General features: G+C 41.2%; 1 protein-coding gene across 2 annotated transcripts; it reads left to right on the forward strand.

The window, feature by feature from the left end:
* The first annotated feature begins 117,202 nt into the window (after positions 1–117,202).
* CALN1 (calneuron 1) lies at positions 117,203–753,257 on the forward strand. Of its 2 annotated transcripts, XM_036907892.2 has the most exons (7): positions 117,203–117,349; positions 161,024–161,215; positions 310,179–310,303; positions 451,748–451,891; positions 512,019–512,131; positions 737,385–737,541; positions 749,566–753,257. In XM_036907892.2, exons 2-7 carry the CDS (start codon positions 161,097–161,099, stop codon positions 749,691–749,693), a joined length of 786 nt encoding a protein of 261 aa, XP_036763787.2. In that variant the 5' UTR covers positions 117,203–117,349; positions 161,024–161,096; the 3' UTR covers positions 749,694–753,257. The 2 variants fall into 2 exon arrangements, with proteins under 2 accessions (XP_036763787.2, XP_036763789.1); XM_036907894.2 differs by lacking the exons at positions 117,203–117,349; positions 161,024–161,215 and adding an exon at positions 274,253–274,926.
* Positions 753,258–813,342: the final 60,085 nt, after the last annotated feature.

The following is an 813,342-nucleotide window of genomic DNA, read 5'->3' on the forward strand; positions in this document are numbered from 1 at the left end:
GGTAACAAATACCACAGAAGTCATATGTTCTTTTTTGAACCCACCACATCTTCAAGCTCAAGTTCTGTCTCCTGTTCTGCTGGCTTATGAGACAGAGATGGGAGTGGTCCACGTCAGCTAGGCAGGATCTCACTGAAACTCAGATGCATTAGTGCTCATTGAACAGAGATGGAAAAATACCTTAAAGTGCAATGAAGTGTTAAAAAGCCAGAGCTCATGCCAAGGAGCTCCTGTTTGTGGCAGTTAACTGAGTGCCGGTTGTTGGGAAGTGCCTTAGAGGCTGCCAGGAGGAGTAAGGTAGGAGACAGAGCAATAAGGCTTTGACCATCTCTCACCTCTTTTTCCACCAGGTGGCTCTGCTTTTGTTTTTTAGGTTCTTCTTAAGATGTAACTTGGACAAAGATACTCTTGCTTCAAAGAAAAAAGATAGCAAACCCTTCCGCTCCAGAGTGAGCCCTCTTGATTCTATTAACTTTAGGTACATTAATGATTAGTTTCTCTCCCCACTATGCCCATAAAATGTTTGCTTTATATATATATATATTATTAATTCCAGTTCACAGTTACATCAAAAAATTTTAAATGCCTAGGAAAATAAAATGGAATCTCCATGGAAAAGAATTCATTAAGTGTGCTGAGCAGCATATTAAATTAGAAAAAAATGGATAGTGTGAATGTTTTAAGGTGAGCTGTTTTAAAAATCACGTTCTAAATGTCCAGTGGAAGTTCTTTGGGAGGTTCAGCAAATGATTCTAACATTCAGCTGAAAAATAAGCCAAACTGGTAAGAATAGTTACTAAATTCTAGAAAAATAATTATTAAATGAAAATTGCTTTACAAGATATTAAAACATGCTATCTAAAATAATTAAAACAATATGAGTCAAAAGGACAACTTCCAAATTGTGAAGGGTGTTAGTGAACTCATTGTCTCTCTAAAACAATGAAAATACAAGCAAAACAACTAAAATCAACAACTAAGAATTCTGACATTTAACCAAAGCTTCAAAACAAACTGAAAGTCATCTATTAAGAGAAACTACTGAATCTCAATGAAATTGGCTGTTGACTTCTCATCAGAGACATGAAAGTCAAAAACAGTGGAATGATGTCTTCAAAGTACTAAAAGAAAAGAATTTCAACCACAAATTCTATATCCAGGTAATCCTCCTTCAAGAAAAGGAGAAATTAAGACATTTTGAGATGAACAAAAAATAAGAGAAGTCATCATGTGCAGACCTGACCTACAAGGAGTACTAAGGGGAGTCCTTAAGGCTTTAATGAAAGTACACTGTACACTTAATCAAAACCACATGAAGAAAGAGTTCTGGTAAAAGTATATAAGTTCTATGATAGTCTAAATTTATTTTTGTTTGTAATCCCCTGTTTCAAAAGACAACTGCCTAAAGCAGGAATTATAAAACTGTGTTGATGGACTTATAATGTATAAAGATGTAATTTGTATGACAATAATAGCACAAAACACAGAGAGGCGGAAGATGGCGGCGTGAGTAGAGCAGCGGAAATCTCCTCCCAAAACCACATATATCTATGAAAATATAACAAAGACAACCCTTCCTAGAATAAAGACCAGAGGACACAGGACAATATCCAGACCACATCCGCACCTGAGAGAACCCAGCGCCACGCGAAGGGGGTAAGATACAAGCCCCGGCCCCGCGGGAGCCGAGCGCCCATCCCCCCAACTCCCGGCGGGAGAAGAGCAGGCAGAGCGGGAGGGAGACGGAGCCCAGGACTGCTGAACACCCAGCCCCCGCCATCCAGGCCAGAGTGCAGGGCGTTCGATACTAGGAAAACAGGGAAGCAAGAACAGTGAGCGGGCACTGGAGGCTGGGCGCCAGAGGACATAAGAAAAGCGCGCGACCATATTTTTTTTGCTTTTTTGCTGTTTTGTTTTGGCGAGCGCTTTTTGGAAGTCTTAAAGGGATAGGGACCCCAATACTAGGAAAACAGGGCAGAAAGACCGGTGAGCAGAGGCCTGAGGCTGGCACCGGAGAATAAAGAAAAACGAACAACCACCTTTTTTTTTTTAATTAAAAACTTTTTTTTTTTTTTTTAATTAAAAACTTTTTTTTCTTTTTTTTTTTGGTGGTCGTTGTTTTGTTTTGGCGGGTGCGGGATTTTTGGAAGTCTTAAAGGGGCAGGGCGGGTCACTTAATCCAGAGGTAGAGAATCCGGGATCTCTGGGCACCCTAACCCTGGGCTGCAGGGAGCAGGGAGGCCCCTTACGGAGATAAATAGCCTCCCAGCAGCTTCTGCTCCAACGCGACTCCACCACTTTGGAGCAGCTGCCCGAGCCAGGCCACGCCCACAGCAACAGCGGGGATTAACTCCATAGCAGTCGGGCAGGAAGCAGAAACCCTGTCTGCGCGCAGCTGCGCAGCACAAGCCACTAGAGGCCGCTGTTCTCCCAGGAGAGGAGGGCCACAAACCAACAAGAAAGGAAGTCCTTCCAGCCGTCACTCGTCCCAGTTCTGCAGACTATTCCTATCACCATGAAAAGGCAAAGCTACAGGCAGACAAAGATCACAGAGACAACACCAGAGAAGGAGACAGACCTAACCAGTCTTCCTGAAAAAGAATTCAAAATAAGAATCATAAACATGCTGACAGAGATGCAGAGAAATACGCAAGAGAGATGGGATGAAGTCCGGAAGGAGATCACAGATGCCAGAAAGGAGATCGCAGAAATGAAACAAACTCTGGAAGGGTTTATAAGCAGAATGGATAGAATGCAAGAGGCCATTGATGGAATTGAAATCAGAGAACAGGAACGCATAGAAGCTGACAGAGAGAGAGAAAAAAGGATCTCCAGGAATGAAACAATATTAAGAGAACTATGTGACCAATCCAAAAGGAACAATATTCGTATTATAGGGGTCCCAGAAGAAGAAGAGAGAGGAAAAGAGATGGAAAGTATCTTAGAAGAAATAATTGCTGAAAATTTCCCCACACTAGTGGAGGAAGTAATCGAACAGACCACGGAAATACACAGAACCCCCAACAGAAAGGATCCAAGAAGGGCAACACCAAGACACATAATAATTAAAATGGCAAAGATCAAGGACAAGGAAAGAGTGTTAAAGGCAGCTAGAGAGAAAAAGGTCACCTATAAAGGGAAACCCATCAGGCTAACATCAGATTTCTCAACAGAAACCCTACAGGCCAGAAGAGAATGGCATGATATATTTAATACAATGAAACAGAAGGGCCTTGAACCAAGGATACTGTATCCAGCACGACTATCATTCAAATATGACGGTGGGATTAAACAATTCCCAGACAAACAAAAGCTGAGGGAATTTGCTTTCCACAAACCACCTCTACAGAACATCTTACAGGGACTGCTCTAGATGGGAGCACTCCTAGAAAGAGCACAGCACAAAACACCCAACATATGAAGAATCGAGGAGGAGGAACAAGAAGGGAGAGAAGAAAAGAATCTCCAGACAGTGTATATAACAGCTCAATAAGCGAGCTAAGTTAGGCAGTAAGATACTAAAGAGGCTAACCTTGAACCTTTGGTAACCACGAATTTAAAGCCTGCAATGGCAATAAGTACATATCTTTCAATAGTCACCCTAAATGTTAATGGGTTGAATGCACCAATCAAAAGACACAGAGTAACAGAATGGATAAAAAAGCAAGACCCATCTATATGCTGCTTACAAGAAACTCACCTCAAACCCAAAGACATGTACAGACTAAAAGTCAAGGGATGGAAAAACATATTTCAAGCAAACAACAGTGAGAAGAAAGCAGGGGTTGCAGTACTAATATCAGACAAAATAGACTTCAAAACAAAGAAAGTAACAAGAGATAAAGAAGGACACTACATAATGATAAAGGGCTCAGTCAAACAAGAGGATATAACCATTCTAAATATATATGCACCCAACACAGGAGCACCAGCATATGTGAAACAAATACTAACAGAACTAAAGTGGGATATAGACTGCAATGCATTCATTCTAGGAGACTTCAACACACCAGTCACCGCAAAGGATAGATCCACTGGGCAGAGAATAAGTAAGGACACGGAAGCACTGAACAACACAGTAGAGCAGATGGACCTAATAGACATCTATAGAACTCTACATCCAAAAGCAGCGGGATATAAATTCTTCTCAAGTGCACATGGAACATTCTCCAGAATAGACCACATACTAGGTCACAAAAAGAGCCTCAGAAAATTCCAAAAGATTGAAATCCTACCAACCAACTTTTCAGTCCACAAAGGCATAAAACTAGAAATAAACTGTACAAAGAAAGCAAAGAGGCTCACAAACACATGGAGGCTTAACAACACGCTCCTAAATAATCAATGGATCAATGACCAAATCAAAATGGAGATCCAGCAATATATGGAAACAAATGACAACAACAACACTAAACCCCAACTTCTGTGGGACACAGCAAAAGCAGTGTTAAGAGGAAAGTATATAGCAATCCAAGCATATTTTAAAAAGGAAGAGCAATCCCAAATGAATGGTCTAATGTCACAATTATCGAAATTGGAAAAAGAAGAACAAATGAGGCCTAAGGTCAGCAGAAGGAGGGACATAATAAAGATCAGAGAAGAAATAAATAAAATTGAGAAGAATAAAACAATAGCAAAAATCAATGAAACCAAGAGCTGGTTCTTCGAGAAAATAAACAAAATAGATAAGCCTCTAACCAGACTTATTAAGAAGAAAAGAGAGTCAACACAAATCAACAGTATCAGAAACGAGAAAGGAAAAATCACGACGTACCCCACGGAAATGCAAATAATTATTGGAGAATACTATGAAAACCTATATGCTAACAAGCTGGGAAACCTAGGAGAAATGGACAACTTCCTAGAAAAATATAACCTTCCAAGATTGACCCAGGAAGAAACAGAAAATCTAAACAGACCAATTACCAGCAACGAAATTGAAGCGGTAATCAAAAAACTACCAAAGAACAAAACCCCCGGGCCAGATGGATTTACCTCGGAATTTTATTAGACATACAGGGAAGACATAATACCCATTCTCCTTAAAGTTTTCCAAAAAATAGAGGAGGAGGGGATACTCCCAAACTCATTCTATGAAGCTAACATCACCCTAATACCAAAACCAGGCAAAGACCCCACCAAAAAAGAAAACTACAGACCAATATATCCCTGATGAACGTAGATGCAAAAATACTCAACAAAATATTAGCAAACCGAATTCAAAAATACATCAAAAGGATCATACACCATGACCAAGTGGGATTCATCCCAGGGATGCAAGGATGGTACAACATTCGAAAGTCCATCAACATCATCCACCACATCAACAAAAAGAAAGACAAAAACCACATGATCATCTCCATAGATGCTGAAAAAGCATTTGACAAAGTTCAACATCCATTCATGATAAAAACTCTCAGCAAAATGGGAATAGAGGGCAAGTACCTCAACATAATAAAGGCCATCTATGATAAACCCACAGCCAACATTATATTGAACAGCGAGAAGCTGAAAGCATTTCCTCTGAGATCGGGAACTAGACAGGGATGCCCACTCTCTCCACTGTTATTTAACATAGTACTGGAGGTCCTAGCCACGGCAATCAGACCAAATAAAGAAATACAAGGAATCCAGATTGGTAAAGAAGAAGTTAAACTGTCACTATTTGCAGATGACATGATACTGTACATAAAAAACCCTAAAGACTCCACCCCAAAACTACTAGAACTGATATCGGAATACAGCAAAGTTGCAGGATACAAAATCAACACACAGAAATCTGTGGCTTTCCTATATACTAACAATGAACCAACAGAAAGAGAAATCAGGAAAACAACTCCATTCACAATTGCATCAAAAAAATAAAATACCTAGGAATAAACCTAACCAAAGAAGTGAAAGACTTATACTCTGAAAACTACAAGTCACTCTTAAGAGAAATTAAAGGGGACACTAACAGATGGAAACTCATCCCATGCTCGTGCCTAGGAAGAATTAATATCGTCAAAATGGCCATCCTGCCCTAAGCAATATACAGATTTGATGCAATCCCTATGAAACTACCAGCAACATTCTTCAATGAACTGGAACAAATAATTCAAAAATTCATATGGAAACACCAAAGACCCTGAATAGCCAAAGCAATCCTGAGAAAGAAGAATAAAGTAGGGGGGATCTCACTCCCCAACTTCAAGCTCTACTATAAAGCCATAGTAATCAAGACAATTTGGTACTGGCACAAGAGCAGAGCCACAGACCAATGGAACAGACTAGAGAATCCAGACATTAACCCAGACATATATGGTCAATTAATATTTGATAAAGGAGCCATGGACATACAATGGCGAAATGACAGTCTCTTCAACAGGTGGTGCTGGCAAAACTGGACAGCTACATGTAGGAGAATGAAACTGGACCATTGTCTAACCCCATATACAAAAGTAAACTCAAAATGGATCAAAGACCTGAATGTAAGCCATGAAACCATTAAACTCTTGGAAGAAAACATAGGCAAAAACCTCTTAGACATAAACATGAGTGACCTCTTCTAGAACGTATCTCCCCGGGCAAGGAAAACAACAGCAAAAATGAGTAAGTGGGACTATATTAAGCTGAAAAGCTTCTGTACAACAAAAGACACCATCAATAGAACAAGAAGGATCCCTACAGTATGGGAGAATATATTTGAAAATGACACATCCGATAAAGGCTTGACGTCCAGAATATTTAAAGAGCTCACACGCCTCAACAAACAAAAAACAAATAACCCAATTAAAAAATGGGCAGAGGAACTGAACAGACAGTTCTCCAAAAAAGAAATACAGATGGCCAACAGACACATGAAAAGATGCTCCACATCGCTAATTATCAGAGAAATGCAAATTAAAACTGCAATGAGGTATCACCTCACACCAGTAAGGATGGCTGCCATCCAAAAGACAAACAGCAACAAATGTTGGCGAGGCTGTGGAGGAAGGGGAACCCTCCTACACTGCTTGTGGGAATGTAAGTTAGTTCAACCATTGTGGAAAGCAGTATGGAAGTACATCAAAATGCTCAAAACAGACTTACCATTTGACCCAGGAATTCCACTCCTAGGAATTTACCCTAAGAACGCAGCAATCAAGTTTGATAAAGACAGATGCACCTCTATGTTTATTGCAGCACTATTTACAATAGTCAAGAATTGGAAGCAACCTAAATGTCCATCAATAGATGAATGGATAAAGAAGATGTGGTACATATACACAATGGAATACTACTCAGCCATAAGAAAAGGGCAAATCCAACCATTTGCAGCAACATGGATGGAGCTGGAGGGTATTATGCTCAGTGAAACAAGCCAAGCGGAGAAAGAGAAATACCAAATGATTTCACTTATCTGTGGAATATAAGAACAAAGGAAAAACTGAAGGAACAAAACAGCAGCAGAATCACAGAACTCAAGAATGGACTAACAGGTACCAAAGGGAAAGGGACTGGGGAGGATGGGTGGGTAGGGAGGGATAAGGGGGGGAGAAGTTGGGGGGTATTAAGATTAACATGCATGGGGGGTAGGAGAAAAGGGAGGGCTATACAACACAGAGAAGGCAAGTAGTGATTCTACAACATTTTGCTATGCTGATGGACAGTGACTGTAAAGGGATTTATAGGGGAGACCTGGTATAGGGGAGAGCCTAGTAAACATAATATTCATCATGTAAGTGTAGATTAGTGATACCAAAAACAAAGCAAAAAAAAAAAAAGGGCAGTTCCTGTGTGGTAACCTCCAACGAGTTCTACACAAGGGTATAAAGGACATATAAAAGTGTAGGCAAAGGGTCTGTTTGTGTTTGTACAGAGGATCAAAGCCTAATTGGGCTACCCCGAAAATGAACTAAGATACGATATGAAAAAGAACTTCCAACATCTGCACTCTCTGGAAGACTCATGCCAAAAGATGATCATCAAAAAACCCCAACAAAGATCCACGCACTGCTAAAGCTGTAGATGCACTCATCCCACCAGTTCCTGGACTTGCCATGGGAATGAGGAAGGAGATATCTAAGCTGACCTGTGCATACAGTAAAACAACAAATTTGACTGGATCTATACTGTTGGAACTCAACCAAGAATTTGGAAAAGTGCAAATTGTAGCGCTCCAAAGTCTTACAACTACAGACTATTTACTGTTAAAAGAACATATGGCATGTGAACAGTCCCCAGGAATGGGTTGTTTTAATTTGTCTGATTTCTCTCAGACTGTTCAAGTTCAGTTGGACAGTATCCACCATATCATAGATAAGTTTTCACAAATGCCTAAGGTGCCTAACTGGTTTTCTTCGTTTCACTGGAGATGGCTGCTAATTACAGATATGCTTTGGTTATGTAACTATACTCCTATTATGTTAATGTGTGTGCGCAATTTAAGTAGTAGCTTAAAACCTATACATGCTGAAGTACTCTACAAGAAGATATGTCAAAGAAATAATCAATCTTCCCATGTTTTCTTCCGCCTGCTACTTCTATAGCTTTTCTTCTTCCTTCCTAATTACAACCCTTAAATAGAATTCGTGCCTCATATCAAATTTACCGAGTATCATAATTCTTCCAAGTGGTAAAGATACCTCAAGACAAATGCTGGGCATAGAAGCCACAGGGCATAAATATGCAAAGAAGTAAAAAGCTAACCTTTTCAAACAATAAGGCTTCCCTCTCACTTACCAACTTCACATTTCCCTGTATGGCCCCGGAAGATGACTGGTTAGCCAGAGACGGGTAAGATTCCTCAAGGGAGGAACTACCTAAAATAGGCACAGTCGCGGGGGGGCCATCAGGTGAGAAATTGGGGATCAACAGAGGTGAGGCTTAGAACCTCACCCCCCCTGTTCTGAGAGAAATCTTCTGCATACGTGGATGTTTTATTTCCCTGGTCTAGCTTGGATTAACACATAGTCTACAGGCACACACCTGATCATCTACATTTGCTCTCTTACAACACTAAACTATGTTTTCTACCTTTATCTTGTATCTACCTACCACTTCAGCATTTTATTAAAAATAATAATAATAAAGAGAGAAATGTGGTATCCACATATAAATCAAGTATAAAAACCAAATGAGTATTCATATTTGAACTGACTGTTTAGAGTTCATAATGCATGAGCAAAACCAAAAGTTTCTGTGATGACTGCCCTTGTACTGTTCACTACGTAACTTATTCATTATGTAAGAATTTGTTCTCCATGTAAGAACTTGTTTGTTATGCCTCAGAAGATTGGAGACTGACGAAAATTAGGCTTGGGGTGGATTAATGATTGTGCATTGAGCATTGACTCCCCTATACAGAATTTTATTGTCGTTAACAACCATTGGATCAATAAATATGAGAGATGCCCTCACAAAAAAAAAAAAAAAAAAAAGGACAGACTTCCAATGGTAAAATAAATAAGTAACCGGGATGTAATGTATAGCATAAGGAATATAGTCAAGATATTGTAACAGCTTGGTAGGGTGATAGCTGGAACCTAGAATTATGTATATAAATGCTTTACCACTGTGTTGTACACTTGAAAGTAATGTAATGTAATACTGTGCGTCAACTACCCTTCAATAAAAAATAATTATTAAAAAAATAATAATAATAATAGCACAAAAGAGTGTGGAAGGAACAAAGGAATATTGGAGCAACTATTGTCTACCCCCTATTGAAATTAAGTTAGTATGAAGCCAAAGTAAATTGTCTCGAGATGCTAATTGTAATCCCAAGAGCAGCCACTAAGAGAATAAATCCAAATATGTAGTTTTAAGAAAATTCTACTCCCAATTGCTATTTGTGGGTTTTTTACCCCCTCAGTAAACAAGATCTCCAACATCAGTTGGGTTGTCAATTAAATTCTAACACTACCTACAGATAGCATCAGATTCCACAGGTCTAGGGTTGAGTTCCTCAAGGCTGCCCCTTACCCCAGACACCACTGCAAGTTCAGGTTGTCACTTGTACTCTTGACTGACCAGCTATAGATAGGGGATTCCAATGATTTCCCTCCTCGGGTTTGTTTAACTTGCTAGACCATCTCAGAGAACTCAGGGAAACATTTTACTTACTAGAATACTGATTTATTCTAAAAGGATGTAACTCAGGAACATCCAGGTGGAAAACATGCATAGGTCAAGGCATGGGGAAAGGGCTTGAAGCTGACATGCCCTTTCCAAGATTGCCACTCTCCCAGCACCTCCGTGTGTTCACCAACCCAGAAGCTCTCTGAACCCCATCCATTTGAGTTTTCACGGAGGCTGCATTATATAGGCATGATTGACTTAAATCATTGCCCACTGGTGATAGAACTCAATCTCCAGCTGCTCTTCTCTCCCTTGAGGTCCAGGGGTGGCACTGAAAGTTCCAACCCTCTAATCCTATGGGTGGCTGGCAGCCAGCCCTCATTCTTAGGTTACCTACTGAGATCCAAATGTCACCTCATCAATGTAACAAAAGACACTCCCCCACCCCCACTCTCATTACTTAGGAAATGGCAAGGGTTTAGGAGCTCTGTGCCAGGAATAGGGACAAAGATCAAATATACATTTCTTTTTATAAATCACAACATAACAAAGAAACACAAAAGAATTAAAAAGGTACATGGAAAACATCTGTTCAACAAATGAAGGTTTTTCTAACAGGTTCCTGGATTATACAGATTCTTCTAAGAAACCACTTGCAGATTAAAAAAAAAAATGTAAGAACTCATAAAGGTCAGGAAGTCTGCAGAATATGCTTAAGTATCTAATAATATCTAGCCACATAAAAAAGGCAAAAATAATTTGCATGAAATATGATTGATATCCTTTCTCTAAAAGCTCATATAATTTAGTTTAAAAAATTTTTAAGACATGACTGGTTACATAAACAAAGAACCTAGTACTTAAAGTTTTATCAATGCTACAAAATATGAAGGACTTCACTTTTGGCAAAAAAAAAAATGCAAATTAAAGGGTTTTTAAAAACAAATTAGCAAAGTTTCTGTTATAGTAAAGTAGAATATGGGTGCTTCAAAAGCAGTCTTGGAATGTATACGAAGAGCTTTTACTTTTAAAAGACTGACTTTAAAAAGTTTTATGTTTAAAGATATTTATTACAGCATTCTACAACAGCAAAACCAGGAAACTGAAATATAAAATGTATTAGGCATTTAATATTTCTTGAAAGAATGACAACATTATCTTACACCATAATTGTCCAGGTAATTCATTCCTTCAACTAATGCTTATTGAGCACTGACTGTGTTCTGGTTGCTGAGGATTCATTGGTAAGTAGAGGAAAAAGAGAGTATAATCTTTATCATTATGATGCTGACAGACAGGCCCCAAGACAGAGAGAGGTTCACATAAGTAAATGTTAACATCAGACACACTGATGATAAGAGAGAGAGTAATGAGATATTTCCTGGTCAGAGGAGGTGTGTACATGACTGCTGAGTCCTAAGCTTAGAATCCTGATGTCCAGAAAGAACATGCAGTAGAGGACCAAGCATATCCAAATGCCATGTGGGACAGGTCACAACACCTTCAGTAGCTGAAGGAAGAGCACAGTGGCTGGAGGATGCTGCAGGAGATGTAGAAAAGGGCCAGGCCATGTAGGGAAGCCAGGGAAACACAATGGGTGATGATGCAGGGAAATGTAGGCCAGGCTAGGCCCTAAGAGCAATTGTGCAAAATACGTATGATCGTATTTCCATTTTAATAAGATTATTGCAGCTGGGGTTGGACAATGGTTTGGAGAGACCTAAAGGGAAGGAGGTGGTCGGGATGGAGAGCAGTGAATAGATTTTAAAAAGCCCTTAGAAAAAAAGATGGTGGCATGAGAGGACAGAGGCTTCCTCCTAAAACTGAATACAATTAGAAAATTTAATCGGCACAACTAATCCTGAGAGAGCAACAGGAAAGAAGACGGCATCAGACTGCACACACCTGGAGAAAAGAGCAGACATCACCGAATGGGGTAACATACCAGAGCTGTGTCTCTGTGGGACCCAAGCCCCTCCCCAACCCTAGCTCACTGGCAGGAGGAAGAGAAATGGAGCAGGGAGGGAGTGGAAGGCTTGGGACTGCTGAATATCTAGCTCCGCAGATCTGCTCTGGGAGCACAAACCTGCATTTCATGGTGCTTTCATGAGACTCGCATGACTTCCGGGTTGGAAAGTTAATACAGGCAGAGTTCCTGGGGAGACTGGGATTCCGGCTGCCTATGGAAAGCAGGGATTCATATATGGCTGCTCTGGAACAAAAACCTGTGTGACCAGTCCACTGGCTCAGGCAGTGGAGACAGGCACAGCACCTGGGAGGCAGGGAACAGCTCTTCCTCCCCTGAGGCACCAGTACCACTCCCCTGCGACCACCAACATTGCTTCAGGGGCTGAGAAGTTCCACAGACTACAGCTTCAGGACACTAGAGGGCGCCATATACAAACATGAAACGCCAAAGGAACCTTGTCCAGAGTAAAATTATTAATACAACTCCTGATAAAGATTTAAATGATATGGACCTCATGATTCTTCCTAAAAGGGAGTTCAAAATAAAAATCATCAACATTCTAATGGAGGTATGGAAAGACATCCAAGAACTCAGGAATGAATTCAGGTCGGTGATCCAATCATTGAAGAGCACGATGGAGGGTATTAAAAGCAGGTGGGATACAGTGGAGGAAAAAATTAATGAAATAGAAACTAGAGAAAAGGAATACAAAGAAGCTGAGGCACAGAGAGAAAAAAGGATCTCTAAAAATGAAAGAATATTGAGAGAAGTGTGTGACCAATCCAAGCGGAACAATGTTCGCATTACAGGGATACCAGAAGAAGAAGAGAGAGAGAAAGGGATAGAAAGTGTCTTTGAGTAGGTAGTTGCTGAAAACTTCCCCAATCTGTGAAAGGAGATAGTCTCTCAGGTGATGGAGATCCACAGATCCCCCTACACAAGGGACCCAAGGAAGACAACACCAAGACACATAGTAATTAAAATGGGAAAGATCAAGGATAAGGACAGACTGTTAAAAGCAGCCAGAGGCAGAAATAAGATCACACACAAAGGAAAGCCCATCAGGCTAACATCAGACTTCTCAGCAGAAACCTTACAGGCCAGAAGGGAGTGGCATGAAGTATTTAATGCCATGAAGCAGAAGGGCCTGGAACCAAGATTATTTTATCCGGCAAGATTATCATTTAAATCTCAAGGAGGGATTAAACAATTTCCAGATAAGCAAAAGCTGAGAGAGTTTACCTCCCACAAACAGTCTCTGCAGTCCATTTTGGAGGGACTGCTATAGATGGAAGTGTTCCTGCGGTTGGATAGCTGTCACCAGAGGTAGTAAAACCATGGTAGGGAGGGTGGAGTGGCTGATTGCGAGGCAAATGCAAAATTAAATTGACTATCCCCAAAGTCTATCAAGGGATAGACAAAAAGTACAGAATTTGATACCTAATATACAAAGAATGAAGGAGGAAGAAAAAGGAGGAGAAATAGAAAAGAACCTTTAGATTGTGTTCGCAACAGCATACTAAGTGAGTGAAGTTAGATTCTTATATAGTAAGGAAAGTGACCTGGAACCTTTGGTAACCACGAATCTAAAGCCTGAAATGGCAATAAGTACATACTTATCGATAATCACCCTAAATGTAAATGGACTGAATGCACCAATCAAAAGACACAGAGTCACTGAATGGATAAAAAAGCAAGACCCATCTATATGCTGCTTACAAGATACTTACCTCAAACCCAAAGACATGCACAGACTAAAAGTCAAGGGATGGAAAAGATATTTCATGCAAACAATAGGGAGAAGAAAGCAGGTGTTGCAGTACTAGTATCAGACAAAATAGACTTCAAAACAAAGAAAGTAACAAGAGATAAAGAAGGACATTACATAATGATAAAGGGCTCAGTCCAACGAGAGGATATAACCATTATAAATATATATGCACCCAACACAGGAGCACCAGCATATGTGAAACAAATACTAACAGAAGTAAAGGAGGAAATAGAATGCAATGCATTCATTTTAGGAGACTTCAACACACCATTCACACCAAAGGTCAGATCCACCAGACAGAAAATATTAAGGACACAGAGGCACTGAACAACACACTAGAACAGATGGACCTAATAGATATCTATAGAACTCTACACCCAAAAGCAACAGGATACACATTCTTCTCAAGTGCACATGGAAAATTCTCCAGAATAGACCACATACTAGGCCACAAAAAGAACCTCAGTAAATTCCAAAAGATTGAAATCCTACTAACCAACTTTTCAGACCACAAAGGTATAAAACTAGAAATAAATTGTACAAAGAAAGCAAAAAGGCTCACAAACCCATGGAGGCTTAACAACATGCTCCTAAATAATCAATAGATCTATGACCAAATTAAAATGGAGATCCAGCAATATATGGAAACAAATAACAACAACAACATAAAGCCCCAACTTCTGTGGGATGCAGCAAAAGCGGTCTTAAAAGGAAAGTATATAGCAATCCAGGCATATTTAAAGAAGGAAGAACAATCCCAAACAAATAGTCTAATGTCACAATTGTCGAAATTGGAAAAAGAAGAACAAATGAGGCCTAAGGTCAGCAGACGGAGGGACATAATAAAGATCAGAGAAGAAACAAAATTGAGAAGAATAAAAGAGTAGAAAAAATCAATGAAACCAAGAACTGGTACTTCAAGAAAATAAACAAAATAGATAAGCCCCTCGCCAGACTTATTAAGAGAAAAAGAGAATCAACACACATCAACAGAATCAGAAATGAGAAAGGAAACATCACGGAGGACCCAACAAAAATACAAAGAATTATTAGAGACTACTATGAAAACCTATATGCTAAGAAGCTGGAAAACTAGAAGAAATGGACAACTTCCTGGAAAAATACAACCTTCCAAAACTGACCAATGAAGAAACACAAAATCTAAACAAACCAATTACCAGCAAAGAAATTAAAGTGGTAATCAAAAAACTACCCAAGAAAAAACCCCGGGCCAGATGGATTTACCTTGGAATTTTATCAGACATACAGAGAAGATATAGTACCCATTCTCCTTAAAGTTTTCCAAAAAATAGTAGAGGAGGGAATACTCCCAAACTCATTCTATGAAGCCAACATCACCCTAATACCAAAACAAGGCAAAGACCCCACCAAAAAAGAAAATTACAGCCAAATATCCCAGATGAACGTAGATGCAAAAATACTCAATAAAATTTTAGCAAACCGAATTCAAAAATATATCAAAAGGATCATACACCACGACCAAGTGGGATTCATCCCAGGGATGCAAGGATGGTACAACATTCGAAAATCCATCAACATCATCCACCACATAAACAAAAAGAAAGACAAAAACCACATAATCATCTACATAGATGCTGAAAAAGCATTCGACAAAATTCAACATCAATTCATGATAAAAACTCTCAGCAAAACGGGAATAGAGGGCAAGTACCTCAACATAATAAAGGCCATATACGATAAACCCACAGCCAGCATCATACTGAACAGCGGGAAGCTGAAAGCTTTTCCTCTGAGATCGGGAACAAGACAGGGATGCCCACTCTCCCCACTGTTATTTAACATAGTACTGGAGGTCCTAGCCACAGCAATCAGACAAAACAAAGAAATACAAGAAATCCAGATTGGGAAGGAAGAAGTCAAACTGTCACTATTTGAAGATGACATGATATTGTACATAAAAAACTCTAAAGACTCCATTACAAAACTACTATAACTGATATCGGAATACAGCAAAGTTGCAGGATACAAAATTAACACACAGAAATCTGTGACTTTCCTATACACTAACAATGAGCAAATAGAAAGAGAAATCAGGAAAACAATTCCATTCACAATTGCATCAAAAAGAATAAAATACCAAGGAATAAACCTAACCAAGGAAGTGAAAGACCTATACCCTGAAAAATATAAGACACTCTAAAGAGAAATTAAAGAGGTCATTAACAAATGGAAACTCATCCCATGCTCTTGGCTAGGAAGAATTAATATCATCAAAATGGCCATTCTGCCCAAAGCAATATACAGATTTGATGCAATCCCTATCAAATTACCAACAACATTCTTCAACAAACTGGAACAAATAATTCAAAAATTCATATGGAAACACCAAAGACCCCAAAGAGCCAAAGCAATCCTGAGAAAGAAGAATAAAGTGGGGTGATCTCACTCCCCAACCTCAAGCTCTACTACAAAGCCATAGTAATCAACAATTTGGTACTGGCACAAGAACACAGCCACAGACCAGTGGAACATATTAGAGACTCCAGACATTAACCCAAACATATATGGTCAATTAATATTCGATAAAGGAGCCATGGGCATACAATGGGGAAATGACAGTCTCTTCAACGCATGGTGCTGGCAAAACTGGACACCTACATGTAAGAGAATGAAACTTGATCACTGTCTAAGCCCATACACAAAAGTAAATTCAAAATGGATCAAAGACCTGAATGTAAGTCATGACACCATAAAACTCTTAGAAAAAAACATGGGCAAAAATCTCTTGGACATAAACATTAGCGACTTCTTCATGAACATATCTCCCTGGGCAAGGAAAAGAAAAGCAAAAATGAACAAGTGGGACTATATCAAGCTGTAAAGCTTCTGTACAGCAAAGGACACCATCAATAGAACAAAAAGGTACCCTACAGTATGGGAGAATATATTCGTAAATGACAGATCTGATAAAGGCTTGACATCCAAAATACATAAAGAGCTCATGCACCTCAGCAAACAAAAGGCAAATAATCCAATTAAAAAATGGGCAGAAGAGCTGAATAGACAGTTCTCTAATGAAGAATTTCAGATGGCCAACAGACACATGAAAAGATGCTCCACATCACTTGTTATCAGAGAAATGCAAATTAAAACCACAATGAGATATCACCTCACATCAGTAAGGATGGCTACCATCCAAAAGACAAACAACAACAAATGTTGGCGAGGTTCTAGAGAAAGGGGAACCCTCCTACACTGCTGGTGGGAATGTAAATCAGTTCAACCTTTGTGGAAAGCAGTATGGAGTTTCCTCAAAATGCTCAAAATACACTTACAATTTGACCCAGGATTTCCACTTCTAGGAATTTACCCTAAGGATGCAGCACTCCAGTTTGACAAAGACAGATGCACCCCTATGTTTATCACAGCACTATTTACAATAGCCAAGAAATGGAAGCAACCTAAGTGTCCATCAGTAGATGAATGTATAAAGAAGATGTAGTACATATACTGAATGGAATATTATTCAGCCATAAGAAGAAAACAAATCCTACAATTTGCAACAACATGGATGGAGCTAGAGGGTATTATGCTCCATGAAATAAGCCAAGTGGAGAAAGACAAGTACCAAATGATTTCACTCATCTGTGGAGTATAAGAACAAAGGAAAAAATGAAGGAACAAAACAGCAGCAGAATCACAGAACCCAAGAATGGACTAACAGTTACCAAAGGGAAAGGGACTTAGGAGAATGTGAGGGTTGGGAGGGATAAGGGCGGGGAAGAAGAAAGCGGGTATTATGATTAGCATGTATAATGTGGGGGATGGGGAAAAAGGGAGAGCTGTGCAACACAGAGAAGACAAGTAGTGATTCTACAACATCTTACTATGCTGATGGACAGTGACTGTAATGGGGTTTGTGGTGTGGGACTTGGTGTAGGGGAGAGCCTAGTAAACATAATATTCTTCATGTAGTTGTAGATTAATGATAGAAAATTTAAAAAATGAAAAATAAGTCCTTAGAAGGTAGCACTACTGATTTGGCCACTGATTGGCTAGATTGGGGTAGGGGAAAGTGAGGAGGAAGAATGAAAGTCCAGAGTGATTGCTGGGTTCCTAGCTTTAGAACAGTAAGAATGGTAGTACCATTCTCCAGGCTGGCTAATCCAGGAGGGCTGGGCTTGCAGGAGAACCTGCGTCCACTGGTGGACATGTGGACTTTGACTTCCAAGTGGAAGGTGGAAACAACAAGCAGGCATACAGCTCTGAGGTGGAAGGTGAAATGTGTTAAACATTGTAGGTTATAATTGAAGCCTCAAGGAGGCCTGACATTACCTAAGAAGACAGATTAAAATGACGAGAGGCCATGCCTTAGAAGCTCCAGCAGGTAGTGGCAGGTAGAGAAAGGAGGGTAAATCGATTGGGGAGACATTGAGCTGGTGGGGTTACAGTACCTCAGGGAGGAGGGCCCACCAGGGTAAGAATGGTGGACAGTGCCAGAGGCCAGTGAAGCTGAGCTACAGAGGCTGACAGAAAAATGTCCTTTGGATGGTGTCATTGTCAAGCTGATCAACACTTTTAGTGGTATGCTGGCACCATGTGAAAGATTTTGAAGAATTTTTAATGACATGATATTTATGATAAAATGCTAAGTTTGAAGCATAGAATACAAAATCATGGATTCATCTTACCATCTTAATTAGGTAAAAATCCTATGTATAAAGCAATATATGGCTGAATATATATTATTTTAATGAAAATAACATCAAGTATGAAGAAATTTCATACTTCTTGATTGTCTACTTTGTGGAATAAGCCCCTAAGCTTTTTCCTTAAGATCCTGAAATTGGAATTCATTCTATAGGTAAAGTTAAATATATTCAAATCAACATGTTTTGTCCCAGAAAGATTATTTAATCTTTGTTCTTTCAGTATGCTTCGTTAATTTTCTCACTTTTTACTTAAATACAAATTGATGAACTCACAGGGCACTATTGATTTAATGCAAGCTGGCAGTGACTAATCTTGTTGGCTATTAGCCTGCCTAGTGCTTTTGTTGTATACCGATTTCTTTTTTTTTAATATAATAAAGCATGTTCTTTTCATCATGAGGTTTTGAAGATGTTTGGTGCAGTGTTGTAAATTCATTGCGATTTTCTGGAGAAAAAAGACCCTCATTTGGAAGGAACCCTAGTGCATTTAGACTTTCACTCATTGGTTTCGGGAATCCTAGCAAGTGTAGAGGAAGAGAAACACTGACAGTGGCTGCAGAACTCAATGTGAGGCACATATGTGTGCAGATGACTTCTGGGTGGGAAAAGGCAGCCCATAGTTGTAGAAAATCTAAACAAACATTCTGCACATCCTCGAGTTTACCCAAATTCTTTCCAAGACTTCATGAAGCCCCAGATAATGCCTTCACCTTCCTGCATATTGAGGAAGATAATTAATTGTGCAATTAACAGACTCCCCTTTGAAGACTACTAAAATTTATACTCTGATTATTAGCTAAGGGGAACTGGATAAAATGACTTGGATTGTTGAAAAATTTATTATTTTCAACTGATCCCTCTGCTACTAGGAGCAGCCTGCAGTTCCCTGATCTGCCTGTTAGTCAGTGAGAGGGCCTGGGTTGTCCCCCAATGCAGGAAGGCCTGCTCAGGAAGGGATTAGGAAATGCCAGTCTCACTTCAGCATTAACTGTCCCCCGACCCTGGTCTTTGAGTGAGGGCTAGAAAGGTGCCCTGGGGCATCACCACAGGCCAGCTCACTCCAGAGGATGGGGACAGAAACAGTTTCATGAAAACATGACAACAGGAAGCTTGGACCATTAAAATGGTCATTGCCCAAGCATTGTGTTGAGGGTGATCTGGGCTCAGCAGAAGAGTCCTGAGGTCAGGTGTGAGTCTGAGGGGCCCCTGTCTGTCTTACAAGTCTTCTGTGCTGCACACAGAATAGGGATTCCTGATGACAGGCCCCAAGGCCCTGAGACATTTTGGGACTTGGGTTCCTCTGACTTGTCTCTGACCTGGGCCCTTTCCAGGTGAACACAAACTTGCTCTTGCTCTGAGACTGTTGGCTTCTCATCCCCAGTGTCAGGCCAGGAGCTGGGCCTTGTGTGAAAAGGCCCAGGTGAGTCAGGTGGAGCCTGTTGTTGGGAGATGGGGAGGTGGACCTGCAGGGGCAGGTGCAGCTGAAAGGCCAGATAGCAGGCTGTGTCCTGTGTCCTGTGCGCTGTGGTCGGGCTAGTGCTGGGCATGGCGAATGATCTCCCTGCCTTGCAGCATTCCCCTGGGTGATGTGCTCTTTCTCACCTGAGGGGGACTGCCCCAGGTCAAGTTCACTCTGGATTCAGTGAGACCAAATAACAATAAGAGAATGTTAGGTGTAAAAGAGTTTTATGCCAAGCTTTATTCTAAGAATGGCAGGTTGAGTGCTGGAATCATGTCTGCCTCTGGGTCATTCACAGTCTGTCTCCATCTCCACCTCTGGGTGGAGCACTAGGTGGAGCTCTTTAAATAGTCACGTCAGACAATAATGGCTCATTGCCAATAGGTGTATAAGCATTAGCCTAGCAGTAGGTCGAGTACATCATCAAGTATATTAGGAACAGGTGAGGATCCTGGCTGTAAAATTTTCATTTTCCCTACATGCCAACCTCTCCATAATTTTCGCCTCACAGTCTTCCTATGCTCAGTCTTCTGCAATGGTCCCTGTGTGAGAAACCTGGAACATTGTAACAACAAAAATTATAACAATAATTATTATTCTGAAGCCTGAGATCAGTTGTCACCAAGCGGTCATTTCAGCTATATTTTAACCAGTCCCAGTTCATGATTTGCACTTTTCCATGGCAGGCCAGTAGTGGTATTGATAGGGTGCTTTGTGCTCACCCAGTGAATAGCAGTTTTTTCTGGGCTGTGTGTTCAATCCATGACTGTTTAGAGGAGATTAACCTTAGGGGCAATAAGAAACATGCTTTAATGACACTGACATAGGCAAATCTTCTCTATCAGGTAGGGTGCATGCAAGAGAGTGGTCCTATGATAGGACCATGGCCTGAAGGTGGTCCTGTCCAGATCAAGTATACCATACCTTTACCTCTCTCTGTGTGAGGGTTACTGAGGACTCTATGTATAGTGCAATAGGAGGTGCATATACCAGCTATAAAGATAAAATACCTGGTAAGACACTCTTACCTTCTGGCTGCTTAGGGTACACTATGATCTTTGGAGGCCACTCTGACATTACTCCAGAAATACATAGGATGCCAGCTTCCAGGCCTTGTCCTCAAGATGCCAGGAGGGCCATCGCTGGTCCATGTGTTGAAATGTCCAAGGCCACATCCACTAAATGGAGTTTCTGGGGTTTATTGCAGTTGGTGCTGGCAGAAAGATCTTACTGTGGTGGCCAAACCCTGGCTTCAATGATTCCTCCTTGGTTTGTACTTGAAGTTGTTTAGAGGAGGCATCAATGTATCTTAGCATGTCTATGGCACTCAATGCCCCTTACTGGGGCTTCTCATTCAAATTCTGTATCACTGTCCATAAATGGACTGACCTTCCATGTAGACTATTGGTGTCTGACTTCAGGCAAGATTTTAACAAACCATTGTACCTCTCTATCATGCCTGTCCCAGTAGTACTATATGGTACATAAAACTTCCACTTTATTCCTAACTGTTGCACCCATTCTTGTAGTGCAAGTCCGGTAAATGGGTGCCTTGATCACTCTCAATTACCTGCGGCCAGCCATAGGCTGCAAAGAGACCCTCTAGACCTCTTTTGGTCATTCTCTGGTCTGCACAATGTGCAGGAAAAGCAACCAGAAGTCCAGTAGCTGTGTCCACACAAGTCACGGCATACTGATATCCTTCTGACAAGGGCAGAGGCCCAATATAATCTGTCACCTGATGAGGGGTATTATCCCCTTAGCTATTGTTCCATGTAGCTGTAGGGCTTAGTGTAAGCCCCTTTTAGAACATAAAGTGTACTCCTGCCAGGCTTTGCTGACTTATCCTAAGGTTAAAAGCAGGTCCCACCAATGGGCTACAGCCAACATTATCTTCTGCTCCACATGGAAAGAAAAAAAAATGTAACCATTGGGCCACATCAGGGCAGGCCTTCCCTCTAGCCAATATACCTGGCTGGTTCATCTGCTTCATCATTTCCTGGGGATTCCAGTGGCAAAAGACCTGTCACATGATCCCCTGTAATTGTTTTAGTCTGACCAGAGGCCCATAAGTCTTGCCACAACTCTTGCCCCTAAAGGGGTCAGTGACCAACCAACCAGATGGCATGGTACCATGTCAGCAGCCACAGAGTCAAGCCTCAATAGCCCAGCTGTCAGTCAGTGCAGACAAATAATGGGGAGGCCTCCTGGGTGATCACAAGCCATACTGCTGACAACTTTGCCCATTGACTGCTCTTCCTTTCCCCATGTTCCATCCATATTATCTCAGTCTTAGGATGGAAAGCTATAGCCTTCTGTTTCAGAGGCTGCCCATGGCTGGAGCCATCTGTATATCATGCATCTTACGGTATAGGGGCTCTTCGCTCCTGATAAGGGCTCTGCTACTAATAGCTCTAAAGCAAATTATTCCTGCCTTTCACAGGTATATGTCACTGGCCCCAATAAGCATTGGGGTTTTTCACTCAAGGGGCCAGTAGAGAGGGTGTTATGCTGCTCTAGGTATGTGCCACACTTGGCCAGTATAGGCATCTGTGCCACACAACTCTGCAGCTTTTGGGTCCAGTCTTGTACCCTGTGATGGGATAGGTGGTTATGACCTTTATCAGGGCTGTTCCAATGATGGACTCCATAGCCAGCAAGATGTGGTACACGGCAGCCACATTGTTTTTCTATTAATGTGTACCGTACCTGTGCTTCTTTTGAGAGTTGCAACCAGAATCCAATAGGTTGCTGAGTTTGTTCAAGCTGCTGCTGCCAGAAACCCCAGCCATAACCTTCAGTCACATGAACATCCAGCTCACAGGGCCTTGATGGGTCTATCACACTCATGGCCTGCATGGCCTTGACTGCCCAATTTGTTGTAGTAAAAGCAGATGTGCATGTCTCCTTCCAGTCCCACCTGACACCCTTTCATACCAAACGGTATAAGGGCTTCAGAATTTATGCCAAGTGTAGGATAAACACTCTACAGTAGCCTAGAAGACCCCAAAACTCATGTAACAGTGCCACAGGTGTAGGGGTAGGGAAGGCCTGGACTTTATCTATTACTGTTTCTGGGATAACTTTAATCTTACCCAATCAGACAACCCCCAAGAATTTGACTGACAAACCAGGTCCCTGAACCTTGGTGCTGTTCACAGCCCAACCTTTCTCCTGTAGATGTTGCAGCAATCTAGGTGCTGCACCTTCTATATCTGAAAGACAATCACATGTGAGCATAATATCATCAATATAATGGTACAGCTGCACTGATGGTGGTTTCTCCCATGCTTCCAAGTCTTGGGCTACAAATCCATGACAGATGGTGGGGGCTGTGGAGGTACCCCTGTGGAGGGACAGTGAAAGTTCACTGCTGTCCTTCCCACATGAAGGCAAACTGTTCCTGACTTCTCTGCTCTATGTCAATGGAAAAGAAAGATTAGCAAGACCCACAACATAATGATATGTTCCTTGTTCATGACTGAGGGTGTCCATTATGTTCGCAATAGAGGGGACAGCAGCATGCAGAAGGGGTGTGACTTTATTCAGTTTTCTGTAATCCATAGTCATACACCAGAAAACATCTAGTATTTTTCCTGGCCACACCAGATAATTAAAAGGACACAGTGGGCTTTATAATTCCCACCTTTTCCAGTCCCTAGAAAGTTTCTCTAATTTCTTTATGCCCTCCCTGAAATTTTTATTGCTGGGTATTACTCACCCACCAAGACTCAGGCAAACCTCAGGTGGGTGCTTAGCATATCCCCTCAGAACTGCCTTTACCACATGTATCCTCAGTCTGAACTCACCTGCAGTGGTCTGCAGCCATAGGCCCTTCAGGATTCTATTCCCAAAACATATCTGGGGATGGAAAAGATATACACAGTATACTCCTTTGGTGGGACACATTCTATTCCCAGTGGGATTCCTGCTTGTTTCACTCTGATAGCCTTACCCTCATATCCATCTATAATAGTCAGTGTCCTGGGAAATTGTTCAGGGTTGCCAGAAATCAGTGAGCATTCAGTTCCTTTGTCTACCAGAACCAGGGCACATTGTACATTCACTGGGAACCACTGAATTGATATTTTAGCATGTGGCCTCTGGTCCCCACCTGATCCCCCAAGGGGATGCCTCGACCCTCCCCTCAGTCAGATCGTATTTCCCAATTGTCTTCCTGTGCAGGTTCAAGTGGGGTCAGCTCACTCTCTAGCAGGAAGTCTTGCAGACACACAGGCCAGGCTTGTGGCTCTGTCTCTGGCCTCTGCTTCTTGGTCCTCAGTGGCCAAAACCACTGCTCTGGCTTCAGTTGTTGCCACAGCTCCAGTAAGATTCTATGTGACTTCCTATCCAATTTCTCTCTGTCTGCTCCTGCCCCTGTTAAATCAACCCACATCTGGGTCCTTGTGACCTTTATGGGACCTTTTAGACCCTTCCTTTCAGTAGTAGAAATAGAGTAGTATTTCTCTTCTGTGCCTGTATCGCTTCTACCTCCCACAACTCTGCCACAGTACAGGTAACCGCATTTATGGGCTGCCCAAAGTTAGGGGCGAGAATGGCTACAAAGGGCCCAAAGAGGGACAAGGAAGCCATTTGAGGCACCATATTCCTCATCCCTGCTGTAAACAGCTCCTCATATGGGCCATAATTTAGTGGGTTATAAATGGCATTTTCACGCCAAACTCCTGTAACACCTGTCAGAGCTAAATATACATCTGCCAGCTAGTTGGGGAAGATTGTAAGTCACCTTGATTGGGCTTTACAGTGCAAAGAACAGTGCAAAGCCATCCAAGAAGTGAATGTTTCCCTGGGGCCTGGTGTGTATTCTGCAGTCACTGCCACAAAGCAGGATGAATTGTCAGGGAAGTCAGCTTTCCCATCTCTGATCCAGACAGAATAATCCCATTCACTCGTACATTCCAAAAATGCAGGAGCCAGGCTGATATGGATGCTGAGGGTTTCTGCCAAAACTGGGAGCCCAAATCCACCAGCTCCACCTGAGTATAAGGGTGAAGCATAGAGTGCCCCACATCCTGGGGAGGGGGCTGCACCTCTCCCAGAGGAACCTATGGTTAATGCATCTATTTTCTTGACTCCAGCCAAGCAGGATTTCAGTAAAGGAGGGGCTGGGGCCTCCGGCACCAACTCTACCTCCTTGGTCTTCCCCAGCTCCTCCACCATTTCCAGGGTTGACAACAGCTCTCATTCTGCAGAGTGCTTCCGCTGCTACATCCTTTACCTTTTCCACAATGCCTTGCAGCAACATTATCTGAGACTTCAACAGCTCTCTTACCTTCTCCTCAATACCTCACAGCTGGCATTCTCATGCTACCTCTTCTTGTGCTTCTTGCAGGATTATGTCCTTCTCTTTCATGGCCTTTGTGTCTTCCACAGTGCCTTGCAGTGCTACTGTCTCATTCTGCCAAGAATCTTTTACCTCTTCCACACCACCTCCTGCTGCCTCTTGTGCTTTTCACAGGGGTACATCCTTCTTCATGGCCTTTACCTCTTCCACAGTGCCTCACAGCAATGCCATCTCATTCTTCAACAAATTTTTTACTTCCTCCACAGCACCTCCTAGCCTGAATTCTTGTGCTGTCTCTTCTTGTGTTACCATTACATCCTTTACTGTCTTCATAGCACCTCACAGTGACATCATCTCGATCATCAATTAATTCTTTTCTTCCTCCATGAACTTTATCTCTTCTTGTGCTTCTTGTAGGAGCACATCTCCTTTATGGCCCTTCTTAAAACTGTGACGAATAGCTAACCCATGGTTCCCTTAAAGGCTACTCTGTTTCTTTAAGGAATTCCCTATTTTGTAGAGGGCCTCCTCTTCTGCCTCAGGCATCATCTCCACCTCTCCCTAGTCCTGGAGAGGGGCCCAATCCTCTAGGAGACAAGCCACCTTGGACCACATGCCCACTGTGGGATACCTGAGGGTGTCTCCCCATCCATAGGGGCAGCCTGATGAAGTATCCCTCCCATAAGGGCACCTTATTCCATTTTTTTTTGATCTGCAGTGAATCATGCCAACTATGCCAATTGTCTCACCTGAGGGGGATTGCCCCCAGGCAAGTTCACTCTGGATTCAGTGAGACTGAATAACAACAACAGAATATTAGGGGTAAAAGGGTTTATAGCCAGGTTGATTTTCACAGTGGCAGGTTGAGTGCTGGAATCACATCTACTGCTGGGGCATTTACAATCCATCTCCATCTGTCTCTGGGCAGAGCACTGGGTGGAACTCTTTAGTAACACCAACAATGGTGGCTTATTGCCAACGGGTATGTAAGCATTAGCCTAGCAGTAGGCTAATTACATCATCAAGTAGTTTAGGGTCAGGTGAGGATTCTGGCCATAGGAACCTACATTTCCCTACAGCTCTCTTTAGCCATCAGTCTGCAGATGATGCTGGTGGACACTGATTCACAGAAATGCTCACAACAGCCACTGATTGAGCCCTGCCTATATACCAGGTGCTAGGCATGACCTTCACCTTCCGATTGAGCCCTGCCTATATATCAGGTGCTAGGCATGACCTTCACCTTCCATACTCAAGATTTAAAAGGCATGCTCTGGTTAGAACCATAATTCTGTGCTTGTCCCAAATTCTTCCTCCCTCCTGTCCAGCAACTGGACAGGTGGCCAGGGTGTGCATATTCTAGAATGCACATTTGTCCATGTCCCTTCACCTAAATCCTCCCCTGTCTTCTTCAAGTCCCTGGGCAAGCCCAAACTCCTCAGCTGACACAAGAGACTACTCACTTGTGACCTCTGCCCTGGGTCACACCCTACTCCTTAGTCCAGTGGAATGGTCATGGGCTGTTCCCCTTCACTGTGGTTGCTGCTTCCTACTGTAATTCCCACCCTTATCTCCACCCCCACAGCCAGCTCCTACTCAGTTTCTAAACTCTAATTTTTTATTTATGATATGTAATTAACCTTATTCCGATTATTTCGTAGGCTTGCTGTCTAAAGAACACATTTGCCTTGGTTTTTTTCACCTCAAGCAATTTAGCACAGAACTTTTCAAGACATTTGCATAATTCACAGCATTGGAGTGTGTGATTGACTGAGATATTACCCTGGAGGCAGCACATCCATATTCATGGAGCCCTGGCTTCAGGGCTGATATTTGGGGAGGGTTGTGATGCTCCCCAGACAGAGGAATAAGACTGCACATGCTCAGATGGCCAACCCAGGAGTTCTGACCTCTAGCTTTATGCTCCAGCCACAGAGCATTATTTTTCACTTTATAGTTGAAATGATTGGTAATTGGAAACATAATATAGACAATGTTTTAATAATTTTCAGTTTTGAGGTGGTTTTGTCCTCTCATTTTTCTAGGTGGTGCTAGATGGGAAAATCTGCTTATACTGTAGAGTACCTAACCGCTGTGATGGTCATGGTAACATGTAGGAGTATGCTCTCTGCTGCCAGTTATAGAATTACCCCTAAAAGGGTTTTAAACATTAGACATTTTTATTGTCTCATATGAGCAACTTGGAAGTGGGTGGCTCCCAGGTTGGATGTAAGGATAAATAATCAAAGACCCAGGCACTTTCCAGTCTTTCCACTGCATCATTTTGAACATGCTGGCTTTTGTCTTCAGACTATTTGTTCCATGGGCTCAAGATGGCTGCCACAGCTATACAAGGCACCACATTCCTCAGTTGTGTTCAGACTCAGCAAGGAAAAGAACAAGGACAAGAAAGAGAGCTTTCCTCTCTCAAGTTGCTCTATTTATCAAGGGGGAAAAGCCCCTTGGAAACTTCTCTTTAAGTCTTCCTAATCTCAGATGGGGCACTTGGCAACCCCAATTGCAAGGGAGGATAAAAGCATAAGTATCTGGCATTTTCAGCCTCTAGCATGGGAACTAGCCTCTATTCGGAGATAATAAGATGGACAACAATTCCATCTGCCACAGAAAATGCATTCTTGTCTGCGTAGTTCATCCACCAAACAGGAAGGGAGCACCTGGTGAGCACCAGGTTCTTTCTGTGGGTGCTCGAAGAGTAAGGTTTGGACCCTTCCCAGGAGAGAAGCTGTGCCCAAAAGCCAAGGTTAACCTTAAAGGAGGGAAATGCAAAATACTCTCGGAACCTGGGAGCAAGACTTAGAAACCAGCTTGATCTTAGAGAACTGAGAGCTTCACAGAGGAGGCAACATTTGAGCTGTGTCTTGTAGGATGGATAGCAGTTTGCCAGATGAAGAAAGCAGGGAATGTAATTTCTGGCCAATGGGCAACCAGAGCAGGTCCAGAGCTCTGGAAAAGTCTGCTTTTGTTTTACCAACCACCACACCCTCTGAGTTTTCTACTCCTCCATCACCACCTGGCTGTGAAGGAGCTCCACCCTTTTTCAGAGCTGAGCTTCACATCCATTTGGCTGTTCTTAAGCTATAGAAATGTGTGCTCATTCCACTCAGGGATTCTTCAGAAGGTTGGAAAGTCCTTCAAAGCTGCAGTGGGTGGTATGAGCTGCTGTGGGGGGTATATTTATTCTTTGTTCAGCCATGATGATACCCCACTTTTGGGGGATGCACTGGCCCTCACCCACCCACTGTAGCTGGGGGAGAATGTGTCCCCTAAAGCTGCACTTGGTCCCCTCCCCTATCCTGGCCCTGAGATTGGCCATATGACACTGAGCCAGTCATTTGCTAACCCTCCACACCTACCCTGAGGTATGGTGATGGCTCCAGACATGAGCAGAGCTCTGGATGTCAGTTGAAGGGCTTCCCTGGATTCCTTCCAACTGAGCTGCAAGGAAGGGCCACTTTTCCTCTTCAGGCACCCACCTTCACCCCCACCCCCCCACACACCCCTGTGAGGATGAAAGGTCAGAGCTGCCCATGCCCTGGTGCCTGGAAGCTTGCAGAGGCTGATATGAGAGCTGGCGTGTCCTGTCAGGGCTTATCCCTGTATCCAGGCACCCCTGGGCACAGCATCCCCACTGCACCCCATCACGGGAGCCACAGGACTCCTTGTTTTAGTGGGGTCCATTGAGTCTGTTTTTATCACCGGCACTTAAGTCATGACACAACATAATAACACAGCAGCATAAGCCCACTGCCTGCTTCCTGGCTGCCTCCTGTCCTGGGACTCTCCCTGTCCCCAGTGACGCCTACTCTTCTGTCCTGCTGAGGCTGGTTAGGGGAAGAATTCCTTTGGGGCCTGCCTGAGTGTCTCTCCTCCCATTTCTCCAGGACCTTTCTCCTGTGGCTCCTTTCACTTCAGACCACCAAATGGCTCCTGGGAGCTGAGCAGCCAGGACTGCCTTGCTGCGGGCCACTTTCATGCCTACAGCTGTGTGAGGAGGCTGGTGCAGGTGGTGGAATGCCCTCCACCTTTTCATTCCCTTGGGAGGGCATGCTCACACCTTCCCAGAGCTCAGATTGCTGCCATGTGGCCAGGGCAGAGTGCAAGCAGAGAGCAGCGTGCGACCCCCAGAGCTCCTTTCCCCAGGTGGCTCACCCAGTGGGGGGTTCTCCAAACCTTCCTCATCCTATAATCTTCCTCACCTCAAGACCCCCTCTGCTCCACATGCCCTCCTGAACAAAATGCCCCCCCATGTGCTTCTTTCCCAGGCTGGGCACACCAGAGCCAATGAGCCAAATCCAGCCTGTGGCCTACTTTCGCACAGCTGTGAGCTAAGAATCGTTTTTACATTTTTAAATGGTCCAAAAAAATCAGAAGAATACTTCATATGTGAAAACTATATGAAGTTCAAATGTCTATGTCCAGGAGTAAACATTTATTGGAACACAGCCAAACCCAGCCATTTGCCTATCGTCTGTGGCTGCGTTCACAGTGGCAAAGGATGAACAGTTGAGACCACATGGCCCTTCAGTGCCTAATTTAGTTGTTATTTACAATAAAAGCTTGCAGATCCTGCTGTCATTTCCCTTCAACTTTCTACTGACGTCTCACACATGGTAACTTTGAGTTTACATGGAATGGTAAACAGGATGCTGCTTAATACTGAAGAAATAACTCTTAGTGCTGACATTTCAGATGTCCAAAGGGACTTCTTAGAGGTGAGCTGGGCTTCTGATACACTTCAAATGTCAACATATGTCAGTGTCTGCTCCAGATGTAGAGGCTGACTCCAGGCCAGCCACGAGGCTGCTTTAACTTCTATAACATTCCTTCCTCTGAGCACAAGACTACCTGGCTGGCTCCATAAAGGCCCCCTTTTGTGCCAGCCATTCTTTCTACCTTATGTGAAGATTCAGGCTGGAGCCGTGGGCCAGGATGACCTTGGAGCCATGGTAGCAACCTCCCACTAATCTGTTTGGAACCCCAAGTCTCCAGGCTGCTGCCATTGCCCACACTCTCAACTGTCCCAACCAGGAGGTGGGGCTACCCAAGACACTGAGACCTGCCTCCACCTGCTCCTAAGAGTGGCTGATCCAAGTAGCGCAGTTAGAACTGGCAGGCTGGCTGCCTGGGGAGCATCTGAACGGGAGGGGGGCAGGGTAAGCATCACTAATAGTCAGCGGGGGTGGAGGAGACCACACCGTTGTGTGCATCCGGCTGCAAATAATTCCATTTCAGTAGTGCCTGAAGCACAAAACGCATTTATTCGCATATGGAAAGACGGCTAGAGGTGGGTGTTCTGCATCTGCTTCAGGGGCTCAACAATGTCAAGAAGACAAAGACTCTATTCTCTCACTTTACTGTTCTCATACATGGTCATCATATATATATATCCAGGCATGACAACCACATTCAGAAGCAGGAAAACCAGGGTAACAAAAGACTTTATGCTTGCTTGACTCTTTTTTTTTTTTTTACTTTGACACATGCTGAAGAAGTTAAAATCATCTCCACTATAAAAAAAATTTGGTATCCTTAATATAAAATAACATTAGCAACATTGTGGTTACTAGATTCCCCCCATTATCAAGTCCCCACCACATACCCCATTACAGTCACTATCCATCACTGTAGTAAAATGCCACAGTGTCATTAATTCTCTTCTCTGTACTATACTGCCTTCCCCATGCCCCCAACTACGTTATGTGTGCTAACTGTAATGCCCCTTATTCTCCTTGTCCCTCCCTTCGCACCCACCCTCCTAAGTCCCTTTCCTTTTGGTAACTGTTAGTCCATTCTTAGGTTGTGAGTCTGCTGCTGTTTTGTTCCTTCATTTTTTTCTTTGTTCTTATGCTCCACAGATGAATGAAATCATTTGGTACTTGTCTTTCTCCACGTGGCTTATTTCACTAAGCATAATACCCTCTAGCTCCATCCATGATGCAAATGGTAGGATTGTTTTCTTCTTATGGCTGAATAATATTCTATAGTGTATGTGTACCACATCTTCTTTATCCATTCATATACTGATGGACACTTAGGTTGCTTCCATTTCTTGGCTATTGTAAATAGCACTGCGACAAACATAGGGGTGCATATGTCTTTTTCAAACTGGGCTCCTGCATTCTTAGGGTAAACTCATAGGAGTGGAATTCCTGGGACAAATGGTATTTCTATTTTTAGTTTTGTTTTTGGTATCATTAATCTATAGTAACATGAGCAACATTATGTTTACTAGACTACCCCCATCATTAAGTCCTCCCACATACCCCATTACAGTCACTGTCCATCAGTATAGTAAGATGCAATAGAATCACTACTTCTCTTCTCTGTGTTGTATGCTTGCTTGGCTCTTGCAAGTTTTTTTTGTTTGTTTTTTGTTTTTTTGCCTTTTTTTTTTTTGTAGATAATTATTTTTTATTGAAGGGTAGTTGACACACAGTATTACATTACACTAGTTTCAGGTGTACAACAGAGTGATTCAACATTTATATACATGATAATTCTAGGTACCAGCTATCACCATACCAAGTTGTTACCATATTTTGACTATATTCCTTATGCTATACATTACATCCCGGTTACTTATTTATTTTACAATTGGAAGTGTGTATATATATATATTTTTGTGTGTGTGTGTGAGGGCATCTCTCATATTTATTGATAAAATGGTTGTTAACAACAATAAATTTCTGTACAGGGGAGTCAATGCTCAATGCACAATCATTAATCCACCCCAAGCCTAATTTTCATCAGTCTCCAATCTTCTGAAGCATAACGGCCAAGTTCTTACATGGAGAACAAATTCTTACATAGTGAATAAGTTACATGATGAGCAGTACAAGGGCTATCATCACAGAAACTTTTGGTTTTGCTCATGCATTATGAACTATAAACAGTCAGTTCAAATATGAATACTCATTTGATTTTAATACTTGATTTATATGTGGATACCACATTTCTCTCTTTATTATTATTTTTAATAAAATGCTGAAGTGGTAGGTAGATACAAGATAAAGGTAGAAAACATAGTTTAGTGTTGTAAGAGAGCAAATGTAGATGATCAGGTGTGTGCCTGTAGACTATGTGTTAATCCAAGCTAGACAAGGGCAATAAAACATCCACGTATGCAGAAGATTTCTCTCAGAACAGGGGGGGTGAGGTTCTAAGCCTCACCTCTGTTGATCCCCAATTTCTCACCTGATGGCCCCCCCGCGACTGTGCCTGTCTTAGGTTGTTCCTCCCTTGAGGAATCTTACCCGTCTCTGGCTAACCAGTCATCTTCCGGGGCCATACAGGGAAATGTGAAGTTGGTAAGTGAGAGGGAAGCCTTATTGTTTGAAAAGGTTAGCTTTTTACTTCTTTGCATATTTATGCCCTGTGGCTTCTATGCCCAGCATTTGTCTTGAGGTATCTTTACCACTTGGAAGAATTATGATACTCGGTAAATTTGATATGAGGCACGAATTCTATTTAAGGGTTGTATTTAGGAAGGAAGAAAAAAAGCTATAGAAGTAGCAGGCGGAAGAAAACATGGGAAGATTGATTAATTCTTTGACATATCTTCTTGTAGAGTAACTTCAACATGTATAGGTTTTAAACTACTAATTAAATTGTGCACACACATTAACATAATAAGAGTATAGTTACATAACCAAAGCATACCTGTAATTACCAGCCATCTCCAGTGAAACCAAGAAAACCAGTTAGGCACCTTAGGTATTTGTGAAAACTTATCTATAATATGGTGGATATTGTCCAACTGAACTTGAACAGTCTGAGAGAAATCAGACAAATTAAAACAACCTATTCCTGGGGACTGTTCACATGCCATATGTTCTTTTAACAGTAAATAGTCTGTAGTTGTAAGATTTTGGAGTGCTACAATTTGCACTTCTCCTAATTCTTGGTTGAGTTCCAACAGTATAGATCCAGTCAAATTTGTTGTTTTACTGTATGCACAGGCCAGCTTAGATATCTCCTTCTTCACTCCCATGGCAAGTCCAGGAACTGGTGGGATGAGTGCATCTACAGCTTTAGCAGTGCGTGGATCTTTGTTGGGGTTTTTTGATGATCATCTTCTGGCATGAGTCTTCCAGAGAGTGCTGATGTTGGAAGTTCTTTTTCATATCGTATCTTAGTTCATTTTTGGGGTAGCCCAATTAGGCTTTGAACCTCGGTATAAACACAAACAGACTCTTTTTTTTGGTGTCATTAATCTACAGTTACATGACAAATATTATGTTTACTAGGCTCTCCCCTATACCAGGTCCCCCCTCTAAACCCCTTTTCAGTCACTGTCCATTAGCATAGCAAATGTTGTAGAATCACTACTTGCCTTCTCTGTGTTGTACAGCCTTCCCTTTTCTCCCACCCCCCATGCATGCTAATCTTAATAACCCCCTTCTTCTCCCCCCCCTTATCCCTCCCTACCAACCCATCCTCCCCAGTCCCTTTCCCTTTGGTACCTGTTAGTCCATTCTTGAGTTCTGTGATTCTGCTGCTGTTTTGTTCCTTCAGTTTTTCTTTTCTTCTTATATTCCACAGATGAGTGAAATCATTTGGTATTTCTCTTTCTCTGCTTGGCTTGTTTCACTGAGCATAATACCCTTCAGCTCCATCCATGTTGCTGCAAATGGTTGGATTTGCCCTTTTCTTATGGCTGAGTAGTATTCCATTGTGTGTATGTACCACATCTTCTTTATCCATTAATCTATTGATGGACATTTAGGTTGCTTCCAATTCTTGGCTGTTGTAAATAGTGCTGCGATAAACATAGGGGTGCACTGGTCTTTCTCATACTTGATTGCTGCATTCTTAGGGTAAATTCCTAGGAGTGCAATTCCTGGGTCAAATGGTAAGTCTGTTTTGAGCATTTTGATGTACCTCCATACTGCTTTCCACATTGGTTGAACTAATTTACATTCCCATCAGCAGTGTAGGAAGGTTACCAACATTTGTTGTTGTTTGTCTTTTGGATGGCAGCCATCCTTACTGGTGTGAGGTGATACCTCATTGTAGTTTTAATTTGCATTTCTCTGATAATTAGCGATGGGGAGCATCTTTTCATGTGTCTGTTGGCCATCTGTATTTCTGTTTTGGAGAACTGTCTGTTCAGTTCCTCTGCCCATTTTTTAATTGGGTTATTTGTTTTTTGTTTGTTGAGGCATGTGAGCTCTTTATATATTCTGGATGTCAAGCCTTTATCGGATTTGTCATTTTCAAATATATTCTCCTATACTGTAGGGTTCCTTTTTGTTCTATTGATGGTATCTTTTGCTGTACAGAAGCTTTTCAGCTTAATATAGTCCCACTTGTTCATTTTTGGTGTTTTCCTTGCCCGGGGAGATATGTTCAAGAAGAGGTCACTCATGTTTATATCTAAGAGGTTTTTACCTATGTTTTCTTCCAAGAGTTTAATGGTTTCATGACTTACATTCAGGTCTTTGATCAATTTTGAGTTTACTTTTGTATACAGGGTTAGACAATGGTCCAGTTTCATTCTCCTACATGTAGCTGTCCAGTTTTGCCAGCACCATCTGTTGAAGAGACTCTCATTTCGCCATTGTATGTCCATGGCTCCTTTATCAAATATCAATTGACCATATATGTCTGGGTTAATGTCTGGATTCTCTAGTCTGTTCCATTGGTCTGTGGCTCTGTTCTTGTGCCAGTACCAAATTGTCTTGATTACTATGGCTTTATAGTAGAGCTTGAAGTTGGGGAGTGAGATCCCCCCTACTTTATTCTTCTTTCTCAGGATTGCTTTGGCTTTTCGGGGTTTTTGGTGTTTCCATATGAATTTTTGAATTATTTGTTCCAGTTCATTGAAGAATGTTGCTGGTAGTTTCATAGGGATTGCATCAAATCTGTATATTGCTTTGGGCAGGATGGCCATTTTGACGATATTAATTCTTCCTAGGCACGAGCATGGGATGAGTTTCCATCTGTTAGTGTCCCCTTTAATTTCTCTTAAGAGTGACTTGTAGTTTTCAGAGTATAAGTCTTTCACTTCTTTGGATAGGTTTATTCCTAGGTATTTTTTTTTATGCAATTGGGAATAGAGTTGTTTTCCTGATTTCTCTTTCTGTTGGTTCATTGCTAGTGTATGGGAAAGCCACAGATTTCTGTGTGTTGATTTTGTATCCTGCAACTTTGCTGTATTCCGATATCAGTTCTAGTAGTTTTGGGGTGGAGTCTTTAGGGTTTTTTATGTACAGTATCATGTCATCTGCAAATAGTGACATTTAACTTCTTCTTTACCAATCTGGATTCCTTGTAATTTTTTGTTTTGTCTGATTGCCTTGGCTAGGACCTCCAGTACTCTTTTAAATAACAGTGGGGAGAATGGGCATCCCTGTCTAGTTCCCAATCTCAGAGGAAAAGCTTTCAGCTTCTCACTGTTCAATATAATGTTGGCTGTGGGTTTATCATAGATGGTCTTTATTATGTTGAGGTACTTGCCCTCTATTCCCATTTTTCTGAGAGTTTTTATCATGAATGGATGTTGAACTTTGTCAAATGCTTTTTCAGCATCTATGGAGATTATCATGTAGTTTTTGTCTTTATTTTTGTTTATGTGGTGGATGATGTTGATGGACTTTTGAATGTTGTACCATCCTTGCATCCCTGGGATGAATCCCACTTGGTCATGGTGTATGATCCTTTTGATGTATTTTTGAATTCGGTTTGCTAATATTTTGTTGAGTATTTTTGCATCTATGTTCATCAGGGATATTGGTCTGTAGTTTTCTTTTTTGGTGGGATCTTTGCCTGGTTTTGGTATTAGGGTGATGTTAGCTTCATAGAATGAGTTTGGGAGTATACCCTCCTCCTCTATTTTTTGGAAAACTTTAAGGAGAATGGGTATTATGTCTTCCCTGTATGTCTGATAAAATTCCGAGGTAAATCCATCTGGTCCGGGAGTTTTGTTCTTTGGTAGTTTTTTGATTACCGCTTCAATTCCGTTGCTGGTAATTAGTCTGTTTAGATTTTCTGTTTCTTTCTGGGTCAGTCTTGAAAGGTTACATTTTTCTAGGAAGTTGTCCATTTCTCCTAGGTTTCCCAGCTTGTTAGCATATAAGTTTTCATAGTATTCTCTAATAATTCTTTGTACTTCTGTGGGGTCCGTCGTGATTTTTCCTTTCTTGTTTCGGATACTGTTGATTTGTGTTGACTCTCTTTTCTTCTTAATAAGTCTGGCTAGAGGCTTATCTATTTTGTTTATTTTCTCGAAGAACCAGCTCTTGGTTTCATTGATTTTTGCTATTGTTTTATTCTTCTCAATTTTATTTATTTCTTCTCTGAACTTTATTATGTCCCTCCTTCTGCTGACCTTAGGCCTCATTTGTTCTTCTTTTTCCAATTTTGATAATTGTGGCATGAGACCATTCATTTGGGATTGTTCTTCCTGTTTTAAATATGCTTGGATTCCTATATACTTTCCTCTTAAGACTGCTTTTGCTGTGTCCCACAGAAGTTGGGGCTTAGTGTTGTTGTTGTCATTTGTTTCCATATATTGCTGGATCTCCATTTTGATTTGGTCATTGATACATTGATTATTTAGGAGAGTGTTGTTTAGCCTCCATGTGTTTGTGAGCCTTTTTGCTTTCTTTGTACAGTTTATTTCTAGTTTTATGCCTTTGTGGTCTGAAAAATTGGTTGGTAGGATTTCAATCTTTTGGAATTTACTGAGGTTCTTTTTGTGGCCTAGTATATGGTCTATTCTGTTGAATGATCCATTTGCACTTGAGAAGAATGTATATCCTGTTGCTTTTGGATGTAGAGTTCTATAGATGTCTATTAGGTCCATCTGCTCTACTGTGTTGTTCAGTGCTTCCGTGTCCTTACTTATTTTCTGCCCGGTGGATCTATCCTTTGGGGTGAGTGGTGTGTTGAAGTCTCCTAGAATGAATGCATTGCAGTCTATTTCCTCCTTTAGTTCTGTTAGTATTTGTTTCACATATGCTGGGGCTCCTGTGTTGGTTGCATATATATTTAGAATGGTTATATCCTCTTATTGTACTGAGCCCTTTATCATTATGTAGTGTCCTTCTTTATCTCTTGTTACTTTCTTTGTTTTGAAGTCTATTTTGTCTGATATTAGTACTGCAACCCCTACTTTCTTCTCGCTGTTGTTTGCCTGAAATATGTTTTTCCATCCCTTGGCTTTTAGTCTGTACATGTCTTTGGGTTTGAGGTGAGTTTCTTGTAAGCAGCATATAGATGGGTCTTGCTTTTTTATCCATTCTATTACTCTGTGTCTTTTGATTGGTGCATTCAGTCCATTTACATTTAGGGTGACTATTGAAAGATATGTACTTATTGCCATTGCAGGCTTTAAATTCATGGTTATCAAAGGTTCAAGGTTAGCCTCTTTATTATCTCACTGCCTAACTTAGCTCGCTTATTGAGCTCTTATATACACTGTCTGGAGATTCTTTTCTTCTCTCCCTTCTTATTCCTCCTCCTCGGTTCTTCATATGTTGGGTGTTTTGTTCTGTGCTCTTTCTAGGAGTGCTCCCATCTAGAGCAGTCCCTGTAAGATGTCCTGTAGAGGTGGTTTGTGGGAAGCAAATTCCCTCATCTTTTGTTTGTCTGGGAATTGTTTAATCCCACCATCATATTTGAATGGTAGTCGTGCTGGATACAGTATCCTTGGTTCAAGGCCCTTCTCTTTCATTGTATTAAATATATCATGCCATTCTTTTCTGGCCTGTAAGGTTTCTGTTGAGAAGTCTGATGTTAGCCTGATGGGTTTTCCTTTATAGGTGACCTTTTTCTCTCTAGCTGCCTTTAAAACTCTTTCCTTGTCCCTGATCTTTGCCATTTTAATTATTATGTGTCTTGGTGTTGTCCTCCTTGGATCCTTTCTGTTGGGGGTTCTGTGTGTTTCCATGGTCTGTTCGATTATTTCCTCCCCAAGTTTAGGGAAGTTTTCACCAATTATTTCTTCTAAGATACTTTCCATCTCTTTTCCTCTCTCTTCTTCTTCTGGAACCCCTGTAATATGGATATTGTTCCTTTTGGTTTGGTCACACAGGTTTCTTAACATTGTTTCATTCCTGTAGATCCTTTTATCTCTCTCTATATCAGCTTCTATGCGTTCCTGTTCTCTGGTTTCAATTCCATCAATGGCCTCTTGCATCCTATCCATTCTGCTTATAAACTCTTCCAGAGTTTGTTTCATTTCTGTAATCTCCTTTCTGGCATCTGTGATCTCCCTCCGGACTTCATCCCATTTCTCTTGCGTATTTCTCTGCATCTCTGTCAGCATGTTTATGATTCTTATTTTGAATTCTTTGTCAGGAAGACTGGTTAGGTCTGTCTCCTTCTCTGGTGTTGTCTCTGTGATCTTTGTCTACGTGTAGTTTTGCCTTTTCATAGTATTAGGAATAGTTTGCAGAGCTGGGACGAGTGACGGCTGGAAGAACTTCCCTTCTTGTTGTTTGGTGGCCGTCCTCTCCTGGGAGAACAGCGTCCTCTAGTGGCTTGTGCTGGGTAGCTGTGCACAGACAGGGCTTCTGCTTCCTGCCCGGCTACTATGGAGTTTATCTCTGCTGTTGCTGTGGGCGTGGCCTGGCTCGGGCAGCTGCTCCAAAATGGTGGAGTAGCATTGGAGGGGGAGCGCCCGGGAGCCTATTTATCTCCATAAGGGACCTCCCTGCTCCCTGCAGCCCAGGAGTTAGGGTGCGCAGAGATCCCCGGATTCCCTACCTCTGGGTTAAGTGTCCCACCCTGCCCCTGTAAGACTTCCAAAAAGCACCCGCCAAAACAAAACGACCACAAAAAAATTTTTTTTAATTAAAAAAATAAAAAAATTAAAAGTTCCACTCGTTTTTCTTTTTTCTCTGGCGCCAGCCTCAGGCATCTGCTCACTGGTCTTACTGCCCTGTTTCCCTAGTATTGGGGTCCCTATCCCTTTAAGACTTCCTAAAAGCGCTCGCCAAAACAAAACAGAAAATAAAATGGCCCCTCGCTTTTCTTATGTCCTCCGGCGCCAGGCCTCCGGTACCCTCTCACCGTTCTTGCTGCCCTGTGTCCCTAGTATCTAGGGCCCCACACACGCACTGCATCTGAGCTCTGGTCTGGATGGCTGGGGCTGGGTGTTCAGCAGTCCTGGGCTCCGTCTCCCTCCAGCTGTGCCTACTCTTCTCCCGCCGGGAGCTGGGGGGATGGGCACTCGGGTCCCACGTGGCCGGGGCTTGTATCTTACCCCCTTTAAGAGGCACTGGGTTCTTGCACATGTGGATGTGGTCTGGATGGTGTCCTGTGTCTTCTTGTCTTTATTCTAGGAAGAGTTGTCTTTGTTATATTTTCATAGATATATGTGGTTTGGGGAGGAAATTTCCGCTGCTCTACTCATGCCTCCATCTTGGCTCCAGCCCCTCTTGCAAGTTTTTAAATTAATGTATCGATATACAGTCTTATCCTCAGGTTTCACATGAGCAACATTGTGGTTAGTACAGTACCCCCTATTATCAAGTCCCCACCACATACCCATTACAGTCACTATCCGTCAGTATAGTAAGATGCTATAGAGTCACTACTTGTCTTCTCTGTGCTATACTTCCTTCCCCGTGCCCCCCATATAATGTATGATAATCATAATGCCCGTTAATCCCCTTATCCCTCCCTTTCAACCTGACCTCTCCAGTCTCTTTCCCTTTGGTAACCGTTAGTCTATTCTGGCATTCTGTGAGCCTGCTGCTGATTTGTTCCTTCAGTTTTAGCATTGTTGTTACACTCCACAAATGAGTGAAATAATTTGGTACTTGTCTTTCTATGCCTGGCTTATTTCACTGAGCATAATACCCTCTAGCTCCATCCATGTTGTTGCAAATGATAGGACTTGTTTTCTTCTTATGGCTGAATTATATTCTATTGTGTATATGTACCATACGTTCTTTATCCATTCATCTACTGATGGACACTTAGGTTGCTTCCATGTCTTGGCTATTGTAAATAGTGCTGTGGTAAACATAGGGTGCATATGTTTTTTGAACCTGAGAAGTTATATTCTTCAGGTAAATTCCTAGGAGTGGAATTCCTGGGTCAAATGGTATTGCTATTTTGAGTTTTATGAGGAACCTCCATACTGCTTTCCACAATGGTTGAGTTAATTTACATTCCCACCAACAGTGTAGGAGGGTTCCTCTTTCTCTGTATCCTTGCCAGCATTTGTTGTTGCTTGTATTTTGTATGTTGGCCATCCTAACTGGTATGAGGTGATATCTCATTGTGGTTTTAATTTGTGTTTCTCTGAGAATTAGCTATGTGAAGCATCTTTTCACATACCTGTTGGCCATCTGAATTTGTTATTTGGAGAATTGTCTGTTCAGACCCTCTGCCCATTTCTTAATCAGATTATTTGCTTTTTGATTGTTGAGATGTGTGAGCTCTTTATATATTTTGGATGTAAACCCCTTATCAGATATGTCATTTATGAATATGTACTATCATACTGTAGGATGCCTTTTTTTTCTACTGATGGTGTCCTTTGCTGTACAGAAGCTTTTTAGTTTGATAAAGTCCCATTTATTCATTTTTGCTTTTGTTTCCCTTGCCTGATGAGATGCATTCAGGAAAGAGTTGCTCATGTTTATATTCAAGAGAGTTTTGCCTATGTTGTTTTCTAAGAGTTTTATGGTTTCATGACTTACATTCAGGTCTTTGATCCATTATGAATTTACTTTTGTGTATGAAGTTAGACAGTAATCCAGCTTCATTGTTTTATGTGTAACTGTCCAGTTTTGCCAGCACCAGCTGTTGAAGAGGCTGTCATTTCCCCATTGTATGTCCATGGCTCCTTTATCATATATTAAGTGGCCATATATGTATGGGTTTATATCTGGGCTCTCTAGTCTGTTTCATTGATCTATAGATCTGTTCTTGTGCCAGTACCAAATTGTCTTGATTACTGTGGCTTTATAGTAGATCTTGAAGCTGGGGAGCATAATCCCCCAGCTTTATTCTTCCTTCTGAGGATTGGTTTGGCTATTCGGGTCTTTTGTGGTTCCATATGGATTTTAGAACAATTTTCTCTATTTTGTTGAAGAAAGCTGTTGATATTTTGGTAGGGATTGCATTGAATCTGTAGATTGCTTTAGGCAGGATGGCCATTTTAACAATATTATTTCTTCCTACCCAAGAGCATGGGATGTATTTCCATTTATTAATGCCCTGTTTAATTTCTCTCAAGAGTGTCTTGTAGTTTTCAGGATATAGCTATTTCACTTCCTTGGTAAGTTTGTTCCTAGGTATTTTATTCTATTTGATGCAATTGTGAATGGAATTGTTTTCCTGAATTCTCTTTCTGCTACTTCATCTTTAGTGTATAAGAAAGCAACAGATTTCTGTGTATTAATTTTGTATCCTGAAACTTTGTTGAATTCAGATATTAGTTCTAGTAGTTTTGGGGTGAATTTTTCGGGTTTTTTATGTACAATATCATGTCATCTGCAAACAGTGACAGTTTAACTTCTTCCTTCCCAATATGGATGCCTATTATTTCTTTATTTTGTCTGATTTCTATGGCTAGGATCTCCAGAATTATATTGAATAAAAGTAGGAAGAGTGGGCATCCTTGTCTTCTTTCTGATCTTAGAGAAAAAGCTTTCAGCTTCTCACTGTTAAGTATGATGTTGGCTGTGGGTTTGTTACATATGGCCTTTATGATGTTGTGGTACTTGCCCTCTCTACCCATTTTGTTGAAAGTTTTTATCATGAATGGGTGTTGAATTATGTCGAATGCTTTTTCAGCATCTATGGAGATGATCATGTGACTTTTGTCCTTCTTTTTATTGATGTAGTGGATGATGTTAATGGATTTTTTAATATTGTACCATACTTGCATCCCTGAGATGAATCCCACTTGATTATGGTGTATGATCCTCTTGATGTATTTTTGATTTCCGTTTGCTAATATTTTGTTGAGTATTTTTGCGTCTATGTTCGTCAGGGATATTGGTCTGTAGTTTTCTTTCTTTTTGTGTGGTGTCTTTGTCTGGTTTTGATATTAGAATGATGCTGTCCTCATAAATGAGTTTGGAAGTATTCCCACCTCTTCTGTTTTTTGGAAAAGTCTAAAAAGAATGGGTATTATGTCTTCTCTAAATGTCTGATAAAATTCAGCAGTGAAGCCTTCTGGTCCAGGGGTTTTGTTCTTGGGTAGTTTTTTAATTATCAGTTCAATTTCCTTGCAACTGGTCTATTCAGATTTTCTGTTTCTTACTAGGTCAGTATTGGAAGGTTGTATTTTTCTAGAAAGTTTTCCATTTCTTCTAGGTTATCCAATTTGTTAGCATATACTTTTTCATAGTATCCTGTAATAATTCTTTTTATTTCACTGGTGTCTGTAGTGATTTTTCCTGTCTCATTTCTGATTCTGTTTATGTGTGTAGATTCTCTCTTTTTTCTTGATAAGTCTGGCTAGGGGATTATCTATTTTCTTTATTTTCTTAAAGAAACAGCCCTTAGTTTCATTAATTCTTTCTATTTTTTATTTTTCTCAATTTTATATATTTCTTCTGTAATCTTTATTATTTCCCTCCTTCTACTGACTTTGGGCCTCATTTCTTGTTCTTTTTCTATTTCCATTAGTTGTCAATTTAGACTGTTCATTTGGGATTGTTTTTCTTTCTTGAGATAGGCCTGAAATGTTCTATACTTTCCTCTTAGAATCATCTTCACTGCATCCCACAGAAGTTGGGGCATTGAGCTGTTGTTTTCATTTGTCTCCATATATTGCTTGATCTCTGTTTTAATTTGGTCATTGATCCATTGATTATTTAGGAGCATGTTGTCAAGCCTCAATGTGTTTTTGATCCTTTTTGCTTTCCTTGTACAATTTATTTCTAGTTTCATACCTTTGTGACCTGAGAAGTTTGTTGGTACAATTTCAATGTTTTTGAACTTGTTGAGGCTCTTTTTGTGGTGTAGTATGTAGTCTATTCTGGAAAATGTTCCATGTATACTTGAGAAGAATGTGTATACTATTGCTTTTGGGTGGAAAGTTCTGTAGATGTCTGTTAGGTCCATCTTTCCTAATGTGTTCTTCAGTGCCTCTGTGTCCTTACTCATTTTCTGTCTGGTTGATGTGTCCTTCAGATTGAGTGGAGTGTTGCAGTCTTCTATAATGAATGCTTTGCTTTCTATTTCCCTCTTTAATTCTGTTAGTATTTGTTGTACATATATGGGTGCCCATATGTTGGGAGCATAGATATTTATAATGGTTATATCCTCTTGTTTAACTGCCCCCTTTATCATTATATAATGTCTCTCCTTTTCTCTTGTTATTTTCTTTGTTTTGTAGTCTATTTCACCTGATACAAGTATTGCAACTCCTGCTTTTTTCTCTCTATTGTTTGCATGAAATATCTTTTCCATCCCTTCACTTTTAGTCTGCATATGTCTTTGGGTTTGAAGTGAGTCTCTTGTAAGCAGCATATAGATGGGCCTTGCTTTTTTATCTATTCTATTACTTTGTGTCTTTTGATTGGTGCACTCAGTCCACTTACATTTAGGGTGATTATTGATAGATATGTACTTATTGCTATTGTAGGCTTTGGATTCTTGGTTACCATAGGTTCAAGCACAGTTTCTTTACTATCTAACAGTCTAAGTTAACTCACTTATTATGCTATTATAAACACAGTCTGAAGATTTTTTTTCTTCCTTGTTTTTCTCCCTCCTCCACTCTTTATATGTTAGGTGTTATAGTCTGTACTCTTTCTGTGTCCCTTGGCTGACTTTGTGGGTAGCTGATTTAATTTTCCATTTGCTTAGTATTTAAGTGGTCTACTTCCTTTACTGTGGTTGTATTTTCTCTGGTGGCAGCTATTTAGCCTTAGGTGCACTTCCATCTATAGAAGTCCCTTTAAATACACTGTAGATGTGGTTTGTGGGAGGTAAATTCCCTCAAATTTTGCTTATCTGGAAATTGTTTAATCCCTCCTTCAAATTTAAATGATAATCTTGCTGGTAGAGTATTCTTGGTTTGAGATCCTTCTGTTTCATTACATCGAATATAACATGCCACTCCTTTCTGGCCTGTAGGTTTCTGCTGAGAGGTCTGATAATAGCCTGATGGATTTTCCTTTGTAGGTGATTTTTTTTTTCTCTCTCTGACCGCTTTTAATACGCTGCACTTTTCCTTAATCTTTTCCATTTTAATTATTATATATCTTGGTTTGGTCTTTCTTGGGTCCCTTGTGTTAGGGACATTTTCAGCAATTATTTCTTCAAAGACACTTTCTATCCCTTTTTCTCTCTTCTTCTTCTGGTACACATACAATGGATATTTTGTTCCATTTGGATTTGTCACACAGTTCTCTTAATATTCATTACTAGATATCCTGTTTCTTTCTCTGTCTCAGCTTCTTTGTATTCCTGTTCTCTAATTTCTATTCCATTTACCATTTCATCTACCTCATCAAAACTGCATTTAAATCACTCCCTTGTATGTTTCATTTCAGCTACTGTATTTTTTTATTTTGTTATCATTAATCTATAATTACATGAGGAACATTATGTTTACTAGGCTCTCCCTTACCCCAAGTCCCCCCCACAAACCCCATTATAGTCACTGTGCATCAGCATAAGAAGATGTTCTAGAATCACTACTTGTCTTCTCTGTGTTGCACAACCCTCCCCTTTCACCCACTGCCCACATTATACATGCTAATAATAATACCCCCTTTCTTCTTCCCCACCCTTATCCCTTCTTACCCTCCCATTCTCCCCAGTCTCTTTCCCTTTGTTAACTGTTAGTCCATTCTTGGGTTCTGTGATTCTGCTGCTGTTTTGTTCCTTCAGTTTTTCCTTTGTTCTTATACTCCACAGATGAGTGAAATCATTTGGTACTTGTCTGTCTCCACTTGGCTTATTTCACTGAGCATAATACCCTCTAGCTCCATCCATGTTGTTGCAAATTGTAGGATTTGTTTTCTTCTTATGGCTGAATAATATTCCATCGTGTATATGTACCACATCTTCTTTATCCATTCATCTACTGATGGATACTTAGGTTGCTTCCATTTCTTGGCTGTTGTAAATAGTGCTGCCATAAACATAGGGGTGTGTATATATTTTTCAAACTGGACTGCTGCATTCTTAGGGTAAATTCCAAGAAGTAGAATTCCTGGGTCAAATGGTGAGTCTATTTTCAGCTTTTTGAGGAACCTCCGTACTTCTTTCCACAATGGTTGAACTAATTTACATTCCCACCAGCAGTGTAGGAGGGTTCCCCTTTCTCGGCAACCTCACCAACATTTGTTGTTGTTTGTCTTTTGGATGGTAGCCATCCTTACTGGTGTGAGGTGATATCTCATTGTGGTTTTAATTTGCATTTCTCTGATAACTAGCAATGTGAAGCATCTTTTCATGTATCTGTTGGCCATCTGAATTTCTTCTCTGAAGAACTGTGTGTTCAGCTCTTGTGCCCATTTTTTAATTGGATTACTTGCTTTTTGTTTGTTGAGGTGCATTAGCTCTTTATATATTTTGGATGTCAAGCCTTTATTGGATCTGTCATTTATGAATATATTCTCCCATACTGTAAGATACCTTTTTGTTCTATTGATGGTGTCCTTTGCTGTACAGAAGCCTTTTAGCTTGATATAGCCCCACTTGTTCATTTTTGCTTTTGTTTTCCTTGCCCAGGGAGATATGTTCATGAAGAAGTTGCTAATGTTTATGTCCAAGAGATTTTTGCCTATGTTTTTTTCAAAGAGTTTTATGGTATCATGACTTACACTCAGGTCTTTGATCCATTTTGAATTTACTTTTGTGTAAGGGGTGAGACAGTGATCCAGTTTCATTCTCTTACATGTAACTGTCCAGTTTTGCCAGCACCATCTGTTGCAGAGACTGTCATTTCCCCATTGTATGTCCATGTCTACTTTATCGAATATTAATTGACCATATATGTTTGGGTTAATGTCTGGAGTCTCTAATTTGTTCCACTGGTCTGTGGCTCTGTTCTTGTGCCATTACCAAATTGTCTTGATTACTATGGCTTTGTAGCAGAACTTGAAGTTGGGGAGTGAGATCCCCCCCTCACTTTATTCTTCATTCTCAGGATTGCTTTGGCTATTCGGGGTCTTTGGTGTTTCCATATGAATTTTTGAACTATTTGTTCTAGTTCGTTGAAGAATATTGTTGGTAATTTGATAGGGATTGCATCAAATCTGTATATTGCTTTGGGCAGGATGGCTATTTTGATGATATTAATTCTTCCTAGCCAAGAGCATGGGATGAGTTTCCATGTGTTAGTGTCCTCTTTAATTTCTCTTAAGAGTGTCTTATAGTTTTCAGGGTATAGGTCCTTCACTTCTTTGGTTAGGTTTATTCCTAGGTATTTTATTCTTTTTGATGCAATTGTGAATGGAATTGTTTTCCTGATTTCTCTTTCTTTTGGTTCATTGTTAGTGTATAGGAAAGCCACAGATTTCTGTGTGTTAATTTTGTATCCTGCAACTTTGCTGTATTCCGATATCAGTTATAGTAGTTTTGTAATGGAGTCTTTTGGGTTTTTTATGTACAATATCATGTCATCTGCACATAGTAACAGTTTAACTTCTTCTTTACCACTCGACTCCTTGTATTTCTTTGTTTTGTCTAATTGCCATGGCTAGGTCCTCCAGTACTGTGTTAAATAACAGTGGGGAAAGTGGGTATCCCTGTCTTGTTCTCGATGTCAGAGGAAAAGTTTTCAGCTTCCCACTGTTCAGTATGATGTTGGCTGTGGGTTTATCGTATATGGCCTTTACTATGTTGAGGTACTTGCCCTCTATGCCCATTTTGCTGAGAGTTTTTATCATGAATGGATGTTGAATTTTGTCGAATGCTTTTTCAGCATCTATGGAGATGATCATATGGTTTTTGTCTTTCTTTTTGTTTATGTGGTGGATGATGTTGATGGATTTTTTAATGTTGTACCATCCTTGCATCGCTGGGATGAATCCCACTTGGTCTTGCTGTATGACCCTTTTGATATACTTTTGAATTCAGTTTGATAACATTTTATTGAGTGTTTTTACATCTACATTCATCAGGGATATTGGTCTGTAATTTTCTTTTTTTGGTGGGGTCTTTGCCTGGTTTGGTATTAGGGTGATGTTGGCTTCATAGAATGCGTTTGGGAGTATTCCTTCCTTTTCTATTTTTGGAAAACATTAAGGAGAATGGGTATAATGTCTTCTCTGTATGTCTGATAAAATTCCGAGGTAAATCCATCTGGCCCTGAGGTTTTTTTCTTGGGTAGTTTTTTGATTACCACTTCAATTTCTTTGCTGGTAATTGGTTTGTTTAGATGTTGTGTCTCTTCCTTGATCAGTCTTGGAACATTGTATTTTTCTAGGAATTTGTCCATTTCTTCTACGTTTTCCAGCTTCTTAGCATATAGGTTTTCATAGTAGTCTCTTTGTATTTCTGTGGGGTCCGTCGTGTTGTTTACTTTCTCATTTCTGATTCTGTTGATGTGTGTTGATTCTCTTTTTCTCTTAATAAGTCTGGCTAGAGGCTTATCTATTTTGTTTATTTTCTCAAAGAACCAGCTCTTGGTTTCATTGATTTTTTTCTATTGTTTTATTCTTCTCAATTTTGTTTATTTCTTCTCTAATCTTTATTATGTCCCTCCTTCTGCTGACTTTAGGCCTCATTTGTTCTTTTTCCAATTTTGATAATTGTGACGTTAGACTATTCATTTGGGTTTGTTCTTCCTTCTTTAAATATGCCTGGATTGCTATATACTTTCCTCTAAAGACTGCTTTCACTGCGTCCCACAGAAGTTGGGGCTTTGTGTTGCTGTTGTCATTTATTTCCATATATTGCTGGATCTCCATTTTAATTTGGTCGTTGATCTCTTGACTATTTAGAAGCGTGTTGTTAAGCCTCCATGTGTTTGTGAGCCTTTTTGCTTTCTTTATACAATTTATTTCTAGTTTTATACCTTTGTGGTCTAAAAAGTTGGCTGGTAGAATTTCAATGTTTTTGAATTTACTGAGGCTGTTTTTGTGACCTAGTATGTGGTCTATTCTAGAGAATGTTCCATGTGCACTTGAGAAGAATGTCTATCCTGTTGCTTTTGGGTGTAGAGTTCTATAGATGTCTAGTAGGTCCATCTGTTCTAGTGTGTTGTTCAGTGCCTCTGTGTCCTTACTTCTTTTCTGTCTGGTGGATCTGTTCTTTGGAGTGAATGGTGTGTTGAAGTCTCCTAAAATGAATGCATTGCATTCTATTTCCTCCTTTACTTCTGTTAGTATTTGTCTCACATATGCTGGTGCTCCTGTGTTGGGTGCATATATATATTTATAATGGTTATATCCTCTCGTTGGACTGACTGAGCCCTTTATCATTATGTAATGTCCTTCTTTATCTCTTGTTACTTTCTTTGTTTTGAAGTCTATTTTCTATGATACTAGTACTGCAACACCTGCTTTCTTCTCCCTATTGTTTGCATGAAATATCTTTTTCCATCCCTTGACTTTTAGTCTGTGCATGTCTTTGGGTTTGAGGTGAGTATCTTGTAAGCAGCATATAGATGGGTCTTGCTTTTTTATCCATTCAGTGACTCTGTGTCTTTTGATTGGTGCATTCAGTCCATTTACATTTAGGGTGATTATCGATAAGTATGTACTTATTGCCATTTCAGGCTTTAGATTCGTGGTTACCAAAGGTTCCAGGTCACTTTCCTTACTATATAAGAATCTAACTTCACTCACTTAGTATGCTGTTGCGAACACAATCTAAAGGTTCTTTTCTATTTCTCCTCCTTTTTCTTCCTCCTTCATTCTTTGTATATTAGGTATCAAATTCTGTACTTTTTGTCTATCCCTTGATAGACTTTGGGGATAGTCAATTTAATTTTGCATTTGCCTCGCAATCAGCCACTCCACCCTCCCTACCATGGTTTTACTACCTCTGGTGACAGCTATCCAACCGTAGGAACACTTCCATCTATAGCAGTCCCTCCAAAATGGACTGCAGAGACTGTTTGTGGGAGGTAAACTCTCTCAGCTTTTGCTTATCTGGAAATTGTTTAATCCCTCCTTGAGATTTAAATGATAATCTTGCCGGATAAAATAATCTTGGTTCCAGGCCCTTCTGCTTCATGGCATTAAATACTTCATGCCACTCCCTTCTGGCCTGTAAGGTTTCTGCTGAGAAGTCTGATGTTAGCCTGATGGGCTTTCCTTTGTATGTCTCCGGAGCTAGGTATTCAGCAGTCCCAGTCCTTCCAGTCCCTCCCTGCTACGTTTCTCTTCCTCCCACTGGTGAGCTGGGGTGGAGCAGGGGCTCAGGTCCTGTGGAGCCACAGCTCTGGTACGTTACCGCGTTCGGTGATGTTTGCTCTTTTCTCCATGTGTATGCAGTCTGATGCTGCCCTCTTTCTGGTTGCTCTCTCAGGATTATTTGTACCAATTAAATTTTCTTATTGTATCCAGTTTTAGGAGGAAGCCTCTGTCTCTCCTCTCATGCTGCCATCTTTAATCCCAGCTACTGTATTTTTAAGATGTCTATCTCCCTCCTGAATTTGACTCTTAGTTCTTGAATATTTCTCTGTAGCTCCATTAATTAGCGTGCTTATGACTTTTATTTTGAGTTCTTTTTCAGGAAGATTGGTGATTTCAGTCTCACAGAGCCGTCTTTGTGGTGTTTGAGGTACTTTTGATTGAACAAGGTTTTCTGCCTTTTCATAGTCCTGGAGCAATGAGTCAGGCGAGTAGTGCTGGTGCCTGCTGGGAGGACAAAGCCCTTTCCTGCTTTCCAGTCCAGTGCCTGTTTCCACTGTCAAGGCCAGTGAGCCACATGCAGGGAGCAGTGTCTGGGTTGATCCTCTAAGCTGCCATGGGTGGAGCTGTCCTCCCACTTCCTTGGAGTGATGTCAGGGGTCACAGGTGAGTGGCCCATGTGTCTGCTGGAAGGCAAAGCCCTTTTATATTTCCTGACCACAGTGCCTATCTCTGCTGTCTGGGCTGGTCAACCACACACAGGGAGCTGCCTCTGGGTCGGGGCTGGTTAGCCTGTGTGTGCAGGAAGAAGCCTCTGTGTTAAGCTGTGTAGTTGCTGTAGGTGGGGCTGCCCTCTGGTTGGTCTTAAGCAATGGCGGGGATAATGGGCTTATAATCAGGTGCCAGTGTGTCGGAAGAAATGGCAGGCTGCTTATTGTGGTGAGGGACCTCGGGGCTCTGCTGCTTGGCTCTTGCACTTTTTAAGGGCATAAATACCCCTCCCAGAAGCCTCCAAGCAGATGTCGCCATACATCTCCTTGGGCCAGATCCATATTTCATATGCGCACCATTCTGCCAGGAGCCAGGGCTGCCTTCCCAGCAAACAAAGGAACTCCAGCTGGTACCTGAGCCAAATCCAGGCTGTGTCAGCAGGAAGAGGGAGATACAGCCTTGTGGCTACCTGCCAAGGGAGCCCCTGAAGGAGGGATACCCAAGGAGTATTTGGGCTCCTGAGAAGCTAGCACCTTCTGCGATTTGCCTATGGAGTCATATCTTACTTAGAGGAGTGAGATGCACAGAGTGGGGACAGAGAGGGGTGCAGCTCAATGTTGGGCTCAAGGTGCTTCTCCATTCTCTACACCAGCCAGAATGGCAGGGTTGTCCACCAGCCTGCCTGTTGGGCGGAGACTGCACACAGTCCCCAAGAGACAGGAAGGTTTGGCATTCCACACCCATCCTTCCCTTCCATTTCCTTCTCAGGTTACCTGAGTAGACATGTTGAACTTGGGATGAGCTGGGCCAGGCCAGGTCTTCCTGATGGAGAATGCTTCGAGTCTGTGCCATGTCATTGCAGGCTGCTTTCCAAAGCCAGCAATTCCCTTTGCCTGGACAGTCTCCCCTTTCCCACACAAAACCTCTCTCAGCAAGGTCCTCCTCTCATAGGAGAGTGGGCAAGAGTGTACTGTTTGTCTTTGAGTGATTCACTTAACAATCGCAAAGCTATACTTCCCAGCAAGAGTGTCTGAGTCACTAACCATTGGTGGCAGAGTTCCTGCTCCAGTAGTAATGAGTGTCCCCTCTTCGGGGTTTCCTCTGCCCCAGGGAGGCATCTGCTGGAGGTGACATTCCATCTGGCTTCTCCAGAACCATCAGCCACAGGTCTGCCCAGGATGTCTGCAGCTAATGCTCTGTGGCAAGCCATTAGGCAGAGCCCTACCCACTCATGTTTAAAAGCCTATTCTTTTAATTCCCAAAGCTTTTACAGGGAATGGGCTGCAGATATAGCAAGAGCAACGTACTCTGCCTTCTAATTATGACAATTCATGACTCAGAACCTCAAACTGGTCATATCTTTGGCCACTGCATCCTGTCTTATACTTCCTAGCATCCTCTCCAAAGGAGTTGGCCGGAGGAGGGGATGCTGATGTGATTCCTCACATCACAACTATTACTTCACAGGTGTGGGTGTGAGCATGTGGGGGTGATGTCAGTGCTGTTTGTGCAGGACGGGTACAGGTGTCAGGGAGTGGCTGACAATTAAAAACCAAGAGAAATCACATCAACCCCAACCCTGAACACTCATTACCCTGTGTTCTGTTTACTAAAACTAATGTGTGTTTACTTAATTTTACTGGAAAATAAGAAAGTGCCAAAAAGTACTGCTTCACATAACACACCTAAAAGAACAATGAAGGGTATGTATATATTGCTGTGGACTGTATCTCATTCACAGGCCACTTCCCTGGCCTGATGGGGTCTCTATGCAGTTCTCCGAGTGCCCATGGGGGCAGAGAGGCAAACCCCTGTTCCCGGGTTGCCGAGGCCCCCGCCACCTTCCCTCTAATGAGAAAAAGTTTTCAAACAAAGTCTCCATTTCATGAGCCCAGCCCTTATGTTCTGGTTTCCCACAAATAACAACTGGATTTTTTCTCTAAAAGTGAGTTTTTCCCCCCATACTAATGAACAAAAAGTCAACCAAGGTGCAGACCTCCAGTGAGTGCCCTGCTGAGTCCATCCACCTGGTCTCACTGGCAACCACACCACAGATCTGCCCCAGTCAAGTCCTGGGAGACACATCCAAGGCCCTCCCCATGCCTGAGGCCATGGCCACATGGCTACTACCTGCCCCTGCCTAGTGCCCTGGCCCGTTGGCCTGCTCCTCCATCTGCTGAAGGGGTCCTCTGCCTTCTCTTTCCTTCTCTCCCTTGCTCCCATACCCACCATGCTCAGCTTCCCCACCTGGCTCTTTCAGGTCTTGATCTCTTCAGATGGATGGCCCCAAACCCCACTTTCTCCTTGCAACCACAGCCTTTTATCCAACCACCTTTGATGCCCCCAGTGGCTCACGCTCAGCTTTGGAAGCCTTCCTGAGCCATGCCCTATCTGGTCTACAAGCCAGAGCCCTGCAGGCTGTCACTCACACAGTCCCAGGCCCTTTCATCCAGGTCCACACACCACGATTGCTGCCCCACTTCAGTTCAGGCCTGCCTCCCTTCCTGCTGGGCCTTTGCAAGTCTACCCACTGCCCTCACTGCCTCTGAGCCAGTGGTTTTCACATTTTTATTGATCACGCATCCCATCAGTGAAAGCATTCTAGCAGGCATTCCCAGGGCATGCACAACTTTATATGTTGTATTCACAGACCTTTTACTGGTAGACTATGAAACAGATACTTAAAAGGAGGCAGTAGAAAGTAGATGAAAATACAAGTTCCAGTATTTTCTCTGGCTGCAGTGGGATTCTGTCCCTACCTGGAGTCTTCTCGTCCAAGCTCTGGAGCTCCAGGGCCAGCCCTCTGTGTTCATCCCATTTGGCTGCCTCAACTAGTTACCACAAACTCAGTGGTATAAAACAGCACAAATTTATTCTCCTGCAGTTCTTCAGATCAGAGTCAGAAATGGGTTCATGGAGCCAAAACCAAGGTGGCCACAGGGCCTGCTCCTCTGGAGCCTCTGAGGGTCATCCATTTCTTTGCCTTTTCTGGTCTCAGGAGCTTCACTCCTTGGCTTGTGGCCCCTTCCTGCATCTTCAAAGCCACAGAGCAGCAGCTTCACACCTCTATGCTGATCACCTTCTTCCTTTCCTGCAGCCACTGTGGTTACTCTGGGACACCATGTGGCCCAGGACAATCCTCCCATCTCAAGACCTTTAGCTTAATCTCATCAGCAAAGTCCCTTTGCCATGTAAGATAACATCCACAGGTTCCAAGGATTAGGACCTGGATATTCTGGGGTGCACAGTCTGCCTCCCGCAGCCTCCCTGCAGCCAGGGTGAGCTTCTGAATGTGCTGCCCTGACACACTTCCTTTGGCTCCCTGTCACTGATGGTCAGCAGGCATGCAAGGCTCCATCCAGTTTGGTGCTGCCCACCTTTCTAACCACATCTGCAGCTCTTCTCCCTCCCCTTCCCCACCACCTCCTAACACACAGGGTCCCAGCCACCCACGATTATACTATTATGTTCTAACAATACAAAATGGTTGGGGTCCTGCCAGCAAGGCCTTACATGTATAGGTGTTCAGGTTATAAAATGAGTAAGGGAGCTGCATGTAAGGAGGTTCACATCCTGAGCATGTACTAATTTATGACCTTCATATGAACACTTGCCCTCCTCCCATATAAACCTTCACAGGTGCACACTTAGGAGAGCTCACAACAATATTCTTAACCAATTTTCAAGCTGTATAAAGGTGGTGTGTTTTCTAATCCATATATGTGAGCTGCTCAGCTACTGGTTGCCTGTTCTCAAACGCACTGAGCGGTTCATGCCTCTGGGCCTTTTCACTTGCTACTTGCTGACCCCTTCACCTTGAGCATTTCCCAGCTTTTGCCTTGTCCTCCTTGCCCATTCACTCACCAAGGTGTTGTGGCCCCTCAGAGGCCTCCATGCCCCCAGCTGAGGGAACTGCCTGCTTCTTTGGCACTGTGGTCACACACCAGGGTTGCAGTTACTGATATGAGCATTTGCCTCCCCGCCTCACCCAGAGATGAGCACCCCCAGTTGGGGATTGTACCCTCATCACTTTCCTCTGTTCAGTACCCAGCTCCAGGCAGGCCCTTTGCAAAGTTATTATAATTATCTGTCGAAGAATAAATGTAGGAATTATTTCCTTTGGCAAGTTCACAAAACAACAGATTTCAAACTGCCCTAATGATCTTCCCTTCCCTCCTATTCAACCAGGTCTCAGAGCTCTAATATCTCATGAACACTATCTAATGGACTCATTTATAAAATTATTCTCTGTTTTAATAAGTCAGGGGTAACTTGCCACATCCATTACTAATGGCCTCTTTCAAAATTCCTTGGCATCTTTTTTGGTTTTGAAGGGCCCTAAATGGTTTTCTGAGTCTGAAGAGGAACAATTTACCCTTTTAAAGTATACCAATCTGCAATAAGAACATTTCTGAATGAGTCATAATATCTATATTGCAGTTTTCTTCCAGTGGATTCAAAATATTTCAGTATCTTTGATATTTTGTCCAGATATGTGGTATCAGCAGATTAGGGCCCCCTTTCAAGTGATCATGGCTCCCTGGGGTCAACAGTAGTTTATATTATTTGTCCCATGTATTCCCTACCCCTCTCTGGCTCCATACCTTAGCAACCTTTCAGGTGCCCTACACTCCTGTCTGCTGGCTTCAGGCCTGGCTTTTAAACTTACATTCAGCAGTGATGTGTGAGCAGATATGACATAGATCAGATCTCAGCAGAAGTTTTAACAATTAAGAGTGTTTCTTGCAGATCTCTCCCTTCTTCACCTTTGCCAAGAAAATGGCCGGTCCCAGATTAGGGCTGTCCTTTAGCTTTTCTCCCTAGAATGATGAAGATACTTGGACTAGGGCCACAGCCAAGTCAATGTGCAATATAAGCAGAAAATAGAAGTTTGTGGTGATAAAGCTCCTGCAGTCTTGGAGCTGGTCATTGTTGCAGTGTAACATGGCAAAGGCTGACTGGTGCAGATGCTTACTTAGGGCTGCACAGGGTAGACAGATGTGTATGTTTGAAACCTTTAAGGGGTTTTCTTAAAAGCCCATTAGGTGATGGGATGCCTGCTAGCTTGCTAAAAGGGGTATATTCTGAAGAAGACTCATGAAACCTCCAAAACCTCCTTTCCCATTGCGAAATGTCACCATTTCCCAGTTTTTGTGTCCTTTCCTCCCATCAACATAGCAACACACCTTCTGGGACAGGAGCTAGAATGTCCTCAAAAGGGATGGAAGAAGCAATTTTCATTTATTCCTCTAACCTCAGAAATCTCATCCTCTGTAGTTTGGTAAAGATGAAGGTAAAATGTCCTAAGACTAAAGAGAGTGTGGACCAGGGGTCGGCTTGCGTGTGTGGAAGTGTTACCATGCTTGCTGCTGGAGGAGGGAGGAAAGGCCACTCAGAGCAGGTTGGGCTACAAGGTGTCACATATATGTGGGGCCCAGAAGAGCTCTCCCAAACCCACACAGAGCACAGCTTCTAGGTGGTGCTTTGTTGGGCATGTGACCTGGTAGGGGGTCTTCATGGCACTGGGATCACCCACATCTTGGAATGTGAGGTTGTTGCATCTAAACCAGGGCAAACAGCTGATATCTCTGTCAGGATCTGGCAAGTACATCCTTTCCTTCTTGCACAGAAGTCTGGGTTTTGGTTGTCAATTGGTTTCACCAAAGAGATACACCTGGATTTCTTAGAAGATTCAACACTGGGCCTTGGAAATATTGGAAATAAATGTCCCAATAACTTTCCACAATCACACCTGACTTAGAACTACACAAGGCCAGATGGGAGCAATGGCTTGTGTCTGTACTGTGCGTGTGCATCCTATTCTGGAGAGCTTGGCTTTGAGGCCAACAGGAGGACTCAGCAACATGGGCCTGCAGGGTAGGGTGATACAGTAGTCAGGGTTCTCGGGAGAAAGAGAAGCAACAGGAGATTATATAGATACTGAATGAGAGGAGTTGGCTCATGCAATTATGGGGGTGGAGAAGTCCCACGATATGCTGTCAGCAAGTGGAGGCCCAAGAAATCCAGAGATGCAATTCAGCCTGAGCCTAAAGGCTTGAGAACCAGGGGAGAGGATGATGTGAGGCCCAGTCCAAGGGCAGGAGGAGGATGAGATGAGATGTCCAAAATCAATCAGTGAGGCAGAAGGAAAGGGGTGAATTCCTCCTTCCTCTGTCTTTTGTTCTGTTCAGGCCCTCAGTGGATTGGAGGATGCCCACCCACACTGCAGAGGGCCATCTGCTTTACTGAGTCCACTGATTCAAATTCTCATCTCATTCAGAACTGCTCACAGACATGCCTAGAAACAATATTTAATCTGTGCAACCCATGGCCAGTCAAGTTGATACATAAAAGCACAGGAAGGAAGCCAGAGCAGACCCAGGGCTTAACCCCAAAGAGTGGACAGTGGGGTAATGCCAAGAGACTGGAAGGACATGCAGAAGCCATAATCCTATCCAGGGAGGCCTATGAAGATGGGGGGGCACAGCCCAAGACAGGGGTGTAGTATGTTCTCAGTCATCCATGCTCAGCCAAACTCTTATCAACACCTGGAGCAAGAAAGGAAGGTAGGGATAGATGCTGGGTGAAGGTGGGTGGCAGGAGGTGGTGGCTACTGGGGCAGGTAGGGCTGTCCTTCCAGCAGGACCTGCCTGGAGTGCTGTGAGAGAAACCAGGGCAGACTCTCTGGGGCCTTTGCACTGGGGTCGGCTGGGGGAGGGTGCTGTAACCTGTGAGCTCTGTGGCCCCCAAAGCTGCCTCCAGAAAGTTGGGACTCAAGAAGTTCCTATGCAACAATCCATCCCTCAACTCCCCACCCTCCTGGCAGTCAGGGCAGCACAGGGCCTTTCCACGGGCCACAGCCCCATCCGCTTAGAGGACCCACCTGTTTCTTTCTCCATTCTGGCAACTGTATCTGACAGGTTCACTCTTCTGGGTTGTTAGCAAGTTCATTTCCTTTGAGGTACAAATGGAAATAAGGTGGAATAAAATGCCCTGGAATTATCTGATGCTTTTCTAATTTGATTCCCTGTGAATGTGATCACCTCATTGTTACCATAAAACAAAATGTGAGGACACTGATGGGGGATTTGGTCTCTGCCTTCTCCTTATACCACAAAAATCAGAGTGCCCCTTGAGAGAGAGCCTTTCCTATCTTGTCACAAATAGATGGATTCCATAACTTAACTGCAAGGCATTGAGTTATTTCTGAAGAAATGCTAAGAGACTTGTGTTCCTGTTTATGATCAACTTCTATCAGTTTCCTCTTGGGAAGAAGTTAGTGAAGGTATCATTCTAGGGTCATGGCAGTCGTGGAGATTTGACCATCCTGAGATGGGCAGTGTTATTCTGTTTTATGAGTCTGATGGCCTGTTGCTGTCCCCATTCCCCATGGAACAGGGGGCAGGGCTGGGCATCAGAATGAATGCTTCTTTGGCTCTGTTACAGCTTTGGAAAGATGCCCTGCTTAATTCTGCTTGGTGTAGAAGTAGCGAATCCCAGCACCAACTCCTTGGGCTCCTGGGTCTGGCTGAGTGGCAAGTACTGCCAGACTAGCTTTCCAGGCTTCTTGAGGAAGGTGGCATCATGAGTGTTAATAATGTCCCAATTTTCTGAAATGGTTTGGAAATGAGGTATTCAGCAAATTGAATATTTGAAGTTGAGTCTTTTTAATGTGTGTATATGTTTCTTTCAAATATTTCCTATGGAATCTTCCTAATGCAAATGTAATATTAACCTGTCTAGTAACCACAGCATACAAAACACATGGGGATTTTAAATGGAAAATAGAAGATTTCAGGGGCTGGAAAAGACCCTCCAAGTCCTGGAACCCAACTCCCAGCAAGTGTTTCAGTTATTTCTACAGAATCTTTAAAAAAATTTTTTTATTAAGGTGCAATTGGTATACAATCTTATGAAGGTTTCACATGAGCAACATTGTGGTTCCTAGATTCCCCCCTATTATCAAGTCCCCACCACATATCCCATTACAGTCACTGTCCATCAGCACAGTAAGATGCTATAGAGTCACTACTTGTCTTCTCTGTGCTGTACTGCCTTCCCCATAACCCCCCTACGTTATGTGTGCTAATCATAATGCCCTTTAATCCCCTTTTCCTTCATTTCCCGCCTGCCCTCCCCACCCCCTTTCCCTTTGGTAACCACTGGTCCATTCTTGGGTTCTGTGAGTCTGTTGCTGTTTTGTTCCTTCAGCTTTTCTTTGTTCTTATGCTCCACAGATGAGTGAAATCATTTGGTACTTGTCTTTCTCTGCCTGGTTTATTTCACTTAGCATAATATCCTCCAGCTTCATCCATGTTGTTGCAAATGGTAGGATTTGTTTTCTTCTTATGACTGAATAATATTCCATCATGTATGTGTACTACATCTTCTTTATCTATTCATCTACTGATGGACATTTAGGTTGTTTCCATTTCTTGGCTATATGTCTTTTTGAATCTGAGATCTTGTTTTCTTTGTGTAAATTCCTAGGAGTGGAATTCCTGGGTCAAATGGTTTTTCTATTTTTAGTTTTTTGAGGAATCTCCATATTGCTTTCCACAGTTGTTGAACAAATTTGCATTCCCACCAACAGTGTAGGAGGGTTCCCTTTTCTCTGCATCCTTGCCAGTATTTGTTATTTCTTGTCTTTTGGATGTTGGCCATCCTAACTGGTGTGAGGTGATACATCATTGTGGTTTTAATTTGCATTTCTCTGATGATTGGTGGTGTGGAGCATCTTTTCATGTGCCTGTTGGCCATCTGAATTTCTTGTTTGGAGAAGTGTCTATTCAGATCCTCTGCCCATTTTTTAATCAGATAATTTGCTTTTTGGGTGTTAAGGCGTGTGAGCTCTTTATATATTTTGAATGTTAACCCCTTATGGGATACTGTAACATGTGTTTTTGTTCTGCTGATGGTATCTTTTGCTGTGCAGAAGATTTTTAGTTTGATAAAGTCCCATTTATTCATTTTTGATTTTCTTTCTCTTGCCCAAGGAGATGTGTTCAGGAAAAAGTTGCTCATGTTCATATTCAAGAGATTTTTGCCTATGATTTCTTCTAAGAGTTTTATGTTTTCATGACTTACATTCAGGTCTTTGATGCATTTCGAGTTTACTTCCATGTATGGAGTTAGACAGTAATCCATTTTCATTCTTTCACATCTAGTGGTCCAGCTTTGCCAATGCCAGTTGTTGAGGCTGTCATTTCTCCACTGTATATCCATGGCTCCTTTATCATATATTAATTGGCCATATATGTGTGCATTTATATCTGAGCTCTCTATTCTATTCCATTGATCTATGGGTCTGTTCTTGTGCCAGTACAAAATTGTCTTGATTACTGTGACTTTGTAATAGAGCTTGAAATTCCATATGGATTTTAGAACTATTTGTTCTAGTTTGTTGAAGAATGCTGTGGGAATTTTGGTAGGGATTGCATTGAATCTGTAGATTGCTTTAGGCAGGATGGCCATTTTGACAATATTAATTCTTCCTAGCCATGAGCATGGGATGTATTGCCATTTATTGGTGTCTTCTTTAATTTCTCTCGTGTGTCTTGTAGTTTTCAGCGTATAGGTCTTCCACCTCCTTGGATAGGTTTATTCCTGGGTATTTTATTCTTTTTGATGCAATTATAAAAGGAATTGTTTTCCTGATATCCCCTTCCTCTAGTTCATTGCTCGTATATAGGAATGCAACAGATATCCTTGTATTAATTTTGTATCCTTCAACTTTGCTGAATTCAGTTATTAGTTCTCATAGTTTGGGAGTGAATTCTTTAGGGTTTTTTTTATGTACATTATCATGTCATATGCAAACAGTGACAGTTTACCTTTTTCCTTGCCAATCTGGATGACTTTTATTTCTTTGTGTTGACTGATTGCCATGGCTAGGACCTTCAATGCTATGTAGAATAAAAGTGGGGAGAGTGGGCCTTCTTGTCTTGTTCCCGATCTTAGAGGAAAAGCTTTCAGCTTTTCACTGTTAAGTATGATGTTGGCTGTGGGTTTGTCATATGTGGCCTTTATTATCTTGAGGTACTTGCCCTCTATACCCATTTTGTTGAGAGTTTTTTTTCATGAATGGATGTTATGGATGTTGAATTTTGCCAAATACCTTTTCAGCATCTACGGAGATGATCATATTATTTTGTCCTTGTTTTTGTTGATGTGGTGGGTGATGTTGATGGATTCTTGAATATTGTACCATCCTTGCATCCCTGGGAGAAATCCCACTTAATCATGATGTATAATCTTCTTGATGTATTTTTGAATTCAAAATTATTTTCTTTTTGATAAATCTGGCTGCAGTTTTATCTATTTTGTTTGCATCTATGTTCATCAGGGATATTGGTCTGTAATTTTCTTTTTTTTGTGGTTTCTTTGCCTGGTTTTGGTATTAGAGTGATGTTGGCTTCATAGAATGAGTTTGAAAGTATTCCTTCCTCTTCTACCTTTTGGAAAACGTTAAGGTTGATTGATATTAGGTCTTCTCTCAATGTCTGATAAAATTCAGTGGTGAAGCCATCTGGTACAGGGGTTTTGTTCTTGGGTAGTTTTTAAATTATCAATTCAATTTATTGCTGGTAATTGGTCTGTTCAGATTTTCTGTTTCTTCCTGGGTCAGCCTTGGAAGGTTGTATTTTTCTAGAAAACTTTCCATTCCTTCTAGATTATCCAACTTGTTAGCATATACTTTTTTATAGTATTCTCTAATAATTCTTAGTATTTCTGTGGTGTCCATGGTGATTTTTCCTTTCTCACTTCTGATTCTATTTATATGTATAAACTTTTTTTTTCTTGATAAGTCTGGCTAGAGGTTTGTCTATTTTCTTTATTTTCTCAAAGAACCATCTCTGGTTTCATTAATTCTTTCTATTTTTTTATTCTTCTCAATTTTATTTATTTCTTCCCTGATCTTTATTATGTCCCTCCTTCTACTGACTTTGGGCCTCATTTGTTCTTTCTCTAGTTTTATTAGTTGTGAATTTAGACTGTTCATTTGGGATTGTTTTTCTTTCTTGAGATAGGCCTGAATTGCTATATACTTTTCCCTTAGAACTATCTTCACTGCATCCCACAGAAGTTGGGGCATTGAGCTGTTGTTTTCATTTGCTCCATATATTGCTTGACCTCTGGTTTTATTTGGTCATTGATGCATTGATTATTTAGAAGCATGTTATTAAGCCTCTATGTGTTTGTGAGCCTTTTTGTTTTCTTTGTACAATTTATTTCTAGTTTCATACCTTTGTTATCTGAGAAGTTGTTGGTACATTTTCAATCTTTTTAAATTTACTGATGATCTTTTTGTGGCCTACTATGTGTTCTATTCTTGAAAATGTTCCAGTGCACTTGAGAAGAATGTGTATCCTGTTGCTTTTGGGTGGAGTGTTCTGTAGATGTCTAGTAGGTCCATCTGTTCTAATGTGTTGTTCAGTGCCTCTGTCTCCTTACTTATTTTGTGTATGGTAGATCTGTGTTTTGGAGTGAATGGTGTGTTGAAGTCTCCTAAAATGAATGCATTGCATTCTATTTCCTCGTTTAATTCTGTTTGTATTTGTTTCACATATTTAGGTGCTCCTATGTTGGGTGCATAGAATATTTCTACAGAATCTTAACCTGCTCTTGTTCAGTTCAGAAGGGAAAGCCTGTAGTGATGCAGACCTTACCACCACATGGAGATGCACAGCTTCACAGGGATGGATTTACTAAAGAGATTCTTTGGGTTGAGTTGAAATAAATCTTTCCCAGTAGTTCTAATGCCCTGGTCTTGGTTCTCACCTGGAGAAGTATACAGTCAATTAAAATTGCTCACCAAGGTTCCCTTCCCTTCTCTTCTCCAGACAAACACACCAGCCTTTCTCGCCATTGCCCATATGACAAGGGCTCGTATCCCCTTGGATATCTGGCACATTAATTAGTATCTATTTAAGGAAAACCGGGATCCCAGTTTTCCTGAGCAAGGCAGCTCCTCCCTCCCCTTTGAGAACTGAGAACTCTCAGCACCCTGCACTCTGCCACTCATTCTCCTAACATACAGACATGTGCAATAATGTCTGAGGACTTTAGATTCCAGGATTCAGATCCTGGTCCCTGCACTGAGGGTCTTTAAAAAATGTTGTTGATGAATTTATTGGGTATAACTGAGCTATAATAAATTGTACATATTTAAAGTGTTTGATTTGATAAATATGACACTGTATACATTTTTGAAACTATCACCTCAAACAAGATAGTTAATATGTCCATCATCCCCCACCCCAACATACACATACATTTCCTTGCATCCTTTTATAGACTCTCCTTCTTTTCCCTCTCAAGCAATTGCTGTTCTGCAGTTTGGACCAGTCTTTCTGCTTTCTGTCACTAAAGACTAACTTGCATTTTATAGAGTTTTATATCAATGGAATCATATGGTATGTACTCTTTTTTTATATGGCTTCTTTTACTCAGAAGATCCATCCACATTGTTGTATGCATCAACAGTCTATTCCTTTTGGTTGCCGAGTAATATTCCCTTGTATGGATATACAATATGTTTTCCTTTAACCTATTAATGGATATTTGGGTTCTTTCCAGTTTTGGGCTATTACAAAGATGCTATGAACATTCATGTACAGATCTTTATATGGATGTATGCTATATTTTCCTCTTGGGAAAATATTAGAAATGGTACAGCTATCTTGTAGGTCAGGCAGATGCAAACTTTCAAGGAAAATGCCAGACTCCTTTATAAAGTGTTTTTACCATTTTACATTTCTACAACTGGCATATGTGAGTTCCAGTTCCTCCATATCCATATTAATATGTGGTATGTTTTAGCCACAAGTATGTAGTAGTATCTCACTGTTCTTTTTAATCTGCTTTTCCATAATGACTTACAATGTTGAGCATATTTTCGTCTGCTTATTTGCCATCCATATATCTTCTTTCATAACCCCTTTATAAAAATTGGGTTGTTTATTTGCTTATTGTTGAGTTTTGAGAGCTCTGTATATTCTGAATATATGTCTTTTATAAATATATGCTCTGTGAATATTTTTGTTCTAGTCTTCTGATTTTTTCTTTTTCTCTTCTTCATAATGTCTTTTGAAGAGAAATTTTAATTGTGATGCTGTAATTTATTTGATAGTGTAATTTTATGGCTCATGCTTTGGTATTAGATTTAAGAAGTGTTTGCCTAATGCAAGCTCATGAGATTTTTCTTTAAGCATTTTACAACTTTAGGCTTTATGTTTAGTTCTCTGATCCATTTTGAATTAATTTTTGCATATGCGGCAAGGTGTGCATCAAAGTGCTCACTTTTTCTCTCCCTCTCTCTTTCTCTCTTTTCATATACCCAATTTTTCCAGCATCATTTGCTGCAAAGACTATTTTTAGTTCCCTGAATTGCCTTTTGCATCTTTATTAAAAATCAACTGTCAATTCACATGTGGGTCTATTTCTGGACACTCTTCAGTTCCATTGATCTATTTGTTTATCTTTACTCCAATATCACAATGTTCTGATTACTGCATCTTTATAATAAGTTTTGACGTTGAGATGTGTTAACCTTCTAACTTTGTTCTTCATTTTCCATTTTGTTTTGGCTCCTCTGGCCGCTTACAATTCCATATTTCAGAATCAACTTTTCCATTTTTGGAAAAAATGCTGTTGTAATTTTGATAGGGATTGCATTGGGTCTACGATCGATTTGGGGAGAATTAACATATTCATAGCATTGTGTCTTTTGATCCATAAACAAAATATGTCTCCCCATTTGTTATGTGTTTTTAATTTCTTTCAACAATATTCTGTTAATTTTCAGTGGACCAGTCTTTCATATATTTTTTTCAGATTTTTCCTTTAGTTCATATTTTATTTATTCATTTTTAAATTGAGTTATTATAATTGACATAACAAAACTGCTAGAGGTATAAGTAAATTTAGCAAGGTCACAGAATACAAGGTAAACACAATAAAAAATAATTGTATGTCTATATATTAGCAATGAACAATTAAAAACCAAAATTAAAAACAATACCATACACAATAACTCCCCAAATGAAACCAATACAACATGAACAGGGTTTGTATGCTAAAAGTGCAAAACAGTGATGAAAGAAATCATATATTTATAAATGGAACAACATACCATGTTCATGGATTGGAAGAGTCAACATAATCAGATGTTAATTTCTCCAAATTGATACAGTATGTGTAATAAGGTAGCTGGCCTCACCCAAAGAGAGGTCTGGCTATACTTCCTGACTCACTTCTATCCTTTGGCACTTACCAGGTGTCTTTGTTATTTCTGGTGGACTCCTTAGAGAATTTGCCTGATAGTTTATGCTAATGAAATTATGGAAGGCTCCTTGGAACATGTGATATCAGCCCAATATCCCAAGAATGATGGTGGAGTGGGGATCTGGGGATCCAGAGATTGAATTCAATCACAAAAGCAATTACCATTCAGTCATGCTTATATAAGGAAACCTTAATAAAACTCTGGACACCAAAGCTTGGGTGGACTTCCCTGTTTGGCAGTTGTTTGTTTGTTTGTTTGTGTGTGTGTGTGTGTGTGTGTGTGTGTGTGTGTGTGTGTGTGTGTGTGTATGTGTATTGTTATACATTGTGGCTCAGAAGACATAACATCATCCATAGCTCTCTGAGGAGAGGATATTATCCCAGACTCTACCCCATGTGTCTCTTCCTTTGGCTGGTTCTAATTTGTGTGCTTTTCAGTAATAAATGTGACCATAAGTATAATAGCTTTAGGCAAGTTCTGGGAGTATTCCTAGCTAATTATTCAACCTGAAAGTGGCTTTGGGAAACCCTCAAAATTGCAGTTGGTTTCAGAGATCTTGGGCAGACTTGGCAGTCTGAAGGACTGTGCTCTCAAACCTTGCTATTTGGTTAACTCCAGATAAGTATTAAGACAGTTCCTATCAAAATTTCAGGAGGAATTTTTTTGTAGATATATATAAGTTGATTCTAAAACCTGTATGGAAATCCAAAAGCCAAAAGAAACTAGAATAACTAAAACATTTGGAAAAAGAAGAAAATTGGAGGACTCACACTATCCATTTGTAAGAAATACTTGATAGCTACAATAATCAGAACAATATGGCAGTCTTGAAAAAGAACAAAGCTGGAGGTGTCATGCTTCCTGATTTCAAACTATATTACAAAGCTACAGTAATCAAAATAGTATGACATTGTCATAAAAACAGACACATAGATCAATGGAACAGAATATAGAGTCCAGAAATAAACCTGTGCATATATGGTCAATTAATTTACAACAGATGAGCCAAGAATTACAATGAGAACAGGACAGTTTCTTCAATAAATTCCTATTGAGAAAACTGGACAGCCACATGCAAAATAATGAAATTGGATCACTTTCTTATGCCATACACAAAAATTAACTCAAAATAGATTGAAGAGTTGAATGTAAGACCTGAAACCATAAAACTCCTAGAAGAAAACATAGGTGGTACGCTCCCTAACATTGGTCTAGACAATGATTTTTTGGATTTGGCACCAAAAGCAAAGGCAAAAAAAAAGCAAAAACCAGCAAGTGGACTGTATCAAATTAAAAAGCTTCTGCACAGCAAAGGAAAACATTAACAAAATGAAAAGGCAATCCACTGAATGGCAGAAAAGTTATGCAAATCATAAAACAACACAACTCAATAACAAAAACCAAACTACCCAATGAAACAATGTACAGATGATCTAAATAGATATTTTTCTAAAGAAGACATACAAATGACCAACAAGTACATGAAAAGGTGCTCAACATCACACTGATTAGGGGACTGCAAATTGAAACAACAAACCTCAGATGTGTTAGAATGGCTATTATAGAAAATACAAGAAATGACAAGTGTTCTTGAGGATGTGGAAAAAAAGGAACTCACATATATTGGTGGGAATAAAATTGGTGCAACCACTTATGGAAAACAGTATGGAGGTTCCTCAATAAATAAAAAATAAGCTACCATATGATCTAGCAATTCTATACCTGGGTATTTGTCCAAAGAAAACAAAAATACTGACTCAAAAAGATATATTTGCTCCCATGTTCATTGCAGCCTTATTTACAATAATGCCAAGATATGCTTATGGAGCTACAGAAAAATATTCAAGGCCTCAGGGAGGAAGTCAAGAAAGAGACAGCAACTTTGCAAAATGCAGTATCCAAAATGAAACATACAATGGAGGGATTTAAAAGTAGATTAGATGAAATAGAGGAGATGTTAGATGGAATAGAAATTAGAGAACAGGAATACAAAGAAACTGAAGCAGAGAGAAAAAAGGATCTCTAGGAATGAAATAATATTAAGAGAATTGTGGGACTAATCCAAATGGAACAATATTCACATAATAAGGGTAGAAGAAGAAGAAGAAGAGAGAAAAAGGGATAAAAACTGTCTTTGAGGAGGTAATTGATGAAACTTCCCCAGTCTGTGGAAAGAGACAATCTCTCAGGTTGTGGAGGTGCACAGATCTCCCAACACAAGGGACTGAATGAGGACAACACCAAGACATATAATAATCAAAATGGCAAAGATCAAGGATAAGGACAGACTATTAAAAGCAGCCAGAGAGAGAAAAAAGATCACCTACAAAGGAAAACCCATCAGGCTATCATTAAACTTCTCAGCAGAAACCTTACAGGCCAAGAAGGAGTGGCATGATATATTTAGTGCAATGAAACAGATGGGCCTAGAACCATGAATACTCTACCTGGCAAGATTATCATTTAAATTTAAAGGAGGGATTTAACAATTTCCAGATAAGCAAAAGTTGAGGGAATCTACCTCTACAAACGATCTCTTCTGTGTATTTTTGAGGGACTGCTCTAGATGGAAGTGTTCCTAAGGCTAAATAGCTGTCCTCAGAGGAAATAAAACCACAGTAAAGAAAGTAGACCAGAATATGATACCTAATATATAAAGAATGGAGGAGGAAGAAAAATGCGGAAAAAAAGAACTTTCAGATTATGTTTGTAATAGTGTACTAAGTGGGTTAAGTTAGACTGTTAGAAAGTAAAGAAGCTACCCTTGAATATTTGGTAACCATGAATCAAAAGCCTACAATGGCAATGAGTACATATCTATCAATGATCACCCTAAATGTAAATGGTCTGAATGCACCAATCAAAAGACATAGAGTAATAGAACGGATTAAAAAACAAGACCCATCTATTTGCTGTCTAGAAAAGACTCACTTCAAACCCAAAGACATATACAGACTAAAAGTGAGGGATGGAAAAACATATTTCATGCAACTAATAGGGAGAAAAAATCAGGAGTTGCAGTACTTGTATCAGACAAAATAGACTTCAAAACAAAGAAAGTCACAAGAGACAAAGAAGGACATTACATAATGATAAATGGGTCAGTCCAACAAGGTTATAACCATTATAAATATCTAGGAACCCAATATAGGGGCATCTACATATGTGAAATAAAATACTAACAGGATTAATGGGAGAAATAGAATGCAATGCATTCATTTTAGGAGACTTCAACACAACACTCACTGAAAAGGACAGATGAACCATACACAAAATAAGTAAGGAGACAGAGGCACTGAACAACACATTAGAACAGATGCACCTAACAGACATCTGCAGAACACTCCATCCAGAAGCAGCAGGATACACATTCTTCTCAAGTGCACATGGAACATTTTCCAGAATAGGTCACAAACTAGGCCACAAAAGGAGCCTCACCAAATTAAAAAAGATTGAAATTATACCAATAAACTTCTCAGATTACAAAGGTATGAAACTAGAAATAAATTGTACAAAGAAAAAAAAAGGCTCACAAACACATGGAGGCTAAACAACATGGTCCTAAATAATCAATGGATTAATGACCAAATTAAAACAGAGATCAAGCAATATATGGAGACAAATGAAGACAACAACTCAAAACCCCATCTTCTGTGGGACACAGTGAAGGTAGTTCTGAGAGGAAAGTATATAGCAATTCAGGCCAATTTAAAGAAGGAAGAACAATCCCAAGTGAATAGTCTAAATTCACAATTACTGAAACTGGAAAAAGAACAACAAATGAGGCCCAAAATCAGTAGAAGGAGTGACATAATAAAGATTAGAGAAGAAGTAAATAAAATTGAAGAGAATGAAACAATAGAAAGAATCAATGAAAGTAGGAGCAGGTTCTTCAAGAAAATTAATATTTTGGTAAGTCATGAAACTTCTGCCCAGACTTATCAAGAAAAAAAGAGTCTATACACATGAACAGAATCAGAAATGAGAAAGGAAAAATAATTATGGATATCACTGAAATACAAAAAATTATTAGAGAATACTATGAAAAAGTATATGCTAACAAATTGGGTAACCAAGAAGAAATGGACAACTTTCTAGAAAAATACAACTTTCCAAGACTGACACAGGAAGAAACAGAAAATCTTAACAGACCAATTATCAGCAATGAAATTGAATTAATAATCAAAAAACTACTCAAGAACAAAACTCCCATACCAGATGGCTTCACTGCTGAATTTTATCAGACATCTAGAGAAGACATATTACCCATTCTCCATAAATTTTTTCAAAAAATAAAAGAGGAGGAAGTTCTTCCAAAATCATTTATGAGGCCAGCATCACTTGAATACCAAAATCAGGCAAAGACACCACAAAAAAAGAAAACTATAGACCAATATCCCTGATGAACATAGCCGCAAAAATACTCAACAAAATATTAGCAAACTGAATTCAAAAGTACATCAAAAAGATCATCCATCATGACCAAGTAGTATTTATTCCAGGGGTGCAAGGATGGTACAACATTCAAAAATCCATCAACATCATCCACTACATCAGTAAAAAAGACAAAAATCAGATGATCATCTCCAGAGAAGCTGAAAAAGCATTTGACAAAATTCAACATCCATTCATGATAAAAACTCTCAACAAAGTGGGTATAGAGGTCAAGTACCTCAACATAATAAAGGCAATATGTGACAAACCCACAGCCAACATCATACTTAACAGAGAAAAGCTGAAAGCTTTTCTTCTAAGATTGGGAACAGGACTAGGAGGCCCACTCTCACCACTTTTATTCAACTTACTGGAGGTCCTAGTCATGGCAATAAGACAACACAAAGAAATAAAAGGCATCCAGACTGGCAAGGAACAAGGTAAACTGTCACTGTTTGCAGATGATCTGATACTGTACATAGAAAACCCTAAAGGATCCACTCCAAAACTACCAGAACTAATATCTGAATTCAGCAAAGTTGCAGGATACAAAATTAACAAACAGAAAACTGTGACATTCCTATACTAATGATAAACGAGCAGAAAGAGAAATCAGGAAAACAATTCCATTAAAAATTTCATCAAAAACAATAAAATACCTAGGTAAACCTAGCCAAGGAGGTGAACAACCTATACCTTGAAAACTAAAGACACTCTTGAGAGACATTAAAGAGGACACTAATAAATCGAAATACATCCCATGCTCTTGGGTAGGAAGAATTAGTATTGTCAAAATGTCCATCCTGCCTAAAGCAACCTACAGATTCAATGCAATCCCCATCAAAATATCAATGGCATTCTTCAATGAACTTTAACAAATAGTTCTAAAATTCATATGGAATGACACAGACCCCAAATAGCCAAAGCAACCCTTAGATGGAAGAATAAAGCAAGGGAGATTACGCTCCCCAACTTCAAGCCACAGTAATGAAGACAATTTTTTACTGGCATAAGAAGAGACCCATAGATCAATGTAACAGAATAGAGAGCCCATATATAAGTCAACACATATATTGCCAATTAATATGTGATAAAGGAGCCATGGACATACAATGGGGAAATGACAGCCTCTTCAACAACTGGTGTTGACAAAACTGGACAGCTACATGTAAGAGAATGAAAATTGATTACTGTCTCACCCCATACACAAAAGTAAACTTGAAATTGATCAAAGATATGAATGTAAGTCATGAAACCATAGAACTCTTATAAGAAAACTTAGGCAAGAATCTCTTGAACATAATAAACATGAGTAACTGCTTTCTGAACACATCTCCTTGGGCAAGGGAAACAAAAGAAGAAATGAACAAATGGGACTACATCATGCTAAAAAGCTTCTGTACAGCAAAAGATACCATCAGCAGAACAAAAAGGCATCCTACATTGTGGGAGAATATATTCATAAATGACATATCCGATATAGGATTGACATCCAAAATATGTAAAGAGCTCATACACCTCAACAAACAAAAAGCAAATAAGCCAATTAAAAAATGGGCCTAGGATCTGAACAGACACTTCTCCAAAGAAGAAATTCAGATGGCCAACAGACACATATAAAGATGCTCTACATCACAAATTATCAGGGAAATGCAAAATGAAACTTCACTGAGTTATCACCTCACACCAGTTAGAATGGCTAACATCCAAAAGACAACCAACAACAAATGCTGGTGAGGATGCGGAGAAAGGGGAACCCTCCTACACTGCTGGTGGGAATGTAAATTAGTTCAACCATTGTAGAAAGCAATATGGACGTTCCTCAAAATCTAAAAATAGAAATGCCAGTTGACACAGGAATTCCACTCCTTGGAATTTACCCAAAGAAAACAAGTTCTCAGGTTCAAAAAGACATATGCACCCCTATGTTTATTTCAGCACCATTTACAGTAGCCAAGATATGGAAGCAACTTAAGTGTCCATCAGTAGATAAATGGATAAAGATGTGGTACATATACACAAAAGAATATTGTTCAGCCATAAGAAAAAAACAAATCCTACCATTTGCAACAACATGGATGGTGCTACAGGGTATTATGCTCAGTGAAATAAACCAGTTGTAAAAACAGTACTAAATGATTTCCCTCATTTGTGCAGTGTAACAACAAAGCAAATCTGAATGAACAAAACAGCAGCAGACTCATAGACTCCAAGAAGGGACAAGCAGTTATGAAAGAGGTGGGGTGGGGGACGGCTGGTGTGGAGGGAGAGAGAAGGGGATTGAGAGGTATTATGATTGGGACACGTGTTGTGTGTGTGTAGGGGGTGTTCATAGGGAAAAAAGTGTAACACAGAGAAGACAATTAGTGACTCTGTGGCATCTTGCTACACTGGTGGACAGTGACTGCAATGGGCTGGGCGGGGGGGACTTGATAATATGGGTGAATGTAGTAACCACAATGTTTTTCATGTGAAACCTTCATAAGAGTGTGTACCAGTGATACCTTAATGAAAAAAAGAACTATTTCAACAACCAAAAAAAATTAGGCCTCTTATGTCAAACAGTTAGCCAAGTTGTGAATGCCAAGGAAAAGTTCTTGGTGGAAATTACCCCTACTGCAGTGAGCACACAAATGATAAGAAAGCGAAGTAGTGTTATTGCTGAATACAGAGGAAATTTTAGTGATCTGGATAGAAGATCAAATGAGCCACAACATTCCCTTAAGCTAAAGTCTAATACAGAGAAAGGCCCTAACTCTCTTCAATTGTATGAAGGCTGAGAAAAGTGAGGAGGCTTCAGAAGAAAAGTTTTAACCTACCAGAAGTTTGTTCATGAGCTTTAAGGAAAGAAGCCAAATCCATAACAGAAAAGTGCAGGTGAAGCAGCAAGTGCTAATGTAGGAGCAAGGTATCCAGAACTAGCAAAGGTAATTAAGGAAGGCAGTTGCAGTAAACAACAGATTTTCAGTGTAGACAAAACAGCCTTCTATTGGAAGACAATGCCGTCTAGGACTTTCACAGCTAGAGAAGATAAGTCAATGCCTGGTTTCACAGCTTCAAAGGACAGACTGACTCTTGTTAGAGGCTAATGCATCTGGTGACTTTAAGATGAAGCCAATGCTCATTGACTGTTCTGAAAATCTTAGGGTCCTTAAAGATTATGTGAAATCTACTCTGCTTGTGCTCTGTAAGTGGAACAACAAAAACTAGATAACAGCACATCTGCTTACAACATGATTTACTCAATAATTTAAGTACACTGTTGAGGATTCTTTTCTCAGAAAGGAATTCTCTCAGAAAAAAGATTCCTTTCAAAATATTACTGCTCTTTGGCTATGCACCTGGTCATCCAAGAGCTCTGATGGAGATGTATGATGAGATTAACATTATTTTCATGCCTGCTAACACAGCATCCATTCTGCAGCCAATGGATCAAGGAGTAATTTTGACTTGCAAGTCTTATTATTTAAGAAACATATTTTGTGCATCTATAGTTGCCATTGATAGCAATTCCTCTAATGGATCTGGGAAAAGGACATTGAAAACCTTCTGGAAAGGATTCACTATTTTAGAAGTCATTAAGAACGTTCAAGATTCATGGAAAGAGGTCAAAATGTCAACATTAACAGGAATTTGGAAGAAGTTGATTTTAACCCTCATGGAACTTTGAGGGGTTCAAGACTTCAGTGGAGGAAGTAACTGTAGATATGATGGAAGTAACAAAAGAACTATGGAAGTGGAACACGACTAAATTGCTATGATCACATGATAAAATTTAAATGGATGCAGAGTTGCTTTTTAAGGATGAGTAAGCTGCTTTTTAAGTAAGAGGTTTCTTGAGATAGAATCTACTCCTGGTGATGATGCTATGAAAATTGTTAGAATGACAACAAAGTGTTTGGAATATTATAGGAAAATAGTTGATAAAGCAGCAGCAAGGTTTGAGATTGACTCCAATTTTGAAAGAAGTTCTGCTGTGGGTAAAATGCTATCAAACAGCGTCACATGCTATAGAGAAATCATTTGTGGAAGGAAGAGTCAATCAATGTGGCAAACTTCCTTGTCTTATTTTAAGAAATTGCCACAACCTCCCAACTTTCAGCAACCACCACCCTGATTGGTTAGCAGCCATCATCATTGAGGCAAGACCTTGCACCAGAAAAAAGATTATAACTCACTGAAAGTTCAGCTAATGGTTAACATTTTTAGCAATAAAGTTAATAATGCTATTGCACATATAATAGACCACACTAAAATATAACATAAATTTTATATGCACTGGGAAACCAACAATTTATTTGGCTCTCTTAATTGTGATGTTCTTTTTATGACAGTGTTCTGAAACCAAACCTGCAATACCTCTGAGGTATACACATACATAATGAACTAGTACCATTGTACATGTAATTTACAGTTGAATCGATACACATATGTTGAGGTTATGTGAAAATATTAAAGTTTTAGTTATAAGGCTGTGTATTCAAACTAGCTTCCTGTCACAATCCTCGTGTGAAACCTTCCTTATGTTGGCCTCCAGGAGGGCCCAGCAAGTCTATCCAAGCCACATTCAAGGTAGTTAAAGTGAAGTATGTGGGTTATTCTGTTGTGCACATTTCCAGAGTCATAGGGAAAAGGTTGGCCTGAGATAAAACTGACCAATAGCAGAAGAAATAAGATCAGCTTTCCTTATCAAGCAACTTAGTCCTTTCTTCATAAATGTGAATGAAAAATAAGGATCTCTAAGTATAAGACAAGGGCCGAGGTGAATAAACAGAACAACAAAAATACCATAAGAAATAGATAACTTGGTGAAAAGAGAAATCTTCAGAGAGACTAGAGGAGATATAAGAACCTAAAACTAGAATAATCTGAAAAGAAAAGTGAGGAATGAGAGAATAAACAGTATAAGATACATTTCAGATATAAAGTGGAATTTGGAAAGTCCACTATCACTCTATTAGGCATTCTAGAAACAGAAAAGAGACATCTAGGGAGTATATTAATTTTTAAAATTTTTTTCTAATTATTTGTAGGCACATATAACAGTGATAACAAAACTTGATAAGACAGTACAAATAAGAAAATTATAGACCTCAATCTCTTATATTTATTTGAATGTTCCCTATAACATATTATCAAAAAGAAAATGATATACCCTGACCAAATGGGATTTGTTTCAGGAATGCAAGGTTGGTTCAATATTTGAAAATCCATACTATGAGATGCCATAGTAAGAAGTGTAAATGAAAAGTATCATATAATTATCCCCACATGCACTGAAAAAGCTTCAACAGCATTCAATAGCCCTCATGATAAAAACACTTAAGAAAAAGTCTATTTTTGCCCCAGCGATTTGAGATGTCACTTTTATCATACACTAAAATCCTACATGTACTTGCATGTATTTCTGGATATTCTATTATAGTTCATGGGTATGTTTTTCTATTCATGTTCCAAGACTTTACTATTTTAATTATCAACAATTTCCAATATATTTTGTTATCTGATAGGACTAGTTGCCGCTCATAGTTTTTGTTTTGTAGTTGCTTCCTAGCTATTATTGAATGCTTATTTTTGCACATGAAAGTCATTATTACTTAGTGATATTTTCTTTGTGACCTAACATGTGATCAGTTCTTATGAATTTTCCATGTGTGCTTGAGAAAATGGATTTCTTATTATCGAGGGAAAGTTTAATACATAGCCATAAAATCTATTTTTTATTATGATGTTAATTTCTTTTGTGTCTTCACTTATGTTTTGTCTATGATCCAATGACACTGAGCAGATGAGACTTATTCAAGGGGTGTTTCAACTGTGATGACTGGGGTTTTGTTTTTTGTTCCCTCAGTGAGAGATTTTCATGGGTTCATGCTGTGTTTTTTAGAACCTCAGCTTGATACACTGTTCTTGTGACTACCTGCTGCCCTTGCAGTTTTTCTTAGATTAACAGTATGATGCTTGGCTTCTCTTCCCTTCCACACTTCCATCAACTACTTTTAAGCTTTTTTTTCTGGCAGAAAATGCATGGTGATCCTGAGTAATGATCTAGGACTATTTTAATCGTTTCCTGGTGTGTACATAGATCTGAGGAAAATGAGAAATTTTGGGATATGGTACTGAGGCACCTTCTGGGACCATGCTGTGCTGAGAAATCTGGGGATGGTCATGGGGAGAGAGTAGGGGAGTATCTAAATGGATCTGAGTATAATGGTAGGCTGTAAAATCTTGGGTGAATTCTGGAGGAGCTTGACAGAGGTGAGGTTAACTTCATGCCAGTTCCTTTCTGGTTCTTCAGTTTTACCTTCAGCACATCTGGCTCCCAGGGGACCTTTAGAAAGCATGCTGGGAAGGGAGTGAGCCTCAGTACAGCTATTTGAGTGGAATTTCTCACCCCTCCCCAGGCTTGCTAGGATACCTCCCTCAGCAGTCAGCAGAGACTGGCAGCTGGTGATAGAGAGGACTGACTGTCTTAATGCCCACAAGACCGAACATCTGGGGCACTGGCCTGCTCTCTATTCTGAGTCCAAAGTGCTACCACTTTATAGCCCATTTTCTTCTCCAAGTGTCCTTTTGTGCACTTTTTAGTTTAATTTCCTTACTGGGTGGTGTACAGTGACTGGTCTCACCCCTGGCTTCTCTTCCGTGACCTCAGAACTAAGGGGGCAGCCCTACACACCCCACATGTGTATGTGGAAAGAGGCAGAGAGAAAGGGGAGCAGTGTGAGCTGTTTTGGAAGGGAGCAAAAAATTTACTTGCAGACAGAGGCAAAGTAATCTTTTCTTTTATGTGGAGGGTGAAAGGGTCTTTTTTGGGTATCATTAATCTACAATTACATGAGCAACATTGTGGTTACTAGACTCCCTCCATCATCAAGTCCCCACCATATACCCCATTACAGTCACTGTCCATCAATGTAGCAAGATGCTATAGAATCATTACTTCTCTTCTCTGCATTGTACAGCCCTCCCCGTGCACCAACCCTACATTATATCCACTAATCGTAATGCCCCTTTCCCCCATTTGTCCCTCCCTTCCCACCCATCCTCACCAGTCCCCTTCTCTTTGGTAACTGTTAGTCCATTCTTAGGTTCTATGAGTCTGCTGCTGTTTTGTTCCTTCAGTTTTTTCTTTGTTCTTATACTCCACATATGAGTGAAATCATTTGGTACTTGTCTTTCTCCACCTGGCTTACTTCACTGAGTATAATACCCTCTAGCTCCATCCATGTTGTTGCAAATGGTAAGATTTGTTTCCTTTTTATGGCTAAATAATATTCCACTGTGTATATGTACCACATCTTCTATATCCATTCATCTACTGATGGACACTTAGGTTGCTTCTGTTTCCTGGCTATTGTAAATAGTGCTGCAATAAATATAGAGGTGCATATGTCTTTTTCAAACTGGGCTCCTGCATTACTAGGGTAAACTCCGAGGAGTGGAATTCCTGGGTCAAATAGTAATTCTATTTAGAGTTTTTTGAGGAACCTCCATACTGCTTTCCACAATGGTTGAACTATTTTACATTTCCCACCAGTAGTGCAGGAGGGTTCCCCTTTCTCCACAACCTCGTCAACATTTGTTGTTGTTTGTCTTTTGGATGGTGGCAATCCTTACTGGTGTGAGGTGATATCTCATTGTGGTTTTAATTTGCATTTCTTTGATGACTAGCGATGTGGATCATCTTTTCATGTGTCTGTTGGCCATCTGAATTTCTTCTTTGGAGAAGTGTCTGTTCAGATCCTCTGCTCATTTCTTAATTGGATTATTTGCTTTTTATTTGTGGAGGTGCATGAGCTCTTTATATATTTTGGATGTCAATCCTTTATCGGATATGTCTTTTATGAATATATTTTCCCATACTGTAGGATGTCTTTTTGTTCTTTTGATGATGTCCTTTGCTGTACAGAAGCTTTTCAGCTTGATATAGTCCCACTTGTTCCTTTTTGCTTCTGTTTCCCTTGCCCGGGGAGATATGTTCATGAAGAAGTTGCTCATGTTTATGCCCAAGCGATTTTTGTCTATTTTTTTTCTAAGAGTTTTATGTTGGCAGCCGCGCCTGCCGCACCCTGAAAATGGCGCCCTCTTTAAGAGGAAGCCCCTGCATAAGGGAGAAAACAACTTGTGCAACAAAAACCCATGCAAATTGAGTCTGAGCATATGAACCAATCAGGCCAAAGTGTCATGCTAATTAAGGCTTATGCGACAGCACCAATCAGCACAGAGCATGAGAGCTATATAAGCTGGCCCCTTCGTTCAGTCTGGGTCCTGCCCGACACATTTGTTTCACAAAGAGTTGAAGAGTAAAGCTTTCTGCAGAAGAATCCTGCTGTTGTTGCGTGCTGTTCTTGCCGGCGAGGACGGGGCGCGCGACAGTTTTATGGTTTCATGATTTACATTCAGGTCTTTGATCCACTTTGAATTCACTTTTGTGTATGCGGTTAGACAATGATCCAGTTTCATTATCTTACATGTAGCTGTCCAGGCCAACACCAGCTGTTGAAGAGGCTTTCATTTCCGCATTGTATATATATGGCTCCTTTATCATACATTAGTTGACCATATATGTTTGAGTCAACATCTGAACTCTCTATTCTGTTCCATTGGTTTGTGGGTCTGTTCTTGTGCCAGTAACAAATTGTCTTGATCACTGTGGCTTTGTAGTAGAGCTTGAAGTTGGGTAGTGAGATCCCCCCTGCTTTATTCTTCCTTCTCAGGATTGCTTTGGCTATTCAGGTTTTTGGTGGTTCCATATGAATTTTAGAACTATTTGTTCTAGTTTGTTGAAGAATGCTGTTCGTATTTTGATAGAGATTGCATTAAATCTGTAGATTGCTTTGGGCAGGATGGCCATTTTGACAATATTAATTCTTCCTAGCCAAGAGCATGGGATGAATTTCCATTTGTTAGTGTCCTCTTTAATTTCCCTAAGGAGTGTCTTGTAGTTTCCAGAGTATAGGTCTTTCACTTTCTTGGTTAGGTTTATTCCTAGGTATTTTATTCTTTTTGATGAAATTGTGAATGGAATTGTTTTTCTGATTTCTCTTTGTCTTAGCTCATCGTTAGTATATAGGAAAGCAACAGATTTCTGTTATTAATTTTGTATCCTGCAACTTTGCTGAATTCAGATATTAATTCTGGTAGTTTTGGAGTGGAATCTTTAGGGTTGTTTATGTACAATATCATGTCATATGCAAATAGTGACAGTTTGACTTCTTCTTTACCAATCTGGATGCCTTGTATTTCTTTGTTTTGTCTGATTGCCATGGCTAGGACCCCCAGTACTATGTTGAATAACAGTGGGGAGAGTGGGCATCCCTGTCTTGTTCCTGATCTTAGGTGAAAAGCTTTCAGCTTCTCACTGTTAAGTATGATGTTGGCTCTGGGTTTTTCATATATGGCCTTTATTATGTTGAGGTACTTGCCCTCTATACCCATTTTGTTAAGAGTTTTTTTTATCATGAGAGGATGTTGAATTTTGTCGAATGCTTTTTCAACATGTATGGAGCTGATCATATCGTTTTTGTCCTTCTTTTTGTTGATGTGGTGGGTAATGTTGATGAATTTTTAAATATTGTACCATCCTTGCATCCCTGAGATGAATCCCACTTTTTCATGGTGTATGATCCTCTTGACGTATTTTTGAATTCATTTTACTAATATTTTGTTGAGTATTTTTGCATGTATGTTCATCAGGGATATTATTCTGTAATTTTCTTTTTTTGGTGGGGTCTTTGCCAGGTTTTGGTATTAGAGTGATGCTGGCTTCATAGAATGAGTTTGGAAGTATTCCCTCCTCTTCTATTCTTTGGAAAACTTTAAGGAGAATGGGTATTATGTCTTCTCTATATGACTGATAAAATTCAGTGCAAAGAAATCTTAAGTACCAAGTGAAGGCCTATATGATGAAAGACAATTATGCTGCCAGGTGATATCCATTTTTACAGAGCCTGTGCTTTGATCCACTTTAAAGGACTCACTGGAATTAGTCTTTTAAGCTGCATAATCTATCAGCCAGCTGGGTTTGTGGGATGATATTTCATCATGAAAATAGATTCATCAGGGAAAGAGAAGGAAGAATCAAAAGGCACACAAGACTTAAGAGCCACCCAGTGTTGGAGAGTAATCGGTGTGCATCCTTCTCTGGCCAGTGGGTGTCAGCACTGGGCAAGTTCACTATGGATTCAATGCAACCAAAGAAATGACAGTAGAACGTTTTTGGGGTGAAAGGGTTTATACCCAACTTTATTTCCATGGTGGCAGGTCAATCATTAGAATTCCATCCACTCAGAGTGGGTCAGCATGCAGCAAGCTGGTCTCTGCCTCTGGGCCTCTCTGCCCCCGTAGCTGTCTCAGTCTCTGTCCTCAGTGTTGCTACCACTCCAGCCTCTGCTCTGTTCTCCTGCAGCCTTGCAGCCCTGCCACCATGTCACCCAGAGCACTGGGTGGAGCTCTTTATATAGAGTCAATAGCAACGTATTACCCACACGTGTGTAGTGAGCTAGCCAACCAGCCAGGTTAGAATCCTGGCCACTGGAACTTTCAATTTATCCACAATCATCATATTAGCCTTTAGGTTGCAGGAGCCTGAGCCTGGACCTCAACTGTGCCCACCCAAGTAGCTTGACTCATGCAGGTGCGCTCACTCAGGACATGAACACGTGGATGAAGGATGGACACATAATGGAGAATCAGGATGAAGCAGGATGATGGGCATTTTGCTCTGTTCCCCCATTTCCCTTCTTCTCCCCTTTGCTTCCCTCTCTCCTCATCTCCCTCCTTCACCCCTTCTATAGGTGACTGGCTTTGTTTCTAAAACTCTTGGAAATAGGAGTAGTAATAAAATTGTTTTCTCATACTTATGAATTTCTTTTTGTGAAATTCTCCATGGCCATTTATAAACCAAGGCATTTCTACTTTGACTGACAGCCCAGATCCAGTGCTAGCATTTCCAGCACATCCTTGCTCTGGCCATAAGCCCTCAGAGATCATCACAGCAGATGGCAGCTGGGATGATGTGTGTGACCCAAGGATGCCACAGTATTTGTGTCCAGGTGCTATGGTAAAGAGGAGCAGGGCTGTTTAATTTCACAGATTGGGAAATGGACTCAGAGAAAATTACTGGTATTAGATTAATTGGTTTTCAGCCAAAGTCATGATAGAAAAAATTTGGGAAGCTGGAAATAAGAAGAGTGAATGGAAAGGAAATTTAATTGGAGAAAGCAGAAACATCCTTGCAGGGGGGAAAGTTTAAATGCAACATGGAGTTGCATGTCTCAACCCAGAAGGCCTCAGGTATCTCTGAAGGTGGGGATACAGTCTGGGTTCAAAAGCAGCGGATTGGTGGAAAGTTTTTAAGAAGCGGTTGGATCTCCATGTCCCCACACACACACTACAAATTGGGCTACTCTGCCTGCCCAGCAGAGCACTGTACTGTTCCTGCTTGGACAACTTGATACATAATCTGGGCTCAGGGAGACTGGGCCAGGGTACTGTAAGAAAAATAGGGAATTAGGTACAATGAACACTGAATGGGTCTAGCATCCCAGTTCTCACCCACCACCTGCCACCCAGAATAATTCATAGCCAGGGTTATATAATTATGCAATTATTGTCAGTGAGAAAACAGGCAAATGAAATGAGATGATTTTTATTAATTTTCATGTTTTCTTTAGGCATTTTAAATTTTAAGGCTTTTTTAACTTTAAGAAACAAGATGTTACATATTAAATTAAATTAATAAGGACCTGTGGTGGCAGGAGTTGGAGAGGTTATGTAAGCAGAAGAAGAGGGATTGGTAGGAAGAGAAGGCAGGGTATAGTGCAAGTGTTCTATGGATGTTAAGGCATGGATTTACTTAATAAAAGTAAATCCATGAGCCCACAGAAGAAAGGTACAGGAAGTTACAGCAGGAAGCTTATAGCAAAAATCATAATTAGTGGTGGGCTGATAAAAAAATCCTTCCTTATAGAAACAATCATTCTTGTATATTTGCCCACATACTACCCATTTCCAGTATCCTCATTCCTTTTTGTAGATTCAAAATTACAAAAATATTTCCCTTCAGCCTAAAGAACTTTTTTCTAGCACATTTTCTAATGCAGTTCTACTGGTAATAAAATTTGGAAATACCATTTTCTTATGTTCTCTCAAAATTTATTGAGATAGTGTTATACATTTGTTTCTGAGAGCCATGTATGTTGAAATACATAATCTAGCTCTTTCTTCTTCATGGCTGCATAGTTTTCTGCCAAGGAAACAATGCTTCACTAGTATAGATAATACTAAAGAGAACATCTTTGTGCATCTTTTTGTGAGCGTCTCATCGCAAAAGTATACAAGAGTTTCTCAAGGGAGTATCTAAAGAGTGGAATTGCTGGGTGTGCTGGTTACTCTCTTTGCTCTCTGTAGTCCATTCTCCATTCTTGTTTGACTCTCTTGTCTTGGGATGCTGATCCCTGTGGTCTGCTCTACCCACTGCCTTCCCCTCAGGTTTGGCCAGTGGAGGCCCTGGCAGAGGGGAGGGGTCTGGGTAATTTTCCTCACTTCATCTTTGCTTCACTTTCCTAGGTCTGGCTGTAGTCATCCCTCCCTGGCTGCAGTTCTGTCTGGGAAACTCCCCCTCTCCTGTTCCAGCTCTGACTAGTCCAGCACCTCTATTTCTTCTCCTCATCAGTCAGCTCTAAGCAAGGTAACAGGCACCCACTATTGCTAATTGCTGGGTGTCTCACCGTCCATTGTTACCTTCACCCTGCCCATTTTTCTCTAAGTATTTGCTAGATACAGTGCTCTCCATTTGACCATTTGGGATCAATTCTGTTTCCTAAAAGGGCTAGACTGACACATTGGCTTCATAGAACATGCTTATTTTTTTTTGTATCATTAATATAAAATCACATGGGCAATATTGTGGTTACTACATTTCCCCCATTATCAAGTCCCTACCACATACCCCATTATAGTCACTGTCCATCAGTGTAGTAGGATGCTGTAGAGTCACTACTTGTCTTCTCTGTGCTATCTTGCCTTCCCCGTTCCCTGCCCCTGTTATGTGTGCTAATCATAATGCCCCTTAATCCCCTCATCCCTCTCTTCCCACCCACTCTCCCAAGTCCCTTTCCCTCTGGTAACTGTTAGTCCATTTTGGGTTCTGTGACTCTGCTGCTGTTTTATTCCTTCAGTTTTTGCTTTGTTCTTAGGCTCCACAGATGAGTGAAATCATTTGGTACTTGTCTTTCTCCACCTGGCTTATTTCACTGAGCATAATACCCTCTAGCTCCATCCATGCTGTTGCAAATGGTAGCATTTGTTTTCTTCTTATGGCTGAGTAATATTCCATTGTGTATATGTACCACTTGTTCTTTATCCATTCATCTACTGATGGACACTTAGGTTGCTTCCATTTCTTGGCATTGTAAATAGTGCCGCAATAAACGTAGAGGTGCGTATGTCTTTCTGAAACTGGGATCCTGAATTCTTAAGGTAAATTCCCAGGAGTGGAATTCCTTGGTCAAATGGTATTTCTATTGGAAATACCTTTTTTTTTTTGGTCTCATTTTGAAGAATAGTTTTACAGCTATATACTTCTAAGTTGACAGTTTTTTCTTCCCTCACAAAAAATACATTATTTCATTGTCTTCTGGAATCCATTTATTGGGTAAGAAGTCAGTTGTTATTCACATTACTCTTCCCTTGCATGTGATCTATCCTTTCTGCCTGGCTGCATTTAGGACCTTCTACTTAACTTCGATTTATATCTGTGATGTGGCTAGGTGTAGGTTTTTTATGTTTTGTTTTGTTTTGCTTTTGGTATTGATCTTTTTAGCGAAAATGGATAGTATTGTTAAGCTTCTTATATATGATGTTTACAATTAAATTTGGAAAAATTTTGGCCAATATTTTTTCAAATTTTTTAATTTTCTATTTTCTCTCCTTTTTGGATTCCAGTTGTACACATATTAGGATGTTTGATATTGTGGCTCTATTTGGTAGTATTTGATATGGAGTTTCTGTTCATTTTTTAAAAATATTTTACTCTCTCTGGTTCATTTTGAATAATTTCTATTTATTTGCTTTTAAATCAATAATCTTTCCTCTTTTTTCTTCCATCCAATTGTCAGTTAATCTCAATTATGAACTTTTAAAAAAATTTGCATATGCTATATCTTTCAGTTCTAGGGCTCTATTTGGTACATTTTTAGAGTTTCCATATCTTTTCTGAGACTATCTCTTTATCCACTATATCCATTTTTTCTTGTAAAATCCTTTAATATATTTATCACTTATTTAAAAGTCCTTTCCTTCTAAATCCTAAATGTGTATCTTCTTTATTGACTATCTGTTTTCTTCTTGTCATCACAGTTTCCTATTTCTTCACATGTATAGCAATTTTTTTATAGTAGTTTGTTTTATTGTGTAGTGACACATTGTAGAGAATCTGGATTCTGTTATCTTTCTTTGAAGGGTGCTGAGCTTTGTTCTAGCAGATCGAGCAGACCTGTAGGTAGGTTTCTGGATCTTATGGAGGCTTGGCTCAGGTTTTGTTAGGGTGAGTCTATTCTATTTCTCTCTTCGGCCCTGGGATGTGCTTCCTAATCCTAGGGCATGACCTTTTTAGAGTTTTGTTGAAAAGCCTGAGTTGCCAAACTCTTTTAATTTAAAGACACTTGAACTCTAAAGTGTATCTTTCTACTGAAATTTCTGCTCATTATCTTCTACCTTTCAACTATTCTTTCCTCTGGGTTCAGTGGAGTCTTTCCCTCGACATATACATTTTCAAAGTCAGCAAGGACTTGAGGACTTGACGGGGTATTTATTGTGGCTCCTTCCTATCCCACATTTCCCCCACCTATCAATGAAAACTGGCAGCTCTCAAGTTTCATCTCTGACTCTTCAGCCTTAAAAGACTGCTGCTTTTTGCTTGAATTCCCATCTCCATGCTCTAGGAAAACTGGGGAGTGCCTTCAAAGAAGTTGGTTAAAAGTGAATTTCATAGAGCTTACTACCATTCTTCCAAAGCCTGAATCCTCTTAACTTCTGCATGCCTTTGGTTACTCTCTAAGGACATTATACAGTTATTTTAATATTTTGTCCATAATTTATAATTGTTATAGGTAGGTGGGTTTTGTTTGAAACAAGCTACCTTGTTTTAATGAGAGCTGGAAGAAAAAATAATTGATAAAGTAGTGATGTCTACTATCATTACTTCTATTCCACATTATACTGGAGGTTCCAATAAGGGTAACAAAACAAGAAAAAATAAAAGATATGTAAATTGAAAAGGAAGAAACATAACTTGAATTATTTGCAGATGACATGAAATTCCAAAATGATTTATAGAAGAAACTTCAATTATAAAGGTTAAGGAAGGATTCTAGGTATTCAGAAATATTTAAAAACTGTTGCTTTCTATACGTCAGCTTCAGTTTTCTTTGATTATAATTTAAGAATAATAAAGAGTCTCAGATTAGGAGCAACTTTGCCATCCTAATTCTTGTTCACATTTATCTGGCTTCTTGGAGCAATTTGAATTTTGTTCTCTGTTTGCTACCAGAGGAGCTTTCGCTAAAAGAGGAGGTTTCTCTGAGTTCAGGCATAGGATAGATGGAACAGGGGCCTCTTGCTCTTGGGATGTGGCATGTGCCTGCTGGAATAGTGAGGGAGCTAAATCAAAATGAGCCCTTTGAGGGAAAGGACTATATCTTGACTGCTGTATCCCCAGCAGCTAGCACACTAGGTCTTGTACAGTGTAGCTCTCAATCAGTGTTTATTGGAGGAACCTGTTTGATGTTTTTAAGTACTTGAAGGTCAGCCATGGGGCAGGAACTGACTCAACCTGCAAAGGAGCTCTTGAAGGGTTGGTGGCATCTGAGGACAGAGCAGCCAAGATTGGAGGATCTTGAACTCCTGCCCATCCAAGCAGAGATTGGATGAAACCTGACAGAGGCTAAAGAGAGGATTCAAAAAACAGCTAGGAGTTTGGATTTTGACCATCATGGTGGAAAAATGGAAGAAAAACTGAATAGTAATGTGGTAGCCAGTCTTCAAGACAGCCCTCCTTAGGGTTAGGGATTCTTGCCTCCTGTTATTTATGTCCTGTGTGGGCCCCTCCACATTGAGTTGGGATAGGTGAGTGATGGATGGAATATGGTGGTAGTCATGGTAGGTGATGGCTAAGACCAGGTCACAGAAGGCATTGCTACTTACACCTGGTATTATTCACTCTGGGGGAAACCAGCCCTTGCGGGGTAAGGACACTCAAACTGTCCTGTGGGAGACCCATGTGGGGAGGAACAATCTTGTCAGCATCACCTTGCTAACCACATGAATGGGCCACCCAGGAAACATTGTACAGGCCCAGTCAAACTTCCAGGTGATTCCAACCAACATCTGACTATAATCCCACAAGATACCCTGAGCAAGAACCATTCAACTGAGCTACTTCCGAATACCTGACCCATGGAGACCATGAGTGAGAATAAACTGCTATTGCTCCAAACCACTTGGTTTTGGGTGATTTGCTGCACATGGCTTTTGAGATTTAGGACTGTGGAACCTCACTTTAGTTCTAAATATCTGTGCTACTTTAACATTTTATCACCTCCCTTTGGGTTGCCTTGTCATGGCACGAGAGACAAGTGTTCTGGGTGGCGTCTACATCTAGCAGTTTCCTGAAGTTGAGAGGTTGTGTTGAGCTGGGTTCCCAGCATATGACAAAGAACTTCTTCTCTAATCAAGGAGTTTCTGGAGGACAAAAATCACTGCCCCGTGTTTGCATGTTGACCAGCACAGTACCTGACAGTGTAGGTGCCCTTACAATGTTCTCTGAATAATGAATGAATAAAGGTGATCTTGTTATAAATGAGTCCTCTGGTCCTCTGTGTCTCTTCATTTTCTTCTGACTTTGAGTCTTCTTGGCATACTGCTCAGCAGAGGGCAGTGTAGTGCATTCCTGAGATGAATGATAATTCATCCGTTGAAATAGGGAGTTTTCTCAAGTTTCATAGTGCTGATATTTTGGGAATAATTGCTTTTTTGCAATAAACTGTAGATTTATATATGACCAAAAATCTATAACCACAAAACGCGGCTAAATATTTCTGAAGGCAAGGTACCAGGGGCTGTTAATACAAATAAACAAATTGATTTACTTCATCTTGATAATAATACAATGCCACCTACATTAGTTCACTAACAGCTTGGATAAATAGAATATATTTTCATTCTGATTTCCAACAGCAACCAAAATGTTTGAGGATTAGAAGGCATTGCAAGGTCTAGAAAAGATGCAAGAATTGTGGAAAGAACTAGTCTGCAGCATGGATGCAAGTGAAAGAGGGTGATCACAAAGGTACACATATCATATGATTCCATCTCTATGAAATGTCCAAAGCAGGCAAATCTACAGAGGTAGAAAGCAGACTAGTGGTTGCCTGGAGGTGGGAGAGATGAGGGGAGGGAATGGGGGATGGCAGCTAAGGGATGAGGGTTTTCTTTTTTGGGTTGATAAAAATGCCCTAAAATTAGGTTGAGGTGATGTTGCAAAGTTTTGTGAATAAATTAAAAACCATTGAATAATTTAAATGAGTGAATTGTATGGTATATGAATTATATCTCAAAGCTGTAAGAAATAGTGAATAATATTCAACTATGTTTCTACACTCATCTTGTTCTCCTCCTGGTTGAGTTTCTAAAAATGTGGTATTCACTTGTGAGGGAGGTGAAAACCTCCCAAGGATGGAACACACCATTGCCTGTATGCCTTGGATAGACATACCAGCAGGGATCTGTGTGGAAACAGTCATGACCTGATGCTTGGCATCCAGTCTATGTTCTGATCATTGCCCTGGTGTTGTGAGGGGCTCATCTGTTCACAGAAAATTACCAGCTGAGATGAGAGTCATTGTTCTCATTCTAATCACCAGTCCCTCTACTGGAGCCATGGGGCTGGCCTACAAGTTGGCAAGGTGCCCTTCAAACCCGCTGGCATTAACTGAGATCTGAGAGAGCCTGTGGCCATGAGGGAGAACAGCCACAGCACAATGCAGGTGGTAAAGCTTTGCTTACAGTTCTCACTCAGTTGCATCCAATACATGCTTTTCTTCCAATTTGCATGGCAGCTCCTAGAAGGTGGCACTCTCTGGAGCCAGTAGTCTCAGCAATTTGGAGCAAGGCAAAATCCATTTTTAGAGGAAGCATCTCTGGCTGGGCATTAGGAATCTTGGCTTCTAGTCCAGGGTTCTGCTAGTTGAATTGACCAAGATCACTCCCTGAGTTCTCTCTGACCTTGGGTATGTTGGTAAATAGAACTTCATATGGGAATCAAGGCTTAAAACTGTGAGGTAATCCACATTTCTTAATCCCATGAGCTCCTGGTTTACACTGTTGGGAACAAAGGTAGTTCAACTGTTGAAGGCCAAGAGAAAAGGTCTTTCATCCCTTTCCTGCCTGCTATGTCTGCTGCTTGCAACCGTCACAATTTGAGAAGCCATGGTCATTTTGCTTACTGCCCAGCCTTGGTGGCTGACTTCTGTGCCTGCCAGAAGGGGTCAGGCTGGGAGTGTGACAGGGGCTGGGGAAGCTGCCTTTCACAGCTTGATCCTTTTGTTTGGCCTCCAGGGTTTGCCTGATATCTTAGTTTAGGGAAAAATGCTGCCCATTATGTGACATTTGCAGGAAGACATTGTAATTTACAGCATCTTGGATAGCTTACTGTCTGAAAGCTCCTCCTTGTTTTTTGCCTGCACAGAAACGATGCTTGGTGTTCTTTCAGAATCTTTGGTTACTTAGTGAGAGGGAAACAATACAGCTATTTGCAGTGGCCTCTGGTTTCCATTACCCCACTTCCTCCCCATTGTAGTCAACTCTGTACAGGGCAAGGGCTCCTGTAGCAGAAGCAGGCATTGTTTGCACTCAACAGGCCTGAAGACCCTTGTGAGAAGCCTCATTGAATGAACCCTAGATGGAAAGAACTCTTGCCAGGCTGCCAAGCTGTGATTCAGCATATGTAATATATATTCATTGTTTAAAATGTGGATGATACAAAAAAAAAAGAAGGAGAAAGTTACCCATACTCCTAGCACTTAGAAGCCATACTAGTCAGGAGTTTTCAATTTTTGAGCATTGTTTTAAGTACTAGGAAATCTTCTGTAGAACTGTGTGCATTATGTAATGGATTTTCCACACAGGTCTCTGAATATGTGCTGTTATTTCTTAGTGTAGAGAAGGAGACTGAGGTTCAGAGAAGTTAGGCAACATGGCCAAGAAAGCACAGCTGCTAAGTGGCAGAACAGAGATTAGAATCCAATTCCAACAGACTCCAGAGTGGTCGAACTATATAACCTTCTCTCTTAAGAGTTTTTGTTTTATCCTGGCATAATTGTGTTCCACAGTGTTTTCTAGAGGTCTTCTACCTGCCAGACTCCCAAGTACTTAGGGGCTCTTAGGTGTTAGAAATTCACTCTTTAGATATCATTTCTGGAGGACTCTAGTGCATTCTACCCCATGCAGGGCCCTATCTATGTGGTAGGGAGAAGTCATGATTTCTTTTTCAATCTTTCTTCAGTCTCTAATCTCTTGAATCTTTGTTTGCAATTCCTTTGCCTAAAAAAGCAAAGGCCCAAAAGAGAGTTATCTGTATCTGGGTTGATCTCCTGTGAGCTGTTCAGAGAGCCCTGGCTAGGAACCAGGAGGCCTGGCTGCATGAGGTCCCAGGCGTGTGTGGGCTTCTTGCTACAGGTACAACAAGGACATTGGGGTACAGATCCCTGAAGCTCAGGAATGAGGGAGTGCTAGGAAGAGTCTGTGTGGGACCCCTGCAGGAAATGCATCCAGACTACTATGAGGGAGTCAGCACATACAGCTGCCCCCTGCCTAGTTAGGGGACTGCTGGTTGGGGCTGTAGCACAGACTCATCCCTGGACAGGGCACCTCCCCATCGGGCCTTTCCACCCAACATTGTTGACTCCTGAAGGCACTCTATTGCTCTCCCCAAGACCCCCCATATTTTGTTCCCTCCAGTTTTAAGGAACACGAAATGAAGGCTCTTTCAAGAGGATCCCTTGAGGCAAACAGTCAAGAAGCAATATTTAGTTCTGCAGTTCCAGTGGGTGAGCCAGCTTGATGGGATTTAGCCACTTTAATAGAGAGGGACTCTTCCTTAAGATTACTGTCCTGGGTCTGATTCCTCATACCTCACAGGATGTCAGGCTTAATCTTTGAGAAAAATCTTATAAAGAAAAGGTGAGTAAAAATTAAAAGGTCTAAATTCTGCTTCCTTCTGCGAAGAATATTTACAGATAAGAATGTGTCAGAAATTGCAGCCCCAGGAGGTCTGAGGCCACAGGTACTCAGCAAGTGTGTCTTGAATTTGTTAGAGAAGCTATAATGACTCCTTTCAGAAGGGGGGAATGATTTTTCCTTTTTTTCTGCATGTTTCCAAAGTGGAGACCCGGGTCTGTGTCCTGAAGGAGTTTAGGGGTGAAAACCTCCATATCTGCTCCCACCACTCAACGTGGTTCTTCTCACAGGCAGGGATGGCTGATGTGCTCACAGAACCCAGTGGTCTTTGACCTTCTTCACCAGGGGTTGAATCAGTATGCTTCAGAAGCAAAAAATATCCCATCACATCCATCTGGACTGTCTGCCTCATGGGTGGGTAAAGGAATTCATAGGCTCTTCTCAGCTTCCAGCCCCCATGAGTGAGCATAGCAGGGTCTGACCAGGGGCCAGTTCAAGAAGTAACCGGGTATGTGAGGCAGGCCTGTGGTCCTCCATGAAGTTGGCCAGGTAAGAGGAGACCCCCTGGGAATCTGGTCCAAGGCACATCACCAGTTAGCAGAAAGCCCTGTTCTTTGGCGTCACGAGGTATTATCTGGCCCATTAATAAGGGTGATTCTCTGGTATCCATTTGGCCACCCATTGTGTATGTTGTGCTATCAGCTGGAATCCTGGACAAAAGGGGTATAAACTTTAGAACCTTTAACAACCAGCAACTTCCAAGGTACTCCTCCTTGAGTTCAGGCTCCAATATCCTCCACACTGATCTCTACTTTCTTATCCCACATCCTGGAGTTTTTATTCCTAGTCTCAAAGCCCAGAAGAAGTTTCTCCTTAATCTTTGTAATATGTATCAAACCTTTATAACCTCCTATTTTGGTCTTCTGCCAGTGCCAACTCATCTTTTCTTTTTTCATATATTGTCCCTAAATTGTCTATCCCTGCAGATCTTTGTCCATCCCTAACCCACATCAAAAAGCAAATAGAGACACATTCACATCTATGATGATTTTACTTAGGTGTGATACATGTGTAGTGTACAGTGTACACCTGTGCACCATCCTACCCTGAATGTCCCTGGATTCTGAGCCCTTTAACTTTTTTTATAGAAGCAAACTAAATTTTGCCCCAAATTCAGTTCACAACTTTGTAATTAAAGCAGCCATTAAAATAATTAGATTCGGTGTTTTATAAAGAAATATACCAGCATAGTATGTAGTGGGCAACCAATGAATATTTGTTGAATGCATAGGTGAATGAAAGGAAATGAAGGAAAAATAAATGATGGTAATAAAAATTTTAAAACGTTAAATTTTATTTTTTAATAATTTTTAAAGATCTATATACAATGAAAATACAAAATCTTATAAATAAATCTTATATACATAAGTAACCTTATTTATTTATAATCTATTATATTGCATTAAATGAATCATTATATTGTAAAAAGGGTGTAATACAGATGATTTCTAGATTTACACATACTATTACTATAGCACCTTTGTTGAATTTCATTTGCATTGTTATTATATCTACATTTGGTCCAATAACACATAACTTTCAAATTAAGCAAATGACCGTGGGTCAATCTAGCTTATGCACAATGTGTATGTAGACAGCAGCACTTAAACTTTCTTTAGTTTCTTGTTTTTAAATGAGGTGTATACATAGACTTAAAACATTTTAAATTAAAACAGTGAAAATTTTCAAAATACATTCTAAAATAATTCATGATCACTACTGTAAATGATACATCACAAATGGTGACATCAAGACGAGAGGCTGTGGGTTATTTCTTATCTTACAGAAAAAGGTATAAGATTACCTTTCTCTCTCTCAAGAAAGTATAAGACTTTGAGAGGATTCTGGGAAGATAGCAGAGTAGAAAGAGCCTGAATCCACCTTCTCCCACCTAAGCACCAAATCTACACCTATACACAAAGCAGGATCTGGGGGGCACACACCAATCTCTGAAGAATGGAGACCAAAGTGACCACCTTCTACACAATGGGGGGTGGAAAGATCACATAAAAAAATGGCAGGACAGAGACATGGCAACTGCAGGAACCCCACCATCAGCACAAGGACCAGCAGAGGTGGGGTTGGGATATTACTGAAAGCCAGGTGCAGACTCCCTGCCCTGAGGTGTAGTAAAAAGTCTTGTGGCTTAAAATGCAATTATACCATAATGAAAGAACTTAAGGTTCAGTACCCAACATCCACAACTTGGTAAGGAAACTGCTGAAGACAATCTGGAATCAGAGGAGACAGCCAGCACTCCTTCTGCACATTTTAGTGTGGCCCAGAGCAGGATCTGGGGGCACACACCAATCTCAGACTTGGCAGACCTCTGATCCCCACCATACCCATGTGTGCCTGCAGGAGATCCAGTAGTCCTGCCTTGCTGCTCACTGTTATCCACCAGTTGAGCTCCCAGCAGAAGGACTGGAAAGCTCCCAGGCCCTCAGGGAGGGTGCACTAATCTGCAGTTTGGTGCTGCCAGAGCAGCTCCCCAGAACACTGGTGGAATATGTGTGCAGGGCTGATGCCTGGCCACCAGCATCACCTGGTGGGAATTGACACAGGGATTCTTGGGAGCAGCCCAGAGCACACAGAAGCTGTGGGGAAATGTGCACCCATAGTCTCTGATCCCAGCCACCAGCAGGATTGTTGGGTTCTAAAGTAGGAATCCTCAGGGCTGCCCAGAGTGTGCAGAGTGTGCAGGGGCAGAAGAGGAACACACACAAGCATGACGCTTGATTCTGGCCACCAAAGGGACCATAAGCACCAACATGGGAATTCCCAGAAGCAGCCCAGAGTGCACAGTGGCTGAGGGAGAATGAACATGGAGCCTGACTGCATGCTGCCACTGGGACCTCACAGGTGCCTGAAGAGGAAATTCCTGATTGGTCCCAGGTGGCCTAGAGAGCACTTGAGCATACCCAGTGAAGAGGCACAGAAAACTCAGCTGTGCTAATCTAGGAGTTACCTGAAGTGCACCCCTGATCTGCTGTTGGGTCACTACCTTCATCTAGCCAGTGAAGAACCCACAGATGTCCACCCAAGGCCACCTGAGACCATGCCCTGGGAACCCTGACACCAGGAACAGCCCATCTCACACTTATTGGCCTCCAGCTTGCCAAAATCATGAGGCACATGCAATCTACACAGGGGACTCTCTTGCACAAATCCAATCCTTCAAGACTGGGAAAGTGAGCCCTTTCTACTAATTCATACAACCAAGCACAGTGAGTCATACAAAATGAGGAGACAGAGGAATGTGCTCCAAATTACAGAACAAGAAAAAAAAAACAGAAAAAACTCAATGAAAAACAGTTAACCAATCTATCTGATAAGCTTAAAGCAATGGTTATAAAGATATTCACTGGACTTGAGAAAACAATAGCAGAACTCAAGGCTATCAGAGAAAACAATAGCAGAACTCTACAAAGAGATAGAAAGTCTAAAAAAGAACCAATCAGAGATGAAGAATTGAATAGATTAAATTAAAAAAAACACTGGATGAATGAACAGCAGACTAGAGGATACAGAAGAATGGATTAGTGACTTGGAAGATAGAGTAATGGAAAGCACTTAAGCTGAACAGTAGAAAGAATAAAGAATTACAAGAAATAATGATAGGAAAAGAGAGCTCTGGGACAACATCAAGCATCTTAACATTCACATTATAGGAGTCCCAGAAAGAGAAGAGAGAGAGAAAGGAGTAGAAGTTTTATTTGAAAAGATAATAGCTGAAAACTTCTCTAATCTGGGGAAGGAAACAGTCTACCAGGTCCAGGAAGCATAAAGAACTCCAAAGGAGATGAACCCAAGGAGGTAAATTTTGACATATCAGAATTAACATGTCAAAGATAAAAGACAGAGAATCTTAAAAGCATCAAGAGAAAAACCCCAGAAGGTTACCAGCTGATTTTTCTGCAGAAACTCTACAGGCAAAAGGGAATGGCATGATATATTCAAAGTACTGCATGGAAAAAGAAATTTCCAACCAAGAATACTCTGCCCAGCAAAGTAATCATTCAGAATCAAAGGAGACATAAAGAGCTTCACAGGTAAACATAATTTTTAAAAGTTCACCATTCCTAAACGAGTCTCACAAGAAATGTTAAAGGTACTTTTATAATATGAAAAGTTGGTAAATAGAAGGATGAAATTTAAGAAAAGGAAAAAATTCCACTGGTAAAGCAACATGTAACAGAAGTAGTAGATCAATTACTTAAAAGCTAGTGTGAAGGTAAAAAAGACAAAAGTAGCAAAAGCAGTTGCATCCAAAAATTAGTTAAGGGAATCACTTAATAAAAAGGTGTAAAAGGAGATATTATATACATAAAATGTGGAGAAGGGGAAGTAAGAAGTGTAGTGATGTTAGAATGTGTTCAAACTTAAGTGACCATAAATTTATTATAGACTGTGATATTCATAGGATGTCACATAAGTACCCCATGGTAACCACAAACCAAAACTTTTAACAGATACACACAAAAAAGAGAAGGTAACTCAACCATAACATGAAAGAAAGTCATAAAACACAAGAGAAGAGAACAAGAGAGAAAGAGAATATCAGAAGAACAACAAAAACAACCAGGAAACATTTAGCAAAACAGCAATAATACATACCTATAGATGTAAATGACTTAAATGCTCCAATCAAAACACACAGGGTGACTGAATGGATAAAACAAAAAGAGACCCATCTATTTCAGACCTAAAGACATACACAGACTGAAACTGAAGGGATGGAAAAATTATACTATGCATACAGGGATGAAAAAAAGCTGGAGTTGCAATAATTATATCAGACAAAATAGACTTCAAAACAAAGAAAGTAGAGACACAGAAAGATATTACTTAATGATAAAGAGATCAGCCCAACAAGAGGACATAACAATCATAAACATCTATGCACACAACACAGGAGAACCTGAATATAAAAACGAAATACTAACAGACATAAAGGGAGAAATTGAGAGCAACACAATAGTAAGGGACTTTAACACCCCAGTTATGTCAATGGATAGTAACACCCCACTTAAAACAATGGATGGATCACCCAGAAAGAAAAAAAGAAACAGTCATTGAATGACACATTAGACCATCTGGACTTAACAGACACATACAGAACATTCTATCCAAAAACAACAGAATACAAATTTTTTTTCAAGTGCACATGGAATGCGTCCTCCAAAGTAGATCACATATTGGGACACAAAACTAGTCTCAAAAAGTTTAAGATTGAAATTGTTATCAAGCATCTTAGACCAAAATGATATGAAGCTAGAAATCAATTACAAAAAGAAAAGACTAGAAAAAACACAAATATGTGGAGGTTAATCAACATGCTTTTAAATAATCAACAGATCAAGGAACAGGTTAAAGAGGAAGTCAAGCAATAGATGGAGACCAAAGAAAACAGAAATGCAATAGTTCAGAGTATGTGGGATGCTTCAAAAGCAGTTCTAAGTGGGAAATACACAACAATTCAGGCCTTCCTTAAGAAAAAAATCTGAAATAAACAATCTAACCCTACAACCAGAGGAAGGAGAGAAAAAAACAAACAAAGCCCAAAATCAGTAGACGGAGACTAAAAGGAGACTAAGAAAACAATAAAATAGTCAATGAAACCAAGAACTAGTTCTTCAGGAAGATAAAGAAGATAGACAAAAACCGTAAACAAACTTATCAAGAAAAAAAAGAAAGGACACAAATAAACAAAATCAGAAATGAAAAACAACTTACAATTGACAAAGCAGAAATTCAGAGTATTATAATATAATTCTATGATCAATTATATGCTTCAAAATTGGACAACCTAGAAGAACGGATTAAGTCCTAAAAACAAACTCTCTTCCAGGACTGACACAAGAAGAAAAAGAAAACCCCAACACGCCAATTAATAGCAACGAAATTGAACTGGTAATCAAAAAAGTCCCAACAAACAAAAATCCAAGACTAGATGGCTTCATGAGTGATTTCTACAAAACATTCAAAGACAAGTTAATACCTATCCTTCCTAAAGTATTAGAAAAAAACAGAAGAGGAGGGAATACTTCCAAACTCATTCTATGGGGTCAGCATTACTCTAATACCCAAACCAGACAATGCAACAAACAAAACAAAGCAAACTAAAACTAAAGATGAATATCCCTGATGAACACAGATGGAAAAATCCTCAACTAAATATTAGCAAAATGAATTAAAAAATAAATCAAAGGATCATTCATCATGACCAAGAGGAATTTATTCAAGGAATGCAAGGATGGTAATATCCAGAAATCAATCAACAAGATACACCCATTAACAAAGGGAAGGATAAAAACCAGATGATCATCTCAGTAGATGCTGAAAAACATTTGATAAAATTCAACATCCATTCATGATAAAAACTCAACAAAGTGAAAGGAACATACCTTGACATAATAAAAGCCATATAGGACAATCCCATAACTAACATCATGCTTAATGGCAAAAAGCTGAAAGCTGTTCCTCTAAGACCAGAAACAAGACAAGGATGCCCATTCTCACCAGGTTTATTCAACTTAGTATTGGAAGTCCAAGACACAACAATCAGACAAGAAACATGAATAAAAGGCATCCAGATTGGTAAGGAAGAAGTAAAATTGTCACCATTTGTACATGACATACTATATATAGAAAACCCTAAAGACTCCATCAAAAAAACAACTGCTAGAACTAATGAATGGATTCAGCAAAGTCACAGGATATAGAATCAATACACAGAAATCCGTTGCATTCCTAATTACTAATAATGAACTAACAGAAGGAGAAATCAATAAAATAGTTCCATTTACAATTGCATCAGAAAGAATAAAATACCAAGGAATAAACCTAACCAAGGAGGTGAAATACATGTACTCTGGAACCTATAAGACACTGAAGAAAGAAATGAAGAAGACACAAATAAATGTAAATCTATTCCTCCCATGTTCATGATTAGGAAGAATTAATATTGTCAAAATGGCCCTCCTGCCCAAAGAAATTCACAGATTCAATGCAATCCCTATAAAATTGCCAACAACATTTTTCAATGAACTAGAGCAAATAATTCTAAAATTTATATGGAACCACAAAAGATCCCAAATAGCTAAAGCAATCTTGAGAAAGAAGAACAAACCTGGGGGGTATAATGATCCATGATTTCAAGCTATACTACAAAGCTACAGTGATTAAAACAGTATGGTACTGGCACAAGAACAGACCGATAGATAAATGTAACAGAATAGAGAGCCTAGAAATAAACCCACACATATATGATCAATTAATATATGTAAGGGAGCCATGAATATACAAATGCAGAAAGGATAGTCTCTTCAATAAATGGTGTTGGGGAAAACTGGACAGCTCCATGCAAGAGAATGAAACTGGATTACTGTCTAACTCCATACACAAAAGTAAACTCTAAATGGATTAAAGACCTAAGTGTGAGACATGAAACCATAATATTCTTAGAAGAAAACATAGATAAGAATCTCACAAGCATCAACATGAGATATTTCTTTCTGGATATGTCTTCACAGGCAAGGGAAACAAAAGCAAAAATAAACAAGTGGGACAACCTCAAGTTAAAAAGGTTTTGTACAGCAAAGGAAACCATCAGCAAAAAGAAAGGCAACCTACAGTATGGGAAAATGTATTTGCCAATGATATACCCAACAAGGGGCTAATATCCAAAATATATATAAAGAACTCATACAATTCAACACCAAAAAATAATCTCATTAAAAAATGATCATCCAAAAAAAATGATCAGAGGAGTTGAATAGAAATTTTTCCAAAGAAGATACACAGATAGTCAAAAACACATGAAATATGCTCAACACTACTAAACATCAGGAAAATGCATATCAGAACCACAACGAGTTATCACTTCATGCTAATCAGAATGGCTACTTTCCAAAAGACAGGAAATAACAAGTGTTGGCACGGTTGTGGAGAAAAGGGAACTCTCCTACAGTGTTGGTGGGAATGCAAATTGGTCCACCTATCATTGCAAAAATATGGAGGTTCCTCAAAAAACTAAAAATAGTAATTCCATACAACCCAGTAATTCCATTTCTGGAAATTTACCCGAAGGAAACAAAATCACTAATTTGAAAAGATAAATGCACACTTATGTTCACTGCAACATTATTTACAATAGCAGCAATATGGAAGTAACACAGATGCCCATCAATAGAAGAATAGATAAAGAAGATGTGGTACATACACACAATGGAATATTACTCATATATAAAAAAGAAGGAAACTTGCTATTTGCAACAAATGGACAGACCTAGAGGGTATCATGCAAAGTGAAACAAGTCAGGCTGAGAAAGGCAAATACCATATGATTTCACTTATATGTGGAATCTGTAAAACAAAATAAACAAACAAAAAATAAATAAATCCATAAATATGGACAACAGACTTTGGTTACCATACAGAGGGGGGTGAGGGGGTGAGTGAAATAGATGAAGGGCATAAAGATGTACAAACTGCAAACTGTAAAATAAGTTTAAGTTAGTCAAGGGAATGGAAGTACAACATAAAGAATACAACCAGTAATACTGTAATATCTTGGTATGGTAACAGAGGGACTACACTTACCAAGGCAAGCATCTATTATGTATATAATTATTGAGTCACTATGTTGTACATGTGAAACCAATATAATATTGTATATCAACTTAATTTCAACAAAAGTTATAGGACTTTCACTCTGGTCAAGGTGGAGTAACAGGGGCCATATTTACTATCTAGCCTTAAATAATAAAAAACAACCAGTTATATAAAAAACAGTTTAAAAACACTGGACATCAGCCAAAAAGTGACAGTTATCACTAAGAGATTAAATAAAATGAGGTGAGCCCTACGATTGCCCATCTTACTTCTTTGAGAGAGTATCTAGACAATGCTGTAGGGAGGGGAAATCCAGGCAGAACCTGGCAGACTCCCTGAGTTGAGAAGAGACAGCTGACAGTCTGGGAGATGAAGGTGACTAGAATTCAAAGCAATGAGCACTAGGGAGGATAAAGCCACAGAGAAGAGTTAGTGCATGGGTGTGAGAAACCTACTCATGGTGGGTGAAAGAACTGTCTGAAAGGATTAGAGTTAACAATGCTTGACACTCAAAAAAGCTTAGAATAGAGCTTACTCCCACTAGCCAGAAAAGAAAGCAAGATTCATGGGACATTGGGTAAAAACACAAAGGGTATTTCCTCAATAGAATAATTAACTCTAATTACTGCTCTCATCTCACCTTACAAATCTCAAAATCAGTATCCAAATGGATAAAACTGTTGCCAAATATCTATGTCTCAGAAAAAACTTAAGGATATAATTAAAAAATAGTCATCACAGTAATCATTTTACAGTAATGTAATGTAATGTAAATTCACAATGTCTAGCATCCAATAAAAAACTACCAGGCATGGAAAGAAGCAGGAAAAAATATGACCTCAATTAGAAGAAAAGTCAATAATCAAAACCAATGCAGAACTGACAAAGATATTAGAATTAGTAGATAGAGCACTGAAGAAATTATTGTGATGGTATTCCAGATGTTCAAAAAGTTAAGTAGAAACATGGGAGATATAATATAGAAAACCAAATCAAACTTCTAGAATTAAAACCGTTCTAAGATGAAGAATACCCTGGATAAGATTAGTGGCAAATATGACATTTCAGAATAAAAGTGACTTTTTAGTGACTTACTTGAAGACATAGTAATAGAAATTGTCAGAAATGAACCACAGAGATTAAAGAGAAAAAAGAAAACAGAGCATCAATAAACTGTTGGGATAACTTGCAGCAACCTAATAAATGCATAACTGGAATCTCTGAAGGAGAGATTCCTTCACATTGCAGAAGAATATTTGAAGAAATGATGACTGAAAATGTCTAAATTTGATGAAAACTATAAACTCACAGATGCAAGAAGCTCAATAAACCCAAAACAAAATAGAAAAAATCCAACAAAGCATATCATAATCAAACTATTCAAAATCAGTGATAAAGAGAAAGTCTTAAAAGCAACAAGAGTAGAAAGACATGTTATATATAAAAGATTGAGAAAAGGATGACAGTGGATTTTTGTTAGGAACAAAGGTGAGAGAACAGTGGAAGTCTCTGAACTAATATAAAAGAGTAAAAACCAACCAAACAAAAAATACTATTCATACTAAAAGCAAAATACTTTTCAAAACTGAAAGTAAGAATTCTTTGGATATAGAAAATTGAAAGAATTAATCATCAGCAGACTCCCAATACATGATATGTTTAAGGAATTCTTAAAGGCAGAAGGAAAATTGTACTGGATATGGATCTATACAAAGGAATACTGAGCATCAGAAATGGTAACTACTCAGTACATGTGTAATATTTTTTATTATTTAAATTTATTTAAAATATATTGACTAAACAAAAATATTAGTAATGGAGCATTTGGTTTATAATATATGGAAAAGTAAAGGGTATGGCAATGTTACAAAGACTTGGAGTGGAGAAAAGAAAGAATATTACCATAATATTCTTATATTTTAAGTGAAGTGATATAGTATCATTTGAAGGTAGATTGTTGTTAAGTTAAAGATCTATTCTATAAACCCCAAAGCAACTACCAAAATATCAAAACAAAGCCAATAAAGCAGACAATAGATTATTTAAAAATTCACTTAATTCATAAGTTGGAAAAACAGGAAAAAGTGACTTAAGAAAAAACAGAATAGAAAGCAAATACCTAGAAGATAGACTTAAACCTGACCATATTAGTAATCACAATAAACGTAAATGGTCTAAACATCCCAATAAAAGAGCAGAGACTTTCAGTTTGGATAAAAATGTAAGACCTAAAGTATATGCTACCAAAAGAAACATACTTTAAATATAAAAATCAAACTAGGTTAAAAGTAAGTGATGCTAACACTAGTCAAAATAAAGCTGGAGTGGCTACAGTAATATCAAAGTCAACTTCAGAGCAATTAGTATTTCTAGTTATTAAAAATGTTGATTTCATAATAATAAAGACATTAGTTAATCAAGAGGACATAATTCTAAATGTTTATTCTTCTTATAACAAAGCTTAAAAATATCCAAAGCAAAAAACTAATAGAAGTTTAAGGAAAAATAGATAAATCCACTATTATATTGGAAGGTTTCTATATCCCAACATGTGTACTTGAGAAAACAAGTAGACAGAAAATCAGTAAAGATATAGAAAATTTGAGCAACACTGTCAACTAAGTTGACCTATATGACATTTACAGAGCATCTAAGTCTCAGTAAGTTTCAAAAGATTTAAATAATATAAATATATGACTTAAATGGAATTAAATTAGAAATCAAATTCTAAATAACAGAAAGAACTCTTTAAAATCTCCAAATAATTGAAAACCAAATAACACACTTTTAAATAAATCAAAGAAATAATAAAAAATGTAATTAGAAAGAATTTTGAGTTGAAGGAAAATCAAAATTAAACATACCAAAATGTGTGGGATGCTTCCCAAGCAGTTCTTAGAGGGACATATGTAACACTGATATTAGAGGGGAAAAAAGGCCTTAAATCAATAACTCCAGCTTCCACCTTAAGACTTTAGAACATGAAGAGCAAAATAAACCAAAGGCAAGTTAAAAGAAAGGAAATAACAGAATGAAAATCAGTAAAATGGAAAAAAGAAAGCAACAGAGAGTATCAATGAAATCAAAAGTTAGATCTTTAATAAAATTGACAAAATTGATAGACATCTAGCCAGGCTGATCAGGAGAAAAAGACACAAGACATACACTGCTAACATTGGGAATGAGAGAGGTCATTAGAAATTCTATAGACAGTACATGGATTATAGAAGATACTATGAATGATGTTTTTGCCAACAAATTTGACAATATAAATGGAACAGAGAAATTCCTTAAAAGAAACAAATTTTCAAAACTCAATTAAGGAGAAATAGATAACATGAAAAATCCTATGTCTAGTAAAGAAATTGAATTTTTAGGTTAAAACATTCACATAAAGGAATTTCCAGTCTTATATAACTTCACTGGTGAAATCTACTAAACATTTAATGAAGAAAAAATACCAATCCCATGCAAATTCTTCTGGATAACTGAAAGAGAAGAAGTATGTCCCAGCTCCATTATCCTGATACCAAAGCAAGACAGTCATTATAAAACAAACCCCAATATGCCTCATGAATATAGATGCAAAAATCATAAACAAATTTTTAGCAAATCAAATCTAACAGTATATAAAGAGAATAAATAAATGGAATTTATCCTAAGAATGAGGGTTTGATTTAACATTTGAAAAATCAACCAATACAATTTGATCTTAATAGACACAATAAAACATTTCACAAAAATCCAACATCCATTCCTGAAAAATAATTTCAGAAAATTAGGATTAGAAGGTAACAGCTTAAAACCTGACAAAGGGCATCTCTGTTTTCCCTTAAGATTAGGAACAAGATTAGAATGTCCCTTCTCACCACTCTCAACATTGTGCTGGAGGTTCTGGTTTCAATAAGGTAATAAAATGAAATAAAAATCATCCATGTTTTAAAGAAAAAATATAAATTTGTAAAAATAACACTATCTGACTTCAAGAGTTATTATAAAGCTAATTAGTTAGAAATTAATTGAGACAATGTGTTATTGGAAGAAATGTAGATAGAAGCTCAAATGGAATGGATAGAAAGTCCAGAAATATACCTGCACTTATATGGACAATGAATTTTCAACAAAAGTGCAAAGTTAATTCAGTGGAGAAAGGCTAGTCTTATCTATTCAATAAATAGTGTGTAACAACTGAGTATCCATATGCATAAAAGGAACTTAAATCCATAGCTCATATCATATGCAAAATAATTTAAAGTGAATCAAAATTAGACAAATGTAAAACTTAAAATTATAACATTTCTAGGAGAAAACTTTTGTGATCTGTGTTAAGCAAAAATTTCTTTTTTTCACAGCTTGAGGTATAATTTATATATAAAAACTACAAATATTTAATGTATTAAATATATATATTTTTGTAGTATATAAAAATATATTATCTATATGTAATTATATATAAAATAAATATATAATATATATTTATATGTTTAATATATATAATTTGATGAGTTTGGACATATGTATACACCCATAATACAATCATTAAAATTAAGATAATAAACATATCCATCACCTCCAAAAATTTGTGTCCCTTTCCTTTTTTGTGGTGCTTGTGATTTCAGAATAATTAACATGAGATCTACATTCTTAAAAAAAATTTGAGTCACAACACTGTCTTAACTATATTGTACAGCTGATCTCTAGAACTTACACATTTTATATAACTGTAACTTTGTACCTATTGAACAACAGGTCCCCATTTTCTCCTTCATATTCCCTGGCAACCATCAACTTATTTTCTGCTTCTGTAAGTTTGACTATTTTAGATACTTCATATAAATGGAATCAAATATCCAGTGACAATAAATGGATAAAGAAAATGTGATATTCGACCTTAAAATAAGGAGATCCTGCCATTTGCAGCAACACAGATGGACCTAGAAGGCATATTAAATGAAATAAGCCAGTCAGAGGCAAAAATGTATTAAATATCAAAAGCATAATACATACAAGTACAAACTGATAAATGAGAACTTATCAAAATTTAAAAAATCATTTGTTTATAAAATACTGTTAAGAAAATGAAAAGACAAGGCACAGAAACCTATTCTGGGGAGAAAACATTTGCAAAGCATAAATGTTATAAAGTCTCATATACAGAATAATAAAGACTTCCAAATTCAATAGGAAGGAGACAACCCATGAAGATGGGTAAAATATATGAACACACACTTCACCAAGAACTCATATGCATAGCAAATAAGCTTGTGAATAAAATATCTATCAATTAGTTTTCAGGGACATGCAAATTAAACCTAAAATATACCCCCTTTAATTTATTATTTAAGTTAGATTATTTGCAAAAGTTGATTTTATTTTTGATACCCAATCATTTATGATACACTCATAATGTAACCCTCCACACCAGGGAGTCAGGACACCAGACCGAGTGGGGGGAGTCCGTGGTGGGGCAGTATTTAAAGAGGCAGACAGGCAACGTCATGAGGCTCTGAGAGGTCAGGGGCACCCTCTGAGCTAAATACCCTCCTTGAAATAAATCTTCCCAGAATGGCTGAGCTGCCCAATCATGTCCTAGTTACAGATGTCCAGAGTTTTAAACTTATCATTTAGACATTTATTCCTTGCCCATTCTGCTTCAGGCAATATGCTAAGGCCTGAGGATATAAAGATATCATGTGATTACGCGTCTTAATGGAGCTTAGAAATTAATGGGTTAGGTTATGATGTAAGAAAAGTGTGGTAAAGAGAGGAGAAGGTGGTAGCCTCCAGCAACATCAGTAAAGCCTCCTCTAACTCTCCAGTGAACTGGTTGCTTCATATCTGCCCCTGGTCCCCATCCTAAACTCGTTCCTTGCTTCTCTTTTTTTAAAATTTTTATTAAGATATTATGGATATACACTTTTATGAAGGTTTCACATGAAAAAACAATGTGATCGCTACATTTACCCATATTATCAAGTGACCACCCATACCCCATTTCAGTCACTGTCCATCAGTGTAGTAAGATGCCACAGATTCACTATTTACCTTCTCTGTGGTACACTGTTACCCTGTGATCCCCCAAACCATGTGAACTAAACATAATACCCCTCAATCCCTTTCTTCCTCCCTCCCCGCCCACCATCCCACACCCCTCCCCTTTGGAAACCTCTAGTCCATTATTGGAGTATCATAGTCCGCTGCTATTTTGTTCCTTCAGTTTTGCTTCATTGCTATACTCCACAAATGATGGAAATCACTTGGAACTTGTCTTTCTCCACCTGGCTTATTTCACTGAGCATAACATTCTCCAGCTCCATCCATGTTACAAATGGTAGGGTTTGTTTCTTTCTTGTGGCTGAATAGTATTCCATTGTGTATATGTACCACATCTTCTTTATCCATTCATCTACTGATAGGCACTTAGGTTGCATCCATACCATGGCTATTGTAAATAGTGCTGCAATAAACATAGGGGTACATGTGTCTTTTTGAATCTGAGAAGTTATATTTTTTGGGTAAATTCCAAGGAGTGGGATTCCAGGGTAAAATGGTATTTCTATTTTTAGTTTTTTTGAGGAACCTCCATATTGCTTTCCACAGTGGTTGCACTAGGTTATATTCTCACCAGGAGTATAGGATAGTTCCCCTTTCTCCACATACTCACCAGCATTTGTTGTTCTTAGTCTTTTTGATGCCAGCCATCCTTACTGGTGTGATGTGACATCTCATTGTGTTTTTAATTTGCATTTCCCTGACAATTAGTGATGTTGAGCATCTTTTCATGTGTCTGTTGGCCATCTGAATTTCTTCTTTGGAGAACTGTCTCTTCATGTCCTCTGCCCATTTTTTAATCGGGTTATTAGCTTTTTGGGTGTTGAGGTGTGTGACTTCTTTATATATTTTGGATGTTACCCCCTTGTCAGATAGGTCATTTACAAATATATTCTCCCATACTGTAAGATGCCTTTTTGTTCTGTTATGGTGTCCTTTGCCATACAGAAACTTTTTAGTTTGATGTAGTCCCATGAGTTCATTCCTGCTTTTGTTTCCCTTGCTTGAGGAGAGGAGTTCAGGAAGAAGTTGCTCATGCTTATATTCAGGAGATTTTTGCCTATGTTGTCTTCTAAGAGTTTCATGGTTTCATGAATGAGATTCAGGTCTTTGATCCATTTCAAGTTTACTTTTGTGTATGGGGTTAAACAATAATCCAGTTTCATGCTCTTGCATGTAGCTGCCCAGTTTTTCCAACACCAGCTGTTGAAGAGGCTGTCATTTCCCCATTGTATGTCCATGACTCCTTTATCATATATTAATTGACCATATATGGTTGGGTTTATATCAGAGCTCTCTAGTCTGTTCCATTGGTCTATGGGTCTTTTCTTGTTGTCAGTACCAAATTGTCTTGATTACTGTACAGGGCATTGTAGTAGAGCTTGAAGTTGTGGAGCATAATCCCCCCAAATTTATTCTTCTTTTCAGCATTGCTTTGGCTATTCGGGGTATTTTGTGGTACCATATGAATTTTGGAATGATTTTTCTCTAGTTGGTTGAAGAATGCTATTTGTGTTTTTGATAGGAATTGCATTGAATCTGTAGATTGCTTTAGGCAAGATGGTCATTTTGATAATATTAATTCTTCCTATCCATGAGCACAAGATGTTTTTCCTTTTATTGGTATCGTCTTAAATTTCTTTCATGAGTGTCTTGTAGTTTTCAGAGTATAGGTCCTTCACTTCCTTGGTTAGGTTTATTCCTAGGTATTTTATTCTTTTTGATGCAATTGTGAATGTAGTTGTTTTCCTGATTTCTCTTTCTATTGGTTCATTGTTAGTGTATAGGAATGCCACAGATTTCTGTGTGTTAATTTTGTATCCTGCAACTTTGCTGAATTCAGATATTAGATCTAGGAGTTTTGGTGTGGATTCTTTTGTTTTTTATGTACAATATCATGTCATCTGCAAACAGGGACAGTTTAACTTCTTCCTTGCCAATATGGATGCCTTTTATTTCTTTGTGTTGTCTGATTGCCATGGCTAGGACCTCCAGAACTATGTTGAATAAAAGTGGGGAGAGGAGACATCCTTGTCTTGTTCTAAATCTTAAAGGAAAAGCTTTCAGCTTCTCGCTGTTAAGTATAATTTCGGCTGTGAGTTTGTCATATATGGCCTTTATTATGTTGAGGTACCTGCCCTCCATACCCATTTTGTTGAGAGTTTTTATCATCAATGGACGTTGAGCTTTGTCAAATGCTTTTTCAGCATCTGTGGAGATGATCATGTGGTTTTTGTCCTCTTTGTTGCTGTGGTGGATGATGTTGATGTATTTTCTAATGTTGTACCATCCTTACATCCCTAGAATAAATCCTACTTGATCATGATGGATGACATTTTTTATGTGTTTTTGAATTCAGTTTGCTAATATTTTGTTGAGTATTTTTGCATCTATGTTCATCAGGGATATTTGTCTCTTATTTTCTTTTTTTGTGGTGTCTTTGCCTGGTTTTGGTGTTACTGTGATGCTGGCCTCATAGAATGAGTTTGGAAGTATTCCTTCTTCTTCTACTCTTTGGAAAACTTTAAGGAGGATGGGTATTAGGTCTTCACTAAATGTTTGATAAAATTCAGTAGTGAAGCCATCTTGTCCAGGGGTTTTGTTCTTAGGTAGTTTTTTGATTACCAGTTCAGTTTTGTTGCTGGTAATTGGTCTGTTCAGATTTTCTGTTTCTTTCTGGATCAGTCCTGGAAGGGTGTATTTTTTAGAAAGTTGTCCATTTCTTCTAAGTTATCCAATTTGTTAGCATATAATTTTTCATAGTATTCTTTAATAATTCTTTGTATTTCTGTGGTGTCCTTAGTGATTTTTTCTTTCTCATTTCTCATTCTGTTTATGCCAATATACTCTCTTTTTTTCTTGATAAGTCTGGCTAGGGGTTTATCTATTTTGTTTATTTTCTCAAGAACCAGCTCTTGCTTTCATTGATTCTTTGTATTGTTTTATTCTTCTCGATTTTATTTATTCCTGCTCTAATCTTTATTATGTCCCTCCTTCTACTGACTTTGGGCATCATTTGTTGTTCTTTTTCCAGTTCCGTTAATTGTGAGTTTAGACTGCTTATATGAGATTGTTCTTCTTTTCTGAGGTAGGCCTGTATTGCAATATACTTTCCTATTAGCACAGCCTTCACTGAGCCCCACAGATTTTGCAGTGTTAAATTATTTTTGTCATTTGTCTCCATATATTACTTGATCTCTGTTTTTATTTGGTCATTGATCCATTGATTATTTAGGAGCATGTTATTAAGCCTCCATATGTTTGTGGGCTCTTTCATTTTCTTTGTGTAATTTATTTCTTGTTTTGTACCTTTGTTGTCTGAGAAACTGGTTGGTACAATTTCCATCTTTTTAAAATTTACTGCGGCTCTTTTTGTGGCCTAGTATATGATCTATTCTTGAAAATGGTCTATGTGCACTTGAGAAGCATGTGTATTCTGCTGCTTTTGTATGTAGAGTTCTGTAGATATCTCTTAGTTCCATCTGCTGTAATGTGTTGTTCAGTGCCTCCTTCACCTTACTTATTTTCTGTCTGATTGATCTGTCCTTCAGAATGAGTGGAGTCTTGAAGTCTCCTAGAATGAATGCATTGCATTCTATTTCTCCTTTTAATTCAGTTAGTATTTGCTTCACATATGTAGGTGCTTCTGTGTTGGGCACACAGATATTTATAATGGCTATATCTTCTTGTTGGGTTGACCCCTTTATCATTATGTAATGTCCTTTTTTGTCTCTTGTGACTTTCTTTGTTTTGAAGTCTATTTTGTCTGATACACATACTGTAACTCCTGCTTTTATCTCCCTATTATTTGCATGAAATATCTTTTACCATCCCTTCACTTTTAGTCTGTGTATGTCTTAGGGTTTAAAGTGAGTCTCTTGTAGGCAGCATATAGATGGGTATTGCTTTTTTTTTTTGTAGATAATTATTTTTTTATTGAAGGGTAGTTGACACACGGTATTACATTGCATTAGTTTCAGGTGTACAACATAGTGATTCAACATTTATATACATGACAATTCTAGGTACCAGCTATCACCATACCAAGCTGTTACAATATCTTGACTATATTTATTACATCCCAGTTACTTATTATTCTACCATTGTAAGTGTATACTTTTTTTTTTGTGAGGTCACCTCTCATATTTATTGATCAAATGGTTGTTAACAACAATAAAATTCTGTATAGGGGAGTCAATGCTCAATGCACAATCATTAATCCACCCCAAGCCTAATTTTCGTCAGTCTCCAATCTTCTGAGGCATAACAAACAAGTTCTTACATGGAGAACAAATTCTTACATAGTGAATAAGTTCTTACATGGTGAACAGTACAAGGGCAGTCATCACAGAAACCTTCGGTTTTGCTCATGCATTATGAACTATAAACAGTCAGTTCAAATATGAATACTCATTTGATTTTTATACTTGATTTATATGTGGATACCACATTTCTCTCTTTATTATTATTATTATTATTTTTAATAAAATGCTGAAGTGGTAGGTAGATACAAGATAAAGGTAGAAAACATAGTTTAGTGTTGTAAGAGAGCAAATGTAGATGATCAGGTGTGTGCCTGTAGACTATGTGTTAATCCAAGCTAGACAAGGGCAATAAAACATCCATGTATGCAGAAGATTTCTCTCAGAACGGAGGGGGTGAGGTTCTAAGCCTCACCTCTGTTGATCCCCAATTTCTCACCTGATGACCCCCATGCGACTGTGCCTGTCTTAGGTTGTTCCTCCCTTGAGGAATCTTAGATGGGTATTGTTTTTTTATCCATTTAGTGACTCTATGTCTTTTGATTGGTGCATTCAGTCAATTTACATTGAGGGTGATTATCGATAGATATGTACTTATTGCCATTGCAGGCTTTAGATTCGTGGTTACAAAAGGTTCAAGGTTAACTTACTTACTATTTAAGAGTCTAACTTAACTCACTTAATATGCTATTACAAACACAATCTAAAGGTTCTTTTTTTATCCTTTTTCTTCCTTCTCCATTCTTTATATATTAGGTATCATATTCTGAACTCTTTTTCTGACTTTGGGGATAGCTAATTTAATTTTGCATTTGCTTAGTAATTAGCTGTTCTACTTTATTTACTGTTGTTTTATTACCTCTGGGGACTGCTATTAAACCTTAGGAACACTTCCATCTATATCAGTCCCTCCAAAATACACTGTAAAGATGGTTTGTGGGAGGTAAATTCTCTCAGCTTTTGCTTATCTGGAAATTGTTTAATCCCTCCTTTAAATTTAAATGATAATGTTGCTGGGCAAAGTAATCTTGTTTCTAGGCCCTACTGCTTCATTGCATTAAACACATCATGCCACTACTTCTGGCTTGTAAGGTTTCTGCTGAGAAGTCTGATGTTAGCCTGATGGGCTTTCCTTTGTATGTGATCTTATTTCTCTCTCTGGCTGCTTTTATTAGTCTGCCCTTGTCCTTGATATTTGCCATTTTAATTACTGTATGTCTTGGTGTTGTCTTCCTTGGGTCCCTTGTGTTGGGGATTCTGTGGATCTCCATGTACTTAGAGACTATCTCCTTCCCCAGATTAGGGAAGTTTTCATCAATTACCTCCTCAAAGACATTTTCTGTGCCCCTTTCTCTCTCTTCTTCTCCTGGTATTCCTATAATGTGAATATTGTTCCTTTTGTATTGGTCACACAGTTCTCTCAATATTCTTTCATTCTTAGAGGTCCTTTTTTCTTTCTGTGCCTTAGCTTCTTCGTATTCCCCCTCTAATGTGCTTTTAATACCCTCCATTGTGCTCTTCAATGATTGAATCTCTGACTGGAATTCATTTCTGAATTCTTGAATATTTTTCTGTACCTCCATGAGCATGTTAATGACTTTTATTTTGAAATCACTTTAATGAAGATTCATGAAGTCAATGTCATTTAAATTTTTCTCAGGAGTTGTATTCATAATTTTATTTTGAACCAGGTTTCTTTGGCATTTCATATTTGTATATGGCACCCTCTAGTGTCCAGAAGCTCTACTCTCTGGTGCTGCTCAGCCCCTGAAGCTGAAGCAATGTTGGGGGTCTCAGGGGAGTGGTATTGCTGCCTGTGGGGAGGAAATAGCTCTTTCTTGCTTCCCTGCTGCTATGCCTGTCTCCAATGCCTGAACCAGTGGGCCAAGCACACAGGTATAAGCCTCTATGCTTTGCATTGTATTTGTTGTAGACAGGTCTTCCCTCTGGCTGGTCTAAAGCCAGGGTAGGGTTTGCCAATTTTTGAGCCAGGTGGGCCACAAAATTGTGGCTGGGAGAAAGGCACAGTAAGCTGCGTATCATGCAGGGAGTCCTTGGAGCTGTGTAGCCAGCCAGGGAACTGGAGCGCCTGAAGATCGTGAAAGCTCCCAACCTGCTGAGCAGAGTGCACCTGGACATTTTTGTCTACCTGTCCTTTCTCCTGAGCGTAAGCTCTGTGCTGTCCTTGCCCCTTTAGCAGCCCTCTTGCTGTTAAGAAGTCTCTCAGCCTGCCTGCCTTTCTTTTGTCCCAGAGCAGCCAGATATGGATCCCTGCTTTCCACAAGTGGCTGGAATCTCCGTCTCTCCAGGAATTCTGCCTGTATTAGCTTTCCAACCAGGTAATCATGCGAATATCATGAAAGCACCATGAAATGTAGGTTTGTGCTCCCAGAGCAGATCTCCAGAGTTAGGTATTCAGAGGTCCCAGGCCTCCACTCCCTCCCGGCTCCATTTCTCTTCCTCCCGCTGGTGAGCTGGGGTGGGGGAAGTGCTTGGGTCCCACCGGGACATGGCTTTGGTACGTTATCCTGTTGCATGAGGTTTGTTCTTTTCTCCAGGTTTATGCAGTCTGGAGCAGTTCTCTTTCCTGTTGCTCTTTCAGGATTAGTTGTATTAATTATATTTTCATATTATATGTGGTTTTAGGAGGAAGCCTCTGTCTCACCTCTCACACCACCATCTTTAATCCTCTGCCCTTCTTTGCTTCTTTTATTACAATTCTACCCTTCACATCTCAGCTCAATGGATCATTTTTCTTCCATGTTCTCAGGACATGCACCTTTTCTTTACAGCACTTATTTCAACTGTAATGTCACACATATCCATACACATGTTTGGTTAGTTTCTCCCTAGAGCATAATCTCCATCAGGGACTGCCTCTGTCTGATTTTCTAACTATCTTCACTTTGAGCACCCAGTACCATATCTAGCACATGGTAAATGCTTAGCATCTTTGTGTAGAATAAATGAATGCACAGTTTGAAGAGAATCTGGAAAAGCAGCCCTGAATGATACAGGCTGATAGTGTGCAGGCTGATGGGGTTGGTTGTGCAAGCCCTTAGGATGCTGGCAGGCTCAGTCTGAGATGTGATGTGGGCATGTCCAGGAGAATTTCATACCTTGGAATACCTGAGGAATCTCTGTCAGGAAGTGACTTTCACTATTATGCTAGGCTTTGCCAGCCAGGGTACCTTCACAATTCCCAGGGGGCTTTCAGCAGATGCTCTTCTTCCCACATCTGGCATATCTCCAAACTTATCCAACTTTCAGATAGTCTTGGGCATTCTGTGCAGGGAACATGTGCCATGAAACTCATTCCCTTAGGGAATTCATGAGAATCTGCATGAGCAGTGTGAAAAGTGAAGCATTCTAGAGTAGAGGATAGATAAAGTTATGCGTGTGAAAGATCTGTGTTTGAGTCTTGCCTCAACTACTTTCCAGCAGTGTGATCTTTATATAGAAAATGGGATAAAATTATCTTTGTTCAATCTTTTATTGAAAGGTTTAAATGGAATAAGATCCATAAATGATTTAGGACAAGGACTGGCATATGTTAAGAACTGGTAATTCGTAGTGTTGCCAGAATTACCACTATAAATACTGTATTGGGAGTTTTTGATTCCCCAGGTTTGGGAGTGTCAAGGAAGGATTTCTGGAGTAAGTACCTCTTGGCCATGTCACACAGGAAGCACAGGAGTATTTCAGATGAACACGTGGTGTTTAAGGTTTTTGGAATAATGAAAGGCGAAGTCAAGGATGGATGAGGCCAGTGTGTTCAAGGATCTGCATGGGTCAGAGTGCTGGGCACATGGGCAGAAGTGGCAAGAGGGAGGCTGGTGAAGGGAGTGGTGCATGCAGAGCTGTTGAGTCCTGCCCAAGAGACAGGCTTTATCCTTGTAGGGAGCAATGAGGTGTTGCTGTGGGATTTTAACATTGCAGGTCTGTGTTTGAAGACATGTCCCTGAGAGTCTAGCTTCCCTGTTTCTTAGGGAGACCTTCACAACCCATCCACAGAGTCAAGAAAAACATATAAATCTTGGAAATGAAGCAAAGGAAGGACAACATTTTCTTTCAATGTTACACAGGGGCATTGTTGAACAAATACCTAAGTATCATTTAATTATAGGGTAATGTACTTTTGTTTGACTCACTATTCATCTTGGGTTAATATCCCAGACATTGTGCAGTTACATGTTAACTTGATGTTATTTTTCTGGTGAGGATACAATTGATTTCTGTCTGGTAGAGAAGATAACTCCAACTTTTAAGGTCTTACTGTACTATCAGGACATTAGCCAGTTTTGTACCTAACCTAACAACTTTATTCTCATTACAATAATTATTTCTTTAAAATATTATTTTTTCAAAAACCTGTAAATACGCAGTTTCTCAAATGCTTTTTGAATCAGCTTTACCCAGCTTTCTGATTCTGTCAGTAACAAGTTGAATAAATCTTTGATATGTGTTCATTTTATATGTGCATGTGAACCATGTTATTAACTTTTTGAAACTCATACTTTAACCCTGATGTTTCAGCCAAAAATCCCTGTGTGATAGAATGAGACATGGAACTGCAAAGTCTGGGGCTATTTTTTTTTCAGTCTTAGCCTCAGAGTGCCCAACTGAGAGGGAACTAGCAGGTATCTGAGAAAGTTTCAAAGGTTAGGTTACTTTAAGGATTAACAAGGAGTATCAGGCCTCAGGAAGGCAGCCTGGGGACCTCAGCAGCTTTGGGTGACAGGTAGGGGAAACTGACTCACCTAAGCATGGATGCGTGGGGGTGGGGCCAGCATAGACTTTAGATTAGCAACTGGAACAGGTAGGTGGGTTCCCTGCAGCAGGTCATATCACAGTCAGACCAGTAGCACCACTCTCCCCATATGTTGCTTGATATAAATCTATTGAAGGCAGCACTTGAGCCAGTAGCTGGCCAACATCTGGAGGGATACAGGTAGCAGGCCCACTCCCTGTATGGGGATCAGCCATGGTGTTCAGGATGCAGTAACCCACATTCCAATGGGGAACTGGAAACAAAGCAAAAGCTCCACCTTTCAGATCTGGCCAATGGGTTGGGGGCAGATGAAAGTAGGAAGATTATAGATCGATTCCAAATATGCCAGATATTGTGCCTGAGGTGAATAAGATCTACTTATGTTGTCTTATTTGTCTATTCATTCATTCAGCAAGGATGTATTGGCTAACACATGCCTCACAGTCTCAGATGGCAGGTGGGATGGTTTCTGTGACCATGGCTGACAGGGCTAAGGTAGGTGGCACTGGCACTGTCATGTCCTGTCTATCAGTCCATTTCCCTCACCTCCACTGTGGTGGGTTTTGGAAGAGAAGAGCAGTATTCTTTTTACCAAGACTAAATAAGACCTCACTGTGATACCCTGAAGAGGTGGTGTATTGCCAGTGGGTTTCAGCCCCATACAAATTCATGTGGATTCAGTGAGACCAAAAAAAATGACACTGGAACAGTCTTGACAGTCTTGGGTGAAAGGGTTTATACCCAACTTTATTCCCATGCTGGGAGGTTTATACCCAACTTTATTCCCATGGCATATCCTGACTACTCCAAGTAGTCAATCCAACTTTACTCCCATCCACTCAGAGCGAGTCTGCATGCAGCAAGCCAGTCTCTGCCTCTGGGCCCCTCCACCCACGCAGCTGTTTCAGTCTCTGTCCTGGGCACTGTCACCACTTCAGCCTCTGTTCTCCTCTAGCAGCAGCCCAGAGCACTGAGTGGAGCTCTTTAAATTGAGTCAATAACAATGTATTGCCCACACGTGTGTAGTGAGCCAGCCGACCAGCGTCAGGTGGGAATCCTGGCCACAGGAACTTTCACTTTCTCCACATGTGGACAACTGTCATTCTTGTTAACAGTTAGCTCCTTTGACCACCCAACCTGCTTTGGGAGGATTCCCCATGTGATATGTCAGTGCCTCCCAAACATAAAGCTCAGAAATAAGTTCCCCAAACAGCTGAAGGGAGGCATGTGACTGAAGCTCTGCCAGTCACATGCTCCCTGGACAAACTTCAGCTTGGAAGCAAGTGACCCACAGAGGCAGCAACTACACAGGTTCCACTTTGGCAAACGTGATGCAGAGACACCCAGCCTCCAGAAGCAATGCAGGTCCAGCCTGTGCCCAGTGATGGGGTGGGAGTGTTTCCTCAGGGAGGCTCAGGGATGAACACACGCTGATTGTTCACAGTCCCTAGGAAGCACTTGGCTTAGTTCAGTCACCTGCAGCCCTGAAGTTTTCTAGCCCTTAATAGGCTCCCTCTCCAAAGGAGATTCCAATTAAATACATCACCTCCATGTGGAGATTAACCTCAATATCTAGAGATATTTCACACAAAAGTAATTCTGGGGAGCAATTAGAAACACCTAGAAACTCTTTAGTAGGTGTGTCTGTAATCGAAGTATAGGATGATTAATGATTTTGAATCCCTTTCATCGGGAGGGAATAGTGATTGGTTATCACTGAAATTGACCCTCAATCTGGATATGAATTTGCTTTCCCTCCTCACCAAGTTTCTGACAACATTATTTGTGGAACTACAGAAAGTCTTACTCACCATTCTGGTAGCCCACAGGACACTTAAAAAAACCAATTAATTAAGCAAGGAGCTCATTTTGCACAGAGGAAGTAGGCCCATGTAAAACACTAATGTTGCCTGTTCTACCGGTTGGCCTGGCTCAGGACATGTCTGTGACTGATTAAAAGCAGTCAAGAGACCTCTCAGTGCACAGCCTTCCAGAGTAGTTATATCAGATCTTGGAGTAGTCAGGATATGCCATGGGCATTTTTTCCATGGTCATTTTTCAATTCCATTTTGTGCTACTTATTGAGCAGATACTCTAGGCCAGATGCTTTATGTATATTATTGCCCCTATGCAATTCTCACAACAGCCCATTTTACACATGAAAAACTCAGGGCCAGGGAGGATAAGTTACCCAAAGCTACATAGCTAGTAAGCTTAAGAGTGGGGCAGGAACCCACCCATGCCCATATTCTTTTCACTACATTATGCTTCCTCCTTTTTCAGGAGAACTGAAAAGGGAAATTGCTTCTCATGGCTCTCCCTCTTCCCCATCCCTACTCCTGCCCTCACCTGAGAATTAGAGCCATAACCCACAGTATCAAAGGGCATTTGAGAGTAATGGTTATTTATGAGATATCCAGTTAGGAAAAGAGCAGTGATTCAGGTCACTTCCACTTGATGGGGTTTAGACAGGATTAAGGATGGTGATTTCAGAACTTATTATAAAGCTACTGCAATCAAAATAGTGTGGCACTGGTACAGGATAGACAGCTCTATCAATGGAATAGAACTGAGAGTCCAGAAATTAACCCATACATCTATGGCCAATGGATTTTTGATAAGGGTGTCAAAACTATTCAATGGGGAAAGAATCATCTGTTTAACAAATCAAACTGGGACAACTGAGGATTCACATGAGACAGAATGCAGTTGGACCCCTACTTCACATCATATACAAAAATTAACTCAAAGTGGGCCAAAGACCTAAGTACAAGAGCTAACTCATGAGACACTTAGAAGAAAATGTAGGGGTAAATATTCATGACCTCAAATTTGGCAATGGATTCTTAGACATGACATGGAAAGTACAAGCAATAGAAGAAAAAATAGGTAAATTGGACTTCATCAAAATTTAAAACTTTTGTGCATCAAAGAACTTTATCAGGTAAATGAAAAGACAGCCTACAGAATAGGAGAAAATATTTGTAAATTGTATGTCTGATAATGGTCTAGTATCCAGATATATAAAGATCTTACAACTCAACGACGAAAAGACAGCCCAATTTAAAAATGGTCAGAGGAGCTGAATGTACTCCCAAAAAGGTATAAAATGGCCAACAAGCACACAAAAAGATACTCAACATCATTAGTCATTAAAGAAATGCAAATCAAAACCCCAATGAAATAGGACTTCACAGCTGTAATGATGTATTTTCTCTATTAAGAAAGAAAAAAAGGTAAGTGTCGGTGAGACTGAGGAGAAACTGGAACTCCTATGCATTACTGGTGTAAATTTAAAGTGGCTCAGACACTGTGGAAAACACTTTTGCAATTCCTCAAAAATTAAACACAGAATTACCAATGACTGAGCGATGCTACTCCTAGGATTGAAAACAAGTACTCAAAACAACTACTTGTACTTGAATGTTTATAGCAGCACTATTCACAGTAGCCAAAAAGTAGAAACAACCCAAATGCCATCAGCAGACTAATGTATAAAAAATTGTGGCATATACACAGGATGGAATAGTATTTGGATATAAAAAGGAATAAAGCCATGATACATGCAACAATGTGAATGAACCTTAAACACATTAGGCTCAGTGAAAGAGACGAGACACAAAAGGTCACAGATTGTATGATGGCTTTTGTAAGAAATAACTGCAATAGGCAAATCCACAAATACAGAACACAAATTATAGCTGTCAGGGGCTGGGGTTCGGGAGGAATGGGAAGTAACTGCCTAAAATGTATGGGGTTTCCTTTTGTGGCAATGAGAATATTTTGCAGCTAGATACAGGTGGTGATTGCCCAACATTGTGGTTGTATTAAATGCCTCTGTTATTCACTTTAAAATGGTTAATGTTAGGTTATGTGAATTTTACCTGAAAAAATTATACTAAAAAAGACTAAAGAGAGACAGTCCCACAGCAGAGGGCTGCACCCAGGGTGTGTTGCTGAATGTGGGTCCAGCTCAGATTTCAGCAGCAAGTTGAAGTTAACCAGGAGCACATCAAGAGGACTGGGATGAGGGAGCTGTACCCCCACCAGCCTGGGTGGGGTCTGCAGTGGGCCTGTAGTTGGTGGTCAGCCTGCTGCCTCCTTGGCTCCTTGGGAGTTAATCTGATCCTCTGGAGGTTTTACACAGCTCTCTCCAGCTCCTCCTCCACCTGCCTGCCTCACCAGAGAGGCCTGGCCGGGCTCCAGAATGCTCGCAGCACACGGCTCCCTCTTGCAGTCTGAGCAGGCGGCCTAGCCAGAGTCTGGCACGACTTCTGTGGGCTCTAAGGGGCCTGGCCAGGGCCAGCTCCGGAATAGGGTTCTGCGGCTGTGTGGACACAGCAAATCCATCTTCTCAACCCAGTTAGCAGGATTGGGACCATTTTGGCAGTTCCAGGGAAAGGATCTGGGACCACCCTTAGGAACTCAGGTAAGTGAGAGGGTCTGTGAGCACTGGGGCATCACAAGGGGAATAGAAAAGCTGTGATGTGTCTGAGGTACGTGCAGCCCCACACTAGTCTCCTCATCTTAGACCCACAGGAGGATTTATAGTGTTTTCCGGGGGTGGGGGTGGGGATATTTCAGGGACATGCTTCTGGTTAACTTCCACTTGATCTTCAGAGTTCAATACAGATAACACCTTTTCCAGGAAAGTCCCTAAGGTTCCCTTCTCTGTGTTCTCAAAGCATCCTGTACTTCTACATAGCATTTTCTACACTCTATTGTAAATGTCTAGTGACCTCTTGGTCACCTCATGTTAGACTGTGGGCTGCCTTGGGCTGGGTGCCCTCTTCCAAACACCCCCTTACCTCCATGTCAGTGACCCTACAGGTGTCTTGGGTGCCTGCTATTGACCTAGGGAAGGAAGGCTGATCCTTTCTCTCACTTGGCCAGTCAAGTACCTGTTCACACATGGGTTCATAACTAAATACACACCCAAACACACACATTACCTCAAAGAAAGTTCTATCTGTTCTTCAATCCAGACCTTTGTTATAGAATTGAAATTATACATAACTGGGGTGGCACTGGGCCAAGGGGTAGGCACTCTGGCCTGAAACTAATTAGCTCAAACATTTTTATCAGGCCTCCCGCCCAAACCTTTAAGGTGTTCACCACCATGTGAATGTTCTCTTGGTTGACTAGAGCTTTCATGTGGACCTGTTTTTCATTCTCATTCTGCTTTGCTACTTTCCCGGGCTGGGACTATATTCCTTTGGGTGGGGTGTCCCAGCTCCTCTTGGGTATTAGAGTCCCCCCACCCCACATTCATTTTCCTGCTGCTCAGAGTGAGGGGGAGACTTGGAGTCTAGAAGTCAGAGAAGAGAAGGGAGGGGAGCCTGGTCTCTGGGTGGAAGCTTGCTTTTTTCTTTCTGTTCCTCTATGTTCATCCCAAACTACTTTAAACAGCAAATCACTTATACTTCAAGTGTTAATGTCCTGCCCACAGACTTCAATGATCTACATACAAGATTCATGTCTTCCTGCTAGCATAATTTTTGGACTTTATTATGCTGAAAGAGTGTCTGTCTCTTTCCCGACCTTCACTGTGACATTACAAAAACCTCTTCTATTTGTTTGGCCTTGCAGAACACTGTTTTCCACCCCCACTTCTCATTTCCCCTGCCTGTTGCAATTAGAGGTAGGGAAGGGTGGAAAGGTGTTACTCTTGGTGCAAATAGACAGAGGTGGCCGATGCAAGAGGTCACTGCTATAGCCTTTCATAGGGGCCAGTAATAAACAAACCTTAGACTCAAAAGTGCACAGTCCAGTGTGTGCTGGGGAGCAGAGCAATCATTGGGAATTTGCAACATGGTGTGATAAGTCTAGATAGAAAGTATATGGTGCTTTGAGAGCACAGAGAATAGGAGCCTAACCTTGTGCATGATGGAAGGCTTCCTGAATGAGGTGATGTCTGAGTCGTGAAGAACAAATAAAAGTTATCCAGGAGCATGTTCATCTGCACCTGATCCCAGAATTTTTTCCTCTTTCTCCAGCTATGGAGACCAGAGAGAGGCATCTAAGATGCCCTCTTGGGCTTTGTCCAGGGTTAGACTGTGAAGCATGGCCTGGACTGAGAGTGACTGTGGCTATTTCTCTGGGACGCTGGGCAGATGGAGACATCAAGAGGGACTGGGGGGTCCCCAGAAAGCCTCAGGGATTGACATATGTGGTTCCACTCTTGAGTTATGTCCAAAAGATTCTCAGATATGGGTTGGCTCCCCATTTGGGACATTGGACATTGATGGTTTCTGCTATCAGTTCCTTTGCAATGTGATGACATTTATCCCAAGGACTAAAATTTAGGACTCCAAGAGAGACCCATAGGCATCCTAGAAGTGCCTGTTCCTCTTGTGGCTGAGGAAGTGAACGGGAGTTGTTACTCTAACTTTACTTGAGTGGTGAGCTTCCCAGAGCTATAGCTGTTCAGGCTGTACTATTGCCTGGGGCAGCTACAACTGGAAAGTCTAGAGGGGGCTTAGGTTTTCCACATTCAGTGAACAATCTTGGAGAGGCTTATGAATGCTAAAAAATGTTTAGCTGCTGGGTGTGGTAAGACCTTGGCTATGCAACAGAGGGCAAGAGGAACAAGCCAGGATATGCAGGATTAGCAGGAAGGGATGGGCTAGCAGGGGACGCCTTTGGAGAGGATGTGCCAATATTGCTATTTGAATACCATTGTAATATGAATTCAAGGAAGGGATTCTCTCCTTCTCCTTCTCTTATTATTTTTACTGTTGATGGGGCTATGATCCAGGTGGGTTGGGGGTGATAACATATGAAATAAGAATGATATTTTTATTGCTTTGCAAAGTTATATTAGTACTACTTTGGCCTGGACTTACAGCTATGTGCCTGAGTCCAACTGCATACATGATCCAATAAAGAGGCACCTATCTATTCATGGCTAGACAAAGACCCAACAGAGCCTTACATTACTGGTTTTCTGTACTTAGGGTCAATTCCACTTTCAGTGTCCCACTCTCTCAGCATAGAGGGGGACCATATGAGCATTTGTCCCTTCTGTGCAAGCTACTTTGGAAGGATTGAGGCTCAGGGTCAGTTTGGTACAACTGATAGCTAGGTAGAGACTCCAAGAGATGAGTTCTGTCCTCTTCCCAACCAGTTCAGATTCAGCAATCTCAGATCTCTCCATGTTTTTCCCTTTAGGCATGCAGTGATCTTCCTCTCTAAACTTACAGTGATCTTCCTCACTCCCTTTTGAACTGTCCCTGGATTCTTGGAGTTCTTCAAGTCCCTGGAAGAAATTGTAGTTGGCTACAGGTTAGCTTTTACCTCTTAGTTTGTTCTAGTTCTCAAACCTGAGAAGATGGTGAGGGGTTCCAGTCTTGGCATCCAAGGACAGCCTGCCCAAGTAGGTATTGAGCCCCAGTGGCCCAGCCTGTGACATAACTCCCTCTGCAGGTGGGGCACAAGCCAGCTGGGTCCTCCAGTAGAGGCTCAGAGTCCAGTCACCTTAGTGGTTGTATAAAGACATGAGCAGAGGGGAGGGAAGATTTGCCAGGCTCTTGTTGGCAATGAATGCAAATAAACTTTACTGCACATACAGACCCCTGTATGGTGCAGCATTTGAGGGAGACAACCTCTCTGTGCTTCCTAACTTTCAATGATGAGAGTGAATTAGTTGTGCAGAAGCTGCATGGAAATTAACAAGGACTGAGATCAGGGAGAACAGAAATTGAGTCTAACCTCAGAGTGGACTATGACAAGTGGCTGAGATGGAGTGAAGTACATGGGGGTCTTTTTTTCAATGAGGGGAGTGGGTGCTTTGGACATCCTGACAGCTGGCATCCCATTCCTCACTCAAGCCTCCTTGCATAACTCCCACCTCTTGCCTGGAAAGGACCTGGGTGCATGTCTGGCTGGTGGCCATTCACACCCCTGACAGGGCTGTCCTTTGCACAGAACTGCATGACCTGACCATAGCCCTCTCAACAGTGGGTTTTCTGTTTGAAGAAGGAATCCTGGGGCTGCTGGCATCCTTCTGCTTTGTTTCTTCAGGCCTCAGCTTGGGTCTGTGCACACGGGCTTGACCAACTGATTTGTTTTCTTAGAAGCCAATGGTTTTATTGTTGAGTTTGGCGTCTCCTCTGGCTGTGAGATAAGGAGAGGAAGTTGAGCCCTTGAGCATAGGTAGATGGCCTTGCCAAGTGACAACTGTGTGATTTAAGGAAATGACACTGCAGCTCCAAATATGCATTATCCCAAGCTCCCTGCTTACTCCAAAAGACTTGGATGGCATGGCCAGCTGTGCTGGTGCCCAAGGTCAGGTGGATGGAGCAAGGCTATCCATCAAGCTGTTTGCGAGCTGCTCCTCACCTCCAGGAAATTCACCTGGGAATGCCCCCCAGCCTAGCCAGCCTGTGTAGCCAACAGCACCTTGGGGACCAATGTCTGCCCAGGCTATACCTCTGTGTCTGGATTTGGAGGGGGCTCCCGAGGGAGCTCCCAAAGCTCCCCAACTCTGGGATAAGACTTCACTAAGGACACTTTTGTCCTTCAAGTGTCCAGTTCATGCCCTCTCATAAGGGATTCCATGGCACTGGGCTCTCTCAGCCCAGGAGTGGGCAGAGAGAAGGAAGGAGGAAGGCAAGGACTGGAGAGAGAGGACTCTGAGTTGGTTGGAGGGGACGACACAGGATTCTGTTTCTGCTGTTGACAAGTTCTCTGAACCCTTGAACTTCAGGGCCATGGAGTAGAACCCAGATTCATAGGTGATTCAGGAAGGCAAAGCTCTGTGCCCAGCTGAGGGGGATGGTGGGGCAGAGCAACACTTGTAACCAAGACCACATCCGTCAGGTAAATGTGACTGTGGAGGCTGACATGACAGAGAACAGGGCATACGAGCTGACCAAGAAGTTAGATCTGGGGAGACTTCCACCCAGACCTTGCTGATTTATCTGATTGATCCCGTGTGTTCACAAAAATTTCATGGGACAGTAAGCATAGGGATATTCACCTATACTGTCATCACCAGCAGAATAAGGCGGACATCTTCTTACCTGTCTGGGAGAAGACTGTAAGTTGGTGCTTTGACCTTGAAACTTTTGTAAGCTGATGGCTCTGAATCTTGCAGCCTGTGTTCCATACACATGGAACCATGCCAGGTTGGAACACTTGTTCCTTAAACTGGGACCCTATACACTGCCTTTGACTTAGCAGCATGTGGACTAGAGGAGCAGCTGCCTCCAGAAGGCCTTTTGCTTTTGCCCTTGGTTGGTCTAGTCTACTTCTGCGAGCAGGAACACAGTGAAGCCACTCTAGAAAACTTGACTAATGTGAGTAAAATGAGAGAAGTAACAAATCATTATGTGTATTAGTTTAACAAGACAAACTGTTTACTTATTGAGCAGACTGTCTCTTGATTGTAGGCCATTAGTGGCTACAGATTGTTGACATTTTGCTAGAACTTCACTGGTGTTTTACAAATTTTGCATTTTACACCAGGGAGCTAAGCTCAGATTGTTAATATGGAAATATATTCCTCCAGTTATTTTTAACCAGTATTTGGTGTGGGACCACCTTGTACTAGCCACTAAGAATAGGATGCGAACCACACCTATAGCTCTGTTTATAGAATGGGAGACAGTCCTGTGAGGAAAAATGGCTGTACAGTGCGGTGATTGCTACACGGGAGGGAGGCACCCCTCTCTGCCTGGGCGGAGGAAGGAGAAGGGGGAAAGGTAGAAGGTTTCCCAGAGAATGTGACATCTGGATAGGGCCTTGATGGATAACGAGTTTAGTAGGGCAGCCAGGAAGGACATTCCAGGCTGGAGGAAGAGCAAGTGCTAACGCCCAGAGATGTGGAAAGGACGGCGGCCTCTTATGGGCGTTGCAAGTGGTTTCATGCGGCTGTAAGTGAGGTGGGTGAGGAGGGGACCAGGAAGGAGATAAGAGGGGATTAAAGGTAGATTGGTGACCGCAGCTTACAAAGGACCTTTTAGGTAGATTGAAGAGTTTGATTTTATCCCAAATATGGTGTTTATCCCAAATGAAATGTTTTGTATTTTAGAAAAATTGATCCAATTGTGATCCAATTGTAAAGCCTTGTTTGTTTCTGCCAGGTAAAACAGATTGTACAACAGATTCCTTAGATACCCCATATGGATGAAGGATTTTTCATAAAGCTGCCTCCCTCATCATATCCAGCTCAGCGGCAGCTTCCTTCCTCCCTTACTGTGAAATCTGCATGTCTCCCGAGCACCCCTGCACCTCCCTCTGTCTGACCCTGAACCTGTCTGCTCCTGATCCACACTGGCTCTCTTCCCTTCTCTGACCTTGCCTGGTGCCTGCCACCGGAGAGCTCATTCTGTGTGTCAGGAGCAATTTCTCCTCCATCCCATCATCAACACCTGCTTTTCTTCCAAGTCCCAGCTTTACCGCCCACTGCAGGAACCTGCCCTGATTCCCCAGGAGAAAGCCATCCCGCGAGGAGGTCTGGCAGTAGTGCTGTGAGTTTCTTGCTGATCACCCTGGTTCTCCTTTGCGATTGTTTGTTATTCATATTTCTGCAAGCTAAGCTCCCTGAAGGCTGAGCTGCATCCCCTCTGTCTGTCACCATGTCACTGGGCACTATTTGTGAATGGGTGGAGGTGAGGGACTCATTTAGAAATTTCTTGCAGGAGACCATGTGGGAGTAATGGGGCTTGAGTAAAGCCAGCAGCAGTGGGATCAGAGAGGAGGGGATAGTAGAGAGCCATATCTCTAGGGTGGCAACATTGTATTGTACTCATGTGGTGTCCTGGAATGGTGGAAAGAGGTAAAGATGTGTTGTGAGGGGCCACAAAAACATTTTTCTCCTGCTCGGGGCATTCTCACCTGCCCATAGAAGAGGGAACAATTTTGCTGTCTGTGATTTTGCTTTTCTGTCATCCCTTCTCTACAACAGTTTCCCCAAAGGAAGCAGACTTGCTAACCACCAGTCTGAGCCTGGGGCCTGGATTAGCAGGCAGGGTCTGGTCCCCGGGCTCAGGAAGTTCATTGCCATGCGTAGTCACTTTGTTGCTCTTCCTGTCTTTTTACAGACAGCCCACCTGGATGGCGGTTGCTAGGAGCTGGTCTTGCCAGCCCCTCAGGGTGTGGTTCTTTCTGCTTCCCCCTCCCATCTGCATTTGGGTAGATGTTAGACCAAGGCTTGCTCTTGGGGCTCATTAAGCATGTTCCATGTGGAGAAGACACCAGGGGCCTCCCTTGGATCTACTGACTTAGTGCACCTTATCCAGCCTCTGCCCAGGGGTCCCTGGCTCTCAGTGGGTTGTTCTCAGAAAATAGACCCCTGAGGGGATGAAATGAGAGCTGAATTAGGGCCCTCCTATTCCCTAATAGCTTATACCGCCCAAGTTCTAAAATGCTAGTGAAACATACTAATATTTACCTACTGCACCTAATAAAGCTATGCAATAAGCAATGTGTAAGTTACCTGGAGTTCTTCCCTGTTGGGCTGGTGTTCAGTTCAGTTCTCAAGGTTGGCCACTTAAGTTGTGCCTCAGGATTCTTTGGTTTTGAATTCAGTAGATTTAAATTTAGACCAGGAGTGTTTTTTCCCTTTAGGGAAATATTTGGTGTAATAAATAACAAATACGCAATATAAGGATGTGCCAATGAGCTCCAACCTACAGGATGATCTTAACACTTCCCCTTGTAATTCCTTTTAATCTGCAAATGTGAATATTTCTATCCTAAAATGCATAATATGTGCCAGAATGTTCAGATTATGACTTGATCATGACTACCATAACACTCTGATTGGGGATCTCCAAGAAAAATTCTTGTCCAGCCAGAAAAACAAAACCACCCTAGATGTTTCAAACAGATGGCATCCAATACACAGGACTTGTTACACAGGAATTAGAAAGCTGAAATATCCCAAAAATTAATAATTGCAAGAACAGCTACTGGAACAAAAGAAAAGAGGTTGTCTCACCTTGCCCAGGGAGGGCCCTGTAGGGCTGGTACACAGACCCCTGAGGGAGGCATCCACCCAGCAGGGCTAGTGGCTGAGGGGACATGGGGGTGGGGTTGGAGTGTGGCATGGCTGGTGGTTTGAGCACAGAGGGTCATGGCCAGCTGTTGCTGGCACCTCTATGAGGTTGACAAAGCCAGATGGACATTCAAGGGGGTGCGATGAGCTGGTCTTAGCAGCACCAAAGGAAGCTGGGTGCAGGAGTCACCCTCCTGCAGCTTTCTCCCTCCTGACCTTCCCATCTCTCTTGAGTCTTCCTTTGGGTTGAACCAACAGGAAGCCCTCAGGCAGGGGTGCCTGGGAAAGGCAGTCTGCAGAACTCAGCCACAGCACCACAGAGTGTCTGTGGGTGGCTTCAGCCAAGGGGCCGTAGTGAATAACCAGATTCCTAAAAGTGAATCTGTGAACAGGCCAGTTTTGAGCCTCCTCAAAATCCCTCCCACCTTATACAAAGCTGAGGCCTCCTGGATTTATTCAGGTAAGTTCATCGTGTAGACGTTCGATAAAGTTAAGCTCCTGCAGATGGGAATGCAAAAGGTGAACATGCCCATTTATTAATCCCCAGAGGCAGGTCAGCATTTGGGCCAAAGGGGTACAGAAGGATGCTTGCTTCTCTGTGGGCCACAGTCTCTTCAGTTTGGACTTTGAGAGGTCAGGATCATCATTAGGGCACTGCCTGCAGGTAGATGCTGCAGACGACCTGCCCTCCCCTATGCAGCGGGGGCTGTGGCACAACCGGGTAAGCCACTATCTCTGCCCCAGGGACCTGGCTCCCTGGTAGCCTCTGGGTTCAGAGCTCTTGTTCTGAGTTATTGAGGAAAGACTTGAACTATGGCATATGGGGCATGGAACCCCATGAGGCCATCCTAGAGCTATGGCAGCATGGGGGGAGGGCTCCAAGAGTACCCCAAGCAAAGAGGTGTCAAGGCATCTGTTCCTTATCCATGTGAGTGTTCTCTGCTGTTAGTCTCAAAAATGTGGGGCTTGATTTTATTACTGAAAACTGGGCAAGAGACCCCAAAGATTTTGAGGGTCAGTGGTAGGAATAGAACTTGAATCCCCTCTTCTTCCCCCAGACATTTCCTTGCCAAGTGCTTCTTGGGTAGCTCTCTGGGGACCAGTCCCCTCTCTGGGGACCCGAGCCCTTCTTTGGGGATGCCCACGAGGTGCTGAGGCTCTGGGGTAGTGAGTTTGTGGGAACATTCCTTGTGCCAAGCTCACATCTCCCACTGCCACCTCCAGCCCTAATCTCCCCACTCCCCTTGCTCACTTTCTTTGAAGGTGAGAGAAAATGCCATATGCAAGCTTCCCTGGAAGACAGAGGACAACAAACTGCACTGAACTGATGTCTAAGTGGGTGATAGCAGATTCTTTGCTGACAAGGTTTTTGTTCCCAGTGGGCATGGGGGCTCTGGACATCTGAGGGTGTGAGGAGGATGCCTGGCAGGGGTAAAGTGGGCATAGAGATTGCTGGGAAAGTGGGAAGAGACTGTATTGCTCAGTGATTTAGTCTAAGGCTCAGTTGAATAGAAAGTACCATTTCTTTCTGACCTCTGCCAGCTTGGCATGCAGCCAGCTCCATCCTTCCGAACAGAGGCTGCAGTGGGAGAGACTATGGCCACCCCGCTCCATACCTCATTGACTCTGAGGCCCTTGGAGATGATCCTGCGAGTGCTCCTCAAGATTTTGTAGCACATGCCCTGTCCCCACCTGTCAAGAAAATTTGGTCAAGTTCAGTGTTTGGACAATGGAACGTGCTTTCTAAAAGTTGCTATGTCTCCCTCCTTACTTCCCCTCTTTGTTAAAAGCATTGCTGATTTAGTTCAACACAGTCACTTTTACAAATGAGAAAATCGAGGCTCAGGAGGAGAAGGGGTCACACATGTGCTTATAGCAGAGCTGGGGTGGGGGGACTGAGGTTCATTCCCATCTCACAGCCAGCTTCCTCCAGGACACCCTTTGGCACTTGCTCTGAGGTGGGATCCTGAGTCTGGTGAGCCCCAGTTGGCTGGATTTATTTTGTGTACTACTAGGGGAAAATATTAAAAATATCGTGTAAGGTGCTACTGTATTAGCTGAAGAAACATCACAGGAAAACCAGCTCCATTGTATGAATGCCAAGCACATGATAGGTTAGTATGAGAATAAAACACGGAGGCTTCACAAACAGACCAGCAGCCACAAGGGAAAGAGGCTGTGTGGCCAGGGTGTCTCTGGGGGTGACTGTCTTGAGCTGAAACTATCCCTGACACAGAGTCCTGTTCTCAGAAAGGCAGGGAACTAAACTCCCCATACAGATTTGCTCTTCCCCTCATACTTCCACCACCTTACCCCAGACTCCCCTCCTGGCCACGTGTTATGTCACAACTATTTCTCTTGGTGATCTATAGGTGTATGGGCAGGGCATTGGCTGGCTGCAGGCCCTGTGCCCTTGCACCTGGGGTTCTGGAAGGGGGCATCGCATGTGTGTACATGGCAAGGTATGTGTGTACATGAGCGAGTATGTGAGTACATGGATAGGCATGTGTGTACATGGGCATGTGCATATATGTCAATGGGGAGACTGTATGTAGTAGCAGGCGTGTATGTATGCATGGGCAGATGTTTGTGTGCATGGGCAGGCGTGTGTGTGTGTGTGTGTGTGTGTCTATGGGTGTGCATGTGCAACTTATGTGGTGGCTGTCACTCGGCACAGCTCTCAACAGAGAAGCACACAGCAGAGACCACGCTTCCCACTTTCCCAGGGCACTGTCCGCACAGTTCCATATTGGGAATGGGTGCCCCAGTGCTCCGTGTGCCCAAGAGCCCCACCTTTCTCCCAGGTCTGAAGACCAGCATTAAGAAACTGGCATTCACTGGGGTGGACAGTGCCTGGCTCCATGGCCTTGAGGTTCTTATTTAAGCTGTGCAACCAGAGACCCCCAGATCTAACTAGCCCCACTTTTCCACCTAATAACTCTGTTTCCTTGCTAAAATGAGAGGGATGCAGGAAGCTGTTCCCACAGCTGGGAGCAGCTGCTCTGGCACCTTCCAATTTGGGACTCTAGCCCTTTAAGTCTGCTCAGTTTTCAAAAGAGAAGAGGTATCAGACCCCATTAATTAAAGCTTGCCCTGGTCCATCATTCTGAGGAGCTGCAGTGCTCCGCTCCTTCCCAATGGCTTAGAGATTCTCCTTACTCCCAGCCATGGATCTTGGAGAATTTCCTCCGAGATCAGCAGAAGGTATGATCCTTGTCGATGACAGTCTGGGACTTGTGTGGCTCTGAATCAGTAATTCAACTGACTGCATGGATGCTGCCTGGCCCCCTTTCTTTGCCTCTTTCCCTGTGCCTCTCTCCAATTTCTCAGCTTATGTTTAGTTGAGACACATCAAGTTTCCCAGGGTTTTGGAGGAAGGGGAGGGGTTGGGGTCTGGGGCTAGCTCCCAATGTGTTTGTTTTGGTCTCGGCTTGCCCTGGCTTCCAAAGTAGCTTAGAGTTCCTGGGAAACATGCTTCTTCAAGCTTGGGCTCCTGTGAAACCATCTCCTCCTTGCTGGCTTCCTCAGGTTATAATTAAAAGGGCATAACCCTGACTTGATTTGCTTCTTTCAACGACCTGCCACTTGGTCAGCCTGAAGATGGCTGTGTGGCTTTTCCCCTATGTTATTGGAAAACTCACTCCATGCAACTTTCTGTCTGTAAATGGTCCTGGCAGGAACATCGTGCTGGCACCTGCCCACTGGTCCCCCCTCCCCTGTTTTAATGCTGCTAGATTAAAGTTCTTGCTGTAGGATTTCAGGAATTTGTAATCCTTTCCCTGTGCCTTTTGAGGAAACACTTCTAGCTGAGTCTAAGGTTCTGCTGCAAAGAGTGGTTTTTATTCAGAACTCTGCTCTAGCCTTGCAGAGAGAGGGAGGACATTTATTTTCTTTTCCATTGCATTTTGTAAATTGTACTCGAGCCCGGAGAAGATTTACCTGCAAATCCTTCATTGATTTGTTTTCACCCCCACAGCTTCCTTCTGGGTGAAATGCTCTTCTTGAGTCATAACCGAAGGAAAGGTTTCCTTTCAGTCAGCTTGACATGATTTCACAGATGTCCCTGAAAGCCAGGTCTTGTCAGAGGGGCCATTTTCATCATCCTGAGTAACAGTCCCTGGAGCCTGGAGCCCATGAGCACTGAGGGGGTTTACACATGCTTACACCCCCTGGGAAAGTAGCTTAGGACAGAAAGCACTTCTGCTGATTTTTCCACGGGCATAAGCCACTCTGGATGATTAACATCATTTCTCAAGTCTTGAGGGGGATATGAGCCAAAACACAGCTCACAGGAGTAGGGATTCCCCCAAAGTTATTGTCTGCAGAGTCCTAAACTATTTACAACAGTAGTTATGGGGTGTGAAACTAAATCCTTTCCAATCTCCTAGCAAAGGATGGGAACTTTCTCAGGGTGAACTCTGTGGAAGTTGGCATATCTGCCTCCCAGACACTGTGGGTGCAATGTGATTCATATTCTCAGAATAATAAAATTCTCAGCCATGGCAGAAATACTCTGGTTGGGAGAGACTATTCAAAGACTACAAATGACGCCCTTATGGAATTTCTAATCATGCGCCTGTCAGTGGATTCGTGTAATATTCTGAAGATTCCAGGAAGGCACCCAGGGAGAGATGTTTCCTGCAAATAAAAAGCCCCCATGGGAGCAGGATGTTGGAAGCACAGTGCCATCACACAGCCATAGGTGCCTCTTCCTGCTCTTCTCCTCTACCCCTTGACCTTGATGTTATAGGTTCTCTGCCCCAAGTGTCAAAACCTTTTCTTCTGTTACTTTCAAGGAGGAGCCAGAAGAAACTGGGCTTCACAAAATCCCTACCAGGGCAGGGAGAGGCCTGGGATAGTTATCACTAAACATGTGCTTGCACTGGCTGGGCCCTATTCACAATAAGTAAATAAGCTGACTGTTCCTTTGTGTTAAATTTTCTTTCCAACCTAATGATGTGTGCATGTTTTGTTTTTAATTTACTGGATGGCTCCTGGCTTTCAAGGAGCTGTAAATAGATTCCAGTGGAGTTTGTTAGACCTGATAACTTTGTACAGTTTTGTGGTCCATGAGTATTCTTTGAATGGCCTTAGTGGGCATTCACATTAGTAGGGTGGTGAGTGGAAAGAGCATGGCCCTTGGGGAATGATTGACTTTCACTGGAATCCCAGCTCTACCACTTACTAGTATGTAGCCCGGACAGCTTATCTAATCTTACTGAGCCTCAGTTTCTTCAACTATAATATGGTAGAATTGTCAGAATTAAATGGACTCAGGTACAAAATAAATTTTTCCTCTTTTTGCCTCAATTAAGTAAACCTTAATTCTGCCTCAATTAAGTAAACCTTGAAATGAAGGATGGAACCACCTTTACTGGCCGTGCCTTCTCTGAGGGCAGGGATGACCTCTTCTGTGTCATTACACCCCTCCCAGTGGCCAGCACAGGACCTGGAATGGCACTGAAACTACAAAAAGTTTCACTGAATGAATACATAATGGTTTGTGAACATTTAACCTTCAACATAGGTGATTTTTAATGACTAAGCAAAATCACTTTTCACCCACCCTACTTAAGAAATGCTGCTAAGCAAGACAGATCAAAGAGCTCCATGACTGTAATAAATTTGGACTAAAATATATCCTTATATGGGGAAATTTGAATTGTAATAAAAAATATCTCCTGCACTAGGTCAGGTGCCTGTGGAGTCCAGGAGCGCCCTTGAAGCCATTCGAATTGCTGTGGGGTGTCAAGGTGGCTTCTGCCTCCCTCATCAAGCACTACTCCCTCTTTCCCATGCTTTGTAGAAGACAAGAGGCTCTGAAAAGGGAAAACCCCTCTAGGTAGAAAGAGGCACTTATCCCGTCACTCTGATGTGTAGAACAAGTCAATCAATCAGTCAATATGTTGGTCTGCTTGTAAACACTTTGTACCTATTGAGGAGAGTCATTGATTTAATAAATATTTATCAAAGATAATAGTAATAATAACTACCACTGTCACTACCATCTGCTATCACTGAGGGTCTCTGGCTTGGGGTGGAGGTGTCAACTTGAGAGTGATAGGCTGGTTACTGCCGGCTTTCAACTAGGGGGCCAGATGAGTCAGTGAAATGTGCCATCGTGGACTGGTACAGACAATGGGAGGCAAGAGTCAGTGGCCATGAGGACATGGTGGTGGGGCCTGCCCTAACTTGGGCTCAACTCATCCATTTGATTGACCCCAAAATAAGTTTCAGAAGAGGTGACTTTGGAAGAGCATTCTTGGAAGAGGAAGTAGCACACACAAAAGTCAGAAATGGGAGAGCCACTTTAGGGGGTGGTGGGTTATTCCACCCGGCTGTGTTCTGGAGGGCAAAGTGGTGAGAGAAAAGGCTGGAGAGGTGGGCAGGGGCCAGATCCCAGAGGGCCTTGGGTACCTGCAAAGGAGGAGACTTTATTTTGAGGGATATAGTCATTGAGGAATTTTAAACATGACAATCACTTGGGAAAATTGAATTCAACGAATATTTATTGAGCATCAATCAGATGCCAAGCTGTGTTCTCAACTCTGAGGATGCAGCAGGGAACAAAGCAGACAGAAGCTCCTGCTCCCGTGGAACCGTCATCCAGCAGGAAGACAAAAAACAAAGGACAGAAAGGTAAACTATAGGTTGTAAGTAGCATGTTAGGGAGAGAAATTAAGCAGAGAAGGAGCATAGGATGTAAGGACAGTGGTGGGGTCTGGCCATGAAACCCTAAACAGGATGGAGGGAGAAGGCAGCACTGGGACAATGACTCTTGGAGGTGCTGTAGGGACTTTGGCTTTTGAATGAAATGGAAGTTAGCTCTGGGTTCTGAGCAGAGAAGAGGCACTTGAAAATGATCCTTCTACCTATTGCACTGAGCAGAGATGATAGGTGGACAAGGATGGAAGCAGGAAGATGAGCTAGGAAGAGAATACAAAATCCTGGTGAGATGGTTGGTGGCTGAACAGGGCTAAGAGCAGAGGTGTGAAACATGCTAGGATTCTGGACTTTTGTTTTTCTCTTTTATTGTTGAAGATGGAGGCAACAGGATGTGCTGCTGGATTGGATAGTTGCGTGAGCAAAAGAGATGAGTCAAGGATGACTCAAGCTTATTTGGCCTCAGATGGGGATGACTGTGGGTGGAGCAGGTTTGGGAGAAGATCAGGAGTTGGGTGTTCCTCCTGTTAAGTTTTAGACGTCTGTTGAGCATCCCAGCAGAGATGTTGAGTAGGCAGTCCTGAGTGTGCAGCAGATATCTAGGCTGGAGTCAGCCTTGGGAGCCATCAGAGTACAGATTGTATTTAAAGCTATATCAGATGAGATCATCAGGAGATGGATTATGGATAGAGAAGATTGAGGACTGAATTTTGAGGCATTACCATGATTTATAGGTTAAAAAGAGGAGTAAGACCCAGCCAAGGAGACAGAAGAGGTGTCTCTTCTATTGAAGACAACTCACTCCTTTCCTGTATTCTATCTCATTTCTCCTCATGGGAGGAGGATTCATAGGTCACCCTCCCCATGTTCAAGTTTTCCTTTTCTCCTGGTTTCTTCTCACCTCCTTAGCACCTGCTCATATCTCTCTCATCTCAAAAGAACCTGTCCTTGACTAAGTCCTCTATCTGTTTTTACCCTATTTTCTTCTTATCCTTTACAGATAAACTTTTCTTTCTTTCAACAGTAATTGAAACTACTATATATCAGGCATGAAGAATACAGAGACAAAAACTAGGCTTTATCCTATTGAAAGAGTATTTATTTCTACCTTGTCTACTTCGATAAAGCATTTTGGATAGCATTTTGGATGTGTATGTATAATGAATGTGAAATATATAATCATAAACTAAGGATAAAAATTTTGTGCCAAGGAATATACAATTTAGAAGAGCAAGATCAGAGAAAAAAGAGAAGACACAAATAAAAGTTGAAAGGTTATATAAAAACATAATAGAGCCATCAGTCTGATCAGAACTTCCTGGTCAAGGAAAGGAAAATAGAAATTCCTTAAAAAGTTTACTAAAGTATAATCTACAACCCAAAATTTCTCATGTTATAATTATGTGGCTCTATACATTTTTTGGTATCATCAATCTACAATTACATGAGGAACATTATGTTTACTAGACTACCCCCTTCACCAAGTGCCCCTGACATACCCCATTAGTCACTGTCCATCAGAGTAGTAAGATGCTGTAAAATCACTACTTGTCTTCACTGCGTTGCACATCCCTCCCTGTGCCCCCCCACATTATACACACTAATCATAAGGCCCCCTTTTTTTCTTCCCCCCACTTCTCTCTCCCTTCCCACCCATCCTACCCAGTCCCTTTCCCTTTGGTAACTGTTAGTCCATTCTTGGGTTCTGTGAATCTGCTGCTGTTTTATTCCTTCAGTTTTTCCTTTGTTCTTATATTCCACATATGAGTGAAATCATTTGGTACTTGTCTGTCTCCACCTTCCTTATTTCACTGAGCATAATACCTTCTAGCTCCATTCATGTTGTTACAAATGGTAGGATTTGTTTTCTTCTTATGGCTGAATAATATTCCACTGTGTATATGTACCACATCTTCTTTATCCATTCATCTACTGATGGACACTTAGGTTGCTTCCATTTCTTGGCTATTGTAAATAGTACTGTGATAAACATAGGGGTGCATATGTCTTTTTCAAACTGGGCTGCTGCATTCTTAGGGTAAATTCCTAGGAGTGGAATTCCTGGGTCAAATGGTATTTCTATTTTGAGCTTTTTGAGGAACCTCCATACTGCTTTCCACAATAGTTGAACTAATTTACATTCCCACCAGCAGTGTAGGAGGGTTCCCCTTTCTCCACAACCTCACCAACATTTGTTGTTGTTTGTCTTTTGGATAGTGGTGATCCTTACTGATGTGAGGTGATATCTCATTGTGGTTTTAATTTGCATTTCTCTGATGATTAGCGATGTGGAGCATCTTTTCATGTGTCTGTTGGCCATCTGAATTTCTTCTTTGGAGAACTGTCTGTTCAGCTCCTCTGCCCATTTCTTAATTGGATTGTTCGCTTTTTGTTTGTTGAGGTGCGTGAGCTCTTTATATATTTTGGATGTCAACCGTTTATCGGATCTGTCATTTATGAATATATTCTCCCATACTGTAGGATGCCTTTTTGTTCTATTGATGGTATACTTTGCTGTACAGAAGCTTTTCAGCTTGATATAGTTCCACTTGTTCATTTTTGCCTTTGTTTCCCTTGCCCAGGGAGATATGTTCATGAAGAAGTCGCTCATGTTTATGTCCAAGAGATTTTTGCCTATGTTTTTTACTAAGAGTTTTATGTTTTCATGACTTACATTCAGGTCTTTGATACATTTCAAATTTACTTTTGTGTATGGGATTAGCAATGGTTCAGTTTCATTCTCTTACATGTAGCTGTCCAGTTTTGCCAACAACAGCTGTTGAAGAGGCTGTCATTTTCCCATTGTATGTCCATGGCTCCTTTATCATATATTAATTGACCATACATGTTTGGGTTAATGTCTGGAGTCTCTAATCTGTTCCACTGGTCTGTGGGTCTGTTCTTGTGCCAGTACCAAATTGTCTTGATTACTGTGGCTTTGTAGTAGAGCTTGAAGTTGGGGAGCGAGATCCCCCCCACTTTATTCATCCTTCTCAGGATTGCTTTGGCTATTCAGGGTCTTTGGTGATTCCATATGAATTTTAGAACTATTTGTTCCAGTTCGTTGAAGAATGCTGTTCATAATTTGATAGGGATTGCATTGAATCTGTAGTTTGCTTTGGGCAGGATGGCCATTTTGACAATATTAATTCTTCCTAGCCAAGAGGATAGGATGAGTTTCCATTTGTTAGTGTCCTCTTTAATTTTTCTTAAGAGTGTCTTGTAGTTTTTGTGGTATAGGTCTTTCACTTCCTTGGTTAGGTTTATTCCTAGGTATTTTATTCTTTTTGATGCAATTGTGAATGTAGTTGTTTTCCTGATTTCTCTTTCTATTGGTTCATTGTTAGTGTATAGGAAAGCCACAGATTTCTGTGTGTTAATTTTGTATCCTGCAACTTTGCTGAATTCTGATGTTAGTTCTAGTAGTTTTGGAGTGGGGTATTTAGGGTTTTTTATGTACAATATCATGTCATCTGCAAATAGTGACAGTTTGACATCTTCTTTACCGATCTGGATGCCTTGTATTTCTTTGTTTTGTCTAATTGCCGTGGCTAGGACCTCCGGTACTATGTTGAATAACAGTGGGGAGAGTGGGCATGCCTGTCTTGTTCCCAATCTTAAAGGAAAAGCTTTCAGCTTCTCGCTGTTCAGTGTGATGTTGGCTGTGGCTTTTCATATATGTCCTATATTATGTTGAGCTACTTGTGGCTCCATACATTTTTACTTATTGAGCTAACCAGCCCCCAGATCAAGAAATAGAACATTATTCACACCCAAGACCCCACTTTGTGGACATTTCCAGCCAATGCTCTCCACAGGGACTGATGTCATCTATTTCTGTTTCAAACTTTTTAGGAATTGTTTTTTGAGTCTCATTGTCCATGAGATGTCCAGGATGTCCAGGAAATGATATGCTAGCTCCTCAAGGAAAATGAAAGTTTTCCTGGCATTTAATTCTAAGATAATATTTTCTTCTGGAGCTTCATTTAAAGGACTCTGAAAACATTAGGTAGACTATGCCTTGTCTATTTTCATAACATATTTTGGATAGCGTGTACATACATCTGTGCATATAATGAAACAAAATATAAAATTACAAACTAAGGACAAAAAGGGCAAAGAATGGCAGTTATTTAGCATCATTTGAAACCTGAAAAGGGACACTCAGAAGGTAGAATCTGGAGAGGATGTGGTATTAAATGCCAGAGAGATCAGGCAACATGTGGCCTGGGGAGTGACCCTTGGATTTGGAAATAGGAAGTGGCCCACACAGTTTCCTGGACTGACAGAGGCAGAAGCCAGATTGAGGGAGGTCTCAGAAGGAATTGGAGAGTGAAGTGAAGGCTTTGAGTGTAGACAGTTATTTCAAGAGGATCCATTCCATGGGAAGGAGAGAGAGGGAGGCTGAAGAGGAAGTCATAGAACCCAAGGAAGAGTCTTGTTTATTTCCCAGCTGAATGGGAGAGACTTAATCATGGTCTTGGAGAAATAAGAAGTCAAGAGATAGAGGTAAAGGAGAAAAAAAAGAAAATTAAATGAAGCAAGGACCTAGATAAATTCTCAAACTGTGTGTACACACACATATCCACATATGTGCGCACTCAGCCTGACATAGTGTCTGCATCTTTTTAACCTTCCTTGGTCATGAACTCCTCTCCTTGCCATTGTTCTCCTTTGTTTTGAAGCTAAGACAGCCCTTTGCAAGCACACATCCCTTTGGGGGCCTCTCCCCAAAGGTAGACACGGTGGGCTGCAGGACGCTGTTTCAACCACCTGCTCCAGAATGTCAGGGCCACTGGGGACCTGAGCGAGTGTCCAGCCTGGGTCCTGGTTTTTCAACTGAAGACAGAGACAGCAAGACAGAGACAGCAGGAGCACAGTGAAGCCCCCAATCTCTGGATGGCACTTCCAGAACTCTGCCTCTTGAGATCTCTCAAACTCGAGTGTTTCTCAAACGTCAGCATGCATGCAAATCACCTGGAGGGTTTGTGAAGACCCAGATTCCTTGGGTCCCACCCCCAGAATTTCTGAGTCAGTAGGCTGAGGTGGGGCCAAGAATTTGAATCTCAGCTTCCCAGGGGATGCAGAGGCTGCTGGCCTGGGGGCCACACTGTGGGAGGTGGGGAGGAGCCAGAGCAGGGGAGGCAGGGGTTGGAGGAGGAAGGGTGGACGGAAGGAAGAAGGCTGGACTGGGCTCCTAGGAGCTTTTCCTTAGGACAGGCCTGAATGACGTGCGGGTGGCCAGCTGCTAGCCTTGAGAAGATGAGCCATTCCTCCTTCTAGCCTAAAAGATCCAAGGAATGCAGTAGGGCAGGCTGCGCCCGCGAGGCTGATCCCAGCAGAAGCTGTTTTCAGCCACAGCAGTCTCTGGGCTATTACATCCCTCCCACCCTCCCCTCCGGTGGAGGAGAGAATCTCAGGGAAAACCTCTGACCCAGGCTAGGATTCACAGATGACATTCCACTTGAGCAGTTCCCAAACTGCTCACCTCGCCCATCCTCAAGGAAAGGAGGAGAACCTGGCTGGGTGCGACCCAAGGTTTTTCCCCAGCACGTTCCGTTACCTTGGCGCTCAGAGCATATGTCAAGTGAATTCTGTGTCTCTGGCAGGTTATTACATGCTGAATTAGTGTGGAGAAATAAAAACTATAATAAAGCTGTACCAGACTCTTAAATTGTTAAAATTTATTATGAAATGTGCATACTTAATAACTGATTTTTGCCTGCGTGTGCCCAAAGCCAAAGAAAATGAAAAGCGGCTCTGTCAAAGGGAGGCTGAGCGTTGGCTCCTGGGATTCTTCAGAGTCCCAACAGGGCAGCAAATTCACACATTCATGGCAAGCACAGCGGGCTGCTCCCCAGCACTGCCCTCAGCTTCCAGGGCTGCCTGTGCCTGCTTCAGAGAGTTCCTCACATTTCGCCTGAGCATTGACACTCCAGAGGCTCTGTTACTCACCATCTCCCGTTCTGGGATGGAATGTTCAAGTGTGGGTAAGTTCCTGCCCTGTGCTTCCACCACATTCCCTTCTCCATTGCAGCCCTGTTTGCTACTTTGCCTTTTGAGGATCACAGGAAGGTGCCAAGTTTTCCTCAGCTCTGCTAAGGCTGGTTCCTGACTGGTCCCTCACCAAGGAACTTGGAAATGAGGTTGCATGTTTTCTCTGCTGCTGCTCAGCTCTTGGGCAGTGGGACAATGATGTTTCCTCTGTTGCAGAGAGAGGCTCGTTCATACCTCAGGATGGACAGGGGCCCCTGACTTGGAAGGTGCATTCTGAATCAAGTCCCAGGTTGCTATCTCAATCCTGGCTCCAAATGCCTAATGCCATACCAAGATCCTTATTGGTTTTCTAGCCCCAGCCCTGATTGCCACCCTGAGACCAGCTAGATTGTAAATTCACAGGTAACTGGAGGAGACAACTCTGCCTGAGAAAAAGGGAGAACAGAAACCTCAGAATGCTTCCCAAATGCCAAGGCAGAGAATTTTCTTGCATCTCTGCCACTGAACCCTGGAGTTGCTCTTGGGGTCTCATCCATCTCCTGGTGCCCTGTGGATTTCCTCCCAGAATGTTCCAGGAACCACAGGCACCATCACAAGTACTGGGGAGATTGGGCCTGATCTTAGGGGGCTCCCATCCTTGCCATGATTTGCATGGTCTGTGGCAAACTGGAAAACCCAGGGCCAGTGGAAGAGATGTCTTTGGTTTCCCAGTCCCTCCGGGAGAGGTTTTCATCCAGGCTGTGTCTCTTTCATCCCTGTGTTTATAGCATAGCTGATGCCTAAGCCTCAGTGTTCACCATCATGCTAAGGGCTGGGGAGTTCACTTAGGGGTGAGCTCTGCTTTCTTGTGGATGTGTTGCTCCTGTTGGGACACCAGCTAATCCATTTTTCTGACTCTGGGACACTCAGGCTCCCACCTGGTTGGGCAACTTTGGGGAGGGTGACCCTTATCCTAGAGACGACTGGATGATACAGATTGTTTGCTCCCTCTAGTCACTGATTTGGGGGAAAATGAAATCATACTAGCAGAAACTGAAGACAGTGAAGCTCCAGTGAGTCTCTCCAACATCCCAAATCCTCCCTTTTTTTCCCTCTGCCCCATCAAAGCTTAAGGATGGTCCATGGGGGGCATAGGGAGAGTAACAAATATTTGGATTCAGACACAGTGATGGGTTTATTGCTTTCCCACCTCCCCTTGGCGTGGTTTTGCCATGCACACAGAAGATAGCAAGATTACATGAATATGTAATAAAGTGAAATCTAGTTAGTTCATCAGCATCGCTTCTCTGGCCAGGCAGTGATTTCCCAGTTTTAAAAGTGAAACTGCCAATGTGAGAGCTATTGCCTGCTGAAGTAGATCATAAAGTGGCCAATTTAAGAGAGCCATGGTGCACTGCAGAAACATGGTGCACATTCAGGATCTGTTTATGTATTCTCCACCTTGTTCCAGAAAGGATGCAAGGCAGTTTACAAAGATGCATGTCCAATTTCAGGACATAATTAAAGAAAAATAAATGAACAAAGAAAAGAAGACAAAGGAAAAACAAGATTGGGAAAGCAAGGATGGAGCCAGTAATGAGATTAGGATGTAAAATTCATATGAGACCTTATGCATTTGTTCAAGGTGGAACTCTGGGGCAGCCTGAGCTTTCTCTCAGTCAACAGAGAGGGAAACATTCTCTTATTGAAAACTCAGCATCCTTTCAATGAAAGCAAATGAACAGCTCAGGAGAGGCACAGGCATTCCTGCTACTGGATGCAGAGAGGAACATTCCCCATGGGTCCTCAAAAAGAGGACATGGTTTAATTCAATAAGCCCTGTCTCAAATGGCCTCACAGTCCATTTGACAAGGAATTTAATAGGGCTGCCTCTTGTAGCATTCCTCAAGGTGGGTGGGTGGGGGATAATTAGGGAGACAGAACCCCAAAACACTCTCTGGTGGTCTGACTCAAGTTTAATCAGCATGTAGATTATCGATGACAGGCTGCCTTTCCTTCAAGCTATTCTCCATGGTGAGTGATTCCATGGTGCGGTGCCAGAGGCTGCTGCAGTGTTTAAGGTGTGTGTGTGTGTTGGGGGAATGGTAAAGGATGGAGGCACACTGGAAGTTTGTATACCCCAAGCCTTCAGCTTTGTTCCTGTCATTTTTCATATTGGGGTTCCTTATAAGATTTATCTGAAGAAAGGCCCCTTCCCACTACTAATAATAAATTAAAAATAAGAGTTTAGGAAAATGGATTGACTTAACTCAATGGGTGGTTGTTCTCCCAATGGTGTGAGCATTGGGCAATGAATTTTGAGGTAATTCTCCTTGACAAGTACTTGGAGGGCAGCTGCCCTGGGCTTCTGGTTGGGTACAACCCCATATGCTTTAACAGTTGGTAGAGCTGGAGGTGGCACTGAAATCCTCTTATGATGACTGAAGAGGTGACCAGGACACCATCCTGAACAGAATGCTATTCAGGATATAGCTACTGTGTGACCAGTTCATAGAGCTGGCATCTCTTCTCATTGGCTGGTGTTTGACTAGCATCCATTTTGATTGGTTAGTGCCTGTACTCTACAGGTTGTTACACTTTTTGAATATCACCCTGCCATGGTGAGCAGAGCTGATAAACTCCTTCAAGGGAGTCTGGGGTCCCATGTAGAGTCTAGATCAAGGATCTAACAAATCCTCAAACTCTGACCATGGCCAAAAACTTAAATCCAGAAAAAAAATTTAAATATTTACCTGAGTGATTAACCTCCTCATAAACACACATTATGGTTAACCTTAGACATCATAATTTCTCCCACTGTAAACTGGCCACAAATTAAATACCTAGGTTCTGGAATGAGCTAACTCTATATACATAGTTTTGATTCTATGGCAGTTAAGTGATGAAGAAAGTTTTCTGAAAAATGGTGGCATTACACTTCAGAATAGGTGATATGCATGTGTTCTTTTTGGCAATAATTAGAGATCAAAGCCACTTGTATATAACAGCCACTACTAATTCATGACCATAAAACCATGCCCTCTCTTGAAAAGAGAATAATGATCATTCTGTTCTCTGTCAGCGTTCAGGAGGAGCCTCAAATTATAAAGATAAAAAATAAGAAGGAAAAAATGCAATCCTGCTTTACACCATGTTCATATTTTGGGGGTGCTTTCCATGCATCACTTGTTATTCCAGGTTCTGGGGGGTAGAGCAAGGAATAGAACTGATTAGGTTCCTGTTCCCACAGTGCTCACATTTTCTTGGTGAAAGCCATAAAAAATTAGCAAATAATTTCTTTTATGATTAAGCTAATTCCAAAATCCAAATCTGTTGCCTTTTCTCCTGAATACAGATCACATTTTGTGTTTGTATGTCTAGTAATTTTGAACTTTGCCCTGCACTTTGTAAACAATCCGAGGTATAGAGTCTGGGTTCTGTTATGTTCATCTGAAGAGTGTTGATTTGTTGCTTGTTGGTTTGTTTTAACAGGAAGTTAACTTGGCTGGGCAAGCAGCTGAAAGTGTCCGTTCAGTTCTCTGAGGCCTAGTTGGGCTGCTTAGTTTGCCCTGGGTGTGTACGGTTTGGAAGTTGACCAGAGGTTTGGCATAGTTCCTAACAAAATTTGGTTCTCCCCCTCTGTGATTCTTTTCTGGAGTGTTCCTCTTATTTTCTAGCTGCTGGTAATACCCTGAACTCTGTCTTCTGGTTCCTCAACAATAAGACTACAGTTTCTAGTGCCCCAGGCTTTGAAGAGGGGCTTCTCCCAGTTGCCCCCAGTACCTCAGGTGCCCAAGGCTTAGGCTCAGGTTTAGTGAGCAGTGAGCAGTAGTGAATAGTGTGCACCTGATCTACATGCCCACCCTGGGATTGCTCAGAAATAGAGCAGATGCCTGGGATGAGTCCAAGTTCAGCTGGAAAAGACTGATATCTGAGACACCAGGATTCCAGCACTAATGACAAGGAGAAGCTTCCTGCACTACCCAAATCCAGCCTCCCAAGATTACCCAGGAAGACTACACATGAGCCCTTTTTATAAATGGCCAGCAAATGCCCTGCCCAGAGACACCACAAGGTACCAGTGGAGGAAGGAAAGTGTTTCTGGAGATCTTTCGGCCAGGGTCCTCAGTAATCAGGGTCTGCTAAACCAGGAAGCAAAGTTACTGTTTTCTTCCCTTTGTAAAGAGCTTAGACCATGGAAGCCCATCCAGATTGGGTTGACCAGAAGGTTGTAATTCCCGTAGAAAATTCACTTAAGCTTGAGGAGCCCTAGGTGAGCTGGAAGAGAGGCTGCAGACAATTGCCCAGAAGTGCCAGAAGTGGTAACTGTGTGGCTGCAGGGAGGCCCTGTGCCTGGTGCAAGGGCCACCGTGATGGGGTGACTGTGGGGACTGCCATCCTCCTGAGCCCTGGGAAGGGGTGGGGCAGAACCCCCTATCAACGCTGAGGAATGGGGAAGAGCAGGCAGGCAGAGGGGGAGCTCCAGGTGGAACTTGGATACACAGGGATCCCTGGATGGGGCTCCGAGCTCGAGATCACTGTGATGGAGGCTGGCCTGTGTGTCCCAGGCCAGCCAGCATTGCTCGAGACTCACTGATGAGGGCTCCACAACCATGGCTAATGAACAGGAAATGCTAATGGACTCCTGCCCATTCTCAGTGCCTCTTCCAACACTGCCACCAAGAGTAAAGAAGCATTTAGAAACTAATTATACATCTGGACAAATCCATTTCAGTCTACTGGATTGAACATAATCATATTAAAATATAATGAATACATTCAAACACACAATGCCTGATGGAACAGTCATTTGGGCAGCTTGCGCAGACGGTGCAGACGGTGCTGGCGGCTTACCCAGAGAAGGGCTGCAAGAGCCCCAGCCTGTGTCGTTGATTTCCTTATCTCTCTTGATTTAGGTACTGATCCACTGCCTTGCACCCAGTGCAGGCTTGGCCACACAAGCCAGTGGTGGTTCTTCACTCTGATTTTGTCCTCTGATGTTTAATCTTCATCCCATTGGGGTTGGAGGGGTGAAGTAGGGGTTACATTTTTGACATACTGATGACCACAGCCCTCAACCCCCTGGGCAGCCAAAATCCAAGAGGGGGACTTTCCCAAATCCTCCCCAAGAAGGGGATGAGTACCTGGGCTTCCAAAACCCAGGCCTCCCAAGCCCAGCCTGGACCTTCTTCAACTGTCCTTACCAAGTTCATCTCCTGGTCTCCAGCTTACTTGAAGACTCAGGCCTCTAAGGGGAATCCCAAGAAGTGGAGCCTCCTCTGGCAGCTATCTGGCACCTGGAGCAGTTTGTCAAAGCTCATGCCCAGGACCAAGACACTGGCCTCAGCTCCCTGTGGCGTCCTGCAGCTGCCTTGCAACTCTCTGCCTCCTGTACCAGCCCCGAGCCTTATTCAGATGGGGGTGAGGTCCCAGGTGGAGACTGGATGGAGTCAAGGTGAAGGGTCCCCACCAGTAAGATGGCAAACTTCCAGCTTCTCTTCCGGGTCCTCAGTTCCCGACGGCGCCACCTGAAGCCCAATCAGCTCTCTCCCCACTCCCACTCCCAGCACCTAGCCAATAGCCACCAGCCCCGTAGAAGTAACACCACAATCACTCCATGCCCCTTCCTATATAACCCAGCACCTTTCCCCAATAAAGCGGAATTCTCCGGTGAATTGCTGCTGTGTGTCGCTCCCTTCCTTTCACAAGGGCGGAATGAAGGGCCCACGTATGCATCAGCAGCAGCTCCCAGGAGAGCAGCACTACAGCACGAAAGCAAACTGAGACTGGGCGGGGACTGTTCATCTGTTTTTGTGCTGCCTCTAGATAGGGGGTCCTGGGTCCTAGGGAATACATCAGACACAGACACCTATGGTTGGTGATCACCTCCTGACAGGGTCCCCATGGGGAGGTCAGTGGACCCCATCTTTGCCCCCAGCCACACATATTCTCACAGGTTTCTCCCCACTACCAGGAGTCCTACTGTCCTAGTCACTGCTCTGGCTTCAAGAATTGTCCCAGAAGGTTCTTCCAAAATGAGACTGTGAACTGGTGGCTCACAGGCCAGAGCCAGCCTAGAGTGGTTGCCATTACCTTTTGGTCTTGTATTATTGTTTTTTTTTTAACTGCGGTGTTGTTTTCTCACAAAGTGCTTTAAAATTGTGAAGTAGTTGCCAGTATTTAAAAGGTAGCTGGTTTATCATTTTAACAGTCTGGATTTCCAACTTCTCCTTAAACATTACCTCTGGCCATGTGGGGGCATATTCTCTGATAGCAATGGTCAGTTGGTGACAACCTGTGGACACTCCTGGGGACAAGATAAGCCATTCTTCCATGGTCTCCCACCTGCCCCTTGCTTGACATTTGGCTGCTTTGCCTCGGCATTCCTGTTTAGTCCCTGTTGGCATCAGAGCCATCACACCCTGCTTTATAGTAAGGAGACAATCCTGATGCACCAGTGATGGGTCCCACACTAGCTTGAATTAGACTCTAGTGCCCTAGCTGAGAGGGATGCTAACCTTGTAGTAGTCAGCTTGTGCTGCATAACAAAATACCTTTGACTGGGCTGCTTTAGAAACAGGCAGTTACATTCTCAGTTCTGGAGTCTGTAAGCCCAAGATTCGGGTGCCAGTCTGGTCAGATTCTGGTGAGAGCTCTTTCTGACAAGCAGATATCCACCTTCTCCCTGAATTCCCACATGGCAGAAAGAGAAAGAAAGAACTAGAGAGATCACTTTCTCTTCCTATGAGGCCTCAGCCCTATCAGATCAGGGCCTCATTCTTATTACCTCACTTAACCTTACTTACTTTTGTAAAGGTCCTGTCTCCAAATTCAGTCACTTGGAAGTTAGGTCTGCAGTATGTGGTGGGGAGGACACAGACACAGTTCAGTCCATAACATACCTGGAATTCAGGATGTACAGTTGGAGACAGGAGGGGCATCTGTGGGAAGGGAACTGAAACAACCAGTGGGATCTCAGGCCATCCAGGCATGTCATGAAAATGGAAAGAAACACTGTCAAAGGGATGGACTCAGCAACCGTGAGGGCTGGGTGTCTGGAGCACACGTTCTCTGGCCCACAGCTCCTGCCTCTTAGTAGCCCTGGGAGACATACTTTTTGGAAAATTCAGGACATCTTCCCTCAAACATCTTCTTGTCTTATCCGCATTGTCCATTCACACTGGACATTTCAAACTCTGCCACTCTGTCCTCTTTCTGGAAAGCTCTGTGCCCCCAACTGGAGTGAAGGTGAGAGCAATGGGAGCAGGGAGTTATGTAAGGATCCTTCCACCATCCACCACTAGAGCTCCTGGTCCTGTAACATGAAGGTCTCTGGCTGTGTGACTTTTGGAAGTTATTCAGCCTCTCTGAGTTTCAGTCTCCTCATTTGTGACCTGAGGAGTGAGTGGGTTAGCCTCTTTCACAGGTTGCTCTTTTGATTTTAGTACATAATTTTAAGTTCTGGTTAAGGACCCAGTCCTATGTGGGCACACAGAATGAATGATCTGGTTCCAGACCCACCATGGGCTGTGCAGGCCTTCTGATGAAACTCGCTGATCTCATTCCCCAGTCTGACTCCTGCATGTGAATCAGCCTCCTCTTCCACTGCTTCCTGCCTGGTGAGGGTGGTGAGGAGACATGGTATTAGAAGATAATTAAGTTATTAGCTGCCAAAGCTTAATTGCTCTCAGGAGTATTTTAATTTTAATAGGAGACTCTTAAAAACAGAAAGCCTTGGAGACAACAGAGATGTCATGGAAGCAGAAGGAAGGGCAACATGTGAGTGCACACGCACACATGTGTGCACGTGTAGCAGAACTGCCTCAGCAACCTCTGCCAGGGTGCTTAGCAGTGAAAAAGCAGATATTAACATATAGCCATGCATGAGGTGGCCCCTGGGTCTAGTGGGACCGATCTGCTCCAGGTGGTTCTGGGAGCCTGCCTGCACACCCTCAGGGGGCATGCTCAGGGAGCTGGCAGAAGCAAGAGGAGCTGCAGCCAGGAGGCACATGGGAGAATATTTTCCCACCGAGAAATCCAGGTTTAGGCTGTGGCCTCCATAATCTAAGAGCTGTTTTTTGGGGGTGAGAAGAAGGATCCTGTTGTACAATTGAGTGGTTCTGGAAACTTTTCCTGAGACTGAGCACAAAGACATGGGGCTTAATTTGGAATGTGGGGTATTCTTGATGTTCCAGTTAGTTTTTCCCAAAGTGGGTTCAGTGGGGCGGGGTCAGGGGATAAGGGCTGGGGGTCAGGTCATTCAGTGACTGGCTCTGCATAGACACAGACACCAAAAGGCATGTGAACTCTGGGCTGTGGATGACAGCTGGGGCTGGGCTGGGCCAGGATGGGGTGCGATGGCAGTCAGCATTCTGAGTCCATATTTGGGAGCATCTGGTTACCTTTCATTGTCCGGTCAGATTTTGGTGAATCTGGTCCACCTGGAGAGATCCGGCCAGGAGACTGGGAGCCCTGGGGGCAGTGCTTCACCCTAGTGAGGTGAACATGGTGGAGGAGGCAGCCCACCAGGGCCCACACTGCGGTCATGACAACTCCGTGTCCTGCCCCCAAGGGTCCTGGCGAGCTTGTGAGAGATAGCAGAGTTTGCTGGCCACATTGGGGCCATGGCACATATGAGAAGTGACATTTGTGTGGCATGCAAGGTAAAGAGAATCTGCCAGAGGGACTGTCCAGGATGCTTTGGTGCCCTCATCCCAGGGCTGCAGGCAGGGGCTAGCCCAGCACAGCAGTAGCCCGTTTGCAGAAACTTCATGGGGCCTAGAGGGGAGCTCAGGAGAGAAGCATAGCTTGCAAGTTCTGCCACTCACCCACTCTGTGCCTTGTGCTCCAGGCTCTCCATCTGTAGAATGGGGATGATTAGTCTGTGCTTCAGAGTTATTCTGAGGATTAAATGAGTAAATTTATGTTAAGTACCTACAAGTATGCCTGGCATGGAGTAATTTATTTGTATGAACTATTACTGGATACTTCATCCAGTTTAAGATGTCAGTGATTGTAAAAGGCACTCGGATTTCAGAGATGTTAAAACATGAAAATAATTAGAGTCTTGGAACTGATCAAATATGATATTATTTGGTTTGATTATGAGTGGATCAGCACAAAGGGGTTTTGCTTAAAGGGAACCTGTGGCCTGTGCCCATGCAGCAGGTAGGACATGATCTGACTTCAGGTCCCATGTCCTCAGATCAGAGGCTGGATATGGGGCCAAGATGGCAGGGACCTGGAGAGATTAAGCTGGGGGCAGTATGGGGTCCCAGTGGAGGAAACAGGGCCCTGGAGGCTGGGCTGGGCTAAACCTACAGGGGTTGAAGACCAAAGTGGGGCAGCAGTTCTCTGCTCATTTCTTGCTATACTCCATGCAGGAGTCCCTGGTTCTGTTAATGCCCTTGTACTATGAAGTAATGCTAATAATACACTTCTCTTAAATTTGTTTACTATTATTAGTAACAACTTATTTGCCACTAACCTTACAACCATTTATAGCACACCACTGCACAGAGATTGCATTTAAGAACAATTGCCATAACAATGCAATGGTTCAAAAGAGCACCTGTAACTGGAAATTCTAGCCATTGTGATAACCTTGTATGAGAGGGATAATTCTGAGTTGGGGTGGATTGTGTGGAATACATCACAACAGATCCTGTAGACAGTTGACTGAATTACATCTGACATTCACTCAACAAACCTTTACTGAATATCTGCTAATGCCAAACCCTGAGCATATTTGTAGGGATAGGACTAACCACCACGTCAGGGGTCATAGCAAGGGTGGCAGAAACTCTTATGCCATGTTCCTCAGCCCAGAAAAGCTTAGAAAAGACCCTTGTCTTGTGCTCTAGTTTCTAACCTGACTTCCCCACCTCCATAGCTGCTCATTTTAGCCAAAGCCATTGAATGTCAGCCCCACTTAAATGCAAAACTGACATGTGTCCACCGCATATTTCTTTTCCCTTAATTTACACACAAGATAATGTATCTAGATCTAGACTTACCAAATCCTGTTTACAACCATTTAAAAACTTCTTATTGTGGAAATTTTCAAATATATACAAAAGCACAGAGACTAATATAGTGGAACTAGATGTATCCAAACACTAACTTCATTAATTATTAATATTCTTCCAACCTTGTTTTATTTTTCCTTTTATAATGTATACTTTTATATGTAAATACTTATTTATGTATCTCTAATAGATAAAGATGCTTCTTCTTTAATGTAACTAAAATGCTATTATCACTCCTAATAGAATTAACGATAATTCTTCAACATCATCTCCATGCTCTATTTTCACTGTTGCCTCAATTACATAGTTTATTCAAATCAGGATCCAAATAAGGTCCACACATCAAAATTGGTTGGTTGTTTTTTAAAGAATCTTTTAATCCATAATAGTTGCCCTCTTTTTCTCTCCATGCCATTTATCTGTTACAGAAATGACATAATTTATCCTGTAGGATGTCCACATTCTGGTTTTAGCTTATTCTATTCTCATGTGTTAACATATTTCTTTATGGTATTATGATCCTACATTTATATCTGAGTATTTGATTAGATTCAGGTTCTATTCTTTATATAAAGAATTTTATTGATTGTGTGTTTCCTCTTGCTTCACATCAGAAGGCACCTAATATCTGGCTGTCCCACTTCGTTGATGTCAAGGTTGAGGTTCTGTCAGCCTGATTCATCCAGGATTAAGTACCTTATCAATCATATATCTAGTGATTTTAGTAGCCACTTATGATCATTACCTAGATATATTATTTCATTGGGGATGGCAAAAAGGTGATGTTCTAATTCTATCATTCTTTCTTAATTTATTGTCATTCCTCTCTAAAAGAACTATTTCATCGATTATAATACAGTCTGTATAGAAAAGGTAGGATAATTGCTTCTTTCTTGTTTTATCATTAAAAATAATAATAATATTTGGTGCCTTAGCAGTTACATTCATATTAATTTTCAGAATAACAAATTGTCCCATATCTGACCACTGGATATGTCTCCAAGTTGGTTGCTCTATCACTTGACTGGAGCTCTCCTGCATTTCTAGGGTGACTTTCACATTTCCTCCCCTGGAGTTGACGACTTAGAGCTGGAAACAGTATTTAGAGACCACAGTTTGAGTGCAAGGGTGCTCACTGTTACTGAGTTTTATTACTTTGAAGCCTTTTCAGTGACAGAACTGGGACACACATATTCTTTTTTTTTTGGTATCATTAATCTACAATTACATGAAGAACATTATGTTTACTAGGCTCCCCTCTTCACCAAGTCCCCCCCACATACCCCTTCACAGTCACTGTCCATCTGCGTAGTAAGATGCTGTAAAATCACTACTTGTCTTCTCTGTGTTGCACAGCCCTCCCGGTACCCCCCAGGCACTATACATGCTAATCATAATGCCCTCTTTCTTTTTCCCCACCCTTATCCCTCCCTTCCCTCCCATCCTTCCCAGTCCCTTTCCCTTTGGTAACTATTAGTCTGTTCTTGAGTTCTGTGATTCTGCTGCTGTTTTGTTCCTTCAGTTTTTCCTTTGTTCTTATACTCCACATATGAGTGAAATCATTTGGTACTTGTCTTTCTCTGCCTGGCTTATTTCACTGAGCATAATACCCTCTAGCTCCATCCATGTTGTTGTGAATGGTAGGATCTGTTTTTTTCTTATGGCTGAGTAATATTCCATTGTGTATATGTACCACATCTTCTTTATCCATTCATTTACTGATGGACATTTAGGGTGCTTCCATTTCTTGGCTATTGTAAATAGGGCGGTGATAAACATAGGGGTGCATCTGTCTTTTTCAAACTGGAGTGCTGCATTCTTAGGATAAATTCCTAGAAGTGGAATTCCTGGGTGAAATGGTATTTCTATTTTGAGCATTCTGAAGAACCTCCATGCTGCTTTCCACAATGGTTGAACTAATTTATATTCCCACCAGCAGTATAGAAGGGTTTCCCTTACTCCACAACCTCGCCAACATTTGTTGTTGTTTGTCTTTTCGATGATGGCGATCCTTACTGGTGTGAGGTGATATCTCATTGTGGTTTTAATTTGCATTTCTCTGATGATTAGCGATGTCGAGCATCTTTACATGTGCCTGTTGGCCATCTGGATTTCTTCTTTAGAGAACTGTCTATTCAGCTCCTCTGCCCATTTTTTAATTGGATTATTTGCTTTTTGTTTGTTGAGGCATGTGAGCTCTTTATATATTTTGGATGTCAATCCTTTATTGGATCTGTCATTTATGAATATGTTCTCCCATACTGTAGGAAACCTTTTTGTTCTATTGATGGTGTCCTTTGCTGTACAGAAGCCTTTTAGCTTGATATAGTCCCACTTGTTCATTTTTGCCTTTGTTTCCCTTGCCCAGGGAGATATGTTTATGAAGAAGTCACTCATGTTTATGTCCATGAGATTTTCGCCTATGTTTTTTTCTAAGAGTTTTATGGTTTCATGACTTACATTCAGGTCTTTGATACATTTGGAGTTTACTTTTGTGTATGGGGTTAGACAGTGATCCAGTTTCATTCTCTTACATGTAGCTGTCCAGTTTTGCCAGCACCATCTGCTGAAGAGACTGTCATTTCGCCATTGTATGTCCATAGCTACTTTATCATATATTAATTGACCATATATGTTTGGGTTAATGTCTGGAGTCTCTAATCTGTTCCACTGGTCTGTGGGTCTGTTCTTGTGCCAGTACCAAATTGTCTTGATTACTGTGGCTTTGTAGTAGAGCTTGAAGTTGGGGAGCGAGATCCCCCCCACTTTATTCATCCTTCTCAGGATTGCTTTGGCTATTCAGGGTCTTTGGTGATCCATATGAATTTTAGAACTATTTGTTCCAGTTCGTTGAAGAATGCTGTTCATAATTTGATAGGGATTGCATTGAATCTGTAGTTTGCTTTGGGCAGGATGGCCATTTTGACAATATTAATTCTTCCTAGCCAAGAGGATAGGATGAGTTTCCATTTGTTAGTGTCCTCTTTAATTTTTCTTAAGAGTATCTTGTAGTTTTTGTGGTATAGGTCTTTCACTTCCTTGGTTAGGTTTATTCCTAGGTATTTTATTCTTTTTGATGCAATTGTGAATGTAGTTGTTTTCCTGATTTCTCTTTCTGTTGGTTCATTGTTAGTTTATAGGAAAGCTACAGATTTCTGTGTGTTAATTTTGTATCCTGCAACTTTGCTGAATACCGATATTAGTTCTAGTAGTTTTGCAGTGGAGTCTTCAGGGTTGTTCATGTACAATATCATGTCATCTGCAAATAGTGACAGTGTGACTACTTCTTTACCAATCTGGATGCCTTGTATTTCATTGTTTTGTCTGATTGCCATGGCTAGGACCTCCAGTACCACATTGAATAACAGTGGGGAGAGTGGGCATCCCTGTCTTGTTCCCGATCTCCGAGGAAAAGGTTTCTGCCTCTCGCTGTTCAGTATAATGTTAGCTGTGGGTTTATCATATATGGCCTTTATTATGTTGAGGAACTTGCCCTCTATGCCCATTTTGTTGACGGTTTTTATCATGAATGGATGTTGAATTTTGTCGAATGCTTTTTAAGCATCTATGGAGATGATCATGTGGTTTTTGTCCTTTTTATTTATGTGGTGGATGATGTTGATGAATTTTCGAATGTTGTACCATCCTTGCATCCCTGGGATGAATCTCACTTGGTCATGGTATATGATCCTCTTGATATATTTTTGAATTTGGTTTGCTATTATTTTGTTGAGTATTTTTGCATCTATGTTCGTCAGGGATATTGGTCTGTAGTTTTCTTTTTTGGTGGGGTCTTTGCCTGGCTTTGGTATTAGGGTGATGTTGGCTTCATAGAATGAGTTTGGGAGTATTCCCTCCTCTTCTATTTTTTGGAAAACTTTAAGGAGAATGGATGTTATGTCTTCTCTGTATGTCTGATAAAATTCCGAGGTAAATCCATCTGGCCCGGGGGTTTTGTTCTTGGGTAGTTTTTTGATTACCGCTTCAATTTCCTTGCTGGTAATTGATCTGTTTAGATTTTCTATTTCTTTCTGGGTCAGTCTTGGAAGGTTGTATTTTTCTAGGAAGTTGTCCATTTCTGCTAGGTTTTACAGCTTGTTAGCATATAAGTTTTGATAGAATTCTCTAATAATTCTTTGGTATTTCTGTAGGGTCTGTCGTGATTTTTCCTTTCTTGTTTCTGATTCTGTAGATGTGTGTTGACTCTCTTTTTCTCTTAATAAGTCTGGCTAGAGGCTTATCTGTTTTGTTAATTTTCTTGAAGAACCAGCTGTTGGTTTCATTGATTTTTGCTATTGTTTTATTCTTCTCAATTTTATTTATTTCTTCTCTGATCTTTATTATGTCCCTCCTTCTGCTGACCTTAGGCCTCATTTTCCAATTTGGCAATTGTGACATTACACTATTCATTTGGGATTGTTCTTCCTTCTTTAAATATGCGTGGATTGTTATATACTTTCCTCTTAAGACCGCTTTTGCTGTGTCCCACAGAAGTTGGGGCTTTGTGTTGTTGTTGTCATTTGTTTCCATATATTGCTGCATCTCAATTTTAATTTGGCCATAGATCTATTGATTATTTAGGAGCATGTTGTTAAGCCTCCATGGGTTTGTGGGCCTTTTTGCTTTCTTTGTACAATTTATTTCTAGTTTTATACCTTTGTGGCCTGAAAAGTTGGTTAGTAGGATTTCAATCTTTTGGAATTTACTGAGGTTCTTTTTGTGGCCTAGTATGTGGTCTATTCTGGAGAATTTTCCATGTGCACTTGAGAAGAATGTATATCCTGTTGCTTTTGGGTGTAGAGTTCTATAGATGTCTATTAGGTCCATCTGTTCTAGTGTGTTGTTCAGTGCCTCTGTGTCCTTACTTATTTTCTGTCTGGTGGATCTGTTGTTTGGAGTGAGTGGTGTGTTGAAGTCTCTCAAAATGAATGCACTGCATTCTATTTCCTCCTTTAATTCTGTTAGTATTTGTTTCACATATATTGGTGCTCCTGTATTGTGTGCATATATGTTTATAAAGCTTATATCCTCTTGTTGGACTGAGCCCTTTATCATTATGTAATGTCCTTCTTTATCTCTTGTTACTTTATTTTGAAGTCTATTTTTTCTGATACTAGTATTGCAACACCTGCTTTTTTCTCTCTGTTGTTTGCATGAAATATCTTTCTCCATCCCTTGACTTTAAGTCTGTGCATGTCTTTGGGTTTCAGGTGAGTCTCTTGTAAGCAGCATATAGATGGGTCTTGCTTTTTTATCCATTCTATTACTCTGTGTCTTTTGAATGGTGCATTCAGTCCATTTACATTTAGGGTGACTATTGAAAGATATGTACTTATTGCCGTTGCAGGCTTTAGATTTGTGGTTACCAAAGGTTCAAGGTTAGCTTGTTTACTACCTTACTGTCTAACTTAACTCATTTATTGAGCTATTATAAACCCAGTCTGATGATTATTTCTTTCCCTTCTTTTTCCTCCTCCTCCATTCTTCATATGTTGGGTCTTTTGTTCTGTGCTCTTTTTAGGAGTGCTCCCATTTAGAGCAGTCCCACTAAGATACCCTGTAGAGGTGGTTTGTGGTAGGCAAATTCCCTCAACTTTTGCTTGTCTTGGAATTGTTTAATCCCTCCTTCATATTTCAATGATAATCGTGCTGGATACTGTATCCTTGGTTCAAGGCCTTTCTGTTTCATTGCATTAAATATATCATGCCATTCTCTTCTGGCCTGTAAGCTTTCTGTTGAGAAGTCTGATGATAGCCTTATGGGTTTTCTTTTGTAGGTGACCTTTTTTCTCTCTCTGGCTGTCTTTAATACTCTGTCCTTGTCCTTGGTCTTTGCCATTTTAATTATTATGTGTCTTGGTGTTGTCCTCTTTGGATCCCGTGTCTCAGGAGTTCTGTGTGCCTCTGTAGTCTGAGCAACTATTTACTCCCCCAGTTTGGGGAAGTTCTCAGCAATTATTTCTTCAAAGACACTTTCTATCCCTTTTTCTCCCTCTTCCTCCTCTGGTACCCCTATAATGCGGATATTGTTCCTTTTGTATTGGTCACACAATTCTCTTAATATTGTTTCATTCCTAGAGATCCTTTTATCTCTCTCTGCATCAGCTGCTATGCTTTTCTGTTCTTTTTCATCAATGTCCTCTTTCATCTTATCAATTCTGCTTATAAATCCTTCCAGAGTTTGTTTCACTTCTGTAATCTCCTTCTGAACGTCTGTAATCTCCCTCCAGACTTCATCCCTTAGCTCTTGCATATGTCTCTGCAGCTCTGTCAGCATGTTTATGATTTTGATTTTGAGTTCTTTTTCAGGGAGACTGGTTAGGTCTGCCTCTGCAGATCTTTTCTCAGGTGTTTTTTGAAGTACCTTGGACTGGACCAAATTTTTCTGCCTTTTCATTTTGATAGCAGTGGCTGTATGCAAGTTGCAGGTGGGTCAGCTGGGAGAAGAAAGCCCTTTCCTGCTTGCTGGATGCCTTGCCCTTCTCTGCTGCCTGTGACAGTTACCTGCACTCCTGGAGCAGCCACCAGGTTAGTCCCCTAAGCTGCTGTGGGTGGGGTGTCTGTCAGTGCAGCACGGAGCCCTGCGGGAAGTGGCAGGCATGCCAGGTGCACTCCTCTGTGCTAGCGGCGACCCTGCTGGGCAGCTCTGTACCAGCAGTGGCTTTTGGGTCTGGCCCAGGTGGCTGTGCATGGGGCTGGGATTCCGGTCAGCTGCTGGGAGCATGCCTGCTCCCTCTGGCTCTGCTGCAGGTTCACACGGGCCTCTACCGGGCTCCTTTGGCTCCCCTGCCACCGGTGCACGCGAGTCATGCCCGGGCTGTTCAGTCGTGCCGCTGCGAACTCGCACAAGCCTCTCCTGGCCTTCTTGCACTGCTAGCACAAGGATCTGCTCTCGGTCCCTTCCGGTGCCGCCGTCCCCGGCACTGCCTGCCACTCTCCTGCTACTGGGCCAGTGTGTCGGGGTCCGCACAAGTTGGAGGAATGACTGGCAGGATGCTTAGTGCCATGAGGTGCTTCAGAGCTGCACTGCCTCCCCAGTGTTTAGGGCACCTACATTTCCCCCAGATTCCCAGGTGCTGGCTATGTGTGCTGCGACAACTTCATCTAGCTATGGGGCCCCTGTCTCTTTAAGACTTCCAGAAAGCACTCGCTTTTCTTTTGTCTCAGGGGTGCCAGTTGTGGGGACCTGCCCACAGTTTTTGCTTTTCCGTTTCTCTAATATCCAGCACCTGTGCACCTTGTTTCTGCGTTCCAGGTGTGGATTTATAGAGCTGGTTGTTTAGCAGTCCTGGGCTTTCACTCCGTCCCCGTTCTGACTCCTTTCTTCCTGCTGGGTTTTGGGGTGGGGGCGTGTTTGGGTCCCACCTGGCTGTGGCTTGTATCTTACCCCCTTTGTGTGATGCTGAGTTCTCGCAGATGTAGATGTATCCTGGCTGTTGTACTGCATCCACTGGTGTCTCTTTTAGGAATAGTTGTATTTATTGTATTTTCATAAATATATATGTTTTGGGGCGGAGATTTCCTCTGAACTACTCACGCCACCATCTTCCCGTGGGACACACATATTCTTGAAAGAGAAAAACATCCTGGATTCATACCAATATTCTTTTTTTAAAAAAATTTGTTATTATGGTATGATTAATATACACTCTTACAAAGGTTTCACATGAAAAAACAATGTGCTTCTTACATTTACCCATATTATCAAGTCCCCACCCATACCCCAATGCAGTCACTGTCCATTAGTTGTAGTAAGATGCCACAGATCCACTATGTGCCTTCTCTGTGCTACACTGTTCTCCCCGTGATCCCCCACACCATGTGTACTAAACATAATACCCCTCAGTCCCCTTCTCCCTCCCTCCCCACCCGCCCTCCCACACCCCTCCCCTTTGGTAACCACTAGTTCATCCGTGGAGTCTGTGAGTCTGCTGCCATTTTGTTCCTTCAGTTTGCTTCATTGTTATACTCCACAAATGAGGGAAATCATTTGGTACTTTTCCTTCTCCACCTGGCTTATTTCACTGAGCATAATATCCTCCAGCTCCATCCATGCTGTTACAAATGGTAGGATTTCTTTCTTTCTTATGGTTGAATAATATTCCATTGTGTATATGTACCACATCTTCTTTATACATTCATCTACTGATGGACACTTAAGTCGCTTCCATATCTTGGCTATTATAAATAGTGCTGCAATAAACACAGGAGTGCATCTGTCTTTTTGAATCTGAGAACTTGTATTCTTTGGGTAAATTCCTAGGAATGGAATTCCCAGATCAAACGGTATTTCTATTTTGAGTTTTTTGAGGAACCTCCATACTGCTTTCCACAATGGTTGAACTAGCTTACATTTCCACCAGCAGTGTAGGAGGGTTTCCCTTTCTCCACATCCTCACCAGCACTTGCTGTTTTTAGTCTTTTCAATGCTAGCCATCCTAACTGGTGTGATGTGATATCTTATTGTGGTTTTTATTTGCATTTCCCTGATAATTAGTGATGTGCAGCAGTTTGTTTTTTATTTGTGCTTTTGGATACTCCTCAGTATTAAAATATTTTAAGTGATGGTGAACAATCATTTCTGCAGGATGACAGTATCTCAGAGTCAGTAAACACAAGCACAATGGTCAGTCTTTGCTGCTCATCAGCAATTTGAACAGAGCGTTTCTTCTTTCCTTGACAACCTCTCTAGAAGGAGCTCCAGGGCTCACATGTTCCAGTAAATGCAGGACTTAGCCTTGGGGCTGGCTGGATATCACACTATATCTTTGGCTTCTTGCTTTCAGCTAGTTCTGCCCCATTAAGTACCACATGGCATGACCCACTCCACTCAATTTTTTGTCCAAAAGATACCCTCAAAACAGAATTACATTCAAGGAAATGCTGTGCACTGTTAGAAGAGTGTAAATTGGTACAACCACTATAGAAAACAGTATGGAGTTTCCACAAAAAGTTAAAAATAGATCTACCTTAAGAAGCAGCAATCTCATTTCTGGATATATATCCAAAGGAAATGAAATCACTATCTCAAAGAGATATCTGCTCTCTCATGTTCAATGTAGCATTATTCACAGTAGCCAAGAGAGTTCTGTGTGTCCACCAAGAGATTAGTGGATAAAGAAAATATAGTGTATACACACTATATATATATACATATATACATACACATAATGGACTATTAATCAGTCAAAAAAAAAGAGAAGAAAACCCTGCCATTTGCTGCAACATAAATTAACCTGGAGGATAGTGTGCTAAAGGAAATAATCCAGACACAGAGTGAATAATACAACATGACCTCGCATACATGTGGGATCTAAAAAGAAGGTTGAACTCATAGTAACAGAGAACAGAACGTGGTCACCAGGGCCCCGGGGGTGGAGGTAAAGGGTACAAAATTTAAGTTATAAGATGAATAAATTCTGGTGACCTAATGTACAGCAAGATGACTATAGTTAATACTAATGTGTTATACACTTGAAATATGCTTAAAGAAACAATAATAAGTAAAAGCAAAGATGAACAAAGAGCCAGAATCATATTCAGTTGTAAATTTTATTTTAGATCAACTTTGATGACACACGTGCAGAGGGTCTTGAGAGAAAAGACCCATGTATGAAACCCTTGTCAAGCATTATAGAGGATACAATTATGCTTATAATGTGTAGTTGTCAATTACTGTAAAATGTGTCAGGGGCCACAAGACGCAAAAGACTTACCTGATGCCCAGTGTGGTCATAATGGTGAGCATTTCCTGGTGAACATTTGAACTGGGTCTTAGTCTAAATAATCAGTCTGGGAGGCATTGTTCCTTGGGGTTCCCAGAAACTAAATAGAATCATCTACCCCATATTCATGAATTATTTATAACAATAAACAATGCAGGCTCACACACTCTATCCATATCCTGCTCCCACAGTGGCTGTAATTTTAGATACTCCAGAAGGAACCAAATCCGTGAAGAGCTGAGTTTGCCTGTGACCTGTGTACCCAAGTGGATGCTCAGAGCCACAGATGCTGGAATGATGAGATTGACCAGTTCACCCGGACTGTATCCATATGTCTCCCTTCCTCAGAGGCAGGCAGAGGGCTTCATTTAAGAGCATATTTGGTAGGACTGAAAGAGAGAATCAAAACCTCCCCTCTTAGGTATTCTCAGGGACAAACTGAAGAAGCAAGAGCAGCTCCGTTCTCTGGTCTATGTGTTTGTGTCTGTGTCTTCTGCTTGATTCTGAGCTCAGTGGGAGTCTGTGATAGACTGACTTGTGCCACTCCCACCCTCAGTCCCACGATGAGTTCAGCCCAGCAACAATCTGAGCAGAGGGAGTACTCAGACACTGCCTGTTAGGTGCAAAAGGAAGGAACTGATAATGATAGCTAGCACATGTAGTACTTAGTCTGTGCAAGCATTTTATAAGAACTCTAAGGAATAGATGCTGTTATGATCAGGCCCATTTTGCCGATGAATGGACTGAAGCACAGAGAGGTTAAGTAACTGCATGGTTTGATTCAATTAGCCATGTTCTTAACCACATCACTAGCCCAGTTCTGGATACTGTGGGTTGGTAGAACTGGTGGGGCTGACAGAGCACCCTGAGGGCAGATCCAAGGTAGCATCACTTCTGGGTGGCCCAGGGTGCCTCACAATAGGTGGCCAGTACAAGGAACATTTTAGTGTTAAAGGAAGTGAATGGGCCATTTCTTGAAATACAAAGCTGGAAAGGACATGAATATGGATCCAGAAATTAGCCTAAAGCTCAAACTTCAAGATGGGCTCAAAAAAGCTCCTGGCCTACCATTTAATAGATAACAATAAAGATAACCAGGAAATGGACTAAGAAATGCTGGAAATTGATTGCCTTTAAGAATCTTATCAGGAAATGGGGTAACCAGTTAAATTTAGGACAGAGTCATTTTCAGTGGCATTTACTGTGGGTCCCAATGTGCAAAAGGCCACTGGGGACTTGGAGGGTGCAGGTGCCATGGCTCCTGTCCTTGAGAAGTTCCTAGTGAGATGGGGAGATGCCTGTCCCTCCTCTATCCAGATGCCCTCTTAGGGTGCCCCGGTGGCTGACTGTGGGCGGTCAGTCCCAGCCTGCAGAGGACAGCATGGTACTCCCATTTTGTGTCAGGCCAGCCATGACTGGGAGAGGAGCATTGTGGTGAGAGGGGCTTCTGTGTGGAAGAACCACCTCCCTTACTGGTGGAGAGCCCATCCCTGGCTTTGTGGTTCCCCGGCCCCTGGTGAGTGCCATGGTGAAGGGTGCCAGAAGCCAGCTGAGCAGCAAGAGCAGTTGTTCTCCATGGGGAGCTGCCACTGCCAGTGCCATGCTCCTGTTGAGCTGTGAGCAAGTTCCAAGGAATTAAGAGTATTGGGTTCCAAAGCCCTTGTGACCATCTGCTTGGACATTCTTGCCAAGAACCCTTGTCAGCTTTCCTCTACACCACACTGCCCTGGCGTCCCCTCCACCTGGATGGGGCTGACGAGGATGGGGACTCAGCATTTTGGAAGGTCTTGTGTATTGGGAGCTAATTATGCTCTTTTGAAATTTGTGGTTGCCACCAATCACAGCTTTCATGGTGCTGGGACTGTCATGGCAACTAAAAGCATATCTGAAAATAAAATGTCTTCTCTTTTGCATATCTACTGTAACAACACAGGAAACTTGTTTTTTCTTCTTAAAGTGATAACTAGAGATGACTAGAATGTGTGTAAGTGTGTGTGCAGCAGGTGTGAATAAGAGCGGGCTGTAGTGTGTGTGAATATGAGTTGTGTGTGTATGTGAGAGAGCACGTCCCTGTGGCCTCAACCTTAGGGAGGTTCCAGCCCAATCACAGGAGATAGAGCCCCTCTTTTGGGTGAGGGCCCAACTCCATTTCACAAACCTCAGAGAACCAGAGATCTTACAGACCAGAAGCACCCACACACCATCTGGTCTAGATTATGGGGGTTTCTGGTCAAGGTGGAAGTTACAAAGCATGCCATCGACTTGTGTGTCTGTCATTCATTCAGTCCAGTAACTGACATCTGTTATGCACAGGTTATGCTGAGCCTGTCTCATTTAACCTGAGTCTGCGTTATTTTGCCTGGGGTGGGGCCAACAGTCCGTACCTACCATGTGTGCAGATTTAAACCATAATTTACAAAGATGGTGACATTGGCATTACAGTTCTTCAAGTCTTCATGCTTCCTCAAGCCATTTTCTGGGCCTCATCTCCTTTGGGCTGGCTTCTACAGGAGAACACTTCCCAGGCATGTGAATGTACCCTTCATCAGAATCAAGGCTGGAAATAGAGCGGGGAGGTTTTTCCTAGGATGCAATGTACAGGGGCTGAGCAGTGATGAATGGAGACTCATCTGCCCGCTGTGGGGAGAAGCCACTGCCCACTGCAGAAGGCGACACTCCATGGGCTAGCTTTCTCAGGTGAGGACTCGATGCAGGGTGGCCAGGCCTTATTTACTTCATCACCAGGACCCTTCCAGTTAAACTCTGGGTACTTCACATCTCTTGAGGTTCTTTGTTACTGTTTTTTGTTTTTTAACTTTAGTAGAACCAGTAGTGATTACACATTAGTTCAATAAGTTAGTACAACACTTATTTTAAGGTTGTCCCTTGCCTGGGCCCAGGTGACACAATATACATCCATCTGAATCACCCCTGCCTGGAGCTTTTCTTGATGCAGTTTTGTGGGAGAAAGGGACAGAGGGACAGAAACTATGCATGACAGTAGATGTCAGCACAGATGAGGGGTGCCTGAGCCAAGTCATAAAGGACAAGTAGTGGTTAACCAGATGTTGGAGAGAGAGGTGGTGACATTAAGCAAATCCAGGGGCTCAGTACATCAGTACACAGGGGAAGCAAGTCTGGACTGGAGCTGTTAAAGGACATCACTCTTGAATGCTCTTTGCTTTGACTGAGGAAGTTAGGATAACAATGCCCTGGGACCATGAGCAATGTCACAAGCTGGAGAGCTTTGGTAAGAGTCCCCTCCATAAGGTGGCTATTTTTAACTCTCCTCCCCACCCCCCACTTTGTTTCTTGACTCTGTTGATGTCAATGGCAACTAAAATATTCTGGTGGGGTGCTGGGCTTTCTTGCAAGTTGCAATCATGTTGGCTGCTAAAGCGCTCTTCACATAGCTTACACTACAGCAAAGCCCATGGGAGTTTGAATGGAAAAATACCTGTAAATATTAAGGTTGGTTCCAAAGGCACATTTTACTGGTTTGTTGTGTAATACCCTCTGGTGACATTGAGGCCTTATTAATAACTAAACATCTGTCACAACTGTAATTCTATTTCTTGTGCCAAGATTGTGTTTCTACCATTGTCTTGTTTAAACATGGAAGGGAGGGTTTGAATTATTTAGGCAACTGACTTTGAGTAAACAATCAGCCAGCACTGTGCAGGCAGTAAGTGTCTGTCAACTCCTTGAAGAGCCTCAGTGTCTCCGCTGACGTCCCCTTGATGTGCTCGCAAATCTGTGTAAGAACGTCGCCCTGGACATCCGATGCGGCTGCCCGAGCAACCTGGAGAGGGGAAGCCTGAGAATGAGGAAAAGGGGGACAGAGGAGCCCCCGGAGGGGAAGAGGAGCCGCGGAGGAGCCAGGCCTCCGACTTCCCCACTTGGTAAGTCTTCTGCCCCAAACCCCTTCCCGGAGAAACAAGCTTTCTTGAGTGTTTGCTCAGGATTTGACTGTTTTCAGCCCTCAGGTAGGGGTGGTGCCGGGGCTGGGCGCCTTTGCTGCCGAGTGTCCTGGGGGGAGAGGAGACCTTATGGACAGGACACCTGGGAGGATCCTGAGGGGATGTGTCCCAGCTGAGGACAGAGATCTTACTATCTGTCTTGAGCCTGATAGGTTTCCATTGATTATATCTGGGATGTGTGGATGGGATGAGAGGCTGGGTTTGAAAGGGGAATCTCTCAGGAATTTACTATATTGGGGGGTTCTCGTTGTTTGAACAGCAACAGAAATCATTTATGGAGTGCGTGCTCTGTGGGAGCATAGCTGTGGAAACTTTGCATAGATCATTTCAATGCATTCTCACAAGAACCCCATAAGGATGTTAACCCCATTTTTTACAGGAAAAAAGTAAGACAAACATTCGTTGCCTCACTCTAGATTGCAAAGGGTAGGGTAGACCCAGGATTCCTACCCACATCTCTCGGAATCCAAAACCTGGATTGTAGGTTTCGCAGCCAGGGGACGTCCTGCCTCTCCCTCTTGTAGTCAGGGGGTGGGGTGGGGGCGGGGCTTTGGGTGTTCCACGCCTCAGGCTCCCTGGGGGCTGCGCTTAGTGCCTTAAGCTGGAGCCTTTAGAAGAAGGTGGTCCCCGTGAGACCTAGAGGAGTGAGCCGTGATTGGTGGGACAGCAGCAGTGGGGTGGATAGAGCTGGTGGGGGGCGCAGAGTGCGGGGGCCGGGAGTAAGATAGCTTTCCCCATTCGGCCTTCTTCTCAGGTCTCCTCCTGCTGTCAGCCTAAAGATTTGCAGAATTCCTCAGACTGTCCATTCCTGAGTCTTTGAGAAAGGGGTGGCCACGATGTATCTGGAGAAGACATGGAGATGGGGACCCGCTTCACATCTGTTGCTCCCTCATGAGTCTCGCAAGGGCATGCAAGCAGCAGTGAAGACCTGACTTGTCTCTAGCTGCCACGGTGCTGACTCCTCGGCCTCGAGGCCTGAAAGGACCTTCTTGTTCTGACTGTGTGATCTGTAGCTCTTTGGGTCAGGTCTAGAGCTGAGACATGGACAGTCAGTAGGCGACCAGCCAGAGGAGAGTCCTACGACACAGAGAGATGCCCAGGTGGCCAACAAGTTTCAGCTCAGGAAACAACCCTGTTACTCTGGTGCTGCCCCAACCTCAATCCAAAGGGAGCTTTTCTGATATGGGGAGAAATGGATGTGCACTATTGATATATGAGCTAAAAATAGCCCATGTTCCAAAGTGTTTTTTAGTATTTTGAAATGAAAACGTGTAGACAAAGCAAGCATTTAGAATGTGTGACTCATTAAATTGCTGACTCTGAAAGCAATGGAAATTCAAAGGGAATTTTTCTCGTCCTAATTTTCTCTCCCACCCCTGTTCTGAAAAGCTTATAAAAAGAATCTCCACATAAAGAGGACCCATAAACTCCTCCAGGATTTAAGGTCCTGCACAGTGAGAGGCAGAAGGAACTCCACCTTTATTGCCTGGTTACTAAGTAGGCCTCTCTAGCTAGACTGGAGCTGACTGGAGTCCTCCTGGCCTGTCCATCCCACTCCTCCTCAGGCCTCTCGGCCTGTCCTTCACGGGTGTACAGAGAGGCCCACTGTGGCCACTGTTCCTCCCTCCGCCAGTGCTGGGCTCAGCTGGACCTCAGCAGCGGCCAGTTTGGCAGCCCTCACAGGATGTCTCACCACCTAGCACTGGCCCTGGGGGCTGCGTCTTGGGGGCATGTGCACACTGTATGGTAGAGATGGTGCTTTGGCTGGGCAGCAGTGGGCGCCTGCCTCAGCTCACTGGGGGGCGTCTCAGGCTCATGCTTGGGTTGAGTGGAAGGGTTTGGCCATAGTGATGTTTTGTTTTTGTTTTTTTGTTTACAAAAGCCTTTTGAAATATGTCTTTGAGGAATCCCAGTACTTAAAATAGGAAAGAAGACCCATTCTGATTGGAGCAAGGTGTGTGTGCATGCTCATGTGTGGGAGGATGGGGAGGTCCTCCAGGACCCTGGAGAGGAGCAGTGAGATGTTCCACCTGAAGGTGCTGTTGGGAGAGCTTCACGTCATGAGCTGTGTACATCTCACTTCCGATGTTCCCTGGTTGCTATCCCCTGCCTTCCATCTGATCATCCTTGTGCTCCTTGAGTTCCCTCAGCAGCTGGTTCGGTCTCATATCTGCCCTGAGTGCTGGTGTCATATGAGGAAACTAACATGACGTGTGGATAACCAGGCAACAGACTCTCCCCGTGATATCTCAGCTTCGACTCCAGGGACTTTACTTCCCATGGCCTCAGCCCTTTTCTTCCTCTAGAACACCCACCTCCAAGAGCTCACACTGCAATCTCCTTTCTTTGACAGCCTCTTATATAGCTGTGTACCACTGCTCTTCCTATTTTAGGACGTGGAGCATCCCAGGAGAAAGTCCTACACGGATATGGGACATGGATAGGTGGCCCTTCAACCTCAACGGTCCTGTGCGGCTCAGAGGTTCTTCTAGTGGTCCAATCTCCCCGTTCTCCACATGGCTGTTTTCACCTGCACCCACCCCTCTAAAAACGGTGTCACTTCCACACCCACAAATAAAACAAAGGCCCCAGGAAGAAACTTGTTCAACTTGCCTCCTGCCCCTCTGCCACCTTCCTGCATCTATGTTCAATTTTGCTCCTCCCTGACCATCACAGCAAAAGGGGGTCCCTTCACCAGTGCAGAGGACCACCCACATGTGCTCAGACATCTATTCCCTGCCACCCTCTGTTAAGGGGCCTTATTCCATCAATCATACCTCCTCTGTTATTCTTCATTCTCTTTCTCTTTCCCCTAATCATAAACATTTGTTCTGAAGTCATCTTAAGAAAAAAAAGTGTTATTATAATTTTCCCCAAACTTCTTGAAAGAAATTGCCTGCACTTGTTCTATTTCTCCACCTTTCATTTCCTCCATGCTTTACTCACCATGATCAGCCTCTGTCCCCATCTGCCCACTAGCCATATTCTGTTGGAGCATTTGATGAAGCAATGCTGAGCAGTGGGCTAGCTCAAAATGAGTTCATCATTAAAATTCAACTGGTGCATTTACAAAATCTATCTATGTTTATGGGCTCTGCCTCTTTTCCAATAAGACCCAGAAATCTGTTGCCCATAGTTCCTTTCTCCCCAGGACCTTCGCTGACAGCCCGGGCAGGTCCCCAGGATCCCATTGGTATGGTGTCTACGGCTGCTGTGCCACACCCACAAGCATGTGTGACTGACTTTTGTAATGTCAGCTAAATCTTTTCCCTTTCCCTTTCCTTATCAGTTCCAGCCAGCCAATTGGAATTTCAAATGATCATAGCTAAGAAAATGTTTAGTCATTCTTTCCTTCTCCTGGAGATTCTCTGACCCTGTCTCTTGGAAATCCCCCTTTCACCCAGGACCTATATACTTCCTTGGGGGTTCTTCTAATGCAGTATGTTATGAATCGATCCTCTGAACATAGTGTAAATGAATCTCTCTCTAAAAGTGCTCCATAGTCAGTAAAATTCACATGATGCTCTATACCATATCTACCTCTTGGAGAAGATCAATGCACATCAAAATCTCAGAGATGCCCTACAGCAAAGAAAATGGTTTATCTTTGGTTCACTCAGCTTTTCCAAACACAGTTTAAGCCTTGAGCACTGGGTGTGAGGAAATGTGTGTGTGTGTATAAAAGTGCAGAAACTACATACTTGGTGTTTATTTCCTCTCCCTAAGATACACACCTGGTTCTCAGATCAATGCAAATGATAAATAATTGATATACCCTGGGCCCAGTTCATACTTGTATTCATTCAAATGCCATTAATTGGTGTGCCAGACTCTGTGCTGGCGATAAAGAGATGAACAATCCCTTTCTGCATGCAATTTATAGGCTCAAGTGATGAATTAACACTCACCGTAGAGTTTATGGTTTAAGTGTTAGGATAAATTCATGCCCAGGTTTTGTCTAAGAGCATGTCAAGGGACACACACACACACACACACACACACACACACACACACACCCAGAGGCAGCTGTACCGTTCTAGCATACACCATTCACTTACAGAACAAGAATGCAATGTGAATGGCACCCTCTGAGGTTGTGTAATATATGTGGAATAAACATATATCCACTCAACTATGCATACTTTGTTTGTTACTAACTAGGCCACATTGCTCTGCATGTTTTTTTTTTCCACTGAACTTTATACCAGCGTCTTTTTCTAGTATGTGATTTACTTAACCAGTCTCCTACTGATGGCTGCTCAGGTTGCTCTGATTTTGCTCTCACGAGTGGTGCTGCAATGGGCATCTTTGTATGTTTATCCTTACGAATTTGCAAAAGTATATCTAAATATAAATTTTCTAGAAGTGAAATTTCTGGGTCAGAAAGTGTACACACTTTTTCCTTTGCTAAATTTGCCAAATTGTTCTCCAGAATTACTGTGCCAATTCGCCTAGTGGGAGGGCTTCTGAGGACAGGCGACACTGGAGGAAAAGAGCTTGAAGGTGATAATTAATGGAGCAGTGTCCCTTAGGAAGGGAAAGAGAGCATAGCATCAAGAAAACAGTCTTCACAAAGAAAAAAATTCTATATGCAACACAGCCAAAGTGTGAATTCTGGACTGCACAGAAGAAATTACAAATGACCTTAGCTAAGAAATTTTTATCAGTCTTTCAACCTCCTGGAGATTTTCTGACCCAATCTCTTGGAAGTTCTCCCTTTACCCAGGATCCATTACTTCTGGCATGATTATTATGATTCTTCTAATAAAACATGGCACAAATTGATGATTCACACTGATATTAATAAGAATTCCTCTAAAAGCACTCTATGGTCAGTAACCCACCTGCTCCCTAGGAGCCTGATTTCTTGGGGGCTGCTTTGAGCTCAGGGTTCCACATGCCTGTCCTTCTGGCACTTGCCTGGGGGACATGGCAGTGCTTGCTCCACAGGCATATTTGGCATCATTGGATAAAGAGGGTACACCTTATTGCAATGTTCATCTCTACTCATGGTGGGTAATGTAAGACAGTTTTGAGTAAAACAAAACTTGATATGTGATGGGACAGAATGCTGGTTTTTAAGACAAAAATGTTGGACTTTAAAGATGGTTTCTTGCTTTCAAGGTGCTCTTTGGAGCTCAGACCCAGTAATTCTCTATCATCAGAAGCCTTTTTATGGAAAAATTAAGAATCATTGGGACAGATCAAATTAATCTTGCCCACTCCTGGTGTTTGCATCAAATTTTGATTTGAGCATTGTTCCTATTGAGAAAGTGGGAAAGGGGGTGGGAGGCAATGGAGCCCATGCCCTAATGATACCGCTGTTAGTAGAAGACTGTATAAAACAGCACTTTACCTCAAGTCACCCTTGCCAATCACAGAGTCCAGCAGGAACTGAAAGACACGGCAGCCCCTCAGGCCTGTCCTCCCATGTGCTCCTCCTCCAGCCTCTACCGCCAGAGCCAGGTCCAGGTCTCCATGTGGCCATCGCAGGAGTGTCTCCCGCCCGGACCTTGTTCTTTTCCTAGTCTGGCTACTATTGCTTTGTAATAAACCACCCCAAACTCAGTGGCATAAGCCAACAAATATCTTATGTTGTGGATTCTCTGGGTCAGGATTTCAGTTGGGAGGGCTTATCTCTGCTCCATATCTGATGGCTCCATTAGAAGGACTCAGATGTCTGGAGGCTGGGCCATTGGTCCTGCCTCATAAATTTGGTGCCCAGCTGGGACTGAAGGGCCAGCTCAGCTGGAAGCATATGACTTCTCCATGTGGAATGTGCTGCTCGCAGCATGCCATCTGGTATCTATGATGAGCACTAGGGATGAGCCTTCCAAGAGGGCCAGCTGGGACTTGGCTGGCCTTTTATGACTTTGCCTTGTAAGTATCACTTCTGGCATATTTTACTGGTCAAAACAGTCCAAATCCTTCTGGATTCTGAGGGTGGAGACATGGTCAGTACATATCAGTGGGAGGAGGTTTAAAGAATTTGGGGACCATTTTGCAAAGCTACCACATTTTTTCTTCATGAATCCTGGATCTTTCTGCCACCTGCTCCCAGCAGTGCCTCTTTGCTGCTAGGGACCATGGAAGAACGGTATGCTTGGGGGAATGAAGATAACAGTTTTCCCAGTAAGCTGAGAATCCTGGTGATAACTTTGGATATTACTATATCAGAAAGGTGTTTGTTTCTTTAAGTTACCCTAACCCTGTGTGTGCCAGACTCCGGGAAGAGGAAGGACAAGGAGGAAAAACCCACATTGGCATATGTAGAAACTTTCAGGACAGGTTTTGGGAAAAGCAATAGATAACAAGGTGTGTTCCAGGGGCCGGTGTATCATGGAGGCGATTCACTTCCCACCCTAGGGGGCGCTAGTTACACAGCCCTTGCATAGGACTAAGCGAAAGTAGACCTGGTTCCATTGTGCCACTGTTAAGTCAAATGGCTCCCTCATTCCGTTTCCAGGGTTATCTCTTTGTATTGTATTTGGGGGAAAAAGGAGGGCCTCACATCTGTTCCTGAGTCAGCCCACCTTGCTGTCTGCTCCCTTCTAGGGGCTGACCACCACATCAGCCCCACTCAGCTTTGCTCCGTGTTCACACCTGGGACTCTTGGGGCCACTGTCTTCTTTCCCTGGGCAGCAGCTCCCAAGCTGCAGCCTCAGTGGCTCGTGCTACTGCCAGAGTGTGGCTTCCTCTGCCGAATACTCTTTCAATTCCCCACAACCCTCTAACCCCAGCTGATGGATATAAGTCACAGGTTTCACTGAAGGCCTGGGAAAGCCTGGGGAATTTCAGTGTAGAAAAAAAATGACAGTATACAAAGACACCATCTTAAAGCCAGAAATAAATACAAATATTTTTTTTTGAGAGGGCATCTCTCATATTTATTGATCAAATGGTTGTTAACAACAATAGAATTCTGTACAGGGGAGTCAATGCTCAATGCACAATCATTAATCCACCCCAAGCCTAATCCTCGTGAGTCTCCAATCTTCTGAAGCATAACGAACAAGTTCTTACATGGTGAACAAATTCTTACATAGTGAATAAGTTCTTACATGGTGAACAGTACAAGGGCAGCCATCACAGAAACTTTCGGTTTTGATCACGCATTATGAACTATAAACAATCAGGTCAAATATGAATATTCGTTTGATTTTTATACTTGATTTATATGTGGATCCCACAATTCTCCCTTTATTATTATTTTTAATAAAATGCTGAAGTGGTAGGTAGATGTAAGATAAAGGTAGAAAACATAGTTTAGGGTTGTAAGAGAGAAAATGTAGATGATCAGGTGTGTGCCTGTAGACTATGTGTTAATCCAAGCTAGACAAGGGCAATAAAACATCCACGGATGCTGAAGATTTCTCTCAAAACGGGGGGTGAGGTTCTAAGCCTCACCTCCGTTGATCCCAATTTCTCACCTGATGGACCCCCTGCGACTGTGCCTGTCTTAGGTTGTTCCTCCCTTGAGGAATCTTACCCATCTCTGGCTAACCAGTCATCTTCCGGGGCCATACAGGGAAATGTAAAATTGGTAAGTAAGAGAGAAGTCATATTGTTTGAAAAGGTTAGCTTTTTACTTCTTTGCAGATTTATGCCCTGTGGCTTCTATGCCCAGCATTTGTCTTGAGGTATCTTTACCACTTGGAGGAATTATGATACTCGGTAAATTCGATATGAGGCACAAATTCTATTTAAGGGTTGTAATTAGGAAGGAAGAAGAAAAGCTATAGAGGTAGCAGACGGAAGGAAACATGGGAAGATTGATTATTTCTTTGACATATCTTCTTGAAGAGTAACTTAAGCACGTATAGGTTTTAAAATACTAATTAAATTGTGCACACTCATTAACATAATAGGAATACAGTTACATAACTAAAGCAGATCTATAATTACCAGCCATCTCCAGTGAAGCCAAGAAAACCAGTTAGGCACCCTAGGCATTTGTGAAAATTTGTCTATGATATGATGGATATTGTCCAACTGTACATGAACAGTCTGAGAGAAATCAGACAAATTAAAACAGCCCATTCCTGGCAACTGTTCACATCCCATATGTTCTTTTAACAGTAGATAGTCTGTAGTTGTAAGATTTTGGAGTGCTACAACTTGCACTTCTCCTAATTCTTGGTTGAGTTCCAACAGTGTAGATCTAGTCAAATTTGTTGTATGCACAGGCCAGCTTAGACATCTCCTTCTTCATTCCCATGGCAAGTCCAGGAACCGGTGGAATGAATGCAGCTACAACTGCAGCATCGCCTGGATCTTTGTCAAGGTTTTTTGATGATCATCTTCTGGTATGACTCTTCCAGAGAGTGCTGATGTTGGAAGTTCTTCATATCGTATCTTAGTTCGTTTTCTGGGTAGCCAAATTAGGCTTTGATCCTCTGTATAAACACAAACAGACCCTTTGCCCACACTTTGATCTGCCCATTATACCATTGTGTAGAACTCATTGGAGGTCACCACACAGGAACTGTTAGTCCATTCTTGGGTTCTGTGATTCCGCTGCTGTTTTGTTCCTTCAGTTTTTCCTTTGTTCTTATACTCCACAGATGAGTGAAATCATTTGGTATTTCTCTTTCTCCGCTTGGCTTGTTTCACTGAGCATAATACCCTCCAGCTCCATCCATGTTGCTGCAAATGGTAGGATTTGCCCTCTTCTTATGGCTGAGTAGTATTCCATTGTGTATATGTACCACATCTTCTTTATCAATTCATCTACCGATGGACATTTAGGTTGTTTCCAATTCTTGGCTATTGTAAATAGTGCTGCAATAAACATAGGGGTGCATCTGTATTTCTCAAACTTGATTGCTGCATTCTTAGGGTAAATTCCTAGGAGTGGAATTCCTGGGTCAAATAGTAAGTCTGTTTTGAGCATTTTGATGAACCTCCATACTGCTTTCCACAATGGTTGAACTAGTTTACATTCCCACCAGCAGTGTAGGAGGGTTCCCCTTTCTCCACAGCCTCGCCAACATTTGTTGTTGTTTGTCTTTTGAATGGCAGCCATCCTTACTGGTGTGAGGTGATACCTCATTGTGGTTTTAATTTGCATTTCTCTGATAATTAGTGATGTGGAGCATCTTTTCATGTGTCTGTTGGCCATCTGTATTTCTTTTTTGGAGAACTGTCTGTTCAGTTCCTCTGCCCATTTTTTAATTGGATTATTTGATTTTTGTTTGTTGAGGCATGTGAGCTCTTTATATATTTTGGACGTCAATCCTTTATCGGATGTGTCATTTTCAAATATATTCTCCCATACTGTAGGGTACCTTTTTGTTCTATTGATGGTGTCTTTTGCTGTACAGAAGCTTTTCAGCTTAATATAGTCCCACTTGTTCATTTCTGCTGCTGTTTTCCTTGACCGGGGAGATATGTTCAAGAAGAAGTCACTCATGTTTATATCTAAGAGGTTTTTGCCTATGTTTTCTTCCAAGAGTTTAATGGTTTCATGGCTTACATTCAGGTCTTTGATCCATTTTGAATTTACTTTTGTATATGGGGTTAGACAATGGTCCAGTTTCATTCTCCTACATGTAGCTGTCCAGTTTTGCCAGCAACATCTGTTGAAGAGACTGTCATTTCTCCATTGTATGTCCATGGCTCCTTTATCAAATATTAATTGACCACATATGTTTGGGTTAATGTCTGGAGTTTCTAGTCTGTTCCACTGGTCTGTGGCTCTGTTCTTGTGCCAGTACCAAATTGTCTTGATTACTATGGCTTTATAGTAGAGCTTGAAATTGGGGAGTGAGATCCCCCCTACTTTATTCTTCTTTCTCAAGATTGCTTTGGCTATTCGGGGTCTTTGGTGTTTCCATATGCATTTTTGAATTATTTGTTCCAGTTCATTGAAGAATGTTGTTGGTAATTTGATAGGGATTGCATCAAATCTGTATATTGCTTTGGGCAGGATGGTCATTTTGACCATATTAATTCTTCCTAGCCACGAGCATGCGATGAGTCTCCATTTGTTAGTTAGTGTCCCCTTTAATTTCTCTTAAGAGTGAATTGTAGTTTTCATAGTATAGGTCATTCACTTCTTTGGTTAGATTTATTGCTAGGTATTTTATTCTTTTTGATGCAATTGTGAATGGAATTGTTTTTCTGATTTCTCTTTCTGTTGGTTCATTGTTAGTGTATAGGAAAGCTACAGATTTCTGTGTGTTAATTTTGTATCCTGCAACTTTGCTGTATTCCAATATCAGTTCTAGTAGTTTTGGGGTGGAGTCTTTAGGGTTTTTTATGTACAATATCATGTCATCTGCAAATAGTGACAGTTTAACTTCTTCTTTACCAATCTGGATTCCTTGTATTTCTTTGTTTTGTCTGATTGCTGTGGCAAGGACCTCCAGTACTATGTTAAATAGCAGTGGGGAGAGTGGGCATCCCTGTCTAGTTCCTGATCTCAGAGGAAAAGCTTTCAGCTTCTCACTGTTCAGTATAATGTTGGCTGTGGGTTTATGATATATGGCCTTTATTATGTTGAGGTACTTGCCCTCTATTCCCATTTTGCTGAGGGTTTTTATCATGAATGGATGTTGAATTTTGTGAAATTCTTTTTCAGCATCTATGGAGATGATCATGTGGTTTTTGTCTTTCTTTTTGTTGATGTGGTGGATGATGTTGATGGACTTTCGAATGTTGTACCATCCTTGCATCCCTGGGATGAATCCCACTTGGTCATGGTGTATGATCCTTTTGATATACTTTTGAATTCTGTTTGCTAATATTTTATTAAGTATTTTTGCATATACATTCATCAGGGATATTGGTCTGTAATTTTCTCTTTTTGGTGGGGTCTTTGCCTGGTTTTGGTATTAGGGTGATGTTGGCTTCATAGAATGAGTTTGGGAGTGATCCCTCCTCTTTTATTTTTTGGAAAACTTTAAGGAGAATGGGTATTATGTCTTCTCTGTGTGTCTGATAAAATTCTGAGGTAAATCCGTGCAGCCCGGGGGTTTTGTTCTTGGGTTGTTTTTTGATTACCGTTTCAATTTCTTTGCTCGTAATTGGTTTCTTTAACTTTTGTGTTTCTTCCTTGGTCAGTCTTGGAAGGTGGTATTTTTCTAGGAAGTTGTCCATTTCTTCTAGGTTTTCCAGCTTGTTGGCATATAGGTTTTCATAGTAGTCTTTAATAATTCTTTGTATTTCTGTGGAGTCTGTTGTGATTTTTCCATTCTCATTTCTGATTCTGTTGATTTGTGTTGATTCTCTTTTTCTCTTAATAAGTTTTGCTGGAGGCTTATCTATTTTGTTTATTTTCTCAAAGAACCAGCTGTTGGTTTCATTGATTTTTGCTATTGTTTTATTCTTCTCAATTTTGTTTATTTCTTCTCTGATCTTTATTATGACCCTCCTTCTGCTGACTTTAGGCCTCATTTGTTCTTCTTTTTCCAATTTCGATATTTGTGATGTTAGACTATACATTTGGGATTGTTCTTGCTTCTTCAAGTGTGCCTGGATCACTATATACTTTCCTCTTAAGACTGCTTTCGCTGCATCCCACAGAAGTTGGGGCTTTGTGTTATTGTTGTCATTTGTTTCTCTATATTCCTTGACCTCTATTTTAATTTGTTCATTGATCCATTTATTATTTAGGAGCATGTTGTTAAGCCTCCATGTGTTTGTGAGCCTTTTTGTTTTCTTTGTAGAATTTATTTCTAGTTTTATACCTTTGTGGTCTGAAAAGTTGGTTGGTAGAATTTCAATATTTTGGATTTTGCTGAGGCTCTTTTTGTGGCCTAGTATGTGGTCTATTCTGTAGAATGTTCCATAAGCACTTGAGAAGAATGTGTATCCTGTTGCTTTTGGATGTAGAGTTCTATAGATGTCTATTAGGTCCATCTGCTCTACTGTGTTGTTCAGTGCTTCCATGTCCTTACTTATTTTCTGCCCGGTGGATCTATCCTTTGGGGTGAGTGGTGTGTTGAAGTCTCCTAGAATGAATGCATTGCAGTCTATTTCCTCCTTTAGTATTTGTTTCACATATGCTGGGGCTCCTGTGTTGGGTGCATATATATTTAGAATGGTTATATCCTCTTGTTGTACTGAGCCCTTTATCATTATGTAGTGTCCTTCTTTATCTCTTGTTACTTTCTTTGTTTTGAAGTCTATTTTGTCTGATATTAGTACTGCAACCCCTACTTTCTTCTCGCTGTTGTTTGCCTGAAATATGTTTTTCCATCCCTTGACTTTTAGTCTGTACATGTCTTTGGGTTTGAGGTGAGTTTCTTGTAAGCAGCATATAGATGGGTCTTGTTTTTTTATCCATTCTATTACTCTGTCTTTTAATTGGTGCATTCAGTCCATTTACATTTAGGGTGACTATTGAAAGATATATACTTATTGCCATTGCAGTCTTTAAATTCATGGTTATCAAAGGTTCAAGGTTAGCCTCTTTATTATCTCACTGCCTAACTTAGCTCGCTTATTGAGCTGTTATATACACTGTCTGGAGATTCTTTTCTTCTCTCCCTTCTTATTCCTCCTCCTCCATTCTTCATATGTTGGGTGTTTTGTTCTGTGCTCTTTCTAGGAGTGCTCCCATCTAGAGCAGTCCCTGTAAGATGTCCTGTAGAGGTGGTTTGTGGGAAGCAAATTCCCTCAGCTTTTGCTTGTCTGGGAATTGTTTAATCCCGCCATCATATTTAAATGATAGTCGTGCTGGATACAGTATCCTTGGTTCAAGGCCCTTCTGTTTCATTGCATTAAATATGTCATGCCATTCTCTTCTGGCCTGTGGGGTTTCTGTCGAGAAGTCTGATGTTAGCCTGATGGGTTTTCCTTTATAGGTGACCTTTTTCTCTCTAGCTGCCTTTAAAACTCTTTCCTTGTCCTTGATCTTTGCCATTTTAATTATTGTGTGTCTTGGTGTTGTCCTCCTTGGATCCTTTCTGTTGGTGGTTCTGTGTATTTCCGTGGTCTGTTCAATTATTTCCTCCCCCAGTTTGGAGAAGTTTTCAGCAATTATTTCTTCCAAGATACTTTCCATCCCTTTTCCTCTCTCTTCTTCTTCTGGTACCCCTATAATACGGATATTGTTCCTTCTGGATTGGTCACACAGTTCTCTTATTATTGTTTCATTCCTGGACATCCTTTTATCTCTCTCTATGTCAGCTTCTATGCGTTCCTGTTCTCTGGTTTCAATTCCATCAATAGCCTCTTGCATCTTATCCATTCTGCTTATAAATCCTTCCAGAGTTTGTTTCATTTCTGTAATCTCCTTTCTGGCATCTGTGATCTCCCTCCGGACTTCATCCCATTTCTCTTGCATATTTCTCTGCATCTCTGTCAGCATGTTTATGATTTTTATTTTGAATTCTCTTTCAGGAAGCCTGGTTAGGTCTGTCTCCTTCTCTGGTGTCTCTGTGATCTTGGTTTGCCTGTAATTTTGTCTTTTCATGGTGATAGGAATAGTTTGCAGAGCTGGGATGAGTGACGTCTGGAAGTTCTTCCGTTCTTGTTGATTTGTGGCCCTCCTCTCCTGGGAGAACAGCGACTTCTAGTTTCTTGTGCTGGGTAGCTGCACGCAGACAGGGCTTCTGCTTCCTGTCCTGCTGCTATGGAGTTTATCTCCACTGTTGCTGTGGGCGTGGCCTGGCTTGGGCTCCTGCTCCAAAGTGGTGGAGTAGCATCAGAGGGGGAGCGGCCGGGAGGCTATTTATCTCCGTAAGGGGCCTCCGTGCTCCCTGCAGCCCTGGGGATTAGAGTGCCCAGAGATCCCGGATTCTCTACCTCTTGATTAAGTGTCCCGCCCTCCCCCTTTAAGACTTCCAAAAAGCACCCGCCAAAACAAAACAATGACCACAAAAAGAAAAAAAAAAATGGCCTCTCGTTTTTCTTTATTCTCCGGCACCAGGCCTCCGGTACCCGCTCACCGTTCTTGCTGCCCTCTTTCCCTAGTACCCAGGGCCCTGCACACGCACTGTGTCTGCGCTGTGGTCCGGATGGTTGGGGCTGGGTGTTCAGCAGTCCTGGGCTCCCTCTCCCTCCAGCTCTGCCTCCTCTTCTCCCGCCAGGAGCTGGGGGGAGGGGCGCTCGGGTCCTGCGGGGCTGGTGCTTGTATATTACCCTCTTTGCGAGGCACTGGGTTCTCGCAGGTGTGGATGTGGTCTGGATGTTGTCCTGTGTCCTCTGGTCTTTATTCTAGGAAGAGTTGTCTTTGTTATATTTTCATAGATATATGTGGTTTTGGGAGGAGACTTCCGCTGCTCTACTCACGCCGCCATCTTGGCTCTGCCCCCCAATACAAATATTTTTAAGGGGGTTTTTCAGGCATAGATCCTTTTGGCAGTCTGGTGAAGCCTCTGTATTGTGTTTTCAAATGGGTACAATTGAATAATGGAGGTAACAACAAAGGAAATAAATTATATTTCAGTACAGCATCAATATTAAGCAAATGTATGACATAATAATACATGTGCTTCTTGTTGATGCATTAAATAATATCTAGCAGCAGGTGTAACAACTATCTTAATTTTGAAGTACTGTAGCAGTATAAGTGTAAACACATTTAAAATAACTGTGATAACAGTAACCTGATGGAAAAAGGCAAAATTGCAGTACTGCTGTTCCACTGCACACTGTGGCTTGCAGTGTGCTATATTCCGCTTAGAGGTTAGTGAAAATAAAGGCTTATTTTTTCCCATCCAAATTCATGGACTCCTTGAATTCCCTTCTCAGGCCCTCAAGGGTGAATCCCTCAGGACCCTATTTCTTAGTTTTGCTTTCTGCCATGGGGACAGCCCTGTCCTCTTATTTCTCACAGCCAGTGCTTCTTCCTTCAGGCCTTCCCAGGGCAAATGTCCCTCTTTCTTTAGGAAACCCGAACCCCTTCTATAAGACTCATCTCCCTCTGACTTCCTCTCCCACAGAATCCGTAGAACTCAATGCACCCTGGCAGTAGGTAAATATTTTGGTAAATGTTACACTGATGCATGTTAACATTAAGGCTGAGCCCAAGTCAAGAGACTTCTTACCCCAGGGCATATGAGAAGTATTTGACTTTTTAGGGAGATACTAGGCTTTGAATCCAAGCTCCCTGGGCAGAGAAACCTGCAAGATTACAGGCTCACAGGGAAGTCTCAAGCCTTTGGATTCTTCTAGTGTAAGGAAGATAGCTCTGTGCACCTTTCAGGCTTCATGAGGAGGCTAGAGGCCAGAAGGTGGAGAAGGAAAGGAAAATTCTCTATTTTCTGGTCAAAGTTTGGAGGGAGAAGGATAAATTATAAAGAGGCAACTTGGGAGTTTCCACTCCCCTCTCTCTCCGCACCCAGGGGGCTTGCTTTGGGAATTTGGGAGCCCACCAGACAGGGTCCCTTCCCAAAGATGTTGCCTCTGGTCTGTTAAGTGTGTAGAGTGTGGAACAAGGTAGCTCTCCCAAGCCTCACTTAGTCCTTGTGGGACAAACATTGAATGAAGAGTAGGCTGGCCTGCCCTGGGGAAACGCCACAGTGTCCCCAGAACAGAGCATGGGCATGGGCTGCTGGGCTAGACCTGGAGGGAGGATAAAGCAGACACCTAGGGAGTGCAGCTGCATAGAGCTGAGAGGAGGCTGCAGGAAGGGCAGATGCTGGACCCCTAAAATTGTTGCACAAACTAGAAGAAGGAACCCCAATTCAATAGTACTAAACTTCAGGCTTTGAAGCCAGCAGGATGTCTATGATCATGTGACAAGACACATCAGCTGGGGAGACAAATGAGAGACTAAACATTTTTTAAAATAAACTATTTTGGGGAACATTTTTAGATTTACAGAAAAAGTAAGAAGAGAATACAGAGAGTTCTTATATACCCAACAGTGGGTTTCCTTTATTACTATTTCACATGAGTATGTTACAAGTAATGAACCAATATTTATACACTATTATTAACTAAGGTCCATTCTTTGTTCAAATTTCCTTAGGTGTTATCTAACATCCTTTTCTGCTCTGGGATCTCACCCAGGCTATGACATCACACTTAGTTGTCACATCTCCCCAGGCTCCTCTTGGCTTTAACAGTTTTTCAGGCTTTTCTTGTTTTTGGCGACCTTGACGGCTTTGAGGAGTTTTGGCCAGGTATTTTGTAAAATGTCCCTCAACTGGGATTAGTCTAATGTTTTCTCCCATGATTAGACTGGGGCTTGGGGGAGAAAGACAACAGAGGTGAAGTGTAATTTTCATCACATCATTTCAAGGGCACATACTATCAACAGGACTTATCACTGTTGTTGTTGAACTGGATCACCTGGCTGAGGTGTGCTTGCAGGATTTCCCACTGTAGAGTTACTGATTCTCCCCCTTTTTGTACTGCACTCTTTGGAAGGCAGTTGCTATGAACAAGACTACACTTGAGAAATGAGGGGTAATGCTCCTTCTCCATGAGGGCTGATTATCTACATAAATTATTTGGAATTCTGCACAATATATTTTGTCTTTCTTTATTAATTTATTCAATCACATATTTATATGTGTATGGATGCATGGATATTTATTTTATATTTTCAGTAATAATCTAATACAACTTTGTTTTGTTGCTCTATGGTTGCAGCTTTGGCCATTGGGAGCTCTTGGCTCCTGTGATTTGAGCACTTCCTTAGTTTCTAGCACTATGAGATGATAAAAGCTCATTTGGTATTCTTCCTGCCCTGGTGTCCTGGCCTGGTTTCTTTCATTAGAGAAAGGTAATGGAAACCAAGATCTGAGCCATAGGTGTGCTTTTTGCTGCTGAGATATTGTTGCTTCTAGGCCCTCTCAGCTGACAGAGCAAGGAAATATATGTGTGTCTATGGGTGTGTTAACCTATGTATGTGCACGTATCTATACATATTTCTGTATGTAACCATTTGTATCTATATTAAGCTAAAGATGGGTTTATACTGATATCTTGACATCTCATCCATCCTGGTTCATTCTAGCTACCTTCCCAGACTTATCTCCAACAGTGAGAAAGCCAGTGCTTACCACCCACCATCCATTTACTTAACTGTTTAATTGCAGTGCACTACATGTATAGTAGCATCAGAAGTGCTAACACGTACCCTTATGGGAAACAACTTTATCAAACAAAATGCTCTATGTGCAATTGCTTTGCTTTTAGTTTTACAGTCACTCATTTCCAAAGTTACTCATTTCAGCCTTGCCCCTGCCCTCCTCCAGTGAGGTTTTTTCATACATTTGTGATAGAGATTGATGTCCCACATTCTGCATTCCATCCCAAGATTCTCATGACCTTCTTAATGATTTTTAAAATTTTATTATAATTAATCCACAATTACATGCAGAACATTATGTTTACTAGGCTCCCCCCTTCACCAAGTACACCCCACAATCCCCATTACACAGTCCATCCGCATAGTAAGACACTGTAGAATCACTACTTGTCTTCTCTGTGTTGTACAGCCCTCCCCACTCACCCCCCATATTATACATGCTACTCGTAATGCCATCTTTCTTTTTCTCTGCCCTTATCCCTCCCTTCCCACCCATCCTCCCCAGTCCCTTTCCCTGTGGTTACTGTTAGTACATTCTTGGGATCTGTGATTCTGCTGCTGTTTTGTTCCTTCAGTTTTTCTTTGTTCTCATTCTCCACATAAGAGTGAAATCATTGGGTACTTGTCTTACTCTGCCTGGCTATTTCACTGAGCATAATACCCTCTAGCTCCATCCAAGCTGTTGCAAATGGTAGGATTGTCTTCTTCTTATGGCTGAATAATATTCCATTGTGTATATGTACCACATCTTCTTTATCCATTCATCTACTAATGGACATTTAGGTTGCTTCCATTTCTTGGCTATTGTAAATAGTGCTGCGATAAACATAGGGGTGCATCTGTCTTTTTCAAACTGGGCTGCTGCATTCCTAAGGTAAATTCCTAGAACTGGAATTCCTGGGTCAAATGGTTTTTCTGTTTTGAGCATTTTGAGGAATCTCCATACTGCTTTCCACAATGGTTGAACTAATTTACATTCCCACCAGCAGTGTAGGAGGGTTCCCCTTTCTCTGCAACCTCACCAACATTTGTTGTTATTCGTCTTCTGGATGGTGGCGATCCTTACTGGTGTGAGGTGATATCTCATTGTGGTTTTAATTTGCATTTCTCTGATGACTAGCAATGTGGAGCACCTTTTCATGTGTCTGGTGGTCATCTGAATTTCTTCTTTGGAGAACTGTCTATTCAGCTCCTCTGCCCATTTTTTAATTGGATTATTTGCTTCTTGTTTGTTGAGGTGTGTGAGCTCCATATATATTTTGGATGTCAACCCTTTATTGGATCTGTCATTTTTGAATATATTCTCCCATACTGTAGGGTACCTTTTTGTTCTATTGATGGTGTCCTTTGCTATGCAGAAGCTTTTCAGCTGGATATAGTCCCACTTGTTCATTTTTGCTTTTGTTTCCCTTGCCTGGGGAGATATGTTCATGAAGAAATCGCCCATGTTTATGTCCAGGAGATTTTTGCCTATGTATTTTTCTAAGAGTTTTATGGTTTCATGACTTACATTCAGGTCTTTGATCCATTTGGAGTTTACTTTTGTGCATGGGGTTAGACAGTGATCCAGTTTCATTCTCTTACATGCATTTGTCCGGTTTATCCACCACCATCTGTTGAAGAGGCTGTCATTTCCCCATTGTATGTCCATGGCTCCTTTATCATATATTAATTGACCATAGATGCTTGGGTTAATGTTTGGAGTCTCTATTCTGTTTCACTGGTCCGTGGGTCTGTTCTTGTGCCAGTACCAAATTGTCTTGATTACTATGGCTTTGTAGTAGAGCTTGAAGTTGGGGAGCGAGATCTCCCCCGCCACTTTATTCTTCCTTCTCAGGATTGCTCTGGCTATTCAGGGTCTTTGGTGTTTCCATATGAATTTTAGAACTATTTGTTCCAATTCGTTGAAGAATGTTGTTGGTAATTTGATAGGGATTGCATCAAATCTGTATATTGCTTTGGGCAGGATGGCCATTTTTATGATATTAACTCTTCCTAGCCAAGATCATGGGATGAGTTTCCATTTGTTAGTGCCCTCTTTAATTTCTCTTAAGAGGGTCTTATAGTTTTCAGTGTGTAGGTCTTTAACTTCTTGGTTAAGTTTATTCCTAGGTATTTTATTATTTTTGATGCAATTGTGAATGGAATTGTTTTCCTGATTTATCTTTCTATTTGTTCGTTAGTGTATAGGAAAGCCACAGATTTCTGTGTGTTAATTTTGTACCCTGCAACTTTGATGAATTCTGATATTAGCTGTAGTAGTTTTGGAGTGGAGTCTTTAGGGTTTTTTATGTACAATATCATGTCATCTGCAAATAGTGACAGTTTAACTTCTTTTCCAATCTGGATTACTTGTATTTCTTGGTTTTGTCTAATTGCTGTGGCTAGGACCTCCAGTACTATGTTGAATAACAGTGGGGAGAGTGGGCATCCCTGTCTTGTTCCCGATCTCAGAGGAAAAGCTTTCAGCTTCTCGCTGTTCAGTATGATGTTGGCTGTGGGTTTATCATATATGGCCTTTATTATGTTGAGGTACTTGCCCTCTATGCCCATTTTGTTGAGAGTTTTTATCATGAATGGATGTTGAATTTTGTCGAATGCTTTTTCAGCATCTATGGAGATGATCATGTGGTTTTTGTCCTTCTTTTTATTTATGTGGTGGATGATGTTGATGGATTTTCAAATATTGTACCATCCTTGCATCCCTGGGATGAATCCCACTTGGTCATGGTATGTGATCCTTTCGATGTATTTTTGAATTCGGTTTGCTAATATTTTGTTGAGCATTTTTGCATCTACATTCATCAGGGATATTGGTCTGTAATTTTCTTTTTTGGTGGGATCTTTGCCTGGTTTTGGTATTAGGGTGATGTTGGCTTCATAGAATGAGTTTGGGAGTATTCCCTCCTCTTGTTTTTTTTTGGAAAACTTTAAGGACAATGCGTATTTTATCTTCTCTGTATGTCTGATAAAATTCTGAGGTAAATTCATCTGGTCCAGGGGTTTTGTTCTTGGGTAGTCTTTTGATTACTGATTCAATTACTTTGCTGGTAATTGGTTTGTTTAGATTTTCTGTGTCTTTCTGGGTCAGTCTTGGATGGTTGTGTTTTTCTGGGAAGTTGTCCATTTCTTCTAGGTTTTCCAGCTTGTTAGCATATAGATTCTTATAGAATTCACTAATATTTATTTGTATTTCTGTGGGGTCCGTCATGATTTTTCCTTTCTCGTTTCTGATTCTGTTGATGTATGTTGATTCTCTTTTTCTCTTAATAAGTCTGGCTAGAGGCTTATGTATTTTGTTTATTTTCTCAAAGAACCAGGTCTTGGTTTCATTGATTTTTTCTATTGTATTATTCTTCTCAATTTTATTTATTTCTTCTCTGATGTTTTTTATGTCCCTCCTTCTGCTGAGTTTAGGCCTCATTTGTTCTTCTTTTTCCAATTTTGATAATTGTGACGTTAGACTATTCTTTTGGGATTGTTCTTCCTTCTTTAAATATGCCTGAATTGCTATATACTTTCCTCTTAATACTGCTTTCTCTGCATCCCACAGAAGTTGGGGCTTTGTGTTGCTGTTATCATTTATTTCCATATATTGCTTGATCTCTATTCTGATTTGGGCATTGATCAATTAATTGTTTAGGAGCATTTGTTGAGCCTCCATGTTTTTGTGGGTCTTTTTACTTTCTTTGTACAATTTATTTCTAGTTTTATACCTTTGTGGTATGAAAAGTTGGTTGGTAGAATTTCAATCTTTTTGAATTTACTGAGGCTCTTTTTGTGGTCCAGTATGTGGTCTATTCTGGAGAATGTCCCATGTGCACTTGAGAAGAATGTGTATCCTGTTGCTTTTGGATGTATAGTTCTGTATATGTCTATTAGGTCCATCTGTTCTATTGTGTTATTCAGTGCCTCTGTGTCCTTACTTATTTTCTGTCTGGTGGATCTATTCTTTGGAGTGAGTGGTGTGTTGAAGTCTCCTACAATGGGTGCATTGCATTTTATTTCCTCCTTTAATTCTGTTAGTATTTGTTTCACATATGCTGGTGCTCCTGTGTTGGGTGCATATATATTTATAATGGTTATATCCTCTTGTTGGACTGAGCCCTTTATCATTAGGTAATGTCCTTTTTTGTCTCTTTTTACTTTCTTTGTTTTGAAGTCTATTTTGTCTGATACTAGTACTGCAACACCTGCTTTTTTCTCCCTGTTGTTTCCATGAAATATCTTTTTCCATCCCTTGACTTTTAGGCTGTGCATGTCTTTGGGTTTGAGGTGAGTCTCTTGTAAGCAACATACAGATGGATCTTGCTTTTTTATCCACTGTATTACTCTGTGTCTTTTGAATGGTGCATTCAGTCCATTTACATTCAGGGTGATTATTGAAAGATATGTACTTATCACCATTGCAGGATTTAGATTCGTGGTTACCAAAGGTTCAAGGTTAGCTTCTTTACTATCTTTCTGTCTAACTTAACTCGCTTATTGAGCTATTATAAACAGTGTCTGATGATTCTTTATTTTTCTCCATTCTTATTCCTCCTCCTCCATTCTTTATATGTTGGGTGTTTTACTCTGCGCTCTTTTGTGTTTCTTTTTACAACTTTTGTGAGTAATTAATTTTATTTTTTGCCTTTAGTTAGTATTTGGTTGGTCTGCTTTCTTTGCTGTGATTTTATTTTCTCTGGTGACATCTATTTAGCCTTAGGAGTGCTCCCATCTAGAGCAGTCCCTCTAAAATACCCTGTAGAGGTGGTTTGTGGGAGGCAAATTCCCTCAACTTTTGTTTGGGTATTGTTTAATCCCTCTTTCATATTTAAATGATAATCATGCTGGATACAGTATTCTTGGTTCAACGTCCCTCTTTTTCATTGCATTAAATATATCATGCCATTCTCTTCTGGCCTGTAATGTTTATGTTGAGAAGTCTGTTGATAGCCTGATTGGTTTTCCTTTGTAGGTGACCATTTTCCTCTCTCTAGCTGCCTTTAGTACTCTGTCATTGTCCTTGATCTTTGTCATTTTAATTATTATGTGTCTTGGTGTTGTTCTCCTTGGGTCCCTTCTTTTGGGGGTTCTGTTGTCTGATCGATTATTTCTTTCCCCAGTTTGGGGAAGTTTTCAGCAATTATTTCTTCAAAGACACTTTCTATCCCTTTTTCTGTCTCTTCTTCTTCTGGTACCCCTATTATGCGGTTATTGTTCCTTTTGGATTGGTCACACAGTTTTCTTAATATTGTTTCATTCCTGGAGATCCTTTTCTCTCTCTCTGCGTCAGCTTCTATGCATTCCTGTTCTCTGGTTTCTACTCCATCAATGGCCTCTTGCATCTCATCCATTCTGCTTTTAAATCCTTTCAGAGTTTGTTTTATTTCTGTTTTCTCCCTCCTTAGCTCTTGCATATTTCTCTGCAAGTCCATCAGCAATGGTTATGACCTTAATTTTAATTTCTTTTTCAGGAAGATTGGCTAGGTCTATCTCCCCAGGTTTCTTTTCAGGGGAGACTGTCTGGGTTAATCTGGTCTGTATCAAATTCTTCTGCCTTTTCATGTCAATAGAGATAGTCTTGGGTAGTTGGCATGTGTCAGCTGGGAGAACGTCCCTTCTTACTAGGTTGTGGCCTTCCTCTCCTGGGAGAACAGCAACCTGTAGCAGCTTGTGCTGGGCAGTTGCATGCAGATGGATTTGTGGTACTTGCCCAGCCACTGTGAAGGAAGGCCCGCCCGGTTGCTATGGGCATGGCCACTCTCAGGCTGCTACTCTGCTATGGCAGCACTGTGTTGGGGCAGGAATGAGTGGGAGGCTGTTTATCATCACGAGGGGCCTTGGAGCTGTGCTGCCACTCAGGGTTTAGGATGCCCGGTGTTCCTCAGGTTCCCAGCTGCTGAGCTGATTGTGCTGGGACACCACCGTCCATCTGTGGGCTCCCTGTCCCTTTAAGACTTTCAAAAAGCACTCGCTTTTCTTTGTCCCAGGGTTGCTGGCTACAGGGACCTGCTCGCAGATTTTACTGTCCCGTTTCCGTAGTATCCACACCCCACACACTGTGTGTCTGCACTCCAGTGCAGATGGCTAGGGCTGGGTATTTAGCAGTCCTGGGGTCCCTCTCCCTCCCTCCTCTGACTCCTCTCCTCCTGCCAGGGAGCTGGGGTGAGTGGTGCTTGGTTCCCGCCGGGCTGCAGCTTGTATCTTACCCCCTTAGTGAGGCACTGGGTTCTTGCAGGTGTAGATGTAGTCCGGCTATTGTCCTGTATCTTCTGGTCTCTCTTTTCAGAATAGTTGTATTTGTTGTATTTTCAAAAGTATATATGTTTTTGGGAGGAGATTTGCACTGCTCTATTCACGCCGCCATCTTGGCTCCTCCTTCTCCTAAATGAATTTTAAATTCACATACATTAAGGTTCACTCTTTGTGCTGAAGTTCAGTGTATCTTGACAAATGCATATTGTCATGTGTCCACTATTACAGTACCGTGTGGAACAGTTTTGCTGCCTGAAGAGACAACCTGTGCTTCACCTCTTCACCTTCTTCCTATATTCCTGAACTCCTGGTAACTGCTGATCTTTTGATGTCTCTATAGTTTTGCCTTTTCTGTAATGACATATAATTAGAAACTTACAGCGTGTAATCTTTCGAGATTGGCTCCTTTAATTACATACATCCATTTAAGATCTATCTATATCTTTTTGTGGCTTGATACCTCATTTCTTTTTTTAATGAATAATATTTCACTTTATAGATACACCATAATTTGCTTATCTATTCATCTATTGAAGGACATCTTTGTTGCATCCAGTTTCTGGTGATTATGAATAAAGCTGCTCTAAATCTATATATTTGTAAGTGTTTTTTTTTAAATTTGAGAACACAGGAACATTTTCCCTAACCCTTTTTTTTATTTTGGTACCATTAATCTACAATTACTTGAAGAACATTATGTTTACTAGGCTCCCCCCTTCACCAAGCCCCCCCCCACAAACCCTATTACACAAACTACTGTCCAGCAACGTAGTAAGAGGCTGCAGAGTCCCTACTCATCTTCTCTGTGTTGCGCAGCCCTCCCTGTGCCCCACCCCACTACACATGCTAATCGTAATGCCCCCTTTCTTTTTCCCTGCCCTTATCCCTCCCTTTCCACCCATCAACCTCAGTCCCTTTCCCTTTGGTAACTGTTAGTACATTCTTGGGTTCTGTGATTCTGCTGCTGTTTTGTTCCTTCAGTTTTTCTTTGTTCTCATTCTCCACATAAGAGTGAAATCATTGGGTACTTGTCTTACTCTGCCTGGCTTATTTCACTGAGCATAATACCCTCTAGCTCCATCCAAGCTGTTGCAAATGGTAGGATTGTCTTCTTCTTATGGCTGAATAATATTCCATTGTGTATATGTACCACCTCTTCTTTATCCATTCATCTACTGATGGACATTTAGGTTGCTTCCATTTCTTGGCTATTGTAAATAGTGCTGCAATAAACATGGGGGTGCATCTGTCTTTTTCAAACTGGGCTGCTGCATTCCTAGGGTAAATTCCTAGAACTGGAATTCCTGGGTCAAATGGTTTTTCTGTTTTGAGCATTTTGAGGAATCTCCATACTGCTTTCCACAATGGTTGAACTAATTTACATTCCCACCAGCAGTGTAGGAGGGTTCCCCTTTCTCTGCAACCTCACCAACATTTGTTGTTATTCGTCTTCTGGATGGTGGCGATCCTTACTGGTGTGAGGTGATATCTCATTGTGGTTTTACTTTGCATTTCTCTGATGACTAGCAATGTGGAGCACCTTTTCATGTGTCTGGTGGTCACCTGAATTTCTTCTTTGAAGAACTGTCTATTCAGGTCCTCTGCCCATTTTTTAATTGGATTATTTGCTTTTTGTTTGTTGAGGTGTGTGAGCTCTTTATATATTTTGGATGTCAGCCCTTTATCGGATCTGTCATTTTTGAATATATTCTCCCATACTGTAGGGTAACTTTTTGTTCTTTTGATGGTGTTCTTTGCTGTGCAGAAGCTTTTCAGCTTGTTATAGTCCCACTTGTTCATATTTGCTTTTGTTTCCCTTGCCTGGGGCGGTATGTTCATGAAGAAGTTGCTCATGTTTATGTCTAAGATATTTTTGCCTATGTTTTTAAATCTATGTATTTTTACACTTACTTATGTATATATGAAGTATATGTATAATCAAACATAATGCTGTAAATGTGCATTCAAATTTTTGTGTGGTTATAAGGCTTCAAATTATGTGGGTAAATAACTAGGAGCGTGATTCCTGTAAAGTATAATAAGATTATATTAGCTTTGTAAGAAACTTCCAAACTGTCTTCCAAGGTGACTGTACCATTTTTTGCATTCCCACCCACAAGGAAGAAAGTTTCTGTTGCTTCACATTTTCACTGTCAGTTGGTATTATTTGTAATTTTGGATTTTATTCTTTCTAATGGGTGTGTAGTGACATCTTTTTGTTTTAATTTGCAATTCCTGATGACATACTATGTGGATCATTTTTTCACATACTTGTTTGTCATCTATATATTTTCTTTGGTGAGGTGTTTATTCAAATATTTTCCCCATTTTTTTCCCCACTGGGTTCTTAGTTTTCTTAGTGTTGAATTTTAAGATTTCTTTGTATGTCTTAGCAATAAGTGCTTTATTAGGTACGTGTTTTAAAAATATTTTCCCCCATTCTGTGGCTTGTCTTTCAGAAAGCATAAGATTTTAATATAATAAAATCCAACTTATCAATTTTTTCTTTCATGGGTCGTGCTTTTGGTTTTTATCTAAAAGGTCATTACCAAACACAAAGTCACTTAGATCTTCTCCTACATTTTCTTCTAGGAATTTCACAGTTTTTGGGTTTTATATTTAGGTCTATAGTCCATTTTGAATTATATTTTTTATGAAAGGTTTAAGTTTTGTGTGTAGGTTCATTTTTTTACATATGGATGTCCAATTGCTCCAGCACCATTTGTTGAAGTCAACATATGCTTTCATTCTCCCTGTGGTCTTCTGTTCTGCTAGGAGTAGATTTTGGAGAGAATATGCATGCATGTACTTATTTGCAAACACTCAGTCACCTCCCAAGGACAAGCAATAATTTTCAGAGATAGTTCTGTGTAAGTCTGCATAAAAGAAGAAAACTATTTTATTAAAGGCAATATAATCTGCAAAATGGCCCCTGCTCATCATGCAGAAGCCATTAGCCTCCTTCTTTGTATAAGTCAAACGCCAGGATGCAATTATGCACAAGAAATGGGATTTTTATGTAAATGACACTAATGTGACAACAGGGCCATCTGGTCTACGTGCTCAACCTGGGTTTCACTATGGATTAGAAATAACATGTGACATCATGGCTTTTTCTTTTGACTGGGCAGGAACCAATGTTTAGAAAAGGCTTTTATTTAGTATAAAGACTCACCCTCCACCTTCCCAGACCAGCCACTGGGAGATGACAATACAGTTGTGTGCTTGCAGTTAAACAAGGACCTTCTGTGCCAACTGATGGGAACAAAAGTGAAGACATAGATCCTGTTTTCCAGGGCTCGCTCACATTCTAACTTAAAATAGACTTGAGTGAAAAATGCAGTCATAAGAACAGTCACCAAGTAGCATTTTTCTGACTGCTTGTCTTTCCCTCTTTGGGAACTTAAGCTTCCCAAAGTCTACAGAGGTGTTTTTCACATGCCTGTGGACATGAGTTCTCTTCACTTTCCCCTGACAGTTGCCATTTTTCTCCTTTTCATCCAAGGTGATGCCTCCTTTCCGTGAACCTCTGCTGCCTGGCTGGAGAGTTTCTATTACTGATCCTCATGGGTGTGGCCAGTGCTGAGCCACAGCTAGACAATGTCCACATGGACTCTGATCAGCTAAAGGGCTCATCACCAACACTTACAATTTTGATTCATCTTACAGCCCTTCCAAGAGGCTTGGGTGTTGTTTGTTTTGTGTCGTATTTTTCTGCCTGTATATTACAAAAATTTTGTCCCCTTCATCCTTGAGTTTCAAAAATTTTGCCAGCACATATCTATGAGTTTATTCTTATTAATATTTCTCCAGGAAGGTGTGATCCACTTTGATCTCCATACTTATTCTTGAATCAGTTTAGAAAAAATTTTTTCTTATGTTTTTTATTATTGCCTCTTTTCTATAGTTTGGGCTTATTCTTTAGAAACATTTGTAATTCTTAAGTTGCATCTGTCTTTCTTTGCCCTCTTACCTAATACATTTTTTTTCAATATGTTTATCTTTGTCCTTTTCTTCTGCATTCTGGGGGAGCTTTTCTAATTTTTTTCCCATATCAAAGCTTTGACTTATTTTCCAGGGAAATATCCACTCTTTATTGCCTTCCTGGTGTGTATTTTTTTGTTCCGCAGCCAGATGTTTCTTTCCTTTCTTCTCCTTTCCCCATTTGTATCTATGCCTTGTTCTTTCCCTGTTCCAGTCTCACAGTCATTCCTTCATTTTCCATTTTGATGACCCCAAGGACATGGTTTCTAAAATTTACTTCTGTTTCCTAAGATGTCATCTTTGAAAACAGGCTCTTCCCTTGAGCCCTTAGGATGATGTGTTCCTTCCTGCATTTTACAGTGTCATTTGACAGGCTTCACGTTTGGCTTATTCATCTTATTGGGGCTTGGCATTTGCCACTTTGTGGAGTTTATTGATACCCATTTGGCTTGGGGCTGTGGGACCTGTGTGGGATCTTCTATTTTTCTGGTTGTTGAATTTCCTGACTTTTGGAAAATTCATTAAATTAGTAAAAACAACGTGCACTGCTTCCAACACTTTTTTCATCTACATTTTTCAATAAACAAACATCTTGTTTACAATACTTTCAAATGTTGTGATAGACAGAAATATAGTTTATATCTACATATCTCTGTCTATGTGTATCATCATCTATATTTTTCCATCTATCTATCTGTCATTTACCTATGTAAATCCTGCACAGCTGCTCATCTGGTGTTGATGCCAGGGTTCTTGTTTGCGGAGCCGAAGAATGAGCTTCACAAACAGTCAAGGTAGGAGAGCGAGGTACAGGCTTTTATTTAGAGATAAAGTGAAAGGATAGAGTTCCTGGCTCATGCCAGGAGGGGACAAGAGAGTCCATAGTGGTGCATTGTCTAGAGGGTTTTATAAGCAGTTGAGGATTTTTCGAGAACATGAAAAAACTTAGGGGTGGAGACTTGTTAAGTGGTCTCTGAATATTAAAAATTAACTTAACATAAGGAATTTCCTGCCTTGATTTCTCTCTGGGACACCGGCGCCTGGGTCAGGGAGCATATCAAAAGGCTGCTTGCCCAGCTCCCAAGGTGGGCCGAGGTATTGTCTACTTGCTAAAGAATTTTGCCTCTTGAACTTCCTGGGTGTTAAATGCAATCTTATCTTCAAGATGGAATTCTTCCTGCCTTTTACTATGTATGCTGCCTACAGCTGGGTCTCCATGCTAAGTTAGTTGCTCAGTTTGCAAAATCACCTTGTCAGATCTGAAGGAGGAAAGACAGCACATAGGCCTGGGCCTTTTAGCATGCTAAAGTGAATCTTACACATGGCTACAAATGATTAGCATAATAAAACATGTGCTACTCTTCGTTATCTGGGGAACATTAACTGATCTCACTGAAGAATGATTCTAGAGCTTAATGTTTAACATAGAGTTTTAGTAGGGGGGGTTTCCTTGTATGTAGTTACATTGCTCTGACTGCAAATATCCCACCCTGCCTCCTCCGGAGGCTCTCACCCTACTCTGACTACATCCATGGTCCCTGTCTCAGTGTATCCCATAATGTGATTCTGATACTAGAATATGGGACCTGAAAACTAGGTGGCCATCTCCCAGGTACATGAGAATTTTTCTGAGGCTGTCAGTATAGTGTGTTACCCTCTCCCCTATTCATTCAGCTCTTCATTCTACTTCAATTCCTTACAAGTCTTATTATTCAAGAAACCACAGAAACACCTGGCATATGCTATTGTAAATAGTATATTTGTTATTGAAATATAATATATGAAAAGAATTATAGAGAGATTTAATTATAAATATAAAGATATAAAACTACAATTATATCCATCTATCTCCCCATGGAGTGCAAAACATTTCTGAAATAAGTGAGAAATGTGATCACAGTTTAATTTCCACACACAACACTATGTTACTGGTAAAATATCAATTGGTCCTGCTATTGCTGAAATAAGAGTGCCTTCAAGTAGTGTGAACACTCCTTATTGGTAGTGTGCTATTTTTATTGGATATTTTTGTGAATGTGTTTGTGTAAGTTGTAAGGTGAAGCTTGGTTTGTGCCATGAGCTCCATGCGCAGAGAAAACCTTACAGTTACTGAGCTGGCAACCTGAATTCTGAAAGGCCATGATAAATGGAAGAGTGCTGTTTACATGGCTTGAGTAATTTCCCTTGTGTAACTGTTGTGTGAAATGAGCCATTCATATAAAGTATTTAGCTCAGTGTCAGGCACATAGCTTGCACCTCATCACTGTTACCTAGTACCATTGTCATTACTTTATCTAAAGTTAACCCTTTAATACATCCCTCACAAAACTGTCTTGTTATCAGAGAAAGTAAAAATAAACCGAATTTATTAGGGTAGACTTTCTAACACTAACCTAAATTCTTAACGGCTTAATAAATGAAGTGTATGTGTTACTCCCATGAAATCTGATACAGATGGGGACATGGCCCCCATCTGGGAGCTATGCCATGGGGAGCACAGGGCATCCAGGGTCACACAGTAAAGGAGGAAAAAGAGAAGACACCCCAACTTTAAACTACTTCGATCTGATTTCAGCACACATTTCATTGATCATAAGTAGTCATCTGGAACTAATCCAACTGTAAAAGATGATAGGATATAAGAAGGTGCTTATATATCATGAGTCCTGATAGATTCTACCACAGATAAAAAGGAAGGAAATCTTAGTTTTTAAACATATTTTTGTCAAGACTTCAAAATCAATTTCATGTAAATTATTTCTATGTTTTTCAGATAAGTATTAATTCTAGCCAACTCTGTGGGATAGAAAAGCACACATATTAGTAATAAATCAAAAGGAAAATGTTTTAATGTTTTGTTCTGTTCAGTACATGTAACAAATTTCTTATTTTGAAAATACAAAAGTAGTTATAAAACAGAAATGTAATCCCTAAGTCTCCACTAAACATTGACCAATATTGAAAGAAAATCAGTTTGAAGAGAAGCCAAATTATTAGCATTCCTACCTACAATTAAATCTAGAACTGGCTTTCCCTGGAGTCAGAAGAAGAAAATAGGTGTGAATCAAATCCTGTCCAACATTCTCTGGAATTGCTTTTGCTGTTCAAATACAAAAGGTGAGTATATTTAATTTAAAAATGGAGTTTCAAGAGACTTCTGTTTCTGGAAAAGAAGGAATAACATAAGCTGAACCTCCCTCCTGAAACAATAACAATGACAAAAGAAACTGGAAATGTGTAAGAAACAATGGTTTTCAAAATATTACAACAAGATAATGAATAACAGGGAAACGTGAGACACAGGAAACAAAGTGAGGCCAATGATTACCCCAGCTTACTGCCTAAATAGTTTCTACACCTCATCTCAAGGAGGATGAACTCAGACATAGCAGAGCTTCAAAATACATGAAGCAAAAACTGATAGGAACTCAAGGAGAAACTGATGAATCTACAATTATAGTTGGAGATTTTTGACACTATCACAAACTTGAATAGCTATCATTCAATTTGACATAATTCAAATATAGAATAATTGTTCCAATAACAGCAGAATATATATTCTTCTTATGTAAATATGGAGTCTTTGTCAAGATAGTCCTTATCATGAGTTATAAACTAAATAATTCAAGTTATTTAAGGTATGTTCACAAATCACAATGACATTAAATTAGAAATCAGTAGCAGGCATATATTTGGAAAAGCCCCCAAATACTTGGGAAATAATAATGTACTTCTAAATATATAACTTATGATTCAATAAAATAAAAAGATAAATTAGAAAGTATGTTGAACAGAATGAAAATATAAATGCATCATATTAAAATCTGTGGGATTCAGCTAAAGCAGTACTTAAAGGAATATTTATAGCACTAAATACTAAATATCCATTTCATAAAACAAAGAAGGTCTCAAACCAGTAATATAAGCTTCCACTTTAAGAAACTAGAAATAGAATAGTAAGCAAATCTAAGTAAGAAAGGAAACAATAAAGACTTTTAAAAACGAATAAAATAGAGAAACAATGGATGAAATAACAGAAACCAAAAGCTGGTTCTTTGAAAAGATCAATAGAATTGACATACCTCTACCTAAACTGATCAAGAAAAAAAGTGAAGTCATAAATTGTCAATATCAAGAGAGAGAGGTAGCATCACTATAGATTCTACAGATTAAAAGAATAATAGTAGAACATTGTGAATAACATTATGCCAATAAACTTGACAACTTAGATAAAATGGATGAATTCCATAAAAGATTCCATCAGAGCCCCCTCAAAATAAAAACATAACCTGAATAGTCTTACTTTAGTTTAAAAAACTAATTTGTAGTTAAAAATCTTCCCAAAAGGAAATACAAGGTTCAGATGATTTCACTGGTGAATTCTACTAAACAAATGCTACTAAAGAAATAATACCAATTCTACATAAACTCCTATAAAAAATGGAAAAGTAGAGAATACATCTTGTTATCCTGATTTTTTAAATAGCAGACAAAACATTACAAGCAAACTACAAAATAGTATCCTTTATGGACATGGATGCAAAAATCCTTTACAAAGTTTTGACAAATCAAACCCAGCACTGCATAAAAAGGCTAATACACCATGACCAAGTGAAGGTTTATATCAGAAATGCAAAGTTGGTTTAACATTTTAAAATCAAGCAGTGTAATTCCCCATAATAACAGACTAAAAAGGAAAATTATATAATCATTTCAATAGATTCAGAGAAAGTGTTTGATAAAATTCACCATTCATTCTTCCTTTAAACAAGCAAACTAGGAATAGTAAGTAGGGAACATCCTCAACCCAATAAAGAGAATCTGATTCTTTTGCTTAACATACTATGTTCAGATACAGCCATATTGTAGCATGTATCAGTACATTATACCTTTCCTTGGCTAATAATATTCCATTGTATGGCTGTACTATATTTTATTTGTCCATTCATCAGTCAATGGATGTTTGGATTGTTTCCAATTTTTAGCTATGAATAATGATGCTATGAACATTCACATACATGTTTTTGAGTGAACATGTGTTTTCAATTATTTTTATATATTATAGGAGTGGAATTGTTAGGTTGAATGGTGACTTTATGTTTAATTTTTTGAGGAACTGTGAAAATTTTTTAAATAAGGTATGATTTATATACACTCTTTGAAGGTTTCACATGAAAAAACAATGTGGTTACTACATTTACCCATATTATCAAGTCCCTACCCATACCTCAATGCACACACTGTCCATCAGTGGAGCAAGATGCCACAGATCCAATCTGTGGCTTCTCTGTGCTACACTGTTCTCCCGGAGATTCCCCACATCATATGTACTAAGCATAATACCCCTCAATCCCTTTCTCCCTCCCTCCCCACCTACCCTCCCACCCCCATTCCCTTTGGCAACCACTAGTTCATTCTTAGAGTCTATGAGTCTGCTGCTATTTTGTTCCTTCAGTTTTGATTCATTGTTATACTCCACAAATGAGAGAAATCATTTGGCATTTGTCTTTTTCCACCTGGCTTATTTCACTGAGCATAATGTCGTCCAGCTCCATGCATGATGTTGCAAATGGTAGGATTTGTTTCTTTCTTATGGCTGAATAGTATTCCATTGTGTATATGTACCACTTATACCACTTATTCTTTATCCATTCATCTACTGATGGACATGTAGGTTGCTTCCATATCTTGGCTACTGTAAAAAGTCCTATGATATACATAGGGGTGCATATGTCTTTTTGAATCTGAGAAGTTGTATTCTTTGGGTAAATTCCAAGGAGTGGGATTCACAGGTCAAACAGTATTTCTATTTTTACTTTTTTGAGGAGCCTCCATATTGCTTTCCACAATGATTGAACTAGCTTACATTCCCACTAGCAGTGTAGGAGCATTCCCCTTACTCTGCATCCTCAAAAGCATTTGATGGTCTTAGACTTTTTGATGCTGGCCATCCTTACTGGTGTGAGGTGATATCTCATTGTGGTGTTAATTTGCATTTCCCTGATGATTAGTGATGATAAGCATCTTTGCATGTGTCTGTTGGCCATCTGAATTTCTTCTTTGGAGAAATGTCTCTTCATATCCTCTACCTATTTTTTAATAGGATTATTTGCTTTTTGTGTGTTGAGGCATGTAAGTTCTTTATGTATTTTGGATGTTAACCCCTTGTTGGATATGTCGTTTATAAATATATTCTCCCATACTGTAGGATGCCTTTTTGCTCTGTTGATGGTGTCCTTTGCTGTACAGAAGATTTTTAGTTTGATGTAGTCCCATGAGTTCATTTTTGCTTTTGTTTTCCTTGCTCAAGGAGTTGCATTCAGGAAGAAGTTGCTCATGCTTATATTCAGGAGATGCTTGCCTATGTTTTCTTCTAAGAGTTTTATGGTTTCATGACTTACATTCAAGTCTTTGTTCCATTTCGAGTTTACTTCTGTGTATGGGGTTAAAGAATAATCCAGTTTCATTGTCTTGCATGTAACTCCAGTTTTGCCAACAGCAGCTGTTGAAGAGGCTGTCATTTCCCCACTGTATATCCATGGCTCTTTATCGTATATTAATTGACCATATATAGTTGGTTTTACATCAGGGCTCTCTAGTCTGTTCCATTGGTCTATGGGTCTGTTTTTGTGGCAGTACCAAATTGTCTTGATTACTGTGGTTTTGTAGTAGAGCTTGAAGGTGGGGAGCATAATGCCCCAAGCTTTCTTCTTCCTTCTCAGAACTGCTTTCACAATTCGAGGTTTTTTGTGGTTCCATATGAATTTTAGAACGATTTTCTCTAGTTCATTGAAGAATGCTGTTGGTATTTTTATAGGAATTGCATTGAATCTATAGACTGGTTTAGGCAGGATGGCCATTTTGACAATATTAATTCTTCCTATCCAAGAGCATGGGATGTGCTTCCATTTACTGTATCTTCTTTAATTTTTCTTAAGAGTGTCTTGTAGTTTTCAGGGTATACGTCTTTCACTTCCTTGATTAGGTTTATTTCTAGGTATTTTGTTATTTTTGATGCAATTATGAATGGAATTATTTTCTTGATTTCTCTCTCTGCGAGTTCATTGTTAGTATATAGGAATGTGACAGATTTCTGTGTATTAATTTTGTATCCTGAAACTTTGCTGAATTCAGATATAGGATCTAGTAGTTTTGGCTTGGACTCTTTAGGGTTTTTTATGTACAATGTCATATCATCTGCAAACAGGGACAGTTTAACTTCTTCATTGCCAATCTGGATGCTTTTTATCTCTGTGTTGTCTGATTGCCATGGCTAGGACCTCCAGTACTATGTTCAATAGAAGTGGGGAAAGTGGGCATCCTTGTCTTGTTCTGATCTTAAAGGAAAAGCTTTCTTCTTCTCTCTGTTAAGTATGATGTTGACTGTGGGTTTGTCATATATGGACTTTATTATGTTGAAGTACTTGCCCTCTATACCCATTTTGTTGAAAGTTTTTATCATGAATGGATGTTGAATTTTGTGAAATGCTTTTTGAGTATCTGTGGAGGTGATCATGTGGTTTTGTCCTTCTTTTTGTTGATGTGGTAGATGATGATGGATTTTTTAATGTTTTACCATCCTTGCATCCCTGGAATAAATCCTACTTGTTCATGATGGATGATCTTTTTGATATATTTTTGAATTCGGTTTGCTAATATTTTGAGTATTTTTGCTTCTATGTTCATCCAGGGTTATTGGTCTGTAATTTTCTTTTCTTGTGGTGTCTGCCTGGTTTTGGTATTAGAGTGATGCTGGCCTCATAGAACGAGTTTGAAAGTGTTCCCTCTTCTTCTACTCTTAGGAAAACTTTAAGGAAGATGGGTATTAAGTCTTCACTAAATGTTTGATAAAATTCAGTGGTGAAAGGTCCAGGACATTTGTTCTTAGGTATTTTTTTATTACAAGTTCGATTTTGTTGCTGGTAATTTGTCTTCAAATTTTCTGTTTCTTCCTTGGACAGTTTTGGAATGTTGTATTTTTCAAGAAACTTGTCCATTTATTCTAGGTTATCCAGTTTGTTAGCATATAATTTTTCATAGTCTTCTCTAAAAATTCTTTGTATTTCTGTGGTGTCAGTAGTGATTTTTCATTTCTCATTTCTGATTCTGTTTATATGTGTAGACTCTCTTTTTTTCTTGATAAGTCTGGCTAGGGTTTCATCTATTTTGTTTATTTTCTCCAAGAACCAGTTCTTGCTTTCATTGATTCTTTCTATTGTTTTATTCTTCTCAATTTTATTTATTTCTGTTCTAATCTTTATTATGTCCCTCTGTCTACTGACTTTGGGCCTCATTTGTTCTTCTTTTTCTAGTTCCATTAACTGTGAGTTTAGACTGCTTATATGGGATTGTTTTTCTTTTCTGAGGTTTGCCTGTATTGCAATATACTTTCCTCTTGGCACAGCCTTGGCTGCGTCCCACAGATTTTGTAATGTTGAATTATTGTGGTTATTTGTCTCCATATATTGCTTGATCTCTGCTTTCATTTGGTCATTGATCCATTGGTTATTTAGGATGATGTTGTGAAGCCTCCATCTGTTTGTGGGATTTTTCATTTTCTTTGTGTAATTTATTTCTAGTTTCATACCTTTGTGGTCTGAAAAACTGGTTAGTACAATTTCAATCTTTTTGGATTTACTGAGGCTCTTTTTGTGGCCGAGTATGCGATATATTCTTGAAAATCCTCAATGTGTACTTGAGAAGAATGTGTATTCTGCTGAGTTTGGGTGTAGAGTTCTGTAGATATCTGTTAAGTCCATCTGTTTTAATGTGATGTTCAGTGCCTCTGTCTCCTTTCTTATTTTCTGTTTGGTTGATCTGTCCTTCAGAGTGAGTGGAGTGTTAAAGTCTCCTAGAATGAATGCATTGCATTCTATTTCCCCTTTTAATTCAGTTAGTATTTGTTTCACATATGTAAGTGCTCCTGCGTTGGGAGCATATATATTTATAATGGCTATATCTTCTTGTTGGATTGACCCCTTTATCATTATGTAATGTCCTTCATTGTTTCTCATGACTTTCTTTGTTTTGAAGTCTATTTTGTCGGATAGAAGTACTGCAACTCCTGCTTTTTTCTCTCTATTAGTTGCATGAAATATCTTTTTCCATCCCTTCACTTTTACTCTGTGTATGTCTTTCGGTTTAAAGTGAGTCTCTTTTAGGCAGCATATAGATGGGTATTTTTTTGAAATTTTTATTTTGGTATCATTACTGTACATGAGAAACATCATGTTTATTAGACTCCCCCCATCATCAAGTTCCCCCTACATACCCATTGCAGTCATTGTCCATCAGCATAGATGTTGTAGAATCACTATTTGTCTTCTCTGTATTATACGGCCTTCCCTGTGCCCCCCGCAACATTATACATGCTAATTGTAGTGCCCCCTTTCTTCCCCACCCTTATACCTCCCTACCCATCTATCCTCCCCAGTCCCTTTCCCTTTGGTAACTGTTAGTCCATTCTTGAGTTCTGTGAGTCTGCTGCTGTTTTGCTCCTTCAGGTTTTTCTTTGTTCTTACAGTCCACAGATGAGTGAAATCATTTGATACTTGTCTTTCTCTCCCTGGCTTATTTCACTGAGCATAACACCCTATAGCTCCATCCATGTTGTTGCAAATGGTAAGATTTGTTTTCTTCTTGTGGCTGAATAATATTCCATTCTATATATGTACCACATCTTCTTGATCTATTCATCTACAGATGGACATTTAGATTGCTTCAATTTCATGCCTATTGTGAATAGTGCTGCAATAAACATAGGGGTGCATATGTCTTTTTCAAATTTGGCTTCTGCATTCTTAGGGTAAATTTGTAGGAGTGTAATTCCTGGGTCAAATGGTATTTTTATTTTTAGTTTTTTGAGGAACCTCCATACTGCTTTCCACAATGGTTGAACTAGTTTACATTCCCACCAGCAGTATTTAAATGTATTTAAATGATAATCGTGCAGGATACAGTATCCTTGGTCCAAGACCCTTCTGTTTCATTGCATTAAATATATCATGCCATTCTTTTCTGGCCTGTAAGGTTTCTGTTGAGAAGTCTGATGATAGCCTGATGGGTTTTCCTTTGAAGGTGAACTTTTTCTCTCTCTGGCTGCCTTTAATACTCTGTCCTTGTCTTTGATCTTTGCCATTTTATTTATTATATGTCTTGGTGTTGTCCTCCTTGGATCCCTTGTGTTGGGAGATCTGTGGGCTTCCAAGGTCTGAGAGACTATTTCCTCCCCCAGTCTGGGGAAGTTTTCAGCAGTGATTTCTTCAATGACACTTTCTATCCCTTTTTCTCTCTCTTCTTCTTCTGTTACTCCTATATTGAGAAAAATTTTCTGTTTCAATTGGTCACACAGTTCTCTTAATATTCTTTCATTCCTAGAGATCCTTTTATATCTCTCTGCCTCAGCTCCTCTGTATTCATTTTCTCTGATTTGTATTCCATTAACAGTCTCTTGCACCTCATCCAGTCTGTTCTTAAATCCTTCCAGAGATTGTTTGATTTCTGTATTTTCCCTCCTGACTTGATCCCTTAGCTCTTGCATACTTCTCTGCAGGTCCATCAGTATGGTTATGACTTTTATTTTGAACTCTTTTTCAGGAGGATTGGTTAAATCTATCTTGCCAGGCCCTCTCTCAGGGGTTGTCTGGGTAATTCTGGACTGGACCAAATTCTTCTGCCTTTTTATGGCAATTGAGGTACTTGTAGGCAGGTAGCGCATGTGTCAGTTGGGAGAACAAAGTCCTTTCCTGCTTGCTGGTCACCTTGCCCTTCTCCACTGCCTGTGTCAGTTACCCGCACACCTGGAGCAGCCTCCGGATTAATCCCCTTAGCTGCCGTGGACATGGTTGCCATCATGGCATGCCAGAGCCCTGCGGAGAGTGGCCGGCACATAAGGTGTGCTCTCCTGTGAGAATGGTGCCCATTCATGCCTTGCACCAGCTTCTTCTGCCTGCACTGGGAAGCTGCACGCTGGCAGTGGCCTTTGGGTCTGGCCCGGGTGGATGCACGCTGAGGTGAGACTCTGGGCGGTTGCTGTGGGCATGGCCACTCTCCCACTACTTGGCCACTGTGGCGATGCTGCACCGGATGCTTATCTCTGTTAGGGACTTCAGGGCTATGATGCCATCCTGGGGGCTGGGGTGCGTGAAGTTCCTCTGGATTCCCAGCATGGGAGAGTGAGTGTGCCAGGATGCTCCCATCTAGCTGTGAGGCCCATCTCCCTTTAAGACTTTCAAATAACTCATGCTTTTCTTTTGTCCCAGGGAAGCCAGCTGTGGGGACCTGCTCATAGTCTCCGTCTCGGATTTTAGTTTTCATTTCTCTAATGTCCAGTACACCATGCAATGTGTCTGTGCTCCCAGTGCAGATTATTGGGCTGGTTATTTAGCAGTCCTACACTTCCACTCCCTCCCCACTCTGACTCCTTTCCTCCAGCCAGTGATTTGGGATGGTGGGGGCATTCGGGTCCTGCTGGGCCACAGCTTGTATCTTATCCCCTTCGTGAGATGCTGAGTTCTTGCAGATGTAGACATAGCCTGGCTGTTGTACTGTATCCTCTGGTCTCTCTTTTAGGAATAGTTGTATTCATTGTATTTTCAAAATTTTATGTGGTTTTGCTAGGAGATTTCCGCTGCCCTACTCACGTCGCCATCTTGGAATTCAGGTCTTGTTTTCTTATCCTTTCAGTGACTCTATATCTTTTGATTGAGGCATTCAGTCCATTTACATTTAGGGTGATTATCGATAGGTATGTTCTTATTACCATCACAGACTTTAGATTCGTGGTTACCAAAGGTTCAAGGCTAACCCCCTTACTATCTAAGTCTAACTGAACTCACTTAATATGCTGTTACAAACACAATCCTAAGGTTCTTTTCTTTTTCTACTCCTTTTTCTTCCTCCTCCATTATTTACATATTAGGTATCATATTCTGTACTCTTTGTCTATCCCTTGATTGATGTTAGGGATAGTTAATTTTATTTTGCATTTGCTTAGTAATTAGCTGTTCTACTTTTTTATTGTGGTTTTATTTCCTCTCTTGACAGCCATTAAACCTTAGGAACACTTCCATCTATAGCAGTCCCTCCAAAATAGACTGTAGAGATGATTTGTGGGAGGTAAATTCTCTCAGCTTTTGCTTGTCTGGAAATTGTTTAATCCCTCCTTCAAATTTAAATGATAATCTTGCCGCACAAAGTAATCTTGGTTCCAGGCCCTTCTGCTTCATAACATTAAATGCATCATGTCACTCCTTTCTGGCCTGTAAGGTTTCTTCTGAGAAGTCTGATGTTAGCCTGATGGGCTTTTCTTTGTATGTGATCTTATTTCTCTCTCTGGTGGCTTTTAACAGTCTGTCTTTATCCTTGATCTTTTCCATTTTAATTACTATATGTCTTTTTGTTGTCTTCCTTGGGTCCCTTGTGTTAGGAGATCTGTGGAGCTCCATGGCCTGAAATACTATCTCCTTCCTCAGATTGGGGAAGTGTTCAGCAATTACCTCCTCAAAGACACTTTCTATCCCTTTCTCTCTCTCTTCTTCTTCTGGTGTCTGTATAATGCAAATATTGTTCCGTTTGGATTGGTCACACAGTTCTCTCAATATTCTTTCATTCTTAGAGATCCTTTTTTCTCTCTGTGCCTTAGCTTCTTTGTATTCCTATTCTCTGGTTTCTGTTTCATTTATCTTCTCCTCCACCATATCCAACCTTCTTTAATTACCCTCCATTGTGCTCTTCATTGATTGGATCTCTGACAGGAATTCTTTGCTGAGTTCTTTAATATGTTTCTGTACCTCCATGAGCATGTTAATGATTTTTATTTTGAACTCTCTTTCAGGAAGAGTCATGAGGTCCATGTCAATTAAATCTTTCTCTGGAGTTGTATTAATAATTTTACTCTGGACCAAGTTCCTTAGGCATTTCATATTTGTATATGGCACCCTTTAGTGTCCAGAAGCTCTACTCACTGGAGTTGCTCAGCTTCTGAAGCAATGTCGGGGGTCTCAGGGGAGTGGTATGGGTGGGAGGAAAGAACTGTTTCCTGCTTCCTAGCTGCTATGCATGTCTCTGGTTCATGCCTGAACCAGTGGGCTGAGCACACAGGTATAAGCTTTTGTCCCAGATCAGCTGGGTATGGATCCCTGATTTCCACAAGTGGCCAGAATCCCAATCTCCCCATGAACTCCACCTTTCCCAGATTTCCAACCCCATAATCATGAGAGTATGATGAAAGCACCATGAAATGTAGGTTTGTGCTCCCAGAGCAGAACTCCAGAGCTAGGTATTCAGCAGTCCCAGGCTTCCACTCCCTCCCTGCTCCATTTCTCTTCTTCCAGCCTGTGACCTGGGGTGGAGGAATGGCTTGGGTCCTGCTGAGCTACAGTTTTAGCACATTACCCTGTTCCATGAGCTCTGCTCCTTTCTTCAGGTGTGTGCAGTCTGGCGCAGTCCTCTTTCCTGTTGCTCTCTCAGGGTTAGTTGTATTAATGATATTTTCATATTATATGTGGTTTTAGGAGGAAGTCTCTGTCTCTCCTCTCATGCCACCACCTTTATTCCTCTCTATGGTCACACTGTGAAATTTTTAATCAATAATTTAGCATTTCCACCAGCAACACACAAGTGTTACAATATCTCCACATCCTTGCCAACATTTATTAATTTCATTATTATTATCATTATTGTTATTGTTGCCATCCTAGTAGGTTTTTAAAAATTAAGATATCATTGATATACACTCTTATGAAAGTTTCACAAGAAAAACAATGTGGTTAGCACATTCACCCATATTATCAAGTGCTCCCACATACCCCATTGCAGTCACTGTCCATCAGAGTTGTAAGATGCCACAAAGTCACTTTGTGTCTTCTTTGTGAAACACTGTCTTCCCCATGACCCCCCATACCATGTGAACGAATCATAATACTCCTCAATCCCCTTCTCCCTCCCTCCCTCCTCACCAACCCTCCCACTAGTCCACCTCCTTTGGTAACCGCTAGTCCCTTCCTGGAGTCTGTCAGTCTGCTGCTGTTTTGTTCCTTATATTTGCTTCATTGTTATACCCCACAAATGAGGGAAAACACTTGGTATTTGTCTTTCTCTGCGTGACTTATTTCACTGAGCAAAATACCCTCTAGCTCCAACTATGTTGTTGCAAATGGTTGGATTTGTTTCTTATGGCTGAATAGTATACCATTGTGTATATGTACCACACCTTCTTTATCCATTCATCTGCTGATGGACACTTAGGTTGCTTCCATATCTTGACTATTGTAAATAGTGCTGCAATAAATATAGGGGTGCATTTGTCTTTATGAATCTGAGATCTTGCTTTCTTTGGATAAATTCCTAGGAGTGGAATTCCCTGGTCAAATGGTATTTCTATTTTTAGTTTTTGAGGAACATCCATATTGCTTTCCAGAATGGTTGAACTAGTTTACATTCCCAACAAGCAATGTAGGAGGGTTCCCCTGTCTCCACATCCTTGTTAGCATTTGTTGTTCCTAGTCTTTTCAATGTTAGCCATCCTCACTGGTATGAGGTGATATCTCATTGTGGTTTAAATTTGCATTTCCCTTATAATTAACAATGTGGAGCATCTTTTCGTGTGCCTGTTGGTCATATGAATTTCTTCTCTGGAGAAATGTCCGTTCATATCCTCTGCCCATTTTTTAATTGCTTTATTTTCTTTTTGGGTGTTGAAGTGTGTGAGTTCCTTACATATTTTGGATGTCAACCCCTTGTCAGATAAGTCATTTACAAATATATTCTCCCATATTCTAGGATGCCTTTTTGTTCTGCTGAAGGTATCCTCTGCTGTACAGAAACCGTTTGCTTGATGTCATCCCATTTGTTCATTTTTGCTTTTGTTTCCCTTGCCTGAGGAAATGCGTTCATGAAAAAGTTGCCCATGTTTATATTCAAGAGATTTTTGCCTATGTTTTTTTCAAATAGTTTCATGGTTTCATTACTTACATTCAGGTCTTTGATCCATTTCAAGTTTACTTTTCTGTGTGGGGTTAGACAATAATCCACTTTCATTCTCTTGCGTGTAGTCATCCAATTTTGAAGAGGCTGTCATTTCCCTATTGTACACCCTTGGCTCCTGTATCATATACTAATTGGCCGCATGTGTGGGTTTATATCTGGGCTCTCTATTCTGTTCCATTGATTTATGGGGTCTGTTCTTGTGCTAGTACCAAATTATCTTGATTACTGTGGCTTGAAGTTGGGGAGCATAATCCCCCCAGCCTTATTCTTCCTTCTCAGGATTGCTTTGGCTGTTCGTGGTCTTTTGTGGTTGCATATGAATTTTATAACAATTTTTCTAGTTCATTGAAGAATGCTGTTCATATTTTGATAGGGATTGCATTGAATCTGTAGATTGCTTTAGGCAGAATTGCCATTTTGTCAATATTAATTCTTTTATCCGTGAGCATGGGATGTATTTCCACTTACTGGTATCTTCTTTAATTTCTCTCATGAATGTCATGTAATTTTCAGGGTATAGGTCTTTCACTTCCTTGGTTAGGTTTATTCCTAAGTATTTTATTCTTATTGATGCAATTGTGAATGGAATTGTTTTTCTGATTTCTCTCTCAGCTAGTTCATCATTAGTGTATGGAAATGCAACAGATTTCTGTGTATTAATTTTGTTTCCTGCAACTTTCCTGAATTCAGATATTAGTTATAGTAGTTTTGGAGTGGATTATTTAGGATTTTTTATGTACAACATCATGTCATCCGAAACGGTGACAGTTTAACTTCTTCCTTGCCAATCTGGATGCCTTTTATTTCTTTGTGTTGTCTGATTGCCATAGCTGGACCTCCAGTACTATGTTGAATAAAAGTGCAGGGAGTAGGCATCCTTGTCTTATTACCGATCTTAAAGGAAAAGCTTTCAGCGTCTCGCTGTTAAGTATGATGTTGTCTGTGGGTTTGTCATATATGGCCTTTATGGTGTTGAGGTACTTTCCCTCTATACACTTTGTTGTGAGTTTTTATGTTGAATGGATTTTAAATTTTGTCATGTGCTTTTTCAGCATCAGTGGAGATGATCATGTGGTTTTTGTCCCTATTTTTTGTTGATCTGGTGGTTGATGTTGAGGGATTTTTGAGTAATGTACCATCCTTGCACCAATGGAATAAATCCTACTTGATCATGATAGATGATCTTTGTGATGTGTTTTTGAATTTGGTTTGATAATATTTTGTTGAGCATTTTTGCATCTATGTTCATCCAGGGATATTGGTCTGTAATTTTCTTTTTTTGTGTTGTCTTTTGTTTTAGTTTTAGAATGACGCTGCCCTCATAGAACATGTTTGGAAATATTCCCTCATCTTCTATTCTTTGGAAAGCTTTATGGAGGATGGGTATTAGGTCCTCACTAAATGTTTGATAAAATTCAGTGGTGAAGCCATCTGGTCCCAGATTTCATTTTAGGTAGTTTTCATTACCAATTCAATTTCATTGCTGGTAATTGGTCTGTTCAGATTTGCTGTTTTTTTCCTGGATCAGCCTTGGAAGATTGTATTTTTCTAGAAAATTGTCCATCTCTGCCAGGTTAACCAGTTTCTTAGCATATAATTTTTCATTGTGTTCTCTAATAATTCTTTGTATTTCTCTAGTGTCCATAGTGATTTTTCCTTTCTCATTTCTGATTATGTTTATGTGTGTAGACTCCCTTTTTTTCTTGATAAGTCTGGCTAGTGGTTTACCTATGTTGTTTATTTCCTCACAGAACCAGCGCTTGCTTTCATTAATTCTTTCTATTGTTTTATTCTTCTCGATTTTATTTATTTCTTCTCTAATCTTTATCATGTCCCTCTTTTTTCTGACTTTGGGCCTCATTTGTTCTTCTTTTTCTTGTTTTGTTAATTGTGAGTTTAGATTGTTCATATGGGATTGTTCTTCTTTCCTGATGTAGGCCTGTATTGCAATATACTTCTCTCATAGCACAGCCTTTGCTGCATCCCACAGATTTTGTGGTGTTGAATTATTGTTGTCATTTGTCTCCATATATTGCCTGATCTCTGTTTTTATTTGGTCATCAATCCATTATTATTTAGGAGCACGTTGTTAAGCCTCCATCTGTTTGTGGGCTTTTTCATTTTCTTTGGGTAATTTGTTTCTAGTTCCATACCTTTGTGATCTGAGAAGATGGTTGATATAATTTCAATCTTTTTGAATTTACTGAGGCTCTTTCTGTGGTCTAATTTATGATCTCTTCTTGAGAATGTTCCATGTTCACTTGAGAAGAATGTGTATCTTGCTGCTTTTGAATAGAGTGTTCTGTAGATGTCTGTTAGGTCCAACTGTGTGATTTTCAGTGCCTTTGTCTCTTAACTTATATTCTGTTTGGTTCATCTGTCTTTTGATGTAAGTCATGTGTTGAAGTCTCCTAACATGAATGCACTGCATTCTATTTCCTCCTTTAATTCTGTTAGTATTTGTTTCACATATGTAGGTGCTCCTGTGTTAAGTGCATAGATATTTACAATGGTTATATCCTCTTTTTGGACTGACCCCTTTATCATTATGTAATGTCCTTCTTTGTCTCTTGTGACTTTCTTTGTTTTGAAGTCTATTTTTTCTGATACAAGTACTGCCACTCCTGCTTTTTTCTCCCTATTAGTTGCATGAAATATCTTTTTCCATCCCTTGACTCTTAGTCTGTGTATGTCTTTGGGTTTGAAGTGAGTCTCTTGTAGGCAGCATATAGATGGGTCTTGTTTTTTTATCCATTCAGTGACTCTGTGTCTTTTGATTGGTGCATTCAGACTATTTACATTTAGGGTGAATATCCATAGGTATGCACTTCTTGTTATGGCATGCTTTAGATACGTGATTAAAATATGTTCTAAGATAACTTCCTCACTATCTAATAGTCTAATTTAACTTCCTTAGTATGCGATTACAAACACTATCTGAAGGTTCTTTTTTTCCCTCCTTTTCTTCCTTCTCCATTCTTTATATATTAGGTATCATATTCTGTACTCTTTATCTATCTCTTTACTGACTTTGGGTATAGTTGATTTGATTTTGCATCTGTTTAGTAATATTTGGTCTGCTTTATTTTCTGTGGTTTTATTTCCTATGGTGAGAGCTATTTACCCTTAGGAACACTTCCATCCATAGTGGTCCCTCCAAAATACATGGTAGAGACAGTTTGTGGGAGGTAAATTCTCCCAGCTTTTGCTTATCTGAAAATTGTTTAATCCCCCTTCAAATTTAAATGATACTCTTGCTATGTAGAGTATTTTTGGTTCGAAGCCCTTCTGCTTCATTGTATTAAATTTATCATACCATCCTTTCTGACCGCTAATGTTTCTATTGAGAAATCTGATGATAGCCTGATGGGTTTTCCTTTGTATATAAACTTTTTTTCTCTCCCTGGCTGCTTTTAATATTCTGTCATTACACTTGATCTTTCCCATTTTAATTATTCTTTGTCTTTGTATTGTCTTCCTTAGGTCCCTTGTGTTTGGAGTCCTTGTGCACCTCCATGGCCTGATAGACTATCTCTTTCCCAGACTGGGGGCGCTTTCAGCCATTACCTCCTCAAGGACACTTTCTATCCCTTTTCTCTCTTCTTCTTCTTCTGGTACCCCTATAATGCGAATATTGTTCTGTTTGGATTGGTCACATATTTCTCCCAATATTCTTTCATTCCTAGAGATCCTTTTTACTCTCTGTGCCTCAGCTCCTTTGTATTCCTTTTCTCTAATTTTTATTCCACTTACCTTCTCCTCTATTACATCTAATCTGCTTTTATATCCCTCCATTGTATATTTCATTTCAGATATTGTATTCCTTAATGATTGTATCTCAGTCCTGAATTCTACCCTGAGTTCTTCAATATTTTTCTGTACTTCCATGAGCATGTTTATGATTTTTATTTTGAAATCTGTTTCAGAAAGATTGATGAATTCAGTTTCACTTGGCCTTTCTGGTGTTTGTGAGATTTTGGGTTGAACCAGGTTACTTTGATGTTTCATATTTGTATGTGGCACCCTCTAGTGCTTAGAAGCTCTACTTCCCTTAGCTGCTGAGTCCCTAGAGTGATGTCGGGGGTCACAAGACTGTGGTGCTGTTGCCCAGGGGGAGGAAAGAGCTGTTTTCTGATTCCCAGCTGCTGTCTCTGAGTCCACTGCCAGAACCAGTGGGCTGAGCTCACAGGTGTAAGCCTCTGTGCTTTGCATTTGTAGCTTCCATAGGTAGGGCCTCCTTCTGGCTTGCCTGATGACAGGGCAGAAGTTGCTGGTTTGTGACCTGGTGCTGGCAGGCCAGGAGGAAGATGCAGCAGGCTTCATGTCATGGTGGGGAGCCTTGGAGTTGCATAGCCAGCCAGGTGGATGTAGCACCTGAAGCTTCTGAAATTTCCAACCTGCTGGGAAGAGTTCACCCAGACATTTTTGTTCACCTATCCTTTCCCTGAGCAGCAAGCTCTGTGCAGTCCTTGCCCCTTTAGCAGCCGTCTCGCTGTTAGGAAGTTTCTCAGATGTCCCCCTTTCTTTTGTCCCAGAACAGCCAATTGTGGATCCCTGATTTCTACAAGCTGCTGGAGTCAAGTCTCTCTAAGTCTTCCACCTGTCTTAGCTTTCCAACCTCACTAACCTCTAGAGAACCATGTGATGTAGTTTCATGCTCCCAGAGCAGATCTCCAGGGTTGGGTGTTCAGGAGTCCTAGGCTTACCCCCTGCTTCCCACTCCATTTCTCTTCCTCCTGCCTGTAAGCTGGGGTCAGGGAAGGGATAGGGTCCCACCAGATCATGGCTTTGGCATGTTACCCTGTTCCGTGAGGTCTGTTCTTTTCTCCAGGTGTATGCAGTCTGGCACAGCCTTCTTTCCTGCTGCTCTTTTAGGATTAGTTGTGTTAACTATATTTTCATATTATGTGGTTTTGGGAGGATGCCTCTGTTTCACCTCTCATGCTGCCATCTTTAATCTGTCTTCATCCTAGTAGGTTTTTATCTCATTATGGTTTTTTTTTTTTTTTTTTTTTTTTTAGATAATTATTTTTTATTGAAGGGTAGTTGACACACAGTATTACATTACATTAGTTTCAGGTGTACAACACAGTGATTCAACATTTATATACTTGATAATTCTAAGTACCAGCTATCACCATACCAAGTTGTTAGAATATTTTGACTATATTCCTTATGCTATACATTACATCCCGGTTGCTTATTTATTTTACAATTGGAAGTGTGTACTTTTTCTTGGTTGTTGTTGTTAGGGCATCTCTCATTTTTATTGATCAAATGGTTGTTAACAACAATAAAATTCTGTATAGGGGAGTCAATGCTCAATGCACAATCATTAATCCACCCCAAGCCTATTTTTCGTCAGTCTCCAATCTTCTGAAGCATAACGAACAAGTTCTTACATGGAGAACAAATTCTTACATAGTGAATAAGTTACATGGTGAACAGTACAAGGGCAGTCATCACAGAAACTTTTGGTTTTGCTCATGCATTATGAACTATAAACAGTCAGTTCAAATATGAATACACATTTGATTTTTATACTTGATTTATATGTGGATACCACATTTCTCTCTTTATTATTTTTAATAAGATGCTGAAGTGGTAGGTAGATACAACATAAAGGTAGAAAACAGTTTAGTGTTGTAAGAGAGCAAATGTAGATGATCAGGTGTGTGCCTGTAGACTATGTGTTAATCCAAGCTAGACAAGGGCAATAAAACATCCACATATGCAGAAGATTTCTCTCAGTACAGGGGGGGTGAGGTTCTAAGCCTCACCTCTGTTGATCCCCAATTTCTCACCTGATGACCCCCCAGCGACTGTGCCTGTCTTAGGTTGTTCCTCCCTTGAGGAATCTTACCCGTCTCTGGCTAACCAGTCATCTTCCGGGGCCACACAGGGAAATGTTAAGTTGGTAAGTGAGAGAGAAGCCTTATTGTTTGAAATGGTTAGCTTTTTATTTCTTTGCATATTTATGCCCTGTGGCTTCTATGCCCAGCATTTGTCTTGAGGTATCTTTACCACTTGGAGGAGTTATGATACTCGGTAAATTTGATATGAGGCACGAATTCTATTTAAGAATTCGTTGTAGTTAGGAAGGAAGAAGAAAAGCTATAGAAGTAGCAGGCGGGAGAAAACATGGGAAGATTGATTATTTCTTTGACATATCTTCTTGTAGAGTAACTTCAGCATGTATATATTTTAAGCTACTACTTAAATTGCGCACACACATTAACATAATAGGAGTATAGTTACATAACCAAAGCATACCTGTAATTACCAGCCATCTCCAGTGAAACCAAGAAAACCAGTTAGGCACCCTAGGCATTTGTGAAAACTTATCAATGATATGATGGTTATTATCTAACTGAATTTGAATAGTTTGAGAAAAATCAGACAAATTAAAACAACCCATTCCTGGGCACTGTTCACATCCCATATGTTCTTTTAACAGTAAATAGTCTGTAGTTGTAAGATTTTGGAGCGCTACAATTTGCACTTCTCCTAATTCTTGGTTGAGTTCCAACAGTATAGATCCAGTCAAATTTGTTGTTTTACTGTATGCACAGGCCAGCTTAGATATCTCCTTCATTCCCATGGCAAGTCCAGGAGTTGGTGGGATGAGTGCATCTACAGCTGTAGCAGTGCGTGGATCTTTGTTGGGGTTTTTTGATGATCATCTTCTGGCATGAGTCTTCCCGAGAGTGCTGATGTTGGAAGTTCTCTTTCATATCGTTTCTTAGTTCATTTTCGGGGTAGCCAAATTAGGCTTTGATCCTCTGTATAAACACAAACAGACCCTTTGCCTACACTTTTATATGTCCTTTATATCATTGTGTAGAACTCATTAGAGGTCACCACATAGGAACTGCATTTTTTTTTTTTAATCATTAATCTACACTTACATGACGAATACTTACGAATACTTTGTTTACTAGGCTCTCCCCTATACCAGGTCCCCCCTATATACTCCTTTACAGTCACTGTCCATCAGCGTAGCAACCTGTTGTAGAATCACTACTTGTCTTCTCTGTGTTGTACAGCCCTCCCCTTTCTCCCACCCCGCTATGGATGCTAATCTTAATACCCCCCTACTTCTCCCCCCCTTATCCCTCCCTACCCACCCATCCTCCCCAGTCCCTTTCCCTTTGGTACCTGTTAGTCCATTCTTGAGTTCTGTGATTCTGCTGCTGTTTTGTTCCTTCAGTTTTTCCTTTGTTCTTATATTCCACAGATGAGTGAAATCATTTGGTATTTCTCTTTCTCTGCTTGGCTTGTTTCACTGAGCAAAATACCCTCCAGCTCCATCCATGTTGCTGCAAATGGTTGGATTTGCCCTTTTCTTATGGCTGAGTAGTATTCCATTGTGTATATGTACCACATCTTCTTTATCCATTCATCTATCGATGGACATTTAGGTTGCTTCCAATTCTTGGCTATTGTAAATAGTGCTGCGATAAACATAGGGGTGCACTGATCTTTCTCATACTTGATTGCTGCATTCTTAGGGTAAATTCCTAGGAGTGCAATTCCTGGGTCAAATGGTAAGTCTGTTTTGAGCATTTTGATGTACCTCCATACTGCTTTCCACAATGGTTGAACAAGTTTACATTCCCACCAGCAGTGTAGGAGGGTTCCCCTTTCTCCACAGCCTCGCCAACATTTGTTGTTGTTTGTCTTTTGGATGGCAGCCATCCTTACTGGTGTGAGGTGATACCTCATTGTAGTTTTAATTTGCATTTCTCTGATAATTAGCGATGTGGAGCATCTTTTCATGTGTCTGTTGGCCATCTGTATTTCTTTTTTGGAGAACCGTCTGTTCAGTTCCTTTGCCCATTTTTTAATTGGGTTATTTGTTTTTTGTTTGTTGAGGCGTGTGAGCTCTTTATATATTCTGGACGTCAAGCCTTTATCGGATGTGTCATTTTCAAAGATATTCTCCCATACTGTAGGGTTTCTTTTTGTTCTATTGATGGTGTCTTTTGCTGTACAGAAGCTTTTCAGCTTAATATAGTCCCACTTGTTCATTTTTGCTGTTGTTTTCCTTGCCCGGGGAGATATGTTCAAGAAGAGGTCACTCATGTTTATGTCTAAGAGGTTTGTGCCTATGTTTTCTTCCAAGAGTTTAATGGTTTCATGACTTACATTCAGGTCTTTGATCCATTTTGAGTTTACTTTTGTATATGGGGTTAGACGATGGTCCAGTTTCATTCTCCTACATGTAGCTGTCCAGTTTTGCCAGCACCATCTGTTGAAGAGACTGTCATTTCGCCATTGTATGTCCATGGCTCCTTTATCAAATATTAATTGACCATATATGTCTGAGTTAATGTCTGGATTCTCTAGTCTGTTCCATTGGTCTGTGGCTCTGTTCTTGTGCCAGTACCAAATTGTCTTGATTACTATGGCTTTATAATAGAGCTTGAAGTTGGGGAGTGAGATCCCCCCTACTTTATTCTTCTTTCTCAGGATTGCTTTGGCTATTCGGGGTCTTTGGTGGTTCCATATGAATTTTTGAATTATTTGATCCAGTTCATTGAAGAATGTTGCTGGTAGTTTCATAGGGATTGCATCAAATCTGTATATTGCTTTGGGCAGGATGGCCATTTTGACGATATTAATTCTTCCTAGCCATGAGCATGGGATGCGTTTCCATCTGTTAGTGTCCCCTTCAATTTCTTTTAAGAGTGACTTGTAGTTTTCAGAATATAAGTCTTTCACTTCTTTGGTTAGGTTTATTCCTAGGTATTTTATTTTTTTTGATGCAATTGTGAATGGAGTTGTTTTCCTGATTTCTCTTTCTGTTGGTTCATTGTTGGTATATAGGAAAGCCACAGATTTCTGTGTGTTGATTTTGTATCCTGCAACTTTGCTGTATTCCGATATCAGTTCTAGTAGTTCTGGGGTGGAGTCTTTAGGGTTTTTTATGTACAGTATCATGTCATCTGCAAATAGTGACAGTTTGACTTCTTCTTTGCCAATCTGGATTCCTTGTATTTTTTTGTTTTGTCTGATTGCCGTGGCTAGGACCTCTAGTACAATGTTAAATAACAGTGGGGAGAGTGGGCATCCCTGTCTAGTTCCCGATCTCAGCGGAAATGCTTTCAGCTTCTCGCTATTCAATATAATGTTGGCTGTGGGTTTATCATAGATGGCCTTTATTATGTTGAGGTACTTGCCCTCTATTCCCATTTTGCTGAGAGTTTTTATCATGAATGGATGTTGAACTTTGTCAAATGCTTTTTCAGCATCTATGGAGATGATCATGTGGTTTTTGTCTTTCTTTTTGTTGATGTGGTGGATGATATTGATGGACTTTCGAATGTTGTGCCATCCTTGCATCCCTGGGATGAATCCCACTTGGTCATGGTGTACGATGGTTTTGATGTATTTTTGAATTCGGTTTGCTAAAATTTTGTTGAGTATTTTTGCGTCTACGTTCATCAGGGATATTGGTCTATAGTTTTCTTTTTTGGTGGTGTCTTTGCCTGGTTTTGGTATTAGGGTGATGTTAGCTTCATAGAATGAGTTTGGGAGTATCCCCTCCTCTTCTATTTCTTGGAAAACTTTAAGGAGAATGGGTATTATGTCTTCCCTGTATGTCTGATAAAATTCCGAGGTAAATCCATCTGGCCCGGGGGTTTTGTTCTTTGGTAGTTTTTTGATTACCGCTTCAATTTCGTTGCTGGTAATTGGTCTGTTTAGATTTTCTGTTTCTTTTTGGGTCAGTCTTGGAAGGTTGTATTTTTCTAGGAAGTTGTCCATTTCTCCTAGGTTTCCCAGCTTGTTAGCATATAGGTTTTCATAGTAGTCTCTAATAATTCTTTGTATTTCTGCGGGATCTGTTGTGATTTTTCCTTTCTCATTTCTGATACTGTTGATTTGTGTTGACTCTCTTTTCCTCTTAATAAGTCTGGCTAGAGGCTTATCTATTTTGTTTATTTTCTCGAAGAACCAGCTCTTGGTTTCATTGATTTTTGCTATTGTTTTATTCTTCTCAATTTTATTTATTTCTTCTCTGATCTTTATTATGTCCCTCCTTCTGCTGACCTTAGGCCTCATTTGTTCTTCTTTTTCCAATTTTGATAGTTGTGACATTAGACCGTTCATTTGGGATTGCTCTTCCTTTTTTAAATATGCTTGGAGTGCTATATACTTTCCTCTTAAGACTGCTTTTGCTGCGTCCCACAGAAGTTGGGGCTTAGTGTTGTTGTTGTCATTTGTTTCCATATATTGCTGGATCTCCATTTTGATTTGGTCATTGATCCATTGATTATTTAGGAGCGTGTTGTTTAGCCTCCATGTGTTTGTGAGCCTTTTTGCTTTCTTTGAACAGTTTATTTCTAGTTTAATGCCTTTGTGGTCTGAAAAGTTGGTTGGTAGGATTTCAATCTTTTGGAATTTACTGAGGCTCTTTTTGTGTCCTAGTATGTGGTCTATTCTGGAGAATGTTCCATGTGCACTTGAGAAGAACGTGTATCCTGTTGCTTTTGGATGTAGAGTTCTGTAGATGTCTATTAGGTCCATCTGTTCTAGTGTGTTGTTCAGTGCCTCTGTGTCCTTACTTATTTTCTGTCTGGTGGATCTGTCCTTTGGAGTGAGTGGTATGTTGAAGTCTCCTAGAATGAATGCATTGCATTCTATTTCCTCCTTTAGTTCTGTTAATATTTGTTTCAGGTATGTTGGTGCTCCTGTATTGGGTGCATATATATTTATAATGGTTATATCCTCTTGATGGACTGAGCCCTTTATCATTATGTAATGTCCTTCTTTGTCTTTTTTTACTTTCTTTATTTTGAAGTCTGTTTTGTCTGATACCAGAATTGCAACACCTGCTTTCTTCTCTCTGTTGTTTGCTTGAAATATCTTTTTCCATCCCTTGACTTTAAGTCTGTGCGCGTCTTTGGGTTTGAGGTGAGTCTCTTGTAAGCAGCATATGGATGGATCTTGCTTTTTTATCCATTCTATTACTCTGTGTCTTTTGATTGGTGCATTCAGTCCATTTACATTTAGGGTGATTATTGAAAGGTATGAATTTATTGCCATTGCAGGCTTTAAGTTTGTGGTTACCAAAGGTTTAGGGTTAGCTTCTTTACTGTCTTACTGTCTAACTTAACTCGCTTGTTGAGCTATTATAAACACAATCTGATGATTCTTTATTTCTCTCCCTTCTTATTCCTCCTCCTCCCTTCTTCATATGTTGGGTGTTTTGTTGTGTGCTCTTTTTAGGAGTGCTCCCATCTAGAGCAGTCCCTGTAGGATGCCCTGTAGAGGTGGTTTGTGGGAGGCAAATTCCCTCAACTTTTGCTTGTCTGGGAATTGTTTAATCCCTCCTTCATATTTAAATGATATTCGTGCTGGATACAGTAGTCTTGGTTCGAGGCCCTTCTGTTTCATTGCATTAAGTATATCATGCCATTCTCTTCTGGCCTGTAGGGTTTCTGTTGAGAAGTCTGATGATAGCCTGATGGGTTTTCCTTTGTAGGTAACCTTTTTTTTCTCTCTGGCTGCTTGTAATACTTTGTCCTTGTCTTTGATCTTTGCCATTTTAATTATTATGTGTCTTGGTGTTGCCCTCCTTGGATCCCTTGTCATGGGAGTTCTGTGTACCTCTGTGGTCTGAGAGGCCATTTCTTCCCCTAGTTTGGGGAAATTTTCAGCAATTATTTCTTCAAAGACATTTTCTATCCCCTTTTCTCTCTCTACTTCTTCTGGAATGCCTATGATTCTTAAATTATTTCTTTTATATTGATCACTCAGCTCTCTTAAAATTCTTTCATTCCTGGAGATCCTTTTATCTCTCTCTGCATCAGCTTCTCTGCGTTCCTGTTCTCTGTTTTCTAGTCCATTAATGGTCTCTTGCATCTCGTCCATTCTGTTTTGAAGTCCTTCCAGAGCTTGTTTTATTTCTGAATTCTCCTTCCTTAGTTCTTGCATATTTCTCTGCAAGTCCATCAGCATGGTTATGACTTTTGTTTTGAATTCTTTTTCAGGTAGACTGGCTAAATCTATCTCCCCAGATTCCTTCTCAGGGGAAGATGTAGCAGATGCCGAAGCTGTCTGGGTTAGTCTTGTCTGAATCATATTTTTTTGCCTTTTCATGTTGACAGGTGCTATTGACTGTCAGCTGGGAGGGCCAAAATTTTCACTTACTACTGGCCTTTCTTTACTGGGGCAACTGCGACCCCTAGTGGCTTGTGTTGGGTAATTGCGTGTAGAGTGGGTCTTTGTGTCTTGCCTGGCCGGAAGGGAGAAATTTCCCTTTCTGTGGGCGGAATTTGTCTCAGGCTGCTTCTCTGCTTTCGCAGCGCCCGGTGGGGTGATGGATGGGGGGGCTGCTTGACTGTTTGCCTCCGTGAGGGGTCTCAGAGCTGTTGCCCAGGGGGTTAGTGCACCCGGTTTTCCCTGTAATTTCCAGCTGCTGTACTGTGACCTGGGTTGTTTCCGTCAAGCTGTTAAGTCCCTGTCCCTTTAAGACTTTCAAAAAAGCCCCCGCTTTTCTTTGTCACAGGGGCATCAGCTTCAGCACCCGCTCTGAGGTCTACCCCCTGTTCTCCCAGTATCCAGGGCCCCCTGGGCATATACTGTGTCTGCGCTCTGGCCCGGATGGCTGGGGCTGGGTGTTCGGCAGTCCTGGGCTCCGTCTCCCTCCCGCTCTGCCTATTGTTCTCCCGCCGGGAGCTGGGGGGAGGGGCGCTCGGGTCCCGCCGGGCCGGGGCTTGTATCTTACCCCTTTCACCAGTCGCTGGGTTCTCGCTGGTGTAGCTGCAGTCTGGCCACTGTCCTGCGTCTTCTGGTCTCTCTTTTAGGGCTAGTTGTGTTTGTTGTATTTTCAAAAGTATATATGTTTTTGGGAGGAGATTCCCACTGTCCTACTCACGCCGCCATGTTGGCTCCGCCTCCTCTAAGTGTCATTATGGTTTTGATTCACATTTTCCTACTGACTAATGATGTGAGCATCTTCATATATTTATTGACCATTTGTGTATCTTTTTTGGAGAAATAGCTATTTAAAACTTTTACCCATTTTTATCTAATTTATTAACTTTTATTCAAAAATTTTTATTTAAGCATAGTTGATATACAATATATTGGTTCCAAGAGTAAACATACTGATTTGACAGTTATTGCTGTATTATTTATAACAGCCAAGATATAAAAATCCTTTGGCTACTTTTAAATGGGCTATTTGTCTCTTTGTTATTGAGTTAAAAGAGTTCTTCATATCGTAGATACTAGTCTATTGTCAGATATATAATGTGCACATGTTTTCTCCCATTCTGTGGGTTGTCTTTTCATTTTTTTATGGTGTTTTGAATCACAAAAGTCTCTAGTTCTGATGAAGTCTAGTTTATCTCTGTATTGTTTGGTGCTTGTGCTCCCTATGTCATATTTAAGAAGATACTGCCCAGCCCAAGGTCATGAGGATTTGCACCTATGTTTCCTTCTAAGAGTTTTGTAGTTTTAGTGCTTACATTTAGGTCTCTGACACATTTTGAGTTAATTTTTGTGTATGGTGTGAGGTAGGTGTCCAAATTTGTCCTTCTGCATTAACAATATCCAGTTGTGCTAGCACTATTTGTTGAAAAAACAAACAAATGGTCTTGGCACGCTTGTTAAAAATCAATTGACCATAAATGTATAGGACTCTCAATTCTACTCCATTGATATATATTTCTGTCCCAATGCCAGTACCAGACAGTTTTTTTTTTTGAGATTTTTTTAAGGGTAGATGACACTCAGTATTACATTACTGTCAGGTGTACAACACAGTGATTCAACATTTATATACATGATAATTCTAGGTACCAGCTATCACCATACCAAGTTGTTACAATATTTTTACTATATTCCATATGCTATAAATTGCATCCCGGTTATTTATTTTACAATTGGAAGTGTATTGTTGTGAGGGCATCGCTCATATTTATTGATCAAATGGTTGTTAACAACAATAAAATTCTGTATAGGGGGGGTCAATGCTCAATGCACAATCATTAATCCACCCCAAGCCTAATTTTCGTCAGTCTCCAATCTTCTGAAGCATAATGAACAAGTTCTTACATGGAGAACAAATTCTTACTTAGTGAATAAATTACATGGTGAACAGTACAAGAGGAGTCATCACAGAAGCTTTCAGTTTTGCTCGTGCATTATGAAATATGAACAGTCAGTTCAAATATGAATACTCATTTGACTTTTATACTTGATTTATATGTGGATACCACATTTCTCTCTTTATTATTATTATTTTTAATAAAATGCTGAAGTGGTAGGTAGATACAAGATAAAGGTAGAAAACATAGTTTAGTGTTGTAAGAGAGCAAATGTAGATGATCAGGTGTGTGCCTGTAGACTATGTGTTAATCCAAGCTAGACAAGGGCAATAAAACATCCACGTATGCAGAAGATTTCTCTCAGAAAAGGGGGGGTGAGGTTCTAAGCCTCACCTCTGTTGATCCCCAATTTCTCACCTGATGGCCCCCCTGCGACTGTGCCTGTCTTAGGTTGTTCCTCCCTTGAGGAATCTTACCCGTCTCTGGCTAACCGGTCATCTTCCGGGGCCATACAGGGAAATGTAAAGTTGGTAAGTGAGAGAGAAGCCTTATTGTTTGAAAAGGTTAGCTTTTTAATTCTTTGCATATTTATGCCCTGTGGCTTCTATGCCCAGCATTTGTCTTGAGGTGTCTTTACCACTTGGAAGAATTATGATACTCGGTAATTTCGATATGAGGCACGAATTCTATTTAAGGGTTGTAGTAAGGAAGGAAGAAGAAAAGCTATAGAAGTAGCAGGCAGAAGAAAATATGGGAAGATTGATTATTTCTTTGACATATCTTCTTGTAGAGTAACTTCAGCATGTGTAGGTTTTAAACTACTAATTAAATTGCACACACACATTAACATAATAGGAGTACAGTTATGTAACCAAAGCATACCTGTAATTACCATCCATCTCCAGTGAAACCAAGAAAACCAGTTAGGCACCTTAGGCATTTGTGAAAATTTATCTATGATATGGTGGATATTGTCCAACTGAACTTGAACAGTCTGAGAGAAATCAGACAAATTAAAACAGTCCATTCCTGGGGACTGTTCACATCCCATATGTTCTTTTAACAGTAAGTAGTCTGTAGTTGTAAGATTTTGGAGAGCTACAATTTGCAGTTCTCATAATTCTTGGTTGAGTTCCAACAGTATAGATCCAGTCAAATTTGTTGTTTTACTATATGCACAGGCCAGCTTAGATATCTCCTTCTTTCTTCCCATGGCAAGTCCAAGAAATGGTGGGATGAGTGCATTTACACCTGTAGCAGCGTGTGGATCTTTGTTGGGGTTTTTTGTTGATCATCTTCTGGCATGAGTCTTCCCGAGAGTGCTGATGTTGGATGTTCTTTTCCATATCATATCTTAGTTCATTTTTGGGGTAGCCAAATTAGTCTTTGATCCTTTGTATAAACACAAACAGACCCTTTTCCTACACTTTTATATGCCATTTATATCATTGTGTAGAACTCATTGGAGGCCACCACAGAGGAACTGAATTTTTAAATCATTAATCTACACTTACATGATGAATATTTTGTTTACTAGGCTCTCCCCTATACCAGGTCCCCCCTATATAACTCTTTACACTCACTGTCCATCAGTGTAGCAAAATGTTGTAGAATCACTACTTGTCTTCTCTGTGTTATACAGCCCTCCACTTTCTCCCACCGCCCCCATGCATGGTAATATAAATACCCCCCTTTTTCTCCCACCACCTTATCCCTCCCTACCCACCCATCCTCCCCAGTCCCTTTCCCTTTGGTACCTGTTAGTCCATTCTTGAGTTCTGTGATTCTGCTGCTGTTTTGTTCCTTCAGTTTTTCCTTTGTTCTTATATTCCACAGATGAGTGAAATCATCTGGTATTTCTCTTTCTCCGCTTGGCTTGTTTCACTGAGCATAATACCCTCCAGCTCCATCCATGTTGCTGCAAATGGTAGGATTTGCCCTTTTCTTATGGCTGAGTAGTATTCCATTGTGTATATGTACCACATCTTCTTTATCCATTCATCTATCGATGGACATTTAGGTTGCTTCCAATTCTTGGCTATTGTAAGTAGTGCTGCGATAAACATAGGGGTACATTGGTCTTTCTCATACTTGATTGCTGCATTCTTAGGGTAAATTCCTAGGAGTGCAATTCCTGGGTCAAATGGTAAGTCTGTTTTGAGCATTTTGATGTACCTCCATACTGCTTTCCACAATGCTTGAACTAATTTATATTCCCACCAGCAGTGTAGGAGGGTTCCCCTTTCTCCACAGCCTCGCCAACATTTGTTGTTGTTTGTCTTTTGGATGGCAGCCATCCTTACTGGTGTGAGGTGATACCTCATTGTAGTTTTAATTTGCATTTCTCTGATAATTAGCGATGTGGAGCATCTTTTCATGTGTCTGTTGGCCATCTGTATTCCTTTCTTGGAGAACTGTCTGTTCAGTTCCTCTGCCCATTTTTTAATTGGATTATTTGATTTTTGTTTGTTGAGGCGTGTGAGCTCTTTATATATTTTGGACATCAAGCCTTTATTGGATGTGTCATTTTCAAATATATTCTCCAATACTGTAGGGTTCCTTTTTGTTCTATTGATGGTGTCTTTTGCTGTACAGAAGCTTTTCAGCTTAATATAGTCCCACGTGTTCATTTTTGCTGTTGTTTTACTTGCCCGGGGAGATATGTTCAAGAAGAGGTCACTCATGTTTATGTCTAAGAGGTTTTTGCCTATGTTTTTTTCCAAGAGTTTAATGGTTTCATGACTTACATTCAGGTCTTTGATCCATTTTGAGTTTACTTTTGTATGTGGGGTTAGACAATGGACCAGTTTCATTCCCCTACATGTAGCTGTCCAGTTTTGCCAGCACCATCTGTTGAAGAGACTGTCATTTCGCCATTGTATGTCCATGGCTCCTTTATCAAATATTAATTGACCATATATGTCTGGGTTAATGTCTGGATTCTCTAGTCTGTTCCATTGGTCTGTGGCTCTGTTCTTGTGCCAGTACCAAATTGTCTTGATTACTATGGCTTTATAATAGAGCTTGAAGTTGGGGAGTGAGATCCCCCCTACTTTATTCTTCTTTCTCAAAGAAGATGTTGATGGATTTCTTTGGCTATTCGGGGTCTTTGGTGGTTCCATATGAATTTTTGAATTATTTGTTCCAGTTCATTGAAGAATGTTGCTGGTAATTTCATAGGGATTGCATCAAATCTGTATATTGGTTTGGGCAGGATGGCCGTTTTGACGATATTAATTCTTCCTAGCCACGAGCATGGGAAGTGTTTCCGTCTGTTAGTGTCCCCTTTAATTTTTCTTAAGAGTGACTTGTAGTTTTCAGAGTATAAGTCTTTCACTTCTTTGGTTAGGTTTATTCCTAGGTATTTTATTTTTTTGATGCAATTATGAATGGAGTTGTTTTCCTGATTTCTGTTTCTGTTGGTTCATTGTTAGTGTATAGGAAAGCCACAGATTTCTGTGTGTTGATTTTGTATCCTGCAACTTTGCTGTATTCCGATATCAGTTCTAGTATTTCTGGGGTGGAGTCTTTAGGGTTTTTTATGTACAGAATCATGTCATCTGCAAATAGTGACATTTTAACTTCTTCTTTACCAATCTGGATTTCTTGTATTTTTTTGTTTTGTCTGATTGCCATGGCTAGGACCTCCAGTACTATGTTAAATAGCAGTGGGGAGAGTGGGCATCTAGTTCCCGATCTCAGAGGAAAAGCTTTCAACTTCTAGCTGTTCAATATAATGTTGGCTGTGGTTTTTTCATAGATGGCCTTTATTATGTTGACGTACTTGCCCTCTATTCCCATTTTGCTGAGAGTTTTTATCATGAATGGATGTTGAACTTTGTCAAATGATTTTTCAGCATCTATGGAGATGATCATGTGGTTTTTGTCTTTCTTTTTGTTGATGTGGTGGCTGATGTTGATGGACTTTCGAATGTTTTACCATCCTTGCATCCCTGGGATAAATCCCACTTGGTCATGGTGTACGATCCTTTTGATGTATTTTTGAATTCGATTTGGTAATATTTTGTTGAGTACTTTTGCATCTACATTCATCAGGGATATTGGTCTGTAATTTTCTTTTTTGGTGGGGTCTTTGCCTGCTTTTGTATTAGGGTGATGTTAGCTTCATACAATGAGTTTGGGATAATCCCCTCCTCTACTATTTTTTGGAACACTTTAAGGAGAATGGGTATTATGTCTTCCCTGTATGTCTGATAAAATTCCGAGGTAAATCCATCTGGCCCAGGGGTTTTGTTATTTGGTAGTTTTTTTATCACCACTTCAATTTCCTTGCTGGTAATTGGTCTGTTTAGATTTTCTGTTTCTTTCTGGGTCAGTGTTGGAAGGTTGTATTTTTTTAGGAAGTTGTCCATTTCTGCTAGGTTTCCCAGCTTGTTAGCATATAGGTTTTCATAGTATTCTCTAATAATTCTTTGTATTTCTGTGGGGTTCGTCATGATTTTTCCTTTCTCGTTTCTGATACTGTTGATTTGATTTGACTCTCTTTTCCTTATAAGAAGTCTGGCTAGAGGCTTGTCTACTTCGTTTATTTTCTCGAAGAACCAGCTGTTGGTTTCATTGATTTTTGCTATTGTTTTATTCTTCTCAATTTTATTTATTTCTTCTCTGACCTTTATTATGTCCCTCCTTCTGCTGACCTTAGGCCTCATTTGTTCTTCCTTTTCCAATTTCGATAATTGTGACATTAGACCATTCATTTGGTATTGTTCTTCCTTTTTTAAATATGCTTGGATTGCTATATACTTTCCTTTTAAGACTGCTTTTGCTGTGTCTCACAGAAGTTGGGGCTTAGTGTTGTTGTTGTCATTTGTTTCTATATATTGCTGGATCTCCATTTTGATTTGGTCATTGATCCATTGATTATTTAGGAGCGTGTTGTTAAGCCTCCATGTGTTTGTGAGCCTTTTTGCTTTCTTGGTACAGTTTATTTCTAGTTTTATGCCCTTGTGGTCTGAAAAGTTCTTTGGTAGGATTTCAGTGTTTTGGAATTTACTGAGGCTCTTTTTGTGGCCTAGTATGTGGTCTATTCTGGAGAATGTTCCATGTGCACTTGAGAAGAATGTGTATCCTGTTGCTTTTGGATGTAGAGTTGTGTAGATGTCTATTATGTCCATCTGTTCTAGTGTGTTGTTCAGTGCCTCTGTGTCCTTACTTATTTTCTGTCTGGTGGATCTGTCCTTTGGAGTGAGTGTTGTGTTGAAGTTTCCTAGAATGAATGCATTGCATTCTCTTTCCTCCTTTAATTCTTTTAATATTTGTTTCAGGTATGTTGGTGCTCCTGTATTGGGTGCATATATATTTATAATGGTTATATCCTCTTGTTGGACTGAGCCCTTTATGATTATGTAATGTCCTTCTTTGTCTTTTGTTACTTTCTTTATTTTGAAGTCTGTTTTGTCTGATACCAGAATTGCAACACCTGCTTTCTTCTCTTTGTTGTTTGCATGAAATATCTTTTTCCATGCCTTGACTTTAAGTCTGTGCATATCGTTGGGTTTGAGGTGAGTCTCTTGTAAGCAGCATATGGATGAATCTTGTTTTTTTATCCCTTCTATTACTCTGTGTCTTTTGTTTGGTGCATTCAGTCCATTTACATTTAGGGTGATTATTGAAATATATGAACTTATTGCCATTGCAGGCTTTAAGTTGGTGGTTACCAAAGGTTCAGGGTTAGCTTCTTTGCTATCTTACTGTCTAACTTAACTCACTTGTTGAGCTATTATAAACGTGCTCTGATGATTCTTTATTTCTCTCTCTTCTTATTCCTCCTCCTCCCTTTTTCATATGTTGGGTGTTTTGTTCTGTGGTCTTTTTAGGAGTGCTCCCATCTAGAGCAGTCCCTGTAGGATGCCCTAAAGAGGTGGTTTGTGGTAAGCAAATTCCCTCAATTTTTGCTTGTCTGGGAATTGTTTAATACCTCCTTCATATTTAAATGATATTCGTGCTGGATACAGTAGTCTTGGTTCGAGGCCCTTCTGTTTCATTGCGTTAAGTATATCATGCCATTCTCTTCTGTCCTGTAGGGTTTCTGTTGAGAAGTCTGATGATAGCCTGATGGGTTTTCCTTTGTAGGTAACCTTTTATTTCTCTCTGGCTGCCTTTAATCCTTTGTCCTTGTCTTTGATATTTGCCATTTTAATTATTATGTGTCTTGGTGTTGCCCTCCTTGGATCCCTTGTCATGGGAGTTCTGTGTGCCTCTGTGGTCTGAGAGGCCATTTCTTCCCCTAGTTTGGGGAAATTTTTGGCAATTATTTCTTCAAAGACACTCTCTATCCCTTTTTCTCTCTGTACTTCTTCTGGTATCCCTATAATGCATATATTGTTCCTTTTCGATCGGTCACTCAGTTCTCTTAAAATTCTTTCATTCCTGGAGATCCTTTTATCTCTCTCTGCATCAGCTTCTCTGCATTCCTGTTCTCTGTTTTCTAGTCCATTAATGGTCTCTTGCATCTCGTCCATTCTGTTTTGAATTCCTTCCAGAGCTTTTTTTATTTCTGTATTCTCCTTCCTTAGTTCGTGCATATTTCTCTGCAAGTCCATCAGCATGGTTATGACTTTTGTTTTGAATTCTTTTTTAGGAAGGCTGGCTAAATCTATCTCCCCAGGTTCCTTCTTAGGGGAAGATGCAGCAGATGCCGAAGCTGTCTGGGTTAGTCTTGTCTGGATCATATTTTTTTGCCTTTTCATGTTGACAGGTGCTATTGACTATCAGCTGGGAGGGCCAAACTTTTCACTTGCTACTGACCTTTCTTTACTGGGACAACTGCGACCCCTAGTAGCTTGTGTTGGGTAATTGCGTTTAGGCTGGGTCTTTGTGTCTTGCCCGGCCGAAGTGTAGGAATTTTCCTTTCTGTAAGCGTTTTGCCTTAGGATTTTTCTCTGCTTTCGCAGCGCCCGGAGAGGTAATGGACGGGGGGGTGGCTGTTTGGCTGTTTACCTCCGTGAGGGGTCTCAGAGATGTTGCCCAGGGGGTTAGTGTGCCCAGTTTTCCCTGTAATTTCCAGCCACTGGGCTGTGACCTGTGTTGTTTCCATCTAGCTGTTAAATCCCTGTCCCTTTAAGACTTTCAAAAAGCACTTGCTTTGCTTTGTTACAGGGGCATCAGCTTCAGCACCCGCTCAGAGGTCTTGCTGCCCTGTTTCCCTAGTTTCCAGCCCTCCACGCATGCTCTGTGTTTGCGCTCTGGTGCGTGTGGCTGGGGCTGGGTTTTTAGCAGTCCTGGGCTCCCTCTCCCTCCCGCCGGGAGCTTGGGGGAGGTGTGCTTGGGTCCCGCCGGGCCGCGGGTTGTATCTTACCCCTTTCACCAGGCTCTGGGCTCTCACGTGTGTGGATGTAGTCAGTCTGTTGTCCTGTGTCTTCTGGTTTCTCTTTTAGGATTAGTTGTATTTGTTGTATTTTCAAAAATATATATGGTTTTGGGAGGAGATTCCCACTGTCCTACTCATGCCGCCATGTTGGCTCCGCCTCCCCAGACTGTTTTAATGACTGCAGTTTTCTAGTAAGTTTTATAATCAGAAATTGTGAGTCCTTGAACTTCATTGTCTTTTTCCAGATTGTTTGGCTATTCAAGCTCCCTTGAAATTCCCATATGAGTTTTAGGATAAGTGTGCCCATTTTTGCAAAAGGCTCTTGAAATTTTTATATTGATTTCATTGACCCTGTACGTCAATTTGGGGAGTATTGTCCTCTAGCTCTTTAGATTTAGTTTCCTTTAACTCTGAACCTTTTTAAAACAGCTAATTTAAAGTTTTTGTCCTGTAAGTACAACATCTGGGCTCCCTAAAGGATAGTTTATACTGATAATATTTCCCTCTGTGGACCATATGGGCAATATTCTTGTGGTTTCCATGTCTTGAAATTTTTCTTAAACACTGGACATTTTGACAATTATAATGCAATAATTTTGGAAATTAGATCCTCTTGTCTTCCCAGGATTTATTCTTACTGCTTGTTTTAATTGTTTTTTATTTGTTCAGTAACTTCCTGAACTAATTTTGTAAATTCTGTATTCTTTGTCATGTGTGGACACTTTAAGTTTCTGTTAACTTAGTGATCAGATAATGATTAGACAGAGAGTTCCCTAAACTCTTGGAACCACAAAATATTCCAGTCTTTGCAGAGGGGCTCAGTTGGGGTATGTCTTCAACACTCAGTCAGGAAGTTGGTGACTACCTTAGTCTTTACTTTCTGCTTGCATAGAGCCTGAAGGTCAGCCAGAGGTGAGTACTTACAAGTCTTTCCTGAGCCTGCTCACAGACCTGGGAATGCATTTCCTGGTAAATCCACAAGAATATGTTAGAGCTTTTCAAAGCCCTTTTCTCCCAAAACATTAATTTGAAGAAATTCTGTAATTTCCCAGACCTACCTAAACTTTTGGTTGGTCTATTGTTTGCACAAACTGTTATCCACTGGTTCACCAGTAGTGACTAACCTACTTTCCTCTACATGTTTTCAACTGATGACTCCTGGGTAGAAGTTTAGCCCTCAGGAATTTCCAAGTTAGATGAGATGCAGTCAAGACTTTTCAGCCAACAGACAGGTCAAAACAAAATAATTATTTGTGAATGAAGTCCATTCTGATATCTCTGGTACTAGTTCTGGGAATGGGTACTGCCATTTTCAAGGCAACTACTGGTCTGGGCACCAGGGACTAGGAAAAAAGAATATGCCACAAAGCTCATTGTTTTTACCAAGATTCATCCATTTTCCTTGAATAAGTAGTTTCCACATTTCACATTTCTGAAAACTTTTGGCTGGTTACCAGACTTAGAAAAAAGCTAATTCTGACTGGCTTTTGTTTGTTTTGTTTGTCACTTTTTTCATTACTTTACAGAAAGGCAGAATTTTAGAGTTCTCTACTCTGCCCTTTTCACAGATGACACTACCTATTTTTTTTACATTTAAAAAAATTTTGGTACCATTAATCTACAATTACAAGAGTAACATTATGTTACTAGACTCCGTCCATCATCAAGTCCCCACTACATACCCCATTACAGTCACTGCCCATCAGCATAGTAAGATGGTATAGAATTACTACTTGTCTTCTCTGTGTTGTACAGCCCTCCCCATGCCCCCCACTGCACTATGTCTGCTAATTGTAATGCTCCCATCTCCCCCTTGTCCCTCCCTTCCAACCCATCCTCCCCAGTCCCTTTCCCCTTGGTAACTGTTAGTCCATTCTTGGGTTATGTCAGTGTGCTGCTGTTTTGTTCCTTCAGTTTTTTTCTTTGTTCTTACACTCCACATGTGAGTGAAATCACTTGATACTTGTCTTTTTCTGGTTTATTTCACTGAGCAGAATACCCTCTAGCTCCATCCATGTTGTGGCAAATGGTAGGCAATTCTTGTAGCTGAATAATATTCCATTCTATATATGTACCACATCTTCTATATCCATTCATCTACTGATGGACACTTAGGTTGCATTCATTTCTTGGCTATTGTAAATAGTGCTGCGATAAACATACAGGTGCATCTGTCTTTTTCAAACTGGGCTGCTGCATTCTTAGGGTAAATTCCTAGGAGTGGAATTCCTGGGTCAAATGGTATTTCTATTTTTAGTTTTTTGAGGAAAATCCATACTGCTTTCCACAATGCTTGAACTAGATTACATTCCCACCAGCAGTGCAGGAGGGTTCCCCTTTCTCCAGAACCTCGCTAACATTTGTTGTTTGTCTTTTGGATGGTAGCCATTCTTACTGATGTGAGGTGATAGTTCATTGTGTTTTAATTTGCATTTCTCTAATGATTAGCGATGTGGAACATCTTTTTATGTTCTTGTTGGCCATCTGAATTTCATCTTTGGAGAAGTGTCTGTTCAGATCCTCTGCCCATTTTTAATTGTATTATTTGCTTTTTGTTTGTTGAGGTGTGTGAGCTCCTTATATATTTTGGATGTCAGTCCTTTATCAAATAAGTCATTATGAATATATTCTCCCACACTGTAGGAAGACTTTTTGTTCTATTGATGGTGTCCTTTGCTGAACAGAAGCTCTTCAGCTTGATATAGTCCCGCTTGTTCATTTTTGCTTTTGTTTCCCTTGCCAGGGGAGATATGTTCATAAAGAAGTTGCTCATGTTTATGTCTAAGAGATTTTTGCCTATGTTTTTTTCAAAGAGATCTATGGTTTCATGACTTACATTCAGGTTTTTGATCCATTTTGAATTTACTTTTATGTATAGGGTTAGACAATGATACAGTTTCATTCTCTTACATGTAGTTGTCCAGGTTTGCCCACACCAGCTGTTAAAAAGGCTGCCATTTCACCATTGCATATCCAGGCTCCTTTATCATATATTAATTGATGGTATATGTTTGGGTTAATATCTGGAATCTCTGTTCTGTTCCACTGGTCTGTGGGTCTGTTCTTGTGCCAGTACCAAGTTGTCTTGTTTACTGTGGCTTTGCAGTAGAGCTTGAAGTTGGGAAATGAGATCATCCATGCTTTTTTCTTCCTTCTCAGGATTTCTTTGGCTATTTGGGGTCTTTTGTGGTTCCATATGAATTTTAGAACTATTTGTTCTAGTTCATTGAAGAATGCTGCTGGTATTTTGATAGGGATTGCATTGAATCTGTAGATTGCTTTAGGCAGGATGGCCATTTTGACAATATGAATACTTCCTAGCCAAGAGCATGGGATGAGTTTCCGTTTGTTAGTGTCCTCTTTAATTTCTCTTAAGAGTGTCTTGTAGTTTTCACAGTATAGGTCTTTCACTTCCTTGGTTAGGTTTATTCCCAGGTATTTTATTCTTTCTGAAGCAATTGTAAATGGAATTGTTTTCCTGATTTCTATTTCTGCTAGCTCATCATTAGTGTATAGGAATGCAATGAATTTCTGTGTATTAATTTTGTATCCTGCAAATTTGCTGAATTCAGATATTAGTTCTAGTAGTTTTGGAGTGGAGTCTTTAGGGTTTTTCATGTATAATATCATGTCATCTGCAAATAATGACAATTTGACTCCTTCTTTATCAATCTGGATTCCTTGTATTTCTTTGTTTTGTCAGATTGCCATAGATAGGACATCCAGTACTGTGTTGAATAGTATAGTGGGCATCCCTGTCTTGTTCCCAATCATAGGTGAAAAGCTTTCAGGTTCTTGCTGTTAAATATGATGTTGGCTGTGGGTTTGTCATATATAGCCTTTATTATTTTAAGGTAATTGCCTTCTATACACATTTTGTTGAGAGTTTTTATCATGAATGGATGTTGAATTTTGTCAAATGCTTTTTCTGCATCTATGGAGATGATCATGTGGTTCTTGTCCTTTTTGTTAATGTGGTGGATGATGTTGATGAATTTTCGAATGTTGTACCATCCTCGCATCCCTGAGAAGAATCCCACCTGATCATGGTGTATGATCCTCTTGATGCATTTTTGAATTCGGTTTGCTAATATTTTTGTTGTTGTTGTTATTATTAATCTACAATTACATGAAGAACATTATGTTTACTAGGGACCCCCTTCACCAAGTTCTCCCCAGAAACCCCATTACAGTCACTGTACAGCAGCATAGTAAGATATTGTAAAATCACTACTTGTCTTCTCTGTGTTGTACAGCCCTCCCCATGCCCACCCCCATTATACATGCTAATCGTAATACCCCCTTTCTTTTTCCGTGCCCTTATCCCTCCCTTCCCTCCCATTCTCCCCAGTTCCTTTCCCTTTGGAACTGTTAGTACATTCTTGGGTTCTATGATTCTGCTGCTGTTTTGTTTCTACAGGTTTTCTTTGTTCTTATACTCAACATATGAGTGAAATCTTTTGGTATTTGTCTTTCTCTGCCTGGCTTATTTCACTGAGCATAATACCCTCTAGCTCCATCCATGTTGCTGCAAATGGTAGGATTTTTTTCCTTCTTATGGCTGAATAATATTCCATTGTGTATATGTACCACATCTTCTTTATCCATTCATCTACTGATGGACACTTAGGTTGCTTCCATTTCTAGGCTATTGTAAATAGTGCTGTGATAAACATAGGGGTGCATCTGTCTTTTTCAAACTGGGATGCTGCATTCTTAGGGTAAATTCCTAGAAGTGGAATTCCTGAGTTCAAAAATTCATATGGAAACACCAAAGGCCCCGAATAGCTAAAGCAATCCTGAGAAGGAAGAAAAAAGCATGGGTGATCTTGCTCCCCAACTTCAAGCTCTACTACAAAGCCACAGTAATCAAGACAATTTCCTACTGGCACAAGAACAGACCCACAGACCAGTGGAACAGAATAGAGACTCCAGACATTAACCCAAGCATCTATGGTCAATTAATATATGATAAAGGACCCATGGACATACAATGGGGAAATGACAGTCTCCTCAACAGATGGTGTTGGCCAAACTGGACTGCTACATGTGAGAGAATGAAGCTGGATTACTGTATAACCCCATACACAAAAGTAAATTCGAAATGGATCAAAGACCTGAATGTTAGTCATGAAACCATGGAACTCTTAGAAAAAAACATAGGCAAAAATCTCTTGGACATAAATATGAGCGACTTCTTCATGAACATATCTCCCTGAGCAAGGGAAACAAAAGCAAAAGTGAACAAGTGGGACTACATCAAGCTGAAAAGCTTCTGTACAGCAAAGGACACCATCAAAAGGACAAAAAGGTACCCTATGGTATGGGAGAATATATTCATAAATGACAGATATATAAAGGCTTGACATCCAAAATATATAAAGAGCTCACACACCTCAACAAACAAAAAGCAAATAATCCAATTAAAAAATGGGCAGAGGATCTGAACAGACAGTTCTCCAAAGAAGAAATTCAGATGGCCAACAGACACAAGGAAAGATGCCCCACATCGCTAGTCATCAGAGAAATGCAAATTAAATCCACAATGAGATATCACCTCACTCCTGTAAGGATGGCTACCATTCAAAAGACAAACAACAATTGTTGGCAAGGTTGTGGAGAAAGGGGAACCCTCCTACACTGCTTGTGGGAATGTAAATTAGTTCAACCATTGTGGAAAGCAGTATGGAGCTTCCTCAAAATGCTCAAAATAGAAATACTATTTGACCCAGATTTGCTAATATTTTGTTGAGCATTTTTGCATCTATGCTCATCAGGGATATTGGTCTGTAGTTTTCTTTTTTGGTGGGGTGTTTGCCTGGTTTTGGCATTGGAGAGTTGCTGGCTTCATATAATGAGTTTGGAAGTATTCCCTCCTCTTCTATTCTTTGGAAAACTTCAAGGAGAATGGGTATTATGTCTTCTCTATATGTCTGACAAAACTCAGCAGTGAATCCTTCTGGCCTGGAGGTTTTGTTCTTGAGTAGTTTTTTGATCACTGATTCAATTTTGTTATTGGTAGTTGATCTGTTTAGATTTTCTGTTTCTCCCTTAGTCATTTTTGGAAGGTTTCATTTTTCTAGGAAGTTGTCCATTTGTTCTAGGTTTTCCAGTGTTTCAGCATATATATTTTCAGAGTATTCTCTAATAATTCTTTGTTCTTCTGTGGGGTCCGTCATAATTTTTCCCATCTCATTTCTGTTTCGGTTTATGTGTGTAGATTCTGTTTTTCTCTTAATAAGTCTGGCTAGGTGTTTGTCTATCTTGTTTATTTTCTCAAAGGACCAGCTCTTGGTCTCATTGTTTTCTTTCTATTATTTTATTCTTCTCAGTTTTATTTATTTCTTCTCTGATCTTTATTATGTCCCTACTTCTGCTGACTTTGCATCTCATTTGTACTTTATTTCCAGTTTCAATAATTGTGATTTTAGACTATTCATTTGGGATTGTTCTTCCTTCTTTAAATAGGCCTGGTTTGCTATATACTTTCATCTTAGGCATGACTTCACTGCATCCCACAAAAGTTGGGATTTGTGCTGTTGTTGTCATTTGTCTCCACATATTGCTTGATCTCTATTTTAATTTGGGCATTGATCCATTGATTATTTAGGAGCATGTTCTTAAGCCTCCATACGTTTGTGACCCTTTTTGTTTTCTTTGTACAACTTATTTGTAGTTTTATGCCTTTGTGATCTGAGAAGTTGATTGGTAGAATTTCAGTCGTTCTGAATTTATTGAGGTTCTTTTTATGGCCTGGAGAATGTTCCATGTGCACTTGAAAAGAATGTGTATCCTGCTGCTTTTGGGTGTAGAGTACTGTAGATGTCTGTTAGGTCCATCTGTTCTAGTGTGTTGTCGAGTGTCTCTGTGTCCTTACTTATTTTCTGTCTGGTGGATCTGTCCTTTGAAGTGAGTGGTGTGTTGAAGTCTCCTAAAATGAATGCATTGCATTCTATTTCCTCCTTTTATTCTGTTAGTATTTGTTTCACATATGTCAGTGCTCCTGTGTTGGGTGCATATATATTTATAATGGTTGTATCCTCTTGTTAGACTGCCCCCATTATCATTATGTAACGTCCTTCTTTATCTCGTGTTACTTTCTTTGTTTTGAAGTCTGTTTTGTCTGATGCAAATACTGCAACACGTGCTCTTTTCTCCCTATTGTTTTCATGAAATATATTTTTTCATCCCTTCACTTTTAGTCTGTGTATGTTTTTGTGTTTGATGTTTGTCGCTTTTAAGCAGTATATAGATGAGTCTTGCATTTTTATCCATTCTATTATTCTGTGTCTTTTGATTGGTGCATTCAGTCCATTTACATTTAGTATGATTATCAATAGGTACATACTTATTTCCATTGCAGGCTTTGGGTTTGTTGTTACCAAAGGTTCAAGGATAACTTCTTTACTATCTAACTAACTCCTTATTAAGCTATTATAAACACAGTGTGATGATTCTTTATTTCTCTCCCTTCTTATTCTTCCTCCTCCATCCTTTATATGGTAGATGTTTTCTTTTGTACTCTTTTGTGTTTCCTTTGACTGCTTTTATGGATAGTTGAATTTACTTTTTGCCCTTAGGTAGTATTTAGCTTGTCTGCTTTCTTTCCTGTGATTGTATTTTCTCTGGTCACATCTATTCAGCCTTAGGATTGCTTCCATCTAGAGCCATCCCTTTAAAATACCCTGTAGAGATGGTTTGTGGGAGGCAAATTCTCTCAAATTTTGCTTGTCTGGAAATTGTTTAATCCCTCCTTCAAATTTAAATTATAATTGTGCTTGATACAGTATTCTTGGTTCAAGGTCCTTCTGTTTCATTGCATTAAATATATCATGCCGTTCTTTTCTGGCCTGTAAGGTTTCTGTTCAGAAGTCTCATGATACCCTGATGGGCTTTCCTTTGTAGGTGATCTTTTTTCTCTCTCTGACTGCTTCAATACTCTGTTCTTGTCTTTGATCTTTGCCATTTTAATTATTATATGTCTTGGTGTTGTCCTCCTTGGGTCCCTTGTGTTGGGAGATCAGTGGGTTTCCATGGTCTGAGAGACTATTTCTTTCCCAAGTTTGGGGAATTTTTCAGCAATTATTTCTTCAATGACACTTTCTAGTCCTTTTTCTATCTTTTCGTCTTCTGGTACCTATATAATGTTAATATTGTTCCATTTAGATTGGTTACACAGTTCTCTTAATGTTCTTTTATTCCTAGAGATCCTTTTATCTCTCTCTGCCTCAGTTTCTCTGCATTCCTGTTCTCTGATTTCTAAACCATTAACAGTCTCTTGCACCTCATCAAGTCTGCTCTTAAGACCTTCTATCGATTATTTAATTTCTGTTATGTCCCTCTGGACTTTATCCCTTAGCTCTTGCATATTTCTCTGCAGGTCCATCAGCATGGGTATTACTTTCATTTTGAATTCTTTTTCAGGAAGATTGGTTATATCTATCTCACCAGGCCCTCTCTCTGAGGTTGTCTGAGTGATTTTTCGCTGGACCATATTCTTCTGACTTTTCATGGTGATAGAGGTGGTCATAGGCAGGTGGAGCATGTGTGTCAGCTGGGAGAACAAAGTCCCTTCCTGCTTGTTTGGTCACCTTGCCTTTATCTGCTGCCTGTGCCATCTACCCACACACCAGGGGCTGTCCCTGGGATGTTCTTCTGAGCTGCCGTGGATTGGGTGGCACTAGGGATAGCCTAGCACACTATAGGGCATTACAGCCATGCCGGGTGTGTTCTCCTGTGAGAACGGTGCCCCTTCATGCCTTCTGGACTTTGTTCTGGCTTCCACTGCCTGTGCCAGTTAACTGCCTGCTGGGAGGAGACTGTGTGGTTGCTGTGGGTGGGGCTGTTCTCTAGCTGTGGCTGGTCAAACATTTTGGTTGCAGTGCCAACTGGGGGGGTGATGAATGACAGGCTGCTTATCACTGTGAGTGTCTTTGGGGCTGCTTTACCCCCCAAGGGGCTAGGGCTCCTGAAGTTCCTTAAGATTCCCAGCCTGCTAGGCTGAGTGTGCATGGGTGATTTTGTCCAGCTGTTGAGCCCCTGTCCCTTTAAGACTTTTAAAAAGCACCCACTTTTCTTTTGTCCCAAGGGAGCTGGCTGTGGGGACCTGCTTGCAGTCTCCATCTTGGATTTTACTTTTACTTTTCTCTAATATCCAGTACACCATGTGATGTGTGTCTGTGCTCCTGGTGCAGATTACTAGGGCTGGTTATTTAGCAGCCTTGTGCTTCCACTCCCTCCCGGCTCTGATTCTTTTCCTCCCACTGGTGAGCTGGGGTGGGGGTAGTGCTCGGGTCCTGCTGGGTCACGGCTTTGTATCTTAAACCCTTTTCATGAGATGCTGTGTTCTTGCAGATGTAGATGTAGCCTGGCTGTTGTACTGTATCTTCTGGCCTCTCTTTTAGGAATAGTTGTGTTTATTGTATTTTCAAAAATATATATGGTTTTGGGAGGAGATTTCCACCACCCTGTTCATGCTGCCTTCTTGAGCCCGCTCTCTGCCACTCCCTATTTTATCACTTCATGTGGAATATAGAAATCTTACCTCAACATAGGTCCCTTTATTCTCTCCTCTTATGTTGTAGTCTTATATATCTTTACATACATTGGAAACCCCATCAGGTAATCTTATAATTTTTACCTTTATAGCATATTTCAATAGAAGAATAGCATATTAAATTAACCTAAATATCTACCTTTATGTTGCTTTCCTCCATTCCCAATGTTCCAGGTTTCCTTTTTGTATAATTTATCTTCTGCCTAAAGAACTTCTTTTAGCAATTCGTTTAGGGCAGGTCTGCTGGCAAGAAATTCTCTTTGTTTTCCTGCTCCTGAGAATGTCTTGGTGTTTTCTTCCTTGGGTCCCTTGGGTTGGGAGATCTGTGCATTTCAATGGCCTGAAATACTATCTCCTTCCACAGATTGGGGAAATTTTCAGAAACTACCTCCTCAAAGACACTTTCTATCCCTTTCTCTCTCTTCTTCTTCTTCTGGTATCCCTATAATGCAAATATTGTTCCGTTTGCATTGGTCACACAGTTCTCTCAATATTCTTTCATTCTTAGAGACCCTTTTTTCTCTCTGTGCCTCAGCTTCTATATATTCCTCTTCTCTAGTTTCTATTTCATTTATTGTCTCCTCCACTGTATCCAACCTTCTTTTAATACCCTTCATCATGTTCTTCAGCATTGGATCTTTGACCTGAATTCATTCCTGAGTTCTTGGATATCTTCCGGTCATAAGGTCCATATCATTTAAATCTTTCTCTGGAGTTATATTAATTTTACTCTGGACCAGGTTCCTTTGGTGTTTCATATTTGTATATGGCGCCCTCTAGTGTCCAGAAGCTCTACTCTGGAGCTGCTCAGCCCCTGAAGCAATGTCAGGTGTTGCAGGGAAGCTGTACTGGTGCCTGGGGGGAGGAAAGAGCTGTTCCCTGCTTCCCGGCTGCTATGCCTGTCTCCACTGCCTGAACCAGTGGGCTGAGCACACAGGTATAAGCTTTTGTCCCAGAGCAGCCAGATATGGATCCCTGCTTTCCACAATTGGCTGAAATCTCAGTCTCTCCAGGAATTCTGCCTGTATTAGCTTTCCAACCTGGTAATCATGCGAGTACCATGAAAGCACCAGGAAATGTAGGTTTGTGCTCCCAGAGCAGATCTCTGGAGCTAGGTATTCAGCAGTGGGCTGAGCACACAGGTATAAGCTTTTGTCCCAGAGCAGCTGGATACGGATTCCTGCTTTCCACAAGTGGCCAGAATCCCAGTCTCCCCATGAACTCCACCTTTCCCAGCTTTCCAACCCCATAATCATGAGACTATGATGAAAGCACCATGAAATGTAGGTTTGTGCTCCCAGAGCAGATCTACGGAGCTAGGTATTCAGCAGTCCCAAGCCTTCCACTCCCTCCATGCTCCGTTTCTCTTCCTCCCGCCAGTGAGTTGGGATGTGGGAAGGGCTTGGGTCCTGCATGGCCACAGCTTTGGTATGTTACCCTGTTCCGTGAGGTCTGCTCTTTTCTCCAGGTGTATGCAGTCTGGCGCCATCCTCTGTCCTGTTGCTCTCTCAGGATAGTTGAGCCAACTGTATTTTCTAACTGTATACAGTTTCAGGAGGAAGCCTCTGTCTCTCCTCTCATGCCATCATCTTTCTTCATTACTTCTTATAATTTTTCTGGTAATAAACCTATTGATACAGACAAATTTAAAAAAAGGAAGGCAAAGTCATGTTTAGTCCCCTCTGTATATGAGACCACTAGTAACATTTCTGCCAGTGTCCTTCCTGACATCTTTCTGTGTGTGTGTATACCTTATGTTTGTGTGTATGTGTGTGCATAGAAGTACAACAATCATAAGTGTACAGATTACCACGAACTGAACATACTCATGTAACCAACACTTAAGCCATTAATGGAACATTGCCAGCATCCCAGAAGGCACTCCCAGTCACAACCCATTCTCCACCAACCAGGGATAACTATTGTTTTGACTTCTAAGTGAAAGGGTATCTTGCCGTGACCCTCCCTACCCAGAAATAACTAAGGGAGACACGAACCCACACAAGAGATTTTAATGGCTGAAAGAGGAAAGATGGCTGTCTCTAGGCGGGGAGAGCAGTAGCTCGCAGGTGAGGAAGTGCATTTTTGAGGAAGGGGGTTGGGCACGTGATGCTATGGGGACGTTGGCAATTGGCTCTTAAGAAGGTCGTGTAGTCATCTGATTTCAGGGAAATTTGGAGGTGGTGGGAAAACGAAAGTGTAAGTCTTAAACAAAATGGTGGCTCTTGATGTTAGGATGCTGGGCGTCTTAGCGCACCAGAATTTGCCTACATTCCCATCTTTTTCTTTTCTTAATAGGGACCTCTGGGAACTGGGTGTAGAGTCTCATTCTCTGGCTACTTCCTGCTGGAAAGGGGCACCAATTCTGGGGCCAGAGAGGTCGTTGCTGTAGAGTTGGGGAAGGGTGGGTGTCTGAGATGACTTGTGATGTCATCACAGCTGGTTTCCTTATTCTTTGTGAGGAGGTCTTGATAGTCCTGGAGGAGTAACTGGTTGACAGTATGGTTAGAAGTTTTTGAAATTTGATTTTGAATGAATTTTTGGAGTAGGTTAATGAAGCAGGGAAGGAAAAGGAGAACAAGAATAATAAAACTGGTAGGGGCTAGTAGGGACAGGAGCCAATTGAAGGGGTAAGAGAACAGATTGTTAGGGGAGTTTTCTAGAAATTTAGAAGTTCATTTGCAGAGGTGTTTTGCACCATCCCAGACGAGACCAGATTTGTTGGTGTAGAAGCAGCATTATTCTTGGAGTAGGGCACAAATGCCACCTTGCGCAGCTGTAAGGTCTAGACTTTTGTGGTTCTGGAGAACAACTGAGGCTAGTGAGTCTACTTGATCTTGTAGGTGTTCTAATTAGTTAGAGACTTCTTTTAGTCCTTTTGTGAGTTCTCTTGATGGTTTAGTGAATTCTGAATGGAATATTCCTAGAGCTCCAATCCTGTTCTGGTACCCGTGATTACTCCTAGGGTAGCAATTAGGGGAACTAATTGTATGGCATGGCACACTCTCATGTGGGTTATAGGGGAGACAGGAATGGGTAAGTCAGGTGTGGCTAAGGAAAGGGTGGGAGTAAGGAGACTTAAAGTACAAGTCCCAGTCCAGCTGGTCGGCAAGCAGACATATGCTTTATCCCTGCATACCCAAAAGATGCCTGTCTCCAAGGATAGGCATCCTATGAGGTCAAAGGAGGATAAGAGGAGATCTGGGGGTAGCTTGGGAAGTAAATGTTGAACTGCCTCGAATTTGTGCCATATTTGAAAAGAGGAGCTTAATGCTGCAACTGTTAGAGGGGACAGAGGTGTGGCTGGTTGCATCATGGCTGGACTTTCTTGGCTGAGAGCTGCATATTTTTGGTTTAAGAAGATCCTACCTTCCTGTATGTGGAGTTGTTTACACTCTTGGTTTCTCCCATGGGCTAGGGGAATGTCCTTTAGGGGGGTCTTTTCCCCTGTCTTGGCAGTATTGGGATGTAGTGGTGTTTAAACTGCCTTGGAAGGAATGATACCCAGGGATTCTTAAGAGAGCTCCCAGATAGTTAGTACTGTGGTGGTTTGATGGTGGGAGGAGTTGGAGGGTGTGTTTGCAGAGGGAAGGGTTTAAGGAGCCTACTGAGATACAATGGTTTTGTTGTATTCGAGAAATGCACAAGGGGGCAGGATGGGCCATATGAAGTTTAGTTTGGGATGGGCCGATAATGGCTCGTTGGGGAAGTTGGTGGGCATTTAAGGTTTGTCTAAAGCCTTTCAGTGCTCCCGGTAGTCTAATGTCAGATCCCTCAGCTAAGGCTGTGCCTCTGGGGTTAGCTGTCTTGGTGAAGTGAAGTACTCCTGAGGTATTGATGTGATACAAGCTGTTAAGGGAGCAGGGGTTGCTGAGTCTGCTGACCAAGAAAGGTGAAGACAGACCCAGCAGGGAGGTTGGATAGTTCCATTAAAGATTTGGATGATTTGGGCTGTTTGAGAGATTATTTGAGTGAGGTATGTGGGAAGGGTTTAAGCCATAGGGTTAGAGGTTGAGTGAGTAAGTATTACTAAGAGAATAAGGCTTGAAGTAAGAGAATGCATGAGGGAAAGGTAGCAATTTCATTTGGGGAGAAGTCTGAAAGGGTTCCCTGCAGCCATAAATCTTGAATTATTATATGTAAGGGGGTAGAAGGAAAGTATTGGGGAAGTTCTTCTAATAAGGTGGCTAGGAAATGAGCAAAGTTATGCAAGTTTGGGCTCATAGGAAATGAGCAAAATTGTGTAGGTGTTGTACTTATCCTTTTGTATCTTCGGGGGTGTGATGTTCGGGGATGGCCGGAAGAGATGTAGGCCAAGCTGAAAACTGGATTCAGAGAGGTCCTGTTTATGTTGTATAGTAGGTCATTGGAGGATTTGTAGTCTGTGAAGTTGAAGGTGTAAGTGGTCCCACTGGGATGGAGGAGTAGGAATCTGTGGGAGATTAAGAGGAAGGGGGAGAGGATGAGATAAAGGGTTTTATACAGGAGTTGTGGATCCAGTGAGGAAATTTTGTAAATTCGACTGCAGTAGGAGTGGATAGGACCACTTGATAGGGTCCCTGCCATTTGGGAGTTAGGGGTGATGGCACCTGGTTAGGACAAGAGAGGAGGACTGAATCTTTGGGTTGATAAAAAGTAGGAGAGGGAGGGTCATGAGGTCTTAGTGTGTAGAGGTCAACATGTGACCATAGTAGGGAGTGGATGTGTTGGAGTAGTGGAGATATAAGATGAGAAGGAAGAGTGGGGGGTTCAGAGTTAAAACCTGGTGGAAGCATAGGGTGGCCATACATGAGCTCAGAAGAAGAAAGTGTGGTGGGATTTTTGGGTGGAGCCCGGAGTTGGAGCAGAGCTAAAGGGAGAAGCTTTGTCCAGTCGAGATGGAGTTCTATGGATAGTTTGGTAAGGATGGATTTAAGAGTTCAGTTGGTTCTCTCCACCTTACCTGAGGATTGTGGGTGGTATATGGGATATGGAAATGCCAGGGTATATTAAGAGCTTTAGCGGTTGTCTGGGAAACTTGGGAGATAATTCAGGGCTATTGTCTGATTGTAAGGAAGTAGGTACTCCAAAACGGGGGATGATATCTGATAACAAAATGGCGGAGACCGTCTGAGCTCGTTTGTTAGTTGTAGGGAAGGCTTTAACCAAACTTGAAAATGTGTCTACCAGTACTAGAAGGTATTAGTAGCATTTTACTGAGGGCATATGAGTGAAGTCAAGCTGCCAGTCGGTCCCAGGAATGAGTCCCTGTGCTTGATGAGTGGGAAAGGAGGTAGGTCGAGAAGGTGAATTAGGTTGACCTTTTGGCAGATCTCGCATGAGGTGGTAAGCGTTTTCAGAAAGGTAATGTCTGAAGGAGTGAGAAGTAGGTGGGTCTTAAGAAAGTCTTGTAAAGATTAGAGATTAGGATGAAATAGATTATGTAGATAGGAGAGTATGGCCTTAGTAGAATGTGATTTGGAGTCTATGGGAGAAGGGTTATAAGACGTGGAGGTGAGTGTACCCATCATAGAAGTTGTTGCTGGCCATTTGGCTGCTTTGTTTGCTCTGTTATTTCCCTGAGTGATAAAAGATTGATCTGATTGATGAGAGCGGCAGTGTAAGTAAGATATGGAAGGCATACTTGGAATCAGTGTAGATGGTAAGTGAGGATCCCTGTGCTAAGGTGAAAACACAGGTGAGGGCAATTAATTCTGCCTGTTGGTTTGTGGTGTTAGAGGGTGGGGTCTTTGCCTCGATGGTTTGATCAAGGGAGACAATGGCATATCTGGCTCAACGAATGCTCTCATGGATAAAAGAACTGCCGTCAGTGAACCAAGTATGTGTGACTTGAGGGAGAGCCCCCTCTTGGAGATGAGAAGGATGGGGTAGTAACTCACCTAGGATTTGTAGGCAGCTGTGAGAGTTAGAGGGAGATTTTATTTCTTCTTGTGATTTGGTAGGGAATGGGAGTAGGGTAGAAGGATTAAGGGGAGGGCAGACTTCAAATTTGATGAAGGTATCCTCGATTACAGAACCTCAACCCCAGTCACGGCACCTTTGAAAGGGTATCTTGCCACGACCCTCCCTACCCTGAAATAACTCAGGGAGGCACAGACCCACACAAGAGATTTTAATGGCTGACAGAGAAAAGATGGCTGTCTCTAGGCGGGGAGAGCAGCAGCTCGCGGGTGAGGATGTGCGTTTTTGAGGAAGGGGGTTCAGCGCATATTGCTACGGGGATGTTGGCGATTGGGTCTTAAGAGTGTGGTGTAGTCATCTGATTTTGGGGAAATTTGGAGGTGGTGGGAAAACGAAAGTGTAAGTCCTAAACAAAATGGGGGCTCTTGATCTTAAGATGCTGGGTGTCTTAGCATGCCAGAATTTGCCTTCACTAAGGACAAGGATTACTTTTGCCAGATTTTAAATTGTATTTAAATGTAATCATGAAGCATGTATTCTGCTTTATCTGTCTTCTTTCACCCAACATTACATTTGCACGCTTTACCCATATGTTTTAGGGGGTTGTGGTTCAATCACTATCATTGAGGTATATTCTCTTTCCATTGTGTGAATATTTCATAATTTAATCATTTTATTGTTGATGGGCATTCCAGTTTGCACCTGTTATGAGTAGTAATGCTATAAATCTTCTAGTGCATGTCTTTTATTGAGTACATCAATGACTTTTTTAGTTGTTTCTATATTTAAGAGAAATGCTGGGTCATATACATGCAATTTAGATGTATCTAACTTTGAATAAATGGTATCATACTAAATAAACTATTTTGTAGCTTGCTTTATGCACTGAACAATAAGTCATAGGCATCTTTCCATATCAATTAACAGTACTCATTATATGGATGTACCATATTTTGATCATTTAGTTGTTTATTGATGGGCATCTACTTTGCTTCCAATTTTTCACTAGTATGAACAGTACTATATTGCATATCCTTATAAACATACCTTGATTAACTTATCATTTTAGGATAAATGCTTAAAATTGGAATTTCTGTATCCAAGAGTATGCCCATGTGCCTTTAAATTATGATACACATTGTCCAATTTCCTTCTTGAATTGGTGTAAAATTTACAGTCTCACCAACATTGACTAAGAGAGAACATTTTTCTATATCCTCATTCATTTCCCTATATTTTTAACTCTCATCATTCTGAAGGCAGAAGGATAACTTCACATATTTGCATTAAGTTTTATTTATTAGAATTTAAACATCTTTTTATGAATATATTTCTCATTTTATGTATTTTGCTAATTATTCTATTGTTATCTTTTCTCATTGATTTATGGGAATTCTTTATATGTTGAAAAAATAATTATTTGACTTTTATCTATGTTGCAAATAGTTATTCCAAGGTTTTGTTTACCTTTTAATTTAGTTATAGGTGTTACAGTTACTATTGTTTTGGTATACATTTTTGTTTGGTTACTATTTTTTGCTTTTTCTTTAATGAAATCAGCTTTATAAATCTTTGCCTTTATGGTATCTGGCTTTTGTTTCATACTTTAAAAGGTTTCTTTCACTTTAAGATTACAATAGTAATCTCTATGTTTCTTATAGTATACAGTAGTTTTAGTTTTTACATTTGCATCTTTGACCACCTAGAATCTCATTAACTATATGTAGTGAAGAGTTCAGTTTGATTCCTTTCAACTAGCCAGTTGATCCAACACTTCAATTGATAGTTTCCACTGTGATTTGTAATACCATTTTATCAGTATCTGAAATCCCTAAATGTCTGTGTGTGCCTATTTCTACTAAGAATTCAAATCTATTGCTTTGTTCATCCATTCATCCAACAAATACTTAATGTGCCAGACAATTTCTAAGCATTTGAACTACTTTAATAAAAAAGGATGAAACTTCTCTCATGGGGCTTACCTTTCAGAGGGAGATGTAAAGACAGATAATAAACCATAAACATTATTTAATCTCCTGAATTAGAATGATGAGGTTTTAATTACTGTAGATTTATTGTATATTTTAATATCAAGTAGAGGTAGTTCTTCCACATTTATTATTTTCTCTCTTTGTAAATACTGAATCTTACAGATGAATTTTAGAATCATTTGTTCACATTCCAATATAAATCCACTGGGATTTTTATTATGATTGTCTGGAATTTTGAATTTAATTTAGGAAATCTAACATCATTTTAATGTTTTTTTTCCTATCTAATAATAAGTTATGCTTCTCTATTCAAGTTTCCCTTTATTCAAGTATCCTATGTCCCTTAGTAGAATTAAAATTTTTCTTGATATACATTGAGTATTTTTTTTGTTGATGTTGTGAATGGAATTTTATTTTATTCTGTACCTAGTTATTGTTGTATGTAAGAAAGCTACTGATTTCAGTATATATTTTTATAACCTTCCTCTTCAGTGAATTCCCATATTGTTCCTAATCATTTTTCAATCGATTTGTTCTTATTTGTTGCATAACAGCACATTACAAATATTTTCACTATGAAGCGTAATTTATTAATTGGTTCTCTTTGTTCTGTTTAACCATTTTCATCTTGAATTCAGTTTTATCTGATATTTAAATTGTGGGTTTCATTTTATTTTTTTATTGAAGCATAATTGACATATAACATTATATTAGTTTTGTGTGTACACAACATTGATTCAATATTTGTATACATTGTGAAATAATCACCACAATAAGTCTAGTTACTGTCCATCACCAAAGTTACAAAATTTTTTTTCTTGGGATGAGAACTTTTAAGATTTACTGAGTGACTTTCAAATATGCAACACAATATTAACTATAGTCACTGTTGTGTATTGTATATTCATGGGGCTCTATTATATACCCATGAATTGTTTATTTTATAACTCGAAGTTTGTTTTATAACTGGAAGTTTGATCCCTTTCACCCATTTCACCTACCCTAAAATCCTTTCCCCTTTGGCAACCACCAGTCTGTTCTCTGTGTCTGTGAGTTTTGTTTTGTTTTGTTTATTCATTTGTTTTGTTTTTTTGATTCCACATGTAAGTGAAATCATATGGTATTTGTCTTTGCCTGAACAGTTCACTTAACATAATATCCTCAAAGCCCATCCATGTTGTCACAATGGCAAGATTTTAATTCTTTTTTATGTCTGAGTAGTATTCCACTGTGTGTGTGTATTGCATCTTCTTTATCCTTTCATCTTTCAATGAACATTTAGGTTGTTTCCATATCCTGGCTATTGTAAATAATGCTACAGTGAACTCAGGGTGCATATACCTTGAGGGTATTAAGCAAAGTGAAATAAGCTAGGCAGAGAGACAAATAACAGATGATTTCATTTATTTATGGAATCTAAAAACAAAACAAAACAAAATGAACAAAACAGCAGTAGACTCATAAAACACTGAAAAGTGACTGGTGGTTACCATGGGTGTGGGGGAAGTGAAATAGGGAATAAAGGGGCACAAAATCTCAAATCATAATATAAATTAGTGATGGGGATGAAAACACATCATAGAGAATATAGTCAGTAGTTCTGTAACATCTTTCTGTGTAGACTGATAGTAACTACATTAGTTGGTGAGGATTTAGTAATGTATGTAATTGTTGAATCACCATGTTGTATATTTGAAACCAATATAATACTGTTTATCAACTATACTTCATAGAAAAAAATTCGGGATCCAGACATGTGTACAAGTTCCTTTCTCGGAGCTACTGGCAAGTTGTAGTAAGACCAAGGGAGAAAACAAATATGCATTCCCCAGCCTACTTCCTTGAGACCATTTCTGTAGCCTCTGGATGTGTGGTGAGCCTGACACCTGCCTTTTAGGCTGACACTCCAGGATAAGTACAGATCTCCTTTCATAGGAAGAAGAGGGTATGACTGGCCTGCTGCCTCTGCCCTCGGGGGTGCAGTGCCTTGGCATGGTAGCCTCTCAGGAGCTGTCTCTCCCATTGTCTTAGACCAGTGGGACCCTGAAACACAATCCCGCCTGGCTCCTAGGGCCAGGCATTCACGCCAGGCCTTCCCCTGAATGGGCGGGGCTGTGGCAGTCGCAGGGGAAGGGCGCACCCCTGGCATCAGCAGGTGAGAGGGAGAGTGCAAAAATAGCAACAGCCAGGGCCCAGTTCCCCAGAGAGGGTTCTAACAGGCTCCTGACCCTCCCTCTAAGATAGCAAATTAACCTTCTTATACGGTTGGGCCACCTTTCACACTGTGCTTTTGTGTTGCAGTGAGGGCGTCTGCACACACGCCCTTTAAGAGCAGAATTCCCATTCCCCACACCCAGAAACCTCAGTGGGTTTCAAAGCCATATATTCTGAGGACTCATTTCTCTGGTGAAGAACCCAAGGGTTGGGGTGCCTGATGTGGGGCACAAATCCCTCTTTCCTCAGGGAGAAGATCCACATTTGTGAGATCCCTCCCAATTGTGTTGCCCTGCTAGTAGAGTGGGATTTGGGTGAGACCACATCTCAGCCTCTCCTATGCATCTTGATATGGCCCTTTTAACCTTTGTTGTGGAGAAGCTGTTCAGCAAGTTTTCATGTCTTTTGTAGATGCAATTGGTGCATATGTAGCTGTAGTTCTACTAAGTCTGTGGGAAAAAGTGAACTCAGGATCTTCCTGTGCCGCCATCTTGAACGGCCTTCCCTGGGCTTCATTTTCTTGTTTGAACTGATCTATATTATCAACACTGTCACAGCTTTTCTTTTTCTATGACAGAAGAAATATATGCTTGTTATTCAAACACCAACTGTTCTGTTCCTACCCCAACTGGTTACTCGAGTTTGGTTCTGGCACTGACTACGTGGAGTGAGTGCAAACACCATGAGGTAAGAGCTCAGTCCTCTATAGGCTGCCCCCACTGTGGACACCAGCCTCAAGTTCATGGGGTTTCCAGGCCACACACAATTCTGACCAAATGACTACAAATTTGGGGGTTCCCAGGATCCCTTCAGGTTCAATAATTTATTTAGAATGATTCACAGAACTAGGAAAGTGCTATACTTATAAGAAATACATCTCAGGAACAACCAAATGAAGAGACATAAAGGGTGAGATGTGGGAGGTCCTGGACGCAGAGTTTCTGTGCTCCTCTCCCCACAGAATCAGGGAGCATCACCCTCCCAGAGCACATCAATGCATTCACCAACCAAGAGCTCCACCCAGCCTGGGTGCCCAGAGTTTTTATTGGGGTTCTTCATAGGCATGTTTGATTAAATTCAATCTCCAACTTCCTTCCTTCCGCTGGAGGTTAGGTTGGTCAATGTTCTAACCATCTAATCACAAGGTTGTTCTTTCTGGTGACCAGCTTCCATCCTGAAACTATCTCAGGGACTGCCATGAGTTGTCTTATTAGCATAAACACTGATGTGATTCAGGGGCTCATGAATGAATAGCAAAGACACCCTATCACTTAGGAAATTCTGCAAGTTTTAGAAGCTCTGTGCCAGGAATCAGGGACAAAGACCAGAGAAATTCCTCATTATACGACACTTACATAAAAATTTAACAATACAGAAAATGTTCCAATAGAAAAGAAAAGCATTCCATAATTGCCCAATCCAGAGATAGTCATTGCTAAAGTTGAGTGAATGTTCTTCCAGAACTGTTTTCTGTGTACATATTAGCAGGTAAATGGTTAATAATTTATTTTGGTCCTCTCTTTCTATTACTTCATATAAATCAGCCTTGACTTTGATTGTTTTAAACCATTGTAGTAAATGCATCACTGTTTATTTTCTAAAAAAGAAAATAAAAACCTTTAGGGGACGGGGGCGGAAGATGGCGGCGTGAGTAGAGCAGCGGAAATCTCCTCCCAAAACAACATATATCTATGAAAATATAACAAAGACAACCCTTCCTAGAATAAAGACCAGAGGACACAGGACAATATCCAGACCACATCCACACCTGAGAGAACCCAGCGCCTCGCGAAGGGGGTAAGATACAAGCCCCGGCCCCGCGGGAGCCGAGCGCCCCTCCCCCCAGCTCCCGGCGGGAGAAGAGCAGGCAGAGCGGGAGGGAGACGGAGCCCAGGGCTGCCGAACACCCAGCCCCAGCCATCCGGGCCAGAGTGTAGGGCCCTCGATACTGGGAAAACAGGGCAGTAAGAACAGTGAGCAGGCACTGGAGGCTGGGAGACAGAGGACATAAGAAAAGCGCGCGACCAATTTTTTTTTTTTGGCTTTTTTGTTGCTTTGTTTTGGCGAGCGCTGTTTGGAAGCCTTAAAGGGACAGGGACCCCAATATTAGGGAAACAGGGCAGAAAGACCGGTGAGCAGAGGCCTGAGGCTGGCACCGGAGAATAAAGAAAAACGAACGACCACCTTTTTTTTTTTTTAAATAAAAATTTTTTTTTTTTTTTTTAATTAAAAAAAATTTTTTTTTTTCTTGTTTTTTTTTCTGTGGTCGTTGTTTTGTTTTGGCGGGTGCTTTTTGGAAGTCTTAAAGGGGCAGGGCAGGCCACTTAATCCAGAGGTAGGGAATCCGGGACCTCTGGGCACCCTAACCCCTGGGCTGCAGGGAGCAGGGAGGCCCCTTACGGAGATAAATAGCCTCCCAGCAGCTCCTGCTCCAACGCGACTCCACCATTTTGGAGTAGCTGCCCGAGCCAGGCCACGCCCACAGCAACAGCGGAGATTAACTCCATAGCAGCCGGGCAGGAAGCAGAAACCCTGTCTGCGCGCAGCTGCGCAGCACAAGCCACTAGAGGCCGCTGTTCTCCCAGGAGAGGAGGGCTACAAACCAACAAGAAAGGAAGTCCTTCCAGCCGTCACTCGTCCCAGTTCTGCAGACTATTCCTATCACCATGAAAAGGCAAAGCTACAGGCAGACAAAGATCACAGAGACAACACCAGAGAAGGAGACAGACCTAACCAGTCTTCCTGACAAAGAATTCAAAATAAGAATCATAAACATGCTGACAGAGATGCAGAGAAATACGCAAGAAAAATGGGATGAAGTCCGGAAAGAGATCACAGATGCCAGAAAGGAGATCGCAGAAATGAAACAAACTCTGGAAGGGTTTATAAGCAGAATGGATAGAATGCAAGAGGCCATTGATGGAATTGAAATCAGAGAACAGGAACGCATGGAAGCTGACATAGAGAGAGACAAAAGGATCTCCAGGAATGAAACAATATTAAGAGAACTGTGTGACCAATCTAAAAGGAGCAATATCCGTATTATAGGGGTCCCAGAAGAAGAAGAGAGAGGCAAAGAGATGGAAAGTATCTTAGAAGAAATAATTGCTGAAAACTTCCCCACACTGGGGGAGGAAGTAATCAAACAGACCACGGAAATACACAGAACCCCCAACAGAAAGGATCCAAGAAGGGCAACACCAAGACACATAATAATTAAAATGGCAAAGATCAAGGACAAGGAAAGAGTGTTAAAGGCAGCTAGAGAGAAAAAGGTCACCTATAAAGGGAAACCCATCAGGCTAACGTCAGATTTCTCAACAGAAACCCTACAGGCCAGAAGAGAATGGCATGATATATTTAATACAATGAAACAGAAGGGCCTTGAACCAAGGATACTGTATCCAGCACGACTATCATTCAAATATGACGGTGGGATTAAACAATTCCCAGACAAACAAAAGCTGAGGGAATTTGCTTTCCACAAACCACCTCTACAGAACATCTTACAGGGACTGCTCTAGATGGGAGCACTCCTAGAAAGAGCATAGCACAAAACACCCAACATATGAAGAATCGAGGAGGAGGAACAAGAAGGGAGAGAAGAAAAGAATCTCCAGACAGTGTATATAACAGCTCAATAAGCGAGCTAAGTTAGGCAGTAAGATACTAAAGAGGCTAACCTTGAACCTTTGGTAACCACGAATTTAAAGCCTGCAATGGCAATAAGTACATATCTTTCAATAGTCACCCTAAATGTTAATGGGTTGAATGCACCAATCAAAAGACACAGAGTAACAGAATGGATAAAAAAGCAAGACCCATCTATATGCTGCTTACAAGAAACTCACCTCAAACCCAAAGACATGTACAGACTAAAAGTCAAGGGATGGAAAAACATACTTCAAGCAAACAACAGTGAGAAGAAAGCAGGGGTTGCAGTACTAATATCAGACAAAATAGACTTCAAAACAAAGAAAGTAACAAGAGATAAAGAAGGACACTACATAATGATAAAGGGCTCAGTCAAACAAGAGGATATAACCATTCTAAATATATATGCACCCAACACAGGAGCACCAGCATATGTGAAACAAATACTAACAGAACTAAAGGGGGATATAGACTGCAATGCATTCATTCTAGGAGACTTCAACACACCACTCACCCCAAAGGATAGATCCACTGGGCAGAAAATAAGTAAGGACACGGAAGCACTGAACAACACAGTAGAGCAGATGGACCTAATAGACATCTATAGAACTCTACATCCAAAAGCAGCGGGATATACATTCTTCTCAAGTGCACATGGAACATTCTCCAGAATAGACCACATACTAGGCCACAAAAAGAGCCTCAGAAAATTCCAAAAGATTGAAATCCTACCAACCAACTTTTCAGACCACAAAGGCATAAAACTAGAAATAAACTGTACAAAGAAAGCAAAGAGGCTCACGAACACATGGAGGCTTAACAACACGCTCCTAAATAATCAATGGATCAATGACCAAATCAAAATGGAGATCCAGCAATATATGGAAACAAATGACAACAACAACACTAAGCCCCAACTTCTGTGGGACACAGCAAAAGCAGTCTTAAGAGGAAAGTATATAGCAATCCAAGCATATTTAAAAAAGGAAGAGCAATCCCAAATGAATGGTCTAATGTCACAATTATCAAAATTGGAAAAAGAAGAACAGATGAGGCCTAAGGTCAGCAGAAGGAGGGACATAATAAAGATCAGAGAAGAAATAAATAAAATTGAGAAGAATAAAACAATTGCAAAAATCAATGAAACCAAGAGCTGGTTCTTCGAGAAAATAAACAAAATAGATAAGCCTCTAGCCAGACTTATTAAGAAGAAAAGAGAGTCAACACAAATCAACAGTATCAGAAACGAGAAAGGAAAAATCACGACGGACCCCACGGAAATGCAAAGAATTATTGGAGAATACTATGAAAACCTATATGCTAACAAGCTGGGAAACCTAGGAGAAATGGACAACTTCCTAGAAAAATATAACCTTCCAAGATTGACCCAGGAAGAAACAGAAAATCTAAACAGACCAATTACCAGCAACGAAATTGAAGAGGTAATCAAAAAACTACCAAAGAACAAAACCCCCGGGCCAGATGGATTTACCTCGGAATTTTATCAGACATACAGGGAAGACATAATACCCATTCTCCTTAAAGTCTTCCAAAAAATAGAGGAGGAGGGGATACTCCCAAACTCATTCTATGAAGCTAACATCACCCTAATACCAAAACCAGGCAAAGACCCCACCAAAAAAGAAAACTACAGACCAATATCCCTGATGAACGTAGATGCAAAAATACTCAACAAAATATTAGCAAACCGAATTCAAAAATACATCAAAAGGATCATACACCATGACCAAGTGGGATTCATCCCAGGGATGCAAGGATGGTACAACATTCGAAAGTCCATCAACATCATCCACCACATCAACAAAAAGAAAGACAAAAACCACATGATCATCTCAATAGATGCTGAAAAAGCATTTGATAAAGTTCAACATCCATTCATGTTAAAAACTCTCAGCAAAATGGGAATAGAGGGCAAGTACCTCAACATAATAAAGGCCATCTATGATAAACCCACAGCCAACATTATATTGAACAGCGAGAAGCTGAAAGCATTTCCTCTGAGATCGGGAACTAGACAGGGATGCCCACTCTCTCCACTGTTATTTAACATAGTACTGGAGGTCCTAGCCACGGCAATCAGACAAAATAAAGAAATACAAGGAATCCAGATTGGTAAAGAAGAAGTTAAACTGTCACTATTTGCAGATGACATGATACTGTACATAAAAAACCCTAAAGACTCCACCCCAAAACTACTAGAACTGATATCGGAATACAGCAAAGTTGCAGGATACAAAATCAACACACAGAAATCTGTGGCTTTCCTATATACTAACAATGAACCAACAGAGAGAGAAATCAGGAAAACAACTCCATTCACAATTGCATCAAAAAAAATAAAATACCTAGGAATAAACCTAACCAAAGAAGTGAAAGACTTATACTCTGAAAACTACAAGTCACTCTTAAGAGAAATTAAAGGGGACACTAACAGATGGAAACTCATCCCATGCTCGTGGCTAGGAAGAATTAATATCGTTAAAATGGCCATCCTGCCCAAAGCAATATACAGATTTGATGCAATCCCTATGAAACTACCAGCAACATTCTTCAATGAACTGGAACAAATAATTCAAAAATTCATATGGAAACACCAAAGACCCCGAATAGCCAAAGCAATCCTGAGAAAGAAGAATAAAGTAGGGGGGATCTCACTCCCCAACTTCAAGCTCTACTATAAAGCCATAGTAATCAAGACAATTTGGTACTGGCACAAGAGCAGAGCCACAGACCAATGGAACAGACTAGAGAATCCAGACATTAACCCAGACATATATGGTCAATTAATATTTGATAAAGGAGCCATGGACATACAATGGCGAAATGACAGTCTCTTCAACAGGTGGTGCTGGCAAAACTGGACAGCTACATGTAGGAGAATGAAACTGGACCATTGTCTAACCCCATATACAAAAGTAAACTCAAAATGGATCAAAGACCTGAATGTAAGCCATGAAACCATTAAACTCTTGGAAGAAAACATAGGCGAAAACCTCTTAGACATAAACATGAGTGACCTCTTCTTGAACATATCTCCCCGGGCAAGGAAAACAACAGCAAAAATGAGTAAGTGGGACTATATTAAGCTGAAAAGCTTCTGTACAGCAAAAGACACCATCAATAGAACAAGAAGGATCCCTACAGTATGGGAGAATATATTTGAAAATGACACATCCGATAAAGGCTTGACGTCCAGAATATATAAGGAGCTCTCACGCCTCAACAAACAAAAAACAAATAACCCAATTAAAAAATGGGCAGAGGAACTGAACAGACAGTTCTCCAAAAAAGAAATACAGATGGCCAACAGACACATGAAAAGATGCTCCACATCGCTAATTATCAGAGAAATGCAAATTAAAACTACAATGAGGTATCACCTCACACCAGTAAGGATGGCTGCCATCCAAAAGACAAACAACAACAAATGTTGGCGAGGCTGTGGAGAAAGGGGAACCCTCCTACACTGCTGGTGGGAATGTAAGTTAGTTCAACCATTGTGGAAAGCAGTATGGAGGTACATCAAAATGCTCAAAACAGACTTACCATTTGACCCAGGAATTCCACTCCTAGGAATTTACCCTAAGAATGCAGCAATCAAGTTTGAGAAAGACAGATGCACCCCTATGTTTATTGCAGCACTATTTACAATAGCCAAGAATTGGAAGCAACCTAAATGTCCATCAATAGATGAATGGATAAAGAAGATGTGGTACATATACACAATGGAATACTACTCAGCTATAAGAAAAGGGCAAATCCAATCATTTGCAGCAACATGGATGGAGCTGGAGGGTATTATGCTCAGTGAAACAAGCCAAGCGGAGAAAGAGAAATACCAAATGATTTCACTTATCTGTGGAATATAAGAACAAAGGAAAAACTGAAGGAACAAAACAGCAGCAGAATCACAGAACTCAAGAATGGACTAACAGGTACCAAAGGGAAAGGGACTGGGGAGGATGGGTGGGTAGGGAGGGATAAGGGTGGGAGAAGTAGGGGGTTATTAAGATTAACATGCATGGGGGGGTAGGAGAAAAGGGAGGGCTGTACAACACAGAGAAGGCAAGTAGTGATTCTACAACTTTTTGCTATGCTGATGGACAGTGACTGTAAAGGGGTTTATAGGGGAGACCTGGTATAGAGGAGAGCCTAGTAAACATAATATTCGTCATGTAAGTGTAGATTAGTGATAGCAAAAAAAAAAAAAAAAAAAAAAAAAAAAAAAAAAAAGGGCAGTTCCTGTGTGGTAACCTCCAACGAGTTCTACACAAGGGTATAAAGGGCATATAAAAGTGTAGGCAAAGGGTCTGTTTGTGTTTATAAGAGGATCAAAGCCTAATTGGGCTACCCCGAAAATGAACTAAGATACGATATGAAAAAGAACTTCCAACATCTGCACCCTCTGGAAGACTCATGCCAGAAGATGATCATCAAAAAACCCCAACAAAGATCCACGCACTGCTACAGCTGTAGATGCACTCATCCCACCAGTTCCTGGACCTGCCATGGGAATGAGGAAGGAGATATCTAAGCTGGCCTGTGCATACAGTAAAACAACAAAATTGGACTGGATCTATACTGTTGGAACTCAACCAAGAATTTGGAGAAGTGCAAATTGTAGCGCTCCAAAGTCTTACAACTACAAACTATTTATTGTTAAAAGAACATATGGCATGTGAACAGTCCCCAGGAATGGGTTGTTTTAATTTGTCTGATTTCTCTCAGACTGTTCAAGTTCATTTGGACAATATCCACCATATCATAGATAAGTTTTCACAAATGCCTAAGGTGCCTAACTGGTTTTCTTGGTTTCACTGCAGATGGCTGGTAATTACAGATATGCTTTGGTTATGTAACTATACTCCTATTATGTTAATGTGTGTGTGCAATTTAAGTAGTAGCTTAAAACCTATACATGCTGAAGTTACTCTACAAGAAGATATATCAAAGAAATAATCAATCTTCCCATGTTTTCTTCCGCCTGCTACTTCTATAGCTTTTCTTCTTCCTTCCTAATTACAACCCTTAAATAGAATTCGTGCCTCATATCAAATTTACCGAGTATCATAATTCTTCCAAGTGGTAAAGATACCTCAAGACAAATGCTGGGCATAGAAGCCACAGGGCATTAATATGCAAAGAAGTAAAAAGCTAACCTTTTCAAACAATAAGGCTTCTCTCTCACTTACCAACTTCACATTTCCCTGTATGGCCCCGGAAGATGACTGGTTAGCCAGAGACGGGTAAGATTCCTCAAGGGAGGAACAACCTAAGACAGGCACAGTCGCAGGGGGGCCATCAGGTGAGAAATTGGGGATCAACAGAGGTGAGGCTTAGAACCTCACCCCCCCGTTCTGAGAGAAATCTTCTGCATACGTGGATGTTTTATTGCCCTGGTCTAGCTTGGATTAACACATAGTCTACAGGCACACACCTGATCATCTACATGTGCTCTCTTACAACACTAAACTATGTTTTCTACCTTTATCTTGTATCTACCTACCACTTCAGCATTTTATTAAAAATAATAATAATAAAGAGAGAAATGTGGTATCCACATATAAATCAAGTATAAAAACCAAATGAGTATTCATATTTGAACTGACTGTTTATAGTTCATAATGCATGAGCAAAACCGAAAGTTTATGTGATGACTGCCCTTGTACTGTTCACTATGTAACTTATTCATTATGTAAGAATTTGTTCTACATGTAAAAACTTGTTTGTTATGCTTCAGAAGATTGGAGACTGACAAAAATTAGGCTTGGGGTGGAATAATGATTGTGCATTGAGCATTGACTCCCCCATACAGAATTTTATTGTCGTTAACAACCATTTGATCAATAAATATGAGAGATGCCCTCACAAAAAAAAAAAAAAAAAAAAAAAAAAAAAAAAAAAGGACAGACTTCCAATGGTAAAATAAATTAGTAACCGGGATGTAATGTATAGCATAAGGAATATAGTCAAGATATTGTAACAGCCTGGTAGGGTGATAGCTGGAACCTAGAATTATGTATATAAATGTTCTACCACTGTGTTGTACACTTGAAACTCATGTAATGTAATACTGTGTGTCAACTACCCTTCAATAAAAAATAATTATTAAAAAAAAAAAAAAAAAAAAAAAAAAAAAAAAAACCTTTAGGGTTGTTTCTAGGTTTTTTCCTTCTTTTAGAAATTTCCACAATATTTCCATGGACATTTGTGTGCACCTGTTCAAATACACATGTAAGATGAATTCATTTAACAGAAACGTGTGAATGAAAAGATAGAGATGTATTTTAATTTTTACCATATATTGCAAATAACCCTTTAAGAACATTTATCTCATATATATTCCCACTGATGGATGTCTGCTATAACTCTTTTATTTTTAACTTTTTGTTTGTATTACATATAAAACCTAGGTGAGTTTTATGTGCATTTGTCTTTTCAAAAATAAAGTGTCATTTAATTTAAAAATCCTTTTTCTCTTTGATGATTTAGAATGCATATTATGTGGATATTTGCTTCCACTAATTTATAACTTAACTTATGTGCTTAATCAGTTTATTCTCAACTAATTTTCAAATGGTTTAGGAGGTACAGAGATGGACTAAATTGTAGATTTCACAATTGACTCCACCTCCTAATATTTAACACTTATTTCCTAAGAACAATTACATTCTTCTACATGACCACAGATTATCATACCGAGGAGATTTAACAATGATACAGTAAAGTAAAAATAGATCCAAATAAAATTTCTTTGATTATTGCCATACTTTCCATAATGTCCTTTATAGTCATTGTTTTAAATCCAGGATCCAGTCATAATTGCACATTACATTTAGTTATCAGGTCTTTTTAATCCAGAACAGTTTCCTTTTATGTATTTCCTTTTATGTGGAATAGCCTCTTTTATGTATTTTACGACATTGGCATCTTTGCAGTCTCACTTCCGTTGTTTTACAGAAGGTTCCTCAATGAGTTTTGTATGATGTTTCCTTGTGTTTGGAATCGGTTATACAGTTTTGAAGGACCACTACCTATGTGATATTATCTTCTCAGTATATCACATTAGGAGGTAAATGATGCCAGTATGCACCACTATTCACTACGCTAAGTGTAATTATTGCTTGGAGTGATGCCTGCCAGATTTCTCCATATCCTGTTCTCCAACTATCTTCCACCTAGTGCAAAGGTAGGCAAACTTTTCTGTAAAGGGCCAGATGGTACATATTTTAGGTTCTGCAGGCTGCATAATGTCTTTGTCACATGTTCATACTTTCCCCAACTATTTAAAAATGTAAAAACTGCTCTTGGATGTCTACATAAACAGGTGGATTGATAATTCTTGCCTATATCAGTCTTTACTTTAGTGGTTGTAAAATGATGACTTTAAATTTCCATTATCCCTTCTACATTTATTAGTTGGCATTCCTCTACAAAAAAGAACTGTCCATTCCTTCCCTCCTTTAAAAGAATGTTTTTGGTATCAGTGTGGAATTATTGATCTGTTTCCATTTTTTTAATGACTATTTAAAAATGCTGAATGTGTTAATTTATTATTCAAATAGAATTTATAGCATGCCAACTTTGCTAGTGACTGGGGATGCAATGTTGAACATAAATAGATAGAGTCCCTGTCCCCATGGAGCTTACCTTTCAGTGGGAGAAACATGCATTAATCAAATGATGACATAAATGAATGCAAATATTCAGCTGTAATTAGTTCTATAGAAGGGAGCATTTAACTGGGGGATATGAGCTGGTCAGGACAATCAGTAGCAATCAGATACTGCCCTGAGGATGGGATGACTTGATTGAGATCTGGAGGATCGGTGCCATTACTTCCATGAAGATGGAGCTGCAAGAGCAGAGTTCTGAGGACAGAGGAACACCAGGGAACATCCTCGAGATGGGTAGAAGCTGGGCACAGAGTTGGAACTAAATGACAGCCAGTAGTGTGGAAAGGCAGAAAGAATACAAAGTAAAATATAGTGTTGGTGAGCACAGATTGGCCACGGAATCAGGCCATGGAGGGTCATTGTCCTTGGAAGAATCTGCACCTTCATCCGGAGAGAAAAGGGAAATCAAGAAAGTGTGTTTTATAGATGGAGTGACGCCCCGACCTGATGAGCCTTTGAGAAATCATTCTGCCAGAATGAGATGCTGGGAGACTTGTCAGAAGGTCACCAGAGAAGTTGGTAGAGAGAGGATGGCCACTTGAACAGAGTGCTCTATTGACCATGGAGAGAGGTGACCACTGAGAAATGGGTATGATTTGTGGAAATAATGAGACTCTGAGTGGTGGAAATGTTCTATATCTTGATTGGGAGGTGATCACATAAGTATATCATTTTTCAAAACTCATCAAATTGGTATTGATACACATAAGATCCAGACACCCCTGTGTGTAAGTTTCACCTAAAAACAGTGTCCTTTAAAGTGAAAAAGAAGGTACCAAATAACATACACAGTGTCGTACCACTCGTATAAAGAAACAGCATACATCTGTACAATATCTCTGGGATGACACACAGAAAAGTAATAATAGTGCTTGTCAGATGGGAGGAGAGCAGAGTATCTGGAAGACAGAGGCAGGAGATGTTTTACTGAATATTGGCTTTTGCTTTGGAATTTAGAACCTGGGGTGTGGGAGTGGAATTTTGGACTGGGAGTGGGGTCAGGGAAGAGGAAGGTGCCAAGAATGACTCCAAAGTGGTCTGGCTTCCAACATAGAGGGTTATGCCAGTTACTGAATTAAAAGCTACAAATGAAAGGTATCAGATCTAGTGCACAGTTGCTGGGCCATGGGAGTACATGATCCAGAGCACAGCAGAGGGGCTGGTCTGAGACAGGAAGAGACATGAGCTCTTTCAGTGGCGAGGAAAGAAGACAGGATGCAGGGCTCTGCCTGAAGGCACAGGTTTGCATAGTGGGGACAGTAAACATTATGTTTACATGTATCTTTGTCACTGATGACAAATTGAGTGGAATCAATAAATTGTATTTTTTTCTTTCTCTGACCGAAATAAAAAAAATCTGGGGTCAGGCAGATGAGGATCAAAGGTCAGCTTTGTTATACTGCACCCAGAATTAGGTAGCTTACCATCTGGCCAGTCACAGAAGGTCAAGGACAAAGGAAGCTCAATGCCAAATTGCTTTTTGCAGCAGGGATAATTCCTAAGAAAAAAATGAGAGGTTGAGCTATGTGTTCTTTTCCTTCTTTTAAATTTACCAATTAGAGAAGTGAGTGAGGAGGCAGTGTTACACTAATTGATATGGCTCTACATGGAACCATGAAATTCAAGAAAAGATTTCTCACCACTAACTTTTCTTTTGGTATAAACATTTTTACTTCTCTACAGGTCTGCCAATACTGGGTGTTATTAATATTTTTAATTTTTACCTATTCATTGGGCTAAAAATGTTATCTCATTATGGAGATAGTTTTTAACTGCAGTTGCCTGGCCCTCACTTTTGTAGATTCAGATTCAACTGGTTTGGCATGACTCTCATTTGTGCATTTAAAAACATTCAAATATCTCATTCCTGATAATCATATTATAGAGCAAAGATTGAGAAAGCTCTGACATTTTTTGTGGGCTTGGAGGGAGTGATGTCAGCCAATGCTTTTCTCTAGCTTTGATTAGAAACTTGCTTTATTTCTAATCTAATCCCTCCTTTCCCAATCAAACAGCTAGGATACATTAAAACTGGTAGTGTCTAGTCACATGAGTCCCTCTCTTCCTAGCTGCTCTGTTGTAATTGCTCTCAAATGGGGGAGGAAAATTGTTCCTTCTGAGGCCCACTCCTACCTCCAGACCTCTGCTCTAGGTTGGTATAGGGGAGGCTCTTTTGCCTATAGCACTGTGCTAGTTTTCAAGCTCAGGAAATGTGGTCAATCCCCAGCATCCTATTTTATTTTGGCTCGAGTTGTGCTGTGTCTGGCAACTATTCTTCTGTACTTGTAGGAAAAGGTTAAGGTCGTCCTGAAGTTTCAACTTAGTTTTCATTTTAATTGTTAGTTTCTTTGTTGATTGTTGTAGGTTTCAGGGAGGGGGTTTTAAAAATATGTACTTACACTGCCCTCTTTCCTGGAAGTCTCTCCTTCCTTCCCTGAATTAAAGAAAGAAAAGTTCAGAAGTGTTTGTGTTGAAAAACAGTAATTTCTTGCTCCAGGCTTTCTCACCCATCCCAAGGCAGCTATGTTTAAACAGATCTGTTTCTACATACACAGAATAAAATTTGCTCAGACTATTTCCTAATTTATAGATTTTAGATAATATATTTTGATTTTCTTCTCTTATAGTTTGAATTATGTCCTATTTTTAGATCTTTGATTATTTACTGAATTGGTCAGGTTGGGTTAGACTATGTTTCTAATTCTATTAATTTTGCTTTATATATTTTGAGTATATGTTACTAGGTGTATCCATATCTTCCTGCGAGACTGACACTTTTATCATTATAAAATGTCATTTTTTAATCTTTAATAAAACTAAACTTCTTTAACTTAAAGTTTTCTTTGTTTGATATTATTATACCTGTATTAGCTTTCTTTCAGTTAGTATTTGTATGTGCCATCCTTTCATGTTCCAAAAACCTGTGTCCTCATATTTAATGTGTGGCTGTTGTAGGCAAAATCTACTTGGATATTTTAATTTTTATATCTAACAGCCTTTGTCATGAGGTTAGAATATATTTAGTCTGGTATATTGAATGCAATTACTGATTTACTTGGAGTCCAGTCTATAATCTTGTACTTATTTTCTATTCATCTCATATGTTTATATTCCCTTTTATTGCTTTCCTTTTGTGGATGGAATTAATCATGCCTTTATTAGTCCATTTCCCCCTTATTAATTATACATTCTTTTTTTATTCTTTTAGGATTACCCTAGAGATTGCAAAATGGGTGCTTGACCCACTGGTATTTATCCTAAATTAGTGCATATATCCCTTCGATCTGATGCAAAGACCTGAGAAAATTCAAAACTCCATTTACCCTACTCCCACTTTTTATGTAATTGTTCTGAAATATACAGAACAATATTTCTTCAAATATTGAGCAATGTACCAAACGTTATTACTAAGATGTATTATTATTATTATTAGATTAAAAAATAATAATTGTTATTTAGACTTACCACCTATTGATCATTTCCAGTGTTCATTATTCTTTCATCTCCGTTCCTCCATCTGGAATTATATTTCTTCTACCTGAACAACTCACTATAATATTTCTTGTAGGATGGGTGTTGGTGACATTTTCTCTCTGTATTTTAGACATAATTTACATTAATATATTTTCTTCACATTAAATTTTTTCAATCATAGTTTTTTTTAAGACTTCACTTTTTTCTTTTGAAATCAACTTTATTGAGGACAATTTACACTAATAAAATACACTCATTTTAAGTGTACAGTTTGATGAGTTTTGACAAATGTACAAACCTTTGGAACCATCACCATAATCAAGACATAAGTATTTCCATCAATCTAAAAAACTTCTTTGTTCCCCTTTGCAGTCAACCCCCTCCCAGTCTTTACCCCAAGCATCCACTGATTTACTTTTTGTCACTATAGATTTGTTTTGTGTCTTCTAGAACTTACGAATGAAATAATGGAGTACATATTCTTTTATGTCTGGCTTCTTTCATCCAGAATAATGTTTTTGAAATGCAGCCATGCTACTGTGTGTATCTAGTTTGTTCCTTTGATTGCCAAGTAATATTTCATTGTATGGATGTTTCATAATTTGTTTATCCATTCACCTGCTGAACATTCGGATTGCTACTAATTTTGGGGGTGCTGTGAATAAAGGTGCAATGAACATTCACGTAAGGTCATGCTGTGGGCTTTACTTCCCTAAGAAAAACACCTAGGACTGAAACTGCTGAATCATAGGGTGGTTATGTGGGTTAGCTTTATAAGAAACTTCTAGTTTTTTGAAACTAGAAAAAAATTTCAGTTTTTTGAAATTATTGAACTGTTTACATTCCTAGTAAGCAGCATTGTGTGAGAGTTACAGTTACTCCACATTTTTGTCAACACTGGCATTGTCAGGTGTTTTAATTTTATCTGTGTAGTTATATAATATATTCCACTGTGGTTTTAATTAGCATTTCCTGATGACAATGATGTTGAATTGTTTTTCATATGCTATTGGCCATTCATATATCTGGTGAAGTGTTATCTAATCATTTGCTCACTTAAAAAACTGAGTTGTTTCATATTTTTTTGAGTTGCAAGCATTCTTGATATAATCTTGATACAAATTTTTTGCAGATATATGTATATATGACACACACACACATATATATATTTATAATTCTTTTCCTGTCTGTGGCTTGTCTTTTCATTTTTTAAAGGTGTCTTCTGAAGAGCAGAAGATAGTATTGATGAAGTGAAACTATTAGTGTTTCCTTTCATTATTTGTGTTTTTTGTGTCCTAGTTAGAAATATCTGCTTTCTTGAGGTTGCAAAGACTTTCTCTTATGTTTTCTGTGAAAGTTTTGAGGGTTTAGTTTTTAAATTTAGGACAATGATCTATTTTGAGTTAATTTTTATTTATGGGATAAAGTAAGTATCAAAGATCCTTTATTTGAATAACCACATGACTATCCAGTTGTTCAGCACAATCTGATGAAAACACCATCCTTTCCTTCATTGAATTAACTTTTCACTTTTGTCAAAATCAACTGATCACATACATGTAGATCTATTCCTGATCTATTATGTTCCTTGGATCTATATGCCTATTCTTTTACAAGAACCACACTTTCCTGATTAGCTTAATAGTAAGACTTGAAATCAAGTAGTCCTTTCCAACCCTCAACTTTTTAAAAATTGCTTTTTGCATATATATGAATTTTAGAACAAGCTTGTCAAATACCATAGAAAAAAGCTTTCTGGCATTTTGATTTGGATTATGTTGAATTTATAGATCAATTTGAGGAGAATTTTCATCTTAAAAACATCAAAACTCCAATTCATAAACATGCTAATACTTTTTCATTTATTTTAGATCTTTCAATTTTCTCAGCAGTGTTTGTACCTTTTAGGTATGCAGACTGTGCATTTATTTTGTTAAATTTACTCAACATTTCATGTTTTTGATACTATTGTGAATGGTACTGTTTTTTCAAATGTCATTTACCAGTTGCTTGTTGCTTGTTTGTGGTATGGGTCTTGGAGTCTCTGACCTTGCTAAAGTCACTTAATAGTTCCAATAGCTTCTCTTCTGGAGTCCTTAAGATTTTCTAAGTCATGTTGTATTTTAATAAAAAGTTTTGCTTCTTTTCTTACCAATCTGTACACATTTTATTTATTTTAATTAACTTATTTCCCTTGCTGGAGCTTCCAACAAATGTTCAATAGAAGATTCGTGCTTGATTCCAGAGGGACAACATTCAGTCCTTGACCATTTGGTATGATGATAGCTGTACATTTTTTGTAAATATCCTTTATCAAGTTGAGGAATTTCCCTTCTATTCCTACTTTTCTGAGACTTTTTATCTTGAATGGGCATTGAATTTTGTCAGATGCTCTTTAGGCTGGCATTAGGATGAATGCAACATTGATTAATTTTTTAAAATTTAAGCCAACTTTGCATATCTCAGGAAAAATCCACTTTGTTAGGATATATTATCCTTTATACACATTGCTGGGTTCAGTTCGCTAATATAATGTTAAGGCTTTTGCATTTATATTCATTTTATTTTCTTGTAAGCCTTTATCTGATGTTGGTAACAGGATAACACTGTCCTCATAATATGACTTGAGATGTGTCACCCTCTATTTTTTGTAAGATTTTTATAAGATTGGTGTTTGTTCTTCATTAAATGTTTATTAGGATTCACCAGAGAAGTCATTTGTGAATAAAATGATTTATTTTTGTGTTTAGAAGGAGAAGATTATTAATTATGAATTAATTTCTTTAAAAGATACAGGGCTATTCAGATTTTCTAGCTCTTCTTGGATATGTTTTATTAATCTGTGTTTTTAAAGGATTTTTTCTATTTTACCTAAGTTGTCAAAATTTGGGGGGAATAAGTTGTTTATATACTCCTCTGTTATTTTTAATGTCTTTAAGATCTATAAGAAGCCCCTTCCATCATGCCTCATCTTGATAATTCGAATTTTCTCCATATTTTTAAATCAGGTTAGATGGAGATTTGTCAGTTTTATTGACATTTCAATGATTTTTGCCTATTGTTTGTCCATTTTCCATTTCACTGATTTCTGCTGCTGTCTTTATTATTTCATTATTTTTAGATTTTTGCGGGGGTCTTAATTTGCTCTTCTTTTCCTATCTTCTTAAAGTGGAAGCTTAAAGTAGAATGTTAGAATATTGGTTTTAAGCCTTTCATCTTTTCAAAATAAGTATTTAAGCTAAAAGTTTTCTTCTAAGCACTGTTCTAGCTGCATTCCACAAATTTTAACACATTGTGTTTTGGTCCAAAATATTTTTTAACTTTCTTTGTGATTTATTCTCTGAAGCTTTATGTAAAACTGTGTTTTACTTACAAAATATTAGAGAATTTTTCAGATATGCTATGTTATTGATTTCTAATTTATTTCTACTGTGATCAGAGAATGTTTTCTGTATGATCTCAATACTTTAAAATTTTTGAGAATCACTCTGTGGCCCAACCGATGGTTTTTTATGAACATGCCATGTGTACTTGGAAAGACTGTGTTTCTTGCAGTTCCCACTATGTTTGTGGATTGGTTGTTTTCTTCATGTATTGTGTTTTTTGTGTTTTAAAGCTTTGTTATGGGTACATTTGGATTGTATTTTTCCATTCTTGTACTTTTAACCTGTCTGTGCATACACAGTCTATAGTTAGGTCTTATTGTATTTTATCCAGCCTGATAATCTCTGCCTTTTAACTGGAGCATTAAATCTACCATCTTGCTTTTTCTTTTTTATTTGTCCATGTGTTCTTGTTCACTTTCCCTCTTTTAGTATCTTCTATGATGTTATTTATTTTTCAAATATGCCATTTTATCTCCTATATAGATTATTTACTATACTTCTTTGTGTTCTAGGATTTACAATATGTATACTGAACATAAAGTAGTCTAATGTCAAACAATATAGTACTTTGTGGATTATGTAAGTACTTCTAACAGTATACTTCCATTCCTCCCTTCCATCCTTTGTGCTGTTGTTGTTATATGCATTTTACTTATACATCTTTATAAATTCCATAATACATATTATTTTTGCTTTAAGCTGTCAACTACCTTTTAAAGAAACTAAAAATAAGAATCAAAATTATTTATATTTACTCACATATTTATAATTTCCAGCTCTATTCATTCCTCAGTTTCTATCTGTTATCATTTTACTTCAGCCTGATAGCTGTAAATTCTTTTACTTTTTGTTTATCTGTAAAACTTTTTATTTCATCTTCCCATTTGGAGAATATTTTTGCTGGACAGAGAATTCTAGGTATTTTTATTTGTTTTTCTTTTCTTTTACATAGCACACTAAAGATGCTTTTGCATCATCTTCTGGCTTGAATTATTTCTGAAAGAATTTAGTCAGTTATTATGTTTACTCTACTGATAAAATGTGCCCTTTTCCTCTGGATGCTTTAAGATTTTCTTTGTCCTGGTTTGCAGCAGTTTGGTGATGGTGTACCATCATCTGGTTTTCCTTGTTTTTATCTTGCTTGGGGTACATCGAGACACTTGGATATGTGTATTTATAGCTTTTATCAAATTTGGAAAATTTTAGCCATTATTTATGCAAAATTTTTTTTCTGCCTTCCTTGCCATCCACACACACTTTAGGTATTAAAACTGAATATACATTAGATTGCTTGATATTGTCTCACATGTCACTGAGCTCTATTTTTTTCAGCCATTTTTCTTTTTGTGCTTCCATTTCTATTGCTGTGTTTCCAAGTTCACTTTTCTTTTTCCTATAGCATCTAATCTTATGTTAACATGATGAAGCAACTTTTTAGTATTAAATATTATACTTTTCAACTCTAGAATTTAAGTTGCTTTTTAAAATAATTTCCATTCCTTTCCTTATTGTGTTCATATTTTCCTTGAAATTCTTGAGCATATTTATAATGGCTATATGAAGGTCCCTGTCCGCTAATTCCATCACCCCTGTTATTTCTGCTTCTGTTTCTGTGGACACTGTGAATGTTGCATTGTAGAATTTCTGAATTTTGTTGTTGTCCTTTAAGAGTTCTGAAGTTTGTTAGATAAGTTACTTGAGAATTAGCTTGATCCTTTAGAAGATTTTTAAAGCTTTGTTAGGGCAATAGAGTAGCCTCTACTTTAATGCTAATTCAATCTTACTACTAAGGTGCAGTCTATCTGGTGTCTTTACTGTAATCTGAGGCTTTTTCTCCACTCAGCCTCATCAGAACTTGAATACCTTCCAGTTCTTTCTTACCTTTAGGAATTGTTCAGGTTACAACTCTCCCCCAGCTGTTCTTTGCCTGACCACATGGGATTTAATCTTCTGTATGCATATCTTAGTTGCCAACGAGGAACTCAACAGAGTCCCTATAAAGATTTTTCCCAGCTTATTATGTGCATAGTTTTCTCTCTTCAGTTATTTGCCTGACAAATTCTGGCTACCTAAGCATCTCCATGAACTCTGATCTCTGTCTCCTCAGTGACTTCTTTTTCCTTTTACAGTGGTGCAGAAAATATCTCCAGGCACAAAGCTGGGTAACTGTAGGGCTCATATCATTTGTTTCTCCTTTCACAGTCCTGCACTGTTATACAATTATTGAGAACAGTTAATTCATGTATTTTGCCTAGTTTTCTAATTGTTAGCAGTGTGGGGCAAGTCTGGTACTAGCTAGAAGCAAAAATTCCTCACTTTTTTTTTTAATGAGCATTTTCACCACATTCAGAATTTTAGGACAGTTATTTTCTTTTAGCACACCAAAGATGGTATCAATGGTTGTAAGTTATACTAACTTTTTTCCTTTCTGTTGAGAAGTCACCTGTTGTTCCTTTAAAAGTACTGTGTGTGCACACATGTGCACACTCAAAGGAGAGAGGAACTGGCTTCTTTTAGTATTTTTGTCTTTGGTTTTTGGAAATGTAATTATGGTTGTCTATGTGCGGTTTTCTTTGAATTTCCTCAAAGAAAGCATATCCTGCTTGGAGTTTCTAGGACTTCCTGAATCAGTGGCTTAATGCCTTATGAGTTTTGGAAAATTCTCAACCAATATTGCATCCACCTCATTCTTTCTCTCCTTTCCTTTTCAGAATTCAGTTATGTTTGACTGCTCACCTTGTTATATGCATCTCTTTAAGGTCTTTTATCTACTTTCCATTCTTTCTCTGCTTCATACTTCAGTTAGATGTTTTTTACAGACCTAATTAACAGCCCACTGATGACTTTTGCTGTGTTGAATCTGCTTTAAGGACTTCTATTGCATGCATTATATTTTTTCTTTGTTTCCAGAATTACTATTTTATTCTGTTTTAAAAATACATTCTAGTTCTTCCCTGGTGAATTATTTTGGCTATTCATTCATTTTTCTTGCACATTTATTACACTTGTTTTAATGGTTGTTTTATCTAACTCCAATATCTGGATCATCTCTGTTTTTATTGTCTGTTTTCTCTCTTGATTTTTCTTACACTTTGACCTTGTCACTTGGAATGTTTGTTAATTTTTTATTAAATGTCAAATATTATATCTGAAAAAGTTTATTGTATACACATGCTTTTCTCTCCTCTCAAAGAGATTTTAATTTTCATCTGGCAGGCAGGTACTATAGATGTAGATCACTCCTTTTCTGATCATTGAAGTGATCATAATTGAAGTAATTTGAATATGGATTTGATTTTCTGAAAGCTTTTGGTTTTCCATTAGTCTTAATGCAAAAATTTCAACTGAAACCCTGGATGTTTATCAGTGCCATTTTTCTTAAGTACATTCTAAGCTCCAGTATTTGTTCTGCTGGTATTGAGAGTCCTGTGTGTTCTCCTTCACCATGTAGCCACTTAGCTGCTGCATGGTTTCTTTTCTTTGTCTTTAACCCTGTGTAGCTTCAAAGGAGGCAAATGTCTTCAGAGGGAAAATGGAGCCAAAGGATGCTCTCACTTTCCTAAGGTTTCATTTCCCTTAGATTTTAGTCTCTTAGTTCCTAGTAGTCTTGGGAGCCCTGAAATCTGATTATTTTCTCTCTGTACCTATGATACTCTCAAAATCTCTGAGACACTCCTCTTTTTTTAATCCTTTTGTTCCAGTGCTACTTGGAAATCAGCTATTGTTTCAAAAGGAAAGGCAGGATGTTCAAATCAATGCCTTTCCCTGCTCTGAGGCTCGGGGTTCCATTTTTTCAGTTACTCCATTCTCTTCTATTTATTGGTTGATACAAGTCTTCGAGTTTTCTTTTCAAGCATGGTGGCCTCAGGGTAATTGGATTGCTCACCTAGTGACACTGGGCTCCAAGAGAGTAATTTAAGGGACAAGAGATGGAAACTTCCAGTTTCTTCAGTCCTAGGCCTGGAAACCAGCATGGAATAACTTCCTTATTCTATTAAAGAAGTAGCATATCCAGTCCCAGAATCAAGGGTAGGAAGATGTAGATCCCAACTCTTGAAGAGAGGAACAGTGAAGAATTTGTGGCCATATTTAATTCCCCAAAAAATTCCTCAAAAAATTCTTTACATCCTTCCAACATGAAAAACACCCAATATAGGGAGACAAATGAAAACAATGATTCAACAACACAAAATCTGTGGGATGCAGTGAAGGCTGTGCTAAGAGAGAAATATATTGCAATACAGGCCTATCTCAGGAAAGAAGAACAATCCCAAATGAACAGTCTAAATTCACAAATAATGAAACTAGAAAAAGAACAAATGAGGCCCAAAGTCAGTACAAGGAGGGACATAATAAAGATTAAAGCAGAAATAAATAAAATTGAGAAGAATAAAACAATAGAAAGAATTAATGAAAGCAGAAGCTGGTTCTTCAAGAAAATAAACAAAATAGATAAACCCCTAGCCAGACTTATCAAGAAAGATAAGAGTCTACACACATAAGCAGAATCAGAAATGAGAAAGGAAAAATCACTACAGACACCACAGAAATACAAAGAATTATTAGAGAATATTATGAAAAATTATATGGTAACAAACTGGATAACTTAGAAGAAAAGGAAAACTTTCTAGAAAAATACAACCTTCCAAGGCTGACCCAGAAAGAAACACAAAATCTGAATAGAACAATTACCAGCAAATAAATTGATTTGGTAATCAAAAACCTACGTAAGAACAAAACTCCTGGACCAGATATCTGGTTTCACTGCTGAAATTTATTAAACATTTAGTGAAGACCTAATACCCATCCTCCTTAAAGTTTTCCAAAAAGTAGAAGAGGAAGGAATACTCCCAAACTCATTCTACAAGGGCAACATCACTCTAATACCCAAACCAGGCAAAGACACCACAAAAAAAGAAAATTACAGACCAATATCCATGGTGAACATAGATGCAAAAATACTCAACAAAATATTAGCAAATGGAATTCAAAAATACATCAAAAAGATCATCCATCATGATCAAGTGAGGTTCATCCCAGGGATCCAAGGATGGTACAACATTCGAAAATCCATCAACATCTTCCACCACATCAACAAAAAGAGAGACAAAAACCACATGATCATCTCCATAGATGCTGAAAAAGCATTCAACAAAATTCAACATCCATTCATGATAAAAACTCCCCACAGAATGGGTATATAGGGCAAGTACCTCAACATCATAAAGGCCATATATGACAAACCCACAGCCAACATTATATTTAACAGTGAGAAGCTGAAAGCTTTTCCTTTAAGATCAGGAACAAGACAAGGATGCCCAATCTCCCCACTGTTATTCAACATAGTACTAGAGGTCCTGGCCATGGCAATCATACAACACAAAGAAATAAAAGGCATCCAGATAGGCAAGGAAGAAGTCAAACTGTCCCTGTTTACTGATGACATGATATTGTACATAAAAATCCTTAAAGAATCCACTTCAAAACTACTAGATCTAATATCTAAATTCAGCAAAGTAGCAGGATATGAAATTAATACACAGAAATCTGTTCCATTCCTATACACTAATGATGAACTAGCAGAAAGAGAAATAAGGAAAGCAATTCCATTCACAATTGCATCAAAAAGAATAAAATACTTAGGAATAAACCTAACCAAGGAAGTGAAAGACCTATACCCTGAAAACTATAAGACACTCTTAAGAGAAATTAAAAAGGACACTAATAAATGGAAATTCATCCCATGCTCTTGGCTAGGAAGAATTAATATTGTCAAAATGGCCATCCTGCCTAAAGCAATCTACAGATTCAATGCACTCCCTATCAAAACCTACAGCATTCTTCAATGAACTAGAGGAAATAGTTCTAAAATTCATATGGAATGACAAAAGACCCTGAATAACCAAAGCAATCCTGAGAAGGAAGAATAAAGCAGGTGGAATTATGCTCTCTGACTTCAAGCTCTATTACAAAGCCACAATAACCAAGACAATTTGTTACTGGCAGAAGAACAGACCCATAGACCAGTGGAACAGAATAGAGAGCCCAGATATAAGCCCAAGCATATATGGTCAATTAATATATGATAAAGGAGCCATGGATATACAAAGGGGAAAGGACAGTCTCTTCAACAGCTGATGTTGGCAAAACTGGACAGCTACATGTAAGAGAATGAAACTGGATTATTGTCTAACCCCATACACAAAAGTAAACTCAAAATGGATCAAAGACCTGAATGTAAGTAATGAAACCATAAAACTCTTAGAAAAAAATATAGGCAAAAATCTCTTGGACATAAACATGAGCACCTTTTTTATGAACATATCTCCTAGGCAAGGGAAATAAAGCAAAAATGAACAAGTGGGACTATATCAAACTAAAAAGCTCTGTACAGCAAAGAATACCACCAGTAGAACAAAAAGACATCATACAGTATAGGAGAATATATTTGTAAATGACATATCTGATAAGGGGTTGACATCCAAATTATATAAAAAGCTCATGGACCTCAACAAACAAAAAGCAAATAAGCCAATTAAAAAATGGGCAGAGTTGCTGAACAGAAACTTCTCCAAAGAAGAAATTCAGATGGCCAACAGGCACATGAAAAGATGCTCCACATTGCTAATCATCAGGGAAATGCAAATTAAAACCACAATGGGATATCACCTCACACCAGTAAGAATGGCCACTATCCAAAAGACAAACAGCAACACATGTTGGCAAGGATGTGGAGAAAGGGGGATACTCCTACACTGCTGGTGGGAATGTAAATTAGTTCAACAATTGTGGAAAGCAGTATGGAGGTTCCTCAAAAAACTCAAAATAGAAATACCAGTTGACCCAGGAATTCCACTTCTAGGAATTTACCCTAAGCAGCCCAGTTTGAAAAAGACATATGCACCCCTATGTTTATCTCAGGACTATTTACAATAGCCAAGAAATGGAAGCAACCTAAGTGTCCATCAGTAGATGAATGGATAAAGAAGATGTGGTATATATACACAATGGAATATTATTCAGCCATAAGAAGAAAACAAATCTTACCATTTGTAACAACGTGGATGGAGCTAGAGGGTATTATGCTCAGTGAAATAAGCCAGGCAGAGAAAGACAAGTATCAAATGATTTCACTTATCTGTGGAGTATAAGAACAAAGGAAAAACTGAAGGAACAAAACAGCAGCAGACTCACAGCACCCAAGAATGGACTAACAATTACCAAGGGGAAAGGGACACTGGGGAGGGAGGGTGGGAAGGGAAGGATAAAGGGAAAAATGGGGCATTATGATTAGCACACATAATGTAGGGGGAGGACATGGGAAAGGCAGTATATACAGAAAAGACAAGTAATGATTCTATAGCATCTTACTACACTGATGGACAGTGACTGTAATGGGGTATGTGGGGGGGACTTGATAATGGGGGGAGTCTAGTAACCATAATGTTGTTCAAGTAATTGCACATTAAAGATATCAAAGAAAAAAGTACCCAGAAACATCCAAAAGCCTCAAAAAGTCTCATCTCCATGTGGCACCAGGCTCAGGCTTGAGGTCCTGGATCTGTTCATCTACAGATGTAGGTGAGGTTCCCTGAGTGTAGTTCTTCTCAGTCTGAAAATCTGTGAATCCCTTCCTGCTCCCCCTAACACCCAGCATATATCATTGAGTCAGAGGTATAAAAACTACAGGATACCCCATGCAATAAGGGAGGACATGAGAGGTATTTCCTGCAGCAGTCTCTGGTCCATAGTAATTCTGGAATCCAGCGGAATGTCATCAGTTCCCCAGTTAGGGCTTGGTCTTACTTCTTGGGAATGATTCTCTGAGATTCTTGGCTTTACCTCTTGGACTCTTGGTTCCATTATCTGAATCATGCCACCTCTTCCATAGGAAATGGCCTATGTTTGGAGCCTATTTATTGCCCATAAGTGGTTGGGAATCCAAAGGCATCCTTTCTTTTTGTACTATATCTGTCCCATTTTCTCCCAAGCTGGTATACTTTAAAAGCATTGAGGGATTCCTGTGATTCAAATTATGACACATTTATTAGACAAAAGCCTAACTTAACAAATTTCCTTAACGACTGGCCCTTACTCTAGCTTCAGGCTTTGGTGAGACTGCTGAGGGACAAGATCTCTCAGATTTTTGAAGCTCTTTAAGGCATGCTCTTAAATACGTGTGCAGACTTAAAGGATCTTACAGTCCCATCCTTTAATCTTTGTCCAAGACTACATTTTACTGCCCTGAATTTGGAGGGTTTTTTGCCTGGAGTTACCAGAATGAGAAAAACTTTCTAACCTATCTCATCTTGCAAATCCTGTTTTTTTTTCTATTTCCTCTAAATTCCACTAAAAAAAAAAATCCCAAACAAAACCCAAACCAAAACAAAAACCAGAACAGTTTCTGCTTTAACTCATCTCTCCTTGTCTTTTATGATAGGCATCTAGAAAAACTCAAGTTTGCACTTTCTGTGCTCTACTTGAAAATCTCCCTGGTCAGATTCTTAAATTCATTAGGTAGTCTCCCCACATGTCTTATCATTACAGGCAATGGTTTGTTACCTGTCCTACCAGTACCTGCTTCAGGTACTGTCTTCTCCAGCTTCCACTAGCAGTTCTCTCAGTGTTCTTCAAAGTCCTCTCCAGGAATCTTCCTGAGGCCTGTGCATTTTTCACAGGGCACTTCTAGCTTCTTCCAATTGTCCAGTCCCAAAGTCAGTGTTTTAAGTTTTTGCTACAGCAGCACTCTACTTCAGACACTAACACTGGTTCTGGTTATCTGTTGCTTGCCTAACAAACCACTGTAAAACCTCTAGCTGCAGAGTAAGAGTATTTGTTGTAATGAAGCCAATGCATTCTACATTCTGTATTCTGATGGAATGTATGAAAAACTTTACCCTCCAGCATATGCCCACCTAAATGATTCTTCTTTTTTTTTTTTTGTCTATTTCTAATCAGAATGCAACAGACCCCTTCATTACCCTCTGCCCTTGTCTTGTCTATATTAGGTGCTGAAAGTAAATGTGTTTACTGAAGGTAAAACAGAAGAAGGAATAGAGGAAGGGCTGAGGTAGAGACAGAGATAACTTTGGTCATGTTAGAAAATGATTACCGTGTGGTAGGTATTGTCCAGGTGTCTGGTTTGTGTAACTGAATCTGAGAGCTAGGGGCAGGGGGTAGAATGAAGTTAATGCCCACTCCTGGCTTTTTCCTGGAGGGTGGTATGTTCTGGGTTGGAAGGAGTTATTGTGTTCAATCCAGCTACAAATGAATGATAAAGGAAGTCCTTCCCACCCATTTTGTTCTGTGTTGATTTTAGCTTCCATTGTGATAATTGGTGTAAGATTCTCTTCGGATTTTTATAGGGAGGAGCTGACACATTTTGACCCGTAATGATTATATATTTATTTGAACAAAGTTGGAGCAAGGGTATCGGGGCCTGTGAACCAGCAACCCTCTTATCTTGGAAGTCTCAAAATTGTCATCGTTGGTGTGGACCTGGAAACTGCATTTGGCATGCTAGCCCAAGTCTGCCACCTGGCTTCTCTAGTTCTTGAGGCCCACTGAGATTAGTATCTTTGGGCAAATGACCCTTGATTTTTTTCCCCAAGGTAATGCCTTTGGTATGTGTTACCTACTCACTAATAATGACAGTAGCCAACATTTGTTGAAAGCTTACTTTATGCCTGGAACTGATTTGTGTATGTCCTTTAAGAAGGAACTGCTGTTTCACATGATCACATTTGACCTTTACCACAACCTTATAGCGTAGATACTGTAATTATCCCAGTTTTAGAGATCAGGACGTAAGATTTAAAGAGCACAACTTGCCTGAATTCATACAGGCAGTAATGAGGGCATGGAATTTTGCCTGTGTCCCACTCTAGAAGAGTGGTGAGCTCTACATTCTTCCAGGAACTCCATGTATGCACATAGATTTGCCAAGGGGCTTTCATGACCTGGTTGCCATTCAGAAAGTTAAAAAACAATTGCTTATTACAGAAGCAACAGACTGTTAGAAGATGCAGCTTTCAGCCAAACTAAGAGATACAGTCTAAGATCATACTGAGACCCCACCAAACCTATTAATTCATCTGTGACCCTTTATGGAAACCCCATAAATGCCTTCTATGAACATCTCTCAACTAGATAGATAAGACTCAGCCAGTGGCTCAAGAAGTTAATTTAGGAATTAGGGCTTGGACAAGAAAAGGTAGTAATAATACAGTGTAGCAAATGCTAAATGCCAAAGGTATGGTAGCCACAGTGAGTGCTAGGGGGACTCAGAGGAACCATGTCCAGACTACAAGCCAGGAGGTGCAGGCAAGGAGGGGACTCTGATTAACTTGTGCGGCTGGCTGGCAGCACCAGTGCCCACATTCCCTTGACAGCTGCACCTGGCAGCAGGGGTGACTGCTGAGCTGTTTGGATGGGAGGCTATGTCAGTATTGGCTGCTTTGCTCCTGATTGGTATGAGAATTTTTGTATGTATATTTCTGTTTTGATTCTGGTAATTGGAGGCATCTGAGCTGGTGAGCAGTTGTTCTGTCACCTGGGGAAGGAGGGGGAAGAAACTGGGGACCCTGGAAAGAGGGTGCTGTAAGGGAAGACGAGCTTGCTCCACCCAGGTGGGTTGCTGCTTCTCCCTTGGCACACCCTTGGGAGGAACAGAAAAGGACTGGCAGGCATCTGACTATCTGTGGGGACTATCTGGAGACCCATCTTGGTGTTTGATTTTTTTTCTTTACTTGACACCACCAACCTCCGTTGCTCTGTGTATTTGGCCAGCTTCTGGGCGCATGAGAGGTAGACAGGTGGGACCAGGGAAGCTGACCGGAGACTCTAAGCCAGAGTGTTGCCCTTGAGGCATGGGGCAGAAGAGAAAAGGGGGCTCTCTGGGGATGGTCTTGGAAGAGGTTAGCACCAGGCAGGTTGCAAACAGTCGTTGAGATTTCTAGCTCACACCTGTGTCCCGGAGCCCTCTCCCGCTTATCAAATCCATTCTATGACCTTGGACAGAGAAGTGGGGGCCAAACCATACGTGTTCTCAGGCCTTAGTGGCGCGGGATCACAGGTTGGCGGGCCAAGGCCGGAGATGCGCCGCCCTAGACGGTGGTGGGGTGGGCACGCTGAATCCTCCTTCCCCGAGTTCGGCCTCTAGTTCCTTAACTCGGCGCTCCGCCGTCCTCCTGGGGGCAAAGCAGGTGTGATTGTGACCCAAAGGTCTGGGCGTCGGAGAGGAAGTAGTTAAGGTGGGGGGCGCTGGGGTGAATTGTCCAATAGAGAAGAACAGCAGTTTGCTGGAGTTAACGTGGGCAGCTTCTTCGGGGAGGAGAGGAAGGAGGACCGTCTGCCAAGCTCCAGCTCGCCCCGCGCGTGTGTGCCCGTGTGCAGCGCGCGCGTGTGTGTGTGTGTGTGTGTGTGTGCGCGCGCGCGCGCGCGCCGAGGCGTTCCTCAGGTTGCGCTGCCTGGAAACCGAGGGAGCCATTGGCTAGGCGAAGAAGTGGGGGTGGGGGCTCCCCGTCCCTCGGAGAAGCCGGGGCGCGAGCGCCCAAGGCGAGCCCTGAACTCCGCTCCTGACGCGGGCCAGGCAGAGCAGGGCACAGCGCTGCGAGCGGCCTCAAGGCCCTAGGGGCCCCGCTGGGGAAGAGAGGGGGAGGAGGCCGGAGCTGCATGGAGTTTCTAGGGCGCGCAACTCCTGCGGGGCCTCGGCCACTGAGCTCCGGGGCGCAGCGAGGCAGCCGCGCACATGGGCTAAGCCCGCGCGCCAGGGCTCTGCACGGCCAGCGGGAGCGGGAGGGGTAGAGGAGCGCGCCGTGCCGGGGTGCGGGGCACGCGTCCCCAGACGGGAGCAGAGGACAAGGACAGGGAGGAAGGTGCCCGCATCGCGTTCGGAGCCGACGAGGGGCTCGCGCCGGTTCGGCGCGCGCTTGGGGAGCGGCTCCGGGGCGCCGTGGGAGCCGGCGGCAGCGAGAATGCCGGCGCGGGGACGCGGCTGCCGGCTGGGGGTGTGAGCGTAAGGCTCAGCGCTGCCCGCCGGCGCCTCCTTCCGCGCCGCCCCCTCCCCCGCTGCGGGCCTAGGAGGGAGCCCCCCACGCCGCCCTGAGGCGCCTCGGAACCTGGGCTTCGGGACAGCGGGCCCGCGCGGCTGGCCCGGCCCAGCGATAGGTGAGTGCTACCGCCCGCTCGCGCCCTCCGCTCGCCTCCCGCCCTCGCCTCTTCCCCGAGTCCTCACCCTATACGGAGCCCAGACCCCGGGTCCGGGCGGGCGGCCGACACCGCCTCCCATACCTGTTGGCTCTGGCGGAGGGCAGCGGGTAGCTGGGGCCGCCAGAGCCACCTCGCCCTCCATTGGGGTGGCTGCTGCCGACAGCCCGGGGGCGTGGGGCTGGGGACGGGCCGCGGGTGTCCCACTCGGGTGTCCCGGAACTGTGCTGGCTGCAGGCTGGTTGATGCTCCCCTAGTCTCCGGCGCTGCTGGCCGCCAGGGCGGCGGGCAAGGTGCAGAGAAAAGGGGAGGGGAGCCGCACCGCAGCCCAGGTAGAGCAGGGCTACTTCCAGGCTTCGGGAAGCTGGGAGTCATGGCGATCGGAAGAGACCGGAGGCAGGATTTCCTCCGCCTCTAGTCCCCGGCGCGGGCTGCTCACCAGCCTAGGCACACGCCTTCTCGCCGCCACCCGCCGGGGCTCCGCAGGCCCTGGGGAGCACGGGATCCCCGGGGAGGCCTCCAGCGGCTCCCTCGGTCCGACGCCTGGGCAAGGGCGGGCTCCAGCTCCCTCAGGCAGTCTGGGTTTACACGGGTGCCCCAGACTCTCCGGACTGGCGCGACGGGGAGTGAACTTCCTCATACTTGGCCCGAGGGCGCCTCGGCAGCAGCAGGTTGTTCTGGGGGCCGGCCTTGGGGCTAGGGCGATCAGAGGACAGCTCACACTGACAGGAGGGTGGTGCTGAGCCTGGGACCCAGGGCTACGCTTTGCCTCCTGGGCGCCAGCCACGTGCGCCCTCGGTCCCCACCCACAGCCTCAGTTCCCACTGCTCTTTTTGCTTTGAGGAAGAGGTTATAAGGAAGACTCTTCCTTGCCGTGGGTTTGAAGCCCTTAGCCCAGGTGAACCGGTGCCTGCATTTCCTTGGGTGCCAAGCCTGGGGTGCCATCCCTAGGCCCCAAACCCGGTTTTTGCAGAACAGGAGACTTTGAGGGCTCAGAAAACAGCAGCTCAGTGCTGTGTGCGGCTGTGCTGGGCCATGTCCACCGAAGCCTGATTAGTGCTGATAATAACTACACTCTGGAGTGAATAAGAGCAGCTTCCCTGACAGAGCTTCGGTGACCTTCTCTGGGAAGAATGGGTAGATTTCTGCCCTCTGTATATCCACACACACACATTTGTGCACATGTGAAAACTCAGCTGTTAGTGTTTCCATGTTGTGCTTCTTTGCTTACTGGCTTTAGTTCTTTTTCGATTCAGGTACCAGAGCTTGGGAAAGGTTAAAGCCATTTGGTGTGAAATTGTCTTGAGGCTAGAGCAGGACATGTTTTTTAGCAAGGCTGACTCCAGCTCTCCTCCCTGGCTTGTCGGTTGTTTTTATTTCATCTTTGTAGATTGGAGTGAAGTGTTGCGGGAAGGAGAAGGAAGAGTTGGTGGAGTCCCACTTTCGGTAGCTACTTGTTTGAGGCTTTGAAGTCTAGGTGACAACTCAGACTTCCCCTATTCTCACCGCCCTGTTGCTGCACCCCAGTGAGGATGCATTCCTGAGCTCTGGGAACAGCAGAACTTTTCTTGTTCTTTGGGCAGTAGGTGGCAGCCCCCATGAATGGCCCTGGGCTGCATTTTCCAGGCAGCCTGCTCTGGTGGAATCCCAGCTGCATGGCCCCCCTTTCTGGGTTCACAGCAAACGTGGGTTTTTCAGGGCACAAGCTGCTTGAAGAATGGTTGTGTTTACCAAGAAGCTGGTCTACAACACTGAAGTTGGTTACTGTATGTATCCAAGTAGAGTAATGAAAACAAAACTCTCTGGAAACCCACACCCTAGGATATTTTATTGCAGGAGCGCTAAATCCTCTTAGAATTGTTCATCAAGATCACTTTTCTCTGAACTCTCAATGCAACTCTTGCCAGTAATCAAGCTTCAGTGAGGGTGCAGAATAAAGGCTTTTTAGAAAGAAAATAATTTAATTCAGCTGGCTCTGTGGAGAGAATGATGGGCAAGATTTGATGGAGACACAGGACTCCCTTTCCTCTCTAAGGGGTGGTGTGGACTGGGGTGGGCTGAGGGTGTGTGTGACAGCTGCTTGGCTGAGTTGAGTTGAACATTTATCTTCACCACAGGAGGCATCTAATTAGGGCATAAATATTGGACAGGGTTGGGCTTCTATCTAGAAATTTCTTTTCCATAGCGAGTGGCCTTGGGAGGGACAGTGTCCTCCTGGGTCAGCAGGCGGGAGAGGTGTCTGTGCCCTGGTACTTGACCCCAAGGCTGTGTGCTCCGTGGCAGCCCACACAGTGCTTGAGGGTGGCAGAAGGGGGTGCTCGTTCTCATATTGAGAAGAACGCTGGCTCTGATAGAACTTTGGACATTAAGTTCTTTGGAGACCCTCTTTATTCAGATTTCTGAGATCCTGTGTGGTGCTACTTTCACACATTTGAGCTCATTTTTCATATTTTGAAATTGTTATTGAGGGAGGCTAAATACTTTTCCTGAGGCTGTGTAGTTTGTGGGTAAGAGGCAGGTTTACAGTTTGATTCTATGAAGTTGGGGTTCCTGATCCTAAGTCTAGGATTCTTCCCACACTGCCGCTTATGATCTGCTCTCATGATCTCTGACCTTCATGCCTTGTTTGGAGTCAGAGCATAGTGCATGCCCTGCCTGTGTTTGCTGAGTGAATCTAGGTCTGTGTCTCATCCCTCATTCCTGGTGAAGACACTCAAGCACAAGCAGAGCAGCACCTTGTGCAGTGGGCCAGGGGAGGGTGCCATACTGGGGCCATGTGAGGTTTGAGCCCTGCTTGGTTTGATTATAGGCTGCTTCTGTGTTTGCACATTCCCCGTCTGTGCCCACGTGGTATGGGGTGGGTGGAGTCTTTGCCCTTCATGGCGACTTAAACTATTGTAGTCAGAGGGTCTAAAATGTCCTTTCTTGATGGAGAACTACAAGGCAGTGTGACTGGCTGTCACTTCTGATGCTCACTGGACACTGGCTGTCACTTCTGATGCTCACTGGACAGCCTGGGTCCTGAGTCTCAAGCAGTGAGACCTTCCTTCAGGATGGGCAGAGCACTGGCTGATCCCTCGCTTGCTCAATTCGAGGACAATTCTGAATGTGGTGAGAAAGGAAGAAAATGAAAACACATCTGTTGCATCCCACCTGGGGTTTTCAAGCAAATTATGTTTTTAATCATTTAATATCTAACAAAAATGTATTCAGGGCCCATTATATGGTATGGATATAGAGATGAATATGACACGGTGCCTTGCATCAAAAATTGACAGGTTAGTGGTGAAGGCAGACGCTGTGTTTGGGATAAACATTTGTGAAGTGCTGCCTGAGCTGAACTTAAAGGATGATTTTGAAATGGTCAGTCTTAAATGGGTGTTGCAATGCAGAGGACATAGGGTAAGCAGAGTGGTAGAGGTAAGAAAACACAGAAAATATGAGGAAGCAGCTTGGAGTTTAGATTCCTGGAGCTTAAAGGTTAAGAGGCAAGTAGGGACAGGAGAGGAGCCTGGGGTGGTAGATGGGGGCCTTTTGTTAGGACCAGCAGCTCAGTATTTCTGCTTGAAGGTGGGCAGTGTTCTCAGATTTGGGTAGGTCCAGTTGGAGACCTTGTGGAGCATGGATTTGACAGTGAGAAGACCAGAGGTGTGCATGCTGGTGAGGCAGGAGTGCTGAGGCCCTGGTAGGGAGCAGAGAGGAGAGGATTCAGCACAAGTTCAGGTGAATAGTCAGTTAGGGTTCCTGGGTGGCAGGCAGTAGAAACCAACTCTGACTAACAAAGCAAATGGGTTAGTGGTATTGATGGAAGGCATAGGACTGAGGGCACATCTGCAGAGCTGGGCTGGGAGCAGGCAGGAATTAGGCCGCTGAGGAGAGCTTGGGGGCAGGAGTCACCTCATCAGATGATATTTTTTGGAGTAAATAATCTCCAACCTTTTCCTGTCTCATGCTCATCCTCACTGTATTATTCTTCTACATTCAAAATACTCAGAGGAGATGTCCAGTGAGCCTAGCTTTGGCCCTACTTATCTAGAAATAGTGTTCTGGAAAGGTCATCAGAATGGGGAGAGGTCTTTCTTCCTAAAAGGGCACTGAAATTATCCTGCTGAAAGATGGTGACACAGATATTGGATGTCCCCACAGAAGGGAACTTGGCAGAACTTACTGATTAACTGATATAGGAGTGGGCGAAAGGGAAAGGTGTAGTACTAGCACTGGACTTCCAGTTTAGCTGCAGGGTGGATGATCAAAAAGTCTGGCCGAAACACAACCACTCATTCATTTTCCCACTGGCAGGGCTGTGGGCATCTCTCTAGGACCAGGCTGCAGGAGAAGGAAACGACTTATTTAAAGAGTCTCATTAAGGGGCTGTGCCACCGTGAATAGGCCTGATAAAGTAGGTTACTTTATTGCATGCTCCACAAATCTGGAGACTTTGAAAACACTTTCATTCATTCAGCCAATATTTATTGAGGATCTCTAGTACAGGTGCCAGGGAGGATGGTGGATTAGATGGCTAGAGGTGGTACCCTCATACTCTAGAGGTGTTAAGCACAATAAAAAAAATAAAAATAGAAAATAAAATTGTATGCTATAATTGAGACAGATGCAGAGGCTACTTCAGATTGGGTGGTCTAGAAAGTTCTCACTGGGGAGCCATCTTTAAGCTGGGTAAGCTGGGGGAAGACCTGAAGAAGAATTTCCAGGCAGTGCAAAGGTCCTGAGGTAGGAACAAGTGGGTGTGTTAGCGGAGCAGGAAGGAGGCTAGGGTAGCAGGAGCTGAGGTCAGATAATCAGGTTCAAGGGCCACAGAGGTCACCCTGTGGAGTCTGGGTTTAATACTGCATTTGATGGAAGCCACTAGAGGGTTGTAAATGGGAGAGTGACATGATTTAATTTATGTTGTCAAAAGGTCACCTGGGCAGCTGTGCATTCTGTATTCACTACCTTTCTAAAATAAAGTGAGTCTATCCATTAGAGAGTAAATGAAATATAGTGTTTAAGAGTAACAGATGGAGAGAAAATGTGGTGGTGACCTAAATTTAGTGGTTTCTAATGGGCCAATTAAATGTGAGTACAGACAAAATGGTATTTCTAGTGTAATTTCAGTTTTGTTTAAAAACACAACATAGAAGAATAATGGAAAGTAGTGGACTAAAAATGTTAACACTGCTTGTACAAAGCTGTTGCCCCTGTGAAGGATTTTTATTGTTTTGAATATGAGCGCCTATTGTTTTGTAATCAGAAAAAAACTATTTTAAAATGTAGGCACTGGTGACCGCACACGTTTTGAGTGGGGTGTTGTGAGTCTGTATATCTACTAAACACTTTTTCCTACAATTTCATTTCTGGAAATTTTAATGTAAAAAAACTCAAGGTCCTGGTTGGGACAGAAATTAGAATCCTTATTTTGCACCAGCTGTCCAATGGATGGGTCTTTGTTTTATGCTTAAAAGTATTTTTGGTTATGAAAAGGGTCTCTTTTTTTTTAAAGAAATTAAATCAACACAGAAGTGTTACATAAAAAATGAAAGCACCTTTTTGCTATCTCATTCTTCAGACCATTAACATTTCCAACCATATATTGTTAGATTTTTTTCCTGTGCAATTCAAATACCTACATCTTTATTTTGTTCAAGGATTTTGGAATATTGCTGTAACAAGTTACCATATCTCCAAATTAATCTTCAAAATTACTTCCTCTAGAGCTTAAAACCTAAATGACCATTTCGCCCACTGAAACAAAATCATTAGGAAACTTGAACCTTAACTTTGTTAGGAAAAACTGAATCTTGCCTTTTTAATATTCAGAGTGTTTACTGAAAGCATAGTTTATATTTATAAAGAATAGAGCTATTAAATATTCATTAAAAGTTCATCTCTGAGCATTTAAACATTATTGCTCTAGTACTGGAGCCCAAAAGTTGGTGTCATGATTATAAATAAATCACTTGCATTTTTTCATTAACAAAAGTTAGACAATATGAAAACTTAGAAGTGCAATTAGGGAGCTTAGCTAATTATTTGGTGACATATTTATTACAACAGAATATTATCTTTTGAAAACAGGGAAAGAAAAACATTCAATGAAGTGTAGCTTACAGCCATTTATGTGTCTGAGTGCATCTGCATGGCCTCAACGCAAAGACTGCTTGGGGGCTAAAGTGTCAGGAATGAATCGCCACAGACTCACTGTTAATGTGACTGAACAGCATTGGACTGGAGTCTCGTTATGCGATTCAGCAGAATTACTACCCCTTTCCCATCATTACTTTAATTAAGCACATCCTTTCTTGGTGAGAAGAGCGAACATGTGCTTAGAAGAGAATGATTGTAAAGTAACAGAACCATGGGGTTTAAGAGGAAGCAGGGATCTTGGTTATCTCATTTTACAGAAGTGGAAAAGGAAGGAGCAGAGAGAGTAAATGACATGTGCTCCGTCAGAGTCGATTTCCCCACCCCAGAGCCTCTTTGCTACCCGCAGCAGTGGCTCCGTGTTGTTAGGAAATGAATTTATTTTGGCATACCCGAGAATTAGGAAATCACTCTGAACCTGATGAAAAATGGGAGGGTTTTGAGCTGTTCATTCATTCTGTAAAGTGTAATCTGTTTGTGTACTGATAACAGGCCTAATTACTGTGTAAACATTTTTATAGCCTGGTAAGAAAACTTCAAACATCTGTACTGCACATTGATGGAGCATTTCAGCTTTCAGCATTCCTACTGCTTGTTCTTAAAACCAGTTGCTCTGTTTTAATCTGGTCTATGGTTGATGATTCATTTTATACACAGACACATAAATACATATTCCAGATCCAGCAGGAAATGACAAGTAATAATAGCAAACTTGCATAATACTTACTATGTACTATGTGTGTCATCAACTTTATGATTACTAGCATTTCCCCAATTTTACAGATGAACAGACAGAGATGCATCAAGTTTAGTGACTTGTCCAGGGTCTCAGGTTAGTATATGGTGGCTAGGAACTGCCTCCACTGTAGTCTTGCTCCCAAGGCATGTGACTCATTAGCAGAAATCTCCACCTTTCTCTGCCTCTCAAAGACCAGCCAGCTTTCTGCAAGAAAGGTCAGGGTCTGACTTAGTGAAATCACTTCCTGTTTGGGGAAATTCATGGATGTAGTGTTGCAGAGAGTATTCCACCAGGATGGCATTTTCAAGTCTGTTTTCTTGGTTACCCCAAGTCCCATGCCTTCATGAGTCACTTCATGGTAGCAGGTCGATGACAGACCATCTGCCTAAAGCAGTGGCTAATGGTTCTCTTTTCACTCCAAGATCCAACCCTTAAGTTATTTACATGGACACAAGCCCACTTGTGGGTAGATTCAAGTACTGCTGGCTTCTGGCTTGTCTCCTATGTTATCCTAATCAATACCAAATTTCTCTACTTACATCTAATGAGATAAATGCATCTTTCAAAAGCCCAGAAACACAGAATCCATGGAGCCCTCAAAGAGCTGGAGGCAACAAGGAGGAATCACATAATTAAAAGGAAGGAAAAATAAATGCTGATACTGTCAATGGATCCTCACTCAGAGATCTTAGTCCTAAATTGTTAGTTATGATGCAAGCTGACTTAGAACCTCTCACATCAGAAGGGACTGAAGCCAGGGAGCATCGGCCATCTTCTGGCTCCCTCAGTTTTGGCCTCTGGTCCTAGGTGTACTTGACGGACCTCTGCATGAAAGAGGTTGCTGAAGAGGAAAGTTCTGTCCTCTGATTTGGAGGACTACAGTTGTCATGGGAGACAGAGAGAAAGAGAAAATAGACAGACGCGCTGACAGGTGGCTTCCTCTGGCAGTGGCCACATCCTGCAGGAGGTTGGAGGCTATCGGGGTGGGAGGGTAATCTCAGACCCTAAGGTACATGCAAGACGCTGGTACTGAGCTGGAATGGTGATTCATCATCAGAACTCCAGCGGGGCGGGGTGTGTGTGGGGTGACCCTGCTGTGGTCTTGGGGAAGATGATACAGACCTTTCCAGAGAGAGGTTGGCTGGCGCTGGATTGGAGTTTTAGAACCTTCAGTGTTTCTCAAACTTCCCTGCATATTAGAATCCCCTGGGGAGCCTTAAAAAAGTCCCAAGTCCCTGTCACCCTCCACACTGGTGATGTCAGAATCTTGCTGGGGATGCAACATCCCCCTTTCCCCAAATATTCAGCTGTTCAACCAGCTTTGAGAACCAGGACTCCAGGACAGTGATTCTCAAACAAAGGTGCCCTTACATTGCCTGGGGGTCTTGTTCAAGCACTGATGCCTGGGGCTGAAGCAGCCTAGAGTCTGAATTTCTTTCTTTTTAAATCTGATTTATAATTGACACACAATATTATTAGTTTCAGGTGTGCAGCATAATGAGTCACTATTTTTATACATTATGAAATGATTACCTCGATAGGTCTAGTTACCTTCTGTCACCATGCAAAGTTATGACAGTACTATTGACTCTATTCCCTGTGCTGTACTTTGCTTCCCTGTGACTTCTGTATTTTATAACTGGAAGTTTGTATTTCTTAACCCCCTTCCCCTATTTCGCCCATTCCCCCAACTCTTCCTCTCTGGCAACCGCCATCAAGTTCCAGGTGTTGCTCATTTTGCTGGGCTGCTCTGGGAGGCAAGGCCTAGTTAGGAGAATTGCCTTCCTGACTTAGCTGCACATGGAAACTTCTGGAACCATTGCCTTTGTATGAGATTACAGAATCTTTGGTTCATTTAGGTCAGCGTTGGAGAATGGGCCATCCCCTGCCTCCACCCTTTAGCTTCTTATAAAGAAGAGAGAAATTAATATTCATTAAAAGTTCATCTCTGAGCATTTAAACGTTATTGCTCTAGTATTGGAGCCCAAAAGTTGGCATGAGTATGAATCACTGGCCCTTATTTGGCCTTCAGGATCCAGCGCATTTTCCTGTTCCCGGTCAGCATTTATAGAGTCAGAATCAGAGGCTTGGAGACTGGAAGGGACCTTAGGAATTATCTAGCTTAACCCATTCAGTTTTGGAGAGGAGGCAACAAGACCCAGGGATCTGTTGTGAGTCCCAGATCATCAGGCCAGGGCTGCTGTGGACTAGGGTCCAGGAGGAGGGATGTGGCCAGATGAGGCCTGGGGTGAAGGAACCCCATGCTGTCCCCCCAGAGACCTCCAGAGGGACTGCAGCAATAGCCACATTAAAGGCATCTGGGATTTGAGGGATGTCTGCTAATTATACTTGTGGTTTTCCATCCTCTCCTTCCAGCCAACCCACCCACCTTAGTTACCTGCAGAGAGGCTTGACAGAGGTATTTGCTTCTGTGGTTGGACTTGACATCTGTCCAGGAGCTCTTTTCCGGGTGGGCTACTGATGCAGGCTGCCCTACTTCAGGCAGAAGAACCACATTTACATTTGCACCCCAAATATTTTCCTCATGCCATCCAAACAAATAAAGAATGGTCTCAACATAAGTTTCTGGATGTCGTGGTGAATATGTTAAACCTGTTGTAAGAATAGCTCATAATTGATGTTCTTGGCATTTAACACCGGCCGTGACGTGTTCAGCCTGTGATGACTAATTATATTTTGTTGGATCCTTTTTTTCCTGCTTTTTCAACTCAAGGCACCTGTGTGAGCATGTCAGCCTTGACAAGGCGGGTTTCCTGCCTGGCTCTTTATGCTTTGTAAACTGACTTGAGGTGAGGATAGTGGTTGTGAAGCTCAGGGACCGAAACAGATGCTGCTTCCTCAGGGTGAGTGCATTTCACCCTAGAAGTCAAGTCTTTATAGAGAGTACAAGAAGATTTAGGGGCTTGAGGTTAGCATAACAGTTGAGGCAGGATAATTATAGCTAATGGTTATATAAGTATTCTTTTTTCTAAGTACTTCGCATATGTTGACTCATTTAATCCTTCCAACAACCCCCTGAGATAGATACTGTTATCCTCTTCCTCATTTATACAGATGAGGATAACCCCAGACAAGTTAGGTACCTTTCTGAAAGTCACACAGCTAATCTGTATGTGAAGCTTAACTCATGACTCTAGTAGCCATGCTGTCAAACTAGACTGTATTGCCTCTAATTCTGATTGTCTGGGATGTGCCAGGGCTGCAGAGAACTTGCATAGCACATTTCCACACAGCCTCTTACTCTGACAATCCCGTCTTGGAGCACACTTGGACCTTCACTTGGATGCCTGCTCCCTCTTCAGCACTGAAGGTCTGTCCTCCTGGTATTGACCCTGTGCTGTTTCCCCAGTCTTTGGTTTTCCAGCTCTCTGTAGAGGTGTCCATTGATGGGCCCACATGTGGGCAAGCCCTAGTCCATAAATGAAGAAAAGAATCCATGGCCAGCTGGCAGGGTTGGAATGTCAGTTGGGGCAGCCGTTGTAGTGTATTGCACTTGACTTACAGGCCTTCCACCTTCCCATGTGGCCACGCACTGGGCTCTGTTTGGGCCTTCACCTTCTTTGGTGGTGACCTGTTGAGCCTGTGGGTTAGGTCTCTGTCTTGAGTCTCTGCCCCCTTTGTGCTGGATTGTGGATAAAATGAGAGTTCCTGTGGCCACGATTCTCACCCGGCCCTGGTTGACTATATCACTGCACACCTGTGGGCAATACATGGCTATTGACTCTAGAATAGCTCCGCCCAGTGCTCTGGGCACCACACGGTGGCAGGGCTGCAAGGCTGCAGGAGAGCAGAGCAGAGGCTGGAGTGGTGGCAGCACCGAGGACAGAGGCCCAGAGGATGGCTGTGTGGGACGACTGTGCAGGCAGAGAGGCCCAGAGGATGGCTGTGCGGGCAGAGGGGCCTGGAGGCAGAGACCGGCTTGCTGCATGCAGACTCACTCTGAGTGAATGGGATTTTAGTGACTGACCTGCCACCTAGAATAAAGTTGGGTATAACCTTTTCACCCCAAGAACATTTTGCTGTCCATTTCTTTGGTCACATTGAATCTATAGTGAACTTGCCCAGGGTGAAACCCATTGGCAAGACAATTGTTCATAGTGATTGATAGAATCTGGACCTGGATACTGCCGAATAAGCCCACCCACCATCTCAGAGAGACCTAGGTTTCATCTTTCTTAGGCTACAAGAATCCTCCAGGGGACACATCAGCAAGCCACAAGCCCACCTTTCCCTGACCCCTCCCCTCAAAGAGCCCACCAAAGCCCTGGCCATAAAAAGCCTCTTGATCCGTTAGAGACCTTCTTTCCTTAGTTCTGCTGGCCAGGACAGAGGGGGCCCTCTCAGATTCAGCAGTAAACCTGAGAGGACTGTTGAGTTCTCATTCCCTCTCTTCTTTCAGTGATTGATCATATTCCCCCAATATGAGACTCCAGTGGGGGTTCTCCAGCTTCCCTGAGTTCTCTCTCACTTAAGGCCGGCTCTTCAGGCTGGATTTCCTGGGTACAGCTCTTGCCTGAATTCTTCCACAATTGATCTGTCCTTGGTCATGGGCTAAGGCCACCCAATGGCTCATTTTCGCTAGCCCATGCCCACTGCCTTGGTCGGCAGCTTGGCCTGGTCTTGGCTCTCCCTCTTTTCCTGCTCCCCTGTCATTGCTGCCTGATTTTCACACTACAGTCTCTTCCTTTAGGGACTGGCAAACTTTTTCTGTGAAGGGGCAGATAGTAAATATTTTAAGCTTTGCATTCATGTGGTCCCTGTTGCAATCACTCACCTCTAATGTTGTAGCAGGAAAGCAACCATGGGCAAGATGTCAATGAATGAGTGTGGCTGTGTTGCAATAAGGCTTTATTTACAGAAACAAAGGGTGGATGGGATTTTGGCCCACACTTGGAGTTTGCTGACTCCTTCTTTAAGATAACTATTTGCTGTCTCTTTCTAACTTCTAACCTGCAATGCTTGTCTTAGAGATCGTTAGTGTGCCTAGTTGAGAACCCTGGAACATGATTTCTACTCTGAATTCCTAAGAACACTGTACTTATTAAGCTTCCTAACCTATTGCTGTCTTCACTGTGCAACCCTCCACCTTAAATAAAATCAACCACTTTTTCAAGTTCTCAATTAAATTGATCACATTAAAAATTTACATTGTTCAACAACAGCTGGTTTCCTAATCCTTCTATTGAATGCTTGCTGATTTATTGTCCTCTTCAGTACGGCTGTTTTCCTGTTTTTTCTATGTTTCTTTACTTCCTGCTCTCCCTTCTCCATATTCATTCTCAATAGATGACCTTGCCTCCTACTTGGAGAGGTTGAGGACATGAAATCTGTCATCTCTTCCTTCCATCCCAAACCTCTCCATCCCTTGTACTTCAGATTTTCTCCTTTTCTTCCTGTTTCGAAGGAAGACATGTCCTTACTCTTTAATGAGCAACACTTGGCCATGCCATTTAATCTAATCAGCACCCATTTCTTAGCTCAGATTTCAAATTTTTCTGAATCAACTCTCCTGGCTTTATTCTTACCTCTTAGCTTTTTGTATGAGTTTGCTAGAGCTACTGTCACAATGTGCTATAGTCTGAGTAGATTCAACAACAAAAATTAATTTTCTCAGTGTTCTGGAGGCTGGATGCCAAGACCAAGGTGTTGGCAGGGTGGTTCCTTCTGAGGGCTGTGAGGTAGGAATCTGTTTTGGGCCCCTCTCTGGCTTGTAGATGACTCTTTTCTCTGTCTTCACACTGTCTCCCTTTGTATGTGTCTGTGTCCAAATTTCCTGTTCTTATAAGGACACTAGTCACATTCGATTAGGGCAATCTCATTTAACCTGTTTACCTCTTTAAAGCCTATCTCCAAATATCATCACATTCTGAGGACTTCAACATATGAATTTTGGAGAAGACATAGTTCAGACCATGACACTTACCTATCTTCCTGTTTCTTTTTATCCCTCATATGTAGGTGTTCCCAAAGTTCACACATTGGCCTCTTTCTTTTCATGCTGTTTCTGGTTTCTTTGAACAATCTTCCTTCCTCCCATGCTTCAACTACCTCTTGTAACATCAAATCATATCAAGCATTATATGTGAGTTGTCCCAGGCACTGCAAACTTACCATGGCCCACACAGAATGGACCCATGTTCTCCCCCATACATAGTGCATTCTCCTGAAACCCCCCACCCCAGAGACACTCAGAATAAGAAGCTTGTTGTCATCCCTGGCCCCATCCCCACCCACGTGTGATTGACCCATGTCAAATCTGTTGTTTGGCACCAACATTCTGAAACTGTCAGAATTGTCACTGGTGCTGTTCTGGCCTGGACTTGAGCCAGCACCTACAAGTCCACCCCCAAGAAACACAAGGTAAGCAATGCCATTCTGGTCTTCCAGAAGCTTCCAGAACTTACAGATGCATCTCACTGAGATTAACATTTTGACGCCGTAGTGACTTTCATTTGACCTCCTTGGGTATGGAGCACCACCACTTCTGCTGTCCCAAGTCCCACCAGGGACAGATCTTTGTGTCTTTGCTGACTCTGCTTCTGCAACCTTGAAGTCAGTCACAGGCAAAGTGAAGACTGACCCTCTCAAGTAATGTGGTCCCTGATCCCCACCGTTGAATTTAATTTCTCCTTTCTCTGTGTTTGCAGAAAACTTATCTGTACATTTATTCTAATGCCTATTGGCTTGTGCTAGGTATTATATTTGGAATTACAGAGTCTTAGAAAAGTAAAATTAAGGGTATTTTAGAAAGCATCCTTTCCAAGGAGGATATAGACCTTCAATGAGCTAACTTGTAGCTGTTTCTTCATCCTCTTCTAAATCATAAGCTCTTTTAAAGGTCTTGGTGGTGTATGTGCATGTGTGCATGTATGTTTTCTCTATAGTTCTTTCCACAGTGCTTTGCCTGTAAGACACATTCAGAAATGGTTCTCAAGTTTAAATGAAGGATAGTGGTAGGAATCTAGCTGTTTGGCTTTCTGGGATCTTAAGATTTGGACATTGATGTGGGATGAACAAGCCTGTGTTGGTTTGCAAGGTGGTTCTCCCTGCAAGGAATCCTTGTCTCTGACACTTGCTCTGTGATTATTTGCTCTGGTGTAAAATGGAGATGGTAGTTCAGGCATGTTTTCCACTGGGTAGGTGGCTGGTAGGGGAGGAATGGAAGTGAGTCAGATGAACTACTTCTTTCAGTACCTCAGATTCTTCAGAGAAGAAGCAAGAGAGGAGGAAACAAAAGTGTTTCTTGAAATTACATGTTTCTTGAAGAGATCCTTTAAATAAATCTGAACAGATGAATAAGGGAGTAATTATTTGCATTAAAATCACCTAATTCACTATATGGTCTTCTTAAATAGGAACTCCCCTTAGGAACTTGAGAGCAGTTTCCAGATCATTAGGTAACTGACAGAGGGAGGGAAGGGCAGAGAAAATTGTGCAAACAGCAATAGAAGGCATACTCAGGAATAACAGCAAGCAGGTCAGATATTATAGTTCAAATCCCTGGGAAGTAGAGTTTGATTTGTGGCAAAGAGTAACATGATTTTCTGTAATGGTGTGGTGGTTTAACATTCTTTTCTCTGCCTTTCCAATGCATGCACAAATAATCACATTTTCTCTCCTCAAGGAAGCCCTTTGGATCCATGCATGTCCCAGGACTGGTGGGCAACTGGTGCATCTTGGAGGACTCATTAAGCCCTCTACCTGGAGGGGCTGAAAGTAATGCCTCCTCCACAGCCCTCACCCTTTCCTTTCCTTCACACAGAGCCTTTTGTTCTGTCTGTTTAGGGGTCGGAGGCTCCCTAGTCCTGGATGTATGGGTGCCACAAGGACCCATCTTGTGGTCACAGCTCCGACCCCGAGTTTGCTGCCTGGCCATCCCACCCTGCCAGGTGCTGGCTGTCATCAGGCCCCTGGTGGAGCTAACAGAGTTATGGGAACAGTTGTAGCACAACATTGCCCAGGTAGCTCCACTCATCCTCCATTTAGAAATGCCCAAGGATCTGCCCCGTCCAGGATGATGGGAACTTGGACTCACCGACCCCATGGGGCTTTCTGCAGGAGAAGAGGGCTGCTGTCTGGTCACTGCTCTCTTATATGTAAATGTTAAGCACAAAAGTAAAAGATTTGTGGTCAAATTAAAAAAAATAAGCAAATAGAAGAAAATAAAATTTACTCAGTCCCACCAACCCAGAGATAACCATGGATCCCAGTACAGGCATCAAATGTTCTTGAGTTTGTGCTCGTGTGTATGTCCGTGTGGATGTTGTGTGTATTTACAAAGTATTCCTCTATTAACTAGAAGGGGTTGTGATGTGAATACTCTTGTATAAGCTGCCTTTTAACTTAATCTATTGTGGCTGTCTCTCCAGGTCGTTACATATGCTCTTCCCTCACCATTTGTAAGGAATGCATTCTAATCCACAAATGGGTGTGCTATGTGTTATAGTTGACTTTGGCATTATTATTAAAAGAAAGTTGTACATCCATAAATACTTTTCTAAGGATCAGTTCGTTGAAGCGGAATGATCAGTTCCAGGATTTGGGGACCTTCCCTCAACGTTTTGCCCTTCCACTCCCAGCTGTGTTGTATGAAAGGGCTCATTTCCCTGTGTCCTCACCAACATTTGCTATTGGCATTATTTGCTTGTTGAAATTCCACAGCTAAAATGCTTTCACATTATTGTTTTATCCTGGATTTCTGAGGTTATGAACAAGCATACTCATTTTTTCCCCCAGTGTACTTATTGGCCATTTTTTCTTTTGTGAATTGCATATTGATGTTTTGTATCTACTGGTCTTCCTTTCTAAACAATGACTTAGAAGAACTCTAGTACAAAGAATAGTATCTTTTGTTTATTAAATGTTGCAACATTTTCCCAGTTTGCTGTTTATCTCCTTATTTCTTTAATGTTACTTTTAAGCCTACTGTGTTTAATAAATATTTAATCAAATGTGTTTTCTTCCCCTTTTAAATAGTTACATTTTGGATTCATGCTGAGGAAATACTTCCTCATCCCTGAGATTACATAAATATTTACCTCTAAATTTTAAATTTATTTTCAAAATTAAAAAAGCTTTTACATTAATGTAGTCTGTTGCACGTAGCTTAGAAGTTGAGTAGTATTCAACGACTTCTAACATAAAGTAGCAGTCTCTTGCTGTCCTGGGGAGGCACACCATGGAACAGAGGTCCAAGGAGCTTAGGTGCAAGGATTCTGCCACCAAGCTCAGGCCAACCGCTCCTGGTTCCTCATTTTCCTTGTTGCCACTCCTAAAATGTCACACTTCTGCCCTGTGTTTTCATGCTAATGTCATCAGGTGCATCAAAGTGCCCCTGCCATCCCCGTTCATCACTCAGGTCTGGAACTACCCCTCACATTGTCTAAGACAGCATCAGGTTGACATCAACGTTACAGCCTCTGAGGCCATGCTTTTTCCTGTACCCTCCCCTCCTCACCTGGACCTTCTTATCCATTGATGTCGGGAGCACTGCCGTGTTGAGGCCTCAGCAGAATCCTGAGGGCCAGGAGCTGGTGAACTGTTAAATGTGTCAGGCTCTGTGCTAAGTATTTTCTGGATAATCCCAGTTAATGCTGTTGACTGCTCAGGGAGGTAAATACCTTACAACTCTCCTTTTATTGATGGGAAACAGACTTAGAAAGGTTGTGCTGTCTAGGGTTTTAGTGCAAGAATGTGGCAGAGCTGGGACTGGGCCAGGGGTCTGTTTAGCTTGCATGCCTATCTACCGTGCTGCTTCTCTTCGTATGTTTAGAGACCCAAGGATTGGAACTCCTCCCTGAGTGAGTCTTTGAGCTGGACCTTGAAGAAAGGCCACAACTGGCAGTCAGAGAAGGACATTTTTGAAAGGTGGTGTGTGGGGCATGGCTGGGAGATGCTGGCAGCCTGACGAGAGAGGAGCATCACCCCTTGTCTGGCGTCAGCTTCTTTTCTCACATTCTGGTCTAAAACCCCCTGGCCCTGGGCAGCCTCAAGGCAAGAATCCCAGAGAAAGCTCTTCATTCAAAGTTGGTACTTCTCCCTGGACCTGGTGAGAAAGGGCATTTCAGGGGAGAGCGGAGAGAAGATGACTAAATTAGGTTGGCTTTTATACCTCTCTGCTTGGCATGGAGCATGGGAAGTGATCCAGTATTGTTTTTCCTGGCTGGCTGTGGGACAGAAGATGACAGCAGACAGTGGGGGACCTTGCACTGGCGTTTGTTTTGCCTTTTGGTGCCCTTCTTCACCTGCCACTTCTGAGCCATCAGCTTCTCTCTGGCGTCCTCAGCCAAGGGCTCCTGAAGGTATTTACTTTTCTCAGTCATCCTACCAACCCTGCATTCCTTGAGTCCCTATGTGTGAAACTGTGTGAATGCTGCCCTCCCCTTTCTTGTCTGTAGTGCCTTTCACATGCCACATTACCTTGACCTGGACCTTCTGCTTTGTTAGAGGAGAGGGTTCCAGGCCAGAGTTCCTCGGACCCTTGGGAGCCTCATACTGCCTTTATTTGCAGACAGACTAGTGTGTATGTTTTGAAGACTAGAAGCCCTGCCTTATGTTAGGGCTTCAGAAAGATGAGTAGGGCCAGCAGTCAATACATATTTCTAGGATGAATGAATGCCTATGCTTGTTGTTGTCTGTCCACCCCAGGGACAACCTCTGTAGAGGGTATCTTAGGTGTTGTCCCTGGAGCCGAGCCACTTGGGTTTGACTTCCCATTCTACCACTTACTAACTCAGAAGTTTTGGGCCAGCTATTTTATTTGCCTGTGCTTTATCTTCCTCATCTGTAAAATGGAGGAATAGTAATCCTCCCTCACAAGGTATAACTAAGATATAACTTAACTTGCTTAGAATTGCCTACTACATAGTAAGCCCTCCAAAAATGTTCCCTGTTTTCAAGTTTGACCTGTTCTCAGGAGTTTGCCTTTTTCTTTTCATGCCAGATGGGCATGGTCCCCAGAGAAACTTCTAGCATCATTATGACTCCATGACATTCTTCACTCCAACCCCCGGTGGCCTCAGGGATGTGTTTTGCTCCAGGTTCACTGAGGAATGTTAGTAGATCCAGCTCATTTTGTTTCCTCTCTGTTGCGGTGGTTGTCAGGAGGATAGGCTCCTTCAGACCATTCATTTATGCATGCATGTGGTCAGTAATCACTTGGGAGGACTCCATCAATGCCTGGCACTGCACTCAATGCTGGGAGCACATTGCGTCCAAGGAACACAGTCTGCCTGCACTTCTTGGAATTTGGTTGTTACTGTTGTGGATATTTTGATTTTTATGTTGAGCACAGACAAACTTCTCAATCCTTCTCATACATGGATTCTTGTAGAGTCTTCTCCATGTCTTTGTGAAGGTTTAGGTCATGGCGGAGATGTCTCATGGGATGTCCAGCTGGTGAACTCACCATCTTAGCTTGTGTTTATTTCCGGTCCTGTCCTTTTGCTTTTCCCATCAGTTGAGGCCCTCTTCATGCCAGCAGATAACCCTGAGGTGACTTCCATCCTGCATTCATTGTCCTCTGTCTGGCTGTTGGGATGACCTTGTGTCCCTTTTGAGCCATTCCTTATGACAGCCACTGTTGGGTATGACATGCTGCAGGACACCACGCCAAGTGTCAGCCCCCCCATGCCACCTGGACTGGAGGCTCAGCCAGGCTGCTTGCCTCAGGGTATCACTGTTCTCTGCCTGAGTGTACATACTTCTCAGACAGTTGCATGGCTCAGATACTTAATCTCTGGGATACATACCCAGTAATTTGTAACTTTTGAAACCTGGGCTGTGACTTCTGCTGTAATATCGTCCTGGACCACAGCATATGAGATGCTTTAAGTCTGCCTTAAGTCCCTATTACCAGAACAACTGAATGGATGAACTGATTTTCCTATGTCTGGATCAGCTTCAGAATTCTCTGGGCACTCTCAGTTTTATGGCAGAATGAGAAGAAACCTCAGAAAAATGTCCTCATCTGAAGCGCTTTTGTGATATTTCCAAGTAGTCTTATGCTGTGATCTCAAAATAATGGATTAATTTCAAACCTCTTCATCTGAATGATGGATTAAATGAATCTAATTTATATGCTTTTCATTTTATGTAAATAGGCCCAAATGAGGCTAAGTCTCCAGGGTCCTGGACCTTTCTCTGGGAATTTCTTATTGGCTCTTCCAGGTAAGACAGGGCTAATTCAAGTTTAAAAAAAATAATGAAAAGCAACAGACTTTTAGACTCCTGCTTGATTTTGTCCATCTTCAACCATATTTGCTCTAATTTTGACTAGAGACTGAACTGTATCTCTTCCAAAATTTACATGTTGAAGCCCTAACACTCAGTGTAGTGGTATTTGGATGTGGGGCCTTTGGAAGATAATTAGGTTGAGATGAGGTCATGAGGGTGGAACTTCATGGTGGGATTAGTGCCCTTATAAGAAGAGGGACCAGAGGGCTTGCTTGTCATCTCTGTCTTCCCATCAAGTGAGGACACAGTGAAAAGCAGCCATCTGCAAACCAGGAACAGCTCTCTTACCTGAAACCAACCATGTGGGCATTTTGATCTTGGAGTTCTAGCTTCTGTGACTGTAAGAGTATAAATTTCTGTGTTCCAGCCACACAGTCTATGATATTTTGTTATTATAGTCCAAGCATACTAAGATAGTTAGTAAAGAATTGAACTTTCTGGAGAACACTCCACAATCAATGCTGGGTACTGTGTGTGGCTATTTCCCACAGATCCAACAATTTCTTGCTTCCTGCTGTCTTTGGGAGAGGGCTCCCAACCCAGCCAACAGGAACACCCTTGGCAAAAGAACACCTTTACATGAAGGTATCAAGGGCTCTCAGTTTGAAACGGATGCCCAATGCCCAAACAGCCAGAAGTGCCTGGGAGAGTCAGCAGGACAACCGTATTTGAGGATCTCAAAGAAGATACGTACAAATTTATTAAAATTAAATCCTTTCCTATTCAACTGACTAATTAAAAAGATTAAAGTAGCCTGAATGAGGAGCCTTAAAAAGCAGCTGAAGTTTTGTCTAATTCCTTCTAGAAAGAACAACTCAAAATCGTCTGCCAAAGACATCCCTGTTGGCAGGCGAGCTTCAGTCTTCCTAGGACCCCGGTGCAGAATTCCTTCCAGCAGGTGTGTTCATCTGAGTACCTGTGGGGCCTCCTAACCTTGGACATTCTTGGGGAGACACTCACTCAAAATCAAAACTAATGAAGGAGATGCACTTCTTTTCTGGTTCCCACAACTGGTTGTTAAAACCAGCTCTTAACATTCTCTGGCCAAGCTCTTCTTGGAGGGTGGAGCTGCAGTCACAAGGTGTGCTCACACATGACGGCTGGGTCACCTGAGCCCTGGCCTCGGGGCAGCCATCACCCTGCTATCACGCTCCCGGGGTCCTACCCCTACGGAGGAAATCCCAGGCAGGCTCTTTAGTTTGTAAAATCATGTTGGTTTCTTTCTAGCTGTGAAAATGAAATAGACCCATGTTACGGAGTGTGGAAAGTTCAAACAAATGAGTAATTCAGTAAATCCATCACTCAGAAGTAACTAGTATTTACATTTTGGTTAATTTCCTCCTGATAACTTTTACTATGAATATATGTATGGGTATATATATATACATATATATATATATATGTATGTATATATACACACACACACACATATATATGAGTATACATGAATAAGCATATGAATATATGTGTGTGACTAGGTAATTATATTTATATAGTAGTGATTATATTCTCCATATAATTTTATGGGCTGACTTTACAAAAGTATTGCAGAAACAGGGTAATAAAAAACAATGTAAGTGGATGCAAATAAAAAGGAAGTGTCCCCACCAGCCAAACCTTATGTGTCAGAGACAACTACTTTTAACCATTTGCAACTGTTAAAGCCTTTGGTGGATGAAATCACTCAAATAAAATACTCCTGCATTTTAGGCTCTCCACTGTAAATAGAACCTCTCCCTCCTCTCTTATGAAAGACAAGGAGAGCTGTTCCCTTGCAATCCTGCCTTCCTTGACCTTCCAGTCTCTGCCAGTCACATTAAAAAAAAATCTTTGAATTGCATAGCTTTATTGCATTGGCTTATAAACTTAAATCTTTATTACTTTATTAACTTTAAACAGTTGCCTTTGACCTCCCACTGTGAGATGAGGGACTTCACACCCTCCATTCCTTTCTTCTTCTCACCTATTTTATCACTAGACTATCGTGGTGTTCATCACTTACGCTCTGTTCTCTATCTAGAATTGAAATTTCCATGATGTGTCTTTTGATTTCAGATTTGAAAACAAAATAATTAGTGTTTACAATACTATGATTGTGTGAATATTTTTCCATGCAGAAACCGATATTGTATCATGAATCCTGTATCATTTGTTGGAGAACTATCTTTTAAAAAACCTCATAACTTGGAAGGGAGAGTGATGCAGGCAAGGGGAGCTCCCTCCGCTCTATGGATGGTCCATGTCAGTATTTGGCTTCTTCTGGAGAAGACAATCCAGCTTCACCACACTGCTTGCTCTGCAAGCCCGTTTTCTCCCCGCACTCAAAACTTTCTATCTGATTTGTTCTCCGGGTGGTCTTCTGGGAGCACACCTTTTTGTTACATTCCACCCACCAGTTGGATCCCAACTTCTCTAATTTCTTGGGTTCCTTTTGTGTTTTACTGAAACAAATCATTAAGCGATTCTGTTAGGAAGTGCTTATGGATCATAAACTTTCTAAGCCCCTGTCTTGATTGGATTTTGATTGGGTATAAATTAATTTTTCCTGTGAGCCTTAAACAGCTTCTTGCTCCATCATCACCTATTTTCTGATGATGTTGATAATGCCTCTACTTGCCAGTATTCACACTATTCATTAGGAAGTCGACTGCTCTTTCTTCTAGAAGCTGTAGAGTGCTTTCTTTATTCTTGTGTTCTGAAACTTTCAGGAGTTTAGGACTGTTTATAAGGTTTTGTTATTTAACAGTACTTTTCAGTCTGGAGGTTCTTATCATCAGTTCTGGAAATTTTTCTCCCATTTTTTCCTTTCCATGTTTCCTGTTCTCTCGTTCTGAAATGCGATTAGGTGGATGTGTCCCTTCTGCATGAATCTTTATTGTTTATTAATTAAATTTTCCATTTCTATTTGTCTATATTCCATGTGACTTTTCACTCTAGTTCTTCTGTTGTTTTTTTCCAATCAAAATGTTAATTTCCCTGAATTCTTGATCTCAGACTAGTCATTTTTCATAGCAGCCTCTCAGTTCTCCCTGAAGTGTTACATAAACGTCTTCCAAGGTGTCTTATCTTTCCAGAGTCATCCTTATATTCTCTGGGGTCACCTTTTCCTCCCTGCTCTTTGGTGATGCTGGTTTCTTTAAGGGCTTGGCACTCCTTGTTTGAGCATTGGCATTTCTGAGTGCAGTGTGCCGGTTTTGTCTATACATCACCTCGCCTCTCTTGAGGGCGAGGAATGGCGGCAAACCTTTGGAAGAATGGGGTATGTCCTGTGATCCCCAACAAACTTCATCAGCTGATTTATGGATTAAAACACTGACTGACAAGCCCATCTGATTGGACAAAAGTCAACCAAAACAATTTAAAAACTTTAAATGTTCATCTATGATCAGTCTCATGAAAAATGAAGCCTGGCCCAAATCTTTGAAATGAGATGGAAAACAATGGCAGTGGCTTTTGTGCCACAGTGAAGTGTGTGGCTCATTTCAGGACAAAGTTCTGAAAAAACTTGTCAAACACAAAGGAGAGTGGTACACTTTCTGTCATAAATAGGCAAATGATCCATATTTGCTGATCTTGTCAGATATGGCAGGATGTTGTCTGCTATATACACCTAAAGATGACATTTTAACAAAGATTGAGGAACTGTTTTTCAAAGGAAACTCATGCTACTATGGAAAAAGCATTTTTGAAAATAAATGTTTTTGGAAATGTTCCAACCATTATGTGATTTTGTTGCTAAGGAAAATGATATGAGTGTGCTATTGACAAACTCCAATATGTGAAGTGAAAAAATCTGGAAACAGAATTTTGTCAATGCCTTAAGAATCTTCCGAATGAAGAGATCAAGTGTGTTTTAGACCCATTTGTGAACTCTATAAAAATGCAATCACTTTCAATCAGTTTGCCAAAATCATCCCTAGACATTCGGGTAGATGAAACTTTCCCAGCCAGATACCAGCAAAAATCTTGGCATGCTTATGGGAATAGAACTGAAGAATGAATATTGTGATTTAGTAAATACTGCCAATGACATTTCCCTTCCATTTGGATCTGTGTCTCTCTCTGAGGTGTATTTTTGGTTATGGCAGATGTTAAAATCAAGTATGGAAATACATTCAACCTAAAACCAGATCTTCAAATCACTGTATAAGAAAATGTTATGTCAAGATTTTCAATAAGCATCAACAATATTAAGTCACATTGCTTTTAATTTAAAAAATCCAATTTCTGTATTTTGAGAGAAAAATCACTCATTCAAGCAGTGTTTTAAATTTTAGTCGAGAGTTGCACATAGATTCTCATGTTGCAGAATGTTGTCTGTACTTTGTTTTAATAAACTTGTCAGAGATTTGTCTAGTTTATTGCTTTTGTTTCAGAGAACCAACTCATTTATGCTTTCTAATTCATCTTTCACTATTTCTTATTTTTGTTTTCTTAATTTATTTTATTTTTCTAGAAGTGAATGAGCATTGAAGACTCATTTAGTCATTGTTTCTTTCTTTTTAAAATAATGGTATTTAAATACACCACATTTTATTTAAATAATAGTTTGCTAAAACCTCTATGCCTTTTTATAAGAATTATTTCCATTTTTGTTATTTTAAAGATAATCTGTAATTTTAATTTAAACTTTGATCTAGGAAGTATTTAAGAAAGTATAATAAAAATTTCAATTTTAATGAATAAGTTGTGGGGAATCTAATGGACACCATGGTGATTAGAGATAATAATTCTGTATTATTGTCTTGCCAATGGGTTTCAGCCCTGGGCAAGTTTGCTATGGATTCAGTGTGACCAAAGAAATTGACAGCAAAACGTTCTTTGGGGTGAAAGGGTTTATTACCCGGCTTGTTCTCCGGCTGTAGGTCAAGCACTAACTTCTCTGCCTCCACCCAGAGCACTGGGCCGAGCTCTCTATATAGCGCAATAATAGCTTATTGCCTACAGGTGTGGAAGCGGCAGCCCCGCAACAGGCCAGTTACATCATCAGGTGGTTTAAGTTCAGTGAGGATCCTGGCCATAGGAACCCCAACTTCTCCACATATATACTTGAAAGTTGCTGAGTAGGTCTTGAAAGTTCTCACCACGAAAAAAAAGGTAATTATGTGATATGATGGAGGTGTTAGCTGGGCCACTGTGGTAACCATATTGCAACACATAAATGTATCATGTCAAATTAACACCTTAAACTTACACAATGTCATATGTCAAGCCTATTTCCATAAAGCTGCAAAAATCGTCAATTTTAGCTTCTAAAATTTTGACTTTTACTATTGTTTATATTTATACTCAATTGCACCAGGCCTGCTTTTGAATACCTCTACTGAAGTTTGCTTTGTGGTATTATATTTGATAAATTTTTGCAAATGCTCCACATACATTTGTGAAGTGATCTTTGGGGGCTATGGACACACACACACACACACACACACACACACACACAGATACACATTAAACTTCATAGAAACATGTTTACATTATTCATATCCTTTTTGTTTCTATTTTTTTGTCTAGGTAATTTGTCAGAGGCTTTCAGGGTATCTTTAAAAGTCTTCAGCACTTTTTAAAATCAGCTTTTCTTTGTATTTAAATTATTTTGACTGTGGAGGAAATGGAAGTTCCTATGGGCAGGATCCTCACCTGACCCTAAACCACTTGATGGTGTAATTGGCTTACTGCTAGGCTATTGCTTCCACACCCTTGGCAATGAGCTATTATTGACTGAGTTGCTATATAAAGAACTCTGCCCAGTACTCTGGGTGGAGATGGAGGCAGAGATGGAGGTGGATTACTGACCTACAGACTGGTGGATGCAGACATGTTTCTAGTGCTTAACCTACTACTGGGAGAACAAGCTGGGTAATAAACCCCTTTACGCCAAGAATGTTCCATTGTCATTTCTCGGTCTCATTGAATCCATAGTGAACTTGCCTGGGGCTGAAACCCTCAGGCAAGACATGACATTTTAATGATGTGATGATATATAATACAGAGAAATTTGTGACTAATATATTATCATTTTGGATTTTACCTTTTTTAAACATAAGGTGACCTTGATTGTACTTTCAATGCTTTTAATTTTAAATTGTTTTGAGGTTTGAACTTTCTTTCATTTTACACTTGCCTTAAAATTGTTTCCCATGATTTAATTTTTAAATGTCTCTACTAATTTTACTTCAAGTGACCCTTTAAGGGCTGCAGGTGATGGAGATTGGGCCATTACTGTGGCTGCTTGCTGTTCTGAAAGAAGTGGAATCTTACTTTGTTTCTTTGTGAGTGACCTGCCTTTTGTACCTGGATGCTCAGAGGACTTTTCCTAGGATCTTTGCAGTTAAAAAAATATCACTAGGATATCTAGTTATGCCCGTGTGGTCATGAATTGAATATGGATTCTTTTCCTGCTACAAACACAGAGATACTGGATAAAATATATTAAAAAAATTTAAACACGTAGCACAGCTAGTTTGTTCACCTGCTCACAGAATATTCATCCTCCCTGCCCCTGCTCCACTCTGCACTGTAGGGATGATCCCTGCAAATCATATGCACAGATTCCCTGGCCAAAGGGAGATAATGGCAGATAAGAAGGAAGAGAAGCTGGGGATAGAGAGAGAGGCTAGGATATTTCTCCCCACCTCTGTGTGCCTCAGACAAATGTCTCCAGCACATTCTTTCTCTTCAGTGCTTCCTGCCCTGGATCCTGGTGGAGCAGAACCCCTCCTTGCATGATCCCAGCTCTGTTAAGCAGCACCTACCATGTTTCAAGCTCCTTCTGGGCACCCTGGCTTTGAGGTTCTGGTCATTCCATCTTCTCCATATGTCCCTCTGGACTAGAGGGGAGAATGACTTTCTGCTGTAGCCAATCTCTGCTACCCATACCCCATACTCTTCTGGGCTTTTCAGCCTTCGAACCACTTTGTAGATAGCTTACTGTTTTAAATCCTTGTATTGAGCTACCTGACATGGTCTCTGTTTTCCTGACTGCACTCTGATTGGGAAAATAATTCAGTATGTAAGAAAGAAAAAGGAAACTCAGAGTCCAGAGAGGATGGCATAGGAATAGATGCTGCTGGAGAGGGAGAAGACCCAAAAAGGCTTTAGTCGTTGGGAGTTTTAAGGTTCATGCAGGGAAAAAGCGTGTCTACCCACGTGGGACAGGAAGCAGGAACTGAGACCCTGTTGACTGCTACTCCTTATATGTGGGGACTAGACTCTGTCTGCCTTCTGCTCGGCAACGTGGCAGAGATTCTTTTTTCTGCCCAGAACAGTGGCTGCAAGAGAAAAAGGCTCCAGCAATAAATCAGAATTCCAAACCCGTGCCTTAGGGATGTGTAGTTCACATTTCCATTCCCCACAGGGTGCTAGCCTTACAAGCCAAGGATGAATGTCCAAACTGGTCCTCAGCTGATGAGAGGCCTGTGGCTCCTGTGCAGTGGTCATGGATTTCTGAGCACGTGTGGTTTCCAAGGGAAAAGCAACACCTGCTGAAGATTCTGCTGGAGTTCCTGCCATAGAAAGTGACAAAGCACACCAGGGACAGTGTGCCGTTAGGGAAAGTTAAAAAAGTAAAAAAAAAAGAGGACTACTGTTGTAAGAAATAAATAATAGGGTGACATTGTGAAAGAAAATAGGAAAACATAAAAGAAGAAAAGGTAAAAGAAGAAAAATTATAATGAAAGATTCATACTCACTGTAATTAATATGTAATTATAGTGAAAGATTTGAGCTCATGAAAAATGAGAGATGGATGGATTTATAAGAGAACCAAATTAAACTGCTAGAAATGGAAAACTTAGTCATTTAGATGAAAAAGTCAGTGGCTGGATTAAACCAAGAGTTAAGTTACACTGGAAAAAAATTTGTGAATTGAAAATAATTTAGAGGATATTGTGTATAAGATACACGGGGAGACAAAAATATGAAAATTAAAAAAGAAGTTAAAGAAGTTTGGAAGATACTATAAGGCATCAGTTAAGGTTTAATTCAAGGGCCAGTCACTATTCTATGATTTTACGAAGAAAGGGATTTGATACAGGGAATTTAATGCTTATAAAATTGGTGAAGGGCTGAAGGACCAAGTCTCCAGAATTATGCCCAGAATAATTCAGAATCGGCCCTTTAGGAGAGTTACTACTACTGAGACTGGCGGTAGAATATGCTTTCTGTTCCTAAAACAATGGACCCCCCAACAGCTGGAGAGTGGGCCCTTGAAACAATGATCCAAAGATTCAGAAGCCACTGCTCCTCTTCCACTATCTCCATGACTGCTCTTCCCAGCCAGGAAGCTGGAGAGCAGATGATGCAACTTCACTGCAGGAAAATGTCATACTTTCATGACTTTTCTTGCCTGTAGAAACTGCCAGAAGTGGTCAGGAAACAGCCTTCATCCAGTGTCATGCGGGAACCAGCTCCTACCAGCTTGTGAAAGTCAGACTTGTTAAATTTTCCGGAATTTTATGAGTCAGTTATTAAACATAGACATAGTTGAATGATAAATGAAAAAGAAACTTACATTCTAAAATAAAGCATAAACTTAAATTATATTAAAAAGCAAAGGTACTAAACACTAAAATTCATCACTTCCTCATCATTTCACTACACTTTCTTATGATTTTGTGGTTAATTTAGTGTATGGCATCTCTATAGTAGAAATCTTGTACCATGGTGTGCTGGTATACTATGGCCTATCTCTTCCCAATTTCTCATTCAGTGACAGCATGTTGCCAGCTGGGAATTGGAATATCTACACCATAGAAATTAGTAAATGCTGCAAATCAAGACTGTTTTTTTGACACCGAGTTGGTAAACATTCCAAACTTGTGCAAGTGCTTTTGAATATGGGAACTAATTCTTATCCAGAACTCTAGTAGAAATCGAGTCTGGAAAATACAGTTACTAGTTTTTCAACTTCTTCAATCATGTAGAGTATGAGTGGATTTTGGATGAACCAGTCAGGAGTAGCAAGCTCTGACATACACCTAATACAAGTTTACAAAAGAGAGAATATAGAAATTGGGAAAGAGCCTATGTCTGATAATACAGACTCAGAGTTGTCCAGAAGGAGTATTAATTAACATGTGAACAAGTAGATTTCTCATCAGCAGCAAACCATCTTCAGAGTACTCTAAGGAAATAATTTATAATTTTCTACCAAGTTGAACTATAATTCAAATGAGACTGAAATAATTTTTTTAGACAAAGATTTAAAAGCTTTCTGCTTACAGTTCCTCAATGAAGGAATTGCATATTCCCTTTGTTAAGAAGGGAATTTAATCCAGAGGAAAGTACCCTGCAAGAGGCAACAATGGGCAGAGAAACTGGTAAAGTTGTGGAAGAGCCTAGATAAGCATTGGTTGTAAGACACAACAATAACAGCAACAATGACTAAATATTGGGTGTTTTAAAAGTTAGGTTGAAGTGAAACATTGGACAGTAACATGGAAGAACAAGGCAATCCAAAAATGATAAACAACCCAATAGATGAAGGTAAAAAGCAAATTTATAGAAAAGGAAATCAGAATGGCCAGAAACTATACAAAAAGATGCCTAATCTAGCAAGTAAGGAAATCCAGTTAAGAAAAAATGCGTCTGATACTATCAAGTGTTGCCCAGGCTACAGGGGAAAAATAGACATGCTCTTAGATGAATAGATGGTCTCTAAATTGCCATAGCCACAATGATGATGGTTTTAAAATGTGTCCACAAATTCTTTGATACTCTCTTTTTTAAAAGGTGGGTCCTCATTCTCGTCTTCATGAAAGTAGGCTGTACTTAGCGACTTGTTCTAATGATTTGAATGTGGTAAAAGGCAAAAGGGAAGTGTATGATTTCCAAGACCAAGTCATTAAAGCGCCTTCTTCTGTATTTTAGATCACTTGCCTGGGGCAAGCCAGCTGTCATACATGAGAACATGTAATATTTTATCTAGATATGTAGGCTAAAGAAATTCCTACAAATATACACAAAGAGACACATATGAGGATATACATTGCAGTACACTTTTTCATCAATTGAATAATGAATAAATTGCAATACATTTATACAATGGAAAACTATGCAGTAGTTTAAGGTAAATGAATGAACTAAGTGTATGAGTATGGATTTGGACAAATTCATACAATTTAATATAGAGTGAAATATGCAAGTTGCAAAATCCTATGTTTGGCATATTATGTAAATTTAAAGATATATGCAGCAATACTATAATATATTATATATAACTATACCTAATGTAGGAAAATTTTAAAACATGGATGGGAAGGATACATTCCACCTCCAGAATAGAGTTGTCACAGTGGAAAGGAGGAGGTGGAGAAATGGAATAGGTGGGCAGGACTTTAATGTCATGTACTATTTCTTTAAAAAAACTTAAATTAAATAAGGCAAAATATTATCCTGTATTCAATCTGGGTGATGGGCCCATGGGTACATTATATAACTGCTGAACTTTCTATTTGTTTGAAATACACTTGTGGCTATGAATGTAGATTTTCATTTTGCTATTTTTGGAGTTATCCTTTGTTTTGCAAAGGTCTGCACCTTTTCTAAACCAGCTTACCTCTCAGTGTATTTTCTTTTCTTTTGGGTATGATATCTCCTTTCCTTACTCTGATATTGCCATGTGAATTTACGTTCTTATTTCATAGACACCCTGCTTTCTTACTTGTTTGGAATGGCATAACCAGAAACTTAGTAAAATTGTCTTCTTTCATTGATGACAATGTGCTTTTTGCTCTACATCTTGAAAGTGCTTCCTCCTGTAATGACTCCAAACTTTTATACAGACCCCCATGTTGGTGTTTTTGCTTACTCATGCCTGTCTGATTTGAGCTGTATCCAAACTCTGTTTGCCAACTGGCATGCCCTTGCAGGATCTTAACAAGGGAGCACAGTTGTTTTATAAGTGCTTAGTCAAGTGCTCAGAGTCTAGCTGGCATTCCTCTAGTACATCATTGCTGCATTAAGATAGGCTCTCTTGTCCCCATAACTTAACTCTTGGACTATTAGGAGGAGACATATATTTATGGGCTACTTGAGGTCTTTTACAGTTCTTTCTTAGTTGAAAATAATAACTGAAAAAACCATAATCCCCATAGGTCATTGCTTGTAGAGTCCTTCTCACTGACACCCTTGCTCGGCAGTGAATTTCACATCTTCATGTGCACTCAGACCCTTCCGTTCCTAGCCACATTGCATACTGGGAGGTATGGTCCCTGAATAGCTGGAGGAAGGGGGTTGCTGCTTCACAAGGGTGCTCAGGACAGGGCAGTTTGACATTGCTTTTAAAAAGATGCTTTTAAAAAACAATTCCAGCATAGTCTTAACAGTGATTGTCTGCTGTCATGGTTGGTCATCCCTGAATATCTGAAGTGGAGGAGAATTTGAGTAGATAAAGATCTCTTCTTATCCACTTACTATTTGACTCTATTATTTAGTCTCTGAATTCAAAGTGTGGGTATGCCATTGACTATTTGTCATTCTAAATCTAATTGCTGACTTAATAGAAGCTTCTTCCATACCCTGGCATTGTTGCTATGGGGAATATCGTTTTTGTGTTCCTTCACTGGTATTTTGGGGGAATCTGGCAAGGGCCCTAACCGGGTTGGCTGGCTCAATTTTTCCCCTTGTATGTCTGGTGATTAGAAGACAGGAGCCTCTGGGAAGTCTGCAACAGATTCCATGCAGACTGCAGATGCTCCACAGAGAGCCCAAATTTCAACTGAGGTCTTGCTCCTCCTTTCCAAAGTCTGCCTAGGACTTTAAAAAATCTAAGTTCTTTGAAGAAGTTTCAGAGACATGTTGCCATGCAGTCAATCCTCTAGATGTTTTTCTTCCTCTTTCTCAGCGATCCATTACCAGAAACCTATGCAATTTAAATAAAGTATTCATAGCAATATTTCTCAAACTATTTGTGAAGGATTAGTTTTCTTTCTTTTTTAAGGTTCTTGGCAGACTGATACTTTTCTGAAATACAGTAAGAACGAGTTACTGGCAAAATAGAAAAGGAAAGATATAAAAAAAATCAAGTCAATCGTTCACATGCTTAGATGTTGGGACAATACAATAAATTGCTATAAACATGTCAATGCTTTCTTTTAATTCCCATCCATATCTCATTGCAGACCAGCAACAAACTGTTTGGCTGGCAGTGGTCCATAAGCCACACTTTGAGTAGCACTGCTTTGGAAGTCCTGCAGAATTACATTTTGGTACATTTCTTTGTCCAGAATAATAATCAGCCTACAGCGATGTGCCTGGGACTTTGGTACTGAAGAGAAAAAAATGCAAGGTATATTAGTCTGGGTTCTACAAAGAAACATAACCAAGATGATCTATATATAGAAAGAGATTTATTGTAAGGAGTTGGCTCACATGACTATGGAGGCTGAGAAGTCCTACAGTCTGCAGTTGGCAAGCTGGAGACCCAGGAGAGCCAATGGTATAAGCTCCGGGCAGAGTCTGAGTCCAAAGACAAGAGAGAACGAGGTCCCAGCTCGAGCAGTCAGGCAGAGAGAAGGAATTCTCCCTTCCTCTGCTTTTTTGTTTTGTCCAGGCCTCCAACAGATTGGCTGAGGCCCACCCACGTTGGGGCAGACAATCTGCTTTGCTCAGTCTACCGACTCAGTGTTAATCTCATTCTGAAACACCCTCATAGACATGCCCAGAATAATGTTTAACCAAATATCTGGGCACCCTATCAAGTTGATACATAAAATTCACCATCCCAGAAGGGCTTCATCTCAAGTCAGTATGACTGGGGCTCTTCAGTTTATTACTCTGCCAAGAAATGTGCCACTTTCTCGACCCTAAAAGAGATACTATTCAGGATGTATCAAAACCCCAGTTGTACATTGGAGGCAAATGAGGCTTGCAAAGGAGAAGTTGCTTACCTATATGGCTAATAAGGGCAGGAGCTGGGATTTAAATCTAATGCTGTTTTTGACCAGAAAGTCCTGATTCTTAACCATGAAACCATACTGCCTTACAGAAAATACATAAAAACTATTCATGTGATAACCAGTCACTTAAATCATATTTCTCAGCAAGTGGAATTGTTGTTGGTAATATTTATATATACATTTTTTGTTCATTCCCCCCCTTATAAGGGTCTGTCTTTAAGTTAGCTCAGGACCTTGTTTGTCTTTGCTGATATACTTGTGTATTTCCCCCCACCCCAGCCAAAGATGAGTCTTAAAGCTTGGGTTTCCCCAGATGGCTTGGAGTGAAATTTAGTTCTTAATTGCAGCAGCTGTTTTTAGCTTAGTTGGGATAATGTTCTTCCCTTTCTCAAACATGATGTCATTTATCTGTATGGATGGTTCAATTGCTCATGTTTACTTTCCTGCAAGACTTTGAATGTTTTGGGTGCAGAGACTGAATGAACTGAATGTGCACCTAATTTTGTAGGCTGCTTTTTCCAGAAGCAAATTATATTGGTACATCAAGTGGGAACACGTTGTGATCAGTTTTCTCTGCAAAGTACTCAACACTTATCATGAGGCTCATCTGGGGGGTAGTTTGGATGTGTTTCTTTCAGTATAACCTTGTTACTGTGGCTGTAAACATTGGTGTGGCAGATCCAAAGATTTAGACAACCAGGTAAAGGGTGATAATGGGAAGATATTTACAAAATGCCAATAAAACCAGAGTTCTGAGTGGTGCAAAGGAAAGGAGCTAAGCACCTCTTGTATTGACCTGACTGGGCCCTCCCCAGGTGGTGAAGTTAGAAGAGCCCAGTGTCGTGTCTTTCCATGTTTATGGAAGACTAAAATTTTGGTTAAAATGATAGCTGGTGAGGCTGACATGGTCCTCAAACCAGTGCTGGGAGGGCAGCTGAGACCATGCAGGAAGCAGTAACCAGTGTGGACTGCGGGCTTCAGTCCAGGCTGAGATGACCACTGCACATGGCCTCCCGAATCAGAACTGGCCTTTGGAAAAGGGAGGGTGGTTCTAATCCACATATCTGATTCTCATTTTTAAACCTGTGTGTTCTGAAAATTAACTTGGAGCAGAGAGGAGATGGTAACGGAAATGTTCTTCCAGGAAAAGGTTCTTGCATTCTATGTAAGTGTTAGAATAGATTCTACTGGGAGGGGACTCTGACTTAGAATCAGCTGAAATGTACCCCTTAAAATTGGCAAATGCTGGCGTACTTTGTAACTAGCATCCTGCCATTTGTGATTGGCCCTGGGTGTGTTTGTTAGCTGTGGAGAGCTAAGGGTGGTTTGGAGGCCGACGGCTGGCTCTTGACTCAGCCATGTGTCTGTTTTGCTTTTCAGGGCTCAGAACATGTGCGAGAGTTGGCCCAGTTGTTATGATGAGTGAAAAGTACCTTTGATAGAAATAGAGAAATCAGGAAGTGTGGCCTATTTTTTAGGAAGATAATTAATTCGTTTTTAGACATCTTGAGTTGGAAATGAGAGCTTGACATCCAGGTAGAAGTGTCTGCTTAGCTGAGGCTGCTTAGTCGAAAGAACATTAAGGAGGCATGTGTCCTACACCAGCTTTTTTTACTCACCAGCTCTGTGCTCTTGGTCAGGCCCTGTAAGTTTCATGAGTCCTACTGGTGGGCCTCTAGGTGAGCAGCTCTCAGCCCAAACAGGGACGTGCTGGGGTGTGCTCTAGACTGGAAGGAGGGGGGAGGGTGTCCTCCTGGGCCTGTCACTCCATGGTGTCCCAAGGAAAGACAGGAGCCCCGCCCCTGGTCCTGCCAGCTCCAGCATCCCATGGTCAGGGTGTTGGCTGTTGTGGGTGTGGTTTGTGGACAGCAGGGTTTGGGTGTCCACACCGGCCTTCAGCTGGCTGTCTTCCTGTAATTTACACGTGTGCCTGGAGGGTCCCGTCGGCCCACTCCAGCTCATTGTACAGATGCAAACCTTAGTAAGGAAAGGGGCTCTACAAGTGACTTATTTGGAGACTGGTAGATGTATGGGGAGAGAGTCCAGGGGTCATTTCTTTCTCACAGAACTGTGTCAGGGAGGCTCTAGGTTCTGCTTGAATGCCCCCAGTGGTGGGGAGATTCCCCCTTTCTGTGCAGCCCACTTTACCTCCCTGGAATTCTGTAAGGGGTGCTCTTTACCCACATCCTATAATTGATTCCTCATACTACTACCTAGTCCCCAATTCCAGTGAGGGTTATCAGTCCTCTTACCCCCTTCTGGATGGGGTAGCAGAGTGGCTCACTCCCTGTAGGAGAGCCATGCTCTTTCTGCTCTGGAGAGGCCCACCTTTCCAACTGCCTTTCCACTTTCTCTTCTGTGCTTTTTTCATCCTTCTTACTACCTCTTTCCCTCCCTTTCACCTTAGCTTAGAGCCTCTGGCCTGCTTTGCACTTCTGGGAACTTCTAAGCCCCAGGGGTGGCCTTTCTAGCAGAGAAGCTCTGGTCTAAGGGGGTGATTTCATTTCCTGGGGGAATGCTGGAAGCTGCTTTGTTCTGGGACACCTGAGGTGTCCTGAATGGCAGGGCAGGTGTGAGCAGTACCTCAGAGGGGTGAGCTCACAAGCTGCGAGCAGGCATTTGCATCCCGAGCAGGCATGGGGGCTGCTCCTCAGAGGGGCAGACAGTTGTACGTGTTTGCTTAGAGCCTGGCATTTCCTACCTTCTCTGAGTGCTGTTCAATGAAACACCTGCCTTATCTGGGTAGAATGAAACACTCGGATCTCTGCATGGTCACAGCCATGACGTCTAGTTCCTGGGCAGCTCAGCATTTCTGGGATGTGTGGTCTTTTCTTATGAGGACTGAGAAAGAATTTATTCAGGTCAAGGACAGTATTCTTGTTTGCATGGACAGGCAGCTTGATGATGACATGGTGTCCCATAGTCTGCAAGGACAAAAAGGTTCAAATTCATAATTAAATGGGGACAGTGAAGTCAGATGCACTGTGCAGGGAGGGATAGAACTTGAGCTCATTTGGGAACTGTTCAGGCCCGGGGACCTTGGGATCTTCTGACCTTCTCTCTAAGATGTTATTGTTATTTAAAAAATAATACTGGCCATCTGAAAACCAGGGTGGTCCTTTAAGGAAGGAAAGGAGGAATGAATGATGTCTTCTCTCCCTGCCCCCTTTTCTTGTCAATAGGGAAAAGATGCCTTTCCACCATGTGACTGCTGGCCTGTTGTACAAGGGGAATTACCTCAACCGATCTCTCTCTGCTGGCAGCGACAGTGAGCAGCTTGCTAACATCTCTGTGGAGGAGCTGGATGGTAAGGAGCCTGCCCTGTTGGATAGGTTAGCCCCCCAAGGGGGACATCTGAAGTTATTGTGCCTCTAAAGTGAAAGTGCCAGGTTCTGGCTGCCAGCGGGGCCAAGTCTAACCATGTGTGGTGAGTCAGGAAAGAGTTCAGAGATAAATTCTGCGTAAATGACTTCTTTGAGAGGGACAGACCTTGTAACCTGAAAAATCTATGGTGACTATTTTGGTTTCCTTGGATACTGACTGGAGGAATAGTCTTCAACTACCAAAATGTATTTTCCAGTTTATGGGATCTTTATCACCAATGGCATTGCCGTGTTTCCATATTGTCATTTATGATGGGGCCCAGCTGCAGGGGAGGTGTAAGCCCTGCTAATGGCTGTCTCTTGACTTGTGGCCATGGTGCTTTGAATCCTGCCCAGGTAAGAATCATCTGGAAGCTGTGTCTAGGTGGGAATGGACAGCAATTATTTTAATTGCCTCTCTGTTCCTTTGCAATGCAGTACAGTCCTGGGTGTTCAGGGCAGGGCTTGGGATGGTCACAAACATAGGAACATGATGACCATATCTATTGTGGGTCAGGGCTCATATCCCCCTGGGCAAAACAACCCTGGATCAAAAAAAAATTTCAAAGAGGAAGAAGGATTTTTTCTAGAATAGAAAATTAGGTTGAATCAGCCAGATGTTTGCAGAGGTGCTACATCTGCTGAGGCCAAACCAGTTTTCCCTAGTGTGTTGAAATGCTGTGTTCCTTGTAACACCATTTAAAGCATGAAGTTTGAATTTGCTTTCTAAAATAGAGAAGTTGAAATTACCCCAAATGGCCCACATATTTGATTTTAAGTGTCATGGTCTGAACTGGTGTGCTCTCTCTGTGCACAGTTGTAAGCTTAATGTCCTTTTCCCACCATGGGAAGGTAGGGAGATTCAGCTCTGGGCCAGTGACATCAAGCTTGTCGTCATCCAATAGCTTTTCCTGCTCTTGTACATTTTGTTTGCCTGCTGATCGAAAGGCTTGCATGTTTACACAAGTGAGCAGTGAAGTGGCAGATACGAGAGAAGTAGGGGTGATGCATGTAGGCTGGGCTCCTTAGGTGCTCACTGTGGTCTGGACCGAGACCGGAGGCAGGAGAGCAGAGTGGGACCTTCATAGCAGGAGCCAGAGGACATTCAAACACAGGACAAGAAGCTGGCAGTGGAGCCCAGACTGCCTCTGGAGTGGGCCTGTCCTGGTGACCACAGAGAAGGCCAACGCTGGCTGTGTATGGCAGGCGAGGTGAGGCTCAGCCTCTTCCCCACCTGGGGAGTTCACTTCCAAGGAGAGTAGGACAGTGGTACATTGCTCTGGAGTGTGTTTATTTGTTCAGGTCCCCCAGGTTTAGGGCATCAGTTAGCAGGAGGGCATGGAAGCTTCCTGAGCAGAGCCCCACTGAGCTATGAGAACAGGGCAGAGAGTCTGTGCTTTCTGGACAGCTCTTGAAAAGGCTGAGATTACTAACCAAATGAAGTTTGGAAATCATCTGAGGCTTTCATATATCCTGGCTTTCAGTTTTCCTCCCAACATTGCCATGAATAATCGAGATGATTTCTCCAAGACAGTTCAGAGCACTGGCCTTTTCTGTTAAATCTGAGCCACCCTGGACTGCACAGCTTTTCAAGAACACTGCCAGCTGGATTTCTGGCCCTTCTCCCTGTGCAGCACCAGTCAGCAACACCCTCCATGTCCTGGGACCAACGGCCGCATTCAGGAGCTTGCTTTCCCCCGGCCAGGCAGCGGAGCAGGGCAGGTGAGCGAGCCGGAGTGGTGTCTCACAGCCCTGAAAGGCCAGGTGGGCAGGCTGAGCGGTGGGGGCCATGAGGCTTCCTGGGGCAGTGAAGCCAGCCTTTATGGCTGGCTGGTGAAGAGCTTTGGGGTGGTAATTGAGGCTCTCAGCCTGACAAGGGCCATTTATTTTCGGATGGAAGTGTCCTTCTGCTTATTTATTTACTTTTGGCCAAGGTGAACCCTGAGTCCTGGCTGCTCAGGCTTTATTATGGGCATCTTGGGGCCCCTGGGCAGCCTGTGCAATGTGTGCAGAGCTTAGAGCAGGCAGGCGGGGTGTGAAAAGCATGCGGCCCAGATCTGTTCACAGGACTGCAGCTTGATTCTTGGGGAAGCCCAAGGTTCTGAGGCTTTGCCCATGCATGTGGCACAGGGAGTTGGGGTACAGAACAATGATGGACATGTCCCTGCCCTGGCATCCAGTCGCAAGCTGGTTCTCCTGCTTCTTCTCTACCTCTTGGTTGTGCCCAGTCATCGCACGTGGGCCTCACCTTCTGCCTCCTCCTTCTGCACTGTTCTCCTGGGGTTGGAGACCCTCCCCGCAGGGTCTAGGCACCACCACCTTGAGGTGGACACCTTCAATCCTTGCCTCCCTCCTGAATTTTATACCTGCTATCTCCATCCTCTGTAGGCATCCCACGACTTCCTTGAACTCGAAAGCAGAATGGATTTTCGTTTTTCTTCAGAACTTCCCCTACCCTGGAGTTTTTCTCAGGAAATTATATCCCAGCATGCCCAGTCAGCCTCACCTGTAACCTGGCTGTCATCCCCAGTTCCTCCTTACCTCCTATTCCCCACATATGACTGGCTAAGACCTGCAGATCTTGACCTCTCAGCTTATTTTGCTAACTCCTCCTGTCTGACCATGCCGCTGTTGCCTTGGGCCAGGTCGCTGGGACTGACCTCCTTGGGCCTCGTCTAGGAGAGCGCCACAAGCCAGTCCAGTTCATGTCACCATGAGGGAGGAATATTTCTCACATATACACTAATGAGCTTAACCCTCTGCTTACTGCTTTTTTTCTTCTTGTCTTACAAATATAGAAATATATATATATATATTTAATATCCCTTTAATCTTTTAAGAAATATTCACACCGCAGAGGCTTTGGACAGTACAGCAAACACCTGCATGCTCATCTAATTATTAATATTGCCATGTTTGCTTTTTTTCTCTCAGACTTTCTCCCAACACACACACACACACACATGCACACACATGTGCACAAGTTTTCATAGTTTTAGAATTTTAATTTGGTTCTTCTTTTATAATTTCCATTTCTCTGCTGAAATACTCTGAGTTTACTCATTAAAACAAATTTTTCTTTAATTCTCTCAGCATATTTTCTTGTATTCATAATAGTCTTTAAAGTCTTCTGGTACCAAATCCAATGTCTAGGCTTTTGGCCATCTTGGGGTTAGTTTCTATTGTCTTTCTTGCTTTAGATTATGGTTAGATTTTCTTGTTTGTCTGCATGCCTATTAATATTTGACTGAACATTGTGAGTGCTGTGTTATAGAGACTCTGTGTTCTGTTATCTTCCTTTGAAGAGGGCTGATGTGTGCTCTAGTAGGCAGTTGAGTTACTAGCTGACCACCTTAAACTTGTGTAATTTGGGGTGGAGCTGTAGACATCCCAAGGTGTCTCCCAAGTCCCCCTAACTTGGCAGGTACTGAGCCTCCAAACTATCTTCCTTGTGGATCTTGTCAGGGCTTGGTGTTAGGTTTTGGGCAGGTGGGATCTAAAGTTGGCCTCGAGAGTGTGTTTGGTACTTTGAAGAGGTGGTCTTCCAAGGCCTCAGCTGGATGCCTGGGGTTACTAGTGAGGTTTTCAGACAGTTCCTAGTGCTGCCTAAATTCTAGTATGTGTTTTCTGTTCTCAACCTCATGGCAGCTGCTTCCTGGTAAGCCTTGATTTAATCTCAACTTGTACACAGGTAGCCCAGCCTTCAGCCAAATATTTATAGGAAACCCACACACCACAGGCTTCTGGGGCCCACTTTCCACATAGTTTCCTTCTCTCTCCTAGCTAACCCCACAGATTCTAGCCCCTTCAAGCCACCCCAAAGCACAAACTGTGGTTGGGAAATTTCCCCAGGCAGAGCACCACCGTGTGAGTCCCCTTTGTCACTGCAAATGCAATCCTGTGCTTTCTATTGTTTCCTGCCCAAAAACTGTTGCTTTATGTATTTTCTTCAGTTTTATGGTTGTTGTGCACAATGGGAGGGTTATTCTTGTACCATTTACTTTGTCATAGCAGAAGTCTATTATTAATAATTTTATTTTGTTCTTTTACCTGAACCAGTTAAAAGTAATTTTCACCCATCGCAGCACTTTACCCTTTAACACCTCACTTTTGCTTATGATTCTTAAATGGCTCTCCACAGCGTTCAGCTGTGTTAGCTATAGCAAAATGGTAACGACGCATATGGACTCCCATATGGCCTGGACCTTTCTTTTTGTCTGCTTTGACTTCCTGCATGCCTTCCAGATGGTTCTCTGCTGCCTCTCTACCTTTGTTCTCTGCCTCTCTGTCAGTAGTATTCCATCTTCTGGGAAACAGCTATTCACCTGTTGTCACATTATCAGATCATCACAGCAGCAGTTTATTGAGTACTTACTATGTGCTAGGAATTGTTCAAATGTTTTATGTGAATATGTGGTTTAATCCTTTTCAATAATCCTAAGGGGGGTACTGTTATGAACACTCTTTATGCAAATGTGGACAATGGAGATGTTAAATAACCTTGTCCAATTATATGTTATATAATTAGCATGTGTTGAACAGGGTTGCAAACAGCCACCTGGCTTCAGAGCCCATGCTTTTTAACTTTTTGGCTCTGAACCCTGCTAGATAAGACCATTTGTGCCTTCCCTGCACCCTCATGTCACTATCATATATGTCACTGCCACCACTGTGACACATGGGTGAGAACTTGGCTGATTAATCAAACTTTCAGTGGGTGGAGAGATATTTTTAAAGCTCTGTGTGAGCCCAGCATGCTCTCACTGAGAGCAAGGGTGCACTGCAGCCCAGGGAAGGGCTGGATGGAGTTCATGCCAGCAGGGGGCCAGCTTCTGTGTCATGAGCTTAGAAGGTCCCCATCCCACCCAACCCATGTGGCCCCTCATATGTTTCTCGTAAAGAAGACTCCTATCCTTAGATCTCCCTTTTATTTCTCCTCTACTTTTGCTGGTTGATTAAAAAATCCCAGAGACACTCCCCACTTGCCTTTTTTTTGAGGCACTTGCCACTATAGACTTTTCAAGAGGGTTTTTAAGGAGGCAGAGACATTACTGTCACAAGAAGATATGCTCACAGCTCTTACCTGAAAAGGCTGATGGCTTGAAGTTCTTGCCTCCAGAGGAGGTGGTAAAACCTACAAAAAGAAACCACATCAGGCAACCAGAGTGGCAGTGCCAGATATATAGCTCTCCAAGCTGGGAATTAGCCTCACAACCTGGGGCTTTTATCTACCTCGGTATCTTTCTCCTGGAGGCTTGACCTGTCTTTGAGCTTGGAGAGGGAAGTCTTTTGTGGAGAGCTGTGAAGCTTTGTGAGCAGAGTGAAGAAGGGATTTCTCTGATGATAGCTGCTTCCAAGGACCCACTCGCTAAAGGGACATTTGCCTAAGTCTTGTGGTCTCCTGCATCTTGTTCTGAAAGTGCATTTTGATAGCTTTGTCTAAGAAGGAAACTTGAGTGCTGGCCCTGCCACTTTCATCTTATCCATTTGCAATTTGTATGCTGCCTGCTTCCAAATGTGATTGAGACATCATATGATAAAGGAAGAAACACAGACTGCAAAGGCTGTCAGAATAAAAATAGTGAGTAAAAATGCACATACAAAGAGGAAGAAAAATAAATGACAGCCCCTGAAACTAATACAATTACCTTGAATGAGTGTGACAGTTAGCTCCAAGCTTCCCATGATTGGGGTAAAAAGGTAACACAAGTTACCTTATTCCAGTGACATCCTTCAAATGTCCCATTGGAAGAATAGTCTTCTCATCTGTATTTTAAATAGGAGTCCTATGGGTTATAATAAATATACATTATTTTGTATTGTTATTTCAGAGAGGCTGGTGGCTTTTGACTTTTTCCTCACCCTCAAATTTCTGAGGACTTTTTAAAACCTATTTCCACTCGTAATAGTAGCTTATGATGGCAGTGATTCTCAATGAAAGATAAAGTGCTAATCTTAGACTCTTCAGATGCAGCAGATGAGGGCAGGTTATAGTTTAAAAAGCCTTCCCACCAGATGATTCTGAGTACCCCTTGTAGAACATGTTTCTCTGGTTCCTACTCCTAAGAGCCCTGCTTGAGATAGCAGAAGTGATATCCTGGCATGAAAGTTCAAGAACCTATGTCATAAAGCATGAGCTTGACTTGGGATATTTGAGGAACAAGAGTTACTAACCATTCATCTCTCATAGTATGACCTTGATATTGCTGCTGTGGAGTTTTCCACTATGAACAGTGATGCATCCTAATAGATCTACTAGGGTAATTAAGCCCCATAGTGCTTCTGCAGATAAATAGGTTAACCTGTTGAGTAGAATTGTTCAGCATTATCCATCTGGATGCTGAAGAGAGTTTGCCAAAACTCATCATTTTGATGTTAGCTTCATTGATAGGGAATTGGCCAACAGCAGGTTCAGGTGTTTCCTGGGATGACTCAGGGATGTAATATTAGCAGTATGTTCTAGCAGGGATGGCCCACTGGTCTCTCCTCTTCACAGTGGCATTCAGGGCATTTCATTTACATACTGCTCCAAATCATTTAAAAACAGGTGGTGAGCTAGGACACAGCCATTTAGAAAACACATTTTCTCTATTAAGACGGTTATTTCTATTTTCTCTGTTTTTCAAGCTGAAAGAGTGCTGAATTTACATTGACTTGTGTTGCTATATTGCTATGTAACAAATGACTCCAAACTTACTGGTTCAAAACAAAAAACATTTTTATCTCACAGTTTCTACAGATCAGGAACTCAGGAATGCATAAATGGCTAGTCTGGGCCAATGTCAAAAGGTTGCAGTCAGGATATTTGTTGAATCTTGTGGATAAAATGAGAGTTCCTGTGGCCACGATTCTCACCTGGCCCTGGTTGACTAGCTCACTGCACACCTGTGGGCAATACATGGCTGTTGACTCTATATAAAGAGCTCCACCCAGTGCTCTGGCTGCGACACAGTGGCAGGGCTGTAAGGCAGCAGGAAAGCAGAGCAGAGGCTGGAGTGGTGGCAGTGCCGAGGACAGAGGCCCAGAGGATGGCTGTGTGGGACGGCTGTACAGACAGAGGGGCCCAAGGACAGCTTGCTGCATACAGACTCGCTCTGAGTGAATGGGATTCTAGTGACTGACCTGCCACCTGGAAATAAAGTTGGGTATAACCCTTTCACCCCAAGAACATTTTGCTGTCAATTTCTTTGGTCACACTGAATCCATAGCGAACTTGCCTGGGGCTGAAGCCCATTGGCAAGGCAATTGGCAAAAGTCGGCAGGGTTCATTGTTGACCAAGGAAAAGACAGGCTGCCCTTATGGGAGGGGTGCTTCAGTGGGCTGCCCCTGTGAGTGGGGAGACAGTGGATCGTCCCACAATGGGTATGTGGTCCGAGGTGGCTTTCCTCCTAGAGGACTGGGCCCCACCCCAGGACTGGAGGCAAGTGGAGGTGACACCTGAGGCAGTAGGGGTGGCCCTTGGTATAGTAAGTAGGTCTTTTGAGAAACAGAGTGCACGTGAGGCAGCAGAGACTGTGGGTTGGCTGCTTCTCACAGTATTAAAAAGGTCTGCAGAGGAGACCCAAGGAATGGCAGCATGAGAATGTGAGCTGCAGACTTCTGTGGATGCCCTGAGGAGGGAAATGGTATTGATGTGGGAGGAGGTGGCACGAGAGGGCCAGCAGCAAGGTGCCATTGGAGACGAGATGGCAGCACTGCCAGGTGTTCTGAAGGAGGAAGAGGCCATCAAGGAAAAGGATGAACTCCTGAGGGAAGCAGAGGTGGGGGTGGCACGAGAATGCCAGCTGCGAAGCACTGAGGTTAAGGTAAGAGAGTTTCTGAAGACTGAGCTGGCATTACTGCGAGGCACTGTAGCAGAGGAGGCACTTGGAGTGAAGAGAAAGGTGCCATCAGCCCCAGAAATGGAGGAGCTGGGGAAGGATGAAGGGGTGGTGCTGAAGGCACTGGCGCCTCCTGTATTGAAAGCATGCCGAGAGGTTGTAAAGAAAATAAAACCCAGCAGCTGAAAGTTCCCCAAGGAGAGGAGCAGCCCCCTCCCCAGGTCGTGGAGCACTCTATGGTCCGCCCCTATCCTCAGGCTGGGCTGGTGGCTGTGGGACTTAGGGGTGGATGGAATTGTTCTGTCGGGATCAGAGATGGGAAAGCTGTCTTCCCTGACAGTGCAGCCTGCTTTGAGGCAGCCATTACAAAATGCGAGGTGACATGTACAGTAGCAGATGCAACGAGAACCTGGAAAGAAATAAGACCTGTTACAGGAGGAATTTGAGGGGCCTCTTGAGGGTTACCAGGACCCAGATGTGGGTTGATTTGATACAGGCAGGAGTAGATGGAAGGAAATTAGACGGAAAGACAAATAGGCTCTTACTGGAACTATGGCAACAACTGAAACCAGAGCAGCAGTTCCAGCCCTTAAAACCAAAGAGGCAGAGGTCGGAGACAGAGCCACGAGTCCGGCCTGTGTGTCTGTAAGACTTTTTGCTGGAGAAGCTTGAGAACAATGTTCAAGCTTCCTTGCACAGGGACCATTGCAGAAGACTAAGGGCACATAGATTGAGAGGAGAGAATCCTGGAGGGGTAGAGTGTGGATAAAATGAGAGTTCCTGTGGCCACGATTCTCACCTGGCCCTGGTTGACTAGCTCACTGCACACCTGTGGGCACTACATGGCTGTTGACTCTATATAAAGAGCTCCACCCAGTGCTCTGGGCATGACACGGTGGCAGGGCTGCAAGGCTGCAGGAAAGCAGAGCAGAGGCTGGAGCATTGGCAGCACCAAGGACAGAGGCCCGTGGGATGGCTGTACAGACAGAGGGGCCCGAGGACGGCTGTGGGGACAGACGGGCCCAGAGGCAGAGACTGGCTTGCTGCATACAGACTCGCTCTGAGTGAATGGGATTCCAGTGACTGACCTGCCACTGGAAATAAAGTTGGGTATATAACCCTTTCACCCCAAGAACATTTTGCTGTCAATTTCTTTGGTCACACTGAATCCATAGTGAACTTGCCTGGGGCTGAAACCCATTGGCAAGACAGATCTGGAAAGGCTTTAATGGGGCTGGAGCACCCAATTCTAAGCTCAGTCACATGGCTGTTGGCCAGAGGCCTCAGTTGCTTCCATGAGAGCCTCTTTATAAGACTGAGCCATTTCACGATGTGAGATTTGGCTTTTCTTAGAATGAATGATCATTTGATGACCCTGTCTTAGATGTCACATGTTGTCACTTCTGCCACATATAATTGTTAAAAGTCATTAAATATAGCCCACACTTCAGATAAGTGAAATTAGACTCCATATTTTGAAGGGAGAAGTATTAAAAAATTAGTAGGTATATTTTAAAACCACAAAAGACCATACAAATTAGCTTGGAGATGGTTTCTAGCTATTGAATTGAAAGCTAATGAAATGTTATGGAAAGTTCTAAAATCATACTTAACAGTGTCTTAGTGCAGTGAAGAAGAAAGGGCCAAGTGTCATTGCTATAAAAACAGGAATTAAAGCCTACATGATCTTGATGGAGTAGGGACTTTAGAGTCCCTCAGATCTGGGTTCCTATCCCAGTTGTACCATTTAGCAACTGCAGCAAGGATGGTAAGCTCTTCCCCAATATCACTTCTTCCTTAGTAGCAGAAATTTTAGCTGGACAAGTGGATGTTAGAATAAAGACTACATTTCTTAGAAGTCTCCTTAAGAGCTAGGTGTGACCATATCAGTGAATTCTGGCCAGTGAGATATAAAACAGAAGTGAAATTAGGCAACCTTGATGCACTTTGCTTCTTTATTCTTTCTTCCTTCTTATTACTGGAATGGGAATGTCATAATCTGACACCATGCAGACAGAGAGTGTCACCCTTGGATGACAGAGTGGTGGGCTAGAAGGGGCCCAGGTGCCTGAGGATATTGGAACAGAGAGAAACCAACTTCCACAGCTGAAGTAAACCCACGTATCAGCAGCCATGTGACCACAGACAAATAATCTGGCCTCTAAATTTATTTTCTAATTCTTAGATTAGATTAGTGTATTTTAAGAATCTCCTTTTAAAAATCTACAACAATGTAATAGCAACAATTTAGCAACCTACTACTATTATTATTTATTAGGCTTTTACTATATGTCAAATACACAATAGTAACATGCTCTGCATATATTACCTAATATCCCTATAAAATTATATATATTACTCACATTGCACAGGTAAGTAAAACAAAATTCATGGAGCACTGAAGAAGTCATTTGATTCTAAGTGTCATGTATCATCAACCATGCTTCTTTTAAAAATATAGTTTAAAGAATATTACTACTTCTTTTAGATCCTGCTTTTAAGAATCTGATTACTATTTTTGAAAAGGTAGCATTGCTGTAGAAGATTAGGAATGATGGGTCCATCATTTCAAAACATTGGAGGTTTCTCCTTCAAATATATGTATGTGGACTGTATTTCGAATTCATCTGTTGAAATGTGAAAGGAAGAGGTTCAGCAGGGCAAAAGAGGTAGAACTGGCAGGGAAGATTGGATGGCAGAGACCTTAGAGGCCTCTGGGGAGGCATTAGCTTTTGGTGAGTTTTCTCCTCCTTAAGGGCAGGGCCCATGTGCATCTTATTCATCCCTGTGAGCCAAAATATTGAATGTGTAGGCATATAGTGACCAAATGAATGCCAGGTCCTCTGGTAAGAGACGTTTCCCAAAGCAAGCTAATTGTTCCTGATTATTCATCCTATAATCGGAGTAGAATCGGGATGATGTATATGGCAGTGAAGCATGGTTGATGATTGTTGCTCCAGGAGGAGGGGATTCCCTGCTTCAGGCAAATTCACTAAATCAGTGAGACTGAATAATGACCATGGAACATTGCAGGTAAAAAAGGGCTCACACCAACCTTTATTCTCATGGCAGTAGGTCAAGTGCTAGACTCATATCTGGCCCTGGTTCCAGTCTCTGCCCAAGGTGCTGCCTCCACTGGTGTTTCTGTCTCTGCTCCCTCCTGCTTCCCAGCACAGGGCTCCGAGCCTTCCCTCTCTGCTTCCTAGCACTGAGCTCTGCTCTCCCCTCACTCTTGCTTCCCTCTTGGCTTTCTTCTGTCTCCCTAGCACAGGGCTCTGTGGCTTCTCTTATAGCAATATTAGCTGTAAACAGTTTACTTCCAAGGGATGGGCTAGCAGGCTAAGTATTACCTCATCACATGTATACAGTGGGCGATGAGGTGAGAATCCTGGCCATAAAATTTCCATTTTCCCTACAGTGATGCACTACATTTAAATCATATGACTTACTTCAATGCTCCATGAATTTTGGTTTTCTCACCTGTGCAATGTGGATAATAGTATATATTTTATAGGGATAATATAGGGCAATATATGCAGAGTGAGTTACTATGTGTATTTGACATGTAATTAGTGCCTAATAAGTAGTAATAGTAGTAGGAATAGTAACTGTTGCTATTGTTGCATTGTGGTAATGACGATGATGGTGACAAAACACATCCAGACAAAGGATTATCACTCCCACATTGGAGCAAGTTGTCTCTTTAGAGGAAAAAGCAAAACCTTAGCCAGTATTCTGTACAACTGTCCTGTTAGGACAGTCTCACTTCAGGATGTGAATTGCTCCTACTTGGAAAGGCCTGTCAGTGTGGAAGTATTTGGACACCCCATTGTGATTCTCTGTGTCTTAGTTCTGAGCCCTCAGTTCTGGACACGTTTCCTACTCCCCCAGCCCTCAGCCCTTTATCTTTCAAAGCCTCTGTTTCCATTGGCACAGAGGAAGGAATCTAAATTGCCAAACAAAGGAGAGGAAAAGAGACCCAATGATACCAACTTCTAAACGTTGGAAGAGAGAGAGAACCAGGATCTGGAGAGATAGAACCAGGCTCCTATAAGACTTTGAAGTGGGAAATAACTGTGGGTGGCTAATAATTCAGGTCTTCCAAGTTCTCACTGTGATGCTTCCAAGCATCAGGAGTGAACATGGCCATAAATCTCTTTTTAAAATAGGCTGATGATTCCCACAGTGCTTATTCAATGAGTTGGTGTAGGGGTGGTGAAGGAAGATGGGGAGGTTGATATCACAGCTCATTACCAGAACTCACTTTGCTTTGGAAGGAGACATTGTCAGTTCTCTGAGTTCAACACACTGGAAAGATGATTTTCATTCCCTCCTCCAAAGTGGGAAGTTGTGTTGGCTTCATGATGGTTTCCAGAAACAGAAGAGCACGGCCATCAGTTTGGCTGGGTGTAGCTTCTGTGAAATCAGCATCTTTGTTTCCACTGTGTTCCTTTTGCCAGTGACTTCTCACTCCCTTAGGGTTCCCCTAAACCTTATCTGGTTAAAAATTAAAGGTCATTTTTATTTTTATGTTTCTTCCCAACTCTAAACATCACCCTCAATATTAATGGTTTGCTTGTAACACTAAAGTTTAATGGTGATAATGAGAAAAGAGTAGTTTTTTTTTTCTGTAGAGTTGCTAAAATGAATGGCCTCAGGACCTACAGAAATGCTGGTCTATGGGTATGCCACATTTGCCTGCTCAGGTGCAGGAATAGTTCTTAAGCTGGTGCCAGGTGGCTGTGCTTTGCTGGTGATTTCTCCACTGGTATCTGGTAAAATGAGCTGCAGGATATGTAGCTTATATGTATCTGGGTGGTGATTTAGCATCTCTGTCTAAGAGCATTGTAGGGAGGACAGGTCCTTACATTTTTGGTCTAGTGCCCATAAGCAATTTGTAGGAGACTTCAGAGAGCTTAGTCTCTCTGACATTTGGTGCTCAGGTAGGGGGAGGTGGGGAAAGGGGATTGTGGGGACAACCCTTAGAACTATATTTCTTACTTCTCCATGGCGCCTCTCCTCAGACAGCCACTTGCAGTTTCTTAGCCAGCACCTACTGGGGCTGAAAAACCTGAGAGTTTCAAGTGCATGATTGATCATGATTTTATGTTACTCTTTTTAAGAACCCTTCAGAGGTGCCATCTATTTCTGGGGAAAGTGGCTTGAGTTGACTGCTGAATTCTCTTGCCAGATTTTGGAGACCCTGAATATGTAAATTAGAAATGCGTTTCAAATTTTGAGTCCTCAGTGCCTGAAGTTAGTCAGCCTAAAGGACAAGTTTCTGAAGAGCTATGAAGAGCTATGAAGTTCTAAAGGTCAGGCCAAAGAATGTTCTAAGTCAGGAGCTTTGAACCTGGGGTCTGTGTATCTCCTGGTGCTTCTGAACATTTTGTGTGTTTATGAGTACTGCTTTTTCACTAGGGAGAAGATCTACAACTTTTGTCATATTGTTAAAGGGGTTCAACAAAAGGATAATACCAATTGTCGATCTATATGTCGTGAGCTGTATCTCTCTTACAAACATCACTACATAAAGGTTTTTGTTTTGTGTATCATCCATGTTAATAAGGTCCTATATGTCTTTACAAAGATTGCATTGCTTGTGCTGTAGAAAATGGATTGAGGGCAGCAGGTCTAGAGGCTGGGGCACCACCAGGAAACCATTCTTGTAGTGAGGAAGCCACTATTATGACTAGGACTACAACTATTATTACTATTTATTGGGCATTTACTACCAGAGAAATCCTACAGCTCATTTCACCAGATACTAGCAGGGAAATCACCAACAGAGCACAGCCACCTGGCACCAGCCTAAGAACTATTCCTGCACCTGAGCAGGCAAATGTGACATACCCATAGACCAGCATTTCTGTAGGTCCTGAGGCCATTCATTTTAGCAACTCTGCAGAAAAAAAAACCAAACACCTACTTTTTTTTCATTATCACCATAAAACTTAAGTATTGCAAACAAACCATTAATACTGAGGCTGATGTTTAGACACTTAGCAAGTGGCAGTGAGTTGGAGAGAAGTGGGTTTGGGAAGTAAAAAATACAGATGCCTGGCTGTGTTTACATTACCCAGTTTAACATTTACAGTAACTCTGGGCAGCCTTGTCGTTCCTGTGATGCAGGTGAGGGCAAGTGACCCTGTGACTTGTCCAAGGTCATGCAACTCAGGTGGTGTATGAGATCCATACTCAGCTTCCCCAGGGCCTGTGCCCTTCATTAACTACTCTGTCTCCACCACAGCAGGTCCTGATGTGTGAATGCGGGCCGGGGAGGGGGAGGAGGAGTTAGGCGATGGCTGCCTGACTAGGGAACTAGGTGCTGGTGGGGCCAGCCACTGAAACCTGGAACACAGGAGTCTGAATAGGACAGGAAGGTGATGAGAACTAGAGGTCGTCCCACTGGTGGTGGGGAGTGGGCCCCTGAATATTGAGTTCTGGGGCTTAAAATACTTAAGATAGAGATTTTGGGACCTTCCTTATGTTGCAGTGATGGATAAAAGAAAGAGGGCTGGAGACAGAGCGGGACCCAGCAGCCATTCATTCCTCTGATCGCAGGTGGCCACTGGCCCTCCGGGGGCTGGGAGGCACCACTTCCCCACCTGAGCTTCCTCATGTCTCTGGACTGTGCTTTACATGCCAGAGCAGTCCCCTCACTACCCTTCCTACTCTCAAAAGCCAAAATTCTCTCAGAAGGAGGGACTCTGAGGTAAGAAAAGTTACCACGTGCGTGCAGTGGAGGCAGGTTGCTGAGAGTGCTGATTCTGCGCTTGTCCCTGAGCCTTCTCCATAGACCCTCTCTTCAGTTAATCTGCTTTATTGATTGACAGTGCTCCTCTTTTTCAGACTAAGTGAGAAACTTGCCTAAACCTATTAGCTGTCTTAAGTTTTCAAAGAAGTTGACTGTGGCTCTTGGCCAGGCAAATCTCTTTTTCATAGTATCACAGAAATACACTAGTTTTCTCTGCTAAGTAGACCTACAAAGAGATTGTGTTACATCAAAGGTCACTGCCTATAATTGAGACAGTCCCAGGTAACCACCAGGCCAAGGGTACAGAGCCTGACTTCTTGTGTGCAGCGGCAAATCACAGGGATTCTGGAAGTACACTGAAGTTGGTTCAGATCCCATGTCACACATCTGTGTCCTCACCTATAAGATGGGGTAATGTCAGCACCCGCCTCATGGGAAAAGGATGTGGCATGATGCTTGGCACATGGCAAAGTGCTCTGTGGGTCTAAGTGGTAGCACTGCTGCTCAGCGGGCTAGGGGGAAGGAGCCAGGGTAGAGGGAAATACTGGATTTCTTTTTCCTTTTTTCCTGCATGGCTAACTGAAAAAGGAGTTCATAGAACCAAACTAGAAAGTGCAAAAGAAGTTTTAAAGTGAAAGAAAAACCTGGGTCTTACCTATGAGCCTGGAATGTGGTCACCTTTTTATCCGTTTCAGGGTAAGATGTATGTGCATGTCTGTGTACTTGGTGAGTATGTGTGAGTGCATGGTGCCTGTACGTGTGCATTTGTATGTGCATGCATGGGTGTGCCTGTGTGCACGTGTGCCTCTGTGTATGCCTGTGTGTGTGTGTGTGTGCATGTGCATGCGTGGGTGTGCCTGTGTGCACGTGTGCCTGTGTGTGCATGTGTGTGTGTGCATGCATGGGTGTGCCTGTGTGCACGTGTGCCTCTGTGTGCATATGTGGGAAGAATGTTTGGGAAGAATACAAAGAGCATGATTGTGAGAGTGTACATGATCTGTCTCTGCCTGCTAATTTATTAAGGCCAGGAAGGTACAATGTGATGTATGAGCACATACAACGTGTGTGTGCATGGGGGCAGGGTGCTGAGAGTGTGATGCTGCACTTGTCCTGAGCCTTCTGCATAGATCCTCTGGAACTCCTCAGACCGCAGGGGCCCTTCTACCCCTGATGTGTCATCGTGGGTGTATGAACTTGCAATTCAACAATGTTTTGCTGATGTTACTGGGTTCGGCATGCAAGGATGTCAGGGGAGAGGGATGCACATCACTGAATATTTATTTTGTGCCAAGTGCATACAGGAGGCTGATTCCTTGTCACTCTTATGCACCATCATTGGTTATCCACAGAGTCACTGTCCTCTGTATTCCACTCTTGTTCTCTCCTTCCCTTTCTTTGAACCTCAGAAACACGTTGACTTTGCTGCAGAAGAGAGGCTGCACAGTGAGGGGTTCTGGAGATGGAGGTGACATCCAGGGTTAAGCAGCTGTGGGTGTATTTCCTCATCTTCTTGGGGTGACTAGGGCCAGGTTTGCTGATGATTAGGGCAAGAATTCTTCAAGATAGGATGTCTTTCTTGTAGTATGGAGATGCTAAAGGTTACTATCTAAAGTGACACTAATGTCCCCACAAGTTGTTAACTCTTAAAAATTTTTAGTGTATTTCTCTTTAAAGAATATTTATTTAAGTGAGATAAGACTTCAAGGTAGATGCTAATGGCTTCAGGTTGATGTGTGGCACATACCATCACTATGCACTCAAAAACAGACTGTCCTTTCTGCAAAAAAAGCCTGTAGAAGGAAGGTGTTTTCCTCTGAGCTTCTGATAGTTTTTGATTATATGTTCTTTGGTCTAAAGCATTGCTCACTTATAACAAAACACATTTGTCTTCATAGAGTAAGTGACCCAGTGGGTGTGTGCTCGAGATGGCAACTAGTCACTTGGGAGGCTGATGACGGGGGGCTGGCAGACCATAGGTCCAGGGCAGGGAGCTCATACATCACATTGTACCTTCCTGGCCTTAATAAATTAGCAGGCAGAGACAGATCATGTACACTCTCACAATCATGCTCTTTGTATTCTTCCCAAATTTGACCCAGTCCTGAGCAAATTCTAAGGAAAAACAAAAAATCATCAGGGTATTTGTAGAGAAGGCAGCTATAAATTGTCCATGGCCAGGCTGTGGAAACCCAGTAAGAAAAACTTCACAGCAAGATTCTGCAGTGCCCTGGGCAAGAAAGCATGTTGTTGAGTAGGCTGCAGAGCTCCCTGTATCTGCTGGGCATCTGTTGGTCTGGATTGCTGTCAGGCAGTGATGCACAGTGGGCAGAGCTTCCAAGAGCAGCAGGAACTGAGCCTCAGTTTGTCTCCCAGTAAAATGGGGATTATTATCCTAGAGTCACACCATGCCTTATGGAAGAAATTGTGGGAACTAAGGTATTGGTTACACAGAGCTATTACATACATGAGAGGAACCAGCCAAAGTTGTTAATTTAATACATATACAAAAGTTGCTTCATTCTGAAGGTGTTCATTGCATCCCTTTAATATCCAAGCATTATGCCCAGACCGAAAGCCAAAATGATCCACCAGACACGGATCCTGCCCTTAGAGGCCTGCCCCAGAGACTGATTCCAGATAGAGGAGGTGGATGGAACGTGGCTTCAGAATTGTGGACCTTTGGCTCTCCTGCATTCCGGAGCTCACTGGCTTCTGAACTTCACTCTCCCCACTTGTAAAAATCGGACAGTAATATTGACTTCCAAGGTTTTTAAATAATATTAAAGCATAATATCATTCATTCATTTATTTATCTATTCAACAGATATTTACTGAGGGCCTGTGATGTTTTAGCTCTGTCCCAACTGCCAGGATGCAGTAGTGAACAAAGCAGAATTCCCTGCCCTTCTGGAGCTTCTGCTTTCTTGGCAGGACACAGTATATGACATGATAATGAATTGTGGAAAATAAACTAAGCAGCCACATGCCATACGGAATGTCAGAGGCAGGGTGGAGGCTGTTGTATTGATCCAGATGAGAGATGATGGTGACTGGGGATGGAGGTGGTGGCCCTGGAGGTGGGGAGGAGTGGTTGGACTCTGAGTCTATTTTTGAAAATGGATTTAGCAAGGTTAACTGACAGGGTGGATGTGGAATATAAGAGAAAGATAGAAGTCAGGGATGACCTCAATATTTTGGCCTGATCAGCTAGAAGAATGGAGAGGAGATTCACTTAGAGGAGAGGAAAGCCTGGGAGCTCAGTATTGGCTGTGTTACCTCTGAGATGCTTGCTGGAGATCCAGGAGAAGATTCTGAGTAGGCCATTGGATAATCATGTCTGGAGGTCAGGGAAGGATTGGGGCTTCTATAGGCAAAATGTCCTGTGTGGTGTGTGGCAAAGGTAGATGCTGAATAAATTCTTAACACATATTAATTTTTAAAATTAAACTTCTTATCATGAGATATTGTAGATTCATATGCAATTGTAAGAAATACTACAAAAAGCTCCCTAGTGCCGTTTACCCAGTTTCTCCCAATGGTAACATCTTACAAACCTGTAAACAATATCACAATGGGGATGTTGACACCGATGAGCTCAATATACAGAAAATCTCCATTACCATAATTAGTGCACATGAACTTACTCCATTAAATGCCATAAACAAGATATAAAATAAACTATGATGTTCAGAAGAAGGAGTGATAACATCCCAGAGCTGGGGTGGTGTGTTGAGTCAGAGAAGGCTTTCAGGTGAGGGAGGCACTTGTGCTGGGCCTTGAAGGGTGGGAAGGATTAAGATCTATGACCAAAGGACCAGCCTGGAAAAAATCCTGGGGTGTGGAAGTGTGGTATGTGTTGAGCCTTAGAAGCTTGTATGGCTTGACCAGGGTGGAGGATGAGAGGTGGGCACGTCAGAAAGCAGGGTTGAAAGGTTGGTTAGGTCTGGAGGGCCAAGGGGTAGGCTGAGGGGCAGGACTCTTGTGGCAGATCATTGCAGAATCTGAGCTCGTAGTGCTCCAGGAAGGTTGGTATGGTCACTGTGTCTGAGTGCACTGGAGCAGGGGCAGCTTTGTAGGGCCCAGACAGCTGCCTGACAGCCAAGACTAAAGGAAAGTGGGGCCCTTGTTAAAGAGGAAGGAAGGAAGGGGCATCTCATGTTGAGTGGTCAGAGTGCAGCTTAGGAACCCCACTGTGCGCCCTGCATCCCTCTCATTCAGTTCTCATGACTGCTCTGCCAGGCCCTTCCTGTATGACTCTCATTTCCAGATAAGGACACTCAGGCCCAGAGAGGTTAAATCACTCCCTCAAGGTCACACAGCTCATGAGATGTCCGTCTGACTCATGAGCCCCCAGTTTTAACCGTTAATGGTTTAGCCTCTCATAATCATCTTATTCAGTTTGCTTGTTTTTTTTCAGGGGAGGAGCCAGTGGATAGGTAAGAAGAAAACTGGGTACTTTCAGATGGAATTTTTTTTTTTTTGTTTGAGAATTTGTACGTGCTTTATTGAGACAGAGATTCTGCTAAGTCAGCCAAGAATCTAGGACAGTTAACTCTAGGGAACATTAAAAAGTTGTACACAACTTTTTTTTTTTTTTGTAGATAATTATTTTTTATTGAAGGGTAGTTGACACACAGTATTACATTACATTAGTTTCAGGTGTACAACATAGTGATTCAACATTTATATACATGAAAATTCTAGGTACCAGCTATCACCATACCAAGTTGTTACAATATTTTGACTATGTTCCTTATGCTATACATTACATCCCGGTTACTTATTTATTTTACAATTGAAAGTATGTACTTTTTTTTGTTGTTGTTTGTGAGGGCATCTCTCAAATTTATTGATCAAATGGTTGCTAACAACAATAAAATTCTGTAGGGGAGTCAATGCTCAATGCACAATCATTAATCCACCCCAAGCCTAATTTTCGTCAGTCTCTAATCTTCTGAAGCATAACAAACAAGTTCTTACATGGAGAACAAATTCTGACATAGTGAATAAGTTACATGGTGAACAGTACAAGGTCAGTCATCACAGAAGCTTTCGGTTTTGCTCATGCATTATGAACTATAAACAGTCAGTTCAAATATGAATATTCATTTGATTTTTATACTTGATTTATATGTGGATACCACATTTCTCTCTTTATTATTATTTTTTTTAATAAAATGCTGAAGTGGTAGGTAGATACAAGATAAAGGTAGAAAACATAGTTTAGTGTTGTAAGAGAGCAAATGTAGATGATCAGGTGTGTGCCTGTAGACTATGTGTTAATCCAAGCTAGACAAGGGCAATAAAACATCCACGTATGCAGAAGACTTCTCTCAGAACAGGGGGGGTGAGGTTCTAAGCCTCACCTCTGTTGATCCCCAATTTCTCACCTGATGGCCCCCCTGCGACTGTGCCTGTCTTAGGTTGTTCCTCCCTTGAGGAATCTTACCCGTCTCTGGCTAACCAGTCATCTTCCGGGGCCATACAGGGAAATGTAAAGTTAGTAAGTGAGAGAGAAGCCTTATTGTTTGAAATGGTTAGCTTTTTACTTCTTTGCATATTTATGCCCTGTAGCTTCTATGCCCAGCATTTGTCTTGAGATATCTTTACCACTTGGAAGAATTATGATACTCGGTAAATTTGATATGAGGCACGAATTCTATTTAAGGGTTGTAATTAGGAAGGAAGAAGAAAAGCTATAGAAGTAGCAGGCAGAAGAAAACATGGGAAGATTGATTATTTCTTTGACATATCTTCTTGTAGAGTAACTTCAGCATGTATAGGTTTTAAGCTACTACTTAAATTGCGCACACACATTAACATAATAGGAGTATAGTTACATAACCAAAGCATACCTGTAATTACCATCCATCTCCAGTGAAACCAAGAAAACCAGTTAGGCACCTTAGGCATTTGTGAAAACTTATTTATGATATGGTGGATATTGTCCAACTGAACTTGAACAGTCTGAGAGAAATCAGACAAATTAAAACAACCCATTCCTGGGGAATGTTCACATCCCTTATGTTCTTTTAACAGTAAATAGTCTGTAGTTGTAAGATTTTGGAGCGCTACAATTTGCACTTCTCCTAATTCTTGGTTGAGTTCCAACAGTATAGATCCAGTCAAATTTGTTGTTTTACTGTATGCACAGGCCAGCGTAGATATCTCCTTCTTCATTCCCATGGCAAGTCCAGGAACTGGTGGGATGAGTGCATCTACACCTGTAGCAGTGTGTGGATCTTTGTTGGGGTTTTTTGATGATCTTCTTCTGGCATGAGTCTTCCAGAGAGTGCTGATGTTGGAAGTTCTTTTTCATATCGTATCTTAGTTCATTTTTGGGGTAGCCAAATTAGGCTTTGATCCTCTGTATAAACACAAACAGACCCTTTGCCTACACTTTTATATGCCCTTTATACCCTTGTGTAGAACTCATTGGAGGTTACCACACAGGAACTGCCCTTTTTTTTTTCTTCTTTTTGGTATCATTAATCTACACTTACATGACGAATATTATGTTTACTAGGCTCTCCCCTATACCAGGTCCACCCTATAAACCCCTTTACAGTCACTGTCCATCAGCATAGCAAAATGTTGTAGAATCACTACTTGCCTTCTCTGTGTTGTACAGCCCTCCCTTTTCTCCCACACCCCCAATGCGTGCTAATCTTAATACCCCCCTACTTCTCCCCCCCCTTATCCCTCCCTACCCACCCATCCTCCCCAGTCCCTTTCCCTTTGGTACCTGTTAGTCCATTCTTGAGTTCTGTGATTCTGCTGCTGTTTTGTTCCTTCAGTTTTTCCTTTGTTCTTATATTCCACAGATAAGTGAAATCATTTGGTATTTCTCTTTCTCCGCTTGGCTTGTTTCACTGAGCATAATACCCTCCAGCTCCATCCATGTTGCTGCAAATGGTAGGATTTGCCCTTTTCTTATGGCTGAGTAGTATTCCATTGTGTATATGTACCACATCTTCTTTATCCATTCATCTATCGATGGACATTTAGGTTGCTTCCAATTCTTGACTATTGTAAATAGTGCTGCGATAAACATAGGGGTGCACTGATCTTTCTCATACTTGATTGCTGCATTCTTAGGGTAAATTCCTAGGAGTGCAATTCCTGGGTCAAATGGTAAGTCTGTTTTGAGCATTTTGATGTACCTCCATACTGCTTTCCACAATGCTTGAACTAACTTACATTCCCACCAGCAGTGTAGAAGGGTTCCCCTTTCTCCACAGCCTCGCCAACATTTGTTGTTGTTTGTCTTTTGGATGGCAGCCATCCTTACTGGTGTGAGGTGATACCTCATTGTAGTTTTAATTTGCATTTCTCTGATAATTAACGATGTGGAACATCTTTTCATGTGTCTGTTGGCCATCTGTATTTCTTTTTTGGAGAACTGTCTGTTCAGTTCCTCTGCCCATTTTTTAATTGGGTTATTTGTTTTTTGTTTGTTGAGGCGTGTGAGCTCTTTATATATTCTGGACGTCAAGCCTTTATCGTATGTGTCATTTTCAAATATATTCTCCCATACTGTAGGGTTCCTTTTTGTTCTATTGATGGTGTCTTTTGCTGTACAGAAGCTTTTCAGTTTAATATAGTCCCACTTTTTAATTTTTGCTGTTGTTTTCCTTGCCCGGGGAGATATGTTCAAGAAGAGGTCACTCATGTTTATGTCTAAGAGGTTTTTACCTATGTTTTCTTCCAAGAGTTTAATGGTTTCATGACTTACATTCAGGTCTTTGATCTATTTTGAGTTTACTTTTGTATATGGGGTTAGACAATGGTCCAGTTTCATTCTCCTACATGTAGTTGTCCAGTTTTGCCAGCATCATCTGTTGAAGAGACTGTCATTTCGCCTTTGTATGTCATTGGCTCCTTTATCAAATATTAATTGACCATATATGTCTGGGTTAATGTGTGGATTCTCCAGTCTGTTCCATTGGTCTGTGGCTCTGCTCTTGTGCCAGTACCAAATTGTCTTGATTACTATGGCTTTATAGTAGAGCTTGAAGTTGGGGAGTGAGATCCCCCCTACTTTATTCTTCTTTCTCAGGATTGCTTTGGCTATTCGGGGTCTTTGGTGTTTCCATATGAATTTTTGAATTATTTGTTCCAGTTCATTGAAGAATGTTGCTGGTAGTTTCATAGGGATTGCATCAAATCTGTATATTGCTTTGGGCAGGATGGCCATTTTGACGATATTAATTCTTTCTAGCCATGAGCATGGGATGAGTTTCCATCTGTTGGTGTCCCCTTTAATTTCTCTTAAGAGTGACTTGTAGTTTTCAGAGTAAAAGTCTTTCACTTCTTTGGTTAGGTTTATTCCGAGGTATTTTATTTTTTTTGATGCAATTGTGAATGGAGTTGTTTTCCTGATTTCTCTTTCTGTTGGTTCATTGTTAGTGTATAGGAAAGCCACAGATTTCTGTGTGTTGATTTTGTATCCTGCAACTTTGCTGTATTCCTATATCAGTTCTAGTAGCTTTGGGGTGGAGTCTTTAGGGTTTTTTATGTACAGTATCATGTCATCTGCAAATAGTGACAGTTTAACTTCTTCTTTACCAATCTGGATTTCTTGTATTTTTTTGTTTTGTCTGATTGCCGTGGCTAGGACCTCCAGTACTATGTTAAATAACAGTGGAGAGAGTGGGCATCCCTGTCTAGTTCCCGATCTCAGAGGAAAAGCTTTCAGCTTCTCGCTGTTCAATATAATGTTGGCTGTGGATTTTTCATAGATGGCCTTTATTATGTTGACGTACTTGCCCTCTATTCCCATTTTGCTGAGAGTTTTTATCATGAATGGATGTTGAACTTTGTCAAATGATTTTTCAGCATCTATGGAGATTATCATGTGGTTTTTGTCTTTCTTTTTGTTGATGTGGTGGATGATGTTGATGGATTTTCGAATGTTGTAACATCCTTGCATCCCTGAGATGAATCCCACTTGGTCATGGTGTATGGTCCTGTTGATGTATTTTTGAATTCGGTTTGCTAATATTTTGTTGAGTATTTTTGCATCTACCTTCATCAGGGATATTGGTTTGTAGTTTTCTTTTTTGGTGGGGTCTTTGCCTGGTTTTGGTATTAGGGTGATGTTAGAGCTTCATAGAATGAGTTTGGGAGTATCCCCTCCTCCTCTATTTTTTGGAAAACTCTAAGGAGAATGGGTATTATGTCTTCCCTGTATGTCTGATAAAATTCCGAGGTAAATCCATCTGGCCTGGGGGTTTTGTTCTTTGGTAGTTTTTTGATTACTGCTTCAATTTCGTTGCTGCTAATTGGTCTGTTTAGATTTTCTGTTTCTTTCTGGGTCAGTCTTGGAAGGTTGTATTTTTCTAGGAAGTTGTCCATTTCTCCTAGGTTTCCCAGCTTGTTAGCATATAGGTTTTCATAGTATTCTCTAATAATTCTTTGTATTTCTGTGGGGTCCGTTGTGATTTTTCCTTTCTCGTTTCTGATACTGTTGATTTGTGTTGACTCTCTTTTCTTCTTAATAATTCTGGCTAGAGGCTTATCTATTTTGTTTATTTTCTCGAAGAACCAGCTCTTGGTTTCATTGATTTTTGCTATTGTTTTATTCTTCTCAGTTTTATTTATTTCTTCTCTGATCTTTATTATGTCTCTCCTTCTGCTTACCTTAGGCCTCATCTGTTCTTCTTTTTCCAATTTTGATAATTGTGACATTAGACCATTCATTTGGGATTGCTCTTCCTTTTTTAAATATGCTTGGATTGCTATATACTTTCCTCTTTAGACTGCTTTTGCTGTGTCCCACAGAAGTTGGGGCTTAGTGTTGTTGTTGTCATTTGTTTCCATATATTGCTGGATCTCCATTTTGATTTGGTCATTGGTCCATTGATTATTTAGGAGCGTGTTGTTAAGCCTCCATGTATTTGTGAGCCTCTTTGCTTTCTTTGTACAGTTAATTTCTAGTTTTATGCCTTTGTGGTCTGAAAAGTTGGTTGGTAGGATTTCAAATTTTTGGAATTTACTGAGGCTCTTTTTGTGGCCTAGTATGTGGTCTATTCTGGGAAATGTTCCATGTGCACTTGAGAAGAATGTATATCCTGTTGCTTTTGGACGTAGAGTTCTATAGATGTCTATTAGGTCCATCTACTCTACTGTGTTGTTCAGTGCTTCCGTGTCCTTACTTATTTTCTGCCCGGTGGATCTATCCTTTGGGGTGAGTGGTGTGTTGAAGTCTCCTAGAATGAATGCATTGCAATCTATTTCCCCCTTTAGTTCAGTTAGTATTTGTTTCACATATGCTGGTGCTCCTGTGTTGGGTGCATGTATATTTACAATGGTTATATCCTCTTGTGAGACTGAGCTCTTTATCATTATGTAGTGTCCTTCTTTATCTCTTGTTACTTTCTTTGTTTTGAAGTCTATTTTGTCTGATATTAGTACTGCAACCCCTGCTTTCTTCTCGCTGTTGTTTGCTTGAAATATGTTTTTCCATCCCTTGACTTTTAGTCTGTACATGTCTTTGCGTATGAGGTGAGTTTCTTGTAAGCAGCATATAGATGGGTCTTGCTTTTGTAACCATTCTATTACTCTGTGTCTTTTGATTGGTGCATTTAGTCCATTAACATTTAGGGTGACTATTGAAAGATATGTACTTATTACCATTGCAGGCTTTAAATTCGTGGTTACCAAAGGTTCAAGGTTAGCCTCTTTAGTATCTTACTGCCTAACTTAGCTCGCTTATTGAGCTGTTATATACACTGTCTGGAGATTCTTTTCTTCTCTCCCTTCTTATTCCTACTCCTCATTTCTTCATATGTTGGGTGTTTTGTGCTGTGCTCTTTCTAGGAGTGCTCCCATCTAGAGCAGTCCCTTTAAGATGTTCTGTAGAGTTGGTTTGTGGGAAGCAAATTCCCTCATCTTTTGTTTGTCTGGGAATTGTTTAATCCCACCATCATATTTGAATGATAGTCGTGCTGGATACAGTATCCTTGGTTCAAGGCCCTTCTGTTTCATTGCATTTAATATATCATGCCATTCTCTTCTGTCCTGTAGGGTTTCTGTTGAGAAGTCTGATGTTAGCCTGATGGGTTTTCCTTCATAGGTGACCTTTTTCTCTCTAGCTGCCTTTAAACCTCTTTCCTTGTCCTTGATCTTTGCCGTTTTAATTATTATGTGTCTTGGTGTTGTCCTCCTTGGATTCTTTCTGTTGGGGGTTCTGTGTATTTCCGTGGTCTGTTCGATTATTTCCTCCCCCAGTTTGGGGAAGTTTTCAGTAATTATTTCTTCTAAGATACTTTCCATCTCTTTTCCTCTCTCTTCTTCTTCTGGTACCCCTATAATACAGATATTGTTCCTTCTGGATTGGTCACACAGTTCTCTTAATATTGTTTCATTCCTGGAGATCCTTTTATCTCTCTCTATGTCAGCTTCTATGCGTTCCTGTTCTCTGGTTTCAATTCCATCAATAGCCTCTTGCATCCTATCCATTCTGCTTATAAACCCTTCCAGAGTTTGTTTCATTTCTGTAATCTCCTTTCTGGCATCTGTGATCTCCCTCCGGACTTCATCCCATTTCTCTTGCGTATTTCTCTGCATCTCTGTCAGCATGTTTATGATTCTTATTTTGAATTCTTTGTCAGGAAGACTGGTTAGGTCTGTCTCCTTCTCTGGTGTTGTCTCTGTGATCTTTGTCTGCCTGTAGCTTTGCCTTTTCATGGTGATAGGAATAGTCTGCAGAACTGGGACGAGTGACGGCTGGAAGGACTTCCTTTCTTGTTGGTTTGTGGCCCTCCTCTCCTGGGAGAACAACGGCCTCTAGTGGCTTGTGCTGCGCAGCTGCGCGCAGACAGGGTTTCTGCTTCCTGCCCGGCTGCTATGGAGTTAATCTCCGCTGTTGCTGTGGGCGTGGCCTGGCTCGGGCAGCTGCTCCAAAATGGTGGAGTCGCGTTGGAGCAGGAGCTGCTGGGAGGCTGTTTATCTCCGTAAGGGGCCTCCCTGCTCCCTGCAGCCCAGGGGTTAGGGCGCCCAGAGATCCCCCGATTCCCTACCTCTGGATTAAGTGTCCCACCCTGCCCCTTTAAGACTTCCAAAAAGCACCCAACAAAACAAAACAACGACCACAAAAATAGAAAAAAAAAGTCGCCGCTCGTTTTTCTTTATTCTCCGGCACCAGCCTCAGGCATCTGCTCACCTGTCTTGCTGCCCTGTTTCCCTAGTATTGGGGTCCCTATCCCTTTAAGACTTCCAAAAAGCGCTCGCCAAAACAAAACAGCAAAAAAAAAAAAAAAAAAAATGGTCACTCGCTTTTCTGGTGTCCTCTGGCACCAGACCACCGGTGCCCGCTCACTGTTCTTGCTGCCCTGTTTCCCTAGTATTGGGGTCCTGATCTCTTTAAGACTTCCAGAAAGTGCTCGCCAAAACAAAACAGAAAAAAAAAAAAAATTGGTCGCTTGCTTGTCTTGTGTCCTCTGGCACCAGGCCTCTGGTGCCCGCTCACTGTTCTTGCTGCCCTGTTTCCCTAGTGTTGGGGGCCCTATCCCTTTAAGACTTCCATAAAGCGCTCGCCAGAACAAAACAGCAAAAAAAAAAAAAAAAATTGGTCGCTCGCTTTTCTTATGTCCTCCGGCGCCCAGCCTCCGGTGCCCGCTCACTGTTCTTGCTGCCTTTTTTCCCAGTATCCAGGGCCTCCTGCACGCGCACTGTGTCTGCACTCTGGCCCGGATGGCTGGCGCTGGGTGTTCGGCAGTCCTGGGCTCCGTCTCCCTCCCGCTCTGCCTATTCTTCTCCCGCCGGGAGTTGGGGGGATGGGCACTCGGCTCCCGCCGGGCCGGGGCTTGTATCTTACCCACTTCCCGAGGCGCTGGGTTCTCTCAGGTGCGGATGTGGTCTGGATATTGTCCTGTGTCCTCTGGTCTTTACTCTAGGAAGAGTTGTCTTTGTTATATTTTCATAGAGATATGTAGTTTTGGGAGGAGATTTCTGCTGCTCTACTCACGCTGCCATCTTCCGATCTCCTTCCAGATGGAATTTTTAAGTTAAACTTGAGGGAGTATCTGCAAAGATGGAATGGATCTGGGTGGCGATAGGAAAGATTTGGAATGTGGCCTGAAGGGAATTGTGGAGAAGAGTCTATTTGAGTTAAAAGAACTTAATAGGACCAGCAAGACCTCACCCCACTCAATAACCTTCATTGAAGGTTAATTTGTTGCTGACAACCCTGTGGATGGATTTGATGGCTGCTGGGGGTAAAGGGTACACTCTGGGCTGATGCTATCTCTACCAGCAATGAAGTGTGTGACTCTAGGTAAGGCTCTTGGCTTCTTGGCCTGAAGTGCTTGATGACCTCTGCAGTGTCAGGGTGCTGCTCATGGTGTGTGCATGAGCAAGTGTGTGGTGCTTTGCATAGGAAGGTGGCGCCTCTGTGGCTCACAGTTGGCATCAGGGGCTAGTGAGTCCCGTGGATTTTTAGTAGCCGTGAAACTGGCCCAGGCAGTGGTGGCCTGAGCCTGGCCCCCCTCAGGAGGAGGCACAGTCTGAATGATGAATCTGTGTGTCCATGTCTAATCAGGTCAGTTGGAACTATAAGATTTCTGGTTGCTTTTTGTTAGGCTGGAGGAAGGAAAAACAAGGACATGCAAACAGAACAGAGAGATACCATAAAAGGAGAACAGACCAGACCCCAAAGTCCGTGCCTTATATGGAAAGGGACAGCTCTTCCAGAATTCCATCCTTCTGATGTGCCAACTACGACCCAGATGTCAGCCTCCTCCCTCTTGGAAGGAAAAAAGTTTCTAGTTGTCTATTATGTCACCTTTAGCCAATCATACCTCTCCACACCCCCTAGGATAGCTTGCCCACTCCTCCCCCTCCTAACCCATTATAAGCCCCCACCTCCCTGACCAGGTGTGACTTCCCCAGCCTGTAATATCCAGACCAGGGAACATCACCCAGGAATTGTGCTCAAATAAACTGCCTGGCCCTTTGTTGCCTCTTGTCGCCTGCTTATTTCAGCTAGAATTTATCTTACACTTTTGAGCCCCAGCCATGTGGTGTTTCACTATTTCTTTAATGAAGGAATCTGTGGTGTACCACGCTTATGTGAATTTTCATTATTTTGCCCAGATTTCCTTTTATCTTCTTGATTAAAAATTTTATTTTTACCTTTCTCTTATATCTTGGAGCACCCTAAAACTTAGAACATTCTTTTGAAAACGCTTGCCGCAGCAATAAAAATGTAATCTATTATACATGATCCTGATTCTCAAAATGTGACTGAGATCATATTTTTGAAAGAAAAATTCAGGTCAGAATTTTATGGATATGGCAGTAGACTGAATAATGTCCCCTTAAATATGTCCATGTTCTAATTCCTGGAAGCTGTGAATATGTTACTTTGCATGGCAAAAGGTATGCTGCAGATGTAATTACATTAAGGATTTTGAGATGAGGAGAAAGTCCTGAATTATCTGGGTGGGAACAATGTAATCATAAGGGTCTTTATGAGGAGGGATGAGGGAAGGTCAGAGTCAAAAAGCAATGTGAGGATGAGAGTGAGATTGGAAGATGCTAGGAGGCTGGCTTTGAAGGTGGGTGAAGGTGCCATAAACCTAGGAATGCAGAAAAAGCAAATAAATAAATTCTCCCTTGGAGCCTCTGGAAGAAATGCAGCCACACCACACCTTGACTTTAGGATTTCTGACCTCCAGAACTATATGAGAATAAATTTGTGTTTGTGGTGATTTGTTAACAGCAGCAATAGGAAACTAATACAAATGTCTGCTGGAGGTCTAAGTTGCCACATCTGTAAAGGGGGCACAACAATCATAATTCATTTTTCCTAAGAAAGTGTTCCAAGAGTCATGATTCACATTCGTATGTTCATGAAACACCACATGGCCTCAGCCCTGACTGTCTGCCTTGGGGGCATAAAGTGGAGGGAGATGACCCATGGGCATGCCCTAGGCTGTCTATGATTATGTAGAATTTTTTGAGAGGAATGAGGATAGTTGGTCTGCCAGCAGAGAGGTGGAGTCAGATAGTCCTAGATAGAACAGTAAGGTGGCTGAAGGGCCATATCCCTCTTGGTGTGTTAGTTTTCTTCTGGTTGCTGTCAGGCATTTAATGTCCTTGTGTTTCCATTCCTCTCCCTTCCTGTCCGAATGTGTTCTCAGAAGAGAAGCTGGTAATAGTAATGTACACCTTGTATGAATTTGGGAATTCCATGGCCATGGGATTGCCAATTCACTGAATGTGAGCCTGGGAAGGGGCACAGAACATGCCGGAGGCTGGTTCCTTGATGGGCAATGGGCACAGTGCTCGCTGAGGGGCATGGCCATGCCTCATAGTGTAAGTGCCCCCAGAGCCCAAGTCCTCACACTTGGAGGCAGTCCAGGAGGGTTTCCAGGAGACCTCACCCTGCTCAACGGCTTCAGCATCTTCAGGCCATTTCCTGGGTTTGAAATGAGAGATTTTCTGAGTCCTCTGCTGAAGTTAGGAACCACAAGTATATCTGGAGAGAGGGAGGGTGGTGTTTTAGAGGTCCCGTTGCATTAGGACTTGCTCACTTCCTGCCAAGACCCAACAGGAGTGGGTCCAGGAAGACCTCAAAGCTATCTGGAATTACTTTGGTCAGATAACAGGGAACTGTGGAGTGGGGAAGGGAGAGGGGAGCAGTGAGGAAGGAAGACATAAGGAGAGTCTAGGTGCATCTTATGTCTGAGTTGTGTTGTATAGTGACATTTCTTCAATTAAAAAATGTGGAGGTGGCATAATGATGTAAGCATTGCTGCAAGGACCGGGAGACTTTGTGGGCAGTGATATTTATTTGCAGTTTGTTGGTGGTGGAATAGAAAAAAAAATGTAGAGCTAGTAACTAGCAGAGTGCTGGTGCATACTCTCTGTTGAGAGAAGAGTTGTGCTTTTGCGTTCTGTGAGATGCCAGCATAGCAAAGATCTGGGCTCTGGAATCATGTATATACCTACCTGGCTGAGAAGCATAGCTTTGCCCCCAGCTGATTGTGTGAGTCCTGGCAAGCTACTTCAGCTCTCTAATCTTGGCTTACTCCACTTTAAAATGGATCCGACTCAGTACACCACACATGGCTGTGGGTGAAGCCTGCACACATCTGGTGCCTTGTCATCGGTGGCTGTGATGATGACTGCTCCTTCTGTGAGCGGGCTGGGCTGCCTGATGGGGAACAGAGGGGGGAGTGGGGAGAAGCCCCATAGCACCTCTTCTGGGAATCGGTGTGTCTGTTTCACTGCATTTGAGCACTTTCTTCCAAGAGAACTCGTCACAGATGATGTCAGGATGCGAAATCCTGATGACGATGCCATATAAGGCCACGTTTCATTTCCCTTGTATGAGAGGTAGGACACTGGTGAAATGTTATTTCCATTACTGTGTCCATGACCAGGTTGAAGCCACAGGAGTTGGAGTTGGAACAAAAGGCAGAGTCACATGGCTTGGTATCATTTAATTCACTAGAATTTGACTTTCCTCTCTCTTCAAAGTAAGAACAAGGTTATGTAAGTTATTGCTAGATACAGAGTTGAGAAAGACAATGATTGTTCTTTCTGTCAGTTGATAGTACAGAAAACCACATTTTTCTATCTCCATGCTTCTTATAAATATGTTTTCTCTGGGCAGCCCCTTTTGACCATTCTTTAACTGTTGGGATTATACCCAGCCATGCCTCACCTCTCCCATCCAGGCTTTTCAATTGCCACCTATTCTGTGAAACCTCCAAAACCTGCCCCTAGCCAGGCAGAATTCATTCCTATGCCCTGACTTGGCTTACTCCTCATATACATCACGATAACAAATTGTAGAGCTGTTTTTCCTTTTGTATATCTTAGTTCCTCTATTTGATTATATCATGGAGGGCAAAAACACGTTTATTTCTTAATCCCTGATAGTGTTTGCAACAGAGGCTTGCACGTTGTAGGAATTTTATAAAGATTTGTGGACAATTTGTGTTGCTGTGAATTGAAGTAATTGAAACCAGTTCCTCAAATGGTGAGATAATCAACTTTAGAGATCTTTACCCCATCATTCTATTAGAATCTGGAAAAGATTTACTGAGTATCTGTTATGTGCTAGGCACTGGGAATACACTGATGAAAAAGTCAAGGTCTCAGTGACTAAAATCAGGGATTTCTAAAAAAGTAACTTTAGGCTCTCCTCTGGCATTCCATAAGGTTTCAGTGCATCTCTTGCATCTTGTATGTCTGTAGTCCTGGGTAAGGGGGCTTAACTTTCAGAATGGCTTGATTCAATTCAATAAGATGAGGAATTTAAGATACAGACTCTTCAGCCACTCCTGAGATCACTGTACAGAACATGGAGATGGAACAGTGGGCACTCAAAGTGAGCATGGGCCATCAAATAAAGGCTGAGGAAGAGGAATAGAGTAGGTAGTATATTACTATATTCTACAACTATTTCCATTCAAACTTACTAATAGAAATTGTCTCTGGACCTTTGATAGAAAATCCACTTAAGTAGAATTAGTTCTTTTTCCTCTACCAGTCAGGACCCACAGCTCTATGACCTGCTGTGTCCATGAGCTCGGAGGGGCCAGAGACCTTGTCCAGGATCACTCACTGCAGCCAGGAGAACCGCAGAGGCCAGACAGTGAGCTGAGTGCATGTCATGCTCTCTTCCCTTCCTGTGACAGGGACTGCTCCTCTGAGTCTCCTTTGCTGTGTCTTTCCTACACCTTCTGGCTGCACCCTGGGAATAGCTGAGGTCTGGAGGGTCAGTGCCGAGTGTTGATAGAGCAGCAATTTAAAAATCAAATAGACATTAGTTGAGAACAGGAAAAAAAAATCAAGTTTTCTTACCTTTATCTGGTTTACTGGTTAGATCCAGCCAGTAGAGCAAAATTAGGTTTTGGGAATACCTGTGGATTTCTAATCTCTTTCCTAATGTTGGCATTATTTTTCTGGTGATAATGGCAAGACAGTTGGTTTTAAAAATTAAAACATTTTATATAATACTTCTAGAAGTCTCTGAATGTAGGATCATTTAATTTCCTTGAGTTGTTTATAAATAAGTGCAACCACACATTTCCACTAGGCTGGATTTTATTTTGAATTTGCCCCTCTTACTCAAAGGCTAAAAGTATATTTAAGATTTTGAACCAAAACATAGAATTATCATGTGATCCAGCATTCTAATTCTGGGAATGTGCCCAAGAGAACTGAAAGCAGACACTGTACAGATATTTGTACAGCCATCTTCATGGCAGCACTGTTTATAGTAGCCAAAAGGCGGATGCAACCCAAATGTCCATCAGCAGATGAAGGGATAAACAAAAGGTGGTACATCCATATAATGGCATGTTATTTAGCCTCAAAAAGGAAGGAAATTCTGACACGTGTTACAACATGGATAATCATTGCAGACTTCCTGCTAAGTGAATTGAGCTAGTCATAAAAGCAGAAATGCTGGGATTCATTCCACTTGTATTAGTCACCCAGTGTTATCAAATTCATAGAGGCAAAAAAGAGAGTGGTGGGCGCCAGGGGTTGAAGGGAGGGGGAATGGGTGTCATGTTTAATAGGGATGGAGTTTCAGTGTGGGATGATGAAAATGTCCTGGAGATGGATGGTGATGACTGTTGCACAGTGGTGTGGATGTACCCCATACCACTGAACTGTGTGTTTAAAAATGGTTAAAATGGTTAAAAGAGAGAGAACAAAGAAAAAAAATTTAAACTTTCATCTTAGCGGCCTGTGCTTTTCAGAAAGCATGTGCTGCCTTTGTAGAGAGAGGTGTGACTGAGTCAGTCTGTCAGCTGAGACATGGAATGTGTCATGCTGGATGTATTTGAACCGTCCTTATTTTCATGTGCATAGGAAAAACAGAATGTCCTCTTACCCTTCTTGACTTTTCAGAATTATAAAAAACCAAGCCAAAACAAAAACACTAAAAACCTGCTATGGATAAGTCTAAAACATGTTGCTGCCACTTCGTGTAGGCTCATGACTGGCACAAATCTGGTGCCCTGTAAATGCCTGTTGAATGGGTAGGTGCTGTACATTAGGCAAAGCTGGCTGTAAAGTAATGTGAGTGATTCCCAAGCAAACTTACTTATACTAAGTATTTCCATGAGGCAAATATTACCTGAGTATCTACTGGGTGCCAGAGTGTAGTTATTGCTAGGTCTGAGTTGGGGCATAAAAAAAATAATTTAACTCCATTTAAATTCCTAGAGAGAGGCAGCCATAGACACTGATAACAATACATGGTAACAGATTATAAAGCGTGGTCTTGTCTGTTGCATTTACAGGGCCAAAGGAAGAAAATTCTTTCAGAGTAGGCTGCTGGGGGCATGCAGGGAAGGTGTCCTGGAGTATCTGATAACTGAGCTGGGTTTTCAAGGACTTGGTGCTGTCTGGTGTAAACAGGCAAGGGAAAGGGCAACCCAGGCAGAGGAAATAACAGGCACAGAGACTCAGAGGCTTGATGGGCTCCGATGTGCACAGGTCACTCTGAAACATAGTTTAGCCCAGTGGGAGTGAAGAACCCTACGTATTAGTCATTTTTTTCTCCATGAAATCTGCCCTTGCTACATAAACTAGATCTCTTTTTTGGGAGCGGATTGTAGGCCCTTGAGACATCCTCAGGAATATGCTCACTGGTGACAAATCTCTCTTATTTGGAGGGTGAACACAGTTTTAGCACCAGCTGATAGTTGTTTAGTCAGTTGTGTGGACCAGTTGACTGACCAAGCTGGGAATACTGCCGGTGTGATTATGCAGGAACTAGCTGGATGTGTGTTCCTTGGGTGCTGGCTTTGAAGGACATTCAGAGGAAGGTTCCTCCAAGTGCTCTGAGCAGTGATAGCGGTAGGAGATCCTGTGAGGCTTCACTGAGTGACCCCCCCACCCCCAACAATGGTCACAGGATTATCTGTTACTGAAACATCAATCTGATGTCTTTACAGTCAGAGCTGCAGGGGAGGACCTTCTACCATACTGTTTAGCTTTTTTATTTTTTTATTTTTTATTTTGGTATCATTAATCTACAACTACATGAGGAACATTATGTTTACTAGACTCCCCCCTTCACTAGGTCCTCCCCACAAACCCCATTAGTCACTGTCCATCAACATAGTATGATGCTGTAAAATCACTACTTGTCTTCTCCGTGTTGCACAACCCTCCCCGTGCCCCCCCACATTATACGTGCTAATCGTAAGGCCCCCTTTCTTCTTCCACCCACTTCTCCCTCCCTTCCCACCCAACCTCCCCAGTCCCTTTCCCTTTGGTAACTGTTAGTCCATTCTTGGGCTCTGTGATTCTGCTGCTGTTTTGTTCCTTCAGTTTTTCCTTTGTTCTTATATTCCGCATATGAGTGAAATCATTTGGTACTTGTCTTTCTCCCCCTGGCTTATTTCACTGAGCATAATACCCTCTGTCTCCATCCATGTTGTTGCAAATGGTAGAATTTGTTTTCTTCGTATGGCTGAATAATATTCCATTGTGCATATGTACCACTTCTTCTTTATCCATTCATCTACTGATGGACACTTAGGTTACTTCCATTTCTTGGCTATTGTAAATAGTCCTGAGATAAACATAGGGGTGCATCTGTCTTTTTCAAACTGGGCTGCTGCATTCTTAGGGTAAATTCCTAGAAGTGGGATTCCTGGGTCAAATGGTATTTCTATTTTGAGCTTTTTGAGGAACCTCCATACTGCTTTCCACAATGGTTGGACAAATATACATTTCCAGCAGCAGTGTAGGAGGGTTCCCCTTTCTCCACAACCTCGCCAACATTTGTTGTTGTTTGTCTTTTGGATGGAGGCAATCCTTACTGATGTGAGGTGATATCTCATTGTGGTTTTAATTTGCATTTCTCTGATGATTAGCAATGTGGAGTATCTTTTCATGTGTCTGTTGGCCATCTGAATTTCTTCTTTGGAGAACTGTCTGTTCAGCTCCTCTGCCCATTTTTTAATTGGATTGTTCACTTTTTGTTTGTTGAGGTGTGTGAGCTCTTTATGTATTTTGGATGTCAACCCTTTATCAAATCCGTCATTTATGAATATATTCTCCCAAACTGTAGGATGCCATTTTGTTCTTTTGATGGTGTCCTTTGCTGTACAGAAGCTTTTCAGCTTGATATAGTCCCACTTGTTCATTTTTGCTTTTGTTTCCCTTGCCCAGGGAGATATATTCATGAAGAAGTCACTCATGTTTATGTCCAAGAGATTTTTGCCTATGTTTTTTTCTAAGAGTTTTATGGTTTCATGACTTACATTCAAGTCTTTGATCCATTGCGAATTTACTTTTGTGTATGGGGTTAGACAATGATTCAGTTTCATTCTCTTACATGTAGCTCTCCAGTTTTGCCAACACCAGCTGTTGAAGAGTCTGTCATTTCCCCATTGTATGTCCATGGCTTCTTTATCGTATATTAACTGACCATATATGTTTGGGTTAATGTCTGGAGACTCTATCTGTTCCACTGGTCTGTGGCTCTGTTCTTGTGCCAGCACCAGATTGTCTTGATTACTGTGGCTTTGTAAGTAGAGCTTGAAGTTGAGGAGCGAGATCCTCCCCACTTTATTCTTCCTTCTCAGGATTGCTTTGGCTATTTGGGGTCTTTGGTGATTCCATATGATTTTTTAAACTATTTGTTCCAGTTTGTTGAAGAATGATGTTGGTAATTTGATAGGGATTGCATCGAATCTGTAGTTTGCTATGGGCAGGATGGCCATTTTGACAATATTAATTCTTCTAGCCAAGAGCATGGGATGAGTTTCCATTTGTTAGTGTCCTCTTTAATTTCTCTTAAGAACGTCTTGTAGTTTTCAGGGTATAGGTCTTTCACTTCCTTGGTTAGGTTTATTCCTAGGTATTTTATTCTTTTTGATGCAATTGTGAATGGAATTGTTTTTCTGATTTCTCTTTCTATTAGTTCATTGTTAGTGTATAGGAAAGCCTCAGATTTCTGTGTATTAATTTTGTATCCTGCAACTTTGCTGTATTCCGATATCAGTTCTAGTAGTTTTGGAGTGGAGTCTTTAGGGATTTTTATTTACAATGTCATGTCATCTGCAAATAGTGACACTTTGACGTCTTCTTTACTGATCTGGATTCCTTGTATTTCTTTGTTTTGTCTAATTGCTGTGGTTAGGACCTCTAGTACTATGTTGAATAACAGTGGGGAGAGTGGGCATCCCTGTCTTGTTCCCAATCTTAGAGGAAATGCTTACAGCTTCTCACTGTTCAGTGTGATGTTGGCTGTGGGTTTTTCATGTATGGCCTTTATTATGTTGAGGTACTTGCCCTCGATACCCATTTTGATGAGAGTTTTTATCATGAATGGATCTTGAATTTTGTCGAATGCTTTTTCAGCATCTATGGAGATGATCATGTGATTTTGTCCTTCTTTTTGTTGATGTTGTGGACGATGTTGATGGATTTTCGAATGTTGTACCATCCTTGCATCTCTGAGATGAATCCCACTTGGTCATGATGTATGATCCTCTTGATGTATTTTTGAATTCGGTTTGCTAATATTTTGTTGAGTATTTTTGCATCTACGTTCATCAGGGTCTGTAATTTTCTTTTTTGGTGGGGTCTTTGCCTGGTTTTGGTATTAGGGTGATGCTAGCTTCATAGAATGAGTCTGGAAGTATTCCCTCCTCTTCTTTTTCTTAGAAGACTTTAAGGAGAATGGGTATTATGTCTTCTCTGTATGTCTGATAAAACTCCATGGTAAATCCATCTGGCCTGGAAGTTTTGCTCTTGGGTAGTTTTTTATTATCCCTTCAATTTCGTTGCTGGTAATTGGTCTGTTTAGATTTTGTGATTCTTCCTTGGTCAGTCTTTGAAGGTTGTATTTTTCTAGGAATTTGTCCATTTCTTTTATGTTTTCCAGTTTGTTAGCACACAGTTTTTTGTAGTATTCTCTAATAATTCTTTGTATTTCTGTGGGATCCGTTGTGATTTTTCTTTTCTCATTTCTGATTTTGTTGATGTGTAGATTCTTTTTCTTTTTATAAGTTTGGCTAGGGGCTTATCTATTTTGTTTATTTTCTCAAAGAACCAGCTCTTTGTTTCATTGATTTTTTTTCTATTGTTTTATTGTTCTCAATTTTATTTATGTCTTCTCTGATCTTTATTATGTCCCTCCTTCTGCTGACTTTAGGCCTCATTTTTTCTTCTTTTTCTGATTTTGATAATTGTTTCTTTAGACTATTCATTTGGAATTGTTCTTCCTTCTTTAAGTATGCCTGGATTGCTATACCCTTTCCTCTTAGAACTGCTTTCGCTGCGTCTCACCAAAGTTGGGGCTTTGTGTTGTTGTTGTCATTTGTTTCTATATATTGCTTGATCTCTTTTTTTATTTGGGTATTGATCCATTGATTATTTAGGGCCATGTTGTTAAGCTTCCATGTGTTTTGTGAGCCTTTTTGCTTTCTTTGTACGATTTATTTCTAGTTTTTTACCCTTGTGGTCTAAGAAGTTGGTTGGTAGAATTTCAGTCTTTTTGAATTTACTGAGGTTCTTTTCATGGCCTAGTATGTGGTCTATCTTGGAGAATGTTCCATGTGCACTTGAGAAGAATGTGAATCCTGTTGCTTTTGGGTGTAGAGTTCTATAGATGTCTATAGTGTGTTGTTCAGTGCCTCTGTGTCCTTACTTATTTTCTGTTTGGTGGATCTGTTGTTTGGAGTGAGTGGTGTGTTGACATCTCCTAAAATAAATGCATTACATTCTATTTCCTTCTTTAATTCTGTTAGTATTTGTTTCACATATGCTGGTGTTCCTGTGTTTGGTGCATAGATATTTATAATGGTTATATCCTCTTGTTGGACTGACCCCTTTATCATTATATAATGTCCTTCTTTATCTCTTGTCACTTTCTTTGTTTTGAAGTCTGTTTTGTCTGGTACTAGTACTGCAACACCTGCTTTTTTCTCCCTGTTGTTTGCATGAAATATCTTCTTCCATCCCTTGACTTTTACTCTGTGCATGTCTTTGGGATTGAGGTGAGTCTCTTGTAAGCAGCATATAGATGGGTCTTTCTTTTTTATCCATTCTGTTACTCTGTCTTTTGATTGGTGCATTCAGTCCATTTACATTAAGGGTGATTATTGAAAGACATGTACTTATTGCCATTGCAGGCTTTAGGTTCGTGGTTACCAAAGGTTCAAGGTTAGCTTCTATACTATCTTACTGTCGAACTTAACTTGCTTATTGAGCTATTATAAACACAGTCTAATGACTATTTCTCTCTCTTCTTATTCCTCCTCCTCCATTCTTTATATGTTAGGTGTTTTATTTTGTGCTCTTTTGTGTTTCCTTTGACTGCTTTTGTGGGTAGCTGATTTTTTTTTTTGTCTTTAGTTAGTATTTGATTATTCTGCTTTCTTTGCTGTGATTTTATTTTTTCTGGTGACATCTATTTGGCCTTAGGAGTGCTTCCATCTAGAGCAGTCCCTTTCAAAAATCCTGTAGAGGTGGTTTGTGGGAGGCAAATTCCCTCAACTTTTGCTTGTCTGGGAATTGTTTGATCCCTCCTTCATATTTAAATGATAATCATGCTGGATACAGTATTCTTGGTTCAAGGCCCTTCTGTTTCATTGCATTACATATATCATGCCTTTCTTGTCTGGCCTGTAAGGTTTCTGTTGAGAAGTCTGATGATAGCCTGATGGGTTTTCCTTTGTAGGTGATCTTTTTTCTCTCTCTGGTTGCCTTTAATACTCTGCCCTTGTCCGTGATGTTTGCCATTTTAATTATTATGCATCTTGGTGTTGTCCTCCTTGGGTCCCTTTTGTTGGTAGATCTGTGGGCTTCCATAGTCTGAGAGACTATTTCCTCCCCCAGTTTGGGGACGTTTTCAGCAATTATTTCTTCAAAGACACTTTCTATCCACTTTTGTCTCTCTTCTTCTTCTTGTACCCCTATAATGCAGATATTGTTCCTTTTGTATTGGTCACACAGTTCTCTTAATATTCTTTCATTCCTGGAGGTCCTTTTTATCTCTCTCTGCCTCAGCTTCTCTGTATTCCTGTTCTCTGATTTCTCTTCCATTAACAGAGTCTTGACCTTCATGCAGTCTGCTTTTAAGCCTTTCCAGAGATTGTTTCATTTCTGTGATCTCCATCCTGACTTCATCCCTTAGCTCTTGCATAGTTCTCTGCAGCTCCATCAGCATGGTTATGGCCTTTATTTTGAATTATTTTTCAGGAAGATTGATTATATCTATCTCCCCAGGCCCTCTTTCTGGGGTTGTCTGGGTGATTCTTGACTGGACCAGATTCTTCTGTCTTTTCCTGGTGATAGAGGTAGTTGCAGGCAGGTGGCGTGTGTGTCAGCTGGGAGAACAAAGTCCGTTCCTTCTTGCTGGTCACCTTGCCCTTCTCCTCTGCCTGTGTTGGTTACCTTCACACCGGGAACAGTGTCTGGGTTAATCCCCTGAGCTACTGTGGATGGGGCAGCCCTTGGGGTAGCCCAGAGCCTGTGGGGTGTTGCAGGTGTTCCGGGTGTGTTCTCCTGCCAGAACGGCGCCGCTTCACACCTTGCCCTGGCTTCCTCTGTCTGCGCTGGGCAGCTGCCCACTGGCAGCGGCCTCTGGGTCTGTCCCAGGTAGCTGTGCACTGGGAGGAGACTCTGGGCAGGTGCCGTTTGTGGGGCTCCTCTCCGGCTTCTCTGCTGTGGTAGCAGGGCAGCGCTGACAGGGGGTAACAAATGGCATGCTGCTTATCCCCATCAGGGGCTTTGGGGCTGGGTTACCCCCCAGGGGGCTAGGGTGCCTGATGTTCCTTAGCATTCCCAGCCTGCTGGGCTGAGTGTGCCAGGATGATTCCATCCAGCTGTTAAGCCCCTGTCCCTTTAAGACTTTCAAAAAACACTCATTTTTCTTTTGTCCCAGGGGAGCCAGCTGTGGGGATCCGCTTGCAGATTTTACTTTTCCATTTCCCTAATATCCAGTACACCTTGCAATGTGTATCTGTGCTCCCGGTGCAGATTGCTATGGCTGTTTATTTAGCAGCCCTGTGCTTCCACTCCCTCCCCACTGTGACTCCTTTCCTCCCACTGGTGAGCTGGGGTGGGGGGAGCACTCAGGTATCTGTGGGTCATGGTTTTGTATCTTACCCTTTTTGTGAGATGCTGAGTTCTTGCAGATGTAGATATAGCCTGGCTGTTGTACTGTATCTTCTGGTCTCTCTGTTAGGCGTAGTTGTATTTTCAAAAATATATATGAATTTGGGAGGAGATTTCTGCTGCCCTACTCATGCTGCCATCTTGGCTCCTACTAGGAGAGGCATTTTTGAGGACTGTTCTGTTGGTTTTAATAAAGGGAATGTTGTTATTCTAAGCTGGGTATGCTATGTGCTCCAAATCCACTGGTGTTGAGGGCACATTTAGTGGCAGCTGGTAGGGACTGGGTATGCTCAATCATGAGATGAGCCACATTTTTGGCTTTTCAGTAAAACAATGTTGGCCTAATGAGCCAGCTGACCTACAAGCCCACTTGCATTGGGGATTTAGAAAATTACCACCTTAGAAAAGTGATAGAAAGTTTTGAAAGATTTTGGTCTCTTCATATAAAATTTAGTAGTTCACTAAATTTTTATTATATATTGATAATACTATGGTACAGGTATGGTATTACATGGAGGATACAAAAGAAGGAAAAAAATCTTATTCCTGTAGTTGGAGAGGGCTTAGGGCATGGGACAGCAGGGCCCCACAAAATATTTTAATAATAAGCACCAGGAGGCACTTTAGAAATCAGGTGTGCCCTGCCTTTCTAGACAGGAAGGAAGGGAAGCACAGATTGGCAATGACTCGCACATGATTTGTAACTGTCAGTGAGGGGCAGGAGCCTGAGGCCCGTCAGTCTTGCTCCATAGTCTTATCCAGTTTGGAGGAAGGTGTCTGTGGTGGGTTGCTATCGCATTACAATTTGTTTTCTATTCCACCCCTTGTATCATGAATTCTTATGGAATTGGTGCCAGCAGCCCAGGCTTCTTGCTATATGTTCTCATAAAAGTTTGTTTCTCTTAGTGGAGCAGGCTCTAGTTAACATTAAAAAGGCAAAGAAGAAAAGCTGGAGTATTGAAACTCAATTTCAGTGTGCCCTTATGACCAACATAAATTATTCTGCAGTAATGATTTTCATGTTTCCCAAGGCAAACACACAGACCCCAGATAGCCACCCTGAGCTGGGATTTTGGTGAGCCCACCTGCCTTTTATAGGGCTTCCTTCTTTTGCAGGTCATTTCCCTCACAAGCTTCTGGAAGCCACCCCTGCTCTTGAAGTGCTTCACAATGCTAGATTATGCACATGCAGCAGCCTGGCCAAAGCCTTTTCCTTCACACATTTGTTGCCAACAGAGCCAGGCAGAGAGGGTTGTAGCTTTGCAGGCTCCTCTAGTTTTCATGGTGGCATTTCTTGGTCACTCCTTGTTGGATGGCTCCCATCCCCTGTTGTCTGTAATCTCACTTCTCTCGTAGATTTCTATGTAGTGACCAAAGGAGTTTCCAGAGGGTCTAGAGGAGGGCCCCTCTCCTTTTTGCCTTTGTGTTAGGCATTTTGGTGAACTCCTAGGACGTGGAGGTTCCAGCTGAGGGCGTCATACCACTTAGTCAAGTCAAGCCTCCTTGAAACAGCCCCACACACCTGAAAAAGCCTGGCTGCTTCTTGGTGGTTCTTCAGCCCTGCTCCCTGGTGTCTCATCTGCCTGGTCTGTGTGCTGGCCTCCTAGTAACTTCTTGTCTCTGCCCCTCTCTCGAGTCCTCTTCCCAGTGGCAGCTGCAGGCTGCCTCTCTGGCCCTGTGCTCCCCACCCGCATCTCCTTTATCCAGAATAAGGACCCCTGACACAGCTCCTGGCTGGGGGGTGGTATTCAGACCAGCAGATGTTTTTGAGATGTTCGGGAGCCTGCACTTCCTGTTGCCTCAAATCCATTCATTTCCTCTTAGGGCAGTGTAAAAACTCCCCAACTGGCCCAGCTGCATCCCTCTGCATGTCACCTAAATTGGGAAGAACCCTTGGCACTGAGAGGTGTCCTAGGATGGGAATCTGCCCCTTCAATGGAGACCATGAACACTGTATATTAAATAATAGTAGCTGACGTTTATTGAGCCTTTGTCATGTGACAGATACTCACAAGTACCTGCATTATATCATTTAACTTGAAAATCAGTGACACCCATGTACACCCACCCACACTCCATCCCCCAACACAGTTAGTTAGCCCTGGGGCTTTGGTTCAGATAAACTGTTTATAGGGATGATCTGTTTTTGGGAAGGGGCTGGCATTACCCACTGTCATGCAAAAGGTACAGATCTGCTACTCTGAACTTCCAAGGCTTACAAATAGTGGGCTGGGTTTCTCTTTGTACCTTTGCTACTATCTTTAAGGTCAGGTTTTGCTTATTTTTTCCTGGTTTATTGAAAATATTTGAACCTCTGTATAGTGTGTCCTTCATAGAACTTCCCTGGGTAGAAACCATCCCATGCTGGTTCCTTTTGTGTCAATCTGGATGGTGGGTGGTCTAAAGGAGTAAATCTGAACACTGTTTAAGTATTTTGACTTTGGGTATTAGTGTATTCACTTTTGGCCCTACAAGCCAATCAAATATTCATTAATGCTTCATAGTAACACCGAACCTTAATGAGCCCTTACTGTATGTGATAGGCATTGTGAGCATTAAACTCTTCAAGGTTGGTACCACCCCTGTGTCTTTTTAATGACTAGGTGATATTTTTAAGATTTTGCAGCTTGTAAGGGACGAGGCCCAGATGCAAAATCAGGTCTTTTGGACTCAAGGTGTTGGTTGTATTCAGGACATTGTGCTTTCTTGGAGCTTGTTATTCACCCCCCGCAGGTGGAATGAGTTTGGGGCAGGCCATGGGGGGGCAAGGGTCAAAGGGAGAGTTGGTCATAACTTGACCTTCTAGGATTGTATAGCCACCTTGGGGAGATCAGGCCAAAAGCTGATTGGCAGATTTAATAACAAAGTCAGATAAGAGGAGGAGAGATGTGGTGGAGGGTCAGGGGGAACTGGGAGCTTTCCCACACATTTAGAAATGTGCCAGGTTCCCTGAGTGGAGTCTCCTAAACACTTTACAGTCTCGTCCATGAGGGCTGCTTTAGTATCCTTCTCTGCCCCACAACAAAATGTGTGGGACTCTTGCTGATGGGCCTGTGAAGGGTTTCATCCACAAGCCTGTCTGTACTGGTGTTAAATAATTTTTATACCATGGAGACTTTTTAGGGGTTGTCTCCAAAATGGATTTTCTGTAATGCAAGTTCTTTTAAAAAAGGCACTAAGGGAGCTCAGGTAGTTAAAGAAATCTATAAGGCATGGTCACATTCTAGTTTGTCTGTTTTATAAATTTTCATCTATTGTGTGTCTTTAAAGCAATTTTTAACCAACGTGTTGAGAAATTTTGAATTCTTGAAATCTCCTGAAGGATAGCATCTCTTCTGTTCTTCTCCACTATCACTGAGCTCTTATAAGGCAGCTACTAAGATATAGGATCTGGGGTGCTCACGAGCTTAAATTAGAGACAGTTTCTGTTCTCAGGAATTTGGGAAGATTAGACAGGGATACTTTAAATAACAATGGGAACAACAGTTCAGAATTTGTGACAAGGCCACTGGATGGGGGGCCTCAGCTGTGCTGACACCTTGGGGGCACACAGGGATGGCTGGAGGTGCCTAGGGAGGGGCTCATCTTGGTGAGGATCTCAGGGGTGCTTCTCCTGTTTCTCTTGTTGAGTCTTCTTCCCTTAAGCAGACCTCTCAGCTTTCCTCTGCTGTCTGTAAGACTCTGACAGTGTCTCCTATTGGCCATAAAAGGTGGAGGCCATCCAGGTGAGCTTCTCTCGACTTTACCTTTCTCCTGTGAATGTCCCCGTGACCTTTTCCATCATCATTCTGTCTTCACTTCCATCTCTTGAAAGGAAATGTCTTTCCTCTTTGTTGAACCTTGTCCTTCTCTCCCCTCCAACCTTTCATTCTCTGTTCCTCCTGCCTAATCCATCCTTCAGTTCCGCTCTTCCTGGATCATGCAGGTGTGCCCAGGAACCCTTGACTATAAGAACCATTTTCTTCCACTCTGCTCTCTGCCCAGCTGTCATCTAATCCCTACCCTTCCCCTCTCTGCCTCTGTTCTTTCTTCACTCTCCCGCTCAGCCCACCCCTACAGCCTGACTCCTGCCATTACCACCGAGTTGAGTTAACCCCTGGAGGGTCGCAGGACCTCCTCCAAGCCCTCTCCTCCTTTGGCTTGCACTCTGTCTTCTGACTGGCTGCCTCACCTTCTGTTACTCAAGCATTCCCTCCATGCTGGTCCCTGCTGGTCTGGTACTTTGCCTCCCTCAGTCACTATTGGCTTTCTCTTTTGCACTCCAGTGCCCCAATGCCTCCAGTTCCGACCACATGCCTAAGTTTTTGGTCCACTTTTGAACTCCTTGCTTGATGCTCCACTGAGCTTCTTGATGTCCCCACCACCTGTCAGCACTCCATCCCTCCTGCAATTCTGACCCCGTGGGTGGCAACACCATGCCCAGAAGCCAACCATCTTGTCCTCTTTGAGTCTTCTCCTTTGGCCCCAAACTTCAGGTGATGCCAAATCACATATGGTTTCTCCACCTACAGTCCCCACACACAGCAGCTCTGGCACATTCCCTGCCAGCCCAGCTCCTCCCTGGCCACCGCCCTGTTCTACAGGCACCATGTCCTCCCTGTGCCCTCCCACTGCTGCTCCAGGGCATCTCACACACTCCCGAAAAGTTAAGCTCACAAAAATGTAGCTCTAGTTTACCACTCCTTCCCTTAGGCCTACTCCTACTTGGCCATCAAGACTTTCCCCAACATGGTACCTGGTTAGGGTATTGCTGCTAGAACCAATTACCATAAATTTAATGGCTTAAAATAACACATGGTTATTATCTTACAGGTCTGGAGGTCAGAAGTCTGAAATGGGTTTTACTGAGCTAAAATCAAGGAATCGATAGGGCGGTGCTCCTTCAGGAGATGCTAGAAGAGAGTCTGTTGCCATGCCATTCCCAGCTTCCCACGGTCGCCTGCACCCCTTGGCTCATGGCCTGACCCTTCCTCCATCTTCAAAGCCACCAGTGTAGCATTTTCAATCTTTCTCTTTCTCTGACTCTCCTACCTCCTCTTTCCATCTTTTAAGAATGCTTGTGATTACATCGTGCCCACTGGGATAATCCAGGACAATCCCCCACTCAAGCTCCCTAGTTTAATCACATCAGGAAGTCATTTTGCCATGGAAAGCAGCATATTGACAGGTTCTGAGGATGAGAACACAAGCATCCTTAGGGAGACATTTTTCTGCCTATGATAGTACCCAGGCTTTCTTCCACATTATTTCTTCCTTTTCCTCAGTTGTATCTTTTTTGCTGGGCAAATAATAATATAATAATAGTGATAAGCAACAATAAAAATAGCAGCCCACACTTGGGGAGTGCTTATACTATGCTCAGCACCTTCTGTGCATAACCTCATTAAACCATACAGCTATTGTATAACATCTATTATTGTTGTCTCAGTTTACAGATGAGAAAATTGAAGCCCAGAGAGGTGATTTGCCCAAGACTATGCACTGATGGATAATGGAGTTTTAAAAACTAGCTTGATTGAAGTGTAATTTAGGTACTTTAAAACTCACCTGTTTAAGTATACAATTCAATGCTTTTTCATTAATTTATAGAGTTGTGCATACATCACCACAATCCAGTTTTACAACATACCTGTCACCCCAGAACGATCCCTAGTGGAGCTCTTAGTCCAGTGGGAAATTCAGACATTTAATCTACTTATAGAATGCGTTAAGCTCAGGAATAGTTACTTGTGTATATTGGAGGAACACAGAAAGCAGGGATATGAGGGGAAGGAAAGCTTTCTAGTCCCTAGAAACACTACTTTTTCCTGTTCAGCTAATCTAATTAGATGAGAAAAATAGCCATTGGGACCACCGTTATCTCACTGACAGTAGCCCAGGCCTGATTAGGTAGCCGTGTTGACAGAGGTTCCCCGAACAAGAAAAGGCAAAGCTGTGTTATGGGCACTCACTGTAGGGGTTTATTTTTCCAGACTGTTCTGAACTGTTCTGGTTTGCTGTGAACCTGAAATCAGCCATTGGAGGGGCACAGCAGAAATGACATCAGGTCCTGGAGAGCAAAGCCTCTTGAGGGAGGACATGGCTGGGTCCTGGGACAGAGTACTCACCAAGCTGGCAAAGACCTTCAGTCTGACAGGCTGGGTGGAACCTAAGGAAAACCATTCCTGTTGCTGGTGCTTTTGTGTCTCATCATCATAATGACTCAGACACTGCCTGCCCTCTCTCTTTTTTTCTGTGGAATATGCAGTTGGTGGTGATAGCTTTTATCCTGTGCATTTGAGTCTTGCAAACCCTTGGATGGTGGGGTTTGACCTTTGATAACATGTCTGAATCCTGATCATGTAGAGGATTGCCCCTGGGTCACCTCGTGTGGCTCTCTCCATTCTTGATACTTCCTTGCAGTTTTATAGCTGAGGAAACTGAGGCCCAAAAGGGAAAAGGAAAGGGCCTGCTAATGTGTCAGAATCTGTTCTAGGTACTCCTCTGCGTCATGCCAGTATGTCAGTGCTACGAGGTAGGTAGTATCATACTCATTTTGCAGAAGAGGAAACTGTGGCTCGGGGAAGAACCCCGGCTTCATGAACAGTTTTCCACTGCTATTTCTTTTCCTCTACCCTTTTGCCTTGAAGAATGTGCACTGTTTTAAGTCACATGCCTTAGACGTTGTGGGGGCTTGCTGAGAGTTCAGAAGCAGCCGAGTTTGATTTTCTTGAAAAGAGCACATGGATGAGGGGAACATGCAAGATGGTGTGACATTTTATGCCCTTTAAATGTAAATTCTACAAAATCATCAAGGTAGCATGGAGGGCTTGGCTTTAAAATAGAATACGGGCAGAATTCTCTGCCTTCAGAGACTGAGCAGTGAATGATCTTCCTGTTGGGCTGCTGGTCTTTGGCACAGAAAACTGAAAATTTCCCCTTTCACTGTGTGTTTGTTCCTTTTGAAGACTGGTAAACATGGCTAAAATCCCCTGCTCACTTCTTTGTAACGGCCTTTGTGGGGTGTCAGTTCTCACGCCCGTCCGAGTGGTTGGAGATGGGCACTTAGGAGGAAGTCAGTTGGAGGAAGGACAGAAGTGACAGTCGGGGTGTGAGGAGGGCCGTGCTGGAGCATGGCCTTGGCCTGAGGTTTGCCCTGCTGGCCTGGCCAGCAGCCCTCGAACCTTCCTGAGATGAGAGGGAGACATCTTTCAGGGGGGCCTGCGGGGCACCACAGAGGGTCTGTTGGAGGACAAGCTCAGCGAAAGGACTGGGAATACTCTGCTTTTTTTAAGCAGCAGAAGTGAGTCTCCCTTCAGTTTCCTGGGTTTTATTTCTAAGCTTGCTTAACAGCTGTGGGAGAAACTGGTTGGTTCCTTTATTCTACCTATAATGTCTATCAAAAAGCCCATCCCACACTGCACTCCTGAGCTGAGGATTGGTTTCTTTGTGTGGGCTGGTTGCCCATCTTGGTGTACAGGTGCTGTGTCTTTTGTATCTCTCCCCCTCTGGACTTGGGAGTCACCCCTTCAGCTCTTTGTCCTCCTGTGGCTTTCGGCTGTGCCAGCTCCAGCCTTAATTTCAGATCAAGTTCACCTCTGCTCTCCCCCAAGAATGGGGTTGTTTCCTCTCGTCTCTGCCTGCTGACATCCCACCAAAAGCATGGGTGCAAGGAAACTGCCCTTGTCATTCTGTCTGCTGCCTGTGTCCCAGTGCTGACTGCTCTCCTGGGGCTAGTGGCTCAGCCTGGGCAGTGACCGTCTGTTCTCTTCTTCACAACCTGCTACTGTAAAGACAATATTGAGGGCTAGTGAGAAGTCAGTGCTGGCTCTGCCAAGCCAGATACCCATGTGGTAGAGCTGAGGTTCTTATGGGAGGGCACCCCAGAAATATTAGGAACTGGGGAGCAGTGCCTAGTATGTGGGCCTGGCTGCATGCCCCAGATTCTGATGCAGTCTCCAGTGAAGCACAGGCATGGGAAGTGACACAAAGCACATGCATGGACAAACCACTACCCAGACAGAATCTTCCATAAGCGTTCCGTTTTGTGACTTGATGGTGAAGTGCTGTTTTTCAGAAAGGCTTGCTGCCCTTTTGGTGGCTACGCATTTGTGTTTGTGTCCTGGGGCAGGGCTAGGCAGGGCTGGGCAGGGCTGGGGCACTAGTGGGTGTTTGGCAGTCGACAGCCTTAGCTGGGGCTCTGTTTGTTGTGGCCAGCACCAGTGTGTGACCAGCTGTGCTTTCCATCTCTGTCCATCTGACTTGCAGGCCATAGACATGCCTCTTTGTTAGAAGTTTGGGCTTTGTTTCTCCCTTGGTGTCTAGTGGGAAGCAGAGAGACACCTTCTCAGAGATAGCAGCCAGATGTCATCTTCACCTGGCACAAACTTTCGCTGATGGAGTACATCATGCATGCCTGGCACCCCTGCCTGGGTTCTGCTTCTGTGAGAAGGATGTGGTAGGACCCAGTGAACTGAGACCCATGATCCTGCCCTCTGAAGGCTTATTGTCTAGGGGCGGAGGCACAAGACCACCGAGAAGGTGCAGAGGTGTGGACGCTCACGTACAAGGCGGCCCCAGGGAGTTCATCCATCATGGTTCTCAGTCTTGTTTATATAAAACCATATAAGAAGGAAGCATGAAAATCACTATTTTATTTCAGTACTTGATAATAATGAATCTCTCCAGTGGAACTCTTCTTTTTTTTTTTTTAAACAGACAATAAGAACTCTATTACCCAGAGAGTTTCCTGTTCTTCTGAAGCTGTCAGGAATCACAGTGCTAAATTCAGTCCCCAACTATAATAATTAAATCACTCCCTGGTGTCTGGTGGCAACTATTTTCTGCCCTTTTTATCCCATTCCCCCACTTCCATTCTTATTTTTAATTGTTCTCCTTTTTTGTATGTGGGTTTATTTAGTTTTGCAGGGAAATCAAGCCTTTTTAAAAGCCTTTGTGAATAACATGGGGGTAGAAATCCTAAATAGTAAGATTTACTGGCCAGTCCCGTGCTCCACACCCTCACGTTCCTTCCTTGCTTCATTTCTCCCTTGGATATGTTGCTCCAGGTTACATAACTCACCTCACATTTCAGAAAATAAACTCTTCTTGGTTAGACGCACTGCAGCCCTGAGCAGGAGGCTCGAAGCTGATTGGGGTCAGATTCTGCCTGATGGGGCAGGCGCAGGCTAATGGCAGGTCTGAAGGAGGAACATTCCCCCAGGAAACACCAGCTATTGGAGAAGTGCCTTTACCTTCAATTATTTAGTCCTTCCACTGTTGTCAGCCATTTGGCTGTGTTTCTGTTTTTTCCTGATCAGAAGTAATGCTGTGATGAGCTACAGTGGAAGAAATATTTGCCTATCTTTGTGATTGTTTTTTTTGAATCCTGACTTGTAAAAGAGACACACTGGGTTGGCGCACGTCACCATTGTTTAGGGCTCTTCCTATAGATTGCCAAATTGTTTCGCTGAACGTCATCTTAGTTTCCACTTCCACGAACAGTGTGTGCAAACTCCCATTGCAGTACACTCTAACCAACACTATGTTTACAGTTTTAAGAGTTGTTGCAGATTTGGCTGTTTTAAAGAATATTGTATTGTTTTAATTTGTTTGCTAGTGAAGTTGAATTTTTTTTTTCTCTTTTGGATTAGTCAAAGTATTTATCTGCATTCTTTGATCCCTGTACTGTTTTAGTTTAGGAGGTAACTCTTGCCTGTTCAGGATTTTGTTTCTCATACTGACCTCATTGACCATTCAGCCATAGAAATTTCTCCCATTCACATAGCCACTCTCTTACACATTTGGAGTTTCATATTCTATTGCCTGTGTATGTGTGTGTATGTGTATTTGTGTGTGCATGTGTATGTGTGTGTGTGCATGCATGTGTATATATGTATTTTTGTGTGTGTATGTGTCTTCATGAATTTTAATACAAGTTGGGTCGGCGGGTGCACCTGTCCTTTCTGTGTTGACGCAGAAGGTCAGCAGACTCTTCAGTGAAGGGTGTTTGTCTCAATTATGAATGGCTGCGCAGCTGCCACTAGAGAGGAATTTTTCACATTCTGTGCTCATGGTCAGATTTAGAGTGACTAAAATCAATTAAAAAGACAATGGCTGAGAGCTTATTTAATGAGTATGTTTTTGGTTAAAGTGTGTGTGGTGAGGCCTAGAGTGAGGATGGGGTAATGTGGGTGGGGTCATTCTCCTCAGCAGCTGTGTGTTGCTGGGGGTACCTTCAGGTCCCTGTGTTCAGCTGCTCTTGGAACAGCAAAATCTGCACCCCCTGCCCACCCCCTCATAACTTTTCACCTGCGGACTAGAACAGATAATATGAATTTAGCCGAAGTACACTGAATGGATTATGCAGCACCCTACCTCCAGAAGGAAATTGAATGTGGTGGGTAGGGCACCTGTCCCCCCAAAACCATGTGCTGAAGCCCTACCCCAATGCATATTAGGAGGTGGACCTTTGGGAGGTGATTAGGTTTAGATGAGGTCCTGAGGGAGGGGGTCCCCAAGACATGATTAGTGCCCTTAGAAGTCAAAGACGTGACACCAGTGCTTCCTGTCAATGCCATGTGAGGACACAGTGAGAAGGTGGCATCCACCTGTTGGGGAGAGAGCCCTCACAGGAACTGAATCCGCCTCCACTTTGATCTTTGTCTTCCAACCTTCTGAAACAGGTGAAATAAATGTCTGTTTGAGTCACCTAGTCTGTGTTAATTTGTTGTAGCAGTCTGAGCAGACTAAGACAGTTATTGTTCTATAGGGTCACATCCACCAATGTCCCTAAGAGGGATTGTGAGCACCACACTCTCCCTGATGGCCTCCTTCACTTCTTTCAAGGCCACTTCTGCTTATCCAGACTTTGTCTGCTAAAGCAAAGTGATGTTCATTTTTTGGAAACCTCTTCACTGAACATGCTGTTCTCTGGATTGCCAAGGTAGAGATTCCCACCCAGTCCCTCACCCCACAGAACAGAAAACCATCAAACCACAACAGACTGCTGTGTAGACACTTCACTGTTGCTGCAGGACACGCTGGTTTGGACGGAAAGGTACAGGTTACCTCTCCTTCCTCCCTGAGACCTTCCTTGGTAATGACCTCTGAACTTTTATCTGGCCAGTTCACTTGCTTGGCACCATTAGTGCCTTCAGTTTTGATTCTGTTTTTCAGTCCCCCACATTTCACTTTTTGAAGTGCACTGGTTGCCATAGAAGCAGTGATGTCAGGGCCAGGGAGAGAGCTTTATTGGCATGGACAAGTGCTTGATAAGGTTGTTTTTATAATAATGTTTGGGTCTGATGTTAGTCATACTGTAAGTGGCAGGATACCCAGTCCCAGATCTGCAGCGCCCTGAAGATCCTAAGTTCTGTTACTCTCTGGAGTGCTCTGCTGTCCTACCCTTGGAGGCTGGCTAGGACACACTCCTTCTCCTGGAACCCTCTTGTCCATTTCGCTGTGTCCTACAGTGGATGGACACAGCCATAGGGGGTGCCTAGAGGTGGCACAGGCCTGTACTTTTGTCAGCAGAGAAGCAAACACCCCAAAAAGACACTTCTTGCCACCTCTCTGGGTCCTTTCTGGCATTCTCACTATTTCCTCCAATATCTTGTCACATTCACACTTTGCCTTAAAAATGCTGAAAAGATGCCTCTTTTAGGGAAAGGGCTTAAGGGAACAATGGCTTAACTATACTGTCCCCCACTTTATTCTGTAATCAGAGGGGCACCTGGCCTGCCTTTTGTGTCCAATGCCCAATGAAAGAGGTTTTCCCCAGCTCCAGTTTATGTCAGACCTCAGGATCAAGAAGACAGGTGGGAGGAAAGTGAGGCAAAGGTTAGAGCGACTCACCATAGGCTTCCTTTCTTGGGGCCTCCATGCTGATCCTTCTCCACCTCCCAAGGGCCAAGGCACCTTCCACTTGGGATGTGCTCTATGATAGGTAGAAAAATGGCTCCTCCAAAGAGGCCCACATCCTAATGCCCAGAACCTGTGAATATATTACCCATGGTAAGGGGGAATTAAGAGTACAGATGGGAAGAAGTTTGCTAGTTAACTGACTTCAGGGTAAGGAGATCATTATCTGGGAGGGCCCAACATAATCAAAGTCCTTAGAAGTAAGAGAGGGAGGCAGGAGAGTCAGGATCAGTGTGATGCAGAAAGGCTGATGCTGGCTTTGAAGATAGAATGGGGCCTAGAGCCAAGGAACACAGGTAGCCTCTGGTGGCTGGAAAAGTCAAGGAAACAGACGCTCCCCTAGAGTCTCCAGAGAGAAAGCCCTGGAAGTACCCTGAGTTTAGCCCAGTGAGACCATTTCAGATTCATGACCTCCAGAAATATGGCAGTCAATCTTTTCTGTTTTAAGCCACCAAGTTTGTAGCAGTTTGTTAGAGCAGCCATAGGAAACTAACATGTACCCCTAGGCCCTCTCAAAAGATTTGGCCTTCCACTGAAAGACTCCAGCCCTTGCACTGTGTCTTCCGTGGACCGTCTCCCTGGGCTTCATGAGCTCCAGGGGTGAGAGTACAGCCGATGGTACTGGGCTGGGGTGTGCATAGAGGGGGCTTCTGTGGTCACTGAGTGTGTCCGTTGGCTCTTCCTCACAGTGGATACTGAGGTGCAGTGTACAGGGCTTATTTGGGAGGGGGAGGTATTAATGTCTGTGAAAGTAAGGGGCTGGAAACAGGGCTGGCCAGAGGAGCCCCAGACTGCAATGAAGATCGGACAAAGCCTTGGCCAGACCAAGGGGCAGTTAAGGAGGCCCATGTCTGGTAGGGGTGGCTGGGCCCAGCACCACTGGCTGGGGCTGCCCAGGGAGAGTGGCCATGCCAGATCTCAGGCAGATCTTCTGAAGGCACTGCCGCAACAGGGGGTTCTTTCTTGAAGGGAGATCCTGGTAGCTCACCCACATTGCTGCATGCAGGCAGGAACTACTGTTGGAGTGGCCTTCTTGAATTTGGTCTTTCAAAGTATCATGGGACATTCACACTGGGGCGTCCCTGCCTTTTCCCTCCACTGACTTGCATGTCTGAGAGAGGTGCTGAGAAGTTTGCCATTTCTGTTTGGGCCGGTCTTCTGTAAATGGGACACCATCTGGCTGAGGAGGTGTCACATGGTGCACAAGATTTGGCTCCGACGCTCAGGCAGCTCTGGGCACGTGCACCTAGCCTGCCCTGCGAGGCTGAAAACCTAGCAATGCTCCTGCTTCACCTGTGGTTGTAGCAGCTGCCACCCCTACCTCCCCTGCTGTTCCAGACCAAGGGATCCTGGCGGCAGCTGCTCCTAGACTGTCAGCTGGCTGAGTACGTGTCACCTCATCTCTCACCTGTCTATGTTGCCCCTGAGGGTCAAGAAGCTGCTGGCCCCTCTCGGCTTACATGCAGCCCAGCAGTGTGGGGGCTGCAGCTAGTGGGTGCATTCTCCTCCCTCCTTACTGTGACAGAGCACCCTTGTGAAGGTGCCAGGTGGAAGATGTGGCCGTGTGGTTTTTCAGAGTTGCTGTACCCCCTTTCCTGACGCATTCCCCTTTCCCTTCACTCTTGCTTCCCTGGGATTTTCTTCTCTAATGAAGTGTTAGCTCTACGGTTTTTCTTAAAACAGCTTTACTGAAGTACAATTTATATACCATAAAATGTACAGCACTAGGCAGCCATCACCAAAATCCAATTTTAGAATATTTCCATCACCCCCAAAACACGCCTCAGGTCATTTGCAGTCATTCCCTGTTCCACTCCCAGCCCCAGGCAACCACTCATCTGCTTCTGCTTCTCTAGATTTGCCTTTTCTGGCTCTAGTTTTTGCCTCTGGCTTTATTGTTTAGGGAACTCAGGTTAAGAAACACAGCAAATGATCCAGAAAATTCCTTGATCTTGAAGCACTGCCACTCGGCCTCCTCTGACTCCGAAGCTCAGGTGACCATCGTGGACAACTTGCTAGGAATGGAGGACAAGGGCATATTAACAGATTTTGGTTATTTTTAATTAGGACATGCGATGCATTAAGGATTATAATAAAAAGGCATGATGGAGCATGTCTGAGTGTTAGAAAGGTTTCGGCCAAAGCAGCCCCATTTCTGGATAGAGAATTCCATTCTGGTCAGAAATTCACTATTTGATCTCATGCTCTGTGAAATGAGGGTCCAGCAGAAAGGAAGGCCCTGAGGGTGGGCCATTCTGAAAATTTTTGAAATTTCTTGGCCCCCAATCAAAAGTTCCCTTCAGGGATTTCCCTGAGCTGAGGGTGATCCACAATGGTTTTGTATTACGGTGTTTTGCACTGTGACTATTTACAAGTTGACATACTATTCTCTCCAGAAATATGTTTATATTAAGTTAGATCTTCAACATTTTAACCCTCAGTCATGACTGAAGATGAGGATGCTATTTTGGGGGAAGGGGACTGGGCACTGCCCAAGCCCCTCAGGACTTCCCATGTCATTTTCAAATTGGGTTGGCTTAGCCTCTCTATGGCATTTAAGAAAAAACAAATGGTCTGGAGTATAAAACAAGCACATGTCAGGGAACCATAAAAAAGATTATTTGTCAAGTACTATTATGAGTCAAGTTTTAAATGACATATAAAGCAATTTATTGGGCCAGAAAAATGTGCCAAGAACTTGCTATTATTTTCTTCTTTAATCCTCTTAATCACACTATCATATTTCCATTTTAGAGATGTGGAAACTGGCCCAGCTAATGGGTGGCAGAATATTTATTCCAACCCATGCCTGACCCCACTGCAGGCTACTGCTCCTTAGCTGCCATGTAGAGGAACAGGACGGTGCTGAAGGGGCTCATGTTTCAGAAGACTGGGACAGAAGTATTGATGGGCACATCCAGTGAAGGTTTTGCTGGTATTCATGGAACAGTCATGATGTGCTGTTGTTCGTGCTTTAGGTGCTCATTTAATTCTTGAAAGGACCTATTGTGTTGTTTCTGTCATTATCATCATTTTACAACCAGCACGCTGAGGCTCAGGGGATTAAGTCAACTTGCCTGGAGTCAGGAGACAGGACATGCCGTGTTGTATAGGGTCTCTCAGAGGTAGTGAAATAGGAGAAATGGAGCTCAGTAGGGCACAGATGACAAGCTGAGTTGTCACTGAGAGTCAGGAGGAGGTGTTTTAGTGGACCCTGCAAGGATTAATAGGTGCTTGTTTACTAGGCAGACAGAGAAGGGAGCAGCAAGGAAGAGCATTTTAGGCAGAAGGAACAGATTCAGCAAAAGCGAGTGTGTGTGAAACAGTATACTGATTCGGGGACCCGCACAAGGCTCCCCTTGTCTAGAGCATGGATGGAGCAGAAGAGGCACAAATGAGGTCTGCAAAGGTGGGAGAGGGGCAGGTGGGGGGGCAGCCTTGATGACAGGCTGCAGGGAGCCTGAGTGAGTTTTGTGGGCCATGGAGAGAGGCTTTGGAAAGATTTTATTAGAGGTATAACAAATTTTAATTTTAGAACGATAGCCCTTACAGCAGAAAATATCTTACCCAAAATGATTTATTCTTCATGTTCACCAAGACTCCCAGGGGATAGAAAACACACAAGAGAAGTCTTACAGGGCGGGGGAAGGGAGACCAGGAACAGTAGAACTGCCAGGGTACTCTAGGGCCTTTCTGAAAATCTCTCTGCCCCTGTTGTTCTGGTGGAACCTGGGGGACAGTCAGCAAGAGGGAAGAGGGTGAATATGAGCAAACTTTCAGTACCTCTGATTGTCTTTTTAGTAGGACAAAGGGGGATCTGTGGTGAGTGACTGAGAAGGGACCCCCAAGGTGGATAGAGAGGTTGGGGAGGGTAAACATCTCCAGAAATGAGAGCCCCAGATGGACGTTGCTGGGACACCTATGGACTTGGGTTTTCACTTTTTTTGTGTGTGGAATTTGTTGCTTGAAGGATCCTATATGCACAGAGAAGTGCATACAGAATGTACAGCTCAGAGAATTTTCACAAAGTGGGGTGACCAGCATCTAGTTCAATAAAAAGGACTCGAGCCTTGAAAACATTATGCTGCATGAGAGGATCCAGACTTAAATGATTCCATTTATCTGGAATAGATACAAAGCCAGAAGGCAGATTAGTGGTTGTTCAGGGATGGGGGTTGGGGAGTAATGGTTGAAGGGTACTAGGTTTCTTTTTGAGGTGATGGGAATGTTTTGAAGTTGACTGTGATGATGAGTGGATTTGCACACATGTGTGAATGTACTACAAATTACCAACATGTAGAAAAAAGGAAGGAGTGGAGGGAGGGAGGCAAGGAACATGACCAGAATTTTGGAGAGCAGGTGGTGGTGCCTCCCAGCCACTACCCTCACTTCTAACTGGTGTGTTTGTTTTTTCTGTATTTGCATTTTATGTAAAAAGAACCAAATGGTCTATGTGTCTGACCTCTTTAGCTCAATGTTCTGTTTGTGAGATTCTCCATATTGCACATGCCCTTTGGCTTTTTAAAGAATAGTTTTTTTCCCCATTGAAAATTAATACATATATATCAAAATATCCTAGAACAACATATGGAAAAGTGAAAAGAAGGAGTGAAGGCCTCCCAGTACTCCCCCACCTGGACAGAACCACTGTTAGTATATTGGCAAATTTTTTTCAACTCTTTTTACTCTGCATGTTAACTTTTACACAATTGCCAGTAGAAGGTATATCCCCATGATTTTCAAAATATCTTCCATGAAATGTCCATCAGCGATGGATGTGGTTAAGTGGTTTATTCACATTTACTATTTTAGAATACTCCAATCTATTTACAGCCATAACAAAAATAACACACAAATGCATTATCAACCAAATTTACAGCATGAAAATTTGTTATACTTTGGCTGATTTGTGATTGTATAAGCTTAAGAATAGCTTTTCTCCTATAATCCATGTTTAACACGAAACAGCTAAATTAGAATAAGTGAACATCATCTGAGGCTGTCATTAGAAACTTTCATCCATACTCCTCAATTTAAAATGAAAGTGTTTTTGCTAAAAAAGCCTCATTGTTTTATTGGTTGATTTTATAAAAAGCCAAGTGTTGCAATATGAACTTAAAAGAACGTTGATAATAAATATTGCTTTTTATATCTTTTGTATGTTGAAAAACTCCACAAAGATTTTGTAAAAAAGATTTCCTACTAAAAACTTTGAAAACCAATTGTACATATAAAATGCATAGACTTTGTTTTAAAATATGTTTTTAACTATAGAAGTAATATATATTCATTATAAAATATGAAAATAAAGAAAAATAATAAGAGGAAGACAAAAATCACTCAGAGTCCTGCCTGTTACATATAACCATTATTCACTCAACAAACATTTATAGCATCTCTGCTGTTTTACACAGACTGTTCTAGATTCTGGAGTTACAGTGCTGAAAAGACAAAGTCCCTGCTATTATAGGCTTATCTTTTGGACATAGAAGACACATATAAGATTACAAATAAATAAAATGATTTTAGCTACTGGCCAGCGCTATCAAGAAAATAAAACAGGCTGGTGAGATAGGAATGTAAGAGGAGGGTCAATTATGATGGTCATGGGAGGGACATAGACTTCAAAAACAAGAAGTTGTCTGCCATGGAAATCTCTAAGGGCAAAGCATGCCTTCAACTCCAAGTTCAAAGGTGGGAATATGTTTGTGCTTGTTGGAGGCCAGGGCAGCTGGGGCATAGTGAGCTGGGGAGCGAGTGAAGAAGAAACTTGGGCCAACTCATGTTAAGTCCTTGCTAACAGTGGTACAAAGTTCAGGTCTTACCAACATTTTGAGTGGTTCCTTAGAGTCTTTTTCTTTTTTGTCATATTTTAATATTTGATGTTTTTTCATATATGCTGATATTAGATTAAGCTGCTATAAGAACTGTTTCAACAACATTTTAACTGACAATAATATGAAGAGGGGCTTAATGACAGATACTGTCTGCATTTGGGTAGATCGTTCATCTTTATTTCTTATAAAAATATAGGGACCATGGTCATTCAACATGATCCTCACTTCCTGGGCCAGGTGAGAAATATATAACCAAGGGATAAGTCTGTTCTCAGTGAAGTCTGCATAAGCAGGAAAAACAAAGCCTTCAGTATGGGACATAGAAACAAATTTGCAACTTGAACGAGATAAACATTTCCAGCAAGAAGTAAAAAAGGGGCATATTTTAAAAAAGATTTTTCTTCAAAAACAAACTTTTAGTCAGCATCTGTTTTAGTTAGTCATAAGAAACTTAAGAAGTCATAGACTCTACAAAAAGAGACAAAATATAAGAAAGATAAACTTGTATGATAAGGCCACAGACTAAGATAAATGAATTTGGCAAAATTTAGAAGAGAATATAAGGAAGCAAACCATTTGGAGGCCAAGGTATACATAATTTTGGAAGCAGTGAGGAGCAGAATTAATATTACAGTGAATCTATTCAGTGACAAGAAAGATGGGTTTGAGAAAACCCGTGGAATCTAGAGGACGGGGACAAGAGATTAAGGTATTCATGAGGTTGTGAGTACAGAGGGCAGACAGCAAAGATCCAACATATGGATAATTTATATTTTTGAAGAAGAGTTCAAAGCAAGTAGAATAACAGCTGCTGTGTTTCAAAAATAACAACAACAGAATTCCCACTGGGCATTTTTGGGAATGTGACAGAATTATTATTCTAAAGTTCATCTGAAGAATATTGCTGAGAAGAGCCAATTAAGTTATTAAGAAAACAAACACAAAATAAGAGGGTACTTGCTCTTCCAGATATTAAAATTCACTTTAAAACTATAGTAATGAAAAGTGGTGCTAGTGTCAGAATAGTACAAAATGGAATAGAGAAGCTGGTGGTATGTTTAGGTTTATATGATTAGTACGTGGCAAAGTTCCGAAATCAGTGAGAAAAGGATCCAATAAATATGCCTGGGGAAATTTGTTAATATTTAGGAAAAATATTGTTAGTTTCTTTCCTTACACTAAAGCATAAAATGAATTATGCTTGAATTAAAGATTAAATATAAAATATGAAATCACAGAACTGTCAGAGATGGAAATATAGGGAAAGTACAAATGAACTTAGGCTTGGGAATGCTTTTACAACTATAAACCCAGAATCATAAATCATAAAGGAAAAATTTGATAGATTTGATGTTATAAAAATGTAAAGCATTTTTAAACAATCAAAAATTGTAAACATCTGTTTGTAATAACTAATGCTAATGACAAACTGAGGTATAATATTTCCAATATATAATACAAATATCTATCCCTAAAACACAAAGTTTTTTTGGAAATCAGTAGAAAAATATTCCTAACAGAAATTGGACAAAGAACTTGAGCAGGTTTTGCATAAAAGTAAAAAAATGATTAGTAAGCCATCATGAAAAATGGTGAGCTTTATTGATAATAGAAATGCAAAATGAGCATCCACTATCTTAGAGTTGTGGGAGAAAAGGTTGGCAAGGCTATGTGAGAATAGGCCTTTCATATTTTTGTTGATGGGATTATAAAATTGTACAACTTTTTGACGTGAAATTAGACAATATGTACACAGGTTTAAAAAAATGTGAATTACTTCTGGACCCAGCAATTCCATTTCTAAGAATTTTATCTGAAAAATAATTGTGTAAGTTAATAAAAAATACATACAGGAGGATACTCATTCCATACTGGGGCAAAGAACTGGATGATAAACAACCTAAGTGCACACTGTTGACATGTTCAGGGAATACTCAAAAGGCTTTACATGAATTCATTCATTTAATCCCCACAATTCTGAGTTAAATAGTGTTACCCTCCCATTATACTTATGAGGAAACAGGCACAGATTGTTTTAATTAATTTGCCAGAATTGCAAATTAAGTGGTGGAACAGGAATTTCATCTCAGGAAACTTTGTTTGCAAACCTAAACTTTCAGTTACTTCATAGCAGAGTATAATGTATAATGTATTGATAATTTCTATGATGTCCGAAGTAAGTGTCCAATGATCAGGGATTAAGTCAACTATGAGTCAGTTATTCATGGAATGGGATGCTGTATAGTCATTCAAAATATTATTTTTTTGATATGGGAATTAAAAAAATCAGATGATACTTTGTGAACAAGGAAATTATAAACTGTATAGTTAAATAATATTAACAAGAAAAATAGTACTCTTACATGCAGGGTAGGCATAAGAAGTAGCACATGAAAATGTGAAACAGTGCATTTCTCTTTGGGCATTTAGATCATAGGTACTTATTTCCTCATTGGTATTTTTGTATTTTTGGCATTATGTGTGTATTGCTTCTGCATTTAGAAAAAGTGTAATTAACTAATAGACAAAATCAGACCTCAAGTTGCTTGGCAATGGAAACACCTGTTAAATTGTTTATGTTGCCCTGTTTTTGGAAAGGAGAAGTAAAGCTTTTGTATTAATTCATACACAGTGTACAACAGTGTAAATAATTTAGCCTTTGCTGATTAGAATGGAGCAGAGAAGTGCCTGCTATTGTCTGAAGAGATCATAAAACTGGTATGAACTGTAGGGTTTAGGATGTGGTTCTGGTACTGGAAAGTGAGCAGAGAAGGGGAGCCACCCAGGGAAATATATCAAGGGATACTTGGCCCAGTGCCCCCAGAAACATCCTGACAATCCTTAACCCACTGGGTACTGGAGTTTGGGGACTAAATTATTGAAGGGAAAACTCACAATTTCATTACAGCATGACCTACTCAGTTTTTGGCATAAATTTAAAGTGATATTTTTAAAAAAGATGTCAATTGGTGGTTATAGTCTCAAGACAGGAATAGTTAAGGATGTCTTCATAGATGTCAGGCAATCTAAGTGTGTTTCAAAATCCTGGGTCATTCCTTGGGCCTCTAATCCCTTTTCTCAACTGTGTAGATGATGTTTCAGTGTTTTTTTAGAACTTTTTATTGCAGAAAAGCCAGGGCCAGTTTGATTTTTGTTTCTTTCTGAGTACTTTTTTCTCTGATCTTTGAAGGGTTTTAATTTTTCTGTATATTTTAATAAATATTTTGCCAACATATATCCACATGAAGATCTCTTCTCATAGAATGTGATTTTTCTAAAGGTCAAGAAAAAATGTTTTCTATTCTTTTTTAATTAGTGTGTTGTTTTGTTCTTTTATTTCTCTGAAAAATCAATTATCTTTATATTGGAGTTTGAAAATTGGTTTCCCCCTATCTATCATTCTCATTACTTTTCATTTTATTTATTTTTTTCCTCTACATTGTTGGAAAACATCTCAAGTATACACTCAAACCACCGATCCAATTTTTATTCAGTATCCATCTTATCTAACCATCATGTGGATATTTAAATGCATTTTGATGTCTTAAAATTTGTGTGTAAGACATCAAAATCCTATTCATCTCCTGTTTTCTTTTTCACTCAGGCTGTTCTCTTGTTACGACTTTTTGCTCCTGTTTCATTAAGTCCATGCATCCTCGAGTTCTCTTGGGGCATGCTCTTCCTGTGGGACTCCAGGATAAGTTCTGAAATAGTTTTGCAGACCTCCCTGTCAGTTTTTACTCTTTATTTCAAAGTGGCAGACTGGGTTTGTGGATCATTCCAGGTGGCACCTGCTGTCTCCTTGGAGTACAGGCCATCAGCTCTCCCTCTGAGGCTAGAGTTAAGTGTGATGCATGATACTCCAAATTTAGGTCTCAGGTTTTGATCAGCTAATACAAGAACTGCTTTGATGTGGTGACATCATGTCGTTTCCCTGCAGTCTGGTTCTCTCCTATTTTAAACCAACAGAGCACTTGAAAAATAACCATCATCTCCACATGCTCCTACCTGAGTTGGTGTTTTCTTTGTCCCCATGTGTAGTCCATTACCCATGGAGGCACACCTCTCAGAGAAGTATCAAGGTGCTTTGATATCAGACCTCAGTTCAAGGCCCAGCCCTGCCCCTACTAACTCCATTACCTTGGGCTAGTAATATAGCTTCACTTAGTCTCTGCTTGCTCACCTTTACAATGGGACTCAAAGCATTTTTGTGAAGATTATATCATGTGAGATACTATTTGTAAAATGTTTGAAATCTGAGTGCTCACCATGGCCCAGCCCTATTTTGAGCATGTCACATGATTTAAAATATGCAGGAGGCACTGTTAGTGTTTTCAGTTCACAGGTGTGAATGAGGCCCTGAGAGGTCAGGGCATTTGCGGGGGCTGTGCAACTCGTGGGTGGTGATGCCAGGATTCGCCCAGGCAGTAGTCTCCAGACCCTGGGCTCCTCACTGTTATGTCCCTATGTATACTGCCTCAAAAATGTGTCACTGTGTCCCTGCCACTCCCTCCCACTCCTCACATTTCATATTCGTTTGGTTCTTGTTGAGGTGATTTGTTTGGACATCAGAGTGTGGAAAGAAAGAAAATGAGACATGGTGAGAGAGAGGGGAGTTGGGGTGCAGAGTGCATGGGATGCAGCCCAATTTTTCTGAAGACTGGGGTGGTAGTAGAGCTAAAGCATCCTGCCGACCTTCCCAGCTGGTTGTCTTGTGTCATGGCAGAGCCAGGGGCCCCAGGAAGGCAGATCTGGGTAGATTTTGTCAAACCAGCCTGATAGTTCAGGATAGGGTGGAGATTACCTCTGGACATGGGCTTGAGTTTGGCCATTGGCTTATTAGTTTGTGAGGGCGAGCTGAGCTCCCACCTCTTTGGGTTTTGACCTTTCATGGGCAGCTGGTAGAATGGGCATTAGATGCTACTCTTTAAGCCTCTGCTCATTATTCTTCAGATGGTCTGGAAAAGTCCTTTCCTCCACAGAGTGCCTTTGGGAGCACGAAGATCACTGATTAGGGGTTGGTGAGGGCTTGATGACCTGGACACCCTTCTCTGGTCACAGCACTTCCTAGATTATCTCCACTGATAAAGATCTGCCCAGCCAGAGTAAAAACAAGCATGAGGTCACAGGCCATCTATCTGCCTTTCAGTACTGACTGTATGTACTCATGTGTAGAATGACAGATTTGGTGACTGAGGACCCTTCTGCTCTTCTCTGGCACAGTTTTGATGATAAATTTTTTCATACCTCCTTGTTCTTTTTTAGTCTAGTGCCATGCTATAAATGCAGGAATTGGTGGAAGGCAGAATTGGTGGGAATGGCTTATTTTAAGGGGAGGGGTGTGTAGTAGGCAGGGAAGAGAGAGGAGAAAGTAGGATGTGTGGATAGAGAATGGTTTCTATGTATAGTATACTTGGAAATCCTGTTCTGCAGACTTTGATGCCAGGACAAACTGATTCTTGCTTGAAATACTGCACATTATTTTAGGAAAAAGCCTGGTATGGCTTGATAACAGTGATGTTCTTATCTAATCTCAGGTAATAAATAAAGCAAGGTACCTATGATCCTTTGCCAAAATTCAAATGTCAAATTGATTGGGTAAAAGTAGAGGAAGCCAGGCCTTTTCAAGAAGGTCTATATCTGTTTATGGCCATTCATCATCCTAGAGTAAAAGTCCTTGCAAGTATTGAAATATCTGATTACAAATGGCTCCAGTCTTCCTGGGCTTTTGAATTACACAGACATATTCTTCCTCTTTTAACTTCTAAGTGCGTTGCTTGCATTAAGAACATATTATTGAGAAGGCCATTGCTGTTTTTAAAATAATTTAAGAAGAAATAGGAATTTTCTTTTATTGGAGTCTTTAAACAATAATATATATATACTACATCAGGGGAGCATTAGGCATCCCCTCTGTAAAGAGAGCTTGAGCCTCCTTTTGCAAAAGAGTCTCTGGGATTTTTACAAAACTTGATAATACATTACATCACCAAGAAAAGGTATTAAATCCCTCAGTGCAGAAACTGTGCAGGCCATGTCCTCTGGGAATAATGTCCAAAGACATAAACCTACCATTTGATAATGAAAAACCAACAAAAGGAAATCAAATATAGAAATACAAAATGTTTAGATAATAAAAAATGAGGTCAGTACAAATGACACATGGCTAAAGTTCTCTCAAAAATTATGCAGAAATGATTTCATAGATTTAAGTACTTTCATTATTAAAGAGAATAAATAATTCATTGAACTCAAGAATTTTAAAATATTATCCTCCCTTGAAAAGAATAAAAGGAAAAACTCCACATATCCACCAAATCTATAAACAGAGCAAAGTGGTTGAGAGTGTGGGTTTTGAATCTCGCCTGCTTGAGTTCAGATTCTGGCTTTCATCCCCTACCAAGTGTGTGCCATTGGGCAAATGACTGGAGTTGTCTTTGTCCCAATTTATTCATCTCCAAATAGGAATAAAAACATTTAGTTCATGGGAATGAAAGGAGAAAATGCAGGTAAGGTGCTTAGCATAATGAATGGCACGTAGTAAGAGTTTAATATATGTTAATTCTTATTCATTTCCCTATTCCTCACTGCCTGCCTGGATGAATATCCACCACTAGTTGGGTCTTACAGCACCTCTCCAACCCTTTCTTTTTTTTTAATGAAACATATTTGGTTCAAAATATGACATCCTCTTTTGGCAATAGCTTTATTGAGATATAATCACATAACATATTGTTCAAGACTTTTCTTTGGAAGTCTTTAACTTACCCATACAATTATTCACCTATTTGAAGTGTAGCATAGTCACATATTTGTGTGTCCATCAGCATGATCAATTTTAGAACATTTTTATTACCCCATAATGAAACCCTGTACCCCTTAGGCATCACCACCCCCCACTCCTCATGGCTCCACCTCTGACCCTAAGCAATAAATCTACTTTCTGTCTCTATTGATTTGCCTATTATGGACATTTCATATGAATCGACTCATACACCATGTAGTCTTTATGATTGGCATCTTTTACTTGGCCTAATGTTTTCAAGATTCATCCATGGTGAGCACATATTGATATTTCATTCCTTTTTATAGTTGAATAATATTCCATTGCATGGATATACCATATTTGGCTATCTATTCATCGGTTGATGGACTAAATATGACATCTTACAACTTACAATGACTCCATTTTATTGTTCATCTTTTTTCATTGATCAACTTATTCATTGACCAAACACTTATTTAGAGGCTATAGATGTTAGGTACTATGTTAGCCACCAAAAAAGGGTGAAGAGTAAGATGTCGTTCTTGATTCAGAATGCTTGTTTTTTAACAGTGGGAGAATTATGGATCTAAGAGTGTGACTATATAAAAATAATGAAATCCCATATCTAGTTCACTGATAGGGACAGGGCAGTGGTCATTCTATCTGGGAGGTCCATACAGGAATGCATAGCAGAGCAAAGTCTCAAAGGGTGAGTATGTGTGCACAGTCACAGTGGGGACAGATAGTGCAGGCAGTGGGGACAGTATGAACTGATACATGAAGGTCCTGAGCATGTGCCCTTTGGGTAACAGGAACTCTAAAGTGTTCTGACTTGGCTGAGGTTGAGGGTTGGGATGGGGTGAGTGTCAAGAAATAACAGCTGTAGATGTGGGTAGGGGCCAGACCATGAAGTGCACTTAGACTGAGGAGTTGATTTTAACCTAAACCATGTGAGACCAGGGAAGAGTAAGGAAGATTTGTGGGGGACAGAAAAGGGCAGGAATAGAAGGTAAGAGATGTCATGGGAGAATATGTTTGCACAAATCTGTTCCACCTGGTAGGGTTTCGATCTTCATTAATGGCATTGCCCTCCTCCTACAATGCATCATCTAGTTCATCAGCTCTACTTGTTTCTGTAATTAGACTCCACTGTCTATCCCCAGGGTAATTGCTTTGCCTTAGATGTTAAATCTTTGCATCATGCTGGAGGTCTTCATACCTCCATCCTGCACCTGCTCCAGGCTGGCTGCATGTTGCCCCCAGAGTTCTTTCTTATGATCTGATTATGTCACTTGTTTGCTTAAATCTCTCCCATGGCCCCTTATTGCCTGCAGCATAAAACTCAGACTCTAGTCAGGGCATACATGGTCTTGAGGTTGAGAGAATCATGTCCTCTTCCCCCAAAGATCTCCATATCCTAATCCCCAGGACCTGTTAATATGTTATGTTACAGTGTGAGCACCAGATTCCTTATGAGAGAGAGATGGAAGGGTCAGAATGAGAGAAGATGTGATGCTGGAAGCAGAAGGTCAGAGGTCAGATGTGATGTAAGCAGAGGGCCACAGGTCAGAAGGAAAGAGGCTAGGCTGGCTTACAGACAGAGTAAGGGGCCACAAGCCAAGGAATGCAGGTGCACTCTGAAAGCTGGAAAAGGCAGGGAACATACTCCCCTAGACCCTCTGGAGGGAGATAGCCCTGAGGACACCTTGATTTCAACCCAGTGAAACCCATTTTAGACTGCTGACCTCCACAAGTGTAAGACAATGAATTTGTGTTTTTTGTGATAATTTGTTATAGCCGCAGTAGGGAACTAATACAGACTGAAACATGTGCCTGCAACTTTCCCAGCCTCATTGCCTGCTGCCCTCTGTCCCATGTTCTCTAGACTCCATCCTCCCTTTTTTTGTTATTCACGTGTCATTATTTAATGACTCAAAGTGTCCTCCTAACTTGCTCTGTGGTTCTCTATAGGTTTTCAGGATCTGAAGTCTTTGAAAAGGACATCAATTCCTCCAGGCTGTTATTCATGTTATTGTTGTCTTCATGCCCTGTTGGCATGCCTTTCTTATACCCCTCATTATGAGGAATTGTATTTATTTGTTTATGTGTCTGTCTCTCAGAATAGACCATGCGTTTCCCAAAACAATAACTTAGCCATTTTTGGAACATGCCTCATTCCAGCTCTACAGTCAGTCACTTTAAATTCTTTGTTCGAGGAATGAATGCCAAAGTTGGAACAAAATTAGAAATGAGAATGTATATGTGACAATAGTCATGAAGTATATTTAAACACGAGAACATACAACTGAATGCTAATCAGGTTTTAATCTTTAAGTAAAATAATGTATTTTTTAACTGAAAAAAAAGGTACAAAAGTTGTATACTTGACTAGGGGAGGGTAAGGACTGAGTAGAGTTAATAAAATTCATCAAAATGCTGCCTTTGAGATTGGATTAATGATGGCAGCATGAGATGAGAGACAGGCTCCTCCTAAAACTGTATACAATTAGAAAAAATAGTTGGTGCAACTAATCCTGAAAAAGCAACAGAAAAGAGGATGGTGCCAGACTGCATACACCTGGAGAAAAGAGCAGACCTCAGGGAACAGGGTAACGTACCAAAGCTGTGGCCAGGTGGGACCCAAGCCCTTCCCCCAACCCAGCTCACTGGCGGGAGGAAGAGAAACTGAGCAGGGAGGGAGTGGAGGCCTAGGACTGCTGAATACCTTGCTCCAGAGATCTGTGCTGGGAGCACAAACCTACATTTCATAGTGCTTTCATCATACTCTTGTGATTATGGGGTTGGAAAGCTGGGTCCAGTGGAGTTCCTGGGGAGACTGGGATTCTGGCCACTTGTGGAAAGCAGGAATCCGTATCCAGCTGCTCTGGGACAAAAGCTTATACCTGTGTGCTCGGCCCACTGGTTCAGGCAGTGCAGACAGGCATAGCTGCCGGGAAGCAGGAAACAGCTCTTTCCTCCCCCCAGGCACCATACCTTTCCCCTGTGACCCCAAAATTGCTTCAGGGGCTGAGCAGCTCCAGAGTAGAGCTTCTGGACACTAGAGGGCACCATATAGAAATATGAAATGCCAAAGGAACCTGGTCCAGAGTAAAATTAATATAACTCCAGAGAAAAATTTAAATGACATGGACCTTGTGACTCTTCCTGAAAGGGAGTTCAAAATAAAATTCATCAACATGCTAATGGAGGTACGGAAAGATATCCAAGAGCTCAGGAATGAATTCAGGTCAGAGATCCAATCATTGAAGAGCATGATGGAGGGTATTAAAAGCAGGTTGGATATGGTGGAGGAGATGATAAATGAAACAGAAACTAGAGAAGAGGAATACAAAGAAGCTGAGGCACAGAGAGAAAAAAGGATCTCTAAAAATGAAAGAATATTGAGAGAACTGTGTGACCAATCCAAACGGAACAATATTTCCATTATACAGACACCAGAAGAAGAAGAGAGAGAGAAAGGGACAGAAAGTGTCTTTGAGGAGGTAGTTGCTGAAAACTTCCCCAATCTGGGAAGGAAATAGTCTCTCAGGCCATGGAGCTCCACAGATCTCCTAACACAAGGGACCCAATGAAGACAACAAAAAGACATATAGTAATTAAAATGGAAAAGATCAAGGATAAGGACAGACTGTTAAAAGCAGCCAGAGAGAGAAATAAGATCACACACAAAGGAAAGCCCATCAGGCTAACATCAGACTTCTCAGCAGAAACCTTACAGGCCAGAAGGGAGTGGCATGATGTATTTAATGCCATGAAGCAGAAGGGCCGGGAACCAAGGTTACTTTATCCGGCAAAATTATCATTTAAATTTGAAGGAGGGATTAAACAATTTCCAGATAAGCAAAAGCTGAGAGAGTTTACATCCCACAAACCATCTCTGCGTCTATTTTGGAGGGACTGCTATAGAAGGAAGTGTTCCTAGGGGTGGATAGCTGTCACCAGAGGTAATAAAATCACAGTAAAGAAAGTAGAACAGCTAATTACTAAGCAAGTGCAAAATTAAATTAACTATACCCAAAGTCAATCAAGGGATAGACAAAAAATACAGAATATGATGCCTAATATATAAAGAATGGAGGAGGAAGAAAAAGGAAGAGAGAAAGAAAAGAACCTTTAGAGTGTGTTTGTAACAACATATTAAGTGAGTTAACTTAGACTCTCAGATAGTAAGGAAATTAACCTTGAACCTTTGGTAACCACGAATCTAAAGACTGCAATGGCAACAAGTACATACCTATCGATAATCACCCTAAATGTAAATGGACTGAATGCACCAATCAAAAGACATAGAGTCACTGAATGAATAAAAAAACAAGACCCATCTGTATGCTGCCTACAAGAGACTCACTTTAAACCCAAAGACATACATAGACTAAAAGTGAAGGGATGGAAAAAGATATTTCATGCAACTAACAGAGAGAAAAAAGCAGGAATTGCAGTACCTGTATGAGACAAAATAGACTTCAAAACACAGAAAGTAACAGGAGACAAAGGACATTATATAATGATAAAGGGGTCAATCCAACAAGAATATCTAACCACTATAAATATCTATGCTCCCAACACAGGAGCACCCACACATGTGAAACAAATACTAACAGAATTAAAAGAGGAAATAGAATGCAATGCATTCATTCTAGGAGACTTCAATACCCTACTCACTCTGAAGGACAGATCAACCAGACAGAAGATAAGTAAGGAGACAGAGGTACTGAACAACACAATAGAACAGATGGACCTAACAGACATCTATAGAACTCTACACCCAAAAGCAACAGAATACACATTCTTCTCAAGTACACATGGAACATTTTCAAGAATAGATCATATACTAGGCCACAAAAAGAGTCTCAGTAAATTCAAAAAGATTGAAATTGTACCATCCAGTTTCTCAGACCTCAAAGGTATGAAACAAGAAATAAATTACACAAAGAAAATGAAAAATCTCACAAACACATGGAGTCTTCACACATGCTCCTAAATAACCAATGGATCAATGACCAAATAAAAACATAGATCAAGCAATATATGGAGACAAATGACAATAATTCAACACTGCAAGTACTGTGGCACACAGCCAAGGCTGTGCTAAGAGAAAAGGATATTGCATTACAGGCCTACCTCAAGAAAGAAGAACAATCCCATATAAGCAGTCTAAACTCACAATTAATGAAACTAGAAAAAGAACAATATATGAGGCCCAAAGGTAGAAGAAGGAATGACATAATAAAGATTAGAGCAGAAATAAATAAAATTGAGAAGAATAAAACAATAGAAAGAACCAATGAAAGCAAGAGCTGGTTCTTCAAGAAAATAAACAAAATAAATAAACTCCTAGCCAGAGTTATCAAGAAAGATAGTCTACACACCTAAGAAGAATCAGAAATGAGAAAGGAAAAATCACTACAGACACCACATAAATACAAAGAATTATTAGAGAATACTATGAAAAATTATATGCTAACAAACTGGATAACCTAGAAGAAATGAATAACTTTATAGAAAAATACAACCTTCCAAGGCTGACCAAGGAAGAAACAGAATATCTGAACAGACCAATTATCAGCAATGAAATTGAACTGGTAATCAAAAACCTACCTAAAAACAAAACTCCTGGACCAGGTGGCTTCACTGCTGAATTTTATCAAACATTTAGTGAAGACCTAATACCCATTCTCCTTAAAGTTTTCCAAAAAATAGAAGAGGTGGGAATACCTCCAAACTCATTCTATGAGGCTAGCATCACTCTAATACCAAAACCAGGCAAAGACACCACAAAAAAAGAAAATTACAGACCAATATCCCTAATGAACATAGATGCAAAAATACTCAACAAAATATTAGCAAATCGAATTCAAAAAATACATCAAAAAGATCATCCATCATGATCAAGTAGGATTTATTCCAGGGATGCAAGTATGGTACAACATTCGAAAATCCATCAATATCATCCACTGCATCAATAAAAAGAAGGACAAAAACCACATGATCATCTCCATAGATGCTGAAAAAGCATTCAACAAAATTCAACATCCATTCATGATAAAAACTCTCAACAAAATGTGTATAGAGGGCAAGTACCTCAACATCATAAAGGCCATATATGATAAACCCACAGCCAACATTGTACTTAACAATGAGAAGCTGAAAGTTTTTCCTTTAAGATTAGGAACAAGACAAGGATGCCCACTCTCCCCAGTTCTGTTAACATAGTACTGGAGGTCCTAGCCATGGCAATCAGACAACACAAAGATATCCAAAGAAGAAATTCAGATGGCCAATAGACAGATGAAAAGATGCTCCACACCTCTAATCATCAGGGAAATGCAAATTAAAAACCACAATGAGATATCACCTCACACCAGTAAGGATGGCCAGTATTGAAAAGACTAAGAACAACAAATGCTGGCGAGGATGCGGAGAAAGGGGAACCCTCCTACACTGCTGGTGGGAATGTAAGCTAGTTCAACCATTGTGGAAAGCAATATGGAGGTTCCTCAAAAAACTAAAAATGGAAATACCATTTGACCCAGGAATCTCACTCCTTGGAATATACCTAAAGAATACAACTTCTCAGATTCAAAACTACATACGCACCCCTATGTTTATTGCAGCACTTTTTACAATAGCCAAGATATGGAAGCAACCTAAGTGTCCATCAGTAGATGAATGGATAAAGAAGAAGTGGTACGTATATGCAATGGAATACTATTCAGCCATAAGAAAGGAACAAATTTTAACTTTTGTAACATGGATGGAGCTGAAGGACATTATGCTCAGTGAAATAAGCCAGGTGGAGAAAGACAAATGTCAAATGATTTCCCTCATTTGTGGAGTATATCAATGAAGCAAAACTGAAGGAACAAAATGGTAGCAGACTCAAAGACATCAAGAACGAGCTTGGTTACCAAAGGGGAAGGGTGTGGGTGGCTGGGTGGGGAGGGAGGGAGAAGGGGACTGAGGGGTATTATGTTTAGGATACATGGTGTGGGGGATCACGGGGAGAACATTGTATCACAGAGAAGGGACATAGTGGATCTCTGGCAACTTGCTGCACTGATGGACAGTGACTGCACTGGGGCATGGGTGGGGACTTGGACTTGATAATATGGGTAAATGTAGTAACCACATTGTTTTTTCATGTGAAACCTTCATAAGAGTGTATATCAATCATACCTTAATAAAAATTTTTTTAAAAATGCTTCCCTTTTCCGGGAGACATCTAATGGACTGACAGTGCATTTTTTTTTTCAAATTTTCAAGTGTAGGTGACTCCTATATTTAAAAAGCCCTTCTGAAATATGAACAATTTTAGTAAATGTATTCTATTAGTCAAACATGACTCTGAATCCTAAACTCAATAGAATTATTTCAAAAACAATCCAGATAAACAAGTCTTGTTCTTTAATTAACCAGCATTTTGAAATCTGGTGTTCTGCAGAACACTGTTCTAGGAAATGTAAATAGATGTGCTGGAGAAAGTTCCATAGTCCAACCAGTTTGGGAAATGCAGGACACTCTCTTCTTTTCCTTGACATTCATAGTGCTTGCCAGCCTCTCAAAGCCTCTGAGTGTTCATGCAGGAGACACCTGCTAATGTTGGTTTAGCCCACCGTTTACCAAGCTGGAGAATAAACCCTTTTTAAAAATCATTACACATTTAATAATGTCTTTCTGAACAGTTCAGAAAATGCTCATATGGGCACAAGAGTCCAAAAGAATTTTCTAGTGGAGAGAACTTGGCTATCTGCATTCAAAGTATTCCAAATGGGAGGCTTGTTTTAGGAATGCAGGAGTAATTCAGTGTGAGGTAACTCATTAGCATAGTACTTCTTATTAATAGTTTAAGAAAGAGAAGAAAAATAATCTCAATACATAGTGAAATGGTTTACTAAAATCCAATACTTATTGCTATCTAAAGCCAAATATTTAGATAAACACAGAAACATAATCATTTTCTATAAAGCTAGGAGTAAAGCAAAAATATCTATGAGGACCCACTGCTCACCCCTCTGGTTCCCTTATCAAGACATTGGTTGGTTACCAGCTGGGAAGTACAGCCATCTTCCTGGGCAAAGAGCCCTGTCCAGGGAGAGCCCAGTGTCCACTTCATCATTTGGAAAGTACCACAGTTTTGGTCCCTGTAGCGCCTGGTCCTGTGTCTTGGTCACAAAACCAGGCCCTGGGCAGGTGGAATGGAGACAGACACATGCCTTTGGGCTGTATTAGCTACAAGACAGTTCCAGCCTAATAAAATATCACAGGATACATTTTTGACAAAGTGAAGTTATGACTCTCTTACAGATATAATAAAATGAACATGTGTCAAGGATACTATTTAAGTCATCAATTGAGGGAGCCAGTAGGATGATAAAACTTGTTCCAAGGAAAATCTGAGAACTACAACATGACTAGGCACAGAGGGATGCTGAATGGACTTACACTTACAAAATGGCCCTTCCACCAAGTGAGGATCACACCCCATGAGGTGCTACTAAGCTGCATCTCTGTGAAGAAGACTCACTTGCTGTATGATTAGTTTTCTACAATTTATAGAATGTATAATAGTTCAAAGTTGATGAAAGGATGAGAGAACTTGGAAAAGCATGTTAGACAAGACACTCAAGAATGTTTTTCATCCATCTCAAAGTTTCATAATACTCCCCCACAAAATATGTAACAACAACAACAACAACAACAACAATAATAATAATATTAATACTCTCTGGACACTCCTCACTGGCTAAGGCAATCACATTCTTTTGACAAATTCCATCAGACCCAAGTTGGCTCACTTTCATTTTCTTCTGAACGCCCTATGCGCCTCATTACTCTTTAGCCGATGGTACTTGAATCTCTTTGCTTCGCAACTTTGGCTCCTGCTGTCTTCTCCTTGCATATTTAGGGAGTGTATGTGGACTTTGCTCCTAGCGCCTCCCCTTTTCCACAGGTGTATCTGTTTCCTATTGCTGTTGTAACGATGATCACAGACAACACGGATTTATCACCTTCTAGTTCGGAAAGCCAGAAGGCTAAGATGGGACCATGGGGCTGCGCTCCTTCCAGAGGCGCTAGTGGAGAATCCTTTTCCTTGCCTTCTCCAGCTACTCAAGTTGCCCAGATTGTGGCTCTGCATCATTCCAACTCTCCCTGTGTTGTCACATCTCATTTCTCACTCCCCTACCTTCCTCTTAATGACCCATGTGATTACAATGGACTCACCCAGATAATCCAGGAGAAACCCCCATCTCAAGATTCTTAACTACTCTGGCAAAGTCCCCTTTGCCACATAACATGACACACTCATAGGATGGGGACATCTTTGGAGATCCACATTCAGCCTGCTGCAACCTTGAGTGTTCTGTGCCCTTTTCTGCCCATATTGGGGCCCTTCCAAGAAAGTTTCCTGAACAGTCCTGTAAACTATCTGATTTTTCCCCACCTACCCATTTGTCAGAGGTTCATACCATTGCCCCAGGTTGCAAATCCCTCACTCCCATTCAGACATTAGATGGCTCCTCCTGACTGCTTTATCCCTTGAGCACCTTCAGAAATCTTAGACAATTCCTGATGTCCCTTTGGAGCTCTGTAGTGTGTTGGAATAGTTTACTACAAAGTAGAACAGAGAGGAAGCAGTGGGGAAAGAACCAGAAAATCACTCATTATTTGTACAACAAATGCTGTGTGCTTATGTCTCCAGATATGACAGAGGGCACATGCAATATGCATTACTAATCATAACAAAGGATTATTGAGTGCTTACTATGTGCCAGAACTGTGTCAAACCCTTTACATTTATTAACTTTTTAAATGCTCACAATGCTATGAGGGAGGTTCCTTTTATTATCTGTGTTTTACAGATGAGGAAACTGAGGCACAGAGACATTAAGGAATTGCTCAAGGCCATACAGATAATAAGGGCTATAGCCAGGATTCAAAGCCGGTGTCCAGAGCCTGTGTCTCTAGTGTGCACATGGCATGTAAGACTGTAGCCCCGGATGTGTCAGTCTGTTTGGAGAAGACAGTTGAGCTATTAATGTCCATTAGCTGACCATTAATAGTCCAAGGCAGTGCCTCCAGGGTTACAACAGTGAGGAGAAATTATCATGTGCTGGGTTCGTCAATGATGGAAAATGGGCACTAACAAGTACTGAGGATTTTAGAAAGGTTCTTGGAGAAGGTGGGATGCCCCCTGCTGGGTGTGCAAATTCCATTTTCCTTAACTGAACAGAAGTTAAGCCTGCATTTTAATGATCATTTCCTCTGCTCCGTTTTAGATCTGTGAAAGACTTTACTGGGGGAAAAAATGACAGTTTTCTCTGCTCCAGGGAACTCTGGTTGCTAGGCAACCTATACCTCAAATTTGGGAATATTCTTTGACTTTAGAGATGGCATCTGGCAATACTGGACATTCATAATTTACTACGAATAGACCATTAAAATTTAAAAGTGGAGAAGCTATAAATGTTGCCTTGCATGTGTTTTCAAAATAGAATTCCTGATGAGTTTATTTCACTGAGATGTTTTTTATGACTTGCCTATTTGCAAATATCCTCAATATTAATTCTTAATCAATTTGCACTCTGCTTTGGCTACTTTGAAGACGGAATTGCATTTCAACTCCTTCCTGTTTATACTCAGAGACCTTGGAGTCCTAGTCTGTCCTCCTTCTCCTGCGTTCTGACATTTCCTGTCACAAAGTCTTTTTTTTTCTATAACACAAATAGAAATTTTATTTCATTTCATAACTTTCTAGTGATGTTACAATTTTACTCTTTTCTTTGGTATAATTAATCTACAGTTACATGAGGAACATTATGTTTACTAGACTCCCCCATCACCAAGTTACCCCACAAACCATATTAAAGTCACTGTCCACCAGCGTAGTAAGATGCTGTAGAATCACTACTTGTCTTCTCTGTGTTGCACAGCCCTCCCAGTGCCCCTCCACCCCACATTATACATGCTATTCGTAACCCCCTTTCTTCCCCCCACCCCTTAGCTCTCCCTTCCCACCCATCCTCCCCAGTCCCTTTCCCTTTGGTAACTGTTAGTCCATTCTTGGGTTCTGTGTTTCTGCTGTTTTGTTTCTTCAGTTTTTTCTTTGTTCTTATGCTCCACATATGAGTGAAATCATTTGGTATTTGTCTTTATCTGCCTGGCTTATTTCACTGAGCATAATACCCTCTAGCTCCACTCATATTGTTGCAAATGGTAGGATTTGTTTTCTTCTTATGGCTCAATAATGCTCCATTGTGTATATGTGCCACACATTCTTTATCCATTCATCTACTGATGGACACTTAGGTTGCTTCCATTTCTTGGCTATTGTAAAAAATGCTGTGATAAACATAGGGGTGCATCTGTCTTTTTCAAACTGAGCTGCTGCATTCCTAGGGTAAATTCCTAGAAGTGGGATTCCTGGGTCAAATGGTATTTCTTTTTGGAGCTTTTTGAGGAACCTCCATACTGCTTTCCACAGTGGTTGAACTAGTTTACATTCCCACCAGCAGTGTAGGAGAGTTCCTGTTTATCCACAACCTTGCCAGCATTTGTTGTTGTTTGTCTTTTGGATGGTGGCGATCCTTACTGGTGTGAGGTGATATCTCATTGTGGTTTTAATTTGCATTTCTCAGATGATTAGCAATGTGGAGCATCTTTTCATGTGCCTGTTGGCCATCTGAAATTCTTCTTTGGAGAACTGTCTGTTCAGCTCCTCTGCCCATTTTTTAATTGGATTGTTTGCTTTTTGTTTGTTGAGATGCATGAGCTCTTTATATATTTTGGATGTCAACCCTTTATCGGATCAGTTATTTTTTAATATATTCCCCATACTTTAGGATGCCTTTTTGTTCTGTTGATGGTGTCCTTTGCTGTACAGAAGCTTTTCAGCTTGATATAGTCCCACTTGTTCATTTTTGCTTTTGTTTCCCTTGCCCAGGGAGATATGTTCATGAAGAAGTCACTCATGTTTATATCCAAGGGATTTTGCCTATGTTTTCCTCCAAAAGTTTTATGGTTTCATGACTTACATTCAGGTATTTGATCCATTTTGAATTTACTTTTGTGTATGGGGTTAGACAATGATTCAGTTTCATTCTCTTACATGTAGCTGTCCAGTTTTGCCAGCACCAGCTGTTAAAGAGGCTGTCATTTCCCCATTGTATGTCCATGACTCCTTTATCATATATTAATTGACCGTATATGTTTGGGTGAATGTCTGGACTCTCTATTCTTTTCCACTGGTCTGTGGCTCTGTTCTTGTGCCAGTACCAAATTGTCTTGATTACTGTGGCTTTGTAGTACAGCTTGAAGTTGGGAAGCGAGATGCCGCCTGCTTTATTCTTCTTTCTCAGGATTGCTTTGGCTATTCAGGGTCTTTTGTAGTTCCATGTGAATTTTAAAACTATTTTTTCCAGTTCGTTGAAGAATGTTGTTGGTATTTTGATTGATAGGCATTGCATTGAATCTGTAGATTGTTTTAGGTAGGATGGCCATTTTGACAATATTATTTCTTCCTAGCCAAGAGCATGGGATGAATTTCCATTTGTTACTGTCCTCTTTAATTTTTCTAAAGAGTGTCTTGTAGTTTTCAGGGTATAGGTCTTTCACTTCCTTGAAAGATACTGAAATACTAGGTTTATTCCTTGGTATTTTATTCTTTTTGATGCAATTGTGAATGGAATTGTTTTCCTGATTTCTCTTTCTGTTAATTCATCATTAGTGTATAGGAAAGCAACAGATTTCTGTGTATTAATTTTGTATCCTGCAACTTTGCTGTATTCAGATATTAGTTCTAGTAGTTCTGGAATGAAGTTTTTAGGGTTTTTTATGTACAATATCATGTCATCTGCATATAGTGACAGTTTGACTTCCTCCTTACCAATCTGGATGCTTTGTATTTCTTTGTTTTGTCTGATTGCCATGGCTAGGACCTCCAGTACTATATTGAATAACAGTGGGGAGGGTGGGCATCCCTGTCTTGTTACCAATCTTAGAGGAAAAGCTTTCAGCTTCTCTCTGTTAAGTATGATGTTCACTGTGGGTTTGTCGTATATGGCCTTTATTATGTTGAGGTACTTGCCCTCTATACCCATTTTGTTGAGAGTTTTTATCATGAATGGATGTTGAATTTTGTCGAATGCTTTTTCAGCATCTATGGAAATGATCATGTGGTTTCTGTCCTTCTTTTTGTTGATGTGGTGGATGATGTTGATGGATTTTTGAATGTTGTACAATTCTTTCATCCCTGAGATGAATCCCACTTGATCATGGTGTATGATCCTCTTGATGTATTTTTGAGTTCAGTTTGCTAATATTTTGTTGAGTATTTTTGCATGTATGTTCATCAGGGATGTTGGTCTGTAATTTTCTTTTTTCGTGGGGTTTTTGCCTGGTTTTGGTATTAGGGTGATGCTGGCCTCATAGAATGAGTTTGGGAGTATTTCCTCCTCTTCTATTTTTTGGAAAACTTTAAGGAGAATGGGTATTATGTCTTCTCTATATGTGTGGTAAAATTCAGTGGTGAGTCCATCTGACCCAGGGGTTTTGTTCTTGGGTAGTTTTTTGATTACCACCTCAATTTCTTTGCTGGTAATTTGTCTGTTTAGATTTTCTGACTCTTCCTTGGTCAGTCTTAGAAGGTTGTATTTTTCTATAAAGTTGTCCATTTCTTCTAGGTTTTGCAGCTTGTTAGCATGTAGATTTTCATAGTATTCTCTAAAAATTTTTTTGTATTTCTCTGGGATCCGTCATGATTTTTTCTTTCTCATTTCTGGTTCTGTTGATGTGTGTAGATTCTCTTTTATTCTTAATAAGTCTGGCTAGGGTCTTATCTATTTTGTTTATTTTTTCAAAGAACCAGCTCTTGGTTTCATTGATTTTTTCTATTATTTTATTGTTCTCAATTTTATTTATTTCTTGTCTGATCTTTATTATGTCCCTCCTTCTGCTGACTTTGGGCTTCATTTGTTCTTCTTTTTTCAGTTTCTATAATTGTGGCTTTAAACTATTCATTTGAGAATGTTCTTCCTTCTTTATATTGGCCTGGATTCCTTTGTACTTTCCTATTAGAACTGCCTTTACTGTGTCCCACAGAAGTTGGGGCTTTATGCTCTTGGTGTCATTTGTCTCCATGTATTGCTTCATCTCTGTTTTAATTTGGTTATTGATCCATTGGTTATTTAGAAGCATGTTGTTAAGCCTCCATGTGTTTGTGAGCCTTTTTGTTTTCTTTGTACAATTTATTTCTAGTTTTTTACCTTTGTGGTCTGAGAAGTTGGTTGGTAGAATTTCAATCTTTTTTAATTTACTGAGGCTCTTTTTGTAGCCTAGTATGTGATCTATTCTGGAGAATGTTCCATATGCATTTGAGAAGAATGTGTATCCTGCTGATTTTGGGTGTAGTGTTCTGTAGATGTCTGTTAAGTCCTTCTGTTCTAGTGTGTTGTTCAGTGCCTCTGTATCCTTACTTATTTTCTGTCTGGTGTATGTGTCCTTTGGAGTGAGTGGTGTGTTGAAGTCTCCTAGAACAAATGCATGGCATTCTATTTCCTCCCTTAATTCTGTTAGTATTTGTTTCACATATGTTGGTCCTCCTGTATTGGGTTCATATATGTTTATAATGGTTATATCCTCTTGTTGGTCCTTCTTAATCTCTTGTTACTTTCTTTGTTTTGAAGTCTATTTTGTCTGATACCAGTACTGCTACACCCCCTTTTTTCTCCCTATTGTTTGCATGAAATATCTTTTTCCATCCCTTCACCTTTAGTCTATGTATGTCTTTGGGTTTGAGGTGAGTCTCTTGTAAGCAGCATATAGATGGGTCTTGCTTTTTTTATCCATTCTGTTACTCTGTGTCTTTTGATTGGTGCATTCAGTCTGTTTACATTTAGTGTGATTATTGAGAGATATGTACTTATTCTCATTGCAGGCTTTGGATTCATGGGTACCAAAGGTTCAAGGTTAGCTTCTTTACTATCTAACTGTCTAACTTAACTTGCTTATTAAGCTATTATAAGCACAGTCTTATGATCTCTCCCTCCCTTCTTATATCTTCTCGTCCTATCTTTATATGTTAGGTGTTTTATTCTGTGTTCTCTTGTGTTTCCTTTGACTCCTTTTGTGAGTAGTTGATTTTATTGTTTTGTCTTTAATTAGTATTTGGTTGGTCTGCTTTCCTTGCTGTGATTTTGTTTTCTCCGGTGACATCTATTTAGCCTTAGGAGTGCTTCCATCTAGAGCAGTCACTGTAAAATACCCTGTAGAAGTGGTTTGTGCGAGGCAAATTCCCTCAACTTTTGCTTGTATGGGAATTGTTTAATCCCTCCTTCATATTTAAATGATAATTGTGCTGGATACAGTATTCTTGGTTCAAGGCCCTTCTGTTTCATTGCATTAAACATATCATGCCATTCTCTTCTGGCCTGTAAGGTTTCTGTTGAGAAGTCTGATGATAGCCTAATGGGATTTCCTTTGTAGGTGACCTTTTTTCTCTCTCTGGCTGCCTTTCATACGCTGTCCTTGTCTTTGATCTTTGCCATTTTAGTTATTATGTCTTGGTGTTGTCATCCTTGGGTCCCTTGTGCTGGGAGTTCTGTGCACCTCCATGGTCTGAGAGACAATTTCCTCCACGAGTTTGGGAAAGTTTTCATCAATTATTTCTTCAAAGGCACTTTCTATCCCTTTTTCTCTCTCTTCTTCCTCTGATACCCCTATAATGTGAATATTGTTCCATTTGGATTGCTCACACAGTTCTCTTCATATTCTTTCATTCCTAGAGATCCTTTTATTTCTCTCTGTGTCAGCTTCTCTGCATTTCTGTTCTCTGATTTCTATTCCATTAATGGCCTCTTGCACCTCATCCAGTCTGCTCTTAAGTCCTTCCAGAGATTGTTTTATTTCTGTACTTTCCCTCTCTACTTGCTCCTTTAGCTCTTGCATATTTCTCTGCAGATCCATCAGCATGATCTTTATTTTGAATTCTTTTTTGGGGAGATTGGTTAAGTCTGTCTCCTCAGGCGCTCTCTCAGGGGCTGTCTGGGTAATTTTGGACTGGACCAAATTCTTCTGCCTTTTCATGGTGATAGAAGTAGCTGTAGGCAGGTAGTGTATGTGTCAGCTGGGAGAACAAAGTCCTTTCCTGCTTTCTGGTGGCCTTGCCCTTCTCTGCTGCCTGTGCCAGTTACCTGCACTCCTGGAGCAGTCTCTGGGTTAATCCCCTAAGCTGCTATGGGCAGGGTTCCCGTCAGAGTTGTGCAGAGCCCTGTGGGGAGTGGTAGGTGCACTGGTTGTGCTCTCCTGCAAAAGCAGCACCCCCGCCGGGCAGCTGTGCACTGGCAGAGGCCTTTGGTTCTGGTCCGGGCGGTGTGCACTGGGCTGAGATTCTGGGCGGCTGCTGGGGGTGCGGCTGCTCCTGGGCTGCTCCTCCACCACCGCCGCCAGCTCCTGTGGGCTGCTCCTTGGCCCCTCTGTTGCTGCTGCCAGTGCACAAGGGCCACTCCCCGGCTGCTCGGCTGCCACCGCTGTGGGCTCATGTGGACCACTCCCGGGCCTCTCTTGCACCGCCGCCGCCTGCATGCAAGGGCTGCTCCCGGGACACTCTGCCGCTGCTGCCGTGAGCTCATGTGGGCTGCTCCCAGGCCCCTCTCGTGCCACCGCTGCTGGCTCGTGCGGGCCTCTCTTGGGCCCCTTTGGCACTGCCACCGATGACACACGTGGCCACTCTCCCACTACTGGACTGGTGTGTCAGGGCCCATGCCAGTTGGGGGAACAACTGGCAGGCTGCTCATTACCATGAGGGGCTTTAGAGCTGTGCTGCTGCTCAGGGAGTTAGGTCACCTAGAGTTCCCTAGGATTCCCAGGTGCTGGACTGAGTGTGCCGGGGTGACTTCGTTCAGCTGTGAGGTCCCTGTCCCTTCAAGACGTGCAAAAAGCACTCGCTTTTCTTTTGTCCCAGGGTTGCCGGTTGAAGGGACCTGCTTGCCGGTTTTGCTTTTCCGTTTCTCTAGTATCCAGCACACCATACACCATGTGTCTGCACTCCCAGTGTGGATTAATAGAGCTGTTTGTTTAGAAGTCCTGGGCTTTCACTCCCTCCCCACTCCCGACTCCTTTCTTCCCTCCGGGGGTCTGGGGTAGGGGTGCACTTGGGTCCCACTGGGTTGCAGCTTGTATCTTACCCCTTTCGTGTGATGCTGAGTTTTTGCAGATGTAGATGTAGCCTGGCTGTTGTACTGTATCCACTGGTGTCTATTTTATGAATAATTGTATTTGTTGTATTTTCAAAAATATATATGTTTTTGGGAGGAGATTTCCGCTGAACTACTCATGCCACTATCTTGTCTCCTCTCACAAAGTCTTATATGTTTCACCTTTGAAAAGCTTCTTGATTACATTTCTGCCTCCTTTTCTCTGCCGGGCAAGTTCAGGGATATTTGTAGACCTTGTGATTTTTCATCCAAACCACAGTAAGCTTCTAACTCAATTTTTTCTTTACATTTTCTCCCTTTTTGTTCTTCTACCCCCTTCCCCTCACTGCCTCCCTTGAGTTATCCTTTTAAAACATAGACCTGACCATATCACTCTTAACAATCTTGACGGTTTTCTACAGCCAAATGGGAGCTCCAGAGACTCCTTGTTGAGCATTCACCTCCATCACCACCTGGCCCCACCTGACCTTTTCTGCTACTTCACAAACACATTCTGTCTATTGGTCACACAAAACCAAGCGATGCTGTCCACACAGGTGTTCCATTTCTATGCCTTTGCAGAAGTTTGCCTCTCTGCCTCAAACATTCTTCCTTTCTTTTTATCAACACAGATTTTCAGTCATTGTTTAAAGTCCAACCAAAACCCCAGAAAGGTTTCTACTTGCAGGAGCTTCTGTCCCTAGGGTGCCAGGGTGTGCCACCCTCCCGTATTTAGAGGTGTCCACCCACTGGAAGCTTTATAGACCTTGTACTTTTTTAGAGGCTTCATCCATAGGTGTGATCAATTTCCAGCCCCTCTACACTTTCTGGAGCATGAGGGGTGGGGCTGAAAGTTTCAAGTTTCTAATCATGGCTTGGCCTTTCTGGTGACCAGCTCCCACCCAGGAGCCCAACAGGAGCTGCATCAATTATAACAGAAATGCCCCCATCACCTGTGTCAGGAACAGGGTCAAGGACTAAATATTAGCAGTAACTGGGGTCAGAGACCAAGATATATACATTTATAATTTCACAGTGGGACAATCTGCAGGACAGGTGACCTAGTTTCTATACCAAGTTAATGGCTTGAAAAGAGTGGGAGGTAGGGAAGAAGGTGGTCAGTTCTAGATGAAGACAGGGAATACATGAACCTTTTGTCTTGTTTATATGCCTATAGGATCATTTGAAGTGACTAAGTAAGACCATCAGGGAGATGGGATATGGGTGGGTATTAGATGACACTGAGGAATTATTGTCTCTTTTGTTAGAGTGATAACAGTCTATGGTCATGTAAGAAGTTTGTTATTTTTATAGATGTGCACTTAAGTATGTAGGAGTGAAATGACATGATGTCTGAGTTGTGCTTTAAAATATTGTGGCAGTGAAGTGGGGAGAAAAGAACAGATAAAGTACATGTGGCGAAGTCTTGAAAATTGTTGAATCTGGATTATGGTTATGTGGGAATTCACCTTATCTCTAATTTTGAACATGTTTGGAAACTACATATACATGTACAATTATACATGTGCATAGGTACATCCACATATATATATATATATGCACATACATGTATATTTTCCACTTCAATTTTCATTTTCATGCCAGTAAATTAAATAACCCACGTGTGTATAATGAGGTCAGGCAGAGAAAACTTGCCGGTTTCAGTTGATGACAACTAATTGGGTATTTAGTAGTACTTGGTTTCAACTCAACTGTTTGGTTTTCTGGGGCAGATGAGTTCACTGGGGCCAGCTGTTACTCTGAGCCAGAGTAGGGATGTTCATGTAAGTTGTATGTCCTATAAAAAATAACTTTTAATCTCAGGTATATAAATCTTCATGCAAATGATATTAATTACCTGTGAAATTCATTTAGTCTTCAGAGCTGTCCTGGTTAGGTGTATAAATGGAATATTTTTCTTATCTATTCTCTTTTGTTATTGAATGTCCTTGAAAGTCATATTGAGGAATTTATTTTGAAGAATCTCTAACTCATATCAATTACCCTAATGGTCCAACTAAGTCTGAGTCCAACTAAGAACTCACTTGCCCCTGAGAAAATATCTAAATTTTGCTCTTCATTCATTTCAGACTAAAGAAAATCACCAGTTTTCATTTAGCCTCTTGTTTGCTGCAAGGGAAACCATTTATTGTGTAAGTTAGTCTTTTAAATAAGCCATGAAGCCTTTGTGGATAAAATGTGAGTTCCTGTGGCCAGGATTCTCACCTGGCCCTGGTTGACTAGCTCACTGCACACCTGTGGGCAATACATGGCTGTTGACTCTATATAAAGAGCTCTGCCCAGTGCTCTAGGTGAGATGCGGTGGCACAGCTGTAAGGCTGCAGGAAAGCAGAGCAGAGGCTGGAGTGGTGGCAGCACCGAGAACAGAGGCCCAGAGGATGGCTGTGTGGGATGACTGTGCAGAGAGGCCCAGAGGACGACTGTGCAGGAAGACTTTGCAGAGAGGCCTGGAGGATGGCTGTGTGGGCAGAAGGGCCCAGAGGATGGCTGTGTGGGATGGCTGTGCAGGCAGAGAGGCCCAAAGGATGGCTGTGAGGGCAGAGAGGCCTGGAGGATGGCTGTGCAGACAGAGAGGCCCAGAAGCAGAGACTGGCTTGCTGCATACAGACTTGCTCTGAGTGAACGGGATTTTAGTGACTGACCTGCCACTTGGAAATAAAGTTGGGTATAACCCTTTCACCCCAAGAATGTTTTTCTGTCAATTTCTTTGGTCACACTGAGTCCATAGCAAACTTGCCTGGGGCTGAAACCCACTGGCAAGACACTTTAAACAAATAAGTTGAAACATGGAGGAAAAGCTTAGACTTCAGATTTTATCAAACAAATTTGATATAAAATATAAGATAAAAGCATTTCAGAGTTTACTATTTATTTGATAAACTGAGTTTTGCAGTGTCTGACTGAACTGGACATCTATGTTATGCATAAAACATACTAACCATGTGAAAAATAAAATAACATGTCGAAGAATGCATGTTCAGATTAGTAATCAGTGATTATGTGAGGGACTCAGTTCAGTCTCATGCACAAAGATTAAGTGCAGCCTTTTACAGTGTTCACACTTCCCATTGCCTTTTCTTTATCAGAATGTCCCTTTAATATAGGGCTAAAATAATTCTCAATGCTGACCAGGGCCTGATCTGGATTTGCTGGAAAGGGGTCTCTTCCTGAGCCTGACCCTGCCTTTGTTTCTGATCTTTTGCTTAGTCTTCAAGGATTCACAGTCCTTTGCCCAGGACACACTGGACCTTCCTCATTCTCCCTCTGAATAGCTTGTAGGTTTTTCCATTGCACTTTCAGAATGTTATTTGGAAGAGCTAAATGCAACCACACCTCCCTATTATCCTTTCAAATTGGGGCCAGTGAGATCAATGAAATGAAAAAAATCTGCAGATCAACCCACTAACCAAATGAGCTGCTGCCTTCCCTTTCTGAGCCGGAGCGGTTGGCTGGAAAACAGGTGGCTGGATCAGAGAGAATGCCCCTTGTTGCCTAATTGGCACCTGGTGAAGGTGCTAATGAACTCTCATCTGTCCACAAAGAGAATTTGGATGGGACAGAAAGAGAAATCTCTTGTCTGCCTTTGGGGGCTGTAGTCCTGGGGAATGACTCTTTGTCCAAAATAGGGTCAAATCTCCAGAAAATGTTCCATTTTAATCTAGAGTTTTTCTTAGAAGGTATGAACCCCAAACCTTCTGAGCTTAATCAGAAATGAACCATAGAACTCCTCTGCTATATATCTATCAGTCTAACACTGACCGTCTGACCAGGCCTCCATGAGAGTCATGTGGCAGTCTGGGAGGTCTTACATCTGTGTCTTGCCAATGGGTTTCAGCCCAGGACAAGTTCACTATGGATTGAATGAGACCAAAGAAATGACAGTAGAACATTCCTGGGGTGAAAGGATTATACCCAACTTTATTCCCATGGTGGCAGGTCAGTCACTAGAATCCTGTTCACTCAGAGCGAGTCTACATTGCAGCAAGCTGGTCTCTGCCTCTGGGTCCCTCTGCCCCCATAGCCATCTCAGTCTCTGTCCTCAGCGCTGCCACCACTCCAGTCTCATCTCTGCTCTCCTGAAGCCTTTCAGCCATACCACCATGTCACCCAGAGCACTGGGCCAAGTGCTTTATACAGAGTCAATAGCAACGAATTACCCACATGTGTGTAGTGAGCTAGCCAACCAGGGCCAGGTGAGAATCTTGACCACAGGAACCTTCACTTTATCCAGTCTGTTTACCTTCCTTAATTGCATCTCCTTCAGTGAGTATTGTCCGCCCTAAGTCAGGTTAATCACTGGAAATAACACTAAGAAGAGCCCACACCCACTGTCAAAGCAGGCGATGAGCATCCCGGTTTATCAGAAGACTCACATGTTCATTCAATGAGCGAATGAAAGAGTGAATGAGTTCTTGTAGTTTTATCATAATACTTAAGGATTACATCCACACATCCCTCCAACACACTGTTGTAGCAGGAGACAAAGGTATGAGGCAGATGTCACATGAGCGTGACTTTGAGAGTCAGCCACCACAAACTACAAGAGGTGTTTCCACTTGGCCACCAATGTTTGTCCTAATTTCAGGCAAGTCATTCATGACAATTTAAGTTTTTGGGAAGCAAAAGCAAAAATCCTCTGTCTTTGGTGAAACTGTTCCTGAACCAAAAGAAAGAAAGGGGTCTGACACCAAACAGAGAGGGCGGAAAATTCCTCTTCAATTCCATCCTGAAAATTTTAATTTTCCTTGGGAAAATTATCTGGCAAAGCAAGATGACATAACTTTGGGCTTTTCTATGCCAGCAACAAACAATAGAGAACTTCTAGTCTTGCAGAATTCTAGACTCTTCAGGTTTGAAGAGGCCTTAAGTGTTCTCACTACCTTTCCAAAAATGTCCCCACAATGTCTTAGTTTGCCTGCTACTCCATGAATACCTCCAATACAGAGAAACTCCCTCTTCAGCATGATGGCCAGTTTTATCTTTGGATTATTCTTTTTGGTTAGGTAGTTGTTCTTTATTTGCAGATGAAGTTTGCTGTCTTTGGGGACCCACCAATTTATCCTGGTCCTTGCAGTGAGACTGCAGAATCAGACTCTTGACTCAGACACCTAGAGGCAGTGATAATGTTCCCCAATAATCTTCACTTGTTTCTCAGATGGAATGCTTTCTTGCCACTTCATCCTGTTCTGAATTTGCTCTGGATTGTTCTTATTTATTAAAAAAGCATTGAGACATAGTTTATGCATAATAAATTACACATATTGAAAGTGTGCAATTTGATGAGTTTTAACAAAGTATACACCTATGAAAGTACCACCCTAATCAAGACATCAGTACCAAGACTAACTTATACCCTTTGAAATCCATCCCTTCCTCCCTGTCCCCAATTGATTTCTATTCCTTCTCTGCATATTAGTTTTCATTTTCTACAGTTTTATGTAAATGGAATCATAGTATATACTTTTGTGTCTGGCTTCTTTAAAAAAAAATTTTTTTTTTGAGATTCATTTCCATGTTGTTATGTGTCATAGTTCATTTCTTCTTATCATTGAGTAGTACTCTATTTTGTGAATATTCCACAGTTTGTCTATTCACCCATTGATGGGCTTTTTTTTTTTTTCCAGTTTTTGACTTCTTTAAATACAGCATTCTTATACAAGTCTTTCTGTAGGCATATGTTTTCATTTCTCTTGGGTAAACACCTAAAAATGAAATAGGTGGTGTTATAGACTAAGTGTTTTTGTGTCCCCTCAGAATTCTTATGTTGAAACCTAATCCCTAATGTGATGGTATCTGGAGATGGGGCCTTTGGAAGGTGATTGTGTCATGAGGGTGGAGTGTTCAAGTATGGGCTTAGTGGCCTTATAAAGGAGTGCAGAGAGCTCCCTTGCCTCATCTGCTGTGTGAGACCCAAATAATCTTAAATTGTAGATTTAATTTAGAGATCTTGCATATCTTTTGGGTGGAGTTATTCCTATGTATTTTACTTTTTCCTCTTTTTTAGTACTACTGTAAATGAAACTGGTTTTATAATTACATTTTCCATTTTCATGCTCTTAGATAGAAAAACAATTTTTTCTATGAACCTTATATCCTGTGACCTTTTTAAATTCACTTATTAGTTGTGGAAGTTGTTTTGTAGATGCCTTGTCATTTCTATGTAAATAGCTTTATCATCTAAAAAAGGGAGTTCTTCTTTTCAGATCTTTATCTTTTTTCTTTTATATTAGTGTCCTATGATCCAATTCTAATGTGTGTGGGGGGGTTGTTCCTCCCTAACAAAACCAAGCAATTCTTAGACACCAGCAGTGTGTCTGAGATATTAACCCACTTCTAACACTATCTACCCAGAGATGGCATCAGATGCCACAGGTTAAAGGTTCAGCCTTTCAGATTACAGTTACAAGCCCTCCAGCCCCGTGCAGGTACCACTTGTAAGTCCCAGGCTATTACCTGTGCTTCCTGATGGCTACAGGTTGGCAGTTCCAAAGAGCCCTCTTCAGGCCCCATTGGAGTAACTCACAGAACTCAGGGAAACACTTACTGTTGTTTATCAGTTTATTAAAGGATATATGATAAAGGACACAAATCTATAGCTAGATGAAGAGAAATATAGGGTGAGGGCCCAGACAAAGGAGCTTCTGTCCTCCTGGAGGTTGGGGCCAGCTCAGTGGCACTTTGGAGGTGTTCTGGTTCCCCAAGTGTGGAAGCTCTCTGAAAAAAAAAGAACCAAAAAGCCATTCTCTTAGGGTTTTTTTTTTTTTTTTAGAGAAATATTTTTTATTGAAGGGTAGTTGACACACAGCATTACATTAGTTTCAGGTGTACAACACAGTGATTCAACATTTATATACATGATAATTCTAGGTACCAGCTATCACCATACCAAGTTGTTACAATATTTTGACTATGTTCCTTATGCTATACATTACATCCCGGTTACTTATTTATTTTACAATTGGAAGTGTGTATATATAAATATATATATATATTTTTTTGTGAGGGCATCTCTCATATTTATTGATCAAATAGTTGTTAACAACAATAAAATTCTGTATAGGGGAGTCAATGCTCAATGCACAATCATTAATCCACCCCAAGCCTAATTTTCGTCAGTCTCCAATCCTCTGAAGCATAACGAACAAGTTCTTACATGGAGAACAAATTCTTACTTAGTGAATAAGTTACATGATGAACACTACAAGGGCAGTCATCACAGAAGCTTTCGGTTTTGCTTATGCATTATGAACTATAAACAGTCAGTTCAAATATGAATACTCATTTGATTTTTATACTTGATTTATATGTGGATACCACATTTCTCTCTTTATTATTATTATTTTTAATAAAATGCTGAAGTGGTAGGTAGATACAAGATAAAGGTAGAAAACATAGTTTAGTGTTGTAAGAGAGCAAATGTAGATGATCAGGTGTGTGCCTGTAGACTATGTGTTAATCCAAGCTAGACAAGGGCCATAAAACATCCATGTATGCAGAAGATTTCTCTCAGAACAGGGGGGGTGAGGTTCTAAGCCTCACCTCTGTTGATCCCCAATTTCTCACCTGATGGCCCCCCCGCGACTGTGCCTGTCTTAGGTTGTTCCTCCCTTGAGGAATGTTACCCATCTCTGGCTAACCAGTCATCTTCCGGGGCCATACAGGGAAATGTAAAGTTGGTAAGTGAGAGAGAAGCCTTATTGTTTGAAAAGGTTAGCTTTTTACTTCTTTGCATATTTATGCCCTGTGGCTTCTATGCCCAGCATTTGTCTTGAGGTGTCTTTACCACTTGGAAGAATTATGATAGTCGGTAAATTCGATACGAGGCATGAATTCTATTTAAGGGTTGTAGTTAGGAAGGAAGAAGAAAAGCTATAGAAGTAGCAGGCAGAAGAAAACATGGGAAGATTGACTATTTCTTTGACATATCTTCTTGTAGAGTAACTTCAGCATGTATAGGTTTTAAACTACTAATTAAATTGCGCACACACATGAACATAATAGGAGTACAGTTACGTAACCAAAGCATACCTGTAATTACCAGCCATCTCCAGTGAAACCAAGAAAACCAGTTAGGCACCTTAGGCATTTGTGAAAACTTATCTATGATATGGTGGATATTGTCCAACTGATCTTGAACAGTCTGAGAGAAATCAGACAAATTAAAACAGTCCATTCCTGGGGACTGTTCACATCCCATATGTTCTTTTAACAGTAAATAGTCTGTAGTTGTAAGATTTTGGAGAGCTACAGTTTGCAGTTCTCCTAATTCTTGGTTGAGTTCCAACAGTATAGATCCAGTCAAATTTGTTGTTTTACTGTATGCACAGGCCAGCTTAGATATTTCCTTCTTCATTCCCATGGCAAGTCCAGGAACTGGTGGGATGAGTGCATCTACACCTGTAGCAGTGCGTGTATATTTGTTGGGGTTTTTTGATGATCATCTTCTGGCATGAGTCTTCCCGAGTGTGCTGATGTTGGAAGTTCTTTTTCATATCATATCTTAGTTCATTTTCGGGGTAGCCAAATTAGGCTTTGATCCTCTGTATAAACACAAACAGACCCTTTGCCTACACTTTTATATGCCCTTTATATCATTGTGTAGAACTCATTGGAGGTCACCAAACAGGAACTGCTTTTTTTTTTTATCATTAATCTACACTTACATGATGAATATTTTGTTTACTAGGCTCTCCTCTATACCAGGTCCCCCCTATATACCCCTTTACAGTCACTGTAAAATGTTGTAGAATCACTACTTGTCTTCTCTGTGTTGTACAGCCCTCCCCTTTCTCCCACCCCCCATGCATGCTAATCTTAATACCCCCCTTTTTCTCCCACCCCTTATCCCTCCCTACCCACCCATCCTCCCCAGTCCCTTTCCCTTTGGTACCTGTTAGTCCATTCTTGAGTTCTATGATTCTGCTGTTGTTTTGTTCCTTCAGTTTTTCCTTTGTTCTTATACTCCACAGATGAGTGAAATCATTTGGTGTTTCTCTTTCTCCGCTTGGCTTGTTTCACTGAGCATAATACCCTCCAGCTCCATCCATGTTGCTGCAAATGGTAGGATTTGCCCTTTTCTTATGGCTGAGTAGTATTCCATTGTGTATATGTACCACATCTTCTTTATCCATTCGTCTATCGATGAACATTTAGGTTGCTTCCAATTCTTGGCTATTGTAAATAGTGCTGCAATAAACATAGGGGTGCATTGGTCTTTCTCATACTTGATTGCTGCATTCTAAGGGTAAATTCCTAGGAGTGCAATTCCTGGGTCAAATGGTAAGTCTGTTTTGAGCATTTTGATGTACCTCCATACTGCTTTCCACAATGGTTGAACTAGTTTACATTCCCACCAGCAGTGTAGGAGGGTTCCCCTTTCTCCACAGCCTCGCCAACATTTGTTGTTGTTTGTCTTTTGGATAGCAGCCATCCTTACTGGTGTGAGGTGATACCTCATTGTAGTTTTAATTTGCATTTCTCTGATAATTAGCGATGTGGAGCATCTTTTCATGTGTCTGTTGGCCATCTGTATTTCTGTTTGGAAAACCGTCTGTTCAGTTCCTTTGCCCATTTTTTAATTGGGTTATTTGTTTTTTATTTGTTGAGGCGTGTGAGCTCTTTATATATTCTGGACGTCAAGCCTTTATCGGATGTGTCATTTTCAAATATATTCTCCCATACTGTAGGGTTCCTTTTTGTTCTATTGATGGTGTCTTTTGCTGTACAGAAGCTTTTCAGCTTAATATAGTCCCACTTGTTCATTTTTGCTGTTGTTTTCCTTGCCCAGGGAGATATGTTCAAGAAGAGGTCACTCATGTTTATGTCTAAGAGGTTTTTGCCTATGTTTTTTTCCAAGAGTTTAATGGTTTCGTGACTTACATTCAGGTCTTTGATCCATTTTGAGTTTACTTTTGTATATGGGGTTAGACAATAGTCCAGTTTCATTCTCCTACATGTAGCTGTCCAGTTTTGCCAGCACCATCTGTTGAAGAGACTGTCATTTCACCATTGTATGTCCATGGCTCCTTTATCAAATATTAATTGACCATATATGTCCGGGTTAATGTGTGGATTCTCCAGTCTGTTCCATTGGTCTGTGGCTCTGCTCTTGTGCCAGTACCAAATTGTCTTGATTACTATGGCTTTAGAGTAGAGCTTGAAGTTGGGGAGTGAGATCCCCCCTACTTTATTCTTCTTTCTCAGGATTGCTTTGGCTATTCGGGGTCTTTGGTGTTTCCATATGAATTTTTGAATTATTTGTTCCAGTTCATTGAAGAATGTTGCTGGTAGTTTCATAGGGATTGCATCAAATCTGTATATTGCTTTGGGCAGGATGGCCATTTTGACGATATTAATTCTTCCTAGCCACGAGCATGGGATGCGTTTCCATCTGTTAGTGTCCCCTTTAATTTCTCTTAAGAGTGACTTGTAGTTTTCAGAGTATAAGTCTTTCACTTCTTTGGTTAGGTTTATTCCGAGGTATTTTATTTTTTTTGATGCAATTGTGAATGGAGTTGTTTTCCTGATTTCTCTTTCTGTTGGTTCATTGTTAGTGTATAGGAAAGCCACAGATTTCTGTGTGTTGATTTTGTACCCTGCAACTTTGCTGTATTCCGATATCAGTTCTAGTAGTTTTGGGGTGGAGTCTTTAGGGTTTTTTATGTACAGTATCATGTCATCTGCAAATAGTGACAGTTTAACTTCTTTACCAATCTGGATTCCTTGTATTTTTTTGTTTTGTCTGATTGCCGTGGCTAGGACCTCCAGTACTATGTAAAATAACAGTGGGGAGAGTGGGCATCCCTGTCTAGTTCCAGATCTCAGAGGAAAAGCTTTCAGCTTCTCGCTGTTCAATATAATGTTGGCTGTGGGTTTATCATAGATGGCCTTTATTATGTTGAGGTAGATGCCCTCTATTCCCATTTTGCTGAGAGTTTTTATCATGAATAGATGTTGAACTTTGTCAAATGCTTTTTCAGCATCTATGGAGATGATCATGTGGTTTTTGTCTTTCTTTTTGTTGATGTGGTGGATGATGTTGTTGGACTTTCGAATGTTGTGCCTTCCTTGCATCCCTGAGATGAATCCCACTTGGTCATGGTGTATGATCCTTTTGCTGTATTTTTGAATTCAGTTTGCTAATATTTTGTTGAGTATTTTTGCATCTACGTTCATCAGGGATATTGGTCTGTAGTTTTCTTTTTTTGGTGGGGTTTTTGCCTGGTTTTGGTATTAGGGTGATGTTAGCTTCATAGAATGAGTTTGGGAGTATTTGCTCCTCTTCTATTTTTTGGAAAACTTTAAGGAGAATGGGTACTATGTCTTCCCTGTATGTCTGATAAAATTCCAAGGTAAATCCATCTGGCCTGGGGGTTTTGTTCTTTGGTAGTTTTTTGATTACTGCTTCAATTTCGTTGCTGGTAAATCGTCTGTTAAGATTTTCTGTTTCTTTCTGGGTCAGTCTTGGAAGGTTGTATTTTTCTAGGAAGTTGTCCATTTCTCCTAGGTTTCCCAGCTTGTTAGCATATAAGTTTTCATAGTATTCTCTAATAATTCTTTGTATTTCTGTGGGGTCCGTCATGATTTTTCCTTTCTCGTTTCTGGTACTGTTGCTTTGTGTTGACTCTCTTTTCCTCTTAATAAGTCTGGCTAGAGGCTTATCTATTTTGTTTATTTTCTCGAAGAACCAGCTGTTGGTTTCATTGATTTTTGCTATTGTTTTATTCTTCTCAATTTTATTTATTTCTTCTCTGATCTTTATTATGTCCCTCCTTCTGCTGACCTTAGACCTCATTTGTTCTTCTTTTTCCAATTTCGATAATTGTGACATTAGACCATTCATTTGGGATTGTTCTTCCTTTTTTAAATATGCTTGGATTGCTATATACTTTCCTCTTAAGACTGCTTTTGCTGTGTCCCATAGAAGTTGGGGCTTAGTGTTGTTGTTGTCATTTTTTTCCATATATTGCTGGATCTCCATTTTGATTTGGTCATTGATCCATTGATTATTTAGGAGCGTTTTGTTAAGCCTCCATGTGTTTGTGAGCCTGTTTGCTTTCTTTGTACAGTTTATTTCTAGTTTTATGCCTTTGTGGTCTGAAAAGTTGGTTGGTAGGATTTCAATCTTTTGGAATTTTCTGAGGCTCTTTTTGTGGCCTAGTATGTGGTCTATTCTGGAGAATGTTCCATGTGCACTTGAGAAGAATGTGTATCCTGTTTCTTTTGGGTGTAGAGTTCTATAGATGTCTATTAGGTCCATCTGTTCTAGTGTGTTGTTCAGTGCCTCTGTGTCCTTACTTATTTTCTGTCTGGTTGATCTGTCCTTTGGAGTGAGTGGTGTGTTGAAGTCTCCTAGAATGAATGCATTACATTCTATTTCCTCCTTTAGTTCTGTTAATGTTTTTTTCAGGTATGCTGGTGCTCCTGTATTGGGTGCATATATATTTATAATGGTTATATCCTCTTGTTGAACTGAGCCCTTTATCATTATGTAATGTCCTTCTTTGTCTTTTGTTACTTTCTTTATTTTGAAGTCTATTTTGTCCGATACTAGAATTGCAACACCTGCTTTGTTCCCTTTGTTGTTTGCATGAAATATCTTTTTCCATCCCTTGACTTTCAGTCTGTGCATGTCTTTGGGTTTGAGGTGAGTCTCTTGTAAGCAGCATATGGATGGATCTTGCTTTTTTATCCATTCTATTACTCTGTGTCTTTTGATTGGTGCATTCAGTCCATTTACATTTAGGGTGATTATTATAAGGTATGAACTTATTGCTATTGCAGGTTTTAAGTTTGTGGTTACCAAAGGTTCAGGGTTAGCTTTTTTACTATCTTACTGTCTAACTTAACTCGCTGGTTGAGCTATTATAAACGCAGTCTGATGATTCTTTATTTCTCTCCCTTCTTATTCCTCCTCCTCCCTTCTTCATATGTTTGGTGTTTTGTTCTGTGGTCTTTTTAGGAGTGCTCCCATCTAGAACAGTCCCTGTAGTATGCCCTAAAGAGGTGGTTTGTGGGAGGCAAATTCCCTCAACTTTTGCTTGTCTGGGAATTGTTTAATCCCTCCTTCATATTTAAATGATATTCGTGCTGGATACAGTAGTGTTGGTTCGAGGCCCTTCTGTTTCATTGCATTAAGTATATCATGCCATTCTCTTCTGGCCTGTAGGGTTCCTGTTGAGAAGTCTGATGATAGCCTGATGGGTTTTCCTTTGTAGGTAACCTTTTTTATCTCTCTGGCTGCCTTTAATACTTTGTCCTTGTCTTTGATCTTTGCCATTTTAATTATTATCTGTCTTGGTGTTGCCCTCCTTGGATCCCTTGTCATGGGAGTTCTGTGTACCTCTGTGATCTAAGAGGTCATTTCTTCCCCTAGTTTGGGGAAGTTTTCAGCAATTATTTCTTCAAAGACACATTCTATCCCTTTTTCTCTCTCTACTTCTTCTGGTATACCTATAATTTGTATATTGTTCCTTTTCGATTGGTCACTCAGCTCTCTTAAAATTCTTTCATTCCTGGAGATCCTTTTATCTCTCTCTGCATCAGCTTCTCTGCGTTCCTGTTCTCTGTTTTCTAGTCCATTAATGGTCTCTTGCATATCGTCCATTCTGTTTTGAAGTCCTTCCAGAGCTTGTTTTATTTCTGTATTCTCCTTCCTTAGTTCTTGCATATTTCTCTGCAAGTCCATCAGCATGGTTATGACTTTTGTTTTGAATTCTTTTTCAGGAAGACTGGCTAAATCTATCTCCCCAGGTTCCTTCTCAGGGGAAGATGTAGCAGATGCCGAAGCTGTCTGGGTTAGTCTTGTCTGGATCATATTTTTTTGCCTTTTCATGTTGACAGGTGCTATTGACTGTCAGCTGGGAGGGCCAAACTTTCACTTGCTACTGGCCTTTCTTTATTGGGACAACTGCGACCCCTAGTGGCTTGTGTTGGGTAATTGCGTGTAGGCTGGGTCTTTGTGTCTTGTCCGGCGGAGGTGTAGGAATCTTCGTTTCTGTCGGCGTTTTGCCTTAGGCTGTTTCTCTGTTTTCGCAGTACCCGGATGGTTAATGGACGGGGGACGGGGGGGCTGTTTGGCTGTTTACCTCCGTGAGGGGTCTCAGAGCTGTTGCCCAGCGGGTTAGTGTGCCCGGTTTTCCCTGTAATTTCCAGCCACTGGGCTGTGACCTGTGTTGTTTCCGTCTAGCTGTTAAATCCCTGTCCCTTTAAGACTTTCAAAAAGCACTGGCTTTTCTTTGTCACAGGGGCATCAGCTTCGGCACCCACTCAGAGGTCTTGCTGCCCTGTTTCCCTAGTTTCCAGCCCTCCACGCATGCACTGTGTCTGTGCTCTGGTGCGTGTGGCTGGGGCTGGGTGCTTAGCAGTCCTGGGCTCCCTCTCCCTCCCGCCGGGAGCTGGGGGGAGGTGTGCTCAGGTCCCACCAGGCTGGGGGTTGTATCTTACCTCTTTCACCAGGCTCTCGGCTCTCGCACGTGTGGATGTAGTCAGGCTGTTATGCTGTGTCTTCTGGTCTCTCTTTTAGGATTAGTATTATTTGTTGTATTTTCAAAAATATATATGTTTTTTGGGGGAGATTCCCACTGTCCTACTCACGCCGCCATGTTGGCTCCTCCTCCTCTTTTAGGTTTTTATGGAGGCTTTGTTACAAAGTTATGACTGACTATGTCATTGGCCATTGTCTGCTTCAGCTTCTAGCCCCTCTCCCCTCCCAGGAGGTCTGGGGGTGGGACTGAAGGTTCCAACCCACTGATCATATTGTTGATCCTCCCGACAGCCAGCCCCCTCCTTGGGGTGGGGCCCAGAGGTCACCTTCATTAATAACAAGACACTAATTTCCTCTTTACGGCTCTGATGCATTTTTGGGAACTGTGGATGAAGTCCACATATCTAAGAAACATATTTTTGTCATCTGAATGAGGAAATAGATGTTTTTTATAAATCAGTATCTTGCCTCTTGCCTTATTGCAATGGCTAAGACCTAGTCCAATGGTGAATGGAAGTGGTAAGAAGGCACATCTTTTTCTTTGTTTCCAGTTTTAGAAGGGAATACGTTTGGTGTTTATGATACAATCTGTAAGTTTTATCATATTGAGGAAATTATCCACTATTCCTAGTTTGCTCTGAGGTTTTATCATGAATGACTTTTCAAATCTTGTCCAGTGCTTTTCTGCATTGACTGAAATATATGAATTTTCTGCTTTATTCTGTTGCAGTAGTAACTCACCTTTATTTTTGAATGTTAAACCAGCCTTACATTCCTGGGATAAGCCCTACTTTAATTGCGATGTATTATTCTTTTTACATATTTCTGTACATTATTGGTTTAATTTGCTAATGTTGTATTAAAGAATTTTGCATCTTTGTTCATTACAGTAGTAATTCTGCTACTGTAGTTTCCTTTTCCTATAATTGCTTTGTCTCGCTTTTGCTCCAGTCCATGCCATAACACAAGGCACCAGAGCTGCTATGCATGGCTGGCTGGTGGGTACCTTCTGCCTGTGAGTATTCTCCATCGTTGATTACTAGGAAGAAGGGACAAATGACCTGAATATGATTGAAAAGATATCAAAACACCTTCCTGGGAGACATCTCACATGTCTTTACAGTAGCCTTCGTAGGCAAGGATAACTCTATTTTTACTCAGAAAAGTCTTAGAAAGCTGAGAAATAAGCAGCATGTCTTTGAACAGTGGCTCAGACTGTTTGATCTGGCCCTTCCACAGGTTTCCTGCCCCCTGTCACAGTCAGGCCAGGCTCTGTTGGTCAGCTACCCTGTAGATTGCCCTTTCACTGAGTCTGTCTGTGACTATGAGGGGGCGATGTGGTAGTAAATGAAGGCGAGCATCCAGGGACAGTGTTGGGGTTTCTCTGTTCTCACTCTAGTTCTGGCTGTGCCACTGCATAGCTATGTGACCTGCGACAAATTTTTTTATCTTTCTGGACCTCAATTTCTTTGTGTTTCATATAGGATAATGACACATTCCGGTAAGGTTGTAAGAATCAAAGATACTGTATATATGCATCTATATATGTATGTATATATGTGCAGAAATGGTAACCCTTATTGCTGCTTCAGCATTTAAACCCTTTAAACCTTAGTTTACTTGCATATAAAATCAATATAAATATGTGTGACAAAATGATCTAGGTGTAATTTTGAAACTAAAGTGAAGTAACATCAACTAGCACACAGCAGATCCTCAAAAAAATTCTTTCCCTCTCATTTCCTACTTGACTTTTTAGGCCTGGTTGGGGTCTCTTTTTTGCAGGTCAACAAATTTGCACTAAAAACATATTAGGCTAAATAATACAGGTTTTCATATGTTTTCCATTCATTAATGTATCTAGCCATTTATTACAAATCATCTCTGTGTCAGTCACCATGCATTTTAGGGATGTATTTTAAAAGACTTTCAATTATTTGGAAATCTACAGCTCTAGCTGTGGCTGTGAAGTTGAATTTGCTCAGAAGCAGGCTTGTCTTTTGGGGATTGGGGTGAAAAATTAAAACCAGCCAATACCTAACCTTGACTATGTGAAGTCCTATTCAATTCATATCATTCTATCTGAAAGTTCCCACTGGTATAAGTTACCAGTATTTATTCTTAGCTCAATTAGTCAGTTCATACTAAATCGATGGTACAATATAATATATAACTCTTCCCTTTCTGTGAATAGATCAAAGAATCTGGGTATACTGAGATTTCTTAGTCATTTTGAATCCTTGGCAAAGACATGCCAGTGACAGATGACTAAAATTCAGCTGAGAATTACTCAGGGACCCTCTCTTGGAGCTCAGACTCTAGCCTCTTCCTCATGTCTGATGTTTTCTGTTCTCTGGGGGAATGACAGGGATGATTCTACTGGGCCTAATAACATCCAGCCTGACATTCCTGAGATTTTGATGGAGTTACCTAAACATGGCATTGAACTTTTTTATCTCTTTAAAGATTGTTTTGCAAGTGGCTGCAGCTGCTGCTCATTTTTGAGTGGACCTCTTTGTGATAGAAGACTGAGTGATGATTGCTAAAAGAATATGAGATGCCTTCCTAACTAGCTTCAGAGTCATTAAGGCCATAAATGGACAGAAGAGTGGAACTAAAGGGCAGCGAAAGAGTAAGAAAAGGGAGAGTGAGGGGTTAAGCAAGAGGCAAGCAGGGCTGTAGAGAGTGAATGAGACATTTCACTTTTTGGGGACAATTTTTTCCTTCAATTCCTCTTCATAAGGCGATGCAGTGTGATGAGAGCTCTAGTCCGTCCTTCAATAATTATTTATTTCTCCCTGCCACACCAAGTATGCGAAAAGGAAAGGGTGATGAAGAATACGTAGATATCACCATCTGCATCCTTGAAGAATGTATTATGAAAGGGACACAAAACATAGCACTATGAAATTGGCAAGGGAAGGTATGATAGTAAATTGTACTGGCAAGTTTATAACAAAGAAAAATATGATAATAGACTGAATTAGACTGGGAAGGAGTCAGAACACCATCCCTTTTATTTTTCCAGTTATAGTCCATAAATCTTCGTTTTGAAAATATTTCAGAAGAGACAGATGGGCACAAAGTCTAGCTCCATGCAAACATTATAAATAAAACATTTCCTGTAATCCTTGGAATTTTGTTTGGTGCATTTTAAAAGATCTATATTTTAAAGCCCTGAACTACAGATTCACTAGAAAATGTAATTTTACTACTGATGCTAAACATAAATACATATTCATGTAATTTCTTACAGCTTGAAAAACTTATTTTTTTCAACTTATTCATAGTCTATTTCATAAAAAATTAACTTTTGTTTCTCCAGTCTGAAAGATTATCAACTCTGTGAATTGTCTATGTGAATGTTTCATCTCAGGCCCTCATCTTAATTCACGTTCCAAGTTACTCTGTTTTTTTCTTTTCTTCTGCAAAAAAAAAAAAAAAAAGAAAATGTCAATTTAATTTAATGTTAATTACAGGGGAGAAATAATTTTGTTGCCTAAAAAAACCATCACTGTATCCCCAAATCAAATAAAAATGGGTTCTGGCCATTGACATAAATTGTATAGGTGTGACAACAACCTACTACATCTTACCTGGACAAAAATCCCTTTCTTAAGTTCATGGCTAGTGTATTAGACTCTTGAGGATGCTTAGGAAGTGATTATCTTTATTGATCTTTATTGACAGAATCTTATTTGTTTTATCCAGCCCTGACCATTTGTGCCAAGCATTTGGAGCTTAGGGTAATCAATTACTGTAGCTCTCTTGACATGATCATGATGTTTCATAAATATTTCATGAATTCTTACAAATCTAGGCAAATTACTTGGGCCAGCCTAAATAGGTTGAAAATTAGAATGTTAAGTTTCAAGTGGACTCCATGGATAATTTTCTCCAACATTTGCCTTTAAGGGAAGAACTATCCCAGAGATATTAAGTGATTCTCCAAATTCACAGAACACATATAATAGTGTTAAAACTAGCACTCTTTTCTGACAAATTTTGGTAGCATTAGGTGGACCCTAATGCTTACTGGTAGTCTTTCTTGACATCATCATGTATAAAGTTCCTATATAAATTGGTAATGCAATATATATAAATCATTTAGAACCTAGTAAGCCATTGGTAAATGTTAACAATTCTCATATTTCTTTTATTCTTCCCTCTTTTATTATTAACTACTTTTCTCTGATATTTTCATGCTAGCGGTTACCAACAGGGAGGCTTAGATCTACTCATAGGCTTTGAAGGCTACTTGGTCTATTTACAATTCATTTTCCACCTCGTTTTTGCCTATCTTTCTCTCTTGTTCGCTGGGAACTCTTAGGTAAGAGTGGTAAAATTATTAGTCTTACCAGTTAGGAATGTGTTTGGTAGCACATAATAGAAATCTCAATGATCGGCAGCTTAAATCACAAAGATGATTACTGTTTATTTAATAAGAAATCTGAGAGTGAACTGTTATGACACATTGATACCTTACAAAAGTCTTCAGGCTTTTTCCAGCTTTCTGTCCTATCACAAATAGCTGTTGGCTTTTTGCCCACTTCTTTCATTGCTTCATGGCCTCAGGATGGCTGCCTATGTCTAGACATTACAGAAGCATCAAGGAGAAGAGAGGGGCAAAACACCTTCACCTCCTGACATGCTCGTTGTTTGAGAATAGAAGCTTTCTTCTAATGTATTTACTGGCCAGAACCATAAGACATGGCCAGACCTAACTGCATGTGAGGCATGAAAAGTGAATATTTAGCTTTTCAGACTCTGGAGCAAAGGATGGTAAGGGAGGAGGTTAGGAGTGGCTGCTAGGTCAGTCAACTGAAAGGTCTGTCATAGACTACCATGGTGCAATGCCCTTCCTCCCTGCATTTTATCTAGTATGGATTCAACCTGCTATGTGAGACAACCTCATTGCTGGAGTTCCATTTATCTACAGGCAACTTTAAGTGTGAATACTATAGCTAAAGGTCTTATTCTGGTATCATTAAAAGACTGGTGATTCTTATCTGTTCCTATAACTTTCTGGGTTCCTCCATCCTTCTTAGACCTAAATTTATAGGCAGTTACCTTGAAGAAATTTGAGATAACAGATTCTGGTGGGTTGATACCTTGCTGAATCTGTTTTATGGTAGCAGGGTCTCCAATCTCATATATTGGTAGTCTCTGCTTCCTTGCTTATACTTTTTTTTGAAGCTTTTTTCCCCTTTATTACTTCCAATTTAGAAATAGTGAATTACACAGATATTCAATGCATGATTTGAAGAGTTTTGGTAAATGTGTATGCCCATGTAACATTGTAAATACATACACCCATGTAACCACATGTATTAGTTTCCTAAGGCTGCTATAACAAGGTTCTGCAAACTGGGTGGCTTGAGGAAGTATTTATTCTTTCACAGTTCTGGAAGCTGGAAGTCTGAAATCAAGGTGTCAGCAGGGCCACACTGTCTCTGAAACCTGTAAGGGAGAATCCTTCTTTGCCTCTTCCTAGCTTCTAGTGGTTTCCAGCAATCTTTGGAATTCTTTGGCTTGAAGCTGCATAATTCCAATCTTTACATTCCTCATTACTTGGCCTTCTCCCTGCGTGTCTCTGTCATCATATGGCCCTTCTTATATTGACACCAAGCATAGTAGGGGGGCATACTACACCAAATGACCTAAACTTAATTATATCTGTATTGACCCTATTTCCAAATAAGGTACATTCTGAGATACTGGGAGTTAAGACTTAAATATTTCTTTTGGAAGGCACATAATTCAACCCATGACTCCATGTAAATATATACACCCATATAACCATGTTACCCCATGTAATATGTTACATATTGGAATAGAGGTCAAAAATGTTCTTCTTTAAAGGATCAGATAGTAAATATTTTAGAATTTGTGGACCATACTGTATTGCACCTGCTTATCTCTGCCTTCAGAGTGCAAAAGCAGCCATAGGCAATATGTGAACAAGTGAGCATAGTTGTGTTACAACAAAATTTTATTTACAAAAATAGGAGGTAGTCTGGATTTGGCCATTGGGCCATAGTTTGCTGACTCTTATATTAAAACATTTCTATCACTCCAGAAAATTTCATCAGTTCTCCTTCCTGCTCAATCCTCATCTCCCATGGGTAAACACTGTGCAGCTTTCTATTACTGCGGGTAAGTTTTGCCTGTCTTTGGACTTATATAGTATATGCTCTTTTGTGTCTGTCTTCATTCACACAACATAAGGTCTGTGAGATCCAGCCACACTCTTGTGTGAATCAGGATTGTATTCTTTCTTTTCCCAGCTTTATTGAAGTACAATTGACAAATAAAATGGTAATATATTTAAAATGTACAACATGATCATTTGATAAACATAGACACTATGAAATGATTCCAACAATCAGGCTAATTAATATATCTATCTCACATAGTTACCTTTTGTGTGGGTATGTGAATATTCTTAAGATTTTTCAAATTTTAACAAATTTCATATATATAATACAATATTGTTAACTGTGGTCATTGTACTCTACACTGAATCCTCAGAACTTTTTCATCTTACAACTGAAAGTTTGTATCCTTTGAGCAACATTTCTCCCTTTTCCCTACTTCCAGCCCCTGGAAACTACTTTTCTCATCTGTGTCTATGAGTTCAATTTTTTTTAAAGATTCCACATATAAGTGATACCATACAATATTTGTCTTTCTCTTTCTGGTTTATTTTACTTAGCTCAATGTCCCCAAGATCCATCCATGTTGTCGTAAACAGCAGGATTTCCATGTTTTTCATAGCTGAATAATATCCCACTGCATATATATACCATTTGTCTTAATGCTGCAATGAATGTAGGAATGCAAATATCTCTTTGAGACAGTGATTCTATTTCCTTTAAGTATATAACCTGAAGTGGGACTGCTGGATCATATGGTAGATCTATTTTTAATTTTTTTTTTTGAGAAATTTCCACAGTGGCTATATCAATTTACATTTCCACCGACGGTGTACAAGGGTTCTTTTTTCTCTGCATCCTTGTCAACATCCTTGTTATCTCTTGTCTTCTTGATAATAGCCATCCTAACAGGTGTGAGGTGATATTTCATTGTGGTCTTGATTTCATGTCCCTGATAATTAGTGATGTTGAACATCTTTCTTATACCTATTGGTTATTTTATCTTCTTTGGAAAAATGTCTATTCAGTCCTTTGTCTATGATTGGGTTACTTGGTTTTGTTTTGTTTTGTTTTTTGCTATTAAGCTGTAAGAGTTCCTTTTATGATTTTGATATACCTCTTATCAGATACATGGTTTGCAAATATTTTCTCCATTCATTAGGTTACCTTTTCATTTTGCTATTTCCTTTTTTGTGTAGATACTATTTAGTTTGATGTAGTCCCACTTGTTTATTTTTGCTTTTGTTGCCTGCACTTTTAGCACAGATCCAAAAACTTATTGCCAAGATCAATGTCAAAGAACTTTTTGCCTGTGTTCTTCTAAGAGTGTTGTGGTTTTAAGTCTTACATTGAACTTTTTAATCCAATTTGAGTTGGGTTTTTTTTTTTTTGGTGTATGGTATCAGTGTCCAATTTCATTTTTTTGCATCTGGATATCCAGTTTTCCCAACACCATTTATTTCCCACATTGTATGTTCTTGACACTTTTGTTAAAACTTAGCTAACTGTATATACGGGAGTTAGCAATTCTGAGTTCTTTATTCTGTTTCATGGACTTGTGTGTGTTTTTTATGCCAATACCATACTGTTTTGATAACTACAGCTTTGTAATATAGTTCAAAATTAGGAAGTATTATAACACCAGTCTTGCTTTTCTTATTCAAGATTACTTTAGCTATTTGGGGTCTTTTGTGATTCCACATGAGTTTTAGCATATTTTTTATTTCTGTGAAAAATGCCATTGGAATTTTATTATTGAAGTATAATTGACATTCAATATATTAGTTTCAGGTGTACAATGTAATGACTCATTACTTGTATATATTGCAAAATGATCACCACAGTAAGTCTAGCCAATATCTGTGACCATACATAGCTAAATTTTTTTTCTTATGATGAGAACTTTTAAGATCTTCTCCCTTAGGAACTTTCAAATATGCAGGACAGTATTAACTATTGTCACTCTGCTGTAAATTACATCCCCATGACTTACTTATTTTAAAATCTGAAGTTTGTACATTTTGAACACTTTCACCCATTTTACGCACCCCTTACCTTCCCCTTTCCCCTCCTCCACCGATTTGTTCTCTATGTCTATGAGCTTGGTTTTAGATTCCACATATGGGTGAAAGCAAACAGTATTTATCTTTCTCTGACTTATTTCATTTAGCATAATTCCTTCAAGGTCCATCCTTGTTGTCAGAAATGGTAAGATTCCCCTCTTTTTTATGGTTGCATAATATTCCATAATATATATCTATAGATATAAACATATTAATCACATTTTCTTTATCCATTCATCTATCTTGGCTATTGTTAATAATGCTGCAGTAAAGATGGGGGTGCATATTATCTTTTCAAGTTAGCATTTTAATTAAAAAAATATCCAGAGGTGGAATTGCTGGATCATACAGTAGTACTAGTTTTTAAAAATTTTTGAGGAAATCCATACAGTTTTCCATAGTGGCTGCACCAATTTACATTCCCACCAACAGTGCACAGAGTGTCCCTTTTCTCCACATCCTCTCCAACACTTGTTATGTTTTGTCATTTTGGTCATAGTCATTCTAACAGGTGTGTGGTGATATCTCATTGTGGTTTTAGTTTTCATTTCCTTGATGATTAATGAAAGTGAGTACCTTTTAATGTACCAGTTTTCCATCTGTAAATCTTTAGAGAAATGTCTTTCAGATTCTCTGCCCATTTTTAGTTGGATTATTTGTTTGCTATTGAGTTTTATGAATTCTTTATTATTTTGGGTATTAACCCCTTATCATACATATGATTTGCAAATATTTCCTTGCATTCAGTGGGTTGCCTTTACATTTCATTGATGGTTTCCTTTCTTGTGCAGAAGCTTTTTAATTTAATGTAGTTACACTTATTTGTCTTTACTTTTACTTTTGGTTAAAAAAAAATCCCTAAGACAAATGTCTTGGAGCTCACTGTCTATGTTTCTTCTAAGAGTTTCATGGTTTCAGGACTTTCATTCAATTCTTTAATCAATTTTGAGTTGATTTTTGTGTGTGGTGATAGACAATGGTCTGGTTTCATTCTTTTGTGTGTGGCTATACAGTTCTATTGGAATTTTAATAAGCATTGCATTGAATCTTTAGATCACCTTAGGTAGTATGTACATAATAACAATATTAATTCTTCCAATCCATGAACATGGGTATCTTTCTATTTGTCTATGTATTCTTCAATTTTGTTTTATCAGTGTTTTATGGTTTTAAGTGCATAGGTCTTCCAACTCTTTGGTCAAATTTGTTCTTATTTTATTCTTTTTCAAACTACAGTAAATGGGATTGTTTCTTAATTTCTTTTTCAAATATGGTTTGCAAATATTTTCTCCATTCATTAGGTTACCTTTTCATTTTGCTATTTCCTTTTTTGTGTCTTGTTTATGATCTTAAAGAAAAATGGCTTTTCACCTATGAGTATAATGTTAGCTTTGGGCTTGTCATATGTGACCCTTATTATGTTGAGGTAAATTGCTTCTCTATCTGATTTATTGAGATTTTTTTTTCTCATGAAAGGATGTTAAATTTTGTCAAATTCTCTCTTTTTTCTTAATGTAAAGGTTTGTCAATCTTGTTTATCTTTCAAAAAAACCCTTAGTTTCATTGCTCTTTTTCATTATCTTTCTAATTTCTATTTCTACTCTTATCTTTGTTATTTCCCTCCTTGTACTAATTTTGGGATTTGTTTGTTCTTCTTTATATCTTCTTTTATCTTCTTGATGTATAATGGTAGGTTGTCTCTCTTTTTTCTTAATCTAGCTGTTTATCACTATACACTTCCCTTTTAGTACTGCTTTTGCTGCATCCCATAAGTTTTGGTATATTGTGTTTCCATTTTTTATTGTCTCAAGATTTTTTTTTATTTCTGTTTTAATTTCCTCTTTGACCCATTGGTTTGTTCAGGAGTATGTTGTTGATTGATTTCACATGTCTCTGAAATTTCCATTTTTCTTCCCATTACTGATTTCTAGTTTTATATCACTGTCATCAGAAAAGATGGTTAACATTATTTCAATTTCTTAAATACATTAAAATTTGTTTGGTGGTCTAACATATGACCTATTTTGGGGAATGTTCTGCATGTGCTTGAGAAGAATGTGTATTCTGCTACTGTTAAATGGGATGTTCTGTATATATCTCTTAGGTCCATTTGGCCTAACGTGTAGCTCAAGCCCTGTTGCCTTATTGGTTTTCTGTCTGGGCAGTTTATCCATTGTTGAGTATTGAAGTCCTCTACTATTATTGTATTGCTGTCTATTTCTCCCTTTTGATCTGACAATATATATTTTGCTTTTACATATTTAGGTGCTCTGATGTTGGGTGTATCTTTTTTTAAAATCACTGAGTAGTTTTCCATTGCCTGAATATTGCCATTTGTTATTCCACTCTCATGATATTGGGCAGATTGTTTTCAGTTTGGGGCTTTTTAAGAAAACTGCTTTAAATACTTTTGTACAACGTTTCTTTTTTTCTTTGCCCATATGTGTGTGTGTGTGTGTGTGTGTGTGTGTGTGTGTGTGTGTTGCATGTATATATTCTTGTTTCTTTTGGGTACATAGTCTGGGATAGAATTGCTGAGTAGGTTTATTGTTGCTTTTATAGTCAACTGTCAAACATTCTCCAAAGTTGTACTACTTTACACTCTCATCAACTATTATGAGAGATCCAGTTGTTCCATGTCCTTATCAGCTTTTTTTGTTGCCTGTCTTTAATTTTAACCAATCTAGTGGGAGTGTACTGATATCCCATTGTGATTTTAATTTACATTAACATGATGGCTTAGGCTCTTAATTTTCACTCTGTTGCCATTGCACATGCTCTTTTCTTTCTCCTTCTTTCCCTCTCCCTCCCCTGCTGTTTCTTTCTCTTCCCTCTTTCTTTTCTTCCTTTCCTTCCTTCTTACCAATTCCTGAAAAAGGGATGTTAAAATCTCCTATGATGATCGTGGGTTTTTTTATTCCTTCCTTTAATTTTGTTAATTCTTGATTCATGTATTTTGAACCTCAATGTAGAGGCATATGCATTTACCTTGCATTGTTGTGACTTCTTGATGAATTGATTCTTTTAGCCTTATGAAATATCCCTATGTCTGTTACTAGTCCTTGCCTTAAAATCAAAATGTTTTCTGATAATAATATAGTGACACCAGCTTTTTCTTTCTTTACTTTCCTCCTATTAGTATCTTTTATTTAAAATTAATATTTATTTATGATATATAGTTGAGTCTTGACATTTTATCTTGTTAGAAAATCTTTGCCTTTTTATTTGGAATGTTTAGTTCACCTACATAAAATGTTATTATTATATAATTTGTTTTATTTTTATCTTTTGTTATTTGCCTTCTAATTTATCCATTTGTACTTTTTCCTCTATTTCTCCTTTCCTGTCTTCTTTTATGTTAATAGAATGTTTTTGGTATTTAATTTTAACTCATCCATTTTGTGCTTAGTTAAATTGCTTCATTTTTTTGTGTAAAAAAAATCTGTGTGTGTTGTTGCTCTATAGACTGGAGTATACATCCTTTATCAGAGTTTACTTAGGTTTTATTATTCCACTTCATATAAAATATTAGAAATCCACAACATTATAATTATATCTATCTATATACACACATATACATATATACAGCATACTGTGTGTGTATGTATATATATATGATTATATTTTCACTGTCCTGTTTGCTAAATGTCATGTACTTTATGTCTACATATATTACAAATTACTCAATGTTCAACTTTATAAAATTATCATTAAATGGTCAGCAGTTATTTTTAATTGAGGAAAGGAAAAAATAATATTTTTATTTACTCACATATTTACCATTTATCAGTGCTTTTCTTTCCCCTAGATTGAGTTTCCATCTGGTGTCATTTCCCTTGAGGGCTGCAGGCAACAAATTCTTCTAGCTTTATTTTGTCTGAAAATTTCTTCATTTTCCCTTAATGTTTGAAAGATGGCTTCACAGGATATAGAATTCTGGATTGAAAATGCTTTCCTTTTTTCCTCCTATTCTTTTATAATTTCAACAATGTTGTTCCATTTTCTTCTGGCCTCCATTTTTTTTCAAGTATGAAGTTAATGGTAAATATTCCCCATATATACTGATGTAATACGTCTTTTTCTCTGGCTTTGATGAATCTAACTTTTCTTATCTTTTTTTCTTTTCCTTTCTTTTTTCCTCCTTTCTTCCCTCCCTCCCTCCCTCTTTCTTTCATCTTTCTTTTTTCCTCCTTTCTTCCCTCCCTCCCTCCCTCTTTCTTTCATCTTTCTTTCTTTCACCTTTCTTTCTTTCTTTCTCTTTCTTTCTTTCTCTTTCTTTCTCTCTTTCTTTCTTTCTTTCTTTCTTTCTTTCTTTCTTTCTTTCTTTCTTTCTTTCTTTCTTTCTTTCTTTCTTTCTTTCTTTCTTTCTTTCTTTCTTTCTTTCTTTCTTTCTTTCTTTCTTTCTTTCTTTCTTTCCTTTCTCTTTATTTTCTTTCCTTCCTTCCTTACCTCCCTCACTCCCTCTCTCTCTCTCTCTTTCTTCTTTCTTCTCCCTCTCTCTCTCTGTCTCCTTTTGCATTTATCCTGCTTAGTGTATTAGTTATTTTTTCTTGTTCTCCTTTCCCTTTTGGATTTCAATTATATGTATGCTAAAAATTTCCATTTCACATGGATCACTGAGGCTCTCTCAATATTTTTCTATATCTTTTTCTTCTTGTTCTTCTGATTGGATGATTTCTATTAATCTATCTTCAGTTTAATGATTTTTTTTCACCATGTCCACCTTAAGCCCCCAACCAGTGAATTTTTATTACTGATACTGTACTCTAGAATATTTCGTTTATTTTAATAGTTTTCATTTTTTTGCTGAGATTCCCCATCTGTTCATTCATTAGGACATATTTCCCTTTGAGACATTGAATTTATTTATAATTGTTGTTTTAAAGTCTATTTGGGTCATCTTAGCTTGTTTCCATTGACTCCTTTTTCCATTGACTAAGGGATACTTTTTCTGTTTGTTTCTTTGCATCTCTAATAATTTTTTTTGGTATACTGTACATTGTAGATAATGTCTGGTAGAGACTTAATTATTTTCTTTTTCTTAAACGATGTTTTTATTCTGGCAGGCAGTTAAATTATTGGCTAATCACCTTGAGCTTACAGAGATTTGCTTTTATGCTCATTTATGGTGATTCTGATTCAATTTTATTCTTGGTCTCCTAATACTAGCATTTAGTCTTTACTTCAAAGGAATAGCCATTCTGGTTCACTGGAAATTTCAAGAATTTTAGTAACCTTTCCTAGTATGTGGCACTTGAATTCTAAACTTTGTCCCTATCTTGAGAGGGCACAGCTGAAATCTCTGCTCAGCTCTTTTAGCCTTTCAGCAATTGTGTTCTCTTGGAATCCTTTGTCTTGTCCCTATGCCTGACAATTCAGAAGTTAGCCATGGGCTTGAGGGCTTTTCCTTCTGTACTCACCTCCTTTCTTAAAGTTATATCCACTTTAAACAATTCTGGCAGCCTCAAAATTTGTCTCTGATACCTAAAGCCATTAAGACTTTAGATTATCCTTAAGCAATACCTAACTCATCATGTTGCACAGAGACTCGGAGTGCTCTCAGAAAAAAGCCATATAAACATGAATCCCTTCTTATGACTTTTATTTTTTTGAGTCCAATCTCCTTTAGTTCTCTGCTTTGGTTACCAGCCTGCACCTTCAAATATTTATTTTTTATGTTTTGTTTGAATTTATCATTGTTATCTGTGGGAGTGTTAGTCTGATAAAAGCTACTCTGCCATTACTGGAACCAGTACTCCTTGTTACTATTTTTATATATTTAGGTTACAGCACAGAAGTTGGCTTTTAAAATTCAAGACAATGAATTATGTGACTTTCAGTGAATTTTAATTCCAAACTGAAGGTAGAGAAGTCTTTAAGTAGCAAAGTTGTATTTCATTCTTCTTTACTTTAAGATCAGCTGCCTTTAGTGTAAGTCTGTCCCTCCCTAATAAAACTTTGATGTAAACTCCAAGGAGGAACTAACACACACCAACATCCAGAATGTTTTTTGCCATTTCCCCATGTGTATAAAATATACATTCCTCATGTATTACTATATATATATAACAATAACTATTATGCATATATTTATACACACATATACACAATATGCAATTCTTGTAATGTGACAGATACAAATCTAGAAGTTGAACCTGTCTTGACTGTATATATAGTATTTATAGTACTATTATAATATCCAATATATGAAATATACTGTACTACATAATACTATGCAATATTGAATATGCTATATATTATACAATATATATTACATGGCATATATGTAATTAACATATGAGTCTCTGCAACATTACAAAGATCATCAACTTTTTAACCTCCATGTGGTCAGCAGTTGTGTTGGTCCTGTTACTATGTATTCCCAGTGCCCAGCAGAGAGCTTGGCATATCGTTGGCACTCAAGAAATATTTGTTGAATGACTGTCTTATTGGATAATTGAAAATTTAGATACTCCCAAAGCCAATCACTCCCTCTTCTATATAACTACTACATTTTCCCATGTATTTATTGCTGTTTTTATCATCCTGCATTGATGTTTTTTATGTAGTTGTTTATCTTCTTAGATTAGGATTTTCTTGAGGACAAGAACTAGGCAAGATTCATCTTTGTATATGTGTGTTGAGTATAGTACTTGTCATGCAGTGCATTCCACAAATATTTGCTGAATGGGTAAATGAATGAATGAATTAGCTATGACTACTCATTCCCATGTCATCAATCAAGTTCTCCCACTGGGACAGGTGCTCAGTTCATTTGTTCATTCTGCCAGTGTTTACTAACAAATTAGTACACGATTTTTACACTTCCCATCAGCAAGCCATAAATATCTGTCTGATCCATAATAACCAACCCTCTCTGTGGCACAGGTGGTGCCTCTAATGATGGTGTCCTCTCATGGCCCTGCTTGACCCTTTACACAGACTTAGGAGTTCATCAAATGCTTTGTGACTTGAAGAGGTTCTGAGGCCCTCAGTGTCAGGGACCAGGCCAGTATATCAGATGGCGTTGTGATGTTTAGCTCCACCACCCTGAGGTATTTTCATAGGAATTGGTGACTTCTGAGCCTCTGCCATCCAGAGGACTCCCACCAAGGGTGGCCCCTTCCACTGAGTGAGGCAGGCCTGACACAGAGACAACTCTCTGCTCAGGTAGGTATCTGTGTCTGTGTGGTGCTGGGCATGTCCCAGTGGGATACCTGGCTTGAGCTGTACCAAACCCTCTTCCAGAAGGTTGCCACTGCAGTGGAAATGGAACCATCCAGGCCTGTTCCTACAGGTTGCTCTCTGCTGGATTCCAGTGTCTGAGGTGTTCTCCAAGGCATATTTGTGTGGGGTATTAGCTGAACTCTGTGGCCTGGGTCCTGGTGCTGTGAGCCAACTGCCCATGGTGCTCCTGAGGAGTGCCTCCTGCAGTGTGGCCTGAGGTTACACAGGGTCTTTCCAGCATCTCTGCACAGGGTCCTGTCTCTGCAGCTGGTCCTGTCCTGTCCACACTGTTGTGCCCTTGCTCCTGGTTTCCCTGGGAAGTGGTCTACCATTGCAGGGAAACCCACGCCCTGTCCTGTGCATAAACAGAGACCCTTTGAAGATGGCTTCACAGGCTTTGGCCCCTTCTGGAGAATCCTAGAAAGTGGTGTAGACTAACCATTGCCTGTGGTAGGCTAAATAATGGTCCCCCAAATTGCATCCTAACCCTGGAAACTACATAGCTGCAGATGAGAGCAAGAGAGTCTCCTGTACTTCCTGGGTGGGCCCAATGCAAAATCAATCACAGGGCCTCTGGAAGAGGGAGGCATTTGCTCAAAGAGAGGAGCAGATGATTCACAGATGGTTTTGAAGGTGGAGAAGGGGCCAGGAACAGCCTCTAGCAGCTGGAAAAGGTATGGATTCCCCCCTGAAGCCTCCAGAAGGGACCATCCTTGCCAACAGCTCGATTTCAGCCATGTAAGACTCATGTCAAACCTCTGACCTCCAGAACTATAAGAGGATAAATTTGTGTTGCTTTCAGCTATTCCATGTGTGGCGATTCATCCCAGTGTAAGTGGGAAGCTGATAGGTCATCTTACCTGGTGTTGCAGCTGCCCCAGCACAGAGGCTTTGTGCTGGTCAAGTGGGAACATTTGGTTTTTGAACCCAATTAGCTTGAGCTGCCATAGCAAAGCACCACAGACTGGGTGGCTTAAACAACAGAAATTAATTTTCTCAAAGTTCTGGAGGCTGAAAGTCCAAGATCAGGGTGGTGGCAGGGTAGGTTTGTGGTGAGAGCTCTTCCTGGCTTGCAGACAGTTGTCTTGTCACTGTGTCCTCACGTGGTCTTTCCACCGTGAGTGCAGAACGAATACTGGTGGCTCTTCCCCTTCTTACAGAACATCAGTTCTTTCAGATTAAGGCCCCATCTAATAACCTCATTTAACCTTAATTACTCCTCAAAGACCCCATCTCTAAATATAGGTATATGGGGGCTAGGGTTCCAATTTATGAATTTAGGGGAATGTAGTTCAGTTCATAACACAGGCTACCACAGTTACATGTGTGCAGAAGGGGCAAAGGTTCTCCAGGCTGTTTATGTTCCAGGAACTATGTGTTCTTTCCATATAAGAGCAGTGTATAATCTGGGTGCTAGCAGGACAGTGTCTAAAGCCAGTACCCCCTTGAGCTTATCTCCTGCATCTGTTGTCCAGATCATCACAGACTCATTCGGGTATTTGAGGGCCTGTCACCAAGCTTGTCTGGGCAGTCCTTCACTGATGGCAAGAATAGTTCCTCTGCACCAGGCATTAGAACGTACACTGAGAGCATCAGGAGTCAGGGCACAGGGCTCTTGGGTGAAGCTCTATCTGGCTAAGGCATTTCTCATGATGCCGGGTGAGATGACAACACTTTGGTGGCATGCTTCTCTCCCTGTTTTGTCATTGCCATCCTTAGTAAAGGAAGCATATTGTCTGGTCTCTAGCCATGATTTCATCTTTCCAGGAGTTAAAACCATGTTATATCTTCCTAACCCTTGTCTTCTATCCAGCTTGATGTTGTGCTGTTCAAAGGATGCTTCCAATCCCATTGCAGGAGCACCTCCTGGGATCCAGTCCTAGTAATCCCATCCTAGCATCTAACTCATGAAAAAGTTACTTCAGGCCAAAGTTCCTTCCACTGTGCTGGGATGTGATCTCTTAGTGGTTTAGGCCATCTGGAAAACATAAATGCCTCATCTAAAGAGAGCCAGACACCATGAATGTAAATTTTGGACACCAGGCCTGGGTCCGCCAGGACCAGCTCCCAGGCTGACACCAGGCAGGGTATGCTGAAGCAGCTGGTGTCCTGTGTTGGAGTCATAGGTCCAGGGGACCGCAGAGGCCTCCCTACCCTAAGGGAGCTTCTTGTCTGTCAACTTTCTGGAAATTGCAGCAGTGGCAGCAGACAGACAATTCCTGACCAAGATCCAGCTACTGCCACTCCCACCCCAGAGTTCCCAAAGGGCAGAGTTCAGACAGGGCCTCTCCTGTCAGAACACTGGACATATTTCCCAGTGGAGGAGCCCACACTGAGGTGTAGTGGACTTGCAATACTGTCACACCAGCAGGTGTGGCCCAGAGGTGTCAAAGCAGATCCCTAAATACACTTCTTGGAACAGAATTTGGATCTACAAGCAAGAAGTGTCAGTCTTAACATTCACCATTTAAGACTGATTTATAAGGAAAGGGACTCCATCCTGCTAGCCTGCAGAGCCCAATGTAAGCACTGAGTTTTTATCCTACTCTGGTGGGTGTCTTGATTTATACCTAGCCAGGAAGGGATGTAGCTTCAGGCACAGTAAACAGCTGTGGATTTGGGTTTATTTGTTCAAGTGGCCAGGGACAGTTTGGGGATAAACAATGCCATATTTGGAGTTGTTTATTCTTTCTATACCTCTCCCCATAGGGTAACCTCAGATAACCTTCCCCAACTTGGGAACAACTGAGCTGGCTTATGCACAGCCTGAGGGATCTTGTTCATAGCCCAACGAAGTGTCCTTCAACTTCAGAACCCTCAGAAAATCAAGCAGAGACTCCAGTCCTGTCCATGTCCCTCTCCCATGGCTGGGGGTAGGGAGATTAATCTGAAGGACCAGGATTTTCCTGGGCCCTCCTGCTTCCTAGAAAGCAGCTTGTGCTTTGCCTTGGCAGTTCCTCAGGTCTCTGCTTCTGGGGACATAACCATGGATTTCTCAGAGTTGTCCCTATTGTGGGGCTCCTAGATGCTGTGGCCTGTGGTTCCTGAGTTGTATCAAACCCTGTCATTAGCCTCTGGGAGTTGATGGGGCCTTGGATAGACTGAAATGTCCTGGGAAGGTTGTCTTCTACTTGTTGCTCTCTTGGATGGCAGAAGGTCCAGCTTCATGAAGACAGTGGCTCAGTGGGCTCCCGTAGCAAATCAGACATCTACAGAAGTGGGTAGCAAATATGATGGTGAGGCCTTGAAGCCACAGTTGTCTTGGCAGGAGCAGAACATCTGGTTTTTCTTCACAAGGAGTACTGGGCCCCCTAGGGAAGGCAATGAGACTGATGAATTCCCATCACAGCTCTGGGTTTGAAAAAACTATCTGCCGGGCAGGAACACGGGCCCAGACACTCGGTGGTCTTTCAGTCACACTCAGACTATTCTCTGGCCGGCCTGAAACATGCCTGGAAACAGAATGTGGGAGTAGGGGTGGCCCTGGATGGGGGACCAGCAAGTGTGAAGCAGTGCTGGGGGCAGAATCCCAAAGGAGAGGTGGCATCTGTCACAGGTTGAATTGTGTCGCCCCAAAAAAAGATTTGTTGGTATCCTCATCCCTAGTACTACTGAATGTGACCTTATCTTGGGATAGAGTCTTCACAGAGGTTATCAAGTTAAAATGAGGTCAGAAGTGGGGGCCCTGATCCAGTCTGACTGGTGTCCTTGTGAAAAGGGGAAATTTGAACACAGACACACACAGGAAGAATGCCATGTGAAGATGCAGGCAGAGATCTCCAAGCCAAGAAACACCAAAGATTGTCAGCACACCAGGCAGAGGAGAGGTGGGAACTGAGTCCCCCTCACTGCCCTCAGAAGGAAGCAGCCCTGCTCACGCCTTGACCTCAGACTTCCAGCCACTGGAACCATGAGACAATAAATTTCTGGTTAAGTCACCCTGTCTGGCTTGTTACGGCAGCCTTCGCAAAAGGGTACAGGGTCTTACAGGCAGTGCTGCGCTTGAGAGAGTCCAGCCAGGAAGATGCCAAGGACTGGACGGGTCCATCCTGGGAGGTGGGTGACCTCTACCCTGCCTTGTAGGGAGATTCAGAATCATGCTGCCTGCCTCCTCCTGCCTGGAGGCCAGCTGTCACAGGGCTGTAGGGCAAGACCCTGGTGGCCCGGGATGGGCAGCCATGCAAAGCCCTGGTGCACCTTCCTGTTTTCCCCCCACTCCCCAATTGGTGAGGAAGCCAGGACAGTGTTTGGAGAGAGGCAGAGCCACATACTAGCCTGTCCTATATAAAATGACTCCAACATATTGCTACTGGGATACCCCATGCAGTTTCTGGGGCCCTGCCGAGACCACCCCACTATACTTGTGCAGGGCAAGCTCACACCTCTCAAGATCTACCATCCCTACCTTAGTTCACTCATTTGTCCTGCCATGCAACAGACATTTATTGAGCACCACTGTGTGGGGGCAACAGATGGAGGACCCAGAGCTGTAGGAACAATTATTAGACAGAATATTTCATTGACACATGTGTCATGGAGTGAAGTACTCTCTGGAAAGTGGTTGGCATTTGGTGCGCTTAGCTCCTGCCTGCAGGGCTGGGTATAACCCCTGAGGGGGCTTCATCCATTGTCCACTGTCCTTGCACAAATGGGAGGGGAAATGTGCTTGCCAAGACTCCTCTGAGGGGGCCTCCCAGTACTGCTGCATGTGGTGGAAGTGTTGGGGCAGTTCAGGCAGGTGAGGTGGGGCTCTGGCCCCTGCACTCGGAGCACAGTTCCCTCTGGTGAGATATTCTGACAGGATTCCAGAGGAGACGGGGAGCTCTTCTCCTCTTCCTCCCCTCCCAAAGAGCTTATGTGAGAAACTTGACTTTGGCTGTAAATCTTAAAGAGTCAGTAGGCTTTTGTCATTTGCAGAAGACGAAGGAAGAGGGTGTTCTGGGTAGCAAAATAGCCTGTAGTCCTGGAAGAGAAGGTGTGTTCCTAATTCAGTAAAAAGCTGATGTCTGCTGTCTAGCTGGAGTGGGGGTTTCTACAGAGATGGGTGGCTCAGGTTGGGAAGAGCCCAACACACCAGAGAGGGGCTGATCTTGCCCATTGCAGTGGGCCTGGCATTGAACAGCAGCCCCACAATTGCTTGCAGAATTAATGAGTCTGGGGAGCCAGTGAGGAATTCGATGCTGAAGTGAACTGTAGTTAGATGTGCTGTTTTAGGCCCATGGCCTTGGATGGTGGACGTAGAGTCATGAAGAAGCGGAGGGATCAAGGGTGAATTTTTCATAGTGACATTGAAATCTTTGTTATGTGTTCAGGTAGAACGAGCAGAATGACTAACGCTTTGTGTTTTTTTTCTTTTTTTTTCTTCATAGAATTTGTGAACAGTCCTGGTTCACTGCTTCAGAGTTAAAAAAAAAAAAAGAGGTGCCCCAACCTGTTTTTTTCATTGAGAGAACTTCATTTTCCATTCGAGTGGAGTGCCCAAGAGAGAGGGTAATGAGTGAGAGAGGAAGGTGTGGGTGGGAAGATGGGCCTGCCAACAGTTCCTTTACGCACTGGTTTTATCAGGCATATTGTCGTGAACCAATTTTCATGTTGAAATGGCTTTTCTCCCCCCAGAAAAATTGCTTTTTATGTTGTTGAATGGGATGGCAAGCACCCTCTTTGAAGATTAGCTAACTCAGTTCTCAGCCTGTGCTAAAATACATACCTTGTAAACGCATCTAAGGGCAGAGTCTGTGATTGGCTTGCTCCTCACAGCTGGACTGATTAATATGAATTGGGAAAAAAAGAGCTTCCAGAAGAATCGGGCATAAGAACAGGGGCCTTGAGATGGGAGAAAGATTTCCACTCTGAGACTTAAGATGGTCTCAGAAAAATGGACCCCAGATTGAAGGGCGTAGTTGTCAAATCTTCATGCACTGATTTGGTTGTTTTTAAAAATAACATTTGGTTCTTCTTTAAAAGACACATGGACACATTTGTAAATAAAGACAATTATACTGACCACCAACCCCCTGCCTGCAGTCATCTGGAGTATCATCTTTCTGTGATAATTCACCTTTACATTAGGTTGTATTTCCTTTCTCTTTTTTTCCCTAGGCATGTGTTTTTGCAGTTAAAATCATATTGCTAATATAATTTTTTAATCTTATTTTTAAAGAAAATAGATTTCCTCATGTTATTTAGTAAATATGGCTTTTAGCTGTGCATTCTAGTCCACCATATGGATGTTATTAAGTTGATGTCACCTAGTCTTTTTTTGTTTTTACTATTTCATTTTCAATAATTTCAAGTACAAAGGAAAGTTTCAAGAGTAGCACAATGGACTCCTGTTTATTCCTCACACAGATTCGCAGATTGTGGACATTTTGCCACATTTACTTTATCATTCTTTCTCCCTCTCAAATATATAATTTATTTTCTGAGCTTCGTAGAATAAGCAGCAATATAGTATTCTGCTACTCTTTAACACTCTATATGTATTTTCCACAAAGACATTTTCCTGCATCACATATATAATCATCAGAACCAGTAACTAATGTCAAACAAAACCACTGCCTAATCCACAGGCTCCGTTCAAATGTCCCCTGGTGTCCCGGGACTGCTCTTTTTAGCTCCACCATCCAATCCAAGGTCATATTTAGCATCTATCTGTGATATCTCCGGTTTCCTCTAATCTCAAAAGATTCCTTGTTTTTTGTTTGTTAGCTTGTTTTTTGTTTTTTACTTTTGCCACCTGGACATTTTTGAAGTTACAGGACAGTTATTTTGTAACATGCCCTTATTTTGAGTTTGTCTGATATTTTCCTGTGATTAGATTTAAGTTATGCACCTTTCACAGAAGTATTGCAGGTGTGAGGATGAAGTGTCCTCACAGCATCTGATCAGGTGACACATATGATGATTTGTCCCATTACTGGTGGTATTAACTTTGATCACTTAATTTAGATAAAATCTGCCAGCCTTCTCATTGTAAAATGACTCTTTCCGCCTTCATAATTAGTACTCATTTTGTGGGAAAATCCTTTGAAACTATATAAATACGAGATCCTCATCAAACTTTCACCTGCTAATGTAAGCATCCATTAGTGATTCTTACTGAATCAATTATACTATGGTGGTTAGCAAATGATGGTTTTCCTAAGTCCATCTTTCCTTCTACATTTATTATACTGTGGGCAAGAGCTTTTGCTTATCCTCATTCATTCATTCATTCATTCATTTGTATCAGTATTGGCTCATCAGTTCCCATTTTATTCAATAGATCATAATCTCTTCCTGTCATTATTTATTTTGATACTAGTAGTAGCCCCTTCAGGCTGGTTCCTGGCTCTTTTTGGTTTATATAATCTCATCATTCAAAATGATGATCTCACAACACATAATGCTTAGACATTTATTTTTCCACTTGAAAATAATGAACAATTTTTCATGCTATTAAGACTCTACAGCATTATTTTTAGTAATTGTATAATGTCCACCAAATGCCCTTAATGCTTTAGCTTTCCTGGTGGGTGAGATGGCCCGAGAGAGTTCCACTCATGTGCTAAGGCCCTTACTGGCCAGGGACACAGAATGTTATCAAAAACAGAGTTAGCACACAAAGCAGGAGCAAGTCCCGCATATCCTGGTCAGTAGCTTATAACTGACTAATCAGTTATTACAGGGAGACACTGTCTACACAGGATGCAAGAATATTTACTGTGGGAACTTTCATATAAAAAATATTGAGTAAACTATATACCCATCAACTGGAGATGGAATGTTATATAGTAGTTATATGGGTAAACATATATATATGTATACGTGTGCATATGTGCATCATTATATTATATATGCATGCCCACCACACACACACAAATATGTGTATATTCAGAGTAAGGAAAAAAATGTTCAAGGCAACAATCAGTACTGAAATCATGATAGTGGTTACTTTTGCATGGAAGGAGAGGAATAAAATAGGGAAATGATCTATCAGGGACTTCAAACTATTGTATGTAAATTATACTTTCATGAATGTATTTTTAAAAGGATTTAAAGTAAATACAGTGTAATGTGTAGGCCTGGTAAGGGGATGGGTTAGATAAACACATGTTTACTATATTATTCTCTTTTCTGGACTAATATGTTTGAAATATTTTATGATAAGAAATAAGGATTTTTAAAAACAAAAGTGAGAATGATAAATACCAAATTAAAGATAGTGATTGTATGTGGGGAGTGAAAGAAATTGGATAAAGGAGAGAAATAAGGGAGTTAAACTTGCATTTGTGATGCCTAATTTTTTTCTTTTTTCTAAGACAATTAAATCAAAATGGCAAAATGTTAAGATTTGATACAGCTTGGTTGTGGGTTTACAGGGGTTCACTTACAACATTCTTTAGACTTTTCTGTATCTACAATAAAATTATGCTACAGAAGAGAGAAAATAAGGTTCAGAGTCTCCGGATAGGAAGGAAGTAATAAAATTCATAGCATGCATAGCATGTTAGCTTTGGAAAGCAGAACCTGAAGCAAGGATTAAGTGCTAATGCCTTTAGGGAGGTGCGAACTCAGGGCAGCAAAAATGAAGGAAAAGAGAAGCAAGATAGGGAAGGATGGAAAGTAAGCACCAAGTGATGCATTGTTAGGCTGGTCACTGTTCATGAGGTCTAAGTTCAGCAGATGTGTCCAGATAGGCTATATAGAAACACTGTTTTGGGATAGTCCATTGGAGGGAAGAATGGAGAGAGAATTTATTTTCTAGCTATCTCTTTCTTCTTTTTCTTATTGGTCAAAATTGAATTTCCAGGAAGTTAATACTCTTGTGCTTCTGGAGTGTGTCATCTAGCCCATTTGACCACCACCAGGGAGGCCAAACTGCATGTACACTGTGGTGTTTCATCCAAGTTTAGAAGGAGTGAGAGATCCTGGCAATGGCCTGAGGCCTTGCAGTCACCTTACCTTCAAGGAGTCTGATTTGAGTTTCCACAATGGCAACAGCTCCAGCAAAGCAAGTGGCTAAAGTTACAGGAGATGGAAGAGGTCGAGAGAATCTGAGGAATCCCACTGAACGACTCTGATAGAAATGGAATGGGATACCTCTTTTGTCTAAAACAAGAAAGGAAATGAGAATGAATTTCACAGTAAGTACATTTACAGGGGAAAAGGGGTGAAAAATTAAAACCATTTTAGACTGATACCCTTTCTTTTCTGTAGGGCAATTGGAAGACTACATTTTCACTGAGAGTTTGGGGATGGATTTGGAGGTGGGATTGGGAATTTGGAGAAAATCATGAAGATTTTGAATAGGACTACTAGGAAAGCATTGTGTCTGGCAATAGAAGTGGGAAGGATCCCTGGGGTCCAGAGAACAGGCCCAGCAGAAAGCTAGTAAGGGAATTGGAAAGAGAGTGGTTCAATTGAATTGGGCTCCAGGTCACTTGTCTAGTTGAGCTGAATAGGAAAGAAAGACTATGGAGGCTGACAGTCTGGAGAAATGCTGAAGAGTGAAGGTCCTGGAAGCTTGAAAAGCAGCCAGGTGGGGGTGAGAGTTGGAAAAATATGTGGTTGTGGTGTGAGAGTACAAATTCAGAGCTTAAGATTTCAGAGTTGGAGCAATGCTGGGTGAGGACAAGGACCAGAAGGTGGCCATCTGTGGGGTTTCTTGCGGTAGAGCTAATAGCAGTGGTTAAGGATATTGAAGTCCCTTAGAATAATAGCAGGAATCTAGAAATGGAGCAAGATGGTTATTCTTATACATGGCAGCAGTTTAAAGGCATGAAGAGGAACGATAGGTCAGTTTAGCTCAGCTTTGCACTGGAGGACCAATGCAAATGATTACGAACTGTTTTAGCGCTGAGTCACCAAAGAATGCCGGTTAACAAATGGGGTCAGCCATTTTATCATTGACACTAAACTGCATTATCACCATAGAATCTTGAATCCAATTACCATTCACCTTTAAGGCTCTTGCACATTTTCCAACTGAAAAAGAAGATTCCTCTCATGATACCCCTGTCAACCCACACTCAACTTTCTAAAGCTGTGGATATTATAGCCCTTATTCCATGGTGCTGCCATTGCCCGTTCAGGTTTCTGCCACTCTCCCCACCTGCCCCATCACAAGCACTTTAAGGGCAGGGACAGACCTCACCAGCATCAGGTCCTCACCCAGCCCTCATGACCTGTGACTCCTCAGCATACTGTAAGATGTGGCACTGGGGCAGCATCAGGCAACTGGGATTTTGTGGGGCACCTTCTGTTTGATGGTTGAGACAAGCCCTTTGATGAAGTCTTTCCCTGGGTTTTGACTTTTCAAATGCAACCTTCTCTCTTCTCTTTCCAGTTACTTAAGAGATGCATCTTCCTTGTAGAATATTTGGAAAATAACAATAATCACCCCTAACCCTAACCATCAGCAATAACCACTATGAATGATTTAGTGTATATTTTCACAATCTTAAGTTGAGTTTGTTTTATTTGATTAGATAATATGTTAATGGCACACTTTTCAAAGGGTAGAAAATATATATAAAGTATCTTTTTATTCCTGCCCTTCCTCCCCACCTGGTGCCCTTCCCCAGGGAGCCAGGTGTACATTTACAAGCAGGTTTGTGCAACCTTTTTTCCTTCTTTTCACACAAATGGTAGCATTTGATGGACAACTTTCTGCATCTTGTTATTTTCATTTAACAATATGTGTTTCAGATCATTCTTATTCTTTTTACAGCTGCCTACTCTTCCATTGTTTGGGTATCCTATAATTTATTTTTGCCAGTTTTCTGTTAATGAATCCTTAATGATGCAGACCTTTTAGGTTTCTAATTTTTTTTTTTTTTGGTATCATTAATCTACAATTACAGAAAGAACATTATGTTTACTAGGCTCCCCCCTTCACCAAGTCCCCCCCACATACCCCTTCACAGTCACTGTCCATCTGCGTAGTAAGATGCTATAAAATCACTACTTGTCTTCTCTGTGTTGTGCAGCCCTCCCCGTGCCCCCACACACTATAACAGCTAATCTTAATGCCTTCTTTCTTTTTCCCTGCCCTTATCCCTCCCTTCCCACCCATCATCCCCAGTCCCTTTCCCTAGGTTTCTAATTTTTTATTATAGAAAATTCAAGTGTACTGAACACCCATGGGCCCATCACCCAGCTTTAACTTGAGACCAGGCATGTTTTATCTGTACCTCACCTGCCAACCCTCCTCCTCTCTGTATTATTTTAAAGCAAATTCCAGGCATTATATCATTTCATCATTTCACTAATTATTTTAGTACAAATCTCCATAAAAAAGGATGGACTTTAAAAAATATCATTATCATACCTAATAGAACTAATAGTCATTCTTTAATATCATTAAATCTGATCTTTTAAAAATATATATAAACAATGCTACACCAATAGCTTGGTTCAGACTTCATTCCCCATGTGAGTATATCTGTAGGATACATTTCTAGCTGTGGAATTGTTGAGTTAATGTGTACATTTTTAATAGGATAGAGCTTGTCATAGTGCACTTCAGAGATTATCCTCATAGACAGCCCTACCACCAGTGTTTAGAGGGCCTACTTCTTCAGTTTCAAAGTGCAATGTGTTATCAAACTTCTTGAGCTTCACCTGCCTCACAAGGTGAAATATATTAAACAAATGTCATTTTAGTTTGCATTTCTCTTATGAGCTGGGTTGAACGTTGTTTTGAAAGTTTAAGAACCATTTGTAATTCCTTTGCTGGGAACTCTGCTCATATTCTTTGAACTTTTTTATTTCGGTTTATTGGCCTTTTTCTTATTGATAAGTAGGACCTCTTTAAATGTTAGAGAAATCAGCTCCTCATTTGTAATATAAGTTGCAAATGTTTTTATTTTGTTTTTGATTTTTGACTTAACTTACTGTGGTTTATTGGCAAGAAAAGCTTTTAAATTTTTAAAAGCTTTTAAAAATTGTGTAGAATTGTCAACTTTTTATTTTATGACTTTTGGTGTTTGTTCCCTACTTAGTACAGCTATTAATCTACTCTGAGATTATAAAAAAACTTTTCTTAATGATTTTTTCTATTATAATGATGACTGACAGATTTCAAATATTTAATCTTTGATTCTTCTGGAATTTATTTTGGTATAAAGATAGAATATAGTTTCATTCTTAATTTTTTTCAGATATCTACTTAGCTCTCCTAACATCATTTATTGAATCCATCTTTTCCCATTACTTGAAATGTCACTCTGGTCATGTACTAAATTTCTGTGTTAATCCAGCCCAATTTCTGATCTTTCTACTATTTTCAAATGAGTGGCTTGTTGTCATTTCTTTAGCTAATCTCCTATGTTTTTGTGGTTTGTGGTTTCCCACTTTTAAGCTTGTGCTATCTTTGCAAATAAGTATTTGAACATACCTCTTATTTTTAGAATAAATTCCTACAAATAGAATTGCTTGGTCTAAAGGTATGCACACCTTAAAATATTTTTATTAAACATCTTGAAAAGGAGAGAGTATAATCCCCTGAGGAGCCACTACTGAACTTCAATAATTTTCAACAATTATATTGCATCTGTCACTTCTGCTCCCATGAATTTTTCCCTGGAGTATTTTAAAGCAAAGCCCAGACAACGTATCATTTCATCCATGATCACATCAGTATATTTCTTTAACTTAAATCAACATCAACACCTTTCTCTCAAAAACGTCCATTTTAAGATTTCCTCTAATCAGGGCCCAACAAGGTCCATATTTTTAAGATGTTTGGTACAGCTCGATTGCCCTGCAGACCATGTCTGCCAGTTTGCACTCTCACTGCTGGTGCAAGAGGTGCTGTTACTGAATCCTTGACAGTTCTGGGCACATCATAAAACAAGCCCTGTTGATCTTCCACTTGCTGCACCAGAAACTTTGGAACCCTGTTGGGTCCCCCACTTCTTTAACATCTTATACCCTGTCTTTCAGGATATCCCTTGCTGGTTGGACCTTCAAATCCATCCGGAGCCGGGCCATTTCCCCCTCCTCTATTGCTATCATTCTCTCTCCACTGGACCACCCACCAGCCTTTCCTGGCTCCCACATTATCCCTACAGGCTGTTATCAACCCAGCAGCCAGAGGCATCCTTTTTAAAATATTTTAATTAAAGTATGATTGACATATAACATTATTATATTAGAGTCCTGGAGAGCATAATTTGTTATTTGTATATACTGCAGTAAGTCTAGTCAATATCCATCACCATACATAGTCACAAATTTTTTTGTATCATGAGCACTTTCAAGATCTAATCTCCAAGCAACTTTCAGATAAGCAATATAGTATTATTAGCTGTAGTCACCATGCCAGTACATTACATCCTCATGATTTATTTATCTTATAACTGGAGGTTTGTACCTTTTGACCACCTTTACCTATGTTGCCCAACCCCTGTCTCCTGCCTCTGGCAACCACCAGTTTGTCTTCTGTATTGATAAGACTAGGTTTTATTTGCTTTTATGGTTTTAGATTTTGCATATAAGTGAAATTGTAGGGGTATTTATCTTTCTCTGTTTGGCTTATTTCACTTAGCATAAGGCCCTCAAGGTCCACTCAATGTTGTCACAAATGGCAACATGTCCTTTTTTATGGCTGAGTAATATTCCATTGTATATATATACCCACCACATTTTATCCATTAGTCCATTGATGAACACTTGAGTTATTTCCATGTTTTGGCTATTGTAAATAATGCTGCAATGAACATAGGGGTGCAGATATCTTTCTGAGTTAGTGTTTTTGCTTTCTTCAGCTAAATAGCCAGAAGTGGGATTGCTAGATCTTATGGTAGCTTTATTTTTTTTAGTTTTTTAAGGAAGCATCATACTGTTTTCCATAAGGGCTGCACCAAATTTCACTCCAACAGTGCACAGGGTTCCCTTTTCTCCATATCCTCACTGTCACTTGTTAGGTCTTGTCTTGTTGATGATGACCATTCTAACAGGTGTGCAGTGATACCTCACTGTGGTTTTGATTTGCACTTCTCTGCAGATGACTGCTGTTGAGCCTTCTTAATGTACCTGTTGGCCTCTGTATGTCCTCTTTGGACTGAAGCATCCCTTTAACACACAATTGAGAGCATGTCACTCCTTTGCTCAGCAACCTGCTACAACTCCCACCTCCTCAAAGTAAAATCCACAGTGTTGAAGATGGCCTACAAAAGGCCCTATGTGATCTCCTTCCCACCTTTCTTTCTCCGATATTCCCACCTACTTCTCTCCCCTCCTCACTCCACCCCACCCCTGTCACTTGGCCCCCTTGTCATTCCTGCAGCACACCAGGCACATGCCAACCTAGGGATTTAGCATTGGCTGTTCCCTCTGTCTGGAACACTCTTCTCCATATAGGCCCTGGCTACCACCCTTTCCTTCAAAACTTTGCTTGGATGTCTTCTCATTGCAGGTCCACTGTCCTGACATCTGGGTTTACTCTGTGACCTGCCTCAGCCCCACACCTCTGCAGTGTGTCTGCTCTACTCTGTTTTGTCTTTTCCTTTGCACTCGGCCTCTCCTACCTGCCACATTACTTACTTTACAAAGGGCCTACTGTCTACTGTCTGTCTTCCCCTCATGGAATATTCAGAAGCACATAGGGTCAGGGATCTTTATTACCATAGCCTGTATCATATCCTAGTTCTGAGATCAGTGCCTGGCATATAGTAGACACCAGCAAATATTTACTGACTGAATATGAGTCTCACAGGCAAAACATGATATATTAGGGTTCTCTGCAATTGCACTAGAAATTAATAGTAAAAAATACTATGAATGAAAAAATTAATAGTGAGATGGAATTGTATTTTATGTGATTTTTGACTATCTGTATTTTTCCTTGTGGAGAAAGCCTGTGTCTTTCTCCATTGTTCTGTTGGGACATTCTGGCAAAATCTTCTCCATATTAAAGATTATCATTTTGTTAGCCACACATCATCTTTTCTTTTTCCAGGTTGTTGCTTTGTCTTCATGGTTATTTTTTTAATGTATCAATCTGCCTTCAATTCTTTAGAAAGAACTTCTTTTGTCATCTAATTATTATTGTTTCAATTCACTTTGTTTTTAAATTTCTCATAAGCAGATTTGGGTATATGATGTGCGGTGTGTAGTTGTAAGTTAATATTTTCCGAGTTCTCAACTGATGATTGCAGCCTCATAAACTAAGCAAATCTTTTTCTCCATGGATTGAAATATTGCCTTTATCATGCTCTTCACTTCCTTGATCCAAAATCCACATGGACATGCATGACCCCTCAAGTTCCTTTTTGATGCCCAGTCAGGTTGCCTTCTGTTTAAAAGAAATTTGGAATGATTTGTGTGCGTGTGTGCATGTGTGTGCACTTTGAAATAGTTGGCTTGCTCTTTTATGACTCACTTTAGATTGAGATTCTGGAGAATTCCTGAAGCAATTCCCTCCCTTTTCTCAGCTGCCTTTTTAATATTGAAGGGTTGGGATGGGGTCAGTCTGCCTCAGCTGATTTCAGTTTTATTTCTCAAGTTGGAGCCAGTGCGAGGCTTTGAAAATATATAGTCTTTTCAAGGGTGCAGATTTATTTTGATAGAGTACCAACATGTTAAAACAAAATGAGAGTTGGCAATTTTAAGCAAATAAATTGCTTCCTATTGATAACGGGCTACTTATGCAGCCTGTGATGGGAACAATTTCTTTCATACCCAGGCCCGTTATCAATTATCAGGAAGGCAAAATGGAGTAGGAAGTAATGTGGCAGGGAGCAGATGGGAGGTTGGTATGCAGGAATTTGGTGAGCTAAAGGATGGAGTTGCTCCTTGGGCTTCCCCGTGCAGTTGTGAGTCAGTCCAAACCTGTGCATTTCCTTTTGCTCAGTTTACTGGGGGGCCTTGTGCTCATGCTGTCTCAAATTTCATTTGGCTGCCTTTCCGTAGGCAGCAGCTTCTGGGACAATTCTGTTTTCAAGGCCATTAGCAACAAGACCTGGGCCATATTTACGTGCGCCCTTGCATGTGAGAAAAGGAAGGACAGGATTGATTAGATGAAATTGAAAAATTATACAACAGAAGGGGAATGATTGTATAGATTAGAGCCAATTCCTTCAACTTCTACCGTTTGTCATTTTGCCCTGAGTCTCAGTGCCATGAATTATTTGGAACATAACTTTATGAGAATTTTTCTTTCATGGTCTGAGCTACCCAAGCAAAGTTTCCTGCCTGCCAGGGGCAGCTAGAAGTATTTGGAGCCCTATTTTAGGTGCAGGAACTGCCTTGGCGTAAGATGTTGCAAAAGGGATGAATTAGGAGTGGAAAAGTTGAGTTAAACGCGTGAGACCATTGCTATCCTCCTGTTCCTTTGGGGTCTGTAAAACTGGTGAGGAGCTGTGGCTGGCAGACTCTGCCTGCTTTTGCCCCCTCCCTAAGGCAGGCAGGCAGTGGATTAAGGCTAGAGATGCAGCTGGGAGGTTTTTAGACCTGCAAGGACTTAATCTGTCACTCAACAGGTGTCTTAAGATTGCTAGGCCTGTGGGGGTTACAAAAACAAAGACTTCTTTTGTCTTTCCAGAATATAATATCCCTCTGGTTAAGCAGGCAGTGGTCCAGAAGTGGGTAGCATGTGCTGCTCTGATGGCAGTGAATGAGGACTATTGCTCAGTGCAGCATAGGAAATAAGAAGGTCCCACCTCAGGAGCAGTGATGGAGGAGGGCATTGACTGGGGGAGACAGATGCTGGGGCATTCTAGGATAAGCCTGGGAGGCTGCTGGGGGAGTATCCGAAGTGGTTATGAGAAGGGTGTGTGCCAGCGAGTAATAGTGGCATAGATGCCACCCTGGGGAAGCCAAGATATGGGCCAGGCCAGGCAGGGCTTCTCAAAGGGTGGGTCCCAAACTGTTCATGTGTAGTGAGCTCAATTTAGTGAATTGGGGTGTGTATTGAAAAAAAAGAAGAAAGACATAGAAAGAATCAGGATGTGTCACATAGAGAAGGGGTGTGTACTGTTTCAGGAAGTGTGTGGTTGCCGAGGTGAAGCATGGCATTTAGGAGCACAGACCCTGGTGTGGGAATGCCTGGGTTCAGATCACTGCCCTGATGTTTATAAGCACACAGCCTCAGGGGAAGGGGTCGACAGACCCTGCTTCATGGGTTGTGAGGAGTAAATGAGCTAACTCACAAGAGTGCTTCAGTCAGCCTGGTACGAGCTAAGCACACAATAACTGTTAGCTATTACATGGTAGTTGGAACCAGAAGAAATTGCTGGTATTTGACCATTTTTTACTATATGGAAGCAATTTTATATATTCAACCGATTCCACACACACACACGCTATGTATATTATAACTTCATGATGCATCTGTCATGACGTGCAAAGCATTTCTTAACTGTGGTTGGAAGGAAAGGCTGTGTGCTGTCTTGACTCTGCTGGTGAGGGCGTGGATAGTGGCACTGAGTGTGACCTTGTCCTTGGGCTTCTGCTCTTTGGCCAGCTCTCTTCCATTGTCAGTTAAAGATGAACTGAGGTGCTGGGCTTCCTGGGTCCCCCTTACTGAGGGTGGGCTGCACAGTGGGCCCTGAGCCCACCTCACAATTAGCCCAGGCCTCCTTACTAAGCCCTCTGCCAGGACTGCACTGAGTCTCCTGCCTTCACATGGACTGATAGATTCAAAATGAAGCTATTTACCTTTAAAAATATTTTGTTCCTCATTAAAAAACAAAACCAAAAAGAGCCCCTCATGTTTTCTTGGACTTGGTTGTTGGTCTTCTGTTAAAAAGTTATTTTCTGTTTCTAGCCTAAGAGAGGTTATGCAAACAAAAAGGCTTCTAGACAAGTACTCTGCAAGGGTCAGAGAAAGAATCTGCATTCCAGCCATAAAGCTGACCTCCACTGTCCTTTCCTTTTGTGGGCTCAGTGTGGGCTCCCCCTTCCAAACAGGTGTCTTGTTTGCTATTGTACCTTGGGCTTTTGGGACCTTTTCCCCAGCACCTACTATGGTGCCTGGCACACAGTAGGTTCTTAAGAATGTTTGTTGGATTGAACTGAATTGAATAATCCCAGGAGAAATTTAGCTTTTTCAGAGGATTCACAAGACCCTGGGTAGGGGAGGGAGTGGGCTTCTTCTCCTTCTCTCCATTCAGTTTGCCTCTGTTTCTTTTTCTAGAACTTGATCTTGTTCTTCTGGCCTCCATGCTGGTGCTAAATCAACAAAGGGATTTTGTTTTCTCAGTTGTCCATTATTCTCTGATCTCAGGATATAACATTAGCAGGATATTAGGAAAGTGGGACTTAATGAAAAATTAATGGTGTTGATTATTACCATGTTCACAGATAAATTCCACTCAATTTGCTGCTTACAGATACATGCAGTACTGTCTCATGTGCCAAATGATACGATGCCTACTTTCTGTCTTAGGCTGTTTGTCTCCTTTTTCCTGAGAAGGTGCTTGTTGGCTGTGTGAGAATGGCTCCTTTTGCGGAGAAGCACCAGGCTTGTCACCATCCAGGATGCTGTCCAGTTTGCTGGACCCTGGGAGATGGTTCATCTCCCCCTGCACAGATCACCCAGCATCCTGAGCTGGAAGCAGTCCCAGCCTGGGTCAGGAGAGTGGCTCTCTCCCTACTCACTCCTCCTCTTCCCTTAGGGAGCCTTCTTCACCACTCTGAGCCTCAGCTCCTTCCTCTTAGCCCTGGGGGTGGGCATTTCCTGGGCGCCTCCTTTCAGCCAGGCCCTGTGCTGACAGTAAGGTCTAGTCACAGTCCCATGATTACCCTGAAGGTTTTTTTCAGATTATATCTGAATTGTCCACCTTTCCTTGAAGCTTCCCTTTATGGATCTTGAATGTCAGTGATAGCTGGACAAAAGGCATATCTCATAGGAGACTGGTTTTCTGTGAATAAAAAGGCTGTGAAATGGAGGAGGGTGATGACCGATAACTGTCTTTTTGGAGAGTGTGATATTGTGATATCATAGGAAATGTATATTTGGTCTTTCCTGGTGTCTGGCCCAAGCTCCTAAAACCCTTGGAATCTCTGGAATGCCCAGAGAGTGTCTTGTGTATGCTAATGAAATGACTTAGGAAAATAGCTTTAGGATGGGGGCTGGTCACCAGAAAGACTAAGGAGTGTTTAGGTGTTGGAACTCTAAGCCACACTTCCTGATCTCTGGGTGGGGAGATGGGCTGGAGATTGAGTTAATCAACAATGGCCAATGATTTAGTCAGCCATAATGAAACCTCCATAAAAACTCTAAGTTACAGGGCTCACACAGCTTCTGAGTTGGCGAACACATCAAGGTGCCAGAAGGGTGGTGTGCCCAGAAAGGATATGGAAGTGCCATGAACCCCTCCTTCCATACCTTGCCCTATGGATCTCTTCCATTGGCTGTTCCTGACTTATATCCCTTATAATAAACCAGTAAATGTAAGTAAAGAGCATTCCTGAATTCTGTGAGCTGTTCTAGCAAATTATTGAATCTGAGGAGGAGTTGTGGGAACTTCTAACTTTATAGCCAGTTGGTCAGAAGTACAGGTAGCCTAGACTTGTGACTCGTGTCTGAAATGAGGGCCGTTTTGTGGGACTTAACTGTGAGGTCTGTGCTAACTCTGAGTGGTTAGTGTCAGAATTGGATTAAACATTGGATGCTGGATCAGTAGCTAGAAATTTGGAGAATGAATTGGTGTGGGAAAAAACCCACACATTTAGTGTCATAAGTGCAGTGAGTAGAGATAGATCATAGAGGGCAATTTGTCAATATGCATTAAGTGCTTTAAAAATGTTCCTGCTCCTTGGCCCAGTAGGTCCATTCCTAGAATGTCATGTTAAGGAAATAATCATCAAAACGTATGAAGTTTTAAAATATTTCCATTACAGCCTTATTTAAAATTAGAAATGATCTAAATGTCCTTCACTAGGAGTTTGATGAAATCACTTCAGCTATAACATATTATGAAATACTATCTAGCCCTCAAAAAAGATGTTTTAAAAATGAGTAAACAGTATGGAAGATTGAAATGTAGGGTGTTAAATGAAAAATTAAACAATATAAAGCTATAGAGAGTGCATGACCCCAATTTAATGAAGAATATTTGTATGTAAACATGTTTGGAACAAAATGCCCTAATATGCTATCAGTGGTTATGGCTGACAAGTGAAGTACAGATTTTTTCTTTCTTTATACATTTTGGGATCATTTTTCATAAGAAGCTCAAATTAGTGTATAGCCTGAAAAATGTTGCATTCCTGTGAAGGTCTAGCTCTGGTCTTTTGAGGGAGCTGTCTCCATTCCAGAGGTCAGGTCCAGAATCCCTGAAGACAAAGAGAAGTCCTGCCTTGACAGAAGCTCCCCTCTCTCTGCATTCTTTGTATAGAGACCCTGCAGCCAACCTCACTCTCACACATGTTCAAATCTAATTTAATGGTTGTCCTTTCAGCCCTGCCAGGAGCATTCAGTAGACACAGGTGCCTCTGGCTGGGATGGCCTTTCATGGTTAGCTTCTGTTCTCATTTCCTTTGTTCTTTTACTGTTGGGGAATTTCCCATCAGCTTTGACCAAGCTGGCAAGATGAAAGCAATTCAGTTTAATCTGTGGAGGTATAAAATGTGGGGACAGAGACTGTTCTAGCTCCTAAACCCTTAGAAATACTCTTGGCTTTCTGTCTGCCTCATGCCACCCTATTTTAGGAAAGAAAGGATTATTTTTCATGACCTGGGATACTTAATTTTTGTCTGTATAATTTCACCACTCAATAAGTTACTAAAATGCTTTACTTACCAAATGCTAGCTAGAGAAAGAGTTGGCTTTAATTTTTAATTCAAGGGGTCAATTTGGACCATGAGGTAATGAAAAAATCCAGGAGCGTGGGGACTTGAGATGGACAGTATAAGCACCATATCACTAACCCACCAGCCCTGAGCACTGGAGCTTTGAAGTTTTTCAACACTGTGTTTTATCTACTCCCAAGGTTAACAGTGATTTAACAGTGATTCACAGTGAGTCTGGGGCCAGGGAACTAATAGGATGTTAACTTATTAAACCTGCTCAAGCCTGGTTGCTAACCTTAGAGTTAAGGTAAAGGTGTTACAGGGGGCGGGGAGATGGTCACTGCTGTGAGCCATGTGCTTTTACAGGCACCTCCTGACGGGAGCCCTCCCCTCTAGCCAAGGACCTGGGCCCCTTCTTCCCCTGCCCCTGCCCTGCCCCTACTGGAAAACCGTCTGGGTCGTATTGACTCTTAATTCTCAGCCTCCTTCCAGGCTCTCTTAAGTCTCGTGTTTGGGGCAAATCATGCTCTGAGACCAAGATTGTCTTCATAAATAATTAATTTAACACAGGTTCACTGCAGGAATTATACTTTATAGTAATTATATTTCTCAAGCCAATAGCATACAGGATAATGGCTGTTAATAAGCCAATAAAGAAATAAAATTTTCTGAACCGGTGATAGATTAATGACACTATCATTCCAGGCAGAGAGGAGATGAAAGAAATTAAGTCCAAATTTAGCTGAGGTCTACCTTTGTACGAGCTGTTTCTAGGTAGTTGGTCCTTCCAGCTGTAAGCCGGATATTAGGTCCCAGTGTTGGTCCCTTGCTTCTGGGGCACATAGCCAGCAGGTGATGGTGGTAGTGTTGGCAGGCAAGGGGCTGCCCTGCAGGTTATTACTTCAGGGACCGTTACATGGCTCTGCCCCTATCCACAAGGATTTCTTGCCTTCTTCGCCAAGGCAGAAACAGATGTCTCTTCTCTTCACGAGACTGCTGCTCAGTTTAATGCCACTGCCAGTCAAGAGTGGCCTGGGCACAGCAGGAACAAGTGTCTTAAGCTCTCTGGAGAGCTGTTCAGATCAGCAAAGTATAGTCTTGCCCAGACCAAACACTCTCAAATTGCTGGTCAAACCTCTTGGTTTTTACAATTTAAAAGTCCATCACATGAGGGACACCATGCTGGTACCACGGTGTCAGTGACCCTGCGGTCCTCTCCCTCCAAGTTCCAGAGTTGGGTAAGAAAGTACTAATATCCAACTTTGAAAGTTTCATCAAAACAAGTTGGAACCACAGAGAGCTTTGTCTAAACAAGTTTTCAAAACATGAATTTGAAATCACAACAAATCAGTACCCAACATACTTCCTCCCTGTCTATTTCCCAGGTGTTTCCTATTTCATTTTCTCTCCTCTCATCCCTGTGTATTCTCTTTTTTCCTCAGGTGCATTTTAAGTCTGTTAAGCCTCCTAAAATCCCTTGTAAAACAAAACTCCATTTACATGAGCAAATAAAGACAGGAAGTGGCTCCAGAGTTGGTACCCCTCTGTCTTATGTGGCTTGCATTCTACTGTCATTCATCAGCTTGTGGAAGAAATGGGATAAATGGGCGTTTGTTCAAATGAGTGCAGTAGCACCTCAAATAGCCAGTAACCTAGGAGTGAAGGTCCTTTAACCCTTCTTAAACAAATGTTTTAAATTATTTATTTTCTTTGATTTTTTTTTTTTTTTTTTTTTTACTGAAGTACAGTTGATATACAATATACAGTGTACTGGCTTCAGATGTACAACGTCGTGATTCAACAGTTATATATGCTATTAAATCCTCACCCCAACTAGTGTAGTTACTATCTGTCAACATAGGAAAGTGTATTAGAACTATTGACCATGTTCTTCCTTTAACCTTTTTAAAAATGCACCAAGAAAAAAAGGCAGATTAAACAACTGCATTACATGAAGCAGCACTGTCACCCCCCCGCTCCCCCATCTGTGTGTCCTGTGCCCAGTCAGCATTATTAAATTCAGGGACACTTCTGAGTTCTTGTCTGAGCCCACCTCCTCCCAGCACACCTCCCTCCTCCTAGAGGACTCTGTCCCCTTGCTGTGGAAGCTCTCACCTCTGTGTTCCCTAATTACTGAAACCAGTGAGCTGTATTTGTGGGCTGACTGATTAGAATTAAATTGGAACTCATTCACACTAAGTTCCACACTGGGACTGAAACAGAGTTTTATATGCAGTTATGGTCATTCTCTTCCCATTTACCATTCTCATCATTTGCTCAGAATCACCATCTGCAAACGCCGGCTGCAGCTTCCCAAGTACTCACCAGATCTGAGTGTTGGTTGTCTCTCAGGGCCTGGACTCTGTGCTTCCCCTCCCATCACAAGAGACTGTGCTTCCCCCTGAATTCTGTCTTGTTGATGTCATCACTACTCCCTCCGTCAGGCAAACTGGGAACCCCAGCTCAGTCCTCAGATCCTCCTCTCCTACACCCAGGACATGTGAGCCCTCCTTGAACACTGAAAACTCAGAAAGGTCCCTCGGGCCCTCCCAGCAACAGCTGCTTAGCCCTAGGCTCCTTGTCCGCCTTGGAATCCCCGGCAGCCTCCAGGAGAGGCTCTGCTTCCCATCCTTTGGCGCTCTAGTCTTAGCCACCCTGATGCCAGAGCCCTCAGTTTAAAAATCAGTGTGATCCTTTTTTTAAAAAACATTTAAACCACTGAGGCCTCCCCCTGGCCTATAGCAGGGTTCACAAACTGCCACTATAAAAGGCCAAAGTGTAAATATTTCGGGCTTTGTGGGCCAAAGCAACCCCGTGACAATTACTCAATTCTACTTCTGTAGCACAAAAGCAGTAGACAATAGGTGATAAACAGATGATACTGTGTAAACCAGTGAGCATGGATGTGTTCCAATAAAACTTTATGTACATAAAAAGGTGGTGGGCCAGCTTTGGCGCAGGCCTTCATTTGCCAGCCCCTGGACTGCAGAGTGAAGCGCTAAAGGCCCTCTGTAATCTTGCTCTGGTGCATGTCTCATCCCTCATCTCTCAATGGTTCTGCACCCACTGCGCAGCCAGTGTGTTAGACATGCCTGGCTTGGCACATTCTCACCATTCTGCCTCCTTTCCCTTTTCTCCATGGCCTTAAGATTCAAAGATTTCACCCATGTGACCCTTTCACAGAGTTGTCTCTGTCCTGTGGAATGACTTCTTTGGGGTTTTGTGCAGACTTGTATTATTGGGCTTGTAATTCTCTGTCAAGAATATCTGGTCACCTTCCTGTCACTCCAACTAGAATACAAGCTTCTCCCAGCTTGGAAAGTTTCTCTTGCTACTTCTCCATACTAGCCGAGGATCTGACATATCATAAGTAGATAGCAACTCTTCATTGAATGAATGGCTATATTAATCATCTTTTAAATATTCATTTGTTGTCTTTCACAGAGAAGGTGGAAACCCTTCTAAATCCCTTTTGTTATTGGCTTTATACCTGACCTATTATTTCTTCTGATATTTTTCAGCACATTTATCTTGATGTTTAATAATTGCCTTGTCTAGCCTTACTGAACTGCATGTATCTCCAGTTTTGCAATTTCTCAATGATGTGTATCAACAGAATGCATCCTGTTCATTAATAGAGCCATCACTTTTTGTGGTTAAAACTCACATTCTTCCTATATATATATATTTCTGTGGAAAAGAAACAAATTTTGAATCTAACAGGGATTGAAATAGGAAAAATTGTTGTTCTTTGTTTCTAATTTGAGTTTGCAAATGAGCACTGTGAATTTCAGCTGATTCTTCAAAGCTAGAACATTAGGCAGTGAATATTGACTCTGGCTGGTGACTGGATTTCATCTGAGGCACTCTATTTGGGCAGCCTGATTAACGAGTCTGTTATGTATGATAACCATGCTTTTCCCATTTCTCCAGCCCAAATTGGCTGTGGTGCATCACAGCATAGAGCCTGGTTTTCAGAGGGCACTGGGTCAGGATATAGGTGGTATAGGTGGTGGCTGCAGATATTTTTAATAAGGCAGACTTGCTGGCATAATGGGAAATAATTCTCCTGGGCCCTCAAGCAGGGTCATTTCTAGCCCAGTCTTTGCAGGGCTTGAAAACATCGAGTCACTCAAGGGAGGTGAGACATGGATCCCTGTGGGAATGGAGACTCTGGTTCTGGGAGATTCCATATGCAGAGAGCGAATTCCTTTTTTCAGAAGATATGTCTTAACCATGTTTCCTTCCAAACTCCACACAATGAAGTTGGACAGGCTCCTATCACCATCATGGACGGCTCTTCTGGGGCCTGCAAAGGCATCTTAAGAGGGAATAGACTTGCCATGCTGGTACCTGATGTGCATGAGTTGCATGAGAATGAAATTGTATTTAAGACCAAAAGCATAACCTGCTTATGTAACTTCAGAGCACAAGGGACTTTAGCCCAAACAGGGGATGTGTTTCAATGAAAAGCCACCACATTACTGAGCTCCTGAAAACTTGATCTGTGGTCCCCACTTCTCAAGGATGTGGAAAGTGGCCAGGTTCCTTTCTTGCTGTGAGCAGGGTGCCTGTAGCTGCAGGCAGAGGGATCGGCCTGTTCCCAAGTTTCTGCTGGTTTTATGGGCATATTTCTCACACCCTCTTCTGCTATTAAAAATAAAATGAGGCACACATCACATATCTCAGACTACAAGGCCTATTTCCTTCAATAAGCTTCTCATTTTCCTGGGCTTTTCCTGCCCTGGGAAGACTAAGTCTCCAGAGACTTGCTGTATAGATTTCTTGTTTTGTAGTTTTTTTCTCCCCTTCTCTGCTATTTTGGAAGAAAATGAAGTTAGTGAGTTTTGTCTGTCTCTACAGACACATGCACACACAAATTCTCTACCTGGGAGCCAGGAGCAGCTATTCTCTGCAGAGAAGGATGGCTTTGTCCCATTTACCTGGGGGCCACACAAAATAGAACTCTGAGCTGATGTTTACCTGCTCTGTCCTGTTTGGGCTAGAGTTGGGTGGTTCTGGGTACATATTGCAGACAGGGCTAACCGTGGGGGTCCAAAGCCTTGAGGGAACATGTCCCTTCACAGCAGGGCAGTTCAGGGTGACTTACCAAACCAGTAGCCCAAAGGCGAGGCAACTCTGGGAATAGTCCAGACAGTTGGGTGGGGTTCGGGAGTCATGGCCACCCAGGCCTTTATTTCTAGTCCACCTTCTCAATACCCCCAACCAGGCCCCTAGTGGGTATCCAGTGTAAGGATATAGGCTCATTTGTGGTAAGATCTAGGGCATGCAGGGGGACCACAGAAATCAGGCTGGGCCCTGTCACCAGAAAGGGATCAATCACCCTGTCAGAGTGACAGCGACAGCCCAGGGGCTCGGGGGTGAGTCAGAGGGCCAGCAAGTGGAGATGGTACCTCGGGAAAGGAGTGGTTCAGAGAACAGAGGCAGGGTTCAGTCTGCAGCTGGCCTTGCAGCTGGCCTACCTGGGACCCCAGCCTCTTCTGTGACCCCACACGGGGCCCTATTACCATCTGACATTTTCTACTGTTGAATGGTATGTGTGACCTTGATGTAAAACGCTATCAAAGAGGCTGGAAGGCCATCCAAGCCAACCCTTTTTCTAGATGGGGAAATTGAAGGTGAGGGATAAGCCTGCCCCAGTGGCAGGGCTGCTCTGTGGGCTGACTCCCACCTCAGGAGACCCTGCCTCTGCACCTCTGCCCTTGGCATCCGAGTTCAGGTGGTATGAGGCTGTGGGCTCTTCCCCTGTGTCCTTGAGTGCTGTGTGCCATGACCTCAAGCTGAGCAGTGGCTTTAAGCTCTTTTGGGCTGCTTGGAACTTGGTTGGAAAACATATGGCTGCTTTGAGTAATCCTGGGCATGTTTTATTGATGAGAAAAGCTTAAAAGTACAGACAAACCCCTTGATTCAGAATTTGTACTAGACTAAAAGTTTTTCTACATTATCAGTGGTAAAAAGAGGGGTGTTTGAACAGCAGATTAATAGGGTATGAAAGAGAACACAGGCTTCCTGTTCTTCTCTTAAACACTCTAACGATGTCCATGGATCCACAGAAAGGGCTGAAAGTACCTTAGGGACTCTCATGGCCAACCCAGCTCATTTTACAAATGAACAATCTGAGGCCTCAGGGTTTGGCTTCAGACTTAATTAGCTAATATGCCTGGCCGGGAGCCTAGGGTCCTGGCTGGTCTTCTGTCTGCTGGAGCCCACATTTATTCACAAAAAGCATTTAGTGTGCTGAATTAGTGTTGATAATGGATTTGCTAGTAATATAGGATCCTTGTTTATTCAGACCCATCAACTGTTGAACAGCTGTCTGTCTAGCACCCCCTTTGGGAGTGTGGGTGGGAACATACAAAGATGAATGAAATGTATAAGGAACTTGAAGTTTCGGGGGAGAAACCATGATTTTTGTACCAGTCATCATCTTTCTAGATAGATATTACATGAAAGGAATGAATATCTTGCTCAACAGCCAGCAGAAAGGCAGATAACTTCAGTGAGCAAAGGTGTGTTGGTGGAATGCATAGCCCCTGACTAGCTTTGAAGGAGGGATGTGATTTGAGCAGGTAAAGAGGAAGGCAAGGCATTTCAGGTGGAAGTACAGGATTGGACAGTGTAATGGTCTGAAAAGTGGCCCCCAAAGGTATCAGGCCCATATCCCTGGAACCTGTATATGTTACCTTGGAAAAATGGTTTTTGCAGATGTAGTTCAGGATCTTGAGATGGGGAGATTACCCTGTATTCCTGGGGGTCCCTAAATGCAATCACAAGTCTCCTTATCAGAGGGAGGCAGAAGGATCACAGACAGAAGAGGAGAAGGCAGAGTGACCACAGAGGCAAGACTAGAGTGATGCAGCCACAAGTCAGGGAATGCTGGCAGCCACAAGAAGCAGGAAGAGACTGGGAACATATTCTCCCCTAGAACCTCTGGGAACAGCGAGGCCCTGCCCACACCTTGGTTTTGGCCCAGTGATACTGACTTCAGACTTCTGGCCTCCAGACTTTGAGAGAATAAAATCCTGTTGTTTTAAGCCACCAGTTTGTGGTGATTTGTTATAGTTGCCACCAGAAATTACTGCAAATACAAAAGGGCAAAGTCTGTTTGGGTAAGGGTGTGTGTGGTTCAAGGAGTTTGCCAGAAGCACAGTCAGATATTTACAGAGGTAGTTTTAAGAATTGAATTGGGTCAGGGCCAGTGTCTTGTATTAGTTGAAAGAGTTGCTGCAAGTTTTTGTGTGGCCCTAACCCTCCTAACTGAGTGTAGGACTCTTCACGATGCCCAGCGATCAGCGTTATTTCTCTGCAGGACTTGCTCCAGTGTTCCTTGCGTGCAGCGAGTCCAGGCAGTTGCACAGCATGATGCATGTTGGCGGCTGCCACACCTGGGCTTGCACCAGGTTTACTGATGGGGAGGCAGAGCTGGCCAGGCCTCGGGATCAGATACAAATGATAGACCTCTCGTCTTTGGATGTGATCTCGAAATCCCCATGTCATGCCTGGCAGGAGTGTGACATGTCAGGCATGCTCAGCCAGCCCGGGGCAAACAGGCCACAGGGGCCCTGGAAGGAGGGACTCTGGGTGCAACTCAGAGTAATACTGCTGCTGGAGTAAGAGGATGGGAGGTCACCTGCCCAGGGGCATGGTTCTGTCGATGGCAGAAGCAGATCGTCCAGCAGCTCTAGGGAAAGTGATTGAAGATGCCTTTTGGGCTTTTATGGCACTCTTATTGATCTGAAGTTCTTTATAGCCATCAAACAGCTGTAAATTAGAGGAATGAAATAAAAACAGCAGGATACTCAATGCCTAGCCTCCGATGAGTTTGACTGGGCTTTCTCCACAGCTCCTGCAGCAGGGTGCTGAAATGTAAGCCTGCAAAGGGAGGTCTCATTCTCCTTTCCTCCCCACAGACTGAAGTTAAGAGGCAGTTTTCTCCTTGCAGCTGAAACCTAACCAATCCCCCCAACTCAGGAAGTGTCCTTGGTTGATACATTCTCAGCCAGGACTCCGATCTAATTGTGTGCCTACTACAGGGGTTGGGGATGCTCAGAGTCAGTTATCTCCTCCTTCCAGAGCTGTTTTTCTTTTCTTTTCCCTCTCCTCTCATCTTCCCTCCTCTCTTACTCTTTCTTTTCTTTTGGTCCTCATTTGGCCACTCGTTTATCCCATTAAAGGGTTTTGACACATCACTATTTGTAAAGTAGTTTGGAGTTTTCAATAGGCAATCACCAACAATTTCAATGCAGTAGACCAAGCCATATGACCACTGGACCTTCTTTGCTTTTCCCCTTGTAGAAATCCGAGAGGCCTTTCGGGTTCTGGATCGAGATGGGAATGGCTTCATCTCCAAGCAGGAGCTGGGAATGGCCATGCGCTCGTTGGGGTACATGCCGAGTGAGGTGGAGCTGGCCATCATCATGCAGCGCCTGGACATGGACGGTGAGACCCGGCAAGCAGCTCTCCCCTGAGATGAGCCGTGACTCATCAGTGAGACTTGGGCTTCGAAGGGCTTTGCACTTGGAGTCAAAAGACTTGGATTAAAGTCCTGATTTACATTTGGGAGTGCAAACTTGGATTGCATTAGGGTTTTTCAAACAACATACCGTAGAGGCCCAGTGGCCCACAGAGGTGGTTCTGGGGCCCCTGGAGGGACGGTGAAGAAGGAGGCCTGGCTAGGGGAGCAGTAAGAGCTGTTCTTTCCATACACCTCCCTCTACCACCTTTTAAAAACACCTTCATTGAGGTAGAATTCACATACCATAAAATTCACCACTTGACACATGTGATTCATGGCTTTCAGTGTATTTACAGATTTGAGCAACCAATGCCATCATCAGTTTTAGAACATTCTTACCACTCCAGAAAGAAAACCCACATCTTGGAGCCAGCACCTCCCAATCCCTCATTCCCCCAGCAACCCCTGGCAACCACCAAGCTACTTACTTCTCTGGATTTTCCTTTGCCTATTTTGGACATTTTGTATAAATGGAATCACACAGTATGTGGTCCTTTGTGACTGGCTTCTTTCATGGAGCATAATGTGGCCAAGTTTCATCCATATGGTGGCGTGTATTGGTACTTCATTTGTTTTTATGGCCAAATCATGTTCTATTGTATGAATAGAATAGCTTCTTTTCTTTCTCGTTTACATACTGGATTCCAACATACAACCTCATTGGGGAAAATGGGTTTCACTGTATTCAGAAAGTTGTAAAAAATGATACATTAGATCATTGAGGGTTCTTTCCTGCTGTAAAATCCTGGGTCTATGCCAAACCGGTTGTAACCCTCCTGACATTGAGATCCCACCTTGGCTGAAGGTCCTGCAGGTAGCCTTCTCATTTTGATTTTTCAATATGCAGTCTCCCCCTCTGAAAAGCAGCTTAATTCTTGGTATGAGGAGTCCAGAGTGGTGGGCTTTGGGATTCTCAGATAGAGCATGAAATAAACAAATAAAGGGAAACAGAGGGTGGGTCAGGAGGTTTTGGAAGAATAGACTGAGACCATGGTGTGGGAGATGTTTGCTTGGCCGACAGACTCATTGGAAGGACAAGACTCCCCGGTTACTCTGCTGGATTTGTTGGGAGGATGGTAATGATGGTGCACATATGGTGAAGGAACCCAGCACCAATCCCCAAAGGTGGCTGTGAGAATTTATTTTCTGGTTGAGGAAAAGGGTATTTTATCAGGGATGTTTGGTGGTATGAGCAGTCTCAGCCTTGTGCTTATAACTCTGACTATGATTCACCATGTCTTTGCAGGCCTGATTTGACCTTGCTTTGTATTTAGATGGTTTCTGAAAAGCTGGAGCAAAGCACAGTATTGCACAATCTGTCATCCATTGACTCCAATCTCAGTTTAGAGATAATATTTCTAGAAAAGCAAACATTTCCTCCTTAGCATAATAGAAATCTTAACCTGCGCTTCTGTTTATGGGACTAAGAAGGGCTTTGTGCTTTGAGTTCTCCTCCCATTCTCCTCCCACAGCTCCTATAACAAAACCTAGTCAAATGGACTAACAGCAAATTGAATTCACAGCACGTAACAAAAACGAGCCCTGGCTGCTGTGGGTGAGTTCCTCCTATGAGGTTGAGATCTTCACAGAAGTCCATTCTGGCTCTTCTCTGTGTTCACTCACCAGGCTCCAGCATACACGGAATTTTTACATTATTGTAAACAAGGGCTTGGAGTCCCAGGAGACCCTGTGGGATGCTGTTGCTCAAAGGGCTATCAGGACTTGGGAAAAGCTCCACATAAGATGTAGTTTAAAAGACTTTTAGTTTCACCAATTTATTTGCAACTTACATACTCAGGTACTCATGCCCAAGGCAGAACTTGCAAGAACTTAACAATTCTCTTGTATAGAATTTCTGTTAGTTCCCTTAACAAAATCCCAAGTCATCAGCTGTTTCACCATGACCCTCATCAGGTACAAGCACATGTATTTACTTTTTTTTTTACTTTAACAGAGTGTTGTCATTTTTTTGAAAAGTAACACATATTTAAAATTTTTAGTATAAAAATATAGAGTAAAAATTAATCTCTTACCTCAAATGTCATCAAACATTGCACATGTATTTACTTTTGAAGTGCAGCTTCTTCAAAGTTTTGTGCCTACAAAAGATTTAATACAGAACATATGAAAACAGCACTGCAGTTTATGTGAAAGAATTGCCTACCCAGTTTATTAAGTCTAAATGTTAAAAGAGCTAAGTGAAAAATGTCTAGTATGAGGCCAAAATATGTCTTTAGGTATATTTTTGTAAATGATGCTGTGAAGTGAAATATCCAGGGTACCCAGTTCTGGACATGGATGGACTGACCATCTTTTAGTGTCCTTCTCTTAATGGAGACTTTTGAGCTGTTCTGTTCAAAAATAAGTCAGGTTCTAATTATACTTTTCCTTCTGAGCTTCTGTAACTGGGGATTCTCCAGAGATTCAGTCCTACCTAATTAAGTTTCTTGTTGGTGTGAACCTTGTGGAATAGCAGAGGTTTTAATGGGGATAATGCCACAAAATAAACAAATAACCACCACCACTAAAGCTGGACTGTGTGAGCCGGAACTTAGGATTCTTAGCTGTAAGGTGACCGTGTGTTTGGCCCACAGACCCTGGTGTCTGGGGGCAGCAGGAGACATGGCTGTGCTTCCAGCCAGCCCAGCTGGCCGTGATTGGGAGCAGGTCTGTGCTGCATACCATTTTTCTCTGGGGTCCCTGCTGGTTTGCTCACCAGTGAGGTCATACCCCTGGCATGGTATTAGCCTGAATGTGTCTTTGCAACCTGAGTTAACACAGGAGGCTTTCATTAGGTGGTTCCTTGGGAGTGGGGTGCCTTGCTGGCTATGTGTATAACAGTAACCTCCCTCTACTAGGAGCTCAGTGGGATTTCCTGGGCACAGAGCCTGTAGGAGCCAAACAGTTCCAGTCTATGTGTGAACTGGATTTTTAGAGGACTGAATGGAAGATAGGCAGTAGGGGCTTGGATTGCACTCCTGGCCCCTGACCAATTTGCCTTTAGTGCTGGGGCTGACAGTGTGTGTGCATGTGCGTATGTGTGTCTGTGTACATGTGTGCACTGCATGGGCTGAGCTACTCAGACTTTAAATAAACTGAAAACCCAAACTTCTGCTCAATGCCTGGTGCCTCGTCATTGACCTATTGCTGCAAAGGCCCTTTCTTGGAACTTTAGCTCAATTTTGAACTCTTTGATGTTCATTGTCCCTCTCCTCTTGCATTAGGCCCTGCAGCTGAGGTGGCTTTTACCCTAGCACCGGTTGGGAACTAGGATTCAACTTTCCTGGGTGCTGTGTTCCAGGATTTCTCATTCAGCCCAGATTCTGGAAGCCTGAAGCCCCTTCAGTTAAGCCTCGTGCCCTAAGGCATTCCTTGCATGTTGGAAATCAACTTCTCTCCAGTGCATCACTGTGTTAGTTATGTACCATCCTTGCAAGAATTGATAAAACTGTCACCCAAGAGAGTTATCCCCAAAGCTTCAATCTTTTGTAGAAACAGTTGAGAAAGGGTACTTGAACATGACCATGGACTCTGCCATGCCTCAGCCACCCCATGGCTGGCTCTGTGGTTCCCAAAGCAGCTCCCAGGGACCCTCAGAACTACCTATGTTATTCATGGGGAATAAAGGCCTGATATCTTCAAGACCCAAAGGGTAATTTTGACTACTTTCTACGTTTTAATGGTTTCTCCAACCACAGCACTGTGGCCCTCTCTGGAGTGAATCCAGCTAGCTTTGGAAATAGTTTCTGAAACCATCAAACCAGGAGACATTCTCAGAAGCCCATGGCCCATGCATGGGCCCCACTCACATTTCCTAATACAGTCTTCCATCTTTCAAACAAATACAGACCTTGCCCTTGTATTCCTTGATTTTCCTTCTGTTTCTTAGAGATGCAGAAAATCATGAAATTCCAACAAATTTGGGGTTTTGACATAAATTCTTATCTCACAACAGGTTTGTAATTTTCTCAAGCTTCCCCACTATCTGGATGACGAATTTGATACAGATTAGTTCAATTTAAAAAAAGGATTTGTCTGCGTCCATTATGTGTGAACTTGCTGTTTGTATGGTTGGCAAGGTTCACTTTGAGTTTGTTTTGAGACAAACTGCTGAGCTGCGAAGAGCAAAATCACGGGCAGAGTGGCATGAAAGAGCAGCATCCCCAGCGTTAGCTTGTCTACAGCTTCCCTCTCCCACCTGCCCATTCAGTGCAAGCATGACTCCTTTGCTGATTAGTCATACGACTGCAACCTTTCTGTTTTCATTTGTGACCTTTTAGAAGGCATATGCTAAATTATGAGCATGGCTCACTTCCGCTTCATCTTCAAACACATGTCAGTATGCTGATTTGTGTGCTCTGAACCTGGCATTAGGTATGTTTTGGGGGTTAGAAAGCACACACCTTTCCTGCTGGTGGGGAGTGACACTCCCCCCTCATTCAGACTGCATGAAGTGGAAGCAGTTGGGGGTTTTTAGCCTAGCGCAGAGGGTCTCAAACCCAAGTGCACATCAGAAAACACCTGGAGAGTGTCTTAAAAAACAGACCGGTAGAATCAGAATCCCCAGGGTGAGGTCCATGAGCCTGCCTCCTTCAGAAATCTCATCAGGTTATAGACAGCGAGGTGTCCATTGATATAACTGGGAAACCTTTGGTTAAAAGAAAAATTTAAAGCTAAAGAGAAATCATCAAGCCTGTGAATATTTGTGTGAGCAAGAAGGTCTGAGTAGGAGGTAAATGCCTGAAAGGCAGGTAAGGAGGATTTCTTTGGGAGTTTGATGAAGGAAGTGGATGGTCTGTGGCCAGTCAGCTCTGTCAGAAAGCAGGAAGCCCTCCCAGTGTTCACCCTGTTCTAAACACTTTATTTATTAACTTACTTAGTCCTTGATCAGCCATAGGTGCTAACTAGTATGAGTCTCATTTTCTGGATGGAAAAAATGAAGTACAGAAGTTTCAAGTCACTTGCCCAGGTCACTCTACTAGTAAAAGCCATAGAAACCTGAGATCTTAACCACATATCTTGTGGTTATATTTTTCTTTTTGTGATTTTAGTAGATATAGGCCATGTAGGGTGACAACAGGACTTGGAGACATTGACTGATAGAATACACACTCTCTCTCTCTCTCTCTCTCCAGAGTCATGACATCACCTAGGTATTTGAAACCAAATGTGAGTGTTTTGATTACCAGTTACTGTTCCAAATAGTCTCCTGCTATCCCCTTTGGCTGGATGATGAACTCCAGTCCCTGCCAAGATTATCTTTGTGTGAATCAAGCCTGACTGTTGAGCAGAGTTTGTGAATTAAAGATGGTGTCTTTGAGTTTCTCCGTGCTTTGATAAGGAGCATCCTTTAGGCACTCTTGGGGTATGTAATGCTGGTGGATGTTCATGATAAATCCGTTCCAACTTTGCTGTCTCCCTGAGCAATTCCTTCCTCTGTGTTATGCCAGGAAAGGCCTGCCATCTTAATCTTACTGACAGTTGGCTACACTGAATCCAAGTTTCAGCCAGAGACCAAACTGTTCATGCCACTTCCAGCTACTCAAGCCAACATACTTAAAACAGCATTTCTGGTATGTGCACCTATTTCAGTAAGCATCTTTAGCCAATATTATATTCTTTCTCCCTTGTTTTAATATCCTGGGATCCCTGGCTACACCTTTCCTGCAGGTTTACACTAATATAAATTAGCAACATCTTGCAACTCAGTATTCTCCCCTATCAGACCTGGAACTCTGGGATATGCTGATCTGATTATAATCCTGGGTTTAGAGGCAGTGAAACTTGCTGGGTGTAGATCTTACAGACATCCACTTCCAAGGCAGCTGCCTCCAATCTGTTTATTTCAGGTCCTTATGGTCTCCAGGTTCTTTAAACTGAGCTGGTGTGAGAGTTTCAAGGCCTGAGCTTGTTTTTTCCTGTCAAGGGCATTTAGAGGCAGCCACCCCACCACACAAGCTTGTCATCATTATTGCTACTGTGAAGGTCAAACACAGGAGCTACATGGGTCTTCAAAAGCCTTGCTTTTGATAATTATTTTATCCCAAGAAACCATAAGTGACATTGAATTAATTTTGATCCCAGTCATGCTACAGACACCAGTGCCCCATTTTTCATTGGCAGGAAAGTCAGCACTTCATTTAGGATCAGAGATAAGCAAACCAATCTCAGAATCCCACTTAGGAAGTTTGTTTCTTCCTGGTACCACACAATGTATCATTTTGAGAATAGAAACCATCCTCAGTTCCTAGAAGCAAGAGTATTCTGTGAAAGATAAGAACCTGCTAACATTCTTTGTACATAAATAACATTTATCTCAGGCAGGGTTTACCAAAAGGCATATATGAGAATGCCCATCTCAGAACACTCTGAGTACTGAGTATTTAACAAATCATTACTAATATGATTGGTGAAAATTGGGAACTCATTTTGTTTTAACTCACAGTGAGATGATGTGTTGATTGGTTATTTTTTTCCCTTTCATGGATTGTCTATTTTTTTAATCTGTTTCAGTAAGGATAGGCTAAATTATGCTGCAGTAATAAATAATTCCCCACATATCTGTGGCTTACTGTCACAAAATGAAAATTCTCACTCATGCTGTTTGTGGGTGTTTTCTCTTTGTCATCCTATCAGGAGTTCTGGAAGAGGGAGGTGTTTCTGTGATAGTCATGACAAGGGAAAGAGACCAAGTGGATCACACAGTCATTCTTGACTTTTATGTCACTTGTATTCACATCTGATTGGCTAACACAAGTCACATGGCTGTGCCTAATATCAAGGGGTGCTGGCAAGTAGAATCTGACTACATGCCCAGAAAGGAATGAACTGGAAATATTTGATGAGCAATACAAATGATGACTTAACAATTTTAGACTTTCTATTTTTTATTAGAATGTTACATTCATTGTAAAATTTTTATCCCAGGTAAAACTTTTAGATATACTCTGAGTAGGGGCAAAAACAATTTTATGGGAGATTTTCCATATTTTTTTCAGATTGACCAAGAAGATAAAACTACATAGAAGATTTTGAATGACATTGAACTTGTATGTATATGAGTATGTGAGCATGTGTCTATATAACAAATTTTGTACCCTTAGAAAGAGAATACCCTTCTTTTTAAGCAATTCTGAAACATTAACAAAACATGGCTCTGTATTAGGCCACAAGACAACCTAATCAAATTCCAAAGGATAATCATTACAGGCACATTCTTTGACTACAATGCAATAAGTCAGAAATTCCAAACAAAAGTTTGGATAAGAATCTCACCATTTGAAATATAAAAATTAAAAACCAAAAAGCTTTCAGTGTAATGAACAGTTTCCCAGAGTTGATTCTTTGGAAAAAGAAATAATAAATTGACAAATATTACATATTTCATTAAAAATTAAGAGAGTTACCACTAAAACTAGCAATGAAAAAAATATGGGAGACTTTTAAAAAGAATACTTGATACCATTTCATTCAAATACATTTGAACAGCTATATAAAATGGAGATTTTTGGAAAAATATAAATTTTTGAAATTGATCCAAGCTTGGGGAAGTTGTCTAAATCAGAAGTTGCATACTTAAAGCCTGCCAGCCAAATACAGATTACAGCTCTGTTTTATTTGGCTCACATGTCGTTTTATATAACAGAAAATCTCATACTAAAAATCTGTACTTCTCTCTCCTCTTAAAATGTTGGAGAGTTTGGCAAGACTAGACCTGCAATTCTTCATGTAATAATTTGGTGGAGTTGAGCAGCTGTCCCCTCTGGACAGGAAAAATGCCACAGTCTCCACCCTTTCTTATTGTATTACACCGGCCTGCTCCCTTTTAATGGACTAACTTGGTCCCTATGGGCTTTAGAGTTTGTGACTCTGCCTAAATGGACCTGGTGAGTAATGAGGGGATCTTCCACTGCGGTAGCATTTCATTCTGTCTTTCCCTTAGTATTAATTATATGTTTTTGTGTTTGTTTTGTTTTTCTCATTCTGTTTCTGATTTGCTTATTTGTTGTCATTTCTAGCAACTTCAGATTACTTATATTATTTTAGTTCTTCATTATTTAATAATTAAGGCAACTAGAATAAGAAATTTGTCACCAAGAAGAGATTTAGTAAAGTCTCCCAAACTTTGATAGATAGTGTTGTTTCATTGTTTTCTTTATAATATTTTATTGTATTTTAAATGCCCTCTGCTGTGCCAAAATTTTTTAGGGAAGTATTTTATAATTTCCCAAGTTGCTGGGATTTTAAATTTCCAGTTTACCTTTAAATTCTCTATCTTCCTTGCATTATGGAAAATAAATATGAACTGTATTTGGTAAGAGTTTCTTTGTAACCACGAATAAGAACTTTTACAAAGGTACTGCCTGTATAGTATAAGGTTTTTATGTATGCATAGAAGTTATCTTCACATTACCTATATCCCCTCCATCCATATTTTTGTTTGTTTTAGTCAAAATAAATTGCTGTGATGTGTTGAAGTCTCCCACTGCTCTTACATTGCTCCCTTGGTTTACTTATAATGACTTTTATTTTAATTTTCATGCTCTGTCTGCCCTTACAGTGGATTTTACCTTTTTTAATGTAAATGTTCATTAAGTACTTTTGAGTTATGCTTTTGCTTTCTGTTGATTTTTGCCACATAACCTTTTTGCCTGTGTTTGCATAACATTTATTGTTATGTGTGGTCATTGGAGAACACTCACAACTATTCAGCTTCTTCCAAGAGCATGGTGCACTGACCTCTTGCCCTTTCCCTGTGATGTTGTTAGGTGAGAAACTTTCACACTATATGTGCCACTGTGTTTTAATTTTTAATTATTCTGAGAGCCTTCTTATGGGCAAGCTTAACTTATCATCTATTTCAGAACTTTTAGGTTGGTTCTTAGGTTTTATGGTGCTTTCTATGTGTACTTACTATTTAATTTGTCTTCTCTTTTGACTATGGTAGGGTTTGTTTTTTAAGTATAGTTGACATATGACATTGTATTAGTGTCAGATGTACAATGTATATAAAAATATATAGAATTTCATATATACACACACATATACATATATATGTACATATACATATATATGTGTATACATACATGCATATCACAATTTCTTTATCTGTTCATCCATTGATGGGCACTAATGTCTTTTCCCAATCTTGGCTATTGTAAATAATGCTCCAGTGAACATGGGGTACATATATCTTTTTGAGTTAGTGTTTTCATTTCCTATGGATAAATACCCAGAAGTGAAATTGCTAGATCATATGATATTTTTAATATTTTCAATTTATATATGTATATTTTTAGGAACTTCCATACTGTTTTCCATAGTAGCTGAGCCAATTTACATTCCCACCAAGAGTGCATAACAGTTCCCTTTTCTCCAGATCCTTGCCAACACTTGCTATTTCTTGCTTTGTTGATATTAACTATTCTGACTGGTGTGGGGTGGTATCTTATTGTGGTTTTGATTTGTGTTTTCCTGATAATAATAATGTTGAGCAGCTTTTCATGTACCTGTTGACCATCATGTATGTCTTCTTTAGAAAAATGTTTATTAAGATCATCTGCCCATTTTAAAATCATTAACATTTATTTTCTTAATTGCTTGTTTTTTTGGTATTGAGTCATTCCAGTTTTTTATTTTATAGTTTGGATATTAACCTCTTATCAGATGTTTGATTTACAAATATTTTTTCCCATTCAGGTTACCTTTCATTTTGTTGATGATTTCCTTTGCTGTTCAGAATGCGTGTTTTGTTGTTATTTTTAAATGTCTTCTCAGTTGTTTGGAAGTCAAATATCTTGCATTTATTTTTTTAGCTTTTTTGAATTTATCTCTAAATCCTAACATCTTTATGAATTGATAACTTATTTTGTGGAAGATGAGAAATTAAATGTTTCTCCTTTAATCTCTTCTATTTTTTGTTAATTTCTCAATATGGTTGTTATAAATATGGTTCCTCCTCCCTCTTTCCTTTTTACACTTTTTACGATTTTCAATTTTGAAGGATATTATCAGTTTTATAACCATACTTGAGACACTTATTTTGCCTATACATTTAACTGATTTCAGTGCTTACACCCAACCCCATTTAATTCATTTTCTGCTTCTTATTTTGATTCATATCTGTGTGTTCTCACATAAGCTTTCCCCCAATTTTTTTTTTCAAGAAGCTTATCTCAACCCTACATCTTCTCAGTATTTTAAATCTGAGAATGTCTTTCTCTCAGCACACACACAAACAACACTTGGTAGTGTTATAAAATTCTTGGGTTTTAGCCTTTTGCTTTTTATGTTCTGTGATTGCTTGTCTATTACTATTTGATTTTTAATATTGTCAAGAAGCTTGTGACTAACTGACCCTTCATTCCTTGTGAACAAAATCTAATGTTTTTTTTTTGGATGCGGTCATTATCAGTGAAGTGTGAACATCTCACTGTGCTGTTTCCTTCTCTGTGTTTAGTTGTTAACGGTGGTTGTCATTGTTATTGGGTTCCTTGGGATCGGAGTTACACTCTCAAGTTTTAGACTGATGTTTTTTTCCTGGAAAACATTTCTTCTACCCTTTGTGCTTTCCACAGAATTTAGGTTCCCTTTCTAGCCTTATATGCAGGTTAGATCCCAAGCTATTTTTCCCTAACAACTTTCCTTTCCCCATCGTTTTCTTCAGTCTTCAGTGTTTCTCATACAGATGTTTTCTTCACTGTGTTGTGAGGTTTTCCAGTGATGAGGTCTCCTTTCTATCCAGTCAGCCACTCTGTTTTTAAAAAAAATAGTGTCTATTTCCAATATGTAATTATTGATAAGACTAATTCTTTTATTTGCTGTGCCATTTCTGTATTTTATTTTTTATTTCAAGCATTTTCATTTATTTCTTTTTCATAATTCCCATGTCCCATTATTCCCCCATTTGTGCACATATTTTCTGTCTTTACTGCTAGATCCTTTAACATATTTATCATAGTTATTTTAAAGCCTGACTATTAAAACACCTGGGCCATATCTTAGGTCTGCTTCTGTTGAAGTTTCCTTTCTGGACTATCAGTCACACTTTCTTGCTTTTCCTCATAATTTTTAGTGAATGCCAGATATTGTGTGTTAAAAAACCTGTAATTAAAAATAAGCAAAATTTACCCTCAAGAATGGCAGGACGCTCCTTCTGCCAGGCACTAGTGTCAGGGTCTAAGTCAGTCTTACCTGTGGTTGAGGTGTTACAGTTTTAGGTAGATTCAGTTCACAGTGACTTCGAAGATTTCAGGGAGGTGTCAGGACTTCCTATTCACCAGGGCCTATGATCAGAGCCTGCCAAGGCCCTGCAGATGTCTTTATGCTTCACAGCTGAGCCACCAAGCTTTCTGAAGCATGTGGGCTTTTTGGTCATTGGGGAGATGTCTTTGCTTTCCAGTTCCACCCTGGTTTTCTGAGTTTTCAGGCATTTTCCCTCCATTCTGCCACTTGGTCTTGGGCCTTGGAGAGCAGGTACAGACACTCCATGAAGCCGTAGAGGGTTTTCTCCCGGCTCTCCACCCACCACTCCCAGCTTTCACCCTAGGTACTTAGGTCATTCAGTTAAGGTCCATGGGTCAGAGTAGTGGTGGGGATACAATGCCCTGCAGCTGGGCTCCTGGAATCTGTCACAACAGCCCACACATTGCCATTACAAGTTTGTTAAAAGTTAGACTGGTTCATCCCTCATCCCACATCTCCCACGACTGAAAGCAGCATCTTCTCTCCTAAGAAGGGCTCAATGGTTTCTAGAATTTAGGTCATTTAGATTTCCTTGATTCCTCAACTCTCTGATGGACATTTTTTTAAATGAAGGAGTGACACTATGATTTTGTGACTTGTCCCACTGTTCTCATTATTAGGTGAGGAGGGTGGTCTCTTCTGAATTTCTACAGTCCAACCATCATGCAATTCCTCTAGTTTCTCATTAATTAATTAATTAAGTAATTTATTTATTTATTTATTTTTATTTTGTAATCATTGGTCTACAATTACATCAAGAACATTATGTTTACTAGGCTCTCCCCTTCACCAAGTCCCCCCCACAAACCCCATTACAATCACTGTCCATCAGTGTAGTAAGATGTTGTAGAATCACTACCTGTCTTCTCTGTGTTGCACAGCCCTCCCCTTTCCCCCACCCCCCACATTATACATGCTAATCATAATAACCCCTTTCTTCTTCCCCACCCTTATCCCTCCCTACCCTCACACCTCACATTCTCCCCAGTCCCTTTCCCTTTGGTAACTGTTAGTCCATTCTTGGGTTCTGTGATTCTGCTGCTGTTCTGTTCCTTCAGTTTTTCTTTGTTCTTATACTCCACATATGAGTGAAATGATTTGGTATTTGTCTTTCTCCGCTTGGCTTATTTCACTGAGCATAATACCTTCTAGCTCCATCCATGTTGTTGCACATTGTAGGATTTGTTTTCTTCTTATGGCTGAATAATATTCCATTGTGTATACATACCACATCTTCTTTATCCATTCATTTACTGATGGACACATGGGTTGCTTCCATTTCTTAGCTATTGTAAACAGTGCTGCAATAAACATAGGGGTGCATCTGTCTTTTTCAAACTGGGCTGCTGCATTCTTAGGGTTAATTCCTAGAAGTGGAATTTCTGGGTCAAATGGTATGTCTATTTTGAGCAATTTGAGGAATCTCCATACTGTTTTCCACAATGGTTGAACTAATTTACATTCCCACCAGCAGTGTGGGAGGATTCCCCTTTGCCCACAACCTTGCCAACATTTGCTGTTGTTTGTCTTTTGGATGGCAGCCATCCTTACTGGTGTGAGGTGATATCTCTTTGTGGTTTTAATTTGCATTTCCCTGATAACTAGCGATGTGGAGCATCTAATCATGTGTCTGTTGGCCATCTGAATATCTTCTTTGGAGAACTGTCTATTCAGCTCCTCTGCCCATTTTTTAATTGGATTATTTGCTTTTTGTTTGTTGAGGTGTGTGAGCTCCTTATATATTTTGGATGTCAAGCCTTTATCGGATCTGTCATTTACAAATATATTCTCCCATACTGTAGGGTACCGTTTTGTTCTACTGATGGTGTCCTTTGCTGTACAGAAGCTTTTCAGCTTGATGTAGTCCCACTTGTTCATTTTTGCTTTTGTTTTCCTTGCCTGGGGAGATATGTTCATGAAGAAGTCGCTCATGTTTATGTCTAAGAGATTTTTGCCTATGTTTTTCTCTACAAGTTTTATGGTTTCATGACTTACATTCAGGTCTTTGATCCATTTCAAATTTACTTTTGTGTATGGGGTTGGACAGTGATCCAGTTTCATTCTCTTACATGTAGCTGTCCTGTTTTGCCAGCACCATCTGTTGAAGAGACTGTCATTTCCCCATTGTATGTCCATGGCTCTTTTATCATATATTAATTGACCATGTATGTTTGGGTTACTGTCTGCAGTCTCTAATCTGTTCCACTGGTCTGTGGCTCTGTTCTTGTGCCAGTACCAAATTGTCTTGATTACTATGGCTTTGTACTAGAGCTTGGAGTTGGGGAGTGAGATCCCCCCTGCTTTATTCTTCTTTCTCAGGATTGCTTAGGCTCTTCAGGGTCTTTGGTGTTTCCATATGAATTTTAGAACTATTTGTTCCAGTTCGTTGAAGAATGCTGTTGGTAATTTGATAGGGATTGCATCGAACCTGTATATTGCTTCAGGCAGGATGGCCATTTTGAAGATATTAATTCTTCCTAGCCAAGAGCATGGGATGAATTTCCATTTGTTAGTGCCCTCTTTAATTTTCTTAAGAGTATCTTGTAGTTTTCAGGGTATAGGTCTTTCACTTCCTTGGTTAGGTTTATTCTTAGGTATTTTATTCTTTCTGATGCAATTGTGAATGGAATTGTTTTCCTGATTTCTCTTTCTATTGGTTCATTGTTAGTGTATAGGAAAGTCACAGATTTCTGTGTGTTAATTTTGTATCCTGCAACTTTGCTGTATTCCAATATCAGTTCTAGTAGTTTTGGAGTGGAGTCTTTAGGGTTTTTTATGTACAATATCATGTCATCTTCAAATAGTGACAGCTTAACTTCTTCTTTACCAATCTGGATTCCTTGTATTTCTTTGTTTTGTCTAATTGCCATGGCTATGACCTCCAGTACTATGTTAAATAATAGTGGGGAGAGTGGGCATCCCTGTCTTGTTCCTGATCTCAGATGAAAAGCTTTCAGCTTCTCGCTGTTCAGTATGATGTTAGCTGTGGTTTTATCATATATGGCCTTTATTGTGTTGAGGTACTTGCCCTCTATACCCATTTTGCTGAGAGTTTTTATCATAAATGGATGTTGAATTTTGTTGAATACTTTTTCAGCATCTATGGAGATGATCATGTGGTTTTTGTCCTTCTTTTTGATTATGTGGTGGATGATGTTGATGGATTTTTGAATGTTGTACCATCCTTGCATCCCTGGGATGAATCCCACTTGGTCGTGGTGTATGATCCTTTTGATATATTTTTGAATTTGGTTTGCTAATATTTTATCGAGTATTTTTGCATCTACGTTCATCAGGGTATTGGTCTGTAATTTTCTTTTTTGGTGGGGTCTTTGCCTGGTTTTGATATTAGGGTGATGTTGGCTTCATAGAATGAGTTTGGGAGTATTTGCTCCTCTTCTATTTTTTGGAAAACTTTAAGGAGAATGGGTATTATGTCTTCTCTGTATGTCTGATAAAATTCCGAGGTAAATCCATCTGGCCTGGAGGTTTTGTTCTTTGGTAGTTTTTTGATTACCACTTCAATTTCCTTGCTCATAGTTGGTTTGTTTAACTTTTGTGTTTCTTCCTTGGTCATTCTTGGAAGGTTGCATTTTTCTAGGAAGTTGTCCATTTCTTCTAGGTTTTCCAGCTTCTTAGCATATAGGTTTTCGTAGTAGTCTTTAATAATTCTTTGTATTTCTGTGGAGTCTATCATGATTTTTCCATTCTTGTTTCTGATTCTGTTGATGTGTGTTGTTTCCCTTTCTCTCTTAATAAGTTTGGCTGGAGGCTTATCTATTTTGTTTATTTTCTCAAAGAACCACCTCTTGGTTTCACTGATTTTTTCTATTGTTTTATTCTTCTCAATTTTATTTATTTCTTCTCTCATCTTTATTATGTCCCTCCTTCTGCTGACTTTAGGCCTCATTTGTTCTTCTTTTTCCAGTTTCGATAATTGTGATGTTAGACTATTCATTTAGGATTGTTTTTCCTTCTTTAAGTATGCGTGGATTGCTATATACTTTCCTCTTAAGATTGCTTTCGCTGTGTTCCACAGAAGTTGGGGCTTTTGTGTTGTTGTCATTTGTTTGCATATATTCCTTAATCTCTATTTTAATTTGTTCATTGATCCATTGATTATTTAGGAGCATGTTGTTAAGCCTCCATGTGTTTGTAAGCCTTTTTGTTTTCTTTTTACAATTTATTTCTAGTTTTATACCTTTTTGGTCTGAAAAGTTGGTTGGTAGAATTTCAATCTTTTTGAATTTACTGAGGCTCTTTTTGTGGCCTAGTATGTGGTCTATTCTGGAGAATGTTCCATGTGCACTTGAGAAGAATCTGTATCCTGTTGCTTTTGGATGTAGAGTTCTATAGATGTCTATTAGGTCCATCTGTTCTACTGTGTTGTTCAGTGCCTCCGTGTCCTTACTTATTTTCTGTCCGGTTGATCTATCCTTTGGGGTGAGTGGCGAGTTGAAGTCTCCTAAAATGAATGCATAGCTTTCTATTTCCCCCTTAGGTCAGTTAGTATTTGTTTCACATATGCTGGTGATCCTGTGTTGGGTGCATATATATTTATAATGGTTATATCCTCTTGGTGGACTGAGCCATTTATCATTATGTAATGTCCTTCTTTATATCTTGTTACTTTCTTTGTTTTGAAGTCTATTTTGTCTGATACTAGTACTGCAACACCTGCTTTTTTCTCCCTATTGTTTGCATGAAATATCTTTTTCTATCCCTTGACTTTTAGTTGTGCATGTCTTTGGGTTTGAGGTGAGTTTCTTGTAGGCAGCATATAGATGGGTCTTGCTTTTTTATCCATTCTATTACTCTGTGTCTTTTGATTGGTGCATTCAGTCCATTTACATTTAGGGTGACTATTGAAATATATGTACTTATTGTCATTGCAGGCTTTAGATTTGTGGTTACCAAAGGTTCAAGGTTAGCTTCTTTAGTATCTTACTGTGTTACTTCACTAGCTTATTGAGCTGTTATAAACACTGTCTGGTGATTCTTTATTTCTCCCCCTTCTTATTCCTCCTCCTCCATTCTTTATATGTTGTTTGTTTTATTCTGTGCTCTTTTGTGTTTCCTTTAACTGCGTTTGTGGGTAGTTGATTTTATTTTTTGCGTTTAGTTAGTATTTGGTTGGTCTGCTTTCTTTGCTGTGTTTTCTTTTCTCTGGTGGCATCCATTTAGTCTTAGGACTGCTGGACTGTACTACCCTGGGCTCAGGTTTTCTCTTGTCTTCAGGAGCAATTGCTGTTGCCAGTTTTTTTTTTGTCTGTTTATGGGTTTTCAGGGTGTTTTAATTAGGAATCAGGGGAGGGTGAGTCCGGCACTGCTACTCTGCTACTGGGTGAGCTTGAGAGTCTCTTAGGTGTCACTTATGGCACAAGCTACCCACATAGACTGAAATTTAGGCCAAAATTTAGGCTTGCTGCTGGTGATACATGTTATAATTTGCTGCAGGCTTTGTTGAGGGACTCAAAGTACAGATGGCCTATTCCACAAGTTTTTGTTCAATCCCATTTCCCTTCTCCAGGTAGCTGCAGATAAAGTCACTTTATGAGGATACCACCAAAAATAATAATTTCTCCTGGTGAGTTCTGAAAACAAACATTTGACCCAAACTTTACCAAACATAAGCTTCTCCAGTCCCTCACCCCTAGCTCCCCAAGCAGCAGAAAGGGCAAGCACTTAGCACAACTGGCAAATGATGAATAGATTCTTCCCTCATTTGCATACCTATTCATTAGCTAGGATTGCCATGGCAACTGCCTTCCAGACAGACACCTGTGGGCCCTGCACAACTTCATTTTGGAAACTGCCTGGATGCCCTGAACTCCTTTCCTAGCACTTGACAGGCCAGGAGAGTTTTAGGGGCAGGTCCTAGAGGTTTCCAATGGTCTATCAGTGACAATTTTCAGCAGTCTGTAAGTGGACCTAGAAGGACAGCATTTCATGGGTGCAATATAGTCAAATACAAGCACAGTGGGTGTGCTCTGATTTCACCAGGGTCGTTTCCTACCTTGGACACATGGCTATTTGGAGAAAAGATGGTTGGGAGAGAGTGAGAAAGAGAGAGAGCACTGGCGACTCTTGTAAGTGTGCCCTAAATTCTTCCTGTATCTGGCTGGTCCAGGATCCTGGCCCAATCCAGAGGCCTCGAAGCCTCTTCCACCCAATCTGGAAATGAGACATTTTCACAGGATAGCAAACAGAACAGCCTCCAAGGGGAAGCTGCCTGATGCCGCCTTCCTGGTGATGCTGGGGAAGCAAGTGACAGCAAGCAAATGGCTCAGACCCACTGTCTGCTTTAGTCAGACAGCAGTGCTGCTGCGGTGTTGTGCTTTGAAGTGAGGTCGTCCTCTACCTTAAGCTTTCCATCCCTGAAGATTTTTACTGATCTTGATTATATACTAGCCTAGACCAGAGTCTGGCATTTCGTAGGGGCTCAAGAAGTATTTATGGAATGAAAAATTAGCCGTATCCACACCAGACTTTTCTTTCCTCTCCTCCCGACACCCCACCCCTGTGTGCTGACCTCTTTTAGTAATAAGAGCTTATGTGCTGTGCTCCAGCGAGAGCTCTGCCCTCTGACTCTTGAGAATTTCCACCTTCCACCTCCTCACTTTCTATCTTTCCCTGAGCTTAGCTTCCCCTTGCAGGCAGATTTCTCCCCCCATTGAAACCTCACCTGTGAGAGCCTGAGGCATCAGTCTGACTCAGAGGCCCCCAGGGACACAGCAGGGGAGTCAGAGACATAGGGCTGAAAGGCACTGCCCAGCAGATGCCCATGCCTGATGGGAGATTCTGCCAGTGTCTGGGAGTCTGAATGAATTGGTACAGACGGAGTTGGTCAGGAGCTAGGGATGGGCCAGGGCAGGGACACCAGGAAGGGCAGGGGTGTGCTGTTGGGGAGAGGCACCAGTTCCCCACCTTGTATTTACTAAGCACTTTGTCTAAAGCCATTACTCTTCAAGATGGACTGTAGACTGAGAAGGCATGGATTCAACAGGTAGACAGAAAACTCTAATAAAATAGCAGTGTTCCAAAATTTTCTAATGGTGAGGAAGCTTTGCTTCAGCTGAATTAAAGTGTGGGATGTTTTCAGTGTGTGTTTTTAGCTTCCAGCCTGCTTGCCTTTATTCCCACTTTATTGCCTTTACGATGATTAATTTTATGTGTCAACTTGACTGAGCCACAGGGTGACTAGACATTATTTTGGATGTACCTTTAAGGGTGCTTTTGGCTGAGATTAACATCTGAACCAGCAGACTGAGGAAGGCATACTGCTCTCCCTAATGTGGGTGGGCCTTAACCTATTGTAACTGGTGGGGAAAGAATTCAAACTAGAGGCCAGATAGCAAGAAAATGCAGTGAGGAATTTGTTGGGTTAAAGCAAAAAGTACACTCTTGAGACAGGCAAGCATGCTGCCTGGAAACCAGATGCACTATTAGGGATAGGTTGCCTTTTATTATTTCTTAAGATGGCTGTAAGTCCTGCCTTGCATCTTACCGACTTTGATGGACAAGTTGATTGACAGCATATGTGATATAATCTTGTTCTCAGTGTGCAGGCACCTTACCCATAAGTACCTAAGTAAAGCCCACAAGGGGCAAAAAAGATTTAGATGTTGTTTTTAATGAGGTGGAGTTAGTTTCGGACAAGATCTTTGGACCTTACTCATACCCGGTAATCAGGGAAACCCCTGTGATCTTGAACATTTTGACAATCGAGGTGTCCTTGACTGTACAGTCCTCCTGATAAGTTAGGTGTCCTTGACTGTGGAACTGGGAACTAAGGGGGGCTTAGGAGTTGGCCAGGGAAGAGTCTCCCTTGGTGATGGGCTGACCCCTTCCTCCTGCTTATGTCTAACTAACTGCCTGCTCTAACACTGTCAGTTGAAAGTCTGAATAGAACAAAAAGCCTATACCCTCTCACCAGTACGGGGCAGCTCCTCCTACCAGACTGCTAGAGCCAGAAAATCAGTCTGTTCTTACCCTCAGACTCGAAATGAAATATCGGCTCTTCCTGGGTCTTGAACTCGATGGCTCTGGTTAGCAACTCACAGCACTGGTTCCCCTGCTCTCAGGGTATTGGACTTGGACTAGAACTACACCATCAGTTCTCTTGGGTTTCCAGTTGATCAACCACAGATCTTGTTTCTTCTCAGCTTCCATAATTATGAGTCAGTTCTTTTATAATAAATCTTTTTCTATACATATATTTTCTTTATAACATACATTCTATTGTTTCTGGTTCTCTGGAGATCCCTGACTTCATAGAAACAGAGAGTAGTCCTAGAGGAACAGAATTTAAAGGATAAGTTTTCAGAATTGGTTCTGGGGTTTCTGAAATTGGCTCTCTAATCTGATTAGATGTAAAGATGCTAATGACTATTTCCAGTGGTCAAAAGAGCACTGCTAGTCCCTGGTGTGATCTGGTAATAGAGATATGCAAAATATCACCTTTGAATTCTCCTAATCAACTGCTTGTAAGAAGCAAGGATCTGGGTCTGTGTAATTTCAAACATTTTTGGCAAACTAATGAATGTAATGAGATGGGTCGTTACTCCTAATGTTGCTGGAAAAGTAGGGACAGAAAGGGAAGAGCTCAGGGATTCAAATCCTCAGCTGAGGTACCACATAAATGATCTGAAAGCTTCTGTGTGTGCCCTGAAGGAGAACCTCAGCTCTTGTAACTATAGGGTTGAGATTACTGAAAATCAAACCCAGAATCTCATTCTGCAATTGGCTGAATTATGATGCAAGTTGAATTTCTGGCTTCAAAAACTGTCTGCTGTTGAAGTAACAGCATTAATTGGGAAGGAATGGGTTCCTGAGAGTTGGAATGGGGATGTGTGGGAAGCCCCTGATAAAGCTGGGGACATTGAACCCCAAATTTCTGACGAGTCTCCTCTACCAGTGGAAGAACCCCCTCTCTCCATCCCCAGTGGGAAGAGTAGCTCCACCTTTGAGGGGACTAGCATTGCACTATCTGAGGAAGCTGTAATGGCCTCACCTGAGGCAGTTGTCATGCAGGACAGTGCTGAGTCTCCTTAGGAACCACCCCTGCCATCCCTCTCTGCTTCTGGACTTATAACTAGACTTGAGTCCCAACAGACCCCTAAAGGTGAGGTAAAAAGTGTGACCCATGAAGAGGAGTGCTAAACTCCAAAAGAGCTATTTGAGATTTCTAATTTATAGACAAATCTGGGAGCATGTATGGGAATGGAAATTAAGGGTGTGGGACAATAGTAGAAGGGACACAAAGTTGGGTCAGGTTCCCTAATCAGAGGTGTTACCTTTACTCTTGTAGTTCAGGGAGTTAGAAAGGATTCTACTAGTTCGTTTGGCTGTTTGGCTGAGTATGGACCAGCAGGTGGCCCACAGTGAGTGAGTAGAAATGCTGGACCTCCTTTGGTTTAATGTAGAGAAAGGAATTTAAAAGCTTAGGGAGACTGGAATGCTATGGTAGGTTTGTCGTTTAAGACCCACTTCCACTGGGAGGATCTAGAAGATGGCCTTTCATCCATACCATGGGAATCAGTTTATTAGAGGGATCCCTGGTATCCTTAGGTCTCTGTGATCACTCTTCCATGTGGGCCAGACCCGAGTGTGGGAGCTACAGTCGTGGAGTTGGGAGACCTAATGCAATGGGAGTGATCAGGTCCCCGGGCGGCAGCGGCCAAGTGGTGACACTTGACTGTCAAGGGCAAAGTGGACATAGTTGCTGTGATGGACAGCAAGGTCGAAGAAGCAATCAGAATAGTCTGACTCATGCAGTTGATCATGATGCTCCTAAAAGAAAACAGAAAGCCCACTAAATTCTTATTTGATTTGTATAAGCAGTAAAGTTGTAGATCAAGTGAACAAAAGTCCCACCTGAATCATAAAAACAAAGTCATGGCCCCTCAGTCAATTCTCAGATTTGAGCCAATTTACAGACCCAGGTCCCTTTAATGAAGCAAAAGCCAGGTCCCTTTAAGGAAGAACCCCAGGGAACTGTCCAAAATGTACACTGTTAACACTTCTCCCAGCCTCCTCCAAGGAGATGCTAGGCTTTTTACCAGGGGAACTGTAACTGGGGAAAAGCAAATAATCAGACCTTTCAGATACAAGTGGACACTGGCTCTGAACTGACACTGATTCCAGGAGACCCAAAATGTCACTGTGGCCTACCTGTCAGAGCAGAGGCTTATGGAGTTCAGGTAATCCATGGAGTTTTAGGTCAGGTCTGTCACAGTGGCTCAGTAGATCCCTGAACCTATCCTGTGGTTGTTTCCCCAGATCTGGGGTGCATAATTGGAATAAGTATATTTAGCTGATTGCTCTTGGACTTGTGAAATGAGGGCTGTCATGGTGGAAAAGGCCAAGTGGAAACTACTAGAACTGCCTTTACCCAGGAAAATGGTAAACCGAGAGCAACACCAAGTTCCTGGGGATACTGCAGAGATTAGGGCCACTGGTGAGGACCTGAAACATGCAGGGGTGGTGATTCCCACCCACCACAGCCTGAGTAAAAGACAGATGGATCTTGGAGAATGACAGTAGATTGATTCTCATAAGCTTAACCAAGTGCTGACTTCAACAGCAGCTGCTGTGCCAGATGTGGTTTCATTACTTGAGCAAATTAACACATCCCTTGGTACCTGATATGTAGCTGGGAAATGCCTCTTACCCTATCCCTGTCAGCTTACCCCACCAGAAGCTGTTTGCTGTCAGTTGGCAGGGCCATAGGTACCCTGTCACTGTCCCACCTCAGAGGTATATCAACTATTCAGCTGTGTGATAGTTCAGTTTGCAGGGATCTTGATTGCCTTTCCCTTCCACAAGGTATCACATGAGTCCATTATGCTGATAGCATGATTCTGATTGGACCTAGTGAACAAGAAGTAGCAATTACTCTAGACTTATTGGTTATGCATTTGCATGTGAGAGTGTGAGAAATAAATCTGATAAAAGTTCAGTAGCCTTTCACCTCAGTGAAATTTCTAGGGGTTCAGTGGTGTGGGGCGTGTGTGGAGACATCCCTTCTAGGGTGAAGGATGAATCATTGCATCTGGCCTTTCCTACAACCAGAAAAAAGAAGCATTGTGCCTATTGGGCTTCTTTGAAACTTGAGGCAACATACTCCTCATTTGGGCATGTCACTCCAGCCTATTTTGGAATGACCTGAAAAGCTTCTATTTTTGAGTGGGGCTCAGAGCAAGAGAATGCCCTGCAGCGGGTCCAGGCTGCCATGCAAGCTGCTCTGCCACAGGGGCAGATGATGATCAGATCCAGTGGGGCCTGAAGTAGCACTGGCAGAGAGGGATGTTGTTTGGGACCTTTGACGGCCCCGATGGGTGAATCAGAGCCCTAGGGTTTTGGGAGCGAAGCCCTGCCATCCTCTGTAGATAAACACTTTCCTTTCAAGAAACAAGTCTTGGCCTGCTGTTGGGCCTTAGTAGGGACAGAATGTTTAAGTATGGGCCACCATGTTACCATGTGAACTGAGCTGCTGCTCATGAGCTGGGTGTTGTCTGACCCACCAAGGCATTAGAGTTGGGCATGTGCAACCGCAGGCCATCACGAAATGGAAATGCTATGTGTGATTGTGATCAGGGCCTGAACAGGCCCTGAAGACACAAGTAAGTTACATGAGGAAGTTGCCCAAATGCACACGGTCCCCACTTCTGCTACTCTGACTTCTCTTTCCCAGCCTGCACCTATGGCTTCATGAGGAGTTCTTGGTTTAGGGATGGCTCAACACAATATGCAGGCACCTGAAAGTGGACAGCTGTAGCACTGCAGCCCCTCTAAGGGACAGTGGTGGAGGGAATTCCTGCCAGTGGGCAGAACTTTGAGCAGCGTGCCTGGTTTTTCACTTTGCTCAGGAAGAAAAATAACTGGGTGTGATTACGTACCAATTCATGGGCTGTGGCCAATGGTTTGCTAGGTGGTCAGGGACTTGGAAGGAACATGATCAGAAATGTTTGAGGAAGAGGTATATGTATACACCTTTGTGCAAGAGCAAAAACCATGACAACAGTTGTACCTCATCTGAATTCTCAACCAAGAGTGACCTCATCAAAGGAGGATTTTCATAATCAAGTGGAAAAGATAACCAGTTCTGTGCATGCCAGTCAACCTTTTCTCCCAGTCACCTGTGTCGTTGCCCAGTGAGTTCATGAACAAAGTGGCCATGGTGGCAGGGATGGTGGTTATGCACAGGTTCAGCAGCATGGACTTCCACTCACCAAGACTGACCTGGCTATGGCCACAGCTGGGTGCTATGCCTGCAGCAGAGACCAACGTGGAGACCCTGATGGGGCACCATTCCTTGGGGTGATCAGCTAGCTGCCTAGTGGTAGGTTGATTACTTGGACTGTTTCCACTGTAGAAGGGGCAGTGTTCATCCTTCAGCAATAGACACTTACTCTGGATTCAGATCGGCCCTCCCTATGTACAGTGCTGCTGCCAAAACCACTTACAGATGCCTTATCTACTATCACCGTATTCCACACAGCAGTGCTTCTGGGCAAGGAATCCATGTTCTAGCAGCTGAGGTGCAGCAGTTGGCCTGTCCCCTAGGAATTCACTGTTGTTACATGTTCCCACCACCTTGAGGCCACTGGTTTAACAGAACAGTGAATGACCTTTTGAAGACTCAGTTAGATACCAGCTGGGGTGCAGTACCTCTCAGGGCTGGTGCAGGACTGTCTAGAGGCTTCTATGTTTGCCATACTGTACAGTATATGGTTCCATTTCTCCTATAGCCAGGATTCATGGGTGCAGGAATCAAAAGATGGAAACGGGAGTAGTACAACTACTATTACTCTTAGTGACCCACCAGAAAAATTTCTGCTTCCTGTCCCTGTAGTCTTAGGCTGTGCTGGTCCAGAGGTCTTAGTTAGAAAGGAAGGAACACCAGGAAACACAGCAATGGTTCCACTGAACTGGAAGTTAAGATGGCTGCCTGGGCACTCTGGGCTCCTCATGCCTCTTAATCAACAGGCCAAGAAGAGATTTACTGTGCTGACCAGGGTGTTTGATCATGGCTGCCAAGGGGAAATTGGACTACTGCCCCACAGCAGAGGTGAGAAAGACTATGCTGGACACATGAGGACCCTGAAGGCTCTCAGCTTTGCCCCATCCTGTGATCAAGTCAATGAAAAACTATACCAACACAGTCCAGGCAGGACTACTGTTGGGCCAAAACCTTCAGGAATGAAGATCGGGGTCATGCCACCATGTAAAGAACCATGACTAGCTGAGGTGCTTCCTGCAGGCAAAGAGAATGCAGAGTGGGTAGTATGAGAAGGTTACCAGCTATAATCAGTTACAGAAATGAGGACTGGAATTGTTAGGAATATCTCTTCCTTATTTTGTTACAACTATATTGATGTGCATATAAAATATATGGAGATATACGTCTGCAATATATATGTATATACATATATATATATATATATGATATCTTTGTTTTCTTCTCTCTTATTCCCTTATCATGTAGCATAAGATGTATTGATTTTATATCATAGTATTTAAGTATTGTTATTTATCTGTCATAGTATTTAAGTTACTGGTTATCAAGGAGAAAAATAAGATCATTCAAGAACTTGCTTCTCTCTGCATTTTTTGTGCACATCTCTGATTTGCAGATACCTTTTCTCCTCCACAAATCCTCCTGTTACAGTTACCTTCTTGGCTGGAAGTAATGTTTCCTTCCTTCAATTTTCATAGCATTCAATTGATAACTCTTTCACATCTTCTACATTTCTAGATCTTATGTTCTGAGACTATAAACTTTTTCCAGGTGTGATCTACTACAGTTTACACCTGGCTCCCTCTGGCTCCTAGCACAGTGCCCTGCATGGGGTAGATATTCTGTAAATATTTGTTGGTTAATGCAATAAATGAATGTCCATGGACTTGGCAAGCAGGTTTTCAGGGAACTGCATCTGGGCAGTTTTCCATAAAATGGACGGCTGTGCTAATCCATTTTTGGCAGGGAGGGGAACAGTTCACGCAGAGTCATTGTGGTGGGCTCTGCAGGTGGTACTGCCTCACCTCTGAGACCCAGCTTGGACTGTATCTTCTCTCTGGAAGTGTTTCTGGTCATGAGTTCAAATGTGATCTTTTTCTTCTCTGAGCCCATTACATGCAGTGATATCTCTTCTCTAGTTCATCTTCTTAAGCAAAGGCTGGTGTTGACTGTCTTATCCAGAAAGACTGGTGTGGTAGTTGTACTCATGTTTTTTTTTATGCCCCTTGTGGGATGGTTAGCTTCTTTTATTTAACATATTTTTGTTGAGGTATAATTGACATACTACATTGTATCAGTTTTAGATATACAACATAATGTTTGATATATGTGTATATTATGAAATGATTGCTACAGTAAGTTTACTTAATATCCATCACCATGCATAGGTACAAATGTGATAAGAATTTTTTTTGTGATAATAACTCCTTGTGATAAGAACTTGTGAAAGAACTTTTAAGAACTACCCTATACAATACAGTATATTAATTACAGTCACCATGCTATGCTTATTTATCTTATAACTGGAAGTTTGTACCTTTTGATAACTTCACCTGTTTCTCCCACTCATATCACCCACCTCTGGCAAGCACCAATCTGTTCTCTGTATCTATTAGTTTGGGTGTTTTTTGTTTTTATAGAATCCACATAAAATCAGATCATATAGTTTTTGTCTTTCTTTGTGTGTCTTATTTCATAGAGCATAATGTCCTCCATGTTGTTGCAAATGGAAAAAATGTCCTCTTTTATGGCTGAATAATATTCCACTGTGTATATAGATACATTATGTTTTGTTTATTCATTTGAGATGGGTCAGGTTCTTAAGGGCAGGGACTTGGCATGCTGAGATATGATCCTTTGGTTCTTAATTGATCCCTTATACATAGCTGGTACTCAACAAGTATTTATTGAAAGAGGGACTAAATGCAACCCTAATCCCACCTCTTATGTTTCTAGAGAAGCACTTTTAGGATATAACCACTGTGGATAGGATTTAACACCCATGCTTGTAGTCTGGAATTGGCAGTCCTTAAAGCTGCAGGGAACTAGAAATGAAGCAGAATTGATGGGACGCTTTCCATGTAGTTCTGTTTTGACTTTCTAGATGAGCTCAATCAGGCCTTGGGATTGGAAATGCCTCTTTTATTTCACAGCAAAGCTTTATGAACCAAACATCCAACAGGACTTAAAAAACTGAGCCATGGGAGGCGGAGCCAAGATGGCGGCATGAGTAGGACAGTGGGAATCTCCTCCCAAAAACATATATATTTTTGAAAATACAACAAATACAACTATCCCTAAAAGAGAGACAAGAAGATACAGTACAACAGCCAGACTATATCCATACCTGCGAGAACCCAGTGCCTGGTGAAAGGGGTAAGATACAAGCCGCAGCCCGGTGGGACCCGAGGCCCCTCACCCCAGCTCCCGGAGGGAGGAGAGGAGTTGGAGCCAGGAGGGAGAGGGAGCCCAGGACTGCTAAACACCCAGCCCTAGCCATCCGCACCAGAGCGCAGACACACAGTGCATGCGTGGGGTGCTAAAAAATAGGGAAGCAGGACAGTAAGACCTGTGAGCAGGTCCCACAGCCGGCGCCCCTGGGACAAAGAAAAGGGAGTGCTTTTTGAAAGTCTTAAAGGGACAGGGACCCCACAACTGGACACAAGCATCCCGGGTCACAGTCTAGCAGCTGGAAATTCCAGGGAACTCTGGGCACACTAACCCCCTGGGCAACAGCTCTGAGACCCCTCACAGAGGTAAACAGTCAAACAGCCCCCCGTCCATTACCCCTCCGGGGCCCCGCCATAGCAGAGTAGCAGCCTGAGGCTGGCTACACCCACAGCAAGGGAGCATCCTCCATACTGGCCAGGCAAGATACAGAGGCACAGTCTACATGCAATTGCCCAACACAAGCCACTAGGGGCCGCAGTTGTCCCAGTAAAGAAAGGCCAGGAGCAAGTGGAAAGAGTCTTGGCTCTCCCAGCTGACAGACGAGTCAATATCATACAACTGCACCTATCAACATGAAAAGGCAAAAAAAATTTGATCCAGACAAGACTAACCCAGACATCTTCGACATCTTCTACATCTTCCCCTGAGAAGGAACCTGGGGAGATAGATTTAATCAATCTTCCTGAAAAAGAATTCAAAACAAAAGTCATAACCATGCTGATGGACTTGCAGAGAAATATGCAAGAACTAAGGAGGGAGAATACAGAAATAAAACAATCTCTGGAAGGACTTCAAAGCAGAATGGACAAGATGCAAGAGACCATTAATGGACTAGAAAACAGAGAACAGGAACACAGAGAAGCTGATGCAGAGAGAGATAAAAGGATCTCCAGGAATGAAAGAATATTAAGAGAACTGTGTGACCAATCGAAATGGAACAATATCCACATTATAGGGGTACCAGAAGAAGAAGAGAGAGAAAAAGGCATAGAAAGTGTCTTTGAAGAAATAATTGCTGAAAACTTCCCCAAACTAGGGGAGGAAATGGCCTCTCAGATCACAGAGGTACACAGAACTCCCATGACAAGGGATCCAAGGAGGGCAACACCAAGACATATAATAATTTAAATGGCAAAGATCAAAGACAAGGACAGAGTATTAAAGGCAGCCAGAGAGAAAAAAAAGGTCACCTACAAAGGAAAACCCATCAGGCTATCATCAAACTTCTCAACAAAAACCTTACAGGCCAGAAGAGAATGGCATGATATACTTAATGCAATGAAACAGAAGGGCCTCGAACCAAGAATACCGTATCCAGCACGATTATCATTTAAATATGAAGGAGGGATTAAACAATTCCCAGACAAGCAAAAGTTAAGGGAATTTGCCTCCCACAGACCACTTTTACAGGGCATCTTACAGTGACTGCTCTAGATGGGAGCACTCCTAAAAAGAGCACAGAACAAAACACCCAACATATGAAGAATAGAGGAGGAGGAATAAGAAGGGAGAGAAAGAATCATCAGACCGTGTTTATAATAGCTCAATAAGCGAGTTAAGTTACACAGTAAGATAGTAAAGAAGCTAACCTTGAACCTTTGGTAACCACAAACTTAAAGCCTGCAATGGCAATAAGTACATACCTTTCAATAATCACCCTAAATGTAAATGGACCAAATGCACCAATCAAAAGAAACACAGTAATAGAATGGATAAAAAAGCAAGACCCATCCATATGCTGCTTACAAGAGACTCACCTCAAACCCAAAGACGTGCACAGACTTAAAGTCAAGGGATGGAAAAAGATATTTCAATGAAACAACAGAAAGAAAAAAGCAGGTGCTGCAATACTAGTATCAGACTAAACAGACTTCAAAATAAAGAAAGTAAAAAAAAGATACAGAAGGACATTACATAATGATAAAGGGGTCAGTCCAACAAGAGGATACAACCATTATAAATATATATGCATCCCAATACAGGAACACCAACATATGTGAAAAAATACTAACAGAATTAAAGGAGAAAATAGAATGCAATGCATTTGTTCTAGGAGAATTCAACACACCACTCACTCCAAAGGACAGATCAACTACACAGAAAATAAGTAAGGACACAGAGGCACTGGAAAACACACTAGAACAGATGGACTGAATAGACATCTATAGAACTCTACATCCAAAAGCAACAGGATACACATTCTTCTCAAGTGCACATGGAACGTTCTCCAGAATAGACCACATACTAGGCCACAAAAAGAACCTCAGTAAATTCAAAAAGATTGAAATCTTACCAACCAACTTTTCAGACCACAAAGGCATAAAACTAGAAATAAATTGTACAAAGAAAGCAAAAAGGCTCACAAACACATGGAGGCTTAACAACATGCTCCTAAATAATCAATGGATCAATGACCAAATTAAAATGGAGATCCAGCCATATATTATGGAAACAAATGACAACAACAACACAAAGCCCCAACTACTGTGGGATACAGCAAAAGCAGTCTTAAGAGGACAGTATATAGTAATCCAGGCATATTTAAAGACGGAAGAACAATCTCAAATGAAAGGTCTAATGTCACAATTATTGAAATTGGAAAAAGAAGAACAAATGAGGCCTAAGGTCAGCAGAAGGAGGGACATAATAAAGATCAGAGAAGAAATAAATAAAATTGAGAAGAATAAAACAATAGCAAAAATCAATGAAACCAAGAGCTGGTTCTTCGAGAAAATAAATAAAATAGATAAGCCTCTAGCCAGACTTATTAAGAGGAAAAGAGAATCAACACACATCAACAGATTCAGAAATGAGAAAGGAAAAATCACGGTGGACCCCACAGAAATACAAAGAATTATTAGAGAATACTATGAAAACCTATATGCTAACAAGCTGGGAAACCCAGGAGAAATGGACAACTACCTAGAAAAATACAACCTTCCAAGACTGACCCAGAAAGAAACAGGAAATCTAAACAGACCAATTACCAACAACAAAATTGAAGCGGTAATCAAAAAACTACCAAAGAACAAAACCCCCAGGCCAGATGGATTTACCTCGGAATTTTATCAGACATACAGGGAAGACATAGTACCCATTCTCCTTAAAGTTTTCCAAAAAATAGAGGAGGAGGGGATACTCCCAAACTCATTCTATGAAGCTAACATCACCCTAATACCAAAACCAGGCAAAGACCCCAACAAAAAAGAAAATTACAGACCAATATCCCATGAACGTAGATGCAAAAATACTCAACAAAATATTAGCAAACCGAATTCAAAAATACATCAAAAGGATCATACACCATGACCAAGTGGGATTCATCCCAGGGATGCAAGGATGCTACAACATTCGAAAATCCATCAACATCATCCACCACATCAACAATAAGAAAGACAAAAACCACATGATCATCTCCATAGATGCTGAAAAAGCATTCAACAAAATTCAACATCCATTTATGATAAAAACTCTCAACAGAATGGGTATAGAGGGCAAGTACCTCAACATAATAAAGGCCATATATGATAAACCCACAGCCAACATCATACTGAACAGCGAGAAGCTGAAAGCTTTTCTTCTGAGATCGGGAACAAGACAGGAATGCCCACTTTCCCCACTGTTATTCAACATAGTACTGGAGGTCCTAGCCACGGCAATTAGACAAAACAAAGAAATACAAGGAATTCAGATTGGTAAAGAAGAAGTTAAACTGTCACTATTTGAAGATGACATGATATTGTACATAAAAAACCCTAAAGACTCCACTCCGAAACTACTAGAGCTAATTTCGGAATTCAGCAAAGTTGCAGGATACAAAATTAACACACAGAAATCTGTGGCTTTCCTGTACACTAACAATAAACTAATAGGAAGAGAAATCAGGCAGACAATTCCATTCACAATAGCATCGAAAAGAATAAAATACCTAGGAATAAACCTAACCAAGGAAGTGAAAGACCTATACCCTGAAAACTATAAGACACTCTTAAGAGAAATTAAAGAGGTCACTAACAAATGGAAACTAATCCCATGCTCCTGGCTAGGAAGAATTAATATAATCAAAATGGCCATCCTGCCCAAAGCAATATACAGATTCGATGCAATCCCTATCAAATTACCAACAGCATTCTTCAATGAACTGGAACAAATAGTTCAAAAGTTCATATGGAAACACCAAAGATCCCGAATAGCTAAAGCAATCCTGAGAAGGAAGAATAAAGTGGGGGGGGATTCTCACTCACCAACTTCAAGCTCTACTACAAAGCCACAGTAATCAAGACAATTTGGTACTGGCACAAGAACAGAGCCACAGACCAATGGAACAGAATAGAGACTCCAAACATTAACCCAAACATATATGGTCAACTAATATTCGATAAAGGGGCCATGGACATACAATGGGGAAATGACAGTCTCTTCAACAGATGGTGCTGGCAAAACTGGACAGCTACATGTAAGAGAATGAAACTGGATCAGTGTCTAACCCCATACACAAAAGTAAATTTGAAATGGATCAAAGACTTGAATGTAAGTCATGAAACCATAAAACTCTTAGAAAAAAATATAGGCAAAAATCTCTTAGACATAAACATGGGTGACCTCTTCTTGAACATATCTCCCTGGGCAAGGAAAACAAAAGCAAAAATGAACAAATGGGACTACATCAAGCTGAAAAGCTTCTGTACAGCAAAGGACACAATCAATAGAACAAAAAGGTATCCTACAGTATGGGAGAATATATTAATAAATGACAGATCCAATAAAGGGTTGACATCCCAAATATATAAGGAGCTCACACACCTCAACAAACAAAAAGCAAATAATCCAATTAAAAAATGGGCAGAGTAGCTGAATAGACAGTTCTCTAAAGAAGAAATTCAGATGGCCAACAGACACATGATTAGATGCTCCACATCGCTAGTTATCAGGGAAATGCAAATTAAAACCACAAAGAGATATCACCTCACACCAGTAAGGATGGCTACCATCCAAAAGACAAACAACAGCAAATGTTGGCGAGGTTGTGGGCAAAGGGGAACCCTCCTACACTGCTGGTGGGAATGTAAATTAGTTGAACCATTGTGGAAAGCAGTATGGAGGTTCCTCAAAATGCTCAAAATAGAAATACCATTTGACCCAGGAATCCCACTTCCAGGAATTTACCCTAAGAATACAGCCGCCCAGTTTGAGAAAGACAGATGCACCCCTATGTTTATCGCAGCACTATTTACAATAGCCAAGATATGGAAGCAACCTACGTGTCCATCAGTAGATGAATGGATAAAGAAGATGTGGTACATATACACAATGGAATATTACTCAGCTATAAGAAAAAAACAGATCCTATCATTTGCAAGATGGATGGAGCTAGAGGGTATTATGCTCAGTGAAATAAGCCAGGCGGAGAAAGACAAGTACCAGATGATTTCACTCATATGTGGAGTATAAGAACAAAAGAAAATTGAAGGAACAAAACAGCAGCAGAAGCATAGAACCCAAGAATGGACTAATAGTTACCAAAGGGAAAGCGACTGGGGAAGATGGGTGGGAAGGGAGGGATAAGGGTGGGAAAAAAGAAAGGGTGCATTACGATTAACATGTATAGTGTTGGGGGGGTGCACGGGGAGGGCTGTGCAACACAGAGAAGACAAGTAGTGATTTTACAGCATCTTACTATGTTGATGGACAGTGACTGTGAACGGGTATGTTGGGGGGACTTGGTGAAGGGGGGAGCCTAGCAAACATAATGTTCTTCATGTAATTGTAGATTAATGATATCAAAATAAAGTTAAAAAAAAAAACTGAGCCATGGGTGCAGGGGGTGGAGAATAGGCCTTACAAAAACATAGAACAAAGCTTGGTCCCCTCAGAATGAAGTTGCAAAAGCTAAGAGGGGACAAGATTAAAATCTATAATATTGTACTTGTAGACAATTAACCCAGGATTACACATCAGATTTTGAAATCAGTACTTGGAGGTATCTGTGATTTTAAAGAAGAAATTTTGGATACAAAAAGGTAAATCCTACTTCATGGACCCTTAATAAGTTCAGGGAGCTCTTACACCTGGAAGGGGATAGAAGCAGGGGATATAAATGGGTTCCAAAGGGATGCTGGCAGACTCATGTACCACAAACAGCTGTACAGGTGGGACATATTTAATGTTTGAGGCTGGAATATTTGGGACTAGAACCTGGCTGAGTCCCAGAGGCCTCCCTGAACAGCAGAGTGGTTGGCCAGGCAGAGCCATTCAGGCCTGAGGCAGTCAGACTGTCCCAGAATGTACCTCACCTATTCTGGCCTTGAAACAGCAATGCAATAATGGTGACCCAGTGCAGGTTTTCTTCCAGCCTTTTGGAGAGGAGAAGATGGCGGTGTAATAACCGTTCTGCATCCCTGAGAGCACTTCACCTTTATCTGCCTCTCCTTCATATGTGTTGTCATGGCTGACTGACCACACTGGTCTTGACAGGGCGGCTGTTTGCTTTAGAGTGACAAGGGTTTTTCCTAAAGCAATTAGAAAATATCAGGTGGAAGGGAGAAGAGAGTGGGGCAGAGCAAGGCCAGGGAGTGGCCTGGAGTCTGGCAGGCACTGGGACTCTCCTCTGTGCCCCACAGGGTTTGGGGTAGATGCTCTGCATGGGAAGAATGTCTCTGCTTCTCTGGTTGGCTAGCCAAACTGTCCTTGGGGAAGTGATTTTCATTGTACTCAAAAATGGTTCTGAACTGTACTTAACTTAGAATCAGTCTACTTTTGAGTTTTCAGTGTGTCTATACCCTCTAGCTTTCCCATGGTCATCAATGATAATCATGACAGTAAAAATAGCATTGTTCTGCATCGACATTTATGGTTTGACATTTTTGGAGACTCTCCTTACCATCTTGTGTGGGACAGCTAAGTGTGTATTATTAGTCCAATAGGAAAACATGGAAAATGAGGCACAAAGAGGAAGATTGATTCGGCTTAGGTCAGTAATAAATTGATATTAAAGCCATGATCATAATTCAAGATCTCTTCAACTTCATCATGGTTTACACCCCTGATATCCGAAATGATGTGATTTAGGAGGTGTGGGAAAAAACCCGTGGGGGCATGGGAAGGAAATGCAAATGCTTCATCGTATCTATTTAAAGCTGAACTTTGCTAATACTAAAAAAGTAAATAAAATACGGATATAATTTGTGAATAAATGAATGCCATCTATGTTTTAAAAAATCTTTTATTGGTAGGACTACATGCTTTTTAAAAAGTATAGAGATTTCTGTTCTCTCCCAACATTGTCCTCTTTTCGACAAAACTGATGGTTTGGCTAAAATTATTTGAGGATGATTTGAGGTTTGATTCAGATTATATTTGTGTATGAACACGTGGACACAAATTGGTTGGTGATAATGAGATTATGGAATCAGTGTAATTTAACTCATTGTCTAGTAGGGAACAGACTTGTTAAACAATGAGTAATGTACAATGCCCGTAGAAACAGAGAGGTTTGGAGGGATTAACTATTAAAAAATTACGACACTTCACAAAGTTTGTGAGATGCAATAGAATCAGGTGATTTTCTTTGCCCTTGACCTCTGGTTTGTATCTACCACTTTATGCAGAAGAGGGAGGCAGTAGAAGGTGGCCTGAGGTCAGCTTTGCTGGGCCAGGCTCCATATATAAAACATACTGCAATGCACACATCACAATGGCAGGCCATTCAGTGTGTGGGCAGACCATGCTAGCTCTGTGATTTATTGACCACTCCTGTATACTTCTTTTTGGAGAGATATCTGATACAGTTTTTATTTTTTCTCTACAGCATATTGCTCTCCAGAATGCTCTGGAGGCTTAGGGAAGTCATGCAAAAGGTTCAGGGGACCCTTTTTGGCTCTAGATATCAGGTTCAGCTTGAATTGCTGCCTCTTTTTCCGTATCTCCCCATCAATAAGCCAGAACATATACATAGCCTCTCCTCCCGTTTCCAACCAGTCCTCCCTGGGGGAGTAAGCATGGAAGTGGTTCCTTTTGCAGGGGCTCTTACCTCCTTTGTGCCTCATTTTCTTATCCATGAAGGGGAAGATAAAAACAGTACCTGCCTCTGTATCCCCTTCACCTATTTTGCCCATCCCCCACTGCAAACTTCCCATTTTAAAATAAATTAGTCATGAGGGTGAAGGTAAAGTTTAGGGAATATAGTCAACAATATTGTAATATCTTTGTATGTTGATAATGATAACTACACTTACTATGGCAAGCATTTAGTAATGAATATAATTGTTGAATCACTATGTCACATACCTGAAACCAATATAATATTATTTATCAATTATATATTAATAAAAAAATAGTACTCACCTCAAAGGGTTGTGAGGATTAAGTGAATTGAATGTTTACATTTCCTAGATTAGTGTATGCCTAGATAAGTGGTTAAAGGTGTAAGCTAATTTTATCACTGCTGTTGTCAAAGTGACTGATAAAGGTGTGGGTCTAATGCTGACATGCTTTCTAATAACTTTTTCTATCTTATTTTGAAATAGGCACGTGGATTCCCTAACCCTTGAGCTTCTCAGATACTGAAACCTCCAGCCTCTTTCCCCTACTGTGCAATGTCCATAATGACTCTCAGGATTCCTTAAAAAGTTCCTATGTGTCATTAGACCCCCCAGGACAAACCAGTGTCCTAGAAGATGGATTTGTCAAAGGTTAGTCTTTACTGACTTCTGACACTTCCACTGGCTTTTTTACAAATCAGATCACATAGAATTCCATCATAATTTTAGTACTGTTTCTGTCAAAGATTTGAGTTCTTGTTGACAGTCTCAATGTGATCATCACCAGGCAGACCAAGTCATGTACTCTTGTATTTGGTCATATAGCAATAAGTAAAAAAAGACAGTTGGTCTCTGCAAATATTTTGAAAAAAAATATACTGAAAAGTAGGGAAAATAACTGTGTATCTGAGTTTCACCAAGGCATCTGACCATTTTACTTTAGGTATATACAAGTACTAACAGACTAGTTGGAAAATTATTGACTAGATGCTACTACAATTAGGTAGGTTTATAATTGGGTGAACAACTATGCTCCAGGGAAGGCATCCAGTATCATGCCACAGGACTTTGTCCCCAACTTTGTTTGGTTTAAAAATTTTAGCAGTGAATTGCTAAAAAATTTTAGCAGTGAATGTAACATGATGGAATTAGGATCCAAAAAGATCTTGACAGGCTGAAACAGTTAGGATGAACTCAGCAAGCTGAGATTTATCAGAAACAATGGTAAGGTCTGGCACTTGCACCCAAACAAGAACATGAGGCAGAGAGCCTGACAAGAGATGGACGACTTTCAGCACCGTTGCAAATGCCAGGTGTAAGATTTGACATGGATCCACAGGACAATGGGACTGTCAATGGCAGAATCTTACTTCTAGACTATGCTGCTAGACATATTATATCATGACAAGAGAAGTAATTTAACCCCTTCTGTCCTTGCTGTTTTGACACAGATGAAATATGGGGTTCACTTCTGGTATCCTGACCTTCAGATTCCATAGCGCATATGAGGGGGAGAGAACAGGGGGAGAGAACAGGATCCAAACAAGATTCCAAATTGCATTTTCCAGTGAGTCACAGATGGGACTGGGGGTTCTTGCTTTATAGAGAACATTTTATGAAGACATGATGACTGCCTTCAAACATTTTAGGTAGCCACTTGATATTTGAAGGGCTGTCATGCTGAAAAATAATTAAAGTGCTTCTGAGGCGTCCTCAGGACTAGATCAAGGGCCAACATGTGGAAGCCACTGTTGTGGGGATGGAGTTTGATATAAAGTAAGCAGTGCCATTAACTACCAACACTTCCAGCAGTGCACAGATGATTGACCTATAGTGTGAGCATGCCTTAGAACCAGTAGTTAAGAGTTGAGATTACTGGCCAAATTTAAGGATACATTGTGTTGATTTAAAGGTGGCTCATGGTTTTTAAAATTCCATCTGTATATGTAACAAAGATCATTAAAATATAATAGCTTGATATCTGTTTGTGGCCCCAGAACCACATAAAAGCAGAGCCAAGATTTTTTTTTTCAAAGATGAGTTTGGAATCAGCTAAATGCTCAGCAAGTATTTGCTGGACAACTAAGTCAGACATCATGGCATGTGAAAGAGATGACATTGAGTTAGGAGATATGATCCCAGGACTTGCAAACACCACTTTCTACATTAAAATAATGTAGTTATTGTGAAATATACAATTTTCAGTGTGATTACATCATCATAGCTTGTCAGGATGAGCTGGCCACAAAACCCTTCCCACCTAACAGGATAAGTTACCCAGTCTAATAGAGTTTATTAGAATTGTCCATCTGGCAAACCAAAGTACCTGCCAAGAGTGATTACATTTTATATTACCTTAATTGGCTTTGAATAGTTTTCTCAGAAAAAGGTTCAATTGCACCTTGACAGTTCATAGAATCTTCTTAGAAAAAATGTTCCTTTTTCCTTATTTGCCATTAACAAGAAGGCATATATCTAATTCATCTATAAAAGCTATGCAAAGTAGTTCAAATGTACTTTGAGAAATACTCTCCAAGTTAGACTCTTTCAGCTGCCCGTACATGAAATGATAAGGCTTTATTAACTCTCATGATTAATCTGGAGGATAATGAGTTCCTGGCTGGTTAATTCAGCCACACAAATGTCAAATTTTAAGTCAGCGACTGCATTTGTCTTCCCTTCCTCAAGATTGCAAGATGGCTGCCATATACCTTATCTTCACAGGGCAACATTCAAAGCAAGGTATGTCCCCTTTAATGAGAGAACAATTTTCCTGAGAGACCCCCAACTCCTTTCCCTTACATTGTATCACATGTCATACCATTTTGAGCGATTAATATACATTTTTGCAGATGTGGAAGCCTGCTAATTAATTCAGACTGAGAGTTATAACCCTAGAAGACTTTGTTTTTTAATTAACATATAATACAATTAACTTTTTGAGTGTACAGTTCTATGAATTTTAACTCATGTCTACACTCATGTAGCCACTGACACCTTCAATGTACAGAACAGCTTGAAGGTGTGAAAAAAATCTCATGCTTTTCCTTTATGTCTATGTTCATGAGAGATATTGGGTCCTAGTTTTTTTGTTTTTGTTTTTTCTTATCATGTCTTTGACTGGTTTTGGTATTCGAGTAGTGTTAGTCTCATAAAATAAGTGGAGAACTGTTTTTTCCTCTTTTATTTTCTGGAAGAGATTGTATAGAATTGGTATTATTTCTTCTTTAAATGTTTGGTAGAATTTGCCAATGAAACCATCTGGACATCAAGATTTCTTTCTCAGAAAGTTATTTTTTTATGAATGCCATTTCTTCAATAGGACTATTCAGGTTATCATTACATCTCTTGTCTTTGGGGAATATTTTGTTATCTGAGGGATCATTTCATATACTTCATCATTCTTGCTTGGAGTTTGTATATCTACCTACAATGAAAACTCCATCACACATGTTATAATTATTATTTCCAACTATCAAACATTTTTAAAAGAACAAAATTGGATAAGAATAGTCTATTATATACACCCAGATATTTACCATTCTTTTATTCCTGATGTTTCAGGCTCCCTTCTTTCTTTCTGAGGTTGTTAATTTAAGAATTATTTTAGAGCAAGGCAGTATATCTCTATGAGATTCTGTGACAATGAATCTATATGTTTTTCTTCATCTGAAAATTTCTTTACTTCCCATTCTTGAAGGGTGTTTTCAGTGGATATAGAACTGGGTTGATAATTCTTCTCTTTGCACTTTAAATATGTTGTTCCACTTCCATCTGGTCTCCACACTTCATGATGAGAGATCTGTAGTCATTTGAGTAGGTTTTTCTCTATTGACAATGCATCCTTTTTCTCTGGCTGTTCTCTAGATTCTTTTTCTTTCTCATCAGCATTTTGATTATAATGTATCTTGTCATGTATTTTTTTTTTTTTTTAGGTTTATACCTTTTGGGATTCACTGAGTTTTTTGTATCTGGTGGTTTATTTCTATCAACAAATTTGGGGAGTTTTCAGGCATTATTTCCTTAGATATTTTTTATTTTCTATAGTCTTTCTCATATTCCTTAATGAATCTGTTAGAATGCGTGTTAATCATAGAAGGAGAGGAGAAGGAGCCATACTTTTTTATTTATCCATCTTGAAGTTCATTAGCTCTTTCTTCTCTCATTTCCATTTTATAATTGAGCTTATTTGTGGAGGTTTTTGTTGTTGTTATTGGATCTTTTTCAGTTTTAAAACCATCAGGTTTCCATTTATATCATCTATTTGTTTGTTGAAACTTTCTATCTTTCATTCTTCTCAAGAGCAGTTGCCCTCACTTGTTGCAGAAATTCTATAATGGTTTCATGAAACCTTTTTTTTCCAGGTGATTCCAATACTTGTGTCATTGGCATGTGTCAAAACACATTGTGTTTTCCTGTGCAGGTTGAAACTTTCTTGGTTCTTCATCTGCTGCATAATTTTGTATTATACTCTGATCATTTTGAATATTATGTTATGAGACTCTGGGCCTTCTGAGACTCTCTATCCTATGGAGAATATTACTTTTGTTTAAGCAGACAATTGATTTGGTTGGGTTTAAGCCACCAATTCTGACCAGCTTTCTTTGGTTTGTGGTTCCCAATGTCTACTCAGTTTCAAACATTCAGTACATTCAGATCAGTACATTCATACCTGTTCTGCTTGAGCACCACATACTGGACCTGAGAAGTAGTCCATCTTGTTTTCCAATTCACAGTCTATAGGATGCTGTTTAGGGTCATCTGCATGAGCAGCTTCTGGGTGAGCCCAGAATCCCATAACAATATTATGGTTAAGTTTTGTCAAGCTTATCACCCTCCCAGGTCTCCCTGACACTTTCTAGTTCTGTTCTTTTTTATTCCTACAGCATGAAATCTGGGGCCTTATTTGTCCCATTCTGCTGCACACTTTCCATGGCTGGGTCACCTTCTTGGTCTGCATGACAAGAGAACAGAAAGAGAGAAAAAGCATCAAGGGTTTTCCCCTCCTTGAGACAATGGCCCCTCTGATCAGAGGGGGAGGGTCTTCTCCCTTTGAGCTTTTAGGGGCCTACAGATTACCATGGTTGGAACCTGAGAGAAGGGAGAAATGAAGAAGAATTATTTCCCTCACTGTGAGTATTGGCAGATCCCTTTTCCACTGCTGAAGCCAGAACTAGAGGGCTTCCTGAAGCTCTTGCTGTTCATACCAATGCCCTCATCCAGGCTTCACATGGCGTCACATCTCTCCTGGGAACACCAGGGGAGAAGGTATAGTAAACTCTTTGCTGGTTTGGTGATACTTCAAATACCCTGCTACTTACTTCTCACAATCTTCAAATTAGCTACTCCATGCATTCTGTCAAGGTTTCATAGCTGCATTCAGTGAAGAGACAGAGTCAAATGTTGTCCCATCTGCCTATAACCAGAATCCCCTGGACAATTTTCACAAAAGTTTTCTTCAGCCTAAGTGGTTAATTGAATGTTCTATCAAAAATGAAGTCATTATATCTGAGCTGAAATTCCTACTCACCAGAATAGGAATTTCAGCTGCTATGAGTCTTTCACTGATGGCACACTACCAAACATCTAGGTCCATGATTGACAACTATTCTCAGTCTTGATAGCTAAGCTCTGAAATCTATTACAATTCAATTTCTTTTTAAGAATATTGTGCTCATGATAAGATTTCAAAGCAAACTAATTTCCAAATAGTTTCCTTTAAATTCAGCTGTGAGTACTTACTTTACTTGGTTTTCTTTCCTGGAAGTTTCTATCAGTGCAAGAATAATTAGGGAGCTCCTTAAGGACTAGGAATGTCAGTATTTGACTCAATCTGTCCATGTTTCTGCAGCATGTGTTACTAAAGAAACCTTCATCCCTAATATTCTCACTTGAGTATTGCTCCTACATGCCATCCCTGCCAGTAGCATTGCTGAGGAGATAAGTTAGTGTCAGAAGTAAATAATCCCTTCTGACCTTGGATAAGAGGTCTAGCTCTTGGAAAGAAATAAAACAGAGAAAGCCTCTGAAGACCATAGATTGGGTGACATTCCTAAGAGTGATTTGTTCATTTTCCTTGATACAGATTTTTAAAGAGACCATTTAAAAGCAATAAATTATGTGTGTTTCTTGTGTATCCTAGAATTTTTGAACTGTTCCATACACTTCTAAAGTTTCCTTTTAAAAATATAAATAAAATTGGGTGTTCAAATCCAGGAAGCAGAACGTTTAGATTTAAGTCCAAATTTAAAATCTTGAATCTTCAATGAAATGGAACATGTAAACATGATTATGTTTTCTCCTGTTGACAGTTAGGTTTTAAAGCCAGACAGTTCTGGGAGTAGTTTATTTTTGGCTTTTGTTTTTTAATGCAGAATGCCATAGCTTCTTTTGCAAATCATTGTCTCTTTGTACTGTATCGTCTCTCTGTTTGCCCAGTGCATCTACATGGGGCAAAGGCATATTTTTCATAGGTAATTGGTGAAATTATTTTCCTCAGCTATTTCAGTTCAGAAGTCCTGAACCCTTGGCCTTCTGCTCAGTCTGTGGACACAGTGTTACAGAGACACCCACGGGTGTGTTCTAAAGGCCCCAGGTAGTTGAGCCTTCATCAGCCCCAGCAGCCACCACACAATATTTACTCCTGCTCTGTACTCAAGCAAGCTAATAATTTCTGGAGGTAGAATGATTGAGCTTCTTATCACCCAGGGACTCATTGGGATGAGATGTGTAGCATATACAGATATTTAATGGGCTGTGATTTTTTTAAAATATATTGTATAGTGATGGGGCCTCAGAAGGGCAATTGTCTATATAATTCTAATTTTCTGTGAAATGATCTGAGTGGAGGTTATATAACATTCTATATAAGATGGGCTCATACCAAATGACTTCTTCAGTACAACTTGGAAAATGGTGGTACATGTTTCACAAGTAGTCCTCAAGATTCAGCTGTATGCTTGGTCCATAAGAACCATTACATTCTAAGAACTATTTCATATGGACACTTAAGCCATTAAAAAAGAGAAATAATTTACTGTTTTGTTATACCATCTTACATGCTGTTATAGAAACAATCAGACCTTCCAAAAACTGGGGGACTGATTGAGAAACCTGTAACTCTCTGTATGGTGTTATATAGCCAATTATGTTTTGAGGACTTTTAATAAGGGAACTGTTTACAATAGGATGTCAAATACAAAGGACAAGGAAATATTATTTCAGTGACTTTATTTATTTGCTTAGAAGAATACATGCCAATATTATCTCTGAGTGGTGTGCCGATTTTTAATTTTGTATTTATGTTCTTTATTCCTTTCCATTTTTCATGATGACAAATAATGCCCCAATAAACAACATGGTGCAGAGACCTTTCTCCAAATTTCTGATTAATTCCTTAGAACAGATTCCAGAAGGGAGTTACTGAATCAGTGGAAAAGAACATTAAAAGGGAACCTTTTAGCTAACTGGCATTACCAAATGAGTATCCAGAAAGGCTGTGCCCATCAATGTGAATGACAAGTCGCAACAAACTGAACACTTGGTTTTCTCATTTAAAAATAAAATATTTGCATGCTAGTGATGTGGGAAATGCTATCTCATTAGTCTTTAATTTGCATTTATTTTCATGCTATTGAAGTCGAACGTTTTCTGCATGTTTAACATTCCTTTGTGAGTTATCCACTCACATCCTTTAGCATTTGTGTCTTAATGATTCCTTTGTATTTGAAGAGGATTATCCTGTTGCCATATTCAATACATCCAGTTTTCCAAGTTTATTGCTAAATATTTAATTAAGCCTCTGATGATTTTTAACATACAGTGTATGTTATCAAGTCTATGAATCTTTACTTTTGTGCTTTCCTTTTATTGATTTTAAGTTTAGAAAAACTTTCCTTATTTTATTTATATATTCCTCTGATTTATATCAAGTATTTTAGAGTAAAATATGAAGTGAGGAGCAAAATTATTTATTTCCAAATTCTTAACCTGGCTTTCCAGGACCATTTGACCAATGAGCCTTTTTTCTATTCAATTATTTCTTATATATTTTCTATATTTATCAGGACTTATTTCTGAACAGTCCTGTTTTATTTCTCTCCTATCAATTCTTCTATCAGCAGTTTTTCATTACTGTAATTTCATGATACATTTTATTATTAGATGTAACATTATTGTTCTTAGTTATTTTTAAAGCTTTTTTTGCCTGCTCATTCTTCCAAATGACCTCAAGAGTCATTGGTGTAAGGTAAAAATTGAGCCGAAATAACCAGGCAAGGAGGCTACAAAGGAGCCAAAAGTTTAATAGGGCACAATCCTGGGCAATGTTCACCAGTCTGGTTAGTCACAGGCTGGAGAAGTCATGCCCAGCAGGGCAGGCAGCGAGTTTTTAAAGAAGTTAGGGGGAGGGAGAGCATAGGTTTACAGTATCACAAGGATTGGCTAGCCTAAGGCACCTTTTCCAGGTTGGGAGGCGGCAGCAGCCAGGGATTTTGACACATCATCAGGCTGGAATCTGTTGGTCTCTTTAGGGCTGAGGTCGTCCGACGTGCTCACTCCTCCCTCCAGTGCCTCCAGCCTTACATTCCAGCTTTTTGGTTATAATGGGCTCCGACTCAATCTGGCTACTTCTGGCTGAGGAGGGGTGGTGCAGGCAGGGTTAAAGCTGGTGGGAGGCCAGAGGCTTGGAGGGAAGGGGCAAATACTGATGTACCAGCATGGTCTTGTGCACTTCTACTGTCCAACCTCCCTATTGGTGGCCAGAGGTTCCAGCAGATATGTTGTCCTTGTCTCTCAGGACAGATATATCCAGCATGATCACCCAGGCTTTGCCCCATCCAGTAGTGTTGTCTGGATGATGACAGACTTAGGCTTGTTCATAGCAGGCAGCCTATCATGACTGGGCGCTTGTTTGAGCTTGGAGGTGTGGTACCACGGGGGGTGTCCCAATAACTTGGCAGCTGTGGGAGTGGTAAGGATCACAGTGTATGGTCCCATCCACCATGGGTGGAGTGACCAAGGTTGGAGTTCTTTAAGAAGGACTTCGTCTCCCAGCTGTAGAACCTCTGTGATTTCTGGATCCGAGGGGGAGGTGGGTTGAGGCAGGGACTGGTCTGAGTGTTCCCTGAGGAGGTGTCTTAGGAGTGAGAAGTAAGGTAGGTAGGAGAGGTATCTGGGGGAACATGAGATAAGAGAGTGTAAGGGTTAGGAACGACTGGGTGAAGAGAGACCACAGCCTCGCTGATTATCTGCAGGTCCTGAACGAGCCGGTAGGCCCCTGATGGCTTCTTGACTGGAAGGACGGGAGTGTCACAGGGAGAATTAGTCAGTACCAGAAGCCTTTGGGAAAGAAGATGGTTAATGATAGGTTGGATGCCCTTGCGATGGGCTTGGAAAATAGGAAATTAGGGCCTAGAAGGAAAGGAGGATGGGTCCTTGAGGCGGATGAGGACTGGAGCATGATGGCTCACCACTACAGGAGTAGAGGTGTCCCAGACCATCAGGTTAACACTGGTCAATGGTACAGAAGGGTCCGTGGAGGCCTCAGGGCCACAACTTATACTGGCTAAGGCAATGAGTGAGCTCAGTTGGGGATGACTAAGTGGCAGGGAGATAGAGGCACCAAGCTTTGATAGGAGATCCCTCCCTATCAAAGGGATAGGACAGGATTGGACGACTAGAAATGAGTGGGTAAGAGGATGGCTCTCAAACGTGCAGGCTACCAGACTTGTCTCTAGAGGCTTAGAGGGGATTCCCATGACACCCACAACTGAGACCTGGGAAGGATGTAAATGCCCTTGAAAGGAAGGTAAAGCAGAGTAGGTAGCCCCCATGTCCACTAAAAAGGAGATGGACTTACCTGCTACCCACAGTGTGGGCCTGGGCTCAGCAAGGGTGATGGGGTGTTCGAGTCCAGGCATCTTCAGTCTTTGAGTAGGCTCAGCAGGTCTGGAGGGGGGCCCCTCAGGGGGGCCTGCCTCACGTGAGACTCTGTCGTGGGGGGACGACCTCCCGCAACCAGGCACTCTACCTTCCAATGACTTCTCTTACTGCAAACTGGGCAGGGTTTGGTCAGCTTATTGGTTGGGTTGAGGCATTTCTTTGCCCAGTGGCCTTCTTGGCCACACCTGAGGCAAGATCCCAGAGGCTCACGAGCTCCGGACCAGTCTTTGGTGTGATGAAACCCCTGTCCTGCCAGCTGTAGGGCTGCCGTGAAGGCTCGGGTTTGGGATGCTATCCTCCTCTCATGTTCTTTATCACAGGTATTAAAGACTTTAAAGGCCATGGTTACCAGGTCATGGAGTGGAGTCTGGGGCCCCTCTTTTGCCTTTTTTAACTTAGGTCTTATGTAACTAATACCTGTTCTGCTGAAATCTAGTTCTTTACTAGTTTAGGAGTAATAAACAGTGACTATAAATGACGAAAGACTTACAAATGACAATGGTTAAAGATCTGATGAGAGCTTACTGTAATACAGTTGATATAAGGAAATTTGGATATTTCTGTAACACAAAACATTTAGTACCAAAGTTTAGCATCATTCCCTTTGACAGTGCTTTCTAGGTAATTAAGCAGGTAATTATATATCAGATAAATAAGCCAAATTAGCCAAATACTTTCTCCAATGAGAAAAAATTCCTCTGACATGTTCTAGGGGCCCTTTAGAAAATATCAGAGGTAACTAGAGGTAAAAGCACCTTTTTGAATTTGGTGGGTTTTTTTGGCACTTGCTTAAATAGGATTATAGGTTTCCATGAAGCAATACTTATCTGTTTAACCAGAATGACAAAATACCTCGAAAGCAAATAAAGAAAATTTAGCAAAGTTTAAGTTTTAGTCTTTTTAATATTAAGATTTCATTATCTTAAATACTCAGACAACTCATTGAGACTTTAAGCATGAAAAATTGTTTTGAGAAAACAATTAGAAAACTCTTTGGAATCTTTCAACATTAAGAACAGACTAACAGTTAAGAAAACTTTGTCTTTTTAACTGAAAACAAAATTCTAATTTTTCTGTGTACTTGATACTGAGACTCATTTGCTTTAATTTTATATAGCAGGACCATATTAAATTCTTCCACAAGATTTCTACAACTTTCCTTTTATATTCAGTGTTCTCCCTCTTTAAATAAATAGCTGTACTTTAGAACAATTACCTTCTTTTACCCTCACCAAAATGAATTTCCATTCTTTATACTTTCTCTTATTAAAACACACATCTTTTTTAGCAAGTAGAGATGTTTTCTTCTTTAAGTAGCTTTAATTAGACCTTAAAACTATTACGAACTTTAATTTTCAGTGAACACTGAGAAGTGGGCTATTGTAAACCATTGCACTAGCATTCTTTAGATTAACAAATTCATGAACACACTTTATAATTCCTGAAACCATTTGTTTTATAGCATAATCCCTAAGCACAAAATATGTCTACTTAACTTAGCAAAACTTCAAGATTCTAGGTCACTACAAAAATTCCCAGGCTGCAGGCACGTGCACACACTGCAACACACAACCACTAAGATGTTCACTTGCCACACCCAGCCCACTCACTCCCAACAACCACGCCAGACCACCCACAAAATGGTGGGTGTAGGGAGGGGTGTAGGGTCGGGAGAGAAAGGAGACAGGTCTGTGCTGGGAGGAGTCTTGTCCATGGCTTCCAGAACCAGAGGGGTGAGGAGCCTGTTCCAGTAGGGAAAGAGGGCGGTGAAGGTGGAAGGAGAGGGGGAGGGGTTGACACTGACCCCGGAAGAGAAGAGGAGCAGGAAGATGGCATGGCTGAGAATGCAGGACCTAAAGATGGTAGCGACACATGTGAGCACAAAGAACTTAAAGATGGCAGTGACGCAGGTGAAGACAAAGGACTTAAAGATGGCAGCAAAGAGAGTGGGAGGGGATTGCAAGCTGAGGGAGGTAGGCAACCGAGGTTCTCCTGTGGATCTGAAAAGGAGGAAGGACTGGGCAGAGTAAGAGGCTGACAATCTTTAACTGGAGATTGGGCCAGGAGAGCCTGGGTCATTGAACACTTAATGTAAAGGTCTGGGTGGGAGCACCATGTCCAAAAGGCCTGGACATACGGGACTTCAGACTACTTCCCAGTTTGGTGACAGAAATTAGTTAGGTCAGTGAGGAGGCTAAAATCAAAAGTTCCCTCCGAGGGCCAGTGAGATTGATTGTCTAGAGGATACTGGGGCCAAGTCTGAGAACAGAGTCAGACCAGTTTCCATTTACGGATCTCCTCTACTATATCTAGGGTCGCCAGATTGGATATGAGACACTGCAGAGGGGTCTGAGTCTGTTACCCATTTCCTGGAGCCCCTAAACTGGCGAGACCAGTGTCCCAAACTTGCTCAGGTTAGGAGGAGACAGGGAAGTATCGTACTCTTTCCCAGAAATCTGGGAGCCCAGCTGAGGACATCTCCTCTATCTCAGGACCAGGACAAGCTTAATGCCTGGAGAACCTGGACGTAGCTATGATTTTAGATCAGGTGGAGACAGGTCAAACCAGGGGAAAGGAGGGACTCACCAAATCGCCGTCCGAGGTGCTGACAGTAGGCAGAGGTCCCAGATCAGGGAAGGAGGGGTGGGAGCTGCTGGTGGTCAGTTGGAGCTCCGCACCTTGTCTCCTTCCCGGGTTTTGGCACCAGCTGTAAGGTAAAAATCGAGCTGAAATAACCAGGAGAGGAGGCTACAAGGGAGCCAACAGTTTAATAGGTCACAATCCCGGGCGATGTTCGCCGGTCTGGTTAGTCACAGGCCAGAGAAGTCACGCCCAGCAGGGCAGGCAGTGAGTTTTTAAAGAAGTTAGGGGGAGGGAGAGCATAGGTTTACAGTGGCGTGAGGATTGGCTAGTCTAAGGTTGGGAGGGGGCAGCAGCCGGGGATTTTGGCACGTCATCAGGCTGGAATCTGTTGGTCTCTTTAGGGCTGAGGTCATCCGATGTGCTCACTCCCTCTGGTGCCTCCAGCCTTACAATTGGGAAAGCTTCAAAAAATTCCATAGGAATTTTTATTGGAATTGCACTTAACATCTAAATTAATTTGGGAGGAATTAACATTTTTACAATAACTTTCCCATCCAGAAGCATGGTATTATCTGTCATTTTCTTTAAAGGCTTTTTAAAATATCTCTCTTAAGTTGTATAGGTTTCTTCATATGGATCCTAAATATAATTTTCAAGTTTATTCCTGATTATTTTCTCCTTCTTTGTGATAAAAGAGATTTTTCTATTTCAATGGTGGTTATTTTCTCTACTATTTGTGTAATCACTACTCATTAATCATTGCCAGCTTTATGGTCAAAATCCTGGGCCCTGGAGTCCAACTGCCCGCATTCAGACCGACCTGGCCCAGCCTGGCCAGTGCAGATCAGGCCTCCTGGTTTTTGCTTGACGATTTTGGATGTGAAATAATAATAATAAAACCTACCTCACAAGTGTGCTGTGACAGTTAAATGAGGTAATTCATGGGATTCTAAGTCCAGTGTCTGCACCTGGAAATTCCCATGGGTAGCCTTTCTGCCATCTTTCCTATTGTCCTTTGTGGAATCCAGGTCCTTCTCAGATCTCAGGAGTCTAGGCTCCCGGCTACTGCCTCAGCTCATTGCTCACCACTGCTGTCTCAGTGTGTCTATGAATTTGCATCTTTGGAAATGAAGGCTTTTTATTCTTGAGAATCTCTGGTGTCCTCCAGTTCCACTGTCTGACAGCTGTATTCCCTTCCTTCCTGCTTTCTTTCTCCTTTAGTTTCCTGCCAGCTTCTTTGTCCTCCTGAGGCAGTTCAGTGGGATCCAGGTGCCCTAAGGGCTCAGTTGGGCCACCTGCCTCTTGTCACCACGCCCGCCCAAGAGAGCTGCCATTTCTTCGCCTGCCTGTGGTTTTCTATCCTCCTTTTCTGCCAAGTCAGCGCCTCTTGGGCAGTGGCAAACCTGGGGTGGGGGAGCCCCATGGTTTCACCTTGTGGCTGAGCAGGGAACAAGGGCCTATCCTCTGCTGAAGCCTCTAACGAAGCCCCTCAGGAGCTCCCAGGAGCAAGGAGACCCTAATCCACAGAGCAGACATTCCCCAGGCTCTAGAGTCAGTGGGTCAGGAACAGCTCTTACTCATCCTGCTGGTGTGGACAGGTGTGGCCCTTTCCCCAGGGGCCTCACAGATAAGGCAGGCAGATCCTCTCCCCCTTGCCTCCCCTGTGCCTCTCAGGAGCCCCCTGCCCATGCCTTTGCCCATTGTAGGGGGGACTCGCTGGGAAGCTGGGAGGGAGAATGACTTAGGAGGTCGCTGCTGCCTGCTCAGCAGTCCCTTTGCTCTTCTTTTCTGTTACATTTTATAAATGGTTATTGCTGCCACACAAGAAAACTATTGATTTTTTGAAATGTTTGTCTGTACCCAGCCACTGCTACTAAATTCCCCAGAATTACAGTTGTGTCATTTTTTTTCTAGACAAACAATCACACTGTCCTTTGAATAGTGATAATCGTGTCTTCTCCGCTCCTGCAGTCGTATTTCTCCCTTCTATTCCACATTATAATATTGGCCAGCACACTGAGAACAATATTGAATAAAAATGGTAGCAAGCATCCTGGGGTCTTGCTTATCTGAATGGGATTCCTCCTGTGCAGGAGGGTAACTGCCCTTGTCCCAAGACTGATTACTCTTACTTTCTTAAGGAAGTTATTATTCTTTTCCCTGTTTAAAAAAGTCCTAAAAGGATATTACATTTTATAGCTACTTTGCAAAATCCACAGAGATCACCACTTTTTAAAATTGTATCTCTTGATTTGATTTTCCTAGTATTAGACTGTACCCAAGTCCTGGAATAATCAGTACTCAGCTATGGTAGGTAGTGCTTTTAGTAAATTGTAAATTAGATTTTCTAGTTCAGGCTTTAGGATTTTTGCTTGTAACCATAAGTGAGGTTTGCCAGTTGTTTTTCTTTTGTGTATTTTGGTATCAAAGTTATATTGACTTTCCCTTTTTCTTCATCATGGAACAATTCATATAGCAGGAGGAGTATCTGTTTCTTGACAACATGATTCAGTCATTGCAATTGTATTGCTTAAATTATCATTCTGGAAGCCAACGTGGCCTCATGGGAAGAGCACATGTTGTGGAGTCAAGATCAAGCAGGGTTCAAACCTGCTTTTGTCATAATTAATGGCATGATCTTGTACAGGTGACCTATTATCTGGACCTTCTTTATGCCTTAGTAAAAGGGGGACATCAACCTCTACCTTTCAGTATTATGAGAAGTAAATTACTTGAGCCACATGCCTGACCTGTAGTTCATCACAATAAACGGCAACTATTACTAACTTTTGTTTACTTGATCTGCTATTGACTGACTGTACACCAAAGTCTTATCTCCCTCAGCTCAGGAAAATGTTATTATACCTTTGAGTGTTCTCGTGTTTTTCTTCCTTATGAAATTTAAGTCTCCAATTTCTACTTTCACCTCTATCTTCTTTTCTCTCATCACTGTACTTCTTTATTTCCCTCTGTCTTTATTTAGAGTAAGTTAGGGATGTAGGTAATTCATACAATTATTTCTATTGCTGCTGTTATTTATTACTGCTATAGCAGTGCTTTTTCCCTCCACATAATGTGATATTTTCCAAATGGCACTTATGTTTGCCTACGTAAAACTAATACACTAACACACTACTTTTAAGTCACAGAGGTATATACTAAGCAGAAGGTTTACAATGTGCAGATTTTTATAATGTGTGGATTTCAGCTGTTCCAATACACAGTATCCTCTCCTTTCTGGTCTTTCCAGCTTGTGTGCCTGCCCATCCCTGTCTGTTTATCATATTATATGAAGGCACTACTGTGCTAATATATTTTGGAACTTAAGGTCATACCTGAACAATAGAAATTAAAAAAGGATGGCTACAAATAGATATGGATGGAGCTTGTAGTATCTTTTCCAGCACCACAGTGAGTGTTCTGAGCATTCCTTGTCTTGCTCTCACCTTGGAGACTGCTGTCCTAGAGCATCTCAAATCCCTGTGCTTTTTGCTTCTGCAAAAAATGTGTCCAGATGCACATTGTGATTCCTTGATTTTCTCTCTTCCCAGCTGAATTCTAATTTCCAACAGAACAGTGCCAGTGTCCTGTATGCTTTCTACAACTGCCCCAGGCCCAGCACCATGGTGGCCACATAACGAGTTTGGGTTCTGTGTCTATTTCTGTTGGCTTGAGTTAGAAATCGTAGTTCCCTGTCAATCCCAAGCTGACCTTAACTCTGTTAGCACATCATCAGTGCCTAGCATGGTCTCCTCGCTGCAACCACAGCCCTTTTCCTTCCGCTCATGCTCTGCCTCTTGTCTTCTAACCCCATCCTCCTGTGTCTGCACAACTCTTCTTTACAGAGGGCTATTTTCATCTATCATGTTGGGAATACAAAGCAGGTGTTCCTTAAACTTTCTTTTCTTTCTAGTAGTGGATAATTTGGGGAAATCAGTTTTTTCTTGAGTACTGAGGATAATGTTTCTCTTCTCTTTGGGTATGTCCTTTTTTTTTGCTAAGTTTTTAATTCTTAACCTGGAGCCAATGGGTCCCAGTGTTGGCCGACCATCAGCATGTGTGGGTGTCACCAACCACCTTCTCTTCCCACTTGGGTCTCAGGGACTCCACTTGTGAGGGTGACATGTGCAGTACCTAGTAAGTTTCTGGAATCCAGGAAGTATTCAGTAAAATAATGCTGGACAGAGTTTGGTTGTTTTCCTGCTTCCACTCACAGTTCTCTAAATCTGATTAGAAGAATTTATGTTTAAAGAATCATGATCAAGAAGCAGTGGATTAAACGTGTACATGTATCCATTTCTTTTTCCTACTGCCCTTATGGAGTTATGCTCCTGGCTGAAAGCAGTATATATCAGAATGGCAATAACTCCCAGCACATACCCCGCTCTGGGTTCCTACTGCCTCCACCCTGCTTGGGAACTCCGCAGAAGAACACTGGAGCTTGCAGCTCCCACAGACCGTGCAATGCTGCCTGGTGTTGGAATTTCTGCCCATGTTTTATGCTCTGGTTGTGCCAACAGTTTAAGGGGAGGAACCAGGGACGGAGAAAAAGGGGAAGGCCAGAGATAGGACAGGCTGCCAGACTCCCTAGCAACCCAAGAACACACACTTTAGAGCTGGTTGCTGCGTTTCTAGGTTTTGCAGAGTGGAGTCTGTGTCTCTGAGCTCGGGTGGACTGTGTATGATGCTCATGCCTCTCCTACCACTTCCTGGAACGTACTGCAGCCCTCTTTTCAAGGCTGCAAAGACCACTAGTTTGATTTCTCCACCTGCATTGCTGGAGCCGTGGTTAGTAAACATTTCTCCAGAGATTTTGAAGTGGCTGATGGCCATCCTCAGCTTTTCGAACTTCTATGAGTTTTTGCCTTTTTCTAGTTGTGTGGATTCTTTAAAAGGAAGGTGAGCAAAGAAGCATTAGATATTGTTCATTCTTGTTCTTCTTAATCCTGAAGCAAGATAATTCTGTAGTCCTGGCATCCATTTTCTCAAAACTTACTCTCGAACATTTCAGATCACAACTTTTAAGCCAAAGCTATCCTCTGAAGGTTGGACGTGACCTCACAACTGTTGAAGTAGAAGGTGAGTTCGGTGCTGTAAGATCCCTGGATCCATCTTGCCTCACAGTGTCGTTTCCATATGGATCCCTGAGGGAAATGTGTGCACAAGAGCAGTGGCAATGAGAAATAAAGTAGGTCATGCCCCCATGCAGAAAAGAAAGGAGGTAGGATGGCTGGGCTTACTCTGACGAGAGCAGGTCTGGATAAACCCACTGCATAGATGAGAAACACTACCCGGGCATGGGCTCTAGCTGTGCACAGACTTTGATTACATCCTGAGAGCCAACCCATATGACTAGCTTCAACTTTTCTTTGGAGGAGGGAGGTGAGAGAGGGCAGTGGCTGTGCCAGGAGGTGTCATCAGCCCCCACCGATCCCTCCTTCACCCCCACTATCCCTTGACTTTCTTATTCTGCTATGGTCAATTGATATTTCCCATTCTAATGTAAAGTGCAAATCAAAGCACCTCTTCTGTTTTTATTGTTCTAACTTATATAATGTGTGCAAAAACTTTGTGCTCGGTATTCAGCTCCCACAGGAAGCTGACTCCCCAGGACACTGGGTGCTGGAGGTAGATGCAGTGCTCCGGGTTGTCTGCGCCTCAGTTCAGTTTTTACTGATGGGGCTAAGATGGGGCTGGTTCGGGGACTAGGAGATCTCAATGGATGTAAAATGCCATGAACAGAAGTAGAGGATGATGAGATTGTGCTTGTCCTTGCAGAATAATGGCCAAGCCATTGTGTTGCACAAAGTTAAGAGTCTCAGATCCAGGAAGACCCTACCTTGTGTCACCAGCATCTGCATGATCAATATTAGGGACCCTAAACCATGAGAGGCCATGCATTTGTTCTTGCTTTTGGTGGAAATGTTAATTTCAGTTAAGTTTCTGTATCCTTGGCTCAGTGTCTCAGAAACTTGCAGTGAGGGTAGAAATGTGTGCAGAAAGCTAACACAGCAGGCTATCCCAAGAAAGGCCTGCTTGTAAGGTTAGCCCTTGGCTGGCATCTGGGAAATTAGATTTGGGAAGAGTTCCCATCATACCTAGAACTGGTAAGAAAAGCTCTCCATGCCTAAACTGCTTGTGTATACAGTATAGTTTATGCTAAGTACCTGCCTTTCTTCTGGAGTCTTGAATGTTAGTACATACCAGGCACAGAGTACCTACATGACCAGCCCCCAATACCAACCTTGGACACTGGGATTCTAATGAGCTTTCCTGATGGACAGGATTTCACACATTTCACTACTACTCATTGCTAGGGGAATTAAGCATGTCCTGTTGACTCCCTGGGAGAAGATTCTGGAAGCTTGGTCCTGGTTTCCTCCAGACTTTGCCCCATGCGCCTTTGCCCTTTGATGGTATGTTTTATAGTCTTTTGCAGTAATAAATTACACTTTTCAGTGGGATCATATACTGTCTTGGCAGTCCTTTTAATGAACCAGTGAACTTTGGGGTGGGTCTTCAATACCCCACCTGAAAACCTGCAGTCCCCTTCTAACCAAGGTGCTGCTCCTGAGCTCCTTTTGTATAAAATTTCAGATGCTGCTGTTGGGGCAGGTGCATGGTTCTTACCATTCCCCCACTTTCTCAGGTCCAGTGACAAGCCACACAATGTCCCTTTCTCAGCCATCATCCTGCTCAGCCCTCTGTGGCCTTTAATGTTCCTGAAGTTGAAGGAGAGAAGATGTTTTCAACTAAGGGGTGTCTGGAGCTATGTGATCAGTAGCCTGTTTGTACTTTTGATTCCTTGAGTCAATAAAAAATCCATGGGCCAGCCCAGTGCTTTACCCACAGCCAGAAGAGAACTGGGAGACAGGGATCTTGAACAGAGATTTCTGAGAAAGAGTTAAGTTGTTTCTGCTTGCATCCTGTCGAGTCTAGCACATTGGGAAATGGTATGCAGGCACTCCCAACATCCTCCTTGTTCTTTTTTCAGATTTGTTTCAGCTGGTTGGTCTTAATGAATGTTGTTCTGCCTTCTTTCCCCCCTCCTTCCTCCCTCTCCCTCTGATCTTGGTGAGTTCATACAGGTGGATACTAAAGACCAGATTCATTGTTTGTTTTAATTTGGTGACTTACTTTTTGAGCAGGTGATACACAATGCAGTTCAAAAATTAAAAAGTGTAAAAAGACACGTAGTGAGAAGATGCTGACCATTCCTGTGCTCTGCTGGCCCCAACTACACATTAATAAGCCACTCCTATGAGTTGTTTGTGGGTATACTCCCAGATATTTTAATGAAAATATTTATCAAAATAAATAGGAATATATATTCTCTTCGACCCCTTTTTTAAACCAAGTGGTAGCATATAGTTCCACACCTTGCTTGTTTTTTCTTGAGAATTTATCTTGAAGAACTTAGAGATCTTTCTACAACCCTAAAGACTTTTAGATCCTTAGTTTTAGCTGGTAGGTGCTCTCCCCCAATCTGCTAGCACCTCAAAACCAGCATTTCTCAAATAGCTGCTCCTCCTGACGTCTCCATTGTTTCTAGTTAGTTCCACAGTCTGTACAGTATCCCACACTCACTCCTCATAGTTGTTATTGCCTCTTCCCTGCTTCCCGTCCTTCCAGTAAACTGGCAGGTCTTGTCAGTTCTGCTGGAAATGCCCTTCTCCTGGACCCAGGCTCCCCCACTCCCCCTCCTCTACTCCAGCCTTCCTCGCCTGTGTCTTACCAAACACTCCTTCCTGGGCCAGCTCTGCTGCTCCCATCCAGCCCCAGCACTGTTCTGATTTTTGGTAAGCAATCTGTTGGTGCTGTCTCTCCTCAGCTTGGACACTTGCTTGCTTGATCCAGTGTGAAGGGAGGGTGGCTGCTGCTGCCAGCCTTCCTCCATCCTTCCATCCTTCCAGTGCTCAGGCTGCTCACCTCATCTTCCCTCTCAGCCTCTCTGAATCCTTCTCCTTCTTAAAGGCTCACTGCCAAACCACGGGGAATTTCCTAATTGGATCCTTTGTTCCAACTTTTCTTGCCTTGAACAATGCTTTTAGGCCAATCACAGCACCCACTTGATTCTGTCCTGGGTAGCAGACTGCAGGCTGCTAGAGGGTAAGCCTGTGCCATATTCATCCCTCTGTTGCCCCATAATATGCCACTTGTCACCGGGTCCTGTGCACATATGCTTTCAGAATTTATTTGATTGATGAATGGAGTCTCAGACATATTTTCTTCCTCCTAACCTCTTCTTGTTATCCTCCAGAGCCCATCTTTTTTTTTTTTTGTATACCTCTTTCCTTTTATTTTGCAGTGATTTTTGTTATTATTTTACCCCTTTGTGAAAGTTTCAGCTGGTTGGTCTTAATGAATGTTGTACTTCCTGGCCCTCCTGCAGCTTCCTGCCCTAGTTCAAGTTCATTACTTTAACTTGCATAGCAGTGGGAAGCAGCAAGATGCAGTCCTTAGCAGGTTACTTCCTGCACTTCTTGTTAAGTGGATTGTGATATTTGGGAGCTTGAGGAGGGAGAATGAGGCCTGCTAGGAGCAAATTCCATTCCTTCATTCTGCAGTTAACTTGCTTGTTGAAGACTCATAAAGCAATTTAACCAACTGAAGTTTTTGCTTTCAGAGGCTGTCGCATTCTGTGAAAGGTGGAAGGTCTGGGAAGATGCCCTCTTTTGTCTTTGCAGACAAGCGAATCCAGAATGGCAGTGTGATGTCTCCCTGCCAGGCCTGGACAGGCCCATTTATTAGACCAGTTCCTCTTGGTGGAAGAGGCTTCAGATGCCTGGAAGGTTGGCTATACCTGAGAGACTGGGCACTTTGAAAACTGACCATTCACGGAGAATTACTGAGATCCTGACTACAGGCAAAATGGCAATTTGGGGAACAAATGGCTTTTAGGCAAATGTTATTTGCATTAAGGGCCTGAAGGTCATCTCTCCCAATTTCCCACTAAATTCTTTCCTAAATGCCCAAATAGGAAAATATATTTTGTAACTTTAAGAAGATGACCTATGCTGGGACTTACCAGGGTCTCTGATGCCGAGGGGGAGGTGCAATGCAGAGGTTAACATCAGGGGTCCACACCAAGTCCCGACTGGCACATACTGGCTGTGTGGCCTTGATCTAGTCACTTGTAAGCTCTTCTTGCCTAAGTTTTCATGGGTGAAATGTGGAAGGGGAGAACCTATTCATAGTGTCCAGGTCAATTCATAGTGTCCAGAATCAAACCAGGTAACAAACACAAAGCATGAGCCTATGTGTGGCATGTAGCAAGAGTTAAATAAATATTTCGTATTACTTGTTATTACACTTCAGGGGATTAAGAAAGACCTCTAGAGGCTGACCTGAGGCCCAGCAGCTAGACCAGAGGGCAATTTAGATTTGTTTGCCACTAGGTACCAGGCAGCCATAGCACTCACTCCCTTCCAGGGGATGCTGGGAGCTGGGGAAAGACCGTTCCAGGTAGAGCCCATTGGTTTGTGACCCAGCCTCTTGAGAGGCAGAGACAGCACAGGTAGGCTGCTGGGTTTGGGATCCTAGCTCTGCTCCCTGTGTGGGCTGCTGCAAGCTACCGAACTTCTCTGTGCCTCAGTTTTGGCTGCTAGAAGATTTAAATGAACTAGTATGTGGACATTTCTTTGAGTGATGCCTGCCATGCTGCCAGTGCTCCGTGAATGTCTGACGTTTTGATTGTCATCAGGCTTCCCAGACCTGCCTCGGCCTGGGTGTGGCTTCCATATAAGGGACTTGATGAAAAATGTCTTTCTGGGATGCAGTTTGTCTCATGTTTCCTGGGACAGATGGATGTGGGGATGTGGGGCTGTACTTCTGGGGGCAGCACTGATAGCTTGTGGGGTGTTTCCAATTCTGTTTGTCCATTAAACTGTGATCTGCTGAAAAAAACATTTCCTCAGTCTGAATCCAAATAGAACCTTGTATGACTAGCAGGACTGGTCTGAAGTTGCATATTAGGTAGAGGAATCTGCATTTATAGAAGGTCCATAGAAAATGCACTCTGTAAATACATACTTATGAGCCAGAGCTGAGAAAACCCCAAGAGAGATACAGAGAGATGAGAGGACCCCACCCTGATTGTTTATCCAACTCTGGACCTGAAAAAAATCTCCCTTTGCTCAGTGATAGTTTAAAGGGGGTAGGGGGGGGTCATGTTGGGATCATATCTTGATCAATAAAAAGCCTGAGGTACCTTTGCTAACTAGCTAGAAGCAAGTTCTCCTGTGAACTGGCCTCTCCTCCCAGTAGCAGAGTCTCTGCCAGCCCCTGCATGCCTGTGCTGCAGCCAGCACTGCCTGTGGGATCTGAGCACCCCTCCCAGTGCCTTCTCTGTGGCCAATTCCAAAGCGGTATTTTGCTTGTCAGCCTTACAGTTGGTGTTCTCAGCCAAGGGCGCCCTCTGTGAGCACTCCATCATGACTTAAACCAGAGTTCCATTGGACCCTTGACATGCACCAGTTCCACACCCCCACCACCCTGGGGGAGGTTTTGGAAAGGTGGGTGGTCTCTCTCCTTCTACCTGGAAGATGGACTGTTCAAAGGCAGCCCCGTTCTCCTGGCTTTGAGAAGCATCTATTCTGCCCCATCCTGTATTTCCCATGAAATGTTAATAGCATGGATACGCTGGGGGCCACAATCCATTGCAATATCTGAGACATTTTGTCCCGTAAGAATCATTTTTCACTTCATCGAGGGTGATATCATCTGTGTTGAAAATGCACATTCCAGTCTGAGACTTGTTTCCTATACAGCCCCAGCCATGACTAGTGGGGGTGACTTGGGGTGAGCAGAGGGTTAGTGCCTGTACCCAACAAGCATGTCTGTCTGAGACTTGGGGCCACATAGAGTTAGCTCAGTGCAAATGCCAGGAAGACTGGGCCATACTCTTCCTACACCTTCTATTTTTCCACTTTCACAAATATTGGATGACTATCTTTGGGCAGACATCTTGGTCTACATTTAAAGTAATGTCCTTGCTTTGTCTTTTTCTTAAAAAGTGCAATCATCAGGTTACTGAAACCAGCATGTTATAGCATCTTAAATGCTGCTAGTCATCAGGAACGCACAAGAAAGCCCACCTCTTCTCTGTCTGCCACCACCGAGCGGTATTCTTCTTAGAAGTTTTTGCTGATTTGAAAGGCAAGATGGGGACTAGTTGTTTGGATTACCTTTCCTATGGTGACCAGTGAAGGTGAAATTTTAGCTCCTTTGGTCTTGTTGGCTGGTAAAGTACATTGGTTTCCTCTCAGTAGTCCCCCGACAGTCCCACCCCATTTGGTGGCTAACCCTTCCATCTCTCCCTGACTTGTCATGCCTCCAGGATCCTCGAGGAAGTTTTATTTGCACTGTGAATGGTTTTCTGAAATGATGACATCTGTTTGGGTTCTTGAAATAGGTTACGAGTGAGGGCTCTTTGAAAGTGAACCAATGGGTCCTCACTGTGGCACAATTGCATGCAGACACCTGGGCTGTCTTCACGGGCTGGGGCCCAGATGTGGTGAGCTCTTGGTTGGAAACACCCTCTCAAGTAGTTCTAAGCATGCAGAATGCCACACCCTTGGATGGCCAGTCATTGAGGCTTGACAGTACGTGAAGCTGTACTCTGTCCATGTTGGCTTAAGTCCACCTTTTGGTCAGTGTATCTAGCATGAAAGATACAATAGATGCTAACTAAGCAAAGAAAAAATAAGCAGAAAGCATCACTCATTCCTTCTGTAAGTCATGCTGAGTGTCTGCCTGTTGTTGAATATACAAAGGAGTTTCAGACTGGGTTCCTGACCATGCAGAGTTCACAATCCAGGTGGGAGTTAAGCATGCAAGTCTGTGACTGAGACACAGGGTGATAAGTTCTATAATGCACATTGTTGGTAGGAGAGACAGAAGAAAGTGTGACTGTCTAGTGAGATGAGGAAGGATCAGGAAAAAATGAAAAGAGAAATGATATATTAGCTCCATCTCAGAGAAGGAGATGGCATTCACCAGGTAGACAAGTGCAGGGAGACATCCCAGGTGGAGGGGGCTTGAACAGAGACATGGAGCTCTGAAAGAGCAGGACAATTTGTACAGAGGTGGGGAGCAAAGGGTGGCAAAAGGGATAGTGGGACTTGAATGCTATCCTGAAGTGGTTTCCCTGTTTTCTGTCAATGATGCCAGTGAAGTTTATAAAGCATGACCAGACTGATTTTGGGAAAGGAAATTCAGAACTGCACATGAGTGTGTGAGGGCAGAAAGCCATGCTCTGAGTAGCATAATTATAACCAGCAACATTAATTCTTGGGAGTGTTTTTCCACCCCATCTTCGGAAAGGTACTAGAAATTAGATGAACAAGGCAGCAGCCACAGGTATCCAAGAAATCTGTAAGACTTGATGACTGAATTTGTGTGTAGGTAACAAGGATGAAGGAAGACAGAGGGATGAAGCCACCAGTTCCATCATGTATAGCTGAGCAGTTTGAGGTCCAGGAGGTGCACCTGGTGTGAGGTGTGGCCATTTAGGTGGGAGGTGCTGGTTGGGCATTTAGATAGAAATACTGATAAATAAGTAGGAATATGTGAATTGGAAGTATTAATAATTGCCATTTTCTTGTGTTCCTTTTGGTATTTTGAGAATGTTGCACAATTTCCAGTAATGTTACCAATTCTTCATTGATTGAGGTCTGGCCAAGGGGAGAAGCATGGAGATGTTTATTTCACTGGTTGCAGTAGGCCAGCTTCAATTACTTTCCAACTTATATTTGTATCTTCTCCTTCCAGGGGATGGACAGGTGGATTTTGATGAATTCATGACAATTCTTGGCCCAAAACTGGTGTCTTCAGAAGGTCGTGATGGTTTTCTTGGAAACACAATAGATAGCATATTCTGGCAGGTAAGAACTTTTTTAAATATCAAGTTTGACAGTAAACATGCCTTTAGGACTACCTTTTGACTCTTAATTTTTGAGCTTCTGTTCAGCCCATGAAGATTTCTTCTGGGGTGGAGTGACACATACTCCTTGACCTATACATGTAAGCGGACGTCCATCCTAGGTCCTCTGAACAAAGAATCAAAACTATACTCATTTCAGGCATGGAGGACTGAACTATCTCCCTACTTTTTCCTTATATCTGAAATAGTTTTACATTTTGGAGAAATGAGACTTCTCTGCTTCTGATTCACAAGTCTTTTCCCTGGGGACACCTAGGAAGACACATCGGTGTCACCTGAGTCCAGGTCTACCCCTTGTTCCGGGGGTCATTGCTGAGACGAAGGCATTGCTGCCTCGTGTGTTTGGATCCTATCAGTACTCTTGTCCTTAATAGGAGAGAATGGTTTTATGTAAGCATCTGTATTCAGTGATTCTCAATTTGCTCCTATTTCTTTCTTGTAAGATCTCTTAGGGAATTCCAAATGTCTACTTTTGAGTTATTAAAGTGCCATAAATCATTTTTATATTAGCTCTTTAATCTTAAAATGTGACTTTTGTTGTGATTATAGAATTAGGGGAATCTGAATCAAATAATTTGTCAAGTAAAATTGAATTATTGGTTAAACATGGAAAGCACCATTCAGACACACAGTGGTTCCTTTAAATTCTTGATGTGTTTTTTTCCTCAACCAAAGATACTTCTGTAACCTACATAAACATTGCAGTTGACATGTACCTCTAGTCTTATTCTGCCACCCATCTTGCAAATGACCAGCAAATACTTAGCAAGACCATGTTATGTGCCCTGAGGTCTGTCACGGTGAGTTGAGCAACAGATGTTTAATACAAATCCTGGCTATTTAAGAATTTAGCTGGGGAAACACAATTAAGAGACAGAAAAAAAGAAGTGGTGAATTGGTGTGATGGCTAATAGACTGTGATCTCTGAAGTCTGGGACTTGGCTGTTGTGACATTCTCAGCATCTTGCATGCCACTGTGCAGCAGGCCCTCCTAGAAGTTCACGAAAGGAGATAAATGTGGACGTAAGAGGTCAGCGAGGCCTTCTGGAAATGGGGGAACTTACTTCAAACTTTGCAGTATGGAGAGGATTAAGTAAGCAAAGAAAGAAAAGAGCACTCCAGGTCTGTCACAATGAGAGTTTGAGAATTTTGGAAGCAAAGAGCACAAAAGAGTCAGTCAACCGTAAGGAAGATACAGTTTAAAGGGCAAGCGCTGAGGCCCCTCTGCCAGGATGGACTTAGGGCCCGGGAAAGAGAAGAGTTTAGATGATCCCAAGGTTCCCAACTGGCTGTGACTGATGGGAATAAGATCATGAAGAAAACAAGTCTTTGTGGAGTGGAGTTCTGAATTAGACATGTGTGTAAGGTGAGGGTCAGACAGCCAAGGGAGGGGGAAGCACAGCTGAAATCAGGGATGGATCAGGGGCAAGAGGCCAGGGCTGGAAACCCAGATCAGGGTTCCTCAAAACCAGTACATGATGTCATAGGTGAGGATGAGTTCGCCCAGGGAAGTTCCATAAATGAAGATGCACAGAGAGGCATGCCTGGTCCTGGAGGACATCCAGGGGCAGGGGAGGGTGGGACAGGGCCCCGACCTGCACAGTGCTGGTATGCACAGTAATGCTGTCTCCCCAAGGTGTGTCCCAGTCAGCCCTGACCCTCCCTAGAGAGGAATCACCAAGACCTGCTCGCCACAGGAGGAGAATATCTCACTCTCTGTGTGATGCTTTGGGTATGACTTGACACTTGAAAGGTCAGACAGGTAGAGTCCCTTGGCAGAAATAAAAATAAATGACCACATAGTTAAGAACACAGACCGTGGCAAACATCTAAGAATACATATAATTATTGAGTCAATACGTTGTACATCTGAAACCAACATAATATTGTGTATCAACTTTATTCCAATTTAAAAAAAGAGCATGAATAAACATTGTTTCCCACCTGGCCATCTTCCGTCCCAGGGAAGCCACTCCGAATGAGTGTCTGGGAGTCCTTCCCTCCCTGGTTTCTCCTCTTTTCTGCTCTCTGTTTTTCCCCACCCTGAATGTTTTCTACCCTTTTCCTCTGCCTTCAGGGCCCACTCTAGTCTAGAAAAATGCTGCAAGTCCTTTCAGGCTGTGCGCTTCTTCCTGGCCCCATCCTGGAGGGGAAGGAGCTGCAGGTTCTTAATCTACACTTCGGTGGGGACCTCATGTCCTCCGCGTTCCTCCCAGAAGAACATCTTCACAGCAAGGGAATATTTCTCTCACAAAGTACTGGCTGCCTCTGCCATAATTCAGACATGCTATCATGCTCACAAAGCCTCAGTGTTTTCATCTCACCAAAGACCCTCCTCCTCACCCAGGGTGATAACCAGGGCAGGGAAAAGACAGTAAAGTGGAAAATTCCATTCTGAAACTTTGAAATGAATGCAGGAATGCACGGACTTGTGGCTGTGGCTTTCCTCTCCGGCTGGTGCTCACCCAACTCAGAATTTTATGACTAGCCAAGGAGAACAGACATATTTATCAATTCTCAGTAGTCAGCTGTGTCTTCCCCACCCCACCCCCTGCCATCTGTCTATTCAGAGACAGCATGAAAAAATGGCACTAAAACATCCAGAGCATCCGGTTCTTTCTGGAAAAAAGTTCATTTTCCTACTACTTGAGTAATTTTTCAGGTTTAAAAGAAAGCTGTGTGTGAGTGTGTGTGTATGTATGTATGTGTGTGTGTGTATGTTTGTATATGTATTTTATATGTACATATATACATATGTGTATTTACTTCACCACAATGGTTGAAGATGGTATAGAAGAAGAACAGCAGAAAGACAGCCTTTGTCTCTGAATATCCAGCCAGGGAATACTCATATCAGGAGGAACTGTTATTCTACAAAGGAGAAGACCATCTATTTAAGACCCTTTGACAAAAGCTTCCCACCAGAGATAAAGTCAGTTTCCTGTGGAAACAGACATGACAGTATACCTGGAAGGGTGTATTGGTAATCTATTGGCTGCAAAATACATTACACCAAAAGCTAGTGACATAGAACAATAAGTATCTACCATATCATACAGCTTCTGTAGGTCAGTAATTTGAAAGCAGCTTAACTGGGCGGTTCTGGTTCAGGGTCTCTCATGAGGTTGTAATCAAGGTGTTGGCTGGGACTGTGGTCATCTGAAGGCTTGAGTATGGCTGGAGAAGGTGCTTGAAGGTGGCTCAATCACATGGCTGGCACAGTGGTGCTGGCTGTTGACAGGAGGCCTGGAGCCCTTGCACATGGACCTTTCCATAGGGCTGCTGGAGAGTTCTCATCATGTGGCAGCTGGTTTTGCTCAAAACAAATGATCCAGATGAGTATAAGCTGGTAGTACAGACCTAGCACAGAAGGTCGCACTCCATCATTCCTGCAGTACCCTCTGGTTGCACAGGTCATCCTTACTCAGTATGGGAGAGGACTACCTCCTGGTGAATACCCAGAGCCAGGGGTCACTAGGGGCATCTTGGAGGTTGGTTACTACAAAGGGTAAAGATTCTGTAACTGGGCTTCACCTTTTGATCCAACGTTGCTGCCACAGCCTTTAATTTTCTGCAGGCTTTGGTTTCGTCTTATCTTAAAGAAAATGTGGGACCGTAGCTGTTTTCTGTGTTCTGAGAAGTGACCCAACCAGGCACTAGGCTCCACTAGCTATTTAAATCTGTTTTCCAGTGTTCCCACCTTACTGGTGTTTTGGCCTACAGTGCCAAAAGTAAAATCAAATCAAATGGAATTCTGGATTCTGCAAATATAGCTATTTATCAGTTGGGGCTTGTCCCAAAAGTTATAAGCCCCTGGCTCTTTGCAGGAAACTGGTATCAGTGAAGGGGGAATGTAATGGGTTAGTAACCAAGAAGGATGGTCTAAGGGCCATTCCCTAGAGACTCTGTCCTCCCAGGGTACTCAGCCCTCTGGGTGAGAGGTTCATAGATCTCTTGGCAGCTAGTTCAGAAGCTTACCCTCATGTAGAAAATAATAACTTGTGAAATTTATTTCATCTTTCCCATCATTCATCAGGTTTCTGTGCATTTGCTGTTACTGCAGTGATATATTTGGGGAAGAAATGTGAAATTGTGTTTGAAGTCAGCCGTAGGACTTGATGTATATTAATGGTGGAGTAGAAGGAAGGGAAGGGCCGCAAGGTACTGGGACTCAGGACTGGGCGATGGTTCTCATGCTCAGTGCTTCAGGTTGATTGCAACTGTAGAGAAGTGGGGTCCTCAAAGTCACTGTTGTTCCACCTTTCATTCACACCACATGCCATGCACCTACACCCAGGAATGAGAGTCTGTGATATAGTCCATGCCCCCTAGTGGCAGAAGACAGATCCCCAAATACTTCATCTTGAGGCTTACCTGGGTCACCACAGCAGCCCTTTATCTTTTCTCCTCCTTCACTGTGTAAAACTCTTCTGCAGAGGTGTTTGCTGACAGCTCACAAGGATCAGGGGAGATCAAACAGCTTGACCAGTCCCAGGATCTGGCCAACACTTCTGCTCACATTTTCATTGTGTTTACAGTCAAACCTTATTCATCTAGACTTCATTAATTGAGAGTTTCTGTTTTAAGAAGAAAAATGCATTAATATTTAAGCAACAGGACTTGTTCACAGATGTTGCTGGTTGTCTGTGGAACTTGTTCACAGATGCTGCTCTGGGAATGCATCTGAGGCGGAGGTCAGGACAAAACAGACCAGGTCCCTGGTCTATGTGCGTGCTCGGGAATATTGCTCAGATGTCCTGAGGCTTACTTGCCCATATGCGAGCTGATCGTCTTCAGAGCTAGTTTCTCTGAGCTCTGTGAACATCCAAGGTGCTGTAAGTTATCCCAACATAAAAGTGTGTGGGACACCCAGCCCCATGTTTGGACCAAATCAAGGCCTGTTTGTCACACTGACTTCTCCAACCATAGGCCTAGTCACCATCCCTTCCAGCTGTCCACTCCTCCCCGTCTGGTAGGACAATATGCAGCAGGTGTCATGAACTACCTGTAGCTTCTCCCCAGGAATCTGTCCAGGCTTGGCCTCTGTCCTCCACCCCAAATCCTGGTCTGGTCACATGTCATCCCTGGCTTTCCATTTCTGCTATGGTCCTAGATTCTCGATCACTGTCCTAGGCTCTGACCCCATGGCCAGTTCTCCCTAGCCTAGGCTTGTGACATTTATGTGCTGGCCCCAGGGCCATGGCTGAGATGGGCAGGGAGCTGTGCTTAAAATTCTTGACTCATGAGTTGAGAGCACTTAATGTTCCATGTTTATGACTGCAGGAAATACAGAGATACAAGTACAGTATGATCCAAATCTGTTCTGCATAAAAGGACTGGAAAGAAATACATCAAGACATTAACAGTGATTTTTTCATGTGTGGTAGGATGATGAGTGATCATATCTTTTTGCATTTTCCAAAATCTCAGCAGTGGCCATATGTTACTTCTATAATCAGAGAAAGAAAATTACAAGAAAGAAAATGCAGTCCCCAACTAGTCAGGTATCCATTAAATATCTGCCATTTTTTTCATCTGTAAAACTGGAGATTGCCATTTCTGTGAGGTTGACTGTTGATAAACTTGAAGGAAAAGCATGAAAAAAACCAGAAGAAATCATATTCATTCACAGGAGGCATTTATTGCATGGGACCAACATCCAGAAAGCACCATGTCTTTTACTTTTGTACTTTTTCATTTTAAGGATAACTTTCCAGTAGGCAGAGTCTCTCCTCACATCAAATCTGGCATCAACCGGATTGTTCTCCCCCCAGTATTTTGTCAACGTGCCACTCTTTCTGAGTTTGGATTCAAAGCTGCTGCTCCTCAGTTATTAATCATCTAATGGAACCTAAATAGCTTTCAGCAGCAATGCCCATCATGTGGCCCATGAGACTGGCAGTGAATGCTACCATCTCCAAAGTGATTTCACTGCCTGGGAAACACAGAGTATGCAAAACGTGAGTCCCACTGGGTCTTGCCACGTGGCTCAGCATCACCTGGGACTTGACAGAAATGCAGATGCTGCAGATGCCTGGGCCCCACCCCAGAAACTCTGAATCAGACACTCAGGAGTAACCCAGCAGTCTGGGCTTCCGTAAGCCCCAGAAGTGACTCCGAGGCTCCCTCAGGTATGAGAGCCGCAGAGCCATGGAAAGTTCAGCGAGCCAGGCATCCAGGCTCACTGGTCTGACTCAGGCCTTGGTAATTTGGGTTTCTGTTTTATTTCTCCACATTCACAAGTATAATTGGTCTTTTGTCTGTATGTTTTAACTGTTTTTGAAAGGCAGAGAAATTACCTGTGAATATGTAACTGATTTTCTAAGTAGGGAATGCCTTTTGAAGTATTAAAGCGATGGAAGAATCATAAATAAGAACTATTAACAAACTAACAAATTGAAAGACTATTTCAAAAGAGAACAAACAGAAAAAATAAGCAGTTGGTGGAATAAAGCATATGTGAAGAGCATTCCCAAAGCCATCCAAAAACCTCTTAACATGACAATAGAGAAATGGGATAGGGAATGACAAACAATTGATAAATACTTCTAATAAACATATTAAAACAGTTCAATCTCACTACAAGAAATGTAAATGAGAAGGGTAATCAGATAACAGATTTTACCTGTCAGATTGGAAAAGAATAAGACATATGTTTATGATAATACTTAGTTTGTCAGGAGTGTGATAAAACAGGCAAACTCATATATTATTGGTAGGAAGGTAAATCGTCCTTTTCTGAGAATTATTTGGTGATAATTAGCCACAACTTTTCAAATGTTAAACCCTATAGTTAAAAATTATTCATTTATGTCTCTGTCATATGAAATTAATCAGGTTGTAGAAAAATGCACATACAAAGATGGAATATTGTACAATTATTTACAATAATATTTTCACTTTATAGCATATAGAGATTGAATTTACAGTATAATTATATAGCTTTTCTACATCTATTATATACCCACATCTATTCATAGAGACAAATTGCATAAAATATAGCAATTCTGGTGGTACTAATTATTATGGAATGGAATAAAGGTCAATGTAATATTTTTCTTTATCCTTGTTTGTGTTTTCTGAAATTTCTACAGTTAGGTCATATGACTGATCTGTTCTGTTATTATTCAGTAAGGTTAAAATCTCAAGTTAATAAAATCACATTGTAAAGCAACTGTTTTCAGTGGCAAAGAAAGTAACTGGAGTGTCTAACACATATACCCATTGTTGTGGTAAACAAAGCACACAGTTGATGTGAGAGTTTAAAAACATATAGCTAAAATTGAAGCCACCAGCTGCCAGGAGGAAAGGAACTCCTGGGAGGCATCTGAGTGGCAGCCACCCTCCCAGGGCTCAGCTCTTGTGGGGCCCTGTGCTGCCGAAGGCACTGTAGGGGGGAGGGCAATCTCATGCTGGCGGCAGCCCCCTAAGGTGTCAGTCACCTTATATTCAATGAGTGTGCTGAAAACTCACACTTTAGGAGAATGCCTAAATTGATTTTATCATCAGAAAAACAATAAATTGAAAGTAATTTTAAAAATCCCTTATACATAAATTCATGACTGGTTCTTGAGTCTGTGGCTGAGATGGGCTGAGAAGTGATCTCAGCCAGGAAGTGGGCAAAGTCACTGGTCATACTATCAGGAAAGTCCTGGCACTGGTGGCTTAATGCCTATATCCAGTAGAATCTTCTCAAGTTTTATGTGAAATTACTTTCTTTTATTCAATCTAAGTATCCTTAAGGGTCTAACACACAGTGTCTGTATGTACTGCATACACTGTAGACTCTCAGGAAAGCATAGAATTTTCATTTACAGTTATGTAAATGAAGAGGACAGGAGAAAAAGGAAAGATGGTTGGGCTGACTCTATCAAGGGCAGAAGCTTGCCCTCAAGTGCAGAGGGAGGAGAGAGAGAGAAGGCAGGCCTGAAAATAGATGGGGGCCTCCCAGGTCAGACAGACAGATCCTCTGAAATCTACACCAAGCTGCACCTGCAAGGTGGGTCTCCTAACGTTGGGGGTGGCATCCTGGAGACACTTTTTCTTTTTAACCATTTTATTATGATTGACATGTAGAAAGCTGCACATACTTAATGTACACCATCAGGATCTTAAACAGGAGGAGGAGCCAAGATGGCGGCATGAGTAGTTCAGCGGAAATATCCTCCCAAAACCATATATATTATTGAAAATATAACAAATACAACTATTCCTAAAAGAGAGACCAGAGGATACAGGACAACAGCGAGGCTACATCTACATCTGTAAGAACTCAGCATCTCACAAAGGGGGTAAGATACAAGCCACAACCCGGAGGGACCCGAGTGCTCCCCCCACCCCAGCTCTCAGGTGGGAGGAAAGCAGTCAGAGTGGGGAGGGAGTGGAAGCACAGGACTGTTAAATACCCAGCCCTAGTAATCTGCACCAGAAGCACGGACACACACTGCATGGTGTGCTGGATATTAGGGAAATGGAAAAGTAAAATCTGTGAGCAGGTCTCCACAGCCGGCTCCCCTGGGACAAAAGAAAAGTGATGCTTTTTGAAAGTCTTAAAGGGACAGGGGCTTCACAGCTGTATGGAATCATCCCGGCATACTCAGCCCAGCAGGCTGGGAATCCTGAGGAACTTCAGGTGCCCCAGCCCCCTGGGTGGAAACTCAGCTCTGAAGGCCCTCACAGCACACTCTGCCCAGCATGTTGGGAACTTTCAGGAGCTTCAGGCACTCAATCCCACTGCTGGATATGCAGCTATGAGGCCCCCCACTGCGATACGCAGCCTGCTGCACCTTCCTCCTGGCTATCACCAGCTCGCAAACTGCCTACTCCCACCATTGTGCAAGGCCAGCCAGAGGGGAGCCCCACCTATTGCAGCTAAAAAGGCAAAGCATAGAGGCTTCTCCCTGTACACTTGGCCAACTAGCCCTGGCAATGAAGGCAGAAACTGCAGTTGGGAAGCAGGAAAGAGCTCTTTCCTCCCGACAGGCACCAGTGCCGCTTGCCTGAAATCCCCGCTATCGCAGCAGGGGCTGAACAGCTCCAGAGAGTAGAGTGTCTGGATAATAGAGGTCACCACCTACAGATATAAAATGTCAAAGGAATCTGGTTCAAACCAAAATCCCACAAACAAAAGAAAGAGGGCCAAGTGAGACTGAACTCATCAATCTTCCTGAAAGAGATTGCAAAATAAAAATCATAAACATGATCATGGAGCTAACAAAAAATACTCAAAAACTCAGGGAGTAATTCAATAATGATTTACAAGTGTTGAAGAATACAGTATATGAAATGGAACATACAATGGAGGGATTTAAAAGCAGGTTAGATGAATAACATGGCACGGTAAATGGAATAGAAATTAGAGAACAGAAATATAAAGAAGCTGAGGCACTGAGAGAGAAAAGGATCTCTATGAATGAAAGAATATTGAGAGAACGGTGTGACCAAACCAAACAGAACAATATTCTCATTATAGAAGTACCAGAAGAAGAAGAATATATAAAAAGGGATACAAAGTGTCTTTAAAGAAATAATTGCTGAAAACGTCCCCAAATTGGGGGAGGAAGTAGTCTCTCAGACCATTGAAGCCCACAGATCTCCCAACACAAGGGACCCAAGGAAGACAACACCAAGACATATAATTAAAATGACAAAGATCAAACACAAGGACAGAGTATGAAAGGCAGCCAGAGAGAAGAAAGGTCACCTACAAAGGAAAATGCATCAGCCTATCACCAGACTTCTCAAAAGAAACCTTGCAGGACAGAAGAGAATGGCATGATATATTTAATGCAATGAAAGAGAAGGTCCTTGAACCAAGAATGATGTATCCAGCCAATTACCATTTAAATATGAAGGAGGGATTAAACAATTCCCAGACAAGCAAAAGTTGAGGGAATTTGCCTCCCACAAACCACCTCTACAGGATATTTGGAAGGGACTGCTCTAGATGGAAATAATCCTAAGGCTAAATAGATGCCACCAGAGAAAATAAAATCACAACAAAGAAAGCAGACCAACTAAATACTAACTAAAGGCAAAAAATAAAATCAACTACTCCCAAAAGCTGTCAAAGGAAACACAAAAGAGAACAGATTAAAACACCTAACATATAAAGAATGGAGGAGGAGGGATAAGAAGGGAGAGAAATAAAGAATCATCAGACTGTGTTTATAATAGCTTAATAAGAGAGTTAAGTTAGACAGTTAGATAGTAAAGAAGCTACCCTTGAACCTTTGGTAATCATGAATCTAAACCCGTCAATGGCAATAAGTACATATTTTTCAATAATCAACCTAAATGTAAATGGACTGAATGCACCAATCAAAAGACACAGAGTAATAGAATGGATAAAAAAGCAAGACCCATCTATACACTGCTTACAAGAGACTCACCTCTAACCTAAAGACATACACAGACTAAAAGTCAAGGGATGGAAAAAGATATTTCATGCAAACAACAGAAAGAAAAAAGCAGGTGCTGCAATACTAGTATCAAACAAAATAGACTTCAAAACAAAGAAAGTAACAAGAGATAAAGAAGGACATTACATAATGGTAAAGGAGTCAGTCCAACATGAAGATATAACCATTATAAATATATATGCACCCAATACAGGAACACCAACATATGTGAAAAAATACTAACAGAATTAAAGGAGTAAATAGAATGCAATGCATTCATTCTAGGAGCCTTCAACACACCACTCACTCCAAAGGACAGATCAACCAGACAGAAAATAAGTAAGGACACAGAGGCACTGAAAAACACACTAGAACAGATGGACTGAATAGACATCTATAGAACTCTACATCCAAAAGCAACAGGATACACATTCTTTTCAAGTGCACATGGAACGTTCTCCAGAATAGACCACATACTAGGCCACAAAAAGAGCCTCAGTAAAATCAAAAAGATTGAAATCTTACCAACCAACTTTTCAGACCACAAAGGCATAAAACTAGAAATAAATTGTAGAAAGTAAGCAAAAAGGCTCACAAACACATGGAGGCTTAACAACATGCTCCTAAATAATCAATGGATCAATGACCAAATTAAAATGGAGATCCAGCAATATATGTAAACAAATGACAACAACAACACAAAGCCCCAACTACTGTGGGATACAGCAAAAGCAGTCTTAAGAAGAAAGTATATAGCAATCCAGGCATATTTAAAGAAGGAAGAACAATCCCACATGAATAGTCTAAAGTCCAAATTATTGAAAATGGAAAAAGAAGAACAAATGAGGTCCCCAATCAGCAGAAGGAGGGACATAATAAAGATCAGAGAAGAAATAAATAAAATTGAGAAGATTAAAACAATAGAAAAAATCAATGAAACCAAGATCTGGTTCTTTGAGAAAATAAACAAAATAGATAAGCCCCTAGCCAGACTTATTAAGAGAAAAAGAGAATCTACAAACATCAACAGAACCAGAAATGAGAAAGGAAAAATCACGATGAACCCCACAGAAATACAAAGAATTGTTAGAGAATACTATGAGAATCTATATGCTAACAAGCTGGAAAACCTAGAAGAAATGGACAACTTCCTAGAAAAATATAAGCTTCTCAGACCGACCAAGGAAGAAACAGAAAATCTAATCAGACCAATTACCAGCAATGAAATTAAATCGGTAATCAAAAAGCTTCCCTAGAACAAAACTCCTGAGCCAGATGGATTCACCACTGAATTTTATCAGCCATATAGAGAAGATATAATACCCATTGTCCTTAACGTTTTCCAAAAAAATAGAAGAGGAGGGAATACTTCCAAACTCATTCTATGAAGCCAGCATCACTCTAATACCAAAACCAGGTAAAGACACCACAAAAAAAGAAAATTGCAGAACAAAATTCCTGATGAACATAGATGCAAAAACACTCAAGAAAATATTAGCAAACTGAATTAAAAAATACATCAAGAGGATCATACACCAATGTCAAGTGGGATTCATCTCAGGGATGCAAGGATGGTACAACATTTGAAAATCCATCAGCATCATCCACCATATCAACAAAAAGAAGGACAAAAACCACATGATCATCTCCATAGATGCTGAAAAATCATTCAATAAAGTTCAACATCCATTCATGATAAAAACTCTCAACAAAATGGGTATAGAGGATAAGTACCTCAAATAATAAAGGCCATATACGACAAACACACAGCCAACATCATGCTTAACAGCAATAATCTGAAAGCTTTTCCTGTAAGATCAGAATAAGACAGAGATGCTCACTCTTCCCACTGTTTTTCAAAATAGTAATGGAAGTCCTAGCAACGGCAATCAGCCAAAACAAAGAAATAAAAGGCATCCATATTGGTAAAGAAGAAGTCAAACTGTCACTATTTACAGATGACATGATATTATACATAAAAAACCCTAAAGACACCACTCCAAAACTACTGGAACTAATATCTGAATTTAGCAAAGTTGCAGGATACAAAATTAATACACAGAAATCTGTTGCTTTCCTATACACTAACAATGAACTAGCAGAAAGAGAAATCAGCAAATCAATTCCATTCACAATTGCATCAAAAAAGAATAAAATACTAGGAATAAACCTAACCAAGGAAGTGAAAGACCTATACCCTGCAAACTACAGACACTCTTAAGAGAAATTAAAGAGGACACTAACAAATGGAAACTCATCCCATGCTCTTGGCTAGGAAGAATTAATATTGTCAAAATGGCCATCCTGCCTAAAGCAATCTATAGATTCAATGCAATCCCTATCAAAATACCAACAGCATTCTTCAACGAACTGGAACAAATAGTTTTAAAATTCATATGGAACCATAAAAGACCCCGAATAGCCAAAGCAATCCTAAGAAGGAAGAATAAAGCAGGGGGGTTCTCACTTACCAACTTCAAGCTCTACTACAAAGCCACGGTAATTAAGACAATTTTATACTGGCACATGAACAGACCCACAGACCAGTGGAACAGAATAGAGTGTCCAGATATTAACCCAAACATATATGGTCAATTAATGTACCATAAAGGAGCCATGGATATATGATGGGGAATGACAGCCTCTTCAACAGCTGGTGTTGGCAAACTGGACAGCTACATGTAAGAGAATGAAACTGGATCATTGTCTAACCCCATACACAAAAGCAAATTCAAAATGGATCAAAGACCTGAACATAAGTCATGAAACCATAAAACTCTTAGAAAAAAACATAGGCAAAAATCTCTTGGACATAAACATGAGCAACTTCTTCATGAACATATCTCCCTGGGCAAGGGAAACAAAAGCAAAAATGAACAAGTGGGACTATATATCAAGCTGAAAAGCTTCTGTACAGTAAAGGACACCGCCAGTAGAACAAAAAGGCATCGTACAGTATGGGAGAATATATTCATAAATGACAGACCCAATAAAGGCTTGACATCCAAAATATATAAAGAGTTCATGCACCTCAACAAACAAAAAGCAAATAATTCAATAAAAAAATGGTCAGAGGAGCTGAACAGACAGTTCTCCAAAGAAGAAATTCAGATGGCAAACAGCCACATGAAAAGATGTTCCACATCGCTAGTCATCAAAGAAATGCAAACTAAAACCACAATGAGACATCACCTCATACCAGTAAGGATCGCCACCATCCAAAAGACAAACAACAACAAATGTTGGCAAGGTTGTGGAGAAAGGGGCACCCTCCTACACTGCTGGTGGGAATGTAAATTAGTTCAACCATTGTGGAAAGCAGTATGGAGGTTCCTCAAAAATCTCTAAATAGAAGTACCATTTGACCCAGAAATTCCACTTCTAGGAATTTACCCTAAGAATGCAGCACTCCAGTTTGAAAAAGACATATGCACCCCTATGTTTATCACAGCACTATTTACAATAGCCAAGAAATGGAAGCAACCTAATTGTCCATTAGTATATGAATGGATAAAGAAGATGTCATAAATATACACAATGGAATATTATTCAGCCATAAGGAGAAAACAAATCCTACCATTTGCAACAACATGGATGGAGCTAGAGGGTATTATGCTCAGTGAAATAAGCCAGGCAGAGAAAGACAAGTGTCAAATGATTTCACTCATCTGTGGAGTATAAGAACAAAGAGAAAACTGAAGAAGTAAAACAGCAGCAGACTCACAGAACCCAACAGTGGACTAACAGTGGACCAAAGGGAAAGAGACTGGGGAGGATGGGTGGGAAGAGAGGGATAAGTGGGTGGGGGAAAGACAGGGGGCATTATGATTAGCATGTAGAATGTGGGGGGGGGCATGGGGAGGGCCGTACAACACAAAGAAGACAAGTAGTGATTCTACAGCATCTCGCTACGCTGATGGACAGTGACTGTAATGGGTATGTGGGGGAGACTTGGTGATGGGGGGAGTCTAGTTAACATAATGTTCCTCATGTTTTTTTGGATTAATGATACCAAAAAAAAAAAAGATCATAAACATATTCACCTCCTCCCAAAGTTTCCTCCCCACCTTGTGTTATTATTAGTAGTATTACTGTTGTTATTTTTCTGTGTGTGATCAGAACACTGAAAATCTTCCATCCTAGGAAGTTTTCAGTTCACCTTAGTGTTTGCGTGGGCATTATGCTGAATAGGCAATCACCAGAATTAATTGATCTTGCATAGCTGAAACTTTGTATCTTTTGCCCATCACCTAGCCACTTCTCCACTCCCAGTGTGGGGCAACCGCCATTCTACTCTCTGCTCCTATGAGTTTGACTATCTCAGTTTCCCCCCACCTGGTGTGTGGCCCCTTCTCATCAAGCTCCTGGCCTCTCTCTCAGACAGACACTGGGCTGTAGTCCCACACTTGCTTGTTGAGGTGCTATTGTGTATTCTTTTTCTCTTTTATACTATTGTGAATAAGATTTTAATTTTTTACTGCATGTTCCTAACCACTTTCTGCCTGTATAGTGGAAAACAGTTTGGAGTCTTGGTTTCTTGGCTTCCTTACTGAATTAGTGGTCTTGGGTTTTGCAGCTGAATTTCTTCTCTCTGCTGCAACTGTGTCTATAAACTGCCGTATTTTTCTTTGTTCTCTTCTGCAGTATCTTAGTTCCATGTGTATTGACTAAAACTTGCTTATTTGTAATAAGAGAAGAGTGAGATTTGATAGTAGGGAAATAACATCTTACCAATAGTTTTTAAAATCATGAATAGATAGCTCTTACCAAATGTCATGAGACTAATACTTGGATCGCTTGATTATTCTTGTTCTGACTGTTGGATATGATGTAAAGATCAATACATTTCCTAATATTAAATAATTTTACATCCCTAGAATTTCACATTAGTTGTTGAGGTATATAGTTTCCTTAATGTAATCTAAATTGATAACGTCATTTTAAAAGTCAATTTGCCATCAATTTTTATTTTTTTAAGCCAATTCATAAATAAAAGTAGCCTGTTTATACAAACCTAATGTCATTGTTAGTTTTGAAACATAGCTCTCCTACCTTGATAAAATTAATTTGTCAATTTCCTATTTTTTTGTGATCTATAATAACTTCTATACATTGTGGAATTTATTTGTGACATTGAACATAAGCAGGCTAGTTCATAAAACTGCCTTGATGCAGCAGTAGGCATTTTTTTAAAGTAACTCTTTGATAATAATAACTTTTCATTGTTCTTTAATCTATTTTGAAAAGTTCTATTATCTTCAGGAAGTTTCTAGTTCCTCCACATTACTTAATTTATTAGCATTATCTTATACATAGTATTGTTTAAAAATTTCTTTACAAGTACTCTTTTATAACAATTGTTACAGCTTCTCTTAATTGTAATTTTTGTTTTTCTCATTTTTTTGTTAATTTCATATGCCGGAGAGTTGTCTATTTTATTGATTTTTAGAGAAAATACATTCTTTTTTTACTAATAATTTTTTTTCCTCTTTCCTATTCTGGTATTTTCAGCTTTTATCTTCACTTCCTGCTTTCTCTTCTTCTTGTATAAACTTCTGTATTAAATGATTACTTCATTAATTTTGTTTTCTTTTTTTAATGAAAGAATTTATATATGAATTTTCTTCTTAGTTTACTTTTATCACCATCCTGAGATTTTCATATGTAATGTTATATTTACTCTGTGGTCTATAACTTTAGTTAATATCTTTCATCACCCAATAGTTATTTGGGAAAACATTACTTAATACTTTGTTTAAACATTTGTTATTAATTTCTCATTTTATTGCACTGCAGTCATAGAAAATCCTCATGGATTTCTTCTTCCTACTACTTATTGTGTTCATTATTGTGTCTCAGAATATGTTCAGTGATTGAATAGACTGCTTTCACACTTTATAGGAAAGAAAACTATTGATATATGCCCCTTCCCACTAATATTTACATTAAAATCACAAATGTCCTGGTTTATTTTGTATCTACATTATCTGTCTTAGATGAACAGTGTCAAGAAGTCTATCTCAATTCAGTTTCTTTCTTTTTCCCTGTGGTGTATGTGCACACACATGTGTTTGTATTTGTATTTGATATTGTCATTCATTCTTTAATTGATTAATCCATTCAATAAATGTTTACTGAAAGCTGCTTGTTGGGCCAGCATTGATATAAAGGGAGCAATAGACCAGTGCCTTGCTCTCATGAAATTTATATTCTATTGAAAGGAGCAGGGAAGAGATGAACATTAAGAAAGCAGATAATAAATAAAATAATTTGAGATGATTTTCAGTTCTACGAAGTACATAAAACAGAATACTACAATACAGGGCAGCCAGAGTAGGTATTATACAACTTTAAACAGAATGTGAAGAGAAGGCATCTCTCAGAAGGTGACCTTTGAACCTACCCCTAAATCATAAAAAAGTTCTGGTGGAAATGTTCACGGGGGAGAGGCAATAACAAGTTCTAGGGCCCTGAGGTGGAACAAGCTTGACTAGAGCTTGATGGGCAAGGGAAGTGTAGTTGGCGATGAGGCTGGAAATGGTGCGTAGAGACCAGCTTTATAGGACATCATAGGCCCTGAGTTGGTATATAGGTTCAGCAGGATGTGACTGAGACAATCTAGCAGTTGTGCGAACAGAACAGAAGCTAATACCACTTCTGTGTAAGTCTCCTCCTGTAGAACTGTGTAACTCTGTTCTGCTGCTCCTTGAGCTCCATCTGGTTCATTGCTCCGAAGTGCTAGGGTGCTGCCCTATCCATGTGCTTTCATCCACATCGCAGCCCTCAGGAAGGGAGAGAGTGCATGTCTTTGAGAAGTCGCACACATCACTTCTACGTATGTCCCATTGGCCAGAAGTCAGTCACATGGCTGGCCGTTGTGGTATTACCACACCCAGCAGCAAGGCATACTGGGAAATGTAGTCTTTATTCTGGACAGCCATGTTCCCACGTTTTAAAATTGAGGGTCTTGCTTTTAAGCAAAATTAAGAAAGAATGAATTGATACTTAGGGAAGAGCTCTCTGTCTCAGTTCCAATTAAGACATCCTGCTGAACCTATATACCAACTCAGGACCTATGATGTCCTATAAAGCTGGTCTCTACGCACCATTTCCAGCCTCATCGCCAACTACACTTCCCTTGCCCATCAAGCTCTAGTCAAGCTTGTTCCACCTCAGGGCCCTAGAACTTGTTATTGCCTCTCCCCCGTGAACATTTCCACCAGAACTTTTTTATGATTTAGGGGTAGGTTCAAACCCAGGAGTTTGGGTATGATTTTATTTAGAAACAGTACTCATTGGAGTGTTTTAAGCAGTGGAATACACGATCTGATCTATGTGCAAATTACATAATTGTTGCTGTGTGAAAGGAGCATGGGGGCAAGCATGGAACAGGGGGCTCAATTAAGTATTTCAGGAGTCAGACATGCTCATGGCTTGCTCTAGGATGGCACCAGCCAAGGTTATGAGAAGCAGAAAGGTACAGGCTTTATATTGGAGATAGAGCTATTTATTCACTAAATAAAACTGGAATGTTCTTTATGTATCCATTATTACGATTTATACCTACAGATAGCCTTCTTAGCATATCCACTATTTTTGACTTGAATGCTCCTTTTCTGATACTAATGTTAAGCTCATCTCAATTCTTTTTACTGTTTTTACTGGGTATATCCTAATCCATTTCCTTTAAAGAAATTCTAATTTTATAGGTGTCCCTCTTTTTATAAGAATCATAGAGTCAGATTTTCTTTTGTAAGTCACTTTGAGAGAAGTTTTCTTTTGACAGAGTGATGTAGTCCATTGGCAATCCTTTTATAATTGGTGTTCCTTCACAGTTCAATGGTCCTATATTACTCATTTTGGTTTTAAGCTATGTTCTTTGTTTTCTGTGTTTTGCTATACTGATTGTTTTGTATACTTTATCTTCTAAATTAAAGATAGCTCTTGTTATAATCCTTTCACTGATTTCTACCTGTATGAACATATTTGCAAATGGTATTTGTCTGAATATTAAAATGTAAAGGATAAATAACTTCTGACTTTTCCCAAAAGAAAAATTGAATTGAATCTGGCATTATGTATTCTGGTTTTTAATATTTCTTTATTGAAATGGCTATAGATATACATGCAGTTATATGAAATAATTCATAAAAATCCCATATATACCCCACCTAATTTTCCCCAAAGGTAGCCTTTTGCAAAGTCATAATACAGCATCATAAATGGGATTTTGACATTGATAAAATTCACCAATATTCTTCAGGTCTCCCCAGTTTTCCCTGTACTCATGTTTGTATGTGTACATGTTTACTGCCATACATTTTATTTCTGTGTAGGTTTTATGTATCCACCACAACAATCTAGATAAACAGTTCCACATACTGCCCTCCATCTTTGCCTGCTGCCAACCAGCAATCTGTTTTTCAATTCTAAAACTTTGTCATTTGAAAATATTTTTTATAAATGGAGTCATATAGTAGGTAACCTTTTGATTGACTGTTTTTTTTCACTCAGTATAATATCCTTGAGATTCATTCAAGTTGTCAGTATGAATAGTTTGCTCCTTTCTATTGCTGAATAGTATATCATAGTATGCATATACCACAGCTTATTTAACCATTCGCCTATGAAGAATATCTGGAATGTTTTACTATTATGGACTATTATGAAGAAAGCTGTTACTAACATTTGCATGCAGATTTTTGTGTAAACTGTGTTTTCATTTCTCTAGGATAAATGCCCCTGAGTACAATTGCTGAGTCTTAAGGCAATAACATGTTTAGTTTTATTAAAAAACTACCAAATTATTTTCCAGAATGACAGTAATATTTTACATTCTTACCAGCAATGTGTGAGTGATCCAGTTCTCCATATCCTCATTGGCTTTCGTATTCTCATTATTTCCATTTTAGCAACTCTGATGGGTGTGTAGTAATATCTCATTGTTTAATTTGCATTTCCCTGATGGCTAATCCTTTCCAATACTTATTTACCATCTATATATCCTCTTCTGTTCATGTCTCTTGCCCATATTCTAATTGGATACTTGTTTTTGTTTTGTTTTAGTATTGAGATTTGAGAGTTCTTTACATATTCTAGGCATTGCTTCTTTGTTATATATGTTGTTTGCAAATACCTTCTCCCAGGACATAACTCCTTTTCATCCTCTTTACATGGGCTTTGGGAAAGCAAATGTTTTTAATTTTGATAAACATTCATCAAAATGCTTTTGGTGTTAAGTCTCAGAACTCTTTGCCTAGCCCAAATCACAAAGATTTTCTCCTGTTTCTTTTCCTCAAAAGTTTTATAGTTTTACATTTTATATTTAAGTCTGATTCACATTGAGTAAATTTTTATAAGGTATAATGTTTAAGTCACAGTTTATTTATTTTTGCCTATGGATATCCACTTGCTCCAGCATTATTTTTGAAAAGGCTTTCCTTTGCCCTTCGAAAACGCTCTGACAACTTTGTCAAAAATCAGTTGGGCATATTTATGTGGGTCTATTTCTGGGCCCCTAGTCTTTTTCATTGCCATATGTTTCAGATCCTCTGCCAATACCACACTATTTTGAATATTGTAACTATATAGTAAGTCTTAATATCAGGTAAGTGATTCCTCCCACTTTATTCTTTCCTGTCAAGATTGTTTTAGCTATTCTAGGGCCTATGTTTTTCCATATAAGTTCTTGAATAAGATTGTTTATGTCTACTAAAACTTCATGAGAATTTTGATAAGAATTACATTAAACTTATAGATGAATTTGGGGAGAATTACCATCCTTATTATGTTGAGTCTCACACTCCATGAACACAATATGTCTTCCCATTTATTTAGGACACTGATTTCTTTCATCCACAATTTATAATTTTCAACATACAGATCCTATACTTGTCTGAACAAGTGTATGTCTCAGTATTTCATCTTCTTTGGAGCAAATACCCATGTTCATGATTAATAAATAGAAATGTGAACTTGCTGAACTCATTTGTTCTAAGAGGGGTTTATACATAGATTTATTGAGATTATGATGTGATCTGCAAACAGAGACTGTCTTATTTCCCTCCTATCTGTACACTTTTTATTTCCTTTTCTTACCTTATTAAGCTGACTATAGCTTCTGGTATTATGTTGAATAGCAGTGGTGAGAGTAAATATTTTGGGCTTATTTCCAGTCTTATGGGGAAAGCATTCAGTCTTCTCATTCTTTCATGTTATGTTGTTTGGTATAGGATTTTTATAGTTGCTTTTTTCTAAGTTCAGTTAATTCTCCCTATATTCCTAACCAGCTAAAAGATTTTATCATGAATAATCTGTGTCAGTTGATATGATTATAAGATTTTTCTTCTTTAGTTTTTTGATATGGTGATTTTTGACTATTAATCCAGGTTTGCATACCTAAAATAAATCTCACTTGGTTGTGGTGTATAATTATTTTTATACATTTTAGATGCAGTTTGCTAATATCTTATTGGGATTCTTATATCTGAGTTCATGAGGGATATTGGTGGTAGTTTTATCATCTCTCTTGTTTTGGTATCAGGCCTCATCAAATGACATGGCAAGTATTTATCTCTTCTATTTTTTGTAAGAGAGTGTGTAAAATTGTGTTAATTATTATTTAATGTTTGGTAGGATTCTCCAGTGAAACTAACTAGGTTTGGAGATTTCTTTTTTCCGAGAGCTTTTAAATTCAATTTCCTTCATGCTTACAGCACTATTCAGATATCTATTTCATCTGTTTGTGTTTTGGGTAATTCATAACTTTGAGGAATTGGTTCAATTCTTGTAAGTTGTTGCATCTAGGAATGTAAAGTTGTTCACAGTGTTGCCTTATTATCTTTTTAACAGCTGCAGGATTTATAGTGATCTCCCATATTTCATCCCTGATATTGGTGATTTGTGTCATCTCTCTTCTTTTTTGTCAGAGGTTTGCAAATTTTATTCATCTTTTCCAAGAATCTACATTTTTTGTTTCATTGATTTTCCTTGTTTTCCTGTTCCCAATTTCATTGGCTTTTATTATTACCTTTATTATTTTCTTCTTTTTGCTTGCTTTGGGTTTTTTGGTTTGGTTTTTGTATTTCTCTTTTTCTAGTTTCTTACTGTAGAAACTTAGACTAGTGATTGATGTTGTATTTTCAATTTCATCCAATTCTCCATATTTTAATTTGCTTTTAAGTGTCTTTTTTGAGCCATGGATTATTTAGAAGTATGTTGTTAAATTTCCATGTGTTTAGAGATTTTCCTAGCGTCTTTCCGTTACTGGTTTCTGACTGAGTCCATTATGGTCAGAGAACACACTCTGTGTGATTTAAATTATTTAAAGTTTTGAAGTTTGTTTAAAAGCGTCAGATATGGTCTGTCTTGGCAAATTTCCACGAATACTTTTAAAAATGCATTTTCTGCTGTTGTAGTGTGGAGTGTTCTATGTATGTCAATTGGATCCTACTGTTGATTACACTGTTAAGATCCTTTATGTCTTTGCTGATTTTCTCTCTAGCAGGTTTATCATTTGGTAAGGGGAGATGTTGAGGTCTATAGCAATAATCATGACTTTGTCTATTTCTCATTTAAGCTCTACGCATTGTTGCTTTATATATTTTGAGGCTTTATTTATTTATTTTGTTGCCTGCATTTAACATTATATGTCCTCTCTTATTGATCCTTTTGGTGATTGACACTTTTACCATTATATAATGTCCCTCTTTGCCTCTTGTATTTTTCTCTAAGTCTACTTTATTGAATATTTAAATAGCTACTTCTGCTTTTTAAAATTATCATGTACATGGTATGCCTTTTTCCATCCTACCTATGTTGTTGAATTTGAAGTGACTTTCTTGTAAACAGCATAAAATTGGGTTGCGTTTTTTATCCACTCTGTCAGTCTCTGTTTTTTGACTGAGGCTTGTGGACCATTTAAATATAATTATTGAAGTGTGTACGTCTGCCATTTTAATATTTATTTTCTGTTACTTTGCTTCTTGTTCCTCTATTTTTCTTGTCTTGTCTTCCTGAGAAAATATTCTTGTGAACATTTTAAGAATTTAGTCTTGATTATTTACAGTATTTTTCAGTCTATCTCTTTGTACAGTCTTCATAGGGACTGCTCTGGGTATTATGATATACATAGGTGACAGCCAATCCACTGGTATCAACATTTTAGCTCTTTGAGTGGAGTGTGAAAACAGCACTTCCATTTAGATCCTTTTACTTTCTCACTTTTAAATATCACTGCCTTGAGTATCAGATGATGCTATAATTTTTCTCTCAATCTTTAAATATGATTTATAAAACTTATGAGGAAAGGATAGTTTATTGTATGCTTGCATATTTCTGCACTGTTATTCCTTCTTCCTTCTTGATGCTCCAAAATTCTTTATTTTATAATTTCATTTTTGTTTGAAGAACCTCCTTTAGGTAGTCTTTAAGGATAAGTCTGATAATGAGAAATTCTTAGCTTTTCTTCATGTGAGAACATCTTGATTTCTCCTCATTCCTAAAGGATAATGTTGCCTGTTACATATCACAGATGACAGTTCTTTTTTTTCAGAACTGAAAAATGTGCCACTTCCTTCTTGCCTCCATGATTTTGGCTGAGCAATCTGCGTCGTTTGAGTTGTTTTTCCACTATAGGTAATGCATTATTTCTCACTATCTGGTTTCCAGGATTTTCCTGAGTTTTAGATTTTTGTTGAATTATGATATGTCTTGGAATGGATTTACTTGGCTTTATCCAGTTTAAGATATGAACAACATCTTGAATTTGGAGGTTTGTGTTTTTTACCAAATTTGGAACATTTTGACCATTACTTCTTCGAAAAGTTTTTCCTCACCACTTTGTTACATCCTCTCCTGGGACTTTGATGAGTATTGGATCTTTTTTATTGCCTCATAGGCCCCATTACTATTATTTTTTGGTCTGTTTTTGTTTCATTGTTCATATTGCCTAAATTCTATTGATCTATCCTTGAGTTCACTGATTCTAATCTCTGTCATTTCTACTCCACTATACCATCCAACAACTTTTTATTTCTCCAATTGTATTTTTCACTTGTATGATTTCCATTTGGTGTTTTTTGATAACTTCTATTTCCTTGTTGAGATTTTATCATTTTTTCATTTGTTTCAGGAGAACTTGTGATTTATTTTCATGATGCCTACTTTAAACTCCTTGTCAGGTAATTCCAACATCTGATTCACCTTAGTGTCGGTATCCATTAAGTGTCTTTTCTCATTCAAATTGTGATTTTGTTGGTTCCTGATATGATGGGTGATTTTCTGTTATATCCTAGAAATTTTGCCTAACATATTAGTGGGCTCTGTGTTCTATTTAGGTATTTTATTTTTGTAGGCAGCCACCTAGTTTAGGATTAGCATGCAGGTCTGGGCTTACTTTTGTGAGCCGTGGTTATGAGGACAGCTTCATTTCAGAGCCTTTGTGGTGAGATCTTGGTCTGCTCCGTTTACCTGGTGCTGTGGGGCTCCCACATGTTCTTATGCTGCTTGAGGGGTGGAAAGGATTTCCTTAGGCCAGGATGACAGGTGTCTCTCCCTGTGGGGAGTAGACCCTCAGGCAAGAATGGGGAGGCTTCCTGAGCCATGCACATCTTGTGGTTGGATTCTTCTCTGCTTGGGGGAGACAAAAGTACTTCCCAGGCCACATGCTAGTTGAGATCTATTTGATGCAATGGATCCATGAGCTGATCCATTTTGCTGTTGCCTCCGGTCTTTGGGCAGGGCTACAGAGTCTCATGTCCAAGGGGAAAGGGGCTTTGTGGGCTTGGCCATTTGTATGAATGAAGGTTCCTCTTGCTAGGGCCATCGTATTGTATCACTGCATGGGAGGGGAATTCAAGTCTTCCAGAGGGAGAGCACTTCTCTTAGCTGTTTTTTTTCAGTGGAGCCCCTGGTGGATCCCTGAAAGGAAGGGAGTGACACACAGCAGCAATTCACTGGAGAATTCTGCTTTATTGGGGAAAGGTGCTGGGTTATATAGGAAGGGGCATGGGGTGATTGTGGTGTTACTTCTACGGGGCTGGTGGCTATTGGCTAGGTGCTGGGATTGGGAGGGGGGCAAGGGGTGATTGGGCTTCAGGTGGCGCCGGTGGGAACTGAGGACCCGGAAGAGAAGATGGAAGTTCGCCATCTTACTGGTGGGGGCCCTTCATTCCCCCCTTTCTCCTCTATGGGGTTGTGGATGTTGCTTTCTCTCTGACTGCTTCCTGCTGAACAGGGGCGGAGAAGGGAGTGAGGGCTTGAGGATTGGGGGGAAAGGGTTGATAGGTCTCCCCACAGTAAAGACGAGTAGATGTGGAATTCTTCAGGTTGGAAATCAATGAAGGTTCCTTGTAACCATAGGTCGAGGACTTGTTGATTCCAATGGTGCCAGGAGGATACGGGTGCCAGAAGCCAGGCGTCTGTGGCCATTGTTTCCAGGAACAGTTTCCAGGGGAGAGAGGGGTCCATCTCAGCGTGTGGTGAGGAGGTCACGTGAGGGTGAGGGATCTTCTATGGCTAAAAGCTGGTAGTTCCTGAGTAAAAGCTGGTTGAAAGTTTGATTAGAGATTTTTTCCGACTTGGGATTTGATGAATTTTATTATACAGGGTAAGAAGAGACAGGCGAGAAGAATGATTATTATGGGGCCTGAAATGGGCCAGAGCCAGGTAAGGAGGGGGTTTGTTAGTATTGAAGAGAATGGGTTGGAATTGGAAGCAGAGTGGAGGCTGGAGGCAAGGTCGGTGAGTTTGGTAATGTCAGTTTCTACAATGCCGGATTCGTTGATGTAATAGCAGCACTCTTCTCGAAGGAAGATGCAGGTGCTGCCCTCTTCGGCTGTAAGCAGATCTAAGGCCCGCCGGTTTTGAAGGGTGACCTTAGCTAGTGAAGTGACCTGTCTTTGGAGAGAGGCCAGGGAATCGGCAGTGGATGTCAGGGCTCCCTCAAGTTTGTCGTTGAGATTTCTAATTGCCCATAGAGAGTGACCCAAGGCTCCTCCCGAAACCCTGCCCCAATGGCTGAGGTGGTCAAAGAGGTACCGACCATGATGGGAAGGAAAGCAGCCCTTTTTGTGCGCGAGGGCAAGGGAGGTTGGAGCTCAAGAAATTCTGCCATGCTGTAAAGTGTAAGCTGTGGGATTAGGGTGACGAGAATGCAGGGTATATCGGAGTTGGGAGGCAGTGAGTTGAAAAGACTGCCATTACACCAAAAGAATTGTCCCAGTTGAGTGAAAGTCTTAGGGCCCAAGGTAGGGGTGTAGATAGAGAGACAGTGAAGTGCGCTGGAGGGGGGTGGAGCTGGGCCTACACAGTGGTGGATGGTGAGATTATCTGCGTATTCTGGTTCCCATAGGGGTATGTCTGCCAGGGGGCGGAGGGGTTGTCCTTCTGCATGGAAGGAGTAGTTGGAAATATTAAGGGGCACGGCAGCCAGCAATGGGCGCTGTAGTGATGCGCACAAGAAACAATTGGTGGTGTTGAGGGTGTGGTTGAGAAAGATGGTGGTGTCTTGAATAAGCTGTAACCAAGAGTAGGAGGAATAAGAAGATGAAGAAATGCCGTCAAGAGTTTGGATAATGACTTTTTTGGAATGTCCGATATCTGATGCAACTTGAGAGATCTGGGAGTGAGAGGGAACATACTCTCGAGAGATATCAAGGGTACCATGGGGGATCAAGGACCCCCTATAGTAAACTGAGGCTGTGACACCGGTGGCCCATCAAGAGTCCCAGGGATCTGGGATTGATAAGGAGAATGAGCTGTTGGGGTATTTCATGAAACGGTTGGAGGAGTAATACTGTGGGTACTGGGAGTTGCTCATGTAGTGAATGACGCAAGACCAGTAGGGACATCCCCTGTAGGTGTCTTGCCATCACCTGCAATAGGCTTGTCTTTGGTCATAGAGGAAGCAGAGGTAGGGAGAATAAAGGTAGCTGCTAGTGAACACTTCGGTGGAGGGAGGAAAGTGGAGGTATAAAGGCTCAGAGCAGCCTTTCAGAGGGCAGTCTGATGTGGCAATGAAGGCAGTAACTTTTGTTTGATGCTGTGTGTAAGTCTGTCTTACTTTGAATCGCCATACAAAGGAGGCTGGGGTGGCGGGGAAGACAATAGGAATGAGGAGAAAAAGCAAGAGAGCGGTAAAGGAGGAAAAAGTCATGATTCGGGTATGGATGGCAAAGGGGGTGAACGGGATTTTGGAGGAAAGAGGACAGTAAGGTCAGGAGTCTGGAGGGAGGGAGAATCTGTAAACTTTTGTAGGTTAAGAGATCCTTTAGGTGATGTGGGGACAGAATGGTAAGGGGCACCCCGAATGTCAGTTTATGAACTTCCTTCTGCAAGAGCTGTCCAGCGGCTAATGCCCGTAGGCAGGGGGCCCATCCCCGAACTGTGGGGTCTAATTGTTTGGAAAGATAAGCTACTGGGGCAAAGGATGGGCTATAATATTGGCCTAGGACTCCTAGAGCTTGACTGGACCTCTCATGAATGTATAATGAGAAGGGCTTCGACAAATCAGGTAGATGGAGCGCTGGGGCTTCCACAAGGGCTCCACGGAGCTTAATGAAGGAGTGTCGGGGTGAGGAGGATAATGGTTCTTCAGGGGGGCCCTTGCTGAGGTCATATAGGGGTCTTGCCAACAGGGAGAAGTTAGGGATCCATGCTCTAAAATACCCAGCCAGGCCTAGAAAGGAAAGGATTTCTGTCTTGGTTTTGGGAACAAGCAGGTCAGAGAGGAGCCATTTTCTGTCTAAGGTAATGGACTTTCTTTGTTGAGATAGAAGAAATCCGAGGTAAGTGACAGAAGGGGAAGAGATTTGAGCTTTGATGGGGGATACTCAGTAACCTCTGGAAGCTAGAAGGTTAAGTAGGGAGGCAGTGTCAAGTTGAGACTGTTCCCACGAGGGACTGCAGAGTAGAAGATCGTCCACGTATTGTAATAAGGTGGACTCGGAAACTTTGTGGCAAAACTGTCCAAGTGAGTTGTTCAGAATGTCTTGTGTATGGGACCGTCCAGGTGAAGGTGAAAAAATCTTGGGAGGAGGGGTCTCGGGAGGCCAAGGCAGGGCAGCAATGAAAGGGTGTATGGATTTGGGACTAAGGGATGGATAGGGACGATGGCCATGTTGATGAGGCGAAGGTCTTGGACGAGGCAGAAAGATCTGTTGGTTTTTTTAACAGCTAATATGGGGGTATTAAACGGGGAGTGAGTGGGTCTGAGGTAATTTTTGTTTAAAAGATCTTGAATGATGGGTTGGAGGCCTATGAGGGCTGAAGTGGTTAGGGGGTATTGGGCCTGACAGATATACTGAGAGGGGTCACATAATTTGATAGAGGCAGGAGGACATAGAACCACGGAGGGGCTTGTAATGTCCCAAACTCTGGGATTTACAGGGTGTATGAGGGCGGAACTGGAGCTTTCATTGGGTAGAGGGGGGTCGTCGGCTATGAGGGCCATTGGAAAGGGAGTACTGGGGGCTGTGGGAGTGGATATAGTTATGGAAACATGGAGGAGAGAAAGGATGTCCCGTCCTAGTAAGGGGATGGGACACTGGGGCATAACCAGGAAGGAGTGAGAGAAAGGTATGGGATTGTCTTGGATTGTGCATAAAAGGAGGGGGGGGCGTTTAATGGGAAAATCTGTTTACTTCTTACCCCGACTATAGGAGTAATGGCAGGCGTGGTAGGGCCCCGGTATTCCCGCAAGACTGAGAAGGTGGCTCCTGTGTCTAGGAGGAAGGAGATGGGGCAACCGTCTACTATTGAAGTAACCCTGGGCTCCTGTTTGGTGATAGAAATGGTCAGGCGAGAAGCTCCCAGGCCCCGTCAATCTTCTTCTGCCAGCCCCACTACGGCGGGCTTAGGATGGGGGTTGTTCGTCCAGCCTCCCCTTCGGGTGGCTGGGCAATCAGACCTCCAGTGGCCCTTTTTGTGGCATCTGGGGCATGGGGTGGTAGGAGATCTGGGGGAGGGGCACACCCTTGACCAATGCCCTTCTTTTCCGCACTTGAAACAAGCTCCTGCGGGGGGCTTGTTTGTAGAGGGGCGCCCAGGTTGTGGTTTTATCAGCTGGGCCAACATTTGGAAATTGGCCTGATCAGCCTTTTGTTTACGGCGTTCTTTCTCCTCCTCCCGGTTATGGAAGACTTTAAAGGCCACTGTTAGGATCTCAGTCTGTGGGGTAGCGGGGCCCTGTTCTAACTTTTTGAGTTTAGCTTTAATGTCGGGGTAGCTTTGAGCTAGGAAGTATGTCATAAGGACATGTCTCCCGTCAGGCGTTTCTGGGTCCAGGCTGGTATACTGTAATAGGGCTTGAGTGAGTCTGTCTAAGAACTCAGAGGGTGTCTCCTCCCTCCTTTGAATTATGTCTTGGAGCTTTTGAAAATTGACTACTTTACGAGCTGCCTTTTTCAGACCTGCTATTAAGCAGGAGGCAAAAATATCTCGAGAGCGGAGACCCACGGCGGTGTTATAATCCCAGTGTGGGTCTTGTTCGGGGACAGCGGTGGGGCCAGGGGGATAGGTGGGGTCAGTCCTGTGGGTTTCGGTGGCGTGCATTTGGGTGAAGTCCCAAACTCGTCTGCGCTCTTCAGGAGGGAGGGTATTGGCTAGGAGCATGAAAATGTCATGATGTGTGAGGCTGTATGACTGGAGGGTCCATTGAAACTCTCTGATATATGTTGTGGGATCAGTGGAAAAGAAACTTAGGCGTTTCTCAAGTTGGGCTAAATCTCTTAAGGAGAAAGGGACGTGAACGCGCACGATGCCTTCGGATCCTGCTACTTCCCGGAGGGGGGGCGATAATTTTGGGAGGCCCTCGGGACCGAGTCTGAGAAGGACTGAAGGGTTGTGGCTCAGTCTGTGGGGGAGAAACAGGTGATGGGGGCAAAGACAGAGGAGGCTCTTGGAACTTAGTTAGAGGGGGGCTGAAAGGCTCAGGCTTGAACTGCAGGGGGGTGAGGTGGGGGAGGAGATGGTGGTGGGGGAAGGGGGAAGGGCTGTTGTAAGAGAGGAGGGGGAAGGGAGTGAACGGGAGGCTTTTGCGGGGGAGACGGCTTGCAGGCTAGGAGAACTTGGGGGGGGCAGGGGGAGGAGGCAGAAAGCTTCGGTATAGGGAATCTCCTTCCATTTTTTCAGGCGCTGGCAGTAGTTAAAGGATCGCGAGTGATGTTAGGATCAAGAGTTCCCCCTGCGGGCCATTGGTTGTTATTGTCTAGGGGGTATGTCGGCCAATCTTGGGAGCAGTATTTGCGGAGAAGTTTTGGTTTTATATCAGGCGTCAGGGAGAGGGTGGCTAGATGCTTGAGCAGGCATTCAAGAGGTGAACTTTCAGGGAGGGATGAGGAGGCTCCCATGGCTAAAGGACAGAGAAGGAGACAAACAGGGGAAGACGAACGGAGACCCTCGGACTGGGAGCAGAGCGCAAGGAGACAAAGGGTGTCCCCGGTGACCCTTGGGGGTCTGCAGAAACTCGTATACGAGTCGGTTTCTTAGGAAGTGTGGGTCGTCACCCAGACTTCTCTAAGAAGGCAGAGTGCCGGAGTCCGAGGTACCTAGTACTAGGAGTTTTCAGCGGAAGGAATGGAAAGAGGAGGTCGGGAGAAAGGGATCGTTCTCATCCGCAAAGGAGTCACCTCGTGTATGGCTGTTGGAGGAGGGGCCTGAGGGTCCGCCGCAGCCGTGAAGGCCTGAGGCGGGGAGAGCTCCCTCCTCGTCCCCGAGCATCAGGGCCTTGCTGGACGATCATGGTCAATGGCGCTGCGATAGCTCAGGGAAGAGTGGCCCACTCCAGGGGAAAACTTACCTAAAGGCCAAAGAGGAGTGGTGAGTGTGAGGAGCCAGTGCTGGAAAAAGAGGACGAGGGCAAGCTGCTGCTGGTGTCGGGGGGAAGACAGGGCCCAGTTGGGCTGTCCCGTCTCCCAGGTTTCGGCACCAATGAAAGGAAGGGAGCAACACACAGCAGCAATTCACCGGAGAATTCCGCTTTATTGGGGAAAGGTGCTGGGTTATATAGGAAGGGGCATGAGGTGATTGTGGTGTTACTTCTACGGGGCTGGTGGCTATTGGCTGGGTGCTGGTAGTGGGAGTGGGGAGAGAGGTGATTGGGCTTCAGGTGGCGCCGTCGGGAACTGAGGACCCAGAAGAGAAGATGGAAGTTCGCCATCTTACTGGTGGGGGCCCTTCAATCCCCATTGCCCATTGTGAGCTTTCCTGGTGTTGTCTGAGGGACACCTATTCAGTCTGAGAAGAAATGTGCTCACCCAGGCTGTCTTCTGCTGCTAGGTTGAGGGACAGAAAATGAAGGAAGTGGATTGCCCACTTCTGTTGGGTGGGGGGATATGAGATGTCGTGCCTCTGTTATTCCTCCAGTGCTGGGTCTTGAACTGATTCACCATCCTCTTGGCGCCTTAGGGAGTTCTTCTTTGGCTATCCTTTACATTATTCACATGGATACTAGTTACTTAGAAGGGAAGCAGGGAGAAATGGGTCTATACCATGTGGTCGAAGCCCCATTATAATTAATAGCTCTTTTTAATCATTTAATATTCTTCTTTCAGAATATTTTTGGCCTTTGTGTTTAGCTTTGTATTCACATTTAGAACAGTTAATTTTACTTGTTCCTAGAAAATTTTTATTTACACTTGTTATTCCTGTATACACTAAATTTCTTATATTTGAATTGTTAATTATATTTCATCTGTCATTTGGTTGGAAAATTTTTTTTTGTAATTTTTCATAGTGAGGATCAGAGATATATTTTCCAAGCCCTTTACATATTTGAGAATATTCTTCTGTTAACTTTGCTCATGAAACAAAAGTAGGGTTAAATATAGAGTTCTTCAGTCACAAAATGTTAACCCCACTATCTCAGAACCATTTTTCATAGAATCCTACTAAAGAAAACTCAAGTTCCTTGTGAAAATAAATTGTAGAAATCCTTTTTATTTCATGCGGTTCATCTCTTGGAGATCTATAAAGTACATCAGCTTAATAAAAACTTGGATATAACCTTCATTTAACAAACTTGTTTAATTTTTAGCCTACTGTTTCTCAAATGATGCAGTGATGATGGTGGAATCTGTTTTTGTGTTTTCCCTATTAGTATCTATATCCTCAAAGCTGTCAGTTATAAATAAAAGAAAATATAACTATGGATTAAATAGTAAAGGCGTAGATTTACCTTAACAGTAAGTCTGGAGTCAGCTCTCAGGATGAAAGCAGAGGCTGGGTGACAGTGCCCTGCGTCTCTGTCTTCCATCTTCAGCATATTGAAAGCTCATCTTCATCCATGTTGCCTTCTGGCTGTAAGATTGCAGCTCCGACTTTAGTTCAGACACTGGAACCATACTTGAAATGGGGTAGACATGGCAGCAAAAGGCCTTTTTTTGTGATAATGGTTCTCTTTCTTATGAGTAAAAGGAAAACTTTTTCACCAGACTCTTAGCAGGTTTTCCCTTTAATTTCATTGGCCAAAACAGAATCACATGTCTACTCTTAGCTGCAAGGGAGGCTGAGAAGATGGGTACCAGGCAGAGAGGACTGTGATAGCTCATGTTGCCTAGATCTGCTATGATCCACGATAGGTGCTTGACTCACTGTTCCCAAACGAAGTCAGGTTTCTCTAAGAAAGGAAGATAGGAGGCAGGCTTTGCTATAAATGGTGCCCCCACAAACTTCCTGTAGTAAAATGGCAGGCAGAATCCATTATTGGAAATGGATATGAGTGACCCATGACCTTCAGTGTAATTTTAATTTTGCTCTTGGCTTTTGAGTTTCTTTACATTCTCTTTCCTCCTATTCAATTCCTTTTATGTTTCTTACCTTATTTCAGCATTTTTCTCCTTCTGTCACTTCCTATTTCTGTTCTGTTGTAACCAAATCGCCTTGGATGTTTTGAACACTCTAAAACTATTTTAAAGTATCATCATTTTTAGGGAACAGCTATTTTTTTGAGAGAGTGTTTTACCCTCTAATCAGGGTAATGTTTATTTTCCCTTGTTCTTTGTTATCTGTTCAGAAGTACTGTATTAACATCTTCTGTCTAATCCACATTTTCCCAGCATCCTGTGATTTGTCATAGAGCAAGAGGCTATTTAGCCTGCTTCCCCAGCTTCTTTGGGCCTGTGTTTTTCCTCCTGTGGCTCAGAGGGTATTGTTGGCAACTTCACTCTGCCACCATGCCCAGGAACATGGCCAGTAGTGGAAGTTCCTCACAGATTGTGACCTGTGGTCATCTCTCATCCTCATTTCACAGTTGTCACTGACTGTCTTTCCTTTTTATTTATTTCTGTATGTATTCTTTGGGGAAATTAGCAAGGAAATCTAGTTGACTCTGGGCCAGCACTCATATCCAGCTGGTGGATACTTGGGAAATTCCCAGTGAGACATGTGCAGTAATAGGAAAAAGAACAGGGCTTTCAATACAAATAGCTTTACTCCCAGCTCTGCCTCTTGCTTGCTGTGTGATGGTAAGCCCATTACTGTAACCCTTGGAGCCTCGGCTTCCTCAGCTACAATGGGAATATCCATGTGCCAGGGCTGATGTGACGATGAAATGGGACACAGCAGCCAAGGTACACAGCACACTGTCCCTCTCACTGTCTGTTCAGATCCCTCCCTCCTGTTCTCCATGCTCTGCAGAAATGGTAAGCATCAAGTGGAACTTCTTGTCAACCAGCTCTGCTCTCATAACCCAGATCCTGGGCTGGGCTTGGACTGCATTCTCATAGCAGGGTTTGCTTCATATTTAGAGACACATTCCACATGAACTATGGGCCGGGGATGCTGAGTATCCTTCCCAAGACACTCCTCTGCCACCTTTTCTCTGCCTGACAGGACACGTCCATGTGCCTTTGGAGAGGCACTAAGTATGAAGGTTAGGGTCATGGGCTGTAGTGAGTACAGACCTGCCTCTTTTGAGCCATGGGACCAGAGTCTGCCTCCTTCTCCTCCTCTCTGCTTCATTTCCCTCATCTCTAAAGCGGGGACAGTGCTATTCTACCTCATAGGGTTAACTGAGCTGTGTAACACCCTTTGGGCACTTCCTGACACAGAGCACAGTGTCAGTGTTTGCTGGGGGTGGCGGTGACAGTGGTGCAATGAGGGCACAGCCGTCACCCTCACAGCCCTTAGACCCTCCCTCTGCGGGCGCACTAGGCTCAAGCGGCCTGGTGCAGCCTCCACGAGCTGCCTCGAGCCTGCCACCCCTCCTCCCTGTCCCTATGACTGTGGGACCCCGGAGCTGGCGCTGATTCCCTCCACATCTGTCTCGCCCTACAGCAATCACCCTCTCCACTCCCACCTATATTCGCCCAACGCTGGGAGAGATGAAGGATGGAGACTGCAGAGTCTCTGTCCTTGGAGACACTGAGAAAGAGACAAGCCCGCCATCTGGAAAGGTTTAGACGTTTATCTGCCTAAAGGCAAGACAGGGAACAGAATGATCCTTCAAGGTCATGCCTCTGCTTAAAATCTTTCAAAGACTCCACTACTCCCTCAGGACGGAGTCCGAATTCCAAAACCTGTTCCCATCTGCCCTGCTTCCCTCTTCAGCCCACGGTCCCCACAGCATGCTCACAAGCCTGCAGAATGGCCCACTTCTCGCCCCTCCACACCCTCCCACTGGCTCTCACCTTTGCCCAGACAGCCCCTGCCTTCCTGCATCCTCCTAAACCTGGGGAAGCCCTAGTGCCCTCACCCTGATACAGTCTCACTGAGGCAACAGACCCCCTGCCCTGGCCCTGGGGCCCTGTTCCCCTGTCCTTACGCCATCCTGTGTCAGCTTATGTCCCAGCAGCGGGCTGCCGGCCCGAAGCCAGTACTTTCTTGGGGTACCAGGATGCTGAATAAGCACCACTTGTGATACCATCAAAGCACAGCTTTACTGTGTCCTCTGTTGCCCCTTAAAACACATCCGGTCACAGTCATGTCACTCTGCCCCAAGGTAAAATCCCTGGTAGGCCTGTGACTTTTTGTTCACAAGACAATACTTCACTCATGCAGAAAAGTCCATAGCAAATATAACAAACACGGTGTTAAATAACAAAGCAGCCACAGTGACCAAATGGTAATGTGATACATTATTTGCTTTGGAATGTCTTAAGAAATTAAATATTATGGGCCTGCTCTCATATTCCTCCTTTTCTCCTATTACTCTCAAATTGGTGTATAGCTTTTCTAAACATAGTTTTATATTTTCACTCTATATGTTTGTTCTGTGAACAATAATTTGTTTTACACCTTTTCATAAAAATTTTCAAGTGGAGGTGGTGCCTGCAAACCCCAAGAACACAACCTTATGATCAAGACTTTTGTCTCCTCTCAGCCAGATGCCCACATGCTGTGTGTCTACAGCAAGGTCTCATCTTAAAATTTCATCTAAATGGTGTAATTAACTGGGTTTTTATTCTTATTCAAGATACTTTTTAAAAAATATCCATGTTGATGTGTGTGGATCTAGATTATTTTAAATGCTGCAAACTAGTACATGGTACCATCACAGATAGTTCAACTTCATACCACAGGTCATTCAGGTTTTCTCCAAGTTGTTATTACAGGTAGTGCTGCTTTTAAAATCTTAAGTAACTGTGTATACATTTCTCTAGGGTTTATACCTGGAAGTGGAGTTGCTGGCTTATGGGATGCACATCTTTGGCTCCATTCAGGCTTGCCAATTGTTTCCTTTAGGGTTTGTTTCAATTTACAATCCCACTGATATTTTATTCAAGCTCCCACTTACCTGTATCCTTGGTAACTTAATCTCTGCCAAGATGCAGAACGTGAAATGGTCTTTCATAGGTTCTCTAGTTTGTTCTGCCCTTCATACTGGAAAGTGTGACTATTTCCCGCGTGCATTGGCCATTTGGATTTTTTCTCCTGTGATTTGTCTGTTCCTGTGGTTTACCAAGTTTTCAGATGGTGGTACATCTTTTTCTTATCGATTTGTTTGACTCATTGTTCTACTCTGCCTCTGGGTGACTCAGTGTTCGTGAGCAATAGAAAGGGAGAAAGAATAATTTAAGCAAGCCTAGATTGCTACAAACTCAAGCCAAATCACCACATCCACAGAAGGGGGAACTTCTGTCTTTCCCTAGTAGAAGAATCTAGATGAAATGAGTGAAACAGATAGTGTGGTGTGTAACTGGAGCATCTGCAACCCCATGGTTTATTTCTTACATGGGCTTAGCCAGCATCAGTTGGTGCTGGGACCCATCAGCATTACCCAAACACTCTTCTGAGTTCTTGGGGGCAAGTTAACCCTTCTATACGTAACTCAAGTTATTCCCCCTTATAACATCATTCTTGCTACTTTTGTTATTGGGATTCTTAAGAGGGTCTCACTATATCTCTCTTCAAATCACTGTTTTCATGGGGTGCGTGAGTCCCCATGCAAGGGCAACAGAGAGGCTTACATGCCTTGCAGCCTCAACCAGGCAGTTAATTCTACTTGTGGGGTTTCTACTAAGTTTTCAGCTTCTTCATTTATACAGCTACACTTCTGCCTCTTCTCTCTTACTCTGCCCTGCACCCTCCAAAGATCTGGCTCTTTCTACGAGGCCTGTCTGACTTACAGTGTTACAACTGAATCCACTAACTTTGCCGACTAGGTAGCCAGGTCATTTTTCTTGACCTCTTTGCAAGAGATTGTTCCTTTGATTAATTGTTTATAGTTATTAATTTATAGAAAAAAATTGAGGAGATTAGCTAGAGATTTTATTTTCTTTACTTTCTTTATACTTTATTTCCTACTGAATTAATCTTTTCAAACTAATATCTTTTGGTTTGGTTTATTATTACTTCTTAGATTATAATTTATTAATGTCTGCTCTTTAACATGGTTCCGTTCTATTTATTTTTCTGTATTTCTGTATATTCCTTTTCTTGTGTTTGTCTTTGTAAACCGCATAAAGCTGAATTTTTAAAAATACCAGATAGCCTTTGTCTTTAAATAGCTAAATTTAATCTACCTCCTCTCTTCTTCTCTCTCTGTTAGGTGTGAGGTCTGTTTGTTTCTGCAGGCCTCCCTAGGATTTTCTCTGTACCAGCCTCAGGGGCCGTTGGGACCCTGTGGCCTGCCTTCCTGAGGAGGAGAGCCTGCTCTCAGTGCCTGGTCTCCACAGTGAGGCCAGTACAGGTTCCTCATTCCATATGAGGCGATTTTATCCCCTTTTCCCAGCAGGAGAGGAACTCTCACTACCTCTATCTATACCTGAAGCCAGCAAGTCCTCAGGATCTGCACAATTTTTGCCTCACATGTTGGTTCAGTTTGGGGCCCATAGGAATGATTTCTTTGCTTTTTGATGGGACCATGTCTTCCCTTTTCTTTATTTATATTGGAGTGGGCTGGGGAATGGTGCTCAAAGCATGCCTTCTAGTACCAAGTCGACGGGTGCCCTCTTGCTAGGTTTTGATTTTTCTGAGGGTGAGAACCACTTCATTTCTATGTCCCTATCAGGAGCACTGTGCTGGGATATAATGTAGTGTCAAGAGCCATGATGGGTCTGAGAATTTACACTACTCGCAAGGGAGCCTGACGTAGTTTCACAGATGCTGGCAGAACGTCTGAGACTCCTGGTCTGAGACAAGGACTGATGCTGACAGCAACAGCCGCAGCCAGAGCATCATTATTTTTAGCTAGTTCTCTGAGGTGCAGTTCCCACGAGGAGCTGCTAGGAGGGCTCGGTGTCACTTGCATAAGTTATGAGAGAGGACCCATGAGCTTACAGAACCTGAATATTCTATAATAGGCAGTAAGCTTACCTGCCTTTGTCCTAGAGAGGCACACCATCTTCACCATACTGACCATAGTCCAAGTTGCCCTTTGGAGGGAGACATTGCATCTTCAAACGCTGTTCTCTTTAGAAACATCTTTGAGAAGATGACATCCCGAGCAAAGCCATAAAAATACGTGAGAGAATCAGGGAGAATTATGTCAGTGGGTAGTAGGACAATAAAGTCTTCTGTGCAGTTTCATTAGTGCATAACACATTTTAACAATACTGTTATAGCCAAACCAAGATAGTCATATAAATGAGGGTGGGTCTTTAGTGTTGCCTGTGGCTCTTAGCATAAACAACAATAAATGCAGGGAGAATTTAGACTCTTCTTGTGTGCAGGGGGAGGATAAGCAGTGGGATCAGGCAAAGGCTTGTCAAGACCAGGTCCTATAGGACCCCACAACCTCTGCTGCTCAGCCCTCTGCTGCTCCTCTGCCAGCTCCATAAAGAATTATCTAGAGTCCAGAGTCCCTAATTTTTTGCAAGAGTGGCTTAAGATTCAAGATCCTGGATGAATGCATCTGGATGTATGAGCCTTTCTGAAGATTTATTATGAGAAGCAGGATCAGATTCCTGCCAAAACACTTCTGATGGGGAAGTTTCCAGACATAAGGAAGGAATTTAGATCCTGAGCCCATACTTTGCTTAATTTTAGCACATACCTCTGGTAGCAGCTAATATCTGTATTAGTCTGCTTTGCTTTGATTCAGGACTAATAAGACACAAAGACAGATAATTTTGTTTCCTTTGCACTGATGTTTTGTAAACACTGTGGCACATATATGTACCAGATAAACCTCTGTGTCCATCACTCATAAGAAAGGCTTGTCAGGTTTAGTGTCATTTACCAGCCCCTCCAATTGTAAGATCTCGTGGGATGAGGCCATAACCTCTCCCTGGCTGTAAGTCTTCATCAAGTGCTCATGTTTTCAAATAGGATAAATGTCCAAAGCAGAACCTAGTTCACCTCCACCTCTGGGACACCTCAACTCTTGCCCTACCTAGCCCACTTTTCCTGGTTTCCATGCAAGAATCTGTAGAAGCATCTGTTGCTCGAGGACAAAGTCCCCTGATAGTTCTGCATTTGGGGAGGGGTAGCTCTGAGAGAAAGAGCAGAGCTCAACCTGGGCAGCATGTGGCCCCAGCCCATCTCCATCACTCACCTGTCTGAAGGAAGGCCTGCCTAGGATGCCACATTTGCCTTCCCCTCTGGTTCCTTGGTCAGCCCTGCTCAAGGGCACTATGGTGTCCATGACCTTTTCATCATCACCAGGTGATGGCTGGATGGGCAGCCTGGTCTTTATCTCATATGTGTCACATCACTTTATCTTATGGTGCCTTTTTTGGTCTTGACTGAGATCATTGTCCAAATTCAATGGTTAACCCAGGATTCTTGGGAATCCTCTAAAACAGTTGTTCATAATTAGGAATTGCCCCTCATGGGGCCCAACATCTGGCATAGTTAGAGTGTACTTGAGATCTCAGATAGAAACACTTTAATATATTGATAATACTGTGTTTCATACTGGAACTGGTATCATGAAGAGAAGATGAAGGAGCAGGAGGAGCCAAAGTGAGTGCCTACGGGGCCCAGAACCTTCAGGAGCACAGGCGTTTCCCGTGAAACACATGAGAGATGCTGGGGATGCATCATGTCAGGAAGATGAATAGTAGGTGCTGGATAAGAGAGGCAAAACAGATATTCATTCGGACACTGAAATTCGTTCTCTTTGTGTGTGTGTGTGTGTGTGTGTGTATTTTTTTATTGAGGTATAACTGACAGCATTAAATTTGTTTCAGGTGTACAACATAATGATTTGATATTTGTATATATTGTAAAATGATCACCACAGTAAGTCTAGTTAACATCCTTTACCACACAGTTACAAATTTTTTTTCTTGTCATGAGAACTATTTTCTCAGCAACTTTCAAATGTGCAATATAGTATTAACTATAATCACTCTGCTGTAATTTATATCCCCAGGATTTATTTATCTTATGACTTCAACTTTCCACCTTTTGACCACCTTCACCTATTTTGCTCACCCCACACCCACTGCCTCTGGCACCACCAATATATATATTTCGGGGGTTTTATGTTTGCTTTTAGATTCCATATATAAGTGATATCATATGGCTATTTGTCTTTCTTAAACTTACTTCCCTTCAGTTTACTCACATTGTTTCAAATGGCAAATTTCCTTCTTTTTATGACTGAAAAATATTTTCAAAAAAATTATTTCAAAAATTATTTCAATATCACATTTTCTTCATTCATCCATTGACAGACAGAGTGTTTTCAGGTCTTGGCTATTATAAATAGTGCTGCAATGAATGTGGAGATGTAAACATCTTTCTGAGTTAGTGTTTAAATTTCATTCTTTTTAATGATGGAACATAGATGCCACTGATGAGAGGAGCCAGTATCAGTGGCACAGGAGGGAAAGAGACTAGAACATGGCTCAAATTCCCTCCTAGATGGTGTATCTGTGGCAGCATCTCTCTCTAGGTCTGCTCGTTTGGGGTGGGTCTGCCCAAAGACAAACATCTATATGTTTACAAAGAGAGGAAATTGAGCCAGCAACTAATTGGATTTGGTGGAAGGCCCAGCTGATGTGAAGCCCTGCTGTGGGCTCCTAACTGGAGGACAGGAACTTCTCCCCCAGACAGAAGGGTAATGAGAACAGAGGGCACCATAGCTCAGGAGCCTTTGTCCCAACTCCCAGAATTGCTGCTTAGAGCGAGTCTGTGCTGGCTTCCAACCTAACTGCTCATCTGAGCAGAACTGCCCTCAGTCCAGCCAGGAGCCAGAGGCACTAGCAGAGCTGGGACCAGGTTGTGACCTGCTCCTCTTGCCCTGGTCCTGGGAAGGTTCCTTGCACCTGGCAGCTGGGCTGGGGAAAGAGTCCCTGCTCCTAGTTTTCCCAGTCACAGCTGTCTCTGCTGATGGCTTGTGCCCTGCCAGTATCTGCTCATGCATTCTTGCCAATTCATCCAGGTCACAGCATTTCACCGGGGTCAGTGTTCTGTCCACCAAATTTTGTCCTAGAGTCTTTAGGGAGGGAGCAATCCTAGCATAGGAGCAGAAGAAAACATCTCAAGAGATGAGTGGGACAAGTGCCCCGAAGTGGGGGAGAACGGGCCATTTCCTTCCTGGGAGATGGGCGAGCGGCATGGTGGCTCTGCCTTCACTGCAAGGATGTTGCAAATTAATAAAGATGATTATGTTTTTACTGCCTATTCAGCTGAACTGCATCAATTCAAAGTACATAGGGAAGGCCAGCATGAATTAGAGATATCTCATTGCTTAGGCATTTTCAAGAACTGGGGTTTTATCATAGTATTTCCCTACATTTTTGGATAAGTAAGGTAATTGGAAAAAACTGCTACTTTAAAAAAGTGTGTTTAAATGGAAGCTCTAAGACACATTGATAATTAGCATCCTTTTATACCCTTAATTAAACTGCCAAAGTCCCCAGCAGTTTTCTTTTTTCTTAAATTACTTAAATATAACCCTGTAATATTATTTACCCAATTTGTTTTCCCGGGCATCTCTTTTTCAATGATAATGAAGAGGAAGATTTAGGCCCTACACACTTCAAATGATCATAAATTCTAAGTCTGCCAAGTCCAAAATTCTTTAACGAGTGTTTACAGTTTACAAATGCATTTTTTATTATAAAAGCCTCTATCTTGAGTGAAGAGAAGATGCCTGTTGGGGCCCGTAAAACAGTGAGCCTGCTGTATATCATCTCGCAGATCCACATCTACGGCTTGTACATTCCTTCTCTGGTACAAACACTGTGAACAGAGAACACCTGAAGCAGAATTCAGTTTTCAGGAAATCTTGTGTTAAGTAGCATAGGCTTATTTATTAAAAAATGTTTTGAGCACCTCCTTGTTCTCAATACAATGAGGGGTCAATGAGACCAGAACTAGAATGCATACATCATCTTGAGAAGCCAAAGAACCCCTGCCCCGTGGGGATGGTGTGAGAGGTTCAAAGGATAAGCAGGGTCCTGACCTGCTGGGTGTCTCCTGGGGCTCATTGCTGGCAAACATTGCCATCTGTCTTTTCGCAAACTAGCATCAGATGTCTTTTCATGAACTGTTCTGAGGTGCAAAGTCTGGGGAACAAAGAAGAGATCACACTCTGGCCACATGCTTTGTAGATCTCCAAACCAGCCTCTCCTGATGGCAGCTGAGACAGGAGCTCAGTTGCTTCGTAGAAATCAAACCAGGGGAATTAAAACACTTCTTTCATACTGGCAAACACAAGTGCCAATGAAGCTCAAAGCCAGAAGCTGTGCAGTAATCAACAGAAAGCGGCTCATTAAAATCATGAAATTCCCTAAGTTGGAAATCGATTGCTCCCTCCCTGCGCACCTTCTAAGTCTCATCTCACAGTTTTGTCTGACATCATTTATGACTTGTGACAAAATACTAACAGAAGAGTGGACACCACTTTGGCCAAATTATCACACTTTGTCTATTTTTTCTGCGTGTCTGGAGGTGCCTGAACTCTCCTAGCAGACAGAAATAGAAGAGAAGGTAAAAATGTTTTCCTTTCAGATGTAAACTACAACTTTTTAAAAAATGGATCAGACTTCTGTGTAATGATACCCCAGAAAGGCCATGTAACTTGGTGCCTTTTAGACAGGCAACTCTGAAGTCAGACACCCACTAAGTTTCTTTTCCCCAAGCATGAAACTAAATGCCAACACCCGCTGAAACATCCTGTGGAAAGTTCAGGGCTAGCTGAATGCCATTGTTAAGCTTTGGGCCTGTGTACCTCTGCAAGGCTGAATGTTTCAGAGGGATATGAAAATTTCAGTATATCACAGTCCAGGTGTCTGGAGGCCATTATGTGTCCATTTGTTGGATTCATTTATGGGTATTAAATCTATATGCAATTTTTACTTGGATTAATTTGGACAGATGACTTAAACAAGAATCTCTGTCTCTACACCTATAAATGGGGATAATAATATGACACTGCTTCTTATGGTTGTTGTGAGGATCAAAGGCAAAATGTACATAAAATATATAGTTTGGTATAGTTCGCACATAGTAGGTTCTCAATAGATATTGTTTTGAGTTCTCATTTTCCCTCTAAAATACTAATACTGTGATGAAACTTTCTAACTTAAGGTTAAAGAAATTGCTGACATAAAATTTCTTTGCTATGGAGGACTTTCCTTGAAGTTTGGGGAGCATGTTAATAGTTGGTGAGGTGCCTAGGTACTTTCTGACATTATCAGTGGTCTCTCTGTTTTGGCCACTTCTTCCCCACAGCTTTATTGAGTTATAATTGACATATAACGTTGTGTAAGTTTAAGGTGTGCAACCTGGTTATCTGATCTACATATGTGTTGCAAAATGATTGCCACAATAAGATAATATCTCCATCGCATGGTGACTGTTTTTTTATATTGTTGTAATAACATTTAAGATCTACTCTCTTAGTAACTTCCAAGTATATAAACAGTATTATTAAATGTAGTCACCAAACTGTACTTAGAGCCCCAGAACTTACTCATCTTATCACTGGAAGTTTGTACCCTTTGACCAAAATCTCCCCACTTCCACCACCTCCAGCCAATCTACTGTTTCTATGAGTTCAGCTTTTTTAGATTCCACATATAAATGAGATCATACAGTATTTGTCTTTCTCTATCTAACTTATTTCTTTTTGTGTAATGCCATCCAGGTTCATCCATGTAGTCACAAATGGTAGGATTTCCTTCTTTTTATGACTGAAAAAATATTCCAAAATGTATCACAATTTTCTTTAGCCATACATCATTAACAGACACTTGGAGTGTTGCCACTTTTGGTGATCACAAAAAATGCTTCAGTGAACATGGGGGTGCAGATATCTCTTTGAGATAGTGATTTCATTTCCTTCAGAAATGTACTCTGAAGTGGGATTTCCATTTTAGTCAGTATTTCTATTTTTAACGTTTTGAGGAGCTTCTATACTGTTTTCCATAGTGGCTGCACCAATTTACCTTCCCACCAGCAGTGCACAGGGGCTCCCTCTTTGCCACATCCTTGCCAACACTTGCTATCTCTTGTCTTTTTGATAATAACTATCTAACAGGTGTGATGTGGTATCTCAGTGTGGTTTTGATTGCATTACCCTGATAATGAATGATGTTAAGCACCTTTTCATACTTCTGTTGGCCATTTGTATGTTCTCTTGGGAAAATATCTCTTCAGGACCTTAATTTTTTGGCATCTGTTTTTCTGTACCTTCCAGTAAACATGCTCACTGTTACTACATTTACCAGTCTTGTTTTGTAGCTGTGGGCCTGTAATCCCCAGTCATGCTAAAGTGTTGCTTTTCCTTGTTCCTTTGCTCAGTTTCTAGTTTGCTTATTAGGCCTAAAATGCCTCTGGGTGCTTCTCACCAATTACTTGCATCGGTTGGGAATGCTGGGCGAACCCAACACAGCCCTGGGACCTAGGCATTCATGCCAGCCTGAAGTTGACTCTCAGGTTTGCAGAACCAGTCACCTTCAGGTCCCTCATGCTGATGAGAGTGAGTTTTAAATTGTAGGTCTGGCTGCTGGGCAAAGATTGGGCTTTGTCAAACGGGAAAATGCCGGATGAGCCCAACTTGTGCTCTGCTGTGAATAAAGAGCCCTTCTTTTTGCTTTTTATTGAAAATGTCCTGAGCTTTATTGCCTAAGTGTTAAAGCACAAGGAAAAAGTGGGAAATAACTCTTTCATTCATAGTGCTGTATTGCTGCCCATTTCCAGAGGGCCAAAAAGGGCAGCTGGCTGTGCAAGAAAAGGGAGTAGTTTGCAAATAGAGTCCCTAAAACTCTAGCTACAATTTGTGTTTCATTGTTAAGAGCCTGACACTAAAATAGAATAGTTGTAAAAATGTCTGCTTGCTACAACCTTTGCACTTGTTCTACCATTCAGATTATGATACAGCTTAATATAATAAGACCAACTGGTAAGTAAGAAAATAATGGTGTTTGCTTAATCACAGTAAGTTCGTTTCCCATATAAAGGGTACTGTTTTCTCATAGAATTCAGTAACTGTTATATGTCTTGGGATTAGAAGAGAACAATCATTTATGTAAATGAGTATTTTTATGAGACCCCAGCCAAGGTATTATCCACCCTAAGTTTGGTTGTATCCACTGCCAGAGACTCTCTTTCCTCAGACAATACATTGCATCTGTGCTATGCTTTGTTAGGAATATATTCCTTATATTAAGCCCAACCGGTCCTGTTATAGCCTGCACCCACTGAGCGTACTCTCAATGCAGTAGGAAAAGTCAGAATTAATTCACCTCTCTTCCACCTGATGACCTATTCAATATTTGAAGGCATCTTTTATCTTTGCTCTGACTTTTCTCCTAGATAGACATTCCTAGTCCTCTGTTCCTTACATACTATCCTATTTACTTTTTCCCAATAGTGCTATGTTTGATTCTTATTTCTCATGAAGGGAAGCATCCAGAAATGAATAAAACATGTTAGTTATTTCATGGTAGAGTGTTTAATGAATTAGGATTTTATGGCATACACTTTTATTGATGTTGTGTCAGGAGGAGACACTTCTGTAATTCATAAGACATTCCATGATATATGTTTACTTATTTGGTGATAAATGCTCTACCTTATTAAAAAAAAAAGCACCTAGTCTCTGAAAAAGTACATAGACCACACTAAGATAAAACAATTTGTTGGGAAGAAATAGGGCCTAAAGGCCAAATGAACAGGAGAAGTAAGATGATGTCAAGGGTAAAATTAATACCCAAAATACATGTCAGACACCCAGCTTCCAAATTTCACAGCTCAAGCAAAGAGGTAACTATAATCAGTTATATGATTTGCAGTCTCCAAAAGACAGAAACAACCCCAGTACTTAAGAGAAGTGTTATCATTTCTGGTACTGAGACATTTCTTCAGTGGTTCATGTGTCAAGGATGGTTGATGGAGTATTTTGAGATACAAGTTCTAAAATATCTTTTAGATGCACAGTTCTATGAATTTTGATATAAACTTATACACTCACATAACCCCAACCACAATAGAGGTATAACATACTCCCATCACCTCCATAAAGTTCCTCATGCCTCTCTGGAGTCAGTTTCTCCAGCCCAGCCCATAGAAACTACTGATCTGATCTTACTTCCTATGGTTTTGCCTTTTCTATAATGTCATATAAGTAGAATCATGTAGTATGAAACCTTGTTATGTGGCCTCTTTCATTCATTTGTTCTTTGGAGATTCACCTGTGTTGTGTGTGTCAGTGGCCCATTGCTCACACTGTGAATGGTACTTCGTGTCTTACAAGAGCTTAGAACACTTTCTTTATCCCTTCACCAGCTGAAGGGGTGGGCATTTGGGTTGGTTCCAGTTTGGAGTGCATCATATCCATTTGGGCTGCTATAACAAAAATACCGTAGACTTCATGGCTTATAAACAACAAGAATTTAATGCTCACAGTTCTGGAGGCTGGGCAGCCCAAGATCAAGGCACCAGCAGATTTGGTGTCTGGTGAGGCTCTGCTTCCTGGATCATAAAGGACCATTTTTTCTTTTTTTATTTTTAATTAATTAATTAATTAATTAATTTGGTTTCATTAATCTACACTTACATGAGCAATATGGTGGTTACTAGATTTCCCCCTATTATCAAGTCCCCACTACATACGCCATTAGAGTCACTGTCTATCAGCATAGTAAGATGCTATAGAATCACTACTTGTCTGTGCTATACTGCCTTCCCCGTGCCCCCCCCACAAACCCCCTACATTATGTGATGTGTGCTAATCGTAATGCCCCTTTTCCCCCTTATCCCTCCCTTCCTACCCATCCTCCCCAGTCCCTTTCCCTTTGGTAACTGTTAGTCCATTCTTGGGCTCTGTGAGTCTGCTGCTGTTTTGTCCCTCCAGTTTTTCCTTTGTTCTTATACTCCACAGATGAATGAAATCATTTGATACTTGTCTTTCTCTGCCTGGCTTATTTCACTGAGCATAATACCCTCTAGCTCCATCCATGTTGTTGCAAATTGTAGGATATGTTTTCTTCTTATGGCTGACTAATATTCCATTGTATATATGTACCACATCTTCTTTATCCATTCATCTACTGATGGACACTTAGGGTGCTTCCATATCTTGGCTATTGTAAATAGTGCTGCGATAAACATAGGGGTGCATATGTCATTTTGAATCTGTGATCCTGTTTTCCTAGGATAAGTTCCTAAGAGTGGAATTCCTGGGTCAAATGGTATTTCTATTTTTAGATTTTTGATGAACTTCCATACTGCTTTCCACAGTGGTTGAACTAATTTACATTCCCACCAGCAGTGTAGGAGGGTTCCCCTTTCTCTACATCCTCTCCAGCATGTGTTGTTGTTTGTCTTTTGGATGGTGGCCATCCTAACTGGTGTGACATGATATCTCATTGTGGTTTTAATTTGCATTTCTCTGATGATTAGCGATGTGAAGCATTTTTTCATGTGCCTGTTGTCCATCTGAATTTCTTCTTTGGAGAAGTGTCTTTTCTTATTCTCTGCCCATTTTTTTTTTTACTTAGTTTTATTAAGGTATGATTGATATACACTCTTATGAAGGATTCACATGAAAAGCAATGTGGTTACTACATTTACCCATATTATCAAGTCCCCACCCATACCCCAATGCAGTCACTGTCCATCAGGGTAGTAAGATGACATAGATCCACTCTGTGCCTTCTCTGTTTTCCGCGTGATCCCCCACACCATGTACTAAACATAATACCCCTCAATCTGCTTCTCCCTCCTTCCCCACCCGCCCTCCCACACCCTTCCCCTTTGATAACCACTAGCTCATTCTTGGAGTCTCCGAGTCTGCTGCTATCTTGTTCCTTCAGTTTTGCTTCATTGTTATACTCCACAAATGAGGGAAATCATTTGGCATTTGTCTTTCTCCACCTGTCTTATTTCACTGAGCATAATGTCCTCCAGCTCCATCCATGTGGTTGCAAATGGTAGAATCTGTTTCTTTCTTACTGCCGAATAGTATTCCATTGTGTATATGTACCACATCTTCTTTATCCATTCATCTAATGATGGACACATAGGTTGCTTCCATATCTTGGCTGTTGTAAAAAGTGCTGCGATAAACATAGGGGTGCATATGTCTTTTTGAATCTGAGAAGTTGTATTCTTTGGGTAAATTCCAAGGAGTGGAATTCCCAGGTCAAATGGTATTTCTATTTTTAGTTTTCTGAGGAACCTCCATACTCCTTTCCACAATGGTTGAACTAGCTTATATTCCCACCAGCAGTGTAGGAGGGTTCTCCTTTCTCCGCATCATCGCCAGCATGTGTTGTTCTTAGTCTTTTCGATGCTGGCCATCCTTACTGGTGTGAGGTGATATCTCATTGTGGTTTTAATTTGCATTTCCCTGATGATTAGTGATGATGAGCATCTTTTCATGTGTTTGTTGGCCATTTGAATTTCTTTTTTGGAGAACTGTTTTTTCATGTCCTCTGCCCATTTGTTAGTCAGGTCATTTGCTTTTGGGGTGTTGAGGCATGTAAGTTCTTTATATATTTTGGATGTTAACCCCTTGTCAGACATGTCATTTACATATATATTCTCCCATACTGTAGGATGACTTTTTGTTCTGTTGATGGTGTCCTTTGCTGTACAGAAACTTTTCAGTTTGATGTAGTCCCATGAGTTCATTTTTGCTTTTGTTTCCCTTGCTCAAGGAGATGCATTCAGGAAGAAGTTGCTCATGATTATATTCAGGAAATGTTTGCCTATGTTGTCTTCTAAGAGTTTTGTGGTTTCATGACTTACATTCAGGTCTTTGATCCATTTCGAGTTTACTTTTGTTTATGGGGTTAAACAATAATCCAGTTTTATTCTCTTGCATGTAGCTGTCCAGCTTTGCCAACACCAGCTGTTGAAGAGGCTGTCATTTCCCCATTGTATATCCATTGCTCCTCTATTGAATATTAATTGACCATATATGGTTGGGTTTATATCAGGGCTCTCTAGTCTGTTCCATTGGTCTATGGGTCTGTTCTTGTTCCAGTACCAAATTGTCTTGATTACAGTGGGCTTTGTAGTAGAGCTTGAAGTTGGAGAGGATAATGCCCCCAGCTTTATTCTTCCTTCTCAGAATTACTTTGTCTATTTGAGGTCTTTTGTGGTTCCATATGAATTTTAGAATGATTTCCTGTAGTTCATTGAAGAATGCTGTTGGTATTTTGATAGGAATTGTACTGAATCTATAGATTGCTTTAGACAGGATGGCCATTTTGACAATATTAATTCTTCCTATCCAGGAGCATGGGATGTGTTTCCATTTATTGCTATCTTTTTAAATTTCTCTTAAGAGTGTCTTGTAGTTTTCAGGGTATGGGTCTTTCACTCCCTTGATTACATTTTTTCCTAGGTATTTTATTCTTTTTGTTGCAATTGTGAATGGAATTCTTTTCTTGATTTCTCTCTCTGTCAGTTCATTGTTAGTGTATAGGAATGCCACAGATTTCTGTGTATTAACTTTGTATCCTGCAACTTTGCTGAATTCAGATATTAGATCTAATAGTTTAGGATGGATTCTTTAGAGTTTTTTTATGTACAATATCATGTCATCTGCAAACCGGGACAGTTTGACTTCTTCCTTGCCAGTCTGCATGCCTTTTATTTCTTTCTGCTGTCTGATTGCCATGGCTAAGACCTCCAGTACTCTGTTGAACAGAAGTGGGGAAAGTGGGCATCCCTGTCTTGTTCCTGATCTCAGAGGAAAAGCTTTCAGCTTCTCGCTGTTCAGTATGATGTTGGCTGTGGGTTTGTCATATATGGCCTTTATTATGTTGAGGTACTTGCCCTCTATACCCATTCTGTTGAGAGTTTTTATCATGAATGGATGTTGAATTTTGTCAAATGCTTTTTCAACATCTGTGGAGATGATCATGTGGTTTTTGTCCTTCTTTTTGTTTATGTGGTAGATGACATTGATGGATTTTCCAATGTTGTACCATCCCTGCATCCCTGGAATAAATCCTACTTGATCATGGTGGATGATCTTTTTGATGTACTTTTGAATTTGGTTTGCTAATAGTTTGCTAAGTATTTTTGTACCTATGTTCATCAGGGATATTGGTCTGTAATTTTTTTTTTTTGTGGTGTCTTTGCCTGGTTTTGGGATTAGAGTGATGCTGGCCTCATAGAGTGAGTTTGGAAGTATTCCCGCTTCTTCTACTCTTTGGAAAACTTTAAGGAGGATGGGTATTAGGTCTTCACTAAATGTTTGATAAAATTCAGTGGTGAAGCCATCTTGTCCAGGGGTTTTGTTCTTAGGTAGTTTTTTGATTACCAGTTCGATTTCATTGCTGGTCATTGGTCTGTTCAGATTTTCTCTTTCTTCATTGGTCAGCGTTGGAAGGTTGTATTTTTTTAGGAAGTTGTCCATTTCTTCAAGGTTATCCAGTTTGTTAGTATACAATTTTTCATAGTATTCTCTAATAATTCTTTGTATTTCTGTGGTGTCCGTAGTGATTTTTCCTTTCTCATTTCTGATTCTGTTTATGTGCGTAGACTCTTTTTTTCCTGATAAGTCTGGCTAGGGGTTTATCTATTTTGTTTATTTTCTCGAAGAACCAGCTCTTGTTTTCATTGATTCTTTCTATTGTTTTATTCTTCTCAATTTTATTTATTTCTGCTGTAATCTTTATTATGTCCCTCATTCTACTGACTTTGAGCCTCATTTGTTTCTCTTTTTCTAGTTTCATTAATTGTGAGTTTTGACTGCTTATATGGGATTGTTCTTCTTTCCTGAGGTAGGCCTGTATTGCAATATACTTCCCTCTTAGCCTGGCCTTGGCTGCATCCCACGGATTTTGTGGTGTTGAATTGTTGTTTTCATTTGTCTCCATACATTGCTTGATCTCTGTTTTTGTTTGGTTATTGATGCATTGGTTATTTAGGAGCATGTTGTGGAGCCTCCATGTGTTTGTGGGATTTTTCATATTCTTTGCATACTTTATTTCTAGCTTCATACCTTTGTGGTCTGAGAAACTTGTTGGTACCGTTTCAATCTTTTTGAATTTACTGAGGCTCTTTTTGTGGCCTAGTATATGGTCTATTCTGGAAAATGTTCCATGTGCACTTGAGGAGAATCTGTATCCTGCTGCTTTTGGGTGTAGAGTTCTGTAGGTGTCTGTTAGGTCCATCTGTTCTAGTGTGTTTTTCAGTGCCTCTGTGTCCTTACTTATTTTCTGTCTGGTTGATCTGTCCTTCAGATTGAGTGGAGTGTTGACGTCTCCTGGAGTGAATGCATTGTATTCTATTTCCCCTTTTAACTCAGTTAGTATTTGTTTCACATATGTAGGTGCTCCTGTGTTGGGAGCATAGATATTTATAATGGTTATATCTTCTTGTTGGATTGAGCCCTTTATCATTATATAATGTCCTTCTTTGTCTATTGTGACTTTCTTTGTTTTGAAGTCTATTTTGTCTGATAAAAGTACTGCAATTCCTGCTTTTTTCTCTCTATTAGTTGCATGAAATATCTTTTTCCATCCCTTCACTTTTAGTCTGTGTATGTCTTTGGGTTTAAAGTGAGTCTCTTATAGGCAGCATATAGATGGGTCTTGCTTTTTTATCCATTCAGTGACTCCATATCTTTTGATTGGTGCATTCAGTCCATTTACACTTAGGGTGATTATCGATAGGTATGTACTTATTGCCATCGCAGACTTTAGATTCATGGTTACCAAAGGTTCAAGTTCAACTTCCTTATTATCTAAGAGTCTAACTTAACTCACTTAATATGCTATTACAAACACGATCTAAAGGTTCTCTTCCTTTTCTCCTCCTTTTTATTCCTCCTCCATTCTTTATATATTAGGTATCATATTCTGCACTGTTTGTCAATCTCTTGATTGACTCTGGGTATAGTTAATTTAATTTTGCATTTGCTTAGTAATTAGCTATTCTGCTTTCTTTACTATGATTTTATTACCTCTGGTGACAGCTATTAAACCTTAGGAACACTTTCATCTATAGCAGTCCCTCCAAAATAGACTGTAGAGATGGTTTGTGGGAGGTAAATTCTCTCAGCTTTTGCTTATCTGGAAATTGTTTAATCCCTCCTTTAAATTCAAATGATAATCTTGCCGGATAAAGTAATCTTGGTTCCAGGCCCTTCTGCTTCATTGCATTAAATACATCATGCCACTCCCTTCTAGCCTGTAAGGTTTCTGCTGAGAGGTCTGGTATTAGCCTGATGGGCTTTCCTTTTTATGTGATCTTATTTCTCTCTCTGGCTGCTTTAATAGTCTGTCCTTATCCTTGATCTTTGCCTTTTTAATTACTATGTGTCTTGGTGCTGTCCTCCTTGGGTCCCTTGTGTAGGGGGATCTGTGGATCTCCATGGCCTGAGAGGCTATCTCCTTCCCCAGACTGGGGAAGTTTTCAGCAACTACCTCCTTAAAGACACTTTCTATCCCTTTCTCTCTCTCTTCTTCTTCTGGTATCCCTATAATGTGAATATTATTCCATTTGGATTGGTCACACAGTTCTCTCAATATTCTTTCATTCTTAGAGATCCTTTTTTCTCTGTGCCTCAGCTTCTTTGTATTCATCTTCTGTTGTTTCTATTTCATTTATTGTCCCCTCCACCATATCCAACCTGCTTTTAATACCCTCCATTGTGTGCTTCAGTGATTGAATCTCTGACTGGAATTCATTCCTGAGTTCTTGGATATCTTTCCGTACCTCCATTAGCATGTTAATGATTTTTATTTTGAACTCCCTTTCAGGAAGAGTCACAAGGTTGATGTCATTTAAATCTTTCTTGGGAGTTGTACTAATAATTTTACTCTGGACTAGGTTCCTTTGGCATTTCATTTTGTATATGGTGCCCTCTAGTGCCAAGGGGATCTACTCTCTGGAGCTGCTCAGCCCCTGAAGCAATGTTGGGGGTTGCAGGGGAGTGGTATTGGTGCCTGGGGGTAGGAAAGAGTCCTGCTTCCCGGCTGCTATGCCAGTCTTCACTGCCTGAACTAGTGGGCCAAGCACACAGGTATAAGCTTTTGTCCCTGAGCAGCCGGACATGGATCCCTGCTTTCCACAAGCAGATGAAATCCCAGTCTCCCCAGGAACTCCACCTGTCCCAGCTTTCCAACCCCATAATCACAAGAGTATGATGAAAGCACCATGAAATGTAGGTTTGTGCTCCCAGAGCAGATCTACGGAGCTAGGTATTCAGCAGTCCCAGGCTTCCACTCCCTCCCTGCTCAGTTTCTCTTCCTCCCACCCGTGAGCTGGGGTGAGGGAGGGGCTTGGGTCCCACCTGGCCACAGCTTTGGTATGTTACCCTGTTTCATGAGATCTGCTCTTTTCTCCAGGTGTATGCAGTCTGGCGCAGTCCTCTTTCCTGTTGCTCTCTCAGAGTTAGTTGTATTAATTATATTTTCATATTATGTGCAGTTTTAGGAGGAAGCCTCTGTCTCACCTCTCACGCTGCCATCTTTAATCCTTTTTTCAGGACCATGTTTTCAATGTCTCATATGGCAGAAAGAGCTCCCTGGGGTCTCTTTTATAAGGACACTAATCCCATGCAGGAGGGCTCTGCCCTCATGGCTTAATCCCCTCCCAAAGGCCCCACCTCCTAATACCATCACCTTGGGGGTTAGGATTTCCACATGGGGATTTGGTGGGGTGAAGGGGGGAGGCACAAACATAACACCCATTGCAGAGTGATTACAGTTGCAATAAACATTTGTGTACAAATATTCATGTGGATTTGTGTTTTTATTCCTCTTGAGAAAATACCTAGGTGTGGGAATGCTGTATCATATAATAAATGTTTAAAAATACTACCAAAATGTTTTCCAATGTGCTGTACATTTTTAATTCCCACTAGCCATATGTGAGACTTCCAGTCACTTTGCCTCCTTGCCAGCACTTGATATTTTTAGACTTTTTCTCTTTTAAATTTTGGACACTCTAATAGATATATAGTGGTATGTCATTGTTTCATTTGCTTTCTTTTCATTTGTTTAATCTTCTTTAGTGATATGTATTTTCATATCTTTTGCCAATTTTTTACTGTAGCAACTGTGTTTTAGTATTGAGTTTGAGAGTTCTTAATATGTTTTGCATACAAATTTTTTAAACTAGTATTTGCATGTATTTTATGCCAATTATGGCTCATATTTTTATTGTCTTGAAAAAGAAGTCTCCCATTTTTGTGAAGTCCAGTTTGCCATGTTTTTCTTTTATGATTCATATTTTATGTGTCCTAAGAAATCTTTGCCTAACTCAAGACCTCCTGAGTTTTTTTCTATATATTTTAGTGTCTTAGGCTTAATACTTGGGTTATGCAATTTTCAGCAGTTTGTCTGTTGCATTATTGGAATAAACATGTGAATGAGTTTCAAAGATACCTTTCCTAAACAGCTCTTAATTAAGCCAATGAAATTTTGTCAATGAAATTCCAGAAACAGTTTCTACTGGGGATGCTGAACCAAGGACATAGCTCTTTTGATATAGAGATAGCTCTTTTGACATATTAGAGTGATAGATTATAGGGCATCTAGAGAGAAGTTCTTGACTTGGAGGTTTTACAACTCATAAAGTTGCACACAAAATTAATGTAGTTGAACTTTTCTGAAGAGATGAACTGTAATTTTCATCAGACTTTCAAAGAAGACAGTAACTGCCACTTGCCCCCCAAAATGTTAAAGGCCATTGATCTAGAGCAGGAGTCCACAAACTATGGCTTATGAGCCAAGTCCAGCCTTCTACCTGTTTTGTAGTCAACATAGCCAAGCTAATTTGTATCATCTATGACTGATTTCTCATTATATCAAAAGAGTTGAGTACTCAGGACAGACACTATATGGTCTATAAAACCTAAAGTATTTACTATCTGGCCTTTTTCAGGTGAATGGATGGACTGCATATTCTTCAAGCTAACCTGCAAAAACAGAAATTGTGTCAACCAGTTTTCTATTAAGTCTTGTGTATATTGAATTCAAGGTTATACTCCCTGATATAATAAGTGTTTATATATAATAAGTGATATAATAAGTGCAGAGGCATGTTTTTGATGGTTATGTGCAGAATTCCATATTCTAACAGTTGAAAGCTCTAGAAGCATACAATCTTGACTAGAAAACTATCCTCCTTTTCCCCAGAAAAAAGAGCAAGGAAGATCCCCTAGGCTTGTATATGCCCAGTTCTCTTAGCAAACTGATTAAGAGGTCACTCAGGTGAGTGATTCTGGAGGTCTATTCTGTGTCACAGAATGTGGCTGTAATAACTTTAAATTGGGAAAAGTTGTAAGTGGCCATGACCATGTACCCAGCTTTGAGTTGTGAGCAATGTACTTTGGTTGTGGACATAATGGTTGAAAAATGGGCCTTTAGGAAATGAATGAGCTGACTTTCTACACAGAAAGTTAGTTATAAGCCATTTAAATGCACTTAATGTTTGTTTGTTGTTATTGTTTTAAAATACTGACTCTGAAACCCTTCTTTTTGAATGAATTAGATGTCTTTTAAAGCTACTCCTGACTCATGGCAGTAAGATCATATTATGTGCAAAAGGGAGGAAGCTTTTTAGTATTCCTTTATAAAACGTTGGAGGAAAGGGCACACACAAATGATTGAGCTTTTCCAAAAGAAACATCTAAGCAATTAAAGCTCACTTTAAATTATGTGATCCAGAAGACATTTCTATTTTCCCTGCAACCTCAAAAACTATTTCTACCAACTCACATACCAGTGGTATTTTTAAGGTGCTAATTCAGAGTTCAGCCCACGTCAATAAAACCATCCTATTCCTTCCAGATTTCTCTATAGGGTAATAGAATACTGTATCAGTCAATACAGGAAGAACCAAATATAAAGAGCTTCCCATTCAGAGTATTGTCTAAGAAGCCCATACTTGTGATTTATATAGAGGAGTGCACAGCGTACACTTTTAATGAAATGTTCAATAAGTTACATATATCTGTACTTTGGAAGGGTATATAGAATTGACCTTTTGAAAATGATATTAATGGCCGAGTGTAAAGCTAGATAGGGCCATACCCATGGAGTTTTTTTTGTGCCTTTGACCACCGTCACTCATATTGCCTGCCCCCAACCCCTGTCTCGGGCAACCACAAATGGTTCTGGGTATTTAAGAGCTTAGGGTTTTTTTTTGTTTTTTGTTTTTAGATTTCCCATAAAAGTGAGATCAGACAGTATTTACCTTTCTTTGTCTGATGTAAACACTTTTCAGTTGGTAAGGTGGTAGACATCAAGTTCAGGATGATTAGGCTCCACATCCTTGTTCATACTTATCTCCAGCTCAGTGCCTGTCACATAATAAGTGAAGAATAGATGAATGAATTAGTGAATGAATCAGTAGATGGATCATTGAATGAGTATTTCCTGGATGCAGTTAAAAAGTTGCTTGGGCAATCTCTAAGTACTTAATGATATTAAATATGCATGTGCCCAGAGATCCCAGGCTGGGTATTCTGCCTGGGGACATTCCCACATAGGATTGTAGAAAGGCAGATAGGAGGGTGCTAATCACTGTCTGTTTGTGGTAGCCTAGTAATGGGTTAGTGTACATAATATGAAATATTTTGCAATAATCTAGATGTATATTTATAGCAATGTGAATAAATTGTTAAAATAGATTCTTTAGTGAACAAAGAAATACAATAAGATTCATAGCATTTATTTAGTTTTCAAAGCATATGGACATTTAAAACAACACATATTTTGAGGCAGTATATCAGAGGAGATAAGAGCATGGATTCTATAGCCAAACTTCATGAGTTAAAATCCCAGTTCCACACTATGTGCCACTTATCTTAGGTGAATTACTTAATTTCCTTGTGCCTCAGTTTTCTCACTTGCAATATGGTGTTACCTCATTGTGTTGTTAGCCATTAGATGAGTTAATGTATCTGAAGCATTTAGAACATATAGTAAATGCCCCAAATGTGTTATTATTACAAAGGTGTATGTGTAAAGATACATACTGAACACATTAGAGGGGGTGACCAAGGGGGTAAGGAAAGGGGAGTGGGAATTGGAGGGGAAAGAGGAAGAGAAAAAAAGAAAGGGAAAAAGGAAATTACTTAGAGCTTACTGTTTGGGGCAGGAGACCTTAGTTTGTGATATTAGGAAAAGTACATTTTCCCGGGGTCCCCAGTATCTGAGACTCCAAAACTTCAATATCACTTTCAGTCTTAGAAACCTATGTCTAGACCTGGCCTCATTATAGTACTTGGAAGCCAAACTTAGATCCTCAGAGAATTCATTATACCTGAATCTTTCAAGTTCACTAGGAATTTGAGTAAGTGTTGAATTGATGAGCTCTCTGCTGATCTCACCTGATTCCACTTTCCTTGTCACTTTCTTAACCTCATCAGAATTTGTCGTTTGTGGGTTTTTTTTTTTTTGCCTGGCAATCCTGGACAGATCAGACACTAGAAGGGAGAGACCCACATTCACTGTGACATACTATAGATAAAACTGGTTTTCAATTTTCAGCAATTTGTAGATAAGATGTAGAAGACAAGTCTTTTCCTCAAATCACCCAGGATGGAACTTTAAAAGGTCACGGAGTAATGAAAGGTTTCTAGTGAAATTTGAAATCCTCCTAGTCAATCTCACTCTATTGAGCCCCCGATATCATCAGTGTAAAGGGTTAAAATGAGGGGAACTGTTCAGTCTTTGCATAGTCCAGAAGGTCCATCCAGACAGGCGAGCACAGAGGAACTCAGTTTGACTTGGTCTTGGTCTGAAGTTCCCCAGCATGGAGGCAGGATTAGAAGTGAGGTTTGCTACAAATAATTTGCTTCTACTAATGTTAGTTTTTGTGCATAGGTAGGTGGATTCAGGTTATTCCTATAGTAATTTTCCTTTCTATCACTTGGGTTTCCATGAGGAAACAGAAGGCACCCAGATACAAACGAGGAGGCGTTAATGAAGAGACTGTTTACATAGCGTAGGCAGGTTAAAGGAACAAAAGAGATTGTGAGGCTTCCTGAGACTTACATAGCTAGAAGATGTTCCCATCCATGAAAGGCTGAAGAAAAGTGTTACTGGAACCCCATTACAACCAGCAGAGGTGTCACCCAGTGGAAACTCCATTGCCCAAGTAGCAGGGCTGTGTCAGGAATTCTTTAGGGAGAAATACCCTGACCTCTCTCTTCTACTACCCTCAGATTACCTGCCATTGTCTCTCACTGACCGAATCCAACCAGAAGCAAGTAGCGAGGTTGTTGGGGGATCAGTTTACTGGGATCAGCTTCCTGAGGCCCAGGACAGAGAGGTGCAGAGAATGGATTAGGGGGATAGCAGACAGAGAATCATCAGCCTATGTCCCCATATTCCTTTCTTTTCTTTTTTTCTTTTTAACCAAGAGAGAAAGAAGTGTGAGAATTTCATTTAGCAGTACCTATGGGAGGGGTGATTCAAATGTGAACATAATTTACCAAGAGTTTTGTGACAAAAAAGAGACAGGGAATTACTGGTCTATGATAAAGACCAGTAAAGCAGATGGATGTAACTAAGGCACTTTACCTTCAGTTTGCCAAGGAATGAAAGGAATTGGAACTGGGAATAGATTCTGGTCTATGAACCATGGAATGTGGCCACGGTCCACAGCTGTGCTGGTAGAGATGGGGTGGAGGTGGCAGCTGTCTCTTGACTTTGCTGTACTCCCCATAGATAGCACTCCTCCTAAAAAAAGTTGGAAGTGTAAAAAGTCAAAAGCCTGGAATATATAAAGATGTCCTAGAGTCCATATCTCTTCTACATATGTAATGTTAAAACTCATCAGGAAACAAGTATGCCCTTGTTCTCCATATTTTGGGAAAAGATTCTTAGTCATTCTGAAGACAGTACTAAATCTCATTAAAAAGGAAGGTGGGAAAACGTTCGGGTTACTATGTGTCCTAACCTCATAATGCCATGGCTTCCAGTAGAGTGGGTTGCCTTAGATCAAGTACTCTATGGTCATTTGTCATGACGAGCAAGCACCCCAAAATAGAAGCATCTGAGAGCCTCACTCTAGGCCACCCAGCCAAGGGAAAGCCAGTAGGAGAGGTTGGGCCCTGTGTAGAAAAGTGGTGTTAAGGTCTAAGCTCTCAGTCAGGAAAATGCTATAGGCAATGTCTTTTATGAGGGGGGGTGGAAGAGGCAGCCTGCCCAGGTAGGCGATGATGGGCCAGGTCTCATGCTGGGGAAGGAGTTACCCCGTGTCTGGACCCTACAGCCCAGCTACCATGAGCATATGGAAGGAAATGCATAATGTGGTGATAGCCATTGTGAGCAGTTCTAAAGGCTGAGCAGATCATCTTCAAGTGTGTTCTGCCCTTTCTTGGGGACAACAAAGGATTGAAGGGTCAAGACTCTGTTGTTTTCATGTATCTGGAGAACTTTCCTAAGATGGTGGAAGAGTCAAGTCCTCCTGAGAAGTCAGAGAGTCTCCCGTTCTCCCCTAATTGGATGCTCCAGGTGTCTCTGAACAACCAGTAAGGCCCCTGACAAATGGGACTATCCGCAGGGGCCTCAGTGACTTGCTTGTTGTGCCTCTGTGATGAGGAGAGGAAACTGGAGGAAGCCAAGAGCCAAGATCCTTTTGAAAGGCGATTAGATCAAACTAACAATAAGCTTATTTCAGGTAGGCCAGAATGGGAGAAGGGCAAGAACCCCAAATCCCAGCCACTGAAGTCCATCAGGAGGTATAGGACTGCCCTCTAGGAATGACCTCACCTCTACTATCCTTTGCCTGCCAGTGGCCTCTGAGAACAGATTGCCTCCAATCCAATGATGCATGTTTTGGAAACCACACATTATCCATTAAACACCTCTTCATGGGAGGAAGGTCTGATACGAAAAGCTGATACTTAAGTGTCATCTACAAGGGAAGGATGGCTGTTACCCTGCAGAGAATTAACCTGTGTTTCCCAAACCACAAAGACTGTGCATTATTAAATAAGTGTTCATGAAAAGGACAGTGGAGCCACAGAAAGGAGCAAAGTGGGCGGTACACCAGTGGAACTGGGAGTAAGGTGCCTTCAGCATCGCTTGCGTGTGGTTTGGCTTCTCCACCACTCCCACCTCATGTCCAGGCTTGGCTTCCTGGCCGTTATAAAATGAAGCACAAAATGGAAGGTGCAGAAACAGACCCGCGTGAGACATATAATTAGTTCATTTATGACAAAGGAGAAGCTGCAATACAGTGGGGAGAAGATAGGCTTTACAAAGGTGGTCAGCTGGCCATGCTATGGAAAGTGTGAATCCTGACCCCCATCTTACGCTATAAATAAGTATCAGTTCCGGGTCAGTAATAAATCTCAACATGAAAAATAAAAATAATAAGGCTTCTAGAAAAGAATATGGGAGATATCTTTATGACCTCAGGGAGGCAAAGATTTTTAAAGTGGTACAAATAGCACTAACCATGAAGGCAAAGATTGACAATTGGGACTACATTAAAATTTAAAAGTTCACTTCCTGCAAAGACACGAGTAATGCAAGTAAAAAGACAAGTCACTGATTGGGAGAATATAGTTACATACACACAAATACACACACAAAAGGACACATTCAAAATACATAAAGAATACAAAGAAAGCAAGAAGACACACACAGGTATCCAACAGAAAAACAGACCAAGACTTGAATACTCAAGCCCTTCATAAAAGAATAGATTAAGAAAGTCAACACATTACAGAAAGAGTATCAGTCATCAGGTAAATGCAGATTAAATTCATAATGAAAAAGTTTCTTGTTCTGGGTTAGGTGGGGTAAGCACTCATAGAAAGTAACCAAAAATCCTGTATCATATGCATGGGGCAACCATCTGTGGACTCAGAAAAGTGAATATTAGCAGGTGGATTGGGAAACTCAGAGTGCCACTGAGCTGGTGGCGACTTGTCTGTTGTTTTTCTCTGAGGTCCCTCAGGCCTTGGCTTCAAAAAACAGTCCCAAACTCCAAAGTGCACATCCCAAACCCCAAAGGTGCAGAAAGTGAGACTTCTGGAGAACCCCTCTTTTGGTTTTGGTCTGCAGAATTAGAAACTTGGCCTCTACCAGACTGGGGGATGCCCCCTATTTCTTTTTGTATCTTTCATTGTCTTCTGTCCCAACACCCCACCCACTCCCTGCAGCAGAGGAGGCTGTGAGCAGCACCTGCACTGTGGTGCCTTACCCTTTGCACCAGGACCTTGGGAGGAATTCTGGTTATTTTCCTTGTTTGCTCACTCATCCTCCAGCCTGTTTCATGTTTCCCCTCACTGTATCTTCTCTGTCCTTCAGGCAGAACCTATTGTGGAAAGTGTATGGTAGAATGTGGAAGCTAAAGCTTCACTTTCTCTCCAGAAGTCCAGGAAGGGGTGCCCTGCCCTGAGTGTCCACAGAAGAGGGACCTTGGGAAAGCAATTCCATGAAGTTGTCTGAACCTCTGGGCTTACTCCCAAGTTGCATATGCATGGATCTGACCCTGAAAAGCATCTGGAGGCTTTGAGAACTGATTCATAGTGTAGACAATCACCCAGGTTTCAGACCAGCCAAAGGATGGCCCATATGCAGGACAGATCTGAAGAGGAAAGGTTTTGTAAACTGAACTGATAATGAACTACAGAGGGTGAGTCACAATTCGCAGCCTTGGTGTTAGGTAAAGACCTTTATGACCTTGGGTTAGGCAAAAATTTTTGATCTGACACCAAAAGCACAACCCATAAAGGAAAAAAAAGATGAATTGGACTTCATTAAAAATAAAAGCTCTTGCTCTGTTAAAAAAGAAAAGTTAAACAAATGAAAGGACAAACCACAGAGTGGGAGAAAATATCTGTACATCACATTACTGAAAAAGGCTTGTATTCAGAACATACAAAGGATTCTCAAAACTCAACAGTAAGTGAACAAACAACCCAATGTGAAAATGGGCAAGAGATCTAAACAGACACTGCACCAAAGAAGGTGTTTGGATGGTAAATAAGCACATGAAAACATACTCCACAGCATTAGTCAGTAGGAAGGTGCTGTTAAAACCACAGCGAATTATACCTGTCGGATCACCCAAACTGAGAACAAACAAGGTGAAATTCCACAAAACCTGATGCTATTAAACACTGGCGAGGTTACCGAGTTACCTGGAGCTCCTACTCGTTGCTGATGAGGGTGCAGAATGGCATGGCCACTTGAGGAAACTGGCAGTTTCTTACAAAGTTGAACATACAATTCCCATATGACCTAAGAACCCCACTAAGTATTTGCCCTGGTTGAATTAAAAACCTATGGAGATGCATAAAGGTGTGACTTTATGCAAATGTTTATAGCAGCTCTTTTCATAATTAACAAAAACTGGAAATGAACTAAACATGTCCATCAACTGGTAAACAGATAAACTGTGCTACTTCCAGACCACCATGTACCACGCGATATTTAACAAGTGAATAAGTCATTGGCACCTGCAAGATCTCAAAGGCATCATGCTGAGTGAAAGCAACCTGTCTCAAAAAGATCTCTACTGCATGATTCTATGTATGTGATGCTCTGGGAAAGAAAGGCATATGGGGACAGCGGACACAGGAGTGGTTGTCAGGTTTGGGGGTGAGGGAAGGGTTTGATTGCAAAGGGACACACGGAACTATTTTGGAGATGAGGGAACTTCTCTATATCCTGATTGCACAATCGTCTATCAAGTCTTAAAAATAGGTCGTGAGTTTATCAGGTCTATAAAATTGTACACAACATCAAGAAAGAAACGAAACCTAAACCCTTGTGTGTGCATGCATGTGTGTGCTGGTATGGTGGGAGTCACACCATACACATTCATCAAAACTCATTGAAACTTAAAATTGGTGATTTTTGTTGTATGTAAAGTATGCCTCAATAAAGTTGAATAGAAAGAGTAATGAATCAAACATCACTGTCAAATACCACCGTGCGCTTATCTGCATGGTTAACATGGAAAAGGATGGCAATGTCCGATGTTGGCAAGGACCCGAAGCAGCAGCCAGAACTCATTTCCTTCACGCAGGGTACACATCTGTGGGAGCATTCTCTGGCACTGTGTCCTTGTGCTCCGCATAGCTCTGCCTAACCGTGCTCCTTAAGGGGAGAGCACACGGAGCATCGAGAGCCAGGAGCCAGGACCCAGAGCGGTACAGTCCCGCTACCTGGACGTCACCCAGGTTTCCACCCACAAAGTAAAGAAATACATCTATTTCTCGGCATATTCGCAATGAAGGAAGGCAAACTGCTGCAGGCGGTGCCCGGGGTAGTGACACCGAGAACAGTCACTACGGCCTCACCGACCTCCCAGGCAAATGCCAAAATTGGCATAGTAGATTCAAAGAAACATTCCCTTTTGAAACGAAAGCACTTCTGTATTCTCTGCCTTGTTCAAAAAATCAACAGCAGCAGTGAAAAGCCAAACGCCCCGCTAGCTCATTTCTGCCTAACTCAGCTCCTGGAAATGGCGCTCACACTTCTGAGAACTCAGAGGCCTGCGTGCGATTAATAAGCTAGGAAAGTGGCTTGAGGTTGCTGTGATCAGTGCCGGCAGCGAAAGGCTGAGAGCCTTGCTGGGCGGGTGTGGGGGAGGGCATGTTAAGGGACGGGAGCAGAGGCTTCCGGGTTTTGAGTTTTGAAAGGGTGAAATATTTAATTACTGAGTTTCCTACTGCAAATGATTGTCTTTGCTGTATTTTTCAAGCCTTTCTTGTTTAACTTTTATGCTTTTATATCACATTCCTTCATGTTTTCATCCTTCTAGACCCCATGCTAAATTTCTTGCAGTAAAGAAAAATTTTATACTTAGCCATGAATCAGAGTCACGGCCCCACCCACTTGCTATCAACCTTACCAAAAAGAATAGATCGGAGTTCTTTCATGGAAAATGAAAGAGGGATGTCAATCAAAGCTGAGAGGGGCTGCTAGATACTCGAGTGTCCAAATCATGACTTTCACTGAGATAAAAAACAAGATGATTAATTTCAGAGTCTCTCTTGCTGTCTCATGTAGCTTTCCCCACTCCCCACCAGTTCTTAAAAAGCTCCCGTAAAGGGAAATGAAGGAACCAGCTATCAAAAAATAAAATATAAATGCTCCTGCCTCACCATGTCTGCACTGCTAAGTTCAGTCAAGACTTTGAATTGTAATAACACAGAATCATAAAATTTTCAGAAACTCCAACCTGTTGCCCTCGCCTTGCTTGCAGCCCCTCCCCAGCAGCACACAGGTGCTCCAATCACCCATCCATTACAAAAGGAGTTCTTTCCTGCTACTAAAATCCCGGAGATACAGCCTGCTTGTCTACGCTTTCTAGGCTGGGGGCTTTCAGTGAAATACTGCCTCCGTGCCCAAGCGCACAGTTGATTTCAGCCTTGAGCCCCCAGTCTCTCCTGAAATGTTTTATTTCTGACCCTCCTCCCAAGGGCGGTCATCCACCTGCCTGGCATGAAGTACATCGCAGTCAGGTCATGCCAGGTTGGCTCTCTTGAATTCCAGAGCATCTCAGGCCATTGAGCCTGGGCACCCTCAGACCCTTAGGTCCTCCATATACTGCCTGATATGGATTAGTTTTTAATAGAAGGAAACCTATATGGCATGTAAAAACCTATATGGCTTTTCTCACAGAACAGTGGGAAAAGCACTCATGTTGGGGTCCAACAAACCTAGGTTTGAACTCCGGCTGTGCCATTTGCTATGTAATGTCTAAATTCACTAACTTAAGGCCCTAACCATAAAGTAGGAGCTGTGGCTATCTCCTTAAACACTTTGAGGCATAAGGAAAAGAACGTATGTGCAATGTTCACCAGCTTCTCCCTCCCCACTGCACATTCCCTGGGATACAAACATTCTAAGACAACTCTTGTCCTAGAAACCAACAAAGGGCCTCTGGTCACACCCCTGCCCCTCTAGCTTATAACTCATGTCTCCCCTCCACTCATGTCTTACCCTCTGCAGAGTAATCTACACTCACTGCCACCGATTTTCTCCTTGCATGACTCCTGAATCCACTCTGGCCACATTTCCATTCCTGCTGCTCCATAAACAGCTAGGTCACCCATGGCCTGCATGTTGCTAAATCCAACAGGCTCTTCTCAATCCATACCTTTGTGGTCTCTCAGCAGCCCTGGCACGGTTGGTCATGCTCCCCTTCTTCAAATACTCCCTTACTGGGCTGCCAGGATGGCACCTGTTTCTGTTCTTCCAGCTCCTTCTCCATCTCCTTTACCCCTCACCACTAAACCCTGGAGACCCCCGACTCTTCTTGGACGCATTTCATTGTAGACCTCAGCCACACCCATGGGTGTAAATGCCTTTTTGCACTAAGGGCCCCCACATTCATCTCTCCAGACATTTCCCCTCAGCTCCACACTCCTATGACATCCTCACTTGGGTATCACCACTTTGTTTCCCACACAGGATGGCCAATCCATCCACAAGTCTATGGAAAGAAATCCAGAATCTGGCCACTTCTGCCCGTCTTCTCCAGCCCAGGCCACTGTTGTCTCTTGCCTGGATCAGTGCATCTGAGGCTCCTTGCTGCTGCTCTTGTCTGCCCCCCTTATAACAGAGCCAGGCTTAGGTTACACAGTGAGGCTGCACATGTCACCCTTTGCCCCCTTTCATGGTATGACTCTGCTACCTTTCCTTCTGTCCCCACCCCCAATTCTGCTGTGGCCACACAGCTTCCTTGCTGTTCCAAGGAAGCACCAAGCGGGCACCTGCCTCAAGGCCTTTGCACTTGCAGTGCCCTCTCATTGGAAACCCTTCCCTCAGACACCGAAGGGCTCATCCTCTTGTTCTTTCCAGGTCTTTGCCCACGTGTTAGATAGGTCTTAGTTGAACACACTGCATATTTCCCCTTCCCCTCACCTGGCCTTCCTTATGCCCCTTGTCCTGCCTTAATTTTCTCCATAGCACTTCTCACATTCTTCCATAAAATGTAATTGCTTTATATTAGTTTACTGTCTGTCTCCCCTCATTAAAAGGTAAGCTCATTCAGCAAGTTGTGACACCTATGTCCAAGCTTCCTCATCTAACTAAAGGGATTAGAAAGTCCATTTTCTAGCCACTTCCCAAGGACATTGTGAGGAGCAGACATGAAAATATATAAAAATTCATTTAAAATACTTAAAAATGCTACTCACATGTAAGGCATTAATTTATCATCATCATTACAATAAAGAAGATTCCAGGCTGTTCCTGCTTGTACCCTCTTTGGGTACTGGCTTTTGAAAAGACTTTCCTTCTTACAGCTAGAGAAGACAAGTCTCTCCTTAAATACTAATAGGGCAGCTGAGGCTATTAAGGGGCCCATTAGGCCAGGGAATGGGATGAGTGGCTGTGGGCATGCCATGATGTGTTTCAGACCTGTAATTTCAAAAATATGCCAAAATTGAGGTATTCATAATATCTCCTCTGCTTTGACTCTCAGAGTTGGTAAGACTAGAAGAAACAATAGAGGTGGAAGTTCTTGGCCTACACAGAAGATCAAGCAAAGTGATTAGGTGCAGGTTGCTTATGCCAACAGCTGGTTGTGTGGCCTATAACCTTGGGAGGTTATTCATTCCTCCATGCCTGTGTTTGCTCAAGTGTAAAGCAAGGTGATAACAGAACCTGCCTCTTGGGGTTGTAGTGTGGTTAACTGCAAACATTTAGAGTAGCGTACAATAAATGTTACCTATCATTATTATCATATTATTATTGCTGTAAAGTATGAAGCACCATGCAGAAAAGTGATGGTTTTTTGCATTATTGCATATTCTTTTCAGCTGGGGTCAATGAAAAGTGGTAAAAAATGATTAGGGGCACTTCATTTACACACACATTTATTGAACCCTAGCTACCCACAAAAAGCATTTTAAAGAGATATTTAACTAATGACCAAAGTCCAGCTTATGTATAAAAAGACTCCTCTCTCAGTCATTCAGAATTCTTCTGATGCCCTTTGATAGCTCTCTTAGGAAAGAAGTGATAGAAATCAGAAGATTTAAGAACTCTCTGATGTGCCCTGAGAAATAACAGGAAAGTTGTGTCAGCATATGAGCTTGGATGGCACCCAGACGTGATTAGAGTTGTGGATTTCACTGGGCTCTTCCCAGAGGGATTTGGGGTGTGCATTAGATCTTTAAAGTCACTTTTATAAGTTACTTCCTTTCTTTGAGCCTTGTTTCCAGAGAGTAATAACTGTGCTAAAAATAACAGCAGTTATTCTCCATTTCCATCCCATCCTTGATTCTCTGGCAATAATGAATTAATTGCAGTTGTTCCAATAAGCTTGCTTTTCTCTTACCTCTGGGCCTGGTTGTGTCTTTTTTCTCTACTGCCAATCGCAACCCCAATGTGTCTGGTTAGCTCCTTCCTCCTCAAGACTGTCCCTAGCTATCAGTTCCTCTGGGAGAGGGGTCCTTCCTATGTACCCCTATAGAAACACATTCTTACCACTATCAGAGCACTTGCCACATGATATGGAAGTTGTTTCTGTACTTGTCAGCCTCTGTCATAAGCCCACAAGCCCTGCTAACCAATAGACACTCCCTGTCCCCTGCACCCAGCACAATGTTTAGAACATAAATGGCATTCAATATATATTTCTTTGTCAGGAAATTTTACTTACAATTATTCAGAATACCTTTACACACATCTTGGAAGGCTTATTATGCAGATAAAATGCCATAACAGATGTGAAAACACCTTAGAAAGCTAAAAGCACTGTGAAAAGAATATTTATTAAAAGTGAAATGAACCTTTCAGAAAGCCTTAATGAGGTATAAAGGACAAGAAGAGGTAACTCCAGCTTTTCTCTGCCAATGTTACAGGCATTTTATTGACCTAGAGTGATCTTTTAACCTCTTCAAAACAATGAATCTATTTTCTCAACGCAAGTGTCTGTCGATAGCATCTACTTAAACCGTGTGTAGAACACAAAGACTAACAGGGTGGAAAAGATAAGCCACAGGTGCCCACACGTCAAGGTAGCAGGTATAGGGGACTGAGACACAAAATAAGTGTGGAGAGGCATTTATGAAAGTTTAGAGGGGGAAGTACTTCCTACTACCACTGGAGAAGTCACAGAAGACTTTATGGAGATGACTTGGGGGAGAGTAGGAGCTAGACAGGTCCTGATGGACTGAATGTGAAGGTGAGAGGGATGCAGGGCACCCACAGTGCTGAGCTGAGAGCACGGTGGGTGCTTGCTTTCAGAGGGAATGATCTAGCAGGTTGTGCAAAGTGGAGCCGTCTGGCACCTGGCACCTGGAGCATTGGTAAGGATGCTCCTGTAATAGCCCTGATAAGGGCTAGTGTCTTATGCAGATGGCAGGCAGGGCATGAAAAAGCACAGAGTGTTAGAGGAAGAAATTATTGCACTGGGAGGATCCCGAGGCATGGGGCGGAGCCAAGAACGGGAGGGCACTGAGCAGGAGGAACCCATGGTGCGGTAAAGTGCTGCCAAGTTGCTTCTGATTTCTTCAGTTTAGCAGTTGCAGTCATTGTATCCAATTCAACAGATCAGTGACTTGATTGAGACACCAGGAGGAAGCTGTTGGCGAGGCTGTTCATTTTCTATGCTTCAGCAAACAATTGTTTCCCTCTGAGATGCCCCAGAAAGCCGCCTCCATTCCGGGGTGGTCCTGCCCTGGTTCTCACTCTGCAATCCGCAGCTGTGTCTGTTAGTTTGGGCAAGTGATTGATGGCTTGAGTCTGCCTCCCTGGGGGAAGAAGGGGGATGGGGAGGCTGCAGCAGTTTGACAAACTAGAGCAGGGAAAAAAGCTGAAGGAGGAAGAAGAGACACAATTGTTTAGGTTATTTGAATGCATTTCAAAGTCAACTGCTGTGATTTGAAATCCTGGCTCAAGGTGAACCAGTCAGAACAATCCAGTGAGCCAAAGCTGCTGGCTTTTCTGGTTATTATCTCTGTGGTCTTGTATGCAATATGATACCTTCGAGTCCAGAGTGTATTTTGAAACACTTTAATAAAGCAGACTCCCTACTGAGTTCTGGAAGCTGGGAAACTTTGCTATTTAATTCTTTACTGGAAGTGAGTGTTTTCGTGGAAACTACCTGATGTTAGCATTCTTTTATCAGATTCCATCCAGTGCACCATCCAAAAGCAGTGTGCTGTGTCCTAGGGCAGCTGTAGTACTCATCCTGTAACAGACTAAGGAAACCACTTTATTAAGTTATGAAGAGCCTACTACTTACCAGGCAGATTTCAGGCACCGGCAGCAAATGAAACAGAGGGGGGGAGAGCAAGAGAATAAACATACATGAATATTTTAACTACTGATAAGTGCTGTGGTGAAAATAAAATGGGGTGACAGAATAGAGACTGTGGGCTAATTAGGAACGGCTGGTAAGCGTAGGCTTCCTGGATGAAGTGAAATAGCTGGGAAAGTAATGAGAGGGTGGAGCCAGTTTTACAAAGAACTGCAGGAATGGCATCCCATGCAGAAGGAATAGCAAGTACAAAGTCCTAACTTAGCATGTGTCCAGAACACAGTGGTCTGGCTAGAGCACAGCGAGGCAGGCACGTGGGAAGGGAAGCTTGGTGGAGTATACAGAACAGGGCAAGGAATCTAGATTATATTCTTCCTGTCATGGGATGCTGCTGTGAATGAAAACAGGTGTGTCCTGATTGGATTCATGGTTTCAAAAGCTGAATCTGGTGGCTGCATGGATCAGGGGTGTGAGGGATGGAGAAAGCATAGGGAATAGATTTTTTAGCAAGAAATAGTCCAGAATATCAAAAAGTATCATAGTGGGAGTTAGAGACCTAGATCCTTTCCTCAACCCTTCTACCTGTCCATGTGTGACCTTGGAGTAGGCCCTCTGCCTCAGCTTACTCATCTGTAAAATGATGGAATTGGAGCAGGTCACATCCAGGATCCCTTTCCACTTGCTGAGGCCTGAGCTGTGGAATAAAACAGGTGTGAGCAATTATCCATACAGAGCTTCATCTCCAAACAGTCAAGGAACAGTTTCCTTCCTCTGAATGTCCATCATGTTTGTGGCCAGTCCTTCAGTCCAGGCCACACTGTTATAACGACAAACTGGCACAAAGAAAACACATTCTGATGGTGCCCAGAGTAGCATTATGATGCTTTTTGCCCAGAGAGCCACAGCTCCCTTGCATCACAGGAGTGACGTAGAGAGGGAGTATTTTGAAGACCCATCAAGTCAGCCTTCACTTGCCACGTGTCTACCCAGCCAAGGGAGGAGGCTGCCTGGCACCCCTTACCCCCTCTTAGAATGGAGTCCACATAGGAGAACAGCCCCTTCTCGGCAGACACTCACACCTTGCCTAGACCCACTGCTGAGTCCCCATAACACCTACCACCTCCTGCAGGGGCTTACTCGTACCCCTCCCACCATGCTCCATTACCATAACATTTGTGAGTCTGGCAGATATATGATCAACTGAATGAAGTATGGGGTCAGGCCCCCAGTGAATGTACCAGCCCTGGCTGGATCTGCCTCCCTGGAAAGGAGAAAATGAAGGCACGTCCTCAGCCTCTCAGAGTTATCTGTCTTATGAAGCTTCTTCTGTCTCTACTGTTGGTGACCCCTTTAGCCTCTCATCAGTTTAGGTGACTGGCTTTGGGACTTGATATCTCAAACTCATCAACACATCTGCCCTTTTCTGTCCTCCTTCAAAACCAGTCCTAAATTAAAAGGAAGGCAAGAATCCTATTGGTGGCTTGGAAGCTTCCTTGAAAGAGTGTTTACTTGAGCCCAAAACCCAAGGATGGACAGATTCAGAGGTACTGGGGGGATAGAAAGGTCATGTAACTACAAGGAGAGGAAATCCTGGGGCAAAATACCTCTAAAACCGAAATCAGTCAAAGGGAGAAATAAAGTTTAAAACCCGTTTATTGCTTACAAACTGCAGTCTGGGGCTGTGTCTTTCCTGCTCGGGCAGAAGCAAGCAAGAGCTCCCCCTAACCTCTCAGTTTCAGATAAGCCCTCAGTTGCCAAGGTAATTACCCATTGATATGGAGATAAATGACTCTCCACCCCTGAGGAATGCCTGTTGATAGGCAGATGCACTAAAGCCATTTTACCCACAGGCCACCCCTCCAGAAATCTTGCTCGCCTTACAATCAACTCGTTCCCTCTTTTCCACAATGGCCCCCAGGGGAGAAAACTGGAGCATTGTGACCAGACTAATGATATAACAATAGCAACAGCAATAAAATCATTATAATCCTCTAGCCAGAGGATTCAGCTAGGTTCGAAGTCCTATGCAGGTTAAGTCTGTAGCTGGTCCATTCCATAGGCAGGCAGTAGCTGAAGAGCAATCATCATGTGGCAGCTGCAGCCAGGGGGTGCATTCAGGCCACAAGAACTGTAGGAGAAAATAACCTTAAGGGCAATAGGATACATATTTCAATGACACTAGCATAGGCAAATCTTGTCCATCAGGTAGGATGCATGCAAGAGAGTGGTCTTGTAATAAAACAGTGGCAGGAATGGGATCTCATCAGGTGTAGTAAACCAGAATTTCACCCCCTTCCCTGTGGGAGTTACAGATGGGTCAATATATAGGGCTACGGGAGGTACATGCACTGGTCATAAAGATAAAACAAAACTTCCCCATAAGATGCTCTTACCTCTTGGATGTTTTTGGTACACTACCATGATATTTGGGGGCCATTCTGCTGTTACTCTAGGAATACACATGAGGCCAGCTTCCAGGCCTTTCCCCCAAGATGCCAGAAGGGCCAGACATTGCTGGTCCATGTGTCAAAATGTCCAAGGCCACATCCATTCAACAGTGTCTTCAGGGTTTAATTCAGTAGGGGCTGGCAGCAGGATGTTGCTCTGCTGTGCATATCCTGGCTTTAGTAACTCCTCTTTGGCTTCCACATAGAATTGTATAGGAGAGGCAGCAAGGTGTGTTGGCATACCACAGAGCTTAAAGCTCCTTTACATGGCTTCTCATTCAAACCCCATAGCACTGCCCATAACTGAAATGACCAGCTCTGTAGATTATTGCTGTCCAACTTCAGGCCATATTTCAACAAACCTTTGTACCTCTCTATCATGCCTGCCCTGGTAGGATTATATGGTACATGAAATTTCCACTTTATTCCTAATTGCTGCACCCATCCTTGTAACACATGTCCAGTAAAGTGGGTGCCTTGATCACTCTCAATCACCTACGGCCGTCCATAGGCTGCAAAGAGATGCTCCAGGCCCCTCTTGGTGGTTTGCTGATCTGCAGGAAAAGCAACCAATAGTCCAGTAGCCGTGTCCACACATGTCATGGCATACCGATATCCTTCTGATATGGGCAGAGACCCAGTATAGCCTATCTGCCACCTGACAAGGGGTATCGGCCCCCTTACTATTTTCTGGTGATGCTGTGGGACTTGGTATAAGTCTCTCTTGGAGCACACAAAGCACTCCTTCTTGGCTCGGCTGACTTCTATAAAGGTCAGTGGTAAGCCCCACTGATGGGCTACAGCCCATATTGTCTTTTGCCCCGCATGCAACAAATGCTGATGTAGCCATTGGACCACATCACAGGCAGGCTTTCTTTCTAGCCAGTGCACCTGGGCCAGTGTGTCTGCTTCATCATTCCCTGGGAATGCCAAAGACAAATGGCCAGTCACATGATATATAGTAACAATGTTGGTCTGACCAGAGGCCCATAGGTCTTCCCACAATTCTTGCCCCCAAAGGGGCCAGTGACTAACCATCCAGTTGGCATGGTATCATGTCAGTAGCCACAGGGTCAAGCCCCAACAGCTGGCCCAGCTGGCCCAGCTGTCAGTGCAGACAACTATGAGGGAAGGCTCGTAGGTGATCACGAGCCATACTACCCGCAACTCAACCCATTGGCTGTTCTTCCCCTATCCATCCTCCATCCATATTGTCTCAGTCTTAGGATGGAAAGCCATAGCCCTCCACTTCAGGGGCTGTCCACAAATAGAGCTGTCTGTGTACCAAGCATCTTCAGGTATAGGGGCTTTTCCCTCCTGATAAGGAATCTCTACTACCAATGGCTCAAAAGCTAGTTCTTCTGCTTTCCGCTGATATAGGTCACTGGCCCCAATAAGCGTTGGAGTTTTCCACTTAAGGGGCTAGTAGAGAGGGTGCTGCATTGTTGTAAATGTGCACCCCATTTGGCCAGTGTAGGTGTCTGTGCCATGCCACTCCATTGCCTTTGGGTCCAGTCTTGCACCCACCCCACAATGGGATAGGCGGTTATTACTTTGCTCGGGGCTGTTGTGGCAATGGATTCTGTAGCCAGCAAAGCGTGGGTCACTATAGCCAATTGCTTTTCTATCAAGGTGTACTGGACCTCTGCTCCTTTCCATATTGTGACCAGAATCCAATAGGTTGGCATGTCTGTTCAAGCTGCTGCCAAAGACCCCATCCATAACTATCTTCGGTTACATGAACATCTAGTTCACAGGGCCTTGATGAGTTCGTTACATTCAAGGCCTGTACGGCCTTGACTGCCTGCTTGGCAGCAGTAAAAGCAGCTGCACATGTCTCATTCCAGTCCCACTTGATGCCCTTTCATACCAACCAGTATAAGGGCTTCAGAATTTGTGCCAAGTGCAAGATAAACACTCTCCAGTAGCCTAAAGACCCCAAAACTCTTGCAATACTGCCACTGTGGTAGGGGTGGGGAAAGCCTGGACATTGCCTATAACTGCTTCAGAAACAACTTTGGTTTTACCTGACCAGACAACCCTAAAGGATTTTATAGACAAACCGGGTTCCTGAACCTTGATGCTGTTCACAGTCCATCCTTTTTTCTGTAGATGTTGCAACAATCTAGGAACTGCCCCTTCTAAATCTGAAAGAGAATCATATGTGAGCATAATATCATCAATGTAGTGAAACAACCACACTGTTTGCAGTTTCCTCCATGTGGGCAAGTCCTGGGCTACAAGTCCATGACAGATGGTGGGACTGTGGAGATATCCCTGTGGCAGGACAGTAAATGACCACTGTCGGCCTTCCCACATGAAGGCTAGCTGTTCCTGGCTTTCCTGTGCTATGTCAATAGAGAAGAAAGCATTTAGCAAGGTCCCCTAGATAGTGATATGTTTCCAGCTCATGGCTGAGGGTGTCCAGAATGTCTGCTACAGGGGGGACAGCAGCATGCAGAGGGGGTGTGACTTTATTCAATTCCCTGTAGTCTACAGTCATATGCCAGGAGCCGTCTGGCTTTCTCACTGGCCACACTGGGAAATTAAAAGGACTATGAGTAGGCTTTATGATGCCCACCCTCTCCAACTCCTGTAGAGTTTCTCCAGTTTCGTTGTGCCCCCCAGGCTATTTATACTGCTTAATATTTGTCACCCACCAAGGTACAGGCAGAGCTACAGGTGGAGCTTAGTATGTCCTCTCAGAACTGCCTTTACCACATGTACCCTCAGTCTGAACTCACCTGCAGCTGTCTGTAACCACAGGCTGTGCAGGATATCTACCCCCAAAATATACTCAGGGATGGAGAAATATACATGGTATACTCCTTTGGGGGTAAATGTCCTGTCCCCAACAAGATTTAGGCTTTCCTCACTCTAATTGCCTTTCCCCCATAGCCATCTATCACAGCAGGGGTCCCGGGAAAACACTCAGGGTTGCCATGAATCAGAGAACACTCAGCTCCTGTGTCCACCAGCGCCAGCACATGTTGTACCTTCACAGGGGACCAATGAATTGCTAATTCTACATGTGGCCTCTGGTCCCCACCATGTCCCCCAAGGTGAGAACCTTGATCCTCCCCTCAGTTGAACCACGATGTCCAATCATCCTCCTGTGGGGGTAAGGGCTCAGGCAAATCCCGAGTACTGTTGCCCATGAAGTTTTGCAAGGACACAGGCCAGACATGAGGCCTTGACTCTAGCTTCCATGTCCTGGACCTCAGTGGCTAGAACTGCTGCTCTGGCTTTAATTGGTGCCACAGTTCTAACAATACTCTATTGGGCTGCCCATCAAGATTTGCTTTCACTACCCCGGTCTTTATCAAATCAACCCACATCTGGGTCCTTGAGACCTTCAAGGGGATTTTGCACTTCTCCTTTCAGTCGTAGCCCATACTTCCCTCTGTGCCCTTATTGTTTCAACCTCCCCCAGATCTGCTAAAGTACGAGTAGCCTCACTTACGGGTTGCCCTAGGTGGGGGGCAAGAGTATTCACTAGGGACCCAAAGAGAGCTGTGGGAGCTGTATGCAACACCAGATTTCTCATTCCTATAGTAAACACCTCCTCACTGGGGCCCTGGGGGTCCATATTATAGATGATATTTTTCACACCCAATTCCAGCAGTACCTGTTGGAGCTCTGCATACATTTTTCAAGTACTGGGTAAATATGGTAAATCACTCTGATTAATCCAAACTACCCTAATGGCAGCTGTCAGCCGTCCCAGGAGTGTCTGATTCCCTGAGGTGTGATGGGCACTTTGCAACCGCTGCTGGAAGGAAGGGTGAGTCATCAGGAAAGCCATTCTGTTCATCTCAGTACCTGACACAACAATGTTTTCCACCCCCATATCCCAGAGACATAGAGCCATGTAGGCAGAGATTCCAATGGCCTCTGCCTGTACCAGATGCTCATGTCCACCAGCTCATCCTGGGTATAGGGGCGGAGCATAGAGTGCTCCACAACCTGGGGAGGGGGTGGTTCCTCCCCTTGAGGAGCCCACGGTTATTTTGTTTTTATTTTCTTAATTACAGCCAAGCAGGCCTTTAATACAGGAGAGGCTGGTACCTGGGGTGGTGGATCGGCCCAAAGCCCTGCCTCCTCCTCTTCTCCTCTCAGCTCCTCCTCCATCTTTGAGGCTGAAGGCACCACTCTTGCCTCCCCCTACCCCATGGCCTCCTGCAATGCGGCTTTTCCTGCCACCTCCCTACTTGCTACTGTTAAGGAATGACCTGTCTTTTCCAGGAGCATGACCTATCTTTTCAATAACCGTCTTTCTTCTCTAATGGCATCCCATAGGTTATCATCCCTCTCCTCCAAGCAATGCCAAAGTGTGTATCCTTCCCGCCTAAGTCCCTCTCTCTCCTTGCTAACCCTCTCAATAATCCTTTCTCTTCAATAACATTTTCCACTAAAGAGACCCTACAATGCCAGCAACTACACAGACCTCTAGGGTATCTAAGCAGTTTTCCAACTCATGGAGAATTAATTCTGCAGCTCCCAGTGTTGCCACCCTTCCCCAGTTCTGGGGAAGGCCCCACCCCTCTAGAAGATACTTTACCCTAGACCAATTCCCCACTAGGGGCTCCCAAATTGGAAGCCCCACAGCTGGGGGGATAATAACCAGTGAAGCTGCACCCTCTGCCACTGCATCCACTGGGCCTCCCCACCATCCACAGGGAGGTTCCAGGCATCTCCCACCATCTCTAGGGGCAGTCCTGCCAAGGGTTGTACCCATGAAGACAGATTTTGGGTTCAGAGGTCCTGTTGAGTACCACCAGATGTAACTACGGGGAGAGGAAATCCCAGGGCAAAATACCTCTAAAACCAAAATCAGTCAAAGGGAGAAATAAAGTTTAAAGCCCATTTATTGCTTATAAACTATAGTCCAGGGCCATCTCTTTCCTGCTCTGGTAGAAGCAAGCAAGACCTCCCCCTAACCTCTCAGGTTCAGGTAAGCCCTCAGTTGCCCAGGTAATTACTCATTGATATGGAGATGAACTACTCTCCACCCCTGAGGAATGTCTGTCCATATGCAGATGCACTAAAACCAATTGAGGTATTCTGGAAATATTGCAGTTTTACTCACAGGTCACAGACCCATCTGGCTATAGCAGTGGGTTCTAGAAACTGTCAATAATCTTTGGGAAAAATCTAGCTGAGTTTGTCTAAATAGTGGTCCTTAGAACAAGTAACATGTCTATAGCAAGAGGTGGGTAATACCAAAAGTCACCAAAAGAGGTAAATTTGAATAAGTAGGGGCCAGTTATCCTGGCAATTTTTATGATCATAACTGCATTATGGGAACAGTATTATAAAACAGCCCAGTTTATGAGGAGATTTTTAGGGGAGAAAATAAAGCTCCAGTACAATTGTTTTTCATTTTTAAGTACAGTAACATTTTCAGAACTCCAAAACAGACTATGGCCCAGGGAAGTTGTGGTGAGAGAGTTAAGTTTCTGGTTTCATTCTTATTGTGAGTATTGTAACTTAAACAAGTTGCTTAACCTTTCAGATTCTTAGTCTGTAAAATTGCCTTAGTTCCCAGTATTGGTTGCATTAACTGAGATAATAAACATAAAACTCCTAGCAAAGAGCTAGTGTGTAACAGCTACTCAGTAAGTGGCAGTCATGTGTAACTGCAGCCACTCCACTCAGGTTCAGATTATTGCAAACCAGGCACTGCCCTGCCATCATATACTGCACTGTCAAAATCAGAAGGCCTGGTTCTAGTCTGTGTCAGGTATCACTCCTGGGCCTTGAAGCCTATTTTCTGTCTCAGGAAAAATAAATGGCCTTGCAATGCTGGCCTCATAAAGACAGGTGTGGAAAAAATATGTGTTCATATAACAAGTTCTTGAAGCTCTCTGGAGTTAAGATAATATGTAACTGCAGGTTTCCTTTATCATCTCTGCTATTTTTATAAGAATTGGATTTTGTCACTCAACAGCTTTGGAAGCAGACAAAAATAGAAATGTATGAAGATACCCTGATGTCCCTCATTTGGAGGGACTTTCTTCTTGTTACATCATTCATCTAATTAAAAGAAAATGATCCCAGAGTCTACCATTTCCCTAGAGTCTACTATTTCCTGAAATGTGTTTGGAACCCTACTGCCCAAGTGATCTATAAAGCCAGCACCCAGGCTTCTGCCAGAGGCTATCCCCAGAGCAGCCTTTGCCTGTACATCTCCTCAGCAGACCTCCATCTAGTGGATTCATCCTTTAGAAACCACCAGGGCTTTACCCTGTTACCTTGACTGACTTCTTGGAGCCCTCTGGCTTGTACCATTTGTTTTTATACTCAGTGTGTTTGGTCTTGTTTTGGTGTTTAACTGTCATTGTGCATTTTATTTACTTCACTAGATTTCAGCGTGGTCACCCCTAAAAGAAGCCGTTAATGTGTTCTTTCCTCTATCTTTTCCAACGATGCTGGAAGGCAGCTACCAAATTTGTACCCAATTTCTTCATGCACACAGATCAGAGGGAGGGTAGCTTATGTTATGGTATTGTCAACCTAACAGATTCTCAACTTGGGATTTATTAAGTAATTGATTAATTCATAATTAGTGATTAATAATTACAGGAATTCATTTTTTAAAGAATAACTTAATCAGACACAGACAAGTTATTACATGAATTTACTAAGCAGGCTTATTCAACACAGACATGTTGTATGAATGAGTTTTGGTTTAGACTGCAAAGCTCTTCAGAAAAGGTGGATAACAGTTCATTACACATAAATGGCTGAGTCCATGACCCAGAGCTTTGGTCTGTTTATTTTGAGTTTAACTCTTTTATGTTTGGGAGATCTCAGGCTCAGAAAGTTGAGTTAATTATTTTTATCACTTTGGGGTACACCATTACCACTAGTTCTTGAAAGGTCCCTGAAAGCGTCATATTCTAGTGTGTATATGTACTTGGGGGGTGGGTTCCTCCACACCACCATTGATTTGTTTTATTATTTTTTCAACTCTGTCCTCACTCCCCCATTTTTATCATAATTTTATATAACTACTCTAAAATTTTCTTTCAATGTTTTTGAAAATAATAATTATTCCTAACTTTAATTTGTCAAGGTCCTATTCTAAACCACTGAAACACTTTTTACATACTTTATCTTTTTAATCCTCCCAACCACATGGGTTAACTATGAGGTAAGTTCTTTTGTTATTTCCACTTAATAGATGATGCACTGAGGCACAGATATGTTAAGGAACTTTCCCAAAATCACCCATTCAGTACATGGCTGAGTAAAGACTCAACCAGGCAACTTACATAGAGAGCCTGAACTCTACACACTCTGTGGACTGTGTTTACTCGATTTTAAAAATATAGTGTGTTATTTTGTGTATTTATGTTTTTAAAAATGTATTTGAGTATTATGCTGCTATAAAGCTTTTTCTATACCTTACTACTTTTCATTTTACATTCTGTTTTTCAAATATAAGCATTTGCTAAATGTACCTCTAGTTCACTGATTGCCACCTAGCATTCCATTATATACATCCATCCCTGTCTACTTTTTTATTTCCTTAGCATGGCTACTCAGACTGTCTCCCAGCCCTGACCCCCAAACAGCCCCATACATGATCCCTTTACAGACCTGTGTTAATTTTCCTGGAATATATCATTCGGAACAGAATTGTTGGGTTATAAAATTGATTTCTGGAATGGTGAGGCCAACCCTCCCACCAGCATAAAAGGTTCTTTCTGCCCCAAATTCTCATCAACATTTATCTGACTTTGCAATTTTTACCAATGAGATTATTATAAACCGATGTAATATTGTTTTCATTTACATTTATCTAATCACTTATGAAATTGAACACCTCTTCATAAACTTGTGATCTGATTGACCTTTCTGTAAATTGCTTACTCAGAACTTTTGCTTATTTTATGCCAGGTCTTGCATCTTGTTGTGTCCTACTACCAACTGTTTGTCAGTTTTACAGGTTGTAAATATTACCTCTCAATCTTTCACCCGTCAGTTAACTTTGTGGTGTCCTGTTTTGAATAAATTCCCAATATTGATATAACTATATCCAGTAGCCTTTTTGCTTATGTTATCACAACTTGGAATCTTGTTTAAGAAGTAATTCCTCTAGATCTTCTGCTTCTGGATACAATGGAGTAATTTTGTATAAGACTAAACTTCTATCATGAAGAACTATAAAAGCTAGATAAAGAACAAAAAAGAATTATATGTTTGAAGGCATTGGTAAATAACCAAGGTAACCAAGACTTGAGGGTTCAAAAACTTAGAGAGAAGGGTAGTACATTGAAGTAAGGCTGATATTTGCCACAGCATTTTACCTCTAGGGACTTTTCTGTAACAAGTCCTAAAGGTAGAACAGAAAGCAATGGCTTTGAGCTTGTGGCATTCCCATGAGGAGAAGTATATAAAATTGGAGTTGAAGCCTGAACTTGAAGGCCACTATCCTCATAGAAAAGAACTGCATAAAATATTACCTCAAGGTATTTGCCAACTTTTAAGCTATAAATACACAAGTTCAAAGTATCTTTGTTTTTAGGGTGTAAGAGGAGAGAAAGCTAACCAGGTTTTTTGTAGTCTCACAGTGCTGGGGAGACAAAAATGGGAGTTAAGTGCCTACAAAGGAGGAGAAGCCATAGTGAACATCCAAGGCTTCCTGACGAGAACCTTGAAAGGATGTGCCCTACCTAAAACTGGAGATGAGCATGGAACTTATCCTTGACTGGATGAAGACATCGACCCATGCTGTCTTCCTGGCAGAATAAAATTAAATACTTTGTGAATTAAAAGTAGTTAGACATGCCAGGTCATGGTGCTGAATGACCAAAATCAATAGAAAATACAGACCATTGGAAGAGACTCAAAAGTTAACTATGTCTGACTTACGAGACCTGGCTTTAAAATAACTATGATTGATATGTTCAAGGAAATAGAGAAAAGATAGAAAAATTTACCAGTGGCCTGGAATAATTTTTAAAGAAAAGTTCAGATTCTGGAAATGAAAAACAATCAACAAAACTGATAATTCAGCAGGTTTAACAGCAAATCAGACACAGCAAAGAATGGGATAGACTAGAAGACAAGTGAGAGAAAAATATCCAGATTAAAGCAAGAGAAAAATGAAGAAAGATATAATTTATAAATCTATAGCATATGCATAATTAGAGTAACTGGAGAATAGTTGAGAGAGAATTGGGCAGAAGTAATATCTGGAGAGCTACTAACTGAAAAATTTCCAAAACTGCTGAAAAATATCAAGTCACTTGTGTATAGCTTAGGAGTTGGCTAATACCTTTAGGTAAAATTCCATGCAGTTCTTATTATTAGAATCTCTACAAACCTTAAAAAGGATAAAAAAAAATCATACCTAAGTAAAACTGATGAAAACTAAGGACAAAGAAAAAATCTTAAAAGCAGTCAGAGAGAAAACACGTTGTTTTTAAAGAGGTGATAACGACTGGCAGCTGACTTTTCCGTAGAAATGATGGAAGTCAGAAGACAATGAATTGGACCTATAAAGTGATGAAAGGAAAAAAAAACTTGTAAAAATCTATATTCATAAAAAAACCTTCAGAAGAGAAGGTCCACTAAAGACTTGCCCAGACACACAAAAACTGAGAGAATTTGTTGCCAGCAGACCTGAACTAAGGGAAACATGAAAGAGAGTTATTCAGGGAGGAGAAAAGTGATCCCAGATGGAATATAATCATTCAAGTAGGAAAGAAGAGAACTAAAAAAATTAAAATGTGGTTGATATGTGGGTAAAACTAATGACTATTGAATGCTTTTAACAATTGGTATAATAATATATGTAGGGTTTTTAATATGTGCAATTAAAAGCATGATAACAATAGTACAAAAAGAAATTAGATTTGGTTAAAGTGATGTAAAGTCCTCACATTTGCTCAGAAGTGCCAACTGTATAATGTCAAGATCATCTTTTACAACTCAAGGATTCAACTAATAAGGTATACTTAAGCCCAAATTGCACTAGCTTTAAAAGTAAATATTCTAATAAAACAAAGATTTTCAGAATGAAAAATAACCAAAATCCAACAGCATGCAGCTTACAAGACACACACATTAAATATAAAGATACAGAAACATTATAAATATAAAAACAAAAAATGTACCCAGCACCCAGGAGCCAAAAGAAAAGCGGTATAGTGATGTCAATATCAAAATGGACTTTTAACCAGGAAGCATTACTAGGGTCGATTCAACAGGAGTATGTAGCAATCTTAAATTTATGTGCACCTAATAATATAGCTTCATAAAATAAAAACCAACTCAACTAGAAGGAGAAACAGACAAATTTCTACCTTAACAAACACACTTTTCAGTAACTGAAAAAAAGCAGGCAAATTAATCAAAGAGTATAAGAGTTTTGAGCATCATGAATAAAAAGTATGACTTAACTGATATATAAAAAATATTCATCCAACAACTGCAGATTATACAGTATTTTCAAGTGCATGTGGAACATTTACCAATATAGACCATATGGTGGAATTTAAAGCAACTCTCAGCAAATTCCAAAAGTGAAATAATAAAGTATGTTTGCTGATCACAGTGAAATTAAGCTAGAAAACAATAACTAAAAGAGAAAGTAAAAATCTCTAATACACTCCTAAATAAGCCATTGGTCAAAAAGAAATCACAATAGAATTAAAAATACTTGAACTAAATGAAAATTAAAATGTGGCATATTGAAATATGTGGAATCCGTATATTTAAAAGACACTTGTATTTCTTTTTCTGTGAACTGTGAGTTTATATCTTTCCATTGATCATTGGTCTTATGAATTCATAGGAGCTTTTAATAGAATAGTAAATTAGTGTTTTATGTATTTTAAGTTGCAATTATTTTGGTGTGTTATTTTGCTTTTGACTTTTTAAAGACATAGCAAAAGTTTTATACATTTGATTACATAACAATTTTTAATAAGAACTTTTACTGTGTTTTTAAAAAGCCAAAAGCCAACTGATAAATCAAAAAAATTGTAATATAATCAAATTTATAAATCTTTCTTTCATGGCTTCTGGATTTTGTGTCATAGTTAGAAAACTCACCCGCATATCTCATTTTTCTGGTACCATGTGTGTGTGTGTGTACATATATATATATGTATGTATGTATGTATATGTATATTTATCCATTTTGTGTATATATAAGTATGCATCCACTTAGAATTTATGCTGGTTTATGGTATGAGATGAGAATTCAGTATTTTTTCCTTAGGGATAACAACCCATTTCTTTCATGACCATTCCTCTGCTGATGGACATAAAAGTGGTTTCTGGGATTTTGCTATTATAAGCTCTTTGAAACAATTAGCCTTGTACTTTTGCATTTATATATATACATACAGGAATAGCTAGGGGATACACTTGCTGAGGTGGATTTGCTGGGTCAAGGGATGTGTACATTTATAATGTAAATCCATGTTGCGATTAAGAAGTCTGATGCCAATACAGTCCATGTTCCTGGGAAATCTCTAGGATAGGCTCAGGAAGGAAGCCAGCAGCCCTTTTTGGATTTCCACCTCATCAGCAGTCAGAACTGAGTCAGTACCTCAGTGAATTGTTTTCTAGAATTGCATAGCACCCTGTGTGAGATCATTGACTGCGGAGCCAGATGACAGCGTGTGAATCACAATCCCGGCTGCCCCACTGCAGGCAGTGTGACATGGGCAAATTACTCCCTTCTCCTGCCTCATCTATAAAATAGGGAAATCATCCTAAATGCCGTCTATAAACACTAAGTGTATTAATACTGTAGTCCCTGCAGCATCCCTGCCACTAGCACCACGTCTGGGACATGGTAAGCATGGAATCAATAATCTCCAGTATCCCAAAAGGCATCAGCTAATATGATTAATTCCTGATGTGCCTTTGTCTATCATTTGTGTAGCAAGAATCTTAGAATTTAAACCAGTCTTTAACTTTATCCTCTTATTCTTTTTTTAGAACTTTGCTAAAAATCTTTTCCTTTGGTACCATTGTTTCCTTGCGATATTCCACTCTAGATTCATTTGTTCATTCATCCCAAAAGCATTGATCAAGTACAAATATTTGGCTTTTTTTTTTTTTTTTATTGAAGGGTAGTTGACAACAGTATTGCATTACATTAGTTTCAGGTGTACAACACAGTGATTCAACATTTATATACATGATAATTCTAGGTACCAGGTATCACCATACCAAGTTGTTACAATATTTTGACTATATTCCTTATGCTATACATGACATCCCGGTTACTTATTTATTTTACAATTGGAAGTGTGTTTATATATATATATATATATATTTTGTGAGGGCAACTCTCATATTTATTGATCAAATAGTTGTTAACCACAATAAATTTCTGTATAGGGGGGTCAATACTCAATGCACAATCATCAATCCACCCCAAGCCTAATTTTCGTCAGTCTCCAATCTTCTGATGCATAACGAACAAATTCTTACATGGAGTACAAATTCTTACATAGTGAATAAGTTACATGGTGAACAGTGCAAGGGCAGTCATCACAGAAGCTTTCGGTTTTGTTCATGCATTATGAACTATACACAGTCAGTTCAAATATGAATATTCATTTGATTTTTAAACTTGATTTATATGTGGATACCACATTTCTCTATTATTATTATTTTTAATAAAATGCTGAAGTGGTAGGTAGATACGAGATAAAGGTAGAAAACAGAGTTTAGTGTTGTAAGAGAGCAAATGTAGATGATCAGGTGTGTGCCTGTAGACTATGTGTTAATCCGAGCTAGACGAGGGCAATAAACATCCATGTATGCAGAAGATTTCTCTCAGAACATGAGGGGGGAGGTTCTAAGCCTCACCTCTGCTGCTCCCCATTTTCTCACCAGATGGCCCCCTGCGACTGTGCCTGTCTTAGGTTGTTCCTCCCTTGAGGAATCTTACCCGTCTCTGGCTAACCAGTCATCTTCCGGGGCCATACAGGGAAATGTTAAGTTGGTAAGTGAGAGGGAAGCCTTATTGTTTGAAAAGGTTAGCTTTTTACTTCTTTGCATATTTATGCCCTGTGGCTTCTATGCCCAGCATTTGTCTTGAGGTGTCTTTACCACTTGGAAGAATTATGATACTCGGTAAATTCGACATGTGGCACGAGTTCTAATTAAAGGTTGTGATTAGGTAGGAAGAAGAAAAGCTATAGAAGTAGCAGGCAGAAGAAAACCTGGGAAGATTGATTATTTCTTTGACATATCTTCTTGTAGAGTAACTTCAGCATGGATAGGTTTTAAACTACTAATTAAATTGTGCACACACATTAACATAATAGGAATATAGTTACCTAACCAAAGCATACCTATAATTACCAGCCATCTCCAGTGAAACCAAGAAAACCAGTTAGGCACCTTAGGCATTTGTGAAAACTTATCTATGATATGGTGGATATTGTCCGACTGAACTTAAACAGTCTGAGAGAATTCAGATAAACTAGAACAACCCATTCCTGGGGACTGTTCATATCCCATATGTTCTTTTAATGATAAAAAGTCTGTGGTTGTAAGATTTTGGAGTGCTACAATTTGCGCTTCTCCTAATTCTTGGTTGAGTTCCAACAGTATAGATCCAGTCCAATTTTTGTTTTACTGTATGCACAGGCCAGCTTAGATATCTCCTTCCTCATTCCCATGGCAAGTCCAGGAACTGGTGGGATGAGTGCATCTACACCTGTGACAGTGCGTGGATCTTTGTTGGAGTTTTTTTTTTGCTGATCATCTTCTGTCATGAGTCTTCCCGAGAGTGCTGATGTTGGAAGTTCTTTTTCATATCGTATCTTAGTTCATTTTCAGGGTAGCCAAATTAGGCTTTGATCCTCTGTATAAACACAAACAGACCCTTTGCCTACACTTTTATATGCCCTTTATATCATTGTGTAGAACTCATTAGAGGTCACCACATAGGAACTGCTTTTTCTTTTTTTAATCATTAATCTACACTTACATGACGAATACTTTGTTTACTAGGCTCTCCCCTATACCAGGTCCCCCCTATATACTCCTTTACAGTCACTGTCCATCAGCGTAGCAAACTGTTGTAGAATCACTACTTGTCTTCTCTGTGTTGTACAGCCCTCCCCTTTCTCCCACCCCGCTATGGATGCTAATCTTAATAACCCTCTTTTTCTGCCCCCCCTTATCCCTCCCTACCCACCCATCCTCCCCAGTCCCTTTCCCTTTGGTACCTGTTAGTCCATTCTTGAGTTCTGTGATTCTGTTGCTGTTTTGTTCCTTCAGTTTTTCCTTTGTTCTTATATTCCACAGAGGAGTGAAATCATTTGGTATTTCTCTTTCTCTGCTTGGCTTGTTTCACTGAGCATAATACCCTCCAGCTCCATCCAAGTTGCTGCAAATGGTTGGAATTGCCCTTTTCTTATGGCTGAGTAGTATTCCATTGTGTATATGTACCACATCTTCTTTATCCATTCATCTATTGATGGACATTTAGGTTGCTTCCAATTCTTGGCTATTGAAAAGAGTGCTGCAGTAAACATAGGGGTACATTGGTCTTTCTCATACTTGATTGCTGCATTCTTAGGGTAAATTCGTAGGAGTGCAATTCCTGGGTCAAATGGTATGTCTGTTTTGAGCATTTTGATGTACCTCCATACTGCTTTCCACAATGGTTGAACAAGTTTACATTCCCACCAGCAGTGTAGGAGGGTTCCCCTTTCTCCACAGCCTCGCCAACATTTGTTGTTGTTTGTCTTTTGGATAGCAGCCATCCTTACTGGTGTGAGGTGATACCTCATTGTAGTTTTAATTTGCATTTCTCTGATAATTAGCGATGTGGAGCATCTTTTCATGTGTCTGTTGGCCATCTGTATTTCTTTTTTGGAGAACCGTCTGTTCAGTTCCTTTGCCCATTTTTTAATTGGGTTATTTGTTTTTTGTTTGTTGAGGCGTGTGAGCTCTTTATATATTCTGGACGTCAAGCCTTTATCGGATGTGTCATTTTCAAAGATATTCTCCCATACTGTAGGGTTCCTTTTTGTTCTATTGATGGTGTCTTTTGCTGTACAGAAGCTTTTCAGCTTAATATAGTCCCACTTGTTCATTTTTGCTGTTGTTTTCCTTGCCCGGGGAGATATGTTCAAGAAGAGGTCACTCATGTTTATGTCTAAGAGGTTTGTGCCTATGTTTTCTTCCAAGAGTTTAATGGTTTCGTGACTTACATTCAGGTCTTTGATCCATTTTGAGTTTACTTTTGTATATGGGGTTAGACAATGGTCCAGTTTCATTCTCCTACATGTAGTTGTCCAGTTTCGCCAGCACCATCTGTTGAAGAGACTGTCATTTCGCCATTGTATGTCCATGGCTCCTTTCTCAAATATTAATTGACCATATATGTCTGGGTTAATGTCTGGATTGTCTAGTCTGTTCCATTGGTCTGTGGCTCTGTTCTTGTGCCAGTACCAAATTGTCTTGATTACTATGGCTTTATAATAGAGCTTGAAGTTGGGGAGTGAGATTCCCCCTACTTTATTCTTCTTTCTCAGGATTGCTTTGGCTATTCGGGGTCTTTGGTGGTTCCATATGAATTTTTGAATTATTTGTTCCAGTTCACTGAAGAATGTTGCTGGTAGTTTCATAGGGATTGCATCAAATCTGTATATTGCTTTGGGCAGGATGGCCATTTTGATGATATTAATTCTTCCTAGCCATGAGCATGGGATGCGTTTCCATCTGTTAGTGTCCCCTTTAATTTCTTTTAAGAGTGACTTGTAGTTTTCAGAATATAAGTCTTTCACTTCTTTGGTTAGGTTTATTCCTAGGTATTTTATTTTTTTTGATGCAATTGTGAATGGAGTTGTTTTCCTGATTTCTCTTTCTGTTGGTTCATTGTTGGTATATAGGAAAGGCACAGATTTCTGTGTGTTGATTTTGTATCCTGCAACTTTGCTGCATTCCGATATCAGTTCTAGTAGTTCTGGGGTGTAGTCTTTAGGGTTTTTTATGTACAGTATCATGTCATCTGCAAATAGTGACAGTTTGACTTCTTCTTTGCCAATCTGGATTCCTTGTATTTTTTTGTTTTTGTCTGATTGCCGTGGCTAGGACCTCCATTACTATGTTAAATAACAGTGGGGAGAGTGAGCATCCCTGTCTAGTTCCCGATCTCAGCGGAAATGCTTTCAGCTTCTCGATATTCAATATAATGTTGGCTGTGGGTTTTTCATAAATGGCCTTTATTATGTTGAGGTACTTGCCCTCTATTCCCATTTTGCTGAGAGTTTTTATCATGAATGGATGTTGAACTTTGTCAAATGCTTTTTCAGCATCTATGGAGATGATCATGTGGTTTTTGTCTTTCTTTTTGTTGATGTGGTGGATGATATTGATGGACTTTGGAATGTTGTGCCATCCTTGCATCCCTGGGATGAATCCCACTTGGTCATGGTGTACGATGGTTTTGATGTATTTTTGAATTCGGTTTGCTAAAATTTTGTTGAGTATTTTTGCGTCTACGTTCATCAGGGATATTGGTCTGTAGTTTTCTTTTTTGGTGGTGTCTTTGCCTGGTTTTGGTATTAGGGTGATGTTAGCTTCATAGAATGAGTTTGGGAGTATCCCCTCCTCTTCTATTTCTTGGAAAACTTTAAGGAGAATGGGTATTATGTCTTCCCTGTATGTCTGATAAAATTCCGAGGTAAATCCATCTGGCCCGGGGGTTTTGTTCTTTGGTAGTTTTTTGATTACCGCTTCAATTTCATTGCTGGTAATTGGTCTGTTTAGATTTTCTGTTTCTTTTTGGGTCAGTCTTGGAAGGTTGTATTTTTCTAGGAAGTTGTCCATTTCTCCTAGGTTTCCCAGCTTGTTAGGATATAGGTTTTCATAGTAGTCTCTAATAATTCTTTGTATTTCTGCGGGGTCCGTCGTGATTTTTCCTTTCTCATTTCTGATACTGTTGATTTGTGTTGACTCTCTTTTCCTCTTAATAAGTCTGGCTAGAGGCTTATCTATTTTGTTTATTTTCTCAAAGAACCAGCTCTTGGTTTCATTGATTTTTGCTATTGTTTTATTCTTCTCAATTTTATTTATTTCTTCTCTGATCTTTATTATGTCCCTCCTTCTGCTGACCTTAGGCCTCATTTGTCCTTCTTTTTCCAATTTCGATAGTTGTGACATTAGACCGTTCATTTGGGATTGCTCTTCCTTTTTTAAATATGCTTTGATTGCTATATACTTTCCTCTTAAGACTGCTTTTGCTGTGTCCCACAGAAGTTGGGGCTTAGTGTTGTTGTTGTCATTTGTTTCCATATATTGCTGTATCTCCATTTTGATTTGGTCATTAATCCATTGATTATTTAGGAGCGTGTTGTTTAGCCTCCATGTGTTTGTGAGCCTTTTTGCATTCTTTGAACAGTTTATTTCTAGTTTAATGCCTTTGTGGTCTGAAAAGTTGGTTGGTAGGGTTTCAATCTTTTGGAATTTACTGAGGCTCTTTTTGTGTCCTAGTATGTGGTCTATTCTGGAGAATGTTCCATGTGCACTTGAGAAGAATGTGTATCCTGTTGCTTTTGGATGTAAAGTTCTGTAGATGTCTATTAGGTCCATCTGTTCTAATGTGTTGTTCAGTGCCTCTGTGTCCTTACTTATTTTCTGTCTGGTGGATCTGTCCTTTGGAGTGAGTGTTGTGTTGAAGTCTCCTAGAATGAATGCATTGCATTCTATTTCCTCCTTTATTTCTATTAATATTTGTTTCAGGTTTGTTGGTGCTCCTGTATTGGGTGCATACATATTTATAATGGTTATATCCTCTTGATGGACTGAGCCCTTTATCATTATGCAATGTCCTTCTTTGTCTTTTGTTACTTTCTTTATTTTGAAGTCTGTTTTGTCTGATACCAGAATTGCAACACCTGCTTTCTTCTCTCTGTTGTTTGCTTGAAATATCTTTTTCCATCCCTTGACTTTAAGTCTGTGCGCGTCTTTGGGTTTGAGGTGAGTCTCTTGTAAGCAGCATATGGATGGATCTTGCTTTTTTATCCATTCTATTACTCTGTGTCTTTTGATTGGTGCATTCAGTCCATTTACATTTAGGGTGATTATTGAAAGGTATGAATTTATTGCCATTGCAGGCTTTAAGTTTGTGGTTACCAAAGGTTTAGGGTTTGCTTCTTTACTATCTTACTGTCTAACTTAACTCGCTTGTTGAGCTATTATAAACATAGTCTGATGATTCTTTATTTCTCTCCCATCTTATTCCTCCTCCTCCCTTCTTCATATGTTGGGTGTTTTGTTGTGTGCTCTTTTTAGGAGTGCTCCCATCTAGAGCAGTCCCTGTAGGATGCCCTGTAGAGGTGGTTTGTGGGAGGCAAATTCCCTCAACTTTTGCTTGTCTGGGAATTGTTTAATCCCTCTTTCATATTTAAATGATATTCATGTTGGATACAGTAGTCTTGGTTCGAGGCCCTTCTGTTTCATTGCATTAAGTATATCATGCCATTCTCTTCTGGCCTGTAGGGTTTCTGTTGAGAAGTCTGATGATAGCCTGATGGGTTTTCCTTTGTAGGTAACCTTTTTTTTCTCTCTGGCTGCCTTTAATACTTTGTCCTTGTCTTTGATCTTTGCCATTTTAATTATTATGTGTCTTGGTGTTGCCCTCCTTGGATCCCTTGTCATGGGAGTTCTGTGTACCTCTGTGGTCTGAGAGGCCATTTCTTCCCCTAGTTTGGGGACATTTTCAGCAATTATTTCTTCAAAGACATTTTCTATCCCCTTTTCTCTCTCTACTTCTTCTGGAATACCTATGATTCTTATATTGTTCCTTTTCAATTGGTCACTCAGCTCTCTTAAAATTCTTTCATTCCTGGAGATCCTTTTATCTCTCTCTGCATCAGCTTCTCTGCGTTCCTGTTCTCTGTTTTCTAGTCCATTAATGGTCTCTTGCATCTCGTCCATTCTGTTTTGAAGTCCTTCCAGAGCTTGTTTTATTTCTGAATTCTCCTTCCTTAGTTCTTGCATATTTCTCTGCAAGTCCATCAGCATGGTTATGACTTTTGTTTTGAATTCTTTTTCAGGAAGACTGGCTAAATCTATCTCCCCAGATTCCTTCTCAGGGGAAGATGTAGCAGATGCCGAAGCTGTCTGGGTTAGTCTTGTCTGGATCATATTTTTTTGCCTTTTCATGTTGACAGGTGCTATTGACTGTCAGCTGGGAGGGCCAAAATTTTCACTTGCTACTGGCCTTTCTTTACTGGGACAACTGCGACCCCTAGTGGCTTGTGTTGGGTAATTGTGTGTAGAGTGGGTCTTTGTGTCTTGCCTGGCCGGAAGGGAGAAATTTCCCTTTCTGTGGGCGGAATTTGTCTCAGGCTGCTTCTCTGCTTTCGCAGCGCCCGGTGGGGTAATGGATGGGGGGGGGCTGCTTGACTGTTTGCCTCCGTGAGGGGTCTCAGAGCTGTTGCCCAGGGGGTTAGTGCACCCGGTTTTCCCTGTGATTTCCAGCTGCTGTACTGTGACCTGGGTTGTTTCCGTCAAGCTGTTAAGTCCCTGTCCCTTTAAGACTTTCAAAAAGCCCCCGCTTTTCTTTGTCACAGGGGCATCAGCTTCGGCACCCGCTCAGAGGTCTTATTCCCTGTTCCCCCAGTATCCAGGGCCCCCTGGGCACGTACTGTGTCTGCGCTCTGGCCCGGATGGCTGGGGCTGGGTGTTCGGCAGTCCTGGGCTCCGTCTCCCTCCCGCTCTGCCTATTCTTCTCCCGCCGGGAGCTGGGGGGAGGGGCGCTCGGGTCCCGCTGGGCCGGGGCTTGTATCTCACCCCTTTCACCAGTCGCTGGGTTCTCGCTGGTGTAGCTGCAGTCTGGCCACTGTCCTGCGTCTTCTGGTCTCTCTTTTAGGGCTAGTTGTGTTTGTTGTAATTTCAAAAGTATATATGTTTTTGGGAGGAGATTCCCACTGTCCTACTCACGCCGCCATGTTGGCTCCGCCTCTCTATTTGGCTATCTTGCTCCTGCAAGCCTTTTGCCATGCCACCCCACCACGACTCTCACTTCTTGATGGACCTGTGTGCCAACTCAAACCTTAGAGTTCTCCTCCCATCCCCCCACCTCCCCTTCTGACCTTCCCCTGACAAACACACATTAAGGGCTATTGCACCCTCTCATGGGGAGCTCTCAGAAACCCCAGTAGACGATTCTGCCTTGATTCCTGCCCTGTCACTGACCTGCTTCATTCATTTACCAAATATTGATTGTGCACCTTCTGTGTTCCAGGCACCGAGGATATAACACTGAAAAAACCACAAATATCCGGGTCCTTTTTGTGCCACATCTTTCTGGGCAGGGCAGAGACAACTACTTATCTGTCAATATGGAAGGAAGATCCAACAGTCTTGGCGGCAGATAATGAGGAAGCCCACTTGGCCCCATAGCCCCAGGAAAGATTGCAACCCCATCCCTATGATACCTTCTGATTTTACCTCTAGGGAACATTATCCACTCTTGTCTGCTGAACTTGTTTTCATTCTACAGGCCTTGACTCAGATGTTGCCTAAAATGTCAAACCTTCTCTGGCTCCCCCAAGGGATTTCTCTGAGTGCTACATAAATCTATGTAGAATAAATACAAACATGGATAAAATAAGTGTAGTTCTGAAAAAGTGCAAGTAGATGGGTGGAAGCATGGGCCCTGATTCACTTGAGTAGTGGTTGATGGGACTTGAATTATTTTTCCTTGAAGAAGAGCAGGTAAGAAGATACAGATACAGATACAGCTTTAAATATTTAAAGAGCTGCCTGGTGGAGTTTGAGGTTGGGGAACAAAACTGGGGAATACTTTCAGGAAGGTAGATGACGGAGGCAGAATACCTTGGTAACAGCAGACCAGATCCAGACAGCCACTTTGACTTTGGATCTCAGCCCACATCTGACATTGAAAGCCCTGGTGTCCTGAGGCCCAGAACAGGTTAACCTCCCACCAGAACTTCCCAAAGACCCAGAGCGTGGCTCACAAGTAGTGTCAGTGGCCCTTCAGGCTCAGTGTTCAGTGCCAGTAGAGTGAAGCAAAGCTCTGTGCACATCTATTTTTTTAATTAAGTTATCATTGATATAAAATCTTATGAAGGTTTCACATAAGCAACATTGCAGTTACTACATTCACCCATATTATTGAGTCCCCCCCCCACCCCATTGCAGTCACTATTCATCAGCATAGTAAGATGCTGTAGAGTCACTACTTGTCTTCTCCATGCTGCACTGCCTTCCCCGTGAGTCACCTACATTATGTGCATGCACATCTATTTTTAAGCAGTCAGATTTATGCAGCCATGCCAAAGAGGCCCTGGGAAACTGTTTATTGTTAGATCAAACCTGTGGTTTCTGGAAGCCTTTTTCTAACTCAGCAGGCTGTGCCATTAGAGGCCTGACATGGTTTCTAGTCATGCAGAGGACTTCCAGAGCATTATTTTAAGAACATCCCAATCCTCTGCACAACTTCACCAGTACACCCGGGAGTCTCTACTGTGGACAAGGCAGTAGTCCGCAGTTGCCTGCATTGTCAAAATGAGAGTGTGGGAACAGGTTCATGAAGAGCAGAAACTGCACCATGCACACGGAGTATCTTCATCTCCCTCACAGTACAGGAAGCAGAGGGAAAAGTAGTGCCGCTGTGCCACGCCTCGCGGGGTGGCTGTCATTCATTCCTCCAGGATGATGACTCATTCTCCGGACAGCTTTGCTCCTGGCAGATATCCTGGCAGATAGGCCTCTCTTCCCCACGAGGGCCATGACTACCTGGTCATTCTAGTCTGCCTGTAAGTCCTTTCTGCTCTGCTCCCAGCTCTTTTTCTTCATTCCAATCCTTTCTGGTCTAGGAGTAAGTGAAACAACTCCTTTGCCAGATGGTTGCAAATGTAAGCTGCCCTCTGCCTAGTTGTTCCCCAGGAAGCCCTCCCCACCCCCACCTCCCCCTGCATCTTGTCTTGGGCCTCACAAACCTTTGCGTCTAGTCCATACCTGGAGATGACAACATTTACAGTGGTGACCTCAGCTCCACGGATCCCATGAGTACTAACAACCTTCCCCAGAGTGTCCCTGTATTACAGTTAATAGAACATTTTCAGATATTAGATATAAGGAGGAGCAGTTCTCATTGAATTTGACCTTTCTTTGCCAAATCAAGTTATTTTGGGTATCATAAGAATGAAGATAGAGGATGCAACCTGCTGGCCCATGAGCCAAATCCAGTCTGGAGCTCTATTTTGTCTGGCAAATACAAGTTAAAATTTTTTGAATTGGTTGACAATGTTTTTAAAAAGGGTGATTCCATATAAACTCAGATGAGCTGTTCTAAAAAGAACAGGCCTACATTCCTACCCAGCACCTCCTGATGAAGCTGAGCATAACTTCTACGTTTGGACTGGCATGACTTTTTAGTTTCCCATTTCTGCCATCCTTACTCTTCTGTACCCACCTCATTTCACCCACCTTGTTACCTGCCAGGCTCTGGAGTTAACACCTCTCAACTCCTACAAGGCCAATAATTATCAATACCACCAAGACTTAAAATATTTTACTGTAAAAAGTCTCTCAGCATAAAGAGACTTACGTTCTAACTAGGAAATAAATTATTATCTATAGAGAGGAATTAAGTAAAAAAAATAAAACTTAGAACTGCCTAAGCATTAGCACATTTCTTTTCTTTCTAGTTTTATTGAGATATAACTGATATATAGCCCTGTGTAAATTTAAGATCTACAGTATAATGATTTGATCTACTTTATATCGTGAAGTGATTACCACAATAAGATTTTTTATCATCCATCATCTCATATAGATACCAGAAAAGAAAAGTCTTTTTCCTTGTGATAAGAATCCTTAGGACTTATTCTCAACAACTTTCAAATATAATATATAGCATTGTTAACTATATCATCATGTTGTACATCACACCCCCAGTGCATATGTATCTTTTAACTGGGAGTTTGTGTCTTTTGACCATATTCTTCCAGTTCGTCCTCCGACTATGATCTGCCTCTGGTAACCACAAATCTGATCTTTTTTTCTATGAATCTGGCATTTTTTAGATTCCACATGTAAGTGAGATCACACAGTATTTGTCTTTCTCTGTTTCACTCATTTCACTTAGCATGATGCCCTTAGTGTCCATTCCTGTTGCCACAAATAGCAGGATTTCCTTCTTTTCATGGCTGAATAATATTCCCATGCTTACATACATATATGTATAAATATATATAAAAAATATATATATACCACTATTTCTTTACCCATTCATCTGTCAATGGATACTTAGGTTGTTTTAACGCCTTGGCTATTGTAAATAATGCTGCTGTGAACATAGGGGTGCAGATATCTCCTCAACATGGTGTTTTCATTTCCTTGTGATATATTCCTGCAAGTGGAGTTGCTGAATCATATGACAGTTGTATTTTTAATTTTTGGAATAACTCCATACTGTTTTCCATAGTGGCTGTACCAATTTATACTCCCCAATAATGTACAAGGCTCCCTTTTCTCCATATTGTCACTGTAAGATAAATTTTAGCCAAAATAAGCAGGCAAAGAGAGGCAACAAAGGGCCAGGTAATTTGTTTAAATACCCCCGGGTGAGGTTCTGTGGCCTTCTTGTCACAGGCCAGAGAAGTTACACCTGGTTGGGGAGGTGGGGGACTTATAAGGGATTAGGAGGGGGAGGAGTGGGCAAGCTATCTTAGGGGGTGTGGAGAGGTATGATTGGCTAAAGGTGACATAATAGACAACTAAAAACTTTTTTTCCTTCCAAGAGGGAGGAGGCTGACATCCGGGTCTTAGTTGGCACATCAGGATGGAATTCAGGGTGAGCTGTCCCCTTTCCATATATGGCATGGACTTTGGGGTCTGGTCTATTCTATCCCTATGGCATCTCTCTGTTCTGTTTGCATGTCCTTGTTTTTCCTTTCTCCAGCCTAACAGTCACCAGTACTTGTTACCTCCTATATTTTTTTATAATGGCTATTCTAAAAGAGGTGAGGCAATATCTCACTGTGGCTTTGATTTGCATTTTCCTGGTGATTAGGGATGTGGAGCATCTTTTCATGTGCCTGTTGGCCATTTGTATTCCTTCTTTGGGAAATATGTCTATTCAGGCCCTTAATCCATTTTTTAACCAGATTATTGGTTTTACTCCTATTGAGTTGAATGATTTCTTTATATATTTTATACATATTTAATGTATTTTGGGTATATGAAGTATGTATTTTTTATATATAGATAAACCCTTTGCAAAAATTTTTTCTCATTCCATAGGTTCTCTTTTCATTTTGTTGATCATTTCTTGTATTTTACAGAAGATTTTTTAGTTTGATTTAGTCCCCCTTGTTTTTTATTTTGCTACTTGTGCTTTAGGTGTTAACACATTTCATTGAACTTGTACTGACTGCCAGGCACCAATGACTCAGAGCGAAAAAGGACAAAGTACCTGCCCACAAAAGGCTTGCAGTCCAATGGAGAAATACATTAGAAAACCAACCATTTCTTTATAATATGAGATATGCACTGCCTGAAATTATGAAAAGTAGGGACCATGAATGCAGAGGAGCTTATAAGAATGATTTTCCATGCCTCCCTAGATTCTAATCTGTGCCAGTTGTGGTCAGGTTGTAGACAAAAGATTCTACTTTATGTAGTTTTAAAAATTTTATTAGAACATGTATAGGGATCACAGGATTGTTGGAAAGGCTCAGCTTCCAAGAACCATTCTCCATATAACACTACAGACTGGAGCCCGCAAGGAACCTACTGCCTTTAGCATGAAAGGAAGCTACTGATTCAAGAAACTATTTGTGGAGTCTGGAAGCTACCACCACAGCTTTCAGCTCCAAATCATACTACTGCTGTCTTAATCCACATCAGGAGATCGCATGCCTCATGCCCTGCTCCTCTTCTCATGCATGTGTCTCACTTCTAACTCAACGGTTCATGTAACTGCATTAGGTTACTAGAACCCTAGTTGCAAGACAGTCTGAGAAATAAGGTTTTAGCCCTGTGGACTCTGTAATCTGAGAAGGCATCTGAGAAGAGCATTGGAATGACTACTGATCAAGTTCATCTGTAAAACCTGCCATGGTAAACCTCCCCTCCTCACTTTCCACAAAGAGGATCCCTGTCCAGTCATGTTCAATTATGGCTGGGATTACACTCCATCCTTCAGGTGTGCCAGATCTGAAAAGGGGCTGAAACTCCAGATCTACAGTAAAACCAGGAAACTATGCCCCATCTGTCAAATCTAGCCCACCACATTTTTGTGTGGCCCAGAGCTAAAAATGGTTTTCACAGATGAATATGAACCATCAATTGAATGACAGGGAATACTATGTTTAAACTTCAATTAAACAAAATATTACCTCCTCTCAAAATAAAATTTCATTTTTCTCATTCATAGATATATATTACAAAAAAACTCCTGTATTATTATTACAATAATTTCATCATTTCAATTTTTGTCTCTTACTATTTAAGTACTTACATAATTTCCTTGATTTTGCCTCTTAATACACAAAGCCTGAAACATGTACTATCTGGCCCTTTACCAAAATGTTTCAAGGCTTTTGATCTAGAAGAATGCACAGTGTTATAGAAGCACCAAAAAGAGACATCTAAATTAGACCAGGAAGTCAAAGAAGACTTTGACGTAAGTTACAGCTTAATCTGTAATGCAAGTAAGAATTTAAAAAATGAAGAAAAGATGATAGAGGATTAAAGATGGTGGTGTGAGAGGAGAAACAGAGGCTTCCTCCTAAAACTGGATACAATTAGAAATTTTAATTGGCGCAACTAATCCTGAGAGAGCAACAGGAAAGAGGATGCATCAGACTGCACACACCTGGAGAAAACAGCAGACCTCACGAAACAGGGTAATGTACCAGAGCTGTGGCTCCGCAGGACCCGAGACCCTCCCCCACCCCAGCTCATTGGTGGGAGGAAGACGAACAGAGCAGGGAGGGAGTGGAAGGCTTGGGACTGCTAAATACCTAGCTCCGGAGATCTGCACTGGGAGCACAAACCTACATTTCATGGTGCTTTCATGAGACTCGCATGACTACCAGGTTGGAAAGTTAATACAGGCAGAGTTCCTGGGGAGACTGGGATTCCGGCTGCTTGTGGAAAGCAGGGATCCATATCTGGCTGCTCTGGGACAAAAACTTATAACTGTGTACCAGGCCCACTGGATCAGGCAGTGGAGACAGGCACAGGAGCCAGGAGGCAGGGAGCAGCTCTTTCCTACCCCAGTACCGCTCCCCTGCGACCCCTGACATTGCTTCAGGGGCTCAGCAGCTCCAGAATAGAGCTTCTGGACACTAGAGGATGCCATATACAAACATGAAACACCAATGGAACCTTGTTCAGAGTAAAATTGTTAATACAACTCCCAAAAAGGTTTTAAATGATATGGACCTCATGACTCTTCCTGAAAGGGAGTTCAAAATAAAAATCATCAACATCCTAATGGAGGTAAGGAAAGACATCCAAGAACTCAGGAATGAATTCAGGTCAGAGATCCAATCATTAAAGAACACGATGGAGGGTATTAAAAGCAGGTTGGATATGGTGGAGGAGACAATAAATGAAATAGAAACTAGAGAAGAGGAATACAAAGAAGCTGAGGCACAGAGAGAAAAAAGGATCTCTAAAAATGAAAGAATATTGAGAGAACTGTGTGACCAATCCAAGCGGAACAATATTCACATTATAGGGATACAAGAAGAAGAAGAGAGAGAGAAAGGGATAGAAAGTGTCTTTGAGGAGGTAGTTGCTGAAAACTTCCCCAGTCTGGGGAAGGAGATAGCCTCTCAGGCCATGGAGATCCACAGATCCCCCTACACAAGGGACCCAAGGAAGACAACACCAAGACACATAGTAATTAAAATGGGAAAGATCAAGGATAAGGACAGACTGTTAAAAGCAGCCAGAGGCAGAAATAAGATCACATACAAAGGAAAGCCCATCAGGCTAACATCAGACTTCTTAGCAGAAACCTCACAGGCCAGAAGGGAGTGGCATGATGTATTTAATGCCATGAAGCAGAAGGGCCTGGAACCAAGATTACTTTATCTGGCAAGATTATCATTTAAATTTGAAGGAGGGATTAAACAATTTCCAGATAAGCAAAAGCTGAGAGAGTTTACCTCCCACAAACCATCTCTGCAGTCTATTTTGGAGGGACTGCTATAGATGGAAGTGTTCCTAGGGTTGGATAACTGTCACCAGAGGTAGTAAAATCATGGTAGGGAGGGTGGAGTGGCTGATTGCGAGGCAAATGCAAAATTAAATTGACTATTGCCAAAGCCAATCAAAGGATAGAGAAAAAGTATAGAATCTGATACCTAATATATAGAGAATAAAGGAGGAAGAAAAAGGAGTAGAAATAGAAGAGAACCTTTAGATTGTGTTTGTAACAGCATACTAAGTGAGTTAAGTTGACTCTTAGATAGTAAGGAAAGTAACCTGGAACCTTTGGTAACCATGAATCTAAAGTCTGAAATGGCAATAAGTACATACCTATCGATAATCACCCTAAATGTAAATGGACTGAATGAACCAATAAAAAGACGTAGAGTCACTGAATGGATAAAAAAAAACAAGACCCATCTATATGCTGCTTACAAGAGACTCACCTCAAACCCAAAGACATGCACAGACTAAAAGTCAAGGGATGGAAAAAGACATTTCATGCAAACAATAGGGAGAAAAAAGCAGGAGTTGCAGTACTAGTATCAGATAAAATAGACTTCAAAACAAAGAAAGTAACAAGAGATAAAGAAGGACATTACATAATGATAAAGGGGTCAGTCCAACAAGAGGATATAACCATTATAAATATATATGCACCCAACACAGGAGCACCAGCATATGTGAAACAAATACTAACAGAACTAAAGGAGGAAATAGACTGCAATGAATTCATTTTAGGAGACTTCAACACACCATTCACTCCAAAGGACAGATCCACCAGACAGAAAATAAGTAAGGACACAGAGGCACTTAACAACTCACTAGAACAGATGGACCTAATAGACATCTATAGAACTCTACACCCAATAGCAACAGGATACACATTCTTAAGTGCACATGGAACATTCTCCAGAATAGACCACATACTAGGCCACAAAAAGAGCCTCAGTAAAGTAAAAAAGATTGAAATCCTACCAACCAACTTTTCAGACCACAAAGGTATAAAACTAGAAATAAATTGTACAAAGAAAGCAAAAAGGCTCACAAACACATGTAGGCTTAACAACACACTTCTAAATAGTCAATGGATCAATGACCAAATTAAAATGGAGATCCAGCAATACATGGAAACAAATGACAACAACACAAAGCCTCAACTTCTGTGGGATGCAACGAAAGCAGTCTTAAGAGGAAAGTATATAGCCATCCAGGCATATTTAAAGAAGGAAGAACAAACCCAAACGAATAGTCTAATGTCACAATTATCAAAATTGGAAAAAGGAGAACAAATGAAGCCTAAAGTCAGCAGAAGGAGGGACATAATAAAGATCAGAGAAGAAATAAACAAAATTGAGAAGAATTAAACAGTAGAAAAAAATCAATGAAACCAAGAGCTGGTTCTTTGAAAAAATAAACAAAATAAATAAGCCCCTAGCCAGACTTATTAAGAGAAAAACAGAATCAACACACATCAACAGAATCAGAAATGAGAAAGGAAACATAATGACAGACCCCACAGAAATACAAAGAATTATTAGAGAATACTATGAAAACCTATATGTTAACAAGCTGGAAGACCTAGGAGAAATGGACAACTTCCTAGAAAAATAAAACCTTCCAAGACTGACCCAGAAAGGAACAGAAAATCTAAACAGACCAATTACCAGCAACGAAATTGAAGCGGTAATCAAAAAACTACCCAAGAACAAAACCACCGGGCCAGATGGATTTACCTCGGAATTTTATCAGACATACAGAGAAGACATAATACCCATTCTCCTTAAAGTTTTCCAAAAAATAGAAGAGGAGCAAATACTCCCAAACTCATTCTATGAAGCCAACATCACCCTAATACCAAAACCAGGCAAAGACCCCAACAAAAAAGAAAATTACAGACCGACATCCCTGATGAACGTAGATGCAAAAATACTCAATAAAATATTAGCAAACCGAATTCAAAAATATATCAAAAGGATCATACACCATGACAAAGTGGGATTCATCTCAGGGATGCAAGGATAGTACAACATTCGAAAATCCATCAACATCATCCACCACATCAACAAAAAGAAAGACACAAACCACATGATCATCTCCATAGATGCTGAAAAAGCATTTGACAAAATTCAACATCCATTCATGATAAAAACTCTCAGCAAAATGGGTATAGAGGGCAAGTACCTCAACATAATAAAGGCCATATATGATAAACCCACAGCCAACATCATACTGAACAGCAAGAGGCTGAAAGCTTTTCCTCTGAGATCGGGAACTACACAGGGATGCCCACTCTCCCCACTGTTATTTAACATAGTACTGGAGGTCCTAGACATGGCATTTAGACAAAACAAAGAAATACAAGGAATCCAGATTGGTAAAGAAGAAGTTAAACTGTCACTATTTGCAGATGACATGATATTGTACATAAAAAACCCTAAATACTCCACTGCAAAACTACTAGAAGTAATATCGGAATTCAGCAAAGTTGCAGGATACAAAATTAACACACAGAAATCTGTAGCTTTCCTATACACTAACAATGAACTAATAGAAAGAGAAATCAGGAAAACAATTCCATTCACAGTAGCATCAAAAAGAATAAAATACCTAGGAATAAACCTAACCATGGAAGTGAAAGACCTATACCCTGAAAACTATAACTTCTCTCTTAAGAGAAATTAAAGAGGACACTAACAAATGGAAACTCATCCCATGCTCCTGGCTAGGAAGAATTAATATAATCAAAATGGCCATCCTGCACAAAGCAATATACAGATTTGATGCAATCCCTATCAAATTACCAATGACATTCTTCAACGAACTGGAACAAATAGTTCAAAAATTCATATGGAAACACCAAAGACCCCGAATAGTCAAGTCAATCCTGAGAAAGAAGAATAAAGTGGTGGGGATCTCACTCCCCAACTTCAAGCTCTACTACAAAGCCATAGTAATCAAGACAATTTGGTACTGGCACAAGAACAGAGCCACAGACCAGTGGAACAGATTAGAGACACCAGACATTAACCCAAACATATATGGTCAATTAATAGTTGGTCAATTAATAAAGGAGCCATGGACATACAATGGGGAAATGACAGTCTTTTCAACAGATGGTGCAGGCAGAACTGGACAGCTACATGTAGGAGAATGAAACTGGTTCACTGTCTAACCCCATACATAAAAGTAAATTCAAAATGGATCAAAGACCTGAATGTAAGTCATGAAACCATAAAACTCTTAGAAAAAAACATAGGCAAAAATCTCTTAGACATAAACATGGGTGACCTCTTCTTGAACATATCTCCCTGGGCAAGGGAAACACAAGCAAAAATGAACAAATGGGACTATACCAAGCTGAAAAGCTTCTGTACAGCAAAGGACACCATCAATAGAACAAAAAGGTACCCTACAGTATGGGAGAATATATTTGTAAATGACAGAACCTATAAAGGCTTGACATCCAAAATATATAAAGAGCTCACACTCCTCAACAAACACAAAGCAAATAATCCAATTAAAAAATGGGCAGAGGAGCTGAACAGACAGTTCTCCAAAGAAGAAATTCATATGGCCAACAGACACATGTAAAGATGCTCCACATCGCTAGTTATCAGAGAAATGCAAATTAAAACCACAATGAGATATCACCTCACACCAGTAAGGATAGCCACCATCCAAAAGACAAACAACAACAAATGTTGGCGAGGTTTCCGAGAAAGGGGAACCCTCCTACACTGCTGGTGGGAATGTAAATTAGTTCAACCATTGTGGAAAGCAATGTGGAGGTTCCTCAAAATGCTCAAAATAGACATACCATTTGACCCAGGAATTCCACTTCTAGGAATTTACCCTAAGGATGCACTCCAGGTTGAAAAAGACAGATGCACCCCTATGTTTATTGCAGCACTATTTACAATAGCCAAGAAATGGAAGCAACCTAAGTGTCCATCAGTAGATGAATGGATAAAGAAGATGTGGTACATATACACAATGGAATATTATTCAGCCATAAGAAGAAAACAAATCCTACCATTTGCAACAACATGGATGGAGCTAGAGGGTATTATGCTCAGTGTAATAAGCTATGCAGAGAAAAACAAATACCAAATGATTTCACTCATCTGTGGAGTATAAGAACAAAAGAAAAACTGAAGGAACAAAACAGCAGCAAAATCACAGAAGCCAAGAATGGACTAACAGTTACCAAAGGGAAAGAGCCTGGGGAGAATGGGAGGGTTGGGAGGGATAAGGGCAGGGAAGAAGAAAGGGGGTATTATTATTAGAATGTATAATGTGGGGGGTGGGTGAAAGGGGAGAGCTTTGCAACACAAAGAAGACAAGTAGTGATTCTACATCTTACTATGCTGATGGACAGTTACTGTAATGGCGTTTTTGGGGGGGGACTTGGGCTAGGGGAGAGCCTAGTAAACAAAAAAAAAAAAAAAAGAAAGATACACAAATTTTAAAAAGTGGAAGAAAAAAATGAAGAAAGGGAGGAAAGGAGCTTAGGAGTACAGGAAATGTGTGCAAGAAGCACAAAAACGTTTATGGAGCTGGGACAATAAAAAATGACATTTTGGACCTCTTCATTATAACAAATAAAACAAACTCAAGATGGACTATAGACCTAAGAACTGAAACTATGAAACTTTTAAAAAATTAAGGGGTAGTTTTCATAACCATGAGTTAGGTGAATCCTTCTTAAATATGACATCAAAAGCACAAGACACAAAAGATAAAATAGATAAATTTGGACTTCATTAAAATTTAAAACTTCATTTAAAAAATCTTTTAAATGACACTATTAAGAAAGTGGAAAGACAACCCATCCAATGGAATAATATATTCAAAAGTTATATGGCTTATCAAGTCATATAGCTTAATATACTTACAAGTCATATACATTCATGTATAATCCAGCAATTCCACTCCTAGGTAATACCCAAGAGGAACAAAAATGTATGTCCACACAAAATCATGTATAAAGATGTTCATGGCAGCATTATTCATAATAGCCTATAACTGGAAGCAACCCAAATGTCCATCAACTGATGATAAACAAAATGTGGCACATCCATACAATGGAGTATTAATTAGTAATAAAAAGAAATAAAATATTGATATATGCTACAACATTGATGAACCATGAAAACATTATGCTGAAGCGAAAGAAGCCAGACACAAAAGATTATATATTTATGATTCTAGTTATGTGAAATGTTAAGAATAGGCAAATCCATTGAATCAGAAAGCACATTAGTGGCTGCCTAGTGTGGAGAGAGTACTGGTGGGATTGAGAGATGATGGCTAAAAGAAGGAGCATTTTTTTTTTGTGGTGATGGGAACATTCTAAAATTGATTATACAATTGATTGTGATGAGTGCACAATTCTGTGGATATACTAATAAAAGCATTGAATTGTATATTTTAAATGTATGAATTGTATAACATGTGAATTATATCTCAATAAAACTGCTCTAAAAATGAGCTCATGGAACTACAGGAGTTTTCTGATGGGAAGAAAAGATGTGGCAGAGGAGCAGCCAGAATAGAGACACAGGTAGTGTCCAGATAACCCAGAGCACTGCATGCATGTGATCCCAATTTTTTGAAGCATTTAAATCAAGAGAGTGACCTGATTAGATCTGAATCTTAGATCACTCTGGCAACAGTATGCGGGAGGCATTAGAGGAGGAGTGATTGGAGGTAAAGAGAAGAGGGAGCTGATTACTCTATCCTTCTTGCCTGGGAGTTATTAAGCCAGAGGGAAGCCTAACAAATTAGGAAGAAATAACAGAACCAAGAAATGAGTGGTCTTGATGTGAACAAAAGGAAAACATATTGAGAGTAGCACATAAGAGATTTAGAATGTCAAAAGTGAAAACAGAGGTAATGATACAGTTCAGTGTGAGGCTATAGGTCTGAATTTCTGAAGTGCATTCAATGGAAGAAATAGTTAAGGAGAGTACAATAGCCTGTTCTAAAACCTTCAATAATTATTGTGGGAAAAGAGCATATCAGGTTGTTTTTTCTTAAATAGATCTGTAAAATGTTACTTAAATGACACATCTAAAGTATAAGAGCATAGAAAGATTGAAAATAAGAGGATAGAAAAGGATAACATGTAAAATATAACTAAAAAATGGCTGAGGTGACTATATTAATATAGATAAATTAGGCTTTAAGAGAAAAAAGCATTATTAGGATGAATAGAGACATTATTTCATCATAAAATATTCAATTAACCAGCAGGATAGAATTTTTAAAAATTCTATGCACCAATTAACATAGCTTCAAAAAATATAAAACAACATTGATAAAATATAGGCAGAAATTGATAAATTATAGGAGGAAATTTTAACACACATCTCTAAATTGTTAATAATTAAAAAACAAAAATTAGTAAAGATTCAGAGAATTTACCTAAGACCCAGCAGCAGATTAAAGGGAGAGAATCAAACGTTTTACACTATATTTGAACTTCCTCTTCTGCCTAGGATGTGGTAAACAGGAAAGAGCTTTGCTTCCACCCTGATAACCAGAAAAATAACAGTTTTCCTTGAACCCATCACAGAGCGGAAGGCCCAGGGCAACCAAGTAGACCCTAATCTATGGATATACAGCATACTTCCAAGAATAGATGGGGCACAAGCATTGAGTGACCAATGGAAGGCTGTGGGGGAACAGATGCCTGGTGTCACATGAGTGTGAAACAATTCATTAAAAAGTATTAACAAATTTCTAAAGTCTGGATGTGGGGTAGCATGAGAATATAGGTTTGTAGCCACTTGCAGGCCTTTCTGCATGCACCTCCACCACACACTCAAGAAAGACTGAGGATGCTGCAGGAGATGAGAGAAAGCTTCCTCACTGTTTAACTTGGAGGAGAAGAGTGGCCACCTCTGTGGGAAATCATAAATATTCACCAGGATCCTTCTTCCTACAAATCAAAAGCCTTAAGGTGCTGGAGGAAGGGCAGCAGACATTATTACCACCACTGCTGCAAGAAGTTAGGTAAAAGAAAAACCCCTTCTACCTTTGCATGTTGGATCTAGGACATTAAGATATCTGAGCACTGGGGAAGGGCAGCAAACTCTCCCACACATAAGAGCCTCCAAAGATTTAAGGTATAGTCTGGCTGCTACAGGGTAGAGGGTAATAATTATAGGAGAAACCTGATTTCCAAGACACAGAGATACAAGGTCTCCCTAAGACCATGGCTGGACCAGGAATAAAGTGACCTCTCTCCCCTTGTATACACTTCCACTATGCTCACAAGCACCAAATAGCCAGAGCAGTCTACTGCTGTTAGAAGGAAGAACAGCATGGAGCAAGAGCTTCTCTGAAGTGCAGACACACAAGGAAAGACAAAACTACAGGTTTAAGCAGAACTATTAGAAAAATTTTCCAGTAACCCATCCTAGACCCAAAGCACAATATAGCACTAAAAGTATTTTAAACCAGTAGTTCATTGGAGGCACACAGCAGCAACAAAAGCCAAACCCAGCTCAACTCTTGACTAGGTTTTCTCATTATCCCACCTTAAGAGGCCAGCAGCAGAAGAGGCATGTGGACTTCCAAGAATACATATTCACCTCTATTCTCTACTATTGTACATCACAATATCCCCATACAATAAAAAAATTCCTAGACACACAAAAATGCAAGACAAAAACATCCCAGTGCCAAGAGTCACAGTAATTAACAGAACCAGACTCAGAGATGACCATGATGTTGGAACAATCAGACAGGGAATTTAAAGTAACTATGATTAATGTGTTAAAGGCATTAGTGAAAAAGATGGACAACATGCATAAACAGATGGGGAATTTCAGCAGAGAGATGGAAGCTATAATAAAGAGCCTAATGAAAATGCTATAAATAACAGACATGGTAACAGAGTTGAAGAATGCCTTTGATGGGCATATCAGTATATGTCACACAGCCAAGGAAAGAATCTGTGAACATGAAGAAAGAGCAATAGAAATTACCCAAAATGAAATGCAAAAGAAAATAAAGAGCAATAATAATGATGATAATTTTAAAGAGAGCATATAAGTGCAATAGGCCAATATCAAACAGTCTAAAATGCATGCATTCAAGCTAACATTATACTCAGTGGTGAAAAGCTGAAAGCTTTTCCTATAAGATCACAAATAAGATGAGGATGCCCACTCTCACCAACTTTATTCAACATAGTCCTAGAAGTCCTAGCTGCAGCAATAAGACAAGAAAGAGAAATAAAAGGCATCCAAATTGGTAAGGAAGAAGTAAAATTTTCACTATTTGCTAATGATATGATACTATATAAACAAAACTCTAAAGATTCCACCAAAAATTACTAGAATTAATAAATGAATTCAGTAAAGTCACAGGATACAAAATCATTGTGCAGAAATCTCTTGTATTGCTATATACAAATAATGAACTAGCAGAGATATTAAGAAATCAATCCCATTTACAATTGTATCTGAAAGAATAAAATACCAAGGATGAGAAAGACCTGAACTCTAAATACTATGAAACATTGATGAAGGAAATTGAAGACAACACAAATAAACCAAAAGCTATTCCATGCTCATGGATAGAAAGAATTAATATTTTTAAAAAGGCCATACTGTGGGGATGTAAATTAGTTCAACCATTGTGGAAACCCATATGGAGATTCCTCAAAAAGCTCAAAATAGAAATATCATTTGACCCAGGAATTCCACTCCTAGGAATTTACCCTAAGAATGCAGCAGCCCAGTTTGAAAAAGACAGATGTTTATTGCAGCACTATGTTTATTGCAGCACTATTTACAAAGTCAAGAATTGGAAGCAAACTAAGTGTCCATTAGTAGATGAATGAATAAAGAAGGTGTGGTACATATACACAATGGAATATTATTCAGCCATAAGAAGAAAACAAATCCTACCATTTGCAACATCATGGATGGAGCTACAGGGTATTATGCTCAGTGAAATAAGGCAGGCAGAAAAAGACAAGTGTCAAATGATTTCACTCATCTGTGGAGTATAAGAACAAAGAAAAAACTGAAGGACCAAAACAGCAGCAGATACACAGAACCCAAGAATGAATTAACAGTTACCAAAGAGAAAGGGACTGGGGAGGATGGGTGAAAAGGGAGGGATAAGGGGTGGAGGAAAGAAAGGGGGCATTACGATTAGCATGTATAATGAGGGGGCGCACAGGGAGGGCTGTGCAACACAGAGAAGACAAGTAGTGACTCTATAGCATCTTATTATGCTGATGGACAGAGACTGTAATGGGGCATGTGGGGGGGGACTTTGTGATGGAGGGAGTCTAGTAAACATAATGTTCCTCATGTAATTGTAGATTAATGAAACCAAAAAAAATTAAATAAAAATTTTAAAAAGGCCATACTGTCCAAAGGAGTCTAGAGTCAAAAGGCCATACTGTCCAAAGCAGTCTAGAGAGTCAATGCAATCCCTATCTAAATACCAATGGCATTTTTCACTGAACTAGAGCAAATAATCCTAAAATTTGTGTGGAATCACAATAGATGCCAAATGACCAAAGCAATCTTGAGAAAGAAGAACAAAACTGGAGGCATCACATCCCTGATTTCAAACTGTACTACAAAGCTACAGTAATAAAAAAAGTATGGTACTAGCATAAGAAAAGATACATAGGCCAATGGAACACAATATAGAGCACAGAAATAAACTCATGGCCTATGTGTTCAATTAATATATGACAAAGGAAGCAAGATTACCCAGTGGGGAAAAAGTCTCTGCCATAACTGGTATTGGGAAACCTGGACAATTACATGCAAGAGAAAGAAACTGTATTACCTCATAACAATGTACACAAAAGGAAAGTTAAATATAAGACATGAAACCATAAAACTCTCAAAAGAAAACATAAGCAGTAAACTCTTAAACAACAGCATTAGAAATTTTTTTCTGTATGTCTCCCCAGGCAAAGGAAACAAAAGCAAAAACAAGCAAGTAGGACCATATCAAGCTAAAAAGCTTTTACACAGCAAAGGAAACCATTAACAAAATGAAAAGAAAACCTACTGTATGGGAAAATATACTTGTAAATGATATAGCCGATAAGGGGTTAATATCCAAAATATATGCACAACTCATACAACTGAACATAAAAAAAAAACCCAAATAACCCAATTAAAAAATGGGCAGAGGACCTGAACAGACATTTTTCCAGGGAAGACATACAGAAGGCCAAAGGCACATGAAAAGATGTTCAACATCAATAATCATCAGGGAAATGAAAATCAAAACTACAATGAGATATCACCTCACACCACTCAGAATGGCTAGTATTAACAAGGCAAGAAATAACAATGTTGGGAAGGGTGTGGAGAAAAGAGTACTCTTGTACACTGCTGATGGGATTAAAATTGGTGCCGCTACTATGGAGAGCAGTATAGAGATTTCTCAAGAAATAGAAATACCATACAACCCAACAATTCCACTTCTGGGTATCTACCTGAGGAAAACAAATCATTAATTTGCTTATGCACCCCTATGTTTATTGCAGCACTGATAACAATAGCCAAGATACGGATGCAACTAAAGTGTAGATGAGTAGATGAATGGCTAATGATGTGGTACATATATACAATGGATTATTGAGGCACAAAAAAGAAAGACATCTTGCCACTTGTGACAGTGTAGATGGATCTAGAGGGTATTATGCTAAGTGAAATAAGTCAGAGAAAGATGAATACCATATTGTTTCACTTATATTGAATCTGAACAACAAAACAGGAATAGATTCAGAAACACAGAGAATGGATGGTTGGTTACCATGGATTGGAGGGAAATGGATGAAACAGATAAAGTGGTTTAAATCCAAATTATAAAATACTTTGGTCACAGGGATGGAAGCATAGGATAGGGAATATAGCTCATAATATTGTAATAACATCTTTGTATGGTAACAGATGGTAACTGCACTTATGGTGAGCATTTAATAAGGCATATAATCGATGAATCACTAAGTTGTTCATCTGAAACCAATATAATGCTGTATATAAACTATGTTTCAATTAAAATTATTATAAAAAGTAAAACATATGCATTTGGAATGACAGAAGGATTAGAAAGAGAGAAAGGGACAGAAGAAGAACTATTTGAAGAGATAAGAACCAAGCATTATCTATCTAAAACAATGTAAGACAGCAAGCCACATATCCAAGAAACTCAGAGAACTGTAATAGTTCCCATCTCCTCAGGAGAGAGAAACCACACAGTAGGTTAAACAGAGGAAAGTTTAATATAAAAAATGATTAATTATTATAAAAGTAATTATAAGATATAAAGAAACTCTAAATGGTACTGTAGGACAAAGAAAGAATACCTAAAGAAGTACAAATGTGAAGAGGTTTAGATCTCTTTGGGAGAATGTATGGTCTGTCCAGTGGGTAACCAAGAAGGTCATTGGTTTGGTTAGGGCAGAGCTGGTGTGGAGTTACTGGGAAAACAATATGTAACCTTTCAGAGTGCAGGCTGAGGAACAGGCATACAGTGGGACTCTGGGTTCTGGCAGGGGCAAAGGCCTTCAGAGCTCATGGGGCATACTTGGGGGATGGGAAGAGTAGCAGAAGGAATGACTGTCCAGTGTATAACCATCCAAGACATATGCAGCTGTATGCAAACTGTCTGAGGACTCAGTCTGGTCAGACAGCTACATGCAGTTAGTGTGGAGATAATGTCTTCTGAGAGGGTTGCAGGAGGCTTATTGCCAAGCCAGGCTGCAGGGTCACAGAGGGACCTCAATCTGATCTGTCACTACAGCATTTTCCATCAGGTGTCCTCACAGTTACACACTGACACCTCCTGGCCAATACCAGAAATTGCAGGAAGCATCTTCTTCCTTTAGTGTCTCTGCAGCATCCTCTACTGAGAATGCTTAATATTGTGCTCACTTTAAAGGAGAAATGCTCAAAGGAATTCCATTGTTTATCACAATGGAATTGGAAGGTGCATTCAGAGTGGAGAGGCAATAACTGACACAAATCCCAAGCAGGAAAAATACCAAAATACCATGCACACACACACACACCTAGATACATCAATTGAAAGATAAGGATCACAACAGGCTTCTTGTTAGAAACAATGCAGATCAGAAAACAATGACATGACATCTTTAAAATGCTCACAGAAAAATATCTGTGAATCCAGAATTCCATGCCTGTAATTCTTTCAATACTTTTTGAAATTAAAGGCAAAATATTGACTTGAGAATTCATTACCAATAGACCTGTACTATAAGAAATAGCAAAAGACATTCTTCTTTTTTTGGTATCATTAATATAAAATCACATGAGCAACATGGTGATTACTAGATTCCCCCCATTATCAAGTCCCCACCACATACCCCATTACAGTCACTGTCCATCAGTGTAGTAAAATGCTAAACAGTCACTACTTGTCTTCTCTGTGCTATATATACTGCCTTTCCCGTGCTCCCCTCCTATGTTATGTGTGCTAATCATAATCATAATGCCCCTTATTCCCCGTATCGCTCCGTTTCCACCCACCCTCCCCAGTCCCTTTCCCTTGGGTAACTCTTAGTCCATTCTTGGGTTCTGTGAGTCGGCTGTGTTTTGTTCCTTCAGTTTTTGCTTTGTTCTTATGGTCCACAGATGAGTGAAATCATCTGGTACTTGTCTTTCTCCGCCTGGCTTATTTCACTGGGCGTAACACCCTCTAGCTCCATCCATGTTGTTCAGATGGTAGGATTTGTTTTCTTCTTATGGCTGAATAATATTCCATTGTGTGTATGTACCACATCTTCTTTATCCATTCATCTAATGATGGACATTTAGGTTACTTCCATTTCTTGGCTATTATAAATAGTGCTGTGATAAACATAGGGGTGCATATGTCTTTTTGAAACTGGGAAACTGCATTCTTAGGGTAAATTCATAGGAGTGGAATTCCTGGGTCAAATGGTATTTCTATTTTTAGTTTTTTGAGGAACCTCCATATTGCTTTCCACAGTGGTTGAACTAGTTCACATTCCCACCAGCAGTATAGGAGGGTTCCTCTTTCTCCGCATCCTTGCCAGAATTTGTTGTTTTCTAGTCTGTTCTGTGTTGGCCATCCTAACTGGTGTGAGGTAATATCTCATTGTGGTTTCAATTTGCATTTCTCTGATAATTTGCAATGTGGAGTATCTTTTCATGTGCCTGTTGGCCATCTGAAATTCTTCTTTGGAGAAGTGTCTGTTCATATCCTCTGCCCATTTTTTGATAGGATTATTTGCTTTTTGGGTGTTGAGGAGTGTGAGTTCTTTATAAATTTTAGATATTAACCACTTGTCGGATATGTCATTTACAAATATATTCTCCCATACTGTAAGCTTTTTTGTTCTGTTGATGGTGTCCTTTGCTGTACAGAAGATTTTTAGCATGATGTAGTCCCATTCGTTCATTTTTTATTATGTTTCCCTTGCCCAAGGAGATGTGTTCAGGAAAAAGTTTCTCATGTTTATATTCAAGAGATTTTTGCCTATATTTTCTTCAAACAGTTTTATGGTTTCATGACTTACATTCAGGTCTTTGATCCATTTGGGTTTACTTTTGTGTATGGAGTTAGACAATAATCCAGTTTCATTCTCTTGCATGTAACTGTCCAGTTTTGCCAACACCAGCTGTTGAAGGGGCTGTCATTTCCCCACTGTATATCCATGGCTTCTTTATCATATATTAATTGACCATATATGCTTCAGTTTATATCTGGGCTCTCTAGTCTTTTCCATTGATCTATGGGTCTGTTCTTGTGCCAGTACCAAATTGTTCTGATTACTGTGGCTTTGTAGTAGAACTTGAAGTTGCAGAGTGTAATCCCCCCTTGAGCTTTATTCTTCCTTATCAGTATTGCTTTGGCTATTCAGGGTCTTTTGTGGTTCCATATGAATTTTAGAATTATTTGCTCTGGTTTGTTGAAGAATGTTGTTGGTATTTTGATAGGGATTCATTGAATCTGTAGATTACTTTAGGCAGGATGGCCATTTTGACAATATTAATTCTTCCTATCCATGAGCATGAGATGTGTTTCCATTTATTGGTATCTTCTTTAATTTCTCTCATGAGTGTCTTGTAGTTTTCAGAGTATAGGTCTTTCACTTCCTTCCTTAGGTTTATTCCTAGGTATTTTATTGCAAAGGACATTCTTAAGGTAGAACAAATAAGATAAGGAGATAAATTTGGATATCTATAAAGAAATGAAGAGTTCCAGGAACAGTGCAAGCACAGGGCAACATAAATTTAATTTTTAATTGTTAAAAATCCATTGACCTTTTAAAGCAAAAATAGTTGTAAGTTATTGTGTGTTTGTAGCACATGTAAAGTTAAATGTATGACAACAATAGAACAAAATGTTGGAGGGTAGAACTGGGAGAATACTCTTTTCAGGTCATTATATGTAATTGTAGCATTGTGTAATTCAAAACTAAATACATCATCATAGCCCACAGTAAAAAGAAACCATGAAAGCAGACAGAAAAAAAGAAATGTAGAGAAAAACAAAATAAGGTAGAGTTACTTAACAGCAAGGAATTAGAAACATAAACTCCAAATATAGTTTTATCTGAGGTAAAACTTTGCAAGAGAATGGAATGTGAAAGACCTCACATACAGATTCAACAGTATTGGTTGTACTCTGGTTCTTAAAGTGGATAATGACTTCACAGGTGGTAGGTGTTTGGTCTATTAAGGTTCATAGCTTTGCAAGTAATATATAAACACTCTTTGGTATGTGTTAAATATTATATTAAAAGTTTTGCAATCATTTAATTTCACATTTCCCACCAAGAAAATGCAATCTGTAGCTGGAAAAGCAGGTTCTGAGAGATGGGGGTTACATTCTACCAGTGGCAGCAAAAACGCCCTGAAATGCCAGTCTTAGGCTGTGAGCTTCTGCTTACAGACTCATCAGAGGCAGTGCTAACACTGGTGACTTAAAAATCAAGTGGCTTTGGGGGAGGGGGCAATGTTGTCTTTTGTTATGCTCTAAAAAATGTGTGCATTTAGCTCTCTCCAGGAGAGATGTGAAAGTCCTTACGTGCACTTTTTAGTTTTTCATGGAATCTGAAAATTATATGAGACTACTATCCCTGAGCTAGGTCATTGCTCTAAATATTCTTGGAGCATAGAAAAAACAATTTAGCTAGCTCTTGATTTAAATTCGGTAATCACACTGTCTGCCCCTCAGATTCACAAGGAAGTCAGAAAAGTGTGGGCTGCATATGGAATTGGTTTAATGATGGATTTGGAATAATGGAGTGAGTCTTATGTGTGGACCTTGTTTGAATGACACACCACTGAGATTAATTGGATGAATTGCACTTGTTTCTTCCTCCCTTAATCACAAGTGTATGGTGGGGGGGCACCATTTCCCAAAGAAAACGCATTCTTCCTTTGACCTGGCTCTAGTTTGAAACCATTGATTATTTTTGCATTTTAACAGGGCCAGAGAGAACCAAACAGCCAAATCAAACTAAGTACCAGTAGAACACAGGAGTGCTATTCATCTTGTGGTATCCAGTGAGTAACTGTGAGGTTACTCACCCATTTACTGACAGAGAACAGCAGCCAGGGCTGGGGCTGAAAATCAAGAAAGGGCTCCCAGCAATTCCCCATCGCTCAAGCCTGGAAACAAGTAGTGGAAGTGTTTGGTTGTGCTGGCAAATATGTATACATATATGCATATGTATATAAGTTTATACAGATAAATATATATATGTACAATATATTTATATATATGTATAAGTACACACACATTTTACATATACACATATGTATTTACAAGTGTTCTCCCACTTTAAATGGATGCAGTACCTGAAGCTGTTACTAATTAGTTGTCACCTTTGGCAAGTCCTCTGTGTCTCAGTTTTAACTCCTTGAATTCATTCATTCATTCATTCATTCAGAGGGTGAGATAAGCCCAATATGCAGGCCCAGTACCATGCCTCAGCACTATACCAAGTTACAAAACGTGAACAAGATATTCAGCAAGATAAATAGTTAAAACAGAACCTCTTAACTCTCTAACAACATCTCTCTAATTCCCTCCCAGCACATGCCTTCGTAAGACTTTACTCATCTGTTTACTTGTTTGGTGTCGCTGTCCACTGGAATACAAGCTCCATGAGAGTAGGACCACCTTCATTTGGCCACCAGGGTCTCAATCTGTGTCCATAGCAGCCACTCAGTAAGAATGCATTAAATGTGGCTTGATAGAGGTGCTCATGGGATGCAGCAGGGCCAAGGGGTCTTACCTACCTCATCCTGGGGAGTCAAGGGACTTTACAAAGGGAACAATGCTTTTTGGGACCTCAAGGATGTATATGGGACTTTTCTGAGGGGGCAAAGTGAGGAAGCTTTCAAAGCCAAGGATTGGTCAGCACATGTCCCAGGCCGCATGTGGAAAAGAACACGTCCTCACGTGCTTTTCAAAACTTGAAGATTAAGTAAGATTCCTGCTAACTCCAACATGCCGTAATCTTAAACCCTAACATGGTAATATTTCCATTTTGAAGACTGCATTTCATATAGCTTATTTTTGAACCACCACAGGGCCTTGAGTTACTCTAAACATTACAATACCTCACTTAAGGAAATCAGTCCATTGTTGATAACACATAGGGTTGCTTTTTCTTCTTTCTATTGCAATTTTTACAATTGCAGTATTTCAGGACATCCTTTTGTGCTGAGGTTTAAGTATCAGTAAACAAGAATCTTTTGAGGGCCACTGTAAAGAAACTGTGCCAGAACTGAGGGAAGCACAAAGCTATATAACTCATAAGATTCTTACAACTGTTTCAGATTATATATATTCACAATTGCCAGCCAATGGTAATGAAAGGCAATTCTGTAAGTACAAAGGAAACCACCCATTGAAGAAAGTATATTATGTCCATTTTACAGATAAGGAAACTGTCCATTAAAGATGTTTTGTAATTTTTCCAAGGTCATACAGTAAGGAAGTAATGGAGACAAGGTTCAAAACCACATGTGTTTGTCCCTGAAGTCCATGCCTTCATTTTCAAGCCAGTACAGTTCTGCCTGAGGAGTGGGGTAGAGGCATAAGCCAGTGTTCCCAAACTGTTAATCGTCTTTGGTTCCCATTCTGCGGGAAGTACATGGTGGTGTCACTTACTTTGGACACTTTAAACAGTTTGTTTTATTACATTACTTAGCAGAATCTTTAATATGCCTATGAACATTGTAACTTTCCAAGGTAGAAGAGGACATACATTTACTTTGCACTTTTTTTTAGACCACAAAACACTTAAAAATGATTTCATCCTCATGGTGATGCCTCAGAACTGATTCAGGAACACAAGCTGAGAAGTACTGACATAAATACTGAGGATCCCTTTTAGTTTGACTTCGATTCAACTAGGTCCACCTGAACCACACTTGTAAAGTTTATACCATGTTCTCATGATATCTTTGGGATTTTTTTGCATATTCTTTTCTGTCTGTTTCAAATGCCCTAGTCTTTATCCCACTGCACAGGGTCTTCTTGGAAAACTACTCTGCCTTGGCTCCTTTTCTGCTCACGCCTCCCTAACCCCCTCAAGCCAATGGGCACCGGTTCTTCTGCACCCCCAGTACTTCTTATCTCTTAGAATTGTAATAGTCCCTTTACTTCCTGCCAACCCACTGGATGGCAACCGCATTGAGATCAGGGGTGAAGACTTTTTGTATATACATCCCTACCACCTGACACAATGACTGGTACATAGTAGGCACTCAACCCATGCTTGATGAATAAATGAATGAATGAATGAATGAATGAGTCAACCAGCCTTGCTGGTGTGGGAATGCATGGATTCAATGAGTTTAATCACTGGATTGGAGCCAGCTGGTAGAGAGCCTTACTTTCAAGACTTTAAAGTTTTTACCTTATCATGTAGGCAGTTCAAAGCCTTTAAAAGATTTGGAGAGGGAAAATTTGAATAAGGTATTTTAAAATGGCATTTAAAGAGGGTGAATCAGAGAGGCCAGTCTGATGACAAGAGGTCTGTGAAGAAGTGTTGGAGCATCCAAGCACTAGGTGGTGGTGGCAAACACAGCCCTCATTGCTTATTTATAGGATTGGCTATAGATGGATGATGAGGTAAGAGCTGGAAATACATTTCATTCCAAAAGCAGATGTCATTATGGAGCAGCATAAGAGACACAAAGATGAACATACATATTCGTTGTTCTCCAAAGTCTCATAGATCAATCAAGGTCAATTCAAGATGCACACAAAAAATAAACTATAGCAAACTGTGTAAGTTGTTATTTAGTGGGGCCAAACAAAGGTGAGAGGACTAGAGAAACCATGGAAATTCCAAATGAGGCAGTCTGGGAACATCTCACAAAGAAGGGAAGACTTGAGCATGGCCTTAAGAGTTGGATGAAATCCCAAGGGGCTGGAGGCTGGGCTAAGCATCACGTGGACACAGAAGGGCCTCTCCATGGACTCTTAGCCATGTCCTGATCTAAATGTGTCCAAGTTGGCCCTCTTCCATCTGGGGATATACATTTTCTGACTGGAAAGGTGAGGGAGTCTTTGTTGCCCACACCTTCCTTCAGAATTTCAGGCCTAGGATCAACTGTCCTCCAGGCTTTCCCATTCTAGAGTTTATATGCAAAAACAAAGGAGCAAAAATCTGGACATGCCTCAGTCCTTCTGGTAAGAAAGCACTCTATGGATACCACCTCCTTTGATCATCAGAAACCCCGTAAGGGCCAAGTCATTGTTCCCATCTTATAGATGAAGAAACTTGTGACTCAGAGATGTTAACATATTTGCTTGATTTCAGTCCTGGATCATCTCAATATTGGGAGGTCCTTTGATACACCCTTGCAAAGGGAACAGTTCATCACTAACCTCTTTTTAGAGTCTTCAGTCAGAAAAAGATGGCAAGACATACTTTTTTCTTAGGTGCTTATGAAAATAATTCATCCAGGCAGCACACATGGGCCTCACTGGTGTTTTAATATTGGTGAGGATGGTGGTAAGAGCATATATTTGTACTTAACAGAGCACTCATTTATTCATTGTTTAGTTTGATCCTTACTCTATTCCTATCTTCTGGGTAAGTCAGAGATTATATCTACATTGTACAGGTGAGGAATCTGGAGCAAAGTGAGGGATCCAACAGAATCATTTTGCAATGTATGCCATCCACCCTAAAAGTGTTTGCTCTTAAGTCTGGATTTTCAGATCCTTATGCTTCTTAAAGCTCCCCAGCTCTCCATCCTGGCCAGTCCAGCCGTATCATTGGACACAGCCCATTTCCAGTGCTTCTGCTGCTCTGGGCTCCAGGTTTCCAGATGTCTAGGAAACGCCCTCTGCCCGAGCTCCATTCTCTCTGGTAGACTGTGATGCCAATTATCTTTAGAGTGGAAGTGTTGGTTTTTGCTTTCTGTGCTGGGTATAAAGTGTGAAGGGAGACCCTTGTCCCTGACTTCTAGGTGAGGCCCTCACATATGATAAGGAACCCAGCTGTCCTCAGACACAGGGTGACACTACTTCAGGAGGCTGCCGTGGCCCAGGGAAAGGGCCTCAGTGGTTGTTCAGCACTCACACTGCTACCCCGTGACCTTTCTTTCCTTCTCTGACCCCTCTCTTGATGCTTAGAAATCCCCATTAGCTTCAACCCCATCCTCTGCTTGGTTGCAAGTAAGTCACCATTCCCTGTGGGGAAGGAATCCATACTTTACCTCCCAGGCCATCTCTCTCTGCCTGGACTGGAGTCCCTGACTGACTACCAGCTATGTTAATATCTCTAGTATAGACTCAAGATCTTCGTTCTTATACTGCTTTCATAGACAACCTTAATAAGCACAACCCTTTGGGCTCCTGACCCACCTCCAATCCTGCTCCCCGTGTCCTATCCCATGTTAGGAAAATAACCCTTTCTTAGCATTGATTTCCCAGGACCTTCACAATGGAGATGATATTGAGATATGCTGACCTGGGGGTGGGGGTGACAGAACAGGATGAGGAGGAAAAACACTGTTGCATTATTGCTCTAACTCATTCACAGAATCTGTGGAACTTGGGTCATGTCTTCTTAGCTACTGAACGCATGCTGGGCAGATGGGCAGTAATAATGGTGCCCCTATTTCTGGGTGCAGGGAGGACAGGTCTGGAAAGGGCTATGGGCTATGTCCCTGAATCCCAAGCACAGTGTCCTAGAGGTACTCTCTTGGCCTGAGGGCCCTGCTTGGTCATTTTGGGGTCACATTTTTTGTAGCTGCTTGACATCTGCAAGGCTGCATCCCTAGTCCCACACTTTTGGCTTTGGAAGCTTATGTGATTATTTTGAGAGGAAGAAGTGAAGAGGGAGATAGAGCTGTCAAAAACCTAATTGGTTCACTGCTCTTCAAAAGAAGTGCCATTAAGATGGCCTCATTTATATTTTCTCACTTCCAATGAAGGAAGTATCAGGGTTGCTTAGAATCAATCCTTGCTCGGTGTCCTTTTGCACTAAGAAGGCTGAACCTATAAGAGGGTGAGATTTAGGTCTCTAAATAGGGAATTAAAGTTACAAAGAGGAGAAAAATTAGACCTTCCTGAAAGTTGTCCTGCAGAGACCCAGCGCAGTGGCGACTCCAATCCCATTATGCTTTTGCCTTAAACAGCACACAGAAGCTGGGTGTCCTATTGTCACCACACTCTATATGGTGATATATATCTTTCACTAAGCACTGGAGTCATTTTGTAAACTCCATTTTTGGAGAAACAGTGTGGCAAATTAAAGCTCTCCAATGCCACCCCTTACCAGCTTGTTACTGCGGGCCAGACACTTCACGTGGGCAGTTCACTTCCAGCATCTGCAACCAGACGATCCTGATGTGCCCCTCGCAGCCTTGCGATGAGGATCTAATAGGCAGTGTGCATTGAAACCTTTTGTAACTCATGTAGACCTGACAGACAGGAGTGATTCTTTTGAAATTATGTCTCTTTCTCTTAGGAAAGGGAAGCCAGGGCCTGAATTCTGTAACTGGTACCTATGTGATAGACACTGTTTATCTGCTCAGCTGAAACTTTGTCCCCAGGGGTTATAGATCTTCTGACCTTTTGAATAATGTTCCCCTAGAGACTCCAGGGGATTGAAGAATCCTCAGAGTTGCTGCAGGGCTTCACCTGCCAAGGCACCGAGAGCTCCCCTGCCACACAGGCAAGCACTTGCTGCTGGAATTCAGCTCTGATAGACGCCAGCTCCATGCCTGGCCCAGCAAGCCCGCCATTGTTTGTTTCACCTCACCGCTTCACCTCCCCTTTTTCCTGGTGGGAAGCTATCAGCAGCAGCCACCCAGGATGAGGTAGACCTGGGGCACTGTGCACATCTGGGCCCAGCATCAGCTTGTAGCAGAAAATAGTCTTCAGTTCATCATCTGAAAATGTTTGTACTGGATGCTGCTCCCAGCCTCCACTTCTTAGGTGCCGGCTCACCACCAGCTCAGCACCGCAAGCCTGGGCCCCGAGGAATCCTGGCTCAGTCCCAGCATTGGCTCAGCTCATCAAGCCAGTCTGAGCTGAAACTGCTGAGTCTTTGAGAGTCTTGTGCACAGATTGTTTTTACAAGGTGATGTCCTGAAACCCAACGCTGAGAGACACACCTGCAGAGATGCCAGATCCATAGTTAAGGCCACAGGGGAATCGCTGGACACGGGATTCCTGGATCCAAAGGAAAATCCCCACCCCAAAACCTGCTGAGCCCTGAGTGGGAGATGCTGCTTCTCAGGTTGCAGAGACACAGCTTCCATTCTGCCAAATTCTTGGGTTTGCACTCTCCTGCCAAGTCAGCAGGAACTCAATTAATCTGCTGGGTGAGTCCCTTAGCAAAACTAGGGGGAAGTAAATTGTTTTTAAAATTTGCCACCTTGCACTAAAGACAGAAATGTTTTAAGCTACATTTCAAAATGAAACACAAACACGCACCTATCGTGCCTGGGTTGTTTCTCTGCTTTTAAGTTGTGGCAAGCATACCACTTGCAACCGTATAAAAATGGCCAATGGTACTTGAAACCCTTGAGAATCTGGAGTAGAGCAAGCACACCCTCAGATGGCCCAGTGCTTTGACTTGACAGGGTAAGGTGTCTGCTTTCCTCAGCTGAGACCAGCAGTTACCAGGAGCATTTGCTGGGCACACTCCACAAGGACTTTGTGCCCAACAGAAAGCCTCAGATTTCATGAGAGGCCCCTGACCTTCTGGAATCTCTGGGTCACCAATCTCTCTTCTGTGCAGCTACTCAAGTCTTTTTCTTCTCACCTCCTCCAGAAAATTAACATGTACTGAAATCCACTTTAAAATGACTGCTTGTTCATTCTTGGGGTGAAGAGACCACAATCTTAGACTGAGCCCTTTCCACTTGGGTAGAGGTTTGCAAAGATAAAAAACAAACAAACAAAAGCCTACAACCAGAGGTTGCCCTTTTGAACACAACTTGTAGAACCAGTGGCTCCTGAGATTCCCTTGACCACGGCCTCTGTGACTTGGTGAAACCTCTTCACATGTATGAAGAACAAAATGTCACCACATCCTCTGTAAAGCCTGATCTTCACCCTTTCTTCACCAGGGCAGGATAGCCTGAAAAACCCATTTTTTATAAATATAAGAGTACAAGGGAATCTACTTTAGCTAAAGGCAGGAAGAATAATGTGTACAGAGAGGCCCTTGTGATTCAGTGAGTCATTTGTATCCCAGTACATCCCCCCCTTTATTCTAGGCAGAATTTTAATCAGAGGTGAAACTTATTCACAGGGAGTCATCTCATTTTTCATCCATGCACCCACCTGCTGAGAAATACTTAGGATTTTCTCTCTGCCAGCTCTTGGGGTTCTTCTAATCAGACAGAGAGCTGAGGGTCTTATAATCATTGCTTTTATTGATATTACTATATCACAATGTTCTGGAAATGTCAGGTTCTTCTGCCTCTTGGGCACTAAGCTGACATATGATGAAGAACCCCAACTACTCTCAAAAAACTGAAGGACGTAGTACCTGATAAATAGGAATCAGATGAATAACAAGTATTATCACTGGCCTTGAATTTTACCCTTGCTGCAGAGGAGAATTCCCAAGGTGGATGGCACATCCTCAGATAGATGCCAGGATCTCTGTGCATTTGCAATGTAAAATATAAGCAGTCCATGATTTCCTAAGCTAATGTGATTCCAAGCAAATGTGTAGAGTTGACAGCTTCTTTATCAAAGTGTGGGGTCTGGATTTGGTTTTAATCAGGGACCAAAATACAGGGTTTGTGCTTGTTTCAGCAATCCCAAAAGGACACAGTCATGGTCCCCTGGAGCCAGAAGGGACTTTGAAGATAAACTTGTCCCAGACCTTCATTTTACAGATGAGTTTTGGGGTTTGCTCAAGTTCACGCAAGAGGGACAGAGCTGAAATTGGAACATGATGCCTTCTCTGGCTTCAAGCCTGCTGCTCCTCCCATCTGGTATATAACTGCTGGTATACCTGGTGGCAACTGGCACTTCACATCATCTGGGCATTTTGTTTTCAGCTTGGGAAAATGTTGGGTGCAAGTAACAAAAACTGACTCTTTATAAGGCTGTTTAGTTGGGAGAGTGTTGGTTGCCTCAAATTTCTTTGAGGCTAAATTTCTTTTGAAAGCTAAAGAAAGGGGCAGAGAGCAAAGGTAGCTTAAGGGGGACTGGACTGCATAAAGTAATCAGCAGGGGAAGCCTGCTGGAATGAATGAGCCCTTTCTTCTGTCCTTTCATAACATCACTCAGGAGCAAAGCTCCCTAGAGAGACTGATCGCCAGACCCAGCTGGTTCACTGGTATTGCAGGCTAAGTAAACATTGTTTGCAGTTGTCCAGCTCAAGCAATACGTGGATTTGTTACCCTGGAGAAAGGGAAGAGTTGGCCCAGGTTGGATCACCTGCCCAGGTGTGAACATTGGACAGCCAAAACCAACCAATGCCTGTATGTAGACATTCCCAGTGCTCACCAACATTTCCTGATCTCCTTGAATTCCAGAACATAGGAGGAATAACTTTTTTATCCCCTGAAGTTAAATGTAACCATGTGACATGATTTAATTTATAAAATTAGAGCACAAGTGATATGGGTCACTTCTGGGATAGAAACACTTGAGATAGTAAGTGACCGACTATTTTCCTCCCACCATGGCAAACCCTTGGGCCTCGTATCGACATGGCAGTATCATAAGCCAATGGAACCCTTGTCACCCGGGTTTCTGAGGGACAGTCATCAATAGGCTTTGGGGGTGTTTACAACAGCATAACTGGACTCTCCTGACTGACACACCCACTTACAAAATGCCCTGTGGAGTGTTCATATAAAGGGAGCGCAGAGATGTCAAACGGCCACCATGTGACTAGGGGAGAAATCTGGTTTGCAACTTGAAGCACTGTGACTATGACCAAAAGATGGGGTAGCCAGTCATTTTATTCCAGTCCTGCTCAGATGAATGTTGCCTAATTTCATGCCATCAATCTGAGATGCAGTGATATAGGGGATTATTATTGGGAAAACTAATATGCCTAGGATGTCAGGCACCGAATACGTCCATTAGCAACCAGCTGGCTCCTTTTAATAAGTGAGTGTTTGCATAAAGGAGAAATAAATGTTGGGTCTGTGCAAGAAACGTATGTCTATCCCTACATGCATGATTTTATCTCAAAGAAATTATGTCTGACAAGTAAAGCTAGTTTGATGCAATGGGAGACTCAAAATTAAATATCATGTAGAAGTTACAAGATTTTATATGCCAAAAATGAAACATGAAGAAGGATAAAATTACAACACTGGAAATTGCTGAATTCCATGAAGAATATACATATATATGAAGTTTAACTAATGAATAATGAATTATTAGATTAATTAGGGAATTATAGAATCATGAATTAATTGGTAAATCAGGGGGCTTCCCAATTACTATATATATATATGCTCTATATAGTTAGTTAAAACCCTCTGATTTACCTTGAATGAGAAAGTTAATTCACTGGTACAGGCTTGGTGCGGGTGAGAGGTGAAACATATGGCCTCGGCCTCATCAGCTCAAGCAGCCCAGGCTGTAGGAGCCCCTCACTCAGTGTCCTTGTGGTTTGCCCAATGATGAGGACATTTCTGTGCTTGCTTTTCCCCACTTTATGAGGAAATGGTAAAGAAACCAAGTCAGGCATAGAGGAGAGGGGGCTTTTGAATAACAAGCAGCCTAGTTTATGCATCATTATATTTATTTCTCAGTGCATTTCATGGTGTCCTTTTAACATGTCTCCTTTTCTCTTAAATCTGAGGACTTTGAAAATTAAGCAAAGTAATTTCTGTCTTCTTCTTTGTCTTCCAAAATTTCCAGAAGTTTTGTCTTCTGGCCAAATTTTCCAGGTCACCTTTAGGTTTGGTTTTTATCCAGGATCCTCAGAAACCTTTCAGTGTTAACTTTTTGATTTATGTCCTGTCTCCCTTTGGCATTGAAAATAGCTATTCTTGATGAAACTCTATGCTTTGGGATTGGATCTGAATTGGAAGAAAGATAACTCCAAAGTGAAACAATCTGACTTTTAAAAAATCATATGGTGTTAGTATAGGAGACAAGTCCAGGTTTGCAACAGTGGAAGCTCAAATTTGTGGGAGACTGAGGCCCAAATTGGACAACTTATGGTGGAAGTTGGGGACAAAAGGGCTTAATAAGTGAGAGAGAAAACAGGAGTTAACTGCAGATGAGAAATGGAGAGCAAGGAAAGGCATGTGTCTGAAGGGTAACAGAACCAAGTAAAAATGATTAAAACAATAATTCAAAACCTAGACCTAAAACCCACAATAATCTAGTATAGGAAACATTTCTGATTCAAAAGAGCAATTTTGACACTGCATGCAGGCATGTGCCTATGCACACACACTCTTTGTTCATCTTTTATCTCTAGGGCCAGGATATCATCAAATCTAACACTTTTGAATACAAAATACATGACTAGTCATCTTATAGACTGATAGAGGAGCCAGCAATGTAGGCCCTCCACATTACATACACAAGCTCCAATATGGCAATTTAACTGTTCTCACCTCTCAGGGATATTCACGTCCGAGAATTCACAGGTGGAGCACTGAACTGCCTGGCACATAATAAGTGCTTAATATAGGTTAGCTAGTAGTATTACAAAATCACTTAATTCTCAGCAAGACCTGGCAAAGTAGGTATTATCGTTCTTTAACCAAGAGGAAAACCCAGAAGATAAATAATCTACACAGTTCACACAACAGAACTGAAATTGGAGTCTTGGTCTTTTTCTGGCTCCTAATCAGGTTCTTCCCCACCACCTTGTTCTGCCACTGTCAAAGCCCTGCATGCTGTTCTTCACAGTCTACGCTTAGACAGTCACTGACCTTTGCAGATGTGAAGGTTCCTGTGGCCAGAATTCTCACCTGGCCCTGGTTGGCTAGCTCACTACACATGTGTGGGCAATGTGTCATTACTGACTCTATATAAAGAGGCCTGCCCAGTGCTCTGGGCGACACGGTGGCATGGCTGCAAGGCTCCAGGAGAGCAGAGCAGAGGCTGGAGTGGTGGCAGCGCTGAGGACAGAGACTGGGATGGCTGTGCCGGTAGAGAGGCCCAGAGGACAGCTGTGCAGGCAGAGGGGCCCAGAGGCAGAGATCGGGTTGCTACATGCAAACTCGCTCTGAGTGGATGGGATTCTAGCGATTGACCTGCCACCGTGGAAATAAAGTTGGGTATAAGCCTTTCACCCAAGAACCTTCTACTGTCATTTCTATTGTCACATTGAATCCATAGTGAAGTTGCCCAGGGCTGAAACCCAGAGCAATACAACAGGCCAGAAAAAGAAGGCTGCCATTCAGTCCCCCCCAGTGTGTCATCTTGGTGTGCCACGCAAGAATGTGTCACAATGACTTTACAGGAAGAGAAGTGCAGTATTCTGCAGGCCCTTTCAACGAAATACATCAAGACTTCATTAAGTTTTTTTAACCTCAATTCTGTTTAAAAATTAATTGATTTAGCAATTTGCAGTGTCTCCCTGGACCATACTTTATGAAGTGGAACAATCACTTAAATGTTCAATTATCCTAAGCGGAAAAGGCCAGAGGAAGCACACACACAAACCATACCCACAGCGCAGCTCCTCCTGCACAGCTAGGGGCCCCGGCTCAGGGCGCAAGCACACTGCGGAAAGGCGGGCCCTCCACCCCTGTCACCTGAGCAGGCCAGGACCCCTCGCCATCCAGACACCCAAGGGCTGGACTTGGAGCAGAGCTGCCGGCCTCCATACACACGCAGCCAGGTCTTTCTGTAGATGGCGATAGCGTGCCCCTGCACACCACCGGAGCGACCCCACCCTCACCTGGGCTGCTGCCAGCCGCAGCTCCTTGTTCTGTAAATTAGGACTCACACCCTAAGGCCATCTCGATACTGAGCTTATTTCCTTCACTGTGCTCCTGAAAATGTGCATTATTTATCCTGTTCACTCTTTATTTGTGTCTCGTGGCCCACCCTCCCCACGGCACTGGGGGCTCCTGGTGCTGGACTGCATAGGTCTGGCGCCTTCATATTCCCAGCACGACCAGCAGGCTTTGTCTGTAGATCCTGCCCTGGTATTATTTACTGAGTCAATGAATAAGCTCTCAAGTCCAACTTTAACACGGCATTGTGTGCTGTCTCCCTGCCTCCTGACCAAGATTTTTTTAAATTGGAAAGAACACTTAACATGAGATCAGCCCGCTACACAGATTTTGAGTGCACAATAGGATTGGGGACTACAGTTTTTATGTTGTACAGCAGATCTCTAGAGCTTATTCAGCTTGCTTATCTGAAACTTTATGCTCATTCATCTTGATCTGACCTTTGTTTGAGCCTGCTTTCCTGGGTTTTGGAACTCCAGGGTCCTCCTGTATTTATTTCCCCCCTGAGTACTGAATCCCCCTAATCAGCTTCCCACACATCCAAGTCTCTGTATCAATGTCTGAGCTCCCCCTCACTGCCTGCTGGCTCCTGGCCCCGGAAATACATTGTCTACATCTGAACTGCACGTTCCAAAGCCTGGGAGATGGAAAGTTATGCTTAACCACTGCCAGACTCCACAGCAGAAAGTGTTTATGTAATGACTGACAGAATATGCCCGAGGGGTTGTACCAAGTGCACTGCCCCCAGAAGTGATTGAGAGTGTCCACAGCACAGCATTCGATACTAGGATTTTATTTTTTAAGTTTTACCAGTGTGGTAATTTTTTACAATTTCTCATTTAAATTTGCCATGTTTTAGGATAACCATAGCTGTTTGCATTTGCTTTTCTGTAACCTTAACTTTTTACTCATTATCTATAAAAGCAACTGTTTCACATATTATTCTATAAAACCCCAATACTCAGGATGTTCAGTGTTTGTCTGTCACAATCATGGAAGACATTTTGCAAGTTTCCTTTGGTATTTTAGTTTTGTTTCTCTGTTTTTGATATAGTAGGGTTTAAAAATTTTTAAGTTGCCAAGTCGAGAAAATTTTTATTTTGTTATTTACTCCATTGCTTTTATTATTAGTCTTTCTCCCTCTAGTGATTAAATAGTTACCTGGCCTTTTAATTTACTAACATTAAATTAAGTAACATTAACTTCTGATTTGTAAGAAGCAAGCTTGATTTAGTAACATGAAATTCTTCAGTCCTTCTAGAACTTACCTTTATTTACATGATGAGGATTTCACTTGATCTTTCCCCCAAGACAGCCAAATATTGTAATGTTCCTTACATATTTCTAGACATATTCTGTGCCATGGATTCATATGTTGATTATTACACCATTACCATACTGTGTCAATTATTCTGAACTATAGTATAGACTTTAATATCTGGAGATTCAGCCCTTCCACATTATTCTTCCATGTTTATTTTTCATATGAACTTTAGAATGTATTTTCTAATTCCAAAATAAATATCATTGGGATGTTTATTAAATTACTTTAAGGATCGACACCTTTCAGATCTAGGCTCTTGCCATGCAGGAATGTGGAATGGCTCTCTAAATATTTATTTTTCCTTTACAAATTTCAGTAGAGATTTTCACTGTTTCCCATACAAGTTCCATAAGTTTCTTGTTAGCATTATTTCTTAACATTTTATAAAAGGTGTGGGGCGGGGGCCTGGGAAGGGAGAGTGAGAGAGGGAATGTATGTGTGCTGTGAATGGAACTTTTTTCTATTTTAATAATTGGCTATAGAGAAGCCACTGGGTGTTGCTGAATTTTATTAACCCTATTGAATCTGAGTTTATATTTTATAGATACATGATTATATAGAGCTCAGTAATTATCAGTAGTCTTCTACTTTCTGATAGTTATGCCCCTTATTTCTGAAATAAATTCCTAAGCAAATAGGCCCTTCCCCATCCTTAGTGGGACAATATTGTCCCATTGTTTTTTTGCTTCTGTGTTGCTGAGTGGAGTACTCAATATTATTTCTTTGATGGTGATTTATCAGCTGTCAGTCTACTGTTTCTTTGAAGACAGTCTCAGTTTTTCCTCTGGCTGCTTGGGGGGTCTTGATTTGTCTCTGCAGTTTTGCTATGACATGTCTAGTGTATTTCTTTTTATGTATCACCCTTGGACTTTGCTGGACTTCATCAACCATGGACTGTATACCTCAGCCTTTAAATCCTTGCAGACTGCCTCTGCGTCATTCTCTGTCCCTTCTCCTTCTGGAACTCTGGAATTCACCTTATGTCAGATCTTCTCACAGTGTTCTGTATGTATGTCTCTTTTACTCTCTTATCTCTACCTGTTCCATTCTCAAGAATTGCTTCTGACCTATATTTCAGTTCATAAATCCTAGTTGTCTCTAATCTGCTCTTAAACCCATCCACTGAGTTTTCAATTGTGTTATTGTAGTTTTTTGGTTTTATTCTTTCTTTTTTTTTTCAGATTGCAGCATTGTGTTATTTTTTATAGTTTCTAATTCATTGCCAAAATTGTCAAACTTGGTTTGTGTCATCATGAGCATTGGAAAAGCCTCATTGTTTTACAATTGCTTCCCGTAACCTTGATACTGAAGTCCCTGCAGGTCTGTCTCTGTTCTCTGTTGTTCAGCTGATTCTAGCTCAGTGTGCTGTCTCTTTATGTGCCAGATTCTTTTTGATTGTTTCTGAACACTGGATTTGACCACTATGCATAGAAATGCTTTTAGGCTTGGAATGGTATTGTCTTCCTCCAGCCCCTCTCCTTATTTCCCTGAGCAGGGTCTTCCATTCTGCTGATACTGAGTGAATGCTCAATTTTCTTCCCTCTGTTTCCTTTAGGGAATAAATTTCAAAGATACATACTTACTCTGAATACTCATGGTAATGTTCCCTTTACCTTGTGTTAGAGTGATTTTCCATAGGGTCAATGTAGGGTTTTTGTTTTCTATACTTTTGTCCTTGAACAGAAAGAAATATATGCAGAGCTAATGTTACCAACAGACAGTCCATTTGGCAAATCCTGGGCTGCTCAATGGACCTTTGGTTGCTGATAGAATCACCCTAATATATGCATGTTTCGAGAGTGTATTTAGTTCCAGAGTGGCTTGAAAATATACAGAGCTTTGTTTTTGTTTTGTTCTGTTCTATTTTAACAAGTGTTCATCCATCAAGCTTCAGCTGAACTGAGATTGGGTCTTTTCATGGCCTTATTTCCTGAGTCCCTGAATCACAGACAAGGTAGGGCACAGAAAATTGTCTGCCCCAGCACACACTCTTTTCCCCTTTTGAAATACATGCTCTGCAAATGGAGAACCCTCCTACCAGGAAGCAGGCCGGTCCTCTTCTACGTGGGAGCAGAGTGTTATCTGAGAGCTGCAGGCTCTTCATGGACAAAGAAAAAGGCTAAAGTGGGAGGGAAGGGGGAAGGAACTAATAGACCCCACCCCATCCCCACCCCTGTTCCAAACCAAAGCTTTGCTATTGGTTCAATCTGTGGCCCTCAGGGCCTGAGGGACATGCTGAGGGTTTCCAAAGCAAAGCCTTTGCCACCTTTCTTCCTTGCTCCAGAAGAGGTAGCTTAACTGAACTACACAAGGGTCCTATTATGTTGGTTAATCTAGTGCCACTGGCTTTCAGTTATGAATTTCTTCAAGATTCTGGTGCAATTTCAGAATATGCTGTTTTTTGTTCCTTCACGAGTATTTCAGTGAGAATTTGGGAACTGTTGCATCGGGTATTGCAAGTTCATTCCATTTTAACTGGCTCAGCTGTTTTTTTGGAAACACAATGTTTTATTAAACACTAGGAAGTGCTGAGCTGGCAAAAGAGAAACAAATTCTCCAGGGACATGCTGAATCAATAAAGAGAGATGATAGTTTGTGACAATTCAGCCCTCAATTGCCGAGTTTATAGAGCCACAGATTTTCAGGTATTAATATTGCCTGTGGGTCTCGGTGTCCTGCAAAGAAATGGGACATTACCAATCAAGTCACATCCTTTCTTCATCTGGGTGATGACTCCAAATGAACAGACTGTTAAAAAAAATTTTAACATTTGTTACTGAAATTGAAAGACATTGTATGTGTTATTTTCATAGTAATCAGTGCTCTTTATAGAATTCAGTTGCCTTCTGAAACACAGCAGGCACTATCTAGGCATTCTATTCCCATTTTACATCATTTACTGTGATTATTATTTTCAGGAAACACACACATTAAGATAGTTTCATAACCAGTGTGGTTTCAGGCTGATTAATGATTTGAAATTTGTAGCACCCCTCCACCCAGTTTAGAATCTAAGTGAACAGTAGTCACAGGACTACAGAGGCATTGTTTGGCACTGGGCTGGAGCACTTGCCCAATGGTTGTCTGGTTGCAAACCTCCACCTCAGTGGGTGCAGTTCTGGAAGGCTTGATTCTTCTCAGGTCTCTTGTCTTTTTTTGTGTTTTGGTTTTTGGTTTTTTTGATATCATTAATCTACAATTACATGAGGAACATTATATTTACTAGACCGCCCCCATCACCAAGTCCCCCCCACAAAGCCCATTACAGCCACTGGTAATCAGCATAGTAAGATGCTGTAGAATCACTACTTGTCTTCTGAGTGTTGCACAGCCCTCTCTGTGCCCCCACACACATTATACATGCTAATCATAATGCCCCCTTTCTTTTCCCCGCCCTTATCCCTCCCTTCCCACCCATCCTCCCCAGTCCCTTTCCCTTTGGTAACTGTTAGTCCATTCTTGGGTTCTGTGAGTCTGCTGCTGTTTTGTTCCTTCAGTTTTCCTTTGTTCTTACACTCCACATATGAGTGAAATCATTTGGTACTTGTCCTTCTCCGCTTGGCTTGTTTCACTGAGCATAATACCCTCTAGCTCCATCCATGTTGTTGCAAATGGTAGGATTAGTTTTCTCCTTCTGGCTGAATAATATTCCATTGTGTATATGTATTACATCTTCTTTATCCATTCATCTACTGATGAACACTTAGATTGCTTCCATTTCTTGGCTATTGCAAATAATGCTGCAGTAAACATAGGGGTGAATCTGTCTTTTTCAAACTGGGCTGCTGCATTCTTAGGGTAAATTCCTAGAAGAGGAATTCCTGGGTCAAATGGTATGTCTATTTTGAGCTTTTTGAGGAACCTCCATACTGTTTTCCACAATGGTTGAACTAATTTACATTTCCACCAGCAGTGTAGGAGCATTCCCCTTCCTCCACAACCTCGCCAACATTTGTTGTTGCTTGTCTTTTGGATGGTGGTGATCCTTACCGGTGTGAGGTGATATCTCATTGTGGTTTTAATTTGCATTTCTCTGATGACTAGCAATGTGGAGCATCTTTTCAGGTGTCTGTTGGCCATCTTTGGAGGCCTTGTCTGTTCTTGTCTGTTCTTGTCTCTTCTTCTTTGGAGAACTTGTCTGTTCAGCTCCTCTGCTCATTTTTTAATTGGATTATTTGCTTTTTGTTTGTTGAGGTGTGTGAGCTCTTTATATATTTTGGATGTCAACGCTTTATTGGATCTGTCATTTATAAATATATTCTCCCATACTGTAGGATGCCTTTTTGTTCTATTGATGGTGTCCTTTGCTGTACAGAAGCTTCTCAGCTTGATATAGTCCCACTTGTTCATTTTTGCTTTTGTTTCCCTTGCCCGGGGAGATATGTTCATGAAGAAGTCACTCATGTTTATGTCCATGAGATTTTTGCCTATGTTTTTTTCTAAGAGTTTTATGGTTTCATGACTTACATTCAGGTCTTTGATCCATTTCAAATTTACTTTTGTGTATGGGGTTAGACAATGATCCAGTTTCATTCTCTTACATGTAGCTGTCCAGTTTTGCCAACACCAGCTGCTGAAGAACCTATCCTTTCCCATTGTATATCCATGGCTCCTTTATCATATATTAATTGACCATATATGTTTGGGTTAATATCTGAACTCTTATCCTGTTCCACTGGTCTGTGGGTCTGTTATTGTGCCAGTACCAAATTGTCTTAATTACTATGGCTTTGTAGTAGAGCTTGAAGTTGGGAAGTGAGATCCCCGCCACTTTATTCTTCCTTCTCAGGATTGCTTTGGCTATTCGGGGTCTTTTATGGTTCCATAAGAATTTTAGAACTATTTGTTCCAGTTAGTTGAAGAATGCTGTTGGTATTTTGATAGGGATTGCATTGAATCTGTAGATTGCTTTGGGCAGGATGGCCGTAATTCTTCCTACCCAAGAGTATGGGATGAGTTTCCATTTGTTCGTGTCTTCTTTAATTTCTCTTAAGAGTGTCTTGCAGTTTTCAGGGTATAGGTCTTTCACTTCCTTGGTTAGGTTTATTCCTAGGTATTTTATTCTTTTTGATGCAATTGTGAATGGAATTGTTTCCCTGATTTCCCTTTCTGCTAGTTCATTGTTAGTGTATAGAAAAGTGACAGATTTCTGTGTATTAATTTTGTATCCTGCAACTTTGCTGAATTCAGATATTAGTTCTAGTAGCTTTGCAGTGGAGTCTTTAGGGATTTTTATGTACAATATCATGTCATCTGCAAATAGTGACAGTTTGACTTCTTCTTTACCAATATGGATTCCTTGTATTTCTTTGTTTTGTCTAATTGCTGTGGCTAGGACCTCCAGTACTATGTTAAATAACAGTGGGGAGAGTGGGCATCCCTGTCTTGTTCCCGATCTTAAAGGAAAAGCTTTCAGCTTCTTGCTGTTAAGTATGATGTTGGCTGTGGGTTTATCATATATGGCCTTTATTATGTTGAGGTACTTGCCCTCTATACCCATTTTGTTGAGAGTTTTTATCATGAATGGATGTTGAATTTTGTTGAATGCTTTTTCAGCATCTATGGAGATGATCATGTGATTTTTGTCTTTCTTTTTGTTGATGTGGTGGATGATGTAGATGGATTTTCAAATGTTCTACCATCCTTGCATCCCTGAGATGAATCCCACTTGGTCATGGTGTACGATCCTCTTGATGTATTTTTGAATTCAGTTTGCTAATATTTTGTTGAGTATTTTTGCATCTATGTTCATCGGGGATATTGGTCTGTAATTTTCTATTTTGGTGGGGTCTTTGCCTGGTTTTGGTACTAGGGTGATGCTGGTTTCATAGAATGAGTTTGGGAGTATTCCTTCCTCTTCTATTTTTTGGAAAACTTTAAGGAGAATGGGTATTATATCTTCTCTGTATGTCTGATAAAATTCCGTGGTAAATCCACCTGGCCCGGGGGATTTGTTCTTGGGTAGTTTTTTGATTACCACTTCAATTTCGTTGCTGGTAATTGGTCTGTTTAGATTTTCTGTTTCTTCCTTGGTCAGTCTTGGAAGGTTGTATTTTTCTAGGAAGTTGTCCATTTCTTCTAGGCTTTCCAGCTTGTTAGAGTATATATTTTCATAGTATTCTCTAATAATTCTTCATATTTCTGTGGGTCTGTCATGATTTTTCCTTTCTTGTTTCTGATTTTGTTGATGTGTGTTGATTCTCTTTTTCTCTTAATAAGTCTAGCTATGGGCTTATCTACTTTGTTTATTTTCTCAAAGAACCAACTCTTGGTTTCACTGATTTTTTTCTATTGTTTTTTTCTTCTCAAATTTATTTGTTTCTTCTCTGATTTTTATTATGTCCCTCCTTCTGCTGACTTTAGGCCTCATTTCTTCTTCTTTTTCCAATTTCAATAATTGTGACTTTATACTATTCATTTGGGATTATCCTTCCTTCTTTAAATATGCCTGGATTGCTATATACTTTCCTCTTAGAACTACTTTCACTGTTTCCCACAGAAGTTGGGACTTTGTGTTGTTGTTGTCATTTGTTTCCATATATTGCTGGATCTCTATTTTAATTTGGTCATTGATCCATTGATTATTTAGGAGCATGTTGTTAAGCCTCCATGTGTTTGTGATCCTTTTCTGCAATCTTTGTCTAATTCATTTCTAGTTTTATACCTTTGTGGTATGAGAAGTTGGTTGGTAGAATTTCAATCTTTTGGAATTTACTGAGGCTCTTTTTGTTGCCTACTGTGTAGTCTATTCTGGAAAATGTTCCATGTTCACTTGAAAAAAATGCGTATCCTGCTGCTTTGGGGTGTAAATTTCTGTAGATGTCTATTAGATCCATCTGTTCTAGTGTGTTGTTCAGTGCCTCTGTGTCCTTACTTATTTTCTGTCTGGTGGATCTGTCCTTTGGAGTGAGTGGTGTGTTGAAGTCTCCTAAAATGAATGCATTGTATTCTATTTTCTCCTTTAATTCTGTTAGTATTTGTTTCACATATGTTGGTGCTCCTGTATTGGGTGCATATATGTTTATAATGGTTATATCCTCTTGTTGGACTGACCCCTTTATCATTGTGTAATGTCCTTCTTTATCTCTTGTTACTTTCTTTGTTTTGAAATCTATTTTGTCTGATACTAGTACTGCAACCCCAGCTTTTTTCTCCCCATTGTTTGCATGAAATATCTTTTTCCATCCCTTGACTTTTATTCTGTGTATGTCTTTGGGTTTGAGGTGAGTCTCTTGTAAGCAGCATATAGATGGGTCTTGCTTTTTATCCATTCTTTTTACTCCGTGTCTTTTGATTGGTGCATTCAGTCTGTTTACGTTTAGTGTGATTATTGAAAGATATGTACTTATTGCCATTGCAGGCTTTACATTCGTGGTTACCAAAGGTTTAAGGGTAGCTTCTTTACTATCTTACCGTCTCACTTAACTCGCTTATTGAGCTATTATAAACACAGTCTGATGATTCTTTATTTCTCTCCCTTCTTATTCCTCCTCTTCCATTGTTTATATGTTAGGTGGTTTATTCTGTCCTTTTTGTGTTTCCTTTGACAGCTTTTGTGAGTAGTTGATTTTATTTTTTGCCTTTAGTTAGTATTTAGTTGATCTTCTTTCTTTGCTGTGATTTTATTTTCTCTGGTGACATCTATTTAGCCTTAGGAGTGCTTCCATTTGGAGCAGTCCCTCTAAAATACCCTGTAGAGGTGGTTTGTGGGAGGCAAATTTCCTCAACTTTTGCTTGTCTGGGAATTGTTTAATCCCTCCTTCATATTTAAATGATAATTGTGCTGGACACAGTATCCTTGGTCCAAGGCCCTTCTGTTTCATTGTGTTAAAAATATCATGCCATTCTCTTCTGGCCTGTAATGTTTCTGTTGAGAAGTGTGATGATAGCCTGATGTGTTTTCCTTTGTAGGTGACCTTTTTTCTCTCTCTGGCTGCCTTTAATACTCTGTCCTTGTCTTTGATCTTTGCCATTTTAATTATTATGTGTCTTGGTGTTGTCCTCCTTGGGTCCCTTGTGTTGGGAGTTCTGTGGGCTTCCGTGGTCTCAGTGATTATTTCCTCTCCCAGTTTGGGGAAGTTTTCAGCAATTATTTCTTCAAAGACACTTTCTATCTCCTTTTCTCTCTTCTTCTTATTCTGGTACCCCTATAATGTGGATATTGTTTGCTTTGGATTGGTCACACATTTCTCTTAATATTCTTTCAATCCTGGAAATCCTTTCATCTCTCTCTGCCTCAGCTTTTCTGTGTTCCTGTTCTCTGATTTCTGTTCCATTAATGGCCTCTTGGACCTCATCCAGTCTGCTTTTAATTCCTTCCAAAGATTGTTTTATTTCTGTATTCTCCCTCCCAACTTTATCTGTTACGCTCCTGCGTATTTCTCTGCAGCTCCAGCAGCATGGTTATGACCTTTATTTTGAATTCTTTTTCAGGAAGATTGGTTAAATCTATCTCCCCAGGCTCCTCTCAGGGGTTGTCTGGATTATTCTTGACTGGATCAAATTCTTCTGCTTTTTCATGGCAATAGAGGTAGTTGTGGGCAGTTGGAGCATGTGTCAGCTGGGAGAACAAAGTCCCTTCCTGCTTGCTGGTTGCCTTCCTCTCCTGTGAGAACGGCGACCCCTAGTGGCTTGTGCTGGGCAGCTGCACGCCAATGGGTAGCTCTGGGCAGTTGCTGTGGGTGCGGCTGCTCTTGGGCTGCTCCCCTGCTATGGTGGGGCTGCGCCAGAGGGGAATGGATGGGATGCTGTTTGTTGTCATGAGGGGCCTCAGAGCTGTGCTGCCTCCCAGGGGGTTAGGGCACCCAGAGTTCCCCAGGATTTCCAGCTGCTGGACTGAATGTGCCAGGACACTTCCGTCCAGCTGTGAGGCCCCTGATCCTTTAAGACTTCCAAAAAGCACTTGCTTTTCTTTTGTCCCAGGGGTACCAGCTGCGGGGACCCACTCCCAGATTTTACTGTTCCATTTCCCTAATATCCAGCACACCACGCAATGTGTATCTGCGCTCCTGGTACAGATGAGTAGGGCTGGGTATTTAACAGTCCTGGGCTCCCACTCCCTCCCCACTCTGACTTCTCTCCTCCCGCCATGGAGCTGGGGTGGGGAGGTCACTTGGATCCCGCCAGGCTGTGGCTTGTGTCTTACCCCCTTCGTGAGGTGCTGAGTTCTCGCAGATGTAGATGTAGCCTGGCTGTTGTACTGTATCTTCTGGTCTCTCTTTTAAGAATAGTTGTATTTGTTGTATTTTCAAAAATATATATGGTTTTGGGAGGAGATTTCCACTGCCCTCCTCACACATCCATCTTGGCTCCTCCCCCAGGTCTCTTGTTTTTAAAGGTGATTTTGGTCCTCTTCATATTACTCTGTTTATTTGCCACAGCACTTAGACAATTCTGGTGGCCACATGGCACGAGTGTAATATTTATATTCAGTCCCCAAAAGAGAAAATCAGATTTTCACCAGGGAGTTGATAAAATCAACCCAGCCAAACATAGTGTATGGAAGGTGTTCCCTGCAAAACCAGAAACACAAGTCACTAGTCAAATTAATAAAGAATCAGGATCATCATAATTATTTGACACTGTTCTAAAAGTTCCAGGCAATTCAATGAAATAAAAACAAGAGGAAAAATTAAAAGGAGATAAAACCATCAGAAGACACTAGAAGTAACACCGGAATTAAAATTAGAATTCAGCAAGATAGCTGAATACAATATAAATATTACAAAGTCAGTTTTTCTCATATATAGCAAAATTCAGTCAGAAATATGAAAAAAGTTTGATTCCCTAAAACAAAAATATAGAGCACACAAGAATAACCTTAATAAGAACTATATAGAATTAATATAAATTAAACTAAACCACTGAGAACTAAAATAAGAATGGATTAAGTGAAGAAGCTTATCATGTTCTCGGAAAGCAAAATAAATAAAGGTATGGATTTTATTTTTTTCAAGTTAATGCATAGGCTGATGCAATCTGAGTCATCCCACTTTCTCTGGAGGCAGCTTAGCAAAGTGGCTGAGAACAGGGTCTCAAGAGAACCACTGAGACTGGTACATACATCTGCCACAGCTGGGTGACGGGCGTGTTTCTTTGTCTCTCAGTGCCTCAGATTTACCTGCCTCAGTAAAATAAGAGAATAGTAATAGTAGCTATTGCATAAGGTTTTTAGGAGAAATAAATGTGTCAGTATTTCTGAATCCTGGGAGGTTTTATCAATTAGCATGTAATATGTGCTTGTCAAATTAAATTGGCTAACTAGGCTGGAAGCTTGTGGGCAGAGACTATGTCTTTCTTGTCTTGGTTATCCAGAGCTCCTTACTTTGTGCCTGACACATAGATGCCCAATAAATAAATGGTCATTGAAATTCACAGAAACTTGTCCACATTGGGCCCTTTTATTGCTGTTTAATCTTTGGGGATTTGATAGTCAGAGATTGTATCTTGTTGTGAGTTATATTTTGTTATATATTTCTCTGATTACTAGTGAAGTTGATACATTTTTTTTTCAACTGATTGTCACCTATTTTTCTGCTTTCACTCATTCATTTCTGTCCCTGCTTCTTGCTTTTTCCTCATTTAACTATTGAGATCTTAGTATTTTTCTCATAAAATGAAGACCTAAAATTCTCTGTCATAGTGTTACAGATATTTTTCTTGGTTTGTTGTTTGATGTTTAATTTCATTCATGCTGGTCTTAACGACAGAGGGCTGACACAGAGCGGCTTAGAATGCCCTCCTCATGCAGAGGTTTGAAAAACTCTCATTTCTATTTTCTTTTGCTCTTTCTATGATAACAATTTTAAAACTGTTAATTCTCTAATCCATCTGGAACCTCTTTTGGTGTATGGTATAAGATGAATACAACTGTTTTTTGTTTCCAAATACCTAGCTTTTAGGAAGCTTAAAATGATAACCAGGGTGTGTTGCTGGGAGATCTCAACTCAAAGGACTCTGACATTCCCTTGAAAAGCCAATAGGCTTTGTTTAATAGCATTCCTTTTTATGTCATGTTAATTGCTTTAGGATACCACTGCTATAGCCCACATTTTCCCCATAAACAATTTTAACTCTATGGTTCTCAGCTGGGGAGACTTTGAGCGCCTCAAGGACGTTTGGCAATGTCTGGAGACAGTTTTTGATAATCACAACTTGGATGAAGTGGAGGTAATGCTAATGGCAGCTGGAGAGTAAAGGCCAGGGATGCTGCTGTATGTCCTACAATGTCTGGGATGACCCCCCACTACAAAGGATTATCTGGCCCAATATGTCAATAATGTTGAGGACGAGAAACCCTGTTTTGACCTGAAGAGTTCAACTAGTTAAAATAAGATGCTTCTGGGAAGTCTGCAGCTATGGTTGGAATGTCAAAAAGAAAATTACTGTGACACGAGCCCTTAAGGATTCATGACTTATTCTTGAGTCTCTTTCCTTCTTCTCACTCGAGGGTTTGATCCCTTGTGGGAATGGAAGGGCCGACTTGAGGAGAGGCTGGGGAAATAACACTGGGCCAAAGGTCGTCTTTGAGGGATTTGTGAATGTTTCCCCTGCAAGTCAGGCTTTTGCTACCTCCCATGGTGCTGCCCAGCTAGGCTAAGACTTCCCAAGGTTTATCAGTCTCATATTCTGTTATATTCTCCAGGATTCAAAATTCCATAGCTACTAAAAATGGGCCCTGGTACCCAATATCCTAACCAGATTCCCAGTGCTACTTGCCAAGTGCCTTTGCTGACTTGCACATCTCCTTAGTCATATCCTACATTCTTATTTATGCAGGGATTAACTGATTGACTGTTCTGTTCTGCTGAGTTCAGTGATTTAAATACTGTAGCTTTATAACGTGTTTTAATAGCCTTTTGAACAGCTCAATTATTCTTTCCAGCATCACTCAACCAAAATTATTTTCTTCTTCATATTCTCAAAAGGGAGAATTTTCTTCTCCACATTTCAGATGGAATTTGAATACATCTGTCATTTCATTAAAAGTCCCATTGGGATTTTGATTGAGAAAGTGTGATGGAATGGGACAAAGGTCTCCCTCAGACATTAGTGGCAGGCGGTAAATTGGATGAGTCTTCTGGAAGGCAATTAGGCAACAGTATTAAGAGTCTTTAAAATATTCATGGTTACTTGAACCAGTAATCCCACTTCTAGGAAACTATAGTGGCAGGCAAAAATTACAGAGGTGTTTGCTTTAGCCCATTTTTAATAAAAATAAAAATAGAAACAACTTGAGTGGAAGAATTTTCCTCTATTATGTTGTATCCAATCAATGGAATATTATGCAGCCATTAAAATTATGTTTAAAATTAGAGTTTGAAAACAGAGGAAGGCCTTTAGAACATAAATTTAGGTGAAGAGCTGAGAAGCACAGTTGCACATTTGATGCTAACAATATTAAAATGTATAGGTGCATAGGAAGATATTGGGAAAGAAATATACTAAGTGCTATTAGTAGTTATGTCTGGATAAAATATTACGGGTGGTTATTTTTCTTAATAATTTTCTCTATTTTATATAATAAGCATGTGTTGCTAACATAATAAAAGGTTTTTTAACAAAGTTCTGACAGTATAAGAAAGCATGTAGAGGGACAGAGGGTATCAACGGCCTAGGACCTGTGGCAAGGAGGGAAGGGAAGTTGAGTTCTACCCTCTAGTCTGGTTGGGGAGCCAGAGCATGGACTGGAGCCAGGCCTCATTAACTGGAATGGTCACTGTGCACAGTGACCTCCCAGGCACCTGCTGTCACAGCAGATGTGTGCATCTTAGATTCTGCTCCTAAAATGTTTTCATTCTCACCCAAGGAGAAGGGAGGAAGATTCCACTCAGATACCCTCCAAGTCGTGTGCTGTCATATCTTTCCCAGAGTGCAGAGCCTACCATGTCCCAGTTCTTCCAGGGCAATCGGAGATTCCTGGTCTCAGTCTCCCCTGTACACCCTGCTCTGGGGTGCCATTTTTGCCTTTGTCCCCTGCCTGTACCTCGCCTGCCCTGTCCATGGTCACTGGAACTCCAGGCTTCTACTGCTTTTCTCCATCTCCCAGTCATACTGCTGCTTCCTTCCTTCTCAGCCCAGCCTCCCTCCTACTTCAGGAACAAAACAGAGGCATGGGAGGTGAGTTTTCTCAACTACCTTTGACTGTTTTGCCTAACTCAGTGGCATCATTGTGCCCACTCTTGCCCCCAACCCTCCACCTGCAGGGTCCTGGACCCCACCCCCCTCCTCTAGGACTTGCCCCGTTAATTCACCCCTCTCTTTGCCACCTGTACTCAACTTCCTGCCTACAGGCTCCCAGCTATTGGTCTATAAACTTGCTAGTGACTGACCCATCCTAAAAACAAGTAACTCCTTCTGTCACAACATTGCCATGTGCTCCTGTCCCCTCTACTTTATAGGCATCTGGCCATCTCCTTCACTGAGATTGGCACTGTCCTCCTATTTGGCAAAACTCTAAGACTACAATTCAGCCCTTCTCTTTCTTGACCTTTGGCTATACTTGGCACAGCTACTCACTGGCTTCTTTTCAAAACTTCTTCCTCCTTTTCCTTTTTTAAAAAATAACAGTTTTATTTGGATATAATTCACATACCATATAATTCAGCCATTTAGTGTGCAATTCATTGGTTTTTAGGATATTCACAGAGTTGTGCAACCATCACCCACATCATTTTTAGAACATTTCCATCACCCCCAAAATAAACCTGTATCCATCAGCAGTAACTCCTTTGGATTTTAAAATGCTTGTCTCTCCTGGTTATCCTAAATTGTTTGACTGCTCTTTCTCTGTCTCTCTTCTTCCAGCATCTTAAAAATTTCCTTTTCCCAGATGCCACTCTATAGCTCTATTCTCATATTTTATTACTCCCAAACTCCAGGAGGTCTTATTCAAGCCCATGGTTTTAACCTGGCACCTCTGTGACCCTCTGAGCTCTACCTCTGACCCCAGACCTCAGTCCTGTGCTTCAGCTTCCTGGTTGCACCCTGCAAATGCACATATCCACCCAGCTGTCCTACAGACACTTACAGTTTGGTAGGTCATGTATTGATCAGCTCTTGTCCTTCAAACCCTCACTTATTCTGCCATCATGGTGCTCTTCCAATGGCACAACACATTTTGCATACAAGTTATCAGTGACATCATTCACTTTGTCACTCAAGGTAAGCCTTGTCATCCTGTATCCCTCCTCTTCCTTCAGCCTGCGTCTCCAGCCTGTCACCAAGCTCTGATGAGAATTCTAAACTCCCAGGTGCGTCTTCTCTGCATCCCCCTTTCCACCTGCCCTGCTGCTGGCTTGGTTCACACATTACCTCTTGATTTGACTCTTGCAGAGACCTTCTTTTTGGTCTCCTCACCTCCACATTTGCTGCCTGGGCCCTCTTCCTAAACTACCGACATAATCATGGCCTTGCTGTCCAAAGAGCCATTAATGGTGTGTGTCCAGTGCACTTTGCATAACAAATCAAACCTAAACACTTGAGCAGAGTCTTATGATCCTGTTGAACAGAACCTTTCTTTTCTGGCCCAGCCAGCCTCACACAGCTCTCCTCCCTACACACCCTGCCCCCAGACACACAAAATCCCTGATGCTCTCCCTACATGCCGTGCTTTTTATACCTTCACGTATTTGAAACCCTTTGGAATTTCCTCTGTTAAGAATGTCCCCCTCATTCTCTGAGATACATATTGAGGTACGCATTCTCCCCTAAATCCCCACAACACCTTGTACCTAATCCTATTTCAGCATTTCCACATTTTTGTGGTTTTATTCTTGTCCCTGGGCCCCAGAAGAATATGAATTGTTTGAGAACAGGCACCCTTTATCAGTCCTCTTGGCTCTTTGGTACCTAAACTGAACCCAGGAAAAGAAGGCAACTGTCTGTTGATTAATTGCACAAATGAATGAATGAATGAGCAAATGAGCCTTTATCTTGATTCATTTTGCCACAGGGACATGTCTTGCTAAGGGGAAGCAGGAGTGGCTGAGATGTTGAACATTGAAAGGAAAAGCTGGCTCTGCATCCCTTCTGGGGCACTTCAGGCCAGCCTACTCTACTTTGGGTGCCGTGACTTTGAGGTGTCATGTGAACCCAGCTGGATTTAATAATGAAACTTTCAAAGGGGACGTCTGCCTCAGGGGGAAAGGGCTTTGTAGGTCACTGTGAGGTGATAAATCACTCACTTCAAAGCAGAGAAAACTTGCTTTCAGATGTGTGTTAAAATTGTGTTGGGTTGTGTGTTAGGACATGGAATACACCCTGAATTTCTGAGCTAGCTATTTTTTTGGACCCACAGATTGACTTCTTTGTGCCATTCACATTTGTAAATTGTACATATGTTTGCTGGGATGAATCAAATTGGCTCATTCTACTGGCAGCCAGGATAGATCTGAGCCTGTAACTATGGAAATGAATTTGTTACTTCTGCGGTTTCTTCCTGATTTTCAGTTTTTAAGACAACATTTGCAATGCTCCTGTGAATTTCTCCCCAAAGAGGGGAAAGGATGAAAATAGAACCATAGGAACAGAAAGCCAGGGATTTGTCATAGTCAAAAACATTTGGCAAATCTCTTTGTTCCAGGTCAATGTATCTCACTCTTGCCTATTTGTTTTGTTTATAGCTTATGTGCTAAGCTCAGTACTTTGCTTAGCTTGCTCACTCTGCTCTGACATAACTCACTTTCTAAGATAAAGAAAAAAATTGTTTTTTAATGTGACTGTCTCCAGTGTGCACTCTAACCCCTATGGCTCCGGTGGCCCAAGTTTGGAGTATGGTGACTTCATGGCCTGAGTGCCCACCTTCCCCCCACAGGGCCTGTGGCCTTTGTCCAGTTTTCCGTCCTGCTGGTTTTCATGGCATTCTGTGGCACGGTCGGCTAATGCTCCAGCACTGTCCTGTGCTTTGAAGGAGGGAAGGGAAGCAGGGAACGCACCCCTCCAGAGAGGTGGAAGCTGCTGAGGCTGCCTCTTACTCACCGTCTTCCTAAGAAGAAATGGGAGGAAGGGAAAAAGAGAGATTCACAACTTACGGACTGAAAGTGTTCCTGAGTTCTGAAAGCTCTGAAGGTAGTTTCTCATTCCTGTTGCCATTCTACGTTGTTAGATAAACAGAAGTGCATCCATTTATTCATACAGCGTCAAATACTTTTGAATACCTATTTTATGCCATATGCTTTCAGGACATGGGGAATACAACAGTGAACAAATAAATCAAAGTGCGTGTGTGTGTGTGTGTGTGTGTGTGTGTGTGTGTGTGTGTGTGTGTGTGTGTGTGTGTGTGTGTACCTGTTCTACAGAACTTAGTGTGGTGGAAGAAAAAGAAATCAGATAAATATAATAATAGGTCAATGATAAGAGCTATGAAAAAATACAGTGGGATGAGGGAATAAAATATTGAGAGAATGTTATTCCAAATCGGATGGAAAGAGAAGACCTCTCTGAGAGGTTAGCAGCAATCCAGGATCAGCTTAATGCACCCAAGATTGAAAGATGGCCAAAGTGACTGAAGCCACAGTGTTGAGGAGGGAATTAGGGGACCAAGTTGGAGTTAAGCAGGTATGGTAGGATGAGGACTGGCCCCTCAAGATGTCCATTTCCCAAACCCTGGAAGCTGCTGCTACGTTACTATATGGTAAAAGGGGCTCAGCAGATGTCATTAAGACTTTGAGATGAGAGATTATTCTAGGTTGTCTGGGCAGGCCCAGTGTAATTACACAAGTCCTTATAAGCAGGAGGCAGAAGGGTCAGACCGAAGATAGAAGGAAGCAGAGATCAGAGGGGAAAGTAGCTGCTATGCTGCTTACTTTGGCAATGGCGGCAGGGCCACAAGCACGAAGTGCAGGCAGCCTGGAGAAGCTGGGAAAGACAGGGAATAGATTCTTCCCTGAAGCCTCTAGAGGGAACACAGCACTACTGATGCCTTGGTTTAGATGTGTGACGCCCAAGATTGAAAGAGAATAAATTTGTAGTGTTTAAGCCACTGAGTCTGTGGGTAATTTTTTACAACAGCAATAATACAGCCACTGGTTCAAGGTCAAGTTATATAGAGCTTAGTAGAGCCTTGTATGTGTGTAGGTCAGGACACTGAACTTTAATCTGAGTGTGAATCAAAACTATGGGAATGTTCTGAGCAAAAGAGAGCTATGGTCCCAAATTGAGTTAATAATCAATCAAGATCATTGATCAGTTAATGATCCATGAAGCTTCCATAAAAATCCCAAAGTGTGGGGTTTAGAAAGTTTCCAAGTTGGTGAACTCATTCACATGCCAGGAGGGTGACACACCCCAGCACCGGGGGACAGAAGCTCTCTGTGCTCCGACCCTTCCAGACCTTGCCGTAAGTGTCTGATCATCTGTGTCCTTTATCAAAGCCTTTACTATATAATAGCATGGGAAATGTGTTTCCCTAAGTTCTGTGAGCTCTTCTAGCAAATAATTGTACACAAGGAGTGGGCCATGGGAACTTCCAACTTGTAGCGAAGTTCGATGAAAGTTGTGAGTAACCTGGGGACTCAATACTTAGTATCTGAAGTGGGGTCAGTCTTGTGGGGCTGAGCCTTAAGCGGTGGGGGCTCCACTGTCTTCATCAATGTCAGAATTGAATTGAGTTGTAGGACACCCAGCTGGTGTTGCAGAGCATCACTTGGTGTGGGGAAACCCCCACACATCTGATGTCAGAAGTGTTGTGGGTGCACTAGGAATGTGAGAGTGAAGGAAGAACACAGGAGGAGTGTGCTATCCAACCTATCGTGGGAGAGACTGAACCAGAGAAATACATGTAAGAGCCATCCACAAAGACCCAGATGGGAAGGGAAGGAGACAGAAGGGGTGGAAAGGGCAAGCACAGGTGGACTGAGCTTGGGGTGATTCCTGAATTTAGAGGCTAGCCTGGGCCATGCAGGCACAGAAAGACAGAGCAAGTTTGCACTTGACAGTAATGATGAAGTGATTACATTGCTCCTGAGCAGGAATGCAAACTTGTAGAGACAATGGAATTGACTCTAGGGACTGTGATAGAGTGTAGAATTAGCACTCCGTCCAGTTAACGTCTTTCCGAGCCTCACCTTAAGGTGATGAGCTCAATTTAAGGATCAAACTCATCAACCTTGAGCAACTATTGGAAAATGTAAAAATGTCTAACCCCAGCCTTTCGTGGCTCTCATTGACAGTATGTGTTCAGAGCATAGATGGATGTAGCCAAAACATTGTCTTCCTTCGTGGCTATTAATTCACTTCACAGTCAAATTTAATCTGGCTGTAAGCCTCCCTCCCCAGAGTGTTAAGAAACTCCTTATCAGTCATGTTTCAGAAGCACCTCCTCATGCCTTACAGGTATGTGAGGCTCCTGGTAGTACCTGGAGCCCTTCTGTGGAAGTTGCCATACTTATGCTCCTGCCTTGCTGTACGATGGTGCTTGGAAGCTTCCTTTCTGCTGTCTCTTGGGCCTGGATGTTCCTTGGAGTATCCTTTCCGATTGGCTGCCACTCTCTAATTCTGAGCAGAGACTGGCCAACCTGACAGCAGCACTCCCCCCATCTAGTGGAGGGGCCGGGTCTCCACAGCCTTCTGAGCCCCCAAGGGTCCTGCCCTCTCTCAGCCTCTGAAAGAGAAGCCTCTACCCACAGGAGACCATTTCTGCCTTTCTGAACAAGAGTTTCTCCACCTTAAACAAGCTCTCGCCTGTCCCACAACATCTTCAGAGGAGAGCGTAGGCGAAGTTATCTCCTGCAGGCTAGACCATGCCCATTTGGGGTGCTGGAGCTCTGCAGCTCTTCATGGCCCCCACGATACGGTGTCCCCTACTGAGAGTACAGAGACACCATTCTTCTAATGGCAAGAGAAAAACAGATCTCAATTTTTTTTTTATTGCAAGTTACTTAAAAATGTTATGGTTTCATGTAACTCTTAACAACTTGAACAAATGCATTCTTGAAATAAAGCAACACTGTTTTTTCTCCCCACCACCACTCCATCCCCAGTGTCCCTTAACTTTATTTATCCATCTTCAGGGAAAAACATGACCAGATTTTTCTGGCTACTCTTAGACAATAAAAATTCCATGCTAAGGTCACTTTCGGTCACTTTCCATCACATAACACAGCCTTGATTCAGTTGTTTAACCAACTGAATCTAACCAACACATCTAACCAAAACTGTACATTTGACTTACAGTCGCAGATTCTCCCGGAGCTCAGCAGTTAGAGAAGGCACTCAGTGGACATGTTCCCCTTTTCCCACCCGGCCCTCCAGCCGTGGTTTCTGAGCCATCGGGGACTGGGCTGAGGTGCAGGGAAGGAGTGGGGCTTGCTCCTAGCCGCTGGCACTGTTGCCATGTCATGCCTCAGCTCTCCAGACCCAGCAGCTGGTTCGAGCCTCCTCTTTTTCTCTCGTGGGCATATTCACGTTTCTCGGGACACCCCCATCCTCCACTGCTCAGCACCACTTCCCGGCAGGGCCCTTGAATCAAATCCATCTCCTTTCCCACTGGTCACTTCCCTTTCTCAGCCCCAAGGGACTCAGTGGTACTGCAGCTTCTCTGCACTGAGATCCCTTGTCCCCTCTAGCAGCTGACTAGGAAAAATTCCCTGTTTTTCTTTTACTCTCACACAACACTACTGACACTGGATTTGTGGGTTTTCCACACCCAGTAATTCTGACACTAACTGCTGGGGACGGCATCAGATCCTACAGGTTAAGGGCTCAGTGGCACATGACAGCCTCACCCCCACCCCCTGATTTCAGATGCCAGTCTCAGTCTCCTGCTGTCTGTCACCGGTACTTCTCACTGCATGGCTTGAAGTTGGGGTTCCCATGACCCCCCTCCTCAGATCTGATAATCGGTTGCTAGAGCAACTGACAGAACCCAGGAAAACAGTTTACTTACTATTGCCAATTTATTACAAAGGCTACAAATGAAGAGCCAGATGGAGAGGTATATGAGGTGAGGTCTGGGAGGGTCCCGAGTGCAGGAGCATCTGTCCCCATGGAGCTGGGCTGTGCCACCCTCCTGGCACATAGATGTGTCCACAAACCCCATACTTCTGGTGTTCTTGTGGAGGTTTCATTATGTAGGCATGATGGATCATTAATTCAATTTCCAACCCCTCTTGCTTTCCTGGAGGATGGGGTTTGGGGCTGAAAGTTTCAAGTTTCTAATCATGGCTTGTTTTTGGATTTTTGTTTTGGTTTTAATAGTATTTCCTTCATCACTTTCTCTTTTTTCTCAGCTTTATTGGGGTATAGTTGGCAAAGCTGTAATATACTTAAAGTGTACAACATGATTTGATACTCATGTAACATTGTGGAAGGATTCTCACCACATGTTAACACACCCATCACCCTCACTATTTACCTTTGTGTGTGTGAAAGAGAACATCTACTCACTTACAAATTTCAGTTATACAATACAGTATTATCACTACAGTCAGTGTTATACATTAGATCCTTAGACCTGATTTATCTCATAACTGAAATTTTGTACCCTTTTATCAGCCTTTCCCCATTTCCTCCACCCCTCGGTCCCTGACTAGCACCTTCATACTATCTGTGTCTAGGAGTTTGACTTTTTTTTTTTTAAGATTCCACATATAAGTGATACCAAACAGTATCTTCCTCTGTCTAGCTTAATTCATTTAGCATAATGCCCTCCAGATTCATTCTATGTTGTTGCAAATGGCAGAATTTCCTTCTTTGTTGGGCTGAATAATATTCCATTTTAAATGTTATATACCACATTTTCTTTAATCATTCATCTGTTGGTGGACTCTTAAGTTGTTTCCCTGTCTTGGCTACTGAGAATAATGCAGAAATTACCATATGAGCACCTGTATCTCTTCTAGATAATGATTTTGTTTCCTTCAGATATATACCCAGAGGTGGATTGCTGCTGTTAACTTTAAAAATAAAACTGTCAGCTATTTTACCAGTAAAAATGGGTTTATTCAGGAATAGCAGAGAATTGCAATTCAGGACATGCAAGCTACAGCAGAACCGCAGACAAGTCCAGAGAACAAAGGAGAGGGATGCTCTGTTTTAGAGGAAAAGATGGAGTTGGGAGGGGGTTTTATAAACAAAAAGTCCATAGGAGGAAATTGGGAGTTTGAAGTGTCGTGGCTTTTCATTGGCTGAGTTGTGACAATCTCTCATGACTGGGATGTTGCTGGGCAAGAAGAAAACCTTTTTTCCTCCTGCTGGGGTAGTAAAGTAGCATTGACTTGTAAGGTTCGGCTCTTCCTCTCAGTTCTGCAACTGATGAGGAGTGGTAGCGCATAAGAGCTACCCTCCTGACCTCCCGGCTCCATTTAGTGAGAAGTCCTTTAGTTTTCACACAATTCACATTCCCACCAGCAGTGCACGAGCATTCCCTTTTCTCCACATTCTCACCAGCACTTGTTGTCTTTTATCTTTTTGGTAACAGACACTGTAACAGGGGTGAGCTGATATCTTACTGTGCTTTTTGTGGCTTGGTCTTTCTGGAGACCAGCCCCCATTCTGAACCTAGTGAGGAGCCCACCGAGAGTTACTTCATTAGAACAAAAGATGCTCTTATCACCCAGGAAGTTCCAAGGAGCTCTGTATCTGGAAGCAGATTCAAAGATCAAATGTTAGAACAAAAGATGCTCTTACTGCTCTGATCACTGAAGAAATTACAAGGGTTTTAGAAGCCCAGTTCCAGGAACCAAAAGCAGAAACCAATATAAATATTTTCTGTATTTTAACAGTAGCCCCCTGAATAGCCCCACATCAGTTCTGTCTCATATGACCCATGGGTCCAAGAGAAAGTCATCTTGTGCCTACACGGACTGTACATACAGTTTGCCCAGGACCATCCTGTCTGTGCCTATTTTCACAGCATAATACTTTCATGCCCAAATATGTCTTCTTTAGGATGAAAAAGTTATGTGGTCACTCTACCTGTTTCCACAACTTCCAGGAGTGGAGAATGCCCAACACAGCCCCCTTTCCTTCCCTCTACCATCCTCTACCACTTAGCAAACCTTTTAGATTTCCCAGGCAAAAGTCAGAGCACTCTCTATTCTCCACCTGAGCTGCAGGAATCCCACTGGAGACCCTTCCCAAGACTTGATAAGAGGGGCAGGTGCTCCCTGCACCCCCTTACCAGTGGGGAGAACTCGAAGCCTGCTGGTGGCTCTCGGAACAGTCTCTCCCTGGTGGCACCAACCTCTGTAATGTGGGTGAACATAGAGCTCAGTAACAAGTTTCTCTCACATTCTTTTTGATAAATTCTTCATGATGCAGATCCACTAGAACGTGAGCTACATGAGAGAGAAGGCCTTACTGTGGTTGCTATCTAGATGGCAACCTCATACATAGTTGCCATTTAATATTTATTTGTGGAGCCAATGATAAATGGAAGTGTCTGGCCTCTCACTTCGGAATGTAGTTTCTATTGTCTTTGGATCACAGCTCAAACTATTTCAACATATCATTAATCATGGCCCTGTATAATTAATGTAAATACAACCATGTGATAATATCGTGTATATTAGTTGTTTTTCTGCTTTTTTCTTTTCCTTTTGGCTGAACTCCACTCTTCCTCTTCCTGCCTATCTTCATTTCCCTCAATCCATGTTAACTATGTATATACAAAATATATATATTTACACACATGAACATGCAGTATTGTGTTTTCCTTGCAACCATATTATGCAAACTTCCATGCATCATTCTTTCTTAGTCATACCTCATGGATATCCTCTTTAATTCATTATTCATATATATTTGGCTAATTTCTGGCTTCTCTAGTTTATTCCACTGGTTTATTTGTCTGGTTGTTGTTATTGTTTGCCAATATTGTACTGATTTGTTGTAGTAATAGTTCACATAGAATATTCCTTAGCTCAATAGCATGAGTATTACCTAGGAACTTGTTAGAAATACAAAATATTCGGTCCCACCCCAGACTTACTTGATCAGAAACTCGGGGTGGGGCCTGCCATCTGTGTTTTAACAAGCCCTCCAGCAGATTCTGATGCATGCTAATGTTTGAGGATGCATTAAAATGGCTTTCTGTAGATGCTTACAGATTGCACTATCTTATAAACCCAATTCCCCTTCATTAGTCTTTTATCTTAGACTTTCTTGGCTCCTCTTGAACATTTGTTCTTTCAAATGGACATTAAGATAATTTCTTCCAATTAAAAAAGAAAAGCTTGTGGTTCTAATGGAAACTTACTATAAATTATAAGTTGGGATAATTGGTGTTTTGTGACAGAGTGCTTAAATTTGAGAATATAAAATGTCTATTCATTTGCTGTAAATTAGATTCTATTGGCTTATTTTCATAAAGAGCCTCTGACTTTCTTGTCAAATTTGTAAATAATTATGGTTTGAGATCACAAGTATTGGGTTAAATACTTTTCTCCATTTACATTTCTAGAGTCTCATTTCTCCAATAGAAGGAGAACTATTAGTACACATTTCTCTTATATGTCACTTTGTCAAATTCCCTTGTTAAGTTCATGACGTTGTGATTTTCAGCGGTGATATTTTCAACAAAAGATTATTATGTTTCTTTTTTTTCCCTGTGTATGCACGCTTCTTGATTTAGCTGTGTCTCCTTCACTAGAACTTGCAAAGCAATGTTGCAAAGTAATAGCAACAGCGAATGCACTGTCTAGTTCCTGATTAAATCTGAAATGGCTTTACTGCTTCAACATTTACGTTAGTATTTACTGTTGGAGTTTGGCAGCCTTTAATGCACATAGCTGGTTTCCTTCCAGGCCTGTTTTAATCAGGATTTTTATTAGGAATGGCTATTGATTTTTATCAAGTAAATTTGTAGCATCTATTGACCCATTCATATGGTTTCTTTTCCATTTAATGTATTGTTCACATTCTTTTGAGTGTCCTTCTGTAGCAAGAATGAAGCACAAATCAATTTTCCTGTCTCATTAGTTTTAATCAGCAAGGATTCTAATTGTTTTCTTGGGTAAGTGATCTGAAGCCGGGAGGCTTGAGGAAGACAGCATGAATCCGAAAAGCTAAAAGACCTAACTCTTGCAGCTATTATGTCTTTGACCAGCCCAACTAAGTAAAACTAAAATAAAAGATAATAATTGGGTACATGTGATCATGTAAAGAGGGTCACAGCCCAACCTCCTGTTCAGAAAGATCTGGGTCCAGATCTTGGTTCTGCTACTGGCAAAGTGGACAACTTTAGGTATTTATTGAATTTTACCACGTTTTCCAAACATTTTATGTGCATTCATTTTGGTTACTTGCTTCACTTCCTTAAATTACACCCTTCCCCTTTACAAAAGAGAGAACATTGCATCTCCTTCACATGGTTGTTGTAATATGAATTGCAATGAATTCCAAAATGTTAGCTCTATGCTCTCAGTTATGGATTTTCTTTCATAAAAAGACTTTGCTTTTTAATTTTTACTGCCCCAAATCAATGTACCATGAAGCAGAGGGAGCGACTTGTGTGGTTTTTTGGCCAAAAGCCCCAAACCTCCCATCTGATAAACAGCTTCCTGTGGAGGTCAGTGGGAGGGGCCGGGGGGGCTTCCTTTTGGCTGCTGGCCTTGAGCCTGTGCTGATGGTCAGTCACACCTTGCCTTCTGAGTGTGGTCTGTGGGCCCTACCTTGTCCTCCCCTCAATGCACTGAGCAGGTAGTAACAGGAGTGCCGACAGACTGTATTCTCCCTATGGACTCTCCTGGGGACAAGAGACTTCAATGGTTCCTGGAATCTGAGCCTGTCCAGGGTCAGGTAAAAACCTACCTGGGCTCCCTTAGTGACCCCTCCACCCATTTCCCACCTTCAAAGATGAAACGGGAAATGCCTTACTGATCCATTCTCTAGGTTCAATCTCCATGTGCCCCTCATGGCCTCAGTGGCTGAGCAGATGACTGGGGGCATGCTGCGTCACCTCGCACCCTCATATCAGGTTCCCTCTGTCTGGTCTCCTGCCACAATCTCCCACCATTGGCTTGTAATTGAGGACTGTAGACCCTCACTAAAGGGCTTCATTACCCACAGCTCAGCACTCCCTCAGCCAGCTTTCTGCTATTTCCCTGGTCACCAAATGATTTACCACTTTGCACCAAGAGCCTTGGCTGGCTGCCCTTCATGCCTGGACTTCCCTGTAAGCTGATCCCAGACCCAATGGCAGACTTAGACATCGCCCACGCTTCTGGGTGAATCGTCCCAGAGCTGGTGGAAATCCAGACTCCTGCACTCCTCCTTACATTTGCACATCTGTTAACAAAGCTGGTGCTGCCAGCCACTGAGGACCTCATTATTTCCAATCCCCACACTGCACCCCAAATCACACACAGCTCTCCCGACTGCACTCCACCTTGCTTAATTTGGCTCCTTTTTCCCCACTCTGAGCCTTTTACTCCTTGGACATCCCACTGAACCCTCTGCTCCTCTGGGCCTCCCTTTCATGCCCCACAGTCTCAAATATCACAGTGAAAAATGAAAGCTTTGCCGGGATCTCTTCCTGCTAGAAGTGGCCCAGGGAATCATGAGGGAGTCGTTTCCAGACCTGATTGCTAGGATGAATGGCAACTGTATGCAAACAGCACCAAAGCTCAAGGCAGCCCCAGTCTACACATCCTTGCAGGCTTTCCCACACGAAGTCTTGCACACTCTGGATCTCAAGTTGGACAATGGGAGCATGGCAACAGTGCACACACATTAGCTGTTGTTGCATCTAGATGGCCTTGCTTACCTCAAGGAATAATCACCTTCCAGATTCCCGTTATCAGTCTTGATGGCATAATATTTTGTTCAGTCTTCATACTTGACAGATGGATCTCTCTGTTCTCCAGGAGGCAGTGAGAGAATGTAAAAATATTTCTTGACCTGTAATCCCTTTCTAAAACACATTTTTTATTGGCTACATCTCTACTTACAGTACAGTGCAGTCACATCAGTGAAAGTATGTATCGGTGCTTAAAATCATCGTTTGGTTTGCAACAGAGAAGTTACTAGTGTGCCAGTAGGGAACTAATAAGAACAGTATCATTCTTTCCCTGTAGAATAAAAACTCAAGGTAACATTACACTTTTATTCAGAAAGTAAACTTAGCACCATGGGTCTCAAATTATACTATGCATCAAAATGATAGGTTTCTGGGCTCTGACCCTCAAGATTCTGATACCGTAGATTTTCTGGGAAGTCTAACATAAAGGATTTTTAGAAAACGGTTTTGAACCACACTTTTGAGAAGCCCTGGATTAGGTAAGAGGCCTTTGGCTGCAGAGGAAAACACTTGGGTTTTAAGTCCAGTTCAATGGCCTCAGGTTTCAAACTCTGGATTGTTGTTTCCAGTCCATAAAAGGGGGATAGCAATAATTGCCCTCTTTGTTATTACAGGTGTTATTTTCATGAAGTCTGAATTTACAGGCAACCAATCTCTCTGAACACACTGTGAGTGTATCCGTAACAAAGTCATCACAAATCTTATGCATTTAACTCTGTGGGAGAATAGAAGTACCCTCAAGCCTTATCCAGTTATTTCTGTTGAAAAATAAATAAGGCACATACTAGAGACAGCAGCAGGAAAAATCACTGAATGATTGGCAGTCAGTAGACAGCCTGTAGCAACCTAGCAATTTGGCACAGTAAATGAAGAAATGGCATTAATGGTCTCAGAGGACACAATTTATAACAACATAACAATTTATATGCAGAAAAGTGACACTGAAGTTGCAAGGAAACAATATATTCTGGAACTAAATTAAGAAAATGACATATTATATAGAGCTGAGAACAATTTCCAAAACTGTTTAAACTTTGGCACTTAAAATGATAAACTTGAGATAAAGGTTATTCATTGAGCAAATATTTATTGAGCACCCTTTATGTGTCAGGTACAGAAGAAATCTACCCTCATGGAGCTTACATTTTAGTGGAAGAGATACATAAATTATAGATAGTATTGTCATGAAGATCCTATTTATAGCAACCAAACTATGAACAAACGAGCAAGAAGAAACATAAATTATAGTAAAGTAAAAAATCCCCCTTTCAATCGCAGAAAGTTCTATCGGACTGTGATGATCTAGACTATGGTGGAAGATGAAATATGTTATGGTGGAAATCAAAGCAAGATAGGATGACAGACCATGCTGGGAACAGGGGAGGTGTCATTTAAACGGATCCAAGAATGTCTCTAAGAAGGTCACATTTGAAGAAAGATATAAAAGAGAGGAGAGCAAATCATGGGAAACCAGAGGGCAGAGCACCTGGGACAGGGAGCAGAAAGCACAAATGCCTGGGGGAGGAGCTGAATCTGTGGTGGTCCAGGACAACAGGAGTCCCACGTGGAGTGGAGGAAATGGAAGGGAGAGGAAGTCAGAGATACAGGTGGAGATCTGCCATGGTGAGCATGTCCCTTCTTGTTTTGAGGAAGGATAGAGAGCCATCCTGCTTTTGTGTGGCACACAGATGGCAAGGGCTCAAGTACAGACCACTTAGGAGATTTTAACAGTGATCTAAATAAGAGACGATGGTGATGTGGACCAGCAGGGTAGCAATGAGGTGGGAAGAAATGGTCAGATTCTGGATATACTTTGAAAGTGGAAACAAGAGGATTTTCTGAACGTAAAGGTACAAAGGCCAAGCCAACTGGAGTTAAAGATTGGGCCCTGAACAACTGGCAGGATTGATTTGCCATTCGTTGAGATGTACATGATCATGAAGCAAGCAGGTTGGTGAGAACAGTCAGAAGTCCAATATAGGGCATGTTAAGATCAGAATGTCTGTTAGACACCAAAGTGGAGAAGTAGAGGAGACTATTGGATACATGTGTCTGGAGTTGAGAGAAAAGGCTCAGGACAGAAATAGGTCTTTAATAATCACTTCTGTCTGAGCCACGAGAATGAATAAGATCACTCAGTGAGTGACGTAGGTTGAGAAGAGCTCCAGACACCCACCTGGACATTTGAACATGATGAGGTCTGAACAATAAAAAGGAACCAGCAAATGAGACCCCGAAGAAGGGGGTGTAGTGTGGTGTCCTGGAAGAGGAAAGGAGAAAGGATTTCAAGGTTTCAAAAATCTTGACAGGTCAGGTAATTATACTTCCTTCCCGATTTACTGGGCATGGATCTGGGGTCCACATGTTATCCTCTGAAAATTATTAATAGTATCTTTTCATTCTCAACATTCCCACTACAATAAATTGTAATATATTGTCACCCTATGAATAGTCAAGTAGGAAATGAACTACTAGATTCAGCAACATGGAGGTCATTGGTGACCTGGACAAGAGTATTGGGCTGGTGTGGTGGAATGGGCTCGTGAGAGAATGGGGGGAGAAAGCTCTGGAGATGGTCAGCAGCATCAGCTCTGAGAGGAGCTTTGCTGTGACAGGAAGTAGGATGGTAGCTGGAAAGGATACGGGGAAAAAACAGATTTTAGTTTTAGTTTTAGTTTTTGTAATATAAAAAAAGTAGCAGCTCATTTGTATACTGATGGGAAAGATGCAGTAGAAAGGAAAATTGATGATGCAGTACAGAGAGTGACTTCTGGAGAAATGAATAAGGCCTAGCTATGAGACACAAAGAAGGGAGGTGCCTCTCAGTGGCACAGAAAGGAAAGCCAGGTGTACTGGCTCAAGTGCAGGGTAATGGGAGGGGGTGGTGTGATCTTGTGGAAGTTCTTTTCTGCCTGATTTAATGCTTTCAGTAAAGTAGAAGGCTCAAGTCGGCAGTTGAAAGGAAGATGGAGGAGTAGGTGTGGGGTATTGCGGAAGGCAGAGGAGGCGGGATCCATTGTCTAGGGGAACCAGAGAGCCTGGATGGGAAATGTGGTATGGTGGCTGGGCTGCAGAATGGGCCCCCTCAAGGATGAGCTGGTGAATTTCAAGTAAGAACAGACACTTGGAAGGTGTTCTCCAGCCACATTCAGCTGGGTGCAGGCCTGGAGTGGGAGAGCTGGATGTACCCAAATTTTGTTGAGAAAACCATCCAGGCTACGGACACCAGGAAAAGGAGGCTTTATGATAATTCACACTAATTGAAAAAATAGGTCAGTCAGTGTAAGCAAATACATAGATTTTTTTAAAGCTCTTTTCTTCATCAAAAATTTATTCTGTAATTGATGTTTGGCTGGAGTTGCTAAAATGAATAAAGCTGTATTTAATCAGCTAAAATATTTACATTTCAACATTTAATGAGCCAACAGCTATTCAAAGAGTTCTCTAAGTAAATTGAGATTCTCCCTGCAATTTTGCTTACTTTTTTGCTGAGTCATGCCTTCAATAGGGTGGGTTTTTAGCCAGTCAAGGGCCCAGAAAGTCCTCAAATGGAGATTCTGTACAAGGAGAAACCAAACTTATAGGAAATGTGTCCCCTTCCTAGAGGAAATGTGTGGATGGGATACAAAATACAGTAAGAATTACCATATGAATGCTACTTTGTACTAATAAGCAAGTGTCCACTGGTTGTGCAATGTCCGAACGCCATTGTACATTAATTAACTAAAGTAAGTACAAATTAATTAGATTTAACTGCATTTTATGCTTCATCTTTGCCTTCCTCATTTGCCATTTTATCAACATCATCCTTGATCCCTTTTTCTCCTCAGTACATTTATATTTATCTCAGTTGACTAGTTATATGGCTTTGAAATTAGATTGATTTTATCCTCCCTATAAAAGTAACATAGACTTAACATAAAAATGTTGGAAAATATAGAAAACTAGAAAGAGGGGGAAAAAACAATCCTACTAGTCAAAGATAGCTGCTAATATTATTTGTATCTCTTTTTAGCCATTTTTCTTAAAAATTAACCTTTAGTTATGATTCATTTCATACCTACAGGTAAGTCTGAAATAATTAACAACGCAGATTAACAGATGTTAACATTTTGCTATATTTGCTTTAGAGCACTCTCTGCTTTTTAAGAAATGAAATATTGTAGATCCTAGTAAAGCCCATGCCCATTCCCTATCCCTCTTGCTCTTCCCAGAGGTAACTACTGCCTTTGGCTACAGCCTACAGTGCACTAATCTGGGTTTAATATCTTCGTTTTGTCAATGTGAGGAAAACTCAGGGGTCTGGTCAGCAAAGCTGTGGTCTGGCCCATGGAAATGGCCAATCCCACTACATCCCCTCCCCCAAGATATCAGAGTATCCATCAGCCTTACTTGCTTACCTTCCAATGGCATCTTCCCAACTGTTTTACAAGATTACACTTTCTCCTTCAAATAAACTTAAAATACCCTAAAGCATGAGGTACAAAATGCACTGTCTCATATAAATATTCAAATTATGTAATATGTTACAAGAATGAAATTATTCCCAGGATAAAAAGGAGATAAAATAATCCAATTTGCTCTTCTTGACTTCAAATTCACATTAAAAAAATATACTGAGTGCCTGTTATGTTTTGTAAGAAGAAATACCAAAGGAAAATATATGGTATCAGAACCCAAGGCAAGAGCTTGGCCATACACTAATATTTAAGGAGTATTTTTCCTAGGTTTCAAAAATATCTAATGAACTCTGTAATATACAGCTCTCCAGTAGCAGTTGTGTTTAGGTCCTGGGAGAGTTTTGTTTTTCTCACTGTATGGAACAGGGAGAAGCACTCTGACCCTCCCCACCATTGTGGGGCTGACTCTCACTGAGGTTGCTGAAAGTGGAAATAGATACCTTATCCACTTGTCTTTGAAAAGGAAATCATTGAAACTAATAGGAAAGGATTCAGAATGACAGCTTGGTCAGTTCTGCTGGCCTCTCCATGTCTGTCATGTAATTCACTCACCTTGGTAACTCAACCTAATAATGTCAAAGAGGTTCTTTAAGAGGCCTACCAAAGCAGTTCCTGCTGAACTGGAAACAGCCCTCTATGGCAGTTAGTCTTCTGCCTTTGCCAGAGTCATGATGGGAAGAGGTGGTGATACTGTGCCCGACTAGACTGTGGCAAGGTCAAATAGGTTATTTTAACAAAGGTGGAAAGGCAATTCCATGGAGAAAGATTAGTCTTTCCAATAAATAGTACTGGCATAAAAAATACCCTGCACAAAAAGAAATCAATTTACACCTATGCCTTGACCATATAAAAAAACAACTCAAAATGGATCATACTTAAATGTAAAACTTGGAAGTATAAAACTCCTAGAAGAAAATACAGGAGAAAATTGTTGTGATCTTGGGTCAGGCATGACACCAAAAGCATGATCCAAAAGAGAAAAATAAAAACCAGATGAACTGGATTTCATTAAAATTAACAGATTTTATTCAGCCAAGGATACTGTTAAGAGAATGAAAAGATAAAGTACAGACTTGGAGAAAATATTGCATATGATAATATATTCTAGAAAGACTTACAAACTATGTAAAGAACTCACAAAACTCAACAGTAAGAAAACAATTCAATTTTAAAAATGGGCAAAATATTTGAACAAACATTTCACCAAGAGAGAGATATGGATGGTAAAAATGAAAATTAAAACGCAGCAAGATATCATTACACACCTGTTAGAATAGCTACAGTCAAAAAGGTAACTGTGGGTAAGCATGTAGAGGAGCTGCGACTCTCGTACACTGCAAGTGGGGATATAAAATGGTACAACCGCTTTGAAAAAAGTTTGACAATTTCTTAGAATGGGACACATATACTTGTCATATGATACAGCTATTCTGGTCTGAGGCCTTTTCCCAAGAGAAATGATATCATTTGTCTATATGAAGACTTGTGCATGATGGTTCATTGCAACTTTATTTGTAATAGCCAAAAACTGGAATCAAACCAAGTAACCACCAGCAGCTAAAAAGATAAGCAAATTGTGACATGCCCATACAATGGAATGCTACATAGCAATGGAAAGGAGAACCACTGATAATGCAACACATGGACAAAATAAACCATTGTCTGGATGCACAAGACAACTAAGACTGTTGTGCATAACTGGTAGAGGGATTTCTGGGACTACGTGTGGCAGAGAAGGAAGATATTGACATTTAAGACAAAGCAACTATAGAGGTTGGAGAAAAACAGAAGTTAAGGGTAGCACCAGGAACCACCATTCTACCAGTCTCACATGTGACACAGCATGACTGAGACCAAAATGGATAGGATGATGGCGGGACTGGAAGCTGTTTCAGAATTGGTTCCACTCCCCAGTGAGAACCTCTGAGGAGTGAGTTTAGAAAGCCACACCTTCTCCCAATCAACCTCTGACCTGGAATAGTCAAGGCCTCATCCTGCTCCCAGTTAAGCACTTGCTGGCACTATGGGTGGGAATATAATCCCTCCAAAAGAAAAAGAAAATGCACCACCACCACTCTCTCCCCACTGGCAGAACAGGAGGAGGTGGGCTCAGTGAGGAAAACAAGCAAGTGGTGGGGAATCTCCAGGAAAAAAATTCAAGTTTCTCTCAACCAATTAAAAAATTCATTTCTGTGTATATATGTATGTATCCTTTACGTGTTCTCAAAACAGAGGAACTGCTGGTTCTAGTTGCTTGTTTTTTTTAAAAGGTTGTCTCGTTATTTTTATTACTTCATTATTAGCTTGGTTGTTTTTGCTACTGCTTAAGAGCTTTGGGTATGTCTTATTAATTAATTTTCTGCCTGTATTTTTTGGTCATTTGTTTTCATGAGTAACTCATATTTCAATGGTTACATCTATTCTCAGGTCACAAGCACACTGAAATATATCTTCTTTTAATATTAATATGGCAAACCATTCTCTCTCCCTCTTCCCAATTAATCTGATTCAATGATGGGGGTAGACTTTGCCAGGATAAATATTTTTTATCTTTTTTCCCAATTTTTTTATTGTGATAAAATACACATAATATAAAATTGACCATCTTAACCATTTCCAAATGTTAAGTGTCTTTAAATACACTCATAATTTTAAAAAATGTAGTACGACCATCACCACCATCCTTCTCTATAATGCTTTTCATTTTGTAAAATTTAAATCCTATACTCATTAGACAATAACTCCCTATTTTCCACCCCAGCAGCCCCTGGAAACCACTGTTCTATTTTCTCTCCCTGTGATTCTGACTATGCTAAGAAGAATCATCTAGTATTTATCTTTTTGTGACTGGCTTAATTCACTGTTAAAAAAGATAATTACAGAAAAGATGGTAGTGTGAGAGGTGAGACAGAGGCTTCCTGCTAAAACTGCATATAATACAAAAATATAATTAATACAACTAACCCTGAAAGAGCAGCAGGACAGAGGACTGTGCCAAACTGCATACACCTGGAGAAAAGAATAAACTTCATGGAGCAGGGTAATGTACCAAAGCCATGGCCCAGAGGGAACCAAGCCCTTCCCCCACCCCAGCTCACTGGCAGGAGGGAAAGAAACAGAGTGGGGAGGGAGTGAAGGCCTGGAACTGCTGAATACCTAACTCCAGAGATCTGCTCTGGGAGCATAAACCTACATTTCATGGTGCTTGCATGGTACTCTTGTGGTCAGGGGGTTGGAAAGCTAAGACAAGCAGAATTCCTGGAGACACTGAGATTCCAGCTGCTTGTGGGAAGCAGGGATCCAGATCCAGCTGCTCTGGGACAAAAGAAAGGTGGGTGGTCTGAGAGACTTCCTAACAGCAAGAGGGCTACTAAAGAGGCAAGCATTGCACAGAGCTTACTGCTCAGGAGAAAGGACAGGTAGGGAAAATTTTCCAGGTGCACTCTGCCCAGCAGGTTAGGAGCTTTCACGATCTTCAGGTGCTCCAGCTCCCTGGTTGGCTACACAGCTCCAAGCACCCCCTCTGTGATACACAGCCTACTGCACCTTTCTCCCAGCCAGCCCCACCTGGATTGCAAACAGGGAAACCCTACCCTGGCATTACGCCAGAGAGAGGGAAGACCTGTCTAGAGCAACTACAAACACAAAGCATAGAGGCTTATACCTGTGTGCTCGGCCCACTGCATAGCAGCTGGGAAGCAGGAAACAGCTCTTTACTCCCCCCAGGCACCAATACCACTCCCCTGTAATCCCCAACATTGCTTCAGGGGCTGAGCAGCTCCAGAGAGTAGAACTTCTGGGCACTAGAGGGAGCCATATACAAATATGAAATGTCAAAGGAACCTGGTTCAAAGTAAAATTATGAATACAACTCCTGAGAAAGATTTAAAAGAAATGGACCTCATGAATCTTCCTGAAAGGGATTTCAAAATAAAAATCATTAACATGCTCATGGATGTACAGAAGAATATTAAAGAACTCAGGAATGAATTCCGGCCGGAGAGCCAATCATTGAAGAGCACAACAGAGGGTATTAAAAGCAGATTACATAAGGTGGAAGAGATGATAAATGAAATAGAAATCAGAGAAGAGGAATAAAAAGAAGCTGAGTCACAGAGAGAAAAAGGATGTCTTAGAATGAAAGAATATTGAGAGAACTGTGTGACCAATCCAAATGGAACAGTATTTGCATCATATAGGTACCAGAAAAAGAAGAGAGAGAGAAAGGGATAGAAAGTGTCTTTGAGGAGGTAATTGCTGAAAATTTCCCCAATCTGGGGAAGGAGATAGTCTCTCAAGCCATGGAGGTGCACAGATCTCTCAACACAAGGGACCCAAGGAAGACAACACCAAGACATATAGTAAGTAACTAAAATGGCAAAGATCAAGGATAAGGACAGACTATTAAAACAGCCAGAGAGAGAAATAAGATCACATACAAAAGAAAGCCCATCAGGCTAATATCAGAATTCTCAGGAGAAACCTTACAGGCTAGAAGGGAGTGGCATAATGTATTTAATGCAATGAAGCAGAAGGGCCTCAAACTAAGAATACTTCATCTGGCAAGATTATCACTTAAATTTGAAGGAGGGATTAAACAATTTCCAGATAAGCAAAAGCTGAGAGAATTTACCTTCCACAAACCATCTTTATGGTGAATTTTGGAGGGCTGCTATAGATAGAAGTGTCCAGAAAATTTAATAGCTGCCACATGAGGTAATAAAACCACAGTATAGAAAGTAGAACTGTTAATTACTAAGCAAATGCAAAATTAAGTTAACTATCCCCAAAGTCAGTCAAGGGATAGACAAATAGTACAGAATATGATACCTAATATATAAAGAATGGAGGAGAAAGAAAAAGGAGGAGAAAAAAAAGAACCTTTAGATTGTGTTTGTAATAGCATATTGAGTTAAGTTTGACTCTTAGACAGTAAGGAAGTTAACCTTGAATATTTGGTAACCACAAATCTAAAGCCTGCAATGGCAATAAGTACATAACTATTGATAGTCACTCTAAATGTAAATAGACTAAATGCACTAATCAAAAGACATAGAGTCACTGAATGGATAAAAAAACAAGACCCATCTATATGCTGCCTACAAGAGACTCACTTTAAACTCAAAGACATACACAGACTAAAAGTAAAGGGATGGAAAAAGATATTTCATGCAACTAATAGGGAGAAAAAAGCAGGAGTTGCAGTACTTGTATCAGACGAAATAGACTTCAAAACAAAGAAAGTTACAAAAGACAAAGAAATACATTACATAATGATAAAGGGGTCGATCCAACAGAAGATATAACCATTATAAATACCTTTGCACCCAAAACAGGAGCACTTACATATGTGAAACAAATACTAACAGAATTAAAAGGGGAAAAAGAATGCAATGCATTCATCCTATCAGACTTCAACACTCTACTCACTCTGAAGGACAGATCAACCAAACAGGAAATAAGTAGGGAGACAGAGGCACTGAAAAACACATTAGAACATATGGACCTAACAGACATCTACAGAACTCTACACCCAAAAGCAGCAAAATACACATTCTTCTCAAGTGCACATGGACCATTTTTAGGAGTAGATCATATAAGAGGCCACAAAAAGAGCCTCAGTAAATTTGAAAAGATTGGAATTGTACCAACCAGTATCACAGACCACAAAGGTATGAAACTAGAAATAAATTACATAAAGAAAATGAAAAATCCCACAAACACAGTGAGTCTCCACAACATGCTCCTAAATGATCAGTGGATCAATGACCAAATAAAAACATAGATCAAGCAATATATAGAGACAAATGACAACAATAATTCAACACCACAAAAATCTGTGGGACGCAGCCAAGGCCAAGCTAAGAGGAAACTGTATTGCAATACAGGCAAATCTCAGGAAGGAAGAACAATCCTATATAAACAGACTAAATTCACAATTAATGAAACTAGAAAAAGAAGAAAAAATGAGGCCCAAAGTCAGAAGAAGGAGAGACATAATAACATTAGAGCAGAAATAAATAAAATCGAGAAGAGTAAAACAATAGAAAGAATCAATGAAAGCACGAGCTGGTTTTTTGAGAAAATAAACAACATAGATAAACCTTTAGCCAGACTTATCAAGAAAAAAAGAGAACCTACTCACATAAACAGAATCAGAAATGAGAAAGGAAAAATCACTATGGACACCACAGAAATATAAATAATTATTAGAGAACACAAAGAAAAATTATATGCTAACAAACTGGATAACCTAGAAGAAATGGACAACTTTCTAAAAAAAATACAACCTTCTAAGGCTGACCCAGAAAGAAACATAAAATATGAACAGACCAATTACCAGCAATGAAATTGAACTGGTAATCAAAAAACTACCTGAGAACAAAATCCCTGGACAAGATGGCTTCACTGCTGAATTTTATCAAACATTTAGTGAAGACCTAATACCCATCCTCCTTAAAGTTTTCCAAACAGTAGAAGAAGAGGAAATACTTCCAAACTCATTCTATGAGGCCAGCATCACTCTAATACCAAAACCAGGTAAAGACACCACAAAAAAAGAAAATTACAGACCAATATGCCTGATGAACATAGATGTAAAAATACTCAACAAAATATTAGCAAACCGAATTCAAAAATACATCAAAAAGATCATCCATCATGATTAAGTAGGATTTATTCTGGGAATGCAAGGATGGTACAATATTCAAAAATCCATCAACATTATCCACCATATCAACAAAAAGAACAAAAACCACATGATCATCTCCATAGATACTGAAAAAACATTTCACAAAATTCAACATCCATTCATGATAAAAACTCTCAACAAAATGGGTATAGAGGGCAAATACCTCAACATAATAAAGGCCATATATGGCAAACGCACAGCCAACATCATACTTAACAGCGAGAAGCTGAAAGCTTTTCCTTTAAGATCAGGAACAAGACAAGGATGCCCACTCTCCCCACTTTTTTTAAATGGTATCATTAGTATACACATGCTGCCCACTTTTATTCAACATAGTTCTGGAGCTCCTAGCCATGGCAATCAGACAACACAAAGAAGGCATCCATATTGGCAAGGAAGAAGTTAAACTGTCCCTCTTTGCAGATGATATGGTACTGTACATAAAAAAATACCCTAATGAATCCACTCCAAAACTACGAGATCTAATATCTGAAATCAGCAAAGTTGCAGGATACAAAATTAATATGCAGAAATCTGTGGCATTCCTATATGCTAACAAAGAACTAGCAGAAAGAGAAATCAGGAAAACAGTTCCATTCACAGTTGCATCAAAAAGTATAAAATACCTAGGAATAAACCTAACCAATGAAGTGAAAGACCTATACTCTGAAAACTACAAGACACTCATGAGAGAAATTATAGAAGATACCAATAAATGGAAACACATCCCATGCTCATAGATAGGAAGAATTAATATTGTCAAAAGGGCCATCCTGCCTAACGTAATCTACAGATTCAATGCAATTCCTATCAAAATACCAACAGCATTTTTCAATGAACTAAAGAAAATCGTTCTAAAATTCATATGGAACTACAAAAGAGCCTGAATAGCAAAAGCATTCCTGGGGGGTTATGCTCCCCAACTTCAAGCTCTACTACAAAGCCACAGTAATCAAGACAATTTGGTACTGGCAAAAGAATAGACCCATAGACCAATGGAACAGAATAGAGAGCCCTGATATAAACCCAAACACATACAGCCAATTAATATGATAAAAGAGCCATGGATATACAATGGGGAAATGACAGCCTCTTCACCAGCTGGTGTTGGCAAAACTGGACAGCTACATGCAAGAGAATGAAATTTGATTATTGTCTAACCCCATACAGAAAAGTAAATTCAAAATGGATCAAAGATCTGAATGTAAGTCATGAAACCATACAACTCTTAGAAGACAACATAGGCAAAAAATCTCCTGAATATAAGCATCTTCTTCCTGAATGCATCTCTTTGAGCAAGGGAAACAAAAGCAAAAAATGAACTCATGGTACTACATCAAACTCAAAAGCTTCTGTACGGCAAAGGACACCATCAACAGAACAAAAAGGTGTCCTACAGTATGGGAGAATATATTTGTAAATGACATATCCAACAAGGGGCTAACATCCAAAATATATAAAGATTTCACATGCCTCAACAACCAAAAAGCAAATAACCCGATCAAAAAATGGGCAGAGGATGTAAATAGACACTTCTCCAAAGAAGAAATTCAGATGGCCAACCGACACATGAAAAGATGCTCCACATTACTAATCATCAGGGAAATGCAAATTAAAACTACAATGAGATATCACCTCACACCAGTAAGGATGGCCAGCATTGAAAGACTAAGAACAACAAATGCTGGTGAGGATGCGGAGAATGGGAAACCCTCCTACACTGCTGGTGGGAATGTAAGCTAGTTCAACCATTGTGGAAAGCAATATGGAGGTTCCTCAAAAAACTAAAAATAGAAATACCATTTGACCCAGGAATTCCACTCCTAGGAATTTATCCAAAGAATACAACTTCTCAGATTAAAAAAGACATATGCACCCCTATGTTTATCACAGCACTTTTTATAATAGCCAAGATATGGAAGCAACCTAAGTGTCCATCAGTAGATGAATGGATAAAGAAGAAGTGGTACATATACACAATGGAATACTATTCAGCCATAAGAAAGAAACAAATCCTACCATTTGCAATAACATGGATGGAGCTGGAAGATATTATGCTCAGTGAAGTAAGCCTGGCAGAGAAAGACAAGTGCCAAATGATTTCCCTCATTTGCAGAGTATAACAATGAAGCAAAACTAAAGGAACAAAATAGCAGCAGACACAGAGACTCCAAGAAGGGACTAGTGGTTACCAAAGGGGAGGGGTGTGGGAGGATGGGTGAGGAGAGAGAGAAAAGGGGATTGAAGGGGATTGTTTAGTACACATGGTGTGGGGGATCACGGGGAAAACAGTGTAGCACAGAGAAGGCAAACAGTGAATCTGTGCCATCTTACTACACTGATGGACAGTGGCTGCATTGGAGTATGGGTGAGGACTTGATAATAAGGGTAAATGTAGTAACCATATTGTTTTTTCATGTGAAACCTTCATAAGAGTATATATCAATAATACCTTAATAAAAATAAAAAATGAAAAAATAATTACCATGTGGGAAAGGATATAGAGGTGCTGGGACTCTCTAGTATAATGTCCTCAAGGTTCATTCATGTTGTAGCAGGTCTCAGATTTTCCTTCCTTTTTAAGGCTGAATAATATTTCCCTGTATGGATATACCTCATTTTGCTTAATCCATTTTTCAGTGGGCCCATGGGCTGCTTCCACACTTTAGCTATTATTAATGATGCTTCTGTGAACATGGGCATACAAGCAGGACAACCATACTGTTTTCCACTGCAGTTATATCACTTTGCATTCTTGCTGAGGGGTTCCAATATCTCTACATTCTTGTCAACACTTGGTTTCTGGTAGCTTTTGAAAGCAGCCACCCTAGCTGCTGTGATGGGGTATCTCACTGTAGTTTTGATATGCACTGCATAATGATCAGTGGTGTTGAGCATCTTCTTATGTGCTCATTGGCCATTGTGTATCTTCTTTAGAAAAATGTCTACTCAAGTCCTTTGCCCATTTTTGAATCAGGTTGCTTGCTTTTTGTTGATGATGAATTTTAGTTCTCTATGTATTTTGGATATTAATCATTTATCAGACATATGATTTGCAAATAGTTTCTCCCATTCTGTAGGTTGATTTGTTACTCTGCTAATAGTGCCTTTTTATGCACAGAATTTTTATCAAGTCCAGTTTGCAGACTTGTCCATGTGTTACCTGGGCCTTTGGTGTCATATCAAAGAAAAAATTGTCAAATCCAACATTAGGAAGTTTTTTTCCTGATTTCTTCTAAGTGTTTTATTGTTTTAGGCCTTACAGTTATGTGTTTGATCCATTTTGAGTTAATTTAATTTTTGTATATGGCATTTGGCACAGTACAAACTTCATTTTTTCACATGTGGATATCCAATTTTCTCAGCACCATTTGTTGAAAAGACTCTTTTTCCCATTGAATGTCTTGGCACCCTTGCGAAAAATCATTTGACCATACATGTGAGGGTTTATTCCTGGGCTCTCTATTCTGTTGTGTTAGTGTATATATCTGTCTTCTGCCAGTACTACACTGTTTTGATTACTATAGATTTATAGTAAGTTTTGAAATCAGGAAGGATGAGCCCTCCACTTTTATTCTTCCTTTTCAAGTTTATTTTGGTTAGTTGGGGTCATTTTAGATTCCATATGAGTTTTAGGATGGGTTTTTCTATTTCTGCCAAAAAAGTCATTGGAATTTTGATAGGTATTACATTGAATCTGAAGATCACTTTGGGTAATAATGATATTTCAACAACAGTAAGTCTTCCAGTCCATTAAAATGGGATTAGTTTCCATTTATTTATGTCTTCTTTAATTTCTTACAGCAATGTTCTGTAATTTTCATTGTATAAGCCCTTCGCCTCCTCGGTTGTTACTTTCCAAATATTTTGTTCTTTTTGATACTAAGATAAATGGAATTGTTTCCTTTTTGGATTATTGTGTATAGAAATGCAACTGATTTTTGTGTGTTGACTTTGTATCCTTCTACTTTGCTACTTCATTTAGTAGTTATAACAGCTTTTTATGGTGTCTTTAGGATATTCTACATATAAGTCCATACCATCTGCAGAGTTATTTACTGCTTTCCAAATTGGATGCTTTTGAATATTTCTTTTTCTTGTCTAATTGCTTTGATTAGAACTTCCAATACAATGTTGAATAGAAGTGGTGAACACAGACATCCTTGCCTTGTTCCTTATCTTAGAGTAAAAACTTTTAGTCTTTCACCATTGATGTTTGCTGTGGCATTTCAAAATACGGCTTTTAGTATGTTGAGATACTTTCCTTCTATTCCTAATTTTCTTAGTGTTTTTATCATGAAAGTATGCTGAATCTTGTCAAATCATTTTTCTGCATCAATTGATATGATCATGTTCTCTTCCCCTGTCATTTTGTAAATGTGGTGTATTACTTTGATCAATTTTCCTATGTTGAACCATCCTTGCATTCCAGGAATAAATTCCTCTTGATTATGCTATATAACCCTTTTACTACAGCTCAATTCAGTTTCCTAGTATTTTATTGAGGATTTTTGCATCAATGTTCATAAGGGAATTGGTCTGTAGTTAACTGTTTGTGTTTTATTATCCTTGTCTGGCTTTGGTGTCAGGGTAAGGCAAGACCCATAGAATGAGTTAGAAGTGTTCCCTGTTCTTCAGTTTTTTGGAATAGTTTAAAATGGATTAGTATTAGCTCTTCTTCAAAAGTTTGGTAGAATTCTCCAGTGAAGTCATTGGGTCCAGACATTTTCTTTATCAGGATATTTTTTATTACTGATCCAATTTCCTTTCTAGATATAGTTCATTCAGATTTTTTATTTCTTCATGATTTTGCCTTGGTACATTTTGTATTTCCAGGAATTTGTTGATTTCATCTAGGTCATCCAATTTGTTAGCATACAGTTGTTCATTGTATTCTTATCATATTTTTTATTTCTATAGAATTGGTAGTAATGTCCAAGCTTTTGTTCTGATTTCAGTAATTTGAGTGTATGTATTTCACCCATCTAGCTAAAGGTTTGTCAATTTTGCTGATCTTTTCAAAGAACCAAGTTTTGATTTCATTGATTTTCTGTATTGGTTTTCTATTTTTTATTTCATTTATCTAATTTATATTATTTTCTCCCTTCTGCTAGCTTTAAGTTTATCTTGTTTTTTTTTTCAGCCTAAATTGTTAAGTTAGGTTGTTAACTTGAAATCTCTTATTTTTTTCAATATAAGTGCTTATAGCTATAAATATTTCTAAAGCAGTACTTTGTTCTGTCCCATAAGTTTAGGTGTGTTATGTTATTGTTTTCATTCATGTCTAAGCTTTTTCTAATTTCTTCTTTTAAACACTGCTTTTTTAAAAGTGTTGTTTAGTTTCCAAAATTTTGTAAATTTTCCAGTTTTCCTTTTGTTATTGATTTCTACCTTCATTATACTGTGGCCAAAGAAGGTACTTTGCATGATATATATCTTTTCTAATTTATTGAGACTTAATTTGTGTCCTAACATATGGGTTATCCTTGAAAACATCCTATGTGCATTCAACAAGAATGTGTATGCTGTGGTTGTTCTGTACTGTCTGTATATATCTGTGGATTTAATTGGTCCATTGTGTTAAGTCCTCTATCTCCCTACTTATCTTCTGTCTGACTGTTCTCTCCATTATTGTGAATATTGAAGTCTCCAATTCTTAATGTAGAATTATTGATTTCTCCCTTCAATTTTGTCAGTTTTTGCTTCATATATTTTGATGGTCTCTTAGTAAATACAAAAATGTTAGTAATTGTATCTTCTTGTTGTATTGAACCATTTATTAATATATAATATTCTTCTATGTCTCTTGTAATCTTTTTTCTTGTCTCTTGTAATCTTTTTAAAAAGTTTAAAATCTATTTTGTCTAATATTAGTATAGCTACCTCTGCTCTCCTTTGGTTACTATTTCCATGGAATATCTTTTTCCATTCATTCATTTTGATCTATTTGTGTGATTGGATCTAAAATTAGTCTCTTGTAGGCAGCATATAGTTAATCAATGTGTTTTTACTTTTTCTGCCAATATCTGTATTTTGATTGGAGAGTTTAATCCATTTACATTTAAAGTAATTATTGATGTGGGGTACTAACTTCTGTCATTTTGCTATCTGTTTTATATATGCCTTATAGCTTTTTTGTCTCTCATTCCCTGTATTACTGTTTTATCTTGTATTTAATAATTTTTTAATGGAGAAATGTTTAAATTCCTTTCTCATTCTGTGTGTGTGTGTGTATGTGTGTGTGTGTGTGTGTGTGTGTTCTATAGCTACTTTCTTTGTGGTTGCCATGGAGATTACATTTATTGTCCTAAATTTTTAACACTGGAGTTTGAATTTATACCTATACCTGCTTAACTTCAATAACAAGCAAAATCTCTGCACATTTAGAGCTCCATCTCCATCCACTTCAGTTGTTGATGTCACAAAATTACATCTTTATACATCATGTGTCCCAAGTCAAAACCTAACGATTCTTTTCAAATTCATTAGTCTCTTAAATTATGTAGAAAATGAGATTTGGAGTTACACACTAAACTTATACTACTGGCTTTTAGACTAATTTTTTCTTTAATTTTTTCTTATATAATGTAGAAAACAAAAAGTACAGGTGCAAACTAGCGTTAAAATAATTTCAGCTTTTATAATTGCCTGTGTATTTACCTTTATTACACTAGTTAGTTTGCCATACAGCTTTGAGTTAGTGTCTAGTCTCTTTCATTTCACCTTGTAGGACTCCTCTGAGCATTTCTTGCAGAGCAGGTCTATTGGCAACTCTTCTTTATCTGAAAATGTTTTAATTTCTCCCTTGCTTTTGAAGAACAGTTTTGCCAGATATAAGATAATTAGTTCACAGGGTTTTCTATTTCATTTTAGCATTTTGAATATATCAGCCCACTGCCTTCTAACTTCCAAAGTTTCTGATGAAAAACCTGGTAATTTTACGGAGGATTCTCATTTGCGTAATGATTTACTTCTTGCTGCTTTGAAGAGTCTCTCTTTTTCTTTTTCTTTCAAATATTTGATTATAATGTGTCTTGGTGTAGGTCTGTTTGAGCTCATCTTATTGGAGTTTCTTCAGCTTCTTGAAGGTTTACATTCATATCTTTCATCAAATTTGAGAAGTTTTCTAGCCATTATTTCTTCAAATATTCTTTCTGATGCTTTCCCTCTCTTCTTCTGGAACTTTCACAGTGCATATATTAGTCCAGTTGATGATGTCCCATAAGCCCCACAGGCTCTGTTTATTTGTCTCATTCTTACTTCTTTTTTTTTGTAGATAATTATTTTTTTATTGAAGGGTAGTTGACACACAGTATTACATTAGTTTCAGGTGTACAACACAGTGATTCAACATTTATATACATGATAATTCTAGGTACCAGCTATCACCATACCAAGTTGTTACAATACCTTGACTATATTCCTTATGCTATACATTACATCCCGGTTACTTATTTATTTTACAATTGGAAGTGTGTATTTTTTTTGTGTGTGTGAGGGCATCTCTCATATTTAATGAAAAAATGGTTGTTAACAACAATAAAATTCTGTATAGGGGAGTCAATGCTCAATGCACAATCATTAATCCACCCCAAGCCAAATTTTCATCAGTCTCCAATCTTCTGAAGCATAACGAACAAGTTCTTACATGGAGAACAAATTCTTACATAGTGAATAAGTTACATAGTGAACAGTACAAGGGCAGTCATCACAGAAACTTTCGGTTTTGCTCATGCATTATGAACTATAAACAGTCAGTTCAAATATGAATACTCATTTGGTTTTTATACTTGATTTACATGTGGATACCACATTTCTCTCTTTATTATTATGATTTTTAATAAAATGCTGAAGTGGTAGGTAGATACAAGATAAAGGTAGAAAACATAGTTTAGTGTTGTAAGAGAGCAAATGTAGATGATCAGGTGTGTGCCTGTAGACTATGTGTTAATCCAAGCTAGACCAGGGCAATAAAACATCCACGTATGCAGAAGATTTCTCTCAGAACAGGGGGGGTGAGGTTCTAAGCTTCACCTCTGTTGATCCCCAATTTCTCACCTGATGGCCCCCCTGCGACTGTGCCTGTCTTAGGTTGTTCCTCCCTTGAGGAATCTTACCCGTCTCTGGCTAACCAGTCATCTTCCGGGGCCATACACGGAAATGTGAAGTTGGTGAGTGAGAGAGAAGCCTTATTGTTTGAAAAGGTTAGCTTTTTACTTCTTTGCATATTAATGCCCTGTGACTTCTATGCCCAGCATTTGTCTTGAGGTATCTTTACCACTTGGAAGAATTATGCTACTCGGTAAATTTGATATGAGGCACAAATTCTATTTAAGGGTTGTAATTAGGAAGGAAGAAGAAAAGCTATAGAAGTAGCAGGTGGAAGAAAACATGGGAAGATTGATTATTTCTTTGACATATCTTCTTGTAGAGTAACTTCGGCATGTATAGGTTTTAAACTACTAATTAAATTGTGCACACACATTAACAAAATAGGAGTATAGTTACATAACCAAAGCATACCTGTAATTACCATCCATCTCCAGTGAAACCAAGAAAACCAGTTAGGCACCTTAGGCATTTGTGAAAACTTATATATGATATGGTGGATATTGTCCAACTGAACTTGAACAGTCTGAGAGAAATCAGACAAATTAAAACAACCCATTCCTGGGGACTGTTCACATCCCATATGTTCTTTTAACAGTAAATAGTCTGTAGTTGTAAGATTTTGGAGCACTACAATTTGCACTTCTCCTAATTCTTGGTTGAGTTCCAACAGTATAGATCCAGTCAAATTTGTTGTTTTACTGTATGCACAGGCGAGCTTAGATATCTCCTTCATTCCCATGGCAAGTCCAGGAACTGGTGGGATGAGTGCATCTACACCTGTAGCAGTGCATAGCTCTTTGTTGGGGTTTTTTGATGATCATCTTCTGGCATAAGTCTTCCAGAGAGTGCTGATGTTGGAAGCTCTTTTTCATATCGTATCTTAGTTGATTTCTGGGGTAGCCAAATTAGGCTTTGATCCTCTGTATAAACACAAACAGGCCCTTTGCCTACACTTTTATATGCCCATTATACACTTGTGTAGAACTCATTAGAGGTCACCACACAGGAACTGCCTTTTTTTTTTTTGGTATCATTAATCTGCACTTACATGACGAATATTATGTTTACTATGCTCTCCTCTATACAAGTCCCCCCTATAAACCCCTTTACAGTCACTGTCCATCAGCATAGCAAAATGTTGCAGAATCACTACTTACCTTCTCTGTGTTGTACAGCCCTCCCCTTTCTCCCACCCCCCCATGTACACTAAACTTAATATCCCCCTTCTTCTCCCCCACCCCCTTATTCCTCCCTACCCACCCATCCTCCCCAGTCCCTTTCCCTTTGGTACCTGTTAGTCCATTCTTGAGTTCTGTGATTCTGCTGCTGTTTTGTTCCTTCAGTTTTTCCTTTGTACTTATATTTCACAGATGAGTGAAATCATTTGGCATTTCTCTTTCTCCACTTGGCTTGTTTCACTGAGCATAATTCCCTCCAGCTCCATCCATGTTGCTGCAAATGGTAGGATTTGCCCTTTTCTTATGGCTGAGTAGTATTCCATTGTGTATATGTACCACATCTTCTTTATCCATTCATCTATCGATGGACATTTAGGTTGCTTCCAATTCTTGGCTATTGTAAATAGTGCTGCGATAAACATAGGGGTGCATTGGTCTTTCTCAAACTTGATTGCTGCATTATTAGGGTAAATTCCTAGGAGTGCAATTCCTGGGTCAAATGGTAAGTCTGTTTTGAGCATTCTGATGTACCTCCATACTGCTTTCCACAATGGTTGAACTAATTTACATTCCCACCAGCAGTGTAGGAGGGTTCCCCTTTCTCCAAAGCCTCGCCAACATTTGTTGTTCTCTGTCTTTTGGATGGCAGCCATCCTTACTGGTGAGGTGATACCTCATTGTAGTTTTAATTTGCATTTCTCTGATAATTAGCGATGTGGAGCATCTTTTCATGTGTCTGTTGGCCATCTGTATTTCTTTTTTGGAGATCTGTCTGTTCAGTTCCTCTGCCCATTTTTTAACTGGATTATTTGTTTTTTGTTTGTTGAGGCGTGTGAGCTCTTTATATATTCTGGATGTCAAGCCTTTATCAGATCTGTCATTTTTAAATATATTCTCCCATACTGTAGGGTTCCATTTGTTCTATTGATGGTGTCTTTTGCTGTACAGAAGCTTTTCAGCTTAATATTGTCCCACTTGTTGATTTTTGCTGTTGTTTTCCTTGCCCGGGGAGATATGTTCAAGAAGAGGTCACTCATGTTTATGTCTAAGAGGTTTTTGCCTATGTTTTCTTCCAAGAGTTTAATGGTTTCATGACTTTCATTCAGGTCTTTGATCCATTTTGAGTTTACTTTTGTATATTGGGTTAGACAATGGTCCAGTTTCATTCTCCCACATGTAGCTGTCCAGTTTTGCCAGCTCCATCTGTTGAGGAGACTGTCATTTCACCATTGTATGTCCATGGCTCCTTTATCAAATATTAATTGACCATATATGTCTGGGTTAATGTCTGGATTCTCTAGTCTGTTTAATTGGTCTGTGGCTCTGTTCTTGTGCCAGTACCAAATTGTCTTGATTACTATGGCTTTGTAGTAGAGTTTGAAGTTGGGGAGTGAGATCCCCCCTACTTTATTCTTCTTTCTCAGGATTGCTTTGGCTATTTGGGGTCTTTGGTGTTTCCATATGAATTTTTGAACTATTTGTTCCAGTTCATTGAAGAATGTTGCTGGTAGTTTCATAGGGATTGCATCAAATCTGTATATTGCTTTGGGCAGGATGGCCATTTTGACGATATTCATTCTTCCTAGCCACAAGCATAGGATGAGTTTCCATCTGTTAGTGTCCCCTTTAATTTCTCTTAAGAGTGACTTGTAGTTTTCAGAGTGTAAGTCTTTCACTTCTTTGGTTAGGTTTATTCCTAGGTATTTTATTTTTTTGATGCAATTGTGAATGGAGTTGTTTTCCTGATTTCTCTTTCTGTTGGTTCATTGTTAGTATATAGGAAAGCCACAGATTTCTGTGTGTTGATTTTGTATCCTGCAACTTTGCTGTATTCCAATATCAGTTCTAGTAGTTTTGGGGTGGAGTCTTTAGGGTTTTTTATGTACAGTATCATGTCATCTGCAAATAGTGACAGTTTAACTTCTTCTTTACCAATCTGGATTCCTTGTATTTTTTTGTTTTGTCCGATTGCCATGGATAGGACCTCCAGTACTATGTTAAATAACAGTGGGGAGAGTGGGCATCCCTGTGTAGTTCCCGATCTCAGAGGAAAAGCTTTCAGCTTCTCGCTGTTCAATATACTGTTGGCTGTGGGTTTATCATAGATGGCCTTTATTATGTTGAGGTACTTGCCCTCTATTCGCATTTTGCTGAGAGTTTTTATCATGAATGGATGTTGAACTTTGTCAAATGCTTTTTCAGCATCTATGGAGATGATCATGTGGTTTTTGTCTCTCTTTTTGTTGATGTGGTGGATGATGTTGATGGACTTTCGAATGTTGTACCATCCTTGCATCCCTGGGATGAACCCCACTTGGTCATGGTGTACAATCCTTTTGATGTATTTTTGAGTTCAGTTTGCTAATATTTTGTTGAGTATTTTTGCATCTACGTCCATCAGGGATATTGGTCTGTAGTTTTCTTTTTTGGTGGGGTCTTTGCCTGGTTTTGGTATTAGGGTGATGTTAGCTTCATAGAATGAGTTTGGGAGTATCCCCTCCTCCTCTATTTTTTGGAAAACTTTAAGGAGAATGGGTATTATGTCTTCCCTGTAAGTCTGATAAAATTCCGAGGTAAATCCATCTGGCCCGGGGGTTTTGTTCTTTGGTAGTTTTTTTATTACTGCTTCAATTTCGTTGCTGCTAATTGGTCTGTTTAGATTTTCTGTTTCTTTCTGGGTCAGTCTTGGAAGGTTGTATTGTTCTAGGAAGTTGTCCATTTCTCCTAGGTTTCCCAGCTTGTGAGGATATAGGTTTTCATAGTATTCTCTAATAATTCTTTGTATTTCTGTGCGGTCCGTTGTGATTTTTCCTTTCTCGTTTCTGATACTGTTGATTTGTGTTGACTCTCTTTTCCTCTTAACAAGTCTGGCTAGAGGCTTATCTATTTTGTTTATTTTCTTGAAGAACCAGCTCTTGGTTTCATTGATTTTTGCTATTGTTTTATTCTTCTCAATTTTATTTATTTCTTCTCTGATCTTTATTATGTCTCTCCTTCTGCTGACCTTAGGCCTCATCTGTTCTTCTTTTTCCAATTTCGATAATTGTGACATTAGACCATTCATTTGGGATTGTTCTTCCTTTTTTAAATATGCTTGGATTGCTATATACTTTCCTCTTAAGACTGCTTTTGCTGTGTCCCACAGAAGTTGGGGCTTAGTGTTGTTGTTGTCATTTGTTTCCATATATTGCTGGATCTCCATTTTGATTTGATCATTGATCCATTGATTATTTAGGAGCGTGTTGTTAAGCCTCCATGTGTTTGTGAGCCTTTTTGCTTTCTCTGTACGGTTTATTTCTAGTTTTATGCCTTTGTGGTCTGAAAAGTTGGTTGGTAGGATTTCAATCTTTTGAAATTTTCTGAGGCTCTTTTTGTGGCCTAGTATGTGGTCTATTCTGGAGAATGTTCCATGTGCACTTGAGAAGAATGTATATCCTGTTACTTTTGGATGTAGAGTTCTATAGATGTCTATTAGGTCCATCTGTTCTACTGTGTTGTTCAGTGCTTCCGTGTCCTTACTTATTTTCTGCCCGGTGGATCTATCCTTTGGGGTGAGTGGTGTGTTGAAGTCTCCTAGAATGAATGCATTGCAGTCTATTTCCCCCTTTAGTTCTGTTAGTATTTGTTTCCCATATGCTGGGGCTCCTGTGTTGGGTGCATATATATTTAGAATGGTTATATCCTCTTGTTGGACTGAGCCCTTTATCATTATGTAGTGTCCTTCTTTGTCTTTTGTTACTTTCTTTGTTTTGACATCTATTTTGTCTGATATTAGTACTGCAACCCCTGCTTTCTTCTCACTGTTGTTTGCCTGAAATATGTTTTTCCATCCCTTGACTTTTAGTCTGTACATGTCTTTGGTTTTGAGGTGAGTTTGTTGTAAGCAGCATATAGATGGGTCTTGCTTTTTATCCATTCTATTACTGTGTGTCTTTTGATTGGTGCATTCAGTCCATTAACATTTAGGGTGACTATTGAAAGATATGTACTTATTGCCATTGCAGGCTTTAAATTCGTGGTTACCAAAGGTTCAAGGTTAGCCTTTTTAGTATCTTATTGCCTAACTTAGCTCGCTTATTGAGCTGTTATATACACTGTCTGAAGATTCTTTTCTTCTCTCCCTTCTTATTCCTCTTCCTCCATTCTTCATATTTTGGGTGTTTTGTTCTGTGCACTTTCTAGGAGTGCTCCCATCTAGAGCAGTCCCTGTAAGATGTCCTGTAGAGGTGGTTTGTGGGAAGCAAATTCCCTCAGCTTTTGTTTGTCTGGGAATTGTTTAATCCCACCCTCATATTTAAATGATAGTCGTGCTGGATACAGTATCCTTGGTTCAAGGCCCTTCTGTTTCATTGCATTAAATATATCATGCCATTCTCTTCTGGCCTGTAGGGTTTCTGTTGAGAAGTCTGACGTTAGCCTGATGGGTTTTCCTTTATAGGTGACCTTTTTCTCTCTAGCTGCCTTTAAAACTCTTTCCTTGTCCTTGATCTTTGCCATTTTAATTATTATGTGTCTTGGTGTTGTCTTCCTTGGATTCTTTCTGTTGGGGGTTCTGTGTATTTCTGTGGTCTGTTCGATTATTTCCTCCCCCAGTTTGGTGAAGTTTTCAGCAATTATTTCTTCCAAGATACTTTCCATCCCTTTTCCTCTCTCTTCTTCTTCTGGTACCCCTATAATATGGATATTGTTCCTTTTGGATTGGTCACACAGTTCTCTTAATATTGTTTCATTCCTGGAGATCCTTTTATCTCAATGTCAGCTTCAATGCGTTCCTGTTCTCTGGTTTCAATTCCATCAATGGCCTCTTGCATTCTATCCATTCTGCTTATAAACCCTTCCAGAGTTTGTTTCATTTCTTTAATCTCCTTTCTGGCATCTGTGATCTCCCTCCGGACTTCATCCCATATCTCTTGCATATTTCTCTGCATCTCTGTCAGCATGTTTATGATTTTTATTTTGAATTCTTTGTCAGGAAGACTGGTTAGTTCTGTCTCCTTCTCTGGTGTTGTCTCTGTGATCTTTGTCTGCCTGTAGCTTTGCTTTTTCATGGTGATAGGAATAGTTTGCAGAGCTGGGACGAGTGACGGCTGGAAGAACTTCCCTTCTTGTTGGTTTGTGGCCCTCCTCTCCTGGGAGAACAGCGACCTCTAGTGGCTTGTGCTGGGTAGCTGCGCACAGACCAGGCTTCTGCTTCCTGCCCGGCTGCTATGGAGTTTATCTCCGCTGTTGCTGTGGGCGTGGCCTGGCTCGGGCAGCTGCTCCAAAGTTGTGGAGTTGCGTTGGAGGGGGAGCCGCCGGGAGGCTATTTATCTCCATAAGGGGCCTCCGTGCTCCGTGCAGCCCAGGGGTTTAGGGTGCCCTGAGATCCCCGGATTCCCTACCTCTGGTATAAGTGTCCCGCCCTGCCCCTTTAAGACTTCCAAAAAGCACCCGCCAAAACAAAACAACGACCCCCAGAAAAAAAAGAAAGAATTCAAAAATTTAAAAAATAAATATATAAATAAAAAATGGCCGCTCGTTTTTTCTTTATTCTCCGGTGCCAGCCTCAGGCATCTGCTCACCGGTCTTGCTACCCTGTTTCCCTAGTATTGGGGTCCCTACCCCTTTAAGACTTCCAAAAAGCGCTCGCCAAAACAAAAACAAAACAAAACAAAAAAATGGCTGCTCACTTTTCTTATGTCCTCCAGTACCCGCTCACTGGTCTTGCTGCCCTGTTTCCCTAGTATCCAGAGCCCCACGCATGCACTGTGACTGTGCTCTGGTCCGGATGGGTGGGGCTGGGTGTTCAGCAGTCCTGGGCTCCGTCTCCCTCCTGCTCTGCCTATTCTTCTCCCGCTGGGAGCTGGGGCGAGGGGCGCTCGGCTCCCGCGGGGCCGGGGCTTGTATCTTACCCCCTTTACGAGGCCCTGGGTTCTCGCAGGTGCGGATGTGGTCTGGATATTGTCCTGTGTCCTCTGTTCTTTATTCTTGGAAGAGTTGTCTTTGTTATATTTTCATAGATATATGTGGTTTTGGGAGGAGATTTCCGCTGCTCTACTCATGCCGCCATCTTGGCTCCTGTCTCTCATTCTTACTTCTTTGTGTTTCTCAGACCCAGTAATTTTCATTGTCCTTTCTATAAGTTCACCATTCTTTCTTCTGCCTGCTCAAATCTGTTTTTAAATCCCTCTAGTAAATTTTTCATTTTGATTATTATATTTTTCATCTTCAGAATTTTTTTGGTTTTCTATTTACTGATATTTTCATTTTTGTTCATACTTTGTTTTCTTGACTTTCTTTGCATCTCCCTTTAGTTCTTTCAGCATCTTTAAGATGGTTGTTTTAAAGTCTTTGTCTGCTATACCTGCTATCAGGTCTTTTGCAGAGACATTTCTATTGATTTAATTTTTCCCTCTGAATGGCATATAGTTTCCTATTTCTTTGTATGCCTTGTGATTTTTTTGTTGTTGAAAACTGGACATTTGACTCTAATAACTCTGAGGTTACTCTGGAAATCAGTTTTTTATCTTTACTCAGGTTTTGTTGTTTTTTATTATCATTATAAATTTATCTGTTTATTTATTTAGTAAGTACTCTGTGCCATGGGTCAGCCTGTGGTGTAAACTTATTATTTTCTCAGGTCTTTCCTGAGCCTGCACCTTTTCCTGGGCATGTGTGGTCTCTTTTTAATGTTATCTGTATATGCAATTGTTTTTTAATGTCCTGATCTTTAATGTCTGGCTCCCAAAGGAGAAAAAGAGAGAAATGAAGAGGGAAGGGTGGACCACCAGCCTTCTAAATCCTCTGAAAATTACTTTAGCTGGAGGAGGAGGGACTTGTCACAATTGTGAGGAGTGCAGCAGCAGTGACTGCCTGCTTTTTTTTCTGCACTTCTGTGATCAGAATCTGCAAACAGTGATCAGAGCACAGAACACCAATATTTGGAGGACATAGTCCTTTTTGTCTGCCCTGACTCCAGCAAAGTATATGTAAACTTTTCAGGAACACATGCACAGCTGCCTACCATGGGGCTGGGTTGGGGGATAGATAGCTGATACTGTTAAAAGGGGAAATTGATAGAAATTAACCACAACTCACCATCCAAGTCATCTCCTGGAAGTTGATAACCTTCAACAAACTTCAGAGTTCCAATATAGTTATATTAGACAGTTTCTGACAATGCAATTGTTATCCAGGCAAGGAGACAGATTCCTGGTGCTTCCTAATCCACCATCTTACCAGAATCTTCCCAGCATAAATATTTTAGAAGCATAAATGTATCAAAAAATTGGTAATAGATTTGAAAACAAAAAAATTAAGACTTCTTTACATAAAAAGACTACAAATTAAAATAAATGGTGAAAGGGGGAAATATCTATAATATATGTATAAAATCAGGAATTTACCATTTTTAATGTGTAAGTAGTTCTCATAAATCAGTAAGAGCTGAGTCAGAAAAGGGTTTGACTAACCTTTATGTCTGCCTTTGGCATTGCTATGTTTGCTCTAGCAGTCCTGACAGAGCTGTCTGAAAATAGATCTCTGATAGTTAAAAGAACAATAAAAAAACAAAAAAGAAGAAGGAGGAGGAGGAGGAAAAGGAGGGGGAGGCTGAGGAGAAAAAAAGAAAGAAACAGAGGAAGTACTACCCAACGTGGTCCCCATCTTTCCTACAATCCACTATCGGACAGATTCAAATCCACATGTGATCTAATCCTAGTGGGTTAAAGTGCCTTTTATGATTCTAAGGAAATTTTGTTGCATTTTGTAGTTTTTATTATAAATGGGCTTTTCCCTCATATTTTCTGATAAACTTCTTTGATGTGTCAGATAGCTATTGATTTTGTATGTCTTTTTCATTTCAGATCATACTCTAGTAGTTCAAGTAATATTACGTAAGTGTTCTTAGATTTTTTGGTAGACAAATTGCAAATAATGCAGTTATTTTTTTCTTTTCTTCAAATAACAAGTTTTTTATTTTTTGCCAACACTACATTGGTTTGAAATTGCAGAGTAATGTGAAGTGATTTTGAAATGGAAAGGCAACCTACATTGCCCCTGATTTTAACTGGCTCATCTCTAAGCTTCAGCATCCAGGAGGATGTTTACTAGTGGCTTCAGTTAGGTGTTCTCAACCACGTTAAGGATACTGTTCATTCCATTATTGGCTTGACAAAAGGTTTAAAAGTCAGAACTAAATATTACATTTTAGTAAATCTCTTTCCAGTATGTATCAGTTACCCACATTTTTAAGTCAATATCATGTTTATGTTAATAAACGTAAAATAAATAGCAAGGAGAGGGAAATCTCTGTAAAATCTTATTATAATAATATACTATATATAATACATATTAGTATGTGCATTGCATAATACATATATTTTAATGAATAATTAAACATCTGCCTAACAGTAAATAATTTTTGCAATCTTCAGAAAACTATTAATATACTTCTAGGAATTATTTGCTGTTCCTTCTAAAACTGGTCATTTTGATCTGGACTTTTTTCACTTAAATATTCAAAAGGAGTATTTTTGTCACATCATTAAATATCATATGACAAAAGTAATTTTATGTAAACTTATATTGAATCTAACATACATAAGTAAAAGAGTACAAATTCTAATGTATAGCAACATGAATTTTCATAAAATAAGGGTATCTGATCAAACAATGGCCAGATCAAGGGATGGACTATCGCCAACACTCCAGAAGCCCTCTGAGCCCCAGACTGCTGTCCTGTTTATTTACTAGTTGTGGGCCAGTGGCTGCTCTCAGCTCCTAGAAGCTGCTCAATGACTCCTTGCCCCGTGGGCCACATAGTCACCTCACAGCATGCACATTTGCTCTTCCCAAGTCAGCAAGAGCCTGTCTTTACTGACTTCACCTTTTTTAAAAGGATCTCTGATTTGATCAGACCTTCCAAGTGTAATCTCCATTTCAATTAGCTCAGTCAACTGATTTGTAACCTAATCACAGGAGTGATATTCCATATTAAAGGGGTGGGGAATAAAGAAGTGTGTGTCGGTGAAGGTTATCTTAGAATTCTGCTGACCACACATGAAAAGAAAAAATATTTATTTTTCTCTGTTTTCCATTAGAAGCTATTTGAAGGATTATAATCATGGAGTAGGAGATCTGATTTAGATGTTAAATAAAACTAAACATAATAGAGATCTATAATGAACAATGCTACCCGGGTACTATGTAGAGAATGGAATTGGCTTCATTAAGGTTTCAATTTCTGAGATCAGTAAGAGCATGAGGTGGAAATACAGAGCCCAACTTGGGACATGCTAAATTTGGATTCTTGTTCTATTTAGACATCCAACAGAGAGTTCACAGTTAGATAGCCATATGTGGAGCTCAAGGGAGAGATCAGAGATGGAAATATAGATTGAGAAATCAGCAGCTGGGAAGGAATGTAAACTGCAAAGACTTGATGAGGACGCCAGAGGGATGAATTCTTGATAGGCCAGCAGATTGCTGCAGGTGCCATGATTTCTTAAATTACATTTTTTAGTCTTAAAACCAGTCACATTGATGGACTTTTGCCAGGAGTCCTCCCAGAAGTGACCCCTTTGTTGAAGTACATTTCTATGGCATCTAGTTAGTTGTTTTTCTTTTGGAGATCCTCAGTTGAGACGAGTTCTATTCATATTATGCTCTTGTCATTGGATGGGGCTTGTCCTTCTCTGTCCATCTGAGTGAACTGGAAGGTACCCTACCGCCTATGTAAATTTCTGTTTTTTTAGTAGGTTCTTATCTTGGCAGCTCTTATGTGCTCCCTATGGGTAGTTTCTATGATGGACTGAACCAATGGAATCATAAGTAACCACAGTGCCTTACTTAGAAGAAGCACTGCACAAATGCTGAGAATTTGGATCTTGGCCCAGATAATGTATCCACAGTTGTGAGCTTCTCAAGACTGCTTGAATTTTTCTGTGAATCACAGACCTAGAATCTGGATTAGATTTGTCTGTCTATTGTAACTCAAAATGCCCAGGCCTAACAGCATATAATAAAGTCTCTAGAATGTGCTAATCTTATTCTAGCCCCACCCTCAATTATATTCAAAGGGGAGTAAACCTTGTATTCTAAACTGTCCACAGCAAGTACCTTTGCTGATTATGAGAGGCTAGTTGCTCCTAAGAATTAGGCTTAGGATCTCTGTCTAGTGTACAAAGGTCAGGAAAAGATCAGATGACCATGTCTTGGAGAAAGTGTTACCCCTGGAAGAACCAGGCATATCTCACACACTAGCAGCTTCAAAGTGAAACTCCCATATTCCCTGCTTCTGCCTGTTAGGATCTCTTAGATGGTCAAGGATTTCCACTGAGTATCCCAGCAGCCAGCTCTAGAGGGCTCTAAGGAAACGTCCTTGGTGCCTTTGGGAACCTGAAAAGGTCCATATGAGGTTAAAGTGAATTTGCAAGGGAGGAAACCCAATAAACATTTTTGGACATTACTCTTGGACACGGATTTGATATCCTACAGAATCCTTCTGAGAGGAGGGCCCAAATCCTATCTTCAGCTAACACTTAACTAATAGCTGAGGAGATTCAAAAAGATATTTTATAAGGACAAGAAAATTAAGTGAAGAGAGCTGATTCCAAGTCATGTGCAGAGCAATCATGGGCACCTTGAAGTCAGGGAAAGTGTCCCTCTTCTTTGCATACTCACTGCAGGTAAAATCCCGATAGATGTTTATTGACTGACTTGTACTTGCAAAAGCATCACACACACACACACACACACACACACACACCAGTCTGCTTCATACATGCAAAGAGTGTTTGGGTCCAAAATTAACCACACATCTCCATGCATTAGGAATTAGGGAGGCCCTTTTGGAAATATGAGTATGTTGTGTCCATTCTGTCTGACTGTTCTTTCCTTTTTCTATCTCTGTGTATTTGATCCAAAGGGTCCTCTTTGAAGATCCACTTGGGAACCGGTGTTAATTTAATAATGTGGTCTACCTTAAATGAGAAATTTTCCTCTCACTGTTGGCATGCCTACTGCATAGAGTTCTCTGTGGAGACTGCTGCCTATAAACATCCTCTCCACAAATGCTCTCGTAGCTTCAGTGAAAGGAGCATGCAGACAGCTCAGGCATTTAGCCCCCTCGATGGAGGGCTCCCTGGAAGCTTCCTTTTGTCTATGTCCATTGCTTCCTCACTTCTATTTCCTGTCTTTCACTTTTGACCCTCTCTCCTGGCAGGTAAATGGCCTTACAAGCTTGAAGCATAGTGCTGACCTGATGTACCATCACGCCACTTGTGTGTGGTGGGGGGGGGGTATGTCATAACCATGGTCCTGTGCCAGCAGGGGCTCAATTAGGGTGGCTATCAGTGGTGGTCATTCCACCCTAAACTCACTCAAATGCATGGGTGGGGCAGTTCCAGGTGGCCAGAAAGGGCAATATTTGATTTTGTTTTGTGTTTAATATCCTTCACTGATGTGGAAACTTCCAGGTTTGAAATGGGAGGAGGAACCAGATCAGATGAATTTTTGGAGTACACTTGAATATGGGAGTCAACACTTAGTCTTTAGATCAACAAGACAAGGGTCATTATGGAAATAAGGAGTCAGAGGTTGAAGCAGAAATCAAAGTTCAGAAGCTCCTCAGACTGGAACAGCCCACAGTCTTTCAAAGACAGCCTCGAGTGACTGGGACACAGCCACAGAGACAATGGACTGAGGCTGGGGTGGGGGTTCATGACCTAAATGGACAAAGGAAAACGTTCTTCATTTTTAATTTATTTTCTTAAAATTTGTTTATTTATCCCCAAGCAGAAGAACTCTGCTGCTCTGAGCTCAGAGAAGCTTGTTCAGTTTAAATCTTCTGTAACATTTTTATCATTGCCTGATTTCTTATGCACCAGAATCCTGCAAAAATTTGGCATGCTCTCCTGATAATAGAAACACAGAATAAGCAATGTTTTCCTATGAATGCTGTGTGCTCTCTGGAGCCTTCGAACCATGAGAAACTCAGCTATTACTTATTATGCCTTTTCCTTTTCTAATTATTGTTTTATATTTTCATCAAACATTTAACGCTAGTTAAAGATACCTTGCTTCTTGGGCCCTTCTCCAACGGAAGGAGTAAATTAAACAATTTACTTTGCATTAAAATTAATGAAAGCATCCAGGGCCCTTGTCTGGGGTAGTGATCGGCCCTTGGCCTGATTCAGTGAGCAAGGGTAACTCAGCCTGCAAAAGAGCAGGACAGGGGAGGGAAAAGGAGACGGTGAGGCAGCTGTTTGGCTCATCGTCTGGCAAGGAGAATGAAGAAATGGATGGGTGCAGACCACCACTGATGATTTTCAAGGGATCAGTCCTTCAAAATGTCCCAGGCAGCAGGTCTCAACCAGACTGGATGCCCATTTCATAATTTCTTTTGGATTCCTTATATTGAATTCTTAACTCTGAGCAATACAGTATTTGCTTTGATGGTGCTAGAGGCATGAAGACATGTAATGAACATTTCTTCAGAATTCAAATGTTTAGAGCCATATAAGATTCCATAGTTTTGTGAGAATATTGAATTCATTTCTATTATGCTAATTACAAATAACTATTATAAATATCGTTAATATAAATCCTTGAATTTCTGATTTTTTAAAGAAACATCATCCATTTGAATAATAGAATTTCTGCACTTAGGCCTTGGTAAGTTTAAAGTTCACACTGTACACACCCCTCATAATCCTGCCCCAAAGGACAAATATGTTTATTATATTAATAGATTAATGTAATATTTTCATTAATATATCATCGTGGGAAACAAATATAAAAATACAGAAAAGTGGAAAATAAAACAGAGTAAATAGTTTGGTCTATTTTTTCCAGATTTTTTTTACTTCCACATGCAGATATATATATACATTCATATATGTATAACTGTTTTTTTAATAGCAAAATGCCTTTATCTCTAAAATATACCATCAATGTGAAAAGAGCCTTAGGGGGAAATCAATCAATCAATCAATCAATCAATCAATAAGCACTACATTCAATGCACATCTAGTCAGGATGCTTCATGCCAGCCACAGAAATCAAATATGGCCAATTTAAGCTTATTTAAATAAAATTAATTTATTATACAGTTACTGGGTAGCTTATAGAATTGATGGGAAGGGTGGTGAGCCAGGTTTGAGGAAGTTATAGGAAATAAGGGAGGCTCTGTAGCTAACACCAGAGTCTAAATTCCACTGAAGAACTGAACCAGGGAGATCTCTACTGGCATCCTTGGCTGCTTGGTGCCATGATATTGCTGCCCAAGGTCAGATGGAGCCTCCAGAGTGGTTTTGCAGCCCTGGCTCCAGACTGGAAGTCTGGGGTGGTCCATCTGATTGGCCACACCTGGGTCACCTGCCCAAATCCCAGTTTCATGGGAAGCTGGCGAAATTTATGATCTTTGAGGCTTTTCAGGTGAGGTGGGCCATACATCCCAATGCTGATAAGATAGAGGGTTCTCCAAACAATAGAAGGAAGTTTAGGTGCTGTATTAGGGTCTCCAGAGAAACAGAACCAATGGGATCTGCACCTGTATCTATACCTATATTGATATATTCCTATAATACACATTATATATAATAAACAACTTATGTAGAAACAGATATAAGAGGTTTGTTGTGGGAACTGGCTCATGTAGCACAGTCTGGCATCTGCAAGCTGGAGATCCAGGAAAGCCACTCTGTCATTCAGTGTCTAAAGGCCCATGAACCAAGGGCACTGATGTTTGAGGACAGGAGGAGATGGCATCCCAGCTCAAACAGAGAGCAATTTGCCCTTCCTCCACCTTTCTGTTCTATTCTGCCACTCAGTAGACTGAGAGAAGCTTGCTCACTTTGGTAAGGGTAATAATCTTCTTTACTCAGTCCACCAATTCAAATGCTGGTATTTCCACACACACCTCCCAGACTCACCCAGAAATAAAGTTTTCCCAGTTACCCGGGCATTTCTTGGCACAGTCAAGTTAACATATAAAATTAACAATCACAGATGCTGTGCATGTAAAAAGAAATCATCAGATTTCCAGGAGAGCAGTGATTCTCCAACATTATCCAGAAGAATTCCCTGGGGAGCTTCATACAACATGGATTCCTGGGCTGTACCTCTTGAGATTGCATAGGTCTGGTGTGAGACCTGAGAATCTGAATCTGTAATAAGCACTCAGACATTCTCCACAGACCACACTTTCAGCACTACAGTAGAGCACGTGTTTATTTCTAACTGACCATGGCATGCATTGATGCATGCAATTATATACCACTTTCTCCTTTATTAACACAAAGTTTGAGTGTAAACTGTATTCACATTTGGTATGAAGAATGTTCCAAATCACTGTTAGCCATTGGTAGGTAGTTCTTCACACATAACCTCAGAGCAACATACAACTTTTTATGATATATACCATTCATTGTGACAGTTTTAGCATTGTTCTGAATTAGTGTATAATGTTGGAATGTATCAAAGAATTCTGAGGTTTTATGCTACGCATATTTAGGAGAAGGCATCATTACTTCTCTTTGCATAATTTATGTTTGGCTTCACATTAAATAGTTTTGCTTGATATCTTGACAGATACCACTCCCTGAGTGATAGACAACAAATGCATCAGCTTCTCCAAGTTGGAAAATTCCTGTAATCTTTACAGAAAGATTTGGCAATTTCTATTGCATTTAATTGTATTGTCTAGCATGAAACTTCCAGTCTTCATTGTTTAGAGAAATATTTTTATTGCTATATTGTAGTATACTTTTCTTTTCAGTTATGAACAAAATTTTAAATAGTAAAAAAAACAAAGCCTTTCCAATAAACACTAATATAGCCACTACGTAAATCTAACAAACATCACCAGCTTCCTATAATTTCTTCTGACGTTTTCTTTCTTCTTAAAATAAATAACACATTACTGATCTAGTTGATATCCTTTTATATGCTCATTCAATTCCTCTCCACTCCAAGCCTATTCAGAGGAAACCACTGTCATAAGCTTGGGTGGTTTTTTCCTAGCCTATGTTTTGTGGAGATCTTTTTAAAACAAAAATCTAGATTTGAGTTAAATTTCTACCATCTGTTTGGCCCCTACCTTGTACCTACACACACATACAAATCAATTTAAGATGATTCATAGACCCCAAACAGCAGAACTATAAAGATTCCAAAAAAAAATAAGAGAATATCTTTACAACCTGGAGATAGAAAAAGGTTTTCTGGACAAAGCACAAAAATCACTAACAATAAAAACATTGATATATTGAAATTCCCCAAATTTAAAACGTCTGCTCTTTAATAAGAACCACTGAGGATATGAGAAGGCAAGCCATAGATTAGGGGAAATATTATACTTTCATATGTCTGAGAAAAAACTTGTATGCAGAGTATCTTTTCTAAAACTCCTACGACTCAATAATAAAATGACAAACAACCCAAAAAAGAATGTACACAATATTTGGCTACTTCACAAAAGAAAATATACAAATGATCAGTAACCACAATAAAGGTAAAGATATACAACATTGTTTACCTCAGAAAAATCACAATTTAAAATGGCCCCAGGTCCACTTCTTGTCCACAAAAAAAAGGCTGAAGTTTGAAAGACCAACAATACCAAACACTGGCAAGGAAGTGGAGTAAACAGGACTTGTGTAGATTACTGGTAGAAATGTAAAATGGTGCGACCACTTCGGGAAGCTGGCCACTTCTCATGAAGTCAATGTACACTTCCACTACTACCCAAGCCTTCCTCTCCCAAGGATTTTCCCAAGAGAAGGGAAAGAGTAAGCCCATGAAATGACTGTGCAAGATTGTTCACAGCAGCCTTGATCTCCTTAGCCACAAACTAGAAACAACATAATGTCCATCAACAAGAAAATGGATAAACAAAATTGTGGCAAATGTGTACAGTGGAAAACTGGTCAATGATAAAATGAACTATCAACATGGACTATCAGCATTGATGACTCTGCAACCCTTCTCTAGATCCACCCTTCTTCAGAACCTCTTACAGCCCCATCTCGTGTGGTCTACAGGTTTGCTTCTATGGTTGGTTCTCTGCAGGGTCATCAAAGCTGTGGCATATGGTCATGAGGCTTGGGCAGAACCTCTCAGGAAGAAAGCCAACTCAGAGCTCTCCTTAATTCTCTGGATTCTTGCTTGCTTTTAGAGTTCACGCTGAGTTCAGAGATACTTTTGTCATTTTTATGCATGAGGTGTAGAGCTAATTATATTCCTCAGCATATGGCTTAGATCCTCACATAGCCCTTTCTTATTTGACTTATTTTTTCCTTTCCCCACTCCTGGCCCACCTCTCTCCCATTTTATTGTGTACCCGTTAGGGCACAGTTTGTATTTTTGTTTTGAGTGCACATGCTTTTAATGGATGTCAATATTATGTTTTTTCATTCACTTATCAAATATTTATTGAGCACCCACTATATGCCAGGCACAGTTCTAGGCACTGGGATACAACAGTAGAGAAAATTGAAGTACATTTCATTCTATTCCTTTAATCTATGCTTTTAAGAACTAACCGTGTTGTCGTGCATCATCCACCTCCCTCCACTACCTGTCTGCCAAGCCTAGGAGTCTCTGGAGCTAGCTAACCACTATTGCCACTTTAGTATGTATCCTACCAGAATCTTTTCTGTGCATAATCCCAGAAAAAAAATGCTATAAATTGAGGGATTTTTTTTTCTTTTTCCATAAATAAAACAATCCTCATTTAGCATTCTTGCTTTTTATTTCACTCAACAATTTGCCAGTATATTGAGCAAACAGCTCTCTTAAACTATTGCATGGATTCCATGATAAGGATATAATGCATTTTACTGAGTCATTTTCCTGTTGATGTATACTAGTTCCAGTATTTTACAGAAATCCTTCAGGGAACATGCCTGTTCTTGCCTCCATGTGCACATGAGTGAGGGTTTCTCTAGGGGTGATACAGGGAAGTAGAATTGCTAACTTAAGGCCATATGCATTTTCAACTTCAATAGATATTGTCAAATCAACTTTAAAAGGTGCTGTACCAAAATAAAACTGTTTCACCACCTTCTTTCCAACCCTTGATACCATCAAATGTTAATTTTCTTACCAACTTGATAGATTAAAAATATTTTTAACTTCCATTAGTTTGATTACTAATAAGGTTAAACAGTTGTCCATATATCTATTGGTCACTTGTATTCTGTCATCAATCAGTTATTCACTTTACTTTTGGATTATCAATCCTTTTCTTTATTTTTTTATACTCTATATAGCCTGGATGCTAATCCCTTGCTTATAATGAATGCTGCAAACATTTCTTCTCTCACCATGCAGAGTTTAAAATTTTCATTCGCTTAAAGCTCTTTATCTTTTCCTTCTGGCAATTGTTTTTGTCTTGCTTAAGGTGCTTATCTCAATAGTATAAATATATTCTATTATATTTACTTCTGTTTCAGAGTTTTTATGTGTATTTAATCTACCTGGCACTTATTTTTATAAATATTATGAACATACAACATTTTTACATCTCCAAATAGATAGGCAGTTATCCTAACTCTATTGAATCCTTAACCTACATATTTGAAATACCATCTTCATGTTAAATGCCCATATATAGCTGGAGTGTTTCTTTAAGTCTTAGTCCATTCCACTGATCTAGACTATTCCGTTCATGTACAATACCACATAGATTTCGGGTATACCTTGATAGCATGAGTCTCTGCATTAAGTTTAGGATCAATTTAATATTCCCATGACAAATCTTGTTAGGATTGTGGTTGAGATTGACTTGTTCCTTAATTGCATAATTTTATAACTGTTTTAATAGTTTCTTCTTAGATTTATTTCTAGAGACCTTGATGTTTTCCGATTAAATTTACTAATGAGTTATCATTAATGATAGGAAAAGGATTGATTTTGGGTGTTGACACTGTACCTGTCCATCTTGGATTGCCTTGCTAGTCAATAAAATTTCTATCAGTAACAGTACGCTACTTCCAGCTGCTGACAGGCTTTTTGTTGTGCTTCTGATTAAAGCTTCTCTTCTGGTTTCTTCTTCAGTTGTGCTGTTTATTGACAAATAATCCAGGCTTATCTAGCTCATAATTTTCATCTCTGTTCTTTATCTCTGCATTTCTGGTGAGCTTTTCAAATTTGTTTTCTATAACATGAGCTTGAATTTCAGCAGTGTTGGTCCTGCTCTTTGTTGATTAGCATGTATAATGAGGGGGGCCACAGGGAGGGCTGTGCAACACAGAGAAGACAAGTAGTGATTCTATAGCCTCTTACTACACTGATGGACAGAAACTGTAATGGGGTATGTGGGGGTGACTTGGTGATGGGGGGAGTCTAGAGTCTAGTAAACATAATGTTCCTCAAGAAAAAAAAAAGAACACAGAACAAATGTTTTGTGAGCTTTCTTTCTGTAATAGATCTTTTGAGCCTTTACTCTGCTTCTGTGAGTTTCTCTCCTTTTACTATGTAGAAATTTCCTTTGTGGGGTGGCACGGGGAGGGCTGTGCAACACAGAGAAGACAAGTAGTGATTTTACAGCATCTTACTACGCTGATGGACAGTGACTGTGAAGGGGTATGTGGAGGGGACTTGGTGAAGGGGGAAGCCTAGTAAACATAATGTCTTTCATGTAATTGTAGATTAATGATACAAAAAAAAATTTCCTTTGAAATATCCTTTTATTTTTCCTGTTTATCCTTCAAAGAGAAAGATCTAGCCTAGTATAGTGATTCCAGAGCACAGAGTAGATGGAGGCTTCTTCCTCTTCCTCTTCATGATCCTCCTGGGTATCAGTAGGATCCCAAAATTGGTTCTTAAACTGAAGGGGCTATTCAGTTTATATATAGCTACTGGCACCAAATTTATGAGAAAGCATAAATTTTGTGCAAATCCTTCTGACTACAGAAGTATGACTTATTTCAGGTTAATCTCACCCAGTCTGAGATCCTTTCTTAACCAGAAAAATGTGGAGGAAGTGGAATTCTTAAAAAGACCTCTCTCCCAAGGTGGCCTTATCCTGATACTTGAAAACTGACTTCACTTCTGTGATGGTTAATTTTATATGCCATCTTGACTGGACCATAGAGTGCCCAGGTATTCAGTCTAGTACTATTTTGCATGTGTTTATGAAGGTGTTTTCATATGAGATTAAATGTGAATCAGTAGCCTAAGTAAAGCAGATGGCCCTCCCCAGTGTGGATGGACCTCATTTAATCAGTTAAAAGGCTGATGAGAACAAAAGACTGAGTGATAGAGAATTCCTCCTGCCGTCCACTGTCTGGATTATCCCATTCTTTTCTAACTTTGACCATTCCTGGATCTTGAGCTTTTAGATTGGAACGACACCCTCAGTTCTCCCAAATCTTCACCTTGCCAAATCCCCTTGCAGATCCTGGGTCATGTCAGCCAACTTCCATAACTGTGTGACCCACTTCCATATAGTGAATTACAGATGCATGTATTCTGTTTCTCTGGAGCTGCCTCACTAGCACAACCTGCCAAGCAGTCATGCTTGGTGCCTTTGCTACTCAGTGGACGACTTTAGGCCCTCCTTTCCTCATGGGGGATCAGCACTGTGCCTTTCATAGCCATGGACAGGGTCTTGTTCCTGACATAGCCTCAGCCTGGCATTCCCAAGGAGATGCATAATCTCTGCTAAATAAGAAAATCAAAACTGTAAAAAGTACACCATTTGAGGGGGGTTCAACTTCCCTAGCCCTTGACATAAAGAGGTACCAATGAGAAGTGCATCTATCTTCACTGGTTGATTCTTTGCTGGCATACCCTAAATGCCCCAGTCAGTGTCAGAGATCTGGCTCTCTTCGGGTGTGGTGGTGTCACTCACAGCTGTAGATGCGGGTGGGCTCCAGGAGGAGAGTGCTGACCTTAACCCAGCAGGAAAACCCAGGGCAGCACCAGAAGGGCTGCATCAGAATCAACTGGATTCTGGGTCCTGGGTCGCACCCCCACTGGCTCTCCATTTCTAACACCTCCCCCAGTGATGCTGATGAACCTCTGCACTAGGGCTAAGGGCCAGGGAGAGGGCTGGAGCCAGAAGACCACAGAGAGCAAGCCAAAGCCTTGCACGAAGGTCAGCAGCAGAGAACAAGGTCAAAGAAAGGCAAGGACTTGGGTGTGGACAATGCCAAAATGCCAAGAGCTTGTTTCCATAGGATGCCAGCCTCTAAAACTGGAGACGGGGTGGATTGTTTAAACACAGAGCCGGATCACAGCTAAACAAAAGCACAAGTGTGAAAGAAACTGCAGTCAGGCCTCTTCCTCAGTCCCTTCCTTCTGGCAGGTGGAGTGTGTGCCAAACTCATAAGAGCGATGGAGTCTGTCAGTACAGGCGTCCAGTATAAATGCTCAGTTGACACTGATTTGGGGGCTTGCTTGTTTTAGCAAGAGCCAGGATCCATGTAAAGCTAGACGAATAAAACATGCTACAGAATTCAGATGGGGGAGTATGTTGTTTCCTGTCAATAATGTGTAATATTTCCATTAAGTCATGGATCCTCAGGTTGAGGCAGAATTTCCTATGTGAAGCTCTTTCTTCCCTCTAGGTGATATCTGAGTCTGTTGTACAATCATTTCTTTGCTTGGATTTCCTTCCTCTCCTCTCCTTCTGCCTTTCCAATCTAGTGTTGCAGTTCCCTCATAGCTCCAGCCCATTTAATATTAATCCCCTTCCATCATCTTAAAAGCTTTCATTAGCTATTTTCATCTACTCCCTAAGAACTCTGGAGTCTGATTCATCAAAGTGATAACAAGAAGATATTTTGGGAATTTGTTCCAATTTAAATGACTAAATTATTTCCCCATTTGTTATTTATCTGCTTACGGATATTCTAATGCTTGATACCAAATTTACACTTGAGACGCTGCCTATCCATAAGCCAGCTTTGTCCGGGGTAAGTGGAGCAAAACTTATAACCTAAGTTATATCCTGTAGCAACGTATTTTTGAGTCATTATAAAGGAGTCAGGTAAAATTCAATCAGAAGAAATGAGGCCTTGCTTAAAACAATTTCCCTGGAAAAAGCAAATGCCAGTTGTAGTGATGGCAGTGACCTTTGATCGGAGGAAGCAGACCCCAGCATTAAGAGATGCACCCCAAGTGTGAGGCTTCAGAAATACAGATTTTCTGCCCCAGAAAAATCATGCCTCCTCTTGTTGTAGCCCACCTTAGAAAGAAAGAAAAAAGGCATATGATGGGCTCCTTTGTAAAAGTGACATGATGCTCCTACCTTCGGAGTCCATCTCTGTCAAGGTCAGGATGCTCAGGGCATCCCACCAACTATAAGGCTGCTGTGTCAGCTCCTGGGCAGCCTGTCCTTCAGCACCTTGCCTGCTGTCTTTACCCCACTTCCTCTCCCTCAAATGCCGGTCCAGACAAGAAAGTAAGCTGTGCACCCTCGCCTGGGCCATCTCTTACACAGGAATCCATCACTGCACAAGGAAGAGGAGGAGACAGGGAAGAAATGAGCATTTATCAAGGGCCTACTAGTGCAAGGCACGGGGCCAGGTATGCGCATTGAACACACCTGGTGTCAGCAGCCCATGAATGCAATGGGTTAGCTCCATCTTAGCCCCATCTTACCAGTGAGGAAGCTGGGGCTTAGCTTTCCCATGAGGAACTTAGTTTTGTTATAAATAAAATGACACAGTACTTCCAGTACTTAGCACACTGTTGGTGTCAGGCCCTGTGTGCTTGATCCTCACAACACCCTTACAGCACTTTTATTATTATCCTCACTTTCAGCTTAGAATGCTAAGGAAAAGGGAGCTTGAATAACTCACCCTAAATCCCTGGTTTAGTGACAGTAGAGCCGAGGTTTGAATCCAGGAATTCTGGTTCATGAGCCTGTACTCTTAACTGCTGAAAAATACCATGGTGTTTCTAGTTACAAAACTGTGCTGTTAACTGGAACAAATGCTCACAGGATTGTAAGTGATGGAGCTGAAAGTTTATCTCATTTGTTTCTTAATAGTGCATTAAATAATCAAGAGCTGGAAAAAGCAAAAATCCAAGAAGGTGTGGTCACTGGAGAAGGAGGCTTTATATAGATGAGTGACTTGCTTGGAGTCTCCCCATTAACAGACCTGTCATCAGATTTTAGTTAACAGTGACTATCATCCTCCCCAATTCTCTCTGAATCTTCACAGGAGTCAGTTAATAAAGACTTTGGATTTAGAGATGCCAAATTCCCTAGTGATAGCAACAGTGAGAGTTTCTGACCTAGCCAGACCAGCCTTATCAAAATTAGTTTGAGAGTTTCTTTCCTTTCCCACAGGTTTTTCTGGAGTTAGACCTGACATCATCACTCACTGGCAGCAACAATAAAAAGAGAGACAGGGATTGAGAGGGTGATGTTTTGCCCCTAGACCATGGCTGTGATACCAGAAAGCCCACTCTATCTTGCTCAAGTAAATAGCACCTGAAGCTGGGCCCACCCAACCCTATTTTTTGGACTCTATGCAAGAAAGACAGCTTGTGTATGAGATGGAAATTGCACCTGATAGCCTGAAAAGAGGACTAACTGCAGTGACATAAACACATAAGGGTCTCTTTTTCTCACCTAAGGATATGATCTGGGGGAGGCAGTTTTGGCTGTTGGTTCAGCAGTTCAACATTGTCAGTATTGAGGTCTCTGCAATTCATTTGCTCTTTTCTTCATTGTCTCAAAATGGCTGCTGCAGCTCCAGCCATCAGGGCTAGACAGGAAGGAAACAACAAAGTAACTGGCTGTTCAAGAACTTCCACCCAAAATCTACCCACTACTTTTGCATATGTCTGCAAGAAATGCTGGGCACCTAGCCACCCCAACAATATAGGACAAAGTGGAGAGTAGATATTAGTGAGGCAACACGTGATTACTGCTACGAAGTCCGGTTGGCTCAGGACTCAGCTGTCTTCTCCAGCATCTCCATATTCCAAGTCTCTGCAGCCCACTAGAGAAGGCTTTGGAACAACCGGCTGCTTCAACATCCTTGATGGCTTGGACCAACATTTTATGACTCAGAGAGCCCAGTGCAGCTGAAACTGAGAAAGACAAAAATGAAGACAATCTGTATTTCTAAAACATTCAGTTTTAAATGGAGAAAGGACTAATTAAAAATTTTCTTTTACTCTTGCTCATCATTGGTGTGGTGAGTGCCATTTTCTGGATTTGTGAGTCAAGACAATGGTTCATTGACCCAACTTCTAAGAGAGCTACAGGAACCACAGGAAAGAAATATTTGGAGGGGGTAGGTGACTGTTAGTGAAGGGCGCAAGAGAGTAAGAATAAGGTGTGGAAATCATGGAGGATCAGATCACTATAAATTATGTTTTTAGCCACATTTCTTACTTTGAGGATGCCCAGTGCCCATCCTCACACCTCTGTCTTCATTAGTTAATGCTCAACAGAGAACAGATTAAACACCTGCCTCTCACCACCCTAGAATTCTGGATATGCAGGATTTTCCAAGGAACATTGTAAAGCAGATAAAATCTAAATTGACTTCAGTGAGGATAAAATACAATAATATATTCAAGTGTAGTTATGTTACAATCTAAATGTAATTCCAAAGAGGTATAACTCCAAAGTCAGGCAAGGCTGGGGGTGCAGGGAAGGACTTGTAGGCTCTTGGGATAATTACTTACAGAAGTACTCACAATTATGGGGTTTAAAGTCAGGAAAGCTGCAAGAGGTCCTATTATTTATTTTTACCTTGCTAAGTGTATTAGTATGTTATCAAAGCTCTCCATAACAAGCACAGCTTGAAGGCATCCATAACGGCTGCACATGGAGGCAGGGAAACTAATGTACCAGTGAATTTCTCTGGCTGGATTCCAGGCTCCACTGAGGTGTTCTTAATTTAGAATTGACTATAAACTTGGGCATCTTGCTTTTGTGCCACCAACCAGGCTGCTGGCTTCCTGGGAAAACATCAGCTAAGCCACAGGGGACAAACACCAGGAGCTCTGACTCATCCCCAGATCTTCTGAAACAAGTGTTGAATCCCCTGAGGACGGATTCTGAGCTGTTGGGAACCCATACAAAATGGCAGCTGTCAATATCAGAAGAGAAATTCAGAAGCGACACCCAGCAAGTTGGAGTCGCTTGTACGATAGTGCAGAGTCCCTCAGGGGAACCACAAGCAGCCCCCGCGAGGCAGGCCAACATTTCTTTCCCAAATCACTCAAGCTGTGATTCTCCAAATCCTGGTGAATCCTGCCCTTTGGAGGCAGACACACGACTTGGGATACCCAGCCTACTCCCTATCTCTCTGAGTGAGGTAGGAGCCATGCATCTCTCCCTCCTGTACAGCCAGGACCCATGGTGGACCTTGTGGCTGGGATGTGCTGGGAGATACGTTGGTCTAGCTGGACTTCGCTCTCCCTGATTCTGTACTTCTTTGTTTGCCTGAACTGTACAGTCCTGCAGGGTGCCTTTCTGCCACATGCACAGAGAGGCAAAAGGAGTTGAGGGTCTAAGAGTCCCAGAGGGGAGGTGGGGGGGAGCAGCTGCCTCCTCAGGGGGTCCCACGTTACACTTTCAGACCTATGGAGCACAGCTGTCCTGGTCGCCCTTGGGCCCGGAGAATTACGGTCATATTCTTCACTTCCTCTGCTTGGATTCTATGCCCACCTTCCCCCGTAACCTTCCAAGATAGCCTCTGTTTGTTACTTAACTCAGTTTAGATGAATTCTGGTGGGGTTTGTTTTTCAAAATTTCTCCTCTAAGACATTGAGGCTCTCTTGGTATCATTTTGTGAAAGATGCTTCCATGATTTTTTACTTCTAAAAGGACATACTTTCAGAGGAAGATTACTTCAATGAATACCTAAAACACACACACACCCTAGTAAAAAAAAGAAAGGATATCACCCTAAATGTGGTTGTTCCCTAAAATGCTGCCATGCATTTAGTGTTAAAACAGTGTTACTGAAGGCTGTCCATCCAGTGTTTTCTCTGTGCCAGGCCCAGCAATAAACACTTTAAAAATGCTCGTTCCTTATGTTCCAGCCTCACAGTAACCTCCTAGGATCATAATTATTCCCATCTTACAGATAGGACACTGGGCTCTGAGAGGTTCAGTAAAGGCCCAAGAAAACCCAGCGATCAAATCACAGGTCTGTCTTACTTGAATGCCTGCTTCTTTACCAGTACACAATGTCTGGACAATTTTCTCCACTTGACTCTGGGGGATATTAATGTCTGTTTCTGTAAGAATGCTTTCATTGTAAGTAGCAAAACACCCAGTCAAACTGGCTTAAAGGGTAAGGGAAAATAGCTCAGTAAACACAAATCCAGAGACTGGTGAGCTTCAGGGTGGGCTGTGTCAGTAGCTTCGACCCTCTTGCTCCTCCTCCGTAGAGTTGACATCTCTGCAGATTGTATTCTGCAAATACGGCCACAGCACTAGGTGTTCTGCTATGTGACCTTGGCTGACCTCCTGTAGCAGGCGGGTCCGCCTTCCCACCCACTGCATTGGATGGGCTGTGACTTGCTCTACCCAGTAGAATCCAGCGGCAGTGAGGCTGGGTTAGAAAGGCCAGGCAGCTTCCGTGCATTTGCTGTAACGCTGGTCCTTGGCGCCCAGAGTTGCCCTGTGAGAAATCTGACTCCCTGCCACTGCCGAAAGCAGTCTGGGAGTCTGCCCAGCCATGGCGTGGACCTGTGAGTGAAGAAGCCTTCAGGAGCTTCCACCCCAACCACCAAGTCACCTCCAGCTTTCAAGTCTTTGCAAATGAGGCCCCAGACATTGCAGAGCAGATACAAACTGTGATAACTAGAACAATGTCATTTTCGTGCGGGTAACATGATTTTGGCTGTTGCAAATACCACATCCAGATGTGGCAATGCCAGAGCTTAGAGAGGGGCCATTGCTTTCTGTGTGCCTCTTTCTCAAGGTCAGAATGCTTCCCCAGAATACTCAGCAGGCATCATAGGTCTCTCTTCAGTTAAAAGTGAGTCACATGTCCACCTGGGACAGGGTGGATATTTGGGGACAGCCTCAGTATCTATGACAATATTTTCTGAGAAAAGATTTCCCTGTTTAATTATTGGCAAACACTAGGGGGAAAAAAATTAAACTAATCTCTTAAAAAGTTGCTCAGAAACATACTAATTATGTATTTCATTTCTAGTAGGGAAAATCATACACCATATTTCACACTCATATTTACCATAGTTGTGTTTTGTTTTGTTTTTTAAGAGCACTTCACTTCTTGGAACTATCTTCTACAGAACAAAATTTGGAAAAGACAATACAATTATATACAGCCCTAAAGACATTTCCATTAAAATCAGAAATATGATAAGCATGCCTGTTATCACAACTACCACTTAACAACATTAAATAAGAACTCTGCCCCCCCATTTAAAAAAAGAAACTTGTACATTCTCCCACCTTTTTATCCCTCCTGTTCCACTTTTTTATCTTTGTTTACACAATATGGTATTTAGATTTAATATACTATGGTTACACTACTGGTTTTGGATATTATTACTTCTAAGAAGTAGCCACCTTATTTGCATTTTGTTCTATACTCATGTTCACAACATATTTTAATTAAATTTTAGATTCGGATGGCTTCAGTTTTCAGAACCAGTTCCTTGATACCATGCTTTCCCCCTTCTTGAACTCCTTTTTTTAATTCATCTCAGTGGGCTGATGTGCATTTTAAATAATTACCTAAGAAGGGTGGTGGATTCTAGCTTTCTAAGCTCCTGCATAGCTTAATTATGTTCTGTTGCCTTTGTCGATGAATCATAACCCACCAAGTGTCAAATTCTTAAGTAGAAGTACTTTCTCCTTAAGTCGGTGATGTTGCTCCACTGTCTCCTGGAGGTTGGGGTTGCACAGAACATGTCCAAGAAGGTCTGGCTTTCTAACTTGATAACTACTTTTATTTGATCTACTTTTTATGCCAAGATGTTGTCAGAATTTTTTTTATATTCTTGCTTTTTAACATATCGTTAAGATATGTCCAAGTTTTGATATCTTTCAAATTATGTTGCTTGGTTAACAACTAACCCTAACAATACTGTAGAGAACTCAACTTTTACAAAGTGTTTTTTTAATTATTATTATACTTCTTGGTTGTTGCTTTTGCTCTATTTATTTTTGATTCTTCATTTGAAATAATTTTTCTGCCTCTTTGTGTTCTGTCTCCTTCATATGTGTCACCCCTTCCCATTTGATTTTCATCCCTGAGTTCCTTCTTTCTGCATCCCAGAGCTATTTGTTTTGCCACCCAAATCACTGAGTCCATTTTTTCTCTCCTATAAATCTTCCTCTTTACTGCTTCATTGTCATTTCTGCTGTGGCATTATTAAATTTTTAAAACATTACTTCTTATACATTAACTAGTTTTCATCTAATCAACAAATACATGTATATATGAATGCCATGGAGAGGGAGCACAAAACAGTTGTTATGTAAAGCTTACTTTAATTTCCTATATTTTTCAGAAGTATGTTTTTCAGCCCTCAGAGGGCTTAGTTTTCTTGCAATTTTCATATCTTGAATCCCTTTCACAGGTTACAAACTTTGTGTTCCTTTCCCCCAAAACACTTGTCCTTTGCATAAAGTAAGATGAATAATGGAATAGAATCGTAAACTGGTGCAAGTCTCAGTGAGTCAGCAACACTTCTCGAGTGTGGGGAGAGCCAGGAGCCTGAGCAGATCCAGCAGGGGAAGTTCATCTCTGCAGGGCTGCTTCTCCCTGAAGGGTAAAGCCATGAACCTGGGTCAGCTTTTCTTCTCTTGTCTTCTGTTGAACCTGACCTCCCTGCCAGAGCCACATCCATCTGCCTTGGTGCTGCTTCCCGCTGCCATTGTGTGGTTATCTTGCTCTTGGAAATCCCAAATGTTGCACATGACACTGCACAAATCTCTCCAAAATGTAGTGGCATAAAACAAGAAGCATGTAGACTGATGTTCACAGGTCTGCAAATCAGCTGAGGTTCATCCGGGAGGCTGGGCTTCTAGTGCAAGTTGTGTCAGGTCTGCCCTGTATGTGTTCACTCTGGGCCTGGGCAGCAGAAACCCAGGGAAAATTTTTCTCATTGAGATGTCACTGGTAAAAGAGGGCATGCCCAGCTGCCTCTACTCATGCCACTACCACTAACATCTCATTGCCCAAAGTGAGTCTCATGGCCAAGCCCTACACCAGTGGGGGAGGGCCATACGCCAGTCACAGTCAAAGTGTGGGGAGTAAATACCTACTTTTCAATAATTCAAATTATGATACCAGGTTCTTCTCCAAACTGATGGTCCACAGCAGCAAAGAGCTTCTAATGGAATGTCCCTGATCTATCCTATTGCTGTCCTGATGGCCTCATGTCACTAAATCTGGCAGAGTTAGTGTGTTTCTTCCAGAATCCTTCACCTTGATTCCGCATCTCCCTTGACATGATTTTGAATTGCCTTTGTAAGTGTTTACATGGAGCTGCTGACTTTATGGCCTCAGTTATCTTGTTTCTATAAAATGTTTGTTTTTCTTTAGCTGATTAAAGTTTCATAAGCAACAAATAAGATTTAAAAGATGAGGCCAGGGTGTATAATTGAATCCAATGAATGCAGCATTGCACAGCTTAGCCGTGCACTTAATTTGTGATCTGAGAGGCAGTGCCACCTGCCATATGTGTGATCTGCTTATTAAAAGGGAGAGGCTAAGGCTTAATTACAGTCTTGAGTTTGTCATCTGGTTCCCCAATTGGAAAGTTCTACCACTTACCCACATGCCACGTTTGTGATCTGGTTACTGAAACAGACAGTTGTGATTCCTAACCACATGCCTGATTTGTGATTTGTTGGCACAAACAGAAAGAAGCATGACTCATCCTAGTGCCACAGTAGTGATGTGGTTACTAAACAGGGAACCATTCAGCTCAACCACATGTTGTATTTGTGATCTGTTACTAAAACATAAGGCCAGTGGCTTCATCAAGTGCCATTTATGATCTGGTTACTAGAACAGAGCTAAAACAGAGATGCACCACATTCCCACACACCATATTTGGGTTCCAATTACTAAAACAAAGGGCATATGGCTTAATATAGTCTGCATTTGTGATCTGGTTCTTGAGCGGAGAGGCATGGGCTTAACCTTGGACTCCTGGAAGAAGGAGGTCTCTGAACCTCATGGGGTTTCCCCATGGAGTTAAAATTGGGTCAAGGATGTTCTAACTAATTTGGGGTTTAAGGGAAGAAAGCACATTTGTTTCACTTTGCAATCTTAGAACAAAGTATCTTAGTTCTCTTAATTTTTAACAACTGATGCTAATATTTCTATAGCATGGAAGGGACTCACTGCCCTACAATGCCATTCTTTCTCTCATTTCTACACACTCGTTTCTCTTCTACTGACCATTCAGCCTGGAACCATTTGATTTTGTTTGGTCTTCTGATTCCTTATGCTGTATGTGGTCACCTTTTCTTTTCTTCAGCCATTTTACATCCCATATTTTCCGTTCATTAAGTCTCATAATCACCACTAAAGTTTTTCCATTTCCTCTTATTGCTTTAATGTTCATGTAATAATGCCCCATTTTGAGCATTTCCAATGGCCATGCGTTTCTCTTTGTGCATGGAGTTTTCCTTAGTGCAGTGGTTGTTTTACCCATTTCTCAAGACAATATGCACTCATTCTTTAACTGAACAAATACTGATCTAGAGCTAATGTTTGCAGGGTACTATGGAGCTATAACTGACAACAGGACATGTCTCTGTCCTCAAGGATGTTACAGTCCAATGGACAAAACAGCAATATCAACAGGCAATTTCATACACTGCTATAGGTTCAATGGCTAATTTAGGTAGGGAATAACATGGGTCACATGCAAAGGAAAGCCTATCCAACCTCAGGGAACAGAAGAAGGCTTCCCAGGAGAACGTCAGAGGAGTTGAGGCCTGAAGGAGGCATTGGTTTGGAGGAGCACCCAGGTCAGAGAATGGTGTTGCAGAGGGAGGGAACAGGAAAGCCCACGCGTATGGAGCCTCTGAGGAGATCAGGATGGTCGGCACACAGAAGACTTTGAAGTAGGGGGTGGGATGTGGCAGGGCATGATGGCAAGGCATGTGATAGAAACACTGGGAAGCTACACTGAAGAACTTGGACTCTAAGATGAAAGAAATAGGGAGTCATTGAAGGTTTTCAGCTGATCACCTTAGCCTCTGGGACCTTGTTTCAGAACAAGTGCCCAGTTCTAGAAAGTTTGTGGTCTTTTCAGACAGAAACGAGGTAAGTCCAAACCTCATCCATTTGTGCAGCCCAAGCAGACCTACATTTCTTTATCTACATTTACAGTTGCCTGCTGTTGTCTGGCTCTTCTCCCCCAACACCCACCCCCATCAGAGCTGGCTTTCCTCTCTCAGAGTACTTGTCTAGGGTCATGGACTTGGGGAAAGGGACACTCCAGAATGAGACAAGTAATGCGATGACATCTCATCCTACTGCTTTGCTGAATGCCAGATGGAAGCTGTCAAGAGAATCCTAGAATCCTCAGTGACATTCTTCAAATGAGAAAAATAAGAAGCAGATATGCATTAGCCACCAGGAGATCTCTCTGTTTCCAGCCAGAATTAGGTATTGGCCAACCTCAGCTTCCAGCCTGGAGCAGAGAGGAATACCAGGAGTCTAAATACAGAGGTGAAATTTAATATCATGTCATTAATAGGCCTATCAAAATTAGGTCTTCAGTTTGTATTATCTCGTATTTTTCACTAAAAAGATTTAACGTTTCTTATTTTATTTGATACGAAATCCTGATGATATGGATAAAACATTCTTACCATTGTTGTTATCTCATTGTTATCATTGTTATTATTTTTATTATGACTGTTATCTAATACATGGTTGAGGAAATAGATCCCAAGCTATTAAATAACCTGCCTAAGGACACTCAGCTAGGCAGCGGCAGAACCCGCCCTAGCCTGTCAATCAGTTAGTCACTGCACATAACATATTTCCACCAACTGCTCAAATACTCTGAACTCCCTCTGCATTTATTTGCATGAGAATGCAGAGAACTCAGTTGATTAATGTCCATTTCTGGAACTTCCACAGTTGCCAACCAACATGTGGTGGGAAAACACTGGACTTGGAATCAGGGTGTCAGCTGAGTCTTACCTCTGTGATAACTCAGTGACTTGAGTTCCACCTAACTTTTCATGTGTGGGTCACAACAAAGCAAAGCGTCAGGGAAGCAAAATGTATCAAGTACAGTGAACTGCATTTTAGAATAAAACGTTTTATCCACACTACACTGTTATGATATAAGTAACATTATCTCTAGATTTCATAGGGGAAAACTTAGGAACAGAAATGTTTAGAAACCTTGACAGGGTCACACAGCAACTGTATGACAGAGCAAAAACCAAGGTCTCGGGCCCTTTCTCAATGTATTCCTACTAAAAACTTAAGCACAGGAGTGTGCACACACGCACTGGCTTCTTCGTTTTGCCTTCTCCTCAGTCAGCTCTGTCATAAGTGCTTGCCTTAATGCACTGTTTCCCATTAATAAAGCATAAGCCACTTGAGACCATCAGCTTATTTTTTTCATGTGGCAAGGAGAATCTTTATGTTTTTTATTCTCAAGAGTTGCTGTGAGGATGTGAATACTTTTCCTAACACTCACCTGCTTGTTTCCCATTTTCCTATTTATCTCATCCTTCTCAGACACTGTGGACTCAGACATGAATAGAGGAGGTTCCCTGTTGGGACCCTCTGCCAGTGTCTCATGGGAACCAACTCTTTAGGCAACTGGTCACAATTAACCCTCTGTGTCCAAGCTCTCCAAGATAAGATGAGTTTTTCCAGACCTATGTAAGCTCTTGGCAAAAATACCTTTACTTTACAACCCTGTATTTCTTTCATATCGCTGTAACAAATTATCATAAACTTTGTGACTTAAAACAACACAAATTCTCTAGATTTTTGGAGATCAGAGGTCTGAACGTGGTTCCACTGGGCTAAAGCCAGGGTGTTGGCAGAGCTGTGTTCTTTGTAGAGGCTCTAGGGGAGACTGTCTTTTCTAGCTTCTGATGATTTCCTGCATTCCATGGATGAAGGTCTTCCCCCATCATCACGTGCACCACTCCAGTCTCGACTTCCTTCATCAAATCTTCAGGCACATCTGCCCCTGCTTCCCTCTGATAAGGCCCCATGTGAGGGCATTAGGGCCCACCTGGGTAATGCAGGAGAAGCTCCCCATCTCAAAGTCCTTCACTTAGTCACATCTGTGCCTTGTACTGCATGAAGGAACAGATGTGCAAGTTCCTGGGATTAGGATGTGGACCTCTTTGGGGCCAGTAGTCAGCCTACCACAAAACCCACTTCTAGGAGGGCAGACATAACTGCTCTCTTGCGTTCTCACAGGTTCGCACCCCAGTGCGCATTCTTATTTCAGTCCAAGGCAATGAGGGTAATGGCTGTTGCAACCAGGAGTAGCTTTATGGGCCTGTCCTCTGACCCAGACTCAGAAACCCTTAACTTTCCAGTAGGGGGCGGCACTTTGTTGCATCGATTACCTCCACTTGGGAGGAGGAGCACTTTGCTGGATTTTAGAGCAAGACAGACTCCTTGTAGACCGGTGTGCACTCTGGTCCCTCCATCGTGGCCCGCCTCTCTGACCTCCAGCCCCCATGGCCTGAACCCCAAGCGGGTGCCCAAGTCCTGGCCTTGGCGATATTCTCTCCAGGGCCTGGAATTCCCGCCCCCGGGTATCCACACAGTCCGCCCTCATCTCCTTGTATCTCAGCCTAAATGGCACCTCCTCGTGAGAGCCCCCTGCTGTTCGTTTTGAAAAGTGCAGTCCCCTCAAGCACTCCCAGTCTCTTCTGCCCACTGGCCCCACAGACATGTCACCATCTGACCCCTCATTGCACTTTTGTCTTCGCTACGTCCTGTCGTCCCCAACGACACACTGGGCTTCACCAGGGAGGAGGTTTCCTCTGCCCCATTCTCCGATATATCCCCAGTGCTTAGCAGGTTCTTAAAATGAACTTGGTATGAGGAAAAGAAAAGCATATAGAGAAAATGAGCACACCAACCAGCTCCTGGCAGAGTCCGGGGTTGGCCCATGGCTCTCTCCCTGTTGCAGGCGGACATGGCCAGTACAATTCAACAGCAGCAACGGGGAGACAGGTGGGCACACCCCGAATCCGAGTTCAAATTAAAGCAGCAGAGCGTGTGGCCCCTGCAGGAGAAGGAGAGGAACGCATGCGCTAAGTCCGAAATAGTACACCCCACTCCTCGCGCCTTATCTTTGGCTGCATTAGTTAACCTCTCTAAGCTCCAACATCACAGATTGCTGCCTGTGATATGGGTATAAGGTAGCCCGCGCCTCCTCAGTGCAGTGACCTCTGTGAGGCTTCGGTGGCGCCAAGTCTGCAGAGCACAGAGGAAGCCGGCCCTGCCTCCAGCCTCTCCACCCTGCCTCCCAGCAGTCTAACGGGAAACTAAGCACTTGGTGTCTGAACAGCCCAGTCTTGTCGGACAGCCCTTCTTAGATGGGATGTCAGCGGACCTATCCACGGGCCCAGCTCCCAAGAAAGTTGTCTATATCTGCAGATCGTCACCTAGAAAGGCCCTGCCAGGTGAACGCGACCCCTTTGCAGCCACACTGTAGTGAACATGTCTCCCATGGAGCCTGGGCTCTATGATGAGGCCAGACCACAACAAGTCTAAGCAACCCTGGGCTCTGGCCACACCATGTCAGCATGGTGTCTGGTATCTGCAGGGCTTGGAGACCAGTTCTCCATCGGAGCACTCCTGACATGGTTGGCTGGTGTTCAGGGCCACTGCCACAAGAACATGGAGCTGCAGACATGACAGCTGCTGGGGCAGGGTGCGCCGCCGCACATGGAGAAGCCTGTGGCAGGTGTGAGCAGCAGGGAGCAACAGTACACACCTTGCTTCACTGAGTGCCAGGCAGGCCGTGGGGGGTGATGGGCCACCTCAGTGTCCCCTCCAACCTGTCCTGTTGTAGATCGCCTTTGAAGAGTTGCAGAGGGAGAATCACTGGCTGGGAGGGGCTGGGGCCAGGGTCTGAGCTGCTTCAGGAGCACAGCCTAGGGAGGGGCATTCCCCAAAGTGAAGTGCCTCCTTGCTTTCGGTCAGAATGGTGGATCTTTTCCAGAGGGCAAAGCTTTTCAATGTCAGCCACAGATTCCGAGCCACATGTCCGCTCCACAGGTCTGGCAGTTAGTGGAAAATTTCTTCCAGACTGTGTCAGTGAATAGGTGCTTAATCTCAGTGCTGGTATGACTGTGGGTTTTCATCTTTTTCTGAGTCACCACTGCATTCCAGGGGGAGTTTGCAGAGGCTGATCCATGGGGTAGAACCTAGTCCCTGTGCTGACTTGAACGGATTCTTGGCAGGACAGTCTGCTTCTCTCTCTGCCCTCACGTCGCTCACACCAAGTGAGGGGAAACCAGAGGGACCCATCACAGCCTGGGTGTGGGCTTTACCAACACCTTTACCAACCTCCTATTCCTTTGCCCAGCCTGCTCTCTTGTCCAAGGCCCCAGGTGTGTCTGCCCTTTGCTCGTGGTGGGGCAGGTCTCACAATTCCTTGCATTCCAGTCTCACTCTTTAGTGCTTCATGTGGAGAAAATCTTGGAGCCAGGAAGGACTCTGAAGTCTCTGGTTATACTAGTGTCTCCCATGCTGGATACCACTAGCAGCCTGGTGGCAGGACACACTCTGTGTGGTAGGTGTCTGTTTATTAGACAGGGGAAGCCACATCACATGTGTGGGGCCAAGCGAGCCTTAAAGGGAAGGCAGAGGCAGGAAATTCTGTAGCTCTAATGACCTTGCATGGCCTTGCCATGGTGGTGCTCAGGGCACACTTAGAAAATAACTGTGTTCTTATGCCACACCAGGATTGATGGATGAGAGCACTCAACCACGTGGGTGTGACTCTGCCCAGGGGTTGGCACCATCACAAACTGTAACCAGTTCCACCCCCTGGATGGGAAGGTCTGACCCACTGATATTCTGGGCAGTTCTTTTGGCAGGATGATGTTTTTGTACATGGGCAGAGAGAAGAATAGAAGTAAGCAATTGTCCAGAGCTTGTTCAGCCCACCCTTCTCTCCAGAGAACTGTGTCATAACATTAATCTCACACCTTCTGCAAAGGTTGGATTGAGTTTGGATTCACCTAAAATCTGGTTGGGAAGATGCAGCCCCCCACCATACAGGTCTCTGCATGAGGCAGGCATGAAGAATGGTGGCAGAGGCCTTGCTGAGTGAAGTCTGGCAGAGAGCAGAGAGCTCCATCCCTCCAGCAGCTGGCATTTCATCTCATCAGGAATTCAGGAGCTGACTGGAGACTCAGGCACCCCAAGATTCCACTCACAACAGGAAAATGCATTCAGTTATTCTGCTCTTCCACCTTGAAATGGGAAAGAATCTGGAAATGAGTAGTCCCCTGCATACGGGGCTTTGCCTGGCCTTCTTGTGGATTGTAGGGGGGCCATTGAGAGAGGAGGGGAAGTACATAAGAAAGACCGTGCTTTGGAACAAAAGAGGATTCACGTTTATTCATCCAGCAAACGTCCACATCCAGCTGGAGCCAGGCTCTGTGATAGGACTGGCTGTAAACTCGGTGTAAGATGCAGTGCATGCCCTCAGAGAGCCATCACCTGCTGGCAGAGGCCAATAAATGGGCGAAAGTGACTGCTGGGGGAAGAGCAGTGATAAAGAGTTCTGGGAAGCCTGGGGCACCCATCTGCCCCCTGAAGGCCCCCTTAACTGGTGGAGGGCAGTGGACCGAGTGGACCAAGCAGGGCCAGGTTGCAGTCAATACTGCGAGCTCCTCCCTCAGTCATACCAGGACGGAGGACCCCCAGAAGGCAAGGGAATTCTTTTGACTCTCCTTCACGGACAGCCACATGGGGGACAGCCTGCACTGGGAGAAGGGTCTCCTTTCTGTACTAGAACTTCATGTCCCTTTGTAGAAACTTGAGTGAGCATCAGAATCCCTTGGAGGGCTGGTTAGATGCAGCTTGCTAGGATCTCTACCACCCCCAACATCTATGATCAAGTGGGTCTGGGGTGGGGCTGGAGAAGATGCATTTCCAACAGGTTTCCAGGTGATGCTAGTCCAGGAAACACTTTAGAGGCATCATGTAGACAGACTGAGAATGAGCAGCAGCCCTCCCACCTCCAGGGAACCATGCCTCCTGAGCAAGAGAGTCTGTACCCACCAAGCCACACCCGAGGAATGGCTGCAGGGGGATGTGCTTGGCTCCTGATGCTCAACAAAAACCCCACAAGCAACGGGGCAAGGGGGGCCAAGGCTATCCCACCCACCCTCTCTGCTTTGGCAAGTCCTGCATTGGGGTTGCCCATTTCTCATTCATGTACAAGTAAACAGCCACTATAACGTTGATTAGCTCCAACTCAGCCTGCGTAAGGAATGCGGAAGAGGAGCATGCCTCTGAAAAGTGAGGCAGGTGAGAATAGCAGATGTCTGTTTGATTGATGTTCCTTGATATTTTAATCTTTAAAAGCAACACAAGAGAATCTGTATCTATCACACATACATACAAAAGCTGCAGCTATAACGGTGTGAGCAGAAAAGGAATGGACTAAAACACTAAGAGCATGGAAGGATCCAAAATGACACTGTAGAATGACATTAAAAGCTTCCCTGGAGATAGTAGGAGCATAATTAGCAGTGCTAAAAAATAAAATAAAATAAAATAAGTCATGTGAAATACAAAACAAAGATGAAAATTATTAGAGAAAAGTTAAAAAATGTGGAAACAGTGAGTAGAAATCGAAAAATACTTTGTGGTCTAGAGGAAGGGTCCTATTAGAATGAGAGAAAATAAAGCGGTTGCAGGAAGCAGGTGGTGGAAATAACATGGTGTAAAAATTAAAAACCCCCTTACAAAACTCCAGCCAAGATTAATGCAAAAATATAGCTTAGTTTATAGCCTGGAAAATTTTCCAAATTTCATGAGTGATTCTTTGCTCCTCCCCCACATTAAGTGATAGAAGAATCAGGGAAGTTTCAAAGCTTCATGGGGAAATTTGTGCAATTCTAGAATTCCATAACAGACTAAATTGTCTGTCTTGGGTGATAGGGGAAAATATACTATCAGATTATAAGAACTCAGAAAATGTAATGCTCACAAATGCTCCATTATCAAACTACTTTTAAAAGTTCTCTAGAAGATATTTGGATGAGAATCAACTCCTCGGGGTTGAGACAATCATAGAAAAGTAGAAGTGAGCAGTGAAATCAATTAAATTAATATAATGAAGTACCAGTAGCTATTATAAGTTTTGTTATAAAATTAAATGAAGAAGCCAACTATTATTCTAGAAAAAGATGCAAATAGGGGGAAATGTGTCCTAATAAATCTCAAACAAAACTTACAAAGACTGTGAAGTGTTAGGTAAAAGGTAAGAAAATAAAGATACACATTTTCTTATCACATGTAAGGAAAGATGAGAAAATGCAATTTAACTTCTTCAATTGGATAATATATGAAATTATGGCTTAAGTAATGCATTTGATAAATGGAAAGATATCCACCAGTATATCCACCAGCTGTACAGTTGCTTTTCTTTTTTGCAAAAGACAAAAAGGCCAGGAAAATGTAATGAGAGCTCAAGACTTGAAAGCAGGAAATGAAATAACAAATAACAGCCGAACGTGTTTATAACAGTGTATGAAATGTAATTAGACTCCACCATTGGCAAGCAAAGGATCTCAGGTTAGGTTTTTTTAAAAACTCTCTCTATTCTCTTTGTAAGAGACATATGTTTAATATAACACAGAAAGTTTAAAAGCCAAACTGGAGACAAACATGTAGCAGAAAATCCACACAGAAAGACAGCAAGCATAGTTATGCTGATGTAAAAATAGATTTTTTCAAGCAGAAGGCACTTAAATATTTTTAATGACTGTGTATTGATAACAGGCACCCATTTCTAATGTGTGGGCTTTCCCCCCACATCACCAAGTAATTCTCGGACACCAGCTGGGCATCCTACAGTTCAGGTCAATTCTGATCTTATGTACCAGAAACAACATCGGTTTCCGGAAGTTAAAGGCTCAGTCCACAAGACTGCTCTTCAGTTCAGTTGCCTGTCTCAAGGCCACAGTGTTACCTGTGCTTCTGACTGACTGGTTATAAATCAAAACTTTCCATGACATCTCCTTGGATTAGATTACTTTGTTAGATTAAAATATCTGATTGGCTGGGGCTCACAGAAGTCAGGAAAGAAAGTCAGATAACTCATTAGGTTACTAGTTTATTCAAAAGATATTAAAGGATACAGATCGATGGCTAGATAAAAAGATACATAGGGAAGATTCCAAACAAAGGAGCTCCTGTTTTCATGGAGCTTAAGGCCTGAAAAGGCACTCAAAAGCATTCCGCCTCATTAACCCAAAAGCTCTCTGACACCCCCTCCTTTTGGGACTTTATGGAGGTTTCATTACATAGGCATGAATGATTACATCATTGGCCATTGGCGATCAATTTAACCTCCCTGGAAATCAGGGAGTGGGGCTCAAAGTTTCAACCTTGTAGTCACAATTAGTTCCCTGGTAACCAGCTCCCCCACCTTTAGGGGATTTCCATAAGTCATCTTATTAACATAAACTCAGCTGTGATTGAACAGGCTTGTTATGAGTAACACGATTTACATTTATGGGTCTGAATTGATTTCAGGAACTGAGGACAAGGGGACCAAATATGACAAAAGATGCTCCCGATGCTCTTATCACTTAGGAAATTTCAAGCATTGTTAGGAGCTGGGAGCCAGGAACTAGGAATGAACAATGGATAGAAGACCAAAATATGTATTTATTATAAATCACAATATGACATACACCTTGCCCATTCTGTAATGGAGGCTGCTTCCCAATGCCTTTCCTGGGCTTTTTCATACTCAATACACTCTTTTGGGTGCTGTCATCCTTTCTGGTGATTTTTATTATCACCTGTATGCAAATGGCTCCCAAATCTGTATCTATACATCTCATATCTATACATCCGATGGCCTCCCAGGTTATTGTATTGGACTGTCTTTCTGGAACCTCCAGTGTACACATCCCAAATGCAACTTGTCACATTTCTCTTAAGTCTGTTCCTCTGTTCCCATTCAGCTGGACTAATGCCGGTGTCCTGATCGGCTCATTCTCCTTCACACTCCACACACAATGAATCATCAAGTCTTGTCAACCTTTCTTCCTTGGCTCTTGAATCATCTCTGTCACCATAGCCCACTCTTAAAAATGATTAAGGAAGACAACTGAGGTGATACAAACAAACTTAAACACTTCACGAAGTGAACAGCCTCCATTTGGAGAACTGCCAAATGGGGCCAAAGGCAGAAAGCTTTTATAGGATGAAGAATAAAGACCAAGGAAGAGACAAATAGAAAACATCTGATTGACTTGGGCCACATAGTCAACCTTATTGGGCTGAGAAGGCCCAGCATTGGCTCCGTGTCTGGGGATTGGTGACTGGATATACTGCACTTCTGGTCAAAATGAACATTACAGGGACACAAAAATTATCTAAGTTTTGGTTTGCTGGCGTGGGGCCTCAGGGCAGGAGCAGCCCCATTATGGGCCTAGGAAGTCAGTTCAGCATTGCCATGGTTTCCAGACCTGCTACTTCAGTAGCTTCCTATCTGATCATCTTGCCTCTTTTACCAGCAAAGGGTACTTTTTTCTCAAAGCCAAACTTAATGAAGTAATTTCTCTGATGAAAAACCTTTAGTGGTACCCCATTCTACCCAAAAGATAAAACCAAGCTCCATTCCATAAAAACATTAAATACAGAATTATCATATGATTTATTATTTCCATTTTTGGGTGGTATATCCCCCAAAAAACCGAAAGCAGGAACAAGAACAGATATTCATAGCAGCATTATTCCCAATAGCCACAGGTGGAAGCAATACAAGTGCCAAGAATGGATAAATAGATAAACAAAATGTACTATGTTCATACTATGGGATATGGTTCAGCCTCAAAAAGAAATAAACACTATGACATTGATGAACCTTGCCCTTATCTAAGTGAAATGAACCACTCACAGAAGGTCTAATACTACACAATTCCACTTACCTGAGGCACCCAGAGCAGTCCAATTCATGTTTGACTTTCTACAGAAAGCAGAATGTGGCCACCAGGGGTTAGCAGCTGGTGAGGGAGGAATAGGGAGTTAGTGTTTAATGGGTAAGGAGTTCTAGTTTGGGAAGATGAAAAAATTCTGGAGATGGATGGTGGTGATGGTTGTACAATGAGTTGTGCTTCATGCCAGTGAACTGTACACTTAAAATGGATAAAATGGTAAATTTATGTTATGCATATTCTACCACAATAAAAAAAAGAAAAACAAACAAAAACCATCCAAGCCCCTCACTGTGGCTCATAAGGCCTTTACTGATTAGCACCCTACCCACAGCTCTCACCTCATCACCTACCACCTTCTCCTGCTGCTCCAGTCCTCAGAAGAACTCAACGTATGGCCATTCGGTGAGCCTGTGGAGCCTTCTCCCCCTAGGCCTTGGTCCAACCACTCTGGCTGGTCTGCTTCTCTTCCCTCTCTCCCTGCTGCCCTCCTCCCACCCCTCCTGCGCTCACCGGTGAACTCTGTTTACTTTAGGTCTGAGCGCATGCTTCTTTTTGAGGACGTCTTCTAGAGTCCTCCCCAGGTCTCCCCAAGCCATCCTATGCTCTCCTGTCACACCTCATATCACACAAAATGAAAATTTCTCATTTGCTTGTCTTCCGAGAACAGAATCAATGTCTCCCTCACCTTTGTATCTCCATCACTGTGTCCAGAATAGAGTCAGCCTCCATAACTACTTGTTGAATTCAGAAATCAATCTAAAGATTTGCCTTAATCTAAAGATTTACTAAAGAATTGCCTTATTTAAAAAATGTTAGGACTCTAAGAATAATTTTTGGAGATAAAATCGTCTTCACAGACTTTAATATATTACTGAAGCTTTTTGACAAATCAAACAGTTCCCAGAAAATAAAGTTATAGGAGATACAGGTTATAATTAAAGGCTATGTAATATAATCAATATAAAAGTACTTGTGTAATTGACCCTACAGAGATTCCACCATAATGGAAAACTCCTGAGGTTCCTAAAAACAACAAGTGTGCAGTATACCTTCTTTAACTAAGATCCACTAAAAACAGAATAAAACAAAAGTCAAGCTTAGAAAAAAGAAAAATAGGGTTATAAATACAAAATGAGACATAAAGAATACTGAGGGAAATTTTTAATTATGCACAGTTATTCGCAGGTAATGAAAACTTCTGGCTGCTTTTCTGAGAAAATACGTAATTCCAAAATGACTCAAGAAAAAATAAAAAGCCAAATGGACAGATAATCATGAAAGTAATACTTGTTAATATTGTATCCATAACATTTTTTTTTAATTTTGGTATCATTAATCTACAATTACATGAAGAACATTATGTTTACTAGGCTCCCCCCTTCACCAAGTCCCCCCCACATACCACTTCACAGTCACTGTCCATCTGCCTAGTAAGATGCTGTGAAATCACTACTTGTCTTCTCTGTGTTGCAGAGCCCTCCCCGTGCCCCCCCACACTATACATGCTAATTGTAATGCCCTCTTTCTTTTTCCCCACTCTTATCCCTCCCTACCCACCCATCCTCCCCAGTCCCTTTCCCTTTGGTAACTGTTAGTCCATTCTTGCGTTCTGTGATTCTGCTGCTGTTTTGTTCCTTCAGTTTTCCTTTGTTCTTATACTCCACATATGAGTGAAATCATTTGGTACTTGTCTTTCTCCACCTGGCTTATTTCACTGAGCATAATACCCTCTAGCTCCATCCACGTTGTTATGAATGGTAGGATCTGTTTTTTTCTTATGGCTGAGTAATATTCTACTGGTCATATGTACCACATCTTCTTTATCCATTTGTATACTGATGGACATTTAGGTTGCTTCCATATCTTGGCTATTGTAAATAGTGCAGCGATAAACATAGGGGTGCATCTGTCCTTTTCAAACTGAAGTGCTGCATTCTTAGGGTAAATTCCTAGAAGTGGAAATCCTGGGTCAAATGGTATTTCTATTTTGAGCATTCTGAGGAACCTCCATACTGCTTTCCACAATGGTTGAACTAATTTACATTCCCACCAGCAGTGTAGGAGGGTTTCCCTTACTCCACAACCTCGCCAACATTTGTTGTTGTTTGTCTTTTCGATGATGGCAATCCTTACTGGTGTGAGGTGATACTGCATTTTGGTTTTAATTTGCATTTCTCTGATGATTAGCAATGTGGAGCATCTTTTCATGTGCCTGTTGGCCATCTGGATTTCTTCTTTAGAGAACTGTCTATTCAGCTACTCTGCCCATTTTTTAATTGGACTATTTGCTTTTTGTTTGTTGAAGTGTGTGAGCTCTTTATATATTTTGGATGTCAATCCTTTATCGGATTTGTCATTTATGAAAATATTCTCCCATACTCTAGGATACCTTTTTGTTCTATTGATGGTGTCCTTTGCTGTACTGAAGCTTTTTAGCTTGATATAGTCCCACTTGTTCATTTTTGCCTTTGTTTCCCTTGCCTGGGGAGATATGTTCATGAAGAAATCACTCATGTTAATGTCCATGACATTTTTGCCTATGTTTTTTTCTAAGAGTTTTATAGTTTCATGACTTACATTCAGGTCTTTGATCCATTTCTAATTTACTTTTGTGTATGGGGTTAGACAGTGATCCAGATTAATTCTCTTACATGTAGCTGTCCAGTTTTGCCAGCACCATCTTTTGAAGAGACTGTCATTTCCCCATTGTATGTCCATGGCTCCTTTATCATGTATTAATTGCCATATATGTTTGGATTAATGTCTGGAGTCTCTATTCTGTTCCACTGGTCTGTCACTCTGTTCTTGTTCCAGTACCAAATTGTCTTGATTACTGTGGCTTTGTAGTAGAGCTTGAGGTTGGGGAGCGAGATCCCCCCCCACTTTATTCTTCCTTCTCAGGATTGCTTTGGCTATTCGGGGTCTTTGGCGGTTCCATATGAATTTTTTAACTATTTGTTCCAGTTCATTGAAGAATGCTGTTGGTAATTTGATAGGGATTGCATCGAATCTCTATATTGCTTTGGGCAGGATGGCCATTTTGATGATATTAATTTTTCCAAGCCAGGAGCATGGGATGAGTTTCCATTTGTTAGTGACCTCTTTAATTTCTCCTAAGAGTGTCTTATAGTTTTCAGGGTATAGGTCTTTCACTTCCTTGGTTAGGTTTATTCCTAGGTATTTTATTCTTTTTGATGCTACTGTGAATGGAATTGTTTTCCTGATTTCTCTATTAGTTCATTGTTAGTGTATAGGAAAGCTACAGATTTCTGTGTGTTAATTTTGTATCCTGCAACTTTGTTGAATTCCGATATTACTTCTAGTAGTTTTGCAGTGGAGTATTTAGGGTTTTTTATGTACAATATCATGTCATCTGCAAATAGTGACAGTTTGACTTCTTCTTTACCAATCTGGATTCCTTGTATTTCTTTGTTTTGTCTGATTGCCTTGGCTAGGACCTCCAGTACTATGTTGAATAACAGTGGGGAGAGTGGGCATCCCTGTCTTGTTCCCGATCTCAGAGGAAAAGCTTTCAGCCTCTCGCTGTTCAGTATGATGTTAGCTGTGGGTTTATCATATATGGCCTTTATTATGTTGAGGTACTTGCCCTCTATGCCCATTTTGTTGAGAGTTTTTATCATGAATGGATGTTGAATTTTGTCAAATGCTTTTTCAGCATCTATGGAGATGATCATGTGGTTTTTGTCCTTCTTTTGTTGATGTGGTGGATGATGTTGATGGATTTTCGAATGTTGTACCATCCTTGCATCCCTGAGATGAATCCCACTTGGTCATGGTGTATGGTCCTCTTGATGTATTTTTGAATTCAGTTTGCTAATATTTTGTTGAGTATTTTTGCATCTATGTTCGTCAGGGATATTGGTCTGTAGTTTTCTTTTTTGGTGGGGTCTTTGCCTGGTTTTGGTATTAGGGTGATGTTAGCTTCATAGAATGAGTTTGGGAGTATCCCCTCTTCCTCTATTTTTTGGAAAACTCTAAGGAGAATGGGTATTATGTCTTCCCTGTATGTCTGATAAAATTCCAAGGTAAATCCATCTGGCCCGGGGGTTTTGTTCTTTGGTAGTTTTTTGATTACTGCTTCAATTTCGTTGCTGCTAATTGGTCTGTTTAGATTTTCTGTTTCTTTCTGGGTCAGTCTTGGAAGGTTGTATTTTTCTAGGTAGTTGTCCATTTCTCCTAGGTTTCCCAGCTTGTTAGGATATAGGTTTTCATAGTATTCTCTAATAATTCTTTGTATTTCTGTGGGGTCCGTCGTGATTTTTCCTTTCTCGTTTCTGATACTGTTGATTTGTGTTGACTCTCTTTCTCTCTTAATAAGTCTGGCTAGAGGCTTATCTATTTTGTTTATTTTCTTGAAGAACCAGCTCTTGATTTCATTGATTTTTGCTATTGTTTTATTCTTCTCAATTTTATTTATTTCTTCTCTGATCTTTATTATGTCTCTCCTTCTGCTGACCTTAGGCCTCATCTGTTCTTCTTTTTCCAATTTCGATAATTGTGACATTAGACCATTCATTTGGGATTGTTCTTCCTTTTTTAAATATGCTTGGATTGCTATATACTTTCCTCTTAAGACTGCTTTTGCTGTGTCCCACAGAAGTTGGGGCTTAGTGTTGTTGTTGTCATTTGTTTCCATATATTGCTGGATCTCCGTTTTGATTTGGTCATTGATCCATTGATTATTTAGGAGAGTGTTGTTAAGCCTCCATGTGTTTGTGAGCCTTTTTGCTTTCTTTGTACAGTTTATTTCTAGTTTTATGCCTTTGTGGTCTGAAAAGTTGGTTGGTAGGATTTCAATCTTTTGGAATTTACTGAGGCTCTTTTTGTGGCCTAGTATGTGGTCTATTCTGGAAAATGTTCCATGTGCACTTGAGAAGAATGTGTATCCTGTTGCTTTTGGATGTAGAGTTCTATAGATATCTATTAGGTCCATCTGTTCTAGTGTGTTATTCAGTGTCTCTGTGTCCATACTTATTCTCTGTCTGGTGGATTTGTCCTTTGGAGTTAGTGGTGTGTTAAAGTCTCCCAAAATGTATGTATTGCCTTCTTTTTCCTCCTTTAATTCTGTTAGTATTTGTTTCACATATGTTGGTGCTCCTGTATTGGGTGCATATATGTTTATAATGGTTATATCCTCTTGTTGGACTGACCCCTTTATCATTGTGTAACGTCCTTCTTTATCTCTTGTTACTTTCTTTATTTTGAAGTCTATTTTGTCTGATAATAGTATTGCAACACCTGTTTTTTTCTCTCTGTTGTTTACATGAAATATCTTTTTCCATCCCTTGACTTTCAATCTGTGCGTGTCTTTGGGTTTGAGGTGCATCTCTTGTAAGCAGCATATAAATGGGTCTTGCTTTTTTATCCATTCTATTATTCTGTGTCTTTTGATTGATGCATTCAGTCCATTTACATTTAGGGTGATTATTGAAAGATATGTACTTATTGCCATTGCAGGCTTTAGATTCGTGGTTACCAAAGGTTCAAGGTTAGCTTATTTACTACCTTACTGTCTAACTTAACTCGCTTATTGAGCTATTATAAACACAGTCTGATGATTATTTCTCTCCCTTCTTATTCCTCCTCCTCCATTCTTCATATGTTGGTTGTTTTGTTCTGTGCTCTTCTTAGGAGTGCTCCCATCTAGAGCAGTCCCTCTAAGATACCTTGTAGAGGTGGTCTGTGGGAGGCAAATTCCCTCAACTTTTGCTTGTCTGGGAATTGTTTAATCCCTCCTTCATATTTAAATGATAATCGTGCTGGATACAGTATTCTTGGTGCAAGGCCCATCTGTTTTATTGCATTAAATATATCATGCCATTCTCTTCTGGCCTGTAAGGTTTCTGTTGAGAAGTCTGATGATAGCCTGATGGGTTTTCCTTTGTAGGTGACCTTTTTTCTCTCTCTGGCTGCCTTTAATACTCTGTCGTTGTCCTTGATCTTTGCCATTTTAATTATTATGTGTCTTGGTGTTGTCCTCTTTTGGTCCCATCTCTCGGGAGTTCTGTGTGCGTCCGTAGTCTGAGCAACTATTTCCTGCCCCAGTTTGGGCAAGTTCTCAGAAATTATTTCTTCAAAGACAGTTTCTATCCCTTTTTCTCTCTTCTTCTTCTTCTGGTACCCCTATAATGCGGATATTGTTACTTTTGAATTGGTCACACAGTTCTCTTAATATTGTTTCATTCCTAAAGATCCTTTTATCTCTCTCTGCATCAGCTTCTATGCGTTCCTGTTCTCTGGTTTCTATTCCATCAATGGCCTCTTGCATCTTATCCATTCTGCTTATAAATCCTTCCAGAGTTTGTTTTACTTCTGTAATCTCCCTCCGGATATCTGTAATCTCCCTCTGGACTTCATGCCTTAGCTCTTGCATATTTCTCTGCAGCTCTGTCAGCATGTTTATGATTTTTATTTGGAATTCTTTTTCAGGGAGACTGGTTAGGTCTGTCTCTGCAGTTCCTCTCTCAGGTGTTGTCTGAGCTATCTTGGTCTGGACTAAATTATTTTGCCTTTTCATGGTGATAGCAGTGGCTGTAGGCAGGTTGTGGGTGTGTCAGCTGGGAGAAGAAAGTCCTTTCCTGCTTGCTGGATACCTTGCCTTTCATCCCTGACTGTGTCAGTTACCCGCACTCCTGGAGCAGCCACCGGGTTAGTCCCTAAGTTGTTGTGGGTGGGGTCTCCGTCAGAGCAGCACAGAGCCCTGTGGGGAGTGGCAGGCACACCAGGTGCACTCCTCCACGATAGCGGTGCCCCTGCTGGGCAGCTGTGTGCCAGCAGCGGCGTTTGGGTCTGGCCCAGGTGGCTGTGCGTTGGGCTGGGATTCCGGTTGGCTGCTAAGAGAGCACCTGCTCCCTCTGGCTTCACTGCAGGTGCTCATGGGGCTCTCCCGCATGGGCCTCTACCAGGCTCCTCTGGCTCTACTGCCACTGGTGTGCATGAGCCATACCCGGGCTGTTCGGTTGCCGCCACTGTGGGCTCGCACAAGCCTCTCCTGGTCTCCTCTGGCACCATTGGCACATGCTATCTGCTCCCTGTCCCTTCCCACACAGCTGCCCCTGGCATGCTCTGCCACTCTCCCGCTACTGGTCCTGTGTGTCTGGGTCCGTGCCAGTTGGAGGAATGACTGGCAGGCTGCTTAGTGCCATGAGGGGCTTCAGAGCTGCGCTGCCTCCCCGGGGTTTAGGGCGCCTAAGGTTCCCTGGGATTCCCAGCTGCTGTCTAAGTGTGCTGGGAAGACTTCGTCCAGCTATGGGGTCCCTGTCTCTTTAAGACTTACAGAAAGCGCTCGCTTTTTCTTTGTCTCAGGGGCTCTGGTTGCAGGGACCTGCACACAGGTTTTGCTTTTCCGTTTCTCAAATATCCAGCATCCCATGCACCTTGTATCTGCGCTCCAGGTGCGGATTTCTAGAGCTGGTTGTTTAGCAGTCATGGGCTTTCACTCCCTCCCCGTTCTGACTCCTTTCTTCCCACCAGGTTCTAGGGTGGGGAAGCATTTGGGTCCCGCCTGGCTGCGGCTTGTATCTTACCCCCTTCGTGTGATGTTGAGTTCTCACAGATGTAGATGTATACTGGCTGTTGTACTGCATCCACTGGTGTCTCTTTTAGGAATAGTTGTATTTATTGTATTTTCATAAATATATATGTTTTGGGGAGGAGATTTCCTCTGAACTACTCACGCCACCATCTTCCCATGATCATATATGTCCATAACATTTTATGGTGATTTCTTTCAAACTTGTAAAAGATCTTTTCTGACAATATAGAAAACATGGAATTCTACTCAACTAATTTTGTTTAAATATTAGTATCCTAATATTAAAACATGACCCAGTTAGCTGAATAAATTGAAAACTGTAGGTTTCTGGAATCTGTATTTTTCCTTCCCTTCTCTGTCCCTGGCCAATTCTTTTCACCTAATTTTTGCATTTCACCAAATTCTCAGTTTTTTATAGATTTTCTGGATAGTCCTTCAAGTGGGCTTCCAGAAAATGATTATTTATTTAGTCAGTCTTCATCTCTGAGGGTGGAGGGGTCCCAGCTTTTTCACCTCTGAGGCCCAGCACCCTCTCTGTGCCTTCTCCCAGAACTCAAACTAACAACCACATGTTCCCTTATTAAATCTAAAGGGAGATTAGACCATGGGTCAACCCTAAGTGTATCTTAGAATTCACTCTTATGGTCAATAAGCTGTAATGCAGGAAACAAATCCACTTTACACAGCCCCCTTCAGGTGCTCTTACTCTTACAAATGGCTTTGAACTTGAACCATTTAGATTTCCAGAATATTTCAGTAACCTGATTTAATTACTTTAAAGAGTAAATTCTCAAGGTAGAAATTACTTTACAAAGGAAGCAAGGGAATAGCCCAGATATAAACCCAAGCATATACGGTCAATTAATATATAATAAAGGAGCCATGGACATACAATGGGGAAATGACAGCCTCTTCAACAATTGGTGTTGACAAAACTGGACAGCTACATGCAAGAGAATGAAACTGGATTATTGTCTAATCCCATACACAAAAGTAAACTCAAAATGGATCAAAGACATGAATGTAAGTCATGAAACCATAACACTCTTAGAAGAAAACATAGGCAAAAATCTCTTGAATATAAACATGAGCAACTTTTTCCTGAACGCATTTCCTCGGGCAAGGGAAACAAAATCAAAAATGAACAAATGGGACTACGTCATGCTAAAAATCTTCTGTACAGCAAAGGATACCATCAGCAGAACAAAAAGGCATCCTACAGTATGGGAGAATATATTTGTAAATGACATATCTGACAAGGGGTTAACATCCAAAATACATAAAGAATTCACAGGCTTCAACACCCAAAAAGCAAATAACCCTATTAAAAAATGGGCAGAGGATCTGAACAGACACTTCACCAAAGAAGAAATTCAGATGGCCAACAGGCCCATGAAAAGATGCTCCACATCGCTAACTATCAGGGACTCTGTGGCATCTTACTACACTGATGGACAGTGACTGCAATGGGCTATGGCGGGGGGACTTGCTAATAAGGGTGAAGGTAATAACCATTGTCTTTCTTGTGAAACCTTTATAAGAGTGATTATCAATGATACCTTAATAAATAAATATATATATATATATATATATATATATATATATAAATATAAAGGAAGCAAGGGAAGAAAAATGTCTAATGCTTTCTTTCACCATGATCTGGACTATCTTAAAACATTGATCTCTGTATTCATTCTTGGCTAAATTATACTGCAGAAATCCCAGAGTTTTAGTGGCTAACATCAAGGGCTTATTTCTCACTCAGATTTCATGCCCTTCATGGATTAGCTCCCCCTTGTATTCATTCCAGGACTCAGGATGCAGGAGCAGCCCTATTTGGTGGTAAGTGTTTTTGTGGCAAGAAGGAAAAGACAAATGCAGACCAGGGTGTGGCTCTGGGCCTCCTTGGACATTCGTCACTTTCACTCTCCTTTAATTGGCCAAAGTGAGATGTCAGTGCACATGGAGATACAATGCTTTTACAGGGAGGAGAAGGAAGTAACTGGAAATCACATAACCTGTTAGAGTGCACACTCTTGCTCTGAGTATTTATTTCCCTGTCCTCAGCCACAAAACATGCTCATCCCCTCCCCAAGGGAGACACCCAAAGTCCCACCCAATTACAGCATGAGACTCAAGATCAGGAATTTCACGACATACATCCAATCTGGGTGTGGTTCATCTTGATCTGGAAACATGAACTTTTTAAAAAGACAAATTACACCCAACTTAAGCTCACACACACACACACACACACTCACAGATAGTGATGGAACAGGGTCAGGTTAATCACCAAAACCAGAAAGTGAAAAGTGGAAGACACATCGCGGTTAAAGGCTCAGAGCAATTCTGAAATCCCTTTGAACAGACCTTGTGGAGAGGAATCGTCCTTGATCAGACCCTAGTTTCGCTTCCTGCAGATTACTCTTGATTTCAAGCGTGGTTCCCGCCCTCACCAGCAGGCGGAGCCGTCCTCTCCCACCCTTCTCCAGTGCTCACTGATGAGGGTATAGGAAGGTAAGCCTTCTTGGGGCTGCGCAGTTTATCTTCACAACGGCTTCTGCCCGTAGAAGTTTGGAGAGCCCAGAGGTCATTTTCAGTTCTGACCAGTCGTAGAGTGTCTTTTAATCCCAAGCTGTTGGCTCTTGCCTGGGGTAGCTCTCTCAAAAACTTATTTTTTTAAATCTATTTGATTCCAATTGGTTTCTGCTAATAGCACACCCACAATTGTTTTTGAGACATACCTCTCACTAGACTTAATAGTCAGCTTCCTGGGTGAGTCACTTAACATAGTCAAAGGAACACTTTGATTTGTTTTAATAGGCCTGTATTATTATTCACAGCATTTCTCAATTTTATCTCTTCCTAGTCAGAAATGAGAAACAATGGCTTCTTTCAACCCTGCCAAGACCAGGAGTTTCTGGGTTGTCTCTATCCCAGCTTCCTAACCAGCCAATTCTTTCCTGAGTTCATCTCTTTATTTGTTAATTAAGGTATAATTAACATTTAACCTTATATGTGTTTCATGTGTAGAGGATATTGATTCAATATTTGTATATATTCTGAAATGATCACCACAATAAATCTAGTTACCATCCACCATGACAAATAATTACACATTTTTTTCTTGTGATGAGCACGTTTAATATTTACTCTCCTAGCAACTTTCAAATACACAGTACAGTATACAGTATTGCTAACTAGTCACCATACTGTGTGTTATTCTTATGTGTTTTGTATTATTTATTAACTGGATTTATGTATTTATTAACTCGACATTTGTATCTCTTTATCCCTTTCACCCATTTCAACCACTTCCCACTCCCTGCTTCTGGCAACCCCCAGTATGTTCTCTGTATCTACGAGTTTGGGTGTTTTTGTTTTTTCTTTGTTTTCAGATTCCTAATCCACTTGAGCTCATGCATTGTTTGTCTCTCTCCTTCTACTGATTTCACTCTGAGCTCATTTCTTTCTTGTAACATCATGGCCGATGCACAGTTGCAACGAGAACATGCCATTTCCCAAAATTTTACCTAAAGCCACAAACTCATGGAATATGTATCTGTCCTCCAAGTTATCATAGGCAATTATTTCACCAAATGTTTTGCTGTTGCATAACATCCTTCCAACCTCCAGGAACAGTTTTCTCTCGCTTCTCACTGCCTGGCCCTGGAACCCACACATCGTGTTTCAGGATGTTGGTTATGGACGCCTCTCCCATCTGTGTGCTAATTCCTGTATTGTTGACTTAAACCAAATTATGCCATGGTAGAAAACAAGCCCACAATCTTTATGGCTGACAATCAAAGGCATTTCGTACATTATTTTGTCTTTCTTGACTATCTGCAGTTTCCCCACTATATCCGCATGCTGGGACCCAGGCATAAGGAGCAGCCCCTTGGTGGGGGATGCAGGCTAATGGCAGAGGGAAAAGACCAAGTGACAGAGCCACACAATGGCTTGTAAGCTTCAGCGGGGTGAGGCCTAGGTGACTTCCACTCACATTTCATTAGCCAAGAAAGTGATATGAGCAAACCTGATAGAAATGGGGTGGGAAAGTATAATCCTCTCCCTAGGATGGGAAGAATAGCTGGGAATGCTACACCTCCCCTTCAGCTTCTCTTCCTCCTAAACCCGACTTTGACCATATGTTTTATCCTGTTAGAACAATATACATATTGAAAGCAAGATGCGGATTGCTGGCTTCTGAGGAAGTTGTAGAATTTTTAGAGACATACACGTGGTCTGAATTGTGAGACAACTCCAAAGTAGGTGAGGTGTGGAGGGGTGACAGCAGATGGCTGGGCAAGAAGGAAATCCAACTAGCAGGTGGCATTTCTTTTCTCCAAGAGTCTCAATTGAGGGGGTTATGTTGCATTCACTGTATTCCCAATAAGGCTCTGCAAGTTCCAAAGTATGCCTGGAGCTGAACATGACAGAAAACTGCTCATCTGATAACCCGAGAAGCTTGGAGAAGTTTCCACAGAGGAGCTTAGGGCTTAGGGCTTGCTGGTCAGGCCCCAAGTGGAGTTCTCACCCCCATGTGCCTAAATCCTCGCTCCACTTTATCTCCATAGTTTGACATGCAAAGGATAACTCTGGAAGAGCTGAAGCATATCCTCTACCACGCCTTCCGGGACCACTTAACAATGAAGGACATTGAGAACATCATCATCAATGAGGAGGAGAGCCTGCAGGAGACCTCAGAGAATTGCCAAACAGAGTTTGAAGGAGGTAGGCAACCTGCTTGTGCTCTTTTCTTGGGCTGGGCTCACCCTCTGCATGAAAAATGTGTTTGCAGACTCCTGTGCTGAGGTGGCCTTGTACTGATGTCAAGGATCCAGGACTGAGGCTAAAAGATCTTTTGCAAAGATGCAGTAAGTTGAGGGTTTTTTTTCTCAAATTTTGCATTTTTGTAGGACCTCTATGACCCCGTCCTTCCTCCAGTGATTTTTTGACATCTGTGATTAGGTGTGTGGCCCCATGGTGTGTGTCACCAGTGGGGGCTGCAAGGGGTGGTGCAGAAAGCCAGCTTGGGCTGTGGGCAAACTTGGATCAAGTCCAGTGGCTAATTGTACAACCTTGGGCAAAGGATGTGCCTTCTCTGAGTGGGTTTCCTTCTCTATACACACCAGGGTCATTATACCTCCTGCACAGGATCCTCAGGAACAGATTGCCTCTATGCTATGCTCCCTGAGTGCACTGGCCAGAAAGAGCCCTGCTCATTAAAGGACTGCCACGAGCTTAACCAAGTAGTTACAGGAGGAATGAGTGCTTCTGGGGCCCAAAGCACACCCATGGGAAACCATTTTTCTTAGGTTCAAGAAAGAAAAAATAAATCCAACATCCTACCTTAAAATCCTTAGGCAGTGGAGAGTTCCAGGGAAGCTAAATGATTAAATCCCTCTCTCCAACTTTGAAAATCAGAACTGCTTTAACAGCTCTGATGTATAGGAAAAAAATTAATTACATTAAAACAGCAAGCAGGCTACCAGCAATTTTTAATTTGTTCAATACTGAGATTTCTTAAAGAGGTCACACTATTATTTTCTAGAACATTTAAACAAGTCAATAAACATGGTTGGTAGACTATCCCATGGACACCAGGAGGGCATTTGGTCTCCTTGTCTGGGGCTGGCACATTAGAGCTGGCTAAGCCCCATAGCAGGGAGGCTCTGAGGGCTGAGCTAGTGCAGGTGGCCTCGGCAGCTCCCTCAGTCCTGGGCTCCCACTGGCCCTGCCTGGCCTGCATGGCTGCCTCAGTGCACAGGATTGAAGGCCATTGCATTAAACAGGAAGCAGGAGATGGCTTGTACTGCAAGGTAACAGACTAAATTAATTCAAGCCAAGGAAGTGAGCATGGAGTGGTGGGGACTCTGGTAAACTTAAGAGCAATGCCCCCTTCTAAAGATGTTCAAATTTAAAATTTTCAAAAATGCCTTGTACAGCAGGCAAATCCCAGTTGGCGCCCAGAAGCTGTGTTGGTCTTCTTGCCTGGGACACCTGGACTGTAATATCAGTGACTGTGTTTGGAGTTGGAGCCACACAGACCACCCACAAGCAGGATGGCCACAGACAATGCCACTTCCAGCAGGACAAGCAAGGGGGTTGGGAGAGAGAGATCCACTAAAACTTGGGAAAACAGCAGGCCTGGCCTCCCTGGTGCCCCCGTTCCTAGGTGACAGACCATATGCACAAACAGTGCAAGCCCTGGGGCTCTAGCCCCCCACCTTCAGTGAATACTGTGGTAGGAAGAGCATTTCTGGGAATCTCATTTTCCATGAGAGTCTTTGTTCGTGAATCAGTGTTTTATTCAGAGAAATATTACGAGCCGTAGTAATTTTTGGAAAGGTCAGATGGGCTGGGAAGTAATTTGAACTCTAAGGTATGTCTTTTATTGCTCAAAAGCTCATACATTAACAAGATGAATGACTGACAAAGGGATTCCAAGTAGAAATCCTCCTGAATCTGCTTTAATGATTCATACATATAGCATTGCTAACACTACAATTCGAGGGGTCGTGCATAAGTGCCAGTCACTGTATTAAATGTATTAAAATTCATGGTCTTATTTAACAGAAGGAACATTATTTTATATTGAACACATTCACTTTTTTAATGACCTGCACAATATTGGTTATATAATCCCATTTGAATTTTTCCATGTCAGAGGTGGGTTTTTTATTTTTTTAAATATTATGTCAGTGCTGGTTGGCCTCAAACCCAAGCTTATTCATTTGTGTTTAGGTTTAAGTTTTCTAATCTCTGATACAATCAGTCACTGGTGGGTATATTTAATGCCCACAGCCCTGACTGTGTTCAGAAAAGGGCCTCTCTGATTGTATTTTGGGCAAAGGTGTCACCTAGGATGAGATGATACATAGGCACCACGTTCACCCCTGGTGCCCTAGGACTGAGAGAGTCCATTTGAGACTGACCTTGAGTCCATTTAAGACTGACCTTGGCCCCACTCTTCTGTTTGTCTCTCACACCCAATGCCCACAGAGACCTGTTAGCAATTTGAGCCTCTCGCTTTCTCCACTGATGTCAGATTGCACAATTGCATTGCTCACACCTCCTCCATTTCCTCACTCTGCTCTCAGTCCTGAGCCCTTTGAATCCATCCTGTCACCTCAGCTGTCAACTCCTTGCTGTCTGCTCTTGCCCCTGGCCAGGGCTGCATGCCCGTCCAGCCACTTCAGCCATGACCTGCCTGACATCTCGAAATCCCCTCCCTGAACTTCCACCACCCCAAGCAGGACATTTCCCCTAGACCCCCACTCAAGCCGCCTCCTCTCCGGCTGCTCCCACCCAGGAAGTGCTTCCTCTTGCTCTACTTAGAGCTTCGCTGCAACAAGTACGTACCTGTGCTGATTAGCTCACCTATAAATCTGGGTGATCCATGTGGATTGGAAATCCTGCTTTCCTTCATGTCAAAGAAAGGAATCAGTGAGAAATAAAAACCTAAAGGTGCAGAAGATCTTTGCTTTGATAAGGCAAAGGGCACATCTGTCTCTGAGCAAGGAAGGAGGAGATGGTCAATGAAACAGATGTTTTGTGGCAGAGATGGAATTTAAACCAGCCCACATCAGATGGTTTTGTGTTGAGTGAAGTGGAAGTCAAGGTTGAGATTCTGGAGTGTGGAAAAGGTTTGAAAATGCTGCCATGGGCAACCTGTGTGTAAAGAACCAATTAGAAATGGACAGGAGGACTTCCAGATACCAACAGCAACATCTTATGACAGTGACCAGATTTTTCACTTTTATTAATCTTGAGTCTGGTACTTTTACAAAGGTGTTCAGATTCTGTACATTAATTCAGGAAATACAATTATTCCTTCCACGTGAATGGAAGAAGAAGAGAGAAATAAGCCAGGAGCATAAAGTAGAGATTTATGGCTTTTTATGTCGTTTTAGTTTTCATTTTGGCTTGATTTTGTTTTATTTGTTTGATTTCTAGATCCATACAAACAACACACACACAGCCCCTCACACATTCCCATCTGCCTTATCTTTATGGTAGGTAGGTTTCTGTGATCATAAGCAAGTAGCAATATTTCTTCTTCTCCCAAAGAAAGGACAAGGAGAAATAGGATTAAATTCCAAGCTGCACATGAGGAAAGCTTTCCTGACTTCTTCAGGAAACCCTGAATTGGGGGTTCATGTTACATATAGAACCCATTTTCTTAGAGCAACAAAAGAAGTCATCTTAGAGCAACAAGAGAAGGCAGGGAAGAGCCTGGAAGAATCTAGTTCAAGGGTTCTGAAGTGGACCTTTGCTTCACCTCCGCCTGGCTTCCGGATGGGAAAGCATTCAGACTGAGTCAGGCACTTGACCAGGTGCCAGCCACTGTGCCATGTGCTTTGCGCCTGAGGTCAGCTAAGCCCAGTGAATTCAGGGGCTCCCTGATGTCACCCACTAGTTCACAGTCTATCTAGGTTCCCAGTCCCATGAGAATATTTGGTTACAAGTGGGACCTCAGGTGCTTCTGAGCCCTCAGATCTTTTTGAATTCCTTTATTAAGATAAATGATGTTCTGAGACATTAGTTGTCAATATTTGTGTTCTAATTATTTGGAAAAATACGTAGGTCAGCACCCCCAAAAATTGGTTAGGTGTAAAATGATGTGACTACCCACAATGCCCATTTTGCTACGTAACAGAGTTTTAAGATGTTTTGCTTCAGTTTGACCCAATGTAGTCACTATACATTTTATGGAGAACATAAGCTCAGGGACACTGAAGGGCAAGCTTGTATCTTAGTATTTGGTTCTAGTTGCTGACATATATGAACCTGAGTGGTCTTGTGGTTAAACTTGCCATTCACCAGGTCCTTACGATGTGTTCCTGTGACAAATTTTACTATATATTAAGTTCGATTTACTGAGTAACTCATATTGATACAGCCCAGGAGGGAAGAGATAGAGGAAAACTGCCTGGCATGCCTGCCAGATGCTGGTCATTTTTAACACAGTCAACTGACCTGTCAGCATGGCTTGAGAAAGAAGTTCTGCCTCCCCTGTGGTTTAGATAAGGAAACAGAGGCTCAGCAAGGTGGAGTGATTTGTCCAAAGTAAGGATCTGAGTCCAGGTCTACCTGACAAAGCCCCGCCCTGGCCTCTTCATTTGCCACCTGGCTCCTTTACCCAGGTAGAGGTATTTCAGAGGTTCCTTACAGAATGGGGCTTCGTCATCATTACTCCTTTTCCATTTCATGTCCAATGAAATCACACTATATCTGGAAGTTGAACAGAAGTGCAGCAAGATCTGTGTGTGAGCCCTTTCAAGACACATCCCCCAAATGTTGTCCCTAAATGGAATACCAGCTGTCATATTTTTCTAGACATTCTGACAACATGCATGGCAGAGGGAAGTAAAGCAAAATCATCAACTGGGGAATAAATAGTTTCTCTGAAAGTCATGGCAGAGCTGCTCTGCCCATTCAATGCCTCGGTATGATGGACAAGGGAAACAAATGTCAAGGGAGGTGACATGGGCCAGGTAGCCCCAGAAGCATCACTGTGCAGATGTGTGGGTTCTGTCCCCGGCCCTGTGTAGACTAGCTGCACGACCTTGGGAAAGTTATTTTAACTCTCTGAGCCTAATTTTCTTCATCAGTCCCATGCCAGGACAAGACAATGATGGCCACACTCACATTAAAAAGTTTCTAGGCTCAGTGGGAGGTCAGATAAAATTTGCAGCCAAATCCAAGGTCTCCAACTTAACCATCCATGCTGAAATCACAACGGTCCTATTGGAGTGACAGACACATACCTGGATGGGGAGACTTACCCCATCACCTGGCCATTCAGGTTGGGTATTTCAGGACCATCCAAATGAAAATGGCATGCTATGTCATCTACGCCATCTGCTCCTGGCTCTCCTGGTGCTACGGCTTTCCTGAAATAGCACACAGGTGTTACCTGTGTCTCCTTGGGTAGATGTAGGAGGTTAAGGTGTAGCTGAGGTCCACAGCAGGTGATAAGACAGGAGACAGTTTACAAAGAGATTTGGGACATCAGAAGAAAAAGGAATTTTCTATTATTTGGGTACCTTTCATAGCAAACCCATAGGAATGTTTTCTGGAGCCATGAGTGAGGAATTGAGATTCTGAGAAGCAGGATAGAGATCTGGAAAGCTGTTTTTGCTAAATAGATATGCTGTCAAGAACTGGGGCTCTGCACGCTGGGCAGGCCTGGCTTAAAACCCTGCCTCACCACACAGTAGGCCACTTGAGTGAGGCACTTAAATAAATATTGAGAGCTTAATTATCTTCATGTGTGAAATGGGGCTCCTGTAATGCTCTACCTCATACAGTTCTTGGGAGGATTAAATGAGGTAACACATGAGAATATTTCATATACTGTGTAACATGTTGGTAAGTGCTCAAAACACACAGAAAAACCAAAACAGCTATCTTATTGTTTTTGTTTCTGTTTTCCCTGGAGACATTGTGGAATACATACTTCTGGGATTCCACATCATTGAAGGACAGAACCAGGACCACATTTACAGAGTCTGAACCTTCCTTTTGACACATTCGTTCCGTAAGTCAGGTCATTGCCCAGCAATGGAGTTTCCGAGAGTCTTGGTCAAGACTACTTTGGTTTCAAGTTACAGAAACTCAATGGATAACCCCTTCAACTTAAATGCCCTGGCTGAAATTAGAAGGGAAGTCAAAGGGATGAATTTCGGCTGACTGGACTGGAAGAGAATCCCAACATACATATTCCCTCCCTGTCCCATCCCCACTCACTCACTCTCGCTCCCTCTGTCCTCCTTTCTTCTCTGTTGGCTTCCTTCTTAGGCAGGTTGTCTCTCCCTGAGGTGACAGGATTCCCTGTCAAGATTCATGTCCATTCCAAGAAGGAGTTCTGGTAAAACCTGGTTGGCCCATGTGCCTGCCCCTGGACTAAGCCAAGAGCTTGGGGTGCTCTGCCTGGCCAATCTGGTTTGTTACAGTGGGAAAGGAGAAGCCCCAGATTGAGAGTTCCACTAGTTAGAGAGGTGCAGAGCCCCAACCCAAAAGATGAATTTTGTTACAAGAATGGCAAGGACTGGTAGAAAGGCCAGAAAAACACCTGGCCACCATACTAAAGGTCCATAATAGGGCCCTCAAAGCCAGACACAGCTGTCCATCGGAGATAATTTTGTGATGGAGAGGGTATCACCTCCCATCCAACAAGGGGAGTCAGTCCCTCTCCCTCTTCACAAAAACACCATAAAACATACCAGCCTCACTCCTGTTCCTTTAGAGGCTGCATCCTTCATCTCTACCCCCAGCTGTTAATTGGGTGACATTTCTGATATCCCTGATCTTTGGAAAGTTTTCTTTCAAAAGCTCTCAATTAATTCCACTTTAGGCTAGTTTCAGAGACTCATGAAGTGTTAGACCTAGAAGGATCACAGAGCAGTAATAGCTCCCAGATCTGGCAGCTCTGGCTTTCTGTGGGAATCACCTAAGCTGGATTTTGTATAATTTTGTTTTTTAATATTCCTGAACCCCAAACTCCCTGCCAGACATATCCCTTACATAGGTCTGTGTTGGAACAATTAATCAGAATGGTTGTGATTCTGATCTGCTTCATTTGGGACCTAGTGTCTCTGTAGACACGTAGCCCCATTTCCAAGAGACAGAAGCCAGAGGCTTATGAACCCATTATATGCAGGGCCACCCAGCTGGTCAGGGGGAAAATCTGTGCAAACTCATGTTTCCAGGAGAAAATCTGAGAGCTGCTGCTGCCTGTCATTTGCCAAGTGGAGCAGTGTGATCTCTGTTAGAAAGAGAAGCAGACAGCTCTGACTGTCTCTAGAGTGTATGAACCGGGGAGCTGGGAATCTGTCAGTGCTTGGAGCTTGCTAACAAGCTTCCTGTAAAACAGGATACACCACTTGTATGTCCTCTGAGTCAACCTCCTCCAACTCACATGTCATTCCCATGTACTGTCTGGGCTTCCACTTGTCAAATATGACATTAGAAAGAGAGCTTGAGACCTAATGGGAAGAAAGATGTAGGAAAACTTGTTAGCAGCATGACCCATTCCTGCCATTTTCAGTGTTAAGTAGGATCCAGAAAGGAAGTTTCCTTGAAGAGTTACCCTATGACCCAGCAATCTGACTCCAAGATTTGTACCCAAGAGAACTGAGAACATGCCCTCACAAAACCTTGTACAAGAATGTTCATAGCAGCCTTATTCATAATAGCCAAAAAATGGATACAACCCAAGTGTCCATCACCTGGTGAACAGATAAACAAAATGTGGCACAGCCATTCAATGGAATATTATTCAGCTACAAAAAGAAACCAAGTACTGATACGTGCTATAGCGCAAATGAACCTGCACCATATTATGCTGAGTGAAAGACACCAGACACAAAAGGCCCCACAGTATATGATTCCATTTTCACGCAATGCCCCGAATAGGTAAATCCATGGAGAAAGTGAGCAGATTAGTGATTGCCAGGAGCTGCGGGGGTGAAGAGAGGTTGAGGGGAACAAGGAATGACTTCAGTGTGTGGGGCATTCTTTTTAGGATGATGAAAACATTCTGGAATTAGATGGTGGTAATAGTTGCACAACATTGTGAACATACGAAATGCCACTGAATTGTACACTCTAGAAGGGAGCATTTTATGGTATGTGAATTCTATCTCAATTAAAAATAAATATTAAGAGCTAAACCATTTAAAAAATAAAAAGATCAGGCCCTTTGAGAGCAGAATATTCAGGAGAAGCCTTATGAGAAAGTGAACTTGGGTTAGAACCAGAAGACATAAGAGGAAAGGTGAGCAGTCCCCCCTAGCAGAAAGAACAGTGTGAACAGCACTGTGGAGTCTTGTGCAAAGAACAGCAAGAAGACCTGTGTGGCTGAAGGGGAGGGGAGGCGTGGTGGTCTGGGGCAGTGGTGGGAAGGGGAGAAGAGGTTTCCTGTGGTCCTACCTGCTGAGCTTAGGAACTGGATGCAATGTGCTTCTCGCAGCACAAGGGCCTCTGCAGGGAGCTCTTGGTAGTAGTCACAATGTTTTAGGAAGGTAAGCCAGTTGCCATTCTGGATGAATTAGGAAAGAGACTAAAGCAAATGTTTGAGATGTTCAACCCTGTGCTCGAAGGTGCAGGGTACAGAAGAAAAACAAGCAGGACTTTCCTCCAGCCCTCAGGGTATACAAGAAGGAAACTGCATTTCTCTAGCAATTCACAGATGGACATAACTTTCACTTTTTTTTTTAATTAGTTCATTGATCTTTGAAATAACTCTTGAGTTTAACATCAGTTATCATTAGCTCCTTTTACAGGAAGAGAAACTGAGGTGGAAGTTCCATTACTTGCCCAAGGCTGCTCCTAAGTGGCAGTTAGAAGAAGCCATATTTTCTCCTAGTCCAATAGTCCCACTGGGAGCATAGAAGCTGAGAATATATGTACACAAATATAGTACAATCCAAGTATACAATAACCACAGGCAGGCCTTAATTAGCAACAAACACACTGATTAGTGCTAGGTTATATTGTGTCAGCCAGAAGACATGTTCAAAGCACATTGTCTTTGGATCTTTCTATTGTGAAGTGAAAGATCAAGAAGAGAAACTTTGTGCAGAAGTTTTGAACCTGAATATTAGAATCAGGCTCAAACCCCACCTCCATCCACCACTTGGCAAATGACCTTAGTTAGATTCCATTCCTTGGGGCTTTGGGCCCTTCTCCTACCAAATGAGGATCACACAGCCAGCTCACCAAGGACTGCCACTCCTCAATGCTGTCATGACATATATAAAGCCATAACGAACCCAGCCCACTGAGGGGATTACAGGGGAGTTTTTTAAAGTCTTATAAAAGGGAATTAACACTCACTGGGCACAAACAATATTGCAGTACCTTTATATGTCCTTAATCTTCAGAGCAGGGTAAGTCTTATTACCCTCATTTTATAGGAGAGGAAATTGAGGCCCTGGAAATTACCTAGCCCAGGGTCACACAGCTAAGATGTGGGATCATCGTGATTCAGGTTTGGGTCTGGCTTTCAAATCCTTTCTCACTCTGCCACACACATTATGGTGATGTGAGAGCTGGATGTAAAAGGTTCTCATCAAGGCACAAAGCCTAAATTACAGATTCAAAAACTGGTCTGTTTCAGAGTTGCCTGGGAATGTCCTGGAAGCCCCAACGGTTTACAGGACTTGGGTTTGGATTTAGATTTGCATGGCCTCAAGTACAACTGTTCAGTCTCCAGGCCTTTCCTCCTTCCTTATCTTCCTTTTCGTACTGCTCTGAAGGATTTTGAGATCAAAGATTCAGCTTTCCTGGGGGGATAATCCTGTTGCCTCTAACGTTTTCTTCTGAGTGTCCTTCACAAAGAAGGGCTTCAGCAAAAAATTTCTCCCTCGGTTCAGTTACCCAATTTCTCTTTTGCTTAAGCTTTCACCAGCCCTCAGGGTGGAAAGGTAGATGACTGCCTTCAGAAGTATTTTTATGCTGAGGAGCAGCCCAGCATAAATTAGCCAGTCCTCAGTAAGTGTTAGATGCACTACTTCCACATCCGCCTTTTATTTTCTGCTTCCACCCTTTCCTTCTTAAACGCCACCTCCTTTTTCCTTCCTGAGAGCTGGCATCTATTTACATTTGTCCGCTCTCGGGGGAGGCGCATCTCCACACCGTGGAAATTTTCTTCCACCAGGCAAGTGCTTATAAGTTCTTGAAACCAGACACATCAGCAAGTAAAGAACTGAACCAAAAATGCTTTTAATCACCCAGGGGAAGCAAGAGCCCAGTGGATCCAGAAGGACTAAAGGTAGCAAGGAAGACCTATGAAATGGTGGCAGGAATAACCACACAGCATTGGCGAGCCTGCTGAGAGCTAACTGTGCTGGGGGGGACTGGGTCTCTGTAAAGAGTGGCTGGCTTGCTGGACAGACCTTCCTGGTTGATGTAACTTTTAAATGCCCCTTGACAAGCCCCTGAGACTCCTTCTCTCAGGGAATTTTGTTTGCCTCTGGATTTCACCAGCTTCCTACTTCTTCCCTGTTATTTCCTGGGATTTATAGCAGCCACAGAATGTCACAGGTGAGAGGTTCTTGAAAATGAACATTTTTTTTAGGTTCTTTGAGGGCATGTGGACCCTACCTTGACCTTTTTCTTTTGCCTTCTTTCCTGTAGAGAGAGAGTGATTTAAAAGTAAATTGCATTTCTTTTTTTCCCCTCTTAATCTAGTCTGATGGTGGTTTGCAAAGATATAATGTCAGACAGAAGGACCCACTTTTCAGAGTGGACGGTAAGCTGAAAATGTTCTGTCCTGGCATTGGGTTTCATAACATCTGAATCTAAATAGACATCTCCCCCAATACACACCACCCTGATGTCCCTAACACACACACACACACAGACGCCCCTTGTCCCTAGCAACTCAAGGTGCATCAGATTCTTTGCCCCACCCAGGCCTACTGAATCAAAATCTCTGAGGGTGGGGCCCAGCAATTCTCTAATCACCTGGAGATCTTATTAAGACACAAATTCCCGGCCTCTACCCCGAGAGATTTTGATTCAGTAATTCTGCAGTGGGGCTCAAGAATTCACTTTTAGACCAAACTCCCTGCTGATCTGATTCTCACCAGTGAGTAGCTCTGGTGTAGGTAGCTTCCTTCCTGCCTCCAGGGCACAGATTTCTCCCATAAGCTAAGTGGTAAACTGTGGGCAAGATCACTGCCAGGCAGGGGAGGAGGTGTGGACAAAAAGGAAAAGGGAAAGAAACTCTGGCTTGGGAAGTAGTGCCTGGGAAAGAGCTCAGCACCCTTGATCAAAGCTTTTCTTTCTTGTGTCCTTTCCCTGTTTCTGGCCCATGTTAGGAATACTAATTAATGTCTTCTGATGGGTTCTCATAGGCCTTATAAAAGTGGTGGTGTAGGATGTGGCCTAACAAAAGGAATAAGAGAATGCAAGCCCAAGGCCCAAGGTCAGACCCCTGGGGCTGCAGGATCTGGGGCCACAGTTACACCGCCTCCAGGAAGTCTGAGATTTGTGCCTCCCTGCTTCACACTGGTCCTGTCCACAAACAATGTGGCCCCACTTCTCAGACTTCAGCACACTCCAGGATCACCTAGTTAAACACAGATCACTGGCCCCACCCCGAAAGTCTCTGATTCAGTAGATCTGTGGTGGGGCCTGGCCTGAGAATCCGCACTTTTAAGGAGCTCCTGAGCCCCCACTGTAGACCCACTGGTGTTGTGCATATCTGAAATAACACCTAAAGTCACTTAGAGTCATTTCAGCCAGCAGCCACCCAAGAACCTTTATGGAAAAGGTAAGTTGCTTCCAGCCTGGTGAGAAAATATAGGGAAGCATCTGAATATCGCTCTATGAGTAACAGCTGCCTTAGAAAGGAGCCAGGCAGTTCCACAGAAACAGATGCATTAATGCCTCGATGATGCCTTTTGTGAAACTCACTCTGAAATGCTGCCAATTTTCGTGCTCAGAAAGTCACTGTCACTCTGTTGTATCTGGGAGTTTACGCCTTACTCTGAACATCACATGGCCATGGTTCTTGTTACAGAGGTTTCACTGTGTTGTACCATTTGCCAGAGACGTGATGTTCAGTGTCCTTCCAGGGGGGATCTCAGAAATGCTTGTGGGCTTGAGTGGCCAGTCTTCATGCCCTCGACTGGACTCGGGCTTGTTGGGCACGAGGCCAGCCCGTCTCACCATGTCATTTCTCTCTTCTCCCCCTGTACTCCCCCCCACCATGTCTCCTTGCCCTCTGCTCCCCACCCGCAGTGCATTCCCAGAAGCAGAACAGACAGACCTGCGTGCGGAAGAGCCTCATCTGCGCCTTCGCCATGGCCTTCATCATAAGTGTCATGCTGATCGCGGCCAACCAGATCCTTCGGAGCGGCATGGAGTAGCCGCTCCCGCGGCGTCCCAGCTCACGCGCATGTGCATGCTCCGTGGGCAGACTTCCTCCACCGTGCGGACGGTGCAGACTTGGACCGTTCAGCCAAGAACCCAAGATTGTGGTGCAACTAGTATTGCAGACCCACTTCATCTCCTAAGCAGGGACACAAAAGGGCTGTCTTAAATGCTTTAATGGTTTTGTTTCCTAATGCAATAAATAGCCAGGAGTTCCGAATGATTGCTCAACCACCTGTAGGAACTCTGAAGAGAAAACTTCCATTTCGTCTCGGAATTCCAATGGCCATCCAGGTTGGTGGTGTGAGAGAGCAAGAGAGAAGCGTGACCGCACAGTCACCTCCACACCCCATCCTTCAACCCAGGGGTCAACTGGAGACTCCCGCTGAGGGAACCCTCAGTCCCAACAGGCCGACTTCTGGGCTGCTGCAGAGGGGCCTTTCCTTCCCACCCTGGCTTTCTTCCTTCACCAGTGGAGTCCCCTGAGGCGTGAAGGGAAAGCCATCGAATGGGGTCTGTGAGTCGCACCTCCTTCGCTTCCGTTCTTACTGCCTTTTCTACAGGACTCGTGTTGGCAGAGTTGGGGAGCTCTCGGTCTCCACCGGCACTTGGCTTTCTGTTCCTAGGGCCCATTACGCACCAGCATTTTGGAATCTGCAGAGAGCTTTCCTCCCAGCTTTGCCGCCTGTGCTGCCATTAGAGAAAAAAGAAGCATACGGTGGGCATCTCTGTAACACAAACACATAGATGTGTATATTTGGCTTCTTCACGTGTGACATCATTCTGTCCTAATTGCCCTCTGTGGTTATAAGCTTGTCCTCTGACAGGCGTTCCTGCCTCCTCCGGGCGGCAGGTAGTTTGGGAGACAGGGAGGGACCAGTAGTGGGGAGGGGTTGCAGCCTACATCCCAGTTACCTGGCCAGGGCGATGGAACCCAAACACATCTCCGTGCTGGAAGACCTCTGTAAGTTAAGGTCCTTGCTCATCTTACCTTCTTCTCACCTTTAAATTTACTTTGTTAATTAGTCTTCCCCAGATAAAAAGAGGAATACAATCCAACATGGAAAGATGGAAAGATCAAACTACTGTAGTTTGCATAACAACTTACTTCCGGTAGTCAGATTCTGCAACTGACTCATTTTCATGAGAAAAGCATGTTCATAAGCTTGGCCACCAGGACAGGTTACTGACTTCTGCTTGCAGACTTCTCCTGGGGAAGGGAACTGAATCCCATATACTGTTTTCAGCACCGTTTCAAGTCTATTCCCGACTTTTTCCTAGATGCCACATTGGTCACCACTAGTAATTCAAGCTTGCATAGTCTAATTAGCCAATAATCTTTCAGTGTAATATTTCCCTCTGTACTTTTCCAAGCTCAGGTCTTTATTTCTGTAGTGGAATTGTCTTGCTCCTCTTTCTTTCGATTGCTTCTTAAAGCTACATTCTTTTCTTCTCTCCCTTTCCCCCTGTCTTCCAGTATTAAGGAGCCAGAATCTTTCCTTTCTGCCTGCAGCTGGGAAGGCGTGCAGCGTGCAGCATGGTGTGTGTCCCTGAACCCCTCCTCAAGCCTCCCGCCCTCGTGGGCTTTCTCCCTGCTTCCTTCTCGGACTTGGAGCATCCAAGTCTCAGTTAGGGTCTTCTTCCAATTCACTTCTGCAAGCACTTTGGGCAATAGTCTGGGGGCAATTGGAGACACTTCCCCACTGTGGAGGACCACACATATTCCTGATGAGCACAAGTCAAACTAGGGTTTGAGCCATAGTACAGAGGAGGGAGCAGGTATAAGTTCCTGAGAGCCTGGGGTGTGGAGAGCCCCTCTGCCAGGGGTCCCACACATCTAAGCCAAGGAAGGCAGCAGCTTGCCTGTCCCTCTTGTCCACCCACCCTGCCACAGTCCAGACTGCATGTCTGTCTCTCTTCTCTCTTCCCTTGCCTGACTCACCCTGGTCCATCAGGATTGGAACTCTAAATGAGAACAGATTCAAATGCAGAACAGGAACACATAGAGCAAGGTCATCGTTAGTTTCCCCCCAAAGCACTTTGCCCTCCCTCTCTCATCTGCACTTGGGTGGGAGGGACCTCCTGAACTAGTAAGACCATGTCTTCCTGGGGAGAGGTGCAAGACCCTAATACTGAAGAAATCCCCCAGGGATGACTCCTCAAGGACCCTGCCCCATGGAACAGACTGGAGCACTGCAAGTGGGGCAGGGCTGTGGGGCATAAACTGAGTACTTCCTCAGAGGCTACTTTTCTGCAAGTTTTTGGGCTTCCCACTGGAGGATGGGACCTGGAAGTGTATGAGGTCTAGACTTCACTGGGAGAGAAACTCACACTGGGCAGGGGTGGAGATTAAAAGGGGTTCTGGGAATAGCCTGTTCCCCACAAGGCCTCAGCAGTTTTTCCCTACAGAGGACCCCTTTCCTCTCCCAATGACCAGAAGCCAGCCTGTTCTGGCCAGGAGGAAATCTAGGAGAGTATCCCTTGTGGGTGCTGCTAGGGAGAGAGGGCCATAAGGAAGCCACAGAACTCTCTCTGATGGGTCAGAAGTTAATGTCCCACCATGGTGAGTGCACCTGGCACCCAGGGTCTGAGCTGTGTGAAGACAGCAAGGGCTCGTGGCATTACTGAGACCTTGGGAGCTAAACAGCTGTCTCTCTGGCTTGTCCCCTGGCTGTTCTGCTGAGACAATCTGTCAAAGGTGTTGGGCTTCTCTGAAACGCTTAAGATGCTGGCTTCCGGCAGCCCCACCCCAAGTCCCATCCACATCTGTGCTTCTCTGGGGCCCCACACCAGGTAGCACCCTTGCCCACAGAGGTTATGATGCTCAGAGATAAAAACTCCAGAAGTCTTGGTCCCCCATGCCCAAAATGTGCTCTGTGGCCCTGGATAGAGGTGGTCTCTGCAGAAACCACAAGAGAGGAGCCCCTCACTCTGTCCTCCTGGATGGTAGACATGGAAGTCTGTTTTGGGGTGGCTGAATGACTGCTGGCAAACTGAACTTGGTTCATTCGTGTGGCAGAAACAGGTGCCCCCCAGGTAGCATCAGTTATAATCAAGAAGGCATTTTGCTTGGGAGACAAGGGATCCAGTCCCCAATCTCCTTGGCCCCCAAAGAAGCTGCCTCCCATCACTCCAGAAGCAGACAGAGCCCCCAAACAGGATCCAGCATGGGAACTATTATCAGTGGCTTCCAGAATGTGCGTGGGTCCCATGTGACCAATCAGTAAAAAAGGATGTTGCCGTGGCAACCCTTGAATTCCACCCTGAGTTTGCCAAGGCACACAAAAATAGGGAACATTTTCTTAAAGAACACTTGGGTTCTGCCTGATTGCAACCTGATTCGCTGCATCCGTATCCTGCTGGTGGTGGAAATTACCCTCAAAAAAATCTGGTGATTTCTCTGCCTTTCCCTCTTCTGTTTGAACCTCTCCTTCCATTTGCTCAGGAGAACAGGAGCTACCTGTGAGCTGGATTTCCCACTCCACCTCCTCCCCCATCCCCTAATGCCTAGAGCAAGTACCCCTTAATCTGGGCAAAAAGGCAGAAATGTCATCTGGAAGGCAAAATGTATTTTAAGTCTCAATCTTCAAAAGCATCTGTTTGCCTGTTGAGAGGCTCTCCCACAAGCCAGAAATGTGAACTGAAGTGAACTGAAGTTTACATGTGGTCTTAGGCAAGCCCAGTGGTTTCAGAAGTTTCTAGGTGTTTTTATTTGCAGAGGACAAGATGTACACTTTGAATCTTCTTTCTTGATACCCACTCCTGTCTTAAATTTCACATGACAAATGGTCTACTATCTTGCAGATAGATAAATGAGAGATGGCCAGCTTGTTTTGACAGTAATGCTCTCCCGGCCTCCCATCCACAGAATCATAAAACAATGTATTATCTAAGAACTAGGAGAGAGAAATTTATCTCTTATTCCAAATGCCTTCTCTAGGCCTAGGTCCAGACTCAGGTCATAAATCAAACAGAGATACTCTTAACCCATGGCTGGCAGCATCCCTGGGTCCTTATGATGGCATGACTGGAAGAGTAAGGCTGGGGGTGGCTGGTCTGGCCATGTGTGGCTGCAGGTGATGATACCTTGTTCCACTGTACCCTTGCTCTCCATCCCCACAGAAGCTGCTGAGCTCTTCTCCCAGCTGGAGGTCTCAAGTCATACTGGGTCATTTGATTGCACTATTTCTCCAAAGGTTCATAATGATGGTGTTTTTCACCCCGCTCCACTGAGATATGGGGAGGATCTGGAACCCCCTTGCAAGGGGGGCCCTGTTTTCCCATGATGATGCAAATGGCATTTAGATGATGCAAAGTCTAAGCTTTTAGGCTTTGGCACATACTAGTTGTATTCCCAGGACTGCCTGGAGAGCATCTGTCTTAATGACCTCGGATCAGAACTTTCTCGTTGGACTCTTCAGTAATCCTCACAGGACTGAGAGTCCATAACCTTAAGGCCTTGCCATAGCCATCCTCCCTTACCACCTCACTGTTCAACCTCCTCAGAAAGGGAAAAAAGAATATCTATCAGAAGTAGAAAAGAAACATCATTCAGCAGCTAGGGTTTTCAATTTGCATTATTTACAGTGATGGCAAAATAGAGAAAGATTTGGGCTGCCTGTCATAGACCCTGTCTCCATGACAATTTAAATGTCAGAACTGTTCAGCTTCACTTCATACTTCCTTTGACTAAGTTGCTCAGGGGACTGTCCTCAGCAGCGTGGCCTTGCCAAAGACACTTGGTTTGGAGAAATAAGGTCAAGTACACAGATCAGCCAAGCATTTTTCAGTATCCTGTGCTCATTGCTAACACACATGGTCATTTTAACAGCTACGGTTTCTACTTAATATTGGTTTGGGACCCTCTTTGTATGGTCTCAGGGGACATGATAACAATGCTCGAAAAGTCTATGTGGCAAAATTAATTTGATTGATAGATGGCCACAAGGAATCAGGTTTTGACAGTCCCACAAAGATTAGAAAGTCCTCTGAAACTAGAAAAGACTTGCCAAACCTTCTGCCCCTGCCCCTACCTTGGGTAACTCATCAGCTGAGCGCCCATGCTGGGCAGAGCCCTTGTGCACCTTGTTCCCTTCAGCAAAAGGGTTGGCTTTCAAGCCAGTGCTTCCCTCACTGTTAGAAGTTATTGTCCAAATGAAAGGGATGCAGAATCTGGAATTTTCCAGTGGAATAGAGGAACAGGCTAATTAGGAAGAAGTGTTCCAGGTAACGCAAAATTCAAGAGTGAGAGTGCTCCATCCTTGCACCTGAGAGAGAAAAGGTTATTTAAAGGACTGCAGAGGCTGGTCTCTGAATGTTTTCCCTGTATATCTGGCCTACTTTGGTAACATACCGGGGACTGAGAGCCAGGGGATTGCTGCCCATCAACCTGTTCCCAGTGACAGGCTTGGTGAACTTCAAGAGAAGACTGGTAGCTCACCTTTCCTTGGGGGATGCTGACATCAGTCAAGCCCAAAACGCCTCTCCCAGGGCCCTCAGAATTCCCGAATGGAGGCCAGGAGAGCAGATCTTAGAACCAGCTTTGTGGGCATCACTGCCAGCTGGGATGGGTGCAGGAAGCAGGACCTTAGGTGCCTCTACCACCCCTGCCCGCAGCCAGATGATTTTGAGTGACTTCATTTCCCAGCCTCAGGTGTCTCATCTCTAAAGCAAGAGGAAAGGTAAACCAGCTGACCCAGGAAAGCCCTCCCACTGTGACTCAGTCTGAAACAAGTCCAAGCGAATGTCCACACTTGAAAGCATCCTTCTTTCGCCCATGATTGCATGAGGGACTGGCAGTTTCTTTTTTAACACAGGACCCCAGAGGCAGTTGTAATGAAGTAACTCTTTGGGTGTCCACTGTCTAAAGATGAAACAATGCAAATTGGTGTACATCAAGTGTGTCTTGCAGGGAAGAGTTTCACTTCCTCCCTAAGGTCTTGTTGATCCAAGGAAGCATCAAAGATAGGCTTTGTGTCCTAGTCTTAGCCAGTGTGAAAATTAAGGGGATTCAATCACCTTGCCACAGCTTGGGTGAATCAGAATACATGAAAAAGTAGAGTGAAACAAAGCCACATTCCAGGAAGAGATGCTTGTTTCTCCATCTGAGAAAGCCTAGCTGGAAGCCACTGAATAAAGAGCACAACTTAGTCATTTCATTCCTTCCTTTCTACCTGGCCACTGGAACAGCAGTTCCGGCATAGGTGGTAGTCATCTGTAATTATTTGTAGCACTGCAAAAGGCAGAGAGTCACGCTTTCTGGTGATTGTCAGGAATTAGATTAGCAGTCCTAGGAGCCCAGCCACCTGCAATCATCCTTTAGATGGCTGATGTGTGATGCCGAGCACAGGTGCTGTTTCAGATGCCACCAGCCATGATGGGGCTGAGAGGGGAGATTGGCTGCAGGATCCACAAAAGTCTCTGGACCTTCTGCCCCACAACACTGTAAAACCCTAGGCTTCTGTCCTTTTCTCTCTTCCAGGAGTAGACTGAGGTCCCAGGCATTGTTTTTATACAACCCTGCTGTTCTTCCCTGGAAAGACCTAGATTGGCCAGGAAAGGGCCCTCCCTGCTCCTGGTGGAAATTTATATAAGCCAGTGTCTCTCAGTTCTCTCCAAGAAAAATAAAAATACATTCTTGCTTTCTGACCTGCAAATTAGGTTTCAGGGTTCCTTGAGTGGCTTTTCAGTGGGGTTTGATTTTCTTCACCAATTCTGAATCCAGAAAGCAGCTGTTTCTCCAAGGACTAACCAAGGACCTTGGAGGGAAATCAGACTCAGAAAGCCTGGTAAGGCAGTGGGTTGGCAAACTGTCATCTGTTGGGGATGCAGAGGTCACTGGACTTGAGATGTGAGTGGTTTCTTAGAGCACAACAGGAAATGGCTGGATGCAGATCAGAGCAGAGCTATGGACTCTGACGACCAGGCTAACTGGAGCTTGGCAATGCTCATATCCAGAATGTTCCACTACGTCTCAAATACTGGGTCACAATCTTCCCATTTACCTCATTCACGTTCCTTTTCTTTTTTCATTCAGTATTAGTTGATGATTTCCACTATTAAAAGATGAGAGAGTCAACAGACTAGTCAAATGAAAATCTTTATATAAAATGTAAATATGAATATAAATTAACTTGGCATGCAACTTACTGATCCAATGAAGTATATATTATTAATATGTTATCTTCGTGTATAAAGGAACACTGACTGCCATATTTACCAGATGCTTTCTCTAACCAAATTTGTCTGTAAATATATAATCTGTATAAAAAAGAGTCTAATTTACCATTATTTATGCAATAGAAAAATAATAAAAGTTTTTTTTCTTTTGAGGAGACATTTGGTTCATTACCTGTGGTATGATTTGCAAATGGGTCACGAAATTCATTCCTGTGACACTGAAGGGCAACTGGATCTATCTGTTGGGCCAACAGTCCCACATCCCCCTCTTCCAAGAAGCAACTGGAAAAGCAGCCAGGATTTGGTTGTGTGGTGGGGCTTTGGAGGGGAGTGATTGACAGAAGGGGAAATAAGCTGACTACAGAGCATATGGTGAGAAGCAGGAAGCATCTTCTGGCTGGGAGCAGACATTATAATTAAGAAAACTTTGCAGACATGCAAGCTAATGGTGTCATCCTTTTGGGATTCCATTTGCCAAACCTTCCCAGCATTAGCATTCAAGCATTGCATAACTTCCACTGAAGTTTCAGAGCTTATAATGCTATTTGAGCTTCTCAGTCATAGAAAAAGACACCCATTCCCTTACATCAATAAAGAAACAAAGGACACCAAAAAATTAAGTGACTTGATTAAGGACACTAGCTGAGATCCTGTCTGAATTTGGCCCAGAATGTTGGCCTCCTATCTCCAAGCACCACGAACTTATTTAATATTTTCTTCCCTTTTCTAAAACATTATCACAGATCTTCCCAAATATCTCGTATTCAAGCCAAAAATTTGGGTAGAATCTCCAAGTCTCCCAGGAGACCTGTTGTGAAATGCTGCATTTTACACACCTTCTCAGGGGAAACTTGTGGGGTAAAATCACTAAGCATTTGTTATTGTTTAAAAATTCTAAAAATAGAGTGTTCTTTGCATAAAGCACATGTTTTTCTCTTTGTGTAAAGGGGGCCTCTGGCAAATTCCAGGGAGATAATGACTGAGATTTTATTCTCTCTGATCTGAGTTTTAAGAATTTTATTTTTTATTATAAAAGAATATTTAGTCATGAATATTCATTCTCCTGGGGTCCTTACCCCAGCAGGAGGTGTCCTGCAGGACAAAAGGCCCACCAGGAGACTGATGCCAGAATTCAATGTCTCTGACCTCTGACCACAGAAATAATGAAGCTTGAAAACTCGTGCCCAGTGTCAGCCCAAACCAGATAATACCCAAGGTAAAACAAAGCTTTCCCTGAAGATATGAACATACCTTTGAATCCTATTGGGATTTTTCCATAATTTTGGTGGTATGTGAATTAATTTCAAAGGCTTTTCTTTCAGATAAATGTTTGTCTACGGCCTAGCCATGTGCACCATTAGAAAGCTGTGCCCATCTTCTGCCAATTCTGGAATGTCTATATGTAGCAAGTAGCTTGGCCTTGACTGGCAAAAGACTGGTGCCTGGGCTGACACAGGACCTGAGGCCATGTTTCCACGCCTATCTTACACACTCTAGTTTTATTTCAACCCAATCACCAGCAGCAGGAAGCAGCTGTGCTCCAGCCTATTCCACTAAGCACCCCCAGGTCCTAGGGCAGTGCACGTGGAGCCATGCTCCAGTTCCCAAGCTTAGGCCCATGTGTGGCCAGAGGCTCTTCCGGCTTGGGAGTCCTGCAGCTGTGCTCAGAGCTGGCCAGGACCCCACTCTCACATCTGAATTTCCTAGGATAAGGGAGGAAGATACAGCTGCCTCACTGCAGAAGAGTTCCTAGGCTACACCTAGTACCTAAGATGGTATGCTGGCTACACCCTGGGGGGCTCTCATAGCCTGTGTCCCCCACTCTCTCGCCATCTTTCTTCTGTGCTCTCAGGACAGTTTGAAGTCAGCGGAGCTCCAGAAACCTCTTCAGGGCAGTGGTTCTCAGGCCAGGTTGCACATGGGAATTGCCTGGGGAGCTTTAAAAAAATACCAAGTCTTGGCCCTGCCACAGACACTCAGATTTCATTGCCCTGGAGACAGCCTGGGCAGCGGGGGTGGGGGTGGGGGTTTCTCACTAATGAGGTGATGAATCAGGGGGGAGAATTAGGAGGGTGAGCTCCTACTCTCTCAGGTTTGGGTGATTTCTGGAGAAGCATGCTTCTCTTTTTAGCACAGTGGTTCTCAAAGTGTGGTCCCTCACCTAGAACCTGGGAACTGGTTCGAAATTCATAGTCAGGCCATACCCCCAGCCTACAGAATCAGAGATGCTGGAGGTGGGACACAGCAACATCCCTCCAGGGGACTGGGATGCACCCTCAAGTTTGAGGATCTCTGTCTTAGTAACACTGTATTTCATAGTAATGGACATTGGGATCAGCATATAATTATGATTATTATCATAATCAACAGGTGCTTTATTTCTGCAAAGATGCCTGGGCCTCCCTGGAGACCTATGGGATCAGAACCTCAGGTGGTAGGGGTTACTGGAGGAACTCCAGGCATGTTTGGAAGGGAGCTCAGGAGTGACCCCACAGTAATGCTTCTAGCTCCTCAGTGCTGGGAGCTGTTTCCCGGGGGTGTTCTCCAGGCTGTCACCTGCCCTTGTAGCCCATATCATGTAAGCATGGCAGCAAAGACCAGTGTGGGGCTACAGAGACTTCTGCTATCTCTGCCAGGGAGCTTTCTGTGGCTTTAAACCAGGGGCTTGCGATGGTCTCTCCTGCCTTTCCGATGTCAAAGCCATGGCTGCCAGGCTGTGTCTAGGAAGCAAAGGGGTGGGATACAGTATGCAAAATAAATTACATTCCCCCACTCCTTGTTTTCCCTGAGATTAATCTGGACAATAGCAGAGCAAAACTGAACATAAAGGACTGAACTGTCTGGTATGTGAATTATATCTCAATAAAGCTGTTACAAAACATGAACACCAAAGTAGCCTTGAAGGAGGAAAGAAAGCAGGAGATAGTGGCATGGGGGTGGCTCTGAGCCTCCTGAAGGCATGTGAATCTCAGGTTGTGACCCAGGGCACCCGGCAGAGTCTTCCCAGTTGCCTCAGGCAGAAAGTCCTGCCTCTCAGAAGCAAAACTGGCCCACTTATGGGCATGCCCCCCACCCCTCCCCGACAGTGAGACGTTCTGCTTCCTTCAGCCTTGGCTGTTCCCAGCCTTTCAGAATGAAGAGCACCCAATCTGATGGTTTAGTTGAGCCTCTATGGTCCAGGAACCACGGAGACTTCTTTCTTCCGGTCAGTGGCACTGGAGTGTCCTCCACCAGCCTCCTCTTCTAAGGATGGAGTGTCCAATCTAGAAAAGAGAACTTGGGGGTGAGGGGGGACTGGAGGTATCAGCATTGCTATCATGTAAAGGAGGACATAGGGTCATGCAGTGCAGGGCTGGAGTAGGCTGTGCAGATTCCAGCTTATCTGTGGCCCTGGATGAACAAGTGGCCTCAGCCATGTGATTGAAATAAGCTTCTAAGCCACACAGCAGCTTATTTTGCTTATCATTGTATCTCCAGCCCAAACAAACCAGAGCAGCTCACACTGCTCAGATATCCAAGTTGTCCAGTGATACCTGTTCCTGTGCCCCCCTTTCTCTCTGCCCATTCCTCCATCTCACATCCCTGTGCCCCGGTTCCCATGTCTTTGTCAAAATCAGGTGTGCCTGTGTTGACATGTTTGTTTGTCTTTGTTTGAGTTCCTCCAGCCTGTCCAGGAATTCTTCACCTTCTTTGACAAGTCAGATTCAGTCTCTTCAGTTTTTTCCTTGATGGTGGCACCATCTGGCACCTGCTGTCACAGAGCTGGGCTCTCCTCTGGCTGGAAGATGAGCCCATTGCCCTCCATGAAAGCCACAGCATCAATCCCCTTGGCTTGGTCCAAGCTGGGTTCTCAAGGTTTTCACAGGCTCAGCACATCACCCTGGGCTGGGCTGAGTGTAGTTTGGCCAACTGCTGTACAGAACTCCCTCCTTTCATCTCTGCAGTCTCTGTCAACACCAGCCTTTACTATATGGCCAGTGCTTTAAGGACTCTTCCAAGCCACCAGCAAGTGTCCACCAGGTACTGATGGGATGCAGACAGAAACATGAGCAAACCAGGATTCTATAGTCTAGCAGAAAAAAACAAAGAAGACTGCAATTACAGTCCCAATCAGAAGCCCTATGGAAAGATTCACTACAGAAGATTATAGCAATATAAAGGAGAGAACATCACTCCTTTAAAACATGTTTTTTAATGAAAAATTTTGAATACATATAAAATAATGTTTCAGACAAAAAGCATACCTATCATCCATATTTAATTGATGTAAATGTTTTGACTGAGATTTCTCTCACTTTATCTTTTTCTGTCTCTTAAGAAACAAAACTTCAGAGATGCAGCTAATGCTGCAGGCCAACTCCATCATACTCCTTTCCCCTCCCTCTTCTGATGTGACCACCTTCCTGAAACTGATCGTTCCCTTCCTTTTTTTTGTAGGGGACTCTTTGAAGGGTAAAACAAAGAACTCAGCTGGGTAGATGGAGACAGTGCATTACAGGCAGGAGTATCAGCATGTGCGAAGGCTCAGAGGCATGGCACACTTGTGTGAGAGAGTAGTTGTGAAGACTTTCTAGTAATCCAGGGAAGATATGATGATGTCCTAAGCTTGGAAAGTGAGAGTGGAGGTAGAGAAAGAAGGCAGGACCTAGAGAGACTGAGGAAGGAGAGTCAGTATGCGGCTCAGTGAAGGGTGGCTAAAGCATAAGGTTTCTGGTTGAGATGTTGTGGGGAAGACATTGAATTTAAGTCATGATTAATTTTAGGTACCTTCAGGGTATCCAAGTGATATCAGATATCAGATAGAGATATGGGCTTTTCTTGCAGAAAAAGGAGTGGCAGGTTGGTCTGTCTGCCCCTCTTAGTGCTGAAAGAAAAGGACCCCAACAAGAGAAGATTGCTTTCAAACCTTTCCCATCTATTTGTTCCTTTCTTCTCCACCTTGTGGTAAGAGTGTAAACTGCAGCCTGTCTTAGTTTCCTGTTCACACACTGGGATGGACCCATACCCCGGGTTCCAGTCAACTGCTTACTTTCCTTCCAGTTCTTTGGTATCATGCAGACCCAACATCAGCCTGGATCTGCAGGAACTGGGAAAATGAGGGAGTTTGGTTCCAGTGGCAGGCTGGAAGGTGGGCATAAAATCAACGCCATCTCTGAGAGGGCAAATAGGTTGGTGTCCTGGGAACAAGGCATGGCACCTCAGTTGCCTTTTACAAGAAATCCTGCTGGTGTTTTGGTCACTGTTTCCTTTTTAGCTACCAACTTCCCAAAACATTTGGAGAGAAACTTTGTAGGGATCTCCCAGGATCTAAAAAGGCAGAGGTGATGGCTCTGGGATCAGAACACCATCTTATGAGCCTTGCTCAGCTCAGATTGAATGAATGGCTCAGCCCTTTCTTTTTAAGCCCTTTTACAATGTGCACACCTAAGCAGTTGGTCAGTCAAACTCTCAGCCATGACCTTACCTCAATTATTTAACAGATTCATTGCCAAACCTTGGTTTTCATAAATGATTTCTAGGAAATGTGAGAGTTGAAATCAAGTTGAGCTCATGTGGTTTTGCTCTTTAGCTTGAGTTTTCTTTGTGATTTCTGCAATACCTTGCAGTTCTGACTTCAGCAACCCCTGCTGGTTGCTGTTCTTGACTCCATGAAGCTCCAAGGTAATCTATCCTGTTAAAGCCAAATAGAATGCTGGCAAGTAAGAGTCTCAGCATCAGCCCCCACAAAAGAACAGTTTATCTTGCCTAAGAAGTAGAAAATCAAATATCCTTATCAGCGGAGAGAATTTTCTTTGCTTGACTTTCAGAATAAAATATGCTTTGAACCCCCTTTCCAGAGGTAAAACAAAATGAAATTTCTTTGGTGGAGTATTTTGGCCCTGTCTTCATTCAGCAAAGTTGAAGGTTTCAGAATTTTTATGAAAATATTTGAGCACTGAGCCATTTCTCAAATTCCTCACTGCACTACATTACCACATGTCACCATACTGAAGGCCCTGAGCTTCAGTTTACACCCACTTGTCAGGATAAACACCTTTAGTGTAAGAACTGGTGTGAAATGTGAGACTCTCACAGTACAATTTGATTATTGGAGTGACTTCTGGCTTTATGTGGATGCTCTTTAGTCTCCAAATACATCAGTTCCCCTTTACCCATGGAGGATATGTTCCAAGTGGATGCCTGAAACCATAGCTAGTACCAACAATTATATATACTACGTTTTTTCCTAGGTAGGTATACCTTGTTTTATTGTGCTTCACAGATATTATATTTTTTACAAATTGGAGGTTTGCAGCAACACTGTATCAGAACCATTTTTTCCATTAGCAATTGCTCACTTTGTGTCTCTGTATCACATTTGGTAATTCTTAACAATATTTCAAACATTTTTGTTATTATTATATTTGTTATGCAATTTGAAATCAGTGACTACAACTCAGTGAAAGCTCAGATGACAGCACTTTTTAACAACAAAGTATTTTTAAATTAAGGTATAAACATTTTTTTAGACATACGCTATTGCACACTTGCTAGACTACAGTATATGTAAACATGACTTTTATATGCACTGAGAACCAAAGAGTTCATTGGACTTGCCTTATTGGGATATCCACCTTATTATTTGTCATGGTCTGGAACTAAATCTACAATATCTCCATTCATGCCTATGATAAAATTTAATTTATAAATTAGGCACAGTAAGAGATTAACTAGTAATAAAGTAGAACAGTTATAACAATATACTGTAATAAAAGTTATGTGGCTGTGGTATATGGTCTCTATCTCTCAAAAGATTTTATTATACTGGACTCACATTTCTTCTTGTGATGATGTGAGGTGACAAAATGTCTATGTGATGAGAAGTGAGGTGAATGACGTAGGTGTTGGGATATAGTGTTAGGCTACTACTGAATTTCTGACAATAGTCAGAAACAGGATCATCTGCTTCTGGACAGTGGTTGACCAGGAGTAACTGAAACTAAGAAAGTGAAACCATAGATGAGGGGGAAACTATTGCATATTTTAGCTTAACTATAAGAGATTTATATACCCTTTAAGATTAGTACCTGGACTTTCCTGACAAACCTCTTGTCTGCCATTCTCCAAAGCAAAGCAAGAAAGCAAATCATGAGAAGCCACCTTCTAGTTTCGTATTATGGTAATATTATTCATCCTTTTCCTTTCTTAATTGTTCAACTGTAGTATAAAATCCACTCAATAAATGATAAGTGGTGTTAAAAGATAATGCTTCATTTTCCTTCTCCAAAATCTCCATTAAAATAATCATGAAAGTGTACAAATAAGGGGAAAAATACAATACTGGAAACCAAAGATAAGAAATTAGAGGGCAGTTTCTAATAACCACAGAACCAATGAGATTAACTGAAGAATTACCATGGATGATTAACTCACATTCTACAAACAAATTCTGGAGCTGAAAAGTACAGTAACTTAAATGAAAAAAATCACTAGACGTATTCAACAGCAGATTTGGCTGGCAGATGAAGGGATCAGCAAACTTGAAGAAAGAATACTAAAATTTTCCAGTCTGAGTAACAGAAGGAAAAATGAACAGAGCCCAAGAGATCTATGGATTCATTAAACATGCCAACATTTGCACTATAGGAGTCCCAGATGGAGAAGAGAGATATATAAAGGGCAGGAAAAATATCTGAAGAAATAATAGCCCCAAATTCTCCCAATCTGAGGAAAATTATGAATATATACATTCAAGAAGCTTAACAAACTCTAACTCTAATGGTAAAAAAACTCAAAGACAAAGAGAAAAATTTGAAAGCAACAAGAGAGAAGCAACTCATCACAGGTAGGAATTGCCAATAATATAACAGCTGATTTCTCCTCAGAAACCATGGAGGACAGAAACCAGTCAGATAACATATATAAAGTCTTGGAAGGAAATATCTGTGAAGCAATAATTCTATATTCAGCAAAACTATCCATCAAGAAAGAAGGATAAATTAAGACATTTCTAAGTAATAAAAAACTCAGCAAGTTTATTATTAGGGGGCTTGACATACAAGAAATACTAAAGGGAGTCTTTGAGGCTGAATTGAAAGGACATGAAAGAGTAACTTGAAGCCATAAGAAAAAACTGAGAATATTGGTAATAGTAACTACATAAGTAAATATAAAAGTTAGTATTATTATACTTTTGGTGTCATTTGACACTTCTATTTTCTATATGATAAAATAGGCAATAAATAATAGGAAGAAAATAATAATTGTAAATCTATGTTAATGGGCATGCAATGGATAAAGATATAAACTGTAACAATAAAAATATACAGGGGGATTAAAGATGGCGGTGTGAGAGGTGAGACAGAGGCTTCCTCTTAAAACTGCATATAATATGAAAATATAATTAATACAACTAATCCTGAGAGAGCAACAGGAAAGAGGACTGCGCCAGACTGCATACACCTGGAGAAAAGACAAGACCTCACCAAACAGGGTAATGTACCAAAGTGGTGGCCCAAGAGGCACCCAAGCCCCTCCCCCACTCCAGCTCACTAGTGGGAGGAAGTGAAACAGAGCAGGGAGGGAGTGGAGGTCTAGGACTGCTAAATACCTAACTCCAGAGATCTGCTCTGGGAGCACAAACCTACATTTCATGGTGCTTTCATGACACTCTCGTGATTACGGGGTTGGAAAGCTAAGACAGGCAGAATTCCTGGACAGACTGAGATTCCAGCAGCTTGTGGAAAGCAGGGATCATATCTGGCTGCTCTGGGACAAAAGCTTATACCTGTGTGCTCGGCCCACTGGATCAGGGAATGGAGAAAGGCAAAGCAGCCGGGAAGTAGGAAACAGCTCTTTCCTCCTGGCAGGCAACAATACCAGACACCTGTGACCCCCAACATTACTTCAGGGGCTGAGCAGCTCTAGAGAGTAGAGCTTCTGGACACTAGAGGGCACCATATACAAATATGAAATGCCAAAGGAACCTGGTACAGAGTAAAATTAATATAATCCCTGAGAAAGATGACATGGATCTCATACTCTTCCTGAAAGGGAGTTCAGAATTAAAATTATTAACATGCTAATGGAGGTACAGAAAGATATTCAAGAACTCAGGAATGAATTCTGGTCAGAGATCTAATCATTGAAGAGCATAATGGAGAGTATTAAAAGCAGATTGGATACTGTGGAGGAGATGATAACTGAAATAGAAACTAGAGAAGAGGAATACAAAGAAGCTGAGGCACAGAGAGAAAATAGGGTCTCTAAGAGTGAAAGAATATTGAGAGAACTGTGTGACCAATCCAAATGGAACAGTATTTGCACTATATAGGTACCAGAAGAAGAAGAGAGAGAGAAAGGGATAGAAAGTGTCTTTGAGGAGGTAATTGCTGAAAACTTCCCCAATCTGGGGAAGGAGATAGTCTCTCAGGCCTTGGAGGTACACAGATCTCCCAACACAAGTGACCCAAGGAAGACAACACCAAGACATATAGTAAGTAATTAAAATGGCAAAGATCAAGGATAAGGACAGACTGTTAAAAGCTGCCAGAGAGAGAAATAGCATCACATACAAAGGAAAGCCCATCAGGTTAACATCAGACTTCTCAGCAGAAACCTTACAGGCCAGAAAGGAGTGGCATGATGTATTTAATGCAATGAAGCAGAAGGGCCTGGAACCAAGATTACTTTATCGGGCAAGATTATCATTTGAATTTGAAGGAGGGATTAAACAATTTCCACATAAGCAAAAGCTGAGAGAATTTACCTCTCACCAGAGGTAATACAACCACAGTAAAGAAAGTAGAACAGCTAATTACTAAGCAAATGCAAAATTAAATAAACTATCCCCAAAGTCAGTCAAGGGATAGACAAATAGTATAGAATATGATACCTAATATAAAAAGAATGGAGGAGGAAGAAAAAAAGAGGAGAAAAAGAAAAGAACTCTTAGATTGTGTTTGTAATACCATATTAAGAGAGTTAAGTTAGACTCTTAGATAGTAAGGAAGCTATCCTTGAACCTTTGGTAACCACGAATCTAAAGTCTGCAATGGCATAAGTACACACCTGTCAATAATCACCCTAAATGTAAGTGGACTGAATGTACCAATTAAAATACATAGAGTCACTGAATGGATAAAAAAACAAGACCCATCTATATGCTGCCTACAAGAGACTCACTTTAAACCCAAAGACATACACAGACTAAAAGTGAATGGATGGAAAAAGATATTTCTTGCAACTAATAGAGAGAAAAAAGCAGGAGTTGCAGTACTTATATCAGACAAAATAGCCTTCAGAACAAAGAAAATCACAAGAGACAAAGAAGGACATTACATAATGATAAAGGGGTCAATCCAACAAGAAGATATAACCATTATAAATATCTATGTTTCCAACATGGGAGCACCTACATATGTGAAACAAAAAGTAACTGAATTAGAAGGGGAAATAGAATGCAATGCATTCATTCTAGGAGACCTCACCACTCCACTCACTCTGAAGGACAGATCAACCAGACAGAAAATAAGTAAGGATACAGAGGCACTGAACAACACATTAGAACAGATTAACCTAACAGACATCTACAGAACTCTACATCCAAAAGCAGCAGAATACATATTCTTCTCAAGTGCACATGGAATATTTTCAAGAATAGATCATATACTAGGTCACAAAAAGAGTCTCAGGGAATTTGAAAAGACTGAAATTGTACCAACCAGTTTCTCAGACCACAAAGGTATGAAACTAGAAATAAATTATGCAAAGAAAATGAAAAATTGCACAAACACATGGAGGCTTCACAACATGCTCCTAAATAACCAATTGATCAATGACCAAATAAAAACATAGATCAAACAATATATGGAGACAAATTACAACAATAATTCAACACCACAAAATCTGTGGGATGCAGCCAAGGCCAAGCTAAGAGGAAACTATATTGCAATACAAGCCTAACTCAGGAAAGAAGAACAAACCTATATAAGCAGACTAAACTCACAATTAATGAAACTAGAAAAAGATGAACAAATGAGGCCCAAAGTTAGTAGAAGGGAGGACATAATAAAGATTAGAGCATAAATAAATAAAATTGAGAAGAATAAAACAATAGAAAGAATCAGTGAAAGCAAGAGCTGGTTTTTCGAGAAAATAAACAAAATAGATAAACCCCTAGCTGGCCTTATCAAGAAAAAAAGAGAGTCTACACACATAAACAGAATCAGAAATGAGAAAGGAAAAATCACTATGGACACCCCAGAAATATAAATATTTATTAGAGAATACTATGAAAAAAATTAAATGCTAATAAAATGGACCACTTTCTAAAAAAAAGATACAACCTTCCAAGGCTGACCAAGGAAGAAACAGAAAATCTGAACACACCAATTACCAGCATGAAATTGAACTGGTAATCAAAAAACTACCTGAGAACAAAACCCCTGGACAAGATGGCTTCACTGCTGAATTTAATCAAACATATAGTGAAGACCTAATACCCATCCTCCTTAAAGTTTTCCAAAAAGTAAAAGAGAGGGCAATACTTCCAAACTCATTCTATGAGGCCAGCATCACTCTAATACCAAAACCAGGCAAAGACACCACAAATAAAGAGACTTAGAGACCAATATACCTAATGAACATAGATGCAAAAATATTCAACAAAATATTAGCAAACCAAATTCAAAAATACATCAGAAAGATCATCCAACATGATTAAACAGGATTTGTGCCAGGGATGCGAGGATGGTACAATATTCGAAAATCCATCAACATCATCCACCACATCAACAAAAAGGACAAAAACCACATGATCATCTCCATAGATGCTGAAAAAGCATTCAACAAAATTCAACATCCATTCATGATAAAAACTCTCAACATAATGGGAATAGAGGGCAAGTACCTCAACATCATAAAGGCCATATATGACAAACCCACAGCCAACATCATACTTAACAGCGAGAAGCTGAAAGCTTTTCCTTTAAGATCAGGAACAAGACAAGGATGCCCCCTCTACCCGTTTCTATTCAACATAGTACTGAATGTCCTAGCCACAGCAATAAGACAACACAAAGAAATAAAAGGCATCCAGATTGGCAAGGAAGAGGTTAAACTGTCCCTGTTTGCAGATGACATGATATTGTACATAAAAAATCCTAAAGAATCCACTCCAAAACTTCTCGATCTAATATATGAATTCAGCAAATTTGCAGGATACAAAATTAATGCACAGATATCTGTGGCATTCCTATACACTAACAGATAACTAGCAGAGAGAGAAATCAGGAAAACAATTCTATTCACAATTGCATCAAAAAGAATAAATTACCTAGGCATAAACCTAACCAAGGAAATGAAAGACCTATACCCTGAAAACTACAAGACACTCTTTTTTTTTGTAGATAATTATTTTTTATTGAAGGGTAGTTGACACACAGTATTACATTACATTAGTTGCAGGTGTACAACATAGTGATTCAACATTTATATACATGACAATTCTAGGTACCAGCTATCACCATACCAAGCTGTTACAATATCTTGATTATATTCATTACATCCTGGTTACTTATTATTTTACCATTGGAAGTGTGTACTTTCTTTTTTTTTTTGTGAGAGCATCTCTCATATTTATTGATCAAATGGTTGTTAACAACAATAAAATTCTGTATAGGGGAGTCAATGCTCAATGCACAATCATTAATCCACCCCAAGCCTAATTTTCATCAGTCTCCAATCTTCTGAGGCATAACAAACAAGTTCTTACATGGAGAACAAATTCTTACATAATGAATAAGTTACATAGTGAACAGTACAAGGGCAGTCATCACAGAAACTTTCGGTTTTGCTCATGCATTATGAACTATAAACAGTCAGTTCAAATATGAATACTCATTTGGTTTTTATACTTGATTTATATGTGGATACCACATTTCTCTCTTTATTATTATTATTTTTAATAAAATGCTGAAGTGGTAGGTAGATACAAGATAAAGGTAGAAAACATAGTTTAGTGTTGTAAGAGAGCAAATGTAGATGATCAGGTGTGTGCCTGTAGACTATGTGTTAATCCAAGCTAGACAAGGGCAATAAAACATCCACGTATGCAGAAGATTTCTCTCAGAACAGGGGGGGTGAGGTTCTAAGCCTCACCTCTGCTGATCCCCAATTTCTCACCTGATGACCCCCCTGCGACTGTGCCTGTCTTAGGTTGTTCCTCCCTTAAGGAATCTTACCCGTCTCTGGCTAACCAGTCATCTTCCAGGGCCATACAGGGAAATGTAAAGTTGGTAAGTGAGAGAGAAGCCTTATTGTTTGAAATGGTTAGCTTTTTATTTCTTTGCATATTTATGCCCTGTAGCTTTACAAGACACTCTTAAGAAAAATTAAAGAAGATACCAATAAATGGAAACTCATCCCATGCTCATGGATAGGAAGAACTAATATTGTCAAAAGGGCCATCCTGCCTAAAGCAATCTACAGATTCGATGCAACTTCTATCAAATTACCAACAGCATTCTTCAATGAATTAGAGAAAATAGTTCTAAATTCATATAGAACCCCAAAAGACCTCAAATTGCCAAGGCAATTCTGAGAAGGAAGAATAAAGCTGGGGGCTTTATGCTCCCCAACTTCAAGTTCTACTACAAAGCCACGGTAATCAAGACAATTTGGTACTGGCACAAGAACAGACCCATAGACCAAAGGAACAGACTAGAGAGCCCTGATATAAACCGAACCATATATGGTCTATTAATATACGATAAAGGAGCCATGGACATACAATGGGGAAATGACAGCCTCTTCAACAGCTGGTGTTGGCAGCTACATGCAAGAGAATGAAGCTGGATTATTGTTTAACCCCATACACAAAAGTAAACTTGAAATGGATTAAAGACTTGAATGTAAGTCATGAAACCATAAAACTCTTAGAAGACAATATAGGCAAACATCTCCTGAATATAAGCATGAACAACTTCTTTCTAACGCATCTCCTCAAGAAAGGGAAACAAAAGCAAAAATGAACTCATGGGACTACATTAAACTAAAAATTTTCTGTTCGGCAAAGGACACCATCAACAGAACAAAAATACATCCTACAGTATGGGCGAATATATTTGTAAATGACATATCCGACAAAGGGTTAACAACCAAAATATATGAAGAACTTACACTCCTCAACACCCAAAAAGCAAATAATCTGATTAACAAATGGACAGAGGATATGAAGACACAGTTATCCAAAGAAAAAGTTCAGATGACCAACAGACAGATGAAAAGATGCTCCACACCACTAATCATCAGGGAAATGCAAATTAAAAACCACAATGAGATATCACCTCACACCAGTAAGGATGGCCAGCATCAAAAAGACTAAGAACTACAAATGCTGGTGAGGCTGTGGAGAAAGGGGAACCCTCCTACACTGCTGGTGGGAATGTAAGCTAGTTCAACCATTGTGGAAAGCAATATGGAGGTTCCTCAAAAAACTAAAAATAGAAATACCATTTGACCCTGGAATCCCACTCCTTGGAATTTACCCAAAGAATACAACTTCTCAGATTCAAAAAGGCATATGCACCCCTATGTTTATCACAGCACTTTTTGCAATAGCCAAGATTTGGAAGCAACCTAAGTGTCCATCAGGAGATGAATGGATAAAGAGTAAGTGGTACATATACACAATGGAATACTATTCAGCTGTAAGAAAGAAACAAATTCTACCTTTTGCAACATGAATGGAGCTGGAGGACATTATGCTCAGTGAAATAAGCCAGGCAGAGAAAGACAAATGCCAAATGATTTCCCTCATTTGTGGAGTATAACAATGAAGCAAAACTGAAGGAACAAAATAACAGCGGACTTAGAAGACTCCAAGAATGAACTAGTGGTTACCAAAGGGGAAGGGGGTGGGAGTGTGGGTGGGGAGGGAGGGAGAAGGGGATTGATGTGTATTATGTTTAGTACATACGGTGTGGGGGATCACGGGGAGAACAGTGTAGCACAGAGAAGGCACACAGTGGATTTGTGGCATCTTGCTGCACTGATGGACAGTTACTGCATTGGGGTATGGGTGGGGACTTGATAATATGGGTAAATGTAGTAACCACTTTGTTTTTTCATGTGAAACCTTCATAAGAGTGTATATCCATCATACCTTTATAAAAAATTGAATTAAATAAGTAAATAAATAAATAAAAATATACAGGGAGAATGAAGGAAATGTGTAAGAATAGTGTATTTGCATGCCATTGAAACTAATTTAGTATTATTCCAACTAGGATGTTGTAAGTTTAAGATAGCAATTATTATCCCCACAGAATAATGAAGAAAAGAACTAAAAATTACAGAAAATGGAAGGAAATCAAAATAGAACACCATAAAAAAATAACAAAAAAAGAGATAATGGAAGAATTGGAGTACAAAAAACTTATAATTGATACATGAAAGAAATAAATAGTAAAGCAAATCCTTCTTCATCAGTAATCCCACTACATGTAAATGAAGTAAAATCTTCTTTAAAGTGCAAAGATGAGCAGACTGGATAATAAAACAGAATCCATCTATATGTTTTCTATAGGAGACTTATCTTAGGTCAAAGAATATAAAGAGGTTGAAAGCAAGAGTGAAAAATGATAGTCTATAAAAAGAGGAACCAAAGAAAGCTGGGTGGCCATACTAGTCTCAGAAAAAAATAGGCTTTAAATTTAAAAAGTTTACAAGAGACAAAGAAGATTGTTATATATTGACAAAATGTTCAATACAGCAAAAATATATTTATGGGCATATACAGACCTAACAATAGAGCCCCAAAATATATTAAGCAAAAACCTAATTGAAGGGAGAAATACACAGTTCTGCAGTAATAGCTGGACACTTCAGTACCCCACTGTCAAAAATTGATAAAATAATCACAAGGAAGATCAACAAGGAAACAGGGGATTTGAACAACACTGTACACTGAGTAGACCTGACAGACACATACTGCATCCAAAAACTGCAGAACACATTTTCTTCCCAAGTGCAAAGAGAACATAATTCATGTTAAACCATATATTAGGACACAAAACAAGTCTTTATAAATTTTTAAAAATTGACATCATACCAAGTATATTTTTCTGTCACAATGGAATAAATAACAGAAGGAAAAATTTAATATCCACAACTATGTGGAAATTAACCATCACAGTCCTAAAAAACCAATTTCAAGGACTATATTACAAGGGAAATCAGAAAATGCACTGAGACAAATAAAAGTGAAGACACAACATTCCAAAAATGTATAAGATGCTAATGGGGAAATTGATGGCTGTAAATGCATGCATTAAAAAACAAGATTTCAAATCAGTAACATAAATGTGTACCTTAAAGCACTGGAAATATAAGAGTAAACTAAACCCAGAGGTAAAAGAAGGAAGAAAATAATTCAGATTAGGACATAGACAAATGAAATGGAGAATAAAAAACAATAGACAAATACAATGAAGCCAAAACTTGGTTCTTTGAAAAGATTTTTTAAAATTGGCAAATCTTGATCTAGATTGGCTAAAAAAAAGAGGGAAGTTTCTCATTGCTAATATCAGAAATTAAAGTGACACTATCACTACCAATTTTATATAAATAGAATTATAAGAGAAAACCTTGAACAATTTGTTGCCAATTTGGATAACCTAGAAGAAATGGAAAAACTCCTAAAATACATAATTTATAAAACTGACTCATAAAGAAATAGAAAATATGCATGCACCTAAAACTAAGAAGGAGATTAAATAAGTAATCAAAAAATATAAAAACTTAAAAACCTAGAGGCTTCACTGGTGAATTCTACCATGTACTTAAAGAATTAACATAAATCCTTTTCATAATCTTCTAAAACATTGAAGAGAGAATACTTCCTACTCATTCTATGAAGCCAGCATTACCTGGATACCAATACCAGACAAAGACACCACACACACAAACCCACTATGGACTGATACCCCTTAGAATATTGAGGCAAATATTCTCAACAAAGTACTAGAAAACCAAATTTAGCAGCACATCAAAAAGATTATACATCACGACTAAGTGTAATTTATTCTGGAATGCAAAGGTGGTTCAGCATATGAAAATCAATGTGATACACTGCATTAATAGTATGAAGGAGAAAATGCATGATCATCTTAATTAATGCAGAAAGAGCATTTGACAAAATTTTTTAATTTTGTTTTTTAACACTTCATGTTTTAAATTGTTTTTTAACACTTCATGATTTTGTTTTTTAACACTTCATGATTTAAAAAAACCCAATAAACTAAGAATAGCAGGGAACTTCCTCAATATGGTAAAGGCATATGACAAACTCAGCTATCATCTTATTCAACAGTGAAAAACGAAAGCTTTTCCCCTAAAATCAGGAACAAGACAAAATTAACAATTGTCTTCAATTTCATCACTTCCACTCAACATAGTGGGGAAAGTATTAACCAGAAGAATTAGGCAAGAAAAATTTTTAAAAGGCATCTAAACTGGAAATAAGTTAAATTATTTCTGTTCACCAAAGTGATGATCTTATGTGCAAAAACCCTAAAGATTACACACACACACACACACACACACACTATGTTAGAGCTAATAAATGGATTAAGCCAAGTTGAATGATACAAAACCAACATGCAAAAATCAGTTGCATTCTATACCCTAGCAATGAACAGTGTAAAAAGGAAATAAAGAAAACAATTTTATTTACAGTACCATCAGAAAATACCTAGGAGTAAGTGTGAAGAAGGCAGTAAAAGATTTGCAAACTACAAAACATTAGTGAAAGAAATGAGATAAAACATAAATAAAAGGGCTGACTACCTGTGTTCATGGATTAGAAGACTTAATATTGTTAATACAATGGCACTGTCTGAAGTGATATACAGATTCAGTGTGATCCCTAATCAAAATCCCAATGGTGCTTTAATTTTTTTTTCAGAAAAGAAAAAATGTATCCTTAAATTCATATGGAATCTCAGGGGACCCCAAATAGCCAGAACATCTTCAGAACTTACTAACTATAGTAATCAAAACAGTATGGTACTAGCATAAAGAGAGACATATAGACCAATGGAATTGAATAAGTAGCCCCAAAATAAATCTTCACACGTACAATCAATTGATTTTTAACAACAGTACCAACACCACTCATGGAAAAGAACTGTATTTTCAACAAATGGTACAGGAAAACTGGATATCCACATGCAAAAGATTGCAGTTGTACCCTTACCACATGCCATGTACAAAAATTAACTCAAAATATATCAAAGACCTGAAATAAAAAGTTAAAACTATAAAACTTTTAGATGAAAAAGTAGGGGAAAATACTCATGTCATTAGATTTGGCCATGATTCCTCAGCTGTGACACCAACTGCATAGACAACAAGAGAAAGAATAGATAAATTAGACTTCATCAAAATTAAAATCTGTGCATCAAAGGACACTATCAAGAGGGTAAAAACACAACCCACAGAATGAGAGAATGGGCGAGTATTTGAAGATCACATCTCTGATAACAGGTTAATATCCAGAATATGGAAGAAAAGCTCCCACAACTAGAGACCAAACATCAATCAATTTAAAAACAAATGCATAAATAGATATTTCTGCAAAGAACCAAAGACCAATAAGCACATAAAAAGATGCTGAACATCATTTGTTAGTAGGTAAATTCAAGTCAAAACAACAATGATATTCTGTTTCACACCCATTATCATGGCCATTATCAATATAAAAAAAAAAAGAAAATAACAAATGTTGACCATATGGATTTTTGGTATGTTGTGTCTTCACTTTTATTTGTCTCAGTACATTTTCTAATTTCCCTTTTAATACATTCCTTGAAATTTGTTGTTTAGGAGTATGATGGTTAGTTTCCACATAGTTGTGAACATTAAAATTTTCCTTTTGTTATTGATTTGGTGTCATTCCATTGTGATTGAAAAATATACTTTGTGTGATTTCAATGGAGTCCGGATAATTATTTGATAAAATCTAACACCCTCTCATGATAATAAAAAACAACTCAGAAAATTAAGGCTAGAAAGGAGCTTTCTCTACTTGATAAAGGGCATCTAGAGAAAACTCACAGCTAAAACTATATGTAATTGTGAGAAACTGAAAGCTTTTCCCCTAAGAACAAAAACAAGAGAAGGATGTCCACTCTTGATACTTCTATGTATTATTTTACTGGAAGTTGGAGCCAAGGAAATTGGGCATGGGGGGAAAAGTCATCTCAGGTTATAAATGAAAAATTGAACTATTTCTGTTTTCAGATGACACAGTCTTACATGTAGAAAACCCTAAATCCACACACACACAAAGTATTAAAACTAATAAATTCAGCAAAATTGATATATATAAAATACTGATATATATAAGAATTAATTGTATTTACATACACTAGCAATGAACAGTTCAAATATGAATATGAAATGACAAAAATTCTATTTACAATAACATCAAAAAGGAGAAAATAGTTCAAAATAAATTTAACCAAATTAAGTGTAAGACTTACACTCTAGAAATTATAAAACATTGTTTAAAACAATTAGTAATCCAAACAGAAAGACAACCTATGTTCATGTGTTTAATGTAATATACTTAATATTTAATATTACTAAGATGGCAGTACTCCCCAAATACAGGTTCAATAAAATCCCTAACAAAATTCCATTTCCTTTTTTTGCAGAAATTGACAAACTGATCCTAAAATTCATATGGAAAATGCAAGGGACCCTAAGTGACCAAAGCAGTCTTGAAAAGAGCAAAATTAGAGGACTCCACTTTCCAATTATGAAACTTACTACAAAGTCACAGTCATCAAAAAGGTGTGGAATTGGCATAAGGATAGACATACAGATCAATGGAATAGAAAAGAGCCCATAAGAAAATCCATACATCTATGGTCAAATTATTTTGACAAGCATGTCAACCATTCAGTGGGGATATTCAACTGTCTTTTTAATAAATCATTATTTATCCACATGAATAAGAATGAAATCGGTCTCCTCCTTTACATTATATAGAAAAATTCACTCAAAAAAGGATCAAAGGTTAAAATGTGAGGGGCAAAATTATAAAAGTAATTGAAGAAAAAATAGATTTAAATCTCCATGACCTTAGATTAGGCAACATTGTCTTAGTTATGACACCAAAGCACCAGTATCCAAAGAATAAAACAGGTACATTGGACTTCTCAAAAATAAAAACTTTTATGCACCAAAGAACACTATCAAGAAAGAGGAAAGACAGCCCAATGACTTAAAAGACTAAAAAGGCACCTTACAAATGACCAGTAGGCAGATGAGAAAGTGCTCAACATCACTTCTGGTGCAGTATGAATGGGTAAAACCTCTCCAGGAAACTATTTGGCCCTATCTGTTAAAGCTAAGCATGTACCCACTCTGACCCAGCAGTTCAATTTCTATATATAGACCCAAGATAAATAAATACATATGCCCAACAAAAGAATACAAGATTGTTCATAGAAGCTTTATTCAGAATACTCAGACACTGGAAATAAAAGGTCCATCGACCACTAAGTGGAGAGAAAAAATAGTTAGGTCTACTAGGAGAATGAATAAATAGTGATAGATTCAGAGTGGAATAGTACACAACTGGAAAAAAGGAAAAGCTAACACCATGTGATGTTAACTGGACTTGTGGTGATTATTTCATAAGGTATAAAATATTGAATCATTATGTTGTACATCCAAACAATATAATGTTATATGTCAATTATATCTCAACTTAAAAAAGCTAATACTACATGGATTATTCTCACAAACATAATGATAAATTTAAAAAGTCATAGACGACAGAGTACCTGTGTATTATTCCATTATTTTGGAGTTCATGAACAAGCAGAGTCAGATGAGTTATGCCTAACAGGGAAGGCAGGTATTAAAAGGGAAACAAGGAGCCTTCTAGGATATTGAGAATATTCTACACCTTGACTTTGTTGGTGGTAATATGGGTGTAAATGTCTGTAAAAATTCAACAAGCCATGAATTGAAAGTCTGTACATTTTTAAAATATATGTTACACATCAGTTTTAAAAATGTGAGAGTAAAGAAATTCTGCATTTTATACACACAAGGATTTGGGAAATGTGAAACACCCTCAATCATTGCTGAAGAGATCATAAATTAGTGTAGCACATCCAAGGAATGCCTGCTGTCAATTTTGCTTTAAATTTATATATTACCTTTCATCCAATGATTTCAACTTCTTGTTACAGGGATATTCATAACAGTATTATTCCTAATATAAAAAAATTAGAAGCAGTTTATGTCTGAGTAGTGAGTTTTTAAGTAACTTATGAAATACCCATACAATAGATTATAATGCAGCTCTTAAAGATGTAGAATACTTAACATATAAAAATGTTCATAAAACTAGAGTAAATAGTTCTAAAATTCATACAGAACCACAAAAGACCCCAAATAGCCAAAGCAATCATGAGAAGGAAGAATAAAGCTGGGGGAATTACACTCCCTGACTTCAAGCTCTACTACAAAGCAACAGTAATCAAGACAATTTGGTACTGGCACAAGAACAGACCCATAGACCAATGGAAAAGACTAGAGAGCCCAGATATAAACCCAAGCATATATGGTCAATTAATATATGATAAAGGAGCCATGGATATACATTGGGGAAATGACAGTCTCTTCAACAGCTGGTGATACATGGAAGAGAATGAAACTGGATTAATGTCTAACCCCATACACTAAAGTAAGCTCAAAATGGATCAAAGATCTGAATGTAAGTCATGAAACCATAAAACTCTTAGAAGAAAACATAGGCAAAAATCTCTTGAATATAAACATGAGCAACTTTTTTCTGAATGTATCTCCTCGGGCAAGGAAAACAAAATAAAAAATAAACAAATGAGACTACATCATGCTAAAAATCTTCAGCAAAGGACACCATCAGCCGAACAAAAAGGCATCCTACAGTATGGGAGAATATATTTGTAAATGACATATCCGACAAGGGGTTAACATTGAAAATATATAAAGAACTCACAGGCTTCAACACCCAAAAAGCAAATAACGCTATTAAAAAATGGGCGGAGGATATGAACAGACACTTCTCCCAAGAAGAAATTCAGATGGCCAACAGGCACATGAAAAGATGCTCCAAATTGCTAATTATCAGGGAAATGCAAATTAAAACCACAATGAGATATCACCTCATGCCAGTTAGGATGGCCAACATAGAAAAGACTAGGAACAACAAATGCTGGTGAGGATGCAGGGAAAGGGGAACCTTCCTACACTGCTGGTGGGAATGTAAACTAGTTCAACCATTGTGAAAAGTTGTATGGAGATTCCTCAAAAAACTAAAAATAGAAATACCATTTGACCCTGGAATTCCACTCCTAGGAATTTACCCTAAGAATGCAGTTTCCCAGTTTCAAAAAGACATATGCACCCCTATGTTTATTGCAGTACTATTTATAATAGCCAAGAAATGGAAGCACCCTAAGTGTCCATCAGTAGGTGAATGGATAAAGAAGATGTACATATACACAATGGAGTATTATTCAGCTATAAGAAGAAAACAAATCCTACCATTTGCAACAGCATGGATGAAGCTAGAGGGTATTATACTCAGTGCCAGGTGGAGAAAGACACGACCCAAATGATTTCACTCATCTGTGAAGCATAAGAACAAAGCAAAAACTGAAGGAACAAAACAGCAGCAGACTCACTGAACCCAAGAATGGACCAACAGTTGCCAAAGGGAAAGGGAATGGAGGGGGTGTATGGGAAGGGAGGGAGAAGGGGAATAAGGGGCATTGCAATTAGCACACATAATCTAGCAGGGGTCACGGGGAAGGCAGTATAGCACAGAGGAGACAAGTAGTGATTCTATAGCATCTTACTGTGCTGATGGACAGTGACTGTAATGAGGTATGTGGTGGGGACTTGATAATGGGGGGATTCTAGTAACCACAATGTTGCTCATGTAATTGTATGTTAATGATACCAAAATTTTAAAAAGTTCATAAAACAATACATAAAAAGTATGTTCAGAGTATGTACTTTATTTTTATAAAATAAAATATAATGTCTTTATGTTTATAAAATGTTGTGCCTGTGTTTTTACTTGCATATCAGCAACCTTGGTGATTAGTTACAAAAATGAATTGTGATGGGCCATCACAACTCCTAGTGCAAGAAGGCAGACTGAGCACCCATCTCCCTCCCCTCCTACAATCTAAGTGTTCTGAGAGGTGAAGGTGAAGGAAGGCCATAAGGGCCCCTGTGGTTTTGATGAGTGTCCTGAGGATGGAAGGGAGGCTACGTTGGTGAGTAAAAGGGCTCAGAGGAAGCACAAGCACAAGCAGGCCAGGGAGAAGGCTGCAGGGGGACAGAATGTATGCTGTTGTGTGAGCATGGAGAGACCCTGAGCTCAGAGCTCCTTCTACAGAGAACAGCAGTGCATGCTGGGTCAGTATCAGGACATTTGAAGGATGTTTATGTAATGACTTTATCGGTTGGACCCATCTGGTTAAGACAATATGGAAGTTAATTTTGACCATAAAACTTACAAAAAAAGAATAATTAATAGTATCCAGTGTTAATAACAGCATGGAAAATTAAATAATTAATATCATCATATGTTGTTGGTGGGGTTATCAACCAGAGAAGTCTTTTTGGAAGGCAATTTGTCAGTACTACTAAAAAATTTAAATATATGTATTTGTCAACTAGCAGTTCTGCTTCTGTCTTTTAGGCATTTGTCCTACTCAGTGGGCATAAAGCTATGTGTTAAAGGATATAAATCATGGCATTACATAGAAAAGCCAGTTTTTTTTTGGAAATTCAAAAGTCTATCAATAGGGCAATTATTAAATAAATGATAATATATCTATTCTGTTGCACCTTCTCAACATTTAGAAAAACTAATCTATGTAGACTTGGAAAGATTTCTAATACATATTATTAAGTGAAAAAAACAAGTTGTAGAACAGTAAATTCTGTACCAACCAAATAGAGAAAGCCTCAATTATACATTTTTTGAATTTAAGAATATCTACTTATATAAGCATGCCTAAGGATGTATAACAGATTATTATAGATAATAATATTTATGGGAGAGGAGTTGGGATGATAAAGGAGATTTAACTTTATACACTTCTGTATTTCATGTTTTATTTCAATTAAAAATATTGACTTGTTTAAAATTTTATAAAAGTACACCATAACTACATTCATATATCACCCGTGTACTTCTATTAAATTAGGCAGTGGAAGAAACTTTTGCTGCACTGAAGAGTCTAGGCAACAAAAGGACTTATCTTTATAATTTTAAGGATAAAGTAAAAAGTGTTATGTGTCTTCAAACAAATGACTTTAAAAAACAGTGATTTACCTACAAATGAAAAGACAACTGAACTGTTCTAAGAGCCTCTAGATATCAGAAAACAATGTATTATTGTCAATATCAGCACTGTCTGATAGAACATTCTATAATGATATGACGGCAACATTCTGTATCTGTGCTGTCCAGTTAACAAGCCACTAGCCACATGTGGCTATCAAATACTTGTAATGTGACTAGTGCAACTGAAGAACTGTATGTTTTCATTTATTTAATTTTAATTATTCTAAATGGAAATTTGCACAGCCATATGTGGCTCATGGTTAGTATACTGGACAGCACAGGTCTAGAGTTTAAAGGGAAAAGCAATGAAAAAATAGTGTATCAGAAATAATGTTGACATGAAAACTTTACTCAAGATGTATATCAGCAACCTGAGAGAGAATTCAAAAATACTTTAACAGCTCACAAATGGAGACATTGTGAGATAAAAGGACTAGCTGAAGAGTTAAACAGAGGTAGTGCTAAATGGCAAATATTTTATATATATATATATATATATATACGTATATATATATATATATATATATACATGAGAACAGTAGGATATAATAATATTAATGATGACTAAGAGCACTTTGCTTAGTATTTTTATCTCATTCAATCCCAAGAATAACCATATGAAATAGATTTTATTATTAATCCTGATATACCAGTAAAACAATGGGGGCTTAGGGAGTTTAACTATTTTTCTCAAGGTCACACATGAAGAAAGTAGGAAATCCTTGATTTAAACCTAATTCTATGTCTCAGATTAAATTAATGAAGACCCAGAAAGAAATGGTAAGAGGTGCTATTAAGTATTAAGAAGGGACACTTTTTCTCCTCAACTTATATGGAAGGAAAAAAAGCCTACAGATTTCTCCTAACTTGAAATTGTAGATATAAGCTTAAGAAAGCATTTTAAAAATGGAATACTAGTTTTAAAAAGGCATAAACATCTAAAAATACCACAAAATGTGACAGTAGACCAAAGCTATATAGTAATCACATAAAAAATAATCATTTGGATATAGACATGTCAGTAGGAACTCACGAGTTTTCATTTTAACATTTTCCCTAGCTTTTTCCACAGAAAGGGCACAGAAGCAAAGACACTCTTATAGCAGTGAGGACACCTGGTGGCCAGACTTGATTTCTAAATGTCACCCTAAGGAGCCAGGTTGGTTCTAGAGTTGGGGCTGGGAAAATACAAAGTGCGTCTGGGACATATTCTTGTGCCAGTAGTTAAGTGAGAATAGTGGAGACATACCAGGGCCAGCACTAAGTAGATGCCACTGACCAAATCTGGCACAGTATGAACATCCAAAAGACAAGAATGGCTGTAATCACTGTTTAATAAGTGATTAATTAATAAGTAAATTTTAATAATAAAAAAACTGAATTAGTAGTCATACTGGGAGAGAGAGTGGTGTGGGGAGACAGATTGACAGGAGAAAGAAAGTATGTGAAAATGTTAATAACTGTTGAATTTAGATTAAGGGGTACATGTGTCTTGATTTTACTATTTCTTTCAATATTTCTGTATGTCTAAAAACTTGAATGATATGGAAGAAAAGATAAAAATAAACAAAATTTGTATAACAAAAAGAGAACAATTATACATAAAAATAAATCTTAAAGCCAAGTGACAATTGAATTATGTATTAAAGAGAGGAAAACCTCTTAAGATCAACAAAGAATACGTGAGACAAAACGGAGTAACTTGTACTGATCATCCTACACGAAATAACAACAAAATCAAATGAAAGGACAAATTATATGAAACATTGATTCTAAGACATTACACATCAAGGAGAGTCCAGGGTGTAAACTGACTTGAAGAAATGGAGCTGGGCATTTGGAGATGGCAGGGTGTCTGGGTTCCCAGGGCAGAGGACCAACAAGAGCTGCACAGACACAATTCAGTGGAATAATGATCATCATGTATGTATAAGGACATTTCAGAGGCTGGGAGTGAAAATGGCTCAAATAATGCCTGTTTCCAACAACCAGATTAGGAATTTCATAATTCATCAATGTAATACATTAATTAGAATTGTGTATTAGTTTCTTAGGGCTGCTGTAACAAGTTATCACAACCTGGGTGGCTTAGAATAACATAAATCTATCCTTCTTTCACAGCTATGGAGGCTAGAAGTTTCCAATGGAGGTGTTGGCAGGGCCATACTCCCTTTGAAGGCTCTAGTGAAAAAAAAATGCCTCCTTACCTCTTTCTGGCTTCTAGAGTTGATAGCACGTCTTGGTGTTCCTTGCAACTGCATCACTTCAGTTTCTGCCTCTGTCTTCACATGACCGTCATTTCTGCATCAGTCTCTGTTTTTCTTCTTATGAGGAACCACTCATTGGATTAAGACCCACCCCCCGGTCCAGTATGACCTCACCTTAACTAATTATATCTGCAAGGACCCTATTTCCAAATAAAGTCACATTCTGATGTTTTGAGTTGACATGCATTTTTTGGGGGGACATTATTCAATCCAATAAAAGTACTAAGAAGGGGCTTGCCTCAGTGAGGAAAAGTTAATGCAAACTAAATTGTTGATTTGGTCCTAACTAACAAAGTTTAAAAGCAAGACCAAAAGGTTCAAACTCTTTCTAAATTACTCAAGTGCATTCCAGAACAAAGTTCAAGAATTTTGTTAGTAATACAAAAATATCCAACAACTAATGAGGTAAAATTCACAATATCTGGCATCCAATAGAAAATTCTATTTGAAGAAATAATGTCTTTTTATTTTATTAAAGACTTTACCAAATCTGATGCAAACTATAAACCATAAATCCAAGAAGCCCAATGAACTCCAAACACAAGAAACATGAAAATATTACACTAAGTTGCTTAAATCTAGTGATAAAGAGAATTTTTTAAACATCCAGGGGAAAAAGGACATGATACACAGTGAAAAAAATGAGAATAAGTACAGATAGCAAGAAACAGCCTAGACGAGCTTGGAGAAATATATTTAAAATATTGGAAAGAAAGACCTGTCCACTTGGATTCTTCATCTAGTGAAAATACCTTTCAAAGAAAAAAGGCAAAACAAAGAGTTTTCAGATATACAAAAGCCAGATGAATTTATCACCAGCAGACTTGCACTACAAGAAATGTTAAAGTAGTCCTTAAAACAGAAGGAAATAATAAAGATAAGAAAAAGAAAACAAAGACAATAGAGGAAATCAACAAAACCAAAAGACGTTTCTTGAAAATTAATAAAATTGGAAACCTCTAGTCATACTGTAAAGGAAAAAATGAAAGAAGACACAAATCACCAATATCAGGAATGAATTAAGTGATATCACCACAGATTCTACACAGTGATACCAGGTATCTAATGATATTTGATTTTAAGTAGTATCACTATTATATTTTTAGGATGAATTTTTAGCTAAAAATCTTCCCACATAGAAAACTCTTGCTTCAAATGGCTTCAAGAGGTTAGTTTTACCAAATATTTAAAGAAGCATTAATACCAATTAAGACAAATTTTTCCAAAAAATTAAAAAGAATAGACTAATTCCCAACCTTTTCTACAAGGCTAGAATTATCCCAATACTAAAACCAGGAAAAAGCATTATAAGAAAAGTTACAGACCAATATCCCTCTTTAAATCATATGCAAAGTTTTAAATAAACATTAAAAAATCAAACCCAATAACATAAAAATAACACATTATAACCAACAGAGGTTAATCCCAGGAATGCAAGCTCATTTTATCATTGAAAATCAATCAATATAATTCACCATAATAACACTGAAAGAGAAAAACATATCATTATTTCAACAGATTAAGAAAAAGCAGGTAAGAGAAACCAATAGCCATTACTGATAAAATATTTTATCAAAATAGAAGTAGAAGGGAACTTTCTCAACCTGATAAAACAGAGTTACAGAAAACCATATAGTTAATATCAGACTTAATAGTGCCAGAATGCTTTTGTGCTAAGATCAGGAAAAAGACAAAGATGTTGATTCTCACCATTTCTATTCAGTCTTGCATTGGAGGCTTTAGCCAGTGAAATAAGGAAAGAAAAATAAATGAATTGCAAACAAATTAGAAAGGCAAAGGAAAATTGTCTTTATTTACAGAAGATAAAATTATATGGAAAATATGATAAAATCTACAAAAAACAGAGGTGGAGCCAAGATGGCGGTGTGAGTAGAGCAGCAGAAATCTCCTCCCAAAACCACATATATCTATGAAAATATAACAAAGACAACTCTTCCTAGAATAAAGAACAGAGGACACAGGACAACATCCAGACCACATCCACACCTGCAAGAACCCAGTGCCTCATAAAGGGGATAAGATACAAGCTCTGGCCGGGCGAGACCCGGGTGTCCCTCCCCCCAGCTCCAAGCGGGAGAAGAGCAGGCAGAGCTGGAGGGAGAGGGAGCCCAGGACTGCTGAACACCCAGCCCCAGCCATCCGGACCAGAGCGCAGACACAGTGTGTGCGCGGGGCCCTGGATACTAGGGAAACAGGGCAGCAAGAACGGTGAGAGGGTACCGGAGGCCTGGCACCGGAGGACATAAGAAAAGCGAGGGGCCATTTTTTTTTCTGTTTTGATTTGGCGAGCGATTTTTGGAAGTCTTAAAGGGATAGGGACCCCAATACTAGGGAAACAGGACAGCAAGACCGGTGAGAAGATGCCTGAGGCTGGTGCCAGAGAAGAAAAAAAAACGAGCAGCCACTTTTTATTTATTTATTTATTTTTTGATTAAAAAATTTTTTTTTTTTTTTTTTTTTGTGGTCATTGCTTTGTTTTGGCAGGTGCTTTTTGGAAGTCTTAAAAGGGCAGGGTGGGTCACTTAATCCAGAGGTAGGGAATCCGGGGATCGCTGGGCACCCTAATTCCCTGGGCTGCAGGGAGCAGGGAGGCCCCTTACGAAGATAAAGAGCCTCCCAGCCGCTCCCCCTCCAATGCGACTCCACCATTTTGGAGCAGCTGCCCGAGCCAGGCCACGCCCACAGCAACAGCGGAGATAAACTCCATAGCAGCCGGGCAGGAAGCAGAAACCCTTTCTGCGTGCAGCTGCCCAGCACAAGCCAATAGAGGTCGCTGTTCTCCCAGGAGAGGAGGGACACAAACCAAAAAGAAGGGAAGTTCTTCCAGCCATCACTTGTCCCAGCTCTGCAAACTATTCCTATCACCATGAAAAGGCAAAATTACAGGCAGACAAAGATCACAGAGAAAACACCAGAGAAGGAGACAGACCTAACCAGTCTTCCTGACAAAGAATTCAAAATAAAAATCATAAACATGCTGAAAGAGATGCAGAGAAATATGCAAGAGATATGGGATGAAGTCCAGAGGGAGATCACAGATGCCAGAAAGGAGATTACAGAAATGAAACAAACTCTGGAAGGGTTTATAAGCAGAATGGATAAGATGCAAGAGGCCATTGATGCAACTGAAACCAGAGAACAGGAACGCATAGAAGCTGACATAGAGAGAGATAAAAGGATCTCCAGGAATGAAACAATATTAAGAGAACTGTGTGACCAATCCAAAAGGAACAATATCTGTATTATAGGGGTACCAGAAGAAGAAGAGAGAGGAAAAGGGATGGAAAGTATCTTGGAAGAAATAATTGCTGAAAACTTCCCCAAACTGGGGGAGGAAATAATCGAACAGACCACGAAAATACACAGAACCCCCAACAGAAAGGATCCAAGGAGGACAACACCAAGGCACATAATAATTAAAATGGCAAAGATCAAGGACAATGAAAGAGTTTTAAAGGCAGCTAGAGAGAAAAAGGTCACCTATAAAGGAAAACCCATCAGGCTAACATCAGACTTCTCAACAGAAACCCTACAGGCCAGAGGCCAGAAGAGAATGGCATGATATATTCAATGCAATGAAACAGAAGGGCCTTGAACCAAAGATACTGTATCCAGCACGACTATCATTTAAATATGATGGTGGGATTAAACAATTCCCAGACAAACAAAAGCTGAGGGAATTTGCTTCCCACAAACCACCTCTACAGGACATCTTACAGGGACTGCTCTAGATGGGAGCACTCCTAGAAAGAGCACAGAACAAAACACCCAGCATATGAAGAATGGAGGAGGAGGAATAAGAAGGGAGAGAAGAAAAGAATCTCCAGACAGTGTATATAACAGCTCAATAAGTGAGCTAAGTAAGGCAGTAAGATACTAAAGAGGCTAACCTTGAACCTTTGATAACCACGAATTTAAAGCCTTCAATGGCAATAAGTACATATCTTTCAATAGTCACCCTAAATGTTAATGGGTTGAATGCACCAATCAAAAGACACAGAGTGATAGAATGGATAAAAAAGCAAGACCCATCTATATGCTGCTTACAAGAAACTCACCTCAAACCCAAAGACATGTACAGACTAAAAGTCAAGGTACGGAAAAACATATTTCAGGCAAACAACAGCGAGAAGAAAGCAGGGGTTTCAGTATTAATATCAGACAAAATAGACTTCAAAACAAAGAAAGTAACAAAAGACAAAGAAGGACACTACATAATGATAAAGGGCTCAGTCCAACAAGAGGATATAACCATTCTAAATATATATGCACCCAACACAGGAGCCCCAGCATATGTGAAACAAATACTAACAGAACTAAAGGGGGAAATAGACTGCAATGCATTCATTCTAGGAGACTTCAACACACCACTCACCCCAAAGGATAGATCCACAGGGCAGAAAATAAGTAAGGACATGGAAGCACTGAACAACACAGTAGAGCAGATGGACCTAATAGACATCTATAGAACTCTACATCCAAAAGCAACAGGATACACATTCTTCTCAAGTGCACATGGAACATTTTCCAGAATAGACCACATACTAGGCCACAAAAAGAGCCTCAGTAAATTCCAAAAGATTGAAATCCTACCAACCAACTTTTCAGAACACAAAGGCATAAAACTAGAAATAAACTGTACAAAGAAAGCAAAAAGGCTCACAAACACATGGAGGCTTAACAACACGTTCCTAAATAATCAATGGAAAAATGACCAAATCAAAATGGAGATCCAGCAATATATGGAAACAAATGACAACAACAACACTAAGCCCCAACTTCTGTGGGACACAGCAAAAGCAGTCTTAAGTGGAAAGTATATAGCAATCCAAGCATATTTAAAAAAGGAAGAACAATCCCAAATGAATGGTCTAATGTCACAATTATCGAAATTGGAAAAAGAATAACAAATGAGGCCTACGGTCAGCAGAAGGAGGGACATAATAAAGATCAGAGAAGAAATAAATAAAATTGAGAAGAATAAAACAATAGCAAAAATCAATGAAACCAAGAGCTGGTTCTTCAAGAAAATAAACAAAATAGATAAGCCTCTAGCCAGACTTATTAAGAGAGAAAGAGAGTCAACACAAATCAACAGTATCAGAAACGAGAAAGGAAAAATCACGACGGACCCCACAGAAATACAAAGAATTATTAGAAAATACTATGAAAACCTATATGCTAACAAGCTGGGAAACCTAGGAGAAATGGACAACTACCTAGAAAAATACAACCTTCCAAGACGGACCCAGAAAGAAACAGAAAATCTAAACAGACCAATTAGCAGCAACGAAATTGAAGCAGTAATCAAAAAACTACCAAAGAACAAAACCCCCGGGCCAGATGGATTTACCTCGGAATTTTATCAGACATACAGGGAAGACATAATACCCATTCTCCTTAGAGTTTTCCAAAAAATAGAGGAGGAGGGGATACTCCCAAACTCATTCTATGAAGCTAACATCACCCTAATACCAAAACCAGGCAAAGACCCCACCAAATATAAAACTACAGACCAATATCCCTGATGAATGTAGATGCAAAAATACTCAACAAAATATTAGCAAACCGAATTCAAAAATACATCAAAAGGATCATACACCATGACCAAGTGGGATTCATCCCAGGGATGCAAGGATGGTACAACATTCGAAAGTCCATCAACATCATCCACCACATCAACAAAAAGAGAGACAAAAACCACATGATCATCTCCATAGATGCTGAAAAAGCATTTGACAAAGTTCAACATCCATTCATGATAAAAACTCTCAGCAAAATGCGAATAGAGGGCAAGTACCTCAACATAATAAAGGCCATCTATGATAAACCCACAGCCAACATTATATTGAACAGCGAGAAGCTGAAAGCATTTCCTCTCAGATCAGGAACTAGACAGGGATGCCCACTCTCCCCACTGTTATTTAACATAGTACTGGAGGTCCTAGCCACGGCAATCAGACTAAACAAAAAAATACAAGGAATCCAAGTTGGTAAAGAAGAAGTTAAACTGTCACTACTTGCAGATGACATGATACTGTACATAAAAACCCTAAAGACTCCACCCCAAAACTACTAGAACTGATATCAGAATACAGCAAAATTGCAGGATACAAAATCAACACACAGAAATCTGTGGCTTTCCTATACACTAACAATGAACCAACAGAAAGAGAAATCAGGAAAACAACTCCATTCACAATTGCATCAAAAAAATAAAATACCTAGGAATAAACCTAACCAAAGTGAAAGACTTATAGTCTGAAAACTACAAGTCACTCTTAAGAGAAATTAAAGGGGACACTAACAGATGGAAACTCATCCCATGCTCATGGCTAGGAAGAATTAATATCGTCAAAATGGCCATCCTGCCCAAAGCAATATACAGATTTGATGCAATCCCTATGAAACTACCAGCAACATTCTTCAATGAACTGGAACAAATAATTCAAAAATTCATATGGAAACACCAAAGACCCTGAATAGCCAAAGCAATCCTGAGAAAGAAGAATAAAGTAGGGGGGATCTCACTCCCCAACTTCAAGCTCTACTACAAAGCCATAGTAATCAAGACAATTTGGTACTGGCACAAGAACAGAGCCACAGATTAATGGAACAGACTAGAGAATCCAGACATTAACCCAGACATATATGGTCAATTAATATTTGATAAAGGAGCCATGGACATACAATGGCAAAATGACAGTCTCCTCAACAGATGGTGCTGGCAGAACTGGACAGCTACATGTAGGAGAATGAAACTGGACCATTGTCTAACCCCATATACAAAAGTAAACTCAAAATGGATCAAAGACCTGAATGTAAGTCATGAAACCATTAAACTCTTGGAAGAAAACATAGGCACAAACCTCTTAGACATAAACATGAGTGACCTCTTCTTGAACTTATCTCCCCGGGCAAGGAAAACAACAGCAAAAATGAACAAGTGGGACTATATTAAGCTGAAAAGCTTCTGTACAGCGAAAGACACCATCAATAGAACAAAAAGGAACCCTACAGTATGGAGAATATATTTTAAAATGACAGATCCGATAAAGGCTTGACATCCAGAATATATGAAGAGCCCACATGCCTCAACAAACAAAAAACAAATAACCCATTTAAAAAATGGGCAGAGGAACTGAACAGACAGTTCTCCAAAAAAGAAATACAGATGGCCGACAGACACATGAAAAGATGCTCCACATCGCTAATTATCAGAGAAATGCAAATTAAAACTACAATGAGGTATCACCTCACACCAGTACGGATGGCTGCCATCCAAACGACAAACAACAACAAATGTTGGCGAGGATGTGGAGAAAGTGGAACCCTCCTACATTGCTGGTGGGAATGTAAATTAGTTCAACCATTGTGGAAAGCAGTATGGAGGTACATCAAAATGCTCAAAACAGACTTATCATTTGACCCAGGAATTGCACTCCTAGGAATTTACCCTAAGAATGCAGCAATCATGTTTGAGAAAGACCAATGCACCCCTATGTTTATTGCAGCACTATTTGCAATAGCCAAGAATTGGAAGCAACCTAAATGTCCATCGATAGATGAATGGATAAAGAAGATGTGGTACATATACACAATGGAATACTACTCAGCCATAAGAAAAGGGCAAATCCTACCATTTGCAGCAACATGGGTGGAGCTGGAGGGTATTATGCTCAGTGAAACAAGCCAAGCAGAGAAAGAGAAATACCAAATGATTTCACTTATCTGTGGAATATAAGAACAAAGGAGAAACTGAAGGAACAAAACAGCAGCAGAATCACAGAACTCAAGAATGGACTAACAAGTACCAAAGGGAAAGGGACTGGGGAGGATGGGTGGGTAGGGAGGGATAAGGGGGGGAAGAAGAAGGGGGGTATTAAGATTAGCATGCATGGGGAGGTGGGAGAAAGGGGAGGGCTGTACAATACAGAGACGGCAAGTAGTGATTCTACAACATTTTGCTATGCTGATGGACAGTGACTGTAAAGGGGTTTATAGGGGGGACCTGGTATAGGGGAGAGCCTAGTAAACATAATATTCGTCATGTAAGTGTAGATTAATGATGCCAAAAAAAAAAGGCAGCCTGTGTGGTGACCTCCAATGAGTTCTACACAAGGGTATAAAGGGCATATAAAAGTGAAGGCAAAGAGTCTGTTTGTGTTTATACAGAGGATCAAAGCCTAATTTGGCTACCCCGAAAATGAACTAAGATATGATATGAAAAAGAACTTCCAACATCAGCACTCTCTGGAAGACTCATGCCAGAAGATGATCATCAAGAAACCCCAACAAAGATCCACACACTGCTACAGGTGTAGATGCACTCATCCCACCAGTTCCTGGACTTGCCATGGGAATGAAGAAGGAGCTATCTAAGCTGGCCTGTGCATACAGTAAAACAACAAATTTGACTGGATCTATACTGTTGGAACTCAACCAAGAATTAGGAGAAGTGCAAATTGTAGTGTTCCAAAATCTTACAACTACAGACTATTTACTGTTAAAAGAACATATGGGATGTGAACAGTCCCCAGGAATGGGTTGTTTTAATTTGTCTGATTTCTCTCAGACTGTTCAAGTTCAGTTGGACAATATCCACCATATCATATATAAGTTTTCACAAATGCCTAAGGTACCTAACTGTTTTTCTTGGTTTCACTGGAGATGGCTGGTTATTACAGGTATGCTTTGGTTATGTAACTACACTCCTATTATGTTAATGTGTGTGCGCAATTTAATTAGTAGTTTAAAACCTATCCATGCTGAAGTTACTCTACAAGAAGATATGTCAAAGAAATAATCAGTCTTCCCATATTTTCTTCTGCCTGCTACTTCTATAGCTTTTCTTCTTCCTTCCTAATTACAACTCTTAAATAGAATTCGTGCCTCATATCAAATTTACCGAGTATCATAATTCCTCCAAGTGGTAAAGATACCTCAAGACAAATGCTGGGCATAGAAGCCACAGGGCATAAATATGCAAAGAAGTAAAAAGCTAACCTTTTCAAACAATAAGGCTTCTCTCTCACTTACCAACTTTACATTTCCCTGTATGGCTCCGCAAGATGACTGGTTAGCCAGAGACGGGTAAGATTCCTTAAGGGAGGAACAACCTAAGTCAGGCACAGTCGCAGGGGGGCCATTAGGTGAGAAATTGGGGATCAACAGAGGTGAGGCTTAGAACCTCACCCCCCCTGTTCTGAGAGAAATCTTCTGCATATGTGGATGTTTTATTGCCCTTGTCTAGCTTGGATTAACACATAGTCTACAGGCACACACCTGATCATCTACATTTGCTCTCTTACAACACTAAACTATGTTTTCTACCTTTATCTTGTAGCTACCTACCACTTCAGCATTCTATTAAAAATAATAATAATAAAGAGAGAAATGTGGTATCCACATATAAATCAAGTATAAAAATCAAATGAATATTCATATTTGAACTGACTGTTTATAGTTCATAATGCATGAGCAAAACCGAAAGTTTCTGTGATGACTGCCCTTGTACTGTTCACTATGTAACTTATTCATTATGTAAGAATTTGTTCTCCATGTAAGAACTTGTTCGTTATGCTTCAGAAGATTGGAGACTGATGAAAATTAGGCTTGGGGTGGATTAATGATTATGCATTGAGCATTGACTCCCCTATACAGAATTTTATTTTTGTTAACAACCATTTGATCAGTAAATATGAGAGATGCCCTCACACACACACAAAAAAAAGTACACACTTCCAATTGTAAAATAAATAAGTAACCGGGATGTAATGTATAGCATAAGGAGTATAGTCAAAATATTGTAACAACTTGGTATGGTGATAGCTGGTACCTAGAATTATCATGTATATAAATGTTGAATCACTGTGTTGTACAGCTGAAACTAATGTAATACAGTGTGTCAACTACCCTTCAATAAAAAATAATTATCTACAAAAAAAAATCTACAAAAAACAAATAGACTTTTGCAAAACTGGAGGATCATACCTTTGGTAGCAGTTTTTCTGGTAACTGTTGGCTTCTGTGCCTGGAGCCCCCTTTTTTTATCTCTCTAGCTTGAGGATCCTACCAGTACTTTATTTCCCTCAACCTCTTCCCATGACTGAGCACCTCTCTCTACTATTCTGTGGGATCTGCAGAGCCCTACACTGCCTCCGTCTGCCAGGACCTGAAGGATGCAGCTGGAGGCCCCCAAACCCAATGTCAAGCTTCCTTCCACACTGTCAGCCCTATGAGAGAAGGGACTTCTTGAGTTTACTATATTCCCAGTACCTACAACAGCATCTTGGGCATAGAGGCACTCAAATAATTATAGAATACATTTCAACCATTTCAGCTCCTTTTTTTTGAATTGTAAAGCCTTTTTGCCCTCTCTGAACCCAGGATATGCTACAGAGAGTCTTAAAAGTCAGAATGTCAGCACTGAAAGAAATACTTTTCTTTTATCCCCTTATTTTATAAGTAAAAACCCTGAGGCCCCAAGAGAAGGGGTCAAGGTAGTTAACCAAGTAGTTACCGGCACAGCTGAGGCAGGAACTAGGACCCCCACATTATGGCCCTGCTTCCAACTTCAGAGCTTCTCCCTCAGCATCCTAACAGCAGCATAATCTCAGTTCCCAGAATGGTCTGAGGCAATCAGGATGCTGATGAGTTTGCTTGGAATGTGGTCCATGAAATGTCACTATTAGAGATTATCCCACTCTTGGACTCACCACTTAGAGCTCCTAACCCTCAGCAGTAGGATTCTAGGTGCCAACTTAGGCTATGGACTGAGAAAGGGCAAACAGGGACATTGTCTTGAGAAGGAAGGTCCTTAAGAAAACAGGAGCTGGAGAGAAAAGACTGAAGCAGGAAAGACATTCCAGATGGTGGAAGCTACTAACAAGCTGTCAATACAGTTGGTATCAGATTGGGAGGATGCATGAAGAAGGGAGGGGAGAGCCAGTCAGGAAGAGTGAGGAAAAGGCCATTGAGGCAGAGGGAGAGAGAAGGAGCCCCTCTGCCTGTCATGGGTATTACTCACCTAGAGCTTGTGGAGGGGCTCAACAGGCTCACAAGCCTTGGAACGGGGCTGCCCCAAATATCACTCCATGCCTGCACCATGCCTGCTATGTCACCATTAGAGACTAATTGCGTAGGAACTTTTCAGTTTCCAGTTCAGTTTCCAGGAGTCTCCTATGAAAATGCAACTATTTATTACCAGGAGTTAGATGCCACAGATTCCCAGCCCTGGCTGCACACTTGAATCATCAGGAGAACTTTGAAAAAGTGCTGACACAGAGCTCTGCAGACATCAGAATGGCATGAGTGGGGTGAAGTGCTAGTGCCCAAACCGTAAAATTTTGAAGGTCCCCAGGCGGTTGTAATCTGTCTGAACCAGGGATGGTTGAGGACCTGGACTACTTGACTTCTTGAAACCTCAGCAGAGAGGGACTTTAGAAATTGTCAGAAGCTTTTTGGTGGATGGGGAAACTGAGACTCAGAGAGGGGAAGTCCCAGGGAATCTGTGGCAGAGACCAGGCTGGAGGGGTGCTGGGGTTACTCTGCTCCCTGTTCCACTAAAGGCTGTTTCTGGAAGCTCTAAGAACACAGTGTGAGGGAAAGGAGGGAAGAGCATGGGGTGGGTGAGGCGTGAGGCCCACGGGTGGGACTAGGTACCAAAAGGCCAGCAGTTGGCACCAAGGAGAACTACTTTGTCCACAAGGTCGTGGCATAACAGGGGGTTGGCCAAGATTGGATTTTTGGCACATGGCTTTCTCCTCTCTCTTGCTTGCTTCTTTCTTCCTGGGTGACCTTTATTCAAAGCGTGCGCTTATTGATATTTTTCCCAGTGACCTAGCAAATCCTAACCTAAAATGAGGACTGCACAGATGGGGTCTCAAGCACCCAAAGACGGTGACCTGCCTGTGGTTACACAGAGGGCCTTTCCAGGGCTGGAGTTTCAGAGGCCCCTGTCCCAGAGAGGGTTCCCTGTCTACATCCTCTCTGTGGCCTCGTGCCTGGTATTTAGGGGGACGCGGTGCTGATGGGACTGCTACTGGCGTTGTGTCACTTGCTTTCCCCGTCACGGGAGAGTGAAGGCAGACGCGGGCTGGCAACGACCCTCTGTCTACCGGCACAGACTTCTGCCCACACCGGCAGCCTGCGCACATCAGCACCCGAGGCGAATGCTTCTCGGAGCTTCCCTGCGAGTCACGGTGCCCAGTTCTCCCAGGTGTCCTCCCTAAAAGTGCGAAGCCAGGGAGGGCAGAGAACAGGCAGACGGCGGGATCCTCCAGCAAGGAGCCTCTGGGACCAACCAGAGCGCGTAAGAAATGGCCGGCGTGGGGCACGGAGGAGGCGCCCGAGCCGCAGCGCGCCAGGGACAAGCGCCCACCTGCCGTGGCCGCGGAAGGAGCCGACCAGGGTTGGCCTGATTGGCCAGGAGCGCGAGGGCTGCGGAGACAGTGAGGGCAGCGGCGGTGGCGCCCTTCCGCGGGGAGCAGGCGCGCTCAGCCTCTGACGGGTCTCCGGCCGGCGGGCGCCCTCTAGCGGCAGGCAGCTCTCTCTGCCCCGCGGCTCGGCGCGCGCCCGGCGCTTCCGGGAGAGCATCCGCGTCTGCGCCGTAGGGCTGGCGCCCGAGCGCCGCGCCTTCAACACCCCCGCACGGCTTAGCCGGGCTTTGTGCACGTGTAGCCCCTGCGCTTGTTGTTGCTGAGGTACACTTCCTTGGATCCTGCGCTGTGCATGATTTTTGTCTTTATTAAATAATACTTAACACTCCCTTAAAAAAAAAATCCAGGAATTCCAGGTGGAGTGTTTTAGGCCGAAGCAGTGACTACAGGGAACTTCTCTCACAGTTCAGCATCCAGAGAAGCAAAGAAAGGCGACCTTTGGCGGGCCTCTGCTGTCGCCAGCACAGGGGCCCTGCGTCCTCATACACATGTGGGCCAAGGCCGTGGGCTTGCCCTCTGCCATCTGCACAGGCCTGGCACCAGGCTGGGTGCGGGCCTGAGCCCTGGGGGCCACCACGTGACCTGCCAGTCCGCTGTGACCCCGCTAGAGGTACAGCCCACCTATTTCTGCTTCAAGCCAACCTCCTGGCCACAGAGAGCAAGGATCTGCCTCACCTGCACCAGGGCCTCCACTCTGTTTCCCTCTGGTCTTAGTTTCCCTGTCCCATGGAGCTTACAGCTCCTGCCTTACTTATACAGAGAAGCACCATGTTATGGAGAATCAGTGAATCATGCAGTGAATGGCTTAACACTCGGCAAGCTGGGACGGTAAGACATTGTATGGTAGCATGCTTCTGGGCTCCCCACACCACTGTCCTTGCTGAAGCCCCCTGCACTGGTCCACACTGAACACTAGGACTTACCTCCCACACTCATCTAAGGGGTTTTTCATACCTGAAGAGGACTCCAGGGTTGTGCTTAATCTAGAAGGTTAAACGGCAGCTCGGTGATTCTCAAACTTAGGTGCACATCGGAACCCAGAGAACTGGGCGCCCTCCAGAATCTCTGACTCAGGGGGACTTGGAGGGACCTCAAGAATTTGCATTTCTAATAAGTTTCCAGGAAATTCTGATGCTGCTTCTGGGACCACAACTGAAAAGAACTGAGTTAGCTGTAGGGTTTAGAACAGCTCTGTGAACGTTGTAACACCCCTGCCCCAGCCACACAGGCAATCAAATTAAAGCAATGTAAACCACCCAACCCTAGACTCTGAAGAACCTCGAGAGGACTGAGCTCCCTCTAGCCCTTCCCACACAACACTCTCTTAACCAAAGCATTAGTGCAGCCCTCAGACACTCCCTAAGAGATCCTCAGGGATCCTGATAGACATGGAACAATGATCGAAGCAGATACGGAAGTAAGCACGCAAGCTGTGTGATGCCAGGTGCTTCAGGAGGCTGGCAGTGAGAGACAGAAGCTTGATGGCATTGCTGAGTCTTAGTCCCCAAGGCAGGGGCATGGATCTGCCCCCAGGACGGCACTGTAGCTAAGCCATAGCTCTAGAGGCTCCAGCAGGGCTGCAGGACGGCAGGGGTGGTGTCCTCCCATCAGGAATGCCCTTTGCTCTGTTCATTGAGAAGCTCTTGGAATTTATTTGCTCCTCAGCCCATCTCTTCCCTTCTCTACCAGGGCCATCCCTTCTTGCAAGAGCATAACAAGGGCACCTTGGCCAGCAGTGCAGGGGGCTTTATGATCCTGCCAACCTCCAGGCCTGGCAAGCCCACGGCCACTCTGGGCCACTGTGGATTATGAAGCTCACCATCCTGTTCAGACTCACTGGGAAGCTGCCTTGAGTGGGTCTTCCATACACATTGTTTTCCTGAGTTAGAAACCAGAACCTTATATTCCCCTCATTTTTACTTAAATGCTGCAATTGTTGATGCCTGAGAGCATCCCGACCTAGTAGACCAAAGTCCTATTAGTCATGTGAGCAGTCCTCTCTCCCCACACTGCAGGTCGGGGCCCTCAGCACCTTGACCCTGCCTGCCACCCCCACAGGCACCTGACAGCCAGGCTGCTGCCTGTTGCTTGATTCTTCCACTAGCAAGATCTCCAGCTTTCGCTGGGCCCACAGCTCATCTCACTTACTCCCATCCTCACACATACCCCCTGTCTTGAATTGTACCCTCTGGCATGCAGGAGCACTGACCTGGCAGTAGGAAACCCACATTTCTTGTCTTATCCTTTGTGACATTGTCATATTTCAATCTCAGTTCCCTGGGTATTGGATTTTGACCGTAATTCTTGCCTTGCCTGTCTGTCCAGGAAAGAGTTAACTCAGCAAGCCTGTGTGGCCTGAAGCCCTGCACTTTCCAAAAGTCTTCAGGCACAGCCCTTCACTGGTATCTGTGCATTGAAATAAAATAAAACATAATTTTACATAATTTTGAGTATTACAGGTTTTCTGGAGCCTGATAGCCCATCTTGTGAATAATGGAACGCAGGGGTAATCTGGGGGTCACTGACCCAGGGTCTTGCAGGGGTGGTGGTGGTGGGCTTACTCCATATACCGCTTGGGAGCTTCGCAAAGCTCTTGAAGAGAGAAGGGCTGTCCTGCAGTCACCCAGCAAGTACGGGGCAGATTGTGAGGAAAGCACTGGGACCACTGGCCTCCAGTAAGCCCTAAGGGGAGGAAATCTGTTGATGAAAATTTCATTTAACACACTTTGAAATAATGATGGAGTTTTATTTGAGCCTGGCTCAGGACTTTGATACCTGGAAACATTAATTCCCATGGGTAGGAGAAATATTTCAAGGAGTCCAAGTCATACAAAAGTTACTTTTTTCTTGGGGAGATGGGCAAGAAAGACAGAATTTCAAAGGGGGTATGTTCCATTTACATAAAATGCATGAATCTAACGTAAGGATTGGGGCCAATATACAACACCGAAGGGCTTTAAGGGGAGGGCCGCACATTCTTGCTTATCTTATGTCTTTGAGCAGGAACCCAGACAGCAAAGGAGAACAGATGTGGTTATGGTGATATGAAATTGTTTAGTTTTTAACTTGGTTTTAATTAACGGATGTTACTAGAGATGAAGAAAGTTTAAGTTTCCAAAGGTGGCCATTTTGAAATGCTCAGAGTTAATGAAACTTTCAATACTTAGGCCTTAGAAGTCTTTTCGGTGGTCCCCAGTATGCGGTCAGCTTTTCTTTATTTCACAAATCTATACCTGCTGTCAGGACTCCACTCTTCACACTGATCAGAGATGAAAACCCTGAGTGTCCAGGAAATGCACTTTCATGTCATCCAAGTGGTCAGACCAAGTGATAGGTTTGGAGAACTGCCCTCAAATTATCATGGGGAGGTTGATTGCCAGAGGGGCCAAGTTGAAGACTAGGAAAAGATGCCCCCTCCCTCACACTGTCTGCATACTCCCCAAAACATACACACCCAGTCACACCCTCCCAGAGCCATGAGAGTCCAAGATTTCCACCAGCAGGTGCTAGGCTTGGTGTAGGGGTCCCTGGGGAACTTGATAGAAGCAGAGCTCCTCGGGCATCTGCCCAGGGGGTTCTGACCAGGAGAGTTGGGATGGGGCCCAGGAATCTGAAATTTTTATCACTCCCCAAGTGCAATACTGAGAACTACCAGTGCTCCTGTCATGCCAAGCCAGAGGCACCAGGCTTCTCCAACCGAAGTTTTGAAATAACTCAGTTTTATGCCCAAATCAAATCCTTAAAACCTTTGGTTTTTTAAAACACATAGACAACTCAGTTTAGTCCATGTAAATGAAAATACTCAGGAGCAAGTCAGATGGCCATCGGCCGGAACTTTTAGAAGGACTAGGTGTCCGCTGTGTTATGCCACAAGCAGTTGATCAATGGTGACAAGGTCAAGCCCAGAGACATGAGCAAACACACTCCAGTAATTTATGAAAAGGCCACACATGGGTTCACAACACTGAGCAGTGGCCCATGGGGGAAAAAGAAAAAGAAAAGAGGGGAGAGAGAAGGAGAAAGAAGACAATGCAACTAACAGGCGTTGACTGTCAGGCCAGCAGGGACCATCACAAACACTAAACAGAAAAGAAAAGTGAAAAAGAAGTTTGTTCTGCCTGACATGAAACTTGAAGGAAAACCTCCCTTAGCATATCCTGATGCTGTTGGCATTTACTGAACAAGTGAAGCTGGTGGCTCAGGAAAAGGATTGTTTCCAAGACAGGGTTTTTCATGCCAAAGTATTTGATTTGTTTTGAGAAGAGATTTCTTATAGAAGTTTCATGAGCTGTGTTTTAAAAAATATATTAATGTCATTTTAATCCCCCCTTCTTTAGTTTTCTGTCAGACCTGGATCGTGCCAATTACATTTGGCAACAACTTTTTCAGGTATGGAAACCGGCAAGAGGCGCTTCTGTTTCCAGGATGGGTGGCCATCTGTTTCTCTGTGCCATGCCTCCAGGATTGGTCCTGTCCATTGATAGGTCTTGTTTCTGTACCAATAGTGATGCAGCAGGGGAAGACACATCCCTCCTTCTTTTGGAGCTTTATTTCCTCCCTTAAAAGCCAACAGGATTGGCCAAGATATTTTTCAAAGCCTTTTTTAGTCTGACATTCCAGGCCCCAAGGCCAAGTGTCCACAGGCATACCTGCTGGATGGAGGGGAAAATAAATGCTTTGGCTTCCATCTATAAAGTTGGGGTAATAATATCATCCCATGTGTCCTAATAAGACACTGGGAGGTGAAGAGTGGAGTCCTGACAGCAAGAAGTAATTATGTTAGTTTTCATAAATTGAGGCTGTAACACAATTTACAAATGTATGGGGCAAATTACACTGTCAGGACTACCCAGATAGGTGCCTAAAATAGCAATTCTTAACTTTTTGGTAATTTGATATTTTGAGAATCTGATGAAAGTTTTGAACTCTTCTTCCCCCCGAATGGACACACATGCAACATTTTGTTTAACAACAGGTCACATTTTCATAGAAAATAAACCAATGTATTTTCATCTCCCACAATCCTTAATTCTTGGTTTTGTCGGGTCCCTCCTTCACCTGTCAAATGAGAAGGTTCAATGTTCCAAAGCAATGAACAATATCACTAATCATCAGGGAAAACACAAATCAAAACCTCAATGAGGTATCACCTCACGCTTGTTCGATGGCCATTATTAAAAAGACAAGAGATAACAAGTGCTGGTAAGGATGTGGAGAAAAGGGAACCCTTGTGCACTGTTGGTGGGAATGTAAATTGGTGCAGCTACTATTGAAAACAGTATGGAAGTTCCTCAAAAAATGAAATAGATGCAGCTACTATTGACAACAGTATGGAAGTTCCTCAAAAAATGAAATAGAACTACCATATGGTCCAGCAATTCCACTTCTGGTTTATCCAAAGGAAGTGAAATCACTACCTGGAAAAGATATCTGCACCCCCCATGTTCACTGCAATATTATTACAGTAGCCCATACACGGAAACAACCTAAGGGTCTACTGATGGATGAATGGATAAAGAAGATGTGGTATATATTGTATACATACAATGGAGTACTATTCAACCATATCAGAGAAGGAAATCCTGCCATTTGTGATAACATGGATGAACCTCGAGAACATTATGCTAAGTAAGACAAGTCAGACAGAAAAAGACAAGTATTGTATGATCTCATCTACATGTGGAAGCTCAAAAACTGACCTCATAGATTCAGAAAACAGTTTGGTGGCTGCCAGAGGTGCGGGGTGAGGAATGGAGGAAATAGGTGAAGGTGGTCAAAAGATAAAAATTTCCGGTTATAAGATAATTAAGTCCTGGGGATGTCATGTGCAGCGTGGGGACTAGAGTTAGCAACACTGCGTTGTATATTTGAAAGTTGCTAAGAAAGTAGACCTTAAAAGTTCTCATCACAAGAAAAAAATTATAACTGGGTGGGGATGGGTGTTAACTAGATTTATTGTAGTGATCATTTTCAATATATACAGGTATCAAAATCATGTTGTACACCTTGGGTTAGTTAGTACAATGTTATATGCCAATTGTAGCTCAGTAAAACTGGAAGACAAAAATGAAAGAGGAAGTTTGAATTTGACTTACCCATTTACCTAAAAAATTTGCTTTTGAATTGAAGTGAACTATGTCACCATGAACTGTCAAGCTTATTGTCACTTGTCCACCCATCCCTCCTGTTGGCCACAGAAGTTCCAGAGAAAGAGGAAATCAAATAGAGAAACAATGTGCACCTCTGCACTTCTGAGACCCTGAGCTTTAAGTCCAGTCCATTTTGATACAAATTGCAGCTCATCCATGCACCCCTGAAGACAGGCACAAACTATGGAAAACCTTCAAGTCAGAACATCCTGCCTTAAAAAGATTTGAGGCAAATGTCAAGAGAAAAACAGTTTTCCTGACTCATGCTTCCTCCCAGCCAAAGTCACCCACACAAAAGCACATTCATATATTTCACTCCTAAAACTTGGAATGAATAAAACTCAGGTCCCAGATGCACCTGAGTCAGACTTGGCCCAGCCAGCAGCACCTCGTCTGTGCCTTCACCAGGATTACATCTCTCTCTGCCCTGTTTGTAAAGGGGTTCAAGGCAGGTCCACGTTCCTCAAACTTCTCAGTGAACACTGTACCACAAATTGACCACTGAGTTAAAGAAATGTTCAACGTTATCTGAAGAAATTAGAGATGGCTCTCATAGAACTGTTATCTACCTAATTTTCAGAATTGTTACTTATGGTTGATATGTGAGACTGGGGGCCAGGAAACTTGAAGCTTAGACTGTGGGTGACTGATATATTTTTTTAAGTGCCCTGGTGAGTGGTACAAGGTACAGGTATCCCAGGGAGAGGGGCGTGGGGGGCTGAGTGCCTGTTTCAGGATCACAGCCTCTTTGTACAGGAGGAACCCTTGGAGCAGATTGGGGTGAGAATGAGATCAAGACAGTGTCCTGACATCTGACTACCCTCCTTCCACCCAGAATCCCAAGATAACAGAGAAGATAGCTTTCAAAGGAAAAAAGAATCAATAAGGATCTTGCCTATGACACCTTCTCCCAGAGCAGCCCGGAAGATTTGCTCCTGACTTCTGTACCCATGGTAGAGGGGCTGCCCTGGCAGGCAATGGCCTGAGCTGGGGAAGCTTGACGGTAGGAGAAGCCTGGGAGAGCATGCACAGAAGGCCTACTCTGATGAATGCAGGGCGGGTGAGGAGCACCTCTGCTGCTCCCAAAGCCTCCTGGAGCTGCCTGGGGTGGGCTACCTGCCCTGGGGAGGGGACTCAGGAGAGCTGAGTGATTAATGTCAAAGAAAATTTGCATCAGACAAAACTGAACATGCGAAGCAGACTTTATTCAAAACTATTGCAATAGGGGAGAGAGACTGACCTCAACTCTGCTGAAATAAAAGGTGAGAGCGATTGTTAAGCACTGCGGTAAGCTAGTGGAGAAGTACTGGAGGGTGCTGGCGGGGAGGTCCATCCATGGGATGTGTCCAGCACATGGAGTTAGTCCTGAGTTTGCAGATGGGCTACGGTGATTAGGCCATCTGTGTTTGCTAATTGATATCCATTAAATTAGGGCCCTTCCCCGTCCCCCAGAAACTGGGAGATAAGGGTGCTGTCTTCCTTGATGATTTGAGTTCAAAGGGGTGGCTTCCAGGCTCTGAAAAAGGCATTCCTGTGTTGTAAAATTGGCAAGAAGATGCAGATTTATACACATTTCGAAGGGGCAGGGAAAGAATCTCTAATGACAACTTTTCTAAAGTGAATGCTCTAAGAAAAGGGAGGTCAGGGGCCAAGAGTCAGGAAGAAGCCTGTCTAAAGTTGAGTAGAGCCGAGGAGAATGTGCCCGTCTTGGTGAGCGTTTCCTGGAAGCAAGGGGTTCCACTCCCAGTTGGAGGATCGCTCAGCTGTGACACTTTGCCTCTTGCCCACTAGATGGCACTGCAGCAGTGTTTGCACCAGAACCTTTGAGAAGGAAGCTTTCAGACCCAGGCGGGGCTCACGAGGCCAGAAAAGTTCTTAGGCCCTTCTACGCAGTGGCAGCTCCCTGAGGGTCGCTTTGTGGTGTCCGTAGTGCCTCAAATTCCATATTTAACCTTAGAACTTTTCTTGAGCACATTTGCCTGTCCCAATGGCAATTTTATGTGGGTCGGGATATTCCTTGCCATACCCATCTATGGAATGTGGGCACAGTAACCTCTGGCCAGGTGCTCCAAGGGACAGAATTAACCAGCCCCGGGCTCCTGGCTACCTTGGGGCTCTGGTTGTAGCAATAAGAGTTGATCCTCTCCCTGTGGCCCAAATGGTCTATTGTGTCCAGAGGGTATGACCACAGATGTGGTTATTGTGTGCAGAGTTAGACAATCCATCCCTTCACTGTGTTTTCTGGAAGGTTAAATACAGCTTTGCCTTAGGGGTGAATTATGGCAGGTCATTAAGCGAAGTGCTTGAAGCCAACTGCTTTTATTCTTGCTAAAAGCCTGAACTCATGAAGGGGTCTTCATTAGCTATCCTACAGGAAGAACGTAAACAGAGTACCTCTGAGGACATGGAGGAGAGAAATTCTTTTCCCCAGACTTGAAGAAGGTTAAAGTATTAGGAATTCTCCTCCTGACCCATAGATACATCCACAGTGTCCTGAGCTGATAAGCACATACATGGAAGCTTTAGAAAGACCCCACCAAAGAGCCCCTTGCCCCTCACAATTCTATAAAGAGGGCCTTCAGGGCCTGGGTGTGGGGTTCAGGGCTGGCATTGGTTAGCTGTGATTCTCCTCAAACATGAAAGGACTCTGAACCAGCTCTCTGCCCCCAGACCCCCACCTCTTTTTCCCCAGAGACAAGCTTTCCAGATGTGAATGTAACTGTTTGTCTCAGCTTGGTTTCCCTCAGACAGACAAAGACGTTAAGTGCAGATTATTTGGGACATGCAGGGAACCAGCGAGCAGGAAGGCAGACGATTATGCCAACTACTACCGTGAATGACTGGAGCTTAATCCTGTGGGGCAGATTCAGGGAAAGGGCCTGGATGGCTTCCCCAAATTCTGATAGCTGATAGCTCATAATTTTCCCACTTGAGCAGTGAAGAAGCTGGTATTTATACATGACTCTACAGACTCTGTCCGGCATTGTTTGGTGGTTGCCAGAGGCCCGGGAACAGAGAGATGCCGGTACAGGCATTTGGAAGTCAGCCTAAGCAAATAGATGTGTGAGGCCCGAGAGACCCAGGTGGGTGGCCAACAACATCTGTTACCCTCATAATTTTCCTCTGCCTGCAGGAAGACATGCTGGGAAAGGCTCTACCAGGCAGGCCTCCTGGGTCCAAGAGGAGGACAAAAGTGTTTCCTACCTGTAGTTAGAGAGATAGAGATATACCATGGGGCCAAATGCTTGATCTGAGGTCAAATTAGAGAAACATGTCAGAACTAAGTCACCAAAGTATGTGACAGGCAAGCATCTTTGGTTCAACACATAACCAAGAAAGCTGGGAGCAGAGAGTAAGGGGGTGGAGTCAATTACCAGAATGAACTCTACACTGAGGGCCTCTTGCAGGTGCTTTCCCAGAGCAGGTTCCCGGACTTCCTCCTGACCTGTCCACTCCAGGGACCTGGGTATGGGAGCTGGCTGTGATTACCCAGGAAATCAGCACTATTCTGGGTATTGTCTAGTTATCTGGGCTCGTTATGGGGCTTGGGGTAGACAGACTGAATGAGACGAAGCCCTCTGCATGGTGTTGGCAAATAAGATATTTGGGCCACCATTTTTTTTCTGTCTATCAAAGGGTATTATTGTTGTTATTATTATTTGTGACCAGGGGACCCATCCATTGAACTGCTGTGTGCCTTTTGGCTCCAAGAAGCCCTGTGTGGCGTTAGGCGGTGCCTTGGTGAGCTAAGATCTGGACAAGAGCTCTCTCTCTCTCTGCAACTTCTTAACCTCAGGTCCATGGATCCCCCAGGGACTCATTGTGCAGAATTCAGGGAGTCTGTGAGCTTGGATGGGAAAATAACTATGCCCTTAGCTGTTTTTACCTCTAAATGAAATTCAGCATTTCCTTCAGTTCTGAAGTATGTGACAAACCACAGCAGGTGAAGAGTCCCTGTACCTGATTGGAATTGCACATCGTTTTATGACAAATTAGTTGTTGCAATACTCTTGTAATGATATTTATAGTTATACAACTTTGAAAGTATAGTGATTAGACCCACCACACATTTTATTTAATGTATTAATAAAAAGATATCTCTGTTTCTAGATCATAACATCTGTATCTTCCTATAGAACTGAGTAATCCTAGGTGCTTTATTGTGCACATTTCTAAGATGTTAGTCTAAGAAGGGTTCTGTAGACTGTCAAAAGGGCTATGGCTCTATGGCATGGAAAAAGTGAAAAGCCCTTGGCAGGCCCTCAAATGCCAGGACAGTCAAGGTCACCCCAGGGCTGGTGCCCCCTCAGACCAGAGGCCTGAGAGTTCCTGAAAGTGCCAGAGAGTTTTGGTCTCCACCTCCCCAGTCCCTGAGGAATCACTCAAGTGTCACAATCTCCTAGTTTCTTTTTTTGAACGCACTTCAGAGGGAAGGAGCAGTGGAAATCAACGTCAGGCGCCGGCAGGGGGTGCAGAAGCATAGCTCTGAGACGCCTACCCAGCAGGACTTCCGCGGGGCCCAGACAGCATCTTTTCAAACATCCAACCACCGACGCCCCACCCCACCCTTCTGCACACCGTGCCGCCGTCCTTGGCAACTATGGCAACCAGTCCGCCCGCACACCAGGGCCAGACCGAGCCGTGGGCAACGCTCACAGTTCCGGGTCCTTTCAAGCCCCTGTTCTCTTAAGAGGTACTGGGGTCCTGGCCATTGAGGACTGTCACTCAGCTCTCCACCAGGGGGCGCTGAGTACGCAGGCGAAGAGAGCCTGCCGCCTGGCCGCGCGCCTCCCCTGAGAAGACGGGCTGGAGCCATCAGCCTGCTCGCTTCTGCCTGCGTTTCTTTTTGTCTGCCAATCCCACTCTCGAGCTTTTCTTGCTCCTTCGCTTCTTACGTTTTCTTTATTTTTCTCTGTCACCTTTTTTGTCTCTTTGTCTCTCTGGATTCTCTCATTTCCACTTCCAATTCTCTGTTTACTTCTCCCTGTCATTCTGCGTTTGTTCTTTTCTCTATTTATGTCTCTTTTGTCTCTCTTTGTGCCTTCTACTTCCCTCTCTCTCTTGCACACGTGCCACCTCCCATCCCCCGCCATGCACACACCCTCAGGATTCCCGCCTAAGGCTGCAGGCTGCTCTTTGGGGCTGGGTGCTGCGCTGCACCTCGCGAAAGCAGGCACTCTGCTGAGGGACTGTAGCGGGTGGGCAGCCTCTCAGGCTCTTGGACGGTGGGCTGCTCCTTCAGGCAGCCTCGCTGCTGGACCCCACGCACCTGCAGCCTGGATTCTCCAGTTCTCCGCCTACCACTGCTGACCCGAGTCACCAGTTACTGGACAAGCTACTTAACCTCCCTGGATCTCAGTTTCCTTGTTCAAATGGGTCTCACCAAATCAGATTAAATAGTGGATTTCAGTAGGGTTCTTGTGATGCCTAAATATTGTGGTAGGCAGCTTTGTGATTGCTGCCTCTTTGACATCCAGTGCCTTATTGTAGCCCCTCCCTGAGCCTGGGCCAGACCTAGTGACTTGCTTCCAGCAAAAGGAATATGGCAAAAGGGAAGGGATTTCCCTTCTGAGGGTATATTACACAAGACTGTGATCTCTGTCCTCCTAGCTCTTTTTCTCTGCAGAATTCTTACTTTTTCTGATGAAGCTGCTATGTTGTGAGGCCTATAAAGTGGGTCACATGGGGAAGACCTGAGGCCTCAGTCAAACCACCATGGATCTTGGAAGGAGATCTTCCCCCAGTCCAGCTTTTAAATGACTCTATCCTTAGCCAACACCTTAATTGCAGCCTATGGGAGGCCCTGAATCAGAGGACCCACCTAAGCTGCCTTCAGAAGCTGACACCCAGAAACTGAGATTATAAATATTGTTTTAAGTCACTAAGCTTTAGGGCCATTTGTTATGCAGCAATAGATCACTAATACAATGTATAAAATACCTTGTATTAGCTAGGGTAGGTGAAAGTATAGTAACAAATAGACCCACACATGTAATGGCTCAACAAAACAATCCCTGTTTGGTATTCAGGTCAATGAGAGGGTCTCCTTCATATAGTCATTCCATCCTCTAAGACCCCAACTGCTGTCTACATCCAGCCCAGAAGGGGAAAGAGAGCACAGTAGAGGCAATCCTAATTTCATGAAAACTCAGCCCCCAAAAGACACCCATCACATCCATTAACAGTCTTTTGGAGGAAAATGTAACCACATGGTCCCACCTTCTGTCAACAGAGACTAGGAACTATATCTAGTCACGGTAGCTTTCCTCTTAGAGAAAACGGACATGGGTGGTATAGGTCCAGCTAAGCCTCAGTACACACAGGTCACAGGTAGCCTGGCACTAGCTCTTCCTCTCTGGGTTACCTTTCCTGATGCTAAAATTGTCAGGGACTTGTCTCTGAGAAGTTCTTGCCTGTCTTATTTCATCCTGCCCCATCTGTCCTGCTGCCACCGAGCAAGGCCTGGGAGTCTCTTCCCTCTCAAGGTCTGCTGCTGTTCAGGTCATGGATTTTACAGAATGTTCAGGCTTGCTTCACAGAGTGCTCTTTGTAAGCTAAAGTGGTTGATTTATTCCTAACTCACTTGCAAAAATCTGAGTTCCGGAAGGTTCCCCCATACAATACCTCTGCCCCTTTAGGCCTAAACCACCACACCAGCCATCTCAGGCCATCCTGAGTCAGGTTTCCTGAATCAGTGGAAATTTTGTTTCTGAATCTGGAAAGGTTAGGCTCAATGGAACATACCATAAAACCCAAATAACTGTAGCATAAACAAAATATTTACTTTTCACTTTATTTTTTTCTCTCATGTAAAGAAACCCTTAAGTAGGCAACCCAGAGTTAGTACAGCAGCTTCATAAGGAGCCCAAGTTACCTTTATTTTCTGCTGCACTGTTCTCAAAGTCACCTCATAATTACAGTGTGATTGCTGCAGATCCAGCCATTGTGACCATGTTCCAAGCAGTATGGAAAGGAGGGGACAAGGGCCAAAGGTCTCTAAGCTGAATGAGTCTTTTTAAAGAGCATTTTTAGAAGCTCCACCCAATGACTTCCACTTACCTCTCATTGGTCACCCTGTATGCAAGGGAGGCTGGGAATTGTGGTTTTCTCATTGAACACCTTGCTGCACAAAGTAATACCAAGGTTTCCATACCAATGAAGAAGGGGAGATTGGGTAGGCAGCCTTCAGTCTCTGATACATCCTCTTACTCCCTAAGGGCACATAAGGTGGATTCCCACAGATCTAACTGCTTGGCTTTTCCATAATAGCCATTAATGGTATTGACTAAACTGTCTGTATCATTGCACTTTTATGGCTCTGCTGAAGGAGGCCCCCAGGCCACTGCTCCATTGTTATAGCTCATAATGAGAGTGGCAGTGCTATCTTGGGGGCAGACAGACAGCCTCCTCTCAGACCCTGCCATCCAGTGCCTGAGATGAGTAGATGAAACAGTGCCTATGGAGCACTGTGTTTGGTTCTTTTTAAGTAGTAGTAGACTTACTTTAGAACCATTTTAGATTTACAGAAAAATTGAGCACATAATACAAAGTTCTCATAACATGCTCCCCTCAGTTTCCCATATTATTAACACCTTACTTACATTAATATGATACATTTGTTATAATTAAATGGATCAATATTGATATATCATTGTTAACTATAGTCCCTAGCATATTCGTTTTTTCTTAATTTTTTTTTTAACCAATATCCTCTTTTGTTCCAGGATCCCATCCAGGATACTGCATTAATATACTTTTCATGTCTCCTAAGGCTCCTCGTGACTGTGACATATTCTCAAACAAATCTTGTCTTTAATATCTTGGAAGTTTTGAGGAGTACTGGTCAGGTATTTGATAGGATGCCCCACTTGTGGGATTTTTCTGATGTTTCTTTAATGATTCAAGTGTGGTTGTGAGATTTTTGGAGGAAGACCATGGAACTGAAGGGCTATGCTCATCACATTGTATCAGCAGTACATCCTGCAACATGATTTGTGGCTGTTGATGTTGACCTTGATCACCTGGCTATCGCAGTGTTTGTCCAGTTCTTCTGCCTTAAAGTTATTCTTTCCCCCTTTCCATACGGTATTCCTTGGAAGGAAGTCACACTTAAGGACTGATAGTTCTGCTCCCCACTCCTTAGATGTGTCTACATAATTCATTTGGAATTCTTCTGTGCCTGGGATTTGCCTCTTCCCATGGGGAAAATTTAAAACTACAAGAGTCTATGATAGCTTCTTCTCCTTCCCTCACTGCCAGACCTAAAATAAGCCCATTGCAATTTTTTAACGAAAAACTTAGGAATACACATTTCAACAAAAGGCAAAAGAAACAAGAACTTCCCACCATAACAATCCGCCTCAGAGACAGCAGGCTGTCATCACTCATATTTATTTCACAGCAGTCAAGGCCCGGCCTTGTCTAATAAGATGCCTCTGGGAGCTTGTCACATGTTCTGGGATTGCTAGGAGAGCAGAGGCTCTCCACCAGTGCCAGGGCCAGGCTGCGGATGGGAATTAGGAGTTTCTGGCCTTGTTTCCCCAGGCGCCTGCAGAGTGCAGGTTTCCTCTGCTCTGTCACCTGCTTTGAGCGGGGCACTGTGCTGGTTATTGATAAACTTATAGAAACTCTCCAGAAAGAAATGCAGGTTCACTGCAGGGGCCAAGGCAGCAATTCCATCCTTGAAAGAATTCTGGAAACAGCCCTAGACACACTTAAAACCTCACTAATTTGTGGAAATTCATGGTAGGTTAGGGTTGGGCTTCCAGGGGCAAAGGGAATCTGAATTATGAAGCAGGGGCAAGGATACATGGTGTCAGTGCATGATGGAGCCAGAGCTTTCCCCCGGTTCCCACCTTGGTGCCAAGTTGGGGGTACTCTTCAAATAAGTGGGTATAATAGCAGAGTGGTGTGGGCATGTCAGCGGTGGGTGGGGGAGCATGGATTCACTGAACAGCTATGCAGTCAAATAGCTTTTGATTTAAACTCTTCCATTTTGAAGGCTCATTTGTATGAGGAAATGTATAGACAAACATTGATTCAGATTCACATTTCTGAGTTAGAGAGGTCCGGGCTTCTGCAAAGATGCAAAGAAGTTCAGAGATGTGAACTTGGGCACCAGAGGCCTGGTTGGGTGACTTGGGCTGGGATGGGGAGGTTTCATTCCCTTGGTGTGTTTTCAAGGGCAAAATGGGGAAAATTTTGAAACCTGAGCAGCCTGCATATTCTTTTCTGTTATCTGCATGGCAGGATTACAAACACCCTGCCTTATAACTAACCAGTGACTTACCAAAGGCCTCTGTAGAAACTTCAACATCTTAAGTTCATGCTCTTCCCCAACTTGCCCAGTGTCTGTTTTGATATGGCCACTGGAAATGCCGCTTCTCCTGCCTTCCCAAGCTGCACACTGGAAGTGAGCCCAGACCCCTCGGACTAAGGGAAGATTCATAACGTTAGCTACCCATGAACTAAGTATTCGGTGACATGATTAGTGGTTGATAATGATGACGTTCACTAAGAATCCCTAAACCCAACCCTGACCAACACTCTCCAAGGCCCTGCCCAAGAGGATCTGTACCACAATGAAAACTGAAGAAAAAAAAATCCTGTATTTGCAGTTATGAGATTTTGATCTTTTTCACATTTTGTAGCAAGCTTGGAAATGATGCAAAGAGGAGCCATCAAAGAAAAGCAAAAGTTGAAAACAAGCCCCTGTGGGAGTAGTTTTTTCCTCACAGGGATGAGAGCCGTACACGTGTGGGTACCTCGTCCTTGTCCAGCTCTGGAACAAGCTCAGAGGACCCAGCACACACAGGGACTCAGGCTGTGCTTCTCTATCTGGCGCTTCACGGGCACCTGGGGGTTCTCTGACTCCTGCAACCGCAGGACATGGATAAGACTCCCAAATGGTGTGTCTTCATTTTGATAACTATCTGCAAATTAATATAAACATATTCTGGAATATTTGGGTGACCAGGTTAACACTGACAGTGAATTTAGGACATGGGTTTGTGCTTGTGTCACGAGAGCATTGACGCTAAAAAGTTCTACAGCAATTGTCACAGGTGAAAGTGAAGGAAAGAGTGGAGATTTTAATATAGGCATGGTTACCCCTCCAGAAGCCAATGGAGCATAGATTTCTAGAAAGTAGGGTTTCTACCGGCTTTGCTTACTAGTGTCTTTCACTGTACCCAGGTAGTAGATGTTCAGTAGATGTGTGTTGAATGAATAAATGGTGAATAAATGTTTCAGAAATACCTGGAGCACCACAAAGTGGTGGCAGAATCAAATTATCACAAGCCCAGGAGGCCTTCTGCTAGAGCAGCTGGTACCATCTGTAAAACTGAAGTGGCCGTAATTTGATTTCCCCAAGCCAAGCCACCACCCAGCTGAACGAAGGTTGTAAACTTAAGTTTTACTGACTGTAGATTTGTTTGTATTGACTTGTAAATTTATTTTTATTTTATAGTTATACCAAACCCATGAGTAAAAGCCATTTTATGTTTATACATATTTGAGAAATGCTACAGTAAAAAATAAATTAGGTCAACCCTGAGGCTCTGTGAGAACTTTTTTTTTCTCCCCTCTCTTGGAGTCCATCTATTACTTAAGAAACACTATGTGAACATTTTTAACCATTTATGCCCAATCCTGAGGCAAAATGGGACATAGCTTCCTTAGCCAAGAAAGGTGACCATTTCTCCGGGTGGCAAAAATGAACTCTGTCCACTGGTAAATTTACTGCCAATGGAATAAAATGGTTTCTCTCTCAGTTACAATCAGCAGTATTAGACCTTCAGGGTGGGGCACTGAATATAAGGTGTGCTGTAGACTGTAAGAGGCAGTTAATCTTGTTTTTGGAGCTCTGCAAAGCTGCACAGTGGGAGGGGGAGGTTACTTTGCTTGACTCACAGTCAGAAAGGGCTTTCTGCCCTAAAACAACCCATCTCTAGAATTTATCAAGCAGGTACCTGGATATGTAGATGGGGTGAGTGATTTTACCTGGATAGTCAGGTAGGCATCTAACAAGAGAGTGGATTAGATAATATTTTGATCCTGGCATATTATAAACCCTCTGACCACGTAGTAATGCTGAAGACAGTAGCTGGCCGGGCCTGACAATCTCTTGAATTCTAGAACCATCAGCAGCACCAATGATCCCTGTCTGGCTCTGTTACTCG

Source organism: Manis pentadactyla, chromosome 10 (assembly GCF_030020395.1).
Source record: "Manis pentadactyla isolate mManPen7 chromosome 10, mManPen7.hap1, whole genome shotgun sequence".
Taxonomy (NCBI): Eukaryota; Metazoa; Chordata; class Mammalia; order Pholidota; family Manidae; genus Manis; species Manis pentadactyla.

Excerpts from the sequence above, each read along its gene's own strand:
- CALN1 (XM_036907892.2), top strand. The coding sequence starts at position 161,097 with ATGCGGCTGCCCGAGCAACCTGGAGAGGGGAAGCCTGAGAATGAGGAA. Across the intron at positions 310,304-451,747 it reads CTCTGTGGAGGAGCTGGATG|AAATCCGAGAGGCCTTTCGG; the intron begins GTAAGGAGCCTG and ends TTCCCCTTGTAG. Across the intron at positions 512,132-737,384 it reads TAGATAGCATATTCTGGCAG|TTTGACATGCAAAGGATAAC; the intron begins GTAAGAACTTTT and ends TTATCTCCATAG.